Raw genomic sequence first — 1,153,433 nt, 5'->3', positions numbered from 1 at the left:
GTGGAACTCCTTGCCTGAGGAGGTTGTGAATGCTAGGACTATAACAGGGTTTAAAAGAGAACTGGATAAATTCATGAAGGTTAAGTCCATTAATGGCTATTAGCCAGGATGGGTAAGGAATGGTGTCTCTTGCCTCTGTTTGTCAGAGGGTGGAGATGGATGGCAAGAGAGAGATCACTTGATCATTGCCTATTAGGTTCACTCCCTCTGGGGCACCTGGCATTGACCACTGTCAGTAAACAGGATACTGACCTGGATGGACCTTTGGTCTGACCCAGTACAGCCGTTCTTATGTTCTTATGACCCAACAGTGAAAGAAGGGTGAAATTTGCACTGGAGAATGTGGATCCCTGCAGAGGACAGCTGCCTCTCAATCCCCATGCTGCTGTTACTAACCGGTTCTGAAAGCTGCTCCAGGGAAACTGGCATCTCTCTCGGAGGCTGCAGCAAATGCAAGATGCATGTTTGGGAGCAATGACAGCTTGCCAGAGAGCAAGGAGAACAGAGTGCGTTGTTACGAACCCTTGCAACCCAAGGCTGCAGTCAGAACTGTACAGAGCTCAAAACAACTTGTTATTTCCAGCTCAAAGGGAGGGATCCAGACACCTAAACAACAGCATTGCCAACTGCAAGTATCTCAAAAAAATCACAAGTTACAGGCCAAATAATGATGAGACAGGTTGGAAAATAATAAGATTTAAAAAAATAATAAACGTAAGGTTCATTTGATTTGTCTTCTCTTGTTGGAGACTTTAAGGTTCAAATGTTCATGTTTTGGCTGCTGCCATGGGGGCTAGAAATGTACTTTATGTAGAAGCCAGCCAAGATTCTTGGGCAATAACATGACTCCAGCAGTTGGGGGCATTAAGAAAATCCCCAAAATAGTGAGACTCATAAAATCACAAGAGTTGGCAACACACTCAAATTCCAGCTCAAATCCAATCACTTGGGGCCTGCTTCAAACTCCCCTGTTCCATGCTCTCTGTTTGCACTATCCCTAAAGAGAGGTTTGGGATCTGAAGGCTGCCACTCCACTGCCAGATTTCCAGGCAGCCCCATAGTAACACACACCTCTGGGAAGTAGAGAGTCGGGGGAATGCAAGAGAATGGGTGCTACCGCCAGAAGGGAGCAAAGACGGGGTTCTGGACATACCCCCATGCAGGGCCGGCTTCAGGAAGTGCGGAGCCCAATTCGAACATTTTTGACGGAGCCCCGGCAGGGATGACTAAAAAAAAAACAAAAAAACAACCACATGTGGGGCTTGTACTCACCGGGTGGTGCTCCGAGTCTTTGGCAGCACTTCAGCGGCGGGTCCTTCACTCGCTCCAGGTCTTCAGCGGCACTGAAAGACCAGCCACCGAAGTGCCGCCGAAGACCCAAAGCAAGCGAAGGACCCGCCACCAAAGACCTGGAGCTAGCGAAGGACCCGCCACCAAAGTGCCGCTGAAGACCCGGAGCATCGCCAATGAGTAAAAAGTAAAAAGGCGCCTCCAGCCAGGGAAGAGATTCTCACTGGGCGCAGGGCCCGATTAGGGGGAATTGGTGGAATAGGCCTAAAGCCAGCCCTGCCCCCATGCTTTGTGCCACTTTGATCAGCCTCTCTCAAAGGGCTGGGACAGACATGAGGCATCTGTGCCACAGACCAGCCATTCCATTCTTCTCCTTCACTCTCTACTGTTCAGTGGAGTCAGAAGCTGTGCACATGCCTTATTCCTTGAAGCTTCATCCTTCACCCGTTGAGCCGTGTCCCCTGTGACGTGTCCTTGTCTCTCAAGTACAGAGATAGGCACAGGGCATGGGAGCAGCATAGTCCTGTGTTTTATAGAAGATCATACTAGATATCTGATCAGACCAGACGAGACGACCTTGGAATCTGAGAATTCTGAGCAGTGCCCCACTGGTAGTCAGTGCTCCAGGGCCTTTTGTTTTCTTAATGCGTGGCCCCTGGGAATGGTGGGGCAGCACTCCTGGTGGGATGCTGAGGTCTCTACCCAGAGGGGAGGAGAATGAGGAAGGAAGAATCTGCCCCTTCCCTCTCCCCAGCCCACTAGTGAGCCTGGCTGCGTATACAAGACTCAAGTGTCTGTAAGTGCAGAAGTCCCTTTCTTGCCAATAATGCAATTGTTACCACTTGCGAAAACCCAGGTGCCTTTCGTAGAGCCCCTGCAGTCACTGATGCTGCTGTGACTCAGAGCGGCAAGGAGCAATGCAAATGAATGCCCCCGAAAAATCATCTTCCCCATGACTCCCAGAAAGCTGCTCTCTCCAGTAGTGTAAATGCCTTCAGCAATTCACTTAAAACTCTCCTGGCCCAGATCAATATTCCTCCCTGCAGCCCCCCATGCTGCTGCTGCCAACTCAGGAGAATTTCTTTTTTCTCCATTCCTCTGCAGAAAAAACGAACTCCCTCCATCAGCTGCTCCTGTCCTTTTCACACCATCATCCCCCCCATTATTACCATCTGCAGCAGACACATTTGCAGCAAGGAGCATGGAGCTAATGGAATTTCTGTGAAGTTGTAAACGATTATTCAAAAGGAAGGCCGCACCTATTTATCTGCTAATATAGTCATTTTTTTTTAAAGTCCTTTAATTGCGTTTGGAATCTATTTTAACGATCTACCCATGTGAGTATTAAGATGCCAACGCTTTTCCATTAGTAATATATTCCCAAGCAAAATCTTTGTTTAAAATAGGTTAAGGTGGTAACTAGCCAGTAAATAGACAATTAATTTCCAACAACATAATTAGAACACTGTAATTATGTTAAAAAACAAACAAACACCATATTATTTGAAAGTCAGGATATTGAAAGGCAAGATGTAAAATGTAAATTGGCGAATCAGTGAATTTACAACCAGCTTTTCAAAAAATCCCAAATGCCGAAAAGCATGGAAAGATTTGATTAAGGGTACAATATTGATCTTAACTGAGCCCCATTGCTCAGAAACACCCTCCTAACGGCAGTTGTGCCAACAAAAACATCGTCCCACAAATATTCATGAGTGGCAAATAATAAACACTGCAATCATGGCTAGACCGAGCAACCTTTTGGAATTCAAACCAATATTTGTGAACAAAGTTATGCAAAACTCAACTTACGCTAAGAACTGAAGGCTAGATGCTGTGCGACTTCCAATCAGAAGCCACAACACCTCCCACTAGAGAGGGTGGAAAACTTATCAGAAGGCACCATTCTGATTTTTCATTTCAAAGTTACTTTTTGTTTTCAAGTTATAATTCAAAATTGGAGAGGGAAAAAGTTGGAAATTAGAATAAAATGTTTCAGTTGACCCAAAATGAATATTTTTCCTGTACAAAATTTCATTTTCTGGGACAGTTTTTTTTTTTTAATTGCTTCATTACCAATTCAGAACAAAAACAAATGTAGAAATGTTAGAGTTGCTTGAAACTTGGAATTTCCACTCCACTGGAAACGCTATCTTTCACAAGGGTGTGGATGGGATTTAGAGTATAAAGGACCTTCCAAGGTCATAAGCAGCACAAAATTTAGATCCTCAAGATGGTAAAGCTCTAAAGCTGTGATTCTCAACCCAGGGTACATGTACCCCTGGGGGTACACAGAGATCTTCCAGGGAGTACATCAGCTGATCTAGAGATTTGCCTAGTTTTACAACATATGACATAAAAAGCACTAGCAAAGTCAGTACAAACTAACATTTCATACAGACACTGACTTGTTTATATGGCTGTATATACCATACACTGAAATGTAAGTACAATATTTATATTCCAATTGATGTATTTTATAATTATATAGTAAAAATGAGAAAGTCAGCAATTTTTCACTAATAGTGCGCTGTGACACTTTTGTATTTTTATGCCTGATTTTGTAAGCAAATAGTTTGAGTGAGGTGAAACTTGGAGGTACGCAAGACAAATCAGATTCCTGAGAGGGGGACAGTCGTCTGGAAAGGCTGAGAGTCGCTGCTCTAAAGCATGAACATTATTAAAGAGATAAACAATTAAAATGTACAGACTTAGTGGTCACCGTTGCTATTGTAAATTGTGACAAGTTATAAAATTGATAAGAACTAATGAGATTATCTTCTGTTGTACAGTAAAACCTCAGAGTTATGAACACCAGAGTTATGAACTGACCAGTCAATCACTGTCCTCATTTGAAACAGGAAGTACACAATCAGGCAGCAGCAGAGACAAAAATAATAATAATACAGTACAGCTCCCCAGACAAGCAGCTGCAGCATATTCAGCCTTCTGCAGCTTGCGCACCTCAGAAGCCATTGTACTTTGTGTTCAGAATAAGGCTCAACACTACCAGGTGCTGAATGGAATGGAAGGTTGTGTGATGCCTGTGTAAGTGTGATCCATGTACAACTCTGCTCAGGCTTATTGCAGAAGATCTCTCCACACACGTGCACAGAGACACCCACACGCTCACATGCACATGCCCGTGTCTACACGGACGTGCAGAGAAACACACATGCATGTGCCCCATGGAATGTACCACCCCGCCACTCCCGAAGAGCTGCAGCACCCATGTCTACTTAGCTCGTTCCTTCCTTAAGCTCGTTGGGGCAAGGGCCATCTTTTATTCGGTTCCGTGTTTGTACAGCACCTAGCACAGTGACTAGAGCGCCGAGATCCTACTGTGCTACTACTACTATAACGAGCATATGCCTGTGGTCACTTGCTCAGACATACACATTCCTCAGTGGTTTGAACATTGGCCTGCTAAACTCAAGGTTGTGAGTTCAATCCTTAAGGAGGCCATTTAGGGAACTGGGGTAAAATTCTGTCTAGGGATTGGTCCTGCTTTGAGCAGGGGGTTGGACTAGATACCTCCTGAGGTCCCTTCCAACCCTGAGATTCTATGTGTGCACACACAAAGAGAGGTGCACAGGTGACTCACTTATGAGACTTTGGTGCAGGTCTCCCTCTGTGCCAGTCCACAAAGAATGACAGTCCGGGACCATGCCCAGCAACAGAGTTTTAGCTCAAGCTGTGGTAACTCCCCCATGGTTTCTGTTCTGGAGGTTCCCCAGTTCAAGCCCTGGTGCATCAGCCAAGATGGCTCCTGTCATGTATGCACATAAACATTCACATGCGCACCACATTCCCCCTCGGGTTAAACTGCCTCTGCCTTAACAAGGATGGATGCACATGTCCCCGAGAGGCTGCACCGTATGCAGGGGAAAGCCATGGTCCTGTACGTTTTGCTACCAAGCAGCAGGTCTGATGCCGAGGGTTTCTGCCCTTGATCTATGCCTCCCCATCCACCCCCCAGAGTGCAAATTTCCAAAAGGTACCCAATTAAAGCGCAATCAAACCCTTCCAAGGGAGGAGGAGGGTAGGGGGCACATGCAGCTTCCCTGCGAGAGGCTGGCATTAATGTTCCTGAACTAATCTGTCATTTCCTGCCCGCTGGACCCTCCGATTGGACTTTTACATTTAGAACCGGCTCATCTTGGCATGTTTATGGCACGACTCTGGTGTTGGCTTGCTGCAGTTATCATCTCTGATTTTTAAAAAATTTATTTAGCCTATTACTGCCACTCCCCCAGCCTTATTTGCCACTAATGAGGGCTTTGTTCCACGCTGGGGTTTTCAGAGGGTTGCAGATTGCTGCATCCCCACCGCCCCTCCTTCCTCTGTCCCAGATCTGTCTGTCTCGCTCGCTCGCGCTCCCCAGCTCCATTGGATTACAGCACTGTGCCATGCGACAGCTCTCTTTATATAGTAGATTGATTTTTTTCCCCTCACTCTCCCCCCCGCCACCCCTCCATCCTCTTCTCTTCCTCTAAAAGGGCAAACAGCAGCGGATATGGCAGGGCTCTTCATTCCAGAGTTAAGATTTACTGTCCTTCTCAAAACAAAAGCATGTAACTTGTGGCCGGAAAGCAGAGTGACAGGGAGAAGGCTAAAACTCCTTCCTAGAAGAAAAGGCAGGGGGACAAATGATGAGAGAAGGCTCCATGCCAGAACCTCAGGATACAGTGTGCAGGGCCCAATCCTAGCAGGTGCTGAGCACCCACAACTCTCACGGCAGCCAATGGGAATTAAGCCCAACATTTTCAAAAGAGGCCTTCATCCACGATACCAATATGACTCTCTCTTCCCACAGTATTCAACCACCTCACAATCTGTAATGCATCTAGTCTTAGAAGTAGGGCAGTGGTATTATCCCCTTTTTATAAGTGGGAAAACTGAGGGACCAATAGACCCAGTGACTTGCCCAAGGTCACACAGGAAGTCTCATGGCAGAATAGGGAGATCTATCTTCAATTTCCAAGTCCTAGACTCGTGGCTTAACCACTAGACCATCCCTCTGGCATGAGGTGCCACCACTTTTCATTGACCAGCTTGCAACACCCAGGCAGCTGATGCTCAGAAAAGTGCCAAGCGCACGCAGCTCCCGTCAACATCAGCTGCACTTTGCTCAGCCCTTTCTGAGATTCAGGCCCAAGGTACCTCCAAAATAGAAGCACCTGAAATCAGTAAATGCTGGCTTGTGAGCACTCTGTAGGATGCTGCCTAGGTGCACGTGATTCTGAGCCCCTCTAGTGCTTGAGGCTCTCCAAGTAGCCCCATGAACTCGGGCCAGGGGCTCATGTGCTTGGAGCAGAAAGCCCCAGGACTGATCCCTGCTGTCAGCCCCTGGCATCTCCATGCAAGTGGCTGGTTCTGTTACATCAGCACTTTGCAGGACCAACCCTGAGTATTATTACTCAGCACTTATGTAGAACTTTCCACTCTCAGTTCTCAAAGCTCTTTACAAAGAAATGTGACCACTGCTAGCTCCATTATACAGAATGGAAAACTAAGGCACAAATAGGGTCAAGTCATTTGACCCAGGAAGTCTGTGACAGAGTCAGGAACAGAACCCAGAAGGGTTGAAAGTTCTGGCCCTTTTGAAGCCAGTGGGAGTGTTGCCATTAGATTCAGTGGAGCCAGGATTTCATCACCAAGCTCCTGCTCTAAAACAGGCTGCTCCCCTGGGCTCCAGCCTGCATCCTTGCTCCTCGCTCTGTCTGCAGAATACCAACTACACCAGCCCAAAATGTAAGCTGTAAAGGCTCTCACACCCCTAATTGGCCTCGCTTTGCCTTAAGTAGTGGCTGTTATGATCACCCGCATTTTGAAAGGGTCATTCCGTCCCTGAAGGGCAGCAGTAAAAAACCTCCGCTCTCCTGCTTTGTTCTATTTTTGCAGATTTATTCCCCCTCTGTGATTTTACTGCAACTTAAACATGTACAGGTGGTTCATGAAACTCCCGCTCTCCCTCTGCCATCTGCATGCTTTCCCCCTTTCCTTTCCTTCAGGATTTAGCTCAAGGGCTCAACCCCGGTGGTAAAATATCTGGCCCTTAAAATTCAAACACAACGGCATTGATCGCTGCGAACCAGAGCGGGGTTTACCAGTCAAACTGAACAAAAATGGTGTCTTTTAAACACAAAATGCCAAGCCCATAAATATGGGCCTCCTAAGACCAGGATGACGAGGCAAGGGATTGGCTCATAGCCCTTTAAAGTGGGTAACTGGGCCATTTGCATATGCCAGCGATGTAAGGGTGCTAGGTGGTACTACAGCCCCCCCAGGACTCATACAAGGGGCTCACCTCACATAGTAGATGCGGCAAGCGATTTCCCCTAGGTAGGTCATAAATTCTACCTTTATTGCCTTTATATGTTGTTTCAACAGACTCTTAAAACTGAACAGCCACTGAGCAATAGCTGCTTTAAATCTCTCTCTTTTTTTTGTCCCTATTACTTTCCTTCCTGGGTTTGCTCTTTTCTTCTTTCCTCTCCCCACCCCCACTTCCCTTCATGAGTCAATTTTATAGGTCTCCCCCTGAGGACTGCAGCAGAATAGACACAGTGTTTGTGATTGAGACCAGTAACCAAGAGAGAGACAGAGGACAGACAGCGTTTATTTTTCACCAACGGTACAAGGAAGAGGAGGCATGTAAATTGAATTAAACTTAAAGGGAGGGGGAGATTGGCAGGCTGCAAGCCCAGGGAGGATTTATTGCCATGGAATCAGAAGGGAAAGAATAAAATGAAAAACTAATAATAATAATAATACATTTCTGGCTCAATTACTGTGATTCTGTTAATAACTGGATACACTCCCCGACATCTCTCTCCAGTCACTGCGTGCTTAACCCAAGAGAAGATGGAAACCAAAGATTTAAGCTAGGAAGCCAGGGAACCCCAGCCTGCATTTTTTAGGCTCCAATCCTGCACTGAAAACCCTTAGCAGAAGTTACTGATGCAGGATTCTGGGCCCCCCGAGTGTAAGGCTGGGTCTACACTTAGAACACTGCAGCACTTCCGTGTAGACACTACAGCACCGGAACGGGTTCTCCGCTCAGCATTGGTAACCCACCTCCCCAAGACCTGGCAGCTAGGTCGATGGAAAAAATTCTTATATTTGATAGATCATATTTTGTATTGATGTGATCAAAAGAATTCTAACATCTACACCACGACTTATGTCGGCTTTTAACTACGTCACTCAGGCATGTGGATTTTTCACATCCCTGAGAGAAGTAACTGTGTCACTAACTTTTCAGCGTGGACCAGCTCTGAGTTCTTCTAGGCAGGGACTATCTATGTATTACTGTAGCGCCTAGCACTATGGAGGCCCTGATCTCAACTGGGGTTACGATAACCTAACAACTGCAGTGATGTGGTTCAGCTAGACAGTAAGTGGGGGGCGGGTGGAAGGTTTAAAGTAGCAATGGGTAAACCTCAGAACACTTCCACCTACTTCTTGATAGAGACCTTTGCATGCTGTGGCTTTCTTATTTCTAATGCTGCTCGAAGGTTTATTTTGCACAGAACTGTTTTTTCCAATCAGAAAATGCAGTTTTGTAGAAATTATTGAAAACATGTTCCCGTGAAGTGGTTTAAAGGTTTTGATGAGAAAGTCAAAATGAATCCTGTCAAAATGTTTCATTTCGACTCATTTGTGATTCAGTTTGGTTTGGATTATATATTGTAGGGAATTACTAAATTTACATTATATCCAAAATATTTTATATTTTGTTTGGACATAATAAAAAATGAACTATTTTTCTCCTTAGAGAAATTAAGGTCAAAATGTTTAAATATTTGAAGATATCAAAAGGAAGCCTTCAAATGGTTCAAAATGATTTATTTATTTATTTATTTTAATTTTCACTCCACGGGAAATTTCAAAATTTTTCATTCCAAATCAGAATGAAAAATTGTGATGTGTTAGAAGCTCCTGTGGAATAGCAAGTCCATGTTATGACCAGCTTTGGTTATTTCTATTAACCTGGCCTTGCTACAAAGGCTTATGAATCCATCCCTGGGTCTCTGTTTGGCTCTGTCGCAGGACTACAGCTGGAGAAAGTGGACCACACCACAAAAACAATTAGGGGAACTTTTTTCTGTAGCTAGGTAGTCCTGATTCAGGAGAGTCCAAAAGGTACAGGAAGGTCCCCCAATAATGAGTAGCTGAGCTGTGAGATCATCCTACACCTGCAGGCAGCAACTGATTCTGTAGGGAAGTTTTCTGCATCTAAAAATCTAGGATCACTCAAAATTGCAGCATAATGGCTCTGGTGTTCAGCTCCCACTTAGTCACCTAAATAAATGGCCAATTTTCAAAAGTGCTCAGCATGCTGAGTTCAAAATGGGAGTTGAGCCAGTCAGAAAATCTGGCCCTTTTATTTCAGGCTGCCATAGCAGCTGAACACTTTGGAAAAAATCTAGCCCTGACTGTGGGCTCTGAGCACTTAGAACTTGAGTAGATTTCTAAGGAAAACTTGACCTCCCCTTTAGTCCTGCTCTCCCCTACAGAGTTAGGCTGACATAAGGCAGTCAATCTAACTCTTTAGGCTTCTACACTAAAATGTCCCTCGTACCGAGGAAACTCACCCACTACACCAACTTAATAACCACCTCCATGAGAGGCATGGTGCTTAGGTCAATGCAGTGTTAGTGTAGACAGCACACTGCTTACATTGACTGTTGCTGCCTTTCAGAAGCCGTCCCACAATGCCCCACACCGGCAGTTAAATCGGTACAAGCACTTCCAGTGAGAATGTGCAGTGCTGACAAGAAGTGTAGTGTGGACATGCAAAAGTGATTTAATCATTGCAGTGGTGATCAATGTTCCCTCTAATTTTTCCCATCCACGTGCGGTATGAATTTTGTTATGTGCACCAATATGGAGGTGATATGTAGCAGGGGTGGGCCCGAGGTGTTCGGAGTGTGGGAGAGGGATCAGGGCTGGGGCAGAGGATTGAGGTGCAGGAGTGAGGGCTCTGGGGTCGGGCTGGGGATGAGGGGTTCAGGGTGCAGAAGGGGGCTCAGGGCTGGGGCAAAGGGTTGGGAGGCAGGTGGGTGAGGGCTCTAGCTGGGAGTGCAGGCTCTGGGGTGGGGTCAGGGATGACAGTTTTGGGGTGTAGGCTGCCCTGGGGGTGGGGGAAGAGAGAGAGAGGACTCCCCCCAGCCCTCTCACTGCAGCAGCCCCAGGCTGAGGTTGGGGGATGAGGCACCGCTCCCTGCAGGCAGCAGCTCCAGAACCCCTATCTCTCATAATTTGCTAGCCCTGGATCACTCGGGTACCAAGTTCTGCTGGGCAAGCAAAGAAGGCCATCCATACATAGCGGTATCAGCTACTGGTGGGAAAATGTGCCAGTGGTAGGTGTGCCACTACACCAGCAGCAGCTCCAGGGCCGAGGCTGAAGCGCCTCTCCCCACGGTAGCCCTGAATGCCCTAACTTGCTTCCTCCACCCACCTCTCCTCTCCAGGCCCCTGTGATTGCGTGCCTGGGCGGCCCTTATAGCCTACTGTGCAGCCATGCAGCTTAGAGGGAACTTAGGCGGTGATATGTCAATGTAACTTAGGTCAACAATTTTGTAGTGTAGACTTGCCCTCATCACAATTGGGAGCCAGAGAGAGGGCAGGAGATCAGATTTCCTGCACAGTTTTTGATGGCATCACTCTCAGCGTTGCTAGTCCTGAGAGTTCAAATATAATAAATCAGTCATCTCAAAGTCATGAGATGGCTTCAAAATCATGAGCTGTATATACATGATTTTGAAGCCACCTCAAAGTCATGAGATGGCTTCAAAATCATGAGCTGTATATACATGATTTTGAAGCCTACTTGCCTTCTGGTTTCCGAATCCTTGCTTCACTTTTTCTAGCTTTTCTCCTGAACCACGATTGCTAAAGTTTTCCTTTTTCTTTTAAATGGAAGCAGGGATTCTTATCTAGTCTCCTGATGTCAGCAGCTGGGAGTTTAATCACAAGCCCCGTGATATAAACCACAAGCGTTGGCCACAGTGCCTACACAAGTCTCTTGTGGTAATACCTTCGCTGACCACATGCTGTGAACGAAACCACCCAGTGACAGGCTGGGAGTGAGACATCCTTACTCACTTTGCAAGGCCAGCGATGGAGATGATTAGTCTTTAAGGGCTATATTTTACAGATACCATGTAGTCAGTTAGTCCCTCAAATCCCTTTACCAAGTCTCATCTGTGGGTGCAGAACAGCCAAATCATGCACATGCTCTGAGCTGAAGATGCACCAAGCATTAAAGTACATCACATGTATTTCTTCCCCTTATGCCAACGAGAATGAACTCCCTTGTCCCATATTTAATTGGAAGAGAGGTGGAAAAAGACATTTTGATTGACATTCTACAGCTTGACAGGCTCCATCTCTTCTGATGGGTCACAGCATGTTCCATAGGCGGATGTGATAACTGCTCAGTGTGTCTGATGGTTATGCAAGACAAGATGGTTGCAAATTCTCCTGTGCTTCACCAGTTCACCCCCCGGCTCTGACATCCTCCTGCTAACGCTCTATTATTGTGTTTAAGTAGTAGTCCAGGGCAGAAGCCAAGTCTACATGTGAAAGTTTTGCTGGCATAGTTATGATAGTTTAGGGGATGATTTTTTACAGCCTAATTATGCTGCTAAAAGCCCTAATGAATATGCAGTTTTATTGGCAAAAAAAGTCTTTACTGATATTTTGCTCACAAATCAAACTATATTAGCAAAAGCACTCAGTGTAAATGCAGTTATAGTGGCAAAGTGGCTCTGGCAGATGAAGCTATACTGGCAAATCTCTAAGTTTAGACAAGGCTAAAGTTGATTCTATTCATGTTACTCAACTGTAGCCAGTGTGTTTATTAGCATGGTTTTGTGCTGATGTCTGAGATTTAGCAGGTCTGAGTTCTGTTCCAGGTTCTGCCATGGACTCCTTGTGTGGCCTTGGGCATATCACTTCATCTCCTTGTGTTCAGTTCTCCATGTGTAGACCAAGGATAATACTTCCCTACCCCACATAGGCATTGTGAGAGGAAATCTATTAGTGCCTGAGCATTTCCCAAGCATTATAACGATGGAAGCCTTAAGGGACCCTAGACTGTTTGGTCCTGGGATATTGATTCCTGTCATTACTACTATTTATTAATAAATAGCGGACCTAGGGCCTAGCTCACTCTCCATTTTCACTGCATGGCAGTATGCTTCCCACCTGCTAATGATCTTTCTTCCTAGCACCAAACTCTGCCTTAACTGCTTGGTTTGTTACTATTTCTGACTTTAATGCCCACCCCAGAAACCAAGACTGTTTAGGATAAGCCCATTTCCAGGAGTTTATTAGGTTCCATCCTAGACAGCCGAATAGCTCTAGGTCCACAGCAGAGCAGGATAGTCAATGGAATTGGGAAATACTGAAGTTTACGAGCCAGTAAAGCAAGAACCCAGGCACCTGATGATCACCCTCAAGGCTTTGTAGATGGTTGATGGATAGCTTCTCTTTGGACAGGTATCATCCATTCATTGCATTGCAGCACATCAGCCGTAGGTGTTGGTCCCCATTCTGGGGCTGAGCTAGAGTATAACTGCATGTTCCTGCTCAAAGCTAGTGGATTTCTCAAGCCAGGGCACTGGAAATCTTGGTTCAATTCTCTGTGGTAACAACCCCCTGGATGGGCTACACCATGAATGATTTTAACAGATGTTTTAGCTGGAGGCCAGGGATTAGCATTGCCTATGCCATGGCTATTACTGAACAGAAGGGAAATTGGAGTCCGCCTTCAGATTGGTTTCCAATGAGTGAGACTGATTTTGGACTACCCCTGCCACATCTTCTACAAAGGAAACATGGTAAATAGAAGAGCACTTGGTACACAGGTGCTGCACTAGGCTGGAGACCAATGGGTTTTCTATCTGAAGCAGTGTATTCCAATCTGGCTTAGCATGTGATAAGTTGGGAGCCCCTAGCCCAAGGCATTCATGGATATTTCACATGAAAAAGCCACTCAACCCTTAGTGACTCAGTTTAACCAGGGTGACCAGATGTTCAGTTTTTGCTAGGACAGTCCCTGTTTAAGCCCTGTCCCGGCTTTTTTGGCAAAACTTGGCAAGAGCAAATGGGAAAAATGCCAAGTGATCATCAGCTGGCAAAATCAAATGGGACAAATTCCCAGTTTTGCCAAAGAAGTGGGGTGCAAACCCTAGTGTGGCATGGAGGAATGTATGTGGAGGAGAGAGGGGCAAGGGGCAATGCCAGCCCTGCCCAGGAGGGAGGGCTCAGGCAGGTCAGCCCTGTGCGGGTAGGGGCCGGGGGGAAAGGGGATAGAGGGGGCCTCAGGCCAGCTGGACAGCAGGGAGGTCACCCTCTACTCAAGCTATGAAAAAGCTAGAACTGGAACAGGAGGGAGCTGCAAAGGGCACGACAGGAGGACCGGCAAAGCTGAATGGATGAAGCTTGCTTAATGTCTACCCTCACTGCGTCAGTTACTCCAAGTGACACCGATATCATTCTTTGCTTTAATGAGCACCAGTCAAACGCCTGTCAATTAAATAGAGCTAGGCAAACATTTTCCATCACAAGTTTTCTTCAATGAAAAATTGACTTTTTAAATTCGTGGAATGTCACGGAAAATTTTCCCATTCTGTGATGAAAAAAACAGACATTTGTACTAAGAATGAAAAAGGAGTTGGTTCCCTCCCCCCTTTTAAAGAAGTCAAAATTGATGGAAAAGATCAGAAAACATTTTAACTTTTTCCTGTCTTGACATTTTTCCTGGACAATGTTTCCAAACCTGTTCTGAATATAAAGCTATGCTTCCTTGCATCCTTCTCCCCTGTTCTGGAATATTCAGAGCAGCAAAGAAACGTTTGTACCAATAGCTGAACAGGGAGGTGGTATCTAGAGATCACTTGCTGTCATGCAACCTGTCTCCCCTCTATGGAGGATGAAGTGCCACATGGATTCCTCAGAGATAGTATGTGGCAAATCAAACCAGACTGGAAAGACCCTGAGTGACTCAGTGTCAAACAGATAGCTAAGGGTTAATGTCTCTTTCACCTATAAAAAGGGTTAACAAACAGTGATCTGAAACACCTGACCAGAGGACCAATCAGGAGACAAGATACTTTCAAATCTCGTGGAGGGAAGCCTTTGTTTGTGGGTTTTGGGTTTGGCTTTGTTCTCTCTGGGTCCTGGACGGGACTAGAGGTGCAATCAGGTTTCTGCCAATATCCCTGCTACAGTCTCTTATCTATTCAGAATTGTAAGTAAGAAAAGACGGTCATAGTCTTTTAATTTTTTTTTTTTACATATGTGTACTTGCTGGAAGTAGCTTAAATTGTGTTTCTGCTGGAGAAAGTTTCTTTCTATTGTTTATAAGTTGAAAGACCCTGTAACTTTTTACCATCTAAAGTGCAGCGATAAACCTTTTACTTTTTTCTCTCTTTTTTTATTAAAAGTTTTGCTTTTAAGACCTGTTTGACTTTTTTCTCCTAGTTAAGGTTCAAGGGAATTGGTGGGGAGAAGGGAATGATAAATTTTCTCTTTACGTTAGATTCACGCAGCTTGTATTGCCTCTGGGTGAGGGGGAAGGTAACACTCCTCTTGGTGTGGTGATTCAAAAAGTTGAATCAGGCAATCTCCTAGTGTTCCCAGGGCGGGAAGGAGCTGGGAGGAAGAAGGGAGGGGGAGGGGAATGGTTTATTTCCCTTTGTTGTGAGGCTCAAGGAATTTGGGTCTTTGAACCCCCAGGGAAGGTTTTTGGGGGAGACCAAAGTCTATCAGGCGCTCTACTCTAAGTCCTGATTGGTGGCAGCCTATCAGATCTAAGCTGGTAATTAAGCTTAGGGAAATTCATGCTAGTACCCATATTTTGGATGCTAAGGTCCAGATTTGGGAATTATACTTGACACTCAGTAATTAAACAAAGGACTTTTCTCTGAAAGCCCCTGTTGATGGATGTCCTCTGAGGCTGGGAACAAGCTTGCATCACTTGGTTTTGTTCCACCAGCCATAAATAATAGCTCTCCTGGGAGCTGGAGAGGGCCAGGATGGTGCTTGACAGTGAATTGCAACAAAAAGAGGACAGCGATGGGGACCTCATGGAAAGAACACAAGATCCAAGGCAGAGACAATTCATCTCCACCTTCCTGCTGCGGTATCAAAAAAGCCTACAAAATGAGCAAGCCAGAAATTAACATTTCAGCAGAATTATTTATGAGAGGAGGAGATGGTGGGGAAATGAAGCTTGTTATGGAGATGGGCCCCAAATCTGAATATTCCTGAGCATTAGGGAGGGAAAGACCAAAATTTGAACCAGGCTCTGAATTTCACCAAGAGACTCTCCCTTTGTAATAAAACACTATTAGCTACCGTAGACCTCAGTCCACTCTGCAAACATGAGTTGAATGATCCCCAGGCTACAGATAGGGAACCTAGAGCACAGAGAAGGGAAGTGACTGGCCCGTAGTCACACAGAAAAATCTATGGCAGAGCCCAGGTGTCCTGACTCCCAGTGTGATGCCACTATACCTTAATGGCCAGATTGTCAAGAGCTCAGCTCCCACATTCAGAGGCTGATTTTCAAGAATGCTCAGCACCTATTTTGGCCCCTAAATGGGGGTCAATTTTGCACCACTGTTCAGCCCCCAGCAGCTCCTGCTGAAACACTGATGGCTGGGTTGTCAGCAGAGCTCAGCACCCAGCATGCACCCACTGCAGAGAGCTCACTCAGGGAACTTATTTTGCTGCCTAATGGAGTGGTGAGGTCTCTAGGAAATGTAGCCCTAGGTGGCAAACCTTGAAGGGAGCGGGGTGAAAACCTGCTGTGTACATTTTGCTGCTTGCATGATTCAGCCATTGACAACAGGAAGTTCAGCACCAGGTCTGATTCAGCCCTCATCCTCTGAGGTGAATGCACTGCAACAACATTCTGTGCCTTTTCACTTTCATTTTGGTTACTTAGCCTAAATTGCTTCCTCACTTTGGCAAGTTTAAATGGTAATAGGGAAACCTCTGAACCAGGCGCAATAGAAATCAATTTGTGCCAGATCCAACCTGAAGAGAATTTATAGCTGCATCCAAAACACAATGCACTTCATTTTTTCTCCAGTAGAGCATCCTGAAAGTAACAGTGGCACAGCAACGTCAGAGACAGATTGAGAGTTGAGCAGAAGCTGGAGAGAAAAGGAGGGCATTAAAAATACAGTAAGATTTATGGAAAGAGAAGTTTCTCAGCAGCTGGAGGCGAGTGGCGGTCAGCAGGGAAGGAATTGGCTGTTCTCACATCTTGGCTCTATCCTCTGGTGAGTGCAGTGTGTGAAGGGATTGTCGAGTTTTTGAACAGATAAAAACGGCAAGACTGGTCTCATCCGTAATAACAGCCACAGCTCACAACCGATCCGAAGGGGAAGATGAGCAGTCCCAAGGCTTTGAATGGCACTGCCAACTCCCTAGAGGGCACACTTTCCTCAACACATCCAGTTTCCCCTTCCCTGGATTTTGTTTCCCTGCTACCCAGATCCTCTTGAAAGCATCCTTGGAGACCACATAGAATCACAGAAATGGAGGGCTACAAGGGACCTCTGGAAGTCTTACAGTCCAGCACCCTCCACTGAGGCAGGATCCAGTAAACCTAAACCATCCCTGACAGAGGGGTGTCTAACCAATTCTTAAGAACCTCCACTGATGGCGATTCTACAGCCTCCCTTGGAAGCCTGTTTCAGAGCCTAACTACCCTTATGGGTGGAAAGTTTTTCCTAATACCCAACCTAAACCTCCCTCGCTGCAGATTAAGCCTGTTATTTCTTGACCTACTTTCAGCAGACAGAACAATTGATCACCGTCCTTTTTACCACCATCTTCAAATACGTGAAGGTCTATTATCAGGTCCTCAGCCTCCATCCTCATCTCTTCTCAGGACTAAACATGCCCGGTTGTTTTAGCCTTTCCACAAAGGTCAGGTTTTCTAGACCTTTTATCATTTTTTCCTTGTTCTCTTCTGGACTCTCCCATTTGTCCACATCCTTCCTAAAATGTGGCATGCAGAACTGGGGACAGTGCTCCAGGTGAAGCCTCACAGTGCCAAGTAGAGGGGATAATTACCACCCATGTCTAAGGGCTTATTGACACTTTAAACACTACAGCGGTGCAGCTGCAGCTCCTCAGTTAGACACGACCTACACCAACAGGAGTTGTTCTCTCATCAGCGTTGGTAATCCACCAGCAAGGTCAACCTAGCTGTCTACACCAGTGACTTAGGTCAGCTCAACAACACTGCACAGATGTTGATTTCACACTCCTGAGTAAAGTAGTTATGCTGACCCAATCTTCTGGTGTAGACAGGCCTCACATACTACTCTCCTGTTAGTACACCCCAGAATATGAGCCTTTTTTACAGCTGCAGCACACTGACTCATTCAGTTTGTGATCCACTATAACCCTGAAATCTTTTTCAGCAGTACTATCTCCTAGTCAATTATTTCCCTTTTTGTAGCTGTGCATTTGATTTTTCCTTCCTAAGTGAAGTACTTTGCACTTGTCTGTACAGGCGATCCCCAGGTTACATAAATCTGACTTACGCAAATCTGCATTTACGGAAAAAGTTCTGTAAGCTAGAAAGCTTCCCCCCGTAATGGTCAGGTATACATTCCTGACTTATGCAAAATTCAAGTTATGCAAGACATTCTGGAATGGAACGCTTGCACAAACCAGGGAGCATCCATATTGACTTTTATCTTGCTGATTTCAGAGAAATTCTCTAATTTGTCAAGGTCATTTTGAACACTAATCCTGTCCTCCGAAGTGCTCTCTCCCAGTTCAGTGTAATCTGCACATTTTAGAAACATGGACAACGGAATGGAGACTAAGTCATTAGTGAAAATATTGACTACAGGACCCAGGATTAACCCCTGCAGGACCCTCCCAGTTTGACAGTGAACCATGCTAAAAATAGCAATACAGCTAGTGGTAGCCTGGGTGGCAAACCAGACTAGCTACCTGAGTAAAAACCTGCTCAGATCCCTTGGATATGTAAATGGACTGATAGCCTGAGCTGCTGTCTGTGCTACCCCCCAAAACACTGGTATTTTTGGCATGCGGGCTGAGCGGGGGAAACATGGTCCCTGCTGTAGTGTAGATGTATCCTTAGTTACCTCAATAATTTAATTGGCTAGAGCATAAGCAAGCTGTCAGGTTCCATGCGCTGCTGTCACACCACACAACCACACCAGCACTGTGTCATAGCAACATAGAATTTTAGAACCATAGGGTCAAAAAAGGGCCTGCAAGGGACAATACAAATAGCTGGGTATGTATCCCCTAGTTCCTAATGACACAATTCATTGTACCACCCTATGCTCATTTTCACAGGGTGCTGCAGACAACTTGTCTGTCCATGCTGGGGCAGAAATGGCCAAGGCCCAGGAAATTCATCTTCCTAGCAGGACCTAGTGTGGTGGTGAGCTGTCACCTCCCTGGGCTGAAGTTATGGATCCTGCTCATTGTAACATCTGGGACAGACAATGGCTGGTTTTCATGGAGGCAGTCTTTCTTGGTGGGCCTTTGTAGAAGTTGCCATCAAGAAACGGTGGCAAGTGTTTCAGAGGTGGCTTTTTGCCTGGAAAAGAGGAAGGCAGCAGCTTCAGTCAGAGGTCAGAGCACAGGTAGAGGGCAAGCCAGTGTTCTGGTGCAGTGGTCTCCAAACTTTTTTGATCGTGCACCCCATCAGTAAAAATTTTGAGCACACACCCCTGCCCCTAGACAAACTGTTGAAGCAAAAAAAAAAAAAAAAAAAAAAGAGCCATTTGGACTCCCGGCTGAACTGCCGAGGGAGGGAGAAAAAAAATTGGCACTGCACCTCCTGCCATGCACCCTGAAGGATCCTCTCATACAGCCCCTGGGGTGCATACACCCCACTTTGGAGACTATTATCCTAGCAGACTATCTTCTATTGCTTGTTGGGGTTGGCTGTGGTTGGGCATCTTCCTTGCAGTCACCTGAGTCAGCAAAATACAAGATAAGCTAACTCAGGGGCTGGCCTCTACCTCAGGCCAGAGTCAGGTGGCTGCCTCACCACACAGCACGACAATGGCATGGCTGAGTGGTGCCAGTTTGTGCACTTGGGATGTGTTTGAGGAGAAAACTCACCACTGAATCCAAGTTACATCCCCAGTGAAGACAAATCCTATTTGACCTTGAGCAAGTCATGGAACTTCCCTGTGCCTCAGTTTCCCCACCTGTAAGAGGGGCAATGCTATTGACCAGGTCTGTAAAGTGCATAGAGCTCCTTCTCCCACAAAAGATGCTACTGAAGAGCACAGCATTGCCATTCTGGCATATCTAGGCCATTCTATCAGTGTAATATAGTCCTGATCGCTTACTATGACTGGCTGTGGACAAAAGCAAAGCCAGAAGTGGCTTAGATGCCTTGTACACTCCTCCTCATCATTTCACTAGCAGCATCATGTGCCCCACCATGTTCCCCCTGCTTTGGCCAGAGCTCCAGGCTATTTCTATGGCCACATCCCAGCCCTGAAAGATAGCTAGGCACTGAACAATCTGTGGCAGAGGCAAGCGAGCCCTGCACAATGCTTTCAAAGAGGGTTTCCACAAAGCCCCAAGCTCCTGTTAATTTCATTAATTTTATTCTCCCAGCCTCCAGCACTTCAGCTTCATGAAGCACCAGCTCTGATTAATTGGAAGATCTCCCACTGATTCCTGATTAGCTGCTTTTGATTAGGGTTTAATGACTTCACTGGGCCCTTAATTCACAGGGACGAGCTGCAAAATTTCTACAAACTGCTCAAACAGAATTACCTTTTCTCACACCCCAGAGCCATCACTTAAACTCTGTGTACAGAAGCTTCCACCTCTCCTGACCCCAGGTAATGGTGTTTCCTCCCCCCATCCTCCTCCTGCATACACACACAGCAGCACTGAACTATGACTCCTAGCTGCTAGAGGAGACATTAGATGAAAGCCTATCCCAGGAATTTTCAAAGCCACCTAATTGCTAAGGGACACCTGATTCCCATTCATCTGAATGGAAATTGGATGTTCACATCCCCTAGGCATGTTTGGAAGATTCTGAACTGCGAGCTCCATTTAGGCTCTAGAACAGTCACACCAGGAAAGTAGTGGAAGCCTCATAGTTTGGAACATTTAGAACTGGACTGAAAACAAAACACTCAAGGTCAGGTCCACACCTGGTTACATGAATCAAAATCCATTGATTTCAACCTCACTACACCCATTTCTACCAGCTGGATAACTAGCCCGCACTAGGGAACAATTCTGCACACATGCGGAATGCATGAGGTGACCCAATTGTGGTTTTTCTATTGATAATTTCTTGGATCCAGGATTTGGACCTGAACCAAAACCCAGGATCCAGAGACCCCACACACACCTTGGAGTGTTTGAGATCAGGGATGTAAACTCTACCCCTCAAGGTCAACTCAAATCTTCTGCTTGCCTCCAAATTGGGGACGAATTTAGTGGGAGGTAGCTCCCCTAAGTGGGGTTCCCAATACATTCCTTTCTAAATAAATATTGTCTAGAGATAGCCAGCGCAACCTGAGTGCTTTCAGCTCAGAGACAGAGGTCTTGATTCTTCACTAGTGAAAGTCAGCATAGCTTGTGTATTTTGTAGAGCCATGCCAGTTTTGGGGCCCCCTTGAATTTCTCCATGACCTGATATTAGGTGGGTCAAACACTATTAATCAAATAAACTATTGCATGAATTTCACCCTATCTGACATATTCTTCATCACTGACCCAGCTCCAATCAGAAATTTTATTGGAAGCCAAGACCCAACCAAAACCCAACCAGCTTATCCGGAGGAGAGACCCAAACCAGATTCCTAGGAAACGTTTCTGGAGTAGCAAAAAAAATTTCAAATAACTTTCATTGTTTGTGGTGGCCCCAGCATGTTCAGCTTCAAGCTGGAACCAGAAGTAAGGACAGGTGAGATGCTGCAAGGAAAGCTCTCCTATTACAATTTATAGGATCATTCCACCTAGATAGACCAACCACAGTCAGTATCTCATTGTGCAAAAGCACTGAACAAAGGCAGGGAGGTTTGTTCAACAAATAGTTTTGTACCTGTTGAGCTATTTCAGTTAAGGTTATGCTGTATTTCCCCTAAATACTTAAATCTGTACAACCTCTAGCATGGTTGCACTTATACAGGTAGAAAGGTGTTTATACCAGTTGCTTATTCCTGGAAATTTAGGAAAATGCACTATATTAGTACAAACTGCATCTGCACTTCGCAGGGGATGGGTTGTACCAATTTATTATGCTGGTATAGTTGAGGGCGTACAATGTGTGTAGAGACAAGCCCTACAAGGTAGCCCCTGCCCTGAAGACTTTAGACTAAAGGAGTGATTTGCTGTAGGTCAACAGCAGAGCTGCAATAGAATATCAAGGTTGGAAGGGACCTCAGGTCATCTAGTCTAGCCCCATACACAAAGCAGGACCAATCCCCAAACAGATTTTTGGCCTGATCCCTAAATGCCCCCCCCAAGTATTGAACTCACAACCCTGGGTTTAGCAGGCCACTGCTGAAACCACTAGCTATCCCTCCCTGCCTAGATACTAGGATTTATGAATCCTAGTTCAGAGGTTGGTCTGCTGAGCCAGTCTTCTCAGGACAGCCCTGCACCCAAATAGTCTAATGTTAGACCAAGAATCACCTCAAGCAGTGGCAAGAGGTCCCCTGTGCTGGTCATGAGCCAAGGTGACAGAAGCAATCAAAGCAGAGAGATCTGTGCTGGGTGGGAAAGATAGAGAATGTGGCTCAATATTGGAGGAATTGGAGTAGGAAAGAGTTAGATTGTTCACATGAGACACAATGGGGAACCCACCTAAAGTGGCACATCCAGGCTCCTGGGGCGCTCTCTAAACTCAGTATGTCGCAGCCGGCCTTGGAGAGAAAACCATCATGATAGGTTTTTTCCCCAGCCCTCTCTCACCACTTGCCTCTCAGACTCTCCCTGCTCCCCCTCCTTCAGATCCTGTCACTAGCTCCTGTTTTCTCTTTCCCTCTCCTCCATTTCAGAACTCATCCTGGGCCAGCTTCTCAGCTGGAAGTAGCTTTGCCTTCAGTGAAGTGATGCAAACTGAAAATTTGGCCAGCTCTCTCCTTAACACTTTCCCTCTCTGTGCCTGAGAAGACAGTCTAGCCAGATTCCCGGGAGTTTGCCCTGCCAGGGAGCACCATTAAATGCACACGCCATGCCATTGACGTGCCAAACTTCATTAGTGGAAGCTCTGCTAATATCTCCGCCCGCCTTGCATCTCAGCCACCACCTTGGAGGCCAAGCTGACTGAAGGTCATCTCAGGCGCCTGCCTTGCCAGGAGCCAAAGGGATGTCGTCAGCGCTGGCTTTCAGAGGATGCCTCTCCTGAAGATGTGAGAGTGCATTTATCTTCCAGAGACACGTACTAATCTATCAACTCCAGGTGAAGATAAAGGGATAAAAAGATAGGCCGGGGAGTGGGGAAGAAGAACCATTTTCATTACTGAGAAGCTTTTTGTCCACTCTCTGCATCCCCCCCCCCCAAGGCACAAGGACCAGCATGACAGGAGTTATTGATACTCAAACAGCTGCTTATCACAGCTCTCCCCACCAGGCTTGACCTGACAGCATGAGGTGATAGCTTGTACAGCAGACATCTCCTTGGCATGCCCCAAGCCCCACTTTTCATCCACTTATCTCTGCATCTCAGTGACAAGACAGACAAGCAACTAGACTCCCCAGAAAACATCCCCCGTGCAGTTGAAAAGACAGAGTGGATTGTGAGGGGCTGCAGGGTGCCCACCTGTATTTATGGATGAGCAGGTAGAGGGCCAGGTAGCATTAACAGCTTCTCCTCAGATGTCCCATCAATGTGGCCTACCCAGACATGGAGAGCCCATGTTTAAGGGCAGGAGAAAAATGCCTCTCAGAGAAACTATGTGGGCTAGTGGACTGAAGCTTGGCAGACCTGGAGTCACTCCCCAGCTCTGCCACTAGCCTTCTGGGCACCCATGATCATGTCACCTTGCCCCAGTCTTCCCTTCTGTAAAATGGGGATGATGACAGTGACCTCCTTTGTAAGGTGCTTTGAGACTGACAGATGAAGAGAGCTAGGTATTAGGATTCTACTCCATAGTACACTGTCCACTGGGGACCAGCTTCAAGCCAAGACTGGTCACTTGGTCGAAGACAGTATATTTCCACCAGAAAGGGAGGCAGGCCTGCCATGGGTTTCCAATGAAACTAAAACAGCTTTGAAAGAGATGAGGATTCAATTCAGGTCCACATTAAAGAGCAGGGAAATTAATGCAGTGATCAAAGCACCTACACTTTCAAATGTATCAAACAGATAAATAAATATGGTTAAAACTTTCAATTATGTTTGAAAGAGCGAGGGAGAAAAATCCCAGCAGCCCTCTGGCAGTGCATTTAGCTGTGGGTCCCTTTCCATTTGCCTGTCTGGGTAATCAGAAGCAGGACGCTGGTAATGAGAGAATTGTGGGTCCCAGTAAGATCAAATGAGTGTGTTTTTAATGCCTCAATTAAGGCTCATTCCAATCGGTTTATAAAAGCAATTTAGCCCAGCTAAGCCACGCCGGGTCAGAAGCAGGGATAGACAGCGTCTCTCATTTGAAATCTGAGCACATACGTTCCCATCATTAGCATTCCCTTCCCATTAATGAGAATAATATTGTTGGCTTATAACATTGCCTTCATTTAGCAAGTGGAGAAGAATGAAATGCTTTCCTCTAAGCTTGGCCCAGTGCCAGAGACAGCCTGTAAAATCCAGATAAAGGTTCTTAGCACAAAATTTCTGATAAGGGAATTAATGGTTAAACTTTACACTGAGACTTGGAGGGAAAGAGACCTGATCTCTTCTCTGGTGCTGGCCTGGCAGGGCTAATCCCCCTAGAACCAACTGGCCTGCTCTCTCAACCTGCTGCCCCCAGGGTCTGTGAAAGCAGTCCTTTCTGTACCACCTCAGGCCTGGGGTGTCTGACTGAGGACTCATTTCCTAGAGGACCCTTGCCTTCTGCTCCTTAAGGCCTCTGGCCTGCTGTTGGGGAGGGTCTGACCAAGGGCTGATGTCCTCTAGATCAATCTCCTTTCTGCTCCATGCACGTATTCTCTCAGTGTTGAGTTGTCTGCACCTGACGACTAATTCCCCATTAAATTTAGCTGGTTCCTCTCTTTATAGGCTCCTCCTTGATGGTTTTCCTTTCACCAAGCAACCCAGTTAGGGCTGCCTGACCTGGATCCATCCTGCATCTCGCTGCGCCTAGAGAATAAATGTACCCACATTTCCTCACCCAGGTATACCTTTCAGATGCTATCTGAGAGGACATCCTAGCCACCTGGTGTGGATGAGAGTTCCTGAAGACAATCTGGATCAAATATTCACCACGAGAAGACTCTTCGGCATCAAGTTTGCAGAGTTCTGAGTTTATGAAAAAATCCATTAAAATTTAAGAAATTCCATCCAAAAAAAGCAGCTGTTTGGAAAGAAAAATGTCAGTCAGGAAGAGGAGTGCAGGTTTTTGATGCCTGCCAATGCACCTACTGCTTCATCTAGAGGACACCTAGCCTAGTATTCTGGCATCTAGGACATTCTACCACCATTGCCACCAACAGGATTGAATGGACAACTTCATGGATCTTTCCTTCTTTTCAAACCATGGGCCGGGCACGTGATCTCTTGTAAAGCCAGGATAGTGTTCTTTGCTTACTGCAGAGGGGAGCTGGGAGCCCTAACTAGTTAGGGTCAGAAGAACGAGGATTAAAATACTGAGTCCTCTCCTGGTCACATACCCAATCCTCTCAGTGGCTTCTAGGCAAGTCACTCTGTGCCTCACTTTTCCCATAAGTAAACTGGGATAATATTTATTTCCCTATTATCTTCCTGTCCATGTGTAACCCACACCCCTCCTGGCTGTGGTGATGTGTCCCATGTAGTTGCACCAAGACCACTTAGAGATGAATAAGTCTGCTACAGCTTTAGCTCATAGCCATGTGGCTTTTAGCTCAGGCAGCAGAGGCTCATGCATTGAGCTTCAGAGGTCCCAGGTTCGATATCACCCACCACTGACTAGGCTCTGTTGGTGTTACACAAGGAGAACTTTAAATCTGCACATACTGGGATTTTGCCTGTGGTAGAGACATTGCCCCCTTTCCCATATGGAAAAGGCCACCAACGTGAATTGACTTGTCTTGGAGGGACCATGACCTAACAGATTCTTCTTCCTTCTTTCCCCAGGGGTGAGCACCTCTGATCTGCTGACAAACCAACTCCCATCAAGCAACAGCCACTGAACACAGAACTTTGCCCGAAATGCAGACCAAACCCAACCCCCCAAGCCATTTTGAAGGAGGAAAAATTTTGGTTAATTACTTGTTCACTGCTCACAGAAGTCCAGCAGCAGCATAATGTATTTTAAATGGTAGCACCAAAAAAACCATAGGAGAGGCTATTCCCAGGAAATTTCTGGCATGACTTGCAGCTGAGAGGAATCTCATGAGAAAATCTGGTTTGGTGATAACTCCAATGCAAGCGTGCAACTGCAATAGCACCTAAGCTCTAGGCACTTATTAAAACTAACACACAAGAACTACAGAAGGCCTCAAAGCCACTGCTCTTGGTAGGGTTGCCAGGTGTCTGGTTTTCAACCTAAACGCCTGGTCATAAAGGGATCCTGGTGGCTCCAGTCAGCCGCGTTAAGAGTCTGGTCAGCAGCATCACAGGGGCCCAGGGCTAAGGCTGGCTCCCTGCCTGCCCTGGCTCTGCACGGCTCCCAGAAGCAGCCGACAGGTCTTGAGGCCCCTTGGGTGTTGGGGGGGCTGGGTCCCAGCAGTGCTTACTGCAGATCTCAGGAAGTGGCCACCAGGTCCCTGCAGCCCCTAGGTGCATGAGCAGCCAGGGAGGCTCCACACGCTGCCCTCGCCATGAGGTGCAGTCTGTCCAGGAACCACAACCAATGGGAACTGCAGGGACGGCGCCTGTGGGCATGAGGGCAGCAAGTGGAGCCTTCCTGGCTGCCCATGCACTGCCAGGACCCAGTACCACACACACCCACCCACCCCATCCCCAGCCTGGAGCCCTCTCCCACACCCCAAACCCCTCATTCCCAGCCCCTCCCCAGCAGAGCCGGCTTCAGGAAGTGCAGGGCCCCAATTCAAACAGTTTCATTGGGGCCCCGGCAGGGATGACTATTAAAAAAAAAAAAGTAAAAACCACATGGGGTTTGTACTCACCAGGCAGTGCTCCACTTCGGCAGTCCTTCACTCGCTCCAGGTGCGTTCAGTGGCACTGAAGGACCTGCCGAAGTGCCACCGAAGACCCAGAGCAAGCGAAGGACCCATCGCCGAAGTGCTGCCGAAGACCCAGAGCGCCACCAGGTGAGTAAAAATTAAAAAAAGGTGTCTCTAGCCAGAGAAGAGATTATCACTGGGTGCGGGGCCCGATTCGGGGGAATTGTTGGAATTGGCCTAAAGCCAGCCCTGCTCCCCAGAGCCTGCACCCTCAACCAGAGCCCTCACCGCCCCTGCCCCCCAGCCTGGTGAAAGTGAGTGAGGGTAGGGGAGAGCAAGCAACAGAGGGAGGGGGATGGAGCAAGTATGGGCAGGGCCTCAGAGAAGGGGGTAAGACAGGGGTGTTTGCACAAAAACAATTAGAAAGTTAAAACCCTAGCTCTTGGGCTTTAACTCCTCAGCTGAGATTTTAACGTCATGCCTTTCAAAGAAGAGACCAAGCCCAGGCCTGATCCAAAGCCCACGGAAATCAGAAAGTCTCAGTGACTCCAAAGGACTTTGGACCAGGTCCATAGTTTAATTCAGCCTATAGCCAAAACCTTTGCTTTGAGCTTCAAACAGGACTGAAGACACCAAACTACTGTTCCCTTCCCAACCCCAACCCCCTCCCAAGACATGCTCCTCTGAATCTCTTATCACCATGTACTTCCCCACCCGGGACCTCCCTAGCATTTCAGAAGAACTACGGAAGAGAGCTGGTTGGGTTTTGTGTTTATTTTTTGGATGGAAAAAGCCAATTGTCAAAACTAAAACTGTTTGAGGAAATGGGGATTTTGAACATTCTTGTTTTGGTCTAAACCACCCATGTTAACATTTTAAAAATCCATTTTTGGTTCAAAAAGTAAAGAATATAAAAGAAAATATGACAAACCAAAAGAAATGTTTCAAAATTATTGAATCAATGTTTCATTTGACTAAACTGAGGTGGATTTTTGTTAATGTTTTGTCTGGTCAGATGGTGAAAGTTTGACACTGAGAAATTCAGGATGGGAAAAAAATTTGGAATCTCAAATATTTTACCTAGATGAAAAAAAACATTTCCCACCCATCTCCAATGGAAACCTGTTTTTACTTTTCTCTCCTCTTCTGCTTAGAACTCAAACTGAGAGTTAACTAGAGTGATCCAAACTTGTTGAAAACAAGAGAAACCTTTCATATGTCAAACTTCAATCTCTCTGCTCCCAGCGGTCACAAAAAATGCCATTAGTCCTGGAGGTTCTTTTAGTAAATAAAGAAAGGGAAGAAAAAAATGATAGAATAGTCTTTATCCTTTTATTCTCTCTCTTTTTAAATATATATATATATTTTATAAACCATTTTCTCAAAGGCACTGAAGTCTCACTTCAGTCCAGAGAGTCAGGGGAGCCTGGGCTTTCAAAGTCCTGTTTTGAAAGGGACTAGTAGCTTGAAAGCGCATCTCAAATGTAATTTGCTAATACAGGGCAGCTACACAATGGGCTGTGTAAATGCTATGCTCCCTACAGAGTTCCCTTCAGCTTTTTCTTATTATGATTGTGAGAGATTCTGGGGGGAAAACAGCACAACTCCACACAGCCTGTAAATCTCAGACACTATTTGCACATCAATGCCCGGAAGGGGGAACTAACTCTTGCTTATCAGATCTGCCAGACTGAGCTTTTCACTATGCAGATATTTTTTTATTATACTATTTTTGGTTTTGCTCTGGGAGATCCAATAGGTCCTGGGGTCTTCTGCTGCCCCTTCACCGAAAGGAGAGGGAGTTGGGGGACTCAGTGGCTGTTTTTACAGAAGGCTCTTTGGGGACTGTTATTTTTTACTTTCTCTTAAGAAAGTTTTGTTTTTAAAGCCTTTGAAACATGACTGGGAGCTTGAGTATGTACACATATGTATGTACATGTATACACACACTGTCAGGATGGGTCCTGCAAACTCTTACTCATGTATAATTCCACCTGAACAAATGGTGAGACTCACATCAGTCATGATGTGTACTGATGATTACCCATGTAAGCAAGGGTTTGCAGAGTCAGTGCTTTGGGATGATGGAAGGAGTCGCTAGTTCATAAAGTAACAGTAACAGAGATGGGTGATAATTTCTATCCCACATGAAAGGTCAATGTCTCAACACTGATATGGCCTCAACTGAAGTATTGTGCCCAGTTCTGGGTGTCATATTTCAGGAAAGATGTGGACAAATTGGAGAAAGTCCAGAGGAGAGCAACAAAAATGAAGAAAGGTCTAGAAAACATGACTTATGAGGCAAGATTGGAAGAATTGGGTTTGTTTAGTCAGGCGAAGAGAAGACTGAGGAGAGACGTGATTCCAGTTTTCAAGTTCATGAATTGTTGTTACAAGTAGGAGAGGAAAATTCATCTTTGTTAACCTCTGAGGCCAGGACAAGAAGCAATGGGCTTAAATTGCATCAAGGGAGGTTTAGGTTGGACAGTAGGGAAGACTTTCTAACTGTCAGAGGAGTTAAGCACTGGAACAAATTGCCTAGGGAAATTGCTGAACCTCTGTCACTGGAGGTTTTTAAGAGCAGGATAGACAAACACCTGTCAGGGATGGTCTAGATAATACTTAGGACTGTCTTGAGGGCAGGGGACTGGACTAACTGACCTATTGACTTAGGTCAACCAGGCTACATCATGCAGGTGTCTGAAAAAGGCACCCCTGCAAGAGGGAATTAAGCTGCTCTAAGCTCCAGCTAGATCCACCCCAGCTGGAGGAATTTGTCTGTCAACTTAGCTGCTGCCTCTTGAGAGGGTGGATTTACTAAACAGAAAAAATCCTTCTGTTGCTGGATTGTCTATACTATAATACCTTAACCCTTAACTAGAAGCAGCCTCCTCAGAGTCCCTGGGCACAGTGAGCCCTTGACACCTCTAATCAAACACTACTCTACAAAGAGGCCACGGAGTGCTGGTGATTTTGGTAATAAGGACATTTGGCCACTAGGAACTGGATAAAAGCCTCCACATTTATTTTAAACAGCTACTGAATGGCCACCAGGTAGCCAGGTCTTCAGACTGGAAGGAGCTGGTCTCTCTGTGCTCCCCGTACTATGGGCTTGTCTACATAAGAAGTTGAACTGGTATAAGGGAAGGTGAGAATTTAAACTGCTGTAGTTATACTAGTATAATTCCCAGTGTGGATGCTGAGGCAATATTATGTAGAACTATTACACTCTCCTTCCCCCTGCACCTCAGCTTTGCTAAAACCCAAGCCAGAGTTCTGACTTTTCAGAATATATGTACACAGTTAAATCTCAGCATTACTATACATAAAACCTTGATAAGTACGTGTTATACTTCCCAGTCAGTGTTAAAGAGAGATCATACAGCTCCTTCTTCAACAAGGATTTACAGAAAACAGTTCATAGTATTCTGAATACTATGAATATTTGTATGCAAAAGCTGTTAGAATCTACTGGTGAGGCATGTGTAGACTTTTCCACTTTATTGCTGTTACACTGAAGCCTTCTATCCAAATATATGTAACAAATACACTTCTATACAGTAGCAGACACATCTAAACACATTCCTCTCTCAGACATGATTTCTCAGGTTTTGTAGCATGGCCATAATACCTAGAGTATGTCACCTGCACTCTTCAGAGGGTGAGAAGAATTGCAGCATCTCATCTCTTTTCCAAACACTTCAGAACCCTGTTAGTAAACAAACAGTTGGGGGAATTGCTGACTCTGCAGCTAGCAGCCTTTCAGCTTGGGGTAATAGTTAACTGGGCCTTCCTTGCTGGTGAAGCAGAAATTCATAGTCTGTCTCCAACATGGTTCAGATGTTGGGCACAGCATAGCAAATATCCATTGCTTGAATCTCTGTACAATTCTTCCTCTCCAGGGTATGAGCCCAGCTAAGTCAGACAAGCATTACAACTCTCACCTCATGCAGCACTACCCCCATTCTCTTTAGCAGAGATGGAAACCTGGTTTTAAGCAGTTCATTGATAGCTACATTTAAGCTGCCCAGCCTGTATAACCTCTAGGAGTGACAAGGGTTCCTCTCCCCTCTCGGTCCATAAAACCACACTGGATGAAACATTTCTTAACAAAGAGCTTTTTTAATAAGTAAAGCTGGAATAGCACTCACCTGTATCCAAGGTGGGACCCAGCCTCCCAGCACACACCACTCCAGGTCCTACATCAATCTGCCAGAGTCCCAAGGCTCTCTAAGCCCTTTATTTATAACTCTTACCCCCACCCACTTGCACTCTGATTGGCTCAGTTCTCTGAGGGTGATTGGGTGTGACCTGACAGGTGGATTAATTGTCTATACAGATTCAGAAACAGCCAATGAGCTTGTTTAGTAACTGCCCCCACCCTATTTCTAGATGGTCCTGGGGCCTCCTGGATGAGTTGCCTTATTGTGCACAGACACAGGGTATTCTAACTAAAAGCCATGTCACCTTCCCACAGCTTCTCTTCCTTTGGGCTGAAGGAAGTGAAATGCTGCAGTATCAAACATGTGGGTTATGGGCACTCTTGTTCTGAGCAGAGTGGGCTTTTTTGGTTGGTTGGTTTGTTTATTTAGTTTAGTTTATGTCACACTGGAAGCAGTTCAACTGCTGGAAAAAGGCACTCTGATTCCAGAATTTGAGTATCTGCCCTGGAAGTTATACAGGTATAACTATAGTGGTTTAACTATACCGGTATATTTTCCCATGTAGACAAGCCCTCAGAAGGTATTGGGAGAGGGATAACTGTGGCTCTACTGAAGTCAATGGCAAAACTCCCAGCCCAATTTTTGAAAGTCATACATTGTTCTCAGCTCCATCTCCTCGACAACGGTACCAGAAATCAACCTTTCTTAGGGCTTGCTCCTGCAAGGTGCTGAGCACCTTGACCCTGATCCAGCAAAGCACTTAAGCACATGCTGGTGTTCAATGAAACTGCTCATGTGCTTAAGCACTTTGCTGGATTAGTGCAAGAATGCTCAGCATTCTTCCTGAGCAAGCCCTTGACTGGTCACTACCAGCCTGGATTAGGGTCAACCTAGTAGCATGGAAGTGCAAGGATTATGCTGCTACATTAGCCAGCTCCCTGTAATACATATCAAGTGAGTAGGCCCAGCAGGGCTGGGGGAGCATTAGGGAAATAAGCACACTATGAATTAATTTCTGGCTGAGTTTTGCTCAGAAATTAGCTCTTTTTTCACTGGAAAAATGGGCTCACTTAAAAAAATAAAGTACCAAACCTGGCTATTTTTTCAGAGAATCTGTTTCAGCCTGGAATAAAATAAAAAGTGAAAACCCTCCAATTTTGAGTAGTTTCCCCTTTCATTGCAAATATTTACATGCCTTACAGCTACTGGCCTCCTTCCTCAGCTCAGATCTCTTCTTGGTCCTTTCCCTCGGATCACAGTTTACTGATTCAAACAAAAACTTGCAAATGAACACAAAACAAAGCAATTTCCCTAACCAACACAGGCTGCAGGAGCCCAGAGCTTCTCATTCTATACCCCTCTCTAGGCAGGCCATTCATCTGGTTTTAAGCCACACAGTGTTGCTTCTCTAGGGTTTGTCCCCCATCCAGTACTGACACAGAATCACACATGGTTTGGTCTGTATTGGATAGGGGATACCATTCTGAAGATCACTCTTGCCTGTCCCCACCAGCATGACTCACGTGCATGGTGTCCTTCAGGGGGCAGACTACCTTGTTGCACACCTCAGTTAGAAAGGCACCGAAACCAGTACTCCTATAAGGCAAGTAGTCTATCCCCAGACACGTCTGACAGACATAACAGGGCCCATCCTGTTTAAGGCATAAAGGACCCATTTAAAACACAGCCCTTTTGGCTAGCAGAGACGTGAAGGATGAGCATTACTTTGGGTTGCTTCTGGTTCTTACTCTGGGAGAATCCTTCATTGGATTTCCTACCACTTCCACGTTGCATCCCTCAGCAACCCTTTACGGTACGACTCACAAATTGAAAAATGCCCTGCATGCCGTGAGGAAAGATCTCTGTGGAAAAACATTGCCAGAGAAACGTAACAAGATAGTTTGAGTGCTTCTGAAGAAAGTGCCACAGAGAAAGACATCTGCTTCTGATATCCCTGCTGCATTTCTCAAGAACATTGATGCCATTATATTATGGGTGAAGCCCATGCTGCGCTGGGAGTTTTGCAATTGAGGTCAGCAGGGCCAGGATTTCATTCCACATGTGCAAGTGATGACAATGGAGACCACTGCAATTGTTGCATTATTGGCAACGAAAGTGCAGCCTGCTGTCACTGCATTGAGCAGACAATATGTTGGACTAATTTTGCTATCATCTCCCCTAGGCAGTAATATAGATTTACTGTACAAATCCTCTGCTAGCTTTAAATCTAGGGTTATTCTTTTTCTTTCTGAGGCCCCTCAACATGCTGTAAAAACTCCCTGGCCATGCATATGCATATTAAAGCCAGGCCCGGTGTTAGAGAGTAGCAAGCAGGGCAATTGCCTGGAGCCCCAGACTACAGCGATCCCCACGAAGCTAAGTTGCTCAGGCTTTGGCTTCATCCCCCGGTGGCAGGGCTCAGGATCCCAGGCTTCAGCCCCATGCACTGGGGCTTTGACTTTCTGCCCTGGTCCCAAGCAACACTGGCCCTGTTTGGAGAACCCCCTCAAGTCTGCTCGTGGCCCCCCAGGGGGCCCCAGACCTCTGGTTGAGAAGCTCTGCACTAGACCACCATAAGTGTTTGTATTTGCTCATTTGTATGGATTGATGAGCCACAGGGTGCACAACTTACAATATTAAAGCTACTTCGATGCAGATCCCTGGTCCTGTACCCTTAGGGGAGCAGAGCACCTCTCCCCAGTAAGAAGGTTGCACAGCGGTCAGAGCTCTGGAGATGGATTGGCAATCCCCCACCATGCCACTCAAGTGGCATTTGTGGCAATACTTCCAGATGCCTCCACTCCCAGAGTATAATAGGCCCATCTGGAAACAGTGAGGGAGCTGGAAGTCGTAGAGACAATTCTGAGCAGAAGGAAAAATACACCTGGCTCCTAATAAAAGCATTTGCAAGGGCACAGCAAATGCCATGCTCATTGCACCAGTCAGGGGAGAGAAGGGATGGGTCATAGCCTGGAACCTGACCCCACTTGCACCAATTAATCGTGCTACCCCATTTCACTTGGGAAGGATCTCATATGGATATGATCCTCCTGTTGTTCTGTGCTCCTCAGCTCCTGGATTGGAGAAGGGAAGATCCAAGTGCCAGAGGCAAGTTGAGCACTAGAGAGGCAGAGATCTGTCATCCCATCTTCCAACCCTGGGTCACACTGCTCTTACCAAGGACTTTCCTGTCTGCTCATAGGTTCTAGGCGGGACTGGAGGAGGTGCCTTACCTGGCCAGTCTGATTTCCCTGCCCATATCTCCTTGGGTTCTCATGAGAGAGGGCACTCTCAGCAGCCAAATCCAGCCCCCCTCTGCTGTAATTGCAACTGGAGATGGGACTGGTTTGGATTTTCCAGGGGAGGTTCTGACTCAAGCTCCATTTTATCCAAGCCACTGAAGTTCAAGGAAGAGGGGTGGATAAAACGTTCCCAGTTTGGGCTCATCTGTACTTAAAACAATTCCTGTGGCTACAGGCACAGACGCATCCATCTGGTAAGGAATAATGGTAGCGAGACAATCACCTTGTGTATTTTTTCCATGCTCCCTTCTAAAATCAGGCTGCTTCCAGCCAGCTTTGTCTCATGCTCAAGGTGTCCTCTGCCTCGCTGATCAAGCATTTCAAGTCCCTCTCAGATTGGAGAGCTTCCTCACCAGCAGCCTCCTAACCTCCAGGATCAGCTACACATACAAGCAGACTTCCATGCCACTGATCCAGAATGGAACTGCATGGGCACTTGTAAACACAAAAGGCGAGCGTCTCAGTTGATGTGACTGAGCATAGCTCCATTAAAACTAATAGAGTTATGTTGCTTTGCAGCAGCTGGGCTCTGGCCCCAGGTTTCTCTCGCACGCAGACACAAAACACTACCCCAGCCCATGCTGACATACCTATACAGACACCTAAATAATCCTACACCTCTATGCACTCTCTCAGTCCCTCTGATACTCACACGTCATAAGCAGAAATGTATGCACAATCGCATCGCCAGGATGTATACTCACATAGCTGTTTCCAGATGTATACTCACATAGCACAACCACACGCCAACACAGATTTACTTATGCTCAGGCATACACGTACATACACAGAGTCAAATAGGAACATGAGCACACACACAACATTCCATGCAAATAGGGTGACCAGATGTCCCGATTTTATAGGGACAGTCCCGATTTTTGGGTCTTTTTCTTATATAGGCTCCTATTACCCCCCACCCCTGTCCCAGTTTTTCACACTTGCTATCTAGTCACCCTACATGCAAAGGTCACACACTCAACTGCTCAGTGATCATTAAAGGTGGCTCTATTTGCCAAGGACTTCTTTTAGAGCACTTGGATTAGGATTAAAGAGAAAATCGTGAGTTCCAGACATTTGGAGGTGCAGGGTGGTACAGATCTAGCTCGCTGGCCATTTGCAGCCATGTTGGTCCCAGGATACGGTAGAGACAGGTTGAGTGAGTTATTGTCTTTTATTTAAGTAATTTCTTTTGCTTAAGCTTTTGAGCTGCCTCTTCTTCAGATCTCTCTCTCTCTTTGTCTAGGCATTCACACTACATTCTCCCATAGTACCTAAGTGCCTTTTAGTTTGGTCTATTCTAGAGACATGGCCAGGTGTTGAGCCCTATTTCCTTGCCCCATCTACGCAGCGTTCCCTTCTAGAGGAGTCTTATTAGGATGCTTACATTCTCTTTTATTCGCAAATAGCAACCAACTGGTTCATGTTGGGTTTGCCCATGATGATCTACCTTTGGCTCCAGTTTCTTTTTGGGTTTCCTACAGGCATATCCTACTACATGGCCACCAAATTGTCCTCTGAACTTCCCCACAGTGCAGGAGCGTTTAGATCCAGGGTGTTTTGTCCTGCTTTGAGCAGAGGGTTGGACTAGGTGACCTCCTGAGGTCCCTTCCAACCCTGTGATTCTGTGTTAGTTCAGGCCCAGCCAGGGGTGGTTCTAGGCATTTTGCCGCCCCAAGCACGGCAGGCATGCTGCCTTTGACGGCTTGCCTGCGGAGGGTCCGCTGGTCCCACGAAGCCATGGGACCAGCAGATCCTCCGCAGGCATGCCTGCGGGAGGTCTGCCGAAGCCATGGGACCAGCGGACCCTCCGCAGGCAAGCCGTCAAAGGCAGCATGCCTGCTGCCCTCGCAGTGATCGGTAAAGCGCCCCCAGTGGCTTGCTGCCCCAATCGCACGCTTGGCATGCTGGGGCCTGGAGCCACCCCGGGCCCAGCTCTGGCAATTTATTGTGTAAGGACGAGAAGATTCAAAAGAATTGTCCCAATTTTACTTCCCGCTCCCATTCAGTTGCGCTATTTCCACCACAGGATCTCTGGCTGATTTATTGAAAATTCCCAGTGCTGATCCTCTTTGTAGCATTTCCTGGAGTGGTCAGCCGGCTGTTTCACACCTTTTACTGGAGTTGCTGGAGAAAAAGGGGAAAAAAATCATGGGACCTGAAAAGAAATGGATCAATGAGTGGATTTCATCATCTCTGCAAGGAACAGAGACTCAAGTCCAAGCTGCTATACTGAGAACAATCAAAGTTGAGACACAGGTACTCGTGGCAGGATTCCCTTCTCCTGAGAGCTGGAACAATCCCCCTTTTTTTTTTTGCCTTTGCTGATGGACAAGAAATCAGATAGGAAGAGGCCCATTTTGTGTGCCTAGCAGAGAGAGTTTAGTGTGCTTCCCAGAGTGTGAATTGCAACCATTTACCCAGGACAAAAAGACTCCACTGGAGCACCACCTAAAAGAAGACATCAAAATCCCCTACAACAGCCTACTCACAAAACATAAGAGCAACACGTCCGCCTAGAAACCCCCCAGCTGCTACCTGGCCTGCTCCTTGGGACTACCTGGCAAGAGTGATCAGTGTTTACTGAGTCAATGGCTGGTTTTCTAAATTCCTTCCTCTCCAGCCCGCCCTCCCAACGGTTCACTCTAAAGACCACTTCCTAAAGAGAGAAAGCCCCTTTTATGGACCAGATCCCAAAGGTTTTCATACTGAAGAGCCATTAACAAAAACAACCTTCTCCTTCAACTTCTGCTTCAACCTCCAGCTGAAATGCCCCTAGGATCATGTCACCTGCTGGCTCCAGAGCAGAGGGATGGTTCACTTTAGCACTAGCAGGGTATGTTGAACGTTTCCCTCTGCTATTGCTGTTAAGCTGTTGAGTGAAATACACTGATATCCTGCAGTTCTGGTGCCCCTGTAGGAGAGTGCTTTATTCAGAACTTGGTGCTGAGACAGCTGCCTTTCATCAGGGCTGCCCACAACAGCCAGAATTAAAGTGTCTCCAGCTGGGATCTCAAAAACAGAGATGCCCAAGCCCAGTGGCCACTGTTGAAAATTGTCACCTGACGTTCTTCGTACCTCAGTTTTCCCATCCATAAAAAGGGGATGCTGAAGGTCACCAATTTGTGGATAGCCCTAGCTCAGGTCTTGGCTGATGCAGTGGGCGGGACTCAAGGACATATAGCACATTCGCCCACCAGAGAGTCCAGAGTAGTGTCTTTCCACACTGACCTGTTTCCCTGTGTCTATGACACAGGCCCTAAAGGTGTCTGTCATGCATAAAACACAGGAGAGAGGCATGAAAAGCCACTCATCACCAGCAGCCATTCATAGGTCATACAGGACACAAGGGTCAGGAAGGGCATAGATGGGGCATGTCAAGATTAGGGCCCTGGATCGAACTATCCTCAAAATCTGGCTGGGAATTAGGACACAGATTCATTTCATTACTGAGCTATATTCAGAGCCAGAATTTTAGAAGGGAGGAAGGAAACAGCACCTGCTCGCCACAGATGAGCAGCACCTCCTACTGGTCAGCCCCTGGAATAGGTTTGCTGTTGGATTCACAGAGAGCCACTCCTCCAGCCTGTCCCTGCTCTCTTTAATAGTGTGCATGCACTCGCCAGACACACACAGCTCGTCCAGTATTCTCACCACCTCCGGACAGCTGACCATGAGACACCTTCCTTAGAAAAAGCTCCAGACTCACTCTAACATTAGACGTTAGGGAGCATTACGGTGCCTGTGCTCTCCTGTATCCTGATGCATCTTCAAGCAGTGAGGGAGCGTGACCTTCACAACACAGGACAGGGGGAGCCAGAACTCCAGGGTTCTAGTCCCATTATTACCACTAAACAACTGCATGCTCCTAGGCAATTCATTTGATATCACCATGCCTCAGTTTTCCCATCTGTAAAAGGGAGGTGGTGATAGTTACCCAACCTGACAAGGATATTACAAAGATGAATGCAATAATGCTTGAAAAAGGTTTTCAAATCCTTGGAGGGGAGCAGTGGAGAAATGCAGCAATACCAGTGTTATGAGCAATGCAAACACTACAGAAAGCTCCTGCTATTCTGGGCTATGTATGCAAATGCTTTCACGTCAGAGAGCTGGGCAGGGTACAGCCCTGATGCAAATGCATTTGGAATGCTGCATGCAGCTGTGGAGAGTCCTTAGCATTCCCATAGTGTGTACACAAGTGAGACAGCACCGTAGTGAATCCAAAGCTGGCCGGACACAGACTGAGGGCCAGAGTCACCACACAGCAATAGACTCTCTGAGCTTCTCTGGCTCCAGCACTTCCGTACTGAGTAGCAGTGGCATTGTGGTCGGTGATAGCCAAAGCCCTAGCCAAGTTTGGGCAGTCCTGGAATAAACTGTGGACTAGACTCTATTCCTGCATGCTTTAAAAAAAAACACCTCAGCAAACTGGAGGGGATCCAGCGAAAGGAGATAAAGATGATTAAGGGTTTAGAAGGATTGACCTCCCAGGAAAGATTAAAGGAACTAATTATGTACAGCTCAGATAAAGGATGAGTAAAGAGGTGATTTAATAACAGCCTGCAAATAGTTGGAGGGTGTCAACATTAAGGAAGGGGGAGGAACTGTTCAGGGTGGCTCAACGGGGAATAACAAGACGTGATGGGATGGAACTGAGCAAAGGGGAAAGTTAATCAGAGTTTTAGGAACAAGTGACCTGATGATAGGGGGAGGAATTTTCAAAAGACTTCAGGTGATATAGAAGTCCTATTGACATGCCACAAGATTTATGGTTATAAATCACTTAGGGCCTGATTTACAGAGGTATTTTAGGGCCCTAACAGTGCAGACAGGCACCTGAATGGATTGACGAAGGTGCCTGAGCATAGAGGTTTTCAACCTTTTTTCATTTGCAGATCCCTAAAATATTCCGAGTGGAGGTGCGGACCTCTTTGGAAATCTTAGACATAGAGCCACAGAGCACAGGCCGAAAGCCACCGGTCTATGGTAATGACAACCTTTTGTGGACCACTTAGACATGGTCTGCAGACCCCCAGGAGTCCACGGCCCACAGGCTGAAAGCCACTGCCCTAACAGATTGGGTGCCAGATTTCAATAGGAGTGTGATGCCCAACCTGCTTAGCAGGGCCGGCCTTAGGATTTATGGTGCCCTAGGCGAGATTATTAAACTGGTGCCCCTGTGCCTGATCTGCTCTTAGCAACACAAACATAAGCTTACAGTATAGGAAAACTTGCCACATTCACGTTATTAAAACCAGTTTAACTTAATTAAGCACACTGTAATGCTGATGGACTAGCACTAAAGAAGCAGCACTATAGAAAAAATTCTGATATGACAGAATGATGCAAATAATATATTTTTTTTAATTTATCAAAATTTTATTGGAAATTTATATGAAGAGGTATTGAAACAAAGATTTGTTTTTAATTAAAAGCAATCTTTATGGGTTTTTTGGCTGCAAAATCAGTAATAATGTCATCGTATGACAAAGACAAAGTCGTGTTTTGTTCGATTGCAAGAATAGCAAGACCAGTTAAGCGTTCCTGACTCATGGTAGAGTGGAGATAGCTTTTAATGAGCTTTAGTTTTGAGAAACTCCGTTCTCCTGATGCTACTGTTACAGGAATTGTCAGTAGAATACGAGTGGCAATGTACACATTAGGATATATGTCAACAAGTTTGCGGGTATGAATAAACTGTACAATGTCCATCACCGATTTTGCATGTGGCAACATTGATGACAGTGTACTCAATTCTTCCTACAGTTCAAGTCCATTTAAATCAAAACTATCACCGTGCTTCAGGAGGCTTTCTAGGTTCTTGCACTTTGTCATGAGTTGCTCTTGTTTTCCTATTTCGTTGAATTCAGTTATGTCACACAAAAATCCAAACTGTTCATGGTGTACTTGCAAGGTATTAAACCTTTCATCAACAGCAGATACTGCTTTATCCATCACAACATTAAAAAATTCAACCTCAAATTTCTTTTCTGGATCGTCTATGGGCATGATCTGCTGTACAGATTCTTCTCAAAGAAGTGTCCCTGCCCTTTTTAACTCATATTAACTATGTATTTACTTTATGAAAGTTGGAGAAAACATTGTGAAAACGTAAAACATTGGCTGCCCAACTTCTGGGCTGGCAAAAGTTATACTGACTCACAGGGGGAAAAAAAAAACAGGAGAATCTTAGTACAACATATGGTCACTCTATACCAGGGGTCGGCAACCTTTTAGAAGTGGTGTGCCAAGTTCACTGTAATTTAAGGTTTCTTGTGCCAGTAATACATTTTAATGTTTGTAGAAGGTTTCTCTCTCTGTCTATATTATATAAATAAACTATTGTTATTATCTGAGGTCTTGGCCACCGGTCCTGCTCAGGCCACTGCCAGCTGAGTAAATGAAACCCCAAACCGGCAGCGGGCTGGTGGCTGGAACCCTAGACAAGGATCCCAGGCCCTGCTCAGCCCGCTGCTGGTCTGGGGTTCTGACCACCAACTCCTGCCAGCCAGGATCCCTGCCGCCAACCCCGCCTCAGCCCGCTACCAGCCTGGGTTTCTGCTCACCCAGGCTGGCAGGAGGCAGAGTGGGGCTGGCGGCTGAGCTCCTGACTGGCAAGGGGCCGGCAGCCAGAACCCTGGAGTAGCAGTAGGCTGAGTGCTGCTGGCACCCCAGACTGGCAGCAGACTGAGCCACTCAACCCCCCACCGGCCCTGCTCAGCCCACCACCAGCCCACTCAGCCCGCTGCCGGCTGAGTGAATGGAACCCCAGGCTGACAGCAGGTTGAGTGGTTCAGCTGGCCTGCTCAGCCCACTGCCAGCCTGGGGTTCCTTGCGGGTCCCCAGGCCAGCAGCAGGTGCTGAGTGGGGCCGATGGCTGGTATCCCAGCTGGCAATAGGGCAGCAGCCGGAACCCCAGAGCAGTGATGGGCTGAGCCGCTCAGCCTGCTGCTGCATACCATCAAAAATCAGCTCACCTGCCACCTTTGACACGTGTACCATAGGTTGCCGACCCCTGCTTTATACACTAGTAAGGAGATGAGCATATTACAGTTGTTAGAGGGTTCTTATCAGGAGTAACAGGCTATAGGAAAGTCAGTCAACATTTTTTGTTTCTCTGATGAAAACTGGCCCACTCCCTGCCACAAACCAAACCTGTCACTAATAATTGGCAACAACTTAATTTTCTGTTTTTGGCTAAGATATTGATTTTATTTTATTTTTTTAAATATTGAAATTGGATTCAGGATTGTTAGCAAGAATTTTTGGCAAACAAAGTTGTTAAATGACAGTCTAAATGGCAACACAGTACTGTTTTCATGCTTGGCTCACCCCCCAGCCTGCTGGTCCAACAGCTGCAATAGACCCCAAAATCCAGCTCTTGGGGTGCAGAGTGGCAACAGCAGCAGCCAACCCTCAGGTGCAATCACACGCCAGTGAGCACCACCACCAGCCTTACGGACCATGGTGAAGTTAGCACAGCATCTGATCTCAGACAGGTCACCCATGGAGCCACAGCAGCTCATCTTGCCCTGTGCAGCTCCCCCCGGATGAGATGGATCGCTGGCAGCTGCCAGCCCGGGGAGAGGCGCTCCCCAGCTAGGGTGGCCAGATCCAGATGTCCTGACTTTATAGGGCCAGTCCTGATATTTGGGGCTTTGTCTTATATAGGCACCAATTACCCCCACCTAGAGTGACCAGACAGCAAGTGTGAAAAATCAGGACAGGCAGTGGGGGTGGGGGTGGGGGGTAAAAGGAGCCTATATAAGAAAAAGGCCCCAAAATTGGGACTGTCCCTATAAAATAGGGATATCTGCTCACCCTACCCCAACCCCTTGTCCTGATTTTTCACACATCTGGCTAACCCCAACCCAGCCCTGTGTGACATTCCAATCCTGCCTTGCTGCCCAGGAAGTGAGTTACTTTCACTTTCATTCCTCAGCAGGCAGCCAGTCTCCTCCCCCCACCTACCCCCCAGCACCTACCCCAACCCAGCCCTGACGGAGGGGAGGGAGGAGAGAGAGAGGGGTGCTCCTGGGGAGGAGGGAGAAAGGAGGGGGTGCTCCGTGGGGCGGGAGAAGAATGGATGTTATGGGAGACAACAAGGGATACTGGTTCCAGAGCCACAGCCTCACCTGACCTCAGCCGGGGGGAAAGAGTCACACTCACAGGTGAGCTCCTTTCCCAACCCCCACCCCTTCCCAGAGACCCCAGCAGCCAATCCCATTCCTCAGACTGTGCTGCATTCGGCTCTCTGTAGGACCCAGCAGCCCTGCTTCTACACTGTCTGGGCTGCCTGCAGAGTGGTGCCCCCAGGCAGAGTGAGGCCCTACGCGGCTGCCTATTCTACCTATGCCTAAGGACGGCCCTGCTGCTTAGGTGCTTTGGAAAAGCCCACCCAGTGCCTATCTGCACCTTTGCGCTACATGATTTGAAAATCTGTCCCTAAGATGCTTTTGTAAAATCCCCCTCAAGGTCTGAAAAGGCTCCAGAACTAGATTGCAAGGAAGAGAGCTGTGATACTGGAGTTATTTAAAAGGCAGAGTGGTTGATGCACTCGGGAATGTTCTGTAGGAAACAGTCCTGCCTTGTCAGGATATTATTAATTATTATGATGTATTCATTTTTGTCATCAATTTGAAAGCCAATGAGACTAGACTCTGTGCCTAAATCACTTTTTAAAATGGGGCTTAGGCACCTTGTGTCACACCCAGCTAGCCTGGGTTTAAAGCCCCACTAAATTCAGGTGAGAGGTGTCACAGCTGAGGGCAACAACTCCTGTCTTTCCCCATCATGGTCCAAGAAGGATGCCCATTTCTTAGGCTTCTGGCTCCCCTAGTGGTTGCCTCTCTTGGGAGAAGACCCATGTCTCTCTACTTCCTTATCAGGGTATTTCCAGGCGGCTCAGTTCCCTGCCTACACTGTGAATCCCCCAGCAAGTCCAAATGCCTAAGCCTGCTTTGCTTTGTTCCCCAGAGACACTACACAGTGTAATTGCCGCAGTGAAGTTACCATGCAGCCCTCTCTAAGCAAGCACATTTATTCTTATGGGAAAAGCATTACAGAGAAAACATTAACACAATAAAGGAACTTGCACACATATTAATAAGCTTACCAGAGATCACGCCAGCTCCAGCAATGTCTCGGGAAGGTGAAAAATCCTTCAGACCTCAACAAGGAATTTTTCTAGGCTTACCATTTCAGAACTGCTTTGGCTCAGAATATGCACCCCCATGAATCTGAGAGTCATTTCTTTACACAGTTTGGGTCTAGGAGCTGTGATCATGTAACAGGTGCTCAGCAGACCAAAGTTCCCTTCCTCATCAGGAAGCTTCAAAGGTTGAGTTCTTGCAGTCCTGGAGTAGTTTACATTTGTATATCCCTCCCGCTCAGGACTTCCTGGGAAACCCACTCAACTTTAAAGAGCTCACATTGTTTCAAATACTCCTTTGAAAGTCATAACACTTCCGGGAGTCTCCTCCCTAGAGACGTTACATACAATTTCATAATAAGACATAATAAATAATAAATAAACAATAAATAAACAATACATAATAAATAATAATAATAATAATATATTTGCATTTTTTAAATAGTGAACTACTAAGATACTTAATCATAAGTTCATAAGGTTTGTCCAGGATAAAGCATGGCTAGACCAGGAGGAGAAGGTTTTGTAAAGGATGGAAGGAGGGGATGGGGAACAGCCAAGTAAGAGCCTGGGTTAATTTTGCAATGAAGACAGATCCTTAGGAGCTTTGGAAAATGTTATGCTTGGTTCCTGTAGTGGTCCCTCACTCTCAAGTAGATAGGGAGGCCACTCTGCCTCACTGCGTCAGGCAACAGTAGTCGGGCTTGGGCCCTGGTGGTCAGGGCTAAGCAACAAGCAGTCTATAGCCTGTAACCTCCTGGTTGGGGCAAACAATAGTTAACAGTATGGGGCTCTGGCCCTAAGGGTGGGATAGAGCATCAAGTAGTCTTTAGCCCTGAGTCGCCTGGCTAAGGCAGACAGTGGTCACCAGTCTAGAGCCCACAGCCTCCTGACTGGGACAACCAACAGTGTAGGCACAGACCTTCAGGCCTAGAATGAGGGTGCTGCCAATCCCCAGGTGTGGGACAGTGGTAAAGGGGATAGGGAGACCCAGGCTCATCCTACTCCCCCCGGGTCTCAGTGGACCTTGTAGTGGCATGCGGTCATGCCACTGGGTCGCTGGAGAAAATGAAATACACTGCCTTGCTTTCCGGCAGCACAACCGGATCAATATCTGGTTCCCCTGGGCTACTTCCTACCCCACTTAGTCGGTGTTGCTCCGTCGAGCTGGGGCTTTGTCTTCCCACCTCACAGTCGGGGGGGGCAGCCACTTCAAGCCGCTCCTTGGGGTCCTCTGTCTCTTTGGTCAGTAATGTGCTGGTCCGCTCAGCTGCTGGGCCAGGGTCCTGCAGAAGGCTCGGCCCCCTAAAAGAGACATCCGCGTCCTTCCCTAGTGCAGCCACAACTGAGCTGCAGGGCCCTCCCTTTATACTTCCTGCTCCCCGGCGAGGGGAGTGGGGTGGGTTTGGCTCCACCTACCTGGGGGAGAAGAGTGGTTTCTCATGTTCAAGCCTGGAGGGAGCCATTCTGCCCCTTTACAGTCCCTGCCCAAGAAAACTCCCAATCTCGTTTCAGACACGTCACACTCTAGGGCTTGATCTTAACTTCCCTGAAGTTTGGGTGGCGGGTTGATCCAGTGAATGAGTAACAAAAATTAGGTATGGGGTGGGATGGGTATAAGGATTCCAAGAATCACAAGATCTCAAGGTTATTTCGCTGGGGCATGACTAGAGTTGGTCAAGAAATTTTTGATAAAACTTCTATTTGTCAGAAAATGGTGAGTCATCAAAAAATAAATCTTATGGGGGAAAACGTATCAGTTTCGATGAAATGTTTTCAGGATGGCCTCTCGCGTCTGCAATGGAATTGCTGGCCCAAACCAGAGAGCAAGAGAAAATAGCCAATAGCCTAGTGATTTAGGCACTCACTCAAGAGTGTCCATTGGTTTGGGGTGTCTCCGTTTTTGGGATCACAGCTGGAGACCCCTTACTCTTCCCACTGTGGGCAGCCGTTACAAAGGACAACTGGTTCATTGTCTGGAGCACTCAGGTGGAAGATCCAGGTTTCACACGCATTTCCAAACATTTCACATGAGTCTCCTAACCACTGGGGTATTGGCTGCTCTGGGGTGGGTCTCTCTCTCTCTCTCTCTCTCTCTCAGAAAAATTATGCAAGCTCTTGGTTAAGTCCCAGGGCAGAATGGGAATTTTTTTTGAAACTGCAAATTTTTGTGCAATGAGAAAACTATTTCCTATCCAGCTCTAGTCATAAGTGCATCTCTGTGGCTCCCTGGAATCTCAGATGGGGAGTCCAGGTCTGCAGTAGCACTACATAGTACCGCAATAGAGAATTAGTCCAATGGAAACTATAGGGCATTGTGCTGCGACCCAGCTGTGGCCCAGGTGTGAAGGGAGGCAGCATGAGGGGGCTCTACCTTAATGTACAGACAGATCTTAATGGCTGTGAACAGAAACTGCTCAACCTTGCTCCCTGCAGGAAGCGAATCACCCAGAAAGGGCCAGGGAGGAAGGGACAGTTCACAGGATAGTAAGAAGCAGCAAGGGGAAGCAATATGGCTCATCCCTAGGAGAGGCCATGGAGCACTTTCTCCTAGTGCTCTGCCTGATCCCTGCACAGCTTCTCTGCAAACTGCACAGCGGAGCCCAGAGTGCAGGGTTTTCACCATTATGACCACGCATGTGTAGAAACGCTAAACTAAATGCCAGTGTTACCAAAGCACAATTTCACCTGCTCCCTGCCTATTTTATCGTCATAGCCAGCACGGCTGCCAGTTTAGAAGCTATATTAGAATGAAGAGCACAGTGCTAACAGAACAGAGGAGTGGCTTCCGCTTGTTTTCCCCTGAAGAATCCTTCAGGGCAAATATTCTGCAAACAGTTTTCAATACACCACCATCCATTGTAGCCTTAAAAAAGATTCAAATTGTGGCTTTAAAATTCCGATTTCTAGAAGCTGGTTTAACCCTTTCATGCCACTCACATCCGCTTGAAACAATACCACAGGGGAAAGTTAAACACAAAAATAAATGGCCAGGGTTGCCATGGAAACATAAATGGAAGGCAATTGAAAGTCAATTTAAGGGCTAACTTCATGCTCCATTTTAAAAATAGCATTTTTATACCAAAATGGAACATTTTTCAAACCCCCATTGGCCTCTGTCAAACAAACTAGGTTGGCTGCTGGGTAAATCAGTCAATACTGGGTGTACAGCTTGTGGTAATGAAAACTGAGTGGTCCGCAAGTACGTATTGAGTAAAGACCTGCTCTCAAAGGGTTACACATTTATTCTGTTCCCAGACATACAGTAAGTCTCTTATTTCTAATAATCACAGAGGTTGGCATAAATGCAAACACACACACACACACACACACTTGGGTGTGTAATAATACTAGGTCGTTAATGACTCCAGGTCACTTCTGCTCATAGGGACTTTTTGGACTGAGGAAAATATAATGCACCTACATGGTTCTATTCAGAGACTGAGAGAAACTATGTTTGAATAGAGCGAAAACCTGTTTGTGAACTGCATACCAATTAAAAACTGGGGTTTTACACAGCCTCTTTGTCCCTCCCCACACCACACACACACCCCTTTGTTATCTGCTCGAACTGAACATTTGTTCAACAGGAGTTTTGTTTTCATCATCATTAGCAAACAGCTCGTCAGTGGCCTGCAGCCACGATTCTTTTAAGCAAGAAACATGTTTTGTACGGCAATGAAATTCATTTAGGTCAGGAGTGGAAGTAGAATGTAAAGGTTAGCTCAGCCAATCATAAGACAGAAAGAAGACCATGTGACTCTAATGCCCAATCCACTACCTCTTGACTCAGATTTTGGCAAACATCTTAATTTGTGTCTATACAAAGTTGTTAGGGGAGGTGTCTTCCATTTGGGGCTCTTTGCACAGTGCCATATAGGTGTTCAGGGTGACTGAATTAAACACAGCAGCATTTCATAGAACATCAGGGTTGGAAGGGACCTCAGGAGGTCATCTAGTCCAACCACCTGCTCAAAGCAGGACCAATTTCCAGGCATATTTTTACCCCAGTTCCCTAAATGGCCCCCTCAAGGATTGAATTCACAATAATGGGTTTAGCAGGCCAATGCTCAAACCACTCACCTATCCCTATCTCCAATCTTAAGTGTCTTCTACAAAAGCAGAAAACCATCTGTGTTTGAAAAGAAGCCCTGGCACTGTCGCTGTCATGTCAGACTGATGCTGCCTTGACCATGCCATGTGTCAGTTTCATACCTGTGCTGCTATTTCATCGCACAGTTATGCCCATTCACTCCCTCTTCTTTGCTGCTCTTTTCTCCTACCCTGCCTCTTGTGCATTACACACTGGCTCAGCGTGCGTGATCTTGCCACTCACACAGAAGGAGGTTTAATTCTACTAGCAAGCAAGGACCATTCCTTTAGCTCAAGTGGGGAAGGTCCATGATTTCTTAGAGAAGATTCTTGGGCTCCACTACTCCCAGCATTGCACTTGTGCAGTACCTGGATTGGCTACACATTTCTACATTGCCATTCGATACGCTCACTTCCAAACCCCATTCATCTCCTCCTTCCACTCTTATCTTGGCATCTTCTCCACACCTCTCCTTACACCAGGCACTCCCGTCTGGTCTTCGCAAGTATGCAACAGCCTCCTGCTTCTCATTCCAAATGGTACTTTCAGCACGTTTCTCCCACAAGCCCTTTCAACAACTCCACTGAGTCCAGAATCTGTATTTCAGTCCACCCTCGGCACCACTTTCACATTGTTCCCTTGACCTGGTGTCGTGTATGCTTGAACGAGGCATGGATGATCTTCATAGCACTCAAGGTTTTGTGAACCTCACAGGCTATTTGGGGGGATTCGGAAATCTAGCTTTTTAGCTTGTGACCCTTTTTCTGCAGCAGCTTCAGCCCACATCTAATTTTCAGTTAAAACAAACTCAGCAATAACCACTTGTATTTTTCTAGTTAAATGGAAGTCCATGTGTTAGGAACTAGGAGAACCTCTTTTGCTCAAACATATCCGAACACTTAACTGGGTAAGTAAGTGCCCCATACATGGTATATAGACTGTGGATAACATTTTCAAAAGCACCTAAGCCCCAGAGTCTCAAAGGTATTTGGGTGCCTATCTCCCATTGATTTCAAATGGAAGTTGGGTTACAAATCTGGGCCCAAGTGACCAAGGACCCTAAGATCCATTTACATAAGTGATGTAGGCAGTTAGAAGCCTAAATCTCATTGACTTTCAGCTACTAAATGACTAAGGGGCAGATATTTTAGGTGCCAAAAGATACAGTGATGTGCCTAATGTGATTTTCAGAAGGGCCTCAGCACCTAACTCCTATTAATATGAGTTAGGGCAATTTTTTTTCAAAGGTGCTAAAGATGTCGATAGTGTGATTTTCAAAAAGGTCTAAGTCACGCTTGAAAAAAAAATGACACAGGCTCCTAAATCACCTATGCACTTTTGAATAATGTTCTCTGTATCTTTTTAATGCAGTCTCTCTCTCTTTCATTCTTCTTTTCCCATAATCTCTTCAACCCAGAGCATGATCAGTTCAGCTTTCTAACCCAAAATATTTGAGTGAGTTTGAAATTGGGCAAAATGAATTAACCAGTTCCTTTTTGGAATGCTATTACCTAGGTCTAAACAGCACCTTCCTTTATCCTGCATGTGATGAGCACACTCGAAAGGTTCAGCAGTAATCTGTGATAAAAAGCAGGATTCCTGGCCTCCCTAGCAGAGCCTTCATGCAGCCAGATGAAGGCCTTTTTAAAAATGGCTGCGTGCTGCTCCCTGGGACTTTTCAGGTGCCCTGTAATATACAGTATCTAAGATTCTAATCACGGCTCCCTCGCTGAGAGAGAAGATCAAAGTTTCGCTGAGAGGCAGTGGCCCCATTTTCGCAGCAATAGCGATCTTCGACAGATGTCAGGGGTGCACGTATTGCTGTCGTTACCCACCACCGCATTGCAAGTCATTTGGATTTCAGATGCAAAGAGCTGTAATAAAGCTCATGTTCATCACCCATCTGTCCCATGAAGCCAGGGGAAATGAATCCATTTCACATATCCCAAGGAGTCTTCTCTCAGCTTGGTTGGGAGATAACTACACGCCCCCGAGCCAGCTCATGCTTGTGACACTAACATTGGTGACAGCAGCTGCAAAGTGGTATTTGCATGACAGGTAACTACGTTCTGTACTGCATACCCCTCTGTCCTATTGAACGGGCCCCACCCGGCCTTCCCCAGCTCCTGTCACCCTGGGGCTTGGGCTCCTGGTAGCGGGCAGCACAAGAAAATGAAAAGCAAATGAGACGTTTCCACCGGGATTGATCTATCTCTGCCGCAAGCACTCAGGCACACAAAGTCACATGCGGTTCCAAGCACCTCCAGAAACACACAATCACAGCGTCACGCTCATGGCGTAACAGGCACACCTTCATATGCTCACACATCCATAATCTTGCATTTTGCCTTCTGCCCTGCAAGGACCCTACCTCTGGCCGTCTGTACTGCAGCTCCACTTTGGTAGGAGACCCGGGACAGTTTGGCTTTCTCTGGGAGCTGAGAATGAGAAGTCTCTCCACATCCCCAGGCTCAGGCCCTCTGAGCTGGGCTTCTGCCTTTCCTCCTCCAAGTCTGGCATGCTTCACAAGTCTGGCGGGGCACCACTATCTGAGCCCACAGGTGCTCTTTAACCCCTTCCTGTCTCATGCAGGGTTTGTATACCCCATCACACCTGGCCCTGTGGCTAGCAAATATGCTTAGTTCATCCAAGGACTTTTGAGGCTGTGCAATGGTCTCTCAAGGAAGGCCCAATGGCATTGCCAACAGGCCTTGTAAGGCAAGAGGCAAAGGCATTATCAGACAATCACTAGGACAGTTTGCTTCCAGGAAGCTTGGAGAAGCTCTGCCTTCCACACCTCATCACTTCTCCCAGCACCCAACAGCTACCCACATGAAAAACCCACTCGCGCACAGTCAGGATGCACCCAGCTGCGTGTTTCCATGTGGGCTGCCCTCATGACCTATTTGCCTGCTTACATGTGTGTTTTCAGATATCAACGTGTCCATGTGCTTCTTTACAGACGCATCCACATGTGTGTCCAGACTTATGTTTCCACAACTAGACAGCTCTGGCCACACCACTGTCCTTGCACAGCCCTGTTGCCAGCCACATGTACATGTGTCTATACACACAGAGCTTTCATCTGGAACGTGACACGGCACACACACACACACACACACACACACACACACACCCCTGCACACACAACCTGTATGCAGGGTTCTCTCCTCCTCTCCCTGTGCACTTAATCCTGCCCGAAAAAAAACAGAAACAAAACACCCGTCCGCCTCTTGTTAAATACCACTTAAAATAGAACCGTTTTTTAAAAAAACCAGCACACCAGCCCTGCTGAAGGTTGAAGCCACCTTGAGCACAATCCTGGAAAAAACAGATACTTCCCTCTGCTTCTCTGTCAACTCCACTTTGCATCAAACTCTCCTTTGTATGCCACCAAGTTATTAAAGTTGTGGATTGCGGCACAGTGTGTTAGCAACTGGGGAGCTCTCCATGAAAACTCTGCCCTTGACAATTGCTACCAGCCAAGATCCAAAGTGTTCCCCCGCTCATTCTCTCTCTTTTTTTTTTTTTTTTTTGGATCCTATCATGGTTTGAAGGGAGCAAATAATCCCTCCTCTTGATGGGCTTTTGTACCTTTTATTCAGCAGCTCCAGAAGAAAGCAGGCGAATCTGGGGGATGCTCCATTCTCACCCTTCGCCTCTTCACGATCGCAGACTTGTGGGTCCTTTGCTCTTTTTAAAATATTCCCTTTCACCAGCAGAAGCAGCTCCCAGGCAGGGTAATCAGCTGCTCAGCCTCTGCTCAGCCTTCTTCATTTACAGCACTTCCCCCTCCAGCTTTCAGGAGGCAAGGGGGGAGGGAAGCAGCCAAATTCCAGGCCTCAGATAGGGCCAACTGGGTGCAAAGTAGCGGCATGGAGGGAAGCAAGATCTAGAGAGGAGGAAACTTCTGCCCACAGCCAGGGCTGCTCCACAGAGTCTATTTCAGTCCGGTGGCTGCCTATGCAGGGCACTTACCCAGGCAGAAGGTGGGATGTTACATCATTTCATGGTGGAACTGCACTAGTCCCACTGCGGAGGAACCCTCCACAGCCACGGAGGAAGGGGTGAGTCTGCCTCAATGGGTCTCTAACAATGGGACATTCCCTCAGCATCTGGGAGCAACAGTGGGCTCCAGGCCTCTCTCCGTCCCAGCACCTAGCCCGGGGAGGTGCAGGTTCGGAACCCAGTTGGTGCTGATAATTTCCTTTGAGGGTCTGAACTCTCCAGCTAAGTGGCATTGTCATTCTCGGTTTCCATCTGGGACTGGGGGCCAGATTCTCTGGCCCAGCCATGCTGGGCTCCTGGCCTCCTCTAGAGTGAGACAGACAGACAGACAAGCAAGACACACCAGTTGACACTAACCGCCAGGTTAGCTGAAGCATGCTGATGGCCTGACAGGCCGGTTTTACTGATCCCAGCCAAAGCAGTAGGCCAAAACCCGCTGGCCATATTCCCAAGAAGAGAAGAGGGGGAGAACTTGGTGGAGGGAGGAAGGTTTATCAATGGATTGTTTTGAAATACGTATGGCATTAATGAGGCCATTTAGAAACTGAATAATGTGGTGGGGGTTTCTTAGGTGGGCAGTTACTGCCCTCAAAAAGTTCAAGCTTTACCCTCAGATCCTCCTGGGCCACAATCTTAAAAGCACACAGAAGCCTCTCACTCAGAGCCAAATCCTGCTCGCTGTCACAGCAGTGTAAATCTAGTCACTCGTCCGCAGTCAGTGGAAGCAGTAGGATTACTCCAGATTTACACCACTTTAAGTGACAGCAGAATGTAGTCTGACACAACCACCCACTAACACATTCAGTTAAGGAGCTAGGACCCCCGAGGGACACCCATGCCCCAAAGGGGACAGTGGGTTGGCTTGTGCACAAGAAGGGGTGATTTGAAGGAACAGAAAAGCATTCTCGTGGAACTGATCCTGGAACCTCAATCACAGAAGGTCAGACAACAGAGATTCCAAGAGAAGGAAAGGGCTGATTTCAGGGGCTCTGACCCTCAGCCACAAACACGACAGCTTTGGGAGAAAGCGAGAAGCAACAGTGGGAGAGTGGAGTTGAGGAGCAAAAAGTGCTGTGCTCGAGGGATGTAGCCCTCAGGCAGAGACATCCGAACATTCAGTCTGGGATCATGGAGCAGGAGCAGCAGATAGACCTCAGAGCCGGTATCTGAGCACCTCACAGTCAATAGCTTTCCTCCTCCCAGCACCCCTGGAAGGTCCGATTCCCAGTGGGGAACCGAGGTGTAGGGGGAGATTTTGGCAAACCAGTAAAGTGCCTGAAACCAGTATTGCCTATTGCTAGAAGCAGCCAAGTCAGCAGGCCGTAAGGTGGCCATGCAGCAGGTTTAGCTTAACCAAGGAAGGAGGGGAGTGGGTTTTGGTGCCACAGAAAGGGCAGCTTGATCCCACGTCCTTCCTGATAAGAATTGTGTTGAAATTGCTGATACATGCATTTTAGAAGAGCAGGAATGTCTACTGGGGCCTCAACGCCGCAAATTCTGGGAAAACCCCACACCTGGTTAATCAATATTCAGAAGGAAGCCTCTTGCTTGACCATTGAAACTGCTTGCGTAACAAGTTTTCTTTAAGGGACATGGCATTCTGTTATTAATATATAAATAAGGGGGAAAAGTTTGAGGTAGTTGGACTCTTCAGGACTGGACTCTCCCTCTGGATGCATCTTGTGTTCCCCAGTGACAGATGGGCTGCGCTGTGCCCCTCGAGAGCCACACTCAGCTTCAGTAATTATCGAGGGTTGGGGATGTGTTACTAACCTGTTGCGGACGTGTGTAAGTGCTTGAGACTAAGGTTTAGCTTTAAGTGAAAACACTCTTGTCCTGTTTGTGCCAGCCATCTATCGGTCATATGACCATGTCTCCTCTCATTTATTTCCTGACACCACCTAGCACAGACTAAAAGTTACCAAGAGAGCTGGGTAGAAAGAACCCCGGGTAACAGAGGCACAGGGGTCATTTGCCCAAGGTCACACAGGAAGGCCGTGACAGAGCTGCAAATTGAACTGTGTGAAGTTCCCCAGAGTCCCCGTCAGCACCCTCTCCACTAGGCCATCCATCTCCTTCTATGACAGGGCCATTAGCCCTCGTTCCATCCAGCCCTGAGCAGGCCTGCAGCTTCACAATACAGAGACCTGACTTTCCAGGGGATTCACACCAGAGAGGCTGCCATTCCAGCCCCACTCCAGCAGGCATCAAGACGCCACCTAGCTGCCCTGCTTGTGTCCATTCCAGGGTAATAAGCGAGGCGATGCGCAACCACTAGCCCTTTGTGGTTACATGAAGCTGAATATCCAGATAATAGAAAAATCACCTGCACTTATTACAGTCTAATCAGGCCTGCTCCATTGTCCTCCGGCTAATGTATGCAGCAGTGAGTCTAAGGGATCTTTGAAGGAATGAATTGTCAGCTCGCGGAAGCGAACGATGACAGAGGAATTATTGTTAATCCCATGCTGGGGCCAGACTACTCCAGAAGACTTAACGAATGGTGGTGCTGGGGTTTAATAAAAAGGAGACAATCTTCTTTTCTTAAGCGCCGGTGCAGATTCTTTTTCCTCTCCTGGCTGGCATTGCACCAAACAGTGACCAGGGCTCTGAAAAGAATGAAAAGAGGAACAGGGGGAAAACAACAAAGAGAAAAGATAAAGACAGGCGATTAGACTTGCACTGAGGGTCCATGTTACCCGCTCCGGGAGTGTTGGCGCCAGTTAAATCTTCATCTCCCCACAATACGCCATTGTTATTTACCTAGTACTCAAGATATTAAGATAAGCGACCATGCCATTACCAGCTGGAGTCACCAAGTACAGAAAAGAGAGAGACAGCTTGTGACTGGCACTTGATCATGTAACAGCGGGATCTTATTTGAAGGCCCAGTGGCTGTGGTTATGGGGTCAGCCCCTTCATTGGTGTAAATGAGCAGAGTTACACTGAACTGAATACCACTACTCTCATTCGCACCAGCTGACGTGCTGGCCCCTGGTCTGTAATTAATGGCTTCAGAGCAACATTAGCAGAAGGGGAAAAAACAAAAGAAAACAAAATTCTCCTTCTGGGTCCGCAACCAAGATGTTGCTGATGGAAAGACAGGAGCAGCCACTTTGTGTTCTGGTTTCCATAGCCCCTTCAAACACCCACCTTGGTAGTTTCTGGAGTGTCCCAGGACTTGCCTCCTTTGGCACATCAAACAAAAAGGGATAGGAGCAGAGGCTAGCGTGTAGCTACTCCTGTAGCAGGAATTCATCCCAGCTGAAATGTACCCGTGGGCAGAGGCCCTGCACAAGATCTGTGTGCCACTTAATCTCTAATTCGAGGTCATAAGTGGCACCTAGGCCCTTTTCCTGAATTTCACCCCTTTCACACCGTGACAATGTAGGGTAAATGGAGTAGGCCTGATGCCCTTCATGTGTGGGCTCGAATCAGAAAAGCACTTAAGCGTGTGCCTATGTTTAAGCACATCAGCAGTCCCATTGGAGTCACTTGGGGAAAATCATGTGCTTAAAACTTAGGCACGTGCTTAATTACCTTGCTGAATCGTGGCCTACAGGAAATGGGTGCAGTATGGCAGCAGTGGAGCAAAGTTTCCACAAACTCCCATGCCAATGTGCCTAAGCCCAGACCTGGGGAGACCAGCGCTAACAGAAGAGAGGGAGTTTGGTCTTCTGCCCTCTGTGCCAAGCCCACAAGCAGATACTGAGCGATAGGCGCTGTGGAAATGTAATGCCACCGGTGCCAGGCAGTGCTAAGGGTTGTTATGTCCTATGTGATGCGCAGACTAGGCCTCGTGCTGCCGGCCTCTGGAAAGCTTTCCTATGGTGTCTTTCTTTTCCCCGAATACTTTGTGAACATGGCTTGATGCTGGAACCTGGATCATACCACTGGGAACACCGGCTTGGGGAGCAGGAGGTCAGCAGAGGGAGGGAAGGATGCAGGAACATATTCTGTTCTTGGGGCTGTTTATGCTGAGGTGGGGTTTGGCTTGAATGAGCAGCTGCCCATCCCTAGCGGGTTTTAGAACTTTGTATAATTATACAGCTGTACCTAGAGTTTGGGCTGGTGCACCTTACAGAAATGGGAATAATTGACTGTACTTCGACAGAGTTCTATAAGTATCATTGAGTTCTGTCCTTCTAAACGGGCCTGTTGATACCGCTGTGAGAAACCAAAAGCTGAACATGCCTCAGGTGGCAAAGGGTGCACACGCCTGGCAATGCACAAGAGGTACCTGCTGGGGTGGGATGCCTTTGCCCTTCAGTACCCGGACTCTCCAGAGGATGTTGCTTGTCATTTGATTCCAGCCACCAGCCTGGCAAAGCGAGGCCTGACAGAGATCCTGAACGACACCATCTCCAGCATCTTCCATGTCGGCAGAAATGGTCTTGTAACTGGACGGCTCCCACCAAGCCTCAGGGATCGAACGGACACCCAGCTTGGGTTCAGGGCAACATCAAGTTCCCGAAGGTGGAATCTGCTGAGAATGGAGGCACAAAAGTGAAGCTGTGGATGCTGCTTCTGCTTCTCTAATGAGCGTGAGCGATCCGAATGAGAGACAGATGAAATCATTCTGATTGCCGTTTCCAAGGTCAGACGTAACAGGAGTGGGGGCTGTTCGGAACATGTGTGAGGATTTTTTGCAATGAACACAGCGTGGACTGCACACATAAGCGAGCTTCGGGACAAGAGTTTCATTTGCATTTAAATAGATTTAAAGGGTGACTCGGTCTCTCTCTCTTTCCATTCACCACGTGGATAGGAGCAGGCTGATTAATGCAGGTAATGAAAAATAGCCCATGCTAATCTATTCTGCTGTAACTGCTGACACTGATGGAGAGAAACATACAAACAACCATATTATTTTATACTGTTTAGGACTGGAACTTTTAAAGGGCAGGGCCTGCTGAGACAGACATTCCAATGCCAGCCACTACTCGCAGGACTCAGCATAGGGAATGGGGTAGGAGCACTAAGTGAAAAGTTCTTCGCTCCCGGAAACTCAGCCATGTAGACACAGTGGGACGGGCTTCAGCGTGGGCTGTACAAGCTGGATGGGGACCTTAGCTACGTACTTGCTTTGCTAGCCCCCGCTACTGCAGCTACATGGCTGTTTTTAGTAATGCGGATGGAGGTATGTTTATCTATGCAGCAATCACGCCTCGGATTGCAATGTCAACGTACCCTAAGAGGAGACCTCTGAAAAGAGACTTGTGCAGGGACTCTTGCCTGGAAGGTGCTCACACAAAACCCAGGATTCAGATAAAGCAGCAGCCTGCTTAATGTTTTAAACAGCATTTCACCCACTCCGATTAACCGTAACAAAACAGAAATGAAAAACATGGGCTTAGATGCAGTTTCATCCATATACGGGGTTCAGTAGCACATCAGCCCTCTGCCGAGGGGTGATTTCAGGCTTGGGGCAGGAGGGTCCAGGTTCTTTTCGCTACCGGTGGCTGTGGTGTCAGCATTCATGCAGCCACAGAATCGTTACATTTACACTGGCTCCCACTTAAATCCCACAATTATTCTGTAAGTTCTTCATTTGATCTTCATGATCCTTGATGAGGCATCCCATCGTATCTGAGTTTCTTTTCCTTGTGCGATCCCCATGGATTGCCGTGGTCTGAGATGGCACGCTATCGAATTTGTCCTACATACAACCTCGGGCAGTGGGAGCCAGGGGTGGTTAGTAACCAGCCCCCTGCTGTAGAACATACTTTCCTGCCATTAGTCATAGTTGTCAGCCCGTGTTAGGCTATCAAGCACGTTAAAAAATTGCACCTTCGCTGCTGCATTCCATTGCTTTCAGCCATGGACCGTTTATATCAACTCACTGTGCTTGCTCCAGGATGTTTTGCAAGGGGTGCTGTATAGGGTCCATTTGGGGGTTGTGCCTGATAAATGGGTTTGTGCCCTTCATGTGATTTGTCACCCAACTCCAGCTTCAGAGGGTTACATTTCAGAAAGTGTCAGTCACTCCCAAGAAACCAGCTTTCCTTTGCAAACCAAGGCTGATGGTATGATGCTGGCAGACCAGGTGCCAGCTCGGGCCATGGGCCCCAGCTTTCCACTGAATACTAGCAAGTTCATACCTGAACGCAGTCTGGCTCTCCTGGTATTGTTAAAATAGGCATTAGAACGATAAGAATGTGCTTAGTGTTTAGACTGTATGGAACACTTTGTAAATTGGTGCATGTACTAATCTCACTTATAACATCTGAATCCCATATTACAAGGTGATATTTGAGGGTTTGCCTTGTAAGCCTCTGTAGTTGTGTCAATCACCAGACAGGAAAGAGACATTAACTAGTGTGAAATGCTGGTCTCCAACAGAAGGTGGCATGTCCTGCCTGACAAGGAAGGCCCATTGCCAGCAGCTGGACTAGAGTAAAACAATAAAGAGGACAAAATACTTTGCTGGTTACTCTCCCCCACCTCATGAAGATGAGTCTTGCAAGTGAATTCCTCCCATCTGCTGAGTTTGCAGCTCACAGCAGAAGGGTATAAGCCCCTTTCCCTCACCTAAAGATAGAGTTCCTCTTTGTTATGTGGTTTGGACTAATCTAAACAGACTAAGATTACTAGGCATAAGCAAAAGATCTCTAGTGATTCGATTGGGTTAGCCCTCAAGGACATATAGAGCTTGCTCATTATAGAAGCTTCTGTTACTTTTTGAAACTTAAGATCAGAACTCATTTGTGTACGTATGTTTACCTGCTTGAACCTTGTAAATAACTCTCATTTCCTTTTCCTATTAATAAATCTGTAAATAGTTTATTATAGGATTGGCTACAAGCATTTGGTGTGAGATCTAAGCTGCAACTGACCTTGGGTAAGTGATTGGGTCTTTGGGACTGGGAGTAACCTAAATATTGCAGCAATTTGTGGTGTAAGGGACCATCTATCACTAAGCTTACCCAGGTGACGAGTCAGATCGGATACCCTAGGGACTGTCTCTGACGCCTTGTTCAGGCTGTTATAGTGTCCGAGGAGTTTACACTTGATAATTGGGTGCTGAAATGTAAGTATCGAATTCACACCCAATTTGGGGTTTGTGTCCTGCTTCTTAACAGACTGCCCAGAGGATCGTCCTCATGCTCCGGAGCCACAGCAGGACAGCCTGACAGGTAGGCTTTGCTATGGCACTGGAAATTCAAAGGATAAATCTGCAAGAAGGACCATTCACCCTGCACTGCTCTTGCAGCCAGCCAGAGCCAAGGCTGATCTCAAGGCAATGGGATTCTTATTGTGTAACTTCTCTCCTACAGCCTGGCGATCACAAATATTTCATGATGCCAAGGGCCTGGCTCAAATCAGAGATCTTACTAGAGAAATCACCTTCCCAGTGATGATTAGAACATAAGAACGGCCATACTGGGTCAGACCAAAGGTCCATCTAGCCCAGTATCCCGTCTACCGACAGTGGCCAATGCCAGGTGCCCCAGAGGGAATGAACAGAACAGGTAATGATCAAGTGATCCATCCCCTGTCGCTCATTCCCAGCTTCTGGCAAACACAGGCTAGCAACATCACCCCTGCCCATCCTGGCTAATAGCCATTGATGAACCTATCCTCCATGAATTTATCTTTTTTGAACCCTGTTATAGTCTTGTCCTTCACAACATCCTCTGGCAAAGAATTCCACAGGTTTACTGTGCGCTGTTGATTGGCACAGCCTGAGCAGGCCTTAGCATTTTGGGGGTCACCCCTGCCAAACTATTTTTGCCACTTCCTTTGGATACATGAGCAATACACCTTTGGGAGACACCCAAATTTCGGTGTGTGTGTGTGTGTGTGTGTGAGAGAGAGAACTCTACCATGCAAACAGTGGCTTTGCCGGTCCACAGTAGGTATGTGCACTGGTCCAGATACAAATCCCCAATGGATATGAGACCTAAGAACCTAGGTTCAATGGGAAGCACTATGGGAACTCAGTGCCTGACTCTGTACCCACTGATGTAAATGATAACACTTCTGTTGCCTTCAAGGGTCCATGGTCAGCTCTGTAGCCAGCTCATCACCAGTTACTTGCACCATCTAGCAAAGGGATGGGCAGCCTTTCCTGCCCAAGTGCCACAAGCACAAAATACTTTCCAAGTGAGGGGACAGGCACTGCAGGGCTAGCAGGACTGTCTTCTTCTCCATTCTTATGAGATGCACCAGGAGTGTAGGCAAAGCTGGAGCTGCTCTGGGAGAAGGAAAGCAAAATTAACTCATCCTTGTTGTGGCTTCAGCAGGGACCCCAGGCCCTTCTGGCTGCTTGCCTGGAAAAGGGTACAGGGAGGAAAAAGAGAGGCTCCCCAGCATAGCCAATTGCCCAGTAGTTAGGAGACTCACCTAGGATGTAGGAGACCCACGTTTGGACCCTGCTGTACCTGATTCCTGACCAGCTCTACTTTGTATGCTATTCCCTGGCCCACACACTGTAGGTTGGTTAATGCATTTACAATGGATCAGCTGCAAACCTTTGCTTGCTATCAGGAGTCTCTCCAGGGAAGCTCATGTCGCAGCCAGACTGGCTCGTTGACCTAACAGCACTGGTATTCCCCATAAAAAAGACCCTCTGATCCCCCAGAATGGATATTCACTCCAGCCACTGAGAAGCAGCTACCATACACCCGGGTCTACTGTCTCCTCCGCTCTCTGCCGCACAGGAAATGAATTTGCCACGTTCTCAGAAGCCCAGCACTACTGAAGCCATGTGATAAACAACAGCAGTCACGTTTCCTGAGAGAGGACGGACAATTTTCCAACTTGCAAAAACAAAATAAAATGAAAAAAAAATCAAACAACCCCTCAAACTTGTGTGAGACACTGTCTCGAATGCTCAGAAAGCTCTGGTGAGCCGCAGCCTGTCTCTAGCCCCTAGCCTTTTCGGTCTGCTTACCCCTTCCAAAAGCCTTCACACATGCTCCCAGCCAGCAGGACGATCTAACTGGGGTATCCTAGGGCCACGTCCATAGCTGAGTCTGTGTGGGTGATGCCACGTGACTGGAGGAGAGGGGAATGGCGGTCAACTGGCCTGCCTTTAAATTGAGGATCTGGGAGGTTCTGACAACCACATCCCCAGCAACTATTCTGCCAAACTTAGCTCGATATCCAATAAACTCTCACCGTCGAAACAGCACGTCTGTCCTACACCCTTATTATCATTCCCTGGACCACTTGCAGGCTTTCAGAAACCCATCATTACAATTATAATCAAGAATCATAGGACACTGTGATTTGTACCTGCCATACATTTACACTGTGAATTGTTTGTAGAGGAGACACAGAGAGAGGGAGAGAGACCTGCAGCTTCAGTGCCGTTCCATTCAGGTGCAGTAACTCCCACGCCATTTGATTTACCCCCTTTCATTTTCTAATTTAAATTGTAGCTGCTGAAAACCAGACTCATATTTACTTTGTCCTCTGCGCTCTTCTTTAGCCTCCAACTGAGGAACCTTGAGAAATGCCTTTGTTCGCTGCACTTTGAAATTTCTCCTCTGTGCAGAACCCCTCCTCTGGCTTCCCGTGCCTCCCCCCATGGCGAGGAGGCAGGTTTGTTTGACAAGGTGCAGTGCTCCCGGGCTGTCGGTCATGCCTGAAGTAAGAGACACAGCACTCTGGAAATGACTGCAACAGTACTTAGCAAATGCAAAACGGAGACAAATTCCCTGCAGGATGCAAATGCAGCACGAGTCCAGTTTTATTAGTGTCTTTTGCACGCAGTCCCTCTCTTGAAACACAGAGACACTGTCATTTGTTACCAGGGCCGCCAAAGAATTCAGGGGCCTGGGGCAAAGCAATTTTGGGGGCCTTTTCCATAAAAAAAAAAGTTGCAATATTATAGAATACTATATTCTCATGGGGGCCCTTGTGGGGCCTGTGGCAAATTGCCCCACGTGCCCTGTCCTGGGCGGCCCTGTTTGTTTCAGGCCGAGGCTCGGCTACAGCATTATATTAAACGTCAAAGCTGCTCCCGCTGAACAAAAGACAGAACTTCCCAAACAAGGATCCACCTCGTATGACTTAACAGTGGAACATTGGACAGTGATTCCTATAGCGATGTGTCAACAGCCCACTTCATCCCTCCGGCTCCCAAAGCCAAATTCAGAACTGGGCTGAGCAGCGACATGGATGGCAGAGAGCTCACTTCCTGCCCCAGTCACACCTCCGCTGCCCCAGCATACCGGGGAGGAGAGGGTGTATCAAGACCAGGTAGAGCAGAGCTCTGCTATTTCTGATCTTCCACTGGGGTAAGCCCCATTACACAAGCAGTGGAAGTAAGAGCAGGCCCCCTGAGGCCCTTCCTTCTGCTGGGGCCAAGTGGCTTGGACAGAGAGCTACTGCCAACGCTCTGCAGCTGCCACTCTTGGAGAATCAGGGCCAATCCCTCAAAAGAGCATATTTGGCCAGTGCCCATAACACTGTGAGTGGACAGTAGCTCAGGACTGAGTCCCAGGCAAGAGCACCCCTTAGGAAAGCACTACCACCGCGTTGTTACCTCTCATCCCAAGGCCAGACCAGCTTCGAATGGCTGCAGCCACAGATGGCCATCGGGCCAGTCTGTTCACGTGGAAGCATCCCAGCTACACCTGACACCTTGGTTCACAAGCTCTCCCTTATAAGAGGCTGCTGAACAAAGGGCTTAGAGCAGGGGAAGGCAAACTATGGCCTAGGGGCCCTTCAGATGTTTTAATCCAGCCCTCAAGCTCCTGCCAGAGAGCGGGGTCATGGGCTTGCTCCACAAAGCTCCCAGAAGCAGCAGCACGTCCCCACTCTGGCTCCTATGCTTAGGGGCAGCCACAGGGCTCCGCACGCTGCCTCTGCCCCAAGTGCTGCCCCCACAGCTCCCATTGGACAGTAAATGAGGTGAATGGGGGCGGGGTCTGTGGATGAGGCAGTACGCAGAGCTGCCTGGCCGCGCCTCCACGTAGGAGCCAGAGGGAGGACATGCCACTGCTTCCAAGAGCTGCTTGAAGTAAGTGCTGCCTGGAGCCTGCACCCCAACCCTCTCCTATGCCCCAACCCCTTCCCCAACCCTGATCCCCTTCCCACCCTCTGAACCCCTCGGTTTCACCCTGCTGCACCCCAGAGCTCACCTCCACACCCGCACCCCTACCCCAGCCAGGAGCCCCTTCCTGCACCCTGAACTCCTCATTTCTGGTACCATCCCAGAACCCACATCCCCCAGGCAGAGCGCTCACCCCCAGCCATACCCCAACCCCCAATTTCGTGAGCATTCATGGCCCACCATACAATTTCCATACCCAGATATGGCTCTCGGGCCAAAACATTTGTCCACCCCGGCCTAGAGTTTCGCTGGTTCCCCACTCTCGTACTTCAGGAGAATTAAATTCCTCCAGCTCCAAAGGAAACAACTCCTGGAGACCCAGCTCCTCAACCCCAGTTTTCAGTCAGGGCCAGGCAGAGAGAGCAAGGAACTGGGAAGCACCATCATAGTTTGTTCCCATTAGTTTCCCCCCCTTCCTGGTTCTGTTTTGCCATCTAGCAAGGCTGTTCTCAGCTGCCTCCAGAAGAGGTGCCTGCTTATTTCCCTGTCCTTCCACTCAAGGTAGGTGTTCCTCTTCAGGTAGCGGGACAGCCCCAGCTTGCGTCTCAGCAGCACCTTATCCACATCCTCTAGGACAATCAGGATGATGCCAGCTCTGCCCTCCACGAACTGCCAGGACTGGGCGATCTCAAACTCAAAGCTGCACCACTTGCTCTCCATGAAGTGGTTGGAGATGACGGCGATGACTTTCCTGCTGCTCAGGAACCCTTCGTGGATGATGTTGGAGGCAACAGGCACCCCTGGTGTGAAGTCCCGGTAATGGAGGCAGAGTTGGAAGGGGGGCACTCCCTTCTCCAAGGTCTCGACCAGTTCCTTTCTCACCCACTCAATGTCCTTGCTGGAGTGGATGACAAAGGCGTCGTAGGTGTCGTCCCTGTCTGCGTACCGCCTGCACCCGCTGAGCAGCACCAGCCCATAGTACAGGTTGAAGTAGTATTTGTAAATGAGGAACAAGAACACAACTCCAGTGAGGGCCGTGCCCACATAGACGGCCACCAGAACGGCACTCAGTTGACAGGAGGAGAGGTCAAAGTTCAGCATACTCACATTCTTTAGGTGCTCAGGGCTGTTGCAGACCATCAGCTCGGTGCTCCAGAGCAGCTCCCCATGCTCCTTAGCCCACTTCAGGAAACTTAGGTGGTTGCAGGAGCAGTCCAACAGGTTGTAAGAGAGGTCCAGGTGGACCAAGCTGCTCGGCAGGCTCTCCAGAGCCTTTTCTGTCAAGACAGTCAGCTGGTTGCTGCTAAAGTCCAGGACAGTGAGGGCCTGGAGAGGCTTGTAGGCTGAGTGGTCAAAGGTCAGCAGCTTGTTGTGGCTGATGTTTAGCTTTTGCAATTTACCAAGGGAAGAAAATGTGCTCAGAGACACCTGTATCAATTTACAGCTGGAAACATCCAGGGTGAGCAGCTGGGTCAGTTTCGTGAAGCTGTCACCCAGGTTGTTGTCCTTAAAGGAGTTGCCAGCCATCTTGAGCACTTGCAGGGAGTCTAAGCCACAGAACGTATACTGGGACTCGACATGAGTGTTGGTGTAGGAAATATCAAGGTAGATGAGTTTCCCAAGGGACAGAAAGACAGGGACGGTGCCAAGACTATCCAGCTTCGAGTGCTGAAAGTCCAGAGATACCAGCTCATTGAGAGGCAAGCCTCCGGACATGCTGATTACGGAGTTGAAGCTCAAGTTCAAGTGCTTCAACTTTGGAGTCTCATCCAGGTAAAAGGAGCAGCACTGAATGAAGCTGAGCCGGTTCTCACTTAGATCCAGGACCTCCAGGTTAGGCAGATCCATAAATTTTTGCCGGAAGCCAGTGAGGTATTTGCTCTTGGTGATCCGAAGCACTCTCAGTTCTTTGAAGGAGGACAGCTTCAGGGCAGGCACCTCACTAAACTTGCAGGTCCTGCATTCCAGCTGGTGTATTCTGGAGGCAGTTGGGACCGCTGACACCTGGTTGAGGTAGATATCCACCAGCCGAACAGTGGAGGTGTTGACCAGGCAGTCGAAGAGAGTGTCTGTGCAATTATCAAACCTCTGGAAGCAAATGAACACAAACTCCTGCAGCTGAACCTGACACAGTCCATCCAGGAGCCCATTACTAAAGTCCTCCACTCTCGCAATGTTTCTGAACTCTCCAAGGACTAGTCTGTTGACCTGTAAGCCAGCAAGGCCTTGGATGCAAGCCTTCATAACACTGGTGTTCTCAAAACAAGCCCTCAGAGACAGCTCATGAAGATGAATCCCCTCAAAGGAGCCCAGCTGAATGTATTTTATATCATTCATAGACAACACTAATGTTAGGTTGCGCCCCTTCTCTCCTTGCAAAACATGCAGGTCTCCTATGGAGATAGATGAGATCTTGTTTGATTTAAGGCTCAGGAACTGGAGAAAAGTCAGGTTGGAGAAATATTTGGGGAGCTTCAAAGAGTCTACATTGTTCTTGGCCACATTCAGCTCCTGCAGAGTTTGTAAGTGTCCTATGGGCAGGTCAGCTAGTGAGGATATGTTGTCTTCCACAGCTACCAGCTTCTGCAGAGATGTCAAACTATAGAAGGCTTTTGATCCCAGATGCCAGAGGGGATTTGCAGTCAAAATCAAAGTGAGCAAGTTATGAAGATCCTCAAAAGCATAGTCTTCAATTGTCTGGATGTGACACCTGTTATGCAAGAAAAGAGAACAATATACATGAAGCATTGTCACTTCTGTCACACACACGCACATACGCATGGGTACTGCGTTACTGCACTGGGGACAGACGCCGTGTCATTATGCCAGGTGCAGGTGGGTATGGAGCATTACCAAGCTAGGCAGCTTTGCAGTAGGGTGACCAGACATCCCAATAAAGTCGGGACCGTCCTGATATTTAGGCATTTGTCCCGCATCCTGACCGATGTTTGGGCAGGACGCAATTTGTCTCGATATTATGCGGTACTCAGGTTTTTTCCTTTTTTGTGCTCCACCGCCTGCACTCCCCCCCCTTTTTTTTTGCTCCGCCAGCAACCCCCTGCCCCCTATGTGTCCCAATATTTTCTTCCTCTAATCTAATCTAGTCACCCTACTTTGCAGACACAACATTATCAAATCCAGGGCAATATTATCATACCAGATCTATGTGTGAACACAGCATTATCGCTAGAGATGCAGACCTGCCCAACCAGGCAAAATGAAATCAGCTTTGCGGAAAGGAAATGAATGCTGACATACAGAAGACGTCTCTCATATCTCTTCTGCCCTGCCTAAATCTGGAATCAAATTTGAAAGCAAGGGATTTTCAGAGCTGGCTACTGTGAGGCAGAGTACAGGCTTCCTTTACCGCCTCTCAGTCCTAATCAAAAGCACCCATTGACATTCCAGGGTTTCGTCACCACCAAAAGGTCTTAAAACAGAGGCTGAGCTTGTACAGGGCCCCCAGGAGATCTGGGTACCTCATTCCATTTCATTTTCATGGGAACTGGACTCAATTTCCGCAGGCAGCTCTGACAATCTCAGCCTTCATTTCTGGAATGAAAGGAAACCTTAAACTCAGAAGAGTGCCACAGAGTTACCAACAATCCATGGGAAGACCCTCAATCTACATTATGGTGAATAATGTTGTGTGTGACTGAATCTGCTTGGGGCAGTCTTCAGGATTTGAACCCAGAACCTTCAGTGCTCAAAGCATGAGCCTCTATCGTTTAAACTAACAGATTAAAAACAATCACAGCTGGCAGCAACAGCAGACTCATAAACCTCTTATGTGATTCAGGCATGAAATGTGGAAAATAATCCACATATTCCTAGTATGGGTTACATGCTAACCTCCCCTAGGGAACCTCCTCCTGAATGTCTATGGTCTAGTGGGGTCAAACCCCATGTTGGACACCCATTCTATAAGAATAATACTATCTTGCTTTCCTATAGTGTTTTACATCTACAGATCTATCTCAAGCACTTTACAAAGGAGGACGGTTTCATTATCTCCATTTTACAGATGGGAACACTGAGGCACAAAGTGGTGCCGTGACTTGCCTTTGGTCTCCCAGCAAGCCAGTGCCAAAGCTGGAAATAGAACCCTGGTCTCCTGAGTCCTAGTCTAACGCTTCATTCACTAGGCAACACTGCCTCCATCACTAAATCTCCTATATGACCCATACATTCTATAACCAATCCCACTTGGTTCAGCAGCTGGGTTTAAGCCTGGGAGTTTCAGCACCATACACATGAACCTCTAGCATTTGGCCTAAGAGGTTCAGGTCTGGACTGAGCAGTCCATCCCTATTCAGCAAAGGTAAGCACAGACTTAGTGCTTTGCTGGATAAGGGGTGTACTTAGGCATATGCTAAAAAAAAATGTTGCTGAATTGGAGCTTTAGCCCTTCAGTTCCAGCAGCAGAGGCTCATAAGGAGTCGGGTGCATGTACTGTAGTCTGAGGTGAAAGCTGAGCTCCGATTGCTAGTCTAAAGGAAACAGTCCCTAGAACAACTTAGAACACAGCTTCAGCTCCTAGCATCCGGAGAGGAAGGAGAGGCCGACTGCTCCTCCCGGCAATGAGAGTTAGTGAGGGATTAGCATGTAGGGATACAGGGTTCTACCCTGAACCTCAAAACCTTCATGCTGTGGCTCTGTCTACACTTAAAATGCTCCCCCACTCCATGTAGACACTCACTACACAACGGGAGGGGTTCTCCTGTCGCTGTAGTTCATGTGCCTCACCAGCTGGCAGTAGCTATGGACTCGTCTACGTTATGAATTAGATTGACCCAGCTACGTCACTCAGGGGTGTGAAACATCCACTCCCTGAGCGCCGCAGTTCAGCTGACCTCAGACAGCGGTGGGTCGACGGAAGAATTCTCCCGTTGACATAGCTACCGGCTCTTGGGGAAGTGGATTAATTATGCTGACAGGAGAACCCCTCCCATTGACGCAGACAGTGTCAACCCTTGAACCGCTGCAATGTCATGCCTGTGCTGCAGGAGAGCTCAAGAGGAGACAAGCCCTGGGCTGATGGAAGGATTTTTCCGTTGACCTAGCGCTGTCCACCCCGGGGGTCAGCTGGGATCTATGTTTCACACAGGGGTGGATCTTCCACTCCCCTGAGAGACGTAGCAATGTCCAGGTAAGTTGTCAGCAGAGATCGGCCCTGAAACAGCTCATTGGGCTGGAGGGAGATGGGCCCGGGGCGCTGGAACAATTTTTTGTAGTGGGAGTGCTGAGAGTCATTGAACCAAACTGCAAACCCTGTATGTAATGGAAACCACTTCAAGCCAGGGGGTGTAGCGGCACTCCCCAGCACCTCTAGGTCCAGCCCCTGTGGACCCAGTGACAGATTTCTCTTATGCTCAGAGCGGAATTCATCCCAGAGCAGATATCCCTCATGCGAGGGCAAAGGCGCCACTTGAAACTACAGCTCAGATCTCCTGTGAGCCTCTACTGGGTGGAGAGTCTGAAATGGGCCATCGCAGCTGGAGAGAATTCCCTCATCAGAGGAGATGTGCCAGTAAGTGCTTGGTCTTAATTACCGTGCAAGCTCTGTGAGGTGGGGAGCTTCCCTTCTGATGTGTCTGTAGAGTGCTGCAGGTATCCACGCCTCTATGTAAATAATAGTCATCATTATTATTAACAGAATTCACCACTCCCATTGAATCTATAAAGTGCACTTCAGCTCTATAGGAGTGGTGTCCCTGAGGCTCCACATTTACTGTCTCCGGGTGATCTCCAGGTGAAATGTGCCCTATTTCTTCTCTTGCAGTCCACAAAACGCCACGTGCAACTCACACTCTATCTTGTGCATTGTCACCCAGAATGCAGGCTGTGTAAGACAAATACAGGCTTCACTTACTTGTGAAACACACCTGCAGATTATGTCCTCAGTGACACCCGTTCAACTACTTTACTGCCCATGTGCTGTCAAAACAAGGGGCAGCTGATTGGAACTCAGGAAACAACTCTGCTGCTGATGCACAAGAAGGAATGGACTCCGGCCCATCATCTCTTAGCGGAGTTGTCTCTGACAGTCTAACAGAAGTAGTAAAGCAGAACACATCTGTCACGGAGTCACCGGGCGATGCTTTGGAACTGCTCCCCACCAAGCCAGTCAGGACTTTGGGGAGCCTCCTCTCCCTTGGAGCAGACTTGTTCAGGGCAAGAAGCTCACACAGCTTCACCTCCTGGGTCTCTCCTTGGAGCATTCAGCATCCTCTGCCCCTCCGTGTGCTTCCCACAGCGAGTCCACCCCAGCAGGGTCCTGGGGAAGCCACCGGGTTCTGCACCCCCACTTTGCAGTCAGATGTGACTCTCAGCCAGCCAGTAACACAGAGGTTTATTTGATGACAGGAACAGGGTCTAAAACAGAGCTTGTAGATACAGCGAACCGGACCCCTCGGCTGGGTCCATTCTGGGGGGCAGTGAGCCAGACCCCCAGGTCTGCCCTCCACCCTTGACCCCAGCCAGCTCCAGACTAACAACCCCTCCCAGCCCCTCCTCTCTCCTCAGCCCCTTTCCCGGGCCAGGAGGCCACCTGATCCTTTTGTCTCCAACACCTTCAGCTGACACCTTTGCAGAGGAGGGGCCCAGGCCATCAGTTGCTAGGAGACAGAGTGCCAGGCATTTAGGTGCACTGGCCCTTTGCTCTGCCAGATACTTAAGAACTGCCATGGGGACACTGAGGCACCAACACAGTACTCAGAGAAAACATTAAGAACTTTCCCAGTTCGTCACAGCATCCAGGGAGCAGATCCTTTTAGCAAGAAGCTGCTACCTTCTGCACAGTCAACTCTTCAGAGCTTCTGCCTGGGCATCCCCCAGAAATGAACACAAGTGAAATGAAGTGCAGGAGCTGCACCTTAGAACAGCGTCACTGTGATAGCACTGGACATGAGCCTAAATTATGGAGCAGGATTAGACTCCTTTTTAGCCAGAACCACCCTTTGAGCCACACAGACACAAGAGCAAAAATAACAGTGCCTGTCCCTATGTCAGTGCATTGGCGAGTCTGAAACAGGATCAATCAATGTGACGCAAAAGCCCTGTCTGCATCCAGTAGGACAACACCAATGTGAAAGGTTCCATACCTAGTGAGGTCCAGAAACCTCAGTGCAGGGACTGCTGAGAAATAATTTGAGGTCAGTGACTCCAGCGGGTTGAAACTCAGATCCAAGTTCTGGGTGGAAGGTGGGATTTCAGCTGGAACTCCAGAGAGGTTCAACTCCATGCATCTGTAAGTTATGTTGGTGATCTCCTGCAATATCCACAGAGCCAATCCACAGATCAACATCTAGATTCCCCAAAGTGCTGGAAAGTTAAACAGTTTGCAGGCTAAATATCTCTGTAACAGACAGATCCTCCGGGCCACACTGAGCAACAGGAGGCAACATCATGTACAGTCCAAGCATCTGCATCTATTCTTGTAACAGCATTTCTGCTTCCCAAACCAGTAACCAAGATATTTGCAAGTGTAATTGGGTGCAAGTCCTCTGGGATTGTGCCTATTTATGTCAGAGGCGAATCTGGACCAAACCTTTTAAAAACCAGATTCTTTGTGATGCTGGTAATACACCAGGGAACAGATATACTCACAGACTGTAATAATCCAAAATCAGCATTAAACTTAATTCTTAAAGAACATTGAATGTATTTCTTATAAAGCTCATTTATTTATAAAGGTGACATCTAGAAACAAACAACCAATTTAGCAACAAGTTGCTGACCAGTGGCTGCAAAAACAATTCTGCAACATATTACAGCAATCACCTAAAATATCACAACTTGCAGTAGTAACACTACAGGGTCTGAGGGCTGGTCTGCACTACAGAGTTAGGTTGACCCAAGACAGCTTACATCAACCTAACTATGGAAGTGTTCACACTTCAATTCACTCCCGCCAACACACCTGCACTGCTACGCCGACTTTATAACTCCATGTCTGCGAGCAGCGTAGAATCAAGGTTGATGTAGCTGGGTCGACACAGCGTCAGTGTAGACACCGTGTTGCTTATGTCGACTGTTACTGGCTTTCAGCAGTCATCTCACAATGCCCTACACTGACTGCACAATCAATACAAGTGCTCCTGGTGAGGACTTGCACCGCTGACACAGGGAACAAAGGGCAAACACGCACGAGCAATGTAATTACTGTGGTAGCTGTATGCTGACATAAGTTAGGTCGACTTAATTTTGTAGCGTAGGCATGGCCTGAGTCTATTGCTGTAGGAGAATGGGATTTGTTGGCTTCTCCTTGGGTTAATAACTGCCCCTTAGCAATACCAAGCATATGGAAACAAAGCTACAATAGGTCAAAGCTACTTTTTCTGGTGCTGGGAGTTGGTTTAGACCAGGATTTCCATGGTGGCGTATGCTTTCTGCAAAGCTGCAAAATACTGCTGGCAAAAGACAACACACCCCACAGGAAGATGAGCACCCAGCACATCAGAGACAAATTTGAATAGGCTGGGGAAAGCTGCTCTTGAGAAAAAAAAGATTTGGTTATTTAGAGATCACATACCTCCACACAGGGGTTGAGGCTGCTGGCCATTAACTGCGACAGGAAAAGTGTGGCCAGAGACTGCACAAAACAGGTTGGAAAGGAGAGACCTTCTCTCCCGAACATCTTCAGGAGGTGACCATCCGATGGAAAGAACCATACGTGAAAATGAAAGACTCTAGCAGGACTCTCACTCCACCATCAGTGCCCAGAACCTGTTCCCAACAGCAAAGCGAGGAGGGGGAAGTGAAACTGAAAACAAGTCAGCTCTGAGACATGCTCTGAGAACAACACTCTTCCGTTCTGTTGCTTTTAAAGAAGAGGAAGTTACAGGATTGCATGACCTCATGGGCAAGAAGCCCAGAGGCGCCTGGGTCCCATCAGAGCAATCATTTGATGCCTCAGCTTAACACGAAGTAAAAGGGAACCCACCCCTTTGGAACTCATCTTTCCCAGGGGAGAAAAGGCATCCATCCCACACACTAATACATTCGAATGCAGTAGGTGCATCCAGTGCTGGCCCTGTGTTTCCCCTCACAACGTCTGCCTGCCCGTCGCACCATACAGACTGGCGGGAGGGGTTATACCGGCCATACACAATGCTCCCAACTCAAGCAGAGCAGAGGTCTTCCAGAAATGAGTATGATGGTGCCAGACATGTATAGGGAGCAAAACACGCTGGGTAGGGTGGGAAGTGACCCAGTCGTAAGGAGACTGCTGGTGTGGATTTACACAAAGGAGCTTTCACCTGGCTGGGATGGTCCTTAGGGCACAAAGCATCGGGCTTATCCTTTGTTAAACCCTGCTGCTTGTTCAGATGTATCTACAGCTGTTGGCCAAACTGAGGGCTCTTCATCTCATGCTTTCTGCCCCCAGGATGTTAGATGTCTTTCCTCCTTCTTCCATTCCCCCAATTCTGGACAGCCCTACAGATGTGATTTGTACCAGGATAAAGCAGCTCTGGCCAAACCAGCATTAAGACGCTGTGCCTTCTCGGATGCTGATTCTTGGGAAGAGTTGAAAGTCAGGCCTGGCAGTGCTGGATTCAGACCATTTCCTCCTATCTTGATAAACATATACCCTGTCCGAGGACTCCACTGACAGATTTCAAAGCACTTTGTAAATATTAACTAAAGGTTTTTCTACCCGGGGACATCCAGAAACATTAATCCAAATTATCTAAAGGTGTGAATTTGAAATGAATTAGTTAAACCGCATTCCACCCCATTAAAAAATTGAACTAAACAAAATTAAGGCCACATTAATTCTGAATGAGGTTGTTCACAAAGGAGTTTAATGTGGTTTAACTAATCCACTTCAGATTCATAGGTTAGGTTAATTTCTTGGAGGCCCTCATGTAGATGAGCCAAAATGGTCACAAAACCCCCTGTGAAAGAGAGAAGTGTTATTGTTCCCACGTTTGCTGATGGCTTGTCTACACTCAAATGCTACACAACTTCAAAAAGATCTCACAAAACTAAGTGATTGGGCAACAAAATGGCAAATGAAATTTAATGTGGATAAATGTAAAGTAATGCACACTGGAAAAAATAACCCCAACTATATATACACAATATGATGGGGGTTAATTTAGCTACGAGTCAGAAAAAAGATCTTGGTGTCATCGTGGATAGTTCTCTGAAGATGTCCACGCAGTGCGCAGAGGCGGTCAAAAAAGCAAACAGGATGTTAGGAATCATTAAAAAGGGGATAGAGAATAAGACTGAGAATATATTATTGCCCTTATATAAATCCATGGTACCCCCACATCTTGAATACTGTGTACAGATGTGGTCTCCTTACCTCAAAAAAGATATTCTAGCACTAGAAAAGGTTCAGAAAAAGGACAACTAAAATGATTAGGGGTTTGGAGAGGGTCACAGAAGAGGAAAGATTAAAATGGTTAGGCCTCTTCAGCTTGGAAAAGAGGAGACTAAGGGGGGATATGATGGAGGTATATAAAATCATGAGTGATGTAGAGAAAGTGGATAAGGAAAAGTTATTTACTTATTCCCATAATACAAGAACTAGGGGTCACCAAATGAAATTAATAGGTAGCAGGTTTAAAACAAATAAAAGGAAGTTCTTCTTAACACAGCACACAGTCAACTTGTGAAACTCCTTACCTGAGGAGGTTGTGAAGGCTGGGACTATAACAATGTTTAAAAGGGAACTGGATAAATTCATGGTGGCTAAGTCCATAAATGGCTATTAGCCAGGAAGGGTAAAGAATGGTATCCCTAGCCTCTGTTCATCAGAGGATGGAGCTGGATGGCAGGAGGGAGATCAATTGATCATTACCTGTTAGGTTCACTCCCTCTGGGACACCTGGCATTGACCACTGTCGGTAGACAGATACAGGGCTAGATGGACCTTTGGTCTGACCTGGTACAGCCGTTCTTATATTAACTGCTGTACTGGCATGGATAGAGTGTCTGAGCCCCCAAGGCAGAGATTAGCCAGCAAAACGAATTATTTTGCCAGCACAGTTAAACTACTCCCCCAAAATGACAAACTATGCCACAGGAGGTCTCATTCCATGGCCACCAGGACGTTTGCCGGTATAGCTATCACAGTTGGGTATGTGTGATTTTTTTCCCCCCACACTCTTTGCTGACAAAGCTGAGCTGCCAAAACTTTGGAGTTTAGATCAAAGGGGAGAGGGATAGCTCAGTGGTTTGAGCATTGGCCTCCTAAACCCAGAGTTGTGAGTTCAATCCTTGACGGGGCCATTTAGGGATCTGGGGCAAAAATCTGTCTGGGAATTAGTCCTGCTTTGAGCAGGGGGTTGGACTAGATGACCTCCTGAGGTCCCTTCCAACCCTGATATTCTATGATCAAGGCTCAGAGGTTACTCAGAACATCAGTGGCAGAGCTAGGAACAGGAGTCCTCGCTGAGCACTGCATGTGCTAACCACTAGCCCACGCTCTTCCAGATCCTGCATTGTCTCAGTGGCTGCACAGGTAAGGCCTTTTCCTCCTTGAGAACGCTTATCACCTCACCTGTCCTTAGGGTCTGAGACGAGAATGAACAATCCTGGCACCTGGAGATCAAACGACACAGCGCTCCTCGTGACAGGAGCAGTGCAGCAACGCCTCCCTCTGAGATTGTTCAGTCGTGTGTTTCAGGGTGTTCCTTCAAATGGTGTTCCTCCATCAGGTCCCCACAGTGTTGGGCATTGTGCCGCGCAGCAGGCCGGGCCAGCCCTACAGAGCTTACAATCTAAATAGCCAGGGCACACACAAGGTGGAGGAAGAGGGCTAACGCCCAAGCAGAGGGAACAAGACCATGGTTTTGGTGCATGTGTGGTTTGAATTGGGAGGGGATCAGAAGAGCGAAGGGACATGGTGGGGAAGGGAGAAAGAGGAGCAGGTGTGGAATGAAGCTGAGGGGAACAGACGGTGCGGGAGGGAGAGGATTGGAGCAAAGAGCCAGTCAGCAGAGATCAGAGCAAGTCCAGTTCAAACTCGACAACGTGGTCTGAATGGCCAAAGGTCTCTGCCTTGGCTGCTTCTGAGCTGCTCCGACCGGCTGGAACATCTGGCTGACCCCTCACTGCACTTCTTCCCCATGTTGAGGGCCGAGTGGGAGGGAAGGCACCATCTGGGTCACAGTGACCTCGGGGGGGAAGAGGGGTCTCCCCTGTATGGTTCTGGTCTATTATGGCAGTGTTGGGGGCTGGGTGTTCTGGCAAGGCCCCAGAGCAGCAGACCATGCTGTGTTTCTGCAGTGCTCAGTTGCGGAGGTGAGTGGCTCTACAGAGGATGCAGAGATGGAGAAAGAAGTCTGCCCAGGCACAGTGAATTATAAATACCTCTGTACACAGCGCTAGGTGCGACACTCCGTTCTCCAGGGAAATCATCGCGGGCAGGAAAGCAACAGGGGAGAAAACCACTCTGGGCATCCTGCAGGCAAAGGTGAGCTTGGCTCCAGTTTTCTTGGTCTTTGGCAGGGCCATAGCTATGCCCTGCTTGGCAGTCTTGGGGGGTGGAGGGGGAATAAACAGGCTCCGCTGCACAGCGGGGACTTCCTCCGGAGCTCCTGGGCCAGATTCAGCCCTGCACCGGAACTCAGGCTCACGCAGGGACAGAGGAGAGGCTGCTCGTGCCTTCTCTGTGCCTCTGCTGCTGGCAACCACGTTTCGAGGTGAATTTCTTCCCTAGGGTCTGATCCAGAGCCCATGGAAGTCAGTGGAAATATTCTCATTGACTTCCGTGGGCTTTGAATCTGGCCTCTAGCAAGGAATATTACAAGGGATTTGACCTGTGACCTACTGATACGAAGACAGTAGCACTAAGTTAGAGGAGAATCGTCCTACGTCGGATGTATTTGCCCTATTCCTGGCCTCCAACAATGACCATCATACGTTTTCCTGGATTCTACCCTCTCCCTGACAGTGGGAACTGCTCAGCTATGGCAGGAAATCCTGGCTCATCCCTGGCTATGTTTCATAGGGAGGTTACCTCCCTAGTGGTGCTTATTCAAATAAAGCCCTTCTGCTGTTTACCTAGTCCCCACTGTGCAATAAGCCAGGTACAAGCAGAGTTATAAGCCACGGGGGAGTGGCCCACGGACAGAGCCACTGTGGACATGCCGCTTCATTGGGTAGAGGGGGAGCACAGGAGCACGGTGGGAGGAGTTGTTGCCCAGGAAAGAGGACGCACAGAGATCTCATCTCGAATAAAGGCGAGATGAGTTCCTGTTTTGCACCCTAGCCTTTGTTTCTGGCGGGTCCTCACAGCAAGCCAGACCTGGAGCCAATGCTTAAACCGATCAAAATAAAACACATCCTGTCATTTGCTGACAGATCCTCACCTCCCCTGCTCCGGCACTGGCAGCTTGACTCAGCTCCGCCGGCGTGCATCCGTGTTATTGTAGGAGTCCGAATCCTCCGCTTAGCAATGCTTGGCCTGTTCCATCTGCCTACCAGCAACTTTTTCCCCAAACCCAGCTTAGCAGCCAACCTCTCAGGCTCTTCCCCCTCATCCCCGACCCAGGGCACCTTTTCCCCTGTTGGTTTTGTTTTGAATCGTACCAACTCACCGGGGTGACACATTTCAGTTCGATGTATACGGGGTACACAGCTGTACACAGTGGCTTGGCTCACAGAGGATAAGTAGGACCAAAAGAAAGGAAGTTAACGCTGGACAACGCGAGATGCAGAGACATGCCGGGGGAAGATGGAGCAGAGTCAAAGCCAAGGAAGTTACCAAGGCGAAAGGGAGCGTAGATAGCCACACAGAGAGTGCTGCACACAAGCTGCAGGGAGGGGATGGAGGAGGCTAAGGCCTTGTCTACCAGTTATATAGCTTTATCCAACTACAAGTGTCCACCCTGGCAGTTACTGGGATCACTGTATCAGTTTAAACTCACTCCTTAGGACAGGTTACACCAAGAAACCTTACTCACACAGGCAAGGCCTTCTAGTGAGGCCAGGACGGGGGACTGGGGGGGGGGGGAGCGGGAGAAAGGTGAGCGAGCAGGGTGTGGTAGCTGTACTGGGCATGGGGAAAGGTGAGCCCAGCAATGAGTGGGGCTGGGGAAAGGTGAAAATGGCAGTGAGGGAGCACAGGAAAAGTGGGGAGGGGGCGGTGGAGGCCTGGAGGGAAGGTTGAAAGGGTAATTGGGGTCTGAGTGCCAGTAGGTGGGATTTTGGTGTCCAAGCCAGTCATGGGCTAACACTACACAGGAGTTTTACAGGTGAGATATGAAGCAAGGAGGAATTCTGGCAAAAAATGATAGCGGGATTGCAACTTCCCAGCTCTGGCAGGGTGAGCAATGGGACAGGGGGTGGCTATGCAGTCATGGCAGGTTGAGAGGGGCAAGCAAAGCCATCAAGAGTGTGCAGAGAAGAGGGGAAGTAACTGTAGATCCAGGAGCAGCAAAGTGTTTGTAGCGACACTGCATACGTAGATCCACGTTAGTCCGCACCAGACAGCCCCTCCCTACAGCCCTGGTGCCAATCAGAGACACTCCCAGGCCTGCTTACAACCAGTTGTCTTTATTTCCAAACAAAAAAAAACTTGTCAGCATGGTCCCACTGCCAGTAACTTTCCCCAACGTTTCAAAGATCACCTGAGACACCAGATCCTCTGAGGGTTCAGCAGAGTCCTTCTCCAAGCCAGTGGGACCAGCTCCTTCTCACTTGAGGCTCTGGAGAAAGGGGCTGAGAACTGTAAAGAACCTGGTTTAAGATCATCCCTCAGTGCCCCAGTGGGGGGCCTTAACCTCTCAACTCAAGGGTTAATACAAGTGACTAGCAGGCAAAGCAGGGAGGGCTGTTTCCAAAAGGTGTGGGAAGCATGATATGACACACTTCCTCCTCCACCAAGGAAGCCATGGATCAGTGATTAGAGGCGAAGGTCGCAGGCCATCACGGCAAAGGCCCTGCAGTCAAACGCCGAAGGACCATGGCTCATTGCCCACCAGATACAGGACAGGATAACGCCGCCCTGTCCGATACAGTTCAGAACAACAACAAAGAACAAATGCCAATGGTGGCCCAACACTGGTGCATGGAGCAACGGCTCCTGGAACATCATGCAGCGTCACCCCCACTCAGGGGCCCCAGGACCAGGAGGAAGGACGCAACAAGTCGGAAATCATCCCCTGCTCCATCATTTTCAGCAGCCACGCCTGCTCCGCACTGATGTCGTGCACCACAAACTGCAGAGAGAAGTGCTGTTGGTACAGATCATTTCTTACAGCACCCAGAATTGTGTGCTGAACATCGCCCAGCACAGACAGAAAGCAGGCTGGACCCACGGCTGGTGTAAATCAGTCTCAGTGGAGCGACTCCAATTGAGACCAGCTGGGGATCTGACCAAAGATCCCTACCCCCTGAAATTTACAGGCTAACATCAGTATGGTGCCATGCTTCGAGCACTGGACTGGGAACCAGGTGATACTGGGTTCTATTCCCAGTACTGCCAGTGACTCACTGCATAGCCTTGGGAAAGTCACTTCATCTCTGTTTTTAGTCTCTCCATCCTGTCTGTAAGCTCTTTGGGGCAGGGAATGTCTCTTGCAGTGTGTGTACACTGCCCACACAAGACGGGCCCCTTCTCAGTTGCAGACTTTAGGTCGGTGGTTCTCAAAGTCGGTCCGCTGCTTGTTCAGGGAAAGCCCCTGGCAGGCCAGGCTGGTGTGTTTACCTGCCAGGTCCACAGGTTCAGCCGATCACGGTTCCCAGTGGCCACAGTTCTCTGCTCCAGGCCAATGGGAGCTGCTGGAAACAGCAGCCAGCACATCCCTCGGCCCACGCCACTTCCTGCAGCTCCCAGTGGGAGCCGCCATCGGCAGAACCTGCGGACACAGCAGGTAAACAAACCGGCCTGGCCCGCCAGGGGCTTTCCCTGCACAAGCGACGGACTGGCTTTGAGAACCACTGCTCTAGGTGCCATTGCTATTAATGATATAACTTTAATAAAAGGGGGTAAAAAGTCAGGAGGGAAGGGAGAGGGTCAGGAATGGCAAGGGTTAACAGCACTACGGTAATGCAATCATGCAGTATGGCGGGGTAAGGGTAGTTGGGTTTCTGTATTTTAAACAAATGAATGGCTCATCTGGCTAATTTCTTGCAGGTGGCATGGAAAAAGTGAGACTTAAGCAGGGATTTGCATGAGGTCAGGAAGGTGCTTTGCAGGCCCCGGTGCATGAGCATGAAGATGGGCACCAGGGAAGAGCAGACAAACGAGACAGTGAAGGCAACAGGAGGGGAAACCAGCTCTCAGAGGCAGTAGCAAGACTCCCGTTGATTTCAATGGGCATTGAATTGGGCCCATATTAACATTCCAAATGCTGTACTGGAGTATACAGAGTCTGTACTGAAGCCCTCTCAAAGAGCTCCCAGCAGCTACTCCAGACCCAGCCTCTCCCAGCCTGCGTCGTCACAAGGAACAAGTTAACATAACGAGGATAATCTTACCACGCCCTGGCTCAGATGCTCTGTGTCATAGTAGTGTACTGGCGTGGTATTGTCACCACTGTTAGGGTACCCAAACCCTATAATGTTAACCTCATGGCAGATATGGAGGGCTAAGTTCAGAGCGATGATTCCAGTGGTGGAATATTTCTGGATAAAAGGATATGACAGATTTTCAAATTACATTATGCATTTTGATCTCAACTTTTACCACAGCAGCCCCAAGCAACCTGGCTGCGTTTGGGACAAACTGCCCTCTCCACCCCCCACTTAGCAGAAAAATACCAAGACAGACAGAAGGGCAGAGTTTACAGGCCTTACCGTTTCTCTGACAAAACCACAAGGTACATCTTTTTAAAGTGATGCTGTGCAGAACAGGGCGGCCTGTAGCGAGACCAGGCCCTTTGGAAAAGTCAAATGTTAACCACAGTGGAGATCTGTGAGCTTTTGGAAGGAATCCAGCAGGCACTGCAGGTCTGCACATGCTACGCGCACGCATTTAATCTGCCCCTATCGGACTCCTGGGTATGCCCAGTCTGGGTACGTACTCTCTCTGCTTGGCACGTTAGTGTTGTACTAAATTTGAACCCGTGCATTAAATTCCAGCCTAAAAGTTACAAAAGTGCAGCCAGTCATTTGAAGGCAACATCGGCCTTCACAAACGAACACCTGCCCTTAAAAAAATAAGTGAGACCAAGCAGAACAGCCACGATGCTCAGCTCAGGAGAAAACATACCGTCCGTTCTCCGGTCTCTAAGTACACACTTAGCACTTCCCGCACGGACAGTAGAACTTGCCACGAGGATACGTTGTAGCACACAGGTTTGGGGATCCGGAGACTTGGGTCCCAGTCCCAATCCCAACCCTGGCCTGACCTTGGGCAAGTCATTTAGACACTCTTCCACCCCCTGAAAATGGCGATTACAATGCTTCCCTTCCCTTCCCAGTGGTGGCTGAATTAATTAATGGCTGCAAAGCGTTTTGAGGATCGGGACGAAAGACAAAGAATGAGGATACTTATTAACTGGATAATCCTCAGTGCCCCAATGAGTGGGGAACCTAATGCTAGAGGAGTTGGCATCAGAGCCAGGATTACACTTGAGCTCTCCTGCACACCTCGCTGCTTTAACGGATACAAACCTAAATTCCTCTCTTCTTGCAGAGGGCCCATCTGATGGGGAAAGAGAACCGAATACACACAGCTTGGCTAAGCACTGACCGAGCTGGGGAGAGACACTGTTCAGCCTGGCATGGCAAGGAATGGTGGGATGAAATTAAAAAGGGAAATTTAGGCTGAATGTCAGTAATATCTGGACACAGACCCGGTGGATGGGGTAGAAACCCCCATCGCCCATTTAGAGCGAGGCCGGCCATGGTAACAGAAATCCTGCTAAAGGCATGCACCCAGCTCTGGCAGGCAGATGGACTGGATGATCAAAGGGGTCTTTCCCCTCCACTCCTCCATCTCCTTCTGCGATTCTGCTTTGGGCAGTACTGTATTGCGGTGAACAGGAAGGCACAGAGTTAAAGGGGGCAAGTACACGCTGGAGCTTTCTCCCTGCCAGATGGTCAGGGCCATACCCTGCCTGTCTTCTCCAGCTGAAGCAATTTGTATGTTGCTTCATAGGTGACGTAAGGGTGCAGAATCCGCAGGTGAGAGGCTTTCCACTTCCATTCACTGGGAGGCCTACGCCAAAACCCCTCTACAGTCTGTAGGGGAGAGAGAGAGCAGGAGAGAGAGATTTGGATCAAGCTGCAATATCCCAGCCTGTTGACTCATTAAGAAGCTGCAGAGTGTAGGAAGGCAGGTAGTTAGTACATAACTACGGCTACAGGAATTAGCACAGAGAGATCACATACAGATAGCAGACATAAGTAACCTGACAAGACAGGCCAGTACCAACAGATAACGGGGCAAGTGGTTAGTAACTAAGGGAAAAGATTTTCAAATGAGAGTGAGGCATCCCACTGCCACTGAATTTCAGTGGGAATTGGGTGCCCGACAATAGAAATCCCAGCCTGAATCTACCCTGGTGCTGTCCAGACTCTGCCACCCATGTTCACATTGAGTAACAGTTTGCTACAGGGTTAGAATCACCCGGACTCTCTGCTGAGTATGGATGGCAAATTCTGGTTCCTTCTCCTGCTCCCAACGCCACCAGCCTTCTAGGATTAAGTCCCATGTAGACAGTCTTCCCATTTCATGATAGATGAGTTGAGAGCCAGACTGGACCAGAAGCTTGGGGTCACCCCACTGCACATGGCAGGCTGCTTATGTGCACCCCGTGATATGGAAGAGCACAGAGCTCTGAAACCTCTTCACTCCCCCTCATCTCATGCCACCTGGCCAAGCATCTCCTGATAGCCCTTTGAGATGCCTCACCTTATTCCTTGTCTGCAGCAGCATCTCCTTCACCCAGGTAAAATCCAGGCTCTTGAACGCAATAAGCACCATCAGCGTTTCATTGTCGTTGTTATCCAGAGGGTTGGGCAGCGCAGACTCGGGGAAGAAAAGACGGATGCTGGTTTTCTCACCCACATCTTCCTTGTGCTCTTTTACTGGAGCATTGTTTAACCTGAGGGGTGAAAGACAGAGCACTCAGAACATGCCAGATATACAGGTCGTCATGGAACAGGTCATGTGCCACTGCCGGACGGAACCCAGGGCCAGACTTGTTCACGTGTGGGGGTTTATTTTATTTTACTACTTCGTTATTTTCAACACCTCACAGCCTCAATCGGTATCATGGCTCCAGTGTGCTAGGCACTGCATGCACACGTAGCAAGAAATGGTCCATGATCTGAAAAGCTACATAAAGACAGACAAAGGGTGGCGGAAGGCAGTATGATTTTAGCCCCATTTTGCAGATGGGGAATGGATGCACAGAGAAATTAAGTGACTTTCATTCAGGAAATGGATGGCATTGCCAGAAATTCAACCCAGATCTCCTGAATCCCAAAGGAAGGCCTTGACCACAAGACCATTCTCCCTTCTACTGACTGAGCAAATGGAAGAGGTCAAAGGATTCATCTACATTGCAATAAAAGACCTGAGGCAGCGGCGTGGCTGGCCCAGGTCAGCTGACTCAGGTTTGCGGGACTCGGGCTGTGGGGCTAAAAATTGCAGTACTGATGGGATTTTTATTGTAGTGTAGCTGTACTCACTGAGCCTTCACAGAAAAGGCCTGCGATTGTGGAGACTGAACTCTGACAATCACAGTATCTACTTGTGTGTTTGGCCAAGGTCATGAGGCTTCCTGAATGCAGGGGTCAAAGTGGTTATCCTTCCCATACAAAAAGGGCTAAGTACGTGTACATCAATCCATCGGTTCCCCTCTGCATGTTGGTCCCAGGGAGCATCCGGTACCTGATGATGATGTTGTGCGAGTCAATCACTGCCCCGAGGCCTCGGCCACGAATGGAGTTACTGTTGCCAACCACAATGCACCTTCGGCACTGAAGACTAGACAGAGGAGCCGACAGAATGAATGTGAGGCCCTGTTCGGCCCAGTTCCTCTCCCTCTAGAGCAATATCCCCCGGGCTTGTCTGGCCTACTGGGGTCTCCCCACGCGACTGCAGAGCAGAGGAAACCTGGAACTCAGCCCAGCACCAGGAGAGTTCAGCTGCTCCTGCTGTGCTCAGATACTAGGAGCGGGGTTGGCATGGTACGGACCGAGGCCAGTCCAACCCACAGAGCCCATCTATTAGCTGGTTAGCCCTTTAACACAGGGATGCTGCACTCCGCTCGGCTGGATGTGGGCCAGGCCCCAGTGAGAGGAACAGGGCCTGGAGTCTCCCCAGCATGCTAAGAAACCTGTGTGCGGCCTCAGCTAAGCTGGTAGAAGGGGAAGGCAGCAATGGCAAGACAGTCTGTACTGAAAGGGCCACACGACACTGGTGGAAAGGGAAGCAATCCGGTGGCTAACAGCTGCCCCGCAGATGGGCCATGCTTCATAGCCAGTAGTGGATGAGCACCACAGACATATGAACATACCTCTGTGTGCCCTGAGCCCCCGCGCCCTGGGAGGAGGTAGATGGTGATGGGAGAGGGGAGAGAGAGTAGGGTGTAAGAGAAATTACAGGGCGGCGGCTAGTGACCTTTCTGAGACCCTGGGAGCCAAGGCAGCCCAGAAGGGCAAGTTAGAAGGGCCTCCAGGGAGAGTAGGAGGGGCCTTCTGGGAGGCAAGGAGAGGGAGCAGGGTGTCAGCAGAAGGGATGGATTGGACGGGAGGTAAGAATGGGAAAACTTTAACGTGCCTCAGATACAAAGGTTCCAAACCAAGCTGCTAACCTCTTTTTTGAGGTTTCCCCACCACTAACACCCACCATTGTCCCCCCAGCACACAGCCACCAGCCCAGCCCCCCTACCGCTCAATGGACTTTGGCATCCCCTGCTGCGGGAGGAGCTGTAATGTGTGGAACGCATGAAGAACTGGACGGAAAGGAGAAAAGGGTTAAAACAATGACACAAGAACTAGGGTTCACCAAATGAAATGAACAGGTAGCAGGTGTAAAACAAACAAAAGGAAGCATTTCTTCACACAACACACAGTCAACCTGTGGAACTCCTTGCCAGAAGATGTTGTGAAGGACAAGACTATAACAGGGTTCAAAAAAGAACTAGATACATTCATGCAGGATAGGTAAATTAGCGGTAAATACTACTACTAAAGAACTATTAGCGGTAAACATGCCAAAAGGTCTGTGATGGGATATTAGATGGGGTGGGATCTGAGTTACTACAGAGAATTCTTTCCTGGGTTCTGGCTGGTGAGTCTTGCTCACATGCTCAGGGTTTAGCTGATTTGAGGTTAGGAAGGAATTTTCCTCCAGGGTAGATTGGCAGAGGCCATGGAGATTTTTCGCCTTCCTCTGCAGCATGGCGCATGGGTCATTTGTTGGAAGATTCTCTGCATCTTGAAGTCTTTAATCAAGGTTTGAGGACTTCAACGGCTCAGACACAGGTTTGCTATAGGAGTGGGTGGGTGAGATTCTGTGGCCTGCATTGTGCAGGAGGTCAGACTAGATTATCATAATGGTCCCTTCTGACCTTAAAGTCTATGACCCTATGATTCATCAATGGCTATTAGCCAAGATGGGCCGGGATGGTGTCCCTAACCTCTCTTTAGCAGACACTGGGAATGGGTGACAAGGGATGGATCACTTGATGATTCCCTGTTCCGTTCATTCCCTCTGGGGCACTTGGCACTGGTCACTGTCAGAAGTCAGGATACTGGGCTAGATGGACCTTTGTGCTGACCCAGTAGGGCTGTTCTTATGATCTTTATCATCTGCCTGGGCCAAGTGATCCCTTCCCAAAGACACGACCCTCTGGTTTCATCCACTCCTCCTCCCATTTGCCAAATATTCTCCACCTCCTGTGTGTGTCTACACAGAGACTAGGTGCGCGGCATGCTGGAGTGTAACTCTACAGCACAGTAGCCTGCCATGCGCTGCGTGGCCGCACGGACCCTGCACTGCGCTCTGATCTACTGCTGTTCCAAACTGCAGTCCCCAAAGCGCACCAGGGAATTCGAATGCGCGGCAGGAGGGGCCACATGGCCACTGAGTACACAGCGGGCTGCAGATTTACACCCCAGCTTGTCGGGCACTGAGTCTCTGTACAGACAAGCCCTGGGGCAGATGAGTGTCAGGCTTCTCTATTCATTATGGAGTGGCACAGACATAGACAGCACATTGCACTAGGTGTACCGGCCAAACATGCAGCCCCTTGCCCCAAAGAAACTGTATCGCTGTCACCTTTGCCCTCTCTTCCCCCTATTCCTCGCTGCTGCCTGTGGCTTTCACTCCTCGTGTCACTGCACCAGGTAGTCGGCAAACTCTCTGGGGCAGGGATCATATTTTGCCTAGGTTTCCCATCAAGTGTCCTAGCACACAAATAATCAGGGCACACGCTGGGACAGTTCAGAAGGGTCCCGATACCAGCCCAGTGAGGGGTCAATGGGGCTGTGACCACAGACTGCAATGGAAGCTTTAACCATCCAGCACTCATCAGTTCTATTCATGGGCCTGCTGGCCCTGGCTGGAGAATGGAATTAGAGAGTTTCCTCCTTCCTTCCTCTCTGCCATTCCCCAGGCTCATCCTCAAAGGGCCGGATCCACTCCTCCAGCCTGACCACCTACCCAGGAAATCCTGCGGTTCGGCTCTGAGCAGCCCTGGCATATTTCTATTCTAGCCCTACCCCCCATCTTCTACATCTCCGAGCGGCTGCATAATGGAGAGGCTTTTCTGATGCCCAATGGGCCCCCACAGCCCCGTGAGGTGACCGCGAGCAAAGGGCGTGCCTGGGGAGGAGGAGATAAATACCCGAGCTATTCAGTCCGAAGGGAAGCCTGTGCAAGTGGAGAAGGTTGTTTAGTTGTCTCCTGGCAGGGGTGTCGTCCTGCCAGAATAACTCCTTGCTGGTCAGGAAAGGCTTCCAGTCAGGCTCGAACCTAGCAAGAGAGAGCCAGGGTGTTAGCACCGCAGCAGGGTCCAGGGAGGAAAGGCCAGTCACAGCTTCTGCACATGGGCTGAGCATTCAGGATCACGCAGGACAGTGGTTCTCAACCAGGGGCAGGCGGACATGGAGGTACACAGAGTATGTCAGCTCATCTAGGTATGCACCTAATTTTACAACAGGCGACATTAAAAGCACTAGTGAAGGCAGGACAAACTAAAATTTCATACAGATACTGACTTATTTATACAGCTCTTTATACTGTACACTGAGATGTAAGTGTAATATTTATATTCCAGTTGATTTATTTCATAATTATATGGTAAACATCAGAAAGTCAGTGACTGTTCAGGAACAGTGAGGCTGTGACACTTTTGTATTGTGACGTCTGATTTTGTAAGCAAGTCATTTTCAAATGAGGTGAAACTTGGGAGTCCACAAGACAAATTAGACCCCTGAAAGGGGGACAGTCATCTGGAAAGGCAGAAAGCCACTGACATAGCGCACTCGGATGCTTCTGCGCTTGCCCCAAGCACTTCTAGAAAAGGAACCGCATCCCTCCCTGTTAGCCCTGGCTGGTTCTGCCCCACGTCTCAGCCCAGCCTGCGATGGTGAAATCCCCTCTGCACTCCCACACTCCACTTCCCCAATTTATTCCCCTTGCCTTGACCTGCCAACGCCTTGGAAATGCTGAGTCATCTTTCAATTTCTCTGCCCTGGGGCGAAGTGGGGTCTGCTTTTCCTCTTGTGGTTTCTCAGTATGTCTCACATCTGCTTGTTCACAGCAGTACCAGCACTCGCCATGGACTAAGCCACATCTCCTTTCCTGTCTGCTGGATTCCCCACACACCGGGGACTGCCCTGCCCCTCCACATACACTGATCAGAGCTTCAAACCCTCCCTCGCCAACATCCCCAGGACAAATCAAAAGCAACTAACAAACCTGCCAAGAATGGGCTTTCTCCATGCAAAATGCTTTCTGCAAATGTTGATGTCCTTCCTGTGAAACAGACACAGCTCATTTATCCACAGTCCTTCTAAGTGCCTCCACCCCCTTTCTAGCCCATCATGAGTCTGCTCCAGAACTATCCATTAGCACACCCCACGACCTGCCAGGGATCCCACACTATGGGAAGCTTTTAGGTTTACAATTGAGTCCTTCCATGATTTTTTTCCCTGCTACTTTTCTCTTCCTTTCCTCTCCTTCCACCCCATAGACGAGCAGACTCACCCCTGCGGTGCCTCCTGCTGGTGTCTTCCAGGAATTAGCTCGATTCAGCTCCAGAGCATCCCCTGCAGGTTGGTGATCCAACTGTCTTCTGGCCCCTCCCTGGACTCAGTGCCCTTTTACATGGGGTGCTGCCCCCTGGCAGTAACCGCTTTCTCGCAGGGTCTACCCTCCCCAGGGAACCCCCACTCTCTATTCCCACCTTGCCTCAGTATATGGCTACTGCCACTCATTGTCTCGCCCCACGCCCTGGGGAAGACTGCAGTATCAGCCTACTCATCACGGGCAAGGAGGGTTTGGACCTGCCTTTGCCTACCCCTGGGCTGCCTCCTGCAACCCCCAGTGCCTATTAGCCCAATGCTAGGCCACAGCTTGGGGCTTTCCAGGCTAGAGCTCCCCAGCTCCTCTGCCTTTCCCCAGCCCTGCTTCACTCAGGTACCTTATGTCCAGCTCCCTGCAGCCAGGCCCATCTCCCTCTATAGTTAGAGAGAGACTGTCTGCCCCTGGCTTCTCTGCCTTCTTATAGGGGCCAGCTTGGCCTGATTGGAGCATGGCCAAATCTGAGCCTACTTTCCCCAATCAGCCCAGGCTTAGTAGCTCCCAGCCACAACCTTTCCCCTAGGGCTGTTTTCACCCATTCAGGGCAGGAGCAGGGGACCACCCCGCTACACACCCCATTCTCCGTGCCACCCAATTCAGACCATCTCCTCGCCAGGTGGAACACGGCTCTCCCAAACTTTCTAGGGTTCCTCATGCCGCACAGCAAGCGGTTTCCATTGTCGCAGTACAGAAAGGTCTGAGCTATAGGTGAAGTGTGTTTCTGGCTACTGAGCTCCCTCTAGGAACCTAACATCACGCAGATCGGTCCCGGAGAAGTAGGGTGACTTACTCAAAGGGAATGTCAGGCATCATCCTCCTGCAGTACTGGAGAACTTGCACACTGAGCACTGTCGAAGGAAATGGACACAAGACAGACACGTTGAAACAGAGAAGCAATGGTCTCAGCTTAGCAACAATACCACAGGTGGGCCCATCTGGCACCCAGCCCCTGAAACGCATATCGGACTGGTGAGACTTTCAACCACGTATGGCTGAAGACTGCAGATCCTGTTCCAGAGCAGGAGAGCCCCTGAGTGGCTAGATCAGAACTAGTCCCTCACCGGCCAGGACTTTCTGTTAATAATCCTTCATATTTCTACAGCAATGTCCGCTCCAGGCCCTCCCTGCACTTTGCAAACATTACGATGTGCAGCAGCCCCATAGGGTGGGTATTATTCCCCCATCTGTAAAATGGCAACACAGCAGTGCAGAGAGGTGAAGTGAACTAGGCAGCAGAACTAGAAAGAAGACGACCCATAAGCTCTGATTCCCAGCCCACTGCTTTAAGCCACAGACTCCCTTCCAGGGCCAGGAATAGAACCCCTGAGTGCTGAGTCTCAGGCCCCTCCCCACTCTAACCATGGGACACTATAGAGAGCAACACTGTTACATCGCAACCCTGACTGTGCTCCCTGCTGGGCACCGTTGGCAAGGGCTTCGTTTACGCTGAGCCCAGCTCTCGCTCTCTCTCATTGTCTCTTCAAGGGCCTTGTATCTGCACAAATTAGGGGATGCAGAGAGCAGGCTCCTTCCAACCTCTCATGTTTCTATGACAGAGAGTCATTTGTCCCCCTAGCCCATCCACCAGCCAGACCTGGAAAGAACCCAAACAGCCAGAACCCCAATCCTGCCCCCAAAATGAGGGTGCAAAACAGAGGAGTGCAGAACAGAGAAAAAAAATCTTTTTGTTCTTTCTTTGTACAGCACCTAGCACAGTGAGGCTCTGATCCATCCCTGGGGCCCCTAATTGCTATGTAATGCGAATAATAAATAATACTGTTCCACCTGCCTGCAACCCAGTGTCCCTGCCTGAGAAAATCACGGGCCCAGCCCTACATTCCGCTGAAATCACTAGGAGTTTGGGGGGAGAAAGACAGACAGGATTAGCCCCTGTACAGATGGATAGGAAAGACATTAACACCAAAAGAACATTAGACATCTTGTCTCCTTTGCGTTGCCTTTCTCCTTGGAGTTCCACTCCATGTGGCCGGTAAAACCCAGGCATTTCATACATTGATTGCAGCAGCGCCCAGGAATCAGCCAAGATGGGGGACTCCACTGCGCTAAGTGCTGTACGAACACAGAACGATAACTCAGCCGTCCCTTCTCTGTGCTTCCGAGATGCATGAAGCTGCAGATAGAGGGGAAAGCAGCCAGTTCGCCCCCTCCAAGGGCAGGATACAGGCTCAGGTGTGAGGGGTATCTGATACTGCACAGGAGCATGGCCAGAAATAAAGAGACATGGAGGTTACAACCCTGAAGAGTTGGGTGTAGGGACAGGGATTTGGGGGGTGGGGAATTCCCCTCATCTCATCCCGTCTCCTCCATTCCATTAAAGGTATCAGTGCAAGCACTAGCACTTGTTCACACACCAGCTAGGGAGGGGAATCAAGCCTCCGTTATCTCCCATCCATCAGCAGGAAAGGAGGGAGCACATCCTCTAAGTAGGAAGGATGGGGGAACAGAAGAGGTGAAGGAGGGCAGCCACAGGAGAGATCCAATGAAGGGGGACAGACACTGCTGTCCCAGCCCCCTCAACACATCCATTCCCAGCCTCATTGGAAGGCAAAGGGCAGGCACAACCTCACATCACCCTCTTTCCAGCTCTGGGTGAAGAAGGGGAAATTGTGTGTAATATTTTTACGGACATTGTGTGTGACTCAGTTTACCTACTGAGTATAAAGGGGGAGCGAGGCATAGCTGGATATCACAAAGGCAAGAGGCCTGTCCGGGTTGGAACCAGATACGTCCGGCTGGAATCCACCCGTATTCGTGGAAGGTCCTGCAGAGGCAGCGGCAGCTTCAGCTACCGAAAATTCCCTTTGCACGCCTGGCAGCCCGGGAGAGTGAGCACAGCATGGCTGCGGCTGGACACAAAGAAGCGAGGTGTTTTAAGGCTGCTGCTGTAAAGACAGAGACACTGGGCCAGCGAGAGGGCGAGTGAGCCAAGATGGATTCTAGGAGAGCGTGGAACATAGGGTATAGGCAGAAGCAGCTGTCCCACGCCGCCATAGGCTTGGCTTCCCTATATTTGTTGACCTGAGCATGCTCCAATGCTGTATTCCAGCTGGCTAATAAATACCACCTTGTGAAAAGGCTGCACTGCCTCCCTGCGAATTCCCTCTGGGTGCATGGCTCCCTGAAGGGGTAGCAGTCTCTGCAGGGGTCTGAACTCATTTGGACTCACTGCAGGAGCACTCAATGAGCACCAAAGGCCAGGCTCAGGTCCCTGGGACCGCGTGGCTCCCCCTTGTAAAAAGCTGAGCCTAGGGCCTGGCAAACATGAATTGTGCTCCCAAAGGGACCTCAGGAAGGTGGGAGAGCGGGACACTGAGTAGCAGTGTCTCCCAGGTGCCTGCTAGCCCCAAATACTCCACCTCTGCCTCCAGAGTAAGCTCCAAAGCGGGTGAGATCTACTGGGAAAAGCTGCACCCAGCCAGCCGGCCTTTGTCTTTGTAACAGACCATACCGGCTCCTCTGCTGTTTGCTGAGTACCCAGAATAGGCTATCAACCTGCAGTGAAGCTGGCCGCTTCTCGCCTTCTGTTGGAGCCCGTGGTTCTCTTGTTAGCTCAGCACTGCCATAGAGCCTGAAGTTACCAAGAGACGTGTCCTCCCCAGCAGAACACCCCTGCCCCCATCAAGCCAGGCCTAGGGGAACTGAGCAGCACAAGAACAGATATCAGGGAAAAGGTCTAGCAAACATTGTCACAGGCCTTGCTGTTCGATTGTGGTGGCCAAGAGTCGGTTGCATTTGTGAGAGTGGGTAGCAACGATACTAAGGCCATCTCTGGAGGATGTCGCTGGGGGCTGTTGTTACATCAGCTCAGCAGGAGCAAATGGCCCAGTGCAGGTGTTCACAGGCTGGAGTGTTTGGTGCCCAGCTTTAGACTCCCAGGGCCTGATTTCAGGAAGAGCAGCTGAAGTCCATTGGGGAGACAGCAGAATATCATACTGGCACTCAGCTACCACAGTGATAAGCACAGTAGGGAAACCAGAACAGAGCATGGGCTCGGTGCTCCTAAAACTCAGGCTCTGGGGTGGGCGTGTGTGTGTATATAACGACAGGCACCAAAACCCGCAGGCCGTTTGGGGAGAACTTGTCTATAAGGCTGCATGTGTGTCACATGAAATCCTGGTTCCGCTGAAGTCAATGGGAGTTTTGCCATTGATTTCAGTGAGGCCAGGATTTCACCCATGACTTCCACAGATTTTGCAAGTAAAAACATCAAGATCTTTGACAACCCAGCCAGCCTTCTGCTGAGCAAAATTCCTCCAGGAATCTTTACAAAGCTGGCTGTAAATCATCTCCAAACGAGCCAAGTGGAATATGGATTTTCAGATTTGTTTTTAAAAACCTATTTGTTAAGCACAATTTTGATTGTAAAACAAAAGGTTTTAATTTGACTTTTCTCATAATGCCCCAAATCAAACAACACAACAGTCATTAAACTATTGGGCACCAGGAGGACTTCTTTCAAACTGAAGGTCTGATGGATGCATTTTTAGCCCAGAAGCTGCAATGATTTTCCCAAGCCAAACCACCAGCCTTTCTAGTGAAAACAGGACTGCCTTACTTTGCGGAAGGGGTTCACAAGCACTGGTCCTCCTGGTGATTTCACTGGACCACCCACCGATCCACTAGGGTGACCAGATATCCTGATTTTATGTGGACAGTCACAATATTCGGGGCTTTGTCTTACATAGGCACCTACTATCCCCCATCCCATCCTGTCTGGTCACCCTACTTTCCACCCCCACACATATGCATTCTAACTCTAAATCTGCAGGAGGCTCCTCATCAGTCCAGGGGCCTACTGAACACAGATCATGCTACTGCACGGCCTAAGCTGCTGTGTTCAGGTACTTACAATTTTGAAGAAGTTACAACTTGGACTGAAATTATCCACAGTTATTCACAGCACAAAGGTAACATTTTGGGGGGAGAACACAGTGAAATTCAACCTGATTGTTTTGAGCGAAGTGTGGAAAACAATAAAGAAGATTTTCACATTTAAAAAAAAAAATCAGAAGACCTTCTTCCCCACCACACAGGCAAATACAGCTCAAGTGACTCAATTTTCTAAAAATAACCTAGATCCGAGAATATACACAGTCCTGCCCAAGAACTGCATCTTTACCAGGTTCGGTGCTTACAACTGGGAGTAGTTCCACTGAGGAAAGCATCATTGCTCGCAGTAGTAAATGCTTGGAAGGCTTCGCAAGATGAGGTGCTTGGTTTGGAAAAGCACGACCGGCTGAGAAATATGCAGGCGCAAACTTGACTAGCAGCACGTTAGGGCCACACGGCTGAGACCTGACTCACCCTGGGAGCACTGACCCACGCAAGTGTCCCCCTGAAGTCAAAGAATTCATGAGATTCAAAGCATTCAGTGTGCACCGGCCCCTTGCCGGACCATGGCAAAGGCTGGTGCACACTGCACCATTCTCCATCCCGTCCGACATCTTTGGGCCTGATTCTCCACATACTCATTCCCATCACGCTGCCGCAAACCAAATGGGAGCCAGAGGAGCCTCAGGCCTGTTCTGCTTCACCAGGAGTAGAGGTGGTTCCACAGATCTCACAGACATCAAACTTTCTGAAGCTGTTTAGCCCTGCACGTAGCTGATCTATGTAACCCCATTTCCTGTTACCACTACCATGCTCCACCCACCCTCGTCCCTTCTACCCACTTTGCCACACTCAGCTGTTGGGTCCTGTCTATTTAAAGTGCAAGCTGTTCAGGGCACAGGCTGTCTCTCACTATATAGCACCCAGCACGGTGGGGCTTTGATCCTGGTTAACACACGCAAATAACAAGTGGGGCAGGGGACGGGATGGCAAGACTCAGCATGAGATCAAGCTATCTTACCCACACTCAGCAGAAGCATCAGCACTTTCCACAGCTTCTTGAGAATGACAAAGGCAAATCTGCGTTGCAATTTGGAGCACACGAGTCCCTCAAGATTCATATCGGCAGCTCCCGTGTTCCCGGCCTGCAAAGAAAACCAACAGAGGTGACCCACCAATTCATCAATCAAAAGGACTGGTGAACCAAGACATTAGACTCTGCACAGAACAGTAGGCAGGGATCCTTCTCAAGCGCCCGTGGCACAGCTGCCTGCGTTTGCCCTGACTACATTGACCTGGCATTCCGGGTAATGTCTAGCAATTGAGTCTCTGGGACACGCCACACTCTGCTTCACCCTGCTGAGATTCCCCAGGTAAATGGAAGAAAGGCCGTGTCGAAAGACTCATCCACCTCCCTTTTGCTTTGGGCTGTTCCATGCACGCTGGGCATGGGGCGGGTGGATTAGAAGGGGATGTTGTTTTTAACAGTTACCCTAAAACGACACAGTGAAAGGGGACGTCACCGACAGGAGTAACCTAACCACTGCCAAGAGGTTAGTTTTTCTCCCCATGGCCCCGAAGCTTGCTCCGCCGATGATGATAATACTTCCCTCCAAAGAGCAGAGGGCATGGCACCTTTGCCTGCAAAGCAAGGCAGTTCTGTGAGCAATCCCAGCAAGCCGCAGAGTTTGCAGCATTTAGGCCTCTGAGCTTGACTGACAGCCTTAATTATACAGGGCCAGCGATGCGGCTGGAGCAGACGCGCAAGCTCAGGCCAGGAAAGCCACGATGATGCACTCCCTCTCTTTAAGGGACGGTGCAGGAAGGAAGTGCTCTGCTTCATCCATCTGAAGGCCATCATCTAATTAGCTCCGTTGAGCAGGTGATACAAACTCAAGCACAGCAGGAGAAAGCGGCAGCCTGTAACTGATGGTGCCTTAAATACATCCCCACACTCGGTGGCTGGAACCGGGCCTTGCGAGGCTGATTTTCTCGGGCAAAACCAGCTCTTCCAAAGCTGCCCATTGGCCAACGCAGAGACCCTTCGGCTGCACTGGCATCTGCTGCTCTCTAGGCCCTGCTGGTGGGATTAGCCAACTTTTCGGTGGTTACCTTAGGAGCGAGGGCATCGGTGCTCTTCCTCCCCAGGGAGCCTGGGGTTCGCACTGCAGGAGTAGGTGAGATCTGACTGTCTCAGCCTATTGCACTGTTCCTGCCAGACAGCCATCCGTCTGGTCCAGGCGCAGGGGGGCATTTGCTTTGGAAGGCGTCAGTGAAAGGTAATCGTTTCAAAGAAGGAAGGTTAAGTGCTTCCTTGCCAGGAGTCTGAGATGCATCATGTGAAGGGGATGGGCAAACAGCCCCCAGCAAACTGATCTGAATTGTGCTCCTGCAGCTCAGCTCTGGTTAAGGGCCACTCAGAACTGATTGAGCATCTGTGTTTCTTTATCGGTCAGTCACAGGTCAAAAGTTGCTCATTTAAAAAAAAATAAGTTGGGGAGGGGGAGAAATCAACCAACCAAACTGAGATCTTTCCTTCTCCGGGATCACCACCAGGGGCTGCAGACCAGACTGTGCATCACTGCCCTCAAATTAAGCCCCTGATGACCCCTGTGCAGTGCCATCACCTGCATGGGGTGTGCAGATGTATAACTGAAAATGGCCTTAGTACTCAGGTCTGTCAACACGGCATGGGCGGGACCAATCTCCGTCTCACTCGCCTGCAGCTGTGCGCGTTCTGCAGGGCAAAGCGGAGTGAAGAGCTGACGAAAGTTATCCGTCTGTCACTACAGTCAGCAGGCATAATGCTGAGTATGGAGATTCCTCCTTCCCTTCTCTCTCTCACGCCCCCTCTCAGAGCAGCCTAGCTGTGCAGATCCTGCCTAGCAGCAGTGCCCTGACTCTCCCCAGCCCAGAACTATCTTGGGGGACTCTGACCCTGCTGAACCTCCCTGCTGGGTGCCAGGTGCCGCTACGGTCCACAGCTTATGTGCCAGGAGCCTGTCTGGTACTAAGGCAAACCAGATGTGGCTTTGCCCTGTATCAGACCGGGGACACCCTACTGCATAGTGCTCCACTCTGTCGGCGAGATCTTGCACATACTGTGCGTGCGAGGTTACGCTGGTGAGGACAGGACGGGGAGCTCTTCAAAACGGCATCCTGCACGGCATGCACCGTGTGTGCAAGATCACACCAAGGGGCGGCCTCCCACCGTTCCTGAAGTACCGGAACGGCCGGTATGCCAGGTACTTGGGAGTGGCTACCCTGCCTCCACCAGTGCCGAGCATCCATACTGCTCCTTTAGCATGCTAGCTCAAACTCTGCTAGTGCGAGTCTGTCTCCCTAAGCTTGCTCTCAGCTGCCATATAGACACACCCTACATGAGCCCATCTGAAATCCGCTGGAGCCTGGCCCTCTCCTTCCTCCCTGCAGGGACAGAAAGAGGGGAAGCATTCACTGGAGGAAGGCATCTAGTTTCCTGCCTATGCTGACCTAAAGAGGCCCCCTCCCCAGTCCCATGCAGAGGGCTGTGGTTTTGGGGTCCTGGTCACTCTCGGGGGAAGAGAGCTGCTGGGGTTTTCAACTCCTTCCCCTGGATCAGCTCCTCTCCCCTGCTCTGCCGGATGGGTTCTTCCTACGGTAACTGGCCTGGAAGCTGGGGAGAGGGATAGGGGGTGCCCACTGGGTGCTCCTGGCAATGTGGCCGAGGCTGATTGAAGACAGTCTGCCACGTGCGTGGGGGGAAAGAGCAGTGACTTGCCCAGCCTTCCTTACTCACCCTACATATTCCCCCTTTAGAAGTAATAATTATAATAATCACGGTACAGGCTAGGAGCCCGAGTCGTGGACCAAGGCCCCATGGTGCTAGGTGCTGTACAAATCCAGAACAAAGACAGCCCCTGCCCCAAGGGACTTACAGTCTAAGCACGGCTAGTGTAGCACCCTAATGATTCCTCTCCCTCCTGCTTGTTCAAACCCATCCAATCTCTGCTGGCCATTACGGTCCCATCGCCGCCTTGACCCTGCAAGGAGCTGCTTTCAGGGTGCTCCCCCGGCCCCACCACACCCACGTAGAGCATCACTACCCTATAAGGGGCTCTGCACAGGCACAGGGGGCTGTGCCACAGGGAACTCCTTGCAGGATCGGGGGCTAGCTGCTTTCATCTTCCCTCAAGCCAATGCCTTCACTCCTTCCCATCCGCCCCAGTCTGACCGGTTGTGTTGCCATTCCGGTTACGGGATATGTTCCCAGCAATGCCGTGCTCAGAGCAGAATACACCATTCCCCGCTCTCTGTAGAAAGGGGCCAGTGAGTCAGTGCCTCAAAGCCTTATTGAGTTCTCTAGCAATACAGTACGACAGCACACTCAGACCTCAGTCCCACACTCGGTGACTTCAACACATTAATGGCTCCACAGAACGTGGAGGTCAGACAGGTCAAGAAGTCATCTTTCCTGGCTTCAGAGAAATGCAGCCGAGCTTCATAGCTCTCAAGAAGCAAGGTGTTCAGCACAGGCTGCTTCCTAGTATGTAGTAAAACAGTATTAAAAGGAAAAAAAAGTCAAGCAAGCTACCGCCAGTCTAGAGAAAAGTCTGTCTCTTTCTCCAGCGCTCCACGAGCAGGTGCTGGGCCTAGGTTTATTTTCACAGAGGGGTTATTGTTTTTGTTTTTGTTTGTTTTTTTCCTCCCTTTTAATTAAAGTATTTGTCACTGCAGCAGGAAATGTAAACTGTACAGCCGGCCAGATATATATTTAAAAAAGAGAGAGAGAAATAATTTAGCAAAAGCAATTTTCTCCAAGCATACACAGAAGGCACCTCCCGCCCTCACCCCAGAAACCACCACAAACAAAAACAAAAAGACTGTCCCTTTAAAAAAAAAATTATTTTTTTTTTAATTCCATGTATATGGATTGAGGACCAAATTTTGCAGAGCTCACCTGTTCACTTTGGCATCAACAAAAAGTGGCTCTTTTTTCCTCACAGGCCGAGAGGGTGCTGCGTGCCCAGTAAAGCTGGACATTTTTCAGGAGAAACACTTTTTTGACGAACAATGCAGAGTTGGCGACACCACAACATTTTGCAAATTCATGTCAGTTTCACCAAATTATTCAGGGAGGGGAAAAAATCCCCCCTCCCACCAAAAAAAGTTGAAATGTTTTGAATTTTTGGTTTCCTTTTTGTTTTGCTATTTCCTTCAATTTTGTTTAAAAAATTCAAAACCATTTCTTTTTTAAAAAAGCTCAAAATCTAAATGAACTCTTTCGTTCAACTGGAATTTTTATCCCCACCTTTTTTTTGGAATTGCTGGTGAAATTAAAAGTTTGTGAGTCACACAGTTCTAGTACTGGATGCTGTAGAAAACCTGGCCCAATGGGAGTGGCCCAGTGGGAGCCAAGCTGTCTTCAAAATCTGGTTCTAATTGTGGGTGTGGAGCCCTTGCAAACCTGGCCCTAAGCACAGAGCAGCAAAATCAGCCTGAAAGAACAGTCATCGGGTGTTCCTTATTTAGAAGAGTCCTTATTCCTTAGACTGGACCTTTGGCCCACGGAAATCGATGGGAGCCTCTGCACTGACAGTGGGGTTTGGATTGGGCCTTCTCTCTAACCATTAGGCTTAAGCTGTCTAGGTTTCCCTTGGAATGCACATTTTCTCGGAAATAAGGGTCTCTGACATGCTGTTCGCACTGCAGGCGCCCAAAGATGCTTTCAACTGCCACTGGGGGAGCTTCCGAATTATTTCTGGTTTGCATCACAACAGAGCCCAGAGGTCCCACTCAGACTACGGGCTTGGTTGTGCCCAGTGCTGCACGCACACACACAGGAAGGCATGGTCCCTGCCTCGATGAGCTTGCAGTCCCGATGGGAGTTGGATATGTCTTCACAGCTGTATCACAAAGGTCTGCTGTGCCAGACTAGATGGAGACAAACTGGCCAGAGTTTGGCACTTAGAATATGTCACTCAATTTCAGCCAAGGATCAGGACGCGAGGACCATCAGCCTCAGGGGCAGGCACAAGGCAGGGCAAGCAGAAGCACAGGCCCCCCAAAAATCAGAGGGGGCACAGAGCTCCTCCAGTCCCGGGGCAGTGGCAAGAGCTGACAACTCCTCCAGCCCCAGGCCATGGCAGGAAGAGAGAGAGAGAGAGAGCTCCCGTGACCTTGGGGCTGCAGCGGGGCCCAGAACTTTTCCAGGACCAGCTCCCTCTCTCTCCCCACAGCAGCCCCAGGGCTGGAGGCGCTCTGTGACCCCACCACAGCCAAGTTCTTGTGGATACATGTATTCAGACGGCTCCACACCACGTGGATTTTCATTGAAATGGTGAGTGTACTGCTGTCTATTTCTATGCATATGATGCGTGTGTTGATATGGTTTAATGTGTATAATGTGCACGTGTTTAATGTGCCCCTCCAAAAGCAGTCAAATTTTAATTCCTGCGCACGCCCCTGATCGGCCACGTATCCACCTGGAACAGGGGAGGATGGAGCCAGAGAGAACAGCTTTCTCTCTAAAGCATGGGCCCCAGCAGTCCCCTAAGGGTTTAGCTTTTCGCCACTGGGTTGCTGCAGTGCAGTGGAGCTCTCCCTGCAAACCCTCAAGCATTCGTGCGGCACATGACGGCCAGGCTAGCTAATGGCCCAGTTCATAGAGAGCCCGTTACCCCTCCTCTCCTTGCAGCACAGTGCCCCCCAGTTCAGGTCCAGGTGCGAGACAAAGTGTCTTCACGGGCCTTCATGATGTGGGGTCTTGTCTGGATGCCTGCCTCTCCTCATGAGCCAGCCCAGCGGCTCGGATCACATTGACGGCTCTACACTAGTCCGTCTATGGACCACAGAGCTCTTTGTGGAAGGCTCCCAGTGCCGGAATGCAGCTGTCGCCCCACACAGGGCTTGAGCGACTTGCCTATCACAGCTCGTGGCAAGCCTCTGTGCTGTCCCCGGCATACAACTGCCTCATCGCCAGCCCTTTGGAGAGTATTCTCTGTCTTCCCTGGCTGCATTTGGTAGCAATGCTGCCTCCAGGTTAAAGCTGGGCAACTGATTTAAGGAGGTACCAACATAGTCCCTGTTCCCTGAGTATCTGAGCGCGTCGTAAGACTGCTCAGAACACCACTGCCAGAGAGGGCTGGACTGTTATCCCCATCTCACCAAGGGGGCACTGAGGCACAATGTGACTTGCCCGAGATCACACACAAAGCCCACGGCAGGACAGAGAACTGGACCGGGATCTCTGAAGTCCCAGGCTCATACCCTAACCCCTGGACCAGCCTTCCTCTCCTGGAATGGAAATCAGAGCTCCTGGCTTCTATTCCTCCCTCTGCTACTCACCCGATCTAACCCTGGGCGAATCACCGTCCCACTCTGTGCCTCGGTTTCCCTATCCGTGAAATGGCCATAATAACGATATCCTGCCTAGCTCAGCTAATGGCTGGAAATTTACTTTGAGATCCCTGGGGGCGAGGTGCTATTCTGATTCACCGCCAGCCTATCAAAAATCCCAGGGCCTGAGATTGTGTGCTGCTCTCCATTGTCATGCTGGAGAAAGAACGAAACAAATCTGTGTGGTCTTCTAGCAGTAACTGAGGAGGTGAGGTACACAGGGATTTTTTTACACCAGCTATTGTACCCTTGCAAGAATAGGCTAGTAAATGACGACACATCCAGTCTGACTCCACTCCTCTAGCCTCCACCGCCCCCACCCCAGCCATCTCTTGCTGCACACAGATAGAAAAATCAACTTCTTGAAAGATTGTCCCTCACATTTCAGCACAGCAGGACAAGCAGAAAACAAATTAAAACCATTCCAATAAGCATCAAAACCATTCACCGCTGGGGGCGGGGGATGGAGTAGACATACCGGCATCACTTTGGTTTAAAAAAAAATCTATTTATATCAAAATAAACCAGCACAAAAGAAGAGAGAGAAAAATCAATCAACTGCATTTAATAACAAACACACAGCGCCGCATGCCGCAAGTCGGAACGCAGCTGGGGAGGAGGACACCTGAAAAATGCAACAATTCTCTCCCTGCACCTCTCTACGGGCCCGGTTACGCTGCAAGCAGAGGTGGGCCTGACATACCCGAGCTGGTTTATACCTGAGCGTAGACCTCATTCAACTTCCTCTTGCAATTCCAAAGCTGGTTTCCTCTCCGGAGGAGAGAGAACGGACCTGTCCCCAGGGCCGGTGCAAGGATGTTTCGTGCCCTAGGCAAAACTTCCACTTTGCGCTCCCCCCCACCCGGCAGCTCCCCACCTCCGCCCTGAGGTGCCCCCCCCATAGCAGCTTCCCACCTCCCACCCTCCACCCTGAGGCTCCCCCCGGCCCCAGCTCACCCCTGCTCCGTCTCCAGCCCAAGCACGCCATCGCTGTTTCACTTCTCCCGCCTCCCAGGCTTGCAGCACCTAAGCTGATTGGCGCGGCAAGCCTTGGAGGCGGGAGAAGGGAAGCAGCCACGGCATGCTCGGGGAGGAGGCGGGGCAAGGGTGAGCCGGGGTGGGGAGTTCCCCTGCGTGCTGCCCCCCCCTTACTTGCTGCAGGCAGCCCTCCCCGCGCCCCCCTGCCCCAGCTCCCTCCGCCTAAATGCCGGCGGCAACCAGGGCAGCCGAAGATGAGGCCGCCATGGGTCGCTGCCGAAGAAAATGGCGCTCCCCAAATCCTAGCACCCTAGGCGACCGCCTAGGTCGCCTAAATGGTTGCACCAGCCCTGCCTGTCCCCACCTCCCAACCCCTGTGAGAACCTGCCAGGGAGCCCTGGCCCTGCTGCATCCGCCCACTCACACACCCTCCATGACCATCAGCTTCCCACCTCTGATGCTAATACACACCCCCGCTCAGCCTGCGGAAAGACAGCTGGCACAACTAGGCACGGGTGGCATGGACCCATGCACATGCACACACACACCACGTCGGTGAAAATAGTCCTCCACCGCTAGCCTTGATGCATGCACCCGTTCCGCCCGTGAAAAGCAGCCTGGCACATCCAGGCACGGCCGCACCAATCCAGTCCCACGCGTCGCTGCGAAAATATGCCCTGTGCAGCGGGCACTGATGCAGAGCAGGGCGGGGAGCATGAAAGGACCCTTGGCTCTGTCCTCACTGCAAGGCCACCTTCACCTCTGTGCCCCACCCCCCACGCTGTCCCCTTGGAACTGAGCTGGCCTGGGGGAGTTGGACCAGCTTTTTGCCTCCTGCCAAGGGTTAAGAAGCTTGACCCTGCCAGACAAATGGGCTGCAGAGACATCCCGGGCCCTTCCGTGGCCTTGCAGTGCCATCGTGTGGCTGCAGCGTGCACACCATGGCAAGCTTCAGGCTCAGTGGAGTGAAGGAGCAAAGAAGGAATCAGCCACTGTAAGAACCTTCCAGGCCTCTGCTGCCCCAAGTCCCTAGTCTCCTGGAGTTTGACTGTAGCACGGGGCTTCCCTGATCCCACCTGGCAGTCATCCCTCCCCCCGCCCCCCGAGGCGGCCAAATGCAGCCCAGAGAGTCCTACCATCTGGGCCCCAGAGATGTCAGGTCCCAGCCGACAATGCTTTATTTGGCGCAGAGAAGTCTGGCTGCCTCGTGTGCTCGGGGCTTGTGGATGAGGGGGACTGCAAGCTTGGACGCACGTCCATGCTCTGGGCAATTGGCCAGCATGGCCTTGCTTCTCTCGGCACAGTCTAGGTGACCCTGCCTTAAAAGGAGGCAGCTGCTAACTACGAGATGCTGAGTGTCCCTGAGACGGTCCAGGAGGGGAGCTCTGGGGAACTTCTAGCAGCAATCGGCAAAACCACAGAGGGTTCAGCTTAGGGATTGCAGGTGCTTCAGCAAAGGTTTAGTGAAGCCCCTCTATTGTGTGAAGTTGGCCAGACACCTTCCGATTTTGATATCCTGCCCAATTTTGCTGAATCCCAAAGGCTCCGGTTTGAAGAAAGCCTGATCTGGCTCCTGACTTCTCTGCCCTGGTGGGAAATTCCACTCCACTCCACTCAAGTCTGCCAACTGGTCTCACTTGCTTTTAGTCCAAGGCCCAGTAGCCCTGGGAACCAGCCGACCATTCATGCTATTCCCAAAACAGCTGAAAATCTCACCTGGAGTTTGCACTACAGCCTGGTCTGTGACCCACAAACCCACCCGTACACTGACAGTTCACTCATGCTGTTGCTCCGTCATTGCTTCACATAATGAATTCATCACCGCAACGCGTTCCCGCCTCTGCTCTGCCTTGACTCGGGGTTTATCCTTTTACTGTCGACACTGCATGTCTTTAAGCTGCTGTGTGGGTGACAATATAAAAAACTGAGCAGAGGGCTGCACAAGGCAGAGGAGGTGGAAGAGACAGGACATGCTCACCATCAGCAGAGATCGTTCTCACACCCAATTGAAGTGGAGTTTCAGAAATGGCCCTGAAACAAACAAGGGATTTCAATAGCCCAATGGGCTCTTTTCCCTACAATGAGCTGAATCAACTAACCATTAGGGGAGTGAAGTTCTGGAACAGCCTTCCGAGGGAAGTAGTGGGGGCAAAAGACTTTTCTGGCTTTAAGATAAAGCTTGATAAGTATATGGAGGGGATGTTATAATAGGATCGTTAATTTGGGCAATTGATCTTGGATTACCACCAGATAGGTCTGCTCAATGGTCTGTGGGGAGATGGTGGATGGAATGGGAACTGAGTTACTGCAGAGAATTCCTTCTTGGGTGCTGGCTGGTGACTCTTGCCCACATGCTCAGGGTTTAGCTGATCGCCATATTTGGGGTCGGGAAGGAATTTTCCTCCAGGGCGGATTGGCTGGGACCCTGGAGGTTTTTCGCCTTCCCCTGCAGCGTGGGGCACGGGTCACTTGCTGGTGATTTCTCTGCAGCTTGAGGTCTTCAAACCAACTTTGAGGATTTCAATAACTCGGTCCTGGGATAGGGGTTGTTATAAAATTGGATGGGTGGGGTTCTGTGGCCTGCCTTGTGCAGGAGGTCAGACTAGATGATCAGATTGGTCCCTTCTGACCTATGAGTCTATGAGTCTATGAGTCTATAACTGGGACCTGGCGTAGATGTTGGAGACACCGGATGGCTCATGGCAGATGTGTGATGAGATGTGAAATGGAGCCTCCAGATGAGATGAGCTTGGCACTGTCCTGCTTTGGTCAGGGTAGCTCGCTTGGTCAAGGGGCTGCCTGCAGACCACTAGGATGTGAGTTTCAATAGGAACATTTTGTAGACATGGCAGAGTGAGCGCTTCATAGGCAACCCAGGTGGGGTCTCTCTTACTGAAGGTGGTTGGTCCTTTAAAAACATTCAGGGACCCTGAGGCTTTGCCTGGAGTGGGATACTGGGGCTAACTCAGGCTGCACCAGGGTTCCCTTATTACATTAAGGTTCCTTCTCTTAGCCACCTGCTCACAGCAGTCAAACTCCACCCAGGCTCAACATCTGGATCTACGAACAGATGTGTAACAAGCACAGTTCTCCCGCAAAGCCACCCAGACTTTTCCTCCTACCCAGCGAAAAGGCAACCCCCAAAACAGAATCCCCCAGGAAAGAAATCGATGGGCAAAAAGCAGGGGCTGGGGGGGAGGGGGAGGAGAAGGAAGGCTCAAAAACGTTCTCCCAGTTTTGCCCTCATTTTGGGTTGGAAAGTTTATTGTGATGGAAACTTCCCAACCAGCCCTTCTCTCATCTTAATAAGCCCTGATGCAGCACTGGCAGCTCCGCCACTCATGTCAGCGAGAGACGAGCCAGGGAGTTAAGTGAGTCTCCTGTGTTAATAACGGGCCCTGGGAGAAAGTGCTCATTAACAAGGCTAACAAGTGCCATTGCTGGGACCTTGACAGCACCCAGGGTGACAGCTGCAAAGTGCCCAGATGAGTGATGGCAGCAGCCACTTGCGCTCCCAGCACGGCCTCAGCTGGGTTAGAGAGAGGGGCTGCCCAGGGCAGTACTGAGAGCCGGGAGGAGAGGAATGAAAGTCTTCTCACAGGACGGCTCATAGCAGACAATGCTCAGACGGTCCTCGGTGCCATTACCCAGCTCTCTGCATTTCCCTTTCCTCTCCTCTCCAAGCCTGCTCTCTATTAATCCTCTCCCCGGCCTGCTGAGGCTCTGCAGAGTGTTGGGGGTGGGGGCAGCAAAGGAGCAAATGTCTCACCATGCCAGGGCACAGAAGCCTTCTCCCTGGAGCCACCACACCTTGGCACCTCCATTAACCCACCCAATTCACTAACTGGGGCCTAGCTCTCTCAGGGCGGCGATCATAGGGCACTAACACAACCCCTGCCCAAGCCCGGACCCCTCCCTTCTCGCACTGACTCCGAGGAACTGCGGTGGTGCAGTTATTCTGCAAAATCGGGAGCAAACCACCTCCCCATCGCACAGCCCCCTGCACAGCATCCCGAGACATGGCCCTGACTGCCAAACCCCACTGGCCCTCGCTTATTGCTCCCATGATACCTTCCAGGGCCCAAGGATTCAACAGTTCCTCCAAGAACAAAACTCTGGGTGTACAACGACTGCAGGATTGGGCTCGATGTGAACCCGGGAGAACAGGAACGGGATTGCAGTGGGGAGAACATATGGTCTTGGAGCCTACTAACCCACCCGTGCTGCAGACAGGAAGGGAGCTATTTTTTGTTACAGGAACCCAGTGTCCAACAATGGCACTCACTCCACGGGGCAGGCGGATTGTGAAGGATCCCCAGGTGCAAGGGGCATTGGATACCAGCCCTGTTGGACATGCAGACCCTCTGCCAGCCCAGCTTCAACTCCATGCAGCCGTCTCCCCAGCCCGGCATGTAACACGGCGATACTGATGCGTGAGCATACGAGAACATGCACAGGTGAGCTTATCAATTGGCCCTTGCCTCAGTGTCTCTCCCAGCACCCTGCCCTACACAGTCCATTCTCCTGCTGCAGCCCAGAGCTCTCCTGGAGCCGGCCATCAGGCACTGGGCAGCAGCACTCTCCCTGGGATGGACACAATGGGACTGGATCTCTGCATTTCACCTGCAAGCAGCGACAAAACTCACTCTCCTGCCCTGCGAGCCAGCAAGATCCAACCACTCCCAATCAGAGGAGCAAGGGCAGGCTGCCAGCCGAGTTCTCCACTCAGCTTCTGCCCAGGAGCCATCTGATAGCCTGGCCTCTTGCCCTGCAAAGCGCTACCTGGGGACACAGGAGTGCCTCCTCCTGACACTTAGCACTCCCCCAGTCCCCGCAATCACTCGCTGAACTCCATTGCCCACTGCTCGCCCTGCCGAGAGCTCTGCTCAGGGTGTTTTACTTAGGCTTGGAAGGATCAGATTGCTAGAAGTAAATGTTGGTAAACGTCCATTTCACTGTATACCCCCAAACCCAGGAAAAACATATTTCCATCAATAGCAGTCACAATGTACAGCTAGGCAAAGTCAGAGACATGCTGCTTGGGATCGGATTGGAGCGTGATTTAAGGAGCTTTACTTTGTATATTTCGACATGGGATGTTGACGATTTGGGTTTCGATGGTTACGCGTTAACTTTTTGAATCTTAGGTGTCATTAATTAATTACCGTCTGCCCCCTACACACACGTTGTCTGACCCTCCCTGCTAATTTCCCACAACTGTGAATATTTCAATGGAGAAAAATAGAAAAATATAATGGTTTAACCCCACCGTTTTGTGTAACTGTGAACATTTAAAAATCGATCAAAAATGCTTTAAAATGAGCATTGATATCATCCACTGAAATGGTCAAAAAATAAAACTCATATTCTGTCAAGCCCAGTTTTCCTCCATCAGGCAGTGGGTACCTGCCTGTGTGCCAACCCACCTATTTGAGGGAAGGACGGGGACCAAGCCAACAGAAAGGGCCAACAGCCATCCAAAGGGATTTTGTTCTGCAGCAGTTTACAAGGTCTGTTTAACCAGGACTTTAGCCTGAGGTAGGAATAGGTGGCGGCTTCTGGGTAGAGGAGAAACTGATCCTTAAGGGGCATGGGAGTAACCTTGGCTTAGGGGCCGGCTCTGTCTCTAAGAAAGGCCACTCCACAACAGGCCTGCTCTTTTGTCTTGGGCTGATTACATGGTTTTGTCTCCTAAGGACTCCTCTTTCACTTCCTGTGCCATCAGACCACATCTCTGAGTTAATGGTACCACAGGCCCGGCCGCGTGACTCTGCCATCCTGCAGCAAGGAGAAAAAACCTGGCCTAGGGGTTAGAGCACAGGGCTGGGTGCCAGGAGGCCCAGGCTGCGCTCTCAGCTCTACCATTGACCTACCATGTGAGCTTTCCCCCAGCTACCAATACAATCCCTTTGCATCCCCCAGATGGCTAGGGAAGGGTTTGGGCTGGGTGGGTTTCTCTGGCCTGTGCTGTGCAGGAGGTCAGACTAGATAGTCATAAGGATTCCCGCCCCCAACTCAAAATCTACAACTTGCTGTTGTCATTGCTGCTGATCTCGGCCCCCAAGGCCCACTGTGCCTCCCCCACTCCTGTTCCATCCTCATCACTCAGGTTCTCAGACGGTGCCAGTCACAGGACAGGAGCCTCTAGGTGTGAACATTTAAAGTCCTCTGAAGGCATCTCGCTGTTAGAAAGAACCGAGCAATCCCAGAGACACTCCCCTATAGAGAAGCAAACATGGGCGCTGGGACACATTTTATAGTGGAGGTGCTGAGAGCCACTAAACCCTGGATATAATGGAAACCACTCCAAGCCAGAGGGTGCTGCGGCGTCCCCCTCCCCCTGTAGTTCCAGCACCTTTGCAAGCAAATCACACCCCTTCAGTACTCTACAGCCACGACACTGAGCATACCACAGGCCCCACTCCCCTTGGGGGTCCCCCTCACCGTAGCCAGGCACCCCGGATGCTCATCTGCAGCCATGCACCGTGGCCAGCTTCTGACTCGGGTGCCGTTTACATCCATTGGGCAGTCAAGGATAAAACGTTATCACCTGGCAGGGTAGCATTTTCCTGGCATGACGTCAGTGGCTCTGGGAGAGGAGAAGGGCCTTACTCAGGCAGCGTTTGGGCCTGTGGAGGCAGAACGCACAACCGCAGAACTAGGCCAGAGGACCCAACAGCAACACACCTGCGGCTGCTGTTGCACGTGGACCCCACCTTGCCGTGCCGGGCATTGCGCACGCAACACAGTGCCTGTCCCCAGGAACGTAGAGTCAAAATGCCCACCAGGCAATGTCCATCCCAAAAGACAGGGCACACCTGCCTGCCTCACCAGCGCCACCCACGCCCTGAAGAGCATACCTGTGCGGTGCAGGGGAGACAAGTGCTCCAAGCCACCTACAAATTATCCCAGCCACCAGCCACTGCCCTGCAACCTGCTTCCTCCTGGGCTGCTTCCTAGTGGAACAAGATCAGCTGGGCCAATTATGCAGCTAAACTTGGGATGGACAGTGCCATCTACTGGCTGGCTAGCATCATGGCCTCATTAGGACAGACCTTCCAAAACCTGTAATCTGACATAGGAAGTGTTAATTTGCTATGTGAAGTGGTAGTAGCAGGGCTATACAAGGATAGTCTTGTGGGTCAGGTGCTAGACAAGGGTGCAGAGTTCAATTCCTACCTCTACCAAAGATTTCCTGAGCTAGTGACTTTAATTTCCCCTGTTGTGAGGTTTCATTTGTGTTTGGAGATCTTTAAATGGGTCATGTCTTCCCTTTCCCCTGCCTTAACAGCACTGTTTAAATTGTCCTCCCAGACAATCTGCAGTGTTAAAACCCTCCTCATTGGGATTGCTAACTCCAAAGTGTTCAAAAATCAAGAGAGTGACTTAAAATCATGACAGCTAAATGTAGGGGTGGGGGAGTTGTTTGCCTTCCAAGCAATGGGCTCAGGCTTTTCTCCACAGCCATGGCGGGCTAGCTTCACTTTTCCTTTCAAATGAAAGCTGAGATTCAACTCCTCCGTTCACATGACTCCAGGAGCTAAAGCTTTAAGGATAACACCAAATGACATTGGCTCATGAGAAAATCACAAGAGTCGGCAGCACTGCCCCATAGAGATGAATGGAGGGATTAAAAGGGCTGTTTGTTTCAGACTGCATGTCTGCAGTGCTCTGTTTTGGACTCGGCTGGGAAGGCACTCTTTGCAACCAGAAATTTAGGGCTGAGTTGTCATTATATTATAACCACCATGCAGTCATTTACACTAGAACGGGTCAGAAAATGGCCCTCTCCCATGGAAAATGTTGATCAGAAAATCATTTTTTCCCACCTTTTTCACAGAGATTTTGACTTTTTGGCAACATATTGAGTGCCTATATATTTTAACTGAAAACCATAATATTCCAATTCAGAAATACTCCCACAGTGCCTCATGGGAGCTGTAGTTCAGGAGCCTCATGCTCCCCATTCTCCACGATAGGCCAGCCACCCTGGGTAGCCCTAGATCTCCCAGGATGCATCACCGTTTGTTTTTCAGATGTTTGGGTTTTTTGATGAAAAAATAAAATGACCTGCAGAAAGCAGCCACGTCTCTGCCCCACTCCCCCAAAAAATCCTTTTTAGTCAAAAACCCAACTGTCTGTCCACAAGCAGTTTTGATAGAAATTTTCCAATCAGTCCTAATTTATAGCAGTGCAAAGTGGTCATAACATGCTACAAGATCTGAATTATACAGTTTTACACTCACTGTGCACTGATCTCGGTGACAACATAGAGACCAGGGTAATGCAAAGCCAGACCCTTCATATTTTTTTCTCTTTTTTACCCCTCATATATTTTTTCATAGGGCACTTTGAGCCGGAGGAAGATCCCGGTTTCCCAGACCACCCTTCCAGGCACTGGTGCACCTCAGTCCTGCCTCTTCTCAGTCTCTGGCACCCAATTATTATCATAATTGAGTCTCATGAGGGCTGTAATCATTTGGTCTAATTCTGGTTGTCCGGCCTGGTGTGGAGGTGGCTAGGTGATGTTGAGAAGCATGTGATGCACAGGATGTCTACCTGGATGATCGGGAGGTCCCTTCTGGTCTTAAACTCTATGACTCCCACAATCAGTCTGGCCTGGGGAGGAGAGTGAGAAGGGAAGGCATGATCCATTTAATGCTCGTCCTCTCTGCTGAGACAGTTTGTGTGCTGTAGCAAGAGCACAAGGGGGTCCTGGTCTCTGCTGTGGTAGCATTGTTTGCTCTGAAGACACCTATCATAACCCAGACCATGCTCATAACCTTCCATCACACCAGCCACATAGGATCAGGAACTTATTTTCTCAAGCCTTATTCGGGAAACCACCTAAGGATCTGCTTAACTTTAAATCCCAATGGAACTTAATCATTTACTTAGATACTCTCCTGAACTGGGGACCTCAATCCATCCTCCCTCCTAGCCCTACTCCACTCCGTTCCTCTGTCACACTCTCTATCCACTCACCTGCCTTTGGCTGCATATCATATCATTTCAATAAGAGGCGGGGGAACAATCTTCCCGTGGTCCTGAAGCTTAAGATAGCACAATCCAATATCATCCACATATAAACTGCTGGCTTTCTAATTACCTGCTTATGTATCTGGAAAATGTGCTGATCAATTGCACAGAGGGAGCAGACTGCTTTGTGAGCTCACTCATAGTGGGGCGAAGGCAGCAGGACTGCCCGTGCTGCTGAACATCTGGTGGTCTCCGACGGGGACTGTACGTTCCACTGGCTCCACTCACAGACAGGCAGAAACGCTGCTTTCATTAGCAGTAAATAGGCTGATTCTCCTTCAAACCCTTTGACGAGAGATTAGATCCAGGATCAATGTGGTGTGTTTTTTTTCCTTTAAAAATCTTGTGTATGAAACAGGAATCCAGAGCTAATAGGAAGATGGGCTGTGTGGCTTCGGAACTAAGAAACCACCTTGGGTTTCATCTCATCTTTGTACCAAAACAGCCAGGTGCAGAGCAGTGGAACCTGCTGCAGTGGCTTATAGAAATGCTTCTTCTCATTTGGTTTGGAGAGTTTGCTTATAAGCCAGGCTGTGGGAACTCATTTTGCCTAATTGCAAACCCATGATGATGACCGACATACAACTTAATTCCACCATGTGTATTATTTCAGGCACACTTAAATCTACTCCTCTACCATGGTTACCAGTTCTCTGCAATATTGCTCCACCCAGTGTTTGCAGAGAGGAAAGTGTAGCAAAGTTTGTGACAAAATTGCGTGATATGTCACATCTACCGTTAATTAAATTGTTTAATCCCCTCATGGCATCCATTGGAGAGAAGTTTACCAGGTGAAGGATTTATGGTAGAGGACGCTTGGCAAGCTTCATGGTCCACAGAGAAAGTGACAAATAATTATCTTGTCTTGCACCCCACTCAACGTCCACCTAGGCTTGATTGACTACAGAGGCAATGGAGCCTTCTCAACCAGTTTCGTACTGGACATGGAATTTGTGCTGCAGCAGAATTTCGGTGGTGTTTTAGAGACAGTCCACTATGTCAACATGGGCACCCACAAAGCATGGCGCACATGGTTAAGGACCGCAAATTTATTCAATTTCCTGGAGGTCTTCATGCCTTGAACATTGTTGATAAGAACGCTGTGGCATGGCTTGACCAATTCACATACACCAAATAATAAACAATAATCGAAACCTCATTCTAGTGCCGTGGGTCTGAAAGACTTTTTCAAGTTTAGGACTCGTGCCCCTATTTCAGCCATGGCAGTAGCTCCCTCAATGCAGATCTCTCGTGCAGATGGGCAAATCTGCTATTTACACTGATCCTCCCTCCTCGAAAGTCAGTTGCAACCTATATCTGTTTAACCCATCTACACTAGGAGTTTGCACTGGTGGCAGCTACAGAAATGCAGATAAAGCCTTAAACAGAGCGCTTGTTCTTCACCTTCTGCAGCGGCAGACACAGGAGGAAAGAAGCACCAGAATGAAGCCACAGGGACCCTCTATATAGTCTGCTAGTCACCTGTTTGTGCTGGCCAAGCTTTCAGCCAGGTCCTTCGAGGCCAGCTTCACAAAACTGGCTTACCAAGCATTTAAAAATCGTCAGTCAGTCCCTGCCCTCTCCCAAAAAGAATGAGATTTAAAAGCTAATAAATGTTGGGTTCGTTTTACTTTGCCTTCTGAGCCTTTCGTGTTTAAGCTTTTCTCCACAACTAGGAAGGCTGAAAACGTAGGGTTGGATTCACAGAGAGACTTAGCAGCTGCAACATGGAGCATCGATGGCCAGACCTACATTTTAGGTGCTGCCCGGCCGCATAGTGGATTTCACAGCCCTGAGTCAGGCACCCTGTGCAATGCATGAGGAGAGTGAGGGGCCTTAGAGCGGGATTCACAGAAGCCCACATGCTGAGCAGGGAGCTGCCTAAGGGAGCCAGTAGGGAATGCCAAAGAGAGGGAAGTGGGCTAAGTCCCATCCCCGAAAAGAGGTTAGGTCCCTCAGTCTACTTGGGAGTCACAGCCATGAACCCTCTCCTGCAGCTGTCAGTAGCAGCAAGCCCCTTGTAATCCTTAGCCAAGGGTTAGGATACTCATGCAGGAGACCCAGGCCCAATTCCCCCTTTTGTCTGAGGTGGATTTGGGTTTCCCACCTCAGGTGTCAAAGTCCCTTGGGAACATAGACTTTTTTTTAATGGAATGTCAGCTTCTCCCATAATCACAGGACTCTAGGAGCTGGGGCTTTATGAAATGAGCAGGGATTTTGTGAGAAGAATGTTCCAAAACCCACCACTTAGTCCCATGAGGGAGGTAAATATCCTCACCAGATAGGGGATGGTGCTGTTAAGCAGCTTGCCCAAGGAAATGTGCCGTAGAGCTGGCAGTAGAATCCACATCTCCTGACTGTCATTCCTGTGCTTTAACCCAGAGACTCAGCTTCTTCCCTTGCTACAGCACCTGTTGCTTCCCGCACAGATGTCTGTGCTCCAACCCACACTGATGTTGGGAGTGCTCCAAACTGCAGTCTCAGACTTCAGCATTACCCAAGTTCCATAGCAGGTTACAGGCACATGTCCAGGTGTTACGTCCCAAGGGAAGTGGGCAGCAGAGACCTACTAGGACATAACACAGAATCTCATTGTAACCCATTGGTGAGCATGCGTGATGGGTCCCCCTTTGTGCCTGACCTGCAGAGGATGTGAATCAATTACAGCCTCAGCTAGGTAGCTTCAGCTTGAGCTGTAGCAGCTCACGGTTTCAGCTCTGGAGATCCCCCAGTCAATCCCTGATATGTTGTACAAAATGGCAGCCATCCACTCATCACCGAGGAAAACTACCTAGCTTGGGGCATCAGCACCAGTGGCTGGGAAGACCCACGTGACTCAGGATCTGGGATTTTAAGACCACCTCCAGAAGATAAGAACTTTTCCAGTGCGGACAGCACAGGAGAAAGACTCTTTTCAAGGTGCAACCCAATTAAGATCTCTTGTGAGGGAACTGGAATTAAAAGTAGAGGAAGATGGCAATGGTGAAGTAAGGCTGCATTAAAACTTAATGAGGCTTAGGGCAGGTTCTTATTAAAGGGTAATCCTGTCAGGTACCATAGGTGGAAAACCAAATTCCGTTTCATTGGCTTCAGACACTCAATCTGGCAGAGAGCAGCACTGCAGATTGCAAGTGTCTGTTTCCTTTTCTTTGTTTCCTTGTTGTCTCTTTCAAACAATCTGCCAATTCATCATGAAGAAATTAAATATTTTGTAGCTGGTTTGATGATGACGACAGGTGCCAGACTGATCGGTTCTGGCAGAGGAAACGCGCTGCTCTTTCTTTACCCTCACAGCAATGAGTTGCATGTGCTGGAGAGAGGGTTGAAATCTCCAAGCTGTCCAGGCCTGACTCAAAAAAGGGTTTTAAAAATAGGTGCAATCTGGAGGCATTTTGGTGCCAAAAAAGGTCATCTTTTTTCCATCGACAGGGTGAGTGGGAGTGGAGAATCCGTAGCATCACTATCAGCGATGTTAAGTTTGTCATGCATTTACACTAACTCCCATTTATACGTCTGTGATGGGGTGTACAAACCCCACACTGGGCAAAAAGAGGGTAAGGGATTATTTTGGGCTCAGCCAGCCCCACCCCGCCACACCTGTAGCAAATGCTCTATCTGCTGGAGGAATTAAAAGGCAGGGAATTAGCTCATTTGGGTGGCAGAGTCAGAGGTGAGCAGACCTGCAGTCCACAGCTCCAACAGTGCAGGCTCTGACACAGCTGCCCAAAGGGGCCCTCCCTGAGGGAGGGGAGGACCCACCCCAGAGACAACCAGAGAGGGAAGTATCCCGTGGACCGTGGACTAAGATGAGGCTCAGGGAGGACAGCCTTAAGCAGCCTTGGTTGCCAGACTACTAGTAACCCAAAGGGCTCTGGGTCAGAGCCTGGTGATGTGGGAGGGCCCGGGCTCCCCGCCCCAAAACCCCCTTGGCAGTCAGGAGTTGCGGCTGTGACTGCGAGGCCATGTTCCCCAGACAGACCCCAAGTGAGGACCCTTACAACATCTCACCCATCAAGGACATTCTTCTGACCTGGAGAAACCAGGAACAATGCTCACCTAACCCCTGGAGAAGAGCAATGGTTTGTGGCTAAGGAACTGAACTGGGATTCAGGAGATGTGCATTCAGCTCCCAGCTCTCCCCCAGACTCCCTGGACGACCTTAGGTAAGTCACTTCATCCCTCTGGGCCTCAGTTTCACACTGTCAAACTCTCCGTTGTCAGCCTCGCCCACTGAGGTGATAGGCAGGGCAGGACTGTCTCATTATGTGTACAGAGCCTAGACAATGGGAATCTGACCTCCAGTATAGCCTCTGGGCATTACTGCGATATGAATAATGATCCTTTGAGTTCTGCTTCCCCGTGCACCCGAGTCAGGCTTTGGGGCACTGACATGCCAATGGGATGCTATACATGGAAGCTGCTAGGGAGACCGCCCGCGAAAGGGTTAGCAGTATGAAGGAGTGGCTCTTGCACCTCTTGGCCATCCCGGCAGAATGAAGGAAGTCCCTTTTTTTTCAGATCTGTGTTTGCCTTCATCCCACTGGAGAGTTTGGGGCCTGTAACCGAGGACATGGAGAATGTCACCCATGTCAGGAAGCAACCCCCTTCCTCCCATCTCCATTTAAACCTTCTCTACGACAGGGGCTGGCATATGAATCCCCACCATATGTTATCAGTGGGGAGTGAACTTGGGGCCTTCTAGGCTAAAGCTGCAGCGTGCAGATCCTCCAATGATGTAAAGCAGTATAACCCCACTCAATAGCCCCTGCTGACCGCCTGGCCCACAGGGCTCCTAGAGACGCGGAGCTAGAACACATTCTCCTAGAACCCCGTCTTGGCAAGGTGCTGCCTCCCTCTTGGCTTCCATGAGAAGTTGAGGGTGCTCAAAGGATCTGGCCCCTGACATCCAGAAAGGAAGAATCCAAACACTCCAGAAGCCTGGGTGTTCCAAATCCAGATCCACTTTTTGTGGCTTGAGCCCAGTACAAAGGAGTGGGATGAGTAGCACCCACCCACTCCTACCAACCAACTGCTGAGCCACCTGCCACCTTCTCTGATCAACTCCTCCTTCTCCGCTGCCCTTCCCACAAGCCGGGCTCTCCTGGGGGCAACCTGGCTTATGCTGAGCCAGACCTGAGAGACAGACGAGCCACCTTCCCAGAGCTGACACACTAACTAGATTTAGTACCGTGGCTAAGGCGTGCAATTGGTGGTGATAGCAGGAAAATTACCCTGATAAATATTGGATATGATCTGGAGAGTAATAATAGATTTTTCTAGTCCATAGCATGCAGCAGCAAGGAGAAGGGGAGAAAAGAGCCGCTGAAGGAGAATGTAATTGAGGTGACGGTTCAGCTACAATGGAGCATGTTCCAAGGGGGATAGAGGAGCGATGGATGGGCAACAGGGCATCAGGCCTGCTCTTTGCGGGCACGGTCACAGCACAGGATGGGCGTAGTGTGCAAGTGACACTGTATGTGAAAGAGAAAATGTGGTGAAGAGCAAGAGGGGAGACAGGGAGGGAAAGAAAAAGAGGAGAGAAGGAAAAGGATGAAAGAGAGAGAGGTAGAAAGGAAAGGGGGCAAAGAGAGGAGAATGGGAGAGACGGAGAAAGGTGAGAGGGGCGCAGAGGGAGGGAAATGGGAAGACAGAAGGACAGGGAAGGTGAGTGAGGAAAGAGAGCCAGGCTGGTGGGTGCTGAGGCAGAAGGAGTTTTTCTCTGATGCTGATGTGTATGAGAGAGGAGAACATAATGTAAGAGCGGCCAGACTGGGACATCCAGCCCAGTGTCTTGTCCTCTGAAAGTGGCCAATGCCAGGTGCCCCAGAGGGAATGAACACAACAGGGAATCATCAAGTGATCCATCCTTGTTGTCTATTCCCAGCTTCTGGCAAACAGAGGCCAGGGACGCCATCCCTGCCCATCCTGGCTAATAGCCATTGATGGACCTATCCTCCATTAACTTATCTAGTTCTTCTTTGAACCCTGTTATAGACTTGGCCTTCAGAACATCCTTTGGGAGGGAGCATCTCAGTGAGAAATCCAGCCTGATAATAGGGTGTGAGGGATCCCTTCCCTCTGCTGTATTCCTTACAAGGGGACCATTCTAAACATCAGCAACATTTTTAGGTTCTGTGGCTCTCTCCTTCTTCCATCTCCATATCCTGAGGTCAATGGAGCTATGCCAGTTACACCCACTAAGAATCTGGCCCTGGGCCCAAAGGTATCATCTAGGATAGAACAAGAAGCAATGGGCTTAAACTGCAGCAAGGGAGGCTTAGGTTGGACATTAGGAAAAAGTTCCTAACTGTCAGGGTGGTTAAACACTGGAATAAATTGCCTAGGGAGGTTGTGGAATCTCCATCTCTGGAGATATTTAAGAGAAGATTAGATAAATGTCTATCAGGGATGGTCTAGACAGTATTTGGTCCTGCCAGGGGACTGGACTCGATGACCTCTTGAGGTCCCTTCAAGTCCTAGAATCTATGAATCTATGATTCTCCACTGTCTCACGGCAGTGTTATGAACGTGAGACAATATGGATACAAATGGCATCACAGCAGCATTAAAACCAGTGTAAGGAAGTGTAGTCACCCACTTAAATCCATGTAGCTCTCTGAAGGCAGTGGGCAGAGGTACTGGAGTGGGATTCCTAGTCTTGGCTCTTCTCTGCCTGCTGCATTACCATGGGCACATCATTTCACTCCTCTGTGCTTCCATTTCTTCTCCCACGCTTGGTCGGTCTTGTCTACTTAGACTGGATGCTCTTTCAGGGCAGGGCCTGTCTCTTGCTGTGTTTGCATAGTGCCTGTCACAATGGGCCCTGGCTCTCTGCAACATGAATCAGAGATGCTATATTCACTGGATGCTCGGCGCCTGACACATCAGGCCATCTTTTTAAAGGTGCCGAATTTGAGGTCTCTGAATGCCAAGTTCATCACATTCTATATTCCCATCTTTATTTTGCACTCAGATCATTAGTCAGACTCTGTTCAATGACTTTGGGGCAAGCGTGGTTTCAAGTTAATTGAGAGAACGCTTCTGAGAACTAAGATCATAGCAAGGAAACTAGCACACTAACATGTTCAAATAGCAGCTACTCCTCCAGGTAAAACATAAAGCTGTTGTAATGATCTCTTCATAAACCCTAATATACACTCAGTTACGTACTCTTAAGAGTTCCTTCTTTGTTTCCTCCCCCTTCATGTCATTCATCTAAACAGGTGTCAGATAGAAAGGCAATAACACACAGTAACTCCAATCCATTCTGTTAACATACCGAAGATATTAATAGTGGTAGTGCTGGCTAATTGCACATGTCCTATCACAGAGGATTGATCAGGGTAGCAAAGTATAGATCAAAAACAATTCAGCATGGTCTTAGGGCAAGTCATTCAAATGGCTTCTGTCCTCCTTACACTTATTCAACCTCTCTGGAAGCCAGTGGGATTAGTGTATGAAAGTGTAAGTAAGGGAAGATCACGGTCTGTGGAATCAGTCCCTCAAACTCCTGACTTGCAGACTTAGTGCTAAAAAAAATCAGCCTTTCTGTAGTATATGTTAAGGGAAAACAACAACAAGAAAGAACAAGAGTGAAGTCTCTAGAAGAGAGCACAGAGTGTGCATCTCCTCTGGAACAGGCTGCAGAATTTCTGGGAACAAAATGGCCCTCCTCTCTGAAGGCTGGCAGGGTTCGGAGAAAAGGAAAGACACATTACACAGGAAACAAAGACACCCCACAGTCACAAACAAATCGACTCCACTTTTCTTTACACACAACCAACAGGGTTTTCAGCTGGTGTAGATCAGGATAGCTCCATTGACTTCAGTGGCGCGACGCTGCTTCACATCAGCTGAGGATCTGGGCCACACTGTTTTGCAATGCTGGTCTCACTGTAATACAGTCTTGCAGTCCTGAGTGCTTTATTATTTGTATTGCAATGGCACAGAGGGTCCCCAGGCAGTGATCTGGGCCCCACTATGCTGGGCACTGTACACACATATCATGAACAGACAGTCCCTTTCCCAAAGAGTCTATAACCAAAAGCCAACCTCTGAAATCCCTTGTTTGATATTAGCAATCACATAACAAACATCAGACTTCTGGGTAAGGATGGGGTGTGACCCCAGACTGTGTGACCCTGCCAGTCTCTGATTACAAGCTTTCTTCTAGTTTTCTCCAGGCCCCAGCAATCTTCACCGGCTCTTGGCATGAAGAACAACATCACCCTTGTCTCATCGTAAAGGTTAATTTTCCCTTCAAGCAGTTGTCTTCACAAGAATGAAGAGTTTAATTTTAAGTGATAGGTCCCAGATAATACAGCTAGAACGTACACTGCCATGCTAGAGACCGAGCTAGACACAAGGTTCTGTCCCCTGTGATGGATTCATTCAAATCTAGAGAGCTGGAGTTGAAAAAAATTCAGTAAAGCCCTCTTGATTTTTCCCCCTTTTCTTTCCATTAAGTTGTCGCCAGCTGCCTTAATTAGATATTGTTCTTAACAAGAATGAAGCACACAAATTAAATCTGCTCCACACTTCATCTCATTTGGCTAGTCAGACAGTTTTACCCAACTGTGTTCTCCTGAAGGGATGGATTCTTCTTTTAGCCACTTTCTCCGCCTCCGACGCAGCTCAGCATACAAAGTTATGGCTCTGGGTTCTGTATTTGGACCCCAGTTCAGTTCACTCTGGGCACACGAATGGCCCCATTTTGCACTCAGTGGGATTATGCACATGCTTAAAGCTATGTACATAATGAAGTACCTTGCCATTTTAGGGCTTGGCCCATTAACACCCCAACTCTGCCATCCTCAAGGCATCCATCCACATTCAGCGCCATTGATTTCAATGGGTTTGCATTTGGGTACAGGAGTCCAGCCATATAGAAGCAACTTTGGCCCCAGATTGCAGGATTTGGGGCTACATTTTAACCTGTTGCCCTTGGGTGCCCTGAGCCCCCAGGGAGAAGCATAGCAAGGGGCACCAGGAACTGGGGATGGGCTTTTGGTGTTTCCTGGGACAGTGGAGATGCGGGAGGAGGATGGAGTCTGGGGCTCCCAGAACTGCCTGGCCCCTGGTGGAGATGGCACTCTTCAGCCTGACTGCCTCTCTGGATAAGAGTTTTGGGCTGGGTGTAGGGTAGGGAGATCTTAGGGCTGGGTACAGGGGGCAGAGCTCAGAGTGAGACAATGTGGGAGGGGCAGGGAGATGATAGGGCAGGGGGTTGAACCAGATGACCTCCTGAGGTCCCTTCCAACCCTGGTATTCTGTGATTCTGCTTCCTTCCCCTATGGCTTTTATACAGCCCCAGGCTAATTAGGTGGCAGTTGTCTTTGCTTCCCCAATTAGGTTATCTCCAGCCAGCTCTAATTTAGTCCCCCAGATAGGAGCTGACGTGACAGAGGGCTGAATCAGCAACCTTTAACCCAGCACTCTGTCACAGACGCAATTTGTAAACTGGAGACCGTCTCCTCCCAGCCCAATCCCAGACCTTCTCTACAGGACAGCTAGAGTGTTTGGCAAAAAACAATATAAGGTGAGGGAATAAGAAGATTAAACAACTCTCACTGTAGTTCTGTGAGCGACTCCATCTTCCTCTGCTGTTTCTTTGCTGTTTATCCCCTCTCTCTGGCTGCGGGAGGTCTGCCAAAGCCGTGGGAACAGCGGACCCTCCGCAGGCAAGCCGCCGAACGCAGCCTGCCTGCCGTGCTTGGGGCATCGAAATGCCTAGAGCCACCCCTGCTACTGATCCTAGTGTCATTCACAAATCTGAATGTAGTTGCACTCAGGTCAGAGCTTGTGTTTTTGAGGTTGGTTAGTCAGAAAAAGCCTCTGGAATTGCAGCATGAACACCCCAAAAATGGGGGAATCCAAAATCTCTTTGAAAATGTGGCTGTGAGAATCCCGGGACCAAATAATTTTCTGTTTATGTAACCCAAAGGTCAGTGTGTTATACAACCGCCTCTGTGCCCGATCCACGAAGGAGGCATCTGTTACAGCCTGGCTCTTTCATTCCAGCTGTAGCGACTTACACATTGAGTTCAACCCCTACTGTCAGTCGAGATGAAGACTATCACACTGGCATAACAACCTTCTCTTCACTGGAGTCAACACCAGCAGAGAATTCGGTTCCTGGATGACATTAGAACTCGGCAGCAGCATCGCTTCTCGCAGACGAGCTAGTGAAACATCTTAATGCTGAAGATGATACCACAGGCCAGATGCAAGTCCCGCATGGAACACCAGTGCTCTGCAGCTCACTGTTTGAGGCCCTTTTGGGAGGGGACTGGATGGCACATGAAATGCTAACACCTTTATTTCCCCTCTGCCTTACTCCTATGTCATCCTTTGCATCTGTGCCGTGTGGGTGGGAAATGTGACTGCTGGGCAGCATGAGTTGAGAATTCTGATTTGGTAGCATCTATACCCAGGTTATTCGGAGGTAAATTACTGCACCAGATGCCAAGAGGTGGAAAATCAGACTCTAAGAGAACAAGGAGATGAGAAAATGGAATCTGCTGTGTGTATTTACAAACATAGTGGGAGAGGTGAGAGAATAATTTGGCCAAGGAAAGCAGAGACGGTAGATGAGCATAAAGGTGGGCTAGATTTCTGCCTGGCATAAACTGATCTATATCAGTTTACAGCAGGTGCGGATCTGGCCGTAACTGCTTGTGTGTTTGCAGAGAGGGGGGCTTGTATATGTTCTGCCGCTAAAACTGACTCTCCAAAAAGCTGCCTGCTGCCCTCCTGTCCTGGCCTTTCTCAGCACTGCCCTTTCCATCTGTCTGTGCTTTGAAAAGGTCCTGGTGTCACTGCCCAGTCGTGCTAGGGCATTGACCTTTTCTGAAGGGAACAAATGCTGGCATTTCAAGTTTTACCCTCAACCTGTCAAGGCTCTGATCCCAGAGGAAGTGGGCAGGCTTCTGAGTCCTGCACCCCATGCATGTCAGAGACAGGAATTCTGGCCCTTGCCCAGCTGTCTTCTGCAAGAACGTACTCCCTATCGAAAGCTCATCAACTGCCGCAGCAGGGGGCGGCATACAACCAGAGAAGGGGATGAATGGCTCCCAAGTGTGCATTTACTCCCAATCCCAGGCATAAATCCTTGCCCTGTACTGAGAAACTTCTGACTGAGGATGAGGAGGGAAGCCATTGTTGTTAAAGCACAGGGCTCAGGAGGCTTAGTTCTTGTGTAGTGGTTGAACAAGGGTCTGAGAATCAAGATTCCTTTGCCTTTTTCTCAGCCCTACAGCAACGCCTTCGTATGACTTGGAGCAAGTCACCACCTCATTCTGTGCCTCAGTTTCCCTAGCTGCAAAATGGGGACCTTAATTCTTATCAACTGTACTGCACAGGGTGTTGCAAGGGTTAATGCTTTATTGTTTGCAAACAGTCCTGAGATTTAAGGATCGGGAGTGCTGTAGACAGGCAAAGTATGGGGCTGCTGACGAGGAGGATATACTGGTGGGTCCAACGTGGAGATGAATGCATGTATGTGGAGGAGGAAATGTGCATGTCTGTGCAAACATATGGGGGCTGGAAGAGAGAGAGAGCAGGCAGGCTAAAGGGTCAGGCGACCCATCCATCCCACTCAGTATGAAGCCAGGCACAAGGCTTCCTTTTAAAGAGATGTCAGGCCACTATAAATCCCTATTACACAGCCGTCCACCTTCCCAGCTCATTCCATTACAGGCTCTCAGATGCCTGGCAGCAGCTAATATAATACTCACAACGGGAGACAAAAACTCTTTCAAATTTTCCTTAAACACCCTTCTCTCTACACTGATGAGCATTTACAAGTAATTACAACTTGAGTGCTGCTGATCCAAACCTGAGAAGGAGCCCGGCATGGTAACTAAAGCCCTCTTCACTCCCCTTCTCCTCCCAAAAGCATCTCACCTTGAGCAGCCGTGCTGTTCCCCATTCTGATTTCATCCGAGTGACCTCCTGGATCCCAGCATGGTTGGCAGCAATAATAAAAGCTGTGACACCAAGCCCTCCACATGTCAGGCCCATGCCAGATAAGGTGTGAATAGTCCGGCTCCTACCAACCCAATGGATATTTTCCCAGCAGTGCCTCTGAATCTGCAATTCGCTCCCCAACACATGCTCATCCCATTTTCATGAAATGCCTGAACATGAGGCAAACCTAAAGCACCAGGAAAATGCAAGGACCAGTTCAATAAGTTACTCACACCCAGAAGAGACTGAGGAATAGACGAGGGGGGAACATGCTTTCCAAAAATTGAATTTTTACAATTTTTACAATTTTTTTAAACAATTTTTACAAAAATCGCTAATATGATTCCAAACCCCTGGCTAGAAACAGTTTGAACCCTTAAAGTTATGTCTACACTGCAGTTAGGAGATGTGATTTCAGCAGGTGTTCGCATACCTAAGCTAACGTTGATTGAACTAGCTGGCTAAAAATAGCAGCCATGGGGGCACAGGCTAACCACTCAAATACATACTCAGGATCCCTGAGTGATGGCAGCACGGACTAGCCACTGGAGCACATGGTCAGGGTCTTGGATGGGATTGTACTCAAGTGGCTAGTTGGTGCCTCTGTTTGCATGGCCGTGACTACGCTGCTCTTTTCAGCAAGATAGTTTGATCACAGCTAGCTCAGTGTGCCTATACATGTTGCATGCACATCTCCAGATCGTAGTGTAGACACTTAGTGTTTGCTGGTCATGTTGTAACCGAGAGATGGGAGGGAATGTCAGTAGGACATCTGAGAGACGTAAAGTGGCCAGACCAGCAGGAGACAATCCAGGGCATAGGCCTGTTCACGTGTCATAAGACAGTGATGCCAGTAGGGATGTATATTCCAGCAGAAGAGGTAGGTAGATGGAGGGTAGTTCTGGGGTGTGGTGGGCAGAGAAGAAGGGGGGTTTGCGGGAAGGTAAATAAGTGTTTTGATAGGCAGGCAGGCTGTCCTCAGGTCCGGTGTGAAGAGGGATATGGAAAGCGGGATGATTCTACCGCTCGTTAAAGTAGGGAGCGCTCGAGCAGTAACGAGATACAGCCAGGCTGTTTTGTTTACGCGTGGCTTTTAAATGTTAGACTTATTAGCGACGGTTGTCAAAGCGCCGCTTGCGAAAGGCCTTGCCGTCGCAAGCAACTACCGGAGCCTTAATGTTAATTGGACAGATTGTCTCTGGTTTTGAAGAGAAAACAGTGATTAATGAAACAATTGGTAACGAAGCTGGAGGAAGCGGCCCCCTCGCCTTCCTTTTTCTGAGGGGAGAGAAACAACAACAGCCCAAAACAACTTGTTCTAGCCAGCCAAAAGAAAGGGCCACAGAGGGGCCACTGTAAGACAGCCACCAAAAGCTACAGCCCATGCACAGGGCATGGGGAACTCAGGTAGGCCGGATATCCCACGTCAGGATATCTCAGTCCTTGTTTTCTGTTTAGTCCCGGGACAGATCTCCATAGGTCCAATCTAGAGTAGGAATGGGCCAAAACCAAAATCCTGGACACAAAGAGATCTGAAGGTTGAAGGGGTTATGATCCTGATCCAAATTTCATAGCTCAAGTCGGTCATCTGAGTGTGCAAACCTGAGCTGGAGCTCTGGGGAGACCAGCGTTCCTCAAGGGACCTCTGGACCTACAGCGAGAGAGGCTGGATTCTCCATTGTCTTACATCTTTTGGCAGTTGTTTCTTTCTGCGAGTGCAAAATGGGCAATAAATGCTACCCCATCAGAATGTTGGTATTTCACACTCACTTTGCCCTAATGGCCAAGTTCAGGGCAACGAAGCAGCAGGCCTGAAGGCTGGAGTTCAAAGGAGGGAAACAAGCATTTGTGAAGCTCAAGAAAGGTTCCATTCTGCTCTTGGGGAAGAGTCATATTATCTGTTTTCTGTTCCTGAAGTGGTTTTCTCAGACCTAATTTGAAGGCTAACTCGGGAGGCGGAACCAGAGGCCATTGGGGGCTCCACCCCCACATAAACTCACACATACATGGGGGGGCGAGGGTGACAAAAGCAGGACCTGGAGTGGCCACTGTGGTGCCTGGGACCCCCCCTTCCTAGCCTAGGTCTGGCTCTTCCCCAGCAAGTCTCAGTACTGCCCCTCACTCCCCCTTCTGCCCTGTTACACACGCACCCCCAGCAGCCTCGTACATGTGACAGGGGTCATCTTATCAAACACCAGGGACCTCCAAAGCTAAAAACACAAGCTGCTCCAATTTGAGCTAAAGAACCAGGGCTTTCTAATGGGTGGCTGTAACAGGAAATGGTTTTCCCATCCTGTCAATATTTTTGAGAGTTCAGAATTTTTTCCCATCCCAAATCGAGATGAAAAACCAGAGGGGGAAATTGTTTCGGGTCAGCTGAAATGTTTTCTTTCAATATTTGCAAAGTGTTTCGTTTGGGTTTGACTTTTCTCTCTCTCTCTTTTATTTCAGTCTCAATTAGCTTAAGTTTTTTTAAACACAAAGTCATTTCAAATGGAAAAAACAGAATTTTTCATTTCGAAAATGTCAAAAAGAAATGTTGCTCCAATTTCAAAACTTTCTCAGCCTGTTTTCTTGTTGGGGAACTCAATGTCCTGACCCTGTTTTTGCAAAGTCTTGGTTTTGACCAATCTGTATTTTCCAATGAAAAAGCAATTTATCGAAAACTTCCCAACCAGCTCCCCGATGGATTAGAGACAAAGGGGGCATGTAACACATACCCCCCGCCACAATTGATTACATATACACACTTGCATGGGTTGCCAGAGAGATGTACGTGTTTTCTCCTTGAGTATGAAAGCTGAAAAGACTTGTCTCGTTCTCCTTTTCCTTTTTCCCAATGGGTAGTGAACTCTGGCCACCAGTGACTTGTGACCAGGGGCCCCTGGACCTATAGTGCCACATCCAGTCCCAGAGACCTCCCTCACTGGAAAGAGGATTTAAAACAGAAGCAGTCTCCACACTCCCACAGATGTCTGATGTTTGTGAACTCAGGCCAGTTCTGCACCCATATACACACAGCATAACAATTATTCCCATTGGTTATGGTGTGAGCTAGCGATATCGTGCAGTGGAATAACTGGGGCTCAGAGCTCTTGTTTTCGGCCTAGTATAAAGAAGAGGAAGGCAGGTTCGGAGTCTCTTTTCCCTCCTAGAATGAATTCACAAGGACCATTGTGCAGAGCCACCTAGCTCTATTGTCAGTTCTGAGGCAGTGATTTGGCTCCTATTGTCCCCATAGACATCAATCGGAGCAGCATCAGGCCCTGTTTCACTCTGAGGCAGTGAGCTAGGAAGCCCTCCTCCCTCTCGTGTTCACACACCGAGGTCTCCGGTCATTACTCTCCTAGCTGCCTCATTACCAGAATATGCCATTAAAGTTTCGCTCACTTGAAAATGATCTCTTATTATCTCTCCATGGAAATTGCCCCAGCAACAAGCTCCTTCCTTCAATATCTATCAAGTCAAAGAAAGCCATTAGAGAAATTACAGTGAGCAGCCTGGACGCCCACGGCCCTCCCCTGGCAGGTAGCCTCGCGCATCAGAGCACTGGTCCGCATGCTGCTCTGGCTCCATCATGAGGCGGCTGGAGGAGTGATCTACAATCCCTCTCACTCAGGGGCCTTGGGAGCGATGGAGATTTAAAGAGAAAAGAGGCAGCCTTGGAACCAGCATATGGACCCACCCACGGCCCAGAATATGTAAGGATGTTGCTGGGAGCATTCTAAATCCAGAAGCCCAAACTCTGCAGCAGTGAGAGTGACATGGGCCTGAGGGCCAAAATTAATTCCCTTAGTGAAGGAGCCTCTGTTCAGTGGCTGGAAAAGGGGAATGGGAATCAGACTCCTCGGTTCCATTCCAGCCTGTAGGAGACAATATGGTTTAATGACTAAAGCACAGAAGGTGGCACTAGGAGTCAGGACTTCCAGGTTCATTTCCCAGTCCGGCCACTGACTCACTGTGCAATTATGAGCATGTCACATGCACTCAGTTTTCCTCTGTGCATGCCCAATTTGAGACACCCCAGGCCCAATCCCCAGAGGTGCTGAGTGCCCGCAGCTCCCACTGACTTCAGCTGAAGTTATGGATGCTCAGCCCTTGTGCAAATCAGGCCGAAGGTGTCTCATGCTGGGCCACCCGAAAGACAGGAAGTACCCCAAAATCAGCATCTCTATGCCGCATTACCCCATCTGTAATGGGGAGAATATTCATATTGCTGTCAGTGGGGGCAGGATGGAGAGGGGACCCAAGGTTTCATTGGATCCTTTGGGGCAAAATGTGAGTGTTGATATGTTGAGAAGTGCTGTGAAATCATAGGGGAGGTGCAATAGAATGCCCAGTTTTCCTTCATTCCACACATTCACATACCCTTTTCGAGCTCACAGCACATGCACACGGTCATAATATTTGCTTGTATTTTTCTCTCTTGGCAGATGAACAGGGAATGGCTTGTTGGCTGCCTTCAGCAGCAGTGAAATTAAAACACCCAAAGCATTTCCAGAGCTGCTAGGGACAAACAGCAGATATGGGGCTCTTGCCTATCATAAGAATCATTAAGCTCTGTGATTTGCAACCTCTATATCTATGGGAAGGTTGACTTGCTATTTATGGCACCTTGAATGGTGAAGGAACAGGCCATAAGTTTTTTCTTCTTTCCAGTCCTGTTGCCGGAGAGGGAGATCTGTCTCACCAGGTTGTTTATACCAAGCTCAAAATCCTGAAATCTCTGTGCTTAGGTCTTGCTGGCTTATGTGCAATGCATGTATATGGAAGAGGCCCACTGCCAGGGCTTAAATCTGGATCTGAGCAAGAAATAGGAAAGGGGTGTGTGGCTGTGGGTTATCTGCGGGGCCATATTTGACCATAGCGCTGCACTCGAGTGGTCTTTATATTAGATCCCTAGAACCCTCACGCATGTGCAATGACAGAGTTACACATTGAATGGATGTTTGATTCTCAGCCCTATTTTCCTTTGCTATTGAAATAATAGTACCATCCGGGACTGTATGATAATCCTCCATAAATGTGTGTGTTTCCTGATGTCTCGCTGTATGTGCATCTCTGCCTCTTTCAGATCCATGCATTCCCTAGAGTGACTAGGGAGTTTTCCTGTCCCAAGTGTCTTTCCCCTTTGTAAAGTTAGGTCACTGGGATGGCTGAGATCACAGCCTTCCCATGAAGTTAGGGTGGCAGGCAGCATGTCTTTGGGGAAGCACTGCCTCAGAGGAATTCATTTTAAGGCCATCTGCTGTTTCTCTGGCATTTCTCCTGACCCTACAGTCATTTGCATTGGACATTCATAACAGGTACCCCAAACCTCCCCCAGAAGCCAAGCAGCTGACCTAACCATAGTAAACACTGGGCTTTGAACCAAAGCCCCCAAAGGCTGTGATTTTCGAGTTACCTAAAAATAACTAGAATTCCATCACCCCAAGGGTCCATCCATGTGGCAGTCTTCACCAGTCAGAGCAAACATTCTGCTTCTCAGCTTGGGAGGGAGGAAGAAAAGAAAGAGAGGAAAGCAAAACAAAAAACAAAAAAATACCCAAAACAAGTAGAGACAAAGTGAAGCTGTTTTCTACACTAAAAGACAAGTGGAACTAGGACTAGAGAAGAATGACCTATAGCACATGCTCGGGCTCATTCATACGCTATTCTTGTTCAGACCTGCTTGGGGGAAGCAGACCTTTTGACAGAGCTTCTCTCTGTAGCCTGCATGGTCTGTGTGTATCGAGGGTGCTGTGCCTGTAGTATTTTAGCTGGTTATATGTATCTGTGAGGGGATGGACTGGCTGTTCGCGCTGGTCTCCACAGAGGGCCCTGCAGCCCTGACTTATCCTATCTCAGTGGTGCCTCTAGCCAGGAACATGGATGAGATGGATTGTTTGGGGATGGAGGGAAGAGGGTTGTTAAATCTCAGATGGAAAATGTCCCAATATATTGCAAATAGGTACAGCTGAGCCTAGTTGGAGGCAGACCCTTTAAAAGGGGCTGGGCTGGGCTAGGCTCATGGGAAGAAGGGGCAGGATTTGCTGAGCACAAACCAGGACAAAGCTGTCTGGAGATGTGAACTATCCTGTTTATGTGACTTGTCTGGCACTTAGAAGCTGTTCAGCTGCAGGAAGGGAATGGATGAGGCCAGAGATTTAGCTGGTTTGTTTGGGCAAAAGAAAGCCAGTGAAAACTGAAACCCTGGAGAGGATTTCATTAGCTTAACCTGGGCCTCCTGTGAGCTCTTGGTGCTTTCTATGCCTGTGCAGTCGGTCTGTGAGATTCCTGTTTAGAGTCTATGTTCAATAGCTGCAGCAAGCCTTCTCATCTCCTGGGTCTAGAGTATTGCAGAGAAGAGTGGTATGCTAAGAGAGAGTCGCCAGTCAGCAGCCCTGGTTCATTCACAGATTCATCCGGCACGGTCTAGTTACTAGACGCTAGTAGATGGAGAGTGGGGCTGGATGGCTTAGGAGTCTCTGGGCTCCAAGCCTGGCTCTGTCCCTCCCTGCAGTGTGACCTCGAACAAGACATTTCCCTCGTTGCTCCCCTCTTTCTCCATCGGTGAGTGAAGGACAATTATGCTCACCCACCTTCCTAAAGCACTTTGAAAGCCTCACACCAACAAAGCTATAAAATCACAGTTTATTAGTATTATTATTAGAAATGTGCTAGTTTTCCCCGGTTCACAGATGGTTTCCCATAGCTCTTCCTGCGCTGAACACAGGCATCTGCTAGGTCAGCACACTGCAGCAGACAAAGGTCGTAAATGTCAAGGCATCAGAGGTAGCAGGGCGGCTTGTGATGAGCTGTGATTGTGGCGTCCCAGAAAATCGATGAAGCCTGGTGCATAAGCAGAAACGTCACACAAGGTTGGTAAATGGAGAGAAGTTGCTGACTGTTCCGCCTGGGGCCACAGTCATTCTGCTTCTGCTGTCCAAGACACACTGGCAGGTCTCCTTTGGCATGCAGCTGTTGAGTTACACCAGGATGATGAAGATGGCTCATTTTCTGGAAACCTAGTCTAGCATCATATTGATCCAAATGAAATAACTTTTACTGGTTGCTCCACTTTAGAGCATCCAGGAGTAGGGTGACAAAGAGGCATCCAAAGTCTTCCTCACCAGGCTGATCAACATCCCATGTGCTGTAGAGAACCAACTCTCTAAATGAGCACGATCAGTTATTACACAGTCAATTGTAAGCTGTTTGGGGCAGAGGCCATCTTTGTGTTTGGTGTTTGTACAGCACCTAGCATAACGGGCTAGGGACTTAGAGGTGCTACAATAATATAAATGGTCCATGACTGGGACTCAGAAGTGCTACAATAATGCAAATAGTAAATAATAATATAGTAATCGGATATAGTAACATGATGATGCAGTCTGGACATCCTTGTTACTATGGTACCATTTCACTAACGTGAAGTAACTCTGAGCTATGCTGATTTACATCAGCTGAGGATCTGGTCCCTAAGGTTTTGTGTTTGATCATAGAAACCTAATTTTTTATGGCATGTGACGCCATCTAGGCCTGGTCGCTTAATATTAAGGAAGATGACGAGATGTAATTGGGATTGAAAAGGTCCAGTGAAGGGCAACAGAAATGGTTAGCATTCTAGACAAGGTTTATATATGACAAGAAGTGGCAAGGGCTGTGGTAGAATTATTTAGCCTGGGAAGAAGAGATGATGGCAGGGGTATTTAGAATTATGAAAGCTCTAGCGAAAAATGATCCATCTCTCTTCATTCCCTGTCCCATAATAAGAGAACCAGGGTGTTACTCCATTAGATTAATGGTTAGGTAAATTTAATACAGGTTAAAAGAAATGCCATCTCATGCATTGTGTAGTCAGCTTATGTAATTCACTATGGCAGGAGGTCACAGTGTGCTGTACTGGAGTTTCAGTTAAAAAGAAGCTCTATAATTTTAAATCCATTAAGTATATATCTTTATGCCTGTGAATATGAAGGGAGGGGATAGCAATGAAATCTTAAGCTTCAGAGTGTAGACTGATCACAGCAGTTGTCAAGAAGAGAATAGCCCTCACCACCTATGGAACACATCACACAGCCAGGGAAGGGCATTAAAACAAGAGGTGGTTGGAAATTTTTGAATGAAAAGGTTTTTTTCTCAAAAAATGCCAAGTTCATCAAAACTGAATTTTTTTGCATGAAGGTGTCGGCTTTGATGAATTTCTCGACACTCAAAATGTACAGAAAAAATGTTTAGAAATTGTCCAAACATTTTGTTTGGAAGTTTGTGACATGATAGTTTTCTGGTTCCAAACAATTTTTCATGTTACAAATTAGAGTAAAACAACTTTAAAAAAAAAAAAGATTGAAATTAAATAAATGTTTCAATTAACCTGGAAAAAATATGTATATATATATTTTCAGTTCACAAAATCTTGAAAATTTTAACAGAATAGGAAAATTATCCCCACCCAGTCTACTCATAACAGATTCTTCCCTTCCTCAGAACTATCCAGTAGTAGCCACTACCATAAAGTGGAGATTCAGTTTGAGAAAGCCATGGAAGTCACTCAGTGACGCAGTGAAGCAAATCCTATGACCTCATAATGTTTACTACACAACACTGGAACAGGATACCTAGAGAGGTTGTGGAATCTCTGTCCTCAGAAGTTTCTAAGAACAGGTTAGACAAAAACTTCTCAGGGATGATCTAGGTTTACTTAACCCTGTTTCAGTTCAGGGAGATAGACTAGGTGACCTCTTGAGGTCTCTTCCAGCCCAGTGAGTCTATGATTATCGGTCCTGTCTGCTGTGGGATTTCAGAGCATGCTTGCTAACTCAGGCTTTACTCTCAGCTGTGTTCTGAAACTCCTCATCCCCTCTGTTTCCATGAGCTGGGCTGATTCCTATTGCTCACATCTGGCCTGGAGGATGCAGAAGAGAGGGATTGCTCACTCAGCAGCACTTGTCACCCCACCACTACCACTAACCCGTCTCCTCCTGTGAAAGCCCCGCTGAAGTTAGAAAGCAAGAATTAGGCCATGTGGATTGGGAGGAATGGTGACGGCTGCTCATCATGACATTATCCCCATGGAAACCCACAGGGAGTCTCAACAATGCGGACTGGGCCCCATTAGAGCGTATTTGGGATAGCAGCTTGTGGGGATCACTCACACGGAGCTTCTGTGGGTGCTAGGAAGAGCTGCAGCTGCAGAGAGCCTCCACCCAGATGGCTCTGGCCTCCAGATATTGGGAGGTCCATCAATTGAGGGACTTAAACTGCACCTTCCCCCCGCCCCATCAACAATGGGATGGAAACTCAAGGAGCTTCCTTTCTCTTACAAGGTCTTTCCTTGTGTAGGGGATATGGCCTGGCCATTTATGTCCTATATTATGCCATCTAGGGGCTGAATAAACAAATAGAGCTTAGTGTTTAGATGAGGTAATCTGTGAAGGGTGTCGTGGGAGTGGCAGTCCTGCTGCATGTGAGTGGGATGCACTGAAGCGATGTTCTGATTTGGGCAATGAGTCTCCATCTTCCTCTGTTCGTGGTTCACCTGCATCGATGTAGTATATAGGAAAGGGGTAGTAGCCCTTTAAGTAGCTAGGCAGACCTCAAGAAGACGCAACAATCTGCACCACCACCACCAGCAGCTCACCATAGCTTTCACCCGTATTGTATTATTAGCCTACCTCATCAGACTCAGCTCCAACCAGCTTCTGCAGCGTGCAGGCAGGTTAGCCTTTCACCATTTAGCCATTTAGTGCACAGCAAATCTAGGGAGATTTCTGTTGTTATTCAATGGGGTTGTGGAACTGGGTTGCTGTGCAGGTTTTTGGATGGACATAGGTCGGTGTGGCGCCAGGGGGATCATGAATGCAAGCCAGGCCACAGGCTGCTGGTCGTACTCAAGAGCCTTAGCATGCTTGATAAAGATCTCTTTCCTACAACTCCACCTGTCTATGCAGCTCTTTTTCCATGGTGAAACAGGAAACATTTTATATGCTATTGGCACAAAAATCAGGGGTCGGAGCCTCACCTAGTATAAATTGCCAAAGCTCAATCAATGTTAATGGACTACATCCATTTACAGCAGATGAGAATCAGGCACGATGACTACACTGTATCCTGGTGTAGCTCTTTAATATAATCCCTGAACAACCAATAGCATTCTGCCTACCTGAAACTGCCCAACCCATCTACTGTTTTAGTGGGAGAACCTTTGGGGACAAGCAGATTATAATTCAGTGTTTTTTATTTCCTTTCCTACATTGTTGGGAACTGTTATCTGGCTGACCGCTTCTCCTGGCTGTATTTCAGTGGACACACAGTTAAATATGTGCTGGCTCGTGAGAGCATGCTGGAACCCAACACCTCGGCCAGGCGAGGAGCACAGCATTAGAGAACCAAGAGGTGCAATAGGAGAAGCCCCTGGAGGATGGACAGCCAGTCAAGTACAGCAGCAAGAGGTCCAGGAACCACTGCTCTAGCTTTGTTCCTTGCTTCCCTTTTCTTCCTTGCTCTTCTGAAAGCTAGGCAGAAAAATGCACCTGGGTGCCATTTGCAATCCTGCTGCCCAGCGAGCGGATTCTACTGTCAGCCTCTCCAGAGTTCCGGGATCCAAGTGGCCCGTCTCCAGCTTGCCTAATCTGTCACAGCTGAAGCTGTCAGTTGGCAGATAATGTATATGCAGGAGCTCAGATCTTACTCGGGGGCAGGGATGGAGGGAAAGGAATGGACCCAAATCTATCATGCATGAGCCTAAGGAAGAAGGGAAACAAAAGCAGCAAACATGGTGCCTTTATCCACTCTTTTCAGGTAGGTTCCCCCTCCAGAGCCAGCAGCCCAGGGAACTCCAGTGATGGGGCAATGGCCTTTACATCCTGAACATCAGCTGTTTGTAACTGACGGGGCTTCAAAGGCTGGAAAGCTGATTGGCCAGCAAGTCCGGCAAAGTTGCCCATTCCTCTGGACAATCAGCACCGCCTGCTCTTGTCCAGACACTAAATGGGGAGGGGGAGTGTGCACAGAGGGAAGCCTGGAGGTGTGCACAGCTGTTCTGGAGTGCTTCTCTCTCACTCCAGGGTTGATTTGGATTGTACTGCCTCTGAACTGCCCGCGCCTGCCGCTGTAGATGAGCAAGGCTCTGTGCCACCCAGCCATGGATCTGCATTTCTCACATGCCCCTCTCGCTCTGACCTGGTGTAACTAATCCCGGAGCTGCATGCATACAAACACCGCCATCCTCGGCCAAAGCATGTCCGTGCAGCACCAAGGGAAGGGCATCCTGGACTGGGTACTGCTGGGAGAGACTCTCTGTCAGTAATGAACAACACTAAGGCTTATCTCGCTCTCTGGGGGCCTTTGCCAACACCTGCGTAGGCTTCAAGGACGCTGATGTGTGTAGATGCCTGCCAGCGGCGTACGGTGAGCATTCTCGCTGCAGCTGCTAAATAAAGCCACTTCCCGTCAATCAGCAGAACCACCTCTGCTCCTCTGCACAACACAGGCTGATCGTGTCTCTCTCCTTCCGACCACATGGATTGTCACCCTGGAAAGAGGCCCATCATATGTGAGAGCCAAGCTTCTGTAACACATAGCCACCTGGTCCTCACATGCACCTATTGCTTAGTGATCGCACACTGCCTCTCAACAGAAGATTCATATTACTAGAAACAGCTAGTTCTTATACAGTCCTTGTCAGCTTCAGCTTTCCAAGCAGATAAATCTAATGAGCCCTCTTTTATAGACAGGGAAACTGAGTCACAGAGCAGTGAAGTGAGTTGTCTAAAATCTGCAAATAAGCCAGAGCAGAGCTGGAGATAGAACCTAGATCTCCTGAATCCTAATCCAGTGCCTCATCCAACCTCCCATACTGAAATTTATAGAAAACTCCCATAGAAACTAATTAGAAATGAACTTGTTTCTATAGGACTTAGGTACTTTAAAACTCTTGTGTTGGAGCAATAAGGAGGGGTGAGAGACAGCCAGTGCACAGAAAGGTAGTGTAGTTTAGAGGAGTGGTTTTCAACGTTTTTTCATTGGCAGACCCTAAAAAAATTTGAATGGAGGTGCAGACCCTTTTGGAAATCTTAGCCATAGTCTATGGACCCCCAGTGGGTCTGCGGACCTCAGGTTGAAAACTACTGTTCTATAGTAACAACAACCTTTCACAGACCCCTCAGACATAGTCTGAGGAACCCTAGGGGTTCGTGGACTCCAGGTTGAAAACCACTGGTTTAGAGGAGTAGGAACCAGTCCTGAGCTCCAAGCCTAGCACTACCTAACTTAGGGGACTGGAGTGGTTTTCTGTTTGGGGGAGTTGTGTTTAGTTGCATGGGCTAACGACAGCTGGCTGACATACTGGGCTGATGTTTTCATTAGAAATTCAACTGGACACTGATAATGTAGGAAATAATCCATTGCTAGAAGTGGAACGAATCAATGTTACATGTATATGGCATTCCGAATAAACAGGATTCCACACTTGATTCAACAGGTGCTTCTGCTTCAGGCTCTTATGGTAACATCGGCTCTGCAGAACTGCACTGTGTGCTTCCAGCGACGCAAAGGTGTAAACAGCAATTTGCCACCCACTCTGCTTTCAAGTCTCTGCTATGGAAGTTGCTCTTGATTCCTCCTCACTGATGCAGTAAGAACTAACAAAGTCACCAACGCTGGTGGAAAGCTAGACTCAGGGAGAGGAGAATCAGGACTTCTTTTCTTCTGTGGAGGCCCCAAGAAATGAATGCAAGGAGCCAGATCCTCAGCAGCTGTAAATGAGCATCTCTCTGTGGAAGTCGGTGGAGTTATGCTTATTGATACCAGCTGAGGATCCAGTAATTATATATAATCAGCGCTAACCTTTCCTCGGTTCTGATCTTCCCAAAGCATCCAGCCTCTCTCTTTACTTCCAGCTCTGTGGAGCAGGGATGCTCTTCATTCTGCATCTTGCACAGCACTGAGCACAAAGGACCAGATCCTCAGCTGGTAATAATAAGGATGGTTTCATGGAAATCAATGGCCTACACTGATTTTCCCCAGCTGCAAACCTGGCCCACAGTGTGCACTTAACGAATCATGACCCATCGGGGTAAATGGCAACGTGTGCACTCACAGGCCCGTCTTGCGAGCCCTCGGGATGTTCCTCCGGCAGAGGAATGCCATAACCCAGGCTATTGTAGGGTCACTATCACAGCAGGGGCAGTGAGAGAGGAAGATCTGGCAGCACACTTAATTAAAAGGCTTGATGAAGGATAACACCCTGGACGTAAGAAATGTTGCCCTAGTGGGAGCTCTAACAATTCAAAATCAGAAGCAAAGTGAAACTCACCTGATTTGGTGACAGGGCCAAATCCGCAGCTGGGGTAAGTCAGAGTAACTCCATTGACTTCAACAGAGCTATTCTGACCGACACCAACCAAGAGTCTGGGCCCAAGGTTGTGTGTGAGATTCAGGCAGACCTGAGCTGATTAATAACCCTGGGAAATCACACAATGCTCAGTGGCTTTTAGATGGATTTGGGAAGCCCCATCTCTCAGGCCTGTTGCTCGCCAGTGTTGAGCGCTGCTGGAGTCTCTCTCTTACCAGCCTCAGGAATATGTGCTGCTCTAATTAGGGATCTCCCTGTGCCAGAACACTGCTGGCCAGCCTGGCTGCTGGGATCCACCAATGCCTTCCATGCTTGGTGGGAGTCCAGATCCGGAAATATCTGCCCTGTCTCTTTAATGAGCAAAACCAGAACACTTGGGTCTGAAAGCCCAAAGAACTCTAGAAAAGTTTGATCTGAACGTGGATTTGGGCTCTGGGGCTTGGGCTAGTTCTGGATACATTGTCAACATGCAGCTTGTCCTATAAATGTAGTGGTGAGTCACTGACACGGGGCTAAACCTAGGCAAAAACTCCTATGGTACCTGCGAGCAAACATTTGGGCAAAGGGGTTCATGCCAATCTGTGCAACCTGCCCCCAGCCCTCACCGTTGGTGAAAAGCCCAGACGTTTGCCAGAAAGCAGACTGGAAAGCTGGCAAGAACAGACTTTTCGAAAGAGATCTGGGTATTCCCACTTCTGATCACACCTGGAAATAAGATGAGAAGGGACCCCTTTGGGATCCTTCAGCATTTCTAGAGGTGGTGAGAGGGGGGCACTTGGAAACAGTGTTTCTGTTCCTGGCTCGACCACTCACCAGCTCTGTGACCTTGGGTAGGTCACTTTGACTCAGTTCCTCAATCAATACAAGTTAGAAGCCTCAATACTTCTGAGTAGCTGGGCCTACCCTTTCCCCCCCATTGTCTTCTAGTTGGATAACAAGCTCTTTGGGGCAGGTACTGCCTCTTCCTATGTGTATGTACGCCTCCTAGCACAATGGCGCCATGACCTCAGCTGGGAATTCCAGCTGTCACTGTAGTACGAATAAACAACAACTATGCATGCAAACCAGGCACACACACAGTACTTAGCTTGTAAACTCCATGTACAGAGAATTCATCCTCAGAGTTCGTGGCCTCATATGACAAGACAACCATAGCCCTTGACAAAAGACAACCCTGTCCAAGCCTGGGACTCTCAGGTGCTACCACCATTCATTATATTAATGGAAAAGGGAAGAATGAACTCAGATTCTTTCTGAACCCCAAAAAACTTTGATTCAAGGGATGGGGGAGGGGTCGGATCGGTTCTTGTTCTATCTGAACTGAGTCAGGTATCCCTGATAGACAATTAAACCTATCTTGTCCAACTACCTTGGAGACGGGGGGAAGGGCAATGTATTTAATAGATGGGAAGGAGCCACAAGGTAAAACAAAATGCAGTGGGAAATTAGGGGCTTCTCTAAGGTGGTCCCAGAGGCCTTTGGTTATCCCGAGGCAGAAGTCCCAGGGCAGCATGTGGATTGTACAGCACACACTGTGCCACCCTCCCACCCTGCCACTCCGCAGGCTAGCAGGAGGCAAAGAGGAGGATGCCAGTGTGAGGTGTTGTCATTCAAGCCAAATGACCACAACTTTAGATCAGAGAGAGAGAGAGAGAGAGATGTGCCAGAGATTAGAGACCATGGGGAAAGGGAGAAGGGCCAGGACCAGCGTGTTTCAATCGATGGAACAATCAGCTGGAGGCTAAAGCAATTTCGAGATTAGGGCCCCTTTATGGAAAGAAGTGATCTCTCTTTGATGAAAAAAGCCATCCCAGCCTATTGTTGTAATCTCACCTCCGCTCGCGCCAGTTTCTCTGCATCTCACCGCTGACCTACTTCCTTCATCGCCTCGGCTTGTTTGCTTCAAGTGCAGTTTTAGCTCCAAACCACATAAACACCTTGTTTAAATTGCTTTAATCTCTAAGTGCTCTTTATATTGATTTGAAACAGTTATGCTGTCAATCAGCCCCTTCGCCTCACGTCAGAGATGAGGGCAGGAAGATTAAAACAACAAACAAACAAGACGTGAGCAGGCAGGGAAGTTAGTTTGAATTTCCTAATGGATGGTGGCCCTAAATAGCCCTTCGCTGGGTGGGAATGAGATATCTCAGCTGGATGAAGCCTCAGGTTAGACAATTTTTTCCAGAGCTAAGGACAGTGTGTCATGTCCCATTGCTCAGTGCCTTGAGCTAATGCACTGAGACTCACGTTATTAATGCAAAGACCTGGCAGTTTTCTTGGAAATGGCTGGTCTGTCTGGACACGATATGAATTACAAATCCCAAAGTCCTCTCCCAGCATGTATCGGAGAGATGCTTTTGTGGTTGCCTCTGTTATCATTAGAGCTGGTTGGGAATTTTTAGAAGAAACTTGTTTTGTGCAAAAAATGTTTCCTTGTTGAAAGAAAGCTTTTCACAGGAAACCAGTAGGTTTTGTTGAACTTTTCGACTCAAAACATTTTTGGAAAGAAGTTTCAAAGACGTTGAGATGTTTCATTTGGGCATTTTCAAGGCCAAAAAGTCCATTTTTCTGTTTCCAAACAACGTTTTGTTTTGAAATGTGAGCTAATGACAGTAAAAAAAATACCATGGAAAACAGAAAACGGTTGAAACTAAAACACATTTTCATTGACCTAAATATTTTTCAGATTCTTTAGTTTACGAAAATTTCTGAGATTTCCACTTTTTGACCTGATTGGGGATTTTTTTTTTTTTTGATATCTTGAACATTTTCACGGGACAGGAAGCCCATTTTCATCCGGCTCTAGTTATTATTGTTTGTGTGACAGTAGCATACTGGCACACTCCCCTGTTGCTAGGTGCTGTACAAACACTTGTACGAGATGGCCTCAGCCCAAAGAGTTTACAATCAAAATGGATGAGAAAGACAAAGAGCAGGAAGGGAAACAGAGGCACAGAAAGAGGGGAAATGATTTCATTAAGGTCAGTGCAGAGCCAGGTACAGATCCTAGATCGCCTGACTCCTCAAACCAATGCCCCATCAAATAGACCTCACAAGTTCTGAGGGGATGGATGGTCAGGGCACTGGTGTAGGCTGTGGAAGACCTAGGTTCAAGTCCCTGCTCTGCTGTGGACTTCCTTTGTAACCATGGGCAAGTCACTTAGCCTCTCTAAGTATGTCAATTTGGCCTGTGGCAGTGAGCCTCCCAGCCTTGACCAATGCATCTGGGCTAACAATAGCTGCACAGACATTTTGGCTCAGAACCTGAAGCTTCAGGAGGGGCTCACCTGCAACATCAAAGTGCTGTCTGGGCAGCTACATTTAGCACGACCACTTAAGTCCTGCTAGCCCAAGCCAGGCAAGGAGGCTTGCTGTTGTGGACACACCCTGTGCACCTCAGTTCCTCATCAGTAAAATGGGGAGAACAGCTCTGCTCTGCCTAACAGGAGTGTGGTAAGGATACATCCATTAAAAGCTTGTGAAGCATTTTGAGATCTACTAAAGAAAAGCAGCAGATAAGGCCAGGAGTGGGTCCAATAAAAAACAGTGCCTCTGTCATCTTGTCTCTCTAATATAAAGGATTTGTTGGCTTGCTTCAGACACCTGGGCAGGAGCGTGGCGGGAACATACCTACGCGGTTCCAGACACAGGCTTTATCTGAGCAGTGTCAATTTGCAGTGCTTCCTTTTTCAAGCCAAACCATACATGGGGGCCAAAAAAAACCCAACCCAGACCGGAACGGTCCCCACTGAGCCCCCTGCTGCTCTCGAAGCCAGTGGACGATGCCCTTGCTCTTTCCGTTGCTTGGATAAAACTCCGTGCCAGCTGTGCATATGAGAGCCCTGCTGGCAAATGCTAAGCTGCAAGCTATTATCGCATCATTAGAGCCAGGATAACGACAGGGCCAGCAAAGCTCCTTGCTGATGGAGAGGGGAGCGCTCAAGGAATCCGAAAAGAGAATGAAGAAGGTGTCCGGAACAGGAGTGGGGCTGTCCCAGCCGAGCTCTGGTTACACTGTTATTGCGTAAGAGAAGCTTGGGGTCCCCGGCTAAAGTCCTGGCTCTTTTAAGGGGTAACGGTTCCAGCTCCACCCATGAGAAGGCCCCATAGCAGGAATGCAGGGAAGAACAGCCCGGGGGAGTCACCCAAGCCGCAAACTCATCAATTAATCCCATTGTACAAGGCCAATAACAGGGACCATTGAGCTCAATGCAAAGGGAGTCTGTTTTACTGTGCAGCTGCCCCCGACCCTCCCTAGCCCAAAAGAAAGGGGGAGAAAGCTCTCTGGCATCTGGTTTCACAAGGGGCTACCAGCTCACCTGGGCTGCACCTTCACCCCGGGGCAGCTCATCCGCCCAAGGGCCCCCAGATGCTTCCACAGGAGGGTGAGCCAGCCAGGCACCCCCATATGGGGAGAGGAGAACAGAGGGCAGGAAGAATGGAGGAGAGTGACCCCCAGAGGCAGGATAATGTTTCCTAGCAACTTCTGACAGCCGATTAACCTTTTCATGGCCATCGCATATCCCCACACTATCCCCCTCCAATAACGTATCCTTCATGGGATGCGCCCAAATGTGAACAAAGAATGTAGGTCTTCCTTCTAGGATGGGAAACATTGATCCAAGGATCATGGTGGCTAATCAGCTGAAACACAGGTTTCCAATGCAGCACGGTGGCCAAAGGGGCTAATACAGATTTTGGCTGTATAAACAGAGGACTCTTAAGCACCTCTGTATTTGGCACTGGTGCGACTGCTGCTTGAAAACTCTGTTCAGTTCTGGTGTCCACAGTTCAAGAAGGATGTTGATCAATTGGCAAGGGTCCATAGAAGGATAGAAAACATGCTTTATGGGGGGGAAAGCTCCAGGAGCTCACGCTAGTCATCGTGACAAAGGGCTGAATTGATCTCAGTCTATAAGTACCGACATGGGGAACAGAACTTTGATAATGGGCTCTTCAGGCCAGCAGCAAAGACATAGTAAGAACCAATTTCTGGAAACTAAAGGTGGATTCAGACTGGAAATAAGGCAGATATTTTTAACTATTAGAGCAATTTACCAAGGGTTGCAGCAGAGTCTCCGTCACTGGCAATTTTAAAATCCAGATTGCATTCCTACCATCCCCCTAAAAGCTTTGCTCAAGGAAGCTATGCAGCAGGTCAGACTAGATCATCACAACAGTCCCTTCTGAACTTAGGATCTGTGATGGTTCAAGGCTCTTCCTACTCCCTTCCACCTCCACATCTTAAAGATGGAAGTTGACTCATGTGGGGCCTGATCCAAAGCTGGGTGAAGTCACTGGGATCCTTTCCATTGAACGTAATGGACCAGTCAGGCTCTTGGGTTCTTTTGTGTCCCTGTCGCATTTGATCATGAAAAGGATCCTAGCAGGAGGGAGGCTAAAACCAACTAATGATATAAGCATGTGTCCTTTAATAAGGTCTTAGGGAAAGGGCAGCTGTAACAATAGTTCATAAAGCCCTGGCCTCAGGACCTTGCTTCAGAGCTCCCAAACTTAAAGTCTTCAAAACAGAGTCCCTGGGTCCAGTTAAGCTAGTCCCATGGAACCCGCAAAAGCAGCAACCACCCATAACCACCGGCACAACCTACTCCCCTCTCTCCTGCTCAGCTTCCTGTTCCTGTTTAAATAGCTGTGCCCCAGGGCGGGGAGGGGGGGGGCGTTCCCTGATTATTCCCAGGCTGTCTGTCCCTTAAAGGGACAACATGCACCTTCACAGATCCTTTGTTCTCTGATTGCCACTTGTGCAGCCTTCTGAGCTGCTCTTTTAAGACAGTTCCAGTCTGTACAGCTGTTAGTCGGTTTCCTCCACACTTCCCACCTCCACCACACCAAGCAGCTCAGTGGTGCTCTCGGCGAGGGATAAAGGATTTGCTAATGAGGGAGCCAGAGCTCTTGACAAATGCTGGGGAAAGCCTGCTGAGTGTAACCCACCTGGTACCATTAGCTAGTGTCTCCTCTCACTTATTACTCCAATATCATTGGAGGTCGAGATCTGGCTCCTTGAAGTTGCCACAGTTAAGCAATGGCTCCACAGAAAGCAGTGGCATGAAGGGAGGAGATATCAAAAGGGCAGATTGCAGGGGAAGCAAGAAAGCTAAGTGAAGGGTGTTGGGGAAAAGTATTAGGAGTCCACCTGTGCAGAGGACAGCTACAGGCTCCTAAAAGGCACTAACTGGAAAGCACCAGAGTGACGTGAACAAGAAGTGGCCAGGGTGGCTTTATAAGAAGTGGATAAGAGATGCTGGCTGAAACCTGTCACTGCTTTTTCCTTGTATAGCACCATCGCAATGACAAAAGAGTGGTGGGGATGTAACCTACGGTGAACACACAGCTTACTGAGAAAAAACAAGGGGGGAGAACAGCCAGATAAGTGGATGTTAGTCAAAGAAGTTAAGGAGAATAAACAAGACACTATATATATGGGGAGGAGGGTAATAGTAACTGGCCCATTCTCTCTCTACTAAGGGCTAGGTTGGGGTTAACTCTCAGTGCTGTGGAAGGGGCAGCAAGCAGCTTTTCAAAACAGCATTAGCACCTGTGGCCTCATCTGCGACTTTTCCTGCCTTTAATTGGCAAATGATGCAAAAATGGGAGCTTGTGTGAGCATTAATGAAGGCAGAGAAATAAGTCAAAGGAACTTAGAGCCTGACCTGAAGCCAGTTAAGTCTATGGAAGGAGTTCCCATAGCGTCAATAAGCTTTGAATAAGGACTCTGGATACCTTAGAAATAGGAGCAGAAAATTGCATATATATATATATTGGGAAAATGGAAAGTAATGAATCCGGGGGAAAATGCATGGCACACATATGCTGAGTGGGAGGGAGGGAGCCGGGAAGCAGTGATACAGAGACCTCAAGGTTAGAAGAGACAGCAGATAGACAGGAGTTTGCAGTGCGAAACTGATGCAAAAATGGTTAATGCAATTTTGGGCTGCATGCACTGAGGCTTTCATTAGGGAGCTGGATGATAGTTTTCCAAAGTCCATTGAAATGACACAGAATGTGTTTATTTCAGGCAATCTCATTATAAGGAACATATGGGCAACTTCTCCACTATGAGCTGGCAGTGTGAGTCCCAGCTCGCATAGACATGCTCTTGCTAGCTCTGATCAAACATGCATGCTCAGAAATAGGGTAGCCACAGTATCATGGGCAATGGCAAGCAGCAGCACAGGGTAGCCGCCCTGAGCAAGTACCCATTGGGTCCAGGTAGGTCTTGTCATAAATAGATAGTTAAGAGTTAATGTTCTTTTACCTGTAAAGGGTTAACACAGGGAACCAAACACCTGACCAGAGGACCAATCAGGAAACAAGACTTTTTCAAATCTGGGTGGAGGGAAGTTTCGGGGGTGAGTTCTTTGTTCTTTGTCTTGGGTCTGTTCTTCTCTCGGCTGTGAGAGTGACCACAGGAATCTCAAGGCTTTCTAATCTTCTGTTTCCAAGTTGTAAGTACAAGGATAGTAAGACAATAGGTTTATATTGGTTTTTTTTTGTATTTACATGTGCGTAATTGCTGGAGTGTATTCTTTTTGGATAAGGCTGTTTATTCATTTTCTTTTAAGCAATTGACCCTGTATATTGTCACCCTAATACAGAGACCATTTTATGTCCTTTCTCTTGCTTTTTATATATAAAGCTTTCTTTTTAAGACCTGTTGGAGTTTTTCTTTAGTGGGGACTCCAGGGAATTGAGTCTGCAGCTCACCAGGGAATTGGTGGGAGAAAGAAGTCAGGGGGAAAATCTCTTTGTGTTAGATTTACTAAGCCTGACTTGGCATACCCTCTGGGTGAGGGGAGGAGAGGTTAGATCTCTCGGTGCTTGTGTTTCTAGGACTTGAAGCAGGGAGGGTGGAATCCCTTTGTTTAGATTCATGGAGCTTGCTTCTGTATATCTCTCCAGGAACCCAGGGAAGGAACACCTGGAGGGGAGGAGGGGGAAGGGAAATGGTTTATTCCCCTTTGTTGTGAGACTCAAGGAATCTGAGTCTTGGGGTCCCCCAGGGAAGGTTTTGGGGAGACCACAGTGAGCTAGGCACTGTATAATTCCTGGCTGGTGGCAGCAATTACCAGGTCCAAGCTGGTAACTAAGCTTGGAGGTTTTCATACTAACACCCATATTTTGGACACTAAGGTCCAGATCTGGGAAGAAATGTTATGACAGGTCTGTACCCGGGGCAGCTACCCCATCCCACCACTCACTGCTGCTGCCAGTGCTGCCCCAGTCTTATTGCTATTTTTAGCATGCTACCTTGACAAGAGCTAGCATGGATATGTCTATGCGAATTGGGAACACCTCTGCAGCTCCCAGTGTAGACATGGCCAAGTTTCAAAGAGTGCGGAGCCAAGTTTCCAGGTGCTCAGGATCCCAGTTACGGCCAGATTTTCAAAGAGCACCGAAAGAAGTGACCAGATTTTCCCAGCAGCACCAGGACACCAAGCAGCTCCCACTGTGACACAAAGGACCAGATTTTCAGAAAAGCTCAGCGCACTACAGCTGAGTGAAAGATTTTGGCTGAACCCTTTTTCAGCAAAAAATGCTGATCCAGTGAAACACTTGATGAATGTGTGTCGGTTTTACCAAACTGTGTCAATCAAAAACCAGCAACAACAACAAAAATTCCAAAATATTTTGATTTGTTGGTCTGAGATGACTTTGTTTCAAAATTTCCTTTCATTTTATTTTTTTAAGTCAAACATATTTAAAGACGGTTGAAATCTGAATAAAACTGTTTCTGTTTTGTGAGAAAGTAATGTTTCGTTACACCCGAAACAACAGTCTTTTTCTGACTTGCCAGCAGTCCTGGTTCCATCCATGGGGGCTGAGCATATCTGAATAGCCAGTCATCAGAGGGCATTCAAAAAAGGGCAACAACGATTGTTATGGGGCTGGAGGGACTGAGCTATGAGCAGTACCCCATGTTCCCTGCAGCACCCTACATTTCCTGTGCATGGCAATGCCCCCTGAGCGCCATAGCCCAGAGGTGCCCAGTTCTGCAGCTGACTGGAGTGCAGGAGGATGCATAAGAAACCATGCAAAAGTTTTGAACTGAATTCTATGTGGCACTAATGATCGTGTCATTCACTGGAATGTTTTAATTAATAAGAACCTCACTGAATGTGTTTCTCCTCCTCTTTTCCCCATGCAAAGCAGTCTGCTGCCAAGTTTCCATTTGGCCTTGGGACACTTTATTGATATGCTGCAAAAATTCTCATGTGGTGGAGGAGTTGCTAGAGAGGTCAGGGTCAGTAGACCACACCTCCTTCTCTTCGGCTGCCGTGAGTGGAGAGGGTTGTACTTCCTCCTTCCGCTGGCTGCTTGGAGAGGTGTGTGGCCAACAGTGTGTGGGGGGAGACACTGATCCAAGTAATGACGGAGAGAGTTCCTCCTGTGCATTGAATGAGGCAGGAGCTCTACAGAAGGCAGCCTCCTTCACCATTCCCTGAACCTGACCCAGCTTGTGCACTGAATGAGATAGGGGTCCTGTGGGAAACGTAGCATGTGGCCATGCAATTACAGACTGTGTCATAATGGACATGCACAAGGGGGCAGAGTTAAGGTTTCACCTTAATAACTTATTTTAAACATAGGTGGGGTTGAATGTCATTTTAGGTACGGTGGATGAGATTGTGCAACCAAGCTGCACCATCTTGGGAGAGCTCCAGGAAGGCATGGTGTCTCGGGGAAGCCCAATGGCTTCTGGAGCATGACATGAGACAAGAATGGACTGAGGCAGATGCTACCGGCGCACTGCAGAAGCCCTCTTGTGCTGATAATGCATGCAGCAAAGAGTTATCCCTGCTCCAAAGTTTCCAAAGTAAGAAAACAAGCAACACACAAAGCATGGGGAAAAGGGGGGACTGTAAAACAGAGATTTTTATGCACATGGATTTGCTAGATTTTATTTTATTTTTGTAATTACTCACCATCTTCTTTCCCCATCTGCCCCTCTGCCTAGCCATGAACAGATTGCTGATTGGTGGTAGGTATTGCAGCAGGGATGGGGGAGGACAGGGTCTCGAGAAGGGATTTGAAGGAGGTGATGGTTGTCACCGGAAACTGGGCCTGCCTCTCTGGTGCCCTTTTGCTGTCCAGTGGTGCACGCCTCATGCTGTTTTAGCGTCTCCAATGGTCGGTAGCTGCCCCCACCCTGGGGCCAGGTGCCATGGTGCTTTACCCCACTGGCTAAGGCACCCAGGAATGTTACCCCTTCTGGGGTATTACAGTCCCAAAATAAAGGAATGTTAACAACTCCAAAACAGGGTTGCCCAATGAGTCTTTGGCAGGACCCTCTCTTCTCCTCCAGGCTCCTTTTCAAGCAGCCTCCCTCGTCAGGCTCCTTCAGCGTGGTCGTCCCACCCACCAGGAGGCTCATCCAGGCAGCAATCTATCTCACACTCTTGACTGACATGAGGCTTCCTACCCCGAAGGAGACACAGAGCTCTGCTCTCCTTCCTGGTCAGCCTGCAAACTGAGCTAGGTTTTCCCCTTTTAACTCCCCTCCCCAGACCTGACAGAATGTTGTAGGTGTAGCATGATGGGTCCAGCTGGGTCCTCAGGCACTTATGAACCACTCCCTTGTCCGTGCAGGGCCTGTATGCCCCATCCTATAGCCTTTGGGATCAGTTCAGGGCTTTATTCCATGCACAGAGGGCAGGGAGGAAGATGATGCTAAGACACATCGGGGAGGATCAGAGAAGTGGGCAGTCAAGGCTGATCTCATTGGTGGAGTGGCTGGGATGGGGTTGAGGTGACCAGAGTGGACAAACAGCGAGGGGCAGAGTAAAGGAGAGGGGACATGGCAATGCCAAAGCAAAAGAACACAATGGTAGGCCTGAAGAACCCCATAGGGATGATCCCATGGGGCCTCTATGCTACAAGCAACTGCTGGTAACATCTACAGCCTCTCTCTCTCCTCGCTCTTCAGCTTCCAAGCCCTTGTCACCACGATGGACTCTTTCTGTGCCTTCTCTCCCTGCATTTCCAGTTTGCTGGTGTGATGCTCTTTAATCAAATCCTGACTTTAGGCTGTGAAGCAGGCGGTATGCAGAAGCCAGGAGGAGCTGGCAGAGATGTGTTCCACCACTTTCAGTTTATGTTCCCAGCCCAGAATTCACTCCCTCTCACACACAGAGCAAAGCAACGAAGGGAATCAATAGTCCTGGGCCGAACTCATTTTCAAATGTGAATGTAGCCTGTGATTAGTGAGGGGCTCTCTGGAAAGTCATTATTTCCAGCCTTGTTCTGTATTGTAAATGTCAGGCTTGTGCCGGAGGGGGGGTGAAAAGTCTGCCATTGGGGAGTGGAGAATGCCAGTTCTCTTCCCTGGACATGTGCAGTGTTTGGACTTAAGCAGATAAATGGCTGGTAGAATTTAAATGCTTTCTTTATTCAAGCCATCTTGTCTTTCTCCTCTCGTCTCTCTATTCCTCCCAGTATTCTCAAATGTGAATTGCCCCTAGGCGCTCAGGGATCGATCCTGCAAAGTGCTGAGCAATGCCTGCAAGGCACTGGGTGCAAATGGGAGAATAGACTGTCCTGTACTTCTGTGGGTGGGCCCAGCACCTAGCAGGATTAGGTCCTTGCAGCCTAAGATGCTGGGCATGGTGTGAGAACGTAGGTGGGTTGATCTGCTCACTGCTGCTCTCTCTCAGGGCTGGGAAAGGAAGAGAGAGGTGGGGAGCCAGGTCCTCCACTGACCTGTGCTTCTCATTGGCATTTACACCTCTGCACAGGGAGCGAGAAACGCTCCCAAACCAGCATTCTCAACTCACTCACATCCCCTTTGTCACTGAGGCCTAGGCCATGCGAGGTGCAAAGCAAGGGGGTATCAGGCCCTGCGTGTCTTCTGGGAGAAAACACAGAAGGCAGGGTCCTCCTCCTTTCCTAGGTATTTCGCTTAGGGCTGTGTAGACCCGTATGGAAAATAATAAGAGCCAACTTTACACCAGAACTGAGCATTTCCACAGGGGCCAAACCTTACCAATTACTCCAGTATTGAGTCATATTTGCTTCAGCACCATCTGGTCTCAGCTGAGGCAGGAAGCAGAAGAGCTGAGATCCCACCCAAGAGGCTGTTCCCCAAGGCTTCTCAGCTGGGCTGGGAGCAGGACGGGCGGGGGGAATTCCCACCCCAGACTGCCCTGTTCGCAGGAGATTTCTGCACTCTTTCTGTGAATTCCTCGTTAACATCAGGGGAGATTCCGCACTTGCTATGCTAAGGTAGGATACACCACGGAGCCCCTGCAGTATGGTTTGGTGGCCTTTGGTGGGACAGAGCAAATATAAAAGGCTGCAGATTGTAAACTCTTTGGGGCAGGGACCATCTTTTTGTTCAGTGTTTGTACAGCACAGGAACATGGGCCCGGAAAGGACCTCCTGGCTCATTGAATCCAGTCCCCTGCAATCACAGGTGACCCCATCACACAATCTGATTCGTAAACTCATCAAGCTCCGCCTTCAAGCTAGTTAGATTGTGTGCCCCTCCCACTATCCGCTGATGGTTTGAAACCTTCTTTCGATCTCCAGCCTCAGATGATTCATGGCCAATTTAGCCCCATTCTTCTGCCAAAATGGTCCTTCAGCTTAAATAGAGCGTCTCCTTCCTTGATGTTTACAGCACCCAGCACAATGGGGCCCTGGTGCATGATGGGAGCTTTTAAGGATGCCACACAGCCTATAATAATTATTAATGAATTAACACACCGGGGTGAAGTTCACCTCAGTGCAGAGGGCCAGAACAAGGGTTATGTTCCCTTTGTATCCATCTGCACTGGGTTGCATTTCCCCCCAGGAGGGGATGGAGCAATATATCCCTAGACTGTCCTGGATGGCAACTTTTCTGTGCATTTTTTTAACTCCTCCAGGCTGGTAGGTCTCCAGGCCTCTAGCAAAGCCCGGCTGATTGAATATTGAGTTCCTGCTTCTTGCTAGTTCTGTAAATGGGTTTTAGTGCCTCATCTTCCGGGAGCTCTGGAAAGGAGGGGGAAGGGGGCAGGAGTAAACTCACACGAGTCTATCCTTATCTCTGAAGTGACAGTGATTTTTTGTTAACCTGTATTTTCATTCAATGCCACCTTGATCCTGCAGCTTCGATCGATGAATAAATTGTGACAGCGAAGGGGTGGGGGAGGGGGAGAGGAGCTCATCAGAAATAAGGAGGAAAATGCGTCCTGGCCAACCAGACTCATTTTGAAAGGTGAAAGTACCCGATGATTAGCGAAGTCCTGCTTAACCATTATCATTTCCCGCCCGGTTTGTGAGGTAAATGTCAGCTTCCCCTAGCAGGGAACAGGTCAGTAATGACTCCTGCAAAGCAGGGAGGGTGCAGACCTTCCAAATGAGCCTGACATTTTCATAACCTGAAGCAAACAGAGACGTACAAAAGGCCAGGGAAGGAGCCCATTGGAATGACTGAGAGGGCTATAAAAGGAGAGCAGGACCTCGCTTAAACAGCCATCTGTAACGTGCTATCGGGCCGTGACAGAGCCAGAGTTGCAGGGCTGGCCGAGCACAGGATGGGTCTGCCCTGGGCTTTGTGGAAAGGTGGGTCCAAGTGGGGCAAGGACTGTGTTTGTATAGAACCTAGCACAGAGAGGCCCTGCTCTGCGAGGGAGGCTCATAGGTTCTGCAGTAATACAAATTAACAAACAACAACAACATCGGCCTGACCTGCTGATTCGGTTCCATTCACAAGGCCTGGGTTAGTGTCTCCATACCGGTCAGTGGGATGAGAGCGTTGCAGAGGTTGGACCCTAGGCTAACCCGAGGTCCGGGCTACTCTTCAGTAGACCTGCGTCTGAAGTCCAGCCTTGGCTCAAGAGGACAACCAGGAGGTCCAAGTAGCTGTGATCCTATGTTTCAAGGTATATGCTTCTTCATGGGGTAGCATGATATTCTGCTGCATTAGGGCATATGGAGGAATTCGGAGGTCTGTGGGAGAGGCCAGCCCATGTTTTCTCATAGATTGCTTTGGAAGGTTCATTATTGATTTTAATGTGCATGCACCAAGAGCACAGGACAGGAGCAGTTTTGGAAATGGAAAGCAGGAAGATTAAATATATTCAGTCCTTGTCCTCTGAGCAAATGTTTGTCTCTCCAGTTCAGTGCAAGGAGCAGTCTCCATTCTAAAGAAGGAATGTCATTTTAATAGGGCTGGCGTACATTTGTAGAGCTGCTACTGCCCAGGACTGGAACAGCAGGGGGTACTGCAGGAGAACACTGAAGTCCACTGGCAGAACAAGTAGGGGCAATCCCAGATTGGAATCACTCGTGATTGGCATCACAAGGGGGGATGCAGGACCACACTGACATGCAGCACTGACATGCCCTGGACCAAGACAGCAGCTGGTCAGAACAGAGTCACTCTGCAGAGTTGTATACATGCCCAGCGCCTGCCCCAGCTACAACCCTGCTGGAGCCCTGGCCCACTTCCACGATTACCGAAATCACAGGAATAAAGACCAATAAAATGGAACAGAGATGTTTGGGCCTGTATCCTGCTTCGGTTCTCACCTGATCCCACTGACCCCAACAGGAGCAGGAGCACCTCCGTGGGGCTACTTTTATAGGCAGGATTGAAGTAAGCTTCCTCGCTCCATTACAGATGGCCTTTGCTCCATTCAGACGTTCGTATTCAGTGTGCTCCTTCCTGACTAGGGACCTGCAGGGTCAGCCATGCTGACCTCAGTGTGAGAATGGTCTTTCTCTCCTCGCGGGCGCAGACGAGAGGTGGGGATCCAGGCTCTTTCCATTTTGGTTCCGAGGGGTTGCACTGCCTGCAGTGCCCTCTCTGGCTGCACACTGAAGGGAGCAGGGTGAACCTGATGCTATAATATCCACTAATGAACAGGCCTCCTGCACTCTGGAGGCTGGCAGCTGGGAGGCACTGCTCACCCATTCCCAGCGCGGTGGCCCAGGCAAGCCAAAGGTTACCTTTCTCCCTGTACCCCTGCCTTGGCGCAGCTCACTCCATGCTCCAGCAACGAACTAACTTATCCCCTTCCCTTTGGTGGCCTTCACAGCTTCTTACTTCCATTCATTACCAACCCCAGACTAGATTTAATGAGGCTAGAGGTCACTGGATGAAATAAATGCAGGTCCCAGCACCCTCTAAACCAAAGCTAATGAAAAATATATGCTCTCTCACTCTCTCTCTCGTTTCCTCATCCTGCAAATTATCTCTTCTAATGCACGTGGTTCTCTGCTCCTCCGCGACTTCAGATGCTGAACTTTGAGTCTTTGTCACATCAGCCGGCGCCGACTAATTCCACGCAGAAGTCTGACATTTCCAGTCGAAAAAAATAAATTGATTAAAATTCAACAGGCATGTGGTGTTCAGCTTTTAAAGGTCAGCAAATCTAGGAAACTATCAACTGTAAAATAATTCAGCATTTAGAGAGGCGGGTGCAAGGGGGGGAAGGAAACCTGTTGTGATCATTTACCGCCTCCATTTTACTCTCAGGAACTTAATTTAATTATAGTCAAACGGGCAGGGCATCCGTCTTCCCAGTCATCGCCCCCGGAGTCTTCATTGCCTCCAAAAGCCCTCAGACAGAGGGAACGGGATGGCTTCTCTGATTGGAGGACGAGCACCCCACTGTGCTGGGGTCACCTTGCTGCAGGATCTTGAAGAGAATGGCAGGTGTAGCTTTCTTTGTTTCCTTGGGTTGTTCCTTGGGAGCGAGGCTGCCTCTGGGCTCCAGCCGGTCTGGTGGCGAGCCTGTTCAGTTCCTCCAAGAGACACCCCAGAAAGCCTGTCGATTGGAGATGCTAGGCTTCACTGGACATAGCTGGTCAAGAGGCAGCCTATGCTGCACCCTGATGCTGCCTGGCAAGGGAATGCTTCCTCCTGGGGTGTGAGCAGAGCTTTGTCCTTTCAGCGCTGGGTTTCTCTCATTGCTGTTCTATCAATGAGCCCCAGCTTTGTCTTAGAGGGACCCAAATCGACATCCTGATAGTAAGACCTAGACCCAAACTCTGGGTCCAGATCCAAAGTTACCAAGCCACAACCTCAGCTGGTGTTATACATCAGAGTCACTCCACTGACCGACCAATGGGATCAGCACAGCCATTGGGCCCAGACCCAGAGCCTAATGTCCCTGTACTTTGGGCATTTGTCCCAGCTCTCCTTGACCTGCAGTGAGAATGGGGCTTACTTGAGAAACAAGAAGCGAGGGTCCTCTGTGCTTCTTGATGGGCAGCAAGAGTGCAGGCGGACATCGGCTATAGAGGAATTTCCAGCATGGGCCTTCTCCAGAAGTTACCATATTAGGGGTTACATCCCTTCCCCATCCCCTGTACTTCTCTGTGCATGTCTGAAAGAGGCTCAGTAATGGGAAGAGGGAGATCCATTGTCTAGTTCAGCCTCCCTCTCCTGCCCCACTTTGCTGGGATCGGGGAACATGGCTCAGGAGAGATGCTGCTCTCCTGCCTGGCAGGACACCCTTAGTGAAGGGAGGATAGAAAGAGAGGCACATCGGGTACTTGCCTTCTCGGCCCATCTGAGTGCGTAGGGCTGGCAGGGAGGAGGCTGTAGTCTGTGGGAGGTGAGAACTTAACTGCCTGCTGGCATACTGGAATATGGTTAAGCAGGAAGTGGGCTGTGTAATGCTAGGATTTCCTTGCATGAGGATGGGCTTTGTTGTGCAATCCAGCTGTGCCCCCTACAGATCTCTGAAAGGAGAACGCTGGAGGAGACGGTGCTAAGCTCTTCAGAGAGAGACTCCTTTCCTCAGAGCTTATCACAGCCTCACTATCCCGGCATATTAGGGCACACTTGATATGGCCTGTGATTCCTTATTCCTCGTAATCGCAACATGCCGAATTCTCCTCCCCATCACACTGGGGAAATCCTGCTGACAATAGCTTATCTCAATTGATTGGACTCTTCCAGTTGGTATGCATATTTTCACCTTTTCACGTTCTCTGTATGTATAAATATCTCCTGTCTGTGTGTTCCATTCTATGCATCCGAAGAAGTGAGCTGTAGCCCACGAAAGCTTATGCTGAAATAAATTTGTTAGTCTCTAAGGTGCCACAAGTCCTCCTGCTCTTATTGACTTCGGTGGTGATCACGGCTGGGATTGAAAGGAGAACTTGGACTGAAAACCTCAGACTAGAAAGAATCACAGAGGAACCAGCACCCAGGGCAATAAGACCACCACAGAATGCCTCAGGGAGCAGGGTTGTGCCTTTCACAGCAAACTAGCTGACTAGCTGCTTATCCAGTGTAGCTAAAGCAGCAGTGACTGAGGAAAAGGCCAAACCAATCATAAAGGGACATGAGAAGTGTGGGGGGCAGTGGCTGGGTGGGGATTGAGAGGGAATATTCCTAGCACTCTCTATCCATCCTGGCTGTGTTATCTCTCTTCCATGCCAGTGCTGAGACACAAGTTCCAAACCCAGTCCTAGCTCTGAGCTGCCAGGACCTGCCTGTGGAGGTGGGGAAGGGAGGAATGCTCTGAAACTAACTGGCCTGTTCTCAATGAGGCAAACAGAAGAATGATCTCCAGAGGATAATATCCAGTACGTCGTAATGAAACCACTAGGTGATTCCCCAAGGAGCTGTTCCTGCTCCATGGTCAGATAGATGTAACCACAGGGTATATTCACTCCACGTGATTGTGGAGTATTGAAATCTGTGTTAAAATTGTAGGTTATCACTTTAAATGTCAGGGGGGGTTCCTGATCCTGCTTGCAGGCCAGGGGACTCTGCAGGGTAGTGCATGAAATGAGCCTAGTTAGCAGCAGTCAGTCTGCAGACATCCAGTCTAGACTAAGATGGGTTGAGCTGTGCCTCTTTGCTTTTAGGGAGCAGCCTGCTTTGTTTCTCTCTGATTTTGTTATTGTGTGTTATTGTTCTGAATACTAAGAAATAAAGTACCATGGAACTGCAACCTTCCAGCAGGAGTATTTATGTTTTTATCTAGTCTCTCTGTGTGTATGCTGTAAATACAACAATGATGGCAGCCTGCAGTGTAGTCTGTCTGTCTGCCTATACTCCAAGCTCCCATACAGAAGGCCCTGCCACAAGAAAAGCCTGTTCAGGTATTCGGAAGGGGAGTATCCCAGGAGCCCTTACTCTGCAGTATTCTCCAGTAGTGTTCCCAAGCACTGCAGCATTTTGGGTGATTGCTACAGAGAAGAAAGTATAAGGGTGGGAACAACATCTGTATTGCCTTTAAAATGTGTCCAAATTGCACTGACTGTTTTAAAATTTGTTTTGCAAATTCAGCTCTTTTCCTGGATGTTTCCTGCTCTCTTGTTCCTCCCTTCATCACACCAGCAAGCCAATAAAGTGCCTCCCTCTTGACCCCCGCCAGGACTTCACTGCTGGGCTTCACTGGGACCTAAAAGACTTCCAGCTCCCACTCGAGCCTGCCTGCAGGCTCCCATTTGTAAGAGGTGGGCCTCAAATGCCGACCTTTTACAATTTGCCCATGGTGCCTGCACTCACTAGGGACAATGCTGTCGGGTTCTCTCTCCTCCTCACCCAAGCCCTGCACTTCCTTGATTTCCCTGCCACTCTTCAAGGAGATAACTGGAGGGCTACAGACTCCAGTGCTCTGGTTACCTCCCCTTTACTTGCCCCACTTTGTCCAGTGAGGTCTAATGCCCCAGCCAGTGGATCTGGGCAGTGCTCATGCTAGACAGCTGCTCCCAGGAGCAGGCTTTGAGCTACACACTGCCCTTGTTACATGCACAGAGCTCTGCACCCTTGTCAACGGGAAACCTCCTTCTGGCTCACCAAGCTCTTTGGGAGATGCATGTCTGGTCAAGGGCTAGCAATACCCGTGGCAGTGGTGGCTCGGGGGAAAGTAAGAGCTTGGGTGGGAACGATCTCTTGCCCTGCTTACAGCAATGGAGGGGCAGGATGCTGCACCAGTGTGGGATGATGACGACACTCATTGTTTATAAGGTGTAGTACAGAAGCACCTAGGAGCCTCAGGCATGGACCAGGACTCCATTGTGCTAGGTGCTGTACAAACACAGAACCAAAAGACAGTCCCTGCCCCAAAGAGCTTTCAGGCCAAGTATAAGATGAGACAACAGCTGGAGACACATGGGGGAGTATAAGGAAACAGTGCAACGGTGCCGGTCAGCATGCTAGGCAGTGCTGTCCGTGATGCTATGACATCATTCAGTATCATGACATGGAGGCCTGATGTCACCGCACCCATGATGCTGCTTCATGGTGTCTACACAGGGGAATTTGAGGATACCTCTAACCCTAACATCACTGAGAGGGAACCCAAAATCCTAAGCTGATGCTGTGTAAAGAGGGGACCTTGAAGGTTTAAAGTTTTGTTATTATTTGTTTGTATTACTGTAGTGGGGACCACAGTGTGCTAGGCGCGGTACAAATATAAGCCAAAGGTCTCTGCCCCAAAGAGCTTAGGGTGGAAGGATCAGACAAGAGACAACAGATGGGTACAGACAGATGGGGGAGTACAATAAAATAATAAGACAATAATTGCCAGCACGACAGGCAGTGATTTAAACACAACAGCAACCTCACTGCTGTCATGTTTTTGGCAGGTATGACAGCAAAGGATAATTTCCTAGACAGATATTAGCTGTGGAGGATAAAAGATGCGGGGAAAGGCATGTACCATGGTCACCCTTTGCTGTCCATCTCTGCCCCTTGACAACGAGCCCATCAGCTCACTTCATGCATCGCATTGCCGGGCTGCCTTTCATGTTGTCCCCCTAATCACTCCTGGCACCCAGCAGCTGAAAAACCTATTGATTATTCAAAAGTGGATCCTTAACAGCGCTAATCAGTTGATAATCCAATAACACACTCAGTTGAGCCGCGCTCCCGACTCTCAGGTCCCTGTCAGTGAAAGAATATTGATAATAACCACTTTGCAGCCAGGAGCTGAGGTCCAAGAACCCTACCTCACCTCTCTGCCTTTGCCTGCTCTTCTGCTGCGTGTGAACCATGCAGCTCAACCCCCTTCCCGATTGTTCTGGTCTCTGCTTCTCCCCAGAGTGAAAGTAGGCTTCTCTGTGGACCCAGGTGGTGCCCAGCGTTATGTTTGGGCTGGGCTGGCTGTAGCACAACTGTATGGCTGTGAAACTGAGATGCACATCTCCTGGGGGCCATCCCAGCCAGCAAAGCATTTTAAATAAAATCAACAAACCTGGAAGCATGATCCGTGCTGGGCAATTTCCCCATCTCTTTGTGGATGGAGGGGGGCATTTTAAATGGAAGATGTTAGAAGCTGCCAAGCACAGCACTTCCCATTTCAATAATTGAGCACATACTGTTCTCAGTGCACAGCGAGTGAAGTGTGGACATTCAGCCAGGGCTGGCTTGTACTGCAGAGTAAGGGAAACACCAAGAAAAGATAGTGCAAACCTGTCTGCGTGTGTCTCTGTGAGAGAGCACAGCGTGTGTGACTCACTCGGCAAGACCCAGACTGGCTCATGACATTGGCCAGGGCTTTCCACTGAAAGGTGCAGGACCAGAAAAGTGTATTGTAATATCTTCCTAGCACTGACACAGTTGTCCACGCTACAAGTGAGCAGAGCAGGTATTAGTGATGGCAAGAGGCTGCCCTGGTGTTCAAGGCATAGGGGTAGGAGTTCTGGGTTCCATCCCCAGTTCTGCCACAGACTCACTGTGTAACCCTGGGCAAGTCACTCCTCGTCACTGTGTCTCAGTTTTCCCATCTGTAAATGGGGATAATAATATTTGCCCATCGCTCAGTGCTATTGTGAGGCTGATCCTCAGATGGAAGGTGCTATGACTGTGCAATATCTCATGTCACTCGGGCTGAGCCACCCCAAAAGCAGAACATTTTAATGGGTGCATCTATTATTGCTGTTGTTTGTGTTACAGTAGTATAGAGAGGCCCGTTGGTTCTTGGCTTTGTACAGACACACAGCAAAAGACAGTCCCTGCTCCAAAGTGCTTACCCTCTAACTAGACAAGGCAGACAAAGGAGGTATTCATTTCCCATTTTAAAGGTGGAAAACCGAGGCTCAGAGAAGTGCTGGGACTTGCCCAGGGACAGCCCAGAGCTGTAAAGTGACCTTAGGCCTCCCAAGCGGCCGGTGAACACACCTATCCTTCCTCTCTAAGGAATTAGTCCATTCCTGTCTCAATCTGTGCTCTCAAGACCACGGCCAGCCCACTACGGCACCAGGCTATTCGGGCATCTAGACACAAAGCTGGGGGAAGAGGCTATTCCTCCCTCTCTCATTACACCTGCTGCGATAGGGGTATAACCGGCATTCACTCTCTGCTCCAGCCAGCTCATTCCTCCCAGGTATTCCACCCCAGGGAAGCTGGGTTGATTGGGAGAGGAAGCAACAGCAGGAATAAAGTCCATTATTAGGCTCTTTATTTATGCCCCTGCTCCCTCCTTCTGACAGCTCTGCTAACGGGTTCCCCGAGGACCTGTGCACAGGAGGAGGAGGAGGACTGGTGATGTCTCTCCTCTCAGCACATACACCATCCTCTTGCCACACTCTCCTCATTGCCTGGCCTCTACCTCCTGTTCTCGCATGCTCTGTTTGTAGAAATACCCCCTGGCTCCCCTCCCGGCCCCCAACTCTCTGTTCTGCTGCCTGTTCCCCCATGTGATGAATGCAGAAAGAGACCCACCTCCACTCCGCTCATCCCCCTGGTCTGATTTCTCAAGCAGAGAAATTCTCTGGGCTCTCCCTTGCCCTTCCTTCCCCCTGGCCAGCCTCAGGCTCTTCTTTCAGCTGCCTGGTTTCCTATGTTGTTTGCAGGGGTCATTCTCATCCCATGAACTGGACCAATTCAATTGCACACTCCTCGCAATCTTGGATCAATTCACCCTCAGTCGCTCTGAGATTAGAGTTTGTTTCCCTCCGGATTACATTTGCAGCGCAGGAGTAGTGGAGGGTCGGTGCATTTCCTTCAGTCCCTAATTGCAGATTTCCTACATTATAATCACCAAAGAAACCTGCCTGGTGAATGGAAACAAGGGATGTGCATGGGTGGATGGGGAGGGGGGAAATTGTACTTTATTTACTGAAACAGTTCCTTAGGCATTTGTTAGATGGGATTAGTCACCCCCCAAAAATCCAAAAATAAATCTAGCTGAGGTACTCGTCTGGCCCTCATTACTGTCATATAAGAACAGTTCACAATCTTTCTGTATGTGTGCTCACAATGTCCCTGTGAGCTAGGTAGCAGTGTTATTATCCCCATTGTACAGATGAAGCACTGAGGCATAGACACTATGGGCCAGATCCTCAAAGATGTCTAAGCATCCAACTCTCATTGACTTCAGTGGCAGTTAGGGGCCTCATTCCTTTCAGTTTCTGGGTCTAAGTGACTTGCCCCAGGTCACACAGGAAGTCTGTGGCAGAGCTTTCATTTGAAAAAGCTTGAAGTGTCTCTCTAGTCTCACCGATGACTTTACAAACATAAATCAAGTGTAACCAGCACCTGAGTCTCCTGAGAGGCTGAATCGATAGGTCCAAGAGGTGTGAAATGTTCCTGTTCATCTTAATCAGTGTTAACTCTGGAGCATAATGATGGTTGTTTAAATGTCAGAACTTATCCATTTCACTGCTGGTCAAGCCACACAGAAGAATAGAGAAGACAATATTACTCAGAGCTGCATGACATACAGAGAGTGGCCTCTCACTTTGGAGTCAGGAGAGGGCTGCAGGCAGAGTTTGAGTTGTAGATGAACTTTGGGAGAGCATCACCAGTCACTTATTTTCTGCAATCCAAGCCCTTACCAAGCTGGAAAAGGACCTTCACCGTCAACCAGTAGATGTAGGTATGAGAGTAACCCACACCTCCTTCCCGAAACTCACTCTGAGATCTTAGACACATGGGTGAGATGGACAGAAAGACCCTCCCACTCAGCAACAACAACTCCAAATCCATGGGGAGAGGCCAGGAAGCCCTTCATTTGTGTCTTATTTCAAGGGGGAAGGGAATGGCGCCAGCATGGGCAGGGGCAGCTCCAGGCACCAACACACCAAGTGCGTGCCTGGGGTGTCAAGCCACGGGGAGGGACATTCTGCCGGTCGCAGCGAGGGTGGCAGGCAGGTTGTCTTTGGCGGCTTGCCTGCAGAGGGTCCGCTGGTCCCGCGTCTTCGAGGGACCTCCCACAGGCTGCTGCCGAGTCCACGGGACCGGGCACCTCCCACAGGCACGCCACGGAATGCAGCCTGCCTGCTGTGCTCGGGGCGGCAAAATACCTAGAGCATGGGTTACAACACAGGAATCAGGAGCCCTGGATTCTCATCCCAGCTCAGACACTGACTCGCTGCCAGGTGCTGGGTGAGCCACTTTGCCTTATTTTCCCCATCTCTACACAGGGGGCTGTTGCTCACACACACACACACACACACACAGTGGTGTTAATAGGCTTAATTCCTGCCAGGGCGGAAAGCATTGCTTAAATTTGTAGGGAAAGAGGGGATGGGGCTCAAGACTTTTTTGTTTTTTTACTTTCATAACTGATGCGGCAAACCCAAAGGTACCAGAGCTGAACCCTGGCAAGCCCTGGCACAAATTAAGCCCTGGAGCAAAGGCTTTTGAGCTCCTCCGAGGCCAGGCACTGTAACAGCCGCTGCCCTGGGTGTCTCTAAGTGCAGCAGGGTCTCCCTGCCCCACCCTGGCTGAGGTGGGGCGGCTGGGAGCTGCTGCGATCCATGCAGCCTGCTATAACCACATTCTTCACAGACTGCGCACACCTCCGCCTCTCTCACCAGGGGCTTTCAGGAGGAAGAGCCCTCCAGTGCCTGGACTGTTTACACTGCTGTTCTCTCTCCTGGTGTAAAACTTCCTCCCCAGCTTAAATTCCAGGGCAGGGCAGAGCCGGCTGGCATGTTTTGCTTCTACTTCCACTTCCCCGCCCTCCTAGGAAGCCTCTGGTTACCATGGCAATGCTGCCAGATAACCATAGATGAACAGGAACAGTCTATTTCCCCCTCCCTCTCTCTCGCCCTCCTCCTCCCATGGAGAAGTCGCTGCTATGCAAGGCCTATGCAAAGGGAGGGTGCAAGCAGGACATGGATTGCACAGGGTGCATCATCCTCCTGGGGTCTTGCCAGCCACTCTGCTGGCCCTTTCCCCTGGGCCTCTGCCCACTTGGGTCCATCAGGCATGGCTCTTCTCCAAGCCTGGAGTAAATTCCTCCCCTGTTCCCTCTCCCAAGCCCATATGCCAGCTGGGGCCTCTCCTCTGTGCTAGCCCCTTCCCCTAGAGTGTTGTTCCATTTCCTAGGAATGACACTATTGGAGTTACACCAGGGATGAATTTGGCCTCTTGGTCTGTGCTGGCTTCAGCACTCACGGCAACTGGCTAACTGCAGTCTGTTCCTCTCCTGTCTTGGCCCATCTCCTTCCACTGTGTCTCCCAGCTGCAGTCTCTCCCCCTTATCAGAGAGGTCTCTTTCCTTGTGGTGGCCACTTCCCCTAAGGGACTCTGAGCAGCTGGCCTTGCCCTAGGGTGACCAGACAGCAAGTGAGAAAAATCAAGATGGGGTTGGGAGGTAATAGGCACCTATATAAGACAAAGCCCCAAATATCAGGGCTGCCCCTATAAAATCAGGACATCTGGTCGCTCTACCTTGCCCCCTTGCCCATCACCCAGCTGCTCTTTTGCAATGCCAAAGGGGCCTAGTGGCAGAAATACCCATGAATCAGTTCTCAATCCACCAAATAGCATGGCATTGGCCATGCTGTTCAGTGGTCCCTCTCTGACGGATTGTTCTGATGTCTGCTGGGCTCAGTCTTTGTCCGGGGCATGGGAGCAGCGCTGGCGTTGCCTAGACAGAGTGTCCATAGCGCACATATCTTGTTGCAGTGTGAAAACAGTTAATAAGACCACAGAAGAAGACCAGGCCAAACGCAAACAACCAACCAAAAAACAACCCTCTGTCTGCATAGTGCATGCAGCAAACTTAGTTTGTTATTTCTCTTTCAGATGTTTACGTTGTATAGGGCGCAGATTCTAATAGATTGGGGTAGCTCTGATGGGGCTCGGCAGCTGTACTGCGTGTGTAATCTCCTCTCTAAAAGACACAGCCCTGCCTGATTATGTGCTTAGGTAAGAGGCTGGAAAAGCTGCAGTGATATCAATAATATTCTCTTTAGAAGAGCCACGAAAGATTTGACTTGGGGTTGAAAATAAAAGAAAGAAGGAGATGCAATAATAGCCTGAGAAAACCCCAACAGCAGAAGAGCAATAATATTTAAACAACACTGGGGCCTATATGCCAGCCATCCAGGGCAAAAGGAGGTGGCCCATTGTCCTAAAGTAACCCATTGCTGTCCAACAATAGGGCTGGAAAGAGGGAAAAGGAGGGGCGATACATATATATTTATATAACATACTGCACAATGGAGTCCTGCTCTATGCCTGAGGTTCCTAGCTGTTACCACCATTAAATTAATAACAACAATTTGTTATACTGCCAGGTGAAATCAGGCCAGGTCTCATCTCCCATAGCCTGTGGTTTTTTAAGTCCTGACCTTTGGCGCAACGCCTGCAAAATGCCTTTTGAATTTGTATTGACTGGACTGGCGCACTGCAGCGGAGAGTATTATCCCATTACATGCACCAACTGCCGCTGTGCTTCTACTGTGCAATACCCACCAGCCCGTTTTGCTCTGGGCAGAGACTCATGATGGAGTCCATGGCACTAAGCCAAGCAGCTCCCCCTTCTCCCAGACCCACTGCTTCTACTGCTGCTGGCCCAGACCTGGCTCAGCAGAAGGTCCCACGTCCAGAAGGCTGACTCACCCATCCAGCCCATCTATTTTATTAAGTGCTGTTATTACTTGTTTGTATTGCTGTAGCACCCAGGAACCGGTGTCATGGACCAGAAGTCCATCGTGCAAGGTGCTGTACAAGCACAAAACAAAAGGAAAGCCCTCTCCCAGTGAATAGGGATACCATATTTTCCCAAAGGGAAAATGGGACACCACGTGGGACTAGCCTGGCCCAAGCTGCTCTCCTGGGTCCTCCCTCCCTTTCGCTAAAGACTGCCGCTCTCTCACCTCCACTAGAACAGTCTTCCGTGCCCCGCTAGGGTCTCACCCCACTTTTTTGGCAAAACTGGGCATTTCTCCAATTTGCTCTTGCCAACTGATGATCAGCTGGTCAAGAGGAAATGGGACAATTCCCCAGTTTTGCCAAAAAATTCAGGATGACTGTGACGGGGCTTTAAAAAAGGACTGTTCCGGCCAAAACGGGACCTATGGCCACTCTACCAATGAGCTTCCAACCTAAAGCTGATTTAGCACTCAGGGATTGCACCAGATTGAGAGCCAAGAAGGGCAAAGCTGTACAAATGACCTAGCAATCGGACCCTATACACATAGTCCATGGCTCTGTCCATAGTGAACTGAACCAAAACACTAGGTGTTCAACGGCTTCAGAGAACCCAGATCCTACAGCTCAGGCCCAGCTATAATACACTCACTCCCAGGCAGCACCTATGAAGGCTTCACGCTGACACTAGCTACTGCCGCAGTGCCTTGTCCCTGCCCAAGGAGGGGCTGGGTGCTGTCCAGAGGTGATGTAAGTTAGATACACATGCCCCTGCAGTTAATTTCAGCCATGACCCAGCAACGCGCTACACCAGTTGCTTAACTTTAAGTACATGAACCTCGGAACTGGAATCAATGGGACCGCTTCTATATGCGCAGCTCTGCATGTGCTTAAGTGCTTTGCTGGATCAGGTTCTTTTCCTTCCCTCACACCTGGACTCAGTGGGACAGGCTGCATATTGGGGAGAGGGCATGAGTGTAATAGGGACCAGATGTCCCCATTTTATAGGGACAGTCCTGATTTTTGGGTCTTTTTCTTATATAGGTTCCTATTATCCCGACCCCCTGTCCCGATTTTTCACACTTGTGTCTGGTCACCCTAGAGCATAACACGGGAGTTGATATAATGTGCACATTGAAGGGACTAGAAAAAGGTGTATATGTCACCAGTTAAACAACGCTGAGGCTTTCTTAGCTCCACGTCCTATTCAGTCCTTGGCCTTAACAACCATTAGTGGCAGTGTATTTAGAACAGACTACCAGGCTGAGACCCCCAGTTCATTTCACATATCACTAGATATTTACTAGCCCTCAGATGGTAATAGCTTTCTCTCAGCGGCTGGATTTGAGGCGCTAGCCTTGAAGCAAAAGATTTTGCATCATATTACCAGCCTCCTGAGCCATCCAGTCCCCCCAAACAACTGCATCCTCCATGCCGGTGCTCTCTCTGCTTTCCGAAGAGGAACAGGCCATGCATATCGATTCTTGCTGGCTGCCAGGCAATGACACCCATTGGCAGTTCATCGACATATCGCTCACAAAAGACAGGCAAAGAAAGCCCAGCGAGGAGCCGCTGTAATGATTTTCCGGAGCATTCGGGAAATTAAGTGCGCATTTGTTTGCTGAGCTCATTATGAAAACAGCTCGTCCACCACATTAGATTCAAGCCATGATAGTCCCGCCTACCCTGCGTCTTTTTCAGAAATCTGTTCTTAATCAATTGTGCTTCTGCTGTGAAGCATGCAGAGATCTTCCCCCAGGCCGCCACTCAGCACCTTCTGCTGCTGCCATGCACTGCTAACGCCACAGTGGGACACGTATTGACTACGTGGCCTGCTCTGCTCAGTCTCACAAGCCTCAGCTAGTCTGTGCCAGGCGCTGGAAGAGGCAGAAGTAGTTGCAGACTGTAGCTGAGGAAGGAGGACACCGCGGAAGGTGGCATGCGTTCGGCAAAAGGAGAAGCAGCAATAACTCAGGGGAATTCCTTGTGGGCTCCCAATGAGGGAGTCCTTAACAAGCAGCAAGTATATGCCAGGGGCAGGATAAGTGACAGGCTTTGAGGTTCTTGTTGCGATGGCATGTGGAACCCAATGAGGAGTGTAAGTGTAACGCCAACGGACCCCGGTTATCGGTGGGTGGGATCGAACCTGGAGCCTCAAGCATGAGCCTCTACGGCATGAACTAAAAGCCCAACTGGCTGTTAGCTAAGGCTTTAGAGCAGAAAGACTCATTTTCTCTCTCTCTGAGTGGTCTTGGTGCCACTAGATGGGATACAACACCACACCCTGGAGGTGTGTGGGTCACATAAGCTCTTTGGAACAGGGACTGTCTCGTGTGTATGTACAGCACCTAACACAATGGGGTCTGATCCTTAATTGGATCCTCTAAGTGCTATCGCAATGTTACTACTAATAATAATGTGGCAGCTGCAGAGCAGGTAGAGGTGGTTGGAGAGGAGTCAGCCTGGACTTTGGTTGGGGTAGCTTTGCTAGCAGATAAGGGGAGGCCATCCAGGAGGAGGATCTCTGTACACTGGATGAGACGATGGTGGTGGCATATGCCAGGCATGTGATAAGCAAGGTGCCTTAGAAAGAAATTTTGTGCATTCTAGCTGAATGCACATGGAAGCAATTGGATACATGCCAGGTGCAGAATGAGCATCAGAAACAGTCATTGCCGGGAGGGCAGGTTCATATAAGGTGGCAGCCGGTGGGTTCATGCCACCTGCAGGTGAATCAGAGGCTACAGCAGCAGTGCAAATATTGTCTAAAGTATCAGACACAGGGCAGGGAAGAGGCCTGACGTATGGCCCCCAACCATGAGTCGCAGCTCTTAGCATCTCATCTCCCAGGATCAGGTCCAGAATCCATGCTTGCTTTTGCTGGTCACACAGGTATGGTGATACCCATGGCACTGCCCCTGCCCTCCTATTAACATCATGCTGACAAACTGAAGGCAGCATCCAATCCCCTCACAGCTCTGCCCCCTCCCTGCTGTCATTCTGTGACATAATGGAATCAAATTAAAGCCCCATTTACCAGTTTTATTGCCTATTATTTATAATACTCCAGCTCCAAAGTGCTGTTTTATAGAGTGCTTAAGCTGCCATTGCCGGAGAGAGTTTGCCATAAATGTCTCCGCATCCACAGAACATAATGTCCTAACATCGTGCAGGAAAAAGGAAAAGATTATTCTCAATTATTTCATATAGTCTGTTTTATTGTCTTATTGTAACAAACTGTCATGCCTTACACCACTTTAAAATCAATAGTTTGCATTAAAAGTAATGAAAAGTAGTTATCAATCTCGCTTAGTGTTTCCGCTCACCACAAAGCCCTGGAACGGGGAGAAGGTGATAATTATTCAATTTCAATCAATAGGAACATGTTCAAACACTCCTTGGTGCATCACTGTTCTCATAGCTGTTTGCGTTAATGAGAATGGGTGGAGAAGGCTCTCAGGACTCTGGCCTGGCATGACATTTTCCCTGGGTATAGCTTTTTAATGTAAAAACAAAACAAAAAGCTTAATTATGAAATAGATAGATAAGTACTCCTGCTACATGCTAGTTTTAGAGCTCTAAAGTGGGGTTTTCAGAAGTTCTCACCATTGTGCCATCTCAGCTCCCATCGAAGTCCATTGCGCTTCATTGGCCTAACTCTGCTGCAATCTGAGGCTATATCTACTCTGGAGCTGGAAATTACAGTTTCCAGTGTAGACATACTCTAAGTCAACTGGCAGTTTTGTTCCAGTGGCTAATTTAATATCTAGCCTGCATTTGTCTAGCTTCACCTTCCAGCCATTGGATCTTGTTATACCTTTGTCTGCTAGATTGAAACGGCCTCTATTATCAAATTTCTGTTCCCTGTGTACATACTTACAGACTGTAATCAAGTCACCCCTTGACCTTCTCATTGTAAAGCTAAACAGATTGAGCTCCTTGAATTCATGTTTATAAAGCCTGGTTTCCAATCCTTCAGTCATTCTTTGGACTCTTCTATGAACCCTCTTCAATTTCAGCATCCAGAGCTGGACACAGTATTCCCACAGAGATCGCGGTAGTGTCAAATTCAGAGATAATATAACCTCCCTATTTCTGCTCAAGATTCCCCAATGACAACCCCACACTCTTTTTCCTTCCTTCCTTATCTGTCGGAAAAACAGCTTGTTTATTTTTGTGTGTGTGAGAGTATGAGTGAGAGAGAATAATTTATTGATAGGAAGCTAAGACAGAGATGGAATTTAAATATAGATCTGATGCAATGAGACCAGTGGTCCTCCTTATCTCTTCTAGAAAGAAGTTCCATTACCAAGGTATAGTTGCTAAAAAAAGTTTCATCTCCCACATTTCCAGCCCTCCCTATTGGTTGACTGCTTCATAGTTCTGATAGAACATAGCTGCCATGGGAGGTCATGGTAGCACAGAGAAAGGCAATCTCTCAGGTAGTCAAAACCGGTTTACTCCAGAGAGAATTCTGCACCACTGTACATGCACAGAATTCATGTCATAAGGACATAAGAACGGCCACACTGGGTCAGACCAAAGGTCCTTCCAGCCTAGTGTCTGACTACTGACAGTGGCCAATGCCAGGTGTCCCAGAGGGAGTGAACCTAACAGGTAATGATCAAGTGATCTCTCTCCTGCCATCCAACTCCACCCTCTGACAAACAGAGGCTAGGGACACCATTCCTTACCCATCCTGGCTAATAGCCATTAATGGACTTAACCTCCATGAATTTGGCTAGTTCTTTTTTAAACCCTGTTATAATCCTAGCCTTCAAAACTTCCTCGGGCAAGGAGTTCCACAAGTTGACTGTGCACTGTGTGAAGAACTTTCTTTTATTTGTTTTAAACCTACTGCCCATTAATTTCATTTGGTGACCTCTAGTTCTTCTATTATGGGAACAAGTAAATCACTTTTCTTTATTCACTTTCTCCACAGCACTCATGATTTTATATACTTCTATCATATCTCTTCTTAGTCTCCTCTTTTCCAAGTTGAAAATTCCAAGCCTCTTTTATCTCTTCTCATATAGGACCTGTTCCAAACCCCTAGTCATTTTAGTTGCCCTTCTCTGAACCTTTTCTAGCGCCAGTATATCTTTTTTGAGAGGAGGAGACCACATCTGTACTCAGTATTCAAGATGTGAGAGTACCATGGATTTATATAAGGGCAATAAGATACTCTGTCTTAGTTTCTATCCCTTTTTTAATGATTCCTAACATCCTGTTTGCTCTTTTGACTGGCGCCGCACACTGCATGAACATCTTCAGAGAACTATACATGATGACTCCAAGATCTTTTTCCTGATTAGTTGTAGCTAAATTAACCCCCATCATATTGTATGTATAGTTAGGGTTATTTTTTCCCCAATGTGCCTTACTTTACATTTATCCACATTAAATTTCATTTACCATTTTGTTGTCCAATCACTTAGTTTTGTGAGATCTTTTTGAAGTTCTTCACAGTCTGCTTTGGTCTTAACTATCTTGAACAGTTTAGTATCAGCTGCAAACTTTGCCACCTCACTGTTGACCCCTTTCTCCAGATCATTTATGAATAAATTGAATAGGATTAGTCCCAGGACTGACCCTGGGAGAACACCACTAGTTTCTCCATTCTGAAAATTTACCATTTATTCCTACCCTTTGTTCCCTGTGTTTTAACCAGGTCTCAGTCCATGAAAGGATCTTCCCTCTTATCCCATGACAACTTAATTTACGTAAGAGCCTTTGGTGAAGGACCTTGTCAAAGGCTTTCTGGAAATCTAAGTACACTATGTCCATGGGATCCTCCTTGTCCGCATGTTTGTTGACCCCTTCAAAGAACTCCAATAGATTGGTAAGACATGATTTCCCTTTACAGAAACCATGTTGACTTTTGCCCAACAGTTTATGTTCTTCTATGTGACTGACAGATTTCTTTATTTCCCTGCAAAAAAGAAGTGACTTTCTGCCAAGGAAGTAAAGGGAAGCTGCAAGAGCAGTCATGCACCATTCCCTACCAGCACAGGTATATCATTTCAGGCAGCTGGAGCAGCTGGCAGACAGGTAAATCATTGTGGGGTTGGGGATACCTGAACCAGTGGCTCCTACCCTGAGCCAGGATCAGCTGCTAGTCCTGGCTGGGCTAGAGGCAGGGGAGGATGGGACTTCCTCTTCTCCTGCAAGAAGTGGCTGGGGCTGTGTCAGACCCACCCCCAGAAACCTCCCCTAGCTGCAAGAAGGTCAGCATCCTCTCCTGCTTCCTCTCCACATTGCTCCTCAGCAATGTCGGGTTACTGTACAGGGAGCTGTTCCCCCATCCACCCAACCCCCATATAGCCAGACCTCCCATACACACCTCTGCCAAACCTCACTCGGTACATCCAAAATTCCCCCATCCCTCCATACCTGAACCCCACTCCTCTGAACCACAACCCCTGCATCTGGAGACCCCCTGCACCCAGACCCCCATCCCTGCACCCAGACCACCCCCACTGAACTCCCTGCACTCAAACCCCCACCCTCTGCACCACGCTGAGCCCTCACATCCAGACCCCCACACCACTTATCCCCAACTGCACCCAGACACCCAGCTGAGCCCACCCCACCAAGCCCCACTCCCCCAGGACCCAGACCCCTCTGCTGAGCCCCAACCAGCTTAACCTGGAAGCCACTGCAGAGTCCCATTTCCCCTGCACATAGAACCTCCCCACACACACACACGAGCCTCTCTGCATCCAATTCCCGCCACACCTAGACACCCCCTGTCAAAACATAGTCCCAGATTTGGACCTTAGCATCCAAAATATGGGGGTTAGCATGAAAACCTCCAAGCTTAGTTACCAGCTTGGACCTGGTACTGCTGCCACCACCCAAAAAATTAGTGTTTTGGGGCACTCCGGTCCCCACAAAAACCTTCCCTGGGGACCCCAAGACCCAAATCCCTTGAGTCTCACAACAAAGGGAAATAAACCTTTTCCCTTCCCCCCTCCAAGTGTTCCTGGAGAGATACACAGAAGCAAACTCTGTGAATCTAAACAGAGGGAGTCCACCCTCTCTATTTCCAGTCCTGGAAAACAGAAGTACTTCCCTCTTCACCCAGAGGGAATGCAAAGTCAGGCTAGTAAATCTAACACACACAGATCTCCCCCTGACTTCTTCCTCCCACCAATTCCCTGGTGAGCTGCAGACTCAATTCCCTGGAGTTCCTCACTAAAGAAAAACTCCAACAGGTCTTAAAAGAAAGCTTTATATAAAAAAGAAAGAAAAATACATACAAATGGTCTCTCTGTATTAAGGTGACAAATACAGGATCAATTGCTTAAAAGAAATATGAATAAACAGCCTTATTCAAAAAGAATACAATTCAAAGCACTCCAGCAACTATATCCACGTAAATACAAAGAAAACAATAGAAACCTTACTGTCTTACTATATTTGTACTCACAACTTGGAAACAGAAGATTAGAAAGCAGGAAACAGAAATCCTCCCATAGCCGAGAGAGATAGATTCAAGACAAAGGACTCACACCCAAAACTTCCCTCCACCCAGATCTGAAAAAAGTCTGGTTTCCTGACTGGTCCTCTGGTCAGGTGTTTCAGGAACTTCTTTCCAGGTGTAAGAACATTAACCCTTAGCTATCTGTTTATGACACCCCCCCATGGAGCTTCCTGCCTCCAGATGGTCCCACACAGAACCCTCTCACTCCACACCTGGATTCCCCCCACATTGAGCCCCTCCATACTTGGAGCCTGCCTGGATGAGCCTGCCTGGTGCAGATGGGCAGGGCCCCAGGGTGTTTCTGGGGCAGGCCCAGGCCTTTTGCTGTGTCAGGGTCGGCTGCAGCCTCACCACTGTCCATGTCCCGGAGGTGGGGGCTGGAGGGTGATCTCCCACCTTCGTGCAACCAGTGGCCTGTGCTCCCCACTGCCATGCTAGAGCCTCTGCATTTATTTATTGACAAATAAACTTGAATTTTAAAATATTGTGTGCAGAATTTTTAATTTTTTGACGCAGAATGCCCTCAGGAGGACCGGTTGGATGAAGGATTCTGAATATAGGAACTAGACTCTGTGTTCATTTGGGAGCCAGTGCGGAGCAGCTGAGCAATATGTTCATTTCTTGTGTTGCCAAGATGATGCACTGCTATGTTTTGTGCCATTTAGGGCTTTCTCAGATTGCGTGGCTTCATCCCTAGACATCATGATAAATTGCCATAATCTCGAAGGACAGTATCAGTAATAGCTCACTTTCCATTGTCCATTCAGTCTTTAGTGATTTGGGGATGTGAACACCTGTCCACTAGGATCTGAGACCCACTAACTCATTTCACAGTAGCACATTTTCATCACTATCAGCCTGGGCCGGGTTCATATCGGTGGCCAGCTCTGTCTCCCCATTGCCAAACCCCTGAGCCATCCAGTCCCACTCTATTGACATTACTAAAGTGCAGTTCTGTTCAGAAAAAGTGATGCTGTTTGAAATGGCATCTGGGTGTTTCCAGATTCACTCTTCGTCCGCGATCTTCTGTAGCAAATGTGCCTGGATTGCAAATCAACGTATAGATTTCCACCCGCCCCTTTTAGCTGCCAGCAGTCACGAAAGCTCAACCCCATATGTGAAAAATCAAGCAGTGTTCTCCCTGAACCACTTTATACATCCCCAACAATAAAGGAGGGGAAAACTGGCTGGCAATTCTGATGGTGATTCATGAGGCTGTAGAGTGTAGCCCTCGGTCTTCCAAGCTATAGTATAGTTGCAATTCTTCTTTGTCCACCCAGGGAACTAATGTGGCTCAGAAGGCACATATATAAAGAATAGTTATGGGACATAACCAAGATGCAATAGATTTTCTTATTTTTCTAGCCATAATTTGGGCACCTTTCACTATTGTCATGTTTCTTGGGCCCACTTCTCCTTCCATTCACACCAGTTTAATCCCATTGTTTTCAGTGGAATTACTCCTCATTTACACAGGGCTGTCAGAGGAGAATCTGGCTCAATGACAGCTCTGCAAAGTGAGCTCCAACTGCTGCCATCCTGATGTGATAAAGGTTTGCTCCCTCTTTCCACTTGTTTAAATGACTCCACAAGGTGCAGGTGAGAATCTGCTCCATGATCTCTAGAGCCCTGAAAGGAACAGGAGGCTGCAGCCCCTGTGCTTTGTTGTAACAATTGAGACCAGATGGGATCACTTGCTCCCTCAGACAGGGCATCAGAAGCAGAGTTGGAGTTGGAGAGGGGGCAGGGCTATAGGACTCACTTGCATATGTCTTTGTTCTGGCAGATTTTGAGCTGAATCCCTTGTGTTTGCCCCCCCATAAGCAAGGCGGCTCTGAGAGCCCTGTATTTTGCAATGTGAAAATACATGGAGGTATGACCACCCCCTCCAGGCAGCTTTGCTATTTTAACCACCTTTTAAATATTGTAAAGATGCCTAGAACACAACTCCTGCACAACAACTAGAGATGATTTCAGTTTTACAATAGGTTATTGGCCAGTTATCATAAAACTCAAAGCAGGGGTCAGTCAGACACTGGGCAGATCTCACGCAAACCCCCAATGCCAAAAGCTAGACAGCATCAGGTAATAACACTGGACACTTTTCATCCATTGATATCAAAGCACTTTCCAAAGAAGGGTGAGCATTATTATTCCCATTTTATAGATGGGAAAAAGACACAGAGAGATGACTTGTCCAGGGGATCAGAGGTGGGAAAAGAACCAAGCTCTCTCAGTCCATGGCACAGTTCACATGGCCACTCATCTTGGGCAGTTTGGTTATGGCAGCCCATCTCCAAAGAGGTCCATGTGATATGGCAGGTACTATCTGCTTTGAATAGGGTCTCTCTGGTGGCCATATCATCTGCTGAACACTTTCCCTTTATTATCATCATCATCATCTTTAAATGCATTTCTGATTTTACTCTGCCTTTGCTACAATGCAGCTGCAACGAAAATGAACCAGCAGCCCATTAATTCCATGGGATGATAACATCAATTCACCCACACAGAGGCACCTCACTGGCAGGCCCATTGTAATCAAACAGGAGGAGCATTTCTCTATAGCTGGCATCTCTAGCAGCCAAGGAATAAAAACAAAATAATAATGCAAGAGAATGAGTTATCTTCACCTGGGATTAGAGATGACAAGAGATTTATTTATTTTTAATAAAGTCCATTTTCCCTTGTTTGTCAGAAGCTGCTTGGGCTAAATGTTGTTATGAGCAGAGGCAGAAACAGATGCGTCTATGTTCACCCAGGAAAGCTAGAAGTAATGAGAGTACTTTGTACCTTCCATGCAAGGATTTCAAAACACTTTTCCAAGTGTTGTGTCTCCCTTCGCTCCTGTGAGGCAAGTACAGTTTGTTGGCCCCATTTCACAGAAGAAGAAAGGGAAGTACAGATCAGTAAAGGCCATAGAGTCAGAATTTCAGCTGATGTAAATCAGTGTAGCACAATGAACTTCAACGGAGCTGTTCCAGTTTACACCCAGCTGAGGAGTTGGTCCAACATTTTCAATCTCGGATACCTAAAATGAAGCAACCAACATGCATATTGAGGCATCTGACGAAATGTTCTGATTTTTTGAGGGGCTGTGGACCTGCAGCTCCTGGTGATGTCAGGGAAATTCAGGCTGCTTTTCATTAGGTGCATAGATGTGGATTCAGGTGTTTAATTTGTAGGCCTTTGTGTCTGATGATGTTGGTCTAAGCAACTTTCCTGGTTTCATACAGTGAGTCTCTTGCAGAGCCAGGACTTGAACGCAGATCCATAGTCCTGCATTTTGCACACCCCAGGGATGTGCAGGGCAAGACAGAGAGCAAGGAAGGGTGAGATGGAAAGCAGCATGAACGGAGAGGTCATGATTGTACTGGCCCCCTTGGCCATCAGATGCTAGAGAGGAGAAAGAATGATCCACCTGATGGAGCCATATGGTGGCTGTGTGCACACCCTGCACCTGACAGCTATGGAGATTTGCCCGAGTGGTCCTTTGGGAGGAGCTCTAGCCTCTAAAATGAGAGGAATGTGCTAAGCTCCTCACACCGGGAAAATCACCCTGTGTGTATCTTCTAGCAACAAAGGCTAAACAGAGGAGACCATCAAGGAAGAAGGAGACAGAGGAGGCTAGAAACAGCAACAGGAGGAAGTAGAGAATGAAAAGGAAGAGGGGAAGCAGAGCTATAGAACAGGGAGAAAAAAATCCCTCCCTGCCACCCCTTTTCACATGCCTAGACACACACATGCACAGAGGCACACACAGATTCAGGATTCAAAACCTTCGCACATCTACTGCTGTTGGCATTTTTTCCTTCTCTGTCTCCCTCCTCTGCAGATGCAGTGCCAGTGCCCGCTATTATTGTGTGTTATCATAGCCCTTCGGAACCCCAGGCAGCAAATGTGGGATGGGAAAGATGTGTGTATGATGAGGGGCTGCTGCTTCAGCTCTGCATACATCTGTGCTGGAGGAACTTGAGGGCCAGGAGGTCATCCTAGCTCAAGGTCCATGAGGAGCGATGCCAGGCTTGGGAGACCCGGCCCTGTTTAGATCCACGTGTGAGGTCAGAGATCCTGCACAGACATGCTTGGCTGTCTGCAGCAAGAGGTGTGAGGGGTTGCCGACCCAGTAGTTCGGTGCAGAGTACTGTGGGGAGGAAGGCTGGATTTTTGCATAGATGATAGGGCTTTAATCTGGTTTTGACTTTATCTGAAATTAAAATCGTACCTGACATATGGACAGTGGCAGAAATGGATTACACCTCTCCTGCTGGTAGATAATCCCCATGTTATTCCAATGCGGGGGCAGGGTGAGACACAGTTTAAAGATGAGGAAGGGGGAAATCTTCCTGCTGCAGCTGCTTTCAGGTCTCTTTCTGCCACAGCCCTTGCAGGGACCCTTTTGAAGGGAGCTGTGATCCTATGTGCAAGATTACAAAGCCAACCTTTGCACTCGGGTGTATGCAGAATCCTAATCCACTGCCTCTCTGCTCATTAAAGCAATCCTGAGAGCAAGCCAGGGGCATTGTCGGCCCCCCTAGCAAGCAGAAACCTGAGCCCTAGAGCAGTTTGCTGCCTAATGGGAACATACTGTTTAATGTGCACGTTCCCATATTAACACACCCATCCGCTAGCTCCCTTCACACTCACTCACCCAACACCCTGAGCATGCACATAGACCAGCACCCTGTCTGCGGTATGCAGCTGACCCCTGTAGCTGGAGTACATGAGCGCCTCACATTCTCTAATGTATTTCTCCTCAGAATGCCCCTGTGAGGCAGGGCAGGGCAGCTATTCCCATTTTACTGATGGGCAGCTGAGACCCAGAGAGGCGAAAAGTCAGAATTATAAAAGGCATTCAGGCAAAGGTAAAGATGCATGGCGCATGCATTGATTTAATGGGAGTTAGGGGCCTATGTGCTAACACACCTTTAAAAATGTGATCCTAAGTGACTTGCCCAAGGTCACATGGGATGTCGGTTGCAGAGCAGGGAACTGAGACCTTCGCAAGTCCAAGCTCCTGCTGCCCTAACCACTAGATCAGTGATACTCAGACCTCAGTGGTTCAGGAGCCAAATTTGTGATCAAAATTACCCAAAAGTATGACAAGGAGATAGTGTGTATTAATTATTCTCACTGCAAAATGTCTGCCCAAGTACTATTATTTTATCCACGACAGTTGGTTAATAACATACTAAAAGCATCCTGATTGGTTATTAATTAAATCACACAGGTTTAATATCATGTGCTATAAAGAGCCACAGCCGCAGGTGACACATTAAAGAGCCACTTTGAGCTCATTAGCCTCAGGTCGAGTATCACTGCACTAGGTCATCCTTCTCTCTGTGTGTTTCCTCATTTCCTTGCACTACTCAGAAGCAATTGCACCTGCTTCTATGCTAACGTCTGCACGTCATGTGCATTCAAACAACTCCTACAACATTGCATATCTATTCTCACTCACTAGATTCTGCCCACAAACCCAGAATAAACTCATGCCCCAAAATACCTACTGTCAGTGTATAAAATGTTCCCTGCCATCCACCCTTGCACATGGTCTTCCCCAGGTACTTTCAGGGAGACCAATGAAGGGGTGAGGGCTCAATGCTCCAAACACTCAAGCGGAAAGGAATCAGGAAGACAGCCCTGAAGAAGACCAGAGGTCAGTGGCAGCCCTGTCAATCGTTAGTCTCTCACCACATCTCCAGAGGGAAAGCAGAAAGGGAGCCGCGGGCCCCCAGTGGATCGGGAATAGACTACAGAGCTGATCCTGGGTTCAAATCTAACCCAGCTCCGTACTGAGTGGAAGCGGGGCAAGGTCAGCATTCTCAGTGACCTATTCCTGTGGAGTTGATCTGAGGCCCGTCTCCAGTGGGTGGGTGTCTGCACACAGATGAAACTCTTCTACCACCATGGATGGTCTCTGGCTCACTTAACCCTTAGGCTCTTTGCATGGAGGCCAAACTAATTTCTCTGTTTCCCCGGGTAGCCCTTCCCAGGGAAAGCTGAGTCCTAGGATCACAGAACTGTCAAGAGGAGTTTCCAGTGCCTCATGTGCCACCGTTCTCCTCTACATAAGTGAAGGGTGTCAAGCCAGCACCTTTCACCCCTCACTTGAGTAGTGAGGTCTGGCCTCCCAAATGAGTCAGAAAACACCTTCCTCCAACCACTACATGCTACTGAAAAGAAAGGAAAACCCTACAAACCACACATCAAACCACCACAGCTCTGCAAGGCAAACACTTGGTTTTTATTTGGTTTTTTACCCACCTCATGAATTTTTCTCCAAGAGGAAATAACTGCTGGAGATCCCCCCCAACCCCAATTCCCTCCTCCTCCTCTGCCCCCACCTTCTCTGATTCTAATGCAATCCCTGACCACAAATGAATGTGAGGAAAATGAAATGTGACTGCGAGTCTGCAGCGCAATTCAATTTCAGGGCCATTCCAGCCAATAATGGCTCTAAACAAAATATAATGAGTAATTCACATAGTAATACAGTCCTAATTACATTTGTGGAATGGGCTTTTCTCTCATTCCCTCTTCCACTCGGCTGTAGCCAGCAGGATGAAAATCTGAGAAAGAAAGACATCCTTCTCCTGAACATCACCACGGATTGAGGGGGTGGGGGAAGAGGAAGAGAAATTGCAGCAGGGATTGATGAAAATTGCAGGGAATTTTGATGTTTTTTGTAGAACATTGTTCTCGTCATAACCCCCGCCTGCCATGTAATTAATTTTCACTGGAACTTTTAGCCACGATGTTTTCCCCAATTTCCCACCGCCTTCCAGAATTTTAAGTTAATTTTGTGCCAGAGACAGATAGACCACTCAGGAGATTGAAGCTGAGCATGTGCTGGAAGGAGTTGTGTTTGAGAACAGCTGTGGCACCATAGCCCCTTTCTGTAGCACAATCTTTACTGAGACACCAGCAAGGGCTTAACTGGGAGGCTATGGTTTGCACTGTAGACAGCTCGAACTTGTCTAGGAAGAACTGGACTGAGAATGAGCAGCCATTACAGGATGACAATTTGTAAGTCCTAAGTGGCCTGGACTGCATTCAAACTCAGAACTCGGTAAGGAAGAGGCCTATCTCCCATTCTTAATCCCCTGGGCCACCAAGTTCCCTTTTTGCTGCTGATGGCTGTGATTACAGAACCACAAGGAATCTGGAAACAAACACTGGAGAATTCAGCTGAATTTTTTGCCCTAAACCTATAGGGCTGTGCAGGAGCAAGAAGTCTCATAATTTCCATTCTTGCATGGCTGCAAATGAGAGGCATGGATTACTGAAGATCTACCACTGCACTACACATACTCATCTAAATTCTCACATAAACATAGTAACACTACATCATGTAGCTACATGAGTGACTCAAGATCAAAGATGGACTCTATCTTCTTTTCCCAGCAACAAGTGAGGGCAATAATGTATCCACTTAACATCCAGGGCTAAAGCACAGACCCTGAAACCGCACAGATCCCGTTCCACATCAGGTGATGTGGGCCAAAGTTTGTAGCTGCTGCTAAACCCAAAGGATCTGTGTGTCCATCCCTGAGCTGGAGATAGGGAAGCACATCACACTGGCTACAGAGAAACGTGAAGAAAAATATCTAGGCTGTTATGAACTTTTATTTCTATAATGCCAGAGGAGGACATGGGGCTTTACAAAGATACAGGAGAAGATGCCTCTATTCCACCAAGCTTGCAATCTAGCACAGGCAGGTTTGAGATGAGTAACTAGTGTCAGGTGCAAGAGTTGGAGCAAAGGATGTCAATGAGAAAGTCAGCACTAGGGATGCTAAGTGAAGGGAGGAGGGGTAACACTAGTCAGATGCCAGGGTGCCTCGGAGCACAGATGGGCAAAGAAAAGCCCTTCTTGGGCTAAAAGGGATAGAATGACCAATAGAAGTGCAGTTCTTTGCTTCTATGTATTTCCAGGAGAAACTCTACAGTCAACTTCAAGCCCACTCACACTGGGTTCTGGATTCAGCACATTTGCAAACTACAGCCCTTGCTCAGCCAAGATCTGAGACAAAGGAGCTTGAATCAGATAGACTCTCCCCCACCATAACCTCCACCTACCCCAACGATCTTCAGGACCCACACTTTCTAACCTGGTTGCTTTCAGGAGAGGCTCTGGCACAGGGTGGTCTATCTCTTCCAGATTCTACCGGGGGTTGTTTTGTTGAGAGTTTGCCCCTCTTTGAGAGTCAGTGCTTTTTTCTGTCCTAGGGACCCTTCTCTGGTGCACAAGGAACATGGGTATGGAGTTCAACAGCTAGCACCTTCTCCTCTTGTTTTCTTTCCTCTCTGTCAACCACTGTTGAATCTTTTCTCTCTCTGTCCTGCCCAGAGAACTAAGAGGACAAATACATATACCTGGGTAAAAGCTAGTCTGTGTGGTTGCTGGGCTACTAATGACTAGAAGAGGGAGATTAGCTGAGCTCTGCTGGAAGTACAGGTGCAGCAGATCAGCCACTGGGCACCCAAGGGGCTTGTCTACACTCCGCATTGCAGGGATTTAACTAAAGGTGTGATTTTAAAGTGGTTTAGCTGAGCCAATGAAAAAGGCTGTGTGGCAGCTCTCATCGATGGCTTAAGCTAACTGTGATTCAGAACAGGTTTAAGCTACCCTGAAATAAACTACTCTTAAACCAAGATAGTGGCCACATAGGGCTTTGCGCCAGGGTAACTAAAGCAGGGTCATTATGAGTGTAAGCAAGGCCAAAACACATGAAATGGGCCAAAACCAGAATCACAAGAAGTGGGGCTACCTAGGGAAGTGCTGGTTCACAGCTGACTACTGAAGCCTCTCTTATGATGGGTTAAGAGCCTTCTGCTATTATGGATAGTAACTCTTGTTGATTCTTGGGTCTTTCCCCAAAGTGGGAATAGCTAACGACATCTTTTACCCTGTCGGGTCTAAAGCAGAGGTTCCCAATCTTTTTCTTTCATGTCCCTCCTGCCCGCCCCCAACATGCTATATAAACTTCAGGGCCTGGAAGTGGGTGGGGAGGTCTCAGGGCTTCAGCTGAGGGGCACTGGGACTTGGGGCTTCTGCCTTGCAGGACGCTGTGGCTTGAGACTTTAATTCCCTAGGTAGAGGCAGGGCTCAAAGCTTCTGCTCTGTAAGGTTGGAGGACTCAGGGATCCAGGCTTCAGCCTTGTGGTTGGCGGAGATAAGGGTTTCTGCCCCGCAGGGAACCAGGGCTCATGGCTTCTGCCATGGGGTGCCAGGGCTTGGGTCTCCAAGCTTTCTGCCCTGGGCCCCAGCCAGTCTAAAGCCAGCCATGCTTCACGGATCCCCTGAAACTGGCTTGCATACCCTTAGAGGGCTATAGACTCCCAGTTGAGTATTGCTGTTCTAAAGCATCCATTAGGGTTTTTTTAATAATAAAAACTATCTCAGCCCTTTGGTGTCATTCTGGGCATCTTGTGCTTTTTGGGTGAAGAGACAGGCAGCGTGGGCTAGTGGACAGAGCACTAGGAAGTTCTTCTCATCCCAGCTCTGCCACTGACCTGCTGGGTGACCTTGAACAAGCCACTTCCCCTCTCTGTGCCTGTGGTTTTCCCTCCCACCCTCTGGCTTTTCGAGGAGCAGGTTGACTCTCATTCTGTTTTAGTACAGAGCCTAGTGCAACAGGGCTCCCACTTCACTTCGGGGTCCTGAGGAAAAAGAGGCAGTGAGCATGGGTTAGCTCTGGGGAGGATACAATAGGAATCTGAGTTCTGGAAGGGCTGGTTCATTTCCACTCTAAAGAGCAGCGTTTGGTTCCCAGAGTTGGTTGTGCTGTGGCAGGGCCCCTCCTCTCACTGGTGGGACTGCAGCAACCTGAATAGGCAGGGCCTGCAGGTGACTGCCCCTCTGCCAAGGGAAGACAAGCACAGCAGCTGGCGCATGGCCTGAGGACAGAGGAGACAGCAGAGGTGCCAATGCTGTTAAGTACTAACTATGAAAAATGCCCTGAGAGTTTCTTCTTGGACCCAGGGTAGAAGTGTTTCCAAAGAGCTTCTACCACCTCGCCTGTCTTTCTTCCAGGGAGGGGAAGGGTCCCTCAGGGCTTCTCACAGGGTGTGGCTATCACATCACCCCTCTCCCACCCCAGATTACAGGCAGTCACTGCCTCCATTTCCTCCTGTGAGATGGGTCCCCTTGACACCCCCCATCCCACATGAGCTGGTGTGGGGGGACACAGTTTGCTCCTCCAGCCAAGTCGCTAAACAAACAACTGCCTCCCGGGTAACAAAAGTGCAACTAAAAATCCAAACAAATAAGAAGGTTCTTCTGCCCCTCTTGGGCTGCTCTTCAGCCTGGCTTCTGGGCTACCTTCGTGTCTTCTCCTGCTCTGCTATAAAGCTGCTTTCCCTAGACTCTCTCTTGCACTGGAGTTCCCTGCTCTTCGCCTCTGCGCCTGGGCACTGCAGAGTTCTTCCTTGCCCTGTTCGCTGAGCACTGCCTCACCAGGGTGTCTGCCAGGAAGCCCTTTTCCCTAGCAGCTTCCCATTGCCTTCCCTCCAGGGGACTCCTCTCAGAGACCTTTGCACAGATCCTCCCTCAGGACGCCCTGGAATTCCTCTCAGAGTTCTCTCCCCCCTTTCTATGAGGCGCAGGTGTTGGCCATGCTAACCCCTGACCCCATTAGTCCCACCTCCTTAGGTTGGGAGGCTGCTAATTATGCCAGAGATGAGGCTGGTCTCATTTCCTCTTCAAAAGTCCAGTCACCCTGTGAAGGGTGGAAGGAGGTGGCACATCCTCACCATGCTTTGGTTTGGCTTTGCAACCCTGAAGCCCAGCTCCTCAAAGGTATATAGACTCCTAAACACCATTGAAATCAGTCTTTGAGGAGCTGGACCTTGCTTCCTCTTCACTGGCACCCGGTGTTTGCAGATACAGAGTGAAGCGCTATTTAAATCTCTTCCCGTTGTCTTCTGTATTTCCAGAGAGTTCCAGCTCTGGTGGAGCTTTTCACTGCTTCATTCTTCCACTCAGGTTACTGTGTTTAAGTTCTGTCTCCTCATGGTCTCATGTGGTGCTCAGGAATCGCTCTGGCCCCAAGGGGCTGGAAACAGATCCTCTTTATTCAGTGACACCAAGCAGGTCGACACTTAAAATGCTGCATCGGCGTAGCAGCACCAAGGTAGCTGGGCCGCTGTAGTAGTTTAGTGAAGACGCTCTATGCAGCTTGCATAGTTAATCCACCTCTGCGAGAGGTGGAAGCTATGTCGGCGGGGGAAGCTCTCCCACTGACATAGCGCTGCCTACCCCAACACTGAGGTCAGTGTAACTATGTCCAGAGCTGTTCCTAAGGGGGTATGGGAACTGGGGCATTAGAAACTCGGAGCCTATCTGCTGGGAGGGTGCTCCCCCTTCAGCTCCCCCCAGACCCCACCCCCACTCCACCCCTTCCCCTGCCCCACCCTCGCCCTGCTTCTACCCACTCCCACTCCCACCCCGCGATAGGCGTAGGTAGGGAAGGGGAGGCGTGGATTGGGGGGGCCTGCTGGCGGGCAGGAGACACTGGGGGGGAGGGGGAGGGTCTGGTAGGGGGGCTCTTCCTTGCCCGCCTGCCTATCTGCCTGCTGCTCGCCTCCCCATTCACCTCTTCATCCTGCTTTCCCACTCACCTCACCTCCCCATCCAAAGTGAGGGGCCCGGAGCAGTTCCCCCGATTCACTGTACCCAAGGGACACCTCTGACTATGTTGCTCAGGGGGTGGATTTTTCACACCCCTGAGCGACGTAATTATACTGAAGTAATTTTGTAGTGTAGACCTGCCCACAGTTACCAACTGTCTGCATAGCAGAACATGGGCTTCTCCTACGTCTCTCCCCCAGATTTCCTAAGTAGCTAAGCTACTTGAAAGTACAGTTCCAACAACACACTCAACACAAGAGCTGTACACACATAAATTTATTAATCTTCCCGATCTCCCCCAGTGTAGGTAGACGAGCACTATCCCCATTGACACAGTTAGAAACCAAAGCCCAACAAGCTAAATAATTTGCCCAACTCCACATGTCAAATCTATGCCAGACTCAGGTTTAGAATCCCAGGCTCCTAGCCCCAATTACAAACTATAGGGCTGCCCTGCCACAAGATTCCCCCAAAACTGCATCCCTTGCCCGAGCTCCGTGGAGTTCTTCGTACACAGTCCTGAGCAGGCTTTGAAGGTAGAACTGCCTTGGAGTGGCTGGGCGGGAGGATTAGTGGCATTCATCATGTCCTTGCTGTTGCTTGCCTGGCTGCAGTTTCCCAAAGCCATCTGACAGCTCACTGATTTAGATAACAAATGCTAGCACTGCTCAGCAGAAAGGGCTGGGAGAGGCACTGATTTTAAATCAAAGCTAGGATTCTCTGGAAAGCCCCTAACCATCAGAGTCCACCACTTTACCTGGTGCTTTTGGCTGGAAAAGTGGGGTGTCTAGTAATAGGGTACAAGAACTCCTAGAATACCCCATATCTTTTATACCATGTGCTAGGCTCTCTGGGGGCCTGGAACCATCCCTCATAGGAATCTCACATCTCCTATCTTCCTAACTCCACCAGCTAGCCTGTGCTTCCACCACTGTGTTCCACTTTTCCAACGGATTTCTCCAGCTCTTCCACCTGGTCATCCCTTTCACCTTTCTGCCATCCCACCTTTCAGCCTTGTTTGGGGCGGCCCCATGCTCAGCTTCCGCCTGCAGCTCGAGTTTGTTAGGCCATGGAGCAGTTTAATCCATCCTTTTGTTTTCCAGCTTCTGTATCTCTTTTGGAGATCATCTCCTCACCTCCCCTCCCTGCCAGCCCTGGTGGGTCCCACCTTTTTCCACCTTGGGAACACTGTAGGAAGAGCAAGGATATAAAGCAAGATGCTTTATATCCTTAAGCATGTGCTTTGATAGCTGTACACAGTACCCCGGTTCCCGATCTCCCAAGTGCCTGTACTCCCAGGGAACAAAGAGACCTGGGTTTTTACTGCAGATGTTTCATCCACCATCAGCACCAGGTCTCTTTCCAGCTCTGCCATTCTACTGCAACCAACAGCACTGGGGTGAAACCACTTTGCACAGATGGCAAATTATCCCTCCCAACTGCTGTCCTCTGAGGTAGACCTTCAAAAAGCTGGGTTTTAAAAAAAAAAAATCAAAACATTTCATTCCAAAAATGTTAAAACATGATGTTTCCACATTGTCGGGATCCCGCCCCCCCCAGTTTTCTTCATAAACAACATTCCTGTGAAATGGACCCGATTTCATAAACCATTTTGATTTCAAAGCAACCCTATACCCCGACATCTGATTCTGTCAAAGTTACTCCTGCCGGTTCTAGCGCTGATGCCAATGGAGAACTGTGGATTTGGCCCTCACTGTCTAGTATGGTAGTGCACCCTCAGCACTGGCATGTCTTTGACCAAGGGCTAATCCTTTCAAATAGCTCTTCCCACTCTTTGGTTTCACTGGCTCAACACCAGGGTGTCTGTGGCCAGGGGAATTAGCCTCCAAAGTCAGCCCTTCTCCTACTCCACTGTCCTAGCCTCGGACAAACTGCAGAGTAAAGATCTGAGCTGGCTGCCACATGCACCTCCCTCTGAGGCTATTGCAGATGAGCAATGTTGACAGCTCCCCAGCATGTGTTTATACCGAGTGGGCAACACGCTCCCTCTTTCCCTGTGTTTCAAGCCTCATGGATGACGATGCCCTTGAGAGACAGATTCAGATAACCTTGCGATATACAAAGCGTGCGCCATTCCTCTGTTGGCCTCCCATCCCGTGCTCTCCTCAGTGGGCAGAGCTCCACTCGGTGTTTACTCTGATAAGTGCAAACCTTGGGAAAGATATGCCACTCATTACAGGAAGGGAGATGGGGAGCACGGGTGGGTGGTGGAAATTAGCAGCAAAGTGACTTGAAAGCCCTCTCCTTTCCTATACATTTCTTCCTGGTTTGGTACAGATTTAAAAGGTCTATGGGAGCTAATGAACCTCAGATAGCAAAGCTGTCTCCTCTTTGTTTGTCATTTTCAGTGTTTCTGGTTGATTAAGATCCTCACTGGCAGTAAGGTATGAAATAACAAGCATCTGTGAGTAGGAAGAGGTCACATTTCCTACTCTGAAAAATGCTGAATTTACCAGGGGAAATGGCTAATCCCAAGCCCTGAAGGGAAAAAGCACAGCCATGGAAATGAAGATTCCCCCTACCTCCATTTGAATAGGTTTCCCCCCTCCTCCTTTATTGTTTTCTACTTTGTTTCACATTTTTCACTAAATCGGGTTTTCCATTAAAAGAAATTGAATTCTCAGTTACAGGCATAAACTGGAAAAGAAACTCACTTGGAACAAGACTCAGGCAGTGAACATTCATCAGGGGAAGAGTCTTCTCCGGGCCCTACCACTCTTGCTTCTCTCCTGTTTCCACCTATCCACTGGTTTTCTAGACCACTCAACACTATAGCACTCCCCAAATAAATTATGGCTGCCAGACCTGGTCCCCATCAGACTTTACGGCCAGTAACTTGGCATGCCTCCGTTTTTGTGGTGCCCAACTGAAGACACCTTTGTTCTAATTTCACTCCTGTCAGGTCTCGTAATTTCATTGAAAGAATCACAATATTAAGTGTTTCTCTTAAAGCCCCAGCTTCGGGAGTCAAGTGATCACATGAGAATCTCAGCTTTTATTAAAAAACAAAGTATGTGTCTAGTCCTCCTGGGTGGGCACCCTAAATGCTCAAGCTCCAGAAGGCAAATAAAAAGAACCTAATTGTTATTATTTTTTAAACACTCAGGATTTTAAAGCCCATCTCATAGGGTTTTTTTGGAATGCTGGGATTGATGTCACGGATCACGCCCTTGCTGGCGGCCCACCAGATTATTAGAAGGAGACCTGGAGTCTGAACAAAGCCCAGGCATCTATCTTGGGGTCCCTTGGCACAGTCTCAAGGTGTAGCCTGTGCTGAGATCTGCCACCACATGGTCCCCTAGCCAGCCCCTAGAACCGCTGACCCCTAAATTCCACATAGAGTGTAATCACACCCTTTCCCTGAACTCCACCAAATCTGTGATCCTTTTGGTTACCTCTTCAAAGGGCCACATGGTAGGCATAGCATATCGCACACATGCACAGACACTTGGCACAGAATTCCAACACTCATTGTTCTTTACTTAATCATGAGACATACACAGATCTATACAAAAATAATAAACCCTATACCCCTTTTCCTGCCTCAGTTTCCTCACTGGTCTAGGGCATTCTTTGGGCAGAAGTGACAGCACTTTGGGTTGCACAGAGTCCTTCTACTCCAGTACAAATGTTCTGATCTGTGGAGACTTCTCCTTAGGTGAGCCTGCTTCCTCTCACCTTAGCCAGCCCAGCCCCTTCCTTCCTCCTGCTGGAACTTCCTATGACTCTCACCCTAGGATGGCTCTGAGCCTGTTTATATCTCCCCTTGGTGTATTTCACACCTTGGCTCCATTGTTCTGTGTTTGGTAACTTTCCGCTCCACCCAGCCCAGACTCCTGCTGACAGGTAAGCGAACACTGTTTGTCTCTGGGCAGGAGACACCCTTTCTCCCAAGCAGCTTTCAATAGGTGGTGGTTGAATTCTGATAATGCACCATTGTCCCTGGGCTGGCAGAGAGACCTGACACAGCCCTGCTGCTCATGGTGATTACACACCCACAGGCATTCAGGATACAAAGTTCATAGTAACAGCTGCATAATACCCAGCAACATTCATTAATTGTGTATGTTACACAGTGACAATTTCCTGCACTATCCTGAATGAACTTTACTGAATTAAGTTAAGCCTTACTGAATTAGGTTTAATCCTTTTGGGGGTCAGCGAAGGGGCTCAGGTCACCTGCTTGTGGCTAGGTCTGGGAATAGGCTCTCATCCCATCTGGTGCCCCCATGTGTTGACTGCGTGTGCAGTGGCCCCATCTCGCAGGGACTCAGGGGCTTCCCTCTTCATGACTGAGCCCTCTGACCAGCTCACTATATAGTCTCCCTTCTGGGTTTACCAAGTCCCACCGGACCAGCTGTCTGGATGCCAATTTCCAACTCTGGGTCCTGTGCCGGCGGGTAGGGGAACCCAGGCTCAGGCACTCCAGGTTCCAGCCTAGGGACCCTACGACTAGTAACACAGAGCTCAGTCTCAGGCTCTGTTACGATTTCCCTGGGCTCCTTCCTACTCAACCTCTCTATCTTCTTACCTACCTCTGGGCTTGCCACTGCAGATTCCTCTTCTTCCCATGGCTATTTCATCCCTCTCAGCCTCTTGTCCGATTCCCTAGTCTAGGACAGTACCCCAGGGATAACTGTGCCACTGCTTTTCCCTTTGTTCCTAACCGACTCCCTTTTCTTTTAGGGAATGGCTGCAGGCCTCCTCCCACATTGGGCTTCATTTGCACTTAGGCCTTATCAATCCCTCTCTTCCCTCAAGGTGGAGCATATAAAGTTAATCGGCCCACATTAACCTGCTCAGGGCTTGTGTGGTGGACACACCCATCACAGGGGCCATTGTATTCAAAATGCCATTGTTTGTGTGTTATTGTGGCACTGAGTGTACCTTCAGTAGGAGAGGAGGCTCTGTTACCAGCCCTTTGAAGCCACTCTCTAGACAGGGCACATATACTACTTCAAATGGGATTCTCCAGAGATTAATAGGAAAACAAAGGATTTGGGGATCAGTTGCCCAGTTTTAAATTGATTCAGGGCCTTTTTCTTGATCCAGCAAATGGACAGGACCCCAGTCCACAGAAGCCCCCAATCCTTAGGGGAGACTTGGAAGGCCTGGGCCTACTGAGGCCTTATAGAAATGGGGTGCTTGTTCCAAACAGAAGCTGTGATGAATTTATAATCTCACGGTGTCCCCTTGGGTGGGGTGCTGAAGGACTGCTCCTGCCAGAATCCATGTTAGGGCTGGGGTGATCTCTGGAAAGCGTATTAACGTGCAGAGGTTCTTTTACTGTTTTGATATGTTTTCTCTGAGGTGCTTTTACCTAAAAAATAAAATGGGCTTGTATAGAAAGAACTCTGTGGTAACTTATAACTAGTAGGCAATTGGACCTGTTCACCGTCTCTGAAGAGAAAGCCAGCAGGCGTGCTTGGGCTGCCTATCTCTGCTGGGAATAACATAGTGAAGGCAGGGAACTGTGCAGCCTAGAAATATCCCGGTCAGGGGGGGAGTCAGAGGTGACTTTCCACCCAAAAAAGACCATGGCTAGGGAGCTGGAACCCTGGTCCCCTTCCTGGACCACTGAGGGGAAACACAGGGGCAGCTACCCTGAGTTGTGACAGCATAGATTTCCCAATCCATCCCCGTCGGGCGGTGCTATGATTCTCAGATGCTGGTGAGCATGCACCATTTCTGTCAAAGTCAATGGCAGCTGTAGGTGCTGAAAATCAGGCCCTTCTTTGGGCTGGTGCCCAAGTGGGAACTTCCTGTTTCAACTTGGATCTCGGCATGAACCTTTCTGATTGTTGTGAGAGCCACCCAGCATACCACGGGGTTCTCGCTATTCTGACAATGGAATGAAACAGAAGCCACAAGTTAGCCTCCCAAGGGCAGGATTACAAGTGACCAGCAATTTTGGGTGCCCACCGTGAGACATCTTAAAGGGGCCTGAATTTCCAAGGATGGGTGCTCAGCAGGCTCTGAAAATCAGGCCCCTTGATGCTGTTTCAAGCTGGGCACCCCGAATCCAGAGTTACTTTTGAAAATCTTGCCCCTATATCTGAAGTGCTGAGCTCCCATCATGGCATGTCCACACTGCGAGCCTCTAACGCCTCTCGTTAGAGGAGTTACACTAATGCTCAAAAACCACATTGTGGCTCAGGCTCTGATGTCTGGGAGTGTAGGGGGTGGAGGGAGCTTGAGGTCCCAAGTTCCAGCCCACACTGCAATGACAACACTGCTATTTCCATAGCACTACTGCCGGGCCTGCTAGCACAAGTCTGTGGACCGAGACTGGGAGGCTCGCTGCCAGATGCCATGTAGACGTGCCCTCGGTGCCCTGAATGGAATCAGCTGGATGCTCAGCGCCTCTGAAAATCAGCCTCCTCCGTCATCCCCGTTCCAATCTATGGCTCCGCTCTTGCAAACGAATGCTCATCTTTGCTACTGTGAGTAGAGTACTGTTGAGAGAGATCATTTCACCCCCAGTGGAACGCGCCCACGCGCTGGGTGGAAGGTGACAATTGTTTAACAATGCACAGCAACACTGCTCAACAGTTTAGGCCAGGGAGCGAAGAAGGCTATTGTATCCAAATGAAACTGCAGGGGAGATTTAGGTAGACAGAATGCAATTACCCAAATTACCATTTAGCCAAGACATAAATCTTTCTGAAATAATAATAACACTTAGCACTTAGAGAGAGCTTTACATGTTCAAAGCGCAAGTGGTAATGTAGATGTCAAAAATGTTTGAACCTCAAATAATTATTAACAAGCCCAGAAACCACCACAGCTGTGAGTTTCTCCAACTGTAATTTACAGAGGTAGCTTTTTCTGGGGGAACTTTGCTCAAACTTCCATCTTCTCCCAGCCTTCTGCAAATCTAAATGTTTCCTCCCAATTCCAAGCTGAACAAGAAAAATCAAAAGCCACCCAAAGAAATACAGTTTGAACTTAAGAAAAGCAAAATAACTAAAATAAAAGATAATGGTGATAAACTTTTAAACACAGGATTCTTTTGCAAAAACGTTTATTTGGAGGCTGACTCTTCAGGTACGGTGAAGCTCCATGCAACACAGTTATGGGGCATGGCACAGGTGGGCTTCATGTCAGTTTGACACACCCTATTTCCCCAAATTCAGGAGCCACTCAGGGACTGGTTCAGCTGCAGCACAATTTAGAGGAGCCTTGGGGCTCCTCTAATCTGTGTTGTCCAGTAAAAACCCCTCAAGGAGCTGTCTGCCATCTGAGGCGTGCTGGAGAACCCAAGCAGTCTGGCGACATCCCCATTTGCTAGCCTACACTGCCTACCCCAACTGGGTGGTCATGATGGCACAGAGCCACAAATAGCTGTCCAGTTAAGCCAGCTGTCAGCTTCTTCCCGCTGTTGGAGCAGTCATTTGCTTCTGCTGTTTCATGCATTAGGCAGGCTGTCAGAAGACAACATGCCCCCGGGTCCAAGGTTGAGACTCCATTAGGGTGTCCAGAACTTCTTGATGGGTCAAAGTACTGAACTCTGGGAACGGTGGTGTTTTCTGGCCTGTGACATACAGAAGGTCAGACCAGATGATATGGTGATCCTTTCTGGCCTTAAAATCTGTGACATGCCCCAAAGATAGCTTGTACCCAAATCCCAGTGTTTACATACGCAAAATTCAGGCCAGGGAAACCTTCTTCATGTGCAAAACTGTGGGTGACGCTGGGATTTCTGAGACTGGAGTGATGCCCCTTTGGCCAGTCAGCCATCCTTGTAGCAGCCAGAGTAGCGCTGCTTTGGGTTTCTGGTTTTAAGAGAAGAGCAAACCTCATTTTACAAAACCAACACATTCATTTCTCCCTACCCTGGACAATTTGAGACACATAATTCATTCATAGCACTCTGCTCTCCTAGAGTGGCAGCAGTGGCCAACATTTTGCGCACGAATGGCTCATTGGCTGACTTGCCAGCAGCCCCAGGGCCTGTATCTCATTCACATATATATTTGCATACAGTTACATACTTTGGAGGGGGAAATAAATGGAGGCATGGCTGTAATGCTCTGTGCATCTGTGGCTAGATCAAGCAAGCTGCTGAGCGCTCGGGGCCTGATTTAGCAAAGCACCTAAGCACTTGGTTAAAGTTAAGCATGTGCTCAAGTGCTTTGCTGGAGCAGGAGCACAGGGCTCAGTGCTTTTCAGGATTGAGCCCCGGGGCGTGGCTGGAGCAGTCCGTTCTCCCTCAAAGAGTGCAGGGTTTTCTGTAACAGATGGATCAGCCATTAGATGCCACAGTGGTTGGTGCCTTAGCAATACACACAGAGGGTGGATCTGTTAGTAGAATGCTAGATGGCTCCCAGGCTGTAAGGGAGAGGGTGAAACCTATTGTCTCCTCTGCATGCTGGGCGCATCTGGAAGAAAAGTCTGAGTCCTCACCTTGCTCAAGCACAGAATATACAACCTCCTGCCCAGACACCTGCACACTGTGCTCAGTCACTAGGGGGTGACACCTACACACACGCTCTGGGTTAGTGCCCAGAATCACCCATCTTCCTGGCTCAGCTTTACTAACAAGGGAACTCAGTGAACGTATGTTCCAGCCCACAGTTTGTCTACAGGCAGGGCTGTTTCCCAGGGTTCATACCTTTGGACTCCCACTCCCCAGCCCTTAGGCCTTTCAGGGGGCTACTTCATAGCCAGGCTGGAGTAAATGACCCACGCCAGCTCCAAGAGTCAACCACCATCTCCCTGCAGGGTTCCAACACCCACAAACAAGTGGATGCGACAATCGACTCCTGCCACGGGTACTGACAGCTGCCCGGTGCTGATTTTAACCTATCCCTGAGAGAAATGAACAGCTCTGACTCCTTCTCTCTCATACACACACCCTTTCCCACCTCCTGTCACAACCTCCTCTCAGCTGTGGGCTCAGGGCCCATAAGAGGTAGAAGGCCAAAGGGTAATGGATTGCATTGGGGAGAGAGGCAGGGAAATACAGCAAACTCCCCTGAAAGCTCTGAGGCTCATTCAAAAAACCTGAGCAGCTTTGAAGCCGCAACTTTGGTTTAAATACCTTTGCTAGGCACAATTAACTTGAACGGGCGGCTTGAACTTTCCCTGCGGCAGGATCCCAGTGGGATTAAAGCATTGTGAACTTGCGCTGCCTAAGTTTCTCTCTCTCCTGCTCAGAGCTAGAGGGAGACTGAGTCATTTGGATAAAAATGAAAACACCGCTATCTAAACTTTAATGGCTTTGTTTCCCGTGGCTGCAGGCAGTGCTGCATATGCATTCCAAACAGCACTTTGATTGCAAATGTACCATTCTGGAAGCTATTCCACCTGAAAAACAATATCTTTCATCTCCCTTCCCTGCATTGTCTGAAGGCCAGGAGCACACCTGTCCTGGCTTTTGCAGACACAGGAGAGGTGACTGAGTGGGGGATGGAGGATATGTGAAGAATCTTGAGCCTGACCCGGCTTGCCATCCTCCTCTGATGTTGGTGGCAATTCAGCGAGATGGGGCTTGCCAATGGCTTTGGGGTGGATGGTGCGTGTGGGGATGGGTTGGGCATGTCTTCGGAGAAGCTGTTGGGCCTGCAAGAAAGCTCTCGAGGTATTGGGGTGATGACTCTAAAGAGACTGGGCATCCTGCCCCCACAATCCCAGCCTGCACCCACACCTTTGCAAATGCAAACGCACAGACTTGTGAATACACACACACATTCAGCTTTCACAAATAACCCTGCACACATTCCACCCACATCCTTTCTCAATGTATTTTCACACCTACCCAAGCACCCAATCGCTCATACAGCTCTCACAAACGAACCCCAACGCCAGCCTACATACCCTTTCACAGCACGCATCCATGCTATCCAACACTCAGCCTCTCACCCACACAGAGCCACACAATCACCTACATGCTCACACAGCCATTCACTAGTGCACAATCGCCTAGTCACCCAGGCACTCACACACCTTCTCGCACTCCACGTCACACACACCTCAGTACCCTCTCGCAACAACACACACCGAAACACACACATACTTTCACAACGCACGCATGCAGTCTCACAAATGCACACTTGCATCCACACTCCTCCAACCCACACATTCCTCTCACAAACGGACACTTTCCTCCTCCCTACACAAATCCTGCACGCTTCCCGCTCCTCTGCCTAAGTTAAGCCTAGATTAGAAAAGGAGAAGCAGGAGTCAAGGTTAGGCCAGGGTATTGCAGGTTAACTCAGGCCTTTCCTCTAGACTCCCCACTAAGGCTGAGCTTGACCATCTAAATGGAAGTTAAAGAGTAATCTGTGTCTATACTAGGGAAAAGGCCATGTTGAGGTTGGGGTTAAGTAAAACCTCTTAGCTAACCACCATCTCTTTTCCAAATCTAGACAAACCCTCAGGGTCTCAACCACCACCAAGGGCATGAAGACGTGTCTCTCCCAAGCTGTGGAGGTGGCACGTGCCTGCACATCACCGGCTCCAGCAGACATCAAACCCTCTCGGCCCTCTTCCTTCCATGTGATAGGATCAGGCCCTTCAAGAGGCAGAAAAGATAGCGGAGTGGCAGGGGTAAAGTGGAGCAGCCAAATAGCCAGTCCTCTGAGGGGTAAGGCATGTGCTGCATCAAGTGAACAACTTTGTGGTGTTCCCCTGGCAACTGAAGCTCTAAGACGACGCCATCAAATTTGGGAACGATGTGATGACAAATGAAAGGTGAAGGGAAGCAAAGCTGCAGTGGCAGCTTTGGGCAGCGCCCAGCGCGCAGCGCCTGTGTCCTGGCTGCAAGACATTATTCCGAGCAATTACACGAAATATCATATTCTGTTTGCCAGCTAATTAGAGAATCGCATTCAGAGCCCGCTGTCCACCTGTCCCCAGCTCTGCCAGCTTCATCGAGGCTCTGGGAATGACACTCATTAACCTGGCTGTGTTTGATCAGCTCCTATATCTTCGCTTGGCATGGGCCCATCACTGGCTGTCATTTGCCTCTTCCCCAATTTCCATAGTCTCCTGCCCCCTTCAACCTCTTCTTCACACTCGGCAGTTCCAGATCTGCCTCTTTGCAGGGGCCTTGTTTCCGCCTTTGTTCCTCCTCCGAAGGGCTGCAGGAGTTGAGGCCAAAGTCACCCGCAGTGCAAAGCCCGTTAATCCCTCCTACGAAGGTATTTTGCTTTGGGTTGTTTCTCACCCTCCCAAGAAGCCCCAGCTGCCCTTTCACCAGCTGTGTATGGCCCAGCAGCTACGTTTAACTCTGTTCCCATTGTACAGACAATGGCCCTGATTCTCCATTGCTCTGGGCCTTGTGGTGTCACTTGCCCCAGTCCAAAGGGCGGGAGTATAAACTGCTACTGTTGTGATGTGTTTGCCTTTTACAATCACTCTTCGCTAGTGTAAATGACTGGACTGGTCAAAGGGCTCTGGAGAGTGTGGATATGGAATAGATTTGGATATTCAAGTTCCCCAACTGCAGTTGCAAATGGCACCATGACAGTCTTACACTCCTCCAGTTTCTCCTCCAGCCCCTCTGGCCTTGTCTTCACTAGGGAGAAAAGCGTGTTTTAACATGTGTTAACACACCCCTGTTAAAATCCTAGTGTAGACAAGGCATGGTGCAGTTTGAACACGTGGTAGCTGGTTGTGATAAACCCTTGAGATGATCCGTACTAGCTAACACGTTAAAACTACAACATGGCTTGTCTACACTCGGATTTTAACACATTAGTTAAGAGATGTTAGCTAACACGTGTTAGCAGCTCACCTATTTTTCCCTAGTGTAGCCCCAGCCTCTCTGGGCATGTCTACACTGCAAGCGAAAAGTGTGAACAGAGCAAAGGTAGGCACAACTATGCTAACTTTAAATTAGCTAGTACAGGTAACAATAGCAGTGAAGATGTGGTGACTTGAGCTTGTGCCTAGACTAGCCATCTGACTACAAGCCACTGGGGAGCCTGGGTATGTGCTCAAGTTGGTAGCCAATGCTAGCCTGTTTCCACCTCTACCCTAGTATATTAAAGGTGGCACAGATCTGCCTACCTACATTACAATCACACCTTCACTTGCAGTATGGACATCTCTGTTTCTGCTCCTACCACCCTGAGATGACTCTCTGCACCTCCTCCCCCACCACAGACTGTACTCACCCCCATTACCTTCCCAGACAGACACCAATAGAACGGATTGGCCTAGGGTCATTCATCAATGACTGGGTCCCAAATGGGCACTGCTGGGAGACCGGGGCATGGCCGTGACATCAACAGAAAGGCCTACCTGGCCAATCTGAAAGGTTTTAGGGGTCAGACATCAGGGTCCTCATGCAGACACGGAGGATACTGAAATGTGGTGACCTTGGGCAACCCCTCTGCACCGTCCTATTCCCGCTGGGAAGGGGAAAGAAGGTAGTGGAGAGGGAATCAGTCAGGTAGAACTGTGTCTGCTTAAAACCTAAGCCCCGCCAACACAGCCTGGGAAATCCTCTCCTCCGGGTGAGCTGATTTAGATACAAGGGGCTAAATGAGTGCAGCTGAGCGTGGAAAGAGGAAAAGATGGCTCTAAGCCCCGTGAGTCCTCAGATTCTGTGGCTGGGGGGAAAGGCCAAAAGGGCTGCTCTGATTTCCAACTCAGCGGCATGGCTCCTCGAGGGCCATTCCCCAGAAGGGTCTCTGGAACCTGCCGCACTCTGAGCCCACCTGTCATGGCTCCTTCCACCTCAGCCCGCCCCAATACACCCCTTCACCTGGCAGGGGAGAGGTGGTGTGGAGTCAGCTACACCAGTCAACACCCCCAGCCATTCTCCAACCCGCCAAGAAGATCCAGATGCTTTTGTTGGGCAGCACAAAGAGGCTGGAATAGGAGCCAAAGATCAGGCCCATGTTAAGCCTTCACCACAGACCTCCACCGAGCCAAACAGCCTAGACCACACCTGGGTCCAAAGCATTCAGCTAATTTCTTTCCTATCATTTTCCATATTCACTGGCCTGTGCCTTTCAGATTATGCCTGGCCCCGGAGCTCAGCGTGCCGAAATGACACAAGAGAGGGCGTCGCCTGCTGCAGTGTCCGTAGAATGTCTATGGAGTAGATTGATTTGGTCACCCGCTCAGTTTCCAGGAACCCTGGCAGACGCAGGACTGGCTCAGGCACAGAACAAGTAGTTATGAGCCCAAAGTAAAAAACGCCTAGCAGGTCAAAGAGTGCTGGGGACCCTCTCCTGCATTCATGAGACTGCTACTGAGTGCCCCCGAGATTACTCCAGCCTGGCAGCAGGATGGTGGTACCCGAGGGGAGCACATTGTGAAGGGCTGAGGTCCATATTTCAGACACAACCATTCTCCACTCCCACACCTGTCACCTTCTATGTTATTTCTATGGAGAACCTTACCCAGGTGCTATAAACACTGGCTCCATCACCTTGCTTATAATTTCTATGTACTGGTTTAGCCAGGCAGTGGAGCATTGATTCTTCTGACCTCCTGCAGCTTCTGTGTAATTTCCGCTGCCCAGAGCTCTCTAATACACATTTCTCCCCCCCCACCCCCGCCCTAACTCCCCACCTTGCATCTCAGAATGAGTTGCTTAAAATGGATAGGTCTGAACTGGAATTAACCCCAGCAGGTGTCTATGAAGCGCCTCAGGCCTGCAGAATTCGGACAGATAGAAACACAATAGGACGGAAGAGGAGGAGAGCTGCTGAGAAGGCAACAAACAGAAATAGGGGATCTGCTGTCGCCAGATGAGGCACAGGGAACTGATCTTAATATGAATTGCTCGCAGGCTTTGCAGCCAGGCAGAAGGAAATCATAGAAAATCCATCTAATACAAACAAATGAGAGTCATTAGAAAACCAAATAAACGGGCACCGTCTGCATCGGGGAAAGACATTAGGAGGAAGGTTTCAGAGCAGGTGTCATCGCCAGAATATATCAGTGCTGAACAACTCACCACCCCATCTATTGTTGTTCTTCAATTTTTTCCCCCTTTAAACAGAAAATAACCCTCAGAGAGCCTCCTTCACCTTGTGGGCTCATGGCCAGATTTTCACAGTGCCAAATGCAATATTGTGCCCACTGCAGTCAATAGGAGCCATGGAGGCTCAAACCCTCTGAAAATCAGACAGCCCTTTCTCCTTCTTTTGCACCAGGTGTCGTATCTGTAACCAGCTCCCTATAACTTAGGAAAGGGAAACAATCCCTGTTTGCAAACAGAGTTGACGGCAACCCCCTGCCCTGAGAAACAAGATTCCCAAAGCAGCCCTTTAAAGATGGTCAAATGGTATCTGATGGTGGTTGGTAGAAAGTAAACAAATCAATTACTCACTTCCAGCTACAGCCCATGTGCCAGTTCTTCTAACCCTCCTGATTGCAATAGAAATACAGACAATATGTGAAAAGGGAAGCACTATCTTTGAGGGTGAGGAGGAAACCCTGCCTTATCAATAACACTTTAGATTAGTCACAAATGAACAGATGTTTCAACATTTTGAAACTATTTCTGTTGTTTGTTGGCTTAGGGGTTTCACCCAGCTTATAGAAGGAAACTCAGTTTGTCAATTTCTTGTCAGTTTCAGATACAGATTTGTAGCCAGTCTATGCTGGAATAGAGGCTGATTTGAAGCCCTCCACAAAAGATTTCCAGCTACGCCATATTCATGGCTGACTTCAGAATTAGTGACCATAAGCAGGAGGTGGAAATCAGGAGGCACAAAGACCGGTCTAAATCCAAAGAGAAATGACCATACAGCCACTGTGACAGAGGATAGATTGAGACAGAATCACTTTTTACTTCAATGTCCAATATATGATCAGGAATCATAAAAGAAATCTCATAAAAAAGCAGGCAATGAGGAAAACCCATGCTGGGACCTGTGAGAGATAGCAGAGATGGAATGGCGCTATATAGCAATGTAAGCCAGATCAGGAATGGGCAGGGATGATACATGGATGCAGGAGATCAGTCCCCAGAGTTTGTGACCTCATCCTGGGTGGGTTGCACCTGCCTCCGAGAGAGATCTGAGAGATCTGTCGCTTCCTTACGCTTTGGCAATGTGTGTCCAGCTTGTTGTGCCTATAAAGTCATTACACTGAATGAAATGACTTTGGGAAGTGAGCCTTGAAGCCAAGAGTCACCCCCATGGGCTTTGTTGAGCTGAGTTTTTAACACTGCCTGTGGGAGAAGGACCTATAGGAGAGGAGGCCATAGCGATTCAGAACCTTTTATTTTCCTTTAACTATCTTGGAGAATGTATCAGAACGTTATACACTACCTAGAGAGCTCTATAGGTTTTCGAGTGATTTATATAGACTTCTGCTAATTTTCTAATAAATCCCTTTGGTTTCATCCCTATTAAATTCTATAGAACTTTTATGTTAGGATTCCAGTAAATAATGGTCTCGACCCTGCACAAACGTAAGCTCAGATATAAGGCCATGTCTACACTGGAGAAATTACACAGATTGTAAACCAGAAGGGACAATCTGGTCAGATCTCCTGTACAACACAGACCATTTCATTTCACCTCATTACTTCCACACTGAGCCCAATAACTTGTGTATTTGCACCAGTATAATTTATAAGATGAAGTTGCACCAGGGCCAGTCTTGTTTTACATTGGTGCAGCAAGTCTGCTTTCAGACTAGCGTGGGTGAACAATTCTCCAATGTAGACAGGGCCTAAGGGTACGTCTACACTACCCATCAGATCGGTGGGTAGCGATCGATCTATCGGGGATCAATTTATCGTGTGTAATATAGATGCGATAAATCGATCCCCGATCACTCTCCCATTGACACAGTGCGAGGTGGAAGCAAAGTCGACGGAGGAGCCACGACAATCGACCCCACTCCTTGAGGATGTGAGGTAAGTCGAACTAAGATGCGTCGACTTCAGCTATGCTATTCTCGTAGCAGAAGTTGCGTATTTTAGGTCGATCCCCCCATCCCCTCCAGTGTAGACCAAGCCTTGACACCCAATAGACAAAAAAATAGCTAAGAGCAAAGGAAGGAGGAATCTGTGCAGAGCCAGAGGGCTTAATTTCCTAAGTATGTTTCCATTACCTTTCAGGGAGCAGCAGGAGTTCTGAAATCATCATCAAACAGACTGGTATTTGGCCTCCCTGACTGTGAGCAAACCACTAACCAGAACAGAATGACCACACACTATAATGAAAGCAATCCTGTACAGTGATAAGAGTGCAGGTGTATCCAGCAAGGGAGGTGGAGAAGAAGGATGCAATTTCAAAGGACAGGGCTAGCCTCTCTCTTTATACGCAGAAGAAATGATATCCCCTCTGTGGCTTTGCAGATCAGGAGATTTCATCCTCTGCGTATTCATGAAACAGTTTTAATACATTCCTAATGTATGAATTAATAATACTTTGCCCATTGTGCCACTCAGCCAAAGATCTCAAAGCGCTTTACAAAGGTGGGTAAGTAAAACTCATGGCATCTTCATTTTACAGACAGAATGACTGAAGCACTGAGATGAAGGCTGTTATCCGGGTTCTTTCAACCTAACGCTCTTGTTAACTTTTAGTCTGTGCTAGGAGGTGTCAGGAAATTAATCAGGGGAGACATGGCGACCTATAGATGGCTGGGCACAAACAGGACAACACAAGAGTGCTTTCACTTAAAGCTAAACTAGTCTCAAGCACTTACACACGTCTGCAACAAGATTAGTAAAACAACCCCAACCCTTGATAATTACCATAGCTGAGTGTGGCTTTCGAGTGATACAGCTGCAGCCCGTCTGCCACTGGGGAACAGAAAATGCATCCAGAGGGAGAGACCAGTCCCAAAGAGTCCCCAAACGAGTCCCCTTATTTATACATTAGTAACAGAATGACATGTCCCTTAAAGAAACCTTGTTAAGTAAGCATTTCAATGATCAAGCAAGAAGTTCCTTCTGACTACTGATTATCCAGGTGTGGGTTTTTCCAGAGCCTGCAGCCTTGAGAGCCCAAGAGACATTCCTGGGGCACATCCTGCTCTTCTAAAATGTATCAGCAACTTCAAGACAATTCTTATCAGGAAGGATGTGGGGTCAAGTTGCTCTTTCTGTGGCACCCAAAACTCCGTCCCCTCCTGCCTTGGTCAAGCTGAGATTGCTGAATGGCCAATTTACAGCTTGCTGACTAGGCCGCCTTAACAATAAGCCATAGTGGTTTCAAGCACTTTACTGGTTTGCCAAAGTCTCCCCAAACAAAGTCCATTGATTTCAATGGGGGTTACATGCCTAAATACCCTTGAGGATTTTGGCCTAAGAGAATTACCCAAGATCACAGAGCAGATCATACCACTACGTACTCCAAGAAGTGCGGATATTAGCTAGTGGGGTTTTAAGATGATGCCCTCATTCTATTTTTAAATGGAATTATGATTTCTTGCTGTTTTTCTTACTGTCCTTGCCTCTCCAGTATTTGCTACCGTCTCTCTCATCAGCTCTAGTTTCTCTTTAAATAGATTAGAAGAACTCTGGGGCAGAGACACAGTCTTTCTTTTTAATCTGCAAAGTGCCATGTGCATGCATGCACCCACATATAGCACATAAGGCAAACACACAAATGTGAACAGTAACACTCACCCCTCCAGCACACCCTATTGCATTTTGTGATGGGGTGTAGACAGTCTGTCTGGCCACTGGCAGGGATGGAGTTAACACATTCTGCCTGAGCAGGAGAGATTTGAGTTGGTAAGCCTGGTGCGAAGGCTCAGCTGGAGAGAATTACTTGATTAGGAGAGGCTTTAAGAGAAAGGAGCTGAGTAAGCTCTTTCATGGTAGATTTAGAACAGTCCTGTTGCTCTGACCTGGGATCAGCTAAGGTTGATTGCAAGAAGACCTTCTGATCTCAGTCAGGGTCCAGTTCTCCCATGTTCAGCACCTGCCGGTGGGGTTGGATTTCCAACCGCATCCATTAGAAGATCAGTGAGGAGGATAAAAATTGCATTTTGGAAAGGATTTCAAGATTTTGCCATCTTTGTTTATTCTGATTAGGAACGAAACCACAAACATTTGAAATTCTCCATGAAATATTTTTTTAAAAGTCATTTGGGATCAGTTAAAATATTTTGTTTCTACAAAATTGAAACATTTAGTTTTGATTTGCTTTTTTAAAAATTCCTACCACAATGTATAATACAGACTTTTAAAACTTTCAAAGCAAAAAGTCATTTCAAAACAAAACATTGAAATGTTTCATTTTGGAAATGTTGAAATGGGATATTTCAATATTGTTAGAAGTTTTTCCCTAGTTTTTCTCCAGAACAAAATTTCAGCAAAATCTACATGATTCCACAAAGTGTTTTGACTTTGACAGAATGCCATTCTCTAACAGAAATTGGTCCATCAGCGTTTTTTCTGATGAACTCTATCCGGCAGTTCCGATTGTGACAATTTTGGTCAGATTTTTGAGTTCAGCGCTCATCATTTTGGGGCCCAAATAAGAGCTAAGCTCTCTTGAAATTTGGACACTTGATGACCTCTGGATGTGGGAATCCCCTCTGATTTTAGTTTGGAGGTGAGTCAGAACAGCAAAGTTCAGCTCTGGCTCAATCTTTCATAAAGCTTGGGGACTGTCTGTTTATTTGGGTCTTGGTTCCACCTCAGGTTCATTTATTGGAATCCGAACGGTGGTTCACTGGCTTTCCTGAGCTAGGGCATGGCTCTGACACAGGCACACATGCGTGATGAGAACTTTCCAACATGCCCCAAAGCCTGAACTCTACTGACACTTTGAGAAATTCATAGATGCATTGATTCCAAGGCCAGAAGGGACCATTGTGATCATCACATCCGACCACCTCTCAAACACAGGCCAGAGAACTAGCCCAAAATAATTCCTTGAGCAGATATTGTAGAAAAACATCCAATCTTGATTAAACATTCTCACTGATGGAGAATCTACCTCTACCCTTGTTAAATTGTTCCAGTGGGTAATTACTCTCATTGTTAAAAGTCTCTGTCTTATTTCCAGTCTGACTTTGTCTAGCTTCAGCTTCCAGCCACTGGGTCATGTTACGCCTTTCTCTGCCAGATTGAAGAGCCCACTATTAAATAGTTGTTTGCCATGCAGATAATTCTAGACTGTGATCAAGTCAACCCTTTAACCTTCTCTTTGTTAAACCAAACAGATTGAGCTCCCTGAGTCTGTCACTAAAAAGTGAATCAGAAACTTTCAAAATAAACACAGAAACGGACTGCAGCCTGGGGCACTGGCCCACATTGCGCCCCCAAGGAGAACCCCTCAACCCATATACTCGCGTCTAGAGATAGCCCACAATCTCAGAGACCGTTTCCCAGAGAGAGAGAGCACAGCCCCAACTCTCTCTGCTTCAGGCATCCTGCAACCTCTGATCCCATTCAGAGCCTTGGCTGTGGTCTCCCAGAGTTGTCTTGCAGCCTCCATTAAAAGCCCACTGATAATTATCCAGACACACCCCTTGGCACAGGGCAGAATGGTCCTAGCCCTTGAAGGCTGACGAGTCCTCGCTAACATTCCCCCACAATGATAAACGAGAATTAGATTCGCTGGTCAGCCTCTTTTTTTTGGCGGCTGCCTTCAAATCTGCCCCCGTTGCCTTGAAATGAGGCTTAAACACATTTTGCCGTTAAACTACTTTTTTCATGTCTTCTGGTTCCCACTGGGCTGAAAAGCAATAAAAAGTCAGGAAGAAGTATGGGCTCCCTTCTCAGCGTTGTCATGCGGATGAATAGCACAGTATAAAGCACTGCATGCTATCGGTTAAAGCGAACCCGCTGCTCCTCCAATCCTTTTTGCAGCGTTCTGATGGGAAGAAGTGGGGGGATCGGATGGCAAAATCCTTTCCGGGAGATGGATATTTTGTCGGGTTAAAGATTTCTGCATTAAAAAGAGATTCCAGTTATAATCTCCCCACCGACAGTAACAGTTCGGTTCCCCCATTTTTTGTGTCACAGAAATAAATCTCTGGGTAATGCGACTTGCAGCCGGGATATCTATGAGCATCTTGGAGGATCTGTCAACAGAGGCCTCACAAGTAGAACTGCATGCAAAGAGCCTCCTATTATCTCGCCTTTGCAGTCTTTCCTGGATATTTTTCTCTCTCTTTCTCCTCTCTCATGTGTTTCTCATTGTTTCCCCGATCAGGCCGAGAGCAGGGGTGGGGGAGAGGAAATGGCATAAATAGACAACGAGACTTTGTAATATTTCACACTCTCACCTTCCTGAAAAGTACTCTGCTCTGAAATGTTAATATCCGATCACAGATAAAGGCAGCTGGAAAGTTGCTGGAGAATTTCCCATTAAGATACTTAAGATACCCAGAAATCACTTCCACCCAGGATTTTGATCTGCTATTGTCAAGCAAGCTCCAACCAGTTTGCATTAGGGGACGGCAGCCTGAATTGTAATGAAATCCCCCTTCTTGCTGCCTTTCGTGTGCTCTTTCATGCCCCTTTTCCTCTGCAAGGGGCAGACATTGCTTTTGGGTTCAGTCCTAAAGAAGTGTGTCTCTCCCATCTGTGGCACCTTCTAAACCCAGGACTGTCTCTAGGACAGTGCGAGATATCTCAGACCAACGTGGACCGGGTCCTTCTCATGCATGTTGGGGAGAACAGCATGGTTCAAGGGCTTGATAATAGTTAGGTAAGGAGCCTTGGACCCATAGGCATAACCTACAACCATTCATTCATAAAACCAGGTGCTTAGCGGGTCTCAGCAAGAGCTGCCAAAATTTTCTGTCCAAACTTGTGTTGCGTTTTTTGGATGGAGCTTTTGACGAAATGGACATGTTCACAAACACTTGCTTTGCTCGAGGAAATTAGCTGTTCCACTGGAGAACCAAAACATGGGTGTGGGGAGGTGGGTGGTTCGACAAAAAGTCGAATTTTTCCCACTTCTTCTTCTTCTTCTCATGTCCTTGTCACAAACGAGATGTTTTTCCAGAATTGGACATAGGCGATGGCTCTTTCCATCACTGCAGTGAGATCCTCAGCAAACAAGCAGGTGCTCGAGAGTCTGCACTTCCCTGCCCTTGCATGTCTTTGTGTCATTAGAATAGTCCATTTCGTTATGTTAGTCTTTGATCTGCTAGTTTGCATGTGCAGGCAGAGGCTTTGTCTACACTACAGACCTTACAGTGGAACAGCTGTACTGCTGCAGCTGTGCCTCTGTAAGGCCTCCCATGTCGCCGCTCTGTGCTTATGTCTCCTGCCGACATAAGTGCTGTCCACACCAGCACTTTTGTCGGTGGAACTTATGTTGGTCAAGGAAGTGTTTTTTCCACCTTCCTGACTGACAAAAGTTTGCCGACAAAAGTGGCATTGTCGACAAAGCCTCACACTTCGTCACATTCACCAGTCTGTATCGGCCCCTCCAGGAAGGTCCTCCTGGAGTTCCAGATCTATTTCAGTGCATCCGACAGCACGTAGTCTGTTACTCCATAACCTTGGTCGTGCCTTGCTGGTTGTCATATCCAAAGGCACAACATTGGTTATAAAACTCCCTCGCGATTTAAGGCATTTGGTGACTCCTGTGTGACCATATAATGGATGCCTAGGGTCTTCCTCCTGCCATGCTTTTTCCCTCTGGCTTGCTACCTTCCTCCAGGCTATCCTTTGGCGTTGGCTTTAGACATCCTGTCATGACATGACAACTCTTGTTCAGAACAGGGTCTAGTTTCTTAACATGGGCAGGTCATTCCCACACTGGACATGCACACTCTGCTACAGAGCAGCACAAGGCAATACAGTGGTTCGCAAAGTAGCTGGATTGGCTCCCCACTTTGAGATGACCAACTTTTGGAGGCTGTCGTTGCAGGTGCTATCTTCCTCTTTCATCTTCTCTACTTGTGCTTTGAAGGAAAGTGTTCGGTCCAATGTCACCCCCAGGTAGACAGGTTTTGGGTGATTAGCCAACAGGATTACATCCTCTTGGCTTCAAAATGGTGTAGGTGAAAGGACGTCACTTATGTCTTGGTCAGGTTGACACGAAGCTGGTTCTTATCGTGTTAAGCTGAGAGGTTGCTCAGTGTGCATGTCAGTCTGTTCTCAATGGTGGTGAAGCTCTTCTGTGATATAGATCATCAGCATATATAAATCTCATTGTATTGTTCTGCATAGGCTGGTCATTGCTGTGGTTAGATGTTAAGCGGCATATGTGTGTTCTCCCTCTGTTCTGCCCCAGTTCTGTGCAGACAACTCGAGTGAAGTGCCCAATGACCACAAGATCCGTTAAGGTGTGAAGGCGCCCAGCCATACTTATTGTCGATGAAGCATGGTAATAGCACCTGGCAGAGTCTACGAGGATACTAAGACATGTATGCCCATGACAATGGACACAGCTCAGGCAGTGACGGGACTTTCCACTGTCCCCTAGGCTGGCCAAAGATACTCCATCTGAGATCCGTCTTTATACCCTGATATAAACAAGCTATGCACTATCATTTTGACCTCATTAGGAGGAGTCAGTGTGTTCCTGTTATCCTTGGGGAATATTTTTGTACCATCCTTGACATCGAGATATTCTGATATCACTTGATATCAGGATGTGTTTGCCTGAGTACTCTGTACTTCGTACATCTTAGGAATGTGTCTTTGCAATATCAGCCCTGTTCTTGCCAGATTCTGTGAGTAGGTCCTGCCTCATACCGGGCCTCTGATACAAGGGCTTATGTCTCAGGCTGCCTTCCTACTACAACTGGAATATACATTGAAGAGGTATGGTGCTAGCACACTGCCCTGAGGAAGGCCATTTCATTGTCGTCTCCGGCAGCTCTGTTTCTCACACAGGTCTACATAAAAACATCTGTTCTCCAGAAGAGATAGAATGATCTACACTAGGCAGTAGTTGTGCATCATATTGTAGACTTTGGCAAGCAGGCTTTGGTGGCAGACTGTATTGTATGACACTGATATGTCTACAAACACAGCACCTGTTACCATCCCTCCCTCCAATCCATCTTCTATATGCTGGGTGATATTTAGTATTTGGCCCGTGCAGGACTTTCCTGGTCTAAATCCGGCTTGTTCTGGTACTAGATCCTGTTCGATATGAGGTGAGAGGCTATTGAGAATGAGGCATTCATACAGTTTTGGCATAGGCATGAAGTTCTTCGGGTCAGAGTTATCCTTCCCTGGCTTCAACAGAGCTCTTACACACTGAAATGATTTTCTTCCAGATCCATTTGCCATCTAATTAGTATTTTAGGCTGTTTGTTCAGAGCTTTTCCAGGGAGGAGAAGCTGGTGTGCCACTTGGTTGGCTGCGATACTCTATTTTCTTCGGGTCATTACTCAGCTTGCGAATAGTCAACCATGCTTTCCTACATGTAGGTCATGTCTATTCCTTCAACCAATTATTTCCATTTCTGTCACCATTCTTCTTGAAACTTGTTAGTTGGGGCTGTCCCTGCCATGTTAGTCTCTTCCAAGAAAGGATCTCTTTGGACCATTTGTTGGTATTTTTTGTATTCGGTTGCTAGCACGAGAGTAAACCCAATACGTGCTCAGTTCTGCATCCTCAAGGAATATACCTCTTAGAGGTACTGCGCAGCGCATTCACGAAGAAGTCATAATTCTCTGGGGTTGGATTGATAGGAATCAATTTTTGCCAGGGTCTTCAGAGAAGCCTTTCCAATCTATTTTCTGGAAATTGAAGGGTCTACACATTGATATCAAAGTCAAAGGCACCGATTGTGGTTGGTCTGCGTTGTGTGTACAGGACAGATTCCAGTACATCTTTTTTGCACATAACTTCAGTGTTGCTGTCAACAAAGGCGAGGTCTGGATTATAGCTTCCCATCCATCGGGAACTGTTAAAGGACCCAGGTAGTTTTGAGTCATGGATCAGGCTTAGGTGGTGTGCCTCGGCCCATGTCTCAACCAAGTCACCATTCTCACTGAAAATGATCACTACGTTGAGCACCCAGGTTCACAGTCTCGGCAAAGAGGCCAAGGGCTGATTGAGCCATGAAGAATGAATCTCTCCCCTCCTGGATGTGAGTCCCCAGCACATCAGTGTGGTAACCTCTCACTAGGGGAGAAGTTTGCACTGCTGTTGCCTGGCCTGTGGAGAAGACATCAGTCTCCAGGGCCTACTACCAGCATGGAGTTCAGATAACAAAGCCCTGTGAGGAAGGGGTGAACAGAATTCCTCAGTCAACAAGTTTCCCCTGACAGCCCTTTTCGGGGGAGGTAGTCCTTTTGGGAATTGCCCTTGAAACAAAGAGAAGGAAGCCTGGCCTCAATCCAAAGCCAAAGGGGAGGCACAAGGCACTATGGAAATAAAACGATATAACATGTAGATTGGGTCAGGGATGGTTTATTGAGGAGACACTTCCTCCCTGCACGTGGTCTGCTCCTGGCCACCCCCAAGGATAATGCAGCTATGGTAACTTAGCCCAGCTGTATCAGATTGTGAGAGTGCAGGACCATCCAGAAGTGGGCCACTTCCATCTACTCCATGCAAACCCTGGGATCACATCTCACCACCTGCTTCCGGACAGCAGCTGATCAGCTTCATTCAGGCTAAGCACTGCTTCTCTCTCCCTCGGAGTCTCAGGCAAACATGTGACCCCAACCCCGTGAAAGATTCATAATCAATGTGGCCTTCAGTGAGTTCTTTTCAGATATTTGTCATCCCCAGGCTGGAGCAAGGTGCAGAGGAAGGTGGGGGCAGCTTCCAGGCTCCCGGGGAAGGCCGCTGCCATCTTCTCTAAGGGAGGGCCAGGGCTTTCATCCTTCCTTGCTTCCTGCAGATGTGATAAGAGAAACTGGAGCCAAAGGGGGAGGGGAAGGGGCTGGGATGACATCCAAGGAAAGTTATCTGAGGGTTAGCTGGTCTCCAGCTCCCCCAGGGGATGTGGCCATGCTCTCCTTAGGAAGGCAAGATGAGATTATTCTCTCTCCTTATTATGTAGTGCCCTCAGTGGGGATAGCAGGGTGGGTAACAGGTCAGCTGGTGAATCCCATTGCCCACTGGAATGCCGGGGCCTATTTGTCAACAGTGGGCAGTGACAACTGCGCCCTACCCCGCAGAGGGTCCCAGTGGAGCAGTTTGCAAACTGAAAATATAGCCCAACCTCTCCCCTCTTTGCCTCCTTTTCCATCTTCCACTGGTTGGGAGGGCTTCAGCCACCTGCTTGTCCAGCCCCATTTCAAATAGCTGGGACCAATATCTGGAAACCACACAGCGCTGCTTTGCTCATGTTATTGATGGTGTGTATTGTGGTAGAACACAGAGGCCCCAACTAAGAGAGGGCAGAGCCCCCTCGGACTCAGTACTGAATATACCCAGAGAGAGACAGTCCCTGCCCCAAAGGTCTTACAGCCTAAGTAAACAAGAAACAAAGGGTGGGAGGGGAAAGATGGGCTTAGGAAGGTGAAATGACAAGGTTACCGAGACGGGCGGTAGCAGAGACAGGAAGAAAAGCCAGGTGTGCTGATTGCCATCCTGGCGCCTTATCGCATAGACTACTCTGCCTCTCTCTATAGCACCATAGGTGAGAGTGGTGCTTTCTGACCAAGTAAGAAAACAAGGTCCCTAGCCCAGTGAGCTTATCATCTAGCCATGCACTTGGCCCAGTAGGCCCTGATAATAGACTGAGGCTGGTGCAGGGGAGTGGGGAGGAAGAAGGAGACTTTCTCCTGTAAGAGATCATAGTATGTGTGTCTTCCTTCATCTTGTCCCCAAATTCATGTATTTTTTGCAACAGACACACATCCAGTTACTACGGGAAGATTAAATTAATTTATGGCACTCCCTGCCAACAGATATCATTGAGGCCAAGAGCATATCAGGATTCAAACAAGGATGGAAATCGTATAGGGATGATGAATATCCACTGATAAGAGGAGAAAGTGTTTAGAGAGGATATAATCCCTCCCGCTCCAGGTGATAAACCAGCCACTAACTGACAGGACTTCTGGGCAGGTTATTCCATAATTGGCTGTTATGGGGTTTCTGGAACTTTTCCCTGCGTGGTACTGGTCACTGCTGGAGACTAGATACTATCCGGATCATTGGTCTGACCCAATCTGCAGTTCCTATGGTGCTAATGCAATTTATTGTTATGGCAGGTCTCACCAGGTGGAGCTGTTACAGAGTCTTCCTTGTTCTTTGTCTTGGCATGCAAGCAAGTTTGAACTCTTGGGAAGATATGCTTTGTTTCTAGATTTGGGTTGTGCAAGGCTTGTGTGCAGAGTTTCAGGACAGGGGAGAGTGCTCTCTGCCTTGGGATCTGGTTAGAGCCAATGTCTGCATTCCCTGGGAGCCAGGCTCTGGTTTGGGGCTGAGTCCTGGAAAAAGGGATGCCCTGCCTGCTGCTTAACTATCTAATTGCAGGACTGGTGTATGTGTGTAAATAAAATATCTAGCCAGACACCACATCACTGATTTCTCCTACACTGGGAAACTGAACTGCAAGACCCCAGGCATCTGCTCCCAATCAGCAGAGGAGCAAAGCTGGCATCAGAAGAAGGGGCAACATTTCGCTTTATTTAATTTTTTCCTTTTGTTTAATGAGTCCTGCGGTCCGGCTGGATGTAAAAGTAGGAGAAGGCAATGCCAGAGAGAGAGAGAGAGCAAAGATGATGATGCAGCAGTGGCCAGTTAGAGGGAGTAAAAACCTAATCTCGCTTCTCTGCACAACTGCATGCTTTTGAAGTGCATCACGCTCCAGCAAAGCTAATGCGCTTGTGTGATGCCCCCTCCATGCAAGACAGCTCCCAAAGTGCTCCACCCATCCAGTGTAATCAAGGAAGCTCGGCTAGCAAATTCCTGCCCTGCACCACTTCTGCCACACACCAGCACCCAATCAAGTGACTAGAGCCGATTGAAATGAGGGTCAGCGCTGTGCCTGCACCAATCGGTTCTGAAGGGGAGCGCTCGCTGTGCTTTTAGCAGCGCCAGCCAAAGCACAGGGGGAGTTTTCTCTCAGCCGTCACAAAGCCTTTCAGCAGAGGAGGGGGAACCGTGCTTCCCTGCATCTCCAAGCCTAGTCTAAGGCATTTCTCATACTCTAATCTGAAGTGAATCAAAAATTGTCAGTCCAAACTGTGGTTCAACTAAACAATTTTTCCCCAAAAGGTTTCTGCTTCCTGGGGACAATGTTTTCATGGAAAACCTGAATGCCCAAAAACTGAAATATTAAATGCTTTCATGGCGTCTCATCGGCGTTGTAGTTTGGTTGGCTCCTGTCCCCTTTCTCCAATATGGGCCAGGGTCCCCAGGGGGACTACATCTCCTATGATGCACTATGGCCATGGAACTCCCATGATGCATCATCTCTTCTCCCCAACTGGGGAGACTGTGATGCATCATAGGAGATGTAGTCTGACCAGGGAGCCTGGCCAACAGAGGAAGACTGGAGCATGAGGAACCCAAACTACAGTTCCCATGAGGCATTTCTGAATCTAAATAGTTAAGGTTTTGGTTCTTTTGGCAGGAAGTCCCAAATTTCCATGGGGGACAAAACAAGGTCCAACCACTTCTCCCTGCTCTCCATACTGTGACAGACCTCCACAACTACATTCTTTGTGGCCCCTCAGGACCCTGCATGCACAGACAGTTTGAGGTGTAGGCTTGACGACTGCTGACCGCAGTGACTGGGAGAATATCCAGTGCAGGAAAAAGCTGCCCAGCCATAAGTCACCCTTGTCCCTGGGGCCCATTGCCAGAGTGCAGGCTGCAGGTGGATGCTGGCTGGAAGACCCTTGTTCTCTGGGACTTAGACCCTTGCTGGGCAGGCTGCAGAAGGAGGCTGGCTGATGAGAAAGCAAATTCTCCAGCTGAGGAAGGGAAGAGGTGAGGAAGAATGCACAGGACTATATGTGGTCCTTTACCCAGTGCACAGTGTGCCTGGAGCTGGTCCTACCTGGATGCCCTTCCGGGGAATGTGTAAGGGGAAAATCAGGTCGCCTCCTTTCCCTCCCAGCCCCGGGGGTTCGCTGTGGAGAGGGGAGGCTGTATCACTTAGCACTCATGGATGGGCAGACAGCCAGCGAGGCCGCACAGCAGAGCCGTCTCTCCCTTTATTCTCCAGCAGGCTGGCAGGCCCAGCCCCAGAGATCCCTGCGCTGCTTGCCAGAGCCAGGCAGCAGAAAACGACTCTTGTCGACTGAGCGCAGGATGGCTCACAGACATCCAGCCTCCCATTATCCGTGTCCTAGGATGGCTGCCAAGCCTCGGCGCCTTGGCTAGGGGATGTAGAAGGAGGCTTGTTTGGTTCACATCTGTTCCGCTCGGGTTCTGGGGGAGGGGAAGGGGATGCTTTCTTCTCCCCCACTCATTGCTGTGCAGTAGAGGACAGGAGGAGGGAGGAGATGCTAGCCCAGTCTGAGGGTGCCTATCACCTGACACAGGCCACAGGGCTATGCTATGGCCAGAGACACCTGCCCTGCCAGGAGAAACATAGCCTGGTGCAGGGAGCTTCAAAGGGCCCCTCTCTAGACCAGTGAGGGGCACCCTGCCAGGCACAGGGTGTCTGTGTCTTCTGCTGAAATGGACTGCCAGCGAGATGCGTAGTTACCGCGCAGTCTGGCTGGGGCTCAGACTGCACCAGGGGGGAGGCTCCACTCCCATTGCACTCCCAGAGGCAAAGGGGAGTGCAAAGCTGGCGCCTCGGTTCATCCAAACAAGCCACAAACCCTGCAGGGGGCGGTACAAGCTGCCTCTGCAGAGGTGTATGGCAAAGAAGGGTCTGCAGAGACATTGGTGAGCTGCCAGAGTGGGAAATAGGAATGGATCATTATTTAATACAGGAGCCAGGCCTTCAAGGGGTACCCTTGGTTCCCGTTGATTTCACACACACCCCAGGCAGGGTCGAGCTGCTAATGTCCAGCGTAGTCCCATGGTGAGGGTGTAAGGAGTCCACGTGCAGCAGGGACATGCGCCCGGAGCTGGGACAGCACCCCAGGCCTCCAGCTCTCACTGCACCGTGCAGGAAAACTCTCTCGGTTCCCAGCAGTAGTAGGTGCAGCAGGGTCTTTGTGGCTCAGGCATTAGAGGGCAGATTCAGTCACCAACTCCTTCACCCTCGCAAAGGCAGGACTTTCCAGTGGGAGTTTTAACAAGCAGTAACACACCAGTCAGATTTACAGGCACAGGCACTGGGAAATGCACCCTCCCGCCTCTGTGGAGCAGCTGCTCTCGCCCTGACCTAGGGGCCCCGTTTCCGAAAGAACAGTTACCATGCACTTGTCACGTGTACAGGAAAGGGGGGCCCTACATCGACAGGTGCTGCATGCAGCTTCTGTCTGCCCGGGTCCACGGACAGGGACACAGCCCTCCAAATAAACCATTTCTTTCATCCAAAGATTCATGGAGGCCGGGGAGGAGAGCGCCGAAGGATTCCCCTGTTGGGGAGCGACAGCTCTGCTGCAGCCCTCTGAAGTGCAGCTTTCCTCTGTATAAAACCCATCGCGGGGCTCCCCATGCGTCATCTCTCAGTGGCTTCCAGATGTAAGCGGGGGAATGGTCCCACTATTGTGGGGAACTCTCCTGGCTTCTGCACTGCCCCCGTGAAATGGGCTAGCGGAAGGATCTGAGTCCTCGCTCCCACTTCCTTTACACAGAATCCTCCCTGCCCTCGCGGCCTCCCCTTCCACTCTCCTGTCTGGCAGAGTCCTCGTAACCCCAACAAGGCTGGGCCCAGGATTCCTGGGGGGCTCGACCCCCAACCCTGCTGTGGTCACCTAGGACAGGGGCTAGGGTGTCCCCACTCCAGGGTACCCTCTCTGCACTGGGCATCTTCCTGACCCACTGATCATTTCATACAATTTAAAGCAAATACAAGTTATTTAATCTACAATTAGTTTAAAAAGGAATAAGGAAAAATGGGAAAGGTGGCAGAGAACATCACAAACAGTGTCTCTGGAATGTCAGGGCAGTTCACAGTCTGTTCCTTGTAGGTCCCAGGTCTCCTTCTCAGGCTCTGGCTGTGCTGCAGGTACGCTGCCGGTTAGACCCTTGCTCTGGTGGTGGCCACACACCTCCGGTTTTTGGGTGGTGGGACCCTTCTTCCCAGCGTCAGCCCCCATCGGGTTAAAATCCCCCTCCCAGTCTGGCCTGCAAGGACCCTCAGCTGGGGGTGTCTTTCTGTGCTAGGCCCTTTGCCCAGGGTCCCCCTTTGGCAGGCCCCAGTTGCTCACCGCACCCAGCTTCACACTGCTCCAGCGCCAGCCCCAGCTCCACTGTTCTAGCTCCGGCTCCACTTGGCCTCAGCACTGATGCTGCTGCCCTGCCTCCAGCCCCCTGGGCTGCTTCTCTGGCCCCTCTGGCTCTGTGGCTGTAGTCCTGCTCCCAGCACAGGATCTGCTCTCCCTGGGCTGTGTCTCTGGCTCTGTGGCTGCAGCCCTGCTCCCAGCACGGGATCTGCTCTCCCTGGACTGTGTCTCTAGCTGGCCCAGCTCTGCTCCCAGCACAGGATCTGCTCTCCCTGGGCTGTGTCTCTGGCTCTGTGGCTGCAGCTCTGCTCCCAGCACAGGTCTGCTCTGTGGGCCACTTTTGTGACTCTGTTCCCAGCTCTGACCTACTTCCTGGCTGCTTTTCTGGCCCCTCTGGCTGGCCCGGCTCTGCTCCCAGCTCCACTTGGCACCCTGCTTTCTCCATAGCTTGCCCCCCCCTTGTCTGACCGAGGCAATTCCAGCTCACATGGAGGACACAGGGTGACCAGATGTCCTGAATTATAGAGACATCCCAATTTTGGGGTCTTTTTCTTATATAGGCTCCTATTACCTTCCACCTCCTGTCCCGATTTTTCACATTTGCTGTCTGGTCCCCTAGGAGGACGGGACCCACCCTGGCCTCCTGACTCCTGGATTAGCCTGCCTGCCCTGTCAATCAGGCTGACCTGGAGCATTGGGCCCTCCCCATTCTTTTAGTGCTGGGAGCTAGCCAGCCAAAACACCTCCACTGAATGTTAGTCCTCTTACTGTCACCGACACAGTTTACAAGACAAGAGGAGATTAACCCAGCACTGCAAGATCCACTTGGGTGCTGCCAATCCAGCTGGGCCCGTCCTGCCTCTTGCATCATCCCCCAGCAGTAAAGAGCTCTGCAACAAGAGTTTGGCTGACAACTTTGGCCATGATACACAAGGCAGCACATGACTCGATTCGACGAGGGGCTGCTTTGCAGCCTGTTGGTCCATGGGGTGGGGACATCCCACTGGGGATGAGGCTAGCAGCAGATCCAATCCAGTTAAAGTGACTTCTGTGTGTTCACTCTTTTCTCAGGGCCGTATGGATGATTTGCTCTCCCCTGTGTGGGAGTTTATTCCCCAGGGAAAAGACAGAAAGTCCCAGCACCAAGATCTACTAGATGCAAAGGCCACCTATTCAGTGACTCTTGCTTCTGCATTGCTGCTACTCAGCTGAGGACAATAAACTCTTCTCAGCGCTGCTAACAGAACTCCTTCCTGCTAGCAGCTGCAGCTCAGAATGTGTTGGCTTTCCCCATTCAGTACCAAGCTATCCCTAAAGTGCCCCCCTTCCCTTGGGACCGGAGAGGAGAGGTGATAGATACAGAGATAAACTGAGGCCCAGACATCTTACTCCCCCAGGGCTGCAAAGCAAATCATTGGCAGAGCTAGGAAAAGAATTCAGGTCTCCTGAATTTCAGTCCTCTGCTCTAAATACTAGGCACCATTACCTCAATATACTGTTTGCATTGTTATATTGGTGGCTTATAAATGAGGTGATCATTTCCCTTCCAAATGCAAGTTTAGATTGTCAGCTAGATAAGGTGCTGTCTTTTTTGTTCTGCGTTTGCACAATGGAGTCCTGGTCCATGACCGTGGTTCCTGGGCACTGCCACTCTACAAATAATATATCATAATAATAATAGTGTATCTGATTGTTGTAAGAGTTATCAGCTGGCATTGCCAATTGCATTACCAAAAGGTGCCAACAGAGGGCATCAGCATTTAGTTCAGCAGAGCTGCAAGACACACAAACCTATCTGCTATTGCCTCTGTCAGAGCAAAGATGCTTTAGATTTTTCACCCTTCCCTGGCAATGTGTGGTGTTCTCTCCGTCCGACTCCTTTTTGGCTGTTTGTCTGCAGTGTTAAGTGGACAGGCGTTTCCATGGGGGTTTCTGCTGTGGTTGGGTGGGATTTTGATAAACAGCATCTAAGCAACATCTCCATACAGCCTGGCAGAGAGAGCGAGCCAGGTTCAAAGCAAAGGTGTGCATGTTCCGATATCAGCTCTACGCTGTTGTAAGCACCACCGTGATGGTGTGAAGGAAAGGGCAGCTTCTTTCACTGCGAATGTCCTGGCTTTTGTGGGTTTATATCCTCAGTGTTATTTATAGGTGGCTTTTTGGCATTTAATCTCCTTGTTTCATGTCTCTCATAGATGGCCAAAAAGAAATTGAACTTCTAAAGCCCTGTGCTTCCCTTAGTAAATACACATTGATGTTTGGCCGATACATCAGAATAGCTCTGAGCAGATGGTGTCTAATATTTTGTTAAGACCTATACGCAGGACATCAGGGACCAGAGAGAATCACCTCCATCAAAGATTATCCAGTCTGTCTGATGCAAAGCCCACAGCTTGCCTGAAGGCATTGGATGCCCCAGTCAAAACTAGATTATAGGCAGGGTCCCATGTGGGGGTCAGGGATGGAAGAAGTCTTTGCAGGGGATTTTTTTCCACTTTCAGAAGTAAAAGCACTGGGGGTTTAATCGTTTCAGAAGAAAAGACACCAATCAGAGGCCCAGCACATGCGAGGAGGCAGAGGAGTAGATGTAATTAGTATAAAGGATGGAGATGCAAGTGTTGGAAGGCAGGGCACGCTTCCTCCCCCTGGTTAAAAGGGGGGTGGGGTCTGTTGTTTTAGCTATAAGTGGATGGTAGTGAGTAGTGGCTTTTTATTGCAGGCAGGGGAGAACTCATTTGCACTTTAGAATGCCTTGGTACCATGCTGCCCCACAGGGCTGGAAATGATAGATCCCCAATAAGTGAAGATGAATCACCATCTCTGCTCCATAAGAATAGGCTCAGGACCTGGTTTTAACCTATGGTGATTGTTAACACATTGGCTGAAACTTTCACATGTGCCCACTGGTTTGGGGGGAAAGGGGCAGCAGTTTGGTTTGCCAACAGGGATGAGAGCACCTGTAAGTGCAACAGAGTCAGTCTGTAGGAGTTGGGGGGTGGTTAACGTCTCCGAAATCCAGCCTCAGGATGTCTCAGGCCGGCCACCTGCGCAATCTGAATCCACTTGGGAATATGCCAGCTATATTCACTACAGTTAATGTGCTGAGTGGGGCCAGAAACACACAGCCGCATTTGATTCATGGAGTTCAGTGGAGATTTAAGAAATTTACAATTTCATTAATCCATCCCATAGCTCTTTATCTTTGTTACCAGTAATTCATCCCATGTATCTTAGTCCCAATGAGCACTAATTTGGCTGGCAGTCTGGAAAATGTCAGTGTTTTTAAGGATTAGAACATATGTGCCCACCAGATAATAAACTGTTATGATCTGATGCTTACATATATATTCAGCCTTACTGGTGTCTGATTTAAACTAGAACAAATCTATTGGATATCAAGTGAATATGTATTTAGGACACATGCTCTATGTAGGAGAACATCCTTGGGAAAATTCTTTGGAAAACATACTCACACCTCCGCGTGGTCAAATCTTGTGCAGAAGGAGCAGGAATCTGCAATATTCCTTGGAATCTATACAGATTCTCCATAGCTATCTTTGTCAGAATCCAGTGTTTTCATTGTGTACACAAAACAAGGGGGACTGGATGGCTAAGGTCACTAGTAACAGGATATGGAATCTTTTTACCTGTAGGTCTTAAATTCCTAAACCTTCATGCTTCAGGGCTTCAGTCAGTCACCTGTGAGGGTCAGGAAGGAAATATTTCCCCCCATTGTATTCTGTTTGTCTTTTCTCCTTCCACTGACAGCTGTGGCTAGAGATGGGATACTGGACTCTGTGGTGGTGCTGAGAATTCTCTTTCTCAGATGCTTGGCTGCCGGGTCTTGCTCACATGCTTGGGGTCTAACTGATTGCCATAGGCAAGGTTGGGAAGGAATTTATCCTCTGGGATTTTTCACCTTTCTCTGTAGCATTAGTCATGGGTCATTGTTAGGATCATCTGGGCATATCTCACCTAATCAATTCCCTGCCACAGGCATTGGCTCCTCCTGTTCTCTGCCTGTAGCACACACCAGTTTAGTCTCCAGAGGACTCTGATACTTTGATCTCATTCTGGTTGTCGGGCTTGTGTGGGTGGCTGAGTGGGGTTTAGCAGCCTGTGATACACAAGAGGTTGGGATGAGGTAGATTGGTGGTCACTTCTGGCCTGAAACTCTGTGTCTGTCATCGGACAGTTGTTAGGCATATATGAAAGCTGCATCCAGTTCTAGGAGGAAATGGGATCCAAATGTTCCCCCTCCACACACACAACAAACGAACACAACAAACTGAGTGGTACAGTGAGCAAAAATGCCAAGATTGAATGTTGGTGTTAACTGAGCCCAAAACAGCTACTGCAGCTGGCAAACATGTTTTTTAACACCATCATTATTTTTAAAAGATCATATTCTTTTAAAGCGCATTTAGTGCTGGCAAAAGGTACCAGATTTCAGTATTGCCAATGCCAATTATTCAAAATTCATGACTCAGGCCCCAGATTAGCTTAAAAAATCATGAGATTTAAAAATAAATACATATGGGTTATTTTTATTTGCCTTCTGCTTTTTGAGCTCTTCAGGGTCACATTCTCCTGCTTTCCTCCACCCCAGGAGGACTAGAAAAGTGCTTAAAAAATAGCAGAGTTCATCATGTAATCCCGTGACTGCAGGAACTGAGGTTTTACGTAATACGTCCAATATTGCAAGACTTGCGATAAAATCATGAGAGTTGGCAACAGGGAGATTGCGAGACCTTCTGGAGTCCATCCGGAAAGCATGGACATCAGGTGTGATAGCTTCCCCCACCCTGCCCTGCCAGCAGACCTCATCCCTGACCTGCACATATCACCTCTAGGAGGGAGAGGGAAGTTCAGCCCCTGTCACCCATTTGGTCCTTGGCATCCCTGCAAGGCCAATCAAGAGGCCAATTAGGAGAAAATCTGAATTTGTTTTGCAATACAGACTCCTGTCCATTAGGAACTGGATTGAGACATGCATGACTTCACATGCATGGCACCAATTAATGGTCAGACAATAACAATATGCCACCTCTATTAACCAGTGGTCTGTGATGGGATGTTAGATGGGATGGGATCTGAATTACTACAGAGAATTCTTTCCTGGGTGCTGGCAGGTGAGTCTTGCCCACATGCTCAGGGTTCAACTGATCGCCATATGTGGGGTCAGGAAGGATTTTTCCTCCAGGGCATATTGCCAGAGGCCCTGGAGGTTTTTCGCCTTCCTCTGCAGCATGGGGCATGGGTCACTTGCTGAAGGATTCTCTGCACCTTGAGGTCTTTAAACCACGATCTGAGGACTTCAATAACTCAGACATAGGTTAGGGGGTTGTTACAGGAGTGGGTGGGTGAGATTCTGTGGCCTGCGTTGTGCAGGAGGTCAGACTAGATGATCATAATGGTCCCTTCTGACCTTAAAGTCTATGAGTCTACTTAGAGATGACCCAGTGACAGGAGATGTAGGTTTTCTTCCAGGTACTGCCACTGACCTACTGTATGACCTTGGGCCAAGTCACTTCACCTCTCCGTCCCATTGTTTCTCTTTGCACCCTTGGACTTGACTGTTTCACATCCTCAAAGATGTTTAGGCACCTACCTCGCTTTGAGGATGCAAGCCCTTTGCTCCCTGGGTTAGTACAGACCCAGTGCACTGGAGCTCCGACCTCCGGTGGGGGTCCCAGAACACAAATGTTAACAACCACCCATGTGCCCACACATGGAGACCCTATCCAATGAACAGACAGGCTGCTTTGTTTTCTCTTCCTCATGTTCTCTCACACACAAGCTATTTGCAAAGCCTTCCACGTTTAGCTGGTTAAATTGCCATAATAAATGAGACAGACAGACTGTGAGTGATCCCAAGGTTGTTGGTTCTCAGCTTTCTAAGGTGCTCCCCCTCCCCACTTCTGCAAGGTTCCATCTGAGTGAAAGCCAGCTATCCATTAATGGCTATCAGCCAGGATGGGTAAGGAATGGTGTCCCTAACCTCTGTTTGTCAGAGGGTGGAGATGGATGGCAGGAGAGAGATAAACTTGATCATTACCTGTTAGGTTCACTCCCTCTGGGGCACCTGGCATTGGCCACTGTCTGCAGACAGGATACTGGGCTGGATGGATCTTTGGTCTGACCCAGTATGGCCGTTCTTATGTTCTTATGTTCAGCTTGGCTCTTCCAGAACGGGGCTTTACCTTTTACATTCTTGGATTAGCCACGGAATAAAACAATAAATCCACGAGAGATTATTTTTCACAAAAATGTAATCATGGACTGTCCTCTGGTGTGAGTGAATCCGGATGAGCCTGTGAGATTTGGACGTGGAATAAAAATTGTCTGTCTAACAGAGGTAAGGAGGAGCGTGGGGGTACGAGTGAGCATGTTTCACTTCGGCATCCATCTATACAGACGATACTGAAAGATGTACTGTCTGCAGCTTCTCCTGTCAATTGCACGATCTATCTCAGGTACTGAACAGTGATAAAGACAATACTCCCCCATATCATGCTTCAAAGAAGTTTAAGCTTCTGATGCAACTACTGATTAATTAAGAAGGGGTAAGTCTTACATATGTTTAGAGTTTATCTCTGAAAGGAGAGGAGCCATTTGGCAGACACCTGCTGTTACCTCTAGGGAAAGAATTTCTGAGGGCAGGCTTTGATGGCTAGCTAGTGTGTGCATCTCTCTTGTACTGGGGGATGGGAAAGGACAATACAGAGTGTTTAAGCAAATTTCCCCTCCTAGCAAAATGTACTAACACTGTGTGGTTGTTCACTCCCATCTGGGGCCTATCTTAGGCACAAGCAACACAAATGATCTCCTGATGTTTGTGTCTTTGGCCCCTCCCTGACACTCTGTCTCTTGAGTCTAATGCACCCATCCACGCAGCCTCTAGATGCCAGGCATAGGCCAACTCAGAAAAGCCTTGGCTAGCCCAGCCCATTCACCACTCCCCTCTGGCAACAGGGCTGTTAGAAGAGGTGACTCAGAGCAAAACTTCTGCCCAGCTCCAGAAGCTCTGGTCAGGTCACGCCTCCTGATTCGCAAGGCCCCTTCCAACTGATTGTGCTACATAAGAATAGGACAAAGTTCCTAGCTCCCTGTTGGTGCTATGTAAATAATAATACATGGCTGCAGCCACAAAGCACTGCAGGGGCGCAGATGGGTAGGAAACACAGGACTTCTGTTGCACACAGCAAAACAATGTTGAGGTTGAGAATTGGAAGGTGCTCAAATACCATAGTGATAGGGATGAGAAAAGGACCTCTGCAGAAATTCCCTTCCCACTGAACAGCAAGATTGCAGTCTCATTGACCCAAGACTTTGTCATGATAACCTTTTGTTTATAGAGCACATTCGCCAACCCCTTTCCCTGCTACTGAAGTGCACCCACCTCTGGGCTGGAACACAGCAGCTGTCAACAGTGCACAGCAAAGTCACACAGCCATTTAAAACAGGATGGGAAGGCAACTGCTGTATCCAATTCAAATTATAGAGGGGATTTTAGGAGGCTGGATATACTTGCATTACCCAAGACTGGCCAGGAAATTGGGGCTAACCTCCCTGAGCTTGCAAAACAGCCGCTTGGGATCTTTCATTTGCTTTTTCTATGAAAGGCAGCATCTCTAGCAGATCCACATGCTTTAGCACTACATGGGGACGGTGGATCAGTATTAACCCAGAGGCAAGAACGCCACCTACTGAATCACAAATGTCATTTCCCGCATAGCCTAGCTTTGTCTCAGGCGGTGTTTCTCTGAATTGCTGACCCAGCCTGTCCCCGTTCAGCTTGTGAGAGCTGACAAAGAGCGCAGCTTGAGTGGTATGGTTGTATAGCACAGTTGGAGTCCATCGGGCTGCAAACCAGCATTTATACACCACAGTTCAGAAGCAAAATTAATTCTGTGGTATTTCCTTTGGCATATAAAAATCCTTCTGCTCTCTCCCTTAGCAGAGTGTTTGTCGCTGAGGTGAGCCTTGCAGTGTGAAATAGAAGCCTCTGATTACATCATAGCTGTGTGTTATGACTTGTCTTCCCCCCACTCACCTACAGCACAATTTGCCATATCCATTATAGACGGTATACATTGTTCTATATATTGTAAATACATATATAGTGCATTTTAATGATCACTGCTGTATATCTTCGGTAATAGGGCCAATTGAAAACCACTTCAAAAAGCCTCTATTGATATATTTTCAATAGCCTCCTAATCTTCTGCACCATCTGATACAAGATGTATTAGGCAAGGCTGTCCAGAACACGCGCTCACGTGATAGTAAGTCAAAGAGAATGCTTCACCTGTGGCCACTTAGACCAAACTGCCTTTTCCCCCTTCCTCTTTCTTTTTAACTTGAGTTGTATAGACATGTTAAGTATTTCCCAGTCTGCAGTTACCCAGAGAGGCACAAATCACAGGACAGGCTGAATCACATTCAGGATATTGTAATACAGGAGACAACGGCAACACCGCTGATTTACCCCGCCTATGTTTAAAAATAAATCAAAGAAAATATCTCTAGGTTTCCATTTAAAATTCACTCAGGTGAGAGAACAGGATTAACGCAGGCCGATTTCAGCCCAGCCAAGCTTCCCCATGTAGTTCTGTCAATATGCAATCTGCTTGTAAAATGTGTGCTAGTGGCTAGTCCACACAGTAGATAGCCTACTACTGCTACCAACTAACAGAGTTGCTCCGCTCAATACTCCTCCTTCTCAAGCAGCAAAGGTCTGTGCGTTCGGTGTGGAATGTCCCAGATTCAGACCTTACTATCAGCCTGTGGTTGGATTAGATACAAGTATTCTCTCTGCGGGCCAAAATATCTAATTATTTGTACCACAACAGTGCCTAAAGAGTTCCATTGATATGTCTCCATGCACATACTGAGAGAAAACTCAAACCCAACGAGTTTATTATTTAATAGACAAGTGGAAAGTAAGACAGAGGTGAAGTGACTTGCCCAAAGTCACAGGCCATGGCTACACTAGAGAGTTGCAGCGCTGGTGAGGGGGTTACAGCGCTGCAACTTAGGATGTGGCCACACTTGCAAAGCACGGCCAGCGCTGCAACTCCCTGGTTGCAGCGCTGGCTGTACACCCGGTCGTGCCACGGGTGTAGCGATTCCAGCGCTGGTGATCCAGCACTAGTCAGCAAGTGTGGACCCCACCAGCGCTTTTATTGACCTCCGGGGTATAAGGAGGTATCCCAGAATTCCTGTCCACAACAAACCGGAAGAAAGGGGGAGCTCGGAGTTCAGCCAAACTGCTTATTTAAAAAACAAACACAGCTCCTGTTTGCTGAGCGAGCGGAGGCAGGCAGGGGAATTACTTTGGAATGTTCACAGCTGTTTGCTTGAAGAGAGAAACAGCACTCTCACACGGCAGAGGGGGAGGGGGAAGTCCATGTTGAGCAGATGCTTATCTGGTCTGATGGCTATTTAAGAGTGCATAATTTGCATTTAGTGAATGAGAGAGGGGTGGGGGAAGGGGTCAGAACTTTTAAAATGATTGAAGGTAGGCACTGTGTGTCTTCCAGTCCTTAGAACTTGCAAGGCAGGGAGCTGAGAACAGTGTCAGCTCCAAAAATCCATTCTCTCTGTCTCCCCCACACTCCCTGTCACATTCCACCGCACCCTCCTCTTTTGAAAAGCACGTTGCAGCCACTTGAATGCTGGGATAGCTGCCCACAATGCACCACTCCCAACAGCACTGCAAATGCTGTAAATGTGGCCACACTGCAGCACTGGTAGCTGTCAGCGTGGCCACACTGCAGCGCTGGCCCTACACAGCTGTACGAACACAGCTGTAACTACCAGCGCTGCAGAGCTGAAAGTGTAGCCATGGCCACAGAGTTAGGAATAAAACCCCTGTCTTTTGACTCCCTATCAAAAACATTATCCGCTAGAGATAGACCCCAGCAGCACTTACTGTAACTAGTACTTTACTTGCAGTATTCTCTACTGTTTCACTCCTGGGCTTTTCTTGAGCAGAGGTGGCCAGTTCTGTTGAGGCTTTATGTGGCAGACCTGATCTTGATGCTATTAAAGTCAATGGCAAAACTGCCACTGGTTTAGGGTGACCAGATGTCCCGATTTTATAGGGACAGTCCCGATTTTTGGGTCTTTTTCTTATATAGGCTCCTATTACCCCCCACTCGCATCCTGATTTTTCATACTTGCTGTCTAGTCAGCCTACATTGATTTCAAAGAGAAAAGGAAAAGGGTCCTGAAGATGACATGGAACTCTTGAAATTAAGGCTGGGACCTAATTTAGAGTTGAAATACATCTGGGTAATGCACTATACTGGAAAGCCAATTAGTTTCTGAAACCTTCAGCTTTCAATGCCTAAATACACCTGGCATAAAGCAAACTCAGTGTAAGAAAACCACACTGTAAGCAAACTTCCATAAATAACTGTCACTAGCACATTATTGATTAGTTAGTGAAAGTTTTTTTTTAAATTCAATTTTCTCCACACTACCCAGGCTCTATTTCGCTTTTGAGTGGTGCTCCTTTTAGACAACAGGAATCCATGAAGTTACTTACACTTTTGTTTATAACAATACCTGGCTCGTACACAGCAGTTTTCATCAGCCGATCTGAAAGCACATTACAATCTTTAATGCACTTATCCTCACAAGGGTAAGTGAGGCAGGGCAGTGGCATCATCTCTTGTGTACAGATGGGAAACTGAGGCATTGAGAGGGTAAGTGATTTGCCCAAGCTCACACAGGAACTGTGTGGCAGAGCAAAGACTTGAACCATGGAAATGTTTTTTTTATTGATGTAAATGGTTTCATAGAGATGTGCATTTACACTATTTGGACTTCGGACTTAAAGAGCTATAGTGTCTCTTTAAAGAAAGCAGTTAGAAGACAGTCGACAACCTGCATGTCTATACATAGAAAAGGCACCTTTCATCCAAAGAAATGCTTATCAAAGGTAGAAGCTGCACTTCACACAAGGAGAATCTGAAGCATACTACAGTCACATGCCTTACTCAAGGTCACATATTTAGTGGCTAAGCTGGCAACGGAAGCCAAATTTCCTAATGTCCAGTTTGCTGCTCTAATCCTTAGAACACGTGGCTCTCATGGCTTGATTGTGGGCAAGAGAATAGAGAGAATTTAAGTACAACTGCAGCTTCATTTTTGATTGGTCAGACCTACAGCTAAACTGCATCCAGTCAATTAAGAGCTAATTAAAAAACCCTCTGTTGGGCGCTCCACAGAGAATCCAGATCACCCTATGGGTCTCTACATGGTATGGTACTGATATGAGAGAGCTACCACCTTATGGGCCAGGAGTGCCAGCAGCTTAATTCCTAGCACTAGCGGCCAAAATAATTTCTTACCCCATAGATCAGTGGTTCTCAAACTGGGGTTCAAGACCCCTCATGGGGTCAGGAGGTTATTATATGTGGTGTTGTGAGCTGTCAGCCTCCACCCCAAACCCTGCTTTGCCTCCAGCATTTATAATGGTGTTAAATATTTAAAATAGTGTTTTTAATTTATAAGGGGGGGGTCACACTGAGAGGCTTGCTATGTGAAAAGGGTCACCAGTACAAAAGTTTGAGAACCGCTGCTATAGCTGAAGCCTGTTCAGAAGCAGGATGGCACCAAGCTTCACTACATGAAGGTTTTTTTCCTTTGTTTTTGTTTTTTTAGTGAAAAGTTACAGAAAGAGGGATATGACGGAAATATCCTGAAACACTTCTGAGCGACCGTGAACTAAAATAAGCCCTAGTTGAAGGATACACCAGTCTTTAAAAAAAAATTGGACTTGGTCACATTTCACCAGCATGACCTTGCCATTTCAGCCCTCTTTCACCAACAGAATTCAAGGAATATTGCACAGTTAGCAGCAGTATTAATTTCCCCATCTCATCCTTTTGCAGGAGAAGCTAAGGCATCATTACCGGAAGTGAGGAAAAATTCAGTCCCCATAGCCAATCCAGTCTTTGGTTTTTTAAGTTATAGACATCTCAACACCCCCATTTCTAAATAACACCTTCCCCTAGATCAACAGAGTTTCTACTACATTATCTTATAAGGCGGCTATCTTCTTATACAAACTTTTTTTTTCCTAGCATGCCCTTCAGGAGTTGGCCCTTTAAATTAGGCAGTGCCAAGCAGCTGCTGCTCTAACGGGGCCATTTTGTGGGTAGGTGCTGCATCTTTCAACTAGTGAGTGGTTGGGTTTTTTGTTTTCTGTATTGATGAAGACAAGGTACTTGATCACACTTCCCTCGTGTAGCACTAGCTAATTTTTATTATAAAGCTGGTTTATGGTGTTGTGAATATGTCTGCACTGTCGAAAAGTCTCTTCCAAGGCCTTCAGTCTCAAGTTTGCCTGAACTAAGGTCATTACAGGCTCTGAACTGAAAGAGAGGGAGAGAAAAAGCCACTGAATGGAAGGGTAAGAGAACAAAGAGCTGATCAGAAAGATTAACATGCGAGCAGGTGGAGGGAGAACTGGAAGACTGCTAGCTGCAGTGAGAGAAAGAGAAAGATAGAAGCAAAACGGAGTTAGTAAGAGACTGAACTGGGTTAAGGACGGAATGACTGAATGCAGGAAAAGCAGATGGTAAGAAAACAGTCTGATTAAACTGGTGGATGGACTGGAGCAACAGACAAGAAGAGCAGGTTCAGGTCAGTGGCACTACATAGCCATGGAACTATCTCCCCGAGACTTACCGAAAGAGGTGTTGAGGGATTTTTGCTCAATAAAGTGAAAAAGAGTGGGGCTAAAGTAAATAAACTAAAGAGAAAGAAAGTGGTTTAATGGATTGGGGGAAATGAGGATCGAACCAGACTAATTGAAGGAAGGTTTAAATACAGATTCAGGAAGCAATTAAAGAGAAGATGGGGTGAATAAAGGTGGTTGGTAGGAGGGAAAGAAGCTGTGGGATGACATCACAGAAGATAAAAGAAGTTAGAGATAAATGGAATAATAATTGTCAGGCAATGGAGGTAAAACTGGAGAAAAGAACTAGGGGATAGAATTGGAGAAAAGAGGCGGCGTGGAATACTGGGTTGGGTTAGTGGAAGAAAATTAGAAGGGAGTGTGGGATGAAAGGTTTTGGCTGAAGTGAAAATTAGGGGAAGTGATGAACTGCAGTGGAGGGATGGGATAGAGACCAGAGGAAAGGGAGATGCAGGAATTAAATGGTTTAGCAAGACAGGAACACCCAGAAGCGAAAGACTTGGACTTTCCTTAGTCCACTTCCTTTAGAAAGGAGGGAAAGAACCATCAGTGACAGTAGTTCTGGGACGCTGAAGTAGGTCTGAGAAGAGAAAAGAAAAGGGGGGTGAACGGACGGAGGGGAAGGGCATATTGGGGAGAAGGTTTGGGTGAAGAAGGGCATGACGTTATAGGGGAAAATGAAGAAAGGAGGGGAGCTTGGCTGGAGAAGGCCTAAAGAGAGTTCCCTGCAGGAAGAGGATGGGAAGGGCAGTGGGGGTTCCTGGAATTAGGGGGAGTGGGTGGTTTGGGGGGCCAGGAGGAGGCTACGGGACCGCAGTGAGGACTAGGGCTGGGGAGGGTCTGTGGGGCCGGCTGGGGCTGGGAGAGGGAGCGCTGGGCCGGGGCAGGGCTGGGGAAGGGAGTCGGGTGGAGTTTCTGGAAGCCCCGGGGCTTGCCGGGGGAGGTAGCGGGACCCCTGGCGAGGGTGCGGGGGAAAGCGGTGCCCCAGGCCGGCAGGGGACGTGCGGGGGGCAGCGGGAGGGTCCCGGGCGGCGCGGGGGCGGGCAGGAGGCGGAGCGCGGCGGCCGGAGGCGGGCCGCTAGCAGCAGGCTCAGTCGGCTGGCTCGCCCCGCTCGGCTCTCCGTGCACCTCCCGCTCCGGCTCCCCAGCCCGGCCCGGCATGGCAGCTCCCCCGCGCTGCAGCCGGCTCCGCCGCGCCGCCTCCCGGTCCCCGCTGCAGCCGCCGCCTCTGCCGCCTCCCCCGGCTCCGCTGCTGCCGCTGCTGCTGCTCCTGGCCAGCGGGCCCGGCTCGTCCGCCTCGCGGGAGCCCGACAGCCCGTGCCGGGTGAAGACGGTCATCGTGTCCACCCTGCCCGTGCTGCGCGAGAACGACATCAGCTGGAGCGGCTCCCCGCCGGCCGCCAGCGCCGCCGCCCCCGGCCCCTCGGGCCCCGGCCCCGCCGCCGAGTCCCGGCTCCTGCTCTTCGTCCGCAACGAGCTGCCCGGGCGCATCGCGGTGCAGGACGATCTGGACAACACGGAGCTGCCCTTCTTCACCCTGGGTGAGGCGGCGAGGGGCGTCTCGGAGCCGGGGGAGCTGCCCGGGCGAGGGGCGCCTAGGAGCCAGGAGTCGCTGGGGGTGGGGGAGCTGCCCGGGCGAGGGGCGCCTCGGAGCCGGGAGTCGCTGGGGGTGGGGGAGCTGCCCGGGCGAGGGGCGCCTCGGAGCCGGGGGTCGCTGGGGAGGGTGGAGGTGCCCGGGCGATGGGCGCCTCGGAGCCAGGAGTCGCTGGGGGTGGGGGAGCTGCCCAGGCGAGGGGCGCCTCGGAGCCGGGGGTCGCTGGGGAGGGTGGAGGTGCCCGGGCGAGGGGCTCTGCACTGGGGGACCCATCTGGGGCATGGGAGGCCGGGAGGGGACGTAGGGGTCCGGGGGACCGGGCAGGGGGTTGCCTTCACCCTGGCACCGGCGGGGTGGGGACCGGGTCAGAAGGGCTGGGCGGGGAGCTGCAGCCTCCCTGGAGGCGGGCGCACGGAGCGGAGTTCATGGACTTCTCCCTGCTCCGTGGGGGTCCGGGAGCGGGCCTGAGCCAGCTGCTCTCGTCCACCGAGATGGGGGGCAGTGGGGTGCAAGGGATCGGGGTGGGTACGCGGGCACACGCCCGGTCTGTCTCTGTTCCCTGCGGGGATGCAGCAGAGGAGGGATGGGGCCACCTCTGGCACCCACAGCGGGCTGAGCCAGGCCCCCGGGAGCCTGGATCGAAGCGAGGGGCTCCGCTTTGCGGGAAGGAGGCAATTTCTGGGTATGGGGAGGGGGCAACTGAGGCAGCGTCCTGCCCTTGGGTGAGGGGTGGGGGAGCTGTGTGGGTGGCTGGCGAAGAACTTGCCCTCCTGTTTGGGATCAGCTCGGAGGACGCGGGGGAGATGATGGAGGGAAGGAAGCAGAGGAGGGCTGAGCTGCTGGAGTGACTCTGGGGACAGCAGTGGGAGCGAGGCTCTGGGGCCTGATGGGCAGTGCCCCCAACCCCTAGGCAGGTTGGCCTTTGGAGGGGGAACAAAGTACCTGCCACTGCTCCAGGCCGGAGTGGAGCTGATGGGCATGTGGAACACTGAGGCGTTACTAATGCTGGGGCAGAAGCAGTGGTGATGGGGGTTATGATACACAGCCCCTCATAGCTAATTCCCTGGGGGTCCCTGTCTGTCCCCCCCTCTTCACTGTTACTTTCCCTCCCATCTCCCTTAAAGTCCTGTGTCCTGGTGGGATGCAGTTTCGGGGGAAGACTCGCTGGCATTATCTCTCTTCATGGTGGCTGAAATATTTCTATTTCTATTCATTTTTGCTCAGGAGTGGAGAGCATTTGGCTTGATACAGCTCTGGCACCTTTTTAGGTGTGTGCCTCTGGGCTTTTTGCATACCTGTATCTGTACCTGCTTTCCTTAGTTTAAAGACGTCCTCCTAGCTTTTCCTCCCCTTCAGTCCCTGTTGCAACAATGCACGATGGTTTCTGTCCGCTCCATCACAGAGGGGCTTTTACCCTTGTCCTCTTGGGCAGGACTCCTCTGCCCTTGCAGATGTAAAATATAGGACATTCTTTATGTGGCAAGCTCTTGCCTCATCCCCGAGTTACCAGCCAGTTTGATTTCTGAAATGTTCTTTGCAATGATCCTGCAGGAGCCACTTTAGTGCTGTCACGTTGCCGTGGTTTGATTTCCCTCCCTTGTAATTGATAGCTTCATTATCTTTTAGAGCTTTTTAATGTTTGCCTTTTTGTGCACATTTTTTTTCCAGAGGGGGGAAAAGAGCTGTTGCAGGGTCTCAAGGCTGCCTGCTGACTTGTCAAATAACTGGTTTGGAGCATATTGTCTCAGCCTGCAAGGCAGGATGGTACTACTCATACTTAACTGTCTTCTGCACTCCTGGGGAATGACTGGCCCTGGAGAAGCTACCGCTGAGTGTAGGGAAAAGAAGAGATTTTATTTGATTGCGTATAAATATTTTGGCTGAATGATCTCTGATTACCCCTGCTCTGTGTGATGCTTTAGCTGTCAGGGTCTATTACAGCATGCCTGCCTGTTTCTCCATACTTTCTAAGATTTCCCGGGAGCAGGAAACAATTAAAATGGGTTATGAGAACATCTTTTCTGCATGAAGCTAGTTGATCTCCTGCTTTAACATGGGATGTTCCTCTGCCTTGTCATTATTATCCTATTTTATATATTAGATCTGACTTGTTCTACTCCATAAAAGTGAACAGTCTGGAATTCTGTAGCTAAAGCATAGTATCTGCTGTGGCAGATGACTGAAGGCTTTTGTTGATCTCAATACATCTCCTCTTTATCCACTAGCTTTTTCCTTCTCTGGGATCTAAGCCGTCTGTAATTTGAGTACCTGCTTGGCTTTGTCTGTGATGCTGATGAAGATGCTGCTTCATGCACCTCTGATTTGACTTTGAGTGGATTGTCTTCTATGCATTTAGTGTCTTAAGCTATTATAGCCTATGTGCATGCTAACCTGGTATGTAGCTGGGTGTTTAGCCACAGACTGTTGTTTACAAGTGACTGCTTATTCAGTGAATGTGATATGCCACAGAAGTGAAATAACTAACTGCATCTCATGGTCTTTTAACCCCCTGGGAGGCTCCTCTAATAGAAAATGCTTGTAATAAATACTTGGATGCCTCTTAAACTGAGCTCGTCAGAGCCTCGCTCTGCGGTCTGCTTGTCTTCCTAGGAGTCTTAAGTCAATCACAAACAACAACAACAAAAACCCCAGACCTTAATAAAAAAATGTACTTCAGGTAACAAATCTCAGACTTGAACAGCCCCTGATGGGCTGGGCTGGCTTTACGATACAGGAGATTGGGGCGGGGGGAAGGTAACAGGAATTTTTGATTCACCAAATTGAGGTTTCAGGGCAAAACGCAGTTGCTGCAGAGATCAGGAGTGGATTCTCCATAGCCCCACATTACACACCTAGCTAAATGCCTCAGAGGAAGGCAAAAGCACCTGCCTGTAGCCTTAAGTGTTGGTTCCTGCCCTATGAAGGACCCTAGACCTGACAGAGCAGCAGTCTCATCCGGTATGGCAAATCCCATTGCAGTGGGTGACTTGGTGGAGGGACTCAGTATGCCTAAGAATTCCTCTACCTTTCAGCAAGCCTGTGTCTTGACTGGGGCTCACAATTAACCCAACTCTCTCTCAGTGCTGGCTCCTGTTACAATCTCTTTTCTGTGCTAGACACCTCAAGGTTTCCCCCAAAGCAGCAGATATTGACCTTGCTGCAGAGTACAAATGGGAACTTCCCCACCTGGGATGGCTTTGCCACAGTTCTAAACATAATCATACCTTGCTTCTGCAGATGGCAACCCTCTTATCCCCCCTCCCCCCACCACTTCCTTTCCCAAGATCTGTCTCATGAATTTCTGTGGATACTTCGATACTGCAGTTTTTTCTGTCTTCAGGAGTGGCAAGTGGTCCTTTTGTATTTAACTCTTTCCTGGACAGTCACTGTAAACAATTTTGCTGGATTGCTTTTTGGGCACAACGAATAGTGAGGTTGTTAGAATAGAAGTCTTGCAGGCCTTTGTGTACTAGCGATAGTTATGGACCCAGCTGTCTGGCTTGATGTGACGCCAGAGTTGTCGGGGGTCTGTGTGTATTTGTGTGTGGTGGAAGGTGGCGAGACAGGAACGGAGTTACCAATAAAACTCTGTGGTAAACTCCCTCAGGTGTGGTCCCTCATCCCCAGTTGACGATCCCTGTAGACTTTTTCCTCTGCTGCTTCCTGTTCTAAACTGTTCAGCACTGCCCTGCAGTCTAAATAGCGTCTATATTTTCTGTGCAGCTTGCCAGACTCATCAGGATCCTCTGGGATGAAAGGTTCTGTACAAATGTAGGAAAAGAGGGAGGCCAGTAGTTCTGATCTTCTTGGGTGATGAGGGAAATTGCCTTAAATGCTTAGTCCCCTCCTCACTGCAGCAGTGCTTGCTGTTGGACATCAAGGACTTATTGACTGGATTTATGGTAGCAATCTGTACGTAGAATAGTCTCTGAGGGCAAGTTTTCTTTTGAGTTCCGGTTTTGCAGGAACCTAGTTCATTCTCTCTCTGAGCAGCAGAATGCTTTTCATCTGCAGATAGCTCCAGATGCGTCCTTACCTCTTTTTTGAGGCGCTTATCCCAAATCATCTACCTGAGTAGCTTCCCAGAAGAATTTAGCTCAAAGCAGCATAAAACAGAGCTGATGGCGGTGCTGATAGCAAGAACTTTGAAGGAAAGGTGGTTAAGAACAAAACAGCGAAGAGCCTAACTTATGGGAATGGTCTCTTCATCTATTAATGGTAACATCTTTCTGGAGATGAATCAGTAACTTGTGGCAGCTTCTGTCAGACACCACTGTAGAATCTTGATACATGTCCCTTTTTTCTTATCTCCATGATTAATTCCTTTCCTGTGAATGTCCACAGCTGAAGTGCCCCTTCTTGAAGCCTAATTGGGTTACACACCCTCCCTGCCTGCTTCTTAATGCCTCGAAACTCTCCGAAGGCCACAACCGACTTATTGGTTGGGGAAGCAATTCTGCATGAGTGGAGAAAAGAGCGTGACTTCACTAGGGGGCATTGGCTACAATATAGGTGTCTTTTGATTAAAAATTTCTGCTGGTGGGAGCTGGAGTGTTAAGATTCCCACGTCTGTTAGCATTCGTCATGCAGTGCCATCTGGATTTGCTCAAAGCAAGGCTGGGAGATGCATTGCTAAAGTCTGGTGGCTGTGGGAACCTTCTCTGTAGTAGCTGTAACTGTAACATTGGGAAACTTGCTAATAAACAAACCAACCAAACTCAAGCAGGGATGTGGGCTAAAAAGGCTGGAGAATCTGAATCCATGGAGGTGAGGGGAGGTACTCTACAAAAAGGACATGGTGTGATCTGCTTCAGAAAGAAGCTTCTTCCCCTGTGGTCATGATCTAAGAGATTTTAGTTGCACCTTTCCCAGTATGTGTAAATGTTAAAAAGTTGTGACAGCACGTCTACAGATGGCATGCCAGAGGAGTGTTTTAGCCCACTAGGGGGTGTTTGTGTCTGGCAATACATACTCTGTAAGCTCCAAGGCTGTGCAGAGTTCTTCTGCAAGGGATTTATCTATATGTATTTGTTTGAAACCAGCTGTGGGATTGGCGGTGTTGCCATTGGATCAGAGAACCCAAAAAAGGGTTCGCTAACTTGACTCCTCCTCTGATCGCCCCGGGGGATGTCCTGCTAAAACACTGGTCTAGCCTGGCTTTCTTACTCCCATGAGAGTTAATCCCTTGTGTGCCCATACACGTCATTGCATTTCCCTGTGACTCTAGCACCAATGCTCAGCATATTTCATAAGCCTTTTACCTGTCTTAACTTACAGTCTGCCTCCCCCCCCCCCAAAAAAAAACCCATGATGTGAACCCCAGGGTTGCAGAGCACAAAGCACTCAAAAGGCAGGCAATGGCAAGTTGAGTGTTTCCCCTTGGACTTGTGCGTTATGCACTGATAGATAACACACCATCACTCCTGATTTTCTACGACCTCGGATACACCTGTTACATCTTGCAGTATTTTTTTCATTTTTCTGATGTTTTCATTGGCCTTATGGTCCAGCATCTTCATTGAATTAGACTCTCTCTGATGACGCTTCTTCTCTCTGGGGCGTGTATTGTGATTTAGTCACCAGCCATGCACTGTACAGCATCTATTCACCAGGCAGCACATCCCACTTTAAGTGTAGTTCAGAGAATGAGGCAGCTAGCTACCAAGCTAAACTAGATGGCCTATATATATATCCTGGCAAATTTTCACCATTGATCTGTTACTTACACTGTAGTATCTTACATAAGAACAATTTCCTGTGTACTTCTTGTAAATGACTTTAATGGGTTCTGTTTGACTGGTATATGCAGCACTGCAAGATGCTGTGTATCTATGGGTGTCAGAAAGAAGCGTGTTTCTGCATATGCACTAGGATAATCGTTAATAACACCCCCATGTGCAAGGGGCATGAGCTAAAGTGGTGTGTGCAACTTTGCTTTCACATCCCGATTTTTGTTTCTGATCCTTAGCTATGCAATCCTAACATCCTCTTAATGTCATTTTTAATGCATTTTCCTAGATTCTTTATTCCTGTTTTTGATACACTTTGGCTTTCTACTGCAGCCATCTGGGTGCTTGAGCTGTCTTTGAAAGAAAAAAACCCCATACAGAATCTTTTTAATAGGGAGAATGTTTTTCTCCTTTCAGAACATTTGAACTGACGGCTCAGATCTCCTTAAAAAGAAACAAAAAGCGGCTCTTTGTTTCAGGCTGGAATTTTTCCAAGCTTACTCCTTGCCCGAAAGTGGGATTTTTGGAAAGTGGAGGGAGGGAAGAGAGAGTAACAATGGAAATGCCTATGCGTTTGCTGCTGCTGCTTTAACAATACAATACAATACAACCTGCTTATTGCAGCCCTCTTTTAGTCAGTGGGACTTTTTATTGAAAAGCAGAATTTGATCTAGTGAAACCATGGTGTTGAACAGAATTGCACTCTGAGTATTTCTTTGTCACCTGAGTTGCATTTGGCACTCTGGTGCTCTGAACCAAATGTGCACCACAAATGGCGTGGTTTCCAATATTTGGGTTCCACTGCGTAGTGAGAAGTAACTTGACTTCAATTAGTTGAAAGCATCTTCCTTTTCTATTGCACTGACCCTTTGTGTTGGGCTGGGAGAAGTCTGCAGTGCCCTGAGCAAGGCATTGGTTGGCATAACACTCTTCCATTGGGTGTATCCTTGTCTCCTGCTGGCTGTATCCAAAATAGCCCAGTCAGGTAAAGAGTAGCCACTTCCAGACTCACTCAACAGCCTTGCCTCTGGCATAATCGGAACCAGGCCCTGCCATGCAAAAGCACTGATGGGAATCCAGTGAAAGCAAGACTGCTTTGGAGGAGTCTCTGGAGAGAGAACCAAGGGGATGTCACCTGATTCAGAAAACCAAGGAGCTTTCCCTCTTGAGGGACGCCTGTTTGTGTGGAACAGCCGCTATTAGAATGTATCCCTTGGCCAGGGAGAAATCCCTTATGAGGTGTGCTGTTTACTAGGCATGGCTGTACAAAGATGAAAGGGAAAATGGAGCAAACTTTGTGTCTGGCTGCTCCCACCTGGCTTTCATTTCCGTGGTATTACACAGAGCAGAGGCTGCAGAATAGATCGGAGGGTGATAGAGGAAAGATATTGAAAGGGGCCGTGGGTTGTCACTTGTTTAAGTTAATGACTCATGGTTAAGATTACGATTTAATCAAGGGTATTTTTAGTAAAAGTCATGGACAGGTCACAGGCAAGAAACAAAAAATCATGGCCCATGACCTGTCCATGACTTTTACTAAAAATACCCATGTTTGAATCTTGGGGAGGAAATGTGTGTGTGAGAGAGCCTACTGCCGGGGGGAGGGAAGCCCCAGGGCTGACTGAGCAGCAGGCCTCGGGGCCAGCTGCTTGGGTGACCCTGGAGTCAGCCCCACTGGCCACTGCAGAAGTCATAGAGGTCGCAGGAAGTCATGGAATCCATGACTTCCATGACAAACAGGGAGCCCTACTCATGGTCAATTGCCTTGACACTGAAGCAGTTTGCAAGCCAAGGTAACTGATGTGAATGTAATGGTTCAGAGAGAGGGGGAGGGCTCCTGAGACAAGGCCTATGTTAAAAACAATCTCGTGGGTCTAAGTGCAGTAGATACAACTCTCTTTAAGGAGGCTTTGTACAGCCAATACAGAAGGCTTGTGAGGTCTCTCAACACCAGGGCTGGGAAGCAGGTGTGACTGGTGCCACTGGTTGTCCATGCAGCTTACTGAGAGAAACTACCTTCAGGAGGAGGTGGTTCATGGCCTGAACGCCTGTCAGGACTGGCAGTGGATCTGAACAAGTCTTGTTGGGAAGAAGCAGTGTCTGTTCTGTCTAATTCAGTCCTACTGTTCTAAACCAAGCAGCTGGCTAACATGGGCAGCTTTGCGCAGCTGCATAATGGGCTGGGCAGCAGGGAAACCTGCATTTTATTCCTAGCTCTGCTGCTGACTCGCTTTGTGACTTGGGAATGTCACTTAACTTCTCTGTGCTTCACTCCTGTACTGTGTAAAAACCACAGATGCTCTCAGAAAGGTACTGACATCCCAAGCACCAAGTTGGGAAATATGTTTGAATCTCTAGCTTTTACTCCCCCTCAGAACTCCCTATACCCAGATGATATTTGTTTCCTGCTTTGAAGAGGTAAAACGATGGGGAATGATTTAAGCTTACTTCTTCTGAGCAGTCCTGGAGAGAACTATCAGTCTCATGAATTGTGTTTAGACCTTGGCCACGCAGTGGTCCCGATCACACATCTGTGCTGCCTAGCTAGTGTGCCCCATCCCCAACTGCCTTGAAGTGATGCGTGCTGTTGTCTGATGCTGAGACATCAGGATGCGGGGGGGTGGATCCCTTATGCATCCCTTTCTTAAAGCAGTGTCTGATGCAGTTCATCCCTCCCCAGGGGGCTTGGTCATCCATAAATGCCTTTTTAAATAAAAGTTGCTGGGAGAGGAGGGGAACTTGGTTCAAACTACCTCTGGCATCTGAACACAAGAATCACTGCTTTCCACGAGTACCCATGTTGACCAGCTAGTGGCAACAGAAGATTAACTATAGAGAGAGCAGCCCTTGCTTTCCAGCTGAATTGCCAGACAGCAGGTAGGAATCACTAGAGGAGGCCTGCAGTTGTGGGGAGAGCTGGTTTAACCCTCGTTTCCCCACTTTCTGTTCCTCTGCCTGCTCCCTTTTGGAAGGTGGAGGGGGCAGAAGTTGGGGTCAGTCACCTGGCCTAGATACCTTAGCACCCGGGATCTGCCTTTCCCAGGGTCATGGCACAGTGCAGAATGCATGTCTTTGCATTGTCGGGTTGGGAACTTCAATTCCCCTTTGTGTGTGTGATTTTCAGGGTGGGAGGGGAGACATAAGAGGCCCAGGTGGGTGGGCCCCCCAAAATACCCATTCCTTAAAGCAGTTACTGACACTGTCTATTTATTTTATTTGCATTACCATAGTGTGGAGGAATTGTAGTCAGAGCCCAGGACTCCATTGTGTTAGCTGCTGTACATCTGCTTAATCGAGGTAGATGAGACCAAATTGGTATGGACCTTGGCTGCTTCTGAATGTGATGTTAACATGCGTCACTGCCTGACTCCTAAACCCCAGATGGACCCGTTGGCTTTCTTGGTGTGTGAAATGATCCCTGGGTCATTGGAACACTGGCTTGGCACCAGCGTTCTCTGAGGCAGGTGGAGAAGGTATTTCCCTGCCGCGGCTGGGTGGGGAGGGATTGTTCTTACATCACGTTCTGTACAGACCTAGCCCCAGCATTTTCAGATGGTTTGAAAAACCTGCCCATGATCATCAAGTCAGAGGCCTGACCAAGGTGCCTGGTGAAGGGAGCAGTGAGGCTAAGAGCTCAGACCAAACGAAGTCCTATCAAGGAGGCAAGGGCCAGGTTTCTTGGCTGCCTGGAGATGTGGCCTTCAGAGGAGAGCTGCCCCCAGATTCATTTCTGATCCTGGTAAGTGTAGCTTTGCGTGGATCTCCTGTAAGGTGAGAAGGAAGTGGTGTACCAGGGTGGGAGGATGGCGGAAACCTACAGGGCCTGCTGCCTGCGGTGCATCATATCTGCCCTTCTGCTGTACTGGAACAAAACACAAATTGTACAGCCAGCGGCATTGATGAGCTGCAGTTTGGAGGAGGAGAGCACCCAATGGTGCTCCATGCAGAGTGGCACTGGGGAAAGTGGGTGAGACACCCTGGACCGGCTGTGAATGCAGGAGCAGGGCGAGTTCTCATTCACAGGAGTGAGAGTGTGAAGCGGCCTGGAGATCTCAAGCCATGCTCAGTTGGTACTAAGGACATGAGCAAATGTCCAAGCTGCAGAGTAAATCCATCTCTCTTGCCTGGCTCTGAAGCTCCGGGACCTCATGGCTTTTGTTTCCATTATTAAGTATTGTGTATTTATCATTTTTACAGTGCCCAAGAAGTCTTTTTCGAAGGCTCATAAAAAGCCATGATCCCTGCCATAAAGCACTTACAGTTCAACTGCGGTGGTGATGAGGGAGGGTAACACAGAAGAGAGGGGATGGAATGAGACAATAGCCCAGAGGTCAGGGCACTGGACTGGCAAGTCCAGAGGGCTGGGTTCTGTTTCCACTGACTTGCTGGCAACATACTTCATCCCCTCTGTGGCTGTTTCTCCTCCCATCACTTGTCTGTATTGCAGGGACTTTCTATCCAGTGCTAGCACAATGGGGCCCTGATTGCGGTTGGGGCTACTGAGTAAGGGATGGGCAAGGGTGAGTTACAGCAAAACAATCCTTGTGCTGCCGAGCAGCATCTGAAGAATTAACTGTGCCTTCCTGAAGGGCTCGGTGTCACTTATGAGACCTCTGTTTGGTTCCTGTCTTCTCACCCATATCAAGGTCCGCAGCCTGGGCTGGAGCACTGAAGGGCAAAGAGGCTGCTGCAGTCATGACTCAGCTGTGGGGAGGAGGCTGGAATTCTGCTCTGCACCCACCAGGGAAGGGAAACTGAAGCCTTGTTTTAGCATCTCCTGTGTGCTGACCAGCTCTCCCTTTAGTCTTCTTCCCTCCCACCCCAAATGAACACAGCATCCCAAGTGCCCAGAAAATTCTTTCTCCTCCCCAGCATCTGCTGTCTCATTTGTCTCTTTCCCAGGCTGTCTACCTGTTCTCGGCTGCTTCCTAGTCCCCTGGATTATCGCCTGCCACAATCTATGTTCTCAATATTAAAATATGGGATCGAGTAACAGAAAGTAGTTGCTGGCAGCGGTGTGGGCGCTTTGCCTCTAACCAACTGGTCCGTAAGGTCAGCTACATGATTCAGTGTTCCCGAGTCAATAGCCTGCTGCAATAGCAAACACCCAGCTTGTGTGGGGTGGCAGGAAATGAGCATTGGCCTGCTAAACAGAGGGTTGTGAGTTCAATCCTTGAGGGGGCCATTTAGGGATCTGGGACAAAAATCTATTCTATGCAATCTGGGCGCTGGGGCGTGGCTGGGCTGGACAAGGCCTGAGCAAGGTGGATCTGCCCCCTGATATTGTGGTGCTGCTCTCGCTGAGTTTGGGAGCCTGTCGCAATTACTGACCTGCCCCTTGGGGTGAGAGAGGAGCTGGGGGAGAGCTGGGGACATGCTAGTGGCCTCATTATCCAGGCAGGATTCACCCCTCGTGCTCTCTCTGCGCTCCTGCCTTGCGACAGGTCCGTTTTCCACTGAACCAGGAATTCCCAGAGGGGCTGAACCCAGTGAAAGATGGCACTCGATTGCCCCCACTTAGTCCTCAGTAATAAAGCTGACTCTTCCGCTGTCGGTCAGCCCTGTGGCTGAGGGGGCTGTAAATCCTGACCTAGTCTTGCCGGGGTCACGGCAGCCGCTTGTGTGCTGCTTTCAATACCGTGGATGTCAGATTAAAACCAGTGGTGCTGAGGGATGTGGGGAGAACCAGATCTGTCCTTCCTGTTTGTCCTGCCCCCACCTCCTGCCATCGTGCTGCGCTCTCATCCTAAACACGTCCCGAGAGCAGCTGTGTGAAACGACGGGGGGGACATCTAACATAAATTAAAGAGACTCGTTAATTTCTCCCTCCGGCCCAGTGACCTGCCCAGGAGAGTCTGCCAGGGAGTCAGAACCCTGCTTCTGAGTGTTGGTTCTGGGCCTCCCCCGTCCCACAGTCCACCCCCCTGCCTGGGGAAACTGGGAGCAGAGGGAACCCAGCAAGGGGGGCCCAAGGAGGGCAATTCTGCCACTGAACTATAATAGTGTGTGTTCTTTTCCTCAGCCCCCGCTCTGCTGTGGACAACAGCAATCTCTCTAGGCTTGGGTACTTCCATGGCTCCTTTCTAGACATTTAAAAATAGAAACAATGAACAATCTCCTCTTTCTTCCTTCACAGCCAGCAGGGCAGAGCTTGATTGGTTTGTAGGGTCTGGGCCATGGAGGGTGGAGCCGAAGAGACAAGTCAGGTGTTCGTTTCTGGACACCTGAGGCCCATACTCCTTCTGAATCTCTTGTGGCAGGGAGTCCTGCAGGCTGGATCCAGCTCCTGGGGTAGATCGCTGCCTTGCATTCCCAAGCCTCTTCCATTGGTTGATTCCCTGTCCCCTACCCCACAGTGGCAGGTTTTGCTGAAGGAGGGAGAGGTGCTATTTCGAACCTGTCCAAACTGGACTTTGCCCTGGCTCCTTGTTGAGTAGAGTGGAGTGTACCTGAGTGGTGTTCAGCAGATGGGTTCGCTATGTTTGTACCAGCTGGAGCTTTCTCAGGGCATGGCTTCATTGGGATCCTGTTCACAGTGTGGCTTCGTTCCTAGGTCGTAGGCCTGAAAGTGACCAGGGTCAGTTCTGTGCCTGATGAGACGGGGCGTGGACAGTTGCTTTACGTAGCGTTGGAATTCCAAAGGAGCTAGGTCTGCAGACAGATAACTGGAGGGTAGATGCCGTTGATAATGGGGGATGCTCCAGAGGAGATGTGCCTCTCTCTCTCTACCAGCGTGGCCTCTGTGTGGCTAAAGGTGAACCTAGACCAGGGCTGATTTGGGGAGATGGGGTTGCTTACGTTGCGGGTAAAGGAGATGAACGGGGGCATCTGCATAGTGCTGGCACTTTAGCTCTCCCAGCAGCTTTGGGTAGGGATGGAATAGTGCAGGGAAGCTGGCTGAGCCTTGAGAGGCTGCAGTGGGGGCTTTGGCACTGGAGGGGCAGCTGCCCATAAGGACCCTCTGGCTTAGCCTGGGAGGAAAGACACGAACCAGGTCGAGTTTCCATTAATCCTTGTAGCATTCCAGGGGTGGGGCAGGCATGTTTGGTGATCAAGCCTATGGAATGCTGCTGAGATGCCCCAGGGAAGGCGCATGAATGGTACATCCCTTGTCTAAACAGGCAGCTCCTTGCGAGCCCCTAAAAGACACAGGGAGTTGTTGTTGCTCAACCTGACTTGTTCGCATCAGGGTTCTTATCTTTTCAATATCCTGTGGAGCCAAGGAAAGGCCTTAGGGGTGCATTTGTCACCCAAACAGCCCTAGGCTTCTGATGCTCTCACTGTTCTAGCAATAAAACAGGGCTCGGCACTGTGTACTGTAACAAAGCCCCTGGATGTAATATATTCTGAGAATATTGCACCTTTCATCTTGAAGGATCCCAAGGTGCTTTCCAAGCCGCAGAGTGTTACAGCCTGCCTCACTAGAGAATGCTGTTAGTGAGGGCAGCAGACAGTTCCTACGCTGACCCCCCCCCCCACTCCCTTGTAATTTCTTAAAGAATTCGCCTCTCTGACCGGCAATGCCGTGGGCTCGCTCTGGACCCGAACGTGAGTTTTTGGAGGAAAATACGTACATCCATTTGAGTTACGAAAGGATGGGAAGGGGGAAACTATTCTTCCAGGACTGTGACAGTGGGTAGGAATTACTTTCATGCACAGCTCCAACAGCTTTGGAGCTTGGCAGAAATAGCGCTCACGGAGGAGGCGTGCGTCCTCCGCAGCCTAAAGAAATCGACGCTCAAGTTTGCGTACTTGGAAAAAAAAAATCACTTCTGGGCAATAGACATCGTAAGAGTCCAGCTGACAGGCAGGGGTTGGTGGCTGAGCCTGCTTTCATGAGGGAGGCTGTAAATGTCTTGCTGAAGCCTACACAGTGCCAGTCCTTTGCTGTCACCTTTCCCTTGAAGTGAACTTTCAGAAACAATTGCGGATCTGACTCTTTTGTGGACTCTCCTTCGATTTTTGTGACATTTGGAAACAGATACATTGCTGCCCTTAGTTTTCTGAAAGGCTGGATTTTAGGGAAAAAACATCTCCAACCTGAGGGACTGATGGAAGGAAAGGAATGCATTTGCTCCTTGCCTTCTCTGCTAAAAATACTCACCTCTTACCTTGTGCTTTTCATCTGTAAATCTCAAATCAATTTATAGGGAGTCAATTGTCCCCTTTTTCCAGGTGGGAAAAGTGAGGCACTGAGAAGTATAGGGACTTGCCCAGGGTCCCATCTTCAGAATGTCAGATATAGAACCTAACTGGGATCATTTAAGTGCTAAAACCTATTTCAATAAAACAAGGGCACTAAATGCAAAAAGCAGCATTACAGGTGCACAGGTACTTGGGAAATGCATTTTGTGTTTAACTTTTTGGGGGGTATGTGTACACTATGATACGCAAGAGGCAGTTTTTGTTTAACAGTTTGTCTATAGGATACGTTTCCTCATCCTGTGCAGCTTGTTAACTGTTTGCCATAAATGGTTAAATCACAAACAGTAGGGCCTGTGGTGTGGCCAACTCCAGGCATTCAAAAATCATGAGTCAATTTCCTTAAAATGAGATTTTAAAAAGCAATACATTTTGAGTTTCTTTGGTTTTAGAGTTTCTCCGGGGTCACATTTTTCAGATTTTTCCCCCCACAACCAGAAGGACTAGAAACACGCATCTTTTTTTTTCTCTTCAAATTACATGACTCCAAGAGCTGGGACTCAGAGAAAACCATCCACTCCATTAGACTACTTCACACTAATGATATTAGTTCCAGCACTGCTGCTCTTTTCTAATCTTCACTTCCAAAGCGCTAGGCAGGCCAAATGACTGTCCTGTCTGCACTGCTGTCTTTCTGCTGCTTCAAGGGGGCAGTGCTTGACGGATCAGGACAGTGCATTATCATATGGAGTGCCAGCCAGAGAGAAGGTCCGGGAGTCTGGCTGCATGGGCTGATGTCGGGTGGCTTGAGGTGTTTCTAAAGCAGCGAGCATCCTGCAGTGGACAGACGTGCAAGGTTCACTGCTGGGTGTTTGTTCTACTTTCTTCTCTGCTTAACCTCTGAACTATCCTTTACTGCCCTATATTCAGGGGAGAAGCATCAGCTTCCATTTTGATGCAATTGCCCTTTCTTTGACCTCACCTTTGCTAACAAAAATATATAGCAACATGTATGGTTTAAAAACCCCCAGACACTCTGCTGCACACACTGCTCCCCTTGGAGATCGGACGAGAGAACAAACCTGTGAGATATGCAGTCAAATTGCAAGACTGGAGGGCACTTAGATACTAGGGTGGCACAATGTCTATGGTATAAGAACCTACGCAGAACAGCAGAACTGGGGAAGAGAAGGGATTTTTTTCTGTTCAAAGGCTTGGTGAACACAATGGGTAACAGCCATAAGTACTTCTCTAAGGGCATGTCTATGCTATGGGACAGTGGTCCCCAACGTGGTGCCTGTGGGCGCCATGGCACCCGCTGGGGCATTTATGTGCGCCCACCTAGTGCCAAGAAGGGGACCTGCCGGGGACGGAGAATTTTAGGCTGCAAGCGTGGTGTTCTCTGTTCCTGGCAGGTGCGGGGCTTGCCTAGTGCCCAGCAGATAAGAGAAGCTGCAGCCCCACGCCTGCCCAGAACAGAGAACTCTGGGGCTGCAGGCGCTGGTGTTCTCGGTCCCTGGCAGGTGCAGGGCCCACCTAGTGCTCAGCAGAGAAGAGAATCTGGGGCCCTGTGCCTGCTGGGGACAGAGTACTCCAGGGCTGCAGGCACCAGTGTTGTCTGTCCTCGCGACTTTTCTCCGGCTTCTGTCTTCTCTCTGGATTCATATATTATGTAATATGTAATATGTTTTTTTGTATTATTTAATGTACAAATACAAAATAAGCCTTGAAAAATTGTTGGCGCCCTCCACGCTCTTCTGAAAACATGAATGTGCTACTGGTTACAAAAAGATTGGGCACCACTGCTATGGGACTTTGTCCTAGAGTTAGCTATGACCAGCTAACTGTTTAAGCACCACCTGTCTTGTCCATGCTAAGGAGGGAGGGATAGCTCAGTGGTTTGAGCACTGGCCTGCTAAACCCAGGGTTGTGAGTTCAGTCCTTGAGGGGGCCATTTAGGGATCTGGGGCAAAAAAAAGTTGGGGATTGGTCCTGCATTGAGCAGGGGGCTGGACTAGATGACCTCCTGAGATTCTTTCCAACCCCAATATTCTATGATTCTGGTGTGTTAACGTGCTCTAACACCATGCATTTTACCAGTATAGACAAGCCCCTAGTATGGACCATGCCTGAGGGAATAGAGTCATGAGCGCCTGAGAACCCTGAGGTAGGGAAGAATTTTCCTTAAGAAGGGAAGAGGTCAAAGAGGTCAGAGTGATGAACAAAATCTCTGGAGAGGGGCCTGATACACTTCAGTCCTTGCTTCCTCTTGGACATGTAGCATAAGCTGTCTTCACCACCACTATTCAGTAGGTCAGAGGCAGAGGAAGTATGGGATAAGGGAATAAACCCAGGAGGTGGCTGGTGGGCCAGGACAGGCTAGCACAGCCCTGGTTGCTTTTGCTCCTCTCCTTTAACCTCAAAACTGTCATCTCCTCCAGCTTCATTACACCTCCTGCTGTTTCCAACCTTGCTGCTATTTGCTTTCAATTAAGGGAGGAGAGTTTGAAAGCTTGCAAATGAAAACAAATTTTTCACAGCTGTTAAGCAGGCACCTGCATAATGGATTATCCAAGCAGCACAGGCTCAGTTGAAGGGAGACGCAAGAGCAGACGGCAATCGGCTTCCAGAGGAGTGGCCCTAAGGATGCCATGGCATCTAGCTGCTCCTCAGCTGTTTGCATCCTTTACAGACGTCCACTGTTCACTCCGGCCTTGCTCGCCACTGTTCCATCCGTGTGGCACAAATGCAATCAGACATGTTGGAGGTGAGGCTCCAGGATCACTCAGAGGAAGTATGGCCTTGTGGTTGAGGAGCTGGACTGGGGCATGGGTCTTCTGGGTTCAGTTCCTGTCTGCCGGAGCCATTGTGTCCTACTTGGGGCAAATCACATAGTGCCTGCTCCTCATCCCAATGAGAGCTGAATTAAACTTTTTCTATGAAATCATTATTTTGTTGAAAAATCCATTTTGGGAGATGGTGGCGGGGAACCCAGAAACTATTTGTCAAACTGATTCAAAATGGTGTTTTGATTTCAGATGTGGCCAGTTTAAATCCCCCTGCAAAGGTGAAAACACCTGTAACCAAATAAAATGAAACCAAAATAATATTGAGTTGACTGGAACATTTTGATCAAATTTGAAACAATTTTTCCAGTTTTCTGATTTGACAGTTTAAAAAAAAATTGTCTAGGTTTGAATCGAACTAGAATTTTTTTCATCTTTTATTTTGGGTTGTCTCCTCAACTGCAAAACCCATTATTTGCCCAGCTCTAATCCCAACACGTCCAATCTGCTAGCCATCTACTTTCCTCTTTAGACTGGAAGCTTTTGGGGCAGGGCAGAGGCTCTTTTTGTGTATGTACCTCACCGCACACAATGCTGCTGCTGGAACACAAATCGTGTAGAGTGAATTTCTCACACTTACATGCAACGAGAGGCTGAATGTTTACCACATCTTTTCCATTTGCTCCCCAAACTCTATGCAGCATCTGCTCTGCTCTTGTGGGGAATGATGAATTTCTTAGCTGGCTGCAGTCCCTCTTCTCTAAATCCCTTTTATTTCGCTAGCTTCCAAATGGATTACACAAGAATGGCCATACTAGGTTAGACCAAAGGTCCATCTAGCCCAGTATCCTGTCTTCCAACAGTGGCCAATGCCAGGTGCCCCAGAGGGAATGAACAGAACAGGTAATCAAGTGATCCATCCCCTGTCACCCATTCCCAGTTTCTGTCAAACAGAGGCTAGGAACACCATCCCTGCCCATCCTGGCTAACAGCCATTGATGGACCTATCTTTTGTGAACTTACCTAGTTCTTTTTTGAACCCTGTTATAGTGTTGGCCTTCACAACCTCCTCTGGCAAAGAGTTTCACAGATTGACTGTGCACTGTGTGAAGAAATACTTCCTTTTGTTCGTTTTTAAACCTGCTGCCTATTAATTTCATTGGGTGACCCCTAGTTCTTGTATTTATGAGAGAGCCTAAATAACACTTTCTCCACACTGGTCATGATTTTATAGAGCTCCGTCATTGGGCTATGCTGACTTGTATCTTCCGCCCACATCCTATTAAGTTCTGGTTTTCTTTGGACTTTGTTAGATGCCCAGACAGCTTTGAGTTTGTACCCTATAATTAAAAATAAATCTATTTCTATCTCTGAGGGGGCTATGGATATGTGAGTGACAAGGCCATGAGCTCCTGACGACAGAAGACGAACTGTCAGGCAGTTCCTGCTAGAGAAAAGATGCCTCCCCCAGCCCTACCTTTGTCTCCCTGCAACATCTAGATTCTAGGTTTCGTTAAGAGTGCTTTCTCTATTTCAGGTGCGGAGCATATGCTTTACCATGCCAGACTGACAAGTCCCTGAGGGGATGGGAGCGTGGTGGGAGTGTGATGGAGACACTGAGATGATTATTTGATTTGTGGGGTTCTCTCTCTCTCTGCGATTTATGCTGCTCTTTCTCTTGCTGCTGTCTGCCTTTTTAAAATCGAGCTATACACTGGCACTGCTGTCACCTTGGAATAGCAGCAGAGTAGACTTCTCCGCTCAGAGTCCTGTCCGTGGGCAATGTGAAAGTCTTCGTGACCTCGCCTTCTCCAATAGAGAACACCCCCTGGTGACCCAGTCCTGAGACCTCATACTGCGCTGCTCAGGTCCTACCCTATAACACTGCCAGATGTTAAGTCTGGCACTAGTGTAATTGGTATGGTAGAATGAGACACTGTCTCATGCGTTACGGTGTCCTATTTAGTGGACTTCGTGGCCTAGTGCTTTTCAAAGATGGGGTTCTTCTCCCTTCCCCTACTTCTCAGTTCCACAAGCTAGAGCAGCAGGGGAGGCCTTTTTTGTGAAAAGTTGCTTGAGGAAAAGGAATGTCTAACCATCATGTGCAGACCAACACCAACTTGGAATGGGTGTTTCTGTGCATTTCCTCTTGGTTGTGCAAGGCAGCATCCTCAGCTGTCTTGTTTCTTCAATGGATCTCTGAATTCTCCACTGTGGTGCCCAGTTTCTTTGGAAGCTAGGAAAGACCCAAGGGTGCGGGTGACACCCAGCTGGGAGGGGCTGCTAGCACTTTGGAGGACAGAATTAGAATTCAAAATTATCTTTATATATTGGAAAATTGGTCTGAAATCAGCAAGATTAAATTGAGTAAAGACAAGTGCAAAGAACTGCATTTAGGGAGGAAAAGTCAAATGCACAACTACAAAATGGGGAATAAGTGGTAGTGCTGCTGAGAAGGATCGGGAGGCTATTATGGATCACAAACTGGATCATTTTGATGCAGTTGTGCAAAGGGCTCATGTCACTTTGGCATGTATTAACTGGAGTGTCATAGGAAAGACATGGGAAGTAATTGTCCCGTTCAACTTGGTACTGTTGAGGCCTCAGCTGGAGGACTGTGTCCAATTTTGGGAGGAGTTGGGGAAGGGAGCCGTAAAGCTATGCAGCCACCATCCCCTAGTGGCTCCCCAGCTGCCACACTTTAAAAAGATGTGGACAAACTGAAGAGAGTCCAGAGGACAGCAACAGAAATAAGTTTAGAGAACCTGACCTATAAGGAAAGGTTAGAAAAACTAGGCGTGGTTAGTCTTGAGAAAAGAAAAGTGAGGGGGCGGGGCCCTGCATTATCTTCAAATATGTTGAGTTATAAAGATCTGCTATTCTCCATGTCCACTGAAGGTAGGACAAGAAGTAACCTGCTTAGTTTGAAGCAAGGGAGGTTTAGGTTAGATATGAGGAAATTTTTTAAAACTATTGAGGTAGTTAGCTCTGGAACAGGCTTTCAACTCAGTTTGTGGGAACCCTGTCATCAGAGGTTTTTAAGAACAGGTTAGACACATACCTGTCAGGGATGGTTTAGATGTACTTGGTCCTGCCTCAGCGCAGGGGGGTTGGGCTAGCTGGTGTCTGAAGATCCCTTCCAGTCCTATATTTTGATGATTTTATGCTGAGCATTTATCCAGTTCTAGAGCCAGCCGCTCTCTCCTTATCTGTCCTACAGTCTAGGGAGTGTTCTGTAGTGGTTAGAACTGTGATTGAGTCATTCTTGGATTCTGTTCCTGGAGCTGCTACTTGACCTTGGGAAGCTCCTCGATCTTTGTGCCTCTGTTACCCTTGATGTAAAACAAGGATAAGATCTACTTATCTTCACCAGGGCACGGAGAGGCTTAGTGTTTGTGCTATACAGCATTTAGAGGAGCCTGGATACCAAGGAGCTGCAGAGAAGTGCTAGCCAAGTGCCTGCCCTCATCGGGGTGATGTTGGGACCCTTTCATTGTCTTGTGATAGAAGGGTGGGGTGACCAGACAGCAAATGTGAAAAATCAGGATAGAGGATGGGGGGTAATAGGCATCCATGTAAGAAAAAGCCCCAAATATCAGGATTGTCCCTATAAAATCGGGACATCTGGTCACTCTGTAGAAGGGGCTGTGACCATTAAATGAGCTGGGGGAAAGGAATGGTGCTAAACCCAGGGCAAGGCTCTTACAGGGGAGGTTAAGTGGCCTGTATAAACCAGGACTCACTGCTTCCTAAGAACTGAGACGGCTGCTGCTAACAACCTCATCTTCCTTTGTCTGCTGCCCTCTGGGCAAGAGGGGACAGGGTGTTGCTATAGAGTTATAATTGCTCCATTAGGTGACGGTTTCTTGCCTTAGTGCGGTACAAATTATCTGCATTTTTGTAACCTTTTTTTTTCCCCCTCTTCTCTTCCTGATCTTTGCTAGAGCGATGACTTCTCTAATTAGGCAGCTGAGTAAGTAACCTTAGCAACTCCACATTGGCAGTGGGAACCCATCTCCAACTATCCTTGGAGTCAGCATGTCTGGCATTAAATGGCCTCTCTCAGAAGGGCCAGGAGAATGCCTGATGCTCGTGCTAAGGGCCTCTGTCCCTGACACGGAGGTTAATGCAGCTCGCAGCGTCACGTCACTGAGCGGCGAGAGCCGGCAGACAGAGACAACTGCACCAAGTCTCTGCTTGTTTCCTTCTCGCCTGGCGCGCTGGAGTGACAGGCTCTCTGATGCCTGTGCAGCTGCTATAGCTCTGGGAAAGGCAGGGCCCGAGTAGCGGGTACAGAAGGGAGGAGTGGAGTCACCAAGCCTGCTTTGTATAAATGCTCCTCTGCTCTGTGTTGAGCCACAGAAGCTCCGCTGAGCCTTTGCAGGGTGACTCCTGGAGAGTGGCCACTCCCAGAGCCTCTAGGAACTGGAGACGTAGAGACCTTCCTTAGCATTGCACCCCTCTGTGGAGCCCAGGGTAGGATTCTTCCCTGTCCTGCATTCTCCACTGCACTGTCCGGTTGAGTCCGGTTTCAATTGGCGGGGCTTCCGCTTCTTCCCTTGCATTTTGCAGCATAGCAGCTCTCACTGCAACTTGGATTTCTCCCATTTCTTTCTGTACTCTCCACCCCTCCCCTAGCTTCTGCAAAGCGAGCCAGGAACCTTGTGTCTTCCTCTTGCTCTGTACCCTTCGCTATGGGGCATCTTTGTGCTCTGTCTCTTTCCTCCTACCCTGACTCCCCGTCCTCATTCATACCATTGTCTCGGGGGCACAAACCTGTGGCTGGAAGCCAGCATGTTGACGCCTCTCCCAACACACCCCTGGAAGTACTGGAGGGAGACTGTTAAAATCCTGCCTCAGAGGGGGTCTCTCCCTTGGAATGCTGCTAAATCACCCCTGCCAGAGAGAACGTACCCCATAGGTCTCCTTAAATACAGCTGGAAGCAACACTTCCCCTCTTTTAGCATGGTCCAGGTTGTATGAAATTGCAGGAATTTAAAATGTGTTCCAGGGAAGGACATAGATTATGTCCCAGTCCCCCGCCCTTCTGTCTGGGAGCACGTGGGAGAGGTTTTGTGGGATCCCCTTAAAGCAGGGGTGGGCAAACCTTTTGGCCCAAGGGCCATATCTGGGTATGGAAATTGTATGGCGGGCCAGGAATGCCCATGAAATTGGGGGTTGGGGTACGGGAGGGGGTGAGGGCTCTGGCTGGGGGAGCGGGCTTTGGGGTAGGGCCAGAAATTAGGAGTTCAGGATGTGGGGGAGGGTTGGGGTGCATGGGGGGTTGATGGCTTCAGCTGTGGGTGTGGGCTGTGGGATGGGGCTGGGGATGTGGCATTGGGGGTGTGGGGGGATGCTCCAGGCTGGGACCAAGGGGTTTGGAGGGCAGGAGGGGGATCAGGGTTGGAGCATGGGAGGGGGTCAGGGATGCAGGTTCCGGGTGGTGCTTACCTCAAGCAGTTCCTGGAAGCAGTGGCATGTCCCCCTTCTGGCTCCTACACAGAGGCACGGCCAGGTGGCTCTGCATACCACCTTGTCTGCAGGTGCCATCCCTGCAGCTTCCATTGGCCATGCATGGTTCCTGGCCAATGGGAGCTGCAGGGGCAGTGTGTGGAGCCCCCTGGCTGCCCTACACATAGAAGCCAGAGGGTAGCATGCCGCTGCTTCCAGGAGCCACACGTGGAGCCATGGCACGTGCATAGTGGGGCAAGTTCCTGACCGCACTCCCCGGCTGGAGCGCTGGGGTGGGACAAGCCCCAGACCCTGCTCCCCAGCGGGAGCTTGAGGACTGGATTAAAATGTCTGAGGGGCCAGATGCAGCCCCTAGGCTGTAGTTTGCCCACCCCTGCCTTCAAGTATCAATGGCACATCCCTACCCGCTTTTGAGATGCTGCTTGCCAGAGGGACATTGAGCCCACGTGCTATCATGGTCATCTCCTCTGCTAGAGCCAGCCCATGCCATGGGATATTGCTCTAAATGCACCCCATCCCCATGGGCTCATGCCTGTTCTGGAGCTCTGCCACTCCAAAGAGTTCTCTGAAGTGGTTCTTTAACAGCAGCTGGGATTGAGCCAGAGTTAAAATGAGCTGAGGCGGCTGAAGGGAGATAAGCTGAGACGTAAACTGTGATTTTCTGCCCTGTGAACCCTGTGCATGGATTTCATCTTTTAATGGAAGTGCAGTAAATAAAAGCTATTTTCACAATAAGCTGAGCAACAGGTCATAAGCATCTGAGCTGCTGAAATTGATAGAAGTGAGCTAAGCGTAACAAATCTCCCAAAATTGCACCAGACTCCACTTGTATCTTCTCCCTTCCTGCATCTCTCCAATTACAGCAAACGGCAATTATTTCTGAGCCAGAGCTTTCTCCGAATAAAACCTCAGACAGGCTGGAAATGCTCTATCTTTCCTTCTCTTGAAATAGATTTGTACTGGAGGAAAAACCCAGTGAAGAGACATCCCATTTGAAGGGGCTTCCCTGGCTGCGCCTGAGGAGGGGCAGATGCCAGACTTACGCAGAAGCACAGATTTAAGCAGCCGTACCGTGTTTGGTCCTACCTGAAAAGGCACCACTGAAGGGGAATCTAAAGCATCTTCCCTTTGTCCGGTTACGCTAGTGCCTCTCTCCGTGGCAGAGAGTGACTGGCTGGGAGGTGCTAGGATACTGCCGTATCCTGGCATGGTCCAGTCTGAGCACTGCTCTCCCAGAGTACCGCTGGCATGTTCCTGACAGCAGCAGTTTGTGTTGCCATTAAGTCAGGTGCGATGTGCTATTGACTCTTTTCACTCCCACTATCATAACCTAGTCCCAGATTTGGACCTTAGCGTCCAAAATATGGGGGTTAGCATGAAAACCTCCAAGCTTAGTTACCAGCTTGGACCTGGTAAAGCTGCCACCACCCAAAAAATTAGAGTGTTTTGGGGCACTCTGGTCCCCCCAAAACCTTTCCTGGGGACCCCAAGACCCAAATCCCTTGAGTCTCACAACAAAGGGAAATAAACCTTTTCCTTTCCCCCCTCCAGGTGTTCCTGGAGAGATACACAGAATCAAACTCCATGAATCTAAACAGAGGGAGTCCACCCTCTCTATTTCCAGTCCTGGAAACACAAGCACTTCCCTCTTCACCCAGCGGGAATGCAAAGTCAGGTTAGCAACTTTAACACACACAGATCTCCCCGTGACTTCTTCCTCCCACCAATTCCCTGGTGAGCTGCAGACTTAATTCCCTGGAGTTCCCCACTAAAGAAAAACTCCAACAGGTCTTAAAAAGAAAGCTTTATATAAAAAGAAAGAAAAATACCTTAATATAGAGAGACCATTTTTATGTGACAAATACAGGGTCATTTGCTTAAAAGAAATATGAATAAACAGCCTTATTCAAAAAGAATACAATTCAAAGCACTCCAGCAACTATAGACATGTAAATACAAAAGAACATATAAATCCCTATCTGATCTTTGGTACTTACAACTGGGAAACAGAAGATTAGAAAGCAGGAAATAGAAATCCCCTCATAGCCGAGAGAGCATACAGGCAGAAGACCCAGAACAAAAGACTCACACACAAAAAACCCTCCACCCAGAGTTGAAAAAATCCTGTTTCCTGATTGGTCCTCTGGTCAGGTGTTTCAGATACTTCTTTCCAGGTGAAAGAGACGTTAACCCTTAGCTATCTATATGACACCCACCCTCTGCTGTAGAGTGCTGTGTACTAACACACCTCTCCTGTTGTAACACAAACCAGGCTCTCAATATCTTGGATTTATTTTAAATACTTGGGCTTAAAACATAAAATCGTCTATTTCCCCAATCAAAGGAACCCAGCCTCGCCTTGCATTATGACTGTTCCAGTGCAGATGGGCATGTGACCACCAAGGCAACTAAAGCCTCAGGGCAGGTGTTAGATGTCACTATCCAGCTACCAAATGCCAAAGCATGGCTGACGCCAAAGGATGGCATTGCCAGATTGTCAGTGGTCTATGTACAAAATGGTCCCTGGCCCCAAGGACTGAATTGGCCCATGGAGACATACGGAAACTCTCCTCTCAGCCTGGAAATTGATTCCTCTGAAGAAGTGAGGTGTATTGATTGGTCCAGGCATATGTGTGTGTGTGTGTATGTGTCTGTGTAATATGCTGTCCCAGTTCTTTGTTGCGCATGTCTAGAGCTCCCTGCACTGTGATGCCTGAGGGCTGGAGTATTGCAAAGAGACCGAAGGAAGTTAGATGCCTAGCTCTCAATGCATTGCAATTAGGGTTAGGCCCTTGGCTTCTGTATTTGACAATCCAACCTTCATGCATTGTGATGAAGAGCACTCTAGAAATACCTAATTCCATTGGGCCGTGGATGCCCTTAGGTTTCTTTTCAAAATCTGAGCCCCTGAAACCTTCTTTGCAGAAATGGAGGGTTTGAGTCTGGAGGGCTGTCAGTCTCGCATCTTCCAACACTAAATTAACAGGAAAATAATCCAAGATCCAAGAGTGTTGATTGTGCTCTCCTTAAGTTGGCAAAAGGAAGTTTTGCTCTGCATAGCTTTGTATTTGTGTAAGTGTTGAAAGTATATGTGGGATGTTTTGCAGCCTTTTCAGTTGCCCCTAGGCAGCAAGTCTCTGCAGGGCTGCCATAGAGCAGGTGAGGCAAGAAATCACCAACTCGGGAGCAATCAGTGTTGCTCAGTGATACATCCTCTCATGTCATGGGAGAACCAGATTTGTTTGATTCACTGTGTGTGTTTCGCATGGTAAGTTTTTTTTTTTTTTTCCTCTTAGTCTTGGGAATTACATTTTTTTTTCTTGGAGTATTGTTAATGAAAAGCACTGAACCAACTTTCCTTAAATTGAATTTGCTTGCATGAGCCGTCAGGCCAAGAAAAAAGTGTATGTCAAATATTTGTCCAGAGGCAGCCAGGATTGCGTTCTAAATAGGCTGAAAAATGAGGCTGTACACACACAGATCCAATGCTAATGTGCCCCAAATACCTTGTCCTTTCCCTCCAGCAAAGAGAGTACACACTTTGAATCGGCATGTTAGTGCTGTTTTCCTTAGTCCCCCTGGGTGTGTGAAGCACCTATGGGAACCGCTGCTGGAAACAGTGATTCTTCTTTAAAGTCTACATCTAAAATTTTGCAGCGCTGGTTGTTACAGCTGTATTAGTACAGCTGTATAGGGCCAGCGCTGCAGAGTGGCCACACTTACAGCAACCAGCGCTGCAAGTGGTGTTAGATGTGGCCACACTGCAGCGCTGTTGGGCGGCTTCAAGGGGGGTTCCGGGACGAGAGAGCAAACCGGGAAAGGAAACCAGCTTCCCCGCGGTTTGCTCTCTCGGTCCCGGAGCCAGCCAGCAAACCGCAGGGAAGGAGACCTGCTTGCTCGGGGTTCCGGGACCGAGAGAGCAAACCGGGAACGCCGCGGTTTGCTCTCTCGGTCCCGGAGCCAGCCAGCAAACCGCAGGGAAGGAGACCTGCTTGCTCGGGGTTCCGGGACCGAGAGAGCAAACCGGGAACGCCGCGGTTTGCTCTCTCGGTCCCGGAGCCAGCCAGCAAACCGCAGGGAAGGAGACCTGCTTGCTCGGGGTTCCGGGACCGAGAGAGCAAACCGGGAACGCCGCGGTTTGCTCTCTCGGTCCCGGAGCCAGCCAGCAAACCGCAGGGAAGGAGACCTGCTTGCTCGGGGTTCCGGGACCGAGAGAGCAAACCGCGGCGAAGCTGGTTTCCTTTCCCGGTTTGCTCTCTCGGTCCCGGAACCCCGAGCAAGCAGGTCTCCTTCCCTGCGGTTTGCTGGGTGGCTCCGGGACCGAGAGAGCAAACCGCGGCGTTCCCGGTTTGCTCTCTCGGTCCCGGAACCCCGAGCAAGCAGGTCTCCTTCCCTGCGGTTTGCTGGGTGGCTCCGGGAACGCGAGAGCAAACCGCGGCGAAGCTGGTCTCCTTTCCCGGTTTGCTCTCTCGGTCCCGGAACCCCGAGCAAGCAGGTCTCCTTCCCTGCGGTTTGCTGGGTGGCTCCGGGACCGAGAGAGCAAACCGGGAAAGGAAACCAGCTTGATTACCAGAGGCTTCCTCCTTCCACGGAGGTCAAGAAAAGCGCTGGTAAGTGTCTACATTGGATTACCAGCGCTGGATCACCAGCGCTGGATCCTCTACACCCGAGACAAAATGGGAGTACGGCCAGCGCTGCAAACAGGGAGTTGCAGCGCTGGTGGTGCCCTGCAGATGTGTACACCTTCAAAGTTGCAGCGCTGTAACTCCCTCACCAGCGCTGCAACTTTCTGATGTAGACAAGCCCTTAGTATACTGTATGCCTATCATACAGGGGCTGAGACGGAGTGGTAGGTGATCTAGAGATGGCTTCATAGACTTGCTCTTAATGTTCAGACAAGCTCATATCAGTCCTGGTCATTGACCCTTCCCTTGAGGACTTAGAGGAGCATGCATGTCCCTGCAGAGCTCTCCCCATCTGATTCAGTGAGGGAGTTTGTTGTATAATGTTCCTAATATCCAAAGCCTAGTTGTGTGTCCCTCTGTCTGAAGCCTGGCCACAGTGTTAAATGCACACCTCCTTGGAGACAGATTGTCTGGGGTTCCGGTGACGCTGGGCGAGAAGGGCAAATTATTGGCCGGGGTAGGCAACCTATGGCACGCTGGCCAAAGGCAGCACGTGAGCTGATTTTCAGTGGCCCTCACACTGCCTGTGTCCTGGCCACCGGTCCAGGGGGCTCTGCATTTTAATTTAATTTTAAATGAAGCTTCTTAAACATTTAAAAAACTTTATTTACTTTACATACAACAATAGTTGAGTTATATATGATACACTTATAGAAAGAGACTTTCTAAAAACATTAAAATGTATTACTGGCACGCGAAACCTTAAATTAGAGTGAATAAATGAAGGCTCGGCACACCACTTCTGAAAGGTTGCCAACCCCTGGTATAGGCATTGGACGTTCCAGGAGAGGTTGTACAACAAAGTGTCTAGAGGTCACCAGGAAATGAAAGGTTAGAGTGAGCTGACCAAAGAGGTCCCTTCCAGTAGCGTGTGCTGCACTGTATCACTCTTGTTATGAAGTGATGCTATTGAAGGTCTGACCATGCTAACAGCAGCACGTGTGGGCCGATGAGAGAATCCGTTCCATCTTCACCTTATAGGTGCCCTTAGAACAAATGTCTGATTGCTGTGGTTGGCTGTGTGTGGTTTGTGTGACAGTATGTCTTAAAAGAAACAGTCTAGCTTGTGTTGTCCTCAGACTATGCTCCTGCTGGGAGCCCAATGAGGTGTGCAGGGGGGTGGCGAGGTCAAGAGCAAATTATGGCGAGTTGAATCACAGAAACCCCCCTGGGAGCCGCCAGCTGATGTGCCAAGACTACTTCTGCCCCTGCTTTCCTGCCCTGGCAGCTTGGGACTTCAGTGCCCTGCCTGGTTTGAGCCAGACCCGCTAGCCTGCTGCAAACCAAGACCCAGGTCTGAACCACATCCCCTAACAGCTGTAGGCTTAATTGAAAGCAGCTTAAGAAGTGTTCCTGTCTCTAGAACTCTGATGCCCAACTCCCCATGGGGGTCAAACCCCAAATAAATCTGTTTTATCCTGTATAAAGCTTATGCAGGGTAAACTCATACATAGGTCGCCCTCTATAACACTAATAGAGAGAGATGCACGGCTGTTCTCTCCCCCCCCCACATATTAATACATACTCTGGGTTAATTAATAAGTACAAAGTGATTTTATTAAATACAAAAAGTAGAATTCAAGTGGTTCCAAGTAATAGCAGACAGAACAAAGTGAATTACCAAATAAAATAAAACAAAACACGCAAGTCTAAGCCTAATACAGTAATAAAACTGAATACAGATAAAATCTCACCCTCAGAGATGTTTCAATAAGTTTCTTTCACAGACTGGACTCTTCCTAGTCTGGGCACAATCCTTTCCCCGGTAAAGCTCTTGTTCCAGCTCAGGTGGTAGCTAGGGGATTTCTCATGAACAAAAAGGGAGCTGTGATCTATTCTGCCCCCTTATATGGCTTTGGCACAAAGCAAGAATCTTTTGTCTCTCTGGGTCGTCCCCTGCCCCAAATGGAAAAGCACCAGGTTTAAGATGGATTTCAGTACCAGGTGACATGGCCACATGTCCTGTGAGACCCCAAGCCTTCATTCCTCCCAGCCTGACTCACAGGAGGGCCTGCCTGCAAACAGAGCCATCCACAGTCAATTGTTCTGGTTGATGGGAGCCAGGGGCGGCTCCAGACCCCAGCACGGCAAGCGCATGCCTGGGGTGGCATGCTGCGGGGGGCGCTCTGCCGATCGCCGGGAGGGCGGCAGGCGGCTCCGATGGACCTCTTGCAGGCGTGCCTGCAGAGGGTCCCCTGATCCCGCGGCTCCGGCGACCGGCAGAGCGCCTCCCGCGGCATGCTGCCCTACTTGGAGCGGCGAAATGTCTAGAGCCGCCTCTGATGGGAGCCATCAAAATTCCAAAGCATCATTAATGGCTCATACTTTGCATAATTACAATAGGCCCTCAGTTATATTTTCTATTTCTAGTTTCAGATACAAGAGCGATACATTTATACAAATAGGATGACCACACTCAGTAGATTATAAGCTTTGTAATGATACCTTACAAGAGACCTTTTGCATGAACAGCAGAGAGTCCTGTGGTACCTTATAGACTAACAGACGTATTGAATGCATCCGACAAAGTGGGTATTCACCCACGAAAGCTCATGCTCCAATACGTCTGTTTGTTAGTCTATAAGGTGCCACAGGACTCTTTGCTGCTTTTACAGATCCAGACTAACACGGCTGCCTCTCTGATACTTTTGCATGAAGCATATTTTAGTTACATTATATTCACACTCATCAGCATACTTTCCTAAAATTATATAGAGTGCAACGTCACACAAATGATGTTGCCATGCCACAGAATATGGTCTATCTGCACCCCGTCAGACTTTGTGCCTCTGGCAATGGCCAGTACCTGCTGTTTGAGGGGATCTGTTTCCTATTCTATAAGACACCTAACTAAAGCTTGCAAAGCTGCATAGGAGGAGGGTGGGAACCTCTTCCTGATACACTACCTCTGTTTTGCAGGGTTTGATTACATCTTCAAGCCTGCAATCAAGTAGCTTTCCTTCCTGCTTCCAGAGAGCCTTCCATCTGGTGATCTTAGTGAACACCCGTCACTTGCATGAACTCCAAACCCTGGTCAGCATTCTCTCCACTGTGCAATGGGGGAAGCATTTTGGTACAGAAGAGGTGAGGTGACTTGTCCTGCCTCCTGTGTTAGAGCTAGGAATAGAATTCCTTACCTTAGCGGGCATTATAACTGATGTTTATAGTCAATGATCTAGCGCTAATTAAAACCCAGCCACAATAGCTGGCTCTGAGTTCCTCTGGCAGTGAATTCTCCTGGTTAGATGCCTTAAACTCTGTAATGTCTTTTTCAATTCCTTCTGAGTGCCTCAGGCCCTACTCTTCTCCAGTCATCCTTGTGCTCATATCTCAGTTATAGTCAGAACGTGCTCCTTGATCAGTTTTCACTGTCCTGAGCTCTTCCATTGATTCATCTGGCTCTTCTCTGCTGTGAATATTCTGCGTTACTAATATCTCTCATTTTAACTAAGTATCTCCAGATCCATCCATCCTTTCCCATATCAGCATTATCAAAGGTGAAATGATTAAATGTTAGGTCTATGGAAGAGCATCATCACTATTCAGTATCTCCCTTATTGTTGAAAATATACCAAAAATATTCTACCTGCTTCTAAAGTAATGCGAACCACAGAACATTCATCTTCATGAAACACTGATGGCTCCTAAATGGAGCTTGATAAGGCCATCTGAGTTCCAGATCCATCATGAGAAGTTGATTTGTTTTGCCAGGGTGTATTGTTAGCCTTACTTATTCAAACTGAATTCCACATCCTGTTTCCCCCATTCTGTTGTAAATCCAACTGGGGATTCTCAAACTCTTTATAGTCTTTGTTAACCAGGATGACCCAGTCTCCTGCAGCTCACTGTCCATGTCTTCAAGCAAATCACTAATTCAGGCAGCCCCAGTTAACCCCTCTCTCTAATTTAGGGAGCATTCGTTGTTTCCTTTTGCTTAGCAAATATTAATCCTTGACATGACTTTTCCCTTTACCTGTTGAGTATTAATTTTCCTTAATCTCTTATGAGGCACCTTTGTCATAAATTCTCTGAAAATTATTCCCACTGGGTCACCTTTATTTTTATTACCTTTTTCAAATAACTCTTTAACAGGTTAGAGGCATAATTTTTTCCCCTTATTGAAACTGTGCAGGCTTGACTTGATCAGATTATACTGATCGGAGTTCTGTTCTAGTCTGACCCTTAAATTAGACTCTGCATTGGTTTTTGCTCCACTGCAGCTGGGCTCTTGGGTTCGTAATTCCCAGAATCTCCCTCCACTACATTTCTGTGTATAGATTTTCCCCCCTCTGTTCTGGAAAAGCACCATTTTCTTGACTTTATGGCTTTTGGGAAAAGCAGCTGCTGTTTATGACAAATATGGTGCATATCCCTGCCTGTCTCCCTCCTATTTCAAAACACATATGGAAGGGGATGTGGCCTAAGCCAATAATGGAGGGGGAGATTTTCAGATATGCGCAAAGATTGGGAAGTGGAGTGATCAGAAGAGCTAATGTCCAAGTGATCTGAACTCCTCACTCTGACGTAATGAAGATTCCATTTGTCTCCTGTATGGTAGCTTGATATGATAGGACAGCACCTGTCAAACATGAAGCAATACAGAAAATTGCCTCAAAGCTGGATCTGTTGGCCATGGGGGTTGACTTTGGGTATTTTGAAATATTACAGGATGGGCTAGACAACTAAGCACAAAAAGCCTAGGTCTGTAGCAAGTGATGGCTTTTGTAACTTCTAGACATTGAGAGAGAGTTCTCAAAAGCATGTTAATGAGGCTTGTGCAGCGAAATCCCCTAAGGAAATAGGACTTTATCCTGAATTCTTTAGATGCCTCTGAAAATCTTCCATTACATATCTTGTCTTTTTCCATATGTGCCTAGGTTTGAAGGCTGGAACAGACCACTGTGATCTAGTCTGACCACCTGGATAATACTGGCCATAAAATTTCCCCCAAAATAATTCCTATTTGAACTAGAGCATATCTTAATCTCGATTTAAAAATAGTCCTTGATGGAGAATCCATCACAGCCCTTGGTAATTGTTCCAGTGATTAACTACCCTCACTGTTATTTCCAGTCTGAATTTGTCTAGCTTCAGCTTCCAGCAGTGAGACTTTGTTATCCTGCTGTCTGCTAGACAGAAGAGCAGTTGTGGCTTTATACAGTTGAATAGGTCCGGGGCTCAAGAAAATCCTCTTTTTGTCCCATCATTATTGGTGTCTCTGAAGTTATGGGGCTTTCCTAGATCCCTATCACTGTCTGGAGCAAATGACTTTTGCTGTTCTTTTTGGCAGATTGTTCTCTTCTCCTTCCCAGGAACGGTACTCGGCACAGCTGAGTTTTGTTCAGACTAGACCCATGCTTGGAGTCTCTTTTCTTGGCTGCATTTCAAGCACTCCCAATGGAAGTAAGTTCCTATGGCACAGCCCTGTTTGGAAAGCTTGTGGGAAAATAGCTTTTGAATGAGCAGAACCTTCTTTGTTTGGAGCAGAACCCAAAACTGACCAGATGCTTTGAGAACACTCTAATCTAGCAGATAAAGGGATGATAAGATCCTATGGCTGGGAGCTGAGGTTAGACAAATTCAGGCTAGAAATAAGGCACACATCAGAGGGTGGAGTTTTGTTGCCTGGGTAATGTGGGAGGTCAGATTTAGATGATCAGAACAGCCTCTTCTACCCTTAAAATCAATCAGGACAAACCTTTTTTCTGGGAGCCCCAGATACATAGGCTTCAGCACAGAACCATAGAAGATCAGGGTTGGAAGAAACGTCAGGAGGTCATCTAGTCCAATCCCCTGCTCCAAGCAGGACCAACACCAACTATATCATCCTAGCCAAGGCTTTGTCAAGCCGGGCCTTAAAAACCTCTAAGAATGGAGATTCCACCACTTCCCTAAATAACCTATTCCAGTGCTTGACCACCCTCCTAATGAAATACTGTGACGAACTGGGAATGTTCTTAATGTTTTCTCTGAATACTGTGTTGGTGCCTCAGTGTCCCCATGGCAGTTCTTAAGTATCTGGCAGAGCAAAGGGCCAGTGCACCTAAATGCCTGACCCTCTGTCTCTTAGCAACTGATGGCCTGGGCCCCTCCTCTGCAAAGGTGCCAGCTGAAGGTGTTGGAGACAAAGAGATCAGGTGACCTCCTGGCCCGGGAAAGGGGCTGAGCAGAGAGGAGGGGCTAGGGGGGGTTGTTGTCTGGAGCTGGCTGGGGTCAAGGGTGGAGGGAAGACCTGGGGGTCTGGCTCACTGCCCCCCAGAATGGACCCAGCTGAGGGGTCCGGTTCGCTGTATCTAGAAGCTGTGTTTTAGACCCTGTTCCTGTCATCAAATAAACCTCTGTGTTACTGGCTGGCTGAGAGTCACGTCTGACTGCAAAGTGGGGGTGCAGAACCCGGTGGCTTCCCCAGGACCCCGCTGGGGTGGACTCGCTGTGGAAAGCGCATGGAGGGGCAGAGAATGCTGAATGCTCCAAGGAGAGACCCAGGAGGTAAAGCTGTGTGAGCTTCTTGCCCTGAACAAGTCTGCTCCAAAGGAGAGAAGGCTCCCCAAAGTCCTGACTGGCTTGGTGGGGAGCAGTTCCAGAGCATCGCCCGGTGACTCCGTGACAAATACTGTTTCCTATTATTCAACCTAGACCTCCCCCACTGCAACTTGAGACCATTACTTCTTGTTCTGTCATCTGCCACCACTGAGAACAGCTGAGCTCCAACCTCTTTGGAACCCCCCCTTCAGGTAATTGAAAGCTGCTATCAAATCCCCCCTCACTCTTCTCTTCTGCAGACTAAATAAGCCCAGTTTCCTCAGCCTCTACTTGTAAATCATGTGCCCCAGCCCCCTAATCATTTTCATTGCCCTCCGCTGGACTCTCTCCAATTTGTCCACATCCCTTCTGTAGTGGAGGGATCAAAACTGGATGCAATACTGCAGGTATGGCCTCACCAGTGCCAAATAGAGGTGAATAATCACTTCCCTTGATCTGCTGGCAATGCTCCTACCATTGGCCTTCTTGGCAACGATGGCACACTGCTGACTCATAACCAGCTTCTCATCCACTGTAATTCCAAGGTCCTTTTCTGCAGAAAAGTTTTTTGATTACTTAGTTGCTGGAAAGCTCCATCTGTTGTTACCCCATGAGCTCACTCCCGCTATTACCTCTCCAAGCAGAGTGCAATCATTCTGAAGGCTCCTCTTAGTGTAAGAAACAAGGAAAAAGTCTCTTCTTCCCTTCCTCCACCCCTTCCTTTCAGTGTGATGACATGTCCTCTAGTTAGCTGGAAATTGGCATTTGCTCTTTCAAAGGCCTGTGGGGCTGGGAGAAGCCAGCCCTCCCTCTTGAGATGGTTCTTTGGTCCAGGATGCAGTGGCATGGACTGCAGGGTTCAGTCTATCCCCAAAGAAGTCAAGGGGTCAGCGTGGCACCAGCCTCCCCATATTCTGGTAGCGGAGCAGGCACCTCTGGGAATAAGAATTTATTCCCAGTATCTGGCCTGGCAGAGATTTGCAGTAATTTGGGATTTAAGCTGTTGGGTTGAGGAATAAATAATCCAGCTTCCACTCTGAGGGGAGGTATAAATTTAAAAGGTCTGCTTTTTTTATTTAAAAACAAACCTGCACACCTGCTGTTTCATTTGAGACTGCACAGGTCATAGATCAGCGAGACAGCCACAGAACAGAGCTGGACAAGCAATGCAAGATCAGATCCGTTCAATCTCAGGGGACAGGGGTCGCCTTCCATCCATCCCTCAACAGGCTCCAGGCTGGACTGTCAGGAGAGGCTCCAGGCTACTGCTGAAGTATTGCTATTTATACTGTGGCAGTGCATCACAAAGGGAGGGGCGTGTCACTCTGTCTTATGGAGGAGGGAAACTAAGGCATGGGGAGAAGAAGAGACTTGTGCGTGGCCACTGCGTGTGTCAGTGGGAGAGCTAGGAAAGGAAGCCAGGCATCATGATTCCCACCCCATTAGATGTCAGCTACTCCTTTTCAATGGGGAAGCTCGAACTCTGACTGAAGCCAATGCCATCAGGATCTCATTCCCTTAACCTGACCCCTGCACTGGAAGTTAGATTGCAGAGCGAGTGGCACTTTGACTGCGTCTTTCCCAAAAGCATTTTCCTAGCGGCCTCGCCCTGATGGAGCCCAGCCAAGGGGTTCAGCATGCCTCAGACTCTGCGCTGATCTGGTGATTTTAATAAACCTCCCAGTGCCCCTGCAAGGCAGCAGGGAAGTAATATCCCCCTCCTTACTGATGGGAAAAACCAGGACTCTAAATTCTGGCTTGACCAGTTTTGCCATGAATCCATGGCAGAGCTGAAAATGGAGCCCGGGAATCTCTATTCCCAGTCCACGCCTTAACTGCTAGGTAATGCTAGCCAATCCACAAGGTGTGCACCGCCTGCATAGCGATCCTTGGTGTCAGCAGACAGGTGCAAGCTCAGCACTGCTGTGATGCTTTCTCTGGGCACCCAGAACAGTGCAATTGTTACCCCTCTGCCTCAGCCAGAGAGCTTTTCTCGAGCTTAAATTGTGCGTCAGCTCCCTGCCACGCTACTCTGTCCGCCTCCCCAGTAAACTCCCTGAGATTCTGCCAGTTTTAACCTTGCCCGGCAGATAACATACGGTGAACCTCAGTTTCTGGAGGAGCTTTCTGCGATATCCAACCCCTATCACTGGACACTCTCAGCAATTACCGAGTTCGCTGTCTCCAAAGAGACAGAATCCACAGCAGCCTGCTGGCTCAGCTGAGGCTACGCACCTCGCTGAGGTGTAGCAGCGTGGAGAGGAAATTGTAAGAAAACAAGCCCACATTTATTAATAACAGAACAGAGATTTAATTGACGCTGAGCAGAGACAACAGAAAATGGTTCCAAATAAAATAAAACTGGTTCTGTTGTCTCACATTTGACAGATGACAGTCCTGGTCTCAGGCAATTTCTCACCTACAGTCTTCAACCCACATGGTTATGGGATCCATGTCTCAAGAGCGCTAGCCTCTTTTGTTCCTTAAGTGCGGGATAACCAAGGAGTCCCCTTTCTTCCCTCGGCTAGTCCAGAAAACCTTGGGACTGTAATCTTTGAAAAGCAAGTCCAGGCCAAGTTCCTCTCTCCTGCTTCTTGTTCTCTGGGGTGCAGGTGCAGAGCCCCTTCTTCAGCCACTGGTCTGTTCACTTTTACGATTGATCCATCACTTTGTTTACTTTGCAAGCAAAGGATATTTGCATCTAATCAAGCCATGCTGTTTTCTCATCCGCCTGCTAGCTTTGACCCATGCCGACAAGTAAATACACTTGCCTTTGGCTAGGTTCGGCTTGTGTATCAGCCACCTCCAACACCTATATTTGCAGTACATGCCTGTAGCTCTTGACACACAACCCGTACGCATAGCACGCAATGATATTCATCACCTGCGTGTTGCTAGTTTTTCAAACGACACCTTACATGATGCTGTTTGGCTAAACATTCTGACAGTAGTATGGTGGGAGTGCCCTTTGCCATAAAGGAGTTTTTAGGGTCACACTTGCACACACAGAGATGGAGTAAGAAAAGTTTATCGGTGCCGTGATGTAAGTGACAAATAGCAGGCCCAAAGCCCATCTGATGGGGGGCTTAGGAGAACGAAAGCCCAGCTTGATGTGAATAGCTTGCTATAAGGAGCTAATAGGTGACTGACATTAAGTCACATGATTAAGCACTGCAGTACAAAGGTGATTGATATCTTAGGATAAGTTTATGGGATAATTATAATGGAAACTTGCATGATTAACCACAGAAATACCATGGTAACTAATTGAGGTAAAGGCTGATAAGAGAAATGAATAGGTGAGTCAGTAACAGAGTATCCCCAAAGATATGGGGGTGTGGAAGTTAAATAAGGGAAAAGGGCTGAAATCATAATAAATATGCGTAAGATCTGGGCTGGGGGAGGTGGTGTCAGCGTGACACACAATATATTACTCTGGCCTGTGTGCGGTGGATGCCAACTGCTGGTGGTAGTAACAATGACAATGAAGATGATGGAGATGTCGGGTTTCCCCATAAGTGTTGATGTGAGTAATGCAAGGACGTTCTGTATGTGCTTCCACTCCTTCGCTCTATTGCAGTGTGTGGGTGATCCTGTTTAGCTTATTAAATACCATTGCTATTCGGAGTAAAGAGGTTGGATTGTTTCTTGCTGGTATTGTGTTCTTCAGTTCCTCGTTCTGCGCACAACCTCACTGCTGGTGCAGCGGGCTGAAGCCCCTCCTTTGATTAAAGTGATGGTCCCAATGATAGATAAAGCTGCAGCTCGTATCTCCTGCCACTGTTCATCCTTCATGGGTGCGAAGCCTGGAGTGGCTGAAGCGTTTAAGAGGTTGTCGGTATCTGTGAAGTGTTCCTTGTTGGATAAGGCTGGACAGCCAGGTGCAGTCTGGTGAGACTGAATAGTTGGGCTTCTCCCAAGCACAGTACCCCTGTTAGCTGTCAGGGAATCGGACCAGAGGGTGCGTGTCTGTGTAAACTGATTCTGCTGAGTAACTTAGTTACAAAGGCTGGGAGCTGGCCTGTGCGTGTGTGGACTGGCTGTGAAATCGACAGCCTGCGGTGGGGATTATGCCGCGTGAGTTCTTGTGTATTTCCGCTGGATTCTGTAAGTGAGGCTTCCTTGGAGCAGGGATAGAATTTCCTGCCTCCTCCTGGGCTCCAAATGTCCCCTGCATGTTTAGCTGACTGCACTGATGCTGGCTGACGGGGGCAGAGCCGGCCTGCTGCAAGGTCTGTGCTGCCTATGTTGGCCAAGCTGGTTGCTGCTGCCGCTGCTCAGGACTCTAAACAATGTCAGCTGTGTTATCCTGTTGGGGATCCTGCTGACTTACCCTTGAGTGAATGAACGCTCTTCCTATGAGCAGTGAACTTTCTGCCTGATTGAGAGCCGGGTCTCCTTGCCTAGCACAGGGACTGAGGTTTGGATGGGAACCCACTTAGAGCAGGGAACTTAAGTGTGTCTCTGCCTCTCGCTATCAGAGTAACTTCACCTGGGAAGATCTGTCGCTGCTGCTGACTCACTCCTGCATGTGTGTGTAATAAAACATACATACAATAAAAATTTATAGGGTGCCTTTTCATGTAGGATTCTCTTGAATGTTTTGCAAACAAAAGAACTCCAGCAGACCTGAAATGCAGCCACTTCTGGGTGACAGTCTCCCTGTCGTGTGACAATATGCACTTGCTAAGGTTGTGGGGGCTGGAAGGCATCATCAAGGATCCTTGTATGGAAAGTGCCAGGGAATCTTTCCTGCCCCCTCAGAGCAGACAGCCTGGAGGTGTTGGTTATTTTAAGGTTTTCTTGTAAGAACCATACTGAGCAATCTGCATGAAACCTTTTCCAGAGAAGGTGGATTGAATCATCCCTGCTGGTTTCTTGGGAGTCTAAAGTGTTTCCTACTCGTTGCTTAGACAGATAAGCTGTCATCTTCTCTACTCCTTCCACTACAAAGTGCTGAAAGCCACGGCTGCTGCAGGAGGGCAGATGCTGTAAAAGTCACTTTCATGCAGCGATTCTCCATAAATTATAAAATAATTTGCACGCTCCGTCTCTCTGCTCTGAACACGCTGGTGGCTCAATTTTGTGATTAGTGGCTGAATGTAGCTTGTGGCAAAGCAAATCACTCAAAGTTCTGGCACTGTGCTTTTCTCTGTAAAATAAATTAAACTCCTTTACTGACCCAGGAGTCCAAATATTCTTCCAGGGTTTAGTTTCCAGCTGGATAAGTTGGGTGCAAACAGCCAGGTGCACTCCAAACCGCACTAATGCTGCTGAAAATCTGGGGGCTCTGGGCCAGGCTGGCACTCAGATGGGTTTAGGTTGCTCATGTTTCTGTATGGTTAGTGGAAGGCTGCTCTGCTTAATCTGTTTCATAGCCCTCCCATCTGGGTGTGCTTAATGGTAGGTCTTTGTACTCCCCTGTTAATGCTGGAGTATGCAGTGGAGGTAACACGAAGGGGATACGTGAACCTGCCCCTTTGGTTCTGTCCTGGCCGTGGCTGTGTTATTAAAGTGCCCACGGTTAGATCCATGGTCTGTGTAATATGGTGCTTGAGTAACTGCTGGCTCTTCTTGAAGTCTCAGGTTCAGAGGGGTGGTGAGTCCCGGTATCCTTCAGCTGCAAAGCAGAGACAGAGGGTGAAATCAGTGGAAAGCTCCCGGAAGGCCAGAATTTCACATTGATCGTCTGCACTGAGTGTCTGTCCAGGAAGGCTGGGGAAGGGATCCTGGGACATGGATCTGATCTGCGTGGCTGGCTGGGCTCTCTCACCTTCCAGTGAAGGTGTGGGCCAGTGTGGTGCGGCACAAGCAGCAGAGCGCGGCAGCCTGGCTGCAGTGAAAAGAACAGACCCTGGTTTGAGGGAGCAGGGCACTGAGTGAGGAGCGCTGGGCTGAGGTTCAGTATGCTGCCTACTGCCCAAGTGAACCAGGACATAGGCGGTCAGGCTTAGGGTTGGACAAGGAGTCAGCGACCATGAGCCAGGAACCAAGCTGGAGAGGGGGTGGGATAGGATTGGGCAGCACAGAAGCAAGGCTGGGAAGAAGGCAGGTTCAGGGCAGGATTGAGGAGAGATCACAGCTGCAGATGTGTTTTGAGCAGCCAGAAATCATGGGTTGCTGTTGGGCTGAGGAACAGGCTTGCTGACTTCTTCGGCCAGTCAATCAGGTGGCCCTGCTGGGGCTCTGTTGTGCTCAGAGGCCGCCGGGAGGCTGGGCTGGTGCAGCTGCAAGTTCATTCCTGACACCATGCGGGGGAAAAACCAGTGACACAATGAACCTCAGAAATCCAGATTCTCACGCTTCTCCCCCCACAAACTCAAAGGCTTTAACTCCCCTTTCCCAGGTGAAGTCTGTCTTTGCGGCTGCTTGTTCTTGCTACAGCATTGTGGAAACAAACGGCCTTTCTCCCTTCCCTCCCCTCACACCGTGGCTGCTGATCCTAATAGTAAATTACTCTTGAAGAATGAGCTCCACCGCAGTAACTCGCCATCACCTAGGCTATATTTTTCCCTCTCCCTCGTGCTCTGCCTCCGGTGATTGTAGTGGGGAGAATGCCTTGATTGCTGACAGACTCTGAAGTTGTGGCACAGTCAAATCAGTTCCTTTTCAGCACATAGAATCCCTTCAAATTGTAATCACAGGCCATTCTTTCCCTTCAAATTGTGTTCTGCGGGCAGTTGCAAACGGCTGTTTCCCCCATTCCCAACCTGGTACTTCCAGAGCCCTTGCTGGCAGGCATCCCCTTGCTGCCTCTGCCTGCTAGGCTGTCCCTGGATGCACCTTACAAATGCAGTTTATGGTGGGCCTGCATACAAGTGTGAGGTCCTGGCATTGATGAACTAGCAGGGATGCATGGCTTGACCCTGAACAGACTGGGTGGGAAGGTTTCTGGCATCAGCTGGCTCAGGAGACTAAGGGTGAAGAATTGGATTAGACCGGCCATACTTTCAGACCCACTACCCCAATCCCCATCCCCTTCCCAAGGAAGCAGATGATACCCCGCTGCTTGATTCATAGACTTTAAGGTCAGAAGGGACCATTATGATCATCTAGTCTGACCTCCTGCACAACACAGGCCACAGAATCTCACCCACCCACTCCTGTAACAAACACCTAACCTATGTCTGAGTTATTGGAGTCCTCAAATCATGGACATTGAGACCTACAAAATTACCACGTCCCCAAGCACTGCAGAGAACCCTGCACTAACAAGGAAAGGGCTTAGACTGGCAGACCTCAGTGTGGTCTGTAGATCCTTTTTTTTTTTAAACACTTGCTGTCAAATGCCTTGAGCCAGGAATACCCTCCCACACAATTGGTTTTAAAGAAATGTCATTGTCCTTTCTGTCAAATTGTGCAATATGTTTTTGAATTTAAATAGATTCTGTCTGCTTCCTATGACTTCCAGCTCCCTCCGTCTTTGCCGGTGCTGATGGGAGAGCTCAGGTTCTGATGCTGTTTTTTCATTTTAGCTTTTGCAGCTGTTAAAGAAACCCTGGAAAGTCGTGTGGGATTGTGCCTTCTTTTTGATCAGCTGGCATGAGGACAGAGCCTTTGCAAGGGGAGAGTGTATCCTCTGTCAGGGGGACTCATAGAATCATAGAAGAGTCATAGTATCAGAGGGGTAGCCGTGTTAGTCTGGATCTATAAAAAGCAACAGAGTCCTGTGGCACCTTATAGACTAATAGAAGCATTGGAATCATAGAAGATCAGGGTTGGAAGGGACCTCAGGAGGTATCTAGTCCAACTTCCTGCTCAAAGCAGAACCAGCCCTAATTAAATCATCCCAGCCAGGGCTTTGTCAAGCCGGACCTTAAAAACCTCTAAGGATGGAGATTCCACCACCTCCCTACGTAACTCATTCCAGTGCTTCACCATCCTCCTAGTGAGAGAGTTTTTTTCCTAATATCCAACCTTGAATTCCCCCATTGCTCCTTGTTCTGTCATCTGCCACCACTGAGAACAGCCGAGCTCCATCCCCTTTGGAACCCTCCTTCAGGTAGTTGAAGGCTGCTATCAAATCCCCCCTCACTCTTCTTTTTTCTGCAGACTAAATAAGCCCAGTTCCCTCAGCCTCTCCTCGTAAGTCATGTGCACCAGCCCCCTAATCATTTTTGTTGTCCTCCGCTGGACTCTCTCCAATTTGTCCACATCCTTTCTTGGGGAAGGGAGGGGGGCAAAACTGGATGCAATAGTCCGGATGTGGCCTCACCCGTGCCAAAGAGAGAGGAATAATCACTTCCCTCAATTTGCTGGCAGTGCTCCTACTAATGCAGCCCAATATGCTGTTGGCCTTCTTGGCAACAAGGGCACATTGTTGGCTCAAATCCAGCTTCTCATCCACTGTAATCCCCAGGTCCTTTTCTGCAGAACTGCTGCTTAGCCAGTCAGTCTCAGCCTGTAGCAGTGCATGGGATTCTTCCGTCCTAAGTGCAGGACTCTGCACTTGTCCTTGTTGAACCTCATCAGATTTCTTTTGGCCCAATCCTCCAATTTGTGAAGGTCACTCTGGACTCTATCCCTGCCCTCCAGCGTGTCTACCTCTCCCCCGAGCTTAGTGTCATCCACCAATTTGCTGAGGATGCAGTCCATCCCATCATCCAGATCATTAATTTATCATCCTCTCTTAGGCATTACACAGAAAGTTAATGCCATCCTGCTGCTATTTGGGTATGCCAAAGGGAGTGTTTTGTTTTTTTTAAATGTGGTACAGAAGCATAAGAGTTGTAGGGACAATTCGACCCTGGCAGTGGTGGTATAGCAGCATCTGGAGTCAGATGAAATCCACCAGAGCCAAGGAAATTACAGCACCAAGAAGGAGTCCAGTGGCACCTTAAAGACTAACAGATTTATTTGGGCATAAGCTTACATGGGTAAAAAAAACCTCACTCCATGCATCTGAAGAAGTGAGGTGGTTTTTTTACCCATGTAAGCTTATGCCCAAATAAATCTTTTAGTGTTTAAGGTGGCACCGGACTCCTTGTTGGTTTTGTGGATACAGACTAACACGGCTGCCCCCTGATACTTGACACCGTGCAAGGAAATTACACACACAAATGCTGGGTCTGTGCGCTCACACTAACGTTCCCGCTTCCTTGTTATAACCCTTTGATTTCTCCCCAGCTTTGCGCTCTCAGCTGCTCTAGCTCATTTCTTTTGCTAGTCTGGTGCACCTGGCAGTGGCCATTGTCGAAAGACAGGACCCTGGGCTGGATGGACCATTGGTCTGACCCTGGATGGCCATTCTTAGGCTTTTCACTTTATACTCGTTCCTTCTGCTCTGTCTTGTCATTTCCTTTCCTTTCCTTTCCTTCCCTCAAGCTCTAACTGCCTGCTTGCTCTTGCGCCTTCATTCCCATTGGAGTCTCTCCTTCATGAACTTTCAGTCTCTCCCCACAGACTTTGGTTCCATCATCCTTTGGTGCCATTGTATTGCCCCAACCATCTTCCTTCTTTTCTTCTTCCTGCTTTCCTGCACCTTTGGACGCAATCTCTTTCCAGCCCCACTCTGCTGCCCTCTCATGTAGCACGGGGCAGTACACTCGGACTCTGCTCAGAGTAGCCTGTGAACGTGGCTCCTGGCACCTAAGGCTAGGAGGAGCTCGAGTCCCCATACCAGCCCCTATCTCTCCTGCTTTTCCTTGGAAGGAGAAGGGTAGGTGAGAGATCAGGCTGGATCCCAGCATGACCCTTCCTCTTTGTCGGAGTTGGCAGCTGGTCCTGTACCTCTTAGTGCAGGCAGCCAGTGACAGTGTCCCCAAGCTCGTTTGGCTGAATGGGAAAGATGAGGCTGCTAGAAGCACAGGGACAGAGTGAGGCCACAGATCAGTCTGGCCTCATTCAGCGTGGAGGGAGCATTCTGCCATATGTTCTCTAGCACGGTACCCATCAGGGAGCTGCCTGACATTTTTCATTCCATTTTTTCCTGACCCCCAACCCCCCTTTTTCATCCATAGGGAAATGAAAGCTTTTGATGAAAGTTTCCTGGGGTTTTTATTGGAAGTTTGATCCCTGATTTGGGCTATGTGGAAACTTTTCTTGGGGACAAAAAAGCCTTTCCTGACTCGCTCTCTGCAGGAGGGCTCCCTTCTGAATTCTGGGCCTGTTTCTGGCCCACTGAGGCATGAGGCAGGGCAGCGCTTCTCAAAGCATGTCACTACTTAGCTGGGATTGGTGGAGCAGAGGTAAGGGCCCATGTCCACTGTGGTAGTGGCAGGGGAGCATACAACGAGCATGAGGCCAGCCTCAGAAGTAACTTCATAGAACCATCAAAAAGGGAGGGTTTCGGGGGGTTGAACCTGCCAATTAATTGCTTGTTTTTAATCTTTCATTTCTTGCAACAGAACAAACCTCACAACTGCAACCAATTCAAAGGCTATCTCTTTGGGTTCCCATCACACGACACCACCATTAACGAAGAGGCTTACCTGCCTGAGGATAACAGGGAGATGCCCCCCATCCTCCAAACAATGTACAGCCCCCAAAATGGTTTGGAACACCCAAGATTAGCCTCCTGCCTGCCTGAAGCCAGCTAACTTGGCAACCGTGCCAACATGTCAGTGGGAAATTTACTATGGAGAAAATGAGGGCAGAAAGGCATAATAATAAAACCTATTGCCGCTGAAACCCAGCCAAGAGAAGCTGTGAAAGGAGAGCCTGATGTCAACTCTGGGGGGAAGTATGATTCAGAACGCCCCTGAGCTCATTGATCTGGAGGCTAGGACAGGCCTGAGATAAGCAGTCGAACACACGGACAGGCGGGAGTCAGCACTGGGGTGTTTTCATTTGACTGTCTTGCTAGGCATCATACAAACCCAGACACAAGTCAGATCCCGAGGAGCTCACAACCTTGGGACCCATCTCCTGAGTCAGGGCCTGTGTGTTCCGAGCACACCCTGGTTCTTTGGGATGGGGAGGGGGAGCTCCCACCCCCATCATGCAGGCGTGGGACGGAAGTGACCTTGTGTCCTTGGTGCTATCGCTGGTGTGTGGGGGATTCAGCCAGGCTGTCCTTCAGGAGCCTGGGTTGCTGGACAGTTCCCAGCGATGGGAGGCTGGAGGGGAGAGACTGTTGCTGCTAATTCTCTTTTGTTGCTTCTATATTGGGACGGGGGGAGCCCAACTTACTGACCCTCCAAGCCCCATATGATAAATCTTGAGATGTTCCAGAGCCGGGAGTGCCTGACGGGGCTCGGGGTTTCTGCCCTGCTGAGGGAGTCTCAGGGATCAGGGCTTCAGCAGGAGTGGGGCAGAAATCCCAAGACCCACCACCCAGCTGCAGGGCAGAAGCCCCAAGCCTCCCCCCAAGTTTGGAAGGCAGAGAATGAGGGGCATGGGGGGGCTCTGTGAGCCACACTTGAACTATAAAGAGCCTCACGAGCCACGGTTTGGCCACCCCTGCTATATAGGCCTGGCTCTGTCTAGAGGCTCCTGGCCATTTTCCTCTTATTTTTGACCTGCTTCTCTCCCTACCCACCTCAGTCCACTTTATTGTTACTTGTGAGTCTTGCATCACTGAGCTTTGGTCTAGACGCCATCCGAAGATGTTTTCCGTCCCTGCCCCACTGTGTTCTAGAGCACAAGGCTGGTCTCTCTCCCACTGTGCTCAGATCACGAATTTCCCTAGAACATTTTGTTTCTCTCATGAACTTGAAGTGCTGCTGCTTTCCCAAGCTCTGGGTGGAGAGTTTTGCCAGAGAGATTTTTTGCTGTTGCCATGCAGTGAAAATTGAGGGGTGAGGGGGGGTTTCTCTTTTGATCTGTGAGGTTTGGTCCCGATTCAGAGACACACTGAAGTGTCTGAGCTGAGCTGTAGTAGCATGTTTTAAGTCCATCCCTGGTCAGTAACAACTTTAAGCACGTGCTTTGCTGAATCGGAGCCCGTGGGTGTATGACACGGTGTTGTGATGCCATGTGTTGACATGATAAAATATCTCAAGGTGATGAGTAGTAGAAAATGCTGTTTGCTGGCAAAGAAGACAGCAGAGGGCAACACTCTTGCCTGAAATGTTACTTGGGGATTCTGACCCCAGCTGCCTGACCTGTCCCCTTCTCCTTCAAACTTACTTGCAGAACTGTTTCAGGGTGCTGGTGAGAATAGTCTTTGTACTCTACTCAAGCTGATTTGTTCCCAGGCTTCCAAACTTTCTGTTCATCCACAGGGGTGGAGGCAAGTCATTGGCTCCTGGGTCACTTAAATTCCCTGAGGGTACATTTTCCATGGCACATAAACATGGTTTTTGTTATGCATTAGGGTCTCTTCACATACCACTCGATTCCCTGACACTGTAATTTAATGATTATATGGCGTGTAATGGCATATCTACCCTGGGAGACTACGGCTATCTTGGGAAAGAGGATCAATGGGCTGGCAAGCGCACATCCACATAACATACTGCAGCTTTGCATCTTTCTTGCTCAGTGTCACGGTGCAACTGTTATGATTTCTTAAGGTTTAGATGCCAAATAGAAGCATCCAGGCTTGAAATGCAGCAGGAGGACCAGCACCTGGTGACAGCATGACCTCCCACTTCATGCGTGGTGTGCTGCTGAGATGAGCAACTAACTGCAGCCCTTGCTTCCTAGAGCTTTCACTGGGGAATGGTGCAGAGTCCATGCTTTTTGCTCATTAACAAACTCCCTGAGTCCTTCATGCACATCCTGAATAGACAACAGCCCCAACCAACCTTCGTCCCACCCCAAACCCCAGCCGACAAACAAATAGCCCTCGCTGCAGCTTAAAACTTGCGTCTGCACGTCGGCTTGGGTAGAAAAGCTCATATATTCTTGTTTCCCTAAATGAAGGATGCACTCAAGCAATTGAAAACAACTTCTGGGACAATCTCGTTCCATTATGTTTAATGGAATTGAGTATATGTGGCGCGCAGTGTGTGCTGATATCTTAGAGAAACAAAGAGGGATTTTCCCATTATTCAGAGAATGGATGAGACGTGAAATGAACTCCTCAGAGGCGTTTTCAGTTTGTCACAATAGAACAAAGTGAGTTGCATTCGGAGGATTTGGGAACAAAATGTGTGTGGTGGTTTTTTTCCTCCGTTTGTGTGTTTCTTCTCCCCTTTTTCCATGTTACTAATAAATGTGGCAGCAAAAGCCCAAAATAAAGGCGCATTTGCTCACACTTTTAAAGAATTGTCACTGCTGTTTGGAATACAGAAAAGCCTCTTTGAGCATTGCATTGTCTTTCTGCCGATTGCATTGGGGCTTTTTAGAGAGCAGCTGTTTCTGCTGCTGATCAGATGAAGAGTTGCTGTCTTGGGTGCTCCTTCTCTTTCATTCAGAAGTGTTTTGGCAGCTGTGCTGCTGAGTTGTGAATACAACTTCTCCCTTCTCCTTCGCAGGAAGCTGGTGTCACTCACCTGCACTTGCAAATCCCTTTGATTTCAGTGGGACTCTGTGTGCATTTGTATGAAGATGGTGACTTTACTCCATATGCCTTGCTTCTCATTCCTTTACAAAATACAGTATACGGTTGAGGTTTTCAGTATTGCCAATACCAAGAGCTCAAAAATCACGAGTTAAAAAGAACCCAGATTATCTTTATGTAATTTGTTTTCTCGTGTCAGAGCTTCTACATTGCACTCAGCTCATGTTTTCAAGCTCTTCTCTCCACTCATGAGAGCTTGGAACCTTGTTTTAAATGAGAGCTGAAATACTCTTGATTCCAGCTGCAGAGATGTTAGGAACACTAACTACCACAAGACTCGTAGTAAAATCAAAAGAATTGGCCATATTAAATTTTCCATGAAGTTTAATGGACTGATGGATGTATCTTAATCCCCATGAGTGCTGGTAAATCACAACTAGACGTGGTTGCATTTTTTTTCTTTTTGCATAGAAATTTTCCCATTGGGAATCACGGTTTCATTGAAATAGGAAATTTTCCATGGGAAAATCTCTCTCACTCGGCTTTTTGACTTTCCAGTTGGAAGAATTGAGACAAATGTCCTTTTTCATTTCAAAATACCAAATCGTTGAGTCATTTGTGACTCAAACCTTCTGGAAATGGTCCATTTTGTGGGGAAAAATGTCTATTTTTTGACTTTGTTCCAATTTGGACTGGGAAGTGACCTCAAAATTTCCTGCAGAAGGAGACTACCATTTGCCAAAGAGCTTTTATCTCAACAGTATATTTTTACAGGAATTACACATTGAGTGTGTTTGGCACCTTACCAGGGGCCTGTGGCTTCGAAAGAGGCTAGCGATTTTTGGGTACTTCTATTTTTAGACGGCAAACTTTAAAGTATCTCAAGATTTTCTAGAAAGGCTGAATACCCACTTTCTGGAAGTCAGACCTCTTTTGTCAGATCTCCAAGGCAAAGAATTTTTCTAATCAAAGACCTGACTTGGCAAAAGCTAGCGTATAAATGCTGTGGCAGAGAGATGAAGGCAGACTATTACAACAGTAAGAACAGGCCATTTGCAGGTGTTGTTGAGACTTTTGTTGCTGGTGTGAAATACTGGGGGGTAGAGGTTGTCTCATCAAACAGCATTTAATTCCCCCCCATAAAAATGCCCCCCAAAAGTAAATTCCTCACCCGAGAAATGTAACTGGAAAGTGCCTATGTTAAAGCTGTTCCAGGATTCACAGTGCCCATCTCTGCCCCTGTCTTGACTCTGCCAGTTGGAGTTTCTCCATAGTCCCTGCATGAAGAGGTGAAGAAAACCCCATCTTCACTGCTTTCTGTTGGGGAGCAGTTCCTGCCTCGTTCACTAAGATCTGCTGCACCTGCGCTGCCCATGAAGAGTTGTCTGCAAAGGCAGCATCTTGGCCTTTATTTTTAAGGACTGTTTCCTGACTTAACAGATCAGTGCATTAAAATCCATAAATATTTAATCAGTTGCTGGCCCTCCAGAGAAGCTCCTGCAATTAAGTCTGACTCCATGTGCATTTTCTTCCCCTACGCTGAAATATTTGGATAATCTATTTACTAATGAACTCCATATTAATGTGTCCATTTTTCTCTGTTAGTGTCAGGTTCCATTAGAAAGTGGAGGGTGGCTGACATTTAAAAGGATGAAAAACCGCTCTCCTAGAAGCTATTGGAGCCGTGGTTTGGTGGAGGGGGATTTTCTGGAGGAAAAGGAATGAAGCAGCCTCTGGCCCACTGCTTTTTTGTTTTGTTTTTTATTATCTTTTTTAATCCTAAGTAAATAAGAAGTTGGGCTCATTTATTTCATGCTGATCTCCGCAGGTTGGTAGGCCCAGTGGCGGGTTCTATTGGGTGGTCATGCTGTCATCCCTGGTCTCATAGGGTATGTCTCCACTGCACGCTGAGCCCAGGCTGTGACTCAAGTTTTGAGCCTAAGTCTCCCTTCCAGCCACACACAAATCAGTTTGACTCAAACATATTCCAGATGTGGTCCTAGGACCCTGTTCAAGGGGTGGGTCAGAACCCAAATCGTGCTGTGTCAGGTCCAAACCCTGTCATTGTGCAGGTCAAGCCACAAACCTGAGTGAGAAGTGCAGGATGGATACATTAGCACAGTTGTGAGACCAGGGTCCAGGAATTATAAAACCAGGTTTGCAATGCAGTGTGGATGCTCAAGTGTGCTCTTGGCGACACCAAGTCCACAAGCCCCCAGACCTACAGATGGAGCTTAGTGTTCAGTGTAGACATACCTATAATGTGTAAGTCTTGTCTCCTTGAAGGTCCTGCAGTGTCATGCTATGGGCATGGCAGTAGATGGAGTTGCATTGTACACAAGGGCTTGTGAATGTCTGTTATACCTGGGTGCATGTATCCAGTATGCTCCTGGGGGCATTCTGCACCAAAAAATTAATTCTACACACAATATTTTAAAATCCTGCAGTTGTTTTGTCAAAATAACACTATGTAATCGTGTCAGTTTCAATTACTTTGATAGCTGATTTCAGAATACCTGTCAGCAAGTATGTCGGTAACGATACAGACACATATAAGAATTCCCCCAGAAGCAGAGAGTTAAAGAAACCCCTATGACAACCCAGTTCCTGTTTCTTTGCCCCCTTCCCCCGTGTACACGAGCCCAGCCAGGGAGCCAGACACTCACAACCTCTCCCCTCCCAAAGACCAGCCAGCCCCTCCCCACCAACCCAGATACCCGCACCCCCTCCTTCCCCGGAGCCCAGCCGTGGGCCCCCCCCCCCCCGCCCAGACACCCATATCCTTCACCCCCATTCCCCACCTCTCCCTGAGCCCAGGGATCTAGAGGGAGAAACAGCCTGATGCTTGGTCCCAGGCTTGCAAGGCATACCACCTCCTTCCCTCAGGACACGTTGGGAGCTGCAGCTGCCAGGAACCCTCTAGCTCCCTCTCCATCCCCCCAGCAGTGTCTGTTATGTGCAAGCTGCACTCTGCCAGGTCTGGCGGCAGCTAGCAGCCCTGCAGCCCATTTCTGTGGGGGAAAGGAAACTGCACACACAACTTTCATTTCTGCAACATTCTGCATTGCGCAGTGGAGCAGGATTCCCCCAGAAGCAGACCGTCTAACTAGGACATGTGTGGAGTGCGGTGGGTGGGAGCCCTTTTGGATAGCAAGTGACTTGCGAGCTGGGGTTGTCTTGCACTGCTGATGAACTCTCTTGTGCCGCTGTCTGCTGGTGCATCGTCTTTGCTGTAGCTGGCCTCTCCAAAACACGGATTTGATCTGCTGCAGCTGGGAGACCATCTGGTGCAGCTGCACAGGCAGAGACGCGAGCTGGGTGAATAATGGATATCTTGGTTTGCTGGCGATTCCAAACAATTGGGAAAAGTCACGTTGGGTTGAATGTTTTGTTTTAATTTCAGGCTTTTTGGTTTTATATAGTTTTGATCTGTCTTCACAGCTTATTAAAAATAAGTCTTTTTGAACCAATAAAAATTTATTTTTATTTTTTCAGTTTTGTTTTGTTTTTTAACCCAAGCAATTTCCGGTGAAACTGCCTCCAAGTCATGAAACATTTTGGTGTCACTGAGTCAACATTTATTTGCCTCCCCACAAAATCATCTAACCGATGTCACCCAGCTCAAGCTGAGCCGGACTGGAGCTATGCACTCCTCATATCTTTATGCTCCTAGAAAACTGGGTGTGGGACAGGCAGGGAGCAGAGTTAAAACCATACCTGAAACTTCGTGGAGAGGAACAACAGAACTAAGCTCAGCCTCTGATGTAGTGCTTTTCATTGGTCAATCTGATTGTGTGTTACACATGGGGAAACTGAGGCACAAAAGAGTTGAAGTGGCTTGCCCAATGTCACTCAGGAGGCCAGTAGTAGAGCCAGGAACAGATCCTAGAATTCCTCAATCCCAATCTGGTGCTCTATCCACTAAGCAACACTGCCTCTAGGTACTGGTGAAGAGCACCTCAGGAGCAGCAGCTTTGTACTCAGAGGTCCAAGCAGCCGTGACTTCTCTGCAGGCCATGAAGTTGCTTTATTTATGCCATTCGTACAGTGCCAAACCCATTGTGAGGGCCTGAGGTAATGGACAGTAGGTAGCAGAAGAGCTCCCTCCCCTCCCCTCCCCTGACCTTCCCTGCTGTGTAGGGACAGGCTTTCAGTGCATAGAGGGGTGCTCAATCTCATGCCTCTGCTGAGACTGCTAGCAAGGTGCTGCTTGAGACAGAGGCTTTTTATCTCAGCGTTGCCATCCAGAAGCAGGGCTCACCCTGCTGGCGGGTCTCCCACCAGCCGCAAAAGGTCAATCGGATAGCAGTGTCTTCTGGGTTAATCCCAGGTTAAGCTGGAGTTTAAACCAGCTGCCTAGAGGAAAGAAGTCCTTCTTAACAAGCCAGCTCATCTGCCCTCAGGTGAGGAGGCAGAGTGGCTGGTTGATGAGGGACTTGGACTCTGCAGAGGTGGGGTCCAGTATTGACTCTGCCACTGACATTCAGGGGGGCCTTGGATAAGTCACTTTCTCCTCTTATCCCTCCTGTCCTATGTCGTGTCTGTTTAGCCTGCAAGCTGGTCACAGCGGGGGCTGTTCCTTGCCATGTGCTCGTATAGCACCCAGCACAATGGGGCCCTGATCTAGCTTGGGGCCCCTAGATGCTATTGTAGTCCAAATTAGTAATAATGCTTGGCTGTTGCCATGAGGCCCTCAAGAAACTGAGCTGTCCAAAGTGGCTCCCTTCTCTGGGCTTCCTGGTATGCCCTGTCCCCTTGCTTTAGAATGTCACCTTTGGGAAGGGCCTGTCTTTATTTTGCGCCTTCCAGGTTGTTGGGACTTCATAAATAATGAGGCAGTAGTTGCTTGCCCTGAAGCAGCTCCGACTCCCGCTGTTGAACTTGTGCCCGACTCTCCCTCAGATGGAATGATCTTCAACAAACCAAACCAAAATGCAACCAGCATAAGATCAAACTGCTTCAAAAAGGCGTGCAGTTCTTGGCTTGGGATCCTTGCCCCTCCCTGGAGCTGGACTAGAGTAACAGCATACGGTGTGTGGTATCCAAGTCTCTCTGCTTCAAACCACACCTACACAGCTCTCTTACTTGTTAAAGTGACAAGACCCCCTGACCAGAACTCACCCAAATCCTCCCCTGAATGGAGATGCTTATGATGTGGTGCTCTTTATCTTCAGCATCTTGAACTTCTTTTTTTACAAACTATTTCAGGGTCTTGCATCGCTTGTCAATAATTCATGGGAATAAGCTGTGGAGATAAGAGCTGGAGTGCGTGGGGTGGAGGTAAACTTTGCTCTGAACTGCGAGGGGTGCTCATTAAGGAGGTACAGTTGAGATGTTTGACATGTGGGAGTGGGTGTGTGTGTGTGGGTAGAGCTATATAGTTTAAAGTTCTAATTTTAACTAGTCTGCGAAGATGGACCAGAGGGGACATGTGAACAGAGTGGCAATCTCATTGATGCCTTGGATTTTTTTTCCCCAAGTGATCGCTGGAGAAAGGGATTGCATCATCCTGCATATCACACATGCCTCTCTTAAGGAACCCTTGCAGCCCACTGTCACTTTGTAGTATGATACTGCTATGGCATAATCTAGATTTTCTTTTAGGAATTGTTTGCCTGGTTGAGTGCTTTTAAAAAGAAATCCATCGAGTGACAAGTTTAGCATTTTTACAACATTTTACATTGAGTGGAAAGGCTTTTGCCTAAAGTCAGGGCTAGATGCTTGCAAATCTGCATTCCTGGACAGTGAGCAATTTTCTAATTTAGAGTGAGATGTGGGTAGAGGAGATCAGGATAGGTTTCTAATGGATCCTTCTTTCCCTTTCATTCTCAGCCGCATTGTGTTGCAGTTGAAGTTAGAGGCTCCAGCAGAGATCAGGGCTGTTTTGCTGGGGACTGTAATGCGTGAAACAGTCCCTGCCCCGCAGAGCTGCCAGTCTTAAATAGCCAAGGCAGACAGAAGCAGAAGGATGTAGTGACTTGCTGAAGACCAGTAGCAGAGCTAGGAATAGGATCCGTAAGTCCAGTCCAGTGAGTTTTTGAATGCGGCAGCACATAGACAACAAGATTTATTTTTTTTTGGTGGGGGGAAGGGGAGAGAATTGGGGGGAATTAAGACCCAAGTCAGTGAACATGCGGGCAAAGAGCTTTCCCACTTCCGGCTCGCTGCTCTGCAAGGAAGTGGCCACACCGGCTGTCCGAGCTCGGTTGGCTCTGCAGCGCAATGACTTATTGCTGTGTTGATTGCATGCTTATGGTGTTTGTGTTTTTGTGTTGTGTGTTTTGAAGATTTCTGGGGCTGTTCCCCTGAGTTATGGAAACAAACATGCCTTGGAACAGCTGTGTTGGTGATAATCACGGGGGCTCTGTTTAGTTGGCAACAGGCTGTTTCTTTCACTTGCTCGCTGAATGGCTGTAATTGCTGGCGAATCTAATTCTCTTGATTTTCTCCTTAGCACTTACCCATTTTATTACCCTACCTCTGTTTTTTTTACTTTGTTTCTTCACTCTTTAGGTGCTCATGACCTCTTGTCCAGGGACAGGGTTAAAAGGCAAGGCTGAGGACTCTAGGGTATGCTAGAAGGAGCCAATGGAACATAAGAACGGCCATACTGGGTCAGACCAAAGGTCCATCTAGCCCAGTATCCTGTCTTCCAACAGTGGCCAATGCCAGGTGCCCCAGAGGGAGTGAAGTAACAGGAAGTGATCAAGTGATCTCTCTCCTGCCATTCATCTCCACCCTCTGACAAACAGAGGCTAGAGACGCCATTCCTTACCCATCCTGGCTAATAGTCATTAATGGACTTAACCACCATGAATTTATCCAGTTCTCTCTTAGACACTGTTACAGTCCTAGCCTTCACAACCTCCTCAGGCAAGGAGTTCCACAAGTTGACTGTACGCTGCGTCAAGAACAACTTCCTTTTATTTGTTTTAAACTTGCTGCCCATTAATTTCATTTGGTGACCTCTACTTCTGAGCTGGGCTGAGATTTTTGCCAACATGAGTGTAAACTGACTCTCCCTCTCCCCACCCCAAGTGTTTTCACGCTATGGAGTCTGCAGAATGCACTAAAGTTCTAACAGTGCCATGAGTACATGAAAGCAGGGGTGTGTGTGTGTGTGTGTGTGAGAGAGAGAGTGTGATTTTTGGTGGCTTTCCAAACTGCCCTCAAAATAAGTTCTGCCCACATGAGCTGTCACTCACACCTTCTTTATATGATCCACCCTCTTTTCTGACCTGCTTGGAACAGAGAGAGCGTTATAGTGTTGACATTTAATGTGTTGTCATTGGCGCTGGCCCATATTGAAACAAATGGGGCAGGTGACACCCCTCCCAGTTCAGATTTCAGGACCTGCAGATGCAGTATTTACACTGGGCTTGGAGTTTAGAGGCCATTTCAGAAACCACAGCAGCTAGAGACTTTTTTTTTTCTTTTAAATGATAGCTACATTTCTGGAGAGCAACTAGGCAGTGAAGCAGAGGTGTTAGGGGGCCGTGCTGCCATGTACTGGCCTAACCCCAGCGCTGTGGGTAGAGTGAAACATGGCAAGAGTCCTCACATGCAGACAGAGCGAATCAGAATTAGGCCCTCTTCAGCAAGACGTTTAGCTCAGGCAGACCTGCCAACTCCGATGCTTTTATTGCTCTGTGGGAAAGTCCCTGATTGGCTGTCCTTTCCCATTCACTCGCCTTTAAGTCCCAGAGGAGAGCCAATCAGAGCTGCTACCTGGGGGTGGGGGTCTGATGGGGACAGTCTTATTCCTCAGCTGGTGTAGCTGGCTGAGCCTCAGGGGAGATCCCTGCAGCCCTTTGATCTGAGAGCCCATAAGGGAACAGCTGCTCCTTGCCCCTCTGCAGCTATCTGTATGCCTCTGCCTCCTCTCCCTGCTGTGCCCCCTGAGCCCTCTTCCCCCCTCTTTGTGTCCCTTTGAGCCCTGACCATGAACCCCCAGGTCTGGCAGTGTCCCACAGGACTTCCTGCCTTCAGTGGTGCCAAGCTGCTCCTCATCTCCAGCCTCTGCGGGGTGGAGGGGGCACCAAGGGGAGGGCATTGCCCCCAGGAAACCCACAAAGTGCTCCTGGATTTTCAAGGGAGGGCTGCAGCCCCTCTCCACCTCCAGCTCAGTGGCAGACTGAACATGGCCAACTCCAGCTCTGCCCTTCTGCCGTAGCTTCACCGGCACCTCATGGGAGACATTTTCCGACCCACGTGATGGAGATTCCCATGCTACAAGCTAGCCCCTACCGCAGACATCCAGGTGCAAAGTAATAGACCTATGCTCTCGCTTGGTAGCTGTGATGTGAATTGGTGGAACATCAGGCTCATGTGCCATCAGGGGCTGTGGTTTGGGAACTCCTGCACTAGCTCTCATCAAGGACGGATGTGTTCAACTGCAGTTCTTGTTCGGACTTCTTTCTGGAAATGACACCTCCACTATAGAATTGTTCCATAATCGCAGAAACTCTTTGTCTGTCTGACGCCCCTGCTGAAGAGACCAGACATGGGGGAAATAGAGGCTGTGGAGTGGGGGAGGATCAGGGGGAGCGGTTGAAAATTGGGCTTATAATACTAAGTGTCCTCTAATGAAAGTTGTGGGGTGGCTGTGGCAGCTCCATAATTACTGAAGCGGCTCAGAGTGTGGGCCGATGTCCAGAAATGTGTGATATCTGGCTTGTCACCATTAGCAGACTCTGAGTGAGTTTGGGAGAGGGGATGGGCTATGGGTTTGGAGGAGGCAGCTGGGAATGGAGTTCTCAGAACTCGCATTAGCACTGGCTAAGAGGGTCAGTCTGACCTGCCCGACTCCAGAATGCATTAATAATGGTACACGTGGCTTTGCCTCAGATTAAAAACTGTGTAAAAACAGTCAGGCTCAGTCTAAAAACTTGCCGTCGCTTTTTCTTTTCCCCGATCAGTCAATTGTTCAGCGCCCCTCCGACATCAGCAGGCCCATCGCTTGAAGCTCCCTGTGGTTCTCCACTTGCTGAAGTCCATGCTGCTCCTGTGTGAGGCCGCAGCTGCCATTCCATAGCTGTGCAGGTTCTCTGCCTTTCCCTGCAAGCTTTGATGGATGTGGGGCACTACGTGCAGTCTGGGAAGGGGTCTGGCCCTGCACGCGTTTCAGTCACAGACCAGCAGGCCCTACTGCGTATTTGAATGGAACCTTTTTGTTGAATGTTCACCTCTGCTGGTTAATTTCATGCTTCGTGCTCGGAGATCAATGGCTCGTTCTTTCCAAGACTTTATTTAAATGCTCTTGAATGCCTAAAACTAACCACGGTCTGGCCAGTTAACACCCATGGAGAAGGAAACGTCTCTTTGCAGCCAAATGCTCCAAGCTGTTTTTGCCCTCCTTCCCCACCCCCATCTCTCCCCATTTCCTATTTATTAATGGTTTAATGCTGGTCTAGGAAGCATTCCTGGCATTGAGAGGATTGTAGCTGCAGAGCTGTAACGGTTTAGAAATGAGCGGTTATCCCTGTCTGTTTTTGTCCGGGTCTGGAGAACCACTTGCTTTTGATGTTTGCTTTCGTGACCCTGGTTTGGTTTCGTGTATTGGGTCAAACTCGGCTGTTTTATTTTCCACCTGCTGCAGAATTGACGTTTGTTCTCATATTCGCCTCTCCCCATGGTCAGATTGTGCAGGTGGTGCCAGGGCTGGGGAATGGCCAGATGTGACAAAATATGTGATAGATCCTGAGTGGGTGTATTAAAGCTCTGTCCCACCGCCGCTCTGCTGCTGTCTGGTAGGAAGTCACCATCCTGGGATCCTCTGCCCATCTCCCCCTTGCCTGGTTTTCAGAGAGGTTTCATTGCAGGGCTTGCACGGAAATGGCAGAAGTTTGAATCTCATCCAGTTAGCTGTAAAGAGCCTAGAGAGTTGCTAGACTGGAACAGATCAATGATCCATCTAGTCTGGTATTCTGTGTTTCAGTGGCCAGCGCTGAATGCCTCAAAGGCAGGTTAAAAATTGTTAGAGGGCCCATTTCTCTAATGGTGTGTGTCAAATGATCTCTAAGCACTTACAGATATAAACCCCACAGCACCCGACTGGGCGAGGCGAGCATTAAACCCACTTCTGTATGGACAAACTGAAGCAGAGAGATAAAGGCCCCAAGTCTTCAAAAGTTTCCACTAACTTTGGGTGTCACCATACTTTTGATGCTCAGACTGAGTTGATTGTGTTTTGTTGGGGGAGGGGGGTTGGCCCAAAGGTGCTGAACACCGATAGCTCCCATTGACTTCAGCTGGGGTTTCTAGGTTTCAGCCTGTCTCTGAAAATCAGTGTGTGACAAATCAAGACACCTAAACTTAGTGGACACCTTATAGTTCAAACCAAAACTAATCAACTAACACACACCGCACAAACTGGAGTCTACATAGTCATTTAACAGAGTAGTGAGAGAGCGGAATAGAACACAGGAGTCCTGATCCAGCGCGCTCTGCACTAACTTTACCTAACACTCTCCTCCTCTATTGGGCAAAACATTATACTAGAGTAAGGGGAATTTCTTCCTGTCCCCAACTGGTGTCATCATCTAATACCCCGAAGCATGAGAATAAACAACTCTTACTTGTATAAGAATCAACTCTGCAATTACATTAGCCAGGACAAAACATTTAAGTGTCTAATCCTTTTATTAATGGTGTATGGGAGTAATTCACTTCTCTTCTTTTTCCTTTCCCTCCTTTCTCTTTCCCAAACTACCAGACTCGTCTCTTGATCTTTCTTGTTTGCATGGAGGATAAAGAACAGTGGGTCTATTTTTGTAACCTTAGCACAGATCAGGCATGGGGCAGAAGGATTCCACAGCTCTGGCAACCTGAATATTGCTCTGGGCAGGGGCTTAGTTTAAATCAGAAGCCGCATCTCTTCACCTAGAGGTTTATTTTACAGCTTGGCCTTAAAACCAGGGTTTGAGAAACTTACTGGACACCTAATAGCAAAAGGGTGTTTGTAATTCACCATCAAGGTCCAGAGGTGACATGTGCTTCAGTTTAACAAGGCCTCCGAGTGCCTGTTGAACGTGTGTGTATGCATGCGCCTAATTTATCCTGACCTGCCAGGTAATGAGTTTTGTATGAATGTTAAACAATGAAGTCCTTGAATGCATTGACTCAAAAAATAAACTGCTTAATAAGCAGTACGCTAGGGAGCTTGACTCCCAAACTGGTGTCATTACAGAGCCTCTGCACTTTGGCAGGTCTCGCCATTAACAGCTCACTTTGCCGGGGTCCCCGATAGAGTCTAATCGATGCCTGTGGACAGAGAGCGTGCAGCGGGCATGGTGCAGGCAGTGCCACACTATTAGAATGCAGAGTCACGGTTCATAAGAAGCACGGGAGAGGTTATTCCAGTTGTCATATGGTAGCAAGTCCTGTTAGTGACTCTGCTAAAGCAGAACTCGCCTGGTGAGTGCTGGCATTCTTCCTCTGAAAGTTCAGTGGTGGTGAAAGGTGTGAGACTAAGGGCCCTGGAGACTGCCCATAGAATGGGATATAGCAGGGCCTTACCCTGAACTAGAGAGACTAATTCTAGACATGAGCAGGAAGCCAAACCTGAATGGCCCATGAAGTCGTTGGCCTCTGAGACCAACCCATTGGGAGCTGGACTGAGGCTGAAATTCGTTTCTCATAGTCCACCAAATGACAGTTTGGAGCTGCTACCAACTCTGCTCTGACTGAAAAAGTCAGAGGTGGAATTTTCCCAAGTTTCTCCCACTCATGCCAAAATGAGGATAGGTTTACAGTAGATCATACAATCTCCATTGCCCCTGTTTTCTCATGCACTTTGGTCAGCAGTGAAATGGTTAACAATATTGCTATTTAAATGCTGGTCATTAGGTTAGAGTTAGCATCCTGTGCAGATGAATGGGGCAGTGGACAGCTGTGGGCTACTGTTTCAGGCTGGCTGTAGATGCAGGCAGATATTGCAGATTGGAAAGGTCAGACTATTCATTTGGGTCACTTTTGACCAGAAAGTCCACCTTGGATGGACCTCAGGAAGTTCCTATCGAAGCGGACAAAATTGATAACCTCTCTGTGAAATGTTTTGGCTTGGATAAAAAGCAACCTTAGACTAAAATATGGTTTTTGTCTAAAATGTTTGAACAAGCTCCACTGATGTCCCTCACTCTGCCCTGCTAGAGAGAGAGATAGTTCATGTCAATTTCCCTTTTGTTTCAGCCCTCGTTAATTACCCCAGGTGTTAATGAGACCCACTCCTCTTCAGTTTAATATGCAGCAGATAATTTAAAATCTCCATTCCAAACTCTGCAAAATCCTCAAGACTTGGAACTGAGAAGCAACAACCTTGAGACGACTTCACACGTCCATAGAAATTAAAATTAACTGGACTGATTTGACTGGCCTGAGGGCAAGAAGGAATTTAAAAACAAAATGTGACAACTGAGTCAGGAAAGTTTTTCTGTCCCAGGTGAACAGAGCATTAACATATGTATCGCTTATAAATGCTCCAGCTCAGGTGTTCTGGAAACTGTCATGTTGTCAGAAAATAATCTTGGGATGTGTTTTGAGATGCAGTTTAAATGTCAATGCCTAAAGCAAAAGAACGGGTGACGCTTGGAGGCAGTATTTTCGTGATGAGAGCAGGGTGCTGGGGTCAGTCCTCCTGGGTTCTTTTCTGCCCTGACTCACTTGGTGATCTTCGCTAAGTTATTAAATCTCCATGTGCCTCATAATACCCACAGTGTGATTATTTCATTTGTATTCCAGATGTGCCTAGAGGCCCCTGCTGGGATCAGGCTTCATTGTGCTAGCCACTGTACAGAGAGTCTGATATTTTGCCTCAAAGTGCTTTCAAACTGAGCAGAGGAGACATAGTGGGAGGGCGTTATATATGCCTTTGCAGGGGCAGCTCTAGGCATTTTGCCGCCCCAAGCACAGCGGGCAGGCTGCCTTCGGCGGCTTGCCTGTGGGAGGTCCGTTGAAGCCGCGGGACCAGCGAACCCTCCGCAGGCAAGCTGCCGAAGGCAGCCTGCCTGCTGCCCTCACAGCGACCGGCAGAACACCCCCAGTGGCTTGCTGCCCCAAGCACGTGCTTGGCGTGCTGGTGCCCGGAGCCGCTCCTGCACTTTTGTACAGCTGGGGCGGAGAGGTTGCCCAAAGAGTCCCAGAAAGTCTGTGGCAGAGGTTAGATGTCCTGAGTCCCACTCCAGTGTCCCATCCACAATACCACTGCCATACGGGCAGGTGAGCAAGGGTCGAACAGCATGTTAGGTCATATGATGATAGACTGATTTAAGTGCAAAGGATTATCATTCTTGGTAAATCCCAGACTTCCATTTAGCACAACCCAGATTCCCAGAGTCTTCCTATGCTGCCATAATGTCACTATAATGGGGTTGGCACCCAGCTCTCATGAGCACCCCCCTTGTCGAGTGCGTTTGTCTGCGGTCTCTCAATTGGTGGTGTTATAATGGGGTGACACCCACGTCTCACGAGCCCCCCCCCCTTTGGTCGATGGTTTCTTCAGCAGGTCTTCGGTGACTCAGCCCTCTGGCTGAGTCTCACACCTGGTCTGTAGGTGGAACAGAATAAACCTTTTTGGGGAATGCAGTCCCTACCTTCTCGCGGCCCTGGTATGGGGTCATACCCCCAGGGCTTTCTCTCTGGAGATGCTGTCATCTTGCAGTCCTCCCCAGGCTCAGTCCCTGCTCCCACTGAGCTGTCCATAGTCCTGCTGCTCTTTCAGAAACAAGGTCTCCTCTCTTCCAGCTCCAGGCAGCAACTGACTGGTTCTGTCACTGCTGCTCTTTTTTACATGCTTCTGGAGCCCCTCTGACTGGCTGCATCCCCTGAGCCACTCTAGGCTGGTTGGAGAATGTCTGTTCTGCTCCAGGCTGGGACAGGATGTGGCACCCTGTTGGAGGCCTCTGGGCCTAGTCCACCCCGTCAGTCACATTAACTTCTTGCCAACAGGGGACAGTCCTGTCATTTTCTACCTAGCCCTTGAGTTTGACAGGGACAATACTTGGCCCTCACCTCTTGGGAAACAAGACCAATGAAGAGAAGACAATTGGTCATCAAATACACTGTTCTGTAGTGCACCAAGATGCTGGTTGTGCTAACCTGGAGTGGGGCACAGTGTCTACCTCCTCCATGATGTTAGGCGTAGGGATATAGTGAGTGACACAGTGCCTTGGATCATGTAATGTTCGTTAGAGGGGAGGGATAGATTGGTGGTTTGAGCATTGGCCTGCTAAACACAGGGTTGTGAGTTCAATCCTTGAGGGGGCCACTTAGAGAATTGTGGTTAGAAAGAATCTGTCTGTGGATTTGTCCTGTTTTGAGTAGAGAGTTGACTAGATGATCTCCTGAGGTCCCTTCCAACCCTGAAATTCTATGTGTGCCTATTAAAGGGATGTTTGTGGTTCGCACAGATGCCTGGGTACATAAGTGCCTGTCCGGTTACCTGACAGCTTGTCAAGCCATTTGCAGTCTTTCTCTCTTCTGCCTAGTCTGTCACCTTGGCCAAATGGGTTAGAGATTCATCTTCTCTTTTGTACTGCTCTGATCTCCCTGGCCAGGCTGGCCTCATTCACCCCAGGCACAGCACAGGGAGTGTCCGTACATCTTGTACACAGCTTTCCCCGTGTACCTCAGCGCTGACTGCTAAGGATGAGCGGGGTTAGGCCTTGTATACAGCTTTCCCCATGTACCTCAGCGCTGACTGCTAGGGATGAGGGAGGTTAGGCCTTGTACACAGCTTTCCACATGTACCTCAGTGCTAACTGCTAGGGATGAGGGGAGTTAGGCTTCTCCTGGGATTGCCCTCAAGGGTACCAGTTTGGGGTGGGAGTTGGCTTTTGGTTCTGAACTTAGCCCCCTGGCAGTGAATTGAGACCATCAGCCCATTTCACATAGGCCACCAAACGGCCTTTGGATGATGTCTCTTGCATTGCTGCTGTAAGGTCCTAGCTCTGAGAGCCCAGCCTGGTGAGATGACTAACTTTCCCAGCCCAAAGTCCTGCAGCTCCAGTCACCAAGGGTGCTTAACAGTTACTATGACTCGTTTGTTGTGTTTTTAAGGTTGGGCAATAGCATTACCTAGACAAGGAAGTATTGTAGAGCCCTCTAATCCCTGCTGGTCCATCCTCATTACTCCCCTTATCTTTCTTCAGGAGGGCAACTTTACAGTGGTCATTAGGGTGGGATTGGTGAGACTTTCTTAATAATTAAGTGGCATCACACAAGGAGCAGGAAGGAAGGAGGAGGGGGAGACCATCAGTGTGTAGTGGCCAGTGAGGTCTTCCTGGGAATGGAGACCCTGCTTGCTAGCTCTCTAGAGCCATCCAATCCAGCTTGCAGAACAGAGCTCTGGCTCCCTGAGTCCACCTACTTAAGAAGTTGCACAACTGGAATCTGTAGGAGGATCACAGAGAGGGCAAGTGATGTGTCCCAGCATAACTGAACCAAAATAGTGTAGCCTGGATATTGTATTAAGAGGAGCACTTGACACTCCTTAGCAGTACAGCATCCAGGCTTGAGCGCCAGAGGTGTCAGCCACCTGCAGCTTCTGCAGCCTTCAGCTGGAGTCCTGGATACTTGCCTTTTCTGAAAATCGGGCCATTCATCTCCACTAGTCCTTCTGAGATGCAGCAGGAAGGAGGGCAGCGTGAGAAAACCCATAGGAAACTGTCCCCAAGTTGCTGCAATTGCTAGAATATAGTCCATCATGGATTGTAATCCAACGTGTTTTTTTTCTGCTAAGAAATTATTCTAGGTTTCTCCAGCTTTAGAGGCCAGTTTATTCCCGTACAGTGAATGGGTAGGGAAGATATTTGCTGTGGCAGAGATAAGAACTAGGCTACTGGTTCAAATTCTGCCAAAGTCATAGTGACCCTAGTGCTTTGCAGCTATGACTGCTGCTTGACGTGTGCTGACTAGGGCTGTGATAAGTTGTCTCCAAACACAACTCTGGCTTGGTGATTAGCGAGAATGACAGTGACTTAATTTTTTTCCCCACGGGCTTAAATGTATCCCACGTCAGCAGGATTTAAAAGCATTCCCTCTCTGGCAGGTGTTTGCTGTTTCCAATGGACAGGTGGCTACCACACAAGTCTCACCACAATTGGCACTAAGGTTATGTCTCCATTGAAGTCAGAAGTGTGACAGTGACCCAAGAACCTCTTAATGTCAGTGGGCAAGTGGTGGGGAGGGACAACCGGGATCTCTGTGGTCTGACATGTATGTTCTGGCTGACCAAAGAATGTCTCATAGGGTCTCAAATGAAAGCTGGTGTCACTGACAGTCAATATCGTTGTGAAATGTAAGCACAGATCTTGTTGTTGTGTAAGGAGGAATCGTGTGTATATGCTGAAAATACAGTAGAACCTCAGAATTACGAATGCCTTGGGAACGGAGGTTGTTCGTAACTCTCTGAAATGTTTGTAATTCTGAACAAAATGTTGTAGTTGGTCTTTCAAAAGCTGACATCTGAACATTGACTTAATGTAGCTTTGAAACTTTACCCTTCCCCCATTTCCCCGTCCCACCCAGCACCTCCTGCCCTGCCCTGCCCCATCATGGACACTCACCATTGTAACAGGAAACAGGAGGGTGGTTGTGTAGGGCTCTCAGCACACACAAGAGGAAGATGACTAGAACTAGGACCTAGGAGGGGGCATCCAGCTGCAGAGGCAGTGAGCCACCTCCATCACCTGGCAGGAGAAGCAGCTCCGTCCGACCCCCTCCATTCCCTGCCCAGGCCTGGCTTGCGGGGTGACGGGGCTGGAAATGAGCGGAGGGTGATGCGCAGAGTGGGAAGGACAGGCCAAGAAGAGCAAGCCCTGGGCAGCTCGGTGCTTGCAGAAATTGGGGGTGGAGGCAGCATCGTGTGACCCCCCTATCCTTTGCCTCTGTTTGAAGGGGCAATGCCCCTGTGCCCTCCCCCCAAACTGTTCCCATGTGTGCAGTTGACTGGTCAGTTCATAACTCTGGTGCTCGTATCTCCACGGTTCTACTAGATGTTCAAGTCTGTGGCAAGGTTCTGGTCACCAGCAAAGGTGCCAGACAAGTTCCATCAGACAAGAGGTGTTTATCCAGCTCTCTGTTTACATGCAAGTGGAGCATTGTGCCATTCACAGTGGACTTCCTGTCGTCAGTCTGAACTGAAGGCAAAGAAAAGATTGTGAGAACTTCAGAAGGAAATTAACAAATAGGAAGAGAAAAAGGGCAGGGGAGAGAACCTTGTCTGGCAGTGCACTTCAAAGGTTTGCTTGACTCTATGGGGGGAGTGGGGGTAGACAGAAGAGACCTGGGCAGCCTGCACTGAGGAGGTTGAAAGGACAGCGATTTTACTTCACGAAAACAGGGTCTCAGCCAGGCTTGGCTGAAAACACCGGAATGAACTTGGGGTGACAAAAGAATAACGTCTTAGTTAAAGTTTAGTCTCTAGAAAGCGTGTGGTGATTTAGTTCTGTTTGTAACCGCTTGTTGCCGATATTCTTACTCACCGTCACTTGTGTCTCTGTTCTCTGAGAATTAACATATTCCTGTTTTCACTGTAAATAGACCTGAGGGCTGGGGTGTTGAGCAAAGTGCTCATCCTGAGCTGAGTCTTACAGGCTGGCCTGTACTCCTCCCTTGGGAATAGCAGGCCTGGAAATTCTGAGAGTGATCAATGGCTGGACACTGCAGGGAATGCGCGGGGAGTTCGCGTGTGCCTGTTGCCACCTGTACAGAGAGAGAAAGGCCTGCAGAGACCACTTGTACTGCCAGAGCCTGGTGGTTTCAGGCAGTTGAGCAGCAGCAGTACACACAAGATTGCTTCGCACTGAGGGCAGGTCGTGGTGAGGTGTCCCTAGGGAGCGTCACAGTCGTTGCAGCGTGTGCAGACCTACCTGAGCTAGCTATGATCAAGCCAGCCCGGATAACAATAGCCGGGAAGCTGTGGCAATGGAGGCTAGTTGCTTGAAAACATAGCTGGGTTCCTGGGACGGGTTGTACAGCCCAGTGTGCAATCTGTGCTGCACTGACTTCATTGCTGCTGTTAATGACCAAGCTAGCTTAGGCCTGTCTACATATCCTGCAGTCACATCTCTGGCTGTAGTGTGGACATACCCGAAGTTGTACGGTGATTGAAAGTCTCTGCAAAGAGCCTAAGAACGGATGGGTCCATGGAGATGCAAGTGCCCTTTCACCTTGTCAGCGGTGTTCCTGCAAAGCCAGTTTTAATGCAGTGTGGGTGGAGATTGCATTGTGGCTGTAGCCTGTTGGCATTACCCCAGCTGAGGATCTAGCCGTATGCATCAACTGGGCTAGTTCTCCTACTCCCCCTTGAAATCAGTTGTTCTGATGGGCATTAACTGACTTCAACACTGCTCGTGGGAGAGTGTATGAGGGGCCCTCCGAGAGGTGTCTAGTGAGCTTTGCCGCAGAGGCACCTGGGTGCTGGGATGCTTTAGCGGGGCTTCTGTATTTAACATCCTCAAGTGGGGGTGGATCTGTACTGCAGACAGAGCTTTACTCTGTTGCCCCTGCCCTATGCACCAACATGCAGCAGTCTTGAGGGCTGTGAAGCAGACCTCTCTCAATGGGCGCTAAAAATCATTCAATCCAAACAGAGAAGGCAGGAGGAACTGGAATTCTTTAGTCTGTTTCTTCAGCACGTTCCAGAGTCTCTAATTCAGTGCTAAGAAAAACCCTTGCTGTTTTTATTGTGAGCCCCAAAGGCTCCTGTTTAATTGTCTGATTTAAAGCCTGCAATAACACCTTCCAAAAGGGAGGTGAGGCGACTGCCAGAACGCTAAGCCCTGACACTGCTCCCTTGCCTTGAGGATCTCTCCAAGGCCCAGCTATGGCAGCTCTGCTCTCTGCTTTCCCTGACCCAAGCCGCTCCCTTCTGCAGGTGCCTTGAGAAATACCCACTCGTGCCAGGCCTGCGGTTCTAGGTTTGCCGTCTGACTTCAGCTACAGGGACCTGGCATCGGTCGTGATATGTAGTTTCTCAAGAGGGGAGCATGAGGAGCACTGGACCCCTTGTCCAAAGAGAAGGCTGCTGGTGACTATAAGACTGTGTCAATTGGTCTAGTCCTCCCGCCTGTCACAGGGACGAGGGAAATGGAGAAGCTTCAAAAGGAGCGTGGGTCAGGCTGAAGAGAATGGAGTGTCCTTGTTATGTCTGTGAACAGACGGCCCTCTCCCTGTGGCCTGGGGCTTGCGGAGGAGATCTGTAAAGGAACGCAGGGCAGTGAAAGTCAATGGGTATGGGGCGCCCGGCTTCCGTCTGTGTCTCTGAAACCCTCCCCTCAGGTGGGTGCTGTGTCGGAGCTGGGAGCGGGATGCCGGTGCTCGGGTTGAATCAGTGCAGCTGCAGCTCTGGCTACAACTTCTCCCCTCCTGCAGCTGTCTTGGGGACAGGAGTGGGGGATACTGAGGGATGTGGAAGGGTCAGATATGTAGCAGCTCCACCCTTCCTCCCCGTGACAGTAAATGCACATTCCTCTCCATCCTGAACGCCAGGCAGATTTGCAGTCCCCAAAGTGCCCGGGGTGCAAGGCAGGTGTCACGCACTGATTGACGTGCAGGGACAACTAAATACCTTGGTAACTAGCCTGTCTTGTATTCCACCCCCTGTCTGCCCTTCCTTTCCCCTGATGGGAGCTGGCTGGGGAAGGGCATTCTGGGCAGTGTTATGTATGCACGCCGGCTGCCGTGCTGGGGACCGTAACCTTCTGAGGTCTGCATTTCCGTTCAATCATCAGATTACTAAATGCAAGAGACAGCTCCCGTTCAATAATTCATAACCCTGTGGAGCTTCTATCATATGGGGAGGGGGTGAGGGATGGGGAGGACCCTTAGGTTTGCCCTTCCTCCAAGCAAGGGAGGAAGAAGAGAAGTAATGGAGAGTGTTCTCTCCCTGGAGCACTGCAGTTTGGCCAGGTGGCAAGAAATGATTTGTACCAGTCCCTCCTCAAAACCAGAGTGAGATGCTCTGAAAGGGAACAGGGACACGGTGCAGACAGACGTCTTTGCAGGAGTACGCGCTCAATGCTGAACCCTTGGTGAAACGGCATTGCATCTGCACCATGGGAGCAGAATGCTGCCCATAATGGACTCTGCTTTGCTTTCCCTGGAGACCACTGACAGTAAAGTCACATGCATCAGTCTTCTGGGAAGTTTGAGGTTAGGGTAAGCGGGAGTAGATCCTACTGCTTATAACCAGTCAGTCCCTTCTCCCCAGCTCCTTGTGTAGTTGGCCTCCTGGTAGAAATGTCTCCAGTGGGAAAGGGAGGAGTGATCTTGTATTTTCATCCCTGTAACAAGCTGTTTGGGAAGCAGCGGTGTCTTGTGGCTTAAAGGCAGAGAGCTGAGGTTCCTGGGCTGTCACTGACTTTCTGAGGGTTGGAGGTGGGAAGACACAATTACGGGTATGCCGCACTGGTAAATCACTTTCCATTAGAAGGTCTCGGAGCACTTGAATTTGAGAATTGTTATCCCTGTCGTACAGATGTGGCAAATAGGCAGGTCCCTTCATCTCTCTGCGCCTTGCTCACGGAGTCAGGAAGAGAACATGGGATGCATTTTTTAAATAGGGCTCAAGTGACTTGGTAGCCAAAGTCCCATCTTCAAAAGTAGCATTGACAATCAATGGGCCTTTGGCTACTAAGCCATTTTTAAAAGTGCCTTGAAAATCCTCCCCCAGCTCTCTCTAATTGTAGGCAAGTGCTATCACCACTAGAGAACTCTACCTTCTTTGGATGTGGGGAAGATTCTAAATCTGCTCTGTGCGTCAAGTTTACTCTTTATAAAACAATGCCAATACTCGCCTTTGCAGAGACGTTTTGAAATCTGAGTGCCTTCCAAGTGCAAAGTGTTTGCTGGTTGTTTAAAAGTCAGTGGAGTATCTTGTGTTCATAATTTTAACAATAGGATAGTGGGTATTATTTTCTCCAGAATCATAAATGTGATCTTCATTGTGTTTTATGGAAACAATAAAGCTAAACTCTAATAACCACAGATTTTCCTTGCTTTATGTGTGCGCGGCCTTGGGGAGCGGGGCCTCAAGATTTAACTTGTTCTGCATTAAAACTCTGTTAGAAGCGCTCAACCTGGTAGCTGGTAGGGAGCTGGATTACGAATTCGCTTTAGTTCCGAAGGGAATTTTCTCTGCCTTGAGAGTGCTTGAGGTGAGCAAAAAGACGCCTCTGGAAAAGGAATCCATGTTGCACAAGGGCTCAGCATTTCAGTACAAAATCAGGCTTCCTTTAAATATACTGTTTATATACATGTACTAATTAGATTATTCGGTTTTGGTTTTTTTACGAGTGATACTTTTTATATAGATGATTCATAGGTTTCAAAGCACTTTACAAAGGAGGATGCTCTTTCTCAGGTGGGCAAACTGAGGCACTTCATCAAAGGATAGTGGACATGATGTGATGATGCACATTTTGACAGAACAATGAGTTTTTCAGTAGATCATGACCTTTCATATGACACCTTGCAAGGCATGTTTTATATGAAATATCACAGCCATATACCAGTGAGGAATATGGGGGTTAAAGGAAGCTGTTTTGAGGTATTGTGAGTCACTGCACCTATCTGCATGTTTAGGTTCCTAAATACCTTTGAAAACCTGGCCCGAAGTGACTTGCTCAAGGTGACAAAGAAGGTCAGTGGCAGAACCGGATGTCCTGACTCCCAGTCCTGTGCCTGATCCACTAGACCAAACAGCTTTTAATGTACCTTACTATCTAAATACACGCATTGAATAGTTTGTGTAAGTGATTTAATATTTTAATACATTAAGGACGTAATTTTGCAAATGCCTGCTCACGTGTCATCTTGCTTGCGAGAGTAATCGCATTGAAGCCAGTGAGACTATCTGAATGAATAGGGGCTGCTCATGCGGGTCAGAATCGCCCTACCTGTGCTAGCTTTAATTTAGTTAAACTAACAGTGGATGTGTGGTAGCATCGTCCTTGGTGTGAGCTAGGGATGGGAGGTTCTGGGCAGGTTTGTGTAGTCTGCGCCATGCACCTGCTGCTGCATCTTCACTGCTCTTTTAGCCGTGCCAGCCAGATGAGAGCTAGCACAGGCATGCCTCCGTGAGCCACCATCACACCTCCGATTGCAGTGTAGACCTACCAGCAGTGTTTGTAAGATCCAGGGTCTTGAGGTCTTTGTGTAGCAGAGGGATCTGCATGCAGGGGGCCATTACTCTCCGTCTCGTAGAGGGTCCCAGATCTCCACTTGGGAAGAAAGGTTCGCACTTCTCAGGGTCAGGGCCTTAATTCCGAAATCAATTGGGCCTCCCTTGGGAGGAAAGACTGTGTATAAATGCAGGCAGCAGCTGCTGTTCCTATAACGGGAAAGAGCATAACTTGGTGCTGCACTGACAACACTCATATAAATGTGGCTGGGATTTGGTATTTGGATTTATTAGCAAGAGCGTCTTTTCTGGATTTTTAAAAGGTCTCAGGCTGAAATGGCTCAGGGTCCAGTCTCCCTGGAGTGTTGCAGCTCTCAGATGAGGGCATGAAATTTTGAATGCCTGCACAGTCCTGCTAAAAATGCCATGGTCTCTCTAGCCGGAATGCCAGAGATCTGGCACCTCGTGCAATACATACCTGGAACTGGTAGCAAACCCTTTCTCCTTAATTAATGGGACGCGCCTCTACCTGCAAGCCTGAGCGATGTCCACATATACCAGTCTACCACCCACAAATAGAGAGCAGAACAAGGCAAGGACAATAAGGGGGAGGTTCCAAAAAGTATGCCGGGCGTGCTCGTGAAATTCTAGCTGACCGTTTTGGTTCCTAAACGGGAGTGGAGCACTCTTGAAAAAATCTGAAGGCTTAATGCTTGGGCAGAGAGAGTGAAGTTTCAGGAAGAATGGTCCGTGTTTAAAGTCCCCTTACCCTGAAATTGCAATCCTGGCCTCAAAGCACAATCAGCTGGCGGAGAAGTCCTAGGAGTTAATAGAACGTTGGCCGCAACATTGACATGTAGCTCAGGAATTGTCTCTGTTTAAGCCACAGTGGCTCTCCGGCTTCAGAGCGCGCGGGGATCTTTGGCTGCCTAAAAGGAGCTCCCCACAGAACATCAGTGATAAATGTGTTTAATCTTTTCGGAGCTTGTAGCCTCATTTTATCCCAGGATCCTGAGGTTGTATTAGCCGGATGGTATGTCTGGGAAAGATTCAAAGCGAATAGACAGGGAGTGGAACTGCCAGGGAATTGATGCAGGATTTTTTCTCCTTCCTACTTCCTCTCATCCACCCCCTTTGGCTGTGCAATTCTGTTTGTACTTAACCCCTGCTAGGGAAGCCCATCTTCTGGGGGCCGTGCAGACCTCACCTCCTCTGGCTGTTGCTCCTGTCCTAGGCTCCAGCCAATGGAAGGCCTCCTCTGAAAGGGGCTGGAGCAGAGGAGCGAGAGCGAGAAGGTTAATAGGAGGCCCTGATGCATGTCACTGCTAAACCAACAGATTGGATTCTTCTGCTGGTTGAAAGCTCCAGGTGGCAGGAGGGTTCATGTCTGTTCTGGGCATGCTGGCACAGGGACACAGGCACCTGACCTTTGAATCTGGGAGAGAGGCAATTTGCAAACATGTGTCAGTGCAGTCCCATCGGAAGCCGGGCTCTAAATCATTACCTTCCAGCCTGCATGCAGAGTCGACCAGGGAACCTATTTAATTAGGGGATAAATATAGAAATCAAGAATTATTTGCAGAAGCTGTTCTCCTCCTTACTTTCTTTAATGAGGTGATTGTAGGGATTAATCTCTCTCTCTGCCCCCCATGACCCTGGGGTGTAGATCGAGGCACTAATGCCCAGCGTATCTCCTCCGTCTACATATACTTGGGTCGTCATGGGCCGCTTCTCTCCATCCCTTGTCCAGACTTTAAATACCTGGATAGCAACCTGTCACGGAGTCCCCAGGCAGTGCTCTGGAACTGCTCCCCACAAAGCCAGTCAGGACTTTGGGGAGCCTCCTCTTCCATCGAGCAGATTGTTTTCAGGGCAAGAAGCTCACAAGGCTTCACCTCCTGGGTCCGACCTTGGAGCATTCAGCATGTGCCCCTCCGTGCGCTTTCCACAGCGAGTCCACCCAGGTGGGATCCTGGGGAAGCCAGAGGGTCCTGCACCCCCAGCTTCGCAGTCAGACGTGACTCTCAGCCAGCTGGTAAAACAGAGGTTTATTAGGTGCAGGGCTGGCTCCACGGTTTTTGCCACCCCAAGCGGCGGGGGAAAAAAAAAAGAAGCCGCGATCGGGGGCAGCTCCACCGCGCTGCTTTCTTCTTCAGCAGCACTTGGGCGGCAGATCCTTCCCTCTGAGAGGGATCGAGGGACCTGCCGCTGACTTGCCGCCAAAGAGCCCAGCGTGCTTTCCCTTCCCCTTGGCCGCCCCAAGTACCTGCTTGCTGAGCTGGTGCCTGGACCCAGCCCTGATTAGATGACAGGAACACTGTCTTAAACAGAGCTTGTAGGTACAGAGAACGGGATCCCTCAGCTGGATCCATTCTGGGGCCCAGTGAGCCAGACAACCCCATCTGCCCACACTTCCTGTGCCTAGCCAGCTCCAAACTGAAACTCCCTCCAGCCCCTCCATTCTGGCCTTTGTCTCTTTCCTGGGCCAGGAGGTCACCTGATCTCTCTGTTCACCTTTAGCTATCTCCTTGCCAGGGGGGAAGGGCCCTGGCCATTTGTTGCTAGGAGATAGATTGTCAGCCATTTATGCACACTGGAGACTTTTAATGCATGGGGAAACTGAGGCACCCACACAATATTCAGAGGAAACATTAAGAACAGTCCCACTTTGTGTTACAATCGCAGCTACAGAATTATCTTGTTAATACACAACATACTCTCCCTTTGGCTCTGTGGCTCAGGGAATGGAAGGGGGCAAGATGCCTCCACAGTTTGTGCATCCTTTGGCCTTTCACCTGTGAAGATCCTGGGTAGTTGTAAAACGGGTTAGGTTAGGAATAGAGGTTGGGTCTTGTCTTAGTCCTGCAGGGAAACCATCCCCCTTGACTTAGCCTTGCTCAGGAAAGGCCAGGGGTTCGATGAGAAGGGTTGGGAGGTTAGGGATGCTGCAAATCCCGATTGGGATGGCATAGGCAGAGCTTTCCTGGGAACCTAGCTCTGTGCGTGGCTGGCGATATGCGCAGAGTGCTAACCCCGGCTACCAATCGCACCCCCCCTCCCCCAGTAGTCCAGGACACCAACAGACATTCCAAACCAAGGCAAAAGTTTTACCACACTCCAGTGGCTGGAAACCTTGTGCTGCCTTGAAAAAAATGCCATGCTAGCTTCTTTCCCTGTCTTGCTTTAGGGGGGCCAGTTTTTCTTGGTAATAAAAGGAAGTCTCCCCACCCACAACTAAAGGAAGGTCTGTCAAAACCTTGTGTGCTATCATCCTCCTCTTCAGGGCGTGGCTGCACTCTTGGCTCCAGTATGCCATGGATGGCACTGTGCATGTGTGAGCAGTGTTGTGGGAAGTGGGGTTATAAAGGGCTGCCACTCCCATGGCAGCCCAGCCATATTTCCTGCAGAGCCAGGATTGCACTCTTATTTCACGCTGTGGATTTGTCTGTGGCGAGTCATAACATTTTGCAAAGAGTGGATATGTTTTTCCCTCCTTACGCATGTTGCTGTTTCCCCAGCAGCTGCCAGGCAGATGCATTTTTTTTATAAAACCTCCTGGTTGAAACTGTTCCCTTGAGCCTCTGGAGCAGCTGGGCTGCTGAACAGAGCCCAGCTTTAATTGCCAGAGATGCAGCAGCCATTGATCTGCTGGTCCAGAGGCTCCATGTACAGAAGGTGGCATGAGACGTTGGCCGTTGGCACAAACGGAGCATTGGGTATAGTGTAACAGTGACAGGGAAAGTACCACCCGTCCCCAGGTCTAGACTTGGCCAGCCCACAAGAAGAAGGTCCCATCTCCTCTGAGGCCTGGTAAGCAAGGGAGTTGGCCATGTGATTTCTGTGGACATTGGTTTCTTCTGCATAGCCTGCTCTGTAGAATGGGAGGTGTTCCAGGTGGTCTAGAGGTCACTGACTTGCTTTGTGATCTTTAGCAAATCACATTGCCTAAATTTATCCACCTGTACATTGGGGATAATTATCTACCCCTCAAGGAGGTGTTGAGGTTTAATGTTGACAAACGTCTTTGAGATCTTCAGAGAAAAGATCCTGTAGAGTTACCAAAGCCTGTTATCTGGGGCTGATTGACCATAGCTATGCAGTGTCCATCCATAGAAGGGTTGTTCCACTCCAAGGGATGCTGATGGTGCATGGCTTCCTTGGAGCTTTGCTTGGCAGTTTGTCAATCAGGAGGTGATGCTGGAGGCTTTTAAATAGGTATTTTTGTACTCTGGATCCTTCCTTGGGATTGTGGCTCAGGTGAAATAAAGATCTTATGCAATCATTACAGTCTTTTCCCAGGTTTCTGTTCAAGGGACCCGTCCCGCATACTGGTAGTTCCCTGATGTTTATATTGATGGAGAAGGGAGGTGTGATTGGTCTCCATCCCATCTTGAGATGGTCTCTGTGAGTGACACGATGTCTGTAATGGGGGAATCGGGAACCCAGAGGGAAATGGAAGAGTTTGAGTCTTTAGGAAAAGGCACCTCTGCTTGCAGACTCCTCATCCTGAACAGACTCTTCCCCCTTGCACCATGTAACACCGCACACAGATTTGAACTGCCGCGGGGAGCTGAGCAGAGTGAGGGGCCTGGACACATGTGTCAGTGGTCTTGGCTGGCAGCGCTTTCGGAGTAGCGGTGCATAATGGTGAGGATGTTACTGTTGGAGAGGTTCTGGAAGTTACAGAACACTGTGACTGTGGGTGTTGTACAAAGATATGCAGGGTGACCTCCAGGCAGCTTTGCGTGAGGACTCTCTGATATGATGCGCTAGGTTCCTAACATCCTGAAATGTCAGATTTCTGTTGTGCCTGTTGGTCACTTGCACCGTGCATTGGCTTGTGTCAGTCACTTATAAGCAAAGGCTTATAAGAATGGCAGAGTGGCTTGACTTTGAGCACCATGGCTCTTAAATGCTAACAGAGCAATCCAGGCTGTATGGGGTGAGTCTGGCTGGGGTTGGGAGGAAGAGGGAGCAGGTGCCAAAGAGCATCTCTTGTGGCAGGGGTGTTCTGGGTCTGCGTTCACATTGTCCCCTCCTCCTGGAATCCTACTGACATCTTGCTGGAAATAAGGCCAGGGATGCAGCATGGGATGGAGAAATGGTTTTATCTGATGAGTTGATACCTGTATAGGTAACACCAGCCAGCCCCTCTAGTTCCCAGCTCTGCCCAAGCTTCCACCCATGCTTGTATCCAAGCTAGATGTCTCCTGCTATTGAAGTGCAGCAACAGGTAATCCCAGGAAATCCGTTTCCTTCTCCTGCTTCGAAAAAGAAGGCCCTGTCTGCATCATCTGGATGTATGGGGCATTGTGGGGCCAGGAGAGAGGCATTTAGTGGTTGTGGAAAATTAATGAACATCTGCTCTAGTGAATGCTAACCCCAGCTCTGCCACAGCATCCCAGCCTGGGTCTGCAGTGCACCCTCCTAGTCGAATCCAGGGCCCTGAAGCAGTGCAGCTCCCCTAGAAAGCCGCATAAATGAATGTCACATGCAACTAGCAGAGCCACCTGCCCTTCCAGTCTCCAGGTCTCTTCCTTGAGCAGAGACAGAGCGGTTTTCATAAGGGTTGTTCTGAACACTGGGCCGTGCATCCTCCCCGCTTGTGCCTGAGTTCCGTGGTACACACGTCCTTGGTCAATAGGAGTCTCGGCTGACAAATAAAAATGGAATTGAATGGAATGGAATTGAAAGTCAAGAGGGCTCTGTAATAATTTTAGGCTGCCTGAGGCACCATGCTGAAGCACTGGCATTATAAATAAGGGTAATGTACTAGAGACTGAATTACAATCAAAGCGGCCATAAGAACATGGAGTGTGCACCCGCTTACTCAAAGGATATAGAGTCAGATTATGATCTGTAGGCAGTGCACTGCTGGCAAATCAATAACCACTCACTCAAATAGGGGCCGGGAGGACTTTGATTAGAGAAGGGGAAGGGATATGGGGACATTGGGTGGGAGTCCAACGTACGGTGAGTAAGATGTGCATTGGAATGCCCCATCCCACCTGTTACCTTCCGTCAACTCAGAGGCGGGTGGGGGTCTGCTCAGTGAAGAATCTGTGTCTCTTCCTCCTCATTGTTGCCTCTCTCATCTCCAGGATCTCAGTCCTGATTTGTAATTTACATCCAAGCTTACATGATGAGCAAAGTCAGCGGTGGCCTCTCAGAACATCTCACTTACTTTAATTAAATTTAGTCTTTTTTTTTTTAAGTGTGATGCCAAATGTGGGTTTATGAACTTGTCCTGGGGAGTGGGGGAATGGCCACATCTTTGGCTCTGGTTCTGAGCCCACTCACCCCAGAATAAATCACCCCAGAATAAATCAGGGGTCAATCCATGCAAGGCTTATTCTGGTATAAATTCAGTCGAAGGAAGGTCACGTGGGCTTCCACGGAGAGGCTGGTGCTCAGCTGGAGGGGCTGAGATTTAATTAGGAGTTGGTGCTAGCGCCTGCTGAGTCACTGTCGTGCTAATGGAAATGTTTGCAGAGCAATCACTGGTGGTTAGTTAGAAGCTCTTGGAAGAGCTGGTTCAGCTGCTGTGCTCCCCTAACTAGACCGTCTGGACATCTTGGCAGTGAGGATGGCTCTTTTTGCATAGATCTTTCTACACTGCCTGAAGTACTTGCTACAGCCACCATCCCAGCAAAGTGGGGTTGTTTCAGCTCCCGGCCAGAATACATAGTCTGCCTTGGAGAAACCAGCGGCTGAATGAACGTAGCAACAGGAATGAACACTGGGCCAAATGCTGCCTTCAGCCGCATACAGCCCACTCCCAATGAACCCAGTGCCCTCATGCCTGAGCAGAGACCCTCTGTGTAAATCTCCAAGGTCTTACACAAGGAGGTCTCTAGAGATGTGGTAGCACAAGGAGGTGCAGGTGCTGGTCCTGCATGAGCTCAGGCTCATGCCTTTTGCAAGCGAAAACAAGCCGGACGCTTCATGGTTCCTCATCCAGATGGCCAAAAGCACCAGCTTGTTCAGCCTCCTTGGTGACTTCTGCTCAGAAGAAACCGAATGCAACACGATCCTTGGCATTTTCAAAATGCTGGGGGAGGCCAGGCAAAGAATCGTTGCAAGAGTGGGGGAGCTTGTTTTTGCAGCCTCTGAATTTCCTCTGATACTTTGGCAGTCCTATGAACTGCTTTGTGGGCTGCGGGGGGGGGTAGGTGGGGGAATTAGCCATGTGGCCCGGCAGAGATCTTATGAGGGTGGTAGAACAGTGCTGAGTGATCTGAAGGACATAAACATCAAGGAGGAGAAGGAAGTGTTCGAGGTGATACAAGGGCACATCAGCACCTGGCAGTGGTTAAAGGTCGGGATTTGGTGCGGACATTAGACCTATATTGGCTGCCTTTGACCGTGACTTGGTATAGGCTTGTCTGGCTTGGAGGGGTATCTGTTCCCTTTGCTGGCAGAGCCCAGCATTAGGTGAATTGCTCTGCCCCGGGTTGAGGGGAAGAGGGGCTCTCAGGCCACTGCAGTGTTCGGTGCTGTTGGCTCTTACTTGCCCTTCTGGAGGCTTAACGAGGAGTGTGGGTGGGAATGCCGGCATTGTGCTGAGGGCATCCAGCTTTGTCTCCCATTCAGGAAGCTTGGAGAGTGGCTGAGTGTGTCTCCTTGTCAGGATGCAAGTGATGCTCAACCCAGATAAGGGGGAAGTGATTATGGAGAATTGGGAGAAGCAGCCAGTGGATTTGGCAGCATCTGCACTGGCTCCACTGATTGAGGGTATGCAACCTGCATTTGCTGCCCAGTTTTGCTGCTTAGCTACCCCCAGTCCCTCCCTCAGAACCCGAGATACTTTTAAAAGTAACAACTGCAGTGCCAGGGAGTCTTTTTCCATCTCTGCCTGGTTGGGAGGTTTGAGTCCTTTTCCCTGGAGTTGGGACCTCAGCAGTGTCATCCACACTTCTAGTCTGGACTTCTGCAATATGCTGTACTTGGGGCTACAAGTTAAATCAGCTCAGAAGCTGATGCTTCATACAGAAGGCAGCTGCCTGCGTAAGCAGAGTGCCTAACCGGCACTCCAAGGGGTGTCTGAGCTGCCGATTGGGTTATACCGCACAGAAAGAGTCTGCTGTGGCTTGGGAGAACACCTCATGTAATATTGGGGGAAAGAGAGAGCTGCCTTGATTTTGAAACTCCCCCCTTCCTGTCATTCTCAAATAGTCAGTCAACCTTCAGGGCATGGTGCAAAGCCCATCTCAGTGGGTCCTGGGGGAAGGCTGGGGTGAGAGGCTTCCATGGGAATCTGAAGAGGGAGTGAAGTATCTTTGTTGAGTGGCCGGCTTTGTGTTTGGGATCTGCCTCTGTGTTCTTCTGTTACTTTTGTTGTTAGTGGTTTGAGAGGTCAATGGTTATCAGGATGCCTAGAGACGAGGGAGGTGTCTCTAAAGAGGTTACAGGTAGATATATAAATAAGGGAGATCATTAAGAGTAATGAGATAAAATGCCACCTTCACCATCTTCCTCCTCTCCTAATCTTCTGAGTTTCTCTTCTCTCTCTGTTGCCTTTCACGGTTTTGCACCTGTGCGTACATTTCCCTGCAAAGTATTTTTGTGGGGAGGGGACAGTTTGTAGAAAGACGCAGGAGAAAACAAAGCGGTGTTGAAAGTGTGTGTGGGGGGAAGGAACATGCAAGCTGATAATCGGGATAAAAAAAATCCTCCAAGTGGAATAGTCTCCCAGGGGATGTGGGGGAAACCCCATTGCTTGAGTCATTTTGAAACTAGTCTGAATGCAACAGTAAAACTCGATTCCGTAGGGAGCAATCCTGTGCTTCCAAGGACGGGCGGGTGGAAATTTCTGTCTGGGAGATGCTGCATAATTTTGGATTATTATCTTAAATGGTAGATAGCACTGAAGCACTTACAGAATAATGTTTAAATAGAGGTTACGTTTATGGGTACCTCAGTGCAGAAGAAACTCAGGGCGTAGAGTGCGAGGCCTATTACAGGGCAGAATAGAGCTGCGTATGAGAAGATTGCAAAGCAGTTGACAGCTCTAGGTCTGGCTCTAGCCAGCATGAGATCAGTTCATAAGCATGGTCATTATAAATATATATATATATACACGCCAGATTCGTACTCAGTTTCTTCTAGTCTCTTTCAATGGCAAAAATATTTTGTCTCCTTGTGTGCTGAGTGAAATCTGTTTTAGGAGGATGCCAGGCCAGGTGTTGGGTAAAGGGCCATAGAGGGCATGATCTGTGTGCTGGAAATTCCCTGGAGGCTTTTTTCCCCTAGGGATTTCTTCCTTTGTGTAAACATGCCCGGCAGATTCTAGCAACCTGGAAGAAGTAGAGGGAAGGAAGAAGAAAAGCAAAGCGCAAGGAATGCTCTGTTATCATATGGGAGATGCTCCAGAGATGAGCTGCCATGGGCAGATTGGCTTATTTTAATAATGACCTTCAGGAATTAAATAAAAATACAAGAAGCATGGCAGATTAGAAAGAACAAGCCAATTAAATACAAAACATGCTTTGTAAAACTCCCTGACAGATAAGTCAGGGCTGCAACCTCCAGAGTAACTGATGAATGTGAAATCGTTGCACAAGGGCTGGGGGGGGGGTTGTGTGGGGGTGTGTGTGGAAGGAGGTGGGGAATGGGTTTAGCCTACTGAATATTTCAAGACGTGCAGCCTACTTTGGAAACGGGGAAAGGTGAAATGGCTATGGTTGCTTTGCTTTGCATTCAGTAAAACAAAGGGGGCGGGAGCAGGAGGGGGTTGAGCTGGCCTGGAGCCGGAAGGCATGCAGTAACAATTCTCCAACTTTAATATCTGCTGTTTCATTTTATATTCATCATGTCAGCATAATCTGCTTTTATGGGAATCGTCTTGGTTCTCGACCAAATGCATTTAGGCCCTTTTGCTTTTAAGTTTGATAGTAATGTGACTTGAAGACTTCAATGAAATGTTTATCTGTAAGGATTGTAGAAGCGGCAAAAAGAAAATGGAATCACAAAGCCGGAAGGGATCGTACTCCTTGGTCTCTTCTCAGATGTTTTTCATGAACAGGTGACCTACTGGCTGGCTCAAGCCTGGTTCCTGGGCTCTGCTACAGGAGACTTTTGACCTGTTCCCAAGGATGGGGTGTGAAGGCTATTGCTTGGTTTCTTTGGGCTAGCTAATGACACAGACCAGTGCTTTTGGGGGGTGGGGAAAGGCTCTGCTACTCTGCAAGTGCATAGAGCTTATGGACAGATGGGACCTTTTGCTCACCCTAACCGAACCTCCTGCTGGGGCAATGGAATCATAGAATATCAGGGTTGGAAGGGACCTCAGGAGGTCATCTAGTCCAACCCCCTGCTCAAAGCAGGACTAATCCCCAGACAGATTTTTGCCCCAGATTCCTAAATGGCCCCCTCAAGGATTGAACTCACAACTCTGGGTTTAGCAGGCCAATGCTCAAACCACTGAGCTATCCCTCCGCCATCTTTGATGCAGGAGAAGGAGCATCTTAACATGCCTATTGCTATTAATAAAACAAACCCCTTGGACGATTCCATTAGCGTACCTGTGCTTGATAGGATGAGGTGAGACTCACTTCCTGCCCCAAAGAGCTTGCAGCGTAAGGTAGAGGAGGCGAACTGAAAACCAGTCACAGGGCAAGAGTTTGGGTAAGGGTGGGTGTGGAGGAGGGAGGGCAGGAAGGATCCATGGGAGAAGGGGATTTTGAAGCGAATGCCACAAGGAGAAGAGGTGGTGAGGGCTGAGTGAGAATAGCCAGGCTGTTGCTGGCACCGGTGAGAGCATTCTGAGATATAGGGCAGAGAATGGGAGGAGGACGCAAAAGGAACAGCGAAGTTAGGCACCGTGGAGATGAGGCAGACACGTCGGTGGGGGAGGATTTGTGTAGGCCCAGGCCTCTAGGTGAAGATGACGAATGGGCTGAGGTGAGATGGGAATGCCGGAAGGAAGTGGAAGTAGGGGAAGATGCTAGTGTAGGATCAGGGAAGGTACCTTCAGCAGCAGCCTTCGGGCCACACTGGAGGATGGAGAGGCTGAGGGATGAGACAGGGCCCTGGTAATCAAGGTGAGAGATGATCAAGGAGCGCAGCAGAGGGGATAGTGAGAATGGGGTCGATGGTGGTGACAGACCTTAAGGAGAGTCTGGCGGAGGGGGGAAGAGGGGAGTCAGAAATGATGAGATGGGGAGAGGGATTGTTGGTGGTGAAAAGGGGCAGGGAGAGGGATTTGCAGCAGACAGGAGTTCAGTAAAGTCTGTGGAGCTGTGAGCACAGGAATACACGCACAGTAGGAGGAGTCACTGCCAAAATGCAGAGGGGAGATCCCCCTACATTGACAGTGGGGGGGTATGAGGCTCGCTCTCAGCTGCAATGTAGACGAAGCCGTAGGCTAGTGCGAATCAGCAGGGCCTTCTGAGATTTATAAATTTGTGGTAAATGGCACCCAAATTTTGTACCCAGCCCTTATCAGAAATTGCCTGGGCACTGGGTTTCCAGTAAAACTGTGGAATGAAGCGTAAACTGAAGTTTCCAGGCTAGTCTCCTTTGGGAGGAGACTTTGACAAATATGGCACGTTTTCCTTTCCGAGGAGTCTAGCTTATATAAGTCTTGTATTTCAACTAACTTCGAAACCTCCCCAAAACATTCTGCTCTGACCAAGAGGCACTGTATGCAGGAATTTGGGTGGGGAGGAGGACATTCCTGGAAAGGAGTAGGGATGGTGGGGGGATCTTTACTCTGGAGTATCTTCTATGTTTCCAGCCTAGGAGGCAAGGCCTGAGAACCACAAAGAAGCATCGACATATTCTCCCTCTCAGGGCTGGTCTACACTGGAAACTTACCTTGGTATCACTACAATCTTTCAGGGGTGTGACAAATCCGCACACAGAGAGATGTAGTTAAGCCGATCTGGAGCCGGAAGGCATGCAGTAACAATTCTCCAACTTTTAATATCTGCTGTTTCATTTCATATTCATCATGTCAGCATAATCTGCTTTTATGTGATGTAGTGGTGTAGACAGTATTATGTAATACTGTGGTGTAGACAGTATTAACAGAATAATTCTTCTGTTGCCATAGCTATTGCTTTTCAAGGAGGTGCATAAACTAGAGCAATAGGAGAGCCCCTCCTGTCGCTGTAGTGAGTGTCTACACTCCATACATTGCAGGGGTCCTGCTCCAGCTGTGCCACTGTAATGGTTTAAGTGTGGACATAGCCATAGTTCTGGGACTGAACTTTCTTTCCGAAACTTGGCAGGAAAGGCCCGTTGTACTGTAAGAGGTGTAAAGGGTACTTTTACTGCAGGGCTTCCGAGTGGCAGCAGATTGCTCAGTGCTGATGGAGTCCTGTCTTTCAAATGACATTTAAACTGGTCCCCGTCCCCTTGTGTTCATTAAAAGTGCTGTTCCTCACTTCATACCTTAGTGTCCTATAGGATGCACAATGCTAGGTCCCTCCCAGAGGGAGCGATGTTTCGCTAATGGGAGAAGCAAACTCTGTTCGAGGCTCTTGGGAGATGAGGTGCTGTACGAATGTGGGATTTTAATTTTATGAGACTTCTTTTAAGTTTTATCTAACCCGACCTAGTGTGTCCTTCAAGATGAGCTCTGGGGTTGAGTTTTGTTTTGCAGGGAGCCAAAGGCAAGGGCCACCTTCGCTGGTGTTCTGCTTTTGGAAACGGCTTCATTTATTTGCTGGGATGGGGACGGGGTTATTTGCAGAAAACCTGCTTTGGTGGCGGAGGCGTGACGATGAATTCGTGCATATCTTAGGTGCAAGCCTACTCTGTTATGTATTCCAGGCTTGGGCAGGCATTTATTCTCAATAGAGTGGGCAAACTAGCTGTCACTGTGCTTGCAAGGTCAACATAACCAAGTGTCCTCCAATTAGATTCAGGTGGTGGTGCCATTGTCTCAGATATGGCGATAGAATAATTAGTGAGGTGGTGAGCAAGGGAGTGTGTAATATTGGCCTACCCTTGTTACTGCAGACTGCAGCCAGGGATCCAGCCTGCTGGGGACAGTAGAAACCTGATAGACAGGTAAACCCAGCCCCATGGAAAGGTTTGGATTTCTTGATGAGGCTTTCTCTATGAGCGCATGATTGTTCTTTTGGTCTAAAACAGGGGTCAGCAACCTTTCAGAAGTGCTGTGCCATGTCTTCATTTATTCACTCTGATTTAAGGTTTCGCATGCCAGTAATATATTTTAACATTTTTAGACCGTCTCTTTCTATAAGTCTATAATATATAACTAAACTATTGTTGTATGTAAAGTAAATAAGATTTTTTAAATGTTTAAGAAGCTTCATTTAACATTAAATTAAAATGGAGATTCCCCAAGACCAGTGGCCAGGACCCAGGCAGTGTAAATGCCAGTGAAAATCATCAGCTCACGTGCTGCCTTTGGCATGCGTGCCATAGGTTGCCTACCCCTGGTCTGAAACAAAGACCATAGGAGTTGTGTGTTTTCTGATGCAAAACACATGTTGCTTTCAAGGCTGGAAAAATCCATTTGCCCCTGAAGAGCAGGGGGGATTTCTTTGCCGAGTGAAGGGGCCTGAATGGAACCACTGACTTCTGCAGAGAAGTGTCAAAGGCTAGACACTTGGAGGCTACTTATGAGAGTGTTATTCCTGTGGTGTTTTCCTGAGTCTGCAGACTGACAGCTGCTAATCAATCCCCTGACTGGATAGCTGGGGTGTGAAACTGACCACACTTGTCTCTTTCACGGCTGTTGCTCAGAACCTTATTGGCAGCTGTGAGACTGCCGAGGATCTTGTTTAATCTCATGCTGCTGCTGCATGGAAAAGCTGCTGTCCCTGGGTTGTGCCAGAAGCTCTCTCTCTTTGGCATTTGCTTTTGGCTAGAAGGTGTCTGAATTTTCCAAGCCCCTGATTGTTTATGGTGCCCTAGGTGCGCTAGGTGCTTTTGAAAAATCTAATATGATGCAGTCCCAGCTCCAAGCTGTTCACAGTGTAAATTTGAGAATCGGCGCATGAGAGCAGGAATTAACGTCAGCAGAGGGAGGCTAACGAAGGAGCCATTCCAGGTGTCACACTCTTATGCAGCAGCGTGCTTTCCCATTGGCACTGCCTCCTGCTGGTGTCTCCTTGTGCTTTTTCATTGTGCTGAGGAAGTGGCTGTGACTGGTTTTCGGTGCTTAACATAACTGCAGTGTCAGTGAGCTAGTCCTGGAGAAAGATGTATTTCAGGGATGGCCAAACTACAGCTTGTGAGCCAGATGCGGCTCTCTCACAGGTAAAGTGTGGCTCGCAGAGTCCCCCCACCCCCACCCTCACCTCCCCCGTTCTCTGCCTACCAGGCTGGTTGGGGAGCTTGGGGCTTCTGGCCTGTGGCAGGGTGGTGGGGTAGAAGCCCCTAGCTGCACCACCCTGCCGCAGGGCAGAAGCCCTGAGCCCTGGCAGGTGCGCCCAGCTCTCAAACTTCTGAAAGTGTCCTGTCTGCGGCTCGGAGGGCCAGTACATTTGGCCACCCCTGGTGTATTTCTTATAACTGCTCGTTGCTGTCTGGCTTCTTCCTCCGCTTTGAACAGATGACAAATCCCTGGTCAGAGAACACCCTGGCTCCCTAGGAGCTGCACGTTGTTCCTGAGCTCCTGTTCAGTTGGAGGATAGTCAAGGGACCTTGTCTTTCAGGGATGAGGTCCTCTGCCTTTCATTGCATAAGAAACCTGAGGTCCTATTTTGTGTGCGTGCGTGTGTACACACACCGTTTCTTTGTCTCCTAGCTTGCTAAAAAGAAAGACCGGGTTTATGTAACAGCCCTATTACAAGGGCTATGCAGTGTTTAAAAACACATTCTAATAATGACAGGTTTCAGAGTAGCAGCCGTGTTAGTCTGTATCCGCAAAAAGAACAGGAGTACTTGTTCTTTTTACATTCTAATAAATGTCACGTGTTTCTATTGCACATCTCATCCAAAGATCTCAAAGCACTTTATAGCCAGTAATTAATTAGGTCTCACAACTACCCCAGCCTCTGAAGTAAGAGCAGTATTATCATAAGAATGGGTCTGTCCAGTCCAGTATCCTGTCTTCTGACACTGGCCAGTGCCAGGTGCCCCAGAGGGAATGAACAGAACAGGTGATCATCAAGTGGTCAATCCCCTGTCGTCCATTCCCAGCTTCTGGCAATCAGAGGCTGGGGACACCTAGCATTATCACACGTTATCATTCTGAATATGGGGGAAATGAGGAACAGACATGGAGCGACATGCCCAAGGTCACCCAGCGGATCAGGTGCAGTTTTGGGGCTATATCCCAGTTGTTCTGGCTTCTAGTCTCTTGCTCAAAGCACTAGAGAGAAACTCGTTCCTTTCACTCTAAGGTAATCTGCCTGTTGTGCAGTGATGTGGGACGTGTGTTCAAATGCAGCTCTGTCGTGAGTGCAGAAACTGAACCCCGGTTGTTTTTGTTGCTGCAGAGATGTCTGGCACTGTGGCGGATATTTCCTTGGTGCACTGGAAGCAGCAGTGGCTGGAGAACGGCACCCTGTATTTCCACGTCTCCATGAGCAGTGCTGAGCAGCTGTCCCGGGCCACCCCACCCACCCTTCAAGAGCCTTCTGAGATCGTGGAAGAGCAGATGCACATTCTTCACATTTCTGTCATGGTGAGTGAAACTTTCTTCCCTTCCCTGCCCAGTCTGGGGGCCAAGAGGAGCAGCTGGGAGGGGCTGGTGGCCGGACGGAAGTGAGACGGGGGCGCTAAAAGGCTGATAGTCCGGTTTGTCTCAGTCCAGCTTCCAGTGTGCAAACATCTATATCCTCCAACCACCATAGCGGCTCCTGGTTACTGGGCTCTGGCAGAGCAAGGCAAATGACTGAATGGGCCTGGAAAATGAGTTCATGCCTGTTCTAAAGGTAATTCTCTCCAGGGCAGGGTGAGCCATACGGACGCCTCCCTTGCCGCTGTGTGCTGCGCATAGAACGTTCGGGGGCTGTCGGCTTCTCACCAGTGTTAAGTTCTGACACGAGACAAGTTGGCGGGGCGAGTTAGTGTCTTGATGCTTTTTATTTTTTCATTTAAGCTGATGCCTACCCAGCACGTGAGTGTCAGCTGCAGATGGATCCTGTGTTGTTTTGTCATTAAAAACCAATCGGATACTTTCAGTGTTCTGGGAAAGCAGTTTCTGCCTTATAAGCGTTTGGATCAGTCTGTCTTAGGTAATGAGGCCTCTGTTACCTAAGATCCAGGTCTTTATCCTTACAGCACCCTGTGAGACAGGGGAAGTGCTCTTCTCCCCATTTTACAGGCAGAGATCTGAAGCACAGAGAGACTCAGTGACTTACTTGCCCCCCCAAAAGAGAATAGGAGTACCTGTGGCACCTTAGAGACAAACAAATTTATTGTGGCACCTTAGAGACTAACAAATTTATTGTAGCATAAGCTTTCCTTGCCCAAGGAAAATCTGTGGCAGAGCTGAGAATTGAACCTGGGTTTTCCAAATCCCGGACTAAAGCCCTAATCGCTAAGCAATCCTGCCTCTCTTAGGTGTTGTGGTTATGTTTGTGCTGCTCCTTCACTGCTGAATGGCCTTGCTGGGTTGAAAACATTGACTCCTGAGAAAGTGCCCTCCAACTGCATTGCACGGCGGAGAATGCATGGAAAGGGCAGTTGTAGGAAGGTATCTCCAGTCCACGCCTGTTTTAATGTACATGTTCATAGCTCAGAATTCGTGCATTGGTTCAGAACTCATGCTTGCTAGATTTTTCTGGGCTGCTTGGATCCTTGTTTTCCACTTGCGCAGGGACTTGCTCTGCTTTCTTAAAAGATCAAACCTACATAAGCAAGTTAACTAAATGCATTATAGAAATGGGTTGTGGATTTAGATGGGACATCAGGTATAGGTAACTGTAAAAAGATATATTGCACTGAGACTTCCATATGAAGAGAGAGTGAATTGGCTGGGATTGCATAGAGAGGAGAGGAAAGAGGGCATGATAGAAGTATACATAATGAATGGGATGGAGAAGGTAAATTGGATGCTCTTATTCATAAGCAAAGGGACAGTCAATGGAACTGAAAGATGACAAACCTAAAAACATGAAAAGGAAATCCTGTTCTTTCATAATGCGTAATTAACCTGTGAACCTCGTTGCCACAGTACATCATTGAGGCCAAGTGCTTAGTTGGATTCAGAAAAGGATTAGACATTTATGTGGATAATGAGAACATCCACAGTTAATGTTAGATGGAATCAATTTTTTAAAAGCATTATAAACGCTCATGTTTCAGGGCATAAGCCAACTACTAAGTGGTCAGGGTTAGGAAGACACTTTTCCTATTGGTAAATTTATGACATAATTGCACGTTCCTCTACTAAGCAGAATTGGAGGGAGGACATGGTCCAGGAGGGACAGTTGGTTTGATTTGGTGTGGTAGCTCCTAGGCACGTTCCCGTGTGGAATAGCCTGTAGGAATCAAACAGAACTGAGTGAAACCCCCATACTGGGTTTCTTTACAAACTTGAAACTTTGCCCAGTTTGTCTGAAAGATTCATTAACTTTTCAAGTGAACCCGGGCCAAGTTTTGAGTGAATGGGAGCAGATATATGGTTTTTGCCTCAAAACCATGTGAAATTTACAGCTTACGCAAAACCAGGTGAAACGCTTTGTTTTCAAAAGAGATTTTTCAACTGAGAGTGTGTTTTGCTCAAATAGCTGTAGGGGCCTGATCTACACTCCAAAATGAAATTGAGCCAGCTACATTGCTCATGGGTGTAAAAAATCCACACCCCGAGAAGTTGGCTCAACTGCGTCGAAGTCCCATTTTTACAGTGCTAGGTGGAGGGAAGGATTCTGCTGCTGCTCTAGCTCCTGCCTCTCAGGGAGGTGGATTCACTACAGCAACGGGAGAACCCTCCTGTTGCTGTACTAAATTTCTGCACTGATGTGCTGCAGCAGCGCAGCTGTACTGTTTTAAGTGTAGACGCAGCCTTAGCTATGCCCTGACTTAGCTATCACCCACCCCAAACCTACATCCCAAGGCTGCCTGATGTACATGTTGTACGTCTTCTGCTACTCCAATAGAAGTCACATAACTTCCCTACTGTGTCATCTGCCATCAACTGTGCAAGACCCCAGCCATTGTGCTCACTCAATACCTAACCTCTTGCCATCCCAGAGATGATAGACGTCTCCGTCACCTGTTCCACCGTGCCATTCTAGTTCAGACCACACCATTTCATTTTCTTGCCCTCTTGGTAGGGCCCTACCAAATTCATGGTCCACTTTGGTCAATTCATGGTCATAGGATTTTAAAAATTGTTAATTTCATGATTTCAGATATTTAAACCTGAAATTTCATGGTGGTGTAATTGTAGGGATCTTGATCCAAAAATAAGTTGTGGGGGTAGGGGATGGCATGGTTATTGTAGGAGGGTTGCGGTGCTGCTATCCTTATTTCTGTGCTGCTGCTGGCGGCGGCTCTGCCTTCAGAGCTGGGCAGCTGGAGGGCGATGGCTGCTGGCTAGGAACCCAGCTGTGAAGGCAGAGCCACCGCCAGCAGCAGCGCAGAAGTAAGGGTGGCCTGGTCTGGTATTGCCACCCTTCTGCACTGCTGTGTGCAGAGCTGGGCCCTCAGTCAGCAGCTGCCGCTCTCCGACCTCCCAGCTCTGCAGACAGCGCAGAAGTAAGGGTGGCAGTGTGGCCTCCCCACTAAAATAACCTTCAAACCCCTCTGCAACTCCCTTTTGGGTCAGGACCCCCAACTGGAGAAAAGCTGGTCTCCCCTGTGAAATCTGTATAGCATAGGGTAAAAGCGCACAAAAGACCAGATTTCACGATCCGTTGCTAAACACGCTTCTCTCTCTCATTCCACTTTATGCCGCAAAATCCAATCTCCCCTACCCCCCCCCACCGTAGACGAGACACACCCTGACTGCTATGCACGAGTGGTTCTGAGGCCACCCCCATAATCCGCGTAAGAGATGAATAGCTACTGCAACCCCATCCCTTCTACCCACACTATCTCTGGGACCCAGTCGCCAGCAGCCTAGATAGAGCTATGATCTCACCTGCTTCCCATAGGGACAGGAGGAAATGTGCATGGCATGGGCTTATCTTTCAATCTGATTTAAGGAGCTGTGCTATTTACCTTCACTTGTGTGCACATTCTGTGTCCGATTTGCAGCATGGTAGGGTGCCGGGATAGAGTTAAGGTTGCCTGTGGAGTATCTGCGTCTCCTGACATTCAAGCATTTGGTGGGATTGGTTGACGGCACTTTAGGAAGTGCTGTTTGTTTGACTGAACACCACCTTAAAGAAACATTTTTCTTTTGGGTGTGTTGATCTTAGTGCTGCTTATGCACTGCGTGGTTTTCTGCTAGCCTTGTTCTCTGCTTGTAAAGCTGGAGTGTATGGTGCACGAGGATTGGGCTGGGGATACAGGTCCTGAAGACTGAGATGCTTGCAGATGTGTGTTCTGTGTTTGTTGCACTTGTGGTAGACGGGGTAAAATCGATGCTCGAAGTTGGGAGGTGAACTTCAGGATGGAACCGAGAAAGCAGGGGGAACTTGTGCAATGCGGCAGTGCTGGTCTGAGCTGTGGACATGAGCTGCACTCTGCTTGAGGGTGAGGACAGTATTGTGCAAATGAGCTGCAGGAGTGATCCAATCACACCTTCCATTTAATAGTACTTGGCATCTTTCACAGTTGATTTTCCTTTATCCTTCACATAGTCTTCTGGTGCTCCTGGTTTTGGTTCTTTTGCATTATATTCTTAATGCAGTGAAAGTGCGAGAAACTTTTCTCCTTTAAATTCAGCTAATTGTCCTTACACTGAACTACTTCCCTGGGGAATGGTAGGGAGGAGGCAGCAAGTGAGGAGAATCAGAGCTCAGCTCCCAGAACTGGCAGTAATGGGGAGTAAGAGATGCTCCCGATAGGAATAGATAAACATCGGGGATTGCCTGTAAGGTAAAGAATGGGGATACATTTGATGGGTACATGAGGCTGTATTTCTGTTCATTGGGGTATGAATACAAGCCATGAATACAGTGCAGCAATTACCCAAATCCAACTTCTGCTGCTAATGTTCCCCAGCTCAAGGGCATCTTTAATAGCAAGATAATACTTGTTTTTTCCCCCTCACTGTTTTTCCTAATCTCTCCCCAATGAGACATAACATTAATTACCGCAGTTAGAGGGAATTCAGTCTGCATTACTGTCTGCCACCCCTTTCGTCTTGGCTTGAGCATCCAGAATTCATCTCCTGAATGAAAAACGGGGAGGGAAATATGCAAATGCAGGTTGTTGGTTTTTTTTGCGCAGTGTCAAGTAGAAAGGAATCAATATTTTTGTCATTACGCCTGTTGTGTTTTTTTCCATAATCTTAGCTGTCATTTGGGTTTAATTGTGTTGTTTCCTCTTGTGTGGAAGTAAATCTTATCTGTTTTGGATTAAAATTCAATGAAGGTCACCATGGCTTGAAAACTTACCAGGCTGCAGCAATTAATGTTCATTTGGCTTTGATAAATTGGAAGGTTCTCCACAATAGGACTGGAGTGGATTTCACAAGCAATAATTCTTCCATTAACTCAATGATTCTGTGCGTGATGGAGCATCTTGTCACTGCTCTGTTTGTCATCTGTCATTTCAAGGATCTGGGCATATGCCTGATATGATTTATCATGATTATTGGGGCTGTTTGTGTCAAAACATTTAAAACCACTAATTATTCTTGCCCTGTAAATTGCTGAACTAAACAAAACATGCAGTTCCGTTCCCCCCCCCCGATGATTGTTCCCCTATTTTATTATCGTTCTGGGCCACTATAAATCCACGCCAAGAGACGCTTTTAACAGCATCTGGCTCGGAGATGGGTCTTATTTAGGGGACTCTAGGGGGAGCGCTGCAGGAGCTGGTGGAAGGAGCATGCTTAATCTCTACAATGTAGCTTGTTTGGTTTTCAGTGCTTCTGCTGAGCACATTATCTGTTGTACTTTGTGTGGCCTCTATCAATATAGTATCTGAGCACCTCACAATCTTTAATATATTGATCCTGATGTGGTAGGGCACATTGTACATGTGGGAAATTGAGGCACAGAGAGACTGTGACTTACCGAAGATCACCCAGGAAGTTTGTGGCAGAGTAGGGATGTGAGCCAGGTCCCCCAAGCTAGCTGGAGTGGAGCATCATGTTTCACATGCTGACTGCTATGTAAGCAGAGCCCATCACCAAAGCCAGCATTGGTGGTTACAGCCCACGAGCCAGGTGGATTTAGGTTCCTGGTGACTGGATGTTGAAGACACTGGTACCTCCCAGAAGGTGCTGGCTTCATCATTGCCTGCTCGCAAGCTCCTGAGGAATGTTTGAAGCCAAACCCTGCCAGGCAGGATTCCTTTCCCTCTGCTGCAGTAAGGCCCTCGGTGAAGCTGAGAAATGGATTCGAGAGTAATAATGAGCTCCTTTTTGAGCAAAAGGAGGCAGGGCAAGAATCTTCCCTCTTGTGGAGGGGGAGCAAAGAGATAAGTCAGCCCTGCTCAAAGCCACCAGAATTGTGCAGGATCGGAGCCCGAGCTCAAAGTTCAGAGGGTCCCTGGGGAGGTGAGGCATGCACTCAGGTGTGCAGCCTCCAGGTAGGGATGTGCTTCAGGTAAACACCACCTGCACTAGTCTTGCTTCAACTCACTGTCCAAAGCCTGGAGGCTAAAACCCGCCTACCAATTGGACTGGTGCAATGGCTTGTTCCAAGAAACTAGTAAAGCAGCCATTTCTAAACCCTGCCAGCTGCAAAAGGACCTTGGTCATGCACACTATGGGCTGGATGCTGCTGTGAGAGGAGTGACTCTGCTGAAGTCAACGGTGCCATGGAGGGGCATGTGCAATCAGGTGTGTGTTTGCATAGACGAATTCACCCATTGGCTCTGCTGGGTGTATTGCTGGAATGTACTGGGCTCTTTGGGAAAATGTAACAGGCAAATTCACAGTTTTGTTTCATCTCCTTCCTCTTTCCCTACTGCGGAATACGTGAGCGTCTGGAATAAAAAGCAAACCAACCTTGTCAGATTTCCTACACCCACTTTCTGCCTGGCTGTCAGTGGTATTAGCCAGCTAGCGGCTGGAATCCAGTTCTCCCGGTGGATTCTGTTCTACTTCAGCTCTTATTTATACGTTACCATTTTTATTACTGTTCTTATGTATCCTGATGTTTCCCTAATGATCAGTCACAGGGGCTGTGTTCTGCCAGCTTTGGAGATGGGCATAAAGTGTGCTCTTAAACATTTCACTCTGATTTAGCAACCTCTTCCTGCCGCCTGTGAAGTGTAGTCTGGGGATAGATGCAGTGGGCCTGATTCTACTTGCTCGAATACCAGTTTCACTATTTTTAACTCCACTGACTTCATTGGAGCTGATCCTTGTTACACTGATTAGTGAGATTAAAATCCAGCAAATGCCAATTGTCCCATATCACTGCCTTGTTGGTCTGGCTTTGGGGTTCCTGCTTTAGCATTTGCATAGGAGTTGGAGTGTTTTTTTTTTCTTTTTAAGTAGATACAACCTCATTTCAGGATCTTCCTTCCTGCAGGCTCCCTGCCAGCATCCAGCTCTATCTATGTGCATCAATTTGCATTTTCATCTGTGCACCATATTGCAACAACTTCGATCCCACACAAAGTAAGTTTTCTGGAGGAGTGCAGCTCTCAGCAAAGTTTTCCCTTTGAGCTCTGCCGGGGCCAAGTACCTTGTGTGGCTTCGTGCCTGTCCTGCACGATAGTCCTGATCAGTGTTTTTAGTTTTTCCCCAAGCACCTGTGTTTTCAGTTCTCAAATGCTGAGGGAGTATCTTGCATTGTACACGTTCCTCTAAAGTCGGAACTATATGCAGTTTTTGTCCTGATATAACTGTGTTGGAGTGTGTGTGTGTGTGTGTGTGTGTGTGATATTTTACCAATATACCTCTGCTGATACAACTCCTAGCGTGGCTGCATTTAACCGGTATAGTTATTCCCCTCTCTGTATGTGATTATTACTCTATACTAGTATAAGCATTTTTACCCCTTTTTGACACAAGTGGATAGTCAAAATTTGGGCCTTGTAGGTTGATTCTGCTTGAAAGAGAAATTGATGGTAGAGCCAGGAAAAGTCCTGTTTTCCTGAGCATGGAAGGAATCAAACAGCAGGAGACGATTCCCTTGTTCAGTGTTCCAAACCTGCCTTTCCACCCATCATGCTGTGCCCAAAAAGCCTCCTTTCTTAGCTTTCTGTCAGGGCCATGTTACCAGAACTCCTGTTACTGTCTGCTTAGCTTTCTGGTTCCTTAATCTCTGCCCACCCTTTCTCTCTCATGTACAGAGATAAACAGCTCCACTGATCCAAGCTGTAGCATTGGGCCACATGGTTCAGCTTCTAGTCAAGCTCTTCCATGTACTTATATGCTGGGTCCTTCTGCTGTTGCTTCAGCCACCTCTTTACATTTACCCTGACACTGTTACCAACTTACGCCTGACCCATAGCAGCAAGGTTTGACCCAACCCATAACATATTTAGACTGATATAACTGTTTCCGTGCTAGGGGAGCTGGTTGTTGCTTTAACTACTCTGGCTTTTAGTTGCAGTGGTGGAACTTCTGAGTGTAGACACACGGTAAGTGAATGGATCTAGAACATCCCTGATTTTTCTGGAGTGTGTCCAGTGGGTTAGCTTGCATGAGACAAATGCTCCAGGTTGTTCTCTGCCTGAGGCTTTATTGAAGAAGTTGTATGTTGGCTGGTTGAATCCCCGAGCTTAACGCTCCCATGTTTTGGGCACTTAACAGGTAGCCTGTTGTCTCCAGAGTCCTCTACATGTGTTCTCCTCCTCTGAACACTAGCTGTCCCAAAGGAGACCCCCTGCCCAAATAGCTCAAAGCTTGGCCTTCTCGATGTGTCCCTGGTGTCCTTGGCTGCTGTGTGGAAGGGTCTAATCGAGGTAGGGACACGCAAGCCCCCTCCTCTTGGGGGAGCATGTGCTTTTGTGCTGCTGCCTGGCTTCTCGGTGGCAGCATCAGAGTGTCTGTCAGCCGTCTCCGTTGGAAGAAATGGTGTAATTTGAATAATGAGGTAATGAAGAAGGCACAACATCTGTGTCATCATTTCTTCACCAGGAGGTCAACTAGATTCTTAAAACATGCACTTCTAGCTTGTGATATATGTAAGAATTAATTAGGAGAGGGAGAGAATTGCTGCCTCAGCACATAGCCTTATCTGAAAGTTATAAAAACCAAACTGATCTCAAATAAATGAGCTTCCTTGTTCCAAAAAAATCCCCAACACCCACCCCAGTTCAGTGCCGGCCCCTTGCGAGAGTTACTGGGGATGGGGGAAAGAGTGTATATCCCCACTTACAGAGAGGTTGAGCATCCTCCACTCTCAGTCGCTGGCAGCTGTGGCACTCTGCAGTGTTAAAAACCAGGCCATTGGTATCTGTGCCAGATGGAGATGCCATTAGTATCCTCATCTGGACCTCAGCTAGGTGTGCACTTAAGTTCTTCCCTCTACTGCTTTGCAGAACTGAAGCAAAGCAGTAGAGGGAAGCCCAGGTGAGGATGCAGATAGGACCTCCTTCCAGACTAGATGCTAATGGCTCAACTTCCAGTGGTGCAGAGTCTCTGCACTTCTCATTGATAATAGTGGCATTAGCAGGAGCTCATTGCACTGGAAGTTGGGCTGTCCCCATCCCTAGCCAGGGACAAAGCTGCTGTTCAGTCAGAGCTCTGGTTGGGAGCTGTACGCAAATGGGCACTGCATTTAGCTGGGGGGTCTGCAGCTAGACCCTTGTACAGAAAATCCCATTCCAGTTCACTTCTTACGTCAGCTAACAGCCCTAACGTGTCTGCCCCCGCTGCCACCTGATTTGGCTCATGAGGCTTTTAATAGAAAACACGAAGAAATAAATGGCTCCTCCTGCAGATCATCCCACAGATGCGGGGAGGGAAAGTAGAAGTACCACAGAGGGGAAAGAACAGATGAAATCAGACTTCAGCAGCTTGGTTGAGTGAAGCAAGAAGGAAGCTGTCCAGGCTCCTCCCTCTAACGCTGTCAGTAGCATCTCCTAATCTGTCTGAAATTTTCCATAATGTTCCATTAACCAACTTTTTGGGGGTTGAGGAAGAAGCATCTATCTGATTTTCCCGTCCTTTATGAAGACAGCATTAAACCAGTGGTAAGTGTAATTAACGAGGTGCTCTTGCATTGAGAGAATTAATTTTTTTTTATTTGTCTTTAAAGCATAATTTTTGTGACAGACACACCTGTTATGCTAATAACTTTGCACCAGCCTCAGTAGAGGCCTCGATGTTTTCTATCGTAGTTACTCTGAATACATTAAACACTTGGTAGCATTCTAGTCTCGCACGTTTTTCCCCCTCCGTTAAAATATGTAACTGGAGTGCTCAATTTGCATCCCTAATAGAGCAGGGGTGAATACATTTTAGTCCATCCACCTAGGATGTACGTAGACTGGGCAGCAAACCAACTTTCTCAAGACCTCCCCAGAGCAACCAATACTAGTTGTGGTGGGGGACGCAGCCGTCGGAAGCATTCAGGAGATGCTGGTTTATGCAGATAGGAGCAGATGCGTGGCATGCGCTCCCAGTCAATGCACGTTTAAAAGAAGCAAGCACGGGCAGAAGAATGTTATTGCTGGGTAGCTAAGCAGGCAGATGGGCTCCAGAAGGGCCAGGGGAATGAAGCTGGGATGGGGCAGAGCAGATATCCAAGGAGTCGAAGCAGCACTTGGAGCAGTATTTTGATGGGGTGAAGCAGACATTGAGATGCCCATGGTTGTAGAGAGCGCTGAGAAGCAGGGATTCACACAGGGCACTTTATGGCCATACCTTTCTACCTACAGTGCGAACTTTCTTAGAACAGGCTTTATTGTTTCATGGTCGTTCATTGGGCTGTGAATTAAATGCTGCATCTCAAACTCTGATCTTAAGTGCGGCACTCAGATTGGGAAACAATCATGGGGCCATGGTGTTTGAACTATCGCTTGTATTGCAGACTTTTGTCCTTAGCTCCCTGTCTGACCCTCTCCTCCTACTTCTGCATTTGAGTGCCCTTCACCTTGTCTTATTTATTATTTATTTATTTTGTATCGCATCAGTGTCTAGAGGGCCTAGCTGAGATTGAGGCCCCATTGTGCAAGGCGCTGTACACAAGTCCTTGCCCCAAGGAGCTTGCAGTCTAAATAGACAAGACAGAGATGGGGTGGATGAGGAAACAAAGGTGAAGTGACTTGCCCAAGGTCACACAGCACATCAGTGGCAGAGCTGGGAATAGAATTTGGGTTGCAGTATTCTAGCCACTACACCACGCTTACCTTCCTTACCTCCGAATCTCTTCTCATCCTACCTTTGTCACCTACATTTTAGTGAGTTTTGCCCTTGGCTTCCTCCTTTCCTTGGTCACAGTTCCTCCCGCCCAAGGAAGCAGAGGGAAAGGGACAGGAAGGCGTCGCTCTTGTCATTTTCATTGTGTGCTGGGCTCACGCCTGACCAGAGCTGTGGGACCATGACTGCAGCATACTGGCCTTGCATAAAAGGGTTATTCTCTGCCTCTGATACAGGATCCCAGCTAATCCTGCTGAGCTGCAGGTGTCTGAGAAAGCACAGGAGCCCAGTGCTAATCATGTGTGTTAGGGCTGAGTATAAAGAGCCTAGAGTATGTGATAGGCACCTTTGGTGTGTTGGAGTAACTGCAGAGAGATTCTGTAATCAGGGCCTGGACTTCATAATTTCAAACTGCCAATCTCAAAACTCCCTGGGACATTGTTTAATAATAATAGAAAATGGAGCCAAACTCTGCTTAGTAACTACAAAGCCAGCCACTCAGATAAAACCTCCTCTCTCCCTCCTCCCTCACAAAAAAAAAAAAAAAAAATCCAGAAGGAAAAGTGGTGGAAAAAAGCAGTGACAGTAGAGCAGTAAGTGTTCACACCTGCATACATATTTCTGGTGCTGAGCTCTGAATAGTGGGGGAGTGCTAGGCAAAGACAGACACGCAGGCAAGAGGTGACCACAGATGACTACAGAATATACCTGTTGTGATATAGTCTTTGCACTGTAAACTTGGCTGGGCATCAGAATGGCTTTTGGGGACACCCCGGATTTTCAAATCTGTTGGTTCACCACTGTGGAACCTCGTGTTAAGAGACATTGCTGGGTCGAATGTGCCTCTAAAACAACCCTTTGTAACATTTTTCTAAAATTTAAATCCAAGCAATTTCTAGTGGAAACCAGTTTCTTTCCAGTGTGGTGTTCTGTGAAAATAGCACCATGAGATTCGGTTTCTCCTTGCTAACCAGATTGACCGTGCTCAGTTTCGTAGGAAAGAAAATATTTTTCCGAACTGCCAGCCCTACAGGGTTGGCCTGAGGTCCCCCATCATCACCAGTAGTTTGGGTCCTGTGGTTTATGTCGTGCCCCCGGTTACGCCTGTGCAGCCATGTTGTTGCCAGCAGCAGGCTTGCCCTGATGTAACTGATTGGAATCTAGCAATTGTGCTGATGAAGCACGTGGAGGAATAGACTGCAGCTCTGTCTCCTGCCTGTGCTCACTCTGCAGAGCTAATGGGAGTAGAAAGCCAGGAAAAACCAAACCAAACCTTTCATCAGTCACTAAACTCAGTAGCTGAATCTAGATATGCACACAGAGCAGATCAGTTTAATAAGAATGTACCTTTTTATATAGGCCGTGTCTGTATTCAGTAACACTGGTGTAACGAAAGATGTGATTAAAAAAATAAAAAGATTTAGGTGAGCAAATGAAACCCCTCCATGTGGATGGTCTTGTTTCAATTTAAACTTGACTAATTCATACCAATTTAGCTCAAGGTAAGATCAGTTGATGCAAGCCAAGCTCAGATTGAATTACGGGTGACAACACAAGGCTTTCACAAACTTAACTGCGTTGATTTAAAACCATACTGGTTTAACAAAAGGCTTGTCTACACTTGAAATGCTACAGCGACACAGCTTCAACATAGATGCTACTGACACTGACTGAAGTGGTTCTTTACCTTCCCAAGAGGTGGTAGCTAGCTCAACAGAAGAAATCGTCTGTCAACCTAGTACTGTCTAGCCTGGGCTTAGGTCAACTTAATTACATCACGCAGGGATGTGGATTTTTCAGACCCCTGAGCAACGTAGTTGTGTCAACCTAACTTTTTAGCTAGACCAGCCCTAAGGGTGTAACTTCGAATATAGACGAGGCCAGGCTCTTTGGTACAGAAATGCCCTTTAAACAAACATTCCCACTGAGGGTCTCCAACCTGCAGAATGTTGCTGGTACTTGAAAGCTAAGAGGAAATGGGCTAGAAACCAAAGTGAAAGTGACCAGTGTACTTTCACTTTCCAAGCTGAGAAAAGTGGGGGGGGTGAAAAGTGGGAGGGACACCCCCCCAACTCAAAAGTAAAAGTAAATTTTCTTCAAAATTCTTTATTTTAGTAATCTGAGCGTTTAAGCTCCTAGATAAGGGCTTTAAGTCAGAGACAATGTTTGACTAGACCTTGCTCCCATGGGATGTCAGTGGCAAAATTCCCTCTGACTTAATAGGTACCATCTTCAGGCTAAGGATGGTTATTTTTAACCTGTTCCTGTTCCTGCTCAACTTTCTGTCCCGCTCCCCTTGCCTCCGATTGCAATCAGGAACCCACTCGGTTTTAGCCTTGGAAAGGTCTCTATGATTTTGGAGGTGCGGCCTTGCACTCATCGCCTGCCACAAAGAGAATAAACAATTACATTTGTTTTAAAATCCAGTTATCTGAAACCTCCAGAAAATAAATATATAGTTTTATAAGCAAAATGGTCCAGATGGATCAGATTTACTCCAGCTTGGACGTACCCCGGACACCATTGTCTCCTTCATAGCAAGCATTCAGCGGTTCCAAGGTCAGATGGGATTCATTAACTTATCTGCTAGGAAAAGAAGAAAGCTTTGAGCGCCAGCTTTCAGTCACTGCTGGGACAGACTTTAGCAGGGTCCACACAACCCCCCAGTTCCTATCAGGCTCTGACACCTGTGTGTTGAATTGTTCTCATAGTTCAAATATGGGAAATAAAGAAGGAATTCTCTTCTCTCTTCCCCCTCTCTCCACCACACCCCCCTCCTCTTCTATTCCCTCTTGTTCCTGTCAATGGGCAGCACATCCAGGATAAGAGCTGCTCTGTATTTGGGGTCACTTCTTCCATCCTTGCGTGTGGAGGATCTGGCCCTGGACAATGCAGAGTGTTTCCAGCAGAGGCAAGGGGAAATCTTTCACATGGCAAAGGGCCAGGGCTAAAGCTGGTGTGTTAGAGAGCGGCATACACCCACGTCCTGCTGATGCAGACAGCCCATGATCTTGTGACAGAGCTGGGACCAAGAGGCATTTGTACCTATTAACCAGATGTCCTTACTTTTCTTCCAGCATGTTTCTTTCATTTCGTGTTCTGCACTGGTGGGGAGAAGCCAAATGGGTAAAGCAGATTCACGTTATTTTGGGTTATACTGTGCATATTTCCCTCGTAGCCTCCTGCTGCCTTGGGTTCGGGTTCTTGCACGGAACTCCCTGCAAACCTCTTGAGCAAACTTCGGTCTGGATGCAAGCAAACTAGCTGCTTCCCCGTAGTCTTGTCACACAAAGCTCCATAAAGCTGGCACGTTTGAAAGCAGGTGGAACTTGATGGTGACCAGAACACAGGGCTGCATCACAGGGCATTTTCTGAGGAGCAGCTGGGGTGGGGATGTGGGGTGAGTAAGCCCCAAAGCAAACTTCAGGGTGCAAACTGCTGTGCATTGAAAGGCCCAAGCGTTGCCTGGCTCTGAGAGAGGGAAGCGTGAGCATTGGGTGGGGATGGCAGGTGGCGATAAGGCAAAACTAAGCAGCTTGGTAACCCTGTTTGTGGTGGATTGTCGAGTGCAGTGGCGGCGTAGTGACCATTTGCAGCATGAAGTTGAAGTGAGGTACAATTGACTGGCAAGCACGTGGCCTGCGTTAATGCCCCAAAGAGAGAGACTGTAGGATCAAGCTGCAGGCTTTGCTTGGCTCCTCCATCGTTATTCATGTCAGTACTGGGTCTGCCACAGAAATTAATGACTTGAACTCCGCGACCTGCTCGCGTGATGGGATGAGGCTCCGTAAACCCACACAGGGCCGCACAGCGCAACAGAGATTCTGCCAGCGGTGGAGTGGGCAGAGTGCCAGGTGCAGGGGGGAGCTGCTCCTCAGCTGCAGAGCTGATAAGGCCGGAGGAAAGAGGAGGGGGAGGGAAAGGTAAGGGCAGGCCGAGATCCTCTGCCACTTGCTGCGTAGGTTCCTGTCTGTGCTATCAGAGCTACGCCAAAATCACCGAGAGCCAAAGCAGATTTTTCAAGAAAGCTGCCCTACCTTGCAGCCTTTGGTTTGTAGCGGCAAAGCCTCCTCTGATCACCGTCTCCCTTGCTTTGCCTGCCCCCCCCCCCTTGCTCCCTGTGGCTGTTCTGGGAGGGTTCAGCTGCTGCAGACTGCTTGGCAAGCCGTATGCCTGGGGGAGTGCTCTGTGCTGGAATAGCGGGGACAGGCTGCTTGGGGAGGAGGGTAAAAGTGTGCCTAGGTATCACCTATAAGGAGAACTTCAATGCACACCTCTTGGCCCCTCTGCAGGCTTATTGCTCCGGCAGCTGCCAGCCAAGAACTGCTTTTAATTCTCCTCTCTCGCAGTGAATGTACTTGAACCTCTGCCTTCGCTCCCCGATCTCCAGTTGCGTGGGGGCGGGCGGAGGAAGGGTGCAGTTCAAGCTGCCTCCCTCTCTACTGGGGACTGGATTCTCACCTTGCAACAGGCGCATTCTTCTCCTCCTCCCTCCGCTGTTCGCTTTGTGCAGGGAAATGTCTTTCCTGGCTAGTGCTGTCCCTCCGCCGCCTCTCCCGGGCAGACTTTCTCTCTGACTTCCCTCCGTGACTGTGCCGTTCTGTGGTGCACTTCAGGCTCCCTGGAAGTGGATAGAACCAGGCACACCTTCCAAGTAGGCACTTAGCAAACTCCTCTGGACTAGCCCCCTGCTTTGGACCCACATGCCACCCGGTCAATGCACCTTGCTAGTGACCTGCCATCTCTTTGGTATTCCTGGACTGAGCACCCGCACAACTCTGCCTCTGCATCTCAGTCCTGACCACGGATAGCTCCCTGTTGTTCCAGACCTGGCTCTCTGTCCTGCGTGGTGGTTCGCCCTGCAGCTAGCCGTTCCGAGGGATTAAATTAAGAACCCAAGACTCCTGAAGTCAGAGACTAGCCCGTGTTGCGTGCTCCAGCCTCCGAGGTTGGACAGCGATAGAATTCCCGCGTGCAGCGGCTGCCCCGGCAGTGCGATATGCAAAGGAGGGGGAGAACGGCATCAGTAATAGATAAGCCATGTGCCACGCCATCCCCCCATCAGCCATCATTTTAATTTAAAGCGAATGCACTTCATCAGCCAGGGTCTCAGCTGTCTTCTGCCTCTCTCTGTTGGTACTTGATAGCTTGTGACTTGTCCTGTATGCACAGGCCTTTCCATGCAGGGCTCTGGTACAGCAGGGCGCTTTCTGCCACAGAGATAAAACAAGGCTGTTTAACAGCACATACCACTTGGAGTTGAGGTCATCAGAGCTGGGACCCTGGTGGGAGATTTGTGCTGCTAGGCCGAGTTCGAGTTGTCCCTTGGTTTGATTACTGAGTCATTGCTTTCCTCCCCCCGTTGTAAATGGCAATTAAACGTTGCCGTGTGTCCTTCTGTTCGAGATGTGCACTCCCGCCTGCATGCTGCTCAGAGTACGGAGAACGTTACAAGCAGAATGCTGCCTACTGGGCATTGGCAAACTTCTTTCTAATGCAGCTCCATCCTCACCTCGGGAGGAAAGGAGTGCTGCTCTGAATGCCTGTGCTGGCTGTCTTGCCTATTTGAGTTGCCATGTTCTTGGTGCAAAATCCCCCCACCCATCCTGCCCAGTACTTGGGCCTGCCTGAGAGGCTGCTCACACAGTAATGCTGCCTTCCCCATGCCACTGAGGGAGTGAGGGTCGCTTGCCTCAGACAGAGTGATTTCTCTTGAGGGTGAAGTTCCCACTGTCTGCATACTCCTAGCTTCTGGGAGAGCGTGTGGTCTGGAGGACTGGTCTCGCTGTTGAGTCGCTGCCTTAGAAGCACTTGAGGCAGGCCCATTTTAAATTATACTTACATGTCACTTATCCCAGGATCTAAAAGAGGTGAGTCGGTCTGAGTCCCAATTTTACAAACAGGAGCTGCGTGACCAAAAGGTGAAGCAACTTGTTCAACTGCTCGGCCTCGGGTCGAATTGGGGAGAACCCAGATCTGTAAATTCCCAGGTCCCATTGTAACTCCTGGGCCGTGCTGCTGGAGGAGGCTTAAACACTTGATCTCTATTTATTATTGATGGGTATTGCTGTAATGCATACAGACACCACTGGAATTGGGATCTTGTTGTGTTAGATGCTGACCATTCACGTAGCGTGGGACAGTCCCTGCAGCTCTGAAAAGCTTACACTGTAGATAGATTAGGCACAGACAGGATAGGAAAAGAAACTGAGGCACATAAGGAATGTGACTTGCCAAGGTGTCACAGCAGATCAGTGGCAGAGCTGTGACTAGAGCTTTGGTTTCTGGAATCCTAGTTCAGTACCCTTACCCACTAGGTCGTGCTGCATTGGTGCCCCTTAGAGACCAGGCTGGGTATGTGAATCTGGGACTCCATGAGGGGCCTGGTTTTCAGATTAGTTCTCCTGTGCCCCTCCTGCCTGAAAGTCGGCCAGACGAGGGTGTGATCTGTCTACACGCTGCCACAGCTTGGGCCCCAGCTTGGCTGCAGAAACCTCAGCTATACAAACCAATTTAAAAATGGCCAGTTCCATGTCAGCATGCTTGCTCCTTGGCAAGCGGGCCTGGGTGGGTGGAGGATCCTGTAGCCAAGCTGTCATTTCACAGATACCTTGGCTTTCACCACTGTCCTTGCCAGTGAAAGGAGGCGGTGTGGCTGCTTAGCCTGGCTATTGCTGTAAATCTAGTCGCCACTAGCCTGGGTTAGGAAGCAAGAGCCCCAAGTTAGCTCTTTTCCTTTCTCAGTAAAAGAAGAAACCTGCTAAGCACCTCGTCTCTATGGCTGCTCCTGCTCCTGCTCCTTTTCTTCAGCTCTGATCCCTACCACGAGGGGCTTTGTCTCTGCATATCACTGGAGAAGGGAACCCCGTGTGAACTGCTGAGCCCCTTGATTAGGGAGAGGTAGAAGCTGAAGGTTAAAGACAAGCAGCTTGCCACTGCTCTGTGCCCAAAGTAAGGCTACTGGAGGAGGAAGTGGCAGTGTTTGGGGGGCCTCTGTTGCCTGGTGGTACCCCACAGGCATTGCTGGTCTCTTTCCATCCCCCCACCCACACACCCATTTTGCATGCTTCTCTGGCACAATGTCTGGGTCCTTGGCTATGAAGCTCTGGAAAGGGGGAGGGTAGGAGCAAAATTGATTGGTTGGCCTCCTGAAGCTTCCCCTGAGACCATGTAGTGTGCGGCCGTTGCCCCAAGGATGCTGCTGAGAAAGATGAAGGTTACAGCATCTCGGGATGCCTGTCAGCAAAGACAGACTAGGGCACATGGGCCAGGCGGAGTGTTTGGAGAAGGAAGATAGAACCTGGGCTGGGAGAAGATACTATTCCCTTAACCCATTGTGTGCACTCCCTTCTGTCTCCAGTCAAGGGAGGTGACCTTTACTTCTGTACCAGAGTGAAGCCACCTTGGAGGGGAGAAGTTCTGCATTCCTTGGGTCTGCATTAGAGGAACTTCAGTGTAAATCCTATTTGTGATACGGATGTAGGTGGACAGGCAAGCCCCCTTTGAGAGAGAATGCTGGGTAATGGTTAGAACTAGGAACTGCAAACCTGGAGACCTGGGTTCTGTTCCTCCCTTTGCCACTCACTTTCTGAGCGAGTTTGGGCCAAGTCACTCTGCTGCTGTGCCTCAGTTTCCCCATCTGTAGAGTAGGGATAATTCTCATCTGTCTCATGTCATTCAGTTGTCTTTGTCAGGGAACTGATTTGTGAGATCAAGATACATTCCTCCAGGGCTGATGCAAATCTTAACAGAAGTAATGCCAGAGGATACCAGACTGCCACTCTGACCACCCTACCCTGCAATGCTGGTGACCAGAGCTCAAATTGGAGCAGTACATCACATCTGGGGGAACTGTCATCTCTACCAAGCTGACATTTTGTGTGCCATAATCTTGGCTTTCATATTTTTGTAAAGGGGGTTCTCTATCCCCATATGGCTGCAAAGATAACCTTGAAAATGTGAACCATGTGTAAGAGGTGCAGCCATGCCTGCCTGAGTCTGCAGAGAGCCTGAAACAATACCTCACAGAGACATGAAACTGCCCTTTTCCTGCTGAAGTGTTAACTCAAATGCCCCATGATGCTGATTTCAGTGTTAACACGAATTGGTTCACTGAAGTTCCCAGCTTGGAAGGAGAGGAGAATCATAATATGGAGATCTCACAGTCTCCTGGTGCCATAGGGTGGGTGGTGGTTGGCAGAGAGCCATCACTTTCTCCTTTCCACAGCTGAGAAGGAGCCAAACCCCAGGAACCCAGTGTAGCTCAGCAGAGCCTGTGTGACAATATTTAGAACATAAGAACGGCCATACTGGGTCAGACCAATGGTCCATCTAGCTCAGTATCCTGTCTTCCAACAGTGGCCATGCCAGATGCTTCAGGGGGAATAACAGAACTTGGCAATTATTGAGTGATCCATCTCCCCTGTTGTCCAATCCCAGGTTCTGGCAGTCAGAGGTTTATGGGTACCTAGAGCATGGGGTTGCATCCCTGACCAGTTTGGCTAATAGCCATTGATGGACTTATCCTTCATGAATGTATCTGATTCTGTTTTAAATCCAGTTATACTTTTGGCCTTCACAACATCCCCTGGCAATGAGTTCCACAGGTAGACTGTGTGTCATGTGAAGAAATATTTCCTTATACTTGTTTTAAACCTTATGCCTATTAATTTCATTGTCACTTCTGGTTCTTGTGTAATGTAAAGTGGTAAGCAACATTTCCCTGTTTACTCTGTCTACAACATTCATGATTTTTATAGACCGCTATCATATCCCCCTTGGTTGTCTATTTTCTAAAATGAACAGTGCCAGTCTTTTTAATCTCTCCTCATACGGAAGCTGTTCCATGCCCCTAATCACTTTTTTTTGCCCTTCTCTGTATTTTTTCCAGTTCCAATATATCTCTTTTTGAGATGGGGTGACCAGAACAGCATGCAGTATTTAAGATGTGGGCGTACCATAGATTTGTGTAGTGAGACTATATTTTCTGTCTTATCTATCCTTTTCCTAATGGTTCCTAACATTCTGTTAGCCTTTTTGACTACCACTGCACGTTGAGCAGATGGTTTTCAGAGAACTATCCACGATGACTCCAAGACCTTTCTTGAATGACAGCCATTCATTTACACCCCATCGTTCTGTATATACAGTGAGGATTAGGTTTTTCGACGTGCATTACTTTGCACTTATCAACACTGAATTTCATCTGTCATTTTGTTGCCAAGTCATCCAGTTTTGTGAGATCCCTTTGTGACTCTTCACGCTCAGCTTTGGACTTAACTATCTTGAGTAATTTTGTATCATCTATAAATTTTGCCCACCTCACTGTTTACCCCTTTATCCAGATCATTTAGGAAACTGTTGGTCAGCAGAGATCCCAATACAGATTTTTGGGCAACTCTATTATTTGCCTTTCTCCTCAGTGAAAATTGACCATTTATTACTCTGTTTCCTATCTTTTAACCAGTTACTGTACTGATCCATCAGAGGACCTTCCTTCTTATTCTATGATGGCTTACTTTTCTTAGGAGCCTTTGCTGAGGAACCTTGGCAAAGGCCTTCTGAAAATTCAAATACGCTATATGCTCTGGATTGCCCTTGTCCACTTGCTTGCTTTGACACCCTCAAAGAATTGTAATTGAGTAGTGAGGCATGATTTCCCTTTACAAAAGTCGTGTTGACTCTTCCCCCAACATGTTGTGATCATCTAGGTGTCTGATAATTCATTACTATAGTTTCAACCAATTTTCCTGGTATGAAGTTAGGCTCACTGGCCTGGAATTGCCAGGATTGCCTCTGGAGCCTTTTTAAAAAATTGTCATTACATTAGCTATCCTCCAGTGGTCTGGTACAGACAGGGGCAGCTCTAGGTATTTTGCCGCCCCAAGCATGGCAGGCAGGCTGCCTTCGGCAGCTTCCTTCCGGGAGGTCTCCTGTCCCGCGGATTCACTGGCACGCTTGTGGGAGGTACACTGAAGCCACGGGACCAGCGGACCTTCCGCAGGCATGCCACTGAAGGCAACCTGCCTGCCGCCCTCGCGGCGCCCGGCAGAGGGGCCCCCCGTGCCTTGCCGCCCAAGGCACGCGCTTGGCGTGCTGGTGCCTGGAGCCACCCCTGGGTACAGAGACTGATGTGATAGGCTACATACCACAGTAGTTCTGCAATTTCACATTTGAGTTCCTTCAGAAGTCTTGGGTGAATACTGTGTGGTTCTGGTGATCTAGTACTGTTTAATGTACCCAGTTGCTCCAAAACATCCTCTATTGACACCTCAGTCTGGGACAGTTGCTCAGAATTGTCACCTAGAAAGAATAACTCATATTTGGGAATCTCCCTCTCATCCTCTGCAGCGAAGGCTGATGCAAAGAATTCATTTAGCTTCTTCACAACAGCCTTGTCTTCCCTGTATGCTGCTTTAGCACCTTGATGGTCCAGTGGCCCCACTGACTTTGGAAGGCTTCTTGTTTCTGATGTGCTTCAACGTATTTTTGCTGTTAGTTTTGGTGTCTTTTGCTAGTTGTTCTTCAAATTCTTTTTGGCCTGCCTGATTATATTTTTACACTTGACTTTCTGAAATTTATGCTTCGTGCTACTTTCTTTGGTAGGATTTGACTTCCAATTTTAAAAGGATGTCTTTTTGCCTTTTTTACTCTGTTTAGCTATGGTGGCATTTTTTTGCTCCTCTTACTGTTGTCTTTTTTGTTTTGTTTTGTTTTTGTGTTTTTGTTCAATTCAGGGTATACGTTTAGTTTGATCCTCCTATTATGGTGTTTTTAAATGGTCTCCATGCAGCTTGCAGGCATTTCGCTCTTGATTGTTCCTTTTAAATTCTGTTTAACTAGCTTCCTCATTTCTGTGTAGTTCCCCTTTTTGAAGTGAAATGCTACAAGTGGTGGGTTTCTTTGATATTTCTCCCTACAAAGGTGTTCAATTTAATTACGTTATGGTTGCTATGACTGAGCGGTAGTCACCTCTTGGACCAGAGTCTGTGCTCCACTTAAGACTAAAGCGAGAATTGCCTCCCCCTTTGTGGGTTCCGGGATCAGCTGCTCCAAGATGCTGTCATTAATGGTGTCTATTTTGAGCACAATCTATTCCAAGTAGCATGGCATTTGGGTGCCTTAAGTGGGCAGGGCTTTTTCTATGGGCAGCATTTCCAATTTGTCCCCTTCTTGTAGCAGTCACAGAGTAGGGTAATGAGCTAGAGGGGGCACCAGGGGATGCTTGTGCTTGATTAATGTACTCTGTTTTCCCTGCAGCGTTCATTGGAGGTGGGGGAGGCTTCTTTCAAGCTGCTGAGAGGCAATGTACCTCATTGACATGTCGCTGAAATGATGTTCCAGCTGACCCACTCCAGGCTGTTCAGCTTTGCCTGTAGGTGCTTTCAGGGAGGTGTGTGCGGGAGAGAAGGCAGGTTGTGAAATACCGCCTCAGGCACTGAGATCTGTCTTGTCTGCTGCTCAGTCCTGGTGGAGGATATCTGGGGAAATGTCAGCAGGAAAATTCCACTCCTGGAGTCTTCATGCAACTTTAGAAGAGACCTCTATTGAACTTCTGCTCTTCCATTTGGCTTGCAGCTAGATCCAAAGTGGCAGTGGTCTGCTGTGCTAAAACAACAATTAGTCTCTTTGCTAATAAGGACAAAGAGCAGTGTCTGAGGCCTCAAAATAAATCCCCCCTTCACATTTAATCAGCCAAATGCCTGGAAGGAAAGAGGAATAACTGGCAAGGGGGGTGGTGGTGGAGATAATTAAAAGAAAACAAAACAGCTTGTAAAAAGAAACTTGCTGAAGTTATTACTGGAGTGTAGTGGAGCCATTGCCAGGAGTATAGAGAGGGGTCGGGGAGTTGTATGTGTACAGTTACATGTGTCCACCACTGGATACAAGTTTCTTTACTGTAATGGTTTGATTCTCAGTCCCCCAACCCCACTTCGAAAGAGCAAGTGGACCATGGAATCACCCGCTTTCCTTCCACTGTCTGTCCTTTGAGCCACAAGCAAAGAACACTGGGATCCAGTATGGGATGAGCTGCTTTAGTTGGGAACAGCACTTGCTTCTGTAACTCTCCTCAGCTTCTTCTCAAAGCACTTCACAAAAGCCAGTATTGCCCCATTTAACAGATGGGGGAAGTGACTCGCCCAAGGGGATATAGCAGGTTGGTGATGGAGCTGGCAATAGAACCCAGGAGTCCTGACTGCCAGTTCTGTGCTTGATGGTATATAGCTTCTGTAGGAGACTTGGGATACGTACTGCAGGGGAGAGCAGAGTGCAGAGGGAGTAAAAGCAGTCATTTTGGGGAATAGCCCAGGGAGAAAGGACTTCTGGAACTTGAGACCAGTGTCTCAGGCAAAGCTCCAGTTAAAATCAAAAGGGGAGTTCTGCTTGTGAGAGGAGTGCAAGGTCTGACTAAATCGAGGAGAAAAACAGGCAAGGGCAAGATATCCCAGAGATGCTCGTGGAGCCAGGACGATGGGAGTAGGAAGAGGAGATGAACACCTGGAGAAGCTGAGATGGGATCAGAGAAGCTGTCAGTCCAAAAACACCTGATTCTCCTCTTGCTCATGTTAGCTCCTACCTCAGCTGACTCAATAAAAAAAATATCCCCGGTTTATCTGGCCATGTTCCTTTCTTCCAAGCAGCTCAGATTTCTAACAAGGAAATATTGTTGTATGTATGCCATTAAGTCCGATGTGGACAGCAGTTGGTGAGCAGAAATTTCAGGGATAAGGCATTCTTCTTGCAAGAAGGTCAGTCTGAGGTCATGCTGGGTTTGGAGGTGGGCAATAGACAGATCTCCGCTTGTCCTCTTTGCTCCTGTCTTCTAGCCCATTGGCCAGGGACATCCCCGGAGCTAATTTCAATGTAGCAGTCTGCTCAGGTGTCAATCACAATGTTGCTGCTCTTAGAATAGAGGTCCCAGCTGAGATTCGTGGTTCAGGGTTCTAAATGTGCACATAGTGATAGACACCCTTTGCCCTGAAGAGTTTTCCATCTAAACACTGAAGACAGACAATGGGTGGGAGCAAGGGAGTATCATCATCCCCATATACGGGTGAGAATCAAGGCACAGTAGATATAAATTACTTGCCCACACACAGAATCTGGAATCGAGCCAGATCTCCGGCGTCCTCAGAACACCGCCCCCATTTGACCACTTTAAGGCAGTTGTTCTAAGGCCCTTCCATTTTGGGCTCCCCTCTTGGCATCTTATCTGAGACATTTGCTCCCTCTTCTTGGCAGATGCCCCTGCGTCCTCCTCTGCCTTCACCTTTTCATGATAGTTCCTCTGTTAACAACTCCCAGACCCCTCTCCTCTGTGCTCATTTCCACCATCAAGCTGCTTCCCTCATTACAGTACCTCAGGGCTTGTCTGCATGGGAGATTGAGCAGAATAGCTCCCCATGTGGACACTTATTCTGGAACAAGAATGTCTCTCTCTGATTTAGCGTCATCTACTTTGGACCAAGTCCTCCGTCTCTACTGAGTTATCCATAAGATTCCGTGGAGGAGATCCCAGACCTCTTCTACCCTGAATCTCTCTCTGGAGTCTCTCTGCAGGGTTAAATGGATGTGTCTGTGCTGGGAAATGGTTGGAGGACAGACCTGCATATCTAGACAGAGAATTTCAGCAGCAACTCGTTCCACCGCTGGCCACCCTGGGAGGATTTGTCCGTCGCTGCACGGCTGCTGGTTCCCCGCTGCGTGAGAAGGTGTTAATGACTTTTAAACACTGTGCAGTGGCAGATCAAAACACGGGGCGATAAGATAATGTTTGTTCTGACCATATAAGTAGAATCCCATGTTCTGGCACAGGGGGGTGTCTCTCCTAGAGAGCTGCGGCTGCAGCCTCTCTGCTCACAGACTCAGTGATGTCTCTCACCTTTAAAAACTTATCTCCATGGTCTGGAAATGTGGTTCATTTTTCTGGTTGCTCTGTGTGTTTTTGGGATGGGGAAGCTTTCTTTCGAAGAGGGATCCCAAATGCTTTATGGACTAAACCCAGCATGAACGTAATTGTGGCCAGCTCTGGGGCATCGAGCACTGAGTGAGCTGTGCACAAAACTGGGCAAATTGGGGCCAAGGCCAATAGACAAAGCCCAATGCCAAGAGGTGCCATGGGGTCATTGATATTCTGACAGAGCAGACACAGTTTCTGCAGAAGGTCTTTAGCATTGTTAACTGCATGGGACTTGGTTGATCTGCCTTGGAGAGAGGGATGGTTGAATCCCCCCAGCTGGTCCCAGGGTTCACTCAAAGAATGGGGGAGATGAGGGTTCTCTTCCCAGGCTGTGGACTGAGTTTGTATAGCGAAGCACCGTGAACTGCTGGTGCAGTTTGCAAAATCCTGGTGAAATCCTTATGGGCAGATGCTTTACTCCCTTCATTCACATGCCAAGGCGAGGAGGTGCTGTACAGACTGTGCACCGTGTTCGTTGTCGGATTTGGAGATATTCTTATTGTTTCTAGGGCTCCAGAGCCTTATGTGCCAGCGCCTAGATGAGCAGAGGATTTGGGCTTTGAGGGCAGAGCCTGGCTGGGTTGTGTCACTCCTCATTAGAACCAGTGGGACATCTTCCATGAAAACTCAGTGGTTCAGGCATTGCGGAGGCAGGGGGAATGTCATGGAAACGGTTCTCTCTCTCTCTCTCTCCCCCCCCGACTGGCTCTGTTCTCCACAAACATCCTGCAAGCAGTTGCCTGGTGTGCTGTTGGCTCAAACCAGCCCTGAACGCATTGCATGCTATCTGACAGCACTGGGTTTGGCCATATCTCACTGGAACACTGGCCATTCTAGTTTGCTGCTTGACATTATGGAAGAAGGTTGACCAATTCACTTCTCCACACTGCCGCTCCCCAAAAACTGTACCTGGTGATTTGGGCAGTGCGGGTCAGGGGAGTCCTCCTTCCAGCATCTAGCTCACTCGCCATGAGCTTCCTTCATCTTTGCTTTTGTTAATGGTGGCAATGGTCTTAGAATCATAGAATGTCATGGCTGGAAGGGACCTCAGGAGGTATCTAGTCCAACCGCCTGCTCAAAGCAGGACCAACACCAACTAAATCATCCCAGCCAGGGCTTTGTCAAGCTTGACTTTAAAAACCTCTAAGGAAGGAGATTCCACCACCTTCCTAGGGAACCCATTCCAGTGCTTCACCACCCTCCTAGTGAAATAGTGTTTCCTAATATCCAACTTAAACCTCCCCCACTGCAACATGAGACCATTACTCCTTGTTCTGTCATCTGCCACCACTGAGAACAGCAGAGCTCCATCCTCTTTGGAACTCCCCTTCAGGTAGTTGAAAGCAGCTATCAAATCTCCCCTCATTCTTTTCTTCTGCAGACTAAACTATCCCAGTTCCCTCAGCCTCTCCTCATAAGTCATGTGCTCCAGCCCCCTAATCATTTTTGTTGCCCTCCGCTGGACTCTTTCCAATTTTGCCACATCCTTCTTGTAGTGTGGGGCCCCAAACTGGACACAGTACTCCAGATGAGTCCTCACCAATGTTGAATAGAGGGGAATGATCACGTCCCTCGATCTGCTGGCAATGCCCCTACTTATACAAATACCCCTACTTATACTTCAGCTAGTCCCGCATCTCTAGCATGTGCTCGTGTGCTCTTTGTTTGGGAGCCAGTTGTATGCGAGTGTATTGACTGACTCCTCCTTTCCCCTTTGATGCTTTGTTCCATCGACACCATAGAAATACATGAAATCTCATATCTCCACCCCACTGCTTTTATGCTGGCCAGCTCCCTGCATATCTCTGCACGAGGATGCCAGGAAGAAGTGCATGAGCATTATGACTATAGGCTGAAGTCTGTCTAGAAAGGGTTAATGGTTCAACATTTAGTGCAGGGTAGATAAAAATCATGATCTAAAAAAAGTCAAGATTTAAAAATGTATATATATATTTGTTATGTGTATATTGCTAATTTACTTCACATTTTAGTCTTCACTTGCTAAAGTGGATGTCTGCTACTTGTTTCATCATTTCCTAATTGTTAGTAGCATTTCAGATTTTGATCTTTTTCAGCTCACAATGTTATACGTAAAACTCTTATCTACAATGAAAAGGACAGACCCAGGGCCTCATGAACATCCTTACTGTAAACACAACCTCAAACACAACATGGATAAGCAAATAGCCTGGTCTATTCTAGCAGCCAACACCATCTTCAAATAGATTGAACTTCGTCAGGTCAAGACAGCTGACGTGCTTTGACCAGGCACTATTTGCAGTCTGAAAGTAATGGAGCTTGAGCATCTAAGTCACATGGGTGCTGTTGAGAAGGTGCCTCTTTATGTGATTAAATATGGCCTTCAGAGCCTAGCACGGGGCTTCTATTTTTTTTTTAATTGTCCTCTGTGTATAAAAAAGTTCATTAACTTCATTGTGTTGAAAGTCTAAGGGCATGATCCAGTCCAACTGCCCTGGTCTGCATACGACACCTGAAGCTGTGGCATTGGCCACGGTTGGAGACAGGCTACTGGGCTAGATGAACCAGTGGTCTGACCCATTATGATCGTTCTTATGAGTCTGAGGCACCTAGATGCTTTTGAAAAACCCACTAGGTGCCTAAATACCTTTAAAAATCTGACCCTAAATATCATTAATAATTAACACAGGAACAATTTTTTTTCTTTTGAAAAGATAAAGCTGCTTTGCCATTGAGAAGTTTTTAACCACGATACAATTTTAGCCCTTGATGTTGCAAACACTTAGGCATACACCAAACTTTAAGCACAGGAGAGGTGGCACTGATATTGTCTATAGCAGTTTGGTAAAAATCAAATAAGATTCGGTATTAAGAGTGGCACTGTGTGTGTGTGTGTGTGTGTGTGTGTGTGTGTGTGTGTGTAATTTAGTTCATTATGAATTTTAACCCCAAATTGCAGTCACACACACTTGCTAATTATCCATGCCTAACCTCACCCTAACTTACAGCAATGATTTGAAAACCAAAAACAAACTATTTAAATCCTCTCCCCTGTAAATCACTCTGGGTTAAGAGCTACTTCAAGCACCTTCCTCTCCTTAGATGGCAGGAGCGCTGGCTCTGGATACTCTCAGGGCCAGCATCCTTCTGCGTTTCTCTGTCCCAGCCTGGGGTGGGTGGGTTGTTTCATCTCGTCCCAGGACACTGGCACTCAAAGCCATAGCAGCATTTTCAGTGGAGACGTGCACCAAGGGGCTGATGCCAAGGTAAGAGCCATGCAACCTGGAGCCTCAGGGGAGAACAGGCTGAAGGCAAGTGCGTCATGCTGCAGCCTTCGATGAGCCCAAGCCAGCATAAGTGCCGGAAGCAAGGCTGCTTCCAACAAGAATAAAGGGATAAGCTTCTTGCCTAGGACCGGGCCAGCAGAACAGGGGAGAGAAGGCTCTATAAGGAGCCATGCACTGGGCTTGCCTTGTCTTACCTGGACCGTTCCAAGCCCGTAACTGGCTTTTCAGCTAATTGGTGTTTTTTAAGGAAAGGATCCCAGTCCCTGCCGGGTTCAGAAGCTCAAGGTGGCTGAGCAGGTGTTTACGCAAATAGGAAGCTCCTCTGTCTGTTTTCCTCCACACTTGGTTGGGGTGGAGGGAGAGAAGGTCTTTGCAACAGAGAACCTGCCACTTGTGGAGCCTTTGGGGAGATGCAAATCAGGGAAAGGAAGCAACCTGCACCTCGAAACAGAAGTCAGGGTTGGGGGGTGCGCACATCAGTGGCAGAGGAAGCACTTTTAAGCCAAAAGATTTAAGCATTTAATTAAGTTTCTGTCAAGGTGCCCCCTTGATAATTTCAAACTACTGCTCCACCTCGCCCCCCTCCCACCTGGCTGCTGGTTCCTACAGGCTCCAAACAGAACCCAGAAGTCTCCAGGGAGCTATTGAGGGAGGAGGGGCATGCTCAGCACATCCCTTCGATGGATACCGTGCTGCACGTAGCCACAGATCTCTTCCTCCTGGCTCAACCTGCTCTGTTTCTGCAAGAGGCTGGTTACGTGGTGCCTGAGGTAGGGAGCGGCATCCCACATGCTGCAAACACCATTAGCACCCTTGTTTACTGCGCTTCTTATTTTACCCTACGGCTCCTTTTTTTTCATTTGTGCAGCTCATGTCAAGCAGCTGTTCTCAAGAAAATTACTGAACCCGTTGCTCTGGTGGTTGGGTGTGCGGGCAGTCTGATAATGTAGTGTGAGAATGGCTGGATTCCTGTGTCCATCTGGCTTCTTGTCCGACCCTCACCCGCTGGAGTAGCTGGTGAACAGGTTTGTCCTCTCACCAGCCCTGCGCGGTAGGGAAACGTTTTCCCCATGTTGCAGAAGGGGAGCGGAGAGGCAGATTAAATGACTTGGCCAAGGTCAGCGAATCTGTGGCAGAATTGGGAATTGAACCCAGCCTCCTGCATACAAGTATAATGCCTTAATCCCCAGGCTCCACTCTGTGTTAAGATGAAAACCATGTGTTTTAGAAAATATTCCTTTTTAAGTAATATCACACAATGGGCTGCTCCTTTTCCCACCAGTCACCTAGGATGTTTATCTAGTGTGTGGGAAACACACCTGAAACGGAGGCTTTAGGATTATCTGTGATACAGTAGCACTTTGGACCCCAGTCAAAGATCAGGACCTGGTTGTGTTAGGTGCTGTACAGACACACACAGCAGATGGCCCTTGTGCCGGGGTGTTTACAATCAGGACACAACAGGGGCATAAAGCAGATGGTGGGGTGGGGACGGGAAGGTGATGGTAACAGTATAAAGCATTTTCCACTAAGCTCTAAAGTCTCCACTCCCGCCTCACTGCCACGCAGTACATACCGCCAGTGCGCTGTCATTCTGCCTTATAACTGGGGTAACCTTCTCAGTCTGAGATGTGTGAGCATCCCAGCTTTATGGGCCAGTCACTTCTGGAAGGTGGAAAATCCTGAGTTTGGGGTGGATTCCTACCCCTTGTGTTATAATGCCACTTATCTAGCATGTGTTATTACAGCCTGGAGTCCACTCCACCAGCTACTGCAGAGCATCCATTCTTGTAGGGGGTGAGAGGGGATTCACAGCCCCCCGGCAGTGCTAGGCAACTGCAGATAGTAAATAAAATGGTTGTATTGGCATCATGGTCTATTGCAAGAATCATGTGGTGTAACTTGTAGGAGTTAGAATAGAGCTGAGTGACTAATCTCTTTTTTCAGTTCAGTTAGTGAACCAAAAAAAAAAAGTTTTGAACTGAAACTGTTTTTGTGGCTTTTCTTGCTGAAATGGAGGAGGAAAAGGTTTGGGTCAAAGGGAACATTCTGAATGTTGATTTTTCCAGAGGGAAACGTTCAGTTGAAATTTTTTGACATTTCAAAAAACCAAAGTTTTATTTAGCTGAAGCTTTTCCTGAATTTCCTGAATTTGCATATAGCTTCGCAGCATTTTCCGGTGAATTTTCTATTCACCTCCCAAATTTTGCCCAGCTCTAGTGAAGCGTACCACCAAAGACAGCGTGATACGTGCAAAGGGGACATGAAAATGAAAATGGAAGGTACACAGAAAGCAAAGTTAGTGCTGAAGAGCAAATTTCCTAATGCCCATCTGGCTTCTGCCATACCACATAGCATGACTGTTCCACTGAGGCCATCACTGGATTGGCAGGAGCAACTGCAGGTTAGAAGTAAGGTGTCCTGGCAGAGCTCTCTGTGCCAGCCAGCAGCCTTGCAAGGTGCTTGTCCTGGTCAGGCCTTCAGCCCTTCATCCTTGCATTTGAATCTGAGATAAGGTCCTTTAAATCGGAGACAGAGTCCTTAGCAGGCAGGCCACGCTCCATGATGGGCATTACAGGGCCAGCGGGGGAGGCAGTCCTCTGAGTGTGTAATTTTACTCCCACCGTACTCTCTGGACAGGCTTTTCCTTTCGTCATGCTATCTGGACTATTACATTAAATTGCCTTCAGCAATTGCCTGGCTGTCTCATTGATTTTATCTGGAGAGTCCATTGGTGAGGGAGCCTGAAGGTAATGCCGGGAATGTTAAAACAATAAATTCATTTTGCACCTGGTCGGAGAGACCGCAGGGAGTTTGTGACTCAAAGGAGCAAAGTGCGGGGAGGGGATGGAGTGTTGTCTGGGGGGAGGGTGCGTTATACAGGAGGCCTAAGCTGGCAGAATCTAAACCCTTCAGGGCATGGGCGCTGGAAAGAATGCAAATGTGTATGTGGCGAGGGGGAACACAAGGGGGGAAGCACAAGCTATCTCCAACAACCTGGCCCTCCTGGAAATCTGGAGGGAGCACCTGCTCCCCCTCTCCTTGTCCCTTACCCTGGCTGCTGGCAACCTGAGGGCCCCAGGTGCCTGGTCTGCCCCACTGGCCAGTCCCTGGCACTGAGAAAAACTGCCACTGGGGGGTTGGAAGCTGGCAGCATGATGCAGAATGAGACCAGCTGTATGCTGCCCGGGCCACTGCACGCTCCCTCCCAGCCAGGTTTTAAAAAGGGGGATGTGCTTTGCCCCCCTGTTTAACAAGAGTGATTGTGTGTGTTTGTGTGTAGGGGGAGAGCAATGGAGCTTTGCCCTCCCCCCCGGCCCATCTCTGATGCCAGCGCTTCGGAGTACTTCGACACAGCAGCTGGAGGGTGAGTACCAGCTCAGATAGCTGCCCAGGTGCTACTTTGGGATGTGACAGCGGTAGCAGGAGCTAGCCCCATGGGTACGATCCCGCGTGACAACTTGGGTACAGGTGGCAAACCTGAGCCACCCCTGGGCCTCTGTTCTGTTTAGGCGCTCGCTCAGGCAGAGCGACTGTGTGTACGTCTGCCAAGCTGGGAATGGCACCTCCTGCAGCTGTGTAGACATCCCCTCAGCAGGGACATCTGGTGTCACCATCCCACTCTCCTCACACTGAAAGGGGGAAGCAAGTGGCCTCCAAGGTATGAGGTGGATGTGGGGAGGTAACACAAGTGAAGATTGTGCCTCTGGTGTGTGTTAGAAGGTGGGACTTTGCTATGGTCACTGGGATGCATGCTGCTTGCACAGACAGCACTAGACCTTAGATCCGCTTGCAGTCTGATCCCTGACATTTAGTCATCGACAGAACTCCTTTGACCTCTGTAGTGCTGGCTCTGTCCCTAAATTAGACCAAAATCATTAGTAAAATCAACACAGCATAGTGGATGCAGGACAGAGAGGGAGTCAGCAGTAGGTGAGGGACTGCTGCTTGAAGCTGGGATGTAGGGCACGAAACATGGCTCCACCCAGAGAGCTTAGGCATTTTCTTGTTCTTTCTTGGATTAGATCCCTCCTCTTCGTACACTGGAGCCTGTGCCACTGGAGCCTGACCGGAGGCCGCCAGCGGCATGGATCGGGTTGTCTCAGATCTAGAACTTCTTGCAGCAAAACCTTTCACTTTGAAGCCTGGAAAATCAGGTTGGCATAACTGTGGTGCTCAGGGGTGTGAGAAATCCACTCACCGAGTGGTGTTGCTAAGCCAATCTAAGTCCTCGTATGGCCAGCGCCAGGCTGCCAGAAGAATTCTTCCGCCGACCTACCTATTGCCTCTTGGGAAGGTGGATTCCATACGCTGATGGGAACATGCTTCCAGTCGGCGTAAGTAGCATCTACCCTGCCCTACTCAGCTGACAGTCTAACTAGCCAAGACAAGGCCTCAGAGAGAGGAGAAGCGACTTGTCCAAGGTCATCCAGCAGATCAGTGGCAGAGGTGGGGGTAGAAGCCGGTCTCTTGAGTCGCAATCCAGTGGCTGATCCAGTTGGGCCTATTCTCATGATGAGGCACACACAGTCCTTGCGATAGCAGACTGGCTCCCCGTGAACATAGCAAACTATCCCAGGGAGCCAGCTGGGATCTCCTCAGACTCCAGCCGCTCTGGGTTTCAGGCATCTGCTGCCTCCACACCATTCTTGGATCATTCTTGCTTTTTCTCTCCGTCCTCTGCCCTGCGTGAGGGTGGCAGCCTCGTGCTCCTTGCTGATGATAATGAGAAGGGTGGTGCAGTGGTTATGGCATGCGCCCAGGACTTTGGAGCCCAGGTCCTCATTCCCTGCTTCACCTCTGACTTGACTTGGGACGAGTCACCCAGAATCTCTGTACTGCAGTGCCCCATGTATACAGCAGGGATGGGGGCACTGCCCTGCCTCACAGAGGTGCTGTGGGGATAAATACGTTAGATTGTGAGGCGTTCAGACAGTAGGGCCTCCCTATAGACCGAAGGTGATCCTCTTATGCAAAATGTTACACCTTCACAGCTCAGTAGTGATCCTCTCAACACCTTCAGACACAGGTGTCCACCCACCCCCCAACCCCGCTGGGAAGAAACTGAGGCACAGAGAGGCTAGTGGAAAACATCAAGCACCAGGCTACCCAGTGAGCCAGCGTTGGAGGCCAAATTTAGACCTCTCTGTGTTCTTGTCTCCCTGTGATTGATCCACTAGTCCACGCTGCCTCTTAAAGCAGAGCATTTTGCACAGCCGAGGCTCTCCTTCCTCTCCCCCACAGCTGCAGCATCAAACTTCACTGGGACCATATGGATATATATTCATCTCTCACGCTCTCCCCCCTCAGGCAGAGCCCTTCCTCCAGCAGGGAGCCAAGGCTCCTCTGAATGCAGAAGCAGCATGCAGGCCCAGCTTATTATAATTTAGATATATGTATAGGAATTCAGTCTAGTGTCTTCCAGCCAGCATGCAAAGAACTCATCCTCCTGTAAAGAACTCATCCTCCTATCCCAGCTGCACATTCTCCTCCCTGTGCATTTGGATACATCTGTATTGTCCATGCAGGCAAATTCAATTTTCTCCTCTCCCTCCCTCCCCACAATACGAAATTAAGGATTAAGGTGGCTCTGTCCCTGTCGTGATCCTTGGCAAGGATTTGTTTGTCTCGGGCATTGTTCATCAGAAGGGCTTTGCTCTCCAGGGCGTAACGTGTAACTAACATTTCTCCTTGCAGCGCATCCTAATTTCCCCCTCTCTATATGCCTGGGAGGCAGAGGGAATTTGTCTCGGGTCTGCCAGCTGAGACAAAGGTTGCACATTGAGAAGGGAGCTCTAAGGCTCTGATTATGCAGCAAAGAAAAATCCTGGCTGGCCCATGCCAGCTGACCCAGGCTGTATGAACTTCTGGGCTAGGACCTGAGCTCTGGGACCCTTCCCCCTTGTGGGGTCCTAGAGCCCGGGCTCCAGCCTGAGCCCAGACGACTACACTGCAATGAAACAGCCCCATGAGCTCGCTTTGGCTGGAACGGGGGAGCAGCGTGTGGCTAGTTGCTGTGTAGACATCCTCTGCATGTGCAGCTGCGTTTAGGTGGCGAGAGATATCTAACAGGTGGGGACCTGCCTTGATCTCACCGCTAAAGCTGCAGTAGCCCACATTGCTGGCGCCATCCGTGCTCTAAGTTGGGAGGTTTCCCAGGAGGACAAGGGAAGAGGCTTTATTGACTCTGTCTCCCCACTGAGAACAGGGGGAGGAGCATGGCTTAAAGACTAACCGCCAGGTGGCCTTGTGACTCAACCTTCAAAGAGAAACCGATGTCTAGGACCAGCGACAGAGGGTGTGTGGGAAAATCACTCACCCCCACTGTTGGAAAGTCAGAGCCCAGAGCCAGAACAGTGATAGGTGCGAGGCTGGACAGAAAGGGATGGCAGCTCGAACACTCCCTGTGGCTCTGGGACAGGAGGATGCAGGAGAGCAGTGAGAAGGTTTTTATCTTTTTTCTTTGTCCTTCATATTTCTGGGTTCAGCTGTTTCTGCTCACCAATGACATGGGCTTCAGAGCCTTCGTTTAGTGCCAGGAGTAACGGAACTAGCATGGGTTGGTGGGAAATATTTAAATTGTCATTTTATTCAGAGGGTTTGAGGAGGGGGTAGGCAGGCTGCTGAATACGCCAAGTCTTGTCAAATGGTGGTCTCCTCTACTGCGATGCCTAAATCTATTCACCCCCTTTGGGTCAGTTAGAAAATGTGCTTGGGTTTTCTTCCTGTCGTGGAAGGGGCCCATCTCTCTTCCAGCAACACACTGTGTTGTTCATGAATTGCTCTGGGCCCAAGGTGTTTGAACGAGATCCTCTTTGTGCAGTGACCAGAACGTGGGCTTCTGCAGCACCTCTGCCCTGCACTCCCAGTCCCTGAAGCTGAGCCCAGTATCACATGCTGCACTGTCAGAGAGGCCAAGGACTGGAATCCCTGGGTCCCATTGTCACTGGGCTGCGGGGAAGGAGAAAGCGAGAAGGGAGGTGCCTTGTACAAGGGGTGAATCCGTGAAACAGCTTCTAAAGAGGTGAGAGCACTGGGTGCTGCAGGTTTTTGTTTTGGAAATCTGGTGTCACAGTGGGGTCTGCTCGGGGCTGAGATAATCTAGTCCCTTGAGGGGAACAGTATAGGACTAAAGTCTCCTTTGTTCCCATCAGGGGACAGCTCACCGGCCAATGTCCAGGACTGCATGAGAGTGGGGAGTGCATTCCCCTTCCCTCCCCAAGCAGGGACCGGTCCCTTCAGCTCTGAGCTGGAGTGTGCCTGGGGTTGGTTCTGACAGAAGGCAGTCTGGCAGCTACGCTGATGCGACTGCTCTTCCACATCCTTAACCTTTCGGAAATGAGGATTCTGCATTGCATGCCGCAATCAGGGGAAGTTTAATCTGGTCCCGGAGCTTGGTGTCAGACCCTCTGAAGGAGCCAGGCGCATTCTGGATGCTCATTGTCTGTGACTCCATTTGCGGTAATGAGTGCTGGGCAGGGAGAGACATGCCGGCAGCTCAAAGATGGGCTTTCTGAGCAGGGCCTGAAGAGCCTTCGACATACAGATTAACCCAGAGACTGTGTCCTGGGACAGCCCATTACTGCCGCGCGATCACTTTGGACAAGCTTTCTTCTCCTTTGCTGCTTCTGTGCTGCATTGTTAATGCAGAAGCAAGAGCATCGAGGAGGCAAGAGAGGGAGCTGAATCAAACAGCCACAGGGGAAGAGTAGTCACTAATAAACGGGGGACATTAGGGCCTTAAAAAACTGAAGAAGCCTTGTTAGTAAACTTCAGGGAGGAGCCCCAAAATATCCCCAGCAAGCCTGGTCTGAGAACTGCCTAAATAGCCTCTAGTAATGTCTGAGGAAACGGTTATTGTTGGTTTGCATTGATCCCAGTTGAGATCAGGGCTCCGTTTTGTGAGCTGCTGCATGTACACACACTGAGGCTTTATCTGCACTACCACGGTTGTGGGTAAAATTTTTGTTGGTGTGGGGTGTGAAAAAACACATCCCTGCCCGACATAAGTTTCACTGACAAAAGTGCTGGTGTGTATGGCAAGGCTCTCTTGCCACCGTAGCTAACTTTGCTTGTTGGGGGTGGCTGGCTGATGCTGGCGGGAGAGCTCTCTCCTGCCAGCAAAAAAACGATGCACGAGAGCCCTTATAGCTGCAGTGGTACAGCAGAGCCATGGTAAGGTCTGTCGTAGACACAGCCTGAGAGAGACGGTCCCTGCCCTGTTTGCTGTTCAGATGGCCCAAGGGTGGCCAACTTGTGGCTCTGGAGCCCCATGCGGCTCTTCAGAAGTTAATATGCGGCTCCTTGTACAGGCACCGTCTCCGGGGCTGGAGCTACAGGTGCCAACTTTCCAATGTGCCGGGGGGTGCTCACTGCTCAGCCCCTGGCTCTGCCACTGGCCCTGCCCCCACTCCACCCCTTCCCGCCCCCTCCCCTCAGCCTGAAGTGCCCTTGCTCCTCCCCAGAGCCTCCTGCATGCCACAAAACAACTGATCGGGGAGGGAGGGGGAGGCACTGGGAGTGGATCTGATGGGGAGCTGCTGATGTATTACTGTAGCTCTTCAGCAATGTACATTGTTAAATTCTGGCTCCATTCAGGCTCAGGTTGGCCACCTCTGAAATAGCCAAAACAGTCTAAGGCGTGGATCATTATTATCCGCATTTTGCAAATGAGGAGCTCAGGCCCAGAGGTGAAGGGACTTGCCCAAGGTCCCTCAGGAAGCCTGTGGCGGAGCCAGAGATAGAAGCCAAAAAGGAGTTCAGTTCTCACCTTCCCCCAGCATTCTATGTGTGCCCTCTGAAATATTCAACTTTGCTACAGTCGATTTCTGTAATAAATGGGCCAGATAACACAGTTTAATAGTTAGACACATAGAAAATTAAACACCCAGCCTATGGTTATGATGGGGTTCCTGTTGTTCATTTCCCTCTCTTTTCTGCTCATTCTCTCACCATTTTCTGCTTACGCTTTCTCCCTCTCTCCTGCCTGCTTATCAGTTTCTTTGATCTCTCCCTCTCTGTTATTACACACTTCCTTTCTCCTCTGCTACCGCTTTCGATTCCATTTGTGTCCCAGCTGAATCGGCCTCCTTGTAACAGTAGCCCTTCGCTCCACTGATGCTTTAGCGGGGGAAGAAAGGGGTGGGAATAGGGGGCGAAGGCGAGGTAGGTAACCAGATGAAAAGATCTGTCTAGCTCAAAAGCTGCCTCGCAGTCCAATCACAGCCTGTTTCTGAGCCATGTGGCAGCTTGCACGGAGCAGCTTAATTCACTCCAGGAAGATTATTCACAGATGCTGCAATTACATTGACAATATTGTGTCAAAAATGCGCAGCGGCATCAAAACGGGTGTGGGGGGCTTATTAGCCTGTTATTATCCATTTACCCAGATATCCCGGCTAATCAGCTTTCAGATGGTGACAGTTAATTGGTTTTGTTCGGCACGCCGGGCACGTCTAATTGAAATGGATTCTTTCCCATTTCTGAACGGATGGGTCCTCAGCCATCGTTAAGGACAGAGCAGGGGATGGGCGCCACATCTCGTAGATTTCTTATCACAGATTGTCACAGCGGGGTGCAGCTGGGCTGAAGTGAGCCAGTGCCCTTGATTTCTCTCTTCATCAGGGATGGAGCTCTTCTTTCTCCATGTGTGTACCGGGGGCCTACTAGGATCCAGTACAAGCTCTCTGCTTTTAGAAAGGTAGGGGATGCGAGTCCCAAATGATTTCAGCCCCTCGAAGTGTGCAGATCACCCTCAGTCATGGGACGTAGTAGAGCATCTGGGGGAGGGAATGATAACAAAGCAGCAACCATGCAGCCTGCCGCCTCTCCCAGGAAGCCCATTATCATCCGAATTTACATAGGAGGGAAACAGAAGGCAGAGAGGTGACATGAGTAGCAGAGCTGGGGTGATGAGAGCACAGGGGGTCCTGGCTGGTACTCCCAGGCATTGCCTGGATTAAGGATGCCCCCCCCCCCACGATAAGTGAAGCTGAGTCTAGTACAGACAGGCTAAACCATTAAATGACTCAATTTGCACCAGTGCTGCTTGCCCCAGTTTCAAGCAGGGGTAAATCTCCCAAGTGCCAACAGTAGCCTGGCCTGTCTGTGCTAGGGGATGTACTGCTCCGTCCATCGGCCCCTGCGTGGTGAGAGTGATTTCAGCTGGGATGTTTGCGGCTGTGTGGGTGGCATCGCTTCACCCTAGCTCTGTGTCCATTGCAGGGAGCTGGGGGGAGGCATTGCACTTCCATTGCCAGAAGAGTGCCAGGGAGCAGCAGTGCAGGGGCGGGTGATAAAAGCACATCTTGGCATGCGGCAGGGTAGCGTTCGGAGCCAGGCTCCAAAGTGGGAATTTGCGGAGAGAGGAGGCATAAGGCCTGAGCAACAAACGTGGGGCTGGGAGAGTCGCCAGGGAATGCCAGTGTGTTCAGGAGAAGCCTGGCAGAGCACGTTTGCACTGTGGCTTTCCTTTGAAAGCACCTGATGTAAAGTTTCACAGCAGGAGAACGCGCATAGAATTTTTAGTGGCTCGTTTAGAAGGATACAGCTTTATTTTTGGTTCTGTAATCGCTTGTTTACTTTTGCTGCCTGGTCAAGATTCTCCTGGGACTTAATGGCTCACCAGCTAATGAAAGTGATTGAGTTTGTGTTAGCGATGGGAAGGAAGAGCCTGTGCTTGCAGGAGGTCAGGGCTTCATGCAGGAGACATAGAACAGAAGGTATAAATTGGGTTGCTTTACTGCACGCAGCTCTCCTCCTGCTCAGGCAAATAGAGGAGGTTCATGAGTTGGATCAGGGCACAGAGTGTCTGTTTGTGGCAGATCCTGAAACTGGAGCCCATGCACACCGAGATCCCTGCTCCCAAGCTGGTGTAACACAGAGGTGGAAGAGAAAGTGTCCTCAGTCTGTCTGTGAGCGCTAAGCTCAGAACTGACACCCATGGAGGAGAAATGCAGCTGTTTCCAAAGCTCTTGCATGTTAACAAGTTTTGGGTTATGTTTTTGTTTTTTTTAAAAGCCTGGCACCAAGCTCTCAGCATGCACAACGGGACATGCATGTCCCCAGCCAGCTCCTCGTAATTAAAGCTGTCTCCTCTTAGTTAGAATGACTTGTAATTAGAGCTAGGCGTGATGCCTAACTTTAACTTCAGCGGCTCAAGAGTGAAAACTTTGGAGCCCTCTCCCCTGGGAGGATGAAATATTACTCCTGAGGGCGTTCTGTACCAAAAAATTACAAATTCTGCCCACAATATTTTAAAATTCTGCAAAATTCTGCTAATTTTCTTTGTCAAATAAATGTGGAGGCTCCAGCCTGGCACTGAGGAGCACCGGGCACTGCCTGCCCAAAGGTGGGAGATCACTGTGCAGGTCCCCCCTGGGACACGGACTCAGCAGTGACACTGCACCCAATTCTGACATAACACAAGGACCGGGCCTGCCCCAGAAACACCCCATGGCCTTGCCTCTCCCTTGGACAGGCAGGCTCAGCAATTCAAGATCCAAGTGTGGGGGGATCCAGGTGTGGGTTGAGAGGGTTATGTGTGGGGCAGTCTGGGTGCAGGTGGCTCAGTGGGGGATCTGGATGCACAAGGGCTTGTTGGGGGTTCTGGGTGCAATGGTAATGGGACTCTGCGGGGGGGGTCCAGGTGAAGATGCTTTGGGCTCGGGGAAGGGGTGGTGGGGGAGTTGAGTGTGGGAGGGATAGAGCTCAGCAGGGGAATCTGGGTGTGGGGGGTCCAGATGCTGGGGGAATGGGGCTTGAGGGGTGAGGATCCAGGTGGCTTATCAGAGTGGTCCAGACGCAAGGGGAATAGGGCTCATATTGGACGGGGGGGGAGTTCTGAGTGCAGGGGGGTGAGGCTTGGTGGGAGGATCTGGGTAATGAGGGGGTCTGGATGCATGGGAGTTGGGCAGATGGGGGATCAGCTTCCTGTACAGGGATCCCTTCCCCTGCAGCTGAGGAGTGATTGGTGCAGGAAGTGGGCTGGGTCGGGGGGTAGTTTGCAGAGCTTCCTGCAGCTCAGGGAGAAAGCTGGGGGTGGGTCTGACCTGGCTTCCCTCTGCTTCCCCGTCACAAAGTCATTTTTCTGCAGGAAAGCAAATAAATCTTCAGGGGACATGAATTCTGCGCATACACAGTGGCGCAGAATTCCCTTCAGAGTAATGATGGTGATCTAAGCAGGTTTGTAACTGCCAGGAATCCTCTGTCAGATCCTTTCCAGCACTGTGAACCAGGCTGCAGAAACAGAGCTACAAATTGGCTTGAAAAGAAGGGGCAGTGGGTTGGGAAGGAAATATTCATGGCTTTTAAGGCTAGGATGGATCAAAATGATAGTCTGGTTTAATCTGACCTGCATAGCGCAAGCCATAGAATTGCACCCTGTGACTCTACTGAGCCCCTCACGTGTGACTGATCTTGACAATGTTTTGTTGTTTGTGGTTTATATTTGGGACGTGATAGAATCTAGGAGCCCCAGTCACAGACCAGGGTCCAATTGTGCTAGGTGCTGTACGAACATAGAACAAAAAGATGCTCCCTGCCATAAGAGGTGACAATCTAAGTAGAAAGACATCTAATGTAATAGCGTTGCCAGCTCACGTGATTTTATTGTTTGTCTCACAGGATTGGGTGTTCGAAGTCCTAGAGTCCTGTGAGATTCCGTGAGAATCTCAGCTTTCATTTATCTTTTAAAAAGCAGATTTTTAGCCCTTCTGTTTGGGGAGAAAAGTTTGAAAACATGCCCCAGGTGCCCCGCAAAGAGTCAACACCTAGAAGGCAAATTTTAAAAAATACACACCACAAATTCATAGTGTTTTAAAACAATCTCTTGGGTTTTGAATGCTTGGGGTTGGCAGTTCTGCATATATAAATATCTCTGTCTCTGTTGGACTGTCCTGCTTGGGCAGTGTATGGTTGAGATGAGGCTGGTGACTAGGCCTCCTAGAGATGCCTTCATGGATGTGAGAGAAGCGAGCCCAGTCCAGATCCCCATGTGGACACTTTGGGAGATGTTGGCCTGTTTTGATGCAGGATGAATTGTCACCATTCCTGGTAAGCTTCTGGATCGATTACTCCTTTTCCCTGCTCCCTCTTGCCAGCTCGACTTCCAGCATGAGAGAGCCTGAATTTATCCCAGGAGAGAACTTCTCAATTCCTATCAGCAGGAGCTCCCTTTGTATCCTTTCCCACCACCCAAAACCAAATGGAGCCACACTGCTGCCTACAAAAATACCCTTAATGCTACCCCAGCAGTCCCTCCTCCTAACACTAGAGGGAAAGCAGATTTCTCCCCCACCTACTCCAAACACCCAACATGCTCAGATGGGACTTCCATCTTCTTGCTGGTAACCAGGGTTGAGGGGTTTTTTCACTGCTTCATTCGCATTAGTGGCATCCCTGCAATGCAGCCCTTCCATCCAGTGTCTGTTTCCCTTACAAGCCACTGCTTGACATTGTGTTTGCTTAAATTTTCACAAGTGCCTTGTGATTTTCAGGGCCTCATTTGATTCAGGGTACCTTAAAGGGGCCTGATTTATAGAATCCTTGAATTGTAGGACTGGAAGGGAACTCGATAAGTCAGCTAGTCCAATCCACTGCAGGATATGGGGAAAAACAAAACAAAACCAGCCCCTGTAAGGAATCTAAAGCTGGGCAACCAATAAATCATTATTCAGTCCTCAAAGCATGTGAGCCAACGTCCATTGATTCAATAAATGCAATGGCTCTGAGCAGACACCTACTCTGAGGTCCCAGCCTGATCGCACAGAGCGGGAAGGGTGAGTTTTCAGGAACTGGGCTGGCTGGAAAAACAACCATTCTGGTTTGTGGAAAATGTGAAGATTTCAACGTTTGTTTTTGTTTGGCCTCAGAATGGAAATGAGATCTTTGGGAGATCTTATTTTTATTTTTTGGAATAACTTCAACTGGGGATCTAGCGAGAGGGACTGACTCTATAGCCTGGTGGTTAGGGCACTTGCCTAGATCTGCCCCATCTCAGGTGAAAGCCCTGACCGCCAGGCCATAGGCCGTTGGCTCTTCTGGCGTGTTCCTTGAACTCAAGAACCTTCCTAGTGACATTTTCTTCAAAGCACAGAATGTTTCTGTTTAACAGTCTGGTTTCGCTGGGGGCAGGGGGAGGGGTGGAAGAATATTTTGACCAGATCTACTCAAGAACTCCCTATTTCTTCCTCTCCTTTGTTCTTTCTCCCATCCTCCTTCCAGCTGAGTGTACCTGGATGACTTAAATTGTAAACTCATTGGGGGCAGGAGTCCTCTTTCTGTTGCATGGATATAGAGTCTAGCATTCATCACTGGGGTCTTCAGGTGCCACCACCATACAAACAAATAGCAAGGTGGAATCCTGTTGGCCTGTCAGTGCAGATGATTGGTCACTAAAGCAATGCAAGGTGTTCACTTTCAAAGTGTGCCCCTCACCCCCAGTATCAGGCAGAGGAGTGGAGTGGAGTGGAGTGGGTTTCCCTGGCTTCCAGCGCTCTGCTAGCTCCTTTGGCAATAAGATTGCTGGGCCAATCTCTTTTTGATCATTTAGAAACAAGCAAACAAAACTACAGCAGGGTCATTTCAGACCCTTTATAGTTCCAGTTTTCGATCAATACAGCAAGAGGTCTAGGAGCGTGGGTTACAATTTTTCAGTGAGATGGTTTAGCCTTGAGTATACAGCTAGCGCAGAACAAAGAGTCTTAAGATGGGTAAGCAGAACAAAGAGTCTTAAGATGGGTAAGCAGTAACCCCAGATCTGGTACATCAGGAGTAAAAAACCTTCCTTGCAGAAACCATCATCCTTATTGCAACATTGAGCTTCTGTAACATTTTGGAGACCTTTGATGTGGGCTTGGATAATGGGAACTGTTTCATTCACAGGTCTTAAGTCAGCAAAGTCCTTAAACATGCTTAACCTGAAGGTCCACCCTTATTCACCAAGGCCTGGTCTACACTAGAAAACCAGATTACTCATGGATATAAAAAATCCATATCCCTGAGCGGTGTAGTGAAGCTGACCTAAGTCCATGTGTAGACGGCACTGGAGTGATGGAAGAATTCTTCTGTCAACCTAGCTACCACTTCTCGGAGAGGTGGATTACCTACGCCAATGGGAGAATCCCTCCGGTTGCTGTAGGTAGTGTCTATACTGAAGTGCTATAGCACTTAAACATATGCTTAGGTTCCACTGAAGACAACAAAAGTTAAACGTTAACTGAAGTTCTCTAAATCGTAGTAGCCCTGGAAATATATTGGATGTTGTTTTATTTTTTGGGTAGTGGTGAAGGGGATCATGAACCTTGGAAACACTTGATTTTTTTTTTTGTTTAAAGACAAGTAACCACTGCCAGCTATTATTAGCCTGTGCTGTGGCGCAGAGCGGTGTGAAGTGCCTCTCTTCTCTAGCCCTGCAGGTTTGGCCTCTGACAAGGCAGAGCTTTGTTTTCAATGCTCAGAATTAGTGCTGCATTTGTTTACTGTGTGCACATCTCTCAGGACCCATCCTCTGCCAGTTTGTGCTCATGAAACAATTTCCCCTTCTCCCTTCTTACCCTTTCTCCTGTTGTACAGTGCTCTGGGTGAAAGTTGACTGCTCCCTTCCACCCCAGAAGTGGCTGCAACTTGGCATGCTAAGCACATACTTTGCAAAGTGCTTTCAGATGCTCTGAGGATTGTGGGAGTATTGGCAATATTTCTGATTCCTAGACATGCCTCAGTTTCCCTCTGAACATTGCATTGCTATGCACCGAGTGCGGAGCGAATGGAGAAGGAGTTTCTCATGTGGCAGCCTGGCTGGAGATCACAGTTGTTAGCAAAACTGAATACGGTCTACGCATGTGAATGGAGTGACCATCAGCCAGGAGAGAAGGCAGAGCGAAGACCCTGAGTGGAGAACAAGGGAGAAGGGTGTTAGGTAGCTGTGCTCAAAGACAGCTGAACTCCTAGAGGGACAGCACACAGAGGCTGGGACTGAAGACAAGGGGCAGATACAGGACCAAACTGATTACAGCCGCTTGGCTCGGTGGAGCTCTGAGGTTGGCCAAGCTGAACTGTCTTCACCTTTGCTGCTCTGTGCTAACCTAAGGACTTTCAGATTCCACATGCCAGGTGTGTAATAAATTGGCTGCCTGGCATCACTGCAGATACTCACTGAGAGCATCACGCCCAGAAAGAGTAGAATACAAACCTCCAGCAGGAATCTGGCTTGGTTGGATTTGCTGCAGGGAGCCTCAGAGACAGAAGGGGACTGCTGGCATCAGCATGCCCCAGTTACGAAGTCATGGAGGCCTTGGGCCTGGCACACTGAAGGGGTGACTCCCAAGAGACTGCTTCCAAGCCAGGGCATAGAGCACACCCTGTGGATCTGTGATAGATGCAAAGGGAAATCTCCTCCTCACACAGCTCTGGTTCTTAATATTCTGCTCCAAGCGCCCTCCCCCTCTTCGGAAAGCAGTGACGGTAGTAAAAGTTAAACGGCAGCTTCCGCTGTTACTTCACAGAATGCTCATTATCCTGAAATATTTGCACTTAAAAAACCTGCCTAAACATATTTACACAATCAGCTGGATCGGTCCCAAGGCAGCTGCCAGCTAGTGGCTCAGTAATAAACCTTTTATAAAAAACAGCAACAAAAAGAATGCTTTCCCTTCCCTTGATTTCCTAGGAGCACAATTACGCCTTCCCATCAGCTCCCGGCTCCATAAATTGTTTTGAATGTCCAGAAATACATTTAAAAAAATCCTATTCAACGCTCTCTCTCTCTCATGCCTTTATTTACGTGGATATGAGAGAGAGCAGGACGATAATCTACATGCTTCTTGTGCCATCAGACATCGCTTAGGGTACAAAACAAGGCTCTGCCATCCCTATCTGTCCTGGGCTGCTCTTTGCATGTTCTCTGTGTTGTGGAGTCTCATAAGTTTTCCCTCCCAGTTTTGTTTGCTGGCGGGCTTGTTTCATTTGGCCCCTTTTGCATCTTCTTCCAGCTGCCCAATGGCACCCCTGCTGTGGCAGCTGCTCCTTCTTAACACAGGCCCCAAATATTTCCATCTTCTTTGCTGAATTACTTTAGAGAGAAGGGCTGTCGAACTGTCTGAACTGCAGCATTTGCTACAATGTATTCTGTTTAATAACGAATATTTTCCTAAGGCTTTTGCTTTTGAAGGCGTTTGGTCCTCTGTCTGTCCCTTTGCTGGACTTCCAGTAAAACAAATAATACTTATTAGGGCTGTCAATCAATCGCAGTTAACTCACGCGATTAACAAAAAAAAAATCGTGATTAAAAAAATTGTATCATGATTAATCGCACTGTTAAACAATAGAATGCCGAATGAAATTTATTAAATATTTTTGGATCTTTTTTCTACATTTTCAAATATATCGATTTCTGTTACAACACAGAATACAAAGTGTACAGTGCTCACTTTATATTACTTTTATTACAAATATTTACACTGTAAAAGGGATAAACAAAAGAAACAGTATTTTTCAATTAACCTCCTACAAGTACTGTAGTGCAAACTCTTTATCCTGAAAGTGTAACTTACAAATGCAGATTTTTTTTTTACATAACTGCTCTCAAAAACAAAACAATGTAAAACTTTAGAGCTTACAAATCCACTCAGTCCTCCTCCTTGTTCAGCCAATTGCTTAGACAAACAAGTTTGTTTACATTTACAGGAGACACTGCTGCCTGCTTCTTATTTACAATGTCACCTGAAAGTGAGAACAGGCATTCGTGTGGCACTTTTCTAGCTGGCACTGCAAGGTATTTACCTGCCAGATATGTTAAACATTTGTATGCCTCTTCATGCTTCAGCTACCATTCCAGAGGACATGCTTCCATGCTGATGATGCTCGTTAAAAAATAATGTGTTAATTAAATTTGTGACTGAATTCCTTGGGGGAGAATTGTATGTCCCTTGTTCTGTTTCACCCGCATTCTGCCATATATTTCATGTTATCACAGTCTTGGATGATGACCCAGCACATGTTCGTTTTAAGAACACTTTCACAGCAGATTTGATAAAACACAAAGAAGATACCAGTGTGAGATTTCTAAAAATAGCTACAGCACTTGACCCAAGGTTTAAGAATCTGAAGTGCCTTCCAAAATCTGAAATGGACAAGGCATGGAGCATGCTTTCAGAATCTTCAAAGAGGAACACTCAGATGCAAAAACTATAAGGCTCAAATCACCAAAAAAGAAATTCACACTTCTGTTGGTGGCATCTGACTTGGATGATGAAAATAAACGCATCAGTCTGCTCTGCTTTGGATTGTTTTCGAGCAGAACCCGTAATCAGCAAGGATGCACGTCCTCTGGAATGGTGGTTGAAGCATGAAGAGACATATAAATCTTTAGCACATCTGGCATAAATATCTTGAGATGCTGGCTACGACAGTGTCATGTGAACACTGGTTCTCACTTTCAGGTGACATTGTAAACAAGAAGTGGGAACGATTATCTCCTGTAAATTGTAATCAAATTTGGTTGTATGAGTGATTAGTTGAAGTAGGACTGAGCAGACTTGTAGGCTTTAAAGTTTTCCATTATTTTATTTTTTTCAATGCAGTTATTTTTTGTACATAATTCTACATTTGTAAGTTCAACTTTCATGATACAGATTGTACTACAGTACTTGCATGAGGTGAATTGAAAATATTATTTATTTTGTTTTTTACAGTGTAACTATTTTTTATAAAAGATAAATATAAAGTGAGCACTGTACACTTTATATTCTGAGTGGTAATCAAAATCAATATATTTGAAAATGTTGAAAACACCCAAAATATTTAAATAAATGATATTCCATAATTAACACGTGATTAATCATGTGATTAATTTTTTTAATCTCTTGACAGCCCTAATAATTAACTTGTGGTTCTCTGCTCTGATTCTTTCTCCCTGTACTTCGCAAAGTTCATTTCCCTTCTTTATCACTTCTTCTGGGCAGCTGTCTGAAAACCAGCAGCCCTGAGAAGTGCATTGGCTAATTGAGCAGAATGGAGGATGTTCTAACATGTCACCCAAGAGCATGCAAAGGCTGGAGACACAATCTGAATTGCCCATGAAAGCTTATGCTCAAGTAAATTTGTTAGTCTCTAAGGTGCCACAAGTACTCCTGTTCTTTTTATAGATAACAGACTAACATGGCTGCTACTCTGAAATCTGAATTTCGTTTATGTTCCTTCATCTGGAGATATGTCATTTTTATTAGATTAATTTTTTAATATATGTGGAATATACAGTGGGAACAGCATTAATTTGCACTAATGATCAGGCAATCCGCCGAGAATTAACTGAGGTTTTTGTAAATTAACAAGGAAGCGAATAAACACAACATAAAAAAAAGGAGAAAAAAAAAGAATGGTTTCACAACAGCAAATGGACTTTGTTCCCTGATCTGACTTGTGTTTAGTTTTAATTATTTATGATATTTCATAGTTTGCTACTTAATGTTGTGTAGTATATTTTGTACAAAATAATGATGCCAGAGTAACCTGAGACCTTGCTTCAGCATCTGTTAAAACTTTATCTGGAAGAGGAGAGAAGCTGATGGCTTTTGCTGGTATGAATTATGGGGTATGTGAATTAGCAGGGTTCTGCTGTAATTGTTGTTACAGTTTTCTCATTAGCGTTAAGGTCGCTCTGATAGGCCCCAGCTGAGATCTTGGACCCATAGTGCTGAGACGGTCCCTGAAGAACTTAGTCTAATTAGGCAAGACAAACAAAGGATGAGAGAAAGGAAGGACTGATTTCTTTAAAGCACAAAGATTAAGTAGCCCACCCAAGGTGTCACAGGGAATGTGTGGCAGAGCTGGGAATCAAAGCTCTGGCTCCTGTGTTCCAGTTCAGTGCCTGTAACAAGATCATCTTTCTCCAAGAAGCTGTGTGTTTTCACTCCATGGTCAGTCGGTTTACCCTGCGTACTTTTCCCCCTCTGGTTGAGGCCCAGCTAGTACCGCTGCTGCAGCGTTCATGGGAACAGTGATCCTAGCTTGGAGCCAGTTGACCCAGAGTGGTGGCTGATTGTTCCCAGGTCTTTTTCTCAAAGAGAGACTCTGGCTCAACTACAAATTGCAGGCTTAGTGGAGGAACCCCTGGGTGACATTCTGTGGCCTGTCTTGTGCAGGAGTTGGGACTAGCTGATCATAATGGTGTCTTCTGGTCTTGAAATCTACCACTTCTCGGCAGTGCCCAGTTGGCAATAGTTTGAGCTTCCTCCTAGCAATGGACAGTACCTGGATGTGTGCAGTTTGGACTTCCAACAGGAAGGTGGTTGCAGCGGTAGCTGGCGTTTCGGAGAGCGTGATTCCCTTCAGGAGAGATCGTGGTTGAAGGCGCTCCTTCTGGGGACTAAGGAGAAGCCTTTTTTCTGCACGACGGACGCTGCCACCATCTTCCTTCCGAACAGGCGGGACTAACCACAGCATCGAAGGAACATTCAAGAGGCTCTTTGCTGTGAGCTGGGTGAAGGTGTGTGGAATCATAATGGGGCACTGGGATGGTAATTACTGTCCAAGACAGCTGCTGGAGGGGGAGTTGGTGAGCATGCCCCTCTCCTAAGAGGGACCATATGTCCGAGGTAGATGGAACAATCCTCTGCGAAAAGGCTGGTTGGTTGGAATGCTTGCCAAGCTCTTGTTGCCTTGAAGAGCTTCGGTGATGAGGGCATAAAAATCCCAAGGCCTGGAACTGTTCATTTCCCAGCTCTCTTACCTTGTTTGTTTGCAAATTTCTTGGGGCCATGCCAAGCCTCTTCAACCCTCTCTTTATTGCTGAACAGATACCTGGGGGTATCTGTTTGCCTATTTGTTAGATGAATGTTCCTGATTTATCCCAGTCCTTGCTTGTCCGGGTTGGTGGGAAAGTATGGGAGGCAAGGCTGGGGCAGGATGCCGTAAATGTCTTAGCAGCAGCTCCAACAGCCTTTCAACATGGTTATTGTCTGAGCTAGGTTTCATTTGCTTGAGTCAGCGGGCAGCTAGGGGAAGAGAATGTGGTTACCGTGCTGTGACCCAGCTTAATGCGCCTCTCAGAACCAAGTATGGGCAATCCACCACTGAGAGTTCATGCATGCAATCTGCCGTCTGCTTTACAGAGTAGCAGTAGACTTTGGTAAGTAGTTCTTGGGAAACATTATTATTATTATTAATTATTATTATTATTTTTAGAGCCAGAGTGGCATGCAACATTAACGCTCCCTTTTGCAAAGAATAGTTGGGAAGGGACAATGAATTAGCCTCTTTTCTTCAGTCTGTAGGACATTGATGTTTTCCTGACTGCTGATCAAAAGCCTTTTAAGAAGGGAGCATCACAATTGTGGGTTAGAACAGCAGGGTTCCTGTGCTTGCCTTTTCAAGAGGCATTTTCGTTTAAGCTCTTGTTTAAACAGTAATTCATATAGAAGACATGTTATTCATTTGTATAGCCGTAGCACTTAGAGGCATCAGCTAGGTCGGGCCCCGTTGTGTCAGGGGCTGTACAAGTGTGTAATAAATGATGCTTTAAGATATGTGTGGTATAAAGGAGCTTTATTGTTGGTCTCAAACTCTTTTCTATTACATTTCAATCTTTCAGTTCTTGACTCAAGTGGCCTTTTCCCCCCTTATTTTGCTAAAACTCTGTTCTGAATGATCAGAGTAAGAAAAATCAGTGTGTGTCCCTAGAACGCACTTTTGAGGTGCAAGACTGCTTTTCGGGGGGCTTGAATAACTCAAGCTGCTTGAAAAAGCTTTGGTCTTATCCTGGCCCTTGGGCTCTACTGGGCTGTCCAGGTTAGGAAGTGTGATCATTAAACTGTGGTAGTTAATGTATTTAAACTCTCAGCACAGACAGGGGAAATTGCAGTTTGTGCTCTCTGGTTTTGGTGAATCCCAGAGGGAAGCAGAGGGTTAAACCTAAACCTGCTGACATGTTAAAAGTGATAGTGACCCCTGTCTAGGCTCAGATTTTAAAACACGTTAGCTGGAAGATTTTTAATAAAATCACCTTTTTTTTGCCTAGCCCATCAAGGGCAAGTGATTTGAAGAAATGTAGCTTAGAAATAGTTTGAACTGTTACTCTCCCAAGATGTGTAGCTCCAGTTAGTGGCATGTTCTCTTTTTATTCAGCAGCTGCGTTTCTTCCGATGCCTGTGTACAGAGGATACCTGGGAGACCATTCCAGTGATTGTTTACTGGAGCATCCCACTGTCCATTTGAATGGCACGGAATGGCTGATTGGCAGGCTCACTCTGCCGTTCGTCCCCAGCAAAACAGTATTCAGTGTATTTTTTTTTAAATAAAACTATAGGGAAATGTGACTTTGTCTGAGATTTTTAATACAAATGAGTCTGGGATTTTAAAGTTTATTGTTCCCACAGCAACTGTAACTGCTCTTATACTTATTCTGTACGTTGTAGGGCTGTGTATGCTATTAAATTTATGTGCCGTGTGCTCATGGGCGGGGTAGCATATAGTCTAGATATCCATATGGCATACACAGGAGGGCTGTCTTAGTGATACAGTGGGAGCCTTAATTCTTCAATTTCTGGGCCAGACTCTGCATGTGGCTGTGCCAGTATAAATCCATCTGCACCAGTAAACTTCAGTGCCAAATTTAGCCCCTTACACTTATCTTCATGTTCCCAGCGGTAGAGCACTTGAGTGCGTCGCTGCTAAGGCAGTTTTGCAACTGTTTGTCAGCTCTGGGCAGGGTAGATGAGACAAGGATAAAAAAAGACAGTGCCCGGTCCTCATTAGAGCTCAGATCTGTTTGAGTGTCAGGAGAGCTATGGAGGAATACAGGAAATAATACGATTCTGTCCAAAGCCCCAGTTCAGCAAACCGTCCCTATTAGGCAAAGCTTTTAAGCATGCGCTTAAGCCCGATTGTCTTGAATGGAGCTTAAGCACATGCTCAATGTTAAGCACGTGCTGCACTGCTTTGCTGACTCCGGGCTCAAAAGAGGATGTGGACATGTAGGTCAAACGTGCCCTATTTGTTGATAAATTGCCTCTTATTGTGTTGCGTTGAGGCATGTTTTTCGAGAGGGATATTGTCTAGTGATCTGAGCCGCTGTTTGTTTTAAACCAGTTTTCTCTTTCACTGACTCACTGTCTGGCCTTCCGATTCCTCGGTTTTCCTATCTGCACAGTGGGGATGACACTGCTTGCCCGCCATGCAGTTCTAGTCTCTTTAGCTCATTGAGGATCTGTGCTATGCAAGCATCACTATCACTGTTTAACATGAGCGGCTTACGCTATCTACAATCCACCAAAGACCACAACAGTTGCATGCTATCAGTGAAAACACTGCCAGACATTGTGGGCAAAGTATGTATCTTTGTGACGTGCAAGCAGAGCTAACTCTTGAGATGTCCACTCTGAAATCCTTTAGGCACCCAACTGATCACTTCCCTTTACAGGTTTCAGTGGTAGCTGTGTTATTCTGTATCAGCTCAAAAAAAACCTGAGAAGTCCTTGTGGCACCCTAGAGACTAACAAATTTATTTGAACATTAGCTTTTGTGGGCTAGAACCTACTTCATCAGATGTATCAAGTGAAAAATACAGGAGCAAGTATAAATACGTGAAAGGATGGGGGTTGCTTTACCAAGTTTGAGGTCAGTCTTACGAGATAAATCAATTAACAGCAGGATACCAGCCCGCTCACATCTCCAACATCTCCCATAAAAATCCTGCCCCATTGGCCGGCCCACAAACAGCCATGATGAAAAGACAGGCTTTAGTTTGGATTCTTCTCTGCCACTGACTCCTTGTGTGGCCGTGAACAAGTCACTTAACCTAAGAACATAAGCATGGCTGCACTGAATCAGGCCAATGTTCTGTCTAGCCCAGTATCTTGTCATCCAACAGTGGCTGGTACCAGATGCTTCAGAGGAATGAACAGAATGGGGCAACCTCTTGGCCTCAGTTTCTGCACTGACGTCAGTTTTCTCCGATTCTCTACTACGGGGGTGATGACAATAACTTACCTTGCAGGGAGTATGAGGTTTAACTGATGTTTGTAAATTCCTGGGAGCTCCTCAGCTGGAAGTTGCTACAAAAGGGCAGAGCTTTATTAACATTAGTGGCACAACACGCTTTTCAGTGCTGTTCCGTACTGTTCAGTCATAATGTGGATCGGCTGTAGTGGAGATCCGGGTGTAATTTAAGAAGGTGACTTTAGGAGAAAGAATGCTAGGATGGGCCTTTCGCCTGACCTGACGGTTCCTCTAGGGTTTGAAGGAGCTTGTGTCATGTAGTATAGGGAAAAGTCCAAGGCCCAGGCAGGTGTAGAAACAACAGGATGCAGAGAAGGTCACGATATGTGGGAGCATGTGTAAGAGAGAGAGCATTCTGCTGAGAACAGTGTTATTTATCATTATTAGTGATCTGATGGAAGGAGCTAACAGCACATTAATTAAGTTTTGCAGAAGAAATAACATTGGGAGGTGCTGCACAGAGGGAAGGCAGAGCCGTAATACAAAGGGATCTTGGGGAAGGGGGTAATGTGGGCAGGAACAGCAGATTGATGTTTGCTCTGGAGAAATGTGGACTGACATACATGGCAATTTTTCTCAAAGCTACCACTAGGTGCAGCCCCATCAGCAGTACCGGCATTGGGAGCGTTGCTATGGTGGCTTACCCTGCTCAGAGCAGGGTTAGATGATAGGGTGCTTCAGGCTAGCAGTCCTGTCGTTGCTACCCTGAGTGGAGCTGCATTGGTGCTAGTGAGCTGATTGGAAACTTGAAGAAAAGTGCTGGTGTAAGCACAGCCTGAGGGAGGGGGAGACCTGTGAAGCAGCAACACTGAAGCAGAAGGCTTTAGGGATGAGAGCCGACAGTCAGTCTCTCACGGCCTTGGTGTTATTGTTACTAATTAGAGTAGCACCTAGGAGCCTCAGTCATGGCCAGGACCCCATTGTGCTAGGTGCTGTACGAACAAAAACACCATCCCTGCCTCAAAGTGTTTACAACTGAAGACAAGAGAAAGCAGATTGATACAGACACATGGAGGACTAGAAGGAAACGACGAGACAGCATTGGTCCTCGGGATAGGCAGTGATCTCAGTATGCTTAGTCTTTTGCAGCCATCATGGCAAAGGAGGGTTTTTGAAGGAGGAGAATGAGTTGGTTTTGCAGTGTGGTATTGTATCCAAACAAACCGATACGATTCTCAGGTTGTGTGTACAGAAGTACCACACCGCAGACCAGGGACCTGATAGACCTTTTCTGTGGGCTTTGTCTACATAAGAACATAAGAGCGGCCATACTGGGTCAGACCAAAGGTCCATCCAGCCCAGTATCCTGTCTACCGACAGTGGCCAATGCCAGGTGCCCCAGAGGTAACAGGTAATGATCAAGTGATCTCTCTCCTGCCGTCCCTCACCACCCTCTGACAAGCAGAGGCTACGGGCACCATTCCTTACCCATCCTGGCTAATAGCCATTAATGGACTTAACCTCCATTAATTTATCCAGTTCTCTTTTAAACCCTGTTATAGTCCCAGCCTTCACAACCTCCTCAGGCAAGAGTTCCACAAGTTGACTGTGCGCTGTGTGAAGAAGAACTTCCTTTTATTTGTTTGAAACCTGCTGCCTATTAATTTCATTTGGTGGCCCCTAGTTCTTATATTATGGGAACAAGTAAATCACTTTTCCTTATTCACTTTCTCCACATCACTCATGATTTTATATCCCTCCATCATATCCCCCCTTAGTCCAAAGCTTTGGTTGTGCTTTACCTCAAGCTAATTGGTTGCTAGTTAACGAACACTGTTGTAGAAGCTCTCAAATGTTGGCATCTAGTTGTGGTTTGCTCTAGGATTCAGCCTAGGATGAACTATGACTAGGAACAAAGGTTTCCTAGAGCAAACTTTTATGGCATATGAACACTAGAATTTACAGCCGTGCTAGCTCGCTCAGATTAGTCTGGCAATCCATTAGCTCAAGTTACATCGAGTCCAGAAGCTCTAGTGCAGATGTAAGTCACATGCACACAATGCAGCGCTTTGTTCTCCTTTCAGGGTGGCTGGGCCACAGATAGATGTTGCTAAGGCTGTGACAGTCCGAGCTAAGAGGGCTGGCACTTTTAGTTCAGGTAGGGAAAGGCCCATGTGTTAAGATCTAGAGGTGTGAGGTTTGAGTCTCCTCTCGGTGTTGTCCAATTCTGGATTTAGGATATGCCTTCACTAGGTTTGTAGAATGAGTGGGGAAAGTTTGAGTCTACACTAGAAAGTCTTGCCAGCCTAACTATGTTCAGAATGTGAACAAAATCTCCCTCCTGACCCCCTGGTCGACATAGCTATGAGGCCAAAAACCCAGTGTAATCACAAGTGTACCGACAGAAGAGCGCTGCTGTCAGCATGCCTAGGGGAGGTGGTGTAGTTATGCCAGCAGAAAATCTCCTGTTGGTGTGCTCTGCATCTGTGTTAAGGGGATATACTTGCACACCGGCATTGGCTCTGTAGTGCAGACAAGCCCTGCCTTTCCACTGCAGCCCTCCATCCAAGCATTGTCCACTTGTGCAAAGAATAGTCACATGCTCCTGCCCCAAAGGTCCACTTCTCTGATAAAATGGCAACCAGAATTCACTGCCATTGAGACAATTTTATGGGGCAACCCTTACTCAGAGCCGGTGCAGGGCTGAGAACTGGACGCCTTCAAGCCCAGGAGATGGCAAGGCGTGGGTCCTGTATGAGTGGCCTGTGTCTATGACAATACCCAAGTTACAGTCTGGCCTGATGGACAGCTGTGTCCTCTCAGTTCCCCATCCTGGGGTGCCTTTTGCACTGCTTAACTCTGAGAGCACCCATTCCTGGTCCGCTCACACCCAGCCTCCAGCATGTATGTCGCTCCTAGCTAAACTCTATGAATCGCTCTAGCTCCTGAATTACACTGTGACACCAGCAATCTCCCAGTCCCAGACTTTCCCCCAGATATGTGCATCGTGTACTACCCAGCATCCTCCTGGACAATACAAGTTCTTCTAACATCTGTCATTTGTTACTAGAAAATGATGTGCACCAATCTTGTTATCCCAAATGGAGTTTCCCTAACGTTTCAATCCAAATGCACTGGTTTAGCTAAAACAACAAAACAGGTTTATTAAATACAGAAAGATACATTTGAAGTCACCACAAGTAATGAGGCGTGTAAATTGGAATTGGTTACAAGGAAATAAAACGTAAAACACAACTAACACCTGACATAACATGCTAAGAGACTACAAAGCGAAGGTCTCTCTGGCTGCATGTTCCAGCAGCGTTACTGGCTAAACCTCTTTCAGTCGGGATCTCTCCCCCAGTCCAAAGCTGCTGCTTTTGTTCTTCAGGTGTTGATGATGCCTTGAGTAGAGAGCCAGGGAGAGATGATGGGGTGACTGCCCTCTCCTCTTACAGCCTGTTTTCTTGCACAAGACTTGTATCCAGCTGACATTCAGGAGACAGAAAGTCTGTGTGACTGAGGGCTTTAAACTGCTGCTTTGTCAAAATGTAATTTTTTTTTTTGCCCACACCCTCTCTCCTGGGGAAGAGTGACCACTTATTCAGTTGGTGGTTTATTTGATCTCATTGACTCCTACCTGAAGAGCTGGCTAGCCTTTTCTCTCTGGGGAATTGGTTGTGACTCCCCTCCAGAACACATCCTAGTAATATCATATGGTGGAATTTTATATCTTTCACAATGTTGCCACGCATATTTTACCAAGACTATTATGATCAGAAAATAATGAATTTTCAGATGATACCTTACACCGTATGCTTTATACACAATTTAACATAGTCTTGTAACAGGGGTGATCATGGGGTACAGACTGTTATGGTGCCATATTTATGCTACTTAGGGTTGATCTAGACATGTTACAGGATATAGCAGTGATCACCATGGTGTTTCTAACACTGGGTGTTAGCACTGGAGCACCTTGCTTTTGGGAATCTGTCAGCTATCCCTGATAGGAATACACCCAAATTAATTGGTACCACTGAGTGTGTGTCTGTTCCTCACCCACGTGTAACAATATTGTATTCGAGGGCTTTGTAGCTCATATAAACTACACCAACTCTCACTCTGCTTGCCAGGCTTGGAGGGAGCCCTACTCCTCCTTTAATCCTTTGAATCAAACCTGCTACCCATTCAGCTTTTTTGGCTCCCACATCCTCCACCAACTACTGAGTCCTGGAGGGTGCTAGATAGCTGCATTTTGTGCAGGTGACACATTTTACCTTTTCAAACGCTGGTTCCCCTTCTACCATATCCTCTCCCCATCTGTGTTCCCTATCTGCGTGGCCCAGCAGCCATCCATGTCGCGGGAGAGGAGAAATATTTAACTGGCTCTAAATGGACACTTTTGGATGCTATTAAGATGGCTGGGCAGTCCTCCCAGAGCTCCTGCTATATCTGAGTGGCTTCACTTTTCCCTCTTTCCTGGTGCTAAGCAGTAGCTCCTGTGGTCTGAGTTTACCTATCCTTCCCCTCAACATCCATGGTGACGCCCAGCTGAGCCAATTCCCAAGCCACCTCTGTTCCAGGTAGACTTGGCTTATGTCCACAATCCCTAGAGCCCTGGAACGGGGAAGAGCGCTCACCTGCCCACTGTGTGTTGGCAACCTGCAATTGCATTGCCTTTGTCCTGATTCCCTTGTTCCTGGAGCTGAGTTGTGAGCACCCCAACTGTACACATGTCCATGCTCACCCCAGGCCTCAGCAGCGGGTGTTAGCATCAGGTGCTGCCTTCATGAGAGCTTCGACCATTCCCTTGTGTTGGATGGGCCGAGGAAGCCTGCTCAGAGCACCCTCTCGTCCCGGTGGTCCCATTCCCCATCGGGACTCGGCTGACTCTGGGGGCACGGAGCAGTGCAGGGAGAAGGACATTACGTGGGAGGATATGCATGTTCACAGCTTGGAGGATTAAAGGCCTGTGTTCTTATCACAGCAGAACAGAGTATTATAAATCCAGTCTTAGAATACCAAATCCCCTCGTGACTCGGCCATTGTTTGGGAATATTAAAAAGCCCTGAGACAGAAATAATCAGTTTCCAAATGACACATTGTCAAATAAAACATTTCTCATATTATCCATTCCTTCCCCTTTCTCTCTCCCGCTCCCTCAGTTGGATAATTTAACATGAAAAACAGATTAAAATGAGGCTGGCTTCAATGCCTCCTAAGTTGGACTTTTTTTCAGGAAGATCTCCCATCTCTGTGTGTGTGTTGTGTTTAAACCAGGGGCTGTCCGCACTGGGGTCAGGGACAGAACAGAGAATGAGCTGCAGATGAGGAGCCGTCCTTTTAAAAGAAATGAGTGCCGCTAGGTAGCAGTGGCCCAGTGTGCGATGGATTGCTTCCGCCAAGCACTGGCAGAGCAGGGAAGGTCTGGGGAGGTGCACGGAGTACTCCTGGGACCAGCAGCACAGCTGTGAGCAACCCACGGGGGCTATCAATCTGTGCTGAACTGAGGAGAGCAGGGGGCATGTGGCTCTGGCCAAGAGAAGTCTCGTGTGCAGAGACAGAGACTTCTCTGCTGCTGGCTCTGGCTAGTGGCATCAGTGACGCTGTGGGTTTCGTATTCCTCATGCGTGCTCCCCCAGTAGTCCGAGCACATTGGCCACGCTCCGCTGCACATCTGTGAATCGGTGCCTGCGGCTTATGGCCTGGCTGCGCTCGGGGAGGGATTAAAACGCCGCCTCCTTGCTGTTTTGTGTAGTGGGAGGATTTGCACATTTCTGTCCTTTCCCAGCCTGCTTGAGTTGGTTCAGACTCCGCCATCCAACTTGCTGCTGCAGGGGCACCTGACGTCATGGGGGCCCCATCCCATCAGGGACTGGCTGGAGTGCTGGGGTTTGTCACAATTTTAACAGGAAACCTGTACGCCATTCCCCTACTTCCCTGCACGAAGACACATCCGACCTGGCCCCCCACCTGTTCTCCCGTTTCTCTGCTTGGCAGAGCAGTTGGGTGGGGTGAAGTAGTTGGAAGAGAGAGCTGTCCTTGGCCTCGAAGACAAACCGTTCAACCAAGTGGTTCGGCAGGGGATTCACTTGAACCAGCCCTGTAATCTGCGGTGGCATAGGATCACTCCAGGCCGGAGGAGGAAACATCAGACTAACCATGTCTGTGGCTCTGTGCAGTTTGTGATATTCCTGAAGCAGAAACATCTCAGTGGGCCCAATACAATAGACTGACAATGTTCTTTGCCTTGGTTCATGCTACTTCCCCAAACCTCATCTGACTGCAGCAGCCGTGGGTGGATGCTGTGTTAATCTGGTTTGCCAACTGCAGGTCCCTGGCAGCCAGAGTGGCTCCACCTTCACCGATGGTTCAGATCAATGTCACATTTGATCCCTCCAGACCTTTCCTTCCCTCCTCTGGCTCCAGTTGGCAAGTGCTTGGCAATGGTAGGAATGTCCATGGCTGTCCAGGGCTTTTCCCCCAATGCTCCGACTTCCTTCTGGATCAGTCGCAGACCTAGGTAGGGAGGAGGAATGTCTGCAGAGGACTGTGCCAGCAGAGGACAGTTTGAATGGGGCACTGAGCATGAGGGCTGTCTGGAAAGCCAGAATTCCATCCTCTGAGACATCCCACCCCTGAATAGCTTAGAGCTTGCTCTAGAGAGAGCCAGGTTCAGATCCACATGTGCCTGATTCAGTCTCCTGGAAAGTCTCCACAGTCTCTCCCATCCCAGGTGAGGGCCCTGCGCCAGGCTATTGGCTATTCTGAGATGGATGGGTCTGTGGTTTGGACCAGTAATTGCATCCTGAGCTGGAGAAATCTTCCTGGTGAACAGATACAGGGACGTGTCTGAGAAAAGCTTTTTTTTTGAGAAGTTGGCATTTTCTGAGAATGGTTTCACTGAAAAGCTCCTGACCTACTCTAGTAAGCGTATGAGGGGGCATGTCCCCTTCCCCTGCCTGAGCGGTGGGGCGTGTTAGGAGCAAGCAGGCGGCCCTCTTCTTGGCTCCAAGTGTCAGGGCTGTGGGGGGGGACATTTCGGCTGTTCGAATGCACTCAGATCACTGGGGTGTCCAGCCCTGCTCTTGAGGAAACAGCCTGGGTCTGGTGCTGAATGATGCAGAGCCCTCACTGGCCTAAGGCAGCCTGAACGTCTCCTTTCCTAGCTTTCCAGCTGCCACTTTCACTCAGGCAGCTTGGTAGGTGGGTTCCAGTCTGGCTCTGCCTCTCCTCCTTAGCTAACAGCCGTGAGGCTGTGTCCTTGTGCTGGAGGTGGGCAGCAGGGATGATCTGCAGCAGGCCCTGAACTCGGACACCCGAATGCTGATACACAGCACTTGGGTAATGAAAAGCTCCTGCTGGCAGGTTGCACCTCCTTTGGTGGAGGATCTCCTGATTGTGATCAGAGGCTAACACCCCAGAAGAGATTTGAGTTTACCAGACTCTGCCTGCTCCCGCTTGGTTCTGGGGCCAGGGCTGGGTGGGTGAGGATGTTGTCTTTTAAAAATTCCTTTGCGTCTCCCCCTCCCACTTCTTATCTGATGGAACTCAGATGTCTGCTTCTTCATTCCCCGTGAATCCAGTCTACCCACTTCCTACCCACTGTCCCCTCATGAAATTGACTGACTGGACAGCGTGTCCTCATCTGCTGGCTGCTGCAGGAGGGTTGTGTGATGCCTTAGGCAGCTCTGCAGTAAGGCCACCGGATGTTCATAGGACGTGCTGTACCTCATCGTGCGTGATGGCCGCCATCTTGGCTGACCTCAGGGTTGAACCGGGAGAGTCCAGAGCTAAAAGCTTGAGCTGCTACCGCTTGAGCGAATGGTCTGTAGTGGAGGGAGGAGGAGTTGTAAGAACTTGTATCCTCTGCGCCTCAGCACAGAGAGGGACTTTTGAGACACCCACCGGTGAGTTACACGTGCAGGATTGCTGCAGCTGAATGGGCACAGCATCCCCAGGGGTTCCAGGCACTGTGGGGTGGGGATTGTACATCACCCTTCTGTCATGATGTCGCTGCATTGCCCTCCGTGGAGACCCTTGCAGCAGGGTCTCTGTAGCTTTGTGGTTGAGTGAACGAGGTTGTACAGCTGGGTGTGTAATAAATCAACAGGCAGAAACTCCTCCGCCATGTGAATGACTCTCCCAAGAGGCCGTGACCTGCCTGGATGCGGAGCCCCAAGCAACATTATAGTTCATGTCACTGTCATGCCTCAGAGTCTCAGTGATGGACCAGGACCTCATTGTGCAAGGCGCTGTGCACACACAGAGGGGAACCGAAGATGGATTCCCTCTTTTTCAAGCTTTCTTGGGTACCCTTAATCTCCCGTGATCCTGAGCACCGAGGAAGAATCCTCACGCAGTCTGTTGTCCTCTCCCAGTCATAGCTGCAGGAGTCTTTCCTGGCCATGAATACGTTCTGTTTCCTGACAGACGCTGTCTGCTAAATTGGGAAAGTCACACTGAGCAAAGTCATTCCGCCTCCCTGAGCCCTTCTTCCTATTAGTGTCAATTACAGAATCAAATGAGAAAACAGATGAGGCTGGGGAGGGGATCCTAATGAGAGCTGCCATATTGCATTTTTACAACAGATTGGGCTGGGCCAGGAAAGCTGTGGGCTCCTTCCTTTATGGCAACCTTTCATCACTTCCTAATGCTGCTCCCTCGTGCTCCAGGCAACCAGCTGCTGTATTCATGACCAAATATACCACTGGAGAAGGAAAGGACCAGGTGGTGCCCCCAGGACCTAATGACCAAGGACTGCTTTGCACTCTTCCCAGCTCTCTGCAACCAAACCAACACTTCCTGAGACTTTCCCCACATCCCAGAATACCCCGGGCTCTGAGCAGACCTCTCGTACAGGGACACTGCCTCCCTTACTCTTGTTAATTTAGAGGCAAAGAGGTTTTCCATTGTGTACGGGTTGGGGGGGGGGGGGGAAAGCAGGTGTGACTTGTGGAAATAGGCTGTGGATGGGTGCCAGTGCCTGAAGCCCGTCTGCTATGTAGGCGCATGGGGGTGTGAGTGGCTTGTTTACCATGCGCAATACTGCAAGCGGGCCCATCCACTATTCACAAGCGTGCTAGCTTTGTAGGTGTCTACCAGAAGTCGCTAGGCGGGTTGGTGAGCGTGAGGCGGTTCTGTTGTGCAGGAGCAGGAGTTCATGGGGGTGAAGGGGTGATGCTCATCCACCCCACATGGCCATGTGGGTTTTTGGGGTGCACAGGGACCCATTCACCACACTCATGAGCTTGTAGGTGCAATTGCGAGATCCACCCACCACACATGAATAGGCAGAGGGCTCATCGGGGTGTGCTAGAAGACCGCTGTGCATGACCCTATGGGTGTACGTGGTATCTCACCATCTGCATCATGTGCCATATTGTGTATTCCTTGGCAGCTTTCTTTCAAAATTGAGCGTGACTGCATTATGGTGAAATCGTCTCAGAATACAGGCAAAGATTGCACTATTGTGAAAGCAGGGAGTGAGTTTGCCGAATCCATCCAGCTGTCGTTGGCTGAGTGTCTGTCTCCCAAGCTAACTCATCTTGTGAATCACATTTTTTAGACCCTAGCTTTTTATAGACTATCCTGTTTGTCTCTCAGATCTCTCTGTGTGCTCACAATGTTTTTACTGAATACAGATGAAATATTTATATGTTGGTTACCCGGTTTGTAAAGTTTTTCCTGGATTTGGGCATTCATTTGCCAACATAAATTCCTCTCCTCACCCAGCGGTTATATGTCATGCTGTAAAGTCCTGATTGTTCACACCACTCCTGATTTACCTGCCCTGGGATATTTGTCTGCTACAGTGTGAAACTGCCTGGAAGCTGCAGGGGCTCTCAAAGCAACTTGCAAACAGCAAGCACATTTCTCTTGCCTGCCTGCTTTAGTTGCCAACTTGAAAGACAGCCTGTATTTACCTGCAGAACAGGGGCAACGTGGCCTGTAGCAGTGAAGACTTCTCCATTGCTGCCCAGCCTGGATGCCTTGACATGGAGAGACCACCTCTGAGGATGCACCTGCATTAAGAAGCACTTTTACCATTGTTCCCATCAGTGCATCTGCCAGGAGGATGCATGCAATACTTTGTCAGAGGGGTAGCCTTGGGCTGAGGCACTGGGCTGGGATGCAGTTGATCCAGCATAGGCTCTTGCCTCTGCCACAGACACTCTGTGTGACTTAATCTATCAGTACCTCAGTTTCCCGTCTGCAGAATGGGGATAAAGCTTCCCTACCTGACCCAGGAGGTGGAAGGTAAGGTTAAGTTCAGTGATGGTGAGGTGGTCAGTGTAAATAATACATATAAGTACATAAACCCATCGCAGTGATATATTTGATAAGATCGTCTTTGGCTTGGATTGGGCCCTGAAATTGTCTGAGAGGTTCCTGAAGACCAGTGTGGGAAACCAGCAGGAGGAAAAGTGGTCCAGTGGTGATGGCACTAGACTGAGATCCAGATTCAATCCGCTGCTCTGCCACAAAATTGGCGTGACCTTGGGCAAGTCACTCGGTGTCTCTGTCTCAGCTCCCCATCCGTACAATGGGGACAGCAGCCCCGCCCCTGCCTCCCAGGGGTGCTAAGGATAAAGGCCTAAATATTTTAAGGCCCCAGATATGATGAGAATGGGGGCCATGTAGGTACATCTTCATTGCGGCTGGGGACGTGGTGTGCAGCTCATGCAGCTGTACCCACGCTGACTGCAATCTAGCTAGATCGCTTAAAACAACCGGGAGGGTCTAGGGTGCAGGCTTCTGCAAGTGTGTTCTTAGGGGATAGTCCATGCCGCCGCATCTGCAACTGCTATTTTTATCCTGCTAACTAGGTTGCAGCTAGTGCAGGTACGTCCCTCTGAGCTGTAGTGTAGACGTTCCCTATCCCGGACAGACAGGGAGTTACTGAAGTGGGCGCACTCCATTAAACGCCGCTGTAACGGCACCTATGCAGCCCCTCCAGTGTAGATGTGCTGCCCTGGTGCAGAGTGCTGGTAACCAGGATCATCCCCACAGGTGCGGTGCATCTAGTCTGGGGGTTTGCACTTGTGGAGCACTTTGCTTTATCTCCATTCTGTTCATAGATAATCACCCCGTTGGTACCAGGAGGGAGTGGGAGCTATTGCAGTATGTAGCTTGATATCAAATGAGTCACATTAGCTGGATTAGGCTCTAGCAGAGCTGCCCCAGCCCCATGGAAATGGATTCCCATGCAGCTTGCTGTGCTGGCATCTTTTGGCCGAGACCTTCTGACATTCCCTCTGCTCTGCCGAGGCTTCAGATCTTTCTCCTCACCCCCGTTTTTTTGGACTAAGGTGTTGGCCCATTGTCCTGGGCCAGAACCTTTCCTGCCCATGCAACATGCTGTGTGCTAGTTAGGTTTTCTGGCCGCTGCCTCCATCCCAGAGGTGGCTGCATTTCAGGAGCGGGTGAGGCGGTTTCCCTGACAACTGGCAGTTTGCAAAGTGCTTTGGGATCATCCAGGATGAAAGGCTGCTCCCGAAACAGGGGAGATGGTGATGCTGTCCTGGTCCCCTTGGGGGTCTAGAGGGAACGGAGCAGTGCAGGCCCCGAGCTCCTGTTAATGTTTCTCCTTTGCTCTCCTGCAGGGTGGCCTGATCGCTCTGCTCCTGCTCCTGCTGGTGTTCACGGTGGCGCTGTATGCCCAGCGGCGATGGTACAAGCGCCGCCGGATCCCCCAGAAAAGTGCCAGCACTGAAGCCACCCACGAGATCCACTACATCCCCTCGGTGCTGCTGGGCCCACAAGCCCGGGAGAGCTTCCGCGCCTCGCGCCTGCAGGCTCACAACTCCGTCATCGGCATGCCCATCCGTGAGACTCCCATCCTGGACGACTACGACTTTGAGGACGAGGATGAGGTCCCGCAGCGGGCGGAGCCTGGTACAAGGGAGGACGAGTTCGGCAGCCAGGTGACCCGGACGCTGGAGAGCCTGGGCAGGGGCGGGGAGGAGAAGCCCGAATACGAGAAGAAAGGTTTGTTGCTTTCCTTCCTATTTACTCCCTCTCTACCGGCCAAACAGCTGGCTCCCAAATGTACTGGGGGGTCATTAGGAGGTGACGGATGAGCAAGGAGGCTGCTGATCTCGGTGACGCTGGTTGTCCGCCATCGCATTCATGGCCTCTGCTTTCCTCTTGCTCAGTCGGTGCACGTTCCGAGACACCCAGCTTCAAATGCTTTAAAAAAAAATAAAAGAAAAGAATTGACCAGCAGTCCTCGCGTAGGGAACCCGGCCGCTCGCTTGCTCGTGTGCGGCTGAGCTGCAGGGACATGCTTGATCAGTGCTTCAAAGGGAGAACTCCAGCCAGGGCCTCTGATTCAGTGATGCTTTTCGTTTGCAAGAGTGCAGCGATGTCTTCGTGCCGTATGTGCCACATCGCAGCTTCTCGGTAGGGAGCCAGTCCTGGGTCTCAGGCATTGTCTTACTTAGCCCGTGTCCTGCTTTCATGGCAAGCCATCCTTGCCAGGGATTTTCACGCTGGGGATTCTTTTAGTATTAGCAGGGTGGGACACTGAAAGAGAGATTCTCATACTTTAAAGTAACACAGCCTAGCCTTTATGTAGAGCTTTTCAGCTTCAAAACACTTCGCAAACACTGATCCTCACCACCTCTCCTAAAATAGGCACATATCAATATTCCCCATTTCTCAGAAGGAGGGGGAAACTGAGGCACAGTTTGGTAACTTGTCCTGGGCTGCAGAGGGCATTGGTATCAGTGCCGCAGTTGGAGCTCTGCAGCTCCTGGCTCTCCAATGACTGGGCTGTGTGATTGTATACACATCCCTCAGCCAGCCTGGCAATCTCGCTTTGTTGATCAGATGGTGTAGCATTAAAGTGAAGTACCAGAGAAACCCATGTGCGTAGGAAGCTTGTGGCGTTATGGCTTCCCATGCATTTTACTTTATTTTCTCCCCTGTCGAATCCTCCTTTAAAAATGAACAGTCTGAAACCTTCCATTTCCAACGAGCATAAGAGTTTTCACCAGTGCGTGCTCTGATGCACAAACTTTTAGCTATAATTCTGTGCCCATCCAGCACAACTGGTGCTGGCAGTGGTGGAAGCAGCAGTGTGGACAGGGATCGTAGGTCTTTACTGTCTTCATGGCTTGTACAGCGTGATGGTAGACAACCTTGAATGCCTGAATCTCACTACACTGCAGCTTCTGCTGTGGTGGCCACTTAGACTGGGAGCTCTGGGGCAGGGACGATCTTTCTCTTCTGTGTTGGTACAGCACCTAGCACAGTGGAGTGTTGGCCCATGAGCGGGGCTCAGAGGTGCTATTGCAACAAAAATAATAAATAGTAATAACAACTCTGGAGTGCACAGATGGCGGATTATGGCTGCAAGTCTGATGGTTGTAGACAGATCTGTTAAGACCGCAGCTTGACAGACAGACAGTAGCGTCCCACCTGAATTGGGTGTTATCAGAGATGCTTTAATTAGGCCAGGCTGTATTCTGTAATTTCTAATGGGGGTGGGCTAAGAAGTGTGCACACCTCTCTCTGCATTGAGGGAGGGGGCGAATTTCAGAATATATCTTTAAGGTCAGGCTTGACAAAGCTCTGGCTGAGATGATTTAGTTGGGATTGGTCCTGCTTTGAGCAGGGGGTTGGACTAGGTACCTCCTGAGGTCCCTTCCAGCCCTGATATTCTATGAGTCTGCACTCCAAGAGAGGTGGACATCTGAGTGCTGGAGCAAGTCCCCTAAACTGAGTCTTCCCAGAGCTGATCTGCAGCTGGGTGTGGCCCTGCCTGTGGGCGTGTCAGAGGAGTTTTAAGAGTCTTGCTCAGCAAGACAGGTTACTAGGGACCCATGCTGGCAGAACCAGATAGACTCAGTGGTATCTCAGCACATCAGGTGGCTTCCCAAGGTGTCCAACCCGTCACAATGAGGTCCACAGCTGTTATGATCTCTTGTGGAGGCAAGTGCCGAGAGAACTACGCACAGGCAAGTATCTCTGTTGAGGCTGATGATTCTAGTGGCACGTAGCTGCCATGGGAGATCAAAAGAGGGCCAGTGGGAGGTGGTCCCTCGTGGGCTGTAACTCAGAATGATCTCACCGACAGCATTGCAGATGAGAGCCTCCCCCCTTGAATTTAAGATGACCAGATGTCCCGATTTTATAGGGACAGTCCTGATTTTGGCGGCTTTTTCTTATATAGGTACCTATCACTCCCCACCTCCTGTCCTGATTTCTCACACTTGCTATCTGGTCATCCTACCTGAATTTGACCCAGAATCCAATGGGGAGCCAGACCAGAGAGTGGGGCGCTGTGTTGTAGCTCTTTTAAGATGGCTAGTTTTTTCCAGAACGTAGGGACAGAGAGGTACAATAACCAAGCGTGGTGGTCACCCGTGTGTGCATTGCTGTGTCTGAATCACACGGTCTGTCACGGAGTGTGGGGGAGTCCGGCCCTGCACCCCTCTTCCTGGGACCCACAGTGACTCTTAGCCAGCCAGTAAAACAGAAGGTTTATTGGACAACAGGAACACAGGTTACAGCAGCGCTTGCAGGCACAGTCAGGACCCCTCCATCGAGTCCTTCTGGGCTTTCAGGGTGCTTGGATCCTAGCTAGGATACCCTGAAATCCAGCCCCAAGCCCAAACTCAAACTGCTTTCCTCCTGCCACCCCCTTCCTTTCCAGCTTTTACCGTCAGTCCCACCTCCTTGAGGCAGCCCAGCCCCCTGTTCACCTGGGACACCTGTTCCTCCCAGGTCTGGCTAAAGATGCACATGTTATAAGTGTCTGCCAGGGCCAAGTACTCCATCGCCCTCTGCTTGTCTGGAATCTCCCCCGGCCTAGGCATGGGGTCGGCATCGGACACTGTGATGGCTTTAAGCTTTTGATAGCCCCCATAAAACCAGATTATCCTGTCTGCCTTGGGGATCAGCCCCACGGGTGAGGCCCATGGGCTGTAAAACGGCTGGATCCCATCTAAAGCCAGCAGGTCCTTGACCTCTCTCTCCAGGTTCTGGGCTGCTTTCCCAGTGACTCTGAATGGGGAACACCTGATGGGGAGATTGGGTCCCACCTCATGGAAGAGATCCCCCAGGGGGTCTTCCCCCTTCTCCTTCCAATTCTTCCTTTCCGGGTCCAGGGGTCCTCTCACTCTCCTTCCATCCAGCAGCTCGAACGGGAAGAACCCTGTGGATTCCTGGGGCACCAGCAGCTGTCTCCCGATTTCCCCCCAGTTCTACTTCCCCTTGGGGAGCCCATTCCCGGTACAGGAATCCCTTCTCTTGCAGGACTCTGTCCCTGCAGCCTTCCCCAAGGGGGTTTGCAGCACTGTGGCCAGCAAGTTCCCTCAGCTTCTCCAAGGAGGGATCCTTCTGCAGCTCAGTCTGGGATTCAGCAGCTGGGGCAGGGAGTGGGACCTGTTCCCTCTTGCTGGCTGGGCCTGGGGTCACAGCCCCCCTGAGCCCTGTCCCTGGTAGCTCCCTCCCTGCTGGGTAATCACTTCCCAGCAGCACGTCTGGACCAGGCAAACCTGTTTGGCAGCTGACCTGCCCTGCCCGGGTGTCCCCCCACTCAGCTGGGGTCTCAGCTCCCCCCGTGCTCAGCGCTGCCCTTGCTGTCCCAGTGGGGGCAGGCAGCGAGCTCTCTGCTCTGGTCTCAGCATCAGAGCCAGTGTGAGCCCCCTCTCCGGTGTGCAGGGGGGGCGGGGAGCATCTCTCCCTCCCACTCAGCCCCAGGGGGCTGGTTACAGGTAGGCAGGTATCCTGAGCCCAGCAGCCCCTCCCCCCTGCCAGCCAGGTTATTTGCATTTTCACTGACCATTTCCATCCTAGCCAATTGGTTCCCTGGATTTGAATTCAAACCCTCGGCCGTTACAGGAGCGGGGCCTGGATCCTGTCCCATGGGGAAACAGTCACCCCCCAACAGGGCCTCCGAACCGATATCCTGGAGAAACCCAACTACCAGCCAGCCCGACCCCTTCTGGGTCTGCACAGGGATCTGGGCCATAGGCAGGGCGAGGGGCTTCACCCCAGGGAACTTCACCCAGGTCCCACAGTCCCTCAGCATCTGGGGTTGCACCACCACAGCTCTCTGTCTCAGGGTCTCGCCCCCGCAGGCTTGTTTCCCCACTGACCCCTGGGCAGCCCCCTATGTCTCTCTGCTCCACCATCACCAGTCCACGCTGCTGCTGCTTCTCCTGCAGCTTTTCCTCGGGCTCTTGCTCTCTCTCACAGTCCTCTCGCTCTCTCAGGCTCTGCTCCCATCCCATCTGTCTCCAATCTCCTGATGGGGAACCCAATCGTGAAGACCCTCGTCTGATTGGGGACCAGACTCCCGGGGATGCCTGGCTGATGCTCCAGCTGCTCTCATCCTCTTGTAGCCCCATCTGGGCCAGGAATCTGCTCCTCAGAGCGGTCCTCCTCCTCCAACTGCACGATTAACTGTGCCTTGGTGAACGTCCCCATGCGTAACCCTCTCTTTGTGCACAGGATCACAATTCCTTCTTAAGGAGATGGTGATAGGCCATCACTTCACCGTTCCCAAGTGGCTCTGGACTCACAGGCCTGTGTGCTCTTGGCTCCCCCATGGTTTCCAGGAAGAACCCCTTGTGTGCCAGCCCTTCTTGTGATCACCACCTCTTTGCCAGGGTTGAGCTGCAGACTCCTCCACCCCTGGGACTGTTCCTGCAATCCCCAGGGAAACCCTGCTACTGCAAAATCCTTCTCTCTCCCGGGGTCGAGCGGCAAGCTCCTCCAACCCTGAGACTGCTCGCTGCAGTCCTCAGGGGGACCCCGTTACTCCAACAGTCCTTCTCGCTGGTCACACACTCCCAGAGGTTAACTGCCCCCTGAAACCGTCCCTCTCTGAGCCTTCAGCCCGCCTGGTCCTCATTATCCCTCCTTTGTTTTACTGCTCCCCAGTCACTTACTGCAAGCAGCACCATTCACGGGGTGCAGTACATCCCACCGCTGCCACCAGTTGTCATGGAGTCACCGGGCGATGCTCTGGAACTGCTCCCCACCAAGCCAGTCAGGACTTTGGGGAGCCTCCTCTTTTTTGGAGCATACTTGTTCAGGGCAAGAAGCTCACACGTCTTCACCTCCTGGGTCTCTCCTTGGAGCATTCAGCATCCTCTGCCCCTCCGTGCGCTTCCCACAGCGAGCCCGCCTCAGTGGGGTCCTGGGGAAGCCACCGGGTCCTGCACCCCCACTTGGCAGTCAGACGTGACTCTCAGGCAGCCAGTAAAACAGAGGTTTATTCGATGACAGGAACAGGGTCTAAAACAGGGCTTGTAGATACAGCGAACTGGATCCCTCGGCCGGGTCCATTCTGGGGGGCAGTGAGCCTGAGCCAGAGCCCCCCCCCCATCTGCACTTCACTCCTTGTCCCCAGCCAGCTCCAGACTAACAACCCCCCCCAGCCCCTCCTCTCTCCTCAGCCCCTTTCCTGGGCCAGGAGGTCACCTGATCCCTTTGTCTCCAACACCTTCAGCTGGCACCTTTGCAGAGGAGGGGCCCAGGCCATCAGTTGCTAGGAGACAGGTGCCAGGCATTTAGGTGCACTGGCCCTTTGCTCTGCCAGATACTTAAGAACTGCCATGGGGACACTGAGGCATCAACACAGTATTCAGAGAAAACATTAAGAACATTTCCAGTTTGTCACACGGTCTTTTCGCCTTCCGTCAATTAAAAATTTTTTGGCAGTCGGAGCCAGCTACTGGGGGTATCCGGAAGCAGGGAGCGGTCCAGGTGAGCACACCATAGTGATCTCTGGGCAGGCTTTGCCAGTGCAGATTGAGGATACAGATGTGACAAGTTATCTTCCATTAAGTTCTGTAACTACTCCCTGGGGAGAGGATGAGAGAGAGAATGAACCATGCGTGACAGATGTTAGCGATGTCCCTTAATGCACCATGGGAAGGTGCTCAGATGCTACAGTCATCAGGGAGGTGCAAAAATCTATATAAACTAGAACAGACTGACTCTTGAGTTCTGCTCTTAACCTAGGATAAAATACAGTCTGCCAGACCATGTGTGTTCGGAGGAACTGAACTTGGGAAGACAATTCAGCTTGGCTGCTTTGCTCCTGCATGCCCCCTGTTAGATGTGGGCTTTCGAGGCAGCTATTTGGACGAAGATCTGATAAACTGAACAATTGGTGGATTTGTTTCTCCCGCACAAGAGGGAAAGTGCTTTCCCCAGAGTGCTGTGGCTAATGCACATTTGATTGCCTGCATTTTTAAAGCCTGTCTCTCCAAAACAGTAACACCTACCTCTGCTTATCGAAATGTCATTATACAACATTTAATATCATTAACCTGCAGCACACAGTAAAATGCATCCAAACAAACAGAAACAAAGTGCATTTGTTCTACCTGCTCGCAATATTTAGGGCAGGAGTAGGTTGCAGTGCTGCACTAGTCCCTGTCTCAAGGGGAGTGGGAATAGCTTTTTCCTTTCCTAGAGCCCTCCGTCTCGAAGATAGCAGACTTCAGTTCAGCATAGAAATGCTTGCAAACTCCATTCAAGCATGAGGTCGCTTTTAATAATCTAGGAAGCTCAATTTGCAAACAAGAGCCTTTAAGGTGGCAACGCCTGGGAGTCAAGACTCCAGAGTTGTAGTTCTGTTGCTGATTTACCCTAAGGCCGTGGGCAAAATTACCAAGGGCCTGATGGTCAGAGATGCTGAGTCATCAAAGTCAAGCAGAGCTGTGGGTGCTCAACGGCTTTGGAAATCAGGGCCCTGGAGTCCCGGGCGTGGGGCTAGGAGCCGAGTCCTGGGGCCAGTGGCCAGAAGCTGAGTCCCAGGGCCAGCAGCTGGGACCCCAGGCCAGCAGCCAGGCCTGGGACCAGCAGCTGGGACCTGTGCAAAACCTGGGAGTACCGCAGCACCCCAGCTCTCCTCCTTCCTGTGCCTATGCTGTTGTGCTCCAGTGAGCATGTAAATACCCCAGTGCCCAGTTCCAGCACCTCGGTGCTGATCTGAGCAGGCCATTTCAGCTCCCTCTATTGAATGCACATGCCAGATATTGGGCCTATAATGTTAACAAAAGGCTTCCCCAGTCCTTCCCTTTGTGACAGAATCTGTGAGTGCCGTGCCTGCATTTGCTTTTTCATTCTTTAACATTCTCTTCTTTGTTTTGCTTTTCTATACATTATTTAGGGTTGTATGGGTTGGGCAAGACAGAAATAACTGATTGTTCAATAGTCTTCAGAGCAGAGCAGTAAACAAGATCTAGAGCACAATATGAAACTCCACGAGGGTTTCAGGAATTGGTGATAAAGTATGTTTTACGTTGGCTGGTAAATTTCCCATCTGTATGACTTCTAATAGCCCATCTGCGTTGCCAAAGATGCCTGCAGACGTCTATTAGCCTTGGGTTGTGTAATCAAATGTTACCGACTGTTCAGTTTAAATTAATAAAGTTTTTATTACTCTTCTCCATACCCTACTCCGTGAAATGGCCCTAGGCTGTGAGAGCGGAGCTGACGGGAATCTAAAACTAGAAACGGGTAGGGGGAACCCACCAGGAAATTACGTCACTTTCTAAGTACTTTCACCAGAGGTATCTGTGGATTTGGATTGATCCAGTGATCTAGCTACTGTGAAAATGACCTTGCCTAAGACAAGGCAGCTGAGGGAAAATCTGGGCAGATACGCAGAGCGATGTGTGGATACAGCCTTGTCTTTCCCTTTTGGCCTTGGCTCTATCCTCGTCTGTCACTTGGAAATCGAGTGCCCCAGCACTCTATTGTCAGGATATCGCTGAAGCAGCCCTGTCCTGTGCTCTTGGCTCTCCTCAAACTCCCACGGATGTCATGGGGCTCTCGACCTCTCGGGTGCTGTAAGATTTGGCCCATGATCCGTGCAACTTAGTTTAGTCCCATGAACTAAAGTGGGAGTGGCAGGCACTCAGCACCTCTGAAAACCAATCAATAGATGCCCTTAGCAGGAGATTTTTCATGTCAAAGTATATGTGCTGCTTTCCTATTACAGCCACCCTAGACTTAGGCCAGTAAGAGGTTCAGCTCGCCTGCCTCCACTGGTACATTCATCTGTTCTTTCCTAAACGACTGTATTTGCCAGGCACTCCTGGTCTGAACCAAAACGCCTGGCACCTGGATTGCGAAGGAAAATCTTGGTGCATTAGGCCCATATCCTCAGAATTATTTAGGCACCAAACTCCCACTGATCTCATGGATTTAGGCTGGGATAGGCAAACTTTTTGGCCCAAGGGCCACATCTGGGTATCGAAATTGTATGGCGGGCCATGAATGCTCATGAAATTGGGGGTTGGGGTGCGGGAGGGGATGAGGGCTCTGGCTCAAGATGCGGGCTCTGAGGTGGGGCTGGGGATTAGGGGTTGGGAGTTCAGGAAGGTGCTCCGGTTTGGGACCAAGGAGTTTGGAGGGTAGGAGGGGGATCAGGGCTGGGGCAGGGGGTTGAGGCGCGGGAGGGGGCCAGGGGTACTGGGTCCGGGTAGCACTTACCTCAAGTAGCTTCCAGAAGCAGTGGAATGTCCCCTCTTCAGCTCCTACGTGGAGGTGCGGCCAGGCAGTTCTGCGTGCTGCCCTGTCTACAGGCGTCACCCCTGCAGCTCCCATTGGCCGTGGTTCCTGGCCACTGGGGGCTGCAGGGACTGCGGTTGGGGCGGGGGCAGCATGCAGAACCCCCTGTCTGCCCCTGTGCGTAGGAGTTGGATGGGGGACATGCCGCTGCTTCCAGGAGCCGCACGGAGCAGGACAAGCCCACTACTCTGCTCCCTGGTGGGAGCTCAAGGGCCAGATTAAAACGTCTGGAGGGCCAAATGTGGCCCTCGGGCTGTAGTTTGCCCACCCCGATCCAGGCCTTAGGGTAAAAAACCAGCTGCCTTTTCCCTGTTCTGCCTTTCCTGCATCACCTCTCTACCCATCAGCCTAGTCCCCAGCCCACCTTGTAGCAGACAGTCAGGTGTTGGGAGGCACCACTAGGCTGGAGCGATGCTATCCTAGCTGTCCAATGGGTAGTTTAGCATCCAAGGAAGACGGTACTTGGAGTTCTCGCAATGCAACATTTTAACAATGTATCTGCTGGGACTTGTCCCCAGGCTGCAGACAGTGACATGACTAAGGCCTGGTCCACACTACACAGTTAAATCGATTTAAACAGCGTTAAATCGATTTAACTCTGTACCCGTCCACACTACAAGGCACTTTAAATCTATTTTAAGGGCTCTTAAAATCGATTTCTGTACTCCTCCCCAACGAGAGGAGTAACCCTAAAATCGATATTACTATATCGATTTAGGGTTAGTGTGGACGGAAATCGAAGTTATTGGTCTCATTCCTTTAATGTAGCTACCCAGAGTGCACCGCTCCAGAAATCGATGGTAGCCTAGGACCATGGACGCACACCACCGAATTAATGTGCCCTAGTGTGGACGCATAAAATCGATTTTATAATATCGGTTTTATAAAACCGGTTTTAGTAATTTTGATTTTATGCTGTAGTGTGGACGTAGCCTATAGCTGCCCCAGATGACTCTTATGAGCATCAGTCCTGAGCAGTAACAACCATGGAAGGTGACTCAGATGAAGCTCAGACGTTTGCTATTCCTCTTACTTTCTCACACATAGCCTGGCACTTGACAGGTGGTGTGTGCAGTCAGCGCAAAGTGATTGACTGGGAGATGAAGGGTCTGACGAATGCTGGGCCCCCAAGAGCTCAGACTCACGGGTGTGCTGCCTTCGACTTGGCAGGGCCTTGTGGCAGCACAGTGATGGAAGCACCCCTGTCGTTACGCATGCAGGCACACCGCACCAGGCAGCCACCAGCTGTTAGGATCAATGGCACTTCCTGGAGGAGTAGCATTTCCCCCCTGCTTTGTGTTCATTTGATTGGGGAGGGGGGGTCACGTTTGCCCATCTCGAGGAGCATTCTGGCCGCATGCAACATCCAACCTGATGGAGAAACCTTTGCCAGGCTTGGGATATTGTTCAGAAGAAATGCCTATTTCGCTGAGCGGAGGGAGCCGTAGGGCCAAGTGCCCCATGGAGTGCTTTGCTGGTGCACTACAGCTAAGCAAGCAGAAAACCAGCCCCAACTTGTGCTATCTGAACTGCTGGAGTTGGAACCTGGTGCAAACAAACGCATGGAATGACAGTTGGCAGCCAGCGCATCTGAGTGATAAAGTTAATGAAAGTACAGGTTCTGACCCGATACAGGGCTCTGCTCTGGATAGATAAACAGCAGGGCAAAGATGAGATGTTTATTTTTCCCAGGCAGCAGACTTTAATCTGGACACATCCTACACTTCTATTAACATGATAAGTAGTATGCAACCTCATTTTTTATTTAAAAAAAAATGCCCCACAGCCCCACTGCAAATCTAAAGTAAACTAAATTAAGGCTGCAGTAGGAGTAGAACTGACCCAGTGACACGGCAGAGAACCCACGTGAATTTAGACAGAAGAAAACCCTACATCTACTGCTCATGGGAGAGAAATGCGAACAGGGTTAATTTTTTTAAAGAAGGGTATCCCTTGGGAGATTTCATGAGCCACGTAGATCGTTTTTGGATAATGAAGGGCGGGATGGGATGTGAGACTCAGGGGAAACTGTGTGTTGGTGGGATGGGGTCTTTTCTGGATTCATAAGGACAGCAGGTTGGGACAATTGCCTCTGTGCTTGGCATTGTAAGTTTTGGAGGTTTGGCATGACTGCAGTCTTTGGGTTCTGTGCTTTCTTTGGAGGTTTGCTGTGATTAGGCCATGGTGCATTTTGAGCAGTAGGCATTTTTATTTCCCTCCAAATTCAGATCTTGTTCAAATTGTGCTTGTGGCATTGGGCTTCTTCCCCCCCCACCCCACTCCAAATCATGGTCAGCGGCGGAATTTCTCCTAGGCCTAGGGTGGCAAATTTGCGGGGGGGGGGGAATGTATACAGTAATAGCAGCATTTTTGTAATTGCGGCATCAGTGACGCTGCGATTCTACCATTCACAGTATGTATTGAAACCACCGATGATGGTGCGATGCCATTTAGTGAACGTACTCGCCAGAATCCTAAATGTTAATAGTTCACATGGGGCCGGGAGTGGCAATTATTTCAGGGCCTGGGGGTGGCAAAATCATTAATCCGCCACTGCTCTTGGTCTTTCAATTCCTTTCCTTTGCCATCTCTGACCAGTCTCCATTCTGAACTGGCACCTCCTCTGCTTGGACAGATGGGTTACAATACTACTTGCGATATTTGCCCTCTTGTATCTCCTCTTACATGAGGGCCAGAAGCACGCTTCCAATGGGAATTCCTAATGTAGTTGCTGTTAGCTTTTAATACCTTAATCTCTTATCTCTACCAATAGCAGCCACTCCTACAATAGCATCAGCATTTTATTTCTTTGTTGCTGTTACATTGTCCAGCCAGTGATAACCAAGAAACGTTTCTGCTCTTACTGTGACTGGAAGAGATTTGTAGCAAAGAGTTTTGAGTCCAATCCATCACTAGGAACAGGATCGGACCCTACGATGTGGCAGAGAAGCTGCATCAGTTACCAGGATATGGGGGTGGAGGAAGTGAGTTTGATTTAACGTTAAATGTGAACTGCAAAGCAAAAGTGAGAATGGAGTGAGCCGCAAGTTCCTGGGCCAAACCCCCTCTGAAAAAGGCTGGTTCTAGGGGGCGGTTGGCACAGAAATAAGATTTTAACAAACTTTGAAAACATCCTCTGTGAAATCTCCTTGGTACTTGCTGGTTCACTGAAGACATCCCAGAATGCAGTGTCACCAGTGCTCAGATATTATGGCGATGGGCTCTGCATAAAACCTAACCAGGATGGAACAGAAGAATGAAAACATGTCAGGATTGTCACTGTAACCTGCCAGCTGTTTCCTATTCAGCGCTGGCAGAGGTACTCTTTGTAGTCCTGGATTCTTCCCTTCTCCAACATGAGAAGACAGTGGTCCAGAAAGGAGTGAAGTCTTTGCCTGAACATCTTCTAAGGACCGAGGGAGCCAGAGTTGCTGCATGATCAATATTCACGTGAAATTAAAGGGTGTTTAGGAATAGCAGCCTCAATAGCAAAAAAAAAACTCAGTCATCCTCTGTTTTTTCAGTTGCAGCCAAACATCTTGGCTCGTGTCTCCAGTAATTTTCAGGCCTGCCTTCCTGCCCACTTCACGGGCTGCAGAACATGTGTATTGCCTGCAAGCCCAAAGCACAGAGATGAGTTATTAGCTGAGATCCAGGTGATTGATGCAGTAAGTGTATCAGGACGGTCATCTTGCGCTGACAGCAGGGGTCTGGAACTCGCCTCTCCTGGGTTCTGGGTCTGGGTTTGCTTCTGACTTAGCTCCCTTGTGGAGGGTAGACAACACTCTTCTCCCTGCAGCGGTGCTGGGTGGCTTAACTGTTTGTAAAGCAGGTGGCGTTTCTACTCAGGGAAGGGAAGTAACGTGGCACAGAGCAGCAGGATGGGGTCAGTGATTAGTGCTGGGCTGGGACGTGGGGAATTTGGGTTCAATTCTCTGCTCTGCTACAGATTTTCTGTGTGACCTTGGGCAAATCACCGAGTCAGTCTGGGCCTCAGTTCCCATCTGTGTAATGGGGATAACAGCACTGCCGGCCTCCCTGGGGTGTTGTGAGGAGGAATACACTAACAGCTGTGATTTGATCAGGTACTAGGGGAAGGAGGCCATATAAAGTAGCTAGATAAGCAAAAGCTTCTTATGCACCTGTGAACAAAAATTGGAGAGGATAATACTCAGACTTAGCTCTTTTCATCAGCAGATCTCAAAGCGTTTTACAAAGGAGGTCAGTATCATTATCCCCATTTTATAGATGAGGAAGCTGAGGTACAAAGGGGAAGTGACTTGCCCCAGGTAAATGGTCAAGCTGAAACTAGAACCCAGGTCTCCAGAATCCCACTCCCATGCACAATCCACTAGTCCATATGTTGTGGTGCCAGAGTGCACTCTTGGGGGTGCAAGGGGGCATGATCCCAGCAGTATGCAAAGTTCCCTGACAGACCAGCAACTCGGGAGCTCTGCAGGGAGAGGCTAGGGAGCTATGGGATAGGAACAGGCTTTCTCTGAGTGTAACCTGTTCCTGGCTCGGACACTCTGCTGAGTGAGAGAGTGTAGAAATGAATTGTAATAGAGAGGAGGGGTCAAAATATTAATCAGAGGCATTTTGATCCCAAAAAGAACAACGCAAAAAAAAAATGCTGGTTCCAATATTTGCTTGGCTTCATGGGTACATGCTAAGAGGGAGCAGAGCAGCATTTTGGTATCTGCTGTATCTTGGGACTCCACCCTACTCTAGCAGTTACCAAAATGGCCCAGGACCCAATTTTATATTTGATCCAGTCCCTGCAAACGTCCCTTGTATTTTATAAACACTATTTAAAGACATAGTCAAAATGCCTCCATCGATGGTGATTAGAATATTCCAAGCAGCCCTTTGATTCTTGGTTAAAACATCCCATTGCAAATTTCAGCCTAGAAAAAAAAATTGGCCTCTGGGAGATAAGAACTAGGCTCAGTTCATCAAAGCATTAAAGCTCGTACTTAGTTCCATCTCTAGTCAGCAAAGCACTTATGTGCTTCACCCAAATCAGTGGGAGTTAAACCTGGGTTGAAGTGCTTTTCTGAATAAGGATGTTCTGTTCGATCAGAGGCGTTAATTGCAGGGGTTATAATGGCTGTGGTGTCAGGCCCTTAAATTCTGTAGCAATGTTGCTTGAACTTAATGTTGGGGGGGGGGGTTGGGGTTTTTTTGAGGGGGTGTTTGTTTTAACTTGCTGAAGAAAACTTCTGCTTTTCAAATCCCTCCACTTGGTCCTAATTAATGAATCAGTTGCCTTTCTGGCTTGAATGGACTGAGCTTTTGGGGTTTCTTCTGATCAGCCCTTTAGTGAACTCGATTGCATCAGTCTCCAGTTTGAGTCGCCCTGGGGACTTGGAGTGCAGTGTAAGTTTTATTCCAGAGGGAGGGTTGAGTTCATCAAGCAAAACAAATGAAATTGGGTGGAACAAGGCTTTTTTTTGTTCGCTTAACAAGCCAAGCAGGAGGGGAGGCGTCTCGGGAGGCGTGCAGCAAGGAGGGGGGGGAAGGCCTGGGGATCCTGCGGGCTATTAGTGCTGCAGGGTGGCGTTGGCTCCTTCTCCCAGCAATCAATTCATCACGGGGGAACGGACGCAGGCTGCCGGAGGAGTGGTGTGAACAGTGAAGTTGGCGTCCTCCCTGGAGCAGGGGTCTCCATTTCGCAGCTGGGAGAGTGCCGCTCAGATGGGGGTGGAAAGATGGGTGTCACCCTGGAACTGCAACACCCTCCCCACCAAGGCTGCCCGACAGCCTGTCTTACTGAGCTGGAGGCTGCCTGGGGCTTAGTTGTTTTGGGGACAGAGGGAGAAAGCAGCAGAGGGTGGGCTGGCTGGCTGGAGAGAGTGAGCATCGGGGTGGGGGGATGCTAATGGGGAAGTGGGGGACCCCCAGTGGCAGGGAGATAAGGGAGGGCTTTGCTCACTTGACTTATTAAAGCAGCGTCTGAGTAACCAGGGAATATTGCTATGTCCACCTCTTCCTTTAACCCTTCTTGCTGTGAGGAGGGGAATGGGGGACGGGCAGTCATCGGAACAGTGTCTGTCTTTGCCCCATCATGCTGCCTTAGACCTGCTCTGAGCAGCGTTACCAGGTGTGGCGTGGAAGGTGTTCTTGTATGGTCTGCTCTAGAGTCCTGCCAGGGTCCCGGGGAGACAGGGCAGCAGCCGGGAGCTTTGCGGGGCTGCTGCTGAGCCGGCGTGTCCCTCGGGCACATCTGTGTTGTACTGGCGTGTGTCTAATGGCTTCATTACGGCTGAAGCAGTTCAGCAGGGACTTGCTGTGTCACTCAGCAGGAGCTGTTGTGAGACTGCTCAGAGCTTGGATTTCCTGGAGTGTGTTTTCCTCCCACTCCTCTTCTCTATTGGGTACTCTTCGGAAATTGTATTTGTCATGGAGCGTAAAGAGGGGAGAAGCAGGTGGAAGGCGGACTGCTGCTGCTGCTAATCACTTGGAGGTCACGGAAGGGTAAAGGACCATTGTAATGTTTTCCCCTTCCAGGCAGAACAGCTAGCCAGACATCGCTTCATGAGCAGCAATTCAGACACCTGTTGTTTGATCAATTTAAAGTGAAAGTTCTGCCCTCTTTACCCCCCCCCCCCAATATCTTAACAGGACGTACAACAACGTTGGGTACATTCGCTGTGTTTTTTTAGTTTGGTAGGTGAGCTCCTGGGATGGAGGCATTGGCTATTGCCATTAGCAATGGGCATAGTTATTCCCTGTTGGCTTTTACCAGCCAGGAGGGACATGGCTCTGTTTCATTAGTTAGCAATATGTATTTTTCAGGGTTTCTTGAGTGTCAGCATAATGGCGTTCTTACAAAGGGTTGCACTGGCATAACTGTATCCATTAAAAATACCAGACCTTTCCCTGATGTAGTAACAAGCATGTAGACCAGGCCTAAGCCTGGTTCAAACAGATATGAGTGTCCACGCACAAAGATGCACTGGTTAAGCAAAAGTGGTATAAAATCCCTCCTTCAATTCTATTAGGACAGCTTTGGGAGCAGGCTGAAGAGACAGCAGACTGGTTTCTAAAGTGCATGCAGCTTCCCATGAGGTGTGAACAGTAATGTGAGGTGACAGCATCCTTACAAAACTCCTCAGCCCCTGAGTCTCTCTTGATTTCAGGTCTTGTATCAAATTGAAAACTCCAAGAGCCCTGGAAAGGCTGGAAGTTTTTTGTGCCAGGGACTGTTATTGACTGTTGCACCTAGACCTGGTTGTGCCTGTAACTGCTACCGCAGAGTAAATGATTCCAAGCAACGGCTTTGCAAGTCAGCCAGTTGGACCGAGGCTGGTCTGGTTTCACAGTGGCATGGGGCATATGTCTGCCTTCGAGTGGGAGGAGTGACTCCCAGCTTGAGAAGACATAGCCAGGCTAGCTCTGATAGAGGTGCCATGCTAAAAGTAGAGTGTAGCCGTCGTGGGACAGGAGCTGGGAGGGGCTAGCTGAGCTGAGTACGTACCCATCCAAGACGCTAGGATTGTACTCGGTGTGGTTTGCGCCTCACGCTGCTGCAGCTGTCACACCAGCTTGCTCAGAGCTGGCACCGTCTCCCCAGGCTGGGATTCCCACCTGTACCTTGAAGTGCAGGCATCCCCTAAACAACAGTCACAAGGTCTCATTCATTGAGTCTGAAGACAAGGTTCTGTGTGTAAAATTGAAGCTGTGGAACCTTCTTGCCAAGGGAATCAGCAGCTCGTTTAACTCAGGGTCTGTGGTGCGGGGGGTGGGAGGTCACGTCAGACTATGGCTGCTAGTTGGGAGGCCGTGGTGGTTTCGTGTGAGATAACAATGAATTCCCTTGGTGTCTGAAACGCTTTTCATCCAAGCAAAATCAGAACTACATGGATGATAAGCTGTGAAATGTTGACTATCCAAAGAAAACAAGCCGTCAGGAACTATATAAATATAAATCCCAGGCTGGCATTGTTCATCGCTTTTTACATAACTATGAATGTTTGATAAAGGCATTTACATTATTTATGGCCCCGTTGCTGCTGCTAGCTAGGTTGTAGGTGGAGTGTTGACCAGGATGGCACAGAGATGTTCTTTCCATGACGCAAAGAAAGGCAGCTGTTTACTCCCACAGGGTATTTTCTGTCCCCCTTTGGATACGTCTACGTTGCATCTGGGAGCAAGCCCAGAAACTTATATTGCAGGGGCTCATGCTAGGATGCTAAAAATAGCTATATCGCTGTTGTGCCTTGGGGTGGAGCTCAGGCAGTTCAGCCTGGGGGTTGAGCAAGGATGGGTCCTTTTCACTCTCTAAGTGCTTCTCTTAGGGGGCCAAGTGGCCAGGAACTCAAACTCCCTCCCTGTGGTCTGCCCCTGGCTTCAGAAACAGTCTTGCGAGCAGCCTTGCTTAGGGCGAAGGTTACGGTGAAGGGAAGGGCCATGCCAATTGCAGCAGTGTCTGCTTTGCTCCCTTTCCTTCTTCTCCTCCTGTCAGACACATTTCACTTGGGCACAGAACCAGTGCTACCCCTGTCTTGTCAGTTAACTCGTAAGGATGATGGATCGAGGACAAGCGCCTGCATTGATGTTAGATCTATCGGCAGCTTTTGATGTCATTTATCCTGAGGCAGTGACCTACGTGAAGGACCTGGGAGGGTGGAGAGCATTGCTAAAACTTGACTCCATTCACCAGGGCAGCATCCCATCCTTATAGAGTGCCACAGGGTTCAAGTCTGATGCCCCTCTTGCTCTGTGTATTGGGTTGTCAGGCATTGCGAGACGCAGTGTGGCTGACGCTGCTTAGATCTGGCTTCTTCTGGTAAACCTGGAGACAGTGGCTTCCTTCCTCTCACAGTCTGAGAAAGAAACCTGGGTGAAAGCTAGTTCAGCATAGCTGTGTCCTCCCTGAGAGATGCAGATATGGCAACCTAAGCCCCGGTGTAGACTGCGTTAGCTACTGCCTCTTGGGGAGGTGGATTAACTATAGCAGTGGGAGAACGTAGCCTGGGTCTGGTTGCAGGCACGGGGAAGCTGCTTGAGGAATTCCCAGGGTCTGTAACATCACAGTGAGTGTGTGTAACCACAACCTGTCGAGGTCGTGTCTGATCTTGGCTTCTTCTGGGTTCCTTGGTTGTAGTGGTAGGCAGAAATGCTTTCACAAGCCAGGAGACGGTGCTTTCTGCTGAGATGGGGACCTTGCCAGGGCTGTCTGGAGCATGGAAGTGACAGAGCTGCCATCCTGTAACCTATCTTTACAGTCAGCTCCCCTGACAAACCACTCTGATGCTTCAGCTAGTGCAGAATAGATCTCCCTGCTTTTCACATACAACAGACAAGGGATGAGAATGCACCACGCCTGCCCACATGTTCTTACAACCACTTTCCCGCTGCTTCTGGTAAAGTTAGAAATACAGAAGATGTTTTGTTCCATCTTCCTGCCAATACAGAATTGTTCCCAATTGTACGTTTACTCATGTTTTCCCAGTGAGGTTTTAAACATACAGAATAATTTGGCTTCTGTTACTTCCTATGGGAGAGTGCTTTTCCACTTTGGGAACTGAATAGATCTCAGCATCAAGGGAAGATTTCTGCTGACATTCAGCCTCTCTTTTCCATGCTTTAATATTGAAGGTACGTGCCAACTTGCACTCTAGGAGGAATATGATCTCCAGACAAAGCAAGAATCCCACCCCTGAATATGCAAGTCACCTCTCCTAAGGTCACCAAGCCACCTATTTCCTGTACCTTGACCTTCCACCCACATGGCATGTGGCACAGGCTTCCACAGGGCAGATGCATGGGAGAATGGGGCTGGCATTTGTTTGCCAGCTGGGCAAGGAAAAATGAAAGTCTGAAGAGTAAACTTGTTGGCAAAGAGGACAAACTGCTAGGGAGCCCCTGTGCCCGCTCATCCTGGCTTTGCTATTGCCCCAAGGGGGAGCCATGCCAGGCTCTCTGGAGCAGAAAGCAGGGTGGTGGCGGTGTTGCAAACATTTTTCAGCGCTGCTGGGGAGAAAGGTGAAGGAGCCCGAGAGAGGATGAGCATGTAGGAGGTGTTCTGGGGGGTGGAAAGGGAGGGATACTAAGGTTAGACTGCATTACAGCGGGCGGCAGATGGGCGTTCCCACTTCGTGAACTGTCCGTTAACCACATCAGAACCAATTAGGTGCATGTTCACTCTGTGGATTTAGGCCAAGTAGCACGAAGCAAATGTCGACGATCAAGCTGCTGATTCATATTAATACATTGTAAAGCTAGAGGGACCATTATGATCATTTAGTCTGGCCTCCTGCGTAACACAGTTTGGAGATAGTGATGACTGATCAAGGCCTGGAAGCAGCTCCAAAGGCCTCATAGCAAGACAAGGATATCATAGAATATCAGGGTTGGAAGGGACCTCAGGAGGTCATCTAGTCCAACCCCCGGCTCAAAGCAGGACCAATCCCCAGACAGATGTTTTGCCCCAAATCCCTCAATGGCCCCCTCTGGGATTGAACTCACAACCCTGGATTTATCTGTTGTCTCTCCCCCATGCATCCACCTTCTGTGGCAGGGCAGAGACAGGGTGTGTGCCCCTCGGTGAGGGAAGTGCACTCCCTGGGCTTTGGCAGAAAGAAGCATCACTTAGGGCTATCAAAGCAGACAGGCTGATCCTTCCAGAGTGACAAGCATCTGAGCTCCAGCCCACGTGTTTGCAGCTGCAGTGCCACCTTCTGTCTGGCATAGGCCTGCTTTAGATTTGCATTCTTGTCCTCAACCAGGAGGAACAGTCATTTTGCTCTCCTGGCATCTCCTGGGATGAATGGGCACCGTGGGCAGCATCTGCCGGAGGGCTGCAGAGAGCTGCCTTGATTGGCACCATGGTGGAATTCCACAGAACAGAGACGCATGCTTTCGAGCTCTGCTGTCGTCTGACTCCGGCAATGTGATGCCTTTCCAGAGCCGTCCTGTTGGATCTCCTTGGACAATGCTGAGATGGGGATCTCATAGGTGGACTTCTCCCCTCTGAGTCAGTCCCTCGCGTGGGGTGAAGGACCTCTGAGCTGCTGCTGTTACTGCAGGAGATGTTCTTCCTGAGCTCCCCTCCCCTCCCCTCCTCTCCTTCAGACCCTTCCTTTCTATTTCACAATCCCTTCCCCAGAGTCATCCTTTCATGACTTCCAACAGCTGCATGCAGGGACAGTGAGACTCCACTCCACCTTAGGGGCCCCCAGATGTGTTAAAAAAGACCCTGAGCTAAAGGTACCGCCAGAGGTCTGGATAAGCTCCAGAAAGGACGGCTGGTTCCCTGGGTTGGAGAGGCTCTGCTCCAGCACAGAGCAGGCTCTGGTATGGCCGGCCCAACCCTTTCCCCAGCCAGCACTGGTCAATGAGAATAGCACGTTCCCTCACTTCCCGAGGATACTGAAGGTCTCTAGTGCCAGTCACCTTGTGCCCTAGGGGATCAAGAGCGCATTCTGCAGGGGCAGAGGTGGCACTTCTCTCCCTGTCTCCGTAAGGCCTAGGGGCTTTCCTTCCCCACATGCGTTTTATGAAGATGTTCCATTCTCCATTTCAAGCGCTGTCGTTAATAACATTTGCTAGCTGCCCAGGAGGGGTGGGGTGGAGGCAGCGCCTCTGTTCTCACTTGGAGATTATTGATCTCTCTCTCCCTGCTCCACGGAACATTAGGCCGGGATTTTGCCGCTTGCCCATTAGCGCCAAATAAGGAAGCTTCCTCCAGAGTGTTTTTATTTAACTTTTCAATTATTTTATAACTTGAGGAGCGCTGGCGGCTGCTGAGGGAAGGAACCGTTAGCCGTCCTGGCTCTCTGCTCCTGCTATTTGTTTGCGCGTGCTAAAAGGTGCTCTAACAAGATTTGTGTGGGCTTCCTCATGGCAGTACCAGCCAAGGGGACTGATGCTGTGAGCTTCCTCATGGGAGTGCCCTCTCAGTGCTAGCGTGGGTGCCAGCTAAGGGGTGAGCTTTCTCGCCACTGTGCCCCATGGGTGCAAGCGATGGGACAGAAGGGCAGAGTGACAGTGCCCTGTGGGTGCTGGTGGGGGAGGGCAAGGGAGCTTCTTCATCACAGTACCATGTGGGGGGAGTTTCTTCACTGCTGGACATGGGAGGGGCTGGGCCAAGGCGCATCCCAGACCGGGGATACAGCTGCATCTCCCAGGGAGACCTGCCTAGGTCCTGACATCATGGCCAAAGAAGCTAATTGGCGGCTTGCTTTCAGTGGCATTCGCAGTGCCTAGGTTTGAGGGAGGGGATGCTGAACAACAGCTCTCAAGCGTTTGATCTTTCCCTACGTGTTTATAATTATACAGCATTATCTTAGTTACCACGACGAGCGAAAGGGAGGGAGGAGGAACACACTGAAAGTGCGCGGGGGGGGGGAGATAATGGCAGTTGCCAATCGATGGGGCTGTGACTGTGGCCATAATTGCAAATGGTGCTATTAATACAACACTTATTCATTCACTGCAATGAAAGAAAGAAAGAGAGGGAAAAGGAAGCACTTTGCAATTACCCCATTCCAAATGAAATTAACATTCCGTGGCATTTTCCAGTAAATGGTTAGTTTGCACACATGAGTGGAGGCAATTAGCTGAGTGCCGTGACTGGAGAGAGGATGAAGACGGGTCAGGGCGCATGGCAACCGAGGGACGGGTGGCTCTTCAGGCTTTCTTTCTGCACTCCCGAGCTGCTGGGAGGCTCCCTCCTCCCTTCTCCTCGCAATAGTCTGGAAATCGGTCTCTTGTGTTCACCTGTGCCTAGGTCTCCAGGGCTGTAGGATTGGCAGCTGGAGTGAGAACAGCTTCTGATCATTTCCACTGCCTGTCCCAGCTCAGGTTGGGGGCCCCTGGGGAGGAGGAGGATGGAGCTTCACATGGAGGGTGGAAATATGGAAGGGATAAAATCGGTAAAGAGAACTGGGGAGCCAGGCTTTGCCGTCCAGAACCAAACCCTCCAGGCCGGGCGTGGCTCGTGAAACCAGGTTATGCTATTCAACTGGATCCTCTGGATGGGGCCTGGGTTAGTTGGGCTACTCCTACCCAGAGCTGCTCCCTGAATCAGACTGTAGCCCTTAGAACTGAGCTGCCCTGGTTTAGAGCTGGAAATATCAGCCATTGTCCCTTTGCACTCTGCTGAAACTGCTGGGGGAAGAGATGAGAGATAAGGGTTTGCACTGATTAAAGTTAAATGTTGATTTACACCTGGTGTGTGTTGGTTTAGCTGTAATTTAGGTACAAACTAAACCCCTATCAGGCAAGTTCAAACCCATGTAAAGGTATGTTTGCACTGGAGGCGGAAGGTGTAATTTCCAGCTTGAGTAGACACCTGCACTAGCTTTGATTGAACTAGCGTGCTAAAAATACAGGTGGCCATAGCAGCCCAAGTACGTAGCTAGGGTCTCAGATGGGATTGTACGCAGGGGAGCTAGAGGATTGTGCTTATGGTGGCTAGTCCATCTTGCTGCTCATGCTGCTGCAGCTATGCATGTATTTCTAGAGTGCTATCTTGATTAGAGCTAGCACAGGTACGTCTGCTCTGGCTGGAAACTACACCTAACAGCTTCAGTGTAGATTGTCCACTCGGTGTGTCCACATGGAGCCTTGCAGGGGGTCTGTTAAACCAGCCTCAGTGGGCATTTCCAGCCAGTCCATAGCACCTAGGAACTGTGCATGGCTGCTTGCACAATCCCGCTCAAGGAACTTGCCTGCAGCCAAAGCCCAGCCCTGAAAATTCTCTGGGCCTTGCCTGCTGCAGAGCTCTGGACAGTGAGTGCCGAAGGGCTACATGCTCCTCTTCAAGCTTCTGAACGTATTGGCCATAATGTGAAGAAAAGAGAAAAAACAAACCCTGCCGCCTACCTGCCTTGCATTCATCTCCTGCAACACTTAGATGCAGAGTGCAAAAGTTGCATCCTTATTTGACTACGGTACTTATTGACGCCTCCTAGTATCTGAGCATCTCACAATCTGCTGTGTACTTCTCCTCCCAACACCGCTGTGAGGCAGGGTGGTGCTATGACCCCTCTTATATACAAGGGGAGCTGGGGCAAGAGAGCCGCAGTGACTTGGCCAAAGTCACATGGGAAAGTCTGTAGCAGAGCTGGAAATTGATCTTGCATCTGAGTTCCAGGTTAGTACCCTAACCACTGGGCCACCCTCCCCTCTTAAATCAATAAGGCCAACTCTGCCCCTCCTATTTTGGAAGCTTTCCCATCATATCAAGCCCTGGTGAGGCCTGATGTATTATCCCAGCAGACCACAGGTGCTCGGTGCCCTAAGTGACTGTAGAGCAGTGTGGGAGAACTGCAGGGGCTGGAGACTTCAGCATCATCTAGCGCTGAGGTTTGCGAAGTCCCAAGCAGCTGATTGCCCAGGTTTGTCCTGGGCCACCCGTATTACGTGGGTACCCAGTACCGCGTGAGCACTGGCCACATTCTGCTTCGAATCCTCGCCCCCCTCCACCCATTGGCTAAATGCCTGGCCCTGCGCACCCAGATCCTCTGTGGAGTGCCCAGAGCCATGACATAGCTAGGAGAGGAAAACTGGGTGGGACCTGGGTTTTGGATAGGCAGCCAATGACAGGAGGGTCACCTCCCCGCCACAGAGGGAGATTACGGTTTTGTGGGACCCTGGGCAAGTGGGAGTCCCATTCCACCCCTTCTGCCTGCAGTCTTCTCCCCCCGCCCCCATGCTCCTGCCAGGGAAATGGGGTTGGGGTGTAGGGGCTTGTCCTGCTCTGCCCACCGCTCCTGCTGGGGAGCAGAGTTGGGGTGTGATTTGGATGCTATGTGGGTGGGCAGTGGCCCACCTGTGGCTACGTCCCTGGCCCAGAGGTGACCATCAAGGAACTCCCATGCACATGACAGCTCAAGGTCACCCAGCGAGTCTGTATCCGAACCAGGAATAGGTCCCATGACCCAGTCCCCAGTGCCTGTAGTTCTCAACCATTTTTTGATCCGTAGTCCACCAAGATGGCAAAGGAAAAAAATCATGATATGACCCATTGTCATAACATTTTTCCCAGATCTGGACCTTAGCGTCCAAAATATGGGTGTTAGCATGAAAACCTCCAAGCTTAGTTACCAGCTTGGACCTGGTAAAGCTGCCACCAGCCAGGAATCTATACAGTGCCTGGCGCACTGTGGTCTCCCCAAAACCTTCCCTGGGGGACCCCCAGACTCAGATTGCTTGAGTCTCACAACAAAGGGGAATAAACCATTTTCCTTCCCCCCTCCGGGTGTTCCCTCCCTGGGTTCCTGGAGAGATATACAGAAGCAAGCTCCGTGAATCTAAACAGAAGGACTCCACCCTCCCTGTTTCCAGTCCTGGAAACACAAGTACTTCCCCCCCCTCACCCAGAGGGTATGCAAAGTCAGGTTAGTAAATCTAACACAGAGAGATTTTCCCCCCTGACTTCTTCCTCCCACCAATTCCCTGGTGAGCTGCAGACTCCATTCCCTGGAGTCCCCACTAAAGAAAAAACTCCAACAAGTCTTAAAAAGAAGGCTTTATATAAAAAAGAAAGAAGAGGACATAAAAATGGTCTCTCTGTATTAAGGTGACAAATACAGGGTCAATTGCTTAAAAGAAAAATGAATAAACAGCCTTATTCAAACAGAATACAATTCAAAACAGTCCAGCAACTATACGCATGTAAATACAAAAGAAAACAATATAAACCTTGTCTTACTATTTTTGTACTTACAACTTGGAAACAGAAGATTAGAAAGCTGGAGATAGAAAAATCACTCTAATAGCCGAGAGGGTACAGACACAAGACAAAGAACAAAGAACTCACACACAAACTTCCCTTCACCCAGATTTTAAAAAAGTCTTGTTTCCTGATTGGTCCTCTGGTCAGGTGTTTCAGGTTACTGGTGTTACCCCTTTACAGGTAAAAGAACATTAACCATTAGCTATCTGTTTATGACACCCATATATCCCACAATCCTTTGTGACGGCAAAGGATTATGGGATTTGGGTTATGGTATCAGTCTTCAGCTATTTTGTGGATTTCAGATCAAAATCTGGGGTGAGGGGAGACTCCCTTCCCCCCCACACTCACACATACACCTCACCAGCACAGTGCTCAGCACTGCTCCGAGGGGCTGCGAAGCCAGCTGCACACCCCTTTGCAGTGCTACTCCCCCAGCCTCAGACCTGGGCACTGGGAACAACAGCGCTTGGGCTGAGTGGCGGACAGAGGAGGGTGGAGTTGGAGCTACGCAGGGCTAGAAGCAAGCTGCTGTCTCCTTTTCATGTCTTGGCTGCTGAGTCCAAGCTACCCAAGTCTTTTACTGCCTTCCACCAGTGGGTGGAATCTGCTAAAGGCATTTGAAGAGACCCATGTGTGGGCCACACACCTCACCTAGAGAATTGCTGCCCTAGACAATGCTTCCATTACAAACAAACAAACAAGGTCACTGATCCATTGGCTTTTTCCCCCTCTCGCCACAGAGTTCCTGTCTGCGTTACTCCCTTCCCTAATTCTTGGGAAATGTTTCTGCTGAGGCTGCCAGCCCTGGAGCTGACAGGAGGGGTTGGATATCAGTCTCTCTGAGCATCTCCCTTTTTGCACAGCCATCGCCTGCTCCGAGCTTTATTAAAAAAGCAACTGAGACTTTTCCAGGTTTGTTAAACTACTGAAAAAGCGCGATGGTATCAAGGTTTTCTTTTCTCCTGCCCGGTCCTAGGTAAGGCCTGTGCTGGCTCCGAGCCCAGAACAATGAGGGGGTGGAGAGCGGGCTCGAGAAGCAACTGTCTTATGAATTTATGAAGGAGGAAAATATATTCAGTTTCCCACACAGGAGACAGCATCTTGAACGAAGGGTCTCTCCCTCCCCCCCCCAACAAAGACATTGACCATGAAAATAAGGTAGATAGTTATGTTTTAATGAGATGCATCCATTTTCTATTATAACACCAAACAAAGTGTGTGTGGGGGGGGGGGAGGTAAATTAAAAAGAAGAGTTGCAAATGCAATAGAGGGTTTTTAAAAGGGATATTGGAGCTATGGAGCTGTTGTAACAGGACTGGAGGGGAATGAATATTTAATTTGCATTGAAGAATTTCTCCAAGCTGGATGGATTCGCTCTGTCTTCTTGTTATTTTGTGGGAGTCAGGTAGATAGGCTAGGGAGCTGGGTGTAGAAGAGAGAGGAATACAGACCGCAAACATGCCTTGTTTATAATCTCAACCGATTGGCTGATCTGAGAAGTGACTGGAGACCATACCTACTTCCCAAGACTATCACTTTCACATGCGTTGCTACAATACATGATCAGTTTTACTTGGTTTTGTTTTGGGGATTTTCTTTTCTTTCTTTTTTTTATGATTGCTTAGCGGCATTGTGCATTCACCAGCATCACTGCATGCTTTGGAATCTGCCCATCCGTGTGTGCAAGAAAGCAATTGAAAATGGCACGGAAGAATTGTGAGAGACTTTTACCAGAATGTTGCTGAGATTTTGGTACTTTCTTGCTAAAGACAGGAGCCACATAAAGATGTCCTGTGGTTGGAGAAAGGCGAGTGGGGGTCGGGGCTCCTGGATTCTGTTATTTGTTCTGCCACTAGCTTACTATGTGACCATACCCCTCTGTGCCTCACATTCCCCTTCTGAAAAATAGGGATAAAGTATTTCCTTGAGTGCCCTGAGTACTATGTATGTTAAGTAGTGGATGTTTGTAAGCACTCTAGTTCTTGCTCTTTGCTTGGTAGGGTGCCTGCTGCATTTAGAGGTGGGGCTTGTGCAAATCAGTCCACGTTCAGCCTTTCAGGACCAATACCAAACATGGTTGATACTTGAGAAAACAACCTCTAATTAATAACTAATAATTAGTCAGAAATGGAAATTTCTACCCTCTGGGACATTCCAGCATTTCATATGTTGTTTTTTGTCCCAAATCAGAACTATGATACTGGCAGACCAGGTGCCAGCTCATGCCAAGGCCTCTATGCCTGGCCATGACCAAGTTGAGTTTGAAATTAGAAGAAGGTTTCTAGCCATTGGAGGAACGACGTTCTGGAACAGCCTTCCAAGGGGAGCAGTAGGATCAAAAAAACAAAATGGCTTCAAGACTGAGCTTGATAAGTTTATGGAGGGGATGGTAGGATGAGACTTCCTACAGTGGCATGGAGCCAATCTGCGACTGCTAGCAGCAAATATCTATAGTAGCCGGTGGGAAGACACTAGATGGGGAGGGCTTTGAGTTACTACAGTACAGTAAATTCTTTTCCAGGTATTTGTTCAGCTTCCCACACAGGAGACAACATCTTGAATGAAGGGTCTCTCCCTCCCCCCTAACAAAGACATTGACCGTGAAATTCACGGTCAAGTACAGTAAATTCTTTTCCAGGTGTTTGGCTGGTGAGTCTTGCCCACGTGGTCAGGGTCTAGCTGATTGCCAGATTTGAGGTTTGGAAGAAATTTCTCCCTGGGTCAGATTGGCAGAGTCCCTGTGGTTTTTTCATCTTCCTCTGCAGCATGGGGCCACTTGCAGGTTTAAACTAGTGTAAATGGTGGCTTCTCTGTAACTTGTAGTCTTTAAATCACAATTTGAAGGCTTCAGTAACTCATCCAGAGGTCACAAGCCTATTACAGGAGGGAGTGGGTGAGGTTCTGTGACCTGCAATGTGCAGGAGGTCAGACTAGATGATCATGATGGTCCTTTCTGGCCTTAAACTCTATGAACCTCACTAAACACTGACAAATGCATAGCTGGAAACCAGTCTGGCTCCCCTTTGTGTTAGAATTGTTAAAATAGGTATATAGAATTATTAAAAATGTGTATATTTAAGTATTTTCTCTGAAACTGTAAACCCACATAGTCATGGGAGAAGCATTACCAAGTGTAAAATACTAGTTTACCACAGGAGGTGTTATCTCCTGCCCAACAAAGGAGGACTCGTAGACATCAAACCACTGTGGAACATCAGAGGACAAAAGACTTGGTTGATCCCTGGAGAGAAGATGTGCAGGTGGGCTTGTCCCATCATCGTGAACTCTTGGGGAAGGGATTAAAAGCCCTGACGAGAATGCTACTTGGACTCAGAGGAGCAAAAATTGCAAAGCATAAGCAAAGGACCCCCAGCTGCTTAGCCTGGGTTAGCCGTAAAGGACACACACAGCTTTGTTGCAAGTGTTGTCTTTGATATAGGATCTAAGGTACAATTGACCTGGGATAAATGACTAGTCCTTTGGGACTGGGAGTAACCTGAATATTAATATGATTTTTGGTGTAAGAGACCATCCATCAAAAAGGCAGTTTACCTGGCTGCCAAGATAGACCAGAGTGCCCAAGGGGGCTGTCTGTCACTCCATGTTAAGGCTGTTACAGTGCTTGAGGAGCTCACACTTGATACTTGGTTGGTGAAATCTAAGCCTAGAACTCACAACCCGTTTGGGGTTTGTGTCTTGCTTCTTCACAGTCTGCCCCTAGATTGGTACTCTCACTTGTGAGCCACTCCAGACAGTTTGGCAGGGACAAAAAGTCCAATTCTTGAAATATTTAATGTAATCAAAATTCTGAAATATTTGGATTAGGAAATTTCTAAATGACCTTCACAGTTGTTGGGGCTGATTGCAAGTTACCGTGGCCTGTTGTTACAGAATGGTTCGGGGGGAGCTAGTAGTGAACTGGCCTTAGCTGGCACGGCTGGCTTGCAGCCACTCAACTAAATAAACAAGACAAGAGATAAGGAGGGCTTAAAAAGGTTTAAGTGTGAAAAAAGAAAACAGTAATGTTTCCTGCCAGAGCCTCCTTGTGGGTATACACGCACCCCCCTGTCATAACCTAGTCCCAGATTTGGACCTTAGCGTCCAAAATATGGGGGTTAGCATGAAAACCTCCAAGCTTAGTTACCAGCTTGGACCTGGTAAAGCTGCCACCACCCAAAAAATTAGAGTGTTTTGGGGCACTCTGGTCCCCCCAAACCTTCCCTGGGGACCCCAAGACCCAAATCCCTTGAGTCTTACAACAAAGGGAAAGAAACCTTTTCCCTTCCCCCCTCCAGGTGTTTCTGGAGAGACACACAGAAGCAAGCTCCATGAATCTAAACAGAGGGATTCCACCCTCCCCGTTTCCAGCCTTGGAAAACAGAAGTACCGAGAGCTAATCTCTCTTCCCCCCTCACCCAGAGGGTATGCAAAGTCAGGCTAGTAAATCTAACACACACAGATTTCCTCCTGACTTCTTCCTCCCACCACTTCCCTGGTGAGCACAGACTCAATTCTCTGGAGTTCCCCACTAAAGAAAAACTCCAACAGGTCTTAAAAAGAAAGCTGTAGATAAAAAGAAAGAAAAATACATAAAAATGGTCTCTCTGTATTAAGGTGACAAATACCAGGTCAATTGCTTAAAAGAAATATGAATAAACAGCCTTATTAAAAAAGAATACAATTCAAAGCACTCCAGCAACTACACACATGTAACTACAAAAAAACAAACCTATCTTTTTGTACTTACAACTGGGAAACAGAAGATTAGAAAGCAGGAAATAGAGAAATCCTTTCCATAGCCGAGGGGGACAGATACAAGACAAAGGACTCAGACACAAACTTCCCTCCATCCAGATTTTTAAAAGTCTTGTTTCCAGATTGGTCCTCTGGTCAGGTGTTTCAGGTTACTTCTTTCCAGGTGAAAGATACATTAACCCTTAGCTATCTGTTTATGACACCCCCTTAAAAAATAATAATAAAAAATGGCTATGCAAATTGCTTTAGATGAACTGTCTCACCTGTGGACCCTGGCCTTGTGAGTGCCCAGAAATTCCCCACTCTGAAGCAGCGCCTGCTACGAGCCCTCAAGGACAAGGCTGGAGGGTCCGGGACTGTCTGTAGCACTGGGGTCGGCAACCTTTCAGAAGTGCTGTGCCGAGTCTTCATTTATTCACTCTGATTTAAGGTTTCACATGCCAATAATACATTTTAACATTTGCAGAAGGTCTCTTTCTATAAGTCTATAACTTATAACTGAATTATTGTTGTGTGTAAAGTAAATAAAGGTTTAAAAATGTTTTAAAAGCTTCATTTAAAGTTAAATTAAAATGCAGAGCCCCCTGGACCCGTGGCCAGGACCCGGGCAGTGTGGGTGCCACTGAAAATCAGCTCACGGTGCCGCCTTTGGCACGCATGCCAGAGGTTGCCTACCCCTGCTGTAGCAGAAAGGACGTAAGCATTAATGCTTGCTGTTTGCTGAAAAGCATGTATTCAGTAACGCGTAAAGGCTGAAAAGCTTATTATACTTTAGGAATAAAACCAATTATACTTATGCACCTGCTGTGGCTTCATTAAGTGTATCTGAGACACACACCCCCTTTGGCTCGATAGCAATATGAAACATTTTAATTATGTCATAATATCCCTTAAACACAGTATCTATATATAGATCTATATTGAATATACTTGCACATATATGATTGTAAACATAATACATACAAGTGAATTACATTAAATAGCATAAATATGAAATATAAATATGAGTAAAAAAAGAAACAAGAAAGTGAAAACAAAATATTCCAGTTTGATTTCAGATGTTTCCAAACTTTGTTATGAAAAATGTAGTCGAATTCAGCATATTCCCAGGAAACATTTTGATTATGTCAAAGCACTTTCCGAAAACTGCTTAGATGACATTTTTTGACCAACTTTACTAATTATACTTTGCCATCCTATAGCACCTTCTCTCCCAGGCTTTTGGAGTGTTACAAACAGTACTGCTAACTCCACGCACTCAAAAATCACGAGTTTGGTCTGCAAATCATGAGTTTTATTTAAACCCCCCCCCCAAGCATATTTTGGGCCTTTTCCTTTGCCTTCTAGTTTCTGAGCCTAGGAACCCCACTTGGGTCATTTTTAAGCTATTTTCTGCAACCATGAAGGCTAAAATCTACTTTAAAAACAAAACAGATTCTCACTATGCCAGCACCTGCAGCCTTATGAAAAACACCAAATATCACAAAATGCATGAGAAAACCACGAGAGTTGGCAGCTCTTCAGCTATTAAGATTCACAGCTCTGTTTTACACACTGAAAATTGAGGCACAGAGAAATTGTCTTGTCAAGCTGACGTAGCAGGCCAGTGGAAAAGTGAGGCATAGAACCCGAGAGACCTGGCTCCTATTTCCTAGTTCTTAGTTAAAATGACCTTTCAAGCAAACCGGGGGGAAGTCAATGGATATCTTTAGTGTCTGCGCAGCAGCTTACATTCATTTGTTTAAAGTCAGGCTGCTCCCTTTCATGCGGGACCCAGAGTGGTTGGTGCCATGCAGCAGTTGTGCACCGTAAGAATGCAGGACAGTGCCAGTCCGTCCACGGCCCAGGGATTGGCCTGGCTCCGACGGGCTGCCAAATAATCCCTCCAGAGGCTGGATCTGCCCCTGGGTCACTGCTCTGTGTACTGAACAGGCCTTCATGTTGCGCAGCACAGGGAGAAACAAGGAGATCTGCTGCTTGAACCTGCCAACCCTCAAGTAACTGGGACTTCCTCCCCTTTTGTCTAGGGCACATCACGGATCCCCTCACTCCTGTTCAACAGGAATCTTCCATCCAAAATGTGTCTGATCGACCGCTCCAGACACTCCCCCCCCGACATACTCTCTGAATCCCTGCCCCTACCTCCCCCACCCAATGTGTATGTGGCTCAACAACTCAGGTGCAATTTCCTATTGACTGTGGGGCATTGCACACAGCGGACCCAATGGGGTGGCTTTATAGAGTGCCTGAGATGCACTTGACTCTGCCTGGGAGTTTGGGGGCATGTCATGGGAGAGAGGAGTCGGAGCCCAGTCTATATGTTGATAGGCTTCTTTAAGGAGGACGAGCCCATCTCAGCCCACCTGGAAATAAGCAACTGCCTACCTGGCTGGTTGGCAGCCAATTGGCTAATGAACACCTGCACCACAACTCAATTGGGGGAAGGTGCTCCCGGAGAGAGGAGGCTCCTAAGAAGACTTGCTACCAGGGAAAGGCACTTTGGCAGACAGCTGCAAGAGCCCTAGCCTGCAAGGAGCCAGAGGGGACTCTGCATCAGCCACAGACTGGGAGGGAGCGGCAGAAGGAGCCAGGATCTCTAGGCAGAAAGCTCTGGAAGGCGTCTCTCTGTGAAAAGGGGGCCTGGAGGCCGATGAAGGTAGGAAATGGCAGGAACAGATCATGGCTGCTTAATATAGGGTCTGTGGGCTGGATCCAGAGTAGAGGTAGGGCCTGGGGTTCCCTAATAGTCTCAAGGGAGGGGATGTAAAAAAACCCCACTCTGATGCAAAGGGACGGGGACTATTGGGGTTAATGTGGGGCTGATGTCTGGGGATGGAGTCATTAGACTCTCCCTTTATTGACTCTGACCCTGGCAAGGGTGGGGCTATAGGTGACGTGACCCGAGAGCTGAGTCTTGAAAAGGGGGCTCTAAGTAGCTGTCAACAGAGTGCCACTTGAAGACGCTGCTGTGCCGTTCCCAGCCAGTGAAAGAGCCCCCCACTGGGCACCATCAGTGGATGACTGAGGACAGTCCCTCACAGTGTACTAGGTGAGGCATCCCTGTGTCCCCAAAAGACCAGAAGGCATCACGGCACTGTTGAGGTTCAGTAGCAGAATCCAGGCAAGCAGAGTGCAAAGGCGCCTGGAATATTGCTCCTTCCAAATCCTGCCAAGGCGGCTGCATATCCAAGGGATTTTGCACCCTGTTCTGGGCCTTGGAACATGTCCCTGGATCTGTGTAGTGGAAAGGCAGGGCTGTGTGTGCATCGTCTCAGTGTGAGCGGAAGGTGTGTTTGAGAGCACCTTTCTCTTTGCTATACCCTCAGGATCATCAGAAGGGCTGGATTTAGCGGAAAGAATTCCCATTAGTCTGGAAGGATTATTTATGATTTCATTAATAAGTGACAGGTGTGTGATGTCCCTGCCATCAAGTTAATGGACTCAGCCGTCCACGGAGGTGGCTGCAGCATTGCCAGGAATGGTGCAAACCCACTGTTTTTCTTTGGCTCCAGTAACATGGGTTGGAGTTTGTTAAACACGTTGAATCAAGTGAAATCCTGGTGGAACTCTACTGGCTGCTCTGGGGTTTCCACTGGGGATGAATTTGGCCCCTTTCTTGTCTCAGTCACATGACATTTTTGCTCAAGGTCCAGCTTGTTTCATTCTGTCCATGGTGTTTTTTCAGCATTTTTCTTTATTTTTTGTTTTTCCCCATCTCCAAATAACTAACTGTTTTTCCTTGCTGAGCCTTCTGCCAGCAGAAGGAAATGTAGAATGCATCCTCTGGAGAAAAGGGTACAGCCGTGGACTGCTCCCCATGAGGCACGTGTGGCAGTGGGGTAACCCAAAGGAGGGTAAATCATTTGCAATATAGCCTCGAGGGAGAATGAAGAGGGGATGTGGATATAGAAGGAACCACTAACCTCCTCTAGAAAGGTCAGCCCTAAAGACTGGAAGCAGCCAACAAAGGAGATGAGAGGATGGTGAAGAGAGGCTGGACTCAACAGTCGGGCCTCGACTTGACCTGTCTGGGAGTTGGATTTACGGCATAGAGGCGCTTTAGTGAGAGTGGACTAGATTGCTATAAATGTCTGTACTTCCCATTGATGCCTGTGGCCATCTCTAAGTTTCCAGGGGTTACAGATGATACAAGATTGACATCTTGACTAGGCCTTTAAACCATCGGGGTAACAGGCAGGGGTACATGCTACATAACCTCGCTAGGACTGTCCCATTCACCTCAGAAACCAGGAATGGAATGAAGCTGAAGGAACAATTCAGGAGCAGGAGGGGCGGTTGAGCTGGCACACTTAGTGAGCAGTGGTTTTAATTCTAAAACTACTTTGGCCAACACTGAGAATTGTCAGGAGAGGCTTGTGACTATAGTTAGGGACGCTGTCACTGGACTGGTCTTGTCGAGGTGGGCAGGACAAGAATAACTGAGGTCACACAGGTCAGAATTGAGATGCCCAGACAGAACTGCATGGGTCCAAGTACTAAACACAGAGGTGCTGCAGCAGGGCTTTATTCTTAAATCCAGAGTAGATGACGCTTGCACAGCTCCTGTTTTAACTCCTTTTTATGTCTGCACAGATGTTGCCTGATTGACAGCTGTGTATGGCGACTGTCTGAATATTTGTCTCCTGGTCAGTATGGTGTGTACCCCTTGTACCTGGTACACAAGAGTTACAGAGCTGGCTGGAGTCTGGCTCTTTCGCTCAAGCTGTAGAGACTCAGGCCTTTTGCTCTGAGGGTCCTCAGTTCAGTCCCAGGTGTGACAGCCAGGATCGTGCCCATCACACAGGGCTGGCCTTACCAGGAGGTGAACTGAGGCAGCACCTCAGGTGCCAGACTGTGGGGGGGAGGGGCACCACTAGGACCCAGAGTTTCAAAGTTTTGGCCCAAGCAAGGGGGCTTAGGGACATCATTTGAGCTCCTTGCCTCAGGTGCCAAAATGTGGGCCAGCCTTGCTGTCACACGTACAAGCCTGGGTGAATTTTGTGAGGGGGGGCCAAACTCCTGTGTAAGGTGTCCCTGGAAAAGGGTGGGGGCATGTATCCTGGCACTGGTCCACTCTGCCGGGCCCTTGGCCTTGCTAGCCTCTTCTGCCTTCCCTTCATTTCTGCTGGCAGAGAGCGAAGGCGCCTGGCTGATTTATTCAGATTAAGTGCAACAGTCCCTCACTTGTCAATTAGAGGGTGGTGGTGGTTGTTTTTTTTGACTGCCACACTACTTAGATCAAACTCCAGCTGTTGAGCCCACACAAGCAATTGGGGGGGGGGGGGGACTGACTGCCTGCTACTTGAAATGTGCAAGGTACCAGAGTGGAGATGACTTATGAGTACTGGGATTCTTCCCCCTCCACCCTCCCAGACCCAGATGGATGAGTGAATGGGAATGTGGGGGAGGGATCACTTTGCAAATAGCCAACAGCTGGGATTTTCCTTCTGTGAGGATAACAGCTCCCTGCACTTGGCATCCACTGCAATGACAGACATTCAAACAGATGCCTCTGGATGGATGCGCCTGTACAGTGCTAGATGGGGACAATCACTGCCTCACTGATCATGCCTATCAGTGCCAGCTGAACAAAGGACGTGGAAGGGCCATGACCTTTACAATACTTAGCTAGCTAAAGATTCCCTCTCATGTCTCATCTAAACCCCCTCTAATCTCTCGCCCGGCCTCCTTCCAGCAAATAAGCCTTCTCCCTGCGGTTCCTAAGATCACTGTACTACTCGCACATGTTACATATTACACAGCCCCAAGGTTCGAAGAAATTGCCATCTGTTCACAGGGAGGCTTTGCTGCAGCAGTCTCAGTCCCAAGGCAGCTGCAAGAGGAGGTGAGAACTCAGACTAGGGAACGGAGTCACTTGGGAAAGCAGGATAATGTCCCGCCCCTTACAGTTTGCTGTGGGCTGTGTATTCCCGTCTGGTATAACTCACCTGCAGTGCCTCTCCTTGGCCCATGCCCCTGGAAATTGGCACCGTCCCTTCTCCCTTCCCCCATGATTACACAAACACCACAGCAGAGCTGTCCGGGGTCCCTTGAAAGGGTTACTCTTAGGGGAACTGTCAATAACCTAGTCCCAGATTTGGACATTAGCGTCCAAACTATGGGGGTTAGCATGAAAACCTCCAAGCTTAGTTACCAGCTTGGACCTGGTACTGCTGCCACCACCCAAAAATTTAGAGTGTTTTGGGGCACTCTGGTCCCCCCAAAAAACCTTCCCTGGGGACCCCAAGACCCAAATCCCTTGAGTCTCACAACAAAGGGAAATAATTCTTTTCCCTTTCCCCTCCAGGTGCTCCTGGAGAGATACACAGAAGCAACCTCCGTGAATCTAAGCAGAGGGAGTCCACCCTCTCTAATTCCAGTCCTGGAAACAAAAGCACTTCCCTCTTCACCCAGAGGGAATATAAAGTCAGGCTAGTAAATCTAACACACACAGATCTCCCCCTGACTTCTTCCTCCCACCAATTCCCTGGTGAGCTGCAGACTCAATTCCCTGGAGTTCCTCACTAAAGAAAAACTCCAACAGGTCTTAAAAGAAAGCTTTATATAAAAAAGAAAAGAAAAATACATACAAATGGTCTCTCTGTATTAAGGTGACAAATACAGGGTCAATTGCTTAAAAGAAATATGAATAAACAGCCTTATTCAAAAAGAATACAATTCAAAGCACTCCAGCAACTATAGACATGTAAATACAAAAGAACATATAAATCCCTATCTGATCTTTGGTACTTACAACTGGGAAACAGAAGATTAGAAAGCAGGAAATAGAAATCCCCTCATAGCTGAGAGAGCATACAGGCAGAAGACAAAGAACTCAGACACAAACTTCCCTCCACCCAGAGTTGAAAAAATCCTGTTTCCTGATTGGTCCTCTGGTCAGGTGCTTCAGGTGAAAGAGACATTAACCCTTAGCTATTTGTTTATGACAGGAACCCTAAGCCTTCTCCACTCTGACCTATTGCATCATTGCTCCTTCATGCGTCTCATTTTAAATTGTATTTGCTGCAGCACCGTGGTGCAATGAGTGATGTGCATCCAGGACTTGAAAGCTTTCCTCCCAGGCTAGTGGGACGCTGCTTGTCTGTGTGTGTGTGTGTGTGTGTGTGTAAAACCCTTCACAGCTCAACTGCTGCTGCTTGCAAGTAGGGTGACCAGATGTCCCGATTTTATAGGGATTGTCACGATTTTTGGGTCTTTTTCTTATATAGGCTCCTATTACCCCCCACCCCCATCCAGATTTTTCACACTTGCTATCTGGTCACCCTACTTGCAAGAAAGTCCTGCAGCTTCCAGACAGGAGTGGGAAAAAGCCTCCTACATTCAACCAAACCCTTTTCAGGGCCCTGGAGAGGAACTTGAGGTTGCCCAGTGCATGGCGCAGCTAGCCCATATGCATACAGATCTCTGCTCAGACTGACAGCATTGAGCATGCAGCTGAGGCAGCAGCTGGTGGGGGGGCACCCCCTGGAAAGCATGGGAGATGCTTCAAGGGTTTGCTGATGTCAGGCATCTTCAACTGCGGTACCTTGGGGGCTGGAGCAAATGGGGGTAGGGGCGGTCCTGCAAAGGAGAAAGCCTTAAACAGACCTGTGCTGGAAACCGTGGTAGAAGGCTCATATAGATGGAACGCTGCCTTTGGGGGAGGGAGGGCATGAAAGCAGGTTTCCCTGGGATAGGATAATATCGGCAGGGAGGGAGGGTCACCGCATCTGCTTTGTTGTGTGAGGACAGGCCTGGCTCGAGGCTCCTCATCGGGGTTCTTGGGAGTCAAAGGAAGGGAAGGACTTGCGTGCTGGTGTGGCTGCTTGCTTGTATTAATATCCCAGCACTGGCCTGTAACAGACACGGCCTTTTCATCGAGACTGATGTCTCAGCCCCAGCATTAAAGCTTTGCTTGCTGCTCGGCATTCCTCCCTCGGAGACAGCAGCTCCTGCCTGCTGAGTCTCATCCCATCCCGGAGCTGTGACTGTCTGCCCTGATAAGCCTGCTCCGGAATGGCAGCTCTTTAGAAGTTTGGTATTTGGAAGTTTCGGGTGCGTTATCTCTGGCTCCGGTGAAACCCCTTCAAAGGAACAAGGAATCATCAACATGTCCAGCAGCTAATGGTATTAGGAACGGCGCTGTCACCCCGCTGAGTGTGAAATTATGCTGCCAACAACGAAAGGGCAGAGCAGACCCTGATTACATCCGAACCCAGGGGAGAGGGACCTGTCTCCACACGGGACTGGACTGCAAGTGCCCAGATATGTTATCTCCTTCCCAATCGCTTCCAGACCCTCCTGCCCACATCCTCCACTCACAAGCTCTTGCTTCCTGGGGAATTGCCCTCTGCTCCTTGAACACCTTGTGGTTGCCACTGCAGACACACATGGCTCAAGGGACCTGTCACGCACTGATTTGGGTGCATGTACAGCTTGGGCGAGATTGTCCTGCAAGCAAGGGAAAGGGACCCTGGCGTAAATGTCACATGCATCCTCATTCCCCTCCCTCCCATCCCCCGTGCATGTAATTTTTGGAGCCTTCTCTCTCTCCACAGGAGTCTTAGCGTTTAAGCTGAATCCTTGGCTAGGTTCACAGGCTCCTTGTCCTGCATGAGTACCCTCCTATTCCCTGTTAAAATGGACTTTGCCCCATGCTGGCAAGAGAATTGGAGTCCATGGCCCATGGCTGTTACAGATCCCAAGCACCCCAGGTGCCAGAGTATTTCCAATTAAAATACATATCTGATGCATCTCAGCGCCGGGGAAGAGCAGCAGGTTAATGCGTTAGTTAGCCTTTTAATCACAGCTGCCCGGTATAAACTGGAAAGCACTAGCTCGAATGAGCTTCCCCAATCCACTTCTCCCTTCTCCCATGCTTACGCAAACACCGCAGCAGAGCTGTCTGGGGTCCCTTGAAAGGGTTACTCTTAGGGGAGCCCTAAGCCTTCTCCACTCTGACCTATTACATCATTGCTCCTTCATGCATCTCATTTTAAATTGTATTTGCTGCAGCACCGTGGTGCAATGAGTGATGTGCATCCAGAACTTGAAAGCTTTCCTCCCAGGCTAGTGGGACGCTGCTTGTGTGCGTAAAACCCTTCACAGCTCAACTGCTGCTGCTTGCAAGTAGGGTGACCAGATGTCCCGATTTTATAGGGACAGTCACAATTTTTGGGTCTTTTTCTTATGTAGGCTCCTATTACCCCGCACCCCATTTGTCTGCAGTGCCAAACCGCTGTACCCTTCAGCAGAACGCAGCACGGCTGGGACCCTCGGAAATGCAGGGGATTGGCACAGCTGGGGTGGGGGGGTGAAGGAGGGACTCAGGGTGCTGTGAGTCAGGATGGATGTTTGATTGGCAGAGCTGGGGTGGAGAGGTGAAGGAGGGAGTTGGGGCGCTGCGGGTCAGGATGGATGTGTGATTGGCAGAGCTGGGGTGGAGGGGTGAAGGAGGGAGTTGGGGCACTGCGGGTCAGGATGGATGTTTGATTGGCAGAGCTGGGGTGGGGGAGATGAAGGAGGGAGTTGGGGTGCTGCGGGTCAGAATGGATGTTTGATTGGCAGAGCTGGGGTGGGAGGGTGAAGGAGGGAGTTGGGGTGCTGCGAGTCAGGATGGATGTTTGATTGGCAGAGCTGGGGTGGAGAGGTGAAGGAGGGAATTGGGGTGCTGCGGGTCAGGATGGATGTTTGATTGGCAGAGCTGGGGTGGGGGGGATGAAGGAGGGAGTTGGGGTGCTGCGGGTCAGGATGGATGTTTGATTGGCAGAGCTGGGGTGGAGAGGTGAAGGAGGGAGTTGGGGCGCTGCGGGTCAGGATGGATGTTTGATTGGCAGAGCTGGGGTGGAGAGGTGAAGGAGGGAGTTGGGGCGCTGTGGGTCAGGATGGATGTGTGATTGGCAGAGCTGGGGTGGAGGGGTGAAGGAGGGAGTTGGGGTGCTGCGGGTCAGGATGGATGTTTGATTGGCAGAGCTGGGGTGGAGAGGTGAAGGAGGGAGTTGGGGCACTGCGGGTCAGGATGGATGTTTGATTGGCAGAGCTGGGGTGGAGAGGTGAAGGAGGGAGTTGGGGCGCTGCGGGTCAGGATGGATGTTTGATTGGCAGAGCTGGGGTGGACAGGTGAAGGAGGGAGTTGGGGCACTGCGGGTCAGGATGGATGTTTGATTGGCAGAGCTGGGGTGGAGGGGTGAAGGAGGGAGTTGGGGTGCTGCGGGTCAGGATGGATGTTTGATTGGCAGAGCTGGGGTGGGGGGGATGAAGGAGGGAGTTGGGGTGCTGCGAGTCAGGATGGATGTGTGATTGGCAGAGTTGGGGTGGAGGGGTGAAGGAGGGAGTTGGGGTGCTGCGGGTCAGGATGGATGTTTGATTGGCAGAGCTGGGGTGGAGAGGTGAAGGAGGGAGTTGGGGCGCTGCGAGTCAGGATGGATGTTTGATTGGCAGAGCTGGGGTGGAGGGGTGAAGGAGGGAGTTGGGGTGCTGCGGGTCAGGATGGATGTTTGATTGGCAGAGCTGGGGTGGGGGGGATGAAGGAGGGAGTTGGGGTGCTGCGAGTCAGGATGGATGTGTGATTGGCAGAGTTGGGGTGGAGGGGTGAAGGAGGGAGTTGGGGTGCTGCGGGTCAGGATGGATGTTTGATTGGCAGAGCTGGGGGGGGATGAAGGAGGGAGTTGGGGCACTGCGAGTCAGGATGGATGTGTGATTGGCAGAGTTGGGGTGGAGGGGTGAAGGAGGGAGTTGGGGTGCTGCGGGTCAGGATGGATGTTTGATTGGCAGAGCTGGGGTGGGGGGGATGAAGGAGGGAGTTGGGGTGCTGCGAGTCAGGATGGATGTGTGATTGGCAGAGTTGGGGTGGAGGGGTGAAGGAGGGAGTTGGGGTGCTGCGGGTCAGGATGGATGTTTGATTGGCAGAGCTGGGGTGGGGGGGATGAAGGAGGGAGTTGGGGTGCTGCGGGTCAGAATGGATGTTTGATTGGCAGAGCTGGGGTGGGAGGGTGAAGGAGGGAGTTGGGGTGCTGCGGGTCAGGATGGATGTTTGATTGGCAGAGCTAGGGTGGGGCGGTGAAGGAGGGAGTCAGGGTGCTGTGGGTCAGGATATGACATTTGGTTGGCAGAGCGGTACTAGGCGAAGCACCTCTGCCTGGCATTAGCCCAGCCATATGCCATGCAGGAGAGGCCGTGAGTGTCCAAATCCAGACCATGGGAAGGGCACTACGATAGAGACGATATTGCACGTCATAGTGAATGGAAGAACGCAAAGCTAGGAATGACCAAAACAAAGCCTAAAGAGTGAGCTAATCAGGGCTTGGGTGAGGTGGGCCAACACTGAGGGTGTGCATGGCCCAGTGAGTTGCCCAACAGATGGCAAGGATGGTGGTGAAGCCTTTATGAAAGGAGCCCTCCTAGTGTCTAGAAGAGGACAAGGAAAATGTCCTGCATGGGAACTGTCTATGGGCTGTTTATTCCTAGGGCTGGTGACCTGTGCCAGCTCCAGAGCAGGCCAGAACCCCGGGGTTTGAATGGCTTGTGGAACTGATAACAAGAAGACAATGTGAAATTCAAAATGGATGCAGGAGCAGGGGCCGGTGTTCTGCTGATGAACATATTTAAGGATATATCAGGGAACAAACAACTTGCCCAAACCTGGGTCACTCTGTAGCCTTTGAAGAGACCTGCACGAGGCTGGCTTGGTACTGGAATTCCCCATGCTTCTGTGCTAGTGATTGCCTTATTCCCGCTTCTCTGCAGGCATGACTTGCTGGTGCATTAGATGCAGCAATTCTAATTTCTTTTCATTGCAGCTTCTTAGGTGTGTGTATGTGAGAAAGGGCAACAGTCCTTTAAATATAGAGAAACATTCCCTCGGTGTGTGGCATGGCAGGACCCTTTTTTCCACGCTCAGCTGCTGTCGCTCCCCGATGGAATTTGGGAGGAAGGGATTTTCTGCTGGTGCCTGTTCAGTTTGGGAAGCCACTGTTGCTCCCGGTGAGCCAGTAGAAAATGTACAAAACTTAGCTTTGGGTTTGCTGCACATCCGTGCCTAGGCTGGGATCTGACTCTGCTGGTCCCTCATGAGCGTCAGTTCAAACGAACCTAGAACCTCAATGTGAAACTTGAGCAAAATCACTGTGTTCCACCTGGCTTGAAGCGGTGAACATCTCATCACTTTGCAAATCCACTAATCAGCCCTGGCTTTATGTGTAGCCCTGGTTCTCTCGAAAAGCTTGCACATCTTTGATTCATCTGGAAGTTCCCTAGGCTGAGCCTGGGAAAGTGCAGTCTTACATAGGGTTTCCTATGACTGTACTATCAATGGCCAGTGTTAGAAAAGTTCATGGTCTAGGAGAGTGTAAGGACACTTACAAACCAGGCAGGATTGTGCCCAGTACTAGGTGAGGGCAAGTGGGGAGGGCAGCACAAATAAACTTCCCTGCCCCTCTCTCCTGCGATCATAGAATAGGTACAATCTGGTCCTTGCACTCAGGGAAATGCCAGGACTCCACAAGGTTGGTACTGCACATAAGGTTGGCCCTACTGGGTCAGACCAAAAGTCCCTCTATCCCAGTATCCTGTCTTCCAACAGTGGACAATTGCAGGTCCTTCAGAGGGAATGAACAACATGTAATCATCAAGTGATCCATGCCCTGCAACGATCCCCTGGCAGAGGTTACAGACACCATCCCTGCCCATCCTGCCTAATAGCCTTTGATTGACCTGTCCTCCAGGAACTTAATGGCACTCCCCAAATAGGTGGGTAGAAGGTGGGGCCATGATGACATCCCTCCTGCACAACTGGCCCAGACGGAGGAATGAGCTGTTGCTTTGCAGCAGGCATGCACTCTGCTGGGCAATGTGGCTGCAGGACTCTCCCAATACAGGTGTGTGCCTGAGAAGTGCAATGAATGGCCTGAAATGACTGAAAAGGTTTGAGTCTCATGCCCCTTGTCTGCACTGGGAAGCCCTATCACCTGTCTGGCATGAGGCCACTTGACAGATCTGAGCCTTTGTTTCTGAATGACCAGTGCTGCCCATTGCTTTGGCTCTGCCCGGCTCTGGGTGGGTGGGTGCCCCAGTAGCTGGCGCCTTTTAGGAAGCGCCTCAGCACTCGATATCCGCAGATCTTTTAACCTTCACCCCCTTGCCCACGTTGTAGCTGCTGAGGCGACGCAGGAGACAGTGGAGTCCTTGATGCAGAAGTTCAAGGAGAGTTTCCGAACCAACACGCCTATTGAGATTGGCCAGCTCCAGCCAGCCCTGCGCAACACGTCGATGGGGAGGAGGAAACGCAGGAGCAGACCCCGAGGTAGGAACTCTCCCTTTGGAGTGATGTCACACTTCCTCCTCCTGTACCATTGAACCGGTCATGAGTACGGAGACCATTGCTTCCCAGAGGCCAATGCACGAGCCTGTGGCAAGCCAGAAGGGTCTGCATAGCGCTCTGCTGGGGTGCTCTGCTCACTTGACCACATGGGGAAACATAAACTTAGAGATGTCACAGAGTCCCTCCATAGCTTAGTGGGGGAGACAGCACCCTGAGAGGATGTGCCTCAGATTGTAACAGGCAGTTGAGGTGGTGGTGGTTGTGAGTGGATTGGCCCATGTCTCAAATCTGATTCATTCTGGGCTCGATCCTGAATGGTGCTAATTGTCCCTTTCAACTCGATGAGCACTTTCAACTCTTTTTGAAGTTGGCAGAAGCTGAGGGCACCTTGCACCTCTCAGGATCAGGCTTATAATGTTAGTCCTTAAAGTTATGATCCCCACAGATGAAGCTGTGTGTAGGAATGGGAGTTACAGGTAAATGAAATTCAGATTTTATGCAAATCTTTTTGCTTGTTTGGGGGGAAAATGGTTTTCTGATAACCCAAAATTAATGTCATTGTGATTTCCACAATTGCCAATCTTTGACCTATAGAAATAAAAGGGACGTGTCACATAGCTCCACTGGAATCGATTGGCTGGGGAGATGGCTTCAGACAGACTAGGGGAAACTGTGTTTGCTTTAGAATAATGGTGTGAGAATTAGCATGTACAATGGAGCATGTTTATATGGATTTCAAAGCATAAGACAACATGGCCTGACGGTATGGTTTGGTTGGTGGTGCTGTTTGTCATGCCCGCCTCACCCCTCTGCAAACGTTCTAGATTTTGACTGGTTGTGATCCTGCTCTTAGAACTTGTCAATAGGGGTAGGGTTATACTCAACAGCAGGGGGCGATGTTGCTCTTCATTGTGAGAATGCACTGTTGGAGCACTGATGTAGATTCCTGGTTACTCTGCATTGTGGGCCTTGTACGTTACCATGCATACAGTTATTGCCTGGCTGCTGATAACCCAGTGGCAGAACATTAACGCCCAGAGAAGTCACACGGTCCCTCATGCATTAGCATCTGGCTATTTACTGACTCAGAATGAAATGTTGAAATCTTAAATTTTTGCAAACCAAAAATCCGAATAAAACTTTGGCTCTGGTCCATTGAAATGTTTTGTTTCAATAAGTTTGAAACACTTTTTGTTTCAACTTTGACCATTTAAAACATAGATATAATTTGCTTCAATTTCCAAACTAAACGTCATTTTGAACCAGAAAACTGTAAGTTTTCATTTAGAAAATGTAAAAACAAACATTTGGACAGTTTTGAAACTTCTGGGTTTTTTTTTTCTTGTCAAGCCAATCCTTCAAAATGGACCCCGGCCTCCAGAAGAGTTTTGGTTTAGATGGATCAGCATTTTCCTACTGAAAAAAACCCCCAACAAGTGGTCCAGAGTTCTCAACCGGCTCTGTTCTTGACCTTTCTTCACCTCATGACTCCAGAACCCTGCTCCAATTCCCATGGTACTTCAAAGAATTCCTGGCTCCTACCGCTGCTGCAGTTACCACAGGTCATTGCAGCTTGTGCATACATACCCAAGACAGCTGTAACCCATGCACGGTACAGTGCTCCTGCCACAATGTGCCCGTCTCTCTGTAATTCCCCTACAGAGGAGAAGAGACAGGCTTGGCTGTAATGAATGTAAAGGGGGTTCTTTACTTAGGCTGCTGGACATGGAAAAATCTCTGTGGCTCTCCCTGGCTCTCTAGCTCCCATACTGCCTAACTCAGCTTGTGCTGCTTAGTGTAACACTCACATAAAGTATCAGAGGGGTTGCCGTGTTAGTCTGGATCTGTAAAAAAGCAACAATGAGACCTATGGCACCTTAAAGACTAACAGATGTATTGGAGCATAAGCTTTCGTGGGTGAATACCCACTTGACATGCGTCTCACGAAGTGGGTATTCACCCACAAAAGCTTATGCTCCAATAGATCTATTAGTCTTTAAGGTGCCACAGGACTCTTTGTTACTCACATAAACTATGAATGTCCCCCTCCATTGGCTAGTCTGCACAGAGCATGATAGCCCACCCATGCTACCAGCTAAAGGAGTTCCTTTTAACTCATATGGTTGAAATTGTGTGGCTTGGTTCTGTAGTTCCAGGGTTCGAACCGTGCTGGAGGATGGCAGGGAGAGGGAGGTCATTTTATGACTTTATGACACAGAGAACCTTCCCTTGATTTAATCGGCCATGGTATGCTCTTCATGTGGGTGCCTAGAGCAGTGCAGGTAGGCTGCATGGCTTTTTCTGCAGCAGTGTTGGGAAGCCCAGGGAAAAATGCTTTCCTCTCTGTTTACTGTAGGTTTTGTTTTTCATTTATTTATGAGCCAGAAATGTGATCGTTTATTCTGGGTACATTTTTCCTGTGGTAGAGGACTGGAGAGGGCTTTTTTTTTTTTTGTTTTGTTTAATTGTAGCTGTGGCCATAAATTATTCACTTAGTGTGAAGAAAATGTTCTGACTCTTTAACTGGTTTAAATTATTTGGTTTAGTCTGTTGTAGTTACTCAAATATGCATCTCTGTATTTCAGAGCAAAAGTAGATGACTTTGGGGTCAGACAGGCTGCCCTGTGAGATTCCCCCCTCCCTGGCCATTACCTTTCCTCTCCTTTAATGCCCTTGACGGGGAGACATTTTCTAGTCATCCCAGCAGCTGAGCAATGCTATCAATACTCTCCACCAGCGCTGCTCTTCTGTCGTCCAGAGGTGTTGCTCAACCAACCTGAAGTGCTGCTCAGAATCCTGGGATGGAGAAACTTCCCCAGCACCCATTAGCCCAGGAGTGAGGGCCCTGCATCCAGATCTCCTGCATAAACTGTCACCCACTTTTTAATGGCTCTCTATTGCCCTGTGACCATCTGACCACCTGGGACTCGCGAAGAGATGTCAGCAGCCTAACACCGTTTGCCTTTAGGAAAATGTTAATTGTATTCAGCCTAATGCTTCCTTTTCTTAATCTCCCCGCATTACTCCTAGTGAAAACCCCAGCAGCCCTCCCTAACTGGTAAACTACCACGCGTACGATCTGGCCATTCTTGCGACTTGATGGCTGTTGGGCCTGCTAGAGCAATGAGGGGGAAATGCCGAGCAGGCGTTAGCTTGAGATCTCCCAGACTCTTCCATTCGTGCTCCCCTCAAGGGAAACAAATAATCCTCTGCTGGACTGTTTGGTTCCCTCATCCACCCCTCTTTCCCAGACATGTGCCTTCTGAATGTGAGTGCTGGGCCATGACAGAGACTGGAGAGCGGGACGTGCTTGTGCTCTTGGCCTTGGCAGGGGGCTTCAAACTGAACCCTTCCTCTTTGCTTTTCCAGTTCAGGACCCACTCATGTAACCTCCCGTAGTAACATCTCACACTCCCCCGCCAGGAAACCTTCACATTCCTCTATGGAGAGAGACCCGAGCCATGCAGAATCAAAGCCCTACTCCTATGAAAATTGGTCAGAACCTTGGTTTTGTGTCTCTAGTAACTGATGGCTCCATCAGTGTCACAGCGCTCCCTACCACTGACTCAATCTTCTATACGGGAGTCTTGTGTAGGGCTTTTCTTCCATTAGTCCTACCCCCTCTGGCTTAAGCCAGCCTGTGAAAAGCAGGCTGGTTTGGAACCAGAGCTCACAGGTGCTTTGTCTATAAATCTTCCCTGATGTGCTTTTCATTGTATTTTGCTTTCCTGAAAGGCTCTGTCTCCTTCAGGGCGTTTGGGTGCACATTTGAAATGTGTCGGGTTTCTTATTTCAGCAGCAGGCTATGCCTGACCCAGAAGTGCAAAGCAGGTCCTCACAAGCCCATATGTTGGAGGGGAGCTTTCCAGTCTGGTCTCAGGTGGTGCCAGATGTCACCGAGTGTGGGGAAGTCCGGCCCTGCACCCCTCTTCCTGGGACCCACAGTGACTCTCAGCCAGCCAGTAAAACAGAAGGTTTATTGGACAACAGGAACACCGGTTACAGCAGAGTTTGCAGGCACAGTCAGGACCCCTCCCTCGAGTCCTTCTGGGCTTTCAGGGTGCTTGGATCCTAGCTAGGATACCCTGAATTCCACCCACACAGCCCCAAGCCCAAACTCAAACTGCTTCCCTCCTGCCACTCCCTTCCTTTGTTCCCCTTCCCGGGCAAAGGTGTTGACCTTTCCCCTCCCTTACCTAGCTCAGGTTACAGGCCCTGGCATCGTCCATCCCCTAAAGTCCTCCCCTGCTCTCCCACTCCCCACACAGACAGTCCCTACTGCATCACATCTCTCCCCCCTTCGAGACTGAACTGAGCGGGGTCACTCTGCCCAGTGACCTGGGGAAGTTCAGGGCCCCCTCTCCGGGACAACGCATCCGCTGTCAGGTTGGCACTTCCCTTCACATGGACCACGTCCATGTCATAGTCCTGCAGGAGCAGGCTCCACCTCAGGAGCTTGGCGTTGGCTCCTTTCATCTGGTGCAGCCAGGTCAGGGGAGAGTGGTCGGTGTACACGGTGAAGTGTCGCCCAAAGAGATATGGCTCTAGTTTCTTAAGGGCCCACACCATGGCCAGGCATTCCTTCTCGATGGCCGCGTAGCTTTGTTCCCGGGGTAGCAGCTTCTTACTCAGGTACACGATGGGGTGTCTCTCCCCCTTTTCATCTTCCTGCATTAACACTGCCCCCAGTCCCGTGTCTGAGGCATCAGTGAACACCATAAAGGGTTTGTCAAAATCTGGGTTTGCCAGAACTGGGCCACTAACCAGAGCCTCCTTCAGCGCCCGGAAAGCCTCCTGGCACTGCTCAGTCCAGATCACCTTGTCTGGCTTCCCCTTTTTGCACAGTTCAGTGATGGGGCCGGCTATGGCACTAAAGTGGGGCACGAACCTTCGATAGTACCCTGCCATCCCAATAAAGGCCTGGACCTGCTTTTTGGTTTGGGGAGCAGGCCAATCTCTGATCACCTCCACCTTGGCTGGTTCTGGCTTCAGGCAGCCGCTCCCCACCCGATGGCCCAGGTAAGATACTTCAGCCATCCCCACCTTGCACTTCTCAGCCTTTACTGTTAACCCAGCCTTTCGGAGTCGGTCCAGGACTTGTTTAACCTGGGACATGTGGTCCTCCCAGGTCTGGCTGAAGACGCAGATGTCGTCAATATACGCCACGGCAAAACTCTCCATCCCCCTCTGTAGCTGATCCACCAGGCGCTGGAAGGTGGCCGGCGCTCCCTTGAGGCCAAAGGGCAGGGTCAGAAACTCATAGAGCCCCAGAGGGGTGATAAAGCCGATTTCAGCCTGGCATCTGCATCCAGCGGCACTTGCCAGTAGCCTTTGGTAAGATACATAGTGGTGAGGTACCGAGCACCTCCCAGCTTGTCTAGGAGCTCGTCAGGCCTGGGCATAGAGTAGGCATCAGATACGGTGATGGCATTGAGCTTTCGATAGTCCACACAGAACCGGATTGACCCATCCTTCTTGGGGACCAGCACCACTGGCGAGGCCCAAGGGCTGGAAGACGGCTGGATCACCCCCAAAGCCAGCATGTCCCTGACCTCTCTTTCAAGATCCTTTTTCCCAGTGACCCGAAAAGGGGAGCATCTTATAGGGGCATGTGACCCGGTCTCCACCCGGTGGACAGTCAAATTAGTGCGTCCAGGCTGGTTGGAAAACAGCTGTCGGTACAGATGCAGCACCCCTCTGATCTCAGCGTGCTGGCCCGGGGTCAGTTGCTTAGAGAGGGGAATCGCCTCCAGGGGGGAACCAGCTTTTGTCTCAGGGAATAGATCCACTAAGGGGTCATCTCCCTGCCCCTCCCAATGTCCACACACGGCCAACACCACATTCCCCCTGTCATAGTATGGTTTCATCATGTTCACATGGTACACCCGACGGTGATGTGCCCGGTTTGACAGCTCCACCACATAGTTTACCTCATTCAGTTGCTTGATAACCCTGAAGGGCCCTTCCCAAGCGTCCTGGAGTTTGTTTCTCCTCACGGGGATGAGAACCATCACCTGATCTCCGGTGGTGAAGGCACGGGCTCGTGCTGTGCGGTCATACCAGACCTTCTGCCTCCTCTGGGCTCGGGCCAGATTCTCCCTGGCCAGGCCCATGAGCTCGGCCAGTCTTTCCCGGAAGGTCAGGACATACTCCACCACTGACTCTCCCTCGGGAGCGGCCTTCCCCTCCCATTCGTCCCTCATCAGGTCTAGGGGCCCCCTCACCCGCCTTCCATACAACAGTTCGAAAGGTGAAAACCCGGTAGATTCCTGGGGTACCTCCCTGTACGCAAACAGCAGGTGAGGTAAGTACTTGTCCCAATCTTGCGGATGCTGGTTCATAAATGTTTTTAGCATCATCTTCAGCGTCCCGTTGAACCTTTCTACCAGCCCGTTGGACTGGGGGTGATACGCTGAGGCCCAGTTGTGCTGGACCCCACATTTCTGCCATAAGGACCGGAGCAGGGCCGACATGAAGTTGGACCCCTGGTCCGTTAAGACCTCCTTGGGGAACCCCACCCGGCTGAAAATTGTCAGCAGCGCATCTGCCACTGTGTCCGCTTCGATAGAGGACAAGGCCACCGCCTCGGGGTAGCGAGTGGCAAAATCCACCACCACCAGGATGTATTTCTTCCCTGACCGGGTCGTCTTGCTGAGGGGTCCCACTATGTCCATGGCCACCTTCTGGAAAGGTTCTTCTATGATGGGTAAAGGCCTCAAAGCCGCTTTCCCCTTGTCCTGGGCCTTCCCCACCCTCTGGCAGGGGTCACAGGATTGGCAGTACTGTCGGACATGGGTAAAGACCCCAGGCCAGTAAAAGTTCTGTAGCAGCCTCTGCCTGGTGTGCTGGATTCCCTGGTGCCCTGCGAGAGGGATGTCATGAGCCAGGTACAACAGCTTGTGACGGAACTTCTGGGGAACCATCAGCTGCCTCCTGATCCCCCATGACTCTACTTCCCCTGGGGGAGCCCATTCTCGGTACAGGAACCCCTTCTCCCACAGGAACCTCTCCTTGCAACCTCTCCTCATGGTCTGTACCGCACTAAGGTCAGCCCGGTCCCTGTGCTTCCGCAAGGAGGGATCTTTCTGCAACTCGGCCTGGAACTCAGCAGCTGGGACAGGAATGGGGACCGGCTCTCTCTTGCGGGCTGGGTCTGAGGCCGCAGCCTCTCTGCACCATGCCCCTGGGCGTTCCCCGCTCCCTGAGTTAGGGTCCTGCACCTCAGGTCGAGTACCTTCCCCGTTGTCGGGGAGCAGTGCCATTTGCCGACTCTGACTACGAGTCACGACCAGGGCACTCTGGGTGTTACTAGGCCAGTCCTCAAGGTCCCCTCCCATTAACACGTCAGTGGGCAAATATCGGTGTACCCCCACATCCTTGGGGCCCTCCTTGGCCCCCCATTTCAGGTATACCCTTGCCACGGGTACCTTGAATGGGGTCCCGCCCACGCCCATCAGGGTCAGGTAGGTGTCGGGCACCATCTGATCTGAGGCCACCACCTCGGGCCGGGCAGCGTCACCTCTGCGCCTGTGTCCCAGTACCCAGTGACCTTCCTCCCATCCACTTCCAGGGAAACAATGCACTCTTTCCGGAGGGGCAGCCCCGCGCCCACCCGGTAAACCAAAAACCCGGAACCTGGAGCATCCACAGGTGGTATGTTGCCAACCCCCTTTTCCTGGGAATGTAGCCCCTCCTCCGATTGGGTTTTTACCCAGTCCACCCTCTGCAGGTTGGGTCTGCTTGGTCTGTCCCTGAGCTTGGGGCACTGGGCCCGTATGTGACCTCGTTGGCCACAGCAATAGCAGCCCATATCTCGTGGGTCCCCTTGAGTGGGTCGGAGGGACCTGCCGCTGGATGTTCCCCTTTTGGGGGGGTTCTCCATAGGCGCCCTTTGGGATGACTCTCTCTTCATTGAGGCAGGCCTGCTCTTTCGAGACTCCTCCCTGACGTCCCCTGCCCGACTGTCCACAAATTGGTCGGCCAGCTGGCCTGCCTGCTGCGGGTTCTCCGGCTTCTGGTCCATCAACCACAGCCTCAGGTCGGACGGGCACTGCTCGTACAGGTGCTCCAGTATGAATAGGTCAAGCAGGTCCTCTTTAGTTTGGGCCCCAGCTGTCCACTTGCGGGCATACCCCTGCGCCCGGTTGACCAGTTGTAGGTATGTGACCTCACGGGTTTTACGCTGGCTCCGGAACTTTTTCCGGTACATCTCAGGAGTCAGCCCAAACTCGCGGAGCAGGGCCTGTTTGAACAGTTCGTAGTCCCCTGCCTCCGCCCCTTTCAGTCGGCTGTACACCTCCACGGCTGTGGAGTCCAGTAAGGGGGTGAGAACTGCGATCCTGTCTGCAGGGTCAACCCTGTGCAGCTCGCAGGCATTCTCAAAGGCCGTCAGGAAGGTATCTATGTCCTCCCCCTCCTTACGCCGGGGCAGCAAGTGCTTATCAAAGCTCTTTGTAGGCTTGGGTCCCCCCTCACTCACCGCAGCAGGAGCCTCACTGCTCCTCAGCCGGGCCAGGTCCAGCTCATGTTTACGCTGTTTCTCCTTCTCCTCCCGCTCATGTTTACGCTGGTTCTCCTCATGTTTATGCTGGTTCTCCTCATGTTTACGCTGGTTCTCCTTCTCCTCCCACTCACGCTGCCGCTGGTTGTCCTCATGTTTACGCTGGTTCTCCTCATGTTCACGCTGTTTCGCCTTCTCCTCCAGCTCTTTCCTCTTTAACTCGAATTCCTCCCGTTTCAGCTCCCTTTCATATTCCAGCCGTGTCCGCTCCACGGATGCCGAGCGTTGCCGGGAGGATCCCCTGCTGTGGGGTGAGCTTCGCTGGGCGGATCCCCTGCTGGCCGGGGGTGTCACGGTGCCCTCGGTATACACTGGGCTCCTCCCCACCCTTCCCCTACGCCTAGGAAGGGGGGGTCTCGGGAAGCCCTCGTCCGCCGGCTGACCACTCCCAGTGGGGACAGACACTGGTGCCTGCGCTGCATCTGCTCGGCTGCTTCCCTCAGAGACAGGGCTCTGTTCATTCGTGCGGTCTCCCTGCTCCAGCTGGGCAATCAGCTGGTCCTTGGTGCGTCTCACTGGGCGCAACCCCCTCTGCTTGCATAGCTCCAGCAGGTCACACTTGCGCCGCTTGGCATACATCTTCCTGCTGGCCACTCACAGGCCGGGGTGCTCGCCGCTCCCCACGGTTTCCAGGGGGACCCCTAGTGCACCAGCCCTTCTTGAGGTCACCACCTCTCTGCCAGGGTCGAGCTGCAGACTCCTTCGCCCCTGGGACCGCTCGCTGCAATCCCCCGGGGGACCCTGTTACTGCAAAGTCCTTCTCACTGGGCACACACTCCCAGGGGTTAATCACCCCTTCGTTTTACTGCTCCCCAGTCACTTACTGCAGGAAGCGCCGTCCACGGGGTGCAGTATATCCCACCTCTGCCACCAGTTGTCACGGAGTGTGGGGGAGTCCGGCCCTGCACCCCTCTTCCTGGGACCCACAGTGACTCTCAGCCAGCCAGTAAAACAGAAGGTTTATTGGACAACAGGAACACCGGTTACAGCAGAGTTTGCAGGCACAGTCAGGACCCCTCCCTCGAGTCCTTCTGGGCTTTCAGGGTGCTTGGATCCTAGCTAGGATACCCTGAATTCCACCCACACAGCCCCAAGCCCAAACTCAAACTGCTTCCCTCCTGCCACTCCCTTCCTTTGTTCCCCTTCTCGGGCAAAGGTGTTGACCTTTCCCCTCCCTTACCTAGCTCAGGTTACAGGCCCTGGCATCATCCATCCCCTAAAGTCCTCCCCTGCTCTCCCACTCCCCACACAGACAGTCCCTACTGCATCACACCAGATAACAGAGGAAAAGTGGGGAGGAAGGATTAACCAGCCCTTCGAGTGTCTTCTTGAGCTTGAGTTTAACTTCTGGTGACAGTGAGATGGTTGAAGCAGGCTAGAGGCATAAACCTGTCTGCTGTTAAAAGGGAGACCTTTGTAGGCCAGAAGTACCAAGGAATATGCCTAGTACTTGTGTCTCTGTGCGTGTCAGCACTGGTTGTTCAGAAAACACGTCTGTCTTCAAACTCTTCCCTGTTCTCCACTTCTTGAGAGGCTGGCTCACTTCACCGTGGGCAGGTGGGACTTGGGTATTTGCTCTCCATGTGTGCCCTCCTCATCTGTCTCCCTGTGTCTCATTCGTTAGGGTGGAGGATTCTTGGGGACCAAGCTGAGTCATTCCATAGGGAGAGCTCTCCTCGGTAGGAAGGATAAAATCTACCCGGCAATGGGATCTGCAGCACAAGGCCATAGCAGCTAAAAGAGGAAGGAGGTGAATGGAAAGTGTGGTCAGAAATGAGATTAGGGGCTGGGAGTTGGAGTTACTGGGTTCTGTTACGATTGTCATTGATGCTTTGTGACCTTGGGCAACTCACTCACTTGTCCCATCTGTAAAGGCAGGATGATGCTTCTCTCAGAAGGGTGGTACGGGACTTAATTCATGGGTATTAAGGAGGCGCTTTGATATCTTTGGGTGGGAGGCAGCATGTTCTTCTGAGACTCTCCTTTCATGGGAAGGGCCTTGGATAGAATGTCTCCTAGTGCCTTCTTGTCTGACTCAAATGGGTAACTTTCCTGGGCGCTTTATTTTCTCCTCCAGGGAGGAGCACATGCAGGCCTCACCACTTGCGCTCTCACCTTCTTGTGTGACTTCATTTCCTCCAGGTCATCTCCATGCTGCACGGTCACCCTGAGCTCTTCCTCCCATCACAGCCCATTCTCTTGGGTGCAGTAGGGATGCTATTAGGATCAGTAGCATGCTGCCTTCGTTATTCAGAATGTAACACACTCCATGATTTTCAAAAGTGACTAGTGATTTTGGGCCCAGCTTGAGACATCTTCAAAAGGCCTGATTTTCAGAACGTGCTTAGCACCCACCCATGGAAAGTCAAGCCCCTTTATGGTGTCTCAAATTGAACTCTCCAAAACTTTGTGCACTTAGTTGTTTGTGAAAACCTTGGCCAGGAGCTCTGTGATGCTGCTACAACCAAGCATGTCTTTTTCTATTCATTTCTCAGCTCCTCTCCCATTTTGGAAGTTTTTTTGTTTTTATGGCTTTCGTTTAATTGCTCCTCTGGTGCGTTAGCGATTGGAACACTATTGAACATTAAGGTTAAATGATGATATCACAACTCACTATGTTTGCATTTTACATGCATTTGCCAACACAAACCCTTCGCCTCATTAATCCTTTGCAAAACGATTTTTTTCTCCCCCTAAATGAAATTGTCCGTTTGGGATGCATTTATTTCCTTTTAACAGCACGTGTCAATTCCGCTGATGGAGTTTGCATCCAACTTTGTTACTGGGTAGTGTCAACTTGGCCTGACGGATGTGTGTGTGTAATTATTTTCTCGCAGTTTGATTTAATTAATGCTTAACCTCATCAGAGTCCTACATCTGGAGTGCTCTCTCTGCAGGAACTGCTAGCGGCAGAAGGATTCCCTTCTTCCCTGAGAACCTCTGAGCACCTGGCTTTAAAAACAAAACAAAAACAAAAAACCGCCACCATCCCACTTAACAAAAACAAATGGCAAATAAACCTCTCTTGCTTTGCTTCCCCACGCTAACTGGCTAACTGCGTTTAAACACTTGCCTGTTGTTTGCCATTGTATCTGTTTTTTTGCTAAGTGTTTCTAGCAGCTATGAGAGAGGTTGTATTTCTCTGAGAACATCTGACTAAAAAAAATCTTTTCCGTTTATAGTATAACCTAACTTTATTTTGAATAATACAAACTGTCTTCCAAAACACTTTTTATCAAGTGTCATGCATTTAGAGTTAATAAATACGAGAGAGAGGAAAAAAGAGGTATAGGCACAGAAGGGGGCAGGATGGGAGAAGGACACCTTGACTGAGGTTTGTAGGTGGGAAGCTGGCTAGACAGAGGTTACAGGGAGGCTGTTCCAAATGATGATAGTTGCAGTGGAGAAGGCTCTTGTGCATCGGGATTGTTGCCTAAGGAACAGGACAATGTGCTAGAAGATAGGAGGCCTATATGCTATGACCAACTCTGCTACTGTCCTGCTATGTGACTTTGGGCAAATCATTTGACTTTCTGTGCCTCAGTTTCCCCCTCTATAAAACAGAGGTAATGCTCTTAACCTTCCTTTGTAAAGTGCTTTGAGCACTGTGGACTGAAGAGGTTGCATAAGAGCTAAGTATTCATACTATTGTTTGGGAGAAAGAACAAAAGAGAGAGTAAAGCCTGGGTCTTGAGCGGTCATCTGAAGTAAATCCATGGCAGGTTATAACTAAAGCTGGCTGGGCATCGTTTCTGGTGATGGGTTTTTGTGTTTTTTCCAGAGGACAGTGCAGACTTGGGTCGACCAGAACATTTTGAGAATTTGCCAAATTGTGTTAAGGGGGTGCCAAGTAAAACTCCACATATGGGGAGAGGGGGAAATCAAAACATTTCATTTCAGCATTTTTGAAAAGTTTTTTTTATTTAAAAGAGCTTTTCATTTTGCAATTTCCTTCAATTTTATTTAAAAATGTAAAAAAAACCCCTCACAACAAGTTTAAAATCAAATGTTTCATTCAACATACAGATTTTTTCCCAAACTTTTTGGTTCATCGATTATTATTATTTTTTAAATTTGGGGTAAAACTGAAACAATTTTTGTCCACGATTCCCCCCTCCCCCCACACCACAACCAAACTGCCAGCAGCAAACTGAAAACATCGGTTATTTTCAGAGCTCTAGTTACAGCAACAGAGACTGGTCTCACTGCTGAGATGAATAAGGAGCTGACAAAGGTGTTTGAGGCTTGGAATGTGGGGGAAGTTACTCAGGTTACACTCTTAGGTCACGTTTTTCAATGACAGTGGTTGGTAAGTACGATGGACCCCTGTGACTATTGTCTAAGGAAAAATAATGTTTACAGCTAGGTGTAAAACTCCAGATGTGTTTGATTATTAGTCTATGGTGTTTATTTGAAAGGCATCTGTTCATCGATATGCTAATTGGATCAGCCTCTGTCTGGGTTACCTTGCTCCACTGTTTTCAGGCTGCCTGTGTAGGAGGTCGCTATCAGTGCTCCAGTATGATCAGTTCCCAGCTCCATTTTTACTTTACATTTATATGGCACCTTTTAACACAGTGTGTCCCAAAGCCCTTTGCTGACTGTGGACTGTTTTCCCAGGAAGTGCTGGGCACCCATGACGCCCATTTAGATTCACCTTCTGCTGAAATGCAACCTGCTCTGGGGTATAACACAGCGGCTGTAGTTAACGGAAAACACCCATCTTCTAAACAGTTATTTAAAACAAGAAGTGAAAAAAGCCATATTAAACTGGAAACACAGCGGGCAATTTGAGGAGACAGAATATACTTGGAGCTCAGCTGAAATGTGGAACTCAATGTCCCCTGCAGGGAAGGAGTGTGACATAGTGGTTAGCGCACCGGACTGACTAGGAGTTGGGAAAATATGCCTTTTGAGATGGGTAACAATAGTCAAATAGGGGTGTATGGCACCCTCTACTGGGATAGATGGTTAAAAACAGCACAGCTGGTCAGAAGGTTTTTTAAAGCACAAGAACTGACAATCTAACAAAAAAACAAATCAAAGTGAAAGCTGCTTAAGGCAGCTGAGGGATTCCGGCCTCTGAACATAAAGCTGTTGGTGGATAAAAGCCAACATGAAATATGGTGGTTATCTAAACTGCCAAAGGTAAATAAAGAGGTTCAATGAGCATCTTTCCTTTTTAAAATAAATAAGTGATTAATAGATCCTGCTGCCGAACGGATAATTTATTGTTGATCAGGGTTGTCTTAATGCATCTAGAGGTCTCTACTGCACCATAATTTACCAGAAGTTACTGGTACACAAGCTGGGAGGGGGAATTGGAAATCCAGAAGGAAATGAAAGGAGCATTGCAGCTTTCTCAAACCTGCATCCCTCGATTACCTGCTTCTCCAGGTACCTACCCCCCCCCCCCTTGGCTTCCCATCCCCACCAAAGCAGGACTGGATGTACCGCAGAGCACAGCATGTTGGGGGAGCCTCATGGGTCTGTCGGTATGTAATCAGGGGCTGGAATTTCTAAACCAGCCTGGTTTTGGAGGGCATATTCCTGAATCTTGCTTCCAGATGTCCCATATGAGCTAGATGTGGGGGGCACACCTGGCACAACCTCAGTCAGGCAGGAGCCAGTTCCTGCGCTGAGGACTGACACCTTTGGAAGGCTCCCTAAATATATGCCAAAGCAGCTTCCTGTTGGCCAAGATTAAAGGACACATTGATTCCTTTTTAATTTTCCCTTAGAAAAAGTTAAATTGCAGCGTTCTGCTCAACTACTCCAGCCCTGTAACACAGCAGTAGGCTCTTCATGTCAGGTTGTTTTGTAGAAGGGCTTGGAGGTAGCTGGGCTGGTTGTCACTGCATGGCTTTGATTAGGAGTCCTTAGGTCCGCTTGGCTTGGTGCTAGAGTTTAGAAACTAGTTCATTCACTGGAGACGGGCAGGGGAGATGGTCTAGCTAAGGTACTTAGATGACATCAGTTATCATATATACCCTAGTATCTGAGAACCTCACAATCTTTGCTGTATTTATCCTCACAACTAGTGCTGAGAAAATACTGATTTCCCCTGCCCCATTTCTGGTCAAACCAAGAAAAAACCATCACTTTTTTTTTAACAGAAACTGATTTTTGCCCCCTCATGGAAAATAGCCCCCCCTCCACTTGCACACATAAATCCCACAAAATTCTTTTGTGTCAAAGCCAAGCTTTTCATGTATTGATTCAAATGGACATTTGTGAATAGTTTGCATTTTTCAGCAAGTTCATTGGGGTAGGGGAAGTGCCCACCTCTCCTTTCAACACCCCATGAGGTCGGGCTATTAACCTTATTTTACAGACAGGGAGCTTAATTACACAACAATTAAGTGACTTGCCCAAGGTCACCCAGGAAGTCTGTAGCAGAGCAGGGAATTAAACCCAGGTCTCTCAAGCCCCAGACTAGCACCCTAACCACTCGGCAGTAACGCCCTGTTACTGTGGTGGGGAGGGGCTGTGGAAATAGCATGAGAAATTCCCCGTGGGTGGGATGGGCAGGAAAGATGGAAACGGCTCGAGAGGGTCCTTGAGCATGGCCCGCGTGTAGGGCCCTCATCACGTGGCATCCCCGGGGTGGCTCTGCTCTCCGTAAAGAGGGCACATCATTCGTCCAGCATGGAAGGGAACTTGCAGTGGGGGTTCAGTTGTTTATCTTGGTGCTGAGTGAACAGACCAGTGAGTTATTGTTTCCTTTTCCCTGAACCAGCCCCACCGGCCGTCTTTCCAGGAGCCCTTTGAGGGCTGTGCCTTTGAATCCATCGCTTTCTCCTCAGAGTCTTGTTCTGCTCTGTGTTGCAGGTGCCTTTTGAAACCACCTCCTTTGAAAGTGGAGCGATGCAGAGGCAGCCAGCGGATGCCTCTGCTCCGCCAGCCATAATGATGGCTGACCAAGCTGGCTCAGGAGGAGAATAGCTTTCATCTGCCTCTCCCCTACCTCTCCCATTCTCCTGGCGATCCTGTATCAAAGACTAGCTGGAGAAACTCTGCCTGGCGCCGTTAGGCACTCTCCAGAAGACGAACGATCCCTGGGAGGCTTACCTTTAAAATCTCAAGGTTTCATGCTTTTTGTGTTTTTGGGCGGTGCGGGATAACACTCACCATTTTGTTCTGGCAGCTAGAAATGCGGATGGAGGAGCAGCAGCTGAGGGAGGGTGGATGCCAGAAACAGATGGATTGAGTGCAGCCTAGAGGGTGGAGGACAGGATTGTGTAACGACGCGATGCTAAAGTTATTACCAGGCAGCGCAGGTGCAATGGCTACGATTAAGCTTGTCCAGCACTTCCTATGATAAGACCCTGTTTTCAGTTGTGAACACCTTTGTCAAGTTTCAACCGGTCAAGCTGAAATGTTCCATGCTGGGTGTCTTCCTCGGACTGAATTTCTCTGGAAATTTTCAGCTGAAATGGCTCTGCCACTTCCAAGAGTGAGGCGAGGGGAAAATGTTTTTGTTTTGCCCAGGGTTAAAAAAAATTCTTACAGCTGTTTGACTAGGAAGTGCTAGTGCTCCCTTGCTTTGCATCAGGGACTTGATATTTGGCAGGGGAATGGCCTTTGGGTCAGGGATGTGCCTTGTGCTGTTTCCATGGGGGAAACAAAAACACTCACATTTGGCCAAGGTCTGAACCTTTGAAAAATCCCAGTTCACTCTTGCTCAGCAGAGACTTGTTAGAGTTCGGCAGCCAAATTCTCTGAAGACTCAGTCTGCACTGAGCATGCTCCATCCTCTCATACAGCTCCTGTGTGCCAGCCAGACTGTGCATGTGCCATGCTTACAGAGTGACTGAGTGTGAGCTATGCTTCTGGGGCTGATTGGGATGGCCCTGGCAGTAGCTGCTGTGGCACTGGGCATGGGAACGAAGAGCAGAGAGACTCTCTCTCCTGTGCTTTCATTGTTCCATCTGCCAGCACCCAGTCTGTCTCAAATGCACAGCCTGGAGGGAATAGACTGGGACAAGGAGCCTGGGGTTGAACTGGAACTGGGAGCTGCTGCAGGGGGCCAGGAAGAGATTGGAACTGGCTGGGATAAAGAGATTAGGAGCCCATGTGGGGGAAGAATGAGTGTGTCGAGGGATGGGGAGGAGATAGCCTGGACAAGGAGCCTGAGTGGGATAGAGTGAGACTAGCTAGGTGAGGAGCCTGGGACGAGGAGCCAGGAGGGAGACAAAGGCCTGGGGCAGGCTGGAGGGGAGAGTCAGTAGGGGTCAAGCATGGCAGCCATTGGATGGAGGGTTCTGTGACAACTGGAGAACACAACCTGGATTTGAACCCATAATTCCTGAGTCTCACGTTCATTAGCTGCCAGCAAATATCTGAAACCCACTGGCAAAGTGTGTCTCATCCCCTGCTAGAGCTGGTCCTCATAGAGGATGACAACCTTCTACTGCTAGCAGTTCATTAGCTCAAATGGTGGATCTAAACGTACCAACCCATCTGATGACCCGTGTGAGTGTCAGTATGTTGCCACATGATTAAATTAGGTTTCCCTCCTCCCTCCAGTTTGCCTTTTTTTTAAACCCACCAAATTGCACGTGCAAACTATGTTAAAAAGAATGGTAAGGTTGCAAAGTCAAACACTTAGCAGCTAGGAAATGCCAGAACTGGGGTTGCCAATGAATCTCTAATTCACCCCGCTTGTGCATCTGCATTGTAATACAGTCTTTGATTGCATGACTACATGTTGTTTTTTCCTCAAGACCCCTCTCTCATTCACCATCTACATTAATATCTCATTCAAAAGCAGCAAGAAACCCTGCCCCGCTTGTCCCTGAGCTGAGATCCATTTGAGAGAAGTAATGAGCCTGTAAATTTGCAAACAGGATTAGAGATAAAAGCACCTTTATTGAGACTTCTGGCTCCTGATGAAGATTTCAGCAGGGTGGCTTCCAGGTTTCTATACAACTGAGGGACTTCTGCAACCCTGCTTCTGTCTTGTCCCTCAAATCCCCGCTCTTTTATTGGCCTGGTTTAATAATTCATGTGACCCAAGTTGTAAAATTGAATGTAGCTCTTCTGTAAGTGGGGGGATTCCCCTGGAAGTACCCCAGGGCGATGCATCTGCTTCTGCCAGGGCTGGATTAGGTCCTTACTCTTTAAATAAAGATGATCAATGGATTGTTTATTGAACTCAGTGGGCATCTGCAAAGTCTGTTAACACCTGGATTGCAGGGAGATGTAGTCCAAGGCAGAGTCAGTTTGTTTGTTCTTTTTCTCTCTGTCTTTCTCAGTCCCTGGCCACTGCAGCCGATGTCCTCCTCAGTAATTTAATATTGGCCTGGGTAGTTCCTGGCCAAGAAAGCCCCTGAAGGGGGAGCACAGCTGGTGATAGAGTATTGCTGTGAGCCTTTGTTGTGAAAGAGGCAGTGGTGTGTGCGCATTGGGGGTGGCTTGCTGCTCTCGCTCTTCCCCCAGGAGGCAGACTTTAAAAATAAACAACCCAACCATAACACATCTTTCCCCCCAGGCATTTTAAAAATTAAAGCATAGTCTGGACTCTTCTTTTCAAACGCTACCCAGGCCCTGGGATACATGAAGGCTACCAAGGGGAACTTGCGATGTAGTTAATAGACAGGTGGGATGTGAGGCCACTCCATTAGCCAAGTCCCAACAGGTGCTGTGTGAGGCACACAGGAACATGTGGTTCCTACCCTGAGCAATGTTCTCTCTAATTTTTCCCATGCATGTGCAGAATGAATTTTATGTGCACCAATATGGAAGTGATGTGTGGGGGGTGGGGCCAAGGGGTTCAAAGTGTGGGAGGGGGCTCAGGGCTGGGGCAGAGGGTTGGGGTGTGGGGGTGTGTGCGGGCTCTGGCTGAGGGTGCAGACTCTGGGCTGGGGATGAGGGGTTCAGGGTGCAGGGCTGGGGCAGAGGGTTGGGCTGTGGGGGTTGAGGGCTCTGGCTGGGGGTGCAGACTCTGGGCTGGGACTGGGACGGAGGAGTTCAGGCCTGGGGCAGAGGGTTGGGGTGCTGGGAGGTGAGGGATCTGGCTCAGGGCATGGGCTCTGGGCTGGGGATGAGGGGTTCAGAGTGCAGAGCTCAGGGCTGGGGCAGAGGGTTGGGGTGTGTGAGGGCTCTGGCTAGGGGTGTGGACTCTGGGCTGGGGATGAGGGGTTCAGGCCTGGGGCAGAGGGTTGGGGTGCTGGGGGGTGAGGGATCTGGCTCAGGGCATGGGCTCTGGGCTGGGGATGAGGGGTTCAGAGTGCAGAGCTCAGGGCTGGGGCAGAGGGTTGGGGTGTGTGGGGTGAGGGCTCAGGCTAGTGGTGTGGACTCTGGACTGGGGCTGAGGGGCTCAGGGCTGGGGCAGAGAATTAGGGTGTGGGGGGGTGAGGGCTCTGGCTCGGGGCATGGGCTCTGGGCTGGGGATGAGGTGTTCAGGGTGCAGGGCTCAGGGCTGGGGCAGAGGATTGGGGTGCAAGGAGGTGAGGGCTCTGGCTCAGGGCACGGGCTCTGGACTGGGGATGAGGGTTCAGGGTGCAAGAGGGGGCTCAGGGCTGGAGCAGAGAGTTGGAGTGGACAGGGATGAGGGCTCTGGCCACAGGTCCGGGCTCTGGGCTGGGCTGGGCTGGGGATGAGAGGGTTGGTGTGCAGGAGGTCACAGGCCCTGGCGGGGAGAATGGACTCCCCAGGCCCTCTCTCACCACAGCCACACCTTGGCTGAGGGGGGAGGGTGCTTCTCCCTAGCCACTGCAGCTCTGGAGCTGGGCGAGGGAGCATCTCTCCCCACCTCTCCCAGGCCACAGCAGGTCCGGGGGATGCAGCCACAGGAGAAGCTGGCACCTTCATGCCTCCCTGCAACATCCTGAAGCACCTGCATTGCCCTTGATAGGCTGCTGTGCAGCTGTGCAGCTTAGAGGGAACTTAGGCCCTGAGGAGTGCAGACCTTAAATAGAGAAGCAGCACTTGCGCCCTGCCGGATCCAGGGGACGGCTCTGCCTCAAGGCAGCTTTAGGCTGGGACTTCCAAAGAAGCTGAAAGCAATTAGTGGTCAACTCCTGTCAAAGTTCAAAGGGGTTTGAGTGCCTAACTCTCTTAGGCTTTTTTGAAAACCTCAGCCTGAATTCTTGAGGGTGTGTTTGAATTTTTGCGGCTGTGGGGTGACGTGGATTTGTGGAAGCTTCGGGCTTCACAGAAAAATCAGGATGGAAGGAAGGGCCTGGAAGAAAAGATGAGGGTGGAAAGGCCTTCTGGGGTGCAGAGAGAGGGAGTTCCAGTTGTAGAGGGTGGCATGGAAGTGGGAGTGTGAGGCTTTGATGGGCTACAAGGTGAGGACAGAGATGATGGAGCTCTGTGCCGAGACGAACAGGAGAGGCTGAGCTCCGAGGGAATTCTGGGTACCTGATATTCCACTAACCATGGTTGCACTCACATCATGAATGGGAATTTTCTTGTAACACTTTGTGTTTGGAGCTATAAACCAAGATGAATCCATTCCCAGTAGCTCCCTGTGTCATCACATGTGCTGTCGAGCGTTGGCTGAACCTTATCAATGGAGAATATTGCAGAGTTGCTGCTGCCATAGTGGACGCTTTTTTCCAAGTGATTTACTCTGCTTTGTAATGGGTTGCAGTGATTAGAATCTTGTTTCTATTACTCTGCAGTTTTTTTCCCCTGTTTAGGAGAAATAAAGAAATCGCTGACGAGGGGCAACTGTATTGTCTTTAATCAAGTGCTCCCTGTTCTCACTTTGTCAGCTGCTTGTGCTCCAGATAAATCCAGCTCATATCCAAGAATCTGTCTCATCTGCCTGGGGCAGCCCCCTTTCCTTGTCAAACAAGGATGATGATGTGGGGGGAAGAAGAGAGACTGGCAAGATTGCGGCTATGCAAGAAAAGCAGGGACAATATGGTATGCAGTGTTGTTAATGCCATGTTGGTCAACACAGGGAAGAGATCCCAAATCCTGAGCTACTTAGAGCAAGACTTTGGGGCCAATTGAAAAACAAAACAAAACCCAAACCTCTCCCCTGGTGGCTTGGAGTGTGAAATCAGGCTTAGCTGGAGTTTCAGCTGTGCTAAGACTTCTCTTTCCTACAGAAGATTTCAACTCACTTCACCCAGACTTACATCTGTGAGTGTATTGTGATGGGAAACCTAGAACTGCTGAGTTACCGGGAGGGTAAATTTCCATTCCATCCTTGAAGCATTAGGAAGATCAAAAAGGACTCATGGGGACATTTCTCTCTGTTGCCTAGCTCTTGCCAGCTGGCTAACATTTGCCCTTTCTGGGTTGGTTGGCGGAGGCATTTCCTTTCCAGCCTGGGGACCCTGACGTGGGTCTCCCAAGTCCCATATTTATACATCCTGCACAGTTTTAGGTAATCAGAAAATGCAATACTGCTGTCGCCGGCTCGCCAAAGACACCCAGCTTGAATAATTTAACATGTCAGCGTCATCTATCACAGAAATGCAACCTGCAAACACATGAAAAGCTGCTGATGGGGGCGGAGATAGCAGCTAGCTGTGAAGCTTGCCGGTCAGTCCATTTCCCAGCGAAGGGCATGGAGAGCATGTTAACCCCTTCCGGGATGTGGTTGCAAAAGGAACACGACCAGACTGGTATTTCTTTCCTGCAAGCCCTGAAACCTTGGATTGCTTGGGTTTTGCCATGGCATTGACTCCTGAAAATATCTTGCCAACACAGAGAATGTCCCAAGCAATAGAGATGGGAGAGCTTGTGTACATTACAGGTTACTTCAGTATAATTTCAGAATAATCCACACCCCTGAGCAACGTAAATTATATCGACCTAAGCTTTGGTGTAGACCGCTACGTTGGTGAGAGAGTTTCTCCTGCCAACCTAGCTACCGCCTCTGGTGGAGGCAAGAGTTATTCAATTGACGAGAGAGCTCTCTCCTGTCGGCATAGAGCGTCCCCACTGCAAGCATTGCAGCAGCTCAGCTGCTGCCATAAGCGCTGTGGTGTAGATGTAGCCGGAGAGACTGTTGGTCAGATAACTAGAGTTCCTGCATACTTCCATTCCCATCTCTATGGGTTCTCGCTGCCCTGAGTTTTGAATCTGACTCTGAATCGAAGCTGCAGAATCTCCCCTGTTTTGAGCTCCACAAGGAGCAGGGAAGCTGGTAGAACCCTCACTCAGACGCATGCACCACGGTGCCCAGGCGCGCTCTGTGAGCCTGGGCAAACACTCTGATGGGATGAGACTTGAACCCTCACGAGCTCCACATGGATTCAGGTTTCCTTGCAGACTTTTCACAAGTAGCTTTCATCTCAAAATGCCCTGCTCTTTCTCCAGGGTAATTGCTGGCTCTTCCCCTGGCTATTGACTGGCCTGGTAGTCTGTGGTGGCAGTCTCTGGCGGCATGCCCTTGTAGTGTAGCATTGATCCTCAGTGTGGAAATCAGATACTTGGTGCTAACAGTGATTAGGACATGGCAGGAAGGCGATACAGCCCGCCTGCTCTGAAGATCTACCATCTTGATAGCAGGGTACTGTTTAAAGCCATCTGCCTTGTTGCCATGAGTTCAGGTGGCAGGAAGCCTCGAGCAGTTTATACAGCCATTTCTGCATGCTGATAATCCTTTACTGTTGTGTTAACATGTTCCAATCGTTTGCCATCTTTTAGGACCTTAGTGAAAATATTCACGTAGCGCCAGGTAATTAATGGCTGCACTTTAGTGCCCTAAATCACACACTCGGTAGTAAAACACCAAGCAGCAGGCACCGTTCGCCGTGGCGAGAATCATTGCAGAGCCCTTAATCGCTCCTGGTATCTTCTGGGTTGTCTTGGAGCTTTTGAGACCAGTGCCGATACGCAGCTTTCAGGCCACCTGCTTTTGAGAGCTTGCCACCCTCCACTTGCATACCCTCCACCCTTTCCTGCCTGCAGGCTGCCTTCAGGATTTTGGAGGTGCCCTCGGCAAGCTGAGTCCCTGGAGGGTCCCTAATCCTCAGCCACGTGGTGACACTGGCATCTCATGTCATGCACTTTGAGGATGAGAGGAGCTGGCTGGCTGGATGGTTGTGTTTGTCCGGACACTTATGTTCAAACCCATTCCTACTGCACCAGGAAAGGACTGAATAAGAGGTCGTATTTCCTTATTGATACAGCAAACTCTTAGAGGTGCAGGAAGCCCCAAGGTGCCACTTCTGCATTGTCCAAAGGTCCACTTCCAAACGGCCAGCAGTGTTGCCAGTGGAGGTCTGGTTGTGTCCTCTCCCCTTTCAGGAGTGGGCCCCTTCTCAGGTGGACTTGACACAGCACCCTCTGCTGGAGGGACTAGATGGCTTAATGGATTGATTGGATGGGATTTCTGGTCTTTTGCATCGCATCAGTGGTCTGAATGCAACCTAGGCTGATGGAGACTAGGACTGATCCCTGTCTGAAGGCTGTTGGGTTCCAGTGTGAGATGACTTGATTTAGTTCCTAGCTGGGGAGTGTTCCCATCACAATATTTTGCCCTCACCCCACCCCCCGCACCGCTTTATAGGCAGTCTCAGCAGAGGCTAAGATCTGGATGGGCCAAGTGATCAAGGGCAGAGGCATGTTGGTGAGACTATGGGGGTGAAGCTGGCTCTGCCCCTGCCTGTGCGTATGTGCTCTGCTGATAGACACCGGTCTGCAGGGCCATCAGTTCAGTGCATTTCCCCAGCTCTCTCCACCTCCACCCCCCATCGTGGTGATTAAGAATTTTAGAGGGCAGAAGGTGTACTTTTATTTGCTGGACTCTTGCCAAGAAGTGTGGAAATTGTTCTTCTTCATAGAATAAAGGGGTTTTAAAACAGTAGAATATGTTAATGGCAGTTCAGAGGGCCAGCGTCAACCCCCGGAGGCCTCTTTTCTTTTAATCTTCCATGAGGGTTGGCAGACTCGTGCCAGGTCTATTCCTAACTTGATTTTTCTAACTTTTGCCGCTCCTAAATGTTTACAACCACGGGGGGCGGGGGGGGAGGGGCTCTTCCTGGTCAAGTGAGTCTGATTGCATCTGAGGGCCCCTAGCCGGGGGCATGGATCAGACTAGTGAACGTGTTAACCTTCGGGGGGGCATGGATCAGACTAGTGAACGTGTTAACCTTCGGGCATGGGCTGGGTCATCTTTCCACTGTTTGTTTTTGTTCCTCAGGAACATCAAAGCAAAGGGGGCAGGGTCAAGTCACAGCTCCACTTTTCTGCCCTGCTGTTTGTATTTCAGTAGCTCCTAGAGGCTCCAGCTGAGACCACAGCTCCTAGGCCCACAGCAGAGACAGCTTATGGTCAAGACCAGGGGGTCTCAAACTGGGGGTCAGGACCTCTCAGGGAGTCACGAGGTTATTACATGGGGGGGTCGCGACCTGTCAGCCTCCACCCCAAACCCCGCTTCACCTCCAGCATTTATAATGGTGTTAAATATAAAAAAAGGTGTTTTTAATTTATAAGGGAAAGGGGGATCACACTCGGATACTTGCTGTGTGAAAGGGGTCACCAGTACAAAAGATTGAGACCCACTGGTCTAGACCCACTCAGCAAAGGGAGAGGAAGCAACTTGACCAAGGTCATGCAGCCAGTCAGTGGCAGAGCAGGGAACAGAACCCAGGTCTCCTGACTCTGTTTTATGTCCTGTACTCTGGACCACATTATCCCTTATCTCTGCCTGCTGTCCTCTGAGGCAGATATGTGACGCTCCATGTGGTTCACTGTGCATGGATCCTTAGGCGAGCAGCTTAAACTCAAGGTCCTCACTGCCATGTGGATAGTAAACTCATTAAGGGAGGGACCAATTTTTGTTCTGTGTTCATATAGCGCCTCACACACTGGGGTCCTAATCTATGACTGTGCCCCTAAAAGCTACTGCAATACAAATAACAACACCCGGACTTTAACAATCCCATGTCTTTATCTAGAGAAGTGGGGGGTTAAAGAGATGGCAGGAGGGAAGCTGGATCATGATTTCCTAAGCTTGGCTGGGGAGCTCACAGCTAAGGATTGCGGCTGAGCACCTGAGACGGCAGTACTGATTTTTTTCCTCACTTCCTTGCAGGTGGAATTGGGTTTGGACGTGCCAAGGGAAACTCTGGTTCAGAGGCAGATGATGAAACCCAGCTGACGTTCTATACCGGGCAGTATAGAAGCCGGAGACGGAGCAAAGGTAAATAAAAGAACCTTCCGTGACACAGCAGCTGTAAGAGGCAAAGGAAACAAACACTCCAGTTTACCTCCTTTCGCTGCTCTCTTCACTTAAGAGGTCTGAAATAATTTGAATCTCGATCCATAAGTACAAATCTTCATGCCCGATAGCTACCATCAGGCTATTCATAATGATTTCCCAGCTTGGGACTATCCCTGCCAGCTAGTAGCATGTGGGAGACATTAGCAGTTTCCTAGTGATTATATTAATTGGCTTAGTTGCTTGTTCATGGCTATTCCCTGGTTTCCAATATCAGCCACATTAAAGATTTAGGAAGCACTGATCAATGACCCCAGTATTTCCTCCCCTTCTTTCCCCTTGATGCACCAGACCCCCAGCATGCTGGAAGTGGAGTTGGATGGATGGAGCTGGTCTTGTCCCTGGTTTTGAACAGTATACAGCTAATTGGAAAACCATCCATCACTGAAACACTCAGCTGTAGATCTGAGTTAAGGAAGGGAGGAGGGGAGCACAACCCTTCACGAGTCTCTAGCTGAGTACCATTTCCAGTGCATTAAATTGTAACTACAATGTGTTTTCATTACAGCCTTGCTAACAGTATCATGGACATCCTGTTTTAAGGCCTTATAGACACTAGACATTTCAGCCATTGGCAGCCAGCCACTCATGTCACTGCACCAATTCAAACCTATGACGTCAACACACACAACTGTGATAAGCCACGGCTTGTACTGGGGAAACTTACTATCAATAACAGTGGTGCTCAAAGTGTCTGCACTACGGATTTGTGTTGGTGCAACCATGCTATTGGTCCAGCCACCAATGTGGTGGCTTTTCCTGAGGATATGTAAGGGTCAATTTCTGTCACTTAAAGTTTCTCGGCAAATTTCCTATTGGACTTGAATTTTCCATGCTTGTTCTCAGCATAAAAGCAATTAAAAAACAAACACAAAATTGAGATTGAGGCAGGGACTTAATCTCGTAAATCAGGTTGTGAGTTAAGAGAAAAAAAGTCTCTTCTATGGTTTAAAATAACTTCCTGCATTTTTTCCCCATTCAGATAATGCCAGGAATCACTTTGTTTCTAAACCTGTGATCTAGTGTGTGTTTAGTCCTCAATAGGGGAAATTTGTGACTTTTGTTGCTAAGTCTGAAAACCACCATTAAGAAGTAACCAAGTTGGAAAGTGATTTTAAGATTGCACTGTTGGCTCCGAGTCCCGAATTTGTTTTCCTTGTTAAGCTAAGCAGAGTCAGAGTGCAGCATTCCAGATAGACGCCAGAGCCCACCAAAAAAAAAACAGCTCCATTTATTTCCGTGATTAGGCATTCAGATAAATGCGCATAACATGTTTATTTCAATGTGAAATTACCTCCACACCTACTGTTGGCCCAGTGATTTCACATTAGAACAAACACACACATTGCATTTATTTATGTGGAATAGGATTGCGTTCAGGTGTGTGCTTGTATCTTCATTCTTTTAGAAGAAAAGGAAAGCCAATGTTACAAAAATTCTCACTGGAATTATACTTGTGCTTTTAAGCGCGGAAAGTCAGTAAAGGCCCCCCATGGCAACATTGCCTTAGTCACGTTAAAGATAAAGGCTTCAATTTTGGAAAAGGGGCTAGTGAATTTCGGTGCATCAGTTTTTGCTGTGAAAGGAGTTCCCTCACTTCAAACAGTTGTGTAGAGCACAGTCCTGCAATGTTTGGAAAACAAGGTAAAATTTTCAAAACCATCCAAGTGACTTAGACCCCACGTCTCACTGGTTTTCAAGGAATCGCTTTTAAAAATGGGACTTAGGGGACTAAGTGATTTAGGCACTTCTGAAACCCCCACCCATGGGATTCAGAGTTTGTTTCTCAACCAGTGGGTTGTTACCTGTGGGGGTGAGGGTAGGGAAACACGAAAGGCAATTCAGGGGTCACGAGTCATTGGAGATTTTATTACAATCTAAAGCAAATAAATTCTTGCTCCTCCTCTCCCTTCCTCTTCAAAGTAAGTGTTCTCTGTCTGATTATCAGTTATACTTTAGAATGACAAAAAGAATAAAAAATGTAAAGGGGGAGGATTATGAAATTTTTTGAACTCAAATAAGGGGTCGCCAACTTGAAAAGGTTGAGAAACACTGAGCTAGATGATCTAATGGGAATAACCCATCTGTCGCTTCAATTGAACCATAGATCTGGTTTTGCTAGATGCACAAATGACCTTGGCTATTTCTCCATTAACCAGAGGGTTTTTTTTTGTTTGTTTGGTTTGGTTTTTAAATAAATAAGCTCCCTGAATAAAAAGCTCCATTGCTTTCCCTGTTGCTTGGCTAAACTTTACCTTTAATGGCGTCGTGGAAGAAATTTTCCATTATCATCTTAGCTCCCTTGTGTGGAGAAAGCACTACCTTAGTGGGAAATTACAGCATTAAAATCATAATTACAGATATAACAAAAATCCATAATTGGACAGGCTCATAATTCTAATAGAGAAGGATGCAGAGTCAGATACAGTTTATTGTTCCAATGGTGTTCTAATATTTTTTCCACGGTGACTGTGTGTCATTGTAGATTAAGTCCAATCAGAGAGATCTTCCCTGCAATTGTTCTCCTTAGATCACTTTTTGCAGGACAGAGTACAATTACTGAAGCATCTGTGGTGCTTATCAGAGTTGATGTGGTGGGAAGTCTTCAGATGTATGTGATTTGTTAGTTACAGCATGTCTAAATGATCCTGTAAACGCAGGATCACACATGGATTTTCTTTGTGCTTTGGTCAAGTAAGCTAGTTAGGTGGCTGTACATTATAATTGTCTCAAGTGGCTGCAGGTTGCACACATCAAGGGATGCAGGAGGAATTGTTCGAGAGGGTAGGCCAAAGGGACATACATAAATTGTCTATAGTTGTTATTTTTGTATGGGGGAGAGGGGAGGATATTCCTAACAGTGAGGACTCTGACAGTGGAATAGCCTCTCATGAGAATGGGTCAAAACCTCCCTGCTTGATTGTTTAAAACTGGAATGAACAAAGTATCGAGAATATAACAAAGAAAATCAGTCTATGCTGGCCTGGAATACAGACTGGTAGATATAGTGGGAGTCTTCTCTCCCTAATCTCTGAATTCTGTGATCCCGGTCATATCATGTTGGAGATCTTTCCATCATATAGTGCTGAATACCTTCACTGGTGAGCACTAATGTTCCTATGTCTTTGGAATCACCTCGGAGATGATGAGAAGAAACATGGGGAAACAAAGGAGAATTTTCCCTCGGTCAGTGGTGCAATGCTCCCATCCAATGTCTGTCTTTCTGTCTGTGCTAAGTCCAGTCTGCGGTGGAAACTGGAGGCTGGATGAAGGCATGAGATTTGAATCCAGAAAGAGCTAAAGCTCAGTGCTAATCAGGAGAGGTCCTTGAGTGACTGGCTAGCACCATCTGTTTGCCCATGTTGGAGGGCACATGCACTCTTGGTTGCACATGCACAAGCTTATTGGTCATCCTCGCCTTGTTGCTGACCATGGAGAATCAAACAGCCGTCACTAGAAGCACTGTCTTCCACCTTCTTCAGGCAACAAGACTATTTTTTCCTCTCCAGTGAAGACCTGGCCATGGCTGTTCGTGTGTTCATCATCTGCAGGTCAGACTGCTACACAATGCACTGTCCATCTCCTAACTACACCACTGCACCTCATCCTTTACTGGTGCTCCATGCCTTATCTGGTCCCATTCACTGATCTGCAAAGCTCTTGGTGTTATCTCAGACCTCTTCTTTTACAGGAACCCTTGGCGACAGCTATGATCGCCTGGTCTGCCAGGTTTATTGGAAGCCATAGGCGCCGACTCCATGGGTGCTCCATGGGGAAAAATTAGCAGCCAAGCTCCCCTCATTCCCCACCCCACCTCTCCCTCCTCCTCCTCTCCCTCTGAGGGCGCCGTGTCCCCGCTCCTCCACCTACCTTTCAGCATTTCCCACCCGGCTGCCACCAAACAGCTGTTTGGCAGCGTTAGCAGGCTCTGGGAAAGTGGGGAGGAGCGGGAACATTGCGTGCTCAGGGGAGGAGGTGGGGAAGAGCCGGGGCCAGAGCGGGGATTTGGGGAAGGAGTTAGAATATTGGCAGGGAGGCAGCGGAGTTGGGGCGGGTTGGGGGAAAGGGTTGGAATGGAGGTGGGGAAGGTGTGGGAAGAGTTAGGACAGGGGCGGGGCCTCATGGAAAGGGCGGAGTGGGGGTGGGGCCGGGAGCAGAGGGGCGGGTCGAGCACCCACGGGAAAGAGGGGAAGTCGGCGCCTATGTTGGAAGCCACATACGGACTCAATGAAGCAGGCAGCAGAGCCTGCTTGTTATGGTGCCTAAACCCTGTAACAGCCTCCCCAAGGAGCTGAGAGACCCTCGCTTGCCATCCTCCGGTCACGTTGCAAGACAAAGGTTCTCAGAGAACCGGACAGAGGAAAGCCTACTGGCATCCACAAACAAACAGCCCGTTGTTAGCCTGGAGCAAGGAGGAGGACTAGCGTGGTACTCAAAATCAGATGTTCTGATTAGACCTGGCCTAGGGCAGTGAACTGGCTGTCTTCCTTCCCCCAGTTGTGTGTGTGTTTTAATACTGCATTGGAATGCTCCAGTGATGAGCATTTTAATAAACCCTTCAAAATGCATTTGAACCATCAAAACCCGCCACTGCAAGTCCTGATGCTCCCCTTGGCAGCCTCCGTGGGAGATGCCAAGGAGCTAGTGAGCCACAGAAGCTAACTTCATTGTTCATTCCCATCAAGTGAGGGCTGGCAGGGCACTCTGGGGGAGCTCCTACTCTCTGTACCTGTTGTGTAGGTACATAGAAGGTTCCTGTCTCCAGGGCTGTCAAACTACACACCTTTCGCCAGCACTAAATTCGTATAAAGGGAACTGTCAGTGTTGTCGAGATGCTAATCCAGCTCTGCAGCTGCCCACCGTAGGAGATGTCAAACTCCATGTAGTTATCACGCTCCTCTTTTCCCTCTCGCAGGGTGGGGCACGTTCAATCCAGTCCTCTTTTAAACAACAGCTTTCCGCCATGCTGCTGGAATCTTAATCCTCCTCAGTCTCCCGCCCAGCTGTGCCTGGAGCTGTTCTCTCCAGCGGCTGCTCACAGAGGGTTAATTTTCTAAAGTGCTTGGAAGCCTCGGATGAAATCATCTCTGATACTGAATGCCAGTCCAAAGTAGTAGTAGTATCACTGCAATAATGGCAGCTTGAGGACTGGTCTGGTGGCCCCAGAAGCGGGGAAGAAGATTGTCCCTGTGATCTGAATAACTTGCCTCTCTGATAGGATGCCAGTGATATTTAAGCAGCCATGTATACTTTGAGGAGACACTCCGAACAGGCCCTGCAGTGAATAAACTGTCTAGGCCGGCTCCTATTCATCCCCAACCCAAGGGAGCGGAACTCTGGCAGCTTCCCTCAACTCTGAATCTCTTCTCCTCCAGCCTGTTAAAGGGCAGAGAAAAATCGTTCCTTGTTTGATCGCGTTGCTCTAGGCCAGGCAGCGTCTTCTCCACAATAATCTGGCTCCCTTGTCAGGATGACACACGCGTCCTAGTCATCATTTGGCCTCCCAGAAGGCATGTTGTTGCCTCATAAGACAGCGCAGTCTTCCCATTATGGCCTAATTAAGAGCTTGGGGATTTGGGCTCTTGTTGTCCGGTGATAAGTTCTGCATCCTGTCTGCCTGAGATAAAGTCTGAGGGTGGATCTGGAACCTCCTTGCGTTGAGGGCCTGTGGACCAGGGAGGTGCAGATAGAGAGAGGCAGGGGAGTGGGCTTAGCCTTCAGCCTGTTTTGTTTTTTTTTTTGGAGGGGGGAGTGTTCGTGTGTACTAGATGCCCAGTTGTTTCCGTAGCACACAGCGATGTTTCAGATAAATTAGCAGAGTCCAATTATCTGCCTCGGATTTGCAGCAGCCTCTGTGTCTGTGTCTTTGGCTGGCAGAGCCTTCCGAGAGCTGTTAGAGGAGCGAGAAGCCAGGCTTTGATCTGCTTCTGTATTTGGTGTTTAAAACAAGGCCCTTTATAAGGGAAAATTAGGTATTCGGAATCTGTTACATACGAGGAATCTTCCCTTTGATCCTCTCCTGTCTCCGGAGGCAAACCAGACACTTATTATTTCACGGGGAGTGAAAGGAAATGCAGAATGAAATTTGGGTAGCATTTTCCTTCCCTCACAGCTGAAACATAAGGAAACATAAGGGCTAAGTAAACAGGGAGCACTGGAAGGGAATCACATCATCATGTCTCAGACGTCTCTCTTTGAGGCAGAGACGCTGCTGGAGAAAACAGTGGTTTTAAATTGTCTCTCTGGGTCTGCACCTGTTTCACCAGCCAGCGCAGCTTGCCTCTCTGACAGCGACAGACTTCAAACTCCAGGAGATGCCTGTCAAGAATCAAATGAGAGACAAAAGGCGATAAACCAAACATGTCGTTTTTAGCAAGAGGGAATAATCAGTCTCTCCAGTGCTCATGCTTTTCAGCTACACTCAGCAGGGTACATTCCCCACCCTCAACACAGTGAACGATTTCTCCTCCCTCCCTCCCCATCTGTGCCACTGCGCTGGACTCTTACCATTTGACTGCCACGTCTCCTGAAGTTACTCACAAGCATTGACCAACTTTCTAACTACATTCCCTGGGGACAGGTGATCCTGGAGCTGCCTACTGCAGGGTTCCTGCTTCTGAAACAGCTGGCACTGGTCGCAGTTGGAAACAGGGTTAGATGCCCCATGGCTCTAGTCCAATGTGATGATTCTGAAGTTTCTAGTTCAAGGATGCATCACGGACAGGCACACCACCCTACAGTCTTCACAGCAAACAGGATGTCAGAGCTTCATCCCTAATCACTGGAGATGGGTTTCTTCATTGCTTTGATGTAGTTTAATTTTCACGGTAGGAGAGATTGAAGGGGTAGCTATCAGCGCATTCCAGGACATCTCCTGTCTTCATCCCGGTTCTTTTCCATGCCTCCCCAGGCCTGCAAGTGACCAGAAACTAGAGCTTTGCAGTAGGAAGAGTCCTGAGTGAGCAGACCTTTGTGGGCAGAGCATGGGGGTAGAGGGTTCTAGTGTCTCCTCTGAGCATTGGTTCAGAATCAGTCTAACATGTAATGTTAAAGGCAGAACTTTACCATGGGCTGGTTCATCGGTGACTCTCCATAAGCACCAGAGCAAGGGGAAGACATTGTTGCCTCTGATAGCGAGGGAAGGCTCCAACATACATGTGTGGGATTTCCCCAGAAAGGCATTGTTAATTTCCTTACTGCTGAATATTTTTCTTCTGATCCTTTTGATGTTAGGTAAGCAGTAAATAAAGTTTGAGGCAACTGCTCAAGCATCTCTTGAAGCTCCCCTGCCCTCACCCCATCCCAGCATGAGGCTGCTGTGTAACCCTTTTCATACTGAAGGAACACAGTGTTTTCCAAACTGTGCAGACAGACAGGTCCAATTAGATGGTTTCTCCCGTGGAGGCCCCATTACTAAACAGAACACGAGAATACACTGCAGAAAGCAATCAGGGAATCTCTAACTTCTCTAACCTTCCAGTATCGACAAGGCAAAATTTGTCTTCTCTTAATGGATGGAAAGTCCCAAATCCCACTGATACTATCCCATCTGAGGCCTGGTCTACACTACAAAGTTAGGTCGACATAAGCTGCTTTGTGTCAGTTTTGACAAAGTTCCTCCTCTACTTTGGTGGGTCTTGCGCTTTTTGGCGGATTTGCTCACCTCACAGATTCACCGTGTGGGTCGGAAAACAGCCCGGAGACCTTCCCCTCTGGTAGAAGCCACAGTCCAGGTCAATTCCTCCTGTGTTTGATCAGAAGTTGGGAGGTTTGAGGGGAACCCCGGGCCCTCTCTCTGCACTGGGTTCCAACCCTGGGCCCTGTGGACTGCAGCTGTCTAGAGTGCCTCCTGGAACAGTTGCGCGACAGTTACAACTCCCTGGGCTACTTCCCCATGGCCTCCTCCCGACACTTTCTTTATCCTCAGTACCGGACCTTCCTCCTGTTGTCTGATAACACGTGTACTCCTCAGTCCTCCAGCAGTATGCCTACTCACTCTCAGCTTCTTGGACGTCTCTTGCTCCTAGTTCCTCGCACGCACTTCCTTTTCTCTGGCTCCTTGGCTCTCTTTGGCCTGACTGGAGTGAGCCCTTTTATAGCATCAGAGGGGCCTTAATTAGAGTCAGGTGCTTAGCAGCCTCACCTGACTCTTAGCAGGTTAATTGGAGTCAGGTGTTCTCATTAACCTGGAGCAGCCCTGCTCTGGTCACTCAGGGAACAGAAGACTTCTTATCCAGTGGCCAGTATATCTCCCTTCTACTACTCTGCTATGCCCAGCTGGCCTGGGTCTATCACACAATCTAGTTATGTATGTGTCTACACTGACATTTGTCTCCCACTGTTGTCAGTGCCCTATTATGCCGATATAGTAAAACCACCTCCCCAGTTGTTGTAAAACAATGGTTGATGTGGTGCAAGTGTAAATGCAGTGTTTCTTATGTCGACTTTCACAGTCATCCGGCAGTGGTCTCACAAGGCCTGACTATGACTGCTCTAGTTCCAGTTGTAAGGTTCACTACCCAGGAGTCACTGAAGAGTGGCAGGTTGCACACTGGGATACCTACCCATGGTGCACCACAATGTGAATCGACGCAAGCAATCCTGGTGATGTAAGGGGCCACGTATGGGGATTGGTCCTGCTTTGAGCAGGGGGTTGGACTAGATGACCTCCTGAGGCCCCTTCCGACCCTGATAGTCTATGATTCTATGCCTGCGCACAAGCGATGTATTAACCACGGTGGCTGTGTGCCGACATAACTTGAGGTGACAAAACTTTGTAGCGCGGACGTGCCCTGAGATCCTCCTTCCCCTTTTCTCCTCTCTCTCCTTACTGTTCCACAAATGAGCAGCTTGTGTGTGGCTTTGCCACCCCTAGACTCTTTTGCCAGTATAGCAATGGCAGTGAGGGCTGTGACATTTTTAAATTACATTTCAACAATGGCACAAACCCTAGTGTATACGTAGTTAAGTCCTTTGGCTTGTGTCAATTATTTCTTTCACCAAAGCAGTATAAGCTAGATCAGCACCATCCCTTTTTTGCTGATGTAAGCAACAGCTGTACTAGACAGGTTTGCCAGTTTATTAATCGTTACCATAGCACTATCCTCGTATAGCTGTACCCTAGGCAAGCCTGTCCTCATGCAGCCCCTGGCCTGTCTGTTTGTCGATGTGGTTGCAGAATGTCTGAACAAGCTATCATGGAGCCATTGTGGGAAGACCATCATTAACCGAGTGGCAATGAACTCGGAGGGGAGGCACTGCTCGCCCACCCACCCATTGCAATTAGTCCCGCCACGCTGCACCTGCAGCCCCAGCCTCTTTAACGTCCCCTGGACTATGACAGAGATAACAGCTTTTACATCTGTTCCTCGAGGCTGTGCTTTTTTTTTTTTTTTGATTGTATCTGATACAGCCTCACTGAGTAATTGAGTGTTTGAGAGTGAAAAATTATCTCCCTGGGTTGGCCCTTATCTTGACAGCAAAGCAGCTCTTTTAATTTAATTTTGTTTGGAGCATGTGAGTAACAAATTTCACTAATTGCTCCGCTGTCGTCCTCCGCATGGCAACAAACCTCTTGTGTCAGAGGCAGTAAAATGTAAACATGTTGTTGGTGCTGGATGCAAAGAGGATGCGGGAGGTAGCTCTGTTGGTCTCTGCATGCATGACATGATGGTGTCAGATCGTTGGTCTCCTTGCTAGAACAAAAGGAAAAGTAAGGTGACTTGTGCCCAGCTACACTGTAATAGTAGCTAGTTCTTAGAGCACTTTTCATGTGTACATTTCAAAGCACTTTATCAAGGAGGCCAGTATCACTCTCCCCATTATGTAGTTGGGAAAGTGAGGCACAGAGAGGAAACACGGCTTGCCCACATTCATCGCAAGCCAGTGACATAACTGGGAATAGAACCCAGGTCTTCTGATTCCCAGTCTAGTGCGCTAGTCACTCGGCCACATGTACAAAAGAAGCCAGGAGAGGAAGGACAGCTGTGTGGTTAAACCACTGCTGTGAGATTCAGGAGACCTGGGTTCAGTTCCTACCTTTGCCCCAAACTCTCTGTGTGACTTCTTGGGAAGTTACTCTCATTCTACACCTGTAACATAGGGATACATCCTTCCTACCTCACAGGGGCGTGTTGAGGATAAACTCCATGGCTGTACGATGCTTACATGCTACCGCTGAGAGACTATGTCGGAGGACCTAGTTACAAGAAGGCATAGCCCCTTGGTGTGGTGTAGGCTTGGAGTGTAGTTGGGCCCAGAGAGTTGTACTATTTTCTAACAGGGTCTCCAACGAGGATGACCAGATGCTTTATTTTATAGGGACAGTCCTGATATTCGGGGCTTTTTCTTATGTAGGCACCTATTACCCCCCCAGCCCCAGTCCAGATTTTTCATACTTTCTATCTGGTCACTCTACCTCCAACACTTTTTGTCTGGTTCTATATTTTGTTCCTTGAACCTCCCTCTTTCCAGAGGATTCTTCTCTGGGCAGTGACTGCACATGGAACATTTCATAGAGAATGGTAATGTTTTCCCTCTAGGACAGGGTTTAAATTATGCTTATAGTGGAAACTGTCTTCCACCTTTCAAGTGAAGGCCTCAACTCAGATTTGACCCAGCAGTTGTAATTTGTTAAAAAACAGGGTTGGTTTGTTTTTGTTTTCAAACCTTAATCTCAACAGAAGAGTTTCCATTGATTTGTGTGAAAGACAACTCCAGTAAAAAAACAATTGCTGTCTTTAAACATATAACTGCATCACTAAAGTGATTGCATCTCAACCGATTCAGTGCTGAGGACATGAAAGTGAAAAGGGCTTCATTGATTTTAATTGTCCGTGGCCAGAGAAATGCATAAAGTAAACAGCATAAAGAGTGGGAAAGCAAATTGGATTTGTAAAAAAATTATTTCCACTCCAATACGCTAAGGCAATGTTAGTAACACAGGCAAAGGAATTTGTTCCCGATATATGATTGGGTTGACTGTGTCCCTTTAACTATGGTATTAGTTTGCCTGGATGCCACTCACATAGGGAATTTTCCACACTTAATAAAATATCTCTTTGTCCTTTCCAGCCGGTTGATGATATGTCAATTCTGCTAACAAGGGGTTAATGTCAGGTCAGCTTCCCCTCTCCTTGGGAAGCAAATGGACTCTGAGTGGCTGTTTCTGGGAGCGGATGCCTGGGAGCGGATGCCTTTGGGAAGCCCAGGTGACCCAGGACAGGGCTGTATGCCAAACTGGGCACTACAGCTTTGGTTTTGCTTATAGAAAAAAGCCACTGCTGGTTGTGATTGTATCTCGCTCTGCTGAGTAATTCCGGCTGCACAAAGCCCCCATCTCAGACTGCTCCGGTCAGGAGTGGCAGGAGTTCCCTCAAAGTGATGAGGCCAGCAGTGCCTGAACCATGGCCCTTCTCTGCAAGGCTCTGCTTTCCCACCATCTCTTCCCCTGAGGCCCTGCTCCCGTGCTGCTGCTTCCCCTCAAGACCTCACCCCCTGCTCACTCCTCTCTGTCCCCTCCCACTGGTTGCTCGTCTTTATGGCTGGTAAAAAGGGGAGGCATGGCCCCGTAGCCCCCCTGTTCCGGCACCCCAAGCTCTGGTTCTCAAAGTGTTACAAAGTCTTGTCTATGCTGCAGAATAGCCCGAACCCAGTCAAAGGTGTAGCTGACTCTGAAATAGCCAGCTTTTCTAATGGGCTCATCACCCAGCAAAGATTCTCATATTCTAAGGCCAGAAGGGACCATTGTGATCTAGTCTGACCTCCTGTATAACCCAGCTAGCGAACTTCCCTGAAATAAGAACATATCTTGTAGGGGAAAAAATTCAATCTTGATTTAAAAGCTGTCAGTTACGAGGACTAAACCGTGACCCTTGGTAAATTGTTCCAGTGGGTAATTACTCTGGCTGTTAAAATTGTGTGCCTCATTTCAAGATTTAATTCGTCTAGCTTCAACTTCCAGCCTTTGGATCATATTCTACTTTTTCTACTAGATTTAAGGGCTCATTCTTAGATTTGTCCCCCATGTTGGTACTTACAGACTGTAATCGAGTCACCCCTTAACCTTCTCTTTGTTAAGCTAAAGAGAATATGCTCCTGGAGTCTGTTGTTATAACAGTTTTTCTAAACCTTTAATCATTCTCGTTGCTCTTCTCTGAACCCTCTCCAATTTATCAATATCCTTTTTTCATTGTGGATGCTGGAAGTGGATACCAGTGTGCCAGTACAGCGATAAGATAACTTCTCTACTTCTACTCAAGATTCCGCTGTTTATGCATCCCAGGATCGCATTAGCCCTTCTGGCCACAGCATCTCACTGGGCGCTCATGTGAGATGATTATCCACCACAGGGATAGAGTCCCCCATCCTGTTAAGTGGTCTACACTCTTTGTTCCGAGAAGTATACATTCCCATGTAGCCATATTCAAACACCTACTGTTTGCTTGTGTGCAGTTTCCCAAGTGATCCAGATCTTTGTAATAGTGACCTGTCCTCTTCATTATTTACCACTTCCCCAGTTTTTGTGTCATCTGCAAACTTGTCCAGTGGTCATTTCATATTTTCTATCAGGTGACTGATAAAAATGTTAAATGGTATGGGTCCCAGGACAGACCCATGAGGGACCCCACTAGCTCTTCAGATCTGTGTAAGCTTGAAAAATTGTTTCTCTCACCAACAGAAGTTGCTGCAATAAAAAAAAACAAAACCTTATTCTCCTTGTCTCCCTCAAATATCCTGGGACAACATGGCTACAACAACACTGCATACATTATTCTGTTTGCACATTATAGTTGTGATCACATCATGATCACTTCTACCTAAGCTACCATTAATTTTTAGTTCTGTGATCAGTTCCTCTTGATCTGTCAAGATGAGGTCTAGTATAGAATTCCTTCTTGTTGGTTGTAACACTTTTTGAGTTAAGAAATTATCATCTATAATACTTAGAAATTCTAAGGCTGTTTTAGTACCGGAAGCAGGAGACTTCCAGTGTATGCCACTCAAATTGAAATCCCCCATCATCACACAGCTTTTTTCCTACACATTATAAGTAGGCTTGGCAGAATTCAATGTTTATTTTCTTTATCATTTTGGCAGAGAACATTGACGGTTATTTTAAGCATTTTTAAAAAGTTTATAATTTTCACCATTGCACAGAATTATGGGTTTTAAAGCCTTTTTTTTTTCAATTTTTATGTACCGGTATTTAAACGTTCACAGCTGTGGGGAAATGACATGGGGTCAGACAATGGGGAGGTGTTAGTTAATTGTTCGATGACAGCTGTTGAGATTCAAAATGCTAAAGCTTCATAACTGTGAAAACACAAATTGTCAACATCATATGTCAAAGTATACAAAGTAAATAGCCTTCAATCAAACACTAGTAAATTCTCAAAAAGCATTTTTCTTTCTGTTCCTATCTGTAAAGTTGGATTATTTTTGATGGAAATATTTTTTCATCGGTTTGTGTGTGTACAGTGAAATCAATGTTTGCCAGTAAAAATCTAATCCTTCCAATTCTAATTGTAGATAGTTGTGTAAGGAGCAGGTCATGATGCTTCCCTAGTGTAATATGGTGGTCTGTGGCAGGCACCAGCTGATACCCCGTCTTGAGTTTTATCTGTTAGGACATTGATCCATAAGCATTTCAAGATCCTTTTCTTCTGAGTTAGCAGAAACCAGTAATACCATTTTTGACAGAGAGAGTGATGCACAGCTCTTTAGAAAAAACTGGACTCGGACATGTCCAAGGACAGGGGTGGGGGCTTTTGCTGATTGAGCTAATTAAGGTTTACCCATGTTTGTAATCAGGACAGACTCCAAGCAGCGGCAGCCCTGGCTTGCTCTTGTCAGCGTTGGTGCAGCTGCTCCGTTTGATGGGCACTGACAGTTTGGTTGGAGCTAGTCCCAGGTGTAGACAGAGCCTCTGACATGCAACTATTGAATTGCTGCTCTGCATGCTGATTTGTTTTAGGGGGTGTGGCCCTGGATTTTTGAGCTCATCTCCCCAGCCCACACATAGGGCAGATAGTACCTGCATTGGCCAATGGGGAAGTCCAGCTTGTGCCATCCATTCTAGAGGCAATACCTCTGCTGCATCCTGCTAGCAAATCAGCTGCTCCCTCCCTGAGAGCATTTAAGGATGCTCTTGTTAACCTTTGCTGGGTGGTGGCACTGCTGGGGGGCAAAGGGATTGACACTCAGGGATAGACAGAGGTATTGGGACCTCAGAAACTCCTGTGGGTGGGGTTGAGGTCCTGGCAGCTAAAGCTGGCCCCGGCCCACCTACATCTCACACTATCTCCTCTTCCCCATCTCCTCTTCTCACCAGCAGGATCACCTCCCAAGGAGACTTGGGCCGCGGTTGCAGTTAGGCTGTTATTAAGGTCCTTCCCCTTAGCATCTGGGTAAGGAGAGGGGAAGCTGTACCAAAGTTAATGCCTTGTTAGCAGAGGACTCGCAGCTGGCCTGTTTTGCTGATCAGTGTCTAGCACTTTGTTGCCTTGTGTCATCTTTGGGTAGCATTTTGAGCCCAGAGCTGTCCAGTTCCCTGTCACTGAGATTCAGTCATCCTGCAAGGATACTGGGGTCTTCCTTGCTGAACCTTCACTCACTGAGCAGAAAACACTCAGTAAGATGGGAGCTTCTCTGGGGAAACTGACTCCTGCTGATTTTACCCAAGAGCTTATCTAGTGCTTGTGACCATGGCAAGTAACCTCTTGCCCATCATCCAAGAAAGGAGAGCAACTGCCGGAGCCTCTGCCTGTTTGTCATCTGTCTTTTATTCCCTTCCCCTTACTTCCCCCTCCCTCTTGCACCTTCTGTTTCTATGTGCCCTGCCTGCTGGCTTCCCCTCCCTTCTCCCCATTCTCCCTCTTATCATGACTGACTCTCTCCTACACAATATCTCTCTGCAAACGGCAGGCCCCATATTTCAAACAAGGGAATGAGAGTGAGAGATCAATATTTGAAACTTTATAAATATTAAGTACAGACATTTATTTAATGCATCAGGTATTAAAACTCAAAGTATATAACCAGCTGAGACCCAGGGTATTAAAAACAGATTAACAAAGACTTCATGGGATCTTCATGCTGAATGGAACATGCAGGTTGCACAGGGAAGGAATTGGCTTCCCCATGCTGCTTAGGCTCTTATGGGCTGGCTGAATCCCCGATCTCTGTGTGAATCCCGGAGCCAACTCAGGGTACTGAGAAAGGCACCTGAGTCTCCTGCATTCACTGATGGGATCTCCCTTATAAAAACTGCTAACAGTTTCATCTGCACACTCCTTGCCCCAAAATAACGCCCCCTCTGTGAACACCAGTTAAACTAGTTCGAACTCTGATGGAGGAAGTGTTGACAGGCTGATATCATTCATACATGTTAGTGTTATCAGTCATCTTTGCTCTACCCTAAAGCAAGATCAATCTGGACATTTCTAGTCCTCCTCTATCTGCTTTCCTGTATGTTTCACCACCTCCTCCTCCTCCATCTCTGACCCTTAGTGCATTCTCTCTCCTTTCATCTTTTCTCTTCCTTCCTCAGAGCTATCTGAAGGGGCCAGTCTCTGTAAAGAAGCTGCTTTCTTGGGGGAGATGACTCGAGTTTCGGGATCAATGCCAAACCAGGGCAGATGGAACAAAGTCCAGTCCATGCTGCCAACAAAGGGGCTGTAGGTTGGGACTAGAGACTGGCCTGGACCAACCTCCCCAGAGTCTGACACACCAAAATGCACTGGAGGGCAGCAGCTGAAAGCCAGATCAAAATGGTGCCGCTTTGACATATCTTTACTTGGGACTTCCCTGAATTCCATGAGAGGAAGGGAAAAAGAGCTCCCCAGGAGCAAGGAGGATGGAAGCTGGACTCTTGTGTGAGGAGGTATAATGTCCTGAAGATTCAGCCGGGATCACACACCCTTACTTAGCCAAAGCCTGGATGTGGCCCATGGAGTTTATGGCATTATCTCTCCCCCCACACCTCCCGACTCCCCAACACTCACACAAACACACAAGGTATTGTACTGCCCCTGTGGGGGGGAGCCTGGCAAGGGGAGCGTGGTTGGAAGAAGCTCTCGGTGGGCTTGAGAGTGCCTGGCCTGGGATATGGACGTGGAAGGCAGTGTGTGTGGTTAGCGCAAATTTGGGAAGAGAAGGTCTGTTGCTCTGGGCTTACTGTGTGGAGAGGAGGGCAGCGGACATGGGTTCAGAGATGACTGGTTGCCTTGCTGGAAGCCCGTTCTGAGGGTGAAAGGAGGACTGTCCAGGTAGGGGGTGCTGGCTCAGGTTCTGGGCTGATGGGGAGAATGGTTAGGACATTCACTGAATGGGGGAGGGAAGGTTTGCTTGCTAGAGCTTCTTTGGGGGACAGTGCCTTGACTGAACATGGGTGGGTTCCCCAGCTGGGGCATGGGCTGTGTGGAGAGGTAAAGGTAAGTGGCTGGCTTGGGGGTTGGGTAGGAGCCTGCCAGGCAGCAGGTACAGAAAGCAGTGTTTCTTCCCAGCGAGCGGTGCTATCCGGCGAGAGCAGCCTTCCAACATCGCTGTTAATCTTTAATTGGTATTTGATTTGATTTAACATGATCTCCTGCTTGTAAAACACCTTGAGATGTTTCTGTGTGTGAGGGCGTCGGGAGATGCTGTTGTACTGTATTAATGAGTCTCCGCTGGAACATAAAGGGAGATGATTTGAGGCAGTGACCTCTCTTGACATGCACAGGACAGCTGAATGTTTTGGAAGTAGCCCTCCTTGGAGGCGCAAGGAAAGCTGTATGGGGTGTGCTGTGGGTGGGGACAGGATTCCACATCAGGGTCAGTCTGCCATTTTGGTACCATTAAGGTTATATTCAGGTGGCTGGTAACTCCCTGCCATCCACCCCAGAGGTGGCTGCATTTTTGTGCTGCCAAAATTGAAGCTGAAACACACCCTCTCCATGTTAAAAGTGCTACTTTCTCATTAGCAGGTGCCTTTGCGTGCCTCCCATTGATGTGTGCTCTGTAGGATTTGCAGTTCAGTTGCTAAGCAGTTCAGGAGGTTGATTTCTACATCTCCGTCTTTCCTGGGAGGTAGAAATATGTTTTAATATCCAAGCAGTCTTGAAACATTAGGTATTAAACTATTATATCTTAACACCCACATGTGGCCAATGCTATGGGCTATGCACTGAGAAAGATGGAGTAATTAAAGTTTATTTTTTCATAGACTAATCTCCCAAGCATGTATTTGAGCCTGATTTAGAAACATCATATTGCCGAGCATGCAGAATATTAGTGTTGCTTAAAATGTATACGTGTTCTGTATGTTCCTTTTTAATGTCAGCAGTACTCCCAGTGCCAGATCAGAGTTTTCTGCCCTTTATGTGCCAGATATTGGGGCTGGGGAGGAGGCAGTGGAAGGAGTAATTGGCAGCACAAGTAAATGATATTTTAGATGAGCCACAGGGCTGCATGTGGAGTGTTTGTGGCTTTGAATTTATTTTCCTCTTGCAGTAGGTGCAAAATCTTCAGTCCCTTTGCAGGCTGCTTCTAAACCCTCTGCAGAGGAGTCTGGGTGTTCTCAGGCAGACCAGAGCTAGTCTAATTGGCGCTTGGTGTAAAAAAAGACCCAAAGGAGGTTGGTGTCAGGAGCTCTCTGAATGAAGTGGCAGCTGTTTGTACGTACAGGATCAGAGACTTCCAAGGGGAGGATTTCTTTTGGAATTTTTTTTTGCATTCCAGTCTAATTAAGCAGTGGTTAATTGGATCAGTAGCAGGAAGAAACTCTGATGCAGTTCTGCCCTGAACGGATTGGTCTGCTTTTAATTTTCACATTCATCTGTCTTCTCCTTGCTCACAAGTTGGGGAGTGTGATGTGGGAGAGGAGGGCCCCAATTTGTTCTCCAATTCAGGAGAAGTCCTTTTCCTCCTTGACATGTCTCTTGCATTCCCCTCCTTATCTCTTCATTTCCTGGTTTCTCCTCCTTCATCCTCAGCTAGGGATCACCAATGACTTTTCACTTTGAAGCCAAGCAGATGGCATGCAAACAGACTGTGTTCAGGCATTCTTGCGGCTGAGACTTCAAAGGCAACAAAGAAACAAATCATTGCACCACTCTAACCCAGCCAGTTGGGCAGATAACACCACTGGAGAACTCCACAGAGCTGGGCATATGTCAGACATAAACCCTATGAAGGAGCGTTATCCCACCTTTTACGGACTAAGTTTCAGAGAGTTGAAGTCACTTGCCCAAGGCTACCTAAGGGCTTGTCTACATGACCGGTTAGCATCCGGCAAGCTGGAGTATAGCGTGCTGCGAACTGTCTGTGTGGATGCTGCTGCTGCACATTAAAAGTTCCCTAGTGAGCGCTGACCTTCTCCTGTTTCAAAGAGCAGTAGCTCAAACCACCCTAGGGAATTTTTAGCGCATAGTGGCAGGGTCCGCGTGGACAGTTAGTGAGTGACGTGCTAGTATGCTGTAGATTTACGTCCCAGCTTGCCACATGCTCACTTGCCGCTTGACAAGCCCAAAGTCATTGGTGGAAGGAGGATTGAAGTCCAGAAGTTCATGGCTTCCAGTCTCATTCCTCACGCTCCTTCCGCCACACCCTGCTGGCTTGGTTTGGGGCCCTACCACCGTCCTATCTGCAACAGACACTCTCTGTCAGCGGCAGGTTCTCCATGGGGGAAGGGATAGCTCAGTGGTTTGAGCATTGCCCTGCTAAACCCAGAGTTGTGAGCTCAATCCTTGAGGGGACCACTTAGGGATCTGGGGCAAAAATCTGTCTGGGGATTGATCCTGCTTTGAGCAGGGGGTTGGACTAGATACCTCCTGAGATCCCTTCCAACCCTGATAGTCTGTGATTCTATGGGGACTCCCAACTTGGCATGAATACTGGCTGTGAATACTGAAGCAAACCATTCTGGCCTCTTGTTCTGCCCTGCCTTGGGGTGGGGGAAAGGAGGGATTCATTTTTTGGCCAGCTTGCTTATTATTTGTAAGGCTGGGTGACTGCGTAAGTGCAGATGGAAGGCTGAGGGTGGAGAGCCCTACAGAGTACAACATCCCTTCAGCTACTCCAGCATTGCTCTCCTCCACCTTCATGTGCTTCAGTACTCAGCAATATTGCCCCTCTCCTCCTCCACCTACTCCTCTGGTGCAAGGAGTCTACCCCCGGTGCGTCTGCCTTCCTTACTCAGGCCTTTACTTAGCCAGAGAAGGAGTAAGACCCCTCCTTGTCCCCCTGCTCAGATTGCGCCTTTGGCTGCGGTGAAGAGAAGAGAGGCTGTTTGTCCAATTCCCCCTCCAACCCCCTCCACCCCAAATCATACATGCAAGAGGAAGGAAAGGAGATCTGACTCTGCCTTGGCACCCCCAGCCAGGTGCATGGAAGTGAGGGGAGGGAGGTGGGTATTGCTGTTCTGTGACAAAGGTGATATGATATAATCTAGAATAAGGTGGGAGGAGAACAGGGATAATGGCTCCAAGTCACAGGTCCTTTTCCGCTCTGCCACTGGGGCACTGCTTGGGTGAGCCAGCAAAGGTCCGATGGAGCTCACAGCTGGCAGGAGCTGTATGCCACTGCCTGGGAAGGAGACAGACCCTCGCCTCTCTCCCCTCACCCCATTGGGCCTCCTGCTGCCCAACTCTCAGCCTCATTCCATCCAGAACTTCCATTCCCTGCTCCCGTCCCGCCTGGAGAGCATAAACCTGGGGCCAGCCTATAGATGGGATTGGGATTAGCAAACTGCTGTGCGAACATCTTGGTGGTAGTCCCAGGCTTGTGGGAAGGGGCGTGGGGGGAGAAATTCAGAGCAGCAAAGCTTGGGTCTCCAGCCTAAGTCACCTAAGACAATTCAATGATTGCTGGTGGTTATTGGAATACCTGGGAGTTTGGACATCCCTGGGGCAAGGGTGGATTTTTATGTTTTGTGCCTCTCAAACAAACCCAGGTGCCTCTGGCCTAACCCTTGGATGTTTGTTTAGTTAGCAACAGCTTGTAAAGCGTCCATTTCCCTGGGTTTAAGAGAGATCTGGCACTAAACTGTTTGTCTCCAGATGGGTGTTTAAACACAGCACAGAAGTGCTTCTGCTGAAGCGTTAGTGGTCTGACGAGCGGGCGTTGGGATGGAAAACAGGAGAAATGCCCCTCTGTTTAATGAGCGAGGGAAGGAGCTGTGTATTCGGCTAGCGTCCCTTAGAACCTGGCAGCAGACTGGCCTCGAGCAATAAAGAGCTGAATCGGAAATCCAATTTCAGCTCAAACATAAGCCCCATTGTTGCGGCTCGGTTGAACAGAGCCCCCTGCTTGCTGCCCTTGGGCGATGGCGTTTACTGTTCGGGATGTCAGTAATTAGATACACACGATGAAAATGAGCAGGGAAATGGAGCAGGGGTGGGGACACTGGAGGAGTGGCAGTGAAATGAGAACTGCAATACGTTGTTCCTTCCCTCCGACATTCAGCTCCATTGGCCAGGAGCTCAGATGCCCAGGCCTTCCTCTATTTCAAACTTTGTGCTTTTCCGCAGGAAGAGGAGGTCATCGGGTCTTGTGCAGCGGTTGTTTTTTTGGTTCATGTGCCACTTTCTTTAAAAAAAAAAAATCAAGTTGTGGAGTGAATGGTGGCACATCAGGAACCATGATGCATGTAGGAAGGGTAGGAGATTGGGAGTCACGGTCCCTGCTTTCTACTGCCAGCTCTTCCACTGACTCACAGTGTGACCTTTGTCAAGCTGCCGTACCTGTGACTCAGTTGAATTGTGAAAGCAGAGTAATACTTGCCTATCTCCCTGGGATTTGTGGGTTAATGGTTCTAAAGCACTTTGAGATCCTGGGCTGAAAGGGGCTTTATAAGGGCAAAATAATATGAATTTGCTATGAGGTCTCTCATCTGTTGTGACTCTGAATGTTTCCAGTCTCACCGATATATTTCAGTTACAAAAGCACCTAGTGACCCCAGCCAGGATCGGTCATATGCCCACATAGACAAGCCTGTGCCTTGGAGAGCTTGTAATCTAAATAAACAAGACAGGGAAAATGGGCCCAGAGAAGTGACTTGCCCAAGATCACACAACAGGTCGGTGGCAGAGCTAGACGTTTGGGTGGTGGGTATGTTTTGGGAGTGGGGAAGGTGCTTGTACAGCTCTTTGGGGACACTGGAATGTGAAATATGTTGTGTAAATATCCATGTTCTGTACTCTCCCCTCCTCTGTCACAGGGAGCTGACCAGCAGATCAGCACCTCTAATTCAGTGCTGAGTGCCTTCCTGACACCCAAACCCTTACCCTGTTTGCAAACCCCCAGCGCGCTGCAAAAATGTCTGCATTTTTGGTGCATATATTTCCATTAGCTTCAAATCTGGCTCGTGCTCTGAATCCAACTTAAATGTGATTCTCTGTTCTGACACCAATATTTCTAAAAGCAGACTTGATCAAATTATGAGGTAAAGAGCACTGGAGTATCTCAGTGGATGTATTTCCTGTTGTTTTCAAACAAATGCATGTTAGGTCTCATTTTACTGATGTGATTTGTGTGTGTGTGGAGGTGGGGGTTGGAAAGGAGACTGAGTTCCAGAAATAAATAAATGGCTTTCCCTGAATTCCGAACAGAGAGAGAGAGTCAGCTCTGCTGGGAATTTAGCAATCTGTGTCAGACTGTCACAGAGGCTGCAGTGGTGGCTCAAGTTAATTGGAGATCAGTGCTCTCACTTAAGTGTCTTTATATTCCTGAAAAAAGGTTCTAAGACGCTACAGGGCTGCTTCCCAAACATCCCAGAATTGCTACATGCAAGGTCGCCTTAAGTCAGTTTTACTGCTTGTGCAATCTATTAAGCAAAGTCCTGTGACTGAGAGCAGATGCAGCACGAACAGCAGCAACTCCAGCTTCTCCGCCCTGCCCCACTAATGTATCTTGGGGCTGCTCTCTGTGAGAGGGTGATTTGTCCTCAGTGGACCATGCAATCTTTGGCCTCTCTGGAGAGTGCCAGCGTGGGTGGCCATTGTGAGGGTGCCTCTTTGGGCAGCAGATGGCAACCACAGACTCCGTTCAGCATGGGCTGCCAAGCAGCTGGCAGATGGTAATGACATTTGGTCACCACCACCCTGGGCCCAATAGGGGCCATTGGTACACAGAGTTTTGCATCCCGTGAGGTAATCTGCTGTCCCACAGTGGTTATCGATCTCATTCACCGCTTCAATTCCCTTTCATTGTATAGAGCTAGCAAGTTGGCCTCTCCCACCAGAAAGCTAATGGGCCATTGGCCTGGCTTGGGCTCCTTAGCAATGTGTTACGCTGTAGGATTTCACAGCCGATTCTGTCCCCGGGCCAGTCTGTCCAGAGCTGCAGATGGCTGAGTTCTTTTTTCACCTTATCCCCTTCACTAAAAAGACCCAAATCAAACGAATCTTGCTCACACCGAGCGTTGTGCCATATTCTGAGCTGACACAGAGCATTAATCCTGGCAGCTGCAGACCTGGGCTTTCTCTTCAGCCTCAAAGGCACCACTGCTCCTGAATTATTACTGAGGTGCCTGTGGTCTGTGATCCGTGGTGTTAGACAGATGGCCTACAGAGATTGAGAGATGGCTCAGTGTGACCCACACATCGCTCTGGTGTCAGAGTGGGATTGGGATCCTTCAGCATGGCGTTGGCCTGAACTGGAGTCCATCTTCCTACTGTCAGAAAATATTTTAGCTACCACTTTCAGGAAGGCCCTTTGTGAGCTGGGTTTTGAAAGAAGCAGTAAACATCTGTGACTGACCAAATAAAACTCCTCTTGTAATATTCTGGCTCTGGTTTGCTCTGCACAAATTGTTTCCTTGCTCACTGAATTGACTGTAAAACGTCTGTGAGTATAGAAATATTAATAATTAGCATCTAAGTATCACTTGTTAATTAGTGCAATATATATAATATTGTACCAATGTATGACACGAGGTGTAGTTAATGATAGCACACTACACACAGCCTTGAGACTTGGCTTGATATTTTTAAGACTTAGCAAGATCTGCAAAACAAGCCAAGTTTGAAGAAAATTGATTCAGTAGTTGAAGTTATGAAAATTTTGGTCTACATTTAAAAACATGAATTTTTGGGGGCCTCAGTTTGTGCGTGCCCAACTTAAAGCACTTTAAAGAAGTCAGATTTTGATAAAGCTCAGAGCACCTGCTCTCTGGAATTAAGGGCCCTTGAAGGTGGCTGAGGTTGGGTCACCTAAAAATTGGAGCACCAAGAACTGCTAGCCGCTTTTGAAAGATTGGGCCTTAACAGGGATTGGTCCAAGGACTGCATAATCTTAACAAAAATGCAACCAGCACAAGAAATAATGGGATGGAAACATTTCAGACCGTCTACACAACATTGTAAACCCGGCTCTGTGAGTCCTGGGCTTGTGGACTCAGGGTTTCCAATAGGGGCGATGTATGCGCAGGGATGAGGGGGCTGCTTTTCAGAAGGGGGAAGGCTGCCAGGGGTGGGGGGTGACTCAAGCTGTTCCGGGGTTGTGCCCCCCCCACAGGTCATCTTGCACTAAAGCATCCACCCAGCATTATAAACCTGGGTTTACAATTGCTGGACCCAGGTCTCACAGCCGTGCTGCCAGGGCCCATATTCCACTACATGGACCTTCTGACTCAAGTCTTTAGGTTAAACGCTGCGTCCACTGCAACAAGACAGGGCTTGGATCCCAGTCACAGTGGGACTTGGGCTTTGATCCACCTCCCCAGCAGGGTCCTAGGACCCTCGTCCTGAGTGTTGGCTGACCTGAGTCAGACTGATCTGTGTGTGTACAGGGGAGTGCTTAGACTTAAACCTGAGTCAGAGCCTGGGCTTAATGTGCCAGGCAGACATACCCTAAACGTTGGATGGTTTAGACACAACAAACCCTGCATCTCAACAGGGCACTAGGCAAGACGACCCTTGCTCCCTGTTCTAACCCTGTGATTCTGGGTTCTTTAAGCTTTAACACGACAGAACTGATTTTTTTTTCAAACGTGGCTTGCTATTAACTGTAATGCCTTTCATCATGAGACATAATTAACTGAAGCATTTTTCTAATAAAACGTAAGTTTCCCCTAGCATCGCCTTCTTACGATTACTGATGAATTTAGTGTCACAACAACACTGGGAGGCAGGCAGATAGGTGTTATCCCCAAGTGAGAGGAGGGGAAAATGAGGCAGGCGAGTGGTTGAGTGGACAGGGCATTGGAGCAGGACTGGGGTTTAATTCCTGGCTCAGCCACAGACTTCCCATATGAGTCTGAGTAAGACACTTAATCTGCCTCATGCCTTGGTTTCCCCATCTGTAAAATGGGGACAGCACTTCCCGATCTTCCGTAGTGAATGTGAGGTGCTCAGACACTGATAAGGATGAATATCCAGAAACAGAGATGGGGTAGGGCCCCAAAGAGTTAGATCTAATTGCTCTTGTTCTTTCACACTGCTCATGATGGTTTAGAAGCAAATTGGACCCACGTCTTTCCCCTTTAGCTCCAAATGCTCTTACTTCACATTGGCTCTGGGTATATATGCGTGTCTGTTTGTGTTTCAGGCTCTCTGAAGAGTCCAGTGAACAAGACGGCCCTGACACTGATTGCAGTCAGCTCCTGCATCCTAGCCATGGTGTGTGGCACCCAGCTCTCCTGCCCTTTGACAGTGAAGGTCACTCTCCATGTGCCTGAGCACTTCATTGCAGACGGTAAGACCCTGAGAGCGAGACTTCCCTCTGGAGCTTCCAGATCCAATCCAGTTAGAGTCCTTCTCTGTGTGACTTTCCCAAGTGCCTCCTAGAACTCCCCTTTCTCAAACTACCCTTCCGAGGACTTTCCATTCTTCGCTTTATTCCTCAGTGCTGGGTGGCCTAGAAAAACACCTGGGGACAATCTGTTATAGGACACTAGTTCCCCCCAGCACCCCACCCACACTAACCCTAACACAATCGTTGACAGTCCCAGCAGGGAGAGAAATATGACTATGCCTTGGAGAGTTTTTTCTCCTCTCCGCCCCCAGGGAGCAAACTCTCTGGGACGGGGCTGAGACTCACTGCTGTGTCAGGCTCTGGCTGCATGTTTTTTGTTTTTTTTTGCATAACTAGAAGGCTTCAGTCTCGGGGGTTTGGCAATCTGGCAAGCCCTCAGCAGCACCGCATTTGCTCACACTTGAAAAGAGGACGGGGAGGCTGTGAGGAAGATGCGGCGAGTATGGAGTGATTTATGGATTTGGTTGTGTGGGAGGGGGACGTCCTTTGACGTTGCATTTGTATTTTTGGCATCAGAGCTGCTCAGTTTTCATTTGAGATTCCTCCCTCTCCCCAGCAGCAGAGCTGCTGACTGCATTATATTCATACCCCAGGGAAACTGACTTCGCTCTCCATACAGAGCCAATTCAGACAGAGAGATGCCTGCCCCATGGAACTAAAACCCAATAGCCATTGGCACGAGGGGCGGGGCAGAAATCTTCCCCCCCCCACCTCTGTTTTATAACTCTGTGTCTGACTGAAATCCATGCTTGCTCTGAAGTGAAGCACTGGGCTTCCCGGGCAGACACCGGGAAGCCGCATGGATGCTCGCCCTCTCGTCAGAGTGAAGCCGTTTGTCTCTGGCCCTCGCCACTCTGGAGAACGTGAAATTGCCAGTGTTGGAGCGAAGAGCAAGAGGCTCTGAAGAATTAGACAAAGGCGGCTGTCGCTATTTATTGCTTTCGCCAGCTTGGCGCCTTGTGTTTGTTGTTTCACTGACCTTTTCCATATAATGTGCAGTGAGCGTCAAGTGCAACTTTTCAGTAACACAAGGGCAAATTTCATTTTCTTCCTGAAGACGGGACCCATTATTCAGTCGGTTCCAATTCTTCAGCTCCTGCGGTCTCCTTCCTGCCTGAGCCAGGCTGAGGGGGGCTTACGTCCAAAAGAAACGTGCCATGCACAGTCCGGGGCTGTGTAGGCAGCTGCAGTCACTTTTAGCTTGTACCCGTACTGTAGTTCTGGGCGTCTGGTTCTGATCCAGTCAGGGGCCTGTTCGCCGGAGGTGCTAGCTTTGGTGGGGAGGACAAATGCTTATGAAGCAGGAAAGCAAGTTGACGGGACCAAGTGTGATGAGACGGAATTTAAGGCACCTTCGCCTCACTAGGTGAAACACTCTGGTCTGTGTTGTGCAGCATTCAGACTAGATGCTCCTAATAGTCCCCTCTGGCCTCAGAATGAATTCATAGCGATTTAATGCTGCACAGAATCACAAGTGGCCCACACATCTCAACCCTGGTGTTTATGATGACATTTTCCAAGGTTGGTGCCTGCAAAATTTGCATTGATATCAAGTGCATCCCAAAACAATACTCGGGCAGATGAGCACTACAAGCACTGGCTGGCTTAACGTGCCTGCAGAACTAGACCCAAACCCACTGGGACCTGATTACACATGTTAGGTTCAGTTTGGGTATGAAAATAACCTAACACGCTTGGGCTGGGTTGTCTCTGCTCACCTTCTCCTGCCCGTAGGCGTGGCAGAGTGGCAGTTGCGTGCCTCACTCCTGCCGGCTGCCACCGACTTGCTGCACTGCATAGCGAATGCGCCAATGAGCCGTAGTGCCTCTTGTCTATAGCATCTATGCAGCAGTAAGGTGGCATTGCCCTGCAAGAGCCGGGGACACAGCCATGGTGGCTGCGCTGACCCTGCGGCGAGGCGGTGCCTGGAGACAGATCATGGGCACGGAGAGCAGGAAGCCCCCCCGGCCATGTCCCAAGCATGAGGCAGTGGCTGGGGTGCTGACCTAGTTTCAGCAGCAAGTGCAAGGCTCGAGTTGGGTCTGAAAATGTCTTGGCACTCTCAGGCATGGATCAGGTCAGCTGTGGACTAGTCGAGTTTGAGTCAGGCTTTCAAATTAGGCCCGAGGAGACCTCTGTGCAGAATGGGACGAAGAGTGAGCAGTTACCTGTTTTGCAACATCAGATGTAAGTCTTGAGCATGCTGCTTACATGCTAGGCTTTGAAAACCCTGCCTTGGCATGTGCTGGGTATCCTATAAAAAGCAAACTTTGGGCCCTTACCAGCAATGCTGTGTGTGTTTCCATTTTGCAGCTGCAGGCTGAAGTTGGAAAAATTCAGGGTTGAGAAGAGGTAGAGAGCGTGTGTGTGAAATGGATGTCAAAACGAAACGAGTTACTTCTCCACAGCCTTCAAAACAAGAAATAAATAAAAGGAGCATCCAGACTTTTGACTAGAGTGAGTGTTAGTGGTGTTTCCACAGACCGTCGTTCATGAGTAATCAATGACCAGGAAAGAGAACAAGCAGCCCTTGCCCTGATGAAAAAGGCTGCTGCTTCTTCTCTATCCACTTGCATCCAAGGAACTTGGTGTATCACAAATTGTTATTTACTGTTTGTTCTGGTAGAACTTGGAACCCCCAGTCAGGTTCCAGGCCCTGCTGTGCTAGGCTCTGCATGAATGCATAGTAGCTGAATGCTAGTCAAGACACCCAGTAGTCATGGAAGGCAATGAGTGCTATTCCTAACTCACAGTCGGATAAATTGAAGCACAGAGGGTACGGTGACTTGTTGAAGGTCACAGTGTAAGGCAGTGGTGTGACTATTTCCCGGGATCCCAGACTCCTGGTCCATAGTTTGAACCATCCGAAGACACTGCACCCTCGAGAAATATGATGAAATATAAGGTGACTCCATAGCATTCCTGTCTCCAGGAAGTGGATGGTACTGCGAATTATTCAAATACCTAGAACATGCAAGCAAAGATGACACTGAAATACCAATAAAACAGATTAATCTCTCTGAAACTGGGGGAAAATAGGCTGATCTCCCATCCTGCCTTAATGGCTTTTCTAAAGAGAAAGCAGTGAGAGGAGTGGTGAAAAGGTTTGCAGGAGAAGGGAAATATGATCTGCAACGAAACTGTAAAATATCATTATAAACTGTGAAAACTTTTTTTTTCCTTTTGTAATGGGAAATGGAGTCGAGGGCTCCTAGATGGAACTGGGAGCAGCAGAGACAATTTGCAGCAAAGATCTGTTTTCCTGAAATCTCATCATTAGAAGCACCGGCATTCTGAGGCCCTGTCTTGGAAGGGAGAAGTGCTTAGAGCCATGCCTTCCTTTAAATAACAACAAATCCCCAGGTAGTGCCAGGCTGGCAGCATAATATTATAAAACATTTAAGGAGATCACAGCATTGAGCTGGGGCAGGACATTTTAATGACACCCAGGGATGCGTTCTTGGCTTGGCTTCTCCTCAGCACAGATTGTTGCTAATTTCACTCCTCAGCAAAGGGAATAGCCAAGTTTGTTTGGACAGCAGCCCTTAAAGTGTGTGGAAAGGAGAAGGGGCAGGAGGGAGGAGACGCAAACTTCCTGTCTGCTGCTCTGCACAGGATGAATTGGGAGGAACGGAAGGGAATTGGCTTGGGGACCAGAAGGAAGATGGAGATGGTGGCTTTTTCTTAGACTTAGACCTTGTCTATACTGGGTTGTTTGTGCACAAGTGGGTCCAAATCACCATGCAGATGCCCTGCCCTGGTAAAAGATGAGGCTTACATAAGTGACTTGACCCTGGCTTTTTCCTGGGATTAGCTGCATCACAGAGCCCCGCACGGGACTATTTGTAATCCTGCTCCTGTCCCGCTCCGGCTATTGTGGCAGTGGGTCCTGCAGGTCCCACTGCTGGGCTCTACACTAGTCCCACACAGGGCTCTGCTGCACCAGTTCAAGGGCAGTCTTGCACTGGTGCAGCGTCTTCATCGGGGGGGGGGGTGCCACCATAGCTACCTGGATGTAATGACACCCATTCAAACTTTCCAGGGTTAGACAAGCCGTTGGAGCTTTGATTGAGGTTAAAGTAGAGTATCGCATGAGCTATAACCATGTGCTCAACATCTTTCAGATGGTGCCGTGCACATAAATACTCGCGGCTCCGTCAGCGGCACGCTCGGGTGTTTGCAGAGGGACAAGCCAGCCTCTGAGTAAGGGGAGGGCTGGTGCACTTGTTCAACACAGTCCCAGGTGTGCGGCTAGACTGGCCTCAATGATCCTTCAGTTTCCCTCCTCCCTCTTAATCTCCCAAATTTCCAGCTGATATGGTCAGAAACTCTGAGATCCTACCACTACCTCACCCTATGCTGAGTGGAAGATGTCGTTCTAATTTCAGAGCAGGATCACAGTTATAGACTCCTGCAGAGTCGCTTTTCTGAGGATTTGAACCTTTAAATGTGACTTAAAGCATCATTTATCAGCAGCAAGAGAGAAGGGAACAACAACAACAAACAGAAAAGAAAGAGCCCCTTGGTTGAATTGTCAAAATCCCCTAAGAATATGTTCGCCACTCCTCAGTTGTGCACTCACAATGGTTCTTTCTTGTAAGGAATCTTTTAAAATGTAGTGATACAAGTGACAAGAGGTGCCTGTAAAGAAACCATGGCTGGAGAGAGAGACCCTGGAGGACTTAGCCTAGAGTGTGTCCCTGCTGCACATCTATTAAACCCTCCTGTTTTCACAACCTATATACGGCAGGGGCCTGCGTTGACATCTGGCTGTGCTGGTGGGGGAGGTTGGTGAGACTCTCTGGAGCAGGAGGAGGGAGCGACATTCCATCTGGAGGGATCTTTGATTTATAAAAGATTCCCCATCATGGAACTCAAAGCACATGTGCAATAGTGGAAAGGAAACAGACCTGGATTGCAGCGTTTTTTCGTTTTTCCCCCTTCCCCTCTCCATCCCATCCACTCTCGAGCAAACCTTGAGAAAAGATAGTCCTTGCTCCAGCCTTTCAAGTCAGTGGTCTTGGACTTTGTTGGGCCAGCCAGGGCAGTGAGCCAAGCCCCTCCCTCTCCTGTGGAGCCCCCTCCCACCCAAACATTTAGACCCTGCCTCCCCCCCTTGGAGATTTACCCCAATGTCAACCCCTGGTGTAGCTGGTACTAGTGCAAACTCTGGAGCAGGCGGACTGAACAGCTGTAAGCAGCGATTTCCACTGTAATGGACTTTTACCCTAGTTTCAAGTGGGGCAGATTCCACTGATGGCAGCTTTTCCCATCTGCACTGGGGCAGCTATGTGGTGCCTGAAATCTGGTTGCTATTAGCTGGCGTGCTCAGCTGAATCTAGCTGTCTCAATCGTGCGGAGGGAGAAACAGACTAAAAACCCCATGAGGTGTTCCAGGTCCAAGCCAACCCCTCGATTACCCCCTTACGAGGGCAGCAGGATCTTAAATAAGATATAACTCCCCTCCTCCCCCCGACAAATGCCATTCCATGATTGCCATGCAGCTGATCTCTAATTGTTTCATCTGAAAATTATTTATCTTCTTCCCACATGATCATCTCCTCTACGCTTGTGGAATGGCAGGCAGCGATTAGCGGCTTTTGCTAACTTCCCCTGAAGACTGCCTGAGCTCCTCAGGCTGCAACATTGGGCTTGCAACTACTTCTCATTTTGTTTTTAATTAAATTTGCTGCTTGCAATTGTTTGCTTTCGCTCACTTTTCTCCCGCCCTCATGGTGACCAGGCATTAGTTTGTTTCCTCAGATGTTTCAGTTTTGTGTGCGCAGCATGCCCTGCACATGTGTTCGCGTATGAAATTAACATCAAACATTAGACTCACAATCTGGGGAACTGGCTGCATTTCCTCTGGCATTGTGTCTAAGTTCTGCTTTCAGTGACACTGGGATAAATCTGGAGTTAACCCACTGACTCTCCCGGAGGAACTCCAGATTTACACCAGTGAAACAGAGAGCAAGATTGGACCCTTCATGTAGCTGTCTCACCTCTGCAAACTGCAAGAGGGAATCCTATTTCTGTTTGCTTGTCACCTGGGGACCCTGCTTAGAACCTTATTCAAATCCTATTGAAATCAATACATGGACTCAGTGGACTTTGAACCAGGCTTTACCTCTGGTAATACCTGAATATGCAATCATGCTGTTGCATTTAATCATGTAAAGCCCTGTACAAACACTTCACAGTAAGCAGTGTTTTCCCCTTCTAGGGACACTGTTCAGTCTGATTGACCCAGGTAATACATGTTTCTCTTCAAGAGACCGTATTCGAGAGCAGCTTGTCTTGAATGCCATTGCATTTCTGTGAACCTGTGGGGTATGTGCGGGTTCCGAACCATCACGTCGTTGTGGTTTCTACGATAAAGCACAGCCTCACTCCTGTACACTCGTCTTGGAAGAAACTGTAAGCAAACAGCTGCCGCGTTTACTGGATGCTCATTCTAAATATTAACAACAGTTTGTGGGCTGTAGCAGCCCAGATCAAAGGGATTCAAAGGCTGTTTTCCAGCACAAACACTTTTTGTATAAAGAGCTAATAGATTCCGCAGACTGAAGTACATCATGCTTTTATCGTTCTTTTGACAAGCTTCTGATCCCGAGATGTTCTCTCTTAGCTTGCCTGTCTCTCCCTTTCCCTCCACGCCTCAAAAAAGCAGCTTGCAAGAGACAGGGGTGCCTGCAACAGGCACAGGCCACCCGGCCAGGAAGCCCAGATTGCTAGCTCAGTTTGGGAGAGCAGGTGAGTGCCTCTCCTCTCTCCTTTGCTCTATTCTGTGAGCAAGGAGGAGCTTGAAATCGAGGTGATACCTGTCATCGAATCCCCTTCAAGGCACAGGGATGTGGGGATATATGTGCCAGTGCCGCAGGCTGGGAATCTGGTCGCCTGGGACCTTTTTCGGGCGGCAGCTTTAAAGTCGCTTATGTCAGTTTCGATTTCAGGGTGTGTGTGTGGGAGAAACGGGCAGGCAAGGTGCACGGAAGGTCTTTGCTGTCTTGGGGCAAAGGGGAGCTTATTGGGAACCTGAACTAGAGAGCAAGAAAGGTAGCACTGCGGCATGTCAAATGGGTGATGGGGGGAGGAGGCCCTTGTGGAATACATGAGTGCAGCCGGCCTATGGTTAATTTCTGCAGCTGATCAATGGGATGGGGGGTTGGGGCAGGGTTACGAAACATGGAACAAAACTTTCCCAATTTTTGCAGGGACATGTGGAAAACTTGACCTTTTAAAAAAATTCCTTCAGCAAGAAATATTCTGGATATCTAATTATCTCCTGATGAGTGCGGAGCGTACGTTTTCTTTTCCTCATCCTGTAGCATCTCGAGTTTGAATGTTCCACTCACTCTGTTGTTTCTGGTGCTGTACAGCATGGCGGGCTTTTACTCTTCGTACCTGGCTGCAGAATCTCTTCCACTGAATGCAGATGCATCTTGTTTGAGCCTTTATTGTCGCCTGGCCTTCATAAACATTGCGGAACAATTAGAGTGGGGCTGGATTTCTCTGAACGATTGTCCAGCTTCCAGAGAGTATAGCTGGGCAATGGCCCAAGGCTGTGCCGTGACTGTTGGGAGGCTCTGAGAATTAAAGGGAAGCTTTCCTTTGATAATTTGATTTCATTTTCAGCCTCCGCTCGGTTCAGAGGTGCCAAATTAGGAACCTAAGATGCTGCTGCTGCTAATCATAATAATAATAGCATTGCTTTCTTATGTCATCGAGGGAAATAATCCAATTTTATTATCTGGATTGAGGTGAATGCCGGGAAGGGTGGAAGCCTTACCTGTAAACATGCAGACTTTTGGAGGATTTGCTGTTGTCCTTCAACCCAAGAGGGCTGATGATGAGTGCACAATGGGCAGCAGCCTGGCTCACTCTGGATGGGCCTGAGATCCGGACTAGCCAAACCCTCTGGGTCCTGGGGAGCGTGGACAAAATGGCTGCAGCTGCCTCAGTTTCCTCAGTTACAGAGAGGCACATGCCTCTGAGACAGCCTCCTCCGCACTCAGCAGAATTATGCCACTTTGAGCCCATCTCTGGAAGCTTTATTCATGCAGGTCTCCCCGGGGCAGCTGATGTGGAGCGTTAGCCTAGGGATGGACTCTCCAACTGGGTGTTCTTGGCTGCCTGCTTCTGTGCAGAGTTTGAATGGAAGAGCTGGCAGCAGCAGCAACATGCTAGGATGGCGGATGGCGCATGGTGTTCTTCCCCAAACAGATGGCCCCTCGTTGGGCAAGGCGGACACCATACAATGGAGGACAGCATGGGGGGCGTAGTTATAACCAGGCCAAAAGGGTTCATTTTCGAAACTACCGTTTCAGAGAACTCCATAGAAAATGTCAGGAACAGATGAATCTCCAGCAGAATTCAGAGATGCGCTGCTAATGGCACAGATAATTGTCCATAAAGAGAGCTTTAACAATTAAAAATAAAACTCAGTTCCTCCCGCAGGAGAGATGGTTCTGGTGTCAGCTGTAGAAATACACAGGTTTTTAATACTAATTTAAAACTTGTAGAGACTCTTCAGTGGCTTCAGCTTTGGCTGGCGTGTAAAATATGATCATTAGTAATGGCCTTGAGTCGCAGAGTCCAGATCTGCAGAAATCCCGGGATCTGAATTTTCACTGAGTTTGGGCACATTTGGATCTGAGCCTTGGCCCTTTACGGAAACAGGAGCAAACTACAGTCAGTGATTTGGATCTGGGTTCCAAACCCCTGCCTCCCAAATGTGGGTCCAGTTCTGTCCTGCCCTCCACATGCATGTATCCCTTGGAATCACAGGGGTGCTTCTCACACCATTCAGCTGGGGGATTCCATTCGGGCCCATGTGTTCTACACCATCAAACCCCCAGAGCTGGAGTGAATCTGAGGATTGAATTCCTCTTTCTCCCCCAGAGAACAGGTGGACACTCTCAAGGACAAAGAGAGACACCCCGTCCCCAATTCCAGAGAGTGAAGTATCCCACTCTCCCATAAGGGAGATCAGATTTGAAATCCCTCAGTTTTCTTTCCCAGGTCAATGTATTTTGGATCACACAGATGGAGTCCCTTGACTGTTTCTCTGTGATGACTTTGAGAAGCAAAATGTAGTTTTTAAATTTTATATGTATAAGGATGGGAAAGGGCTGGTCAGTCGAGAGTGGTTGGTGGTATCCTAGTGGGAGAAGCTCATTCCTGTTTAATAGGAATGAAATAATAGTTTTCTATAGAAATGTACCCATGTGTTTGTACAGCACCTTGCACATTGGGGTCCTGGTCCATGACGGGTTTCTATGCACTACAATAATAAAACTAATAACGACTATAGAATTGAACAGAGGATACTTTCTCTTCTATAATTTTTGCCTCGTTTGTTTGTTTTAACCATCCTGTAGAATTCCATAACGGGGATATAATTCTACAGGGGCTTCCTCATAAAGGCAAAAGCATTAAGAAAGGGGTTTAGTATGACCAACCACAGCGGTCAGGCAAGAAATGCTAATTTTAAATCAAAGGGAGTTTGGCTGGCCAAGAAATAGCAATGGGCTAAAAGAGACAAAAAGGGAGAAAATACAATTTTAAGTGAAAGTCAAAAATGATCTGTCTCTTTAAAAAAAAAAAAAGAGAGAGAGAGTTCAAAAAGCCAACCCTTTCTAGCTGCCTTTTCAGTGCTTTGTCTGTTCCCTTGTTAGATATCTGTGTCCTGAGCTGTTTTATCCTATTTTGTTCTGGAAAAATAGTTTTTGAAATGTCAAAACTTCAAGCCGCTTTTCTCAAGCTTAAACAGTCTCGTTGAACTTTGAAGGAGACCTCAGGATGAGACACGTGCACTTCTGAAGCTGCCTAAGCTGGCTTGGCTTTGATCAGCATTTGAGACGGGGCGGTGGAAACCCAAACAAAACAATAGCTCGAAGTCTTTTTGGACCTTGTAGTTCTGGGAAACAGCTATGTTTGAGGCCAAAAGACACATGTAGCTTTGTGCTGAAATGCTGTGTGCCAGCCATGCTCTTTCTTTGCCTCTGCCTCTCCATCATTCCATTTCTCACAGCCGGTGGAGATGGGCGGCGTGTCACGGAGTGTGGGGGAGTCCGGCCCTGCACCCCTCTTCCTGGGACCCACAGTGACTCTTAGCCAGCCAGTAAAACAGAAGGTTCATTGGACAACAGGAACACAGGTTACAGCAGAGCTTGCAGGCACAGTCAGGACCCCTCCCTCGAGTCCTTCTGGGCTTTCAGGGTGCTTGGATCCTAGCTAGGATACCCTGAATTCTGCCCATCCAGCTCCAAGCCCAAACTCAAAACTGCTTCCCTCCTGCCTCTCCCCTCCTTTGTTCCCCTTCCCGGGCAAAGGTGTTGACCTTTCCCCTCCTTTACCTAGCTCAGATTACAGGCTCTGGTATCGTCCATCCCCTAAAGTCCTCCCCTGCTCTCCCATTCCCCACACAGACAGCCCCTACTGCATCACACTGCGTCAGTCTGATTTGATTTATTGGGACTCTGCGAAGACACTGCTAAGTTTTTGTGTTGTCCTTCCTTATGCAATTGGACAACACAGCATCCTGAGCCCTAACATTCTACCTGCTGGGTGAATTTGATTGAATAATGTTGAGTTGTTCCAGAACAAAAGACCCTTCCTTCCTGCATGTAAGTGATGTTTTACATCTCTAGGACTGCACTGGGAATTAGGAGCATAGAATATCAGGGTTGGAAGGGACCTCGGGAGGTCATCTACTTCAACCCCCTTCTCAAAGCAGGACCAATCCCCAACTCCTCCCCTCAAGGATTGAGCTCTCAACCCTGGGTTTAGCGGGCCAATGCTCAAACCACGGAGCTAAATACCTTGATCATTTTGGGGCCAATGACTGAGATGCTTGAGGTGAAATCCTGGCACAATTGACGTGAACGGGAGTTCTGAAATGGACTTCAGTGGGCCCAAAGTTTCAGCTGTAGAACATGAATCCCTCCGCACATTTCACATGGCTAACATGAGACACAGCACTACTTCAGTTTGGCCCATCTGCCCTTTGTTGATGGAGACATAGGGGAAGACAGGCCAAATTTGATTGGCGTTGCGACCTAGTGCACAGGGTTGCAGCACCATTCAAATCTGGCCCAGCCATCCCACTGTACATGGAAGGGTGGCTGGCCCGAACCTGCTCTGTGCTGCAACCCTGTGTGCCAAGTCACAATGCCTCTCAGTTTGGGGGATCCAGAGTAAACTGCCCTGTCGTCCCTGCTGCGGGTGGCCCTCAGTGCGGGAAATGTTCTGCTTTAACTGGGACAGGTAGATTTGGAGGTCAAAGCAGGACAGTCCCTTGAAAGCTCGGATCGTGGGGAGGCCTGACTGTGGTATCTCACCGTTCTTTAGAGTTCAGTGTTGTCGGCTCTCCTGATTTTTCATAAGTGATGGGATTTCAGCCAGGGCCGGAGCCTAGACTGGTGATGACATGAGAAACTCGACCGCTCTTGCCCATCTCCTGAGGCAGAGCATCCAGCTAGAGTTCCTGCAGGAAGAGCTCTGTTCCCCTCCCCCTGCACCCAACAACCTTAAGCCAGCCTCACAGGAGGAGAAGGGAGCAGAAAGGGCCCAGCAATTCAGGGAGGTTCCTTTCTTTCTTCTTCCCCTCCCCTCCTGTGAGCAATGGGACAAGGTGTCTCCTTTGCTCTCCCTCCCTGCCATATCCGGCCTGGGACTAGGCAGGGGGTAAAGAGCCCAGGGAGCTGCCCCCCACTTCCTGCTAGAAGAGAGAGAGTGGTCCCTGCTACAGCCACCAGCCACGGCAGATGGGGAGTGAAGAGACTCACGAGCTGCAGGAGGGAAGCGGGGACTGAACTGTTGGGTTGGGGGCAGAATTAGCTTCTGGACAGGGAACAGACAGATGTGGGGCTGAGAGCTCCTGCCACAGAAACCAAAAGCACCTTGCCCAATACAACTGGGTGAGTGGGCAACAGACACACACACTTTTTGCATGAGGGTGACTAAGTGTGAAGGTGATGAAGATACCTTTGAGCCTGCCTGAAAATCTGAGCTGGGGGAACTGGGACATGCATCAATGGACAGGACTCCTAGTCACCTTCACTATCTTGTGCTTGAGCTGGTCTGTGAGTGGACAGATAAATAAATATACGTATGAGTGTGTGGGTTTGTGAAAAGGCCTTGTGTTTGAGAGACTAGATCCTCCAGTTTACATGGACGTTGGCCTGAATTCTGCAAGTCCAAAGGGCGATCGAAGTACCCCGTTAGTGCCATGTTCATCTGTTGCTGTGTATAGTGCTTGAATAAACTTATTTTCTCTTTTTTACTTGCCTCTCAACAGCAAACACACAATTTCCAGCTGGATTTTTCAAAGGAGCCTGAAATTCTGTGGGTATTGGATACCCAGTTCCACTTTCAACCTATCCCCAACCCCTCAATACATGTCTCTATGCTGCTATACCTTTGAATAGTCTTGGTGTTTTTTAAACTTAGCTTTATGCCTTTTTATTTCTGTCTTTCTTCTTGGTTAATTTATTGCCTATTAATTTTGTTTCTATTAATTTGGGATTGGCTGAGCTTTGGTGAAAGTGTAGTGAGCTGGTCTATGTTGTTGCTCAGTCCTTTCGGGCATCGGGAATTGTCCCCACAGGTGTCCTCATGAAATATGCCTGTGTAGTTCTCAAAGCCACCCTGCTCACCAGTTTAAATACAATGAAAATAAGGACCAAGATTTTTTTAATATACATATTGCATGTACAACTATATAAAGTGTGTATGTGTAAACACACACACACGCATACATACCTGTAAATTGTATAAATGTCCAATATGCAAATATAGACACCTAAATAAGTGGCCAGCTTTCTCTTCCTTCTAACCTCTTGGCAGCTCCCACTGAAATCAGCTGGAGCTGCTGAGAAGTCAGCACTTATTTCTCATTGGGTTTTCCCAGGCCACTCATTTAAGCACCTGCACTGAGACTCCTGCTTTATAAATCTTTCATGGGTGTGGCAGGAGGAAGGAGATCGAGAAGTTTCTTTCTCACGAGGCCTTGATAATCCTCATTTACATGGCTGTTAACTTTTAATTTTCAAAAGGATGCATGTTTGCTGGTTCTTATCCTGTGGGGTTCATTAATCGCTTGGCTTCCATTGGTGCTAATGGGAGACAGGAGACGAAAACCTCACACACAATGTTTTTGGAAATTAAAGACTGATTCCTTTATTAAGTCTTGTAAGTCTTCTGTGCTGCAAAGGGATAAACCCTATTGCTGTAGAGACTCCCACTCTAGGGAGTCACATGGAAGGCTCTGAATCCTCAAAAATCTAATGCATTCTTTGCCCTCTATTTTAGAGGTGAAATTGAGATCTGGAATTTTAAAGGAAAGAAACAAATTAGTTCCAGGTCTCTCTTATAGTCCACAAAGTACATCTGTTTCTGCCATTCTTTTCTGAAGGTGTCTTCTCCCAGTGGCCTCCATCCCCTGCTTTTAGGGTCTTCTACTCCTGTTACTTCACAAAATGCTACTTTTAATGTCCAGGGTTCCCTGCCTCACCTCTGATCTATGCAGCACTATTACAGAACCAGTCTTAAAATCAATGTAATTGAAGATCAGAGTTAATGAGGATCTCTGCGTCTGTGAAATTTCCCTAGTGATGCTGGGCTTCAGATGTTAGATAAGGAAATGATTGGGCTGAACTGAAAATCTATTTGGCTAATTAGATGGTGCATATTTCCACAAGGCGGGTAGGGGGGGAAGATACATTTCACAAATAAAGAAACATCAGATTTCTTAGGAAAAAGGTTTTGGCAGGAATTTACTTCTCAGTCACTGACCTCTGGAGGAAGGGAGTGTCAGGAGAGAGAAGGCTACTCATACGGGGAACTGAGAAAAACAAGGAACATCTTTTATTGGACCAACTTCCGCTGGTGAAAGAGACGAGTTTTCGAGCACCACCGAGCTCCTCTTCAGGGGAAGCGGCATGCGGGGCAGGTTCTTGCCTCTTGAGCCAAGAGCAATCTGGTGGTGTGTTCTGCTGCTGCTGTCTATGAACGTATATGGTCCTCATCTCCCTAGAATCCGTGGGCCTCAGAAACACCACCCTATGAGATGGGGAAATGTTCACCCCTTTTTACAGGTCAGGAGTAGGGGAACAAATTAAGCCACTTGTCCAGGGACAGGGAGTCTGGCAGAGCCAGGTGGTGAATCTGGGTTTTCTGAGTCCTGGGCTAGTGTGGTATAAGCTGGCCCCCTCTTCAGGGTGAATTCATACAGATGTCAACTGAACAGCAGGTTCACATTCGGGGGTGGGGGGCTCCCAGTACTCCTCAGTGCTCTGCTGCGCTGTCAGGCTGTTCACTGAGCCCCTGCGGCTGCTTCGGGGCAGTGGAACAGCCTGGTTCTGGTGTTGGAAAGCAGCTCTGGTAGTGCACCGAGCTGTGAGAGGACATAGGGTTGGGCTGATGCAAAGCAATGAAGCCCCAACATCCTGTTTGTAGATCTGAGCAGTAATCCTCCACCCTGAGCTCCCCCATCCCCTGGGGAAGATAGTTCCCTCCAGAAAGCGGTGTGGAAGGGAGCAAAACAGGGCTGGAAAGGACCAAATAACCAATGAAAGAGGAGAGTGACATCTACGGCCTTCCATTCCTTAGTCCCCAGAAGACCCTTTGTGTGAATAATCCTGAATCGGGGCTCGGTGTGATTTGGGGAGTTGTTGAGGATCAAGAAGATGGAGCAAGGGAGAAGTCATCCGTTCCTGGCAGGAATAGCTCTGGAAAGCCAGGGGATGGTAACTGTGGAGCGTCACAGAGGAGGTTGCTCAGCACAGTTGCATCTGATGCATTGCACCTGAGATTGGCAAGAGTTTGCTTTCTGCAAATAGCACAGCTGGGCCAAGAGGGAAGTGGGAACAGCAACTGCATGGTCACATGATGTTGCTCTACCCATGCTGTGTGCAAACCATTAGGGATCTCATTTGAGGTGTCTGTCCTCTTCTCCTGTTCCCCTCTCCAGCTAGGCTGAAGTGCTTGGAGTCTTGATTACACCCGCTAACAAACTGCCCCTTTCCCTGTTTTTCCCCCTGCAGGAAGCAGTTTTGTTGTGAGCGAGGGAAGCTACCTGGACATCTCTGACTGGTTAAATCCAGCCAAGCTCTCCCTTTACTATCAGATTAACGCCACCTCCCCCTGGGTGAGAGATCTCTGTGGGCAGAGGACTACGGATGCCTGTGAGCAGCTGTGTGATCCAGAGACTGGTAAGTGGAAAGCGGCAGGCAAGAGACTTGGGGAAGCGTTGGAGATGCCTATCTAAACTTTTGCTTGGCATTAAGAGTGTCTGTGCTGGTGGAAGTGCAGTCCTTCATAACCTACGCACGAATGATCTACCAGCCCTTGAGCATTGGACTGCTAGGTACTGTCCTTTCCACAATGACATAATTTAGCAATGATCTCTCATGCAGCTCTCCAGCACGCAATTAGAAAGGGGGGTACCGTCTTTTCTAACTTAGAAATGGTCCATCTTTTGATTATGATTTGTACTGTGGTAGTTCCTGGAGCGTCTGTCATGGCCCAGGATCCTACTGTGCTAGTTGTCTGTCAGCTTGCCAGCGTGACACTGGGAGGGAAGGGAGTTACTCTGCTGTTGAGAGTTGTCCGTCATCTGAATAGCCTCCCCCTGCAGGGTCTAGACATGTCACGGCATCAGGATCATAGTCTTGTTGGAGATGCTGCGGAAACTGCAAGCCCATGCAATTGTGTTCTGTGCCCTAGTGTCTCTCAGTGCAGCTGTGAGAAACTTGTCCCCAGAGCCTGTAATTAGTGACGAATTGAAAAGAAACCAGCTGTACAACCAGCAAAGAAAGGAAAGGAATTAAAAAGAAAACTTGTCAGCAAATAAACTCATGGCTCTGGCCAATTGAAAGCTCCTTATCAGGTCACTTTCCACTGACACCTCCTTTTCTGCCAGCGCTGATAATGAGGGAGCAGGGCGCTCTGCATGTGAAGATGGCTCTGTGGCTGTGGTTGGTTTTCTGATGAGGGTCCTTGGTGCCCTCTGCAGGGTTCGGGGAGAGTTACCATTTCCCGGTACCTCTCCCTGGAATGCTTTCCTGCCTAGCTGGAGGGAAGTGGCCTTGGTGCTGATAAAACTCCCTGCCTACAGCTGAATCTAAAAAGCATGCAAATAACCTTGCCCTCCAGAACAGAAATGGGATAACCTTTGGCTCATCGAAGGAGAAGCATCAGACCTTCCTCTCCTTCCATCCCCGCCCCCTCTTGTGCAACCGGTGCCAGGGAGAGCCACAAATCCCCAGCAGCAGGGTGGGATTCTGTTTTCAGGTTTCTGCTGGCTGGATTTGAAGAGGGGCAGTTTGTGGCAGTGACAGCCTTTCTGAGACACCATCAGGTCCTGGAATGAAAGGGGGGCTGCATTTTCAACTCTTTCAGCACTTAAGGCTGTGAAAGCTTTCTCCACGTCATAGAATCATAGAATATCAGGGTTGGAAGGGACCTCAGGAGGTATCTAGTCTAACCCCCTGCTCAGTGCCGGACCAATTCCCAACTAAATCATCCCAGCCAGGACTTTGTCAAGCCTGACCTTAAAAACCTCTAAGGAAGGAGATTCCACCACCTCCCTAGGTAACCCATTCCAGTGCTTCACCACCCTCCTAGTGAAAAAGTTTTTTTCCTAATATCCAACCTAAACCTCCCCCACTGCAACTTGAGACCATTACTCCTTGTTCTGTCATCTGGTACCACCGAGTTCCAGCTGAGCTACCCCCACCCTCCACCCTGAGAAACAAGACTCTTTCCCTGCCTGAGCAGGGTTGTTTCTGGCTAACATCAAGGCTGGTTCAATTTCTGTCCTTTCCATCTTTTTGCAATGACCACAACGGGAGGCACTAGATACACCAGTTGGAGAGTGACTGCATGAGGATAGTGCTAATCTGTTTGGAAGCTTCATGAGGGCTGAATTTTGGGTGGGGCGCCAGAACTTGTCTTAGCTGCTTACTCATTAATGAAGGGCACTTCTCAGTGTCACACTGTTCACTGTGGGGCACTGGAGCAGCCCAATTCTGGATATGGAAGAGGAGCTCTGTCAATTGACCAAGCTGTGAGCAGGGCCTAGAGTTGGGCTCAAGCTAAAATTATTTTGTTCTGATTTTCTTTGCTCCTGTCTCAGGAAGTTGCCACCCTACACAGGTCACGGGTCGTTGTTGTTGTGGAGATACAAACACCATCTGGGATCTGGGAGATGCTTTGCCCTGACCCAGATAATGGGAGAAAGGAGTCCCAAAAGCAAGCGGGGAGGGACTTGCAGTGATAAAACATCAGACACTTGAGTAATTTAAGGCTGGGTTGTGTTCTCAAGAGCGGGTCAAATATCTGTGTCCAGGAGTCATTTGGAGGAGATGTGTTTTATTCCCTTCTAAGTGTTTCTCTTTCTCAGGGCTTGTCTACAGAGGGAAATTAACCAGCACAGGGATAGCAGGATAGTATTTCCATTATAGCTGTGCTGGTCAATTTCCCTGTATAGACAAACCCTCAGTATCATCTAGACTTCTGGGGAAAAGGGAAGAACTAGCCTAGCAAGGAGGGCTGAGATGTACATAGAAACTTTCCCTCCAAATATCTCAAAGCTCTTTGTAAACTATATAGAGAGATCATTTCAGCTGTCAGAGAAGCGCAGTCACCTCTGGGACAGGAGGCAGCCCACTGTAACTACACCACAGTTCAGAGAAGCAAGTAAAGAATTCTTCATCCAGCTGAAACTGCGGGGAGAACGTATGGAGGCAGAATGCAATTACCCAGTCAGAACAAACCCTGCAACTCCGTTTGCAAGCCCCATGCTGTCCTTGGCATTGAAAGACCTGGTTTAATTCTCTCGCCATCTCTGCGGTGAGGGACGGACTGCTGCTGGTCACATCTGTACAACGGCTGCAACTCATGTTTCACTTTCCCATGAGAGCCTCTGGTTCCTCTTGCTGGCTCCCCTGCCATGCTTTAGCAGAGGATGACAGAACTCAGTCAGAGGGAATGGAGCAAGACTTGCTCTGCGCCTTTGATGGACTGTATTCCACCTTTGCTGGCTGACTCTGCCCTTTTGCCAAGAACATTCCTCAGGTGCATCCCTCAAAAGGCGCAGCCTGTCCTTACCGAGTGCAGTAGAAATCAGTGGAGAGATGGGCTGATTGGGTCCCTTTCTGATCCAAGTGTTGGCCGTCCTGGACCCTGCTGTGTCGCTGATCTGGCTGAGAAATTAATCAGTTAAAAGTCCCTGATGGGCTTACTAGCCGTGAGCGACAGAAAGAGGATGAGCTCAGCCCTCACCTGTAATGTCTAGTCCAACCACAGAGAGCTCATGAAGGCCTGGGAACAGCAAGATCAGGAAGGGTGAGAAAGCAGATCTGGTACACGAGGTGTCTGAGCACGGAGACCCACCATGAAGTGTTCTATTCTTAAGCCTGTCCTGCTGCCCTTGACTCACCCGGCTATGCCTGCTTATTGCAGCACATATGTTCTCTCTCTCCGGAGTCTTGGAAAGTGTTGGTCGCAAGCACTGCATCACGTAGGCCCGGGGAGGTGAGTCAATGAGCAGCATTGATCTCAGCCAGGATATTCTTCTTAACCTTAAGCTTAAAGTTAAGCACTTCTCTCCTGTTTTTTCCCAGCAAGGGGAGATCAAGGGCAGAAATTGCAAAGTGGATCCCATCCTCCCTCCAGATCAGTTGATAAACAGGGATAGAGTGTTGCTGTTGGGAAGACGTTGGCCACGATTTTAAAATGGAACTAGTGATTTTGGCAGCCTAACTCCTGAGACTGTGTAAAGTGACCCGTTTCTCAGGAAGTTCTGAATGCTCACCCTTTGAAAACCTCTAGAATTGATTGAGCTCCCCGAAACTGAGACAGTCTGAATTTCTAGGCACCGGTGACAATCGTGGCGAATATGTTTGTGATATGGCTGCTCAGCAAGAAAGTTCTGTGCTGGGGAAGTGTTTTGGGAGGGGTGGTGGGAGAAGAAACTGTTTATGGGTCAAGGGTTTTTTTTAAGTGACATTTTATCATTTTGAGGGAGAATGTCCTGAGGTCCTGCTGTGTAATAGAAATTGTGTCCGATTTCAACCATTTCAGGGGAGGGTTTTTATAAACCTGTTGGATCCCGAGTGATGGTTTGCTGGAGGCCTCCCACACCCAGGCTTGATAGAGGACTGGGGGGAGGAGAGGTCCTATGACAAGTGACGGCTAGAACTGGGAGGGAGAATGACCCACATAGAATGAGGGAGCCCCACTTCTAGTGACAGCCTATTGGCCTTGCATAGCATTTCTTCTCTGAAGGTCTCAAAGTGCTTCAAAGGCATTAGTTAAGCCTCTTTCCTGCAATGCAGCTTGGCATTGTTATCCCTGTTTTACAGGTAGGTAAACTGAGGCAGTGAGGGGAGGTGGGTTTGGCCCACAGAGCTAGAATGAATCATTGACAAAGCTGGAACATTGGTTACAACCAGAACTTCTGCTGTAACCATCCAATGAAGCCTGGGTGTGGGACAGAAGGATAGAGCCCAATAGTCAATCCATGTCCCCCTGGGGTGTCACAGCCATAGGCAGGGATAGGACTCAGGCCCTTCCGCTCCAGAAGCACAGGCCTTTTCCATATGAGCTAAAGGGGATCTCCTTTAGCTGTAGTAGTATGAGGGGCCTGTGACACACATGTGAACAAGTCCACGCAGTCCATGCTGTGAAGGGCAGCAGTGCATTGAGATACTAGCCTTTGCCTTTCAAGTTCCTAGTAGCTCTTCGGGGCAGAGACTGTCTTTTCTGTTTTTGTACAACACCTGGCCACTCCTACAGTACAACTAATATGGATTAGTCTCCTACTCCCAAGTGTCAAGGTGCCCTAGTTTTTATGGGAGTTGTGATTGCTACCATCAAGCTAACTTTTGGAGGAGGTGTGAGGGGGTTGCCTTCCCATTGTAGAGCTAATGCCATGTGGTACAGCTGCAGTGGGGACACAGGCTGTTTCCCAAAGGGATTAAGTTGAGAGTCCTTCCTTCGCCACCCCCAGATCCCTGGATACTGTGTAGCTGTGAAGTGCTGGCTGGCTTTTGATCTGCCAATAGGGCTTGGCCAGGCTGATTCAGGCACCCCTTCCCTGCAAGCCAGAGCCTCCATCCTGCCATGAAATTTACATGAATGAGAGCTGCTGCTCTGTTAGCATGGCTGGCTACAAAGATTACCAACAAGAAGGGGCAATTCACACTGTGCTTGGGACTGGATTGCTGCCCTTTGGAAACTGAGGATAAGGAGGGTTTGTGCTGTGCTGTGAGTTGGAGCTGAGTCTGCCATCTCTGGGTCTCAAAGCTTTGTGTGCGCATGACAAAGCCGCTGCTTGTACTGCACACTATGATGCCGTCTCATAAAATCAGTGAGGGGCTGCCTTTTCACTAGCCTCCCTTGTCAGCATCGGTTACATTTATGAGGGCATCTATTTTTTCCCCATCTCTGTGGCATATGCAAATACTGGTTAGCGTACACAATTACCTGCTTCGTATGCACACAACTAATTCACCCCCACATGTTGTGGGCACATCTTAGGAGGCCTGCTGGAAAACTGGTCCCGTTGGGCCAAATGTTGAAATATTCAGCGTTTGTGCTGGCAGACTTATCAATGCAATGAGATAAATGAGATGGAAAACAACCTTGATTAATAGAGGCACGTGGGTTTTTTTGCCCTAACAAATCAGATATCTAAATTTTATTATCTATATAGCTGATTGCCTCAACACAACTATGAGCAGATTTGATTGAAGATAAAAAAAATGAGGTGGTGTTGAGGCCCCTTTTAAAAACTGGCAATGAAATTGGTTTCCAGTGTCGTCCAAATGGTTTCCTTCGCCATTGTAGTCACAGATTCTATTACCATCTCCAGCAAAATGGGGACTTGCCAGCAGGAGGTTCAGAAAAGCCATTTTTAAACATATCTCATTTGACAAACAAACACACATACCTTTAGAGAATTTGGAGGTTGCATGGTTGGGCATGTAAGTCAGGAAATGCCCCCTTCCGTTGTGTGTATTAAAATCTTCCTTTGATGCAATTTAATATCATGCAGCTTTTCTGCAGTATCTAGTAAAGTTTGTTTATTCTTTCATACATTTTGGATTTTCATTTTCACAATGGTCCAGCATCTTTGTTGACTTAGACTTGCATATGTTGAGGTCCCTTCTCTCTATGGTGTGTATTTTAATAACTTGGTCAGTAGCTGTGTAATATCTGATTTCTTTTCATCCATCCATCAGCACAGCTTGCTATATGTGCAGCTCAGAGCATTAGGCAATGAACTCCCATGCTAATTTCGCTTCAGGTTTAAGTGATACAATCAAAATGCATGCACATAAAGGGGCAGCGTTAAGGTTATCTGAGCTGCCTTTGCTTTCTCATTTTCTACCATTTGCAGGTTTGCTTATGCAGCCATTAATGTTCTCATAATAGAATTTCTGAATTTGTGTAAAGAAGAAAATAATCCATAATGTGGAGCTATTTTTGCGCAGGTCCCTCTAAACCAAACTACTTGATAAGTATTATGAGGTCTGCAGGAGGTGACCGCTCAGCTATGTACCTTTCGGAGCAGTGCAGCTTTTACCCTAGATGATAAAGAGTGCATGAGACAGGACTCTGGCAGAGCCTTACCTCGTTTGCTATGTGCCTTCAAGGCAGAATATAGGCTGGATGCAATAAGGCTTAAGCGCCTCCTTAAAGTTAAGCACATGCTTAAGTTCTTTGATGAATCAGGACCATGAAGGGTGGAGCCCAGTGGTATGTAACTGGCAAAGCAATGCCAGATTTCACAACACTCAAAGGTGCTTCTGCTCAGTGAGGGTGCTTTCCCTGCCAAATTTCAACCCCCTACCTTATGTGTGCGTGTGCGTGTGTGTGTATGTGTGTGTGTGTATGTGTGTGTTTATTAAATCACTATTGGGCAGAAACCAGGCCTGGAAAACCTCAGCCCAGAAAGTTAGAAACGACTGATAACCAGCAGCTGGAATGGAAACGATGAAGCAACCTTTTCTGCAGCTGTCACTGCCGCTGCAGTTATTCGTGAATGCAGTTCACAGGCTCTAGCTGGTGCTGGCTTGGCCAGGAGCTCTCTGAAGACGGCACTCTTGGCCAGGAGCAGCTTTCCATTGAAATCAGCCTTTCATAATTTGTTAGGATCTCTTTCTTCCCCTTTGTTTTTAATGTTCTGTGGATCTCCTCACCTGGCAGGGGGAGCTGTGACATCTTGCCACGCTGTCCCATGACGGCCTAGTTAATTATCTGGCAGGGGGGGTTGATTCTTTACTCATCAGCACAGCTAATAAGTTCTCTCGCAGCTGGCAAGCCTGGCAAGAAAGTTTGTGGACATGCATGTTCCGGTTGCATCTCCAACAGGCTTTGCCTTCATAGCATTGCACAGCATTCTCCACCAGCACTGTTCATCTGGAGAGGCTGTTGGTGAATGTGAGGTGCCAGGGTCTGGCAATCTAGCCACTATGTCACCTAGACCTGCTCTGATCAGGCTTAGAGGATGCGGTGATTGAAACTCCTCCAGCAGCTTGTCTATGCTGGTGCTTCAGCCATTATAGAGATGGACCTGTAAGGGACATGTAAGGGATGGATTATATGGACATGTAAGGGATGGATTATAATGATGGTCAGGGCACACCCAGACCCATTTGGTGGTGAAGCCAGGTCTGTCATGTGCCTGGGGCGAGAGGCAGTGTGGGCTGGAGCTGCAAGTGTGTGATGGAGGTATTCCTGGCGCTGTCCAGGCCATTCCTCACTGGCAGTCGCTCCTGTTGCTGTCACTGATGCTGCCCACAGAATAGCCTTAACTTGGCCTTCCAGCTGCCCTCTTGGAGAGCATGGAGCTGGCTGCTGGAGTCCAGCTGGGCCTGTCCCCTCTGCAAGCGGCATTTCTAATTGGAGAGGAGGGCAGCCCAGCCTACTCCCGTGCTCCATTTCCTTCCCCTGGAAGGAGATGGAGATTGCAGTGTGCCACCTCTGCTCTGGCCTCACCTAGGGAATGATCGTGCCAAAGGATGCCTGTCCTGGCAGCTTCCTCTCGCTCTAGCCTTGGAGAATGGCCCTTTCCATAGGTGTGGGGTGAGTCAGAGATTTCTGTCCTGGGGAGGGAGCCACAGGCTCTCAGAGCCAAGTCGGCCCTGTTCCTCGGCATCATCAGGACCATGCACACAGCCAGCAAAAGAGAGAGGTGAGCCGGCCCTGCGTGTGCCCAAGATCCCCTTCGTGTGCCGTAACAAAGAGCCTTATCCGAGCATGATTGGAAGCACAGTGATCCGTTCAATGCGAGCACAGAAAGCAGCTGCCGCTCTCCATCCGAGTTCTATCACTGTTGTTAAAGGCAGCTCACCCAGAAAAGAAGGGCATTGTGCCTGCCTTTGTGCAGGCAATGTAACGAACACTGGGGCAGTTAGCCATGCTCTGTCTGGGAAATAGGGGCACTGAAAGGGTCCTTCTGTGCACTAAATAATGCTCAACCTTGGGCCACCAATTACAGCTGGGTCTTTCTCTCTCGGGGCACTCCTCCCCCCACCCATTCTGCAGGAGAGGCAGGCAGCCAGGAGGAAGCAAGAGACACTGTTAGGGGGCGGCTGTGCTGAAGAGTCCCCCCCCCTGCCATGGAGATGCCTGTGGGTGACATGTAGGAATAGAGTCTTGTCTCCTCTTGCCCCTGCATGTGGCAGGGGAAATGCAGCTGGACCTGCTGGGTTGGAGCTGTCATCAGATGGGAATTGAGAGCTGCGGGGACATGGCCTATGCTATTTCCAGGAACTCTTTCCCGCTGGCTCACTGGCTGTAGAAAGTGTTTTGCTGGGGCAGATGCCTTCTCCCCTTCTGTCCATCCGTGCGTGTTAAAGCCCTTTCTTTTTGGATGTCCTCCCATGCCCAACCTGGAGCTGACCCACAGAGCCAGGGACAGGCTGCGGGAGTAAGGGGGGAAGCTTTGCCTCAAGCTGTCACAAGGTCGTTGGCTGGAATGGAGACCCCTGGAAAGAGAGAGTGTGTGTGTGAGTGCAAATATATAATATCAAGCCATGCGGGGGGTTGGGGGGACTCTGGTTTCTTGGCATAGAGAGGGAAATTGGGACAAGAGCTTGGAAAGGAGCCACGGGTCAGCAAGTGAGTTGGCACCCCTCAGCTGGAGTGCTATGTCCAGGTGTGAGCACCACACTTTGCAAAAGATGCGAATAAACTAGAGAAAGCTCAGAGGAAAGCAACAAAAATGAAGAGAGGTTTGGAAAAGCGGACCTGTGAGGAAAGGTTGAAAGAACTGAGTGTGCTTAATGTGGAGAGGAGAAGGCTGACGGTGGCCTGGTAAGTCTTCAGATATGTAAAAGGTTTTTGTAACGAGGTCAGTGATCAATTGCTCTCCATGGCCACTGAAGGTAGGACAGGAAATAATGGGCTTAAACTGCAGCCAGAGAGATTCAGGTTAGAGATGAGGGAAAACTTTCTCACTGTCAGGGTAGTTAAGCACTGGAGCAGGCTACCTAGGAAGGCTGCAGAATCTCCGTCACTGGAGATTTTTAACAGGTTAGACAAACACCTGCCAGGGATGGTCTAGGTATGTTTTGTCCTGCCTCGAAGAAGGCAGAATGGATTAGATGGCCTTCCAGCCTTACATTGCTATCATTTGGTGATACATGTGAATCCAAATCTTCCCCTGGATCCCAACTCACATGGACAAACTTAGGTGCTGTCTTTGCTTTCACTGATGTCACCACGTCACTGTAGTTCCACCAGTACAGAACCACTAGTATAGAGACACTGCACCTGCTGAATAACGGGCTTACTGCAGGGTAGGTTACCCCAGTGCCAGCCCTACCTGAGATTGGTGCAGCACGTCTACACTGGGGGGAGGTGTTGTGATCAGTTTCTCCTTTAGGGCTTGTCGACACAACAGGCACAGCTGCAGCTATGATGCTGTAGCACCATCGTGCGGGTCAGGGATCTCAAACTCAAATCGCCACGAGGGCCACATGAGGACTAGCACATTGGCCCGAGGGCTTCATCACTGACACCTTTTCATATAAAGATACAAAAGTCCCCCACTCTGCCCCTGCCCTCACTCCATCGCTTCCATGAGGCCCCGCCCCTGCCCCAACCCCTTCCCCAAAGTCCCCACCCCAACTCCGCCCCCTCCCTGCCCCTATTCCAACCTCTTCCCCAGACCCCTGCCCCGGCCCCCCCTCTTCTCCTCCTCCTCCCCTGAGCACATGGCTCCCTGCTCCTCCTCCCTCCCTCCCTCCTAGAAAACACTAAGCGCTGCCAAACAGCTGTTTGGTGGCGGGAAGCGCCTGGAGGTAGGCAGAGGAAAGGGGACGCGGAGCGCTGGGGAGGAGGGGGGCAGTGGGGTAAGGGAGCTTGGCGGGCTGCAGCAAATAACTTCGAGGGCCACATGCGGCCCACGGGCTGCATGTTTGAGACCCTGATGTAAGTGTTTCCTGCATCAATAAAAGGGCATTTCCTCCCCTGTGCTTAATCCACTTCCCCAAGCAGCAGTAGCTAGGACGGCAGAAGAATTCTTCCGGGGTGAGGTTGGCTTAACTTTGGCGGCTGGGTGTGAATTTTTCATACCCCATAGTCCCTCTAAATTTTAAGTGTAGACCAAGGCTAAGAACAGGAGCTGTCAGCAAAGAGTGGCCCAGCTATGCTGCTCCAATACCAGAAATGCAAAACACCGAGTGACATTGCTTTGTCCCCAGCTTTGAAATGACGAACGGCGAGAGAAAAAAATGACTGGGAAAGAAGATAGATTTTTGGAGCCGTGCGTTTGGGGATGAAAGGAATCCCTAAAGCATCATCACAGTAGATCAGCTGCTCGCCCTAACAGGGCTAACAGGATTACTCTGCAGCATTGGCGGGAGGGGGAAGAATTTTTGGAGTGAGGATTGTTGACAGATCTCTGCTCGGCGGCCTCTCCTGGGAAGGCTACTCTGGGAAAGGAGACAAACTGGAAGAGCTGTAACAGGGCACGCAACCTAATAGTAAATTTGTGGGAGAAGAGTCACTGGATTTTAAGGGATGGGGTAAAATAATGTTGCAACTTTAAATGTCCAAAAGAAACCACTCCCCCCCAAATCCCAGGTCTCATTGATCTAGAGTCTGGGGCATGGGATTTTTTATTCCTGCATGTGTGTAACTTTTGATACAACATGTGGGGGTTATGGTCCCTAGCCCTGAGCATGTGCTTTGGATGCAGCTCCTTTTAGGGCATCGTAACAGGGGCCAGGACCGTGTTGAGAACCAGTTGGGACCTGGTAGTTTGCAAGTGGTCACGTGATTGCCAGATGAGCACCTGAGTCCTATAAAAGCGGAAAGAGCTTGGTTGAAGGCAGAGTTGCAGCAAGCAGGTTGGTTTCTGTTGCAGCTGTGGAGCCAGGGGATGGCCTCCCAGACAGATGGCCTCAGGGAGAACTGGAAAGAGCTGTCAGGATGAGGGAGGCGCAGGGGAAGGAACAGGCTTGATGTGGAGTTTGTGTTACCAGTTTTATCTGGAAGAAGTAAAGCTTGAAGCCCTGAGAGCAAGGGCCTGAACAGACTCTGGCTGGGGCATGAACCCACCCTGGGCTGGGGAGACGGGTCAGCAGCCGACATGCTCTTCCCTGTCAATTCTAAAATCTCTCCTGCCAGTGAAGAAAAAAGAGACTATTTTGCACTAAACGAGAAGGTCATCATCTCCTTTTACTGCTTCTCTCCACTCCCAGGGACTCGCCTGTTCCTGACAAGGTGTCACTTTTCTCCTTGCCACTGTCCTCTTCCACCTTTCCAGCGCTGCCGTCCTCAGGGAGAGCTGCCATGCCCCAAGCTTCCCAAAATAGCCAGTAGAGGTCATTGCTGGAGCTGCACAAAGTGGGCCAGAGCTGCAGGCTCCACCCCTGCAGCACACTTCCGGTCAGAAGTGTCCAGGGGCTTGAGGCGCTAGATTTCAGTCCCCGTGGGAGAGTGGTTCATTACTACCCTGCTGTGCTGGCTCCTTTTTGCATAGATGCACTTTCACGTGAGCCATCAGAAGCCTCCTGAGCCAACCTTCCATGGGAATTAAAAGTACTCACAGGTGTGTCTCTCCAGTCTTCCCAGGCATGCTGGCTGAGGCAAAGGGGCATCTCCTCAAGCTGAAGTCAGCAGAGGGACTTCAGTGTGACCTAGAATTGGTCACTGACATGCAGCGCGGGACCGTCTGGGGTAGAGTTTTCTGAAGTTGGGGAATGGGCACAGGTGCTGCAGCCTAAGCACAGAAAAAAGGGTTTTAAGGATTCTGAATGCCCCCGTCATTGTATCTAGGCTCCATGGACAGCCCTGCCAGTTTGAGAGGCAGTGTGGTCCAGGTGAGAGGACATCAGACCTGGCTTCTACTCCTCTCTTTGCTGTTGACCTGCTATGTGACCGTGGATAAGTCGCATCTCTGTGTGCCTCTGTTTCCCCTCCTACCCTTTGTTCCTCTTGGCTGTTTAGATTTAAGCTCATCAGGCTGGGAAAATGCTTTGCCACCTTGGCCCCATGCAGGCGTTGCTCCAGTCCAGTGGACGGGTGAACCAGTCACGGGCTTGCACACGTCTCTTGGTCTGCCCTGTTTTCTGTATCCTCGTTACTCAGGCCAGGGAATCTCTGACATCAGTCAGTCCCCCGTGGCTGAGATTAGGGTCTCTGAGAACTTAACCCATCGGACCTGGGCCTCTTAGCTGCTGATTTTCCTGCGCTGTGGTGTGCATTGCCAACTGGGAACGAGGAGAGAACATGTAGAACACAAGGCTGATCCTTCCCGCCTAATATAAACCCACAAGTGGCCGTTCAGAAATAGCTGGCGTTGAGCATCAGCACAGGGTAGCAGGAAGGAGAGAACAAAGCAGTGCGACATGATTCCTGATGTTATGATTTATTCTTTTGCGTAGAAACTGTCTGGTTCCTGCACATCTACCAACATGATATATGCCATCATGTGCCAGCAATGTCCTTCTGCCATGTACATTGGCCAAACCGGACAGTCTCTACGCAAAGAATAAATGAATACAGATCTGACATCAGGAATCATAACATTCAAAAACCAGTAGGAGAACACTTCAACCTCTCTGGCCTCTCAGTAACAGACTGAAAGGTGGCAATTTTGCAACAGAAAAGCTTCAAAAACAGACTCCAATGAGAAATTACTGAACTTGAATTAATATGCAAATTAGACACCATCAATTTAGGCTTGAATAGAGAATGGGAATGTCTGAGCCATTACACACATTGAATCTACTTCCCCATGTTAAGTATCCTCACACCTCTTGCCAAACTGTCTGTAATGGGCCATATTGATTATCACTACAAAAGTTTTTTCTCTTAATTAATTAACCTCTTAGAGTTGGTAGGACAACTCCCACCTTTCATGCTCTCTGTATGTGTATATATATCTCCTTACTATATGTTCCATTCTGTGCATCTGATGAAGTGAGCAGTAGCCCACGAAAGCTCATGCTCAAATAAATTTGTTAGTCTCTAAGGTGCCACAAGTACTCCTGTTCATTTTATTGAGTTGACTGATGATCTTGACTTCTCATTATGCAAAATCTGGCACCTCCAGCTGAGTTTTTCTGAACAGCCTGTTTGTACCTGAAGAGCAAAGAACACAGTTTCTCTCAGAAGGGAGAGTTGAGGTGCAGGTCACTCCCTGCCCCCATGGGGAATGAATCTAAAGCAAATTTTTGCCAGTCTCCTGTGATCAGCTCTGCTCACAGCACACCTGCAAGGGTGGAGTTATCTCAGCTTTACAGATGGAGAAGCTGAGTCACAAATGGTCAGTTCTTCAAAGGTATTTTGGTGTCTAACGATGCAGCTAGTGAATCAATGGGAGTTAGGAGCTAAGTGGCTTGGGCCAGGTAACAAATCCCACTAAGTACCTGTCCACATCTTTAGGCACCTAACTACCTTTGGAACTCCACCCTGGAGAGGTTAGAGATTGTCAAGAGTTTAGTACTGGCAGCTCCTACTGTTGTGACACAGAGCATTTAACACCCAGCGTGCTCGTCTCTTTTGAAAATCTGGACGCACATGGCTTCTCAGGCCTGGCAGCAAGCCAGATGGATAGACGGTGGAGGCCTGATTCCCATCCTTTAATCTCTCTCGTCTCTGCGCTCTGAAATGAATTTAATATCTGGATGGGAAGGGAAGCTGGTGGTATCACTTGCTGTTTTACTTTACTGAAATAAACCTTTCAGGAAACCCTCAAGCACAACCTTCAGCTGTTGGAATTGTGGGAATGGAGTCAATAAACTCAGTGTTTCTGCAGAGTGTTGCAAATAGTTATCAAACTGAAAGACAAAATAAACCCTTTAATAAACCCTTTAATCCAAGGCACCCCCACAGCTGCCTTGGTGCTGACCCTTAGTATACAGGTTTGTTCCAGCCCTATGGATCCATAGAAGACTCTGCAGTGGGTACAATCCAGCCTACAGCTCTAGTAATTCTGGGGGCAGGGGCTGAAGATGGAGAATGGGCCGACATCCCTGCGTCCCCACAGCTCTGCTTTGCAAGCACTTTGAGATGCCTCTCATTTGCAGAACACATATTTGTTATGTAATAAGCGTCAGGAATTAATGATCCACACAGCAACTGAGAAAACTTGCATGCTAAGCAGTTTGGAAAAAATAACTGCTTTTCAATCGATGATATATGAGAAGAAAACCCCATCCACTGCATCCTAGGGCAGGCACACTTGGCCTTGGTGTCTGAACTCCTGCAGATGATCCAGCCAGCCCTCTGCCCCAAGTTCCCTTCCCTTTGGAGAGGTGGTGCTTCCACCGCTCCTTATGAATCATGAGTTTAGCAGCTTCTGGCAGATCATAAATCAGTACCCTAAAGTCACCAGGACAAATCCCAGGATGTTTAATCTTTAATATTAGACGTGTTTAAAGCGGTGAATATTTCATGAAGGTGCCGTTGCATTTTAGCACATCATTAGCTATCTGCTTCCTCCCCAACCTCCTTTGCAGAGTGTTCTCTTCACAATCTGCGAGCTGAACCCCTGTTTCCTTCCCTCTGTAAATAAAGCGCTTACTTCAATCCCCCTGAGAGATTTTGAGGTCTTTCATAGGGCCCAAAGAAAGCATGGATATTTTTTCAGTCTGTGTTAACTCTGTCTGGGTTATCCACACCCTACCCTGCCACAACACCTTTCCTTCATTCTGGCCATAACGGGGTGTGGACAGAGAGAACTCCAGGGAAGGGTTTGCTTTGAACAATTCCCCCCACCCTGCTCCCCCCACTCTGCCTGTGTTTAAGACTTAGTCTGATGCTCTGTCAAGTGAAGACAGAAGCTTAAGGGGAAACGAAAGGGACAGGGTCAGGGAAAAAGAAATCAACAAAAGCTTTTAACAGCGACTATATGTGCAAATCCAATTAATCTTTTATTCCGCCATCTCTCGCTCCGGGATATGTATTTCTACCAAACAAAGAATCAATCTGGGCCAAGTGTAGTTAGGTCTCTGGTGTGGAAAAATCATGACGCCTCCACTAATGCTGCCAGGAGGGGAGAATCAAAGAATGAGACCTTCAGTATGAGATAAGGAGGCAGAGAGAGCTTGGAAGAAGAAGGGAGAGGCAGAATAGGGCAGTGGATCAAAAAAGACTGTTGCTACCATCATGTACCCTTCGTGGGAGGCGAAAAACGGGGCAAGAACCAGGACCACTGGCTCCATTGGTGTATCCATGATGGGCCTGAAGCCTTGCGGTGAGAGAGAGACTTCAAAAGAGTTTACAGTAGAAACATGCCATGGTCCAGGAGATTGGGAGAGAGATGGTTCAGGATGGCTGCTTGCCAGGAGGGGCTGGTGATGAGATAAGAGACACCTTGTCCTAGTGTAAATCCAGCCCAGATCAGGAGGGGACTAGAGGCCATTTCCACCTGTGGAGTGGGATGCCGTTCTTTATTGTGAACTGAACTGGTCACAGAACATCTCCTCGAACACAGATTTGTGACCCTAATTGGCATCCAGTTGCAACTGGCTGAAAGGGCCAAGAATGTCGCAAGGGATGAGACTTCCCTTGGGAAGAGGTGTTGCCTGTTTAAGGGACTGGGACGTTACCCGTCGGGAGGAGTATTTCATTCTGCTCTGCTGCATGGGCTTGAGTCACACCTTGAGCACCTGGCTGCTGCATTGGTGAAAGCCAGCAAGCCCCTGCGGTCCCAAACATGCCAGTAACAAGGAGGAGATGCAAGACATGAGCTTGCAAGGTTCTGAGCACCCTCAGTTCCCAGTGACGTCAGTGTCAGCTGAGGATGCTCAGTGCTTTGCAGGATTGGGCCTCGGGTGCTGCTGATTGCATGAGCTGTGTCTTCTGCAGAATGATCAGGATCAACCCCCATCACCAGCTGTTCTGTCTCCCCCCTCTCTTCTGTTATGTGCTCAGCTCCAGGTGAAGCAGGAACTGACAGAAGGGTGCTCTTTGGGGGAGCTGGCCGAGACCGGAGATGCTGCAGGGGGTCTCTCTCTCCCATGCTCATCACCCTAGCATCTAGGTAGATTCCAAAGGGCTCTCAGATCCAGGGAGGGGCGTGGATGGAAGGGATGTGGCGAAGAACGCTAGAACTGACAGCTGTGGATGAACAGGGAGAGCCGCATACAGTGACTCCTCCTGCGTTCTCTGCAGACAGAGGTTGAATCTCTCTCCTTTCCCTTTTAGGTGACTGCAGCTGTCATGAAGGCTACGCCCCTGACCCAGTGCATCGGCATCTGTGCGTGCGCAGTGACTGGGGGCACAGTGAAGGGTGAGTGGTGCTGGTAAGATGGGCACTCACTCCCAGAGTGTCCCCGTGGGTCCACGCTGGCATGTCACCCCGCACACTACCCGATGGTCCACGGTGATGTTTCTGCCTCAGTTTCCCCAGTGGCCTTTTAGTGAGTTCAGTGAGGTTTTCATGTAGTGAATTAGAACAATCTAATTCATTTAATTAAAGGCTGAATGTGGCAGGCAAGCAAGCCTTCTGCCCAGTGTCCTTGCTGGGAGAGTGGCAAATGTCTGCCCAAACCGAGTCTATTTGCCTTCTCTGTCCAGGCTTCTTACCCGTGAGGCCCTCTCGAATTGAGGCCCTTTTCTGGGGAAGGGTTCCTTCTCTGGGTTCAGGGGGCCCACAGAGGTTGAGCCACTGCAAGGAGTTGAACCCCTGCAACTCTCCTCTGGATCTGGATTGCCTACTGCTGTCTGCTAAGCTCCTTTTCACTGGGACCAGCTCTCCGGAGGGACTTGTCACTGATGGCACCTGCCTTTTGAAACACATTCCCTCCAGGAGTACCTCTCCTCAGTCCCCTTTCCTGGGGAGTTCCCCTGAGAAGTCTTTCTCCTCCAGAGCTTCTGGAACCTTCTGACTGAACACTCCTAACTCTTTATTAAGCCCGGGTGTTCCTTAGCTAATTAACTGCTGCCTGGCCACCTATGCAATTAATGACTCACGAGTGGGTCTGGCTTGGTTCGTTCTCTTTAGCAGAGCCTGTCACAGCTAGTCTGGCTTCGTCAGAGGGTCAGGCACCCTGTGATGGGGGCTATGAGCCATTGATGTCAGGATGGGGAGAACAGAGCATTACCTTTCTCCCAGATCCCCTTTCTTGTCTAACAATTCCTGATGTGTCTAGTTGGCTCTAGACACACCCATTGGCATCACTAGGTGAGCTTGTCCCTGGGTGTTTACCTCTCCTTGCTGTTTGACATGCTGTGCTCTCTTTCCCTCTCTGTCTCTCAGACCTTGGCCCTACACAACGCTCGAAAGGGGCTACGACTTGGTCACAGGAGAGCAAGCGCCAGAGAAGATACTCAGGTGAGCTGAATGACTAGTCAGTCAGTCTGTTGGGAGGCAGAGCACGTCGAGTCTGTTTGGGGACCACTCCAGCAGACTTTGCAGTCACTATCTCCTGCTGTCATCTTGTTCTTCTGCCTGTGCTGCACTGGCTCCGTTTGTAGTCAATGAATTTGGAAGACCTGCTCAACTCCTTAAGGAGGGGGAAGGGTTTCACCCTCCAGTCACCATCCCGTTTGGCATGCACCTGGGTCAGGAAGCAACCGAGGAAGTGTGAGCTTTCCAATGATCCACTCTGTCCTCCAGATTCATAGGGGCTGGTTCACCCACTTGTGCTCAGGCTGCCCTTCTCCCTGCTCTCACCTTTTCTGGCTCCTTTCCCCAGTGTTGGGTTTCTGGAACAAGATACCAAACAGGCTCCATAATCCACCCCATTATACCATCAGACCAGCCTCCAGATGTTCAAACACTGAAGAGAGACCTAGCACTTGCCTTGTATTTCATGTGCTTATGCTACATTCTTGCCCCTCTCTCAGGTCCACGTATAGTTTGGGTCAGGGCCTCTGGCTACCGGTCAGTAAGAGCTTTGTGGTGCCACCTGTGGAGCTTTCCATCAATCCTCTTGCCAGCTGCAAGACAGACGTTCTAGTGACAGAAGACCCGGCAGACGTCAGGTAGGGGACCAAACTGTCTCGTGGAGATGAATCTCAAAGCCTCCTTGTAAGAAGCCAAGATGCAGTACCCCTCTGGTGAGTTATTTTCCCATCTCCAGACGGGACTGTCTCTTGGGCTGAGTGCGGCTTTGAATACTTCAAAAGGGATTTTTCCCAGCATGGTGTGTGGGTAGGGATTGGTAATGAACCTGTTTTGCTCTTTGGTGTTCACCCGGCAATTGGCAATCATGCACACGAGTCAGTTTCTTGAGGGAAAATGTGTTTTCTCTGCCCGTGTCTTCTCCAAAAATCTCCCTACATGCTTGAGTCAGTAGAGAGCCGCCTTCATTGTAGGTGATATGCATAGTGAGAAGAGGCCTACAAGGATGCTGTACAAGGTTGTGTAATTCTTCTGAGCTTAGGGCTGGCCTACACACAGAATTGTTCAGATTTTAACTAAAGGTGTGTTTTTAATCCATGCAGCTAGACTGATGCAGGTGCTGGATGGATTCTCTTAAACCAGTTGAAACCTGGCTTATGCTGGCATATCTTACATCAAAGCATTCACCAGTTGCAAGATAAATAAGAATAAGGGGTCAGGGATGTCAAGAGCTCAAGTGGCTAGCGAGAATCACATGCTCTTATATGACTGTGACAAACACAAGTGGGGAATGGTCTTTGCAAGGGAGGGAGTGGAGGGGAGAGACTGCTTGCCTGGCTTGGCAAATGGGTTATTCATCTTTCAGAAATGCTCATAGAAATGCCAGGAGTTCTCCTGGATATTAAAGCATTAGGCTGTGGCTCTAGGCAGAGATGAAGGGCAGACGTACTCAAACTCAGGCATGCATGCAGCCTCCAACACTTGACTGTGGAGCCCAGGATGGGTCAAAGCTGGTTCCTAGTGAACAGAGCCCACCTTGCCTTATCTTATTTTTATGCATTTTTCTCCTATGCTTCTTTGTAAACTTGGTGGATTTTGTTTGGCTTCCTTGGCATGGCTCACTCTGTTCCCCGGACTTTGGTTGATTGATACTGGTCTAGTTCAGCAGCTGGATGTAAGGGCACCTCTGCTGGGTGAAGGAGAAGTGTACTGAGTGTGGGCTGGAAAGCAGAGGTGTTCTGTGATTATAAGTGTTATCTTGGGCAAGTCACTTATTCACTGTGTGTCAGAGGGAAAGTCAAGTATAGGACAGGGCCTCAGAGACTGCCCCTGATGGAGCTGTGATGGCTGTCAGCTGAACGATGTTAACGCAGGTGCAGGGCACTTCTCACTCCACCTCGTGCATGAAGGTTTAGCTATGCTGCCCTCCTAGATATGGAAGTGTGAGCTCCTCTTCTTATACCCCTACCCCCAACCACCATGAGTCTCCCAAATCAATCCATGATCGAGAATAAGCTAGTCTGGTTCTACTGAGACCTCAGGCTCTTTTATTCTGGAAAGACTTTCCTCATGAACTTGAGACCTCACTTCATTACCCCACGTATCCTCCTCGGTCTTGCAATTCTGTCTTCGAACAGCCATCCATCCACTCACTCAACAAGGGTGATGATCAGATGTGCGTCCTCTCTTCCTTAACCCACAAGCTAGGCACAAACCCAACCTTAGGAGAGCAGTGTTGTCTAGTGTGCTGAGCAACCAACTGGGAGTCAGTACTCCTGGGTTCCATGATTTTATCACAATGCTCCTGCCCTTTCCTCTCTGCCAACTAGCCCATTTCTCCAATAGTCTTCTTCACTCCTTCTTTTCCTTTGCTTCCCAGGTATCTGGCTGGTAAGTCTCACCCACATGCTCGGGGTCTAACTGATCGCCATAACCAGGTCAGGTTGGCAGAGATCCTAGGGTTGGGAATTTTTTTTTGCCTTCCTCTGTAGCATGGGACACGGGTCACTTGCTGGTTTAAACTAGTGTAAATGGTGGATTCTCTGTAACTTGACATCTTTAAACTGTGATTTGAGGACTTCAGTAACTCAGTCCAGAAATTAAGGATCTATTACAGGAGTGAGTGGGTGAGGTTCTGTGGCCTGCAATATGCAGGTCAGACTAGATGATCGTGATGGTCCCTTCTAGCCTTTAAGTCTCTGTGTCTGCATATAGAACACCCTCCCTTACCTTGACTGTGAAGACACCAGCCTCACCTTCAAATCCCTGCTGAAGATCTACTTTGACAATGACACCTACAAGGCATCTACCCATGATGTAGCCATTGCTAACTGTGTGTCAGGGAGAGCTGCTGTTCATTCATGTAAAAATGTAAAGTCAAGTTATGTCCCCCACTTACCTCTGCCCCTCATATGCTGGCTTTCCCTTACATTGTAAGCTGTTACCCTTCCTGAGAATATTCTGCCCTGACTTCTTGCGTGGCCTGGGACAGCTATTGTACCTATTCCGCCTCTCCCCACCCCCAATGCAAAAAAACAGACTTCTTGTTTCTACCATGTCTTCTATCTGTGGAGCTCAAAATGCTTTAGACACAAGTATTAGTCCACCCCAAAGCTTTCTTTGAGGTAGATAGGCATTCACCCCACTTCACAGACTGGGCAACGCATGCGCCTGGAGGTTCGTGTCATGCCCAAGGTCACGCAAGAAGTCTGTGGCAGAGCCAGGGTGCCAGCCCAAGAACTTCTAAGTCCTCATTTTATGCTTTAGTTGCTGGGCTCACTTTTCCTGCAAAATAATATACTCCTGCCTTGCAGGCCTGTTGTGAGTTGCTCACTTTGTATCAAGCACTTTGTGGTGCTGGGGAAGATTTAATATGCTTGTGCGTTTTTTATTATCTTCGAGCCCATCTCGCCAGGAGAATATTGTCTCTTGCCACCTCCAATTTTAGGCCAAGCTATTTTAATAAAAACAGTCTATTAAGCTCAGTTTTCTCTTGGCTGCAGTAAATCTCTTCAAACATTGATTCCTATGGGCGATTCCTGGGATTACTTGCCACTGCTGAGGGGGTGAAAGAAGGACAGATGGGGGTTGAGATGGAGGGAAGCTTCAGGTGCTGAGAATGTCACTTGCTCTCTGGTAAATGAAACTTGAATCTAGAATTGTGGATATAAATATTGGAGTGACCCAGGTAAAATAAAAGGAGAATAGTTCACTGAGCTTGACTCTGGCATGCAGAAGGTGCTAAATTATTAAAACTTTAATAAACGTAATAATAAATATTTGATGTTGAATTATGGAAGTTTTCACAGATACAGTGGAAACCGAAAAAAATGATCTATTATCTCTGCATTAGAACTTAAACACTGCTCAAACAGGGATCAGGCTGTCAGCTGCGGGTATCCCATGATGGATGACAGCCAAGGTGATACATGCGTAGCTTGGTGTTACAGGTTCTCTAATGCAGTGACGGATGCAGTGCATTCCCGTTCCAGTGCTGGAGGTTCGCTGCAATGCTGAGAATAGATGATGTAGTTACATCTGCTTGCATGTTAAGAAGGTTTGATGCTGTCCTATTTCAGCACTGGAGGTTCTCAAGTGCTCTCTTGTAATAAGAAAGCTGCTTTGAAAGCTTAGCTGTTGGGGAAATAATCAAATCTATTTTCCCAGTTCATTCACTTTGTCCTTGTGGACTGAGACACACTCGGGGCATGTCTACACTTGGAGCTAGGGGGGCGTGATTCCCAACTCATGAAGACATACTTGTGCTAGTACTTAGAGCTAGCACACTAAAAATAGTAGGTTTCAGAGTAGCAGCCGTGTTAGTCTGTATCCAAAAAAGAACAGGAGTACTGGTGGCACCTTAAAGACTAACAAATTTATTAGAGCATAAGCTTTTGTGGGCTACAGTCCACTTCATTGGATGCATGCAGTGGAAGATACAGCAGGAAGATATATATGTATATATATACTGTGACAGACCCAGGCCAATGGGGTACAGGAGTCTGGTAGAGGGCAAATATACTGGTCACTGGATGAGTAGTTTTCTGTTCCCTGAGTGACCAGAACAGGGGCTGCACTGGAGTAATCAGGAACCTGCTAGAACCAATTAAGGCAGACAGGCTGATTAGAACACCTGCAGCCAATCACGGCAGGCTAATCAGGGCACCTGGGTTTAAAAAGGAGCTCACCCCAGTCAGGTGAGGGGGAGCCAGAGGAGAGGAAGTGCGTGAGAGGAGCTGGGAGCAAGAGGCACAAGGAGCAGAGAGTGAGAGGGTGTGCTGCTGGAGGACTATGGAGTACAAGCGTTATCAGACACCAGCAGGAAGGTCCTGTGGTGAGGATAAAGAAGGTGTTTGGAGGAGCCCATGGGGAAGTAGCCCATGGAGTTGTAGCTGTCATGCAGCTGTTACAAGAGGCACTATAGACAGCTGCAATCCACAGGGCCCTGGGCTGGAACCTGGAGTAGAAGGCGGGCCTGGCTTTCCCCCAAACCTCCCAACTCCTGATCAGACACAGGAGAAGTTGACCCAGACTGTGGGGAAGATCACTGAGGTGAGCAAATCTGCCAAATAAGCTCAGAACCCACCAAGGTAGAGGAGGAACTTTGTCACAATACACCGAGAACATGAAACAATGGGTGTTAGAGTGTGTATGGTAACACTCATTGTTTCATGTTTTGTGTGTGTGTGTATATATATTATAGCTTCCTACTGTATTTTCCACTGCATGCATCCTATGAAATGGACTGTAGCCCATGAAAGCTTATGCTCAAATAAATTTGTTAGTCTCTAAGTTGCCTCAAGTACTCCTGTTCTTTTTACTAAAAATAGTAGTGTAGCACGGGCAGTGGTGAGCGGCAGTACAGGTCAGCTGCCCTGAGTAAAAGCCCATGCAGACCCCATTGGTATGTAGTTGGGGTAGCTAATCTGTGCTACCATGGTACGCTACAGGTGAGTCTCATGTTACGCCCATTTAACATGCACGAATTCAGCTTTGCGCGGTCGGGAAAAACAAAACAAAAGAGAGAGAAGAAAAGACAGAAATATAATAATTTAAATACTGTACCTGCAGTGTGGGCAATTCCACCTGCCATTACACTCAACATAATTTTGAGTATACGCGATTTTGGCTTTACGCGCTGACAGCGGAACGTAACCCCAGCGTAAGATGAGACTCGCCTGTGCTCTTCTTAGCATGCTGGCTCAGTGAGAACTAGCGTGCGGATGTCTGCGCAAAGTTGAGAATTAACCCCCTGCCTCTAAGTCTAGACGTAGCCTCAGAGAGAGAGAGTCTGGGAGGGGAGCTACTGAGCTTGCCTGTCAGGGCTGTAAATCCCCAATCCTGACCTGGAATATACAACCTGGCATTGGAGACTCCTGGGCACTTTATTGTAATATAGTAACCATACCGCAGCTGGGTCTTTACCCTTGGAACTTCGCATTGCAGAGCTATAATATGGAGGTAGTAATGCAGGCGTGTCTCTGGATTGCGGTAGCTCATTTACTGGGCTGGAATACATGGTCCCATCTCAGCGCCAGGGCTTCTCCTGTTCTGTGCCGAAATGCATTAACTGTAATGCAGCTGTGTTTTGGTGCTTGGAGAGGTTCCCATTTGCTGTACTGTAATATGGTGGCGGTAATGCAGTCATGTATTTTTTTTATGTCCTTGGCAACAAGTGTGCCACATTCCTTCAGACCTTTTATTAGTCTGTCCCCTTTGTCTCGGGGGTCACGCGTCTCTAAGAGTTTAATGGAGGGAAATTGCAGGGGAGCTAGTTATGAAAAAGCACATGAAGTCTTTACAACTCTGAGGGTAAAGGTCTGAGTGTGGCCTTGTGTTTTTATGAAGATGCCGGAGAGTGTGTTAAGAATAGATGGAGATCTGCCTTTCAGTGGCTCTTCAGTGAAGTGCTGACTCCAGCCTCCTGCTGGCGTGCAGAGGGGACGCTGTACATGCTTGCCGCTCTGCTAAATAGCTCGACAAGAGAGTCAGCTGCATGTCCCAGCTGTTAGCTGCAGGCGGGATGAAAGGTCCTAGAGAGCTCAATGAGTTTCAAGTCGTGACTTAGTGAGGCTGTTATCATGGAAGTTAGAGAGGGAAAGGACTATCAGTCTGTTTAGTCCCTTCTCTTTGGCAATGCAGGATTGTTCCCCATGTTACATTTTTTCCTTGAGATGAGCTGGGATATAACTTTGCATGCATCGCTTATAATGGTGTATTATTTTAATTTTGTGCACCATAAATTAGGCACATGCCTTCTTTTATGGTTAATGAAACTTGAATGTATAATTAATATACTTGCATATATAATTCATAAGGGACTGCATTAAGTGTCCCCTCCTCAGCCACACAGTATGATCCATTGCGCGATGTAGATATCAATCTCATGTCATTGCATGGCCATATACAGATTGGAATCTTTGTTATTGGGCAGTTGGCCTGGTGCATTATGGGGCTGCTCACCTAGCTCTGAAGCATATGGCATTGGCTGTGCTAGAAGCAGAGTATTAGGCTTGATGGACTCTCCCAGCTTCCTCTCCTCCATCAATCAATATTTTTCTCCCTTTCTTAGGACACCTGTTCATTTCCTGCTCTCCCCCATCTCTGTGCTTTTCCCCATGTTACTCCCTGTGAATGAACTGACCTCCCAGCCCTGGCTTGCAAACTCACATCTCTCCTCGTGCTGATCCCACATTTCCCACAAGTTGCAAGTTCATAATATTCAAACCCTTATTGCCCCCCTCCGTGTCTCCCAGAGTGCACTGTTGTCTCGATATGTGCCAGCAAGCTCTATTGGGACAGGACTTTCTATAGCTTTCCGTATTGCACAGCACCATGAATGTTATCAGTTCATTATGTACCTGGCAAGCCTTGCACACCCAATGTAATTTCTCCCCTGAATCTCCTAGCTGTAGTTTAATCAGGTCTATGGTTGGTAAAAAGGTGGAGTATTGGGGCAGCAGGGTGTATATAGAATTCTAGAAACATAGGGCTGAAAGGGACCTTGAGAGGTCATCTAGCCCAGCCCCAGCACTGAGGCAGGACCATTCCTGACAGATGTTTGTCTAAACTGTTCTTACAAATCTCTAATGATGGGGATTTCACAGCCTCCCTAGGAAGCCTATTCTACTATTTAACTATCACTATTAGGAAAAAGATTCTCACAATATCTAACCTAAATCTCCCTTCCTAAAGATTAAGCCCATTGCTTCTTTTCCTACCTTCAGTGGACATGGAGAACTATTGATCTCGGTCCTCTTTATACCAGTCCACAGCATATTTGAAGACTGTTAGCAGGTCCCCCCTCAGCCTTTTCTCAAGACTGAGCCTGCCCAGGTTTTTGGGTTCGGCTGTTTATCACTTTTGTTGTTTTTCCTCTGAACTCTCCAATTTTCCTGCGTCTTTCCTAAGGTGTGATGGCCAGAACTAGACACAGTACTCCAGCGGTGGTCCCTCCAGTGCCATCTTCCAATAGAACACACCTATTATATTCCCCAGAATAGTATTAGTCTGTTTTGCAACTGCATCCCATTGTTGACTCATATTCAGTCTGTGACCCACAAATCTCTAGAGCCTTTTCAGCAGTGCTCCCGCCTACTACGTGAATAACGTAACTGAAGTCGAATATCTAAGATCGGATTATTCACCCGCCCTCACCGCGCGGGATCGATGTCCGCGGCTCCCCCTGTCGATTCCGCAACTCCGTTGGGGTTGGTGGAGTTCCGGAATCGATATAAGCGCACTCGGGGATCGATATATCGTGTCTAGATGAGACGCGATATATCGATCCCCGAGCAATCAATTTTAACCCGCCAATACTGTGGGTAGTCTAGACATAGCCCTAGTCAATTATTCCCGATCTCGTGGTTGTGTGTTTGCTTTTTCCTTTCTAAGTGTAGTACTTTGCATTTGGCCTTATTGAAATTCACCTGGTTGATTGTAGACCAATTCTCCAATTTGTGGAGGTCGTTCTAATCTCGTCCTCCCAAGTGCTTGGTATCATCCATGTTTCCGCTCTGTTATCCAAGTTATTAATAAAAAAAAATATTGACTAGTACTGCACCCAAGACAGACCTCTGCAGGACCCCACTAAATATGCCCGGCCAGTTTGACATATGTAAATGGTACTGACAGATCAATAGGAATAGTGGAAAGTGGAGTAATTATAACCTAGAAAGTGGTCAGCTGCAGTGAGCATTGGCATAGGTGAGCAGAGACTGCATGGCTAAGGAGACTGAGAAAGGGAGAACCTTTCACCTCTGTTATCAGTTCAAATCCAGTCCAGCTCTAGTGCCTCAAGGTCGGTACATCAAATGCTACTTGGCAGCTTGTGTGGAATGAGCGGATTGTCCTAGCTCAGAATTTACTGAGCAATCATCCACATCACAAACCAACCGTAATTAGCTTTTGATTGAATGGGCCATAGAGCTTGAACTCTCCTTTCATCCTTAAATGGTCCCTGTGGGATCTGGGGTTAGAAACATGGGTGTGTAAATAGGTAAAGGATTCTTGCACCTTCTGCTGCCCATGTGATCCGTGTTGAAGCTTTTGATCTCCTTTTCCTTTCACACCTGCCGATTGTCTGTGCTCCATTATTTATATATATATTTGATGTTCTCCCCTCTCCAAAGTGGGGATTTCATGCACTCCAGCTTTGTCGCTGATTCCAAAGAAAAGTTTCTAATTTAGCCTGAGCAGCTATAAATCACAGAAGCAGAACCTCAGCTGCCAGCTGACATGACTTACATCTCTATCGTTATGGCAACCATAGATACAAATAAAAGCCCTGCTTTTGCTTGACAAGCCTTTGAGGTCCCCTGATGGAGAGGCAAGTGTTCAGCGGAAGAATGAATTTTCTTGAACTTGCTGTCGATTCATCTTCATTTTGCTCCCAAGTGAGTCCCCTTGCTCTCTGAATTGTTTGGCAAATCAACAGGATTTTTTTCCCTCTTCTCTCACTACTGCACATGCTTCTTCCGTGTGACGGCATGACAGAGAGGGAGCTCTGTCTGCCATCTCTGAACGTACCCGGCCGAAAAGGTGAGCGCTGCAGGAGCACGTGCTGACTGAAGCCACAAACTCTGTCAGGCTCTGCTGCTGTCCTGTTGGGTGACCTTCGAACTAGTCCTTTTGGGGAACATTTTCCAAAGCACCCAAGGGTCAGATTTTTAGAAGTTATTTAGGGGACGCTGCACTCGGCGTTGCAGTGCCTGAGACCCATTTTCAGAAGTGACTTGGGAAGCTAGCTTAAACTGAAAGTCAATGGGATTAGGGCTTTTCAGTGGCTTAGGGCACTTTTTTGGGAGGAAAACATAGCCTTTTCCTCGTTCTGCCTTAGTTTCTCCATCTATAACAGGAGGATTGTAATACCCAGCTTGATAAAATGCTGTGAGATCTGGGCAAAAGAGCAAATGCTATATTGATGACAATTATTATACGTGACTGGTGTTCCACTGCCAGCAGAGCCTGGAAAAATGCTGCCTGTTGCCATGTTAGATTCCTTGGGTTTGCCTTTTTACTAGGATCATGGTACTGCCAAGAGGTCCTGACAGCGATCCGGGCCCTCTTGTAAGTAAGCATAGTAAGAGACAGTCCCTGCCCCAAGGAGCTTACAGCCTAAATAGACAAGATAGACTGAAGGTGAGAGGGGAAATGAGGCATAGAGAGGGGAAGTGATATGCCCAAGGTCACCCAGCCGGTCAGTGGCAGAGGCAAGAATAGAGCATAGGTCTCCTGAGTCCCAGTCCAGTGCCGTATCCATTGACCCACACAGAACTGATTCCATGATCTACTCTTGAGCTGGCTTTTCTTGGCGTGCTCTTGCACAGCATAGAATGGGTTTCGAGCTTCCTCCCAGCGCCACCTGAAGAGCTCTCTCTCTCTCCAAGTTCACTCATGCTGCTCTGCATTTCCCCGTTCTGCCTGAGTGAACCATTCATCTTGGCATCACCTGCTTGTTTGCCGAACCTTCAGGAAAGAAGGCTGGCCAGGCAGCTGGGGTTACTGGATGGTGCACGCCAGTGATGGATGGGAAGGACGTGGCTGATCAGAGGATCTGCAATATCCTGCAATTTCATGATTGCTCTGTGCAACATGGAGTCACAACGGGTGCAGAGGGGAAATCGAGTCCCCTGCACCCTGCTATATAGAAGATCTGTCTGACAGGCCCCCGTGGGAGAGGTTTGGCTTCGGGACATTCCATGCATCAGGGTGGAAGAGGTTGCTGAGGGAGATGCTTTTCCTGTAAGAAACCATTTGCTGCTGCTGCTGCTGCTGCTGGAAGAGAAAATGGCTAGTGCAGAGCAAGTCTTTTATCAGCCCCTTTCATCAATGGCAGCCTTGAGCCGCAGGGAGCTACCTTCAAAGGCTATTGCTCTGTCGATAATGGCAGCAGCTGGCACCAATCAAAGTGGCCCTGAGTCCCTGACAGCCAGTGCAGGTGATGAATGGACGGCTTAGCGTGATGAAGCAAACAGATCATTGCATCACCGACCACAACGTATTCATTTCTGAAAAGAGGCTGATTCATTACCTGGCATGTCACGGTGGCTGTGTCATCGCTGGAGATAACAGCTCCGTTGCACGGGCCGATGGCGCTCATCACCCTGGCGGGCTCCTTGTTTCCACGGGGAGTGGGGGAGGGGAGCCCCAAGTCTTTAAATCCAGGATAGGAACCGTTTGTGGGTACCATTTCCCAAAAAAACACAGAACAGGAGAGGCCTTTGCAGAAAGACAAACAGGAACATGTTCCAGCCCTGTGCGTGTAATCTCTCTTGACAGGGTCCTGGCTGCTCCTGGGAATTCTTCCTCACCTCCCAATTTGATTTATGAGAGCAGATGAAAAGAGCCAGCTATTTCTAGCTTGGCTAAGGGATGACTGAGTAGGGACCTATCCTTGTGAAAGCACTTTGAAGGGTGTAAACGCCAAGGCAGGATAGGAATTATTTAGGGTGGTACACGGTGGTGTCATTCAGGGTGATCGGATGATGTTAGTTAAAAAGAAAACTTATGCTGAAAGCCACCTGTAAATTGTCCAGCTGGGCCAGACCCGAGGTCCATGTAGCCCAGTATTCTGGCTCTGAGTAGAGCTGCTGTGAAATGGTTTTGTCTGAAGATGCTGATTTGCTGAAGCAAAATGTTTTGCCAGCTCTCTGGCAGATTTGACAAAACGTTTGCCGGAACACAGACAAGTTTTCATTGGAAACCTGATGGTGTTCCAGGGTCGAGCGCTTGCTGCAGCAGGGAGCCTGGCAGTTCCTGAGAACCCCAGCTGGAGTCAGGTCTCTGGGGGCTGTTAGGATCCCCCTCTTTGCTAGGGAGCCCTGCCAGCCCCTGGATCCCTGCCTGGGAATGAAATTGAATCAGAACAAAATCCTGAACCAGGATGAAAGCAAATTGGAAATACAAAACTCCTTGAGAACCATCCCCACACCATCCAAGTTTTGGCCAGCATCAGTTGCTTCCAAGAAAGAGGCAAGAAACCCTGCAGTAGATAGTTATGGAATAACCTGCACCTGGAGAAATTTTCTTCCTGACCCCAAGCATTAGAAGTTGGCCAATGCCCTGAAGCATGAGGGTTTATATCTCTTCCAAAGCTCTTGGGGTTTGTTCTGTTCTTTGTTGTTGTTTTTGTTTTTAATTCTCACTATTGTAACTCTTGAGTCTTTTTGTCATGCGTATAAATGTCCTTTTTATTTTTTTTAAACCAACAAAATTCTCAGCCTCTTGCAATTGAGATAACTCCACCCCAAGGAAAGTGACAGCAGCATTTTGGGCCATTTAAAACCAGTTTGCAACCAGCTTTAGCAAACCCAGTGCCATGGAGACCAACCCTCAAGAAACGGTTTGGGTTTTGCCTGAGTCTGACTGCTGTTCGCATTGGCGCTGATGCCTCAGAGTCGAGGAGGAAAAAAAAAACAAACTAACTAAAAACAAACAACAACAAAAAAAAAGCCCAAAAATCCTCCACACAGATGTTGTTTATATATTTATTGAGCCAATTTAATAAATAAGAAACCTCTTCAAAAGTGAACATGTTTGTAACACTCATATTTGTAATGCTCTTTTGTTTTCTCTGGCTCTTTTAATGACAAGCTTTTAAAACACGGTTTGTTATTGGACTCTGCAGCTCCCCTTCACTCAGTGTTTTACCCCAGAAATGAGGGATGACTGCTTCTATCATTGTTGTTATTAATAATAATGGACACATATTATGTCAGCCTCCACAGGCCCCAGCCAGAATCAGGCTTCCCACTCTGCTCAGCTGTACAAACACCTAGGAAGTCCTGGTTTCATTCTCCTTCAAGCAGCCTCTTCTTTGTCGGAAGAGGACTGAACAGATATCCCACCAGTGTCGTGAGAAATATACGAATACAACGGGGTGCAGGGAGGGGCACTGAAGTGATGCAAATACTCAGTACAGCTGCCAGATAGCACAATCCCAAACCTACTTTGTCATGAAAGGGCTTTTCTTCTTCTTCTCCCTCCATCACCCCTCCCACACTGCCTTTAGGGGTGGTGTTTAGGGATAGAAAATTAAGACAGAAAATATCATAATGTCACTATACCCCCCTGGGGGGTGGGGAGGGACACAAAGCTTGAACCCACCCAAGCCCCGTCGCCCGGGCGGGGGCGCCGAAGCCCCAGGCAAGGGGCCTGTAACCTGAGCCCCAGCAAGTCTAACGCCAGCCCTGGTGACCCCATTAGAACACGTTCACAACCCACTTTGGGGTCCCGACCCACAGTTTGAGAACCACTGCACTACATAATCCATGGCACACCCACACCTTAAATACGGTGTCCAGTTTTGGTGGCTCCATCTCAAAGAGGATACAGAGGAACTGGAAAATGTTCAGAGAAGGGAAGGAAAGATGATCAAGGGCATGCAACGGTTTCCATATGAAGAGAGACTAAAATGATTAGGGCTGTTCAGCTTAAAAAAGAGACGGCCAAGGCAAGTATGATAGATAGCCAGCTATAAAATCTTGAATGGTCTAGAGAAAGTGAATAGAGGATGTTACTTACCCTTTCTCTCAATATGAAAACCAAGAGTCACCCGATGAAATTAATAGGCCACAGGTTTCGTACCAACAAGGAGAAATATTTCTTCACACAACGTGCAATTAATCTGTGAAACTCATTGCCAGAGTGATGGCAGGCATGTGATAGGGATGTTGTGATGGCCAAAGTATAAGAAAATAACTCGCTAAAGTTCAGGGAGGATAGGTCTATCAATGGCTATTAGCCAAGATGGTCAGGGATGCAACTTCATGCTTGGAACAACTCTAAACCTCTGCCTGCCTGCAGCTGGTGCAGAGAAGGGCTACGAGGAAGGTCAGGGGGATGGAGAGCCTGTCTTCTGAGAGGAGGCTTAGGGCTTGTCTACGCCTGAAACACTACAGTGGCACAGCCAGGGCTGGCTCAAGGGTTTGTGCCGCCCCAAGCAGCAAAAAGAAGAAGAAAAAAAAAGCCGCGATCACGATCAGCTCTACCGCCGCCGCTTCAGTCTTCAGCAGGATTTTGGCGGCAGGTCCTTCGCTCCGAGAGGGAGTGAGGGACCCGCCGCCAAAGAGCCAGATGTGCTGCCCCTCTCCGTTGGCCGCCCCAAGCACCTGCTTGCTGGGCTGGTGCCTGGAGCCGGCCCTGGGCACTGCTGCAGCAGCATGTCAGTGTAGACGCTACCTAAGCCAACGGGAGGGGTTCTTCCATCGCTGTAGTTAGTCCATCTCTCTGAGAGGTGATAGCTAGGCTGATGGAAGAATTCTTCCATTGGTCTAGTGCTGTCTTTGTGCGGGGGTTAGGTCAGTTTAACTCCGTTGCGCAGGGGACAGGTGCAGGTTTTTCACACGCCATAGCAACGTAGCTGGGTCATCCTAACTTTTTAGCGGGGACAAGGCCTTAGGGCTGGTCTGCACGACAACATTAGGTCACTTTAACTGCACCTCTACCCTGATATAACGCTGTCTTCGGGAGCCAAAAAATCTTACTGCGTTATAGGTGAAACCGCGTTATATTGAGCTTGCTTTGATCCTTCGGAGTGCGCAGCCCCGCCCCCCTGGAGCGCTGCTTTACCGTGTTATATCCGAATTCATGTTATATCGGGCCACGTTATATCGGGGTAGAAGTGTGCATTGCTCAGGGCTGTGGGAAGAAAAGCCCAAGCACAGACAGTGCTAGGTTGACAGAAGAATTCTTCTGTTGGCCCAGCTGCCTCCTCTCGGAGCTGCGGATTTATTCCAGAGGTGGAAGAACTCCTTCCATTGTTGTAATAAGTGTCCACACTGCAAGACTACATTGGCCCAGCTGCACCTGTGCTGCTACAGCATGTCTAGTATAGATGCACCCTAGAAGAGCTTGGCTTGCGTAGCCTAGAAAGACAAGGCTGCAATGGGATCTGATTGCTCTGGGATCTGATTGCTCTCTACAAATGCCTTGCGGGGTAAACACCGGGGAGGGAGAAGAGCTATTTAAGCTCAAGGACAGTGCTGGCACCAGAGCAAATAGGCATAAACTGGCTGTAAATAACTTTAGGCTGGATATCAGAAGGTTTCTAAACATCAGAGGAGGGAGGCTTGGGAACTGCCTCCCAACAGGAGTAGTGGGGGCAAAGAACCAAACTAGCTGTAAAATGACGCTTGATAAATTTGTGATTGAGATTATATGACTAGGTTGCCTGTGATGAGAGGAGCCTGGACTCAGTGACCCAGAAGGTCCCTTTCAGTGCTATGTTCCCATGACAGCTCTCCCCCAGTTCAATCACATAATGTCCCTTGGACAACTACAGCTTTTGCTTCTGTGGGGCAGCAACGGTAGAGAACAGATTTAATTTATTTTTCTTAACTTCTTTTTCTGAAATTTAGTAGGAAGAGCCACCACCATGTGACCAGCGAGCTCTGTATGGACCTCAGTTTCCATCCGCAGGCTTGTCTGAATAAGGGTCAGTCCACACCGGGAACTTACATCGGCATAGTTACGTCACTCAGGGTATGAAAAACCCATGCCCTTGAGCGACGTAATTAAGGAGACTGAACCCCCAGCGGAGACAGCGCTAGGTCGACAGAATAATTCTTCTACCCACCTAGCTACCACCTCTCGGGGAGGCGCATTAATTATGGCGACAGCAAAACCCCTCCTGTCACAGCAGCCAGTGCCTACACTGACGTGCTATAGCGGTGCAGTCACAGCACTAGCTGTGTGCCGCTGTAATGTTTCCAGTATGGACAAGCCTTGAATCTCTCTCTCTCCTTCTCCCTCTCTCTCGCATGCATGTTTTTAATCTCCAAGAATGATCATTGGATTTCTGCAGCCAGAGGGCAAAACTAATACACTCATGAGAGACAAAACTTTCTGGGAGTTTAATAACGATGTGTGATGAGTAACCTGAGCTAGTATGAAGGATGGAAACAATCCACGGGGTGAGAAAGAAAGAGAGGAGATGGATGTGGGGTGGTGGATTCCAGCTCGTGGTGCGTGTGTCTGTCCATCCTTCATCTGTGAGATTCTCGGGTCAGGGATCAACCCTGGTATGTCCAGTAAGAACCTAGGGCATGATGGATCTAATCATTGCCACATCACAGTTTGTCTGGTGTCCTGGGGGAAAGGAGTTGGTGGTTCTCAGTCCAGTTTCCAAAGGGTTGGGCTTCACATAACATAAAACTTTCACCATGACTAGCATCTCGATTGGCCAGCCTGAGCAGAAAGGCTTGGGCCAGAGTCTCATCAGGGAGCCAATGGCAGCAGCTTGGTCCTGTGCATCCAGCCTAACCCTTTGAGGAACTTCGGCTGTTGGGGAACAATTTTAGCTTTTGCCACCAGTGTGAGATCCTTCGGTGCCAGTGAAAGATCAGACACAGCAGAGTCATCTCCCCTCCCCATCCCAATCCTGATGCGTCTCCCTATCCCCTCCACCAAGGGAGAGCCCCTAATGCAGGGGAAATATTCTGCTGGCCATTTCTGAGATGGAGGTGGGGGAAGGAAGGTGCAGTAGTGCTCTTCCTCTTGCACAGGGCGGCTTAGACTCCAGAGCTGTCTGACACTCTCACCAGTACTTAACATCTGCTTGTGTAGCTTTACATGCCCTGCCCTGGGACCTTAGCCCCCGCTGTGCCTTGCTGCAGCCGAGAGGTGACATTACAGCCACAGCTGTTTGTTTCAGCCCTAAATCATGTGCTGTTTGGTCTTCATCAGTTCAGGTTTCACTTTATTCTCCCTTGTTTTGATTACAGATGTTTTACCAGTCCCCCCAATATGATTCCTGTGAAGTTGCAGGGTAATGTATCTGCTTGTTAGATCTCTCTGGTGGTACCGGTGGGGGGTAGTGGGTAATACATTTCTAGGCATTGCATAGAACTGCTCCAGGCAGAATGGCATTTTGAGGAATTAAATGGAATGAGAGAAGCTTGGGACATGGGAAGGAGTTAGGGGCGGGGGGGAAGATGAAGAAAAATTAAGTAATACCTAGCAAAAATAATCCCATTGTGGGAATTGCCCTGATTTCTCTGCCTGATGAATTACTGAGCACTAATCAATTCTACTCCAGACGTTTCCTCTGGTGTTTTTAATAGAATGAGTTACTATTGGCTTCAACCAAATGGCTTTTATTGTAATATGGATCGGTGTAGTTAAGGACCCACGGCTGTGCAGCAACACAAAATGTACACAAGACATCAGCTCTGGCCCCCAGAACCCGTCACAAGCTGCAGGTCAAGTCAGGCAGACACTTTAACTGAAGTGGAAGTAAACAGAATAGCAAAAGGCAAGAGGGATTTGATTGTTTGAAGAAGATTCGGTCTCTTGTAGAATTAACACTGTCCATGTCATAGCTAAAAATAATGACTTTGAGAAACAAGGGCTCAAGCCAGCTTCAGAAGGCATGTGGAGTGATAATTAGAGCTACTACCAGAAATAGGAATTTGTAGATTCCTAGATTTTCAGGCTAGAAGGGGGCTATTATGATTGTCTAGTCTCACCTCCTGCAGAACACAGGCGATAGAATTTCACCCAGCAATGCCGGCTGATCTAAAGTTGTGGGTTCTGTTCCCTGCTGTGACACTGATTCTCTGTGAGACCCAGGGTGAGTCATTCCTTTTTCCTGAGAGGTGCTGAGCATGTACAATTCCATTTCAAGCCAGTGGAAGCAGCGAGTGCTTGGCACCTCTGAAAATCAGGTCCTTGGATTCTCATTTTCAAATGCAAGTGACTAAAGCTAAGTACCTAAATAAGCGTTTAGGTGCTTAAAGATGGATTTTGGTGCCTAACTTTAGGCGTCCCTAGGATGAAAATTAGGCTCGTAACCTTTCTGTGCTTTAGTTTTCCTAGCTGTAAAATGGGTCAGATGTTACTTAGCTCTTGGCATGTGGGAGGTTTCCTAGGCTTAAGAAAGGTTGGAGAGCCTCAGACACAGGGTGTGGTAGATGGGCAGAGCACTCTTGTTCTGGAAACAGGACTGAGAACTGTCTGCCTGTACAGCGGTTGCTACTATATTTGTAGCACCATTCTCATGTGAAGGAAACATTTGTGTTTAAGACACTGAACTTCCTGTATAACTTCGGGCAAGTCACTTAGGACCTGATTCTCATTTATGCTAAAGCCTCTTTATGCTTCCCAGGCAGTGTGAAGGGGACTTAGTGTGTGTAAATTACATGTACCCTTTATACTGCCAGAGCTGGATGAGAATCAGGTCCTTAGCTCTCTCTGCTCCAGTTCAACAACTCTAAAATATTTCCTTTCTTCCACTTTTGGTCTGTCTTGTTTCTTTAGAGCACAGACTCTATGGGGTAAGGTCTGCCCCTTGGTATGTGTATGTGCAGCACCTGGCACAAGGGGGCCCTGATCATCGTTTCGAGCCCATAGGTGCTACTGTGATGCAAATCAGAATAGTTCTGCTGCCCCTTGTGGCATTTCTCCCGTGTAAAATGGCACTGCGGCTCTGACGCATTCTCTTTTCTGTCCATCCAATTCTTTCTTCTGGAAAGGTTGCACAGCCCGGCCCCTTCCCTTCTGGGGAGTTGCATTGGTTCCTCGGCATGCATCTGTGGAAGCACCGCCCTCAGGTGCGAAAGCTACCTTAGAGTATGTCTATACTTAGAACACTGTAGCGGCTCCCCTGTAGCGCTTCAGCGTAAACACTCAGTACAGCGATGGGAGAGGTTCTCCTGTCACTATGGTAAATCCACCTCCCCAGGAGGAAGTAGCTAGGTGGAAGGAAATGTTCTTAGATCTAGTACTGTCTACACAGGGCTTAGGTCGGCATAGCTAGATCTCTCAGTGTGTAGTGAGTTGAGCAGTCACTGCCACGGCGCCTCCTGCTGGCCGGTGTCTCTCCTGCCTCAGGCCCCCATGTCCCACCTGAACCCCGCTGCCCCTTACCCTGGGGTGCTGCCCACTGCAGTAGCCCCACACTCTGGGTCTCCCCTCCCAAGGGAACCCCCAACCCTCTATACCCACCTTGTCTCAGTAGCTACTGCCAGTCATCATCTAGCCCCCTTTCCCTGGGGCAGACTGCAGTCTGTAATGGCCACTCATCACTGGCAAGGGGGTTGGACCAGCTGCCTCTGCCTAACTCCAGGCTGCACCTCTGCTGCCCCCGTACCTCCTTGGGCGTCTAACAAGGCCTCAGCCTGGGGAGTTGCCAGGCAGGAGCTCCCCAGCTCCTCTTGCCCTTCCCCAGCACAGCTCTGCTTGAGGTACCCTGTGCTCCCAGGCAGCTAGGTCCTTCCCAGTCCAGGGCTGGAGTGAGAGTGCCTCTGCCGTCTAGCCCTGCAGCTCTTTTATAGGGCCCAGCTTGGCCCTGATTGGCTGCCTCCCAGCCTTTTCTATTGGCTCTCAGCCCCAGTCCTCTCCCAGGGCTGGCTTTTAACCCTTTCAGGACTGGAGCAGGGTGACCGCCCCACTGCACAGGAGTATGGACTTTTCACACCCCTGAGAGACATAGGTATAGCGTAGACCAGCCTTCAGTCTCTTCTCAGATGTGGGATGGAATAGATCTCCAAGGCCATGTCTACACTAGCATTTATGTCAGCAAAACTTTCCTCGCTCATGGATGTGAAAAATTGCACTGCCCCCTGAGCAACATAAGTTTTGCTGGCATAAGCGCTCGTGTGCACAGCTCTGTGTTGGCGGCAGACGCTCCCCCACCAACACAGCTACCGCCACTCGTTGAGCTGGTTTTGTGACGTCGACGGGAGTGTTCTCTCCCATAATGCGGCTACAGGAGAGATCTGATTGTGGCACGGCTGTGTCAGTACAGCTGTAAGCTTCCTAGTGTAGACATGGCTGAAGTTACTAGCTCCTTGGGACCTGCTCTGACCCCAGTGACACAGAATTAAGCACAAGCTAATACTTCTCCTACAACGGGGAAGGCTTAAAACGGCACGAATGAAGAAGCTGAGTGCTACCGACACTGTTTAAATATGTACTGAGCCTTTGCAATAAAAGATTCTTTATCCAGTTCCTTTGTATTCAATATATATATTAAGTAGATATGGGCCTCACCAAAAACTGAGTTGTAAAATCCCACAATTTTCTGGGTCAAACTCCATTCCATCACACTTTATATTGAGTGTTCCTTTGTAAATATTTTATAAATGGCTCAGTCCTGGTTGATAGATGTTTTAATAAAGGGTTAATCAATTGTTATAGAGACCAGCAGGTCAATAGGCTGCTTATTGCCATCTATAACACGCATTACTCATGTCTGTAACATGCTTCTAACATCTGTTATTCATTTATTAGCCTTTTATAAACTAGAATATCCCCTTGATATAAAGTGGGACCTTTACCTTGGAGACATAAGAAGGGCCATACCAGATCAGGCCAAAGATCCATCTAGCCCGGTATCCTGTCTTCCGACAGTGGCCAATGCTAGGTGCCCAAGAGGGAATGAACAGAACAGGGGATCAAGTGATCCATTCTCTGTCATTCATTCATAGCTTCTGGCAAACAGAAGCTTAGCAACAGAGGACTGCAAAGAGCAGGTTAGACATGAACCGTGGGGCCTTGTTTATGTGCCGAGCGACATTTGATAGCATGAGGATTCAGATTTAGTCAACAGAATTGCGGCTCAGATTTCCAAGGTGACATTGCTCACCTCGGTATTTGCACATGCAGAGTGATATTTTTGCTCATGGGCTCTACAAATGCACTCCTGGCAAGTGACTGGCACATGTAAGCTGGGTCACTACACACACATCTGTATGTGCTCTTACCCCACTTGTACCCTGGAAATTCCGGGACACAGTGGGTTCTCCCTTGACAATATGGCCTGCCATGGTCACCTAGGCCGAGCAGGGCTCCTGGTGGCTGTACTGGGGGGACACTTCACAGTACTGCACCGTCCAAGTGTGCTTTCTTTAGCTGCAACATCACAGTCATTGCTTGCAAGTAAATCATCCCCAGGGCCCTCCTTGAGCTGCATTGCACAGTGTCCACAGCTGCGGTGAGACCCGCATATCAGGCATATCTTGTGACTGTGGCCTTCTGTTTGCTAGCTCCATCATGAGGGGGGGGTCCTTGCTCATGAAGCTGAATCATTTGGGCTAATGATGCTAGTTACTTCAAGAACGGTCTATCCTGGAAGTACCTCAGCCCTTCAGATTGGTCACCTCCAAAAGCCATGACACCGTATTATGAACACGTTTTTCCAGTTGTTTTCTTCTCGGCTCTGAGGTATTTGTTCTATATCAGTTCTTATATTGCCCTGCCTATGGGAAGGGGGAGGGTGTATTTTGATGGCAGTGGACAAGCGTCCACTTCACAAATCCCCATTGCTGGGTGGAGCCCAAAGCTGGGACTAACGGGGCCACGGGGACTGGATTCTGTTCTCCCCGCAAAAGTGATTTCTCCAGGGTAGAGCAGTGGCGGTTGGGCATGGAAATGGATCAGTGCTCACAGGGTTGGCACTGAAATTTAACAGAGACACAAATTTTTAAAATCTGGTTGTTTGAAACTGTTGGTGAGTTATACACTCCCCCTACCCCTCATAAAACTGGGAGCTGTTTTGTTTAAATGCATTTTAACCATAAACAACATCCTTTTTTTTTCTTTTTTTTTTATACTATCAAAACAGATAAAGAACAAATGTGGATCTCAGGCTGAGCCAAAGAAAACTTCAGAGCACAGAAGATAATGCATTTAGAAACCCCAGCAAGGGTGGGCAGCAGAGGGGGTGATCCATGCAGACAGAGCAAGGGGAGGCAGTTGTGGCTTTCCATACCCAGGGCTCAGCAGCCTTGGCCCATGATGGAGAGGGGAGCATTGGGATTGTTACTAGCCCCTCGCTGAGCATGGAGAGGGCAAAACACATATGGAATTGAATTCCGACCTGGGGGCTAGTGTCTGAGAGAGCTCCTGTTCTGTCCTGCTGGGATTCATCAGCCTGGGCTGTTGCGGATATTTAAGGGAGAACTAAAAGGTTTGCTGAGAAATATCTGTCTCCTTGGCTTCCGAGCAGGCAACACTGGAGAGCTCTGTGTGCACACAAGTTTTAAGCCCCACTCCCATGCATGACATGAGAGTGAGGAAGGGACAGGCCATAATTCTGCCTCCTAAATCTGCAGCATCTCTCTGTCCAGTACACATTCCCTTCTTGGGGAGACAGGCCGGGTTGCACCTCCAGGGGCTGTTGTCTCATGCATGTCTGTGTGTCTCTCCCATGTGGCTTGCCTCCCTCTTCCCTCCGGGGTGTGTGTCAGAGCCTGGAGTGTTGTCATCCCTGCAGGGCATGATGGCACAACATGCAGCCAATGCATCCCTGGTCTCAGTAGCATGTGGGAGTGGCTGACCGTGCCTGTGCATGCTAAGCTGTGACGTGTTCCCAACGCCCCCCATCTTCCCTTCTCTTCCCGCCCCACCACACGGACAGGTCAGAATTTAACCCTTTCCTGCGCAGTCTGGTTAACAGAGAGTCTACGGGTCCTCTCTCCTCACCCCCTCTTCTCCTTCCATTTATTTATTCAACAGGAATATTGCCAGCATGTAATATCGCAACATGAGGATTCCCTGCAGTCTGTTGCCCCATAAATGTCTGGCCCTGGCCCTAGCAGAGAGATATACAGTGCCTCCCTGCCATGCCAGGATGTGCTGTCCAAGTCAATGGCCCATTGACCATTCAGCTCCCCCTCTGTTTACCCTGGATCCTCAGCTGGGGCAATTAAACAGCAAGGCATCTCCAGTGCCAGGTTCTAAAGGGACCAGGATGGATCAGAGCCACCAACAGCCCAGCCTGGATTTGAAAGGAGCAGAGCTGAATTCACTCCTGGGACACGGGGCTCGGCCCTCTTCTTGGCAGCTGTGATGGTTCGATTGCACATTTGCACATGGCTAGAGCCAGGATTTGCTGATCTCTAGGACAAGCTGCAACTGCCAGGCTCGCTTCATTTTCTGGGACATTTCCTGATGGGGAAGGGGTTTGGGATGGGGAGGATATAAGCAGGGGGAAGGGATGGTTGATGATTGGAGGAGCAGGGCAGGGTGGTTTCAGGGACGATGGCGAATCGCTGCACGAGGCCATTTAGTGCTCAGTGCCTAGAGCTTTAGACATGCGTTTTTCAAAGCAAATCCCTAGAAATAGGACCGAATGTGAAACACAAGATGTGACCCATTTAGAAAGTCCAAGCCAAACCCTGCTCCTGATTGTGGTTTGAGGACATCACCTCAAACACTCTCCTCTGCATGCACCTTGCTCTGCCAGCTGCTGTGTTCACACTGTCCCCTAGGGATATGAGTGTGTTACCCTCCTGAGGTGCTCTCACATCCTTTGCTTTTCAAAGTGGTATCTGATACCCAGCACTCATTTCATCACTGTGGTCGTGCATCCCTGCCCCCCCAGGCCCCTCTCCCCAGTTCACCTCAAACTGCCAATGAACCACTGAGCACAGATGAGGTGCTTTCTCTGGGCCTGCCTTCACAGACCTGTGCATGCGTTTGTGCAGTGTGCCAGCATTTCTGTGCATGTATGTGACATACATGCCTCTCACAAAAGTTGATCTTCCACCAGATTAGGGGACAATTTGTTTCAGGAGAAGGCTGTGCTTCCGAATAGCATCAAACTTTGCAAGCTGGAGGGGCAGTTTAATGCAGGGGAGAGGACATAAGTGATCCATCCCCTGTCGCCCATTCCCAGCTTCTGGCAGACAGAAGCTAGGGGCCCAATCCCTTCTCATGCTGGCTAATAATCACTGATGAACCTATCCTCCATGAACTTCTCTAGTTCTTTCTTGAACCCGCTAATAGTCTTGGCCTTCACAAAATCCTCTAGCAAGGAATTCCACAGGTTGACTCTGCATTGTGCAGGGGAAAAAAATTCCTCTCCAAATAAAAGCCTCATTGGATCATAGGGTTAAGATTGTTCAATTTTCTTGCACAATCTCCCTCCCATCTTCTTAAGTTGTTTCATCGACAGTAGGGTCCCTTTATAGGCCTCACTTTTTTGCACCTGCTTACTGAATGTGACTCTTCTGCACAAACCTGTTGCTTATGCCTGGTCCAGACTTGGAAATTCTAACAATATCACTATTTTGATTAGGGGTGAGATTTTTTAAAATCTATATACACCACGCACGTATACCAGTATAATAATAGTGCGTGGCTCTTATATATTGTTTGCAGTGTTGTTGTAGATGTGTTGGTCCCAGGATATGCGGCACACAAGATGGCTAAGGTAATATCTTTTATTGGACCAGCTTCGGTTGGTGAGAGAGAAGACCAGCTTTTGAGCTACATGGAGCTCTTCTTCAGGTCTGGGAAAGGTACTCAGCTCGCAACCCTGTGGACAGTTCAGCATTCTTTCTCCAGTGCTTCAGAGAAAGGTGCAAGAAACCCCACAGTAGGAAGATGTGGGGTAATCTGCATCCATGCATAGCTAACCCTAATCCCCAATCATTAAAGATTGGTTTAAATCCTGAAATATGAGATTCTAGGTCCTTTCCAATAGTTTTTGTTCTTACCCTCAGCCATGTGTTGAGTAACACTATTGATATTTATTTGTATTGTGGTAGCGCCTAGGAGCCCCAGTCACAGAGCAGGACTCTGTTGTGCAAGGCTCTGTACAAATACAGCCATATAGTCCCTGCCCTCAAAGAGCTTACAAGCTACATTAAAATTAAGAAGATAGAGACAGACAGATGGGGAGCACAAGGTGACAGCATTGTTCAGCATTGTGGCTGTGCAGCCCTAGCAGAGACGCACCCATAATGGTAGCACACCAGCTGCGTAACCCGTGGTGAAAGCCTAGTATGGCTAAGGGAGGTGTCATTTTAACGTGTTAGCGAATCAGGGTAAACCTCTCTAGCGTGCATGGGCCTGCTAGCATGACCGACGCAAACACAGGCTGAAGTACATTGGCAGTTGTAAAACACGAGCGTACCCTGTGCTTTGCAACTTTTCTCCATTGTGTCATCCTGGGTCAAACCCCATTCCAAAGCAAACCCTCAGTCACCTTCACTTCAGAAGGTGATTTTACAGCATCACCATAACAGGGCGCTTACGTCGACTTAACTTTATCGTGCAGACCGGGCCTCATTAACACTTTCAGGGTTGCAAGCCATGGCCATTAAGCAAGGAGGGTACAGATGGCACATGGAATAGTTGTGGTATCTGTTTACCTTACCCTCTTGTTAATGAACTCAGCATCAGCTTGGCTGATGGACGAAGGTATTTCCTGTGCCAAGGTGCATACTGCTGCCCTCAACAGAAGATGTTTCCTTGCTGTGTATGACCAATGATCACCCTGCCAGCTTACCCTTCCTGCAGTACCCCAAGCCACACAAAGAGGCGGAGGATTTCCCAGCTTCTCCCAGCGACAAAATCAATACCAAAGGCCTCCATTAATATTCTGGGAATGGCAGAAAAGATTGACTGCCTCATTAGCAGGCATCGTGTGGAACGCTGACAATAATTAACAACTCAGCGGTCTTATTGCTGGCCTACCACAGAAGTATTCAATCAAAAATGTAATTTTCTCGACGCTCCCATTTAGCATGAAGAGAATATTCCTTCAAAGTTTTAAATAGACTAATTAAGAGGGAAGAAATACAGGGAGAAAATAATATTAACAGTACAGTTTTAATGGGAAATCACTGGAGCGTATTAATAATGCAATAACCATTTTTAACAGCTGCCTGTCAGTTTGTGAGTTGGGGTAATTCAATTAGACACGAAAGGGTTATTCAGATTAGGTGGTGGGGAGCGGCGCTGGGGCAGTAACGTCAGACTTAATGTTCCGGTGCCTGAAGGAGGATGAGGTGCCCCCGAAGCCTGCCTGGTCAAGGTTTAATGAGGGACCCTCCTTCCCTTCTGTCATCACCACACGTTATATGAAGCTCATTTGGCTTTAAAGGTGACTTGAAAGACTTTTAAATCCCTCCCCAGACCGGAGTTCAGGCTTTGTGCTCTTCCTGCAGATGTTCCGGGCATCTGGAAAGAGGAGGCAGGATGGGTGTATTATTATTTGTGACAGGGTAGCAGGTAGAGCTCCCCAAATAGATCAGCACCCCCCCCCCCCCAGATGCTATACAAACACACAGTGAGACCGTCCCTGCCCTGGAGAGCTTACAGTCAAACCAGACAAAGTTTGAGAGGGAAGGAAAAGCGCAGAGGTGAAGCGACTTGCCCCAGGTCACATAGGAAGTCAGTGACAGAGCCAGGAATAGAATCCCAGTCTCCTGGTTCCCATTCTATTCTTACTCTATCCACTGGACCATTCTGCCTCTTAGTCAAGCTAAAAACCAGGCCCGAAAGCCAACCAATGTGAGTTCTGTACTCGGCTCTGCCCACAAATGGGTGAATGGGTCACTTCCCTTCTCTGTGCTTTGGTTTCCCCCTCTGAAATCACAGGCATTAACTGCTTCCCTGCCTCACAGGAGTCTTCTGAGCCTGGATCCAAAGCAAATTGCTTTGAGACCCTCAGATGGAAGGTGCTCTAGATGTTTAGATTATTATAGTAGAGGAGAGGGTGGAGTTGGATTCCTTATGCAGCTTTAGGTGATGGGATAGTGGCAAAGGCCTTGGCTCAGTAAAGTGAAGGATAAACTACTTTTATTTTCTACGTATATTTATTTGTAGTTTAACGTCATACACATGGGGCAGAACCCTGGTCTGGTTCTTAAGGGTGGACGGTTGGCCAGGATCCTGCAGTTGATTGGTGCATCCTATTACAAGAGTGCTCAGTGAAAGAGATAACTGGCTAGGTACAGATGGGGTGCTCAGGAACGTGTGGTATGTGAATTGTGTAGGACTAAAACCTTGTGCACTGCAAATGGCTTCCAGTGGGTCACACTTTACATACCGCTCTGGGCGCAGTGTTTCCCACAGCTCTCCAACTAGCTATGAGGAGGATGGAATCAGCTGACAGAGTTCCTGTGACATGTGGGCCAGAAGTTAAAGCTTCCCTCTCCAGGCAGAATCCCTGGAAGAAGGTAGCAGTGGGACCAGACCATGCACTTTCCTGTGGTAGGGTCTCCACCCTGGCTGCAGGATGGTGTGTGACGTTGTCACTCCTCTGAACACACGGGTAGATCTGGCGCTCTAATGTTAAAACACTAGGGTCTTCTCATTTTCCCTGTATTTACTTATATATATATAAAATATTACAAACACACCCTTACATTTAAACAGCATTATTAAAGTTGCAAAGTCAAGTTCTCAACACCGTTAGGAAATAACAGACTTAAATTTGCCTGTGCAACCTTTAATTTAGGCTTTCTGCATACGCATTATGATAGTCTTTAATTATATGAGCACATACTATTTTTGGCACAGGGTTCCTGCCTCAGTGCACAGGATGGACATTCTCTGGGCTTACATCATAGTTGCGTAGTGAAGAAGGCTGTTGTCTCTAGGACTCCTGCTTCGTTTGTTGTATAAATTGGAAGGTGTGTAGTGAATGAGGTAAGGCAGGATCGGCAGCCTTTGCATGTGGCCCACCAAGGTAAGCCCCCTGGTGGGCCAGGCCGGTTTGTTTACCTGCAGCGTCCACAGGTTCAGCCAATTGCAGCTCCCACTGGCTGCGGTTCGCCGCTCCAGGCCAATGGGGGCTGCGGGAAGTGGCGTGGGCCGAGGGAAATGCTGGCCGCTGCTTCCCGCAGCCCCCATTGGCCTGGAGTGGCGAACCACGGACAGTGAGAGCTGTGACTGCCCAAACCTGCAGATGCAGCAGGTAAACAAACCAGCCTGGCCCACCAGGGGATAGGGCAGTCCTCTCAGACCCAGACTGGAGCATGCTCAGCACAGATGGAATATATGGGGAATTTAGCAGCTAAATTCCCCAAAGTTTCTTTTGAGCATGTGCAAACTGTGATTTTTCAGGTTTATAACTTGACCAGATCTGGATGGATTTTCATGGAGATAGCAAAAGGCACACCTGTCTCTGACACAAGGCTGCTGCTTCTTCAGTGCTTAGCCAAACAGCCGTGGCGATCATTTGCCATTTGATCCATTCCTGCACAGCTGCAAAGTCTTGACAGCCAGAGTCTAACATCGGAACAGGCTTGATGAACTCATGGAATAGGGGATCTGCCTCTGAGCCGCCTCCACCCCTCCATTGGTGGGATTTTATCCTGGATGTTACAAGTCACCCAGAGAACGACGTTCACTGGAACATCTTGTAGCATCCTTGCGACATGTCTGAAAAGCGTAAGGTGCCACCTGCGGACAATGGCCCCAGTAGTCTGTAGACCCGAGTGACCATAAACATCTGCATTACAGATGAAGTATTCCACTTTATGCCCAGTATGTGATGTTGACATTTTGTGTGGAAAGTCTCCAGCTTTGTCCAGTCTGAGTGCTGTACTGTTCATGTTTCACAGCCTTACAACAGTATGGGAAGGATACAGCTCGAATAAATCCTGAATGTAGTTGTCATGCTAAGTTAATGTTGATTCCATACCCATTGTAAACGGCCCATGGCAGATGCTGCAATGCCAATCCAATGGAGAACCTCCGTGTGAGAATTGGAGGAGCTGGTAAGCATAGAACCCAGAGAGCAAAAGCTGGAAACTGATTCAATGGTTTTGTTGTTCAAAGAGATTGAAGTCGAAGGTAGACCTGGTCCTAGATTTTGCAGGATTGTCTTTGACCATGAAACATGGAGACCAATCTTAGCTGACTCCTCCATGTGCTGGCGTGCCTCACAAAACCTATGAGGGCTCTGTGCTAAGAGAACAACGTCATCAGTGTAGTGAAGGTCTGTGAGCGAGTGATCACCGATCTCAATGCCTATGGACCTGACGGAATGCTGCGTTATGAAATCCATTGCCTGAGAAAAGAGTGTAGGGGCCAGAACGCAACCCTGCCTAACACCAGAAACTGATTTAAAGGGCGCTGACATCTGGTTCCCTGGATGACCATGAGCAATGGTTCCATTATTCAGCTCTCTAATTAAGTCCAGCAGAGCAGTAGGAACACCTACGCCTTTAAGGCCTTTCATAATGCAATACACTCTACTGAATCAAATGCAGTCTTAAGATCAACATACGCTATGTGCAGGAGCTTCCTGAACTCACGCTGTATCTTTGACAAGAAGCGAAGGGCCAACATTGCATCTAAAGTGGACTTGTTCCTCATAAAGCCTGACTGTTGGGGACGACGTTTCAGATGTAGCAAAGGCTCCAGGCGTGCCAGCAAAACATGCACAACCACCTTCCCTGGAACGGAGAGCAAGGTGATCAGCCTGTAGCTCTTACATTCACGGTGCGGTCCCTTGCCCTTATAGAGTGAGATCACAATACTGTCCTTCCAGGCAGTTGGCAGGGTTGCAGGTCTTCACACCAGACGAAAGATGGCCAGAAGTGATTCGGCTACAGGATCAATAGTGCATTTTAGCAGCTCTGAGGGGATGCCATCTGCACCAGCTGCACGTCCGTTTTTCAGTGTAGAGATGGCAGACATCACTTCATCCAGTGTTGATGCATCAGTACAAATGTCTGGATCTGGAACTGCAGTGACTGCCAGATCATCCAGCTCTGAACAAGCGGCAACTGGAGGATGGTTCAAGACACTGTGATAATGTTCCACCCAGCGTGAGAGAATGTCATCATCTGATTTACATGGATGGCCTGGGCTGTTGTTCAGGATGCTGTTTGTGGTGACTACCTCTTGATCGCTGAGGTTGTGAATGGTGCAGAATGCTGGCTTCAAGTCACCTTTGGCTAAGCCAAATTCAACATCATCTGCCACTCGGTTATAATATGCTAAGTGATCACGAAGTGCCAGGGTGTTAAATTTTTGCTTCAGCTGATTACGAGTGCGCTTATCATCACACTGGTGGGCTGCAGCCTTCAATTTAATTATCTAGAAGGCCTCCTCCGATAGCCATGGTCAATGTGCTGGATGCCCATAGCATGCCTAGTCGTCTGCTCAGCAGATTGGTTGAGGGTAGAAGTGAACAGGGACCAGGCAAACTCCATGTCGTCTGGCAGATGAGCTAGAGCTGAGAATCTGTTGCTGACATCAATGCAAATCCTGTTGGATAAACTGGCGCACACAGTGCATCCATGTCAAACTTCTTCATCATCACATGGGGCTTACCTGCTCATTGGAGCGTCAACCACTAGATGGTGATCTGTGTTCACCACGCATTCTGCACCACAATGTACTCTGCAAGAGGCAAAGAGATACCTGTCGTGTGTAACGATGTGGTCCAACTCCTGAGTGACGCCATCATGAGAGATCCATGACATCTAGTGTATTCGTCACTGCTTGAACCAAGAATGGAAAGATTCTGGGAGGCACAGAATGTAAGCAAGCAGCGAGAGTTATCATTAGGTGTGCCTAAACCATAATGACCAATGACCTGTTCAAACCCAGTTCGCAGGAAGCCAGTAACTGCATTTAGATCGCCCAGGATCATGAGATTATCACAAGGCTACAAATGTCAAGTTCCTACTCTAAAGTAGTGACACTCTAGTGCCCCTATGAGTCCCCAGAATTTTTAACACAGGTGAAACCACATATTTTTTCTCTAGCCTCATTCTTGTAAAGAGTTGAACCGTTTTGGCTGAGATTTTCCAAAACACTATCAGTTTAAGGCAGACACTCAGCATGGGAAATTGCAGCCCAAACTGTCGAGGTCTGACAAAGTTATAATATAAGCAAACAGAATCATGGTCTTAAAATGGGAAAGGTCAGACAACCTTAATATAGGTGGGGCTGCCAACCTCGCCCATTATGTATCAAGAAAAATACCGTGGGCCAAACACTGTCGCAATCAAAGCAGGTGCTCCAGGGATTAACTTGGTTCAAGATTGCTCTTCTCTAGGTTGCTCCTTTGCTTGAGAACCATGATAGGAATCTGTGTGGTTAGAGAATTGGTTGGGTGCTGTTACAGAACCATATGAAACATAGAGGAACTACTACAGATAGGCTTGGAAGGATTTTTATCAGTAAGCATTGGCAAATACTGATTTCACTGCGTATCCCCAAACTGAGGAAATATTTCCTGCGATGATACTCAATATTTACTAGAGGCAAGAAAAACGCTGCTTGAGAACTTATTATAGTTCAATTTAAGGATATTAACTGCGTATATTTTGATGTGATGTTGGCAATTTGGGTTTTTACCGTTATAAAGCTTTAACTTTTTGAATATCCGCTTCTATTGTCATTAAATAATTATTGTGTGATGGCCTCCTCTCCATTATCCAGCACCCCTACAGTTTCCCACAACTGTGAAAATTCAAATGGCTAAAAATCTAAAAATTGATATTATGTACTAAAATTATTTAAAAAACAATTAGAATTGAATTCTGCCAAGCCTATCTGTAGAGCATTATATTTTCCTTTTAATTTGGAGAGTCGCCCCACACCAGCACCCACCCATCCATCTTAGCTCATCTAGCACTGGAAATGGGCCCTTGAAAGTAGCCCTGGCATATGAAAACTCCTCTCCATTCTCCTTGGCTCTGGGAACAGACCTACTTCACCCACTGTAAGGGAGGCGTGGGGAGGGTATAGGTGTGAGGGACGAAGGGGAATGGGGCAGGTGGGGAGAGGGTGGAGTTTTGTTGGTTGTATGGAGGGAAATGGAGGGCCTGTGTGGACTGATGGGGGAGCATAGGTAATTGTGAACAGGCTGCTCTGTGTTTGAGTGCTGAGGTGAAGCACACGTGAGTGCTTACAGAGTGGATAGTCCAGTGATTAGGGGATATTAGCCTACACCTTGGAAAGATGTGGGCTCATGTCCCTACTCTGCTTCCAATTTCTGTATAACCTGGAGCCAGTCACTTTGCCTACCTATGTCTCAAAGAATGGCATGCCCCTTCCCACCAGGGGCGTTGTGAACATAAATATATTGAAGATTGTAAGGCACTCAGATGCTATGGGAGTTGGAGCCAAGTCCTTACAATTTGAGCTGTGTGAAATTTATTGGACAAGTAGGTTTATTTGACAATAAATGCACATTTGGGGCAACAGAAATTATTTGTGAATTCAGGTCAATTTTGATCAATAGTTCCAGCTGGAAAAAAATGATTTTTTTCCCCTGCAAAAGTCGAAACATTTAATTTCAAGACTTTGGAATGAAACACTTCAACTTTTCATTTTGAAATGTAGCTAGATTTTTTAATTTTTTAAAGGTTTTTTTAAAAAATGTAAATATAAAAAGAAAACAACAAAAATGTTTCAAGTCAAACAAATTGTTGTATTTGACCTGCAACTTTGTTTGTTTTTCATTGAGGAAAAAAAAGAGAAAACTGTCCATTTTGGGTTGATCCAAAACTAAGTTTCAATCCAGCCACTGAACTGAAAAAAAAAGCAGTTGTTTGCCCAGCTCTGCTTGAGGTACATAGATTTGGAGCTGGTGTTTCAGATTGATCCAAAAACTACATCAATACCTGCTCTGCCCTTTCAGTTTCAGTTCCACCGAGATGCCAGCAGACCCTCTGTCCCAGGTATAGCAGGACCATCACACCACCTGCCCCCAGCAAACTGACAATGTTTATTGGGTTTCAGTGTAAATGTTCCCCTATTGCTAATTCTACCCTCCTGCTATCCAATGTGCCAAATTAACCCAGCCCAGGAGAGACGGGATAAGGCAGCACAGGGCAGGCGATATCAGTCCTAGGGATCCAATCCCACCCAGCACCACTCTCTGTGACGCTGGCTTTGCCTGAGTTCTCAGGCTCTCATCCAAGAGCCAGAAGGCGGCTGTGTTCTGGCTTTGCAATAGTTACTTTAGTGCTTTATATTCCATTGGCTTCAGCCTCGCTCTCCTCCCCCCTCCTTTTTTAAATTAATCTCAGTTAATTTTGGATGCTGTGGAATCTGGAACACATCTCTCATGCTTCCATTCTATTAAAAAAGTATTTACAGCTCCATAAAGCAAAGCCAGCTGTCAAGGTAATGTCCTGCTGGCGCCAGTATGTTCGGGGCAGAGGGGAGGGGGAGGAAAGTGAGTGCAGCTTTGGGGAGGAGCATGCTCATATGATCAGGGCAAAGATTTTGAGCTGAACAGGGAGGTTTCAGACTGACAAGTTCACTGCAGTCCGGGGGATGGTGTTCATGGAAGCAGTGTGGTCTAGTAGGCAAAGCAGGGGAACGAGGCATCAGGACTCTTGGATTTTATTCCCAGTGCGGCCCCTGATTTGCTGGGCTTCTGTTTCCCCATCTGTAAAACAGAGATGATAATGTCTGGCTTGTGGGATGATTGTAAATGTCCCATTATCTGATGAAAGGCTGTTCAGTGCTGTGAACGGAAAGGCTCAGGCAACCTTAACACGGGTTATTGCCACTCCCCTTATAGCAAAATAATCCTTGACTTCTGCTCCAGCTGTCCTTCCCCCTGACTTCTGTCCAGCTCTGTGCTAAACAGCCCACTCCCCACCGAGGTGCCTCTGCTCACTCCTGCAGCTAGTGCCTGTCCCTGAAGATTGCCCCGTAGAGCAAGTTGCTCCTAACATCACAGTCCTCCTCAGCAGTGGATCATAGTGGCCTTCAGTCCTCCTCTTCTTCCAGGGAAGTGGAATAACAGAGTTACTATTTGCCATAGGATTCCATCTCTCCTATTTGCAGACCCTCGTGGATTATTTCCACCATGAGGGAGGCAACGGGCTTCTTGGACAAGGTTCTATGCCAGGATAGTGTCGCAATGATGATATGATGTCACGTTCATATGTTCCCTTTTGTTGTGAATGGGTTTCTAGAGGACTTTACATATCTAGGCATCACTACACCCATCACAGTAATGCAGCCACCTCTGGGGTGGAAAGTAGCCACTGTTTAATAGTGTACAGCAACAGTATGTAAGCTTACAGCAGGAAGTGAAGAAGAATCTTGCATCCAATTAATACTGCAGAGAGGATTTAAGAGGGTAGAACAGAACTGTCCAGATAATTGGAGTTTGGCCAGGACATGGGCTGAACATCCTTATTTTTGCAAGGAGCACCATATGGCATTTAATGATTGCAAACCTGCCACTCCTTTGGTTTTACACCTCATGTGAAATACGGTACCTCCAGCAGCACAGCACCCCCAAACATCATGCTTTGGTGTTTGATCCAACACCCGTGACTAATGGGGGCAAGAGCCATTCACCAGCCGCCACCTTTTGGATTTTTGGTGGTGGTCTGCCATGCAAGCATGGACCCACTGACCCTGCGTAGCTTGAAATCTGGCATGATTAGAATCCCAAAGCTGTGTACAACTGCAAGCATTTCACACTGGTGAGTGTGCCTGACAAGTCCACCTCTGTGACGATGCACAGAAGATACAAGTTGTTACGGCCCCCAGCTGCAGAGCCTTGGACCTGTAGCTGGCCCCAGTTCAATGCCTGTTTGTCAGCCATGGGAGGTGTCACACAAACATTCTTTGGGTCTTTCACCATTCCCAGTGCTTCACTGCCCTCAAGATGTTGTGTTCTTTTGCATCTGAAGAGGTGTGTTCGTCTTTGAGGGAGCTACCAGATGATTTCCTTACAATCCCCACCTGTGCTGGGCATGTTCTTCATAGAATTGAGGGCTTCCCTTGTATCCACGTCAGCAAGGAATTTCTATAAGAGGCTGAGGGAACTAGGATTGTTTAGGCTGCAGAAGAGAAGAAAGGGGGGATTTGATAGCTGCTTTCACTACCTGAAAGGGGGTTCCAAAGAGGATGGATCTAGACTGTTCTCAGTGGTAGCAGATGACAGACAAGGAGCAATGGTCTCAAGTTGCTGTGGGGGAGGTTTAGGTTGGATATTAGAAAAAACTTTTTCACTGGGAAGGTGATGAAGCACTGGAAGGGGTTATCTAGGGAGGTGGTGAAATCTCCTTCCTTAGAGGTTTTTAAGGTCAGGCTTGACAAAGCCCTGGCTGGGATGATTTAGTTGGGATTGGTCCTGCTTTGAGCAGGGGGTGAGACTAGATGACCTCCTGAGGTCCCTTCCAACCCTGATATTCTATGATTCTATGAAAGGTCAGACTTCAAGTGGACATTCCTTCTCTAACGTGTGTGTTCACTGGAGCTGGTTGGGAAATTTCAACAAGAAATGGAAAATGGTGGGGATGAGATTTTCAAAAGAGCCAAAGTGGCTCAGGTGCCCCCCCGATATTTACTTTCAGTGCGACTTATGCTTCTAAGTCATTTAGGTTCTTCTGAAAATACCACCCAACAGTCTTTGTACAGAAAATGTTTGCAAATTGTTTCCTCTGGTCTTTGCGGCCAATAACCCTTGGCTTCTTGGCAGAATGGCTTCCTTTCTTCTTAAGAGAGGAACGATGGGCGAATGGTGAGGCACCAGATGTAAGCTCAATTCCCTGCTCTACTGCAGACATCCTGTGTAACCGTGGGCCAGATTTTTAAAGTTATTTAAGCATCTGAAGATGGAGATAGACACCAAGCGGAGTTCAGCGACTTTCTTGCTGTGAGCATGTCATTACAATGGAAGACCAATGAATTCTGAAGCATGTTTATCAAGGAATGTTGCTACGTGCCCTGTGGTCTCATGAGCACCCAAAGGTTCAGTGAGCACCAAATTGCCAATGATGGACACAAAATTAATATCCAGCCCAGTGTTAAAGTCCCAGAAAAAGATGCCAGCATGCACAGTCCGACAGACAGGACACACGGAACGACTCGTGGAGCGGTTTACTTTACAATGATCAGAAATATCAGAATGCTCCTAAAAAAGTGCCAGAAAGGCATTCTGGAGCTTTCCAGCATGACTCCAGCACTGATCCAGCCAGACCGTCTTCAGGATCTAGCCAGAGATCCAGCCAGGTGGCACTTGATCTGCTAGGAAGCCATCTCCTGTGGGAATTTTCCATGATGAAGATGATGATAGGTGCCTAACTCCATTTGAAAATCCCACTAGGTGCTGATCAGCATATTTTGGAGCCTTTAAAAATCTGGCTCTCATCTTCCCTATGCCTCAGTTCCCCATCTGCAATGGAAAATAATAGCACTGCCCTACCTCACAAGGGTGTTGTGCTGATAAGTGCATTAAAGAGTGTGAGTCACGTAGATCCTATGGAAGTTGAAGCCAGATAAGTACCTAATATAGCTAGCTAGCTGAAAGGGACAGCCCTGCAGGAGAGCAGATCACATCCTACCTCAGTTCTTTTCTGTCACATGTAGCGCAAAGGCCTATTTTGAAAGAGAATCAGCCAACCTCCTCGTTGCCTCGAGAGCTGCAGAAAATTGCACACACACCCCCCACATTGCAGCATGGCAAGCAGCAGGGTCAGGAACAGGAGCTCTGACGAAGGCAGGCTCCGCTCGCCTTCTCCAAAGCAGGAGAATTACGAGCAGTATAGATTATTTTAATGGACGTGTTATTTCCAACGATGCCACCACCATCTGTTCTTCCCCAATTATGGATACAAAACCCCAGCATGTTTCTCCATTCTGGCAGTGGAGAATGAAATATAAGGGCCATAAAAGCGTGGATATTCTTTAAACAATGCAGTTGGCACCTGTGATATTTTCCTCCGCCTTCAGGCACATGTCAGGCCGGAAATGCTGGCTGGGCCTGATGCAACTTTCCCTGCCCCAGCCAAGTTCTGCTGCATCAGAGGCAGCTATATTGATAAAAGGGACAGGCTTGCATGCCGCGTGATTGGCCCAAGCTGTGCAGGCTAGTCGAATGATTAATGCTGACCGAGCATCTAAACGCTACAAAACTCGACAAGAACATCCTACCTGTGAGGCGGCAATAAACAGGAGCGAAGATTCTTTAGCAGGAGGGAATCGAGACAAGACATCAAAGTCCTGGATTCCATCAAGGGAATCACCCCCTGCAGCTAGAGGGAGAGCCCTTAAATCTTTTATTAGGGATTTTCAGCCACTACCAGAATTAAGATAGAGGGGATGAATGATTTAAAAAACAGATCAACTAAACGATTGCCCCTGAAATAAAGCTGCCCAGTACCGATCAGTGCACCTGTGTCCCGCACCACGTCCTGGCGCTGCAGGTGGACATGTGCGAGGGCGGTAGGAAGGGAGAACAGAAACGCTGTCTCTGGTTCAAAACCTGCAGTGGGTGTCACCTGGTTGAGATCAAGGTTCCATTGTGTTAGGCACTGTACATACAGATGAGAGCCAGTCACTGCTTTGGAGAGTTCACAATCTAAAGAGATATGGAGTGGGAGCAAAGGAGGATTGTTATCCCAGTTTTTCAGCTAGAGAACCAAGGCATAAGAGAGATTTTTACATGATCGAAGGGAGCAGGTGGCCCAGCCAGGAAATGAATCTAGGTCTCCTGAGTCCCAGTCTAGTGCCTTAACCTCAGAACCATCCTTCCTCTTGAATGTAGGCTGCTGTCAGTTGTCTGCTAAAGTGTCTTGTCATTGGCCATTTCAGGGCCTGCTGACATCTTTAACACTATCTTGTTAGGGGATTGTGATTATACCATGGGTAGGTCCTGTCCGCATAGCCAAGAATCGTATTAGAGCAGCAATACAACCTGGTAGCCTGGTGCTTATCACCTGATCTCCAGACATGCTCTCTTTGGTAGGGTGAGCGGACCCCAGAAGTGCTTGGGTAGCCTGATGTTTATACGCATCGCTGACGAAGAATGGTTTGCGCTGTGCCACAGGCAGTGTTGTTTTGGGGTTAGAGCGTCAGGAGTTCTGGGTTCAAGGCCTCGTTAGTATGATTATTATTTATTATTTGCATTGCAGCAGTGCCTAGGAGAGCCCCAGTCGCGGACCAGGACCCTGTTGTCCTGTTGACTTTAGTAACTCGTTTAGCCGCCAAAACCATAGAGAGTACGACCCTGGCGCTTCAAGGCATAAACCACATCCATAGCTGTTACAGTCTTTCGCTTGGCATGTTCAATGTAAGTGACAGCATCGCGGATCATGTTCTCTAAGAACACCGTCAGCACTCCCCGGGTCTCTTCGTAGATCAAGCCCAAAATACGCTTCACTACCCTGCGTCGAGCCAAGCGATGAATCGCTGGCTTGGTAATACCTTGGATGTTATCCCAAAGCACTTTACGATGGCGCTTGGCACCGCCTTTCCCCAAGCCTTTACCACCCTTACTGCGACCAGACATGGCAAAATCAAATCACACACAAGCCTGTTGTACTAGGCACCCCATACAGACAATCACTGCTCCAAGAAGTTGACAGGCCAAGTGATCTAGGTGCCTTTTTCTCCAGTGCCTCAGGCAATTCACTTTGCTGCCTTGTGCCCTGGTTTCTCTGTCAAAGGGGGATGATATTTATCAGCTCTGGAAGTAGGAGATTGTTATTCATTAAGTGGTACCTTGCAATGTGATGGGAGAGGGCGTGATAGAAATCATTAATCTGAAAGCACCACCTGGGGAGGCCTGGAGATGCCTCGATGTGTTTTTCAATCTCCGGCCTTGTGCATCTTCTGCCCTGTTCCTATAGGGTTTACTCCAGGTGCTCAGCAAAGAATCTCCTGGAGAATGTGGAGTTGTTTGGTTTTTGTGTTTTGTTTTGTTTGTCCTTGAGTGTTCTGTTTTGTTTGTGCGTGTTCTTGAGAGTTTCAAGGCTCTTGCATTGTAATGCACAGTCAAAATCCTGTGAATAACAGTACTGATAAAGCCACTCAAAACAATTCACAGTGAGTCTAGGACAAGACTGCTGAGGTTCATCCTTAATGGAACAAGTGGAGGCCTCATTCATAATGTACTAGGGCTGGATTCAATATCGAGGGGTTCTTCTTAACTATACAAACAGAACTGGCTCAAGCCCCACCCAGTAATTTTGGAAAAATTACCACCACCCCTGGGTGCCTCTAATGCTCTCCATTCACAAGCACTGAGTCTGTATATAACAAAAGAAAACTTTTATTAGAAGGTAAAAGGAGCCGGGCATTAATTTGGGAAAACACCACAACCACAGTCACAAACCTATATGGGGAGCTGCTCCCCCCTGTCCACCCAACCCCTATGCATCTGGACCTCCCATACTCAACCCCCCTCCCCCCTGAACCTCAACCCTGCACCCAGACACACACCCCTGCCAGCACCCTTCTCCCCCACAAGGAGGAGAACGTCCTGCAGCTTGAAGGTCATGGTCGTTGCTTAGAGTGCACCTGTCCCTAGATAGAAGTGTGTGTTGCTCCTGCAATGACAGTGAATTTGAGATTGAGGGGGACTCCCCTAAGGTGCATGGCTCCATGCTGCCCCTTTGGCCAGAGCTGTTATTTGGGGTCTTGCAGGGTTGATCCCATTAGGATGAGAAATCAGTGATATGAGCCAGGTACATTTTTTTGGAGTAGTCTTGTTTATTCACCACAAAGTGTACACACAGCCCCTGAATACAGTAGAAATAAAGGAGCAAGGCATTCCCCTTGGTCAGAAACCTCCTAGTCTGCCACCCCAGCGAGCTCTGTGTCCAAGTAACTCTGACCTCCTACCTCGGGTGACCAACTTGAGCCTGAGAAGGAGCCAGAATTTACCAATGTCCATTGCCAAAGAGCCGCAGTGATACGTCATCAGCCCCCCATCAGCTCCCCCGCTTGCTCCCAGCACCTCCCAGGCACCTGCAGCCTCACTGATCAGTGCCTCCCTCTCCCTCCCAATCAGCTGTTTTGTGGTGTTCAGGAGGCTGGGAGGGGAGGGGGAGGAGCGAGGGCACGGCAGGCTCAGGGGAGGGGGTGGGAAGGAGTGGAGTGGGGGCAGGGCATGTGGCAGAGCCAGGGGGTGAGCAGCGAGCACCCCCCCGGCATATTGGAAATTTGGCGCCTGTAGCTCCAGCCCCAGCGTCGGTGCCTGTACAAGGAGCCGCATATTGACTTCTGAAGAGCCGCGTTTGGCTCCAGAGCCATGGGCTGACCACCCTGAGCTACCTCTTTTTTTGGTCTAATTTCAGCTGTTGGGTTCCGTGTGCTGGTGCTCATTGGCATTGCTGGCTTGTGATACACAGGATGTCAGACTAGATGGTCGGTTTGTCCTTTCTGGCCTTATGACTCCTTGGGTCCTGCAAACAACTACTCCTCCAGCCCTTTTCTCCCTGTAACACACAGAGGCTGTCAAACTAATATCATAGTCTCAGGGCTTCCAGTCAATGAACCCCTCTGTCCTTGCTGTGACCTGCCCTGTGCTTTGGGTGTTCCCTCCATTGCTTGAAGCTGCCTCTTCCACATAAAGGGACTTCATTGCTCTCCCATTGAATCTGAAAGGGTGCTTGCCACCCCCATTGGTTTTAACTAGGTCTCTGTATCAAAAACTATGACGTGTTTAATGCCCATTTTGCTGCTGCTTCCTTGCAAAGGTTAATTGTGATCAGATGCTTGACACATTTTCTATTAAGAAGAAGAGGGAAGGAACACAACTTGGACTTGGGAAAGAACAGGTTAAAGAATATTTAGATAAATTAGATGTAATCATGTCAGCAGGGCATGATGAAATTCACCATAGGGCACTTAAAGAACAAGCTGAATCAATCTCAGAACCATTAGCAATGATCTTTGAGAAGATCCCAGAGGACTGGAGAAGATCAAAGATAGTATCCATCTTTAAAAAGGGAAACAAGAAGGACTTGAGAAATTATAGACCAGTCAGCCTAACTTTGATACCCAGAAAAATAATGGAAGAAATTATTAAACAATTTGTAAGTACCTACAGGATATTGTGATAAGAAGTAATAGCCAGCATAGATTTGTCAAGAATGAATATTGCCAACCAATCTAATTTCCTTCTTTGACAAGATTACTGACCTAGTGGGTAAGGGGGAAGTAGTATATCTGTATGTTGATATTAGTAAAGCTTTTGACACGGTCCAACATGATATTATCATAAACTAGGGAAATATGGTCTAGATGAACTTACTGGAAAGCGTGTGGTTGAAAGATGTACCCAAAAATGTAATTTATCAATGGTTTGCTGTCAAACTGTGAGGACATATTTAGTGAGGTGCTGGAGGGATCACTTCTGGGTCCAGTAATCGTCAATATTTTTATTAATGACTTGGATGGTGGAGTGGAAAGCATGTTTATAAAATTTGCAAATGACACCAAGCTGGAATGGGTTGCTAGAACTTTGGAGGACAGGATTAGGATGCAAAAATGACCCTTATAAATTGGAGATTTGATCACAAATCAACAATATGGAATTCAGTAAAGACAGTGCAAAATACTACACTTAGATGAAAAACCAAACGCTCAATTACAAATTGGCGAATAAGTGGGTAGGCAGTAGAACTTCAAAAAGGGAACGGACAGGGGGTTATAGAGGATCACAAATTGAGCCTGAGCCAACAAGGTGATGCAGTTGTGAAAAAAGGCTAATATCATTCTCGAGTGTATTACCAAGAGTGACATATGTAAGACACAGGAGGTAACTGTTCCACTCTACTCAGCACTAATGAAGCCTCAGCAGGAGCAGTGTATCCAGTTTGGGGCACCACACTTTAGGAAAGGTGTGGACAAATTGGAGAGATTCCAGAGGAGAGCAAGAAAAATGATTTAAAAGGTTTTAAAACCCTGACCTATGAGGAAAGGTTAAAAAACTGGGCATTGCTTAGTCTTGAGAAAAGAAAACTGAAAGAGGGACCAGGTAACAGCCTTCAAATATGTTAAGGACTTTTGTGAAGAGGACAGTGATCAATTGTTCTCCAGCTCCAAAGAACATAGGACAAGGAGTGATCGACTTAATCTGCGGCGAGGGAGATTTAGGTTAGACATTAGAGTAAAAATTTCTAACTGTAAGAATAGTTTGCTCAGGAATAGGCTTCCAGGGGAGGTTGTGGAATCTCCTTTAGTGCATTTTTTATTTTAAGAACAGTTTGGACAAACACCTCTCAGGAATGCTTTACGTTTACTTGGTGCTGCCTCAGCGCAGGGGGTTGGACGTGATGACCTCTCAATGTCCCTTCCAGCCGTATCTTTCTATGATTTCAGGATTCCAGTGTAATAGTATAATGAGTGTCTGGGAAAGGCAGAGGAAGTTTCCCTTTATAATGATTTTACCCTCCAAGCTCTGCTGATCCCCCTTGGCTTGCTAAGGGCTTTTTCAGAATTTACAGCTTGAGCCTCACATGTCTGTGGTACTCGGTTTCATGAGAGCTGCTGGCCATATCAAGAAGAACTGTCCTTTTGCACAGGCGATGCAGCTTTCAGTTGTTCCTCTCTATTCATTGCAGAGTGCCTTTAGTTTTATTCCTCAGGAATGCTCTTTTCTCCTTTGTATTCCCTCCATATCTTAGTAAAATGGTTAAGTGTTTTCCGCTGCTGCAAATGCCCTTTTAGCATTGGGCAGGTTCCTGCTGCTGCCTTCTAAACGCTGACAATGGATTTCATATTTATTTCTCTAGTACCTTTCAAAGGATTCCCATTGTATTCTGCACAGTCCTCTCCCGCCCCCTTGGCTCTGACAGACTCAGAGCCTGCATTAGCAGTCAGGCCGTAACTCCTTGAATTGGAATAGGTATTTAAAAAGGGGAGGCCAGGGGGAAATGATGGTGGGAGAAAGAAAGAGACCCTGAAATGGCAGGGCAAGATTTTCTTTTCTCCTCTCATCAGGCGCCTGCCGCTAAACATAAAGCTGGAGAGCAGATTCCAAGGCACGGCTCTGTCTGATCTGTTTTGACAGATCTAATCAGGATGGAATAGTGATGCCCAAGTCCCACACACCAGTGTCTCCCCTTGTGGATTGCAGTTCAAACTGAATATCCTTCACAATTATATTGTCAACTGAAACAAACCTGATGACTGCACAGCTGTGGACACAAGGGGTGGGGAGCGGGGGGACATCCCTCCCAATGCACACCTGCCTTCAGCAGGCATCATTAACCCCTGAGTGCTCAGGCCAGCTGAGAAATCTTTTGTAGCCATTTCTGCGGTGCAACTCTTCTGGGTGCAAAAACTGACCCTAGGGAGGGGTCTGCCAGAAGGGGAGGGGTCTGTCTTGGCCCTTACCCGATGCATAAATTATTTTTATATGATTTTTGTTTTGTTTTTTTGTTTTCCTAATCAGAAAATAATAGAAAGTCAGGACCGTCCCTATAAAATCAGGACATCTGGTCACCCTATTCTCCTCCCCCACCCCTCATTATCTTCCTGTCTTCTCTTCTCCAGACTAAACAAACTCAGTGTTTTCAGTCTTTCTGCATAGGTCATCTTTTCTTGACTTTTAATCATTTTTGTTGCTCTCCTTTGGATTTTTTTCAAATTTGTCCACATCTGTCCTGAAATGTGCTGCCCAGAACTTGACACAATACTCCAGCTGAGGCCTTATCAGTGCTGAGTAGACTGGAAGAATTACTTCTCGTGTCTTGCTTACAAAACTCCTGCTAATACATTCCAGAATGATTTTTGATTTTTTTGCAACTGTATTACATTGTTAACTCTCATTTAGTTTGTGATCCACTATAACCCCCAGATCCTTTTCTGCAGTTCTCCTTCCTAGGCACTCATTTCCCATTTTGTATTTGTGCAATTGATTATTCCCTCCTAAGTGGAGTACTTTGCATTTGTGCTGATTGAATTGCATCCTATAATTAAGACCATTTCTCCAGTTTGTCAAGATCATTTTGAACTCTAATCCTGTCCTTCAGAGCACTTGCAACCCCTCCCAGCGTGGTGTCCACAGATTTTATAAGTGCACTCCCTGTGTCATTATCCAAATCAGTCATGAAGATATTGAATAGAACTGACCCAGGCCAGATCCTTGATTGTGAATCATTGATAGTTAGTCGCTGATTACGGTTTTCCAACCAGTTGTGCACCCACTTTATAGTAGGGTTAGCTTGGCTATGTTTCTCTCATGTAGCAAGAGAGCTGTGCATCACACTTTATAAACTATTAGGAAGACAATTGTGTTTTTCTCTATCAGATAAGGACTGGCTACAGAGCTTGCTTGTACACACCAGATGTGTTCCTCATAAGATCGTGTAATGCTCTGCCAGGTATGGCAGTGGTTGGCTTACACAAGGTATTTTAGACACACCACGACCAGTATAATACAGTATAATGACCAGTATAATACAGCTTACCATTCTGTTACATTTCCTTATTAAGTTCTTCATTCTTACCATTCACACTATCATACTGCCTTTGAAGTTCAGTATGGAACAGTCTGTTTAGTGACTCTCAGTCGTACTGGTTTTCTAATTACACAGCCCAAACGCATAATAACGTGGTCATCTGGCTGTCCATTGTTTGCAATGACTGGCTGTGGTTGGCTTGAAATCCTTGAGTCATCATCATCTTGTTTTGCATCTGGCATCTGTAGAGTTTGCTCTGTGGATGGTTGTTTCTCAGGAACAAACTGTAGATGTCGATGGTTTGTGTTGAGCTCCCCACTGTCGGACTCAATCACATATGATCTGGGCGCTGAATTATTTTTCTTTAGCACAGATGGAGTTGTACATCCTTTTTCTCCACCCAGTTTGACGGGAACACGGTCATCAGGTGCTAGACCCAGCAGTTCTCTATGACATCAGTTGTAAAAGTGTTCGTAATCTGTTTTAGCCATTTTATCTGATTTGGCTACTGTCTTCATGTCTGGTCACTTTGGGAACAGGTTCTTCTCCAAAGTTGGACCAGTAGTTCCGAGTTGCCTCTATATCCAGTAGCTGCTACTGGTGTTGATCTGTAACTCAGAAGACCAAGGAATGGGTCTTTTTGCTGTAGGATTTTCTGCACAGCTCTCTCAGTCTTTCCATTTGCTTTTGGGTTATGTGGGCTGCTAGTAATATGATCAAGATCATATTTTGTTTGGAATGACTTTAAATTCTGCTGCAGTGAATTGTGGTCTATTGTCAAGTCGCTAGTTGTTTTGGAATACCAAAGAGAACAAAAGTGCACTTCGGTTTCTCAGTAACTCTGTGACGTGTTATGTCTTTCAAGTACATTATTTCTATATACCTTGAAAAATAGTCCACAACGAGCAAGTAATGGTGTCTTCTGAATCTACATAAATCTGCAGCTAGACTCTTCCAAGGTCTCTCTGGTAGAAGTGTTTGTACACTGCATGACCCAGCATTGTCTCTTAAGTACATTTGTACTGGATCTCCTTTCAAAACGCTGATATCCTCAATCCTCCATCGAGTTGTTCCACCTTCCTTACTCGGCCAGTCATGTCTGCCACGCTATGATTGATAAGGTTGCTGATCTTTGAGCCTTTGATCACAGGCGCTCTGGATGCACAGCATTTGTCTTTATCAGTTGTTTCTGTGATGAACCTGGTGCATGCAGTTCAGAATACTTCCAGGGCTAGTTGGGGCTGTGTCAGGTGACTTCAGCTCTGGGAGGACTTGAAGGTAATTGTAAGTCCCTTCTGTGACATCAGCTCCTGAGTCAATTTTAAAGTCAATAGTCTTGCCATTAATAGCCAGTTTCACTCTCTTGGTAGGCTCTGTCATCACAAATGATAGATCAAAAAACAATGGCTCTTGATTTTCTGTAATATGAGTCCAACTCCCTGACAGCTTTGATGTGACAAACAGTTGCAAAATATCCATAGTTCATGCATGTATTACACCAAGCGCCTCTGGCTGGAAGTGCATCCTCTCTTGAGATATGGCTTTTTTCCCATACCTCGTGCATGTAGGCTGGAATTTGTCCCTTTTAGCCTGGGAATTCTCTCTCCTTGCCTCGGGGGTTTTATGAAATGACTTTCTAACACTCAAGTGTCTGTCTATCGCTTCTAAGCTAGTTTCAGGTTTTTTCAAGGTGCTCCTGCATTTTTTTCTGTTGTTAATTCTGACTGCTTTGCTAGCTGCATGGCTTAAATCTCTGTTCATTTGTAGCTGCTGTGACAGGTTTTTATCTGTTAACCCAATAACCAGTCTCTCTCTGATAGTTTCATGTTGTGCATTCCCAAAATCACAGTTTTCAGCCAATGTATGCAGAGCTCTTATAAAACATTCAGCATTTCCACCTGGTTCTTGAATTCTCTAGTGAAAACGTGCTCTTTCATAAACCACATTTCTCTGAGGTATAAAGTATGTATCAAACATAGCCAGAACCCTTTCATAGTCATCTTTGTCATTGACTGCAGTAAAGTCAAAGGATTTAAAGATATGCCCTGCTTGCTTCCCCATAGCATAAATTAAAGCAGATACCTGTAGATTTCCAGTGCAGTTTGTTTGTAATTTGCAATCTGCTTGCAATCTGTCCATTGTGAAGGTTTGTCAAAGCTGAAGTTCTCTGGGGCATTGAAAAGTGACATGTTGATGAACTCTTGCAATCTTTGTTGCATTTTTCGTTCTATCTGCAACCTTTGCTGCTGTTTTCCTTCTGATTCTGGTGTTTACTCATGACACCATGTCATTTAGGTAAGGCTGAGGTTTATTTAAATAAAGTATTTTACATGCAGTGCCACCTAGTGACTGGATAGTGTAATACCATTTAGCTCTCCATTGCACCAATGGTCCATCCTGGAAAGCTTGGTAATTCCCATGGGAGTTAGGCACTTAGGTAACTTTGGAGGTCTGGACCTCTGAGTGTCTAATGTTTTGTAGTTTACACACCCACATGCCTGTCTCCAGTGTAACAAACGTGCAATTGGCACTAGAAGGTGGCAGTTATGCTTACACATTCTTCTACATTAATCTCTAAATTCGGTCTCTTAGGCTGTACCGGCTTAATATTAGTGTTTGTCCTGGTTAAAAAACAAAAACACAACCCTACCCCGCCCCAAAAAAAATAAAAACAAATCCACACAAAACAGGCCCCACACAAAATATGTGTCTCATCTGGGCTGGAACTCTCCTAGCCCCCAAAAACAGAGTGAAAATGGGGAGCTGAACCGTGGGTTATAATACAGCCCAGGCACTTGCAGTCTGCTGCTCTCTGCCTTTAACCATTTTCCTCCCCCCCCCCAAAAGTAAATCATGATTGTTTTACCATGTTCAGTTCTCCACTTAATTTGTCTTGTTTATTTACCCAAGCAGAAAGTCAATGTTTTCTTCATCTGCCATCAGGCTTGGTGGCAACCAGTGTGGTTGTAGGAACAATAACAGATGCAACAGAACTGAGATCCAGATTCTTTTTTTTTCCCCTTCTTTTTCATGCTGATTACCTTTCTAGAATACACCTGGCCCCAGGTGTGACTAGGTAGCATTTCCTGCACAGTATGGCTTCAGGCAAAGCTAAAAATGCATAGCAGTTGCCTTTGGAATTGAACATCTGGGAGCAAGCTTGAGAGCCAGCTCATTACAGGGAAGGAATTCCTAGAATTGATGCTGTCCCTGTGCTGGCTGTGGCTGTGGTTTGTTTGTGGAGCTCTCCACTATGAGGCTTAATCTATACTAGAAGCTACCATTCTTCCAGCAGGGTCTGGAATTGATACTTCAAAGATATTGTCTAGATCAGTGGCTCTCAACCTTTCCAGGCTGCTCTCCCCCTTTCAAGAGACTGATTTGTCTCGCGAACCCCCACGTTTCACCTCCCTTTAAAACTACTTCCTTACAAAATCAGACATAAAAAGACAAAAGTGTCACAGACATATTGTTACTGAAAAATTGCTGACTTTCTCATTTTTGCTGTATAATTATAAAATAATGTGAATATAAATATTGTACTTCATTTCAGCGTATCATATAGAGAACAGTATAAAACATTGTCTGCATGACATTTTAGTTTGTACTGACTTTGTCAGTGCTGTTTATGTAGCCTGTTTTAGAAGTAGGCAAATATCTAGAAGAGTTGATGTACTCACTGGAAGACCTCTTTGTGTCCCCAGGGGTACACGTATGCCAGGTTGAGAACCATTGGTCTAGATTGCACAGAGGGCTTTCCACCCACCAGGGAAGGCACAGCACCTGCCCCAAAGATCTGATTATTTCAGGCCCTGTCTTTCCCTGAATGCCACGCCCTGTAAGCATCCCCACAGCAGTCAGTAGGGCCCAGCATGGGCACAGAGGTCTGCCCATGCAGTCCAAGTGGTCAAAGAGATCGCAGCCCACATCTTTATAATTGCTTGTTGTGGGGTGTGTGTTTGTTTTTGTTTTTTTCTTCTTTCCTATATATCTAGGATTTGTAGGGCCCATTTATCATAGTGTCTGAGCACCTCAGTCTTTTAATGAATGAGACACAACAAAACTAAGTGACTTGCTCAAGGTCACACAGGAAATCTGTGATGAAGCTCAAAACAGAATCCACATTTTCCGAGTCTCAGCCTAGCACCTTAACCGTGGCACTATCCTTTCCTGAGGTGTCTTTTGCCCTCTACAGTCTCCCCCGCTGTCCCTCCCCCAACTCCCTAAACCTGCCTTACAAACCCAGATTACTTGAATATTCATTCCACATGTTCGTGCCTCCTCCTAGGTTTGCTACTGACAGCCTCCTCTTACCATGACTTCTGCGCCATCCTCCCTCAGCACAGCAAACGCTGCCTCTCACCCTTCCTGTCCTCACCTTACTGAGAGTATTTCCTCTCCACTGCACGTGTCCCCAACCAGTATAAAGGCAAGGGCGTGACTGCTGAAGTCCAAGGAAGTTCTGGCTGCTCCTCACCTCTGGAAACCAGATCCCGAGGAAAGGAGCTTTCAGAAGGGCTCAGCACCCAATTTCAGTGGCAGTCAAGAGCCTAAATACCTTTGTGGCTCTGGACTTGAGTCCTTTTGAAAATCTGTTCCTAAGGGTGTGTCTTCACTGCAGAGGTAACTTGGGCCATTGGCATCTGGATTAGCCTAGCCTGAGTGTGACCGTTCGCCCTGCAAAGCCCAAACTGCATTACTGTATCTTCGCTGAGCGTATATCCCAGGGTTCTTTGTGATCTGAACTGTTAGATTCTTTCCCAGGCAATTGTGTGTCCTCCAGGGGGGAGGCATTGGAGGACTGTCGATGCTCAAGTGATTTAGCTTTTAGACTGTGTCCTCACTACAAAGTGAGTACGTTGCAGCCCAAGTTAAAATGAAGCCCAGGCTCTCACCCACTATCCCAGCTGGTCTGGCTAGCCCAGAAGTATTTGTGTGGGGATAGCAGTGGGGTTTGGGGTAAAACCCAAGACATACCTTAAACGTGTAAAGTTGGCCTACTTTTGAAAATTTAACCTTCAGTAACGTCTCTGCTTCTGTTTCCTCATCTGTGGAATGGGGATATTTATCTTTTTTTAAAAAGTGCTTTGAGGGCATCTCATGGAAGTCGTTGTAGAATAACAAAGGATTTTAATATCTATTTGCATAGAAGCCTCCCTAATAACCAGTCCTGTTGAATAGCGTTTTGTAAGACGCGGTGCATGGACTAGGTTTTGAAGTGCGCTCTAGAAAGTAATATTCAGGGCTCCATCCCTGACTCCTCTCCTTTCTGCCTCTTGTCGTCAAACAATTCCCCAATCGCCACATGCCCCCACCACCACCCTCATCCCTGTGTGAAGGACACAAATCCACACCGTGTAGAGGTCAACCATAGGAGTTTATTACACACAGCGCTGGCGGAGTGTCACCCTGCTTATTAGGCTCAGAGACACTGCCAGTCAATTTATTACAACAGAATATATAGATTTTCCATGGGCGGGGGAAAATGACAGGGTAGGCAGTTCCACACCTCGGGATAGATTTTGCAGCAAGTCAAGATAGCCAATAGTTGAAAGGTTGCATAATGTCTCCGCCCATGGGCTCAAGTTAGCAAATTAACATTTAATTAATACTTTGATAAAATGTTGTTAGTATAAAATATATATGTTGAATTTTGATTTGAAGTCCATAGGAATGGAGCAACTCCTTTGATTGTCCAACAGGTACGTTCCTAGGGGTTAAAGCAAAGAACCAGTGAAAGTATATGACAATATAGATTGTCTCCTTTATGTCTTAAGGCAGGCACTGGTCTCTGGGAAGGGAGATGGAAGGATGCCATATCTTATACTGACACGTGCCAACTTTTCATAAGCTCAAGGCTGGATCTGTGGGAAGAACATTCCCTACAGAAGAGACGAACACAATAGGAACAGGGATTCGTTGTTCAATCTGCAACTCTGAATAAGACACAATTATTTAGTTCTTAGCTCCAACACCTGGCAATGTGCTGACCAGGCCTATTTTAGCAAAACAAGATTGTCTGTTTACCCCAGCTTTCTCTTAGCTAATCACTGTTTGTAGGCCTCTGGTCTCTTGACCAAACTCTGGACTTTGGGTCTGGAAAAAAGCTGGCGCAATCCATGTACCAGGTTGTTATATAAAATGCACATGGATTTTAACCCTTCAATGTGTAAGAATGAAATTAAACTTTGGATATGCCTAGTCTTGAACTGCTACTGCTTTAATTCATCCTCCTCCTTGAGAGGGGGTAGCTAAGTCTACCCTGGGGGTTAAGTCGGCATATGTCTCTCAGAGATATGAATTTTTCACACCTCCGTGAGGCTTAGCTAGCCGATCTAAGTTTCCAGTGCTTAGGGTATGTCTACACTACAATGGTACTGCAGCAGTGGTAATTTTGTTGTGCAGACATTTACTACAGTGATGGAAGAGAGTTTTCTCAAGAGTGAAGAATTCTTCCATTCATGTAGCACGATCTAGTGTAGTGCTGACGGGTTCATTCCTTTAAGGACAGTTCCACCTGTGGGAGATGAAATGTCCCACACCTCTTCTGGAACAAGCCTAGTCACAGTCTGAACACCCATTTCCTCCCCTTCTCTGTGAGTAGCAGGCTGGAGGGTGAAGGTGCCCTAAAATCCAGTAGTGCAGTATTGATTACTCTTTTTTTCCTCCTCAGTAGACTGAACTTTCGGTGATTGCTAATAGCCAGATTGTTGGAGTGCCTCGGCAGCCTCTGCTCCCAGCGAATCGATGGGAGCGCCAGGCGCTAAGTAGCTGTCAGCAGCGGCTCCGGGCACCAGCTCTCCAAGTGCGTGCCTGGGGTGGCAAGCCATGGGGGGCGCCCCACCAGTCCCTGCGAGGGCGGCAGTCAGGCAGCCTTCGGCGGCTTGCCTGCGGGAGGTCCCCAGTCCTTCAGATTGGGCGGCAATTCGGTGGCGGGGACGCTGAATCCGCGGGACCAGGGACCTCCCACAGGTGTGCTGCTGGAAGCCGCCTGACTGCCATGCGTGGGGCGGCAAAAAAGCTAGTGCTGCCCCTGGCAGCTGTGAAAAATCAGGGCATAGATGTCTGCTCCTGCACTACTGGCCACTTCCTATTTATCTCGTCCGATTCTATCGTCATTTCTAAAGTGCTGATCACTGCTGCATCCAAGCACTTCATATGGATTTACAAAACAACAGCAGCAGCAGCAGCGTAATGAGAGCTGGCCGGGCTTGGGGCTGGGAGCTGGGATGTGTGTGAGAGAGAAAGTAGCTAAGTTCCTGAGAAACGTGGAAGAAACTTTTCCCCTGTTTGTTTTCTACCAAATATGACATCTCATTTCTTTCCTGAATTGACCTCAAATACCAGTGTATCTGTAGAGCAGCCCATTTGAACAGAAAAGTTTCCCACAAAGCATCTTCGGGAAGACAAGGATAATCGAGGGAGAAAAAGTGACTACTCACACCTGTACGTGGAATGAAGATGAGTGTGTGCCTGTACAATAATGCCTAGCACTCATAGTACCTTTCAGCTGCAGACTGTGACAGGCTCTTTATGGTAATGGATGGAGTGTAATTATTCCCGTTTTACAGCCAGGGAAAGCAAGGCAGAGAGGGGGAAGCACATAAAGCAGAACCCAGATCTCCCAAGGATTTAGACTTGTGTTCTCATTACTGGGGCCAACCTTGTTTTGGGGTTAATATGGTGCATGTGGGTTCTAAAATTGGTCATTCCCCTGAAGCTCACTCCACATTGCTCCGCTTGAAGTGATGACCTTTGTCACTTCCTGTGACTTTCTCAGGCCTTCTCCCCAGGCAGACCTCAGCTGAGCATGTCCTTGTGGGTCAGGAGGGGAAGACCGTCTATCACTGTAATCAGGCTGAAGCCCCGAGCTCCTCAGTGGGCTTCTCATGTATTTTGGCCAGATTGCTAGCTGATGTGGTTACTATGGCAGCAGTGTGGACCATACCTCTGTGTGCGCAAACTACACATTAATCCACAGCGGGGTTGTGTGCAAAGTGGCAGGAGACTATTTAATTCTTATTCCTCCCAACCTTCACTGAATAGTAAATTGGGGCTGAAGGGAAGGCAGACAGAAAGTCCAGAGAGCCTTCTGCAGAGGGGAATGCAGGTCATTAGCTTGTGACAAATGAATCACCAGCTGTTTTTTTTTGGGGGGGGGGTGATAAATGAGCAGTGACCTTACATGTTGGGTTTGCTGGATGCTAATTATTTTGAAAGGCCAGAAAAGAAAAGGGTGATTGGACGATCAGTTCCCTTCCATGTCCCACCTGTTTAATTATGGCCTTGTTTGGAATGTATACATGTGAGACGAGTGTTGCCTGAGGATCTTATCCTATACCAGTGAAGCTGATGTGAGCTTTTGCCATTGAACTACAATAGAAATAGAATCAGTCCCCTGAATAATTGGTTCTGTTCTCTTCTCTTCCGTTTGATTGTAGGCAGGGCTAGAAGCACAATCTATTATTAAGGTTGCCTGATACCTCCCATTATAAAACCCTATTTTTACTTGCTTATAACTCTGCCAAACTTAGACTGTTCTGAAATTTTCCATGCCAGGTGTCTGCCACAAGCTAAACCTTTTAGGAAAATTTCAGCCAAAACAGTTCAGCCATTTGCAAGAACAAGGCTAGAGGAAAATGTTTCATTGGCCATGTTGAACAATTCCGGTGGCCTCTTTTTGGAACAGCTTTAGTGCCCCCGTGCTTTGGAGCAGGGCCTTGACATTTGGCACATGGGTTGCCTTTGTGTCAGGGATGTGTCTTTTGCTGTGCCCATGAAAACCAACCTACATTTGGCTAAGTTATAAGTCTCTGAAAAATTGCAGTTTGCACATGCTCAATAGAGACTTCTATTCTAGCGACAAAAATCTCCAAAGATTCCATCCTCACTGGGCATACTCCATGCCCTCATCATGCCTAATGCTCACCAGACTGCGTGCGCACCATCCCCACAGAATGATGGACCGTGTTCCAGTACAGGGTGAAGCCAGAGTGTCCCTGTAAAGGCTGCTCCCGACTGCTTTGGGCTGGAGTGGGGCTTGGCATCAGATCCAAGAGCAAGGAAGCCTATTTCTCCTGTGTTCTCAATGACCCCCCTCCGCGGGCACCCAAGCAGCATGGAGATGGAAGTTGCTGGATTTGAATGCAGAGGGCACAAGAGCCAGACCTGGGGTGGGAGGGAAAGGCAAGGAGTGGGGCAAGGAGTTTGGTTAGAAGGGCATTGGAGGGAGGAGAGAAGTTATGACTGGAAGTGGTTGGGCAAGGAGACTGGGAGTCATGTGGAGCAATTTTAGAACCCAGTTCCTTTCTATCGGAGTTAGGCACTTAGGTGCTTTTTTAAAAACCCCGTTAGGCTCCTATGTACATCTGTAGGAGCATTAAATATCTGGTCCAAACAGAGCACCATCCATCGTGTGCACTGAATATACCTGTGGGAGAACAAGTAGGTACTCTTGTCATTAAAGACTATATCATAATGCAGACACACACGGGGGTGAATAAGGTGCCATGGCTCAGTTCAGTTCTGACATTTCTTAACTTTGGAGCGCTATGGCTTTGCAACCTTAATACTGTTCTGTTAACCATAGTGTTTTTGTGTATAATTCTGTGTAGGTTCTTATATCACCCTCATCCCCGTAGTGTGGGGGCACCTTGCAATAGTACACTTAGTGAGGTGTTACTCTATATATCCCTAGGTTTGTAAAGCTTCAGTGTGTTCCTTACATCCTTCCGAGAACCCCAGGGTTAGCCTGGTTGGGAGTCTGAGTTGACTGTTAATTGATTTTGGATGTCCGACTTTCACCAGCCACCTCGGATTTGGGCTTCTGACTTGCCTGAGTAGGAGTGAGGAGGAGAGCAGGGGTAGAGTTTTCTTTCAGTTCTGAGAGTCTCTGGTAAATTGGGTTCTTGGTGGGTTTCAATGTGGGTAGATAAAGAACCAGATCGACGTGTAGAGACTGGCCGCAGGGGAGATGAACAGCAACCGGGAGGAGCTGGCACTTCTCTTTCTTCCTCTCCCAGAAGGAAGTTTGTCCCTGCCTAGTCACCTGGCTTTCCTTGTGTGGAGGCTCTGAAGTGATCAGACACCAGGCACAGAGCAGCCTCCAAGTACCATACGTGACTGTTCCTCTCACCAGTCACTATGTGAGAGACTGGGGCCAGAGTCTGGGCTTCTTATGCATCATTGCAACACCCTCTGCTTCCCCTCCCCCTCAATAGCCCAACTTGGGGTGGAAGCCCATTTTACCCAGAGTTAAGCCCCTTTCCCCCCATCATTCCGGATACAAGAAAGTACACCAGCACGGTTCAGTGCGGCAGTTTTGTTTTAATTGATAGGAGTTGGTTTCTTCCTTTGGAGCCTTTTCCAAAGCCCATTGAGGTTTACCAGGGGTTCTTACACCATCTGTGGGTATGTCTACACTGCGACTAGACACCAAAGCTGGCCCGTGCCAGCTGCCTTGGGGTTGTGGGGCTTGGGCTAAGGGAGGGATTGTTTAATTGGGCTCAGGGTCTCTGGGACCCTCCCACCTATCAGGGTCGTAGAGGCCAGTTTCCAGCCCAAGTCTGACCACCTGCACCACCTAAACCAAAGCCCAGCAAGTCCGAGTCAGCCGGCATGGGCCAGGGATGGGTGCCTAATTGTAGAGTAGAGATAGCTTGAGACATACACTTAATACACTGCAGTGCTTCAGTGTGGACACTACAGCCACAGGAGGGGTTCTCCTGAGAGGTAGTAGGTAGGTCAACAGATGAATTCTTCCATCAACCTAGCACTGTCTATGCGGCAGGTTAGGTTGTCATAGCTACTTTCCTTGGGAGCAGGGCCGGCTTTAGGATGTGTGGGGCCCAATTCAAACAGTTTTGACAGGGCCCGGCAAGGATGACTTAAAAAAAAAAACATGTAAAAAACCACGTGGGGCTTATACTCACTGGGCGGTGCTCTGAGTCTTCGGCGGCACTTGGCTGTGGGTCCTTCACTCACTCCAGGTCTTCAGCGGCACTGAAGGACCCACCACTGAAGTGCCGCCGAAGACCCGCTGCCAAAGGGCCACTGAAGACCCGAAGTGCCGCCAGGTGAGTAAAAATTAAAAAGGCAACTCTAGCCAGGGAAGGGAGTCTCACTGGGCACGGGGCCTGATTCAGGGGAATTGGTGGAATAGGCCTAAAGCCGTCCCTGCTTGGGAGTGTGGATTTTTCACACCCCTGGGAGATGTACATAGCTATGCCAATGTAAGTTTTCAGTGTAGACCAGGCCATAGAATCATAGAAACGGAGGGTTGGACAGGATCTTGAGAGATCATCTGTGCTGGTTCCCTCACTGAGGCAGGATGAAGTAAGCCTCCTAGACCATCCCTGCTAGGTGTTTCATCTAACTTGGTCTTAAAAACCTCCAGTGATGGGGATTCCACAACCTCCCTAGGAACAGTGCTTAACTACCTTTGACAGTTAGAAAGTTTTCCCTAATATCTAACCTAAATCTCCCTTGCTGTGAATTGAGCTGATTCCTTCTTGTCCTACCCTCGGTGGACATGGAGAACAATTGATCACTGTCCTCTCTATAACAACCTTTGATATGCTGGAAGACTGTTGGTGAGTTTTGGATCAAAATCTTGCCACTGTCATGAACCACACTCATTTTCCCTGGATTCAACATGTCCTCCTATGTCACAGAGCAGCACAGACAACTCATTTTGACATTTTTTTTAATAATCCACTCATCGGCATGTTATTGGAGTGCCTGGTTCACAGGCTTCAGGGGAGAGAAAATTACACAGTGCATTAATTACTGAGTCCAAGCAAAACAATTATGCTACTTACTAAGATTTAGTTTGAACTTAAAATTAACATTTTGAGAGGACGGATGGTGGGGGGAATTGCTTGGCAAACTTAATACTAATAAAAATATTAATAAGCAAAGAGAAATCACTTAGTAATTTTCATTTACTTTTTTTAAAAATTATGCATTGCTTCAAATTGCATATAAACCTCTGCCATTGTAGATGGAGAGGGCTTCTTTTTTTTTTAACTAGGTAAATACATAACTCAGTAAATGAGTTAATTAATGCTCAATTACCATCAGTAACTAAATATTACTGCTGCCAGTTATTTGTTGAATGGACACATCTTTTTTTTTCTCATATTAATGATTTAAATTATTAATATTGTGCAGCTACAGATAACCTTTCCTGCAAGTTTTCCTAAGTGTCATTGTGGTTTAGGTGAACAGGTATCTCACTGCTCCAAGCTGTTCCTTTTACTGCTCAGCATATGTAGCACCACCCCCAAGTGTTCCAAAATCACAAGCCAGGTACCTCCAAAATCATAAGATTTAAAACAATAATAATTTTGGACGTCTTTTTATTTGCTTTCTGGTTTTTCAGCATTTAGAGTGTCACATTTTCCAGTTTTTCTCTGCAACCATAAGAAGTGGAAACATACTGGGAGAAAAAAAAGTGAAAGCCGAGATTCTCACATAATCACATGACTCAAGCTGCAGCTTGAAGGAAAACAAGAATGCAAGATGTGATAAAATTATGAGCACTAAGAATACTTGATTTTGAGCTGCTCTGTCTGGGTGGGTAGGGAATAATTCTTATTAACATTAATCAATATTTAGATTGTGATCATGGAACAGAGGTGGGCAAATTAGGCCCTGCGGGCCACATCCAGCCCACGGGACCCTCCTGCCTGGCCCCTGAGCTCCCTGCCGGGGAGGCCACCTCCGGCCCCTCCCCTGCTGTCCCTCCACCCCCACAGCCTCAGCACTCTGCACCACAATGTTCTGGGTGGCTGGGCAGCGCAGTTGCAGAGCCGCGGCCTGACCCAGTGTTCTGGCGGTGCGGCTGTAATGCCGCCAGCCACTGGTGCTCTGTGCTGCATGGTAAGGGGGCAGGGAGCGGGAGGGTTGGATAGAGGGCAGGGGAGTTTGGGGGTAGTGGTCAGGGGGTGGTGATGTGGATAGAGGTAAAGGCAGTCAGAGCATGGGGAACAGAGGGTTGGATTGTTGGATGTGGCAGGGGTACCAAGGGGGGTCAGTCAGGAATGAGATGGGGGGGTTGGATGGGGCAGCAGGAGGCAGTCAGGTTTGGGAGGTCTGGGGGTGGTTAGGAGGCAGGGAGTAGTGGATGGGGCAGGAGTCCCAGGGGGACCATCGGGGTGAGAAGCTGGGAGGTCGTATAGGAGATGGGGACCGGGCCACGCCTGGCTGTTTGGGGAAACACAGCCTCCCCTAACCGGACCTTCATACAATTTTGGAAACCTTATGTGGCCCTCAAGCCAAAAAGTTTGCCCACCCCTGTCATAGAATCATAGACTATCAAGGTTGGAAGGGACCTCAGGAGGTCATCTAGTCCAACCCCCTGCTCAAAGCAGGACCAATCCCCAACTAAATCATCCTAGCCAGGGCTTTGTCAACCTTGACTTTAAAAACCTCTAAGGAAGGAGATTCTACCACCTCCCTAGGTAACCCATTCCAGTGCTTCACCACCCTCCTAGTGATTTTTTTTCCCTAATATCCAACCTAAACCTCCCCCACTGCAACTTGAGACTGTTACTCCTTGTTCTGTCATCTGCCACCACTGAGAACAGTCTAGATCCATCCTCTTTGGAACCCCCTTTCAGATAGTTGAAAGCAACTATCAAATCCACTCTTATTCTTCTCTTCTGCACACTAAATAAGCCCAGTTCCCTCAACCTCTCCTCATAAGTCATGTGCTTCAGCCCCCTAATCATTTTTTCTGCCCTCCGCTGGACTCTTTCCAATTTTTTCACATCCTTCTTGTAGTGTGGGGCCCAAAACTGGACACAGTACTCCAGATGAGGCCTCACCAATGCCAAATAGAGGGGAATGATCATGTCCCCCAATCTGCTGGCAATTCTACTTATAGAGCCCAAAATGCTGTTAGCCTTCTTGGCAACAAGGGCACACTGTTGACTCATATCCAGCTTCTCATCCACTGAACCCCTAGGTCCTTTTCTGCAGGACTCCTTCCTAGCCATTCGGTCCCTAGTCTGTAGCAGTGCATGGGATTCTTCCATCCTAAGTGCAGGACTCTGCACTTGTCCTTGTTGAATCTCATCAGATTTTGATAGCACTCAACATAGGCTAGGCACTTTCCAAACACAGAAGAAGACATGTCTCCAACTCTAAAGAGTAGACTTCCTAAGGCTCTGATTCTGCAAGTGCTAAACCAAATACGTTCCTCCAACACATATGGGTGAGCAGCAAGGATATGCACCTATTTAATTGTGGTAGGATTGAGTTCTCAGCATGTGAGTAACTTATGGCTACTTTACATTTCCAGAGTGGTAGAAAGAAGCATTAATTTAAATGACAATCAAGCCCTAAATATGTGCCTTGTGGTCCCAACCATCCATTGGGATCTGGGTTAAACTCGACCCATTTTGAACCAAGAAAATCAAGGTTTGCTGCACCCTCACTACCAGTTTTCCAGTGCTCTGGAGCAGTCTGGAGAAAGTGTCAGTGATCTCTGTGGATGAGTGTGTTCTAGGATGTGAGCAGGAGTAGAGATAGGTCTCTGAAATCCCATCTCTATGTTCTAGAACTTCATCCTCTGATGTGGTTAACCCTCGCTTATTGCCCCGACAAAAGCCAGAATTTACTGTGCTCTGAACCAAGTGTTCCATGCTTTATTATCAAGCCATTGGTTTCTGGAAATGCACAAACTTTTTTAAAAAAGGTGCTGCCACCCATGAAATTGAATGTACTGATTCTGAGAATAATTATGCGCCCTGATAGCTGCAGTGAACTGGGAACTGAGACATGCAAATCACAAGACTCTTATTGAATGTGGTTTATCATCTATATTAGCGCTCATGTGCCTCTTCTTAAATCTCCTCTAGCAAAGGTTGCCTAGGAGACCAGGCATGTGTCAGTGTATAGCTAGGACATCTTACTTGCACTTGCACTTCGCTTGTTCAGCATTGAAGAGAGGATCATGATTCTTTGCTAAGGCAAAGAAAAAAGAAATAACGGTTGGCTTGCTTAGCTTTATATGACATCACTGATTTGGCCCTACCCTTTGCATATGATGTCACTGAGCTCTCTCCCCTTCTGTGTGTTTGGTAGTTTACCATGAAAGAGGCCACTGGCCTGATGGGAATTCCTTATGCAGAGCATCAAAGGATCAGTCCCAGATAACTAAACAAACGTCAGTTTCACACCTAGATCCTGGGATCCCCAATTTGATGTCTTGTAAAGACTCTGGGCTTTTTTCCCCTATTTTAATTAAGTTTCTGGTTACCAGGATAAGCTTCTAAATGCCGCCAATGCAGCGCTGGATTTATAGAATCTCTAGTATATTACTACAGACTTGTAGGGAACCTGTCACAGTTTGAACCATGATTCTATCTATCTATCTATCAATCTATCTAATTTTGCCATATTAGGGCTTATAAGGCCTACTATCATAAGACATGACAGTACTAAGGAACATTCATATGAACCAGCTGGGGTAAACCTACCAACTTGCATTGAAGTTAATTGTCCAAAGTCAATGGGGCTACACTGATTTTCCCCAACTTAGGATCTGGCCTGTATGGCTGTGTCATAACTGTCCTACTCAGATCTGAACCTTAGAGTTCAGAACATGAGAAGCTAGCATGAAACCTCCAAACTTAATTACCAGCTTGGATCTGATATCGCTGCCACCAGCCAGAATTCCAGTGTCTGGCTCACTCTGGTCTCCCCAAAACCTTCCCTGGGGAACCCCAAGATTCAGATGCCCTGAATCTCACCACCAAGGGAAATAACCCACTTCCCTTCCCCCTCTTTATCTCATCTCAGATTTCCCCGCCCTGGGTTCCCTAGGAGATTCCCTGCTTCAAGTCCTTGAAACACAAGTACCGAGAGATCAAATCTCTCTCTCCCCTCACCCAGAGGGTATGCAAAGTCAGGCTTTGTAAATCTAACATAAAGAGATGTTCCCCCTCCCTTCGTTTCTTAGCCTTAACCAGTGAAAAACACTTAAACAGGTCTTAAAAAGAAAGCTTTATATAAAAAGAAAGAAAAAGACATAAAATGGTCTCTGTATCAAGGTGACAATATACAGGGTCAATTGCTTAACAGAAAAAATGAATAAACAGCCTTATCCAAAAAGAATACAATTTAACACATTCCAGCAACTACACACATGTAAATACAAAAAAACAATATAAACCTATTGTCTTACTATCCTTGTACTTACAACTTGGAAACAGAAGATTAGAAAGCCTGGAGATAGAAAGATCACTCTCAGAGCCGAGAGGGTCACCAACCAAAACAAAAAACAAAGAACTCACACCCAAAACTTCCTTCCCCCCAGATTTGAAAAAGTCTTGTTTCCTGATTGGTCCTCTGGTTAGGTGTTTCAGGTCACTTTTTGTTAACCCTTTACAGGTAAAAGAACATTAACCCTTAGCTATCTGTTTATGACAGGCTGACATTTTTAAAACCACCTAAGATATTTGGATGCCTACTAAAATCTATGGGAATTTGGGAGGCAGCCTCCTCTCGGCAGCTTTGACAATATTGGATCTATATGGGAGAGGGGGTGATATATAAACATTAGGAAATTCCACAGTTAAGGTTGCCTGTGCCACTGTAATTAGGCCCACTGGTGTATGCGTAATTAGGCGACTGTAGTGTCAGACAGTCTTTAATTACATGTTCACATTCTATTTTTGAAAGCGGAAAGTGACAAGGTGGCTGAAGTAAGGCACTGACGCCAGGCACTCATGTTGAGATACCTTTGAGAAGTCTGCTTTTCGGAGGGTAGATGCGCAGCACGTTCTGAAAATCAGGCCCCTTTAAGTCATCTCAAATGGGCACCCAGAAATAGAGGCATATCAAACCACGTGATGCTTGGCCATAATCACTGCAGGATTGTCACCTGCTACACCTAATCTTCGTGCATACCTTGCCATAGCCATCAGTGAGAGCTTTTCTGTGCATTGGCTTTGGAGTCCTGAATGTATACCCCAGCTCACAGACCGCTGGCACCTCTGCAGTTCTGCCTCCTGCCCACAATGGTTGTCACCTCCCTGTCCCAGTGGCAAGAACACAGTTGTAGGAATGGCACTGCCGGCATTCATGGACTGTGCACAGAGCTGAGGCAGGGGGCAGGGACAGAACTTCATGTCAGTTGGGTGCATTAAGCTGGTGTGAAAGTTATTGCCCCAGGACGTGGTTCATTCCAGCTGCTCATTGCCAGCCAACGCAATTGCTGCCCTGGGCCAGTCTGGTTAATTTCCACCTCTAACACACAGCCTGGCTGCTTCCTGTCATCCCGTGGATCTGCCAGTTCTGTGCTGGGGAATCCACCAAGCAGCTCATTAGAAGGCAAACCACAGCAGCGGATAAAGGTCGTGTCCCATGGGACTTTCCCTGTTGGGGTGGGGGGACAGCGAAGAAGTGCCTTGTATCCAAAAAGGGAACAGTGGAAGGCAACTCCACTCAGTGTGTAAGAGCGGCATGGGGCTGGGCAGCAGAGGGCACCCTCTCTGCGAATGCCCAGGGCTGGTGAAGGGTTGGGGAGATGGACAGTGGAGAGCATCCTCTGTGGGTCTGGTCAGGGTGGGGAGCACCCTTTCTAGGTATGGCTGGGGTGGGGAGTGGCAGGGGTTTCGGCAGTGGGGAGCCCCCTCTGTGGGGATAGTCGATATTGGTGGGCTAAAGAGACAGCTCTGTGTTTGGGGATGAAGATGTCACCCTTTCTGCTTGGACCTTTCCTTTGTTGTCTGGCGTATGGGGGTGGGGATGTGCAGTTCCCTATGCAGAAACGGGGGGATGCTGAAGTCCACAGAGCATGCAGCAACCCCATCTCCACTCAGCATTCACTGCCTCTGGGACGCGTGAGCAGCAAAGCTGTAGCTTGATGCCCCTCTTCAGCGCTGTTGGTAGACCAGAGGGCAGCTGATGCCGCGGATGTATCGGGGTCTCACCAATGGTTAGCTTAGGGACAGAGCAGGTACAGAGGAGAGGGCAGCTGAGGGGAATCATCCCCAGCTATCCCCTCCCAGAGTCAGCCCAGGAGAAAGGGTTGTTGTGAAGCTCAGGAGACTGGCATGATGAGCTGGTTCTGGGATGGGTGCTTTGGGGCCTTTTAGAATTGCTTGGCACTGATATTTCTTGAATGAGTAACCCCCAGCAGTATTTGTCACTGATACTGTTTTATTAATGACGGGGTGAGGGAGGAGGATGCGGCACAGTGCGGAAGGAGAAGAGAACAGTATTTACAAATGAGTAGTCAAAGCAAGTGCAGGCAGTGGGAGATGGCACACTGCCCGGGGAACAATGGAAGCTATGCTCTGACTCAGGAACCATTGTGAAGCCTGGACAAAAACAGTGTCTCTGGGTATCATGCAAAGAATGTATTGCCATATAAATAGTCAGAGAGCCTTGTAATGCATGATTGGCAGCGAGGCAAGTGCATTTCATTTAAATGTATGCCTTCTGTGGTAGGGAGAGGTCTCTGGAAGCAGAAATTTGCTCACAAACTCTGAATGTTCTTTGCATTGGGATCCAAAATTTGCTCCGTGTATCAGATATTTCTGACCTACATCACATGCAGAATTCCTGACACAGGTGTGGCATTCTGGGAGCTGGGATATGGTGCGGGCATGGCGTTGCAGTGGATGGTTAAGGCCCAGGCAGAAATTGATACACATGAGAGATTGCATAGACTAGGGTTATTTCGCCTGGGCCAGAGAGGAGTCAGAGGGCACTTGACATTTCTGAGATACAGAACAGCAGAGTGCAGACTGAGGAGTCCCTCTTTAGTATCCTTTCCTATTATGAGAGATCACGGGGTCAATCCGTGAAATTAACAGCAAATGTAGAACAAAGAAGAGAAACATTTTTCAAGGTAAACTGTGGAACTCACTGCTGCAGGGAGTCAGACTCAAACATTGAGGATAATCCAGTCCCATGCTGCTGCTGCTGCTTATCTGATCTGAGGTAAGAAGGGATTATTTCCCCTAATGTATAGCTGTACACAGTTGGCTAGACTCTCCCCGCCCCCCATCTCCCTTCCATTGTCCTCTGAACCATGGGTGTTGTCACTCATCAGAAGCAGGAGATGAGACGTGAGGGCCTGGTGTACTGATCTGATGTGGCAACCCCAGATTTTCACCTGGCCATCAGTGGAATGTAGCCACCGCAGCAGTCGGGGGAGAGGCCAGCAGTGAAGTGGTTAACAAGGGGACAAACACAGAGCTGTACGGGAACAGATGTGTTTTGTTCCCTTGGGAGCATAGAACCATAAGTGCTGGAAGCAGACAGGCACACGGATCAGTGCATACGCTTGGGCAACCGGACATCATGATGGCATGAAGCGCAGCAGTCAGATTCAGTTTGCAATGGCTGCGTGAGCTCTCCTGGATGAAAAACCCAGCCCCCCTTGGTCAAGGTGACCAAGTAGCCTGGATTTCAGGTGTTTATGCAGAATAAATATGCCTCTGGCTCAGGGGGTGCTGCAGTGCCTGTCTTTGGGAAGGAGAAAAGGTTCTTGCTGAAACCTTCCTGATGTAGAAGATGCATTTCCTGTCCAGATGCTCAGAGAGGGGCTGTTCCCTCCCCTCTCTGCCCATGCTGCTAAACATTCCAGATCAGGCACAGCTCTTGCTCTCCATCTTGACTTGAGTATTAGCATCTCTCCCTGAGTGACACAGACGTTAAAGGGCATGTATTAGCAATGGGACATGTCAGAATCTGTTATCTGTATTTATTTCCAGTGTAAATCCAAGCATCTGGCTCAGACTGACAGGGTGAAATGAGTTCTGGGCGAGGTGTCAGTTCACCAGAAACCAGCCATAGGCCGGGAGCAGGAGAAAGAAGCTTTTGATCTAAACCTCAGTCAGACAGGAGACGTCTTGTTGAATTGCCCATAAAGCAACCGGTTGGATTTGTCTTTTGGTTAATACCCTTTGGTGCATTACCACTGACATTTAACGGTCACACTATTCCTTGACCTAACAGCATAGTTGGTGGGGTCAGTGAAATTTTGATGAAGAGGTTGAGTGGTACAGCATGTCAGAACACTAGCTGCTCACATCCCCAGCATGCTTAGCCTTTAGATAGTGGCTTTTTACCTGCTGCTCTCCACGGTGGGTGAGCACCATTAGTCACCACCCTCCCTTTCTGATTGACTGGGGCTCAGAGAGTTTAATTGATTTGTCCAAGGTCACTCAGTGAGTCCAGGTTAGAGCCTGGAATAAGATTAAGGATTCTGAGTCTGGGGCCCCATCTAATGACCCACAGAAGAAATGGAGTTGGCAGTGTCCGTCAAGGGTGTAGTCAAGGGCTTTTCCATCTCCCAACATGCACTGTGCAGTATCTGTTCGGGACACGCCTAGTAACAGACTCCCAGGTCAGTGCAGAGACACATGGACGTGTGTGATTATCGGGGAGGGCTGGGCAGAGAGGCTCAGCCAGATTAGGCATTTGGTGACAAAGGCTGCAGGTGCTGTGAAAAAGTCTGGCCTTACAACAGCAGGGGGTGCTGTGGGTCAGCAACGGGGTATGTTTGCACAACCACTGGAGCAACCAAGGACTGGGATAACGGTGGGGCATTAGGGCAGAAAGAAGGTGAATTGGCAAAGATTGTGCGGAGCCCCGATCTGGAACAGGAGGAGGTGCTGTAGAGCGAGGCTAAGGAAACATCGCAAGATCTCAATGGGGAGGGAACTGGAATAGCAGGGGGGCTGCAGGTCAGAACTGAGGGGCATTGGCAGGGTGGGTAGAGGTCCTAGGACTGGAATAACAGGAGGCTGCAGGTCAGAATTGAGGGGCATTGGCAGGGTGGGTGGGGGTCTCAGGACTGGAATAACAGGAGGCTGCAGGTCGGAATTGAGGGGCATTGGCAGGGTGGGTGGGGGTCCTAGGACTGGAATAACAAGGGTCTGCAGGTCGGGATTGAGGGGCGTTGGCAGGGTGGGTGCAGATCCTAGGACTGGAATAGCAGGGGCTACAGGTTGGAATTGAGGGGCATAGGCAGGGTGGGTGTGGGTCCTAGGACTGGAATAACAAAGGGCTGCAGGTCGGGATTGAGGGGCATTGGCAGGGTAAGTGGGGATCCTAGGACTGGAATAACAGGGGGCTGCAGGTCAGGATTAAGGGGCATTAGCAGGGTGGGTGGGGGTCCCAGGACTGGAATAACGGGGCTGCAGGTCTGAATTGAGGGGCATTGGCAGAGTTGGGTAGGGGTCCCAGGACTGGAATAACAGGGGGCTGCAGGTCTGGATTGAGGGGCATTGGCAGGGTGGGTGGGGGTCCTAGGACTGGAGTAACAGGGGGCTGCAGGTCAGGATTGAGGGGCGTTAGCAGGGTGGGTGGGGGTCCCAGGACTGGAATAACAGGGAGCTGCAGGTCTGAATTGAGGGGCATTGGCAGAGTTGGGTGGGGGTCCCAGGACTGGAATAGTAGGGGGGCTGCAGGTCTGGATTGAGGGGCATTGGCAGGGTGGGTGGGGGTCCCAGGACTGGAATAACAGGGAGCTGCAGGTCTGAATTGAGGGGCATTGGCAGAGTTGGGTGAGGGTCCCAGGACTGGAATAGTAGGGGGGCTGCAGGTCTGGATTGAGGGGCATTGGCAGGGTGGGTGGGGATCCTAGGACTGGAATAGCAGGCGGTGCAGGTTGGGATTGAGGGGCATTGGAATAGCTGGGTGAGGGTCATAGGACTGGAATAGGAGAGGCAGAGCTCTCTGTGTAGAAAATCACCCACTGCCTGCGACACCATCTGACCCTGTCTTGTTGTGTGAGCACTTTAATTAAATATTGCAGTGCTGAAATCCACCCCAACATTACAAAAGGAAAGCTGAGTGTGTCCATGGCTGTGGAGTGTAGAGTCTGGCTCCAGAGAGCAGAGCAGCCCCTCTCAGATGCAGCAAAACCAGAATTTGCTTCCAGCTCCCTCTGAGCTCACCTCTCGTCCTTTCCTCGGCGTGACATATCCTCCTGTCAGGCCTTCGTGTTGTAACAATGTTCCGCCAACGTAACAAACATTTATGAAGAATCAATCCGTCCAGAGCCAAACAGCCTCTCTGTCTGGAGAAGGTGCTGTCACCCCACTCGTCTCAGAGGTGACATTTAAACGCTTCCCTCCATCTCTCTGCCTCCCACCCCTGCCTCCGAGAAGGTTAATATTTTAATACATGTAAAGGCTCATTCAGGCTCATCAGCCGCTGCCCCTGTTTTGTCAGCGATGATCCATTACACCAGGCGTAATTTCAGAGAGCGAGGTTCCCCTCCCCTCTCCCCTAATTGCTGCCAGCAGAAATCACTGGCCGTACAAGAGGCACAAAAGCCTCTTTCATTTGGTGTTTCTAGATTTAATTAAAAGAGAGAATTGATCCCTCTTCCCAACGCCCAGCTTGCCCTCCGTCCTCATCACTCTGGTGCAAGCACAACGTGATAGAAGGGCCATCTCGGCTTTGCACACCTGTTCTGCCTCCAGTCATTGGGGCGATGGTGACTGACAGCAGCTGAGGATCTGACCCTGGAATCCCAGCCGCACTAGAGCTGAGACATCTCCTCTTCCTCCCCCTTCACCCAGACACACACGTGAGAGTTGTAAATCCTAGCGATGACTGCGCATCAACACTGTGTCTACATTGAAAACGCTACAGTGTAGACACTCAGGGCTTGTCTGAACTTAAAGTGGTGCAGCCATAGGGCTTCAGTGAAGATGGTCCCTACACCAATGGGAGGGCTTCTCTCGGTGGTGTAGATAATCCACCTCCCCGTGAGATGGTAGCTAGATTCTCCCATCGACCAAATGCTGTCCACACCAGGGATTAGGTTGGTTTAACTGTGTCGCTCAGAGGTGTAGATTTTTCACACCTCTCGGTGATCTGGTTATACTGACCTGATTTCCTAGTGTAGACCCGGCCTCACTACAGCAGCAGGAGGGGTTCTCCCCAAGAGGCAATAGCTACGTCAGGAGAAAAAATCTTCCATCGACCCAGCGCTCTCTACACCGGGGGTAAGGTCAGCATAGCCTTGTCTCATAGGGGGGTGACTTTCATAACCCCAAGGGACATAGCTTTGCTGATTCAGTACCCAGTATCGACCAGCCCTAATACAAAGAGACACAAGAGATGTATGAAACATGGGCAGGAAATAACAGTGGGAGTGACTTTGTGACCTAGGGCAAGGCACTTCACCTCCCTGTGCCTCAGTGTCCCGTCAGAAAAGCAGCGTGATTATATCTACTTCCCCTAGGGTGTTACGGGGATGACTTAATATTCGGAGAGCACTTTGAAGAAGAAAAACATCCTGTAAGTGCCAAGTGCTCTCAACAAAGATCCCAACCCCCTCTGACAGGAATCGAATTGGAAGAACACATTCAGCCCTGAATTCTTTGCTTCCTGCAAAATGGACTGTTTATGTGGCTCTAAGCCAAAGGTGGGCAAACTACAGCCCGTGGGCCACATCTGGCCCGCGACCGCGAGACCGTCCTGCCCGGCCCCTGAGCTCCTGGCCCCGGAGGCTTGCCCTGGCCCTTCCCCCGCTGTTCCCCCTCGCCCGCAGCCTCAGCTTGCTCGTTCTGCGGCCGGCACAGTGCTCTGGGCAGTGGGGCTGTGAGCTCCAGGGGCAGCGCAGCTGCAGAGCCCGGCGTGACCCGGTCTCTGCTGCATCAGCCACTGGTGCTCCAGGCTGTGCGATAAGGGAGCAGGGGGGTTGGATAGAGGGCAGGGGAGTTCAGGGTGGTGATCCAGGGGTGGGGGTGTGAATAGGGGTCAGGGAGGCTGGGGGGGGAACAGGGGGTTGAATGAGGACAGGGGTCCAGGGAGGACAGTCAGGAAGGATGGGGGGTTGGATGGGGCGGTAGGGGGCAGTCAGGGGACAGGGAGAAGGGGTGGTTGGATGTGGGTGGCGGAGGTCTGGGGGTCCTGGGGGAGGTGTCAGGAATGAGATGAGGTGTTGGATGGGGTGGCGGAGGTCCGGGGGCAGTCAGAGGACAGGGAGCAAGGGTATGTGGATGGGGCAGGAGTCCCAGGGGGGCCGTCAGGGAACAGGAGGGGTTGGATGGGGCAGGAGTCCTGGGGTGGGGGGCAGATAGGAGGTGGGGGCTGGGCCATGACCCCCTCCCCTAACTGGCCCTCCATACAACTTATAAAACCAGATGCGGCCCTCAGGCCAAAAAGTTTGCTCACCCCTGCTCTAAGAGGTGAGATTTTCAAAAGTGCCTTAGTGACCATTGAAAGTCAGTGGGACTTTTGCTCCTAAGTCACTTAGAACCAGATTTTCAAAGGTATTTAAGCACCTAAAGATGCAGACAAGTGCCTAGTGAGGTTTTCAAAAGCATTTTAGGCATCTAGGTACTTCTGAAAATCCAACTAGGTGCTTATCTGAATATGTAGAGGCCTAATTACCTCTGAAAATCTGACCTTTCAGCACGTTTGAAATCTCACCCTCTTGTTTTCCCCCTAAAATGGGTTACTGGACACCGCAAACAACCCAACCAGTCACTGTAGCATTAGATGCAGAAGCCCTGTGTGGTGGGTAGGAATTATGTCCAGCGGGAGGAATTCACCCCTGTACAGAGGGCCGTAACTAGGCCAATGAAACAGTTTAGCTTCAATAACAGAGCATATTTCACATAAATATTTCATGTAAAACGTTCCATCTCGTTATCTCCCTGTGGCCACCTGTAGGGTCTGCTCAGTCTCCAGTTCTAACAGTGCTTTTTCTCTCCAAGGGAAGAAGCGATGTTGTCCACCTACTTCGAAACCATCAATGACCTGCTCTCTTCCTTTGGGCCGGTCCGAGACTGCTCACGCAACAATGGTGGCTGCACCCGTAACTTCAAGTGTGTGTCGGACCGCAAAGTGGACTCCACGGGCTGTGTGGTACGTATGCCACCGGGTGATCGGTGCTCTAGAGAGATGGTGTGTTGTCGAGGGTGCCCTGGCTGGGAGTTACTTGTTCTTTGTCCATGGATGCGGGTAAGGGAATCTCTGTTGCCTTTTTGGGCGGTGGAACTGTGTGTCTGTCTATCTCTCTTTCCTTTTCTCTCCTCCTTCTCCTTTCTCTCTCTCCTCCTTGTCCCACCTTTGTCTTCTCCGTCTCTCTTTCCTTGATCTGTGAGAGTAGACTGTCTGGCCTTAGCTAGAGAGATGCCCCAGGGGTCCTGTGGAAAGTCAACCTGTCTGGTAAAATGGTCTGAGCTGTGGGGAGGGGTGGGAGCTACTGGGGAAATGCCCCCACCCCAGCCCTGCTGGCTGCCCCGAATGCCACAGGTGCGAATTCTGCCTCAGGAATGAGCAACCTGTTCTCCAGCCCAACGGCGCCACGAGAGATACCGCGGAGGACTCAGGAGCTTAAAGGAGCAATGCAGAGTCAATTGTCATGTACTTGCCAAAGTGTCATAGACTGGAAATGGACTTTGCTCTCTCCTCCATCACCCACATGCTTCCCAGCTTTCTGGGAACTCCTCCCTCATCCACTGTGCCCCTCCCAAAGCTCTGCCACCTCTTTGGCCCCAGTGGGTAGCCTCTCTTCAGGGTTGTTTCCCTTGGGAGGAGAAACTGATGCTAGAGGGAGGTGTTTCTTTGGTGCAGTCCTGTTTGTTTACCAAGAACACACACAAAGTCCTGCTTCCCCAAACACAGTAGGAGCAAACAACAACAGGCAGTTTCTGAGTGTGACTCTCCAGCAAGTTCTGCGCCGAAAAGAATCCCCATCTCTCAGCCTCCTCCCAGGGCCACGCTCACCCCTGCATCTCTCGCTTTCTGCTTCTCATGCACGCACAGTCACAGCTTGCAAACAATCCCCCTAGTCCCTGTATTTGCAACCAATCTCCTGGAAATCCCATGGACCACACTGCTTAACTCTGCTCAGGTTTTGCCAGGCAGCCCAGTGCCTTGGGCAATATTCTTTCCAGCTCTCATTACGTGAACAGGCATAATTGCTCTTTTCATTAAGCCGGAAAGAAGAGTGCTTAGTGCACCTATTGACTTTATCCAGGCCTGTGACTGATGGCAGCCATTAACACCTTCCAGGATCACAATCCTCTCCAAGGGAATCTTGTTGCTGTAGGTTGATTTTTAACACTACTACAGGGGATAGGGAGGTTTTCTTGTGCAACAGAGTCACCTGGCAACCTTGGAGAAACAGTCGTCTTCTTTCTGTAAAAAGAGCCTGAAAACAACAAGCTGATTGAAGTGGGATCCTTGTCCTAGCACTCACAGCAGAGCACTTGCGTGATTACACACTTCACACAAATACACACTCACTGACAGTGACACTCCCTGTCACTGGCACACAGGGCCAATCTGGAACTCATCACACACACACACACACACACACCAGATTGCCAGTGACAATGACACTCCTCTGTGTGTATACACACTCTCTGTCACCTCAGCACGTGTACACACACACACACACAGAGTCATCTCCCTACACACTCACACACACACATGCTGGTTTTCATGCACGCATGTCTTTCTCATAGTCACACTCAGTCTCTCTCTCACACATGTGCACAACCTTAGATGCTTCTCCCAACCCCTCCATCACCCCCTCTCCAAACTCACCCTGTTCCCTGCAGGAGCCTTCTCCAGCCCCCTCCTCGGCTCTCTGGAAGCAGGAGTGAAGCGTCTCTTTCTTTATTGAAGATATTTATATACGGGAGCCGGGAAAGGTCAACTTGGAGTGGCGCCATCTCTGGGTGGCTCTTAACATGGTTCCCCCACCCCCAAATGCTCGTTAAGCACATTTAGCGTGGCCGCCTAATAGCACTAGTACGTTACAGGCAGCACTTTACAATGTGGGTCATTACACAGCTGGTTTCCCTTCCTCTCTTCATTTTTGTTGTTGTTGGTGGTGATGGTGGTCTGTCTGTCTGTCTGTCTCTCTCTCTTGCCATTTCCCCCTAAAAAGTAATGCGCCTCCCAGATATTGTCAGCAACAGCCTTGGCTCTGATTGCCGTGCGCCACAGAGAAGCGCCGCCAAGATGCAGCCTTTTAAAAGTCAAGACGTATTAAGATAGAAATTGTCAATAAATTACAGGCCTGGATCTCCCTGCGTGCACCCATGGAGCAGTGGCCACTGAAATCCATGTCACTCAGGGAAAGTGGGGCTTCTTTCCCTTCCTCGACCCTGCTCCTAATGGCTACATTTAGGCTATAATTAACGGGAGCAAAACACGGGAGGGTCGGGGAAGGGGTGGAGAATCAGCGTGAGCAGTCACCTTGGAGCGCAATCCCTGATAGCTGCGGGGGAGAGACAGAGCAGCCTCCATGTGGGCGTAAAATGCTGCTGAATGGGAGTGGGGAGCTGGAAGGGCCAGGGTGCTTGCTGTTCTTAGGCTCCCCGCCACCCCTCCACACACACTCCTCCTTGCTTCCTTTGTTCTTTGATTCCAGCGTGTGGACTTGGCCTGGGAAGAATGGGGCTAGCCTTGGACTGGTGAGTCACCGGGATCCATGCCACTTCCAGGCAGAAAGTGAAGTTCTTTCTGCTCCTCTCACCAGTCCGATGAGGAAAAGCTTGTGTTGCAATGGAAGGTGCTAGAGGCATGAATCTTTAATCTCCCCACTGTCACGGAGTCACCGGGCGATGCTCTGGAACTACTACCCACCAAGCCAGTTAGGACTTTGGGGAGCCTTCTCTCCCTTGGAGCAGACTTGTTCAGGGCAAAAAGCTCACACGTCTTCACCTCCTGGGTCTCTCCTTGGAGCATTCAGCATCCTCTGCCCCTCCGTGCGCTTCCCACAGCGAGCCTGCCCCAGTGGGGTCCTGGGGAAGCCACAGGGTCCTGCACTCCCACTTTGCAGTCAGACATGACTCAGCCAGCCAGTAAAACAGAGGTTTATTCGATGACAGGAACAGGGTCTAAAACAGAGCTTGTAGATACAGCGAACCGGACCCCTCAGCCGGGTCCATTCTGGGGGGCAGTGAGCCAGACCCCTCACATCTGCACTTCACTCCTTGACCCCAGCCAGCTCCAGACTAACCACCCCTTCCAGCCTCTCCTTTCTGCTCAGCTCCTTTCCCGGGCCAGGAGGTCACCTGATCCCTTTGTCTCCAACACCTTCAGCTGGCACCTTTGCAGAGGAGGGGCCCAGGCCATCAGTTGCTAGGAGACAGAGGGTCAGGCATTTAGGTGCACTGGCCCTTTACTCTGCCAGATACTTAAGAACTGCCAAGGGGACACTGAGGCACCAACACAGTATTCAGAGAAAACATTAAGAACATTCCCAGTTCATCACACCCACCCTCTTCCGTTCCTCTCTCTTGTCATCTCTCTGCTTCTCTTCCTCTCTCCCTCCTGCTTGCAGAAATAGAAAACCAATCCATGGTGGGTTGCAAAGGACTCCATGCTATGCCGGGGCTGGCACCGATCCTCCTCTGTCCAGACAACTTTCCTACTTAACAAGGGAGGTGGGACTGATTCTGGGGCAAGCACGGACTTTCTAGGTCTGGACTGTCTCATGCTGCTCCACTCAGGGATGCTGGAACATTGTGTGTAGTGGGAGTGCTGAGAGTCATTGAAGCAAACTGTATCCCCTGTATATAATGGAAATGGCTCCAAGCCAAAGGGTGCTGCAGCACCCCTGAACCACTAGTACCACTCATGGAGCTCAGCGGTAGCCCAGTGGAAGCCCTACTGAGCTATTTGCATGGAAATGCAGGGCTGGTCACAGCCCTGATGTGATTTCAGTCAAGTTGTTTGAGTTCCCCCTTTGGGAGACATTCCAGAGCTGATTCTCGCTCCCTCGACCTTTTTGGAAATTGTCTGTCTGTCTTCTCTGTTTAAATATCAATGACAGATTGACTTGGGATTCCGGAGGAGAAACAAAACTGGCTCAATGAGCAGGCAAATTGATATCAGCTGATGAATGATCTGGAAAGCTAAGCTCTGTCCTCAGAAGTGCTGAGGGACAGAGCACCCGTGACTATTGGCTGGTGGTTGACGTTGTGCCCCCCTGGAGGATTTTGGTGAAAGCAGGCTGTGAGATTTCTCCCTGGAGAAGGGGCTTGGGCTGCAGTACTCTTGCCAAGGATTTTACTAGGAGAGATTTCAGGACTGGAGTACAAAGTTGGAGATCAGCTGACAAAGCCCATAGAATTTCAACTTCATGGTAAGGGGAGGCTGGTGAGAATCCTGCCGCTGAGCAGACAGAGATGCCTCTAATAATCCCCTCTCTGGTTCTCTTTCACTGAGCTTTCCCCTCTGTGAGAGGTTATAAAAGGAAAGTGATGTATCCGACCCCCCGAAATGATCTCTTCCTGCCATACCAACCCCTATGCAGCTGAGAGCACAAAGATTTATTGAGGCAGCAAAGGCCAGTCACTCAGACATGTAGGGAGGGGGCCAGATGGGTCACCATTCACAACTTCCTGTTGATTGTGGAATAGGAGTGGATGTTCTTGCGGATGAGGCACTGAGCTAGGACTCAGGAGAGCTGGGTTTAATCCAGTCCTTGCGCTCCCGCTCGGGAGCGGGGCCTGGGTCTTGTCCTGCTCCGGCACTCCAGCCAGGAAGCAGGATCAGGGGCTGCTCCATGAAGCTCCTGGAAGAAGTGGCATGTCCCCTTTTTGGCTCCCATGGGTAGGGGCAGCCAGGAGGCTCTGCTCCGTACGCTGCCCCCGCCCCAAGCGCCACCCCCGCAGCTCCCATTGACCGGGGACTGCGGCCAATGGGAGCTGCAGGGGCGGCACCTATGGATGGGACAGCATGCAGCAGAGCTGCCTGGCTGCACTGCTGAGTAGGAGCTGGTAGGGGGACATGCCACTGCTTCTGGGAGCTGCTGAGGTAAGCACCACCAGGAGTTTGCACCCCTGAGCCATCCCCCTTGCACCCAAACCCCTTGCCCCAGCTCTGATCTCCCTTCCTGCCCTCCAAACCCCGTATCTCCTGGAGCACCCTCCTGCACCCCAAACCCCTCATTCCCCAGCCACACCCCAGAGCCGTCACCCCCAGCTGGAGCCCTCACCCCCTCCTGCACCCCAACCCCAATTTCTTGAGCATTCATGGCCCACCATACAATTTCCATATCCAGATGTTGCCCTCAGGCCAAAAAGTTTACCCACCCCTGTTTTAGACAGGCCTTAGCTCAGCCTGTCTTGAGCTACCCCTTCTATTTTCCTATCAAAATGATGCAGTATTCCTGAGGTGCTGGAAGGCAGTGTTGCAAAATGATTTAATTTAAGAATGTAGCTGTTGCATTAGAGATATCGGCTGTGCAAAACAGGATCAGTGGCCCATCACATCCGATCTCTTCCTTCCAGCACAAGCTAAAGATGCAGTTCCAGTGGAAGGCGGTGGGGCCCGTAGATATGAATAGAGCTGGTTGAAACATGGAATTTCCCATTCCACTGGGAATTCCTGACATTTCATACTTTCCCAAATCCGAACCGAATGTTGAAATTTCAAATGTTACCATGAAATGAAAATTGTGAAATAATTTTGTTCCCAAAACAGAAAAAACCTGGTTGAAACATTTTGTTTTGGCTCCATCATTTCGTGTTTTATGTTGTCATACAAGAAAAGTCAAAATGACAAAGTAGAAACAAAACATTCTGATAATTTCCTTTCAACATTTCAATGAAATTGATACATTCCTGAGAAAACTTTCGATTTTGTCAAATCAGTATCTTCCAGTGGAAAAGCGTTCCATCAGCAAATGTTTTACCAGCTCTCCTTGCTCCAGCACAAGCTAACAATGATGTTTCAGAGAAAGTTGAATTGGGTTTGTAATTATAATGAAAGAAACTTGGATTTTCAGTTCCTTGGAAATTCTGGCATTTCAAAATTGTCCTTCATCTTGAATCAGAACAAAGTATCAACATTTCAAAACTTATCACGAAACAAAAATTCTGAAATATTTTGTTTCAGAAACATCAAAGTAACCTCCTTGAGGTATTTCAGTTTGGGAAGGTCAAAACCTTTCATTCTGACGTTATCCTTTTGGCTTTTATGGGTATCATTATATTGCAACATACACGTTGAAACAATAAAGTGAAAACAAAATGTTTCAATAATTTCCTGTCCAAATTTTTGATTAAATGGGGCATTTCCACAAAAATGTTTCCATTTCTTTGAATCGGCATTTTCGGGCAGAAAACAGTTCAGTCAGAAAAATTTCTACTAGTTCTAGTTATTATGCACCTAGCCAGTTATAAAGAGATGCACATGGAGGGCAGAGAAAGATTCCTTCCTGACCCCTATAATGTTCAGCTACCATCCTGAAACATGTGATTATTTAATTGTATTGTGGGAGCACTGAGGAACCCCAGTAATAGACCAGAACCCCACTGTGCTAGGTACTGTACAAACAAAACAAAAACATGCTCCCTGCCCCCAAACAACTTACAATCCCCGATTCCTCTTATTTTCCTTATTAGCTACCAATATTAGTAATGATGAGAAAAGTGGCCAAGTATGAGCTGAAACAAGCCTAAATTTACAGTAGCTAAAGCAAGCATGTGTCTGAGCTCCCAGGTGTCGCTGGAAATATTTCAGAACAGTAACTGAATGGAAAGAAGCAACTGCTAATTGAGGTGGCTCACAAGGAGCAGTTTGACGGGAGATGGGTGGCCACTTCCCAGGATGTTTGAACCAAGGGATTGTCATCAAAGGGGCAAATAGCAGCTGAAGACCAGGCAGAGGTTGGCAGATCATGGTGCCGCAGATGGGCCCGGCTCAGTCTCTGATGCACATAGAAGTGTAACGAAGGGGCAGAGCTGCTTGGCCATTTAAGTGCTGTGAAAGGGGATTGCGTGGCATGGACCGCACTGCCAGGTCTGGAAAGGGCTCGTTAAATTAAAGAGTAAGTAAAACTTAATAGCTGGTACAAGCTGGAGTATGGGAAGTTCCCAGCCTGCTCTGACCAGAATGCGCACGTGCCGTATGAATCCAAGCATGGCCCCTTTCTGGGCTCTGCCTTGACTGATACCTTTAACAGCAAAGCCGACATTTTCTGCTCAGCTCTCCCAAGGGTTTTCTTTGCCAGGGTCACTTTGTCCCAGAACCACCTCCTTCTGCTCCCACACACATTCAGACTGCAGCTCTTTGGATCCACTGGCTAGTATGATTGAGCAGAAATTATGGTGCATCTTTGTGTAAGATTCAAACACCTGCTCTCAGGGTGACTTAGCAGACAAACACTGTATCCCCAGGCAGATTCTTAGAGCCAACCAACTTTTCCTATGCTGGTTGTAAGGAAACACAACCCAGTGTATTTCAGCTGCCACTCTAACATCTAGATGGACCATTTTCTGGTACCCAGAAGGAAATCAGCAGGAATTCACATTTACCTAATTTCTTTTGTTGGAGGAACTCAGAGTGTTTTACGAACATTAATTAAGCCTCACAACAAGTATGAAACAGGGAAGTATTTTTTATCTCCACTTCAAAGATGGAGAAACTGAGTCACGGGCAGCGGGGGGCATGTAGTGATTAGCCCAAGATCACACAGGGCAGGTCTGATCCTTAGAGGTGCTGAGCACCCACTGATTCCATCCTGAGATGTCATGGACTTTCCCAAGCCCCCGCTGGTAGCTTCAACATATGCATACATTAGCTACCCAATAGTCCTCCAATATTAGGGGCCCAATCCTGCAGCTTTCACTCACGAGCCGTTCATTAAAACAAGGGGGGCAGGATCAGTCCAATGGATCTGTGAGTGTTCACACTCCTAGGACCATGCCCTAAGTCAGTGACAGAGCCATCCACAGTACTTATGAGCCCCGGCTCCTAGTCATCTGCTCTAACGGGTCCATAAACTGCAGCATGAACATTTTAAAATTATATATATAAAAATAAATGTGAGCTAGGAGGGAATGTGTCATTCTGTTTAATTTCCAAATCCGTTACTGATTTCCCTGTGCTTGTTGTCCCTTGAGAGTATTCTGGGAAAGGCAAGATATTGCAGCGTGCGATTAGACGCTCAAGAGACAGATGGATTGATCATCTGAAGCTAAAATAATGATTGATCATCTTGAAAAGGAAGAGGGGGAGGAGAAGAGTAAGGAAAATAGCAGTGTTATTTCAGAAAACAGTTGCAACATATTTCCCTCTGGCAAGAGGTGTTACCCTCCAGGAGGGTCCTGAGTATTAGTGGAAAAGCTGCAAAGGAGACTGCCACAGCCAGTCAGGGTGATAACAAGCTCTGCAGACATCATTACTGTGGAGAGGGAGAGGCAATGATCTTCGCTGTGTGGAAGGGGAAGAGCAGGGGGCTGGCAAAGGGGAAATGGGATTGTTTGCACCCCTTACAGATGTGGCACGCTCCGTTTCTAATTTTCTTTGGTGTTGAGTGTCTTCCTTTTCTAGCAACAAGAGCGCCGGAGACAGATGAGAGCTGAGTGGCTGGGGGATGAAGGGAATACAGTTCAGTCACAGGAGAGAGGAGCAGCCATTGGTCCTAGAACGGGGGAGCTTCTGTGGGGAAAGGTCTTGCACGCTCATGTATGTATGGCTAAGAAGAGATGGGATTCAGGGAGAAGGTTTGGGGTGACTTCCTAACTTGTGAATAGTGTCAGGGCAGAGCTGGGACACAAGTGAGTCCTTTCCTCGTGAGGGGATTCTGCCCAAGCTGACAGGCATTTGAAATTCACCTGCATGAATGCTAACAGACCCCTCCACCCTACTGACATGGAAGCGAGGAAGGATGGTGTAGTGTTGCTAGACTAGTACTTGGAAGGCCTGGGTTCGAGTCCCTGTTATCCTATGGATTTTCAGCATCAGTAAGCCTCTCCGTGCCTCGGTTCCTCATCTGTATAATGGGAATAACAGCACTGCCCTGCCTCCCAAGCAGGTTGAGAGGGATAAATATGTTACAGACTGGGGGTAGATGCTATGCTAATGTGGGAGACACACGTAGCTGTGATAGACAGGCAGGTTCGCTCGCCTCCCTGCTTCTGATTGATGGCAGCAGCACCTCTTGCACAGCGTTCTTGGGGGCGGGCTAGGTACTGAGGTTTGCAAGAAAACTGCTTTTCCTGCTCACAAGCCTGGAACAGGACTTCAGTAACTCAGCCAGAGGTTATGGGTCTGTTACAGGAGGCGGGGGAGGTTCTGTGGTCTGTGTTGTGCAGGAGGTCAGACTAGATAATCATGATGGTCCCTTCTGACCTTTATGTCTGTGAGGACATTGGTGGGCTGTGGGAAGAGGAGGGAAGTGATCTTCCCACCAATGGAGGAGGCTGGAAGAGAGCTTGTCATCAGATCAGGAAGGGCAGGCTCAGGGTGGGCACAGGTGTGTCTCTGGGTTCTCACTTGTGGGGGATTATCATGGTGATGGACATGTTTCTCCTGTGGCACAAGCCCACGTGGGGGTTTTGCCTTTGTGGTGGCTGAAGTATTGAACCTGTACTGCTGGCTTGTTGTTTGGTGGTCACTTGGCTGTGGAGCTGGGAGTTGAGGTATTTTTTGGGCAAATGGAAGATACATTTCAGTGTTAGAGGGATATTAAATATAAAATGAGGTCTGATTAATTCTGGTGATTCTTAGCTGGGACACTGTCCCTTTGCTCTCACAGATACGTGAATTATAGGCCTGCAGTTTTAAAGGGGCCTTAACCTGGCCTTTAATTCTGTGGCTGCAATTGATTGCGTATGATGATCGCATATGGCTCTCCCACTGGCTAATCTGCAGCCGCCATCAGCCAGTGAGATGCCTGAGTGCTGTGATTTGCAACTGAGGTAGAGGCCGTACTTGAACAGCTTGATGGGACGAAGTCGGAGGGCCCGGACAATCTCCATCCGAGGATATTAAAGGAACTGGCGCGTGAAATTGCGAGCCCGTTAGCGAAAATTTTTAAGCAATCGGTAAACTCGGGGGTTGTGCCGTATGATTGGAGGATTGCTAATGTAGTTCCTATTTTTAAGAAAGGGAATAAAAGTGATCCGGGTAATTATAGGCCTGTTAGCTTGACGTCTGTAGTATGCAAGGTCTTGGAAAAAATTTTAAGGGAGAAAGTAGTCAAGGACATAGAGGTCAATGGTAATTGGGACGAATTGCAACACGGATTTACTAAAGGTAGATCATGCCAAACCAATCTGATCTCCTTCTTTGAGAAGGTGACGGATTACTTAGATAAAGGAAATGCGGTAGATATAATTTACCTAGATTTCAGTAAGGCGTTCGACACGGTTCCGCACGGGGAACTGTTAGTCAATTGCAAAAGATGGGAATGAATATGAAAGTTGTTAGTTGGATAAGGAACTGGTTAAAGGGGAGACTCCAGAGGGTCGTATTGAAAGGTGAATTGTCAGGCTGGAAGGAGGTCACTAGTGGAGTCCCTCAAGGATCGGTTTTGGGACCGATCTTATTCAACCTTTTTATTACGGACCTTGGCACAAAGAGCGGGAATGTGCTAATAAAGTTTGCGGATGACACGAAGCTGGGGGGTATTGCTAACACGGAGAAGGACAGGGATATTATTCAGGAAGATCTGAACCACCTTGTTAACTGGAGTAATAGGAACAGGATGAAATACAATAGTGAAAAGTGCAAGGTTATGCATTTAGGAACTAATAATAAGAATTTTGGATATACGATGGGGGCGCATCAGTTGGAAGCGACGGAGGAGGAGAAGGACCTTGGGGTGCTGGTTGATAGCAGGATGACTATGAGTCGCCAATGTGATACGGCTGTTAAAAAAGCAAATGCGATTTTGGGATGCATCAGGCGGGGTATTTCCTGCAAGGATAAGGAGGTGTTAGTACCGTTATACAAGGCGTTGGTGAGACCCCATCTGGAATACTGTGGGCAGTTCTGGTGTCCCATGTTTAAGAAGGATGAATTCAAACTGGAACAGGTTCAGAGACGGGCTACAAGGATGATCCGAGGAATGGAAAAACTGCCTTATGAAAGGAGACTCAAAGAGCTTGGCTTGTTTAGCCTGGCCAAAAGAAGGCTGCGAGGGGATATGCTTGCTCTATATAAATATATCAGGGGGGTTAACGTTAGGGAGGGAGAGGAATTATTTAAGTTTAGTACTAATGTAGGCACGAGGACGAATGGGTATAAACTGGATATTAGGAAGTTTAGACTCGAAATTAGACGAAGGTTTCTAACCATTAGGGGAGTGAAGTTCTGGAACAGCCTTCCGAGGGAAGTAGTCGGGGCAAAAGACTTTCCTGGCTTTAAGACAAAGCTCGATAAGTATATGGAGGGGATGTTATGATAGGATTGTCAATTTGGGCAGTTGATCTTGGATTACCACCAGATAGGTCTGCTCAATGATCTGCGGGGAGATGTTGGATGACATGGGAACTGAGTTACTGCAGAGAATTCCTTCTTGGGTGCTGGCTGGTGAGTCTTGCCCACATGCTCAGGGTTTAGCTGATCGCCATATTTGGGGTCGGGAAGGAATTTTCCTCCAGGGCGGATTGGCAGGGGCCCTGGAGGTTTTTCGCCTTCCCCTGCAGCATGGGGCACGGGTCGCTTGCTGGTGGTTTCTCTGCAGCTTGAGGTCTTCAAACCAGTTTTGAAGATTTCAATAACTCTATCCTAGGATAGGGGGTGTTATAAAATTGGATGGGGGGGTTCTGTGGCCTGCCTTGTGCAGGAGGTCAGACTAGATGATCAGATTGGTCCCTTCTGACCTATTAGTCTATGAGTCTATGAGTCTATGACTGCGAACTATGCTCACGTTTCATTGCAGATGCAAATTTAGAGGCTGTTCAAAATATGACCCTAAAATATCTTGAAATCATGGTGCAAGTGCTACTGAGAAATCTGTCACCCTGTGAAAATCAATAGCAGAGAAGTGTGCTGCTAGGAGCACTCAGGAGAGTGGGCTCGACAAGTACAATGGAAGGACCTTAGAAAGCAAAAATTCAGCCTCTCAGCAGCCATTGCCAGCCAAGTGTCTGAGGCCAGCATTGCTCCTGCAGCAGGGCAGCCCAGTACACAGAAGTGGCTGATGCTGTCTGGCTGTTGCGGTGCCCCTCCCAAGGTGTGCATTTTAGTCATGTAAGTGATGGTTGGGCGAGATTTTCTTAGGAGACTAGTTCTCGTGGGTTAGCTCCAGTTCTGGTCTTCCTGCTTGAGATTCCTTAAAGGGCCCTGAGTTTAAAGCTGGGTGAATTTTTTTCAGCCATTGTTCTCTCTCTCTCTCTCTCATGTGTACACACACACACACACACACATTTTGGGGGGATCTGAATCTTTTTACCACATTCAGATTGAATTCAGCAAATAGTTTTACTTGGGGGGAGGAGGAAAACATTTTGAAAGAGTCAAAATGTGTGTTTTGATTTTAAAACTGGCCAATTTAAAACATGCTCAAAAAGTTGAAAAATACCTGAAATGGCCAAAATCAACATGAAATACTTGGGGAAGGGGCAGAGGGGAATAGTTTGCAGTCAATTGAAACTTTTCCTTTAACTGAAAATGAATTAGAAAAAAGTAGTTTTGAGTCGATTTGGAACATTTTGTTTGATTTGTAACATTTTTGTGTTTTCCAATTTGATGAACATTTTTTTTAAATCGTTGTCACTTCAAATCTAATTGGATTTTTTTTTTAAATTGGTTTGGCCCCTGGAATCAAAACCTCCATTATTTGCTTAGCTCCAGTTCTGAGCACCCATCCTTTGAAGTGTCTCACAGTGGGCACCCAAAATTTGGAGTCACTTATGAAAACCTTCGCCATTGGGTTGCTTGAGTGACTTCACTGCTGCCCAAAGGTGCTTACATTGACAGCCTTGAAGACTGACACTCTCCCCTCCATCCTCCCCCCTGCCCCCGCTCTCCCCTGCCCCCATCTGTCTACGAGCATAGCCCTGCCTAGAGCGTGGCAGGCTCTCCTGAGCCAATAGGGTCACCATTTTGCACAAAGAGGTTGGTTCCATTTCCATGACTCGTTCAGCCCAGGAACTGTCAACTGTGAGGCTCAGCAGGGCCACCTGTGGTGATGGATTTATAGCATGTGGACATGTAGCCACTGAGAACTGGACTGAGACCAGCAACTCTCCTCCCCTAAGGGATCACAAAGGATTTTTCTTCCCTGATGCACGATTGGCCAGATTTGGGCTCAGAAAGGAATTTTCAGGCTAGATTGGCTGAGACTGCCCCCTCCTTTCTGTGCAGCATGGGGTGTGGGTCAGCTGCTGAGTCCATCTCAGCTAATCAGTTCCCTGCTTCGGGCATTGATGCACCTTGGTCTCTCCCATTCTCTGCCTGTGACACACAGTTCATTGCCCTGAGAACTGATATCCTTTAGTCACAAGCATGTGGGGTTAATATAGGGGTAGTTGGGTGGAAATGAACGGCCAGGAGGTCTGACTAGATGATTCAATAGTCCCTTCTGGCCTTAATATCAAGCTCTGAGGACACTGGAAAGACCTTGGAGGTAACAGCTGGTCACTCTCAACCTGAGCTGCATTGAAACCGGTGATCTAGAAACTGGATCTTCCATGGCCAGTCTCCAGAGACATTTGTTCCCTTGTTAAGTGCACTCTGGAACACATGCCTTGTATGGCTAATAATGCAAATCTCCTAGACATAAGCATCTAAATATATGTAGATACACAGACATACACTTGAGGCATTTGCATTGCTTTTCAGAGCAGATCAGATACATGCCGGGGCATGGCTGAGATCTCAGTAAAATGTTGGCGTGTGACAGAATGGCAGGAGCACTGAGAAGGGCTGTTTGTGTTGGAGCTGTGGGTGAGAAAATGAATGCCTGCAGGGATTAATTATAGTCTGTGCCATTTCTCACCACCACTGAAGCTTGTATCCAGTCCAACTCAGGTGGGTAGAGAAAGTTGTTACCATCGGGTAGCTCTTGGGTAGCTTGTGTGAAATGAAATTTGGTGGCTTCAGTCCAGTTCTCCGCCCTCAACCCCCATTGGTAATCTTGGCAAAGAGTCTAAGAGTCTGAGCTGACTCTATAGATCAGAGGAGGGCAAACTTTTTGGGGGTTGCAAAACTATATGGAGGACCGGGTAGGGAAGGCTGTGCCTCCCCAAACAGCCTGGTGCCCATCCCCTCCCACTTCCTGCCCCCTGACTGCCTCCCTTAGAACCCCCCACCCATCCAACCCCTCCTGCTCCTGATTGTCCCCTGATTGCCCCTTCCCAGGACCCCCCACCCCTAACCACCCCCTGGAACTCCACCCCCTATCTAACTCCCCTGCTCCCAGTCCCCTGACTGCCCAGACCCCCTATGCACACCCCTTACCCCCTGACAGACCCCCCCCCGGACCCCAGTCCTATCCAACCCCCTGTTCCCTGTCTCCTGACTCTGCACCCCCCCTGGAGACTCCCACACTTATCCAACCCCCCCACACACATGTTCTCCGTCCCCTGACTGCCCCCCAGAATCTCTGCCCCATCCAACTTCCCTCTGCTCCCTGTCCCCTGACTTCCCCCCTGGACCTCCCACCCCTTATCCAGTCCCCCGGCCTCGGCCCCCTTACTATGCTGCTCAGAGCAGCATGTCTGGCGCCATGGTGCCTGGCAGGAGCGTGCAGCCCCGCCGCCCAGAGCGTTGCCCGCGCAGCGGCGTGGTTGCAGGGGAGGGAGGGACAGTGGGGGAGGGACCAGGGCTAGCCTTCCTAGTTGGGAGCTCGGGGGCCGGGCAGGATGGTCCCGCGGGCCGTAGTTTGCCCACCTCTGCTATAGATTGTTCTCCTCTAGAGGTCAGGATTGAGTCACGTGGGCAAGATTGCCCTGCTGCTTTCTGTGTCATGCCTGTTCTGTGAAGTATTTCAGTCTTTCTGGCTGCGAATCCGGCACGTTTCACCAGCCCCAAATCAGCACACCAAAGATTAGTAAAGGAGGAATGGTGGGGTTGGGGGGCGAGGTGCATAGAGCAGCTGGTAAAAGAATTGAAACTGCATTGGCTCAAACTTTCCTAGCCTTTGCATTTAACCTCCTCCAGGGTTCCTTCCAGCAAAGCGCTTAAACACATGCTTAACTTTAGAGCCACTGACATTGGTGCTTAGACTTGTGTGTCTAAAGTCAAATATGTGCTGGATCGGGACAGGGTGCTCAGCACCTTGCAGGATTGAACCAACCCTTTGGGTAGCCTCAGTCCAGCAAAGCACTTAGGCCCCAGTTCAGCAAGCAATGTAAGCACATGGCTATGTCCTTACCTATTCAGGACAGCACTTAAGCATGGGCTTACCGTTAAACAGATGTTTAAATCTCATTGATGTCAATTACCCAGAATAGGGGTTACTCACATGCTTACAGTCAGACGTGCTTTGGTGACTTGATGGATCAGGGAGCCAGTTCTTTGCTATCCCATGCACCACAAGCTCGGTATATGGCTTAGGAGCAATGTCAAATTCCCCCAGAACTGGTTTGAAAAGAGCAGAGATCCCAGCTCACCTCCATGCTGCTGTTTGCATCCATCACTGCCAGGCCATCCCTGGACACTAGCCCTCCTCTACACAGCAGGGAAGCTTTGCTGGGGGAAGCTGGGACTTCTTCTCTTGAACATCTCCAACAAAAAGGCAGCTAATATTTAGAAAATGCAGCAGAATAATAAAAACGGGCAATTTACTCTCTCCAGAACCACTTTTATTAAATATTCTTTTTTAAAAAACTTAATAATAAAAAAGGGAAGCCAAGCTACAAAAACTCCGTCAGGCAATTTAGCTGGAGAGTCAGTTTCCTCTCATCCCTGGGATTCGTGTCAGTAATGAGGCATTTCTGATGTCTCCAGTGACCCCGGCCCCTGTCTCCTTTCTAACGAGCTTTGCGAGTGTGGAAGAAAAGCATACTTTTGCTTATTTAAATAAACAGGGACCGGGCTGTTCGCTCATTTCCCTGGGGAAACGGTCCCTATGGGGCTTTCAGTTGTCATTTCTTTAAGTTCGTCTTCAAAGAGCTCCATCTCTTCTGCTTTGGATTTGATTATGTGAGTGTAGACAAAGTCTCTTTCATCCCAGAGTCCTAGCTGGCCAGTGGATTGAGCTGGGACCCAGAGAAAGGATTGGGCAATTTACACAATGCTGAGTCACCTTAACGTTACCCAGGTGAATGGACCTTGGTTCTGGACTTTGTTCTAGCCTTCAACTGATGGATGGTTGGGTGCTAATCTGCAGAAGGTGTTTGTTGTTGTTGGTATCACGCTAGCAAGGAGGAATGGCAGTGAGGTTGGTCAGTGAGGTCTAGGGGTTAGAGCAGCGGCTGGGAAGGCAGGACTCTTGAATTCGATCCCCATAGTCTCGCTGGGTGGCCCTGGGCAAAGTCATTTTAAAATGACAATTTGACGCCGAAATGTACCTGAGTAAAAATAGCACCTTCTTATTCAGCATCTCCGCTCCCCGTGCACACGCAGAGTCCTTTCTGCTGACCGGAGTGACAAAAATAGATGAGCTTCTCCTCCTGCTATACCTGCAGAGATAACACATCTGAGAGCGAGTGAGCTGGAATCTGTTCCACTGCGCTTCATCAGCAGGGTTGTTTACCGAGTTGCAATCAGTGCCACCTGTGCCAATCTCTCGATGGCAGGAGGGCTGCATGGGAGTAGCTGGGGGGGGTCTAATTTATCCAGCAGAATCTTTCTCACTAGTTATGTTGCTCCAGAAGTCAGGAATCTAACTTGACTCTTGGATCCCAAGTGGAGATCGGGGTGGGAGGGAACAAAACACATTTGTTTGTCCTATAACCTGAGCAGTTTGGAATGACAGTAAACAGATCCCCTTTGGTGCGAGGTTTGCAGTCACTCTCTAACCTTTCCATGTCTCAGTTTCCTGCTCTCTGGAAGAAGTCAGATAGTTGAACTACCTCCTGAGTTGAAGTTTAATTATAGAAATGTTGTTAAAATGATCTTAGAGCATTGTTCATCCAAGGATCTAGAAGTTTTAAGTATTCCACTGAGTGTTAGTGATTTCAGGGGTTCTGTTCCCATCTCTGCCGTAGGCCAGCTGGGAGGCCTTGGGCAAGTTACTTCACACTCTGTGCCTCAGTTTCCTGTATGTAAAATGGTGATGATGATACTGACCTCCTTTGTAAAGTACTTTAAGATCTTTGGGTGAAAAGCATTACAGGAGCTAAAAAGGCATTAGCCCTTATGAGGATGATTTTGTTGGACTGCTAGTGGATTGTAGAAGCTATTAGTCTATATGGAGAAAATAGATTAATTACTGATTTGTTGCAGGTGTTTAATTGCATTAGCTGGCTGGCAGGATACAGAATGCCATCCTCTGCCTACCTCCATCCTTCATGGCATGGTTACAGCAGGTGAATTGGTGAGGGTTGTGTCATCAGTAATCACCCAGACAGAATTATTGGCTGAGTTGGCTATTGATTTTCTAATCATTTTCAGATGTTGTCCCCCCTCATCCTGTGTCACTGCAGAGGCAGATCACAAATTGAACTGCAGCTGGATTGATGTGGGATTGATTAGAACTCACAGTAATTATTGGGTCTCACTGCTCAAGCCAGACAGATGAATGTTAGCAATAATGGATATGGTTCTTTATCAAAGCGCAGAAAATGCACACCAAGTACTGTGTACATAAGGGTGCAGAGACTAGCCCTCCAGAGCAGCTTATCCTGAGGACAGAAATGTCTAAATAAAACCTGTGGACACACAATTTATGGTCCACAGCTGCTCTTCCCATGCTGGGTAAGGACAGTTTTGGGGTAAGGGCAAATTTGATCAGCTGCAGGGTTTTATTGGTGACAGGCAAGCAACAAAGTTCCATTCTTCTATGAAGGAAGATACAAGTACAATTATGAGGGCATGATTCTGGGAGGTGCTGAGTGCCCTGTTGACTGCAGAGAAACACCCACCTGCTTTCCCTGGAAATTGGTGATGTAATGATTAAGTTTGTTTGAGGTCACTGAGTTTAAGGCCAGAAGGGACCCCCCACTCACCCAAGTAGACCTCCTCTATTTCACAGGCCACTGAACACCACCCAGCCACCCCCACACCAAGCCAGACAACTAGTATTAGATCAAAGCATGAGCCCTCAGGAGACTAAACTATTGCATACTACAGGCAGAGAACAGGAGGTTAATAGAAAAAGCTAATTTTTAAAAGAAAAGACGACAGAGATCCATGCATATGCAGCCGTCTGTCATGGGGAAGGTTGCTACACTACAAGCCTGCCCTCTCTCTGAATTCCCTGTATCGATTGCCAGCTCCACCCTTGTGATCTCGCTGGATGGAGATCAAGAGACCAAGCTCCTTGAGCGCTGTCTGCCCAGAGAACGTGCCGAGCTGAAATTACTGCACTTAGTCCCTGAGCAGGGTTCTACACGAGGCATTCTGGAAACCCAGGTGCATTATCCTAGCCAGCTCCATGGTCCCCTCTCTACTGGTCCCTGCATGGTAGACTAAAGGGGCCAGAGCCTCAGTTGCTATAAATTGGTGTGTCTCCCTTGAATTCAGTGGATTTACACCTGCTGAAGATTTGACCCTCTTGGTCCTTGAGCAATCTTGAGCCCAGCGACTAATGGTGTCCAGCCTCTTGCATTAACCCACATTAACCCTTTGTGGCGTTTTGACCCTCTGTAAGTGGAGAGATTTATGATTCTTCTACCACCTCCAAGGTGGAAGAGTTGGTCCGTTAGCTCAAGCAACTGTGTCTTGTGTTTAGATGCGGAGGGACCAGGTCCAGTCCCTGTGGACGAACCAATGTAAGACAGGGAAGGGGAGCGCCTCGCAGCAACCGCTCTCTAGGTTGGTGGAAGAATTCTTCCGTTGGCCTAGCTCCCGCCTCTTCAGGACGTGGATCACTGGTGCCTATGGGAGAACCCTTCCCATTGCTGCGGGGAGTGCCTGCACAGCAGCTGTGCTGCTGGAGCATTTCAAATGTAGACAAGCCCGAAGACCGAACGTGCCCAAGTGCTAAGTAGTTTGCTATATAGGGGAAGGTTTAAATTACCGTACAAAGTGCAGCCAAGATTCCCATCCCCCGAGCCCTCAGACTTGAATTTATTGTTGCCTCTGTGTCTGTGTGTCTGTCTGTTAAACAGCCTGTTGCTAACTGCAAAGCGAACTGGCTCCCTTTGGCTGTTGCCTCTCTCACTGTGTACTCCAAGGAGGATGTGTTATGCCTCTGACCCTGCCAGGGAACCCCCCCAGTATTTGTGCAGTGTTAAGGAGATCTTCTTCCCCAGGGGAACTTTCTGCTGCAGTGCAACAGCTGGCTTCTGAGCTACTTCCCAGGAGATGGGGGGAGAGGACTCTCGTTTGCAAATTTCACACCGGAGCAATTTGTGTTCCGTAATTAATGCACATTGGAGTGCATAATTCCAAACAGAAACAAATTACACTTCTGATGATTAAAAATCAAGGTGGGAAAGTATTCTAAGGGGCAAACCTCAACCGGCACATGGCAAAGAACCATGGGGAAACGCTTCGGGGTGAGTCTCCATCAGTCCAGTCCACCCCGAGCTACCATAGCCCCAGGGAGAGCGCCAACCTCTTCCTCCGGAGACAGAAAAGGGTGTTCCCATCTCTCATGGCAATGAGTCTTTCTTAAAGCCAACCTTTGATGCCTCAGCAGGTGAAGCCAGAGGCAGCGGCTCCTGAATCAAGCCTAGTTCCAGCATTGTGTCTGTATCAGCATAACCCTGTACTCTAGATCCAACCCACAGTGACTGAAGGGGCTTTTCCATCCCTGTAGGAACGCCAGCTCCCCAAACCACCATAGTTAGGTCAATGGAAGCATTTTTCTATCAACACAGCTGTGTCTACACTGGGGGTTAGGTTGGCGTAGCTCCCTTGCTCTGGATTTTCACACCCGAAGCGCCAGAGCTATATCGACCTATATTGTAAATTTAGGCCAGGCCAAAGTCGATAGAATCTATGGGTGTGACCCTAAAGCAGGAGCCTCTCCAGCTCCCCTGGAAGTCAATGGAAGGATCCTCATTCACCTCAGCAGGAGCCCTGTTGAAATGGTCCGACCGCTTGGAACGAGAGGCGTCTCTGATTCAACTACACAAGGCGCTGCCCTTGCTCATCAGTGGCTTTCCTGCCTGGCACAGGGAGAGAATTAGGCCGGAGAAAAGCCGAAGGGCAAGATCAGTGGAGGGATTGAAGCCAGGGCAGCAAGGAGAAACTTTGGCCACTACTGCAGTCAATGAACCTTTCCCCCTTTTGTTTCTGCCTGTTTGCACAGCTTCTGTTACTCTTCCGTTGGTCCACACAGACTAGAGATGGGGCTTGTACCTATACAGCCACAATTTTTGTGAGCCTTATTTGTCCAGAGCCTTTAGCAATAAAATGTAACGCGTGCGAGAGGCAACTGTCCCCCCTTTATATCCATGCTGGGAGTATGAACCGAAAAAGCTCGCTGCAGGTTGCTGCAACGTCCTCTGGTGCCTTATGGGTAAGACTTGGAGGTCATGAAGTCCCTGATTTCCAGAGACTTCGGTGACATTCTCTGCTTCAGCCCCAGGGACTGCAGGACTCTGGAGCTGACAGCCAATGGCATCCTGGCAGGGTTCCAGCAACAGGTGACAGCAGCAGGAAGCGACAGGGGCCCCCCTGCAAAGTTCCAACGACAGGTGACAGACTCCTGAGGGGGCCCTCCTCAGGGTGCCAGCGACGGGCAACAGCCTCATGCTGGGAGAGGGGGACTCCTCAGGTGAGCAGCCAGGTGGGGGAGGGGTCCCATTTTCTCTTTGGAAAATATAGTCACCCTGCAGCTCTCAACCACCATAGGGGGAAAGGGGAACCCCACAGCTCCCAGCCACCCACGGTGGTGGGGGAAACTAGGGAGCCGTAGCAGCAAAAGTCACAGACAGGTCACGGCTTTGTTGCCCATGACCTGTCCGTGAGTTTTATAAAAATAACCATGACAAAATCTTAGCCTTACTGATGAGGAGCAGAAGCTTCGACCTCCAGTCCTGGCCCTTTCCCCCTGGCTAGACATGCCCTCGCTATCCCTGTCCTGTGAAAAGAGGAGGTGTCACACTCTACTGTCGTCATTTCCTTGCCCACATCTTCTGGATAGAGATGGCTTCTGCCTCTCCCGCTGTTCCTTGTTTCTCTGCACTGGCCCTGCTCCAGTGACTGAACCAAGGATCCTGGTCTCTCATGGTCCATTCCACCTAGTTCAGCAGCTCAGCAGAGGGGGAAGCGGCTGGAGAGAATGAAGTGGCCTTTGGGAGCTCACTGCCTGGTGCATCTGCGTTTGCCCTCCAGGGAGGCTGCACGGCCTGTGGAAATGGCAACAGTCACTCAAATTAAGTTTTATAGTAAGGAGCTAGCACAGCAGAGGGGAGGGACTGAGGCAGGTGGCAGGAGGTTTTCATTACCCAGCTGAGAAGCTACAGGACTATCCTGGCCATTTGTGGCTTTGCACCATAAGCAGCCAGAGTTCAGCTGTCATCCTACGGCTAACGGCCTGATGCCCAGGCATCAATCAGACCTGGCAGCTTGCGTCCGGAGAGGCACCTGGCTGGGTAGCCAGCTCGGGAGCAGGGATCTCCTGGACTTTTATTATATGTACAGCATTTTGCTCACACAGAAAATTGATTTTCTTTTTTAAGCACAAAATATAGCAGTTTTATAACCTTTCTTCTGCTTGACAGAGGCCATTTAGAATCTGCCTTCACCGCTACATGTGCAGGCTCTGAGCTAACTCATCTTCAAGAACTCAATAATGCATTGTTAATTGTGAGCCGTTCTTAGGCGAGATTTGTTTTTTCCGAGGACTGGTCCTTTTGTTGTGTTGTGGGTTGTTTTGTGTGAGGATTCTTTCTTTCTTTCTTTCTTTCTTTCTTTCTTTCTTTCTTTCTTTCTTTCTTTCTTTCTTTCTTTTTTTGGTTCTAGTTTTTGATAAAAGAAAATAAATAAGTAGCAAAGGTGGACTCGGAAAGCACTTTAATCAGGGTGGCAGATGATTGATGGCATTAGCTGCCTGCTGGCTTTAATCTTGTGGGACAAGGAAAGCCAGCCAGAGAATTGAAATTAAAACCCGGAGCGGAACTGGATCCCTAGCTTGTGCAAAGCGGCCCAGCTCCGTTGGCTTCAGTGGGGTTACTCTGAGCACCGACTGAGGATCTGTCCTTCTGCAGTTGTCTGTCTTCACTGCCAGCCAGGAAGGCTGCCCCCTGGTGAGAACTGCTTCAGAGCCCTGTCTGGCTGCTCCAAAGAGGCACTGGGCTGCTTTTTGGGAATGATTTTAAACGGGGGTGGGGTGCGGGGTTGAGATCCCCAACCATTAATAAAATGCACGCGCAGGCTTATACAAAGAGCAAATACCCAGCCAAAATCCCCACTGCCTTCAGTGGGGCCAGGATCAATCTCACAGGAGTCCATTTAATCACAATGCCTTTTGTGGGCAAGGGGAGGGATAGCTCAGTGGTTTGAGCATTGGCCTGCTAAACCCAGGGTTGTGAGTTCAATCCTTGAAGGAGCCATTTAGGGATGTGGAGCAAAAATCTGTCTGGGGATTAGTCCTCCTGAGGTCACTTCCAACCCTGTGATTCAGTGTCAAGCATTTCCATTTCCTAGCATGAAGCTACCATCCAGGGAGAGAGGCTAGAGTGGAGTGTGCCATGAAGATACTTGTAATGGCTCTTTTCACCAGAAGGTCCCAAAGCCCTTTGCCAAGTGGGTTAGCACTGTTTGCCTGAGGCACAGAACAGGGAAATGAGGCAGAGCCTGGAGTAGAACCCAGCTCTCCTACATCCCAATCTAGTGCTCACACCAGCTCCCCAGGTGAACTTGCACTTGTGGAGACCCGAGTTCAGGTTTTCGTGTGTCCTCCATTAATACTGACAACAGACCTGAGTTAACCACTGGTGTAACGCCTTCCACCTCGCTGGAGTGGAGCCTGATTCCATTAGGAATGAACATGGCCCTCCAGGGCGGAGAGCTAACTCACAGCAGGGAGCTGGGTCCCTGGCACTGGCTTACCTATTGGTCCCACCATCACCTCCGGCAGGGGAAATGCCCCCAGAAACAGCAAGGTGAAGTATCCCACTCGCCTTAACATGTCCCCTCTTTCTGCAGTGCCCGCCGGAGCTGAGGCCCATGAAGGATGGCACTGGCTGCTATGACTATTCCAAGGGGATCGACTGTTCAGATGGCTTCAATGGTGGCTGTGAGCAGCTGTGCCTCCAGCAGACCCTTCCCCTGCCCTATGACCCCTCCTCCAGCACCATATTCATGTTCTGCGGGTGAGTCTCTTGGAACCATTGTGTCAAAGGGGTTCTGCAGCTTGAACGGAAGACTTGAGCAGCTGGTTCCTCCTCTGCTCTCTTCCCTTCCCCTGCATTCCTCTGAGCCATGTTTGTGTCTGTATTCACATCTCTCTTTGTGTGTTCAGACCTGTGTGGCATGGAGGGAGAAGAGGAGTATATCCGCTCAGAACAATGGCGGAATTGGCCTGTGTGCGCGCGCGCGCATGTGGAAGTATAATTCTGTTCTCGCTGCACATCCATGCAAGAGCTTGATGTCCCAGTGGGCATCTGTGAAAATATACCAGTAACTGCATGTGCTGTGTGCCCCCATAGGGGGAAAGATTATTCACATGGGGGCAACAAGTATCGATCGAATGTGCATGCAATTTTTGATGGTGAACATACGTTCCTACTGGCTGGCCGTCTAAGCACGTGGGAATGATCTGTGTGCAGACGGACAGTTCTCACTCCTACAGGAGTGTGCGTGTGTGTGTGTGTGTGTGTGTGTGTGTGTGTGTGTGTGTGAGAGAGAGAGAGAGACTGTACAAGTCAGTCCATGTCTTGTTATATAAACTCCAAACTATTTTGTCGGGTTGTTGTTTTTTTTCTTTGTTTATTTTGCTGTGCATCTCTTTAAATAGAGTTTTATCCCAGAGCTTGGCCAGGATCCTAGAAATCTATGTGATTTAGCCTTTCTCTAAGGAAAATCTCCCCGACTACAGAATGTTCCAAAGGGAGCTCTGTGATTATCTGGCTTTACGCGGCATGGCTGCAGAAATAGCCATCCATCACATAAGCCATCCTATGCACTACTCTGGTTTAGAGGCTGGGCAGATTGTATCCCATTGTAAAGAAATCAAGAACACAGAAAGAAATCATAACATCACACAATAATTGAACAGTAAACTAAGATAATTGGCTACACCTTTGCTAATGCCTATCTGCATTTACACATACTTGTGAGCCCATGCATTAATCTACTTCAGTCCTTCTAGCTACAGGGGAAGAGGTGGGAATGGGAAGGTAGCAAGAAGCCATTTAGTGGAGGAAACATCTGCACCCAGTCTTCCCCTGGAGGGTAGCAAAAAAGTGCAGCGGGAGAAGGATTTACAGCAGCATGCACTGAAATGGAGGGGTGCATCCTGCACTTAGCACTATGGCATCTGAGTGTCTACATGCCACCGTTCCCTAATATACATGACTGCAGGCGGACACGCAAGGAGGAATAAGAAGAGCTTCCTGGCTCACAGCAAACTCTTACATGGGAGAGGGGGCAGTTGCAGCCTGAGAGTAAAAGCCATTACAGAACCCCGTACCCAGCCTTGGTGACAGTGAGGTTGCAGAGGCAGGGAATCTGAGGCATCTCAGTACCCAGCCTGGCTCAAGGCAAAGGCCACGTGGCTCCCAGGCAAGTGGGAAAGTAGCGGGATACCCCATCAGAAGATGCAGAGGCAGAGAGTAGAGAGAGACGTGCAGCATCTGGCTAAAACTGATGGGTGGTGGAGAGTCAGAGGGCACTGAAGACCAGGAAAGCCATTCCCCTAACTACAGAAACCTGCAGCAAGCATTGATGGGCTCCTGCCGTTCGCTTTTGCAGATATTGCTGCCCTTCTTGTCGGGGGAGAAGTGTTGTGCCTGGTAAAGGCAGAGTGGCTGCACCTCTGTGTGTTCATAATAGCCATTGTTCCAGTTTGGGTTTGCTTGGAGGGAGGGAGGGAGCCTGGGATGCGTGTGTGGGGTGGGGGGTTCCAATTTCTCCCAACACGTGTGCTGCTGGGGACCAGCCAGAATCTACAGCCATGGAGCTGGAGAATCCCCTCTCCCGCAGTGCTGCACCTCTGGAGAATGCTGCTTTCAGGCCATGAAAGCCTTCATGCATCACTGCTCTGAAGTCAAGTCAGCTGGAGAGGGACTGGCAGGACAGGCTCCAGAGTGTATGTGCCAGCCTGGTCTATCACTACTTTCCTTTGACCCTGCTCAGACAGCACTGATCTCTTTTCCTCTCGGTGCCCTGGGGAAAGTGGCATCACAATGTCCACCATCCTTCCAGCACCGGGGGGACCTATCAGCCAGCAGCAGGAGCCCGGTGGGTCACAATCAAACGGGGATATTCCCAATATCCCCTGTGCATTAGTGTCCCAAAGCCGAGTTCTCTGCCAGCTCGGGCAGGCAGAAAAGGGAGCATGGGTGCCCTAGAACAGACTCCCCTAAAACTTCCCAGACACTTTCTGCCTCTTGCCCGGTAGCCGCCGCTGCTCGGAAAAGCACTTTGACCTTCAGGGAAACGTGAGTCATGGTTTGTTCAGTGAAGAAGCAAATCCCTAAAAGTAACTCTAAGGAACACCTGTCAGCTCCTGACACATCCAGGTGCTCAGATGGCAAAGATCTCGCTGAGCCCCAGCTGTTCACAGTTCCCAGGGGACCCAGCTTTCTCAGATGCTTTCTTTCCTCTCATTTTTTCCTTACTTTATTGCTTTACTGCTTGAAATGACTGTGTTATAAAGATAAAACACACACCCTCCGCAGCTGCTAGGCAGGGGGTTGGGAAGCAGGGCAGTTTCAGCAGGGAAGTGGATACACAGCAAGGCTCTGCATACCAACAGAGTGTGTTACACGTGCAGGGAAGGCAAGAAAACTCGTTCAGCTGGGCCAAGCAAATACCGTGTGATGAGTACAGGGTAAAGCATTAGTCGTATTATAACTACACCTCCAGGGCCACATAGTGCTAGGCACTGTACAAACAGTGACTCATAGGCCCTAGCCTGAGAGGCTTGTAGCATAAACAAGAAAGGCCAAAAAAGGATTATCCCCATTTTACAGTTGGGAAAATGAGGCTCAGAGAGATTGAGTGACTTGCTCAAGGTGACGTGGAGTCTATGGCAGAGCTGGGGATTGAACACAGATCTCCTAGCCCCAGTTCAGTGCCTCCTCCACAAAATTATCCTGCATGGGTTGTGGGAGCAAAAGTCTGGAGAGCAGGTTTTTATTTCTGGCTGCACCACAGGAATCCCGGTGTAACCTGGGGGCAAGTCACCTCACCCTTCCTGTGCCTCGGTTTCCCCATCTATAAAAGAGGGGTGACAATACTTGCCTTCTTTGCGGAGTGTTTTGCAAACTAGAGCTGCAAAGTGTTGTAGAAGCACTGGGAATTAACAGTGGGAGAGAGGAACAGAAAACCTTGGATTCACATCTGTGGAAACAGAACAACTAAATGAAACCAGGGGCGGTGTCGCTGGCTTACTTGTGCTGTTGGCTGGGGGGACATTGACATGAGTGTTCGTACAAGTATTGGGAGGGAGTGTGTGAAATAAATCAACGAAATAGACAGTATGCATTGGCGCCCAATTCTGCCATCAGGCACAGGGCGTCATTCCCGTTGATTTGTGAGCATCTGCCCTGGTAGGTGGAGACTTGCCACCTTGGGAAGGGCAGGATGTTTAAGCTGAATTCTCTTCCCCCGGCACCTGACCGAGGCAGCTAGAACATATTGCCTTGTGACTCTAGTACTGGTGTTCCAGTGCTGCCAGGCCTAACCATAGAGAGGCCCAGAATACGCACTGCCGGCACCAGTTGCAGCTGGCAGCCAATGCGGGTGTCAGGCTCTGCTCCTGCTATCCTTGGTGCTGAAGAAAGCTGCTATTGATGTTGCAAGAATAACAAGGATTGGTAATCCAGGCCTCAGCTGTTAGTCTCCAGGAGCTCTCCCCAGCCTAGGTTTTGAGTGCCAAGCCCAGAGCTAATATTCTGTTGGCTCTCCAGGCCTGGTGCACCTGCCCGGTGCAGGTTTTAAGTTATGTGACTCCCTGGAATAGTTTGCTGCACCCTGGTTCCCCAGATCCTCATGGAGTTCCTACAGTCAGCTGGCTTGCTGTACTTCGATTGTGCTTATCACCCTGACTCTCCTGTCCTGAGAAGAGTCTTTCTGCAGCAGGGTTCATGTCACTACAGGCCCTGTTCGGGGGTTGGGTATTGCGTGCGTGTGGCTCTGTCTCTCTCTCTGACCTAGTTTGTGTTGTTTCCCAGCTGTGTCGAGGAATACAAACTCGCTCCAGATGGCAAATCCTGTCTCATGTTGTCTGACATCTGCGAGGGCCCCAAGTGCTTGAAACCGGACACCAAATTCAACGACACCCTCTTTGGTGAAATGCTGCATGGTTATAACAACAGGACCCAGCATGTCAACCAAGGCCAGGTGTTCCAGATGACCTTCAGGTACTGCCCCATCCCCTCGCTGGGTCAGGTAACATGGTGGATTTGCTAGATGTACCCTGATGATATTGAAGGTCGGAAAGGGGAGTGTCAGAGGTGAGGGTGGTGGGAAGCTTAGCTGTCAAGAGCTCTATCTTGCAATGTTGGCATACAAGAGCTGGGGGCAACTCAAAGAAAACAGAGGTGGGGAAAGAGGTGAGAGGTGGTTTCTGTCTGAGATGTGTCACATAGTGGAGCCAGAACTTCAGCTAGTGTAAACCAGCTTAGCCCCATTGACTTCAAAGGATCTATGCTGATGTACATCAACTGAGCGGCTGGTCCAGTGGGAGTTACTCCACATTCACCCAGCCACTCCAGGGTCCGATGCAGGGTTCTTCCCCACAAAATGTTCTCCAGTGGTCTCAAAAGTGCCGAGGCCTCCCGGCTCCCACGAACTTCAGTCAGAGTTGCATGTGCTCTACATCTCTTACAGTCCAGCCATGCAGCTTTCTCCAGTCGAGTGTAAAATCTCCCCAGTGATGTATCTGTGCTGAATTCTGGCCTTTTGCTATGACACTGGGGACTGTAGAACCAGTACGACCTACATAGAGCTGCTCTGCTCCTTTCTGCACTCAGAAAGCATTGGCAAACCGAGCACTCGGGGGTTCTCAGCAACGTGCACTTTGGCGTCTGCAGAGCAGCAGCCATTGCCGGAAGTGAGAATTGACAATGCGTGAAGGCAGTTTTCCTAGCATGTTCTCCTTCAGTTCCCCTCCCCTTGTGGCGATCCTTGGTGAGGCCTTTTGAACGGAGACAGGAACGCAGATTGGAAATCTTTGCCGTGCGCTCTGTTTTCTGATGGCCGAGCAGGACTGGGAGTTTCATGAAACATGCCAGCCTAAAGAGCCCGTTGTGTGACAGCCGCAATCTCCCATAAGCCCTCCCTGCGTCATAACCAGCTCCCGCCTGTGCTGCTGTCCTCTTGCTGGGGCTGTAATTTCCTCTCCCGCTCCTGTAATTGATTGTCCTTTCCTTGCACTGCACTAGGGCTGGGGGCTTTGTTTAAAGGCAGCCTTCCCCTTGCCCAGACAGCAGCCTGATGAAGGGGACTGTTTATTGCTGCCTGAAAGGAAATTTCAGGGCTCAGGGACTCCGAGACAGACGGGTTTCTTCCTTCGCCGCTACCGCAGCCAGGATGGATTCTGGCTCTCAGAGGAAAGATGCTTTAAAAAAAAGAAACAACAACAAACATGAATCCTTAAGGAGTGCACTGCCTCCCTCTCCCCCAATCCAGCTTGGCTCCCGTTCTGTTTGAGCCGCTCAGTCTATACTGGGCCTAGACAGCCCCGGGACCGCCTTTATCTGACCCTGCCAGGTGCTGCCACTTGGTGCGGGGATTAAAAAGCAGGCGAGAAACCATCTTCCAGACTAAATACCAGCCATAAAGCCAGCAAGATTTTATAACTCCATTTTAGTTGGGAGACACTTCACTTCATTCCTGGGTTCGGTGCCTGGCTGGCTTTGGGGTCATGCAGTGCAAGACACCACCCAGCCTCGGGGCTTTGAGCTATGAGACTCTTCCTGGTCCAGTGCTGATTCAGTGTCAGGCCCAACCCAGTTTGTCCCCCAGCTGGAAGGCTGGACAGGGAGACCCAATTGGGTTCTCTTCTCCCACGGGCTGGTAGTCCCACCCAAATCAAATCATAAGGCCATGCCTGCTGTACTGTGAGCTGAGCTCTCAGCCAAAGAGGGTGCCCAATGCTGTTCTGGGTGTGTCAGGCCCTCTGGGATGGCAAGGGGGAAGCCCCACCCCCACCACGACAGTTTTGCCTATGTAATATTTTCCATTTATGGCTGGATTTTCCCACCGTGCTCTCGTAAGCACCCCATTTAGCGCCGACACCATTGGGGATTTTTCCTTTTGTACCGTTGCATGGTGAGGGATGCCACAGGGGGAAATCCTCCTTTCTCCACTCAGTCTTCATCAGCAAGTGTCCTCCACCTCAATCTAGAACTGTGCTGCGTTCACTGGACTCCAAGGAGTGTGGTTTGTTTGCATGCACCTGCTGAGACATCCCAGGATTTGTGTGATGCAGCTGAAGTTCTCCGAGTCATCTGAGAACTGCCCTTTTCCACCTGTCCCCTCCCCCCAGTGTATCACACCTGCCTCCCAAACAGTCCAGGTACCAGAGTCCAAAAAGCCACCGACCAGTGGAGAGTCTGAAATACCTCAGCTGGTTCTGGGAGCTCTAGCTACCAGGCCAAGATTCAGCTGGAGGTTCCCAGGCAAAGGAACGGTGCCAGTGGGAGGTGAGACCATAAACACGCTTTCCCCATCTGATGTGAAACCTGCTCAGAACTCTGCACGCCCTCCTTTGTAACACTCGCAGCTCTGCATTAAGACAATGACTGCAATCAAATCTCTTGCATCAGGCCTTCAGAGAGTTGCTTGCAGGGGTCAGGAAAGGTGTTTTCTGGGAGGGAGGACGTAGCCTTTTGAAGCATCAGGCTTGGCCACAGCTGGAGACAGGATCACGGACAGGGAGGGCCAGTGCTCTGAGGTGGCACAGGAAAGCTCCTTCCTTAGGGTATGTCTGCCGTTCCAGCCGGGGGTTGTAATTCCCAGCTCAAGAAGACATAACTTGTGCTAGGTCTCATGGAGCTCAGATGCTAAAACCAGATGGTAGCTATGGCAATGCGAGCGGCAGGACAGCTAGACACCCTGTGTATAGACCTAGCGTCTCCGACACGTACGCACTCAGGACAGCCACCTCTCCTGCTGCCACAGCTCCCTTCTAGGTTTAGCACTCGAGCTCCATGAGACCTCACACAAGTTTATGTCTCTTGGAGCTAATTTCCCTTCCATTGCAGAGGCCTGGGGCCCTGAGGACACCTGGCTCTCTCCTGTTCTCTGCCTGTGGCACACACCGGTTCAGTCTCCTGAGCACGAAATGTGTCAGTCTGACCCAAGCTATTGGGTTATAGACAGGAAGTCAGACTAGGTGGCCTTAATCTCTGTCTGCATCCTGAGCACGTGAGTTGTGGGTTTCCAGCACCACTGCCGTCACCAGGATAGCTCCTACCACAATCTACCTGGGACATAACACGGGGGATTACACTATATCCAAATCCGGAGAAAAATTGCCCATGTGCTTTGCAGGCAAGGAGCTAGATCCTCAGCTGGTGGAAATCAGCACAGCTTCATTGAAACCAGCAGAGCTATGACAGTTACCGGCGGAGGATCTGGCCCTGAGCCCAGCTGCTGTATAGGACAGGGACAGAACAGCTCTGGGGTGAAAGCAACACCAGAGGAGTGGAAGAGCCGGCAGCCATGGTGGCTCAGTAGAAGAGGAGGGATTGCAGTATCCACAGAGAATGGAAGAGAGAGGTACAACCCGCAAGGGATGAATGCCTGGGGAAAGACGGACGGGAGTCCTGCTATACTCTTTCCTGCACACGTCTATACTATTATCTAATATACGTGACTCAGTATAATATGCAGCCTTCTCAGTGCCCAGGATACCAATGTCTTGGGCTTTAGAGATTGTTCTCTGGGGTGGGGAGACTGGTGCTGGCTTTGCTGTCTATTTAAAATTAGACTGTTTGTTCTGAGAATATTGGCTAAAAATGAGACACTCCACCCGCCCGCACACAAATGTGATCAGCCCCCTCCCCTGGAGTGCCTCTGTCTGCTCTCTGTGAAGGGTTATGGTGTAGAAACACCATTACATCATCCTCTAACAAGGGCCGGAAAGGAGGTTAATGGAGAAGAAATTATTAACTAAAAGATGTAATTTGCCTCTGATTTTCATATATATTCAAGAACCTCTCTGAGCATTAAGACGCCAGCTGTTCGAGAAGCCCTTAATTTGGTGCATTTGAAACATAGCAGGAAACTCCCTAATACAAGGGATTAAAAGCCTGTTTCGGCAAAGTAGGAGCAAGAACCTGCTATCAGAACAAAGGGCTGAGTATTTTAAAGGCATTTATCGCAGCTGGGATCCCGTAGTTATGCAGAGGTGACAGTCCTTTAAATGCTGCCCACTTCCCATGTTGTCATAGCTGCAGTGTCCTTAATAAAGGGTATAGTCTCCATCCACCTAGCATGGGATCCCAGTGTTGGGGGAAGGCATTGTGCAGCTAGAAGTTTTGTCCCTCACGTCTTAGCCTGGATGTCCCCATCCGTCCCAGTTCCAGGGTCTGGTGGTAAGAGCCAGGCAGCTAGATGTGCCACCCTTCAGTGTTGGAGTGTCCCACTGCCACCCAGTACTCGGCAGCAGGTTGCTGGATACGCCTTTCCATCCAACGCGCAGCATGAGATGAGGGGCTGTGCTGGAGTATGTGGCGCTGAAGGACTGGGACGTGGTGTGGCCACCTTTAGAACTAGATCGGGTAAAGGATTTGGTAGGATTGCACCCCCGACTGGAGCAGGTGAATCAGATTATTCCTGAGATTTTAGCCCTGACCCTTGGTATCACCGTGTTACAAGTTCTCTTGCCTGCACTTCTGCTTCCCCTTTCACTTAGCCACTGGAGGATACTTCCTGTTCATATACATCAGCGATGGGTAAGCTAATGTGTGTGCAAAGGCTGAGCAGCTCATGTCATTCAACTTGAAGGAGCAGCAGACATAGCTTACCCCACAGGAATTATTACAGTACCCTCTCTGCATGTGCCATGGTGATGAGCATCTGTCTCTGTCTCAACATCCTTGAATGCCACCTTCTAGCTCATGGACAGTGGAGAAACCAGCACATAGCTCATTGCATTGCATAGCCGGGCTATCATTCATTAATTATTACTGTGTTATTGCATAGCCCTATGGGTGTGCACAGCACTTAACAGACAAGTTAGAAGATGAGGTTCCTGCCCCAAAGAGCTTATGAGCAGAGCTGGTTGAGGTTTGGAGATTGAAAACTTAATGACTGTGTTTGTCAATAATGACATATTTTTTGTGGAAAAAATACAGTAAAAGCTTTGTTATCCGGCATGTTGGGAGAATGGGACGTGCCGGTAAGTCAAATTCTGGTTAACTAAGAGGGAAGAAATTTGAGTGCGGGAGAAGGCTTGGGGTTGGGGCATGGGAGGAGTTTCAGGGTGCTGGATCTGGGAGGTGCTCACCTCGGGCAGCTCCCTGCAAGCGGAGAAATGTTCTGCTACTCCTAGGCAAAGGTGCGGCTAGGCCGATCTGCACCCTGCCTCTGCCTGCAGGCGCTGCCCCCGCAGCTCCTATTGGCCACAGTTCCTGGCCAAAGTGAGCTGCGAAGCCATGCTTGGGGCGGGTGGGGCAGGGGCAGCATGCAGAGGTGCCTAGCCATGCCTCCATCTAGGAGCAGCAGGGACATGTTGCTGCTTGCGGGAAGTCATACAGAGCCAGTTAGAGAGCCTGCCGGCCCCTCGCCAATCAGACTATAAACTGGACTTTCAGTGAAGATCAGAAATGCCGGTCTATAGAGCTTTCCTGTTGGTCCAGGGCCAGATAACACCCCTTTTTACTATATTTTGGATGAAAATATTCCAGGTTTTGACAAAACCTGGACATTTTCAATGAAAACCCCAAATCCAAAACCCCAAATACCTTTTTTTTAATATAGGAGAGAAAAAAATAATTTTCCAAAGAGCTCTAGAGCTCAGGGGTGGGAAGGGCAGGGAGTCCTGTCCACTGGCTGCGCTGTTACAAAATTGCTCCACTTGCCTGTTGCCGCTCACTTCTCTCCTGACACCTGCGGGCTTCTGATTTCCAGCTTTGTGCCCTTCATTTAAAGTAACGAACACAGAGTGCAGGGAGGCATGTCGAACCTTCCACGTGCCTGGCTGTGAGCGTTTGAAAGAGCTAGGGGAGTGCCCTAAAGTGACCCTCTTACAATGTGTTTCCCTTCCTCCTTTCTTTCCCTTTTGCTGAACACCAGGACGGCAGATGAAGACTCTTTAATCACACTCCAACCATCCGCTTTGCTCGCTTCTTTAAAGTTCCCCCAAGACACTGTGAGCAACATATTCAAAACCACGCTCCCCTCCCCAAAAATGTTAAATTTGTGGCATATTCACAAATAAGCCTAATTCAAGAAAAATATATCAATATTCCACACACTCCTCTCGGTTTGGGTGGGAGGCTCAGCAACAAACCTAGCTCATGGAAGGCTAGATTAACAGTGTTCTCCCCCCTTGTATCACAATGGGGCACAACAAAGAGCTATTGTAGTCCCCAAATTACAGGGGGATTATCTTCCAAATGGCTTGTTTGCCAGTCCCGTCTGTGTTTTACGCCATCTCTTTGCTCCAAGGAAGCAAAGATTTTTGTTTACGGTTGTTTGGCATTTCAAATTGTTGCTTTTATGTATTTGGTATAAGATATCCCAAATTACTGCTCATGGAGGGATCTTTGTTTGCTGTTTGTTGATAGGTGGAGAATGGGATGTCAGCCCAACATATAACTGTCACATAGGAAAAGCGCTTCCTGGGGAATGGATTGGAAAGACTCTGCCCAAGATGGTTGATCCTAAATGTGATCTTTCCCTTTCCCTGATCTTCTGCTGTGTCTCTTTTTTCCTCTTCCCTCAGCTCCAGGCTGGGGTGGGCCCCTAGCTCGCTTGATCTCCTGTCTTTGGTGGCAGTGAACTTAGGCAGTTGCCAATTCTTTGGGTGGTTGGGATGGGAGATGTAGCCAATGCAGTTTAGGGGAGGAAGCGACATACTGTGGGGGTGGGGAGAAGGAAACGTTTCCGTGGCCATTTGATGGATGTGAGCGCAAAAAAAACCAAAGAACCGATCTGGTTGAAGCAGTTCAGGTTGTTGCGATGAGTCCTTGGCAAGATGGAGTAGTGATCAGAACACCGCTGGGGCGGTGCACTGTGTGATGCAAGTGAATTAGCACATGGCTGTGTTTATGACATAATGGTCCCAAGGCATATGTGGTGTGTGTAAGTGCCTGTGTGTGTTGTGGCAAATTGCCGGTACTATTATGATGGGTCCCGCACTTTCTCCTCTTGTGGGGGTTCAGGGCGCCATTTCTCACCCCTGAATTGGGGTATCAACTGTCCCATTAGTGTCCCAGAAAAGGGGAGTGGAGAGGGAGGGACCCGGGCCCGTCCTCTACTCCGGGTCCCAGCCCAGGGGCCCTAGGAATAGCAGCGAACCACTTGAGCTAGCGATTCCTTCCACTGGGCTACTTCCCTCTTTGGCCCTTCAGCTTGTGGGGCTTCCTGCCCTCTCTCTGCTTGGGCCAAGTATCTTCCAACCCCTTGTGTCTGTAGAGTCCCTCTGCTCTGCACAAGCCGAGTTTCCCTTTACCTAGGGTCTCGATCTTCTGGCCCTCCACAGCACTTCTCCAAACTGCTTTCCTCCAAACTGCTCTCCACACCAACACCAAACCACTCTGCTTCAACTCCTCCAACGCCAAACAACTCTGCTTGAACTCCTCCAAACTGCTCTCTGCTCCAACACCAAACCACTCTGCTTCAACTCCTCCAACGCCAAACCACTCTGCTTCAACTCCTCCAACTGCTCTCTGCTCCAACACCAAACCACTCTGCTTCAACTCCTCCAACGCCAAACGACTCTGCTTGAACTCCTCCAAACTGCTCTCTGCTCCAACACCAAACCACTCTGCTTCAACTCCTCCAACTGCTCTCTGCTCCAACACCAAACCACTCTGCTTCAACTCCTCCAAACTGCTCTCTGCTCCAACACCAAACCACTCTGCTCCAACTCCTCCAACTGCTCTCTGCTCCAACACCAAACCACTCTGCTTCAACTCCTCCAATGCCAAACAACTCTGCTTCAACTCCTCCAAACTGCTCTCTGCTCCAACACCAAACCACTCTGCTTCAACTCCTCCAACGCCAAACGACTCCGCTTGAACTCCTCCAAACTGCTCTCTGCTCCAACACCAAACCACTCTGCTTCAACTCCTCCAAACTGCTCTCTGCTCCAACACCAAACCACTCTGCTCCAACTCCTCCAACTGCTCTCTGCTCCAACACCAAACCACTCTGCTTCAACTCCTCCAACGCCAAACAACTCTGCTTCAACTCCTCCAAACTGCTCTCTGCTCCAACACCAAACCACTCTGCTTCAACTCCTCCAACTGCTCTCTGCTCCAACACCAAACCACTCTGCTTCAACTCCTCCAACGCCAAACAACTCTGCTTGAACTCCTCCAGACTGCTCTCTGCTCCAACACCAAACCACTCTGCTTCAACTCCTCCAACTGTCTGATTGAAGCAGTTTTTTATCAGGTGACTGGCTTCAGGTGCTCTCATTGGCTTAATTGGTTTCAGGTGCTCTAATTAATCTGTAGCAGCCTCCCTTCCTTCTACAGGGAATAAAGCTCTCATCATCCTGGGGCATACATATCTTCCATCGATCACTCTCCTGCTGCCCTCTGGCTGTGCACACACATAGGAACATGGTGTTTGGTCACTGCACTCCTCCCACAGCAGGAGGGGATAGGACTTTTGCTGTATCCCCTGGTGGATGCCAGTCGTGCCCTTTGGAACTCCTGTACCCAGTACCTCTCATTTCTTGTTAAGACACTGTCTCAGCCTCTGCTTCCCAGTGAGCTGCCACCGGGTTTCCTCGCCGGAGAGCTGAGAGTGTCTCCCAGTTCCTCTTTATAAAGCTCATACTCGCAGAGGCCATGCTGCCCTTGTACCTCCGGAAATCAGTCACACATTCTGCCAGATCAGAATAGCACCCTTTGCCCCTCCCTTTGCACTGGTGCCGGTCACTCCACTAGTGCAAGGCTGTGGGGAACCAGGCCCATCATGCTTAGATGTTCAGTAACAGGGCATGGATAGACTTGCTCCAACCTCTGCTGGCGGTCCCTGCCTAGAGTACAAAACAGAGTCTAGTGGCTAAGGCCTGGTCTACATTAGAAAATTAGGCCGGTTTAACTACGTCAGTCAGGGGTGTGAAAAATCCACACTCCTGAGCACCATTGTTAAGCCAACCCAAATGCCTTGTGGGCAGTGCGAGATCAATGGAAGAATTATTTCATCAGCCTGGCTACCGCCTCTCGAGTAGGTGGATTACTCTGCCGATGAGAAACAGTGTCTACACGGAAGCACTGCAGAACTGCATGGGGACTTGGAGTCCTGAGTTCTGTTCCCTGCTCTGCAGTGGGCTCCCTGGGTGACTGTGGGCCAGTCACTTAATCTCACCTCTGTTCCCCAGCTGTCAGGTGGGGATTGTAGCTCCCTGCATCATGGGCCATTGAGGATAAAATCCACTAGTGATTGGAAGGTGCTTGGATACCACAGCGAACAGGAAGAGAAACAGGGCTGGGCCACTAAGAGTTGGGGATGGGGGCAAAACCTTAGAGCACTTTCTCAGGGAGAAGTGGGAACGGTTCTGCCTCACCTGCCTGTTAGCCTTGGGCACCAGGCAGCAGAGTCCCCCAGGAGCAGGGAAGGGGAGGCTGGCTCCTCCTGTGCTGACGTGGTCTCACCAGGATAGTGTTTCTGCCTGCGGGCGCAGCCTCGCAGGGGGACCCTGTGCGGGGAATGTTGATCAAAGAGCGCAGCGAGAGTGAGGGGCTTCTGTGTTCAGTGAAGAATTGCCGCCGCCAAAGCAGAGGGCCCCATGAAGGGTTTTGTTTCAACAAAGTTATGTTAATATTGTCAGGCAGCGCACCGGGTCACTGAACCGATGTGGGGAATTGTCATAATATTGATGGGGAGTTTGGCAAGTTAATTTTAAACCTGTCACTCCTTCCCCTCGCCGCCTTTTGTTCCGTAATAAAACTCCACCATGATTGCGGGGCTCCGCTGACATCTCCGCTGGAGCCTGCCTGAAATGCCTGCCTGCGCTCCCCCATCACAGCTTCCCTCCCTGCTCATCCCCCAGCAGCACACACCGAGCAAACCCCAGACAGAGCGCTGAGGCACCAAATGTCAGGGTGCTCAGATAGCAGTTCCCCCCCCCAAAAAAAACCCTTGTCTTGCTGTGACTGCTGCAGTCTGGATGGGGGGCGAGGGGGATTTCAATGAAGGGGAATGCTGGAAGTCGGGAACCTTTATTTCTTGAAGTCTGGGATAGCTGCCGAAGGAGCTCCTGGCAATAATGGAGCTCGGCTCACCGAAGGTCCAGTCCCCATTCCCAGGGTTGCCCAAAGCTCCACAAACTATTTGCTCTCTTTGGGATCTGTTCAGACGGGCTGGATGTGGAAACACCTTGAAGATTTCTGTCATGTCCGAGGTCTTATTAATTAACACGCTGAGACTCCCTGCAAAGGGAATGAGTCGGTAGGTTCTCTGAATACATGTGGCTGAGCTAGAGAGCTGCAGAGAACCCACTGAAAGTCTTCTCCCAGTTTGCACTGGATCTGGCGTAAGGCCTGGAGTGGCTTCTTTGTCTCACTGTCAGTCATTGCAAAGTTCTGCTCGGGGGCTCCTTGGAAATACCCCCTGCACCTCCCAGCCTCAGCCGACAGCTGCATGCCAACAATCTCTCCTCCCCAACTTCCAGGCTCCTCCTCCAAGCGGGCTGCAAAGCTCACTCCTGCCCCTGGATAGGTAGATGTGCATCGCCTTCGGGACTCTGCCAGGGGATGTACACTAGCCCACTGGTGAGTGTGTGTTACAGGTCCCCCTCTGTGCCAATCCACGGAGGATAGCAGTTTGTTCTAGCCTCCAGCTAGGGAGCTTTAGCAGCTCATGCTCCTAGCTCTGCCTGTCCCCAGCTCTGTCCCGAGTGTGTTGGCTGAATTGGTGGCCATCGTACATGCAGGTGTGATTTTCAAGTGAGCTGGTTGCTGTGGGTAAGAGAATGCTGGGAGCCCTCCTAGCCCACCAAACTGGCATCTCTATTTCCTAGTGCACCGTCAGAACCCATCACTGTTTTTACACCTGCTGGCCCAGCCAAGATCACAGCCCCATTGTGTTCAATGTTCCACATACCCATTGTCAGAGACAATCTCTGCTCCAGACAGCTCACAGCCTAGCTTGGTAGGCAGTGGAAGGGGAAATTGGTGGGAGGTGACTTGCCCAACGTGACACAGCAGGCCAGTAGCAGAGTCACGGGTAGAACCCAGATCTCCCGAGCCCTGCTCAGGTGTCTTTCCACTGGATCTTGTTGTGTGTGGATGTCTGATGTGGGTAAATCTGTGGGTCAGGTTGCCTGTAGCTCCTATGCAAGTGAGCACGGGAGGTGGAATAAGGGTAAGGCGCCACATTGGTGCCGAGCCTCAGGATCCAACAAGGGGCGCTGTTTATGAATGCAGGGCAGTTGCGCACCCAAAGCAACGTGGCTGGCATGGCCACAGCACCCCATTCCCGGGTGCCTCGCAGTGACTGAACTGTGATGCTCGGGCCTGGTTCACATGCCAGTTCCTCAGTGAGCACTTCCTCAGCCCCCGTAGCATAATAAATGGAGTCTGTGACTATATTAAATTAATTTCATTGATCCTTTCCCCCATCTTCTCTTTGAAACACCTGAGTGCGGCGGTTATAATTGGGCTGTTTATTATTCCAGTGCCTGAAAGGTCTGCACCTCCCTGTACCCCAGATGGCTTGTTTACCTATTACCCTTCAGGTTTGGATAATGGATAGAGCTCCTTTCCGGTGGCTGGCTTCCATTTCATTCCCTTTATTATTTGTTACTGTGATTCTATTACTGTTCATGACTCTGAAACCACAGACGTATTGGTGACAGTTTCCCAGCCCAGCCTCATGCCACAGGCACAGCATTGAAGAACAGGACCAAAGTGTGCTGGCTGACGTGGTAAATGAGTCTTTAGTAATTTAACGCAATTGTGTTGTCCTCAGAGAAGCCGGCACTGTTGAATCCCGTGCTCTATGCAGCCTTGTGCTGCAAAACCCACTGTCTTTTTTTTTTTTAAGCAGAACCCTCCTGTGATCCCCCATTAGGATCTCCATTTGTAAGTGCCCTGTCCTGATGCCTAGAGGAGAGGTGATAATCTGGCCTGCATGCCAGTGTCCTCTGTAGATGAGCTCCCAAGGTCTAAGTCCCCCTGCCACAAATCCAGGCGTAATACAGGGGAACAAAATGTCACAGGAAACCCCATCGCTGATCAACCAGGACATTTGTCAGCGGTCAGATCTTTGGTCCATCTAAACTACCATCCCAGCAGGGGCTAGTATCTGATTGTACAGTGGTTGGCCAGGACTGCGATTCCTCCATAAAGCATCTAGACAATTAGTATCCTGCTTGGTAACCTAGGGCAAGTCTTATCACCTCCTAGTGCCTCAGTTTCCCTATCTGTAAAATGGGAATAATGGTACTGCATGCCTTTGGAAAGTGCTTTGAAAAATGCTGTGTAAGTGCTGGGTGGTATTATTATTATTAATTATGCAATGTTACACATGTGGGAAAGAGTAAGAAGAGGAGTTCCTTCCTGACCTGCACCAGGAGAGTCTGGTGTGCAGGTGCATTGTTTACTCTTATTAACCTACCGCTCACAGCTACAGATCCTGATAATGGTCATGATATTACCCAGCCATTTGTAGATCCAGCTGGGGGAGGTAAGCCCTGGTTCTGCTATGTTGCACCATCATAAGGAGGAGTAATGCTGCTGAAGCCAATGGAATTTCACCAGGAGGAGGCCCCTTAAATTTACACACCTGCCACCCTGCTGGCTTCAGTGGAGTCTCTGGGTTGTGAGGACAGACCGTGGCCCTGGATGCCTTGCAGGGACTGCTACGTTCAATATGGGGTGAGCAAAGCGGATGAGCATTGGAGGCTGCTGTTCAGTCCTCGGTGCTCAGGTGTTGGGCAGGGAGAGGGCTAGTTCTGACGAAGGAAAGAGCCAGGATGCACTTTTGGCCTCACTCTGACAAACTCTGCTTGCCTTAGCTGTGCTATCTTGGATGCTTCACTTTCAGGCTGGCTTTTAATTAGGGCCACCTTGTGTCACGGAGTCACCGGGCGATGCTCTGGAACTACTCCCCACCAAGCCAGTTCTGTCCCATGGGGAGGCAGTCACCCCCCAACAGGGCCTCCCAGCCGATATCCTGGAGAACCCCAACTACCAGCCAGCCCGACCCCTCCTGAGTCTGCACAGGGATCCGAGCCATAGGCAGAGCGAAGGGCTTCACCCCAGGGAACTTCACCCAGGTCCCACAGTCCCTCAGCATCTGAGGCTGCACCACCACAGTTCTCTCTGTCCCAGGGTCTCGCCCCCACAGGTGTGTTTCCCCACTGACCCCTGGGCAGCTCCCTATGTCTCTCTGCTCCACCATCACCAGTCCACGCTGCTGCTGCTTCTCCTGCAGCTTTTCCTCGGGCTCTTGCTTTCTCTCACAGTCCTCTCGCTCTCTCGGGCTCTGCTCCCATCCCATCCATCTCCAATCTCCTGATGGGGAACCCAATCGTGAAGACCCTCGTCTGATTGGGGACCAGACTCCCGGGGATGCCTGGCTGATGCTCCAGCTGCTCTTAGATCCTCTTGTAGCCCCATCTGGGCCAGGAATCTGCTCCTCAGAGCGGTCCTTCTCCTCTAACTGCACGATTAACTGTGCCTTGGTGAATTTCCCCATGCGTAACCCTCTCTTTGTGCACAGGATTACAATGTCCTTCTGAAGGAGATGGTGATAGGCCATCACTTCACCGTTCCCAAGTGGCTCTGGACTCACAGGCCTGTGTGCTCTTGGCTCCCCCATGGTTTCCAGGAAGAACCCCTGGTGTGCCAGCCCTTCTCGTGATCACCACCTCTTTGCCAGGGTCGAGCTGCAGACTCCTCCGCCCCTGGGACTGCTCCTGCAATCCCCCGGGGAACCCTGCTACTGCAAAAATCCTTCTCTCTCCCAGGGTCGACCGGCAAGCTCCTCCGCCCCTGAGACTGCTCGCTGCAGTCCTCAGGGGGACCCCGTTACTCCAACAGTCCTTCTCGCTGGTCACACACTCCCAGAGGTTAACTGCCCCCTGAAACCGTCCCTCTCTGAGCCTTCAGCACGCCTGGTCCTCATTATCCCTCCTTTGTTTTACTGCTCCCCAGTCACTTACTGCAAGCAGCGCCATTCACGGGTGCAGTACATCCCACCTCTGCCACCAGTTGTCACGGAGTCACCGGGCGATGCTCTGGAACTGCTCCCCACCAAGCCAGTCCGGACTTTGGGGAGCCTCCTCTCCCTTGGAGCAGACTTGTTCAGGGCAAGAAGCTCACACGGCTTCACCTCCTGGGTCACTCCTTGGAGCATTCAGCATCCTCTGCCCCTCTGTGCGCTTCCCACAGTGAGCCCACCCAGGCGGGGTCCTGGGGAAGCCACAGGGTCCTGCACCCCCACTTCGCAGTCAGACGTGACTCTCAGCCAGCCAGTAAAACAGAGGTTTATTCGATGACAGGAATAGGGTCTAACCCAGAGCTTGTAGGTACCACGAACCGGACCCCTCGGCCGGGTCCATTCTGGGGGGGCAGTGAACCAGACCCCCCCATGTCTGCATTTCCCTCCTCGTCCCCAGCCAACTCCAGACTAACAACCCCTCCCAGCCCCTCCGCTCTGCTCAGCTCCTTTCCCGGGCCAGGAGGTCACCTGATCCCTTTGTCTCCGACACCTTCAGCTGGCACCTTTGCAGAGGAGGGGCCCAGGCCATCAGTTGCTAGGAGACAGAGTGTCAGGCATTTGGGTGCACTGGCCCTTTGCTCTGCCAGATACTTAAGAACTGCCTAGGGTACACTGAGGCACCAACACAGTATTCAGAGAAAACATTAAGAACATTCCCAGTTCGTCACACCTTGTTACACCACTATAGCCAAGAAGGCCTTCCTCTCACCCACTCCCTTTCATATTCCAATCTACTCTAACCATTGTCCAGAGCTGAACAAGGTCCCTTCCCTCCATGTCCCCCTGCACTGCCAGATTCCCTCCCCTCCTCAACCTTCAGTGGGAAGGGCAGGGAACTGCGCTCCAGAGCCTCTTCACTTTCATTCTCTATACAAATCCTCAAGCACCAGGGGCGTCACTGCAGTTTCAAGGAGACCTGATCCTCCAGGCCTCCCTCAAGCCTTTTGCAGAGTCAGTTGCCACAGCGGGCTAGAGACAAGGCAATATGGAGCTTGCAGCGAGCTGAACTTACACATCTGCTTTGAGCAGGTGAAGTATTGGAGGTTTTGTGGCATTAAATAGAAAAATGAAAAACGCAGTCAGCACAGCAACCCCTATCATTCAGTTTCGTATTACACTCATTTTATCATGTGCTGCCCCTCAGTTTTTCAAAATTAACAGCCAGTGGAGAAGAATGGGAACAGATCACACCTCTCGGAGCTATTATTTCAGGCTGCCTCCAGACACAAAGATGTGTCTACACTAGATTTTTTTTTTAAATCTAGTGTCATATAATCCAGAAGATACCACCAGTGGCTCTAGAAAAAAGAAGTGCTTAAAAAAATCATGTCTGACATTTTAATTAACATGTTTTTAAACACCACTTAGCACCTAGTGTAGTCAAGGTTTAACACCTTAAAAAAAAACAGTTAGCTAGTCCTGGTTAAACTTGGCGGGCCTGTCATGTCCTCCATCCCCCCCCATGATGGTGCTAATAGGGTGTTTTAAAAAGTGTTAATTGAAATCTATTGGCAAACACAGGAAAAATCAAACCGCCGTAGATATTCTGAGACGAGGACGGCCCATGCTGGGTTACCCTCTGGTCATGTTTTTAAAGCTTTCTTTGCAACCATGCAGACTGGCAACTTAATTTTTCAAATGGAAGCTTAGATTCTGGAAAATGACTTGACAGCAGGGGGTGAATATTGATGCAGATTCCATGAAATGTGCCAGTTCCTACAAGGAGCAATGAAGAGACCTAGGTAATCTTCCTCAGCTACATCTACACTGCAGCTGGAAGTGAGCCTCCCAGCCCCGGTAGAGGGATTCGCACGAGCTCTGCATGAACTCGCGCACTAAAAATAGCAGTTTGGACATTAGGCCAGGAACTGAGACCCAGGGGAGTCAGTGATTATTATGGATCCTGCCCGGAATGTCAGTTGGCAGGCCACAGAGCGTCCCCAAGGCACCTCTCCTTCCACTTCCTCTTGTGGATGTACCATATGAAATGATAAGAATAGACTGGATTAGAGTGTTGCCGACTTCTGGCACATCTTCATCATCCTGGATTATGGCATGAGGTACCCCAAGGCTATTCCACTCTGATTGACTAATGCAGCCACCATAGCAACTGAGCTAGGGAAACTGTTTTCTTGGATGGGACTTCCTAAAGGAATCCTGAAAGACCAAGGCTCAAATTTCACATCCTTGTTGATGAAGGAACTGTGCACCCTATTGAAAGTAAAGATACTGCGACCATCAGTCTACCATCAGCAAACAGCTGGCTTACTAAACTGCTTTCATAAAATGTTAAATGTTGAGGAAGTTTGTGATCGCAGATCCCAAATATTGGGACCAGCTACATCCACCTCTGTTATTGACCATCCAGGATGTCCCTCCATGAACTTTTCACCTTTTGAGCTCTTGTATGGAAGACAAACCACTTAATCTCTCATTGTATTGAAACAGCAGCAGGACAAAAAGTGAAGGAAAGCCCTCCCCCGGAAAATGTGGGGTTGTGATCCATCAGGTGCTTCAAGCAATGTTAGATGTAGAAGTGGTAGAGTTGTCCTACAGTGAATGGAGAAGCCCCCTTACCTGGGTCCCTACGTCAGATAGACCACTACGCTGCCGTGTATACATCTGCAAAGTCAATGCAATATCCAAATTTGAGGTCTGTCCCATGCTAAGGGTAGATGGGTCACTAGAATGATTAGGAGCAACCAATTATATATTTACAATTGACCTTACCAAAGAGTACTGATAGGTCCCCCTTACACCCAACTCCAGAGACAAGTCAGCTTTCTACACCCACTATGGATTGTACCAGTTCCATACTGCGGCATTTGGACTCTGCAGTGCAGCTGCCACTTCCAGAGGTTGATGGATGAAATCTTGTAACTCCACGGACAATATGATGCTGCCTATCTGGACACCATTGTCACCTAGAGCCAGAATTGCAGGGACCACCTGAAACAGGTAACGGCAGTACTTCAATCCCTCACAGATGCAGGCTTGGCAACCAATCTGGCAAAATGCAAGATTAGGACCCATAGAGTTACGTACCTAGGGAACCCAATAGGAGATGGCCAGCTGTGACTTTCGGTGGACAAAGTCCGCATTTTAATGAGCTGCCCTGTCCCTTCACTGAACTGCCTGTGATTAGCCGGGTACTATCAACATTTTGTCCCGGGATTCTCCACCATTGCAGCAGCCTGAACAGGCCTCATAAAGGAGTGCCACCCCAGGTAAATATGGTGGATGACAAACTGTGACAAGGCCTTTAAGACACTCAAGGAGTGTCTATGTAGAGAACCTCTCCTTTGCAACTTGGACTGGAGATGCCTGTCAGCAGCTTGAGAACTGTGAATACAATACAATACAAGAGCAACAGAGAAATCGGAGGATATGGTTCCACATCCAGCTCAGGACTCTGCTGACTTCCCAGCCCCGCTTGCACTTGAAATTGTCCTCCTCTGTGCCAAGCCCAGGTCCCATGGACAAAGAGAATAAGAAACAAGAGCTGCCTTCAGTGACAAATGGTTTTATCCTGACCCAGAGGGAACCACCTCCTTAGTCTGTCCCCACTGGACAAACTTGTCTGATGTGATCCTGTCACATTTATGTCACCATGCTGGGCCATTGCATCATGATGTGACGGTGCTGCGTCAAAACGTCACCCTGGTGCAGTGCCCCTCTGTACTGTCAGAGCACCCAGGGACCAGAGGCAAGGATTACGAAATTCCATGCTGCTCACAGAACAGTGCGACCTCAGCAAATATCACCTGCGTTGCAATGGGATTCCAAGATCCATGAACGTTCCAGTCCGTGCATGTTGGGTCTGTGATGATGAAACCAGGGGCTCAGATACTCGGGTGACGGGGGCCATAATAAGCACCGGATAGACAGAAATACTAGGTTAGTTGTGACCCTAGCCCTGGCTCCAGCTGCCACATGCACAGGGAAGAAAGTGAACTTTGAGCTTTTCCTGACTGGTGACTCAGTGACACTCACCACCAGACAGCAAAATCTGGAGTCAGTCCTGGGATTTCCTGTCCTGAGGAGCAGTTCTGCCCTCAGTCATGGGGTACCCTTCTCAGAGCAATAGAGAGGTGCAATTGGACTGCTGCTCAGATGTGCTGATTCCCAGTCCTTTGTGGCCAATGGAAAGACATGCATTGACTCCAGTGGACTTTGGATCAGGCTTGTGCTTAGGAGAATTCCCTTTCTATAAAGCAGAGAAGCATATACTTTTCCCCTCAAAGCCACTGAGAAGCGGCTTCCCCTCTGCCACTCCTCCGTCCCCACCCCTGATAGCATGTCTGTGCAGATGTTTGTATTCTCTGCAGCTGATGAAAATATTCATTATCTCGTTAGCTGCTGCAGCGAAGGAAGCTCGGATTTGCATTTCCACGGATAATCACCCAGCACAAACAGAGCCTGTCACCCGGCGACACTAATTGGGCAGAACACCAATCTGCCAAGGAAGGGGGAACCCCCACAGAAAGGAGGGGAGAACGGCATTCTTCCTCGCTCCATGCAATGGGTGGCCAGGAGGGGAGGCAGGGAACAGTCCCCACTCAACGCAGGCCAAGCATCAAGAGGGGAGGGGAGGTGGGGCTCAGGATGGAATTACTCTGACTGGGTTCATGGGCTGAGCATCGGGGAGTTGGACTGGATGGACTCCTCCCTCTTTGCTGGGGAAAGAGGGCGGGAGTCGGAGCGGATACATGAGATGGACTTGCTCCATTTGTGGGGACTGAGTGTCGGGGATGGGTGAGGTTCAGAACAGGAGCAGATTGTCCATTCTGTGGGGGGAGGGGAGCGAGAGGTGTGTGTGTGTGTGTGTAAAGACTTGGGGAGGATACATCAAGGGCCCAGAGTGGAATTACCCATTCTGTGCAGCCTGAAAACTAATCCGATAGCGGGGCGAGGGGGAGCAGAATTATCCCCTCCGAGTGGCGAGGCACTTGGAAGCCGGGCCCAGAGCAGGTGCAGAGGATGAATGACCTCATCTGCGTGTGGGCTGAGAACAGGGAAGGGGATGGAGTGTGGTCAGAATAGGAGTCTCGACTGGAATTGCCTCCTCTGTGGAAGCTGAGCGGCTGGGTTGGAGAGGGCACAGCTGAGGTCATGGTACATCTAGTGGAGCTGAATTCTCAGTCTTCTCTAGAGTCAGTGCAATGCCGATGGGAAACAGTGTCTACACGGAAGCACTACAGAACTGCAATGCAAAGGTCAGTGTATGCCTCCAGACTCAGCGCCTGAGTTTAGGGAGTGCTTATGAGACAGGAGGCACAGGTTGTATGGGATGGGGGGATTCTTACAACGCTGAGCTGTTCAGGGGACGGCCACCCCTTGAATGATGTGATTCCGATTGCACATGGGGTTGCTCCCCTGAGTAGCGCTGTGTTACTTTCCCAGCAGAACTGTCTCTCTGCACACCTGTTCTTGGATTTTTGCCCCTGACTTTGTGGGAAAGGCCAGCACGTCTCTATGAGACAGTCCCTCTCCCCAGCCAGTCAGCATTCTTAGAGCAGTGCGGGATGATGCGCTGCTTGAAACAAGAGGACTTCTGTATCCTAACTGGCAGCGATGAGGACATAATTTATCCCCTGCCCAGAGTCTTGAGTAGCCTAGTAGTGTCCATGTGCTGTCAGGAGATGAGGTGAAATGAGTGGGAATGAACCAGATAGAGATGGGCAAGTGAAACCAGAGAAGGGCCTTGGGTCTAGGCACTGGGCTGATGAGTGTATAATCCACCCAGCACCACACCGGTCTCTGTCTCCCTCGAGTCGTCAGCCCACGTCAGAAGATACGAGCTGACTCCAGCTCCCAGCTAATGGAGTTACTCCTTTAGCCGAAGCAATGGAAGTTCATGTTTTACCACTGTAGGGGCAGGATTCACACCCCGAGACAGTAGGGAACCAGTATAAATGCTGAAGCAGACCCCTAGATGAATAGAGGGTTGCAGGCCAGTGGCTTGTGGATTTTGCTTTTGTTCACCTTGCTGTGTTCTCAGACACTTGGCGATTTCCCTTGTCCCTTCCCCACAGGACAGCTCTTACTTGTGTGCACAGCGCTGCTGTTTAGTTTGGGCTCCTCTTTCACCCGCCCCCACCCCCTTTCATTATTCGGGCAGGACAATTCCAGATTCTGGCTGGAAATAGACTAGCTGACCTGTTAGGTCTTTCCCATCTCAAACTTTTATGATTCTCTTTATACCTGGTATTATTACATTGTTCATTTATGTTATTAAGAAATGTGGCAGAAATCGGTGTTATAATAATAATGGCATCGATTTATATAGCACTTTTTGTCCCAAGGGATCCCCACATGCTTTATAGCCTTAAAGGGATACCCAGACATATCCAGAGGGATTGCTTTGCCCACGTGCTGGAATTCAGCTGCCTCTGGGGTTGGGTGCAGCAGATTGTTCAACAGGGCACAGCGATGTTACACAGCACTTTAGGACAAGAAGTGAAGAAGAATCCCATATTCAACTGAAAATACAGGGGGAATGGGGGAAGGGGGAGGCAAGATTTGATCACCAAAAATGGAACTGGGTCAGGGTACTGGGGTTAACACCCTGTATCCCTGCAAAACATGTTGTGTACCCATCAGTGACCACAAGCAATCCGTTTTGTTTGTCAAACAAAATACATCATTTCCTACAGAACGGTGCCCCTGCCAGCACCACAAACATTGGTTCTATAATAACTCTGAGAGAAGACCCACCAGATCATTAATGCTACTTCTTACGAGCACCAAGCCAGTCCTTAGAGAGCCCCCATCCAAGGCGTGGCTTCGGAGAATCATTGCTTCAGGCAGTGTGACTGCAGGTCAATACTGGATATTAGCCTTTTTCACAACTGCATCACATTGTTGACTTGTACTGAATTTGTGATCCACTGTAGTGCCCAGCTCCATTCAGCAATACTGCTGCCTAGCCAGTCATTCCCCATTTTGTAGTTGTACATTTGCTTCCTAACTGTAGTACTTTGCACTTGTCTTTACTGAATTGCATCTTATTGATTTCAGACCAATTCTCTAACTTGTTAAGAGGGATGTGAATTGTAATCCTGTCCTCCAAAGTGCTAGCAACCCCGCCCAGCTTGACGTCATCCGCAAATTATATAACCTTGATGTGCCTCAGACACCTCCCGTCTCTGCACTAGGAGGTTAATGCCTAATGTGATACAGCCCAGTGCTCAGAAATACAGGTCTGGACTCCTGGCACTGATCCAGGGTTCCCCTCTCTTCTTGTTCATTTCATATCCACATTCTGTTCTGACTGCCATCTTTGCCCAGCAACAATTCTAGACTGTCTGAGGGCTGGAGCAGGTGCCGGAGTCTCCCATCAGCCTGATTACCTGAAGGCAACAAGTGAACACCTGGAGGCAGAACTGGCATTGGCGCTTGTCATTAAGAAGCCTGGCCCACTGATGCAAATGGACAGATCCCTTGCAGATGGCAAGCAGCGCAGAGAGGAGCTGCCCTCAGTGAAAGCCAAGGCAGAGGCGATGTGTATCCACCCACATGAATTAAAACCGGGGTCTATAGCTCTCGCTTAGCTGGAGAGTAGAGTTGTTAACTTCACCTAGTGCTGCAGGTGCAGCCTCTCCACATCGGCTCAGCGAGTGCAGCTTTTCATGGCTTCGATAATTAACTTCACACGCAGCAATGCAACATCGCAGAAGCCGTCACAAATTTTAGCTAATTAACCGTATGGTCTGGCTGCCTGACAGAGGTGGGTAGACATGCTGCCTAACCACTGGTTTTCCAAGCACTAGTTTGCAGGTGCTGCTTTCTATGCTGACACCAAGATGCAGGAGGCGCCCAGAGAGATTCTCCATTCTTGGCTCCTTCTGCCTTCAGATACATGTAGGGGCTTGGCCTTCCAATGGAAACACCCCACAGCAACGGGCATTGGGTCCCAAACTAGAAGTTGAAGTGAGTACTGCAGGGAGCAAGTGTTTTGCATTGATTCTGATTATTAGGGGACAGGCTGACAGCTAAACAGACAGGACATGGCACTGCCATGAGGAAGCTTGCACTGCTGTATGCCCAGCTGGCGTAAGATGCCCTAACGGGCACTGCTGCCATGAAGCTCACACTGCAGCAGCCCTAGCTGGCATAGGGAGGACACTGATCTGAGGAAAAGTCAGCCCATTAGCTGTGTTGAAATGACTTTGTCAGCATGCCAGCGTATGAAATATGTGGTGATTTTACAGATCTGCCACTGCCCGTGGCTGTTTTTCCTCTCCTTCTAATGACTAAGAGCGATAAGACAAAACCTTTTCTATTAGTTTCTCCCACACTGCAGTGGGATTTTTATTTTCCAAACCTCATTAGTGTTAGTAATACCATGGTGGCAGTCAAGAGCAGCCTGAGTTGCCCTGGGCGGGAGGAGAGCAGAGAGTAGAGGAGAGAGCAAGAGAGCTGTGATGTGTAACCCAACATTAGCACTGATATTGGCTGGCTTCCAGAGCCCCTTTTTATTGCCATCCAAATGCTTATGCTTCATTTGAGCCTTAAAGGTAAACGACAAAGCTTAGGAGAAAAAATGCTTAAGATCCTGAGGAGTTAAGGGAATCTGTGTGCACGCAGAGTGGAGAACTGTCAGTGCATTTATGTTTTAAAGACAGCTATTTAAAAATGAGCGCCCCCACCTGCCTGGCGTCAGTCATAGAATCATAGAATCTCAGGGTTGGAAGGGACCTCAGGAGGTATCTAGTCCAACCCCCTGCTCAAAGCAGGACCAATCCCCAACTAAATCATCCCAGCCAGGGCTTTGTCAAGCCTGACCTTAAAAACCTCTAAGGAAGGAGATTTCACCACCTCCCTAGATAACCCCTTCCAGTGCTTCACCACCCACCTAGTGAAAAAGTTTTTCCTATTATCCAACCTAAACCTCTGCCACTGCAACTTGAGACCATTACTCCTTGTTCTGTCATCTGGTACCAGTCTAGATCCATCCTCTTTGGATCCCCTTTTCAGGTAGTTGAAAGCAGCTATCAAATCCCCCCTCATTCTTCTCTTCTGCAGACTAAATAATCCCAGTTCCCTCAGCCTCTCCTCAGAAGTCATGTGCTCCAGCCCCCTAATCATTTTTGTTGCCCTCCACTGGACTCTTTCAAATTTTTCCACATCCTTCTTGTAGTCTGGGACCCAAAACTGGACACAGTACTCCAAGTGAGGCCTCACCAATGCCGAATAGAGGGGAATGATCATGTCTCTTGATCTGCTGGCAATGCTCCTACTTATAGAGCCCAAAATGTCATTAGCTTTCTTGGCAAGAAGGGCACACTGTTGACTCATATCCAGCTTCTCGTCCACTGTAACCCCTAGGTCCTTTTCTGCAGAACTGCTTCCTAGCCACTCAGTCACTAGTCTGTAGCAGTGCATGGGATTCTTCCGTCCTAAGTGCAAGACTCTGCACTTGTCCTTGTTGAACCTCATCAGGGGTCCAGGGTTCCCCATTTCCCTCAAATAGCTGCTGACCCTCAGTCAATGGGGAGAACCGTGCAGGAAGATGTCAGGTGACAGGTGTCCAGCATGATAGCTCTTTCTGTTCCCACACTGACACAGGGGGAAAAGTACAGAGGCTGACATTTTGAAAGGTGCCCAAACCTCATCCGAATTCAGTGCAAGCTGGGCACCAAACTCCCATAGGCTCCTCTGAAAATAGAAGCCAGAATCCGGGGTGAAATCCTTGTTCCCCTGAAATTACTGGGAGTTGCTAGGTGCTGCTGCAATACAAATCATAATAATTAGCAAACAATAATAAAGTTGCTGGAGAAAAATAGTTTTGAACAATTGCAAATAGCACCCACACATCCTGGAGACCACACCCTTTGACTCGCGTCACCACCAAAGTAAAAGCTTGGAGGAGGAATCTAATTGCTTTTATCCACTTGAATCTCACATTAAGCATTGAAATAAACATACCCTGGTCCCTTTCAGAGCAGCTACAGTCTAGCGGGCAAAAGGCATGCATGCTGCTCTGTAGTCTTTGCTTCTGTTCATGGCTGTCTCCCATCCAAATATTCACTAGGCTGAAACTTGCTTAGCTTATGAGAGCCGACAAGGTCACTCCCCTTTGCTGCTGTTAACATAATGAGGCAGGAGACGTTGAATACCAGATACCCCCTCAAGTACTAAACAGCTTCAGACCTTTGAAAACAAGCCCAACTAGCCACATCAGCTGCTTTGAAGCATCCACAGTCTGCCCTTTGGATAAGACAGCCAGAGCATGGGGCTGGGAATCAGGACGCTCGAGCTGAATCCCAGTTCTGGCACTAACCTGCTCTGCTAAGGAAAGGCAGTGTACACCAAGACTTGGTCTCCCCTCCTGTAGAACAGAGCTGTCGCCTCTTTCCCAGGGACACTATGCAGCATAGATCAATTGTGTTTGGCAAGCACGATGGGTCAGACCAAGAGGTGTCTCATCCCTGGACCCAGCCACAAAGCAATTGCTGCCCTGTTTGCTCCTGGTGGCAAAGGGAGTAACTGACTGCAGACCTGAAAGCTTTGTGGCTTATTTCCTTCCCAGTTCCTCTGCCTGGGGAATGGAGGAGTGGGCACCTTGCCCCTAAATGAAGGGATGGGAATAGCAGAAGTGCAGAAGCTCCAGACCTGAAACCAAACTCCCGAGCCAAGACTGTGCTGCACTAGAGTTGGACACAAGATCCAGAGAGGTCTTACTTGGCTGAGCAGGGGAGCGGGTGGGTGAGCCTTGTTCCCTCATACTGCCCTGCGTGGCCAAGTAAAATAAGGGCAGAGCACAGCCCTGACTGATGACTCTAACTGGCCCATCGTTGAAGCTCCTCAGGACCCCTTTTTATGGCTGCCATATGAGCCAAGAGTTGAGCCAGGCTCGCTCCAGGTGACAAAGTCCATGCTCTGTGGATGGCACATCAACATTGCTGGAGGAGACCCATCTCGTTCTGAAAGATGGGCTGCTCTCACTCGGAGAGAAGGTTGGTAGAGGCTCGGCATGCCTGGTGGCAGGTGTGGGAGCCTTTCCACAGTAGCACTCATAGATTCTGATTTGGTGCCTGTGCTGGGAGGAGTGAGTAGCACTCTCAATTCCTATTATTGGGTGAGATCACAGCGCTGTTATGGTGTCTGCACTGCAGGTGAAGAGGTGATTGTAGCATGGTGCCATACCCAGGCTCGCTTTAATCTAGCTAATGCGGATAATGTAGATGTGGCGGCACAAGCTTCAGCACGGGTTAGCAACCTGAGTACGTACCCAGGCCCCCAGTGGATTTGTACTTGGGCAGCTTGTCAGGTGTACAGTGCTATTGTTACCCTGTGCTACCTGGATTAAAGCAGTCTGGCTACCTCTGCTACAAGCACACCTTCCTTTGCAGTAACGGTGAGCAGAGAGTGACACAAATAGTTCATCAGAACCGATAGGACTCAATCAGTGTAGGTAAGGGAGTCGTGGTCTGACTCACTGAGAGAGAACTACCTTGGTGCACGTTATCATATCCTCCGCTCTGAGCTCTGATGCAGCTAGAAAAGGTTAACCAGTCTGACCATTAATAATCACCCTTATTTCTGCACCAAGCCTCTACCTCCCTGTCACACGCACTTGCCCTAATGGAGGATTGAGTGTCTGACAGGCGTGAACTTTGAAAAGTAAGTTGTGCCTGAGTTACGGGTGAGCAAAATAAAGGTTGCAACTTTTTTTTTGGGGGGGGGGCTAAACAGAAAGCTGTCCATTTTTTATGTCAGTCCTATTACTCGAAAACATTTTGCCTGATTTCCTTGAAGCATTCAATGAGAAATTGCTTTGGAGCCAAAGCAAAGCATGGAAAAAGGTTAGCCCCAAAGGGTAGGGTCTATTTCTTTGCAAAAGTTGTACAGAGGGCTGAAAACATAGAGGTTAGCGTGGAATTCCTCCAGCAATCATGACTCCATAATTAAGGTATAAATCTAGCGCTGTATACATTAACATCACACACTATATATGCACAAGGCGTTGCTGTGGGAACCATAGCTTTTCAAATCTGTTTTTACACTGCACTTTCAGTGCGTTCCCAGCAGACGCTCCGGAGGAAGAAAGATCCATAACCTACTGCAAGATTTTGCCCATAGGAGAGAGAGTTTAGTAGAATAAATAAATAGCTGCATAACTGGGGAGAAGGGAGGAGGAGAAGCAGAATATAATAAAAAGGAAGTGGAGGTCTGGTGCCTTGTTGGAAAGCCAGTCTGCCTGCACTGCCGAGATCAGTCCTCCCTTGCACGCGCTGGGATGACTGGATGGCTTGGGGTGTTCTTGATTTAATGGTTTTGGTGCAGTGCTGGTGAGAGATGGAGGAGTGACGGTTCTGGAGACTGAACTTGTGTACTGTAGGAGAGCGCAGAACCACTGGGGTCGACACCAGCGGTGCTTTTAGCGGTATTAGGAATACTGCATACACTCCACTGGCAAAGCATCACCCAGTGTGGACACAGTTGTATTGACAAAGCTGTGCTTTGTACGAGTGTAGTAAAGCCCCCCTTCCCCCCCCCCAAAGCAAAACAAGTTATCCAGGCAAAAGCAGTGTTGCTGGTATACTGCATTTACACAAGAGGCATCTGTCAGCACATCTCTCAGTCAGGAATCAGACCTTTTCACACAGAAGCCTGTAGTATAGACATGGTCCATTCAGTCCTTTGGCTTCTCTACAGAGGTTGAGGGTGCCAGCTGGGCTTCTTTGTGTTCTTGTCTAGTGGGGACTAGCCAGGGGTGAAGGGAGTCTGATCTCATCTCAGGAGGATTGCTTATTCACAGTTGTGAATAAAGATGTTGGGGTGGTCTCGTCAGGAACAGACGTGAACCTGACTGCACTTTTCCCCTCGGAGCCTTTCATATGCATGTGGTAGGAGCTGTCAGCTGGGTTTCTTTCTGCAGTCGTCGTCTTTTATTCAGCTGCATGTAGGGTGTCCAGGCCTCACTGCTTTTCATCTGCATGCCCAGCACCTCTGCCAGGGAGCTGTCTCTGCCCAGCCTTGTTTGCTGACCCAGCTCCCGCTGTCACAGAGGATGGTTGCAGCAGGTGGAGCCCAGAGTAACAAGGTTGTGGCGTTTGGAGAAAGGGATGGGGATTGTGGAGGTTGAACTAACTGACTCAGTGCACTAGGAACCTGTGCATGTGCATAGGACAGGGTCTTCAGCACATGGAGGGATGGTGAAGATCGCTGCTAGGAGTCAAGTTTGAATAACGCAACATTTCTCGAGAGTGATGCTGACCGACGTGGCCACGCCATCCAGCCCTCTAGGCAGCTCTGACAATCTCTGCCTTCATCTTCAAAGCACTGTTTGGCCCCAGCTGAGCCTCCCAACCCCATTGCTAAGATGGGCAGGGGTATTATTGAGAGATGGGTCCCAGCCTCAGCATTTGGATCCACACTGATATTTCAAACACCACACAGTCGGGGGCGGCTGGGCCTTGGGGCTTTGGCTTGCAGAGGGTGACCAGACAGCATGTGTGAAAAATTGGAATGGGGGTGGGGAGTAATAGGAGCCTGTATAAGAAAAAGACCCAAAAATCAGGACTGCCCCTATAAAATTGGGACATCTGGTCACCCTAGGCTCGCACCCATGTCTGGCAACCAACCTGGCTTGATGGATGGAGATGCAGAGACGCAGGGAGGAAAAGTGACTTGCCCAAAGCCCCGGAGGAAGTTGGCATCAGAGCTGAGATTAGAAATGTGGCCTTTAAATTCCCTCTATGCTGAAGGGATTGTGGGGGCTCTAGGACTTACAGTGGGACCCCAACCCTCCAAAGAGAGTTTGGGATTTCCTTCTCCGCACCAAGAGTTTTCTACTGTCTCCAGAGAGACAGGGCTGAAAGGAGATGGAGTGGGAGTGCTCATGCCATCGAGGATGGAGAGCACTGCGGAGACAGAGATCTCTAGTTAAGAACTAACGGAGTAATTGGTACCTGATACTTAGCAGCTTTCCACTTGTGTGTGGGGGAGTGTGGGTGAGCATGTACTCCTTTGACTTGTCACTTTCACTTCCCCAAGTCTCCTGTTGTAATCTGCACCCTGAAATTACCACAAGGTGCCACTCGTAGACAACCTGTTCTGTCACAGAGGCTGCTGTAGGTACAGGTCTCCCTTTTCTTTCCTCCTGGCACTGTCCTGGAGCCGGCCGGGCCTTCCTTCGCCCTGGTGCCGTCCTGGAACCCGCCTGGCCTTCCATCACCCCGGCATTGTCCTGGAACCTGCCGGGCCTTCCCTTGCCCTGGCGCTGTCCAAGAGCCGGTCGGGCATTCCCTCACCCCGGTGCCGTCCTGGAACCCACCGGGCCTTCCCTCACCCTGGCATTGTCCTGGAACCCGCCGGGCCTTCCCTCGCCCTCACACCATCCCAGAGCCTGCCGGGCATTCCCTCACCCCGGCGCTGTCCCGGAGCCCGCCGGGCCTCCCCTCGCCCTGGCGCCGTCCCAGAGCCCACCAGGCCTTCCTTCGCCCTGGTGCCGTCCTGGAACCCACCGGGCTTCCCTCGCCCCGGCGCCGTCCTGGAACCCACCGGGCTTCCCTCGCCCCGGCGCCGTCCTGGAGCCCGCCGGGCCTTCCCTCGCCCTGGTGCCGTCCTGGAGCCCGCTGGGCCTCCCCTCGCCCTGGCCGTCCCAGAGCCCGCCAGGCCTTCCCTCGCCCCGGCGCCGTCCTGGAGCCCGCCAGGCCTTCCCTCGCCCTGGTGCCGTCCTAGAGCTCGCTGGGCCTCCCCTGGCACTGATGGAGTTTCGTGGTCCTTGGACTCCACTGAAAGACAGCAGTCTCAGAGTGTTGTCAGCTCAGATCAGCCCCAGCACTCAGAGCAGAGCCCCCATCTCTAGGTGTCAGCGAAAGTCATGCTGTTTCCAAGCTCAGCCATTGTTGCCATGTGTGCTGCTGTGGCAATCTGGCATTGAGAAGACTGGGGAAGACCGTCGATGCTGTTTATTCTCCACAAGCCGACCCCCTCGCTTCCCCAGTCCTGCTCCGTGTAGGAGCTCATGTCATTTCTGTCAGGGCTCTGGAGTTGTGTTTTCTCTGCAGACAGCTGCCTGTTTATTTCCCCATTCCTGTGGGCATATGTCATTCCTGCCATGCCTTCGTGTTCTCAAATCAGATGCTATTAAGGAAGAGGAGCCCAGGTTACGCTGTCTGGAGCCTCCCTGGGCTGCAGTGCCAAGCGACATCGGCAGTGGGAGAGTGGCAGGATGATTAGTATTCCACTGCTTGGATCAAACAGCTGTTAAGACAAAGCCCAAGGCACTTCGCCAGCTCCGACTGACTGAATCGTTTTCAACACCTCACGGCTACAGTGCAGATAACTTTATAGCAATGCGCTGATAACCCCTGGGGAGAGGAGGTGGCATGGAGCTTGTGGGACAGGACTACGGCACCCTCCCTCTCCCACCCCGAAGGACCTGGTGTGGTGACAGGAGCAGGAAGGCCCCAGGCAACTTTCTGCTTCCTTTGATCCACACAGTCAGAGTAGTGCCTGTCTCGCTGCAAACAGCGGTGGCTCCAGGCACCAGAGCGCGTTGCTGGGGCGACAAGCCGCAGAGGGCGCCCTGCCGGTGCCTGCGAGGTCGGCAGTCAGGCAGCCTTTGGCGGCTTTCCTGTGGGAGGTCCCCCAGTCCTGCGGATTCGGTGCCAATTCAGTGGCGGGTACACTGAAGCTGCGGGACTGGTGGACCTCCCACAGGCAAGCCACCAAATCCGCAGGACTGAGGACCTCCTACAGGCGTGCTGCCGAAGGCAGCCTGACTGCTGTGCTTGGGGTGGCAAAAAAGCTAGAGCCACCCCTGGCTGCAAAGCACCCCTGGGGCTGGCCCTTCCAAACCGGTGTTTGCAACCTTTGCAACTGCAGAGCCATTGGCCCCTGGCACCTGCCACCCTGCGGCATGCACAAATGCAGATCTAGCTGTCCAGCCCGTGCACCTCCTTTCAGGGGCCAGGCTGAGGCTGTCTCGAAAATGCAGCCTTGAGTGCCTCCCTGGCACCGGTTCTCCTTTCGTAGCAGGTGATGGACCCACAAGGAGGCAATCTGCTCCGAGCCAAAGGATTGTGTGTGTACACATACCCATGCAGCGCCACATGGGCTTGGAAGCAGCGCTGGCAGGCAAGGCTACGCTCCCGTTCTGGCACGCTCATGATTTACCTCCCTGAAATACCTCAATTTAAATGCTAATTTCCCCAGAACAGAGGGGGGTAAAGCAGCTATTGAAGACTGTTGGGCTGTTTATTAATGGAGCTAAAACACTGGCACATATTCTTAATGTGGCAGGGAGGGGTAAGGAATGGAGTGCAGGCAGAGTTTTTCTCTATGCTGACAGCATTAGGGGTGAGTGACTGATTGAATCTCCTGTCACTTCTGTCCCCCTCTCCCCAAGTGTTTAGCGCTGAAGCCCCAGACTAGAATGGGAACGGCTGTTTCTGTTTCCTTCATTCAACATCAACATGCTTCCCAGCCACTCTGCCCCCGTGCAGGGAAGCCTGGACATCAGTCTGTCTGCCTCATAGCAGTACTCTTTTGGAGCACACATGATGCAGAGTCCCCATGATGATCTCCTTTGGGCTCCTGGAATAAAACCTGCCTCTGCCCTGTATGCTGATTGCCCCTGAAATGAGATGCATTTCCAAGAAGCTGAGTCAGATCTGATCTCTCCCCTGCCCCCTCTCTCTGGATTTCCACTGAACCCTGAGAGTTCTGCTCTCATCAAGAGGAGAGGTTTCTTCCCTTTCCTATACAAACCAAATGGTACCATCTTGCCTCCAGAAGTTGTCATGTTGGCCCCTTGTTCTAATGCAATGCAGCATCTGCGTGCTCCACTACCTCCCAGAGGAGCCAGGTGTCACGGAGTCACCGGGCGATGCTCTGGAACTGCTCCCCACCAAGCCAGTCAGGACTTTGGGGAGCCTCCTCTCCTTTGGAGCAGACTTGTTCAGGGCAAGAAGCTCACACGTCTTCACCTCCTGGGTCTCTCCTTGGAGCATTCAGCATCCTCTGCCCCTCCGTGCGCTTCCCACAGCGAGTCCACCCCAGCGGGGTCCTGGGGAAGCCACCGGGTTCTGCACCCCCACTTTGCAGTCAGACGTGACTCTCAGCCAGCCAGTAAAACAGAGATTTATTCGATGACAGGAACAGGGTCTAAAACAGAGCTTGTAGATACAGCGAACCGGACCCCTCGGCTGGGTCCATTCTGGGGGGCAGTGAGCCAGACCCCCAGGTCTGCCCTCCACCCTCGACCCCAGCCAGCTCCAGACTAACAACCCCTCCCTCAGCCCCTCCTCTCTGCTCAGCCCCTTTCCCGGGCCAGGAGGTCACCTGATCCCTTTGTCTCCAACACCTTCAGCTGGCACCTTTGCAGAGGAGGGGCCCAGGCCATCAGTTGCTAGGAGACAGAGGGTCAGGCATTTAGGTGCACTGGCCATTGCTCTGCCAGATACTTAAGAACTGCCATGGGGACACTGAGGCACCAACACAGTATTCAGAGAAAACATTAAGAACTTTCCCAGTTCGTCACATCTCTCCCCCCTTCGAGACCGAACTGAGCGAGGTCACTACAGCCAGTGACCTGGGGAAGTTCGAACCCACCAAGGTTCCCATGGATGCCCCAGCATCTCTCCCATTCCTTGGTGTGAGTTACACCAGGACAGTCCAATCTTACGCCCTCCCTTCGGTCAGGTGTGCTTGATGGCACTTGCAGGCCGCATGTGGGAAGATTTATGCAGCTTGAACCCTTTTGCCACCCCAGTACCCCTGGGGTTCAAGCTGGGATTGGGTCTTTTCCCAGCCCTCCGGTCTGTGATTCGGGCTCTCTTGGTTAAGAGCCCCCATCTTGGCCTTGGCCAGCTCTGGGCTTGGGCAGCCGCTTCCCACTTTGTGGCCCAGATACAACACCTCTGCCGTCCCCCCTTGCACTTTCCAGCTTTTAATGTCAGTCCCACCTCCTTGAGGCAGCCCAGCCCCCTCTTCACCTGGGACACCTGTTCCTCCCAGGTCTGGCTAAAGATGTGGGCATCGGACTCTGTGATGGCTTTAAGCTTCTGATAGCCCCCATAAAACCAGGCCTTCCTGTCTCCCTTGGGGATCAGCCCCATGGGTGAGGCCCATGGGCTGTAAAACGGCTGGATCCCATCTAAAGCCAGGATGTTCCTGACCTCTCTCTCCAGGATCTGGGTTGCTTTCCCAGTGACTCTGAATGGGGAACACCTGATGGGGAGATTGGCTCCCACCTCAGGGAAGAGATCCCCCTGGGGGTCTTCCCCCTTCTCCATCCAATCCTCCCTCTTCAGGTCCAGGGGTCCCCTCACTCTTCTCCCATCCAGCAGCTCAAATGGGAAGAACCTTGTGGATTCCTGGAGCACCACCAGCTGCCTCCCGATTCCCCCCAGTTCTACTTCCCCTTGGGGAGCCCATTCCCGGTACAGGAATCCCTTCTCTTGCAGGACTCTGTCCCTGCAGCCTTCCCCAAGGGGGTTTGCAGCGCTGTGGCCAGCAAGTTCTCTCAGCTTCTCCAAGGAGGGATCCTTCTGCAGCTCGGTCTGGGATCCAGCAGCTGGGGCAGGGAGTGGGACCTGCTCCCTCTCGCTGGCTGGGCCTGGGGTCACAGCCCCCCTGAGCCCTGTCCCTGGTAGCTCCCTCCCTGCTGTGTAATCACTTCCCAGCAGCACGTCTGGACCAGGCAAACCTGTTTGGCAGCTGACCTGCCCTGCCTGAGTGTCCCCCCACTCAGCTGGGGTCTCAGCTCCCCCCGTGCTCAGCGCTGCCCTTGCTGTCCCAGTGGGGGCAGGCAGCGAGCTCTCTGCTCTGGTCACAGCATCAGAGCCAGCGTGAGCCCCCTCTCCGGTGTGCAGGGGGGCGGGGAGCATCTCTCCCTCCCTCTCAGCCCCAGGGGGCTGGTTACAGGTAGGCAGGTATCCTGAGCCCAGCAGCCCCTCCCCCCTGCCAGCCAGGTTATTTGCATTTTCACTGACCATTTCAATCCTAGCCAATTGGTTCCCTGGATTTGAATTCAAACCCTCGGCCCTTACAGGAGCGGGGCCTGGATCCTGTCCCATGGGAAGACAGTCACCCCCCAACAGGGCCTCCCAGCTGATATCCTGGAGAACCCCAACTACCAGCCAGCCCGACCCCTTCTGGGTCTGCACAGGGATCTGGGCCATAGGCAGGCCGAGGGGCCTCACCCCAGGGAACTTCACCCAGGTTCCACAGTCCCTCAGCATCTGGGGCTGCACCACCACAGTTCTCTCTGTCCCAGGGTCTTGCCCCTGCAGGCATGTTTCCCCACTGACCCCTGGCCAGCCCCCTATGTTTCTCTGCTCCACCATCACCAATCCACGCTGCTGCTGCTCCTCCTGCAGCTTTTCCTCGGGCTCTTCCTTTCTCTCATGGTCCTCTCGCTCTCTCGGGCTCTGCTCCCATCCCATCCGTCTCCAATCTCCTGATGGGGAACCCAGTCGTGAAGACCCTCGTCTGATTGGGGACCAGACTCCCGGGGATGCCTGGCTGATGCTCCAGCTGCTCTCAGATCCTCTTGTAGCCCCATCTGGGCCAGGAATCTGCTCCTCAGAGCGGTGCTTCTCCTTCAACTGCACGATTAACTGTGCCTTGGTGAATTTCCCCATGCGTAACCCTCTCTTTGTGCACAGGATCACAATGTCCTTCTCAAGGGGATGGTGATAGGCCATCACTTCACCATTCCCAAGTGGCTCTGGACTCACAGGCCTGTGTGCTCTTGGCTCCCCCATTGTTTCCAGGAAGAACCCCTGGTGTGCCAGCCCTTCTCGTGATCACCACCTCTTTGCCAGGGTCGAGCTGCAGACTCCTCCACCCCTGGGACTGCTCCTGCAATCCCCCGGGGAACCCTGCTACTGCAAAAATCCTTCTCTCTCCCAGAGTCGAGCGGCAAGCTCCTCCGCCCCTGAGACTGCTCGCTGCAGTCCTCAGGGGGACCCTGTTACTCCAACAGTCCTTCTCACTGGTCACACACTCCCAGAGGTTAACTGCCCCCTGAAACCGTCCCTCTCTGAGCCTTGTTTTACTGCTCCCCAGTCACTTACTGCAAGCAGCGCCATTCACGGGGTGCAGTACATCCCACCGCTGCCACCAGTTGTCACGGAGTCACCGGGCGATGCTCTGGAACTGCTCCCCACCAAGCCAGTCAGGACTTTGGGGAGCCTCCTCTCCTTTGGAGCAGACTTGTTCAGGGCAAGAAGCTCACACGTCTTCACCTCCTGGGTCTCTCCTTGGAGCATTCAGCATCCTCTGCCCCTCCGTGCGCTTCCCACAGCGAGTCCACCCCAGCGGGGTCCTGGGGAAGCCACCGGGTTCTGCACCCCCACTTTGCAGTCAGACGTGACTCTCAGCCAGCCAGTAAAACAGAGATTTATTCGATGACAGGAACAGGGTCTAAAACAGAGCTTGTAGATACAGCGAACCGGACCCCTCGGCTGGGTCCATTCTGGGGGGCAGTGAGCCAGACCCCCAGGTCTGCCCTCCACCCTCGACCCCAGCCAGCTCCAGACTAACAACCCCTCCCTCAGCCCCTCCTCTCTGCTCAGCCCCTTTCCCGGGCCAGGAGGTCACCTGATCCCTTTGTCTCCAACACCTTCAGCTGGCACCTTTGCAGAGGAGGGGCCCAGGCCATCAGTTGCTAGGAGACAGAGGGTCAGGCATTTAGGTGCACTGGCCATTGCTCTGCCAGATACTTAAGAACTGCCATGGGGACACTGAGGCACCAACACAGTATTCAGAGAAAACATTAAGAACTTTCCCAGTTCGTCACACCAGGCGGGAGCTGGCTTGCAGTGAAAAACAGCTCATGCCTTGGAGCCTGCAGCTGAGGGGATTAGAACGCTTGGGGCTCATAGCTCTGTCCTTCAAGGCAGCATGCCAGCAGGCTCCTCTCTGCTCCACCCGGACAATGGGCTGCCGCTGTACAGCAACCGGCTGGAGTCCTCACTCTCTCCCCAGGGAGCAGGCTCTCCGTTCTGCTAACCCACAGGGTCCTCTCTGTCACACATGGGGGACTGATCTGTCTCCGGACCTCTGCTCCTCAGAGCCTTCTGACCGCTTGCCCTTGTAACTCTCACATCGGTCCATCCATCCCCTTGTGCTACACTGGCTCTGTCCAGCCCACTCACTCCAGTGGTGTGTCACGTTCTGCTGGGCTCTCTCCAACTAGCCCCAGCCCCAGTGTGAGAGGCATGGACCTTTCTGCACTAAGGGACACCGAAACCTTGGGCCAAATCCATCTCCAGTGTAACTCTACCAAATCACAACTCTCCTTGGAATATGAGGCGTGAAGCTGGCTTCCTCACCTTTTGACAGGGTTAATGAGCCTTCCAGGTTACTCCTCTCTTCGGTGCCCTGGGCTCTGCCAGACCATGAGACGCTGCAGATACTCAGGCTGTTGGACACAGTGAAAACTGATTAGTCTCTTCTTTTTACCTTGTCTCATTATACAGGAGCAGGGACTCACACAAAATTAATGACCAGTAAATTCAGAATAAGTAATGCTACTTCACGCCACACATAATCAGCCTGTGCAATTCACTGGCGCAGGCGGACACCGAATCCAATTCTGGGGTTAGATTTACCCTCTCCAAAGTGACTGTAAAAATAGGACTCCCTGTTTACTGTCTCCCAGTGCCTCTAGATCCATGGTACAAGTGAAAAGAGATTTCCAGCCCTACAGCCTCAAGCTGGGATTGAAAGACAAGTGAGCTCTTCTGAGCTTGCACGGTGGTAAAGATCCTGCGACTGAAAGTTAGTTCAAAATGCGAATGATGCCCAGGCCAGGCTAGAATGTGGCTCACTCTCCCCAAGCGAAGAGGAATCAGAGCATCACTCTATTCCTGTCATTAAACTCAGCATGTCAGACTGGTATAATAGCTCTGTGGCGTGAAAAGGTGCCATTTTCACATCGTTTCCTGGACATGACCACTCCGGCCAATAATTTGATTCCCGTTAGTAGCTGTGCCAGCTAAGATAAGGGTAATTAAATCTCATCCTTCAGGGCATCAGCTAATGCACTGTGCACAAATGCAATGGAGCGGGGTGGAGGGGAATGATGGCTGCTGTCGTCTGAAGCATCCCCTGTCTACCACTATTGGAGGAAGGATACCCACATGCTGGCCTGATAGTCTGATCTAACCCTCAAAATCCTGTGAGAAACAGGTGGGTTCATAATGGGGATGACAAGAGAAAGTCTTAGTTCCCAAGAATGAGGCAAGAAGTGATGGTGCCCATGTCATAGCATTCTTCCTCAGATCTGAACCTTAGAGTTCAGAAAATGGGATACTAGCATGAGTTTCCCTAAGCTTAATTACCAGCTTAGGTCTGATATGCTTCCACCAATCAGGAATTTTCCAGGGCCTGATACCTTCTGGTCCCCCAAAACCTTCCCTGGGGACCCCAAGAACCCAGATCCCTTGGGTTCTTAAAACAAGGAGAAATAAGCCATTCCCCCACCTCTCCCCCTCCCAGAATTTCCCTCCCTGGGCTATTCTGCGAGATACTGATCCAACCTCTTAAATCACCATACAGAGAAACATCTCCCTCCCCTCTCACAAAGAGGCAAACAGATTCAAGGAAAACAGAGAGAGATTCTATCTCTCCCTCCTCCTGTCTCCCCCACCAGTCCTGGTGAGTTATCCCAATCCCCTGGGATAAAACAAGGGAAACAAGAAAAAAATCAGTAAGGTTCTTTAAAAAGAAATCTTTTAATAAAAGAAAGGGAAAAGTAAAGAATTATCTCTGTAACTTCAAGATGTCAATATACAGGGTCCTATAGCTTACAGACACCAGAAAGAGACTTTCCCCCCAGTACCAATACAAATCAAAATATTCCCAGCAACTAAACATAAAAAAGTTAACCAGCCAGATCCACAAATGCAAATAGTGTAAAACAATTAAAAAGCCTAAACCGCCTGTTTTTTACTCACTACTTGAAAAGAGACTTAGAGAGCCTGTAGTAATGTCTGGTCTCTCTCAGCCCCTCCGAGAGAAGAACAAAGAACTCACACCCAAACTTCCCTCCACCCGAATTTAAAAGTATCTTGTCTTCTGATTGGTCTTCTGGTCAGGTGTCCAGTTTCCTTTTTGTAACCCTTTACAGGTATAAGAGACATTAACCCTTAACACTCTGTTTATGACAGCCCATCAGACTCCAACAAACGGATTCTCAGCAGAATATTTTCCCAGCGGAAAATGATATTATCGTGAGGCATTGGCTATCTTTAAATGTAAATCCACCCTCAGTTATATCCAGCCTGGGCCATCGTACATTGGGCTTGTTGTTCAAATATCTGCACAGGATACCTAATGCTTTCACAGAATGGCACCTTGGGACAATGCGTGATGGATGTAGCACCATCTATGACTACCTCTCACAACCTCGTGTCATCGTATCTGCTCCAAAAGCGCACACGTGGGGCTTTACTCCATCTGCTTAAGGGCAGAGAGGAGCAAGTTGAGTGGGGCAGAACCGCTCAACAGCTGAGCAGGGCGCAGGGCCGATGGCTAAACAGCTGATTGGTAGCCAGCCCCAGGGCCGCCAGAGCAGCAGCCCCGGCCAGCCCAGTGTGTGCTGAGCACCCTCTATTTTCAATCCATGGGTGCATGAGCCCCTGAGCACCCAAAGAAATGGCACCTATGCTCCCCATTCACCCCAAAGCCAACCAACAACTCACCCAAGCTCCTCACCCACTGCTCAGTGCTCCACTCCCGTCCTGGGCAAGGCTGGCTTTGCCCAATACCCACTGCCCAGCAGCTCCACTTTCTCCCCTTAGCCTCTCTGGGCCGAATTTGAGTGAGCAGCATTGTGACCTGGTGTGTGGGGTCACAGCACCACTCAGGTGGTCTGGGTCCCCATGCAAGCGCACTGCAGGCACGTTGGTTAATACGGGCCTGGCTGTGAGTTCATTCAAAATACAGCACTTTCAGAAGATACAGTGCTGTTGTTATTGCTCTGGGAAACAGAAGCATTAGGGATCGAAGTAATGGGGGGGCGCTAATATTCTGTTGTAGGGGGTTCATAGATGGCAGATATTTTGGACACTATGAATCTGATTGGAGCAAAGTTTGTTCCAAGGTTGATAGGAACCATGGAGCTGCTCGCTTACACACACACACACACACACACACACAACCCGCACTGTCCCATGCTGATACACATACTCTCACGCCTGCATGCAGGTGCCTGTGAACACACATGCATGTGTATACGCATGTACACACCCATACCTGCTGTTGCACATATGCCAGCAGCACACAGACTCTGTCCCTCACCTAGACATTCCGCCTGCGCCGCCGCATCTTTGAATCCCTCCTGAACCTATTCCTTCCCTCTCTGATGTTTCTGTTCCTTGCACCGAATTCAGTAGGGCTGCATATGCGGGCTTTGATCAGTGCTTCTTAAGAGCACAAACGCCGGGCGGAAAGTCTTTCTTATGCATTTACTTGAGCAGAAGCCGTAAGTTTATCATAACGGACAGATGAAAAGGAGCGACAGACCTCTGCTGGCTGAGACCTTAAACTGCAGCTCTGGCCAGTCCGAGCCAAATCCCAGGGGATGTGAAGGGGAGGAGGAAAAAAGAGAAGAGATTTTGATGATTATGCTCCTTCACTCCCCAACTCTCTCTTCTGTTGCCTGTAAGAGCAGATATCAGCTCGGTCCTGTGCCCATTCACAAGAAAACACCATCTAATTAATTCTCCATGGAGAAAATATCTTTGAAAAGGGCACAAAGAAGACCTGGGGAACTATAGGCCAGGCAGGCTAACTTCAATACCTGGGAAGATACGGGAAGAAATTATTAATCAATCAGTTTGTAAGCACCTACATGAGTATAGGGTAAGAAGTAATAGCCAGCAGGGATTTGTCAAGAACAAATCTTGCCAAACCAACCTAATTTCTTTCTTTGACAGGTTTATGACCTAATGGGTAGGGGGGAAGCAGTAGACATTATCTATCTGGATTTTAGTAAGGCTTTTGACACAGTGCCACATGGCATGCTCATACACCTGGGAAATGTGGGCTAGATGAAATTACTAGAAGGTGTGTTCACAGGTGGTAGAAGGACCATTTTCAGAGTCGTTATCAATGGTTCATTGATAAACTGGGAGACTGTATCTAGTGGGTTCCTGCAGGGGTCAGTCCTGGATGCTGGACTAGTCAATATTTTCATTAATGACTTGGATGATGGAGTAGAGAGTATGCTTATAAAATTTGAAGATGGCACCACCTGGGAGGGGTTGCAAGCACTTTGGAGGACATTACTGGAATTCAGAACAACACTAGCAAATGATAGAATTGGTCTGAAATTAACAACATGAAATTTAATAAAGACAAGTGCAAAGTATTTCACTTAGGAAGGAAAAATCAAAGGCATGACTACAAAATGGGGAATTATTGGCTAGGTGTAGAACGTCTGAAAAGGATCTGGTGCTTACAGTGAATCACAAGTTGACTATGAGTTAACAATGTGCTGCGGTTGTGAAAAAGGCTCATATTGTGAGGTACATAAACAGGTGTGTCATATGTAAGACATAAGAGGCAATTGTGCCATTCTACTAGCATTGGTAAGTCCTCAGCTGGAGTCCTCTCTGCAGTTCCGGGTGCCACACTTTAAGAAAGATGTGGAGAAATTGGAGAGAGTCCAGAGGAAAGCAACAACAGTGATAAAAGGATTAGAAAACCTGACCTATGAGGAAAGGTTAAAAAAGCTGGGTGTGTTTTTAGTCTTGAGAAAAGAAGACTGAGGGGGACCTGATAAATCTTCACTGTGTTAAGAGCTGTTATTAAGAGAATGGTGATCAATGCATGTCCACTGAAGGAAGGACAAGACGTTCTTAATCTGCATGCTTAATCTGCTTGCAAGGGAGACTTGGTATTTGGAAAAACCTTCTGACGATAAGCTCTGCAATAGGCTTCCCAGGTATGTTGTGGAATCCTCATCCTTGGAGGTTTTTAACACTAAGTTAGAAAACACCTGTCAGGGATGGTCTAGGTTTACTTGGTCCTGCCTCAGCATGGGGGGCTGGATCTGATGACTTCTTAAGGCTACTGCCAGCCCTACAATTCTGTGATGGAGGCCCGGGCTGCCTCGTGGCTGTTTTGCCTTGCCCTGTTGCTCTTCTTCTAAATTGCTGTGTCTGGTATGCACTTGAGTTTGAGGACCGGGCACACAATAGTGGAACAGGCAAGGTTTGTGCTGAAGACGGAGCTGGGGGCAGAGAGGAGGGAGGAGTTACAGGAAGAAAAGCGAGCAAAGAATGTATCATCAGAACAGCTCACTCAGACACACTGCAGCCAGGTGTAGCCAATGCATTGTGGCCATTCGCACCACCCCGCACAGGCGCAACAACATGGATGTGGAGTCCACACACCACAAACACACACACCTTCCCTTGCAACCACATGCACGAATGCAGCTGGACCTGCTTTTCTTTAGCTCCTTGCTTACAGCCCACAGCTTTTCAGTGAAAATCTTTTTATAGCTCCTCTGCCTCAGCTAGAAACCATTGCGTTCAGATTACCCTCGGGGTTTCTCCCAGTTGCCTCTGCTTTCTGCTTCTCTCTCCCATTGCTGCCCTGGCACACAGCCTGTTCCCCCCACTCCCAACCCAGCGGTTGTTTTACCAAAATCCTGCTGTTACCTCAAACAAATTGGGGTTGTGCCCAGATTCTTCTGGCTGCATCTGTGTAACCCTCCACATGTGCTCTGTATGATGCACATGGTGTGTGTAGTTTGTGCACAAATAGGTGTCATTGGAAGTTAGGGTGACCAGATGTCCTGATATTTAACCACCTGTCCCGTCTCCCGATCAATGTACGATTGGGACACCATTTGTCCCGATATTCAGGTAAGGAGGCGAGTGGAAGGGAGGCGCTGACCCTGTGGGTGTTCTGGGACTGGAGCACCCACGGGGAAAAATTGCATCCAAGCTGCTCCATCCTCGCCTCATTCTCCCCCTCTTCCCCTAGTGCACCATGTCCCTGCTTCTCCCTGGCTCTAGCGCTTCCTGCCGCCAAACAGCTGTTTCCAGAAGGGACGGGGGAGGAGCGGGTACACGGCGTGCTCAGGGGAGGAGGCGGAGAAGAGGCAGGGCAGGGACGGAGACTTGGGGGAAGGGGGTGGAATGAGGGCAGGGCGAGGGCGGTGCAGGGGCAGAAAAAGGCGGGGGGTGGGTGAGTACCCACCCGGGAGAGGGGAAGTCAGCGCCGTAGAGGTGAGTGGCTGGCAGGGAGGCAAGCGGTGGGGGGGGGACTGAGGAGGGACACAGAAAGCCAGCAGCAGGCTGGGGGATGAGGAAAGGCATGGGGGGGGAAGTGGAGGGGGAGGGGGAGGGACCTGGGGAAGAGTGGAGGAGCAGGGGTGTCATAAACAGATAGCTAAGGGTTAATGTCTCTTTCACCTGGAAAGAAGTAACCTGAAACACCTGACCAGAGGACCAATCAGGAAACAAGACTTTTTCAAATCTGGGTGGAGGGAAGTTTGTGTGTGAGTCCTTTGTTCTGGTCTTGTGCCTGTCTCTCTCTTGGCTATGAGAGGATCTCTGTTTCCTGCCTTTCTAATCTTCTGTTTCCCAGTTGTAAGTACAAAAGATCAGATAGTGATTTATATGTTTTTTTTTGTGTTTACATGTGTGTAGTTGCTGGAGTGTTTTGAATTGTATTCTTTTTGAATAAGGCTGTTTATTCATATTTCTTTTAAGCAATTGACCCTGTATTTGTCACCTTAATACAGAGAGACCATTTTTATGTATTTTTCTTTCTTCTTATAAAGCTTTCTTTTTAAGACCTGTTGGAGTTTTTCTTTAGTGGGGGACTCCAGGGAATTGAGTCTGTGCTCACCAGGGAATTGGTGGGAGGAAGAAGTCAGGGGGAAATCTGTGTGTGTTAGATTTACTAGCCTGACTTTGCATACCCTCTGGGTGAAGAGGGAAGTACTTCTGTTTCCAGGACTGGAAATAGAGAGGGTGGAATCCCTCTGTTTAGATTCACGGAGCTTGCTTCTGTGTATCTCTCCAGGAACATCTGGAGGGGGGAAGGGAAAAGGTTTATTTCCCTTTGTTGTGAGACTCAAGGGATTTGGGTCTTGGGGTCCCCAGGGAAGGTTTTTGGGGAGACCAGAGTGCCCCAAAACACTCTGATTTTTGGGTGGTGGCAGCTTTACCAGGTCCAAGCTGGTAACTAAGCTTGGAGGTTTTCATGCTAACCCCCATATTTTGGACGCTAAGGTCCAAATCTGGGACTAGGTTATGACAAGGGGTGGACTGTGGGCGGGGCCAATATGTCCCAATATTTTAGTGTGGTGATCTGGTCACCCTATTGGACGTGCGACATGCATGCAGAGTGATAATAGGATTTGCCCGGTTCCCATACATGTGTCTGACTCATGAATAAGAGATTATCTTGCTCCATTATACAGCTTTGCACAAATAACTAGGTGCATTTTGTAGGGAAGGCTGTGGGGGGAGTTATTTTCCTTTGTGTTTGCTCTGGTGCTGGAGGCAGGACACCAGATTAATGTGGGCCAGGGCTCAAATCTGGTATGGCAAAGCCTGTGCCACTATAGGTATTCAATGCACCTAGACGTGGCTAGCACATTACCCAGACATGGGTACACTCCGCAGCATGTGCATGGTTTGCACATAGAGCTACTGCCAGGAGAGAGCTGATTTTCTGCACACGTTAAGCAGCTCATGCCACAGACTTTCCTCTGCTAGCCAAGAGGGTAGAGAACTCTGTCTCCCGTGCTGAGCTTGCTGTCAGCGAGGGGAATGGGAGAGGCAGCCGGCATTTAACCAAAGTCAATGGAGAATGAAACAGGCCGCTCGGCAGCCTTTCCATGAGCAGTGACCAAATCCATTTAGATGCTGGTCCATGGCTCAGCTTGTAACAAGTTTTTCTCTTGTCCGGGAGTTTGGTTTTCTTGGTGAGGGCTGAGCAGCCCCATCATCATCCATAATCCTCAGCCCCAGTAGCATGATGGCTAGTCATGGGTACAAACAAGCCAGATCCTAAGATGCTGCAAATGAGCATCAGTGGAGCTGCGCTAGAATAGGGTCTGGCCAACGCTGTTGTTTCATGGTGGTGTGTTTTTTCAGCTGTCTTGGAAATTGGCTTTAGTGTGGCATGGTTTGCCTCTATGCTGAGGCTGTACATGCATGCTGGGAAGAAAGCTGAATAAATGAATCATGTCTCTCCCTATGCCCCTAACCTCTCTCCCTCCCCTGTCTCTACCCACCTAGGCTTGAGGCTGATGTGGTAACTGCTAATCCGTTTGCACTGCTAAAATGGGGAAAGGCTTAGAACAGCAAATCACGCCTTAGCCCCCCGGGATCAGGAGTGTAGTGTGGTCAATATTAGATCTGCGTGTGAGTGACAGGGAAAGAGAGATCTCCCCCTCCGCACCAACCCCCAACCAATCAAACATTGTTGCTTGAAGCGAAACCTCTCCGATGCAGTAAGGTGCTGGCTCCTTTGTTGAACAGGATGCAAGGCGGCGGCGAACACAAGCCGCTGTTAAATCCACAGCCAGACCCCAGTTCCTGTCGCCGGCTTGCAGTGCCCTTTATTATCCTGTCTCTTGCCCTGCACTGCTGCTGCAGGCTCAGCCTGGGCCTGTCGAGCGACAGCAGCCTAGAATGCGGGGCAGCAGGTTGGCATGCCGGGCTGCACAGGGTGAAGCTGGCCACGGAGCTTCCTATGAGGGGTTGTCCAAGGCCACATTTTTGGAGGGGGCTCAGCACGGACCATGGGGTCCATCTTGGCACCCAAGACAAGTTTTTTCGGTTTTCCAGGGCGTGCATGCTGGGAGCTGAGCTCCATTGAAAATCTGGTCTGGTTATGGCTCCAAAAGAACCAACCCCCTGGGTTTCCCACAAGGCCCTGCGTGGTTTGTCTATGCCCAGCAGGCAGCATGTGCTTTCCAGTAACATCCATCAGCCAGGAATATAAACGTCACTTGTCACAGCCGTAGTTTTCAAGAGGGCCGAGCAAGCCAGCAAGGGCACTCAGCGCTAGCCAGGCTCGCTATCGGCACCATCCCTTAGAAATGCCCAACAATGATCAGGAGCTTTCCCAGTCCCCTGGCTGCCATCTTCTCCTGCCCTTCGCCATGAAGACTTGTTCTGTCTGTCTGCAGGAAGCATAGACCTCAGGGTTCAGGGATCGATTTGTGTAGCGGGTGCTCTCGGGAAGCTCAGCTCCGCTGTGAGATACTTGAGGCCCTCGGAGGCGAGTGGTGGATAAAGGAGGTAGAGCATGTGCCCTGGGTGCAGAGAGCGGGCTGGGCTCCCTCCCTTGTGTCACACTAATAGGCTTGTGCTCGCCTCTTCCTTGCACTCCATAGGTTTGCCTTTGTCTCTCCTTTCCTGCCCTACACAGATCAATGCGAGTTTGTTTGGTGGAACATCTTTCATATCAGTTCTCTCCCAAAGCACTTTGCAGAGTTCAGTAAGGCAGAACAACAGAAGGGGAGAAGAGACCCGGACATGGAAACTGGGAAGGGACCCACAGTTCTGCAGCTAAGATTGGGAACAGACTGGGGAGCTGCTGGAGGGGGAGGCAGAAGGGCTGATTCCTTCAGCAGAGGAACGAAGTTTTGCCTCGAGTGAAATAGCATGGGGTGTGGGGGAGGGAGAGTAGCTTGGTGGGAAGTTAGCAGGGAGGGGAGCAGGTGAAGAAGGCTCAATTGCCAAATCCAAGAGAGAATTAAAAGCAAATTGGCTGGTTTTGATGGGCACCCCTGATCAGACCAGGGTCAAGTGGGGCTTTTTGGTGAAGTGGGGGGACCTGGGGATGCTAATAGACTGGGGCCTTGTGGTATGTTGGATCAGCACCAGCAGGGGGCGCTGTGGTGCTGGGTTGTTCAGGATCTTGATTACAGCCCTCCGGGTTGTCAGTTTGAGTCTCACTAGCTCTTCCCCTGGAACATCACCTCCGATGCAGTCGGACGTGGTGCTGGCCACATCACTCCCTCGTGTGCCGCTGGCCAGGAAAACGGATGTGCCTTTGCCACGGCAGTGCATTGAGCCTTTGGCCCCAGCGGGAGCATGGAGAACTGTGGACAGGCCATGGAGACAGGGAGGGGATGGCAGCTCTGGGGAGGTGGGTGAACGTACAGCTGGACGGAGTGCTATGGAAAATAAAGAGAAAAGTGAGGGACAAGAGTCGAAAGTGCTGCTAAGTGAATCTGCCCTGAGGCTCCGAGGGCTGCATCCGTTCCACTTCCTTATCCCCTCAATTGCACCAACAAGGACTCCGTCTCTCAGGCATGAGAATCCCCGGGGGACAGCATCAGAGCAATGGTGTTGCACCAGGGATGAATCTGGCTCTTTGTGACGATCCAGGAGAGGTGGATGAGGGAAGGTGGCCAACCCTGGGGAGTTGCGCCACTGCCTGTGTCCCCATCTGACACCTTACACTGCTGTGGCACAGCTAAACAGCCAGATCGGAAGCAGCAAATGCTTCCTGAGCCTGACAGGCAGGTTCTTCTAGCATCTCCACTGCCAGGAAGCTAAGAGGGATAACAATGAAGCAGCCCGCAGGGGAACTAATTATTGACTCGCCTTCCTTGGAGGGAAATGTGGGATTGAAACTGAATGGCAGTACATGCGAGCGAGTCGGATCTCAAAGCTGTCTCCATCCACCGGGATCCATCTGCGGGCGTTCCAGGACATGGCTGACAGCAACTGTCACTCCAAGCAGAGGCTCTCTGAACGCTCCTCTGCCACCTGCAAGCACCAGACCTGCTTCTTACAGCCAAGAGGTGCAAAAGCAATGCTAACTGTGATGACCTGGGGCCTAGAGCGCTGAGATCCCTGCAGAATAGTAATGCCTAGCTGTTCTGGAGCATTTTCATCTGTAGAGCTCAAAGGGCTTTACCAAGGAAGTCAGTATCATGGTCTTCATTTTACAGAGGGGGAAACTGAGGTACAGAGAGGGAAATGACTTACCTATCATCACCCAGCAGGCCGGTGACAGAGGTGGGATTAGACCCCAACTCTCTTGAGTCCTACACAAGTGCTTCATCCACTAGGCCACACTACATCCTCTAAGAGGGAGGGATGGAACCTGCTTTGTAGCACTCCCTAGTGACCCCTTCTGGCCAATTCTCTGAGTGGCGTCAGTGGGATTTTTTACAGCAGCACATCCAGCTGTCTTTCATCAATGCAGGTTTCTGAGCGCCAGCCCCCTGCAGTGTGGGGCTTCGGAGGGTGGAAGTGGGGATGCATGTATGGGAGAGGTGGACACTTGTATCTGCTCCTCAGTAATCCATCCAGAACTGCTGTGTTCTGCTTGGCACAGAGGGGATGGGGCAGGTACAGGGGCCTAAAAACACGGTATTGTGACAGAAAGCCTCATGCAAACTTTGTGCTGCTGACAGGTGCTGGCTTGACCCCGTCGCAACGTTAAACACATGCACGCTCCCACGCAGAAAGCATGGCTGGTTCCTCCTTGGCGCACACTAAGGTGCTTCACGATTTAACCGGGACTCACCCACAAGCCCCCTTAGGTCCCTGTTAATTGTCCCAAGGCTACGCATCATAGCGGCACTGCCTCTGGAGCAAGAACAGGCATCAGCGGCGCCCTCTGAGGAACGTGCCATGGCCAGCTGACATCTGGGCTGTTGGCTGAGTGTTGCGGTCCCTGGTCGAGGTGGGGCGGCCGTGGGCCCCAGAGGAGAGTGGCTGCCCAGGGGGACAGGGCGTGGTGAGGAATGAAAACCCCATCACGCTGTAGGTTGGATCTTGGGGATCCAGTCCCGTCCATGGATCCATGCACGTTGCCCCGTGGGACTTCAGTGGAAGCAACAGCCACAAGGTGCCCATACCCCATCCTTCCCTGGGCGTGTGCCTGTCTCCCACAGAGCCCTGCCGCCAGGAGGTCACCTGCATCGTTGCTTTGGAATTTTCTTTTCTCTCTCTTCAGGGAGAATAACTTCATCAAGGACTTCCCCCAGCTGGCCGACGCGCTGATCGTGATTCCGCTGCCCGTGGAGGAGCAGTGCCGCGGCGTCCTCTCTGAGCCCCTGCCTGACCTTCAGCTGCTCACTGGTAAGCAGCCTCTGCCTCGGCAGCCTTCCTGGCGGTGGTATGGCTCTCCGCCTCCGGGCAGGGCTGGACTTTCACAGCCGCCTGTCGGAGACCACCACCCTAGAGAGATGTCTCTGTCTCCCTGTCTCTGACCCCCATGTTTAAATCCCCCCATCCCCCCACGTTCCCCCGTGGTCCTGCTCTCCTGCTCAGTCTCAAGGACCTTCCCCATGTACTATCTGTTGGAAATAATATACTGGCCAGCCCATGGTCACAGTTGTTATGCCGACCTGCATCCCATCCCTGTGAGCTTCCTCCCAGCAGTGCCCTGTCTGTGTCAAGGCGAGCTTCTCCAGCAGTGTGAGCTCATGACAGCTCAGCTGCCTCATCTCAGCCCTGGCCATACCTCCAGCGCTCTGGCAGTGTGATCTGTCTGGGGTAACGGTCTCTGTTATCATTGTGTCTGTAGCCACAAACCATGTAGCAAAAAATACAGTCAGAGTGAAAGTAACATTGCCCAGGGTGCATCCTTCGCCGTCTCCTCCTCACTCTCTAAGCCCTGGTTTCCTCTTTACAGGAGACATCAGGTACAACGAGGCAATGGGCTACCCCATGGTGCAGCACTGGAGGGTCAGAAGCAACCTGTACAAAGTGAAGCTCAGCACCATCACCCACTCTGCAGGTGAGAGCTGCCTTCGTGATGAATACAGTTCTAGGTGAGAGGAGAGAGTGTGTGTGGGCAGCAGGTCTGGCTTGCTGGCACTGGTTCTCCCAGCACTACCTACGCCTTAAGACTGAGCACTTCTCCAGCACTTTGCATCTCCAGGCTCTGTACAGACACCAATGCTCACAACCCCTCCCCTAGGAAGGTCGGCAGAGAGATTTATCTGCTTTCTACATAAGAATATAACATAAGAGCGGCCACACTGGGGCAGACCAAAGGTCCCTCTAGCCCAGTATCCTGTCTTCCAACAGTAGCCAGTGCCAGGTGCCCCAAAGGGAATGAACAGAACAGGTGATCATCAAGTGATCCATTCTCTGTCGCTCATTCCCAGCTTCTGATACCATCTCTGCCCATCCTGGCGAATAGCCATTGATGGACCTATTCTCCGTGAACTTATCTAGTTCTTTTTTGAACCCTGTTATACTCTTGACCTTCACAACATCCTATGGCAAGGAGTTCCATGGATTGACTGACTGCGCTGTGTGAAGAAATACTTCTTTTTGCCTGTTTTAAACCTGCTGCCTATTAAAAGACCGACAAGAGAAACTGAGGCAAAGAGTTCACATTATTTGGTCAAGGTCACAGATGGAGACAGAGCCAGGATGAGGGTAATAAAATAACATCCAGCTCTTACTGTACACAGAGCTCTGCATCGGAGGAATGCATAGCTCTTTATAGTGGGGGATAAAAACCATTGTTCCCATTAAACATGGAGGAAAATCAACACAGGGAGACACTGAGGTCAAAATTGTCCATTTTGGGTGCCTAAAGTTAAGCACCTAAATCCGTACTTAGGCACTTAACTAAGTGACCTGATTTTTCAGAGGTGGTGAGCACCTGCAGTTCCTGTTGGCTTTCGGTGGCTAGATTTAAGCAACCACGTTTAATTGTCTTGTGCTAAATGATTTGACCAGGAAGAGACAGCAGTGGCAGAGGAACAGTAGAGGGCAGGTCTCCTGGCTCCCAGCTCACTGGGTCATCTTTCCTTTTCAAAAGTTCCTGGCTCCCTACCCCCTATTCATGCCACAAAGCTCCGCCTCTCTAAACTAAACCCCGCCTCCTGTACACATACAGACTCATGCACCTCTTGGAATGGTGGGAGTTTGGAATTAACCAAGGAGGTTATTGACCTAGATTTGCTAGGCTTCCAATTGCACAGCTGTTCTTGAGCAATCTGGCTAAACATCACTGTTACACAAATCCTCAAGATCCCTGTCTCAAGAGCCTTTTTCAACAGCCTTTCTGTAGCTGCTCAGATACTCCAGGGCTGGGTGCTTTGTGAGAACCTGGAGAGACTGGCCCCATTGCAGTCTGGTTTGTATTCGATCATCTGGTGTAAAAATTTGCCCCAGAGGACAAAATCATTGCATCCAAATGTCTAGTCTGCATCAAAATGTCATGGTTCACGATCTTGTCATGGTTCACCAAGATCGCATCATGGGGCAATGTCCCTGCAAACCTGATGCACCAGCTATGAAGAAACAAAATACAGACGACATCTGCAAGGGCCTTTCTTCCCAGGAGAAAGTTTGCAGCCAGAACACTTCCCTAGCCTCAAGTCCAGCCCTGTCCTGTGACCCCAATGCACCCCTCCGATCTCTGTCTGCCAAGCAGCCAATGAGGACTCCTGAGCACCGGTGCAAAGGAGTGGGATGACTGAGTTAAGGTTAACCCCTTGTACTTCTGTGCACTCTTTGTGTCACACTGGCCCACATTCACAAAGGAGAAGGCATCTAACTCCTGTTGAAATCAGCAGGAGTGAGGAACCTGAATTCCTTGTGAATCTGGGCTAGTGTGCTCAAAGCAGGACAGTGGCCATCTGGAGACACGTCGGGGTACTCCTTGCCTTGTTCCAACAGAAGTGTCCTGTGACAATCCCTAGAGCTGGGACACATGCCTTAAGGTTACTCACTTTCATCTGGAGCTGCTGGCAGTCCAGCTGTGTCCAATTACCTTCTTGCCATCCCAACTATCCAGGGCACTTTCAGCTTTTTAAATAAACAAACATGCCCAGAATATTAACTCTGGGGATGCTCCATGGTATGATATGGAATAAATTAATCCCTATGCTGGGGCAGCATCTCCGGCTCTGATAATTGCAAAATGAAGCTTCAGACATACCTCCCGGGGCATCCTGCAAAAAGGAACAGCACTTCAGTCATGGAAGGCATGCATGTTTGTGCACTGCAGCACGGTCACCAGTGACTTCTTTGTGAAATCCCTGAGGGAGAGGAAGCCACAGAAAGGTGTGAAAGCTGCAGACCCAGGTGAACAGCATGTGTTTAGCACAGGGGTAGGCAACCTATGGCACATGTGCCGAAGGTGGCACGTGAGCTGATTTTCAGTGGCACTCACACATCCCAGGTCCTGGCCACTGGTCCGGGGTGCTCTGCATTTTAATTTAATTTTAAATGAAGCTTCTTAAACATTTTTAAAACCTTTTTTACTTTACATACAACAGTAGTTATATATTATAGATGTATAGAAAGAGACCTTCTAAAAACATTAAAATGTATGACTGGCAAGCGAAATCTTAAATTAGAGTGAATAAATGAAGACTTGGCACACCACTTCTGAAAGGTTGCTGACCCATGGTTTAGCAAATGATAATGTAAGCCACAGAGAGGGGTAGAGGAGGAAGAAATGCAGCTGGCACATGAGTGTTCAGGGATCATCAGAGAGTTTGGAGTAGGGACTCTGACTCCCCACTGCCCACTCCTCCCAAACCAATTTCTGACTGCCCTGCCTGGGGTATTTACCGATGAGATGCTCACTCTTTCAGGATTTGCAAATGTGCTGAAGATCCTAAGCAAGGAGAGCAGCCGGGAGGAGCTGCTGTCGTTTGTTCAGCAGTTCGGCTCTCACTACATCGAAGAGGCGCTGTATGGATCAGAGTTCAGCTGCACCATCCACTTCCCCAGCAAGAAGGTCCAACAGCAGCTTTGGCTCCAGTACCAGAAAGGTAAGGGGAACCCAGGGAGGAGCTGCTGCGTCAGGCAAACCCACTGCTGCAAAACCACCCCGGCTAGGGTGACCAGACAGCAAATGTGAACAATCGGGATGGAGGGTGGGGGATAATAGGAGCCTATATAAGAAAAAGACCCAAAAATCGGGACTGTCCCTATAAAATCGGGACATCTGGTCACCCTAACCCCAGTCCTCTCACCACCACCCTGCAGGCGCTTCGGACCATGCCTGTAATTAGAAGGAGACTGAAGGCCTGGGTTGGCCCAATAGCCAGGGACACAAGCCTGCCTGTGTCCCAGAGTCAGTCCAAAATTCCAGCTAGGCCCTCGATCGGCGATCTATCTGTTCCTGCCATTGCCTTTCCTCAGACGCACACCATCCCTCATCTTCCCTGGGCAGCTGCTCACTGGGTTGTCGCCTGCAGGCCGTTTTGAGAACTTGCCATGATCCTTGTCATCTGTTTCCCTACCCTGTTGTGGTAGCCCCTGGAACGCCCTGGGTGATTTGGGTTGTTTTATATAAATGTGACATAATTGGGCTGTCTCGGAATGGCTTCGTTTTATCGCTTGTGACAATGACAGTCTTTAAGGAAGTGTATTAAATCAATAGCAGACTCGTGCTGCACCATAAATAACAAGACACATCATTAAGCAGGGCAATAAACTTCAGGCCTTTGAAGTAATGCAATTAGGTTATGTTTATAAAAAACTCCTTTATTGCTGTAGCCTTCCGGGTACCAGTTCATTTCCCTCCTCCAGAGAACCCAGGATAATCCCTTGACTTGATCTTTTCCCACTCAAATGGACCACAGCATTTATAGGAACACATGGGACATATTATAGGATTCACAATAGCAGAGATTGCAAAGGCACTTTCATTCTATCCTCTCTACCTAGAGTGTGGCCTGACATGCTATGATTGACAGGAGACTAACACATCGTGGGGCGGTGTGAACCTTTGGCTATGGCCTTTAGCAATTTTTCTCCTGCATCCCAGCCGTAGTTGTTCTTGTGAGTTATTTTCTAACACGCAGTTCTTGTTTTATTTTTAAATATTGATAAATGGACGTTTGCCATAGCAGTGCCCTGTTGAATGGAGAGGAAAATGTGGCGATATGTTGTTTACATATTTGTGATGCCATTAATCATTCAGACTGTGCAGCTTCCTGGAATCCCTTGGAAAATGGGTTAGTGTGAAATATTCAGAGGGCCAGATTCTGCTCCCAGGTATGCTAATTCAAATCCAGACAGTCTCCACTCCAGAGAGACAGTGGAGTTACTCCAGATTTACAAGGGTATAATTTAGAGTAGACTCTGGATTTGATGACTAAAGTAAATAATAGCAAGAGTGCTGTCATGCAGTGCTTTTAATCCATAGCTCTCCACACACTTTAGAAAGGTGGGTGAGTAACATTATCCTCATTTTACAGATGAGGGAGGTGAGGTACAAAGGAATCTGTGGAGTTGCTCAAGATCACAGAGTCCAGGTCTCCTGACATCTAGCCCCCTGCTTTAGCTCCTGCGGTGCACTGCCTCCCCCAGCAAACAGGTGCATTAAGGGGACAATGTTGGCCCCCACTGGGTGAATGGCTAGGAGATCTGAACCTTTGGCTCTTTCATATGGGGCTGCAGAGAACCCCTAGTTCCATAGAGCCACTGCCTTATGGAGGGCAACATGCCACGGAGTTAATTTCACCTGACTGTGGCCTCACAGGCAGGGCGCTCTATTTTCTATTCCATGCAGTGCTGTTACCAAGGCTTCTGTGTGTGGGCTCTCCCTCGCCTCCAGCTGTAGCACAATGCACTCCCTTGCATTGTTCTGATTCCTTTTCTATACAGCCCCCTTATCGCCTCCACCCCACTCTTGGTAGCCCTGGCTGTGGCATTCACCTTCCCAGTGGAACGGTAAGTCATCACCTACAAGGCTTCAACTGCTGTTCAGCAGCCTAGGCGCTCAAGTGAGGCCATTATTGTCTCCTCCACCAGGAGGCAGAGAGTGTCCTCTCTCCAGGAGTGTCTTCATTCCAACCAGGCCAAGCTGAGAGACCAGGTTGCTCCTAGCCCTTCGGTGATTATTCCCCCCCACTGGAAGATAAGCCACATAGGCTGTTTATATTCTGGAGCACTGCGTCTGGCACATTATTTATCTGAAAAATGGACCTGAAACCAGCCTAAGGGGTTGCTTCAAGGAAAAGTGCTCTAACATGCAAATTAGCATTGTTTTTAAACAATGAGGATGACGTGACTAGAAGGCCCCAACCCAGACAGTTCGACTGGATACCTTCTCAATCAGAAACATCTCTGCCCTATCATTGCCTTCCTGCTAGCCAACCCACTTCCTAACTGCACTGGGAACACACACGCAGCACGTCACTGAACTACACGAAAGGCGTCTTTTACTGTAATTTGGTAGCAGGTGAAATGGACGAAAGCGGGGAAAAAATCTCATGCTGACTGGAATGGCCCCAAAAATAATAAAATGGAAGTTTGTAGCACATTTGCAGCTTCCTACCCAAAGTATCTTAATATTTTAATCAACTTCATAAATAAATCTGGAGGCCCCAGGAAGAGGTGCCCGCCTACAAAGTACACAATCTGTGTGTTTGCTCCCTAATTGAAAACATTGTCTCGAACACAAAACTGTGCCGCAGGCAGTCCGATTTCTTGTAAATTGCTGGGCCAGACGCGGGCTAGTTGCCAACGTTGGAACTGTCTGAATAACCACGCTAGCAGGCAGCAGAAAGGCAGAGTCACCGAAACCCTGGAAGTGCGTAGGTGTTTGCATATGGAGTTCTCCAGCCAAATGCAAGACACACTGATTTGTTTTTTTGGAGAGCCAACAGAAAACTTGCCCCTCTTGCTCCCAGTGCTCAGACACCCTTGTGATGAGCAGGGGCGGCGCTAGGTATTTTGTCGCCCCAAGCACAGCAGGCAGGCTGTCTTTGGTGGCTTGTCTGTGGGAGATACCCGGTCCCGTGGATTCGGCTGCCCGCCTGTGGGAGGTCCGCCGAAGCCGTGGGACCAGCATACCCTCCGCAGGCAAGCTGCCAAAGGCAACCTGCCTGCCACCCTTGTGGCGACTGGCAAAGCGCCCCTCCGTGGCTTGCCGCCCCAGGCATGTGCTTGGTGTGCTGGTGCCTGGAGCCGCCCCTGGTGACAAGCATGATATGAAAGCCGAGAAAAAGAGATGCCACTCTGCTGCATCTTCTCTCATTTGTGCTAGTGACAGTGGAGATGAAGTGTGCTCTGAGGTCGATGGACAGCTTGGTTTCTATGCCTATTAACAAAAGGGGGAACTACAGAGTTAATCTTCCCTCATTAATAACAAACTCGGTACATTTGAGAGGAACATCATGCTGGTAACAGGTACTGGATGGGCAGGCCTGGAGACGAAACGGGCCAATGAGGGCCACTTTTCCCTATTCTGCCCCTATATAGCATGAGCAGCATCACCTTACACCACCTTCACCTTGCTCTGGATGGTCCTCCTCAAAAGCTAAGAGAAGCATACGGCATCCTTAACCCCCGCCACTGAGACTGCAAGCAAGAGAATCAGTTATGATAGTTTTGGGGGTATAGACACATCATCCCTGGAAATTTAACTGATGCCACCCAGGAGCCTTCCTGTGATAAGGATTTTCAGTCACATAAAATATTTTGCTATAGAGAGAGAGCGGGGATTTTTTGAGTAAAGATTACAGATTAGGAGTTGCTTTTCTTTTAGATCTAAGTTTGCCTTCTTCCAATCTCCCCTCTGGAGAACGAGTTAGACTGTGGGCAAACAAAACAACCCCTCCTCCCATTTTATTTCATTTAAAATGATTAAAGGCCCTATTTCAGGGGCTCTTTGGCTATGGTTCCTAGTTACCTAACTCATCTAAGGGGGGATGTGGGCACTGATCCAAGGCTTTGAAATTGACCCAGCTGTTGATCCGTTTCACTGGAGCCTTTTCTCCACCATTAGAGCCAGTATATAATGCTGACAGCACATCATTAAGTTCACACCAGTTCTGTGGACGTCTTTATTTGGCAGCTTGTGCCCACCTGCAGACTCCATGCCTCCTTCTGTTGCTTTTAAGGCACTGTCACAAAACATGTAGGAGGAGATAGAGGAATCCTTCCAAGAAGGGCTCTCCCAGTACAGCAAATGCACCTGCTGCTGTCCAGTCCATTCTCTGCAAAATAATTGTAATAGATCTATTTGCTCTGCGCCTCCCTTCAGTCTGACTGAGTGGAGGGAGAAGGGCAGCTGTAAGAGGAAAAGGGAACGGCTGTTCAGCGAGCCAACTTGGACATCCCAGGAGGAACTTCAAACAACTAAGCTTTGTATCTTCCTCACTTCCAGTGAGATAAACAGACCACAGACAATAAATGTGGATTTGAAAAGGTCATTGGCCCAGCTGGAAACAGAGAGGTTATCAGCAATACTGCAGAGGCTCTAATAGCATTAAGCACTTTAGTAGCACTCTTCCTAACAGCACTGTGCAGACCTCAACTAAACCTTCCAACTTTCCCATAAGGCAGGATTACCTCTGCTCTACAGCTGGAGAGACTTGAGGTACCGGGGGTTAAATGACTTGCCCAAGGGCACGCAGCCAGTGTTAGATGAAACCTCAGATGTACCCCGTCCTAATACTCAGATCACTCTTCTCCCTCACAATGGAGATGGGAATTAAAAGATCATTACAGCTAGAGAAGCAGCTGCTGCTGAGGGGTCTAGAGTGGTACGGATGTGAGGGAAGCATCTGGAGAAGCAGAGGTTATGTCCTTATCAGACAACACTGGGTTCATTTTATTTTGCTCTTTTCACACCCCTGCTCCCCAAGTGGCACACACATGGAGTTCCCTGCCTGAGACAAAAACATGGCCCAGTTATGTGCACAGCAAACCAAACATTGCAAACACCTTCAGCATCTGGAAACAATACACCCTGAGCTAATAAAGGAGAACGGCCATACCGGGTCAGACCAATGGTCCATTAGCCCAGTATCCTGAGGGAATGAACAGAACAGGCAATCACCGAGTGATCCATCCATTATCCACTCCCAGCTTCCGGCAATCAAAGGGTATAGACACTACCAACAACATGGGCGTGCGCCCCTGACCACCTTGGCTAATAGCCATTGATGGACTCATTCCCCATGAACTCTTTTTTGATCCCCATTATAATTTTGGCCCTCACAACATCCACTGGCAACAAGTTGCACAGGTTGACTGTGCACTGTGTGAAATGCTTCCTTTTGTTTGTTTTAAACCTGCTGCCTATTCATTTCATTGGGTGATCGCTCGTTCTTGTGTTATGCGAAGGAGTAAATAACACTTTCTTATTCACCTTCTCCACACCGGGCATCATTGTATAGATTTCTATAATATTCCCTCTTACTCATCTCTTTTCCATGCTGAAAAATCCCAGTCTTTTTCATCTCTCCTCATATGGAAGCCATTCCTTACCCTTAATAATTTCTGTTGCCTTTCTCCAAACCGTTTCCAATTCTAATATATCTCTTTTTGAGAAGAGGTGATCAGATCTGCATGCAGTATTCAAGGTGTGAGTGTACCATGGATTCATATAGCAGCATTATATTTTCTGTCTTATCCTTTTCCTAATGGTTCCTAACATTGTTTGCTTTTTTGACTGCGGCTGCAGATTGGGCAGATGTTTTTAGAGAACTATCCACAATGACTCCAAGATCTCTTTCTTGAATGGTAATGGCTAATTTAGACCACATCATTTTGTACTTATAGTTGGGACGTTTTCCAATGTGCATTACTTCGCATTTATCAATGTTGAATTTCATCTGCCATTTTGTTGCCCAGTCACCCTGACTGTGGTGTGTGTCTTTGGCATTTTTCCCTGTACAAGGATGTTAAATGTAATTATATTATGGTCGCAGTCCAGCTATATTCACCTCTTGACTCCATTGAGGATTAAATCAAGAATTGCCTCTCCCCTTGTGGGTTCCAGGACAACCTGCTCCAAGAAGCCATCTTTTATGGTGTCTAGAAACTTTATCCCTGCATTCTTTCCCGAGATGACATATAGCTAGTCAATATGAGGATTGTTGAAATCCCCCCATTATTGTGTTTTCTACCTTTATAGCCTCTCTAATCTCCCACAGCATTTCACAACCACAGTCACCATCCTGGTCAGGTGGGTGGTAGCATATTCCTACTGCTATATGCTTATTGCTCAAGCATGGAATTTCTATCCATAGAGATTCTATGGTACAATTGAATTCATTTAAGATTTTTACTTTTATTTGACTCTCTGCTTTCCTGTACATACAGTGCCACTCCCTCACCAGCACAGCCTACTCTGTCATTCCTATGTACCGTGTCGCATTGATTATCCTCTTTCCATCAAGTGTCTGTGTTGCCTAGTATATCAATATCCTAATGTGATGTCATGCCCTCTAGTTCACTCATTTTAGTATTTAGGCAATTGGGATAGAAAACTTTTCCCTATACCTGCTTTTATTGTCTGGTCACAATCTGAGCCTACAGAATTTTATAGCACTTTGAAATCTATTTCTACCAACAAGCACCATATTAAATGTAAAACTTTTACAGCATGCACTTTCTGTCCTGATACATCTTTTAAAGACACTGACTTAACACATTGTTCAGGCTTAAAAAAATCTAGCCAGTTGCTGTGAAATTTTGTTTAGACTAAACTGCATATGCTGTGAGTCAGTCTGCTAAATGACCTTATGCCCTGCTCATTGTAATCCAAACTTGCCAGGCAAGTACAGTAATTAGTTGTGCAAAATGAAATAACTTTAAAGCCTCACGTTGGCTAATGACCCAGAAAAAAATCACTTAAACTATACAATGCAGAGAACCTAAAAGTGCCTGTGTTTATTTTTACTCTTATAACCCTGCCCTCTTTGGTTAAAACATAAAACTTTGTTTTTAAAAATAACCTCCCAACCTCAAACATCACATGCCAGTTTTTAATCCAGAACGAATGCTTCCAGTGAAATTATAACTGCCGTGAGAAATCACCTCTTTTCATGAAACAGTTGATCAGTGCTAAGTCTAGCAGGGTCAATAAGACTATCATTCTTCAAAGTTCTTTATATTTTATAAAGCAGCAACTGCTTACAGCGCTGTCCCACATCATAGGAAAAGAGTCTGGGTAACAAACTGAGCTGGTAACAAGGAAATCAGAGGATGTGTGTCCACTGATGAGATTGTCCTCTAAACCAAAATGGCAAATTGCTTAGCTCTCTTTATGGCGTCCCCCAAATGAGATTTTCTTAAAAAGAATACTCACAGCACCTATCAGATTATCCCAGTTCAATCCATAACAACTAGTTGAATTTCATGCCACTCCGGAGTAATATAAGCAATACTATCCCAATTTTGCAGATGGATAAATTGAAGCAGGCAATGGCTAAGTGAATCAGTGGCAAATCTAGGATTATAATCCAGGATTCCTGGCTCTAACCACTTGACGCACTTTCAAGTATTTTTATTTGTTGCACTATGGATGTGTGGGGGTTGTTTGCCTTTGAAGCATCAGGTACAACACATATCACGAAGATAGAGGCCTTGAGGGCCTATTGATCTGAGCGTGTATGAGAAATCCTAGTATTTATGTTTGTAAAGTGGGGAAAGAAGCGAGAGATACTTATTGTAGGCCTGCCAGAGAGTGGATTTATTCTTCACATCCTGACAGCATGAGAAGAGGTATCTTGCAGTTAATATATTAGCAAATATAATTCCAGATGGCCACGGAAATCAGTCTGCCACCAAAGAGAACACAAGGAAAAATGTTTTTAATAACAAGATAAGCCATTTGTAATGCACTTTTAATTGGATCAATTTCCCCTTATTACACAATCTTTAAAAATCAAACACACATTATCAGACATGTTCCATCTCCATGTGAAAAGCAGAAGCTAAACTATTTCATCATTATCTTTAACTACTCCAGTTCATCTCCTTTGGAGCTGATCACAACAGTGGCAAAAAGCAAAACACCACTGCAAACGAGGCAGCTCTGAGAAACTAGTTTACAGCCAATTCTGCTTTGCCAGCTGAAGCATGTACTTTAGCTGGAGACAGCCATTCCTTCTCCCCCTGTCTGCCTGAAAAAAAACCACGAGAACAGTATAGCAGCTACAGCCTAAACACACGCACGGGCACCAATCCCCCCTCTACCTTACTCTACAAGTGCATCACAGAATAGTGTCTCCTTTTCTTGGAATCTGTAATACAGGATGGAAGAGATGATGGAGAACTTAATTTAAACTGTGGCTACCAGGAAAAACCTAGGCAACCAATTGCTCAGTCAGCAGAATGGGCCAGGTTTAAAGTCCACTTAGTGTATCCATTTGGCCTCTAGGAAATATTCTCTCCCGAGTTTGAAGTAGATGCTCATTAGGAAAGATAATATTGCTTCATTTATTCAGTTCTATGGAAGCTGCCTGCAGAAAATAGCTCTTAGGAACAGGTGAGATTTTTAAACATGAACGATCAGTATAATAGGAACTGCCATCAATGTAATGTTTATAAAACAGCTTGGGTTGCAGCACAGTAATTATCCAAACGAAGTCCAAATACAAGTAGATCTATCCAAACAACATGCACATCAGAGTGCAAGTTACTCTCCAGATTGCTGCTACACACCACAGGCAAACTTTCCCAGAAGACAGCTGTGTGTCTAAACCCATGTTTGGGAGTTTTTATCTACAGCAAATCAACACACCACAACTCATATGGTAAGGGCTGAATTTTTAAATTCCCTTCAGAAGCCACAGTGTCTTCCCCTCTACAGGTCCACTGCTTCCCTCTGTACCTGCTCCCCTTTCTCTCCAGTTCTCCTAGGTCATCACTTCGTAATACAGTAATATCCAATTGCCCTGATCAGCACTGTACTCCCTGTGCCAGGCACTGCACAAACAACTGCAAAGATAGGTCTGGAGTAGTTGGGGCTAATGGTCTGGCCCTGCTCAGTTCTTTGGCCATATCAGGGAATCCACAAATCAAGATGGTTCTTCTCTCACTATTTGATCTGGAAGCCCTGTTACAGTCACACAGCTGGCTAGAGGGGCACCACAGCAGCAGCTGCTCTCAGGAAGCCCCCCGTGCCCCCTCCTCCTTTTTTTTTTTTTTACTGCTGCTCAGCTAAGAAAGGACAGACAGCTTGTGGGAATTTAAAAACTCACCTGTTTTTACAACCACATTGTAGCACAGCTTTGATACTACAGCAAATACAGTTTGAAAATGCTGGACAGGACAGCAAGTATAAAGCCAGTTATTTTACATGTCTATTGTGCCTCTAAATTTGCAACTACATTCTTCATGGTAACAAATAGTAATTACACTGCAGTGTACCCATGATCTTTGGCAGATTAACATTTTACAACTGTGTCCCATTTAAATGTTTCTTTTCTTCAATAAACCATTTTAGAGGAGCAATATCACACTGAGATGTGTGTTTATCAGCCAGGATAGGCACACTGTGGGGGGTGTTAACTCACACAGCTGCAGTTTTGTGCTTCATCTGACCCAAAACTGAGATGAACATGCATCCTGGTGCCCGCTGGAGCCATAAAAAAGGCCAAACAATGTCTCTAGGAATGTAGCTTTTTTCTGTGCATGGAGAAAGACACAAACCACCAGAGCAAGAGATTCCAAGTAATAAAATAAGATTCTCTCCCCCTCCCCTTTTTTTTTTCCTATCTCATGAACAAGTAGCTTTCACATACAAAGTGCAGACTAGTGGAAACCTATCAGTAAATGCAATGGTCTGGAATGCAGAACACTGAAGTGTGCAGATGAACATACCATTTGTCACATTTGATCTTGTTTACTTCAATTTCTCTCTCCCCTGGCAAAGCTTTAAATACCAAACATACCCTTCAAAGACAGGTTCCAAGCTAAATTTAATAGTAAAACTGTGAATACTGACAGGCTGAAATTAATTCTGTTAAATAGGCTCTCCTGTGAATTCCCCCTCTCGCTCTATTTTTCTCGTGCTAATCAAACTGTAATGAAATTCTCTTTGCCATCAGAGGGCAGTTCTCTGGCTCAATCAGTCTTCCATGATTGCACTGTACCCACTTCACATTGAAGAGACTGGTGGACCAAGTGGGGTTCACTAGTGGCACCATGAAGATAATCTCCTAATTACTACAATCAGGGAGGGCTACAGCCCTGCCCTTTACTTTTATGCAAGCTGCACCTTTGTGCAGTTTAGAGAGGTTGCGTTGTCGTATGCAGCTACAGCGCTGCAATCAGAAATACCTTTCTGTGGTTGTCTGTGAAGAACTGCTACTGAGATCCTTGTGAGAACTGTGGTGGGAAGACCACCACCTCATGGTTCTTCTAAAGAAAGGTCATATATAACAGTCAATTAATACTTAATGGCACAAACCAGCATGCAGTGGTTGACGCTGGGAGTATGAGCTACGGCACAAGGCAGTAAGATGCAGGGAGAGATCAGTCACTTACCCCACAGCCAGTAATCCATAAGTATCCTTTGCTCCATGGAGGAGGTGGTGGTGGCTTTTTTTTTTTAAATTATACAAATAAAAAGGCTATTTTGTTTCTAAACACAAAATAATGACACAGCTTGGATTAGGACATAATCTACCTGAAAGTGCAGCACTAACTTCTGTCAAATTATGGTAAGGCGGGGAGAATCTATAATGAGAAGAGCAGCTTTAACCAGTGAAACACCCTTAAGGTGTGGAATACCTCCTCAGATGGTAACTGTAGATCTTAATGCAATGATCCCAACAGTCCAGCACTAGCAGCTGCCCTTTAGGTGTAATGGCTATGCCCACAGGGCAGGTGAGGCCTTCCCTGATTAAGATATTGTAGCCACCTCCTTTAGGAAAATGCAGGATTTCTTTACGGCTGCTGTCGGCAACAATCAGGTCTCCCCTAGCATCCACGCACATCCCAGCGATGCACCTGAAATCCTCATTCTCGGAGAAGAAGTGGCTGATCTGGCGGCCTAAGTGCCCATCTGGACCTACGGAGCCAATTGAAAAGCCCCCCTCGAGGTGATGCTCATGCTGGCGGTTCTCCAGGTTCAGCCCCAGCCCCTGAGTGAAGTATACGGTCCCTTCAGAATCACAAGTGACAAACTTTGGACGCACAGCACTACATAAGCAACTGTACTTAACTACCCCAACACCACGGTCCACTGTGAAACACCAGAGCTTTCCTCCTTCCACATCGGTCACTACAAACTGCCCTGAAGGCAGAGCTGTGATGCCCCAGGGCTTACTAAGCTGGCTCCTGTGACATGCAACACAGTGTCCATCCATGGTATACACCTTTAGTGAGTTATCATAGCTGTCAGTCACTCCTATCAGGCCATGGCAGTTCATGGTGACAGATAGGGGAGTCAAATTGGGTAGATCTGCTCCAAGGAAACTCAGCACAAAGCTATCAATGCCACTAGGGCTCCGCCGGATCTCCTTCAGAAAACCCTTGCGGGTAAATACCTGGATTCGGAAATTGCCACGATCTGCCACAAGCACCTCTCCCTGTACAGTGACATGTAGGCTGACAGGAAGATTGAACATCCCTGGCATGCTGCCTTTGGAGCCCATCTTCTTGAGGAAGTGACATTGCTGGATGCTAGTGGCTGTTTCAGGCATCCTTGGTTTGGCAGGTGAGGAATTTGGTGTCAAACCGGTCCCTTCTTGCACCACATCAGGCTCCCTAAATGTAGCCGATGAAGATGCCGCAGTCTCCATCAGAGATTCCTCCATGTTGACTGTCCGAGGTTTCTTCGCCACCTGCCCAATCTGCAGTGGCCCCACATGGCCCACCTTGAGGAGTTCCACCTCTTGCAGAGTCAGCTCTCTTGGTAGGTTGTTTGTCAGTTCTGGCTCTTCCTCGTCCGCTGCCTCCTCCAAGAGAGCTATATCTCCCTGTTTAAGCTTGGCAAGGAAATAGTCACATCGGGATACGATCTGCACCTCTGCTATGTTCAGCAGATAAGCCTGTTCCTCCATTACCTGGTTATTTATTTTCTCCACTTCAGACAAAGAATTTGTGAAGAACTTCCGTGACCTTGCCAGTTCTTCCTGGATCTTGCGCTCTTCCTTGCTGTAATCCTGAAGAACTGCTTTGTATCTGGATTGCACGTCTTTGGAGACCCCTTCCAAAGATGCTTTTCTTTTCTGCAGATCTCCCATGAGCTCCCGAAGTCTGCCGAGCTTTACCCCAAATTCCTTCCTCCGTTCATCCGCAGCCTCTTTGATGGCAACAACACCATGTCCTTGCTGCTGATGTTCTATCTCCTTGCATGGGTCACACAAAACCAAATTACAGCTCTTGCAGAAGTGCCTGGGTAACCTTCTCCCGCAAGCTTTGCACATGAAAAGGCCCACAGATTCACTCAGTCCTGTGGTGTCTATGATCTTCAGCACAGTGAGATTGTCAGTCAGTTGAGCCAAGTTTGTGATCCGAGTGATCTTGCTGCAGAAAGGGCAGCGTATCCCATTGATGCTGTTTGCTAGGAGTTTCTCCAAGCACTGCTTGCAGATGGTGTGCCCACAGTGTAAGAGTTTGGGCCTCAGCTGGTCCTCGGTAAAGGACTCCATGCAAATGGGACACTCCAGAACTTCCCGAAGTGCATCTGAATTCAGGTGAGAGGCAGCAGCCATGGCTTTCCAAGGTAGATTCAATTAGTGTAAAACTTGTACTCACATTTATTCAAGGTGCTTTGATCCTGTTCAGAAAGAAAAGAGAAAAGTGATTTATTTCCTTACCACCTCCGGCTATATATACACATGCAATTTATTTTTGATTTATCAACCATTTCTGGCGAATAAGCAATCCACTTGGCTCTTCCACATTCTGAAGGAGCAGATTAATTTCAGCTAATCTCACAGTGGGCAAGTTCTAACACTAACTTGCAGTTTCTGGTACACTGAGTGATTCACTTACATGATTTATAAGTAAAACTGAAAGAAGTCTAATGGCAGCAATAAGGAAACCCAATAGATATTGATGACTAAATCATCTGCTCGTGATACCCAACTACCACTGCCATGCCTCTGAGTTTACACAATTTATGGATACACAGGGATAGTAAATCAAGCATTCAGATATTGCAGATCAAAAGGGGGACCAGATGGTGCAGTGCCTTAGGACATTAGTATATTACGTCTGGAGACCGGGATTCAGATGTGACCTCAGATATGAGTGAAATGAATGTGGTTGTTCTGATCTACTTTCCTGGATGTTAATCAACCAAAATGATAAATTTCCGACATCCCATCTGTTTGTCAGACAGATAAATTAGAGTGAAAGAAATCTGTCGGCTTTTGCTGGTTTTTTGTGCATTTTTTAAACATGCAATCATTCACAGCTAAAATTTAATCCAGTATATTGTATTAACCCCTTTAGTATTGCATCCCTCCTCTCCTCCCCACCCCCAAAACAAAATACACCTTTGATGTACCAAAATTCCAGTGGGCACTGGCACTGAAAAGGTAATAATTAGACATTTCCATTCATTTGTAAAAACTACTTAAGTTCAATTGCTCATTATTAGTTCTGGAGTTTGGCTTTAAAATGTTTCACTTTATAGATTTAATAATCTTGCAGCATCCATCTTGCTCTTACATTTTGGTTCAATCTAATAATACCATTATTGCCAACCACTCTTATCCTTCAGCATCCTCACGTTATTCCTCCATAGTGAATTAAAGAATCGCAGCAGTTCTCTCACTAAAGCAGGCATCCACTCAAAGAGAACAATAGCGTCCACATCATTAAATCATTATTCAGTGGACTTGGTTTCCATACTTTTACTATTGCAAGGCCTGGCCATTAAAAGAAAGGAGAGCAAAAAATCTGTTTTTTTTTAATCCCTAACTTGAAGAGAGAGCAAACTGAGAGACCTGTACAAAAAAGTAACATACCCGCTGTGCTCTGAATCACGGCTGCCTGCACATAGCACTCTCCTGCTTCCCTGCTGAGCTTGCCTGCTTCATCCCTGGGAGCATTTGAGACAGAAGGATTTTGTATACTTCAGTAGACCATTTGCTCAAAGGAAGGGAGCAGACAACTGCTGTGGAGGAAAGTGCTTTGTGCTCATACAGAGAGAAAGTGTGCATTAGTTTATTAGTAGGTTTCAACCATTGCCCTGTTTGTTATTCCTTGAAGCCCTCATTTTCAGGGATTGATTCAGTGGTGTAGAGGAATTACAGTTATTTATCAAGTAAGGACCTGATCCTTTACTCCTAGGACTGGCAGTGTTGCGGATGGAATACTCAGAGCTCCTGGGGAATTACGGCTTCATAGTGTTTAAGGCCAGAAGGGACCACTAGGTCATCTAGTCTGACCTGTGTATTACAAGCCATTACACTTCCTACTTACCCTATAGCCCAATAACTTGGGTTAGACTAAAGCATTTCAGACCCCAGAGATTAAGCTGTGTTATCCAGCAGCTCCTATTGCTAGCACTGAAATAGAAGATTTGTCTTTATCTTTAGCATATGTAGAAGCTGTGGGCACAGAAAGCATTGCTCAATAGCCAGGACATTGCCAAGTAGTGAAAAGCAATATTTAAGAATGAGAAATCAACAGTGTAAGGCCTATTATCTATATGTATTCTCTTTAGGAATATACTGGAAGGCTTTGCTTTGGAGGAATAAGGCTAGGGGAAGATGCCAAATGATTGGAACGGGGAGGAATCCCAGGTTAGATAAAAGGCTGCTGACCACCTTTTAAAAAACAAAATAGAAGAACCAATTAGGAACCAACTGCTACTAATTTTGAAGTGAGTCAGATATTTAGCAAGCTGAACTAAACAATGTCATTTTAATTAAAAAAATATAAATCACAAAACCACCTGTTTATGAGAATGATACTATGGGTCTCCCTGAAGTAAAACAATTCTGTGATCACTGTAATTGCATCCTTAACTTGCATGAGGGCAACATGTAGCAGAGGTTTCCAGCTAACAAGTGCTCTTGTGCATCATAGTTCAGGCAGTTCATTAAGCACAAGGGGTTAAAATTAGAGAAAGCCTTAGGTGAGGGTCAAGTTAGATATATATATGTGTGATTTTTTTAAAATTACATTTAGATTCTTTCCATTGTATAACTTTGCACTGTTTTTGTTTTGTTTTTTGTTTCTCTTATCATGCACTGAGAGACTAAACTAGTTAGTTTCACTTTTGGCTTATAGTCAACTTTACAATCAGATTCTGGCACTAGAAAAAAGCTTCAAAATTTAGGCTACAAACACTGCAGGGAAGCTGTTTAACAAAATATTCCACTGGAATGAATAATAATAAATAATTAAATAATAATAATGCATCCCTGTAACTCAGAATTGTCCTGCCTTTGCTTTTATTTGCACTAACCCTTATCTGTATGTGTGTTTAGAGTTAATATACAGGCTACTAGAAACATTGCAGGATTTTTCAAATCAGCACTGTGGGAATGGAAACATACAATGTGATCACAATAATATTTTCCTATAAAAAGAAAATAATGTTTATCTCCCAAGAAGCAAAGTCCCACACATGCCTCTAAATATGTTTTCTTTCCATGGATTAATGTTTTTATTGAGCAAATGTTAGTCTTGAGTCAAATGGAGGTGCCCTTGGGATTGTTAAGTATATGCTTTGCGAGTACAACCATGTCAAGGATGGGCTGATGAACACACAGTGGAAACTAGCTCAAGTGATTCAGTTTCAGTGATGCCCTGAGACACTTGCACAGCCATGTACACGTTATTGAAGTTTGATTTGGAACATGGGTACAACAGTCTCCTTAGCAAAGACATGTCTGCTGCAGCAGGAGATAAGTTCATTAAACAAGGGGCTCTGTTAACATGGGAATAACCACAAACAGAATTAACTGCTGATACAATTAAAACTGTATGTAAACACAGTAAAGCTGCCTGCTAACAAGACCATGGCATTAAAAGAAAGACAGCTGTGGCTGGCAGAACTTTTTTGCGGGTCTGGAGCAGTGGGAAGGGACTTCAAAACAAAGCCATCATCCATACATTAGCTGCCAGAAACCAACTATTTTTTAAGAAACAGGTCCTATCTAAAACTCAACCTGTAACTACTCTGCATTCATGCTAACAAAAATTATAGGGATTTCCACACTCTCTTCTAAAGGCTGGTCTACACTGCGGGGGGGGGGGGGTGGGTGGAGAATAGCATAGCTGAAGTTGACATATCTTATTTCAACTTACCCCCGTCCTCACGGTGCAGAATCGACAGCCCCGGCTCCCCAGTCGACTCCGCTTCCGCCTCTCGCCCTGGTGGAATTCCAGAGTTGATGGGGAGCACAGCAGGGATCAATTTATCGCGTCTAGAGAGAAGCAATAAATCGATCCCTGACAGATCGATCGCAACCCGCCGGTCCGGCGGGTAGTATGGACGTACCCTAAAAGCTTCCAGCCTCTCCTAGTAGAAGGAATGCTATTCTCTGTGTAATATGGTAGGTAGGAAATGCTGATCCTGGAAATCTTAAGAGATCTAGTTGCCTCAGACTTTATCTACACGAGGGTATGTCTACACTACTGAGACTATGCAGGAATAGCTACATCACGGTAGCTGTGCCCAGCATAACACATAACGTAGATGCGGCCTACACAGATGGAAAGGTTTATTTTGTTTTGACCCGTTACCACAGGAACTCCACCTCCTTGAACAATGGAAGCTACCCTGATGGAAGCATTCTTTGATCCACACAGTTGTGTCTACACTAGTGGTTAGGTCGGCATAGCTACATCGGTCATGGATGTGGATTTTATACCCTTCCCAATGAAGCTATGTTGATCTAACTTTTAAGCATAGACCAGTCCTAGAAAAATGAACCCTGATTGGCAAAAGGAGTTAACCAGACATACTGTCCTCCCTCAACTTGGATTGAAAATGTTTTTCCCATAGGTGTGGACCGTGGACGTGGTCAATAGAGCTTAATACCCATTGTTAGTCAAGTATGCTAGTATATGTCCAAGTTACACGTATTAGAGTGACAAAGTTGTAGTGCAGATGCTTGCAACAATAAAGAAGGGATTTTTCCATAGCTGTAGTAAATCCACCTCCTTGCGAGGCAGTAGGTAGGTCAATGGGCTTAACTTGCCCTGAGCAAGGTAGTCTTTTAAGGTGCCACCAGATTCCTTGTTGTTTTTGTGGATACAGACTAAGACGGGTACCCCCGATCCTTAACTGACCTAAATTTCAGGTGTGGACTAGGGCCTAGTTGTCATAATCCAGGGAGCAGCGTTGTGGACATTCTTTTGCTATCCCTTCATTTTTCCCCTTGGTCTTTCTTGCTCTCCACTTCTGCTCCCCTACTCATCATCCCAGAGCCCACTCTGCCATTGCTTCCCCCTACCCTGGGGTTGGCACCTTCCAGAGAGAAAACATACTGATCTCACCCCGCACAAAGCCAGTCTGGTTCAGAGCCTTTGAAAAGGACACTCAGCTTTTATTTATTGTATTAAAATGGGGGGAGTCTTTCAATGGCTTGGAACCTGGCTATTCCGGCTTGAGAGAAAGAGACCAGCGAGACACCCCCAGGTGCCCACCGCAAGCCTGGCTCTGCCCTGGGAGCTCTTCCCTCTCCCTCTACAGCTCCATCCCAAACTCAGATTTCTCCCTCCTCTCCCCCAGCCCATACTGTCCCCCTTTCAGTAGAGGGTCCCCTTGCCCCTCACCCTGTGCCTGCCCCTGGGGGCCTGAATCCCAACCAACCTACCCCCATGCCTGCCCCTGGGGGCCCATTACACCCCCCCATGCCTGCCCCATTATTCCCCCCGTGCCTGCCCCGGGGGGGCCATTACCCCCCCCACACGCCTCATACCTGCCCTGTTACACCCTGTGCCTGCCTCTGGGGGCCCGTTACCCCCCCCATGCCTGCCCCGTTACACCCCGTGTCTGCCCCGGGGGGGCTGGTTACACGCCTCCCCATGCCTGCCCCAGGGGCCCGTTACACCCCCCCAATGCCTGCCCCAGGGGAGTCATTACCCCCCCCACGCCTCATGCCTGCCCCGTTACACCCCGTGCCTGCCCCTGGGGGGCTGGTTACACCCCCTCTGTGCCTGCCCCTGGGGCCCGTTACACCCACCCCCGTGCCTGCCCCATTATTTCCCCCCCATGCCTGCCCCAGGGGAGTCATTACCCCCCCCACGCCTCATGCCTGCCCCGTTACACCCCCTCCGTGCCTGCCCCTGGGGACCGTTACACCCACCCCCGTGCCTGCCCCTGGGGGGCTGGTTACACCCCCTCCGTGCCTGCCCCTGGGGACCCGTTACCCCCCGTGCCTGCCCCTGGGGGCCGGTTAACACCCCCCCAACAAAGGGACCTGCCTTCCCCGCCGCGAGCCCCGACGAACCGCCCGGCGCGGGGGGGCGCGGCCCATTCCTACCTGCCCGGCCCGGCCTGTTCCTGTGACCGCCGCCGCCGCCCCTCCCAGCCTGCCCCGCGCTCCCGGCGCCTGCCCCGCCCCGTCAGCGCCGGCCCGGAGCATGCTGGGAGCTGTAGTTCTGCCCGGATCCTGCCGCTGCCAATCCGGCCGCGGGGATGCAGCCAGCGCTAGAGAGCTCCCGCGGGGCAGCGGGCTCGGGATACCCCCCAGGTCTGTGTTTGCGAGGCTCCCCCGAGTGTCCCCACTCCCGCCAGGTTTGCATTTCCAGGGTTGCATTTTGGGGTGTCCTCACAGCCCCGCCCCCCAGGTTTGCATTTCCAGGGTTGCATTTTGGGGTGTCCTCACAGCCCCGCCCCCCAGGTTTGCATTTCCAGGGTTGCATTTTGGGGGGCTTGCGCGCAGGACCCCCAGTTTTGTACTTTGGTAGCTTCCCCCTGCCCCTTTCCAGGTTTTGTTTAGGGGGAAGCCCTGTCCCCCCCCGTCGTTTGCATTTGGGGGTATTCTCCATTGTTTCCCTCTGGTTGCACTTGGGGAGGATTCTCTGTTGTCCTCTCCCCCCAGTTTGTGGGGCCCCTACTCCAATTGCAGGACACCCACCGCTGAGTTGGGTCTGTTCCCAAGGATAGACAAGGCCTAAGAAAAAATAACTTAGGTAGACTAGCTAGAAAAACATACGCATGGTGGATGCATCAGACTCGGGGTTCTCAAGCTTTTCCATAGCCTCTCTTTCTAAGTAGTAGTTCACACTATCTCCTGGGCACCTCACTTCTCTTTCCCCTCGTGCAAGTGGCTTCACTTCCTCTTCGCCTTCCTGACATCCCCATGGTGACTACAGCAACTGCTTGTCTTTGGAAAGCGTTCAATGGGAGTTAAGTTTCTTTTACCACAATTCAGCGGCACATGGGTTCTAAGGGTATGTCTACAATGCAAAAACAGGTGTGTTCTTAACATGGGTTAAAATAGGGAAGACATAACTCTGCTTTTAACTTGAGTTAAAGCCTGGGACTGTACTCAAGTTGCTAACCTGAGTTAAAAGCCAAGTTGTCTTGTCTTCACTGCTATATGTACACCGGAGTTAGCTAACTGGAGTTAAGAATAAACTTTTGTTTGCAGTGTAGACATACCCTAATAAGAAAGGAGCCAGAACCACGTGACCAGGCAGCTATCTGTGTCCCATTAGCAAATTCTCCACAGACCACCAGTGCTTCACTGGTCACTGTTTGAGAACCACTGTATTAGGACAGAGCTACATTAGACAAGTAGGTTGGTTTAACTATGTTGGTCAGGGATGTGAAAAATCCACACCCTTAAGTGGCATAGTTAAGTTCATCTAAGTCTCCATGTAGACAGCGCTAGGTTGACAAATGAATTCTTCTGTTGACCTACTGCCTCTCGGGGAGGTGGATAACCTGTGTATGTAGTGTCTATAATGAAGCGCTCATCTGTGCTACTGTAGCATATTAGGTATGGTCAAGCCTTTAGATAGGACAAAGCCCTGGGGAACACATGAGGTCACAATCCTGGCCTGGCCTACGCAAGGTGGTCTGAATGATTTAATAGGCATTTTCCATTTCTGATGTCTATGACAGCCTTCAGATAGGTAGAATTGTGCTGTGTGAGCAGGACAGGCGTGTGGCTGCCTTTAGGAGCATTATATAAGGCCCTTTGTAAAGTCCAGCTGCATTCCAGCTTCAGGTCTGACACAAAACAGTGCAATAAAGAAGGGTTGAGCAGCGGTCGACAACCTGCGGCCCATCAGGGAATCCACTGGTGGGCCATGAGACAGTATTTACATTGACCGTCCGAAGGCATGGCTGCCCACAGCTCCCAGTGGCCATGGTTCACCGAGTGTCCACCACTGGGGTAGAGGCTGCTTATTACAAGGTTCTTTTAAAAGACTTTTAAAGGCTTTTAAAAATAGCCCTCCTAACTTTCTTTATCTTGCTGTTAATAAGGCATTTGACAGTTCCACATCACATAAGCAAACTAGGGAAATGTGGTCTAGAAAAGAAGAAATTACTGTAAGACAGGTGCACAATGAGTTGAAAGACATAGTCAAAGAGTAATTGTCAATAATTCATTGTCAAACTGGGCAGACAGATCTTGTGGGGTCCCACAGAAATCAGGCCTATACCCAGTATTATTCAATATTTTCATTAATGACTTGGGTCATGGAGTGGAGAATGTGACTGTAAAAGCTGGGAAGGATTGCAAACACTATGGAAAACAAGATTAGAATTCAAAATGAGCTTGAGCAATTGGAGAATTGGCCTGAAATCAACAAGATGAAATTCAGTAAAGATAAGTGCAAAATACTTCATGTAGGAAGGAAAAATCAAATGCACAACCACAAAATGGGGAATAACTGTCTAGCTGGCAGTTACCAACTTCTGTTAGTGAGAGAGACAAGTTGGTATTACTGCTGAAAAGGATCTGGGCAATGTGTAGCTGAAAAAAAGGATAATATCATTCTGAAGTGTCAGTAACAGGATTTGTATGTAAGAAATGGGAGGTAATTGTTCTGGTCTACTGAGCACTGTTGAGGCCTCAAGTCGGAATACCGTGTCCAGTTCTGGGCAGCACCCTTTAGGGAAGATGTAGACAAAGCGGAAAGAGTCCAGAGAAGAACAACAAAAATGATAAAGGGTTTGAAAAACTTGACCTATGAGGAGAAATTAAAAACACTGGGCATGGTTAATCTTGAGAAAAGAAGAGTGAAGGGGAACCTGATAATCTTCCAATATGTTAAGGGCTGTGTCATGGTATAATTCCCCACTCTGAACCTTAGCGTCCAAAAGATGGGGTACCAGCATGAATTCCTCTAAGCTCAATTACCTGCTTAGTACTTGTAGCACTGCCACCAACCAGGAATTCCAGTGCCTGGTACACTCTGGTCCCCCCAAAACCTTGCCCGGAGACCCCCAAGACCCGGTCCCTCTGGATCTTAACACAAGGAAAGTAAACCCTTTCCCTCACCCTTGCCTCTCCCAGACTTCCCCTCCCTGGGTTACCCTGGAAGATCACTGTGATTCAAACTCCTTGAATCTTAAAACAGAGAGGAAAATTCACCTTTCCCCCCTCCTTCCCTCTCCCCCCCTCCCAGACTCCCCCTGAGAGAGAAAGTAATCCTAACACAGAGAGAAATTAACCTTTCTCCCCACCAATTCCCTGGTGAATCCAGACGCTTTCCCCTGAGATCTCACACCAAAATAAAAAAAAACAATCAGGTTCTTAAACAAGAAAAGCTTTTAATTAAAGAAAGAAAAAACAGTAAAAAATATCTTTGTAAATTTAAGATGGAATATGTTACAGGGTCTTTCAGCTATAGACAGTGGGAACACCCTCCAAGCCTAAGTATACAAGTACAAATTAAAATCCTTTCAGCAAAATACACATTTGCAAATAAAGAAAACAAACATAAGCCTAACTTGCCTTATCTACCTAGTACTTACTATTCTGGACATATAAGAGATTGTATCAGAGAGATTGGAGAGAAACCTGGTTGCACGTCTGGTCACTCTCAGAACCCAGAGAGAACAACCACCAAACACTAACAGCACACACACAAACTTCCCTCTCTCAAGATTTGAAAGTATCCTGTCCCCTGATTGGTCCTCTGGCCAGGAGACAGCCAGGCTCACTGATCTTGTTAACCCTTTACAGTCAAAAGAAACATGAAGTACTCCTGTTCTATTAACCCTTAACTATCTGTTTATGACAGGCTCTTATAAAGAAGACAGTGATTAATACTCCTCCATTACCACTGCTCCATATGCAGCAAGGGAGATTTAGGTTAGCTTGTAGGAAAAACTTTCTAACTATCAGGGTAGTTAGTTCTGGAATAGGCGTCCAAGGGAGAGCGAGTAATCCCCTTCATTGGAGGTTTCAAAAAACACAAACTTGGATTAGGGTTAGGAGGTTGGACTTGACAACGTCTTGAGGTTCCTTCCAGCCCTCCATTTCTATGATTTTATAATAAAAACCTTATTAAACAACAGGCCCCTCCCTTCCTGACCTACACTCTGCTGTCTCACCATTTTCTGTCCCATTTTGCTGCTGACAGTCCAGGAGTCCCAGTTAGAAACACAAGCTGTGTTTTGTCTGGATATTGGCGGTGCCCTTAGGACCTAAGTTCCCTGTAAGCTGTGCAGCCGCGGAGCAGCCTTTTTAGCACCACACAGGCACTCAGGAGACCTGCCGCAGCCAGGGGAAGGTTGCTCCTCCCCTGGCCCCAACCTAGCTCAGTCCCCAACCTTCCAGGGCCACCCGGTTCAGACCCAGCCGTGGTGCCCCTACCCTAGCCCAAACCCAGCTGCGGCCAGAGTGTTCTTGCCCCTCCCCCAGCCCAAACCCAGTCCTGGCCCGGACCTGCTGGAGGAGAGGTGCCTATCCTACGGCCCCAGTTCCAGAGCTGCTGTGGTGGGGAGAGGTGCCTCTCCCTCCCAGTCCAGGTGCAGCTGTGGGGAGAGAGAACTGGGGGAATTCCTCTTGCCCCGCCATAGCCCCAGAGCACCCTCCTACACTCCAAGCCCCTCATCCCGGGCCCCCGGAGCCCGCACTCCCAGCTGGAGACCCTCACCCTGTGCACCCAGCCGTCTGCTCCAGCCCTGATCCCCCTCCTGCCCTCCAAACCCCACGGCCCCACCCCTACCACATGATTTTTGTTATGTGCCCAATATGAAGGTGATGTGTCACACATACCTCCATATTGGTGCACATCACAAAATTCATTCTGCACATGGGTGGGAAAAATCAGAGGGAACGCTGATTAGGATCCTTTTTGCACTGACAGGGAAGGAAGAATTGCCACCTTGGAATCTGCTGCTGTTGTGACATTACTCAATACAAGGTGGAACACGCTATATTTAGCAGTGACACTCCGAGTTAGTTTCCCAGACCTGAAGAAAAGCTCAGTGTACGATTCAAAGCTTGTCTCCTTCACCAACAGAAGTTGATTCAATACAAGATATTACCTTATCCCCCCTTGTCTCTCTAATATCCTAAGACCAACATGGCTACAACAACACTGCACACAACAATGATTGGTTAATAGGACCTTGAGGTTGCAGGGACCTCACGCTGTTAGGAACAGGGAGACGGAGAGAACTGGCAGCCCAGGTCCAAGGTCATGGTGAGTCATGGCTGGGAAGCTGCCTTTCACACTAGTGGTGATTTAGGCAACCATGCAGGACTTGGTGAGGTGGCTCAGTAAACCACTGGCATCCTAGGGGAAATTAGCTGTGGGAAGGGAGAGGAGTGGGTGAGACATTGGACTCCCAGTGTGGAAAGGGTGATTCTTGACCTGCATCCCATGAGATAAACTCCAGCAATGTCAAGTGGTTTGCTGAGCTACAGAGCGGCCTCAGAGGACCTGTAACTGCTTGAGGAGGGGAGGGCAATGAGAGAGGCCCAGTCTTGCGGGAGTGTGTGCAGGGGAGGTCTGCAATCCTTCCCTTAATCAGCTCAGTGAAATAGCATGCGCAGACTGTAAGGTCACAGTGCATGCCTCCCAGGTCTCCACAGAGCTAACACCTTGTAAAAGGCAGCTCAGCAATGATGCCTGCATTTTCCCCTTTTATAGGGTTTATTAGTGTGATTTAAAAGCCTCCCCCAGCTTTTTTTCCCAGCCTGGATATGCTGTTGGGCTGTTGTTATGGTTTTGTGAGATTTTCTTGCTAAATTTAGTCCTCGTGTCTGAGCCTGATGTTAAATCAGAACAGGCCTGGACAACCCGAGGGCTGTGGAATGACTCTGCCTCCCAGATGTTTTCCTTGTGGTTCCTTCAGCACTAGCCCAAGGAACATTGAAACAGGGTCCCTGCATAAGCCACTAAACTCTGAAAACCTCGAGATGTAATTCTGCCCAACCCATCTCAGTATTGGGGTCTCCCTGGCCCCAGTTCCAGCACATGCTTAGTGTCAAGCCTGTTTACCACACAGCCAGGTCAGTGGTCAGAGGAGCAAGCACAACATTTTCCACGAGCCATTGTGGCAGCCTGCAGCCTGCCCCCTTGAGAAGTGTGGATTTTCTGTGGGAGCTTGCCCACGCAGTCCTACCATGCTCCCAACAATGGGCGTGCTAGAGGAAGACTCCAGGGAAGCAGGGTTTCTCTGGTAGATTCCTTTGCTAGGAAGTGTTCAGAGAAGGCTGTGGAGGACTAGAGGGGGTAGAGAGATTCCACCACTGCCTCTTTCCTCATGCCCGGCTCAGGAAAGGGGAATGTGAAGAAACTGAAGCAAATTCAAGATCTGCCTTAATCCTAGACCATGCCAAGGGACTGTATAACCCCCAGGATTGCCCAGATACTCCTTTCTGGTGGAGGGACCATTTCAGGAGGCATTTTTGCCAGAAAGAACCGTGGGGAGAGCAGCCTGCATCCCAAGTTCCTCCATGATCTCCCATAGCTTTTCTAGCTTGGGACCCAGCTCCTGCCTGTCAGCTCCTCAAATCAAACTGCCCCTGAGCCATCCCATGCTCCAGGGCTGGAACCCAAGTGAAGGCGAGCAATAGAGGGATTTTCCACCTGGCCCGGCAGAGTTAGCTCAACACCCACAGCAGTTACATGCCTGAGCAAGAAGCCACAGCCCCAGTCATAGGTGGTGCCGAGTGTTCTCTGCAAAGCATTATCAGGTCCCATTGAGGTCAGTCCGAGTCGAGGGGGCTCAGCACCTTGGAGCATCCGGGCCTGGGGTTGTAGCAGAAAAGGGGGCTAGGTGGGAATTTCCTAGACAAGGAATAATTTGAGAGATACCATCGCAATCAGGCCCTCAGCACACGGTGCGTAATGCTGGCCGGGAGGGGTTCACCATACAGATTTCCAGACCCCCGATGCATCTGTGATGCTGTTGGGCACATAATGCTTCCGCTGCAGCAGTGACCTTCTGACTGAGCGCCACAACTCTGAGAAAAGGAAAGCCTTGTGCAGTAACTAAATGCAGCTCCCCACATGTACCTTCTGGGGCTCATGACGCTGGGCAGCTTCATGACCGCCTTGTTATCCCAGCCTACCTTGTATTCCACTTTCTTTCTGGCTACAGTCAGCTGCAACCCTCTTCTCCTGAGCAGGAAAGCCACAAGCACCTGCCAGAGCTGAAACAGCCTGTGTGTCTGCACATGGTCCCTTGTCTGCATAGGAATCTCTGAGACGTGCAGAAAAGGCTCCAACCCATTAGTCTCTTCCTCATGATCAGCAGACAGAGAGTCTAGGTTCATTGCAAAGGGCTGTATGTATTGGGGGGCAGGGAGCCAGTAATACACCTTTGCAACGTTTCTCCCCACCAGTTTGGTCTGGGAAAGCAGCATCTTCTCAGCTGGACCATCAGCATTTAGTATGGGGAGTTTTCTTCACTCTTGGGGAAGGAGTTCTGGATTCCCTTGGTTTTTTACTGTGAATGCAGTGCTGGAGTGGCACCCTCTAACCCTAGGACAGCTGCAGTACCACTGGAAATTTCCACCCCCACATGATCTTCAAAGGAAACCTGCACAACACCTTCAAAAGACAAGCCTGGGAGCTTAAATTCATCACTCTGCTAGACACTAAAAATCATGGACTGAATAGAGACCCTGGATTTATGGGTCATTACAACAATCTGTAACCCTGCTCCCCCTGCCCGCAATGACTGGACTGATGATAATGGGCAATTTCATCTTGAATGGTCCCTTTAAATGTATCAATTGCTTATGCTAAACAATCTGTTCCACCTTGTATTTAGCTGTGATGCTCTGTGTACCTTTGCCAGACCTGAAGAAGAGCTCTCTGTAAGCTTGATAACCTGTCTCTGTCACCAACAGAAGTTGGTCCAACAAAAGTTAGTACCTCACCTTGTCTCTCTAATATCCTGGGAACAGCATGGTTACAACAACACCGCACACAATCTAGCTGTGGGTTTTTTCCCCCCCAAGAGCCATTGCTCTGGAACACCACTAGAGGGTAGCAGTCACTAGCAGAAAGCAGATTCTTTAGCCATGTGCCCCACCTGATACACTTGAGATGAGGCTGGTTTTGCACACATACTGTCCCGCACATGAGCGTACACACTCCATTCTCTCTCACACACACACTCCTGGCCTCATGTGCTTAGGCTGCTGCACACACATTTCCAAAATACATGCTCACACTCTGACACACATGCTCACACTCTTATACGCACGCTCACACACACGCTCACACTCTTACACACATGCTCGCACACACATACACACGCTCGCACACAAAGCTGGGACAGATACTGCCCTGGACCAGTTTAGTTGCCGTATAGCCCAACGGCCCCATCCCATGGGGGATTCTGCCACGCCCAGCTCACACTGGCTGTGTGTATGAATGCCCCATTCAGTACTGTGCAGCCTGGGAATGCATTCCGGCCGGTATAAATACCGTGAGTTCTTGTTATTATTTACTGAGATCCAACAGTGTGCTTGGCATTGGGCAGTTACTGTACAGGTGGATACATAGCACTGAAGGTGCCCTGCTGAGGTCTTTGTGGATATTGCAATCAGGCTTTCATGGCAGACCTGAGTAATGTTTGCCCATAACTAATAGCGGGCAGAGTTAAAGCTGTCAGACTACTTCATAGCTCTGTTGTTTACTGCTCTAACAATGTCTTGGTACAGGAGAAACTCCCAGGCAAATACTAAGATTGATTTTCTTTCTAACTGCCTTTGGAGGAACTCGCAAACAAATGGGATATTATTACACTAAGTAATAAACTGGCAACCCCAAGAAACTACAGCTGGTTCAGTGAATACACATCATCCATACATGCCCACTCCCCTGTCTCACAGTAGCAGAGTGTCTAAACCCTGGACTACATTTAAAATTTAGATCAGCCTAGCTATGTCGCTCAGGGTATGAAAAATTCCCATTAAACCGTAGTTAAGCTGACTGAAGCCCCAGTGTAGAATTTTTCTGTTGCTCTAGCTATGACTGCTCTGGGAGGTGGATTATCTACACGGCTGATGTAGGAAGCATCTACACTCCAGCACTCCAGCTGCAGCGCTGTAACTGTGCCACCATTGTGCCTGTAGTGTACACGTGCCCATCCGCTGTGCTGCCAGCTGTCCTGCAATCGGTGGGAGGTAGACTTGCCTGAACTTTCAGAGGAGATGTAAAACTGAGGTCCTGAATCCTCAAAGATTGAGTGGCATTTTGCAAGGGTTAGATGTATTCCCCCAATTACTGGGGGAGATTCCAGCCTGGATAACTTCACGTCTGCCTCCTTAAATGCCTCCTGCAGTTTCAGTTTGATACCATATTTTTCTTCCCTTTCTGTTCTAAATTCTACCATGTTCCACCCGAGGTTGCTGCATTTTTGTGGTAAGTGGAGTGATTCCTGGTTTTAGAAGGATTTTGGATGCTTTAAAACAAAAGGCACGATGTGAAATCTCAGGGCCATTATCAAGGTCATTGTCCACTCAGAGATCTCCAGATGAAGAGCACTGTTTAGGATCTAGGTATTATTATTATTTTAGTAGTAGCAATATTAATCTGCCTCTGACATTCCAGCACTATGAAGTGCTGTCCATAGAACAGAAATCCTCCTGCAATTTTAACTATCACATCACATGACAGCCAGTGACTCCAGAATGCTGTTCTCATTTGCCTTTCAGTAAGGGGCTGCATAAATTACTTTAAGACCATGTATGCAAAAAGTTCTGTCCCAGAATGGCCAGTGGGTTACCTCTTCAGACTCCTGGGTGCTGTGCCTTGCCTCCTTCAGAGAAATACCCTAATAACTCCCACAAGTTGCCATGATGCATCTATCATGCAGGGCTTGTAAACAGATATTGCTTGGTTTCACTGAGTCACCGCAGCACTAGCAAAAGCCCATACTGACGAAAAGGCAGGTGAGGAATCGCTCATCCATCACATTGGATACACTGTACTCAGCCACAATTGTCATGTCCTGCATGTGCCCCACATGGCCCTTAAAGGTTCTTTAACGAGGCTTTGGATCATCTCAAACGTGACCATCCTCAAAGACATCGTCCCACTAGCCCCAGGACGCTTTGAGGGAGTAACATTGTGTATGTGTGAGTACCTTGGGAGATGATATACTGTACCTTTAGAAGTACCTGTGTAGACCTGCACCGTAAAGCTAACTTACTTTGGATCTGCCCAACTTTCATTGAAGACAATGGGAGTGTTATTATTGGCTTCAGTGGAAGCTGGTGCTGGCATTTCAGTGTTACATTGCAGAATCTGGTTTTGATCCTGCCTAAGCCATTGGGAAAACTCATTTATTTCACCAGCTACAGGGTTGGCTCATAAGTGTTTCAATTCAAGAAGTACCCGGTTACCTGGGCCCTTGCACTAATGGCATTTAGAAATATCACACCGAGACTGGTGACAAAAGCCAGACTGAGCCCCCAGCATTAAGTCAGTCTTCTCCAAATCAGAGTCAAGTTCACCCTGCAGAGATAGGGCCAGGCTGTGAGCCCTCTGCTCACACAGATAAAGAGTGAGTAGCCCCATTGACCCATGAGAGTGACTCCCAGAGGCAAACTTCTTATGTCACCTGTGCTTCATGTACATGGGACAAGTCTGTTTTCTAGCCCTGTTGCTGAAAGACCAATAGAAGTTGGGTGGGTTAAGGAGTCTTGAGATTTCTGCATCAGGATTGAAAATGGTTCATCCCCTCAACACCAACAGATTTCAGCACCAGTGGGAGGAGGAACATGGTGGGCCTGTTGGCAAGCAGTGTCAGCAAGGGGTCATTTCCCTTGTATAGAAGGGCTTCAAGGGAAGAAAATGTTGGAAGCCAAGACCTGGGTCTTCTTTCTCTCTTTAGCCTCCTTCACCCTCAGGGGCATAAGGCATGCACCAGTTTCCACCATTTATTTCAGTCTTGTGCTGGTCTTTTCATGCTTCTGAATATCATGTGGATGGATTTGGCTTCTCTCTCTGTTGTTCTGCATAATGTTTCTCTAGGCCGTCCTCTTTTTTTTCCCCTCTTGTCCATAGTATCACTTGCTGTGAAAGTTGTCTTGGTGGTATCCTTTGAGGGTGTCCTAAATATGTCCATCGTTGTCTCCCTACCATAGTTGATATTTTAGATTAGTTCGCTCTACTTAGAATTTCTGATGTTTCAAGCCTCTCTTTCCAATGAACTCTGAAGATCTCCTGCAGACGTTTACTTGAAACGAGTTCATCTTCTTATAAATTTCTATTGTAGATTTCCATGACTCTGCTTCATAAAGGAGGACAGACATGATGCCAGTATGAAAAATTCATATTTCTGTGTCAGCGCCAATTATGCTACTTTTCCAAATCTTTTCAAGTTTATGGAAGTTGTTTGCTACTCTTTATGTTCGTTGCTTAACATCTAACATGGTGTCACCATGATTGGACATCTCACTCCCTAGATCTGTAAAATGACTTATTTCTTCTAGTGTTTCTTTTTCCAGTCTAATGGTTGCTTTTGGAACATTGATAGCCATATATTTTGTCTTCTCCTTGTTAAGGAACAAACCAACTTGTTTTGCTGTATCTGCCAAAAGCTGGGTCTTTCCTTCCATGAAGTGATGTGTTGAACTAAGTAGGACAATGTCCTCCGCAAAAAAATACATAGATCCTTGATTGTTTTAATTATATTTTTCTGGTATTCTGTAACATAACCTAATGTTCCAAAGTCTGTCTCTGTGTATGGTGTCAAAAGACTTTTGGAAATCTGTAAAACTTATCACAGTGGCTGCTTGCTACTCCATACTTTGTTCTGTAATATGTCTGAGAACAACAGTATGGTGTGCACATGAGCTTAATGGTCTAAAACTGCTTGTTCCTCTCTAAGTCGAAGGAACAGCTTAATGAGTACCTGGAAGATTTTGCATATGCCTTTTTTCCAGGCAAACAATCAGCGAGAGAGGCCCAAGAAGCTCACTTCCCTCTTCTTAGTTCCTCTTTGGACAAAATTAAGGACAAGGTTCAGCTGTGAGGCCCAACTGTTTAGAGGGACGGTATGGAGTGACCAAGTCTAGAGAGGTCTATGTCGTTTAATCTCCGTGGCTGGTTCAGTATTCTTGTTTGACTGCTAAGAAAGGGGGAAATTGGTCGGATGACTTTTTTATGATGTGGCTTCTAGGAACTTACCTGAGATCCCACAAGCTCATTTCACAAAGACTCCCCAAAACTGCCATCCACAGCTGTTGTCTTTGGGGCACTGCCACCTTGGGCTGGACGGGAACTGGAAATTTAGCACAAAACAGTTCTTAATCTGCCAGGCTGTCTAGTCTTCCAAGCCCTGTTGCTTGCAGTTGTACACCATGTCTCTGTGAAGTAGGGGAACACCAAGTATTGATTGAATCACATTGCACCATTGACCTAAGAAACAACCACCCCTGAGACCAAAGGAAGCCCAGTCTGTGAAATGCTTCCACCCTCCAAAGTGTTTAGGGATTCAGTTGTAATAAAGAAAGGGCATAAATAGCCCAGTTCCTACCTCGTCCCAGAGAATGCTTTGTTAACAATTCTAGCAGGACTCACCTGAGTCCCTGAAGAATCTCCCATTACTGAGAGCCCAGAGTGAGCTTGCTGCTTAAGCAAAGCTCGCTGACCCGTGAGGGACCTCCCTGGTCTGCACAAGTATCAGAGTCCCCTTGTCCTTTCAAGGAGCAGTTGACGTAGCACCTTGATTTTGCTTTTTTACATTGATAGGTGAGATCCTAGTACCTCCAGCAGGAACGCCTTGCTCTCTACTCAAAGAGAAGTCGTTCTGACCAAAGCCCATGGTGCCAAATCATTCAGAAAATTTGGGGAAGAAGAGGGTAGTTTCCATTGGTCACAGGTGAGGGGAAATGGACTGCACTTCCATTTGAAGTATTTGGTTGCTAAACAAGAACCAGAGGGATAGCTCAGTGGTTTGAGCATTGGCTTGCTAAACCCAGGCTTGTGAGTTCAATTCTTAAGGGGGCCATTTAGGGATCTGGGGCAAAATCAGTACTTGGTCCTGCTAGTGAAGGCAGGGGGCTGGACTTGATGACCTTTTGGGGTCCCTTCCAATTCTATGAGATAGGTATAACCCATTTTCCAAAAGGAGCCGAGGTCAACCTCTCAAGGTGCAAGTCAAAGTCCTGAGCTCTTTTGTCTATCCTCAAAACTGATGCAACCCCTCTCGATGCTGCCCCGACCATGTGCTCTAATCCCATTCGAGGGCAAAGGGGGAGTTCATGATCCATTTGCTCTTTGGCTTCTTCAGGGATTGCCTTGGTCTGCATACAAAACACGGGCAGCGCTTTCTTCTACCTCTTCACATTCTCTCCTCTGAGAGGGGAAGAGATAATCCCAAAAGGGTCCCATGCTGGAAAGGACCTGTCTACATACCTCTCATCCCCAGAGTCTCCTTTGTACTACACCACTTAAACCTCTCTCCCACCCTCTCCCTCTGCTTCCGAGCTTCCTCTGTCCCCCACTGGCACTTTCCATTGGCTGGGGCGATGAAGGTCAGCATGATGGATTCATTGCACGGGTTGTGTTCTATGGACTGATTTTCTTGCAAAGAGAGGTTAATATTTGTTCAGTCCAGTCATTATTTTCTGTGTTATGGTAGCACCTGAGAGCCCAACCACCATTGTGCTAGGCCCTGTACAAACACCTATCAAGAGGCAGTCTTTGACCCAAAGAGCTTACAATTTAAATAGACAATAGGTAGGAAAGGAAACAGAGGCAGGAAATGGCTTACCCAAGTCACTGGCAGAATCAGGAAACGAACACAAGATTTCTGATCCCCAGTCCGGTGCTCTATCCACTGGACCAAGTTGCCTTTCAATGCTAGGCTATTTTCAAGTATATTTCCTGAGGGGTGCATTGTAGAATGCAGTTGCTGTGCAGGAGGGGGTGAGTGGTCAAGATCTCAGAGGGAGTTTGGGTGCGGGCTCTGGGCCGGGGCAGGGGGGTTGGGTGCAGGAGACGGTGAGGGGGCGGTACTTACCTCGGGTGGCTCCCAAAAGTGGCTAGCACATCCCTCTGGCAGCGGCTTTTAGGCATGGGAAAGCAGGGGGTCTCAGTGCATCGCTGTCCGCAGGCATCGCCTCCACATCTCCACTGCTCGCAATTCTCGGTCAATGGGAGCTGCATAATCGGCGCTCGGGGTGGAGGCAGTGTGTGGAGAAACCCCGGCCCCCCAAGGGCTGCAGGGTTGGTGCTGGCCTCTTCTGGGAGCAGTGCGGCGCCACGTCAGGTAAGGGAGCCTGCCTTAGCTCCACTGCCGCTCTGGACTGTTAGCACTCAAAATCTCTCGGTTTGGCTGAAGTAGCCACCGGGAGATGGAGCCTGCTTCTAGGAGACTCCAGTGAAAGCAGAAGGGTTGGCAACCCACCCTTGGCCTCTGCTGAGACTGGCCACCAGGAGGCCAAGAAGCACTCAGGATGGTGGCAGGAATTTGTGTGTTTGAGAGATTTGGACATTGGTCTGCTACTAGACAGTGCCCTGAGAGCACCGTGGACCTGATCTCCCGAATGAACACCTACAACATCCATTGACTGTGTCTCTTACCAGGCCTTAACTCAGGCCACCCACATCCTTTAGATGTTGAGGCTTTTGGCCAATACCCATCAAACCAGAGATGCCAGGAGGGAAGACTCCGTATCCCATTGTAAATCCCTTGTGTCAACTGGTTCCCCTTCTCTTCCACTTCCATGCACCTCCCAGCCTCCTCACATGCCCTGTCTCCCCCACGCAGTCTGAAATCTGGAATGGAAGTTTCACAGATAAGAGAGAGGTTTTTTTGTGTGTGTGTGTGTTTTTTTAATAAATCCACTCAGTAGATAGAGTAAACAAACAAACAAAAAACCCTGTAACCATGTCCAGGAGCAAGAGGAGGCCTGCAGAAGGGTGCATCCGCTCACAGCTCCCTCAGCCACTCCACTAAGCTCCATAGCTTTCTCTGACAACGTTGGAAGTAGCCTGGAGCCACCTTTGAAGAGCAGAATCCCTCCGGGAATGGCTTCCTGCTTTCATTCTATATGTCTGTAGATACTGCTGTCTCCCCAGATATAGAGATGCCTCTTTCACAGCCTTGTTTTGTTTATCTCAGTAACGACCCCACTTTATTCCCGCCGAAAAGTTGGTTAGTGGGAATATGTTCGCTCTTCTTGCGATGTCCTTGATCCCGCGTACAGCAGCGTTCTCTGACAGTCAGTCAAAGGACGTGAGGCTCCGTCTCTGGCTCGAAGAGCTTAGAGGATAATGAATGAATGCTGCGGTTATTTGTATTTCTAATTGGCAAGTGCCTTGCCAGATCAGCTGTGTGTCACTGTAAACTGAGGACACTTAGGCAACCCTCTTTCTTCCTTGTCCTCGTCCTCAGTGCCACGGGGCTGCTGCCAAGGGCAGTAGCCTCCTCTCATGGTGCTTTTCCTGGGGGTTGCTGTGCTCACTATATATTTGCTGTTACACATGCTCTTTATTTGGCTACGGAACAGAGCTGTATTTCAGCTGTATCAGCTTCCCGAAAGCAGACAGACTCTGCAGCTCCAGGCTCTCTCCCCTGGATCATCCCACCTGGGAGCCTCTTGCAGCCCTAAAGCTGTGATCTTAAATTGTGTTTCAGACTTTTTAGGTGAGAGACCACTTCTGCTGACAGAGAAGAGGCCGCTCACTGGGAGAGCAAAAGCCTGAAGCCTGTTCTCAATTTTTCACTCAGATCTTATTCATGCAAAGCTCTCATTGATCTTGGCAAGAGTTTGGCTGGAGCAGGACCTCAGGATTTATCTCCTTGGAATTAGGACGGCCAGGAAGTTGCACAGTGGTTGCAAACACTTGAATCTGTTTCAGAAAAAAAAAAAAAGCCATGTGCTAATGTTGTAATATTCATTAATAACACGTTGTGCCTCCATGGCTTCTTTCATCATCGTATCTCAAAACACTTTGCAATGAGGTTTGAACGTCAGACCCCCTGCTTGGCGTGGAGAGCATTATGATCCTCGTGACAGGAGCAGGATTTTCTTCTTAGAGGAAACCTTTTGCTCCAGCTTACCTTCAAAAGATCCTTTGCCTTGTGTTGGGTAACCTGCTGTTTCACTTTAGGCTTGGTTTGTTCCCTACCCAGCAAGCTGTTTCATTGATCTATATTTGGGACTGACCCAGCATTGTGACCTCACGTGACAATAGGGCAATGCTGTATGGTGAGGTGAAGGGGTATCGAGATGTGTCAGCTTGGTTCTGGAAGAGAGAACTTCAGAGGTGGCAAATGTAAAGCTCCACGCTGCAGCCGGCTCCATGAGCAGCAAGAAGGTCATTCCAGGTCCCAGTCACCCTCACTACAGAGAAGCATATTTCTAACCTTTAACGTATTTCCCACCCCCTTTCTATTCAGTTTCAGAACGCTACTCCTTATTATATCCTCCACAACAGATAGCGAGAGAGCAGTAAGGGGGTGGGGACAGGATTTGAACCAGAGTTCCACCAACTTTGACATGGCCACTTTGGAGGTAGAACATTTTTTGGGACAGGGACTGTCACATACTATCTATTTGTATAGCACCCAGCATCAGAGAGCCCTAAGGTGACTGGTATCTAGGTACCACCCTAATTTAAATAAAAATAATAATAATTAATTCTCAATTATAATGATCACAGGACTTGTCTCACGCAAGACAGTGGGGCTATCAGCTGGTTCATGTAACCTAGAATCTGGCTCAGTACTTGATGATTGAGAGTAAATCGTGATGCTTGCCATCCCCAAGTGGTGCGTTTCTGTGCATTTGGGAAGAACGGAAGGTTGCAGGGGCATCATTCCTTCCTGAATTCGGCTACCTGAAGCTTCCTGTCTTTGATCCTCACAGAGCTCACACCTCCCATGGTGTGATGCACCCAGACACCCACAGCAAAACCCCATTGAAAGTGTTTCACATGGATTTGCATGTCCGAGACCTGAAATCCCACAACAGCCACCCTCTCCCTGCAAAGTGGGTGCAAAGTTGTTTGAAAGGATCATGAGCCTTCCAGCAAACCTGGTCTGGAATTAAGGTGCTGTGTGTGTCTGGGTGAGCTTTCATTAGTATTGGTGGGTATTGGATAGCACCATTCCTAAGCCGAAGAGCCGGCCAGCTTTGATTTTGTTGATCTTTTTTACTTTCCAATGAAAAATCGTGTGTGCGTGTGTGTTTATTTTGTGTTTTCCTAAATGAAAATAATTTAGATAATGGCCTAGAGAGTACACTTATAAAGTCTGTGCATGATACCAAGCTGGCAGAGGTTGCAAGTTCTTTGGAGGATTAAAATTCAAAATGATCTGGACAAACAGGAGAAATGGTCTGAAGTCAATAGGATGAAATGCAATAAGCATCAATACAAAGTACTCTACTTAGGAAGGAACAATCAGTTGCACACATACAAAATGGGAAATGACTGCCTAGGAAGGAGCACTGCGGAAAGGGATCTGGGGTCATAGTGGATTACAAGCTAAATATGAGTCAACAGTGTAACGCTGTTGTAAAAAAAGCAAACATCATTCTGGAATGCATTTCCTGGAGTACTTTGTCCATTTCTGGGTGCCACATTTCAGGAAAGACATGGACAAACTGGAGAAAGTTTAGAGAAGAGCAACAAAAATTACTAAACATCTAGAAAACATGACTTGTAAGGGAAGATTGAAAAAATCGGGTTTATTTAGTCTGGAGAAGAGAAGACTGAGAGGGGACATGATAACAGTTTTCAAGTACATAAAAGGTTGTTACAGGGAGGAGGTAGAAAAAACGTTCTTCTTAACCTCTGAGGATAGGACAAGGAGCAATGGGTTTAAATTGCAACCAGGGAGGTTTAGGTTGGACATTAGGAAAAACTTCCTAAGTGTCAGGGTGGTTAAGCACTGGAATAAATTGCACAGTGAGGTTGTGGAATCTCCATCAGTTGAGATATTTAAGATCAGGTTAGATAAACACTTGTCAGGGATGGTTTAGATAATACTTAGTCCTGCCATGAGAGCAGGAGACTGGACTAGATCACCTCTTGAGGTCCCTTCCAGTCCTACGGTTCTATGAAAAAATTCTTTTCTGATGGGTATTTTCCCTTTTGTTTCACTGGAAAAAAGGGGCAGGGAGGGAAGAAAATAAGGGAGACAAAAGGGAAAGGGCAACTGGAAACCATTTTTTTTTTCAAAAACCAAAAATTGTCGGTTTTCATTTTATTGAAAAATCAAAAAACAAATCTGCAAATTAAAACACAAAGATGTTCATTTCTTTAGAAACATTTCACTGAAAATATGTCCCATTTTTCAACCAGCCACACCAAACAGCAATGTGAAAATCTCACATTTCTCTTTATCTACCTTCCCTTCTCTTGTGCCTCTGTCCCAGCCTGGTCCCACACGACCTGCGCTGTAAACGGCTGCATTTGTCCTGACTGCTGTGGTGTTTGGTTTGGCGACAGAAAATGTTTGACTGGGCTAATATTTATTTTGCCCTGGTCTTTTCCCCCACCCTCCCTTCTCCCCATTCCCTAAACAGAAACGACTGAACTCGGTACAAAGAAGGAGCTCAAGTCCATGCCATTCATCACCTACCTCTCGGGCCTGCTGACAGCGCAGATGCTCTCGGATGACCAGCTGATCTCAGGCGTGGAGATCCACTGCGAAGAAAAGGGCCGCTGCCCCTCCACCTGCCACTTGTGTCGGCGCCCAGGCAAGGAGCAGCTCAGCCCAGCCCCGGTGCTGCTGGAAATTAACCGGGTGGTGCCCTTGTACACACTGATACCGGACAATGACACGAAGGAGGTGAGTGAGGTGGGGATGAAATCTGCTCTGGAAACTCCTGTCGCTCCCTCCTTTCCTCACCTCATCTCTTCTTCCCGTCGATCTCTCTCTCCAATTTGGAAGCTCTTTGGGGAAATTCGTTGTATTTTTGTTCTGTGTTTGTACAGCCCCTAGCACAATGGGGCTCTGGTCCGTGACTAGGGCTTCTAGCCACTACCGCAAAACAAATAATACCTCTCTGTCATATCCATTGATCTTTCACTAGTCGTCACAGTATCAGAAAGCCTAACCAAATTATCCTCACCACCACAGAAAGGCCAAAACATGGCATTGTGTCCGTGTGTCTCAAGCAGCCTGGGAGCATCCCTCCCTCCCCTCGCCCTCCATCACTCCTTTTCTCACGAATCCCTCTCTCTCTCTCCTGCTCTCCTTTCAGTATCCAAATCATTCTCCCCTTAGATGCAAAGCAGAACAGTACCGGCAGCGAGTGAGAGAGAGAGTGTGTGTGTTCGTTCCTAACGATCATCCACGGCTGAAAACACAGCTCTGGATCTTTCCCATGGACGCCCCTTAGATTCAACAAACCAGGAAAATGGCTGCCTTGTATGTAGGATCAGGACCTGGGGTGGCACCCCTTGGATGTGCCTGGGGAGTCTGGCGGAGATTCTCAGTGCCTTAGAACTTTGCAAATCACAGCCCACATCTCAGCCCATCCTGTGCATAGGGAACGGGGCCTGGGAACAGGCCCCTGGGATTCACCCAACCAGCCACTGGAGGTCACTGTTACTCTAACAGGTGCAAGCGATGCTAGGATCAGCCTCCCCTCTGGCACTGGGTTCTCTCCTGTCTCTTGCTCTCTGCAAATCCTACAGGAACGTAAATGTTAATCAGATGTAGATTTATTTGCTGATTTCCCCGGTCCCTGCTCCCCCACCCCCACCCCCGGCCACTAATCCAAAAATGACAGACCTGTTTAAAGTCACATATTAGCACCGAGCCTGCGCTTGATTAAGGGGCTCAGAGCGAGCCAGCGCGCGGCAGCTGTGGGTGGGACGAGGGGAGCTGCAGGTCTGGAAACAATCCCAGCCCTGAGCAGAGGTGTGACCACCTAGTGTGGTTCCCCCGCGCTCTCCCACACCCTCAGAGGGCAGAGCACCTCTCTCTCTCTGCCTCCTTCCCCCCTCCTGGCCCTGTCCGTCCTTCTCTCTGCCCCTCGCTCTCCTTCCGTCTCCTTCTCCACCCCAGTCTGCCTGCCTCTCTCCATGTAGCCATTTCTCACTCTTCCCTCAGTCTCCCTTGTTTCTCTTCCATCCATCTTTTTCTGCCCCCCACCCCCGCCTCCATCAGTCTGTTCCTCTTTGCAACTACCGCTGCCTCTCAGAATCCCTCCATCTTTCTCCAACCTCCGCTTCTTTCCATCCATAGGAAGAGTCTGCACGTCCTTGGCAAAGGTTCTCTGTTCCTCTCTGTGCCCTGGCTTGGCCCAGCCGGCCCCTGATCATGGCTCTTAAAGCTGCCCATCCTTCAATGAGGCTCGGGAGCTTCTCCCGCTTGTGGGGGGTGAAGTGCAGGAGGATTGCAGTGTCAGGAAGCAGGTGTAGCCCTAGCTGCCCCACCTGGACCTGAGATCTCAGACTGGCAGACTTCATGGCCCTGATGCAGCCATGCTACTAGCCTGGGCTGCACCGGCACCAGCTGTTTCTTCCCCTCCCCCGTTTGCAGTGAGAGAGCATAGAAGATGGACATTGCTGGCTCTTGGTGTTAAGCAGCCTCTGTGCATCCACCACCAGCACCATCCCGTCAGCATGCCCTCTCCCTCCATGTGAGAACTTCTGCCTGGACACCAACAAAACCTCTTCCCCAAGCCAGACCAGGAACAAACAGGGCAGGATTTCGTTTGAGAGCTGGGATTGATGCACGGAGGCTGATAAACACACTGCCTTGCTGCCCGAGAAGAAGCCAGGAGGGAGCTATTCGCAGCTTCACGCAGGCAGACAGCTGTCAGAATAACCCTACCAGACAATGGCTGCTCGGTCTCTGGAGTGCCCTCCCTTACTCCTAGCAGCAGAGGGGGCTGCCTGCTCCACAGTCAGGGTGTGGGGCAGGGACAGAGATTGAAGGCTGCCGAAGGCCAAGGGGGAGCGAAGAGGGATTCGGGAATCAGCAGGCAGTGTGTGTGTGTCGGGGGCGAATAGCCTGGAGTGGGCACTGAGCCACAGTGATGCGGTTCGGTAGGTTGGGATGTTACTGGGATGGAGAGTAGGGGCAGGGTTGTTCCCTCGGGATGCTCTGCAAAATGTCAGTTTGTTTTGGGGAAGGGGAATGGGTTCACCAGCCGGCAAGGGGTTAATGGCAGGGAAAAAAGAGAGAGACCGAGACCAAGCCAGTCTAAAGAGCTCCTGCTGCTACTGCTCATCCGCCAGGAAGTAGGACAGCTTCTCCACCCCTCCCTTTCCCATACGCTGGCCTGTGCTAGGAGGCAGTGCGGCCTTCCAGTCTCCTCATTTCACTCTCCTCCTGGAACGCGCCCCATCACCCCTCCCTCCTTCGCTACCATGATGTGGCCGTCCCCTCCCAACCGCCTCCTCCCTCCGGGTGCCCAGAGTTCAGATCTCACTCTTCCCAGGCTCCGAGCAGAAGCAAAGTTCCCATGTGCCCTGCCCTGGAAGGGCCTCCGGTTTGGCTTGGTGAGTTGGACACGGGCTGCCTTTCTCCAGCAGCAGCGTCACTCCCTCCCTCTGTCCCACAGAAGAGAGACTGTCCCACCGGCCGCAGCTGGAACCGAGCCCCGAATTGTATTTTCTGCTGGGGCCCTGAAAAACCAACCACCCTTTTACGGAGACTTTGATTAATGCGCGCGTTCTCCTCCCTGCACCTGCTACTTTTGCACACAGAGAAGCATGCCCCTCAAGGGAGCCTGACTCTGCAGGCGGGGGTTCCATGCATGTGCGTGCAAATTCGAGGGAGAAGGAGCCTTCCCTCCCTTCCCCCAACACTTTCTGCATCAGCAGCTGTTCCTGCCAATGGCGGAGCTTGGATCTGAGCTGCACATTCTCTTGCGCCTGTGCATCCCGTGCCAAAGAGAGGGGGAAGGCTGCTCTGAGAACTTCAGGAGGAGACGTCTCAGAGGCAGAGGGGTGCAGGAGAAGACGGCACAGAAGGTCAGGGAAGAGGTAGATGCGTGTGGTGTTGGCGGATGGTGGTCCGCTGAGTACATGTTATGTGCCAGACGGTGGCCGTGTGGTACCTTTGCACTGCAGCCCAGGCCTAGGCCTCCTTTGTCCGGCTGGCGTCTTCGATGCTTGCCTTTGTTACAGGCCCCACTTACCCACCCACAGTCCTGCTAGGGGCCCTGGTTTTGTCTGTGGTAGGACACAGGTAATTAACTCCTTTTGTCTTCCATATCCACCCCCACCACAGCTTGCTCGCTGTCTTTTGCCATCTATCCCTCTCTCTCTCTCTCAATTATTTCATATCACTTCCTATTTTCTTCTGTTCCATTCTCTTCCCCTTTCTCTGCCTCCTCCTTTTACATTTATTTTTAAACCTTTGTATCATCTGTTCTGCCTGCCCCTTTCTTTCCAGTCCTTCCCTCTGCTCCTCTCTTTCTCTGCTCCTCCCCTCCTTGTGCTTTAGTCGCTTTCAGCAGGTTACTCCTCCCCATTAGCTCTGCATCCTCTGCTGGTTGAGACAGCTCCCTACGGATTCAGAGCCAATCAGCCATAATTCACAGCTGCCAGCCATGAGCCCTGAGTAATAACTCACCGTCGCTACTGTGGGAAACTGAGTCAGGTCTCTCTGTCCCAGTGTGGGGAGAGAGCCAAGATGTACACTGCATGGCAGCCTGGGTGCCCCAGACATGATTTCTACTGGGGAGAGCACAGCGTCCCCATTTCCAGAAAGAATTGGGGATGAAATGATGCAGGGCCCTCTGTTATAAAGAAGTTGGCATCCTACAGGGTTAGGATTGCCGGTAGGAGAATATGCAGTGGAAACTTTCACGATGCCCATGGGCTCAATTCACTACCTATTGAAATTAGTCCTACCAAATTGTCACGGCCAGGGCATGGGTCAGTCAGGCCTAGTGGGTAGGGCTGGAGTCAGAAACCAAGAACCAATGCCGAGGTCAGAAGCCAAGAATCAAAGCAAGGCGAAGGAGCAGGGTCTGTCACAGACCCAGATGGGGATCCACCTGGTTGCACAGACCACTTTGTGGTGTCCCTCCCCACCCCAGGCTTAAGTAGCAAGCCTGGAACAGTCAGGACCCCCATGAGCACTGCCAGACAGGCCCTCTGTGGGGAGCACATTTGGTGGTACTTGGCTTCTCCAGGCTCACAGCCTGTCAGTCGGTGCTGGGCCAGAACTGTGGAGTGGTGACATGGATCTTGCTCAGTGTCCAGCGAACCTAGGTTCCATCCCTGCTGCTCCTCACACGGAGAATTCCTACTCCTCTGGGAGCACAGTGTTCTCCCTGTCCTCCCCATGCATCAAAGTGGTGAGCTAGGGTCAGGCGTTTTACTTGGAGATAAAGGACCAGACTGAGCTCTGGCTACCAACTCCCTGTCTCACTAGAGGAGTTCACCGTAGTATCTGAGCAGCTTACAGCTATTAATGGGTTTTACCCTACACCACGGAGGTGCACAGCAGATTTAGTGACTTGCCTGAGGTCACACAGAGAGTTAGTGGCAGAGCCAGGAACTGAACGCAAGTTCTCCTGGGTTCTAGCTACCAGGCCCAGCTACCAGGCCATTCTTCCTCTCCACTGGAGTCACTGGGAGCAGTGCCCTCCCCAGCCAGAGCTGAGTTATATGCGCATACAGACGTGCACCATTCCCCTGCCTGTCCCTCCCCTGCACTGGGTCTTCGCCCTGTTTTGGTTCTTTGAAAGTGTCTTTCCTGTTGAGAGCACAATTGTGAGCTACTTTAGGCATCAAAGCAAGGATGTAAGAGGTCACTAGCTTCCCCCTGCACGTTCTGTCCCATATCATGGGTCAGTGTGGGAAAGGGACAGAAGCTTTTAATGCAGCGTTACTCCCCATCCTGCATAAACGGGCAGATGGGGCCTGCAGTGGGATGAGCCTTTACTCCTCCCTCCCTCACTGCGCACCAGTACTGACGGGGAAGTGATCTGTACCAAGCATAGAGCTGGCACTTCCCCCACCCCAGAGTATGGGGAGACCAGGAGGAACCAGGTGATTCTCAAAGTCCCACTGCAGTTCCCGGCCTGCTCCCAGGGCAGGGTAGCTACGTGCTGCCCCTGATGTGGGATAAGCTGTAAAATGACACTCTGGCTCTAGGTGATGATTTGCTGGAAGGAACAACAACTCTGTAAGAGAGCAGAAGGGAAAGGTAATAAAACATTGGCCAGCAAAGCATCCTCCTCCAGCATCAAGCTTGGGGACTGGGGCTGGTCTCAGGCATTGTGGAGATGGAGATATTGATTGACCTTTAGCACAAACAACAAATGTTGCATCTAGGACTACTGCTCAAACCCCAAGATGTCCGGCCTGGTGTGAATACTCAGACCAGAGAGAGAGACTTCACTGCAACAGCCATGCAACATGAATCACACACTAACTAGCCTAGTGTTTTCCTCCAAGCACAGGAGCCACAGTTATTCCTCCAAAAACTCCCATTTGCCATCTCCTGTGGGTAATACTCAGTTGATGGAGCTAATGCTCTCCAGTGGTTTATCTGCAAGCAGATAATGAGTTCTTCACATTTATTTAGTAAATAACCTGTGGATCGATTCTTTGATAGTGAATATTTGAATTTTCCTGTGTGTTGTCAGGCTGCAACTGGTCCAAAAAGTCACTTACAGGATAGTATTTCTGTTTGCAGATTGGATGCACAAGCCCTTCATGTGCCAGGGCTTGGGTCTGAGGATTCAAACTTTGCTTTCTGCAAATACTTGCACACATGGATCTTCAAAATTCTCTTCCTGCAAACGTTTTTCCAGCTACTCAAGTGCTCCAGTGTCCGTGGGACTCAGTGACAGGTGGGGTGAGCCCGGCCCAAGGAAATTCATTTCAAAATTCAAACACCTATTCATGACCTTCTCTGGCTATCTGAGCTGCGACACATGGGCTATTAATGAAGGCTTTTCAGTGAAAGGGCTGCCTGTTCTCCACTGAGAACTCCATCTCTACCAATCAAATTGATGCGACTCAACTGTCTTGAGTGGAGCGGGTGACTTTGTTGCCACTTCAGTTTATAACTACTACCCAGCTTGGTGTCAAGTGAGCTTCAGTCCTCTGCTTCCTGCGTAAGTTGAGCCAGATGCGAATAGGCAGAGGCTATGACTAAGGCATGCATTGGGAGGCATCTTCTCACTAGAGGTCTCTGGGGACCATGTCAGGGTGTAGGCTAGTCTGCTGTCTTTGTACTGCTTCAGTCTGCTCCTGCACCGTAACACCACAGGCACTGTAATAGTGGGTTTGAACATTGGTCCATCCGTGCCAGGATCCTGTCTCTGACAACGGTCAGTCAGAGTTTCAGAGAGAGGTGCAACATAGTCTTTACTGTCAGTTCACTGAGTAACCTGAGGTTTCTTCCTCTCCTCCATCATCTATTGCTCAGTTCAGCTATTGCACTGAAACACGAAGGATTCTGTCCATCGTTCATCTTTGTTCTGTCTTATGGAAAGGCTCCCTCTCCCCGTGACCCTTGGCACAGAATGCAATCAAGTGAACACAGCAGCCGTTGAACAGCTCCACAGGAAGAGACATGTAACAACAGCGTTTTCTCAGACAGGCTCCAATGCCAAGCACTCCACCCTGCCTTTGGAAGGGTGCGGTTTAGATGTCTGCCATGGTCATTTGGTCTGCTGAGCTTAGCCCCTGCTATTCCACCAATGTATTCCTACCCTGCATTGGCCTCGCATCCACCTCTTGGGTTAGGCAAGGTGATTCTCATTGCACCTGGAGTTTCCCTGGCACTGCTCTCCAACTTTGAGCTGGGGGAACGTCCATCTCCTGCAACGACCGGGCAGGGGAATTCGTCCAGCTCTGAGTGCAGCAAAGCCTGTAATATTATCATTCTCACCTTTCTGCTTCTTTGACTTCTTAGCTCTCTGCAGCTGTGTGATTGACTAGCAGCCCCGCTCCTGATAATCACCCAGAGGCACAGGCTGAGAAAGAGAGAGACATCAGGTTTGCGTACTCTGTAAACCTCCAAGTCCCCTGGAAGAGGCCGTTGGAAAACGAGCCAGGCCACTAACCCAGAGAGGCAGCGGGAAGAGAATGGAGCTTATGCTTCCCCTCCCACACTCTGAACATCACAGTATTGAGACCTAGAAGATTTGGTGCATGCACAGAATGCTGGTTACCTGCAGGAATCCACCTTCTGCACCGATAGCCAGCCAGGGGATGCTGGTTTGAGGGGGCAAACCTGACTGGCTGGGATCTTCCTCTTTCAAGATATTATTTTCGTTTGCATTGCACTTTCCCCCATCAACCAACCAAAAAAAAAAAAAATCTCTCCCAGAGCAGCTCAGCCAGCTGCAGAAACGCTTAGAGGGTTGCGGGGGAAGGGGAGCAAGGGGAGATTAATCTCGTCTCCTGCGGGAGATGGATTCAAAGCTCTGTTTGTATGTAAGGAGACAAATGAACTTCTAGTTAGAATTTTAGGAGACCTCTGGGACCTTTATTGAATTTTAAATGTGAGTAATTTCAGCGTCAATCTCTAGCCGTGTCGCCCTCTCAGCAAAGAGCACAGTCCAGAACCTGCAGGCAGGGCTTGCCGCGTGACTGGAGCTGCCAGGGGGCATGGTCAAAAACACCCATGGCAGTCTAGGTACCGTCACCTCCCACATGGCCTTGGTAAGAGGAGAGGCCAGGCTCCCTTTGCACCCTTGTTCTTCCTCAGCTGAAGGAGCTGCCCAAGGTCCACTGAACTCTATGGGGACGTTTCTTTACCTCCCCCGCCCCAAGCGGAGACCTCTCACTCCACAGCCTGTGTGCATGTGAGAGTCCTGTGGCAGATCGTCCCGCATGCACCATACCACTGTGAGTGTGTGTGTGCGGGGTGGGGAGGTTTCTTTAGATGGTAGCACAATTCTTCATTACTATCTGTGGTCTGATGCCACTGGCTGCACTTTGCATTCTCTTGTTACCAGTGTGCATCCAGCTCCCCTCCCCTGTGTCTCTGCATGGATCTGGCCTCCTCTGAAAAGGCTCAGCTGAGCCAACACTTGACACTTCCCAGTAGGCCAGAAGCCTTAAATGATGGCCTTGTTTGTGGCCCCTGGCCCCTGACCAAAGGTGCTCTCCTAATAGTGCTAGAGAGGCCTTTATCTACACTTATTACCTTCTCTTCCCTTACACAGGCTGGAAAGTATCGGTATGGTCAATATATATTTTAAGGAGGCGACAACACCCACCTGCTTCTCTGCACAAACAGGGCTGCGCTGGGAACTTGATCAGTAAATGTGCACTGAGGTTTATCCCCTGAGGGCTGGTCCTTCTTCTTCATCAATGCTTCACCCACCCATCCTCGACGGCTGCAGGAGGCTGCCCATCAGTGCCGCCTGCCTGGGAAACGCTCCAGTTCGCGGAATCCTTGGAATGCTGTGGCTGGAGGTGATGGGTCGCAAAGGGAACTGCAAACAGCCCCACCGATGAAACCAACTCTACCGGAATCCCCAGCTGCAGCTTGCTGCCCACCTCCCTTTCCCCCTCTTCTCTCTCTCACTCTCCGTTGCAGCACAGAGCAGATGGGATAAGCAGAAGGAGATTCAGACACGAATTGGCCATCTGTCCTTAAATATGGCCAAGTAAACGGCCAAGAGCCAAGCAGAAAAATCCAACTGGGAAGGCTCTCATTGGCTCTTCCTGGCATTCCTATTAGCATGTGCCACTCCGACGGTACCCCAGCCTGAGCATCACAGCCAGCCAGGCTCGGCCATGGGGCCTCCGTGCTGGAACAGAAGGAGCTCCAGTCAGCACATGAGAGCAGGCCCATGGTCTCGGCTGAGGGAGGCACTGCTTCAGGGCTGAGGAAGTGTGCGGTGTTTGCATTGAGCACTGAGCCACAGAAGCAGCCTGGAGTTATCCCCAACTAAGAAACCCCCCTCAGAGACCACAAGGTTGTCTTCGTTCGATGGGCTGCGCTGCCTGAAAGGTTGTAGCCCGTTGATGAAAATGAGGCCATGAAAGGAGAGCAGGAGGGAAATCCCTTCTTCACATGCTCCACTCCCCCATCCTTTCTAACCTCTTTCGAGTGCTGTGCTAGGAGGGGGGCTGTAATTAAAAGTAATGCACCCCCCACAAGACTCTCAAATCTGTGGCTGCATTTGCCCTAAGTTTTCTCTTAGAAGTTCCCTGAGCTGCTGCAACATGGGGGCTCTAGTGCAGACAAAGAGCTGGTGTTATTACCGCCATGTCATGTAAACCTGCTCTGAGTAGGTCCAGGCAAAAGCAATGGCAGTTTGTCTAACCTGCCACTCCCAAGCCCTGTTGTTTTGCAGTGTGGGCGCAGCTCCAGTGGCAGACTGGAGTCAGAAAGTCTGTGTGGTGCAGTAGGGATATGTTAGTATATGTGTGAGACCCGAGTCCAGCAATTGTAAACCCAGGTTTACAATGCCATGTGGATGCTCAAGTGCTGGCTTGGAAATACATGGGACCACAAGCCCAGGTCCTACAGACCTGGGTTTGCAATCTAATATGGACATACCCTAAGTGCTACTATGGGACAGCTAATAATAATTAATAGGCATTTGAGAATGGGATTCCAATAGGGCTTTGGCTCTGATACCTGCCTTTAAACTGATATCACTATCACACATCCATTCCCAACTATTCCCAAGGCAGATGCTCAGGGCGGAGTGGGGAATCCATTCTATTTGATTCTGTTTGGGTTTTCAAACTGCACTCGCCTGCATGCTATTTGAGCACCTGGGCAAAGAATTTACTTTCCATCCCTGATGGTTGAACCCCCTGTGACAGAGTGGCCTGCCCCTTAAAGGACCAGGAATCTGGGGGGCAGTCAGCCTAGTTCACTGAGCCTCACCCTGCTGCCACCTGCTCTGGATGTGGGACCTGTGAGGAGGAAGGCCCAGCAATAGGAGTAACTGGCTGGGGAGGAAAGAAGGGGAGCTAATTGCAGAGGTTGGCTGGGAGGAGAGCAGACAGATTGCTCCTGCTGGGGGTGGGGGTTGAGGGCATGAAGCCTGGGTGAGGGCCAGGAGCTGTTTGAGGACTTTGGCTGGCCAGGGCCCATGGTAGGAGGAGGTGGGATTGCTGGGGTGACCAGAGCCCACGTACCTGTTGGTGGATGTGAAGACTGTCATTGCAGCCGGGACCTACCAGTAAGGAAGGGGGCTGGATATTGAGCCCAGCTAGGTGGAAGATTCCGTTTTTGGTTTTTTGGGGAGGGGTTGGGGGAGGAGTTGGAAATTTGTCTAAAGTTTGCTGTTACCGTGTAAAGGTGGATTTGCTGGAAGATCAGATCAGCTCTATGTCGGGAGTAGGTTTAAGATTATTGTGGGGAAACTGAGGTGGACGTGCTGCAGCGCTGGCTCTCACTGTGAGGGGATGCACCAGGACAGCAAGTCTTGGCGCGCTCCAAACAGTCACTGTGCCAGAGCTCATGCCGGGGAAAATGGGAGATTGAAAGGAGCTGTAAGAAACCCCATAACTGTGTGATCCAGAGGCCCAGTTGGATAACATGAGCCAGGGTGCTTTGTCATCACAGGGAGGTAGCGCACGTTTCCTGCAGGGATTTGCTCTGTAACATGGCGTTCGGGGGTAGCAATTTGCAAGGAAAGCATCCCCTAAGAAAGTGCGCTCCGCAGGCTGAATTCGAGTGAAATGCACGTCCATGTTTGCTGGGAAAAACCCTGGGAACACTGGTAGTGTAGCATCTCCCCAGATCCACGAGCACACATCTTGGGATGCTCTGGGGAAGAGGAGAAGCAGGAAGTGATGGCAGATGGGAGACGATAGGAGGGTTTGTTGACAGTCAACTATCGAAGCACCTGCAGATCAGCTTGGGAAGGTCTCTGTGAGGCTCACAAGCCAGTGTAGGTATGGCCAGCCCATCCCTTTCCATCTCTAATTTCCATGAGTTAATCACTCTCTCTGATGACATCTCCGTTTGACCCGGAAGCAGAGCAAACCTGGACCTGGGGAAGCCAGAACCATGGACTGAGAAAATGAATTGGGATGCAGTAGCGCCGAGAGCCTCAGCAAATGCAGGGAGGAAAACAATCAAAGTGGAGCTGCAGCATGTCAGATGTGGGTTTACTCAGAGCTCTTTCTGACCTACAGCTGGCCAGGAGGCACCGCATACAAGGTTGTGATATTTTGCTCTTATCCCTTGATGTCTGTTCAAGGGAACAGACATTTGTGCTCCTTCCCACTGATGACATTTTTCAGGGCTGTTTCTCTGTGGTATCCCAGAGCTGTTTGTTTTAGGGGAGGGGAGGAAAAATCTGTACATGTGATCGGCAGCAGTGCCCAGGAACCTGGCATTCACAGATCCTTGATTCCAACACTGCAGCTCTCTCTCGCCAGCTTCTCCAAAGGTCCTTGTCCTCCTAGACTGCGCAGAAGTGGAAGGCCAGGCAGGTTTCAGAAAGAAAAGAAAACATGCTGTGCACGTAGATAACTCCCCCTAAACAGAGTCTGAAGACATGGAAGGTCAGTGCCAGTAATTTATTTTTCCATGGACAAAGTTGCAAGGGAGCCAGAGCGACGGGGGACAACGTTGTTACTGAGTGAAGGGGGTGAAGTTATATCTGTTAATTGGCATTCATCATTCTTTCATTAATACTCTGTGCAAAGTTTAGCCACTTGGGCCTCTTCCTGATATGGATCTTGTCCACATCCGACATGCATTAGTGAGACGAGAGAATAGCCCCATTCTGATCTGTCCTATTGTGCTATAATAGGGAGCTTTGTATTCTAGGTGTGAAAGCAAAGCCGACTCGCCTGGACGGGACTGTCGCTACAGTATGAATGTTGTCTGATGCTGCCAGGTTTTCCAGTTTCCTCTGCCGCTCCCTCGGTTCCCATCAATAATAGAAGCCAGCGCATTGCCCATCCGGATCCTTTCCAGCACCCCGAGCTTTCTGGCAGAATGTTGATGTCCCTCCACAGGATGAACTGCAGGAGATACTGCTCCCCAGGGAGAAGCAGCCGGAGAAGAGGAGGGTGTGAGCACTAGAAGATGTGATCGCCTTCCAGTAACAGTAGGGGAATTTCACCTTCCTTTGCTCTGAACCCGGAACAGACTTGCAGACACAAACTCCATAATCCTGGACAGAGTCCCTGGTCTGGGAAGGCCTTTATTTTTATTACCTCTCTTAGATGTAATGTATGTGGAGTAGCATTGAAGCCCACTGAACCAGGCTGCTGAGTTTGAAATGCCCTGCAACCGAGGTCTAACCTGAGATTACAGTTCTGTCTAGCTAGGTGCAGAACCTTAGCTCTCTGATGAGTGGGGAATTATTTATATTGTTCTAGTGCCTAGGAACCCTTCTCATGGATCAGCACCCCATTGTGTTAGGTGCTGTAAAAACCTGTAGCATTTATCTGCATGGGATTTGCCCTGTGATCATTACAAAGGTATGAACTGGCTGCTGTATCTCAAGGATGCTTCTTGCTACACTCCTCACAGCCATAGCTGCGTTTGACAAGGAGGATCATGTGGTTCATGGACTCCAATGTCAAATTAATGGTACAAAAAGGCAGGATGTTAGTCTTGGCTCTGTGGCTAACTGCCACCAGAGATCGAGCCGATCCCATCTCTTGGATGGCCTTGGTTCTTCTTTCCAGAGGGATGTGATGTTCCTTTGGAACTTGTGCAGTGTTGCCTAGATATACCTGTTATTGGTGCCTTGGAAATGCATGGAGACCATGTAGCCAAGTCACAGGGTGCATCTCGGAGACCAGAGGGTAACAGATGGGGCCTAGAGACAGTCAGACTACACAGTACAGCTGACAAATGCATGATGCACAAGAGGGAAAACAGCTTTGAATGCCAGCCCATTGAATGGAGGGTCACAGTGGAAAAGTCTGCTATCCAATATAGGATGATGGAGGCATAAGAAAGATAAGACCTGTATCTACCTGTAGGGAAGTGACACTCACCGGCGCAGCGCCTCCTACTGGTTATCCTGGGAATTAGCTCTTGTCCAGCCCGGAGCTCCCTCTGCAGGCCAGTGTCTCGCCTGCCTTAGAGCCCCCCATGTCCCTCCCGGACCCTGGTGCCCCTTTTCCTCTGGGTTCTGCCCCCAGCAGTAACCCACCGTCTGGGTCTCCCCTCCCAGGGGAACCCCGAACCCTCTCTACCCACCTTGCCTCAGTGGCTACTGCCAGTCACCATCTAGCCCCCGCTCCCTGGGGCAAACTGCAGTCTCTCATTGCCACTTATCACTGGCAAGGAGGTTGGACCAGCTGCCTCTGTCTATTCCCAGGCCGAACCTCTGCAGCCCCAGGATCTTTGTAGGCCTTCACCAAGACCTCAGCCTGGGGGTTTACCAGACTGGAGCTCGCCAGCTCCCTTGCCCTATTCTCGAGCACCGCTCCAGTTTCAGGTACTGTATATTCCCCAGCAGCTAAGCGCTCTCCCTCCAGGGCTGGAGAGAGAGTCCTCCAGCTTCTGTCCCACAGCCCTCTTGTCAGGGCCAGCTGGGCCCTAATTGAGCTGGCCACAGCTGTGGCTGCTACTCCAATCAGCCTAGCTTGGCTGTTTTAACCCCTGTTCTCCAGGAGTGGGGCAGCTGCCCCACTACACTACCTCTTTTGGGATGATCCACAATGGCCTAATAGATGGGTGCTCCTTTCTCAATGCCCTTTGCAATGAGCTGCAAGAGGATAATTCTTCTCAGCATCTTGTTCAGTTTCACCATCATGAGAGCGTGCACTCAATTTATATTTAGGCAAAATGGATAGATGGACATAGGGGAACCCCATGACTTCCTTTTAGTGTCACAGGCACTCCGATGTGATAAAGGAGGATTATTATCCCAATTTTACAGGTGGGAAAACTGAGGCACAGGGAGGTGAAGTAAGTTGGCCATGGTATCCCAAGGCATGAGCCACAGAATTGAGAATAGAACCCAGGAGTCTAGCGTTGAATTAGAAGCTCCTCTTGTTTTTGAGAGACATGCTGATTTCGAGTCCTGTACCCATTCCTCCTGGCAAAGTGGCTGTTCCCAGTACCATTTGAAGGAGATGTGGAAGAAAACACAGTCTTCACTCTTAGGTTGGTTGCAACATGTCAGAGACAGTTTATTTTCCTTAAACTTGCAAGGGGAGAGTACCCCCTCCCCCCGTCCCAGGCAGTCTCCGTTAGATAAACAATTGGGGCAAACATTTATACCTTTTGTTACAGACAATAATGATCAACAACAGCATCTTGTTTATACATATTCCTTCTGATAGCTTACTTTTCTCAGCAATTCCTGCTACAGTCTGTGTTCCATTCTTATCGAACACAAGGTCGAAAAACAGCATCTCTTACAGTTTTTTCCCCACTCACTTTCCACTTGCCCAGGCCCTGCCTTGAAATCTTGCATTATTAGAGCTAGTGTTAGCCTGACTCTTGCTCTATTCCTAGAAACTAAGATATCTGTGTTCAAATTCCCTTTATCCCTTTTCTCTACCATGGAGTAACAAGAAACAGGCGGAACTCTCATTCGTTATTGCTGAGGTTGGTTTTGCCAAGAAGTCAGTCACTGGGGGAATACAGAGATTAAGGTTTGAGAGGCTTACCTGAGAAACCAATGCAAGACACAAAATGTACCAGAATAGCCAATTTCTATCGTAATGATCCATCTAAACAGTCTATAGCCAGATTACCTCAAAGACATCCACTTCCACATTCAACCTGCCTGCATTTTTTCCCTTATACATATTTTCCCCTTTGTAATTCTTCCTGAAAATGAGGCATGCACTAACCACAAAAGTTCTTTGATCCAAAGAATAAGTAAGGCCAGATTTCCAAGTCCTCAGCAACTCCAGTTGAGGCCACATTTTCAGACATGCTCAGCACCCAACATGCACCCAACTCTCTGAGCTCTTTGGAAATCCTAAGCCCCATGGTAAGTGCTGACACCTTATGAAAAGGCTGACCTGAAAGTTTGGGCACTTGAAGTAGATTCTCCCTCCCCATTATCCAGCAACTGTTCCTCAGTCAGTCCTGGTGATGGAACTTCCTTTGTGTTCAAGATCCTGGGAGCTGGACTGGGGCCCACAGGTCATTTTCCAGCGGCCTCCAAAGAGCTGTCTGACAGAAATGATTTTCCATCACTCCCTTTCTCACTCGGCTTTGAACTGTTGGCAGACTGTTAAAATGTTTCTGTATTCAATTGCTGAGCCTCTGAGCCATGAAAACTAAGCAAGCCTTGTGTTCCCCATGGCACAAACAATAAGAGAAGAAAGACCCATCTGCACTCACATCAAGGATAGATGGGGTACGTGGGTCATTCATTTTCCTAATATTTGTTAAGCATAGACTCAATGTATGGCATGATGGGGCTTTATGGACCTTTATGTCTTGTTCACGTCAAAACAAACAAAGTAGCCATCCTGTGAGGGGAACCATCAATCCATTATATGGGTATGTGTGGGTGTGGGGTGTCAGTCTTATTATGCCTTAAAGAGCAAATCTGATGCTATTGCAGTGATTCATAATGCTATATATCTAATGGCATGACTCGTCATCTAGAAAATAAAACTTCTGAGCCAGGTTCTCCTCTCATAAATCTCCCTCTGGCACTGAAGGATATAAACCAAGTGGCCTGACTCACAGGGAAGCAATACAATTTGGATACTTTAAAATGAAGGAGAAATTTGCCTGAGGACTCAGAGCAGGGTCAGGTGCTGGGGAGCGCTTAGCTCCCGCAGGACGAGCAGCCTGTTCAGTGCATTCTGGGAAGGGAGTGTGATGAACTAGGAATGTTCTTAATGTTTTCTCTGAATACTGTGTTGGTGCCTCAGTGTCCCCATGGCAGTTCTTAAGTATCTGGCAGAGCAAAGGGCCAGTGCACCTAAATGCCTGGCACTCTGTCTCCTAGCAACTGATAGCCTGGGCCCCTCCTCTGCAAAGGTGCCAGCTGAAGGTGTCGGAGACAAAGGGATCAGGTGAGCTCGTGTCCCGGGAAAGGAGCTGAGCAGAGAGGAGGGGCTGGGGGGGGTTGTTAGTCTGGAGCTGACTGGGGACGAGGAGTGAAGTGCAGACGTGGGGGATCTTGCTCACTACCTCCCAGAATGGACCCGGCCGAGGGGTCCGGTTCGTGGTACCTACAAGCTCTGTTTTAGACCCTGTTCCTGTCATCGAATAAACCTCAGTTTTACTGTCTGGCTGAGAGTCACGTCTGACTGCAAAGTGGGGGTGCAGGACCCTGTGGCTTCCCCAGGACCCCGCTGGGATGGACTCGCTGTGGGAAGGGCACGGAGGGGCAGAGGATGCTGAATGCTCCAAGGAGAGACCCAGGAGGTGAAGCCGTGTGAGCTTCTTGCCCTGAACAAGTCTGCTCCGAGAGAGAGGAGGCTCCCCAAAGTCCTGCCTGGCTTGGTGGGGAGCAGTTCCAGAGCATCGCCCGGTGACTCCGTGACGGAGTTACTCTGCCAACATGGAGGGCTCAACCCTGTCAGGTGCTGAGCACCCTCAATTCCCATTGACTTGCTATTGCTCTGCCCTTTGCCAGGATCGGGCCCTAAATCAGCACATCCAGGGTTAACTTTATGGTGCCATGGGCCTCTCTTGCCAATGTCCTAAGACAATGGTGTCAAGGAGAGCGAAGTGTTAACTTTGCGGGGGTGGGGATTACCTCTCAGGCACAAACACCAAAGCAATGAGGTAGCTGTGTCAAGGACCAGAAAGGGCAGACTCCTGGGGGATTAATCCCCAGTCAGATACCTCAATGCCAAGACAGGAAGCAGAGAGTCTTCAGTCACCCAGGGTCGGGGTGTTTTAGGCCTGAGCACAACTATGTTCGAAGAAACACTTGATAATCAAAGACTGATATATGGCAGATCTCTCCCCCTTCAGATGTGCTCCACCATTGCCGTCTGCAAGCAGTCTCCTTTTTTCCCTGAGGGTCACTGTCGCAGTTTTACCTTTGTCTGTGTAAGCGGGCCCTGTGCAGCATCCCTTCCTTCTTTCCTATACTCAAGAGCGCGAGCAAGCAAGCAGGCAGCCAGGTTACGGTGACAGCCCAGCTTGGAGGGTAGCAGAGAGCCCATGAGCATTACTGCTCCCTGAGACCAAGCCCCTCCAAGAACCAGCTAGCACCCCCAAAAGACACACTGGTCCCCAATGAGCCAGGCGGGTCCCACTCATCAAGTACTACATCCATACAGGGCAGCAAAGAATTCCTGAAGGTTACAGGGGGTCCCACCGAAGGGAATATTGGACTCCTACAGGCTACAGCAGAATCAGCTGGGCATCCCACTTTACAGCAGGGGTGCCTCAGGACAGTGCAGAGCCCTGAATGTTGTGGCAATGTCCCTTGAAGGAATCAGGGAACCCTTGAAAGTTACAGTGGGGACTCTAAGGTTGACATGGAGCCCCTGAGGGGCAAGGTTGTGGCCCCAAAGGGAATCTGGAGCCCTTGTATTGTACTGTCATGCCCTGGAAGGGTAATACAACTTCCTGGAGGCTGCAGGATCCTGCTGGAGCCCTGCTTCAAGAACTGCTTTGACCTTTGTTGCGCCCATCCTTTTTTTCCAAAGCACCTGACCTCTTCCTTGCCTCTGATCCCCCCTCCTTCCTCCGCACACACGCTCCCCAGCACACACACTTACTAGAAACCCTGATTAAAAACAAGCAACGCATAGCTCCGCTGAAGCCTGCCCACTGACTGCCAGCTGAGCCCGACGCCTGGCCTCTCCTGGCTCGGTTTGACGTCAGCCGGCTGCTCCTCCATAAACAAATGTCAGCAAAATTGAATAGAGACTGCTGTCAGGGCCGGGGGGCCATTGTTTCTCGGTGTAACTCTGTTACTGCGCGTAGGTGCGCTCGGCCTAATGAGTGGAATTGAAGGACGCATCGATGGGCTAACTTCATTTGTGTAAAGGTTGACACAAGGCAGATCAGGGTTCTGTACCTGCAGGATCGAATTAAAGTGTATCGGGTTGTGGGGGGAGCACGTACTTCCCGTAAACAACAAAAGAAATTAACTCTTGGATGGGGCTAAAGGGCACGGCCATGGTGGGCGAGATTTCTTTACTAGGTAGCCAGGGTATTCAGCAATGATAGCCTAGGTGGGGAAAAGAGAGCGGCGAAAGCACTGACCTCTGACTCAGTGGAAGCCTAGCACGTGCGTGCTAGTGAAATACCACTGACCATGCACCTCCTGCTGCACCGTCCTCGGGGGCAGTGAAGGGGCACGGTGACATGCCATGGCAGACGCAGACGGAGGATGTACGGGCACGTTGTGATGGTGCCAGGGTGTCTGGCATGGCAGGCGTGCACCGCATGGGTAGTGTGTATGGGAAGAGTGCAAGGGGGCAGCAGCAGTTGAGGTTGGGGTTGTGAGGCTTTTGGATGACAGTGTGACAGCAGCCTGGGCGTGTGTTCGTATAGGCTGGTAGAGACAGAGCAAGGGCCGTAGATGTGAAGAGTAACAGTATGAGAACAGGACAGGTAATATGGTGGCAGTTCAGTGGTGGTGGCAGGAGAGCGGGGTGGGGTGCAGGGATGGTAGGGGGCAGTGTGAGGTGTGGGGGTGGCAAAAGGGTAATGGGGGTGATTGGGGGTGGTGTGGGGCTGGTAGGGGGCAATGTGGGGGGTGGCAGGAGGGCAGTGTGGGCTGCGGCGGTGGTAGGGGGCATTGTGGGCTACAGGGGTGGCAGGAGGGCAGTGTGGGGATAGCAGGAAAACAGTGTGCAGTGCGTAGGATTGCCAACTTTCTAATCGCACAAAACCAAGCACCCCTGCCCCACCCCTTCCCTGAGGCCCTGCCCCCACTCACTCTATCCCCCCTTCCTCCGTCACTCGCTCTCCCCCACCCTCACTCACTTTCACTGGGCTGGGACGGGGGTGTGGAAGCGGGTGAGGGCTTTGGCTGGGGTTGTGGGCTCTTGGGTGGGGCCAGGGATGAGCAGTTTGGGATGCAAGAGGGGGCTCAGGGTTGGGGCAGGAGGTTGGGGTATGGGAGGGGGTGCGGGCAGCATGCTCTAGGCAGGTGGCACTTACTTAGGCGGCTCCAGGTCAGTGGCGCAGTGGGGCTAAGGCAGGCTTCCTGCCTGCCAGCTCTAGCTCTGTGGGGCTCCTGGCGGAGGGGCCAGGGGACTCTGCGTCCTGCCCATGCCTGCAGCCGCCACCATCGCAGCTCCCATTGCTCACGGCTTCCAGCCAAAGGGAGACGCAGGGGCTGAGCTGAGGGGCGGGGGCAGCGCGCAGAGCTTCTCTGGTTGTCCGTCCCCCTAGGGCCGGAGGGACCTGCCGGCCGCTTCCAGGAGCTGCGCAGAGCCAGGTACGAAGTCTGCCTTAGCCCTGCTGCCCTGCCGACCGGACTTTTAACAGTCTGGTCAACAGTGCTGTCCAGAGCCACCAGGACACTTTTCGACCGGGTATTCCGGTCTAAAACTGGACACTTGGCAACCCTAGCGGTGCGGGGGGTGGCAGGAGGGCAGTGTGCCGTGTGGAGGGGGCAGGGGGCAGTGCTGGAGTATTAGGGGGCAGTGCAGGGTGGCAGGAGGGCAGTGTAGCCACCCAGTGACAGTATGAGAGGAGATACATTGCTTGGCAGATGTTGCTTTGGGCCTAGGTGACTTTCCTGGGCAGCCTGACATAGCTGTCTGCAGGCTTCTACCTTATGGGCGCTGGCAGACGTTGAACTCGGAGAGCGCTGGAAGCTATTTCCTGTTAAGTGGCTCAGGTGTTTTCTCTCTTCGGCTTCACCTGGTGCTCTGCTCCCTGACGCTCTGCACATGGCCCCGCTCACTCCAGCAAGCTCACTGAGTCTCTCCCCTTGGCTGGAGATGTGACAGGAGCCCTCACCCATGTGGGCCAGAGGGAGCTGTAAACAGCAGGACACGTAACATGGAGCAGGAGGAGCAGTTAAAAGGCCAAGGATGACCTACCGTCTTTCCTTCCCCCTTCATGGCCTGGCTGGAGAGTACTCTCAGCTCCATGCCCTTTGAATCCTCCTGGCAATCCCACCTGCTCTCTCTCTCAGGCTCCCTTATGCTTTTCTAAAACCCATATGTCAGTTTCTCCTCTTCTTTTGAAACCATTAGGAAATCTCATCCGAGCTGTGGCCCCATTTAGAAAGAATCATCCCTCGCAGCCACCTATGACATTGTACCTAAGCCAGCAGTACGGCCCCCACACATCCCCGTTATAAAGTGGGTCTGATGTATTTTTTGCCTATATATTTTTCCTTTCCATGAATTCCTTGTCTCATTAGTTATAGCAGACCCTCTGGGTAATGCAGAGGTTGAGAGATTATCGTATGGTTGCAACATGGGACAATTCATTCTCATGCATCTGATCTGTCTGTTCTAGACATTCTCTAATTGCCTAAAAATACCCTTTCCGCTTTTAGGCTTTCACTTAGGATCTAAAGAATAACGATATATTTTCTTTCTCTTTTGCTCTTTCTCATCCCCCCCCCTTTTTTTTTGAATGGGAACATTTAATAAATGTCTGGAAGCAGAAATATTGCAGACTCGGGTGACTCAAGGCGCCTCGTTATAAAGGTGGTTGCGTGTTTGGGGAAATTGACTAAATCCCAAACAATAGAGTGTGACGTATGGCTCTATTTTTACCCTTTCTTTTTATAAATGGTTCGAGGAAGGCGTTTTTACTACAGTGTTGTGTTAAATACCAAATCTGCTGAAGCCATCCCTGTCCTCCCCAAGGGTGATATCAATCTTTAAGGTGTAACCCTTAAAATTAGTCGTATCGTGTGGGCCAGGCAGCTGCGGTCTGGCAGTCTCGGAGATTTGAAGGGGCTGAAATAGTGCTGCTTTAAGTACTTGGGTTTTGTCAAATAAGAGCTGGGAAAGCCAGCAGGGCTGTTAGGTATATAGAGGACCCTCCTCAGTAGTTTGGGGTCCAAAATGTAGGGCTTCTAACACCTTGGGAAAGGAGTTGCAAAAGCTAATAGAAGTAGATTTAAAAAAAAATAATTACAGTTAAGTCAGGGTTTCATTATTGTAGTATCTCTTAGAGACCTCAACTGAGGTTGGAGTGCCGGGGTGCTAGGTGCTGTACATTTGCATAGTGGGAGGCAGCCCCTGCCCCAAAGAGCTAACGGTCTAAGTAGACAAGACCAAGAGAGGATGGGAGGGGCAACAGAGGTGAAGCAACGTAAGGTCACACAGCAGGTGGGAGGGACTCCTGGCTTTCCAACCCAGGTTTCATGAGACCCAGTCACAGGTCTGAACCATTAGACCAGGGCACTGGTTTCATTTTATGTATTCCCCTGCGGTATTAGCAACTCAGCTCCAACCTCATGGGGCTAATGTATGAGAACAAACAGTGAAACTGACCCACTTTGTGCCTCTGTCCTAAACTGAGTGAACAGCAAAAAGTGAACAATCATCAGGAATAGATCCAAAGGACGTTAGATTTTTTAAAAATGATTTTATCTTTACTGATCTACGGCTGATCCTGCAGTCTGACCCATGAGGCTCATCATTGCTCCTGGGGCTCATATTGTAGTATGAGTCCTCTGAGGTAGTAGGAACTGCAGGGAGGCTTCTTGTCATGCTAATGACAGTGCAAAGTTGTTAATAGTTTCCATCAGATGCAATCCCAAAAGTGCTTTTACAAACTCTTCTGTTCGTACATACTAGGGTACCTAGTCCTGCAATCCTTACTCTTGTGAGTAATCCTTACTCAAGCAAGTAGCATCACTCACTTCAGTTGGGCTGCTCATATGAGTCAGGAGTGTGTGAGTACAGCATGCATGATCACCCCTGGGTGCTTTTTAGTCACTCAGCTCACCTTTGAAATGCAGTCAGTTCTGGGGTGGAGCATAAGGGAAATTAAAAGTTGGAAGTAAAGAATAGTAGTACATCCTGCTGAAATGTCAGGTAGAGTTAAGGGAGCGCAGATTTGTTGGAATTGGGTTTATCCCTGCCCTTCTGCAATAAAGTCCCAGGGGACCACATGGGCCCTCTTACATCTCAAAAGACTCCATTTGTGGTTGGCGCTGTACAGACACATAAAGAGAGACCAGCCCTGCTGGAAGAAATGGACAGTCTAAACAATCAAGACAAAATCATTATCCCCCTTGTACAGATGGGGGAACTGAAGCACAGAGAGATTAAATGACTTTTCCAAGGACACACAGGAAGTCAGTGGCAGAGCTGGGAATTAAACCCAGGTCTCCGGAGTCCCATCACATCCACGAGCCCCTCCTTCATCCTTTCCAGATCTAGTGACATTGACATTGGTCATAGGGACAGGGTAAAGACTAGCTGATTTCCCTTAGCTTTAAGCGTTTACATGTTTGTTTCTTTTTAATACAACTTTCCAGGCCTTCAGGGGAGCCCTGATGAGCTCATACTGGTGCTCAGGGAAAGGCAACGTTATCGAGGATTGGTGCAGATGTGACCTCAATGCCTTCGACGAGAATGGACTCCCAAACTGCAGTCCTCTCCCGCAGCCTGTGTACGTATCTGTTGGTCAATGGCTTCTAAGTTGTGGGGTGGTCAGCACATACTCAGTCCCCTTCTTGTTGGCTTTGTGGGGTGACAGCTTTGCCCCCAGGTGCCTCCTGGCTCCTGCATTCAAACCCAGGTCCCCAGTCCAGTGCATTTTGCTGTGTGACTGAGGCCTTTCAGATATCCTGAGGCTGGCTGTGGCCCTGGGAGTTTTCTTTGTTGTTTTTCATCACCTTATTAGTGCAGCTTGTAGAATGGGATTTAAAACAGCAAAAGAAATGGAATTACAGTGCAATTCATTGTGGCTTGTCAGAGTGAGAACAAATCAGGAGCAAACTGATGGGGAATTAGCTGAGACAGCAGGAAGAGAGACTGGCTCCAGCTTTCCACTAGGAAGAGAACATCGTTTTAGTAAGCCAATATCCTCAGACGGCATTGATTTCTTATCCTGAGCTCAGCAAACACACTTGTACTCTCAGAGCCCAGTTGTTGATAGCCCTGCACCTTGTGTTGTCACCGACTACATTACTAAGGGGGTGCAAAGTTGGTGTGATTCTGATCGGATATTCCACGCTCTCCTTTGCACTGATGTCAGTGATGATCATAGTGTAATACTTAGTCCTGCCATGAGTGCAGGGGACTGAACTAGATGACTTCTCAAGGTCCCTTCCAGTCCTATGATTCTATGATACAAGGCACACAGCATGAAGAATTAGACCCCCTCTCTCACCTCACACATTCACGCCCGTTCTCTCTCACACACGCACACTCTCTAACTCTCACTTTTTACCTATTCATCCCTCTCGTTCTTTTGCTCACACACATGCTCAGACTCACTCACAAACACACACCTGTACACACTCTTGGGCGTGCACACTCTTGCAGTCCTTCACTCCCATTCAGGCACAACCTGGGCTAGATTCTCTCTTCACTTATACCCCATCCATTGACCTCATCGTGGTTACATGGAGATACACGGAGGGGAAGTTTGACCTTCTCGCTCTCCTCTTTCACTCTCCCATGCTGCTGGACATCCGTTCTCCATAGGGTCACTGAGCTGATCAGAGATGGCAGGGATGTAGTTATGAGGGTATTAACTGAGACGAGGGAGAGCCCTTCAGGTGGGATGAGTTGAGCCCCCCTCAAATCGTGCATAGCCCAGAGCTGCTGATTCAGAAGAAGTCACAAGGCCAAGGCTCTTCAGGGAACAGGTGGAGGAGGGAACAGCATACAGCAGGATCTGACTCCACCTGGCTGAAAGTTTCCTTTTTTGTTTTTCCTCCCTCCCGTTCCTACTGTCCCCTTGTTTCTTGTGCGCATGTGAGTGTGTCTGAATGTGTGAGGGAGCCCATAGGCATATGTACAGAAGCTACTTTAACAGGCTGGCTTTCCTCAGAGTGCAAGCTGATCTCCAGGAGTTCTGCCTTGTTTGTGCCCTGCCCAGGTTGCGCTTATCCCCCAGCGTAGAGCCCTCCAGCACCGTGGTCTCTCTGGAGTGGCTGGATGTCCAGCCTGCGATTGGGACAAAGGTCTCCGATTATATCCTTCAGCACAAGAAGGTTGATGAGTACACGGACACTGACCTCTACACAGGTAGGTGAGGACAAGGGGCAGAAGCTCCTGCAGTTCCAGAGCAATCTTATCTGATTCTGTGCCCGAGATCCCTGACTGCAGGTGGGTCTGAGCTCCATCCTCGGGATTTTGTTGGCTTTGTACAGAAGGGTACGAAGCACAGACGCCGTCTGGAATGTAGTGTCAAACCTCCTGCAGTGGGAGTGACTTCTGAAGGTCTCTGTAGATTCTGTTACTTGGAAAAATTAGAGAAAGTGTTGGGTAACTACAAAGGAATTATTTGCATTTTGAAAGTACCCACCATTGTAGCAACTGGGCAATGTAGAAAATGGAGAGACATCAGTTAGAGCTGTGCAAAGCTTCTCTAACAGCACCTGAAACTCACCTGGGTTTGAAGTTTAGCTCTAAACACAGAACTTGGACCCAGTCCCCTGAGGCTCATGAATGTTTTGGCTGAGACTCAGAGCATGATTCAGGGGCCTGCAGGTCAAGGTGGAAGGATGTGAAACTTGTTGATGGGTCTGGATGAGTAATTAAAAGTGATGTGTTCTAAAACATATCACCAAAGGTGTTGAAATCTGCTGCTCTAGCTCTGCTCAGGGAGAAAACCAGGCACAACTCAGTTCCTTATATTGCGGTTAATGGAGGATTTGGGGTTCATTTAATCGTGAAAGCTAAAAGTCACGGTGCATGTGGGTTTTTCTCTCTCGACATTACATGTTCTTTCTTTGGAACATTGTGTTGCAAATCTCGCGAGCCAGGGGGTTTACATGCGGGCGGGGTTGTTTACAGTTGTTTTTCCTGGTGCTATCTGCCTACCCATCCCATGCTCGTTGCTGTGCTGTCTGAGCGCCTCCCAGAGGCTACGCACATTAGCTCTAGCAGGGGCTAGGCCCATCAGTGTATGTATTGCTAGACCACGCTCTGCAGAAGTGCGACGAACGGGCCCAACTGGTGGGCACCACTCTGAAGTGCTATCAGACAGGTTGAGCCTCTCCATGAGGCCTGCATAGATGCTCCCACAGCATGTGTGCTGGTGAGCGTAGACTGCTAGAGGCCAGCTGGTTCTGAGACAGTTCCCTCACTACTGTCTTCTCTTTGGCACAGGCTCAGTGCCCCTCTGGATACTCTTGTGACCATGTAACACCTCGCTCCAGTCACAGTCGCTTTGACACACCTTTGTATCCAAATGAGTAGGACAGAGGTGTGCGTGTGCCAAGCCGCAGACTTGTGACTAGCAGAGGCTCCTCTTCAGAATGCCTTTCCTTTCCTGTTGTTGCAGACTCAGCAGGAGCCAGCCAAGTGGCTTTTCAGTGTAGGGCAGGATGCTGGCACGCACACCAGTGCCTCTGATGGGCAGTGGGCAGAAGACTCCTGATCATGACTGATGGAGGATGAGTCACGGGCAGGGCTGGCTCCAGGCACCAGCTCAGCAAGCAGGTCAGGCTCTTCGGCGGCAATTGGGCAGCGGGTCCCTCAGTCCCTCTTGGAGGGAAGGACCGGCTGACAAACTGCCGCCGAAGAAGAAAGCGGCGCAATGGAGCTGCCACCGATCACGAATGCGATTGCGGCTTTTTTTTTCCTTTCACCGCTTGGGGCGGCAAAAACCCTGGAGCTGGCCCTGGTCACAGGAACCTGGGATTCTGAATGTGTGATGATTCTGTCAGAGATGCTATCTCACTGTGATCATTCAGAACCAATTCCTTCTTGGCTCAACAGGGGCAAGCCAGATTCATTTCCAGGAAAATGCAGGCGAGAACAGAATTTGGCTACTAGTGGTGGGTGGATTTCTGTGGGTTTATTCATTCTGTAACTTTCTGAGCACCTATGGGCCAAATTCTCTTCTGGTGTAAACTGGCGCAACCAAGGAAACTGCACCATATTATACCAGCAGGGAATTTTGGTTCCATCTGTTCTTCCTGTTCGATTTCTCTCCCAGGTATTTATATGGCCCCCATTACTAAGCCTCTCTGCTGCAGAGGCTAGGGTTTCATTGTCAAAGGAAAGATCAGCGCATCCTTCCGAGGCCACTGATCACTTGAAGGGGCCTCCACTGCAGGCAGTCAGAATTGGTGCCCCTCATTTGTTTACACCTCAGTCCCTGTCTCAAAGAAAGTTTCCCTCCCTCCCTGTCACTGACTTCCATTTCCAAAGCTACGCAGTGCCACTGCAGTGCCGGTGCTATGGTTCCAGTTTCCAAGCATGGCAGGTTTGTTCTTTGCCTTGGAGGGGCACCCACCAGTAATGGAAAAGGAAAGCAACCTGCTAAAGGAAGCGCTGCCTTTTGGATGGGGATTCTAGATTGCTCACACATTTGTCAGGTGAGGCCAGACGAGGGAACACGGGGTTTCTTCTTTGATGTGACTGGATCTCCGTGTGACAGCTGCAGCAGGAAATACAGATGATGATTATTCTTTTCTTTTTGCCATGTGTTTGACATGCGACGAAAATCACTCCCGAGAGCCCCATGCCCCTCGCTCTGCTCCTGGGCATCGTGCTAATTCTGAACACAAAAAACCAAAGCAACGAACAGACATTTAAAAAACCAAACCAAACCCCAAAGTTCTCTCTTCTCTCAAAAGAGCAAAGAGTCCTTTGGACCTTATAGACTAACAGATGTTTTGGAGCATGAGCTTTCGTGGGTGAATACCCACTTCGTTAGATGCATGTAGTGGAAATTTCCAGGGGCAAGTATATATATGCAAGCAAGAAGCAGGCTAGAGATAACGAGGTTAGTTCAGTCAGGGAGGATGAGGCCCTGTTCTAGCAGTTGAGGTGTGAAAACCAAGGGAGGAGAAACTGCTTTTGTAGTTGGCAAGCCATTCACAGTCTGTGTTTAATCCTGAGCTGATGGTGTCAAATTTGCAGATGAACTGAAGCTCAGCAGTTTCTCTTTGAAGTCTGGTCCTGAAGTTTATTTGCTGCAGGATGGCTACCTTTAAATCTGCTATTGTGTGACTAGGAAGGTTGAAGTGTTCTCCTACAGGTTTTTGTATATTGCCATTCCTAATATCTGATTTGTGGCCATTTATCCTTTTACGCAGGGATTGTCCAGTTTGGCCGATGTACATAGCAGAGGGGCATTGCTGGCATATGATGGCGTATATTACATTGGTGGACGTGCAGGTGAATGAACTGGTGATGGTGTGGCTGATCTGGTTAGGTCCTGTGATGGTGTCGCTGGTGTAGATATGTAGGCAGAGTTGGCATCGAGGTTTGTTGCATGGATTGGTTCCTGAGCTAGAGTTACTATGGTGTAGTGTGCAGGTACTGGTGAGAATGTGCTTCAGGTTGGCAGGTTGTCTGTGGGCGAGGACTGGCCTGCCACCCAAGGCCTGTGAAAGTGTGGGATCATTGTCCAGGATGGGTTGTAGATCACTGATGATGCTTTGGAGGGGTTTTAGTTGGGGACTGTATATGATGGCCAGTGGAGTTCTCTTCTCTCAGTTGTTTGTATCCAAATGTTCCCTCCTTCTTCCTCAACCTCTGTCCATGCCTGTGGAGCTACTAATTTTAGATGCCTTGATTTTTGAATGTCCAACTGGAGACACAAAGGGGCCTGATTTTTCCAAGGTGCTGAGCATCCGCAGCTCCTGTTGTCTTCATTTGGACGTGTGGGTGCTCAGCTACTCGGAGAATGAGCCCCTGGGTGCCTCCAGTTGAGTATCTCTCGCTTTCTCTTGCTTTCTCGTACTGCTGCCCATCACCAGTCTGAGTGACTTTTGCATAAAGTCAAGAGCAAAAACCTAAAACCAGGAGCCCCCTGGAAAATCTATGCCTCTGTTTTTGGGCAAGTTGAGGTTTTCCACACTTCTTCTGTCAATAGGGCTGCTGACCATGCCCTCTTCCCCCAGAGAGAGCAGGGTTATTTTAGCAGCACAGCCATACCATCTGAAAACAGCTATGCTTTTGATGCCGCTGGAGTTTATTCCTGAGATCTCCAGGCTATAAGAGTGGAAAGATAATCTGTATTTTTAAAAGAAAAATTAGAGTTATAACCTCCTAATATTGTGATTCCTGGCAATGTCCTCTGCTAGCACTGTGCCAACCCACCCTCTGGCTGCATGGCAGGATTTGCTCCTGTATGGCATCTGGCCCTCTGCCTGTCCCCCAAAGGCTCCGGCGTCTAATCTCGACAAAACCCTTGGCTTCCTATTCTGCTGGCAAGTGGAAGAAGCCCTTTCCCTGAGCCAAAAATAATTTTATCCTCTTCTTCATCCAGGAGCAGGGTCAGGAGCCAGCCCCGCTCTCTCCTTGTCTCAGTGTGCAGGACAGAGGTGTTGGGGGGCGGGAGTGAGAGAAATGAAGGCCTCTCAGGGAATACCTGCCTACCCAACTCCCTGGCTACATACATTTTTAAAGGCTTATTACTGGTGCTTAGAAAAACACAGCCCTCAAAACCTCTGATGTTACCAGGACTGTTCCCAAGGTGAATTTGTATGCGAAGCAAACCATACTTTCAACACCATGCAGCGGGGAGAGAGCGACTCTTCGCTCAGCAGCCAGAAAAGAAGATGGAGCAATCGCATCCTGAACTGTTCATTAAAGTTTGTGGAAATTACTCACAACTCCATATGCGTGACAGCTTGGTAGATGAGTGATGCTCTTTGTTCGAACATGAGCTGCTCGAAAGGAGGGAACGCGCGTGTGAGCGCGCGCACTGGCAGGGCTGCTAGCAGATTATGTCATAGACAAAGTAGGCTCTGCACTTAAGAAAAAAGAGAGAGAAAATGTGTTTTACAGAGTGAGGTACAAACCAAAATGTCTGTGAACATCTGGAACTAATATTAGGTTTGGAAAATGTTTTCTGTGCCTTCAAAACTCCTCTGGAGGAAGGAGTGTAAAGTTAAGAACCTCCGAAGGGGGAAGAAGAATGGAGCAGCAAGAACCCCAGTGCTACGTGCTTTTCATTTCTTTATTCTGGTTCCACTTCAGTCCGAATCCCCATCTGTTTCAGACTAGGACTCCAGATTATTATTGTTCATTGTTGTTACAATAGTTCATAGAGGCCCAACTGAGATGGGGGGTACATTGTGCCAGGTGCTGTGCATAATGAAGGATAGTCCCTGCCCCAAATGCCTTGCAGTCTAACTAGGCAAGGCAAACAAAGGATGAGTGGAAAGAAAGGACTGTTATCTCCCTTTTAGAGATGGAGAACTGAGGTTCTGAGAGATTACAGCTGGGATTGCCATGCCCAGCTCTCACGGAAAGTCAATGGAACATAGGGATGCAGGAATGGAGGACTGGAGCCTCTTGAGTCCTCAAATCTAGTCCCCTGTAATTGCAGGCAATCTGTCATGAAATCCTGTTCAGAAATGAATCAAGCTCCATTTTAAAGTAGATGGGCTCTTTGCCCCACTCCTACTCCTGATGGAAGGCTGTTCCAGAGCCTAACTTCTCTGATGGTTAGGTCCCCCCATTCTGATCTCCAGCCTCAGTGTATTCAAGGCAAGGTGTACCCCCATCAGTTCCTGTGCTGTTAGATGTATTCTCCCTGAGCTGCTTTTGAAGATCCCATGCATAGTGACGTACCCCGGGTCCCACAGCAGCCTGTGGCAGAACCAGGCACTTCAGAGTTTCAGTCCAGGACAAGACCATCCTTCTTCCCAGTCCCTGTATATGATGCACATCGTGATAGTGCCACAAGGCCTTGGTCAGGGTCAGCACCCTATTTATACTAGACATTGGGCAAGCACATGGGAACAGTATTCCCCCCACCAAGTTTACAGTCTAAGAAGGGGTGAATGATGCAATTGCCCCCGTACACAGGGGCCAGTGCAGGCCCACCTAAGCCCTCAATCTAGGGCAGACGTGGGTGCTTAGGCCTTTTGCAGATCTTCTCCATAGGGCTGAATTTCACCATGAAGAAGGTTCTTCTCACTCCTCGAACCACAGTTCAGAGATGTAGGGACAGGAGACCAGTGGGATGGCTTGGCTTTGTGAATGGCCCTAGTGCTGGTGGACAGGGTCAGGCTGGCAGCCCTGGAGAGTGATATGAGCCCTCTGATACTCTGCACAACAGGTGCGGCACGGGAAGTGGTGAGGTATCCCTGCCACTTGTCCCAAACAGGGCAACTCCTGCGATCGATGAGGGACATTCAGTCTCCAGGCCGAGTCAGTGCTAACCAAGGGCCTCCTTTCCCATCTCGTGTAGGCCACAAGCAGCCAGAAGATGGTAACAGTCTTCAGTCCCACATCTCTCGTATCTCTCTCCAGGATACAAGGAGTACCTGACAGTCACTGTGGCCATGAGCCAGATTGTTCAATCCAGCAAGCTCAGTGAAAGGCTCCAGAGCCTACTGACAATCCTAAGCCATCCAGGGTACGTCCACCCATCAAAAAAACAAACAAACCCACAGCAGCTAGTCTCGGAGCCCAGGTCAAGTGACTTGAGTTCATGGTGTGGGGGCTAAGAATAGAGCAGATGTTCAGGGCCCCCCAGCCTGTGAAGGGGGGAGGATCTTGCAGCCTGGACCCCAGCCCGAGCCCGAACATCTACTCTGCTATTTTTAGACTTGCAGCGTGAGCCCCATGAACCTGAGTCAGTTGACCTGGACTCTGAGGGTCGCTGCCATTGCCCGTTTTTGCGGTTGTAGATCTACCTCCCGACTCCTTTTCTCAGGCGCTTATTTTTAATCTGAGTGAATGGACTCGCTAGATCCTGTGTCCATCTTCCAGATCAGGCTTGGGCACTGTGGAAGCCTAGGAAGTGAGATGCCTGGCTTTGAATGCCCATGTGATATCCCATCCCCATCTGAAGAACCACAAATAAGGCCCCTCTTGTGCAGGGGAACCCTAACATCTCCCGCATAGTTAGAGCAGTTTCCTACCTTCATATTGTTATTTGTATCACAGTCGCACCTAGGAATTCCGATTGTGGACCAGGGCCTATTGTGCTAGGTGCTGTACAAAACACAGAACAAAAAGATAGTGAGAGTTGGAAACTTTTGGATTCTTTTTAAATTGGTGTCCCACTACAGGACTTTGTACGTGCTTGATAGTTCATGCACCTCCCCTCGAAATCAGCCCCTCCTGCTCTCTGAAACTGCTGCCCATGTCAGCCTGTCTGTGCGGTGGGCTTCTGTTTCCATAGCTGCTGTCCCCAGCATCAAACTGTTAGTCCTCGTAACTTGTCTCCTTTGCAAACAGGCTGTTCAGTGCTGAGGATTTCAGAGTTCTGTGACAGTCAGCATCAGTGCGTTACACACTTCCGTGCCAAGTAACTCCAGCCCCTGGAAGAAGGAGAGTTCAGCATTGTGATCCCCTCAGAGGAGGAGAAAGGAACAAACCTTTGGCTGCATGTTCCCTGCATGACACATGGGTCAGGGAGAAGAAAAACCTCCTTGTTAACCAGCCCCTGTTCAGGAATAAAGGATGATTGCATGTAATGCCACTAATCTCATCTCCCGTTTACCTCATCGGGGGAGGACATTTGGGTTGATTTTTAGGGCTTCACATAAGAATAGCCACATTAGTTAAGAGTTTAAAAGTAAAATAACGAAATGTACTTGTGAGGCTGACAGGCCAGGAGCCAGCTCGTGCTAGGATCCCCAGGTCTCCACTCGACGCTGACGAAAGCGTAGATGGAACCAATCTGGCTCACCTGTGTGTTACTATTGTTAAAGCAGGCATGATGAGAATGTGCTTAGTGTTTAGACTGCATGGAATGCTTGTGATTTCCCGCATGCGTGCATCTCACTCCTAACCTCTGTATCCCATATTTGAAGGTAATATTTGAGCATTTTTGCATTGTAAGCCTCTGTAACCGTGTACAACACCAGACAGAAGAGAAGCATTATCTAGTGTGAAATGCTGGTCTCCGACACAAGATGTGGTGTCCAGCCCAACAAGGAAGGCCCATCAACATCAGGCGGTCTAGAGTGGAACATTAAAAGGGACCAAAGATTTTGTTTATCTCTCACGCCCCTTGAAGATGAGACTTGCAAGGGACTTCCCGCCATCGGCTGAGTTTGTAACTCGAAGCAGAAGGGGAGAAAGGAATAAAAACCCTAACCAATACAAGACTATCCTTCCTCCTAATCCCTGTATACTGCATGCTATGAACTCTGTTGGACTATTGTGTCCAGTTCTGAGTGCCACATTTCAGGAAAATCCAGAGAAGAGCAACAAAATTGATTTAAGGTCTAGAAAACATGACTCATGAGGGAAGATTGAAAAAACTGGGTTTGCTTAATCTGGAGAAGAGAAGACTGAGAGGGGACATGATAACAGTTTTCAAGTACATAAAAGGTTGTTATAAGGAGGAGTGAGGAAAATTGTTCTCTTTAACCTCTGAGGATAGGACAAGGAGCAATGGGTTTAAATTGCAGCCAGGGAGGTTTAGGTTGGATGTAAGGAAAAACTTCCTGTCAGGGTGGTTAAGCACTGGAATAAATTGCCTAGAGAGGTTGTGGAATCTCCAACATTGGGGATTTTTGAGAGCAGGGTAGACAAACACCTGTCAGGGATGGTCTAGATAATACTTAGTCCTGCCACAAGTGCAGGGGACTGGACTAGATCACCTCTTGAGGTCCCTTCCAGTTCTATGATTCTATGTGCATTGTGGTAGTCACTGGACAACTCAGTCTGAATCAAGGCCCTGTTTATACTAGACAGTGGCCAAGCACATGGGAACAATATTTTCTCTCCCTCCCCCCCGCAAGTTTACAATCTAAGAAGGGGTGAATGGTGCAGTTGCCCTCCCGCACAGGGGTCAGTGCAGGTCCATGTATCAGTTAAGTCCCACCTAAGCCCTCAATCTAGGGCAGACGTGGGTGCTTAGGCCTTTTGCAGCCCCTCTACACAGCGGTCAATTTCACCATGAGGAAGGTTCTCCTCACTCCCTCAACCACAGTTCAGAGATGTAGGGACAGGACAGCAGATGTAGGGACAGGACACCAGTGGGATGGCTTGGATTTATAAATGACCCTAGTACTGGTGGATGGGAGGAAAAACTGTATTTTCATGCCACTTGGACATGGGGGGGCAAAGATTACTAGGCATAAGCAAAAGATCCCTAGTGTTTAGCCTGGGTTAGCTCTAAAGGATGTCTAGAGCTTGCTTGTCATAGAAGCTTCTATTCCTTTTTGAAACATAAGACTATAACTTGTGTGTGTGTGTGTATGTTTACCCACTCTAACATTGTAGATAACTCTTTTCTTTTTCTTAGTTAAAAAAAATTGTAATTAATTTATTGTTGGATTGGCCACAAGCATTGTTTTTAGTATAGAATCTCTGATGCAATTGACGTGAAGAAGTGACTGGTCCTTTGGGACCGGGAGTAATCTGAATATTGCCGTGAGGCTTGGTGTAAGGGACTATCCATCCCAAAGGTAGGCTCACCTGGGTGGCAAGACAGATCGGTGTACACAAGTGGACTGTCTGTAACTCCGTATTAAGGCTGTTATGGCACTTGAGGAGTTTACACTTGATACTTGGTTGGTGAAATCTAAATGCAGAACTCACAGCCAATTTGGGGTTTGTGCCCCAGTTTTGAGTAGTCTGCTCATGCCTTGGGCACTGCAGGGCAGCCTGACACTGTTTATAACACTCACACTGCAGGCCAGATAATGAGGGTTGCCGTTACTATGTTCTGGCAGGTGTGGGGTTGTGTTGCTGTGCGTTGGCGGGCGTGGGGGTGGTTGTGTTGCTGTGCTTTGGCAGGTGTGAGTGTTGTGTTACTGTCCTGGCAGGCATGGTGTTGTGTTGCTGTGCGTTGGCAGGATGGGGGTGATTGTTGCGTTACTGGGTGCTGGTGGGCCTTCTTTCACATCCTACCTTCCTGGGCAGCTTGGTTTTGGCCATCACCTCTGAGCACCCTCACATCCCTGGCCTGCCAGTGACCACAAATATACCAGCAACATTTGTTGCATCCTCACAGCAGTGCCCAGCATTTGCCATCTGCGGCTGCCACCATGTGAATATCCATCAAATAGTGTCCTGCCAAGGATAATGAACATTCCCCCAGCAGGAGCTTCCTCACAGCAATGTCCCCTACGCTTGCCAGATAGTATCCAGCTGTTTGAGCTTCCTCAGTGTCGTGCCAATGACAAACAGGAAACCAGTTCTGGGAGCTTTCCTTGCTGGGAGAAGCTCCCAGCTAACAAAGAGCAAAGACCTCCTGCTGGTAACAGCTTCTCCCTTTCAGCATTTGTCAGGCCTTCCTGGGCCTCCTCACAGCAGTTTTCTGCTATGGCTACATGTATGTCTACACTGCAATAAAACACCCTTGCCTGGCCCATCTCAGCTGACCTGGGTCTGCGGGACTCGGGCTGCAGGGCTCTAAAACTGCAGTGAGTTTGAGAACAGCTGACATGAGTTAACTGTGGGTGTTTTAAGACAGTGTAGACATATCCTCCATGTCCTGGTCCACAAGCCCCGCAGATCATAAGCGCAGGAAGCTCTTACTTCTGGATCGTCACCTCTGGGCAATCTAATGCTAGGGACAGTCCCCTTTCTGGAAGCTGGGTGGAGATCCCCCCGACTGGAACAGTCTGAATCCACTGTCTCTCCAGCTCCAGACTCTGTGATTGTGTTAAGTTTGACCTATGACGCACACACCCTCCAGTGCCTCAGTCCAGCTCAGAAATTTGGGTACTGTGATCTAATCTACTTGTTACAAATCACCCAGGTTCCCGTAAGTCAGATAAAGCTTGTCCTTGAGATGCTCGGTAAATAGAGGCTGAGGGCGCTTACACTGTCTTATTTCTCTCTCGCTGTTCCCCCTCCCCTTTAAATTATAGATGATCTCATCCCCGGAGGAAGGAGAGAGGGTTTTTCAGTGTCAATATAAGGAACAGGAGCGGCAGCAGGAGCAGATTGAATTGTGGGCAGTGTGCCAAAGCTGAATGGCACAAACCTTCTCTCAGGCTCATGTGGATCCAGAGGATACTCTGTCAAGAGAAGGCAGAATAAATGGGGCCTCTCCAGAAAAGAGCTTCCCGTTTGCACAATGATCATCCCCCAGTGAAGCTTAATAGCCCTCCTGCAGTCGTCACGGGTGGAGTCCCCGGACATCAGCGAAGGGGTGATGAGAGGGGTCTGATGCACATGCACTCATCTGAGACGAGTAATGATGCCTTGCGCTTCTATAGCTTCATAGGAGGAGAGGTTAAAAAGATGAGGACAGTTCAGCTTAGAAAAGAGACAGCCAATGGGGGATATGAAAGAGGTCTCTAGAATCATGAATTTTGTGGAAAATGTGACTAGAGAAGTGTTATTTATCCCTTTGCATAACACAAGAACTAGGGGTCACCCGGTGAAATTAACAGGCAGCAGGTTCAAAACAGTCATAAGGATGTACTTCATACAATGCACAGTCAGCTCGTAGAACTCATTGCCAAAGGTCATTGTGAAGGCCAAAAGTATAACGAGGTTCAGAAAAGAATTCAATGAGTTCATGGAAGATAGCTCCATCAATGACTGTTAGCCAAAACGGGCAGGGACACAGTTCCATCCTCTGGTTGTCCCCAAACCTCCAACTCCCAGAAGCTGGGCCTGGTGACAGAGATGAATCACTCAAAATTGCTCTGTTCTGTTCATTCCCTCTGAAACACCTGGCATCAGCCACTGTTAGAGACAGGATACTGGGCTAAATGGACCATTGGTCTGAGCCAGTGTGGCCGTTCTTATGCTTTTATGTGCCATAGGAAGATCTCAAAGCACTTTACAGACGTTCATAAATCAATCCTCAGCACCTGGGAGGTAATTATCTCTATTTTACAGATGAGGACTTGTCAATTGATTTCTTCTCCCGCCCCCACCATCATGAAGAGAAGACATGCATGTGGGCTCATCCCATCAGCTTGAACTCTGGGGGAAGGGAATAAAAATAAAAATCCCTGACAAAAAGAAACTATCTCTATGCTGCTTGAGCTTTAGGAGGGTCAGGTTTTCTAAGTATAAGCAAGGGATCTCCAGCTGCTTAGCATGGGTTAGTCCTACAGCATATACATATAGCACTTGTATATTACAGAAGCCTCTATAACCTTTTGGAACCTAAGGCTGTAATTCATTTGTATGTGTATATTTATCTGCTTTAGTCTTGCTCTCTTAAAGTCCAAGAAATTAACACACAGTTTTGTCCTCGGATGTTCCACAATGGTTTGCCTGGTGTCTATGGGCTGCCTTTTGTTGGGCAGAGAATAACACCTCCTGTGGTAAACTAGCATTTCACTCTTAGGAATGCTTCTTCCAGACCGTGGGGGTTTACAGTTTCAGAGCAATCACTTTTACATTTACAGAGCAAACTCTTAAATATTACTTTGTGGCATGGGATAGGGATTTTATAAGTGAGATTAGTACAGGCAAGCAACTCACAAGCATTTCATAAAGTCTAAACACCAAACACATTTTCATAACTCTAATACCTATTTTAACAATTCTAATACACAGGTGAGCTGACCGGTTTCCCGATATGCATTTGTCAGCGTTCAGGTGAGGCATAGGGACCTTGGCATGAGCGGGCACCTGGTCTGCCAGCATCACACAGGCCCTCAGCAATAGTCATGGGGTGTTTTTTAATTATTATTTGGCATAAAAAGCTGGTGCCCACATAGAGGGCTCAGTTCACCCTTGATCTGCACCAACTCAAACCCTGGCCGAGGCCCTTAACTGGCCCTATAACTAGCAAAAACCCAAGCAGCGATGATGTGAGGAGGAGCTAACAGGTGGGAGGAGCATCTGGGGTCCTTCTCCTGGGGACTTGTGACACATCAGGTGCAATTCCCAGCATTCAGGAGACATTTAAAGTATTTTGAAACAAAGCAGCTGGATTGTGGTTTAAAGCCACATCTGATGCTGGAGGGTGGTGGGCAGGAGTCCCAAGGGCAGTGCAGGCTGGATCAAACTACATTCCTCCTGGGGAGGAAGGCTGAGAAGCAGCTCCACCACCGCAAGAGAGAGTGCTGCATGCACTGCTATCAGTGCCTTGCCAGCTCTGCTGGCTCATGCCACCCTCACCCTGCCCCTCCCAGCTTCTCTGGCTCCAATGATAGAGCCAGCTGTGCACACTGTGTCTTATCTCCAGCTGCACTGAGCCGGTCCCCAGGTGCAGGTAAATGGAGGAGGCTCCTTGGGCACCAGCTTTTTATGCCCCCCACCCCCCAAAAAAAAAAATAACATGGGCTTTATGTAGCGATTTTGTACTAAAACCAGGCTGGCTTCAGGCTCTCAATGGAGCAATCGAGCGGATTTGTTCTAAATTTACCTGCTGCCACTGTCCTCCGGTGACCCTTTGTTCTCCTGTTAGAGGACAGGCTTGTAGCTGCCATAGGATTCTTTTTCCTTAGCCCGGTTAGGTAAGTGTGAGGTCTCTTGAGTCGTTGAGCTGTAGGTCGGGATTCTCAGTGGATGGGTGCACTCCCCAGGGCACGGTTGTGCTGACACAGGATTGTTGCAAAGGGGATAATCCTTAGTACGTGCAATGAAGACTCCAAGTCCCTTTGCACGGGTGTGTGTGTGTGTGTGTGTGTGTGTGTGTGTGTGTGTGTGTGTGTGTGTGTGTGTGTGTGTGTGTGTGTGTGTGACAACCCTGGGTAGCTGGAAGGAATTTCAGAGCATCAGGTGAAGTTCACACCCGGTCCTGCTGTGCACATTGGAAAGTGCCCTAGGAGATAGGCATTTGACATCATAGCTCCCTGTTATTATTTTTATTAAGGTGACACTTAGAGGTCCCAGTTAAGACCGGGGCTCTGTTGTGCTAGGCATGCACTCAGCATAGTAAGAGACAGCCTCTGCCCTGAAGAACTTGAAACTCAAATAGACAAAACAGAGTAAAGGGTGGGGGGAAGCAGAAGGAGGGACAGGACTTGTTTAAGGTCACGCAGCAAGTCAGTGACAGAGCTCGGAATAGAACCCTCAGGCCAGGAGCAGGGGGGTCCTGATCTTAACAGTTTGCACAGGGTCAATCCAGCCTTCTTTCGTGCTGACACAGCCCAGCTGACATCAGCCAGGTTGTGCCCGCAGGAGTAGGAAAAGTATCATAGAATCATAAACTTTAAGGTCAGAAGGGACCATTATGATCATCTAGTCTGACCTCCTGCTCAACACAGGCCACAGAATCTCACCCACCCACTCCTGTATCAAACCTGTGTCTGAGCCGTTGAAGTCCTCAAATCGTGGTTTAAAGACTTCAAGGTGCAGAGAACCTTCCAGCAAGTGACCCATGCCCCACGCTGCAGAGGAAGGCGAAAAAACTCCAGGGCTTCTGCCAATCTGCCCAGGAGGAAAATTCCTTCCTGACCGCAAATATGGCAATCAGCTAAACCCTGAGCATGTGGGCAACACTCACCAGCCAGGCAACCAGGAAAGAATTCTCTGTAGTAACTCAGATCCCACCCCATCTAACATCCATCACAAGCCATTGGGCATATTTACCGCTAGTAGTCAAAGATGAATTAATTGCCAAAATTAGGTTATCCCATTATACCATCCCCTCCATACACTTATCAGGCTTAAGTCTTGAAGCCAGATATGTCTTTTGCCCCCACTACTCTCCTTGGAAGGCTGTTCCAGAACTTCACTCCTCTAATGATTAGAAACCTTCATCTAATTTCAAGTCTAAACTTCCTGATAGCCAGTTTATATCCATTTGTTCTTCTGTCCACATTGGTACTGAGTTTAAATATTTCCTCTCCCTCCCTGGTATTTATTCCTCTGATATATTTATAAAGAGCAATCATATCTCCCCTCAGCCTTCTTTTGGTTAGGAGAAACAAGCCGAGCTCTTTGAGTCTCCTTCCATAAGACAGGTTTTCCATTCCTCGGATCACCTAGTAGCCCTTCTCTGTACCTGTTCCAGTTTGAATTCATCTTTCTTAAACGTGGGAGACCAGAACTGAACACAGTATTCCAGGTGAGGTCTCCTTGTATAACGTGTACTTTTATAACAGTTCTAACACCTCTTTATCTCTACTGGAAATACCTCGCCTGATGCATCCCAAGATCGCATTAGCTTTTTTCACAGTCATATCACATTGGCCGCTCATAGTCATCCTGTGATCAACCAATACTCTGAGGTCCTTCTCCTCCTCTGTTACTTCCAACTGATGCCTCCCCAGCTTATAACAGTATCTCTTGTTATTAATCTCTAAATGCATGACCTTGCGCTTTTCACTATTAAATTTCATCCTATTACTATTACTCCAGTTTACAAGGTCATCCAGATCTTCCTGTATGATATCCCAGTCCTCTGTATTGGCAATACCTCCCAGCTTTGTGTCATACACAAACTTTATTAGCACATTCCCACTTTTTGTGCCAAGGTCAGTAATAAAAAGATGAAATAAGATTGGTCCCATAACCGATCCCTGAGGAACTCCACTAGTAACCTCTCTCCAGCCTGATAATTCACCTTTCAATACCACCCATTGTAGTCTCCCCTTTAACCAGTTCCTTATCCACCTTTCAATTTTCATATTGATCCCCATCTTTTCCAATTTAGCTAATAATTCCCCATGTGGAACCGTATCAAATGCTTTACTGAAATCCAGATAAATTAGATCCACTGCATTTCTTTTGTTTAAAAAATCTGTTATCTTCTCAAAGAAGGAGATCAGGTCGGTTTGGCATGACCTACCTTTTGTAAAACCATGTTGTATTTTGCCCCAATTACCATTGACCTCAATGTCCTTGACTACTTTTTCCTTCAAATTTTTTTTCCAAGACCTTGCATACTACAGATGTCAAACTGACAGGCCTGTAGTTGCCCGGCTCACTTTTTCTCCCTTTCTTAAAGATAGGAATTATGTTAGCAATTCTCCAGTCATACAGTACAATCCCTGAGTTTACCGATTCATTAAAAATTCTTGCTAATGGGCTTGCAATTTCATGTTTCAGTTCCTTTAATATTCTTGGGTGAAGATTATCTGGGCCCCCTGATTTTGTTCCATTAAGCTGTTCGAGTTTGGCTTCTACCTTGGATGTGGTAATTTCTACCTCCATCTCCTCATTCCTATTTGCCATCCTACTATTATCCCTAAGATCCTCATTAGCCTCATTAAAGACTGAAGTAAAGTATTTGTTTAGATATTGGGTTGTGCCTAGATTATCCTTAACCTCCACTCCATCCTCAGTATTTAGCAGTCCCCCTTCTTTCTTTGTTTTCTTCTTATTTATATGGCTATAGAACCTTTTGCTATTGGTTTTAATTCCCTTTGCAGCGGAAAACTCTCCATGGCTTTTGGCCTTTCTAACTTTATCCTCAGATGTTCTGACCTCAATAAGATAGCTTTCCTTGCTGATCACTCCCATCTTCCATTCCTTGTAGGCTTTCTATTTTTTCTTAATCACCTCTCTGAGATGCTTGCTCATCCAGCTTGGTCTACAATTCCTGCCTATGATTTTTTCCCCTTTCTTGGGATGCAGGCTTCTGATAGTTTCTGCAACTTTGACTTGAAGTAATTCCAGCTTGCTCCACCTTTAGATCCCCAAGTTCTTCAGTCCAATCTAGTTCCCTAACTAATTTCCCTAATTCTTTAAAGTTAGCCCTTTTGAAATCAAAACCCCCTAATCCCAGATCTATTTTTGTTTACCCTTCCATTTAGTTTAAATTGAATTAGCTCGTGATCACTCGAACCAAGTTTGTCTCCTGCAAGCATTTCTTCTATGAGGTCCTCACTACTCACCAAAACCAAATCTAAAATGACATCCCTTCTTGTTGGTTCAGCTTGTCACGGAGTCCCCGGGCGATGCTCTGGAACTGCTCCCCACCAAGCCAGGCAGGACTTTGGGGAGCCTCCTCTCCCTTGGAGCAGACTTGTTCAGGGCAAGAAGCTCACACAGCTTCACCTCCTGGGTCTCTCCTTGGAGCATTCAGCATCCTCTGCCCCTCCGTGCGCTTCCCACAGCGAGTCCACCCCAGCGGGGTCCTGGGGAAGCCACCGGGTTCTGCACCCCCACTTTGCAGTCAGACGTGACTCTCAGCCAGCCAGTAAAACAGAGGTTTATTCGATGATAGGAACAGGGTCTAAAACAGAGCTTGTAGATACAGCGAACCGGACCCCTCGGCTGGGTCCATTCTGGGGGGGCAGTGAGCCAGACCCCCAGGTCTGCCCTCCACCCTTGACCCCAGCCAGCTCCAGACTAACAACCCCTCCCAGCCCCTCCTCTCTCCTCAGCCCCTTTCCCGGGCCAGGAGGTCACCTGATCCCTTTGTCTCCAACACCTTCAGCTGGCACCTTTGCAGAGGAGGGGCCCAGGCCATCAGTTGCTAGGAGACAGAGTGCCAGGCATTTAGGTGCACTGGCCCTTGCTCTGCCAGATACTTAAGAACTGCCATGGGGACACTGAGGCACCAACACAGTATTCAGAGAAAACATTAAGAACTTTCCCAGTTCGTCACAGTTCAGCAACTACTCGGTGAAGGAATCCATCAGCTACCGCATCTAGGAAAATCTGAGCCCTATTATTACAACTAGCACTTGTCCTCCAGTCTATATCTGGGAAGTTAAAGTCTCCCATGATAACACAATTCCCATTAGTGTTTACTTCATTAAAAACATTAAAGAGGTCTCTATCCATATCCAAATCAGATCCCGGCGGTCTGTAGCACACCCCAAGCACTATCTCAGAGGAGGCTCTAGTAGCTTTCTTCCCCAGTGTGATTTTTGCCCAGACAGATTCTGTGTTATCCAGGGCTGGCTCCAGGGTTTTTGCTGCCTCAAGCAGCAAAAACAAAAAAGAGGCACGATCGCGATCTGCAGCACTACCACCGCCACTTCAGTCTTCAGCGGCAATTCGGTGGCTGGTCCTTCACTCCAGGAGAGAGTGAGGGACCCTCTGCTGAATTGCCGCCCCTCTCCATTGGCCGCCCCAAGCACCTGCTTGCTGGGCTGGTGCCTGGAGCCGGCCCTGGTCTTATCCATTCCATCCCTTCTTATTTCTTTACAGTCTACCTCATCATAGCTATACAATGCTCCTTTGCCTTTATTTCTGTCTTTCCTAAACAGCACAGAGTCTTCACTACCTGTGCTCCAGTCATGGCTACTATTCCACCATGGTTCTGTTATCCCTATAATAACCAGTTTCACTTCCTGCACCAGTAACTCTATTTCCTCCATTTGTTACCTAGGCTCCTCGCATTGGTGTACAAACATCTTAATTCTTGCTGTCTGGCTTCACTCACATTGTTTACCCGATTAGGCCCAGACGTTCTACCACCAGTATCACCTATTAGAATTGTATCTACAGTACCCTCCCTCCGTATGTCCATTCTCCTACTCATGATTTCGTCCCTCTCAATGTTAAAATCCGGCGTGGAGATTACCTGGACATCTCCCAACCATCTCCCCCCAATTCCTAGTTTAAAGAACTTGGCTTGTAGATTGAAGGTGGCATGTTGGGCAGTAGACCATGACCAGTCAGGATTATTTGAGGAGCTTGAGGTCCCAGCTGTGTCACTAACTTTTGGCAGAAAGTACAGTATTGAAGCCTTAAAATTCCATCTCTCCTGTAGAATGCCATGTCCTACAAGGGGGCGTCCATTGAAAAACACCGGTTCTTGTAAAGATAGATGTTTACCTTCACGCTGGACATGGAAAGCTTCCTTCTTGATCGGGTCCCAAGGTACATTTTCAGATGCAATTTTGAGAGGGTCTTATTTTAATCGCATTTACCACAGTTTTATTGTGCTCATTGTGAATCATTTTAAGACATTGGCTATGTAAATATAAATATGGTGCGCCTCATTTTCCAGCAAAACATCTTCTGCGTGAATGTTGTGCAACTGGTATTGTATTAGCATCTGTTTATGGACGTAAAGGAATAAAGATATAGCCAAAATGAACGCAGTGAAGGTCACAAAGGTGTTAGAGGTTGTCTCTATTGCCCAGATTGCCTGAAATTAGGTTCCTAGCTCCATACTAGATCAGAGTCCTGATTTCTGAAAGTGCTGAGCAACCAGTGTTCCTCTGTGCCTCAGTTTCCCCATATGTGGCATGAGGGTAATGATGCCAACCTCCTTTGTAAAGTGCTTTGAGATCTATGGCTTTATCTCTTTCTGTCTCTCAAAGAACTAATGATTATTTAATTTAGGTACTATCTTTTTTACAGTCTTGGCCTGTAATCACAGCTGTGTGAAGCTCGGTCTCCTGGCTGTTTTTGGCCAATAGACTGGGGGTCTGTTTTTTTCTGGTTAGGAATGGAAGAAAATACTTTTGGGCTTTATTGGTTTTAAGGAGGTTGTTTGTATGGTGCACCAAGGTTCTGCTTGTCTTCCTTATCATGGTGCTATTGGAGGGCTTGTCTCAGAGCAGACTACTGTAGGTGATCAAATCTGATGTCTAGAAGGTTTAAACTTAGTCCGGGAGTTATATGTAACTGTTTCATGGAGAGTCTGGGTATCATGACCTCTCTTAAGAAGTCTTTGAACATCACTGGGGTAGAGGAAGACTGGATAGCTCTGGAGAATTGGTGTTGGAATATCGAGCCTTCTACCTCAGGTCAGTACTGAGCAAATGTTATTTTACCATCATTCTCATGTCTTACATGAACTAGGCCTCCAGCTGCTTCCTAGCTGGCAGGTTGCACACGACATAAAACACCATCCCAGTGAGCACTGACTGGCACCCTTGTAGATAGTGTGAGCAGAGAGGCCAAGAACTGAATGGAACCTGGACTACCCATCTCCAATACAAAGCGAGTCCATTCAGGCTCAGATTCATGCATGTAAGTTAGCACAGCTGCTGCCTCTGTTGTATCCATTGCATGGAGAAATAGAAGACTTCAGTTCCCCAGGCCCCTTTCTGGAGCACTAACCCACTTAGCTATTGGCTTGTGGGGAAAAAAAAACAAAGAAAGGGAAGTCTTTGAAGAAAAGGTCAGTTTTTTGGAAGAAGCTTACTGGGAGGTGTTATGAAATAATACCTAGCAAGTAGTTAATTCTGAGCTTTGCATTCATTCGGAGAGCACCGATTTTCTCCTCCGGGGATAGCTATAGTTGTTTCCACCTACCAATGTCATTTCTGAATCCTGGAAAGCAAGAAGGAAGAAGAGATTCTTGGCCAGGGTTGAACCATGTGCCTCAGTATTTCATTGAATCATGTTTCCGTGGGGCAGTTCCAGTTCATTATCTTGTAGGAAGGCTGTTGGAACTGAACTGGGATTTAGGGCATCGCCTCCAGTCCTCCTAAATGGTTCTGTAGTTTGAGAAGTAGGAAAATCCATCAATAAGCTTCTGAAATAGGGAACGGAAAAGTGTGCTGAATGGGACAGAGACAGGGGTATGTCATCCGCTTTAAGGGATAATGTTAATTGAAGGCTTTGTATTGTGTATTCAGACCACACTGGCTCTTACTGAAGACAAGAGTTGTGGGTAAAATGGCAGCTATGGGATGTTCCCTCCTAGCCAAAACAACTTTGAACTTACTACAATGGAGATTAATGAGGCCACACATGGTATTTTGTCCAGGGTTATAAAACCATCCCCTAGAATAAAGGTCTGGAGTAGTCAGGGCCCAGAGTCGTCTAGAGTGAAGGCTGCTCCTGGAAGTTGGACTGAATGATTGAATGCAGGTCAGTAGTCATCTATATAAAACCCTTTATGGACCAGTCTTTATGACAGTAAAATGATATGGTTGGAAACCACCAGGGGGCCCAAATTTTCAAATTAGCTCATTTCCCATTTTGGCACCCAGAGATGTGCCTACAGTTTCATAGATTATTATTAGGGTTGGAAGGGACCTCAGGAGATCATCTAGTCCAACCCCCTGCTCAAAGCAGGACCAATCCCCAACTAAATCCCCAAATAGCCCCCTCAAGGATTGAACTCACAACCCTGGGTTTAGCAGGCCAATGCTCAAACCACTGAGCTAAAAGTGCTAAGTTCATTGGGTGCATGTTGGGATCTTGGCTCCTGTAAAAATCTGACCCCACTGAGCCCGTGGAAATGCGCCTTTAGCTTTTCAGAAAATCCAGCCCTTAAAGCACAGTGAGGTGCATATGGCCCCGATGCAGCAAAGAACTCAAGCATATGAATAACTTTAAACACATGAGTAGTCACTTTGGAGTCAGCTGTGCTACTCCTTTGCTTGATGGTATGCACGTGCTAAACTGCTTTGCTGGACTGAGGCCATGGTGAGGTTTGGACATGTTCCTTGGAAGCATCTGCTTTTAGCCACTGCTGGGGGAATGATGCTGAAGTCGATGGAGCTTTGGTACTAAGCTCATCCTCGTAGCCTTGCTTTAGAGTCTGCTGCAAGGCTGCTGGCATGCCTGTGTCTTGGATTATTTCCAGTGATGGGGAAAGAATGAATCAAAAAGGAAAGTACCTGGCCCCGGCCACTGCTCTGGCTGCGTACAGAGGCTATAATGGGCCTGCCTCAGCCTGGTGAAGAATTCCCTTGGCACAAAAATTGCATAGAGCTGGCATACGCTGACTGACCTCTGAGCCTCCAGCATGGGAGACATGCTGGGGGCAAAGCCAGAGACGGGAAGGAGAGTAGCCATAGTGCTACAGCTCTCCTGGGCTCTGGAGCTGTCTGTTGGCTGCTGTAGCGAGACCGGTGTAGTAAAGCAGTGCAGCCCTTGGGGCTGCTCTAATGTACACCAAGGGCTGCTCTGGCCCCTGGACAGACAAGATCTGGTTGGTGCAAAGCTGGCTGAAAGTCCCCTTTGCCTCTGCTCCTCCTGAGCTGTGCCTGTGTGCTGCATCTGCCCAAAAACAGCACATAAAATCTCTCTCTTCCCTCCATATACCAAGACTGTGTGCTACCCCCTCAGTGAACCGTGGCTCCAGGCAGTGCCCTGCACCTGCCCTTTACATCACGTTTTGTTTCGGGGAAGGGGGTATCGAGTATGGAGAGTTAGAGGCACTTGCCAATTAAAATAGCTGTTCCTCTGTCACGTTTCACATGATACGGGAGTAGGAGAGATCCCCCTGCTCCCCTGTGGCTCCTCCCCAGTTTGTTCAGCTTGCTGTGGAGGAAGATCTGGTTCTTGCAAGGAGGCTACGTCACACTTCATACTGTTTAGACAGGCTAAACCTTTCCTCCTTGTAATTGGGTGATTGAGTCTGTGTGCTTTCCCAGATATTAATCTGGGGGCCCTGGGGGGCAGTCAGATTAGGTTATGGAGACATAATAGGAAATACTGCTGGGGCAAGTTTGGGTTATGGGGGATGAATGGATATTCTGTAGCATTCCCCTGATGCCTTTCCCAGTCAGGGGGCCTGCACTGTGGGGTCAGGGAGGGGTCTTTCTGCAAAATCAAATTGGCTTTGACCTTTGCTAGGAGAACCTCTCCCTGGTCCCGTTCAGCTCATGTAACCGTGCCCTTCCAGAGCATCTAACTATGATCTCTTCCTTGGGACTGAAACACTCCTCTCTCCTTGGTGCAGAGGAGAGGAGTTGCCTGGCTTTCTATTTCAAATGGGCACCATATCAGCAGCCCCACTTCAACAGAGAATGCCCAGGGGCCTCCTACACTGGGGTAACATTGCTCAGAGAGCTTACGTTATGAAAATCGCCCCTTGCGAGCAAGCCCCTCCCTTGCCCGGTTCCCCCCAGCTCGAGCAGGTTGTGTGCTCCAGAGGGGTGGCAAGCCCAGGGATAAAAGGAAGGAGTATATTTCTCTTTTTCATGGGGAACAAGCATCTCTCTGCCCACAAATCTCCGGCTCGCCAGCCCACAGGTGCTTCCAGGCCCTAATTCAGGACAGCATTTAACCTCATACTTAAGTCCCTCTGCAATGGGTTGCTCACCCCACACCAGCTCCTGAAGGGTTGGCTGCACCTAGAGGAGGAGCCAGGGAGCAGTGAGGACTCTTTAAAGGATGAAGCTCAGCTGGATGGGAATAGGCAGGGCTGGGCTAAAGCCAGGTAGCTGAGGGCAGAGAGGGGCTGCAGGGAGTTCTGCGGTCACACTCTCTGAGGCTACAGGGAGCAGGGGCTTGGCCCAAAGGGCAGGGTGGGTAGAGAAGGAGCTGGAATCTGAGAGAGGCAACCTAGGAATCAGGCCAGGGAAACAGCAGCGAGATGTCGGGTAGTGCTTTAAATCCAAATAAAGTCAGTGGACCTTAAGCATATGCCTGAAGCAAAGGAGGTGCTTCTGTGCTATCTTGCTTTGGGATGCTTTCCTGAATGGAGGCCGCAGGGAAGTGGAGCTAGACAGCAATACAGCCAGGCTGGTGCTAAGGAGGACCCTCCCTTGAGTGCCCGGGAGCGTGGAATCATGCCGTTTAACTCTCATTGGCTCGTTCAGGCAGGTGATTTTTCTGGGTGATTTTGTAGAGCTGCCCCAGGTGCCAGCCTGCAGCACTCACGCCAGCCCTTCTTTTGTTTTGTTGATGACAGGATGTTCGTTGTGGGATGGGCATTCACTTAGGAAGTTTCTGATCAATAATGTTAAGTGGTGGCAAAGGCCCAGTGGCTGGATTGGCAGTTAATGGTGACTGTGCAACTCTCCGGTGAAATAGGATGTTATGGGCCTGGGAAATGCCTTGTTCGGATTCTGCGCCTGCCAGCAGCTCCTTTCCCATTGCCTTGCAAGGAGGGAGGGGATGCATGCAGGATATTTTCTAGCCTCCTCAGCCAGGATGTTCTTAGCATAACCTGGGAGTGGGTTTGGAGTCCGGGTAAAGTGAAAAAAGGGCTTTTTCCACCCCTCTTTAGTGATCAGCATTTTAACCCTCACTTGTGAGTTACCGTCAGCCTGATGCAAAGCTCACTGGAATCAATGGCTCTCTTTCCATTGACTTTACCGGAGTTGGATCTGACTCTGCCACCTGCTCGCATCCCCCTCTCAGGAAACTACAGTGGACTTGTACGGTGTTTCAAATAAAGCAGAGGTACCAGTGTTCCCGCCCTGCTCTATATCCCCCTTGCCAACTCTCTTCCCCTTCCCCCCAAACTGTGGGGGATGGATGCCAGCAAGGAATGACAAACTAGCTGTGCAGCCGTCATGCTGGAGGGGAGTTTGCATGACAATCATTAATCGTGCTTTGCATTTACATATGACTGCGAAATACTTTACAAAGTTGGTAACTTTTGTTAACCACATTTTGTAGCTTGGGAAAGTGAGGTGTCGAGAGGTAAAGGCAGGGATGTTCATAGATTTCTAGATTTTCATTGTGATCAAGTAGTCAGCCCTTCTGCACAACACAAGCTAGAGATCCACCCTGCAGTTCCTGCATCATTCTCAACAGCTTCAGACATGGCTTCAAACAGCTTCAAGTCCTGACTCCCAGACCCCTGCCCTAACATTAGAAAAATACCTCCTGTTGTCTTTGTGCTGTAAGATAGCCACAGCATTACACAGAGAGGGGAGGTGTGTAGCCAAATCCAGAAGAAAGAGACCTTATGGTAGAAGAGCAGCAGGAGTGCTATTCTTTGATGATCAGAATCCAAACTCCAGTAAGGGACTGATACGGGAGGGCTCTCACCCTGGCATGAAAGCTCAGGGCTCAGTGGGACACATGGAGGTTCCATACTCAGCACATTCCTTTGAGATATTCCCTTTCTGTTAGTTGTAAACCATATTTCCCCTATGTGAGGTCACCTTCCAGGACCTTCCTGACACTTCCTAGAAACCTACATAGGAGCTGGCTGCAATAGCTGCCTTATCTTGGAAAGTGGAACTCTGGGACAGATGCAGGAAGAGGAGGGAGATTTTCAAAGGTACAACTGACATTTTCATGCCTAACTCCCCTCGAAAGTCAAAGAGAGTCTGGCACCTAACTCTTATTTTGTCATTGAAAATCTGCCCCAGGATGCCATCAATACTGAATTATCCCCTCCTCATCCCAGAATAGTGGGTCCTGAGGTCTTAAACACATTTCTTGTTGCTGGTTAGGTTTGTCCACAGAAGGCATTTCCTTCTCAGCTCTCTTTGGATTGAAAATTCCATCCCAGTTCTGGATAGTAATATAGGTGTTGGCATACTGGACTAGATGAATGGTTTATCTAGGCAGGTATCCTCTCTCCTACAATATCTAATGAAGGATGACTCAGGGAAAGGCATTAAAAACTCCTAAATGGTGTCAGACCAACTATGCAATGCTAGAGCCAAGGGAAATTCCTTCCTGGCCCCAGCTGGTGTTAAGGTCATGCCCTGAAGCATGAAGCTTGATAGCCCTTGTCATTTTTACTTTAGCTAGTGCAGCTGCAAATGATGTTAATTAAAACAGCCAGTTGCTACTGCAATGACCTGCAGGAATGAGTTCCGCAGATCAGTTAAGGACCATACTTTCTATGATGTTCCTTTTTAAGTCAGTTGCTGTTGAATTGTTCTAGAGCCCTCCTTACTTATGCCTAGGGACCAAGGGACAAAAAGAACTCCAGTGGCACAGCAAACTTAGCAGAGAGGATGACATTAGTAGTTTCTTGGGCTAGCTGGAAGAGGATGACAATAATTATCATTATTGTGGTAGCACCTAGGATCCCCAGTCATGGATCAGGAACCCACTGTGCTAGGTGTTGTGCAATCATGGAATACAAAGACAGTCTCTGCCTCAGAGAGCTTGCTGTCTAAGGTATGTCTACACTGGAACTGGAGATGTCCTCTCCAGCTTGGGACCGCTACCCACACTAGTTTAGAGCTAGTGCTCTAAAAATAGCAGTACAGCCGCGGCAGCACAAGGAACGGGACAGACTAGCTGCCCTGAGTACGTGCATTGGATTTCAGGCAGGATCAGACAGGGGGTGGCTGGCCCCTCCTGTGGCTGGGGCAGATGCAGCCACACTTCTGTTGTTAGCACATTAGCTCGATCAGCGCTAGCAGGGGTATGTCTGCCCGAGCTGGAAATTATAACTCCAGCTGTAGTGCAGACATGCCGTGAACAACATCTGCTAGCTAAGCCTGACCTAAACTCTGGCATAGACATAGCGGGAGACTCTGAATTTTGAGTTGTAACCGAGGTCTCTTGCCCAGGCCAGAACACTACTTTTCATCCCCTTGTCTGTTGTTTTAATGCATTTTATGATGGGAGATAAACCAGGGATGGAAAATGCATGCAGAACCTTCCCCAACACACACACAAAATCCTGTCCCCCAAGAGGTTTGAACGTGAGATTTTGGGTGAGAAGGGAGAATTAAAATAAAATAGTAATAATTAATAATAAAGAAAAGGGAAAAGGGGCGGTTAGAGGGGGCATCGTATAGGGAGCAAGGAAACACAGCAGGTTGATTTAGGTGCTTTTCTGTGGGAGTTGGTTCCCATTAAAAGCTGTTGACTTAAAATTGCGTGAAGCAGAATCTATGTTCCGACCGCCCAGGAACAGAGCCCCTGTCCGGGAGGAGAGAGACGATGAGGAGCTGGCACTCGCTCTTAAATAGTGCAGCATACTTGCCTCTCCCCCAGCTTGTTTCGATTGCAATCTCAGGCGCCTCGCTGAAGAATGGCCATTCTTGGTATTCCACTGCCGTTGCACCCAATAGCCTGCACTTGCCTTCTCCAGATCTCTCTTGAGTGGGGGAGGCAAGGTGATATTAGGACATTGCTATGGGGTTAGAAGTGCTGATAAAAGCGCACCATACTCCTGACATGCAGCCCCTTCCTATTCTAGTCCTGAAACCCAGCTCTGCCAATGCACCTCATTTCTGACCCTCATTCCCCCACTGCTATTCTAGTCCTGGGCATGCCACACCCAGCTCTGCCCATGCTGCCCAGAGCACCTGCTCCTCTTCACAGCTCAGCTACAGCACTTCATCCCTGTGAAGCAGCAGCCGCTGCAGTACAAGTCCAGAGTTTCACCTGGTGAGGAAAGAGGAGGAAAGAGGAAGTCAAAATCTCTCTCTTTCTCCCCCTTCTTCCTACCATTCCTGCACTCTTTATGTCTCCAGGTATTTGTTAAAGCCTCCCCTTGCATCTCTCGACTTCCCCACATCCCAAGGGCTATTTCTAGTCTTAACAGTTGTCTTTTTTTTCAAACTTTTTATTAGGGCAAAGTTACAATAAAAGTTAACATGCTACATTGTACGTTACTTGTAACTTATTCAGGATCAGGGCAATATTCAAAGAACTTGGCTAGAGATTCTGGCTGGCTGGCTGAAATTTTAGAAATTAGCATGGGTAAAGGAAAATTAAATGGGTAAAGGAGCCTTTAAAATAGTGCGGGATAAATATTGTGAAGAAACATAATAAAAGACTTGGAGGAATGGAACAAATATGACATTTCTTGGCTAGCTAGGGTAGCCTCGGGAAAGGTACATGCCCTCCCGAAGTTGTTACTTTTGTTTCAGTGCACCCCCATTGGTATCCTTGACATGACATTAACAGCATGGCAGGATGCATTATTCGAGTGCCCACTCATGCATCACTGCACTAGTAGACATTCTGGTACTTCCGGGAACGGGGTGGGCCTGCCCCCGCTGCTGTAAACTCATCCACACAGTGCATGTGAGGTTATGCCACATGGGGGAGTGCCATTTTGAAGAATATGCTGCCCTTATCTGATACTGGATAAATTCAGGTCAGGTTTTCTCTGTTGTGCAGGGGATGAACCACTCAAAAAGAGGGCAGGGGATGAACCACTGGGCAGGGGATGAACCACTCAAAAAGAGGACTGTCTGGTTCAAAGCCTAACAAGTGGCATCCCTAGAGTGACCAAATATCCCATTTTATAGGGACAGTCCGTTTTTTGGGACTTTTACTTATATAAGCACCTATTATTCCCCACCCCCTGTCCTGTTTTTTCACAGTTGCTATCTGGTCACCCTAGGCATCCCTGTCTATTAAAATTCATATAAACATGTGAGAAGCAAAGGGTGAGTTCTGAAGTTTTGTATAGGCCTACGAAGAGGGGTGGGCTGGCTTCCCTTGACTTGACTTATCATTATTATTATTATGCATCACAAGTATCAGATGTGATTAGCTGGGTTAACAACAGAACCATCCAAACACTGGGTAAAACTTGAACACGTTCTCTGACCCCGCGGGACACCTTGCTTCCTAGAGGCAAGATCAGAAAAGAGACAATTGTGTCCTTATGCCATACCTTGAACTCTCAGACCAGATCAGAGGGAGTTTAGAGGAATAGCAACAGCTTCTTAGTGTGGGATACAGGATACAGAGTTAGAAATATGCCATGAGAAAAGCCCCCTTGCCAGTGGGAGATGAAGGGATATCTGGGAAGGGCAGGCACTGAGGAAGCTTTCTCCCACTGTGGGATGGAGGGAGCTGGGGAGGACTCCTTGGAGTACAGTAGTTCACTCTGCCTCCTCGGTCCCTGCAGCTTGCACAGTGCTCTCATTCTTTATTAGCTGGGGGAGTCTGGCGAAAGCAAGTGTCTGCAGGCAGCAGGCATGTCTGGGCTTGTCGGGAACATGCCTGGCCAGGAGGCTGGCTGATTTAACAGTGTGTGTTGGAGAGGGTGCATGTGGAGGGGGAAAGCAGGAAAACAGCAGGGTTAGTTTGGGCAAGAGTATGAAAACCAGACTGCCTGAGCACCAGGTAGTGCAAGAGTTCTCAGCTCACACCAGCAGCGCACAGCAATGGTGCTGCTATTCATCTGCCTCTGTGCTGCACACACTCACTCAGCTGGTGCATTCAGCAATAAAACACAGCACTGGATGGAGATTGACCAGGCATCAGCATGTGCAGGGTCGGTCAGCTCCATCTGGCTATCAGCCCATTAGCTGACTTACACAGTGGGGGAAAAGGGAACTATGCCTGCCTAGCTACAGATTCATGTTCCACTGCTGCACCCAGTAAGGAATATACGGGATCAGCCTTCTAGGGGCATATTAGGGTTGCAGCCCCTCCAAGATAATTAAAATTATGTTGTGATGAAATCTCCACGAATACATCAATCCAAAATTGGTAACCCTATGTCATATATATATAGAGAGAGAGAGAGAGGCAAGTCACATCTTAGGCACATTTAACATGTGTGAATTCAACTTTGTGTGGTCGGCAAAAACAGGGGAAAAAAAGAAAAATAACAATATAAAAACTGCATCTGTAGTGCGGGCGATTCTGCCCACCATTCAGCTCAATGAGTGTTTCACTAAACATGGTTTTCGCTTTACACGTTAACCATGGAACGGAACCCCCGCATAAGATGAGACTTGCCTGTAGATAGATAGCAATGGCCAGTGTTTGGTGGTGCAGAGGAGACTAATGCATTTAAGGCCAACTGTGCAATATTGTACATGGGGTGAGGAAATTCCTTCTCCCCCTTCCTCTCCCCCTGACAGCCTAGAGCATGTGGCCAGATTCTCCTTATCTAATAATATCAGCCTTTTCTATAATCCTGTTAGAGCCCTTGACTCTTGTTCTGTGACTCCTGAGGGCTCTAATTACAGATGCCCGTAGATGTGATGAATGACTCGATTCATCTTAAATGGCATCAGTTTTTAGGACAGCCCCCTACTCTCCATAACAATTTATGAAAAGGGGAACTAACTCTTGTTAAAAAACCAACAGCTCAGTTATGCAGCATTGGCGTTTTGCCTTCGTCTGGCCATTCTGCATCCCATCCGTTCCCTCGCTCATCTCCTCTCTGCTTTTCATCCCTTAGTTATCAAGAGAACAACCCTAATTTCTGCTCACTCTAATTTTGCTGCACTGTAACCCATAAATCACTCTGATGGTTGGAGTGTTTTCATGCTCCATAACAAAGGAAGCAAGATTTTCTCCTGTGCTGCATGATTTGCAAGAGACTAATTCTATCAAGGCACCTTTGAAACAATGATTTCATGAGTCACTCAGATGTCGCCACACCACCAGTTACACAGGCACGATCAGAATCCTACATTTGTTAGGATTAATTTATTCTCTAATCATGGTTCTTGTGCTGTACAGACAGGAAAGTTGAGTGATGTTACTGACTTGGATTGGCTCAGCTACGTAAGCATGATTTCCTGCCTCGTTACCGAGCTCGAGATAGTTTTGTTGCGCGCTGAAACTTCTCCGTGAAAATGAATCATGTTATGTGTCAGATGAAAGTGTTTCTGGGACTCTGGAGAAAGTAGAGTTATTCCAGGGTGCATACTAATTGCCGTTAGACCCTCTGCTTTTTCGTTCCTGATTTCCATTCTTGTTTGTCATGGGGCACGCGCCCTTGTGTGGGATGGGGAGTCCCAATGGCTTTGTACAGTGGGTGCCCAGGATGGATATGGGCCAGTATCACCCAGTCAGGGAACAGCTGGGTGCAGGGGTTCTCAACCAGTAGTTCAGACCCCACAGGTGCCACAAAGGGCTATGACCACCCTGTCCTTGCCACATTGTGACGTGGGAGAGGCACTTTGGCTAGACACTGGATGCATAAGAAGGATTTTCTTCCAGCGGTCCAGGCTGGAAAGTAGTCCCGCTGTAGAAAAATCTGAGAACCACTTGCCTAGTGGCTGGAGCTGCGAGTAGCTCACAACTACTCTGGTCCGAGCCTCTCCCAGCAGGAGTCTCTGTAGGGAATGGCGTAGCGCAGTAAACAGTGGCTAGTACTCAAATGTATTTCAGATTTGGGGGTCAAACATTTGGCTAGAAACAGGAATAATTCTGGATATCCGTTGCCAGAACCTGCTTCCCGTCCTCGACTTAACCCCTTTACTCCCCGCAAAAAACTCTCCTCTTTGGGTAGAGTTGAAATTGCTTCCATCTCGGGGGTAATTTTGCCTCTGGAGCTCCCTGCGTGACATTTGGCCATTCCTATGGCACACTATGTATTGCTGGCCCCTGTCACCGCCCAGAGAGCTTGCCACAGTTCACCAAGTGGGGTCGTCGGCCAGCTTGGCAGGTTCTCAGCACCAGGAAAAGCCTGGTTTGGGCATGAAGGAACGTGGCAGAGGGGGAGACCCTGGAGTCTGATTCTGGAGCGAAGCCCACTCGCAGCACTGCAGCCGGGGCTCTTTAGTTCGCGGGTGGCAGCCCGTGCAGGCTCGGTTCCATGACAGGGGCCTCCGGGCAGGGGAGGGAAGTGTGAGTGGAAGAGGCTTGACAGGGAGCCGGGGAGACTGGTAACTCCGGTACTTCCCCAACAGAGGGGGCTCCTGCACCGTCCACGGCCGTGCAGGAAGGAAAGCAAAACCGAGAAGGGCTTCCGAGGCTGCCAGCTGACCTTTCTCAAACAGTTCATGGGTTTCCAGAGCAGCCGAGGTGTCGGCCGTGTAGAGCAGTCACAGCTTCCCAGTCGCTGGAGGAGGAAGGCAGGGGGCACTCGAAAGGGGAGGAAAAAAGGCTCAGTCCTGGACGGGTGGAAACCTTGCAACCTATTAACCGTTTCTCAGCAGAGACAGGAGAGGGGAAGCAAATAAGGGTTCACTTTTCTCCTTGTCCTTGGGGGGGCTGCTCTCTTTCATTCTCCTTCTTTTCCTTGCAGTCATTTCCATCCCTGGCCCTGCCACCAGAGCAACACATTGAAACCCAGGGAGCAGCCTCCAGGGTGTAGGCAGCACCTGTTCTTCCCCTCCAAGCCGAGTAAAGCTAAACAGACCGATATGCTGGCCAAGCACGCTCCCAAGTATAGATCCTGTTGGAGCTTGGCTGCGGAGAGCACAAATCACTGCCTACAATACCCCTTATGGGAAGCAATTATACATTGATGCCTGTAGCCAGCTTTGGTGGAATTTACTTAATTAAGAGTTGCCAAAATCTTCTGCTTCTCCTCAAAATGATGTTTAAAGTGGGGCCTTTCATTGTTGTTGGGTTTATTTATTTTATCTTATTTTATTTTAATTATATTTGTTCTGAGCCCAGGGCAGTTGCTCAGTTACCAGCTAAAACCAACATATAGTCCCTCACAAGCACCAAAATAGAGAGTAAATTAGCCAGTGGGTTTTGTGAAAGGAACCGTTTCCTTAAACGTTTCCATTAAGCTTTTTGGTCTGTAAGTGTTGCTACCCGTGAGTTAGTCCATTGTAGCAGGAATCAGGATTCCGGGTTTCTGCCTAGCTGTGCCAATAAACAGCTTTTAGTGTGACTTGAGCAGGTCACTTCACATTCCTCAATTAGCCCATCTGTAAAATGAGCACAATAATACCGATCAGAGCAGGGATGAGGCTTAAGTACTGAGTGTTTATAAACTGTTTTAAGACCCTGGGATGAAAGAATGTCTAGTTAATATTCTTCTGTTTAGTACCTTGAAGGGGAGCGCCTACAAAATGAAGCTGCTTGTTTTTACCATTATTTTATTTTTAAATGATTTTTAACCACCAATTTTCAAATCAAAAACAAAACCCACGATTCCCAAATTCTCCCCCCCGCGTAATAACAGCCCATTTCTTTTTGCTCTGGAAACTAGCAAGGAAAAGAACAATCCATTTCCTTCCTCCCTGTCTCTCTTAAGAATGATCACTGTTTCAATCAGCTGGTCTATGACGGTGTCCAATAATATTCAGGGATATCTTTTCCCAGCTAGCGCTGGAGTAAGGAAGCTTTGTGATGGCAAATGTGTAAAGTTCAAGGGAGCATTTTCCATGGATTTCCCCCCTCAAGTCCCTAGGAGCCGTTAATTATTAGTAGTACTTGTATTACAGTCAAACGTAGCGACCTCAGCCGAGATCAGGGCACTATTGTGCTAGGTACTGTCTATAGACAATGATAGGCCCTGCCCCAGAGAGTTTACAGTCTAAAGACAGAAGATGGAAAAAGGGGTGGGACAGGAAAGGAGCACAGAGGGATGATGTCTAAGGTCGGCTAGAATCAGCAAGCGAATATTTAGCTCTGGCTGACAGCATCCAGAGGATGAGCTGCACCATTTGAGCTCACGAGTGTCCCACGGGAAGTTATATGCAAACCACCCTCCCAGGGTAACCCAGTTTGGCACTTCCAGAAGTAGGAACGACTGTTCCAGGACAAGGCTGTTCTCAAAGATGCTACTGTTTATACTGATGGGCTCAACCTGGATTCCTCCATCTCCAGGACTGGATGGAGCTGGCAGGGCCCTGACAGGGAATTCAATCCCCCTCTTGTTTCCAGGCTGTTGGCTGTCCTCTGACTCCCACTATGATTCCGTCACTGCCCACACACTCCAGTCTGTGACCTCAGCTACTACCCTCACAACCCTCCCTTTCCCCTCCTTGCATTTTTTACAATCTTTATAGCACCCATCACTATAGATCTCGGCGTCATCTCCAGTAATGCTGATGGTGGTACTGTATAGCCCCAGAGACCAAAGCCTGGACAGCTCCCACTTTGTTTTCTCATCACTGCCTGCCTATCTGCACAGACTATGTAACTCCTTCCTCTCACTGCCCACATGCAGCTTCCTTAATCCCCTTGTGACTACAGCAGCTGTTGTCTTATACCACCCTCCCTGCCTAGGCATCCTCCATATCACTCGGTTCCTGCCCCATTTCCCTGCAGCAACCAGCACCTCCATTTTTGTGTGTGCTCTTGGCGTGCCTTCCCTATTAGACTTCTCTCTCTTGTTTGGCTGGGCATATTCCACACTGCAGAAGCCTTTGCCTCTTGTCACAATATTCACTATGATTCCACGCCATGCTGCCAAACGTGGATGCTACCAGAGAGGAGCAGACAGTGAGCACTTCTTGTAGAAGAGGACGATGGAGGGTGATGGGCTGCTGCATGCTTTGTTGTAGGTTTGCAACAGGGTTGCATTTCATAAACAGGCAGGTTGTCTTCTCTGCTGGTCTTTGTCCCCACTGTGGTGTCTGTGTAGCACCCTTGTAATAGGTGTGCTGTATCTCCATTCAGTGGTACATCCGCATAGAGGATAACAGCCTTTTACCATTGCCAACTAAGACAGTTTCTCCTTTAGCTCAAGCAGTTCTTTGGCTTTGAAGATCCTAGGTTCAAACCCCACGGATGACCTGTGTTAGGGAATATTATTAGAGCTGGATAGGAAATAGTTTTCTCAGCCTATGAAAAATTCCCCATTCCACATCAGGATAAAACAATACAGACAGCCCAACTCCAGAATAGTCCATACCTGGCTGGTTTGGGGACTTACCTGGGCTGTGAGAGACCCAGGTTCAAGTCCATACTCCTCCTGATTCAGATGGGGGTACTTTCACCTGGTATCCCGCATCCCCAAGAATGCCCTGACCACCAGACTATTGGCTATTCTGCAGTGGTTCTCTCTAAATAGAAATTCCCCCCTGCACCTGAGAAACTTGTTTGTTTTCTCTTCTCCCAAAACTGGCCCGCTCCTGCGATAAGGGTGGGTTTTCACAGACTGGTATTTTTTGATGAGAAATTGTTTCATCACAAATTTCCCAAACAGCTCTAGTCATTAGGTCTGTTTCCACAGCCTGGCTAGAATCTATCCCAGTGGCCAACAGGTAGAACTTTTCATATATTTAAATGTCAGTATATTTATGCTTCAAGTGTAAGGCCAGAGTTTGAGCCCTCATTCTCTACATACCATTCCTGACGAATATTCTCCCAAGGGAAGGGGTGGAAGGTCCATCATTTGGGACATTTAAAAGAAGACTAGACAAAGTATTAGAAAATGTACAAGGGACAGCTTTACACTGTCAGGAGGATGGACTAGATAGGATCTAATAGGCCATTTCCTTCACTGGCTTTTACATTTGATCGTGGTGTCTTATCTATCAAGTGTTTTTTTATACAGCATCTATCACTAAAGTATCTAAGCACTGGTCATCCATAGACTCTAAGCACTTACCCGCAGAAGGCCTGGCTTTCTGTGCATACGGAAATGCAGACTCTTTGTTCACCTACACGCAGACTTGAAATGGAGGGGGTGGGGGAAGATGGAATCACTCACCTGGCATTTCTAAAGTGGCTGGTAACCCATGACCCCTTATCCCATCAAGCCCTAAGTGCCGGCCAGTGATGCCAGCTGTGACTAGAAGAACCAGATGGAAAAAAAATGTTACTGTTGTGCTAAAGCAGGGGTGGGCAGCCTTTAAGAAATGGTGTGCCGAGTCTTCATTTATTCACTCTAATTTAAGGTTTTGCATGCCAGTAATACATTTTAACTTTTTTAGAAGGTCTCTTTCTATAAGTCTATAATATATAACTAAACTATTGTTGTATGTAATGTCAATAAGGTTTTCAAAATGTTTAAGAAGCTTCATTTAAAATTAAATTAAAATGCAGAGCCCCCAAACCAGTGGCCAGGACCCTGGGCAGTGTGAGTGCCACTGAAAATCAGCTTGCGTGCCGTCTTTGGCACACGTGCCATAGGTTGCCTACCCCTGTGCTAAAGCAAGAGGTTTATCCCACTCTCCAGCCCCTCTGTGCTGTCCAGCTTCCCTAATGTACACTGTCCTGCTTTCCTGAGCTGGAGGCCTCTTTGAAGAGAAACCCATGTACTGCATTCCCAGTTGGTGCAAATCACCCCATATGCAGAGGGCCAGCACAATGCCTATGCGCCACTTAAGACTTCAGGGTTGGTGCTGACCCTTTGCAGAGGGGTGAATTTCACCTCTTGGTCCCGTTTTATTTTCAACTCTGAAACCCACATGCAGCTCAATCACGTGCATAGTTCAACTAACATGGGACACTCTGTTTACAGCTTGCACCGTCCAGTTCATTTTCTGGCTGCACTGCTCTTCCCTCAGCATGTGACTTGCACCAGTTTAAGCTTCCTTAAACTCACTGGGCTTTGCCTCTGAATTGATCTCGGAGTCTGCAGGGTATCCCTGGTGCTTCTTACTGACATTAGTGTCCCTCCCCTCTCCTCGTTGTTGCTACTCTGTCATATCTCCTCTTTCTCTCTCAAGGCAAATGGCTGCATGGTTTCCATAGGGTGCACTGCAGCACCCATCACCCAGCCCTCTCCCTACATGTGATAGAAGCAAGTGGGAGGCAGGTGGCTGCACTGCAGACTAGCTGCCGTGCCGATGGTCCATCCAATTGTTGACTATTTCTCCCGCAGTGTCGAATCCTGTGCCAAGGCTGCACTTTGGCCACTTCCACCCTGTGATATAAGGTTGCTACTGCAACTCAGCTCCCAGCTAATGGATGTTACATTGTAATTTTTATAACAGTTTTTTAAGTGGACTAAGCAATTCTGTGAGAAGGGGAAGTTGCATATCGACCACCAGTGCCTCTGCTCTCATTGCCACTCTCTGATATACATATACCCTGCGACGTCCCCGTCCATCTACAGTCACACACACACATACACACCTCTCATCTTGAAAAGGCCACACTCCCTCTGAATGTCAGCCATGTTCATCACACAAGGAGAGTCATACACTGGCTGCTAACAAGTTCCTTGTCCCAGGATGCAACTCTGTTAGATCCCATCCTGTGCCCCCTTTCCTAAATCACTGCAGCTTTCCAAGGTAAATTCTCCCAAGCCTCTCTCTGTAATAGCACCACGGTGGGGGGGAGAGGGGGTAGGGCAGGGCATCTGTGCAAACCCATACTGCAAACCATCCATCAGTTGCAAGGTCCTTCTGCACAGTCATTGTTAATGCTGCGGTTTTGCTTGAGAGATGCTCTGTTTCTGTCTAGCTGGATCAATCTGGGTATATTAGGTCAGCTTTGCAGCGTTCTGGAATCGGAGTTATCTGTACCATGCTGCAGTAGAGGGTAAAATGCTTGGCATTTGCTCAGCCTATTAATTACCTACAGTATATTCAGTGACTAGTATCTGAAAAGGCTGCTTTTACACACTGCCTTTCCTCCCCTTCCTCTCGACTACCCCTTGTTTTCATTTATGCTGGCCCGGTAGCATGGATAAAGCTGCAACAGTGGGTTGAGGAGCGGGCCCTATCTTATGTGGCCCAAGAGAGAACCAAACTGGTAGGGCTTGGATGCACTTTAGTGAGGGAGTCCCGGCAGTACCATGGGCCACAGGAGCAAACAGAACTGACGTTGGTACATGTAGTCATCAGTTCTGTGAGTGTCTCAGAGGTTCCTAGAACAGGGCAGGGCAGTGGGAGGAAAGGGACGTACTTGGGAATAAGCAGCAGCCCCAGGCTGTGCTGGGTCAGGGAGATAACAGTTGTTCACCTGGATCAGATGTCTTGGGACAGGGAACGGGTCCCATCTCTAGTGTGTAAAACATGGTGTGGATGTACCCAGCTACCATCTGTAAATGTTTTAGGATTAATAATGGAGAGGGAGATGCTGATGGGGTAGCAAGCATGATATTGTCTGAGGAGCTCTGTGCTTTCTGTATTAATTATGCCTACAAGCCTCTGAGATGTGATTATAATAATATCTAGCTCGTAAATAGCACTGTTCACCTACAGAGGAGGTCAGTGCTGTTGTATGCATCCATGTGTTCATTTACAGCACTGCATAAACAATAGTAACTGGGCTGCGTTGACTGAAATACATCCTCTGACATGCCTGCAGATTTCCCAGCCCTCTTGGCTACCAAAGTAGAATAGCAAGCAGACATTGTCCTGGACCAGAAGCCACTTACTGAACATACCATGTGTGCTAGTGTCCTTATGGTGCCCAGCATTGCCTGTGCACAGCTGGGGTCTCTGCATGCAAGGCAACAGCCGCACGCCCTTTTGGAAATCTAGCCCCCGGGCTCTTGCTCACTGTGGGCAATTTCTAGTTGGTTGGAAGAGGTCTTGTCTTCCCTGGGTTCTGTGGAATATGTGCCTATTCAGCAACTCTGCAAAAACCAAGAGGCCTAATCTCCAGCGTTGATTGTCTTCTATCTTCCCCGCTTAAACCAGCAAACTACACTAAATCCTGCAGGTGACTGGTGAAGAGATCCTAAGGCCACGTCCAGACTAGAGTATTAAAATCGATTTTAGATACGCAACTTCAGCTACGTGAATAACGTAGCTGAAGTCGAATTTTTAAAATCGAGGTACTCACCAGTCTGGACAGCGCGGCATCGATGTCCGCGGCTCTCCGTGTCGATTCTGGAACTCCGTTCGGGTTGATGGAGTTCCGGAATCGATGTAAGCGCACTCGGGGATCGATACATCGCGTCCAGACTAGACACGATATATCGATCCCCGAGCAATCAATTTTAACCTGCCGATGCCGCGGGTTAGTCTGGACGTGGGCTAAGACTGAGAAAGATGCAGGCTCCACCTCAGCTCGCCCTTATTCTGCCATCATTTCCTGCATCACTATAGATATCACATGCTGAGATAGCACCTTTCACCCCAAATGGCTTTAAAGTCCTGTAGAATGTATACATGCAGGAGTTGCTTAACCCATCACAGCAGTGCTGCCACTGCCACAGAACAGTTTAGGACAGAAAGTGAAGAAAGTCCCCTATCAGTATGGTCCAGTCAACTGGGAGTCAGGAGACCTGAAAATCTATTCCTGACATGCATGTAACTTTAAGTCACTTCCTCTCTGTTTTCATCCTTATCTAATTAGTTGGCATGCTCTTTGGGGCATTTCACTATGTGTTTGTACAGTGTCAAGCACTCTGGGGCTCTGATCTCGGCTGTAGCCTCTAGGAACTACCAGAATATGGAATGATAATGTACAGCTGTACCTCAAGATGTCATGCTACGTGAGGCTGATCTTTCCAGACAAGAAGAGTTAGGTCTGTGTCTGTGTTCTGGAGCCAGACCTGTGTCTTGTTGCCAGACAGACTTTGATACAACAGTTCAGGTTGCATAATTAATGAAGGGGAGGGATGGATAGGTGCATTCTGGGAGTTGTCTCAACGTGTAATTTCCCCACAGCCGTCCTTGTAAGCTGAGTGCTGGAACTTTCTCTGTGTGAGCTCCTCGCTGGAATACAGCTCTTCCCCTTTCAGACCTTAAATGATGTTTCAGGATCACTTTATGTGTGGAACTTTTCCTTGGCACCTTACACGATCTCTCTCTCCAAAAAAGAATTCTGCTCTTTCACTTTCCGATGCCAAATTGGAATGCCTGTTTATTACCAATCTGGATCAGTAAATAGCTCATCTGATTTAATAATGCTTAACATTTATATAGTGCTCTCCATCTTCAAAGCCCTATGCCAGCTCCAAGTAATCCTCTCAGCACCCCTCCGAGCTATGTGAGCAAGAATATTAATCCCAAGCAAAGAACTTTAATATGGAGCTAAGGCAGAGAGCACATGTCAGTAATTTAAGGGTAAACAGTTATAACCAACAGCCATGTAATGAAGTGGTAGTTATTTAAAACAACCAACCAAGGAAATGGAGACCTAAGGTTTAAACTTAAAAGAAGTAACTTGAAAAGACAAACACTGGTAACATGCATGTCAAGTTGGCAAGAGAGTAAACACTTGCTAAAACATGTTTCTAAAAAACCTAGGATGTGCTGCTTTGAAATATAAAACATACTTCACAAGTACATCTTATCTATAACATAATTTCATTAAAAATTGCCTTCAAGTTTGGTTAATATGTTAAACTTAATTTATACTCTTGTCGTCTTAGTTTTCTTTTTTAAAAAAAAACAAAATGGCAAGCTTCTTAAACTTTCTTGCAAACTAAACAGAAGCTCTTAAATTTCTGTTTTTTTTTATTTGTAATAATTCCAACATGGCTTTCAGCACTCAGGCCGCTGCCACTGACTTTTCAAACTTAACTGTAACTTTCGCAAAGTTCCTCCCCAAGATTGCTCCTTAGCTGGTTTTTTTTTTCTGTGTATTTAATTATTTGTTAAACTGGTTCTGTGGTAGGCTGGAGGAAAGCCATGCTACTCCGGGATCTAGGATCGTCTCAGGAGAGGAACAGTGATTTTGCACCTTTGTAAGTGTTCTGAAGTGGAGAAGTACACTCCGTCCTCCTCCCCGATGTGCTGTTCCTTCAACCTTCTGCAAGCTGCTCCGCATCCAGAGAGGAGCCCTGCCTCTGTGAACCTCCTATCGACTACAAGAAGGGAGAGCGTTGTTCTGCACTTGGGCATTTGGTTTGATTGCAGCTCTTTTATATTTTAATTTAGTTTCAGAATTCCCTACCCTGCACGCACACACACTCCTGAATGTTGGCACAACTCAGTAAATCACCAATGTGTAGTTTTTAAGGCAACAAAATGCACTTCCACTTAAGGTACTTGTTCAGTCCTGATCAACACTGTCTTAAGAGTTCCTTGGTCCCAAGATGGTCTCCTAATAATTTTGCAAGAAAAGAATAGCAAAGTTCAGAAGAGTCTGAACTGTAGTCATGGCCCCTGTCTTCTCTGAGGGTATGTTGGGAATGCATTTGAATCTCTGTCCAGCAGTTACTTTCTCCCTGGTTGCTATTGTTAATATTCCTTTTGCACCTTCCGGTTATAGGTGGGCTTGTACCTGCTACAGCTCATCCTGCGCTGCTGCTATCCGTGTTACTACAGCTACACTGCTATTTATACTTGCTCCAGCTCCAGTTTTCTAAACCTTTTATCATTGTTGCTCTCCTCTGGACTCTCTCCAGTATGTCCACACTTTTCCTAAAATGTGGTGCCCCAAACTGAGCACCGAACTCCAGCTGAGGCCTCATCAGTGCTAAGTAGAGTGGAACAATTACCTCCTGGGTCTTACTTACAACACTCTTGTTAATACACCCCACAGTATTTGCCTTTTTTGCAACTTCATCACATTGTTGGCTCATGTGATCCACGATAACCCCCAGATCCTTTTCAGAAGTACTACTGCCTAGCCAGTTATTCCCCATTTTGTTGTTGTATTTTTGATCTGTTACAATATCTTTTCAGGTATCAAAGGTATCAAGTCCACTATATTTCTCTTTTAAAAGATAGGTAATGCCTTTGCTCTTCTCCAGTCCTCTAGGACCTCATCTGTCCTCCATAGGTTCTCAAAGATAATCACTAATGGTTCCAAGATTGCTTCAGGTAGTTCCTTAAGTTAGGGTGAATTTGTCAGATCCTGCTGACTTGAATGCATCTAATTTATCTAAATATTCTTTAATCTGTTCTTTCCACATTCTGGCTTGTGTTCCTTCCCCCTTATTGATCATATTAATTGTGTTAAGCATCTGATCACAATTAACCTTTTTAGAGAAGACTGAAACAAAATAGGCATCGAACACCTCTGTCTTCTTGATGTCATTGTTATTAGCTCTCCTTTCCTGCTAAGTAGTGGACCTACACTTCCCTTCATCTCTCTCTTGTTCCTGATGTATTTATAGAACCTCTTCTTACTGTCTTCTATATCCCTTGTTAGCCATAACTCATTTTATGCCTTAGCCTTTCTGATTGACGTAATGACTGTAAATTGGATTCTTTATTGATGGTGCTGGATACAGACAGACCTTTTGGCTCTTTCTGGCCCCAAGACTGAGTAAGACCACCTGTGCTGCCTACCATCAGCACACTGCATCTCCTTTAGTCCTGGCCAGGAAGAGGCTGCTTACTACACTGCAGTACCAACCATCCAGCTAGGAATAACCTCACCTGTAGCTCTATACATCAATCTCCTTTCAAGCCTTCCTAGCAGCAGTAAGCTCAGCTGTGCGTTCTGATGCCTACTCAGGCAGCGAAAGCAGGAGAACAGGTGAGTAACCAACGCTGATACTCAAACTCTTTCCTTGGAGCATCAGTCATCAGTTTCTTTCTCTTTGCTGTCCGGCCTGGAGGCTCCCAACAGATACTCCAATTTCACTTTCTCTTGAAATGCCTCCTTACAAGGTCCCTCCTGTCAAGTCACAACTCTTAAAGGAAAGCAATGTCATCTAATGGCTAGAGCACTGCACTGGGACTCCAGAGATCTGAATTATATTCCCAGGTCTGCTGGGTGACCTTGAGCAAGTGACTTCCCTGCCCTGTGCCTCAGTTTACCCATTTGTAAAACAGAGTGATACTGTGACATCATGCATAAAGCACTTTGAGATCTACTTATGTAAAATACAATAGAAGAGTTAGATATTATTATTTTGTTATTATTATTAAAGTGACAATAATTCAATACCCCAGTAATTAATTTTTGCAAAACATGTCCAAGGGTTACATTCACCACACCATCTGACATTGCAGCAGATCTCAATAGCTAACTGAGATCTAACTGAGCAGCAAAATTATATGCCATTAATGCAGTTGCTTTTGATACCTCTCTGCTAATAATCTACTCAGGGTTTGCATAATTGAAAATATTTGTGGTATGCCCTAAACTTTCCTTGACATGCATGTGAGTTTCTACAGGTAAATTCATTTACTTTACATAGTGAGACAACAAAAAACCCTCTAGAAGATTCTTTGGGCTCTCATGAATGGCTGTATTTAAATGTCTCATAATGAATGAACCTCTTATCTAAATTATTTTTAAAAATTCAACCTTGGCCACAGATGACACATAACAATTTTGAGGCCAATATTCCCATTTTTTGGTGGATTTTTGAGAGAGGGGACAAAAGTGGGCTCCTATTGGAAACTGAGGGTATGTCTGTACTACACGCCGGATCGGCAGCTAGGAATCCATCTATCGGGGATCGATTTATCACGTCTCGTCTGGATGTGATAAATCGATCCACAAATTGACGCCCGTACCCCACCTCAGTGGGAGGAGTAAGCAGCGTCGATGGGGGAGCTGCAGCAGTTGACTCGCCGCCGTGAGGACGGCCAGGTAAGTTGAACTAAGATACTTCGACTTCAGCTACATGAATAGCGTAGGTGAAGTTGTGTATCTTAGTTCGATTCCCCCGCAGTGTAGACCAGCCCTAAGTTCCCAACCTTAGCTATGGGATAGTGGCTACTTCCCTGTATTCCCCCCATTGTATAGATGGGGAAACTGAAGCGGAGTCTTAACTGGCTCATCCAGGAATGCAGAGAGAGACCTGGGATAAGAATTTGGTAGTCAATCCACTGGATCATTCCAATAGCCTGATCCAATGCCCAGAGGAGCCAATGGGAGTCTTTCCATTAACTTCACTAGCACTGGATCAAGCCTTAATTGCATAGTAACACATGCTGTAACGCTTGTACGTGTGCCACTATTTGAGTGGACCTGGACTGAGAGATTCCCTGCAGGCGGTTCCCTTGTATACGGTATCTGGAGGCTAGTGAACAGCAATATGCTGCTCAGAGGTGGTCTACCTTTTTGATGATGCATTGTCCCCTTTATTGGAGTATTGCTCCGAATGGTCATTGCTGTCGATAGTGGATGTTATTACAGCCCTATCGACTTTCAGACTTCGGAAGGATTCTGTCCCCAGGCTCCACTGCTGCCCCAACATCCTCCACCCTCCAGAACTAGTCATGAGAGATCAAGCGAAATGGTACAGAATTAAGGGCATCGAGGGAACCGAAGAGGGGAAACTTTAAACTCAAGAAAAAGCTGGAGGAAAAATAAGCCGCTCCCATCTGGAGCCCCAGGTTTACACCCTCTGCTGAGATGACAAGTGGAATGATTTATACGTCCATGTCTTATTTCTAACTGGCTGGATGTTTCTATCCCAAAATCACCAGACATTCAGATCTGACTGGGGTGAGCGCAAAGGTCTGGAAATTCCCAGGTGCCATAGGTTGGAATTGAGGTTTTTTTGGCAAAACTATTGGGATGGACTGAAATAACAGAGGCTGATGTGCTACATTGGAGGAGCTCTGGCAAGGCTCCAGAATGGAGGAGCAAGCACCGCAAGTCAGAGCTGAGGTCTCCAGAGAGTGTTGTGTGTCAGCTCGGGACTGGACGGGGACTGCACGTCTGGACTAAGGTGGATTGGCAGAGCTCTGTGTGGGCCAGAATGCGATTGGAGGGGAGCTGCAGGTCAGGACTGATGTCCGCTGTCAGAGCTGTAATGGGGCCCAGGATTGGACTAGCAGGGTGGGTCCAGGGTGCATTGACAGAGCTGCGAAGGAAGCTTGCACAGCATCTGTCTGCACTCTATTTGCTGGAAGCCAAAAGATATCATACCCACTTAAAAATGTACACAAAATAAAATACCCACCCAGACCTTCTCCTCCTCCCCTGTTTTGCAAGGAGAGCAACTGAGACATGCTTAAAGAGCACTGAGCATGACCATTTATCATAGGGATCTCACTGGGGGGAAGAGACTAAGGGAGAAGGCAGAACTGAAAGCAATCGGAATGACTAAAGCAGGCACACACACAATGCAGAAAGCTCTCTGGTTTCTGGGAGCTGTATAGCTGCTTCCCCCTCTCCACACCTCTTCTCCCCCCAGCAGCCTCCCCCCACAGCAGCCTTGCCCTTCCATAGCTCACTTCTCAATTCGTAAGAACAATAAAGGTTTGGCAGGTCTCTTTGCGCTGTGCAAAATCGAATTAACAATGGTATGTGAGGAACACGGCTCGATTTCCATGGGGATAAGGAGATTTTTATCGTCCCCGTGGGATTAGCCAGTGCTGCACAAAGTCTATGTGCAGGCACATAGACGTCCTGGGTAAAATCAAGGCAGTGTCCTCTCTGGCCTTGACTTGCCAGTACTGGCTCCAGACTCTACAAAGCCAGGGATTGGTGAAAACTTACAGGAAGCAAATGTTTTCAAAGGTGCCATCTTGGGGTGGGGTGGGGAAGGGTGCTACATAAGCACCGTGGCAGAGAAAGGATCATCCCAACAAATTTCCAGGAGAGCCTCAGCTATTTCTGTCTCCTTTGATGAGGTGTCCCAAGGACTCAACAGGTGAACCCAGTTAGCTTAGAGACAACCTCATCCAGTGGTGGTGCAGAAGGAATGAGGCTATATACAAGCCGCATCAGAGGAAATTAGCTGCTGTTACCTGGGGCTCAGGGGAGAATGCTTCCGAATCCTTGTAATACTCAGGAGAAGCCACTGACTTCCTGAGCCACTGCTAGCTGTCCATATTGACCCAGCACCTTGTGTACTGACTGAGGACTGGCTGCACACTCTCCGCTCCCATTGAAATGAGCACCTGGCACCTTGCAGGATCAAGTCCTTAAAGAAGCACCTCTGTCCCAGAGGAAGGGTACCTCTTTCTCAACAGGACTGCTTGGATACACACCCTAGATTGATGGTGGGCATCAGATAGATGGCAATGCAAATGTCACAGTATTAATGTCGCCGGAAGAATGGGAAATAAATGTCAACTGTAACTCAGAGATATTGCAGTGGCTGATAGGGTCAAGGCGCATTGTTATTTATGTAGGCTGTACTGGCTTGGACAATGTGTCAGCACAGAAGAATGAGAGGGAGAGAAGAGACTCGCCCACACCCAATCCTACATGGGCTACTCAGACTTGGATGCCAGACATGCAGGAGTAAACAGCCTGTCTGGGGCACAGGGGGAGCGGGAAATGGATGGAGTCTTGGCCAAACCTCCCCTACTTGCTGGCCAGTACAGCTGAGCTGGTGCAGATTTTGGCATAGTTTGCTGCTGGTAGAGGCAGCGGGGAGAGACCATTTGTTATTTGGTGTGGGAAGGACCATGTAAGTGAGTCTCTGCCTGAGCAGATGCAGCAGAGAACAGACTAAGGGTGTGTCTACACTACAATTAAAATCCTACGGCTGGTCCGTACCAGCTGACTCAGGCTCAGGGGCTGTTTCGTTGCAGTGTAGATGTTCAGGCTCAGGTTGGTGCCCAGGCTCTGGGATACTGTGAAATGGGAGAATCCCAGAGCTTGGGCTGCAGCCCGAACCCAAATGTCTGCACTGCACTTAAATAGCCCCTTAGCCTGAGCCCTGCGAGCCTGAAATAGCTGGCCCGGGCCAGCCGCGGGTGTCTAATTGCTGTGTAGACAAACCCTTAGAGCAGGATGGTTGACTGTCAGAGCAGGTGGGTGCCAGAAGTGACTGGGTTGAACAGGTCTCATGTGCATTCATTTGGATGCTATCCCTCTGTGGGGAGGCAGCATGAGAGGTGACCCAGAACTGAGAAGTAGGAGTCAGAAGAAAAGGCTGGTCAGAATGGAAGGGGACATGGGAGGAAGTGAGGGTCCACATACAGGCAGGAGAGGGAAAGTTTGCAGTGCATGTGGAAGAAGGGGGAAGGCCAGTGCAGAAATTCCCAAAAGAGAGACATGGCAGAGGTGGCTGGACTGTGGGATGCGTGATATGAGAGATGGGAGGCTGGAGCAGCAGACCAACCCTATTTTTCTGTCTTCAGTCAGTTGGCCCAATCTGCCATTCTTTGCATCTTTTCCCATCTCAGCCTAATTTGTCTGGGCTGTGCTTTGGAGAATGATAGCACTCAAAAGGCAGCTGCCTGCCTCTCACGATCCCCTTACTAGATAGGCCTGCAAGGACCTGCCCGTCTGAGGCTGGGAAAACCAGGCAAAATACCGTGTTGAACAGATGTTCCCTTTGGAGTCACGTCCATTCTGAATTATCACAGACCGGGGTCTGTCAGGGCAGCTCTGACCCATGTGAGGCAAGACTAGCTCACAGATCTTTGACAAAGCATGCCCATTCTATCTAAGGTACATATATGGCCCTCCTTACTGTGGTATCTGAATCATAATACTCCTCTGAGGTAGGCAGTGCTGTTATATCAATTTTACAAGTGGGGAAGTGAGAGACAGAGAAACTAAGGGTCTGTCTGCACTGCAACCCAAGGTGCCATTGAAGCTTAGGTAGACCTACCCATGCTAGCAATAAAAAAGTGAATGAGGAAGTGTTATTTACTCCTCCTCATAACACAAGAACTAGGGATCACCCAATGAAATTAATAGGCAGCAGGTTTAAAACAAACAAAAGGAAATATTTTTTTCATACAATGCAGAGTCAACTTGTGGAACTCCTTGCCAGAGGATGTTGTGAAGGCCAAGACTATAACAGGGGTCAAAAAAGAACTAGATAAATTCATGGAGAATGGGTCCATCAATGGCTATTAGCCAGGATGGGCAGAGATAGTATCCTTAGCTTCTGTTTGCCAGAAGTTTGTAATAGGTGACAGGGGATGGATCACTTGATGATTACCTGTTCTGTTCATTCCCTTTGGGGCACCTGGCATTGGCCACTGTCTGAAGACAGGATGCTGGGCTGAATGGACCCTTGGTCTGACTCAGTCTGGCCGTTCTTATATTCTTATACTCACTGCAGCTGCCTTGCAGTATAGCCAGTTGGTGACTGTGATCATCAGAGTCTTTGCGAGGCACTGCAGTGTCCTTACTCAGATGTATGCTGAGACAGCTGAGTGTTATGGTTGCCTGCAAAGAGGGACTCAGAGTCTGTTACATCCTGCATAGGGTTCCAACCACCCTTCCTTACATTGCTTCTGTTGTGTTTATCCCCTCTGAAGCACCTGGTGTGGGCCACTGTCAGAAGACAAGATGCTGGGCTAGATGGACCTTTGGTCTGATCCAGTATGGCCGTTCTTATGTTCTAGCATGGTTACAAATAGCAGTGTATATGTGGAGTGAGCCCCCAGAGCCCCCGGGTGCTTGTATAGCTCACGCCCCCACACCTACCCTGCTATTTTTACCCATACTAGCACAAGTGTGCCTACCTGATTGCAATCATATTTCAGACAGCAGTGTAGACATACCCTTTGTGACTTGCCCAAGGTCATGCAGTAAGTCTGTGGCAGAGGTCAGGTTGCCTGACTCTCAGGTGAGCAGACTAACCACTGAACTATCCTTCTTTCCATTTTCAGCAGGTGTGGAGCCCTCCTTCCCTTACCTATGTCACTGCAGACAAAACTCCTCATTCGTCAGAAACAGGGTTCCCAAAGCAGGGAACATTTTTGAGTGATCCTGGCCAAATTAATGGTTTCAGGTCCTGAGTGGTGCATTGTTTCTATCAGGAAAAAAAAAGGGGGTTGGCTGGGCTTCTCTTAGAGATGTTCAGTCCCTGCTGATTTTTCTGGCAATGCCCACTGGCTCCTGGATGTTTGAATCCACCCCCTTTGTCTCTCCTCCACATGCATTCACTCATCTCTGGAATAGCAGCCTATTCCTCAAAGCAGGATCCTGCCTGTCCAACCTGCTGCAGATAACCATGCTCTGATCTTCTTCAGTATCTTCTCTCTGGGGATCAGACTGGACTTTACATACATGAATGACTAGCCTGACAACCCTCCTGAGTGGTAGGGAAGTATTGGCAGCCAGGGTTAGAGCCACTGCAAGTGGCCCTGGCCAAGTCACTTACCCACTCTGTGCCTTTGTTTCTCTTCTGTAAAATGAGGACTGTGATACTCACCTCCTGAGATAATAATCAGATGAAGAGTGCAATAGAAGTGTACATCATCTCCCCTCAGTTTAGCAATGGGGAAACTAAGGCATAGAGAGGCAAAGTCACACAATGAGTGGGCAGCAGAGCCAGGAAGAGAACTCACACCTCCCAGTACAGTGCCTTGCTTTAACCTCTAGATCATGTTACTGACTGCCATCCCTTCTTAAAAGAACAAGCATCCTCCAATACCTGCCTACGGCCCAACCCCACCCACCGTTACAAACCTGGCAGTTTTTCCTTCCTGTGCAGTAACCAGCTGGCCTGGCTAGAAGACTGATTTCCATTTCAAAGCTAACAAGGGGTTAATTATAACCCAGAGCAAGCATGAGGGTGTATATGTACGCCCGGGAAAAACACAAGTCTCCAGTGGCTAGTGGGGTGGCACTGTTCTGACCTCAGTGTGACTTGGGTGCCGCATCTCCCCTGGGTGTTGCTGGTATGGCACAGCTAGATCCGTGCGTAGGTACAACTCCTGGGAATTTGTCTGCCCTTTGTATCTGCGTGCGTGCGCGCACACTCTCTCTCTCCCTCCCTCCCTCCCTCCCTCACTGGCAAGCAGATCTTGGGGCCTTCTCGATTGCTGACTTTTTGTTCTGTAGCCAGCCTCTCCTTACTGTTCTGCAAAGGTTAAAATAGTTGGCGGAGGGGAGGAATCGATCTTTTTTCCCCCCTCTTTCCCCTTTCTAATGAGAGTTTGGGGACCTTTTCCCGGATGACTTCAGAGTAGTCTCCAATAGCCCTTGCAGGGAGGCCTGATTTGCAAAGGACACCCTAGGATAAGGCAGAAGCCTTGGTCAAACCTTAAAAAAATCCCTTTGAAACGATTCTCTGTTCTTTTATGTCCTGATTTCACCATTTGGGGGGTGAGGGGCGATTTAAAGCAGGGGAGGGTAAAGTTTGTAACCCCCTCCCCCTCTGTGCTTGGTTCTCTCTTCCAGCTGCCATGCAGGAATAGGCTAAGCCTGAACAGCTGGGTTGCTCCATCCTTTCTTGGCTGAGAAGGCAAGGGAGGCCCAGTCTGGGTCTCTCCAAACTCAGGCGGTCCCGGCCCTTCCAGTCTGTGTGTGTGTTTCCTTTCTTAATGGCTGGCTTGTGACTTGGATTCTGTGCCCACGCTACGGAATCAGAGCCCCACTCCACACACACGTGCACACACGCACACACACAGAGAACAAATGTGGCTCCTCGCCTCCCTGGAGCAGGTGGGCAGGAAATGGGCAAGGAATGGGTGGAGCCTTGGCTTCACTCCTCCCGCCAGCTGGTTCATGTTTCTGAGCCAGTGTGAGGGGTGCTGTGAGTTGCGGTGGGCACAGGTGAGATGTACATTACTCCCCCAGCCACCTGGCCACAAGGGGAAAGGAGGGACGGATTTGTGTCATAGACAGGTGTCTCTGAGGCACAGTGTCTCCCAGGGCTACTCCCAGAGCAGTGCAGCCTTTGAGCTGTCCCCTGCTCAGGGCTGCGCCCAAAGGCACAATCTCGCTCTTCGCTTGCAAAGCTTCTGTATTTCTAAGGGATTCACTCAGTTCTCGGTCTCCTCTTTGCAAACGTCGCCCTCTGACCCTTGGCAGTTACAGTCAGCGTCAAGATTTGGGTGACGCGGAAGTAAGTTTGTTTGCAGAACATTGTGATGGAGAAAAGGGGGCTGGAATGTCACCTCTAAACAGTGGTGCCCTCCGTCCACAGCACAACCTATAGCAGGGTAAGCTGTTCGCCTGCTGTCATGCCTCTGCTTCCACCACTATTGGGAACAGAATGAGATCTATCGATGGCATTTCTTAGCTGTGGTGCCTATGACTCCATAGCCCTTTCAGTCCTTGGTCCCTATGCCAACCAAGGGGCAGTTAGTTAAGAATTGGAGCGAGACCAGCTAATTCCATTGATGACTCCACAGACAGCCATCGGATGGTAACTTGTGATCAATGCTTACCGGGGCTGGCTTGGAACCAGTTCTCTAGAGGTGGAAGGCTCTGTGTTCCAGTGCTCTCAATCACCGAGTGCCTCCTGAGTCAAGGTTTTAAAAGCTATATTTAAATGACATTTTCTTTTTTGGGATCCTCACCCAAGATGATTAAGGATTCTGCACACAGGACTTTCACCCGCCATGTGGCACTAGAGGCCTTCTTCAGAACCCCCCTGCCCAACTTCGGCTGTGTACAGGAGGGAGGAGTGACAGAGAACCTCTCAAACCCCTGATACAGATAGGACGCTGATTCTGGAGAAATCTGTATGTAAAAGAATGGCAGGTTTTGCCTGAAACATGCCATCCTGCTAGCACATGTTGTTCCTGCAGGGAGAGGTTGACATGGATTCTGCTTACTCCCTGAGGCCTGGGGGCTTGTTACCTAGTCTGGATATAAGGGAGGAAAGAAGCACTCTCTGAGAAGTGAGGATCTAGAGTGTGGGCTGAGCAGGCCTGAGGGAGGAACCACAGGAGCAGACATGCTCTGGCTGTAGGCTTGAGCTGAACTTTGCTCTCTTATTATCAAAGATTTTGCAAACAATACCCAAATCCCAGGAAAAGGGGAGTGTTTGACTCTTTGGTGTGGGGACATTGTTGTAGACAGATTGGGAAAAAGCCTGCTCTGAAGTTCTTCAGTAATTATGCAATTACTTCTTAATCAAAGGCTACAAATAACAACTTTTTCCCCTTACCTGGAACTGCCACTTCTACGGCTTAGTCTCCACTCTGAAGTTTTGATTACGTAGCCATGTCAGCTAGGAGTATGAAAAAATCACCCCCCCATCACTGCCGTAACTGTCATGCTCTGTCAGCAAAACCCTCTGTGTAGATGCAGCTATGCAGACAGAAGAGTGCTCCTGCTGATCTTCATGGAGGTGCTGTGAACTATGCTGGTAGAAGAACTTACTCTGTTTGCTTACACTGTCTCCACTATGGGATCCTGCCAGCATAGCTATACTGCAGAACCTGTGCCATTTAGACAAGCCCTGACATGCTGAAATACAGCTGTTGAGGAGGTCTTCTTATATGCCAAGTGACTTGCATTTGGTGAGATCTCATCCTAATCCCTAAAAGTCGTTGTTTGTCACAGTAAAAATACAGCATGGATGAAATTCTATGGCAGGAGATCAACCTAGCGGATCTTAATGGGCCTTAAAATCTATGAATCTGTGAGCACGGTTTTGTGCAGCTGACAGTATTCCTATGGGATGCAGTCTTGCTTTCCAGAAGGAGACTGGAAAGAAGGGAGACAAGGAAACACAGATGCTCATGAGTCTGTTGGACATGGTTTTATGCCACTTGTGTATTCTCTTGAGGATCTAGAGTGTGGGCTGAGCAGGCCTGAGGGAGGAACCACAGGAGCAGCCATGCTCTGGGAATAAGCTTGAGCTGAACTTTGCTATCTAATTATCAAAGATTTTGTAAACAATACCCAAATCCCAGGAAAAGGGGAGTGTTTGACTCTTTGGTCAAACAGAAGAGCATCCCTACCCTCCCTTATGTCTGAGTCCTACCAGGTCCACAGCACAGACATACTGATAGCCAGGAAATGAAATTGGCATACATTCCTGAGTTAACAAGCAAAACAACTGGGAGTCTGTATTTCTCCGTGCTCTCTCCAAGCATCAGCATTTTGGATTTTAAACTAAGGTGGTGACGTTGTGAATCGGGTCAGATGCCTGTGTCTGCTAGCCAGAGGCTAGTGCTGGAGCAGCAGGGGATAATGTCAGTCTGGATTGAGGTGGACAGGCAAAAGAGGGTGGAATTTTACCTGATAACATCATATGTCCAGCTCTGGCCAAGTTCACCCTCCTCAAAGGCTACAAGAATGTATTTTATTCAGGGAGTGTCGGCACAACTTCTTTAGATGGGCTTGAACCCAAACCCCGTGACCCGTCCTGAGGAGGTTTAGTTCTGGGTCAAAATTTTACAGCAAACCAACCCTGAGTCCAAAAGCATCCAACATTTGGGCAAAACTGGATTCAGATCTGGATCCTGATCCAAACGATGCAAATTAGGCCTATCTGTACGTCCTTCTCTTCCTTAGTTCTGTGAATGTTGTGATTCTTTAGCTGAGTCAAAGATCTAGTCATGCTTTGGGCTGCACCTTACTGAGATTCAGGGCTGCAGTTCTCCCAGAGATTTCTGCTCTCCTGCAACCTGATACACCTGCCCACATTCTGCTCGCCTGGCCCTGCATAATCCCCGTCTGATGCAAAACACTCTAGGCTCTTCAGGACAGGGACCGTTTTCCCGTGTGCAGTGGAGCCCTGACCCTGGTTGTTTAAGGGGGTTGTACTGTGCCCCAGGCCACAGCATCTGAGCAAAACTGGGCAGCCCATTGCTCCCTCTGCTGCTTCCTTGCATATGTCCACATGGGGCAAAGAGTCAGGATAGCCAGTGGAATGTCCCCAGCTGAAGGTGATGAAGTTTCATAGTGAGGAGAGGTTAACGCCTTTACTGCTTCTCCTAGGAAAGCAGCTCTGAGTTTGGAGATTCCTTGTGATCTCATGACCTGAGTGGATCAAAAAGGACCAGAAGGGTCTCTAAGCTTAACCTCTGTTTCTCTGTCCGTAAGGGACAGAGTCATCCCAAACTCCTCTGTCTCCAACCCGTGATGAATTGCTTCGCCTGGCATCGCTATCGCCAGCCACTGGCCAAGTTGTTGGGCAAGAGACAGCAGAGCTTGCCCCTGAACAACTGGAGTGGAGGCCTCCTCCAAGAAAAACATCCAACCTGCTACCTCGATTGAGCAAGAGGCTGGACGAGGAGAACGAGCCTGTGTGACGCAGATGAGGCTGGAAGGGTCCTAGAGAAGCCGGGTGCAGTGCTTGGAGCCTCGCTGCAGCCCCAGCTGTTCCGTTGGTGCGCCTCTTCGCAGACTTCTCTTGAAACGCTCTGTGCAGCCAAGTTTGTTTCAGAACAGCAGTGAGATGCTGTAAATCAGAGTCGTTCCTCCCCCCCTCCTCTTTTCTCACTCTCCCCTCCATCTCTCCTTCTTTTTTCCTTCTGCTGCTGCTTCTCCTCACTTCTGGATTACCTTAAGCAAACACCACCGCATCCCATCCGAGCCAGGCGAGAAAGCAACACCTACCTCTTTGCCAAATGCAGGCTTAGAGGCACGGCACAGACACAGCTCCATTAAGCCAGGCCAAGCCTTACGGGAATCGTTCCTGGCCCTGGCTTTAAAAACAAATATAGCATGTCGGTTTTCTTTGGCCGCTTCGGGGGGAAGGGGGCTGGGGGGTCATCTGAGGACACAGATTTGCTGTTCTGATCTGCAGTAAAGTCCAAGAGAGCAGCGGCGTAGCCTGGAGAGTGGTGGAAATGGTCTGTCGTTATTGACATGCCAGGGGTACATCCAGCGAAGGCTGAGGATGGGCTCGTTTTAGTGGCGTTGTACTGTCCCGTGTGGGAGAGAGAAAGAAAAGGAGAGAGACTAGAGCTCTTTCAGTCGTGCTTCAAACCAAAACTGAGCAAACCCGTAGCAGGTAAAATCTTCCCCTTCCCTCTGCATGGGCAAGGGAGCATGCATCCATGCCAAAATGCCAGTGCGTGGCCACTGACACCCAGACAAGCCCACCGTCACGTCTTCCAGTTTGCGAACGCCTGTGTGTCCACTCACTTGATTATTTTAGAGCACCCCAACGCGTGCTTGAAGCCCTGCAGAAGCCCTCGACACACATGGCCCCAGCCCACTCTCATGTACACACCTTTCCACTTTTCCACCTTCTGATCCAAATTCACAGCTGGTAAAGTTGTCTCCAGTGGCATTGCACTCCCCTTACTTTGGGTCTGATTTCAGTAGTGTCTCCTGAGAAGCAAGGGCTGTGAGTAAGGGGCAAGGTTGAGTTCAAGATACTTGGCTTCATTCCTCCAGCTCTGCCACATACTTCCTATGTGACCCTGGACAAGTCATTTAATTTCTCTGTGCCATCTGTAAAATAGAGATGATGATCATTTCTTTCTCCCACTCTTCATATGTCTTATCTGTTTAGATTGTAAGCTTTTTGGGGTCGGAGCTCTACATCTGAACAGCAACTTCCACGGTGGGGCTCTGTTCTGGGTAGGCATGTTGATGTGCAGCTGTAATACAGATAAATAATAATAATTTACATTGGATCTGAATCTGACCCTCGGACTCTAGGGAAGCCAACCTGAAAAAAGAAAAATTGCTGACAACATCCAATATGTGTAATGACATTCCAGCTTTTTTTTACTGGCAAATTTCCAGACAGTAAGAAAGGTCAATAAATTATCATATATAATTATATATATGTAATGTAACTTATATCATATACATATTTATCATATATGCACAGACACAGTCATACAATAGCCTGGAAAATTAGGATTTCCAAACAACTTTGTATTTGTATAACTTCTATTTATGGCCATGTGTGTGTGCTTTTTTTTCTTTTCTTTTTCCTTTTTTTCAGAACCTACCTTTTCATCTGCCAAAAGAAAAGGCAAAAGGCCATAAATCTAGATTATATATTAAAACTTCTTGTATACTCAGAAGTTTACACTGGAGTAAGGGGTGGGGAATGTCTTAAAGTTAATTTACAGTTTTTATAGCTATGTTACCAAAAAAAAAAAAATACTGACTTTTACTAAGCTGAGATCTTTGATGTCTTTTTTTTACTGCCAGTCAGGAAATCCACTGCTGGTTGCTAACCTGTCTGGGATGTAGACATGTATGTATGTGGACACATACACACGTCCACACACTTTTCTCTGTGCTGCACTCACATCCAAACCCAGGATCTTGATTGGCCCTGTGACTGCTCATTTATCACCTTCCCAGTGATCTTTCTGGACAAAAAGTATTGCTCAGGGGATAAGGTACCAACCTTAAAGTCAGGAGAGTGGGGTTCTATTTCCTGCTCTGCTACTGATCTTCAGGTTGACTTTGGCCATGTCTCTTCTCCTCTGTTTTCCCTCCTGTCATTTGTCTGTCTTCTCTATTTAGATTGTAAGCTATTTAGGGCAGGGACTGTCTCTTATGAAGTTTCTGTACAATGCCTAGCACAAATGAGTCCTAATTTGAGAAGGGTGAGGACCGAATTTTCCCTTTCATGGGAAATTCTGTGATTTCATTTTTTTTTCTGTTCCAAAATGGAAAAACAGCCAATGGAAATTTCCTGAAAAAGTGGAATTAGTTTGGGTTGACTGAAACATTTTATTTTGATAAATCTGAAACATTTCATTCTCTTGACCTTTTTAAACTATATGTGTAAGAAACTGTGAATTTTGTTGTGAAAAGTCATTTTGAAATGAAAAAGTGCAACATTCCATTCTGAAAAAGCTGAAAGATGACATATCAACATGGTTGAGATGCTTCACTTGCCTCCTCCCCTTCCCCAAACATGAACTTTTGTTGAAATATATACAGTTTGGAAAATGTTCTTTTGATTTAAATGAATACTGAATTTATCGTCAAAACCTCATGAAGCAAAGTGCCTCACTAGCTCTCTCCCTAATCGCGGTTTGAGTCCCTCAACAGTAATGTCATATCTGTAATGAAGACATAAGGGGACTCTGTTGACAGTTCTCGAGAAGTCAGCATTTAGAAGAACCTGTTTCACTTTTTCTGTTACAAGTTTACAGTACTTTTTAGCCCGGGGTGACCCTTCACTCCCAAAGCAAAGCATTAACTGCCTCCCTCAGCAGCCTGTCCAGTGCCTTCACTCTGGTCTTTACCAGCTGGTAAGGTGATACCAGCAGAGTTTATGGGACGACCAAGCAACTGGTCCTTCTCAGCAGGAAATCCTGCAGAGGCTTAGCATTCCGATACTGATATCACAGCAGGGGCGAGAATCTTCTTGATCCAGTCATGCCTCTTCCCAAAGAATAAGGGAATGATTAGGGGCATGGAACAGCTTCCGTATGAAGAGAGATTAATAAGACTCGGACTTTTCAGCTTGGAGAAGAGATGACTTGGGGGGGATATGACAGAGGTCTATAAAATCATGACGGGTGTGGAGAAAGCGAATAAGGAAGTGTTACTCCTTCTCATAACACAAGAACTAGGGGTCACCAAATGAAATGAATAGGCAACAGGTTTAAAACAAACAAAAGGACGTATTTCTTCACACAATGCACAGTCAACTTATGGAACTCATTGCCAGGGGATGTTGTGAAGGCCAAGACTATAACAGGGTTAAAAAAAGAACTAGATAAATTCATGGAGGATAGGTCCATCAATGGCTGTTAGCCAGGATGGGCCAAGATGGTGTCCCTAGCCTCTGTTTGCCAGAAGCTGGTAATAGGTGACATGGAATGGATCACGTGATGATTACCTGTTCTGTTGGAAGACAGGATAATGGGCTGAATGGACCTTTGGTCTGACTCAGTTTGGCTGTTCTTATGCTCGCTGCAGCTGCCTTGTAGTATAGCCAGTTGGTGACTGGGATTGTTAGAGTCTTTGCAAGGCACTGCAGTGTGCTTACTAAGATGTATGCTGAGGACAGCTGAGTGTTATGGTTGCCTGCAAAGAGGGACTCAGAGTCTGTTACATCCTGCAAAGGGTTCCAACCCACCCTTCCTTGCATTGCTTCTGTGCAAAGGGGCTTGCAAAAAGCACCGGACTTTGTAGTTCTCCTCACGCTGCACCTTGGTCTATGTCTAGGGTGAGAACTGCCTGGCTTTGTTCAGGCTGCGATGAGAAACCCACTTATGGTTTCAGGACACAGCCACCCATCACAGGAATCTCAGTCCCTTGTGTAATCTCTCCACCTCTCTGCAGCCTTCTAAGGTGTGGTCCTCATCCATCAGCTGTCCACGCTGCAGGTGGAAACGCAGCTAGTGATAGAAGCCAGGCAGACTAGAGGGCTCATCTCATTGTGACAAGCTGTCACACTCTATAGCTTTATCCAGTGGCTGGGGCAGAAGGAAGGCATCAGATCTAGGAGTTTAGTACCCATCACAAGGACATCAGCAAGTGGACACTTGAGAAATGAGACTGGAGGGAAGCAGAAATTGTCTGTGTTCCCATCAGCAGCGGTACATGCACTGAACGTGCGGGAGGGAGGGTGATGGTAACAGAAGGTTGTTTGACACAGCCCAGAGGAGGGGAAAGAAAACACACAAGGCCCCTAACGAGGTGACGACGGAGAGCTTTGGATTCCCAAACAAAGCGTTGGTGGGGCAGGAGGGAATCCTTGAGCTTCAGCCTTTACGAGCATTATTTCATGTACTTATTTATTTTTTAAAAGGACTTAGCTTCCTTGTGTCAGCCAAGAAAGTGTCTTTCTCCTTCTGTGCCATGGTTTCCCATTGGCTTGGCGCCGAGCAGGGTTTTCCTGTTTGCTTCTGTGGTCTCTCAAGGCAAAAAACTGGAATCTCTCCAAGCCTGAGCTGGTGTTAGTTCCACCCCTTGCCCCCATTATCCTTGCAAGGTGAGTCGCTCCAGGTGGCAGGACTGTGGCCTTCAGAGCACCCTGGACCATCATTAGTAATGACCCCTGGATTCTCTCCCCGCCACCCCCCGTATCTGAAAGATGCTGTCAGGTAGGGGACCCCCCCCCCACCTCAGCTGCTCTCTGTCCTGTCACAGGAGCACGCTTGGAAATAACGCCAGCAGCACCTTTCTTAAATCATGTGTATTACATGCAGCCTCAGTGTTCATTGGGAGTCCACTGCGATGGCTGGGAGGGATTTACCAGGTCCAAATCCACTTGACAGAAAATCAAAATTCCAGCATAATTTTAACCAGCTGTGGTAGGGGAGAGAGGGCAAGACAAGGAGGACTCTGCATGGGGAGGGGGAGGGCAGGGAGGGAGGAGAGGAAAGGTGGCTATTCTGAATGGACTGGATGTGCACAGTCTCTGCATTCAAAGAAACGCTCGGTTGCGGGAGACAAGGTTCTCAGGATGCTCTGTAGTAGACACCACTAACCGGGCCCTTCCAGACATATTGCCCATAACCCTAATGATGATGTGAACTGCGGAGGTTGCTGCTTCTGTGCATTCACCTTCTGTAATGATCACTTTCCCATGGCAGTCGTATATAGGTATATATCAGTGTGCCCCTGTTGTATATATCAGTGTGCACTCGGTCCTGGAGACCTTTCTTCAGTGGAACCGTGCCTCCACTCCAAATGTCACCCACCTGCCAGCTACTGTGCAGTATTTCTAGGAACCCAGACCCTGCCCCTGGGTAGAGTGATTGAGAGCAGTCTGCAGCTGTCTCATCCTTTAATTCTAAGCTCAGTGTTGGCTCAGATCATGTCCCAGGGCCTGTAGTCGCCATGAGCCGCACCTCCCTATTAAAGGCGACAGCTGCTGTGAGTTGCATTTAGCACTCCTTTGGTCTGCAGTCTGCCTTTCGGACACCCCTGCCATAAAGGCTCCATCTCGCTAGGGTGAGCTGGGGATCCTATTAAAAGCTGTTCCTCTGATGCACTTTCTCCCCCACCCTCCAGCAGGCTGCATTCTCTTTGAAACGTATTGCTTTGTTTCCATCCCCATGTGGCCTGCCATGTTTCTATTTTCTCCTTCTGTGGCTGCCTTTCTTCTTCCCTATCTACTCCTGAAAGGGTGGAAGAATGTTGGCTGTGTTTGGGAAGCCCGAAACAGGCAGTTGTTACATATGTCAAACTGCAGCCTACATAGGGCAGCAGCTGTTTCACTTAATTGTGGCCAGCACCTACTGTTTAGTGGCAGGAGAGAGAAAGAGAGATGGCAAAGCCAGAGAGGGAATTAATGAAGACGTACGTTCATTTAATGCTGGTCTTAGCATTGCCTCTGAATCCATGTCCTTGTGCGTGCATTGGGCTGCCATGGCATTGTGAGTCCTGGAGCTGATGATTTAAACATGCCTTGGCACAAAGTAGCCACGGCCGGATGATAGCACATGTCTATAGAGGACCAACTTCTCCTGGGACATTGACTGTCCCTGATCCTTCAGTTCTGGGCTCTCACACATGGACAGGCCCGGTTCTCCACCAGCAGGCCGTAAGGCTGAGCATCTCCTGACGTGACAGGAATCCTGGATGGCATTGTTCAGCTCTTCACCTGGAGGCTGATGTACCGGTGGCTGGAAGGAACCATTTGGCAGGGTGCAGGGGGTAAGGTCATGTTGCACCAGCAAAAGTCATGAAAAAAGCCCCCAAACCCTCACTCAGTGGCAGCACTTATACCAGTGCCCATTCTGCCGAATACCGAACCACCTGTCACTAGCATTGACTTGCCCTAGCAGGATGCAGTTACTATGTCCAAGGCTCAGTCCAAGGAGCAGCAAGGAGCAACGTGCTGTCTGCTCCAAACCATTGCAATCCTTCCTCCTTGCACCCAAGGCCTAGACACCACAGTGCCAGGTGCCCAAGAAATGTTGAGATAAATCACACAGCTACGGACACTTTCTCACCAGTCTCCTACATGATCCCTTTCCCCTCTCGCTGTCCCGTCGAGCTCTGTGTGTGTAAAACACCTACCACTCCCATGCTGTAATGACTTCCACATGGGGCCGGGTCTTGTGGACAAATTCCCTCTAACAGTAGGAAACATTCCTTGGTCTCTTATCCTGTCTGGCTTTGGGAAGGAGGGGGAAGAATGAAGATGACGGGCTGAGGAACTCTTAGTATTCCACCCGGAGAGATGATTAATTCCATCCTCCCCAGCCGCGTTTGACCATCTCCAGGCCGCCCCTCTCCTTCTGGTTCTTGTTGCTCTCTCCTCTCCACCTGGCTCCGTTTGGCAAGGAAACTGACGGGACTTCACGCCATGTGGTGCTCCCGATGGAAAACCCAGATGGGAAGAGGCTCTGTCCCCCACACAGTCCAGGGCCTGGGCTCCTGCTGACAGAGGGAAGGCTGCATATTCCACGTGGCGGAGACCAAAGGGATTGGGGATCCCCAGTCAGGGAAAAGAGGAACCTTCCCACTGCCCCATCCCACCACTCCAAGGTAGGTTAGTGGGCAACCTTAAACGGCAGAAAAATTCCCATGTGAACCACTGAAAACAACTGAGCACGGTGAACTCCCTCCTCGTACTCAGACCCATACACTCCCACTTGCAGTGACACACACTCAGTCGTACTCACACTCATCCATATGTGCATGCGCACACTCCTACTCACACCCTTCTCCTTACACTTTCACTCACTCACTCACCCTCTTGCACACTCATAATCATCCTTGAAAACCCCTAAGCTCACCCACCCTCTTTCTGTACAGTCCCCATCTGTCTTCACGTGGAGCCCTGGCCTTTCTGCCTCCAGACCTACACTCCAGCTCTTGCTCGGCTGTGATGCAAGGGAGAGGGGGAAGAGCGAGACGGGGGCATTTTGATCGCAATTATGGACTTGATTGATGAGAATCATGTTAAAACATAAAACCATCTGTGTGCCTCTCCCCTGTCCAAGATGTATAAAAAACCAAACCAGCCATCTGACCCCCAGCTCTCCCTCCCCCTCCACTCCATTCTTCCATACTTATCAGTGACCTGCTTGCTAAGACACTTGCCCATACATAACTCTTCTCCCAAAGAGACCATGCTTTGCATTCTTGTATTAGAAGCCAAAAAAAAGTAAAAAAAAAAATCCTGTGCTGCCTGCGCTTTGCAGCCTGATCCTTTAAGCTGCTTTCCTGGGATGGAAACAAGGGAAAAGAATGTGGTGCTAGTGAAAGATGCTTGAATGGTAAAGTTCAGCTTCACTTCACCTCTAGAACAGGCCACGGATGGGCAAGACGAGCTGCCTTGCAGCGTGACTCAGGCCTGTTCAGAAGAGATCCCCTTGAGATGAAAGGAGAGTGTGGTCTCTGCATCCCATTCCTTCCTTCACCTTTCTTCTGAGGCTACCAGCAAAGGTCCTGATTGTCACGGACTGGGGGGTACTGGGAGTTTCTCCTTCCAGGATGTTCTCATGGATAAAGCCCAGGACAGGAAGAGAACTGAGGTGTGAGTCTCCTCCTATGCCAGCTTAAGTCAAGTCAATAGAGTCACATCGGAGGATATGAGAAGAGAATCAGTCCTCACCTTGTTTCTGTTCTCAGTGCTGCTACAGACTCTCGGGCCATTAAGGTCAAAGAAGCTATGCAAATTTACACCAGCTGGGGATATGCCCCCTCTTGTGACCTTGGGTAGGTCATTTTAACCGCTCTGTGCCTCAGTTTCCCCAGACCTTAGATGTCTTAGGCATTTGTAAAGGCACATCTACATTACAAGAACAACTGTGAGCCAGTATGGCTAACTAACAGCTGGGGGCTTCCACATTGTAACGCAATCTTTTATCATTAGTGCAGATGGGAGAGAGCAGATGTAGCACTGGGGATTTCCCATCTGAAGAAACAAACCAGTTACAACATGACTTCCCCTATCCATGGCATAGAACCATGTTAGCCCAGAGTTTGCCTTGAATCAGAAAAGTGGTCGCATTTGAGTCAGGATTAGTTAATGCATGCTAGCTAAGCCCAAGCTACACTCAATCTTTTCTTCGTTTACATGCAGGGGAAAGCATTTAGTTTAATTTTAGTCACGTCATGGGCCAGGCAGGAGCTTAGCCTGACCCAAACTCAACTACTTTCCGTGCTGGAATCAAACCCACAGCATTCCTGCAGTACTTGTTAGTGTTAATGGGCCTTGGTATGTAGATGGGCTCTAATGTAGATACTACAAGGTTGCAAGCCATATAAGTATCTAGACTTTAAAAAAAAACTATCTATCAAATTGATCTTAGATCTGCCTTTCAGAGCTGTTTTGTCAAGAGATTAAAGGTGTTACAGAGGTCAGTAGTAGTATATGTTTGTAAAGGACCTTGAGATAATCACATTAATATGCGATAGGGGTATTGATTATGGGTTGGCTTCTCCTTACCCTCGCCTGGATATAAATCAGAAATAAGCACCATTGTATTTATGATAAAGATACACTGGTGTAAATGAGAGGAGAATCAAGCTATATATGTGATGTCGACATCAGTCCATGAGGGACCAAAGAAACACTCCGTTGCTGGAGACAGGGTTCTCAGGATGCTCTGTAGTAGACACCGCTTCCAGAGATATTGCCCATAATCCTAATGATGATGTGGACTCCACCAGCCAGGTTGAGACCCCACCAACCTAGGCCACTGAACGGCTGTTAGGGGAGCGACTTTTCACTGCAACTAACCTGTGTGGAATTCCAACCACCAGACTTCTACCCCCAGAGTGGGATGGTGACACCGGGGTGCAGTGCCAGTCCAGAAGAGCAGCGAGCAAGTTTGACTTGTGTTTATTTATTTATTTATTTGTGCGGATTTTTTATTTTTTCTGGATTGTTCTTTTGAACTTCATATTTAACCCTAACGAGATAAACCTCATTGTGATGTATCAGAGGGGTAGCCATGTTAGTCTGGATCTGTAAAAGCAGCAAAGAGTCCTGTAGCACCTTATAGACTAACAGACGTTTTGGAGCATGACCTTTCGTGGGTGAATACCCACTTCGTCAGATGCATGTAGTGGAATTTTTCAGGGCAGGTATATATATACACAACCCATTGTCTACAGCCAAGCACTGAGGTACAACCGCATCTGCTGTAACCCCTCAGACAGAGACCAACACCTACAAAATCTCCACTAAGCATTCTCAAAACTACAATACCCGCATGAAGAAATAAGGAAACAGATCAATAGAGCCAGACGTGTACCCAGAAGCCTCCTACTGCAAGACAAACCCAAGAAAGAAACCAACAGGACTCTACTAGCCATCACATACAGTCCCCAGCTAAAACCTCTCCAGTGCATCATCAGGGACCTACAACCCATCCTGGACAATGATCCCACACTTTCACAGGCCTTGGGTGGCAGGCCAATCCTCGCCCACAGATAACCTGCCAACCTGAAACATATTCTCACCAGTAACCGCACACCGCACCATAGTAACTCTAGCTCAGGAACCAGTCCATGAAACAAACCTCTATGCCAACTCTGCCCACATAACTACACCAGCGATACCATCACAGGACCTAACCTGATCAGCAACACCATCACCGGTTCATTCACCTGCACATCCACCAACGTAATATACGCTATCATAGGCCAGCAATGCCCCTCTGCTCTGTACATTGGCCAAACTGGACAGTCTCTACGGAAAAGGATAAATGGACACAAATCAGATATTAGGAATGGCAATATACAAAAACCTGTAGGAGAACACTTCAACCTCCCTGGCCACACTATAGCAGATCTTAAGGTGGCCATCCTGCAGCAAAAAAACTTCAGGACCAGACTTCAAAGAGAAACTGCTGAGCTTCAGTTCATCTGCAAATTTGACACCATCAGCTCAGGATTAAACAAAGACTCTGAATGGCTTGCCAACTACAAAACCAGTTTCTCCTCCCTTGGTTTTCATACCTCAACTGCTAGAACAGGGTCTCATCCTCCCTGATTGAACTAACCTGGTTATCTCTAGCTTGCTTGCATATATATACCTGCCCTGGAAATTTCCACTGCATGCATCTGACAAAGTGGGTATTCACCCACGAAAGCTCATGCTCCAAAACATCTGTTAGTCTATAAGGTGCCACAGGATTCTTTCCTTATTGTGATGGGGCTATAGGACTAAAATCCCATACAGGACCTGAGAGTGCTGGACCTGTATGGAATATGAAAGCACTTGCAATCTGCTAATGAGGGTTAATGGGATAAGCAGGGGATATTTGGGGGATGTGAAGAGACTTCACCTCCATCTAAGGGGCTGTCCTCACTGCAGAATTAATCAAGGTTCTTACTTGCGTGTTGTCCCAATTTCCTCCCATCCACACGCAAAGCCCTCTCAACTGAGTGTGGTGCTGTTTTTAACCCAAGCTAGCTGGCTCCTCTGGGATATAGACTAAAGCAGGAATTGGCAATCTTTCAGAAGTGCTGTGCCGAGTCTTCATTTATTCACTCTAATTTAAGATTTCGTGTGCCGGTAATACATTTTAACGTTTTTAGAAGGTCTCTTTCTATAAGTCTATAATATATAACTAAACTATTGTTATATGTAAAGTAAATAAGGTTTTTAAAATGTTTAAGCAGCTTCATTTAAAATGAAATTAAAATGCAAAACCCCCCGGACAGGTGGCCAGGACCCAGGCAATGTGAGTGCCGCTGAAAATCACTGCAGCACGTGTGCCATAGGTTGCCTACCCCTGGGCTAAAGCCAAAGTGATGCTTTCACTTGGGCTGGCAATCTGCCCATTTTGCAGTGCAGGCAGGTTAAATTCAACAAGTGCTTATAGTCCTCTAGGCCTTCCTGTAATTCCCTTTGTGTGCCAAGAAGCACAGACAAGTTCTCCCACAATTCATGGGGAAAGAACCACCGAGCGATTTGTCCTCCTGCAGCGCAGAGGACCAAACGATGTGCCCCCAGATGTGCTGGTGACACCCAGAGGGGAGCACATCACCGGTGAGGCTGCCGTAACTCAGTATGGCAGCTCACACCCCAGCAAGGCAAACCCAGGGGTTGAGCCCCTAAGTTAACTCTGCAGTGAAGACAGATCCCTAGAAGAAACATCCCTGCTCAGGTAGGCACTTGTCAAAGGAGACTGAGAACAGCAAATGGGGTGTATCTTAGGTGCCTAAGATGATAGTGGAAAGAAAGACACTGGATTTTGGCTGAAGAAGGCCTATTCTGACCCGGTGAATTTCCACTGTAAGTAATACCATTCTCTGTCTCTAAAATTTTCCCTTCAGTTTTATCTGAATGCTGGATTTTCCAACAGTCCCCATGCTCAGCTGTTGTGTCATGCTCCAAGTGGCTGCCACGTCCCATCCTCGAGACAGCCACATACAAAGTGCCTGGATTCTCCCCTGGGATCATGTCAATCAGGAATCATTCCACTGAAGTCAGTGGAATTACACTGGTGGAAAAGCGGTACGAGAGAAGAATCAGGTGCAGATCTGTCTGGATGTATGGTGCTGTGTCAATGCCAGATTGTTGCTCTAACTTCCTTCATGCTTCACATTCAGACTCTGGTGGAGAGAAGCCTTTTTAGTTTTTGCATTGGTGGTTTGGATTAAGGGGCCTGAAAGGGGCCAGGCATTTCTTTTGTGCTCTCTCATGCCCTATAAATAAATTGCACCTCCTCAGTGCTCAGACTCCACCCTACACTTGCAGACTCCATTGTCGAGCTGCCACCACTCGACATGGCCTTTCGCACTCTTCTATTTTATTTATTATGGAAATATTAGTAAACCTCAGAGTCCGCAGCCGGCCAAAAAAGAGTATCCAAAGGAATGCTCTTCTCTCTCCCCCTTTCTGCAGACAATCCCTTTCCATCCACAGTCATCTGGTTTGCTTTGTTTCCCTTTCCCTGCATCTGCAAGTGCTGCTGGATTGTCATGTAACATAGCTTAACATGACCAAAAGCTTCCCAGATCCTTGTTGCTGACCGCAAAGCAGAGCCAGCATTCCAAAGCAGCGAAGCCAGGGGCATCTTGTTAATGCCCAGGCATCATTGTCGCCTTTGAAGGGTTTGGTTTTCTTAATAACCACTGCCATGCCGAGCGCAGGGACGAGATGTAACCGCCTCGGCATATCTGGGAAGTATGTGTGGAATCTCTCAGTGGCTGGGTCAGTGTTCTCTAGTTGGCTTTCAACAGCTTACCCACTCTGCCAGAGTCCACCTCTCCTCCCCAGGTCTCGAGGGACGTAACCAGGTGCACCCTTTGTGCAGGAGTTTTCTCCTCACGGACGTTATTAATAGAGTAACGGGTTGGTTTCTTTTAGTCTTATTTATTCTTTCCATTTTTTTTTAAGTGTAGGTGAAAGATACAAGATGAATAGGCCTGAAGACTGAAGTCATTTATTTAATTTTAGAGCAGGTACAGGTGGCAATCCAGCTTTCCCTGCACTGGGCTCCTCTGAGTACTTCAGTCCTACTTGTGGCTACACCTTCATCCCCGCTAAAGCCGATGCAGGATTTTAACAGTGTAGGCAGAGGAAAGTGGGCAACTGGTGTTGTAGTTGAGGGGTGTGGCTTTGTAGGCAAGCTCTGTTCTCTCTGAAGTACTTCTGTGACCCCCACACCATAGTATCTGAGCACTTCACACGTCTTTAATGCAGTTACCCTCACAGCACAGCTGTGCGGTAGAGCAGGGCTGTTATCCTCATTGTACAGATGGGGAACTGAGGCACAGAGAGATTGAGGGTGTGTCTGTACTGCAGCCAGAAGTGCGAGCGGCAGCTCCTGCAGATGTACAGAAGTGATCTGTATGCTGGCTAGCTAAAAATAGATGTGAGGTGGCCCTGGCTTGGCTCCCCTGGGTGGATACTCACTTGTGCAGCTGCCACTCTCATTGCTATTTGTAGCAAGCTAGCTAGAGAGCTGCTGGTGTGGGTACATCTACACTAGCTGCAAATCCCACCCCTGGCCGCAGTGTGGACATACCCTGAGTAACTTGCCCAAGGTCTCCTGGTGGGGCAGGGAATTAATCCCACCCCTGGCCGCAATGTGGACATACCCTGAATAACTCACCCAATGCCCCCTGATGGGGAGGGAATTGGAGCCAGGTTTCCGAAGTCCCAGTTTAACACTCTGACCCCTGCACCACTTTCTCCCCTCACGCCACCTAAATTGGAGTGGGGCCCCCCAAACCTGTAGAGGTGCATGTTTGTAGTTAACATAAAATAGTGTCTCAATCCAAATCGTGATTAATTACCTGAGGTCTTGAAACAAACAAGCCACTTGGTTTTGTTTGTTGCTTTACTCAAACAAGCCATTTTTTGGCCATGATTATAGAAAGCAGCGACTCTTTTTTCAAGGGTTTCCCTTTGTTTCCCTGGCTTTTTTCTTAAAATATTCCCCCCCCCCCCCCCAAAAAAGAAGAATCTCTTTATATTTCAGGTTCAGTCCAACCCCACTGAAGTCAATGGGACTTTGGGCATTGATTTCACTGGGAGGTGGATTAAGCCCTGTGTGTGCTATGAATGGCTTAATTCCTGATCAGGCCTCAGCTGGCAGTGTCTCAGGGGCTCCCTCGAAGAGCTAAAGCAACCAGCTCAACTCCTAGAGGAGCCCAATCTGCAAACCTCAAAACTGGCCCGTTCCTGAGGTGGCAGGAAGGTCAGGAGGAGGGACTGGAACCTGAGACATCAGTCATGCCTTCAGATCTGTGCAGAGAAAGGGTCCACCCGCCTGCTTCCAGTTGCAGGATCAGGGCCTAAGTAACTCATCCCCGCTACGTAGTCACTAACATTTGAAAGTTACTCTCAGAAGTCAGACTTCTGAACGAGCCCAGGGGCTAGAGGGTCCCTTGTTCCTGGCTGCCACAGGGACATGTGTGTGGTGTGCTGATGTCTGGGGTGTATTTTCTATTCATTTCCATTGTCCAGGCCTCTGAGCTGCCATTGTTCACAGGCTGTTGTTGTGATCCCCGCTAAAGCAGCAACTGGCTCTTGCCCCCATCTCTCGCCGTGGGGGAGGACTCAGCATGTTGCTATTCCCCCCTTCCCCCCTCTCCCCCCTGTACCATCTCCATGGCAGACAGCTGGCTTGATCCCCAGCACAGGTAACTTGGGAGCTGCCTGCCACAGACTCTTCCCCTTTCACATTTTTGGGTGTTTCTCATCCCTCTCTCCACCCCTATTAAGCTCCTTTCCTCTTGACATCCACCTCCTCTCTTCCCCTTCCAAGGTTCCCCTTCTCTATATCCTTTCTCTCAACCTCCCTTTTTATTCCTTTGCTCAACTCCCCTCCCCTTCTCTTTGCTCCTCGATCCCTTTTTCTTCTCTCCTTCACGACCTCTGTGGTCTCACCCAAGGGATCCCTTCTTTCTGCTAGAGCTCCCCCAATCCTCCTGTCTTTCCTGTGGTGCACAGAGGGCAGTGAGAACTAGCAGCAGTAGGAGCCTCTTCAGCTTAACTTTAGATGGCATCGTGGTAATGTGTATTGTTGCTGGAGTCCCCATCTCAGACAGTGAAGCCCTGGGGCAGAGGAGCTTGAAAGGGCTGGCTGCAAAGAGATGTAGGGAACATTTAGCCCTTGTTGACAGATGGAATAAGGAACAGACATTTCTGTACACCATACCCAGCAGCAACACAATTGTCTTTGATGCTAACTGGCTTTCTTTCTGGGAGCCGTAGCAGAGGGATTACAGACCGAACAGTCCTGGTGGCTGGATTAAACTTGCTCTGTTACTGGGGTGCTTAGCACGTTAGCTGGCAATAGTCAGGGGGAAGCTCGTATAACTTGTATTATGAGAATGTGGGACTTTGTCCCATTCTAGTGGCTACTCAACATAGGAGAACCCGAGTCTACCATAGCTGCTGGCTAGCAAGCCTATTCCTTTAACTTCAGTGGTAGAGACTCGTGATTTTTAGCACTGAAGGTCCAGGGTTTATACCCCCCTGCTAGTGGTACAAGCATGATCAGTTACATTTGAAGGTTGATGTAGGGGATGGCTAGAGGCTTTCAGGGGGGCAAGGATGTTATGCTCATTGTACCTCACTGCGGTACTAGCAGATTGAACCTGCAAAGTGATGCTACCGCCCTCCTGACAGATGATGTCCACAGAAACGCACAGTGCAAGAGGAGACAGAAGGGAGAGTCCCAGCATCCTGGCCCTTTAATTGGCCTTCAGTGTGCCCTGTCTTTAGCCTTGTTCCTGAGCTGCAGAGGAGCCTTCTCTGGTCTTTGCCAAATAGACCTGCTCTTCAGAAAACCAATTCAACAAAACTTGTAAAAATCCATCTCTGCAAGCCCCAGGACTCCTGTTACTCCAGTGTTATTGTTGGGTTGGGAAGGGATTTTGCAAGCCTAGGAATATTTTTTGTTTTTAATAAGCCTGTAACCTTTTGGGAAAGACACTAATAATGTAAGAGCCTGTTTGGATTTATTCTTTGTCTGATCAGGGTGGTATGAGTTGGGTAATCGTTGCTGTCTTACCATGTGTAGCAGTACAGGAGAGGGGTCACAATATTGTCTCTGCCATTTGCTTTCCCGCTTCATGCTGCTCTCCAAGAGAAAAACCATAACCTGGCACCGTGTGCCAAACCAATCTCCCGCTGGGGCTTGGAGAGCTTGCCCCTCCCCATATCCACTCTCCATCGTCAGTGCCATGTACAGTCCTTTTGCCTCTTCACGCACCAGTCACATGGGGATGATCCTACTTGCCAACCTTAGGTAATGCACCAACACCGCATCAGCTCAAGCTTTCGTTTTATTTAAGAATAAATCCAATTCTGTCTGTCTGTCTGTCTATCTAAAAAAAAAAAGAAGAATGTGGAAGAAAACGGCTCACACTATAAAATCTGTTCCACACACGGTGTGACATCAGCATGGTTTGTTTCCTTTGGGACAGTGCTTTATATTCCAGTTGAAATTTTGAGGGCTGGTTTTCATTAAAAGTGGCTTTTGAAAATGGTAAAGTAATAATTTGCTAAATCAGGCCCTGGACTGCTCAGTTTAGCAAATGATTCCTTTTTCTTTTTTTAAAGACCATGTGTAAAGGGAAGCCCAGTTTAATGAAAAGTAGCCATATTAGATCAGGTTCAGGTTAATAACTGTTTGATCAGGCAAAATAAATAATAATAATTAATACAATAATCATATTGTCCTGTCATACACTTTTATTATGTATTAAGAAAAATATGTGGCAGTAAGTGTAATAAGTCATTGCGTGGCTTTTTGCTTATCTTTGCTTTTTGTTTGAATTCTCTTTCAAAATAGTAAAGGAAAGTAAAACTCATCTACATTGTACAGTGCAATTAGTCAAAAAGCCTGCTGTTAAGCAATACATTGATTTCCTCATAACTTTTATTTAAGATGGTTCATTTGGCTGTAGCTTGAGCAAATCTGTGCCCCCCAAAACTTCGTGGCTGCGCTGTGTTGTACACCATGTAACAGCCATGAGAGAGCTCAGATGTTCTCACTACCAAAGCACAGACTGCTACTACTTGAGCTAAAGTCTCTAAGGTGCCACAAGTACTCCTGTTCTTTTTGCACTCGCTGTTTGCCGTCCAGGACATGACATAGCAGTGAGCAATTCTGATTCCATCCAGTAGAGGGCAGTGGTACACATGCTCAGTCTACCAAGGCTTGGAAAGTTTAGATTTTTATCGGTAAATGTCGCTAATCGTCAATTTCACCTGTATATGAATAAAAAAAAATTCTATCAATAATAATCAAAATTTGCAGATAGGCAAAGTAAAGCAAAATGCTGCTTGAGAACTTCTTAGAGTTTGATTTCCTTTGTGTATTTTGACATGAGATGTTGACAACTTGTGTTTTAACGGTTATAATGCTGTAACTTTTTTCAACTCATAACCAACTGTCATTAAATGATTATCTAACACTCACACATCCACAGTGTCCCACAACTGTGAACATTTAAATGGATAAACATAGAAAAAATGTGTAATATACTTAATTTTGCACAACTGTGAAAATTTAATTTATAAAAATAGAAAACATTGCTTGAAACAAACACTGATGTTAGCCATCAAAATTACTATAAAAATAAAATTCTTCCAAGCCTGACTATCCTGAGAGAGATGTGGTCTGAGTACAGAAGTGGGAGACAGGAAGTCCTGAGGTTCTGATGACTTTTGAAGCTGTGTGCAAGTCTTTCTTCCTCTGTGCCTCAGTTTCCCTATCTGTAAAATGGAATTCATATAACCCTCATGGGAGGCTGGGTGGATTAATTATTCAAGACTTTGTTGTGCCTTTGCAAAGTGTAATGATGCTGCAAAATGTGTCTGCTCCAGTGGGGGCATTCAGCCTGCAGAGTACACAGGAAGGCACTTTAGAACCCCACAACGCTAACTGTGCCAAGGGGCCCTGCATCCTTTCATTTGCCTGGTACAGTTGTCCTGATCTTTTAAACTCAGGGAGTACAAGGGCTGGGACGGTGGTTGCTTCCAGGGCAGAGGATTGGCACAGTGTCATGCACCTTTGCTTTGTCCTCCCGCACCCGTGAAGGACAAAGAGTAGTGTGGGCTTTTAGACCAGAATCTCAGCTCCCATTTAGGCACCAAGATACAGAGCAGATTTTCAAATGAGCTCAGCCTCTTGGGGTGCAGGTCTTATCTGAAAACCTGTCCAGAAGTGCCAGCGTGGAAGCTGCTGAGTGCTGTTGAAAACCTGCCCTCTCCCCCCAACTTCCTTGCAAAGCGTTTAGAAAATGTAAAACTTTCAAAGTGCTACTGCAATTAGTATATCAGAAAATGAGCTCTAAATTAATTGTGGTTAGTATAGTCTAAATAGAGCTTCCACACATCCTCCTTTCTGTCTAAATTATCCTGTGCACTCTCTATTGATCTCCTGTTTGCTGTATGCATTCATCAGGGCCCTTAACCACAGTGTATGGGAAAGCTTCCTTGTTCTTTCTTTCTTTCTTTCTTTCTTTCTTTCTGAGGCAAAATGATTAGCTGTGTTTTCTCAGTAACTGGGAAAGTGATTTCAGCTGTTGTGTTTGCATGTGTATTTAAGAAGGTGATGCTGCTGTGGTAGCCTCCAAGATCCTGTTTCCCGTGGTTCTTGCAGGGCTGCTGTCATCCCTGTAGCTGACAACAGCTTCACACAATGCCACTTTGCATTTGGCCTTGCCACTTTGAGTTCCAGATACAGGGCTGGGCCAGAAGCCACGTAAGAACAACCAGAAAAGGTTTCAGCAGCAGCACTCAGAGAACCAGAGCAGGCATAGTTGGCAAAGGCCCATCAGATCATCCAGCCCACTCTCCTGCCAAGCAGGGCTAGAGACTTTCAATGTAACAAGGCAATACCAACGCTAGACAGCAGGCAGAAGTGAGTAATAGAGCTTGCAAAGGGGTCTTGGCTCCACTGCAGCAATGAAATGCACAGTTCAGTCCAGAATCCGGCTTTTATCCAGACTGAAATTCTGTCTGTAAATTATTATCCGGATGACAGTAACTCCTGAAGGCCCCAAATGAGATCAGGGTTCCATTGTATTAGGTATTAGCACAGAGGAAGAAATCAGCTCTGTAAGAGCAAACACTCTAAACAGAAAGATGGGAGGGCAAGCAGAGACAGACAGATCAGCTGTATATCTCAAAAGAGAGCCCAGCTCTCCTGAATCCCAGCTAAGTGCTTTATTCACTGGCCCACACGGCTTCCTGCCAAGCCGTCTCTCTGCATTGGCTTCAAGCAGAACACTCCCAATTCTTGAACCTTTTCACCCCACCATGACGATCGCTCTCTTTCACTGAGTGTTTATGCCTGTGTCGGTCTCTGTTTGTTTCTAAGCTCTGATTCGCTCTCTCTTTTCTTCTGTAACGGCCGGCCCGAGGAGGAGAACAATGGTGGAATCCTCCCCCCATTGCTCTGGCCCTAGCAGATTTCCCCTAATACTATGTCTGAATAAATAAGAAATATCGAATAAGAGCTCAGTGACAAATTCTGCAGATATTGGCCTCAGCACGCACTTTCCAGCCGCCTGGCTCCCAGAGGAAAGTTTTGCCCTCTCTCACACCGGGGCTTGCAGGAAATAAACATTCATTTTCTTTTCTTGGAGGAGAAGGAGAATGAAAATAACATGCTGGGGCCTGAAACCCTCAGATTTTGTGGTGGGTGGCTGCCTAGCTGCTGAGGCAGCCTCAGGTCATTTTCTTTCAGGCTAGCTCTGGTTCTGAATGTCCGTGTGATAGGCCAGGGCAGAGTGCCCAAATGAGGCCCATACGACTGCCATCTTTATATTCATTAGTAGTATAACACCACAGGGGCTCACAATGCTTGATAGAATCAGGACCATTGAGTGCTGTACTCAGAGGAGCTTACAGATGAAGCCCCCCAATTCTGCACTCACATAGAGGCACATGAAGGATGTGAGCCTAAATTAAGACAAGAACAACAGAAGGAGAGAAGGCTGAAGTCAAGGACAACAAGGCTGTGCGGTCCCTTGGGCTGCTCATGTATCTGTGCTGCTTACAGTGTTTTCTAAGGGGGTGGAGTTAATATTATTAGATCCGTAGGGAGGCATTCTTCACATACCCACCCCAGCCAGCCCCTCTACAATGCCTCAATGAGAAAATTTCCTGGGGGTGTTCAGGTGCTGCAGGGGACAGTCATAGGCTGCCCTCTGCGGGCCCCCCTTGGAAACCTGAGCGCAGGCAAGCTGTTGGGGGCAGAGCCAGAGGTTGAGGGGGAATCCTTGTAGCATGGCCAGCTTTGGGGATTCTCAGTGGCTGTGGTCTTGCAGACCAGCTCATTGGAAGCCTAGGGGAGTAGGAGACACCGTTAAATAGAGCAGCTCCTGGTTCCTCTACTTTATGTTGGGAGTTTGTCTGGCACCAGAGCAGGCCTTCCCAGGCTGCCCCTCCTGAAGGAATGGTATGGTGTCTCAGCCATCGTTTATAAACAGCTTTGGAAGATGGTGTTAAAGGAGGAGAGAGGTGAGATGTGCTGACTGGGGCTAGGAAAGGAGTTCCATGCGCCGGGGATGAGTTGAAAGGAGGCATGGAGGTGGGCATGGGACAGAAACATAAAGGCTGGATCCAGGCAGCTGAGCAAAGATAGAGATGAGTAGAGAGGTGGAAAGGAATTAAATCACCAAGGGCCTTGAATTCAAGCTACTTGTCCTTACCTTTGATGCAGGAGAGAATGGGGGGCATGTAGAGGTGAGAGGTGAATTGAACATGGCCGCAGTATCAGGCAAGGAAGGTGATTTTTGCCGTAGGGTGTTTGATGGATTGGATCGGGTCAGTGACGTGCCACATGCCAAAGCCTGGCGCCTAGTTTGTGTGTAATGGAGCAGATTGCACTCATCCTCGTTTCTAGGGGATGTCTTCCTCAGGGCTGCCAAATACTAGTAGGCACCGGTCTGTATTGACAGGAGTGGCCAGGTATCCTTATCTGCTTCTGGTATCTACTAGCCCGGATGCCCAAAGCAAATTGCATCTTTGCATAGAGCTTCATTCACTGTCTTCTGTGTTATTGATAAAGATGACCCCCAGGCCTTTAATGTCGATATCTGCAGGCCACGTTTACCATCTGTTGCACTCTGACCTTCCCTCTGTAATCATATAAAACCTCTTCTAACAGACACAAGTCTGCATGTCCTGAATGTTCACATATTGGACAAGTGGAGCTGCCAAGTCACTAATGTAAATACTTTATTTTATCTGCTTATTTGGAGTCCACCCATTTATACACTGCGCATCACTGTCGTTTCTGAGAATCTTCCAGAGTACGTAAGAATGACCTGGTCCCTCAAAGAGCTGTCAGGAAATGGTATGTTTCACAGAAATGTGTTGTGTCTTTAAAAAAATTTTCATTACCTTTTATTTAAAATTTTCACAAGTTTGAACCAAAACAACAACAAAAAACAAACAAATGAAAAGGAAAGCCGAGAAAGGGGAGAATAACTAAACAAAAAGTTTTTGGTTTCGAGAACTGAAATGTTTTCAGTTTTTCAATTTCAGATTCTTTTTAATCAAAAAAAAAAAAAAAAGCAAACATAGACACATCTCACCACAAATGTTGCTATTGGGGAAAAAGGCCATTTTAAAAAATATTGAAACAGTTTCAAACAAATTTCCGCCAGCTGTATTACCATCTAAGACTTCAATCCTGCAACCAGGTCTACTCCCAGTGATTGCAATGGGACCACTGGTGGTAGGAGAGTAAAGCAGGTGTGTTTTCAGGATCAGGGCCTTAACTTGGAAATAATAGACCAGATCCTCAGCTTCTTGTAAATCAGCATAACTCTACTGAAGTCAAGGGACCTACACTGATATACAAAATCTGGCCCAATAGCAATAACAAATGAAGGATGGGTCAGACAGAGAGATGACAAAGGAGAAAATATGCCCATGCAATTGTGTTAGATTTCATTGTACGCCACTTGATGGCGTTTGGTGATGGTTGTTGCTGATTTATCCTTTGTATGTGAGCAGAAGGGAAGTGATTGTGGGATCGGAGGGGGGAGGAGAACCAGGACACTGAGATGGTGTCAGAGACTGAGGAGGAGTCAGGAGCCCAGAGCTGTTGGACTGGTTAAATAACATTGGCTGCAAGCTAACTGCTACTGGCCTGTCTCTGTGCTGATAAATCTCAACCCCTCCGGGAGGTGAGAACACATCACTGAAATCTGGAGGGCTTTGGGGGATGGCTGGCTGGTAGGAAAGTTGACAAGCAGGAACTTTTCCTCAGTAGTATCATTCAAACATCTGCCGCTGGAGGGGTTTCCTGGAGAGCGACACAATTCAGGAGCTGGGCATGTTCCCCTTTTTCTTACAGAGCTCCCTTGGAAAGCTGCTCTGGGAACCCAAACCCAGAGCCAGACGCTCAGCTGGTGTGAAAATCACGGGAGTTGCACTGAAGCCAATGGCTCTGTAGTGATTTGCATAAGCTGGGACTCTGGCCCCCAGCATGGCATTGTCCCTTCCTCTATCTGCTGCTACCGCACCCTCCTCTGATCTCAAGTGGGCTGTGTGAAATGAGCTGTTGGCCTCAAGAGTGCGAGGTGTCTGTGGTGGAAGTGGGCCTGCTGTGTAATAGTGTGAGTACTGTACATGATTATGGGGATGTTTGCTGTATGAATAAATTGGTTCAGTTTAATAGCAGGCTGTTGGACAGACAAGCAGGAAGGGAAACAATAGTTCGAGATAAGCCAACTCCCAGTAAACCACTTCATCGCCATTAAGACACAATGTCTGACCCCATTCACTATGAAGATCTGACCTCCCAGGCTCCAGCCAGCTTACAAAACTTGTCTGGCCAGTGCTAGGGGCCATCCGCCCAGGAGGACTATAAAGAGCTAAAAAAGACACTCTGTCCAGAAGTCAGGGCACTTGTGGCTGAGGAGCTGTGGCACCCATGGGTATATCTGAAAAGTTTAGGCTTTCTTCAGGGGGTAGTCAGTCGAGCTGGTCAGGAATTTTTCTTCAAAACGTTGTTGGTTGGCAAATGCTAGCTCTTCAGAACTGAACCTTTTCATGGAAACGTCTCGGTTCCAATGACACTCTTATCAGGGAAGGCTTCTCGGGTCCAGGATGGAATTTGTGGTCAAAACAGAGAGAGGCCCCAGGAAAGCCGCTATCCATTATTCAGAGCACACGGACCATGCACATGCCACGTGAGTACCTGAGCCACCAGCCTATTGAGTTGACTAGCAATTGCTGCTTTTGGAGTAGTTCCGCTTTGTATAAATATTCAAATAGTCACTGGGCTGGAGAGCAAGAGAAGGATTTGACAGCCTGGTGGTTGGGCCCTCCCCTGCAGTGTGGGGGACCTTCTCTGAATCCAGCTGACTAGTGGCTATTCTGGGACGATGTTCTCTCTCTACTTTTTTTTCCTCAAAAAATTTGAAAGCTCTCATTTTTATTCCAACGTAGAACAAAACCAAATGTTGAAACCTCAACATCTTTTGTGAAGGAGAATTCTTGTTTTCTGGCCAGCCCTGCCCTAATGTTAAGCCTCTAGATAAGAGAGACGTGCATATAGGCTGCTTCTCGTTTTGAAATCTTGTTTCTCTTATGCCTTGTTTTATGTCTACTGTTCAGATGTTTAGAAGGTTTTTGGGGTCACTCTAGTCACTGACTTCGGAAGGAATGAACTGCAGGTACTGGACAGCAGGGCCTGCTGCGTAAACACGGTGGATGCCCAGGGTCCATCTAAGAGTGAGAGAAATCACTGCTTCTACCTCAGGAAAGGTCATGTCTAAGCCATGCAGTTTATAGCCTAACACCTCCAGGGGTGCACTCAGAGAGACCAGAGAATGGCCAGAGCTGCTGCTAGCCCTGTAACTGTGATAGTGTCCACATGACAGAATCCATTGGCAGAAAGACCAAAGAAGAAATAGGCTCTGTGACCCATATAGATGGTGCCTCCAAGCCAGTGCATAGGCTGGATGTGTGTCAAGAAGTGTGCAGTGTCTCTGCCCATGCTGATCCTGTTCTGTGGATATGCAGAGGACTTCAGAACCCATGCCTGTCCGTTTGGATACCTTGCCCTCACACTAACATGCCTGCCCTTTGATTCTCTGTAATGACCAATAACAGCTAAGTGCCTGGCAGGCATGTGGCATGTATGCCTGGATTCCTACCTCTGGTACACAATAGACTCATAGGACTGGAAGGAATCTCGAGAGGTCATCTAGTCCAGTCCCTTGCACTCCTGGCAGGGCTAAGTATTGTCTAGCCCATCCCTGACAGGTGTCAGCTCAGTGTAGCTGAACCCATCCCCACTTCCATCGCACCTCTTTGGGACTGCCCCCATCTGTGTCCCAAGGACAGACCCTTGCTCTGGCCAGCTTGCTGGGCAGCAAGTGGACAAAGCAGCTCCTCCGATGCCATACAGTGGCATTCCTCCTCTCTCCAAAGGGTAAGCAGGGGATAGTCCAACTCCCTTAATGAGACTTACTATTTATTACAAAGGAGATTGCAGAAATCTGGAAAGGAAACAATTCCCCAGCCTGGCTAGCTCACACCTCACTGAGCCAGGCTGCCTTTGGTAGCTGAGCACATGTCAGAGCGATCAGAAGTGCTGCTATGGAGTCATGGCTATTTTCTTTTTCTCCTTTTCTGTTCTTTTTTACTATGTAAAGCTATAAACTGTATGGGTTAGGTGTGAATAAGAACCTTATAAAACGTGTTTACTCATTCTGTAACTCAAAGCAGGGATTAAGCAGTAGGAAAAACTGAGCAGGAGAATTTTCCAAACTGAAAAGTTTTACAGCTTTCATTGTGGACTGGAGAGAGGGGAATTTATTTATTTATGTATTTATTTATTTCAGATAAAAAGAAGAGGGTGCGGATGGGCACGGGGGAGATAACAAATGGATGAAGAAAAGAGACTCATGGGTAGCGAAATTAGCTCACACAGTCTAAACCGCCAATGGTCCCCTCTCCCCACCGATGGCTTCCAAAAGAGCCTTCTCCCTGCAGGGCGCAAAGCTCCTAAACAGGGCCTGCTTTTCTCATCTCCTTGAAGGCATCTTTTATGGGGAAAACAGAATCCTGTAGATCCATGGCAGCTCAAGGCGAGAGGTGGGGTTGTGGAATGAAAAGAGCAAGGGAAGACGCGGCCATGCTGAGCGGCCCGTGGAAGGGCTGGGTGTGGGGGAGAGTGAAGGACATGGGTGTAGTTGCAGTATTATAGCCTACGTTCATTTAAAGCCAAAGCACTGGGGAATAACTGGAACTGGCACGGGGGATGGACAAGATGGTCAGTTCTCATGCAGTGTTGCGTGGCTCCTTGACAAGGAGCAAGGTGCATGTAACCTGGACCCTTCTCAGCTCTCATTTTCTCCTCTGCTTGAACACAACTTTCTTTACTGCTCTCTGGGGCTCTGCCACCTTTCAACTCCCTCTCACTTGTCCGTGAATTACCCCTGCTCTGTGGAATGGTGATCCTCGCGCTGTTAGTAAGCCTGACTCACCGTTCCCCTCCACACGTTATTTCCACAGACCTCGGAGGGTTTTTTCTTTCTTGCCTTTTTAATTTTTTCGCTCTGCTTTATGAACTTTTTCCGGGAGATAGGACTGGGGGAGAGAGAAAGTAGGCTTGTTTGGGTAGTTTCCCTCCTGCTAAATGTCAGCATCCTACACTTGATGTCTGGGGCGAGGGGAGGTTTACAGGACTGCCAGGGGGTTTATTTCAGGCTTTTCTGGGACCCAAGGGATTTGGGCTGGGGGAGACTCTCCCTATGGTTTTGACAAAGCCCCAGCCATCAAGCAGTGATTGGATTCCATAGAAGGGAAGGAAGTGATGACATCCTGTGCCAGCTCAGAGGCTTTCACCACCAGGCACATGCTCCCTCATCATCATGGTTCTCGGAGCAGCTGTGGAATTCATTCCCCGCTTGCCTTAACCCCCGCTCTGCTTGCTCCAGGAATCTCTCTCCCCTCTCCTCGCTTCTCTAAGTGGTGAGATATTACTTGACTGCTGGCTCCGACTCATCTCTGTATGACAGTGCAGCCATCTGAGAGTGTGGCTGGTGTTATTAGGGATTCTGAGCACTCACGGAGGACTTCAGTGACTCAGCCAGAGGTTAGGGGTCTATTACAGGAGTGGCTGGGAGAGGTTCTGTGGCCTGCAATGTGCAGGCGATCAGACAAGATCAGTGGTTTGCAAACAGTGGTCTGCAAACCCCTACGGTTCCTCAGACTATGTCTAAGGGGTCCTTGAAAGGATGTCATTACCATAGAATGATGGTTTTCAACCTATGGGGGTCTGCAGACTATGTCTAAACTTTTCAAAGGGGCCTACACCTACATTTGAAATTTTTTAACAGTCCACAAGTGAAAAAAGATTGAAAAACACTAGACTAGGTGATCATTATGGTCCCTTCTGGCCTTGAAGTCTATGATTCTATGAGAAATCTAGGAGTCAAACAACTCAGACATATCATCACGTGAATGTCATCAGTACCTTCCTCGCTCAGGTGAAACAGACTCCTAGGAAGTATTACATAAAGGGACCGCCATCCTCAGAGCTGTCCCCTCTGAAAATAGACTCTCCTACTGCAATCACTCAAGATGCCATGGAATTGCCTTGGTGACCGAGGCTACGTGGTCTGAGATTCAGTGCTGGTGACATTCCTGCCTCTGCCAATGTCCTGCCATGTGATAATGTTGCTTAACCATCCAGCGCCTCAATCCCCACATCTGTAAAATGGGGTTAATGCTACTTTTGAGCAGGGCATGATGGCAGATAACCTAGACTGGACTTGGAACCAGGAGATATGGGTTCTAATCCCAGCTGTATAGCTGACCTGCTATGTAGTGTTAGACAAGTCATTTTTCTGTTCCCCTCTCACCCTTTGTCTGTCTTCTCTATTTAGATTAAAGGCTCTAAGAATGGGGGCTGCCTCTTACACTCATAGACGTAGAGTTTAAGGCCAGAAGAGATCACCAGATCATCTAGTCTGACCTCCTGCATATCACAGGCCACTCAACATCACCCAACACCCACACACTGAACCCAACAACCATGTGTATGTAGCACAACGGGACTCAGGTCTTGCTTGGGGCCTCTACACGCTGTCACAATGTAAATAATAACAATCTTTGTGAAGTGCTTTGAAATCTTTGGATGCCATATCAATGGCAAGTATTACCTCTAAGTGATTAAGTGCTCAAGATTCGACATGGCAGGGTCTATTCCAGTGGAAATAGTAATGGAACAGAGAACGTCCTGTTACAGTCAATGGCAAGGAGAGGACAAGACATGGAAGAACTTCAATCTGAATAGAGATTGAAAATGTTGAAATTGTTCTCCATAGAAAGAAGCCAAATGAGAGAGGAGATGAAAGAGATGGATAAAATGAATGATCTAGAGAAGATAGATCAGACTCTTCAATTAATCCTTTGTCATGGCACAAGAACTAGGAGACTGTCAATGAAATTGTAAGGCAACAAATTGAGACCTGATATGGGGAAATCCTTTTCCAAACATTGCACAATTAGCCTGTGAAACTCATTGCTTGAGTTAAAGTTGAGCACGTGCTTAAGTGCATTGGTGGATCAGAGCCAGAGTATGCAGCACCTTGCAGAATCAGTCCCTATTATACAAAAAGTTTTTTTCTAGCCACCTTGCTTAGGAGAAACAAAGGGGAAACGATGCCCTGGTTAACACATTGTTTAATGCAAAACTCTGAAAGCCTCAGAGAGCCCAGAGTCTTGGCAAATAGGGCTGGCTGGATATCAAGAATTCCTTATTGCAAAAAACGCTGTGGTTCTGGCATTTGGGTTTGTTCCGCATCGCCCCGAAACTGAGACCTTTCAAAAATTTTCCTGAAAAATTGAGAGTAAAGCCCCATCCCATAATAGCCCATTGGCTATGGCACTCGCCTGCAATGTGGAAGACTCAGGTTCATATTCCTTTTCTGCCCAATTCGGAGCAGGCAAAAAAAAATGTTTTGCTGAGAGAATCTTGACCAGCTCAATTAGTTAATTTGCTTGAGGCTGTTGCCATGAAGACGTTAGACAAACCTTTCTGCTAGTACAGTGGCAGACACAGCTGTCTCTGAAGAGCCAATCTATAATTCTCTATGGTGCTGGTCATCAGAGGTGCTTATTCTTGTGATGTTGTCTTCTGCTCTTTATACAACATATATAGTATGAAGGAACCACATGAGCATGATGGGGTTCAGATAGCTGTGTTTATGAACTACATACAACATGCAAGGCCTAGCTGCGTATACATACAACATTGCAGCTCTGGCAGCCTTCTGGTGGCTTGTGAAATACAGAAGACAGTGAGGGCCGCTAGAGGGCTCACAAGCTATTTAAAAGGATATTACTCAACCCCTGTACATTACAGCTGGGTTTCATGGAAGAGATGCATATGGCATGTGTACTTGGAATGGTCTAAAGGAACCTGCCAGTTTTGGTATGGGATGCAGAACAGACATTGCTGGAATGGAGAACTACACTCATCACACCAGAAATGGAAGTGGGGCAGTTGGCCATTACACTAGGGATGAAATAAATTCATCCTCATACAGAGAGTTCCAGCTCCAGCCTTCATTCGACCCAGTAATTCATTAAAATTAATCAAAATTATAAAAGAACGAATCGCTTTGATCACCATTAGAGCTGATTTGAAATCTTGGTTATGAACTGACCCTAATTACAAACATAGCTGTCATTCAAGAACTGATCTTCATCCTTGCAGTTGTATTCACAAAGGGCTTGAATGGGTGGTTTCCAGCCTGTGAGTTCTTTGTGATCTCTCTGTTTCTGCTATGCAATATGTGTTGTCATGGCATAGGTAGTTGATCTCCTAAATCACATGGCATGGCTTATCTTCCCTGGTTGGATGAATGAAAATTTGTAAACAGGAGAATAACAAATTTTATACTTCCTGGTATGAATTTTCAGATGAAAAACAATCTGTGATAAAATGTTCAGGATTCAACAATATTTTCTCAAATTCTCCAGTTGTCAGCATACTCATTTATTGTTGCCTTGGTTCTGCAAACACATACTCATCTGAGTAACTGTATGCATGTGAGTAGTTCCATTGAGTTTAATGGAATGGCTCACATAAGTAAATTAAACGTGTAAAGGTTTGCAAGATCAGGATCAATAATTTCCCAGGAATCATAGTGAAGTAACTCCTCACTTTTATTTATGACAATGTTCTTTAAATTCCCTTTTTTTCCCCAAATCACTCATCAGTCTGTAATAACCAGTATGGCACCCTTATTCCAAATCACTCACAGCCAGGGTGCAGATCATCAGAGGTTGTAAATTGATGTAGCTCCATTGGCTTCAGTAGAGCAAGAACAGTTCATACCAGCTGCAGATCTTCCCCCCAGATTTTCAGGTGTTCAGGACCCCAGTGGGAGGCCAGATGTTCCAAAGAGCTCTGTTCCCATTGAGGTAACTGAATAAGGGCCAGATTTTCAAAAGTGCTGATAATCCCACCCTAGTTGTGAGGGCTGAGTCCTCCTGAAAATTCTTGTCTATGACATTATCACTAGCACACTGCAGAAATCAGCATCTGACAATATCACCTGGCTGTATTCAGAATAAAATTGTGCTGGACAAAGAGTTGCTGCTTTCAGTTGGTCACCACTGACAGTAGTGAACTTGGATGCATGATTAGTCCAAGCCACTCTCTGGCACTGAGCCATGAAGTGTAGGAAGGGGCCAGGAGGAGGGAAAGGCAACTATGATGCTATAGAACTAATTTTCTGATCTTGCAGAGCTACAAAAGGTCCATTTACCCAAAAAGTGCAAAGAGAAATGAAGCAGAGAGCAGGAGATTGCTTTTTGGCATCAGTTTACAGTGATTTGATTAGACAAATTACCCAGGGCAATCGTGTTTTTAGAGATTAATTATACACTCTGCGTTTCATTCTAGGAAATGCTTCCCTCCACTCCCCTGCCCTTCTATCTTGGGATTTGAGGCCAGGGTGCATGTCTAGAGGGGAGGATTTTTTCAAAAGCTAAGGATTCGATACTGTACGGACTTGCACCCCATCAGTAAGTTCCCACAGGGTGTTAAATCAATGAGAATTTGGCCTTTAAGAGCTCGGCATAAGTTGTGTGATCAGTAGAGTTGAAAATGAGGGATTGGCAGCGCAACGTTTGGCAGGCTCTCTCTTGCTCCGTCGTTGACTCAAAAGCCCCACTTTCATTCTGCAGTAGGACAGATGGTGTGTTAGACCCAGTGGTGGAATTCAGTCAGGGCTGGCTTCCATCCACTAGGCTTCCTCCTAGTTCAAGAAGGATTCCTGGTTCCCCTGGATGAAAGCTGGTCCGCTCTGCATTTGGGCACCCACCAACCAACCGGAACCGCTCAACACCCTGGATAGACAGAGCTAAGCTGTATGGGGCTATGCTTGGGTCCATGAGAGCAAGGGTCTGAACCATGCATGGGGACAAACTCACCTGAACAGATTTGGACCCTTTGTGAGCAATTTGATCATGAACTTCTCACAAGACTTTAAGCTTCTGGAGGTAGGGACTGTCTCTTTGCTATAGGTTTGTACAGAGCCTTACCGCATGGGGCAGTGGTCTCTAGGTGTCACTTCACGAAAAATAATAATGAGGTGGATTCTTCTCTTAGTAGCAGACTATCAAGGCCTGAACTCTTCAAGTCCGGGAGCAAGAGGACCTCTCGTACTACCCACATAGCAACTGGCTTCATGGGGCTCACTAGGGAGCGTTTCATTAAAGAAGGAGAAGGAGGGAAGTTTGCAGATGACACTAAAATGGGAGGAGAGATAGTTATGCTGGAGTGTAGGGAGAGGGTCCAGAGAGACCTAGACAAATTGGAGGATTGGGCCAAAAGAAACCTGATGAAGTTCAACAAGGAGAAGAGCAGAGTCCTGCACTTAGGATGGAAGAATCCCATGCACTGCTACAGGCTGGGGACTGACTGGCTACGCGTCAGTTCTGCAGAAAAGGACCTGGGGATTACAGTGGTTGATAAGTTGGATATGAGTCAACAGTGTACCCTTGTTGCCAAGAAGGCCAACGGCTGCATTAGTAGGAGCATTGCCAGCAGATCAAGGGAAGTGATTATTCCCCTCTATTTGGCACGGGTGAGGCGACATCTGAAGTATTGTGTCCAGTTTGGGTCCCCCACTACAGAAAGGATGTGGACAAATTGGAGAGAGTCCCACGGAGGGCAACAAAAAAGATTAGGGGGTTGGGGCACATGACTTATAAGTAGAGGCTGAGGGAACTAGGCTTATTTAGTCTGCAGAAGAGAAGAGTGAGGGGGGATTTGATAGCAGCCTTCAACTACCTGAAAGGGGGTTCCAAAGAGGATGGAGCTTGGCTGTTCTTAGTGGTAGCAGATGACAGAACAAGGAGCAATGGTCTCAAGTTGCAGTGGGGGAGTTCTAGGCTGGATATTAGGAAACACTATTTCATTAGGAGGATGGTGAAGCATTGGAATGGGTTATCTAGGGAGGTGGTGGAATCTCCATCCTTAGAGGTTTTTAAGGCCTGGCTTGACAAAGCCCTGGCCGGGATGATTTAGTTGGGGATTGATCCTGCTTTGAGCAGGGGATTGGACTAGAACCTCCTGAGGTCCCTTCCAATTCTAATCTTCTATGATTCTGTGAATGAGCCTTAAAGAACAACCTATTTGGAAACCCCAACCAACCCCTAATAAAAGCTAGGGCCCAGATCCTCAAAAGTATTGAAATGCCCAACTCCTGTTGAAATCAATGGGAATTAGGTGCCTAAATACCTTTTTGAGGATCTGAGCCAAGTGATCAGAAGAACCAGCTCTGACAGCCTCTGCATGCTGCGGGTGAGCCTGGAGAGACATTCCCTGGCTGGGGTGACAGGGCTAAATGCATTATCTCCCATCTCACCCCACCCCATGCTGTAGATGGTGTCTTCTGCAGTTTGCACTATGTGGCAGAGCAGGGGTAAAATCCCTTGAAAGCCCTACTAAAATGCTGGCTAAGCCCTGCTTTCAGGCAGAGAGGCCGGGGCAGAGGCTCAAAGCAGCCAGCAGGGAGCCCAGCTGTGGGCCCTAACGAGGGCTGGCTCACTGCAGTAGACTGAGCTAAGCAACGATAGCTGGGCTGAAGGCTGGGAGGGCTGTAAAAGCCCTGAACCAAACTCAGTCAGGAGGCTAGTCTGAGAGAGGACAGGAGGCTACAGCTCTGTCTCCTCACCACAGGAAGGGAGCTTCAAGGGCCAAGAGACCCTGGAACGGGTTGGAAAAGAGATAACTGTTTAGGGATAAAGGAGACTGCACAATGGCACTGTAAAATAAAGCACAAGGGTGAAACACCAGAAGAAGGCATGAGAACTCTTATTTTACCAGCCTAAGCACAGGGTGAGAAGGCAGAAACCTGTGTGGACTCTGTGACACACAGGCCAAGCGGGCTGGGTGCACATTTTGTCTGGATTCTGGTTTCTTGGAGGACAGGGATAGTTACACTTGGCTGCAGGGTGGGCTGGGTCACAACTGCCAATGTCCAACTTACGGCTGTTTTCCAGAAGGTCTTTGCTACAGCTATCAGGTTCCGCTGTGAAGAGCAGAGTGTCCGGAGGGCATAGATACTATGGTGTTGGATGCTGTAGGGAATCATAAGACATACACAAGCCTCTGGAAGTGTGCCATTTAAATCAGAGGGATTCATTAGTCAGACACCCTGTTTTCCTGATGAGGGGTAGTATGTGCTGGGCATTGCAGCCCCTTCAGCTGAGAAAGCTGCTATTGATTCCAGTCAGCACTCCACCCTGCAATCTGATGTGGGGTCTGTAGCCACTGTCTCTTAGACTTGGAAGGCTCTGACAGAGCCATCCTAGGGTTTTTTTACTACTCTAGACACATTGGGAAATGTTCTTGTCATTTTAGCCATTCACAACTACCAAGTGCAGTCGCTTGTGGGCCTGGAAGACTCCAGGGACTGGAAGAAAGATGAAGCCTTTTGTTATTATTCATGTATTGGCATAACAGCGGCACATAGGCTCTGTGTTGTTCTGTGTTTGTGCAGCACCTTTGCATCTGGGTCTTCCTCTCTTTCTGCAGCTCCTAGGTGCTACAGAAATAATAATTAATATAATGATACACACACAGTAAGAGACAGTCCCTCCCCCAAAGAGCTTATGGACTAACTAGACAAGACAAAGAATGGGAGAAAGGACCTGCTATTCTCCCCATTTAACCAATGGGGAACTGAGGCATAGAAAGATTAAATGACTTGTCTGAAGGCATGGTCTTAATTAGCTTCCATGTTCCACCCTAGAAGTGGCTGCATCACAGGTGTAGGTAAGGTGATTCCCATGTGTATAATGTGCAAAGCACTTGGAGATATTCCAGGACACAAGGAGCTTTTCGTAGACTACAGGCTCGTCGGGGCAGGGGCCCAGTCTTCCTGTGTTTGGCAATGGGGACTAGCCCATTATGGGCATTGCTGGAATATAAAGAAGAGTTAATCTTTTTTTTTTTTAATCCCTTTGTGCACCTTGTGCACGGCAAGAGAGGTGAGGTGGAAGGAGGATTCTGACCTCTAGTCTCAATGAGTGAGGACCCCATTTGATTGGCATGATCAATTGGTTGGACCTTGTACATCAGAGTAGCTTCATTGACTGAAGTGTCAGCACATTGATTTACCCCGCTGAGGATCTAGCTGAGCCTCTTCAGGAGATACCTCCCTTCACATGGAGATTCTGATCTGAAAGCCCATTGAACTGAGGTCCAGCCTGGCTTCTGAAGGACAGCCCTGGGCCTGACCTCAGCATCTATCGCTCCAAACAGACCAGAGCAAATCCCCTGCTCCCAAACTTGCTGTCCTCTCTTTGCCCCAGCGTCTTGAGGATGGACCCTGGCGGGAGAGGAAGATGCAAGGAGAACCCAGAAAAATGTGAGGCATTTAGAGGCCTCGCTGCATCAGATGTTTCTTGCAATCAGAAAACAAAACCAGGCAGAAGCAATGCAAGTGCAGCCTCCCTTCCCCTCTGCTCCCATTGGCACTGTTCCAGAGGGCACCATCAGGGACAGAAGTCCTAGCAGGGCCCCACCTGCCATCTCTGGGCACTGTCATTGGTGCCCGTTTGGGCTTTTGACATTCTATTCTGTTTTTCTTCCCTGGAAAACAGAGAGGGAACTAGGAGCTGCTGTACAAGCATGTGCCTGTTCCCCATTACAGCTCCACCGAGGCTGTAACGTGAGAGCCTCTGTGCCATGCCCACACGGTTATTTATTTATCCATACAGACTTTCCCCTTGTTTTCATTAAGTTAGGCAGAAAAGGTTAATCTTCCTTCTGCTGAAGCTTCAAACCTAACCAAACTAAATAGAAGATGATTTTTAAGGACTTTTTTTTCTTGTCTTCCCCACTCTCTTCACCCTCCCCCCCCAAGCAGCAGATTGAGTTGAGGTCTCAATCAGAGATGGCACAAGAATAAATTAAAAACAGGTTGAAAGAAAAAGTAAGAAAGAAAGAGAAAAAGAAAACCACACTCAGAGGAGAGTGACTGGGAAGGGGTTGGTTTAGTCTGGGCCAGTGAGCTGTCAGGCCTGAGTGACAAATGGACATCTGAGAGTTCTCCTCCTCCTCTTCTTTCTAGGAATTGCAGCAGACGGTTCTTATAGTGCCTCTGCTCCCCCTTGTTCATCTCCCTCCTTTTCCACCATGCCACGTCGGGTCTGTCTGCGCCAGAAAGAAGAACCACGGCGCCCAAGGCTGAACCTTTGTGCACCCGCAAAGGAGCCGGGCTGAGTCATCCTCTTCCCATGCTTTATGTACTGCAGTTCTTTGGATGACGTAGTTCTGAGCACAGAGGGCCATCTGGCTAAACGGGCAGAAGTTCCCTGTGGCAAAAAGGCTTCCACGTTCTTCCCCCTAAGGAGTCTCATGGCTTGAGTCTCCTCTCTCTTCATTTGGCTGTGCAAAGCCAAGGAAGTCTTGTTGATGTCAATGAGTCTCCTTGTGATTTACACAGCTGCCAGGGAGCAGAGAATTATGCCATCCGTGCTGGTCATAGTTCATACCAGGACATGTGACTCATAGCCTGCTCACTAATAGGCCAAGAGACCATGGGTTCGAGTCTCCAAACGGGATGCTGAGTCTGGTACAGGGTGGGCTGATGGCCTGCAAATGAGATATTCAGTTGAGTTCCCCTCTAAGGACTGGCCAGGTGGGCATTAGAGAGTCTGAGGCACTTTCAGAAAGATAACTCTGGTGGCCTACGCAGCCTTCCCTCTTGCACTAAACAGACCCTGTAATCTCAGGGTCAGTGGGCGAGTAAGTTATTGCTGACCTGGTGCTTTGATGCTGTGTTCACAAGCCATTCTTGGGCGAGGCGGTTCTAATGAGGAACCTTGTCCTAGGCAGTGCTAGGAGCAAAGCCACTGGGGAACCTTTTGTTACCACCACAGATCTTGGACCAGGGAATAAGAAAGGCTTGTGGAGGCTCACAGACCTGAGCTGAATACCCTACGGCCCATTCCCACCCCTACATACCCCATCTATTTTGCTTTGAGTTTTATGAATTAGTTCAAACTGACCCCTGGGGTTCACGGAGGGTGGTCTATGTAAAGAACCTAAATAGGTTTGTCAAATCCTAAACAAGCTTGAATGGCCAAGTTTCACATAGCTCTGACTAGCAGTGAGTACAATAATAAAGGATCCTGTGAAGGAGCTTTGAAATATACTACATGGCAGAGGTGTGCTCGTGCACGAGCCATCGTGCAAAAATCACCCCAGAGAACTGGATATTTATACAGCTGTGCCTTTAAGCTCAAAATTGGTAGATAGGTTGACCTTTAGGTAGTCTATGGGATAGCCAATTTTTCCTTGAGCTGTATTGCCTTGGGGTCATACTTGCTCCACACCTGCTCCACTAGGGAACCATAGGCATTGGCTTCCTGGCTACTACCTACACATAAAGGCTCCTGACCTGAGATTGTAGTTCCTCCACTAGCATCTACCTAGATATTTCAATCACAAGCTTTTAGCTTCTGTTACATTGTAGTAATGTTCGGAGCAGAACAAGGAGGGAGAAAAGTTCACCAGAAGCTCAGGTTTGACCACAAAGCACCTTCTCACTCTAGGGGGTCTATTGCAAGGGTTTTGGCTAAATTAACACCAACTTGGCAAAAGTCTCTAGCTGCATTTCCGCCCATGAAGGAGTACTATCAAACAACTCACAAATATAGGCTGGTCCTTGCGCCCTCCAGGGCAAAATGGGACCAAATTCTGTGGCAACAACCCCTAAATTTCATGGCAACATTCATTGTTATTACATACCAAAAATATGGTAAAAGAACATTATTAAGCCTGCATAATCCAAGCACTCAAAAGTTAGGAGATGCCAAAAGTAAGGTTTCCTGGGCAACTTTAATTCAGCCCCCTTGAGCTCATGCAGTAGAATGCAGTCTTTAAGTTATATGCTAACTTTTTCCGCAGCACCCCTTCCTCAGTCAGTGCACAGATTGGGCTCCTTGTCCGGCACCTACTTCCAGTTCAGCCTGGCCCAGCTCTTTGTCCCAGTGTCTTTGCCCAGCCAGTCCCAGTTCTTCCCCCTGCACATTGGCTCCTTATCGGGTCTGTTTCCCTCTCTTCCCTTCCTTTGCCCCAGCCCAAATGGTTAAAAGTTATAAGCAAAGTTATAAGCAAACTGAAAACAGGATCTTAGAATGGGAAGTGTCAAGCGACCTTAGTAATAGGAGGGCCTACCAGCCCTGCCTATTATACTACCGTGAACAGCTTTCATTCCTACACCACACCCATCCACCAAACACACAGCTATGGGTCAGTGCGATAAACTTTGTCAATGGTTATTTTCAGAATGGTTATTTCTGAGGACAGGTTTTTTGCTTTCCTGGTGGCCTTGCTCCATGTGCTGGGTCTTGGTCCCACAATTTTGTCCCTGCAGATTGGGCCTCTGCATGTGCCCCGTGGAAGCAGGGAGCTTGCAGCCAGCCTGAGCAGCTCACATGCCAGCTCTCTTGACCTAGCTTATCATTTCTCTAGACAGTCTACGCTTCTGGCTCACTCCCCTCCTTGCCCAACATTCGTGGAACAGTGCAGGATGAATTCACTGGGATCTAGATAACTAGCCATTATGGAAAAAGCTGGAGAGAATGGGATGCAGTGGATGAGTCCCAGCAGACAGAAAACAAAATGTCAGATGTCTAGTTCCAGCAAAATGGTGACTTCCACCAGATAAAGGCTAAATTCTGCAGCATCTTGAAAAAAAGCCATAGGCTATTGTAGCATGGCAATGACTCACTGCCACAGCACCTCCTGCTGGTCGTTCAGGGAATTTGCTTTTCCAGCCTTGGAGTGCCCTCTATCGGCCAATATCCTGCATGCCTCAGGCCCCCGGGTTCCTCCTAGATCCTGGTGCCCCTTTATCTTGAGTGCTGCCCCCTGGTAGTACCCCTACTCTCTGGGTCTCCCCACCCCAGGGAACCCCCAACCCTCTATCCCCACCTTGCCTCTATGCTTCTGCCAGTCACCATCTAGCCCGTACTCACTGGAGCAGACTGCAGTCTATACCATTCATCATTGGCAAGGGGAGTTTGGACCTGCTGCCTTTGCCTACCTTGGGCTGCACCTCTGCAACCCCAGTACTGTTCCCGGTCTGCAGCCTGGGGGTTTTCCAGCCTGGAGCTCCCCAGCTCCCCTGACCTTTCCCTCTAGGTACCTGCTAAGCCCCTAAGCAGCCAGGCCCGTCTCTCTCCACATCTAGAGAGAGACTACCTGAGTTCCTGGCCCACAGCCTTCTATAGGGCCAGCTATGGCCTAATTGGGTCCAAAGGGCAGGTCACATCAGACTACACCTCTCAGAGTTATTGTTCTAGGCTTTCTGCAGACATCACGCCATCGATTTATATTTGGTCAAGGTTATTTCTATAACCTTAAGCACTAGTGTGATAGAGGCTATAGCAAGGATTGAACTAGGGTTCTCCAGAGCTACAGCTGTAAGTTGCTATAGCTCGAGCTAAAACTCTGTAAGTCGTACTGCTAATTATTCCTCTTTGGTGGATTGCCAGAGATGGGGTCTGCACACGCTCGCCAGCAAGTTACATAAGAGAAACCTTTTGCTTTAAATGAAAGCAGAGATTCCAAAGCTCAATTCTCCAGCAAAGAGATATTCCATGGCAAATTCTGTGGCTGTGGAATACGCAAGACTTTTGTCTAGGGTAGCTTTTCCCAGAGCATCCTGGCTTCTGATCAGCATAGTTCTTATGTAATAATTTTTCTGCCAACTTGAGGCAGTTTTTCATGTTCCTGCACTAGATTGGGTCTCAGGAGACTTTGGTTCAATATGTGGCTTTGCCACAAATACATCTCTCTGTGCCTCAGTTCCCCTAGTGTATCTGGGGAACATTAATGCTCCCCTGCCCCACAGAGGTGTTGTGGTGGTAAATTCGTTAATGTTTTCAAGGAACTCACATATTTCAGCGGTGGGGTCTAGAGAAGTAACTAGACAGATGGGTCAGATTTTCAAAAGTGCTCAACACCTGATGTTCTTTAGAAATACCCAGATGTGTATTTTGGTGACTGTAGTGGTCTCAAATTCTTCCCACAGTGCCTGTTGGAGCTGTGGTAGACTCCTGGCTCTAACTGCATCAGAACCCAGGCCATCCTGTGGCTTGCCCAGGCCACCTCTTAGGGCTGGCAGTGGAAGTACCAGGGCTTCGGAATCCCCTGCAGGGGGCATGTAATAAAGTGAAAGCAGCGGTCTGGAAAGGGATAAGAGATCCCTGCCTATCACATGGATGGGTGGGGTATATAAGGAAGAGGCAGCTTGGTTGAAGGAGGAAGGATGTGTTCTCTTTCTCTCTTGTGGCTTGAAGTAGGGAAAAAGGCATTGGGGGAATTGTAACCAGCATTTTCAATTGACATGTTCTGTTTTGTTAGGTTTGTGCCCATTGTTGAAAGGCCCTTAAAAAGGACTCGGGCATGGAGTTTGCTTCCCTTCCCTTGCTGGTGAAAGAGCCCACCAGCCTTTGGAGCACTAAAGCACATGTACGCTCTGCCCATAACATGCATTTGTTAACTCCCATTTCGAGTGCAGGTGCTTCCACAAATCGCTGGCTAGACATAGCTGTATTTTCCTAAAACTCTGCAACTGCAACTGCAAAAGAACATCTAGTCAGATAACGAGTGACTATTGTTTTAAGTCAGGAGAGCATTGACTGTGCAGCAAGCAGTGATAATCTCTCTTGTGCCCAAACATTTTGTAGTCTGGTATAAAAGGCATTTGCACTAGATTCATTGTAACGTGCTGTGACACCTCAACCCCAAACACCTTCTGGTTATCCTCAAGTGACCTGTGACCCTGTATTCAGAAAGGAAACCTTCGAGACATCAGCAGCAATTCCAGACAGCAAAGCGGTAACGGTGGAAGGTCAGTTTGTGTCTGGACTATAGTGGTAACCGTGCTCATACGCTTGGGTGCATTGTGTCTGTTCAAAGGTACAAGGTGTCCGGTCTCAAGGAACAAGGTTTAAGTTAATCAGTAAGAGAAACACAATTGAGTGAGGTGGGCAAAAGATCATGAGCAAGAACATAGGAGACAGAACCAAACCTGTGGTCCTTCTACTCCTGTATCCTGCCTTTGGCATGACCTCATGCCAGATGCTTCAGAGGAAGTCAAAAGAACCCCACAGAAGACAGATATGGGCTAATCTGCCCCCCATGTTAAGTCTCTTCCTGACCTCTAATAGTTAAAGATTGATTTAAGCCCTGAAGGATGCAGTTTAATATCCCTCCCAAAATTGCATAAGAATTAACTATTCTTTCTCTAGATTTTCTTGTTATCCATATAAATGACTTACCCCTTTTTGAACCTTGGTAAATTCTTGGCCTTAATACTATCCTATTGCAATGAATTCTACAGTCTGATTATGTATTGTGTGAAAAGGGCCGGAAGTTAAGGTTGGAACCAAGGGCCAATGAAGTCAAAGCTGGATTTGTTTTTTCTTTTTAAATCTGCCTATAAACCCAGAAAGTTTAAGTGACTTCCCCAAGGTCACACAAGAAGTCCATGGCAGAGCCAGCAATTGAACTTAGATCTTCTGAGTTACCTAAAACTTTCTTCTCAAACAAACTTCCTCAAAATTTGGGTCAGGCCCATCTCTAATAGCAATGTTAAAATATGGAGAACAGTAATGGCTCTGCCTGAAAAATGTTTTGGAAAGAACAAATCATACCGAGAGCCTGGGCCTGAGTGGTGCATTAAGATGAATAATTAAGAGTTGGATTCCTTTAGGAAAGGAAGGAATTTATTGCTGCTCTTCTCTCCAGTCAAGGGGGACATTTGTTATTGAACTGTGTAATTTGTGACAAGACACAATTTTTTGTGTGTGCTATCTAGGTAATCAGCCTGCGGGAATTATACATTCCGAGCTGATTACACCAATGTATTGCTTTTCACATTTCATACCAAGAGTTTGAAATTTATGTTCCATTTCTGTGGTCCTCAATCAGATTTACTTTCAGTTAAAAATGCAAAGAAAGAAATATGATAAGAACAAAATTCTCCACTGATATATGCCATAAAACCTTGGCACCTTCATACAAGGTTCCCTGGCAGAAGCGGGAATGAAGGGTCTGATCTGAGCTCACTCGCACCACTGTAACTCAACTAATTTCAGTGGAATTATTTCCGGTGTGCACCAACAGTATCAGGCCAGTTGGGTCTGATTTTCCACTGCTTGACCTGTAAGCTGTCAGTTACACCAGTGCAAAATGTATACAACTAGTAACTCACTTTGCGCTGGTATAAATAACCGTACGTAGGGGAAAGCAGTGGGAAGTCAGGCCCTAGAAGTGTAATTAAAGGGACACTGTCGAATGAAATTGGGTCGTCTTGTAAAAGCTGAGTAGTGTAGTAGTAAAAATAGGCTGGTATAAAACCTAAGACTTACAAAAATGACCCTGCATTATTATCATTTATTATTATTTTCAATGATAATTCAAATGATTGCTTTAAAAGAAACAGTTATCTCCCTGCAGTGTTTGACTGATGGGGAGACGGTCTGTGAATGGGAAGTCATTGCTTTTTGTTGTCCAGACGGCCTGAGAGAAAAAGCAACAAAGAGCATAACTATGACAAGGAAATTACATTTCTAAAATTTCCTTCAATGCTGATTATCTAAGGTGTTAGTAGTAGCCCAGATGAAGAAACCTGCTTGACTGTGACAGATGCTTTAAAAAAAAAAATGTGATAGTGTCACTTTTAAAACAGAATCGGAAATCAGAGATTTTTGAGATTGAAAAAACCGACCAAAGCACTGAGTCCATTTTCTTCCAAAGAAGAATGTATTGCCCCATTGGAGGATGTAGATTCAGGGTTCAACGTTTGCAGGGTCATCCCTGGCATGAATCTGCGTGTTGCCTGTATGGTCTGTGCTCATATTGCCCAGTCCAAGCTGTGAGTCAACTCGGTCTGGATTTGCCTTGCTGTGTATGGGCCCTGCAGTGGGCTTGTATACTGCTGATGACCCTGCGCTGTGTATGGGCAATATACCCTATAGGAGCCCAGGCTGCAGCTTCTTCCTGTCTGATTGCCTGCAGGCCTGTGCTGTATATGGAAAGGGAAAGGTTCAAGGAACAATGAATGCCAAGGCTGGAGACAGAGCATAAGGCTGCTTAGCTTTATTAATCTTGCCCTTCTTCTCTTTGGTCTTCAGGAGAATCCTTGAGCTTTGCTGATGATTTGCTCTCCGGACTTGGAACTTCCTGCGTGGCAGCTGGCAGGAGCCATGGAGAGGTCCCAGAAACCAGCCTTTATTCAGTCATTTTCAAGTGCCTGGAACCAGATGGCCTGTACAAGTAAGAAAGTGATGGATGTAGGATGGGGTGGGGAGGAGGGTTGAGAGATAACATATAATGCAGTTATTGTTTAACATTTTTATTGCAGTAGTGCCTAGAGAGCTGTACCTAGACAGTGCTCCATTGTGGTTGGTGCTGTGCAAAGGGGTTTGTTTGGTGCATATGTCTTGGCTTGTACATTAGGAGCCGAGACAGGCCCAGATCATGAAACTGAGATCCAGTTGTCCAGCACTGGAGCGTCTGGGGCTGTTTGGATCTGGGGGTTTGGTTCAGTTCCATCAATGGGTACTCGCAGCTCTCTGATATCATGTGCATGACGGGATGTGATCTGCCTCACTCTGATGAACTGAGCCAGCATCAGGGAGATTGCAATCTGACCCTAATGGGAGTTCCTCAGAGGCAGCAGATAGGTTTGAGTCCATGCCAGATTCTCCCCTCTCCATTTCCCCACTTAGCAGGCGGAGCAACCAGAGGTGGTATTCTGAACGTTACAGCATAGCGTAGAGTCCTCAGTATGTTAGACGCTGTGCAAACATGCCGTGAGGGACACACTCTGCCTTGAAGTTTCCAGTCCAAGTAGACAAAGAAAGTGTCATTGTCCACATATTTACAGAGGGAGGAATGAGGCGCTGAAGGATGCAGTGACCTGTCCAAGGTCACAAAGGTCCAATACCCATGCCTATGCTTTACCTGCAAGACCACCCTTCCTCATGTCTGTGCTTTCCATGCGCTGCATCCCCCGCGTGGCTCAGTCGGCGAACAGGGGACAGGGAGAGGTAGGAGAGCAAACGTAAAAAAAGAGAGAGAGAGACAGAAAAAGAGTTGAGAGAGAGAGAAAAACACCCAGCCCTTAACGTCAGAGTGGCTGTAATAATTAAAACACATTTTGTAGTGAGTAATGAAACTTTTTATGGGACCACAAAGGCAGTTAAATTCAGAGCTGGCAAATGGACTGTCAGTGAGAACTTTTTAAGATCTTGATTAATACTTTCCCTTCACCTCCCCCTCCGCCCTCTCTCTCCTACCCCATTAAGTACGTTGACAACCTCCAAAGAGGGAAGAGCTTTTATTGCACAACTCTGGTGCTGGGCCACATCTGGGAGCAGGCTCCAAATGGTGCTTGCCACTGAATAACTGTGAATGTTTCCTTGTTAAAATATATATAGGTGTGTGATGTAATTATTATTATCACTGGGAATCAGGCTGCTCTGAGCAGATGCCAGGAGGAGTCTGGAACGGAGCTGGCTAATGATTTGCCTCCAGTAAAATCCCGTCACTTGCTAGCTATTGGCAACCTGGTCCTTGGTTGTCAGAAGGGATGAGCAATGCTATTGGCCTTCCAGTCTCTGGGGAGGCTAATCTTGAGGTTAAACATTGGGCTGGGAGTCAGGAGAACTGGGTACTGGGTCCAGCTCTGCCACAGACTCCCTGTACGACCTGCCAAGGCACTTCTGTGACTCAGTTTCCCCGTTTGCAAAATGATCTTTGTCTCCCTTCCAAAGGGCTGCATAGCTTAATTCACCAGTGTTTGTAAAGGGCTTGGGGATTCTCAGGTCAAAGGTGCAAAGCTTTACCATATGTCCAAAGGCATGTAGGCAAAGTATTATCCTTTCCTTGGGCCAAAGGCTCCTCTCTGCTGCACAGCACTGTGTCCCATAGCAATGGAGGTGGGGAGAGGTGGTCCTCAATTAGCAAGCAGCCACAAGCATCCCCGCTAACTATTCTGAGGTAGAACTAGTGGGCATTAGGGAGTGTGTGGCTGGGTGGATTTGGGGAGCTGCTTCTCTGTGCAGTCTGCCTCCAGGGGAAGTAGGCCAATCCTACGTGACAGCTTGTTGTATATAGTGATGAAGCAGCCTTCTGTACTAACAGCCTGAGCCACCTCCTGTTGCAGTCACTGGGAGTCTTTCCACTGACAACACGGGCTTTGGATCCAGCCCTCTATCTCCTCTCTTCATGCCTGTCAAAGACAGGTTGGAAGGCAGCTGAACTGGGAGAGCTAGCAAATGTTCTGGGAGTGCTAGCAGATGTTCTGGGAGTAAAGGTGGGACGGGGAGGCACTGTAGAGAATGGTCAGCCCCATGCATCTAGCTAAGGATCTGTGGGGCTTGGCATCCATTCCCCAGGAGATCCCAGAATGCTATGTGTCCACCAGCACATACACACAGATGCTAGCATCTATGCACACACACTGGTCCATACACACGTATACGGAGGCTGATATATGTATACATCTAAACATACACATTCACACACTGGTACATGCATACATCAGTATGTACACACACCTGTCCATAAACATACATGTTCACACACACGCACACACACATACACACTGTAATCCTAAGGACTGTTCTTTCAAACATCCTTACAGCTGTGACACAAAACGCAGAAAGTCAGAGCAGTGACCTGTGAGACAAAGGCTCCATTCTGAACCCAAGCAGACAAAACTAAAACAAAACCATGGGCACAAGATTGGGTTTTAAATTGAGTTTATTCTCCTTGTTTCGCTTGTTTTGGTTTTTGGGGAAAATTCTCTTTCTTGGAAGACTAAAATGGGCAAAATTCAGTTTGCAGCAATTCAGTCGGGAGCTGAGATTTATTTCAGCCTGTCCGGTGACTACACACGCACTGTGCTTTGAAAAGGCAAACCCTTTTGCCCTCCGGACAGCTAAAAAGAGCGACGGGCCTGTGCAATCACGCAAGGCTGATCAAATCCGTAAATGTGGATCTGATGTCCTGTACATTTGGCTTTTCCTTTCGAATCACCTCAAGCAATTAGGCAACACTATTGACCAATCGCTCAGTGCATTTCCGTCCCTAGATCAAAGCCAGGATTCAGTTTTTTTTAAGAAAAACAACAATCTTCAAACAAACAAGCTAATTGATTTGTCTGTTTTTGAGGTTTCTGTAATTTGAACAAATAAACTAACAAAAGCAGAACTAATTTTTACGTCTTTCTTCATTTTCAGTTTGATGAGAACAAGTTGCCTTCCAGCCTGGGCTGTTCTACCTGTAAAACATTAGGATTGTTACACCAATCCTACAGCCTGAGAGCATATCAGGGAAGAGTAGATACAATACACACGTGCCTGCCTGTAAACACATGTACACATGCAAGTGTGCCACACACAGATACATGCATGTATACACAAATTCCTACTGAAAACACGTGAACGCCCACTTCAGAATACACAGCGGTATTGATTGTGGGTGTTTTTGAAGAATACAATATTTGGTGTAAGACCCTTAAAAAAAAAAAAGAGAGAGAGATGAATTAAATATCCTGCTGGCAAAATGTGCCATGAGCAAGAATTCCTCTCCCCATAGCAGACAGAATTTAGGCAACCCACTCACTCCTCCAAACCTGGTCCGGAGCCACCTTCATGTCTGTTCAGTGCTTGGCTGCTCCTGAGACAACCAGCAAGGGGGTAGTTAGTGCCAGTTGTACTGATGGTTTTGTGATAGTGGCTGAGACCCGTAGCTTGTTGCACCCCGGCCATTACATGGGAAGGGCTGTCCATTGCATCTGACCAAAGGCAAAGATCATCCTAAAGGTGAAAGGGTCCATCACCCATAATTCAACCCCAGAGCTCCACCAGCTTCCTTTATTCCCCTCTCCTCCTAAATGGGACTTGTTGGGTTATCTCCTTTTGCACACCGCAACCTCCCTACCCCAGCAACCAACCTCCCCGTCTCATCTCCTTACCTAGCTGCTCTCCGAGCACTTAGGACGCCAGTTTACTGAGCTGTAAAAGCCGTCCACATCCAAGTGCTGTACCTGATCAACTGCTGGAGAGCAGGGTTGCCAGCCCAGCGTGTTTATTTCAAAGCACTTGGGGAGAAGCCACTAGCTGGGGGCCAAAGAGGGAGATTTTGGAAAAGGAGATGAAACCCCTTCTGGCTCTTCTATAGATCGGCTCTGCGAAAGCAGGAGCAGCACCAGCCGCTTTTCCCTCCACCAGAGATACTATAATTATAGATTAGATTAAATCCCAATGTTTCTCTGTATTTACATTCCTGACCTAGCCTATTCATTTCCGGTGTTTGTGCCAAGAATCAGCACAAAATTTACTGGAAACAATATGGAAGTCATCAGGAACCCCTCCAGAGCCTCTTCCTTGGAGCGGGTCCTTCTGCGGAGAAGGAGCCTCCAGCCTCCCGCTGAGTTTGCTTTCCCCCTCGCCACGCCAGCTAGGTTACCTTGGTGCGTTGCTGACCTGACCGAAGGCCTCTCACCATCCCGAGCATGCAAATGTGTCAGAGGGGTCATGGGGAAAGAGGTCGCCGTGCATCATCACCTCAAGGAGACAGGAACTTGGAAGCCAGAGGAAATGGCTCATTGTGTCCCTAGCTCTTGATGGGGAGCTACGGAAGAAAGGTCAGTTCCCTTGCTGGAAGTGAATTATAGCCATGTGACTACAATCCGACCTCAGAACAGCAATAAACTTTACTACGTGGGGTGCAGCCCACAGCCAGCAAATCCTGCCTAGCCAGCTTAATCCGCTAGTTTGCACAGCAGCTGTCTTCAGTGCAGCTAGGCTGAGCCTGTGCAAAATGTGTATGGCTTTTTGACTGCATGTCTGGCTATTTATATGCATACAAGAGCCTGCTAATGCAGGCAAATGCCTGCTGCTCTTTAGCTGGTAGGGATTGTTATTGTTCATATATCAGAAAGACACATGAGTGAGCCACATCTACCCTTGGAGTGGAGGGGTTTGATTCGTACTGGGTAAGAGCTAGTGTGGGTATAAATAGGGGTGTAGCCGGGATAGTGCCCCCAGTGGCAAGCTGTGCCAAGTCCATACTCATGAGGTTCAGACAAGCTGGTGCTCAGCATGGCTAAGCTGTGCCGCCACTGCCTGTGCTACTACTAATACTCGCTAAGTACGTCTACACGAGCGGAACAGGTTGAAACTCAGTCCTGGCTGAGCTCCTGCATCTGGACAGTAACCAGGCTCCTGAACATGACTCTTCCATTGGATCCCATGTGCTTTTAAGCCATTTGGGTCTGAGCAGCATCCAGCTGCTGTCCCTATGTCAGGCCTTTCAAACAGACTCCTGGGGCACAGACTCCCTGTTTGGCACCCTTCTCGGGATAGTAGGACCCTCTGGTCCACTGCCCTGTGCCCCAAGATCAGTGCTGACTTCCCAAGTCTCCCTGGTAGCTTATGCATTCCATCTTCAGAGTGCCACATTACTCATAGGCTATATCAGCCGCTGGAGCTAGGGGTGTGATTCCCAGCTCATACACTAGCTCACATCAAGGGAGCTCACTGCGAATCATAGTGTAGCTCTGGTAGCCTGGGCAGCAGTGGCCCAGGCTAGCTGCCCTGAATACAGACCTGCCTGAGCCCTGTGGGTACATACTCAGGGCTAGCTAGCCCACGCCATTGCTGATGCTGCCCACGCTACCATGGCAACAGTACTCATTTTAGAGGGCTAGCTTGATGAGCACTAGCAGGAGTATGTCTGTTTGAGCTGGGTATCACACCTCTAGCTCCAAGTGCAGATGTAATCACGGACACAGCACAGGAGAGAGACAGATCCATGGAGAAATAATAAACACCTGCACACAAACCCTGCCTCAGGTTCTTCACCCTTACTGAGAGCTGATAGGGTCTTAGTGTCCTCTGTGGAGGTCAGGAATCTTCTGCCCTCCCTCATCTCCCACCCGCTCTTGTCTTTTGGCTTTGCTCTGCTCTCCCTTGCTAGTGAAGTCTCTTTTAACAGCAGTTTCTAACACCTTTGTCTCTTCCTGCCCTTACCCTCCCCCATTCTCCAATCTCACTGGGTTTGTTACAGCAGACCAGAGTCATTCGCAAATCCATAGTCTTTGGCCAGTTGTCACCCCTTGGACTTGGATAAGACAGAAATGGCTCAGTGGTGCTTCCACAGCTGTAGACACCTGTGTTGTCTGTTAAGTATCCCTGATTGAGCTAGTTGTCTGCCTTCCTGCCAGTAACTCCCCCACCCATTCCAGCATGAAGTTAACTCTTTGCACCCATGTAGCAGACATCACATTAATAATAGAGGTCTTACAATATCCATAAAGGAATAGTAAACATAGACTCATAGACTCTAGGACTGGAAGGGACCTCGAGAGGTCATCGAGTCCAGTCCCCTGCCCTCATGGCAGGACCATCCCTAATAGACATTTATCTAACCTACTCTTAAATGTCTCCAGAGATGGAGATTCCACAACTTCCCTAGGCAATCTATTCCAGTGTTTAACTACCCTGACAGTTAGGAACTTTTTCCTAATGTCCAACCTAAATCTCCCTTGCTGCAGTTTAAGCCCATTGCTTCTTGTTCTATCATTGGAGGCTAAGGTGAACAAGTTTTCTCCCTCCTCCTGAAACATAACCCCCATTTTCTTTATGGTACCAGACATCTGTCCTGCCATGCATTGCCTTGTTTGCTGGCTTATCAGGGCATCAAGGGCTGGCAGCACATGCGACACGAAAGGGGGACAGATGTCATGGAGAGCTAAGCAGAGACTGAGTGTTTGTGCGTGTGCATGTGATATTTGTTTTTCTCATTGAACAATAAAAATGCCCATTAGTTCTACTTTCACTCTACCATAGAAGCAAATACAGGACTCTTGGCAATGTCCTCTCATAGCAGGGGAGTTCCAATAGATTGTACAGCCTGGCTAGCTAATACCTGGGTTTTATTTTTATTTTACTACATTACCATAGGACCTAGGAGCCACAATCATGGATCAGACTCTCCTTTTGCTGGAGGCTGGACAAACAGTCCCCATCCCCAAATGCTCACAAGTTCCTGTTTTAATACTTGTATTACAGCAGCACCAGCCGCAATCAGGGCCCCGTTGTGCTTGGTGCTCTACAAACACACAGTAAGAGACAGACCCTGCCCCAAGGAGCTTGCAGTTTAAATAGACAAAGCAAGAAGGAAGTATTATCATCCCCATTTTACAGATGGGGAACTGAGGCACTGAACGATGAGGGGACTTGCTCAAGTTCATTAGGCAGTCTGTGGCAGAGCCAGGAATTGAGCCCAGGTTTCATATGTCCCAGACCTGGGCTTGACCCGCAAGATCCTCCTTCTTTGAAGATCGTAGAGCTGCATCAAAATCAGGCTATCCAAATGTAGGCTTGGGTGACATGAGTTTGTAGGGGCTAAGTCCAGTTCCCAGGTGTCCATGTTGCCTACCAAAACATTACTGCAGCAGGCATTAATGGACCCCTGTGAAAGATGGTCACTGCAGACGGGCCCAGGACTGACAGGACCATGGGGCCTGGCCTGGCCTCCCCTCTCACTGGTACAGGTGATACCCCCAGGCTGGAGAGAAGGTTAGGCTGCTACTTCCTGGACTGTCTGTATCATGGTGATACCGAGAGGCGGTTTCCAAGCCTGGCTTCTTCCACCAGCATTAAAACCATGCATACACTTCTGGGAAAGGATTCACCAGTGGAGACCATGGCAAAGAACGCAAGGTGCTTCTCGTCCTACCCGAGCAATCAGCAGGATGAGCCACTTCTGTCTCCTCTCCCCACTCATCACCCTGCTTCTTGTGGGCAGAACTGTACTGTCCAGCAACAACTGGGTTTTCATAGAATCATAGAACATCAGGGTTGGAAGAGACCTCAGGAGGTCATCTAGTCCAACCCGCTGCTCAAAGCAGGACCAATTCCCCAAATCATCCCAGCTAGGGCTTTGTCAAGCCTGACCTTAAAAACCTCTCAGGAAGGAGATTCCACCACCTCCCTAAGTAACCCATTCCAGTGCTTCACCACTCTCCTAGTGAAAAAGTTTTTCCCAATATCCAACCTAAACCTCCCCCACAGCAACTTGAGACCATTACTCCTTGTTCTTGTTTTGTGACAGGGGACCTCCTTCTGTCCCTCCCTGGGCAGCCTTCTCTTACTCACGAGAGATGGGCCCAAAGCAAAACCTCTTTTCCAAAATTACCTGGACTTGAATGAAATTCAGCTTCCACGCTTAATTTCACAGCAGCTGTATGGAGTGCCAAGCCCAGCATGCTACAGGAGAGTCAGCATAGTGTAGTGGCTACGGTGTTGGCTCAGGAGACGTGCATTCTGACCCCAAGTCTACCATGTGACCTTAAGACAAGTGCTTCCTGTCTCTTTCCCCATCCTGTGTCTGTCTTTTCTTTTTAGCTTGTAAGCGGCTCAGGGCAGAGATTGTCCCTGACTGTCCTCGACTTGGACACATGGGCTAGGTTCTCACATGGTGTAAACTGGAGAAATTCCAGTGCTTTCAATGGAGTCCTGATAACTTACATGAGCTGAAAAGCTAGTCTTTTCTCTCCTCTTTTTTTGAGAAAGGCAAAATTTCCCTCTCTCACTCCCTCCTCCATTTCTGGCTACACCCCACACTGAAAACAGAAATAGAGCAAGCATTATAGATCCCCCCACGCCCAGCCTCTTCCCAACCTTTCCTTAGGATGTCAGGAATGAAATAACATTCTTTGCATTTTTGCTATAAAGCTTCTGGCATCTGATCTGTAGACCCCCAGCTGTCTCTGAGCGCATTTGCATGGGTCCATTGGGGTCGGCTGGAGGAGGAAGGGAAGATAGGAAGGTTGTAGGGGGAGCAAGGAGGAGGTGGAATTCTTAGATCATTGTGTAAGGTATTGCAGACAGGAATGTAAAAATGATGATTCTGCCAGGAAATGTTAACAGGGAAGGGGGGAAAAAGACCCCATTAGCCTGGTCTGTTGATAGGCTGGTGGGGAATTGGTCCTTACTAGTCCCACTGCTTTCCCATTGCAGATTTACTAACCCTTTTCATCTGTATGCTTGAAGATTATTTTCACTTCTGAGTGTGTAGTAACCTAATACCAGTAAACATTTATTCCCCTAATCTTATCTCTCTGATTGTAATGGAAGAGACAGTGCAAGAGACCCAGGGAACTACAGAAATAAACACAAACAGAGATGTTATTGGCTTGCGTCTGTTTCTAAGCCAGCAAGAGCTTCTTTGTGCTTCTAAGTCCTACGCCATTGCTTTTATATTGATTCTCTGAATTCTACAGCCGCTTTCACCTGGAGATTGTAATGTCCAGACAAAGATTTGATTTCCCCTGGCCACTGCTGGACACATGTAACTCTCACTGATCTGAGAAGGAGTATACTGCAGGGGAGAACTGGCTCCCTAGAAGGAGGGGAAGTGTTACTTTTATTTGCTGTATCACAGTTGGGGAAACTGAGGCAGAGAGAAAGGCAGTGACTTCCCAAGGTTACCCAGTAATTTGAGAGCAGGGCTCGGAATAGAAATAGAACCCAGGAGTCCTACCTTACAGTGCTCTGGTATAGCAACATGACCACACTCCTCCTGTTCTACCAATTATTTTTCCTCACTGCTGCCCAACTCCAGTAAAGCATTTACATGATGCACTTTGCTATATCGGGTGTCGGACAGAACCCCTTGCAAGAGAGAGAGGCCCCCAAGCAAGATTTTGCCTACACTTTTCTGTAGCAGATTGACTCCCTAGCTTCTTTTTCCCCCATTTCCTTAGTGGGGATAACATCTGGGTATGCAAGGGGCTTATGGGGAGGAGATCCATGCTGGTTACGATGCCCTAAACCCTCCAGCCTGGACCGCTCTCCTGCTGTTAGCTTTTTCCCTTGCCTCCTCACAGAGACTGTCCCTTGGTGAACGGAATGGTAAGAGGGGCCCCTCTCCAGTTGTTTCAGCAGCGCCTCTGGTGCCCCACCTATTCCTATAGGGAAAGGATTGTATTATAAGGCCAGTTCCTTCCAGCTGGAAATATAGCTGCTGTAAACTCTTCCTGAGGCCACTCTGGGTGTCTGACCTAAATGGTGCTCGGTAAAGGCTGGCAAGGGATAAATCAGGCGTTTCACACAGAGACGTAGTACTGTCTCATGGTTGGAACGGAGGGCCTGGGAGTCGCCATCTGAGTCCTGGATTCTATTTTCAGGCCTGCTGTTGACTCACTGCATCCCCGACCTCCTCATTTCCCTGTCTGTAAAATGGGTGGTGATCCAGCGGCAGCGTGGAGTCATTCGTTGTTAGTAAAATGCTTTGGACCGTTTAGGATGGAAGTTTCTAGAAAAAGTTCAGCCTGTTTACTGCTAGCTACTCTCTCCAGGGAATGCTAGGCTGGTCCTCTCCCCTGAACCTTCCAACAGTTCATCAGGATTTGTAAAAAGTGACTCCAGTTTTTAATAGGTTTGTTCCACCCATGGGGAACTTCAAACCCAGGGCTCTTAGTCTCTGCATCAACAGCCTCTGTACATAAACGTGCTGCTGATGAGGATGGATCTGTATGAATTAAGGTTTCCAACTGCTCAGCACTTACAATTAGGGCTAGAGTTGAAGAAAGAGCACAGCTCCAGGCTGGGCTTCTAAAATTCCACCCTAACCACCTGTTCCAAAGCCTAATGAAATGAATGAAAAGACTTCCACTGACTGGAACAGCCTTTGGACTCACCCCTAACGTCCCCAGAGGTGGTCCCCGTTCAAGCAGCAATTTAAGCCACGAGTTAGTCCTCCTGCAGTTGTCCACTGAGTAAGTCCCCTCCGCACGCTCAGACATTACAGTGACAGGTACCCCATGAGAACTTCTAGAGACGTGCCTGCCTGAGACCTGAAAGCTCATCACATTAGTTGTGTCTGTCAAACTGGCCCATATGTCTGTAAAACTTTTTTTTCTTTCTCCAGCTGACACCTGCAACAACTCCCCCTCATCCCGCTTTCTTGTAACAACCACAAAAAAACTCAAAACAAAGGCACACAAAGTCCTCACCAGCCTTATCTCCAGGAGGGTGTTTCATATTCTTCTTTTAATTTATTTATTTTTTTTTAAATATTTCTCTCCTAATCTCTCATTTACGCAAAGCATTGCGTCGTAGGCACCCTGTCCAAGCCCTGCTGCTGCCTTTTATCAGGGTTTGATTCCACCAACAACCCATCCCACTGTGCAAACCATTCTTACAACTCAAGGTTTCAAGACAAAAAATGTTTCCAAGTCTGCCAGTGTGGTTATCTTGGGGGCTGCAGGGGAGAGATGGATGCAGGAATCCTCCACAGAGAGGTGAGTTGGGAGGGGGTAGCTGGACTCCGCTGCTTTCCAATATATCTTAACAAAACGTTCACTCTCTTAATTTTTTTTCCATGTACTTTGCCTGTTTTTGTTTTTCTAATCCTTGACTGGAAAGTTTGAGAGGGGAAACTGAGAGCCCAGTCCTGGACTTTTCTGAGCCATTTCATCACTGGATCCTTTGCTTGACCTTCTTGGTCTGATCCAAAGCCCTCTGGAGTCAATGCAAGTCTTTCCACCAACTTCCATGAGGTTTGGGACAAGGCTTTGGAGGAAGTGTGTTCAGGTGGATTGGGTTTGAAACTCTCCTGTTCTAGACTCAGCCGTGCCACAGATTCTCTGAGGCAAGTCATTGAAGGGCAAAATGATCAGAAGTGTTCACTAATTTGCAGTGCCCAACTTTAAGGACCTGTAGTAAGGCTGATTTTCACAGGTTTGGAGCTCCCACAGTTCCCATTGTAGTTGTAGGTACTCAACAGCCTAATGTGGGCCTAAATGGGCAAAAGTAGCCAATCATTTCTGGGTGCCTAACTTGAGACCTCCCTAGGATTTGATTTTCAGAGGTGCCAACCACTCGCCACTCCCATTGACCTCCATTGAAGTTGTGCATACTCAAGCCCTCTGAAAAAAATCAAGCCCGAGATGCCCAAATTTGGCAAACCAAAACCGGGCACACTCCACAGGACTGAACACTTTGGAAAATATTGCCTTAAACCGCCCAGTGCCTCAGTTTGCCCATCTGTAAAATGGAGATCACAAAACTTACCTGCCTGCCTCACATTCAAGTGTTGTGAGGGTTAATTAGTGAGTGACTGGAAGGCAACATGACGATGTAAGATTTACTGGTGCACCTGTCCTTTTCTTGGACAAGGTGGGAACACTGTCTCCATGTGCCTTACCCTCTCAGTTTCCTCAACATTTCTCCATCAGTGATCACCCCGAACTATGCCCTGAATACCCTCAGCAATGATCACTGTTGATAAGTACCCAAAAGTCTGGTTTCTTAGCAAGAAATCTCACAAGAACAGGCTGTTGTCTAAGATTCATGGTGTTTCTTTCTTTAGTATTTCAGTCCTTTCACAGTGGGGAAGCACAAGAACATGTACACCAAATGAAAAATAAAGGGAGGTAACATTATCTGGACGTTTTCTGAACTTCATTAACGACTCAGGCACTGCTTTTATTTAGTCCTGATTGTATCCAAGCCATTCCACCATCCATCACTGCTATGTGCCAGGATCGCCCTTGCAAGGCAGTTGGAACTGAAGATCCTTTGCGTGACCATCCAAGGTCAAAATTTGACCTTGGGGGCCAGTTTTTCAAACAGCTCAACTTCCAGCTCAGCATGTCCAGCGCATGTTGAATGACGATTTCTCTGCATAAGCTGATCCAAAGTGCCATGGTGGGAGCAGAGCTCTTGGCAAAATCTGGCTGCTTTTTTGGCACTTAAATGGGTTCAGAATGTTTGAAAATCTGGTTTAGAGAGCACAATATATGGTCTTAAAGCTGGCAGTGTGTGGGGGGCAGTTGTCATCCATAGTGTCCGAGACAAGATCCTGAATTTCTCACACTGTAGTGGGGTTTACTGGAATCTGATGGTCCTTTAATCTATTTACTTAGAAAAGGTTTGCCCAGCGCTGGGTGTTTTGGCTTCTCCTCTCTGCTTAGACACATCCTTGACACTGCTGGAGCAAGATCAAATCCCTGCCCTGTGGACCGAATGTATCGCATCCCAGTAGGCATGTGTGATTAGCTTCACCCATGTAGATGTTGATGGACATCCCACCTAGCCCAACAGGTGCTGTCTTCAGTGGATAGCCAAAGGGCCAGTTTTCAGTTCTCTCTAGTCATACAAGCTCCTGACTGTGGTCTCTGAGCTTGCCAGAGGCCTGAGATCTGATGCCACATTACACAGCCAAGATCAGGAACACTCGCCTCAGTTGTTTCTCTTTGAGGAAGGAGACAAGGTACCTTTAGGTTTTTCCCCCTCTGCCTCTGATCTCCCCCCGCACACTCCCCTCCAGCCTTCAGGAGCAAGATGAATTGATTGCACAGCAATATGGTTTCTGTTATGAAAAGGGGGAAAGAAAATACCCTGGCATTTGCCGGAAACCCACAGAGCCAAAACGTATGTCATAATTAAAATGCTTCTTAAAAAAGGAGGGGGGCAGTGGTGGTTCTTGCTCAGTGCAAGAACTGAGCACACTTGTAAAGAGCCTGGGGTGAGCCAGTGTATTAGCTTCCCTCTCCAGGACAAAGTGGGGTAGGGGGGTAGCTCAGTGGTTTGAACATTGACCTGCTTAAACCCACAGCTGTGAGTTCAATCCTTGAGGGGGCCACTTAGGGATCTGGGGCAAAAATTGGTCCTGCTAGTGAAGGCAGGGGGCTGGACTTGATGACCTTTCAGGGTCCCTTCTGGTTCTAGGAGATGAGTATATCTCCAATTATTATTATAGGTGTGGATACCTGACCCTCCAAACTGGGATGAACGAGAGTGGTGGGGGAAGGAAGCCCAAATTTAAGGGGTTCATTGCTGAGTCAATATAACCCTGTTCCCAGCTGCCTCAGGCATTGAAACTGCAACTGGCCAATCCTCAGACACTCTCCCCTCTGCACACCTGAGAGCATGGCCAGGTGCCCCCCCAGCCTGACACACCCCCTTCTGCTCAAGAGCAGGAGGTGGCAAATTCAGTCTTACAATCCCAGAGAGCTAAACTTGGGTTCAGGATTCCTCCCCCCCATTCCCAAACTCATTCCCGGAACCAGTGCCCATTTCTCTGTGTTCAGCTTTCCTGGCCCTGCCTTTACTGCACAGTGAGTGAAGATCCAAACCACCTCACTTGTTTTCGGTGGATCCCCATCTGCCCCTCTCTGTTCCATCCCATGCCATACATCACAGCATGGGACATGCCCTCCAGAACCCACTGCTGCTCCTTCTAACTCTGCTGGGCTGGAGGAACTCCCCTGCTCCCTCCGGAGACCCACAATCCAAGTACGTACCGGGGGGGACTAGGAGCAGCCCAGCAGGGAATATTGTCACTGCTGGCCACTGGGCAGCTCCCGATGGTCCTGACTGGCTGAGCTCAGGGCCATCAGACATTTGGGATTCTCCCCAGTGCAGGAGGCAGCACATCTTGCTCGCTCTGACCAAGTGGAGAACAAGCATGATTAGAACCATGACCCCTTCGGGGGGGGGGAGGTGGGGGCTCTGCTCTCTCGATCGCAGGACATTCAACCTGTCCAAAGCCCCTCTCCTCAGCAGCCAACTGTGGTCTCGCAGCAAGACTGCACATGCACTGTGAGACCACACAAAAGATTTCTGCATTTAAATGACCCTGCAGGGGGAGCTCTGGGTTGGGGAATGTAATGCTCTGTCTCAGGTCCCTGGGCTAAGCCTCTGTTCTTGCTGTGTGAGTTAACGACTATAGCATTGACCTGAAATTTCAGAAGGGCTGGGTTCTACTCCCAGTTCTGCCACGGAATGACCTAGTGCAAGTCACTTCACCTTTCTGTGCCTCGGTTTCCCCCTTTGTAAAGCACTTTAAGAGCTGTGAATGAGCAGCTCTTTCATGAACAGAAGCTCTCACTGCCTTAGCTGAAAATAAGCCTCTCCACCAGCACGATCCTGGAGAATCCATTTAGTACTGACTCACAGGGAGAAATGCAACCTACAGTACGGTTACACCTTGGGTTTCCCTTGGGCAGTGCAGTGCCTCTTGCCAGCACTAGATGTCTGATGATCGCACAGCCAGGGATGACCCAGATTGCTGCCTCCTCATAGATGAGATCTGGTGTTACTCTCTTCTCCCCTCCGATCGTGTCACTGTCATGGTTTTGAAATCAGCTCAGCTCCTTGTTTTGCGGCCCCACCACAAAGAGATGTGTACACAGTCGGGCCGGACACATTCTTGCTGGGATTGCATCTCCTGTGGGTTTCTCTTTTCAGTCTGTCTGGGCAGCAGGCTGCAAAATAAAATCCTCCAAATATTTCCTTTGTATAACTAGGAGGCATATTGGGTGGGTGGGTGGGTGGGGAATTCCTCAAACAAGAGACATGATCATCAATGGGCTGTTGTTTTTGTTGTGTAACTGAGGGTGTTTGCATACTCTGGAGGTAGAGCCGGGCTGAGCTCTTCTGCTCTCCCCATAACCCTTACCCCACCCATGCAAAGAGAGGCATCCAGGCCAATGGTCACTGCTGGTGATGGACCAACCTCAGGAGGGCTGGAGACCCTGCTTGGAAGGGCCCCCACAATTGACATGCTTAGCCGGGGGTACACTGGCTTCTGTGCTTTGGAGTGCAGTTTCCAGGGTGAAGAATACAAGGTCAAGCCTATTTTGTTACTACTGTGAAGTTCCCCTGAGGATTGTTAGACGCAGGGCAGAAAGGGATCGCCAGTCCCTGATGCTGAGCTCCCAGATCAGAAAACTTGCCAGCACTGTGAAGAAAGAAGCGTCCTGGTTAGCAGCCTGCGCCGAGAGAGGGCAAGGATAGAATGGGCTCCGGAGCCTGAACTCTCCTCTACCCATTCCCACATCCCTGTTGAAGCCTGCTGGCGGGGTGGCTCGGGGTTTGCGTGGCTAAGGTGGGACAGAGTCAATTGAACATAGTCTCCTAAGCCACAGATTTTGCCCATAGCCTTTAACTACTCTGCCTTCCTCCCTCTGAGTATCCCTCCCTCCGTGGCCAGAGAGAGAAGAAACACTATCTGGGGACCTGGGATCACAGTAGAAAATCCAGTCATTGCTCCCAGGGCAATGTAGCCACTGCCTATGGTCTGCGGCTGATCTCAGCTGCAGTGGTATAAATCTGGAGAAACCCCACCAGCGTCAAATCAGTGACGATACCTCAGATTTACAGTCGGAATCAGGCACCTGGTCTTTATTCTGTCACCATCCTCTGCCTAGGCCACATTCCCACACCTGCCCTGAAAGGTTTGCAGCCCGAGGGGGCCACGTGGAACCAGGAGAATAAATGCAAGCTAGTGACAATGCAGAGTGAGGCCCTTGCTGTAATGCCAGCCACGCGTACCCTGTAGCACTGGCAGACGAAAGGGGGGTCGGGGCTAGAGGCAGAGTTTTGGGGTGTTGCGGCCGGATTTGCCTTTGGGAAGGTAGCATCAGCTGGCAACGTTCCAGGGATGAGAGGGATTTTTTGTCTCAGGGTCCTCTGCAGTGGGCGGTGTGGCTGCAGTCATTGGAGTGAGGTTTCCCAATCCTCCCTCTCTCGCCCTCACCCTGAGATTCTCGCTCCTTGAATCCAGCCTTGTTTTCCCCTCCTCACACACTCACTGGGGGTAGCAGCGATTTGGAAGCATAGTCCAGTCCCAGAAGGGAGGTGGGGGGGGGGGGAGAGGGTTGTGTGTTGTTTTTGCACATCTTTGTTCTCTGTAGTCATTCACAAACCAGAGAACACAGAGTCCGGGTAATCTAATAAAGTCCACTCCTGCACTCTGTAATGTGTTTATCCGAGCTGCAGCCTGGCTCAGAGGCGCATAATCACTATCAATGTGACCCCAGCAATCCTCTCTCGTCCTTACTGCTTTCAGCTAGGATTTGTTTGGGGGTTTATTTATTTTTGCAGGAGCATGCAGTTCCCCTGGGGCACTGCTCCTGTGCTGGCATGGACACCTGCAGCCCTGTGAGAGAGGGCAGGTGGCTGTGCATGTGTTTGAGGGGGTGTTAGAGCAGGTGGATGGTGGGTGTGTAGATAGGGGTTAGTTCACAGATGTCTGTATTGTGTGGGTGTGAATAGGGATAGGTGACTGGACAATGGAGTTTGTGTATGTAACTGTGAGTGCCAGTGTGTTGTGGGAGTGTGCGTGCTGTGTGTGTGTGTGTGTGTGTGTGTGTGTGTGTGTGTGTGTGTGTGTGTGTGCAGGTTTGCACATAGGTATGTTAATCTATGGTGATGCATCCATGTGTATGTGCACATAAATGGGTGTGTGTACATGTTGGGGTGTATAAATAGGGGCTGGGTTCGTGCATTTGTGCATGGTTGTAGGGGTGGATAGAGGAGTACATTTGCGTGTAATGGGTTGGCCCTTTGTGCAGAGGTGAGCGTGTCTGAGAGTCCGTTTGTGGGTGAGTGGGGCAGTATAGGAGCTCTCAGCATTAGATGTGTGGGCATGGGGACAGATCAGTGTCAAAGGGTATGTCTGCACTACACCATGAATGCGGCTAGCCCGGGTCAGCTGACTTGGGCTTTCTGGGCTCAGGCCCCAGAGCTGTAAAATTGCAGTACAGACGTTTGGACTTGGGCTGGAACCTGGGATCTGAAACCCCGCAAAGGGAGAGGGTCTCAGCTCCTGGGTTCCAGCTCGCACCCAACCATCTACACTGCCTTTTTTAGCCCTGCAGCCCAAGCCCTGCAAGCCTGAGCCAGCTGGCCTGGGCTTGGAGACTTGGTATTGTTCGGTTTTTATTGCCATGTACCACACCCGAATGGGGCAGCTGTAGCTGATGCTGGCATGGGTGTGCAAGGTGTGTGTGTGTGTGTGTATGTGTGAGAGCGAGAGAGAGGGGGGCTGGTGTGTTCGCAGCGCTGACACCACAGCTGTCTTTCATTTGTCGATCTGGTCAGCTTCCCCAGCACATTTGGTTGCTATTATTTTGTTGTGTTTGGTCCTCATACCACAGCCCTGTGCTCTGACTGAGAGGCCTGAGGTTTATTATTATTATTGTTGTTTTTAAACAGCCCATGCAGTGCCTAGGAAAAAGCAGAGGAGCTAAGAGGAGAGATGGTTCCTCAGTTAATGTCAGCACCCCTCTGAGCTGGGATCAAAAGCCAAGTTTTAAAAACCAGGGCCCTGGGGGGCGGGGCTGGGGTATCACTGTTCAGCTTTTATGCCCGTTGGTTTAGGATTGTCCTGTGTCTTGTCAGGAACCGTCTGCCTTTGTGCCATGCACCCAGCCTGTACCCGGCAGCAGCCATGGAAACCAACGATATAGGAGTGCTGGCTGAGGCGGGAGCTCCCAGCTGCTCTAGGTCAAGTCTCATCCAGCAGGAGTCGCTATGGGGAATAATGTGGGAGCATGAGCTGTGATGGGGTTGTCCGAGCTCTTTGTTCTCATCCCTTTTCACGGGCGCTGCAGAGGACTACGTCACCGGAATGCTGTTGAAAGTTGTCAAAGAGTAATACCTTTGGTTCCCCTAGCTCAGGGGTAGGCAACCTATGGCACGCATGCCAAAGGTGGCACGCGAGCTGATTTTCAGTGGAACTCACACTGCCTGGGTCCTGGCCACCGATCCGGGGGCCTCTGCATTTTAATTTAATTTTAAATGAAGCTTCTTAAACATTTTAAAAACCTTATTTACTTTACATACAACAATAGTTTAGTTATATATTAAAGACATTAAAAGAGACCTTCTAAAAATGTTAAAATGTATTACCGGCACACAAAACTTTAAACTGGAGTGAATAAATGAAGACTCGGCACAGCACTCCTGAAAGCTTGCTGACCCCTGCCCTAGCTCATATCCCATATTTACTGCAGTTCGTGGCATCCCCAGGGGAGTAGCTGGCGGCTGATGTTTTTCTTGCACATGGGCTCAGAGTCTGCCCATGAGTGACTCCTGCTGAACACCCCTTTGCAGCAGACCCTCATGCGTGCCCCCCAATCCCTGCCCGCACTCCAGCTTTGTCCAGCACTCCAGACAACCCCAGTCCGCCTTGACCAACCAATCCCGCCAGGTCCATTGCAGGCGATTCTGACCCTACCCCTGTTTATGCCTGCTGCGGTGCCGCCAGCGGAGTTGTTTTCAAAGTGGAAGCGTGAGTTGGCGTGTTAACTCCACTAGGGCCTTTCTGTGCAATGCGCCGGGATTAAATATTTATGTTGGCAAAAACGCGTGCGATAGACAGCTGCAGATGGGAGATAATGAATTTGAGGTGTGTGGGGGCGGGCAGGGCAAGGAGGGGAAGGGGAAAGGGAGTTTGGGTTACAGTGGAGTGTTGTAGTACTTATCTCACACCTGTCCATGGGGCTTTGCCCCAGGTCCGAGCTTGGAAACGCAGAGCATGGTGAGTGGGTGGGGGAAGGAGAGTGTGGAGATGAGGCAAGTGGCACCTGAGTTTCTTTCACCTGAAGTCAGGAGTAACTCCAGGGGAGTTATTCTGGTATAAAACCAGTTTAAGGCAGAACAGCCGTGAGCAGTCCAAGGAGAGGACTGTGGGGGTGGAGGGGGATTGGGCCCCCTAGCTGTCATTTGCAGCCCTTTCACAAGCCTAAATCATTAATGGGCTCTGATACAGGATCCCTGACTCTAGCATCAAGGTTATTTACTGGGGACTGTTATCTGATCAGGCAGCAGTGTGGCTCTGTGTGGCTTGCCTTAGACTCAGGCGGGTGAGGATTATGATGATAGAGGTAGGTTTGTACTCTCTCTTTAATTCACTGCAGGGCAGTCAAAGGGGAGGCCTGGCCATAGGAAAGAAAATGGCTCCTTAACATTGGTCAGGACAAGGGGGGAAGGAGGGGTATGGCAAGAGGAGGGAAGAAGGATGATGAGAGATGCATGGAGAGGTGCAGGGGTGAGGTTTGTGGGAGAGAGATGGAGGGATCAGGAAATATTCTTCTGCAGTAGCAGAAAATACAGCAGTCAAGATGCAGAGTACACTGTTATTCCTGGATTCATGAGCGTTAGCAGACTCCAGAGACCCCCCTCCCCAAAACAAATAGTGGAGAATAACAAATAAAGCTCTGACTTCCTCGCTACACTATGGAATTGTGTCCACTGACAGAACCACTAGGAAGGTCATGAATGAGGGGCTGGAAGAGAATGAAATGTCTCTGCTGGCTCCAAGGCTGCTTCTCCGGGGGGGGTTCTTCCTGACAGACAGAAATTTCTTCATCCTCGTTTCTTTCTTTCTGTTGTGTGATGTGCCAGACAATGCCGAGAGTCGGAGCGGGTCCCGAGGAGACATCAACACATTGTATAAAGCTTACTGTGCCCCCGATGAAGAACTGAGCAAGAATTTTTTTTTAAATCCCCAAACAAATCTGGATGTCTTGGTTACTAACTATTGTGTGTTCGTATCACTTAGCACCTGGAGGTCTTTCAAGATTGGGAGTCCCTTATGCTAGGCGGCTGCACAGTCCCTTCCCCAGAGTGCTTGCAGTCTCAACTGACAACACAAAGACTGGGTGGGAAGCCAGAGGCAAAGTGACTTGCCCACGGTCACGCTGCAGGTCACTGGAAGAGCCAGGAATAGACTCCTGAGTCCTGAATGCCATGTCCGTCCACTTGACCACGCTGCCTCTCAGTCTATTTAATTGACAAAGGGAGAAGAGAGACATTCCCGTTGCTTGGACCCACCACAGGCCAGATTCTGCCATCCCTAGGTGTGCTGAGGAGTACTCCGGTACTTCAGCGTGCTCCACAAATCCTCCTATTGAGCTTGATTGTGATTTGGGCTGCTCACCTACATGGAGAAATAAGGGTGGGGTGGGGGGAAGAGCTCCACGCACAAACACCCCAGTGCAGGTTCCCTCGCAGCGGGATATGCAGAAGGCGGTAGCCCCTGCATCCCCCACAGAGCAGATGGGCACAGAGAGTTTGAGGAGGGGCAGATAATGGAGCATTAGCAAATTGCTACTCCCCTGCCTGGAGCGAGGAGGAAGCAAGGCTAGGAACGGTGCCTCACAGTGGCATTTTTGAGGGCAGGTGTCTCCTAGGTCTGCTCTTGAAGTGGTGCAGCATATGCATTGCTCCCTGCTCAGGGCTGTGTCTAAAGCCACAGCCTAGCCCCTGGATTTCACTGGTGGTGACTAGTGAGACACTATACTTTGTGAAGAAGGGTGGCAACATCTGGATGGAACCCTTGCAGCCCCGTTCAATGAGGTAGGGCTCTCGGTGATGCTCCTTGGGTACTTCTCATTTCAATAAAGAAAGGATTTAAAAAAAAAAGAAGAGCAAGAAGAGTAAAAACATCTGTTTTACTTCAAATCCAAGAAGATTCCTTTGCTTGCAAGGAATGTGTAATTCACGGCAGGCTGGGAGCTGTACATAACCCTTCCTGAAGGCTCTGCTGGACTTCAAACGAATTCTAACATGCTTACTGGGATTTTGTTTTTATTATTTGTTTCTCACTCCCCACTCTCTCCTGCCCGCCTGTCAGATTCGTGAGAATTTCTCACCAATTGTTAACCTTGCAGTGCATTCCCTCCTCTGATGAAGGGCTTGGAGGGCAGAGGCTGTTGGATAAAGGAGACTGCAGGCCTGGCTGGATTTCTCTTGCCTGCCTGGTACATACCGTACTTGCTTCAGTCTTTCAGCCACCACCCAAAAGAGCTCTCACTGGCCAACCTTGTTCTCCTTCATCTTCTCCATCCAGACATGGGCCTCTTACATCCCATCTCTGTGCCATTCTCTTCCCCACTGCCTCTGTGCCAGCCACATGTGTATCTCATCCACTCCATATCTAGTCTGGTGCAATCCAGATGTGAGCCTCTGCCCTTGCCATTTCTGCGCCATCCATGTTGCAGTCTGGGGGCTCTGCAGTAGAAATATCCAGAGTTTGGTTGAAAAGCTGATGTTCGGCTGTACATTGTTTTGCTCTTCCAGCTTATGCAGCTGTTGCATACTAGCTCTGGGGGGCGGGGTGTTGAGCCCCCTTGTCACGGGATGGGCTGGCATGGACACTGAGACTTTCCCTATCCGGGACTTTGAGAAGTTACTGTGCAGCAAGCCAAGGTGTGTGAATCTATAGCGCACCAGCTTTCCAGGCTGTAACAGCCCATATGGGCACTCCAACAAAGTCCCGGAGTGCAGCTTACACAGTGTCCACACAGGATGTTACTGCGCAGCAAGCTAGTGCTGTAGATTCACACCCTAGCATGCCCTTCCAGAAGTTGCCGTATGCAAAGCACGTGTTTCCTTATCATCATCAGGGGTGAATTTAGCACTGGCAAAGGTGCCAGAGTAACAAACCTGGGGACTGAAGACCCCTGATCAGTGCTTGTCAAGGGCGTGAGTAGCAGTGGTGCAAGCTTCCCTCACACCACCTTGCTCATGTCCTCTGGAGCGGTACAAGCAGAGCCCACACCCTGTGCTTCAGACTGCCAGGCAGGAGCCCACAGTGTGGTGTATATATAGGACCTGGTTGGCACCGAGACCCCTTAACTCATTGAATAACAATACCTAGCTCTTCTCATCTGCAGGTCTCCGAATGCTTCACAAAGAAGGTCAGTATCATTATCCCCATTCTACAGATGGGGAAAATGAAGCATAGAGTGATGTAGTGACTTACCGAAGGTCACCCAGCAGGCCAAGCAGCAGAGCTGGGGATAGAAGCTAGGTCTCCTGAGCTCCAGTCCAGTGGATGATCGTATCCACTGGATCATGCACATAAACCACTCTGTAGCCTTCAGATGGCAATATTTTTGAGTCATTCCCAATCTGGGCTACTGCCTGGATTTAAACCAAGCACCCTGTAGGATGAGAACAAGCCCTACCAAGCAGACAGGAAAGCTGATCTTCTAGGGCAGCAATGTGTTGAGTGTCTGTTTCTTGTTTGATATCACTGTCAGGTTGGAAGGGGCAGAGGTTTCCCAGTTTAGCAAGGGCAGCAAACCCCTCCAAAGCCCAGTCTCCACAAAGAGTATACAGGTTAAATGGATAGTGTTGTTATATGGGATCGTTTCTGCTGTGGAGCCAGCTGCAAGGTTTAAAGGTCTCTCTGGCCTCCCTTCTTTCCCAAGTGCTCCAAGAGAGAGAGGTTGGGGGGGAGTTCCCTCTTCTTCACTCTGAACACCCATCTCTGCTCTGTACACACACAACCACCTGCAGCCTTGCTTTGCCCCATGAATCGCCCCGCATAGAGGAAGGCACTAAAAGTGACCTCTCTGGAGACCTGCGCAGTACGGTGTCTTGCACTTTAATGCCTTTCACATGTGGCTCGAAGGGAAGCTGGCATTAGACTTGTGAAAAGGCTGTAACCTTTGACTAATGGTTTAACCGTTAGCGTGTAACCTTCAGGGCACCGCGACTGGAGGCTTGGGGATATCCATCAGCCTGGGGGCTAGTTCTGATTGTTTATTTTTCTGCCAAGGCCGTTGCAAATAGCTTGAAGTCAAGGTGGTGACTGTGTTAGGGGCAGCGTGCAGAGCCGCGTCCGGATTCTAGTGGTGCAGCTGATCCCCAGAGCATCATGGTGGCATTGATGGTAGAGGGCAGTGCTCTGGCAAAGACCCTATCTGACTCCTGCCAAAGTACTTCATTTGGGGTTTTAATCCGAATTGCATTGGTGCTTTGGTGCTTGAACGTGCTGATCGGTGCCCCATTATCTGTGAGACAGAGAGATCAGGCAGTGGTAACCCAGTGGTGGCCCCATGTTCTGCCAAAAGCACAACAAATGGCATCTGAGCTGCTGCTAGGACCTCACCAGACCGGACCAAGGCAATGCAGAGAGCAACTACTCAGCCCAACCCCGTCTGCTCTGCGGGAGGTGAGTATAATGCCAGGTGGTGCTCAGTAACAGCGCGTTTGCTGACCACCCTCACTTCCATTGACCTGGCCAGGGGAAGGAATGAGGAGACAGCAGCCAAGAGGTAAAGAGGGAGACAAAGGACCGTCCTGCTGTACCTCCATGGTTACTCTTTAGTGCTCCTTCTGTCTTTCCTCTGCGGGGTTTTATGGGTCCTCAGTTCACAGCTGGGGCTGGCAGACCATCTGAGGGACCGCTCCCTCCTGCTGTGCACCGCCATCTTCTGTATTCAGCACTTTCTCTCTGCCATGGGGTGGCTTAGTGTTGAGTTCTCATCTCAGGAGTAGCCACTTGGCCCCAGCCCTGACTATGTAGGTGCGGCGTGCTGTTATGGTGCAACCGCTGGCATTACGTTCTGTGTTCTGGGGCAGCCTTTCTGAAGGGACGGTGCAAAGGACACTGCAGCTGTGTCCAGTGCGTGCGGAGCAAGAAGAAGGGTCCTAGAAGAGCCTGCTGTGCTGAGGAGTATGAGTGTGGCACCTGGCATGGCCTCCCTCCTTCCGGGGTCAGGAGGGGAGGTGACCAGACACATCCACCTCCTTCCAGGGCAGGGAGGGGAAGTGGCAGTAGGTGCAGCCTCCTCCTTCCAGCATGGGAAGAGGTACATAGCTGTACACAGGTCCCTTGCCTCTGCATGAGCACCCATCCAGTCCTGGCTTTTCGGTGTTGTTCGGAGGCCCCAGCAGCACAGGGAGGGCAGCGAAGTTAACACAGAGCATAGACCACAAAGTGATCATCCTCTCCGTACTACTGTATCCCTTCCTGTCCCTCCCCGCCCTCCAAGATGGAAGTAAACCCTTTCGTAAGAGGGAGGCTGCTTTCCCCTTTGGGTATCCCCAAATGCCCCTGTGACCCTGCTTTCCCAGCTGTGCCCACTATCTCCAGAGCTCCATTCCCATCCCTTCGGAACATCCTTGTGACATGCTGGGCTGCTTGCAATTGATAAAGACCAAGACTCTTGCTTCTGGGAGCAAGCTTAACTCCAAAAGCCCTAGACCCTCGGCATAAGCTGCATTAATGTTATCTCATGTCAGGGCTGCTTTTGGACGAGGTCTCCTGTTGCCATGCCAAGGAGCTGTTCTCTGGGCCACATTTGCTCTCCGTCAGAGAGCTTTGTGTAACACGCCAGCCCCCCTCTGGGGAGGCTCGCTCTGCTCTTTCTTAATCAGTGGTGCAAAGCTTTTCTGAAAGGACATATTCAAAATGTAACGCACATGCTCAGGAAATGGAAACCTTATCAAGTGTGAGGGATGAGGGACAAATTATCTGCTTCTTGCCAGTAGCCCTAAGGACCAGGGGTCAGAAAGGAGAAAATCTGCAAGACAGAGAGAAAAAGGAAAGACAGCTTAGCCAAGACTTCCCTAGGGTGAAATCCTGGCCCCATTGCAATCAGTGGGAGTTTTGCCATTGATTTCAATGAGGCCACCTAGAGCACCCCAGGTGTGTTGCCAAGGTAACATGACAAGGCACTGCCAGCAGCAAGATGAGCTAATTGGGGGGGTTCTTTGGGAGAGAACAGCCCCCCAGGCACAGGTACCCTCCAGCACCCAGGGAGCAGGAAGGTCTGGGTTCCTAGGGGTTCCTGCTCAGTCCTGGACATTGCCACACTGGGGAAAGCAGTTCCAGAGGGGATTAGAGGGGTGGTTTCCAGGGAGCTCAGCCCTGGGTCACTGGGACTTTGGAACTGGGGGCAGGACGGCTAATTCCTTTCCTCAGAATCAAGGGCACAAAGAGGGGAACTAGCTCTTTCTCCCAGAGGACGTCTACACTTGGGGCTGTGGGTGTGATTCCCAGCACGCCTGGACATGCTGGGAGTAGCTCTCTTTGTGCTCACGTGCTAAACATTGACGTGTCTCTGTGGCAGCACAGGCTAGCCACCTTGAGCACACATCCGCCTGGACCCCGTGGGGACGTACTCAGGGCAGCTAGCCCATGCTGCCTCTCAACGCTGCCTGGGTTGCTGGGGCCACACTCCTGCTCTTAGCGTGTTAGCTCGGTCAGACCCCTAGCACCAAGTACAGACACAGCCTCCCCACCGTCACTGGGATGGCAGATTCAGGGAGCAGCAGGAGCCGATTTCTTTCTCTCCCTTCCATCCTTTTTCCATCCTGGCCAACAGGAATATGGAACCTAAAGAGATCAATGAGGTGCTGTGCAGTGGGGAAGTCACCCAGCTCCGGTTTGGAAGGGGTTAAAAACAGCCCTGGGAAAAGGCTGCCCCAGGGAGCCAATCACAAGCAGACTTGAGGCAGCCAATCAGGGCCCAGGTGGGCCAGTATAAGAAGGGCCCCTGGAGCAAAGGAAGTCAGTCTTGGTCCACTGCTGGAGCAAGAAGGTTCTAGCTTCCTGGTAGAAACAGGGGTATCTTGGACAGAGTAGTACTGAGAAAGGGCAGGCTGAGCTGGGGAACTCTGGCCTGGTGACCTCCCAGGCTGAGGTCTTGCAGCAAAGGCCTGAGGAGGTCCTAGGGCTGCAGGGCAGCAGCCAGGGCAAGTGATGAGTGGTCATTACAGACTGCAGTTTGCCCCTGAGAGAAGGGGCTAGATGACAACTTGCAGTAGTCACTGAGGTGAGGTGGGTATAGAGGGTTGGGGTTCCCCAGAGGTGGGGAGACCCAAAGTGTGGGGGGCTCTGCTGTGGGGCAGCACCCCAAGGTAAGGGGCACTGTGGTCCGGGAGGGACATGGGGCCAGAGGTGGTGGAGATGACAGGGCAGGTAACCAAGGGTGAGAAACTGCCAGAGGAGGGTGCTCCTGAGCTGGATGAGCTAATTCCTGGACTGTCCAGAAGGAGGTGCCGTGCCGGTGTGTTGGCGGCACTCCTATATGCTGTAACAAGCCCAAGCACAGTGAGTGTGCTCCAGAGCTGAGCTAAAATGTGTTGCATTCAAGGTAGGGGACCAAGAAGGAAGGTCTGTAGAGCACTTGTATCCTGTTCTCTCCACTTGATAGCTTTGTCCTTGGTTTCCCATAAGAACTCCAGCCTGGTGGAAAGAACCCAAAGCCTTCCCTTCCCTTCCTGGGGGGTAGCCCAGGGGCTGTTACCTTTTGCATTAAAAAGCTCCCTCATGCCAAGCGTCAGAGAATCCCCTCATGTGACTCATTGGTTAACCATTGGGGATCGACAGCCATTGTCTGGAAGGAATCCAAGTGCTGGGTGGGAGGGGTTATGAACTACAAGATTCTGAGGTTTCCTTATCTCTGGCATGTCTTGCATTGTGGGACACCCCACTCTTCAGCCTTTGTGGGAGCCCCGCCCTTCACAGAAATGGAGACTGTTTTTTTGTTTTATTTGGATCACCCTGTAGAATCCAACAGAAAACACCATCCCCTGCAATAGGTTTCCATAGGATGAGATCAACGTATGCCTCCTTTCTTCCTGTCGTACTTCATGTCCAGCTGCCTTCCCTCCGCTTCTTATTGATCAACAGCCAGGTGGCCCTTCTTGCGGGGAGTGATTCTGCAGGATCGGTGCCCTTCTCTTCCCAACTGCCTTTTACAAGAGCCCAGCACATCGTCTGCCCTCTGAGGGTGAGCGCAGGTGACTCTGTCTCATAACCGTCACAGACTCAAATGGCTGAATTTCAGGCCAAGATTTTATTAAGAATAGAGTTTGGGGGGAGGGATCAAATTACCCCATGAGAAGCACTCTGTGAGATGTACTAGCCTCATTCTCAGCAAGATACATGCGATAGATGCACGTTTTTACCATCTGTTTATCATTACGGTATTACAGTGGTGCTTAACGGTGCTGACCAAGCTCAGGGCCCCATTATGTTAAGCACTGCACTTACACATAGTCAGAGACTGTCCCTGACCCAAAGAGTTTACAAGCTAGAAAGACAAAAGCGAAAGGATTATTATCTCCACTTTGCAGAGGGGGAGCTGCGGCGCAAAGAGCAGAGGATTGTGTCTTCACTGCAAATGAACTTGTTAGCCTTGTTCAAGGCAGAGCGGCCACACTGCAAAATAGCACTCAAGCTGCTGCATCCGCACTGGAGCCGCACTCACTGGTGTGTGGTGCTAAGGGGGACCATCCCATGGTGTTTTGCACTGCAGTAAGCGGAGCCACTCCATGTTTCTTGCCCTGTGAATTGTAGAGAACTTGTTTGTCCTTCCTGGGCACATGGGGGGAATTGTGGGAAGGCACTGGAGGGCTAGCTGCCCTGGGAGTGGAGTTAACCTGTGTCCTCACTGCAGAGTGGTGGTGTTGGCAGCTGGGGAGTGTGCAAACGTGAAGAGCCAGCCAGCTGCATTTACAAGCACCACTACACTCAAGGGCCTTTTTGTGGGGAAGGGACTCAAGCTAGAGGCACAACTTGAATTATAATTTGAGTTAATTTTGCAGCAAAGGCAAGCTCCAAGTGACTTGTCCCAGGTCACGCAGGAGAGCAGGGAACTGAACCCACCTTTTTGGAGTCTCACACCAGTGTTTTAACCTTCTTCTCATTACACGGCCAAACACAGCAGCTTATTTCTCTGCTGCTCCTTTCCCTGCATTTCCTTTAGCGAAAAAGCCTTTCCTATCCAGGTAGCTGCCGTCTACCCTTCCCACTCATCGTCTACTGTACTTTCCAGCAATTATTCGATGTGCATAACTTTATGCCAATCCAACACCCCCCCTGCCCCTGACACACACGAGTTGATTCTCAGCTCAGATTTGTTTTCCTCACCCTCCAATTCGTGGTCTGTTCTTGGAAGAACTTTTTGGGGAATGCTGGTTAGCCTGCTTTAAAATGTTTACTGTCCCTGAGGGAAGACATAATCCTTCAAAACCACTTGCTGGCTGCCTCAGATCTGAGTTTAGAGATAGCGTTCCAGTATTCGGATGCAGTACCTCCATGTTAGCGATCATTCATTTCTGTATCAGATGGGAATGGCCGATAGAATAAAATCCAAGATGATTGTCAGAGATGATTTAAAAAAAAACCCAAAGAATGCAGAGAAATCTCTGTTCAATTTGATAGTTTTTTGGAGTATTTTATGTAGAACTGTCATACATTTCTACTGGCTTTGCCCTTTATTAAATTCTGTAGAATTTTTCCGTAATAGCAATATCTAGCCGCTCATCCACCCATCGGCCTTAACGTATTCACGGTAGAAACGCTAAACAACAGACCATGGAAATGCTAAACAAACACCTTCACTGCTGCTCCAGGATGTGTTTTGGGTACATACAGTGCAAGGAACAGAGCTGACTGGGCTGGCAATAGCAGCTGGGAGTTGCATATGTCAGTTGTGTCACCGCGTTATGCACCATAGGCCACACTACTCATAGATAAAGACGCACAGATGTTGCCCCTGCATACAGCACATCTCCCCCAGCCCAGCCTTGTTGATGTCCCAACAGTACCATCTTCTCGCTGCACAGTTTTTGTGGTGCCAGCCATAGGGAAGGCAGCTCCAGGCACGTGGCCAGCTTGGAATGTGCAGTGGATCTCTTTGCAGGGCACTCTCTCTGCCTGCTTGGATAATGGCACTGTAAACACAGAGATGGCATGACCAATCAGGCAGGAATTCAGGGCCTGACAAAAGCAACCGAAAATTTCTTTCCTTCCAGGGAATGCTCCCTTCCTATTGTCTGCTTGTTATTCACCACAAAGGGCAGGGACGGGGGGATGCCTGTTTCTTAATTGCAGAGTCACCGTTAAGCAATAAGCTGAAATGCATTCTTGCGGCTTGTGTGGAGGGGCTGATTTTTATTTATGATTGTAATGGTTTCTGAATAGGAAGACTCACAGAGACACCCTTCCAGACTCTGCTCCTGCTCCTGCTCCACCGAAGTCAGTGGGAGTTTCCATTGACGTAAACGGTAGATCAGCACCGTCATGAAGCCACACACTTGCTCACCCAAACACACCGGACACATTTCTCTGGAAATCCCTCACCAGTATACTAGCATTGGGCACCTCCACCAGCGGTTACAATGGTGGAAGCACTAATGTAGACAGGACAGCAGCATATTGGCCGCCATGGCACCTAATGTTGCTCAGAGCAGGTCTAGAGGGACAGTGATAAACGTGCTGGCTGCTCCCAGGGCTCTGTCCGTACTGGCAGTCTCAGTTTTGCCCCCACAGCGGATGCCTTGCTAGTGCAATGGTGGGAGGTTTCCTGAAAAGACACAGTGTAGACAGACTTTAGATCCAGTTGTGCAGTCTGCCTCTTTTTTACACTCATGCATAGCACATTTACGCACAATCTTCAGTAATTAGACACAAACACCGTCCGTGCCAATACAGAGACACCCTAATCTTGAGATATACTAATAATACTTGGCATTTATATAACACTTTTCATGTGCAAAGCACTGCAAAGACATTAAATACTAGTCGCACACAGATATCCTGAGGTACAGGCAAGTACACAACTCTGCTCACACAAAAACATACCCATGCACACTCGCCCACACAAAATCCTGTAAAATTTTAACACTTTCCCCTATAGGCAGATCAGCACTTACTTGGAGTCAACCCTGTGTACATAGAAAAACTGTATTGTGAGAAACTGGGTTGTCTGTCTATCTGTCTATCATAGTCATTTATAGACGTGCCCGTCACCTCGGTAATCTAAGTGCTTAACAAAATCACAAAAAAGCAAAAGAATGGGGAGAGAATGGTGTTTTCTCACTCTGTTTCCCTGAGTACAAAGCACAGTCCGCTTGTGCATCTCGTTGTCAGGGAATGTTGTGAAGGCTGAAAATATAAATGTATTTTAAAAAGAACTAGATATGTTCATGGAGGATAGGACTATCAGTGGCTATTAGCCAAGATGGTAAGGGCACAACCACATGCTCTGGGTGTCCCTAAACCTCTGATTGCCAGCAACTGGGACTGGACGACAAGGGATGGGTCATGCAATAATTACCCGTTCTGTTCATTCCCTCTGAAGCATCTGGCACTGGCCCCTGTCGGAAGACAGGACACCAACTAGATGGACCTTTGGTCTGACCTCATATGGCCATTCTTATGTTCTTATGGGGTGTGAAGTGATATGTACAATGATTTTATTTACATATGTATTTATTTATGGGCATTGTTTCTGGGGTGTGTCTCACACTTCATTCTGAACACACTCAAGTTTGGGCACAATCTGATCACTTCTGGCATTAAGTTCCATAGCCTATGTCCTCAGCTGAGAACACTCTGCTCCTAGCTCTTGGGGTCAGTCCAGCTGCCTCATCTGGGGGCAGGGCGGATGGTCTTGGAAGGTCACGAAGGGTGACACAGATGGAGAGATGGAGATAACCGAATCCCTGTTCATTGAGGGCTTGTAGATTAGGGCCAGGGCTCTAAATTCTGTTCCAAAATGAATAAGGCACCGGAGGAGCTGGCAGAGCACAGGTGGGATGTGTTCATGTCAGCAGTCTGCACTGGCCTCAGGCATGTTGTGTTGGTTGTGTTCAGACCCAGAGAGAGTGAGACAAAAAGCTTGCTCACTGTGGCTGAGTGTTCTCCTGAGAGCAAACCACAGTCCTCTAGGCAGCCAAATAGCTTTCAGTGGAAGAGCATTTCCAGATCCTGAGCGCAGATCTGATGATCTATTGCTCCAAAATCAAAGAGTGTAATTAGGAGACTGTAATGCGTTAGACCTCAATAGGCAGAAGGTTCAAATAAGAGAGTAATACAGGCAGTGATGGACTCCAGGCATACAACAATAGTGTCTTATGTGTGACAGGATAAATTTGGTAGAAAAGCCAGTCAGTCATTTTTCGACAAAATGTCTTTCAACGCAACCTAAATATTTTGCAGAATCAAATTGGTTTGGACAAAAATTTCTTTGGGAAGGTTTCTCAGGTCCAGGATGGAATTTTGAGAGAGACAGGTCTACCCCATGTTAGCTAGGAGCCTGATAGTTAGGACAATCGCCTGAGATGCAGCAGACTCACGGTCAAGTCTCTGATCCAAGTACAGTAGTTGAGGGGCAGGACCGGCTCCAAGCACCAGCAAAGGAAGCAGGTGCTTGGGGCACCCAATGGAAAGGGGTGGCACGTCCGGGTCTTCGGCGGGAATTCGGTGGCAGATCCCTCATTCCCTCATCGAGGGAAGGACCCGCTGCCAAATTGCCGCCAAAGAATGAAGTGGCACAGTAGAGCTGCCACCGAAGTGCCGCCAAGCGCGCCTTTATTTATTTATTTTATTTATTGGCTTCGCCACTTGGGGCGGCAAAAAAACTGGAGCCGGCCCTGTTCAGGGGCGTGAATGTAGGTCTCCCCCATTTCTCGCTTAGTGCTCTAACCTACAGAGTCAGCGTCTTGTTCTCTGGGCAAATGAATATTTAATTATTTATACAAAGTAGAACAGCGCCAACAGGAGAGACTGACTCTATAGCCCAGAGTTGTGGGGCTCGTTCAGAGAAGTGACCCCCATATCCCCAATCACTGGGCTGTTGGCTATTGTAGGTTGGGACTATCTTTCAATCTCTCCTATTTTTTCTTGAAGCATGTCGAAAGGTCTAGTTTTCATGCTGAGGTGGGACACTTCTTGAAACCTTCACATTTTTTGACGAAATGGAATTCTTCTTTTCCCGCCAGTCGTCGTCTGTAGTCATCCCATAACTGAATACCGATTGTGTCCATACATACATGGTTACTTAGCATTGATATATGGCAAATGATGGGATTGTTTATTTGGACTCTTTTCCCATGACCCAGGCAGTTAGGTTGTGATTCCTGCATCATCTAACAATTGCGGGAGCCCAAAATCTGCAGTAAACAGCAGGGGCAGGAAAGAGCCAGAGTCAAGCATGTGGAGTGTCAGAGAGATGCAGTGGTAGGTTGGGCCTGCATCCATGTCATGTGACAGAAACAGCTCAGCTCCCACACTAAGTTTGGTTGGGTTGGCTCAGTTTTTGGCTGCAGCACGGCTCACCCCAGCCACTCAAAAATCATGAAATTGACTTAAAAATCATGGGATTTTAAAACATCATAATATGTTTTGAACTCTGTTTATTTGCCTTCTGTTTTTTGAGCCTTTCGGGTTTTGCATTTTCAAGCTGCAACTACTAGGCCTAGAAACTTACTTTTTGTTCTGTATTGGAAGCTGAGATTCTCTCATAATCACAGGACTCCAGGAGCTGGGGGTTTAAGAAAAACACCAGACTAGTGACAAAATTGCAAGAGTTGTATATTTTGGGTGGGAAACCTGTCAGGAAGATGTCATAGCATCTCTGAGGTGCTACAGGCAGTGACATTATGTTTCAGCAGAAGGTAGTCTTCCATCTAAGTCATGAACTAGTTTCCCACCATGATGGTAGAGGGCACTGTGCTGCTGGAGCTGCTGTCTTTTGGAAAAACCAGATATTCTAGCATCATGTTTTTAAAGGCATCCTGGCAGTTTTTAAGAGCTGGAGTTTTAACCCTGATTTCCTGGACAAATCTAAATCAGGAAATTGCATTCTGCTTCCCTACATGTCCCCCGCAGCTCCTGCAGAATATACACGATCAGAAGTCTTGAGAGGCATTGCTGTGTTTGCCATTCAACAGCTGCTGCATTTCACCCCAGAGGTGGCTGCATAGCAATGGGTGGATGAAGCCAAATATTTATTGTTCTTATAAAAGTAACGTTCATATTATTCTACCAACAGCATCAAAGAGGAAAAGCGCCAGGTGTGCGATGCTGGCTGGGTGGCCTATAACCCACTGGAGACCTGGGAAAACATGAGGAGATCCTGGCAGAGGAAAGCTTAGCATTAGATGCCTCTGTGTTGTGATGCAAGCCCTGCCCCATCTTAAGGAAAGGCATTTCTGATTGGTGGGCGTGTAGGGTAATGCCTTGAGCATGGGGCTAGGAGCTGCTGAGTTCTAACCCAGCCTCTACACCTGTTGTCTTGGGCAAGCCACTTAGTCCCACTCTTTTGCCTTGGCTTCCCCAGGAATCATTTAATGGGCCAAATTCAGTCTTGATGTAAGTGGGTGCAATTCTGTAGACTAGGGTTGCCAACCCTCCAGGATTGGCCTAGAGTCTCCTGGAATTGGCACTGATCTCCGGGTGATGACTGAAAGCAATCTGGGAAATCTGAATAGGATATTTTAAGAAAATGACATTACATCAAGTTAGCAGGGGGTGGAAATCTCCTGGAATAGCTTCAGTCAGAGTTGGCAACCCTACCATAGACTTCAATGGAGTTGCACCCATTTCCATCGGGTCTGCGTTTGGCCCAAGTAGCAATCTAGAGTTTCTCTGCTCAGCCTAGGAACATACATTGTATATCACGAGTCTGCCTACACCATCCCTCCTGCCCCCTCACTCACCCATACACACAGAACATTCGCATGGAAAGAGCCTTTCTGGGTTTTCTCCTGTTTCTAATGTCTCCATTTCCCCAGCTGGTGAGATTCAGATGGACAGTATAAAAGGGCTGGGCTGGGCTTGTCAGCAGCTCCATGGAGCCTGTATCTGAGAGATTCCCCCTAGCCCTGCACTCCAATGGGTGAATTGATGGCTAAGGAAGTGCTGTGGCTGATTTACTCAGAGCTGGACGTGCTCAGCTTGAGTCCTTCCCTTAGAATATCAGGGTTGGAAGGGACCTCAGGAGGTCATCTAGTCCAACCCCCTGCTCAAAGCAGGGCTAATCCCCAAATGGTCCCCTCAAAGATTGAACTCACAACTCTGAGTTTAGCAGGCCAATGCTCAACCCACTGAGCTATCCTCCTGCCCTGCTTCCCTTTTATTTTCCTCATGCCTACGCTCCAAACAGTCCCCTCCACCAGGCTGGATGCAGTCACTTTGCTGCCTGCCCTGCCGATGGCCCTGGTGTCTGCGGGTCTTATCAGCTTCATTTCCTACCAGGGCGATCCTCATTCTCTGGCACCAGCAGGGTCTCCTTACCTCAGCTCTGCCAGGTCAAAAGCTCTGCAACCACTTGGCATGAAGTTGTGCTCTGGCTGTGGGATTGTGGCTGACTGGCAAGACAGCAAGTCTCACTGGGTACAGCAGATTGGCTGGTGTCTGTGGTGGGACCCGTGTGAAGGTGATTAGAGACAAGTCCCATCTGAGGAGTCCGATGGAAGGCGTTGACTGGTGTCAAAGGGAGTCCTGGTGCTGGATCCAGGACCAGTGGTGGGTGATCCCTGTGTTTCACCCCAGACCCACGTGAATCGATCCTTTCCCAGTCATTCTACCCCTCCACAGGCTTTGAGGCGGATGCACCATTGCGTTAACCTATGGCAGCCCAGCCTTGTTTCTACTGTCTCCCACTCAGTTGCAGTGATTGGCAACTTTCTGAGTCTTTGAGGTGATGTTTGGAGACATTTTCTCCACGCAGGGACTGGTGTAGTTCAAAGCCCAGATTGATACTGCTGCTGGCCAACCATTGCCAGTGATTGCCCTGCGCTGGGAGTGCTCCTGACAGCCTTGTGCCATCTGTCCTCCTCAGTACCCATAGAAAGTAGCTGCTGTTAAATGCCCAGGGTCTGCACCCTAGTGGGGGAGGGGGAGGGAAGGAAAACAACCAAACACACACACAGTTAAAATCCCATCTGAGAGTTTATGGGAAAGTTCAAAAATTCCCCCCACCCCCCGCAAAAAGATGGAAATGTTTCCATTTCCAAAAATAACTAAAAGCTGTCCCACAATAGTTTGTTTATCAGTTTTTGGTTTTTTGTTCATTAAAAAAAGAAAGAAACATTTCCACGAGGAAATTTGGGGGAATTGTTTTGTAAAATTCTTTTGATGTTTTTCATGGAAATCCTGTGCCTTTCATCCCTTTGCTTTTCCTCTCACGCAGGGACCTCAGCTTGCCCTCCCCCATGCAAAATATGCCCCTCATTCTATCTGCTCTTGGTTCAAGGCTGAAATCAGAACAAATAATAATATCTAGCTCTTCAAAAGTCTCCTTGCATCTTCAGATTTCAAAGAATTTTACATTATCAGTAGCATTATCCTCCTTTGTATATAGGGAAACTGAGGCACAGGGCAGTGAAGAGACTTGCCCAAGATCACTCACAAGCCCAGACTAAGTAATTGAACCCAGGTCTCCTGAGTCCTACTCTAGTGCCCTATCTACTAGGCCACACTTCCTTCTGTCACCTGGCTCATAGAGACAATCAAACAGGGCCAAACTTACTGAAATTCTCCAGAGTGAATTCAGCAGCTCCTGCTGCACTCTCCCTGTGGCAGATTGATGTTCTCATGGGGATTCCAGGGCTCAGGGGCTCTCATGGTGCCTCTGCCTGCATGAGGGGCTGTAGAATGACCTCATGGATGGTCCTTTGCACAGGTCCCATTTGTTTTCAGTGAGCGTACAGCATCCCTTCACATCACGATCGGTAATTGCATTGGCATTCATTTTTCAGCGGAAGTTACTGGTTAAAATAACGCAATTCTGATCCTGATATCTGGTGTCCCACTGGTCTTGGACAGTGCTTCTGTCACTGTCTTGTCTGTGCACCTGGAAATCAAATAGCTGCAAGCATTAAAAAAACCAAAACTGTCCAGGAAAGGATTTGCCCGTTCCCCCACGCTTTACCCCACAGTGGTAATAGCAGCTCTAGATTCCAGTGCTGACAGGACCCCTCCCGCCAGTGTCTGAGTTCGGTGTCAGTGTGGGCTTTTTAGTGGGGCAGGCAAGTACGGTTCACCATTTTGCATCTCTCTGATTCCTGCTTCACTTTGCTTCAGGGTTTAGTGACAGAAAGAACCTACAAGGTCACATCTAGCCCCTTCTCTGACCCGGCAGGATGGGTTCCTACACTCTATTCGGGAATACCATCTCCAGTCTAGAAATGTGGTCTACACCATTTGGCAGCCTGCATGAGAACATAGGACTGGAGGATCTCCCAGGTTATCAAGTCCAGTCCCCTGCTACCCCATCGTATAATCCCACCTGTCAACACAGTCAACCCTCATGGCTAGCAGAATGTTCCTGATACCCAGCCCTACGTTCTCCTTTGCTCAGCTTCATCCAGGCAGCTTTACCTTAGTCGGAGCTCCTGCTTGCCCCCTAAGCAGTTCTGTGCACTCCTTGGTGTTCCCCCCATGCACTCTCATGATAGAGCATGAGAGTGGGGGGAACTGGAGGGAAGAAAAGGGGGATTCAATCCATTTCACAGCTCGCCCCACAAGGCAGGTTTTTATCCCCACCGCTTCAGGTTACTTTCCAGCGAGTTCACTCTCCTTTGTCGCTCCCCCAGAAATGCACCAAGCATCGATTCAGTTGTTGCTGCAGCAGGAGGGCTGTTTTACTGATGGCAGCGGTGTCTTCCCTATGTAAAGACACCCTCATGCAGAGCCAAGTGCAGAGAGGAGCATGGCAGAGGGTCTCTTGGGTTTGCAACACTAAATAACAGAAATAAATTCAGTCTTCTAGTTGCCCATTTCTCTCAGAAGTGACATTTACCAGTGGGCCTCCAGTGCTCTGGTGTGCCACCTCATCTTGGAGAAAATGAAATTGTAGGTCAGGGCGTGTTTTCCTGCTTCCAATCATAGGTGTGTCCGTGCAGAAAGTAGAGTAGGCTAGAAAAGGAGAAAGGGTGAATGGGGATGGCTTCTGTGACACGTGTTAGGGGTCTCGGGCCAATCACTGCGTCACAAAACCCATCAGCACAGTTAGTGCCCAGAGACCCAGCTCAGGAATGGGCCCTTGTTTCAAGACTGACCACCTAGAAGTGGTCCTAGCAGGTCTGTGACATGGGACAGCCGGCAAAATTTTCCCTGCAGCTGTCCCCTGTTCTCGGGATAGTGAGTTTCACTCTCCAGCCCTGTCAGTCCTGCGCCTTTTGAGTTTATTTGCCGACTTTTAAAAACAGGACCAGAAAAAAGAGTCACCGCAGAGCAGAAAGGGAAAGAGAGAGAGAACCAAAGGGGAAAATAAAGGTCAGGGAAATGGGTCAATGCACCTTAGCACCTTTCATCTCTTCCCTCCCTTTCCTGCTGGGGTCTCCACGGAGAACCAGATATAGTTATTTTGCTACCATTGCACGCCTGCAGAGTGAGTCTCTCCATCACTGAGGTGTGTGCTGAGCCAGGCAGCCCTTCCGAGCACTGCACATAGGCACTACTGAGGATATCGCGGGCCTCAATATAAACCCTCTTGATGAGTGTGAGTGTAAGAGCCAACTGTGAGGAAGGGAAGGAAATGGCTACTCCCCATGCAGAGCGAAGAGAGCTGGAGGTGGAGGCCAAAGGCCGAGTTCCAACACTTCACCTGGGACCTTGCAAATCAGGATCCAACACAGTGACAGTTCTGGAGAGCTCAAAAACATGAGAACAGGAGATTAACTGGCAGCTGCTGCTTACTGAGGATCTGGGAAAGCAACCTGCTTTGGCGGCATGAGGCATGTTCATGCATAGGTCTTTTTACCCTATAATCACTGGCGGATGTGTGAGCGTTACTGGCCATGCCAAAAAAACAAAGGAAAACCTGGGAAACAGAACTGAGATCTATGCTGCATGTATGCACCTATCATGGCCTGAATGGCTCAGGCGATTTGCCCTGGGAGGCAGAGCCTTTCCCCTCCAGGCTACTAGATCTCATCAAGCTGATCATGATTCAGAGTCGTTCCCACTTGACGGCCGTTCAGTAACGGGTATATAATGTGCTGTTGGATCTCAGTCCAGTTGGCATTTGTCACACCCTTATTGGCAGTCTCTTAGTCTGGAGACCAAGCTAATCTCTCAGCCTTCGAACTGCAAGAAGAGGTGGAGCCTGTCGGTGGGGTCACGTAGAGAAGCTAATGTTCCTGCTGCCCATGTTGTACTTGGACTGTGAATAAACAAAGAGCATCGTGCTCCCAAGCTGAGCCACTCACCAGCACCAAATTGTTGCATAATTTGGGCCAAATCCAAAGGTGATGTGTTATTTAGAGTTTCCTACATTCCATTAGAATCCCTCATACTTACATGTCAGTATCTAAGCGAGAGAATGTTGAGCACGTCTACACAGTTTGGGCACCGATTTAATTAAATCAGTTTAAAAACAGATGGAGATAAATTGTCACCACCACCACCACCACCCATGTGTGGACACTCTTAAACCTATTAACGAATGATTGAATTCGGTTTAGTTTAAATTGATTACATGCCACCACACCAAGTTGCACCAATTAGACTTGCTTGTTTTCAGATCACCCCTTTGGCTACACCACTGCCACTGTGTATGTGTGGAGCAGGCCTTACTGTGACGTGCATGCTGCGAGGGGCCAGGAAGGAGGTGGAAGTGACACCAACTTAGGGCACGGCTACACAAGGGAGTTCCCAGCGGGCAGATGCACCGATGTAGCCGGGGTGAAAGTAACTTAAAGGACTTACTGGTACGCCGGAGTCCTTCGGAGGGGGAGGGGCCTCTACCGGAAGAGGCGGGGCTTTTAAATCCCCAGGATCAGGATTTAAAGGGGCCAGGGCTGGGGCTGTGGTAGCAGCATCTGGGAGCCATCAGCCCTTTAAATGACCCCTGGAGCTACCAGCTGCAGAGGTGGCTGGGAGCCTCGGGGGTGATTTAAAGGGCTTGGGACTCCATCTCCTACTACCACAGTGGAGCCCTGGGCACTTTAAATCACCATCGGAGGGGGCCCCGGCCACCTGAGCTGTGCTGCCAGAGTCCCAGGTTAGGAGCGACGGCTGGGGGCTCGAGGGGTGATTTAAAGGGCCCGTGGCTCCGGCTGCCACTACCACCCTGGGCCCTTTAAATCATCCCCGGAGCCCTGCTGCCAGAGTCCTGGGGTAGCGGCAACAGTACTCCAGCGGCAAGTTAAAAGGCCTGAGGCTGTAGCAGTGGCCGAGCCCCTGGCCCTTTAAATCAGCAGCAAGGCTCTGGCAGCAATTTAAAAGGCCCAGGGCTCCAGCCGGTGCTGGAAGCCCCAGGCCCTTTAAATTGCTGCCAGGAGAAGCCGATCCGCCCCGGTACAGTGCACAGGCTCTTGCGTACCGGCTTACTTCACTTCTGGATGCAGCTGCTCCACTGTGAGCTTTCTAATGGAGATGGTCTAAGCCAACAGGAGAGAGCGCGCTCGTCGGTTTAACTACTCCACCGCCCGTGAGAAGTAGTAGCTGTGTTGGCAGGAGAAGGTCTCCTGCCGACAAAACGCTATCCACACCGGTGTGAATGTCGGTGTCACGTCCGGTGATTTATTCACACATGCTGAGCGACATAAGCTATGCTGACATAAGCTGTAGTGTAGACATAGCTGTAGGCTCCCACTAGAATTAGGGGGGGAGGGATAGCTCAGTGGTTTGGCCTGCTAAACCTAGGGTTGTGAGTTCAATCCTTTAGGGGGCCACTTAACAATCTGGGGCAAAATCAGTACTTGGTCCTGCTAGTGGAAGCAAGGGGCTGGACTCAATGACTTTTCAGGGTCCCTTCCAGCTCTATGAGATAGGTATATCTCCATATTTTTTTTTATAGAATTACTGAGGTTCAGTTCCAAATTTGGCCCTTTAACTCAAGAACATCTGGCTCCCCTCTACAGAGACTTCCCTTTGAGAATGACCAGAAATACCGTGGATTGCAGTAGCTGGACAGCTACAGGTTGGAAATGTTAACAGCTGAACCTAACAACTTGGATGGCAGAATAGCTGATGTGGGGTGTCCTTTGCTCCATGCAGAGGATGTGAAGTCACAGAGTGGGAATGCTGCTTTCTATCCTGTCTATAGTAAATGAATCATTCCCTAGTTTAACAGAGGGTTCTCACAACAGAGAACCTACAGGCTAAAGCCGCTGGCTAATTGTGTCCCGGGCACAAGAGCTTTTTGCATTTGGGGACTGCTGGACGCCATGAAGGCCTCTCAACGGCCAAAGTTGTTGGAAAATGACGTCTTTCAGACAGCAATGAGGTCCTGGCCACTCATTAAAGATACCACACCAGTATGTTTGCAGCATTTAGAACGTGGCTCAATGTGATATAATGGCCTTCCTTTTTCCATGTCCCACAGGAGCAAATCATTTCATCATTGTCTTGTGGTACTGTGTCACCACCTTTGTTATTGTGTCATATCATGACATATCCTTATCCCCCCAGGAATGTCCAAATACATTTTGGCCTCCTTAAACTCACTTACCAACTAAGCTGAGGGGGGACCTTGAAATCAGCACAAGTGGCTGCTATGATGTGAGTAACAGATTGCAAGAGGTATTGATGGAAATGCTCCATGAGGACACACTGAGTCCATTCTGCCCAGCAACTCCAGGGTATTCTCCAGTGTTCAGGACAACCTAGTTCTAAGTATCTGAAATGTGGTTGCTGCTACTTCACTTGGAAGACTATTCCATGATATGAGCTCTTATTGTCAGGACATCTTTCCCCCCTGGCATACAGCCTCAGGGCCTTTTCATAGTTAATTCCTTTACTCCTAATCTGCACCCTTCTTGGACCACACCATGAACAATTCCTCTCCTCTTCCATTGTGTAGATCGTCTTTTCTTTCTGTTGTTTATTTACCATATTATAGCCCTGTTACCATGCCCAGCAGTGCACAGTACCCAACTGAGGAAAATACCCCAGCCAAGTTGGAGGCTCCTGTTGAATTTACACTCTAATGCAGGGCTTGGCTACGCTTGAAAGTTAGAGCACACTAATGCAGCCCCAGGCGCCCTAACTCCCGACCTGTCCACACTGGCAAGGCACTTAGAGTGCCTGGACTCTGCAGCTGGAGAGCTCCTGGTGATCCACCTCCATGAGAAGCATAATGCTTATTGCGCCTTGGCTGAAATGCCCCAGCGGCAGTGTGGATGAGGTACTGCATTCTGATCGGCCTCCGGAAACATCCCATAATCCCCTGAAGTCAAGTGGCCACTCTTGTCATTGTTTTGGAATCGGCTGTAGGAATGTGGATATCGCCTTTCAAAGCTCCGTTTCTGACAGCCGGCATGTTTACCTGCTCCGGGACAAAGCAACCATTGGTGTGGAATGCTGCTTGCTATTAGTGTGTGAGAGAGGCATGGGGGAGAGGGGTCTGAACTTACAAGACAGCATGCTGACACATTCTCAGGACCCCAAAAACCCACTCTCTCCCCCCACATACACACAACACACTCCCTGTCACACTCCCCCCCCCACTGCATTTGAGAAGCATGTTGCAGCCACTTGCATGCTGGGATAGCTGCCACAATGCACTGCTCTTTGTGATGTTGCAAGAGCTGCTAATGTGGCCACGCCAGCGCGCTTCCAGCTGACAGTGTAAACACTCGGCAGTGTTTTCCCTGCTGCGGTCTCCAAATGCTGGTTTAACTCCCAGTGCTCTACATCTGCAAGTGTAACCATGCCCTAATGCAGGGGTGGCCAACCTGAGCCCGAGAAGGAGCCAGAATTTACCAATGTCCATTGCCGAATAGCTACAGTAATACATCAGCAGCCCCCATCAGCTCCCCCACCCTGCTCCCAGCACCTCCCACCCACCAGCAGCTCTGCTGATCAGCCCCTCCCCCTTCCTCCCTGCACTTCCCGATCAGCTGTTTCAGGGGTGCAGGGCCCTGGGAGGAAGAAGTGGGGAGGCTCAGGGGAGGGGGCGGGAAGGGCTGAAGTGGGGGCAGGGCCAGTGGCAGAGCCAGGGGTTGAGCAGTGAGCACCCCCTGGCACACTGGAAAGTTGGCGCCTGTAGCTCCAGCCCCGGAGTCGGTGCCTGTACAAGGAGCCGCATATTAACTTCTGAAGAGCCACATGGGGCTCCTGAGTGGCCACCCCTGTGCTAATGTTTACAAGGGGTAAGAAACAGGTGGTTGAACACAAAGCCAGACAAAAAAAGTTCCGGCGAGTTCCAACCTTTCCCCCTCGGAGGCTGTGAGGGATTTCAAGGGGAGCAAGATTCAAGTCCTTTATGGGTTGGGCTCATTATGACCGGAATGCGATTCCTGAGGTGGGATTTCAAAACCTCCTTGAAGGACAGGAGGGTTGTGGCTTAGTGGACATAAATAGTTTGCCTTTTTTTATTCTGACAGTTCACCAGAGCCAGGTTAGACTGTGCTGGACATAAGGCCCGCTGCCCATTGCAGCACAGTATTGAGGGAACCCTGCTGTGATAACCATGGTCCAGGAAGCTGTGTACCTTTTCTTAATTAACCCAGCCCTGCCAGCGTTCCTGGATCCGGTGACGGAATAACTTTCCCGTTGTGTCAGGGTGAGCTCAGTGACGAGTCAGGCAAGGTGCCGGTCTGGGCCCTTGACATCATCCAACGCTGCTGAAATATTTTAAACACTCTTCCAAGCAGAGACGCCACCTTCTGACCCCCCGTTGCGGTTGAAGAGATTATGTGAGCACTAATTACGAAGTGCTGCAATTACGTGTTGTCATAAACAGATAGCTAAGGGTTAATGTCTCTTTCACCTGGAAAAAAAAGTAACCTGAAGCACCTGACCAGAGGACCAATCAGGAAACCGGATTTTTTCAAATCTGGGACTAGGTTATGACATGATGTGCAGTGTAGTGGGAAAGATAGAATCCAGAAGCCAGTAGGAATATTATATTTTTCTTTTCTCTGCTAGGGGCTTTTTAGCAGAGAGGTTTGGTTTTCAAAAGGAACCAGAGAGAATTTTTTTTTCTGCTCTCTCTGGCAGTTGTGGCTTGCATATTAAGCAAGAAACCATTAAGCTGTGATAAACAGGTCTTTTGTCAGACAATAGCACTCCCATTAGGAGTCATATACCAGCACTATATACATGCAAATAAAGTGGTTTTTCTGGTTTACCTTACATTGAAAAAATTAGCTAAAGGAAGAAAGGGAAAAAGGTACTGTTGCTAGGCAGACCCCAGGAGGCAACAGAGCCTGCAGTTCAGACAATAAACACCAGAGGGCACCCCAACACAAGAAAACAGGAACCATATCTTCCAATACAAAAATGGAGGCTGAAGAACAAATCAAAGAAGCTGAACACAGGCGACAACTGGAAAAAAAACAAAAAGAGGTGGAGCTGAAAGAAAAGGAAGAAAGCATCAAACTGGCAGCCTACAAAAGAGAACAAGCAGCCAAAGAGGCAGCCCACAAAAGAAAACTAGAAGAAGAAGAGGTGGCCCACAGAAGGAAACAAGAAGAAGAAGAGGCGGCCCACCGCCGAGACATGGAAAAACAACAAAAAGAAATGGAAAAACAACAAAAAGAAAATGAAGAGAAGGAAAAACAGAGAAAACATGAACTGGACTTAGCGCAAGCTGGGCTGCATGCACCAGCCAATCCTAACAACCCTTCGCCAATTATGGTTCCACATCACAGAAAATTTCCCACCTACAAGGCAGATGATGACACCGAGGCCTTCTTGGAAAATTTTGAAAGAGCCTGTCTTGGGTACAGCATCCCTGAAGACCAGTACATGGTAGAATTGAGGCCACAGCTCAGTGGACCTTTAGCAGAGGTGGCAGCTGAAATGCCTAAGCAGCAAATGAACGACTATAAACTTTTTCAAACCAAGGCCAGATACAGAATGGGGATAACCCCGGATCATGCCCGTCGGCGTTTCAGAACCCAAAAGTGGAAACCGGATGTGTCATTTCCCAAACACACCTACTACATTGGGAAAAATTATGAGGCCTGGATATCAGGACACAATGTTAAAACCTTGGAAGAACTGCACCTCCTCATACAAATGGAGCAGTTCTTGGATGGTGTTCCTGAGAACATCACATGGTACATACAAGATGGAAAACCCAAAAATCTCGCTGAGGCGGGGGAGATCAGAGCCAGATGGATGGAAGTGGCAGAAAGCAAGAAAGCTACAGTCAAGGGGAACGAATACCCCAGGGGGCACACCGACCATAAATCCTACAACCGAGGACAGCCAAAGACCCCACATACAACCCAAGTAAAGCCACAGACGCCCTATTCTTCCACCTCACCAGTCTCCAGTAACTCACCTCGGCCCAGTGACCCATCAGATGGAAGATGCTTTAAGTGTAATGAACTGGGACATATCAAGGCCAACTGTCCAAAGAACGCCATCCGAGTGCAGTTCATTACACCACCATCACACAAAAGATCCCCAGGCCCAGATGCCTCTCAAATACCCTTGGAGCGAAGGGAAAATTTGAGAGTGAGCGGAAAGAAGGTTACTGCGTGGAGAGACACGGGGGCACAAGTGTCAGCTATCCACCAATCCTTCGTAGACCCCAAATTCATCAACCCAAAGGCCCAAGTGACAATTTACCCCTTCATGTCACAAGCTGTAGACTTGCCTACAGCTGAACTGCCTGTCCAGTACAAAGGCTGGTCAGGAATGTGGACTTTTGCAGTCTATGACAATTATCCTATCCCCATGCTACTGGGGGAAGACTTGGCCAACCAGGTAAGGAAATCGCCGCCAGTGAGCTTCCCCACTGTCTGCAATTTGGGGGGCGTGTCATAAACAGATAGCTAAGGGTTAATGTCTCTTTCACCTGGAAAAAAAAGTAACCTGAAGCACCTGACCAGAGGACCAATCAGGAAACCGGATTTTTTCAAATCTGGGACTAGGTTATGACATGTGTTAATAAAAACCTCTCGGCTTTAAAGGAAAATGCTGTGGTACGGATTGGAGCTTGGCTACAGCTGGGGCAGAGGTTAGGGATTAACTTGTGTTCGCACATTACAAAAATAAAAAATACCACGTGCAGAAACAGAGGACGCCAGGATTTCCCTGAAAATCCGCTGGCGGGAGAAATGTGTCGTTAGCTCTTTTTGCAGCTTGTCACCTTTGAGTTAAGCAGTTTGTGGAGAAGGAGGAGCGTTGTCCAGCAATTACAGCAGGGGATTGGGAGTCAGGACACCTGGGTTCCATTGCTGGTTTTCCCACCATCTCTCTGCAAGTCACTCAACCTGCAAGTGTCACAGTTCACGTCACTATAAAATGGGCCTTATCATTCCTATGTGCTGCAATTGTTTTTCATGTGCTATGACGCTCCCAGTCTAAACAACTTGTGTTATGTTAAGGGAGCACAATAGAAGGGTAAAAGCAGTGTCTCCGTGAGAGAGCACAGCGTGGGTTTCTCCTCTGTAACATGCTGCATCAACTGAGCTTCACAAAATGGCAACTGTCCCTGTCGGCAGGCAGACTCCTTGACAATGTATAGACAGGACTGTGCCCATGCAGCCCCCAGATGTAGTTAAGAAAGGACACTGCTTGCACTGATGGAGCATATCCCTTCCTTGGAAATGGTGTTAGCTGCCTTGGTGCAAATGGCAGTTTTCTTTGTCTCCTCTGGCGATGGGCAGGTCATAGCTACATAGCTTGATGGCCCTTGATGGCTGAATTGGGGCTAATCCCAGACAGGGCCGGTGTGGAAAAGAGCAGAAGCCAGTTTGTATGTTGTGTACGTGTGGTGCGTGCATGCTGTAGCTGGAGGTTGCATTCCCAGTCCAGGCAGATGTACATGTGTTAACTGTGATCGAGCTTGGATGCTACAAGTAGCAGCATGGCCAGGGTGTCGTGGCTAGTCAGAGCAGCGTGGCCAGGGCAGCATGGCTAGTCAGAACAGTGTGGCCAGAGTGGCGTGGCTAGCCAAAGAAGCGTGGCCAGGGTGGCACGGCTAGTCAGAGCAGTGTGGCCAGAGCGGCATGGCCAGGGCAGTGTGGCTAGTCAGAGCAGAGTGGCCAGGGAGGTGTGGCTAGTCAGAGAAGTGTTCCCAGGGCAGCGTGGCTAGCCAGAGCAGCGTGGTCAGGGCGGCATGGCTAGCCAGAGCAGCGTGGCCAGGGTGGCGTGGCTAGCCAGAGAAGCGTGGCCAGAGCAGCATGGCTAGTCAGAGCCGTGTGGCCAGGGCAGTGTGGCTAGTCAAGAGCAGTGTGGCCAGAGCAGTGTGGCTAGTCATAACTGCATGGTCAGGGCAGTGTGGCTAGTCAGAGCAGTGTGACCAGAGCAGTGTGGCTAGTCAGAGCAGCAGGGCCAGGGCAGCCAGGCTAGCTAGAAAAGCATGGCCAGGGTAGTGTGGCTAGTCAGAGCAGCGTGGCCAGGGTGGCATGGCTAGCCAGAGCAGTGTGGCCAGAGCGACGTGGCCAGGGCAGCGTGACTAGTCAGAGCAGAGTGGCCAGGGAGGTGTGGCTAGCCAGAGCAGTGTGGCCAGGGCTGCATGGCTAGGCAGAGCAGCGTGGCCAGGGGAGCATGGCTAGCCAGAGCAGCGTGGCCAGGGCAGCGTGGCTAGCCAGAGCAGTGTGGCCAGAGCATCATGCTTAGCCCTGTTAGACTCTTGGTACATACTCAGGTCACCAGCCTATCTGCTGCCTGTGGCCCCACAGCTACACTGCTGTTTGCAGCACACTAGCTCAATCACAGCTCGTGCCTGTACATTCGCCCAGGCTGGAAATGGCCCCTTTGGCTGCGATCTAGCTGTGCCCGTGTGGTAGAGAGCACGTCCATGGGGATGTTACTTCTGACACAGCCAAGGATGCTATGGACTTGGATCACAGCGAGGAGGTCATACAGCACAGTCCGGATCCCACGTCAGCCACAACAGCTGTTAGAAGAACAATTTTCACTGTCTCCCGAGAGCCGTTGGGTTTGACGTTAAGATAATAAGCCTGGCTGTGCTATTTAGTGGCCTGATCTGGCTTCAGTCAGCGGGTGCCCCATCACTGGGTGTCTCAGACCTCCAAGGCGGCCAGGTGAGCCCCTGCATTTTGTCAAAGGCGGCCCAGAAGACGTTTGTAGCACCGCCTGGCTCTGAGTGGATAAATATGGAAAGATGCCCACTGGGAGCCGCGCAGAGGATTGTGCTGGGATTTACCCAATCCCCAGCTGATAAGAAGCTCTCTGTGTTTTATGCTGTAAACTTCTGATCAGGACACTTGTTGCTCAAAGCCAAAAAAAAAAAAACGCTCACGGCCTGTTTGAGCAAAGATTCTTCCAAGCACAAGCGCTGTATTTTCCTGTCAGATGCTCTCCATTAGTTTCAAGTGTGAAATCAACACTCTCAGCCGTTCCCAGCCCCTCTCTGGCTAGAGAATGGAGAAAAGACAGCAGAGATCTATTTGAAGGATGCTTGCAAGCTGCTGCTGCCACGTGTTTGGGCATTTGAGAGAGGAATTAAAACCTCTGTTACTTAAGGATGGAGGTAGAGGCAGTGTACTCGCAGAAGCTAGTGTCCTGGCGCAGTTGCAGTGCGGCAGGTGAAGCAGCCCCCCTAGATGACAGTGGCTTTATAGAGCTGCAGGGCAGCGGGGCAGCTCTCCAGACACCAGTGCCCTTGTGTAGATGCAATGAGCAGTGCAAGGCAGCCCACAGATAATAGTGCCTTTGCACGAATGCAGTGAGCAGGGCACTGAGGCCCCGGCAGCTTTCCTTCTTTGTCCTCTTTGTTATAAATTCTACTGTTCTCTTCTCGCCCACTCAAGCTGTCAGAAGTGGACGTAACGAACTTGGACTGAACAGTTCATTGCTGTCTTGGAGCCTTGTCCATGTACTGTCGCAGAGCTGGTGTGGTGGCTAACACAGCTGATCTTCTCTCTACCTTCCAGATTTACCCTCTATGCCGTGGACACCCGAGGGAGGCATTCAGAGCTGAGCACCATCACCCTGAGAACAGCCTGCCCGCTGGTGGATGACAGCAAGGCAGAAGGTAAGAGTTCGATCTCCTGATTCCCGTGCTCCCAAACCCGGGAGAGCTCTCCTGCTAATCACCTCGGACCCTCCTTTTTCCCACTTCCCTTGTCCACTGTCCTCAGAGACGCGGCTGATTGCCGTGCTACCAATACTGCAGCGGAGGTGAGGAGAGAGAAAAGAAAAGGAATAACAGTAAGGAAAGCGGAGAGAGACACTGGAGGAGACGTTCAAGGAGAGTGAGGGCTTGTCACGAGGACACTTGCGAAAGTTAATTGCAATTCAGTATTAAAGTGGCCTACATTCGATTTTGCTTAATTCATTTGAATGACAACATCGACACGGGGGGTTAATTTGGTTTAACTAATCTACTGTAAAAAATAATTTGGATTAGCTTTCTTGGATGTCCCTGTGTAGACAGGCCCCGAGAGAGAAAGAACAAGGGGTGAAGCTGGAATAACCAGACTGTTCTGAACAGCAGTAAGAGAATGAAGAGCCAAACAGTGACATGCAGAGTGCATGCATGATCACAAAGCTCACAGTCTGTCTCGTGTGTGTGATCTGTTACTGCAGGGGTTTGCCACCTGTTTCCATTTGCGGACCCCTACAAAATTTTGACTAGAGGTGCGGCCCCCTTTGGAAATCTTAGGCCTGGTCCACACTACAGCGTTAAATCGATTTAAACAGCGTTAAATCGATTTAACGCTGTACCCGTCCACACTACAAGGCACTTAAAATCGATTTTAAGGGGTCTTAAAATCGATTTCTGTACTCCTGCTCCATGAGAGGAGTAACCCTAAATCGATATTACTATATCGATTTAGGGTTAGTGTGGACGGAAATCGAAGTTATTGGTCCCATTCTTTTACTGCGCTACCCAGAGTGCACCGCTCCGGAAATCGATGGTCGCCTGGGACCATGGACGCACACCACTGAAGTAATGTGCCCTAGTGTGGACGCGTAAAATCGATTTTATAAAACCTGTTTTATAAAATCGATTTTATTAATTTCGATTTTACTCTGTAGTGTGGACGTTTAGACATAGTCTGTGGGCCTCAGGTTGAAAACCACTGTGTTACTGTACAAAGGGACCTACAGCTGAGGGGGCGGGGAGGGGGGGAGAAGTAATACAAATGTCCAAAATTTGGAAGTTGATTTCAGTTTTCAGGGGTTGAAACAGGTCCCTTTATGTGGGAGTGACATTTTCAAAATCGTTCACATTTTTTATCAGAAACACAATGTACATTATTAGAATTTTTTTCTTTTAATGAAAAACCCAGTTTTCAGAAAACAAAATATATTTAACAATTTCTTTCAATAAAATTATATATCCAATGTAAGTGTGGGGGGGTGGTTTTCTGCATCTCCCTCCCCCCATTTCCGGGGGGGGGAGGCCATTTTCCCCCAACACTAAAGAAACCCCTTTTATTCAAAAAAGGTTGAGGGGCTCTGCCAGAACCCTATCTGTAAAAAAGAGACAATGATACCGACCTCCTTTGGAAAGCACTTTGTGATCTACTAATGAATAGTGTGAGATCAGAGCCAGAGATTATGCTCATGTTATTTTTAATGATTACTCTCTGCATTTCTGCCTAACTTGCTTTTCTTATTACTGATAATGTTCACGGGAAAAAAAAACAACCTCAACCTCTCATATTCCCTTCCCTCCCCCCACCTGCAATCGTTCCCATGGGGCCCAATTTTCCAAAGAGTTCAGCTCTCAACGTGCACCCAACAGTCTAAACCCTTGTGACAAATCAACCCTTATTTAGGTGCTTCAGGGCATGTCTTTGGAGTTAACGTGGGTGATCGGCACCTAGTTAGCCCCCCCCATGAGAGCACCACATGGCAAAGCCACCCCTGAGTCACAGGCACTGACTCTGTGGGTGCTCCAGCCCCCCCAAAAATAGTAGGTGTTCAGCACCCACCAGGCACCTGCCAGTCAGCTGCTCAGAGGCAGGTGGGAGGCACGGGTGGGAGATGGCGGAGTGGGGGTGGAAAGAGGTGGAGCGAGGGCAGGGCACTGGGGGAGGAGGCGGATCGGGGGTGGGAAGAGGCGGAGCAAGGGTGTGGCCTTGGGGGAAGAGGTGGGGTGGGGGCGGGTGGGCGGAAGTGGGGTGGAGCACACACCCAGAAAAATGAAAGTTGGTGCCTGTGTTCTTGCTGCAGAGGGTGGGCAGATTACGAGCCCAACAGAAAACAGCACCTGAGCTCTACCCCAGGCAAGCCAGACAGACTGCTTTGAAAACTCCAGCCAACTCGCACGAGAGGGCTTTGTATGGGGATGTTAGGGGCAACACCCAAGTAAGAGCCTGGGTTAATTCTGAAGTGAAGAAATACTCTCATGAAGTTGAAAATCAGGCCCATAGTGTTTGAGCAAGCAGTTCCCTCGACAGCAGTGCTTCCCAGCTCTGGAGGTACTTTAGGCTTTTGTGCCTGGTATTCTAGCATCTCCTTCTCTCTGTGCATTACTATTCCCCAGCTCCCACTCAGCAGCTGTGGAATTTTGGCCGACTGGGACTGGACGCAGAGGTTTAGAGTCTGCACCATTGAATGGGAGGTGGCAGGCATTGGTTGGCACAGCTGAGGGGTCAAGCCTTGATCCTGCAAATGGTTCTGCAGAAGCAGACTCCCTGCACCCACACAGAGTTGTTGAAGTCACCAGGGCTCCAGCCATGTGAGGCCACTAGCAGGATTGGGGCCTCAGTCTGGTACAGCTGCCCAGATAGATGGCTGTGCTCCGAAGCCAACTTCCAAGCTGCTGTGGGTGAGGCGGCCACCCCAGTCCCCCAGTGTCAGCCCCACTGCCTGGTTTTTCCTTCCGCACTCCCTGTGCCTTCCATTCCCTTGTAAACTCCTCCTTCCCCTGCTCCTTTTCAGAGATAGCTGATAAAATCTACAACCTCTACAATGGCTATACCAGTGGGAAGGAGCAGCAGACTGCCTACAACACGCTGATGGAGGTCTCCGCGTCCATGCTCTTCCGAGTCCAGCACCACTACAACTCGCATTACGAGAAGTTTGGAGACTTTGTCTGGCGCAGTGAGGATGAGCTGGGGCCCAGGTAGCTGTGCTTTCCCATAATCCTTTGGGGTTAGTCCATCTCACCCCGTTAGAGTTGCCTAGTGTCCTACACTGCTGAGTGCATCCTGTTTAGGTGGCCATTCAGATGACCCTGATGATCCCCTAATACCAGAGAGGTAGCTCTTTGTAAATCTCACCAACCAATCCCATCATCTAACTTGGATTGGGATAAAGGGGTGCTGTAATTTAGGATTTAAGTGATTTGTAACAGTTGTTTGGGAGAGAAGTCCTGGGAATAACAGGCCGTGCTGCAAATTAGGATCTGGGCCTAAGTGAACTAGTAAAGCTGTGTGGACCCAGTGCTATAAATTAGGACTGAGGTGAACTGTCAAAACTGTTATAAATTAGCATTGACCCCCAGTCTTTTTTACATTGGAGTCTTCATGGCAGAGACTGTGACTCCTCCAGAATTCAAATGTGCTCTGATATTTTCAGCATTGTCACAGTATACACTGATTAGATAGACTCATAGACTTTAAGGTCAGAAGGGACCATTATGATCATCTAGTCTGACCTTCTGCATAATGCAGGCTACAGAATCTCACCCATCCACTTCTATAACAATCCCCTAACCTATGTCTGAGTTAAGACGAATGAATGAATGTGGAAGTACAGAGAGTGATGCAAATTAGGACTGAGGTGCATTGCATCAGGTGTTTGGAGAGCTAAGTACTAGAATAATAAAGGGACAGTTTACCCTAAGGATGTATCCTGAGGGATAAAGGACTCTGCCTCAATCAGCACATCGTCTAAAAGCTGTAGCGTTGGTAGGTAGAAAAAGTCCAGATGATGAAGGAGAGCAGCTTGAGCAGCAGAGCACCATACTGGGGTACTGGCAGAGGAATCCTTTTTGGGATTTTGACAAATCAGCATTTTGTGACTAACAAACACATTGGTTGGAAAATCCCCACCCAGCTCCATGTAGTGGGTTCTTGAGAAGTTTACAATGGATGTTATACCACTTAGAGCCTGGCCTATTGTTCTGAGATCTCTGGAGTGAAAATGGCTGTCCCACAGCGATCGTCTTTGCTTGTGTTCTGGTTTTTAACAGTAGTAAAATTAACAGTTGCAACTTCATCTAAACCATTAACCCAGCTATAGCCCACCAGCCCGCTACAGATGTGAAGGCATTAAAAAGGCTCCCCTCCCACACCTTTATTTTGGAGGCACAAGACATGAGGGCCTCATGTAGCTTTTGTTTATATAAGGGGCAGGGGAGAAGGTTCACATGCAAAAACTGTCTTGACACCATGAGAGAGTGGAGATAAAACTTCCATTTGTTTACAGGTCACACAAAAAGCAGATATTTTCTTTTAATCTGTAGTTCTACCCTGGTGATATCTCCTTAGGGTTTGGTGAATGAACTATCAGCATGTGATAGACTGTGACTTTTCAGCACAATATCTCCTAAGCCCCTGGTGAATTAATCCTCGCTCTCTCATCTGATTGATGGAGAGACAGACATACGAGATGTATAGTCTGTCTGTCTAGTCAGCCTAATGTGACATATTGATCCGTTGCCCCTCACCATGGTTACTGGGCACTTTACAAGTTATAAATACTCTTAAAGAGCTTAGATTTCTCTCCCTCCCACCTAAAACAATAAAATGGCATTACAGTGGCCTGCCCAAATTCTAAATGCAGTGCGCACTAAAACCATGCTGCAAACTGAAGCATGTCCAGGCTATAGGATAAAATGTATGTTACAAACCCGTGTTCCCTTATCCTTAATCCCATGCCAAGAATGAGGATTAGCAGCTGGATAACTCTGAGATTATGAAGAACAACGGTTCCAGCAGTAATAGCCCCCCCCAAAAAAATCATTTTGGGGTATATGCAAATGTATATTACTGGTGAACATGCATGTTCGGAGAGACTGCAACTGTGGAATAGAATATACGTGGAGTATGCCACATCAGAGGACTGGGAGAGTTAGATGGGTTGTTTCCTGGATAAAGTGTCTTATTATGACCTTTTGGCCACCAGTCATGAACTGCTACCATAACTCCTCACAAAGAACATTCAGCAAGTGTCATGAAGCTCCCTCAGGATTCTAGATTCAGCCAACATGCTTAGAGATGTTTTACAAATGCCATGTTGTCAGCAGTCTGTTTCAGAAATGACCTTTTCTCTGAGTGCTAGAAAGAAAGAGAGAGAGAGAACTGGGAGGTACCGATGGTGGGGGGGAGCAATTAACCACAACAAACACATAATACCAATAGATTTTCCTCTTTTTTTTTTTTTGCCCACCCTGCATGTTGGGCACAAGCAGGGATCCATTCCTGGATCCATGCCACAATTTCTTGCAACAATTTACGACCCTCCTAGACATAAATCCAAGTTAGCCTGTGACTGGCCCTCCTACAGAGGTGACCTTGGTCGTAATTTTTTTGATAGCTCATTAACCTCTGATGTGAAGCCACTCTCCTCCCCTCTCCTTGATGGCACTGCAATTTGTTGCTCATTTCAAGTCATCCCTATCAGTACAAATCCATGGGGCTGTTGGTTTTCTTTATGTTTCCCTGGTAACTCCCTCTGTTACCTGGGCATCTCTGGAAGCTGAGTGACGATGCGCCTATTTGAAGGCATTATCCAGCAGGAAAATACAAGCCAGGCAAACTTGTCTCTGCATGTCCAGCAAGGAGATTTGGAAAGTGCTCTCCAGTGTCTCCTTGACGCACCGTTATACAGAAAGCAATGTCTAGAGACATCCGTGGATTCCGCAGTTGTCCTTCCGCACAGAGGCAGGGATCTCCAGCTGAACTTTCAGCAGCCCCTCATGCATCTGAGTAACCACCATCTCCTCACCGTGGGGAAGCTTCTAAAAATACCCCTGCCGCTTGCAAGCAGTTCTAGTCTCTTGACAAGAATGAAGGTCTGTCCTCCAGCCTCATTTCTCAGGTTGCTCTGACAGCGAGGGAGCCCCCGACAGCGGGAGAGGCGACTGAGGATTTTCCAAGGGAACATCTCGTAATGAGATTTTAATTGACAGGCTGTGCTTGTTCCCAGGAGGTCATTCATTTTCGTACCTTGAAATGTTTATCAGATGAGCCTCAGATCCACCGTAAATGTTCGCTCATAAAACTTAGTGACAAGAGGGGAGTCTATTGCCTCTGTGTAATAAATACATCATGCTGGAGTCCTCGAGAGCCCAGTTTCCATGAAAGCCACAGGTTACTGCAAACAGCTGCTCGCGAGAAGACACACTGACAACCAGATGTCTCAAACAGAAGGTTTACATTAAGGAGACATTAAAAAACTTAGCTCATAGGTGGCCCTAGCCCAGGACTTGCTGTGGTCAGGACTTGGCTCCTGATTTGCTTCATCCTGCTAGTCTCCTCTAACAAACCCCGTATAACCCCAACACACGCAAAAAGAGACGCTTGCTCCAAATTTACAGCAACAATTTATTCCAACTAAAGAGAAGAATCCGTCTAGACCAATAAAGGCCTGATGCTACTATGCGTTCGTTCGATCCTTCCTGGCCTCATGTTGTGCAGGGATGATGCTTTATGTCACAAGCTCTTCTTTTAACAGCTGCCTGGGGTTGTTTTTTTGGGAGGGTGAGGGGTTATTGTGGCCATCGCAACAGTGTCTGACTCTCAGAGGGAGGTGGAGGAAATAGACATGGTTACATTGTCCCCGCCCCCCACCCCTGTTCTCATCAGGTCAGGATGTGACATCAGCATGGGGCTTGAAGCCCCTCCTTCTCTTAAAGCAAGTAAGGGGGCCCTGCTGACAGCAGCAGCAGGAGAAGATCCTTTTAAATGCAGGCGTCTCCACCAGCAGCTGCCTTACGGTAACAGGAGGGAATATGATGTACAGATGAGAGGTTGCGATAGCCGGGTTTGGAGTGCTGGACTCTCTATCCTCCCATCTGAGAGCCTGACAGACTTGGGTCAATTATCACTTGGGTGGAAAATCTGAATTTATAGCAAAAAAACCCCACAAGAGAACAAGACAACCAGGCATTGACCTCTCCCCCACCTCCCGTCAGAGTACTGGGGCGAGACCCTGCTCCACTCCAACACAGCTGTTGTTCCCTGTCTGCCTGTAATCCTGTGTTGTACTTTTCCAGTGCCTTTCATCCTAGCATGTCAAAGTGCTTTGCAAGCAGTTAGCTAGCCCCCATTGCAGCCCTGGGATCAAGGTGAGTATTGTATTCCCAAAGTAGATGGGCAAACTGAGACGGGGAAGGGTGAAGTGACGCATCATACGGTGCACAACTGGTCTGGGACAGAGCTGGTAGTAGCCAATGCAAGACACCCAGCTGTCGCACACTCCCTGCCAGCACGGAGAATAGAACCCAGGAGTCCAAGTCTGCTACCCTAACCACTGTACTATACTCCCTTATGACAGTGCCTTTATCCATGCATGATCTCTTCCAACGGCCCTAGCAACCACACTTTCTCATCTCTCTTCAGGCCCCAGTACCACAAGATGCAAGAGGAGAAAATGGCAGCAGAGGGCCATTACTTTTAATCCCTTCCATCATTTTAACTGCAGTGTCAACCTCCTAAATCCTTCACTTTCATGGCAAACAGGATCAGGGCCAGGCTGGCACCAAGTTTAAAACAGCTGGCCGCAAAGTGCAATGTAGCAGATGAGGAGGAATGGCGCTGACACCATGTGGGGACAGGGTGGGGAAGAAGCAGCCAAGCTTTGATGGCTCAGGGGCTTAATGCAGACCAGTGTCAGCCCTGGCTGTAGCCAGCCCAGGAGTCTGACTTCTGCAGCCCTCCCCTCCTGATCCTGCCCTTTCATATGGGAATAAATTATTGTTTCTGGCAGCGACGGGGTAGCTCGGCGTTAGGAAGATTTCATTTCCAGTATTTGAAAAGGTGGTCGCTCTGGCCTGACATCCCCCCGCAGAGAGCACTTGGATGGTGGCCAGAATTTGATTGATGGCGTTAAATTGGCAGCCCAAGAACTGCTTCTGTAATTTATTACCCAGCCTTCACCAGAAGGCTTCTCTCTCTTTTTCTCCTCTCCCCTGGTCTCTTTCTCTCCTTCTTCCTTTTTTTTTTAATAAAGAAAAGATGTCAGCCAAAAGTCTAACATTTAAGCATGACTTCATTAACCCACTCAAACAAGTGAGCCATGCCAGCTCCCCTCCAGGAGAGCCAAGCAACCTGGCTGTAACTGAGGGGGTTTGTCATCGCCCCAGGGATAGCAAAATCCAGGTATCCATTTCCCTCCTGATCTTCCACGCCAGCATGTTCCTCTGCCCTGTCCTTGTTTTCTCCTGCATGGAGCTGCTGCCTCCTCTGATTTGTCGGAGCACTTTACAGTTGGTGCATCCCCAGGGCCATTCCATCACCTGCTGCTTCCTGTTGTTACACTCCCTAAGGGGAGAACAGAGCAAACCCACTAGTTGTCCCCAGCAGATGATAGACAGAGGGAGTGGCATGTGTTTGCCCTGTCCTGCCACAACAATGGCCCAGGACAGGCTGGAGGAAGCAAGCCCTGTGAGATAGTTTTCAGTGGTGTCTAAAGGTAAAGAGATGGAGAGGGGGAAAGACAGAAGAGGGGCATGGGAAACTGTAGAGGAGACCAGAAGGAAATGGAGAGGGAGAGATAAGCAGATGGCACAGAAGAGGGAGAGAAAAGACAAAGGAAGTGAGCACAGGATATAGGAGATGGAATGGAAGAGAGATGGGACAGGAGGCACATTTAGGCATGTCTTGGAGATCTAGACCTTCATCTGAAGCATCTGGCATAGGCTAGGGGCAGGATATTGGACTAGATGGACCATTGGTCTGAATCCATCCTTGAGAATCTGGGGTTTTGAAGCTCAAGGCATGACGCTATTTGCACCCATTTTGATGCAGAGCATGCCATTCGTGCATTGTGCACTACCCTAGAGCAAGTGGAGGGGACTCACTAGTGGGTAAATGCAGCTTCCCTTTATTGTAGCATGTAAGGGACAAACTTACAGCTATTCCTGCCCATCCATGCATCCATCTTCTGTTTGGCTTCTCAGCAATAGAGCCTGCCGTGAGTGTCACCTCCCGCCATTCTCTCCTCTTACAGCCACTCCAGCAGGCAGTCTCAAGGCGAGCGGAATAACACATGGCATCAGGTCATTACATTTACAATTTCAGCCCAGAATTGGACACTCCTTCTTTCCCAATCTCCCAACGGGCAAAGAGCACAACCCAATATTACTGATACCAAGCTAGCTAGGACACCTCCCTCACACACTCCGTCCTAGTTCATGCCAAACGCCAGCTGTCTCCAGAGCAAGCCCAGTATAGGCATCTGAGTGTTGATCACCCAGTCAGGCCTGCTTCTTAGGGTCTGTCTACACTGCAGTCAGAGGTATGCCTGCAGCACCTGTAGACATACGTGAGCTAGCTAGCTTGAATAATGCTAGCAATGAAGCCGCAGCATCAGGAGCTGTAGAAACTTCTGGAAGCTGGACAGGTTTAGACTGCAAATAAGGCATACATTTTTAAAAGTGTGAGAGCAATTAACCAAGGGTCACAGTGGATTCTCCATCACGATCATTTTAAAATCAAGACTGGATGTGTTTCTACAAGAGCTGCTCTAGGAATTAATTTGGAGAAGTTCTATGGCCTGTGCTGTACAGGAGGTCAAACTAGATGATCAAGCGGCCTTGGAATCTGTGGATCTGTGTAAACAGTGGCAGCCCATGCTGCCATGACTTCACTGCTATAGTTGTTTGAGCTAGCTGGATCAAAGCTAGCTTCCGTCATATGTCTGATTGCAGTGTAGACATAGCTTCAATCTTCCAAACAAGAAAGTGTTTCCAGATGTGCGCTCCAGATAGGTTGGTCTTTTCTTTTCTGTAACTACCTTTCTGTTTTCTTTCCTTTCATTTAGATAAACTGGGTAATTCCCACCAATATCTGCCTTTCCATTTCTTTGGCAAGGTTTGGCTTTTGAAGCAAACGCCTGACACACAGTCTCCTCTCCCAACATACTATAAAGGGTTCATGGATGTTAATAGATTTTGTCTCCCTAAACTGGACAGGGAGAGCTCACAACTCTAGGCCCAGCTCACAACCCAGCTGGCTTGACTATGACAGGAGTTCGATGGGAATGTCTTTAGTGTGAACTAGAAATAGCTATTGCTGTCCAACTGGAGCTGGTGAAAAAACAAAAGGCTAGTTTCACAAATAATGTTGAAATTTCAACGTTGTTTTCATTCCGATAGGTTTGAACCAAGGCCATTTTTCTTCATTTCTTTTTTAAAATTCAATTTTTTTACTGTTATAAAAAAAATTCAAAAAGGGGAAAATTAGCCCCCAGAAAGAATGAAAAATGATAAAATTTGGACAATGTTGAGACGGGTTCATGAAGATTTTTGTTCCTTCCCCCCAAGAAAAAAGGTTGTTTTCTTACAAAAACTCATCATTCAAAAATGTGTAACTCATTTTATATCCACCCGCTCTCATCTATATTTAATAATATCAGGTATGGCCCAATGCTGTGCTGCAGACACAATGTTCAGAAGCACTGGACTCTTTCAGACATGAGTCTAAATCCTCTGTTTGCTTACACCCAGTGCAATCCACATTGAAGTTAATGAACTCTACGCAGTAAAAGTCAGTGCAGAATATGACTCCTTGGCATGCATTAGTTTAGCTTTGGGATCCTCATTGAAAATGCCAGTTTCCATAACGGGAAACCTTCAAAGTATTTTAGCTTAACAATCTGGGGGAGTGGGGGGCATGTCACTGGTGAAGTTATGCCTCTTGGAATGCAGGGAGAGGGAGTACCTCTCTGGTAGGATGGTGGCTACTTAACGGAATTGTGTTAGCGGGAGTTGGAAGTTGTTGGTCAGTGCTCCAGCCATCACACTGAATGTATATGTATGTGCCTTTTATAGTAGGCTTGAATTCTCCTAGCTCAGCTTGTCCCTCATCCTTGAAACCTGAAGACATAGCCACTGTATGGAAAGTTACCATTGCAGGACACAGGTGCTCTCACTTGGTATCCCCACCACAGCAGTAATTATTCTCTGCCTGTCTCAGTGTGGAAGAGGAAGGGTAGCCACTTGACTGAGGTTTGCTGGCCTTTCATATCATCCCTCCCCAGAAACAGGGAGTCATACCTGGTCATGGAGGTTTGACTGGTCTCCAGTCACTGCTGTTTTGGCTTGTTGCTCTGCCACACACTTCCACACTCTTTTATGACTCACGGTGAATTCTTACTTAGGCTCTCAGTTAGTGAGATGCCTTGGAGAGAGCAGCTGCACCAGAAAACAGCCGTGTTCCCTCCCAAAGAATCCAGGGCAGAAGCACCAGAAAGCTTTCATAATCGAATAATCCCCATGTTTATACCTAGCCGACTGAGAGCGCTGCCCCTGACATGTCATTATTGGGAATTGACATTTCTTCGGTAACTGTATCAAACCCCGCACCCCGAGTGGAAGAGGGAATAATCTGTGATCTTGAGACTTTCAAACCAGTCAAATAAACCTTCTTTCCCTGCTTTTGATTTAGCATGTTGTGGGCTCTTACTAGGGGCGGGTTGGCCTCTAACTACTGTATTTTGTTTTGTCTTAGGGGGTTGTTGCACATTTCCTTCTCTGCTGTTACAGAGTTGGGTTCTTCCTAGCCCATCCCCCCTCTGAAGACTTGATGAAATGCAGAGAGGGAAGCTGTGTGCTTGGGTTCCTTCCTTCAGTGAGGCGTGAGCCGGGGGGAGACAGGTATTCTGGAGAACTCCAGATAAGTAACAGAAGGAGAGGGCAAGGTATCCCCATTTGGCTTTTTGCTTCTCCAGTGGCTTCCTGCAGCAGCAAGTTTGAGGGTTGTGCTATGGTGATAGATAGATGGCTAAAGGGATGTATGGTTTGTTCACAATAGTCAGTGTTTCATTCTTAAGAATCGTGATCAACTTGTGACTTCAATGGAGTTGCACCAGTGTAACTGAGAGGCAAATTTGGCCCCTGAGTTGAGGGAGGAAGCCCAGTTTCCAACAGGATGTTTGCTTCTCTCTGTCTTTTTCAACCAATAAACAAGGGAGCATGCATTAAACTCCGAAGGGCTCAGGGAGTTATTGAAGGCACAGTTTTGGTTCAGGAATGCATTGCCAAACCAGTCATATATATATGGCAAACCAGTCATATATATACTGGCATGAGCAGCTCAAGTAAAGCAACTCTTACTGGGATCTTTGGCAATTAGAGTAATATATATATATATATTACTCTAATTGCCAAAGATCCCAGTAAGAGTTGCTTTACTTGAGCTGCTCATGCCAGTCAAGCCCTAACCCCAGTGGGAATTTGCCAGGTTTCAAGCCATAGGGCTGGACTCTGTAAACTTTCTGTGATGTGTCAGTGTTACTGAAGAGGGCAGCCTCGGTTAGATGACTCAACGCAGTTGAGAGATGTGATGAGTTGTATTCCCAGCTTTTTTATATAGAGAAGGTCACTAAACCTCCTTGTGCCTCAGTTTCCCCGTCTGTACACTGGGAATAATAGCATAGATGCCATAAGCCTTAATTAATTAACATAGAATCATAGGACTGGAAGGAACCTCGAGAGATTATCTAGTCCAGTCCCTGGAACTTGTGGCATGACTAAGTATTATCTAGACCAGGGATGGGCAAACTTTTTGGCCTGAGGGCCACATCTGTGTATGGAAATTGTATAGTGGGCCATGAATGCTCACAAAATTAACAAGTCATGTTCAAACAGGACAATACACGTTTGTTTCAAAATCAACTCTATTAAAATAATTCTGTTGGACAATGCGCTGTTAGGAAATGACATTACTGAGCTGTTTGTTGATTTTGCTACACAATTTTGCTCTTGTCTGAACCCAAATTGTATGCTAGCCTGGATTTGTCGGGCGTTAGCTTCCAGTCATTGGAACACATTGAGTTCTCAGAAATCTCCTCCCACGTAGGGCCCAACAGCCCACAATCGAATTGCCTCTGGGTGCTAGGAAAGGAGCAGGCAGCTGGGCTTGCATGTTCCAGGCTCTGATGGTGCATGAGGTGCATTTGGGTTGTGCAGCATGTCCTCACACCCATAACACAGGAGCCCCCGACCCCACTCCCCAGCTGGAGCTCCAGGCAGGAGCTCTGGGAGCAGGGCACTGGAGCTCGAGGGATGGATTAAAAGCTTTGATGGGCCAGACGTGGCGCAAAGGCTATAGTTTGTCCACTCCTGATCTAGATCATCCCTGACCGGTTGTTGTTCTAATCTGCTCTCAAAAATCTCCCATGATGGAGATTCCACAACCTCCCTAGGCAATTTATTCCAGTGCTTAACCACCCGGACGGTTAGGAAGTTTTTCCTAATGTCCAACCTAACTCCTCCCTTGCTAATTTAAGCCCATTGCTTCTTGTCCTATCTGTATCATCTGTAAAATATTTTGAGATGCTGGCATAGCAGGTGCTATAGACATTTCATTACAGTAAAAGGGGTGTTATCCAGCCCTGTATCAACCGGAAAGCTTTATAAACTGGCATTTCTAATCTTCATAGAAAGCCTGGTTTATAGTCCAGTAGGCATGGGGCCGACAGGCTCCCTACCTGGCTCCATGTGGCTCCCCAGAGGCGGTGACAGGTCCCTGTGGCTCCTAGGCAGAGGAATAGCCATGAGGAGTTCGGAGTGCGGGAGAGCATGCGGGGCTGGGGACTGGGGCACGGGAGGAGTTTCGGGGTGCCGGATCAAAGGGACACTGACCTCGGGTGGCTCCCCACAAGCAGTGACCTATCCCTGCTGTTCCTACGTGGAGGTGCAGCTAGGCATCTCTGTATACTGCTTCTGCCCACAGGCATTGCCCCCACAGCTCCCACTGGCCGTGGTTCCCACCCAATGGAAGCTGCAGAGCCAGTGATCGGGATAGGGAGAGGGCAGCACACAAAGCCACCTAGCCATGCCTCCACCTAGGAACAGCAGGGATAGGTCACCACTTGCAGGGAGCCGTTCAAGATGAGCGTCCCCCAGATCCGGCACCCCGAAACCCCTCCCTCGCCCCAACCCCCTCCCGCGGCCCCTCTCACACCCAAACTCCCTCCCTCTCAGTTAACCTAAATTTTTCACTTGCCAGCATCCCCATTTCTCCAACATGCCGGATAAAAAACCTTTTACTGTAATTAGGAATCAGTCAGAAGAGAGAATCTATTGATCTGTCTAGCTACTGGCAACTGTTAACAGAACTGTTTTGTCTATGTGACAGGACAGACCGCCCTGGCTAGAGCTGAGCGAATAATGTAGTTATTTATTTATTTCTTTTGGTGGTGGCCAAACCAAAACTCCTTTTTTTCCCTTGCCAAAATGAAAAACTGAAAAAAAAATTCAGTCTGGTCAAGCAAACTATTTTGGCTGTTGACTCAAAACATCACCTTGAAACAAATTGTCTGTTGGAATTGACATTTTCTAAACAGAATGTCAATTTGAAGGGATTGTAACAGCTCATTTTGTAACAGCTCATGTTGAAAACGCCAAAACAAACCATTTCCCCATTTTAAAATCATCTTTTTTGTTTGCTTGGTTGGTTGGTTTTGTTTTTTGCCAAATTCAACCTGAAAAATGAATTTTCGGCAAATTTAGTAGTCGCCAAAACTATTTCACCCACCTCTAGTCCTGGCTCCTAGCTCCCTGGTCTAACTGCTTCCACCTTCTTGCTATGTCTCCGTCTCCTCTTCTTCATTCCAGGAAAGCTCACCTGATCTTAAGGCGGCTGGAGAAAGTTAGCAGCCACTGTTCGACCCTGCTCCGCAGTGCCTATATCCAGAGCCGCACTGACACCATGCCCTACCTGTTCTGTCGCAGCGAAGAGGTCCGGCCGGCCGGCATGGTCTGGTACAACATCCTAAAGGACACCAAAGTGACGTGTGAGGAGAAGATGGTCTCCATGCTGCGCAACACGTATGGGGAGTCCAAGGGGCGGTGAGGGACGATGTTGGCCTGGAGCTGTGGGAGGGAACTCCGAGGAGTCACAGACATGTGACAACCTGAGTAGCTGGTGGGCTTAGGGGAAGGGTGACGTTCAGATGGAGGGGACAGCGAGGCCAAACCGAACTGTTGGACATGGGCGGTGGAGAAACGAGAAATCAGCCAGTTGGACTTTGATTTCCCTTTTTGTTTTATTTTTTTAAATGAAAATACCTAAGTCGACTCAATAGCACCGTCTCTCCTTTTTAATCTTTTCTTACCGAATTTTCTGGACTACATGCTCCAAGTCTGAGAGGAGGAGAAATCCAAAAGGGCCAGGTCAGGGCATAGGAGAGCTAGCTGCCCCTTCCTCTGCTAGCCTTGGAAGTGGACCAGGTGGGGAAGGGGGCCCGCTGCATCAGTGCGTCAAGGAGCCAAGGCGAAGCGTCTCAGTTGTGGGAGGCGACACCGGGAGCTGGAGGCACCATCCTGAAACCGAAGATCTTGGAGATTAACGCCAGCCAGGCAGGTGCAAAGACATTGCAGGCAAACTGGGATTTTTTTAACGCTCCGAGTTTGCAGAACTGCTGCTTGTGGAGTCTTCGTTTGCAGGGCTCCTGACAGGTTGTTCTGTGCATTAAAGATTCATATGAAGTCCACCTTCCCCGCCTGCTGGGTATTTTTTGCCAACACACATCTCTGCCATGGCTTTTTTGCAGAATGACCTGAGGAGGAAACAAGTCTCCTCAGAGCTCTGGTGAAAGAAATGCAAGTGTCGGGTACAGGATTAAGAGAAGAATCCTAGTATATGGAACAATAAGACACTTCTCAATGCTGGATTGGGGTAGCCATGAGAGGAGCTGAGCATTTAAAGAGGGCGGGGAGTGACTCTTTTTGTCTGCGGGCTCCCTCCATAAAGCCAGATCACTCTTTGTTCTCAGCTCCTGTTGTAAGAGTTCTGTGCTCATGGGAAAACCCTATAAGGCAGCCAAGGGCTAGATAGACATGGAGACTCTATCGTCTTTTAGCATCTCATGTGGCTAAGGTTGGCACACGCTGGGAATGGAGCAAGGTGGGAGGCTGAGGATAGAGGAACTAGATCCAGAGCCCTCTGAAGTCAGTGGGAGGCTTTCCATTGACTTCACTGGTGCCACTGAATTCCTCTTTCAGTGGAGAAGGGGAGTTCAGTCTGGGCCAGAGTTGGCATCTGCTGAAGAAGCAACTCAAGCATGCCCAAGACTATGGAGACAGAGGTTGGAATTTCTCCTGTGTAAGGTGCCACATGGATCATTGCAGAGCAGATGGGGGCTGACCAGTCCTCTTGCCATAAAGAAACATAGGGCAGGGGAAGGATCAGTGCTGACACAAAGGAAAAACACCCCTTCTTCTCAGCTCTTCTGCGGCTGTCACACACTACGTGTTTGTATAGCACCTAGGACCAAGGTGGCCCTGTCCCTCCAGGGGCCTCCAGGTGCTATCACCATACAAACAATAAATAATAACAATAACCTTCAGAGAGACATCTGTGGTAAGCTCCCCCAGCAGCCCTCCTAGCCCACCTGATTCCAGACGCAACTTTGCTTAGATACAGACCTGTAGCATCTTGGAGCTGAGGTCCAGCCTGCTGCTGTGCCCATGAAGGGTTAATCCCTTGGCACCTAAAACACCCTACACTGCGATCTTCCTTCCATGGGGCTTTGCTCCTGCTTTGCATGCTGTTAGGCCTCAGGAGATTGTGAGTTACTGGTCCCCATTAGTCAACCGTTCCCTTTGCCATTGGTGGGGCCACATGGAGCAAATGCAAGACAAGGTGGAAAGGCCAAAGAGCCTCTCCTCCCCTGTGCCCATGCGTAGAGGCCAGCCACAATATGTCCAGCCCTAGTGCATCCATGGACAGAAGCTGCCTGTTTTTCAGAACTGCTGAGACCGTGAAAGTTTCCGCTGACCTCACTAGGCGGCTCAGCACCTCCTGAAATCAGGCTGAAGCTGAGGAGTTAAGGGTGCGTCCACACTGTAGCTGGGGGTGTGATTTCCAGCACGTACCCCCGCTAGCTTCGACCAAGGTAGCACCCTGAAAAGCACAGCATAGCCACCCCAGTGCAGGCAGCTGCACTGGCTAGTCACCCAGGTACGTACCTAGGGGCTCGGTCTGGATTGTACTTGGGCAGCTAGTCCATGCTCCTGCAGCTATGCTGCAATTTGTAGTGGACTAGCTTGATTGGAGCTAATGACGGGTGCATCAAAGTATACCTCCCGCTGCAGCATAGACGTACCTGTTGAGGGCTGCGAGGGTGTCCTAGTCAACCATCTGCCCCCCAGACCCGGCACATGACGCTGCAGCAGGCACACTGGTTTATACTGGCCAGGTGCCCCAGCAGGCATTCTGGTTGAGTCTCAGCATCTCCTCATGCAGGCAAGCCCTTGGAACCCTTTCTAACTCCTGAGCCTGCCAGCCAGGATTTAACGGATCATACAGCTCCTTTTAAATATACAACCCTTGTTCCAGCCCCATAGCTCAGCATGTGGCTCAGCTGCCCCTGGCAGCACGTGTTCATGCTGGACATGGGCGACAGGATTAAGGAAATACTTGGAGCAATCTGCTATTGTAACACAAGCAAACGAAACAAACTTTGAAGTGCAAATGAGGCCCTGTTTGATGCCCTGGCGTGTTTTGGCACTGTACTGCTGGGCTGTGTTCCTATTGCATGTGCTGCCATGAAAAATACCAGCTACGGCAATGAGGAAAACCTGTTGGCAGCCCTAGTGCCCAGCTGGTTGGGCCTGAGTCTTCTCATCCTTACACTCATGTAACCCCAGCAACTTGTCTTGACTGTGCCTGGTTTACAAGGGGGTGAGCAAGAGGTGAATGGGGACCAGGTTATTCATGTGTGAGAGCATGTGACAGCTCCTGGGGGGATGCCTGACATGTGCATGGCCAGCAAGTGTATGTGCAAGAGGTGTGTAACCTGGGTTGTTTAGCTGCCATGGTGTGCCTGGGCGTCATCATTTGAGTTGGGTGAACCAGGAGGGGTTAGAGGTTTTACAAATTTCATTAACGTGTTTTTTTTTAGGTGCTCACATTTTTGGACCTTTTCCTGTCCTTTCCCCAGATTTAACCCACACAATTTTGCGTGTTTTTTCAAGGATGAGTCATTTTTTCTTTAAAAAACCCCCACAGGATTAAAACCCACCTGCAAGTGCCAAGGGGGAGAGGAAATTCGTGGTTCAACGGTGGGAAGGAGGCAGCATTGGCCATCCCCATGGACAAATCAAACGGTTTGTCTGTAATTCTAGAAAAGTTGTTAGATGCTAGCGACAGCATTCTAGGGATACTGCTAGATGGATGGGCTCTCTAGCTATGCCTATGCTATGAATTAGGATCCAAGACTCACTCCAAAAGCTGCCCTGGCATGAGTGGGTGAGTCAGGGCAGATTTGGTCATGGCAACTTTTTGCACACGTTGTGCCTCTGATTTTGCACATCATGTGTTCATTTGCACTTGCCTTCAGCGTAGGGTTCAAATCAGGGCAGGAGGTATAGTGCACAGTGCCCATCTAAAGCCGATCTACAGTTACAACAGCACTGAAGCTGCTCAGACTTCCACAGCAAGGAGAATTAATGGAGCACAAAGCTGGCTTGAAGTCACCTTAACTCCCAACCATCCTTAGCACAGAGTTACTGAGAATCAGACCCAGTGTGTACGAAACCCATGTGTACATAGTCAGATCTGGGTGTATGGACAGAGCATGTCTATGAGTACAGTACACTGCAGAGCGTAGGTGTGTAGTGTGGGCCAGGTTCTCAGCTGATGCTTCAGCAGTGAAGGACAGGGAACAGAATCTTGGGAATCATTAGGAAAGGGATAGATAATAAGACAGAAAATATCATATTGCCTCTATATAAATTCATGGTACACCCACATCTTGAATACTGCATGCAGATGTGGTCGCCCCATCTCAAAAAATGATATAATGGCATTGGAAAAGGTTCAGAAAAGGGCAGCAAAAATGATTAGGGGTATGGAATTGGCTTCCGTATGAGGAGAGATTAATGAGACTGGGATTTTTCAGGATGAAAAAGAAATGAGGGGGAATGTAAGGGGGGATATGATAGAGGTCTATAAAATCATGACTGGTGTGCAGAAATTAAATAAGGAAGTTTTATGTACTTCTCAAAACACAAGAATTAGGGAGTCACCAAATGAAATTAATAAGCAGCAGGTTTAAAATAAACAGAAAGAAGTATTTCTTCATACAACACAGTCAACCTGTGAAACTCTTTGCCCGAGCATGTTGTGAAGGCCAAGATTATATAAAAAAAGAACTAGATAAGTTAATGGAGGATAGGTCCATCAATGGCTATTAGCCAGGATGGGCAAGGATGGTGTCCCTAGCCTCTGTTTGCCAGATGCTGGGAATGGGCGACAGACGCTGGGTCCCTGTTCATTCCCTCTGAAGGACCTGGTATTGGATACAGTCAGAAGACAGGATACTGGGTCAGATGGACCAATGGTCTGATCCACTATGGCAGTTCTTATGTTCTTATGAACAACTTTGATTTACCCCAGCAGAGAATCTGGCCCCATTGCTCTGTGTTCACGTGCACAGCAGGGACGTGTGTACGTATAGCAGGGGATAGAAATAAGGGAAGGGAGGCTAGACACTTTGACAGCATATTCAGCTGTGCTGCAATGTGCATAACCCCCAGGATCAAAGCTAATTAAAAGCAATGGGCCATGGTGAGTCCTGTGATGGTACCCAAGGTCAGGTGCCCGAGCCAAACAAAACCCAGGAGTTATTTGAGGTGGCAAATAAAACATCTCACAACTGAAGGGAAGGTTCTGGATTTCCTCTATGGAAACTTTGGATGACGTTACTTTCAGGCTTTCAAGCCAATGTGTTACACTTTCCTGTCCCACAAAAGCTGACAGATCGTAGCGTATATACACAAGCGTTCCCTGCCTCCCAGGCTGCCTCCCTGCCTGAGCATTTATAAACCCTTCTCTCTACAGGTTACAGACTTTCCTTAGCAGAAACCTTATCTTAACCCCTCCCCCTGTGCACAACACCCCTCTCTTCCCCCTAAAGAACCCCCACCTCCTGCAGCGCCTTCAGGAAACTCATTGGCCAAGTCTCCTACTTCTCCAAGTCATTGCTTTGTCTTCAGCATGAGCTGCTCATCTGAGGGGTGAGGGGATGTTGGCAAGGAGGTAAGGATACTGGAATCAATGCTGGGAATTGGAGGTGAAGACAAGGGGGTTGACTCATGGGAGGAGGACGGGAAGAGGTAAATGGATCTTGTTTAACTTAAAGCAGCAGTATAAGATGTAGCTACCAAGCCCATAGCTCACCTCACGGTGAGCTCCTCATACATTGCATCCATATCTCCCAACCTCGGTGTGGCTTCATTTGGGATTGGAAGTTCACTGGGGCAAGGACTGTCTTCCTCTGTGCTGAGAACATGCTTAATAGAGGGTGGCCACTACTACAACGTAAATAATAAAAAACAGGCCGATTTTTGTGACACCTACAATGCCCTTTCCCACCTCAACTGGCTAAGCCTTGCATTGCTTGTGGCTGTGTAACGCATCGTTTCCATGGCTGAGGCGGGTGGCAAGGGTGAACAGGAAGGAGTTCTTAGGTGGGAGCTTTTCAGAAGGACTCAGCAGGATGAGTGCTCGTTGGGTGCTGAGCTCACTTGGAAATCTGCATGCATGTCAGACAAGCCAGGTAAGCGGTTTAGGAGCCAAGTCCCTCTGATATGCAATAGGACGTAGTCACCTAAGGCACTTAGGGGCTTTTGAACTTTGTACCCGATGCCTATTCAGTTTCATCTGGGTGAACATGATAATGAAGATTAAAGCCTGCGATAAGGGGCCTGATTCTCATCTCACACACAGGTGTAAATCAGAAGTCATATGACCTGTACCACCCTGCTCTCCTATAGGGTGTTTCATCCATAGAGCTCAAAGCATGTTACAAAGGAAGGAAGCATCATTAGCCCCCATTTTACAGATGAGGTAACTGAGGCACAGAGAAGTTAAGTGACTTGCCCACAGTCACACAGCCAGGCTCAGAACCTCAGTGAATTTCTCGCGCAGGGCAGGGAAAGGGCTGGGACGTGAGGAAGGAAAATTCATTGGAGGAGAAAAGAATGATCGCAGCAGGTGGGTTATGTGCATCAATCTAGAATTGGTGGGCGCCAGGGATCCAGAATGACAATGAACAGCCCACTCTGGCCTTACCAGCCACTCCTGATGTTGTAAATCCCTTCTCATCTCTCAGTGTGCTCCGAGCAGGGTCCTCCCCAATGATCAGGGGGCTATTTTGAGGCATTGATTGGGGATTTTTTCTTAAGCCACTTGCATTTTCTAAAATTAAACTAAAATAGCTCCACCCACCTTTCCCATCCCAAATCCACGGCACGTAGTGGGAGGGTTCTTCAGGCTGGGATTGTCCGAGGAGCTGAAGGGAGCTAAACACTGAACACTCACTGAGATTCAATTCAGTGAGGCCACGTCGTCACTAAATCGTGCAGGGAATTGTGGGAAGGGACTGGAGTGGTTTTGCTTGTGTCCTCACTGCAAGTGGGTGGGTTCATCAGTTCTGGAACTAGCGGTACCGGGGGTACTGCTGCACCCCCTGGCTTGAAGTGGTTTCTATGGCCATGTCCAGACTAGGTATTAAAATCGATTTTAGATACGCAACTTCAGCTACGGGAATAACGTAGCTGAAGTCGAATTTCTAAAATCAAGGTACTCACCCGTCTGGACAGCGCGGCATCGATGTCCGCGGCTCTCCGTGTCGATTCCGGAACTCCGTTCGGGTTGATGGAGTTCCGGAATCGATGTAAGCGCGCTCGGGGATCGATACATCGCGTCCAGACTAGACGCGATATATCGATCCCCGAGCAATCGATTTTAACCCGCCGATGCCGCGGGTTAGTCTGGACGTGGGCTATTATATCCAGGGTTTACAGTTTGGTTCAATGGCTTTCAGCACCCCACTAGAAAAAATGTTCCAACACCCCAAATGAAAGAAGAACATAAGAACGGCCATACTGGGTCAGACCAAAGGTCCATCCAGCCCAGTATCCTGTCTACCAACAGTGGCCAATGCTAGGTGCCCCAGAGGGAGTGAACCTAACAGGTAATGATCAAGTGAGCTCTCTCCTGCCATCCATCTCCACCTTCTGACAAACAGAGGCTAGGGACACCATTCCTTACCTGTCATGGCTAATAGCCATTAATGGATTTAACCTCCATGAATTTATCCAGTTTTCTTTTAAACCCTCTTATAGTCCTAGCCTTCACAACCTCCTCAGGCAAGGAGTTCCACAGGTTGACCTGGGTTCCTCCCCTCTCCCCTGCCTACGCAGGCCAGCTAACCTGAGTTTAAAGCCCCATCAACTTCAGGTGAGATGGTTGTGAGACTGGATTGGGGCAGGGCGGAAAGATTAGGGGCAGCAATGTAAGAGTCCAAAATGACTCTGCACTGTAGCCATACACTGGGAGTTGGGGGCATGCACTGGTAAGTATGAAAAAAATCTCAGCCTAAAAGCCCAAGTGACCCTGTTCAGAATCTAGAGCGAAGGTGCATCCTCAGTGTGACCAGTGGGAGCTCCTGCAAGGCAATACCTCCTGGTCACTGCTGCCTTGATTTACTGTCTGGCCATCCGACAGAGAATCTGGCCTGCTGCGGGTGTCACCGATTTCTCCACTGATATGTCCCTGGCCCTGTGATGACGTCTCATCTGCTGCGACACTGGAGAGGGCCATGGGGTGGCATACTTAGTTCCTCTCGACCCTGCTGCTTAAGGCTGCTCTCTTTGCTATCGTCATTACATCAATTCATTGTCTAGGCACTTACAGTCCCAGGGGATTTTTAGCCTCACAACGCCCCTGTGAAGCAGGGAAATATTGGTCCCATTTTTCATTTGGGGAGTTCAGGCGCAGAACACTGAAACAACTTGCCTACTGATCAAGGCTGGTAGGGAAAGGCCTGTAACCCAGGGCTAGCCCAGATATAATTCATGGGCCATTTTGGTCAATTTCACAGTCATAGGATTTTAAAAATTGTAAATTTCATTATTGCAATCTGAAATTTCACAGTGTTGTAACTGTAGGGGTCCTGACCTAAAAAGGAGTTTTGTGTGTGCATGTGTGTGTGTGGGGGTGTCGTGGTTATGGGAGGGGGGCCGTTGCAGTACATCTGCGCTGTGCTGGTGGTGGCTGCCTTGAGAGCTGGGCAGCTGGAGATTGGTGTCTGCTGGCCGGGACCCAGCTTTGAAGGCAGAGCCGCTGCCAGCAGCAGCGCAGAAGGAAGGATGGCCTGGTCTGGCATTGCCACCTTTACATCTGTGCGGCTGCCTGCAGAGCTGGGCCCTCAGTCAGCAGTCGCCGCTCTCCGACTGCTCAGCTTTCAAGGCAGCGCAGAAGTAAGGGTGGCAGTACCGCCCCCCTCATAAAAGAACCTTGCGACCTTCCTGAAATGCCCTTTTCGGTCAGAACCTCCAATCTGAGAAATGCTGGTTTCCCCGGTGAGATCTGTACAGTATAGGATAAAAGCACACAACAGACTGGATTTCATGGCAGGAGACCAGATTTCACGATCCGTAGCGCATTTTTCATGGCTATGAATTTGGAAGGGCCCTAGCTTTGGGCATAGTCCATGGCTCTCCTGCCACTCTATGTCTTTGCCCGATCATAAGCCTGCCACGGCTAGGCAGGCTCCATACCTTTGCTACTGTCTCTGCACCTTGCCCGCCTTCAGCTTGCCCGCACGCCACGTTGGATGCCTGCACAGCTGTAGAAGACTCGGAATGGTTCTGCTCCTTTTTATGCCAGGAAGGTCACGTGAAATAAGCGAACCTGCCTTCACACTGCCTAAATGATGTGCTTTTATTTGTCTCCTCCAGTGCGGCCCCCGACCTCTCTAATTCAACCACCCCGGGGGAGCACTGGGGAAATATTCAGGGCATTGCAGGAAAACTTCAGCGCTATTAAAAAAACCCAAACACCTTGCCAATGATTTGCACTATAATTCCAAAAAGTTTTTATGGTTTCTCAGATTTTTTTTTTCCAATGAGCCAGCTGTGACGTAGCTTCCTCCAATCTGACCCTCCGGCTCTGTTCCTTTTTAATGAGACAGCGTAGAAGGTGTGTCCTATGGAAAGGCCACTGGGCTGAGTAAAAGGGAAAGGCGAGGCTGAAAGATAACATGCCACGTCTTTGCTTCCCAGTAAACAGCAACTGTTGTCAGAAAAAAAGGGGTGGGGTGAGCAGGAATGTTTCAAAGGGCCTTCCACTGTGTGACACTAGCACTGGTGCTAAGGCCTGGGCTGTATAAAAACAGGTCAACCCAGCTCAGGTTCCCACTTGCAAAAAAAAAAAAAAAAACCCAAGCCCTGGCTTGGCCCAATTGCTCCTAGCAGTTTGCATGTCAAGTGTAGACAAGCCCTAAGGGCATATTGCTAGGAGCAACTGGTCTGAGCCAGGGCTTGGGGAGGGTTTGCAAGTGGGAACCTGGCAATGGATGGAAAACAGGGACCTGGCTGGGCCAGCGACCTGGCTTCTTGCCTCATCCATGGCAGCTTTAGCAGTGGGAATTTTCTCATTAACCTTGTACTGGCTTTCAAGGGATCTCCTGACCTGAAGCTTTTGCAGCAAGAGCCTGGTGGGCTGGGTAGGGGCTGCGTCCAACGTATTGCTGGAATACAGGCACAAATGTGGACATACACTAGGGTGACCAAACAGCACGTGTGAAAAATCGGGCCGGGGAGTGGGCGGTAATAGGCACCTATATAAGAAAAAGCACCCAAAATCGGAAGTGGCCCTATAAAATCAGGACATCTGGTCACCCTAAGCATACACAGCTACCTAACTCCCTTTGGGCTCCTTGAAAGTCCCAGCCTGTGTTTCTGTTTCAGGCGCTCCCCACAGAGTGACGATGAGAGGCAGAACCAAAGGTAGAGCTGATGACATCTACTCTCATGTGGTGGTGCACAGCAGGGTGCCCAGATAGCTAGTGTAAAAAAGTGAGACACTTTTTTCGGGGGGGGGAGGGGAGGGTAATAGTTATGTATATAAGAGAAAGCCCCTAATATTGGGACAGCCCCGACAGTGGGACATCTGGTCACTCTAGTGCAGGGCAAGGCCTGTACACCATTTAAGCTCAAGGTCTTCTGCCTGGAGTGAATGTCACCCGTAGAGAAAAAGTATCCTCTCACCCAAACTCTTTCACTCATGGATTTCAAAGGCATCTAGTGTCATTATCCCCATTTTACAGATGGGAAACTGAGGCACAGGGAGATGAAGCAACATGCCAAAACCTGCAATAAAAGCCAGGCGTGGAACCCAGGTCTCCTGACTCCCAGGCTAGTTAGCATAGCTACTGCACAAAACCACTCCCTAGTGTTATACTGGGTGGGGGGGAGGGCTGCATAAGTGGGTCCCATCCTGAAGTCATTTACCCAGGCCAAACGCTGGGATTCCGGCTTAGGGTCAGGGCTTGGAGTACAACTTCCCTATAGGCTGAACATCAGCGCACCCTCTGGCTTCCTCTCTAAAGCACAGCACACCAGTGCCAGAGCTGCCCTTGGGTAGGGCGAATCGGGGCAACTGCTTCGGGTCCCATGCTTTAGGGGTGGGGGGGGGCCTGCAGGCTGGTGTGATTGGCCTGAGCAGTCGGTCCTGGAAGAGACAAATCCGTCACTTCCTCCCTGGGCCCCGTACCCAGCTAGGGATGTCCCTGGCCATTGCTCAGCCTTATGGAGTGGGGTCAAGCACTCAGTGTTGGCCAAGCTCTGCTAAAAGCCTCCCAATTGACTTCAGTGGGCAGAAAGTTAGGCCAAACACTGAGCACTTTTCGGCATGCCACTCAGAGTGATGTAAGGCCGAATGAGCCCCTTGGCGACACTAGCCTGAAAATGCCCCTGTTCTCAGTGGGGGTGGCAGGGCTGCATGTGGGAGCAGACCATGGCAAGGCATCATTGCAAGACACACCCCACTGCATGGGTTGCTTGGCACTGTTTTAATTCAGTACGTTTCTCACCTGCCTTAGGGTTTAAAATCACACCGCAGAGGTTGACACACCTCCTCCTCACTCCCCCACCCCCTGAGGTTTTGCATGACTGGATGGAAAGTTTTAATGTTGCCATACTAATACACTATCCAATAAAAAAGATTCCCCTTGCCTTTCTTCCTAGCCTTCCCCTCCTCCTCCTCCAGTCCCCTTTTCTCCCCTCCTGCAAGGTCATTTAACAGCCTCTGTGATTTGCAGCATTCTTCCACGAAGGAAAGAATGGAGAGTCATACTTACCACAGTAGGGACGTACCAGTAGGTTACCTTTCATGGCAGTGCCCCAGAAAACAGCAGCCCAATTTGGATGGAAGGGGTAGAGAAACTACCTCATTTTTTCTGCACTTTTATCTACAGTCCGGAAATTCCGGGTGGCTAGGAGTCTCTAGGAGAGAAAGGCTGTCTTGTAATGACTGTGGTGATCCATCGACAGGCTGGATGGGAGAGGAAGTTGGTCTGTCATGGAGACACTGGGTCAGATTCATCTCGGGTGTAATGCTAGTGAACTCATTCTGATCTGGTCGCTGACTTTAGCCATCATGAGTCTCCCTTACCGACGGAGGATGTGGCAGCAAAGGGACTAGAGACTCACCAAGAAACAGGCCAGTTTTTTCCGAAAGGAGCTTTTGATTTCACGTTGCAAGTTGGGCACTCAGAAAGCAGAGGTTGGGCTTTGAAAATGTTGGCCCCAGGCTCACCATTGCTCACTGCTTTCCAGAGCTCCACGCCGACAGCCAGGACGCATGAAGAATGACGTGCTGGATTGGGCCAAACGAGCTGGAAGAGCGAGGGAGCTCTTGCACTCGGTTAAATGTTAGGAACACATCCATGTTGTACTCGTTAAAAAGCTACAATTATGGGAGACCTGGGAAACTGTGTAGAGATGACTTGTCAGGTAGGTAAACAAAAGGATAGAAATTAACAAAAGACAATCAGTTTGCGCCAAGCTGTTGATCTCCTAGGAGCAAATCAATCAAACCATAATTTATTTTTAAACAATTAGAGACGGCTCCAGTGACCATAGAAATAAATGGAACGATATCCAGGAGCTTAGGTTCCAGTTCAGCAATCATGTGCCTTACTTTAAGCCTGTGTGTACGTCCCTTGCTGATTCAAGCCCTTCATCATGCGTCTTACACAGGGCTGCCCGGAGGATTTAGGGGGCCTGGGGCAAAGCAATTTTGGCTTCCATAAAAAAAAGTTGCAATACTATAGAATACTATATTCTCTTGGGGGCCCCTGGGGCAAATTGCCCCACTTGCCCTGCCCACTCTGGGTGGCCCTGGTCTTACATAGCTCTCACCGAGTTAGAGAAGCCCAAACCCTCTGTTCGTTGGCCATCTCACTGTACTTCACAACCCAAGTACGTCACTTTGAACCTGATGATCTAAGAAAGGTTTGAGGAATTTTACTTTGAGTCGTTAGTGCCAGATCATTCAATGTTTCCTGCAGGGCTGCCCAGAGAATTCAGGGGGCCTGGGGTCTTCGGTGGCAGTTCCTGGGGCAGAAGGCCCCCCCTCACTGGGGTCTTCAGGGCACTTCGGCGGCGTGTCCTGGAGTGGAAGGACCCCCACCCCCCGCCAGCCAAATTGCTGCTGAAGACCCAGAGCGGAAGAAGCTCCAGGGACTCAGCCCTCGCGAGAGTTTTCTGGGGCCCCCCGGAGCAAGTGAAGGACCCCGCTCCAGGGACCCTGAAAAACTCTCATGGGGACCCTTACGGGGCCTGGGGCAAATTGCCCCACTTGCCCTCCCCCCCCAGCCCAGGCAGGCCTGGTTTCCTGTTTGCATGTGCATGACTGTGTGCCTCTGCCAGTGTGCGCAGCTGTGCATGCATTTGTTCAGCATGTGGCCTTGTTTTACACAGCAAAGACATGTTTTCTTTATAGTTAGGGCGTTCAGCCTCAGTTGCCATTCATAGTCCTGAAATGCTCATCGAGCAGAATTATGCTCCTCCCATCATCCCCCATGACCTCTTTGAGGAGGTGTTTGGTCCCTCTCAGGGGACACTCTCTGGCTGGAGCTTTTGCTGCGATTTTGACAAACCCAGGCTTACCTGGCTTGGATAAGGCATCATGCCCTTCAGTTCTACACACTTTGACGCTCCGTGAAGAGCAGCGTCAGCAGGCCCTATGGAGATGTTTGGGATTTTCCAGTTCATCTTAAATTGGTTTGTCTGGGCTATTGCTGTAATTGCGTAGTGGCAATATGAGCGGGTTTGTTATGGCTACAGATAGTTTGATACTGGAGCCCTGATATGTCACCAGCCGTGATCTGCAATGCACCTAGTACAGGAGATTTAATGTATTCACAAGTCATGAACATAAAGCGTTGCAGATATTCTGGTGTTAGCAGGATTAAGGCCTCAATGGTATTTAGGCTCCTATTGAAATTCATGGTAGATGGGCTCCTAAATACCTCTGAGGCTCTGGGCCTAAGCAATTTGGGAAGGTCTTGCTTGACAGGCACTGGAAGCCTGTCTCAAATGTCTATGGGGCTACAATGATCCTGTCCTCACAGTGATATTACAGTGCACTGGGTTCTGGTCAGGAACATGAAATGAGCCATGTCACTAGTGGGTTGCAGACAGTTTAATTATCTATTCTTGTGATGCTGGCACAAGAAACCGAGATAAGCATGAACCAAACCTCCAGATCCACATACTGAAGGCATTCAGCTCTCTCTATATTTATGGGTCACCCATTCTACTAAGGCACATTAGTAACTATGTATTAAGGGTTAATAGATGATTTAATAATTGACCAATTATTATAGACTCTAACCAGTCACAAGGTGCTTATAGCCATCTGCCAGCCCTTCTATTGATGTGCGTATACCCACCTATAACACATGCTGCTCATGTTTATAACATGCTTCTAATAATCACTTATTAACCCTTTGTAACTAGCTATAAAATATATAAATTGTGACCCCAGTATCTCTGTACAGAAGGGAGAGAGACAGCCCCATAGTCTGTGGGGCAACCTGGATCAAAACTGGACAGCTAGAGCTCCAGGTAGCCCCCTGCCTTAGCACACACAGATTTCTGCAGCAGTTTTAGAGACTTAAAAAGCTGAGCTGTTCTTATTGATGTACCAAAGTAAATGCAACCAAATGGTACACTATATGTCATTTCTGGTGACATGCCAGGCTATTTCTTTTTCTGTTGTCCCCAAATGTTTCCATGTTCTGTGCACTGCAGAAATGTATACGCAAAAATCTCTCACCACACTGTAGCAGTCAGGCTAAAGAAGTTGGAAGGTTGTGGACTGGATGATGCCTTTGTCTCCTGGGTGAGAATGGGAGGCAGTAGGAGATGCCTGGTAAATTGATGTGTCTGCTTGTATGGCCATTATTGAACAAGGCTGATATTTAATTGGTGCTCACTAGAGTTAAGAATCAACCTCGTTAGGGTCAAGAGTTACTAGCCCATTGCCTGCTTCAACCATTCCCGCCTCTCCTGTGATTGGCTGCAGTTTCAGGAAGACAGCACTGCTGCCGTTTACATTTTGAACGTCTTCTTAACCACGGGGGCTTGAAACACATTTTAATTTTTTTTAAGAGCAAGTTTAGCATGTGGAACATGCATCTGGGGCAAGGGTGTACCTGTGTCTAGATTCTGCAGGCAGAGCCAGGTCCCAGACCCATGGGATGCACCGGCAGTTCTTCAACACGCTGAAGCTAAACAGGAGGGCTGCCTTCAGGCTAACTGAGCCCCTCCAGCTCTCGTGGCATGCTGCTGCACGGCCTGGCATGGAGGTTGGGAGGGGCTCTTCACAGCAGCTGTTGCGTATGAAACGCTGAGACTTTAGGGAGAGGCGCCATTTTTGCCTAATGCTAAACAAAGTGGAGCCGGTCGGTGTCTGGCTGCAAGAGTACCACGGAATGTGCTGCAGAAAGGGTGTGAGTGGGGTGTGGCTCCAACTGAATGGGTGTCCCAGGGTGGCGCTAGTGAGCAGTATTCTGCTGGCTATGCTTGGTTGGTTTTTTGTTTCTTTTTTTTTAAAGATGAGTTGTATAAACTGGAGGGTCTTGGCCTTTCTAATCAGTAATGAGCCCATGGTAGCCTGGGTGTTTTGCAGCATTAACTCAATAGCCCAGTTTTATACTAGCTAAATTCATCCTCCACTTTCAACTGCTTGAAACTTTGCTTCCCATAGGGTGACCAGCTAGAGGGGTTTGGGGGGTAATAGATGCCAATATAAAAAAATAGCCCTGAATATCAGGGTGGTCCCTATAAAATAGGGCTATCTGGTCACCCTTGCTTCCTAGCTTGTGCGGCTCCAGCATCTCTAAGCGCTGCTATGCAGTGGCCATATGCCGCTGCTGGAGTGATTCCTGTGCACAGCCGGCTTGGTGTCTAACCTTAGCCAGGGCCCTGTGTGTAATTTACACCAGCCCAGGAGCAGCTTCGGAAGACAAGCCGCTCAGTCACTAGGAGGGGTATTAAATTGCTACGGGCCTATCACAGCAGACAGTCACTGCCACCTCCATCACCCTGCCGGCTACACGGGCCAGTTTCTCTGCCCAATGCCTGCCTCCGTCTGCCCCAGACGTGGGGCGTAGGCAGTACTGCCTTACTCCTACAGCCTGGTAATCTCACAGAGGGAAAATGGGCGAAAAGGGGAGGTTTAATGCCTTTGAATGAGGCATAGCTCAGGTCATAAGCTAGCCTGGCGTTTTTATGGTGCTTGTGAATCTCTGAAGCCAAATGGGGGCACCATATGGCTGCCCATCACTTTACACATGTTTCCCAGCAAAACAAATGCTCAGTGTTTGTTTTTTATTGTGAGTTTAAAGCTGTACCTTTTACGAAAGAACAAGAAACTACAGTTCTGTGGGGTTTTTCATTTTTTTCCTGTCTTTTTGGACCTGCACAGCCCCTTGGGCATGTAACTGAGATGTGTCCAGTTATGCACAGATGAAAACAATTTGAACGGATTGCAGAATCTCATTCTTTAAGAGGTAAACGAAAGGCATGTTCTCGCCCTGTAAACAACAGGGCAAGATTAAAACGGGAAGCACTATGCTCAGGCAGTACAGCCACTGGGAGCAGGACTGTAATGTGTATGTAGCCTTTATCTGCCCAGGGAGGTTGCAAAGTGCCTTAAAAGGCATTGGTCAGGAGTAGGTTGCAGGCCTGGCTAATGCCTGACCCACTAAGACTGACGCTTATCTTTAGCTAAATGTTTTCTTGTATGGCCACAGGCTTGGGGCCTAAAGAGTGTCTGGAGTTTTTAGCTTTATAACTGCATTTAGGCAGCTCTCAGCCCCCACCCCCCGACACGACATGTCATCAGTACCCTTGCATTGATGGTGGCCCCCAGTGTGGAAATGATTTTGTGGTGGCCACTGTCTGGCTTTGATGTCAAAAGGGGGCAAAAAGTCCTTTGATTGCATTTTTTAAAAAACTCAAAAATTGATCCTACTGGGGGGGAGGGGCAATCATCTAGGGAAGAAAAAAAATCCTGCTGGGGGTGGGGGGTGCGGGGGGGCACCAAGATGCAAAAGAAGGAGTGTAACTACCCCTCAGTGATACTGTGCGAAACCCGTGCTTAGAGGAGTGCTAATGCTGAGTTAGGAGCATAGACGCCCTGGCGGCTCATGGTAGCACCCAAGGACCAGCGGAGGTGGCCCCCGATATGCAAGCCATGCTGGCCTTTGCTGAACTGTGAGTATCGGTAAACCAGGGTCGTGCGCAGGAATAAAAGTTTGGCTGCTGTTGGAGGGCCTGCCCATGGCCACAGGAACTGGCTCTCCTCACCTGCAGCAACCAGTGGTGTTAGTTCTCTGCCTCCTCTCTACCCCCCCACCCGTCCCACCCCAACGGCCAGAAGAGCTGGTGCTCCCCTGCCACAGCCCTGGTGCCAGAAAACCTAGTTCTCCCCACCGTGACTCCAGGGGCGGTGGAGCTGGGGCTCCCCCTTCTCCCCCCACAGATGCGGGTGTGTGGCCCTCTTTGCTACCCTTGCGCACGCCCAGGGCTGGTGCAAGGATGATTCGTGCCCTAGGTGAAACTTCCACCTTGTGCCCCCCACCCCCCCGCACCCAACCTGAGGCAGCACCCCCGTGGCAGCTCCCCAGCCCCCCCCACTCTCCGCCCTGAGGTGCCCTCCTTGCAGCAGCTCCCCACTCCCCGCCCTGAGGTACCCCCCCCACACCAGCTCACCCCTGCCCCGCCTCCTCCCTGAGCACGACGTGGCAGCTTAGGCACCACAAGCCTGGGAGGCGAGAGAAGGGAAGCAATCACGGCATGCTTGGGGAGGAGGCGGGGCAGGGGTGAGTTGGGGTGGGGAGTTCCCCTGCATGCCGCCTCCCCCCTTACTTGCTGCAGGCGGCCCTCCCCGTGCCCCCCCCCCAGCTCTCTCCACCTAAATGCCAGCGGCAACCAGGGTGGCCGAAGATCCAGCTGCCGCGGTCACTGCTGAAGAAAATGGCGCCCCCCCAAATGCCATCACCCTAGGCGACCACCTAGGTCACCTAAATGGTGGCACCAGGCCTGTGCACACCTCTGCTCTAAACACAACTGTGTGATCTCTCTCTGAGAGAATCTGTGCACACTGCTCTGCCGACCTCAGAGCCCAAAGTTAAAGTGTTACTATTAGTTACTGCGGTCAGGTCTGCTGAGCCCAAGCAGCTACGTGAGAGTGAGCCACCTTCCCTCCTGGCACGTGTACAGTTGATACTCCGGGGCGGCTCCAGGCACCAGCGCATCGAGTGCATGCAGGGGGTGGCAAGCTGCGGGGAGGGGGGGGCGCTGCCTGCCGATCGCCATGAGGGCGATAGTCAGACTGCCTTCAGCGGCATGCCTGTGTGAGGTCCGCCGGTCCCATGGTTTCGGCAGCAATTCAGTGGCGGGTATGCTGAAGGCACAGGCACGCTGCTGAATCTGTCTTACCAGCGGACCTCCTGCAGGCACGCCGCTGAAAGCTGCCCGACTGCCGTGCTTGGGGCGGCAAAATACATAGACCCCGCAATCATCAATACCACAGCTGGCTGGAGTCCCACTGCAGAATCTTTGTTGGTGAGGCATGAACCACAAAGGACCCAGCTTGACCTTCAAATCCCAGGGTGAACTTGTGGCACTGACAGTTAGGTGAGCCATTGTTTCACTTATCAGCTGATGTGGTCTGGGAACCCAGAGCCAATAGATAACATGAGGCTATAGCTGTAGAAGCACTTTGTAGTGACCCACACTTTATTATGATAAGGGCTATGTTTTAAATCATTGGTCCCCAACCTTTTTCATCTGGTGGGCGCTGGATGACGAGCCACCGAGGACCGTGGCTGGCAGACGAGCATCTGCTGAAATGCCACCGACAAGCAGCGTCACCGCCGAAATGCTGCCAAAAATCAGTGGCATTTCGCTGGCGATGCTTCTGGATGCTGCTGCTTGTTGGCTGCATTTCAGCGGATGCTCGTCCGCCGGCCAGTTCGTGAGCACACATAGATGCCCTGGCGGGTGCCATGGCACCCATGGACACCGTGTTGGGGACCACTGTCTTAAGTAGTCACACTTACCATGATGTTCATCATTCTTTTTAAGTTACTACCAGGGATGCTGAACTTCAAGACATCACAGAGCTTACTCCTTTGGGGGAATTTACGTTTTTGCCTGATGAGCAGCAACCGGTGAAACCTCACTTTTCCATGCAGCTATGCCACAACCTAAACTAGATAACTGCTCTGCATTTACTTAGGTGAAGGATCCTGGCCTCATATCAGGCAAACATCACTGCAGGAAGAGCATTTAAGCATGTGCTTAACTATAAGCAATTGATGGGGACTTGACGGGACTTGAGGTAAGCACATACCTAAAAAGTGTTTTCCTGAAGAGAGATGGACTTAAACATGTAAAATGTTTTCCTGAATGGGGGCACCTACCCCTAACATGCATGACACCCTCAAGGGCTTAACTAATTGGTGCAGCAATAACAGTATGATTTGGTTGGAGGCGAATGTCACAGTTCCGCAATTGCAAAGACACCAGGTAGCAAGGGAAGAAGACTCCATACTATTTAAAAACCACCATATGGACTGCTTCTGTCAGTCTTTTCATTGCCTGTAGTGCAATCATTTTGCATTTCATTCAAACTATTTCCCATCCAACAATCTCTCTCTCTCTCTCTCACACACACACACACACACACACACACATGCCTGTGATAGCTGACACTAGGATCCCTGTTACAGATGTAACCAAGTGCTTACTAAAGGCCAGTGTTCTTTTCAATGCATATTAGGTAGCAATATGTCCCGTATCTGCTTACCACAAGAAACCAAACAAGATGTGGCACAAGAAAAAATTCCAGTTCAGAACTCTTTAATACAAGCTTATATTGTTTGTGGTTTTGATTCTCTATTCTCCCGGCATCAGGGGACATAAACCCTCTTAGATGTGTGAGCATGTGTATGAAGATATATACAAAATCACACAGTTAAATATTTAAGCATACAAGGTATTATATATTTATATAATATAGAACTTTAAAGTATAGGAATCAACAATGGCAAAATATTTCTTATGTCTTTGACATAGCTTTTTTTTTTAAATGACATGTGACCTGTATTTGAAAGACCAGAGGAATTTGTTTTTGTTTTTTTAAAAAACCTGTATAAAGAAATTCTGTGAAAATGGTAAAAAAACCAAAACCATGAACCAAAAAAAAGGACAACTGTTAAAAACTGTATTGAAAAAAAGAAATAAATTAGATGAACAATTGTGTAAATATAAATTAAAAAAAGATGACAATCTTAATAAATAAGCTTTACTATTTACATCTTTATATATTGCTTGGAGACTTAAATTAGATCCGTTAAAAACAAACGAATGCAAAATAAAAACCCAAAATAGGAGCAGCAAACGTACAGGCGTGAGGTACAGAAATAAGGGCTGAACTGAATTTTGTTGATCTGTTTCTTTCTTTTTTTTTTTCTTCGTTTTTCTTGTATACAGTAGACCAGTAGAATTCTCGTGAAAATAGATTCTCAGCACTTCCTTGGATTATCGGTTGACGTGGCTTCCAGAAAGTGCCAGAAAGATTCCATAATAATAATAATAATAAACATAATAATTATAACAATAATAAAAAGATACAATATGATACATAAATATGGAAGAGCAGTTGGTACTACGAATACATTTTTTTCTCTAGATGAGATCACAGTTTTATTTGTAAATATTACACACATATATATAATATTACACATATAATATTATATATATAGCATATATATCTCTAATATGGCTTAATCCTGCTCCCATTGAAGTCAATAACAAAAAAAAACAAACCTCTTGTTGGCGTTGATGGGAACAAGATCCAGCCCAACATCTACAGACAGGTAAGTGATTACAGAGGCCGTACAATGCAAACTCCACAATGGTTCCAATTCCTCCCTCGTGAATTGCTGGTGAAAAATGTCTCATTACAGCCCTGGTTCTTTGTACTCACAAGATCACAACTGGTGGATGAATTGTGACCTCATAGATTGAAAAAAAAAATCGGAACCAAAAAAGTTTTCAGAACTGAGTTCTTTTGGCTGAAGCATGACCCTCATTAGCTCTGCCTCCCCTCGCAAGGCCTATATTGCACATGTAGCGCCAAGACTATCTGACGCTAGTCAAGCCAACTCATGCACTTGTGCTTGGCTACAGAGGAAGCAATTAGATTTTAACTGACTCTTAGAGCTATAGAATGGGGCCAAAAGGAGGGGAAAGGGTTTGCTATGAAATATAACATCATCCCCATCCTGCTATACTCCACTGAGGGTTTGAAAACTGGGCTCACTGGGAGCAAGAGCAACCCATTAGCCTTTGCATTAGTCCTTCTTGCCCTAATGAACTGGAACTAGGAGGATGTACAGCTTGACAGCTCTGGGTCTGCTCTCAGTAAGTCCTGATCAAGCCCACTTGAGCTCAATGGTTAAACTCCACCAATGGGAACACGGGGCTCAATCCAACAAGGTGCAGAACACCCTCAAGTCAATGGGAATTAAGGGTGCTCAGTGCCTCTTGGAGGGACTCAGCACTTCAGAGGATTGGGCCCCAGGATGGTGTAATGCGGAAGTAACTCAGTTGCGGTCAATGGAGCTACACCACTGAGATCAGAATCAGGCCATGTATCTTGAAGATATCAGCTCTCTGCACATGGCCTTCTCCCAGTGACAGCCCGAATACACATCTAACTCTCACTGGAGTCGGTGGGAGTTTTGCAGGAGAGAAGACTGCAAGATGAGGCCTTAAGGCAAGGATTCTCAAAGCTGTCCAAGGGAGTTAGATGCCAAAGTACTGGTATCTAATGCCCTTAGAAAATCCCAACCTAAGGGTCAGTTTAACCCATTCAGTCACCTCCTTGTTTTCTAGTTTGGACTCTAATGGAAATCAAGGGATGGAATCTAGGAACGGGGAAAAATTTAGTGCCTCTAATCCCAACTAATTGGAATTACCTGTCTGATCATTTAGCAGCTTTTCTTTTTTTTTTTTTCTTTCTCTCTCTCTCTCTGTCTTGTTGTTCTGAATTCAGACTGTGCAGTGATTTTTGAGTGCAGTAATTGGAGCACAGTGAAATACTGGATAAATGTATATGTACAGTTGGATAATGTAAAAAAAGCACAAATACATGTTAAAAAAATCTGGAAAAAATAAATGCAATGAACCCACCCACCCTCACCCTCCAAAAAACAACAATATACCAACCTCCCTCCCCCTCCCCTGCAAGAAACAAAAAACAATCAAACTAGCGTTATTTCCTGGACTTGTCACAAAGCACAAGGGAAAAAAACAAAAACCAACCCAAACTCTGACCCCCCCCAGACAATGCAATAAACACTTCACTGTATTTCTAGGGATAGCTATACATAAGTATCTAACTCTCTACTCAGTTGGCCGAATAACACACAAAAATAGGTTTTGCTTTTCTCAGGTTTGGATCATGCATCTTTTTTTTTTTCCTTTCTTTTTCCCCCTCCTCTTTCTCTTATATCTGTAAAGCCTTGTTGTTATTTTTTCCCCCACTTGAATCAGTTGCAGCAAGAAATCGTTGTTTGGGGTTGTTTTTTTTTTTAATTTTTTTTTTTTTTAAAACACAGGTAAAACCTAGAACAAACCGACAGTTACAACCAAGTGAAACCAAAACCGGAAGGGAGGTAGCTGGAACCTGACTCTGAACGATCCTCTGGCACAACCCTCCTCTCTCAGCCTTGAGGGTGAGGGGCAGCAGAAAGTGCAAGAAAGCCTGGACACCAGCACAGTCCGTTTGGGGGTGGAGGGTAGCAGCTGATAGGGTTTTTCCACCCCGTCACGCATGATTTGCCACTTTCTAATCTAACTCTCCTTCCTCCTAGCCATGGAAGCCATCAGCAGCAGGGGCCAAGCTTGGGCAAATCCTGCTCCAAGCAAAGATGATCGCCTCACTCAGGGTTACTGTGAGTGGGAGTGTTAGCCCCACATCTCTGGCAGCTAGGCAGGTGCAACGGGACCTGCACCAAGTGAGCAGCAGCCTTCGGTGGCTTTATATCTTTTGTTTTGTGCATTCGCTTGGTGGCTTGTGTCCCTCCCACCTCTTCCTCCTGCCTGAGCCAACGGCCACTGAAGTCAATGGGAGTCGTTCCACTGATGCCAATGGGGGCTGGATTGAACCCTGATAGAGTTAACCCCTTATACACCAAGGATTAGATTGATCTTTTCCTCAGGACTGCTGCACAAGGGAGAGGGAGGGTGGTAAAGGACCCACGCCTCTTCGCAGCCCCTCCACTCACCCACCTATGCATAGAGGCAAGGCACAATGGGAGGCTTGTGTTCAGGGAGCGCAAGGGGGCAGAGCTGGGGATCAGCATCCCCCTTATGGACATGCCAACCCAGGTTTTCTTCTGATGAAGCCCATGGGAGGGAATGCGGTGCAAAGCAGCGCCACCATCCGCTGCTGGTGCTGTGGGCTCCGTCGGAGGAGATGCATGGCCCAGTGGGGAAAAGAGCAACATGGAGGTTCTGCCCTGAAGTGGGACTGTTGAGCCGTAATTGGCCTGGGAGGCTCTATGGGTGAGAGGCCCCGCCTCCTTCCACACTAGCCCGTCCCCCTAAAACAAGAAGGATGCAAATCTCTGTGAGCAGCAGCTTGCCCTATCTTCTCCGCACTGATCCTTCTCGATGCAAAAGGGGCTATTTTGGCCCTGAGTTCACAGGTGCTCACGGCGAGCATGAGACAAGAATGCGCCTTTGGGGCTCTATGCAGGGCTGCATTCTAACTGGGGAAGGTATATATATAAACCAAACCCTTCTTAATACATATAACTGAAACGTTATAGCTGCCCCTGGCCTAGCAGCCCTTTGCTGTCTGGGCGATGCAAATAGGACACGGGACACACAGCAGAGCTCCTGCCAACCTGCCTCGGGCGTAGAGGACACAAGCCGGTTGGCATTTAAAGGGCCTCTGGGGCTTGTGAGCTCTTTCGATGACACATGAAGCAAACTGCCAGCACAGGGGAGGGGCAATGCCACGGTCTCACATGTATTTTCGTGGGGATAGCAGCCTCAGGGCTGTGACAGGTCTCTGTGAGTAAGCGCAGCTCCCATTCTCTTCAGCTACATTCGAGGATGCTCAAGATAAGCCTCCCTGAAAGAGCCATGATGCCTGACCAATCCTTTTATCCTTGGGAGGGCAGCAGTGAGTGCGTGCGTGCAGGTGGGTGGGAGCCCTGCATGACAGCCAGGACCATACCTGTTCTGTGAATCAATAGAGGTGGGACCCTTCAGCAGATTTATGCCAGATTCACACCCCAGCCCTCCCAGACTGGAATCATTTTGGGGTCATCCCTAGTTTAACTGCCTTAGCTTTAACAGAGTGAGTCCAGGGATGTGTTTGTCCCTTTATCTTTGGATCCTTAATCTTGACCCCAGTTCCTACAAGCCTGTTGATTTCCCATGTCGAGCCATTTTTACAGCCTCTGGCAGCCCCCTAGGTGCGCCATGGCTGGGGCAGGGAGATGCAGCCTCTGTAGAAGGCTGGGGATTGACTACACCCAACAGAAATAAAGTCTGAGTCTAGGGAGGGGTCCTAAGGCCCCTACATCAGTGAGTACCACTGGGCTGCCCAAGCTGGGCAATGAAGCACTGGGGGCTTTTGGTGTCACTGAGTTGAGGAAGAATTCCTCTTTTGGCTTAAAATGTTCCCGTGGAGGTGAATTTTTTGCCCCTTCCACAACATCTTTTCCCTTCCCCAGAGTCTAAAATATCAGGCAAGCAGGATGGTTCACTCTGGGATGCACTGGCTCAAGGGACTGCTGCTGGCTCCAGGATGGCTTCAAGGGGAGCCGGGCACTAAAGGTCCCACATCTGGCCCTGTGGCCCTTGTGAACGTACTTCAATGAGCTGCCCAAGCTCTAAAATGCCACTGCCATTCCCTTATCAGGCAACGTTAGACCGTCTCTTGCTTGAGCCCATTTTAAAGCCCTGAAGAAGGGGAGATTAACCTTTTCAGGAAGACATTATTGTCAATAGGAGCCCTGGATGCAAATCCAGCCATTAGTGTGCAGACTTTAGGGATATGTTTGGAATGGGTTGTAGCAGCAATGTCCGCACTGGCTCCGTTGGGTATCAGATTGACTCAATGGGATCTGAGCAACCAGAGGATGCTGAATCCCAATTGAGAAATGACTGAGCAGCCAGTGGAAAGTGCACTTTTCAGGACCAGAACTGGAGGTGGGGAGGAGGGGGCAGATGGGAGGTGTGAGGGTAGCCTCTCTTAATGCCCTTCCTTTTGGAAGATTCCAAGCAGCTGATCTCCTGCTCTGAAGTCGCTGTGTGGGCTGGATTGCCCACAGGCCTGGGAATTTAATACTGACACACTGTGTTCAAAACTCTAATACTGTCCCCAGCCATTCTTTCCACTCGGCTTGTGCCTTTGCACGCTCTGCCTCTCCTCTCCTCTCCCACGCCAACAGGAGCACGAAGAGGTTGTTCAATATAATAGACACAAAGGGGAGGTGTTAGCAGAACCATTGGCTAGCTGGAGGTAAAGCAGCAAATCTCTGTGGCTGGCTGGTGTCCTGATTTCTTGCCCCAGTGCTGAGGAGAAAACCAGAGGGTCTGAAAGGCAGGTTGTAGGTAAGCTTAAGGCAGACTGTTTGGTTGCTTGGGGTTGTTGTCACCCTGTCCTGACACAGTAAAGAAACTAGTTGTAGGGGACATAGCAGCAGGAGTAGCAGCAGCAGACATGCTCGAACGACAAGTATGGGGGTTTGATTTACCCTCCCTATTCCCTCAGGAGTAATAATCTCCAATCCCCAGTGCCAGCCTAACACGTAAATGCCAATCCTCAGCCCATCCATTCGCTAGCACCCGCCCTTGCTTCACCACGGGATGGTCTGCCCACCAGCAAACATTTTGGAGTTCTCTCATGTGTAGGCTGCAATTTGCAGGCTGGATGTAGGCCAGTGGAGCCGCGCAGAAAAGCCCAGTGCAGTCTGCAAAGCTCCTAGCCTGGGTGTAATATTTCCATGACAAGATAATGCAACCCACATTTCAGCCGTTTGACCATTTGGAAAGACATTCGCCAAGATGCGTGGTCCCGTGGTGAATCCATCCTAACCTCAGTGCCCTGAGCATGAGATACCTTGGCATTCAGCATCAGTATAGGCTTGGCCTGGTTTCATCTGAGAGCTCAGCCTCTTCCATGAATGCTCTGAGTTATGAGCACTGGAGAGGGGAAAGTGTGTTTGCTTTGATCTCAATCTCTCTATTTATCTCTATAAATTTGTATATATATATATGGCTTATTTCTCGCCTTAGATCTAGATACAAACAGTACAAATTAGGTGGGCGCACAACTGCATAAACACATGCTGTTTTGATACTTAAAAGTCTTGACTCGACTCTTTGTTTTTGCTTGTTTGTTGTTTTTGCTATATAAGATATACTTAATACATAACCCCCCGCTTTGAGTTCTCCTTGGACAAAAATTAAAGGCAGACTGGGTGAATTCTAAAGGTCCCTGGTGCAGAAATGCCATCCAGTTGAGCAGCTAAATGTTAAAGACAATACCAAAAAGGGATGTAGTGTCTCTCCGAGCCTGCCTTTAGCGATGTGATCGTCTATTCCGTGTTGCCGGACGTTACCCGCGACTGAAGCTGCGTCCATCCTTCTGACTGTTCTCTTGAGCGTTGGGGTCTAGGCAAGCACATTCTGCTTGTAGGTCACAGGACATAGGGAAAGGAATAACCTATGGGATAGAGGCAAAAACACAGGGAAGTGCATGAGGATAAGGAACAGGTCTTAAAACACAAGCTGCCCTCAGAGAACAGCTGAGCAGTTGGCTTCCTTGACTCAGTGCTATTTTTGGCATGATTTCCCCAAGCACTGGGACCCTAAGTCCTCTGTCCATTGACAGGATGGGTACAGCATGAGCAACAGCAGTGCGAGCCTTCCATGTCACTTCCCCAACACGCTACAGTCCTATCTCAAAAGGCCTGTCCATATTGAGGCCGGGAATGTGAATGGCAGCTTGGGTAGACATCCTCTGCTCTCTGCGCTCTAGCTACCTTGCTGACAATAGAGGAGATGATGCCAGTGTGCGGGGTTCGGTGCTGCGGCACAAGCCTACCTCCTAACTCTCCCCTGAAGCATGTAGTTCTTGGCACTGAAGCCCAGCCCGTGGTGTCCTCACTTCTGTTTGTAGAGAGCTAGCTGGAGTACAGCTATGTCTCCACCAGAGGCCATTCACACCCATGGCTACCGTGTAGACGTACCCAAAGACAAAGTCTGTAGTGGTGAGAGGGGAGCTCGGCAGGTTTAGGCCTCAATCTACAGGCATAGAACGTGGGACCCTTGCCACACGTCACATTATCAATATGGACATGCTTGTCTGAAGAACTAGAGCTTTCTCTGCCAGGCTTGCGGCTGTCTTCTGCATCGCTGTGCTTGGATTGCACTTCCTTATCCCAATGTGCCAGGCTCCCAGCCTCTCCTGAAGGCCTCCTTCTCCCACAAAGCCCACAAGCACTAACCCATGACAAGGCACAGCATCGGCATCCCAAGAGTCAAAGTTATCACCGTGCAATGGGTCCTGTCCAATCTTGTTCTGTCATTTAGAGGAGGAACCTGAATGGGAGTGAGAAAGGCCCAGTTCTACAAAGCAAGGCCAAGATTTTCAAACTTGTGTGCTTGAAGATAGGCTCCTAAATCTATATTTAGGTTCCAGAATAAGATCTGATTTTCAAAAGCACTGGTCACTCAAAAGCTCCCACTGACGCCAACAGGAGATGGCACGTGCTCAACGCTTTAGAAAAGCAAGTTTACTCAAGTGACTGAAGGTGGATTTTTATGCCCAATTTTATGCATCTAGTTTTGAAAATCTTGGCTTAAATTCCTCGGGGCAGGCATTGTAGCCCGCACACCACTTAGCACTTAACAATGATGAAAAGGTGCCTGTGTTTCACCAAGAGCGAGCCTTTGAATGCTTGGTGTTTTCAAAGTGCAGAGGCCCAATGACTGAGTGGGTGGAAACCTTGGAAGGAATGGCAGCGGGAGATTTTGCTCTGTGCAAATAAAATCTCCTCGTCTGTTTAAAGAAGAGCGTGCAGTAGTTGAAGTAACAGCCTGGAGTGCTTGGCTAACAGACGTTGATTTCAGCCTATTGCATCATGGCATTTACATAAAGAGAAGGGGGTGGGGGAGAGTCTTGCTTGCCTGAAGTGAATTCCCAAGAGTCTCTCCCATCTGTGCAGACAGAGTTAATGACCTAATTCCCCTCCCCCAACCCTTTCCAGGACAGTGCTGTAACCTGTTCAAATGTTCTCGGCAAGTACACCAAGCATGTGCTCACTCTCGTTCACTTGGCTCTGCTGCCACATGTTCGCTCCCTCGTTTTATGTGCACTTTTCTCCAGGCCATAGAGCTCGGATCTGTCTGTTCCCTATCGGTATCCATCCATCACTGGCACCTCGAAGAATGTGGACCATGCACTTACACACATAGTTACCATTTCTGTCCATGGAGCTATCCTTTCCGTACATGTGCCTGCGTGTCTGTGTACAACGTGCCTTTGTCTTTACACACACGGACGGGAAAGACGGGGGGGGGGGAGGGCATCTTTATTTCACAACGAGGCAGCCTGAGATGGTAGGGTGACCAGACAGCAAGTGTGAAAAATCGGGATGGGGTGCGGGGTAATAGGAGCCTATATAAGAAAAAGACCCAAAAATTGGGACTGTCTCTACAAAATCGGGACATCTGGTCATCCTATCTGACGGGGACACAATGAAGCAAAGAAAAGAACTCCGATAGCCAACGCTGGGCACTGATTCGGTGCTCTCCAGAACCACCACCCAGCATATCTGACTTCACCTTCACAAGCCTCAGTTGTTCAGGTGGAGTAGGGCACTGGTTTTGTGTCAAGCTGTGGCACGCCCCAAAGAACTGAATCAGAGACCGGGTGACTGCAAAACATGTGAAGGGAAAAGAAATTTCAAGAGTCTACAAATAAATATATTCAAATAGAAATCAGAGAATTTGTAGAAACTGGAGAAAACAGGAAGAGCTAAGAGGACACCTTGTCGCCTAAAGGTATAAGTATTTGCTAGGTAAGGCACAAGAGAAGGCAGTAAAGCAATGAGTTTTCAGGCCTGTAAGGGTGTATTAATTATATTCATTACTTAAGAATTCCCAGTGAACACACTGAGGTTTGATAGCAAATACCGTTACCAATAGGTTACACCTTGGTCCATCCCCAAACCAGTCAGGGCAAGACTGCTGCAAACCACAATGTCCCAAATATTCTTAAATGAGATGGTGGAGTCTACTGGGTACGGTGAAGACCTGAAGTTCATTGCTGACTACTGCTGACTCACTGTTTTGTCTTGGCCAAGCTCTTCTGTCTCTATGTTTCAGTTATTCTCCCTGTAAACTGGGGATAATGCTCCTTCTTTAGAGAGATTGTCATTCTTTGGAACTCCAGAGTCAAGAATGAGAACTCTGTAAGAGGATGTCTTCAAAGAAGCACATTACAGGTATGTTATTTCCCTCTGCGCATCTCACAGGGCTGTGATGAAATATTGACTTTTGAACTTCCTGGCTCTCTGGAGTTTGTTACAGTTTGATGTTCTTTTGAAATGAAGTCAGTGGGCCTCTCCTTATAGCCTTCCTCCCTCCGTCGGCCCCTCCTTCTTTGCTTTCTAACAAACCATTACAAAGACATGTGAAATCAGAACTGGACAATCTCAGGTCTCAATACAGAGTGAAATGCAACGGCCAGTGATAAACAGGAGGTCAGACTACATGAAAGGTCCCTTCTGGTCTTAAATGCTATCAATCTGCGGAAAGAGAATAATCCCTCTGCACCATGAGAGCCTCTGGAGAGGAAATATCTTCCTCTGTGTTGTCCTGAAAGAACCCTACAGTCTGCCCTATAGGATTCTATACTGAAATAGTCCAACTAGTCCACGAGCCTGCCCCCAAAAGATGCTTCAGAGAAAAGTACAAGTTCTCTGCAGTGGAACAATGTGGCAATAAGGGGATTTTCCTCCTAATCCAGTGAGCGGTTGTGTTAGTCACTTTATACTCCTTAGATATTTTTATCCTATCTAATGTAATGTTCTAATCTTCACCTCAATGATATCTTAACAGCAGTGAGACTCCCGGGTCAATTATGCATTGTATAACAATGTACTGGACATTGACATGGATAAAGAGACCATCCACAGTCCCATCCGACAGGATACAAATCTATAAGTGCCTGTGCTACAGGGCATAAGCCAATCACTCATTGACAGGGAAGAAAATGGTAGGATGCAATGAGGACAGGTAAACACAAACACGCATGACTGATCCCATGACTTCTGCAACAAAAGAGCAGAGGAGAAAGGCTTGCATTCGCACAGAGAAATAACAATTATAACATATGTTTGTTCCAAGCCCACCTCCAGGGCCAGATTTTCACAAGTCTTTGTGCACCTAAAGCTGCAGAAAGGCACCAAGTAGGATTTCCAAAAGTGACTAGCTGCCTAATTTCCCTAGATATTTAAAAATCCAACCCTAAGCTCTTTGGGGGCAGAGACTGTCTTTTCCTTCTGTGTTTGTACATTTCCTGACGCAATAGGGGCCTGGCCCATGACCGGGGCTCCTAAGTATCACTGCAATATAAACAAACACCAGTGCTAAGAAGCTGTCTTCCATTCCTTCTCACTGGGCCATAGTCCGGTTAGGTGCTTGAGCCCAGAAATACACGCTCCAAACTGAACCGACTTTGTTTTTTAAATAGCTCTTTAAGATCCCAAGTCATTAACAGCATATATGACTAGCACTGACATGTCCAAGTATATGCATTGAATCTAAATATTATATACACATTTAAAACCAAATCTGTTTTCCTTCATTTAGCTCCCAAGACCTGCATTCTCTCGTGTCTCCCCTTGCAACAGTTGATGCCTAACACCCAGGAATGCTGCTGTAGCAGGAGAAAGACAGAATGTTAAAAACTCAGGTCTTGGCTCAGCGATTGTTGGGAAACAGACAAAGATACTGTATCCACAAACAAACTGATGTAGGCAGAGAACACCACAACCCAGGAAGGGACTTGGAAAGGGGGTTAGGTGAGAGAAATGAGAGCGCATAGCCACATATAAACACACTGGCATATGAGAGATAGGCCAGAACCAAAAGGCACAGGACAGATTAGCACAGAACTCTGGGAACTTTGGGTCAAAAATCTGTATTTTGGTCCTTGGGTCTATCTTTAAGACACACACACTCTCTCTCTCTCTCTCTCTCTCTCTCTCTTTCTCTCTACAAAAAGAATCAAAGGCAAATCCAGACAAAGAGACATGGAGGACACAGGAAAGCAAAGCAAACTTTATTCCAGAATTAGAGCATCCATGCACACAGCTATTCAAGAATCATTATTGCATTTTACATTCACATCCTACCTTAATCTGATTTATCTTTCAAATGTAGACAAGTCCTTATGTTTCTAACCCTTTCTGAATTTTACCAAGCATTCGGTCTCAATAAAATCATGTGGCAGTGAGTTCCACATGTTAAATGATATGATGTGTAAAAACTGCTTCCTTTCACCAGTTTTCAATTTCTTGCCTTCCAGCTTCACTGGAGGGGGAGAGGACAGACAGACATAGAAATAGAGAGAGACCACTTGTATGAGGACATTTCACCCTTTCAAACCTCTAAATTCTCTGTCAGCTCTGTGACACCAAGGCTGAGAGGATCTATTTGTGATTCACAACTAGAAGATGTGTTTTGTTTTCCCCTCTTTCTTTGAGCTAAAAACTCCATATAATGTGTAGCCAATTTTACATCCATCACAGACTATAGAAGGGATATAACCCTCTTCTCTGCAATCTCTATTTTAAGAGCTTTATCCAGTGCCCACTGAAGTTCATAGGAATCTTTCTGTTGACTTCAGTGGGCTTGGGATCAGGCCCTTCATTTCTGCATTCATACATGACATGACATGTCCTGTTCTGACTGTGAAGAAGCACTGCCTAGAAGAGATAGCACAAAGACAGGGGACACTGATACATGGCTGGGATCCAGTCAAGGAAATGGACCAGAGGCAGCTAGTACTCCTCACAGGGCAGCTATAGAATGACACACAGCTAATGCTATCCAGGCTCAGATAACCCACTGAGAATCGCTGAGAAAGGACAATCTGGAGGAAACAGATGGGAATGCGTTTGAGGGTATTACTCGCCTCCTTCCCAGGGTGAAATCTCAGGCAGGTACCGAGACGGACGGGAGAACAGTAACACAAATAGCCTGATTCTCAGTCCTCCGCACCCTCTCCCCCACCCCCGCTTCACACTGTAGCTTCAGTGCACTTGCGGCTGATTCACACTGACATAAGTGAGAGTGGAATCGGCCCCAATGCTGCTAGGGGGGTAGGGAGGAGCGTCACATGTCGGGAAACAGCGTGTTGTTAGAAAGGATTTGAAATGTTTGCAAAATCTCCCTGATGTGACTAACTCTGGAAGTATGAAGAACACCCACGTACATCCCCCCTCCTACGGATAAAAGTGCTGGGTCAAGTTAAGCATGGCAGGCTGCAGTGGGCCATTCTTGGTGGCCCCTCACTTGCCCCTGTACCCTCAGAGTTCACACACCAAGTGGGTGCTTTGTTCCTTAACAGGCCTCTTACGCACAAACACGTCGTGTATGGTTCTTCTCCCTGGTTTTTGGCATTTAGGTCACCAGGGGTTTTCTGAGATGATGCAAAAATTGACTTTTAACTCTTTGGGCTGGTATGCAGGGTTCACTCCCAAACCAGGTCAATGCCCCCTCAGGGCCTGGGAAAAGAGAGATTAAAGCTCCTCAGAGGCCCAATACGGGATGATATGTAAGGTTTAGAAGGCCCGACTTGCCTCTCTCATGGGTGTACATCCAGAACTATCTCATTGATGTTCATGGGCCTGACTCTCTTCTCACTCATACTGATGTAAATCAGGCGTTACCCAACTGAAGTCAACAGGCCCAATTTGCCTCTCATTCACCCTGGGGTGTCAATCAGGAGTAACTCCACTGAAATGAATGCAATTACGCTGGCATAGACCCGGCATGAGAGTAGAGTCAGGCCCTAGAGGGTATGTCTACATAGCAAAGAAAAACCCATGGCTGGCCCGTGCCTGCTGACTTGAGCTCACAGGGCTCAGGCTACGGGGCTGTTGCACTGCAGTACAGAATTCCGGTTTTGGGATGGAGCCCGAGATCTGGAAGCCTCCCAGCCCGCAGGGTCCTAGAGCCTGGGCTCATGCCCAAGCCCAGAAGTCTAACAACAATGAAACAGCCCCGCAGCCCGATCCCTGCGAACTCAACGGGCCAGACGCAGGTATCTTGTTGCCGTGCAGACATCCCCCTTGAGTAGGGGAGGACGTAACAAGGAGGGCAGTAACTTATTTTAATTCCCTGCTCTTCATCTGTGTTCCTAATGCTGACAAGTCGTGGGGTTGAAAGGAGCAAGGGAGCCAGTTTGGCAAACCACATGGAGTGTGAAAGCAAGCAGCTCTGACGCTCAGCAATCAGCTGGGCTTCCAATGCCTGTGCTACTGCTTGTGAAAACATGAAAGTCATTAGTCTAAATAAGCACCAAAGATTTCAGAGCAGCCTGACCACCCAGAGGCAAATAGCTGGTGTGTAGTAAGGAAAACCCTGTTCCTTGGTCTCTGTAACACTTGCTAATGAAGCAAGATTGGGTGGCTGAGCAAACACCGTCACTTAGCACCTCTCCAGGGAATGCTGTATATTGTGGGGTTACAGTCTTTCTCATACCAGCCAAGAATCTGCTCTCCAGATAGACAATACGGGCTGCAACCATCCCTCCTTTTAATTTATTGCTGTCTGGAAAAGAATCTCTTTGTTGTTATGCAAACCAACTCTGAGCCCTGAAACGGCCACTCAGCCAGCCATGACCAACAATGCCCTCACATGTCACACAACCACTTGCTAACCAGGACCAAACACAACAAGTAAGCAAGTTCACCCAAACGCCTGGGTGACACAGTGCACTTGGAGCCTGTACTAAACACTGAACCATTTCCAAACTAAGGAAGCAATGCTATTCATTGCATCCTTTGTTCCTTCATGCCCACCCTATATGGAACCTCTAGCTAATTACAGTGCACAGGAACAGCCTGCCAGGGGCACTGGAGGTGGCATGTCAGAGAGATCCACTCTTCTGGATAACCATAGTTTCCTCAGTGGCAGCTAGACCACTGGCTAGGTGAGCTTTCTCATATCCACGTTCTAAGCACTGCCAGTTAGGACTGTTGGCTTCAGGCAGAAAAGCAGGAATAGGAAGAAGAAAGTGCCATGATTCAGAGATGATCAGACTTGGGTATTTACATCTCCAGAGTACTCATAGATTGTCACTTTTATTTTTGGCCACAGAAGATGGATAGGGACCCACTGGATCCCACTTTTGGTGGAGATGGACACACTCATGGAAATCATTGCCGATACTACTGCACATTAAGGCAATATGTTTGCTCAAGGCCCTTTGCTTTATGTCCTGGTTTCTTGAGTGAAGAGGGTCAGATAAGTTTCCATGTGTTTTGGATAAACAAAATGTTGGATGAACCATGCCAGGTTCTCCATCCAGCACTAGGCCTCATTTGTTTTTCACTGAGCCACTCTGTTTTTCTCTCCATGGTGTGCACCTGTTTCAATGGAACATCAGTCGGCTGAAGATTTGGCTTTTTAAATGGAGGTTTGTGCCAGGATGATGTATACTTGGCATTAGGCAAAGTAGTTGATGTCTAACCTGAGTTCTGAAACTGTATGAGACAGATTCTCCTTTCAACTGCACTGGGGCTATCCCCTTGCAATGAAGTGGAGTGGCAGGGATTTAAGTCAAAGGAGAATGTGCCACTGTAAATACAGTCCAGTTTTGCGGAATTTAAAGAGCTTGTTCTTCAGGGTTAGATTTGCTTGAACAAGTTGCAGGGACTGGGATGCAGAATCTTTAACCCAGAGTGTCCGTAATTATAGTTTAGAATAAAGTATGTGAGCAGGGCCCATTGAGAAATGGTTTCAATCTCCACAAGTTCTTTCTCGCCATGCTTGGCAAGCGAAAACTCATAAAATGGGAAGAAATGAGGAAAGTAGTGGAGGAGAAAGACAACTGGACAGATGAAATCCTGGGGGAAGAAACCCCTCACCCACCAACAACAGGGGAGTAGTTACACCATAAGGGGTTGTTAAAGTTCCCCAGGGAACTTTTGGAGGATCTCTGAAATAAGTCCCCAGAGGACTCAAAAAGGGCAAATCTAGCGCCAATCTATAAAAAGGGGAATAAGGACAACCCAGGAATTTACAGACCAGTCAGCTTAACTTCAGTACCTGGAAAGATAACGGAGCAAATAATTAAGCAATCAATCTACAGACACCTAGAAGATAATAAGGTGACAAGTAACAGTCAGCATGGATTTATCAAGAACAAATCATGTCAAAGCAATGTAATAGCCTTGTGGATAGGTGGGAAGCTGTAGAAGTGGTTTATCTTGGCTTTCGTAAGGCTTTTGATATGTATTGCATGGCATTCTCATAAACAAACTAGGGAAATACAACCCAGATGGAGCTACTGTCAGGTAGGTGCATGACTGGTTGGAAAACCATCCCCAGAGACTAGTTATGAGTGGTTCACAGTAAAACTGGAAGGACATATTAAGTGGGGTCCCACAGGGATCAGTTCTGGATCTGAGTCTGTTCAATATCTTCATCAATGATTTAGATAATGGCATACAGAGTATACTCATAAGGTCTGTGGATGATACCAAGCTGGGAGGGGTTACAAGTGTTCTGGAGAACAGGATTAAAAGTCAAAATGATCTGGACAAACTGGAGAAATGGGCTGAAGTAAATAGGATGAAATTCAATAAGGACAAATACAAAAGACTCCACTTAGGAAAGAACAATCAATCGCACACATATAAAATGGGAAATGACTGCTGATGAAGGAGTACTGTGGAAAGGGAGCTGGGAATCACAGGGGATCACAAGCTAAATATGAGTCAAGAGTGTAATACTGTTGCAAAAAAAGCAACCATAATTCTGGGCTGCATTAACAGGAGTGTTGTAAGCAAGACATGAGAAGTAATTCTTTCACTCTACTCTGCACTGATTAAACCTCAACTGGAGTATTGTATCTGGTTCTGGGCGCCACATTTCAAGAAAGATGTGGGCAAACTGGAGAAACTCCAGAGAAGAGCAACAAAAATGATGAAAGGTTTAGAAAACATGATCTGTTAGGGAAGATTGAAAATATTGGTCTGGAGAAGAGGAGAGGGGACCTGATAACAGTTTTCAAGTGCATAAAAGGTTGTTACAAGGAAGAGGGAGAAAAATTGTTCTCTTTAACCTGTGAGGATAGGACAAGCAGCAATTGGCTTAAATTGCACCAAGGAAGGTTTCGGTTGGACGTTAGGAAAAACTTCCTGTCAGGATGGTTAAACTCTGGAATAAATTGTCCAGGGAGGTTTTCGAAACTCCACCATTGGAGATTTTTTAAAAGCAGATTGGACAAACACCTGTCAGGGATGGTCTAGATAATACCTAGTCCTGTCTTGAATGCAGGGGCCTGGACAAGATGACCTCTTGAGGTCCCTTCCAGTCTTATGATTCTATATGAGTCTATAAAATGAAGCGCTAGGAAAGGAACAGACACTAAATCAAAGGAGCCCTAATACTGGGATTTGAGGCAATCTGCTCTTGGGGCTAAATCATAAATTATTGAAGGTGGGGCTGTTGTGCGCATTTGGCTTACATTTGAAAGGATGCCAACAGATTTAATGTTCTGTACGGAAAGATGCAAATAACTCCAGCAAGATAGGTGTGTGGGAAATGTCTATCAATTACTTGTGTTGCTCCTTTGTTGGCCCCTGGGGCCTAATTTCTTCCTCGGCTCTACCCAGCCCTTTCTACTGATTCCAAAGAAGTTGCACACATGGAATTAGGGGCAGAATTTGGCCTTAACTTTTGCTGTCTGGTATCTCAGAATGCTATCGGCTTGGAATGTTACACCGACCAGGAAGTCCTTCCAGACAACAGTCAGTCTAGAGATGGCCAGTAAACTCCTGGGTAATTGCTTGCTTACTTTAACAATGTGCTGTATTTTTCTGAAACATGTTTTATAAATACCTTATTTCTGTGTGTTGTGGGATGCAAACAAGAAGTAGCTTTATAGTGCAGCCGGGCAAAGGGCAAGCTGGCAATCTGTGCCAGGTCAGGAGGTTGCAGACATTAAAAAGAAATGGGATTTTATTTTGTCATTAATGGAGGACCTTGTTCTCTTTGGATCCACAACAGAAGCCCTTTCTCCCTCGATGACATGCATTGTGGTGACCTTCCTTTGGCCAAGGGGAGCTCTGTGGCATTCCCTATGGAGTCCTTCAAAGCCACTCCGGGGTCATCCATAGCAATGCAACATACTCTTTCCCTCAGGGGCTGACCATGCTCTCTGTACGTGTACCAGTCCCTACTAGACTAGAAACTGAACCTGAGTTTTAGATGCACAGCCTTTGATTGTTAACTGCCAGGCCTGCCAGCTGGTTCCATAAAGGATGTTGCAGGAAGTGGTGTTGGTGATTCATAAGGTGGTGCTCATCTTTGCCTGGGCATGGTGTTGTGGGACACTGCAGCTGATCCAGGAATGCACTACAGATCATTTGTCTGATGAATGTATCCTTTTCCTGCTTACTAAATACCTATGACAGATCGCAATTGCCTCAAAAAATATTCACTTCAATATTATTGAATATCGAAGTATTCCATGCAGTTCTTTCATGATTTATCTTAAACTCTGTGGACCGATGGTGAGCAGTTCTCAACAAGTATTTGATATTGATTATTTCAGCTGAGTTGCGATTGGTCTGGTAAGTTATGTGGCATTGCTTCCATTTCGTGAATGGAGGAGCGCACAAGGCCACGTTGTGCTAATATACGTGTGCACCAATTTAAAACTTTGTTTCTGTGAATCCTTGTGCAAATTTGAAATTATCTTTCTGTGAACTTTCACACCAGCATAACAGGATTGCATGGGCATTTGTGGAAAGTGAACAGAAAAGGGGTCAATGTTCCAGGGACTTTTTGATGGAACCTTTTATTTCTGTATGGCCCAGTTCTATGTGGTTGCTTTGCAACTGGAGATACACTTCTACCCCGTTATAACGCCACCCGATATAACACGAATTCAGATATAACGCGGTAAAGCAGCGCTCCGGGGATCAAATCAAGTTTGATGTAATGCGGTTTCACCTATAACGTGGTAAGAGTTTTTGGCTCCTGAGGACAGCGTTATATCGAGATAGAGGTGTACCACTTTTTTGGGAAGAGACATAAAACCAAAGTTTTGACCATTTGTGGTCAATAAAGACCTCAGTTCGCCTTTGTCATGACTGTTAACACCTGCAGCTTCAACCGGATATGCTATGATTCTTTGAGTCCATTTTTAAAACAAACCGTGCGGGTGGTGTGCACTGTTAAACACCGAGAGGTGACTGTATTGCAGTGGAGACTGCAAAATGTCTTGGGATCTTTGGGGATGAAAGGTGCTGTGCAAATACACAACATTTTACTAGTCCTCTTTTAAGAGCCCTTGTGAGACCATAGTGTGTGAGCCTGACACACCAGACAGCAGCGGTGGGTGTCTCCCTCAAAATGCTTGAACACTTTCTAACAACTGTGCCATCATCTGGTACTGGAATTAAAAGAGCTGGGTTTGCCCCTCCCCATGTCTCCTTCAGTTTTTGGCCTTTACACCCAAAATGTGTTTTAAAGCTGTGGCTTTTAAGTAGGTGGCAAATCGCGCTGGAAGGATTTGGTATGTGGAATATTTTTATGCATCTCTCTTTTCTCTCACCTTTCATTGTTTTTCCCTTTGGAATTTCTCCTTTAACATTCTACTTCAAAGGAGGAGGCTGTATTTGAATAACTATGCCTAAAATCTGTTCTCCAGCCAAGGGCCCTTAGACTGGAAAACAACTAACTTCCCCATATGGCTGAGTGCCTGCATGGGAATTCAAACAGGTGTCTGTGAGCTGGTGGCCATTCCTTTGAACTGCCTGAGAGACACTGCTGGCCTCAAACGACCCTCTTCCTCTGAAACTTTTACATCATGCTATGTTCCTGGCTGCTACATTATTATGCCATAAATTTAATAAACTAGGCACTGGCCATCTCACTTTTGAGTGGAAGATCCTAGGACTTGGTTGGTTTTCTCATTTCTTTCTTGTGTTTTGTTTGGTTTCTGGATTCTTCTTGTTGTGTTTTAAAAGTCTTTGAAAGCTGAGTGCATGTATCTGGAGAAAATACTTCATTTGAGGGGTTGGCCCTTGTGAATGATTAGGAAATATTGAGGATGGGATTTTCAAAAGCCCTCCATGTTGGCCAACTCTGTTTCCATTGAAGAGAATGGTAAAACTCCCACCGAAGCCAATGGGAACAGAGCCAGGCCAATGCATAGCAATTTGCAACCTCTCTTCTCTCCCACCGTAGCATCCTATGTGGAACGAGTCTGGAGATCTTAGTCCAGTTCCTTGTGGAGAGGTATCTCCTCTTAAACCTACTGCCACATTTGTTGGGCTATACCAGCAGAGAGGCCAATGACTGACTAGGCCCTGGAAACTGACGACCCTCTTACATCCCAAGAGGTGGCCCGTTCAGTTAAGGGTTGAGGGATATCAATTGGGAAGCATTTGTCCAGGATATCCTTGCTCCTATCCATGCTGCCGCCCAGGCAATACGTGATTTGTGACTAAAGAGAGAACTTCCCTTGCCAGGGCTGCCCCTTTGACTGCACAGTTCACACAAATCATTTTTAAAACAAACTCTATTGAATATCTGAAAAGAGGCACAATTAGGAAAATTAAAGCACTACCCAAGCCCCTTCTCTGCTGCTACCAAGAGATGACATTGACCTATCACCAGTCATTGCTCACTGCCCCTTTACAATGTTCCCCGACGTACCAAAGATAGGTCACCGCACAGATTTGGTAGATATGTTTGAATGAACCAAAGGAAAGATGAAAAAACACCCTGGTACTGAGGGCCAACTTAGAAAAGATTGTGTTCCCTGCAGAGCCATCCCCTTTGTCCTCCAGATGTAGTAAACAGACTGCCTTTCCTTAGACAGGTATGACTGGCCTTGAAACACACCATGCCTAGCATATTTCCATCTAAGTTACCTCCCTTGTTAGTATCAAGATTTTTGCCTTTCTCTCTCAATCACAAATCCCAAAGAAGAGTTAAAGAGCTGTGCAAAATTCAGTACATAAGCATGAACATGTATGGCTAAATTCTGTCAGTCCCTTAGTGAGCAACCTTGGAATCTACACTATATGCAGCAGATCCTCCTTTCTGTGTGTGTATCTGTAATTCCTAGAAGAGTTAGGGTCAGAACTGATGTCAGGCTGCTTTACTGATGACACGCCAATCAGTCTGGAGGGGGATCCAGCAGTTGTCTGCAAAGCAGCCAGGGAACCACTGGTTTAGAACAAGACAGAAGGAGGTAAAGCAGTATCCCTGTGTAACAACATGTGCTATATAGGCCTAAGGCCGGCTATGATGGGAAACACATAGGCACATCAAAGAAGAATGAGAGCACCTTCAAAAGAACCAGCAGAAATTCAGTGCCTTTGGTGGGACAATGTTCATTGCCCCTTGAAATGTTTGTGCAGCTGAAGATCTCTCCACATCCTGGATCTCCAGCTGGACACCAATTACTGTCCAAGCCTGAGCCTGCATCGTTGGGGAGCTCTAGGTGAGAGAGGGGCAAGCAGACCTACCTTTTTGGTCTTGACTGTTGAGGTGCAGCAGTCCCCACCATCGTAGTTGCAGAAGGCTCGGTTATTGACGGCATCACAGTAGTTGTCCCCCATGAAAGGCTGAAAAACAAACAGCATGAAGAGGCTGAGAATACGGATACAGTCCTCAGCGAGGGATCCAGCACTACTGTTGGTCGTGCCAGACACTTCCTCTTTAAAAGTCATGGCCATGTTCATAAGTATTCTAAAAAGACACCACGAAGCAGCTTGTACCCAAACTTTTATTACTGCTGCACATTTAAATATGCCTTTGGGATGCTGGGCACTCAAACACAACAACACTGAACCTGTGCAGGAAAATTTACTTATTGTGGAAGTAAAATGGACTATTCTAGTTTTACCTTCTGAATGAGCTATGTGCAAAAAGTAAACAAAAAGCATAACTGGTGGGAAGAAAATCAGAATTGTTGGGCAAGATGTCCACTTGATGTAAATTGGCTCAACACCATTGACTCTCATTGAGCTATCGTGATTTACACTAGCACTGGCTTTGGGCCATAAAAGCTTTTTTTTTTTGTTTTAATTATTTAATATGCTAATAGTTATACAGGCAAGGGATTTTTTTTAAAGATATGATTTTATTTTAACAAGATAACTTAAAAATATGTAATATCTGGCTAATCGCCCAATAAACCTGCCAATTCATTTACTTATGCTATACACCTTTCAACACTTAGAAAACTATCAATAGGGAATTTTTGAGGACTATGCCTTTTACCTCCATTGGAATACACAAGAATGGGGGTGCTGTTTGGAGGGACAGAATGGGAAAGATAATAAATATTTTGCTTTGGTAAGAACATTCTGGGTTCAATCATCTGGGATGCGGGGTGGGAGATCAAACCTAGACATCAGTATTTAAAACTCTGTGCCTGCACTGCTTGAGCTAAAAGATCAAGTCTACCAATTCAGCTGCAGTAGTAGACTCATAAAACCGCCATACATGCCACTAGATGGGGACAAAGAGTCACATGGCATTAGCTTGGGTTACACTTTAAAAAGCAAAAAAGAAAAGTCAAGGAAATTCTTGTTTTGTAGCCTTTACTCAGGTAAAGCTCCCATTGTGATCAGTGCAGGATTTGTGGGGGTGGGATAGCTCAGTGGTTTGAGCATTGGCCTGCTAAAGCCAGGGTTGTGAGTTCAATCCTTGAGAGGGCCACTTAGGGAACTGGGGTAAAAATCTGTCTGGGGATTGGCCCTGCTTTGAGCAGGGAGTTGAACTAGATGACCTTCTGAGGTCCCTTCCAACCATGATAGTCTATGATTCTATGTTATCACTGGCTTAGTACGCTGCCTCCCCCTTGCCTGGGATAATAGGGAAGGTTGCTCAACCCCCTCCATGCAGGAAGGAGGGGACTCCATACAGCGTATTTCCTCCCTAGCCCTAATGCTGGAGAACACAGCCTGGCCCATTCTTGGATAAAGCCCTACATATTGGAAGGACCATTCCCTGTGCAGATGACATGTTTCATGCAGTTGCCCACAACCAATAGCACGGTAAAGATTTCTATGGGGATGCTGTGACACTATGAATGAACCATGATGAAGAAGGTTTCTATTGACACAGAGGGATCCTGGCAATTAGCAATGATGGGAAAGATAAAGTAGAAAATAGGCATGTCAGTAATAATGGCTTCTGGTAAATCATTACATCATTTCAAAGTCTGCCTGAGTAAGAATGCCTCTTAAATAGCAGAGGAGTTGGTACCCAACGGTTCATCAGCACGTGACCGGCATTTCTTAATCGTCCCTGGATGTTGTTTAGCTCTCTCTAGAGAACAGAAGTGCCTAGCCAGATTCTATAAAAGTAATGCGCAAGACTGTTTATGACAACCAAAGCACCAACAGTGGGATGCTTTTCATTAGGGAACATTTAGACAGAAAACTATTACATTGTCAGGGAGCTATTGCCTTCCGGGGTCCGGCATCTGTCTGCAAAAGAAAACAAACGGTTACCTACCTGTAACTGATCTATGATGCAGAGGTGCATTCTACGTGGGTGTGCGCACCTTGCACACTGAAGCCGGAGAACTCTGGATGCCCCAGTCTGCAAAGATGGACTGCAGGATGCTGGGCTTCAGAGACCACTCATGATTCAGGAAGAAATTCCTGCTGAGGTGATCCACCAAGTGATGGGGATCCCAGACAAATGACTGGCCATGGGGTAATGTTTTCCATGATGCAAAACTGCCAGAACTGCAGTGCCTCCTGACAAAGCATGTTGGAGTGTCTTCTCTTCTGCCAGTCCACACATCATAGGTGATACTGTCGGTGAGTATGAGAACTGCTGAGCCTCTGATGTGATCTCGGAAGGTCTGACAAAGCATTGTAGATGGCACAAAGCTCCAGGACAGTGATATGTAGAGAAGCTTCCTGTTCTGACAACAGGCCTTGAAACTTCAGTGACTCCAGATGCACTCCCCAACCTATTAAGGCGGCATTGATTCTGGTCGGAGGAGACCAAGCAAAGGGAAAACCTTGGCACATGTTGTCCTGAATTGTCCACTACCATAAGGAATCTAAGACTGGCAGAGAAGACGGACCAATCTGTTCAACGGATGATGGTGCAGATGGTAGACCAACTTCAATCATATTTGAAGAGGATAAAGGCCGAGCCTGGCATATTAGACTACTCGTGTGTATACAGCCATATAGCCTAGCACCCTCTTGTATACTTGAACTGTGGCTGACAGATGAGACTGCAGCTGCAGACATAAGTGGCATGGAATTCTTAGGCAGCAGATATGGTCTCAAATTCATCGAGTCTATCAGGGCCCCAACGAATCTGATTCTTTAAGTTGGAACAACTGTTGACTTCCTGCTGGTTAGGATGTGACCCAGACAATTGAGTAGGTGTAGTGTGAACAGAGGGCATCCGCTCTGGACTCACCCTTTAGTAACCAATTGTCCAGATATGGGAAGATACAAATTCCCCTCTTCCTGAGGTATGCTGTCACCATGACCATTTATTTGGTAAAGCCTTTTGGGGTGGAAGATAGGCTACAGGGCAGCACGGTGTACTGGTAGTGCTGGTCTGCCACGACAAACCAGACAAAGCTCCTGTGTCTCAGGAGAATTGCTTCATGAAAAGAAACATCCTGAACGTCCAGGAAAACAAACCAGCCATTGTGATTTAAGGCATGGAGGATAGTTGCCAGGGTGTTCATATGGAATCTCATGTATCTGATGTATCTATTGAGGTCACGGACATCAAGGATAGGTCTCATCCCTCCCTTGGACTTGGGAACCAGGAAATGGATGGAGTACAATCCCTGTCCCCAGTGCTGCAGTGGGACCTCCTCTACAACCCCCAAGGCCAGTAGAGACTGAAACTGCTCAAGGAGCAGTGTCTCCTGAGAGGGATGCTTGAAGAGAGACAGAGTAGTGGGTGGGGCAGAGGGATGGAAAGGAACTGTATGGCATAACCCAATCTGATGGTGTTTAGGCCTCTGTTGTCTGTTGTAATCAAGTCCCAAACACTGTAAAAATGGGCCAGCTGTCCCCAAACATGGGTGACAGGGAAGGAGAGGTTACCACTGGATAGCTGCCTTGGCCACATGAGTCAAAACAGGTACTTGCTAGACACCAGGCTGTGCGGGGTGGCTGGCTAACACCAGCACCAGAGGACCTCCTCTTTTGGATCTGTGGTGCTTTCTGGAGTAGTCCCATTGTCGCACAGGAAGGGAGGACTGTCCAAAAAAATGCTGCGAGTGGTATTGTTTATGTGACGTCTCCTCACAGCAGGAGTACGTACTCTCAAAGCACACAAAGTTGCTTGGGAGTCTTTAAAAGAGTGCAGGCTTTTGTCGGTCTTTTCTGAAATGAAAACCCAGGCATCAAACAATAAGTCCTCAATGGTCTGCGGTATGTTGGGTACAATGCCTGAGCTCTGTAGCTGTGAGGCCCTCCTCATGGTTTCAGCTCATGCCATAATCCTGGCTGAGGCACCTGCCTCATCCAGAGCTGCCTGCAATGGCATTTTGGCCACCAAATGGCCCTGTGAAATGAACCCCTTGAACTCTTCCCTGGAGGCTTTTGGCAACTTGTCCGTGAATTTAGACATGGTCACCCAATTAACAAAGTCATGTTTGGAGAGCAACACCTACTGGCTCATGGTGCGCATCTGCAAGGTAGAGGATGTATAAATTTTTCTCTCCATCAAGTCCATCCTCTTTGGGCATAGATTTATACCTTCTCTGCCGAGCCCTGTTGTTTGCGGCAGTAACCACAATGGAGTGAGGATCTGGGTGGGAATAGAAACCCTCCAACCATTGCGTGGGAATCAAGTACAGTTTCTCTGAATGCTTTACCATAGAGGGGAATGAAGCTGAGGTGTTTCACAGGGCCTTTGCTGGCTCCAGGGGAGCCTCTTCTATTGGGTGGGCTACTCTCCCTGGAGCTGATGGCTGGAAAATATCCAGCAGCTTATCCATATTCTCCAGGAGGAATTCTGCCTGGATACCCAAAGTAGTGGCCATATAACTCAGGAAGTCCTGATATGGCCTTAAAGTCCTCAGGTGCCAAGGAGAGGAAGATTCCAGTATGGTAGAATCATCCAGGGAGGACAAGGAGGAGGTTTGCTGCATCAGAGACAGATCCTGTTCTTGTACCACACCATCCAGACAGAAGAGCCCCATAGGATGGGGGAGAATGACCCTGACCTGGATCATGAAGAATCCCAGAGTTTCTATGGTGACAATGGGGAAACCTGCCCCAATGGGGGCAAACAACTAGCCAGTTTAGTTTGAAGTCCAATAAGGAGGCAGGATCAGTGCCGAAGAGGAGTGAGGCATTGGCACCAGTGGCACCAAATGAGAGACATTCCCACCCTGTACTGGGGAGGTGTTGGCACTGAGGCTGGCACTGACCTTGATGATGAGATTTGCTTCCAAGACATTGATGGTGCTGAAGGATGCCCCAGCAATGAGGAGGTCTTTGGTGCCAGGCCTGGCCTCGACTTCATAGTCTGCAGCCCAGGTGGTGTGAGCTATGGTGCCGATGTCCCCATCGGCTCTGTGACATGACCAAAAGGCGCCAAGGGCACAACAGAGGATGAGCCAGTAGACACCATAGCAATGGAGAATTCCCGAATCATGAAGAGTCCGGGATTGAGAGACAAAGTAGGTCTGATGCTCCCTCATATGCTACTGATGTGGTGCCGATTTTGTCAGTACTGGACTCAATGGACGCCCATGACCACAACCAGAGTTGACAGGATGGGCCTTGGCTGCCCTTGGTGCTGGGCCAGGGAGCGGCTGGACAGAACTGTTCCATTCCACATGCCAGTGATGGTAAGCACTTCTCTTAGAAGAGGAGGAGGAGGAGTCTCCCTGAGCCCTGGACTGGTCCTGGTTCATTTTATGGGACCTTTTCCTCGCTGACCAAAGGTGGATGAACAACCCTTTTCCTCTTGGGGCAAACACCAGAGCCTGAATGCAGAGCAGCATCACCTGCCAGGTCCAAAGGCGACTGCCGATCAGATGAGGGCCTCAGTGCTGCAGCCTCTGTCTTTAATGTGTCCCTCCCCAAGACACAGCAAGTACCTCACGTGGGAGTCGCTGTTGGGATACCCCCCTACACAATGAACAACTGGTGAGGCCATCAAACAAGTCAGCCAACTACTCTAGCTAAAATTAAACTAACACTTAACTAAACCTAAACTTAACTAAACTAGCACTTAACTAAACTCCTACTATTATATACAAGCAACAGTTCTCATGAACTGAGATGAAATTGTGAGGTGTAGACAACACATAGATCTTCGACTCTTGGCCATGGGCAGTGAGAAGGAACTCAGGGGGTTAGGGAAGCACCATCCTTATATGGCTAGGGTAGGGGCTATGGCTGCAGGGTGTGATCGCTTCCACTATGGGTAAAGTTCTTTGGCTCTGGTGCACAGAGTGCGCACACCCATGCAGAATACATGGCTGCGTCTACTCAAAGAAGAACCTGTCTTTTACCATGTGAAAGTATACCACACAACCTCTACACAAGAGGAGGCCCTGTGGTCTAGTATTTAGTGTGGAAGTCAGGAGACCTGAGTTTCGTTCCAAGCTCTGCTATCTTGGGCAAGTCACTTCCCTTCAGTGTACCCACCTGTAAAACTGGAGTAATGTTTACTGATGGCACAGGGGTGCTGAGAGTATTATGAGTGCTTGGGATTCTCAGTTAGGTGCTAGTGGAAGGCTCAGAGGAGCAAAGACATTTGTAAGGATAATGCACTGGCATAGAACTCAGGAAGCTTGGGTCTAATCCTGGCTCTTCTATAGCCCCTCTGTGTGACATTGGGTGAGTCACATGGCCCATACCCTAAATGGTATTTATAACCCCAACTTCAACTGAAATCATTGGGCCTAAAAACCTTTGCGGATCTGAGCCTTAATCCCTCTGTGTTTTATTTTCTTCCTCGGTAAATGGAGACAACGCTTCCCTGCATCATAAAGGGGCTGTGAAGATAAGTTTGTGGAGTGCTCAGACAACACAGTGGTGGGGGTCAAGTCAGCACCAAGACACACACAGAGGTGCCCAGTTCTGCTTTTACACAAAATATGTCAAGACTTCTACAACTGTTCAAGGAAGCAGCCAATAGACATTTCATACTTCCTGATAATCATTAATTGCTAATGGCACATACGACTAAAAAACCAGAACCAAGCCTTAGACTGCCTTGATTTGCTCAAAAGTGGGCTGAGAGTCAATGGGGAGGTTTGTTAACTTTCATTATATTAGGGCAGACAGCTGAGTGTGTGATGAAACCAGGAGAGTTCAATATATTTTTTAGGTTTCATTGGAAACGCTTTCCATGGCTCTAGATCTGACAGGATGCTTATTCAGATACAATGGGTAGGAGATGCTAATAATGCCTTGATTTCAACTGTTTGCTGGGTGGGGAAGGGCCTTGATGCATAAGTTCTTCATAGGCAGGATGAGTTCAGTGCCCAGAAAACCTGTCTGGCAGGGTTCATCAACACAGTTTCCTTTAGGAGGCAAAACTTTGGCTTGGAGGGGCCACTTGGTGGGTTTTGACTATCAGCGGCCATTTTTCCTGTTGTATTCAGCGCCAGGGTGAGGTTGACGTGTGTCCAGTTTTTGAACTCAGAAAATAATTCAGACTGGGAATTCCAATGAAGCCTAAAGGTATTAGCCCCCCAATTCCTATTGTACTTCAATGACAGTTGGGTGCCTAACTCCGTAAGCCACTTTGAAACCTGCCAATCTCAGTATTTTAAAAGTCCTCATCTCCAGTCCTCCTTCCTCCCACCATTTCCCAGTCACTCCTGCTCCAGTTTCCACTCTGGGTTGTTCTGGCTCCCTTTCTTTTTCCTAATGTTTATCTCTTCTCCAAGGTTCGGGGAGAGGGGGTGCCCTGGACTTTCACAGAGTTCAATTTTTAGTCAGACAGAGCAACCTTAAACCCCTTCAAAATCAAGGCAAACAATTGGAGGCTTTTGACTGTCCAGTGATGACTCGCCAAATCCTGAGAATGCCCAAGTGTAGGGAATCAGGCCTGTTTAGTAGCCAAGAATTGTCCACCTTAGTTAGACACTGTAAGGTTCGTCCAATCATCAGCTGTCATTGAGCACTGCTCTGCACTAGAAAAATGACCTTTTCTTGCCAATAGGTGTCAGAACTGGTACAGCTGAAGACCATTTAACTGCAATAAAGACAAGGCCAAAATCGGATTTGGCCATTCCTCAGAAACAGAGATTTAAAATCAATTCATCTGCACTCATTGTTACCACCCACCCTAGGAAACCAATCTGGATGGGCTTAGTTAATTAACTCTAATGCTCACGTCGCAAGCTTTGATGCAGTGTATCAGCGCTGGGTGCGGATACCACTTGAGTCCTGCTGTGCAGACAACGCTCTGGAGAAGAAGAGAAAAAGAAATGGGCTAAGACAAAGAAATCACTGTGCACAAAGCGAATGTACTTGCATATATGCCCCCAGCCCCACCAAACTCTCCCAAGTAGTTCCGTTCCTAACACCTCTTGTATTTTCAGGATCTGATAGTCCTCCAAGTATTTACAAGACGTGCTGGACTTGACACTTGCAACAACAGAATGTTTGGGATTAAAATAATATTTAAGGTTCTCCTGAAATGTATGTTCAATATTTCACTCATGGTGGGTAGATGTGCAGGGAAGGGAAATGTAGCATCCAGGCTCTAGCTCTGTGAAGTGTAAGGGATACATTTCAGAATGGCTTTAGGGGGCTTCTTTATGCCACCTAGGGTGACCAGACAGCAAATGTGAAAAATCAGGACAGGAGGTGGGGGTAATAGGAGCCTATATAAGAAAAAGACCCAAAAATCAGGACTGTCCCTATAAAATCGGGACATCTGGTCACCCTACTGCCACCAGGCACCACTTTTTATGGCTGCCTATCCTCCCCATGCTGCATGAGGAGATTGCTGGGGCGAGTGCTGGGGGTGGAAAAAAGCGCTTATGGAAAAAAGTATTTTAGAATTGAATAAAAAATGGAAACCTTTCTATAAGCCTTTTGTACCCTCATATAGATTTTAAATAGCACTGTATCCCCACAAGACCACTCAAAATAACCATAAAAAAGACTATATCCGCTATTACATTTAAAGTCATTTCAATAGAACCCTATTGATTCCAGCTTCATCAAACATTACATGACTTTTCCATAAGGCAAAGCTGGGAAGGACGAGTCATGGTCAAAACACAGATATTAAAAAAAAAGTCTTCAAACTCCATAGGTCTGCAGAAGGGAGTGGAAGAGCTCATGAGAGCAGGTCTATTTCTGGTGACACTCTCACTTCGAGTCCCCAGTTGTCACAGAGATATTGCCTTTATTAGGAAAAAAGGTACATTCTTACCTCATGTTAACTAACACATGGTAACTGACATGGGGTACAATCCCAGTGAAGACATGAGGCCTTCCCCATAGTCTTTACCTTGACCTGCTAATTTGTGTAAAACTACAATCTGCCTTGTCTTCACTTGGGTTTTACCTCACTTGGATTAGTTACCACGTCTCAGAAACCAGGAAGTAAGAACACGCCTTTTTTCCCTAGTGGAGGCACAGACGGCATGGTAATGGTACCCACAAACATGGAAGCTAAAGGAAAAAGAAGATTAAGTCAAACTCTTTCAAATATCAAGAAATGGTTGAGGGTTTGGATAGACTTTGGGTGGAGAGGAGAGGAGGGAAAGTCCAGAGGAACCAAAGAGGATTATTATTTTATCTAAACCAAATCTTCCCTACCTAAGAAAGACCCTACCAGAAGCGAGCTTAGTAAGGAGTACTGCCTAGACTGCATGACTGCTATCTCTATGCTGCGTTCTGATCCCCACCCTCCCTGAACGTCCATCCGTCACAACACTCATTTCAGAAGGTCCGTTTCCTTTACAGAGGAGGAACAATCACATTAAGATAACAACAGTGACACAACGGCTGGTTTTGTGAGGCGTGCCAAGGGGCATTTGCCAAACAGTTGGAATTGTGGTAGAAGCTTAGGAAAGAAAGGAATTAACATTTAGAAGGGACTGTGGAATGAGCCATCCCTTCCCCTATTTAGCTGAGGCCTAATTTAATCCGTCTGCAGGGGAACCTCAGCATGTTTGTACAGTTTCTGTCATTTGAGGCTTACCTGTTGTGCGCTAGGAAAAAGGACTTTTATACTATCAGCACAGGGCTGTTTATCTTTCCGACATCCTCAGATTTCCACTATTAGTCAGGCCTGGCCTGCCCCACCTGTCTCACAACAGGGCCCTGTCCTATGTGAGAGGGAAGAGGCTGGGGAAGTGACGGGGAGGAGGGAGAAACCAATGTTGTTTATCCCATCAACGAGGGAGACCGCAAGGTGCAGGGGCCCCACAGCATCCAGTTTGCTCCCAATGAGCTCTTGACAGACATCTGGAAATTTCAAGGCTGCCACAAACGGTAAGACATTTTTTTCCCCTTTTATTTACTGTGCTTCAGGGCAAAAACATAAAAGATGGGGCATTGGGGAGAGGCAAGGACCGGCTCCAGGAGCTTTTGAACCCAGGGCTAAACTGAAGAAGAACTGAAGAAAAATACAGGCCTTTCCCTTCTCCATGCCCAGACCCATCCAAATAATGTGAGAAAAATAACTGCGTTTCCAAAAAACTTCCTCTGCTCCCTGGGGCACCAACATTACTACAAAAAAACAAAAAAAACATTTGCTGCCAATATACGTGACTGAGTATGTGAATTGGGAGCTGGAGAACGGGACTGGCCTGACAGTCCTGGAAAGGGAAGGACTGTGTTTATCCACAGAAGAGGTCAGCACTCGCAGCAGCAGGGCAAGCACCCAATCACCATGTCTTGTTGATATGCACCAGCCCTGACTGGGAGAGTCCTCTTCCCGGCCCCTTCAGTCCTCTGTCTCTCTGCTGAGACTGACAGTTAATTCAGACTAAGAACTGCCCTAACAGCACCAATCCTATCCCACATGACGGCAGGTGAGCAATCATCTAATGGGGTCCAACCGCCTGGGCTGGATTCACACCAACTGCTTAGAGGTGATCGACTCCATATCCCATTACACACAGTCTGAGCAAGAAGTCAACTCAAAGGAAGAATTAAAACACTGGCAGTGATAGGACAGTGGATGGTTTCCAGAAACGCCTCTGGGAAAATGGAAATGGGCTGAAGTGGATGCCCAGGGTGGACAACTCCACATCTAGGCTCCACCACAGCAAAGGCTGTTGTTCATCTACAGTTGCTCAAACTTTGCAAAACTGAGTTTCATATGAACAATTTGCCAGGAGCATCTAATTGCATAAAAACAAAGATACTACTTAAAATCCCAAATCAATGCACGCTGCCATAACACCTGTTTACTGTGCTTTAGTGGGGGAACAACAACTCTAGTAAAGACTTAACATAGCCCACCACTCAAGTGGACAGACAAGACTGGGGTGCTTCAGGGAGGTGGCGTTTAAATAAAGGGGGAGGAAACTTGTTCTTAGTAAGTTTGGAGACGCCTCTTCTTTAGAAAGGCTGTTGCCAAGTAAGGTTTGTTCTCTGTAGAGGATCTATTGGTTAATTTCGCCGAGCTCACCAGTAGAGCCAGGAGAAAAATGGATTTGTCAGTTCACTGGCAATTCTGAAAAACTTTTAAAAAATCATTTTGGTCAATCTGAACTTTTTTTTTGGAAAATTTTGATGAAATGACAAGTCAGAAAAAAATCATTTCAGATTGACCAAAACATTTCATTCAACCAGACTGACATGTTTCAACCATTATAAAACATTTTACATTAAAAAATAGGATTAAAGGAAATTTACGAACAAAAAGTAACTCTGAATGGAAAAGTCAAAACCTTTCGATTTGGGGGGAATTTTTTTTCCATTGTTTTTTGACCAAAACAATTAAGCGAAAACGACATGAATTTGTGAAACATGTATGTGTTTCCGAATCTGAAAAAATGAGCGTGAAAATTTCTCCCAGCTCTACTTACCTGCATGAAACCACATCAGCTGTTTGGCTTTTTCCTCTCCCTGTAGCTATATACACAAGGTAATATCCACCCCCTAGCCAATTGGCTAGCAAAATGCCTATGCTCCATGTAAGCCCCAGCTGTTAAGTGGTGGATAGGTTTTGTGCTGGCCCTTAGCCTAGGGGGCAGTTTCACCCAGATGGAGGGAATGCAGCCACTGGCCACATTGCCATATTGTAGAGACCTGTAGGATGCCTTTGGGCTAATTAGCCCATATTAATTAATTAGAACCTGACCAGGGGCTTTTGAGCTATGACTGGAGGGGAACATGGAGGGTCCATATTACAGTGAGAGGCTTGGGGGAAGGGGTGGGGTTCATGTCATAGCAGCTGCTTTGCCAGCCTTTCTGCTGGCTGGTTTGGGGAGGGGGGACCCTAAACCCACCCACACCACATTTTTCCCTTCTCCATGTTAGAGAGGGAATGGCCAAGAGAGCAGAGTCTGGGGCAAGGCAAGCGGGGACTGCACCCAGATCTTGAAAAGGGGATGTTGTGTGTGTGTGAAGGGCCATTTTCACCTCCCACAACCCTCCTCACACATGCACAGTCCAAACTCACTCAGAAAGCAGCCAGTGCAGTAGCACATACAAAGTCGCTACTTGCCCAAAGCACAGTCCCCCTGCGATCTGCATTGGTTCCAAGTCATTTCCAGATGCTATTGAAGGTGGTGGGTTTAATACGGGGAGCTTTATGTGGGCTCCGTCCTGGTGACTTCAGAGACCAGCTCTCTCCCAGTGTGATACCTTGGCAGATGAGATCATTGGAGCTGCTCCCTCTAACACTTGACGCTGCTAACATGCAGGAGGCTGGGAGCAGAACCCTCTCAGAGAAAGGCCCTCAGCTATGGACTTGGCTTTTCTTGCTTGTTTGCCAAAGCCTGAATTCCCAATGCAAGGCTAGCTTGTTCCCTTCAAGGATTTTCCTCGTGGGTGAGGCGGGGTGGGAGGAATGGCTTGATGGGAGAGTTCTGTCTGTATGGAAATCTGAGTGGTTTTGATTTGCGGCCATTGCTCCTAACAGTGGTGGCTCTAATGAATACACGGGCACTCGCAGCACTGCATGGGCCGACTGAAGTAAATAAACACAGATACCGAGCAGAGGAGGAATAGGAGATCCACCTCTGGAGCCTGGCTTGCAGATGTGACCCAATGGTACTTACGGGGTGGGGACAAGACCAAGGCAAATATACAAGGTTGCCTGGCAAGGCATGAATCTGAGAGCTGCTGAGCTGCAAAAGCAGATAAAAGAGGGGGAGACATATGTCACTGGAATGGCTTGGGGCTCATGTCAGTGCCCAGGAATGAGCTAAGGTTACAGTCATTATCATAATACAAAGGTACATAGGTTATGACTGTGCTGGGCAATTCCATTCTCCCTATGGCCCATGAAGGAAGGGGACGTACCGGGAAATTCACAGATTCAGCTTCCAAGGCCAGATGAGTCACCATGACCATCGAGCCCGACCCCTTGCATGCACAAAGCACAGAACTTGTCCCAGAAGCTGGAGAAAAGCACATCTTTCAGAAAAATATTAAATCTTGTTTTAGAGTGTGTCTGCACTACACACAAAGGCTGGCTCTCTGGGATCCAGGCTTGTGGACTAGGGGTTTCCAAGGCCGTGCTCGAGCATCCACGCAGCACTGTAAACCTTGGTTTACAATTGCTAGGCCTGGATCTCACAGCTGTCCTACCATGTCCATGCTGCACCGTGAAGACTCTGGTCTGCAGCCTGCTCTGCGTCCACACTGCAAAATGACAGGGCTGGACCCAAGTCACAGCAGGATTCGGGCTCTGACCCACCCCCACAGCAAGGTACTTGGACCCGGGTCTTGAGTGCTTGCTGACCTTAGGTAGACTGATTTGTGGGTAGACGGAAAAGGTGCTTTGGGTCAAACCTAAGTCAGAGCCTGGGCTTAGTTTGAGAGTCTGTCTGCACTGCAAAGACCCCAAGGGATGGTCTGGCCATGACTCCCTGGGTAAACCATTCCAGTGTTTCACAGCAGGTGGGGTTTGGAGAGGGAAAGTGAATGTGTCATTTTCTTTTTTTTTTTTTTCCTCTTCAAATTTTGGAACTGATCAGAAATGATCAAACTCTGAGCACAGACCGGTCCCAGGGCCGAACACAAACACTGCTCGCTTGCAAAAGTTACCCCTTGCTTAGCTGCAGGCCTTCCAGAATTACGCAGAGTGATGAGATGGAAAGATGTTTTCTAAGAGCAATCCCCTAGTTGATCCAACAAACAAACCTCTTTGGAACCTGCTCTAGAGAGATGCTCCATCCTCTCCGTTTCCAAAGAGCTCTGTTTGTTGAAGTGGATTAATTTTCACTTGGTACTCACAATATCGTACCCACCTTTTAACATAGTTTTAGAAACTCAACTCTTTAATCTGCATTTACAAACCAATCCTTTTTAGTGTGTGTGTGGGTCAAACTCCTAACCAGTCACAATCTAAAGATCTTTGTTGTAGAGGCAAAATTAACCCAGATTTTCCACTGTGCTCCTGGAAACCATCAATCCCCCCCTCCCCCAAATCTCACTCCCCTATTCTCCCACTTTACTACCACTTTTCCCCTTGTTGCATAATGAGCCCTCCAGAGACCCTGAAGTATCCACACTGCATTGTAAACCTAGGCTTCAATTGCCCATTACAGCTCCCTCCGAGTCCTGGCATCAATAAATGAGGGCAGGGCAGCTGAGATTGGGAGGGAAGCTGTGGTTTTATTTCACTATGAATTACAAAACCTCTTTGAACTCCAGAGCTCAGGACAAAGCCAGTGAGAAATAGCCTCTAATACAGAGATAAGGTTTTTACAGATATGTATTTCACACCAGCAATTCGGCAAAGCGTAGGCTGGGGCAGTAATGGAATCAGAAAGTATGGAGTGAATAAGGAGATCAGAGGGACAGCCTGTGATTGTGATAGCCTCCAGACACCTCCCAGGAGTGGTTCTATCGTTCTGTCTGCCTGTTTGTGTGCTGCACACAAGCACAGCACGGCCAGGATTTTCAGAAGGGCTCAGCACCCACACTCAGGGGCAAATTTTCAAAGACGCTACATGTAGGCACCTAAAAAGACGGATTGCCAAATATGCTCAGTATGCTGGTTGTCTGGTGGGTGCTTAGCCCTTGTGAAAATCTGGCCCTGGATATGTAAAATGCAGGGCTAGATTTCCCACAGAGCTCAGGGCCAGACTTTCAAGTACTCAGCACCTGCTACAGGGGAGACATTGGAAAAAAAAAAGGTTTCCAATTTAGGCATGAAAAAGGGGCCAGATTTTCAAAAATGCTCTGCACCCACCCTGCACCTCAGGTGCTAAGTGCTTTTGAAAAACTGGCACACAGAGTGAATTTCTGTATTTATGCCTGCACTAACCTGTATAAGCAAGAGTGTGTATGTAAGTGCCTATTTCCGTGGGTTTCTATGCCGGAGCTTATATTTATGTATGTATGCATAGCATGAGTGTGGTTTTGGACAAATGTGTGTACTTGTTTGTCTAACCTACATATGTGCATATGTGTGTGTGTTTCCAATGGTGGTTGAATGTGTGTATAAAAGTGCACTATTTGGGTAGGTATGTTTATGGGTGACTGTAAATATGTATTTGTGTACATCTGTGTTTATTTGTGTGTGCGCATCTGAAGGTACATGCTTGTAAGTGTGCCAACCAGTGTCCACCTGTGTGTGTTTTCATGGGTACATACAAGTGCGTGTGCATGATATGAGTGTTTGGCCTGTGCGTGGATCTGAGTGCGTGCCTTTGCAGAGTGCAGAAGGAGAGAGCGGTGATCTCTGAAATGGATACTGTGCTGAGGAGACAGATGTCTGTCACATGGGGATGTAGAAGAATCAGTTGCCTCAGCCAATTTGGGAAATTATATACGCATCATATCAGGTTCTTCTGCTGCCTGAACACAGACAGGTCCCCACCACCCAATGTGCACAGAAAACCGAAGAGTAGTAAGAATTTAAAACCTGCCCTGTGCAGTTTTTCTTGTTCCCCTACAGTAGGTACATAAGTGCATTGTCTGCACTCCCCACAGTGCTGGTGCAAGGGTGAAAGTTCCACCAGATCAGAACTGTTAGGAGCTGCGTGGATCAGAGGGCAAGGACGTGGTCCCTTTAACTCAAGGTGGAAATGCCTAGAGGATGTTACACTGGGAAACTGCAGAGTTAAATGGGCCCTGCTAGAGCAAAGTAAAGGGGCCAAGGGGTAAACAAGAATCAGATTTGGAGCCCCTACTGATGACAACCTTCTCCAAAGAGGGAAGATGTCTCGCCACACAGATGGGTATGAAATATTACCACTACTCGGACAGCGCTATCCCCTACATCCTTAAATTCTGCTTTGTGGGTCAAGTTGATTGTTCACCTACTCTGGAGGAACATGAAAGTCGGCGGGCCTGGGGAGGGGTATTTAATAACATCCACCACCACTGACCTTCACTCGTTGAGGGTTCATCCAGTGCTGGATGTCTTGTATGGTCTCATTCACACGCAGCAGGATGGGCTCGTTGTGATCTGGACACGAGGTGGTGCATTCGGCTCCTTCATGGCACATGCAGAGGGGAACGAAGGAAGAAAGCAAACACCATGTCACTCTCCTCCCATCATTTCAATTATCTGAATACCCTCCATCTCCCTACTCTGCAGAATGATTACTACAGACAACCATAATGGAGCTCTTCACCTCCACGCCCCTTGCAACCTCCTGGGATTTACACTGTGAGAGGATTCTGACCACACTCCACAGCTTGTGACCCTAGGACCAGAGGGGGAGGGAGATATGCATAAGGGCTTGCTTCTTAAGGTGACCAATAGATTACAATATCAAAATATCACTGTGGCTACTAATCCATGGATCAAATGGGGGATTTATTCACTTCCTGAAGCAATCACTGAGAGGCAGAGACATTGAAGGCACTTCCATTTCAAGCGCTCTTTCCGCAGCAGTGAAGCGACTGAGCAGAGGCCAACAAACTCCTCTTGCTTCTGACATGGACAACTAGCCAATAGTCTGATTTCCCCAAATTAGAAGACCCTGAAATAATGGAGAGCACATCTAATGACGTTGCAGGCTGGTTATCACCTAAGCCTCATGCTAAACAAGAAGTAAGAGGAGAGGCAATGATCAATTTGTTCACGTGTAAACTGGTATTTTCTCTGATTAACTGTCATGCCCTGTTTGAATTCTACCCGTTAAAACACACTGCGGTGCTCTGCAGTAATGTGGTGACACGACCATAAGCCCTAGCATGTTGGACTATTACCATTTCCCCCTTAGCAAATCGCTGCTGAGAGGGGCAGCTGCTGCAACCCTGTCATTAGGAATTCTGCACTCCAATCAGAATGAGGGGGACTTCATCTGTGGAGTGGTTTGGATGGCTGTGCCTTTGGCTCAAAAGTCACCACAGCCAGGAGGAGCAGATTAGATGTTTGTAGAGAAAAGGAAAGGTGTTAGGGTCACACTGACCCTGGCTGGGTACAGTTTTTCCCCCAGCCACCTCTGTCTTTTTTCCCCTTGTTCTCACGTGGAGGAGCCAGTTGGAACAAAGCAGGAGCCAGTTAGTTTAATTAGGGAGGGTTCGTTTCTGTTTTACGTCTCTCGTCTGAGCAGTAGTGACTCCACTGATTTGACTGGATATCTGCCAGGTTTGGCTAGGCCCCTGAGTGGAAGGAAAAGATCCTCTTTTGGGGAACATCCAGATGACTTCCAAAATATATAACCTGCTCCTGAGAAGTGCTGATGTGAGACACTCACAAAGTGTGTGTCAATTTCTCCAGCTAGTGGCTGGCTCCACTAGACCAGGGGTTCTCAGCCTTTTCCTTTTTGAGGCCTCCCCTCCCCAGCAATTGTTTTTCTGCATATAAAAGCCAGGGCTGGCGTGAGAGGGTAGCAAGCATGGCAGTTGCCTGGTACCCCACACCACAGAGGACACCACAAAGCTAAGTTGCTTGGGCTTTGGTTTCAGCCCCAGGCTGCAGTCTGGTGCAACAAGACTTTGGCTTTCTGCCCTGAGTCCTTGGGAGTCTAACGCTGGCCATGCTTGGTAGACCCCCTGAAACCTGCTCACGGTCTCCCAGGGGGCCCAGGGCCACTGGTTGAGAACCACTGCACTAGAGAACAAGAGACTTCAGATGCTACCCTGAGTTACCCCTTTAACTGAAAAGGTCAAGGTCCAAGGTCCTGGTCCCAAGCTAGGAGAGAAGAGGGATAGCTCAGTGGTTTGAGCATTAGCCTGCTAAACCCAAGATTGTGAGTTCAATCCTTGAGGGGGGACACTTAGGAATCTGGGGCAAAATCAGTACTTGATCCTACTAGTGAAGCCAGGGGACTGGACTCAATGACCTTGCAGGGTCCCTTCCAGTTCTAGGAGATAGGATATCTCCATTAATATTTTTTTTTAATCTATGCTGCAGGTCAGTACTCTGAGATCCCTTGATTCCTACTGAAGCTTTTCTGAGGGTGTGGGGCACACTCAGGATTGGGCCCCAAGGATCTGTCTTCTGGACACGGCTAATGCAAGCTAAACTAACAAGCATCCACTGGAAGGGAGATGAAAAGGGGCAGGAGCACACAAAGAAGGGCTGAAAAGCCGCCTTGCCTCCAGCACAGAGCGATGTTCCCTTGGAATGGGGGAATCAGTATTTCTTCTCTGAAAAAGTGGCAACCCCTGGTAGGTAAGCAAAGGTCACCTCATCTCAAGGGTAAAATGCATTGTCAAATTAAGAGTCGCTGCTGCCTGCTCACAGCTCACTCCACTGTGCTATTTACACTCAAGCAAAGGAGCAGGTCTCAATTGTTTTGATATATGATCCGTAATTGGCACCATTAAAGAGAAGTGATCTCATCCAGGTTGTGTTCCTCTCCCTGGGGATGGGTCTGAAGCAGGCTCCTGGTACCTTACAATGGTTACAATATAATGAGAGATCTGCACAACAGGGAACACTTTCTCCAAGTTCAAAGGGACAGCAGTGGGGGGAGGAGGTTTAGGGAAAGGGGCTGGGGTAGGGGGAAGGAAGGGGCCCAGGGTTTCTCTCCAAGCTGCATCTAATACAGCTCACATTCGAATGCTCCAGTATGGTGCTCGGATGGTGACCTTGGGAAAGGCATGTGCAAACTGGTGTGCAGAATGGTAAATATAGCACGTCCCCCAGCAATCTGAATCTGACCTACAACAGAGCTCAGCACAGGCAGCAGTTCAAAGCCTAGCAGCCCACACTGAGTACTTAGGCAGAAATAAGATAGACCTTTCTGAAGGTTCCCAAAGAATGTATTGGTATCTGGGTTTGTCATTCTTACGGGATACACAGGCAGGGGTTATAATCTTCATGGGAGGAGGGCTGAATTTCTCACTGACCTGGCCCACTACTGGAATGCCTCCTCCTCCCTGCTGGCTTCCTATCCTTCTGCATCAAAGCTCTGCTCTGCCCAGGCCTGCATCTCTGTCCCTCGCTCCCCTCAGCCCTTTTGTGTGCCCTATGCTACATCCAGTCTCTCTCTGGCCCCATCTACACTAACCATTTTCTTCAGATCTCCAACTGTGGCCACATCACTGGTGCGACCTCACGGTGGTAGAAATGGGGGCAGGAGGTGGGACACCAGTGTAAACAGAGAATGAATGGCTTTGCCACTGGGTCATGTAGACCTGCTCTGAGCAGGGTTCAGTGACACAGCCAGTCTGTGGTAGCCCTGGTACCCCATCACTATGGGCAGAGCTGCATTAGCGCTAGTGCAATGGTGAGAGATTGCCCCAAAGCAATGGAGAAGAGACACCTTGCCTCCTTCTCCCACTCTTGACCTTGTGGTGTTTTCACACGGCCTCTAGGATTGAGGCAGTCTCCTTTAGTATTATTATTTGTATTCTAGTAGCAACTAGGAACCCCAACTGAGATCAAAGCCCCATTGAGTGAAGCACTGACCACAATAAGAAATAGAACCAGCCCTGAAGAGGTTCTCTTCTAAATAGACAAAACAGACAGAGAGTGGGTGGGGAAACAGAGGCACAGCAAGGGTAACTGACTTGCCCAAGGTCACACAGCAAGTCAGTGGCAGAGCTGGGGATGGAACCCAGTCCACTAACCTATGCACTAGACCTCTTCCAGAAAAGTGCACAAATTATTCCTCACTTATTTTGGTGAACCTGTCACCATTACCCATACTCCTATTCTTTCCCCCCTATACCTTCTGATTAATTCTTTAAATAAAACATATAGAAGAGTATAAATAAATAAAAAAGCTTGGTGCTAACATGGTAGGTTGGAATCACGCGCACGCATGTGCACAAACACAGCAATCACATGATTTTTGTTGTTGAAACCCTTCACCTTTCCCATCCCTCCCCACTCCCTGCCATTGTCTGCTGTCAGGGCTCACAACATGGCTATGTTCTGTCTAAGGCAGATGATAAACTCCCTGGAGTAAGGATCTTGTCTTCCTCCACATCTGTAAAGTGATATAGGTTTCTATGAGTCATAATAACTGATCATATGAGAGCGCACACGCTGGTAAGTGTTTTTGTGTGCCTTCAGATGCATGGCGCCGGTGGATTTGTGTGTTTGAAAAGAATGTGGTTGGATGGGTGAATTTACATTTGCAGAGGAGTATTTATGCATGGGGGAGTGCACTGGTGTCTTTGTGAATGTGCATGGGTGGGAGAGCATGTCTGTGTGTGCGCGTACGTACGTGTGTGTATTTCTGTGTTGGTGTGGGTGAGACTATATGGATGAGAATATCTGTGAGTTTTGTACATGTGTGTGAACATGGGTAGCTGAGTGGGAATATTTGCCTGTTTGTGTGTATGTGAGTGTGTGTGTGTGGGGGGGTGATTCACCTAAGACCAAGAGGAAATGCATGTGTATTTCTTCACTTATTTTAAAAAGATCATATTGGATTTGTCGATCTTGTAGTTTGATCCTGGGAAATGCTCATTAAACTCAGCAGAACAAGAAACGTGGTGGAAGTGGAAATGCTGTGAGGGACTAGGAAGGCAGCATATGTTACCTAGTGTGTGGCATCTGAAAGCTTGATGTTCTCTGCAAATCCTCTAATTAGCTGCTTCCCACTCAGGCAAATTGGTCCCCAAAACACGATGACCCAAGGACTCCTGTCTCCTCCCTTTCCCCCCTCCCCACCAGCTGCGGCCATGACTTGCGCTCATATACCTATTCCATAGCCGTGCGCACAATACAGCTTGAGGTTGCTGTTGAGCTGAGTGGGAAGAGAGCACTGGCCCTGCATCTCCTTGCAGAGGTGAAAGGAGCCACTCCAGGTGCCATCCTTCCGGCAGTGAATCACGTTGTTACCACGACCCTGGGAATGGGAAAAGCAAAATACAGTCAGAAAAGTGACAGAACAAGAATCAGAATTAAATCAAGGGCTGATGTTCTCTGGGAGCTGGGGAAGGCCTAGGGGTTGGGCTTTTAGCTTAGCGAGAAAGGGAATCGGCCTTCTTCAAAAGGACAAAGAAAAGACAGACTGTATCCTGCCCTGACAGACAGATGCACACTAACATTTTCTATGTAATGTTATGGCCTGTAACGGATGCTCTCAAAATGGACCCAAGCTAACTAGAATAAGGGAACTATCACCTAATGTTCCCTCTTTCTTGATAATAAGGTGTTTGTGCGGAGGGAGGCGAACCTTTTTCTTCTTTCCCTTTTCTAGTTAGTTACATCATCCTCCTATGGAAGAAAACAAAGAGTCCCCTATGCCCATGTGAAGCAGAAACAAAGGCAGGACACTTCTCTGTGAGGTTTAGCTGGGGTAATCTTTAGAGCTTGCCTGCTGTGACTGACAGCAAAGGAAGAGACTGCGATAGAGAAGCACAGAGAGAGGTAGAGAAAGAAATCATCTTTGGTGTGTGTGGGGAAGCGTGTGAGAGTGGGGGAGGGTGCGGGATATGACATATGTCTTATAAAAAGAGACCCTGTGGAATATTGGAGAATGAATGAAAGTCCGCGGGGAAATATCATGCCCTTTTAAAACAACAAAGAAGCGCATAAGGCTTCTTTCATCAGATCTATGCTTGTGGCACCCAGGGAGTTCTGCATGAGCTGTTCTGCAGGATCTGCGAGCCCAGCCGTTACTGGGGAGACACGGAACATTCTGCACCAGGATATCTTGTGGGGCTGGGTTGTCTAGCTCCCAGCGGTGTTCTGCATTGGATATGTTATGAGATCTGGGCATTTCGCTCCCAATCCCTGGCATGCAAGGGGGGTTTAATGTAATCCATGTATTTGTCAGTCAGAGGGGTGTACTGGACATTCTCTGTGAGCTATCTTGGGGAGAGGGGGTCTATGTGCCTGATGTGAGGTATTTTCAGACAAAGCCATCAGCAGGCGAGGGGGATATTCTCTGGGACCCGCATGCCTCACTCTGCAGGTGCCTGAGGCGTCCCGTGCAGGTTGCATAACAGGATCTGCACACTAAGTCCCCAGCACAGCCCTCGTGTTTTGCTTGTGCTGCTCGTCACCTTTGTTTTGCTCTTGGTTCCAGGAGGAAATTTGTTTTTCTCTTTGACATTCTTATCCTTCCCCGCTGAGCTTGTTGACGAACATGATGTTCAGGGGTGATGCAACTGGTCTTCTCTGCAGGCTACTGGGTTGAATCTTTAGCCCGCTTGTTTGTGTGCTGGAGGATGATAATATCATTTGAATTTTGACTGCCTGGCAGAGACCAGTACCTGTGACTCTCACTGGCCCAAGGGTAACCATGCAAGTTTATGCAAGCATGAAAGTCCAGACTAGTTGAAGAATGTTAGATGAGGGACCGGAACCTCAATTCCCTGCTTTGTTTTGCTGCTCACTGGGTAAGACAGCGCAGCGCACCAATGTACCGGGAATATTTTCCCTTGCAGCAAGAAATTCTTGTGATATGGTGGGAAGAGAAGGGATTTGAGTGGAAGAAACTCTATTTCCCCAGACTCCTTTGTGAACGAATAATCCAAATTAGACGTGGAGAAGATCTATTGGACCATGTTGTCCATACTCTCTAAGATTCGTACCTATAGCACGTTATGGCATTTCCTATGGCTGCAGCCCAGCCTCTAAGTAGTATAAGAAATGTCCCTTAAAATCCTTGCTTCTTTCTTTCCTGTGACATTGCAACTGCAAGCTATAAACGGTCTAAATCTGATGCTGTGACAGTGAACTAAAGATTTCACGCAGGCTACAAGGTTCTGTTTGCCTTCTTGGGGCATTAAGGTACTGTCAGAGGTAGCAGGAGAAGCATCTGGTACTGACTACTGTCAAAGACAGGGTACTAGGTTCAATTCAGTCCAGCAACTCCTACCTCATGTTTGTGGTGGTAACTTTTCTCAGGTTTGCAGAGACAGCTTAGATCTGTTTTTCATTCGGTGTGTGCACAGTAGCTAGAGAAGGAAGAGATTCTTTGTACTTGTGTGAGTATTTATGTGTACCTGCTTAAACAGTCACCGCACACCTGGTGGTCAGTCCGTTACAGACTGAGATATCATGAGTGTAGAAAGCTTTGCGCTAGATCCTCAAGTGAGTTACACCCCTTTGCCCAACTCAGGTAGAAAATTCCAGCAGTGAACTCTCCTGGTGGAGAACTCTGCTGAATGTTACTTTGTCTCTGCATCTCCCAATCCATAGCTGGCAGAGGGGCCATGTTAGGGCAGGAAAGCTGTGCTGTGCTATGCTGATTCTCCACTGGCCTACAGTCCATTAAGGACTCTATATCAGTGGTGCAACTTAGCGTTGACCGACAGCAGCTCTAAGGCTACATTTCCACAGGGATCAAAAACCCGCGACTGGCTCAGATCAGCTGACTTTGGCTTGCTGGGCTCAGGCTCTGGCACTGAAAAATTGCTGTGTAGTTCAGGCTCAGGATAGACCCTGTGAGGGTAAACGGTCCTGAACGTCTATACAGTGAGATTTAGCCCCGCAGCCCAAACCCTGTGAGCCTGAGTCAGCTGACCCAGGCCAGCCACAGCAATGCTGCGAGTCTTTTATCCCTGTTCAGACATACCCTAAGTGTCACGAGGGCTGGGGTGTCAGAACAGCGTCACCAGCTCCCTGACAGCCTCCCCCCTACTCCTGCAAGAAGCAGATCTCTGGAGCAGGAGAAAATCTGGCAGAGGAGAAAACTCCAGGTACCACACGCTTATCAGTGATAACTTAGCATGGTTTGTTATTGTGACACTTTTGTCGTAATTTGCAAAATACACATCTGGTAGCAGTGTTCAATGGCAACTTTTAAAGGTGACTCGGATTTATGCTCCTAGAGCTGGTTATGTTTGGGTTACTGTTGCATTATATTTGTAAAGTACTCCAAGATTCCAGTACTCTGGAATGCTGGAATATGGAGAAAAGCCAATGACCAAAAGGTGATGACTGCAGAAACTAACTGCCTGAGTGGAATACTGAGAGTTTCACAACTACAGAAAATAAAAATGAAGTGATAAGAAAAACAGCTTGGGATAGAAATAATTCTATTACGGAAGATTCAGTAAAGACAACTGTGATGGTCTGGAAACAAGTCAGGAATGGACCCATGGACCCAGAAAGGATACTATATATAGCAATACATACCAGAGTGCTAGGAACTAGAAACAGAGAAAGACCGAGGAGGCATTGGATAGACACAGTGAAGAACGACATAGAACAAAAAAGGTTTCAAGATGAAGAAAGCCGTGAAGGTAGTGCAAAACAGAAAGTGGAGGGCAGACTTCATTCAGCCCCATGGTCGCTTGCAGAGCTGGCTGACGGGAATAAAAGAAGATGACACCAAATTCCCAGGACATCTGCTGCTATAGTAATATCTTGTCCATCATTCCCTACCCTGCATAATCTCTTGTGAAAATCCCTGCTGTTTTTCTTGCTTGGATGAAGCATGCATTATCACCTTGTATATCTGAGAAAATCTTAGTGGGTTTTATTCCTTAGATAATTAACACCTCTCAGGCAGGTCAGATGAGGTCAGGGGTCCTGTCTCTTTCTCTTTCTTTTTGTCTTGTAATCTGTTTTCTGTTATATCTGGAAATATCTTTCCCTGGAGGACCTTTTCCCAAGCTGCTTCTTGTGCATTTGTTTGAGATTTTTTTCTGAACTGACCACCAGAATCTTACTTTAAAGTGCATAAGTGCATCCCAATGTGTTGCAAAGCATCCCTCGTGTCACCACTGCAGCCTCATTAACTCAGCTAACTCTCATTCCACTAACATTACACCTCACTGGCCTTATAAAAATGAACAAACCATGTAGCACCATTTATTCCTCAATATTGCGCAAAGCCCTTGTTATCCTGCATAGATAGGCCCCATAAGTCCATATTTGTCCCGTGACATCGTCACCTTGCCCCTGTTCTGCCCCATAGATCTCTTAACTCTGTACAGGCCTCCTAACACCACACAGACCTTGTAACCTCCTGCATCCTTCATTGCACTGCACATTTCTAACGCACTACTCAACCCTCCTTTCATAGCACAGACCTCAGAGAGCCACACAAGCTTTGTAACGCCAGCCAGGCCTCCACACCATTCTGGTTAATCTCACATCAAAGCACAGTGTCCCAGGATTCAGTCCCTCTCTACTCCTCACCATGACAGCAAGTCAACTCTGAGAGAGCAGGGGATGACAAGAAACACACTCTGACTTTCTTCCAGAGCTGTCACAGTTTTAAGTACAGAAAACCTGACTGCTCCCTCTTCCAAGGCTGTGTCTTTTTATCATTTGGCGCAAACATCGGCAGTGTCCTTCGGGCTATTGGCCTGATGGCAGATGCAGTCCATTTTCAATAGACCCTCAGAAATTTCAATTATATTAAGAAGTATTTTGGCAGGGTATTCTCTGCTCTCCGAACTACATGCAATTGCAGTAACTTCCAAGTCCTCCACCTTCTCTTACCAAATGTATTAAGCAGCAGCACTTTTAGGAGAATTTAGTCACCTCACAAATTGAAATTATGCTCTGGTTCAGAAAACCAAACAGCTCAAACTAGCTGTTGAACTTTATAAAGACTAGAACCTACTCTGCTGCAAACCAGCATAGATCCGATGAAGCCAATGGAGCTACACTGATTTACATCAGCTGAGGATCTGGCTTTAACTGTTTAATGACATCTTATAGCCAAAGAAACACTATAGCTCAGTATTGCTTAAAGCGTCGAGATCCATATAAGAGTAAACTACTATACAATATAAATGCCTGGACTGCCCAAGGAAAAGAAAACCCAAGAACCAAACTTATGATGTTAAAAACAGACAAAGCCACCCAAACAAAAGCCATGTAACAACTAAGACAAGTGCTAAACTGCACTGCTTGGTCGCTTTCTTTTTCTGTGTCCCATCTCCCTCCTGTATTAGTATGTTATTAGAGAATGTCTCTCTAGATTACAAAACCTTTGAGGCATAGATCCTGTCCTCTTACCTCTGTAAAGCCCTCAGCAAACACCATTAGCCCTCCATACATAAATGATGAATGTAATTATCATCCTAATAAAATATTTCCCAACTAATAACACCACTGTTTCTCCTTCACCCCTACTCCCACATTTTAAATAAATGAATGGAGATATACCTATCTCCTAGATCTGGAAGGGACCTTGAAAGGTCATTGAGTCTAGCCCCTGCCTTCACTAGCAGGACCAAGTACTGATTTTTGCCCCAAATTCCTAAGTAGCCCCCTCAAGAACTGAACTCACAACTCTGGGTTTAGCAGGCTAGTGCTCAAACCACTGAGCTATCCTTCCCCCCATTTTCTCCTTCTTGGGCACTTTGCTCTTCATTCATACAGACACATTATAGGAGCCTAGTCAGTTTTTCCACTGTGACCACAAGAAGCTTTTAATGAGCATGATATTACTAAGGACACTGCACAGCTCACCTGTCAGAACCCAGAGGTATTGCTTGAGACAGTGCATTACAGGTAACAGTATATCACGCTCTGCAGCCCAGTGCCTTGTCCAACATCCACCGAAGCCTGCTCCTGGACCTGGGAGCGTGACTGCTCACATGACCACACAGCACTACCACTACCTGCAGCAACCTTCTCACCTGTCTTACAGAAGCTCAGTGCAAACAATCACTGAGACCTCAGACCAGAAACACAGAAAGGCCCAAAGCATCCTCAAATCTCACTGATGCCCATGGGAACTAAGCACGTCCCAGGAGGTGTGCAGCCTCTCATAGATTTGGTTCCTGAGGAAGCTGGGCGGCACGTACAAGATTTACCAGAAACTAGTTCCCGTTGGCTTAAGTTATTCGGACCCAAAAGGAACTAACTGATTGATTGTCGTCTTCCTCACACTTGATCCTGCATTCGCTGTTGAACTGGAAGCCGTTGGTGCACTGGTACAGCCCATGGAACTTCGAGGGTGGAGGGTCACAGGTGACGGGCACGCACGCCCCAGCTAGCCAGGTGCCATCTTGCATGCACTGGATCTTAAAAGCCCTCCTTCCATGTGGAAACAAACCAGAGTGTTTAGTGAGTGGCTGAGTCAGCTACAGCTCTGAAGAACCTGAGCTCTGTTTAGCAAGCTGCAGGAAATGGCCATGTTTGTGCTTTTCATACTAGGGATCAATTTGTGAATTTGCATCATGTGGTCTTAGAGCAAAAATAATGATGAAATGCAAAACCAACATTCACTCTGCTGGTCTAATCCCCTCTTCTGCCTTTCACACATCTCCCATAATACTGCTTCCCCAGTTTGTGGGCTGTGGGTCGTCTGAAATGGGTTGAACAGGGTCAGAAATATGACAGTAGTAAGCCTTCCCCACAGAGTTTCAAAGGGGACTCCCCAGGTTGTACATCAAAGATATATTTCTAAAGTAGGTACTTAGCATAAACTTTTGGGGAATGCAGGCTGGAATTGTCAAAGGATCTTGATTGAGTTAAGCACCCATCTGCCATTGAAAGGTGGGTGCCTAATTCCCTTTGGTTCTTTTGAAAATCCCAGGTGTTCTATCCTCTGTCCTTGGAAGAGCACTAATAGGGAGAACTCCCATTACTTTGTGTCAAGAAAAGATCTTTCTCATGCCTATGGGATCTCATCTGCAGCCTACCCTATCCTCATTCTGAACTCATAGGATCTCTAGTGGTAGAGCTGGTCCAATTATTCATTGCAGATAAATTCATTGCTGAATTTAACCGTTTTTTCTGTTGGTAAACACACTTTGATATCTACTGATTTAGCCATTATTTTAACTGTTTGACAGATAGTTTATGTGAATTGTATCAGAGGGGTAGCCGTGTTAGTCTGGATCTGTAAAAGCAGCAAAGAGTCCTGTGGCACCGTATAGACTAACAGACGTTTTGGAGCATGCATCTGACGAAGTGCGTACTCACTCACGAAAGCTCATGCTCCAAAACGTCTGTTAGTCTATAAGGTGCCACAGGACTCTTTGCTGCTTTTATGTGAATTGTGAGTTAATTATTTTCTTGGACTATTCAGTATTTATTATTCATTATCAGTGGTGTGTTACTAGTCACTTAAGTCATACAGAATTGTTTCTGCTATCTCACTGGATGGCAGAAGCTTTTTAAACAGGTGAAGAATGAATCATGAACACTGAATAATTAATGCTCTTTCTGGCGCATACATATTTTTGTTCGGATGTGAATATGGGTATTTGTATGAAGAATGACCACTCCCCAAACATTTGGATGAACAAAAGTACGTTTGGGAATAATGACTAAAAATGGCATGAATATGGTTGAACCAAACAGCTGTTTGGAGTCTGAGCAAATGGCTCCAAACATTGTTTTTACTGTATACAGTTCTCATCCCTAATTTCATACACCTGGGATATCCTCTATAACCCTTCTCCTTTCTGGAATCTTTGATAATGTGTTGCCCACAACAACTGCTGGCATATGTGGGTTGCCCCACAATATTCCCCGCTATTTACACAATCCACTAGTACATACAGGTCTTCCTCCCCTGAATTTTTTTTTTTTTAACCCACGTCTCTCTGGAATATATTGGTGTTACTGTTTTACTTACTTCTTTGCTTTCCTGGAGGAGCCAGGAACATGGTAACCCGGTTTGCATTTGTACTTGCAAAAGGAGCCCACTTTGTGCTTATCTTCACGGCAACGGGCAGTCTGAAGATCTGCATTGGGAACTAGAGATGGAGCTCGACACATCAGCTCACAAAGGGCCTCGGGGAAGGACCACAGCCCGTCTTCCATACACGTCAAGTTGCTGTTGTTTCCTGGAGAGGACAGTGGACAGGTTTAATAAAATTAGGCACGGCTATTTTGTTAGGGTATCGTAACCCATAGAACAGATCAAAAGATTCCTTGATTTGCATGTCAAAGTGAGCTATGTATATTTTCTGCTTTTGTCTTCTGTGTATTCTACCTTTAAATAACTAAGAACTCCGCTGTCCACAGAGACAAGGTAGCCATTCTGTGCTCTTTTCAGGGCAGGCTGTGACACAAGAGACACACAAGAGACATACTGTCTGCACTTCCATGGATACTTTACCTTTGTTCTTTCCTGTTCTGTTGTTTCTCTTAATCTAAATAAAACAAAAATGTCTTTTCTGTTTGAAAATATCCATGCACGGAAAGTCTGCTTGCTTGTTTGCAAAACCATTCATGAGCTACCCCAACACACACACACACACACACACACACACACACACACACACACACACACACCATGGCACCAACATGGTGTTGCTGCCATCCTTTCACTCTGCTTGGGTGTGAAACCGCTTCTCCCTACTTTGTGTCTGTCCTGTCTATTAGGCTGGAGGTTTTGGAGGCTAGGGACCATCTGTATTGCATTACAGTTCCTAACACAATGGGTTGGTCCTTTGGCACTACTACTTGAACATGATTATCATTATTATTAACAACTGAAGTGTTGTTTTCCTTTGGAAGCTTGGTTGGCCAATATCTGAAAGGTAAAATATACAGTAGGACACATTCATCCCTTGGCTGATTTCACTGGAGTTACACCAGGATGAATCAGGCTCAGTATGTTTTGTATTTCTTTGTCATTTCATGTTGTATGTAAGAAAGGAACAAGCATAGTCTAAAAAAAATTAAATCCCTCAGCTGTGAGCCAATAACCATTTGAAGACCTAATAGTCAATCACCCCCCCAATCCAGTGCTGCAGAAACAGTGCGGGGAGCTTCACTCATGTTGACAAGTTCCAAACTGAGTCCCATAAGGTCTTTCTCATCTGGAAGGTTGAGAGCTGTGACATGAGATGTCAAAGCTGAGATTCAGAGAGAGGAAAAATGGAGGAATCCCTAGAGCACAGCAAGGCATGCAGAGAAGCCCTCCTCCTTCATTAAACCATCGGTGGCTTTTTTTCTTCCCTTGGTAATTGTGGCTGATTGCTGAGGTATTTTTATGAAATCCAAAGCTTTTTCCTATAGCATCAGCCTGCTTCTCTTGTCTGACTCACGCAGCGGTTCTGCAGTCCTACACTGGTGAGACCATGCTTGCTACTGCACAGTGATCAACTGTGACATTACAAACAGCGGCTTCCATGGCATCAGGGATTGAATTAGGTCTGAGTCATTCAGCTTCCATCCTCCAGAAGCTCAGTGGCAAAGCCTATTAGTCACCATCTGTGACTGTGCAAGAAATGATTTCTTTATCGCAGTGGTCCCCGAACTCTGGGGCGTGCCCCCCTAAGAGGGCATAGAGGAAGGTTTGGGGGGCATGAGGAGGGGCCCGGACCAGCCCCCACAGGGTACAGAGAGAGAGCACCACACAGCCCAGCTCTGGCTGCATCCACAGCTCCACTCTGCCCCTTCTTATGCTCCCAGGCCAGCTCTGCCCTCATTCTCCCTCTGCCCCTGCCTCTAGCCCCAGCTCCTCTCCAATCCCCACTTCTGCCTTCAGCCCAAGCTCCTCTGCAGTGGGGGTGGGGTGCAGACAGATTCCATTGCTGATGGGGGTGGGGTGACAGGAAAAGTTTGGGCACCACCGTATTGCTTTGATAGCTACACTCCAAAAGTACAATGATACTGGACACCAGAGCTGAGCAAACCAAGGGCTAGTGTCCATCAGCCTAGCTCCACTGTGTTCACCAGTTGAGGATCCGGTCACTTGTGACTTATTTTATTCTGCAGCGTTTAATGTGACCATTTTTACCTTTTGTGCTGAACATATGTGCAGCCCTTGAATTTGAATAAAATAGCGACTGTCACATTTAAAACTAAGCCCACTATTTCCGCCCCCTCCCCCCCCCAGTTGTTTCCAATTAGATGCCACCTTCCTTTTGGAGAGGATCCCATGTTAGTGCAAAATAATAATAAAAAAGACATTTTGATAAAAATAAGATGATATATAACAACATGGGCAGCTTTATCTTTTACTATGGAAGTGTTGGTTGTGGCTATGTAGTTAAGGCTGAGCTGAGTTTTGCACTTAAAGCAGGAATTCAACAATTTTGTCATGAATGAAGAATTTAGTCTAGCCTCCCACAAAATTAAGGGTATTTCATGAACCTCATCTGGAATGCAGAATTAGCACTACCAGATGAGCTGACATCATACATACAAAAGAGCCTTGAATCTCATGTACCTAAATATACAGTAACATTAGGGATTAATTCAGTGTTGGCGGGTTACAAGTCAACTCGCCTTCAAAGTTCTTTCAAGTTAGCAATGCCTTCCTGCTGTATTGACAGGATCAGACCAGGCAGTGGTGAGAAGGTAGAGATTGCAGTGGTGAGGACTCCAGAAGCAGCAGGAAGTTGGGATAGGCACTCATCAGGGAAAGGAAGGCAGTAGCAGGAGGAAAGAAAGGAGCAGAATGTGTTACTTTGGAGAGTAACATTTAGTAGACCCAGGCAGGGAAGGCAGAAGAGAAGGGGATGGGATGGGATGTCCTGAGAGCTGGGAAGAAGGATGGCAGCAGGAGAGAAGAGGATCAGGAAAAGATCCCTCAGGGAATTGAGTGTGCACCAATGGATGGTGGGAGGCGGGAGGCTGAAGTCTTCTGCTGCCATTAAAAATAAAGGAAAGAAGCATAAAGGGGAGACTGGAATAGGAAACAGAGGAGACATGGGAAGGAAGAAGACAGAGCAAGGAAACATGCCCCATTTGGGCACTGACAACATTTCAGGGGGCAGATCCTCAGCTGTGCTTCAATCAGTGTGCCCAGTTAATTCTGGGATGTTCAAAAGCCCCGGGGACCCTTATGTCCAGTGCATCATCTTAGACTGTGAGATGAGCTGGGCCAAAATCATAAGCTCTGAACTCTCCAAAGTTCAGATGCAGTGTTTTGATTGGGTTTCATCCAATGAAGTTCCTTAAAGTCTGAAGGAGTTGAGAGATAGAATCCCCACTTGGCTCCACCCCTAATTTATGAATGATCAAAGTCACATGCTGTGCTTGATGGGGGCAGGAAGGAAATAGTACAAGATGGAGCTGAGATCACATCTGGAACATCTACTCCAGTGATCCATCCAGCAGCACCCCCCTCACAGGGGTGTGGACGCAAAGGCAGACCTAATGTACCGCAGTGAACAAGCGAGACGAATCCTGAGATTCCCAAATGTTCTATATTGCCACAGGGTCAAATCTTGAAAGTTCTGAACATCAGCAGTTCCTACCAAAGTTGGAAGGAGTTACAAGTGCTCAGCACCTCTTCAGGATTCAGCCCCTGCGGAACATTCTGGGTAACTTAGAGGGCTTTTCGGGGTGTGTTTGTTCCTTTCACTGTTTACTTCCAACGGTCTTGCCATCTGCTCTGAGGAATCCCCTCTCCTTCCTCATTCCAGACAAAGCCCTCTGTACAGCTTCTGGCTTCCTGGCATGTGTGAGCCTGACGACAACTTTTGAGGATTTCTTTTAAATGTCAGTAATAATAATCAATGCCCAGAGGTTTCCTTTTGTCAGGCTGGATTTTGATATTTATTCACAGTGAGTACCACTTTGCTAGTCTACTAGAAGTCAACGGGACCACTTGTGGAATAAGGTGCTATTCGACATGAGTAAAGGTTCAGAAACTGACCTTTGATCTGTACTCTCTTTACGTAGCTCAGAATGAATAAAGAAAGTGCTTCCAGCTACATACATCACAGCTCTCCCAAGAGACGGGGATGAGACTCATGCTGGTGCTGGAGCAACATTTTCAAAACTGCCCGAGTGACTTAGGAGCCAATGTCCCATTTTCAAAAGTGACACAGGAATTTAGAAGCTTGAGTCCCACTGAATTTCACTGAGATTTGGACTCCTACATTTCCATGTGATTTTTAAAAATGGGACTTAGGCACTTTGAAAATCCCACCCTATGTCCCCTGACTCTCCCTGCACACCCCAGGAAGAGCTGTTAGCTTTACATTTCACTGTTGGCATTAAACATCCTCTTCTCCCTCCCAGTGAGGAGAGCCAGCCTAGAGGAGTCACTGCTCTGATTCTATTTATTCTTATTACTTTTTAAAGTTTTGATTTTATGGAGGCAATTTTTGCTTTCATTATAGTTTCCAGCCCACAGTCATCAAGGGACAAGGTATTAAATAAACCCTCACAACATACAGAAAGAGGAGGGGAAATTAACTTCCAGCATAAATAAAACCTGGCGGGTAACTTTCTGCCCTCATTCTTTTTCATGCTTCAACCCCATGGAATAATAATAATCATAATCATAATAATCTTAATAATGACTTGTCTGGGTCTTTTACAGACTGAACCTTAACTTGTGGCAAAATGCCCTCCATACCTTTCAGCAGGGCCGGAGGTCGGCAACTGAAAGAGCATTTCTTTCCAAAGATGGTACCCTCGCTGCAGTCGAATGTGGCTGGGTAGACATGGTACTGGTCTGGGATGCCGCAATCCACCGGTTCACAGGCCACCTGTTTGTTCCATTTCCCATCTGTGCAAGTCACGGTGATGCTGGACTCCAGCTGAAAGAGACACACGGCCAAAGACATGACAGCCAGCAGGGGAAAGATCAAACCTAAGAATAACCAAATAGCTGCCAGTGCCCACTAAGAGCCACCCACAGCCTAACCGCTGCTCATGTTTGCTATCCTATCAGGTCTCACAAGCCAATTACTGAGCCTCATCACCAGCGCTTGGGTCGAAGGCTTCAGAAAAGCATTGAGATGTTAAGGAAATGGTGTCAGTAAGTCAACAGGGGATATTTTCCCCTCTGAGTTAGCACCAATCCAGTGTCCCCAAAATGCTGTGTTGATGGTGATGGGACTTCGAAGGGAAGTCCTAATAACCTGTGGTTGTTACAGAACCTTTGGTGATTTTTCTGCTACTGGGATGTTAACCCTTGTATCCGGCTGAATGTGAACTGGAGTTATTCCTGTTTTCCAACTTCAACTCACTCTCCAGTTTCCACCGGATGTGAATCTCTTCTTCACTTCCACTCCTTAGCTACGGCTGTATGTTTGGTGAAACAGCTGCTGTGCCTGACCCAGGACAAGGCTGCATATCAAGCTGTAAGGTGCTCTGACACCCAAGGTCCTGCACGTTGTGCTCCATTTCCTGGAGATGCTCACAGTTACTCTAATAACACTGTCATCCATGAACTCCGCATATTATTATTTACTTGTACTACGGCAGGACCTAGCGATGTCAAATGGAATCAGGGCCCCACTGTGGCAGGCACTGGACATGCCCATAGTAAGAGACAAGGCAATATTATTATCCCCATTTTTCAGATGGGGGAACAGAGGCACAGAAAGTTCACACGTGGCAAAGTGTGCACAGAGCTTCTGTGGCAAAGCTGGAAATTCAACTCAGATCTCCTGAATGCCACCTAGTGCCTGGACCACAAGGCCATCCTGTAATGGCTTGCAGGAATGTCCTGCAGAGATGCATCAGATATCCAGAAACCCTAGATAGCAGAGAAGACAGAAAGTGAGGGAGCCATCCTTCCATTGCTAAAACTATGAATTTACTACAAAAAACAGACAGATGGGGGTGAAGACAACAGAATAAGTAACACAGCCAATATTTTAATTTTTTGAAAAAGCAACATGGTTAGAAGCCAGTGAAGGCCATTCCAAGAGTATAACTCCTTCCGGGGGAACAGAGAATGGAACAGAGAGGAGAAAGAAGAGAGACGTAAGAGACCAAAAAGCAAGAGGTAGCTAGAGCAGGAAAGAAAAGATACCTGCACAAATATGTCTGAACTGTAGCAGCCCTGTCCCTCTAGGGGATATTTTATTCAGGGCTGGCACAGTCACAGGAGATTTGCAATGCCAAGCATTGATCTGGGTTTATAAAAGCAAGGGAAATTTTTCTAGCACACATCAAAGGGACCTGGAATTCCCTTTTGCCAAAACACCCTAATGGTTTCAACAGAAGTTTGAACCTGTCTCCCTTTGATATATGGTTGTATTCAGAATGGAAAAAGCAGTCCCAAAGACTGGAGACTTCCTAAGTGGCCACGGAACCCCTTTTCCAGGTCACCAAGTTTCTTTACATAGGAAGCACTGTTGACAAAAACAAAACAAAACAAAACAAATTCCTATTGATCTGGAGCGTAACATACCAGGATCCATGGAGAGCCTAAGGCAAAGTGACATTATGGACATTACTTTCAGAGGATGTGTTTCCTAAGGTCTTTATCCTCATTGCTTTCCAAATTGTCTTATAGACTGTAGATAGAAAATTACTTGGAGATGTCTGTACTACAGGAATGTTGTTTTACGATGTGAGACTCCATAGAAGAAAAGTGAAGAGATGAATGTTCAGGTATGTAACATCCCCACACACCCCTCTTGCCTGTTCTGATCTAGTCCTTGGAGCAGAAGCAGAAATTGGGCATTTCTCAACCACTGAGATTTCCATTATTTTCAATGGACAACACGTGGGTTAATGAAGGAGTTCAGGGCCTGATTCAGAGGTTGAGTAACTACAGCTCCCATTCCATGTTTCAGTCAGAGTGAGTAAATCAGGCCTTTCGTCTCTATAGACCAGGGAGACATCACATGCAGTCTTCCCTGCTACCACAATGCAGCATATGGTTTTGCACTCCAGGCTGCGTGGCTCCATGGTGAGCAGAAGCCACTGTTTCCCATAAGAAACATTATTATTATGTGCTAATTTTCATAGAACCTACGGCCATGGCTGCTCGGCACGTCAATTTCAGAGATTAAAACACAGAATAAAAGCTGTTAATCAAATGCCTAATCAAATACATGCCTCTGGCACTGTGCCCTGAAGGACACTAGACTCAGGCTCTGATAGAAGGCATACGGAAGCGAATCGCAAAGGAGTAAGAGGTCAGCTCAGGAATCCCAGCTGCTGGGTATGGGGTGTTCTAATTTAGTAACCAACTTCAAGAACTTCCTAGTTGACCTTTGCTTCTGGGAGAGGATATAGAGGAAGAGACAGCCTCTCCAATAGAATCATAGACATGGAGGGCTAGAAAGGCCCTCGAGAGGTCATCAAGTCCTGGCCCCTGTGCTGTGGCAGGACCAAGAAAGCCTAGACTATCCCTGACAGGTGTTTTTCCAACCTGTTCTTAAAAACCTCCGATGATGGGGATTCCACAACCTCCCTGGGAAGCCTATTCCACAGCTTAATCTCCCTGATAGTTAGAAAGTTTTTCCTAATATCTAACCTAAATCTCCTTTGCTGCAGATTAACTTCTTGTCCTAGTTTCAGTGGACACAGAGAACAACTGATCACTGTCCACTTTATAACAGCCCTTAACATACTGGAAGACTGTTATCAGGTCCCCCCTCGATCTTCTTTTCTTAAGACTAAACATTCCCATTTTTTCCCCTTTCCTCAGAGGTCACATGTTCTAAGCCTTCCATCGTTTTTGTTGCTCTCCTCTGGACTTGCTCCAATTCATCCTCATCTTTCCTAAAATGTGGCACCCAGAACTGGACACAGGACTCAAGCTGAGGCCTCACTAGTGTCCAGTAGAGCAGGACAATTATGTAGTGTAGCTTACACATGACAGGCCTGAAAAGTATTAATGTGGCTCACAGAGGGTTAAGTAACCTAACAGGCCACAACTGAGAGAGACTTAGGTTTGATGAGGATGGAGTCCAGCTGAGCAGGGAGCAGGTAGGGCTAATATAAAGCCAGGAAGTATGCAACAGACAGGGGGCTGTAGAGTGGAAGCCTGCAGTCACTCTCTGGGCTTACAGAGGGAAAGGAGGAGACAGAAGCCCTGGGATCCTGGCCCTGAAGGATGGGTTACCCAGAAGGGTTGTGGAGCAGAAAACTGATGGGGTGGAATAGGAAAAGATTTGGGACAGTACAGACATTGGTTGCTGATTCAAGGATTCCTAAGATGGAACCTGGAGCAGTGGGTGGGCCCGGGTTCTCTTACCAGCCATTGGGGAAGTTTCATTGCCTTGGATTGGAGGACTGCTGGGTAGGATACCTGATCAGCCAGTCCAGTGAGACTTTGATTCTCTGGAAGAAGGAAAACACAGTAACCTGGCTGGAGGGCCTAGCCATGAAGAGGGAGTATCCTGCCTCACAAGGAGGAAGCACTGCAATTCCTGGAACAAGAAAAGAGCTGTAGCATGAGCAGAACATAGAAGATTGGGCAGCGCTATACCCCAGACACAGCCACAAGGAGGCACCCCAATGATGAGTAGTGTAACCCATGACAATCCCCCAGAATATTAGCCTTTTTTTCCACAGCTGCATCACATTGTTGAGTCGTATTCAATTTGTGATACAGTATAACACCCAGATCCTTTTCAGCAATCTGACCACCTTGCCATTTATCCCCCATTTTGTAGTTGTGCATTTGATTTTTGTAAGTGTAGTACTTCGCGCTTGTCTTTGTTCAATTTCATTTTGTTGATTTTCAGACCAATTCTCCAATTTGTCAAGGTTGTTCTGAATTCCAATCCTGTCCTCCAAGTGCTTGCAACCCCTCCCAGCTTGGTGTCGTCCACAAATTTTAGAAGCATGCTCTCCACTCCATTATCCAAGTCATGAATAAAAATATTGAATAGTACCGGATCCAGGACTGACTCCTCCGGGACTCCACCCAAAACACCCTCCCAATTTGACAGTGAATCATTTATAACTATTCTTGGCGTATGGTATATCAACTAATTGTGCACCCACCTCAGAGTAATTTCATCTACATCACATTTCCCTAGTTCACTTATGAGAATGTCATGTGAGACTGTGTCAAAAGCCTTACTATAATCAAGGTATATCACGTCTACTGGTTCCCCACATCTACTAGGCCAGTAAAACTATCAAAGAGAATTAAGTTGGTTTGGCTTGATTTGTTCTTCAGATTTATGCTGGCTATTCCTTATAACCCTATTACTCTCTAGGTGCTTACAAACTGATTGTCCAGCAATTTCTTCCAGTATCTTTCCAGGTATTGAAGTTAGGCTGAATGATCTGTAATTCCCCAGGTCCTCTTTATTCCCCATTTGAAAGATAGATACTATGTATGTTTACCCTTTTCCAGCCCTCTGGGACCTCACTCATCCTCCAGAAGTTCTCAAAGATAATCACTAACAGTTCTGTGATTGCTTCCGCTAGTCCTTTAAGTATTATCCAAACATTTGTTAACCCGTTCTTTCCCTACTTTGGCTGGTGTTCCTTCCCCCTTGTTGTTAATATTAATTCTGCTGAGTATTGGTTACCATTACCATTTTTAGTGAAGACTGAAGCCAAATGGGCATTAAACACCTCAACCTTCTTGATGTCTTCTGTGACTAGCTCTCTTCCCCGTTAAGCAGAGGATCTACACTTTCCTTTATCTTTCTCCTGGCTCCTACCGTATTTAAAGAATCTTTTCATTAATCACGCCCCAGACCAGTCAAGAGTGTTAAAAACATTTTCCAAACACCCTGAACTGCTCCCACAAACAGGGAAATAATATAGAAACTTGAGCCCAGGTGTTATACATTTATGCAGGCCCGCTCAAGAAGTAGTCAAGTGTGCACTGCACTAGCTAGCAATTCCTGAAGGGCTTCAGCAGTAGTTGTCTTGTATATTAGTCAGATAGTATAGGTGCAACCAGCTGCAGCCTGTGGGAAATGGTAAGTGAATGGGTTATTGCCCTGTCGCTTAGAAGACACCACTTGCCAGCAGTGCACTTGTTCTGCACGTATCGCTGCCTCTGTCCTGATCCTGATATGGCATGATCATTCTCTGCTGTGTAACAGGAAAATTCAATCTCTTGTTGAATTTGGCCCTAGGCTTCCCTCCAGTGGAACTTCCCCAGACCTGTAGGATCATCCTCTTCAGGATAAGAAGAATCGCTAGAATACTTCAAACCCTTCAGCCAGTGCACATCATAATCAAAAGACGGTTCCATTGTAGAAAAAATAACATATCAGAGTGTGCGATCATTGGCTTCTCAAGCAATTTGTTCCCTAAATTGTATGGCGGGAACTCTTGGTTTTCAAGGTCATTGATACTGTACTCTTTAAAGCATCTACTATCATTACTTTAATGAACACTGAAACGCACATACCTTTGTGGCAGAACATTACAGGCATGGCTTTCAGGAAAGGAAAGTGCAAGCTAAACTTATTCCTTTCAATGTGCAGAGGGAATTTAGATTGCCAGAGTTAGAGTAAATGTATCCAGAGAGCCAGCATTTACAGCCTTCTTTTTGCAAAATGTGCTAAAGGCTCTGTGAAGGCCACAGGTGGCCAGGACCTCATCCAAAAGATGGCAGATCCAGCAGCGGAGCATTCCTTAATTCCACAGTGAGTCATTAATCAGTGCTGCCTCAGAGGGGGCAGCACCACCCCCTGAATCATCAGCTGCATCATAGCCAGAAGCACCCATGATTTCTCCTGCAGTTCTCCCATTAAAGTACTGACCAGGCACAAGCCTGCTTAGCTGGTGAGACCTGTCAAGTCCACACAGCCCCAGGCAGCACCCATGCAGCACTTGGCTTTAGCCTGGGGTTTATTAGCTGTCACTTTGGGCACTTTGTGTTGCTCTGACTGGCATCCCCAGCACCTGCTTCCCTCACTCCTCTGCCTTCCAAAACGAGCCTTACATAGGAAGAGACTGAAAAAAAAGAAATACAGTTTCCCAGTGTCTGGTGCAGATTAAAGGAACTAAAACTCCTCCAGTATCATAAAAGAATCCACGTCCCCTTCCCTCTGCCCAAGACCTGTCTGCTCTTTCTTCGATAGATGTTTCACGTGTGAAGTTTCCTCTCCTTAAAAATGAACAGCTGTGTGCTCTCCTCTAAGTACTCTTCCACTGCTGCCCACTTACTGTGTCGCTAATTGAACCCACATGAGCGGTGCTTTCTTTGCCTGGCATGATTGATGATGCCTTTGCACAACACTAAGGAGCTGCTGGGTTTTAAGAAATACCTCGCAACCACAGCAGAAGGAGCAGCAGTGGCATCCAGAAGGAGAGATGACAAGAAATAACCAGGCGACTGGGGCTTTTAGGGAAAGAAGGACAAAAAGGGGATGGGGGAAGAGGAGAAAGGTAATGAAAGAAGAAGAGAGGAGGGAGGAAAAGAAGAACAAGAGAGATGAAGATGGGACCAAATGAAATATGGCTAGAGGAAGAAATGGATGTAATGGGTAATTGAAAACAGCCCTATGTGGGAAAAGGTGCATTGAGAATTTAGCCCCCATCAGCACACAGAGCTTCTTTTGTCGTTGATATGATTAAGTGAGGTTGAGAGATAGATACAGTAAATAGCCATTGCACTGCTGTACCTGTGCTTACTGAATATGGCTTCACGGTATTCAGGGTTCTGTCACCTGACGCAGCTTTCCCTTAGATGCCCCCCTCCTCAATAGAGCACTGATTGAATGGAAACAATTCAGAAAAGGGCAACAAAAATTGTTAGGGGTCTGGAATGGCTTCCGTATGAGGAGAGATTAATAAGACTGGGACTTTTCATCTTGGAAAAGAGACGACTAAGTGGGGATATGATTAAGGTCTATAAAACCATGACTGGTATGGAGAAAGTAAATAAGTGTTATTTACTCCTTCTTATAACACAAGAACTAGGGATCAACAAATGAAATGAATAGCAGTAGATTTAAAACAAACAAAAGGAAGTATTTCATCACACAATGCACAGTTAACCTGTGGAACTCCTTGCCAGAGGATGTTGTTAAGGCCAAGACCATAACAGGGTTCAAAAAAGAACTAGATAAATTCATGAAGGATAGGTCCATCAATGGCTATTAGCCAGAATGGGCAGGAATGGTGTCCCTGGCCTCTGTTTGCTAGAAGGATGGACCACTTGATGATTACCTGTTGCGTTCGATCCCTCTGGGGCACCTGGCACTGGCCACTGTTGGAAGATACTGGGTACTGGGCTAGATGGACCTTTGGTCTGACCCAGTAAGGCCATTCTTACATTCTTATTTTCATGTGCTAGGAATGGGTAAGGACCGGGACTTAACCCAGACCCAAAGGCTGAATAGTTTTTAGCCACTGAGATGGAGATTTTTTAGAAGTGCCTAAGGGATGATAGAGATTGACTGTCAATGGTACCTGTGCTCCTAAATCTTTTTATTTTTTTTTTAAATCTGCCCCGGAATTCTCTCTGTTCAGTCCCTAAAAAAGCCTCACCTTAAAATGTCTATGAGAAATTCAGCTCTGGAGCTGAAATCAGGGTGTGATCATCAATCATTTTCATCAGCATGGCAGTCCTCACTGTCCCTCCCACCAAGAAGGCTATAGATCTTCACAACTCTCTTTCAGATGCCTGATTTCCTTCCCTAGCCAACATCATGGAATACCAGCGTGTGCAAAACTGCTTTCCTTCTCCCTTTCTCCAGTTTCCTTCAGCTGAACACAAGGAGCATGTTTCCAGTTCTGCACAAAAACCACTGTGCAAATACAGAGGTTCCATCCAGGGCAAAAAAGGCCATTGGTTATTGATAGTCAACAATCCATACATCCCATTTTACTTCCGAACTACTGTCATCAGAAGAGAAACTGGAAGTTGGGAAGCAATTGAGGAAGGAAAAAAATAAATAAAAGGAATCGAAACCATGATAATTAAATTCCAGGATTTCTCAGAGATCTTATTTCTTGTGTGAAAATAACCCACATTCCAGCTTGAAGCACCTGACTGCAATGAAATAAAGAACCCCTGTGCAAAGCATGGTGAGATCTCCTAAGCACATGCATAACTTTAAGCATGTGCTTAAGTGCCTGGCTGAAGAGGGGTGAATTTAAGCACATGCTTAACTCTGCTGAACTGAGGCATCAAAGCGCACATACACACTACAATGAATGCATAAAATATAACAAAGGCAGAGAACCTTTGGCCTAGGGTGGGTTTTTGGGGGGGAGGGGCGCTCTTTGGGAGAGGATTGTTGAGAGCAAAGTGTGGGGTGGATCAGGGTTTGGATAAGAGCATTGTGGCAGACAGTGACTCTCCTTGGCTAGTGGAATTAACATCTCAAGTTGTGTCATATGAATCAGATCAAGTGCTGAATGCTCGGTGGGGGGGGGGGAAAGGGGGGAAGCACACTTTGAAACCAGGGTTCTCTGATCAAAACCATACAGTAATAATTGGCTTCAATCTTCCCCATTAGGGACTTTTCCCATTTAAGTGATATGGTGTTGGTGAAACAATTTTAGTTGTTTTATTTGCTTTGTGGATTCCTGTGTTCTCAATGTAAAGATCTAGTCCAACTATTTCCCTAGTCAGTCATTGAGGCTTGTTTGAGACTTTGTTTTCTAGTCTGCAAAAATGCTCAGCTGGAGCTAAGGTTCTGGTGCTGATGCCAATTTCGATGGAAGAGGCCCAGCTCATGGGGTCCTGTATTTGTTTTGTAATTGAGTTGAAAGGGCTGACTCATTCCCCTCCACTTTGTCTCCCCCTCCTTGATCTTATGAAGAGCACAGTATTTTACAAATACAGACAAGCTGCTGAGTGTGGCTGTTTTCCTTTATATCCCCCGCAACACACGCTTGCTTCCCCTACCACTGAAAAAAGTGCCCATGTGGAACACCGTAACAAAAGCACTGTTGGTCTTGCAGGCAGGACCCAAATGGTTTTACGTAAACAGGCCTGAGAAGAGGGAACCAGTGTGTGTGTGTATGGGGAGGGGGGAAGAGAAAAACTCCAAAGCTCTGCCCCCAACCTTAACATGAGTCTAGAGACGTTCTGAATGTGGGAGTCATGGGACAACTTCCCTGCCCCCACATTCATTCTCTCCCCAGAAACTGCAGGGAAAGCTGGAGTGATTTTCACAGCTCTGATGAAGTTCAGCCCCCTCTCTGGGCACTGAAAAATCATCCCTGCCTGGGGATGACTTATGCCTGGCGCTCACAAAAATCCTTCTGAAGAGCAAATAGTTTGGCTTTGGAATGCACCAGATTGTAGCAAGTGTCAGGTATTTGGGGGTGGGAGTGGGAAAAAGGATTCCAAGGAGGATTCTCCAGGGTTTCTGCTAAAAGGTATTCGCACACACTCCACGCTTCCTGTGACACACATGAACACTTTGCCATGCTATCAACACACACCAGGATTTCCAGGAACTAAGTATAAATATTTCCAGAACAAAAGTAATGTAAAATTTCCTAAGTGGTGTTGCCTCCCCTTCTTGGTTTTGTTTAAGCCGGAAAACAAATGAACAGTTTTCCCCATCCCTTTGCCCTCTCTGCCAACACATGCACTTGTGGGACTGGAGGCTTATCATGATCTGAAACATCTCCCCCCTTTTTTTTTTTTAATCTGAAAAACCTGGATACATTTTCCCCCTTGCAGTTCATGTTTGTGCATCTCTGCACTGTCAGGTTCTGGCTGGAAGCAGACGGAATGAAATGCTGCAAAAGAGGAACGGCCTGTGACATTATCCGGCCAAGACAAAGGAGAAAACACCAGAAATCTCACCAGAAAGCTCGTGCTTGTGAGATTCACAGTTCAGTTTTGCAGACCTAATAAGATCAGATAAGGTCAGAATAACTATCTAAACATTTGGGTCTTTATCCACATTTCAGAAACATTTGAGGTTCACCCATCATTAGAACATGTTTCTACAGAGTAAATGGCCTCTTTCTCAAACAAGAAGACATATAGAAGCTATAGATCTAGCTAATCTTGCTATAGCTGTTTGGCTCTTGGGAAGGAGCATACGCTACTAGCTCAAGCATAGATCTGTGAATGAGGATACCTGGATTCTATTTTCAGCCCTGACAGTGACTACCTGTGTGATCTTGTGTGAGCCATTTGGCCTTTCTGTGCCTCAGTTTCTCCAACTGCAAAGGAAGATAGTAATACTCACCCACTCTCTCTTGCATTTCATGAGGGGCAACTAAATTGTTTGTAAGGTGGTTGGAAATATCTCATGAAAGGCTTTCTACAATAAGACCCAACTTTTTATCATCTGTGTGATGATGAAGCAACCTCCAAAGCTTTGGAGTTTCTATAGGATGACCAGACAGAAAGTGTGAAAAATCGGGACCAGAGTGGGGGGTAATAGGAGCCTATATAAGAAAAAGACCCCAAAATAGGGACTGTCCCTATAAAATCAGGACATCTGGTCACCCAAAGTTTCTATTCTGATAAACTCTCTCAATTTAAGAACCTCCTGTGAACCTATTCCAACTTTCTGGGTCTGTAACAGTGACCTGGAAATCGCTTGAAGACAGGATTTCTTGTGACACTCCTGATATGTCCTACTCCTGGCTCAGACCAGGAATTGTACCACGAGAATGGGCTTTTTTATGGCATTCCAGTATTTCTGCTGCTGAGCCTGGAAGGGACTAGGAAGTGCAGAGGCATGTTTGAAAAAGATTTTGAAATTTAGATGAAAGTGTGAGTCAGTTCCTATTCTGTGCAGTCTTATTTACCCATCTCTCCTTTCGGAGAACCCCCCAACACACCTGGCTCTTGATGAGGTCATCGTCTCGCTGTACTTGCAGAATGTAGCCCATCTTGCAACTCACACTGCACTGGGCACCGTTGTAGAGCTCCTTACTGGTGCAGTTCAGCGCAGCATTCTCAATCTGCAGCGCCTGACAGTCAGTCGCTTCGCAGGAGTAGTGGACACAGCTAGTAAGGAAACAAGAAATGGCCCCTTTAGTTCATTTTTGCAGGACAATGCTAGACTGACAAATGCTTCATTGGTAGGGCAGCACGTACAAGTCACACAGCTTGCCTACTGAACTAGTTTTGCAAAAATCATCTGGGAATAGTAGGCACCATTGTCGCACTTCCTGCTGAATGAGTGTGTGCTGGCAATGACACCTGCTGCACATTACAGATCTTGTGCATGTGAATGTGCAATGCTGGTGCAAAAGGCCAGGTTGTCAATGCTTGAGAATGACATTTGGTTTTTGTACAGGATACACAGAACACGAACGGTGTGCACTGCAGCATCTCAGGCTTCCCTTCAGCGCTCCACCAAATCTTACCACAGAAGAACCATCTTCAAGGTTTAGGGACATTGTTTGGTCTCCAGGCACCATCCAATCTTTGGTCACTGCTGAAATTACAAGTGTCAGCTCATATCAATAATGCCAGTGTTTTTGTGATGCCGATACCTGTTTTGGGGGAACTGGATTGAGACTAATACACTCAGGTCACAAAGAACACAACTCCAGGTATGTAGCTAGTGATAAGCTCTTATCAGTTAGAACAAGCTCAGTACTATGCTGTCTTTTCAGATCATTCCAGTTGCTGCCTTCCTGTCCACAAAGCGTTTGAACAGATGGAACCTCTCTGTTTCCTCACAGGAAGTGATATTAATATTTAAAACAATTTGCAAAATAATGATTGTTTTTAAATGACACATAGAAGATTGTGTGCAGCAAAGTCTTTCAGTCTATGATAACTCAGACATAACAACTACTGAAAACTTTTCCAGCTCAGGAACCTAGCATTTACCCAGTGGTTCTCTATTTACTATTGTGGGCTGCATATGCAGCTCTCTCTGTGTTATGTGGGCCGCATCCACACAGTAGATATACTACCTGTATGGCCCTAAGGATGTCACATGGGCTACAGCTGGGGGTTGATTCGGCTGCAAGTGGCTCCCGGGTTGAGAAACAGTGATTTACATGATATTGTTACATGGCCAAAATGTTGTATGGACACTAAGTAAGTCTGGGGTATTCAGCCTTTTTCTTTTCGACCCTCCCCTCCCCACTGCATAGTATAAAAACGCCACGGCCCACTTGTGCCACAATAACTGGTTTTCTGTGTCTAAAAGGGGGTAGCAACCAGGGCAACTGCCTGGGGCCCCATGTCCGTGAAGCTACATTGCTCAGGCTTTGGCTTCAGCCCCAGGTGATGTGGCTCATGTCCCTGGGCTTCAGCCCCATGCGATGGGGGTTCAGCTTTCTACCCTGGGCCCCAGTGAGTCTAATGCTGGCCCTGCCTGGCGGCCCCTCCGAAACTTGCCCCAGGGACCCCGACCGCTGGTTGAGAACCACTGCACTAAGTAACTACCTCATGATATGAGGTAGCTGGGTCAGGGCAATTAATCCCATTTTAGAGTTGGGGAAGGAGATACAGAAAGGAGAAATGACTCGCCCAAAGCCACACAGTGAGTCAGAGGTGGAGCCAGGTTTAGAACTTGGGACATACTGAGTCACAAATCAGCCTTGGACACAGTCTTCTGTCCCTGTATCAAATCATTTCTCTTCCAACTAGGAAACAACCCCACCTGGGAAGTAACCTACTCTTGGAATTCAACCATTCCTTGCCTCTTGGAAGCCTTTCACTGGAATGAGTTTGGCTGCTTATATCCTCTGCATTCAGGCAGACTCCATGGGCCCAATTCCCATCCCTTTCTTCTAGGTTGATGCTGCCCAGCCTGAGTAAGGTGGCAGCATCTGAAAGATGCCTCCACAATTCCCACTTAGGACCAAACTCACAACGAATAGTATTTTACTCCATAAGCAGTCCAACTGAAATCTCTGGTACTGAGAGTCTCTTTTAGAAGCACTCCCTCAACTAGTCCTAGAGGCAGCCACCGTTACTTAACATTGAGCAGCATCTTACTTTGCAAGTCGTCTTGTTGACATGAGTGGAACTAATTACTGAAGAGGGTTCCACTTAACATTCATAAGGTCTGTCGAATCTGGCCACTAAAAGAGAATGGATATTGAATATGATGTCTTGTCCAATCCTCACTACATGTTCCAACTACACCTGTGCATTGAGGCTAATTGTTATTTTGTTTTCCTCTATTTTTGGACAGTGATATTTTGTATGTGAATTTCTTCTGCCTTGGTGCTTCACTGAGAAGTAAGTTGTGTTGTCGAGGAACAAAGTGAACTTCATTGATAATTCAACATATTGAAAAGGAGAAATCTGTTCTCAAAAAAAAAAGGTTGTGAACTTTGTCAATCTTGCAGGAAGAATTAAATCCTTTTGCACAAAAGTCAGATAAAAATAAATTAAATAATAGACCCTTTTCAGTAAATATCTGATGTACCTCAATGTACAGCATATTGATGCTACCCTGAATTTAAGGATATCATAGGAAGGAACAAACCTGAGAAAAATTAGGGCCAAATTCTGTCATCCTTACATCAGTACAAATCTGGAGTAACTCCACTGAAGTCAACAGAGCTAGTCTTGATTTACATCAGTCGATGTGAGAACAAGAATCTGGCCCCCAGATGACCATTGATAGTCGTACAGAACTGAAATGCCAGAGGCAAAAGCATTAAATAATACTTCTTGTGATGTTTCTCTTTCTGCTTACAAGACCCCTTAAACGGTCTTAGCAAATGGCTGGGGAACAATTTTAGCAATCCCTTGAGGCTCCAGATTATGCTTTGATTAGCAGGCTCATCCAAGCAGCTTTCTCAGCATGTAACTCTATAAGAATGACTTCATAAAAAAAAAAACCAATACGACCATTCACTTTTTGTAAAACAACAACTACCACTACTAAATGTTTCCAATTTAAATACTTTTGGTTCTCTTGCTGCTAGTTCCAGTTTGGTATCAGCTACTGTCAGCTGTAAATCCCAATGAATTTTGGAGTCGTCATCCTGACCCGAGTGCTGCAAGTGCAGAATTAATAAACTAAACAAATGTCCACAAGAAAAACATCCAGACAGAACTCATCGTGCCCATAAGCACAAAATGGAGGGCTGCACCATTCCTTTCTCAAGTACTACCATGTAGGAATGGGAAAACAGGACATGTTCAAGAAATCATATATCCCTAAGGAGCGAAAACAGTGACAAATCTACTTTAATCCACCCTCTTAAATGTGGACAATAGTTTTTCAATTAATGACTTAATGAAACTTTGTACTGTTCATATGAGGCTCGCTAAGCAGATTTCAAAGAAGGGTATGTTACAGACAGGGAAGCCAAGGTACAGAGAAGGCATGACTCAGTATTTGCAAAAGTGGTCTACATTTGGGAGCCCAACTTGAGACAGCCTCAGTGTGATTTTCAGAGATGCTTCGCACCTGCAGCACCAGCTGGAGTCCAAAACCCTCACTAAACTCCCAAACTCACGCCCTGTGCATTTAAAGCTGTGCACCTAAAAATCAGGGCACCCAAAATTAGGGACCACTTGGTTTTGATCTTCATAGAATCATAGACTATCAGGGTTGGAAGGAACCTCGGGAGGTATCTAGTCCAACCCCCTGCTCAAAGCCAGACCAGTCCCCAACTAAATCATCCCAGCCAGGGCTTTGTCAAGCCGGGCCTTAACAACCTCTAAGGAAGGAGATTCCACCACCTCCCTAGGTAACCAATCCAATGCTTTGCCACCCTCCTAGTGAAAAAGTTTTTCCTAATGCCCAACCTAACTGTTCCTCACTAATAACATTTTGCATAGCTTAATTCCTGCTGATTCATCTCTCTGAAGATACCACTGGTTTGGAAACATAAGGATGGTTGTATTACTATCTGCATCTTTTCAAGTACCTTGTCTCCAAAGCTCTCTAAGCTCTGACACTCAAATCTGTGATGTTGACTTTTAACATTTCTGGACAAATCAGGAAAACTTGGAAAAGTATGCGGGGAAGGGGAACTATGCGCTCCTCCAAACTCATCCACGTCTTTTGCAGACTAGAGAACTTGAGAAATATGAGATTTTATAAGATTTCTAGTGCCTTTTGGTTTCAGCCATGTTGGAACTAATACTGCACCAATAGCCTATCTCACAGTGTGGCACCAATTGAAACCAGTAGGAGAAGAGACACGTGACTTTGTTAAAATACATATTTAACCAAAGTATTTTGAGCTTCACAAAAAATGTGAGTTCAGTTCATATCTGTTCTGAGTTAGTTTTTATTTTATTTTTTATCTTATTTATTTTATCTGAACCATTTTGCCCATCTCTAATCTAGTTATGCTCAAAACTTTAGCTCCAACTCCCCTCTGCTAATATTGGCCCTGCTTCAGCAAGGCACTTAAACATGAGCTTATCTTCAAGCATGTGCTTAAGTCCCACTGGAAGTATATGACACCAATGGGACTTAAGAATGTAGTTAAGTGATCTGCTGAATGGGGGCCCCGGTAACACGATCCTGGAAACATCTGTATGGTGATGTGTTTGTACGAAATTATGACAATTAAGAGGAACTCTTCCTTCCTTACATAAAAACAAAACAACACCTCCTGCTTTGTAAAGCATACAGCAGCCAAATATCTTTTCCCAACCCTGAGGTCAAACACTTTTTTGTCCAAGAACTCATCCTAACACTGTGCACCCTCATTATTTAAGTAATTTCCTTAGTGATCGCTCTGCCAAATACACTTGTATAGGCAAGCACAAAGACCCACAAATACATCCTGGAATACAACAGAGGACCAGTTCTGACCTCATTTTACATAGATGTAACTACTTGTGTAGTTGAGGATAGATTTGGGACTTAGATCTTAAACATTTCTGTCTATACTGATTCTATAACAATGCACATAACATACACACAGACATACACATCCTCAACCTATGTTCCTAATGTTCTCATCATCTCCAGGTCTCACTGAGGTGGACACAAAAAAGCAGAGATGGACATTTCTTCTGGTCTGCCTGGAGGGCATTTGTCAACCGAGAAAAAACAGATTCTGTCTCTTTACTCAAAACAAAGTAGGTTTCGGTGAATGCTTTAGAAAGCAGATGCATGAGGCTGCTTCCAGTTACACTGCCGGTTGCAGTTAAATAGTTCAACCAAAGAAAGATTTGAAAATCTTGTTGTCTTTTTAGTTTCTTTTCTCCAGCTTTCTGCTAACATCTTGTCGCTTTCTTTGTTCTGAAGCAGAAGTTCTGAATATGTATAAGGCAAATATCAGAATTCATTGGACAGAGGGGATTGGATGGGTCAGGGGATTTGGAATGGCTCTCTGCTTCAAATCCTATCCATGATAGTGATCAGAAATAGTTACCAGCTGTTGAGTGTTCATTCAATGACCTGGGTGAAACTGAACTCAGCCCAGTTCCCAGAGGGACAGCAGTGGGAATTGTGTGTATATATTGATAAGAGTGGAGTGCAGAAACAAAAAAGGTAGAGGTAGAGGGGTGTGTGTGCGTGAGAGAGAGAGAGAGAAAGATAAATACCTGAACACTTCAGAGCTTTCTAAAAAGTTTGGGTCTAAAACTGAGTGAACTGAAGGGAAGGAGAGGCATAGCCTACTGTTGACGGCCACTGACTGGTTATCCAGACTCCTAGGTTCTATTCCCCACTTTGCTTCCAAAGTAGTTGGGAATAGTTCACAGTGGTTAGAGCAGGGTGGGGCAGGTGTCAGGACCCCTGGGTTCCAACACCAGGTCTTCATGAAAGTTTTCCACCTGGTTCTCCTGCTCTGTGAAATATCATGTCCAGTGAGACTTCTGCTGAAATGAAGACCTCAAAATGCTCAAGCATTCAAAACACCTCTAAACCCTCATGACAGCTAAGCAGTGTTTGGGAGGTGTGTGTTAACAACTGAATGCCTTGCAGTTCCTCCCTGTGAAAATGTGTAGAAGAGAAAAAAATATGCACCACTTTCCAGCTTAATAAAAGCCAAATGATGCTGTTTGCCAATTACCAAAACAGGGCGAAGGTTAAAACTCCATTGAATTATAACACAAGTCACTGGCCAAGACTTCTATGATTAACAGCTCTCTGAGAAATTGAGTAATTTCACCAGAAGCAGGTTGACTGCAATTGCGTAGAATGACAAAAAGCAGAAGAGGTGGGAACTATAGCAGAATGAGTTAAGAAAAGGAACCTTAAACAACAATAAGTCTGAGATCGAGGGGGAGGGCACTCTTTTTTGTTTTCTCTTTAAGAAAATAACAGGAGGGACTACAGAAAGGTGCTCGGTTTTTTTTTACACTTTTGCAAATGATTGTCTCCTTAGTAATTTCTTCTTGGAGAAAAAGAGAGCAGGAGAGACTCGAGTGAACGCTTGAAAGGAGAGAGAGGCCACCTTTCTGAGAGGGTTGTGTTGGCCCACCGGAGAGAGAATTCTCAGATGGAAGGCATTTTTTTTAGGGCAGGGGTGAGGGGCGGGGATTGCATGTTGTTGAGGAATGGTTTATGCTGGCTCAGGTATGCCAGGTCATGCACTTCTGTGGAAGGAGCTGAGGGTGCATGGTTTCCAAACCATGTTTAAACAAACTGTGGGTCTGTTATTCAGATCCCGATTATTGCACTCAGGGAGCTGAGAAGCAGTTTGGAGATGATTTTATTTGAGTTTATTTTGTCTACAGCACTGTCCATGACATAAAGAATTGTTAAGTGTGCATATGTGTATACAGGCATAGATTTATATGTATGTGTGTATCATTACATAGACATAACTCGAAGGGGTAAAAAACACAGCCCACCCTGCATAGGCTGGTTCTTGGCTGCTCCAGTGAGGTTGATAGTAATAAAACGAGGTTCAATGAAACTGGGAAAAGCAAATGTACTTTCTTCAAACTATAAAATACACACAGTGGTGACATAGTTATTTAACAAGAAAACATGCAGTACCTGTACCAGAGAACCACATAAAACAAGATATCGTTGGCTCTCCCACAAAGGGGAAACTTCATTATAAACAAGGAATCAGTGGAGAACTGTAAAGCTGAAATGCTGTTGGGAAACCAGGAATTCTAGCAGTTGGACCAAGGTATCTGCCTAAGCTGTGAAGCCGCAGTTTCCATTAGAGTAACAAATCCATGACAAAGTGAAGGAAATTCCCAGCTCTTCTTGTGAACAAGGCATACAGTGTTTGCCATGAAAATGTCAGCACTTAAGAACAGTGGGCAAGCAAGACATCACATTCATTCCCTGCACCATGAAAATGAAATAACCATAGTATCTCAAACCCAGGTCTGGCAACCATTCATTTTTCCTAGTAATCACCGTACATCCATCTTCATGGAACTATAGTGTCTATCGGGTGGACATAAAAACAAATTCTTATATGGGCCTGTTTTCGATCTCTCTTGCACTGGTGTAAATAAGGAGCAATGTCACCGAAAGCAGTGGAGCTGCATTAGCGTAGAACTAGTCTGAGAGGAGAATCAGGCCCATGACATCGGCTCTGAGGGTGTCATGTGACAACCGTATGCGTCCTTTTGGCAGCATGCCACCAGCAGTGGTGTGTACCGCTGCTGAAAAGTCCCACTGTCAGCTGCACTGGAAAAAGAAAATCAGTGGAAAAATAAGGAATGCCATTTTATAAACACTCCATAAATGCCTTATAAATTATGGTTGGAGTTTCCAAAGTGCCTATGGACATTAGGAGCAGAAATCCTAATGAATTTCAATGGAACTTGTGCTCCTAACCTCCTTAGTCTCTTAAAATACCACTCTAAATATATACTTTTAAAAGGGAGAGGGAATGCATCTTTTATTCTCAGTCATTAGGGTGACCAACTCATGACAATGAGAAAGACGCATTCACCCCCAAAATAAAAGTTGTGTGAACCTCTAAATCAGGGGTGGCCAACCTGTGGCTCCAGAGCCTCATGCGGCTCTTCAGAAGTTAATATGCGGCTCCTTGTACAGGCACCGACTCCCGGGGCTGGAGCTACAGGCGCCAACTTTCCAATGTGCTGGGGGGTGCTCACTGCTCAACCCCTGGCTCTGCCACTGGCTCTGCTCTCACTTCAGCCCTTCCCGCCCCCTCCCTGAGCTTGCCGGGCCCTCACTCCTCCCCTCCCCACCCAGAGCCTCCTGCACACCACGAAACAGCTGATCGGGAGGGAGGTGGAGGTGCTGATCAGTGGAGCTGCCAGTGGGTGGGAGGCGCTGGAAGCCGGGGGAGAGGGGAGCTGATGGGGACTGCTGATGTATTACTGTGGTTCTTTGGCAATGTACGTTGATAAATTCTGGCTCCTTCTCTGGCTCAGGTGGGCTACCCCTGCTCTAAAAGGAGGTATATTCCTCTTCTCTCTCACCTCTGTATTCAAATTATCTCACCCAAGTTTATAAGCATCTGTATATCCAAGGGTACAATTCTCCCCAACCAAAATAATTCTCCTTGAGGGGAGGGGAAGAACCTTTCTTGCAGACTGAAGCCAAAATGAGAGGCAAAAATATCCGTATTTATTTGAGGAAAATGAAGGAGGAAAATCTTATATTGGGGAAGCAAATTTCTAACAAAAGTGACATCATCAAATAAGACCTGGGCCAATGGGAAAGAGGGGTAGAGAAACAGTTCCCGGAGAGAGAGAGAGAGAGTGCATGTTTGTATGTGATCAGCTGGATTCTACCATCAAGGACAGCCCAAATGGGAAATACATCAAGACAGCCTGGCAGGCTCTGCTGAAGGGAACGGGAAACCTACATGCAGGTTCTGATCTGGTTAAGAATTAATTTAAAAGAATTCCTCTTTCTAAGTTCATCTTGGATTGGGTAAATACATGAAGCAAGAAGACAGCAGCTAACTCCCAGAGGTCTGGGCAGTTGCTCATTTCTTGGCTTCTTTGATGCCTGTCTTAACACTCCTTTCCCCATAACATTCACTCATTCAAACTCTTTGATGGAGGGGGTGGGCGGAATATGGTCGTGATGCAGCGATTTGCATTCCCACTGTGAGGGCCTGATTGAAGAGACTGGAAAGGCTCCTGTTGATTTCAATCCTTCTTTCAGAAAGTCTCTAAACTCCTTACTTGAAATTGGAAGCTTTATTCATAATCCAGCACTTAGCCATAACCCGGATGTCTCTGAGTTTTATTATTTTGAATAGGTGAGACTCTTACTTTGAAAGTTTGGGATCCAATGGACTGCGGCTTAAAGGGGGTCAGCCATGTGTCATTAAAAACATGGAGAGAAGACAGAGTGGGCAATTGTTGTTATTGTTAAAGAAATGTTTCGAAAGGTTAGTTTGCTCTGTTGCAGCTGAAGTCTTGCCTAAGGGGAAATGTATTTTTTTTTAATCAAGGAAATATCTTTTTTAAACACACAGCACTTCTAATTTCACAATAAATGGTTCCATTTCTCCTGAAAAATAGCAAGAGAGAGAAATGGGGCACAGTTTCTGAACCCTCTCAAACTCCACGCTGCTCCTAGCTACCTCCTTCCAATGGGTTGGTTTCTCTCTCTCTCTCTTCCCCCTGCACTGGGAGTTGGCCAGACTTCCAAACTAGACCTCTCATCTGAAATTTGATCTTGCTGTGTTTGGGCCTCTGAATTTATACAGCTTATTGCTCAGAATGATTGAATCTAGGTCAGAACACACTGACTGAATTGATTTAGCTATAGATATACCTTTCCCCCACTTCTCGGAATAAAAAGTGAGGTCCTGAAAAACCAGCCAGGAGTGCTATCAAAAACCAGAGAGTACTGCTAGGATCTTATGAGGCAGAGCAGGGGCTTATGAGGGAATGCAACTTGCTTGTTTTATTATTATTGCTGCTACAGTTTTACTATTATGTTACGCAGCTTTGAGCGTAGTGAGGAAAAAACGTGTCTTTTACATTTTTTGCTAAGTTTTCCCTGTGTCCTTTCAGTGTCTTGCTGAAAAGATCTATGAGGCTGCAGAGACAGGAGCTGTGAAAGGTCACAATCTCTTCATGATGCTGCAAAGCAGAGACTGGGAGGGATTGGTGGTGACCTATTGATATGTATTGATAACAACAATCAACTTATTATAGGGCCTTTCATCCTGCAGGGTCCCCAAAAGCTTTCCAGACCATGGGGAAGAGCCACAGAACCAGTAAAAATGGTAGGTACTAAGCACCTACCATGAGGTGCTTTCAGACTCAGGCCTAATGAAGGCACAGGAATCCCTTCATTCACCATGGAAGTGCAGCCCTAGGAATGCTAATGCAGTTTAGATCAAGGACTATACTTCTGAGTGGCTAAATCGACTCCTTATTGCAGAATGCGTATAGAGCCAGCTGGCCACAATTCCATCTCATAACAGGGGAGGGGAGAAAAAGGAGGAGGAAATAATTTACTAACAGTGTCCCGTGTGGGTTAAATGTCCCATCCATCCTGGTCAATGAGAACACTGCTGTTTTTACCAACAACACAAAAGGGTCAGCAGAGTTCATGGGCCTTGCCCCTCCTATCTCCTTTTAACCTCTTGATCAGACCCACTGGAGCTGAGTCGGTGGGTGGCTAGGGAGGAGGCAGCATGCTGACAGGCTCACCTCTGCTCTGCCGGGCTGTAGGTCTGTCCTCTTTGACAGCTGCTGATGGTGATGGGGTCGAAGTTGTGGAAGGAACGGAGGGCCACCCCAGAGATGGCCACATACGGGGAGCTGAAGCTAATGAGGACAGCCTGGGTGTGGTAGAAGGGGTGACTGAGGTCATGGATCACAGGGATAATCAGGGGATTGTTCCTGCAGCTCAGAACGTGGACACCTGTCAGAAGACACAAGGCCGGGGAAGATGGGGGGTGGGGGTCAGTACTTTGCACAATTACACCACATGCCATCAGCACTTCAGAAGCATTCAGCCATTATGTGAAAGCTCTACAGACTTTAATAGTTACAATACAGGAAGTTTTGGGAACCATCCCTTAAAATTTAACAGAGAAGTCTCCTTCCTATAGAATCAGATAAGATGGTCCAAATAACCCGCAGAAAAGTTTCCATTCTCTCCAGTCATTTCTGTAGGTTTGGAATAATTTCTATTGAATCCTACTCCACTTCGATAGAACCCTATTAAAGCAGGAGCAACTGTATTAAAGGCAGTGGAGTTGCACTACTATTAAAGCAGCATAAGCAAGCAAACGGTTAGACTCTTTGTGCTATGCACTGAAACATGTAACTGCACAAACAGAATGGGTAGCTTTGTACAAAATGGGCAGTTTACCAGTGGTTTCTTTGCAGCTGTGTGCAATTCCCCACTGGATGCAGGACATACACCAGTTTGTTTATTTGGTCATTTGATTTTTTTTTTAAACAGAGTAGCGGCTTGCTTTTCCCGAACAGGGCAATACTGTGTTGATGAGCCAGGGGAGAGATACAGGTGTGTGGAGGGAGAAAATGAGGCATTAAAGGTGACCTTGAGGTGAAAATAAGCCAAAGATGCATGAAGTCTGTCCGCTTCAGAGAGGTACTATGCACCATCCTCAGAGATGCTGAGCAGCTCTCTCATCCCATTAACTTCAGTAGGAGAGGAGGCCACTCAGTAGCACTCAGGAGTTGCTCAGCACCTCCTGGGATCAGGCCATAGTACAGACAGGCTGAACTTAATGGGCCAAATTAATTCTTGCAGTAACCCTACTGATTTCATTTGAGTCACCCCAGGAGTCAATTGGGCTGCAACTCCATTCACTCCAATTTGTTGCACCAGCGATGAATGTTTGGCCCTTGCTCCATTGACTTCAGAGCTGCATAAAGGATGAATTTGTCCCCAGCACCATTCACCTCCCTGGAGTTCCACCAGTGATGGATTTGGCCCAGTGCCTTTGACTGCACCGATACACTTACAAATTTGAGAATAAATTCTATTTGTGCATCTAATTGGCTCAGAGATTCCCCCCACCCCATTCAGGTTTCTTGATTCAAGCAGGGGTGGGGAGATTTTTTTTCTTAGAAAGTGATTTCTGGTTAATTAAGACAGGCTTCTTGATCATTCTCTTTAAACTTCTCTCTTTTAAACTGCCCTCTTTTATGTGTTGATCGCCTCGTCCTTCTTCCAGCAATAATAAACAACAATAATAATAATAATAATAAATAAAAGTCTTCTCTTCTCCTTTGGTTTCTATCTAACCCTGAAATAACCCCTCTGTCTGCTTGTCTCCAGAAGTCTTTTGAGATGAGCTCCCTGAGGAATGATGCACGTTTTCCACTTAGAAACAGGTGCAGTTAATTCGTAAATTGTGCTCTACTGGAATCCCAGGATTCCAAATCCCTTGGACGTTTCTGCTATCTTTGATGGAAAGCCCCAAAGTCCTTACTGTCGTGTTGTTTATTCATTTTGGTTCAATTCCTAGCAGTCAGGTGTCTGTGACAAAACAGATCACCACAACTGGCACTACTAATTGGTACTTTAATTCCCAACAAGGGAGCATGGGTCATGGACACTGAACTCTCTCTTTCTTCCCTAGACAGAGCCCATCCAAGACAGGACTGGGGCATACTGGGAAGACCTACATGGGCGAGATCTATCTGAATGGCTGTCTAATCTATGTGGTTGCATGACTTATATTTTTCACATGCTGTCTTGCTTGGTAAAAATGCAATCCTCATCGCATTCTCTGCTAGGCAAGGAACAATGGATCCCTGACCTCATTTTTTACAAAGCCCGGATGACACAATAAAAACATGTTCTAATAAATGTAGCAAAATCTGTTGTCTCTTTCTGCCTCTTCTACCTCAGGCTCTCTGTCTGTAAAGGCCAGAAGGGGCAATTGTGACCATCTAGTCCAGGAGTAGGCAACGTGCGGCATGCATACCGAAGGCGGCACGCGAGCTGATTTTCAGTGGCACCCACACTGCCCTGGTCCTGGCCACCAGTCTGGGGGGCTCTGCATTTTGAATGAAGCTTCTTAAACATTTTAAAAACCTTATTTACTTTACATACAACAATCGTTTAGTGATGTATTATAGACTTATAGAAAGAGACCTTTCCATTAACGTTAAAATGTATTACTGGCATGCGAAACCTTAAATTAGAGTGAATAAATGAAGACTCAGCACAGCACTTCTGAAAGGTTACCAACCCCTGATCTAGTCTCACCTCCTGTTTAACATATGATACAGAACTTCCCCCAGACAATTCCTCTAGGTTCCTTTCAATTTAGGTAGCTAGTCTGTCTTTATGCATTTAATAACACACAGCACAAAGGCACAGAAGGGACCTGATCCTGCAGACAGTAAAACAGCCGCTGAAGTAAATGGTAGTTTTGGCCAAGTAAGAACTGCTAAACTAAGTCCTATATATTTCTCCCTTTCATTCAGCTACAAAAAACAACCTAGCCTGGGGTAGTCCAAAGGGCCTGTCCATGATGAAGAGAGTCCCTTGACTGTGAAGGTTTGCAGGCATCAGTTTGGAGCGTGCCAAACTCATGTTGCAACTTCTCGCAAGATTTCAAAACTTTGCCCTTGATCCCTGCTTCTCCTTTCTCTCTCTCCCGCCCTCTAGGTTTGCCTGTCTCTCCGTATAGTTGTATGTTATCTGTTAGTGACCATGGTCAGCTCTCTCTCCTTTATATTTAAGGAGGCAACTAGAAGACGACTACAAGACACTCTGCTATGACAGGAGAAGGATGCTGCTGACTCACGGTGTGCTGCATACTCGGGGACTGTCGCTTTAGAAACCTGGTCAGATACAGCAATGCGCTGGGTTTATCTGGGTACATTTCATTCAGTGCTAAACAGGAGTCACCCACCGAAATTCCTGTTTACTCCTCTGTGAGTGAACTCCCTAGAGACTTGCTTTTGATTCATATCCAGTTAATTTTGAGTGGGAAACCTGTCAAATATCCTTTCTCCTGCCCTGGTCTCCTTCCTCCTCCTCTCCACAGACAGAAAAGGGTGAGAAAATCCAAGAAAGGGGGAATGATTTAGGAGAGTGTCTGAAAACAATAATAATCCCTCCACACTCCAGCCATCAGAATGCCTTCAAATGCTCCTCCTCCTCCCCGCCACACACACACACACACACACACGCTTCTTCGGGTTTGGGGGGCTGCAGCCTCAACAGAAGACATCTGCAAAGGCTACAGGGATGACAGGAAGAGGCTGAAGAACTCAGCACCCGACCTGCTAAGCTCTTTTAAAAACCTGCCCATATAGTCCCCGTGGGAGCTGCTGGATGATGAGCACTTTTGAATATGTGGCCCTTATTTTGGTGCTTATAGTGTTGCTGAGCACTTCCGAAAATCTCGCCCACAGCGATCGGTAGCCTGAGTAGCCTCAGTGGGCATGACAATACCTGACTAGCAGCACAGACTTGCAATAAACCCCAGCTCTTGGAGCTTGAAGTGGGTACGTCTTCCTGCTGGTTCTCTACTCCAGCAACACCAATCTGCTGGTGGGAAAGCTGAACAGAGGTACTGGCTTTACTCTGAGTTGGGATGGAGCAAACAGAGGAAACCTATGGAAGAAGAAAGGCAAAGCTCATTGCAAAACCATCTTACCAAGATCATGGTTTTGCTTCTTGGTGTCAAACAGTTGAACAGTGATCGCTTCCTGCTTCTGATCCAGATAGTGTGTTCCATCGGTGACCAAGTGGACAATGATAGCAGCAGCTACCATGGGCTGAGAAAAATATGCCTGGGAGAGAAGAAAAAAGCATAGAGAATCAGGTGCAGAACTGGAATGGTTCATGGTTTTTTTATTTTTTTAAGATACAACAAAAGCATCACTTTTCAGTAGCAATTCTTGTCACAAATCACACAAAAGTCCTCTTTTGTCTACGCTCAAAACTTTTTGTTTTTTAATTTTGCAGAAAAGGTAAGTCAAAAAAAAGGAAAGCAGCGGCACTGGTATGTGTGTATCTCTTACCTTTAGCCAGAAAATGGTCTGAGTCATATGGGAATACGGTAAGTTGGCTGTGCAGGGATACCAGGCATATTCAGACACCACATCACTCAGGTCCATCACCTTGGTTCGGCACACCTGACCGACACAGGGAAATGTCAAAATGGATTCAGATTCAAGCATGAAATGGATACAACTGTCAAAAGAAGTGCTGGTGTCCGTAAGAACTGAAAATGCTACTTTTAATACCATTAGGTTATTAGATATCATTATTTTTAGGTCATACACACCATTGGATTATTCCACAATGACACCATGAACAGGAGCACCCGACTCATTGTGGCACTCTGTTTGCCAAGAGAAAGTCTCCTTTTATGAGTAATTGGTTAAGGGTGGAGTTTTCAAAAGTGCCCAGTCCCACTTTGTTCCCATTGAAGTCAAAGTACTAAAATAATAGCTGGATGGAGAGATATTTGCCAGTGCTGTCTGTAGCCACAGTAGTCCCAGGATATGAGAGACAGGGTAGGTGAGGTAATATCTTTCATTAGATCATCTTCTGTTAGTGGAGGTACCAGCTTTCGAGCTTTTGAAGCACTCCTTCCCTGCACCTGGAAAAGACTGTGTAGTTCGAAAGCTTGTAAAGAAGTTGGGTCAATAAAAGATCTTACTTCACCTACATTGCCTCTTAGATACATAAACACATAGGGTATTGTGGATGCAGCCAGCACTATCTACACACTGTGTCTTTCTATTTAAAACCTGCTGTTACTAACTGTTACTAGCTGGCTCTCTCTTCAGGATGGCTACAGATAACCATGTGAAATTGAAAATACATGCAATCAGGAACGCATTGCCTCCACAACCCAACCCCAAATGGGCCCTGATAAGAAAATTGTGATCTTGTTAGTTTCTTTAATCAAAATCACCTTCTTCTCCCCTCTACAATTCATCCCATAGCACCCACAGTGAGGCAGAGGTGAAAATGTGATGGGATTCTCTGCAAACCTCTCCATTCTGCTCAAATGTGGCCTATCTGAAATCAGGGGATGGGTGAAAAGGGATTGGAAGGGTACAGGGATTTAAGTGCATAAGAAACCCAGAGCACAGTCAGTATGGAAGACATGAAAAATAATCTTCAGGAAATGACATGGATTTTCTCTTGCAACATCATAGCTAAGTGAGATTGTTTTTTAAGTGTATATATGTGGCTGTGAATTATTAGCCCCCATAGTGCTGCCTCTGGAGAAAACGGAGTGGAAGAACAGCAAAGCTGCAGCACTTTGAACATTAAAACCACAACTGCATATGTAGGATGCCTTCAATTCAAGGATCTCAACGCCCTTGACTGGTGCCCCTCTGCAAACTCAGTAACATCATTATCTGGAGAACACAAGGCACAGAGCGGTGAAGTGTTTTCCTCATGGTCACACAAGTTGGTAGCAAAGACAAGAATCCAAACCTGGAGGCCAATCACTTGTGTTAACCACTTGATCACACTCCCAGAAACATACCAAAGAGAGTTTCTAAGGCCCTGACTCTGCAACTGGGACCACAAGTGCAGAGGCCTGCACTGGGCAGAACTCTGATCCGTTGGGTGCAGTAGTGGGTTTTACTGCAAAATTGGGGCCTCAGCTGAGAACTCCAAAGACAATAGATTGCGAATAGCCCATTCCCTGAAACTACGCCACTGTTGTTTCTAAAATGGGAACTGAGCCTATTACAAGAGCTATTTTGATAGTGAAAAATACAATGTCCATTCAGTAATTGTGCACCGAACTCCGTTCCCGGTCTCGGCAGGCAAATGCTGAGAGTGCTTGGAATGCTTGGGAACAGAGCAATCGGATTGGCCAAAAGTGAGGTAATGGCTTCTATAATTTGAATCCCTAAAGGCCCAGTGCAGAGGAATCTATGCACAAAATATAAATCAGCTTTAATGGGCTGGAAGAAGATTTTTAGTTTTGTTTTTTTTTTAAACAACTGGGGCCAAGCTTCATTGAGGCTAGCCAGTGGATAGTGTTACATTTTACAACAGTGCAAGACTTTACATAAACTATCTTTGGCATTTGAAACCCAGTCCAACAATTCAACATGTATCATTTCGCAATTCTCCTTTCTTGCATTTTCAGCAGCCTCTCTCTTGTTAGGAGCATGGGTTTTATTTTAATACCTATCCAGTTAGGAAATGTATCTTACCCACATCTGCAATTTAAATGGTCATAGAACTCTTTGACATGAACAAAGATCTCGCTGCTTTTATATTGTTTTGTTCTTATTCTTGTTTCTCTACTAACTCTATCAGCACAAAAAGCTGGTTGAGAGAAACAGGAGAGCTGGGGTTTGGCTCATTTTAAATGCCACTTAAAAGATGTGTGAGAACCAATATTAAAAACAGGCCCAGACCTTCACCAAAAATTTGAACAAAACCCAAAACAAACCATTGTTGAGGATCAGAAAAACTCTGATAACTTTTAAATAGCTAGTTTTCACTTTTTGTGAACTGTAGCTCTTTCTGGTTCTATCTGGGAACATAAGAAGAATCCTTAACATCTCACAAGAAAGCCTGCACCTAGGAGATTTCTACTTCGATTTTGCAGACTCAGTAGATTTGGCTAGTTTGAAAAAGGTTCAGATAAGCATCCCAACCTTCTGAGGCTGACCCGTCACTACTTATGCAAACAATTCAAAACATTGCAGGGGGTAGGGTGGGTGGATGAAGAGCAAGGGGAAAGCTGTGATTGACAGGGGTCTGAGCAAGTCTAATCCAGATGGTGTTAAGAATGGCTGCAGGAGTTGTACCATTGTGAATGCTGGAGTTAGCAATTGATAGCAAATTTCCCTAGTATGGTCAAGTTCCTTAAGGGTTGTGCCATAAGAACCTGATTAGATTAAGTAGCCGTGTTAGTCTGTATCAGCAAAAAGAACAAGGAGTACTCATGAAAGCTTATGCTCAAATGAATTTGTTAGTCTCTAAGGTGCCACAAGTACTCTTCGTTCTTTTTGCTGATTAGATTAAGTGTCCCATTGGCTGACAGATTTTACCATTTCAATATTCCTTCTAATGCATGGTGAATGTGTCATTTTTTCAGTTCTAGCCAATTACTGATTGCCACAAAGCAACTGCAAAGTACCTACATAAATTACTTGCTAGGAGCTGCCACGTGTTTCCCTTTCAAGCATCCGTGCCAGAGTATGTGATGGTCCACAGCACTAAAGTGCTCTAGCTTCAGACCCTTATTACTAGAAGCCCAATACTTTTAACCTACAAATGAGGGAACAATTCTCTGTCTCACAGGATTTCTGGGAGTATAAAATCCATGAAAGACAGTGATGCACACAGATCCTACCATGATGAGGCCTGTGTAAGTACATAGACACATGAAGGATCTGCCTCTGCAAGTAAGCATGTATGGGTCATGTACCATTCAGCCCAGCCATTCCCCTCCAGACCGCCACAGACTTTATACACACTGGGGATTCCAGCCACTTGTGTAGCTGCACCAAAGCAACCCTCAAGTGCAGTCAACAAAGTTCCTATTTGCACTGATGGGACTCAGCCCTACTTGAAACGGACATAAGGAAAAATCTGCAATTAGTAGCAGCTCTGCCTATCTATATCAGGAGTTTGAGCCAGTGCAGCTACCCAGGTAGGTGGCCTCAGATGGCTGTAAGTGGGCAAATCTCCACTGCACAGACAATTCCATAGTGTATGATCTGGTCTGTTCTCACTTCCTCCAAACCAAGCCTTGCTGCAGGTCACCAGAGCTGCACCAGGTCTCATCCAGTGAGACAGTTTAAAGTGGATGTAATGTTTATGGATGCTATGCTGATATGTGGTGTTGTGGTGTGCTGTTAAGGGCCCACTGATTCCTGCTGTAGCCCAGGGGTGGGGTGGGGTGGGGTGGGGGTGTGTCCTTTTCAGCACTGGTCAAAGCAATTCCTGTTTGTAGGATTACAGCAATAAAATTGCTTTGGGATCCTTTGCGATAAAACATGCCAAACACAGTACTGTTTGCAAAAGAGCAAGCCCCAATGAGTTCTACTGTTACAATTCACTGTGACAGGTATATTTGTGCTGGGACACAAAGTCCTGCACAGGAACTGTAAAAGGTGTGATGGATCTGCTAAGCAGGAAACTACGGTGGGCCAGGGAGGAGGAGGGGCAGACACTTCATGAAAAGATCCTGAACCAGCAAGAAGGTCAAGTGACCTGGAAGCAGCAACAACATGGCCAGCCAGGAGCTGCAGGGAAGAGAAACCCAGAGTGCACTGCATACTTTTAACTGCAGTGTGGACTTATCCTTAGTGACTGCTGGGACCCACAAGAGTTAGTGACTAGAAGGCCTAACAGCTGAAGCGCCTTCAACACTTGCCTCCGAGTCGTGGTACACCTGGCATGCTGCTGGTAACTTAGAGTATGTCTACACAGCAACTAGACATCTGTGGTTGGCCCGGGCCAGCCGACTCAGGCTTGCAGGACTTGGGATGCAGAGCGGTTTCACCACTGTGTAGATGTCTGGGCTTAGACTGGAGCCTGGGCTTTGCAACTCTTCAAGGTGAAAGGCTCCCAGAGTTTGGGCTCGAGCCTGAGCCTGGAAGTCTACACAGCAGTGAAACAGTGCAGCAGACAAGCTCTGCAAGCCTGAGTTGGTTGGCATGGGCCAGCCATGGTTTTTTCTTTGCTCTGCAGACATAGCCTCAGAGGTTTGGTTTACCCAGTGCTGAGCAGCTATAATAATTACAAAGGGTAGGAAAACCTTTTTGATCAACATATGACCTGCTAGAGGACAAACTGGATGCATTCAGTTCCTTAGGGAGATAGTGAAAAAATTAACTCAAATAAATAAATAAAATACAATAAATAATAATAATAATAATAAAAACAGCTCATTTCTAAAGTTTCTAGCTGGCCTCACTGCAGAACGTTCTTTACATTCACCCCAGCAAATTTGTCTGCAGGCCAGCTTTGGAAAAGCAGTGCCAAAGAATCTCAAATGCAGACTTAAAAAACATCTTAGCGTATCCCTTCAAAATGAAATCTTTAACCCTTTGGTGTTAGAATGGGGGGTTTGCCCTCTGCAGTCACCAAGAGGACATAGTATCAAGTACATATGGCTTTTTACTGACCTAAGATTAATTTCATCCAATAAAGCTACATACAGATGCAGCAGACAGTTTCAGAAAGGCTCCTGCCTGCTTATTCCCTAATATGAAAGCCAGGATGGCTGCCACATATACATGACACAATTTCCCTAGTACTGCACAGTGGGTCCAGTCTGTACTAAAGGCTCCAAACTGCTGCTGTCTGCTTCTCATTTAAGCTAGGAAACGGGACTTGGGGTTACAGGAAGGTGAAACTGTCTATACTAGTGATGAGTGAACCATTAAAAAGGTCAGAGTTTGGGTTCAAACAAACACCCAATAATCTGGCAGTTTATCTGAACTATCCAAACCTCAGGAGTCTGCAAAGCTGGGATGGAAATCTCACAGGAACAGGCTTACTCATGAGGGATCCAGCAATTTAATTTTAATTCCAGGCCAGAAATACCCAAAGAACAGCCTTTCTCCTGGTATGGAGACCCTTTCGTTTTTGTCCTGTTCGGAACTAAGTAGTACCGAGGCAAAATTTATGTGAATCTCTTAGAAATTCAGCAAAGGCTCAGTTCTAGTTTGCTTGTAAACCTCCAGCTGAAGATTGAGGGTTGTTTTCAGACTCTTCAATCCATTACAAATCTGTGCTGGCCCTTGCCTTTTTCTCTTGTACGTTCCCCCGCGTTTTCACAGAGCTGGGGCAAAGTGAGAAAAACCCACGGCATGGCCACTGTCCTTCATGCCAAAGAATTGTGTGCAGTTCCTCAACAGTCTGCTTAATTTGCTGGAGGCTATTCCACCCTCTGGGTGAACACACTGATTCTATATTACTCCCAGATTCTCTTGGCTCAGGAGCCAGATGAAATTTCATCTGTCAATTTCACCAATGTAACTAAGAGCTGAATTTGGCTCTAGGGCTGGGAATCAAACCTATGTCTCCTGCACAGCAGTACAAAGTCCTAGCACCAGGCTGCTGAGCCAGCTCCCAACACGAATAGTTTGCCCTTGAATCTGGTACAGTCGATGGCATCTGTGGCTTGAAAGTTACTGTGCTATTGGTCTGTCAATACATAGTCTCGATGCTGTCTTGGCTCATTGCACCTTTGATCCATATTCCAGCAGTTTTCCTAGTGATGAATCCCAATTTTCCATGGAGGTGTTTTGTTTTTTGGTTCATTGAAATGTGATCTTTATACATGTTGAAACACAGTTACTGGTCTCTCTTGCATTGCTTTTAAAGTGGTGTTACTGCATTGGCTTCAGTGAAGTTACTGCTGATTTGTACTAATGTAACTGAGATGTGGATAGATGCCCTTTATGTTAACAGCAACAAACACCATAGTATTTGTTCTTATGGGAAAATGACATTATGAAGTGTGCTGTATATAAACAGAGATTATGAAAAAGAAGTATCTAATCAGCAGATCCTCCATTGGTATAAAGTGGTGTAGCTTCACAGAGGTCCACTGGAGCTATATTGATTTATATCCACTGAGGATCTGGCCCAGGCTGTAAGAGTATCTGAAATTACTACACGACTCAAGGCCTTATTAATTACGGCCTTATGCAAAATGTGGTTATTTCACTTCCAAAAGATTTGTGTGAACATTGAGTTTGTTTTTTTAATCCATTTGGGGCTTCACATCCTGAGCTTTGCTTTGTCTTTCTGGTTCTAATGTACCCCCAACTCAAAGCAAATTCATTTAAAACCAAATGAATTTCAAATCAAAATCACATGAAACCATGACCTTCATCTGGTATCAATACAAAGCCATAACTTAGTCCAGATTGGCTCGGAACTGGGCCCAAATTGCTCTGGATCCATACCCAAGTGTTCACAAGAGGTGACTGATCTTTGCTGAACCTTTTGGCAAAGCTGCTTTGAGTTCTGAATTTATAATAAAACCCCAAACCAGGTGATTTTGCATGCATCAGAGATTCATTGCAAACATTTCATTCAGACCTACTCAGTCACTAACAAAAATTAAAATGGCAATAACCTTGTTTAATAAATGCAGTTACACTACATGCCAGAATGTTTTGGGTAACTACAGGCACCCAAGTGTGATGCACTAGTACCCTGAACCTTATACAATCGTTTACACAAGTGCAAAGTGAGTGTAGGTGTAAGTACATGATGGCACAAAGTGCAAAGCAACAGAACATCTGAACTCATCTGAAGCATGGGGGTGTCCTGCGTAACACAATTTTGCCATGTGTTCCTGTTTAGATATATCACAAGGTTACTGTTTATTTAACAGAGTACTTTGGAATAAAGCTGTTTCATTGAAACAGTTGCATCACCTATGCTAGCTCTTTCAGGGACTGTTCTAGTGTGGCAGCTCTTGTAACCAGAGTGTAAATAATGGCTGTTTTCCACTAAGAAAGGGCATTGGTTCAAATGTCTAAACAGATTACAAATGCCAGCTATATACATAAAAAGGCCATGAAGCATGTAGGGTACAGCTCAAAGTAGGACCTCTGCACCTTTAGCTTCAAAAACCTCAGGTCACTCCCATTAAAACTAAAATAAATTCTCAGCTAACTCTCAGCAGCAGTATCTCTTGCATCCACCTTTCACACCACCACTAACAAAAGTGTGAAGTCATTACAGATTGCCATGTGCTTGAGCAGATTTTATACCCTGTCCATGAGGAGGCAATGGTAAACAAAAGACTCTAGCCAGAACATTACTGCTGGCACTGTCGGGTTCCCAATTTAAATGTCTCAAAATTGGACGAGCTAGCACGGCCTATAGCAAAACGCTTGTGTAATAGCTCGCGGGGGTTGTGGTATTAGTGTCATTGTAAAGCCAAACAATCTCATTCAACAGGCTTTTACGACCACTGGGCAGAGCAAAGAGTCTTTTAAAGAGGAACCAATTTGGCACCAAGTCCCATTACAAAGTCAAGTTGCCAATAACAGAGAAAAGTGGCATGAATTTAGGCAGACAGAAGGGCAAAAAATGATCTCAATGGTCCTGATTCGATGGAGGGACGCTGGTGAGGCGCTCGTGCACATTTGAGCAGATTCAGGCCTGTTAACACCTACCCGACAGCTTTCCCTCCCTATCCCCACACAAAGTGGTAGCAAAGATTGACTTGGATGGATAAAATACGCATCCAGCTGTAGAAAGCCAGGCAGCAACAACAATGAATCCAAAAGGATCTCCAGTATGATTATTGCCCATAATAAGAACATACTGATTAAGAAGATACTTGGGCAACAAAGACACTTGAACCCACTCAAAGGCTGAGCAAAATTTCAAACAAAACCAAAATTAAGGTGCATTTTTACACTAGTGAAGTGAAAGTGCAGGGCCCAATTCTGCAATGCTTAGTCAAACAGAACTCCCATTGGCTTCAAGGGCGGCAGCTCTGGGCTCTAAATGGTAATCTGGCCATCAATCTCTTCCCCTTAATAGCTCAAGTGCACAGACCCACAGACCCATCAACGGCAGTGTGAGGGTAACAATGACACAGCAAAGGCACTCCACAAGTTCTCTGAAGTTTTCTGGCTAAGCTTAGCCTGTGGGTGCAACCAACAGTGGTGCTGCAGTAAATATCAGCTCTGACCACACGGTCCCATTCAGGGAAGGTCAAAGGAGTGATTTTTCACTTAAAAACATCTGCATGTTGAAAGAATAAAACCTTTTCATGTGCTGAAAATGATGAGTTTCCAGCCTTTTATTTTCAGAGTTAGAATCATGTTTTTTCAGCGGTGGGTAGGGTTATTTACCAAGACAATGTATTATATAAACGACATATAACCCCCAACACACAGCGCGTCCACAGGCAGGAATAAGTGAGGGCACCAACCTCCCTCTCCCTCTTTCTGTCTCCTTCTCTTTCTCTAAACTGCACAACTCTCTGTGATACTCAAGCAGGAAAGGAGTTGCCTTCTCTGGGTATGTGAGAACTTAAATATGCCTCAAACTTTAAAGGGTATCAGGAAAGAGGAACAAATTTTCTCTGACCTGTCACCAGACTTCAATTGGCTACAACATCCAGGGAGAAAATACATAGAGAAGAGATACTCTGGCTGGCAGCAGTGGGGTGTGTGTGTGTGTGAGAGAGAGAGAGAGTGTGTGTGTGTGTGTGTGTGTAATACAATTGTACTTCAACAAGCAAAGTACTTTGGCCTCATCTTGACTATCCAGCCATACGTCAGCAGGCACAAATTGAAATTAAATGGTCTTGCAGCTTGTTTTTCTTAACATCCGAAAGGATGGCTTGTGGGGTGTAAACCAGAATGAGCACACACGCTTCCTAGGGCTTCTTTGGCGGTCAGACTGAAAATGCTGACTAACAAAACTGCCGCCACATAAATGAGTTCCCCTAAATGAGTTGGACCATCCAAAGAGACCCTTCCCAGAGCAGCAGCCAGTTGCTTCCTTTGGCATGCAACTGTTCACATCTGCATCCAAGTGTGATTTTGCTGCAGGTGTCTGGGCAAGCACGTCACTTTTATCAGACTGCAGAACAGCTCTGGTTGCTCTGATGAGCTTCAAACTTTGATTAATGAAACCAGAAGACTGTTTGGAGAACTTCCCCCTAGAACTTCCCAGAATAGTGAGGGAATTCACAGCTACTTCAGTCCCTGTCTTTCCCAACATTAGTTGCAATAGGGAATAAAGTGGGAGCGATGTCTGTGAGAGAGAGCTCACAGCTACTCCAGTAGTCATTCCAAGGTGTAGTCCCTTCAGAAGATCGAGTAGGAGTGCTCACAGGTGTTGCAGGCTCAGCCTTTCTCAGAAATCACTACCAGGGATAGAACAGAAACTCCATATTCCAATACTGGTCTTCTCCAAAAGTTTATGGTAGGGAACAGTGCAGGTCTGTATCAGTGAGGAAGCTACTTGATTCTGAAGGCTGGGTTTTGAAGGTATTAAAGTGCCCGAAGATGCAGATAGGTGTCTAGTGGGATTTTCAAAGCTCCAAACCAGGTTAGCCATCTAACTCCCAATGAAACTCAATAGGAGTTAGGTGTCTAACATGCGTTTCTTTAAGCACCTAAATACCTGGAAAAATCACTGACTTCAAGGGCCTGCATTAAAACACACGCACAGTTAAAGCTTCACACAAGTTTCATATATATTGGAAACAAAGGCCATATCTTTAAACCCTTGATTTGCAAGTTGAGTTCATAAGAAATGTGCAGGTGCAGTCAGCTCACTGTATGCACAAATATACATGGGTGCATGGAAAGTAGATGATCACCAGCTTTGTGAGTGTAATTACCTGCTTGCTCACAAGCATACATTCTTTATGGCCACAGTTCAAGCATGTCACTGGGAATCAGGACATGTACGTTTAAAATTCCTGACTCACTGCATGACCGTGAACATGTCACCTCTACTCCGGGACTTAATTTTCTCATTATTGCTCTGCCTCAAAGGAGTGATGTAAGGCTTCATTAACAAGTGATAGTGAAGTCACCTCTTCTAAAAGTGCAAAGCGTTATAACTGAGAGCCATGCTGTGAACCCCTTCCTCGCATTAGTGAGCAGTTATGCACAAGAGCAATCCGAGTGAAATCAGCTGGGAAGGAGACCAAAATGCTCTGCAGAAATGTGTGCTAGCATCCCATACTCACACACATAGCCAGTGGGACTGCTTGCGGCAGTAACACCAGCACTGAGTCAGAAGTTCACAGTATGGCCCCTAGGCATCCATGATTGAAAGCTGGGCCCTGAGGGCCTAGTTGTGGTATTAGATATATTGCATGGCTTCCACTGATACCAATGGGCTTTGCACCCATTTATCTGAGTGGAGAATGAAGCCTGCTTTTTGGAGCTGCTGAACATCCAACACTCCTACTGAAGTGACTTCAAAGGGAACAGGGAAAATCAGGCCTTAAGGTCAATATTTTCAAACATGGTCACTAATTTTGGATTCCTCAATATTAGGTCCCTGAGTTGAGGAACTAGTGGCCAATGGTAATAGGCCGTTTATACCAGCTGAAGCTCTGGCCCCAAGGTCTCACATTTTCAAATCCAGCGAGTGATTTCGGGTGCCTGACACCTCCTTAAGTGGCTTGACTTTCAGACACTGGAAGAGTGAGCACCCATCCCCTGAAAATCATGCCTCATTAAGGTGCCTCAGGTTGGACACCCAAACACTGAGCGATACCCAGAGATGGTGGCCCTTTCTGACAAGGTAGGCCTAAAGGCCTACAATGCTCTGGACAAGCAACCCAGACAAGCCTTCATTTAAAAGAAAAACAAATTCTCCACTGCTGGCATGAGAAAGTTTACTTTCAGGCTTAAAGAAATGAGCGTGTGGTTTTGAGGATGGCATTCCGTTCTGCTGAAGAATAGCACCCTGCATGTCTGTGTATCTGTGGCTTTGTAGCTACACTACAATCTTGGAGAGCTCTGTTTACATATTTTACATGTTTTCTTGAGCATAACATGAAACCAAATGACATAGTAAAGACCATGCTGGCTTTGCTCCTGCACCCCTCTTCATCTTCTTCCTCTTATTATTATTTTTAAATTCAATCAAAACTAATCTACAAGCCTATTTTTAACCTAGCTTGATTGACTGGCAGCACTTTAAGCAGGTTTTGTTTCCTGCTGCAAAGGGAAATTATGCAAACTACAGTGAAGCTGCACGGTGGGGAATCAGAGGAGGGCTGAGGAGGAGGTGGGAAGAGAAATGATGTGATCCCTCCATGCATGAACAATGCAAATGTGGTGATATATTTATGCATGATCGTTCCGCTCGGAACAGAGAGGGACCTGAAACAAACAATCCAGATAGGGTGTAGGGGAGCTACCCCACGTTTACTGCAGTACGTGCTGTGAATCACAGGGGTACAGCAGCCGCAGATGGCGAGACCAGCAGGTGGAGTGGCAAGAGTAAAGGAGGGGAGATGTCCCCATTCACAAGAGTTTACGCTAACGAGCACTCTGACTGTACCAGGTACCCACTTTCCATCTCACTGATGAGATGGGGGTGCCAACCAGGCATGTTTTCTGTTCTCGGTGTTTATAACAGCCAGGATGATAGAATGATGTACTGTCCTGGATCCCTGAAAATGCAGATGAGGCTTTTTGTTAGAGAAAAGCTACCTACCTACCTACCTTCCCTCAAGTTCTGGCCTTGATTTAGTACAATGTTATGGACTCCTGATCGTGTTTTGCTAGTGGTAAATGCCTCCAGGTCCTAGGCAGGCAGGAGCAGTTTCCAGTACCTGAGGACTTTCAGTTTGACTTCATTTCTGAAAAAGGTCAGATCAAACCTCTCTGCGAGTCCTGATGGTAGCTTTGCTCACTGCATCATCCTTTGTTTCTTTTATCTATTTTCTGAACAGCACACGAAGGGAACACAGTGTACCAGCCCCTGGTCCTCACTGTTCTGTTCCCTTTAGATGACTTGCATATGTGCTCTTGAAAAATTATTCTGAAAACCAAAGGGTGGGGGGAAATCCCTCCAGTGTTTGGTGAAATAGTTTGGAATCTCCTCTGACATCTCACTATGTTTGCTGGCCTGAAGCTACTACATTCACCATGCAGGCTGATCATTTACTACTGCAAGGATGAAATAAATGCTGAAGGAAGTGGATGGGAGAGAGACCATTCTTCTATCAGGGAATGCAGTCAAGGGATTAGCATTCTACTCTTTTTACTATCTAATCCCTGGTTGCCCATTAAGCTAACTGTCTTTTCCAACCTTCTCTATACAATACAGCCTTTTCATGCCGGACAGCTCACATGGAAATCCTACTTCTCATTCAATTTGACTTTGAACTGTAGATTTCCTCAAAACATCGATCTGAGTTATGCACAGGAGGGATGGTGTCGCTATTGAGGGACATCCTTCCAGCCTCCCAGGTGGCCCATCTCCAGCATGGTACACGGGACGGAAGATAACAATACGAGGTGGGCCAGCAATGCACTTGTTGGAGTGCAGCAGATCAATGAAAAAAAATTATCACCATTAGCAAAAGAGCTGAAAAATCACGTTTTCCCAGAGAGAGGTGTTAAGAACAGACCCCCACGAATTTGAACCAACCTTTCTTTAAGATTTGAAAATACCAGGATTACGTCTTTCATTTATGAGGGCCTCTGAATTTTCTAGTTCTGGGAAGCAGGACAGTCTAATCCTAGCCAGTGTGGCCCAGTGGACAGGATACCAACTAGCACTCAGGATGCCTGGGTTCTATTACTGTGTACCTGCTGGGTGACCTTAAACAAGTGACTTCACTCTCTATGCCTCAATTTCCCCATCTGAAACCCCCCATCTCAGAGTGGGGCTGTGATGAGGCTAAATTAATTCATATTTGTAAAGCGATTGAGATCTTCAGATGATGCGCTAAGTGCCACTATTAAGCCATGGAGTGGACGTGCCAGAGATCTCCTGGGAAAGACCATTCTTTTGAGATTTCCAACCCAGTTCAGCACAGTGGCAAGAGGCCAGCTCTTTGGCAGACTCAAACGTGCTGTTGGTGGCCAATTGAGGACTCCCTTGGCATGCCGGAAGCTTGGGTGGCATATGGCCTCTGTAGTAGCTCCTGCATCAGACCTTTCTTGGCTCTGCTGCAGGCGCATGGCTGGTGAAACAAAGAGTGTGGCCACAATGCTGCTACGTTAAGTCAATCTGAACTGCTCGACTAGCCACTGGTAGACAGCATAAGACAAAACAGCCTTTAGGCCAGGGATCCAGTTAACTGGTCAGTAGACTCTGGGCCAAGGTCTGGATAAGCATTCTGATTTTGAGGACTCATCTGAACCAAACTCAGGCACTCAGGAGGATCACTACTAGAAATCTATCTACATGAGCAGAGCATAGGCTTGAAAGAGAAACCTACAGTCCTTTTGCAACAGAAAGCAACTAGGACCTAGCTCATCATTTTCCAGAACTGGCCTCTGCTCACTCATGGTTCCACCACTAATGGTTCCTCTTAGGATATATCTGCACAGCAATTAATCACCAGTGGCTGTCCCAGGTCAGCTGACTTGGGCTTGGGCTGTGAAATTGCCATATAGGTGTTCGGGCTCCTTGGGAGCCTGTGATGGGGCAGAGTCCCAGAGTCCAGGCTTCAGCCTGAGCCCGAACGTCTACACAGATTTTTAGCCGTGCAGCTCATGCCCCATGAGCCTGAGTCAGCTGACCTGGGCCAGCCACGGCTGTACCGTGGGTCTTTTATTCCAATGTAGACGTGCCCTTAGCGGGATTCTGCTGTCAAACAAGAGGCCAGCAGGTCAAAGCCTGGATGTGCTATCAATAAGCAAGACATTTGCAAAGCAAATCATCTTATTAAAACTGGGGATTGTTTCTCAATCCAAGCCCCGAAATGTCACCGCTGAAGAGCAGGAACACGTGGCTTCTAATGGGGAAGTTCAGACAGGGCCATTCACAGAGCCAAGAGACAGACACCTTCCCTTGTGTCAAGCATGTCACCTCAAAGGAAGTGACAGGTTTCCTCTTTTCCCCAACCCCCTCCAGGATTATTATATTTATTGGCATCTTCTGATCTTCGGGGAATTCTCTGCTGAGCTATATTTATTCGTTGAAATAAAACTATGTGGCAGAAACCTGGGGGTGGATTCTTCATCCTTGTCAATGTCATTACTGTATTTGCTCTACTCCCCCGCATCCCCTCACAGGTCCCCATTTTGCTGTGCTATTTCCTTTGTGCAGGAGGCTCTCTCTCTCCTAGTGCACGGAACATCAGCAGGTCAGCGGTTCTGTAAGGCCTTTTGCAGCAGGTAGAGTGATGTGCTTATTGCTTACGCGCATGGGTGTGTGCAAGCATAAGAACTGAGAGAGAGGGCACAGAAGTAACAACAGAACAACAGTCCCCTTCCATGACTTCTTACTCCAATGGGAGTCTCTGTGTGGTGACCCTAGGCAGCACAGGGTATATTAGTCAGTCTGGGAGCTTAAGAGCCAGAAAGAACCACAGGATGTCTCTGTGTCCAGCAGACTCAATACAAAATCTCCTTTCAATTAGTTCCAACTGAGCCCTGCTTCCTTTCTATCCAGGGGACAACACAGGTACCAGCAGCAAGCGTAAGCTGCATATTTACACAGTGACTTTCTGTAATCAGCTCCTGCACAATTGGGAGGAAATGCAATCAAGGCCTGCTAAGCTATTTAGGGGCTGGCACTGTAGGTCGCCAATGCAAACATCAGCTTCTGGGTCCTGCACGCCATGTTGCTATAAGTGGGATAATAACAAGCAGGGCTTGCTGGAAGTGCAAGAGTGAACTATCCAAAGATTCTCTTTTTATTCCTTTATTAAAACCACTTAACGGCTCAATGGGAATTAAACCACAAAAGAGTTAGCCATCCACAAGTGGGAGAGATGCCAACCAGAGGTGAGGCGAAATGGCCTCCCAACCCCCCTGTGGTCACTCCACACACGCGAGCGCTCCATCTGCTTTTTGCTCATAAAACAGTGGATTTCCCTTCAGAAGATCTCCAAGGTAAACAATCCTTCCTGAAACCAGCCTGTTAGTGTTTGTGTGGACTTCCCGTAAAGGATAATAGCAAAGGGAAAGCTGTGCCGAAAGCTTGCTGTTAAAAACAGCAACAAAAACAAAACAACAACTCTGAAACAAAAGAGTGCTGTTTGATACAACCTGCTTTAAAAACAAACAAACAAACAAACAAACAAACAAACAAACAAACAAACAAACAAACAAACCCCTCTTCCAGTGCCAATGGTGCTGTTGGAAAATAAGAGAAACACCTGCACAATGAGAACGCTGACCCAATACGTAGCCTTCTAGCAAACTGGCCTCCTCAAATCCCAATGGAAAGCAATGCGGCCTCCCATTCACACTCTGTCTAGTCCACAGCAGGCTCCCTTCCTTAAAACTCTCCACTGGCGCAGCTTCACTCACGGGCACTTCACTGGGCAAGCCGACGTGTTAACCACTGTGTTGTCTAATGCAGAGGTCACTAGTGTGGGGGTTGGGGGACGCATTAATCCTGAAGTCCCATATTTCTAAAAGGGACCTGGCGAGGTGCCAGCTAAATGGGAACAGGGGGCTCTCATGGGCTTCCGATATGGAAAACGTTCTAGCCCTCTCAAAGTAGGTCTCTATGGCACAGTGGTTAAAGAACCAATGGCCACGCCAGCACTCCCACTTGAGCATCACCTACAGTGACAGCAATAAGGAATTGTAAGAAACAGGGCTAATGCAGACATGGGGTCCTATCTTCAGTTGCTGTACTTCGACTTAGTTCCACTGATGTTAGTGGTGTTTCACTGACTTAGAGTAGCTGAGGATCTAGCCAAGTCCTGTAAAGCATTACACCAACCTCAGTAATCTCGAGCACAAGAGAAGTTCCAAGGAAACACCACATGCACAAGGCATGTGTCCTGATACTGATTCTCAAACCATTTATGGAAAAGAGAAGATCCTTAAAAACCTTCTGAAAGATTTGTAAGTTGAAGAGTTGTCCAACAGTGTGGAGCTTGCCCAAAAACTCCTTGTCCATCAGTAGCAGATAACTGGTTGTCCCTGCATCAGAGGATGAGAAACTTAGAAATCATCAGAGGATGAGAACTTAGAAATCAAGAAAATACTGCGTAGGTACAAGTAGCTTGGCATTTGTGCAATGTTTCGACTGGTCCAAATTGGCTTTAAATGTGACACTATTAGTTCTGAGAATATTCCTTAATCAGCTCTGAAAAGTGGCTGCCAGGAAAGTAGAAGTGTCTGGTTTATTGTTTTCGCCCCGGTGGAAAGTGTGACTACTTAAAAGGTGAGAAGAGATTTGGCCTCTCCTTTGTGCCAAGATTGTCATTCTTTACAAGCATTTTGGACATTGGCTATCCAAAAACAGGTTGGATATTGTAGCTTCTCTTTTTTTCGTAGTATTTCAACATTTCTCAATCGAGTACTCACGACTAACCCTACAATAACAAAACAAGTACAATCCAGTACTCATGGGTAATCTTAGAATAACAAACAAACGTGTGCAATACAGTTCTCATGAACAACCAACGCTACCGTACCAAGCACCTGGGCTTAGTCCATTGCTTGTAAACAAACCCAGAATAGCTAACACATGTGAGCAGGCCAATATTCAGAAGCCACTCTACAATATCAAGTAAAGGCACTGAGCCCAAGACTTATGAATAACATGACAGTAACTAACAAATGGGAGCAACCTACTGCTCGTGAGCAACCTCTGACAGAAATAAAGTTGTGGTGAGAAAACAATTTCAAATATCCAAAGATGAGGGGGGAAAACACCCTAAGTGACTTTAAAAAGAAAGTACTTAAAATGTTTTTAAAGCACCTTGGTAGCACCATTTTAATTACTGAAAGCATGATTAGTTTGCAAACAGTGAGCTTATGTATTCTGCGTATTATCATGTGCCACACTCATTTCAGGGGATTCAGATGGGAAAAGCCAGCACAAATGTCTCTTTATTTTCAAGCCAAAGACTACAACACCATGAAAAACTATAACTGAAAATACACACACACACACACACACACACTCAACTCTGAATAATATTCTGATGGGGAAAGGCATCCCTTTCGCCAGTAATCTCAGTAGAAAAAAAAAAACAGGTCTGGAGGACATAGCGCTTCACTGATTGTCACATGCAGTGATTAGAGGGAGGTCTTAGGTTAATTTTCACCCTGTCAGGGCTTCTTGTTAAGATGCTGATGGCGTACTGCCTAGTCTAAGTATCAGAGGGGTAGCCGTGTTAAGTCTGTATCCATGAAAACAATGAGGAGTCCGGTGGCACCTTAAAGACTAACTGATTTATTTCGGCATAAGCTTTCATGGGTATGATGCATCTTCAGATGCATCTGAAGAAGTGGGCTTTTAACCCACGAAAGCTTATGCCAAAATAAATCTGTTAGTCTTTAAGGTGCCACCGGACTCCTTATTGCCTGGTCTAAATGTTCCACAGTGATATGTAATGAGCTGTTCTGCAAGTTATGACGCTGCCTCGGTGATATGGAAAACAATGGCTCCATACCCATATGTCTTTAACTTCAGAAGGTCGGTTAACTTAATGCACTAGTGCAATGGGGACAGGGCCACATACATACAGACTCTATGGTTGTTAATGGGGACACACCCTGGGCCCTTGAGCACCAAAAGTACAAGGGCCTACCTGTCGAGCTAAAGGAATATCCTTTATCCGGGAGTGTCAGCTCTTATGGGCACTGTGGCCAGCCACAAGGGGGAGACATGTTCGTGAGCCTGTGTGATGCAATGGTGTCTTGTATGTACATTTTTGTAATGAGGCTGTGACTACCTTGTCTCAACTGGGTACAACAAACATGCCTGTCTGGGGATTGGTCCTGCTTTGGGCAGGGGGTTGGACTAGATGACCTCCTGAGGTCCCTTCCAACCCTGATATTCTGTGATTCTGTGCCTGACTTGTGGCTACACAGCAGGGTTTTTTTTCTCAAAGCATGACCATATGTCACCTACTTCACTGCCTACCCCTATTTGTATTAGTACACTATGAAAACAGATCTGCTGTCCCATAGTGCCTCAGCCGGGGTAGAGCGCCTGGAGCACATGCACACCAAGCAGTGCCAGAAGCATATTAGACCCTGTATTTTGGAATGTTCTAATGCACAGAGAACGGAGAGGGAGGAGGAGCAGTGGCACCCGTGCACAGCAAAAATAAAAGAACATACCAAACAAGTAACCACAAGGCAACCATGTGCAATCCTAGGCTGCTAGTAAGGGTGACACTGCCATGGTACTAACCCAATACTAACGGCACTTTGTGTTTTTGGAGTGGACTTTGTCACTAACTGGTTATGGATTCATGTACAATATAAACTGGACCAAGTGGTTCATATACCATTGTTCTCCCTTGCAGGCCTCTTGGATGCGTTCAGAATGTATAATTCACAGTAAAATCTTTTGCTGTATATGTTGACATTGAACTTCCCTCTACACTGCCCTCCCATGACCCCTTCTAGATAACCATGGCTAGTTCTACCAGGGGACTGTTTACTTTAGAGAAGAGACAACTCATGACAAAAGTATACAAAGTAATGAGTGGTACAGAGCAGGTCGATCGATCCCCGCTGTTCACCCTTTCTCAGAATACACGAATGAGGGGGACATTCAATGATACTGAAAAGTGACAAATTCAAAACTGTTAGAAAAAAATATTCCTTCATACAACACACACTTAGCCTTTGAAACTCATTGCCACAAGACAGCATCAAAGCCAAGAGATTCCAGAAAGGATTCAATATCAATACAGATAACAGGAATATCCAGCCTTACAAGCAATAGATATGAATAAACAAACACTTTGGAAGGGATATAAATCTTCAGGCTTTGTATATAAGGTATCTTTAACTAATGGGCTTTAGGAGGAAACCTTCCCTGGGGGCAGGTTATCTTCTAATTGCCTCTTGCAGAGTTCTTCCTCTGAAGCAGCGGATATTGGGCACTATTAGACAGGGTTCAGGAGCAGAGAGACCAGTAGTTTGAGCCAATTCCTACTGGTCATTAGAGGCAGAATCTGGAGCAAATTGCTGCTTGGCAGACTCATACTGAAGAGAGCTAGCATCAGTAGAGTTCCTTATCCAAGCTGCAGGTTAACTGGGTGGATCTGTGGATGGAAGTTTTGCATTGTTGGACTTAGCTTTATAGCAGGTGAAGGGCTTGGGTCTTCCTTACCTGAGTTGCTGCTGGCTGACCAATGACCACCCAGCCTGGGCACCCCTGGTCACTATGATGAGAGACTGACACGTTGGAAGCCCACTGGTCCAGGAAGCCTTTGGGGGTATAAACCCCACAGTCTTTGATGCTGGTCATTTGCTCAAACTCCTCACATACACCATCACCGTCATGGAAGTAACATCTGCTAGGCTCGTCTGCAGTGAGAAATCAAAGAGGAGTAATTACTAAGGACTTCCCACACTCATCTGTGTCCCCAGTTGCTTGGATCACAATAAGCCAGGCAAAGGAAGTGGTAATGCATTCCCTATCCAGGTCCATGTGCAGTAATGGCAGTGGTCATTTAGCAGCGCAAGCTGAGATGATTTTAAAAAAGCAGACAAATAAAGACTGCAGTTCTCCTGCCATATGAAAGTCCCCACAATACTTCCTAGCCTGTGTTTTCCCTGCATATTCTTACCTGTATCCATTTTAAAAGAATCTTACTAAAGCATAGTGCTGAGATAGAAAATGCACTTACAGGGCCAAATTCTTAGCTGGCAGAACTTCACTGACTTTGATGGAGTTAAGCCAACAGAGAACTGGGTCCACAATGTTTCCCTTTCTTGTTCTTAAATGACACTTGCAAAACGACAACAACTGAATTCAGTGATGGTCAACACTGCCAAACGAACAGCCCTAGGGAGAAACTAAAGGCCAAATGTATCTGTTTATTCAGATACAGCGTGGGCAGTGGGAGGGTATACTTGCCACACACACACACCGCCCCAAGCGATGTGACTTCGACTTGACCTGGAAGGATCAGAAGCAAGAGGGGATTTAAATCTCTTTATTCATTTATTCTGTGGCTTCTCTAATGAGACCGCCAACAAAGATGCCCATTAGTGCCAGATTTCTGAGGTTGCGTCTGTCACGCTCACCCAGTAGGAACTGAACTGAGACCAACCCTCTCCTTTTAAACAGACCTCAGACCAGTAATGACTTTCAGTCACTAAAGTCCTCACTGAGAATTAAATTTCTGACCTATCAGTATCCCAGTTTATATCATGTTATCAATGCCAAGCATCCAGTCCCAACATGCTGTTGTATTTTTGTCTGGTAAAGAAGTTACTGCAAAAACGGTAGGAAACTAGCATGAGCTGCTAGTTGGAATGATGGCAATGAACCCCAATGAGAATTGTGTTGGTAGCACTGGACTTTCTGGAGATAGGTGTCAGAAAATTCAATAGTCACTCAGTTCTGCGTCACTTCCAAAATACTAAATCCCCTGTTTATTTTCCTCATCGTTTACACAGTGAAATACCATTGCATGAGCCAGAATAAATCAGTTTATTATAATTCAATTATGTAATGAGTTTCTCCTTCCCTCCCCCTGCCTGCCCCAACATAAGATTCTAATCCCTTAATATCAGGCTTGGTCAAAAGAGTGGAAGGTAACAAGAAGTCAATGAACACTTGCATGCTGCATTCCCTTGCTCCTGACATCTGTGGCCAATTTGGAATGGTGCTGAGAGTCACCTAATGAAGAATTCCACCATTTCATCCCTCTTCATCTCTTTTTCTCTTTATCTTTCCTTCACATTTGCACTAACGTGTTTAGACATCTCTCTGAAATGCCTGCGTAACTCTGGTATCAAGTGGCCAAAGCTGCGTATAGTCTTCAGAAAACTACATCCCAGATTAAGGGAGTATCTGAACAGATATTTCCAAGAAATATTCAGGTCTGGAAAGATGGTGGTAAATTACCAAAAGTAAAACACCACTTATTCTTTGGAAAAAAGGTTTTATGTTCTCTTATAAAGAGACCGATTTCCTTAACAAGTGCAAGCAACTACAGACCACCAAATTTTTAAAAAATGACTTTCCATTATAGACAGACACATAGCAAGTACAGACACACCAAGGCAGCTTGCTCACTGACACATACTGACTGAGGCACACATTTATTGACAAACACATGTACATGCAAAAGCACTCACATACTCCACCGATACTCATACATACACACAATGCCCATGCAGGGATAGCCCCACTGACAGAGACACTCTTCATCCACACAATCATCCTGCACATACACATTTAGACACAATCTCCACAAACAGACTGATTTTTCACTATAGGCACTGGAGTAAGCACAGAATTTACATAACCAATGTTCTCCTGTACTGTTTCCAAATGTTCCCTCCTAATGCGATGATAAATGTAATGGGCCTCTGATAACATCATGTGTTTGGGATAAAAGAATACTCAAGACCTGCTCCAATCAGATGACTTAATTCATGTTCACATGGAGAGGAAACTGCCTTCGAATAGCTGTGATCCAGGCCAGTGTGTGATCCTTACAGAGGCTAATTTGTTCCTGATTATGTTTAAGACCCCAATAAATCTGTCTGCTCGGAGTCTGCAAAACCCAAGGGAGGAACAGACTGGAGAGACAGAGATGTCTGAATTAAACGGAGACTGCCCAGATGATTAGCAAACAGCAATGTGGTGTGTGTTTGTCCCATCTCTAATTCCAGTCCCAATGAGTCAGTGTGCTCTGCCCTTTATTACCTGTCGGTAACACTGGCTGAATGGCATTACTGAAGTGAGCCAATAGAAGATCAGGTGTTCAGTCAATGATGTAAGCTTTGAAAAATGAGGGAGGAAAAGTGGTTTTACAACTGCATTTTGCTTTTTAAGGGAATATGTTCTTGCCACTAGCAAATCATTCTGAAACATTTAAAGATGTCCTTTTATGGGGGGAATAAATACTGGAAAGTTTCCAACCCCATGGCTTTGAATTTCAATAGGCCTCCAAAGCTCATCACATAAATATTCTCGCATAGGAGTGAATCCCAAGAGGCTGATCTTCCCGATCTCTTTCCGAACTTTGTAGATGCAGAAGGGGTGCATGTCGGAATCAAGGTGCTGGCCAGTCCCCAAACTAACCATGCATGGGTGACTGAAGGGAAACCACGGGGCCTGATTTTCAGTGGCGCTGAGTAACTGCGACTCCAGCAACTCCTGTTGACTTCAGATGGGGTTTTGGGTGCTCAGCACATCTGAGAATCAGAGACACAGTTTTCATACTGCACTTGGGTAATGTTCTGGGTCAGGTCTTCCTGAGACTTCCCTCACTACTTGTGAAAAACTATGGACTTGACTGTTGTCCGTCTGTGGTGCGCATCAGGCATAACTCCAATCACTCAATGGAATTATATGGACTCAAACTCAGACAGAGAAGAAGTGGCCCGTATATTTCACAGTGGTCAGGACAATATTAGGTACTCTAAGCAGTAACAAATACATCCATGCTTTCTTTTCCCCATCCTTATCAGCCCCAAATATCTCCTTCAGCAAGGTTCCTGTCCATTCATAAATCAACCCCTTTCAGGCAATTTTCTTGCATTCTAAAATAAAGGACTCTTCAACACTGCTCTTGTCCATCATTCTGAGAAATCTGGCAAGGGCCTTGGTTGGTCAGAATGTAATGGCAAAGCATGAAAGACTTTACCCAGCTCCAACCACCAAATCTGATTATGCCAGGGACTTCCATTCCTAGTGGAATAGGACAGCAGTTCTTTGTAAGATCCATGGCTGAAGTTTGACCAACTTTGGAAGCAATGTTTCCAAAGCCAGAAGGGTGGCAAAGACTGGATGTGTGCAAAGTAAGGCAGCGAAGGAAGCAGGAAGTGACACTGAATGCAATCACACATTTGGCCAAGCAATAATCTCTTCTCCTGAGAGACACCTGTAATTATAATCTGGTGTTGTTTTAATTGATGTTTCTTTCCCAACAGCCTGTTTCACCCTTCAGTCTACTTTGCTAGGCATCAGTCAGGATCAAAGCCAATTGTGCTATACCTGTATACACAAATGTGAGGGCATGGTCTACCATTGCATGACCTGACCCTACAACGAGCTCCATGTGGACACTGTGAAACTCATCACTGGATCAGGACTAAGCCAAAACACAGTTTATGAAGAATCTAAAAGCATGGGCTTTTAGGATAGCTGACACTTCCCCCTGAACTATTTGCAGTGGACTCTTCTTTTCATTTTATTTATCAGGCACCAAATTAGGCAGAAGGCACTTGGATAGGAGCTACTGCTCTTACCAGGCCCTGTTGTGCACTCCATTGTTGTACAAACCAGACCAGGATTTAAGGAGACCATGTGTGGTGGCAGTAGGCAGCATCCACTATAGAATATCAGGGTTGGAAGGAACCTCAGGAGGTCATTTAGTCCAACCCCCAGCTCAAAGCAGGACCAATCCCCAGACAGATTTTTACCCCAGTTCTCTAAATGGCCCCCTCAAGGATTGAGCTCACAATCCTGGGTTTAGCAGGCCAATGCTCAAACCACTGAGCCATCCTGCCCCCCATGTTTAATCTCTTGAACTTCAGAGAGAACCTAGACTCCAGCTGTGTCTAGTAGCCTCAACAAAAAATCCCCTTTATTTTACTTACATCTGAGTCTGATCTCCTCCCTAACACAAGGGATACTGCAGGCTCCATCTGCCATTTCCTGACATTCCCTTTCGCTGGATCAGACCCAGATTCCTTTGTACAATAGGGTTCATCTCACCTCCTGGTACCAGTTGCACTTATAACATTAGTTTTGCCTTAGTGCTTCTCTCTACTGCTCGTTGCATGCTCCTTGTACTGTGTTAACTAATGGAGTTGCTTTTCAGCTTGAAGTTGTGTCTAATTTTAACTGCTCAACCACGAATGGGTCCTGAAGCAGTGCAGCTGCTGACTGTGAGCAAGAGTGACATGAAATAATTAATACAGATGCCAAAATCGAATACAAATCTGGAACAGCAAAACTGCTGCAGGGGCAGCAGTTGGGAATGGGAGATGGAGTCTCTCTGGAGGTTTTGATACAGATGCCCAAAGACCCTGAGCTGAACCCTGAAGGAAACCAAAGTAATAATCCAGGCAATCCAAGTTCCCTTCCCCCTACAAAACCATCAGTGTGGGCACTGGAATTTTTAAGCCAGACCTTGCCCCTTTTTCTATCTGCTTTGTGCTGTTGGCAGGAGGAAAACTCCAGCTTAGCCAGCTGACAGGTTTGCCCTGGAACAGGACAGTCTCTGAATGGCACATGCAAGCTCTCTGCTAAGCTCTGCGGACCCTGGTATAGTGGATGTGTCTGAAGAAAGAGGTATGGCAAGACCACTGCTGCTTTCCAGTGAGCCTCAGCTTTAAGCAGAGTTTGCAACCCACAGCAGCCCTGAGTCTCGTCTCCATTGTACAGGGGCTAAAGTGTTGGAGTGAGGATGGAAAGCCATCTTTAGCATGGCTCCCCAAGCACAGCTCCCAACAGCAGAAAATTCAGCTGTCAGCATCCAGTGTTCCCATTTCTCACTGGGTTCAGAGGTAAGGGAAAGTACAAAGCAAGGCAGGTAGTAAAGAAACCTTCTCGGAAGCTGCTAACATTGCTAATATTGTAGTTCACGGAAGGATTGTGGTTACCTGTTCAGGGAGATGCTAGAGCTTTAATCTAGTGAAACTGATTAAGTTTGGGACACATCAGGAAGCAGACAGGCAGGATACAGACTTATCTGTGATGGGCAGCCTTCCACATTGTGGGGAAAAAATAAGATCTACCCAATTCACGGCACAGAGCACATCCTCAAACGAGGTTTTTAATGTCCAAGCAGAATGGTCAAAGTGCTGGGGACAGACACCCAGTGCAGCTTCCTGTTTTCAGCTCAGAATACAGTGATTGGCACCAGAATAGTCTTCTTTTGTACATTAACTACAATTTTTTTAAAAGTTCGGACAAAAAAGAAGTATTTTTAAGCTCAGCTGTTTATTTAGGGACAGTTCCAACTACAACAAGCCTCATGCCTCATAGCTATTCCTCCCCCCCCCAAAAAAAAGGGACAAAAATGTGCACACATTGTCTCAGAGTAACAGATTCTTGGAACAGAGTGGGCATTAAATCTTAACCCCTAAAAGTCTGTTTGACCTTCTCCCGGAGGTGCAGGGAGATGGCAGTTGGCATACAGGTCTTCCCAATCACCAGAGGAAACGTTCAGACCTATTAAGGCCAAGTCACAGTCTCTCCAAAATCAGTGGGGAAAAAACAAACAAAACCCATTGCCTTCCATAGAGCCAGGACTGGACCCACTAGTTAATAATCTGCACTAGATTATTTAATCTACTACATTTAATCTGCAGATCTGGCTAAAGAACTCGCATTAACAGACGACCAAGTATTTGTCCAGAGGCTCCTGTATCAAAACAAGAAATGGTTCCACTGGCTAATCTTTGAAGGTGGGCACTGGAGGCCAGATTCTGCACCGTTCAAATCAATGGGAGTTTTACCATTGATTTCAGTGGGAGCAGGATCAAGCCATCAGGGAGGAGAGATAGCATGGCCTGAAATCCAGGATGTCCGTCATCCCTCTCATTCATTTTGACCAAACTGGGGATAGTTAAATTTCTTCTTTCAATACAAAGTCTTGGATGAATTTTCCTTTCTGTAGGTTTTAACTGAAGAGAGGAGAACTCATTGACTAGGACACATGGAAACTGCACTGAATAAAGTCACATCTCAGTAACTTGTGACATTTTTCATCAGTAAAATAAAATGGGTAGATAGACATTCTTGGAAATGAAGTAAATGTGGATGTCACACTTTATTGGGGAATATTCAGAGGCTTGGAGGAACGTGACCATCATCTTGGAGTGTCTTCTGAACTGAGAGGGCAAACACAAGGTGTGTCCCTTTCATCATTCAGCTACTTTCCATAAACTCAGCCTGCCATCCCTGGGCTTCTCCTTTGACCAAGGTGACTAGGATCTTCGGTACGATTTAGTGGCCTGAGCTCAACATAGTAACTATGTAATTCATCTGTATGTCACAGACTGCAGATAACATTACAACTCACCTGCAGTGAGTGGGACTAAAATCATGATACTTCACCTCCAAAAACACAAACGTCTGTCATTGGAGCGAGAAGAGATTTTCCATAGCTAGCCAGCAGTAGTAAGCTGTTTACCTTTTCTGTAAACCAGCTACCCACATACTCCTGAGTTCTAATCCTGCTTCCACCTCTAACTCTCTATATGCTTGGGCAAGTCATTGAAACTCTTTGTGCCTCTTTCCACCCATGGAAATGGAGCTGATGATACACCATTACTTCAGAGAGGACTAGTGCTGATTCATTAACTGGTTTTTAGAGATCACACTGAAAAGCTAGTTGGGTTTCCGGTGGAAGTAGGTGATAGCCACAGGGGAAGGAGATTTTTGAATATAAACAAAGTTATCAGTGTGGACCTTACAGAAGCTTGCCTGTTTGCTTTAGAGGCAGGGAAGAAAACTCTGAGGAAAAGCCAAGTGGCATCATTCACAAAGAAAGTCAAACCACTGATCTGCATGCTAAAAACTGCCCTGTTGATGACAGCCCCTGAAAATGGACACTGGTATTATTGCTAACTTGCCAAATGAGTAATTACACATCTTGGACCGTGCAGCCACATGCTCCCAAGGACTGGAGGAACCGGTGAGCTACACATCATTTGCTGGAAACTGAATATTGGGGTTTGTGTGAATTTTGGCCGAATAGCTTCAGTTAGCAAATTCATTTCCATTTACTATGAGGTTCTACTACAGACCCACATTAGTTTGTTAGCAGCAATATTAATTCCCCAAGGTACCTGGTCCACATTTCGGCTCTTATACAGCCTGATTCAGTGAGGTATTGAGCACATCCTGGAAGGGGCTGAGTGCCTCCACTCCACTGGTGCACTCAGCCCCTGGCTGGATTTGTAAAGACCTTTTTACTGTTCTCCAAAAAAAAAAAAGCACCATTAGCTGCTGTACAGGGATGTGGAGTCAGCTGTCAAAACCACATGTTCCTGTACAGAAGTGCGTGTGTGGGTGGTGGTGGGGAGGGTCGGTGCTCAGTCTACTCTAAAAGCATGCCCACAATGAATATGGATGGTCATCCATCAATTTATTTTAAGCATATTACTTCTCCGTCAAAAAAAAAAAAGACATAAAATTAGGTTTGTGTCACTCACTTAACATTGCATTTTCCCTAGAGGATCATGCTCCAAATAGCGATAGCAAGCTCATGAATTTTAATTAGTTCCCTGAATGCAATGCAGTCTCCAGACAATGGGACCGGGGAGAATGCTACACCTAATGCATGGAAAATTGGCGAGGTAAAGGACGGATCTTCCACAAAAGGGAAGTTTCCAACTGGAAGGAGAGGCTTTTCCAAATAGGGAAAGACAGACCAGGGCGACAGAGGTAGAACAATGAAGTTGATGCCAAAGCATAAGCTGAAAAGCAGCGGTATTAAAGTGACATCAACTTAAAAAACATACGTCTCTCTCTGAACGTTTTTCACCTACTGCTGTGCCAAGCAGCCCCGAAAATGACTAACTGAAAGAGCTTGGAGCCAAAAATCATCTTCTTTGTTTTCCTGGCGTTTGTTTCCTTTTTGGCATTTGACAGCACGAGGCCCTGATCCAGCAAACGCGTAATGAGGATTTCAATGGGACTGATCATGTGCTTCAAGTTACGGTCACACTTCAAAGCTTTGCTGGCCTTGGTGCGCAATCAGTTTCCCAACTTGTTTACGTGGGCCTTTCTCACCATGATGTGAGGGGAAAGTTAAGTAATAAATAAGAATAATAGAAAATGTAATTGTAATAACCCACAATTGCCAGGCAGACTCAGGGGTAGATGCAGGACCTGAAACTCCTTTAAAGACATTTTTAAACTTGTCTTTCAGCCTTTACTATGCTCCTGTCATAATATCTTCTCACAGGTTTCTTTGATATGTTTTGGTGCCTTTTCCAATATGCCCTTCTCCTGCTTCAGAATGGTAGGAGAATGTGTGTCCCACCACTGCAGGCCTTTACTCGTGCAAGTAAGGAGCTGTTGGATAAGTAAAGTTTTATTAAAGATGCACATGGAGACTCTCATCTTCAGGCAATTGGTTTGAACCTGGCTCTGGTCCACAGTGATCCCAAATCACTTCCAAGCCATGAGGCCTCACTGTCAATGGGAAACGAATGAGGGATCTCCATACAGCTACAGGATGTGTGTGTGTGTGAAAGAGAGGGACAATGGGGCATAGCTCTGATTTTCTTTTCTCCTGCAGTATGTTGTTAACAGGAGAGGTGAAACTTTCATCCAGAGACCAAATTCCAAACTCCGTGGGGAAAGAACAAGGGCTCAAAGAGCAAAAATCCACTGATGGATGTGGGCATCGAGAATAAACTAGGGGATGGAGAAGGGCTAATGACATTGCAGTATCCCATTTAAAAGGAAGCACTGCCAGATGCTTTAATTAATTAATTTATTTATTCCATTGTCGCTCTTAAGTTTGGTGTGAGAGCATCTTGCAAGAACTAAATGCCATTAATCTTATCTGTTTTCTTTTCTCGGCTTTGTGTTCTGAGAAGGCCAGGGCAGCCTGACAGTAAAGACCACACAGCTTTCTCCCCCGCCTCTCTCCTTGGTTCACCCCACCCCTCCCATGGCAAAGCAGATTGATCACAGCCTTATCTGATTATAAGGGGGAGGATGAGGGAAAACAAACAAACAAATAAAAAGCATCAGAGGCCAAACTGAGTTATAGGCACCAATGCAAAGCGTCCTGAGAGCTGCCATGTCACATGTACACAAAACAAAGTGAACCTGTCAGAGACAAAAATAAAGGCTCTGATGGCAGGAGATACAGAGGGAAAGCTGCAGATTTAAGCTTGCTAGTATTTGCTTGCTTAACTGCATTTCTGCTCTAGCAAACAAGGTGAGGAGAGTCGTCTCTCTGGACGTGCGAATGCAGCTTGTTAAACCTCCTGTCATGGAGACCTCAGAGCACCTTTTAATTCTGATATCAGCGTCCACTAGCTCCACTCAAGATAGCATGTTAAAAATAGCAGTGTGGATGCTGTGGCCTGGGCAGGGCTCAGGCTAGCTGTCGTTGTCTAAGCCCTCTCAACCCCCTGAGTCCAAGCTTGAGTGGCTAGCCTTATGTGCTGCCCATGGCACAATGCCCACACTTCTGTTTTAGCATGCTGTAATATCTCGAGCAGAGCTAGCCTGAGTCTGTCTTGAGAGGCATGCACCCAGTTGCAGTGTAGACAATAACTGTAGAGCCTAATTCAGCAAAGAATTTAAGCACGTGCCTACATTCCTTTAAAGGCTTTGGTAAGCAGGAGTTGTTTGCTTCACCGGTGCTAAACAGAGCTAAATATTATCACAGTAATGTCCATATAAAAGTAGTCCAATGTGAAAAGATTATTTATTATTCTACAGAGCCACAACATGTGCTAGTCTCGTAACATTACAGATCAAATGCACATGTTTCTCTGCCTCTTTTCCATTCCTCAAGCCATGGGCCCAATCATTCAGTCATTTCTCAAGCAAAACACCCGACTGAAGTGGAAGAAGAGTTTTGCTTGACTACAGCTGGCAGGATCTGGTTTGATGTTATCAGGCTTTCAAGAAGGGGGCTTCGTGCTTCCTTTTTGGTTATGCATTTTTATTATATGTAAGATTTGTTTTAAAAAATAACCCCTTCCCCTGCCCCAATGGTTTAATGGTTTCTAATAAGATAATGTCTTATTTTGTGTTAAAATATGTCTGTCTGGCTGAAAGACCAGTATTGTCTCTGTCTAGAAACTCATCATTGGTAATCCAGAGTCTATGGAAGCCAATTGGTGTCTTTCCGTAGATTTTAGTGACAACAAATCAGGCTCTTACGGAATCCACATACTAATGATTTCACCAACAACTGGGTTCGGTTTTGATTTTTTTCTAAAACTAGCACCTGTGCAAAACACCAGCTTTAATTCTGCACCTGCCTATGAAAAAGGAACAGCTTTACGTCTGCTCTGAAAACTAACTCCATTTTTGCAAAAAAATCAAAAAAACCCCACCCTAAAACACCGAACACTCATGGAAGCAAGACTGAAATATACATCAAGCTGCAAAAATGGGACCTGCATTGTATTTAGTTTGATTTTTTGTCCACAGTGTGAGAGGACAGGATTTTTTCACACTCACATGTAGCTCTACTATGATTCCTTGCGATGAGCCACGTGACCGGCATAAAATAAATAAATAGAAAACCCCAAAACTTTGTTGGAATTAAACACAAACCAAACTTTTTCGGAGCTCCTTTAACCTGTCCATAACTGTAAGCATGTGATGTGCTTAAAGTTAGGCATGCGCCCAAGCATCGCTGAATCAGTGCATTGGATCCTCGGGTGTAGGTTGCTATATCGAAATCTTAAGTAGGTTAGATAGACTATGGTTAGGTAGATTGCTCTCTCAGTCCGTCCAGACAGGACCAGCTATGGAACTGCAGAACATCACCTGAGCACACCCGTTGTCTTGTGGTCTGCAGCCTGATTCTGCAGATTCAGGAAGTTTGGATAGGTCAAAATAGTATCCAAGCCAAACGCTCACCGAGGCTCATCTCTGGCCTAGGTTGTAACATGATTTTTTTAAGAGGTTTTTGGAGCTGTGCTCTGGCTCTGCATCAGCTCCAGGCAAAAACCTGTAGCTCCACTGCTCCAGAGCTGCTCCAAGCTCCAGCTCCGGTCTCCGCTCCAAAGCCCTGTTTCTTAACACAGTGCTGTAGGGGCACGTCTACACATACTGCGCTGGAGCAGTGCAGCTGCATCACTGCAGTGTATCTGGTGAAGATGCTCTATGCTGATGGGAGAAAGCTCTCCCGGCTGTCGGCATAATAAAACCACCTCTGTAAGTGGTGGCAGCTATGTGGCGGGAGCTCTCAGGCAGACATAAGCATCAGTGTGGACAGCGCTATACGGGGGTAACTTATGTCACTTGGAGCAGGGGGTATTCACCCCCCTGAGTGATGCAGAGCAGACCAAGCCTTACACAGAAGCTGCAGAGTAGATGGGCCCTCACTTGCCCTTCCCTTCCCCCTCTTCTCCTCCTCAAGGATTTAATAAATATGTTAAGCTCACAACTGCAACTCTGCAGTCCCCAGAGAGCTGGAACATCTTCTGGCTATTGTGTTTACATTTCCTGCTAATCAGGGCAAACCAGGCTTGCAAACAAAATCTGATTAAGTAGTTTTCACCTCTGAAAAAAGGGGATTAGCTGGACCTTTGATCCTCGGATATTGATTTGCATCTCAAAGCAGGTGTGACCTCAGCTGGGGCTGCTTCAGTTCCAAGTCCCTTTCCCTGACACTCTTTCCTCTGTTTATCAGAAGGGATCAGTTCATATCCTCTCATCCAGCCTGATCCAAAGCCACCCACTGACTTCAATAGGTTTGGGATTGGGCCCTAACACAGCCGAAAGCCAAGCCAGTTACAAAACCACCAGAATTAATTTCCCATCCAAAGGACTAGAAACAGGGAAAGGACACACCTGTCAATCCCACAAATCCCACCTTTTCCCTTGCCTCTAGGGCAACCCATCGATAGGTCACTGAGGTTGCTGTTTCTTTTTCACTTGCACCATGCACAGAGGCGCTGCCCACCCTAGGCGGAAGGGGCTCCCGACCAGACTTACCAAGGCAATTAAAGGATAGCTCCTGCTGACAAAAGAGGGAGCAGCCATCGCCATTGATCTTATTCATGTCATCACATTCTTCCCCTAGATCTCTGCAGGCAGGAGACAAAATGAGGGATCAGATGGAAAACAGCTGCATTTCTCAGACCTCTCTCAGTTTCTGTCTCAGAACCTGGAGATGCTTAATTCAGTGCTGTATGCCCTCAAAACACCTGTTCTCTCTCCTCCATCCCCCAGCTTTTACAATTCTAGGGTACAGGGTTTCCCCTCAGGTTCCCTCAGAGGTAGGTGGCACTATTGTTTCCGGGCTAGGACATGAGCACTTTCCTTTATGGTTGCTGATGATGACTCAGCAGGTGGGGAAAGACAGCAGCTGTGGAATCAGAGGACAGCCTGGAATGGCAGGAATTCTGGAAGCTCTTCATGCTCTGTCTGAAAGGGCCGGATTGTGGCTCCAGCAATGTGCCCACATGGGGGAATAAAGAGGTGCAAGTGCCTTCCATGTGCTCAGATTGCAGGTAGCAGCATGGGATGGAGAGCACTTGGCAGACAGTGGATGGAATCCTGGCTCTGCTCCCACAACCCACCAGCCAGTGCCGTTAAGACAGCACAGAGAGGGAAGCAACTTGAATCACAAAAAGAATTGGCATGACTGAGACTCTCCCCCCACAAACCCACAGGAGCAAGTGTGGCAATGAAGAACCAGACTGTGACACAGTCTGGTTCCTGATCTGTGCTACCCCTTATTCAAGTCATGTGGCAAAGCCACAACTGATGTCTAAAAAATTGGCAGCGTAACCGTATGAGAAATGGTACACAAAGTACAACTGATATCTCTTTCTTTCTCCTCCCAGCTGCTCCAGATGTATCAATGGTTTGGTTTTTTCAATTTGAATGCATTGCCTTTAGGGGCTGATATTGCAAACGCTTGCTGCCAGGCCTAGTGCTTGATACCATAAGTAGTCCCATTGTTTTGACAGGAAGCTCTGCTTCCCATGAACAGTGTTTGCAGGACTGGACTTGTGGTTGTTGTTAATACTGCCATTAATTAATTACATTTTATTAAAGCACCTGGAGACTTTTGAGCAGGTCCCACTCATGCTATAAATTCAATACAGTAAAAATAAATTGCAATTGTTGATAATTATTTTTATTATTAGTGGCCTGTCGATCAGCAGGGAAGAAGAGGGAGGAGTTGATTGAGAACCTACAATGACTAACACTCTCCCTTGGAGCCCAAATCTGTCACCTCCAAATGCATCCCAGCTCCTGCGGCCTTCAGAGCAACCTCGCACTGAAGTTGCCCTGGAAACCTGGCCTCCCATGTGCTAGCTGTCCATCAACTGCCAGCCCCCCTGGGACTTCTCACTTAATGACAGCACCGAAGATGCTGTGAACATTTCTTTTTTTGTCAGCAATTAACACTACGAAATATCTATCTATCTATAAAGGTGTCAGGACAGCAGGACCTAACTAAGTTCCAATTAAATGTTATCATCTTGGTAATAATCAGAGATCTGGGTCCTTGTCTCTTTATCTCTGAGAGTCAGCCCAGACTATGGAGACATCAGGTGATCAAAGACAAAAGCTGTAATTATTATGTAGGAGAGGCAGTAATTTCCTCCTAACCCCAGTCTCTGGATCAATGGAGGCAGCACTGCTGTATCTATTTGCTTACTCCACACTTACTTTTGGATAATCCCATCTCCACAGTATCCACTTCCATGAGTATATAGAGTTATGGGGGAGGGTTCACTTTCCTCTGTCCCAGAAATAACAGCGACCTGGTACGTATACACGACGCTCTCACTCAACTCCCTACAACACAAGAGAGGAAACAGTAGGTGAGCAGCACAATACAGTCAGTAATACAGGTCAGAGACGGGGCTGCTGAAAAGGGGCTGGGCTTCTCAGAAAACGTCCTTAATTTGATCAGGCTCCTAGAACATTCCTGAGTCACTTGAATGGGATTACATGGGACTAGTGTTCAGCAAAGTACCTTCCTTTTTGTGGGAGTAATCTGTGCCCACATTCTTCCACGTTCAATTCAAAAGCATGCAAAATCTGAGTAGCGGCAGCTCTTAACTACAGTGTTTGACTGCAGGTACAAATCTGAAAGTGAAATAGCCTGTCCCCAGATTTGCCCCTACAGCTGATTTAATGGGTACAAAAACGTGGGTGCATTTTGCGGCTGTAAATGATGAAGAATAATTTTTCCTGTGCTCTGCTAACCAAGCAAGGAGCTAAATTCTTCACAAAGATCGTTTGTGAGCTAACAGTTCAGACAGCTGTAATAACGGCAGTCACTTCAGCCAAGTGAATGTGCCACTCTCTGTGAGCTTGGACCTCCCACAAAAAGGTTCACATACGTTCTGCTCTTGGGCACACACGCAATTCCTACTGATAGCTGAATGCACGTGCCTCTGAGAGCAGAGCACAGCCTGTGTGTATGTGTATCATCTCTGTGTGCGCACATCTGCATGGGCAAACAAACTGAAAACACATCCAGCAAAGGAAAATTTGGCTAGACTAGAATTTCCATAGGAAAAGAATGATTTACAAAGTTCGTGTTTGTTAAACTATGGGATGAGAAATTGGTCCTAGAGTGTCATGGCAGTGTCATGGACTGGCTCTACATTAAGCATGGGGTGAGGATTATATTTATGAGTTAATATGCTGCAGAGGACTGGGTGTGCCTAGAAGACTGGAAAGGAAATTTCATAGGGAGGAAGGACTGAGTATGCACAATTACGTGGTCAAGGGCTGAATGCAAGAGTTAATACAGGGAGAGTGTTATGTGTATGTCAGGGAAGAATGACAGCTGGGTTAGTTTGTCCCAGTGTGATTTGGCTTAATCCAGCCACTAGTTATAAAATGAGGTGGGAGAGTTTTCCCACTGCAATCTGCTACCCACATGTGGAAAACGATCTGACAACAGATGGCTCCCATCAGAGCAAGTGATTCTTACAGTCGAGCTTCAGGGATGGAGGCAGAAAGGACATTTCTCTACTGAAACGCCTCCTGGACCTCTTCGCTAACTGTGGAGGACTAGGAAATACAGAACCACTCCTCAGGCACAGAAAGATTAAGTAGTTTGCCTAAAGTCACAAAGGAATATGGAGACTAAGCCAGGAACTGAGCTAGTGCCCAGAATTGTGCCTTAACCACAAAACCAATCTTCTTCCCTATTTCCATCATTCTGGCTCTTTCAGAAGGTGCTTCTGTGCATACTACTGCTAGCAAACTTAAGAAGCCCCCCTACCATAATAATCCACCACAGAGAAGAAAATTCAGTCTGTCAGATACCTCTGTGGTCAAAGGCAGATTTAGCACTTCCAGCTAAAGCAAGGTTAGATCAGTGACACACAGAGGATGGGAAATGGGAGAGTGGGCAGTTCTAAGAGACTCTTCCAATTGGATACAACAGGCAGATGCTGGATATAGATGTTCCTGAGGTGGAGCAACACTTGGGCTACAAACTCTAAGACTATGTCTACACTATGGAGCCTGTATAGCCCCTTAATGTAGATGCAGCGTACACCAAGAGGAGGAGTATTTCTGCCAGCATAAGAATACCACCTCCCTGAATGACATTAGCTATGTTGACAGAAGCCCTCTTCTGTGGCATAGCTGCATCTACACTGTTTTTTTTTGTTGGCATGACAATGTTGATGGGGTATGTTTTTTCACTCCCTGACTGACATTGCTATGCCGATGTAAGTTTTTAAGTGTAGATCTGGCATTTTAAACTCACATGACTCAGGGCTTGCAGCACGAACCATGTCAAATACTTTGCAATTGATGGCAAATCTCCTACTCAGTTTGCTTACCAAGAGTGGCATTTCAGAACCTCCCACTTGGGACTTAAGTTACATTAACTCATCCATTGCTGTTTGTCACAATTCATGTGTGGTTAATGCTTTGGCATTCTTTTGGAGTGCCAAACTTGGAGAGAAACATGAGTGTTTTAAAGTGGATATGCATAGTAATATGCAAAGCCATGGTGATAAGTACGGTGTACACACAGAAGAACAGATAGATTAACAAAAGCATTTTCTTCCATGTATCAGGCACATTAAGGAGCACTCAAGTGGATATTAGGGTTTGTGTATCTGGAGTTGTCAACAAGACAAGCTTTTGGGGGGCATATATATAAGCAAGATTTTGACCACTTATTTTTTCCATCTGCCTTCCCACCGATCCGATGGGACAGTAATAACAATAATGCACTCTTTCCACTCCTCTGTCCGTCGGTTCTGATGCATGGCTGTTTCACATGATGGTACTTAAGGAATTGAGGCTGAAGAGCATCTTTAATGTTAAGGATGCGAGCAACTGCTCTTTCAAATTTATACCTATGGTCTTTTAATGATCTTTTCCAGAACTGAGTAAAGGGTATTGATCGCTCTGGCTTCCGCTCAGGGGGAGGCACTATTACTGAAAAGCATTGACTCAACTCCTCTGTTTAGAGGAGGAATTAGAATACACCATGTGAAATACCACAAGGACTGCTTTTCCTCCCTCCAGCAGCAAGGGAGATATTTGGAGACTGAGATATAGAGGTCTTCTATTTCTTTTTCTCTTTCTATTGGGGAGGGTAGGCACTTGAGGGGTTTTTTTTTTTTCACTTTGTCTCTCAGAAGTGACCTTGTTAGCCAAGTTCCCTGTGTTTGTTTCAGCCAGAGTGTTCCTATAACATTCAAGGGGCCCCAAGATGCCACCGGGATGGTCGGGCGGAGCTCTCTACCCACGTAGTGGTGACATAAATAGGAGCCTACCAAATTCACAGTCCATTTTGGTCAATTTCACAGTCATAGGATTTTATAAATTGTAAATGTCACGATTTCAGCAATTTGAATCTGAAATTTCATGGTGTTGTAATTGTAGGGGTCCTGACCCAAAAAGGAATTGTGGGCTGATCACAAGGTTATTGTAGGGGCGGGTTGTAGCACCGCTACCCTTACTTCTGCACTGCTGCCCACAGAGCTGGGCAGCTGGAGAGCGGTGGCTGCTGGCCGGGAGCCCAGCTTTGAAGGCAGAGCTGCCACCAGCAGCAGCGCAGAAATAAGGATGGCCTGGTGTCGTATTGCCACCCTTACTTCTGTGCAGGTGCTGGCGGGGTGCTGCCTTCAGAGCTGGGTGCCCAGCCAACAGCCGCCGCTCTCCGACCACCCAGCTCTGAAGGCAGCACAGAAGTAAGAGTGGCAGTACTATGACCACCCTAAAATAACCCTGGGACCCCCCTGCAACTCTCTTTTGGGTCAGGATCCCCAGTTTGAGAAATGCTGGTCTCCCTGTGAAATCTGTATAGTATAGGGTACAAGCACACAAAAGACCAGAATTCACAGGGGAAGACCAGATTTCATGGCCCATGATGTTTTCAATGGCTGTGAATTTGGTAGAGCCCTGGACATGAGGGATTGCGGGTTTTTGAGTTGCAGCGCACACTCCTCTGAATGCTTGCAGATGTGCAGGAGCTAGGATTGCACCCTAGGCATGCCTGGGTACGTCCCTGTTAGGGGCACCTTTGGCCAAACTAGCTGCCTCTCCTACTCTGCAAGGGAAATCAGCTCCATTCTAGATGTCTCCTGTTTGGTTATACTGGGGGAAAGCAGCTCCCTGCACCCTCTCTTCCCACTGCAAAGGCCAATGTGTTTTTAGTAAAAAAAGTGATAGATAGATAAATTTTTAATTATAAAGTTCCACCTTTGTCATGAAATTGAAAATCTTCTTAGAGACCATCCCAGCTTCTGCCCCTAGAGAGCATGGAGTTCCATAAAAGTAATGAATGCTGCAAGGAAGGCTAGCCAGGTGCTCCTATCATGTAAGGAGAAGGTGGAGAGCCACTGCACTCAAATGTCTTGAGTACCTGCAACCAAATTGCGGCTGCCTCTAGCAAGGGTGCGTGGGAGGGGTGAAGGAAAGCTCTGTAGCCTCAACACCTTAAGTGTTCCCAAGAAGGCTCAGCCATTATTTGCTCCTAAATGGGGACTTGATTCACCAAAAGTTTGGGTCCTGCTCCCCCAAAGACTTTGTTCTCTGAACAGACTCTCTCTTTCAGCCCTCCTCTCACCCCAGAACCAACCCTTCCTTCCACATGTCCCAGCTGGAGCCTTACTTTCCTCCAGCACCTTTGCCCTTGGTCTTCTTCCTTAGTGATGAAGCCTAGCCCAGCAAAGCAAGAAGCCAGCTGGCAGTGACCAGCTGTGGCCTTGACTTTCTCTGGCTGCTACATCTTAGACCAACTGCTCTAGGGTGGGCCAACCATGGTCACAAAGCCTGAATCCTGAGGAGATGAAGGTTTTCCACAGACAAAGCTGCCCAGTATTTTGCCATTTTGATTAGCTCTACTGTGTGGCTGTCCTGTATAATGAAAACCTGAGTTCAGGCAAGAAACCCCTTTCCCGCCATTTTGAAATTCCTGCCAAGTTCATATTTGTTATGCCCATCACCTGCTTTGGTCCATGGTCCTAAAGTCCCCACAATGCATGTTACACGAGTGAGTTAGCCATGTTCAGGCTGAAACAAGATGGGGGTGGGGATCTCAGTCCAGCTCCTAGTGGTCCAAGTGCCACAAGAATTATCACAACTGGCCATGGGAGGCCTGATCCTGACTGACTGAAACCAATGGCAGTTTCCCCCATTGGCTTCCATGGGAGTATGTGTCTGATCACAAACTGGAATGGAGATAGGGTGAGATTTAATGGGAGTTAGGTGCCTAGATACCTCTAAAAATCTGACCCATAGAGACTAAATTCCTCCTTTCCTTGAGGTATGTTGGCAGGAGAACTTAGATAAGCCTGCACCGCTCCTCTTGATTAATGTGATTGTTATTCATTAGCTATACTACAGTAATGGCTCCAACTGGGATGCAGGGACCATTGTGCAAGGCACAGTGCAGACCCACAGGGAGAGACAGTCCCTCTCCCAAGGAGTTTACCATCTAAATAGCCAAGACAGACAAGGTAATGGGAGGGAAAACAGAGGCACAGGTAGAAGGGCTCTGTCCAAGTTCATATGCTATTTCAAACTCATATTTAGGCACCAAAATAAGAGGCCTTATTTAAGTTAATGGGAGCTGAGGGAGCTCTGTAGCTCAGAGATGATGTTCCATAAGATTGGTCCTGAGCTCAGGTCAAGAAACGAGGTTCAATAAAGTAGTAGAGAATCAACTCTCTCTTTTTCTGTGGTCAAGCATGCTCCTGGATTACTGAGAGCTGTCCCATCCTTTCTGCTTGAAGCTAGAGTCATTAGACTTTACTTCCACTGCAAGAATAAGAGCACCTAGGAAGAGTCACTGTGGCTTTTCATGCTCCCATAGCCTATGGTGCTTACAAAAGCTCTTCCTATAATAGATGGCCCCGGGGAGAGGGTCACTTTAGGACATATTGATCACACCTGTTATTGACTGTACAAATAGTGTTGTTTTCCTCTCTTCTGTAAGCTCTCTCTCTCTCTCTCGCTCTCTTTTAAATAAAAGTGGTATGAGAGGCACGGGAGAAGACAATGAAGAGAATTCCTGTCTGATTCTGAAGCTGGGAGGGGGGTGATGGAATTGTGTAAACAAAAGAAGGACGTCAAAAATCTCGAGTTCTTGCACTTGTCTATTATTTCAGCTGCCGTCAGATCTTTCGCTGTTTGGATAAGCCAAGCGACATGGCAGATGCAAGGGCCTCAAAACAAGCCTCCCGCCTGTCTCCTTGGCACAAAGTTGATTTAGAAGAAACGAACACCAAGGAGGCTCCTGCTGAGATTCTTTTCTCTCTATGGAAGATAGGCTTGGCCCTAACGGGAGGCTTGGGCTTATGCGCCATCCTCTGACTTTTACTGTTCACCAGGGAGAGCAAAACAAGTTAGTGGCAGGATTAAATAAACCTGACAGGCCCCTGGCTGTGCTCCCTGTGGAGCAAAGATTGGAGATGACTGGACGGATTTTACCCTGTCCCTCTGCCTGAAATTCAACTTAAACCTGAACGGACTAAGAGTTTCACAGAGTGGCAAGGATGAACACTGGCTCCGTTTGGGCTCAGATTCACCCAGGAGTAGCCTTATTATTTATGAATTATTATTATTATTATTATTATTATTACAGTAGCACCTAGAGGCCCCAGCATAGATCAGGGCCCATTCGTGCTGGGTGCTGAACAGACACATAGCAAAAAACAGCCCCTGCCTTGAAGAGTTTATAACTGAAATAGACAAGAGACACAAAGGTTAGGTTGGGAAACAGAGGCACAGAGATGTGAGGTGACATGCCCAAGGTCCCAGAGCAGCTCAGTGGCAAAACAAGGCATAGAATCCTGTCTTCTGAGTCCCAACTAAGTGCCCTATCCACTAGACCACACTGCCTCTCCTGTCCTCAACCTATAATCTGCAGCATGCATTTGCTATGGAGCAGACAAGTCTCCCTAGTAATTACCCAAGGGATTATGGGGTGCTGTGTTCCATAGAAAGCCAGTTTGGAAGTGAGAATAGGGAGCAGGAAGGAGAAGTAAAGGGGTACAAACTGCTTCCCCACCCTAAAAGCACTAAGTACTGGGGGCAGCTGAAACCATGTAAGGCATCTTTCATCGTCACTCCCAGAATGAACCAGCCTGGGGAGCAGAACAGTCACACATCTCTGCCTGAGGTCTTGCGGGAACTCAGGAGGGATACACAGGCCACATAGTGCCCTCAATATAGCAAACATATGTTGGTTGGAGAGGGTCCCAGAGTCCATGAGTCTTGGAAGAGCAGTGGGAGGACAACTAAGGGTTGTTTGCAACTTGATCATCAGCTGATGTTTATAAACCATTCACGAACATGGGCAGATGTTTGCAAATGCAAAAGTACCCAACTGCACTGGCACTGAATCTAAGTCCTGCCAACCCCTACTAGCTACCTCATCTCCTACCAGCTTGCACAACGTGTGAGGTTTGTGCATCAGAGACAGTTATTTGCGCAGAACCATATACCGCTTCTGAAATTTAGGCAGTTGTCATTTCAAAAAAAGAAGTCCTCACTCATTCCATTCTCCCGCCTGATCGAAATTCTTAGCCACCTGGAAAGAACAGTGCAGAGAAACGAAGCCTCCCCTAACAAACTGCCTGAGTAACTTGGACCGTTTGGACTTGGAAATGTTATATCCTTACCAGTTATACCTCCTGTTCCAAAGAGTGTGTTTCAATCTCCCCTTCCAAGGTCACACTTACACAAGCAGAGTTTGATTTGGCTAACACCTCACCCCAGACCCCACACAAGTGGATGTATAAACAAACTGTCTCACCTGGATTTTTGTCTGATCTGATAGACATTAATTAGTCTAATTGATTTGCCTTTTATTCTATTCCTGGGTGCTTTGTTCTGAACTCCAACAATTAAAGTTTAGATCCAGATCCTCAGCTGGCATAAAGTATCATAACTCCATTGAAATCAACAGCATTCTGTCCATTTCCACCACCTATGGATCTGGCCATTGGATTCTAACATGTTTGCCCATTTGACATGGACAGTGGTTTTCCATGCAGTATATAAGAGATGCACATGTTCTGCTCATCAACTCAGCAGTTGGTATTAACCATAGCCGGGGGAAATAACAAGAATGTCTCAAGTTTTCATCTCAACTGAGTACTTTATGTAGCACCTTTTGTATTACCAAGTGGTTCTAGCAACCTTGAGTCTGACCTTTCCATTGACTTCAACAGAAACTAGACCAGGCCCTCAGCCAACTTTCTTTTCTAACTCTGTCTTGGCAAGCTAGTTCTAGTACCTCATCAATGTCAACATCTTACCCACTTCCACAATGCTAGGGAGCCTCCACATGTCTCATCTACGATGTCACATATATCAACGATAAAGCAATGATCAAATCAATTAGAAACAGGTGTTTGCACATAACATGCATTTGTATACCACTGGAAACAATGACATCCGTGAATAAAAGATTAAAGATAGACAGCTATGGTACAATTTCTACTGTCAGTTAAACTGGCATAAATCTGGAGTAACTCCACTTATTTCAGTAACTTTACTCCAGATTTACACTGGTGTAACAAAAAAAAAAAGAGCATAAGCCAACGAGTTCAATTTCCAACCTAGGTTAAAAGGTCCATTCTACACTTGGTGCTCAGATCAGCACATAGGTTTCTATAATAGGTAACTGGTGCTGTTCTGAGTGGTCAAAACGCAGTAATGCGCACGTTAATATAGCAACCTAACTCTGAAAGTTGAGCCCCACGTACATAGCTAGCAGATAACTTGGACATTAAACCACTGAAACTTGTCCTTTAAATAGACCATTTTCTTCCTTCATGCAAACACACGAGGTTTTAAAGTAGCAAACATATATATGCAACTGATTAACTCCAGCAGACTTTGATATAATCGTACAAGTATTTGCCCTGGTACCAATTTAAAACACAGTAGCAAATTTAATAAAAAACAAAGTTTGCCGCCAAGGTCACCAAGGTATTTCTTGTTTGTTTTTATAAACAAACTTTTTAACACTGATGGACAATTTTTAAGATTATTGGTTAAACAAAATAAGATTTTTTCTTTAAAAGATGACTAGCTCCTTCTGAAGCTTCTTAATAGGATCGGGTTACAAATTCCAGGATAAAGTAACTGTTAGAGGTCCGAAGTCTTAGATGGGAGTTTGTGCCCGAGAGGCAGTTTTATGGAAGTATATAGGTTAAGGGGTTCAGCACCTGTTGGTTATTAAAGAAGCTGGGGGTTGAGGGCAGGAATCTGTTTTGTTCATTTCCTGAGCACAGTTTCAGGTGATGTTCACTTAAGGTATGAGAGCTTCTCAATTAGAACAGTTCCCTGTGAAGTTCTGTCTCAGCAATTTCAGAGAGAGGGGTTTGTTAGGAGTTGACCCAGCACCGGTCTGGAAGCTAAAATGTATCAGGATGGATCTTCAGTTGGTATAAACCAGCTGGGGATCTGGCAAATAATCAGCTACCCAACTACAGTGTGTCAGTTTGAGATGGGAACAAACCAAGTTGGAGGCAGGTTGGAGCTCGGAAGGGCCATCATCAGCAAGTCACTGCTGAACCTTAGTTTTGATCTATAATTTTGAGATATTAAGGCCAAGATAGGTGGCCAGTATTCAGGGACGGCTCTAGATAATTTGCTGCCCCAAGCAGGGTGGCATGCTGTGGGGGGCACTCTGCCGGTTGCCGGGAGGGCGGCAGGCGACTCCGGTGGACCTCCAGCAGGCGTGCCTATGGAGGGTCCGCTGGTCCCACGGCTTTGGTGGACACGCCTGCGGGAGGTCCACCGGAGCCGCCTGCTGCCCTCCCGGCAACCGGCAGAGTGCCCCCCACAGCATGCCACCCCAAGCATGCGCTTGGCGCGCTGGGGCCTGGAGCCGCCCCTGCCAGCATTTTATTACTCACCCCTTTAATGATGTTGACATTTCTTTCCCTTGCGCAAAGCATTTCACTGACTAGACTGCTACCAGTGTTTTAACTTGATTTTGACAACTACACTACCTAGGAAATGCCTGATTCAGACCCTATTTTTTAAATTGAAAAAGGTTCTTGGCAGAAATGATGGGGACCCTGTGAGTGGTCCGTATACTCTCCCAGGCAGGACTCAGCATATAGATGGTTCAGCTGCAGATTGGTTTTGAAGTTCAATTGGTTTTAAGATCAGTCCTACACTACTGAGCATGTCCCTGGGAGGAAGGTCCCTCCAGGGTTGAGCAAGGTAGAGTCTTTGAATCCAGACATGACCTCTAGGATTTTCTTTCAGCAATCCTGAGCCAAGGCCTCATTTTCAGAATTTAATACTCTAATGTTTCTGTGTAATCCTGAAGAGATGCAAAATACTCAGCGTGAAGAAACCGAGCCATGCAAGCGGATACTCTAGGGGACTGATCCAAAGGGGAGACTGTCTATTGATTTTCAGTGGGTTTTGAATCAAGACCTGGGTGCACATAGAGCTTTTGAGATTCCTCTTTTCTCAGCTAAACCACCTCTTTGCTCTTCTGAACTTCTCTTCTTCTTAGGAGAGTTGCACCAAAAAATCACAGAGTCCTGAGCCTCTCCTTGGAGGAGGATACTCCTTCCTAATAGCATATGTGTGTGCTTTCATGCGTACAATGTATCTCTGCTTGTTGTCGGTTGTGCAGGGAGATGATGTGTCTATTCCAAAGGAATATTCTTTCACAATTCCCTCTGTAGGGGCTCTGTGCCTTGCCTTAATCCACTTCAAATTATGACAAGTCCTATTAGGAGATCATTTGTGGTTATTTAATGGTTTAATAACCAGATGGAACCTATTTCCACTGGTCTCTCTCTACCCAGCTAAAGTCCCATCATGAACTAACTTCTTCTATTGTCATTAAATTTGCAACTGGACATACTTAAAAACAAGCACTGTGAACCAGTGATCCAGTTAATTGTATTTCATTTCAGAGGCCAAGATTCTCAGTAATGACTAATGATTTTGGATGCCCAGCTTGAGATACTCTAAAAAGGCCTTATTTTCAAAAGTGCTGAGCACTATCTCCCTGATAACCAAGCCCTATTAGATGTCTCAGGTAGCTCCCCACCCCCTCAAAAACAAAATAAAACAAACAAACAAACAAAAACCCTGACTAGTCACTTTTAAAAACCTTGGCCACAATGAACAGGTTCAAGCCTGAGAGGTTAATTTTGCTAAGGGTATCATAGGACCCTCTCTTTGTTCAGAATATGTGTAAGCCATTATATGCCTAAAAGGGTTTTCTGTAGTGTCCGTTGGTGTCCTATCCAAATGTGGTACTAAGGGCAGAGCATATTGCAATGCCAATCTAGCTCTGTTTTCAACTCCCATTTGATTTGACTCCGAGTTCCAACTTTAACAGAACATAGGAATGTCCATACTGGGTTAGATCAATGGCCCATCTAGCCCAGTATCCTGTCTTCTAACAATGGCCAATGCCAGAGACTTCAGAGGGAATGAACAAAACAGGGCAATTTATCAAGTGATTCATCCCCTGTTGTTCAGTCTCAGATTCTGGCAGTCAAAGATTTAGGACTATCCAGATCTTGGGTTTCCATCCCTGACCATCTTGGCTAACAGCCATTGATGGACCTATCCTCCATGAACGTGTCTCATTTTGGTATTTTAATACCACACAAAAGATATTAAAGATATAAAACTAAATGCCCAGCAACTGATCAGGCCAATAGTTACAAAAGTAATAGAGAAAACTGGATTAGCTGATGCTGCTGATAAAAATGCAGGTAACATATTTCTGCCTTTCTTGTGGTATTCAAGGCTCAGTCCAAGTTTTACAAAGGAGTTATTTTTAAGTTGTTGCATAACACATGCCTGTCCAATATTTCTTGCCTCAGTCAAGCAAAGAAAATGCATTTGTTATTCCTGGGAGATTCCTGGGGCTTCTTGCCTTATTTAGAAGCCCAAATAATAGGTACATAAAAAGGGAAACATCAGCGAACAGTAATTATCCATGAGTAATGTACAGCCTAATTCACCGCAGCTCTGAGATTGTTTCACCTGCAATAAATTATTTTGCCTAGTGGGAAAGGTCCCATTTAACCTTCATATCATCTTGCAGCTAAAAACCCTGTTGCTAGGTTGCTAGTTCAAATGCAACCATGGCTGGTAGTGACTGAAATTTGTCATCTTAAACTAATGCTTGCTTGGTGGCCAACAATGCTTGAGTTGGTGGTATCAGTTCATGTTCTAATGGATATCTGTCCACAACTCAATAGTGGGCCACGCTATATGGCTCTGGCAGGGCATAGGGCTACAAATCCATCTTAACGTGCCTCTTGCAGATTTTCTTTGCATAATGGCAACTCTCCATCACCGCTCCCAGCCCCTGGAGAAGCGAGTATCTCTAGGCAGAAAAGAATCATAATCAGAGTGCTTCTGCATTCTACCTGTTCTCTTTGGCTGGAACCACCCATGAGGCACAGACAGCTATGAACAACTCTGAAGCTTCTCTAAGGTGAGGTTTACACCAGAGCTGGAGGTGTAATTCCCAGCTGAGGCCAATGTGCTCGTGCTAGCGCTGCTTGAGCTAGCATGTTAAAAATAGCCGATCAGGCTAGCCACTGAGTACATTCCCATACAAGGTCCTAGGTATGTATCCAGGCAGCTAGCCTGAACTGCTGCAGGTGCCATCGTAACTACACTGCTATTTTTGGTGGGCTAGCACATGTATTTCTACCCAGGCTGGGAATTACACTTCCTAGTTGCAGTGTAGGCATACCCTAAGTTGAATCTGAGGCCAAAAAATGGTCTCAGCCCCATGTCAGCACCAGAGTGCTGCTAAGGCATAAACCCACCTTTGCTCTCCCATTCCTGATCTGACATCAAATGCAGATCAGCCAGCACAGAAAATCTGGAACTGTGTGTTTTGTGAAGTGCCACATGTAGCTATGGTGTTACATAAGTAACCACAACAGCTAATAATCACAATCCATCACCAGAGCTGGTGCTAATTGGCACCTTTGTGCATATTTAACAGAAAAAAACTGCCTGCGGAATGAAGAATGAATGTGCCCTCTTGCTTCTCCAGGTCAGGACTAGAACATTTTGGCAGGGGGTGTTACAAGGGAGGCTCGCAATGCCTGTTCTGTAGGGGGCGGGAGCAGATTTCATTCTCTTGCAAAAATAACCTGGTGTTTTTAAACCAGTAGTAAAGAAAAGAAAAGAAAAGAAAAGAAAAGAAAAGAAAAGAAAAGAAAAGAATGTGGCTGCCAGCTGCCAGATCTGATCAGCTAAATGGAGCTGTATAATCCCTACCAACAGCAGCAATATTAGCCTCTAACATTTGATTGTTGCTCTTTGAAGCAAGGACCTGGTTTACTTCTCCTGTAAAGTACCTAGCACACTGTTGGAGGTTGTAAATAATAGCAACATACACTTTAGCTGTAAGTACCATTGCACATGTGAAGGAAACGCTCTGAAAGGAACGTTAAGGAGAATAGTAGAAAGGAAAAAAAAGTGGATTTTCTCTTTTTGGTTTCTCTCTGCCAGGCACTTGGTGTGCTGCGTGTGGGTGAGCAATGGTAGGTATTCATACCTGGCATGTGGGAACAGAATTAGTCATCCTCCCTGCCCAGTTTAAGATGTATGTCAGAGGTGTGGGGGTGAGAAAAGAATTCCCCCCAGGGCCTGGTGGCAGTGATCTTGAAGAGACCTTCAAGCCAGAGTGCTTTGTCTTGGACTAGCCGTCACATTCATGCTGGAGAGGAATCTGGAGCTGCTCTTGTCTCGTACACTTTCAAGAATTCTGTGACACCTCTGGAAGCAAACTTAAACCAGCCTCCAAATCTCAGAAGTTTTACTAACAATTTGTACAGTTCCCCATGCCTCGCCTCAGGCTTCTTAGCAAGAATACACAAGCAACGGATGGGATTCAGGAGTCCAGGTTTGTCAACTGCAATTTGGACCAACAACCTCTCTCTTGCTCAAGTCATCTGCATGCTGTCTTCTGAGTAGTTGTGTCATACCCCTTTTCCCGCCTCACATTATTTTCAACTGCATCACTGGCTAATGGCCTGATCCAAAGCCCATTGACCATTGACTTCAATGAGCTTTGGATAGGGCCGTAATTGCTGAAATCCTTACTCAGTAATTGGCTTTACTGAAACTTTCGCTTGAGGACTGAATGACAACTGACGAAGGGAGATTCCAAGACTTGGCCAAAAGAGAAAAAGCTTCAAGCACATTTGGTCAGACTCTAGGTGGTTAACAGTCTCCAGCTTGCCACAAAATGTAACACTAGACCCACAATACAAATGATTTCTCCATCCAAAAAAGAAGGCAGGATACAAAGTAAGGTTGTGATGAAGCTTGGGGGTCTGATTCTCTCCTTTGCATCACTTCAGTTCTACACCAGTAAATCCCCTCTGAAGACAATGGAGTTCCACCAGTGTCAAACTGATATAATACAGTGAAGAATCAAGAGGGTTTTTGCTATCACATAGAAATCACGCTATGTCTACACGGCCTCTTACCATTTAAAGTGAATAACAGGAGCCAAAGCCCGCATGCACCTTCTCCCCATCCTGGACACTCCTGCATAACCAGCTACAAGCGTTACATTTGTATCTAAACCCTAACAGACTGATAAAAAAATTAAACATGTTTCATGAACGACCTGCCACGTAGCTAAGAATATAGCTAAACTCTCTGTACTGCAACATGAATGGTTGGCTCAGTACCAGTTTAAATCACTGCCACATACAGACATAAAGGCAGGAGCCCAGGTTTCTAGGGACACTGTGAAATCCCTATTGTATCCCCTGTGCACTCATGTTCCTATTTTATTGTGGGATCTTTGGTGAGGGTCTGAGTTTCTTCCCCATGGAGCCAAGTGCCACTGACTTCAATGGGAGTTACTCATGCCCCGTGGCAGGAGGACAGAGATCCCAGGATTTTAGTGTGTAATGGAATTCATAGGAACAATACAACCCAGCTGTGGACTCTTCAGCGACAGCTCCGTCTCTCCAGAGTTCCAGCACACACTGTACAGCTATAATACAAATGAGAACTTTGAACAGACCACCTCTGTCTGTGCAGAGGCTCTTTGTAGGCTGCCCACTGCCACCAATGCACACGGAGAGCTGAGTCTCTGATGGCTTCTCTTCTCCAACGTTTGTTCCTGAAAAAAAGGCCGCACTCATGAAAAGGGGGAGATCAGTGGAGACTGCTGGGGCTATGAAACAGGACAAGTCTTTTGTGAATGACAGCTACCCATTTTCTCAACACCTTGGAGAAAGCTTCCCGTCCCAGGCTCTCTCTACTTAATAAACTCTCCCTAAAAATTCAAGGGCTTTTGCTCCAGAACAAATGCTGAGATACTGATTCCATGGCAGCTTTAACTGGGTCACAGTACCCGGCGATAGCAGGGTTCAAAAGGTTTTGTGTTAACTGGTTTGACCATCCCTAATTATTTCTAGTGATCAGCCTGAATGAAAACCCCAGAACTGAACCCCCAGGAGTACTGGGGAACTTTGCAGGCCAGGCCCCTCTCTACTTATTCCTACAGCTGGGAAGAACTCAGCATTTTCACGCGGCAGCTGGTTTGACTATTTTATTTATTTATTTCCCCCCTATTTTTTGGTTTATAGTCGGTTCATAGCTGATGAGTTTCACTTTGTTTAATGGATTCAAGCAAACCTGGATGTTCGAAGTCAGCTGAAGCTATTGAGATTTGCCCGGTTCATCTCTAATCTGCAGGGATGAAGAGGCCATTCAGATCTCAGCCCCATCCTTTTGAAAGGTTCCCTGATCTCAGCCTGCTTGCACCGAGAGCTGGGATTCTAATTCAACTTGAGAGCCGGCAGGGTTGGGATGGGTCTGTGTTCCTTAATAAAAGGCTTGCATTACTCTTGCTATTTTCTCTCTCCTGTAAGAGCACCTAATGCTGACAAGGCAAGAGCTATCCATTAAGACTGTCTCCCCTTTCAGCTCAGGGAGATGTTCTCTCCACCAGCAGGAAGAGGGTAGGAGAAATTAATTTTCCTTTCATCACTGCCACACCTGGGGAGAAGATCTTGTTGAGAGATAAGAGAACAAGCAAATATTTTCTTTAGGAAGAAAAGAGAAAACAGAGACCAAGGTCAGAGGAGGCAGCGGAAGAGACATGCAACTTCCTCCACAATATTTATATATATATATATGTGTGGATGCAACTCTAGTCAATATGGAAACATGCAAAAACAATGAAGAGGAGTAATGGGCCTGGGGTTTACAGAGAGACAGATGGGCTGCGCTGTCAGCTGGTAGCAGGATGCTGAATTCCACTTATACAGAGTCAAACACGCAGGCAGAAGAGAATCTGGGCTGAGAGATATTTCAAAGTGATAGTTTATGTACATGTTTACATAGGGATATATTCTAGCTTCTCTTTCACAGGACCACCTGCAGCCTTCTCCTTTCTGCCTGGTGAGTAAAAAACACTCAGCACAGGCTGATGATGGAAAGCTTATCCTGTTTCAGTCTAGCTCTTAACTGAGGCTACAAAGGATTCTGCCATACGTCAGAAGAAAGAACCAATCTGAGGCTGCACTTACACAATCTACCGAGGGATCTATTTGGCCCTCACCACTGTAGTACCTGAGCTATTACCCACAGCCCACTCAGGAGATAGGGCAGTGCTCTTGTCCCCATGTTACAGAAAGGGAGCTGAGGCACAAAGAGCCCACGGCAAAAGACTCTAAGTGACATAAAAGCCTAAGTCCCATTTTCAAAAGGGACTCGTGAACTTAGGAGCCTAAGATACATTGACTTTCAGTGCACTTAGGAGTCTGAGTCACTTTTAAAAATAGGACTTAGGCTCCTAAGTGTCTTAGATACTTTTGAAAGTTTTGTCCCTCATGATTTGTCCAAGGCCATGAAAGAACCTGGAGCAGAGCTGGGAGTTGAACTTCGGTGTCCTGAATCCCCACACAGTGCCCTAATCACAAGGCAATCTTTCTTCTCTCAAATCCAGGTAAGAGGACTATCAGACAAAGGTCTGAAAAATATTCAGAACAAAGTTTGATAGAACAGTGCTTAGAATTCAAAGGCTTTTTTTCCCCCCACATTTCATTGTGAACTCAGAATTGGGCCCATTTCATGGAATTTGTGCTAAGGAATGCAGATGTTTCAAGCAAAATCAATCCTTTTTTCCAACAAGAAAGGGACAGTTCTCAGGCAAAGAGGCATTTGCAACAAATTCACATAATTCCAATAGGTCAATAACCTTATTTACTGTAAGTGCCAGCAACTACTGCAATTTAAAGCACCAGCCCAGGAAAATACTTTAGCGCATGCTTAACTATAAGCAACTGAGGATCCCAATGATGTACATTTTTTGGTTTTAATAATTAACCTGGATTCTCATGCGCTCAGAGACAATTTGCATTCTCTCAGTTGTACAACTGGGCTGCCAGAGTGGCAGTATCTTATAATTATTGGATTGTTAATTAATCTGTTTTATTATATTTGGAAACTCTTTAAGAAGCTGTGGTCTTCCTTGCTATTAGATAGTAGTAGTAAGATTATCTTCTTTTTTAATTAGCATGTGGTTTCCTTAGCAGTTTTGTTCCTTTTATCTGATGTTAATTTTCAAAAAGGCTTCATTGTGTTGCTACAAGTGAGTGAGTAATTACTAAAGAATATTTTTATTAAACAGTTTTGCTTTTTTCTTTCTGTGAACAGAGCGTGAATGACTTTGAAGTTATTACACTATTTTTTTTTTTACTTTTGTTTAAGTTCTGCATAGTTTAAGTTCTGATTGGCCTCATAAAAGTCACATGGCAATGTTTATGTTCCCTGATTGGATAAGCATAACTCTTCTAATCAGGCTTTACGCTAAAACCCACTGTGAAATTCACTTATGTACAGAGAACTTGCAAAAAGCACGTTTCATGTAAGTCCCATTCAAGTCTGCAAACATTTGTGCTAACAAAACTCAACTTCAGAAAGTGATTATAAGAGGGATGAAAATGTAGCTGAAATAAATTCATTAAAAATGTAAACAAATATATGCACTTCCTTCTCTTCCCCCCCCCCCCCCCCGCCACCCTCAGCTTTGGATATTCCCAATCAGAGCACTCCAAATGATTCCCCACCACAACACACATATTTCTTAGAAAATATATTCTTCTGAGTGTCACCATGCTAGTCCCAAAACTCTCTCTTGGGTTCTCTCACAAAGTTCAGAACTTGGATAAGTTTAGTAGTCTGTGTGGTAAAAAAAGATCCGAACTTCTTGTGTCTGCAAATCTAGGCTGGAAAGCCCATGAGATCAGGCCATCTCATGTGATTTTGGGACTTCCAGTTCCAGACATATACCCTGAGAGTGGCCCCTTTTGTGGAGAGTCAGCCTTTCTAAGTATTTCAGAACTCTGCCATTCCAGTGTAATTTTATGGGGAGAGACGTTTCCAAAACAATTTGTCCATCCTTCGGACTAGAGATACTTACGTGTCCATGAATCTCCTGCTGAGGTTTGAGATCACAAATGGAGAACCAGTCTGGAAGGGAGGGTCCCGGAGCACTTTGTACCGGATGGGTCTACAGTCTGCACACAGCAAGCTCCGTGGGATGGAGCTCAGCATAGCCGCATCAATCTCCAGGTGCTCATCTAGGGTGTAGATCTGAATGCCGTACACTTCCTCGCCCACCTGTTTGGCATTCAGCTTGATGGTCAGAGGAATATCGCAGAAGACGTTCTGGGGCCCCAGAGAGATGTTCTTCCCGCTGATGGTTAGAAGCTTGATGTCATTCACTGCTCCACTGGAGTCCCAATCCGTGGAGACAAATGTCACCCAGACCGTAAGGGACTCTGGGATCAAGGGATAACGGAACTCCAGCTCCAGATAGCAGCCCTGGGGCTCGGGACAGACTGGTGGTACTGTGTGCTGGTGGACCCCTGAATTGGGAGACCAAGTCCGGACACTGGGTTTACAAGGTTGCTCTACATCAGGGTGACCTGAAGGAAAGGCAGAAGCAAAGAAGAGAGAGAAAAGATATTAGAGACTATGGCTTAGCACTGATTTCACAATCTTCTGAAATACAAACCTACAGGCTAAGAGTAGAGCAGGCCACCTCCAGGCAGGGAGGTAAGCTATACATTTTGATGGAAGGATGAAAGATATCAGGACTGAGAGACTGTAGAAGGAGGTAGGAGGCTACCTAAAACTGTATATTGCATTTCAGCAGTTAGGGCGAGAAATGAGCTGTTCGGTAATCTGTCCTGTCCAACTGCTAATACAAGATTGTTCTCTACTGTATAATATGAGTTGGACTCACCAGCACATGATGGCCATGCAAAAGAACCATAAACATAGTCTAACTGGCTGGTTGAACCCAGCTTAGGACTACCTTTTGTCACTAGAGAGGCACAAAACAGTTGGAGGTGCCAGTAAACCTGGCCCCGTATTTTTAATCTCCAGTTTCAAGTGAAGGTTGCTATCACTGTGACTATTCCACAGTCTGAAAGAGCTCACAGTGGCAGATGATTCTTTCCAACAATCAGCCTCAATTCTCATTACTTTAATTTCACCCCACTGCTGCTAACTATACCCTCTTGTGGCATTTTATTATATATTAGGAACAAAAAGTACCCTTACAATGTTATTGGTCCATAAGTGGATGGAAATGGAAGAATTATCAACAACATCCAAAAGGTGAAAATGTTCAATATACATTTATTCCATGTTTGGCGGGGGGAATGAACAGATGATGCACTCTCATCATACGATGAGGATAATGTTCTGTCCATTCCACTAGTATCTCAGGAGGATGTTAAACAACAGCTACTAAAGTTAGATATTTTTAAATCAGCAGATTCAGATAATTTACATCCAAGAGTTTTAAAAGAGTTGGCTGAGGAGCTTACTGGACTGTTAATGGTGATTTTCAATAAGTTTTGGAACACTGGGAAAATTCTGGAAGCCTGGAAGGAAGATAATGTTGTGTCAATATTTTAAAACAGTAAATGGGATGATCCGAGTAGTTATGGGCCTGTCTGTATGACATCAAGCTGGGACAAGATAATGGAGTGGCTCATATGGAACTTGATTAAAGAATTAAAAGAGCATAATATAATTAATGTCGATCAATGTGGGGGTATGGAAAGTAGATCCTGTCAAATTAATTTGATTTTTTATAGGATTACAAGTTTTGTTGATAAAAGTAATAATGCTGCTGTAATAGACATAGATTTTTATAAGGCATTTGACTTGGTGCAGCATGACATTTTGGTTAAAAAACTGAATGATATAAAATGAACATGCCACGCATTAAATGTATTTAAAACTGGCTAACTGATAGATCTCAAAAAGTAACTGTAAACAGGAAATTATCATCAACAGGGAATGTTTCTAATGGCGTCCTGCAAGATTCTGTTCTTGGTTCTACATTCTTTAACATTTTTTATTAATGATGAAGTAAACAAAAAAAATCAATCACTGATACATTTTGCAGATAACACAAAAATTGGGAGAGTGGTAAATAATAAAAAGGACACATCACTGATACAGACCAATTTGGATATCTGGGTAAACTAGATGCATTCAAACAATATGTATTTTAATATGGCTAAATCTAAATGCATATATCTAGGAACAAAGAAAGTATGTCATCCTTAGAGGATGAGCGGGAAACTCTATCCTGGAAAGCAGTGACTCTGAAAAGGATTTGAGGGTTTTGGTTGATAATCAGCTGAACATGAGCTGCCAGTCCGACACTGGATAAAAGGGCTAATGGGATTCTTGGATGCATTAACAGGGGAATCTTGAGCAGAAGAGAGGTGATTTCCCTCTCTGTTTGGCACTGGTCTGACCACTGCTGGAACAGTGTGTCTATTTCTGGTGTCTTCAATTCAAAAAGAATGTTTAAAACTAAAGAGGACTCAGAGAAGAGCCAGGAATATGATTAAAAGATTAGAAAACCAGGCTTATGGTGACAGACTCAAGAGACTCAATCTGTTTAGTTTAACAAAGAGAAGGTTAAGGGGTGACTTGATTACAGCCTATAAGCACCTACATGGGAATACATATTCAACACAGGGCTCTTCATATAACAGACTGGAAATTAGGCATAATTTTTTAACAGTGAGAGTGACGGAGAAGTTCTCTGGCCTGTGTTAGACAGGTCAGACTAGATGATCTGAATGGTGCCTTCTGGCCTAGGAATCTATGAATCACTTTCAAATAATCCATTTCTCTCCAAAGGACACAAAGAAAAAAATTAAGTGCATTTGATGACTCTGAAGGGCAGCTACATTGTGCGGTTAAGAGGTTGAAATGTTCGCAGAGGCTCTTTGGGTGAAGTTCACTACTGATGCCGTGTCATGGAAGCCCAGGTTTTTGGACGGAAGTGGTGCATCGACCTAGTGTTGGCTCTGTGCTGGGTGAATTTCATCCATTGTGACGAAATGACGAGAAAATGTACTCTTTTAAATTTCTCACCACTGGCTTTGCTCTACAACACAGGAGGTATTACTATAAGCTAATGAAAGCCACAATGCTTGCTGGGCTCCCAAATAGTTGGTAACATTACAATCTGGCATGAAATCATGTACTGAAAGATCCAGAGGGGTCGGATGGGTGGAACAGTCGGTAACAGAATCCAGTGCAAGCTATAAATTCCCTCTTCCTTCCCAAATAACCACACGGAGAGGAGAGGGAGTCAGCTGGACAGAGAGAATACATAGCAGAGGAGAGAAGGAAGGGAAAGTAAAGATAAAGAGAGAGAGCGCACAGCCGAATGTAATAGAGGAAGAAAAGAAGGGAAACAAAGCATTGGTCAAACACAATTAAGAGAGGACATGAGAGTTAATTTAAAAAGAAAATGTGTGAGTTTTTCTCATTATCTGAAGTGTTAGAAATATGCTTTCTTATTCATTTTATTTCCCTGAAGGTTGGCTGGTAGGACAGACACTCCAGTTCAGTCAAAAGGAATTCAGATGCAGAATGATTTCCCTACAGCAAGTGCAGTCCTGGCAGAGGGCCAAACACTGACACCCTTTCCCCATTAGCCCCCTCCTCATGTATACCTTTCTACCTCTCACACATAGCAATGTGCAGTGGGAATGCCACTTACCTCAGGCATGGAAGAAGACCCAAGCTCAAGGAGCAGTGACATATTCTGAAGGAAGCCAGGGTTCTGTTTCAAGCTCTGTGCTATTTATTTAGTTGGATCTCCCTTTTTTGCTATTCCAACTGGGCAACTGCTGAGCCACCCCACCCCCGACCTCATTCCTGCTAGACTTACAAGTACTGAATGTTAGATCAATCTGAGTAGCAAAAAACTCAGATTATCCAGCTCAGATTATCTCAGAACATTTGATGCGGTGTGTATGTGTGGTCTGGTCCAACAGTTACATTGTATCTGGTACACTGAGCCCCTGACAGCAGCCCAAAGAAAACGCTTTACTCACAGATCCCCAAGGGATCTTCGACAGGGGAGGTAAGTGCTATCATTGCCATCTGGCAAATGGGGAAATTGAGGCACAGAGTGGTTTGGGGCCAGGCCTAAGTGTTCAGAAGTGGCCACTGGCTTTGGCTTCCTGTTTTTGGGGGCCCAAACCGATACATGTCAGGCAGGATTTTCGGTGGTATGGTGCACCCACGGCTTACTTTGGCTTCACTGGGAATTGCAAGCACCCAGTGCCTCTGAAAATCAGTGCGTCAGTGGCAGAGCCAGGAATAGACCCCAGGGTTCCGAAAGCCAGTGTCCCATCCACTGGACCACACTGTCTTTCTTCCATTCACCTTCCCTCCTTCCTTATCACAGGCTTTCAAATCCCCTACGTGCTGCAAGGCAGACTCCTCTGGCACAAATGAGAGACATCCTCAGAAAGGGTAGAATCCACCCCTGCCAGCACAATGCCTGAGCTAACTCACCCACAAGGGTGAATTTCACTCCAATTGTAGAGAGTTTAATGCTGGACATTTATCCATACTAAGCAACAGCCGTTCTGACTAGCTACACTGTATACCTAGCCACGGCCCTGCATAGACTGAAAGCCTGAGCAAACTACAGACGTCACCATTTTAAAGAATTTCAGGAAGCTCAATTTATTTAGCTTAACAAAGAGAAGGTTAAGAGGTCATTTGATCACAGTTTATAAATAGTTACACGGGGAACAAATATTTGATAATGGGCTCTTCAGTCTAGCACAGAGGTAGGCAACCTATGGCACGCGTGCCGAAGGCGGCACACGAGTTGATTTTCAGTGGCACTCACACTGCCTAGGTCCCGGCCACAGGTCCGGGGAGCTCTGCATTTTAATTTAATTTTAAATGAAGCTTCTTAAACATTTAAAATACCTTAATTACTTTACATACAACAATAATTTAGTTATATATTATAGACTTATAGAAAGAGACCTTCTAAAAACATTAACATGTATTACTGGCACGTGAAACCTTAAATTAGAGTGAATAAATGAAGACTCGGCACAGCACTTCTGAAAGGTTGCCAACCTCTGGTCTAGCAGATAAAGGTATAACACGATACAATGGCTTAAAGTTGAAATTAGACAAAATCAAGCTGGAATAAGGTGTATGTTTTTAACAGCAAGAGTAATTCACCAGAATAACCTACCAAGATTCATGGTGGATTCTCCATTACTGAAAATTTAAAAATCAAGTCTGGATGCTTTTATTTTTTTAAAAGATTCTTTTGGGGAAGTTCTAGGGCCTGCGTTATGCTGGATTTTAGACAAGATGATCATGGTGGTCTCTTCTGGCCTTGGAATGTATGAATTTATGATTAATCAGACACTGTGAGTTGAGCTTGGATAAAAGTTTATATTTAATTGTGGAGAGTCTGAAAAGCCCTAGTCCACACACCTTTGGGTTTCTACAGCAAGGTGACTATGGCAAAAGGAAAAAGTATCAAATGCATGGCAGCACTTTTAAACAAATTTGCTTCATGCCCCTTTTATGTTTGTCTACTGCAAATATGCCAGTAAATGAGTTAATTGGCGGGAATGATCATAGCAATGTCAGATCCTACTCAAGCAGTGCAGAACGGACACGAAGAATGCATTTTGGATTTGCAAGCATGAGTGATCACACTAAACCCCAATTCACTCAGCTGCACACATTCTTTTAGGGCAAAGACACATACCATGTGACCTATGTGTCCGATTAAGACAGCTCAAATTCGAATATGGAATGAACTGCTCTTGAGCAATGTATTTGGCCACTGTCAGAGGCAGGCTATTGGACTGTTCAGTGGTCTGATCCACCATGGCTATTCCATGTTCCCAGACTTCCCTTAATCAGTATGACACAGGCAGCCACAACCTACCCTTGACTGACAAAGAGAACTTAAGGTTCACAATTGCATCAGTTGGGTTCCCTATAGCTTTTGATGCAAGTGAGAACTGTGGTTCTCTGGTAAGCTGGAAGAGCACCACAAAGTATTTCCCAGGAATATTGGCTCAAACTTTAAAATGAGCTTGTCTGGACTACGCCTCTTCCACTTTTAGGGCTGCTTTCCACGACATTCAAGTAGGGGAGTGTTTGCACACATGAATCATTGCAGAAAGTGATTTTTACGCTTGCTGACTACTCGAAAAATAGACAATTAACCAAGTCAGCTAATAATCTAACTCAGTTATTTGCAACTAAGACCAAGTGCGCAAACACAAACACACACAGTTACCATATGTCAGTGACTGGGTGGTGATGATAGAAAATTACAGACCAGCAAATGCCACCCATTTAGTATATCTTATATATGGGAGAGGACATGGATGATTAAGAGAGCAGCAGGACTCAGTTTCCAAAACCCCTCGCTAAAGCTATGGCCCAACTGCAATTGAATGAGATAGATAAGGATCTGACTGCACTTTTCACAGCTAAGAATATGCAGGCATACACACTGCGACAAGAGGAAATTAAATGTAAACTCTGTGGCCCGCTAATAATATCTTACAGTTGCCTATTTTTTTCTAGCAATATTGCTTCTGGCTAGGCCTGTGTGATCCAGAAGGAAAAGGTGGTTTCAAATTAGCACTAGTTGGAAAAATTTCGAAAGAACCACATATTCCAATGCATTGTGCGGGTCTGTCAAAATCATTATGCTTTGCAGAATGGGGTTGATTTCACCAGAATTTCATTTTGGAAGAAAACTGGGATGGGGAGTGAGTTTTGACAATGTTGAAACATTTCGATCTTTTGTTTTGAAATGACATTGTTTTAACATTGTTTATTTTTTGTATTATATTTATGGTATATTATAAAAGGAATAGATAACATCAACATGTAAACAAAATGAATTAGAAACAAAATGGGTTGACTGAGACACAAAACTAATTTGGTGGGGAGAAATTTCCTTCGTGGAGAATTTAGAATTTTTCTATTTTCAGTCGGATTCTGAATAAAGCCAGAGTTTGAAATCTCAAGATCCTTTGTGAAATGAGACTTCCATCCTCTATACAGCTCTATTTCAAATGATCCAAAATTCTCTAATCCTGCTTCTGTGCTCCCTCACCCTGAAAGATACAAAGCCCCATTGGCTTCTTCATACCTCCTCTAGATTGTTGTAGTTATAAGTCAACAAGTCAAGGAACAGAAATAATGGCATGGAATTTCTATAACCAATCACAATGCATGTTTTAACTTTTGCGTATCATCCATTCACTGTTTGTGATTAAAACACAGACTTTAAAAATGTGAACAATCTGTCAGATGAACTTCAGTGGGGGATGCATTTGAGAGCACTGAGATCTGCTTGTGGACATTCAATGGACAGAGAAAAAAAAAAGAGGCTAGATATACCAAATAAGTTATTCAATGTGAATTATTCACACAATCTGTTTTCAGACTCTCACGCTCTTTACGGAGACCAAAACCTTTGACAGCTGTCTTGCCCATTTCCGATTCCCTGATTATCTTCATGAGGGGAAACCAGCAATGGGTCACAGCTTCTTATGGAAAACCAGTTCAATTTCTATCAAGCTCAGAAAAACATTTCATACCATGATTGTGTCTCAGTTGCAGTGCTTGTAAAATATCCAGCTTAATATCTGAATCTAAAACTGGAATAATCAGTGCTTGGACAAAAATCTGCTTCACATGGATGAAAAGGGGGAAAGGAACTATATAGCAAGGATTCCTGCTGAAAAAGTTTTTCTTCTAAACTATGGAAAAGATTCTGCAGTCCCCAGAAACCAGTGAAGGATCCTATATTAAGATACACTAGGAAGGTGGATTATAAAAATCTGGGGCCCAATTCTCCATTGTCTTAAATCAGTTCTACACTGGTATAACTCCACTGAAATGGACAGAGCTACCCCATATAAACTGGGTGTAACTGAGCAGGGAAACAACTCTCCCAAGCTTTTTCTCACCTTGTTGAGCTAACACTGCATAACCAGCAGGCAAACATTTAAACTTGTGCTGTGGTGTTGGGGTTTTTTAAAATTTCTTGGCATTAATTGCTATGCAGAACTATTCACAGTAACACCCATAAGTCAACACTTGCCATTTGCGATACATTGAAATTAATCAAGCAGTTCATTAATTAATCAAGGAACTGATTTTGCCTCCCTTATTCCTACTGCCGAGTACCTTGCTCTGCAAGTAGTCCCCACTGCTTTCAATGAGGCTACTCCTGGACTAAGGTACTACCCAATGCGAGTAAAGATGGTAGAATCTGGGCCTCAATAAATAAAATGAAACATTGCATTTTTGTGGGTTAGAGTAAACAGGCCTCTCTGCCGGCACCTCTTTCACTTCACATTACAAATCAGATTAGTCACGGTTTCTTGGCACAGTTCTGCTCTCAGAAATTCATGCTCAGCTCCCACTGACTTAGCTGGGAGCTGTACAGGTATGTCTGAGCACACAGATTTCAGCTAATGAGCTATGCCATGGCAGAAGCTGGTCCTGTGTGCTTCTCTGCCCTTTATTTTCATTCATGCCACATGAAAAGATAACCAGTGTTAACCTCATCTCTTCCTCATTTTGCCCCTTTCTACTTCTCTGTTGCTCTCCTTCTTTCCCAACTCTAGTGTTTCCCTCCATCCCCTACCTTTTCCCTTCTGTGGCAGAGCCATCCCTCCCTCCGACTTACCTTCTGCTTCCCGTGGACTCCAGTGTCCAGATGGATCACATGGCATTGGTGAAGAGGCAGCAAAGGCATATTGTACCAGGACTCTTCCTTCTGTACACAGATCGCATGCTGATCCCACTTCTCTAGGAAGCCAGGAAAACAGGAGAACACATCAACTTAGTAACAGCTGAATGAGCTGCTTCTCCTACAATACTAAAAGCCACAAGACTTAGAATTCAATTTCACTTAACCCCCTTTTCTTAGGGCATTGGCAAACAGCACTTTGCAGCATGACCTTCTGTAGGGTTCAGCTAATAGCCTGTGAAGACTGCATCTGTGTTTTTAAAATGAATACAGAATATGAAATGACAGCAACTTGTAAAACCATGCTGGGTTATTTATTTTTTCTTCGCTACAACTGGATCAAACTCCGATGAAAGAAAACCCTGTCTAGTTGCTAAAGCAGAGAAATAGGCAGCAGGAGAGTTCCGTTCCATTCCTGGCTCTGTCATGGACTTCATGCATGACATTAGGTAAGGCACTTCTGCTGCTGCAATTTCCCCATCTGTAAAATAACAGCTACCTGAATAAGGTTCTGTGAGCAAAGCTGATAGAGTATGGAAAAAAATCAAACAACAAACCAACCTCACTGATTCACAAATATTTTTACTAAAAAGCGCACAGGGCCAGAACCTCAATGGGTGTAAATTGGCATACCTCCATTGACTTCAATAAAGCGATACTGATTCGCACCAGCTGAAGATCTGGCCTGCCCGGCAGTTTGCAATGCCTCTGGCCCTTATTCATTTGGAAGTATTTTTGAAAAGTGTTTGCAGATCATGAAGGGATCACAAATTTTGGCACAAATAGATTATCCATTCAAAGATGTGGCATAGAAAGATTAGGTTTATAGAGTTTCTGGATGATACCAAGCTCAGAGGGACTGCGAGGTCGGAGGGTAGGATTAAAATTCAAAATGATCTGGACAACCCGGACAAATAGTTGAATCCAAACAGGATGAAATTCAATAAGGAAAAATCCAAAGTACCCCAGTTAGGAAGGAACTATACACCGTAAATATACAAAATGGGAAATGTCTGCCTAAGAAGGAGTACTGTGGAAAGGGATCTGGGGGTTATAGTGTATCACAAGTTAAATGTAAGTAAATAGTGTAACACTATTGCAAAAAAAGCAAACTTCATTCTGGGATGTATTAGCAGGAGTGTTGACAGCAAGACACAAGAAGTACCGGTAATTCTTCTGGTCTACTCCACTCTGATAAGGCCTCAGCTGCAGTAGTGTGTCCAGTTCTGGGTGCCACATTCAGGAAAGATGTGGACAAACTGGAGAAAGTCCAAATGAGAGGAACAAAAATGATTAGAGGTCTAGAACAGTGTTTCTCAACCTTTTTTGATACCAGGGACCAGCTTGCTGCCTTCCTAATCTGTGTCAGGGAGATCTCAGGGACCGGTGCTGTTCCATGGACTGGTTGTTGAGAAACACTGGTCTAGAAAACATGACTATGAGGGAAGATTGCAAAAAAAATGGATTTGTTTAGTCTTGAAAAGAGGAGAGTGAGGGGAGACATGATTACAGTTCTCAAGTATATACAAGGTTGTTACAAGGAGGAAGGTGAACAATTGTCATTAATCTCTGAGGATGGGACAAGAAGCAATAGGCTTAAATTGCAGCAAGGGAGGCTTAAGGTGGACATCAGGAAAAACTTTCAGACAGGGTAGTTAAGCACTGGAACAAATTGCCTAGGGAGGTGGTGAAATCTCTGTCACTGGAGGTTTTTAAGAACAGGTTAGGCAAACACCTGTCAGGAACCATCTAGTTATTACATAGTCCTGCATTGAGTGCAGGGTACTGGACTCGATGATCTTCTGAGGTCCTACACTTCTATTATTCTATGATGTGTTACCTGCTTTCATCATTTGTGGGTCTTCCATTCAAAAAAAGTTGACCACCCATTCAAGGAGCAGAAGAATATCATGTGACTTTAAGGCCTGGTCTACACTGGTGGTGGGGAAGTTGATCTAAGATATGCAATTTCAGCTACGAGAATAGCATAGCTGAAGCCGACGTATCTTAGATCGAATGAAAATTACTTACTTCACAGCCTCGCGGCGCTGGATTCATGGCCGTGGCTCCCCCGTCGACTTTGCTTCTGCCTCTCACACTGCTGGAGTTCAGCAGTCGACGGGAGAGTGATCGGGGATCAATTTATCGCATCTACACTACATGCGATAAATTGATCCCCGATAGATAGATCGCTACCCGCCATTCCGGCAGGTAGTGTAGACATACCCTTATAGTGACCAACTGCACAACACACCAGTTTAACTCCACTAAAGTATTTCACAGGACGTGTTAACTATTGAGTTAGTCATGGTTTGAGTAAATAATAGGGCTCAACTAATCAACATTTGTAAAATGCTTTAAGATCCTAGGATGAAAGATACTAAGTAAGTGAAACGCAGAATTATCATCATGCATTTGTTTTAGACCCTAATAGTAATTTGTTTATTAGCCCCTAATAGCTAATAGTTCTCAGTGTCTCTACAAAGAAACTCCTGCACTAACACTTGCTCCTGGAGGAACACAGGGCATGGAAATCTAAGTTTCCACATTTAGGTCGGCTTTTTACTCAAATGAGCAGCTATAGTTTCATCATAGGCTGCCATGGTGGAAAAAGCAATAGGCTTACAGACAAACATTTCCCTTTCTCAGCAATGACTTAGAGGTAACAGAAATCACGAGAAGCATCATGTTGGAAAGGCTGCAAGCAGATGTTCTCATCTTACTTTTCCAAATTGGGAGCAAAACTCAGCCCCGGCATAACGCCACTGGTTACAAAGGAGTGTTACACTAAGGATGACTCTGGGTTAAAGCTTTCGGTTTGCCTAATCATGCACATTTGGGCACACAAATCCTGTACGCAGACATGGGCATCAGAACTGATTAAGGGTTTGCTATTACAGGTTTGTGAATCTCCGACCCACATTCTCTGCTACCCTGCAAATGGGGACAAAGTGGATTTAAAATGTTACTAATTCAGAATGGCAGTAAGTTATACATGCAATAATTTATACTGAATTTATACAGGTAGACTGGGTGTACATGAGAACAGGGTAATGGAAAATCTAGCCCTCCTTGTTTTTGGAGAAACCAAGTATTGGGCACATTTCAGTGTATGAAGTTTATGGCATAGAGGTGATGTGCTCCCATAATTATACATTTCAGTGCAATGGATTCAGTAGCCTATACTGAGGCCTGGTCTACACTAGGGGGCAGGATCGATGTAAGATACACAACTTCAACTATGGGAATAGCGTAGCTGAAGTCGAAGTCTCTTATTTCAACTTACCTCCCGTCCTTATGGCGCAGGATCGACGGCCGCAGCTCCCCCTATCGACTCCGCTACTGCCGCTCGCCCTGTGTGGAGTTTCGGAGTCGACAGGAGCGCGTTCGGGGATCGATATATCGCGTCTAGATGAGACGCGATATATCGATCCCCAATAAACCAATTGCTACCAGCCGATCCGGCGGGTAGTGTAGACATACCCTGAGACAACCTTATAGCAGCCTATTTAAGATGAATTTGCAACCAAACAGTGAACAGTGGAGAAATGCCATTCTCTCCGGCCATGGCTGGCTCCATCCAGATTAAAGTTTTTGAAGACAAAAACACCTATATATCTAACTTGGAGTTCAGAATCTCTTGCATGTCCTTGGAGACACTGAAACTTTCAAGGGTGATTAAAGCAAACAAACAAACAAACAAAAAAGGCCCCAGTTATCTAGATCTAGAAATCGTGCTGCATGAAATACGGTATTGCAAAGAATGAGATATCATCAGCTCCATGGAAATTAATGCAGTTGCCTTGATGAAGAGTTGGAAGATCAGATGAACTCAGTGTGCTCTTGCCTAAGCAGGCAACACGACACAGCCCCATAACAATAACTGTTTATGTTCAAACTGTGCATATCAAGCAGTAGCCCCATGAATGGACGCTTGATAACAACAAGATTAAAATAGGTCTGAGACAGTCAGGAAATGAACAGCGTTTCTCTCTCCCCCTTTGTTTCCTCTTTTTTTATTTTTATTATTAGTATTATTTTAAACACATATGTTTGACATCAGACTATGGTAACACTTTTATTCCATGAGACAAGCCTTCTCTGCAGAATACATGGATCACAGGTACTCTAGATCAGAGCTGTGTGAATAACCCATTTTTCAGTTTGGGTTGTTACAAAATCAATTTTTTTCCCCCATTTTTTTGGTGAAACAAAAAAAAATGTTTCAGGATAACTGAAATGTTTAGTTTGACCTAAAACTTCTTTTTTAAAAAAATGGAAGTAAAATTCAAAATTAAAAGTAATTTCAAATAAAAAAACCCCAAAATGTTTCCTTTTGAAAATATCAAAACTACGGATTTAGATTTTTTTTTTGGAGTTTTTTTCCCCTTTATTTTCTGGATAAAAAAATGGGCAAATTCTACACAATTCACAGCATGTTTTGGTTGACCTGAATGTTTCATCCTCAAAATTTCACATAGCTCTATTCTAGACCCATGTGACTGGGAGGCACTATTACCCACAGATTTGAGTGTTAAAAGACTTAGGGGCTCAATAACCTACTAGAATTTAGGGATAGGCATACAAATTTCACCCTAGTATGGCATACTAGCCACACACTACATAAAATACCTACCTATGGAGTTATTTGATTGACTGAGTGTACCAATAGCATAGGTATCTCGTATAACTATGTTTGCTGAGGCGCACTGGCCATTTGTTATGAATAAATAACCCTTTCCTCTCCACACATATTACAGAAAGATAAGAACACAGTGTTACCAATTCAAGCTTTCTAAAAATCACAGATCAAGGCTCCCAAAATAATTAGATTAATCCATTTCTGGTTCTTTTTATTTTCCTTCTGTTTTTGAGCCATTAGGGATCACATTTTCAAGCTTTTTTCTGCAACCATGAGGAACAGAAACATACCTTTTTTAAAATGAAAGTTATGATTCTCATGTAATCACCTGACTCCAGAAGCTGGGCCTTTAAGAAAAACAATGACTATTGCAAGACTTGTGACAAAAATCACAAGAGATGGCAATATGAATTTACACTAAAATTTATCCTAAAAGACACCTTGGTGTCATGCTTTGTGTCTCATAACGCTTATGAGACCTAGTGGCCTCCAGTACAGCAGCATAACATGCCCTCTGTTCTTTGATAATATATGGCTAGGTTTTATGGGCCTGATTCTTATTTAGCCTGAGGCCACCTCATACTGCTCTGACAATGTACGAGGGACTTGAGATGAGCATAAATTATATTTACGCTCACTTGAAGTCCCCTTTATGCTGCCAGAGCAATGTAAAAGGGACCTCAGTGGGCCCAAGGTGCATAGCAGTGAAGAATCAGTCTCCTGAAATTTACATGAGAAATCCCATTGAAGTGAATGTTCTACTCATTTCAGCAAAGGAAGCACGATTTGGCCCATGATTTATGCTGTGAGAAGAAAGCCCTTCATGACAGTCCTTTCCCACACAGATAAGACTATGACCAGCCTCACCTCCTAGTTCTCTTTCATTATGCCTCAGAACCTGCAAATGCTCACATGAGCTCATCTTTGGTACTTAAAATTAAGCATATTTGTAAGCAGGCATAGGATTGGGCCCTCTGATGGCACAACTGTGTTGGGTTTACTCAACATATAAGAAGTAGTATTTACATTTAAGAAAAACAAAAAGATTGTAGCGAAATCTATTTTTTAAAAGGGTCACAGAAACACTTCTCTTTATATTAGGATGGGAAACTTTTAAAAGATGAAAAATTGGACCTAAGCTACTTGACAATGTCTCTTTAACTATCTATAGTAATATCGATCACATAAATGTCAAGCCCCAAAGGATATGTTTCTAAGAAATCAGTATTTATTTAATATATGATAACTTTGTTATGACTTTCCAGATTAACAGGCTATCCATTGTGTATTATTTAAGCACCGACTAGCTATGAGTTATTAAAAACAGACTGATGAAGTTTAAGAAATACGTAACAGAGACATATTTTGTTACATAACGATTAATGCTGTATCAATATGTTTTTAACAGTCAGATGGTATTTATTTAATATACAATAACTTCCTTATGAAATCTAAATTAAATGCATATTGGGGAAGCTTAATTTACCTTTTTCATGATGAATCTAGACTAAAACTGCCTGAGAATTTTCAATGATTCATATAAGATCCTATACATTTTCAGAAGTACACAGTCAAAGCAGTTTGTCTTGCTGCAAAACTACAATTAAAGTAATGGAGAGTTTACAAAACTACAAGCAAAATAAGTGTGATCTAAAACCCTCTGGATCAGATATTGATCTGATCTGTTATGACATTTTCTGCATTACCATGCAGAAAGCGTGAAATTCACTCTTTTTGCACAGAGGGTCAGAACCATCCCTGTACACCACTTAGAGCCACAAAATAGAGTGTAAGTGAGTCTTAAATGGTGCACAGTTCTTGTACTGATGCTACACAGGGGGGAATTACATCCAGTGAATGCCCCATATTTCAAGGTGCTCTCCTTTAAATAAATATGGGTGTTGAGATAGATATTCATGTACTGATATGCTTGTATCTGGAATGCTGCACATTCAGTCTTATACACTGCAGATTACATTGGTTCCAATGGGAGCTCGATAAAGTTTTCTTTTTTATTAAAAAAAACATGGAAATTCAATGCAAACAAAGTATGTTATTACAAAAGAATGGCCACATTGGATCAGACCAATGGCCATCTAGCCTAGTATCCTGTCTCTGCCAGATGCTTCAGAGGGAATGAACAGACCAGGTGATCCGTCTCCTGCTGTCCAGTCCCAGCATTTGGCATTGTATTATTTTGGCATGGTTATGGTAATGCTAAGACTGAGTCTGTAAACGTGGGAGGAAGTTCAGTCAGGCTTCCCATAGCTACCACCACTCAGCCAATTTGCATATAAATATATGTTAATGGCATACACCTTGAGGCTATGTCTACACTACACACCACTTCCGTCAGTGGGTATTTGTAGCTACCCACCACAGTGAAAAGCAAGCTGCGTCCACACTGCAGCCTGTAGCTACATGGGTCAGTGAAAGGCTCTGGCAGGAGGGAGGCAGCAGGGAAAGGCTCATCCTTTCCCCACTGCTTCCCTCCTGCCAGAGCCTTTCCTACTGCTGGAGTCTTTCCCTGTGGAGAAGAAGGGCTCCAGCAACGAGGAGCTGATAGAACCTTCCCCCACTACTGTAGCGGGAAGGTGCTGGCAATGGGGAGCTGCTGAAGCTTTTCCTTGTTTCTGGAGTCTTTACCTGTGGTGGGGAAAGGATGCTCCATGACCAAAAACAGAAGTGTAGACATGAAAGATGGTTTGGGCAAGTAGAGAGCTGTGGAGGGCTGAGTTACGCTTGCTGTAACTATGAACTGCCTGACTGTTAATGTGTTGAAATGATCATCCACAACATTGCATCAGTCTTGGTTCTGTACTGATGACATGCAGCTAGCTGCATATGCACACGCCCTCTTTTATACACGTTCTACTTGATATATGGCAAAATGCAAACTCCAGGCTTATAGGGGCAAATCGTGCATGCCACTTACAAGCCCAAGCAACTGGTCTGTGCACTGTCTAATTGTTCTGTGGGGTAGGGAAAAGAATCCACCCTCCTGGTGGTAGTGTGGCTGCTGAGATGTTCTGCAAAGGAGCCCTACTGGTCATTTCGGAATGTTGCAGAGCAGAGAGGAGCAAAGATCTTCCTGCTCTGTGCTCCATTTCCACCTGCTCTGCTACTGTGCACAGCAGAGGGAGTGTGCTCTCCCAAACACCGCTGCCCTCTTGCATAGTGGATCTGAGCTCTGAAGCAAGGAAGCACAGGCAGGATTTGCCTTGTTTTGCTCGTGGGAGTAGGAAGGGCTTGCCCTCCGAGGTGAAGATAATAGGGCTGTTTGTGAGTATCTATTTGTGAATGAGCAACAATAACAGAAATCACAAACCTAGAATCGCTGCTTGAGATAAAATGTGGAGGAGATTTGCTTTTTAAATGCCCAATCAAAGGACCTAGAGAGAATGCTCCAGACCAATAAAGGAACAAAGGGACTGATAGAGATGGTGAAAATAGATCAATAAGCTATTGATTCTAGCTCTAATTCAGGAAAGCATCTCTATTCAGGACAGCACTTAACTGCTTTCCTGAACTAGGGCGTCTGGTTACTTCCATGCTCCCTTCCCCTGACTCTTTCAGGTTAAGTGCTGCAGCACATCAAAGCTCGTGATCACCTTTCAAATAAATGACCGTCAACTGGAGGAAACCACTCCAGAGTGATGGAGTTTGAAGTTCGGTCCACGATCTGCGGGGCAATAGCAATTGGAGCGGGCTTCTTGACAGGTTGCCAGCTCTGGTACACCAGATCCAAGTAGCAGTGCATTCTTGCCATCTGATTGGGCGTGAAGGAATTGGTGCAGTCGTCGTCTGAAAACCAACAAAGCGAGAGATAAGGAGGGAGAGGAGAGAATTATGATGTGGTGAACATGAGTTCTCAAGCTCCGTGCAGATGTCGGGATGGGCTCTCCCTGCTCTCCGGAGTTAATGGTCTGTGAACAAATTAGTGCAGTCATCACTTCTGGAGACAGGTGAAAAGAAACAGAAGTAAAAAAAAACCCAACAAGAGCCCTCCTCTCTTGCTATGGCCTGGGGCACACAGGGAGATCCTGAAGGTCACCCTAAGGGGGGCAGTGATGCATAGAGGTATGAACGGAGCCAGAAAGCCTGAGTGCAGCACCTTCTGGTCAGACCTGGGTCTACACCTGAATCTCTGAAAGCAGAAAAAAATTTTGTCTTTAAGGAAATGTGAGCAGGGAATGGAACGAAAGCACAATTTAGTGCACGACTCTCTCCCATGCCTTCCTTATCCCGCCTCCGTTTCTTCTTTAGCTCCCTTTCTGATTGGACTGGCTCTCCACACATCCTCCTCCATGTCCTCCCTTTTCCACCATGGCTGGCTCTGTACTAAGCCTCACGGAAGGTAATGCCCCATAAGGTCTAGGGTGGTAACAAGGGAGTATGGCATGGAGCTACCTGCCTCTGTGGAAATACAGAACCACTTGCATCAAAAGATGGAGGTTCTTTCTCACCCTCTATCCCCTGTGAAAGTGAGGGAGTGGGTGTCAAGCTGCTTCTTGGCCTCTCCAAAGATAACTGGAATAGGTGAACCTCTCTCCAAAGGTAGAAAATGTAGGATCAGCCACTTGTTACCCCTCAGAGACCCAGAAGACAGTAGGTGACGCACAAGAGACCGCCACTACTCACAAGCCAGTTGGCAATAGTAAATAGTGGGGTCCTGAGTCTGCAGTAGTGATGGGTTGGGGCTGGGTAGGGGAAAGTTTGAGGTGAGCAGATGGTTATGAGCATGTAAATGAATTTTCCAGGAACCTAGCACAGTTTAAAACCAGGCTCAGTTTTGTCATGTGACCATTTATGAAATCTTTTGATGTCTTCAGATCAAGACTGGATGCCTTTCTGGAAGATAGGCATTAGTCAGACACAAGTTACTGGGATCACGACAGGGGTAAGCAGGGAAATGTAATGCCTTGTTATATACAGGAGTTCAGACTAGATGATCTAATGGTCCTTTTTGACCTTAAACTCTGTAAATCTATGAAGGATGCTCTTGTGGGTTCCACACTGAGCTGGCACTCAGGAAATCTGTATTCAAAAGAACTAGCCAAATTTTTTTTACCAATTTTTTTTCCTCCATCAGTAAATATCAGCATTTTTTCACAGGAAAAGATCAAATCACATAATTTTTAAAAAAATCCAATCAAGGGAATACAAACAAAAAATTCTGCTGAGTTTTGAAATGTCTATTTAAAATCAAATTTCATTTCAAAATGTCGATTCAGAATGAAACATTTCGTTTCAGCACGTTAATAATGTCAAAATTTGCCATTTTGATCCTTGATTTGAAACTTTTCAAAACGTTTCATCTCATGAGAATTTTTTGACATTTCAACTTACTATTCAGAATCAGAATGGAAAGTCATCTTGAAATGCTGACATTTCTGATGACAGGAACATTCCATTTTTTTTTACAGCCTGGCTCTGTCACAGGTTTCCAGGGTGACCCTGGGCAAATCACTTCATCTGCTTTTCCCCATGCATAAATGGAGATAATTATCTGCCTAGCTATTGTCGGCACTTACATGGCCCCTGTTACAATAGTATCTGAGTTCCCCCCCGAATTTTAGTGTATTCCTCTTCATAACACTGCTAAGAGATAGGGATTTATATCTACCCATTTTACAGATACACAGAGAGACTAAATGAAATGCCCAAGGTCCCAGAGGAAGTCTCTGGTAGAGCAGGGAATTGAAGATCTTACAGCTCCCAGACTAGTACCTTAATCTGTATCCTTGCCATCTCTGTTTAGATTGAAAGCTCTTGGGAACAAGGACTGTGTCTTACTATTAGGGTGACCAGATGTCTCGATTTTATAGGGACAGTCCTGATTTTTGGGTCTTTTTCTTATATAAGCTACTATTACCCTCACCCTCATCCTGATTTTTCACACTTGCTGTCTGGTCACCTTACTTACTATAGTCTAGGTGTATAGACTGTACATAGCGTAACAAGGCTTCACTCTCATACGGTGCCTTCAGGCATGACTGTAATACAAATAACAATAATGATTTTACACAGCTCTTGTGCATTTGGTTTTGTGTGGGTGATGGGTTACTGAGGCCAGTTTGGTTGCTTGCTTGGTTATTTGAATAGGTTTGATATTTTGGGGATTAGTTATATTTATTTGTAGGTGCCAAGATGCCTTCAGATCTAAGCATCGTGGAGCACAAGAGGAATGAGAGAACATGAAAATGTTCTAAAGTAAAGGTGAACTCGCTGGCTTAGTGGGGACCTTCCCGCCTCATTGTCCAGCAACGGCACAAGGAGGGTGCTTTGGTTGGAACCAAGGCTTCGAATTCCAGCCCCAAGCCGTTCCAGGAGATGCATTGCAGGAATTAATGCAGCTAGGATGGTCTCCAATGCATCTCCTTTGCTAATTCCCCAGGGTAACTAACTCCCCCTCATCAAAGAAACAAACAAACTGAGCAGGTGCAGTTGGTTTGTAAATATCTATCAAATCCCAGTTGCCAGCTCAACGCTGCTGTGTGCATGCAAGGAGCTGCTTTAATCCTTGGATTTCCTCAATAATTATTGACAGCCCGTCCCTGAACATCCTGTAAGAGCCATAAATATTCCTCAGGGAAGCCCCAAAGTGCACAAAAGGCTTTGAATAGCCACCATAAAGGAACAATAAAATATAGCTAGGACTCAACCCTAGAAACAATGGCAGAGGAGGAAGATGACATGCAGTCTATGCTGCAGCTCAAATGTCTCTCTAAATGCCAGCCTAGGCTGCTCTTCTGGGGGAGGGGAGAGAGAGAATCATTAGCGTTCAGGAAAGGCTCACAAATCCACAGATGATATAACGACCAGAGAAATGAAACAGGCTTCGTTAGGACTTCTGCTCTCATTGAAGTCAGAGGCAGAATTCCTACTGACTTCAACAGGCGTGGCCCTAAGGAAGCAATGTTTTGTTTACTTGGAGACAACATGACTCTGTTTGACAGGCAAGACAATTCAAATCACGCCCCCGTCTAGATCCCCTGAATTCTAGAGAGATAGGAGATTGCCTGTATGGGTACATCCTATAGAGACAAAGTAAGAAACAGATAAGATAGACAGACCAACACAGATATGAGAAAGAGAGAAAGTCAGTCATTCAGAGCTGTATGACCTCAGCTAGAGGCTTCAAAGGTATTTCCACAGTGATGTGATATCCTGATATGACTTTTATTCCACTGGGAACAACAGAAAAGCAAACAGATTCATGCATGAGCTCTAGAGATGCCTATCGTGTTGCTTCACTTAATTTTACAAGAATAAATAGTTGCTTTTGCTCACAACACCAGAACCTCTTTAGTTCTCACTAGCAGATAGGCATCTCGGTTTCCTGCCTGGCTGTGTCAAATCTGTGGAGAGAGCTGGCGAGGCAGACTCCTTTCAGATAGAAGAGCTCTCTGCATGTTGAAACACTCTGGCCCCACCTCAAATCTTCCACCCTTGTCCATACATACAAACACATTGATGGGAGGAGTGTAACAGGTGGCATCTACATGTAGGTGTGAGATTATCATAGGAATTTAGTGGGCAGGAATAGTTTCCCGTTGTAATCTGCATATCTGCATAATGACAATGTTAGTATACAGGTCAAATCATGAGAAGTGCACAGCATATACTAAAAAGCTAGGTCACTGTGTGTATACTTGTCCTTGAAACCAGGAGTGGGAAAATAAGAGAAGCAGCAGCACCCATTAGATCCGGTAGCATCCAGGGTATATCTACAGCTGTGTTATAAATCAACTCAGCCTCTGCCCCTGGATAATATTAATCACTTGCTTCTCTACAAATATATTAGGACTCGTATGGCACTTTGCATGGACAATCTGTGTTTCTGCCTTCTCTGTAAAGGCACCTTAAAGTGGCTGTATATGTAATAGTTAAGGATAAGATTTTGTCTCAGTTATTTTTAGTAAAAGTCATGGACAGGTCGTGGGCAATATCCAAAAATTCACAGAAGTCGGTGACCTGTCTCTGATTTAATAACTATGAGTCACAGAAGCCTGTGACCTGTCCCTGACTTAATAACTATGAGAAAATGGGGAGTGAAGAGGGTCCAGCACACACTGATGCTGGGGCTCCAGGGTTCCCCCACCCATGATGGCTGAGAGTGCGGAGTCCCCTCTGCCACCGGCAGCAGCTTGGAGCTGTGGGGTCTGTCCATGGCAGCTGGGAGCTACGGGGACCACCCCACTGCCTGTGAGACTAGGAGCTGCAGAGTCCCCCTCGCCGCCTATGCAGCTGCAGCTTGGGGCTGTGGGGTTCCCCTGCCAGCTGTCACTTGGGGCTGCAGAAGTGCCTGCCACCCATGGTGGTGGCTCAGGGTTGTGGGGTCCCCCTGCTCCTACAGCATCTGGGAGTTGTAGGGGGGACCTGCCTGCTGACAGCTCCAGTTCCGCTGCCCCGGGGCTGAAGCGAAAATGTCACGGAGGTCTCTGGAAGTCATGAATTCTGTGAAGTCCATGACAAAAATCTTAGCCTTAATAATAGTTTACACTCACTTTAAGACACCTTTATACTGCCAGGGTGATGTAAAAGAGCCTTACCGCAACTGAGAATCAGGCCCTAGTACCTAATCAAAGAGGGAATGCTGTCAATCCCTCAGTAGCTATCTCCTACCTTCTTTACAAAACAACATGGAATTCTTCACTGCCCATTGTACTTCCAAGGGAGAGGGTCATGGATCCTACCCCTGTGTCTTATCTGAAGGATAAGCACTCTCTCCTAGTGCTATATTGCAATGTCAGCACAGAGCCCAGTTCATGATATAGGACTTGAACTTCTGGTGTGACCTAGAGATGAGAGCGCTAACACCTGAGCCAAACCAAACCCATACGGTTTGCTCAGACAACCAGCAAATGGCACTAGAGCACACCCCAAGGAGAATGAACAGGGTCTGATTATCTATCCATCTCACGCTCCTCCAGCAACATGGGTGGTATGAATATCTCTCTGACATCCATTGTTTCCATAAGGTATGGGGAGACAATCTCCAAGGCTGGGATTTTCAAAGGAGACAAAAGCCAGTTAGGAATCAAAGCTCCATTGAAATTAAAGAAGAACTGGTTGCCTACCTCACTTTGGAAGTCCTAGACTGAATTAAGCCCAAATCTCCATATCTAGATGTGAAAAGTGTCATTGGAACAATCAATGACCTTGGGATAATGTTTCATCTGCAACAGAATGTTAAAAATCAAACCTCCCTCTCTGCCTCCCTCTTCTATCACAGACACCTCTGGCAAAGCCTGAATACCTGCATAGCTCATGAAGTTGCTGTACGGTGTGTTTAGGAAACTGTGAAAACCGCACGTGTCATTGCCAGGTCCAGGGTCCCCACACAGTTTGTGCTTTGGAGCAGGGTTGGTGTCGCCACAGAGGTCTCCAGTCTCAAAGGAGGGCTCGGTTTCCATGCATGGGTCACTGCAGGAGAGGATCTCAGAGATTCCCCGGAAGACATGATAGAGCCCCAGGCTGTGCCCGATTTCATGGATCATTGTGTGTGTGTGGCCAGGGATGCCGTAGAAGGAAGGGTTCAGCACGATGCCACCTGCATGGAGAAAATGAGAAGCTGTTGCTTTTGTCTCATTTATCTTGGAACATTGGAGGGCGGGGAGGAGTGGAGAATATACCAAAGGACCTATAACCTCACTGTGAATCTGAGTCTTCTGGGTGCTGAGCAGGGAGCTCAGAGTGGTCTGCACCCCACATGCAGTGCTCTGCCTTTTGCAGGAGTAGACACTGAAGAGTTCTGCCAAGCATGCTGGAGTTGCAAGATCCTAGTCAAAGGGCTTATGTGAAAGTGGCATGCTATAGGACTGAAAGGATGAGAAACCAAGGAACCAGTTCTGAGTTCCTGATCCAAGAATCCACTGATGTCAATGCGAGTTTTTCCATTGGATTTAGTGGGCATTGGACCAGACACTCAGGCAAAAATCCCACTAAAATCAATAGATTTGCAGCAGCTTACACCACAGCTGAATTTGGCCCAGTATGTTCACATAAAATGGCTCTTCATTTCAGATTGTAAACAATACATACCATGCTGACAGGTAAACAAAATATACCCAGAACATGCACAGTGCATTGTTCACATGGGATAAAGACATCGCTGGCAGAACCCCGCTAACTCGGGTTAGAGTCTAGGAGGCATGTTGCTTATTGCTGATATCTGCAAATTAATAACTGGACAAAAAAGTGTGGCTAGTCCACATTACAAAGGGTGAAGCTTTAAAATCAGCTGGAATTGGTTGTCCTAATCATCTAGGCAGCTTTGAAAATCTCAGATGAAATATACCCTGCTCATTTATTAGCCACTCTAGTTTTAATTTTCTGAAAAAAGTACTGCATATTACACTAGTAAAGGCATGGACTCTAATGTGTAAAAAACCGGAAATAAAATCTTCGTAATGTGATAACTTATTAGCTTGGATATTAAATCTGTGTAGAGAAGTGAGTGGTGATCAGGTTTTGCACGTGAATTATGGCACGTGTAGATAAGTGAATGGTAGATTAGGGAGGTTCAGCAGCATGGTTAGCATTTTATTTTTTAGCTGGGCTTCCGCTACATTTGGAGTTAGTGAGAAGTTCCCTATTTTCTTTCCTTAGTTTGTTAAACTCAGCTTTTCACAAGCCTTTTTATTTTAAAGTGTTTACCTACATTGCTGGTGCCTTACCCAGGGAAAGGAAAACTGTCTTATGAAAGAACACTGGCAAAATAAAAAGCGGATGTGATGCACTGTTAAGTCAGAGAACATGAGGAGCAGAAGGGTTTGGCAGGAGGAATTTTATCAGAGGCTGTAGCACTGTGAGGATGAGATCACTAAGTTATGACACACCACAGATTCTATTCATGCTCATCCGTTCGTTGACTCTTGTTGCAACAATAAAAGGGTGCATGTGAATGAGCGAGCAGAGGGAGTGTGTGTGCGTGCGGGGGGGGGAATGCAGAAGGGAAAAAAGAGGAGAGTGAGCATGTGAGAGAGAAGGCAAAAGGAACACATTTTTATATGCTTGCACTGCTTCAGTCATGCATGGGGCTGCACCAGGAGTCAGCCCCTAACAGTCCTATAGGGGTGGCTGTGCATCTCTTGCATGCCACAGAACGAGTTTCTGCGCCAGCTTGTATAAGTCAAACTGAGGGGCTGTGGATCAGTGTTTAGGTGGATCCTTCTATCCCAGCACCCTGGCCCTTTGGCTGAGGGAAATGTGTGAACTTCGCCTTCTCATCCTCCCTGCACTACATCTGCACAGATTCCTGAGTGTTTGGCAGGGCCTCCCAGAGGATTCCGGGGGCCTAGGGTCTTCGGCGGTGGGGGGCACCCGCTTCGGCAGTAATTTGCCGCCGGGTGGCCCTTCTATTCTAGGACCCGCTGACGAAGTGCCCCCAAGACCCGCGGCGGCCCCCTCCGCTGCCAAATTGCCGCTGAAGCTGGACCTACCACCTAAGTGCAGCCGGGTCTTCGGGGCACTTCGGTGGCGGGTCCCAGAATGGAAGGGATGCCCGCTGATGAATTACAACCGAAGACCCAGCTGCACTTTGGCAGTGGGTCCCGCTTCGGTGGTAATTCGCCAGCGGCAGGTCCCGCTTCGGCGGTAAGGACCCCCCTGCTGGCGAAGACCGGGAGCAGAAGAAGCTCCGGGGGCCAGGGCACAGCAAAAGTTTTCTGGGCCCCCTGGAGCGAGTGAAGGACCCCGCTCCAGGGGCCCCGAAAAACTCTCGTGGGGGTCCCTACGGGACCCGCGGCCCAGGGCAAATTGCCCCTCTTGCCCCTCTCCGGGCAGCCCGGGTGTTTGGGCTCTGAGGGGCGAGTGAATTTCACCCAGAGAGAATCTCTGTTACATAATTTGTGACAGCCCCCTAAGGAAGCCGACATTCTGGATTTACCATCACTGGTCATCTTGGCAATGCGCCAACGTCAGAAATGCAATCACAATAAAGGCTGGCTGAAGAGCACTGGAGCTGGACTGCAGAGAATCAGCTGGGCAGAGCTGTTTTATTTTTGCCTTTGTTTAAGATGTCTATTTTTCATAGCTGTCAAGAGTCTAAATCAATTGTAGTTTTACAGAAAAGATAGTTACCTCACCCAGACAAGCTCTGTTCCAGCACTTAGATATGGACTACAGAGCAGGTTTCATATTTTTTTTATTAAACACATATTGGATTTATGGAAGAGAGAAAGAGAGAGTGAGAAAGGAAAGATTAAAATAAAAATCTCACAAACCAAGCATGGGACAGGAAGGGCTGTTAAGACAGGAAATTATTATTATTACTATTACTGTGAGTCAACCTCAAACTGTCAGTTAAAGGCTTTCTAGCTCTCCAGTGAGATCTCCCTCTAGTCAATGAATTCGGTCAATAAGCCGTAGAAGCTGAATTTAAGCTGTTTTGTTAAGACACACTGTTTACAATCAGCCTTAGAGAAGTGAAAGGACAACTAATCAAAACCATAAATGAGCTCCACCATCTCTCTGGGTCCAGCAGGAGGTGCTACAAGGACTTTTTGCCAAGCAGAGGCCTCTCTCCACAGTTATAGAGGTAGCAGCTATTCCAGTCCCATCTTACCCCATCAAGAGTAATTCTAGGAGTAGTGGCCCAAGCTCTTAGGGACAATCCAGGCTATTTCAGTCTTAGGCTGTTAGAGTCATGGCAGAGAATGTTGTGGGAGTGTTGGTGGAGGGGAACTCACAGCTACACTAGACACAGCTCGTCCTGGAAGAAGTTACAGAAGGAGCACTGGCTCTTAGGAAGTCTCTGAGCTGTGTCAGTCCAAGCTTCATCCACGAGGACATACTGTAGGGAATGAGACAGGAACGCTGACTATGGGGCATTCACATCTACTCCCATCCCACTCCGTCTCAGCAGGAATCTCTGTAAGAAATGGTGTAGGAGTGATGGCTCTTGGGGGAACTCTATCCTGGGACTTAACTAGCTGCCTTCTGTAGTATGAGTGACCCTGATGAGTTCTTCATGAAATGCTGGTTGCTTGTGGTGGAGCGGCCAGCTTCAACCAAATTGCTTGACTAGGGAGGGTGGTACCCTTCTGTTTTCTGTGGATCGTCCTTTTGAATGTAGAGGAGACTCCCTGACCACTGCACAGCCATCAGTGAGGCTGCCATACCGTAGTTCAGTTCACATGCAGAATGATACAAACGAAGGAACACACACACTGTGCTCTGCCTATATCTCTTACAGAGACTTTACATTTGCCATTTATTTGTTGTGCTTCTTTATCTGAAGATGATCTGGCTCGGATAATATCAGAATTGATCCAAATGGACACCCCCAAACCTCAATCTAATCTGAAATGGACTTTATTCTCAATCCAGAAAAGTCTGGATGACAGTACTTACTTCCTCCACTGTTGTTCATTTTGCCTTAATCTGCACTTGCTGCTTCCAGGTGACACTGGATGCAGGAAGCTCTGGAAAATGTGATCATCTTTGTTCTCATGAGATCTCCAGTCCAGTTTTGCTGCCACTAGGAGGTTTGTGTAGTGCAGCTAAGCATATCCAGACTTCTGGGTGCTTAAGTAACCTGTCTCCCTGTCTCTTTGGAGGCTCATCCATCATTTCAGAAGGATACAACCCCTCTGGCACCGTAAGCATCCAAGTAGTGACTCATCTGCTAGGTTGTGTGGCTTCCTCTGGATACCTGGGGCTATAGCAGCTATATTCAGCAACCTTAGCTAAGAAATGCACAGGCCAAGCTGCAGGGTAGCAAATTCTCTCCAGTTCCACTCAATTGAACACTAGAAACATGGCGATTTCGCAGGTTGCTTTTTTTGCAAACTGATATAGAACAACAACAAACCTGCATTGCATTTTAAGAGGAAAACTAACTGCACACATTCTAGGTAATGGGCTAAGGTTAATACCATAATGGGCAAAGGTTAATAATTCAGTGCTGTCCAGCATTCTCCCCTTGCCCTCCCCACAACCTCCTTTGCAAAGTGCTCCCATGGGGTTGATGCCCTGTAAAGTAGCTTCACTTAAAAGGTGAAATATTTTCAGCCTGACATCATCTAGAAATACCATAATATGCTTTGGCTTTATAATCTAATATTTTCCTGGTTGTGAGCCAGTAGCTGGGAATTATGGAATTTTTTTTCCCTTGACTATATAAGACTATTAGTGGAAAGATAAGAAATCAGAACTGGGCTTAATGCATAATTGTCTTCTCTTCTTGCTCCCCCTGAGAAAACTTTGCAAAGGGGCAGCGTCTTTTAAGACTGACCTAGATGCATCAAGGCTTCCTTGTCCCACGGCCAGGTCGCTACTCCAGCCAGCTCTTCCTCAGAGGAATTAGCGAAGAAGATATTGAGGTGTGTGGATCCATCGAGTTTGAGTATGTTCTTCAGTTCATTGACATCCAAGTATGCTCTGAAACAGATAAATGAACTATTACTAACAACATTACCAGCACTGGGGGAGTACTGGAACGCTGAAAGCCAGGTAGAGATCCTTATGAACCAATGAACGGCAAGCAGTTGAGAACATTTTAACATCCTAATCCTAAATATGGCATAATAATTTGCATTTATATAGAGCCTTTCATCTGGGGATTTCATCTCACTAAGTATTGATCAATGAAGGCTCACAACACTCAAGGTAAATACCCTGAATTGTCTACCTTCCTGACGCTGCCACAGAATCCTTTTTATTATTACTATTATGGCTGGTCAACCCAGTTATGTAAACAGTTGCCTTCTATACATGCTCTAAATTTGTTACTGTTGCCTATACTCCTGCTTCCATAACACAGCAGCAAGGAGTCTCATATCCTCACTCTAGCAGCAGATGGTAACAGACTATTACTGCTACCAGCTCCTGGTGTTATTCCTTTAGCCCCAGTGGAAGAGATTCATGCTGAGGTCCAGAAAGTCTAAGCCTGACTGAGGGTCCTGGTTACAGTATGTTGCGATATCCAAAAGCAAACGAGTGCCAAGGAGAAGGAAGTAAACACAATAAGGTTAGATTTGGTTTATTAAAACACCGCAAAGAAGCAAAGCAAAGCAATGTTCGACAAATGGAAGATGATAAGATCGGCAGGGAAACACAATTCAGCAGCAAGTTCCTGAGAGGTTATTATAGACAGAATTTAGAAAATAGGAAAAGGGGGAAGAAAAAATGACCTAGCTTATGATGCTGTCAGAGGAGACAGCTATGTGATCCCTGTTTCTTGCCTGTCTATATTACATGGCAGAATGGAAAATCCACACTTAGCCTGAGTGTGGGGTTCTAAGACTGAATTAGTATTCGTGTGTGTTTGGGTGGAGAGGGGAGCTGAGCTGTTACAGGCGCATTCTCCTCTTCCTCTGTCCCCACATAAGCTCTGAGTGGTCAGGCCTATGTGGGTTTAGCAGATAGCAAGGTGAGAACTGTTCTGTGTGGCATCATTCCCACTGAACCAGCATCTACTCCCACAGGTTATTGGTCCCTTCCATCTACCTGCCTGGAGAAGGAGTAGGCCTAGTAACCATTGGCAACAGGGCTTCTGAGGGAGATGTGCTCTATGAGAGAATAAGGACTAGGTCATTGAGTAAATTCCCCAAGCCTGTTTCAGATCCCCCAAGAACTGTGGGATTTCCTCACAAATCCTGGGACATCTGCAGGGTTGTAGGAGCACACGACTTTGAGGAGGCAAACCCAGCCCCCAAACTCAAAGCCTTTTCTGAGAATCTTTAGCTCTCCTTTGGAGTATTCCAGGAAAGGTGTGAAATGGCCTTGTCTGGGCACAGGCACAGATGTTGCCAAAGAATATGCCATGCTACCCATTAAGTTCCTGTCGTACCATAACACTCTAATCCAATGGAGTGCAGTGTAAGGAGGTGAAGGGAGGGTGAGGAAATCAGGCAGTGTTCTAACAGAACTGAAACAAACAAAAAATCGAGGGAAAAGTTGATGTCGAAAGTGGTGGTGTTGGCACAAAGACACAAATCTGCTTTCCTCTCTTGATGCCTCATTAGCAAAGCAGCCAGTACCTCATGGGAAAATACTGAGGGTATCAGATATTGTACATTCAGACTCAACAAATGCACAGCACCAAAATAAATCTATAAGAAATGAGCTAGTTTCACTGCACTCAAAGGATGTAGGGAGTCAAAAATACAAGCGATAATCAGGATATAAAACTTCCAGGTTTACATGTACTACTTCCTATTCTACTTCTTAATGCACCCTCACCTATCCCCTTCCCAGCTCTCCTGAGAAACAAGCCGACACAAAGGAGTTTAGCCAGTCTGCCCTGCTGACAACTCATTGGAAATAGGTATCAGAGTGGTAGCTGTGTTAGTCTGTATCAGCAAAAAGAACGAGGAGTACCTGTGGCATCTTAGAGACTAACAAATGTATTTGGGCATAAGCTTTCGTGGGCTAAAATCCACTTCTAGGGAGACCAGATGCCATGATTTTATAGGGATAGTCCTGACTTTTGGGTCTTTTTCTTATATAGGGTCCTATTACCCTCCCATCCCCTGTCCTGATTTTTCACACTTGCTGTCTGGTCACTCTGCCCACTTCATCAGATGCCTCAGATGTAGTGGGTTTTAGCCCAAGAAAGCTTATGCCCAAATAAATTTGTTAGTCTCTAAGGTGCCACAGGTATTCTTTGTTCTTTTTTTCAACAGAAATAGCTTGGTGAGCTGGTGCCTGGAGCTGCCCCTGCAACCAAGACAATGGTGTCACATTGGTGTAAAAGTCATCTGAGATCAGAATCATCTCATTGATGGGGGCTGCAAGGATACAGTCCTGGCACAACTCTTTTCATGCAGAAAATTTTACAAAGTTTAAAAGTTTTTCGAGGTTTGGCTCAGTTTGGAGAAGTAATTCAAATTTGCAGATTCACAGATAAGGCCAAAAGGGACCACTGTGATCATCTAGTCTGACCTGTTGCATAACACAGGCCATAGGACTTCCCTGAATCAATTTCCTCTTTGAACAAGAGCAGATCTTTCAGAAAAAAAAATCCATTTGATTAAAAAAATCCACCAAAAAAACCCTTGATAAGTTGTTCCAATGGTTAAATACCCTCACTATTAAAAATTTGCCCCTTATTTCTAATCTGAATTTGTCTAGCTTCAACTTCCAATCATTGGATCTTTTTATACCTTTGATTGCTAGACTGAAGAGCCCATTATCCAATTTTTTCATCTCCATGAAGGTACTTATAACATGTGATGAAGTCACCCCTCAACCTTCTCTTTGATAAACTAAATAGATTGAGGATCTTGAGTCTGTCACTAGAAGGTATGTTTTCCAACCCTTTAATCATTCAACATGCTTCTTGAATTATGGATACCTGACTTGGACACAGTTTTCCAGCAGTGATCGCATCAATGCCAAATACAGAGGTAATATAACTTCTCTACTCTTACTTGATATTACTCTGTTTATATAGCCAAGGATTGTATTAGCCCTTTTGGCCACAGCATCACACTGGGAGCTCATGTTCAGCTGATTATCCATCATAGCAAATGATGTGATTTCCTTAAAGACCTGCCAAGAGTAATACTACTCCCTTTCCCTCATTTTTGGTTCTCTAGCCCCACTCCACATGACCTCCTGTTATTAACCACTGTGCCAGGAAATATGAAATGTGGAGGAGCATCACTGTTCCCATTTGTCAGATGGGATAAATGAGGCACAGAGAGCCCCAAGGTGTGTCACCAAGTTAAAGTTTAGAACTCAAGTTGGTAACTCCTTGTTCTATGCTCAATCTACTGGACCACAATCACCCTTGGTTTTAAGACCAACATGGTCAGGGAACACTTTGAGAATAAAGCATAATTTATTAGGAAGTAAGGCTAGCTAGAAAACAAGACTTCCATTTCATGAATAATTTTGAGGTTTTCACATTTGGTTTTGTTCTCATGCAGAACAAAACCGAGGCCTTTCAAAATAAAATAAAATAAAATTGTGAAAAGCAAATAGTTCAGTGGGTAGGACATTTATCTGGGTTGTCGGAGAACTACGTTCTAGTTCTTGCTCCATATCAGGCAGAGAACCCCTTTCTAGTTCTGCTACACTTCTGTAGGGAAGGTTTCTCAGGTCCAAGATGGAATAAGTAGTCAAAACCAGACAGCCCCCAGACCTAGAACAGCTAATAGTCTGGTGGTTAAGCCACACCTCTGGAATGTGAGGGACCCAGGTTAACTTCTCTGATCTTTCTCTGATCTTTCTCTCACTCCAAAAATTTCATACTGAACCTGAGAAACCTTCTCAAGCCAAGCTGTGTCAAAACCGACACCTTGCTGCAAAAACCGTTTGGTTTTTGATGAATTGGCATTTTCTGGTGAAAAAGAAATGTTTTGCTGAAAAGTTCCTGACCCACTCTAGCAGGGAACCGAATACTTCAGCAGGATGACTGCTCCCTGTAGTCCTCCTTTCCTTAGGAGCGTGCGTGCGGCTCTCACGAACTCGATGCACTCACATTCAGTGAGCAGAGTTCCTTGCATACTTGACAAGGCTTCCATTCCCAGAAGGGCAAAATAGAAAAAAAACCTAGGGGAGCTGGCTCAGCACCAAGATCTTTCTGTCCTTCCCTGGAGGACACCCCAATGGAAAACAGACTTACATTTCCGTTATAGTTTACTTGCCAGTCACTGAAGTCACCATCTCCAAAATAGCTCAAGGTCGGGTGTCCCCAAGCCCCCGCTGACTCACTGAGGAAGACACGCTCTTTGGGGACATCAGTAAGAGGGGCTTTGTTCCCATTCCACGGAGTTTTTATCTTCAAATCAATGGCCTGTGATGTGGCTGAAGTTCTGAAGGACAAGTCAACACTGTGACCCTTTGCACATTTCTCATCTCTCCACTGTTCTCAGTTCATCTCTCATAAACACACAGCCCGCTCCCTCCGCCCCTTGAGCCTGTTTCAGCAAATATTTGCACAATGGTCTGATTCTATAGGTTAATCTAGTGCCAGAGGGTTCTTCATTTCTTTGAAATGTCTTTGCTGTGCACTGTTCAGCCCGTGTGGGAGAGTGTGCAATTGTGCAGGTGCACGCATGCAGGTCTAAGTAGGAGTGTGGGTCACATCGTGCGAGGGAAAGTGTATGTAGAGGAGCACGTGTGAGATGGTATGTCAGTGAATGAGAGAGAGCCAGAAAGCAACGTTGTGGGAGTGTGAGAAAGTGTAAATAGGCGAGGGTGTGTGTATCACTGTGTGAGACACTGGAGAGAGAACATTTATGTGTTTGAGAGAGAGAGAGAGGCTACTGCTGCTCATGCTAGAAGCAGACAGAACGTAGGGCCTACACGAAGCCCTCACAACTGTACATTAGAGCAGCAGTTCTCAAACGTCATTGCATCTTGACCCCCTTTTAATAACAAAAATTACTACACAATCCCAGGAGGGGGGATCAAAGACCGAGCCTGCCCGAGCACCGCCGGCCTCTTCTCAAGGTTATGTGGGTCCCAAGCTGAAGTGCAAAGGCTTCTGCCCTGGGTAGGTGGCATGTAACCTTAGCCCTGGGTGGTGTGGCTTGGGCTTGGGCTTCAGATAGGGTGACCAGATGTCCCAATTTCATAGAGACAGTCCTGATTTTTGGGTCTTTTTCTTATATAGGCTCCTATAATCCCCCATCCCTGTCCCGATTTTTCATATTAGCTGTCTGGTCATCTTAGCTTCAGACTTGCTGGGACCCAAGGCCAACACTAGCTTTGGCAACCCATTAAAATGGGGTCGCGACCGGGTCCCAACCCACAGTTTGTGAACCCCTGCAGTAGAGCATTCCAGCAGTTGTAGCCTCATTCTCCTGCAGTTCCAAAGAAGCTAAGCTGTCACCTCCTAATTCCTAGTTACCTTTTTGCCTAATATGTTCACAAGCCATTCCCCAGCTATACTCTGTTCCCATTCCCTCTAGCACAACCTCTCTCTGTCTTGCACTCACAATACACTCTTTCAGCTTCAGGGATGGTTTGTAAATGGAATATTACCATAGCTAACCCAGAGCTGAGTACATCAGCCTCTGACTAGCCAGGGCCGTTGGTACCTCACTAATGGGTCCTGTTCACAACTGGTATAATTCCACTGGCTTACCCTTCTTTGGAATTGGACCCATAATGTGGTACAGACTGACCCAGGGGTTTGGAGAGCATCTGCCATTTGATACAGGGAGTTGGTCAAAGTCAGTGAATGAGGTGATTAGGATATGAAGGTGTGAGGACAGGATGCGAAGAGTGTTTTTGCAAGGGGGCTGAATGTCAGCCAATCAGTACAAGGGCTGTCTAGCCTAGTGGTCAGAGCAGGTGTCAGGCCAAGTGGTCAGAGGGGGTGCCAGGAATCAAGGACTAGGGCCAGAGCTGGAGTCAGTAGTCAGAAGACAGTTAGGGGTCACATCAGAGGGCAGAAACTTGAGCGAGCAGTGTATCAGACAAGGAGGAGTTCAAGGCAGGGGCAGACAGAGGCAAGGCTGGGTGCAAGGACCAGACGGAGTGGTGGGCATGAGCATTGAGTAGGCCCTGGACATAATAGGTGGGTGTAACTGGGGTGTGTTTGGAGATTGTGTGTGTGACTCCCCTGGCACGTATACATTGTGACCTTTTGCATATATACATGAACACACTAAGATCATGTTCAGGCCAGTCCCTTGGGTATATGTATGTAAACATGCACACACACACAAAAGGATAAGTGTAAGTTTGGGAGTGTGTATACATGCAAGATGATCAGAGCATATTTATGGGGCTCCATGCAAAGTTTTGAAGTGTGGGGGAAAGAACAAGAGAAAATATGGTTTAGAAATCTATTCCTTCCTTCCTTTCCATGTTTCTAATAATCTCCCATCCATGTCCCTCATCGCCACATTAGTACACACACAGAGCCACAGATTAACCACCTCTGCAGTTCTTATCCAGCCACTGACGGCAGACCCTACAGTTACTATGTCAGAACAGTTTTCAGTGATTGTGTTGGACTGATTTGACTCTCCTCTGGCTGCTGCTGCTTCTTTGCTATCAGTCCAGAATATCTGATTCCGTGCAATCTATGAGCCTCACTTACTCTTCTCAAGGTTATGTGGGTCCCATGATAGAGGACGTAACGCCCGTCACATGGACCCATGCCAAAGAGAACGAAGGAACCCAGCCTCTGCACCAGTGCCAAACTCACATTTCAAAGACATGAGTGCAGTTTTGGAAAAGGATCAAAGCCCTTCCAACTGTCATTAGAAATACTCCTTTATGCATCTCTCCGTGAGTGCCAGCAATATATTTCATCAATCCATTGGCTCGAGATGGTGCCTCCAATATAAACCTGAATGGGGGAACTGTCAGGGCAAGTCTGTGCGGAAAACAAAACAAAACAAAAACACAACAAGGCATATGTAACCCCTGTAATGGAAAAAAACCTGTGACGCCTTGAGTGTGCCCAGCTCAAAAAACCACAATGAGCTCATTAGTAAAAGGTCTGCCCTGCTAGAATCTGTTTTAGACATAGAACGGCTACAGGCTGCTTTTGACCACTGGGGACACTGAATCATACTAGATTCCATGCACATTCCCACCCAGATGTTCACCCAGGCATATTTGTCTAATGCAGTTTTATCCTATAGAGTGGAGAGCACTCCAGAGTTGCATTGTACAACAGCTTCATCTGTCTCCAACAGACTCCATAGCCCAACTGACAGCACATTTCCTATACAATAGCTCCATCCCCCATCCAGCAGGCTTGTTAGCTCATCCAGCAGTACATCTCTTATGCAACAGCTCCATCCCCTATCCAGCACGCATACCATCTCCCATATATGGAGATCAATCCATTTCCCTTTCCCATATGTCAGGCCCATCTCCTATCTATTTGAGCCCTGGGTCCTAGAGAGCAGGCCCATTTCCTGTCAGTGAGGCCAGTCTTCTGGACAACAGACCCATTACCTACCCATTGATCCCTATCCCTGATACAGTGGGCCCTGTCTCCTGCACAACAGGTACCACTCTGCTGAACTCCACTTTGTCAGATATCGGTGCCAAATCATATTAGGAAAATGTATTGTATTTAGATACAGTCAAGTTTACCAATAGCTTTTATACTTGATTGTGGCTCAGTCATCGGGGCTAGACCCAGACAAGGCTAACCTGCATGGAGAGCCTAAAACAACATGTTTTCACGCAAGCAGAGATCTGAAATAGAGCACAGTGTCTTAACCTGAGGATTCCATGGTTTGAGCCTATTCACATGAGCTGGGTTGCAGTTCAGTCCAGCCTAACAACAGTTATTAAATGTGGTTGTTTCTGTGATGTGAGAAGAGCCTTCTAGCCCTCACTGTCAGGAAATGTTTCCCGACACTCAACCTTAAGTTTTTCTTCACTTGACTTTGTTTTGCTTTTAATGTTCAAAGACAAGTGTCACTTTGCAGCAGGAAAACAAAGAGACTGAATAACAAAATATCCACAGGACATCACACAAAACAGAGCAGGGCCTTCATACTCCTCTGTCCTCCAACTGCCTGCTCTCATTACCATGTTTAAAAGGAATGCTGCTTACTCTCATCCCTCCATCTCCAGAAGGAGGCATTCATTAGTCTATCTTTCCATGCAGTAGGGAGGGCAGTCAATTCCTAAACGCCAAAAGAGCAGCTCTTCTCTCCTTGTACATAAATTCAGACTTCCACAGAGTAGAAGGCATTGTCTCCTCTTTTGGGTGCTGTCAGGACTACAATTTCAGGTTTGAATTAGTTGCATAAGATGGCCTTGATTTGCTGCTAGTCCACCTTGTTTTAAACTTTGTGTGAATTTGATGATCCTCAAAGGAATTGGTAGTACTGGCTTGAGCCAGCTATAGATTCAGGCAGGCTCAGAGCAAGCTTCCCCCAGTACCATTATCAGTGCAACTCAGTTCTGACCTGCAAATGTTACAAGCTAGATTCCCAATGAGGCGACGTTGATGCACCTCATTTACCTAAGCATTATAGGATATAACACCCTCTAATGTTCTAGTCTTGGGGCCTATCTTGGATAGTGACTGCCAGTAATGTCAAAGCATGCTGTGGTCTAATATGTGAACCAGTGTCTGCTTGGTACTAAAGAACAGCCACCAAAGTGGTTTTCACATATTACCCAAAGCATAATTTGAATTCCCCTCTTCAGGGGTAAACGACCATTGGGATAACCACCTACAGACATTACAATGCCAGACATGATCAACAATGATCACTCCAGGCCAACTCTTGGTCCCATTGCATGGCAAGATTCCCCAATGTCAATGAAACCAGCATCTGGCCCTTATACAGGGCCATTTGGCAGACAGACATACAGCATAGGGACCTGGAATTATATTTTAACTTCACTTTCCCTGTGGTTTCTCAATCTTAAGTGGCCAGGAATGGAGCTGTCTTTCTCACAGAACCTACATACCCAACTGTCGCAGAGAGACACCTTTCACTTGACTACACCTCAAATGTGTGTGTAAGCAAGTGTGACAGTTTGGTTTTATTTTTGTCCTCCGCTATGTTCCCAAGCGCTTTCATTCCTCCTCCACTATCCATGCTTTAAACCCTACATGAGTCTCTGACGTACCGATGGCTCTCTTCACTATTCCTGTTCAGCAAGGAGCATTTTCATTCATTAGGTCCTTGCTGGGTGTACTGAAATTCCCTAGCTTTTGTCTTTAGAACATATTGCTTTTGGAGATGCAGTAGAAGGATGCTACAGTAAAACACGGCCTTTCTGATCTTCTGTCACCACTAACAGTTATACAATCTAATCTATTCCATTTATTGCAACCCCTGATCCACCCTCTTCCAAAATACAGGCATTTTCTGGGCTTTTACTTTCTTTTATTTTAAAGTGTGATGTTATGTGTATGTTAAAAATCTGCATAAAATGGTTACATCCAATGAAGATGTATAGTCTCCCAGGGTTTCCAGTACAATTTTGTCTGACCTTACAATAAAGACTTGTTCCTGGTAGTAAACTCAGTTTTCCTAGTCATTTAAGACAGAATCAATAAATCCTCTGGAGCAGGAAACATGTCTTATCTATGTTTAGAGCAGTATAAATCTGTGACACCGGCCATGTGTTTAATAATAAATCATGAGGATGATGATAATTAATAGAGACTAGGGCTTTCAGAGCTACTTTGGATGGTTTGGATGAGACAGAAGCATGAAGTATGGTGTAACCAAAATGTTGCAAGAACAGCAAAGTATTTGATTCCAATTTGAATCCGGCCCACTGCCTATGTGCAAGTAGAACTCCAAACCTGAAATTGTAGTCCTGGCAGCAACCAAAAGAGGAGACGACTGGCTTCAATCTACAAACGTACGTTCCAAGTATTGTCCCACTTACAACTTTGAATCTGTTTAGGAATTTCGGTTTGTTTACTGCAGCAAAATGTCCTCAAGACTTCCTAGATCTGCTCTTCTGTCTGAAGAACAGAGAGAAATGTTTGGAGAGGATAAAATAAATTAAAGGACTCCAAGGAGATGATGTAAAGTGATGTAAACAACTGGATAAAAACCTGAATGTTTATGAGAGGTGTCCGGGTTTTTTTTTCAGCTGATACAATGGTGTTCTACATAATAAACTTTCTACAAACTGAGTCTATGTTAAGCTCATCTTGGCTTTTCTTATGGTTCTGGTGATTCAAGCTTGTCATGTTTTAGATTTAGACCATCATCAAAAGCCTCAATAGTAATTGCAGCAGTGTTATAAAATTTGGGTCGAGATATGAATTACTTATTATTTGGCCCCAACGGGTTGCCAAACACATGGTAAAAGACAATCCCTGGCCCAAGGAGCTTACAATCTAAACAAATACGCAGCTGAACTATCTAACATTTTGAATACGTTTAGATTCTGAATTTTGCTTTGGTTTACTATAGGGACCAAAGCCAGAGTCAAACTGGGGAATTTCTGCAAACTTTGGACGGATTTAGTGTAAACTCATCCTTACAGAAAAATACTAGAGCATTTGATAGAAAATTACAGCTTTTTTACAGGACTTTTGAACCATTCTACAGAACGGAATAAATTAAGCATATTCCTGCTATAAGAAGTTATTCTTTATTAAATTCCAATAGTCTGGAGTAATTTCTATAGAATCCTACTGGCTTCATCCCTAGACTACTCTACTGGACTTTCCCCTAAGGAATCTCTAATACAAAATACAGCTGTATTTTACACAAATGCCCATAAGCAACTTCTGAATGTTCCAAATGGCCAATATCTATTTAATGGTCTGAATGACAACCATTAATCTGAATAATCCTGGAGTTTGGTTTGTTCAAAAGAGGGGAATTCAAAGGGAATTGATCCAAGTTTTGAGCTACACTCACTTTTCTTTCTCTTCTGGTTAGTTTTGGTCTGTACTCTGGGCCGATTTCTGTTCTCATTTACATTGGTGTAAATCCAGAGTAATCCCACTGGCTGTAATGTAGTTATGCCAGTGTAAATCTAATGTAAGTGGGAACAGAATCAGATTTCACTTTTGAATTCCAATTTGAAGTCTCAAAGCAAATGTCCCCTGAAATTACCAATTTTTGCCTAATTTCTGGCCAACTAAACTCACTTTTGTAAAGAGAGAGAAGGGCTTACTCAAATCTCAGCACAGATTTCTCTCAAATGTTTCATAAATCCTCACCAAATCCTTTTGTAAACTTGGGCTGAGATTCAGAAATACAGTGAGAACAGATTTTTTTTACACTTCAGCTGCTGGTCCTGGCTGGATGGGGAACAGTAGAGGCTCAGGAAGAAATGGTGCAAAAGGTTATCCAATGTGTTTCAGATGTCAACCTTTTAGTCTGAGCTTTAGGCAAAGATTCACAGTGACTCTTAATATATCCAAAATAATTCACCCACCCCAACAGTTACACTGTCCAGTTTCACAGGGGACTACATCTATGGGTTTGCATAGTATTGTGCTGCTGAGGAACACAAATGTGTTATCTCGGTAGCTTCCTCCTCCGCATAGTTTACTATTAGCAGTGGTGCAAAGCTTTGAGCTCATTCTTGCAGTAAGAGTAGAGGCTGCTGAGCAGCTTGAAAAACTGGAGCTATAGTCAACCTGTGGAACATTTTGCTAGAGGATGTTGTGAAGGCAGGAATGGTGTTCCATTTGCCAGAAGCTGGGAATCGTTGACAGGGGATGGATCACTTGATGATCACCTGTTCTCTACAGTCCCTCTGAAGCACCTGGAATTGGCCACTGTCAGAAGGCAGGATGCTGGGCTAGATGGACCTTTAGTCAGACCCAATATGGCCATTATTATCTTCATAATCAATAATTAAGCTGATCAACCGCAAATTAAGCCAACTAACTATAAAGAACTATGAGAATTTTTCCTGGATGGCCAGCTTTTGGGAGGAAAAAGAGGATGTGGGGTGAACGCAAGATGGTGTAGTTCTGGCAAACTGAATCGTGCTCTTTCTACACAACAACCTTTTCAGACTGAAAGTAGAATTCATTTACAGTGAATTGCAAGGAGGACACATTTTCAAAGAGCAAGTACGTTGTGGGGAATAAATTGCACCATACTTGATCATCAGAAACACTGTCTGTTTTATCTGTTTCAGTTGTCTTTTATTTTTATTCCTATTTTTTTTTCTTTTCAAGATTGAGGCCAAGTGACCCATGAGAAATATACAGTAATTTGCCTGTTATCCATCCGTCATCTCCATCTGATATTCACTCTGCCCTCGTTACCCTGATGTTTTTCCAGACTCTACATGCTGAACCATTGTAACATGGAGATAAGTCAAATAATAAAGAAAGAATTGGTGTAAGGATATTTTCCACAAACCAGTTCTGTTAAAACAGACTTCCCTTGCTGCTTCTCCAAAGCCCTTTTGGCTGGAATAAGACTCATTCTTATATCCAAGAATTTAAAACAATATACCAATGAATGTATGTTTTAAGCAAATTAGCTATAGCTCCAGTTATACTATTTAGCAATTCTGTAGCATTTTGCATCTGAGTCTGAAAATGCTTCACAAACATTGAGTGAAATTCACTTGGCACAAGGCCTCTGCATTTGATTTAAATTATATTTGGAGGGCTTAAGTGGGATGTAAGTGGTGCAGAGGCCTTGAGCTGGATGACCTCTGCAATAGAGTGAATTTCACCATAACTGCTTAAGCCTCAAGCCCCCCTCCACCCTCTCTGAAGAAAGTAATTAGAAACATTATCCCTATAATACATCTGGGGAAACTGAGGTGCAGAGATAAAATGACTTGGTCAAAGTCACTCAATAAGTCAGTGTGAGAGTTAGGAATAGAAACTAGATCACTTGAGTCAAAGAACTGTGAACTAACCACAAAACCATACTACATCCTTTCTTCTATTAAACGCCTTTTGTTTTTCATGCTTACATTGTCTTATGCATGCAATATTTGAGGAGCAGGTGGCATCATTCTTATCTCAGCATCTGAGAGTATTACTTGGTGAACCACTGAAGCTCTCCTAACCTACAGAGAGAAAGTGAGTGGTCACGGAATAAGTCAGCCTTCCTTTGAATCCAGTAGCTCAATCATTTCAGAAAGAACTGCAAACAAACTTCTGTCATGACCAGACTCTCTTATGGAATCAGAACTCTGCTTCCAATGAATGAGCGGCTACTGTTCTAATAATACTTGATGGTTATATGTCACCTTTTATATCACAGAGCATCCAAGAACAGCCAGGCTGACAATAACTGTAGAGCACATTGCACAACAGGTAGGCGTGGGAGAAGCTTTTATGGCCTAGGATACCAGAACAGACCCTTACTCTTAAGGGAAGCACTGATGGATGCCTAGTGTCCCTATAGTCCTTTCCATGATCCAGGCCAGGACATAGGGAGCCCCCCTGTGGTGACACTAGCCAGCAAAGGCTGTGTTAATCAGACTCAGAGCCAGAGAGCATCAAAGGTTGTGTTTGTTTCCAGAAGTCTCTACAAAATCCACTATTATAGAGAGATCTGGTACTGATCCCTATATTTAGGTTGCCTAAGTACTTTCCATTATAAATATTAATTACAGCCAAGTCCTATCTCTGGTTCCTAGTTGAAACTACAAGCCATATCGTACACTTGACATCCTTCAGGTGCACTGGGGTGTGTGGAACCACTGGGCTGACTCCAGGCACCCTAAAAGGAACTGTGATCAAAAGACTCAGCTTTCCTCCCCTCCTGGTGGTCCCGAGTATCACAGACTGACAAAGAAGCTATCACACCGGCTCCTGGTTTCCAGGCCCAAACAGCTCCGCAGGCCCAGGAAGGGGGAAGCAGTGACTCTGGCCTGCTTTGTTGCCATTCTTCAACATGCGGTCAGGCAGATATCAGGGCAGGGCCTGGGCCTCCAAGCTACACGGTGGCTAGTCCCTGCACCATAGCATTGGGTGTATGTCGACTCAGTCTGCGGTCGCCAGCCCCCCCGCTCAGGTTGACAGACTCGGGCTAGAGGGGCTCCCACTAGCAGTCTAAAAATAGCTGCATAGACAGTGCTCTGAAGTTGCAGCTTCGACTGGACCTCAGACTCTGAAGCCCACCCGCCTCTCCAGACGTCCAGGACTGGGCTCCAAGCCCAACTCTGGGTGGCTCGCTGCCATGGACTTACCCAGAGAGGGAGAAAGAGGCTTCTTGCACCTTGTCATCCATCCCTTGTGGACTCTCACCCACCCTCTGTGCATCTGGCCATCTGGCCTAGCAGACAGGACCTAACGTTTTAAGATCTTCCATGACAGACCCATTCAGTCAATGGCCTGGTTTAGTTGACCCTACTAGGGTTTGCAGCTGGGGGGTCCAAGGAGCCTTGGTGTTCCATATCTGACGCTTAACCTTTTAACCCTCCCTCTGGTCTCTATCCTAATTAGTGTTCAGCAGTAAAAACTGAAAAGAAAAGAGAATAAGCTCAAGGTCTCTGCTCCTCTCATCTCATTTTTTGACATTAATTATTGCTGAATATTTACAGAGACCTCCTGCACATAAACTCTATGCAACAAAATGAAACACACATTTGCTGCTGGAAAAAGAAAGGCTTGGAACCAGGCCCACAACAGCAATAAAACCCCACATATACGTTCACAAAGGAGCTAGGTTTGTTACGGATACTTCAATACTTGATGGGCCAAAATAACCAACTCAGCTCTGTCTCTTGAAAAATAACACCCTTGCTTTGTAGATGCTGTTTCTCTTCTACTTTTGTTGTAACACCACAATGAACTCTCATATCTTGTTTCTTTACGTTCTGGAAGAATTCTGCATTATTTTGATACCTATTTAACAGGCAGATCATCAGTGGGATAATTATTATTATCATTAGGATAATCTCACCTTTCCTCAGTTCTGAGGAAGAGCTGAAAACCTGATTCAAATGATATTAAGGATGAATTCTCCTCTCAGTCCATATTTGGAACCAACTAGTAGAAGAGGTTGGAAGGAGACCAAGATGATAATATGAACATAATTTGAAGACTGAAGCCTCAATTCAAGAGGACCAAGAAGGGTTGCCAACCCCAAATGTTCAAATATCACAAGATTTTTATTTGCTTTCTGAGCCTGTGACAAAATTCTTCCTCTACCTGGGTGGGTCCTGTGCTTATTGGTGGATTTGCCTGCCTCACAGATTCACCCTGTGGGTTGGGAAACAGCCCAGAGACCTTCCCCCCTGGTAGAAGCCACAGTCCAGGTCAATTCCTCCTGTGTTTGATCAGGAGTTGGGAGGTTTGTGGGGAACCTGGGCCATTCCTCTACTCCAGGTTCCAGCCCAGGGCCCTGTCGACTGCAGTTGTCTAGAGTGCCTCCTGGAACAGCTGCACGACAGTTACAACTCCCTAGGCTACTTCCCCATGGCCTCCTCCCAACACCTTCTTTGTCCTCACCACCAGTCTGTCCTCCTAATGTCTGATAATGCTTGTAGTTCTCAGTCCTCCAGCAGTATGCCTATTCACTCTCAGCTTCTTGCATGCCTCTTGCTCCCAGTTCCTCACACACACTTCCTCTCCTCTGGTTCCCCCTGGCCTGACTGGAGGGAGCCCTTTTATAGCATCAGAGGGGCCTTAATTAGAGTCAGGTGCTTAACAGCCTCATCTGACTCTTAGCAAGTTAATTGGAGTCACATGTTCTCATTAGCCTGGAGCAGCCCCTGCTCTGGTCACCCAAGGAACAGAAAACTTCTTATCCAGTGGCCAGTATATCTCCCTTCTACAACTCTGCTGTTTCCACTGTCCTGGGTCTATCACAAGCCTTTAAGAAGTCACATTATTAATCTTTTCTCCTCAACTATGAGGTGTAGGAATTTACTTTAAAAAAATGAAACCTGAATTTTTTGGATAATCACAGGACTCCAGGAGCTGGGGTTTTAAGAAAACATTAAAGATCATTAAAGAGACTCAGAGTTGGCAACACTGAAAGAGTAGAGCTGGTTGGAAATTTTTTAAGAGAATGACTTTCCACCAGCAAAACTGACTTGGGAACATTTCAGTTCCCAGGCAGCTTGCCAGGTGAGCTACCATGGACCTGGGGCTCCTCAAGCTCCCAGGGAGTCCATGCTTCTCAGTACCCATCCAGAAGGGCTGCCACAGAGCTGAAGGCCCCAGTGCTTCTGCAGCAAGTCCCTAAAATAGAGGGGGATGGCAGGGTGACACATAGAATGAAGGGATGCAAGAAGGCTGGCATTGCCAACTTTCTGAAAACTGGACCCTCTGCTCTGCCTCTTTCTCAAGACCCCACCCCAGCTGTGTCTCTTCCCCAGGTCCCACCCCCTACTCCATCTCTTCCCTTGAGACCCCACCCCCGGTTCCTCCTCCTCCTGTTGCTCTCACCCTCCTTTTTCCTCGCTGGATCCTCTCCTGCTCCCTCTCCCCCAAACTCGGCTCCCTCTGCTCCAGAGCTGGGATGGGAGATGCAGCCTGACTCAGAGCCTGCTGCCTGCCTGCAGGTAAGAGGTGGCCCCGGCTGAGCAGGGGCTAGTGCGGGTTGATGACCTGGTGCCCCCTCTGCCCCCCACAGTAACCAGATTTCTGGTGTCTGGACAGTATATCTGACCGAACACTGCCAGGTCCCCTTTTTGACTTGACTTTCTGGTTGAAAACCAGACACCTGGCAACCCTGAAGAGCAGCCGGTGTGTGCAATGAGCTTGGCCCACAGAAGCAATGAAATGTGCAACCTCCTAAAAGTGCAAAATGTATTTCTAAACACAGGTACAAATAAGGCCAAACAATGCAGCCAACAGCATGAATTCACTTCAGCAGGTATTCCTGGACCCTTTCCCTCATCTCCTTCAACCATTGGCACAAATCACATTCACATTTGCTTGTGTATTTGCATGTTTCATTGTATTGTAAACACTCACTTGGACAGCCCTTGATGGAAACAGAAACAACAAGAGCATTTAACCAAACAAGCAGCATCAACAGGGAATTAAGAACAGTGAATGCTCAAAGAAAAGGACTTATATGAAGAGTTTGCAAGCACAATCTGTAGGCGGGAATAGGTTCATATAAAGAACCAGTTGGACGATTTCACATAATGAACTTGTTTTTAGCTCATTCATTAACAGACAAAGGTCTAAAATGGTCAAATAAATTGTCTGCTGCAATTTGCTGGCCCTCTCTGAGTTCCTAGGCACTACCAGAATACACAGAATAAATAAATTCACCCAATTCTAGTCTCCACCTTCAGTGACCTTAAGTCCCACTGACTGAAAGAATTTCTTTTCCATTGTTGGGAGAGGGAGCATATGGCAGGAAAGGTGTTGGTGGGTGTAATCTTTGCATGATTGGGAAACACAGCTAAAATAGTTCATTCTCTAAAGTCAAAATCCTCCCTCCAGATCTGCAGGTCAAGCCTGCGATAAGCAGCAGAACGAAAGACTTCTCTGCATTACCGAGTGGAAGTGTGTCATCTTAGACACTGCCAGTTTTTACACCTGAAACGTGCATTGGACCTAATGGATCTTCCAAAAAGATGTATGGCAAGGCAAAAAATAGTTTGCATGTGTGTTGGCAGATTAGTTGAACCAAAGGATATGTCGTATGGAAAAGATACTCTACTCCTTAAATAAATGACGGACAGCAGCCAGATCAGAGGCTGAGACACTAGACAGATGGAAGGACATATGTAAACCCTGTCTTATGGATCTGCTAATGTAAAGATCAGAAAGCAAGCATTAGCAGTCCAGATCAAGCTGATTGTGTATATTCCCTAGGGGATGCATTTCCCAAAACCCCACAAAATTGGACTGGCAGCTTATGAAAGATGGAATAATGCGCCTACATGTCATGGATAACTGTAGGAAACTATGCACACACTTCATGTCAGCCCTCAGACATGACAGTTGAAAATTACTCCTTTCTGCACCAAGGAACTTATATGCAAATGACCTGCCTTAATCTTTTACAAATGCAGACTTCTACTAAAGAGTGAGTACAACAATCAGATAGTTTCTCCATTGGTGAAAAGCATTATGAGAGAGGAGAACCACATCACTCTAATTTTCATCTATAGGGTAACAGTTCCATGCCACACTTTTGGGAAATATGGGAATGTGTATGAATGGAAAGGCGTATGGTAGACTGACTCATGGCTATCCCCCGCAGTCTAGCTGTTATCCTTGCCATGACATGTGCCAGTTGTATTATAGTACAACTTGGTTGCCATAACCCAACCATGTATCAAGTGTGTCATGGTGATTCCCTTTACAGGCCAAGCTTTAAAATGCCACTAAATGATAACCTCCTGTCTTCCACAGAACCTAAGCTTTTGGTGACCATAAATCTGACTTTTGATGGTCCAAGCAAAAAGTTTTATAAGGTCATTCCTTGGCCTATCATAGAATCAAAGAAGATTAGGATTGGAAGAGACCTCAGGAGGTCATCTAGTTCCAACTCCCTGCTCAAAGCAGGACCAACACCAACTAAATAATCCCAGCCAGGGCTTTGTCAAGCCAGACCTTAAAAACCTCTAAGACTGGAGATTCCACTACCTCCACAGGTAACCCATTCCAGTGCTTCACCACCCTCCGAGTGAAATAGTGAAATATACTACATTAGATCCCCAATTTTATAAAACCGGAACTTACAACACTCACTTTAATCTGAAATGCCTTCATGTCCCTCTCAGAGACCGAATGGATTCTCTCAATTTTACAATCCCAGCTTAATAAAATATTGAGAACTTTGTAAAACTGGGATCCCACTGTATAACATTTTGGGGGAGAAAATTATCTGAGACATTCCATTTGGAGGTGGGTTTTTTTAATTAACTGTTGCAACATGGTATACTAGCTTAAAAATTAACCTGCTTCAGGTAATATGAATCTCAGGGAGGTAGGCTGATACTCTGTGCACATTCAAGTCAAAGGGATCTAAAGGGTTAAGTCTATGTTTGCTAGAAAACATGGGACTTGGAAGCAAAAATCCACATGTAAATCTAGCCCCAGCAACAGATCTATCAGATGAAACCTGAACATATGAAAGGGGTACTGGAAACCTGGAACTCTCAGCCTCTAGACAGATCCAACTGCCATACAGGGGACAATTCAAAACATCCAGAGAGCCTCAGGCAAACCAGGAGATATATCCACTGCATCTGCCTAACAGGAGTATTTTGCGTTATGTTTGGTGCAGTCTGCTTCTTTGTACTGGCTGCCCTCCTGGCTACTGTCTTCCCCACCCCAGAAGTCACTTCTATATCAACATTGCTATATGAATCTAGGGCCTGATCCAAAGCCTACTGAAGTCAATAGGAGTCTTTTTATTGATGTCAGTGGGCTTTGGATCAGGACCTCGGTGAAAGCCCATGCTTTGGAATCCCCGTCTGGATGGAACATACACCATTTATGCGCAGCGTTCTGTATTTTTTCAGTGAAAACAGTGAAATGAACATTTAGGAACGTGACGTAAAGAGGAAGTCTGCTCTAGACAGAGGGGCTAATCCTGCATGGTGCTGAGTGCCTACTAACAGCTGATGAGCATCTTCAACTCTCACCGAAGTCAGCCCTGCACCTCACAGAATGAGGCCCTACTGGTAAACAAGTTCTATGTGCAGATGAAATAAAAACTCTTCACCCAAAATATTGAGCCAAAGCCTAACTTCAGCTTCCTTGACTTTACAAAAAGGGCATGTAACTTTCTCCTTTACTTTTTCTCAGGTTTTCTTACACCTCTCCACTTCAGGTTCCTGGTGGGATTGAAAGCAGAAACATGGCATAGTGCAAGGAAAGATGTTCTAGCAGTATTCCAAGCTTCAAGGGAAACAGGAAGCCCTGGAGTTTTCTGGAGCGTTCCTTTAAGTTTCCCAGACCAGTTTGGAGACCGAGACAGTTCGGATAAGTTTCCCAACTTTGTGGTGCTTTGCTGAAACAAACTAAGCTCTGGCTCTGTTGAGGCCCACCCTCATGTGTTATACAATGTATTACATTTCTTTCTTTATTCTGAATTGTTGACAAATAATCTGTCTCCGTCTCATTTCTATTTTACAGAAAAAATCCAATATAAGGGAAGCTTTTCAAAGGGACAATGGAGAGTGAGACACTAATTTCCCTTTGAATGTCAGAAGGAGTTGGGCACATTTCTTGTATGTCTTTGGAAAGCAAAATGTATGAGGAGTTGGAATAATAGGCCGATTTCCTGATGGACATTGCATCTTTATCAGTAGCCAACCACTGTCTAAAATACGTATTAAATTGGCACCTTTGTCTCCTTCTGCTCCTTGCTTAATAACCAATCCTTCCTGTTACACCTGTAAACGTGACTGTGTGGCCAAAAAGCTCACACAATCTTACTAGGAAAATCATAGCTAGAAAAAAAATTCTAGTTCTCTAGTTCATACCATATTAACACACAATTTTCCACAAATGTCTTCCAGTCTAAATTTAAATGTCTCAAGGGGTGGAGATTCCAATGCTTCCCTTGGGCAACTATTCCACAGTCCAATAAGTCCCCCCAAAGTTGACATTTTCTACCCATGTTTTTGTTAACTTTTTTCTCACTACAATTTTGTTCCAAAGAAGAAAATTGAGAAATAAATCCACAAGGTCAGACCAGGTCATTAACAAAGGAGAAGAAATGCTATTGCAGTGCAGGGAACAGATTCAACTCTTTTCTCAGCGTTGTTCACTCAACTTTATCTTTTGGTATAATTTCAACACTGATTTTTTCCTGGCGTGAATCCCATAGGTTCCCTGCTTCACTCCCCACCTCACCTCCCTGAATCTCCCCACGCTTTTCAGTGCTGGGTAGTTCTATGTTTTGGTAAATTTCTTCTATTAATAGTCGCCCTCTGTGGCTATAAAAAATCCCTCAGTAGTCAAACGTCAACCCTTGCTCACTAACAGCTGTGGATGTCTGAATGCACACAAGACCCGACATCACCCAGAGGAGCCCCTTCTTGGCTCCACGTCAGAGCAAACTGATTAAATAAAGTCGTTGCCAACTTGAGAAAACGGAAAAGGAGGCCCCCCATAACAGAGGAGGGAGGGAAAGAGACTGACTCCTGCACTAGACTGAGGAAATAGGAGGCTATTTCCATTTGCTCACTGGCTTTTTCACTCAGCAACCCCCTTCTTCCCCCCCCAACTCCAATAAACTCTTGAGTCCCAGAAATAGAGACAGAACAAAGAGCTGTTCAGAGATAGAGTTGAAGGTGGTAGGTAGTGTTGCAGCTGCAGGTTTTAAAGTCTAATCTAAGTTTTCATTTGGTTGGTTTAACTGAATTAAACATTTCTGCTACTCCAGTCCTATTACTGGTCCTGAGATAACCCCATGGAGAGTTAAACCTGTCAGCTGTGGTCAGCGTTAATAGCCAATGGTGAAAACACAAATGATGATGCTGATTAGGCAGAACAAGACTCGGGGAATTAAAAAACAAAAACCATCCATCTGCATCCTGTAAAGGTGATGAAAGAACTTTTATCCATCAGAAAGGAAAGAGTTTGGCTTCTCAGAAGGTAAAGGGAATTTCCCATATTCTCAGCATCTCTAAGGTATTTCCCTAAATGTAGGTTCTGCTAGAAGTGACGAGATGGCTTAGCTATGTGTTTGACTAACAAAGGTCCTATGCTATGTTCACTGTCCTTTACCCAGACTCTCACTCTGATGTTTGCATGAACCCCAAATCTCAAAGGAAAACATCAGGAATTGCTGAGATTCGATTAGTTCCATGTCAGATCCATGTGAAATCACAAATGTCTCAAGATGTGGAGGTGAAACAATAGGTCTAACATGTTCATTTGAAACTAGCCCCAGATTCTCATACCTTATAACAAACCTGACCCAAATTTTGGGTCAGTTACAAAACCAGTAGCCAGGCAACTCAGGAAAATTTTCAGATTTCTCTATGAATACTTCACTCTGGTGAATTCTAGCTACATAGCTGATGGGAGTGGATTTTTAAAAATGTATTCAGTACTGGGGGAAAGTGCTGAAGTTACAGCTCCAGGAGACTGAAGTCCTCTGTTTATTCACGCAACAGGGACACACACAGGAAGCATTGGTGCAAGGTTCCTCTATCAGTGTAACTCAATCCTGACCTGCAGGACCCATCTCCAGGGTCAGAAGGGAGCTCACTCTCCAGAGCCTTTCTAGTTCAAGTCTGTTTGCTGACACGTAACCAAGTGGGGCAATTTGTGCCAGCCGCGAAGGTGGTTTTCACACCTGACTGTTGGCAACTAGACTGAGATATTCCAACTCATTTCGCTCAGCTGTCAGTCAATAATGATCACCAATCAGCTTCAGGATTTAAATCAGTCATTTAAAGGTTCCGTGTCCCATTACATACCTCCTGAGCCAACAAAGTCCCCTGTAAAATAACTGCTCTGAACTTTCTTTCCCTCAGGTGTCTACTGGGACTGGAGGGGCTACCGGAGCCCATTAGCCCAATGAGAAAAGAATTTTGCTTAGTCCAGTTTCTCCAAATAGTTTCACTGAGATCAGATTGGGCCCAAAGAAACTGATCCAATCTCAGTGGAGTCCTCCTAGCTGTCATTAATTAGAAGGAAAAGGAAATTAAAAATGAAAAACTACAATAGGGAAAAATTAAGCACTCGCTTCCAACTTGCACATACCAGGAAATTCAGAGTTGAAGGTTAAACGCCACCCTCAGAGCACCTCTGCTGTTCTCTCTCTTGCAGACTTCTCAGCAAACTAACTGAACACATGTGTTAGAATACACAGGCACCATGCATTAAATATGGAGTTTCAGCTTTCACTCTGAATTTCCTGACTTTTAAGACATTTATTAGATGGTTATGTCCCTAAAATGGTACGTGTTACAGTGAGTTTCTCCAACACAGCTGCCATTAACCCTTTTGGAAGCTCTGAATTGTCTGTTTATCCATCCATTATTAATGAACCCGGAAGTACTTTCATGCAAACGTTTCTTAATTTAAGGTGTTTTGTATTAAAATAGGATCCAAATGAAATCATCGCAATTGAGTTTCACTAAGAATTTGGGGTTCAGACAAACCAAAAACCCAGAAGGTGTAAACTTGCTTAGATCAAAACCGAAGGAAAATATTCTTATAAACCCCTGTCAAACAAGAATTCTGACTTTTGCACAGACCTATATGAGCCTTATGAATCTAAGGGGTGCATACTCTCATGTATCCCTTGGTGCACGAGCAAACTGAAATGCTAATGACAAGGTTCATCTCTATTTCAGGTATGACCATCCCACAGCAGTGGGACTGGATCCTAAACATCACATTTCTCATTAGATCCGGCTCTACAATGACTGTTACAAGCATCATAAATTATTTTTATAACACATGTGTAATAAGCATGTGTTATAAACACTGCAACAGCCCTGCGCTGCACAGGGATAACGCCATCTCATAACAGCCCTTAAAGACTTGTTACAAGGCTTTGTGTCACCGGCCTTCATGATAGCGTTAAAGGAACCATTACTGTCAAATGCATCAAAAAGCACTTCCAGATTTTTTATAGGCATTTCAGTGGGTGCTATCATGACATATGGCCTATTGGAGAGACATCACATGCACTTTAAAGATGATCTCAACTAATAAATATGTGCTTCCTCCACAGAATGTAATACCTGTGGAAGGACCATGTATGTCTCAATATATGATGCCATGTATTTCTGTTTGTGCATGTTAGATTGCAGCAGATGCCCAGCCACTGTTTCTGAGCAGGAAAAAAGGCTCCTACCTTTTCCAGCAGTGGATTTTGTCCTCTGATCTGTTTCATATTTTTATTACTAGAGTAAAAAGCTCTTAAAGGGCATTTTCCCAAAATCAGTGTTTCTGTTGTACACACGGGGGGCCAGATTCTTTAGCTGGGGATGGAGAGCACGCAGCACAGGTTGTACCTGAAGGGGTAGGGCCAACGGGTGAATGATAGTTGTGGTAATGAGGTGGCTGCTTCCAGAGAGGCCCCTTGTGGCACGGGGTAGCCCTGCAGCATCCCTGTCTCTGTTTTCGTCTCCTCAGAAATGTCACAGAGGTTCTTCTTGTATCCAGTAACACCCTGGCTTTGGCTGGTTTAGTATCATAAACAGTTCCAAAATAAAGTCCTCAGAGCCCCAGGGAAAAGTTCTCATTTTACAGTTTATATAGTCATCTTTCACCACTCTTCATCAAGCCCCTCCCGGACCTTCCTGCCCAGAGCCTTCCCTGCCTTGGCAAGTCACTCCGAATCTTACTTCAGTTGGAATCTTTTCTCCCATGGCGTCTTGGGGTCTCCTGCAGGAGCCTTCTTGCTCTCTGTAGCCCTCTTGTCCCCACTCCTGGGGCTTTCTGCCTGGAATCTCTCCTAAGGCCTCTTCCTGAAATTAACCACTGAGACCCAACCGTCTTCATTTTCCCAGCCTAGGAAAGAAAGTTCCTTGACAGAACCTAGCCAGCCTGTGACAGCTGGGCCCTCCCTTGGTTCTGGTGCCACTGTGTGCCGGGGGAAAGAAATGCAACACACATGTGGCATGAACAGCGTGACAGTTTGCTAACACTTTAGTGCCACAGACTTCCAAAGGGGCCTGGCTGTAAGGAATGCGGTTTTGTAACCCACTTGTGGTCTTCAATGGGCTTGAATGGGTACTCCACGAGCTTCGCAAATACTAAATATCAATCTCATATGGTAGCAGACTCCTCTGCTGAAGGAAAGGTGTTGGCAAAGTCTTTAAAGAACCAGTTAACATTCAAATTAATTCAAATAATACAAACAACCCGTCCCCCGGAAAAGCCTTCTAACACACAAAATCAAAACCCTACAGAAATCATGGCACTAATGTGTTGTAATAGGTTGTATAGAATGAGTTAACTGTAGCATGGGCTTGGGAGAAGGGGTGGAGTGGGGGCAGGGCCTGGGGCGTAGCGGGGATCGAGTACCCCCAGTAACTCATAAAGACGGCACCTGGAAGTCTATATCAGTGCTGGAAGGGAAGGATGGGGAGCCAGTGACAACACTAGTGCTGGAATTGGCACCAGTGACATGACAGCAGGGTGACTGAAAGGGCCGTGTTGAAGGATTCGAGGACCTTGCCAAAGGTGCCAGAAGGAGAACCCAAGGAACCTGTAGCAGAGTTGGAGGCCAGGGCCATGACAGCCTTGCTGGTTCAGGCTGAGCGATGTCTATTAGTATTATTATTTGTATTACCACCCTCAGCACTTCTTGTAACATGGGACATAACAATTCTAAGGGGCCATGGAATGAATCCATCAAGTCTGAGAGGACCAATCACGGGATATTCCTTAGGTAGAAGGATGAAAGGAACTGGCTCAGTCTCCTCCCAGGGGGGACTGAAAGGAGCGATTCAGTGGCATGCAGGAGGTGCTGGAGGAGAGGGGGAGGAGCAGGGACAGGAAGAGGCGGGGGAGGGTGGAATGAGGCAGGAAGGGGTGGCGTGGGAAGAGGCGGGGTGGGGGCAGAATGGGGGCAGGAAGAAGCAAGGCATGGGTGGAGACTTGCAGGAAAGGGTGGAGCGGGTGCAGGGCCTGGGGTTGAGCAGTGGTCCAGCACCCTCTGGGATCTAGGGAAGTTGGTGCCTCTGCTGGGGATGCTAGGATCCTATATGGCAGCAGACTGTCCAGTATAGGCGATATTGAGGTTGGATGGGGAAAATAAATCAGCAAAATGTGGAGATCCTATGGTGCTGAGGAAGACTAAGAAGCTGAGACCTCCTCTCGACACACTGCCAAGGAATCATCATGTGACTGGCACCATTTCCTTTTCTCCTGGGAGCCCTCTGAGGAGTCAGAGTTCTGTTTCCCTTTCCTCAGCGTCTTAGGTGATGTTAAGCTTTGATAGGCGTCAGAGCAGAGGATGTAGCGGACAAAGAGATGTCCTCAGCAACAGGTAATGAGACCTCCAGCAGCGGGACTGAGGACTCAGAAACGCCATTTGTGGTGCCCAAAGTGGTAGGCACGGGTGCAGAATGGGTACGGTCAGTCCTGACTGAATCTCTGACTTTGGAGCCATGGTGATGGAACCTTCCTCAAAGGGAGTACTAAGAGGGTTGAGGCTTCACCCATTCCATTGATGAGGGCTTCAGTGCCAGGGTGGCTTATTGCCAATTGTATTGTTAGTCTGAACCCCTGATGCCAAGGCCTGTACTACAAGAGTCTCAGTGATCATGTATGCCTGTAGCCCCAAATGGTTGGTTTTGATGGGGTCAGAGCGAGAATGCCCAACAGGTGGAGCGGTGTGCTGAGGTGTGAGCCTTTCCTGGACACATCTAATTCTCTCATTGGATTCTGGACAGACATTTACACAGATGAGGTTTTTCAAAGACTTTCTTAGCTGCACTGCTGGCCATCAACGAGACTGTTGCAACCTCAAGGCAGTGCCAAGGCCACATTATGTTTTTTCTCTTTTTGATGATCTAAGCTAAACGATTGTGTTTCTCAGTTGTGGGAGGGGCTATGTGCATCTGCAAAGGAGATCCAACATAAGGAGGTTCCTTATGCTTATCGCTGTGGAGGAGAAGTACCTCAGGCAGTTGGGGGCTGCACGCTCTTAAATACACTGGGACCCCGAAGTCACTAGGGGGCATTCATACAGCTGCAAAAGCCACAGCTTGGTAGATGTTCCGTGAGCACCATGCCAGAGGGCACCAAATCCACAAATGACAACGCACAGAGGTACCCAAAGAAGAATAAACAGTTGCACGCGAAAAAACAGTGTGTAGAAATGCCTGTTTTGCCCATGGAACTGCACATTTTGCAAATGACATTTGACTTACTTGAAGTTCCACATGCACATTTTTTGGGCACAACTTCGGGCAGGCAGTTTGGGAAATTTGGCCCTGAAAGTTTCTGAATGTTAAGGAACAGTCTTAAATATGTCATGTGATTTTAAATTAAATAATACATAATAATAATAATACTCATCTTTTATATAGTACTTTGCATTAGTTGATCTCAAAGTAATTTACAGAAGAGTTAAGTATCTTTATCCCTATTTTACAGATGAAGAAACTGAGTCAGTCTTTTCTTGTTTGATTGCATTTAAAAGGTTTGTGCATGTTTGTTATGTTGGATACAGTAAAATTGTTAAAAGGGCTCTGTCAGGTTAAAAACCACATTTAAAAAATTATCTTAGCTATGTTATTACTAAAGCCATGGGTTATGAAAACTGAAGATTTAAAAAAAAGTCCAATTTCCATTTCTCTACTGATGGTGTTTGTTTAGCTGCATTTTTCTCTGACTAGACAATGAAAGTAGATTGGTCAGTTTCCTTCTTTTATAATCGGTATTTAATCCATTTCACTGTCTGACTCTCCTGCACTATCACAAGGATGCAGTGTTTGAGCCGAGCTGCAAAGGAATATTTATTTGTTTATTTTTGAAAAGATCCATTGGATTATATAAACAAAACTGAAGAAGCATTTCTCATATGTTTTGTAAATTTGGGCTGATAGTGTCCTTTTAAAACTTCTCTTTGCTAAAAATATTAAGGAGATGGCTTAAGCCAACACAATGTAGGGAATTCTCTCTCAGCTGACATTTTCCTTCTTAATCTGCTCTGCGGTGGCTGGTAACACAGGGTGTTCTGAGCACTGTGCCATTTTTTCCCCCATAACCCTATAAGCTTCAACTCTAAGCCATAACAATGTGTGCGAAGGACAGAATTTCACCGTTACCTTCTATTTGATGTAGGTTTAAGACAGACCATAATAACTTTAAACCATAGGGTGAGGGTCATTTTGTTTTTTTAAATATACAAGGGTCTGATTCTACTCTCACATATGCTGGTGTAAATCAGGAGCAACTCCACTGAAGTCACGGGAGTTAAACTGGTGTCAAACCAGCAAAAGAGATTTGAGATTGAGACCCCGGTACAAAATAAACAATTATATTTATGTACACATGTAGACCCTTTCATTCAAGCATCTCAGAGTGCTTTATGAATTTTATGTAATTAGCCCACGCAGCTCCCCTGTCAGGAAGAGAAAGGGTACTTTCCCCATTTTTCAGTTGTGTAAACTGAGGCACTTAAATTATTTGCTCAAAGACACAAAGCTCATAACAGAAGCTAGAAGTCCTGATACTCATAAGAACGACCATACTGGGTCAGACCAAAGGTCCAGCTACCCCAGTATCCTGTCTTGTGACAGTGGCCAATGCCAGATGCTTCAGAGCAAATGAAAAGAACAGATAATCATCAAGTGATCCATCCCCTGCCCCCATACTCAGGCCCCTCCTCTCTATAATCACTTAATGACATTCCCTCCGTATGTGTGCACAAAGAAAGCTGCATTGACATAACATTAAAGGGCCCTGAATAAACTGTCTACCCTTTAAAGAAGTCCCAGTAAACTGAGATCGGCCTAAAGGTATTTAAATCACTTTCACCCCAGAGCCTCTTCCCTCACCAAATGCGACCTTCCTATGGTTTTGACTCCCACACTCTGAGGGCTTGTGGCTAAAATCAGCTATTCAGCACTCTAACATACAGCTTGTGGATTTCCCCAAGTTGGCCATTTGAATCTTTGACAATCTGTAGTGAGAGGGTAAATTTGGAATCAGTGGCAAGGCAGGTCTGAGGACTTGCGCTGAGACAGCCAATTACACACACACACACACACACACACACACACACACACACACACACACACACACACACACACACACACACACAAAAAAATACAAGAGAAACAATAAATATGAAGGAATGGACAGCTGGCAGGACTGCCATTAGTCTGATGTTCACAGGTATTATTATAAATACCTCATTTGTTTAAGAAGTTGCCTACCTGTAAGGAGAATCTGGTTCAAAACATGTCTTGGTTACATCAGTTATCTCCGGGTTACAGCATTCCCCACCATCAAAGTTGTACCTCTCATAGTTACAATCCATGTCACACACGCCATTCTGCTTCTTCTTGTGGAATAGGGCGTGACGCACGTGCCGGCAGTCCCCTCCGTCGTACCCAGTCAGCGTGTGGTTGCACTCGGGGTCACAGTTCTCGTCTCCGATCTTGCTGATGTCGCAGTTGGCCAGGATGAGGCGGCGGCGGAGGGACGAGTTCCTCACATCCAGGACTTCCAGCTCCCAGGTGATGTTGTAGCGGCTGAACGCCTCGTTCAGCTGCTGGTGTTGGAACTCGATCTGCTGCCGGCTGACAGTGGGGTTCTGGTACGCGCCGTCATAGAGGTTCACCACCCGGTAGCGCACCACCTTGTTGCGGCGGAAGCGGGGGAGCTTGTTGTAGCTGGCGATCACCTCCACGTTGTCGCAGACTGTCTGTCCGCAAAGAGGAGGGTCCAGACTGGTATCCAACAAGTAGCCATGGTGATAGTTGAATTCGATCTGAGGACTGCTGCCATCCTTCATGGGAGACCAGGTGTTTTTCACATTCAGTAAACTCTCCTGAAGAACTAGCTGAGGTAGAGAGGTGTCTAGTTCATGAATCACCTGGCCCATATCAGACAAGATCTCCTTCTGGGACCGGGCCGTCCTCCAAAGATTGAAGTGTTCTATGTAACCCCGATAGTTCTGATTCAGGGCATTTCCTCCAATCATGAGCACTTTACACTTCAAGGTCAGAAGGCTGAAGATGGTGCCCACCTGCTCCCCACTCGTGGCCACTTGGGCTCCATTCATGTAGAGTTTCATCAGGTGCCCATCATATGTGGCAGCCAGATGCACCCACTGGTTGGGAAGATAACTGCGATGAGTGGCAATGGTGGTGACTTTGCGAGCACGGTCCGTCTTCAGCGAGAAGAAATAGCGGGGGTCTCTGTTCCCCTGGTCACTGACGGTGTTAATCCCCAGGACCCATCCTCGGTCACGGGAGGTGTAAGAACATTTGTCGTATAATCCTATGGGCCCCCAAAAAAGAAATAAGAATAAATAAGGGTGATAACAGATTATTTCATGTATTTACTTTTCTGAACATTAAAAATATAGAGGTATTAAGAGGGTTGGGGTAGACCAGTGGTGTTAAACCATCTGGTGGCCAGGTGGCCATACAAGAGAACTTAGCATCAAAGGTCAAGGACTGTCAGAGGCATGCAGTGTGAATTGGACTCCCATTCCCTGGCCAAAGACCAGAATTGTTTTGTAATTTCACCACAGTGGAGAGCTGGTCTGTGTAGTCTCATTAACTTCTTTTGAGCCATAAATTTGACCTCATTGGTTTAAACCAAGTAGAGTCTCATGAAATGTCTTTGATTGCTAATTCTCTCTCCCTCTCTGCCTCCCCTACCCCCGGTCCGTTCTCCCCCTGAAACCAGAAGGAAGATCCCCTGAATGCAAAGCTTAGCAGGAGAAATGAATATGAGAGTCAATCCTAATACAGCAGGAGAAATGCTAAATGGATGGGATTTCCATAGGAACCTAAGGGCTAAATGACCAAATCTTACTGAGATTGATTTGGGTGCCTAACTTCCACAGGCTCCTTTTAAAATCCCAGCCAATGAAAACTGGTGAGAGAAACATATACACACTTACATAGAATCTGATGAACAAGTTATATTCCAGATCCCCCACACATCCAAAGATGTGTATCCATTTACTGCACGGCAACAGAACCGATACTAATGATCTCTCTCATACACTACATATCCAGGCTTCTACTCACCTATATGCAAAGTGCTCTCTGGTTCACTGTGTGTCCAAGTATCCCACTTTAAATGTATAAAGGAAATGGAAGGGAGGAAGGAATGAAAAGCGAAAGCATGTTCTAGAACAGAGGTGAGCAAACTACGGTCCGCAGACCACATCCGGCCTGTGGGACCCTCCTGCCCAACCCGTGAGCTCCCAACCGGGGAGGCTAGCCCCCGGCCCCTCCCCTGCTGTACCCCACAGCCTCTCCCACAGACTGAGCTCGCCATGCCACCAGCGCTCAGGGGAGTGGGGCTGCGAGCTCCTGCCAGGCAGTGCGGCTGCGAGAGTCGCCAACCTGTCCTGGTGCTCTAGACTGCGCAGCAGTGTGACTGGCTCCAGCCGGGTGGCATGGCTGCCAGTCTTGGTGCTCTGAGCAGCGTGGTAAAGGGGCGGGAAGCAGAGGGGTTGGATAAGGGGCAGGGAGTTCTGGGGGGCAGTCAGGGGACAGGGAACAAGGGGCTGTTTGATAGGGCAGAGGTTTTGGGGGGCGGTCAGGGGATGGGAAACAGGGAGGACTGGATAGGCGGTGGGGTGCTGGGGGGGCGGCTAGGGGCAAGGGGGTCCCAGGAGGGGGCGGTCAGGGGACAAGGAGCAGGGGGGGTTGGATGGGTTGAGGGTTCTTAGCGGGACGGGAAGTAGAAGGTGGTGGATAGGCAGCGGGGCCAGGCTGTTTGGGGAGGCACAGCCTTTCCTACCCAGCCCTCCATACAGTTTTGGAACCCTGATGTTGCCCTCAGGCCAAAAAGTTTGCCCACCCCAGCTCTAAACGTCAGAGGATTGAAGCAATCCCCCACCCAGGGTTATAGGGAGCAGTGGAATAGAGGTATGGAGAAAATCACTTCCCAGGTGGGAGAGAGAGCACTCTGGGGGTTAGAGATCTTAGTAACAATCGTACAGTCACAGAGTTTAAGGACAGAAGGGATCACCAGATCGTCTAGTTTGACCTCTTGTATGTCACATGACACCAACACCAACCAGCCACTCACACTAAACCCAACAAGGGAAATGAGACCAAAGTATTATAACCCAAAGGAGATGCGACTATGATGTGCCACAGGCAGACAATAGGAGGGATCGAGGTGCCCCAGTGCCCCAAGGCCCCCAAAATGACAGGGAAATAACTCAGATAATCCTGGCAAGTGGCATGCACCCATACATTGAAGAGAAAGGTGTGAAAAAACAACCAAGCTCATTGCCAATCTGACCTGGAAGAAAACTTCTTTCCAACCTCACACATGGCGATCAGTTAGACCTTGAGCATGTGAACAAGGACCAGGAGCCAAGCACCCGTGAGAGTGTATGCTCAATGTCACCTCAGAACCCTGGCCCACCCCACCTTAGGGAATACCCTTCCCCAGTTTTGGATATAGGGACATTGGGAGATAAATGAATACAGGTTTCCTCCTCTCAGCTCTTAATAGTAGACACCTTGACTGAAAAGATGTAAGGACTTCAGTACCAAATGGCATTCTAGCCCTAATGCATAAAAACAATCTCTTTCCCACCCTCTGCCACCAAAAGGCCTGACTGGAAATCATAAATCTTTGACAGCTCTATCTCCATGAAAAGACTAAATATCCCTCTACCTCTCCTCTGCACCCTAACCCTCCCAGCACCACCACCACCAAACGTTGTCTTTTGCTTCTGACTCTGAACAAGTTGCTCAATAGCCATCTGTTAACAATCACTCATTAACAGTGTGGTCTTGTCTAATATCAACAGAGCAAAGGTTACGGGAGCATACACTGTATTTTTTCCCTCCCCCCACTTCTGTCACCCATCTTTTCGCTCCCCCCCCCCAATTCTCTGATGGGAAGGTTGAAAATTTTTAAACAGGCCTTTTTTTCTGCACACTGTTATTTTGCCAGGGGCTCTAAGCTCCCCCTTTTCCTGTTTCCTTTGGAAGAGAGATCCCAAGGTTAGGAAGGTAATGTGTTTATTCATCTGTAGGGCGCACTCGGTTCAAAACCTTTACAAGACCAGCTTCAAGCTTATACTGCCACTTCTGATCATGACACAGAGAGAGAGGGAGGGAGAGAGAAGGGAGAAGGAAAACAAGTAGGTTTAAAAATGACATTTTCCAGTCAGGCTAAGGTGAATGTTTACCCAGGAAATGAATACTATTAAATTCAAAGCTGCCAATGATGTTTTGGTGTCAAGGGTCCCTGCTTGCTTTATTTCTTTACTATATATATATGTGTGTGTTTGTATGTGTGCACATGCACGTGTATATATACACACACACACAATCATTTTCAGATATGCCGTCTCTTCTGTAATTTCTTTTAATGTACTAAGTGAAACGTTACTTCCAATGGAAGTACCATGCAATGGTGTTGGGTAAGTAATACTGTAGTGAATGATGGGAACATTGGAAAGACAAGTTTCATCCACATAAGGAGAAGTTCTTGAGACTAGAAATCTAGAATGCATCCCCATCTCTCCAGTATGGGATAGCCCTGAGGTTTGTATTGGTATGGAAAGTTCCCCTCCCAGACCGGGGGACAACTGGGGGTTAGAGAGGTGCAAGACACACCTTTCTGATAGTAAGATACAAACTTATATGAGCGTTTGCTAGAGGAACAGTTAAGATGTTGCACATAACAATACAGTCTCCGTATTTGCCAGGGCTGAAAACAGGCACAAAACCCATTCACACAGAAACCTTAAAATGCTGTGGGATTTAGTGTAAATATCTGTTTCTGTAGTCTTGGTTTTTATTTCTGAAATAGAAAATTTTCACTAACTAAAGTGCAGGGATATCAAATCTTAGCAACTTTGGATCTCAGATGAGTGATGTCCCTCGAAATGAGGGAGATTTGAGAGGAAAGTTAGAATGGTCTCTTCTTGACCATAATAAGCCATCCTCCTCTTGCTCCTGGGCACTGCATGGGGCTAGCAACCGACCTCAGTGGAACAGATACAGCTGTTGCAGGAATATTACAGAAACGTAGCAAACCTTCTCCTTCCTTTGTGAGATTAACTCTGATGTGATAACAGTGTGGCTTGAGTTTAGCTCAAACAGCTGCTATCGATTCAAGATTTATAGCCAACAGAGGAAACATAAGTAGTGACAATGGGGACACCAATGAACCAGCCTGTGTGAATGCTGCTGAGATGGAACAGTTTAATAATCTGATTCCTTATGTTCTCTGGTTTAGGGCAAAGGCCAATCAGCCAACCCAAATGACCATATCTCTCATGCAATATTCCTTTCACAAGCATTTACCATTCCAGGTATCCAACCACAGCTACAAGGGTAGAGTCCCTGTTCCATTCCAAGACAGACTAGCTTTATGGAAGTACCGAATATCTGTGTGTTTATTTTTAAGGGAGAGAGAAAACAGGGGAAAGGAGAGGAAAACCCTACAATAGCTGTAACTAACAAAACTGTGCCATTCCTTCACAACATCCATCTGTTTGTATGTTACATCCACATCCCCTACCTTCATCTACGTGTATCTTCAGCTTATACATCTTTTCAGATAGGGGACTGTCTGTCTCTTTTTCTGTGTTTGTCCAATGCCCAACACAATGTGGCCCTAATCCCAACTGGGGTCTATGAGCTCTATCAAAATATAAATATTTATCACTCCCACTAATAGCAACAGAGGAAAGGGCTCTGGAATAGGGAGATGTGAAATAATTGACAGACATGCGGAAAACTTCAAAATCTGAGGTTTTCACAGTTTATTTTGATTTTGTAAAATGAGTCCATTGGCGTGAGTTATTGCTTAGAAATAATTTAAGCATTTTGAGCAAAAAGCACCTCTTTGTATCGCCAAAATAAGCCTGTTTTTGAGCAAACTGACTGAAATTTAAATTTTATAAATGTGGTTCAGATGATCAACTTTCACATAATTTATGCTCTTATTGTTACTATTATTCATTATTTGTATTGTGGTTGAGCCTAGGAGATCCAGACATGGGCCACAACCCCACTGTGCCAGGCACTGTAGAAACACAGGCAAAGAGCCACTAAGGCTCGTTCCCACTGCTCTGGTACAGTAGATTTTCACCCACTTTAAAGCCCCTTCAAGAGTGGCATAAAGGGGCCTCAGAGTACAGGAAAATCAGGCCAATGATGCTGCAGATGATGCAGTGCAATACCAGAATCTGACAAACACGTCTTGAAAAGCAAAGTTTCTCAGCCATGAAATGGTGTGAGATAAAACCAACACCCCTCCTCTTCCATGCAAAAAAGGTGCACAATTTTCACATTGCAGTTCTACCTCACTTTGACCTGCCTTGAGTTGCTAGAAAGGGATGGACAGTACTTTAGTTGAGATGAGCACGGCCAGCATTGCCAACTCACAAGTCTCATGATATCTGTTGCTTTCTCAAAGCCCCTGCTCCTGGGGTCAGGGGATTAGGTCAGAATCTCAGCTTTCATTTATGAAAAAAAAAGTAAGTTTTAGCCCTTGTGCTTGCAGAGGAAAGCTTGAAAATATAAACTCTAATGACTCAAAACCCAGCAAGCAAATAAAAATAACCAGAAGTCTATATTTTTGTTAAATCTCATGATTTTTAAGCCAAACTCATGAAGTTTGGAGTCTTATCCATGTTTGCTACAGTATACTTCTGCTCACCATAACTGATCCCTGCCAGGAGGCCATGCACAAGGCCTATATATCACTTAAGTCCCACTTTGTTTTAAGGGACAGAAATGGTGCATTATTTTTGTGTGGGCTCTTTGCATAGGAGAGAATTTTGCACTGTGCATACAATATATGACATCGGTTCCTGAACTTTTGTAAGAAAGGTCACTGGGGGAACATTCTGCCTTGGATGGTTTAGACACAACAAATCCTGCATCTCAGCAGGGGGTTAGACTAGATGACCCATGTCATTCCTTCTAACCCTATGATTCTAAGAATCATTGATGTTACCAAGCACAAGATGCTGAGGCTGTAGCAGATGGTCATCAGGAACAGCCACCGAGAGGCTAGGACACACAGCTAGAAGTTCTTCATGCCAAAGTTATAAGTAGCATTCTCAGTGGGCAGTGTTCACCAGAAAGGGAGCGAAAGTAACCTGTGCAAACTGCTGCAATCCATTTTCAAATGATCAATAACAAACTCCAGGCCTCCTTCCACCACTTCAGCACTATTTCTTGTATCTTGCTACCAACAGCTTCCTGGTAACCAACCCAGCCGGTGAACTAGCTAAGGTTTGAAATCTTTACTTCAAAGCAGGTTTCTCATTGTACTGAGCAATGGGGGATGGGAGCTTGTGGTGGCATTTTTGGGGCAGGGGGGTTGACTTTGAACTCACCAGGTGTGCTGTCGAGTCCACAGCAGCCTTGAAAAGAAGTGGGCAGGGAGGGAATAATACCTTGCACTTCTGGAACTTGGCCATGCCTGCTTTGCTGGGAGAATACAACCTGAGGTGACAGGACTCCGTTATGAAAGGGGAATTTAGGTCAACAATCAAAGCTGCAGTCGGGGCCCAAGAAGAGGGAGCTGAAGGTCGGGGCTGGTTTTTCCCCCTAGCATGCTTTAATCGTTTAGTATCAAAGCCACAGAGGAATGCTTGACAGAGCAAATATTCTACAGGAACCTATAGAAAGCTTTTATCTGTCCAGAGGAAAATAATTAAAACAGACAGATTTGGGTTAAGTATCCCCATGCTCCATGCTATTGGCTAAGTCAGGGAAGATCCACTGGAGCAGCTTCTCGAGTTGTGCATTGGATATTTCATGGTACAATGTTGAACCCAATATTCTTTGATAAAGGGGAGAAATAATCTCTCCCTTCCCTCCCAGTCTCCACACACTTTCCTCCAGAACAGTTAAATAATTCAAACTCCAAGGTACTTAAGAAAACAACTCCATCTATACCATTTCTGATACTGCCAAGCAGTCTCTGGGGTACCCCCAGGGGCAAGCATTGGCTCATGCAAAGCACCTAAGAATTGCCCAGGTGGCAGCTTACTGCTCAGGCCAGGAACAAGTACTTATTTTTCTGCTGCTCACTGCCTCGCTGAATTCAGATTGGATACTTGCCATTCACCTCGCAAGCAACGCTATAGGATTTGATTTAGGTCCAGGATAGACAGACAGCTCTATCTTTATATACGTTCATTTTTTACACAAGCAGCCAGGTGTGCTGCTGGCATACGTGGTGACCTCAATGCAGCTATGTGAATTTATACCAGCTGAGGATTTGGTCCTTGGTTCTCTGTGATATTGAGGTCTTTACAGTACCAACCAGCAGGCATGAGCTCTAGGTGAATTTTCCTTGTGCTGCTTTATGTTTAGATTGCTCCATATGCTTGACATGATGCCTTGTATTATCAGAGTGGGGAGGCATGAATAGCACGTCTAAATATGAGAAATAGACATTTGCAGTGGCTGATCAGTTATGAACTGTATAAAAGTCCTGGCTTTGCGATAACTAAATCATTTGTGTTGTAACACAGCAGCTACTGGCCTGAACCTTGGAGCCCCAAGAATGTGAGTGATACATCACTGAGCCCCCTTGTGAAAATAAACCTCCTACTGAATGATCTGGTGGGGTAGGGACAGAGAGAAGGTACTGTATCATGAAGAGTAAGAACTCAAAGCACACAGCAAGATCTGACAGCACAGAGGAGCAGGGGCGGCTCTAGACATTTTGCTGTCCCAAGCATGGCAGCATGCCACGGGGGGCGCTCTGTCGGTCGCCGGTCCCGCGGCTCCGGTGAACCTCCTGCAGGCGTGCCTGCAGAGGGTATGCTAGTCCCTCGGCTTCGGTGGAGCTGCGGGACCAGCGGACCCTCCGCAGGCATGCCGGACCGGCAGAGTGCCCCCAGCAGCATGCTGCCCCAAGCACGCGCTTGGCATGCTGGGGCCTGGAGTCACCCCTGCAGAGGAATGTGCTTCAGTACGACACAAGTCAGCACTTTAACAGCATCATTTCTCTAATGGGTACCCCTTTTTTAAAGGGCTTCATTGTTTAGAGTATCAATATAAAGGAGTGCTGCTTGGGGGGTGTGGCTCCTTATCTAAATCTCACTAAACATTTCACTGTTGTGGCAGGATCTGTGGAGAGCGGTGCTCAGTCAACAAATTGCAGCTGTTCACGATCCAGATTCCTCAAAGAGACAATGGAGCAATAAACACCAAACAGTTGCTGTGGTAGTGACTTGATATTTTTCTATGCTTACACACAACCTAAATGATGTAGGCCACATCTGGGCGGATTCTCACAGGACAGCAAAAGTCACATCCACGACACAATGTTTATCTCCACCTCCCAGCCCCCAACCAAATTTCAGATCTCTGCCCCAAAGCACAGGGGAGCTGGAACGTTTTTTTAAAAGTCTCAAGGATTTTTAACATGGGCAAATCAACTTATTTTACCCTAGTCTCACTGGAAACGGTAAAAATTGATAAAGGGCTAGAAAACCTGACTTATCAGGAAAGACAAAAACTGAGCACGTTTTTTCTTGAGAAAACAAGACGCGGGGAGGAGATGGGGGCTGATAGTCTTCAAATATGTTAAGGGCTGTTATAAAGAGGATGGTGATCAACTGTTCTCCATCTCCAGGAAAGACTGGACCGCAAGTAATCGGCTTAATCTGCAGTAAGGGAGATATAGGTTAGCTATTAGGAAAACCTTTCTAACTATAAGGGTAGGTAAACGCTGGAAGAGGTTATCTAGGGAGGTTGTGGAATCCCCTTCACTGGAGGTTTTCAAGAATAAGCACCTGTCCGGGACGGTCTAGGTTTACTTGGTCCTGCCTCAGTGCAGGTGGCTGGACTAAATGACCTCTTGAGGTCCCTACCAGCCCTACATTTCTATGATTCTATTATTCTAAATAATTTTGGCTAAAATTCTCAAAATGAATTCAGCCCCAGCAGAAAACACCCACCATGGAAAATTTCTGCCTAGAGGGTTAACGTTTGGCAAAGTTATAAGGAACTGAAAAGAGTCTTATAAAGGGAAATGTTGAGCAAACTTAAAAATGGGAGATGCTACCTAAATATGAGGGTCGAGCCTCCTGTGGAGATGAAACAGTATGTGATCATGCAATTAAAGACTCTCATAATGCATACGCACATGGGGGCAGAGTTAACATTGCATAGGCAACCTTAATTCTGGAATTTCCTAAATTTTGCATGCTTGCCTTTGCAACCTTAATAATGTTTTAACACTTTTTTTTCCCCATGTAATAAATATATAAGGCTAAATTCTGAGTTTGTTCCTCAGTTTTCCTCAGGCAGGACTCCAATAGGAGCTTACCAGAGGAAGGCCGTCAGGATCTAGTCCACCAATAATAGACCTGTGTTTGATATTTATGAAAGGCTGCTGTTCTATAAATATAGAAAATGAGCTGAGGGACTCTCAAGACATTCGAGTTTGGCTCAATTCGAGTACAGCACCCACAGGTTTGGATGCTCATCCAAACTAGTTGAACTTTTAACTGAGTCAGCAAAACCTGGCTAGGACTCAAGAGTGAAGAAGGTTTCCTATTGGACTTCCAGAACTTCTTGTTTCCAACAAACCAGTTTTGCTGGAAGAACAGATTTTCTCCTGGGGTTTCAACATTTCTGCTTGCAGCCATTGTCATAATCAGGGAGCAGAGAGTCCCACTGCAAAAATGAAACATTCTATTCTATATCCAGCTCCTTCTAACCTCAAAATATTTCTTTTGAATTTCAAATTTGAGTGAATTATGGGCAAAGGATCTCAACAGTTCCTATTTTACCTCACATAGTCTCTAACAGAAATTCAGTAGTAACATTCCATTGACTTTAAGGGGAAACATATCCAGGGTCACATACAGAAAGATATATACACATACACAAGCAGGCAAGGAGCACGCACAATAAGGAGAGGGATATACACAGGGATGTATCACACGCACACACTAACCAATTTACATATACACCCATGGAGGGATATATACACCCAGGCACACACAAGGATTAAAAAAAATATTTGCCTAAGCACACATAAGAATCCACACACAGGAACATCTCTGCTCCCACAGATCTTATCTCCCTCTATCTTAGACTGAAACATTGATTAACCTTCAAAGGTCTATAGGAAAATAATGTAACTTTGCTCATGCTAACCCGGGGGCATCTCCTTCTGCATTCTGAGGGCTCACGCTAGGCAGCAAGCTCTGTACATAAGCTGTATCGCAATTCTAGTGTCATCTAAATAACAAATGCCTTGATAGTTCTGGGTTTATATTAGACGACATGGAAAGTTGGCCCATACATTGGGTCAAGAGAGGTCAGGGAGCCTCAAAGCAGATCAGACTGCCAGAGAGTCAGTCCCCAAAGGAAACGTGCTGCTGGAGGGGTTGTGGAGTATATCTGTCACTGGACAAGTGCACGCAACGCCCATCAGCTGACCGGCAGTTCAAAAATGCGATTTCATTTCATAAACCCGAACCAGCTCCTGTGCCTGATGTGCTAGGGAAGCAATCAGCAGCGGCACTGGCCAAGCTAGTAGCTGAACAGGAAAAGTGCCAGATGTTCTGCCCTGAAAGAGCGTTCTTGCTGGCCAAGACTGCAGAGCCACAAGGTGGGGGATGTATACAAGTGAGTCTGGCTGTGATGCAGTCAAAATACATGGTGGAGAGTGGGGCGGGGGGCAACAGAACTTGTTTTGCTCTTCAGAACTCCCTTTCAACTGACCTTTACAAGGGCTCCGCAGGCAGCCCTGGAATCAGCAGTGCGGCGGCTGCTCCCAGCTGCAGAGGGGATGGCTTTTACACCCCTGCACAAAAGGAAGCCTGGGAGTGGGGGTGAAGACCAAAGAAGGAAACACTAGCAGCTCCTAAACTAAATGGGAGGATCAGGATGAGGGCAAGTGGGGACAGGGGGAGGGGACAACATTGCAACCACTCTTTCTGGGACCTGACAGATAGCTAAAAAGTCTCCATTAAAAAAAAAAAATCTTCCATCAGTGCTAACCGGGACACCCAGCTGGGATACTGTAAAAAAATCCCATCAGTGTTAACCTGGAATCTCGCTGGTAATTTAGGGGCATTTCCATGTGAAATGGGCAGGCTGGTTATGTAATGGGACTGTGAGGATAAATAGGTCAGATTATCAACTGATGTAAATCTGTGTAGCTTCACTGAAGTCAATGGATTTACAACACCTGAAGTTCTGGCCCTCTGTGGGAAGCTACAATCCTAATCTAGAGCTAAATATTATTTTTCATCATTTTTTCCCTAGCTATAGATGCTCGAGAGGCAATATACAAACTTTAAACTAAACTTTTTATGTCTGATTCACACAGAAGGACACAATAACCACTCTGCAGACAGAATGGGATTGATTGTGCCCATTTCCTGCTGCCACTCTTGAAAAGCCATCCTGCCCTTTTCTAATCAGGATTATTTCATGACTCAAATTCTCCCCTCTTCACACATGAGCGCCAAACCCATGCGCCAAACCACAGTGACACTCCTGCTTTCTAGGAAACATCCTTCTGAGAAAAAATGCCTCTTTCAAGTGATCTAACTGCTATAGTATATGTTCTTCATAGGATGCAGTTTTCATATATTACCTGGAAGAATGTAGTTTATGATCCAGATTTCCAGTTTGGTATTAATCCAGTCTGATATTTTTGCGTGTAATTTTCCTCTTGAAAATAACTGACCCAGTAATTTTGCACACATTATGAAGTTTGAGCACAATTAAGTAATTTGACGACTTGATTTGCAAACTTAAATGTTTAACTTCCAATAGTTATGCCTGCAATTTATTACAAATGCAAAATGTGTGCACAGATATTTGCAGAGGGCAAAAATACACTTGGCAAAAGTGATGGCTGCTGCTGAAAATCTGACCTTTAATTCTTAGTGGGCAAAATGGGGAAGTGATGGCCAAACCTCCAGAAGGTCAGCATGCTAGTTTGGCTGTGCAAAAGCCTCTCCAAAGTAGCTAGCCCTCATGACTTTCCAAGATTGGGACAAAAATGTTTTGAGTACAAGCTTCCTTGGAAGATTCCTGGCAGTTCTTGTGTTTGATTGGGCAGCGGGAAATATAATTTGTCCAAACTTTCTTACGCTATTTTAACCCTTCAATTTCTGGTTGCATCTTTGGGCAATGATTCTTATTTGGCCCAAACCATCCTCAGCTAGGGACCTATCTTAGGACTCTAATTAGCATCATTAACTCTTTGCTCCAATCTTTGTGCCTGCAGCTCAGCTGAAGTCACTGCAACAGGTCATTTCAGCCTTTGGAATACAGATCACAGTGACTGTTGTTGTGCCCTGAGACGGAGGCGGACCACCCAGAAAGAAGCTGACCACCAAAAGGGTTACCACCCGGGTTTTTTTTTAAAACCCTTTTGCATTTCCTTCTGTATTCTCAGAGGATGTCTGACGAGCTAGCCTAATAGCCCCCAAAGCGCTAATGCTGCAGCCTTTGAGATAAGACCTCTGATTCACTCCCTGAAGGATACACTCCTGGGGTGAAATCCTGGGCTCCCTGTGCTCAACAGGACCGGCATTTTACCGCTGTTCTTTCAGCTGTCTGGGGGCAGGAGTCCTGAGGTCCATGCTCCTACAGCAAAAGCATTAAGCACAGTCTGATGCTGATCAGCCCATGAAGCTTCAAGATTAAAGTGCCAGAGCCATAATGGGACACTGATCCTGCTCTGCTATTTGGGAGGATTTGCTAAGCACTGGGGTGGGCAGAACCAATTACTATTGCCATCTAAAGCAGAACTCAGACATTGAAGCTTTGGTAGAAGTTGGTAAGGGAGGAAAATTCAAAGGTCCGAAGCTTGTAAAAGAGTTTTCTTAAAGACCCTACTACTACTTGAGCCTTAGGTTTGGTTCCCATCTGTGCCTGACTGGTTTGAGTGAGGCTCCACCTGACACACTATCACGCAGCTGTGTGGGGTCAGGAAAGCCCTGGTCAGAGGAGTCCCTAACATCACTCGCCCTCCCCCACGCACAGAGGGCCCTATTTTTTTCCATTCTTAACCTTTTACCCACCAGAGAGCTAAATTCTGTGCCTTACATGGGACACAAGTGAAAATGAATTTGATAGCCCCGGTATAGGCTAGTCCTTAGCAGTTATTGGTAGGGCCCTACCAATTCTGGGCCATGAAAAACGTGTAACGGACCGTGAAATCTGGTCTCCCCCCATGAAATCTGGTCTTTTGTGTGCTTTTACCCTATACTATAGAGATTTCACCGGGGAGACCAGCGTTTCTCAAATTGAGGGTCCTGACTCAAAAGAGGGTTGTGGTAGGAGGTTGCAAGATTATTGCAGCGGGGTCATAGTACTGCCACCCTTACTTCTGCACTGCCTTCAGAGCTGGGTGGCTGAAGAGCAATGGCTGCTGGCCAGGCGCCCAGCTCTGAAGGCAGCACCCTGCCAGCAGCAGCACAGAAGTAAGGGTAGCAATGCCATACCACGCCACCCCTACTTCTGCACTGCTCCCACCAGAGTGGGGTCAGGACCCCTACAGTTACAACGCCGTAAAATTTCAGATTTAAATATCCAAAATCATGAAATTTATGATTTTTAAAATCCTATGACCCGTGAAATTAATAAAAATGGACTGTGAATTTGGTATGGCCCTAGTAATTGGTCACCACCACTAAAGCAGCCCACATAGTCTGGACATTGCAGGCAATGCCTGCACAAGAGCAGGGAGTGTTACACGTCACCAGCGTGATGCACTGGCAAGGCCGTGTGAGGATCCTGTGAATGGAACATTAAGAACAGAGGATGGAAAGAGAACCAGTCTGGATTGAGGTTTTTTAGCAGAGTTGTCTGTTGCAGATCATGAATGAGGCAAACTGCAGGACATGCTACAGATCAATATTCAGATACATATCATCAGCAGAGAGTCTGAATGGGTGAAAATGGCATGGGGTGCATTTACATTCAGTTGCACCTTTCCATCTTTCTCTCTTTTGCTCGGACCCTGAATTTACTCCTGCCTCATTCTTCACAATTATGGGATTCTGAAGCCTAACCTGGGAGGCAGTGACCATGAGATGGTCGAGTTCAGGATCCTGACACAAGGAAGAAAGGAGGACAGCAGAATATGGACCCTGGACTTCAGAAAAGCAGACTTCGACTCCCTTGGGGAACTGATCGGCAGGATCCCCTGGCAGAATAACATGAGGGGAAAAGGAGTCCAGGAGAGCTGGCTGTATTTTAAAGAATCCTTCTTGAGGTTGCAAGAACAAACCAGCCCGATGTGTAGGAATAGTAAATATGGCAGGTGACCAGCTTGGCTTAACAGTTAAATCTTTGCTGATCTTAAACACAAAAAAGAAGCTTACAAGAAGTGGAAGATTGGACAAATGACCAGGGAGGAATATAAAAATATTGCTCAGGCTTGTAGGAGTGAAACCAGGAAGCAAAATCACACTTGGAGTTGCAGCTAGCAAGGGATGTTAACACTAACAAGAAGGGTTTCTACAGGTATGTTAGCAACAAGAAGAGGGTCAGGGAAAGTGTGGGCCCCTTACTGAATGGGAGAGGTAACCTGGTGACAGAGGATGTGGAAAAAGCTAATGTACTCAATGCTTTGTTTGCCTCTGTCTTCAAGAACAAGGTCAGCTCCTAGACCACTGCACTGGGCAGCACAGCATGGGAAGGAGATGACCAGCCCTCTGTGGAGAAAGAAGTAGTTCAGGACTATTTAGAAAACCCAGACGAGCACAAGACCATGGGGCCAGATACACTGCATACGAGGGTGTTAAAGGAGTTGGTGGATGTGATTGCAGAGCCATTGGCCATTATCTTTGAAACTTCATTGTGATCGGGGGAAGTCCTGGATGACTGGAAAAAGGCTAATGTAGTGCCCATCTTTAAAAAAGGGAAAAAGGAGGATCTGGGAAACTACAGGCCAGTCAGCCTCACCTCAGTCCCTGGAAAAATCATGGAGCAGGTCCTCAAGGAATCAATTTTGAAGCACTTAGAGGAGAGGAAAGTGATCAGGAACAGTCAGCATGGATTCACCAAGGGCAAGTCATGCCTGACTTACCTAACAGCCTTCTGTGATGAGATAACTGGCTCTGTGGATGAGGGGAAAGCAGTGGACGTATTATTCCATGACTGTAGCTTAGCTTTTGATACGGTCTCCCACAGTATTCTTGCCAGCAAGTTAAAGAAATATGGACTGGATGAATGACTGTAAGGTAGAAAGCTGGCTAGATCATCGGGCTCAGTGGATAGTGATCAATAGCTCCATGTCTAGTTGGCAGTAGGTATCAAGCGGAGTGCCCCAAGGATCAGTCCTGCGGCTGGTTTTGTTCAATATCTTCATTACTGATCTGGAGGATGGTGTGGATTGCACCCTCAGCAAGTTTGCAGATGACACTAAACTAGAAGGAGTGGTAGATACTCTGCAGGATAGGGATAGGATACAGAGGGACCTAGACAAATGAGAGGATTGGGCCAAAATAAATCTGATGTGGTTCAACAAGGACAAGTGCAGAGTCCTCCATTTAGTATGGAAGAATCCCATGGACTGCTACAGACTAGGGACCAAGTGGCTAGGCAGCAGTTCTGCAGAAAAGGATCTAGGGACTACAGTGGACAAGAAGTTGGAAATGAGTCAACAGTGTGCCCTTGTTGCCAAGAAGGCTAATGGCATTTTGAACTGTATAAGTAGGAACATTGCCAGCAGCTCAAGGGATGTGATCATTCCCCTCTATTCGGCATTGGTGAGGCCTCATCTGGAGTACTGTGTCCAGTTTTGGGCCCCACACTACAAGAAGGATGTGGAAAAATTGGAAAGAGTCCAGCGGAGGGCAACAAAAATGATTAAGGGGCTGGAGCACATGACTTATGAGGACAGGCTGAAGGAACTGGGATTATTTAGTCGGCAGAAGAGAAGAATGAGGGGGGATTTGATAGCTGCTTTCAACTACCTGAAAGGAGGTTCCAAAGAGGGTGGATCTAGGTTGTTCTCAGTGGTACCAGATGACAGAACAAGGAGTAATGGTCTCAAGTTGCAGTGGGGGAGGTTTAGGGTGGATATTAGGAAAAAACTTTTTTAAAAGGAGGGTGGTGAAGCACTGGAATGGGTTACCTAAGGAGGTGGTGGAATCTCCTTCCTTAGAGGTTTTTAAGGTCAGGCTTGACAAAGCCCTGGCTGGGATGATTTAGTTGGGGATTGGTCCTGCTTTGAGCAAGGAGGTTGACTAGATGACCTCCTGAGTTCCCTTCCAACTCTTATATTCTATGATCTCTTCCTCTAAGTACAATCAGCTCTGTCCACACCCCCGTCTTAAACTCAGTGACTCTTAACCTCTAGCCACACACTGATGTATCATCCCTTTCCTCTACTCACTATCTCCTTTCGTTCTGCCACTACATCTTCCTGACCCAAGCCAAAGCCAGTTTTGACACCCCAGGAGGCCAGCTTCCCTTTACTGGGAATCAGCTACATTCATGGAGGGGGTCTCACTTGATCTGGCAGTTTCAGCCAGATCTGCTGCTGTATCCAAACTTTGTACAGTCCCAAGGGGCTTTCCTGTGTCACTGGTGAGACAGAATAACTTGTGTATCTCTGAGACTAGAGGGCAACTCTTGAAGCTTGGATTTGCTGAGCTATGTTAGCAAAATTACAAAGGGGTCCTGCTGATGGTTGAACGTTCCTTGGATTGAATCAGGGATAATACTTGCCCAAATTGATCATATTGGTTGAATCCGGGGCTTGGTTTGAGGCCAGTTCTCATTTTCTTTCTCACTGATACTTTGTCCATCCCTCACAGAGCTGTTTGTGTCAGGAAAACTTAGATGCAGGGTCTCCAAATGCTACCCGATTTCATCTCCCCAAAGATGCTCCCATGGTATCTTCTCATTTCAAATATTCATTGGCAGAATTCCCTTTAGCAAGGCAGTATGGTCCAATGCTTAACGCCTGGGACTGGGATTTAGGACACCTGGATTCCTGGCTCTGCTGCTAACCTGGCATGAGGTGAGTCTATTCACCTCTCTGTGCCTGTCTTTCCCTCCCACCATTTGTCTGCCTTGTGTATGTAGATTGGAAGCTCCTTGGAGGGCAAGGACTATTTTTTACTTGCAAGTTGAGTCCTTTGGGCCCTACTGTAATACAAATAAAAAGTTTGCAAATAATCAATTTTCCCTGAAAGTGCATCACCCTTCTCCTCCAAACACTGCAAAATAAATATAGCAAAAGATTGGTCTTCCCTATGTACAATGCTTGAAAGCTTAGCACATATGGAAACACAGGCATATGCACATGTATATCACAGGCCGTCACAGGCACCTCTTATTAAAAAAAAAAGTACCAAACTCTACACGGGTACCCCAAGACATTACAGAATCAGTAGTATCAAATGTAATGTTTTAGAGCATTACTGAGGAATACCTGCATGCACATGAGTGGAAACATTCACAGGCACATGTCCTACACATGCAGACCAGGAGCTGTGCCACCAGCAAGTGTGTGCCTGGATGATCTCCTAAACTCAATGCTGTGAATGGTCTGTAAATATTGTGATGTGCTACTAAAGGCAGCATTATTAAAGAAAAAAAATAAAGAAAAGGAGGTTGGAAACTGTTCCTTCCTGCTGTGTCCCTTTGTACAACTAGAAATGGAAAAAATCTGCTGTTATGGAGAGGGGTTGACTATAAAAAGCATCTATTACTGAAAGTTACAAGGTTGGGAATACTGAAGTCAAACAAGTCATCTAACTAGTCTGATGCTGTTCGACTGCGCAGGACACTTATTACCTTGCAAGGTCAGGTCCCATGAGTACCTGCAACTTCCATCCTGTATAAGGTAAGCTAAGGGTGCTCAGTATGTCACGGAACTGGGCTTATAATAAGGATATTTATTTTATATTCTAGTCTATTAGTAAATACCACTTTGCATTTCCATAGTGTTTTTCATGAGAGGATCCCAAAGCCTTTACAAAGAGAGATTAATATTATCTTCATTTTGCAGGTGAAGAGACCAAGCACAGGACCAAGTTACGTGGAGATTTATATTGTATGCAACCACACCATGGCCAAGAGGATTCTGCAGGCTATAATGAGAGCAGAGATTAAGTGGCAAGGCCAAGGTCACAGAGCAAATCAGTGGCAAATTCAGAAATAGAATCCAAAAATCTTAACTCCCAGTCCTTGGCTCTAGCCATGAAACCACAGCTTTGATTATTAAAGAAAGATGCTATTTCAACTAGACAATTTGTGGCACAAATATATTTTTGCAGTGATAGTTGTAAGACAATAGAGCTCTTTTACCTCAGAAACATTCAGATACTGTAATAATCGTGAGGAATACATAGACAGATGGGTAGATTAGATAGAGGCTCTGGCATAAAAGATGCAGAGAGATTTCAGAACTCTTAGCTCTGCAATATTCTGCCAACCAAGAGAGAGATCAAGAGATGCAAATTTCATACCAAGAAGTCTGCATAATGCTGAATGCAAAGGATGATTGCTTGAGTCACTCCTTTCAGACACCTGCCTGCTACTGAACAAGGGAAACAAATGCCTGAGAGACAAGGCTGATTCTTACACAAGAAGCAAGAGTCTTTCAAAAAAAGATGGGAGAAATATATAAGGATGTGACGTGCACGATATACCACTGTCTTTCTGGCTCATATACATTCTGTAAGCTGAATGCTACTGCCACAGCAGAGAGAATAGCGCTGTGAGGAATACCTTGCACCTACAGTGACCCTGGCAGAAAGAGCTCTTCTTCCAACCATTTTGGGTACAATAAAATGAACCAACATTTTACATGTCCAAAGTATTGTGTATATATTAACTAATGAATCCACACAGCATTGCTGTGAGGATAGGAATGTATTATTCGGCCCATTTTACAGATAAGGAAACAGAGAGATGAAGTGTATGGCCCAATGTCAGAGGTATAGCCAGGATTAAAACTCAGGACAACCCTCTACCTATCACTGGACTCATTCCTCCAGATCACCTCGTCAGGGGAGGAAAAACTACTTTTCTCCTATAGAGCAGTTTTGACATTTTCATTCACAAATATCCTTTTCTCTGCCCCAAGCCCCTCTAAATTATTAGTAGAGAAAAACCTCTGTTCCTTTCCCAATTTCATCAGCAAGGAGTCTCCATCTCCTTGTCTCCAACCAAGTTCTTTATCTCTCTTCCTTAAAACACACTTCACAATCCTGCCCTTCCACGATGACATCTCCATGAAATTTTGTACTGCTTGGAGTTTACCCTGTCACCCAGTCTCTGATAAATGCCTGAACCATGGTGTTTCTGTATGAACTAAAGTATAAGTTCTTTAGGGCAGAGACAGCATGTTCTGAGCACACTGGTGGCACTCAAATAACATTGCAGCTGAATGGCAAATTATGTTGACTGACTTTTGAAGAATGTAGTGCACACAATTTACCTGTGATCACTCTGTCATGACATAAGAAGAGCCGTTAACATATGGGAGTGGGAAGAGAAGTACGCCGCTGCCAGAGGGTAGTGAAGTATTGCTAAAAATTACAGAAGAGCACAAACTTCTCTAAAGGTTGGGGATCTGGGATTTCGTTGCAGCTCATTACAGAAACAAGGATGTACTTGTATAGTCCTTTTGTGGGGTTTTGCTATGGGCCCATCTCTTGTGCTCTTTTCACTCAAATTTCTTGTTCACTGACCGATGTTCACTCACAAATCAGCATATTTTGCCAGTATCTTTCCAAAGTCTCACCCCACAGAGACTGCACTGAAAATGCTGCTTGCCAAACAAATGAGTGACCATCTCCCTCTAGACCATTCATTACTTTGCTTTTAATTCTGGGCCAAAAAGGCACAGCCCAGCAGGTGGCTTTGAGTCACCTTGGTGCTGCCTGGATTCTGCCTGCACTGGGAGCTGATGTGGTCTCTAGGGCAAGTGAAAGCAATCCCAGGGGCTTTTCTATCTTATGACAGACTCCTCATGCACTGCTCAACACTATTCAATGATTGTAGTGCTGAGCACTACCTCCCTTGCCCACCCCTTCTCTCCCTGCTGCTTCCTCCACACCCCATCTGATGGAGGGTGAATGAGGAGGAAGTATAGGGTCACGTATGCCCTATACTACTGGAATTCTCCCCAGAGTTGTTGTGATCACTTTGCAGTCCCTGTACACCAACAGAGTAGTTTAGAGCAGCTGGGACAGAGGCCAGAATCTAACCGTCCATGTTTCAAAAGGAGTCACTTCAAAATGGAGCTCCAATGGATTTATGAGCTAGGAGTCCTGCAGCCTCCATTCATTCTGATTTCAATGGGACTATGCAAGTGACCAAGAATTACTCCTGTGACTGAAGTTTGCAGGATCAGGCCTTAACTTGACAGCTGAAAGCATGACTATATTTACCTAAAAGGTTTTAGTAGAAGATGATCCCACATCAGAACTCCAGATCAATTCCCTTCAAATTCTGGGGATGTTTAGATATGAACCCAGACACAACCAAAAATGGCCTAGGCCTGTCTTGAGAAGGGAACCAAGCCAGAAGCACAAACATCCCTAAATCGGAGAAAGTTTACATCTAGCCCCAAAAGCTGAAGCGCAGACTGACATCTTGGTTCTGGAGATCTCTGAAACCTCCAGATAAATGGGACTGCAGATAAGCTCAGACCATGTGGTGGTGAGTGCAGTATAAATATATTGATCAATAAGGTAGACAGAAATGCATAATGTACATTGATGTTGGGGGACAGAATCAACCTTTGGTTAAGCATGAATTTCAGTTACCCATAGTCGGTTGAACAGAGTTTTACACAGGCTACTACAATCTCAACAAATATCTTTTTTTTTTCCTTTTGGGACCTTGAATGGTTATTGGGTTGACACATCTTTAAAAATGAATTGATGCTAGCAGCAGCTTGCTTCTCTTCTCCTTCCACATCCCACACAGATACACTGGTAGACATACTGTCAAACAGACATCCATAAGCAGATGCACAGTAGGAAACATCCAGTAACCCTGCTGGTTCCAACCCCCAGCCTGGGGACGAGTCTATGGCTGCCTTTCATTAACTACCTTCTGGGCTTCCTCCTGGGGTTTGTGTTTGTAAACAGAAGAGGCAATATTATTGCTGGATTCTGAACATTAGGGAGGAAAAAAAGTTTGGGGCCAGAAGACTTCAGAGCTGAGTTTACATGTGTTTGTTGTCAGGGACACAAAGGGCTTATTGTGTGAACTGTATATGCTGTGATTTTACAAGGCTAGTGGGAATACCATAGGTATATGCAGAAAATGCTTTAGAAAGAAAAACAACCCCACGTTGTACAAACGCTTCCCATTGCATCACCAGAACGAACACACACCCCGATTAAATCATCCTCAGCAAACAAAGTCTCAGGGAGACCGAGGGGGGGACAGTCTTTGGTACTTTGTTTCCCCATTGAGTATTACACCTCTAGGCTCAAAACTCTGCTACACAGGTGTAAATCTAGAGCACCTTGTTTCTTTGAGTTTTACTTTGATGTACTCGACAGCAGAATCTGGCTCACCCTGGTTATCCTTCCCTCTGCCAAACACACGTTTCAAAATCCTGTGCATACCATACTCAGTGAACATTCAGCTTGGATTCCCAGTTTTCCATCTCTCCCTTAATGTTGCCGTTCAAGAGCTAAGTTGTGTGCAGGTTCCAATTTTTGTTCTGTTTACACTGAAAATTATAATTAAACTATTTCTGGTGAAGGGTGTTGTTTTGACAACCCCAGAGACACAGTCCTTCTCTTTATCCACAGAAAAGAAGAATTCTACAACAAACAACAATAATGCAACTTTCCCCTGCATCTACCTGGGCACCTCAGTTCTAATTGGTCTGTTCTCATGGCTCATTCAATCCTTAGCTTCCCTGCTGATACTGCCTCCAGAACTGCAGTTGTTCATGGGGTTGTGGACATATTGGACTGCGACCACTCATTTGATGAAACTGTAGGTCACCAAACCACCATCAGAAGAAAACACCTTTCTGTATCTATTAACCAGATCCATATTCAAATCAAAGACAAGCATTTAAATGCTCTAACCCACTGACGATCCCTTGATCCATCTCTGGCTGGACTTACAAACTTCTCAGCACCCCACACTCCCCACTATGAATAATGGGAGCTGCTGGGTGCTGAGCTCTTGAAAATCTGGCCCAGAATCTAAGCCTATTTGTTTAGAATAAGGCTCCTGAAATGGGAAGACGGCAAACACTTATAGCCGGCTTTTTCTAAAAAGCTTATCAGCAAACAGACATATTCACTGATGCACAGAATAAACCAATGGTTTCCCCACAGTATTACACTATCCTATTTTAACTAGAGATGAGTCTGATCTGAGAAGCTTGGATTGGATCTGCACTTCTCCCAAGTTCAGGGGCTGGTCCATGTTAGAAATAATAGCAATTAATTTGGATCTAAACATCTCCCGACATTCATGGCCTTTGGATCTGAGATTTTAATTTAAAACAAACAATCTCTGTTTTTCTGATACCCATTCCCCAAACAGTGAGTATGATCTACACTCCCCCCACTCCCTTTTCTCATTTGTTGTACCATGCTAAACTAAGTGATGTTAGAAAGGATGATTTTGCACCAGTCTCCACTTGAACTGCACTGCTTACCAACATGGATAGTAAGACTTAGTAAGATCTGAGCAGGTGCAGGGAAAAGTCCTACAGGAATTTAGAGACACCACCTTGACTTTAAATGAACAGAACCCAGATTAAGGAGTAACGTGTTACCACTAGAAAGAGCTAAAACAGTAGACCAGGAGCCAAGACTGCTGGGTTCTATTCCTGGACCTGTCATTGACACCCTGTGACATCTTCCCCCAGTCACAGCACCTCTCTACCTCAGTTTCCCTGCTTGTAAAATGAGGACAATACCAACTTCACTTTTGTGGGGTATGTCATTGTTTGAAGAGTGTTTTGAGATCTCTGAATGACCGGGATGATGTATAGAAGTGTAGTTATTGTTATTACAAAAGAAGAAGTCTAGAATAATCAGGGTAGGTGAAAAATCCCCTGCATTCAAAAATAAACAAAACTGACAGTTATTAAACATATTGGTACCTCTCCTCAAGTAATAATTTCCCTCAACCCTTTGCTCCCTTAAATATTAAACAAAATCTTTGAGTTATTTGAGTCCTTTTCCTGGCTCTGACTGCTTGAGCACCAAGAGAGGAGGGAAAACAAGGGAGAAACGGAGCTGGCAGCCGATACACTTGTGTCTGGAACAGGCCTGCTCTTCTCCCAGTTGCACAGAAAACCCCTGGGAATCAGATGGAGCGGGAGGGGATGAGCAAGTGGGAGGGAAATGTGTATGAGAAGGTGACCTAATGCATATAAAGAGAGGATAAGTCACTGCATTAAATGGAAGGGGAAGAGATAAAAGAGACCTAAACCTAACTCAAGAGAAGCAGGTGAGGAAAGCCGACCAGCCCTCCAGAGTTAATTGGCCTGGGACAGAATGGATTTCTACTCTAACACAGTCATCTTTTTGCTTCTGTGAGCTGATATCATATTATTGTGAGCTGGTACCTAATATCACCTCTGACTCTCCCTCATGCCAACGTCCCATGCTTCTTAGCTTCACTTCATCCCCATTGTTGAAAGGGTGCAGGTAATTCAAGTGACCACCTGCTCCGTAGTTATATAGCAGTAGGGTGGATAGTAAACTGGATAAGCTCAATAATGCCAGGAACACACACACACGCACGCACTTGCCCCCACCCACCATGTACATTTCAAACAAGGAGTGGTAAAAACTCTTAAGCACCAATCAGAGAGATGTCCCTCCAGGTCTATGGGGCACAACCATCATGCGGTGAAAGATGAATAGAACTTTGGAGAGCTCAAGGCTATTCAAGAGATGTTTTTTACTTATAGAGACCAAGTAGGTGAGGTAATTATCTTGTATTGGACTACAACTTCTGTTGGTGACAAAGAAAAGCTTTCCAGCTTACACAGAGCTCTGATAAAAGATTTTACCTACCCCAACTTGTCTCTGTAATATCCAGGGACCAACATGGCTACAACACTACCGCATACATGGTATCTGCTTGTCAGGCAAAAGGCAAAGAGACTGAAACTCTGCCTATCAGGAAGGAAGGAAATAAGGGGGAATCAAGGACCCCAGATAGTCAGAGAAGAACCCAGAATATGATGGTGATAAGAGAGGGCAGAGTGGACTGATCAAGAACATTATACACTTACATCATCCAGCAGACCTGAAAATTGGACAGTGTATTTTGAATAAATAGTTATTTTAACAGTTAAAAAAATAGCTTAGAAGAGACAAAGGCCATAATGGGATTTGGATTACAACAAAAACGACCTCTTTCCCTCGCCAATTACTCTGACTTTGAGGGTTTTGTGATTTTCCCCTTCTAGTCCAGCTCCTATATGCAAGGCAAGATAGGGCAGGAAATCAATGGATGTTAACTCTCCTGCAGGGATGCAGAAGGGGGACAAGACACAAAAGGGTCTCTTTACAATCCTCGTGGCTCATCTAAAGCCCACTGACATCAATCTTACTGTCTCTTCTTTGACTTCAGGTCCCTCATGACAGATTCTCAGCTGGTGTAAACAGAAGTCAACAGAGCTATGCTAATTTGCACCATTTAAGCATCTGGCCCATCGTATTTATACTCTGACAATCTTGACTATAGACTTTGTGTCTATAGGGTCAGGGTTAGTCAGATGGAGCAGCAGTTTACTCAGCGAGAAGTTCTATTACGATCACCCTGAATAAAGGTCGCAGAATCGGAGATTTTGGGAACGGTCTCAAGCTTCTCTCTTGTTTTCTTTTCATCCTGTGGGCTAACCCTCTTTTTTTCCCCACGGCTTTTACACTCTTCACAGATTTTCCTCCCAATGGGCCATTGTAATAATGCCTTCTTTTATGTATGGCTTTGTGGAGCTTGAAATGTATATCAAACACATGCATTAAATGAAACCCACAGAGTTTACAGGATCCTTCAATTGTGTCAAACAATTTAGAAGAATAAACAAGCTTTCTTTCCTTTATGACTGGAGTTTAAATGCTCTATTGATCCGAGAAAAATCAAAGGGGCTTTGGGAATTTTGTGTGTGTGTGTGTGTGTAAGAGAAAGAGAAGAATAGAAGGAGGTTAGAGGTGAGCGGGAATTAATAGAAGAAGAGCCAGGGATTTTTTTTTCCCTACAGAAAGCTGGGATAAAAATAGAGAAAAAATTCAAATCTCATTTACACCAATGTAAGGGAATTACTACAGATTTACACTGGCATCAGTTCAGAATCAGGTTGAGACATTTATTTTTAGATGTCACACTTCTAAAAACCAAATACTGGAGCTGTCTTCATTCATTGTCCCAAACAAAGCAGTATCAAATCCGTAGCATGCAGGGCCATGGCTGTAAAATACTGCCATTTTAAAAAAAAATATGTAGACTAGTACGGTTGGTATTTCCAGGCTAGTATTTAGTAGAAAAGATGGAAATGAAAGACATACAATCCTGCATGGAGAATTGCTTCAGGACTATTTGGGATATAACAAGCAATTTAAGGAAGAAAAGACATTATTCATATTATTGATTTGTATTACAGTGGTGCCTAGAGGCCGTACCAAAGAACAGAACGGGCTTTGCACAAATACTTAACAGAGGCTGCCACAAAGAACTTACAATCTCAATAGAGAAGACAGATAAAGGGGCAGGAGAAAGAAAATAATATCCCCATTTCACAGACAGAGACTAAGTGATTCCCTTATACATAAAGCTCTCCCAGCGTCCTCGTCCCTGCAGCTCACTTCCTGCAGATCTCCCTCTCTCATGCCTACACAGCGAAAGCTGTGCACAAGCGAGCTTGAATCCAGCCAGAGTGGAGGATAATAGCAATGAAGACAGCACAGTTTGGGCTTCAGAGCAGGAGTAACAGCTTAGCACAGACCCTGGGCATGTGTTTGACTCACAAGCCTGCTCAAAATCCTGCGTTGTGCTCTCTTCACTGCTCTTGTTACCCCTGCTAGCTGGATTCAAGCTAGCTCAGGTACGCTAGCCCCAGCACAGCTTTTGCTATGTAGAAGTTCTCTAACTGAGCCAGAGACTTGCCTTATGGATTGTAGTTCTGTCACAAGCTCTGGTAAAAATCCTATATGGGACTTGAGGGAACCAGTTTACTCTGTGACAAACCTTAGAATTTAGGAGCCTTAATTTACCACCCTTCACATACGCAAAACCCTCATTCCATTCCACACACACGTCCCTCACCGTGACCACCGTTCCACCTTTATTTTCAATTACTGTATATATTAGCAAAGCCACAACATAGACTCTTTTGTAAACTGCTCTCCTGAATATGGTGGTCTGACCACTTGAGTAGCCAGCAGAACCCACACGTCAGGACCTTTAAATACTCTCTGGGTTCTAGAATGGAAACCTTCTCAAACTTTTGCCAACTTTCCTCCCTTCACCAGTTCTACCTTGCCTCCACTGAGGGAGGAGAGACACAGATAGAGAGAAAAATATTTTAAAAAACTCCATGGCTTCCCCCCAAACAAGTATGAGGTTTTGCAACTCCACTCCCCACCCAATGTTGCAGTCTTCTCCCCTTTCTCCTCCCTATTTCTGCTATCAAAATGAACTAAATCACAAACGCAATGAAGTGTTTCTAAAATGACAAGCCACCAGTGGCTAATACGAAATGAGGAAGTAATCCTAATCTCAGTGCCAAGTACCCACTGCACAAAACAGCTACCAAAATTGGCACCAGTTATTTGAACCCTTGAGCAGAATGGCCAAAAACACAGTGAACTATGGAGTCAGACCAATCTATCCTCTTACCCCACAAGTGGCTGATTCAGGTCACAGTTTAGCAGCATTGGCAGAGCATCTTGGTGGAAGACTATTCCCATTGCTTGCCAGGCTGCACCTACTATGCAGATAAACAGAAAAAAAATCACTGTAGATTGTTGCCTTACCCAACCCTTTCTGTTCTATTCCTTATACTATGCCCATCACCTTGGTATCAGTGCACCTTCCAGCAATGCAGTAAGCAATGGCACTAGAATGAGTCACATATGGTTCTTTCATTCTATGGTAATCAAATCAAATAGATGTTTAATTTAAAAAAAAATGCAGTGACAAATCCATGCAAGCGAAAAAACGCAGACTGTTGAAGAACAAATGATGCGGCATTATCTGCCCGTTTTGGTACTACATTATCTGCCTATCTGCTTTGTATGGGGGGGATATCAAACGCAGCATCTGTGCAGAAGTAGTCACTCAGTTGAAAGTGCACCTGCTAAAAAACCAGCTGGCTGGAAAAGCACCAACATCACACCACACCCATTGAGTCCAACGAAAGTGTATTCATCTGCTAGCAGATTAAAAAGTATAGGAGGAAATCACATGGGTATGAAACTGTGTGTCAATGTGCTCTGATGCTGCTGTTTGAACACTGGAGCACTACTTCGTATCTAGGGTGACCAGATGTCCCCATTTTATAGGGACAGTCCCGATTTTTGGGTCTTTTTCTCATATAGGATCCTACTATCCGCCACCCTGTCCCGATTTTTTACACTTGCTGTCTGGTAGCCCTATTCATATCCCTTGTGTACCTTCAGATTAACCCATTTGTTGAAACCGTGCTGGAGGCATTACTGCAAATGGCTTACTGCACACTGAGCGTGTGACTTTAAAAGAGCTCCACCGCGTGCTGATTTTGGCATTTCTTTCCCCTTGGATTCTGCTGCAGTTGTGTGTTCACCAAAGAGGGAAGTTGGGAAAACACAGGCACTCCCTTACATATGAAGGATTATTAACTTGGGATCATGCTCTCTGTTGGCAGCCAGAGGGATAGAGATGGAGAGAGAGAGAGTGTGTGAGTGAAAGGGAAAAAAAAAAAAGAAAACAAAACACAAATAACTTTTACTCTTCAGAGCAGGCACGCCTTTTTACTCCAGCTCCCACGTCTGATCATTCACACAATCCTCTCAGCTCCTACCTATTCAAGAGTCAATGTCACACTGCTAACAAAACACAGGCCATCCAACTCTTGAGCTTTCTACCAACAACACACACAGGCAGGAACAAGCCAGGAGGACCCCATTTCTTAGCAATTCTCAGGGTGGAAACGTAGACCGGACTATCTTGGGAGTCCAACAAAAGCAGGGTCAACTGTGCATTGCAGTCTATGTATTACATGGATTTTAGGTAATCCAACTGGATTAATGGTCACCCTGGTTTAACCTGGTTAAATTAACTTCTTGGTTTATGCACTAGAGACGCATCCTGATGTAGAAAGGGCTGCATAAGAGATTATTGCTGTCTTTGAAAGCAATCATAAAGCGCTGTTTGAGCGTGTGTGTGCGAATGTGTTTGTGATGCAGGCCGTGGGGGTGTGTCTCTGCAACCGCTGTGCGACCTGACTGTATGGTATTTTGTGAGGTCGCCTGTGCTGCATGTGTGTCTGCTGTATGGGCTGGCGTAGCGAAGGGATATTCCATGCTCCAAGTCTGCCTCTGTGCAATCGAGGCTGGGGTTTTGCCCAGCACATATTAGTGGGTCAAACTGCAATCTTCTCCACAGCTTTGCTTCACAAAATGCCAGAACCGATATCAATGAATCCAAGCAGGGCAGGAACAACCCCACTGCCAACCAGTGTGAAAATCGGCAGACTCTGGTACCGAGGGCCGCCTACCATCAGAGACAGGGGGGGTGGCCCGAACTGATGACTAGCCAGTAGAGTAGCTCTGTAAAATTAGGCATTTATAAAAATAAACTGAATACAGCAGCAAAGGGCAACACAAGGAAATTTGGCTTCTGAGCAGCACAGGAGCTCCCTTTAGCCTGAAATAGATCAGCTCCTTCTCTCTCAGGGCTCATTTGGAGAAGCCGAGGGCAACCTGGATTCTACCTGAGATCTTGAGTGAATGAATTCAATGCACATCCATTCTGCCCTATGGGCACATTATTGACTGTGGCTGGCAAATGGAGCAATGATTATTCTAAAAATCCGGGGCTGAACCGGCAGGGTGCAGGGAGAGGGAGGGATAGAAGCATTGGTGAGGGAGGGCAGAGGAAATGATAGGAAGGATACTAAAGAAAATGAGAAGTTTCGTTTCACAGAGGTAATATTCTGTTGTTATTTACATCCTGTGCAACCCCACTGATTCCCTCCCCTCCCTACAACATATCACCGGTAAAGACAACGATAGACTCTAGGGGTCAAGACTGCCACTTACATCAGCAGTGAATTTGGCCCCATCTCCACTCCCATTTTAGTGTCTAGACAGACTACTGACTTCCGTGGGGTCACACCAATGGGACTCGCAGGGCAGAATCAGATTCCTAAATCTGTCACATCCAAAACAAGTGAAAATGAGAAAGCCAGGTTTCTGGGCACCCCTGAGTCTAATCTCTCCTTAACCTTGCAGCAGGTCTGGGAGACCGTTAGTGTGTGGAGGATACTCCAAGTGAGTTCCTCCTTGGATCTATTCCAGGTGTTTACACACACAGCCAACCCTGGCTCCTCTTCAACTAGGGGAGGTGGAGTTTACCAAAAAAAAAAAACAATTCAGTGTTCTCTGGAGTAAAGCTACAAGCTTTATGGTTCTAAACTAGGGCATTTCTTTTCTAGTGGCATGTTGCTTCCGTGCATAAAATGGGTCAGGTGTTTTATACAAGCAATAACTTAAACTCCCCTATTCAATTAAAATCTTTTATTTTACTACCACTTTTGTACATGTGTGTATCTAGATTCCTCATCATGTGGATTACACATCCTTGTAAAACAGTGCTTCCGGTGTTTGATTAAATAAGTGTATATATTTGCTTCGTATTTTCATTGACAATATCTGTGTAAACCTACACTCTGTCTTTCCCCACTTGAAAAGGAAGCAATTTCAGACCTACTGTTGTAAATCAAGATTAGGAATAAGGGAGGAAGGGGAATAATAAATAATGGGGAATGGTGATAATCTAATCTCTTCCTTGCCTGAGATCACTCATCTCTCCTTCCTAGTTGGACTTCAGTTTTTTTCCTTACCATAGGCAGAAGGAAATACAATCTACTCTCAATACACTGACAAACGCACTACATTCTCCTCCTTAAAAGTGCACACAGCAGCTGGGCACAGGGGAAAATCAAAGCAATTTGCTGCAGAGTCTGCTTTGTTTTTGTTTTTTTTCCCGAGAAGGAAGAGACTTTCTTGAATGACAACAATCCCATAGGTCAAGTATAGTGCAGTCAAGAGAAAGGAAATAAAAGAATGGAATGTGGCAGGGAGGCAGGAGGAAAGCAGCCCTAAAGGCTGATCAGTGACTATATCAAGAAGAAGAAAAGCATCCGCTGGTCTCTTGTAGGAAATGACTCTACTTAAAGGGAAAGGGAAAACCCTCCCTGTCTCTTTAAGGCATCCTACGACATGGAAAAATTGTACTTTCAGGGAATCTCCTTGCCAAAAGAACTGTAAAATATGTCCTCCTCTCTGCCCCTCCACCATCCCGCGTCTCCTCCCCTGTTTGGTTTGGTTTTGTTTAAAGGGCATTTCCATTTTCTATAGCTTTCTTCAGAGCAAAGATGAATGTTTGAGCGATTATGAGGGTTTGTAAACCTTTTACTTTGTCAAAAGTATCCAGTTTTATGGCAGCTTCACCATACGTTAGCACTAAAGCAGAGGGAAGGAGCGGGAAAGAAAAAGAACACACATTGCTGATGGGCTCACAACTTTTAAATAAGAAAAGTGCAATACTCATTATTGTCCTGATCCGACAGCTTAGCTCAGTAACTGGTCTCAGTACTAAATAATTTCACAGGGCAATTTGACCTTACAATCATGTGTGTTACACTTGTGATTTCAAAGGGGAGAAAAAAAATACCAAAAACATCCTCTAGATGCTGTACCAATCAAGTATTAGCTGAGTGTTGAGGGGTTGGGAACTTTATGAACTAAACGTGACTACTGAGGCTTCACAATAGCCAAAAGTTCCTTTACAGCTCTTTGGAATCACATGCTAACCTAGTGTCTAAAAACGTAACAGCTGAAATAAACTGAAAAACTAATAAAACCCGAAGAAATCAAATAGAATCCTCATACGCGCATTCCCACACAAACAAATTACGTGTGCATGAATTTTTTACACACACGCACGCACACACACACGTACACACATACACACACACTTCCTACAGTTCTATTTTTCCTTATCAAATTAAATTAGAAACGTATAGAATGTGCTAGTCTTCCCATTTGTACATTAATTTAAAAATAAAGAGACTATTTGGAATAATGCCATCACCTCCGGCAAAAGTTTACTTAACTTTTATACACACACACACACACACACACACACACACACACACACACACACACACACACACACACACACACTTTCAGATAGTTTGCCTAGTTTCTAATTCATCAAATGTAGAGATATCTCTAATAAACACACAAACGTGTATACATACATCAATACATGTATATGTATACGGAGACACACACGCACATATATATATATATACACATATTTAAATATACATTCACACATTGCACACACATGCGCGCGCCGCCACTTAGCTGTTCTGCAGATGTGTGAAACATAAAAGGGATGCTACAGGCACAGGGCACTACGTACCTGCAATGACAGCTGGTGATCTCTGTCCTCCTTCAGCTCTCAGCCACACTTGCAAAGTGAAGGCATCTCTGGGCAGCTCAATATCTGCTTTCAGCCGCAGCTGATCACCTTGTCCACTGAAATAGAGCGCCCTGCTTGGGGTAAGGGAATCCTCATCGCCCTTTGCCTCCCGCTGTTGCCTCCTGCGGGGGACAGGCAGAGGCTCCAGACTAGCAGTGGAACGCCTGCCTCGGGCTAACCTGGTGGCACAGGTGCCCGGGGCGGTGTAGTGGATCTGGCGGGTGTGCCTGGTGTCCCTTCTTGCCCTGCGGGAGCGCTCGTCCATCCCACATTCGGGTCCACTGGCTATGGCTGTACAAAGAAGCGCAAGAGGCAGCAGCAAACTCCAGAGCTGCATTTCCAATCTTCCCCCCCCTTCTCCCCTGCAAATCCTCCCGATCTGCCAGCTTTGGGCTCCTCCTTGCCTTGACTTTCTTCTCCTGTTCACCCTTCTTGGGTATTTGCTCTTTTTATAACCCTTCTCAGTTGCTTTTTCTTTTCTTTTTTTCTTCTTTTCTTTCTTTCCTGCTTATAGATTTTTTCCCTTTTAAAATAAAATAAAACAAAAACTCCTCTTGGGTTAAAGTGTTTTTCTCTGTTCTTCCTACTCTATCTGTCTTCTTCTTCTTCTCTATTCCTCCACAGCTGGAATTCCTCTCTCTCTTCTTTTCTCTGCTGGATTTTCTTCCCTTTATTTTTTTCTTCTTAAAAAAAAAAAAACAGCTTTCTCCAAGACACAGACCCACTGATTTCCCTCCCCCCACAAAGATGCTCTAATCTATTTATTTTTTTGGCTCCTTTATAACATAAGCCACAACCCCCTCCTTCCCCCCCAACCTCTTCCCCCCTCCCTTCTTCTCCACAAAATGAAAGAAAAGAGAAAAAGCCCCTCAGAAGATGAGTAAACAAGAATATGCTAATCTACTCTGGGGTGCCCCACCTTCCCAATTGAATGATTCCCATTAAAACTGCAGGGATCATGACTAATCAATCAGCTTGAAGGGGCAGATAGCTCCAGAGTCTCAAACACTTTTGCTGATTTCTTCCCCCCTTTCCTTCCCTTCTGTTCTTTTCCTTCCCCTCTTTCCTCTTTTATTTATTTTTTTAAAGAGGGTAATTAATGTGAAGGTACCAATGAGATAAAAATCCTGCCCCCCTTTCTGCAATCTCCCCAGCTTTCCTCTTCAGTCCAGTCCAAAACACACATTCCTATTTTTTCTCTTGGCAAAAGAGTGAGCTATTTCTCCTCTCAGACTCCCCTTTGCACTTTGCTGGTAAACCTCATGCTCCTCTGCAGCACATAAAGAGTCTTGAAACTTGATTCTCAGATTTTTTTTTTTAAAAATTGCTTGCTTTCTTTCTCTTTTTCACTCTCTCTCTCTCTAATTCTTTCTTCCTCTCTTACTATTTTCTTAAAGTTATGCAATCAGCCAGGCTCCCCCTTTTGTGGTCCCCCTCAGTGCAGTTGTGTGCAGCTAATCCAAATGTTGCATCAAAGGTCCCCATCCGATCATCAGGAGCAAAAAGGAGTGAAGCTTTTTGAAGAGCATTTGCTTTCCAGAAGCTGTAGCAGCAGAGCAGGGTTTGCCTTTTGAATGCTCCCAAAGACTCTTGGTTTGGGTTTTTTGTTTTTTTTTTTTAAATAATAAAAATGATTAATTTTATTTTTGATTGATTGAAAAAATCCTCTCTCAATTTGGCTGATTTTTCAAATCTAAGGAATTCAGCTTCCTTGGTTTCCTTGGCTTAGTTGTAGCCACAGGTAAGATTCTGGCTGCTTGCTGGTTTGTGGATCTCTGTTTCTGAGCTGGGACGTTTTTTTCTTTTTCTTTTTCTTTTTTTTTCTTTTCTTTTCTTTTTTTTTTTTAAATATATATAGTCACTCTTGAAAGATCTCAAAAGCTCCCCCTGATGGCAACAAAAAGGATTTTTCTAAGTACTTAATAAGTGGAAATGAGTTAGCAGTAGTGCATTATAAATCCATAGGCTACTATTCCATTCAGAAAAAGTACACTACAGCCTGGTTACCTCTGACTATATTAATTCACAAACCCAACAACTCTCCTTAACCTCCCCCAAAATACTAGCAGCCTTGTTCTTATGCAAACATTTAATAGAGTCGCTGCAATGAAATCTCCAATTATTATGACCTTGTTGCTTCTATATATTATACTACTAGTATAATAAGAAGTTTCATGATAGATAATTACATCTAGAATACACATGTAAAATTAACTAAAATCAATTATTTCAATCAGTAACCTAGATTTTTTAAAAATTATTATTAATGTGAATATGTGTTAGGATTTTTTGTTAGTGCACTAATTTGCAAATATTCAGGAATATACAATGGGCAGGGGTGGCTCTAGGCACCAGCATGCCAAGCGCGTGCTTGGGGCGGCAAGCCACTGGGGGCGCTCTGCCGGTCGCCGTGAGGGTGGCAGGCAGGCTGCCTTCGGCAGCATGCTTGCGGAGGGTCCGCTGGTCCCCGAAGCCACAGGACCAGCAGACCCTCCGCAGGCAAGCCGCCGAAGGCAGCCTGCCTGCCGTGCTTGGGGCGGCAAAATGCCTAGCGCTGCCCTGACAATGGGGACCTGAATTTCAGAGGTGCTGGGCATCCAAGGGGTATCATGGAAGTCAATATGGTACTGCAGATGCTCAGCACTGCTCTAACCAGGTCAAGGGTCTCCCAGGCATTAGCTTGAATTGGGATAATGATCTTAAAAAAAAACAACAAAAAACAAAAAAACCCACTTGTAAGTCTATCATTTTCCACACAAAGACCTCAAAATGCAACACAGGTACTTGTGAATTAAGCCTTGCAACATCTGTGTATGGCAGATACAGATTAGCAATTACTGATCAAAACACATGCTATGATATGATCATGCATGAGTACTGCAATATAAGAAATGACAGAAAAAGAAAGGGCACATTCAATTACGTGTATACTTTACAGAAGGGATCTGAACCTGAGTACCTTATTAAATTATTTATAATCTGGCCTGTAGTAGCACCTAGAGGACCTAACCGAGACTAGGGCTCCATTGTGCAAGGTGCTGCACAAACCCATACTGAAAGACAGTTCCTACCCAAAGAGTCTACAATCTAAATAGACAAGATGGATGGTGGGAGGGGAAAACAGAGGAATACAGAAATAAAATGAACCTGCCCAAGATCACTCATCAGATCAATGGCTGATCCAGGAATAAAAAACAAGTCCTCCAGACTCCCAATCCAGTACCCTATCCACTGGGAAAACTCCCACAGAAGTCAATGGGAATTTTGCCTGAGAAAGGTTTGCAAGAGCAGTACTTAGTAGTAAAAGACTTAAGTAGTAAAAGGCTACAATTTCCAATGCAATAATTTTCCATCAGAAAATGGTGATTCAATTAAATGAAAACGTTTCACAGGAACGTATTGATTTAGCAGAAATATTTAGATGAAAAAGTATCAAAATGTTCCATTTCAAATTTATCACTTTGACTATTATATTAAATTATATTATATAAAAGTCTAAATAATAAAGTCAAAACAAACCATTTCAGCATTATCAAAATGAAACTTTTTGTGAAAGTTGTTTCAATAGTTCTGAAAAGGAATTTTCATTTGGTGGGAAATCCCAAATTTTAACTTTTTCTTCTAATTTGGAAATTCCAAGTTTTGACCGGTTCTACTAAAGAAACTTAAAGAAAATGTAAACAAAAAGCAAGATATAAAAAATCTGCACGTTCCAGGAAAAGTATTAGAAAAAGGAAATGAGCAAACATTCCCTTAACAGGATTCCCTTAGCCTATGCATCAAATCCTGCTTCCCTTTCTCACAACAAATGAAATTCAACCTTGTGCAGATGGACACCATCAGAGCTTTGCCATACGTGAAAGCTCTGATCTGTAATTTGGGCTAGCAATCCCCCCAAAATTGCATTTCCCATGAGATTTTGGCTGCCAGTTGGGCCAGAATGACCAGGACAGAAAAAGCCTCCTTCCTGAGATTTGGACATTTCCACTTTTGACCCTCGTGGAACCGAGAAATACAGAGGCAGAGCAAAAATGAAAACAATGTCAAAAGAATATTGGGAGAGGGTGAGGCTGATTTGGGCTCATTGACAATTTTTCAAAAAAGAGATTCTATTTTTTTCTTTAACAAGTTGTCCATCTTTACTTAATCTCCATATTGTTTGAAAATGAGTGCATGTGACAAAGTTTATACCCTGCCTTAGTTACCTGCATACAATTCACATCAAAGTTCTATTGTTATGGGTCCTTTACTGCCTATTGCTGTGTATTCAAAATAGTGTATAAATATGCTAATCTAAAACATTAAACTACTGCTATTATATTCCCTTTTTTACTGGATATTACTAAGTTATGTATGAATACTCCTGTAATGCTTTAAGAACTGGAGAAAAATAGGCAACTGGTTCAAGTCAAATTTGGTGTAAAACAAGGAAGCATGGAATCCCATCACTTATCGTTAGGTTCTTAAATTGGACGTTAAGAATGGTAGATAAGTTGGAGGGTGTAAAATTGGATGATCTAGAGCAGGGTTTCCCAAACTTCATTGCACCGCAACCCACTTCTGATAACAAAAATTACTACGTGACCCCAGGAGAAGGAACCAACATCTGAGCCCACTTGAGTCCTGCTGCCTCCGGCAGGGGAACCAAAGCCAAAGCCCGAGGGCTTCAGTCCTGGTTGGGAGAGCCTGTAACATGAGCCCCAGCACCCAGTGCTGAAGCCAAAGCATGAACTCCGCCACCCAGGGCTGAAGCCCTTGGGCTTTGGTCCCAGGCAGTGGGGTTAGACTTTGGCTTCGGCCCTGGGTGGTGGGGCTGGGGCTTGGGCTTCAGCTCCCAGCTGCAGCAAGTCTAACACCAACCCTGGTAACCCCATTAAAATGAGGTTGTGACCCACTTTGGGGTCCCAACCCACAGTTTGAGAACCACTGAACTAGTGGTAAGCTCTTTATCTTATGCACACGACATCATACAACCAGCAGGCATGTCTTAATTAATGATGATGCTCTTCATTACCTTCAAAAATAGGTATACTCAACGTGGACTGATAAATGCCAAGATGACAAAGCGGTTGTATCTTGGAGAAGGAACCATAGATAAATTGTTGAAATGCAGCAGCTGAGGCATCATCGAACAAGTGAAACCTTGTGTGCGTCTACAAAGTTTGATCATTATCGATGGTTCCATCACCAATGAGGTTAAAGGAAGATGTGCCTTAACGACAAGTGCTGCGCAGAAGCTGATGAAATTATGGACTGATAAAAATATTAGACTTTATATCAATGTGAAAATTTATCAAACCAGCGTGCTAACAGTATTACTCTATGGTCTGGAAGCAGCTTCATTAAATGCAACAGACGTCAGAAGGCTGGAGGCAGTAGAGATGAGAGTTCTTTGGAAGATGGCAGATATAAAGTGGAATGATTTTAAGATGTCAGAAGGAGAGTAGAATGTAAAATCAGGGTACTGAATGGACTGTAATAAAAAAAGATTATGATGGTGGAGACACTGTAGAAGACAAATAGATGATAGGATGCCAAAAAAAATGACGCAAACACAATAAAGGACATTCAGACCCAGAAGCAGATCACTGAGTAGATGGCAGGACATTGTATACCAGGACATGTCCAGGCTGGGCTTCATGGCAGAACAAGCCATGGACAGGAATCAGTGGCACCACTGCACTGCTCCTAGTCTCTGTAGAGATGCTTTGGAATGAGAAGAAGATTATTCCTGGATAAGAGACTCACCAATTGTAATTTCCTCAGTTACTCTGTATACAAATGTACACGTGACGTTACCTTATATAGCCTCTTGTGAATTTTAAACATGTTGCTTGAGCTACAAAAGAATTGAGAATTGCAATAAATTACAAAGTCAAAAAATATATTGATTGCTTTATAAGGGGTCAGTAATGGCTGTAAACTTTTACTTTAAACTTCTCTCTTGAAGAGAAGTGCATTTCCCTACCATGCTGATCAGCCTGTTTGTTTGGAATTCAGTTACTTTATCCCTCAATTTCTCTCATGAAATATCACATTTCCAGCAATAGGATGTATTTTGGGTTTTTTTCCCATTACATTCATTAAATAAATTATACATTTTTGGGAAGGTGGGAGGGCGAGGGGAGTAATAAGTTGAATCTATTCCATCGTAGTTATAATGAAAAGAAATGTTGATAGCCATAGACGAGATATAAATGATGGGCCAAATTCTGCCCTTAGTACACCAGTGTAAATCCTGAGTAACTCCAGTAACCTCCAGGAATACATCCAACCAAAACTGGCAACGCTATCAGTGGGAGTTATTCTGCATTTACAGTAAAGTAACACAGCTGAGTTTGACTCCCAAAATCATTTTAAATCAAAGATTCTCCTTTCAGTTTTATGCAACAGCTTCTAGCAATATTCTGGTCAGTATGGACTCAGTGGGTGAAATCCTGGCTCCAATGACGTCAAAGGCAAAACTCCCAATTAACTCCAAGAGGATCAGAATGTCACCCAATATTTGTCTCCCTTCTGCATGATAAAATTCCCGTCAATATCATCTGGACATGTAAAGTCCATTTCTGAAACTCTTCCTTATGAGAGCCATCCCCAAGAGTTCAATGAGCTCAATAGGAATATCTGCATAAATAAGGTGTGATCCCTCTCCCATGGACTTCAGTGAACAGGACAGAGGCCACACTAATCATAACAGGGGTTGCAGAACTGGGCCTTTAAGGAGACTAGGGTATTGGCTTTGAGATGCAGCTTCTGGGATAAAAAATTACCCTAAACCTGGGAATTTCCTGCTTCTTTCTGTCCCCTAGACAGCTAAAATGAACTTTAAGAATACTATAGCATTCAACAGTCTTCTTCTTTGTATTAATCCTACCAAATGGGTCTGCTCTACAAGTCCTCCCCTCTCCAAAGAGCTCTGTTCAATGCCATAAACTACAGCAATGACCTCAAATAACTTTGAATAATATGGTGTTTTGGACTTCTGTGGTAGGATACAGGTAGTAAGGGCTTTGGCTGGCTGTTTTTAAAGTTGTGTTTACTAGCTGAGGGCAGAAGGCAGACTCAAAAGGGGATCCTGTCCTGTTGCAAAAGATGTTTGCATTGCTCTGTTCTCTGCTAATGTCAAGAGTGACAAAACACCAGCAAATTGTTCCAGGAGGAACTTACTGCATCCTTTATTTAAAGCCCCAGGCTAACACTGATTCCCATCTAACTATATCTCATTAGCACTGGGTGGGGGACTATCTCAAGCAGGGCTCCTGAAACTCATGTTAAAGCTTCAGTTGATAGAATCAGGAAAGGGACACACTGAGGGGAGAGACAGGGTGGGTGAGATAATATATTTGATTGGATCAATTTCTGTTGGTGAAAGAGAAACATACTACGCTTCCAAGCTCCACACAGCTCTTCCGGTCTGTAAAGGAGACATTTTCAAAGCCGTCTAGGGCATACGGACTCCCAGTTGCCATTCACTTCTACACAGAAGAGGGTAAAGTGATCCCCTTAGGGAGCATTAAAAATCCACATTACTCACCCGTACTTAAAAAAAATAATAATGTAACAATAAGCAAATAATGTAAAAAATCTTTGGGGGCAGATCCTCAGCCGGTTTAAAGGGTCACGTTGACTTCAGTGAAGTTACGACACTTTACGTCAGCTGAGGATTTGGCCCCTTTTTAGCGTGTACTGGGGATAAAGCCCATAACTGGTCCAAGCTCTATTCTCAACTTGCCTACCAAGTCACTGAAGTCACAACCATTTTATACCTCACGTTCTCCTTTCATTTAACAAGGATAATATTATTCACCTACCTGAAAGTGTGTTAAATGTAGGGTGACCAGACAGCAAGTGGAAAAAATCAGGACACTTTTTTCTGGAGGGGGAAGGGGTATAGATGTGTATATAAGACAAAGCCCCTAATATCGGGATGGTCCCAATAATACCGGGACATTCGGTCACCTAGTTACTGGATGATCTGCCTGTTTGCACAGAGATTTGAGATCCTCAGATGGAATTTGCTACAAAAGTGCTACATATTAATCATGCTGATCACCCTCCTTTTGTCTAATAAAGAATTTCCAGATTGGCATGAAGATATAGTAACATGTATATCACTTTGAGAAAGGCTAAATGCAGCAGACTAAACAAGTAGACTGCATTCCGGGGTGAACTAACTGGATGTCTGGTATTCCAGAACAGAAATGAGATGAAGTCCCAAATTGTCTCATTGGAAGATTTTTAAAATCTACAGGATGTCTGGCTTCGGGTCAAAGGCTGAGGAAAGAAATCTGGTAAATGACTATTCTGCCCGCAAAATCTGTTTATCTGATCATTAGGCTAACAGGGGCTACTACTACAAGTTTCTGCGGTGGGGGCGGGGGGCAGGGAAGCTATCCAACTGTCCATGAACATACATGAAAGACGACAATGTGTTCTTCGTCCCTGAACTATTCGATGAGTTGTTTTTTGACTTTCACAAGGAGGACTGTCACATGGCAGCTGCTTTGCTTACTCCACAGTCATACTTACTCTGTACAGAGGACTTTGTGAGCAACCTCCTTGCTTTCCTCCAAAGACTGGAGGAAAAGACTTTCCTCTTAAGGTCCGGTTTCCAAAGGCACTGAGCAACTGCAGCGCCTCCTGGAGTCAGTGGGAGCTATACCTCTGAAAATGAGGCCCAGCATGTGCAATGTACGCAGCTTCCAACTACGGAGACAAAGGCTGTCTCAGAGAGGGGAAAAATACATTTACGCAAAACCAAAGAGCAACTCCTTATTAGCCAGCGCTGGACAGCCAAACAACTGCAAGATGGAAAAGACAGGGGGCTTTTTTTTATTACACAAGGGTCCCCTGTCTTTGTAAATATATTAGTAGATGCATTTAATCCAAATGGGCACGTAGCCATAACACAAAACACACCACTACGGTTGCTGTTAATTAGCACCCCTCCACCCTGCTTTTTGGCAGTCTCAGCAGAGAGGTCAAGGACTGAATAGGCTATGGAGACTGAACTCTTTTCTTAGGCCTAGTAATGTTTTCTCTACAATAAAGATAAAGCACAGGGGTGCGGGGGAGTGGGGGAAATTATGCGGCCTCTACTGATTCTGTACCTGTTCTGCGGATACATGGAAGACATCAGTCTCCAGGGCTGTCAATCCGGCAACTTTCTCCAGCCATAATTCACTTTAAAAAGAAAACAGAAAGAGTGGTATGTTACTGACGGTCGTTCTGGAGGGGAGACCGGGAGCCTAGGGTGGCAGAGAAGTTGGGATGCCTTTGCTCCTAGATTCTGGTGGCTGGCTCAGGACAGCATGGCATTGACGGCTGCTCTGGAAGGAAGCTGTGTGTCCGGGAGATGGGGAAGCAAGGAGTAGTGCTCTATGTACCACTCGCTCAGCTCTCCTGAAGGCTGAGTCAGTATAGTATGGCATTACAGTAGAAGAGCTGAGTGAACTGCTCTGAGAGCCAGAAGCAAGGTGCTCTGCTGGTTAATGCGTGTGCATGAGGTGACGAAGGTAGGGGTCAGAGGGGGATAGAAATGTACTCTGGAGTACCTGGCTCCAGAATAACCTGGAAAGTTCAAACAGCCACCTGGAGAGGCCTTTAGATCAGTCAGGACAGAACACATTATGTCATCTATCAGGTCCCATGACTTTCACAAATGAGCCAAACACAGCCAAGTGTTTTTTCCCCAGAACCAATTTTCTATTCTGAATGGTGATGCTGACAGGATCAAAGGGGAAAACCTGTCTTGTCTTGCTGCTGTGGAAGATAATCAAGTAAGTGATAAACAAACTGATCAGGAGAAAGACACTGTGTGCCTTTCAATAGAATGAAAGCCAAGAGATAAAACTTGGGAGAAAGGCCTCTCTCTGCTCCTCAGAAATTCCCTTACTTCTTTCTCTCAAATGCCATTTTAGCAACACAGCTACAATGTCCCAGCCACACGAGATATGGGCCCAAACTGAACTCCCTGATCCAGACTACCCCAGCTTTCACAGTCAGATCTGAACTTAGCCATCACCCCTACTTGTACAGTGCAAGGAGCTAAATCAAAGCCCTGGATCTAAACACCCTGAACGTTAGTCAAGTTCAGATCCTGATTCAAATTTTGTGGCTTGGGCCCATCTACAACAAACCAATGGGTAGATTAAAGTTAAATTCTCCCCCATGCTCCTAATGCCTGCCCCACACAGATTTGTCCTCCAATCCTAGCCCCATTCCCCCTAGCACAGACACCTTCATAGCTTCCCTGATGAACTCCTGTCTTCTTCCCACCAATGAGTCCTTAACCTTCTCCCTAAGTGAGGCAGGTAGTGCTGCCCACCACAGAAACAGCAGTCAGCCATCAACTCTGCACTGCCACCTGGTTCTCTGATTCTGGGGCTTCAGATGATCCCAAGGACCCTGCCAGGAATAATAATGAATGGCCACTCCACAACAACTGAAGAAATGGATGAAAATGAAAGGTAGGTCACTCTGCATAGGTAAGCCAATCCCTACTGAATGGGCAAGCAACATAACGGAGCTGACAAAAGCCATACACCTTTCAGAATCTCTATCTTGTCTGCATGAGGAATTCATGGGAAAGTTAGTGCAAAATTGCTAGGATGTAAATATAAAGTGCAATAGCTATTCCACACCTGTTTCCTGTGTGGACATTCTTATTCGGCACTAGCACATGGGGTGCTAGTTCAGAATAGCTAGTCCAGTCTTCCCCCATGGAGATAAGCCCCTGGAGACTCATATGGCCCCCATCACCAGTGGCCCATTAGCCACTGGGCCAACAGGACCTGTGTCCATGGGCCTTGGCACCCTGACCCGCTCCGCTTGTCCGTCACTCTTGCCAGGGAGGAGGGCACAGAGGCTTGCCCCACTCCGCTGGCTTGTCTCGCTCCACTCACCTGCCCTGCAAGCCTCCACACCCCGACCCTATTTCCCTGGCAGGAGTGCGGGGTGGGTGGAGGGGCCCCCACTTGCTCTGGCCCAGGACCAGTAATCTGCCTCTGTCCATCACCACTGTATGTGAGTCCTCATAATTTGTAGTGTATTCATCCTACAAGCCCTCAGTGAAATAGGGCAATGGTATTATCCCCATCGTACCGATGGGGAACTGAGGCACAGAGAGGCTAAATGACTTACCTAAGGTCTGTGAAGGAGTAGGGAACTGAACCAAGGTCTCTTCAGTCCTAGGCAGGGGCTGCAATCACTAGTCATCTTACCTCATGCAGCCCCAAAGCACTACTGATATGGCAAAGAGGGCAAATTACAAATGGCCATTGGACCCCTTCAACCGTGTTCCTGGTTGGTTCCTTGAGTTCAAAAGCAGGGCTGGAGAAAGGGGAGTGGAAGGACCATATCCAATCAGAACATTGCATAAATCCTGGTCCTATCTAGTCACACAGTTCTGCAAATGCTGGGATGGTGAAGGAAGACATTCATCTGCAGAGATCTGTCTGTATGACACAAGGTCCTGTCTGCCAGACATAAGGTGGAGGTAGGTCCACCCATCACTGTTCCCTTTCAGCTCCTGCAAAGCTCCTGCAAAGTTTCCTGAGATTGTTCCTCATCCCCATTACATCAGAACATAGAACCATGCTAGAGCCCCTCCTCCTTGCCTTCTCTCCTACCCTCATTAGGCTTTGCTCCTTTTTCTTCCCGAGTATTACACTGTTACAACGTGCAGAAAATTAATTGATTTGTTAAAGGAAAGTGCAGGGCAGAACTGTATTAAATCAAAACATTTCGGTCATTCTTCCCAAGCTTGTGAGTGCAATAGAGATTCCTCAAATAAGGTAAGAAAACAATACAAACAAACAAAAAAAGGAAGAGGGGAAAAAACAGAAGATAGGCAGACAAAGGAAAAGAAGAAAAAAAAAAACAAGAAAAATCAAACAAACCTGAGACCAGCCTGAGCCAAAAATTGGAGGGGTTCTGTTAGAAACTTGGCATTGATGGCTTTCTGTGATATGTCACTGCGTGAAATGAATACAGTATAGTTGGTTTATAGGAAACGACTGCCATATGTGAGGCTGATGGCAAACTGCCCTTTTCCCGCCACCCGCTATTGCTTTCATCACTAAAGCTGAGATTAAATAAGTGCAATCCATCTCCATCGATCTAAATGTGTAAATATATCATGGACCGAGGTGTACCATTGATCAAAATTTTAAGGGAGGGCATTGCCTGTACCCCTCATTCACTGCCCATGAAATTAAGGTTTCAGAGTAGCAGCTGTGTTAGTCTGTATCCGCAAAAAGAACAGGAGTACTTGTGGCACCTTAGAAACTAACAAAAATAAATTTGTTAGTCTCTAATGTGCCACAAGTACTCCTGTTCTTTTTTCATGAAATTAAGGGCACTTTTGAAAAAAATACCCCTTTACCCTCTGCTGTGCTTATTTGGTTCTTCAGGGAAGTGGAGGGGCCTTCACTGATGTCCTGGTGTGATACAGGACACTATGAAGTCTGAAGCGCTGGCCAGGCCCTTGGTTACAATATGGGGGATGTTACATGGACACCTGAGTGTCACACCAACTTGGGTTCTCTAAATGGGCTGCAGAAAACTTGCCGCCTGCACCCCTGAAGTATGGCGGGCAACTGCAGTTCCATTAGAAGAACCTATTAAATCTCCCTCCTTCAGAAGCTGATCCAAAGCCCCTCAAACTCAGTCGAAATCTTTCCTTCAACTTCGTGGGCTTTGTATTATCCCCTAAGCCTTTACGTAGTTTGAACTATGTTAGAAGTGCCTCCTCTAATGTATGATTTCATCCTCCAGGGGGAACAGCCAGGATTATTAGGCTTATCCAATGACTTCTGATTACCTTATATGCAGTGATTTGCGTGTGGGAGTCCCAATCCTCACGTTTGAACATTCGTGTCACAAAGCCACCACATCTGCTACCCATCGGCATCCTTGTTGAGACTGACACAGAGGCTGAGGACTGAATGGGGTTTCAGAGGCAGCCTATCCAATTCTCTCATGCCCTGGAGGTGGGGACTGCAGGGGAGGGTGAGTGCACCTGGATAGGGTGGAAGTCTTGCATTGATACTGCTCATGCACAGAGTTCGACCACCTTTCTCCCTCCACCACCTCTCACCAGCTCTAAACTCACTAAAAGTTTTTGGTTTTTTTTTTAAAGTAGAATTAAAAGAAGAAAAATTATTAGGCTTCAATGTTAATTTACTTTTAATTGTGTCCTATATTTTGGGTCTCCGCTTCCTGATTCCACTGACGTATTTCTTATTAAAACTGATCTTTACAAGGGCACCAAGTTAAAAAAGAAAAAAAAAAAAAGCACATTCTCCTGGTTTGTTTATATTGGGTCACACAGTAAAGCCAGGTTTTGTTTTTCTTTTAATTTCGTGCTTTAAGAAGAAACACATTGTTGGAATCAGGAGGCTAGAACTTACAGTATGATACAACTTTCAAGGTACCATAGGCCAATTCCCCTCCCCCTCAATACCAGTCTCCCTTTCATTTTTCTTGTGATGAGTTTTCCTGTTCTCAGCTAACAAATAACAAACCACGTCAGCAACACATTCCACACCCCCCATTAATAGGAGGTGTTTTTCTTCTCTCTAAGAACAAAAATGAGAGGTCAGTTTTCAGTAAATTCAGAAACGCAGGCTGAGATTTTTCAAAGCTACCATCTGAGGAATTTTGATGCTCAATTCACATTCAAGGTAATGGGAACTGGGTGTCCATATCTCAGCTAGGATTCTTACAAAAATCCCGCTGAGTTTTAATGTTGATCTGTGGATGCATGTAATGGGGCAGATCAAAACCCCTCCTTCTGCTCCCCCTATTCCCCGACCCTCAATGAAACCCCAAGACAGGACCTTGAGGCAGCTGACGGATACCATAGGCCTGGTGTTTATAGCCTTGCAAGAATTACTGCTACAGGAAGTTATTAAGAGGTATTTGGTGATTAAGAGCGCTGGTTAGATGAGAACTCACAGATACTCTTGTCTTAGTCATTTTCAGCAGGAAAAGTTGTAAGAAATGGCAAAAACACCCTAGTTAAATAGTTTTCAGCGACAGAAGTTCCAGCCTCTCCCAGAAGATGTCACTGTAGGGAATAGTCTAGGAGAGGACTGGCTGTGGGGAACAGTTAGCGCTCGCTTCCAGAGCACTCCAGATTATAGTAGCCACAGCCTCTGGAAGCAGGATTTACAGCAGGGAACGGTGCAGGATGCTACCTTTGGTGGAGCTTCCAACCACTCAAGCCCCAGTCTGTGCAGCAGGAATGGCTCCAGGGAATGGGGTGGGAATCTTAACTATGGACAAACTCATGCTTTCCCTCCTATCCGTCTTTCCCAAAAGGACTATGGAAGGAAGCCGGCTTTTTGTTCTCAGTAATCGCTCTACCAAGATTTCAAAGGCATTACGTAACTGAACCAGTGTAAAGTGATTACGTCCAACACTGTCAATAAATCATTAACGTTTCTTAACGCGATCAGCACAACTATTTGTGTCACAGCTGTCTTGTTCACTTTCAAATTAAAGCTTTCAAATTAAATATTCATTTAAGAGTAAAATATTAATGCAGTCCCACTGTTTCTGTAACATATATTAATTTCTGATGGCACTTCCAGGCAAGGCATAAGTTATAAAGTTTGGCTTCTGCAGGAATCCCCTCAGCTCCCCCCTTCCCTTTATTTTTTGCATTATCCTGTTTTTAGCCCGGAGAGAGGATCTTTTCGAGGAAGGGGCTTGCAGAAGGAGCAGAAAGGTAGATTTATTTGAAAGCATACCTCCGACCCCACTCCACTAAACCAGGAGAATATTGAAGGCTACCGTTCTATCTCCTGGCTGCAGAATGAGTCATTCATCCGTTCAGCAATTCCTGTTGGAAAAGAACCGTGAACATCTCTGCCACCAGAGTCCATTACAGATATTAAACTTAGCAAATCATCAAGGAGGGGCAAGATTGAAAGACTTCAAGGCGCATGCCTGGTCTCAGCAGAAGTGGAACTGATTTGATAACAAGCTTATGCAGCCTTAATGCCTGGGATATGTGGTATGCAGTTATCTTGGATAAGAAGCAGATGACAGGGATAGAGTATTTCTCTTTTGGATGCTTTTTTCCTCCCTTTGGTTTTTAGCAGTTCATCTCAGGCAAAAAGACACTGAATTCTAGTGAAGGCTGCAGGGGTGTTTCCTCTACTGCATCGTATGCTGGCACATTGCAGTCACAGACAGTGTTCAGCCTTCCCTCATCCTTGCTTCATGAGGCGTGTCCATGGGGCATAAGGAATTTACAAGAACTGACAGGATATTCCGAAGGGGCAGTGTGTAATGGGTCATAACAGAGCTGTGCCGTAACTGGGACCCTGCACTGCCCTAAATAAGGCATCAGGATGTCAAGGACTTCACTGTCTAGAAAATTCAGGATGGGAGGATGGGTGCAGTGGAAGGCCAGGGGTTAATTTTTGATAAATGGGAATATATAAATCTTCTCAAAAAGTCTACTTTTCTGGGCAATTTATCATAATTGTTTCTATTGCTTGCACTCTGCTGATCCTCTCCACTTCAGGCCATTAACTCCAACTTACTCCTTGTTATGTTGTGGACTAAATCATCTCCAGTGTTCAGACCCACTGGTCTCCTTCTCTCACTCCCGTCCCAATGCCTCTCTTACAGACATAGAATCACAGAATATCAGGGTTGGAAGGAACTCAGGAGGTCATCTAGTCCAACCCCCTGCTCAAAGCAGGACCAATCTCCAACTAAATCATCCCAGCCAGGGCTTTGTCAAGCCTGACCATAAAAACCTCTAAGGAAGGAGATTCCACCACCTCCCTAGGTAACCCATTCCAGTGCTTCAACACCCTGCTAGTGAAAATGTTTTTTCTAATATCCAACCTAAACCTCTCGCAACACCCCACCTATCCTGGTGTGCCAAGACACAAGCCATTCTGCTCCCACGCCCCTCCGAAAGATCACTCCTCCAGCACAGTCCATGAGAAGGGAAATGATCCTTCCTCTTGGCTTCCCGATGAGCCCAGTCATTTCTACCTCTGCCCATTAGACTGTAAGCTCTTCGCAGCAGGGATGCCCTTCATTTTATCTGTGATACTACACCAGGCATGTCATCAGTGCTTAACAAACGCAACATAATGGTGAAAGTGGTATGCCGCAAGACAGGACTGTAGTGATCCTGGGAATCGGAGATAATTCCAGGATTCTGGGGTTGGCTTTGAATAGGTATTGGGTTATTTCTTCCCTGACTACCTGTTCTTTTCCATTTTCATGCACCTAGATTCAGATGAGCAGACTGGCAAAATACCACGAGCATGGCTGTTTTCCCAAGACCAGTACATCCTTGGCCCTTGAATAGATGCAGAGAGAGTAGGATGCAAGCTTTCTCCTCCCCACTCAAGGACTTTGAGGAGCAAAGCATCTTCTTTCTCTGGGTGCCCTTATAGGTGCAGTCAACCCCAAAGGGGGCTTGGAGGAGACAAGGCCCATGCTCCCCTGCTTCCGCCACACACACACGTGCACAGTGGTCCATGCAGCCGATTAGCTGTGCAGAAGGTAGCAGGGTATACCATCCCAGGAGATGCTGCAGTGTATGCCTCCCTGGAGGTACAATGCCTCCCACAGCTCCCATTAGGGTGGTGCAACCTCATTCCACCCCGCTGCAGGTCGGTGCCTTTATGGCTCAGCTTAGCCCTTGGTATTTATGGCCTGAATGGAAGCAGGAGTTACTAGAGAGCTGCCATCTAGCCTAATTCTGAAGAAGTCAGGATAAGCTTGGATAAATATCTGTGCTTGTTTGATTGGAATCTCAGAACCTAATGAGGTTTCTCCATCACTAGGCAAAGCTCGAAATCCTTATAATCACCCAAAGACTATCTGGCTGCAGTGACCTCAGACACTCTTATCACTCACTATTGGCAATTAAGGAACTTGGTTGGTTTGGAACAGTGGGGGACTCAGAGAGAAATGTCACAGACATTAGTCAGTGGGGTGGACACCAGGCTTCGGGGGAGGGAATAAAAACAATGTAGGCTCTTTTTAGCACATTCTTTCCAGTAAAAATTTCATACAGAGATTAAGCCCATGGATGGAGTGAACCTGTGCAGCAGCTGAATAATCCACAAGTTTAAGAGCCTCTGAGTACTCATTGACACAATGAGGGCAACGAAGGGTCAGAATCAGGTTTCCTAAAAGTCTCTAAATCCATATTCCCAGGATACAGCTTACCAGTTCCAGAGGAGTCATTAAAAACCTACTGATTCAATCATGCAAGCTTCTTACTCACCTGCCCTTCCTCTATCAACTCTTCCGCTCCCCCACCACTGCCACCAATGACTTTTCCTCACTTCCCCATTACTAGCGCCTTCCACTCCTCTATTACTGCCACATGGGCTTCTCCCCAAGACTACCTTCTACCAGTCTTTCTTCACTGTCACCTTTCCCAGGGGACATCGTCTCAGAAAAATTCTGGAGAGTGAGGGGCAAAGTTGTGTCAGCATACAGAACATTAGATATGATCATCTTATATCCTGCAGAGCTGGCAGGGGACAAAAAGTGGAAGAGATGATGGAGAATATAGTCCTATGAAAAGTCTGCGGGTGGGTGTCAAATCAAGATCTAGAGGTGCAACTGCCCCCATGGCCCAACAGCAAATGATGCCCCTTCACTTTCCAGTATTGCCTTCTTCTCTTCTCCTCTCACAGCCCACTCCTCTAAATTCACTTTCCCCTCTCCCATTACTGCCGCCTTCCATTCTCTCCCCTCATCCTTCCCCTTGTCAGCTTTCACCACACCTCTTTTTCATCTCTGCACACCCTTCCCCCCTTTCTCCTCTGATAACTGGCACTGCACCCAGCCCTGCTGAAGCATTTACTGCCTGTTTTGCCCTCTCGCTATAAAACATTAGTCAATACTTTTTTTTTTTTAAAAAGGATGCTACATAAAAAGAAACTACCTTCGTTTTTATAGGTCCCTCTGCTCATTAAACCACCACCCTGGACTGTAAGGTTTTATGGCCAATTGTAAAGCCTCCCACGGTCCCATTACAGTCAATTGAAGGAATAAAACATGGTTCTGAAAATAATCTGGACGCATTTCCATTAGCAATTTCCCCCTTTCCTCCCTAAATTGATCATAGAAAGCAACACACTAAGAACACACTCTGCACCTAAAGTTTTCATAGCATTGCACACAGGTGGGAGGGGAAGGACATCTGGTGTGCAATTCCCATTCATTTTCATAGGCAAGGAAGGAGCTGTCAGGTTGGTGACACCATGTCAAACCTCTTCTGCTCATTAAAGGTAATTAAAGCATTACAATATACAGCGGCCATGAAAATTGCTAGGCAAGGCTAAAACAACTCCCCTTCATTCATCTTCTTGTGCCTAGGCTTTAGACCCTGTAACAGGAAGAATGATGAATCACAGATGTTATTTTTGTAAGAGAACTCTTCTCCTCAGCAATGGTCAATGCAGGATTGCCCCTCTAACGACATGCTTTGTAAGCTGTTCTAAGCTCTCCTCACTGTTTTATAGATGCAAAATTCTTTTGTATGAGAGGCTCACAAGAGTCTCTTCCAGTCCTCTGTAGATCTCTGGACATGAGCAGGAATTAGTCCACGACCTCGGCAGCCAGCAGCTCCACTCTCTCTGTGTTGATGTGCTCTGGGAGGAGATTTCCAGACATACCACTATTGAAATATATACTCACTGCTATAGAGGTGTTATATTGTTAGTTCAAGGTGCCTCATTCTGGCTGTCCAACATGCATGCTTGCTTGAATATTCTTTTATTCACAGTCTTAGCCCAGGTGGGACATTTTTCGGATGTATACTTTTGTTTGCCCCTGAAAGGCCAGATGATAACAGAGCACTGATTTAGTAGAAGGGTTGCCTTGAAAACACGTTAAAATTTACCCTGCAAAGGAGGACTGTGGTGAATGCCTGCCTCCAAAGGAGTTCACTACCAATCTAGATATTGTTAAAACATCTTTGCTGGACACAACTTATTCCTTAACTTTAAAAAAAATGTTTCAGAAGAGCAGGTTCTTTGCCCTTGGAGTATACAAGATTGCCCCAAATGGCAGGTATCATCTAACAGTCTGTTTTTTCCCTTCCAATTCCAATGGGACCACTTGCAAAGTAAGGTATTACCAAGCATAATGAAAGGTGGTAAGAGCCAGTCCTAAGAGGTCTTTATCCTCCGCCCCATTTAGACTGCACACGTTTAATTCCGTGTCATGCTATCAATATACGCAGTGTATTTTTCAAGAACAACCTATAATTTTTTCCAGCAAGTGCACTTATTATAAGTTTGTTTGCCAAGCAGTGTGGCGTCACCTTCCTCCTTGGTTATGGTTAAGCAAACGTGGTTTTGTTTTCAATGGGAAAACAAATGGCATTGATTCTCCAGCCTTCTGCCCCAACCCTCTTTAATGGCATGCACCTCTTCTAGAAGGTTGATCGAATGCTAAGGGGGAGCACACATTTTTTTGTGGGAACCCCTTGTTAAAGTACTGGCAGCAGATCGTTGTACAAGATAATCCACGATTATCTCAGGCAATGTTTTACAAAGATGTCAAAGTGGCATGTGAATCAGAGAAAGGAAAGCTTTGGGCCAAACCCCCAGCAAGTTTAAATCAATTTATACCAACTGGGGACATGTCCCTTTGCCAAGAGCTAGCTGAACGATTCATTATAAATCATTTCTGGGACGAGTTTGGGCATTTTTTTTGTTGAACAAATTGTTTATACATATTTTTATCATTATCTGAACAGCTATGCAAATGTGGGCATTATATTGGGCAAATAATTTATTTCTCATTTCCTCCATCACGAGGTCTGCTACTCACCATGCATCGGTGCCTTCTCATGGCTCATCTGGAGAATTAGCTTGCCACCCGCCACGCCCCATCTGGCAGTCGCTCAGCCCATTGTCTCAATTGCTCGCTCTGCGGCCCCTCTCGCTGTTGGAAGCTGCAACACCTCTTCTTTGGGGCTCAGCCCTCCACAATCATCCTTCCCTTCTAGGGTTTCGCCACAGTGTCACTTCACACAGTCTCAGGAAGTCTCCATATTCTCTGCGTTGACTTCACCACTCCTGCAGCGGCTTATGGGGGAACCCGGCCTCGCCCGCTACACCGGGTTCCAGTCCAGAGGCACTTGAACTAGCAGTTCCCGTCTATGGTCTCAGGCCTTACTGCTCCTTCCTGCCCTGCCCTTTCTCAGGCTCCTACTCTTCCTCTTGCATCAGGGAGCGTGACTGCAGGCTCACCTCCCTGCAGCCCCATTCCATCCTCAACTCCTAGGCTTTATAGCAGCCCCTGCCTGCTCCCGCCCCGGTGAGCTTCGTTCTCAATCAGGCGCACTGCACCATAGTTCCCCAGCAGATGCAACCTACAGTGAATTGGCTTCTCTTGCCATGTTAACCCCATCTGTGTTGGTGTGGGGTGAATGCCCCATCACACGCCCTTATCCCCACCAATCAGTGAATACAATTATCCATTCATAAATGTGTTCATCCGCGTTAGCATTGCCAGACACACCCTCCTTGACTTTCAGCTTTGCTATGCCACAGCCGGATACGTCAGAGCCGTAAAGCCTGTAGGAACGCGAAATGCCCGTCATTTCACTGCCATCCTGTATGTGCAGCTTGTCACAAACCCCCCTCTGGTATTTTGCAGAAGCGTTGCCATTCTGTAAAGGAGGGTTAAAAGAAAGTAGAGTAGTACCTATTTTGCTCGTCTAAGATTATAAATCCAGACAGAGAGGAGGTTCTTATCCATTGAAAATCAAGAGGGTTGACCTTGAAGAAATGGTATGTTTCCTTTATACAGCACTCCACATATTACATCAGGGTTATATCTGTCCCAGGCTGAACTATGGAATATATGGAGAATGGAAAAATCCTGCAAAATGTCCTAGCTACATATTGCAGCCTCCCACTGTAAGCTTCTCATCCGAGATCTGCCCGGTGGATCTGACTATAGGATTTTACCTATCAGCCCATATGTCTCCCTGGTGCTGACCCACAGGCAGCACAGCGTTCGCATCTCCTTATTCCAAGGGAAGGAGAGAATCAAAGGATCCATGTAGAAGCTGATGCCATGGATTGACCCCACCCCTGACCTGGTTTTGGACAGCCTCTCCTCCCCTCAGCCCATTTCAACCTTGTGCACAGAACTGGGATTTGCAATGCACAGTGAATATGCATCCTCCCCTGTACTGCTTCCCTCCTGTGCTGGAGGACCTACAGTGGTGGTAGTCTGGAGTTAGGGTGACCAGATGTCCCTATTTTGGGGGCTCTTTTCTTATATAGGCTCCTATTACCCCCCACCCTCTGTCCCCATTTTTTATATTTGCTATCTGGTCACCGCATCTGGAGTCTCCCCTTATTGGCTTCCATGGTGATGCGAATAATGTAGCAGAACCCTGACACCGACTGATTTCTCCACCAGAGGGAGTAAAATTAGCTTAGGTGAGCATGCAAAGGTGTTCAGCTGGCAAGCAGCCTGCTTTAGATACAGCCGAGGCAGTTAAATTCTGTGGCTCAAGAAAACTGTGGGATTTAAAAAAATAAAAAAGCAGCCTTGGTAGATCAATAGTTTCTAAGTAAAACCGAGAGAATCACAGGGAAAGGAAAGATCTAGAGGGAGCTCTGAAACTAGCAGCTATGTGACGTCTGGGGGTTCCAAATGAACAAGGAAATTTATATATTAAGCAGCAAAAAGTTTCCATTAGAGTAAAATCTGTCTCTAATTTAATTGTTAGATTGGCATGTTTTTAAAATACAATTTAAGCAAGATGATATCGCCTTCAGTCACTTGAGAGAGAGAGAGAGTTCCACAATGTCGCTGTCAGCAAATGCCTGTTATGTCAAACAGTGGAGGAATAGTTGGATATCTGTCTGCTGAGATAATAACATTAAACTTTCTTGAAACATTTGAGAACTCTGACTAATCTCTCTGCCTCTCTATTTGATTTTTTAAAAGTGAATTTACTGCTGATGAAAGGTTCCCGATTGATAGCCCTGAAGACAGAAGATTATCCACAGAATAGGTACATCCTCTTCTTCCCACAGCCGCTACGGTTGTTTTCCCACTTCCCTGCACCTTGCATTGTCATTTATGCCTGTGAATTGCAGGAGCAAAGCTCTGCAGCCGGTGTGAGCAAGCGAAGAATTGATGTGGTAATGGTTTATACCTATACTTTGCCCAGGTGCAAACGGCAATGAAGAATTAAGCCCAATGTCCTTCAACCCAACCCTGAAGTCCACACCTCTAGAGTGCATTCAGCTGAGGAAACAGAATCAACTGGGGGAATTAGCAAAGGTTTGGGGCCCAGGACCTCCTGAAAAATGTCCCCACAGGTCATTTGCTCTTTGGTCTTTTGGCTGATACCACTACAAAGAGCACCAATTAGTGCCAAACAATTGATCCAGGATTGGGATGTTTTTTTTTTCTGACATGCCCATTTGCTCACTGGGATCTGAACTGCAACCACACAGGCCACTAAATAACCAGCAGGTGGTAACAATGTTCAGCCAGCGTCAACCTAGCGTCTACCTGAACAGACAACCTAGCTATAAAAAGTTTCATGCAATCCCTCCATTACTATCTCTTTCTCCATTCTGCACTTTTCGTCTCTCTAGGGCTCAGGTAATTCAGAATGGCCTGTGTTCATCTCAGAGCACGTCGGGATTTCCTAATAATAAAGAACAATGTCATCACTTTGCATTTGCAATGTGCTATGCAAACATATTTAAGCAACACAGCCACCTTATGAGGTAGATCATTATAACCATTCCCAATACACCGATAGCCATACTTATAGGACACCCATCATATGAGTGCTTTACAAACATTAATGCATTACCTCTCACAATTCCTCCATAAAGGGGAAGTGTTATCCCCACTTCACAGACAGCAAACTGAGACACAGGAAGATTATGCCTAAGGTCATACAAGAAGTCTGTCCTGGAGCCCAGAACTGAATCCCAAGCCCCAGGCCGGTGCTTTATCCACAAGACCACCATGCCCTGGACAGCCAAAGAAGTTAAGCAATTTATGAATCACTGAGAAACCTGGGATTGGACCTCAGGACGGAGACTCTGACTGCCAAATCTTTGCTAATTCAACCAGTCCACGCTACTTTCTCAGCTGGCATACAGAGTTCCACAGTTCATCCTGCTGCTGCAGCTCTGTAGAGAAAGAACAGCAGAGTGGAAGAGGACTAGGAGACAACACAATCCCATTGCTTTCGCCGAAGTGCAAGTGGCAGGAAAACTTTAATCAAGAAAAGACAAAACAAAACCACTACTTGGGGGAGGAGTAAGGGACAAATGAGAGAAGATCTATGAGCAAAGGTTGTCATTTCCTCAATACTACGTTAACGGAAATGCTTAGGGAATGTGGGAGAAATACTTGATGCGTCGTCCTTTGATATATGGGGAAACACCTGCAGTAAATGCCTCATATACTGGGGAAATACATAGGGGAATGACAACAATTACAGGGGAATTCTGAATGGGGACATACTTTGTTTCTGGGGGGCATTCCCATCTACAGGAAAACACGATGGAGAAGAAGATACAAATGGAAGTGTTCCCCACACATAAGGGTAAGTGGAAAAAATCTTGCAGAGGATGTTAAGCCTCCACCCATGGGGAGTGCTTTCTTGTGTATGGCAGGATGCTCATTGGTGTCTAAACTTTACCCAACCATATGCCACACTAGCAACTTCCACAGCATTGTTTAAATTTCCCCGCACTGCCTGCAGAAAGAGGATACCTCGGCCCTGTTCAAACTTAAGAACATGTTTAACTTTGTACACTCCAGTTATTTTTACTGCTCTGAGTGAGTCAAGTTATGTAAGTCTTTGCAGGAATGGTGCCATGTCCTCCTGATGTACCCATTCAACTGGGAGGGGTAGTCGTTATCGGCATCATCTCCCACCATGGGCTCTATTCTTTCATATTAAATTGCAAATCCTTTCTCTTTTATTCAAATACTGAATATCCCAGGGCCGGGGGTGAAATTAGAGAGATCCCGGTGACGTTTCCCAGCAATGCTGGAATCCTACCTGCAATAAACTAAATCCATTCCAGTTTTAAAACCGATGCGGCTTCCGCATCTCTGAAAATTAGGTTATGTATTTCCAGCCTGCTGTTAAAAAAAAATCAAACCTGTAACTTTAAGGTTTAATATTTTAGCAAAGCCTTTAGTGTCTGCACAGAAAAGTGCTTGTTCTAAAATTAACCCCCTGCTGAAGTAAGATAGAAAATAGTAATGGGTGAACCTCAAACATTTGGGAGGCTGGGTTCGGTTCGGAAGCATATCCAAACCTCTTCTGTCTGAAAAAATTGGCTGGGAAACTTGAAAGAACGAGTCAGCTGTGTGTAACATTGCCTTATTGTGGCCCATCAACCCGGGAGAAATGACTCCCAAGTTCTCTTCCTCACCACTGACTTTACTATTGATTTCAGATTCTAAAGATGCTGAGTCACAGTGATGATAAACTCGCCAGAAAATAAATTCAATCTGCCGGGAGAACTAGAGCCAAATCCTCAACCACACCCAATTTGCCCATATTTCAGGTTACCCACATCAAAACCCAGCCCACCCTGGACTGTCTCTTGAGCCCAGGGCTCCTGCAGAGATGATTCAGGATGAAGGAGCTGGCTCTGTGTCTGATATAGGGACCCCCTGCACCAGGAATATTCTCCAGGGGCCCTGGCCCATCAGCCTCTTTGCAGCAGCCTATCTGGTGGTAAAGCGCCAGAGGCCTTAGTGCACGACCTGAGGAAGTAGCAGCAGTTTTCTTCATGTCAAGGCCTGTGGCAGTTTAACTATGAAAGCTAAGGCAGTATATCTTTGGTCTTCTGCTTGCTGAACAGACATCTGCATCACCCGAAGCTCTGACAGCCTCTCTTGTGCTTTGAATTACACACCTCTAGAGACAGAGGCTCCAAACCATACACGGCTTGTGTAGACGTAACCGTGCAAGAGGTACTCTAGCTCAGTGGCTCCGAAGCAGGAGTACTCAGAACTCTTCCAGGGGGTATATCGACTCATCTAGATGTTTGCCTAGTTTTACAACAGGCTACGTAAACAGCACTAGCAAGGTCAGTACAAGCTAAAATTTCATACAGACAGGGACTTGTTTATACTGCTCCATATACTATACTAGGAAAGGTAAGTACAGTATTTATTTGGCAAAAATGAGAAAGTCAGCAATTTTTCAGTAACAGGGCACTGTGATACTTCTGTATTTTTATGTGTGATTTTGTAAGCAAGTCATTTTTAAGTGAGATGAAACTTGGGGCACACAAGACAAATCAGATGCCTGAAAAGGGGACAGCAGTCTGGAAAAGTGAAGAAACACTACTCCAGCTTGTGAAAAATAGCAGTGAGGATGCTACAGGCCAGGCTTCAGTGTAACACTTAGGTACGTCTAAACTACAGCTGGCGATGTGAATGGCAGCTCATGTAGATGTCCCCATGCCAGTGGTACTCTAGGTAGCTCACTACAGATAAAAGTGAAGATGCAGGGGCACTTGCTTCAGTACTGGCTACACACGTGAGTATGTACCCAGGGGGGCAGGCAGGCTTCTGCAACCTGTATGGAAGCCTGTGCCGTAGCATTCCCCCGGTAATTGCCTTCTTTCCCTCCAAGGAAAGCTCTCTCTGTCTTATGAGGCCTGATCCAAAGCCCACAGAAGTTAAAAGGATTCCTTCCATTGACTCCAATGGGCTTCGGATCAGGAGCCTAGCATGTGGAGAGAATTACCTAATTCAGGACAGCTGGGACAGCCGTACTTCCATGCCACTTTTGCATTTCAAGTGTGAGCCTGTGGTCTCTTCTATACTTAGAGACGGTTGATCCCTCCCTCCCTTGCCAGCCCTCTGCTGAACCCTTAGGCTGATCTGGTATGGAGAATCCAGATTCAGCCATGGCTTAAGAGGATGCAACTCCATGGTGATCACTGGAGCTGTGTTTATTTACATGAGGGATGAATTTTTCCTTAGATACTTATATCCACGGTCCCATCATTTCCAACACACACACAGAAAAATCCAACAGAGAGAAACTGAATTTAACAAACAATCCCTCTACTTCAACAATGGCAAATACCCTTTAGCTAACGCTAGGATTATCCACCATCTGTGGCAGCTTTCCAGGAGTTTCTGGACACCTTCCTGCCGCCGCTCCAGAAAAGAAACCCACGTCATGGATGTAGATTGCTTCGTCTGATGTTACAAGGGTCAAATTCAATTCAGACAGCCGGGATAATCCATTTTTATTCCTGAGATTGCTGGCAAATTTTATTTCTGAGTTTCATTTCTGTGCCTTGAAGGAATTTGATGCCATTTTCAGTACTTGTCCTTCACCTCCCCGGTTGTCTCTGTGGAGTCAGCCCAAATGTCATGGAGACTATTAATGGTGTATACTTAACACACATACTCACAGTATGTTCATTCTCAAGGAGACTAAACATTATTGAAAGGTTACAGCATTTATTTTGATGTGCGTCCATTTAACCAGGTCTAGTAAATGTTACACAAACATAAAATGGCCCTTCTCTCCCCATGGGCCATACTGAACCATTGATTTATAAGAAAACCTCCGCACTGAAATGAATCCAGAATTAAAAATGGACAACACAATATGCCAGCTTGACACACATTTGATTTATGCAGAAGATATCACAGAGAACAGAAGTCTCCTATCCTCATTCCCCTGCTGGAAACAGTTTTCTCCTTGAAGCCCTGGAATAATTCATTTTTTAACTCCTCTAAATGGGTCTTCTCTACAGTGGTAATGAGACACCACGAAAAGCTTCAGCATTTCAACTGGGAATAGGCACAACAGCAGTCTGGATTCTTATTCAAAACAATCTGAATCTCTTTGTGGATTTGCAAACTAGGCATTTTGTGGGATCCCGAAAACATCCGGATCTCATTGGGGCTGATGATAAAGCTAAAACAGCAGCCATGCTCATGGTTTTGTCCAGAACTAGGGGCAGAAAAATTAAAAATGCTTTTAAAACACCAGCTGGAATTTTGGGATCAGGATTGCCTCAAGTACTGTTTTAAGGATATCTATTCATCCACCTATTCTAATCATCAGTCTTCGGCAACAGCAAGGCTTTTGAAGGATCACCATGAATTCTGGGAAGATTGTACGAGCAACCTTACCTACTCAGTTGTGTTTGATATATAGATGGAGAAGATTCCGCCATCCCTCCAAAAATAAAGGAAAGATACTTTGCATAGGATTTTGTCCTTCCCAGTTCTGTAGTCTTGAGTCCAACAAACAGCCAAACAAATAACAAAACCTAAAGTACAAAGGGATGCCCAAGATTGTACCTCAGTGGCACAGTCTCCCTGACTTATCGTTGAATGAGATGAGGGTTTTTTCCATGCTCTGGGACTGCACTTTAAATGCTCTCCTGTTTGCCCAGTTTGACTCTGATCCTTCTCCATGTGAGTGAATTTCTGTAGCCATAGAGTACTCCACTGAAGTCAGTGGGGCTCTACAGAGAGGCAAGGTCCTCCTGTGTGGAGCTATTTGCAAGATTGACTTCATAACGGACACAAACAGCCCTATTCATAATGCCCTAGTTGGGTCTTGATTGCTGTCTCTCCAAGAGACGTTCTGATGTTTGTTTAGTCTGCAGAAGAGAAGAATGAGGGGGGCTTTGATAGCTGCTTTCAACTACTCGAAAGGGGGTTCCAAAGAGGATGGATCTAGACTGTTCTCAGTGGTATCTGATGACAGAACAAGAAGTAATTGTCTCAAGTTGCAGTGAGGGAGGTTTAGGTTGGATATTAGGAAAAACTTTTTCACTAGGAGGGTGGTGAAACACTGGAATGGGTTACCTAGGGAGGTGGTGGAATCTCCTTCCTTAGAGGTTTTTAAGGTCAGGCTTGAAAAAGCCATGGCTGGGATGATTTACTTGGGGATTGGTCCTGCTTTGAGCAGGGGGTTGGACTCATGAGGTCCCTTCCAACCCTGATATTCTATGATTCTATGAAAGGTTACATCCTTATACTGGGCATCACGAAAGAAAAAGAAAAATACAGCAGTAACACCGTTATACAAGGTCAGATTCATGCAGCAGAGCAACAGAAAACATGCCGTATTTACAGCTAAGGCACCTTAAACCTAATCCCAGCCTAAAAAACACAAACGTTCATTCCCAGATTCCAGTTAAATGCAATCTCTTACGAGGAAGTTAGTTTGACTCAGGCAAGTTGTCAAACACTAAAGCAAAAACAAAGAAACAGGACAGCACTCTCCCTCCCCCCCCCGCCCCCCATTGCTCTGAGATCTTCCCACCTACAATGCCCTCACGCTCAGAAACACCCCTCCAGCCAAACACATCCATCAAATTCCCCACCAACTCAGAAACCCACCCTATCTGTTGCTGGTCTGGAGAAGCAGGAAAGGCCTGCAGCTGCAGGCAACTTGTGCTAGAGGCCTCCTTTCTTGCTTCTGGAGGTGAGTTGATTGGAAACAGCCACACAGCAGTCCATATTCCAGCACCTGTGCCTTCTCCCTGTGACACAGGGAGCCCAGATGGGATTTCAACACCAGGTGTCAGTGGCAGCCAGATGGACCGCACCCACCCACAAAGCTCCAACCCCACCGTGTGGCAGCAGGTGGTACTGCAGCCTGCGCTACATATAATGGGGCTTAGCAACACCAGACCTGCCATAGGCAGCTGCCTCTGCGGTCTCTTTCCTCTCTTCTTCTCCTCCTCACTGTCCCCCTGCCTCTTCCACCTGCTCCTGCTGACTTGACACCTTCTCTGCCCCCGCATCCTAATATCCCACTTCACCTCAGGGTGGGGGAGCCAGTGGGTTTTGGAAGGAGCCAGGGCCACCCACATAGGGGAGGGCAAGCCGGACGCAGCCAGGGTTAGGGATGGCTGAGGGCAGGGGGGTGGAACCTGCAGCCTTGAGGGGGCTGATGTGTGCGTGGGGGGGGTCCTCACCCATTCTGCCCCTGCTTCCCTTTTCTCCCCTTGAGCCCTCACGCCACATCGTATTTCACGCTGTGCCCCTGTCTGGCTATTCTGATTCCCCTGCTCAAATCCTTGTCTCTCAAGTCTGCAACCCTGACAATTGGCTAGTCCCTAAGGCACCAGCATGGGCAGCATAGAGATCAGCTGAGGGGAGACCATCTCCCTGCTTTCTGGCATCAGGGCAGCCTCTCAATAGCCTGAAGGAGGCAATCACCCTGCTCCATGCCTGCAGCCCTTTAGAGGGCATGACAAGGACTGTCATTGCATCTAGGGAGGCCACGGGCACATCCCCAGAATACCCAACGTTCCTGTACTTCTGGGAATGGCTGCACCGGGGCAAAGTGGCGGGCTCTTCAAAATGGCATCCCCAATCCGTGATACCTGACAAAACCACATCTGGTTTTGTCTCAGTACCAGACAAGGGAACAAAACCACAGAACTGGCCTACTTAAAACCAAAGGAATGGCCACCGGAGAGTCACAGGCAGCTATTGGCATTTTCATATTAATAAAATTGTCATTCTAACATTAAGATGAGGCTCAAGGCCCCAGTCAGACCCTGTGCAGGCCCCACAGTCTGGGGAAGCCTGGTGGAGAGGTAGCACCAAGCCATGGTTAGATTTCCTTGCTGCTTAATGCTGACAGCCTGCTCCAGCCAGCCCAGGGAGGCTCTGTGTGGAGTGACTGGGAAGGAGCTCCTGCTCCTGCTTCTCCACAGAGAGGCCTGAGACTAGCCTTGTCCTAGGAGTTTACGACCTTGACCATACTGTGCCCTCCTTGTCCATACCGGGCCTCCCCTCCTATCTAGTCAGCTCCTCCTTCCCACTTAGGTGAGGTAGTCATGATCTCTGACACCTTTCATGACCCAGGGGTGTCACAGCACAGAGGTAGAAAACCCCTGCTACACCATATCCCCTAAATCTCAATGACCCAGGGCTCCAGGCCAGAGTTGAGCTAACCAGTTTGGATTAAATAAGAACAATCCAAAACTTTATCCAAAACCCAATCTGAAGCTAAACCTTTTATGAAGTTAAAAAAATGGGGGAAGGGGCCAGTTTTCTTCATTGTTTTTCAATTTCATGCCATCTCTGCACTAACTGGTTCTGCCCAGGGTTTTGAATGCCAAAATGTGACAAAGAGGAGGCATGTAAAATCCTATTGATGTTTCCCTGAATTAAACTCCTATCGTTTTGAGGTTCCCTTGCTCCTGCTCCATTCTCCCTGTAATGCAGCAAAAGTGATCTTGTCAAAACCTGCACTATAGTGCATAACACACCCTCACGGGCATACAAGGTTGTGTGCACAGCTATTTAAAGGAGAGTTGTTAAACAGCTGCATGGTTTCTGACCATGTCAGCACAACAACTGTATATCAATATGCAGAGAGGAATTCAGAGACCTCTACGGTGCCTCTCGACACTCATCTGTTTTCTAGAGTCAATTTTCCTAAACTCTTCTGCAAACTATTAGCATGTTGGATGTCCAGTTGAGGAGTGTGTCTAAGTAATTCCAAAGTAAATGGTTTCGCCTCAAGAAACATGCAACACAATAAACTAATCTGAGTTGAGCTTATTTTAATCTTTTTGGGCTTCTCGTTGTTTTGATCTGGTCCCAGATGTGGAAGTCTGGTTTAGGTTCGGAGTTTTTGTTTTGGTATTTTTGTTCTTTCTGGGATTTGTTCAGTATGAGACAGATTCGTGGATTTGACAAGTTCTGTTTTATGCTACTTGCGTAGCCACCTGCATAGCCAGAGTGTGATTTAAAAGGCTGACTTCCAGGTTCATAAAAGCAACATGCAAGGAGAGGGTCTGCATTCAGTTTTGATTGATAGGAGATTTGTTTTCTTTGCTAGTTTCAATTTACTGCAGCAGCCTGACTTACTACCCCGGGTCCTATCCCCATACTGCTGACCAGTGGGCTTCTTCTTTACAACCCATGTATTTAATACCCACCTCTACCATGGGCACTCCTGTCTCATTTGTTTTGTTTAATTAAATCCTCTCCTGCACCGACCCACTCAGCGAATGACGTAGTGGTGATATGTAACATCCTTCCCTTTATCTGACAATTGAGTGATGAGGCTGCTACCCAGAGACATAACAGCTCCAGTTTCTGCTGCGCAGCATTGAAAGGGTAACTTTCTAGTGAGAGAGTTTAGCAAAGCTCTTACCAGCTCAGCAAGCAGGAGGGAGGGTCTCCTGCTGACAGCTTAACAGGTCATGTTTCGAACCGTGGCTGGGTAATGTTCTTGAATTACAAACAAACTGAATTCAGACCCTGCCTGGATGGACTCCACTAACTGGCTAAGTGACTTGCTCTATGTCTCACACAAAGTCTATGGCAGGGCCAAAAACAGAACCCAGGAGTCCTGACTCAGTTTCCTGCCCCGGACATTGGCCCACTACTGAAAGAGAAAGGGAGGAGAATGAAAGACAATTGATAAAAACATAAGAGAATGAGATTTACTTTATGCCAAGCCCAGCGGCATCGGTGCTTGAAAGTTGGCAGATAACTCAGAGACTTTAGTTAGCAAGCGTAAGTTTGGGGAGCCAAGAGATTGGAAGCTCTGTATGGTTCTTAATAAGACCTACCAGCATTGTAACTGCACAGTGGTCTGTGGACATTAGGGGCACAGAAGAAGAAAAAATACCAATTATCCCTAGTGGAAAAATAAGCAAATAATACACTGTGACTATACAAATGTTTCGAAGTGTGAGGTCTGACATTAGACCTCAAATACTCCTGTACAGTCTAACACCCAGAAACCAGAAACTCATGCAGACTAGAGTGTTTTTCTGGACTTTTATTCCCTGACAATTTTATCATGGTTTAGTGAGCAAATAAAAGGAAGATGGTTACATGTTATTAAAGTTGAGTGGGATCTTTTTCTCTGTGTTTCCCCATGTCAATTGATAAGCAAAATCAAAGGGAGTAAATGACCTGAGATACAATATACAGAAAAAGAGGACTCAGACCTCTTAGTAAAATATCTGTACTGTAGCTAGACAAACCTTTTTAACATTCAAAATAGGCATTTGATGACTCAGAGCTATGAAGACCTTCCCCAAACACTGGTTACAACAAAAACACCACTTAAAAATATTTTCAGATGGGTTAATTATGTTTAAATAAAGTTGTTTGTTTTCTTTGCCATAAAACAACTATACAACTCAGTTTTCCTTTGGCAAGCGAGACACTGACTAAGAATCACCCAGGATTCCCTGTCTTATGTGGAAATCCATCTGTTTCAGAATCTCTGATGCTCACGCACTGTAGGTATACAGAAAGTCTTTTGTTTCAAGGGCTTGTAAATAAGATTGCTTTTAAAACAGAGTTTGATTTCCTCAATCAATAGCAGCTCCTTTCAATTTCCAATATGCTGAAGATGCTTGGTTTATAAGTAATGAGGAACTTCTTATATGGTACTCAGCAGGCATGACGGCCGCTGAGTTGGATAACACACCGAGGGTGGAACCAGAGATCCTCCAGAGTTAGATACAGGAGCTGCAACAACTTCATGTAAAGAACCAAAGCCCTCTACCTAAGGCTGTAACAGACTCACATCCTTTGCGGATCAAGAACAGAGTGGGATCACACACTCATCAATGGGTTACACAGGAAGCAACAAATTGTATGGTAAATTCACTGCTGTGTAACTCCATTGACTTCACTCTCCCAGATATTTGTAGTTAGACCTGTCTCCGCAAATACATCTTCATGGCACAGTTGAAAGACTAACCATGCTCATCAATATAAGTCGGGATTGCACAGCTGGGTCCTAAAATGCCTATAAAGGGGGTAGATGAACTGAATATTTAGCTATGGGACATAATGCTCAGTCAGATTGCTTTTGGAATCCCAAGAATTTGAAGTAGTTTCCTTTAGGACTATTTTTGATTAGGTACCTAGAGGAAGAATTAGGCCCTTTTATTTATATTCTAAAATAAAAATAAATATAATAATAAAAAAACAAGGAGTCTGGTGGCACCTTAAAGACTAACAGATCTAACTGAGCAAGGAACACAGGATTTGACTCAGTAATAATAATTTTCTCAGGAAAAAAACCCAAATAAACACGAACAAAAACACAACAGCCTTTTTTGCTGGTGAACATTCCCTTCTGTCTTCTAGGAGAATAGAAACAACCTTGCAAAGTAAGACTATGAAATATTGAATTTGTAGCACATGAATAGCATGTGGGATTTTTGTGCAGATTTTACAAAACATGGGGTTAGGTTGCATGTGGTTGACACCCTATTATGACGGCTACTCCCTGTCTCTCTGTTCACTCTAGTCTAAATTGTCTGATTTACTCATGGGGGAGGAATTGCTAATACAAGTCATCCCTTTGGTGTCAATGGAACTACTCATGGGAGGTACTGCTTACAAAAGTGAGTAAGGGGGTTCATAATCTGGCCCCCTACTTTTAATGAGTCAGGCAATGGGGCTTTACCCACTCTTTTGGGGGGGCTGTTTTCATATAACCAAAGCTGGAGATATAGAAGGCCTATCAGATCATCCAATCCATCTTCCTGCCAATTCAAGATGATCTCCTACAGGAGTTATTCTAGTATTTCATGCAGCCTGATTTTAAAAACCTAAGTGGTAGTCTTGCACCATTATCTGTAGAAGTCTATTCCACAGCCAAATATCTCTTGCTGACAGGCATTTGCTAATTATCAGGAATTTTCCCCCGTCTTAGTTTAACCCCTGTATTCCTACTCTACTTTTACCCCAGATAGCCCTCTCCCATGGAAAAAGCCTATGAGATAAAAACCTCAGTGAGCTTCACCTCATAGGGTCTTCACCTCTTTGATCTGGAGTGTGGTGAGGTAGGAAGGATTTACCCCATAGAACAAGCAGCACAGGGTTTTGCCTCAAGAGCCCAGAAAATTCCCTAGCACCATACAGATCTTAGGGAACATGCTGGAAGGTCGGGTCATTGGTATAGAAGATCTGGAGAAAAACTCTACAATCTTTCCTCTGATTTTCATTCCTTTGTACGCTTACCCTACAATATGAGCTACTCCCTGTGCTTTGCCTTCGAGCAGATGAGATTAAACTAGTTTTATCGTTATGTCTCTTAAAGCCACTGGAATTGAAGACTCAAAAATCATTTAAATTCTGCCTTATTGTCCTCCTATCTAAGCACATTAAAACCACATTTTTACAAAGTGTAAAGAAGGAAATGCTCTGATCTTGAATGGCAAGAGTCAGAAACGACATGAATTGTTAGGTGCTTTATTTTGTATTCTGATGCCCCTTTGCTTAATGCTGGGCTCCCTGGAAATTTTCTAAGAATTCTGCAGCATGCGATGTAAGGCATGAGGCTAGTGATTCACAGGAACTTTACCTGATGGATGGCATTAAGCTTTCCATGCCCTCAAGATCTCTGAAATCATTTCTTTCTTCTCCCTGAAATCAGATACAAGGTATTTTTTAATGGACACATTTCACATTTCACTTTCAGAGCCATAGGAAAAACATGCCTCTCATTGGCGAAAGGGCACAGAAGGATTGATTTATGAGAAGATTAAGAGAACTAAACATGTATATCTGATTTAAAAATGACATCATGGGGATTGATCTTCACAGACATAAATACTAGAAAACAAAAGTGGATGTCTAGGGCAAGCCAACAGAGGTACACCTAGGGGTAGTGGGAGGATAACAAGTAAAATTTAGGCTGAGTAACACGAAAAAAAATTCCTAGCAGTGAGACTTCCCCAAAGGTCTCATGATATGCCAATGATCTAATGTTCATAATGATATAATATTGTTCCAAAGTTATAAATCTCATAAAGAATGCCAGGCATTTCCCATTGATTATAACCCATGAAGGAACAAATGACCCAAGAAAAGCACAATTTGATACAATCACGCAAGGATCTGGAAAGAGATTTTAGGATAGGAGCAGCTCAGGTAAACCTTTCAGTTCCAAGTGCAAGCAAAGAAAGAAGAGAACTAATACGAATGAGCAAATGAAAGATGAATGTGTAATTGCTCCTCTTTGGGCTGACAGCTGGGTTTGAACCATGAACCTATGGTATCAAAAATAGGAGTCTCTACTACATCTGCTAAATAAGTAACTCCATTAGCTAGAGTAGGCTCTTATTTTCTTATGGAGATCAGTCACTAGAAGGAGACAAGGACCCACTTTTTGCTAGTGGGCGTTACGTACAGGTGGAGGATTTGGGATTTACAGAGAACTGTGACAAAAGCTAGTACCTATGACCTGCTCCCCTGGTCATAGGTACTCATGCCTAGTGGTTAGAGCAGGAGTCAGGCTTAGTGCTCAGAGCCCAAATGTCAGAACCAAGGGTTAGGACAGGGTTAGAACCAGGGCACAGGTCAGAACCAAAGTCAGAGTCCAAATGCCAGTTGCATAAATCAAGCCAGAACGAGAGTCAAGGGTTGAAGCCAAATTACCAGAAGTTATGGAAGGCAGGAGCTGGGCTGATTCCGAGGTGGGAGCAAGACTGGGCACAGGGCAGGATCCGGGCTAGAGCCATGGAGGAGCAAAGCAGGAGACCGGCTCACAGAGGCAGAGTGTCCACAGGCAGGTGCATTAAGCAGCCAGCTTAATTTAAGAACCAGCCTGCTAGCTTCCTCAGCCAATCAGGCAGGGTGGTCCATCAGTGAGCCTGGCTGACTCCTTAGGGTGTCAGGAGCACTGAGCAGGCACAGCTGCAGGGCCTTACTTCTGACAGCCTGCTCAAATTAGCATAGTGCCCTTATGAAGAAGATCTGATTTCCTAGGTTTAAAACTAGCATGTCTTGATAGGCGAGCTTTAAACTAGGCAAGAACTGGGGAGAAGGGGAGTGTGACAGGGCACACTCACCTCTTGTGAGCGCCTCATGTTGCCTGGGTGCAAACCTGCTCTCTCTCTCTCTCTGTTCCTGGGGCCCTCTGCCAGCTTTTGCCCTCATCAGATGAGTTTTCAGTGGCTCAGCCCGCTGGCTAAGTCACATTGTCTAAAACAGATGAACCCCTTCCATGGTAACAAAGGTCCAGTAAGGATTATCACTGTGCCCTCGTTGGGATCTGCAGCCCTGCCTGGGCTCAGTTCTCAGCCCCTTGTAGGCTAGTTTTAAGTCTATCCCTGAAAATGCTTTGCCTTTAGCGGTTCTGAGGTACCCCAACTCTCCAGCCAGGTCACTCAACTTCAGTCCCCTTCCAGGGTAAGGAAGTCCAGCTAACAGCTGACCCTCTCCCAGGGTCTTCAGCCCATCTTTAATTTCCAGCCCTTTGCTTGGGTTCCAAAACAAAACTTGTCCCTTTCTCAGGGCTTTGGTCACTTTGCCAGTAGGGGCACCCAGGCCCACCCACTACTCTGGGTCCCAACCCAGGGACCCTACAAATAACAGCCACATGCTGCTTCTTTTAATAGCTGCTATTGCACCATTCCCTGGGATGCTTCCCATTCTGTTCCATCACCATTACCCATTAGCTTAGGATTATGGTCCTTGGGTTTCCTGCATCTGTTCCCCGTTTGCACAGGGTCTGCCTAGGCCTTCCTGCCTGGACAACCTCTCTGTCCTACCTCTTCTGGTCCCAGCCAGAAACTCACCTGCTCAGGACTTGCAGATCCTTTTAACTGAGCCAGCTGTGATCTGATTGGCTGCTTCCCTGCAGCCTTTCTAGGCAGGCCTGGAAGACCCACCTTCACTGCTCCTTTCCTGGGGCAGAGTGTGGTAAGATGACCAGGTGGCAGGGAGCTTTCACTCCAATGATCCAGTGTGTATTTCCCGCAGATAAAGTAAGGTTGGAGACGGAAAGATTCTGAAACCAAAGATGAAGGATAAGGTTAGTAATGTGCATATGCAACTGAAGAATCAAGGGAAACAATCAAGAATAACTGGAATTAATCTTAAATTAAGGCGGTTATGATTTAGTGGACCCAGTGGAAATTTGGTGAGATGGTTCTTACAAATGGAATGTCAATGCAGATGGATAAAATCTGCAAATAAGAGAGAGGCAGGGAAGAAGAAGAGGTACTATCTATTTGTCAGAAGTATTTCCAAATCTAGGGAGCAAGGTGGCAGTGGAGAAATTACTGGGTGGAGTGTTCTGTGAAGGTTCAGTGTTTATTTTAGTTGCTAGCTTATCGGTCCCTAGTAATAATAACCACGCTTCCATTATTTACAAGTTATAAGGTTATTCGTCGGGAGAGGTACAGAGCTGCACCAAGCCAGCATGCAGTGAGAACACACCCACTGATACACCCTTCAATGGGATACAGAGTTTTCCTCCAGATACACGGGGCTTGCTCCAGAGGACTGGGCAGAGGGGTGGTGGGCTGATGGCTCTTCCTGCCATCTTTGGGACTATGTGCACCCCTTGGAAGCAGGCTCTCCAATCCCAGGGTCTGCAACTGTGAAAAGCTAAGATAGGCTTTATGCACCCTCTCCCCCCTATACCAAGTACCTGCACAAGGACCGTCACAATGGGTATGTCTATACAGTAGCCGCGAGTTATAAATTCCTAGCTCCAGTAGGCATATGCATGTTAGCTCTGCTCGAGCTAGCATGCTACAAATAGCTGTGTCGCTGGGATGGCGTGGACGGCAGCTCACGCCAGCTGCCCAAGGACAACCCCATCTGACCCCTCAGTATGTACTGCCTCACCAAGGCAAGCCTGGTGTAAACCGAACCAATCTTCCCCCAAGGGCAAATTCTTCTGGATTTTGTGCAGGGTTGGGGGAGCGTACACCCACACCCACACCCACACCTATGAACAGGGCTATACTGATCAAGAGATCTGACTATCAGATCTGCTCAGGTCCATCTCCTGGTGGTCCTGGAACTAGTCAGAATGAAAGAACCTTTATAGCTTCACATGTGTGGATCACAAGTCTAAAGACACAGCGCTACCCCTCGGATAAGTGCAAAAAGTTAATCTACCATATATTTCACCAAGGCCAAAAAAAATACTACTATTTCTTAGACTTCAGTATATAATTGGCCAAATATTTCACTGGAAGCCTTGCAAGAGAAGTTTTTTTAAAAAAATCTATTTCTTTCACTATCCGTTTGTTTACAGGATTCAGTCATTCTCATCAAGCCAAACGTGGCATGACTGACTCTGATCCCACGTTCAATGAAATTGCTGTTATGTTTATATATCCAGGGGGACTTTTCAGAAGGGAGGAAAAAACACCTCCAGTACATTAATTCCAAAGGACTCAACAATTAATGAACTAATCTTATTCCATGTGCCAGGGGCCAAATCCTGGTTGATGAAACCTGAGCTAATGAATTAAAAGCCCAGAAACTACTTTGGCTGCATAAGCCCGCTTTTCATTTCAGCTAACCTTTCAATAATAATCCGGCAGGATTTTTTTTCCATGATGCTTACACTTTCTGAGATATGTGACTCCTCTTGGACACAAGCTCCTTTGTTATTTTATTTCTTGGAAATATTTAGCTATGTCCCAATAACTTACTTGTTAAAAGTATATTTGCTTTTCCTGTCCTGAAGGTTGTAGTTGAGTTTTCCCCTCTGTGAAAAGGCCCTGGCTTTTTACTGCATTTTTACTGCTGGGAGAAAACAAGGCTAAGGGGAATGTTTGCCATATGTTGACATAACGCTTATGTCATGAAGGGGGGTGGAGGGGTTGCCCCTCTGACATCATGACAAGAGTGTCTGTATTTTACAGCTAGAGATGGGTAAATTGATCACAAGAAAATAAGAATTATTCTGAACTTTCATCAGAAACTCCGAAGGAACCAAAATACCAGGTTTATTATAGAGGCCGGGGGTGTGGGGGGCAGGAGCGGACATATACAAGAATAGCCCCCTATAGCATGGAAAGGAGAAGATTCTACTGCAGGGCTTCTCTATAAAAATGGAATTAACCTGGAAAGAGCTTAGATATTATGGTGATGGGTGCTATAGAAAACTTGGGGGGGAGGGGGTTTCCTCTTTCTCTAATTTATTCACAAACCTGGACCTTGAGTTGGATTCACTACTTTTAGTGGTCTCTTTCACTGTTCGCATATGTATTTTGGACAGCTGTGATGTTAGCTGTGAAAATATTTGCAAACCCCAAACGTGTCGTGAATTTTAGCCTAAATGATTAAACTTCTGAAAATCTATACTGGAATTCTGTGATTTCTTATTTGCTATTCTCCTGTCTGAAAAGTTCCAATAACTTAGTTCAGGAGCAAGACGCAATATCAACGAGATGTAGGTGACCGACCACACAAAACAAAAAGTGAATGGCTAGTCAAAGTGAACAGCTCATAAACCACTCATAGTCTCAAAATTATTCACTCTTGGGATTGATAAAGGGTGCGTTTGACTTCACTACAATAAAAGTTGTGGTTTTACATCAGCAACATAAATCATACTGATCAGTATTGTCTCACTGTTTCCTTAGACTCACCAGTTGGTCTGTCTGTATCCATCCATCGTCTCTTCTCTTATACTTAGATTGCAAACTCTTTGGGGTAGGGACTTACTTTTTGTTTTATGTTTTACAGTGCCTAGCACATAGCCCAGGACTGGGACTCTTACATGCAACACTAATGTAAATAATCAATAATATTAATAATAATTAATAAAGTCCTAGTGGAGACAAGGCACTGTAGTTTTTACATCCATGTAGCTGGCTGAGTATAGAGTTAATCTGAACTAGCTACATCAAGGTAAAACCCAACCTCTGCCTTCTCTCCACTAGGATTTTACTTTTTGAGATGACTTTTTATTTTTTTTAACATTGAGATAGCTTTTTCTTTTTTGCAGTGAAGACAAAGCCAACTAGGAATTCAGAATACATCCACAGCTAATTGAACTGGTTTGCAAGTGATGCCAAACCCTTTCCCCAAAATCTAAGCCTTCATTACATTTTTTTTTGATCTGATGAATACTTTTGGACCACTTTGAATGGACTTTTCATCTCCAGGCACCTCTAACTTTCTTCAACTCAGCTTTTCAAGCTCCTTTTCAGCTCTGTATCCCTGTGTTTCAATGGCGGAGAGGAGGGCTGGGGCCAACAATGGCCAAAGGAGAATCAGAAGAAACCAAAGGCTAAAAGTTGAATCCGAGAAGGTCATGGAAGCAGCTGATGGGGAAAGGGAGGACAAAGTGGGCAGAAATGGAGATGTGGATGATTAAAAAAAAGGGGGCAGTTCATTTGCAAAATCCAGGTCCAGAGGCAGCGTGTTTGAGTTGCAGGGCACCAGATTGAGAATCAGGAGATGAGGACTCTATTCCTGCTTTCCTGACCTGCTGGGTGACTTTGGGCAAGTCACTTCACATCTCTGTGCCTCTGTTTGTCCTCTTACTCTTTCTCTTCCTTATCTATTTAGATTTTAATATCATCAGAACAGGTACTATCCCTTGCTTCAGTGGTTCTCAAACTTTTGTACTGGTAACTCCTTTCACATAGCAAGCCTCTGGGTACGTCTACACTACAGGATAAATTCGAATTAGCTTAAACCAATTTTATAAAACAGATATTATAAAGTCGATTGTGCGCGTCCACACTAGGCACATTAATTCGGTGGTGTGCGTCCGTGGTCCAAGGCTAGTGTCGATTTCTGGAGCGGTGCACTGTGGGTAGCTACTGTAAAAGAATGAGGCCAATAACGTCGATTTGCATCCACACTAACCCTAAATCGATATAGTAATATCGATTTTAGCGTTACTCCTCTCGTTTTGTAGGAGTACAGAAATCGATTTAAAGAGCCCTTTAAATCGATATAAAGAGCAGTGTAGTGTGGACGGGTGCAGCGTTAAATCGATTTAACGCTGTTAAAATCAGTTTAACAGCGTAGTGTGGACCAGGCCTCTGAATGCAACCACCCCTTATACATTAGTCACTTTTTTATATATATTTAACATAATTATAAATGCTGGAGGCAAAGCGAGGTTTGCGGTGGAGGCTGACAGCTCATGACCCTCCATGTAATAACCTCGCGACCCCCAGTTTGGGAACCCCTGCCTTACTTTGTGTTTGTACAGCACCTAGCACAATGGGACCCTGATCTCCATCTGGCCCTCTAGGTGCTACTAGAATAGTTATAAGAATAATGAATAAATATCTTTCTTTGGATTTCAAATGCCAACCACTCTGACAAGTTTGAGATCAGGGAGAAGGGTTTACGCAGAGTCTCTCTCTCTCTCTCTAAAATGAAAGTCTTAAGCGAAGTATTAGAACCATTAAAAAAGTTATAATACTTCATGTAAGGCTTTTGTTTTAGAGAGAGAGGGAATGGAAGGGGAGCAGGAATGTATATTCTAAGGAATTCCTCTGACACATAACGAGAAACCAAAAGATAAAACCACGGGCGAGGGAGTACAAGCTGACAAGCTGCCTGTGCTGGCGGAGGTGGCAGGCAGGAAGATGTTAAAAGGGCTGTGTGACCGCTGTAGACTAAGAGGCTTTGGAAACACTGAAGAAACACCTTGCTTCATGATATTTTCCCCCCAACCTCTTTTTCCAGGCCTTTAGTAAGAAAACATTGCATCTAATAATATTTCTCAGCCGGCAACGTTTACAAATAATCCTTTCAGGCCATATAGGTGGACAAGCGCTCCTGTTATGAACTGTTCCTATAGGCTTTCCATGGAGAAACGGTAGTTATTGTTGGCAAACCTTAGGTTTAAGCCCCTTGTGTCAGGGAGTCTATGGAGGGAGGGCTATGGAGCAGTGTAAAAGAAAGTATAAGCCTTGGCAGGCTTGAAATAGGCAATCGTTCACTTGAGACACACATACTGAGAGAGAGGTTTATTTCACACACTGCTGTTGGCTATTTCGACTACTTTTTCCCCAGACTGCCCCACTGTCAGCTCCATAAAATAATCCATAACTATGCTGTACTTCAGAAATTGGACAGCGTGGTCCAGAGCAAAAACCCAGTTTTAAATTCCTTGGAAAAATGGGTTATAGATTCTATATTTAAATAAAGGTTAGAACAATAAAGCGGCCGGATTTTTCCACAGTGACTCTCACCTTCTCAGACAGCAAATGCTGAGTAACTCCTCATCTCTCCTCGCCCTCTGTCCCCCACCCCGCTTCCCACACCTCAGCGAAAGGCCTCCGTGTTCCCTCTTGTTTACTGAACGTCTGGAGTGATGTCAAAGAAGCCACAAGGCCGCTCTTTTAGAGAGACCATTTCACTTGTCGTGGAGGAAAAAAACGGGGACAGACATGGCAACAGTCACCCAAAATGGTCAGCGTGGGCTGGATTACAGGGTCTGGCAGAAGTTCCACTGAATTTAGGCCAGCCGGGGGCTATGGAGTTGCTGGCAGCCAGAAGCAACACAGTGTGTGGTGCGTGGTGGTGGGTGAGGGAGGGGGATGCTGAAATTTTTAGGCAGCTGGAGTCACCGCAAGGGTTCCCAAATCTCTAGTTTCATTAGGGGCGTATGTGCTTTTTGAATAAAACAGGTCATTTGAAAATGTAGTCATGCCACTAGGTCTTCGCTTCTTTTTCCCTCCCAGTGTGATAGATGTGATATAAATAACAAACCTGTTACATAGCAGTGCAAACCCATTGAATAACCCAACTATGCTCTGTCCAAAAGATTGGAGCCCTGTCAATATGCTGAGTGAAACGAAGGAAACAGTGGCTGTATAACCTACTGAGAGGGTAAAACTGAGAGGTACCAGTGATGACTGACAGGTGGCATGCCAGCATGCTCTCCTGACAGTGGCTGATTGGCAAAGAGATGGATCTTTGCCCGTTTAGTGTTGTTTTTTTCTGAGGTACACTGAGATTGGATCAACTGGACACTGACTAATTAAGACTGTTCATGATCCAAACCTGTCTTTTTTCCCACATGCATACAGATTCCATACACTTTGGAATAAGCAACATATATTACAATCAATTTCATGCTCCAAGTATGGTGACATCCTTGCTGGGATCTTCCAGCTTTAAGCTTTGCATGGAACTTATAACTGTCCAGTGATTTGGCTTGTCAGATCACTGGCATCCAGTCACTTGCACTCATCAACCTCCTGACCTCCAAATGACAATCCACACCCCTCCCAAGGAACGACATTTTTGGTTTTTGTCTTGTTTTTTTGGCCTGAGAAGGAAAAACTGTCAACTTACTGTTCTACATACAGCTGCAGCAGCTGGAAGCATCTGGCATTGGACATATGGAATTTAATTTCCCAATATTTACATAGATTGAAACAATTCTGATTCCAAACTTCAGAAGGTCTATTCCACCAGACCTCAAGGCAAAAGCTTTCAGTTCAGTTAATTTTCCTCCTCTTCTCTTCTTTCGGCAAATGAGCTGGGAATTACAGTTTAAAGTCTGCACGGGCTTTACGATGTTGAAAGACTCTCCGGTCCTTGATCTAAAAGGCTTACTGCGTAAATGCTGCATTTCACGTCTGGGAAATCCAAAAGGACTTTTAAGAGCCTTAACCATTTAAAAAATCTCTCTTTTCAATGACCTTGACTAGATTTGAAACAGGCCATCTGAGAATTCTGCACATGTCGGCTGTGGATAAAAAGTCTCTTTGTAAAAATAGAATAGTTAAAAAAAAATCATTCATACAGAGTCGAATGAAGACAGGCATGTCTAATGCTGACTGTGGGCCATCATTGCTAGACTACTTGGTAGTGTAGATTTAAACCAGGCCTCTCTTTGTCCTGAACCAAAATAAAGTGGGATATCAAAAGACAACACCAAGTCAATGGAGCTGAAGTTATGCGCTCTGCAGCATGATTGCCCTAAATTTCCCAATCAGTGGCTATCCATGGAAAAGACACCTCTCATTATTAAGAAACACAGGGATCAAGAGATGGTGTAGACCTTGAACTCCATTATTTACAAAGAATTCCCAATGATGACTGGAGTTCATTCTAATACTGCAAAATCCCTTTTGTAGCAACAATTTCACAAAGAGGGAAAAGTCTGCAGGACCATGGGTTGAAAATCAATGATGTTCAGGAGAGCTTAATATTATAAAGTTTTCTGCAAAAGACTCATTGACTGAAGATGGGGGCATGTGCTTGTCTTTGTTATGTCTATCGAGGCCGCTCCTCACAGTTCGTTTGTAAAACCATTCCATTAGATCCTCAGCTGGTGCAAATTAGCATGGCACTTCTGCCCCTAAAGAGACTACACTAATTTAGGCCAGCTGAGGATCTCGCTTATCAATCTGCAATTCACCAGCAATGTTTGTACTAGCGGGGTGGTTGCCTGTTAACATGCTAAAAGAAATAAAAACTTAAAGCCCATCATCCTGATAGTAAAGTAAAAATCTCTCCTGTAACTACAGTTATTACTGTTCATGATTTGTAGCATGGTAATCTAAGATCAGGGCCCCTTTGTGCCAGGTGCTGTACACACACATAGTATCATACAGATCCTGTCCTGAAGAATGTGCAATTCAAATAAAGAAGACAAAGGACAAGATGATAAACAGAGGCACAGAGAAATGAAGTTAATTGCTCAAAGTTGAAAAGCAGGTCAGTGGCTGAGCTGGAAATAAACCCCAGGTATCCTACATGCCAACCCAATGCTCTGTCCAATAGACAATACTGCCTCTCACATTTTCTTCATGAGAAGAAGGGTAATATTTTCAAAAAAAACACTTAAGTGTCTTAGGAGTCTAAGTCCAATTTTCAGTTGGAACGTACTCCTAAGTACATAAGTTACTTTTGAAAAATAGACTTAGGGCTTGCGTACATGGCAAGTTACTGAGCAGGAAGCCAGGGTCTGAATCTATAGTACATCACCTTTCCACACAGTAATGTCCCATGTGGATGCTGCTTAAGCTGCACTCAGGGACTTTCAATGCACCGTAGCAGAACCTATGTGTGATGTTACTGTGCGGCAAGCTGGTGCATTGTAGTCACAACTTGCCTTGCCATACAGTAACTCATCATGTCAACAAGCATTTAGACTCTGAGTCACTCAGGTGCTTTTGAAAATTTTACCCCAAGTGTAGTAGGAGTTTGATACCATTTTTTATTGTGAAGTGACGAGAGACTATATCCTGACTTTGCAAAGGGAAATGAATCCAATAGTCTATGGTGTCTTTTCCATTTCTAGCAATTATGCTCTTCTGATATCACTGTGACACAGAGGCCTGTTGATGGTTTAACATTCTGTGTCAGCAACTCCTATCAGGCCTGACAAACTCACTGCTCTTAAGATATTACTGCCATAGTATTTATCTATAACGAGTGTCTTGTACGGTATCAAAGGAAAGCATGTAACACAATGGTCGTTAATATCATTGTGAAACATATGTACTGTGACAGACCCAGGCCAGTGGGGTACAGGAGTCTGGTAGAGGACAAATGTACTGGTCACTGGCTGAGTAGTTTTCTGTTCCCTGAGTGACCAGAGCAGGGACTGCACTAGAGTAATCAGGAACCTGCTAGAACCAATTAAGGCAGACAGGCTGATTAGAACACCTGCAGCCAATCAAGGCAGGCTAATCAGGGCACCTGGATTTAAAAAGGAGCTCACTCCAGTCAGGTGTGGGGGGAAATAGAGAGGGAGGGAGGTGTGCATGGAGCTGAGAGTGAGAGGGTGTGCTGCTGGAGGACTATGGAGTACAAGCGTTATCAGACACCAGGAGGGAGGTCCTGTGGTGAGGATAAAGAAGGTGTTTGGAGGAGGCCATGGGGAAGTAGCCCAGGGAGTTGTAGCTCTCATGCAGCTGTTACAGGAGGCACTAGAGACAGCTGCAATCCACAGGGCCCTGGGCTGGAACCTGGAGTAGAGAGTGGGCCTGGGTTTCCCCCAAACCTCCCAACTCCTGATCAGACACAGGAGGAGTTGACCCAGACTGTGGGGAAGATCACTGAGGTGAGCAAATCTGCCAACAAGCGCAGAACCCACCAAGGTAGAGGAAGAACTTTGTCACAGTACTAACACTATGTGAGAATTATGGATACTTACTGATATTATGCTTTAAAATCTGTAACCTTACAAGAGGAGAAACAGGTTTGCTCCAAAACAAGAGGGAAGGTAATTATTTCCCTGCCACTCATGTAAATTAAGGATTGTGAAATCAACACAAAGGAAGCCCCACTGGCATGTAAGTCAACATGAAAAGCCAGGTTGACAGAGGGATGAGAAATCAGCATGAGAGGCCAATGTTACCAGGAATTATTTTGTCTCTGCAATCAAATCAATGAGTTTTGGGGAAATAGAAAGTGAAACAACAAGACATTTTGTTATCCATTTCACCGAGGAACATTCCTGGTAGATGGGAATGATTCATGAAAAATATGGATCACGGTTTAACTGAAAACTCCAGAAAGACTCTGAGGGTGAGAAACGGTTTTAGTTAAAGGATTGTAGTTTGTTAAGTTAAGCTTTAGTCACTAGCACGCATGTTATCCTTTTGTTTTATTTGTACCTGTAGCAGGGTGCAGGTGAAAGGCACCTAATTAGCCCCTGCTCAGCCAGCCCCAATCAAGGGAAATAGATTGGGGCTGGGGAGAAGGCTGGTGCTTGGCCTTTAGAATGGGCTGCACCTGTGGGCCTGAGGCTTCAAGGGCTATAAAGACTGGCTGGTAGCCAGAAGAAGGGAGAATGGCCAGGGGAAGGTCAGTCTCCAGGCCGAGGGCAGACTCGGGGTAAGAGAGGAGATTGTTAGGCCTGCAAGCTCTGTAAATAGTATCACTGGTGGTGGGAGAACTTGTGTAAATAAAGCCACGGGTGCTGCAGAAAGAGAAGCCTCTCTGTGCTTTATTGGGGCAGCAGAGGGCCCCAGGAAGAGGGGCAGGTGGAGGACCCTGTTACAGTAACCATTTCCTGTTTCTATTATCTTTCCTTAGTATCACTTAAGTCTCTTTTCTTTGTTAATAAACTTATTCTTGATTTTAATGTGAATTCTTCTCAGTGCTGTAATATTAAAGTGTGACTCCTTACCTGGGCTAGCGGGCTGGTGTGTATACCGCCTCATTAAAGAAAGCAAACTTGGTAATTTCTGTAAGTGTCCAGTACCAGAGGCTGGACACTGCAGTGGAAATCCCTATCAAGGGGCTGGGATCTATGGCACATCAAATGTTCCCTGCAAAGCAAAGGGAAGACTGGCAGAGTTTTGGATGAGATTGTTTGGATGGCGAACAGACCCAGGCTGACAAGGAGCTGTCACTTAGTTAAGCTGCAGCAAGTCTCTTTTTTGCTAAGATAGAGGGGTAACACAGTCACCCACAATCCTGTGTGACCTGAGAAAGCATCACAGTCACTACTTCATAGACAGCTAGAGAAATACTGGATATGAATTTCAGAAGTATCTAAGTAACTTAAAAGCCTAAGTCCCATTTTCAAAGGTGCATGAGTCAGTTAAGCCATAATTGCAATAGGAAAAAGGAGTGTTTTTTTTTTGCCTCAGGACCCCAAGTTCTATAGATTTCTATGGGACATAGGCTCCTAATAAGTCAGGTGCTTTTGAAAATTTTACCCACTATCAAGGATAAGGTCCTAGCTGAGGATCTGGTCTTAAGTTTTACTCTCCAGGATGAATATCTCTGTGGTAATGTCAGAGTTCAGAAGCAGTCAAAGCCAAAACTGGGATATAGGGAGGATTTATAGTACAGAAAGTAGATCTGGACTTGTGCTACATTAGAGCAAGTGAGATAGTTATAGTTATTTAAAGTCTCTGTTCTTAACTTATTTAATTCAGCTGTTAAACTTGATGCTATACTCATGTGCTAAAGGATCTCCTTTTTACGACTTTTCCCTTAAACATAGATAGTGTGTTAATATTGGATTCATTTCATTTTTTGTTAATCTATTTAAAGAAGCTTATTACAATTTTATTGCTATTAAATGACCTTATTCTCCTTCTGATTATTTTACAAGGCATTAGACAGTTGGTTGTAGATGCTATGTTATTATAGGTGCCAGGTGGTAGAATTAGGCTGGACAGAAATGGTGCTCTCCTGTCAATTATCCTCTGAAATATCTGTGAGTTAGTCTGTATGGCAGGGCTGACCTAGTGCCTCTGCTGCCCTGGGAGAGAGTGCATTATACCACTACGTAAGGGGACAGAGATTAAAAAGCTTTCAGTAGTGGATTTTCATGAGCTAGATGAAAGGCTCAGGATTAAAATAATACTTTCTATGTAGCACTGATATTCTTTCACTTTTTAACCATAGAGGTGGCTGCATTTTGCTGATGGGCAAAATAATCCTTATATAGTTAGTAATATTTGTATTACATCTTAAGGATCCTTCAGGATGCTATATAATGTACCTAACAATCTTTAATGTATACACCTTCACAATACCCCTGGCAGGTAGGGACATGTTATCATAGAATATCAGGTTGGAAGGACTTCAGGAGGTCATCTAGTCCAACCCCCTGCTCAAAGCAGGACCAATTCCCAACTCAATCATCCCAGCCAGGGCTTTGTTAAGCCTGACCTTAAAAACCTCTAAGGAAGGAGATTCCACCACCTCCCTAGGTAACCCATTCCAGTGCTTCAACACCCTCCTAGTGAAAAAGTTTTTCCTAATATCCAACCTAAACCTCCCCCACTGCAGCTTGAGACCATTACTCCTTGTTCTGTCATCGGGTACCACTGAGAACAGACTAGAACCATTCTCTTTGGAACCCCCTTTCGAGTAGTTGAAAGCAGCTATCAAATCCCCCCTCATTCTTCTCTTCTGCAGACTAAACAATCCCAGTTCCCTCAGCCTCTCCTCATAAGTCATGTGCTCCAGCCCCCTAATCATTGTTGTTGCCCTCTGCTGGATTCATTCCAGTTTTTCCACATCCTTCTTGTAGTGTGGGGCCCAAAACTGGACACAGTATTCCAGATGAGGCTTCACCAATGTCGAATAGAGAGGAATGATCACATCCCTCGATCTGCTGGCAATACCCCTACTTATATAGCCCAAAATGCCATTAGCCTTCTTGGCAACAACGGCACACTGTTGACTCATATTCAGCTTCTCATAAACCCTAGGTCCTTTTCTGCAGAACTGCTTCCTAGACATTAGGTCCCTAGTTGGTAACAGTGAATAGGACTCTGCACTTGTCCTTGTTGAACCCCATCAGGTTTCTTTTGGCCCAGTCCTCTAATTTGTCTAGGTGCCTCTGTATCCTATCCCTACCCTCCAGGGTATCTACCACTCCTCCAAGTTTAGTGTCATTGCAAACTTGCTGAGAGTGCAGTCCACGCCATCCTTCAGATCATTAATAAAGATATTGAACAAAACGGGCCCTAAGACCAACCCTTGGGGCACTCCACTTGAAACCGGCTGCCAACTAGACATGGAGCCGTTGATCACTACCTGTTGAGCTCGACGATCTAGCCAGCTTTCTATCCACCTTATAGTCCAATCATCCAGCCCATACTACTTTAACTTGCTGGCAAGAATACTGTGGGAGACCATATCAAAAGCTTTGCTAAAGTCAAGGAATAACACATCCACTGCTTTCCCCTCATCCACAGACGCAGTTATCTCCTCATAGAAGGCAATTAGGTTAGTCAGGCATGACGTGCCCTTGGTGAATCCATGCTGACTGTTCCTGATCACTCTCCTCTCCTCTAAGTGCTTCAAAATTGATTCCTTGAGGACCTGCTCCATGATTTTTCCAGGGACTGAGGTGAAGCTGTCTGGCCTGTAGTTCCCCAGATCCTCCTTCTTCCCTTTTTTAAAGATGGGCACTACAATAGCCTTTTTCCAGTCATCCGGGACCTCCCCCGTTCGCCATGAGTTTTCAAAGATAATGGCCAATGGCTCTGCAATCACATCCACCAACTCCTTTCGCACCCTCGGATGCAGTGCATCCGGCCCCATGGACTTGTGCTCATCCAGTTTTTCTAAATAGTCCTGAACCACTTCTTTCTCCACAGAGCGCTGGTCACCTCCTCCCCATGCTGTGCTGCCCAGAGCAGCAGTCTGGGAGTGACCTTGTTTGTGAAGACAGAGGCAAACAAAGCATTGAGTACATTAGCTTTTTCCACATCCTCTGTCACCAAGTTGCCTCCCTCATTCAGTAACGAGCCCACACTTTCCCTGACCCTCTTCTTGTTGCTAACATACCTGAAGAAACCCTTCTTGTTACTCTTAACATCCCTTGCTAGCTGCAACTCCAAGTGTGATTTGGCCTTCCTGATTTCACTCCTGCATGCCTGAGCAATATTTTTATATTCCTCCCTGGTCATTTGTCCAATCTTCCACTTCTTGTAAGCTTCTTTTTTGTGTTTAAGATCAGCGAGGATTTCACTGTTAAGCCAAGCTGGTCACCTGCCATATTCTCCTTCCCCCATCACATCCTTTTTTTTTTAAACAGACAGGAAACTGAGGCCCATAAACTAAGGTCAGGATTTTCAAAAGTGACGTGAGTTTGGCTGCCTCAGTTTTCAATGCCTACAACAAAACACTTCATATGGGCCCAATTTTCAGAAAGTGCTGGGCACCCACCCTCTGAAAATCGTGCCCCTTTAAAGTATCTCAAGTTGAGCCACATCCCAAAATAAGGCCCCCCATATCACTAGTCACTTTCTGAAAATCTTGGCCTAAATAACTTGCCCAAAGTCACCCAGGTGACGGAGCCAGGCATTGAACCCCCTTCTCCTAAATGGTAGACCCCTACAACTGGACCATCTTCCTTGTCATGACTTCCAAGAAGATTCTACAGCAGCCCTGAGGTTTACAATCAGTGGAATTGCACCAGTATAAAAAACAGTTATTAAGAGCAGAATCAGATAAGAACATAAGAACGGCCGTCTAGCCCAGTATCCTGTCTTCCGACAGTGGCCAATGTCAGGTGCACCAGAGGAAATGAACAGAACAGGTTATCATCAAGTGATCCATACCGGTCACCCATTCCCAGTTTCTGGCAAACAGAGGCTAGGGACACCCTCCCTGCCCATCCTGGCTAATAGCCATTGATGGACCTATCCTCCATGAACTTATCCAGTCCTTATTTGAATCCATAGTATCCCCTGAAAGCTTCCTGTTTGCTCAAGTACAGGAACAGATGTGACACCAGATTTCTGAAAGAGCTCACCTTCTATCTGGGCATCTAAATATGGATGGGATTTTCAGAAGTGTTCAGGACCTAATGTGTTGAGCTCTTTTGAAAATCTTTCCTTTTACAAAAACATTCATCCCAGTCCCTTCTTTGGCACCTAAATAAGTGGCATTGACTCCATTGGGAGCTA

At 47.6% G+C, this 1,153,433-nt stretch overlaps 6 protein-coding genes across 11 annotated transcripts; 1 reads left to right on the top strand and 5 right to left on the bottom strand.

Annotated features, from left to right (window-relative positions):
• Window positions 1-62,407: 62,407 nt before the first annotated feature.
• Window positions 62,408-70,974, bottom strand: TLR4 (toll like receptor 4). Its single transcript, XM_030535573.1, has 3 exons — window positions 70,815-70,974; window positions 69,385-69,551; window positions 62,408-64,991 (listed from the first exon to the last, which is right to left on the bottom strand). The coding sequence occupies exons 1-3, from the start codon at window positions 70,917-70,919 to the stop codon at window positions 62,741-62,743; spliced, it is 2,523 nt and encodes an 840-aa protein (XP_030391433.1). The 5' UTR covers window positions 70,920-70,974; the 3' UTR covers window positions 62,408-62,740.
• Window positions 70,975-77,352: 6,378 nt separating this feature from the next.
• On the bottom strand, window positions 77,353-92,479 carry LOC115635860 (CMP-N-acetylneuraminate-beta-galactosamide-alpha-2,3-sialyltransferase 4-like). The gene is made up of 10 exons (XM_030535107.1): window positions 92,380-92,479; window positions 87,298-87,355; window positions 86,124-86,180; window positions 85,048-85,175; window positions 83,088-83,151; window positions 82,086-82,181; window positions 81,102-81,294; window positions 80,300-80,428; window positions 78,722-78,868; window positions 77,353-77,460 (listed from the first exon to the last, which is right to left on the bottom strand). The coding sequence occupies exons 1-10, from the start codon at window positions 92,477-92,479 to the stop codon at window positions 77,353-77,355; spliced, it is 1,080 nt and encodes a 359-aa protein (XP_030390967.1).
• Window positions 92,480-223,300: 130,821 nt separating this feature from the next.
• On the top strand, window positions 223,301-862,384 carry ASTN2 (astrotactin 2). 2 transcript variants are annotated; one of them, XM_030535214.1, is made up of 24 exons: window positions 223,301-223,362; window positions 307,678-307,865; window positions 371,333-371,717; window positions 413,867-414,016; window positions 438,601-438,708; window positions 463,312-463,458; window positions 478,566-478,733; window positions 495,196-495,280; window positions 496,250-496,324; window positions 496,840-496,977; window positions 564,903-565,053; window positions 588,097-588,263; window positions 592,290-592,478; window positions 639,394-639,518; window positions 640,075-640,179; window positions 643,004-643,183; window positions 656,276-656,357; window positions 679,998-680,265; window positions 702,686-702,819; window positions 704,257-704,405; window positions 798,673-798,814; window positions 846,697-846,797; window positions 849,659-849,842; window positions 861,507-862,384. In XM_030535214.1, exons 2-24 carry the CDS (start codon window positions 307,680-307,682, stop codon window positions 861,742-861,744), a joined length of 3,657 nt encoding a protein of 1,218 aa, XP_030391074.1. In that variant the 5' UTR covers window positions 223,301-223,362; window positions 307,678-307,679; the 3' UTR covers window positions 861,745-862,384. The 2 variants fall into 2 exon arrangements, with proteins under 2 accessions (XP_030391074.1, XP_030391073.1); XM_030535213.1 differs by lacking the exons at window positions 223,301-223,362; window positions 307,678-307,865; window positions 371,333-371,717; ... (12 more) ...; window positions 643,004-643,183; window positions 656,276-656,357 and adding an exon at window positions 661,689-661,771 and having other exon boundaries at window positions 680,000-680,265.
• On the bottom strand, window positions 533,975-534,299 carry LOC115635900 (histone H4-like). Its single transcript, XM_030535221.1, has one exon. The coding sequence runs from the start codon at window positions 534,297-534,299 to the stop codon at window positions 533,988-533,990; it is 312 nt and encodes a 103-aa protein (XP_030391081.1). The 3' UTR covers window positions 533,975-533,987.
• TRIM32 (tripartite motif containing 32) lies at window positions 650,950-661,620 on the bottom strand. Of its 5 annotated transcripts, XM_030535217.1 has the most exons (4): window positions 661,562-661,617; window positions 659,379-659,497; window positions 657,086-657,159; window positions 650,950-655,887 (listed from the first exon to the last, which is right to left on the bottom strand). In XM_030535217.1, exon 4 carries the CDS (start codon window positions 655,820-655,822, stop codon window positions 653,879-653,881), a length of 1,944 nt encoding a protein of 647 aa, XP_030391077.1. In that variant the 5' UTR covers window positions 655,823-655,887; window positions 657,086-657,159; window positions 659,379-659,497; window positions 661,562-661,617; the 3' UTR covers window positions 650,950-653,878. The 5 variants fall into 5 exon arrangements, with proteins under 5 accessions (XP_030391077.1, XP_030391076.1, XP_030391078.1 ...); XM_030535216.1 differs by lacking the exon at window positions 657,086-657,159; XM_030535218.1 differs by lacking the exon at window positions 657,086-657,159 and having other exon boundaries at window positions 659,379-659,444; window positions 661,562-661,585.
• Window positions 862,385-885,085: 22,701 nt separating the features above from the next.
• On the bottom strand, window positions 885,086-1,102,651 carry PAPPA (pappalysin 1). Its single transcript, XM_030535942.1, has 22 exons — window positions 1,102,255-1,102,651; window positions 1,069,876-1,070,944; window positions 1,040,990-1,041,135; window positions 1,036,010-1,036,303; window positions 1,030,359-1,030,551; window positions 1,022,043-1,022,164; window positions 1,013,430-1,013,937; window positions 995,201-995,329; window positions 993,512-993,603; window positions 981,008-981,204; window positions 961,309-961,422; window positions 960,942-961,077; window positions 957,001-957,214; window positions 946,335-946,503; window positions 935,266-935,449; window positions 930,577-930,787; window positions 928,856-929,027; window positions 922,776-922,923; window positions 918,052-918,158; window positions 909,912-909,983; window positions 902,078-902,176; window positions 885,086-888,015 (listed from the first exon to the last, which is right to left on the bottom strand). The coding sequence occupies exons 1-22, from the start codon at window positions 1,102,649-1,102,651 to the stop codon at window positions 887,908-887,910; spliced, it is 4,881 nt and encodes a 1,626-aa protein (XP_030391802.1). The 3' UTR covers window positions 885,086-887,907.
• Window positions 1,102,652-1,153,433: the final 50,782 nt, after the last annotated feature.

The sequence above is a fragment of the Gopherus evgoodei genome, chromosome 16 (genome assembly GCF_007399415.2).
Source record: "Gopherus evgoodei ecotype Sinaloan lineage chromosome 16, rGopEvg1_v1.p, whole genome shotgun sequence".
Classification (NCBI taxonomy): domain Eukaryota; kingdom Metazoa; phylum Chordata; order Testudines; family Testudinidae; genus Gopherus; species Gopherus evgoodei.
This window is presented reverse-complemented; position numbering and strand designations above follow the sequence as displayed.

Coding starts and splice junctions, on each gene's coding strand:
- TLR4 (XM_030535573.1), bottom strand. CDS start 70,919: ATGTTCGGGAGAGAAGGTCTCTCCTTTCCAACCTGTTTTGTGCAGTCT. Junction 69,552..70,814: donor GCCTCAACCCCTGTGTGGAG/GTATGTGATCTC, acceptor TGGATATTGCAG/GAGATCACCAACATAACTTA. Junction 64,992..69,384: donor AGGTTTCTGGACCTCACTAG/GTATGGAACCTT, acceptor CTTGCATAACAG/GTGTCACATCCAGACAATTG.
- LOC115635860 (XM_030535107.1), bottom strand. CDS start 92,479: ATGAATCTTGAGGGACTCGTGTGCTCCAAATTGCAACGCAGATTTGCC. Junction 85,176..86,123: donor AGAAAGCCCATTCTTGGCAG/GTTTGTTAGTTG, acceptor CTCTCTTGCTAG/GTTCGAGCCTGACTGGAAGC. Junction 82,182..83,087: donor ATGCCAAAGTCCATTGAGCG/GTAGGGGGGCTG, acceptor TCCTCTGTCTAG/TCTTCAGTGCCGAAGGTGCA.
- ASTN2 (XM_030535214.1), top strand. CDS start 307,680: ATGTCTGGCACTGTGGCGGATATTTCCTTGGTGCACTGGAAGCAGCAG. Junction 307,866..371,332: donor TTCTTCACATTTCTGTCATG/GTGAGTGAAACT, acceptor GCTCTCCTGCAG/GGTGGCCTGATCGCTCTGCT. Junction 702,820..704,256: donor AGTCCTCTCCCGCAGCCTGT/GTACGTATCTGT, acceptor TGCCCTGCCCAG/GTTGCGCTTATCCCCCAGCG.
- LOC115635900 (XM_030535221.1), bottom strand. CDS start 534,299: ATGTCTGGTCGCAGTAAGGGTGGTAAAGGCTTGGGGAAAGGCGGTGCC.
- TRIM32 (XM_030535220.1), bottom strand. CDS start 655,822: ATGGCTGCTGCCTCTCACCTGAATTCAGATGCACTTCGGGAAGTTCTG.
- PAPPA (XM_030535942.1), bottom strand. CDS start 1,102,651: ATGCAGCTCTGGAGTTTGCTGCTGCCTCTTGCGCTTCTTTGTACAGCC. Junction 961,078..961,308: donor AGACCATTTTCTGGCTAAAG/GTAAGAGATACA, acceptor CTTCTCTCCCAG/GCATATTTTTCTCAGCCCAT. Junction 902,177..909,911: donor ACTGCATCAAAGCTTGCGAC/GTGAGCATTAGA, acceptor TTTGTTTTTCAG/CCTTTCATGGGGGACAACTA.